We start from the raw sequence: 1,069,826 nt of genomic DNA, 5'->3' as shown, positions 1-1,069,826 counted from the left end.
GGAACAGGCAGAGGCCGGCGACCAGCCCCGGGGAATCTGATCCTGGCAGTTTCATTCTTTTTGCTTCTAGGCATGAACGTCTACATGAGGGACCCTGGTGGGCTGAGGATGAGGGCGCTCTGCCCCACCAAAGGATAAATGGGAATTTTACACTCCTTATCTCATTTAGTCTTCACAGCCACCTTTTCAGGTATTCAGTTTTACACACAGGACACTGTGACTCAAAAGACGTTAAGTAATTTCCTCAAGGGATACTATTGAGAAGTAGATCCAGGCCCTCTGATTCTAAATCCCATGCTCTTTCCAGGAAAATATGCTCCTCCCAGCCAGTGGAATCAGTCTATCAACAGAGGCTAAACAGGATGTAAGGGAGATCATACCAGAAAATAGAAGACCAGATTAAAACTGCCTCCTCCTCATGGCCTTCCTAGACTGTCCCCATTCCTTTTTCACCCAGTCCACTCCAACAACCTCCTAATCCATTTCCCTGCTTCCATTCTTGCACCCTAGGCTCTGTTCTCTACAGCGATCTTGTGAGAAGGAAACCAAGTGGCAGTATTCTGCCTTTTTGCCGTTCAAAACACTCCAATGCTTCTGATTCCAATTTGAACAATGTCTGAATTTCTCACCACAGCTATGAGCGGTGCTGTGCTGGTAACAACCAGTTCTCAGAGGCAGAGAGCCCTGATTTGTAGCATTTGCTAATTGTGGTGCATATTCTCCCTCCATGGCCAATTTCAAGCTTCCAAGGTAACATCACTGAGCTCAGAGTTGAGAAGGGATGTAAAGAATCGAGACAGAGCCAGTCTGAGTTGACACCAACGCACTGCTGCACCAAGGCTCCACACATAAGATCTGGCCTCAGACGCCTTCTCCAGACAACCCGCTTATTCTGCTACCCCTGTTCACTCTGCTGGATCACTGGCCTTCTTGCTGTTTCTTGAACATAACAAGTACATTTCCACCTCGGGGCCTTGGCACTTGCTTTCCTCTGTTTGGGATGCTCTTCCCCAAAAATGTGCATAACTTGCTGCATCACTTCATTCAGGTCTCAGCTCAAATGTTACAGAGAGGCCTCCCCTGAGCATCTTCCCTAAGACATCCTACCCACTCCCACCCTCCATCACTTTTATTCCTTGCTCTGCTGTATTTTTTTCTCTAAGGGCCTCAATCCCTATTTAATAATAAATGATAGACATTTAAACTTATTTGTCTAGGTCAGGACTGGATGGCCATCCCTAGAACAGACCTGACTCAAAGAAAGCACTTAATACATATTTGCTGGTTGATAAATGAGTAATTACTTTTCCTCTACATGTAATGCCTTTTTTTTACTGCAATAGCCTTGATGTTTTCTCTTTATTCTTGATGTGCTATCGTCTCACTACACTGGGTCTAGGTGTAAATTTATTTGTTCTGTTCAGCACCGAGTGCGCATTTTGAATCTAAGCAATATCTTTCTCTCATTCTGGACAATTCTCAGTCCTTATTTCTGTAATCTTGCTTCTCCTGCACTCCCTCTGTTCTGGAACTCCTACATAACAGTCTGTCAGTCTCTACTCCGTGTTTCGTAACTGCTTGGCATTCTATAGAATGCCAGTTGTCTCCCAGTGTCTATTCCACTTTTTCCTTAGTAATAGAATCTCTAACTTTCAGCTAGGCACATGCCTACTTGGGTTAAAAATGACATTTCTTGGCTGGGCGTGGTGGCTCATGCCTGTAATCCCAGCACTTTGGGAGGCTGAGGTGGGCAGATCATCTGAGGTCAGGAGTTTGAAACCAGCCTGGCCAACATGGTGAAACCCCGTCTCTACTAAAAATACAAAAATTAGCTGGGCGTGGCGGTGGGTGCCTGTAATCCCAGCTACTTGGGAGGCTGAGGCAGGAGAATCGCTTGAACCCAGGAAGCGGAGGTTGCAGTGAGCTGAGACTGCGTCACTGCACTCCTGCCTGGGCAACAAGAGTAAAACTCTGTCTCAAAAAAAAAAAATAATAATTTCTGAGTCTTCCACTTAGCCACATTCGGGCATATAACTGAGTTCTGAACAATGAGTATAAGCAGGAGTCTTGTGGAACTTCCTTGTAATGTCTTTTAAGCAGGGGAGTGTGCTATTCTTTGTGCCTTCTTCCTACTATCTGAAAAATACATGAGTTGGCTGGAGTTGGTGCAGCCATCTTGGACCATAGGGTAGAAGTCAGATAGAAGGAGCCTGGGTTTTGATGGCTTTTATGAGACTGCCCTCTTAGCTTTTTTTTTTTTTTTTTTTTTTTTTTTTTTTTGAGACGGAGTCTCACTCTGTCCCCAAGGCTGCAGTGCAGTGGTGCCATCTCGGCTCACTGCAGGCTCCGCCTCCTGGGTTCACACCATTCTCCTGCCTCAGCCTCCCAAGTAGCTAGGATTACAGGGGCCCGCCACCGCGCCCGGCTAATTTTTTGTATTTTTTTTTTTTTTAGTAGAGACAGGGTGAACCGTGTTAGCCAGGATGGTCTCAATCTCCTGACCTTGTGATCCGCCCACCTCTGCCTCCCAAAGTGCTGGGATTATAGCCGTGAGCCACTGCGCCCGGCCGAAACGGCCCTCTTAGCTTTAAACTTCCTAGTGCTGGACCATTCCATGAGACAGAAATGGACTTGTATTTTGCTTGAGCCATGGTTATTTTGCTGTCTTAGTTTGGGTATCCCAAAAGCAGGACCCAAGAGAAGGATTTGGATGCTAGTAGTTAATTTGGGAAGTGCGGTGAAGAAGTGGAGATGTGAGGCAAGGAAAGGAGAAAAGCCAGTAAAAGATTTGAACATGAGCAGTTTGCTGCTGGTGGCCAACGGAGGCTCAGCCCTGGTGTGGGGCCTGTGGGAGACTATGTGAAACAGACCACATAGTTGTCCTACCAATGGGAAAGGAAGCTGGAGTATTTATCGTGAACTAATAATGCCCCTCTTGGTTGAGGGTCTTTGTTGGAACTAACTCCCCCAGGAGTCCACCTGTCCTTGTGCAAGCTTGAGCATGCTCCTGTGGCCAGAAACACTTAGGCAGAGATGCAGGAAGCTGTCTTTGTGTACAGAGCCCATCTTCAGGTGACTGCTGGGGTCAGCCAAGGGAATGTGGGCTGGGCATTAACAGTGTCTGCAGCTTGTCTGCTGTATTCCAACCTCCTCTAACTTCTACAATGCTCTTTCCTATCATTTATCTCTTGTTGCAACGTAGGTGAAATGCACAATTCATTTGCTTCCAAATAATTAATCCTATCTTCTACCATGTCTAATCTAGATTTATTCTTTCTCTCCAGTTTAGTTCAACAACTATGTTTCTCATTCCCAGTGTTTCTAAATGGCTTTATTTAGTTTCTGCTTGTTTTTAATTTATAATTTATTATTCTTTTGTATGTATGGATGTTATTCCTGACTTTATTTGAAGAGTCTAAACATATTTATTTTGAAATTGTTTTCAGATAATTCTATTATTTTACTTTTGTCTGTAGTGGATTCATTCTGCCAATTATTAGTTTTGTTGACTGTCTACATCTGCATTCATTTTCGTCATGTGTTTTGGAATTTTAGTTTGCAGGCTTTTTTTAAGTGGGATTTATTTTTCTGTACATACTCACTCTGCTTAGTGGGTTGATAGCTTCTCCCCACACTCCTGGGACCCTGTCTAGAGCCAGGTTTTAGGCTGCTGACTCAAGGCTTTCATCCTGTAATGGTGGTGGGAATTTCACATGTCCAGTCACTGAACCAGCATCATGAGGTTTGGCCCTGGCCTCACAAGGGTCTCATGTAGCCCCTCAGGCAGTGAGGGAGTCAAACTCCTGGCTGCTTCCCCTGCTTCTGGTGCCAGACCCCTGGCTTCCACATTATGTAGCCCCTTGTGTTTCTGTTGAAATTCTGATCCACAAAAATGTTGATTCTGATTTTGAGCATGGCTATTCCTGTTTTGAATCTATCTTTTTATATAATTGCTGTGAGTTTGGTGCATGAATTTACAGCACCATCTTGATCTGAAGTTTCTGGACCCTTGAATCTCCCCAGGGAAGACACTCTCTGACTGCAGATAGGATTTTTTTTTTTCCCCAGCATCCAGGCTTGCAGATACAAGAAAGAAAGGAATCTGCCTTTATGGATCCTTCTCTTTTATTCCCCAAGGTGACTCAGGCCCTGGAGGATACAAAGAGCCCCCTGTAAAAAGTGTCTTTAGACCTCTTGGCCTCTAGTCTCCATCACAGGGCTTCCTGCCAACACTCCATCTCAAAGGTCTTCCCTGACGTGGGGCTTTAGGTGTTCACAGCCATATTTGCATTTCAACAAGGGACTCATAAAGATGTTTTCATCTTTAAAATGTACAGGCATGGAATTCAAATCGCGGAGTGACAGGCTGTGTGTGGGGCTGATTGTCTGGGTCAGAGACATCACACCTGGCTGGTGAGGAGAGCTTTCTGACAACAGGAGCTGTCCAACAAGGAGTGGGCTGCTGTCACCGAGGAGCTGAAGCGGCCGACGGCTGACCTTCCACTGGGCACTAGGCAGGGCCTGGATGGAGGGAGTCTTAAAGTAGGAGGGAGAAGCCAAGGAAACAGCTCTCTAGAAGCATTTTGTACACTGAAAAGTGTCATTGAAATGCTGTCACAGTTCTAAGAGGAGACATTGCTCCTCTGAAAGCCAGCCTCACTCCCTAAGCTGATGTATTTCCAGAAGCAGGGCCTGAGCTGCCACATGCAGGCCCTGAGGACTTGAGGCACATCGTTCTTTTTTTGGGTCTCATCTGTGAATCAGCCACTCAAACCTAGTGGCTCTCAGCCTGCAAGTTCATGCAATGCAGGGCTTCTCCACTGCTCCCCCAAACCTCCTCAGGCCACCCCTGCATGTGCACCCACCGATATGGCCTGTTCTGAACAGGTGACCTTCACCTGCCAGCATCACTGCCCTTCAAAACCTGACTTATCTCTCGTGTTTTACAGTTACCATAGCAGAAAGATTTATCTTCATCTTTTACCATTTAAAAATACTAATGGAATTACTGTTTTTGTCTGTTTCTGTTTTGAAGCCATACGATTTTTCTCTCACTGCCACCACATTTGTGATGGCCTTAAAAATTATTCTTAAAGATAAATATAATTCTAGAAAAACTTTCTCAGGGAAAAATGGGTATTTTTTTCCAACTGTTGTGGGGCTGAAAAACTTTTATAGCATGCCTGGCGGCATATATGGGATTCTAAGGGCCTTTCAGCACCAACCTTCCTTCCTGGTCCCAGCAGGTGAAGGCAGGGCCCTCCCAGGCCAGTGCACCTGTCACAGCCCTTGGCTGGCTCGAGGAAGGAAGGGACTTCACATCTATTGAATGTTATGTGCTTCACAAGGGCTGTCTCCTTTCATCTGCACAGCAACTCATTGTACAGATGAGGAATTTGGGCCCAGAGAGGTGAGGTGACCCACCAAAGTCACACAGCCAGGAAGAAGCAGAGTGCACTTCCCTCTCAATCACACTCTCCAAATCCTCCAGTTGGTTTCTGTTCAGCCTTCTGAACAGGGTGGATTTTTGCTTAAGACTTTCTATATGGATTATAACCCTTAAATTATGATATTTTGTCATAACTATTTTAGCTTTCATCTGTGTGGTACTTAACATTTTAGCATAACTTTTTGACTATAAGAAAAGTACATGATCTATTTTTTGTAACTTTTTTGGGGGGTGACTTTTAGTTTAAAATAATTATAAGTTCACAAGAGGTTGCAAAAATGGTATACAGAGAGGTCCCATGACCTTCACTCAGTTTCCCCCAATGGTACCATATCAAAATCAGGAAATTGATATTGGTAACTTGTGTGTGTATAGTTCATTGTCATTTTATCCCATGGATAGATTCATGTAACCACACTGCAATCAAGATATAGAACTGTTCCATCACCACAAAGGTTTTCTTCACGTTACCCTTTTTAATCATAGCCACCCCCTTCCCTCCCACCATCCCTAACCCCTGGCAACCACTAATCTGCTCCCCATTTCTACAATTCTGTCATTCCTAGAATGTCATATACATGGACTCATACTGTATGTAACCTTTTGAGACTGACGTTTTTCACTCAGCGTAATGCCCTTGAGATCCATCCAAGGTGTCCTGTGTATCCATAGTTCATTCTTTTTTATTGTTAAGTAGTATTCCATGGGTGATCTGTTTTTTGAACACTTGGAAACACAGAAAATATTTTTTAAAAATAGAAAAAAATCAAAACAAACTCAAACCTCCAGTTAGGAGGAGGGAAGTCTCCTGGTTTCCTTCTTGCTCATGTCCGAAGTGGCTTAGGCCCTGGGCTGACACTTTGAAGACCCAGGTGCAAAGACAGGAGAGAAAGACAGGGAGAAGACAATGCCATTTGCCCCAAGCCTCTCTGCTCCCAATCTTCTCCTCGGTGGGACTCCATCTGGCTGCTGCGGACTCTCTGTTTGCATCTGTCTCTTTCTGTTTTTCCCCTCTCTTTCTCCTCACCCTGTGTGTCTCCATCTGTCTCTCTGAGTCAGTCTCTCTCTTTCTCAAACCACAAAACATGGCTAAATGCAATTTCCATTGAGTGCAGAATCTTGTGTCTGTGCTTCATTATTCTGTCTGGATTGGTACATGTTTTCAATTGCATAATTCCCCTCCTTCCTCATTTTCTCCCCAAGACTTTCTCCCACATAATATGAGCATTTGGGGGCCAGCTTTTGACAGTTCTGCTTTTGAATGCTGTGAAAAGTAGAGCGAGTGCCTTTTTCAGTCCTGCACCACCAGGGAAGCGAGGTTGGCAAGTTCCCCCAGGGTTCCTGCCGAGCTTTGTCCCTTAGGCCAGTCTTTGGGAGGAGTGTCCCTCTGCCAGCATTCTCAAAGCCAAGGCTTTCCCTGCAACACCTGCCTTGGGAGGCTTCAAAGAGCATTTTGATGGCCTGCTCAAGACCTTCCACCCACATGGGTGACCACGGCATCAGATCCAAACTTCCCTCTCTGGCTGTTCACACCCTTAAACATCTGGACTGACCCTATTCATTTATTTCTTCATTTTTATGTAACTGGGCAGTATAACTTCTTGCCCTAACAGCCATTGCAGTTTTGAAATGGGGTTAATAGAAAGTGATCTAAATATTCAACAAGAAGAGAATGATTAAATGTATCATAGGATGTCCCACGTGACCAGACATTACAAAATCATTAGAAATCACGGTTTGGACAGTTTTCGGAGTGGGAAAATACTCATGATATGTGGTACTGTTAGAACCCTGATGATATAAAAATACATAGGCATTGAAAAATGGCTTAGAGAAAAGGACCAAAGTGTTAGCTCTTATTTCTGAATAGTGGGATTGCAGATGACTTTTAAAATTTTTCTTAATGTTCACAATAAGCATGTTTTATCTTTATAATCAGAAAACAAATACGCATTATTAAAACTAAATGAACTCTATTGGACAAAACGTCTTGTCTACAGCCCTTTACTCAAGGGGTGTTATAGGGATTCAGCACCTCCTCTTCCCCATAACTCCATGGGAAGGCAAACCACTGTCCAGGCCCTTTTCCTTGAGCTCAGGCGCCTGCCAGGCGGGTGGAAAGCCATGCTCTGCATTGCAGTTGATGGCTGCCCTGTCCCTGCCCCCCGGCCATATTTTCGAATGTGATTTGCAGAATGGACAGGTCCTGGTGGATGTCCCCGCAACTCTGCACTGCATTTCCAAAGCGGGGTACTGCCTCATCCCGTGAAACAGTGTCCTTGTTTCCCCTCATCAGATGATCCCTGTGGCCCCTGCATTCCCAGCACACACCCAGTGCACAGAGCAGCCACACATTCTGACCCCTGCCGGGAGCTAGCACAGACACTGGCCTTCCAGACCATGTGCATGGAACCCAGAGCTCCCTGGTTCCAGCCCAATGTACTAGAAAGAGCACAGAGTTCTAGAAGCTTCAACTCTGCCATTAACTCCTGCCTGACAGAAGTGGACCAACAATCCTATTTGCCAGATGGAAAGTTACATATAGTGTGTAGGACACATTTTTTTTTTCAAATGGATTTTTGAGCCAGTTCTGAATACAAGCAGCAGTTAACAGTTCAGCTGCTTCAATAATGGTTTGGGGTTGGGCCCTGTGTGCCTTGGGCACCTTGGGCAAGTTTTTCCCCTCTCTGTGCCTCTGTTTCCTCATCTGAAAAACAGAAGTAATAATATTACCTACTTCATAGGATCATCATAAGGATTAAACAAACTGGTTCATGTGAAGTCTTGGTGAAGTGCCTGTCTGAAGTAGCCCACGGTCAATGTTAGCTACTATTGTTTTTATTCCGAGATGCAGGATATTTGACATTAGGGCTCTCCCAGAAAAACCCAGATGTAAGTCTCTGTGATGAATGCCAAATGAGGATTACCAATTAGAAGCCCTGCCTCAAGTCTGTTCCCGAGTGAGGTAGGAGGTATAAAGAAACGCAGGCCACTGTGTGAGGGGATCGGGAGGTGAACATGGTGAACATGGGAGGGCTGCTCAGAGGGAGCACCCTGTGCTTGGCCTCTGTGGAGACAAAAGTGACTCCATCTTGGATGCTAATGCTCCATGTTGACTTCTGATTAGCTCCAGTCCTGTGAATGCCCCTGATTCCTGTTTTATTTACTGTCCTTTGTGTAAGAAAGTCAACCTTGATGTTATCATACAAATTATAAGCTATCACACATACAGCATCTCGCCTGTTTTAGAGGGCTGCCTTTAATAGTCTTGCTGAAGCACGTATACCCTTTTCCTGTGGTATAGAAGCTCTGGGTCTGGGGGGTTGCTGGGTAGAGATCCACCTATCTTGTGGCCATCCAAGACCATGCTTCTGTCTATAAGTTCCCACAATCAATTTCACAATACCGACAAACTGAATCTGTCTGCCGCCTTTGGTTTCTTGGCTCCTTCAGTATTTGAGGCTGCTTTTCATATACGGCCCTTTCACGGAACAGCTTTGAAGGAGGACAGTAGGCAAAGAAAGGGGCTTGGCTGGGAAGGACAGGAGAACCCCTGGAGCAGAGGGGGCTGTGGCAGGCTTCCTCGGAAATTGTGGAATTCCGGCTAGGGCAGGGGCCCGTGGGTGGGATTGGGACAAGGGATATTTTTGAATCCATACCTGTGATGTCTACCCTTTTCCCAATGGTATCTTTTTACAACCACCTTGCACAGCAGGCTTATTTATAAATGAGGAAGTGAAGGCTCAGACTGGGCAGCGGCTTGCTCAGCACTCTGCACCTGAGAGGGAGGGAGCTGAGGTTTGAATCCAGAGTCAGGGAACCCACTTAAGGCCTTTGTTACTGCCTTCCCCAGGGCCACGGAAACCTCTGCTCCAGGAATGGGGTAGGGAGTACAGGGCCTCAGAGGGAACACCTCGCTGCAGGGAAGAGGGAGCGGCTGAGGGAAGCCCGGCCCCAGGTGTGGGAGAGACACTGGGCAGCCACGTGGGGAAAGAGCAGAAAGTAGGTCAGTCACACAGGAGACGGAGCGTGAAATTAATGAGCATGCGGGAGCTGGAGTAGTCACCTTCCGGGAAGGCAGAGAGAGGAATGCAGTGCCTTTGGGAGAGGTGGTGGGGCCCCGGAGGGGCTGGTGCAGGTGGGGGAAGCAGGATTGTGTTTTGGTGTTTTCTCTCCTTGCCCCCAGCATTGGGAGGATGTCTGTGGGGCAGGATGGGGAGATGATGGGAGAGTATAAGGGGTAGAGACTGGCAAGAGGTACTGACAGAAGCTCTATGAGGGCAGGGATCTTGTTTATTTTCTTAATGCTGACTGATTCTTCCTGCCTAGGCCAGTGCCTGGCATATCACGGGCAGATTTGAATGAATACATGATTAGAGACAGCTCTGCTATGGACGTTATTGTGTTATTGTGTGAACTGAGGAAGTAAAGCTTTTGTTCCTTATTTTTACCAAGGAGCACCAGCTGAATTCAGTAGCCTTTGCAGAGTCCCTGCCATGTGCTAGCCTGAGCTAGGTGCAGGGGAGACGGGAAGATGTAAGGTAGAGCCCTTTCCCTTACAGAGCTCACCATCCACAGGAAAGACAGGTTTGCACATGACTGTGACATCATGTGCTGAGCACATAAATGGATGGATAGTGGGGATGCAGAGAAGGGGCAGTTTTGTTGGGGGTGTGGAAGGTTTGAAGGTTGAGGACAGGGCTACATTATGATTTTCTTGCATCCTAAATCATTTTAACTTTGTGGACCGTTTCCTACACATACACACACACACACACACACACAGACACGCACACACACACATCCCTAAAAAGTATATTTACAACCTCCTTGGTATAGAAAAAATATATCAATATTACATTTTTTTTTTGAGACAGAGTCTTGCTCTGTCACCCAGGCTGGAGTGCAGTGACTCAATATTGGCTCACTGCAACCTCTGCCTCCAAGGTTAAAGGGATTCTCCTGCCTCAGCCTCCCAAGTAGCTGGGATTACAGGTGTGCACCACCACACCTGGCTAATTTTTGCATTTTTAATAGAGAAGGGTTTTGCCATGTTGATCAGGCTGGTTTTGAACTCCTGGCCTCAAGTGATCCACCTGCCTTGGCATCCCAAAGTGCTGGGATTACAGTCATGAGTCACCATGCCCAGCCTAATATTACATATTAAAACATGTTTTTTGACCTAAAATTTTATTCTTTTCCTCTAATTTTAAAAGAAATTAAACTATTTCTGTGGACCCCTAACAGTGTTGTTGACCCCAGGCACTGGCCTAACATATAAGTTGGTCTGGGTGAGAAGGAATGTGTATGGCCAACAAGATGAGGACAGGCATTCCTGGGTAAAGAGAGTAGTGTGTAGACACAGAGGTGCGAGGTGCCAGAAAATTCTAGGAACAGCAAATTGTCCTGGTGAGATGGGACAGTAGGTGTTGGAAGAGACTGGCAGGAGATGGAATAGGAATATCGGATGGAGACACATGACTTTGAATGCCCTGCTTGGCACATCCTTTCACTAAGGGTTTTCGCCTCTATCAGGGCCTCTGGAACAGGGTTCAAAGGTTGCTGGTGAGAGGGGCAGACTCCTGGACCTCAACTCCAGAAGCTCTGCCAGGAATGTGGTAGGTGTCCCAACTCTAGGGACTCCTCACACTGGCTAGGACATGGTTGGGGGTGAGGGGTGTAAGTGAGAATCCTGGCTGGCTCCCTTTGTCTCTCCACGGTGCAACATGGGGTTCCTTTGGGGAGACATCTTCTGGATTGTCTCATTGGGGCTGGTCTCTTGCTGACTGTGGGTGTGGATGTGGGGGTTCCTGCTCCTGGGACATCTCAGTTGGCCGTAGCTTGACTGATGCCATGGTAAGCAGAGATTCTCCAGGAAGTTATCTTCTCCAGCTGGGGCCCCTGAAGCTCTCAGGATTCTCCAACTGCAATCTGCCAGCTTGTCACCTCCAGTAGTAAGATTTTCTTCATGCTGGTTCAGTACTTTGTGAATATTCACAAAAGTCCCAGTGGGGTAGAGCAGGGATTACGCCCCTGGCTTACAGATGAGGAAGAGAAGTGACTCCCAAGAGCACACAGAGTGAGTGCACGGACAGATAAGACTTGAACTCATGTTGGTCTCATTCCAAAGCCCAGCATCACCACTGAGAACAGGTGTGAGTAGGGGCAGAACTGGGGGCTGTGAACCTAAGGGAGATGTGGCGCCACAGGGAACCCCCTTCTCCTGCAGATGCCCCTGACCTCCAGCCCCAGGGCCATCAGCCCTGCCAATGAGGAGTGTGAGGCCTGCAGGGTAGAGTCAGAGGGTTTAAATCATAGACTCCTAGAGTCAGGACAGACCAAGAGGTCTTCTGACCTGGCCTGTGTCCATCAGCAAACTCTTACAGGTGTCTTTACAGGCGCCACATTGGGCCCTGGGTGTGTAGAAAAGGCTCTGACACTTCTCACCCCTCCAGGGACTCATGGTCCAGAGCATGGTTTCTCTGCTTAGTACTATTGACACTTTGGCTGCATAATTCCTGGGGGCACTGTGCATTGTAGGATGTGTAGCCGCATCTCTGGCCTCTACCCACTAGATGCCAGTAACATCCCCATAGTTGTGACAACCAAAGATGTCTGCAGACATTGCCAAATGGTCCGTGTCAGATTCCTCTTAGTCGAGAAGCACTGGCTTAGGGAGAGGGGCAAGCCAACATATCCACACAGAGCTGAGCATCCTGCAGCTGGGCAAGACAGGAGGAGCTCTGGGGAATGGGGCCTGCCGGGGGGAAGGCCATTTCCCGATGGATTTGGGATCCAATCTCAGCATCCCTGTTCTTTGCTCCGTGACTTGGCTCCTCTGGTGGAAGCAGCTTCTGCTCTGGGAGGCTAGCCATGCTGCTTTGATCAGTCTGGCATTCTGTGCCCTGGATTCATCTCTTGGTCTTGCTATGGCAAGAGCTGGTGCCCAGTCAGCTTTCATGCATGTTAAGAAAGGCTCTGCTTGTTCCTTGGGATAGCCCTCTGAAAGCTGACTGGGTGGCCACTTAAGTACTGTGCTTATTCAAAGAACAATACTTCAAGCAAGTGCTTCAGCATAAGTACCTCCAGGTCCCCCACTCCATGGAAGCCGCAGTGTGGGAAGACAGCTCTGCAGCTCTCAGCCTGGAGACTGGGTTCTCCTGGATCTTGCCTTTAGCGGTGATAAGACCCGGGCAGAAGTCCTTCGATCCACAGAGCTTCCGCTTCCTTATCCGTGAAGGGCATGGCCATCCCTTCCCTGTCTTCTCACAGTGTCCTGGGGTAACATTTATTATTTCACAGGAAAAGATATTGTAAATGGAAAAGTATCATACATGTTAGCTATCTTCTGAGTTTCCAAGCAGCATTGGGGGTCAGAGTTTTTTCTTTCTTTTAAAAATTATTATTTGAATAGTCATTCACACATTTAACAAATGTTTACTGAGCTCCCACTATATGCCAAGAAGTCAGCAATGAGCACATCAAATGGGAGGAGATAATAAATGAGTGAATTACATTCAGTGTAGTAGGTGAGATGGTCACAAAGGCTGAGGGGAAAGAAGCAGTCATGTGGAGGAGGATGGATATTGAAATTTTAGATAGGGAACACCCCTTTGGAAGGTGCTATTTGAGTAAAAACCCAAAGGCAGTGAGGGAGCAGGTTATGCAAGTGTTATTACAGGCAGAGGGAACAGCAAACACCACACCCAGGGTGTTCAGGAACAGTGAGAAGGCCAGTGGTGGGTGGTGGGTGGTGGGAAGGGGACAGGGCAGGAAGTGAGGTTGGTGGGTGGAGAAGAAGGAGAAAGGTTGTCGAGGGGGTGGGGGTAAAGGAAGGCAGGTCATGGTGGGGACTTCGGCTTTTAACCTGGGCTTGGAGGCTTGTGGGGGGTTCTGAGTGGAGAAGAGATGAGACAGTTCCAGCCATGGCATGTCGGACAGACCTATTGACACCAACCATGTGTTTCAGGAGTCACAAAATTTGTTAATAATCCTCCCAAGAACCCAGTAAGAAAGTTAATCCCGCATTGCAGCTAGTTCAGGGACTTGTTCCTGGAGGGGAGATAGGGATGGCCCAGCTGTGTCCTTGATAGAGCCAGGACTTGGTCCCCAGTCTGTCGGGCACCCTAAACCCTAAACCTAACCCTAACTCTAACCCTAACCCTAAAAAGCTCCTGGTGTTTCCACAAGGCCACTTCACTGCCTGTTGTCAGACCTGTCCCACCCTAAATCCTTATTGAAGCAAACGAAAAAGTTTCTCTGTGATTTAAGATGACCTCTGTCCTACCAAAGAGTTATTGTTGAAGACTTGCCTCTTTTTAAAAAACTATTTAAAAAATTTTATAGAGACAGAGGTCTCACTATGTTGCCCAGACTGGTTTCAAACTCCTGACCTCAAGCAATCCTCCTGCCTCAGCCTCCCAAAGTGCTGGGATGACAGGAGTGAGCCACTGCACCCAGCCTTTCTCAGAGATGGAGTCTTGCTCTGTCGCCCAGGCTGGAGTGCAGTGGTGCGATCTCCGCTCACTGCAACCTCTGCCTCCTGGGCTCAAGTGATCCTCCTGCCTCGGCCTCCTGAGTAGCTGGGATTACAGGTGCCTGCCACCACGCCCGGCTAATTTTTGTATTTTTAGTAGAGATGGGGTTTCACCATGTTGATCAGGTTGGTCTCGAACTCCTGACCTCAGGTGATCTGTCCGCCTTGGCCTCCCAAAGTGCTGGGATGACAGGCGTAGGCCATCGTGCCCGGCCTTTACTAATCTCTTACGTGTCAACTGTCACTCCACCCAGATGTTCACTTGGACTGGAGGTTGGGATGGGAGGTAGAAAAAGCTTGCTGGAATCAGGAGGCCTGAGCTCTGGTTTGGACTCTAACACATCATTGCTGCTTCACCTTTTCAGTTTCTCTGTCTTCAAAATCCCCTGCTCTGCCTGCCCTTCTCAAGGTGACAGTGAGGACCCCGAGGCAGAGGAGGGTTGGGAGAGCTCTGGGAGGAGAGGGGAACCCTGGATCGCACCTTCCTCCTCTACCAGGCTGCAGTGGGGGCTGAGTGCCCCTAGGTGGTGCAGTTTTCCCAGGCTGAGCTCCCAGCAGCTGCGGCCAAAGGGGGCTGGAAGATCTGGGGGAGACAGAGGGGCAAAAGTGATACCGAAGCCCAATAAAGCGGAAGTTTGAGGTAAAAGCCTGCACTGAGGATTCCTGCTGCTCCTCCGATGGGCACTATGGGGATTAGTGATGCAGGGCCCTCTGGCTGCCCTGGCCACCAGATCCTGCTGTGGGATGCTGGCTGCAGTCCCTGGAGTTGTGGTATGAAGGCCAGGGGTGTATACAGTGTAGCGCCCACTCTTTCACAGATGAGGAAGTGGAAGGCTAGACAGTGGGGGGCTTGCCCGGTCACCGTGGGGGCAGGGATAGCTGCTGTGGAGCTGGGCTGTCTGCGGAGGAGTTGCTCCCTGGCAGGACCCTCTGCAGACAGCATGTAGTGCCGCAGCTTTGATTTTGGTCAATTTCTCCTAGCTGGTGGCCCACCCCTCTCTGGCATCTCCTTTTGGGCTTGCCCTCCTTCCCGCTCCGTGGACACTCTCAGGAAAGGCCAAAGGAGCAGTCATTTGCTTCTCATATAAAGAGCTGTGTCCCAGGGCAGTGGAAGAACGCCGTGCAAGGGTCAGGGGACGTGGGTGTTCGGAAGCTCTGTCGCTACATAGGGCCCATGGCTCTTCTCTCTCTGGCCTTGCTTCCCTTATCTGTAAAGCGGGGTGGGCAGGAAAGAGAAGGTTGGAGAAGGAGAGGGCTGGGCTGGATAGTGCCAAGGTCACTTTCTAGCGTGGACATTCTGAGTAGCACTTGAAGCTTCCCTTCTGTTCATCAGGGGACAGGTGGGGGAAGGAAAGGCTTCAGTTCTCTCATTTAAAAAACACAAGGGAGTGGACGAGATGATGTGTCATTCTGGCTCTGATATCCGGCTCAGTGAAACTGAGAGGCAGTCATCAAGGCCAGAACCAGCCCCTTGGAGCTGCCCACACTTGATGGCACCTGTCTTGGGAGGTGCAGACCTGCTTCCCTCGAGGTGGACCAGCATCCCCCCCAGCGAGACCGGCCTCCTTCCGAGCTGGCTCCTGAGCCACTGCAGAAGTTCTTCCTCCCCTGTAGAGCTGAAGCCCATCTGCACATCCAAAGGGTGTTCCTTCCCGGGCTTCATTACTAACAGGCTGCCTCCCTGGCCAGACGAACCTCTCGGGGACCTTGGGCTCTTTCCAAAATCAAATCTTCCTTCAAAGAAAGTAAGAGATTGGTCACCATGGAGGAAATTCAGAGAATGACAGCTGGAGGATTGAGGGGAAGGGGAGAGAACACCCACTTATTGTCAGCCAGCCATGCGCTAGGCACCACTCAGTCCCCTTCCTGTATATTAACTCAGTTCATCCTATCAACCAGAAATTTATTATGATCATCCCCTGTTTGCAGATAAAGAACCACTGAAGTTATGAGTTATTCTTCCTACAGTTGTACAGCTTGTGAACAGTAGAGCTGGGGTCCGAGCCAGGTCTCTGACTCTGCAGCCTACCCTCGTCCTGCTTGAACACACTGAGGAAGACAGGAATAACAGGACATGGGTCAGGAGGCTTGGCTTCTGCTCCAGCTTTGAAGTTGAAGGATTAGGTGACAGCTAACACTTGATAGTATTTTATGGTTTCAAAGTGATAACCATGTAATATTTTAATTGATTCTCAGCCCATTTTATAGATGAGGAAACTGGGGCTCACAGATCTGATGACTTCCTAATTGTGGCAAACTACCAGCTACACAGTAGCTGGGCTGGCTTCGAACCAGGTCTTTTGACCCCAGAGTCTGTGCAGCTCACAAATAAAGCTGATTCTTTGACAAGTTAAGCCTCTTCTCTTGGATTCATTTTTCCAGTCTGTGAAAATGAGGGATTGGATTAGATTAGTAGGCAATCACTAGTTCCCAGGCCCTTTTATTTAAAGAAAAAAAGGAGAACCCATAGAGTCTGGCAACTTAAACTTTTGCTAAGTATGAACACTTAAAAAAAAAAAAGAACATTTTGTCTTCAAAAAGCTAGGGGGATATTATCTCAGTGTAGTGGGGAGAAAAAAAAATAGTAACTGAGAACACAATTCCTCTTAGGAATTAAGTGAGCTGTGTTTAGCATAACACTTTGATGAACCATTGTGGTTGTACCAAACTGCTCTCTGGGTCTGGCTGGAGTGGGCCAGAAGGGAAATGGAACTAGAATAATTCTCTGCAAAAGAATTGATTTGCAGTGGGGATTTGGAAGGCTGAGCAAGCTAGTGACATGAAGAGGAGATGCTGAAGGAAAGTCCAGATCCAGGGCAGGGATGAGAGTCCCAGAGACGAGCAGCAAATGTTCTTCAGGTGGGAGGCAGAGAATGAGCAAAGGGCCCTAGGGAGAGGAAGGTCTGGTATTCCATTTCCACAGGGAGGTGTCTGCTTTCCTGGTGTCAGTCAACCTGTGGATACTCTGGCTCTCTTGTCAAAGTGCCCTTGCACAGTGCAGGAGCTTAGTGAATGCAACCTTGGCAGTGCAAGTTTAGGGAGCCCTTGGTTAGGAATCATCCAGATCTGGCAGACCCGAGTTTGAGGCCCATCATTTGGAAGTTCTATGAGCTCTTTAATCTTCAGTTTCCTTCTCTGAAATGGATATAATACTCCGCACCTAGAAGGCTGATATAAGAAATAAGTGGGACCATGGACTTAGTACTTGGTGCTCAAGGCTTCAGTAAACAGCTACTTAGCTGCCTGTTACTATTAATCATGGTTATTTGGATATTCACAATTTTACTTACTGTGGCAAGCTTGTAGGAGGTTTTTGTTCTGTTTGGGAAGCAGGGTGGCTTTTGCTGCTGTTAAATTCAGTGCAGGATCGGGCAGGAGTATCGTCTGGAAGGGAAGGGAAATGGGTGGGGTACTAAACTCAACACCCTCAGCCCTTTCAACACTGCCAACACCAACCTCAGCCCTTTCTATGTTTTCAAGGCTGAGCACTGTCTACATCTGAGAATCTGCTTCCTTGGAAATGACAGCATATCCTTCCAGGGCTAAGCTCAGAGGGCAGATCTCCTGCCAAGGACAAGCTGAGGGCCAGTGGGGTGGGGGAAGACACAGGGAAGAGGAGGGAAAGTGAGTAGGAGGAGGTGTGAAGAGGAAGGAAAAGTGCTTCCAGGAACTGACAATCACTCACAGAAGCAGAGGGAGGTGCGTGTGTGCATGCACATATTTGCACCCACATAAATATGTAATCACAAGCATGCATCAGGTAGCAGGTGCATGCGACGTGTATGTGTAGGTGTGACTGTGTGTGACTGAGTGTGCGAGCCTGTCCATGTATAAGCATGTCAGTGTGTGACTCTGCCTGTAAGCGGTTGGCTGTGTGTGTGTGTTTTTGAGAAGTTCATATGTACATGTACCTCAGGTAAGCTTGGGTGTGCTGGACTGGAGGGGTTGACTCTGTGACTCTCTGAGTGACAGTGAGAGGAGGCTTCTGTCCTGTAAGAGTATCTTGGCAGCACTCAGGGCGTATGTGTGCCCCTAATGCATGTGGGATGTCTAAAAGCAGGGACCTTCTACAGCTTCTTTGGGGAGACCAAGACCCCTCACCCCACCCCACAGCAAACTATGTCTCCCTTCCAGGTCCATACCAGCCCCACCACTGACACCTCCTGCTGGCTGCTGGCCTGGACAGTGGGGTGGGGAAGAGAAAGGGAGGAATGGAAGGAGTGAGAGGAGTGACCGGCCTCCTAGCCCCAACCCTTGGAGCTGCCAGGGAAACGTCCTCCTCCCACCCCCCATCCCCCAATCACCGTGATTCCTGCTGTGAGGGAGATAGGAACCCTCCGTTTCCATGGCAACATAGCAGCCCTGCTTCTCAGCCTGAGCCCAGGCTCCTCTGAGCCATGGAAGTAGTGGGAAGAAAGCCCCTCCTCAGGCTTTTGAGCCCCCACCAAGTGCCCTCACCTGTATACTCCCTACCCCTACCCCAAATATCCCCCACGCTTCTGTAATATTCATGACCCTGCTGTGACTCCTGAGCGCACACCCACCACTGCCTCCACTCCCAGGGTCTGGGGACTGGTCTTGTAGGCAGGAAGGACCACATGTGAGTTTAAGCCCTGGAGAGTGGCAGGATGGAGTTGAATTCCAGTCTTCACTTGTAAAATGGTACTAACATTACTACCTCTCAGGGTTCTTGTGAGAGGCAAATAAGATGGTGCTGTGGAGGTGCTTTGTAAATTCAGGGTACGGGATGGGTGGGTGTGTCATGCCACTGATGAAATGTAAATTGACTCTGCTTCTTTGAAGGGGCAACCCTCCCTCATGACTTCACTTCCGGTTCTCTCTCCCATAGAAACACACATGTGCTCAGAGAGGCACACATGGGATTATTTGTTGCAGGCTGCTCTGAAATAGTGAAACTTGGAAACAACCCCAATGCCCACCAATGGAGAAGCAGTTAAAAGAGTCATGGTGTATCCATAGACCTACAGCTCTTAAAAAGGGCATCTATGTGTGCTGATGGGGCACACACACTAAGACACGTTTCTAAGTGAAAAAAATCAAGTTGAAGAATAGATACAGTATGATCCTATCTATTAGGCATGGTTTTTAGCATGTGAGTACATGTATGGTCAGGCCAGACTGTTGGCAGTGGGAATGGGACTGGGGAGCAAGGCAGTGAAGGGGAACTTTGATTTTTTTCTTCTATGTGTCTGTCATCTGCTTGCTTATATAGCAAATGTAATTGAAAAGTTCTGGCCAGGCATGGTGGCTCACACTTTTAATCCCAGCACTCTGGGATGCTGAGGCAGGTGGATCATTTGAGGCTGGGAGTTCAAGACCAGCCTGGCCAACATGGTGAAAACCCATCTGTACTAAAAATATAAAAATTAGCCGGGCGTGATGGCATGCACCTGTACTCCCGGCTACTTGTGAGGTTGAGGCACGAGGATTGCTTGAGCTGGAGAGGCAGAGGTTGCAGTGAGCTGAGATAGCACCATTGCACTCCAGCCTGGATGACAGAGTGAGGCTCTATAAAAACAAACAAACAAACAGACAAAACTTCTGTGTCACTATTGTTATAGTTGATGAGAGAAAACATACAGGAGACAATCGGAGAACAGGGCAAGAGAGCATAGAATCTAGTACCAGAAAAGCTTGGAGGAGAGAGGGGGAAAGTCAAGAGGGCTTCCAGGAGGAGGAGAAAGGTGAGCTAGATCTCAGAGGATGAGGAGAACTCAGAGACTTGAAGCACAGAGGAGGGCAGTCCAAACACAAGTGAAAACTTGGAAGTGAGGAAGTGCGCTCCAGGCAGGGAGGCCTGGAGGTAGAAGAAAGAGCAGAGGTCTTGGCATCAGATGCCTAGGGGCTGATTCCCATCTTGGCCACATCCTGAAGCTACAGTTCTGGGTAAATCACTTGCATTGTCAGTGTCCTCATCTGGAAATGGGATAATAGTGCATATCTCACTAGATGGTTGTGAAGATTGGTTGATGTCGGTATAGAGGAAACCGTAAGATATCATATAGATGTGAATTTACTGTTGTCGGTTTCTCCCAGGGGACAATGAGGCACAGACATGACTATAGTCTACCTATTTGCCAATGCTTGGTGAACGCTAGTCAACCCTTTACCGATCTGGTCAGGTTCAGGCCCATGCTCAAGGTGCTGGGAGATACAGAGCCAGCATGGATTCTTCAGCAAGGGAGGGAAGAGAATATCTAAAAATGACAAAAACCCTTGATTAGGACCCACGTTATGCCAATCATGAGCTAGGTATTTTAATGTATTTATTCAATCTTCTCAGGTACTTTATGAGATGACTGTGCCTATTTTTCAGGTAAGGAAAAAAATTCAGAGAAATTCATTCATTCATTCACCAAATACTCATTGAACAGCTTCCATGGCAGACACCATTCTGGTTGTTGAGTGAAGGAAAATCCCTCCCCTTGTGCAGTGTACAGCCAGCCTGATAGGGGAGACAGATAATGAAACTAACAAATCTTTGAGGTTATGCCAGGTGATAATGAGTGCTTTGAAAACAAAGCTGAGAGCATAGCGAGGTGGTAGGACAGGTCACTCTGACTTTTTTTTTTTTTTTTTGAGATGAAGTTTTGCTCCTGTTGCCCAGGCTGGAGTGCAGTGGCGTGATCTTGGCTCACTGCAACCTCTACCTCCTGGGTTCAAGTGATTCTTCTGCCTCAGTCTCCCTAGTAGCTGGGATTACAGGTGCCCGCCACCACGCCCAGCTAATTTTTATATTTTTAGTAAAGACAGGGTTTCACCATGTTGGCCAGGCTGGTCTCAAATTCCAGGCCTCAGGTGATTTGAGGCCAGGAGTTTGAGACCAGCCTGGCCAACATGGCGAAATCCCATCTCTACTAAAAATATAAAAATTAGCCGGCCTCCCAAAGTGCTGGGATTACAGGCATGAGCCACCGTGCCCGGCCAGGTCACTCTGACGTCTAAGCAGGGAACTGAATGAAGCCCACGTAGACCATCCTGAGCAGAGGCATAGCCTGTGCAAAGGCGCTGGGGTGGGGGCATGCTTGCTGTAATGAGGGCTGGGTTGGGGAAGGAAAGAAGGCAGGTGTGGTAAGAGAGTGGCTGAGGTTGGAGAGAAGTGAGGGATGTGGAGATGTATATTATATGGGACTTTGGAGGTCAAAGCTAAGACTGTGGATTTAATTCTAAATGGGTTGAGAGGTCATTGGAGGGATTTGACCAGAGGTGTGACACCATTTCAGAGTTAGGTTTTAAAACAATCACTCTGGCCATGGAATGCAGATAAGACTGTAGGGAGCATGAATGGGAGCCGAGGGGTTAATTAGGAAGCTGCTGTACACGTCCAGGTGAGAAGAGAAAGAGCACAGTGGCAGTGTGGAGGTGGTAAACAGCAGTCAGCTTTGAAATATATTTCAAAAACAGAAGCAACAGGGTTTCCTATTGGATTGAATGTGGACTATGAGCTAAAGGGAGGAGTAAAGCATGACTCCATGACTTTGGTCCTGAGCAACTGGGTAAATGTCAGTGCCATTTACTGAGATGGGGAGGATGGTGGAGGAGCAGGTTTGGGGGCAATTAGGATTCACTTTGATTTTGAGATGGCTTTAGACATCTAAACGGAGATGTCAGGTGGGCAGCTGGATGTATGTGATGGAATTTCAGGGGAGATGTCAGGACTGGAGCTATAAATTGGGACATTGTCAGCATATAAATGCTGTGGAAAACCATGGGATAGGATGATATCGCCCAGGGAGAGCGTGCAGCTGGAGGACAGAAGAGGCTCCTGGGTGCTTTGGCTTTTGTAGGTCTGGAAGATGCATCCTCTTGGGAGACTTGCCTGGCATCTCCCTGGAAAAGATGCTCTCTTCTATCCAGGCAGGGAAGCCTGTGCAGGGCAGGGGTTCTCAGAAACACTCAGGCTTATGGAAACACATATTGCTAATCCCAGCCCCATGGGTCTAGGGAGACCACACTTTGAGGATGACTGGTCCATGGGGAGAAAGACTTGCAGCGAGACCATAGATTTTGGAGCCAGGTAGAACTGGTTTCCAAACCAGGCTGTCCCACCAATTTGCTATGTGATCTTGGGTGAGAGTGCCTGTCCCTGAGCCTCGGTGTCCTTTTCTGTAAAATGGGAACAATAACACCAATTGCTCAGGGTTATTGTGAAGGTCGAACAAATTAGCATGTTTTCAGCTTTTAGGAACAGTGCACAGACAGGTGCGGATTGGGAAATGTCACATCTATCCTCTGAAGAAGCCCTGGGGCAGGCAGGAGTGACTGGTTTCTGTCCTCTCAGATGGCTCTAGGTTGTCAGCTGGAACCCTGGTGGGGGCAGCTGGGCAGACAGATGTCTCTGTTTTGATGCCTTGTCTCAGGATGGCTCTGAGACTTGAGTCCTGGAGGGAAGTAATGTCCGGCAAGGCTGCCTCACCCCTGGGCTCCTGCTGTCCCCCAAGCCCTTCTGCTGCCCACTCTGTCTCTGTCTCCATGTTCCACCACAGGACCCTTCCAGTCCTGGTTCCTGAAGAGCTCCCGACGTCCCTTCATCTCCACCTGTCTCCAGTGACCAGTGACAACTTCCCCTCTTTCGCCCTCACTCTCCCTCTTTTGCCCTCACTCCCCCTTCCTGGACCTTGTCACTCAGCTTCCCTAGAAAGGGAGTATGGCCTGACCGCAAGAACCTGGCCAGGAGTCAGGCAGATGAGGGTCCGGCCGCCAGGGACAGAAGCAAGCTGTCATCTCCATGGCCCAGCAAAATGGGGGTGATATGTGCCTGCCTGAGGGTCAGTGGGGGCCAGCGGGAGACAGCGTGTGCAAAAGCACTCAATTTCCAGCAGGGATGTGATACATGCTCTTTTCTTTTCCTCCTGTTCTCCACTCTCTCCCCACCACATGCCAAGAGCCTCCCTCTCCCATGGCTGCAGAGCCAGCCCAGGTCTGGATGCGCCAAGAGGAGAGAGGAGGCTGCCTCCACCCTCCCCCCTGTTGCTATTTAATGCCGCTAACAATGGATTCATTAACTGGGATTAATCTCATATACCAGCTCTCTATCCCCTTGGCTATTAATCACTCACTTCATTAACAGGACAGCATTAGCCAACCTGGGAGCCAAGACATGGTGCCCATACCAAGTACCTGTGTCTGCACCTCCTCATCTTTCCTCCTCACTGGTCCATCTTCTCCCTGCCTTTCTGCCTCTGGCCCAGTTCCTGTTGCAATCAGGCAGACACATGTGCCTCTCTCCCCATGCTTGCCACTGTGGCCTTGCTTCTGCCTCTGATGCCTTCTAAGCATCTGTTTCTCTTTTTCCTCCTAGCTGGAGCCTAACACGTAGTAGGGTCTCTTTACAGGCTGGCTGAACAAAGCACTAAGAGATACAAATAAGGAGATGCCAATTCCAGGAGGCTCATTTTTAAAAATTGCCTTTTCTGTTTACAAAGATAATATATGCTCACTGTACAAAATCCAAACAACACAAGAAAGGAAGAAAGGAGAAAATAAAAATTCCCTGAAATCTCCGCCATCACAAGATAATAACCTTTAGCGTTTGGTGAGCATCCTCTCAGATCTTGAGTGATATATATATAATTTTACCTAAATGGGATCATACTATGCATGCTGTTTTGCAACCTGCTTTTCCACTCAACAATATGTTGTCGAAATCTTTCCGTATCAGTGAATATAAATATACATCATACTTTTTAATGGTTGCATAGCATTCTGTTTTATGGAAGTAACATAATTTAGTCAATGGATTTCCTATTGAACATTTACATTGTTCCCATTTTTTCACTGATATATTTGACATACAGAACAACATTCTTATATATACATCTCTGTGCATTTGCCTAATTGAGTCCTTAAGATTAATTCCCAGAAGTAAAATTTCTAGGACAAACGATTTGAACAATTGACATTTTGGTATGGAATAGCATAGGAGAGCCACCTGCCTGGATTCAATAACAGTTTTGCCATTTCCTAGCAAAAAGATCTTGGGAAAATTATCTTTAACTTCTTGGGCTTCAGTTTCCTCATCTGTAAAATCGGAATAATAACAGGATTTACTTTATGAGATTACTGTTTGGATGAAATAAATTCTTTATATGCAAAGCACTTAGAACAATGCCTGGTATGTCATAAAAGCTATATATATTAGCTATTGCTGTGGGGTCATTGGCCTGCTGGCCTCCAGAAACAATGAACCTTCCCACGTCTCTCCCACCATCAGCAGTGTGGGAGAAAGCCCCCTTTCTTACACCATTGTCAGTTTAAAAAAACTGGGCGCAGTGCCTCACGCCTATTATCCCAGAAATTTGGGAGGCCAAGGTGGGTGGATCACCTAAGGTCATGAGTTCGGGGCCAGCCTGACCAACATAGTGAAACTCCGTCTCTACTAAAAATACAAGATTAGTTGGGCGCAGAGGCAGGCACCTGTAATCTCAGCTACTGGGGAAGCTGAGGCAGGAGAATTGCTTGAACTCAGGAGGCGGAGTTTGCAGTGAGCCGAGATCACACCACTGCACTCCAGTTGGGGCGATAGAGTGAGACTCTGTCTCAACAAACAAACAAACAAACAAACAACTTTTGCCCACCTTATAGGTGACAATTGATACATCCTTCCACTTGCATATTTCATCGGTACTGAACTAGGGCATATACTTGGTTCTTAATGGACAAATGGACGTTCTTACTTCATCTGTGAGTTGTCTGATCATGTTCTTTGCCCATTTCTCTATTGGAGTATTTGTTTTTTTCTTATTTGTGGGAGCTCTTTCGTATGTTAAAGATAGTATTCCTAATATTTTTCTACTTCATCCTGACTTTCAACCATATGTATTTTTTGTCCCGCATAAGTACTTGATTTTTATGTAGTTAAGTCTGTAGGGTTTTTTCCCTTACTGCTTTTAGAGTTTGTGCTGGGCTTAGAAAGGCCCATAATACAAATATTCACACTTTGCTTTAGTACTCGTGTGGTTTCACTTTTTATACTATATGTTTTTATCCTTTTGAGTTTATTTTTGTGTAAAGAGTGAAGGACAATTCCAGCTTTATTGTTTTCCAAATGGTTGGTCAGTTATCCTGACAACATTTGATTTTCCATCTTTCCCCCAGTGAGAACCAGAGAGGGAAAAAGGGCAAATCAATACTGTTCCAAGACAGAAAGGGGAGCTAATGGGTCAAAGGGCAATTCTGGACAGTATTCCCCAGAGTCTGTTAGGAGTGAATCCCTGGGGGGATCCCTCTTCACTGTAGTTCTGCTTGCCCTTCATGGGTGGAGGCTGGGGGGTACTGGGTGGGCTGAACCAGGCCCTGCAGTATTACAAAGCCCCTTTAGGAGCCTCTCATGTGCAAGCCAGTCTTGTTCCCAGATCTCAGAAATTAAGAAGAAAATCTGTCCTTCCCATTTTGAAGTCAATAGCCTTGTAACTTTGGATCTTTGTCCTCTAACCTCACCCCCATTATCCCCCCAGCCACTCATCCAGACCCTCCATACTAGCACATCAACATATATGTAATCCATCTTGTCTTTCTCACCAATGCTGCTACTTGTCCTGGCAGGGAGCCCCAGAGATGATTTAGGATGCCCCCCCCTTGGAAGGCAGCCCAGAGTCACGGCAGCCTGTGTGTATGTTGGAGATGGAGAAAAGGGAAGGCTAGGTGATGGGAACTGCAGCTTCCAGGTTGCCTGTGGAGGAATAAGCCTGGATTCTCACCATCGGTGCCTATGCCCCAGGTTTGGGCTGCTTGAATCCTCTTTGCCAATTTGTTTAAGGCAGCTTGGATTTGACTGTGGTCTAGGCAGAGAGAGGGGTTTGTCCTGGAGTTCTCTGGCCAAGTGCTCAGCACCGAGGATCCTGGAAGACACAGGGTGATGGAAACATCTCTGTGGTCCACTCTGCAGCCTTGCTCTTTCCTGGGAGACCCAGCCCTTATATGACCTCAGATCCCCAAGCCATCCCCAGCTCAGGGACACAGCTTGGCTATGAGGCCAGGAGGACAGGCACAGGCAAGTCCAGAGTCTGTGTCAGGCAAAAGGCCAGGCTGGGCACTTATCCTGTGGGCACAGAAGGTGAATTATGGCACCAGCACCCATGGAGCAGACACAAATCACAGGGCCGTCAGGAACAGGGGAAAGGCAACGCCCGCCATCCTCCCCAGAAGGATTGATGGATTCAGGTCCTGGGTCTGGGTTCAAAATGATTGGACTTTATGATGTTTCATTTCCCCAGATGCTCCTGGTGAAAAGCTTGTCATCTAGGACTGTATGTGTGAGTGTGTGCATGTATTTATCACCATACATGCCTTGCTGGGACTATGCAGAAGAGTGACTTTCTACAGAGCTCGCTGTATGGTTCTGATTTTATTTTTGTGTGATTGAATTGTGTGAATGTTGTAGGAGTGTGAATTTTGTGTTAAATAGGACTTGGTGTGGCTCTTCACAAGGATGAAACAAGTTTTGTATGTGGCTATACAAGACTGTGTGTGTCTACTGGAGAATGAGTTAGAGATCTTGAGTTGGTGTGTCTGGGTGCTGATGTGGCTACAAATTGAGAAAGGGAAAAGAGGAGTGAAAGCAGATTGGGAAGGACAGTTTTGGTTGCAATGAGTCTGAGGTCTTGGCGGAACATCAAGGGGAGACATCTAGAAAAGTGGGACAGGAGCTCAGGGGACAGTAAAGGGCAGGAGGGCATTGGCTCGGGCTGCCTTCCAAACCCTTTCAGATGACAATGCCTTGGGGTGGTGGTATTTGGCTGGAATGAGGAAAACACACTCATGTGCACATGTGTGTGCACACACGCTCACACTCTTCTTTGAAGACTAAAAGGATACATGCTATAATTTCAGCTGGACAGAGCTCAATAGGAAATTTCCAAGGGTTGCTGGATGCGCCCGAGGGTGAGAGTCAGGGAACTCTTCCTGGCAGTGGTGAATATTCAAGGGAATCTCCTTGGTGCCCTCAGGGAACTTGTTGTCTATACACCTCGCTAGATTGCAGGCTTCTTGAGGTTAAGGAAGGTGTCTATTGTATGGTATGCTCTGCTGGCCTTCCTAAATGGTGCTTGGCAGACATTAGGCATTTGATAAATATTTGTTGAATGTATGAATGAATGACTCCTACAATTAGGGACAGGCTTGGTTCTGAGCTTTGGGCAGGGCTAATGGGTGGGGAGTTGATGAGGAGCCTGGTCTGTTGGAAGCCCCTGATGCTCTCTGAGCACAGAAATGATATGACCACAATGGGCTCAAGGGCAGTAAGGACACCAATGTGCACAGGAGGGGTAAGAAGGCCAGCCGGGACCCCGTGCTCATCATGTAGGCATTAGGTTCCAGCTACAGAACCAGTGTTCAGAGAATTGGTAATGCCATTATGAAGACACGATAGGTTGAAGTGGTGAGTGTTGGGGGCAATATCTCTGAGTCGTGATGTCAGAGACCTATTGCAAAATAAGGATGGTAATAGCATCTACCTTACAGGGTCACTAAGAAGAGTACACAAAGTGTCCAAAGAACTTAGTCTAGTGTCAAGAGGTGCTCAGTAAGTAATTAAACCTTGGCTTTGCCTTTACCAGTTTTTTTGTTTGTTTGTTTGTTTGTTTGTTTTGACAGAGTTTCACTCTTATTGCCCAGGCTGGAGTGCAATGGCATGATCTCGGCTCACTGCAACCTCTGCCTCCAGAGTTCAAGCGATTCTCCTGCCTCAACCTCCTGAGTAGCTGGGATTACAGGCATGCACCACCATGCCTAGCTAATTTTGTATTTTTAACAGGGACGGGGTTTCACCATGTTGGTCAGGCTGGTCTCAAACTCTAACCTCAGGTGATCCACCCGCCTCGGCCTCCCAAAGTGCTGGGATTACAGGTGTGAGCCACTGTGCCCAGCCACCAGGTTCTTAACCTAAGCAATTTACTGTTCCAGTCTCCATCCCAAGGTAATTGTGAATTAATCCTGGTTCTTTCTCATTCCAACAAGAACTCCCAGAGTGCAATACACCAGGGCTATGCTCTCTGCAACTCTTTAACTTTCCTGAGCCTCTATTTTTTTTAATCTAGTTAAATGGGGGTAGCCTCCATTTCTTTATCTAGTTAAATAAATGGGGGTAGTAACACCCTAAAATGTATTATATTATTTGACCCTCATATCCCCTAGCTGATATGAGGGTCAAATAACACATCTCAGTGTGCTTTAGAAACTGCAAAGGACTGTTAACATGTGAGGAATTACTGTTCCTAATATTTTGTTGGAGTTGGGCTCATTCCTGGGCCTGGCATCTGCTTTGACTTTCTCAGTTCCTGTTTCTTGCCAGTCTCCGTTTTCTCGTAGCCACCCACAATTCTGGCACTGACAGTGTAAGGATATAAGATGATATCCAGGGAGTCTGAATGTAGAAAGAAAAAGAAGGAAAGTGACAACAGCTAGCAGCCCTCTCTCTTGTTCCCAGGCTCTCTCTTGTTCCCAAGTCAGCAGACCCCAAACCCGGGCACCATCCATGTGCCAGTTAGCTATTGCTGCATAACGAACCACTGCAAAACTCAGAGACTTAAAACAACCTTTTATTATCCCTCATGGCTCTTGGGGTTGATTCTAATGGGTAGTTCTACCTTTCGGACCCTTGTAGAATTGTAATCAGAGGGTGGTTGGGGCTGGAGTCCTCTGAAAGCTTGGCTGGACTGGACATTCAAGATGGCTTCTTTCACTCATATGGCTGGTGCCTGGGCTGGAATGGCTGGAACAGATCAGGGCTGGCCAGCTCTCTCTCTCTTTTTCTCCATGCAGCCCCTTTATATGGCTTCTTTGGGCTTTCTCATAGCATAGTGGTCTTGGCATAGTTGGATGTAATGGCAACTAGCTTCTCCCAGAGTGGGCATTCTAGACGACCAAGGTGGACGTTTTATGGCTTCTTCTGACCTAACCTCAGAAGTCACAAGGCCTCACTTCTAATGCATTGTATTAGTTACACACGGTCAGCCCCAATTCAATGTGGGAGGGGAATACACAAGGGCACGACTACTGTAAGCCACAGCTCATCGGGGAGCTGTCTTTGGAGACTAGCTAGCAAGATCCTTGTCTGGTAATTGAAACACTGCTCCATGGTGCCCTCTCAGAGGCCAGGGTTTGGGAGGGGGGCAAAGCAGGCAGCAGTGAAGCACTGAGCAGCTAGGACTCCTGGCCCCCAACTTCATTTAATATGTATTTATTATTAAATATTATTTCATATTTTGAAGTTTTACAAAGAATTTAATGTAAATTGAAAGTCCTGAGGCTCATTTTGTCAAAGAGATACAAATGGTAAATAAGAATATGAAAATATGCTCAACAACATTAATCATTAGGGAAATGCAAACTAAAACCTCAATGAGATATCACCACACACCTATTAGAATGGCTAAAGGGATAGTAATTTTTAGAAAACCGATAATATCAAATGTTGTTGAGAATGAGAACCACTAGAAATCACACACATTGATGGTGGGAATGCAAAATGGGGCAGCCGCTTTGGAAAACAGTTTGGCAGTTAAACATACACTTACCATATGATCCAACGAGTCCACTCAGGTATTTAGAGAAATGAAAAGATACATCCACACAAAGACCTGTACACAAATGTCCCAGGCAGATGTATTCATAATAGTCCCAAACTGGAAAAAAAAACAAACCGATCCATCAACTCGTGATTGAACAAACCTGTTGTGGTACATCCATACACTATTCCATTTAATACTTCTCAGCAATAAGACAGAATGAACTACTGATACACACATCTGCATGGATGAATAGCAAAGAAACTGAGTCTAAGAAACTGGACTGAAGGCTGTATACTATACAGATCCGTTATGACAATCTCTGAAAGAGGCAAAAGGGCTGTCACAGAAGGCAGATCAGTGGTTGCAGGGGCTGGCAGTGGGCTTAGGTACAAAGGGGCACAGGAGAACTTGCTGGGATGACAGAAATGCTCTGTGACTTAACTGTGGTGGTAGTTTCACAAGTGTTCCCATTTGTCAAAATCCGTCAAACTGTCTACCTAAAAAAGGTGAATTTTTCTGAATGTAAATCGTACAGTCCTGCAGCTAACAGACTTTGAAAATCCAGACTCCTCTTTCTCCCGCATGTTCCCTTATGCAGAGCAGGGCCTGTTTCTGGCCTCCAGTGCTCCTGTGCGCCGCACAGTCCTGCCCTCTACCTTGGAGCCTTTGTGTGCTGCTTCCTCTTCATGGATTCTTTCCCATCTACTCTTCCCTACTGCTAACTCTTTTTTTTTTTTTTTTTTTTTTTTTTTTTAAAGACAAGGTCTGGCTCTGTTGCCCAGTCTGGAGTGCAGTGGCACGATCATAGCTCACAGTATCACAGTAGCCTCTAACTCCTGGGCTCAAGCAATCTTCCTGCCTCAGCTTCCTAAGTAGCTGGAACTACAGGTGGGCACAACGATGACCGGCTAATTTATTTTAAATTTTTTGTAGAGACAAGATCTCTCTATGTTTCCCAGGCCGATCTTGAGCTCCTGGCTTCAAACCATCCTCCTGCCTTGGCCTCCCAAAGTGCTGGGATTACAGGCATGAGCCACTGTGCCCACCACTGAACTCTTATTTATCCTTCAGGCTTCAGCTAACTCTCACTTTCCCAAAGTGGCCTTTTGGCCCTTCCAATCTAAATTAGGTGTCTATTTTTACATGCAGATAACACACTTGCTTTTCCTTTCCTCTATTAGAAGGTAAGCTGTGTGCAGACAGGGACAATGCTTTGCTCATCTCTGGCACACAATTAGTTCTTAGTTTCATGAATTAATAAACGTGAGAGGGATATTCACATGTTCCTCTCTAAAGTTCTGTATTGCATGAATTTGTTTATCTACAAGGACGCACTACTTTTTTCATTTTCACTGTTTTAAACCTACTTGCTAAGAATAGAAATAATTCAAAAGTACATAGAATAAAAGATGAAAGTCTTCCCCATACATGTGTAGAAATCTCACTTCTTTTTAATAGCTATGTAATGTTCCAAAGTATGGTTATACCATTTAAAACATTATTTAATCATTAATGGGAGTTTTGGCTTCCCCACCCCCCACCAGTGTTTTAATGTTTTTCTATTTAAAGTACTGCATTATACCTTAGCACATATTATGTGATTGTTGCTGAAGGTTGGATTCTTAGAAAATTCAGCTATTAGGAAAAAGGTCGTGTGTATTTTAGATGTGGAGTTCATCTGTCTCATTCCAAAAAGATGTATGCAAATACCTATTGTCATTGCAGCAAATGAGAGAGCCCGTGTGGCCAAACTCTCATGAACTTTGCTTTTTTTTTGAGATGGAGTCTCACTCTGTCGCCCAGGCTGGAGTGCGGTGGTGCGATCTCTGCTCACTGCAAGCTCTGCCTCCCAGGTTCATGCCATTCTCCTGCCTCAGCCTCCCGAGTAGCTGGGACTACAGGCACCCACCACCACGCCCGGCTAATTTTTTGTATTTTTAGTAGAGACAGGGTTTCTCTGTGTTAGCCAAGATGGTCTCGATCTGCTGACCTCGTGATCTGCCCACCTCAGCCTCCCAAAGTGCTGGGATTACAGGCTTGAGCCACCACGCCCTGCCAAACTTTGCTTTCTTTAACCAACTGTGGATAGCATCAACCTTGCCAAGTTTCACCACTCAGCTTAAAATGCTACCTCATCATTTTAATTTCCATTCCCTGCAACTGAGGTTGTACATATTTTCTTTTTTTGTGGGGGAGGGGGGTGGGGGACAAAGTCTCACTCTGTCACCTAGACTGGAGTGCAATGTCATGATCATGGCTCACTGCAACCTCCGTCTCCTGGGTTCAAGGGATCCTCCCACCTCAGCCTCCCAAGTAGGTGGGGCTACAGGCGCATGCCACCACGCCTGGCTAATTTTTGTACTTTCAGTAGAGACTAGATTTCACCATGTTGGTCAGGTTGGTTTTGAACTCCTGACCTCAAGTGATCCATCCACCTTGGCCTCCCAAAGTGCTGGGATTAGGTTGTGCATATTTTCATATGATTATTAGCTATTTGTGTGTCTTGTGCTGTGAATTCCTGGTTATACTCTTTGCCCATTTTTATTTTTTGCTTTATTGATTTGTAGTAACTCCTTATGTATGTATGACATGGAAATAATTCATTGGAAAGTTATAAATAACGTTTAGGGGTGATGGGTATGCTCATTCTTTATTGTAGTGACGGTTTCACAGGTGTATACTTATGTCAAAACTCATCAAGTTGTACACTTTAAATATGTGAAGCTTATTGTATGTCAATCATATCTCAAAGCTGTTTAAAAAGAAAAGTTACAAAATTTGTAATATAAAATTGTCTCCCAGATGTCCTTTTTCTTTAGACTTCACTAACTTTTTTCTGTCTATAAAAGTTTTATAGTTACATGTCAATTATTTATATTTTGTTCTGGAGTTATCTTAGCTCTGTGACTTTGGCAAGTTACCTAACCTCTCTGTGCTTCAGTTTTCTTACATAAAACAAGGATAAAAGTACTTACTGCATAGGGTTGTTGTGAGGATTAAATGAATTAATACACATTAGAAGTTCTTAGAATGGTAATCACCACAGGACATGGTGCAATAAATATTAACTATTACCATTTTCTGTGATCTCAGATCTATCTTACTTAGGAAAACGTTCTCTGCCTCACTATTATAAGAATATTTTCCTTTATTTTCTTCTAGTAATTTTATAGTTTCTAATGTTTAGTTCTTTTAGTCCATTTAAAAGTTACTCTTGTAGATTGTGTGAGAAACAAGTAAAATTGTGTTATTTTCCCAGCGGAGAGACACTTGTTCAAATACTATTTATGGCATAATCCATCATTTCTGCACTACTTTGAAACATCATCTCATTTAAATTATGAATGTCTATGTACAAGATGATTCCTACGTACAGATGTGTCATTTGCTGTGTATGTTCGTTCCTCTGCTAATGCTTTCTACCGGTAAATTGGAAGAGCTTCTCTCCAATTGTAATCCTGCTATAATTATTGGTAATTTCAACATTCAAATAGACAATTTTCTGGTACCTTGGTGCTATGGTTTGAATGTTTGTGTCCCCTCCAAAATTCATAAGTTGAAACTTAATCCCCAATGTGATAGTGTTGGGAGGTGGGGCCTTTAAGAGGTAATTAAGTTAAGAGGGCAGAGCCCTCATGAATGGATTAATGCCATTATAAAAAAAGGCTTGAAAAAGTGGGTTCACTCTCTCTTACCCTCTAGCCTTCCACCACGTGATGACACAAGAAGGTCCTTGTACGATGTTGGCACCTTGATCTTGGACTTCCCATCCTCCAGAACAGTGAGCTAATACGTTTTCTTTTTTTTTTTTTTTGAGGTGGAGTCTGACTCCATCACCCAGGATGAAGTGTAGTGGCACCATCTTGGCTCACTGCAACCTCCGCCTCCCAGGTTCAAGTGATTCTCATGCCTCCCTCCTGGGTAGCTGGGATTACAGGCATGTGCCACCATGCCTGGCTATTTTTTGTACTTTTAGTAGAGACGGGGTTTCACCATGTTGGCCAGGCTGGTCTTGAACTCCCTGGTTTCAAGTGATCTGCCCGCCTTGGCCTCCCAAAGTGCTGGGATTACAGGTATGAGCCACCGCATGCAGCTAAATTTCTGTTCATTATAAATTACCCAGTCCCAGGTATTCTGTTATAGCAGCACAAAACAGACTGAGACACTTGATCTCTTGGTTCCTTGACTTCCTCTTTCACTACTGGTCCTCCACCCTGCTTCATCCACTCAAGGCCATCATTTTGCTATAGACCTGATCATGACCAATAGCTCTGACATCGCTATAACCTCAATGTAAGCAATTTACCTCTTAGATTGCCACCTCTAATTTTTCCAGCTCATTCCTCTTTTTCTACTCTGACAATTATTCAACCCACCAGGACCTATAATCTAATGACCTTTCTATATTTTCATTGCCCTTATATTCCACTCTAACCAGCTTATGTTCTATGGTTCATCATTGTCATTCCCTTGCACACTTCCTCAACTCTTGTGCCCTTGACCTACTTCTTCATATCACTTGGGCAACTCTCGACCATAGTTAACTCCAATTGTCCATATGCTCCCTGCTTTTCCTGTGCAACTGAATGAGTTTGGAGAAAAGCACAAGACAGGCTGACCAGTCTCATCTTATATTCATGGGCACTAAGCTCAAGTGGACCCTTGCTGTTGCAGGTAAAGCCCGTAATCCATTGACCCTCCTGTCCCATTTAACACTTTCTTATCTCTCCTCAAAAGACCTGAACAACCACTTCATAAAATAAAATATCCAAACAGCCATGAACTGTAGGAAAATATGCTCAACCTTATTGGTCATCAAGGGAATGAAAATCAAAACCGTGGTGTGGCACCATGACACAATCATCAGAATGGCCAAAATTTAAAAGGTTTATGACAGTACCAGGTGGATAGGGAACAACTGGATTGCCCTTCTGTAGGAGTGGAAATTGGTACAAAACTTTTTTGGTGCAACAAGTAATTGTGGTTTCGAACCGTGAATTTTAAATCATTGTAACTAGACTCAAACACATTTTTATTAATCAAAATAGGAACCATTGCAATCAACACATTTTTGCCAACGAGAAATAAATTTAATCCTGTAGCATAAAAATCTGTCCTTTGGAATTTGACAAACTCTTGGAAAGCATTTTCTACATCCTGCTCATTGTGGATTGTCTTCCCTGCAAAACGTTGTTGAGATGTTTGAAGAAGTGGTAGTTGGTTGGTGAGAGGTCAGGTGAATGTGGCAGATGAGGCAAAATTTTGTAGTCCAATTCGTTCAACTTTTGAAGCGTTGGTTGTGCAATGTGTGGTCGGGCATTGTCGTGGAGAAGAATTGGGCCCTCTCTGTTGACTAATGCCGGCTGTAGGCATTGCAGTTTTCAGTGTATATCATCAGTTTGCTGATCATACTTTACACATGTAATGGTTTCGCTGGGATTCAGAACTCTAAAGTGGATTAGACCAGACCGGCAGTAGACCACCAAACAGTGACCATAACTTTTTTGGTGCGAGTTTGGCTTTGGGAACTGTTTTGAGTTTCTTCTTGGTCCAACCACTGAGCTTGTCGTCGCTGGCTGTCGTATAAAATCCACTTTTAGTGGCATGTCACAATCCGATCGAGAAATGGTTCATTGTTGCGTAGAATAAGAGAAGACAACACTTCAAAATGACAATTTTTTTGATTTTCGCTTAGCTCATGAGGCACCCACTTATTGAGCTTTTTCACCTTTCCAACTTACTTCAAATGCTGAACGACCGTAGAATGGTTGACACTGAGTTCTTCAGCAACTTCTCTTGTAGTTGTAAGGGGATCAGCTTCAATGATTGCTCTCCATTGGTCGTTGTCATCTTCCAACGGCCTGCCACTACACTCCTCATCTTCAAGGCTCTTGTTTCCTTTGCAAAACTTCTTGAACCACCACTGCACTGTACATTCGTTAGCAGTGCCTGGGCCAAATGCGTTGTTGATGTTGCGAGTCATCTTCTCTGCTGCTTTACGACCTATTTTGAACTTGAATAAGAAAATCACTTGAATCTGCTTTTTGTCTAACATCATTTCCATAGTCTAAAATAAACATAAAATAAACAGCAAGTAATAAGTCATTAGCAAAATAAAAGCGAGAAATGCCCATTAAAATGATGTATAACATAACTACATTTATTTGAGAATGTATTCCAATATCAAATGGCAAATTCCGACAATGCAAAAATCTACTAAAGCCAAAACTAAACTTTCCTTATGATCCAGCAGTTTCATACATAGTTATATACCAAACAGAAATGCATACATTTGTGTACCAAAAGACATGTAGAAGCATATCCATAGTAACATTAAATACTGTAGCACAATCATTAAACAGGCCAAATGCTTATCTATCAAGAATAGAATTGGGAGGCTGAGGTGGGCAGATTACCTGAAGTCAGAAGTGTGAGAACAGCGTGGGCAACATGGCAAAACCCCATCCCTACTAAAAAATACAAAAATTAGCTGGGTGTGGTGGTGGGTGCCTGTAGTCCCAGCTACTCGGGAGGCTGAGGCAGGAGAATCGCTTGAAACCAGGAGGCAGAGGTTGCAGTGAGTCAAGATCACACCACTGCACTCCAGCCTGGGCGACAGAGTGAGACTTCGTCTCAAAAACAAAAAACAAACAGAAGAATAGAATGGATATGTAAATTGTGGAGTAATCATACAAGGATATGCTATATGTCAATGAAAATGAATGCACTGTCGCTACATTTATCCCACAAACAACGTTGAGTAAAAGAAGTTATACTATATTATTCTACTATATAAGTTTCAAAGCAGACAACAATTAACTTATGGTTAGAAGAGTGGTTACCTTTGAGAAGGAATGAGTGGGTAACACCTGAGAGGGAGCATGTGGAGTCTCTGGGATGCTGGCAATGTCTTTTTTCCTGATTTAGGTAGTGGTTACATTAATATGTGAACTTGTGAAGACTTTCTGTGTTGTACATTCATGATCTGTGCACTCCTTTCTATGTATGTTACACTTTAACAAAAAGTTATTATATATGTGTGCATGCATATATGTGTAGTATGTACGTATGTATATATATAATGTTTTTATATTCCTCTCCCCACTTGGAAATGACCCACTTTAATTTCCAGCTATTATGCCATTTATCTCCTTCACTTTACAGCCAAACTTTACAAATTTGCTAATGTTTGCAGTCTCCAAGTTCTTAACCCCAACATTCTCCTGAAATTGCTCTTGTCAGGGTCACTTACCAATGACCTCCATATTGCAAAACTCGCTGGTCAATCTCAGACCTTACTGTACTTGACCCGTCAGCAGAATTGGACACATCCAACCCCTCTCTTAGGCACATCTTCCTCATTTGACTTTCAGGATGCCACTCTTCTGGTTCTCCTCCTACCTCTCTGGACTCTCTTCTCAGACCCCTGTGCTAGTCTCTCTTCATTTCCCAGGCCTCTAAATATTGGTTTACTCCAGGGTTCAGTTCAGTTCAGGACCTCTTCTCTATCTTGCTCCATTAATGTCATCGATGGTCATACAGCTTCTACCTCTACACTGATAACTCCCAAATGTATACCTGCCTCTCAAATAAATCTCTTTCCTGAGAGGCCTCATATATATAATTTCAACTTGATGTTTAATAGGCATCTCAAACCCAGCATCCTGAAGAAAACTCCCCATATCCTCCTATCCCCTCAAATCTGCACCTCCTCACTAAGGGCTGACTCTGTTCTTCTAGGTGCTCAGGTCAAATACCTTGCAGTCATCTCTGACTCTTCTCTTTCTCTTACTTCCGAAATCCAGTCTATAAACAAATCATTAGTCTCTACCACTTCTTATCACATCCACAGCTGTTACTCTGGGGCAAGCCGCCTTCATTGCTCTCCTGGACTGTTACATTCACCCCCTAACAGGTCTCCCCATTTCTATCTTACCTCCTTCTTTCACTCAGGATCCACCCAGGAAAACAGAAGCCATTCCATGAAGGGATGCACTACTGAAAACTGGTTACAAGGTGTCAGAATTGCTGAGATGCCAAACAGGGGAGGGGAGGCCACCCAGCGATCACCAACAGCAGGAAGTGGTGACCACCCCTAGGCTGTAGAGATGACAGGAAAAGGTGGCGTTACCCACACCCAGGGGCCAGAGGGACTCTGAAAGAAGCGGAAACCCAGGCAGGCCTCTTTAACAGGAGCTGGAGGCAGCAAGCAGAGGTCAGGAATGCCTGGCTGCAGAAAGGAGGGAGGAAGAGCCAAGACTCCCTTCTCCCAGCCCTCTCATCTACTTTGGCCTCTCATTGGCCAGATGCTGTCAAATGGCAGTGGACACAGGATCCCTGGAAACAGGCCACAGGGTCAGTTCCCTGCCATAGAGCAAGAGAAGGGTAAGAAATGGATCCAAACAAAGACGCCAAGGGCTAGCACCCAACCCCAGCCATAGAATGCTCTTCCCCAGGGGATTCAGGTCTTGTGAGGGCTTAAGCACATGAAATTTTTTATGGCCCTCACTAATAGTTAAAAAATGAAAAACAGCAAATTAGGCATGAAAGTAAATATCTATTTAAGATGAAAAAGAAATCACAGAAAATCACAAAATTTTTAAAAGCAGGCAATACCACAAATATCTTACCTAATCTGGAAAAAAGAACATAGTCTTTTTAATTTATTAATTTATTAATTGCTTGATGTATTGCTATATTACTTCTTCCCTTATATTTTTTGCCTTCATATTCTTTCATCACTTGTTTGTATGACATGATTTGTAATCCTTTTTTTTTTTTCTTTTTTTGAGACAGAGTCTTAGTCTGTTGCCCACGCTGGAGTGCAGTGACGCGATCTCGGCTCACTGCAACCCCTGTCTCCCGGGTTCAAGTGATTCTCCTGCCTCAGCCTCCAGAGTAGATGGGATTACAGGCATGTGCCACCACACCCAGCTAATTTTTGTATTTTTAATAGAGACTGGGTTTTGCCATATTGTATTGGCCAGGCTGGTCTCTAATTCCTGATCTCAGGTGATACACCCACCTCGGCCTCCCAAAGTGCTGGGATTATAGGTGTGAGCCACCATGCCTGGCCTGTAATACATTTTTTAATAGAAAGAATACAAAAGTTTCCTCTACTGCAGTTGATTAAAGTTCATTTTTAAAATTATTATTATTAATAGCTTAGAAAAGTTTCCTCTACTTTCACAATTTGTTAATGGTAAAGTTGGATAAATTTTTAGAATTGTCAAACCTGAGAGAGCTCTATCAAGATTCTTTTATATATAAGCGGTAAGATTTCTGGGCTTTTCAAGTTTTCTTGTGCAGTGACTACTAATTTAAAAACTTCTGTGAGCTGACAACACTCTATTAAAGCTCTCACATCAATATCCTGTCAATAGAGTGGGCGGTGGGAGGGTTCCTGGAAGCCAATCTTGCTCCAGGACAGCTGGTAATAACTTCCAATAACATGGAAGGAGCTGTGAAACACACAAATATATCTCAGTAAACTCCAACTAAAGGTATCCCCAGCTCAATTTTTTCTAACTGGATCCCAAAAATATCTGTACCCACTCCAGCACCGAGAGAAGATATGGTAGAAAAGTCAAGAAAGAGATCAAGTGGTCTTAACTAATTGTGGCTAAGATATCTTACTTTCGTAAATTTTACAAAACATATGACCACCTGATTGCATGACTGGGGTCTTGGAAGGGATCCATGCAAGCATAGAGTTCTGGGATTTGGGCTTCATTAGCTTTATGGTGAATTCACCCCAGTCACCCACAGCAGACAGTGGTGCTTTAAAAATGTAAGTCAAATTGTGCACCACTCTGCTCTAGGCTCTCAAAAGGCTTGGTGTCTTGTCCAGTGTAAAAGCCAAAGTCCTCACAATCACTTCTCAGGCTCACCGTGGGCTGGCCTCATCCCCATCACTCCTTGCTGACCCATCTCCTGGTCCCTCCCCCTGACCCTGCTACTCAGAGCACCTTGCCCTTTTGCTGTTCCTCTAGCATTCTTACCACGGGGCCTTTGCTCTTGCTTTTCTCTCCATCTGAAACCCGATTCTCCCAGATACTTGCTTATATTGCGCCTGCTCTTCCCTCAGGTCTTCATTCAAATATTACCTTCTGTATTCGTCTCCAACTGTGGCTATAGCAAATTACCACAAATTTAGTGGCTTAAAACAACACAGATTTATGATCTTATCATTTCAGAGATCCGAAGTCCAAATTGGGTTGACAAGGCTGCATTCCTTCTGGGGGCTCTAGGGTATAATCCATTTTTGTGCCTTTTCCAGTTTCCAGAGGTCACCCACATTCCTTGGCTCATGGCCACATCGCTCTGATCCTGACTCTCCTGCCTCCTTCCTTTCCCTTGTAAGGACGCTTGTGATTGCATGGAGTCTAGTTGGATAATCCAGGGTCATCTTTCCCCTCGAGATCCTTAACTTCCTTATACCAGCAGAGTTTCTTTTGCCATGTTGGGCAACATATTCATAGGCTCTGGGGATTAGGATATGGACATCTTGGGGTTTGGAGGCACATTATTCAGGGTACTGTATCTTCCAAGTAGAACACTCCCTGACCATCTGATATGGTTTGGCTCTGTATCCCCACCTGTATTAGCCAGGCATTAGTCCATTCTCATGCTACTAATAAAGACATACCCAAGACTGGGTAATTTATAAAGAAAAGAGGTTTAATTGACTCACAGTTCCACATGGCTGGGGAGGCCTCAGGAAACTTACAATCACAGCAGAAGGGGAAGAAAACACATCCTTCTTCACATGGCGGCAAGAGGAAGTGCTAAGCAAGGGGAAAGCCCCTTATAAAACCATCAAATTTTGTGAGAACTCACTCACTATCATGAGAACAGTATAGGTGTAACCATCCCCATGATTCAATTACCTCTTACGAGGTCCCTCCCACGACATGTGGGGATTATGGGAACTGCAGTTCAAGATGAGATTTGAGTGGGGACACAGTCAAACGATATCACCACCCAAGTCTCATGTTGAATTGTAATCCTCAATGTTGGGGGAGGGACCTGGTAGGAGGTGACTGGATCATGGAGGCAGATCTCCCCCTTGCTCTTCTCATGATTGTAAGTTCTCACGAGATCTGGTTGTTTGAAAGTGTGTAGTACTTCCCTCTTTGCTTGCTGTCTCTCCTGACAGCCATGTGAAGAGCATGCCTGCTTCCCCTTCCCCTTCCGCCATGATTGGAAGTTTCCTGAGGACTTTCAAGTAGCTGATGCCTGTACAGCCTGCAGAACCATGAGCCAATAAGCATCTTTTCTTTATAAATTACCCAGTCTCAGGTATGTCTTTATAGTAGTGTGAGAATGGACTAACATACCATCCCTTCAAAATGCTGGGCATAGTGGACATCTTGTCTTGTCCCTGCCTGAGAAAGAATGCTTGCTTTCTGGGGCTCACAGATATGTATGTTTTGCTGCAGTTATAGACCTGTATCAGTTGGGGTCCTACCAGACAAACAACCACTAGGACATACATATTAAGAGATTTATTTCAAGAATTGGTTTATATGATTGAGGAGGCTGGATAGGCATGTCCAAAACTTATAGGGCAGGTGGTCAGGAAGGTCCTGAGCTGTAGCTGTAGTCCAGAAGTCGAATTTCTTCTGGAAAGTCTCAATACTGCTCATAAAGGCTTTCACCTGATTGAATCAGGCTCACCCAGATTGTCTAAGATAATCTCCCTTAATTAAAGTCACCTTATTATGAACTTCACTTACAACTATAAAATATTCTCACCACACCTAGGTTAGTGTTTGATTGAATAACTGGGACTATAGTTTAGCCAAGTAGACTCATAAAGCTGACCATCTCTGGATCCTTTATCTGGCTAAGGAAGCTTATTACAATTTTTTAAGCCATCTATAGAGAAGATAATTTAGTATTCTCTCTTTAATGTATCACTACAGTAAATTTTAAAAAGAAAATTTTGTTTGTAATGTTAAGATCTATGCTAAATTCTTGGGATATACACCTATTTGCTCATGATTTATTGGTTTTATAATGTATAGCTAAATTAACTGCTACCATTTTATTTATGGGTCATATATTTATGTAATTGTGATTGGGCTATACTTTCTCGTGTGTGTTATCTTTGTTCCACATTGGTATGTCACGGTTAGTGGCTTCAGCTGAAAATGACAATCCTGGCTGATTTAAACACTGCTTCATGGAGCTGAAGGGTATGGGGGGAAAGTGTACTTCAGGCGTGGTTGCAGTCAGGGCTCAAATGCTGTAATCAATGCTCATTTTTCTCTCCATCTCTTGGTTCTGCTTTCCCTTTATGTCCACTTTAGTCTCAGACTACACAAGGCAGGCAAATGGCTATTCCAGGATCTACTGCCTTAGTTTCAAGAGCAACTTTTTTTCCAGAAGTCACTGAAAAACCTCTTGGGTTTCATTACCCTTGGTTGGATTACATGCCCATCTCTGAATCGTTCACAGTGGTGGGGAAAAACAAAGCTTGTTGAGGGTTGTGGGCCCAGTTCTGGAACTAGGGGTGGTGTCAACTTCCCTGGAAATACATAGACACAGAGTGGGGTACAGTGGGTTCCCTCCAAGGAAAATCAGGGTGTGGTTACTCAAAGGATGAATGAACACTGAGGAGCAAAAACAACAGATGCCTACTACAGTTGTGCTAGCCCAGCAGAAGGGATTGGGAAGTTTTCTGCCTTTGTTTTAAGCTCAGTAACAATCTAAATAACAGAATGTATTTGTTCCCAGAAGGTTTGATACAACTCGCCCTTAAGTCCATTCTGGGACTGATATCATTTTTAGAAGTAGATCTTTGCTGATTTGATTTTTTTAAAATGGTTATTAGTACTTTTACCTCTTCGTGAGCCATAAGGGGGATGACTAAATGAAAGAGCCAGCATTTGGTTTTATTTACCAAGTCTACATTTGTTTCTTGTTTCATTAATTTTGCTTTTATCTCAACTAATTCCTTCTTTCTATAGCTTTTTCCTTCTAGTTTTCTTTTTCCCAGCTGCTTGGATTCAATTCCTCTTTCCTGTTTTCTAATACATGTGTTCAAGGCTACACATTTTCTACGAATACTGCATTGGCCTTGACAATTGGTTTCATCACAGGGTGCTGTCAGTAGCATTCATTTATAACATAATCTGTTGTTTTAATTCTGCGTTTCTCTTTAACCCAAGAGTTATACAGAATGGTGTTTATAAATTTCCAAATTGTTATCATATTGGTTTGCTACTCTTTTGTCATTGATTCTAGCTTTTTACATTGTAGTCAAAAAATGCAGTCCATATGTTTTTCACTTTTTGGAATTAAGATTTTACTTGTAGTCAGTTTTAGTGAATTGTCCATTTTTGTAAATGTGCCATAGATATTAAAAATGAACGTGTAAAGGTGTATCTTTGGTACATTGTTATATAAATCTCACACCAAAATTTTAAATTACTGTATTCAAATTATCCTATCACTTCACTTATTGTTTACTTGATCTATCAATTTCTGGGGAGGTATATTGTAAAAATCAAGTATCACTGCAAGTTTCACTTTCTCTTTGTTGTTCTAAAGCTGCTTGTCTCTATATTTTAATACTCCGTTGTTTACTATGAAACTCACTTCATTGTCATAACTTCTTGGTAGATTGTACGTTTTATAAAGTCTCCTTTGTTCCATGTAGGGTTTTTGTTTTGATTCTATTTAATCTGATATTAATATTTCTATGGCTTCATTATATTTTGTTAACATATATTCATTTCTCATTCTTTTTTTTTTTTTTTTGGAGATGGAGTCTCACTATGTCACCCAAGCTGGAGTGCAGTGGCGCAGTCTTGCCTCACTGCAACCTCCACCTACTGGGTTCAAGCGATTCTCCTGCCTCAGCCTCCTGAGTAGCTGGGATTACAGGTGTGCACCACAACACCTGGCTAATTTTTGTATTTTTAGTAGAGACAGGGTTTCACCATGTTGGTCAGGCTGGTCTCAAACTCTTGACCTCGTGATCCGCCTGCCTCGGCCTCCCAAAGTGCGTGAGCCACCACGCTTGGCCTCATTTTTCATTCTTTTAATCATTTTGTATCGTATTGTTTTAAATGTGACTTTAAAAAATATCTGCATTGTGTGTTGACCTGAGCATATACACATCTACTTATGGATGTTGGTGAGGGTTCTTCCCTGATTCTGAGAGTCTCTGTAGTTTAACAGAAGAGTTGAATCCATTAACTTTTATTACAATCTCTGATATGTTTGAATGATTCCTCTGCTTTTTGTTTGATTGATCAAATTTTCTTTATTTCTATTTTTCTCTATTTGTTGGCAAATTATATATTTGTATGACACACATATTACACTATTACACTAATAGTATGCCATTATAGTATTTTATTTTTCTAGTGTCTTACATTTTAAATAGAGTTATTTAAGCGTTTTTCTTCCAATAGTGTCTTAAATCTCCTCCTACTGCTCATACTTTGTTGAAACTTTAGTTACAAATATTATTTTATTTTATCCCTATACTTTTAAAAGAAATCATTTTTTAAACACTGTATGAGGTTTTATAGATCCATTTTCACGTATTATTCATATTTTAGATATTTACTGGTTTCTTTCAAATTTTTGTAACCCTATGAAATTCTGTTTCTCGGATTTCTTTTTTGTTTTCCTGCAGTACGTAATTATTTTTTCAGAAGCAGTGCATGGATAGTAAATTTTCTTTGTCCTTTATTATCTGAAAATATCTTGGATTTGCTTTCATGCTTGATAGTTTGGCTGATATAGAGTTGTAGGTTCAAAATAAGCAGAAGCATTGAGAATTTTGTTTTTATTTTGTAATTTAGAAATGTCACCAGGATGTGTGTCTTTTCAGTGTTTTCTGCTTAGCATTTGGTGGGTCTTTTTATAGTTTGAGGACTCAGATCTTTCTCTAGCTCTGCAATATACTTTAAAAATTATATTTTAAATTATTTTATCACCTCTAGTCTCTCTGTTATCTCAGCCTAGAACCCCATAAGGCAAATAGTAGGTCTTTAATTTCTCATATTTTGTATTTCTTTGTAATTTCACTCTACCTTCTAGGAGATTTCCTTGACTTTGTCTTCGTGTTTTTAATTTTCAAGAATTAAAATTTGATAGCTTCTCTTCCATAACAATCTACTCTTATTTTATTAAAGCAAATTTCTTTTGGGTCTCTGGGAGGATATGACCTAGAACTCCTTTAAAGTTCCCTTCTGTCTCCCACATTATCTCCATTTCCTCCAGGATGAATCATTCTGGTTTTTCATCTTGGTCTTTCTCATATTCTTGATTTGCTTCCAATATCTGGTGATCCATGGTGGTCATTCAGATTTATAAATTAAAAACTAGGTGGACGAATGTATTTAAGAGACTGGCGTCAGTTTCTTTCCTAGTTGTGTAGACTTGCTTCCAGGATGGGTCTTTTCCTTGAAGGGAGGCTGCCTGCAGCTCTATGCCAGGGAGAGTGGGAGGAAGAATGAGGGAACAGCACACAGGCAGGCCTCTCGATTGCCAAAGTCAGGCAGACTTTACTCTGTGTGTGAGGTCCTGAGCAGCACTGTGTCATTGGCTTTGCTTTTTCCCCCTTTTCTCGCATCCATTGCAGGAATTTAGCTCAGTTCTGCTTCTCTGGCCTCAACACCCAGATAGTCATCCCTCCTATATCAGCTGTCTAGTGCCACGTAACAGAATTCCCCATAACTTAGTGCCTTAAAACAACAATAATTTATTACTTCTTTTGATTTGATGAGTTTCCTGGGCTTGTTCTTCTGTTCCACGTGGCATTGGCTTGCCTTACTCATGGTGCTGCATTCAGCTGGCGGCTGGATTGGGTGGAAAGGCCCAAGAAGGCTTCACGCACGTGTTTGGGGCCTTGGTGCTGGCCGTCTGCTGAAGAACCTAGTTTCTCCACTAGGTGGCCTCTTTTTCCACATGGCTTTTTAGCCTCCAGGAGGCTAGGGTGGGCTTCCTTACAGACGATGGCCAGGTCCCAAGAGGACAAGCCCCAGTGTGCACGTGCTTATCCAGCCTCTGCTTGCATTATGCTTGCTAAGGGCCCGTTGACCAAAGCAAGTGAAATTGCCCATTACAAGGTCAATGTAGGGGACTCCACAAGGCTGTGAATACTAAGAGATTTGGTTCATTGCCACCAGTGTAACCATTTACTACACTTCCTAAGGTGATCTTCCATTTTGCTCAGAACGCAGTTCACCAGGCTTCAAGATCAGAGACAAAAGCCACAGCCAGGCATTGCATGTATGTTGGGAGAGGAAGAGGCTAGCTGGCCCATTGGCTTATTCAATAGTCCTTACCTGATGGTCGTGCTGTGGCCTGCTCCTTCTCCCCTGTACTTGGAGTTTCTCCAAGGTTCTGTTGAAAAGAACAGTTTACATCTCTTTAGCCAATTTCTTCTGTACTGATTTAACCATTCTGGTTTCCTCTGTAAATTTGATTCTCTCTGCTTTTTATCTTCTAGAAAGTCCTTAAAATTTTCTGATTGACAGATGCTGCAATTTCTAGTTTGGGATGGAGGGCTTATATGAATGTATTCATTTTATGTCTCTGTTATTTCAAGGAAATATATGTTGTAAAAAGGAAAAGAAAGCAGTGAGATTCCTGTCACTATAGGTCTGCTCTCACACGACAGGAATGCTAAAGGGAGGTGGTGGTTAGACTAGATGACTCTTGCTTTTTGCCAGTTCTGAGATGTTGGAGACGCCATAGCTTCAGCCATTTCTTCCTCAGGATTCCAGGTTGATGGAGCTAAACCTGATCATTGTGATTCAAGCACCTGCTGGGACCAGAACTGAGAACTTTGGAGCTGGCTTTTTAGATCATCTAATTCAGACTCTTGTGTTGCAGTTAAGCTATGGGAACAAAGGTCATCCAGCAACTCAGCTGCAGAACTGGGGTTGGAACATGGGCCCCTGGACTCCTGATCCCATGATCTTCCCTGCATCTTGCTCCAGTTTGCACTTCTGAGCACCCCTTAGAGAAGCCCAGGGTCTTACTTCTTGAGTGGGATCAGGCTGTGCCTCCACCCCAGGATACTCAGGGTTGAAGGACTTGAGGCTAGAATTGCCCCCAATGAGACAGATGTCTGTCTGGCCCCTCCTCCCAAAAGGCGATTATTTGAGCTAGAGACGCCAGCCGCGTTTGAATCCTAGATTCTCTTTCTCCCTCCAGCGCCCTCGCTCTCCCAGTCGGTTATCTATTTACCTATCTCTTTACGTGAGCTACCCCCCACCCCAAATGAATTACGTCTGCAAGGCAGTAAAATGTTATGTATTTGCAAGGCCCATAATCTTTAAAAGCCCAGTGATGCCAGCTCCAGACAGCAGCGAGCTCCCTCCAGTATGTTAATAGATAGTATTAGGGCAATAATGAAAACACTTGAGACAAGTAAGCTCCTATCAAAAGCTGAGTAATAGGGCTTCGCCGAGTGAATCACAATGCAGAAGAGATTAAGACGTCTGCCGTTGTGCAGTGTCTATTCAGACTAACAGCTGCTCTGTTTCTGATTAAAATGGGGTTGGGGAGACCTTTTCGAGCGAGTCCCCTTTTTATCCTGCACCGTCCTCACCCTTCCCACCTCCACCTCCAAGCACAGGCACCTTTATTTGCACTTAACTACTGCCATTCATAAACACACACACACACACACACACACACACTGGAGTCTCAATCATGCATTGCATCATCACACACATGGAGCCTCAGAAGCACACACAGCTATTATCCGACACACAGCTATGCCGATATATCCAAGCACATACACACAGTCACATCCTCACACACCGGTGCACAGTCACGCATGCAACCAGTCTCTCACACACTCATGGCCTCAGCCAGTCTCACACGCACATTAAATTACAATCTGTCACAAACACAGTCTCACATATGCATTAAATTGCAATCTGTCACACATATACTCTTCACACACAGTCACAACCAGACACTCAGAGACAATCTAATCAGTGTCAAAAACACACACATACCTGGCTGGTCATATCCACATATGGCAAGTCCTTCATGTGCAAAATCACACTTGCACACTCACATTTGTGATGACCGTTTGTCATATACACACAGCCCTTCACTCACAGACTGTCATGCGCTCTCTTACCCACACACAGTCACCTTCATAAATAATCACACATGGCCATGTGCTCACTCACACATGGCCACAGCCCAGGCTCATATGAAGTCATGCTTTTCCTGCACCAAGATACAGAGCTAGTCTGCACACCTGCAACTCCCCAGCCACAAGTGTGCATGGAGTGCAAGGCACAAATACATATAGGCACACAGGCACAGACACCACTCTGCACACCCTCCAGGTGGTGACCCAAGATGCGAGACTTGACTATGAGCCCCATGGATGGCCCCGAGCTGGTTCAGCAGCCTCATAAAAAAGAAAATCCTCTGAGGTCAGGCATCAAGGTCACCATTCTCCCATCTCTGCAAGGCTGTAGTGTGAAGGGGGAAATGGAATCGTCTCTGTGGAGCCTAAGAGCACAGAGCTCTGACCTTGATTGGAACTGCAGATTTAGACCTAGGAGAACGCAGAGCTGTCCAAGAATAAGATGGCCAACTTCAAGAGAGTGAGTGCCCCGTCAGTGGAGGTGTGCACAGGGATGCTGGATAGTCACTTGGTAAATAGGACGAGAAGGGACTCCTGCATTGTACAGGAGTGACCTGGATGCCCTAGAGATCTGTCCCAGTCCAGATTCTGTGTCCTGAGGTCTGTGTATCCTCTTCCTCAACCCCTGTCCCATCAGTGACTCCCTTCCTCCAGCCCAATTCTCTAGACAGAAGCCAGGAGTCCCGGCCTTCTGCTTCTCTCCCTTATGTGATTTTTCTTCCAAGATCATCTTTAAGGTGATGATTCCATTTTTTTTCCCCAAACCTCCATGACCCTTGCTCTAGGCTAAGAGGGAGATGCAGGCCACAATAAATTATTCAGAGACTCAGACTTTGTCTAAACCTGAGGGACCTGGAAGGGCCTTCAGAGACTGACTGAGGTATCTCCTGGAGGGAAGGCACTGGGTCACTGAGCCAGGAACACCAGACCTGGGCAGCTTAAAAGGTCTTTGCTAGGCATCTGGTCTGTCTCAGGGCTGGCTGTGGCAGTGGGAGGAGGTGGGAGCTTCTTGCTTAAAGCCACACTTGGCAGCCTCCAGGTTGTAGCTGGTGGCTGTAACCTACCTCCTTTCCAGCCTTCTCTCCCTGGCACCATCTCCTCCCTGAGAGGCTTCTCACTACTCCATTTCCCAAGCAGACCTCTCCCTGGCACCTTGTGCCTTTGCCCATGCTCACCCCTTCTCTAGGATGGCTTCCTGTGTCCCCAACAATGATATCTGCATTTGTCCAACCCCCCAACCCCCAGCCCCCAGCCCCCAGCCCCCACTAGCCTAAATGCACTGTGTTCGGGAAGTAGCCTCAGAGCCCCTGGGCTAGAATCAACTCTTCTGCCTTCTGTGCTCTCACAGCCATTGCCCACTCCCACCCCACCCTGCACTGCTAGAACACAGCCCATCTGTCTTCCAGCCTTGGGGCTGGGTCAGGCGGGGTGGGAGTGCTGCTCAAGGGGATGGGAGTGGGAGGGGCCCAGAGCTGAGTAGAGAGGCCAAGTGGCCAGGAAGGAGAACCTGCTCCTGGCAGAGCAGACCCAAAGGCATAGGAGCTCAGATTCAACTATGGTGCAGATTTGGGGGCTGGAGATTGAGCCTGAAGGAGCTGCCTAGAGTGGGTTCCATTGGCTGAGGTTGCCTGAAGTGGAGGAACTTGTTCTGTGGCCCAGAAAGCCAGGATCCTGAGACATCTCGTTGTCATGCCAGACCCTTATTAAATCCAGTAGGGATGGCGCCAGGTTCAAGAGGCCAAGGAAGAGACTCAGAGCCAGCCAACAAGACATGGGGTTTAATTAGTGGGAACTTACACACAGAGCAGACCAGCAGGGTGGGTTGGATGGAGAACCACACCGCCTGTGAAAAGCATGCAGTTTATATAGCACCTTCCCTTAGCACCCTCCCCTTAACAACCTCCACCTGGCCACCTTCATTTAACCCAAAACAAAGGGCCTGGGTACCCTGTAGGGCCCGCATTCCATGGGACAGGCTGGGAGTTTAGATGTTCCTCATAGATAAAAATGAATCACTGGGTTGGCCACTCCCGGATTCCTTAGCTCAGAACTCCAAACACACATTCGGGTATGTCTCCCACACGGGGTAATTCTCTGGGTATGCTTAAGTGACGCTACTGCTGTCGGGTGTGTCTGCCATACACTCTTACAATGGAAGCAGGACCAGGATAGGACTGCAATGGGGGCAGGTTCAGAACAAGCTGTGGGTGTCCAGCATGCTGGCCAGGAGCTTGGTTGGAGTGTGCAGCCCACCTTTAGGGGCCTGTGTGAAGGACTGAATGACTGACTTAAAGTGTCAGCGCTTAAGTGGATTCCAAGGGTCATGTCCAGAAGATCAGGCCAGAAACAAGAGAATTAAGAAGTGAGGTCAGAAACCAGAGACTTAAAACCTAGATGGCCAGGAAGAGCCCTTCGGACATAAGGTGATTTTCTTTCCATGGGGCCTGGTAGGATCTGGGATCCAAGAGCTTGTCAGGGCACTTAAAGGAATCTTACAAGGATGGCAGATACCATTATCGTGTGTTCCACTTCCCCATCCTCTGTGTCTTTCCCCCATTAGACAGGAGTCTCTCTGGGAAAGACCTTGTTTTATGCCTTTGGAGTCTCCCTTCTATGCTTCTCACAGTACCTGGCACAGAACACATCTCAGCAGGCTTTGTGACATTTAAATTCTGCCTCTTGACTCTGTATCTGTGGTCTAGACTCAACCTTCAGGCTCCACTGGTCTCTGAGGCCCACCTCCCTCTACAGCCATCATTGTCTGACTCACCAGCAGTGGGTCTCCTCCCTAGTTCCCAGGACTGATCCTGCCTGGCCTGAGGCTGGAGGGGGTTAGGGGACCCAACCTGGCCCTGGATGCTGGACCCCAAGGCCCCTTGGCTGTTGCTGAACTGGGATCACCTTATTCTCTACCCATGTGGCCAGGTCCCATTCCAGATTCCATCTAACGCCCCAGTTCTGTTGATGGATTTTCAGTTTATTCTGTTTGTTCATTCAACAAATATTTACTCCTCATCATTATCAGCCAGTTCTAAATCTTCATCCTACCTGAGCTGTCATTATCCTTAAGGCAGATGATCACCTCCTCCCTGAACCCTTTCAACTAGGGCACTGCACTGGCCTGGTTTTTCTCTTCCCTTCCTGACCAAGCCCTCTCAGCCTCTACTGTTGGTTCCTCCTCAGCTCCCTCCTTCTTAATGTTGCAGTCGGTGCCACAGGTTCAGTCCTTATCCCTCTTCTCTTGAACTGCCCTCACTTCCCAGGGGATCTCCTCCAAGCTCATGGTTGAGGGACTCTCTCTCTGCCAGTGACTCTCAAGTCTCAGGTGCATTTCCTCAGCACACACCTCTGCCCTGAGCTCCAGACTGCGCATCCATTGGTTTGCTCATTTCCACCTGGATGGCTATAAGGTATCTCAGACTTTAACCAAACCCTGGATTCCCACCCCTAACCTTTTTCTCCCATAGTCGACTCAAACTTGACAAGTGGCAGCTCCATAAATGGTAACTCTTCAGTGACTCTCACCAAAGACCTTGGAGTTACCTCTCAACTCCTCAGGAAACTCAGTCCAAGCCACTATGATCTCTTGTCTGGGTCACTGCCGTGGCCCCACTCTTGTCTCCCTGCTTCTGCCTTTGTCTTCATCTCCCCTCAACAGCCTCAGATTGGAGGCTCTGCCACTTGCCCTGTTCTCACCTGCTGTGCCAGCCACAGACTGACGGTCTTGGCCCAGTGCTTTTCCCTTTCTCCTGGGTCAGCCCTGACCTCTCATTCCCATAGGCCTGGCTCCTGTTCCTACTACACTAGACCTCCTGATGGTGACATCAGCTCAGAAGTGACACAGACAACTCTTCTGTTCCTACCCATGCTATCTCTTCTATCTGTCCTCTGTCACTGCAGATCCAGTATTTTTGTGTCCACACTTAGTAGTCCTGAGGAAAAAAAAAAAAAAACAAAAACAGCCAGGCCTAAATCTCCAGGCCCTTGGCCAATATCTGGGGCTCAAGAGCCTGCCAGGAGCTGAAGGTCATGGGGCTGGGGATGCCAAGAGGGTGGGGTATTTCTTTTCTGTTAGGCTTTCACATTCCCTGTCTCCTTTAATTTCCCCCAGATCCCTGTGAGGCAGGAGTAATTTCCCCTCCTGTGGGTGAGGGGAAGGAGAAAAGAGAACTAACTTGACCACAGCTGCACAGTTAGTTGGGATCGGAACCTGAGCCACCTGGCCCCATGCTCCTGCAGCTTTGACCTCCATGGTCATTAAAGACCAAGTCACATTCCTCCCACCCTTCATACCTCCCCCTCCTCATTTTTCATTTACAGAAGAGGTCACTGAAATCCAGAGGTGGGGAGGGCCTTTCCCAAAGTCACAGAGTGGCTCGGTGACTGGGCCTGAAGGAGTCCCAGGCCTCCAGGCACTGCTGTTCCCCAGTGGCCCAGAGGCAGGACGGGCACACACCCCAAGGCCAGCCCTCCCCCAACATGGCTCAGTTCCTGCCTCCCAGACTGAGGTCTGGAGCCCTAAATAGAATAAGCATCGCCGTCTCCCTTCTCAGGGAGGGGAAGCCAGCTGCGGCAGTTGTGGCGGGCGGAGAGAAATTTTCCCTTTCTGTAGATTGGATCAGTCACTCTCAGAATTGATGGCAACGGCTTCATCACAAAGATCTAATGCTTTAATTATGTTGTGACATGACCTGACATGGGGGTGGCATTTGATGGATTCTCTGGTGTCATCAGCATGGCCCTGACATAGGAAAGTGGCAGAAGGCAGGGGGTGGGGAAGAGGAAGGGCTCTCAGTGGGAGACGTGTCCTTCCAGGGCCCCCTACCTTCCCCTGCTCTCTGTCTTCCAAGGCAGTCCTGCAGCAGTGGAGACTCAGGAGAGGAGGGGGAGCAGCCCCTGTGCAGGGGAGCGTGGCTGTGCCCTTCCGGGATGGACTGGATCCTGGGGGCCCCGTAGGAGTGCATGTGTGTGTGTACCTGTGTGCATGTGCCTAGATACACAGGGACATGTCGGAGCGGTGAGAGGGATTCAGACCCATGTGGTAGAAGTAACAGCTGCACTGCTGTCTGGCCTGCAGAGGACTAGGAGGTGGAGGCCAGGGCAGGACACCTGGCTGGTCTGCATGTCCTGGGCTGTCGTGAGCAGAAGGAGCAGATGTACTCAGGCAGCCTGGGAGCAGGCTTAGCTCAGCCAGAGAGAGGGCTCCCTGGCCAGGGAATGCACAGCTTTAAAAGGCACTGAGCAAATGTCTCTGGGAAGGACTGAGGGGTTGCTACAGAGCAGATCTTTTCCCTTGGTGGACACTTGGTGACTCCCTACCTCTGGGGTTAGGATTGCATGTATCTGTGGGTGAAGGGGTTTGCCTCCCTCTTTTCCTCCCACCCCAGCTGCCTGCTCAGAGCCTTATGGGGCCTTCGGTGTGGCAAGAGTGAGAAGCAGGCTGCCGCCACCCGGCCAAGCTCATTTCCAGGATGCTGGCACACGCGCCCCTCCTCTGTCCGCTTTCCCATCCGTTCCTGTGGCAAGCTCTTCTTCCCCAAGGCCGGTGGGCTCTAGGGAGTCCCACTCCTCTGCCAGCCAAGTGAGAACGCAGGCTTGAAGGGGAAGGAGGAAGAGAGACTTGTTGGCGGGGCTCCTGCTGGGTCAAGAGCAGTGCCTTCTGGAGGGATGCAGCGTCTTGAGGAATCCTCATGACTACGGATAACTGGGGGTGAGCTGGTATCTCTCTCTTACACTGGAGGACAGTGAAGCTCAGAGACACGAAATTGCCTGCTTAAGACTACACAGCTAGGAAGGAGTGAATTGGTTTCAATTTAGCAAATGTTTGTTAAGTGACACCTGCATACCAGGCCCTGCCGAAGAAGTTGCAGGTCCAGGCCCTGCTGAAGAAGTTGCAGGTCCAGACCCTGCCCTCAAGCAGCACAGCATGCCCGCAGCTGTCCCTGATTCCGATGACGCTGCCCCTTCCACTGCTCTGCTCTGCCTTTGCCAGGGGTATCTGTGGTCAGCAGCCCAGGGTGGGGGGAAAGCATCAGAGCAGGTGACCAGGGAGTGGGGTCTGGCTCTGGCGCCTCAGTCACCAGTCCTGGTCTTTGGGGAAAGTACAGTTTGAGAAATATAAGACTGGAGGGTCCTTTCAAGCTCAGTTTAGTGCTCTCCTCCCGCCCCACCCCCATGGTGCAGAAGAAGAAATTGAGGCCCAGAAAAAAGACTAGATGGGCCCAGGGTCACCCAGGAAATTAGAATAGGAGCCAGGATTTCGACCTGGTTCTCCTGACTCCTGGGTCAAACTTGACCATGGCTGTACCCAGGGGCCGGTGCTACCAGGCATGGTCAGGAAAGGCTTCCAGGGGAGCCTTGCATTTCTTCTAGAAAGATAAGTTAAAGAAAGACCAGTCAGAAAGGAAACTCCCAATGCCTGGGAAGGTTTCACAGCCTGAAGAAAGCTCCACAAGCCCATGCTCATTCCTAAACCCACCCGAACCCAGCCTCAGAGAAGGGTGTGGGAGGAGGCCTGACTGGTGAGGCCCGAGGTTGCTTGCTGCTGGGGCTGTGTCTCAGAGATGTCAAGGTGGGGAGAAGGCAGGAGCTGTGCCTTGATTGGTCTCTAAAATCCCCTGCAGGACTGGATGCTCGAAAGTGATGCTTGAGCAAGACAGGAGAACAGAAGGGCCTCCCTGATATAGAAGCAGCCGCAACATGTGTCTGGACATGCACAGAAGCAGGTGCTTCTGTGTGTAGCCTGGGAACTGACTGTCCCCGGGTGGCAGGAAGACTTTTTTAGTAGCCCCATGAATGAGGAACTGACGGTCTGCACAGGTGAAGGTTTGTGAGCAAGAGCTGGGTCAGAGAGGAGGCACCTGTTCTTCCAGAGGGGCCTGTGTCTGGGTGTGATGGGGTAATGCAGTGTGTGTGGTGCGCCGCTGCTGGGTGACTACCCAAGGCTTAACTGTGGCTGGGTATTGTGGGTGTCTGTGTGTCAACGTGTGGTCAGGTATAGCCATATCTGGCCAGGCTGGTATGGACACCTGTTCCTGTCTTCATGTCCCATGGGTGTAGCTGTGTGTACCAACCCAAGTGTGAGTCTGAATGGAGCTGGACTTTTTTTTTTTTTTTTTTGAGATGGAGTTTCTCTCTTGTTGTCCAGGCTGGAGTGCAATGGTGTGATCTTGGCTCACTGCAACCTCTGCCTCCCGGATTCAAGCGATTCTCCTGCCTCAGCCTCCTAAGTAGCTGGGATTACAGGCATGTGCCACCACGCCCAGCTAATTTTGTATTTTTAGTAGAGATGGGGTTTCTCCATGTTGGTCAGGCTGGTCTTGAACTCCCAACCTCAGGTGATCCGCCCACTTCCCAAAGTGCTGGGGTTACAGGTGTGAGCTACCACGCCTGGCTGGACTTTTAGTGACTGTAGCTCCAGACATAGCCATAGCCCCCAACAGCTCTGTGTGCTGGAGCTGTACCTTTGTGTGGGTGTGTTGGAGACGGCCTCTGGGGTAGCCTTGGCCCTGTGACCTGGGCTGTTGGAGCTCTGTAGCAGGTGGCCCCCATCACAAGGGGGCACTGTGCATCTTCCTAAACCATCACCACCAGCTGGTGGCCAGTGTGTGGGCAAGGAAGGCTGGGAACTGGCACAAAGATGCCCTCAGCCAGGCCCAGCGCTTCTGCCCCTATTTCTCTGGGCAGTCCTGGCTCTCCTCAGAGTTTTTGCCCTGGGGGAAGGGAAAGGATGTCATTAAAAATCCTACCTAGTAAGTCTCATGGGAGGGATCCATAGCAATGTCTCTCCCAACTGCCTCATTTGACAAGTGGAGAAACTAAGGTTCAGTTGGGAAATAACCTCTCTCAGACCCAAGCCCGGGATCACTTCCCAACCCTGAGATAAAGCCACATGTGCAACATGTTCCAACATGTGCAACAGCTTCCAACACAGGCCGTAAGTGCCCATTGCAAGACGGGTACTGACAGTGCATGTTGGAGCTGCTCTGGCCTGGGTTTCTGGTTCTGACTCCATCACTTACCTGGCGTGTGACTCTGAGTCTCTGATGCCTTTCTCTGGGCTTCTTTTTCCCATCAGTAAACTGAGAGGATTGATGCCTTTGCTCTTCAAGCCCCTCTTTTCCAGCATGGGCCTTCTAGTTCCTACAGGTTAGAGGTCAGTGTGACCTGGGAGCAGTGATGGTTCTGTGCACCTGGTGGGTAATTATCATTGTTAAAGACGGCTGGGCATTAAGCATAGCCCAGAGAACTTAGGGTCACACATGACTTAGTGGCTGAGTCAGGATGAGAAGAAAGTCAGGCCTCCTGGTCCCTCACCAGCGCCCGCTGCCCTACCCCAGCACCCCCTGCCCTACCCCAGCAGCTATCCTGACCCTCTCTCTGGGCATAGGTATCAGTGCTTCATTGATACAACCCTGTGTTCCTCCTTGAAGTTGTCTTGCCATTTCCCAAGTCATCTGCCTCCCATATCCATGCCGGGCAGGTCCTGTGCTGGAGACTGTCCTCTCCACTCCCTTATTGAGTCCTAGGAGAAGCCCCATTTTACAGATGGGGAAACCAAGGCTTGATGGAGTTAAGAAATAATAGAGGCTATTATTTTTAAACCTTCTGTGTCTCAATGCCAGACGCTGTGCTGGACACTCACTAAAGTGGGCACAGAGTGACTAGTCCAACCTCCCAAATATTCCCCCAAATGGTGCTGAGACCTGCCCGGGATCTGCCAGCCTGATTTAGACAGCAATTTGCATACAATTTACCCAGAAAGCTGCACTGTGAAAAAATATAATTACTTTTTTAATATTCTCGCTCTGATGTGAATGCTTACTGCCCGGTAATGAATTACTTGCTTAATGAAGATAAACCTGAATTGGAGATGCACTTTGGAGGGCTGCTGGGGCGTCCGGTTTGATGCCATCATTTGCAGCTGTTAATTTCTGAAATTGATGCCCTTGTTGGTGGGATCATAAATTGAGGGGGAAATCTATGAGCTCCAGCACTTCCAGTTTTTTACTCTGTGGCATTGGTGGAGCTACTTAGCCTCTCTGTGCCTCAGTTTCCTCATGTATAACAAGGGTATTGGGGTAAGTTAGAACTATATTAATGTGGGTCCATCTCACAGTAAAGTGATCTTTACTGGAGAATGATTGAGCATCTACAATGTGTCAGGTGAGAGACAGAGGGGAAGTGATTTATTCAAAGACACTCATGAACTCAGAGGCTTCTGAACTAGAATGAGTAGCCACAGCTTTGTGTCCAGGTGCTACACTTGGATCTCTTCTCCTAAATGGCCTTGAAGATGCCTCCTGACTGCTGGTGATGTGAAAGAGAGCCAGGCTGAAGTCAGACACTGGTAGGAGGAAAAAAAAAAAAAAAAAACAAAACTGTGGAGCTGTGGCCACTGGAAACTCTACCCGTTCCTCTACCTGATGCTAACCATGTCTGGGGACTGATCACAGAAGAGCACAGGGCTGGGGGCCAGCACAACAAGCCAACGATTCAGCAAATATGTAGTTACTGCCATCTATGGCCATATGTTTTAGGCTCCTAGCACACAGCCATGAGTAAGACCAGCAAGGTCCCTGCCTACATGGACCTGAAATTCTAAAAGATGTGGTGAACACATAGCGATAATAGATGAGTTAACTAAGAATAAAGATAAAGTCAGATAATGATAAGTGAAATAAAATTTTTTAAATGGATAATATGAAACAGATCAATTGAGGGGGTAATTTTGACTTGGCCTAAAAGACTTCCCTAAAGAGGTGACACCTGGACTGAAATGTAAATGATATTAAGTCCCAGCATTTTGGGAGGCTGAGGCAGGAGGATTGCTTGAGCCCAGGAGTTTGAGGCTGCAGTGAGCTATGATTGTGCAACTACATTCCAGCCTGGGTGACAGAGCAAGAACCCATCTCTAACTAACTAACTTAATAACTAACAAACTGAATGAATGGATGAATGAATAAATGATATTAAGGAATCAGCCCTGTAAATATTAGAAATGTGATTCCAGGTGAGATCAGAAAAGTAGGTAGGAGGTAGATCATAAAGGGCCTTATAGGTTGTGGAAGGGACTTTGGTTTTATTTTTTGTGCAAAGGGAAGCCACTGAGGGCTTTCATAAGGGGAGTGATATAATTTATTGGCATTTATGAAGATTATTCCATAAAAGAAAATAGAAAATCTGGAAAACGATATCTATTAAAGAAATTGAATTTATAATATAAAAATTTCCCACCCAGATGGTTTCACTGGTAAATTCTATCAAATATTTAAGGAATAAATGATACCAATCATACACAAACTCTCAGAAAATATATGAGAGAACATACCCCAACTAATTTTACGAGCCCAGAGTAATCCTCCTGCTGAATTATTTAGTTCTCCATAGCTAACTATGCTGATAAGTAGTGGCTTAAAACAATAATTTGTTGTTATTATATCTCATGATTCTAGGGTCAGGAATTTGGACAGACCACAGTGGAGATGGTTAATCTATGCCCCACGGTGTCTGGGGCCTCAGCCGGGGTGACTCAAAGGTGTCTGTGATATGTAACAATTGGAGGCTGAGTAGGCATCTTTCTCTCCTCTCCAGGTGGCCTCTCGGTGAGCTTAGGTTCCCTCACAGCATGGCGGCCTCAGGGTGGTTGGATTTCCTACATAGCAGCTTGGATCTCCAAGTATGAGTATTGCAAGAGGCCTGGGAAGAAGCTTCAAAGCTTCTTACAACTTTACTTTGAAAGGGCACTTCTTCTTCTTCTTCTTTATTTTTTATTTTATTTTATTTTATTTATTTCTTTATTTTTGAGACGGAATCTCACTCTGTCACCCAAACTGGAGTGCAGAGGTATGATCTCAGCTCACCACAACCTCCGCCTGCTGGGTTCAAGCGATTCTCCTGCCTCAGCCAGGTAGCTGGGACTACAGGTGTGCACCACCATGCCCACTATGTTTTTAGTTGAGATGGGGTGTCACCATGTTGGCCAGGCTGGTCAACTTGAGCAACTAGGCCATGATGGTGTGTGACTTACTGAGATGGAACAACTGGTAGAGGAATGGTTTGGGGCGAGAGGAATCAAGTCTCTGTTTCATATGTACTAAGTTTGGGAGACCCATGAGGCCATATGGAGAGGTGTCAAGGAGGCAGTTGAATATATAGGTTTGGATCCTGGGAAGAGATCAGGACTGGGGATTTATATTTTAAAGTCAATGTGTAGATGATATTCAGAGCCAAGAGGGTGCCAGGTGCAGTGGCTCATGCCTGTAATCCCAGCACTTTGGGAGGCTGAGGCTGATCATTTGAGCCCAGGAGTTTGAGAGCAGCCAGGGCAACATAGTGAGACCCCATCTCTACAAAACATAGAAATTAGTCAGCTGTGGTGGCGCAGCCTATAGTCCAAGCTGCTTGAGAAGCTGAGGTGGGGTGAATGCTTAAGCTGGGAAGTTGAGGCTGCAGTGAGCCACGACTGTACTCCAGCCTGGGTGACAGAATAAGACCCTGTCCCACAAAAAAAGAAAGAAAGAAAGAAAGAAAGAAAAAGTGAGTTAAAGCCATGGGGCAGAATGAGCTCAGCTGGTGAGGGAGACTAGATAGAAGAGAGAAGAGAGCCAAGGCTTGTTCCCCGGGCCACTCCCACTTTTAGAAGAGGGGACAAGCAATAGAGTTTAACACAGGAGCCTGAGAGAGGTAGGGAGACGGACAATTGGGAGAATGAGGTGTAGAGAAAGTCACTGGGCTTGGGGAGGGGAGAACGGGGAATGTGGGAGGAGGCCTAACCCCCATTTTCCAGTGTCTTCTATGTGCCAGACGCTGTCTTGGGAGATTTACATGCACTCCTTCAGGACAATGTTGCCAAGTAGGTATTATTGTTCCTATTTCATGGATGATAAAACTGAGACCCAGATTGGTGAAATGACTTGCCCAAATCATACAAATAGGGATGGAGAGCCTGGATTAGCAGCCAGATCTGTCTTTGAGATTCTTTCCACCACCCTCCAGCAATCATGCCTCCAGCAGGGGTTGCAGGATTGGGGGAAGCCACTTATGGTTTCTCATCTGTAAAATGTTCACCTTTCAGGGTTATGAGGATAAAATGGGATAATCCGTGTTAAGCACCTGGCAGCGCTTAACCGGGTGGGCCCTTAGTAAACAATAATGATTGTGGCTATATGTGCAGAGTGCAACAGAGTCTCGCAGACAGTGACTGGTACTGGGGGGAGCTAGGGGGTGACGGGGTGAGGCTGTGGAGTAGGCTTCCTGGAGGAGGCCCAATGTGAGCTGAGGATTCCGTGGTTTGAAACACTGATCTGTGACAAAGTTTCCAGTGGTTCATGGGGTGAAATGAGAAAAAGGACAACACAATGGGTTTTATGTAAAGCTAAATGTGTTCAATGTAAAGGATTACTCTTTATCCTGAGATTATGTCCTTCCTACTTTGTTGGTATTAAAGCATCCTTTTTATGAAACGATGGTGGTTAGAGGATGGTAGTTATATTTTAAATATCTTTACTAATGAAATGAAAACTTGGCAACCTTCGATCATTCCCCAAACTTTCTTTTGAAGTTTTTAACTGATCCATGAAATTCAAAAGTCTGACAGCCACTGACAGCTGGAGCAGGGAGGGCATTCTAGGCAGAGAACTGCATGTGCAAGGGCAAAGTTGGCGGGAGAGGCACAGGCTGGTCTGGAACTGCAAATAAGTAGCAAGAGCAGTAAGGGCAGCTGGGAGGTCCAACAAGGAACCAGGAGGCCCCATCCTGGGGTGGGGTGGTCACCCTGTGAAGTCCCTACCCTCTCTTCCTGCTGCCCAGCATGGCAGGAGAATTCCCTGTGCACTAAGGCTGCTCCCCAGGGCATCCCATGACCATGTGCAATGTGTGCGTGTGTGTGCATGCGTGCATGTGTGTGTGCCTGCATCCTTGGTGAGGCAAGGAGGCCAGCCATGGACTGATGGGGTCTTGCCTAATAAATCTTGAAGAGACATACAGGATGGAAATAGAGATCAGGAAAGACACTGGGGAGAAAGATAAGAAAACCCGGGACTATCTGAGTAGAAGGAGCAGTGTCTGCATGTTGGGGCACATATGTGCATGTGTATGTGTGCGTATGTCCCTGAGAGCATGTGGACCGGTGTGTGTGTGTACATTTGCATTGTAAGAAAGTGTGTGCTATTTCTGGGTTATCCATGTGGGCAGGGGGAAAATCTCTGCTGGCTCTATTAGGCTTTGGCTTGAGTGTATGTCCAGTGTATGTTGGGGTGCTTTGCTGCTGGTGCAAATGTGGCACGGTTGTGCGTACTGTACATATACAGATATGAGAGATAGGTGAGAGGTGTCAATACTGTGTAGCTCAGTGTGTCTGTGTGCTGTTAGGTGGTCTGTTCAACCTGGGTAATGTCTCTGGGCTGTGTGTGTCTGTGTGTGGGCAGGAGCCACGGTGGGCGTGTACTGATGGTACTGAGTGTGAACTGTGTGTGTCTGTATGTGGGGAGGGAGTCTATGGTGGGTGTGTGCTGATGGTACTGAGTATGAACTGTGTGTGTCTGTATGTGGGGAGGGATCCCATGGTGGATGTGTGCTGATGGTACTGAGTGTGAACTGTGTGTGTCTGTATGTGGGCGGGAGTCCATGGTGGGTGTGGGCTGATGGTACTGAGTGTGAACTATGTGTGTCTGTATGTGGGCAGGGAGTCTGTGGTGGGAGTGTACTGCTGGTATTAAGTGTGAGCTGTGTGTGTCTGTGGGGAGGGAGTCCATGGTGGGCATGTGCTGATGGTATTGAGTGTAAGCTGTGTGTGTCTGTATGTGGGGAGGGAATCCGTGGTGGGCCTGTGCTGATGGTACTGAGTGTGAGCTGTGTGTGTCTGTATGTGGGGAGGGAGTCCATGGTGGGCATGTGCTGATGGTATTGAGTGTGGGCTGTGTGTGTCTGTATGTGGGCAGGGAATCTGTGGTGGGTGTGTGCTGATGGCATTGAGTGTCTGTTGGAGCCCAGGCTCCCCTCCCTTCCCCCACTCTTCTGATGACCCAGGCTGCCAGTCTTGTTTATTTCCATATGTTGTCTGTCTCTTCCAGGCCTATGTCTGACTCTGACCAAGGGCTCATATACATGACCCTTGGAGATGGAGATTGGTACAGGCAAAATCCTTGCTCCCTTCCTCTCCAACCCTCCCAGGCTCCGGTCAGCCCTAGGCTGCTAAGCCTCAGGATCCTACTTTCTGACCTGAGGAGGAAGAGGCCTTGTGGTTTAGGGATGGCCATTGCCAACCCATGTTCCCAGCTTACTTTGGTCCTGTAGAGGCTCTCCATGCCTCTCTATATCCTTCCCATTCCCTGGCCCCGGCCAGCCTGTATTTCAGCTTTCTCCTGGTCCCTGTGGGGAGGCTTGGGTCAGCCTGCTCATCTCCAGCCTCCTCCATCATCCTTTCTGCCAGCCCCAGGCCCCTTCTCCAGCTTGTTCAGATTCAGGTTTCTGGACCAGGCTGGCTCATGGGGAGCAAGTGTCTTCCCCAGTCCTGCCCTTTCCACAGGGGCCACTTGTCCTCTGCCCAGGAGCCTGCTGAGAGAGTTCAATGGAGAGAAAGAAATGCGGTGGGGGTGAGACAGTCTGTACAATGTAAACAAGGGTTCCCCCGTGAGTGGGTGTTTGTGAGTCTCTGCAAGTTGGGGCGTAGGAGGGGGGTGTCAGTGCTGCCGCCAGGGCCCATGCATGCAGCGTGTGCAGACAGACTGGGTGGGGGCGGGGCCTCACATTTATCCAGCGCTCACTGCTCGCCAGTCAGGATGCTAAGTGCTTTACTCAGATTATCTCATTTAATAAGTGTGACAGTGTGTGAGAGGGTGACAGAGACGGGGCAGAGAAGGGCAGGTGGTCAGGAGGCGGCTGCTTGCAAGTCCCTGGCAGAGTATTTCCTTAATCCATCCCAACAGCGTGCCCTGCTGGGTCTGACCCAGGCCTCAGGCTGGGGAGCAACCTCTTAGCCCCTCTCCATATGGAGACACAGGAGGTGGGAGCAGGCTATGCCCCAAGTTCCCGGCCCACCTCCCTGCCCTGTCCTCAGCCAGAGGATGTCCCCTCCCAGAACAGAGGGCTGCCTGCTCCTTTCCTTTTCTCCTGCGTGTGCTCAGTACAGGGCCCAAGCACTGCAGGTGCCTAATTGGTCCCTACCCCTTAGCAGAGGCCAGGCCGACCTGAGGAGTTGTCTGTACATTCAATCAGCCTAGTCCCTACTCTGTAAATCTCATATAGAGGAAATGAGAACCCCCATGGTTCAGAGGAGCCAGGCCCCAGATATGAAGGAAGCAAAGGGGTCCAAGCTAAGGCCAAGACAGCTCACCGGTCATTCCACCGGAGGGAGCAGGGCTGCAGGCCCCACCAAGGTCTCGGAGTCCTGCCTCTGACACCCACTGCTTCACCTACTCCAATTCGTTGCTGGCTTTTAGGTAAGCTAATATTTGCCTGAGGGTGCTTAGAAGTGAGGACTGGGGTCTCTTGTCACCCAGGTGGGATCGTCGCAGAGGTCTGATGGCAAGGATGCCATGGATTTCTAGAGGAAGAGGGACAAGGAAGGAAGGGAGGAGGGAGGGAGGGAGACCATGAACATGAATGGACTCCCTCCTATGCACAAACTACCCCAGGGGACCAAGCGGCTACCCAGAGACACTCAGACAAGTATCAGAAGACCGACCCTGAGCCGCAACAGGGGGAGGGCTTCCAGGAGGAAGTGGGCCTGGGACCGAAGCTTGGAGGGATTGCCATGGTGAGGAACACTGGGGGAGGAGGTGTGGGAGTGGCAAGCCCGGAGGAACACAGCCTTTCCGAAGAGCACAGCGCCCCCACCTTCCCCGGAGCTGCAATGATAACAGTAGCTATGAGCACCGAATGTTTTCGGGAAAACAAAAATATTAGCCATTATTTAAGGAGTATTCTGGGGAAAATGCCATTATTATTCACCCAAAGTCTGTGGCACCACCAGGTACTCAGGCTGAAAACCTCAGTCACTGTCCACGTCCCCCTCCACAACCCACTTCCACCCACTTCCAAGCAGTCACCAGATCCTGAGTATCCTCTTTCTCAGGGATTGGGGTCAGACAGACCTGGGTTCCATCCCAGCTCCATCACTTGTCTGCTGTGTGATCTTGGGCAAGTCACTTAACCTCTCTGTGCCCCAATTTTCTCTACTGTACTGAGAGGATGATAACAGTACTTACAGGTTTGTTGTGAGAATTCAACAAGTTAACACATGTAAAGAGCTTAACACAATGTCTAGCAGAATAGACACTTAGGAAACATGAGCTATTTTTATTTCCACTAAACTATGTGTTTCCCCAGATCAAAACTGTGCTTATAACACTGTCCTGCTGAGGAACCTGCCAGTGCTGCCTTGCACCTTGCAGCCCAGCAAGGTGGAACAGTCAGGTCTTCCTAAATGCATCATGCTACCTATATTAATTAGTCTTCCACAGTGAAATAACACAAGCTGAGCAGCTGACACAACAGAAATTTATTTTCTCACAATTCTGGAGGCTGGAAGGCCAAGATCAAGGTGTTGGCAGATTTGGTTTCTCCCGAGGCCTCTCTCCTTGGCTTGCAGAAGGCTGCTTTCTCACTGTGTCCTCACATGTTCTTCCTCTGTGCACATGCAGCCCTGGTATCTTTTTATGAGTCCAAATTTCCTCCTTTTATAAAGACACCAGTCAAGGCCACGCACGGTGGCTCACGCCTGCACTCCCAGCACTTTGGGAGACCAAGGCGGGTGGATCACTTGAGGCCAGGAGTTCGAGGACCAGCCTGACCAACATGGCGAAACCTTGTCTCTGCTAAAAATACAAAACTTACCTGGGTGTAGTGGTGCATGCCTATAGTCCCAGCTACTTGGGAGGTTGAGGCACAAGAATTGCTTGAACCTGGGAGGCGGAGGTTGCAGTGAGCTGAGATCGTGCCATTGCATTCCAGCCTGGGTGACAGAGCAAGACTCTGTCTCCAAAATAAATAAATAAATAAATAAACCAGTCAAACTGGATTGGGGCCCACCTTAGGGCCTAATTTTAATGTAATCACCTCTTTAAATGCCCCATGTCCAAATACAGTCACATTCTGAGCAACTAGGGGTTAGGGCTTCAACAAATGATTTTTGGGGCTGGGCATGGTGGCTCACACCTGTAATCCCAGCACTTTGGGAGACCGAGGCTGGCAGATCAACTGAGGTCAGGAGTTCGAGACCAGCCCGGCCAACATGGTGAAACCCCATCTCTACCAAAAAAACATACAAAAATTAGCTGGGCGTGGTGGTGCACACTTGTAGTCCCAGCTACTGAGGACGCTGAGGCAGAAGAATTGCTTGAACTTGGGAGATGGAGGTTGCAGTGAGCCAAGATTGTGCCACTGCACTCCAGCCTGGGCGACAGAGCAAGACTCTGTCTCAAAAAAAAAAAAAAAAAAAAAAAAAAATTTGGGGGTGGGTCGTAATTCAGCCCATAGCGCCACCTTCCTTCTCTGCATCTTTCTGCATGTTGCTGTTCTCTGCCTGAAACACTGTCCACATTTTCTCTTCTTCTCCCATGAAGTTCTCCTACTCATCATCTAAAACCTAGACAGAGCGTCACCGCCTCCAGGAAGACTTCCTAGCTAGACTGCTGCCTCCTCTGGGCTCTCACAGCCCACTGTGTTGACCTATATCATGACATGTATCACACTCTAAGAACTGTCATTTGCTGGGGTGGATGCCTGTTGTTTCGATCTGTACAGCATCCCGTTCCCCCTCTGATAACAGCATCTTCTTCTCTTTGAAGAAGTGACGCCCCCTCACCCCCTCCACTCCTGTGACTGTGGCTCAGATGACTCAGTAAATTACAGTTGCTGCTTCTTGCCACAGGAATGAGCATGTGATGAAGCAGAGCCAATCAGAGTACTTCCTTGAGATTTTTATCTACAAATGTTGGGCAGGAAAATGCTGATCTTTCCTCTGGGGTCCAGAATGACGTAAACTTGGAGCTTTGTGTGGTCATGGCCCAGATTTGTCCTGCCAGGAAGGACGTCTATCTGCAGGGGAAAGAATCAGGCCCACGCCCAAGGGAAGCACCTATGAAGAGCTGGTCACTCTATGTAAATTTTAAGCTTTTCATATGTAATTTTTTGTGTGTTTTGGGCAATACATTTAAAAGGTTCAAAAATCAAAATAATACACACAGCTATACAATAAAAAGTTTCAGTTTTATCCTTGTTCCTGTTAACTCATCTCCTATCACATGGATAATCACGTTTTAATATTTCTTGTGGGTCCTTCCTATGGTTCTTTATGAAAATATAAGTGGCCGGTCACGGTGACTCATGCCTGTAATCCCAGCACTTTGGGAGGCTGAGGTGGGTGGATCATGAGGCCAGGAGATTGAGACCATCCTGGCCAACATGGTGAAGCCCCGTTTCTACTAAAATACAAAAACAACAACAACAACAAAAAATTAGCCTGGCGTGGTGGTGCATGCCTGTAGTCCCAGCTACTCTGGAGGCTGAGGCAGGGGAATCACTTGAACCTGGGAGGTGGAGGTTGCAGTGAGCCGAGATCACACCACTGCACTCTACCCTGGTAACAGAGCTAGACTCCGTCTCAAAAAGAAAAAAAAAAAAAAGCAAAGAAAATACAAGCAAATAATAATATATATTATTTTTCTCTCTTCTTGGAAAAAAGGATACTATACATTCTGTTCTACACCTTGCTTGGTTTTATTCATTTAGCAATATATCCTGGGGTACTTTCCATAAATTACTCTGTGACCTTTCTCTCTCTTTTCACAGCTGCATAATATTTCATTGTATGGATAAACTACACAGTTCCCAGTGATGAAGACCAAGATTGTTCCCAATCTGTTTGCTATTATAAACAGTGTTGCAACAAACAGGCTTTGTGTGTATCATTTCATATGAGTACAAGAGTTTCTGTAGACTTGACAATAAAAAGATAACCCAATTGAAAAAACAGACAAAGGATTTGAATAGTCATTGCTCCAAAGAAGATATGATAAGTATATTAAAAAGTTGCTCACCATCATTACCCATTAGGGAAATGCAAATCAAAACCACAGTGAGATACTGCACATTCACTAGGATGGCTATAATCAAAAAGACACATAATAACAAGTGCCTTAGTTCATTTCAGCTGCTATAACAAAATATCGCAGACTGGTTGGCTCAAACAACAGAAATGTTATTTCTCATGGTTCTGGAGGCTGGGAAGTCCAAGATCAAGGGGCTGGCTGATTTGGTTTCTGGTGAGCCCTCTCTTCTGGGCCTGTAGAGGACCACTGTTGCAGTGAGTACCTAGGACCTTTTTTTCCTCTGCATGTGTAGAGAGAGAGAGACAGAAAGAGAGCACACAAATGTATGCTGGTGTTTCTTTCTCTTTTATTTTTATCAACTTAATTTAATTTTTAGATTTCAAATTATGAAATATTTAAAGAATACAGTAAAGTACAGAAAAATATAATTGACCTCTATATAGCCCATTCACTTGATTTAACAAATGTGTGGTATTTTGCCACGTTTACTTCAGAACTCGCTCTTTTTGTAGAAAATAAAAATATTAAAAACATAGCTAAAGCCCAATCTCATCCCTTCCCGCTCCCTCTCCTCATGTTAACCACTAGCCTGAAATTATGTTTTTATACTTTTATTGCATATTTGAATGAGATCATAAATAATATATTGGCAGCTTTTTTCCAATATTTTTATTGTGCTAAAATACATACAACATGAAATTTACCATCTTAACCATTTTAAAGCATATAGTTCAGTGGCATTAAACACATTCATAAAGTTGTGTGACCGTTACCCCCATTCATCTCCATAACTCTTTTCATCTTATAAAATTGAAACTCCATTAAACAATAACTCCCCATTTCCACTTCCCCCTAGCCCCTGGAAACCACCATTGTACTTTCTATCATTATGATTTTGACCACTCTAAGTACCTTATGTAAGTGGAATCATACAGAATTTGTCTTTTTGTGGCTGGCTTATTTCACTAGTATAATGTCCTCAGGGTTCATCCATGTTATAACATATTGCAGAATCTCCTTCCTTTTTTAGGGCTGAGGAATATTCCATTGTATGGACATATCACCTTTTGCTTATCTGCTCATCCACTGATGGACATCTGGGGTGCTTCCACACTGTAGCTATTGTGAGTAATACCGCTATGAACATGGGTTGATAAATATCTTCCTCTTCTTATAAGTGCACCTATAAGAGCCATATTAGGGCCTCACCCTTATGATAAAGGTATAACCTTTATCACCTTCTCACAGGTCCTATCTCTAATACAATGACATAGAGCTTCAACACATACATTTTGAAGGGACACAAACATTTAGTCCAAGACAATGGATGAGAATATGGAGAAATTGGAACTCTAATACATTGCTGGTGGGAATGTAAAATGGTACAGCAAATTTGGAAAACAGTTTGGAAGTTCTTCAAAATGTTAACATGGAGTTATCATGTGACCCAGAAATTATCCTAGGTATACAACTAAGAGAAATAATAACACGTTCATAAAATTGCACAAAAGCTTGTACATGACTGTTCATAGCAGCATTATTCATAATAGCAAAAAATAAAAATAATCCAAATGTCATCAACTGATGAATGGATAAACGTGGCATATTCATATGATGAAATATTATTTGGCAATAAAAAGAAATGAAGTACTGATACAGGCTACAACACAGATGAACCTTAAAAACATTATGCTAAGTGAAAGAAGCCAGTTGTGAAGGATCACGTATGATTCCATTTATACAAAATGTTCAGAATAGGCAAATCTATATACAGAGAAAGTAGATTAGTGGTGGCCTAGGGCTGGAGAAATTGGTAGAAAATGGAAGTGACTCCTTAATGGGTATGAAATGTTAGGGGAGAGATGAAAATGTTTTAAAATAAATTGTGGTAAAGGTTGCACAACTCTGAAAACAAACTAAAATTTGTTGACTTATACACTTTAAATGGGTGAATTGTGTGGTATGGGAATTAGATCTTAGAAGAGCTGTTAAAGAAAAAAAAAAGTTTCTTGTAGAATAAATTCCCAGAACTGGGACTGTTGGGTCAAAGGGAAAATGCATTAAAAATTTTTTACATTTTTACCCTCATCAGCAATGTATGAAATAGCAAGGCATGTACATTTTATGTAGGAGGAAACTGAGGCATGGACAATCCAAAATCACATAATTAATAACACCCGAGCTGTAACTGAAATCAGGTCTGTTGGACTCCAAAACATGTGCTCTGCTGCAGACAATTCATTTGGTATTTTTCCAATAGTCATTTGATCTTCTTTAAAAAAAAAAAAAAGTAACTTTTGATTGCATTGATTTTCTTTGTTGCTTTTTCGTTTTTCTATATCATTTATTTCTGCTCTGATCTTTATTATTTCCTTTTTTTCTGCTGATTTTGGTTAAATTCACTCTTCTTTTTTCTATTTCTTAAGATAGAAGCTGATAACACTATTTGAGACCTTTCTTCTTTTCTAATATAGGTGTCTAGTCCTATAAATTTCCCCCTAAGTACTGCTTTAGTGGTATCCTACAAATTCTGATATGTTGCATTTTTATTTTCACTTGGCTCAAAATACTTTCTAATGTCTCTTTTGATTTTTTTTTTTTAACTTGGAGGTTATTTAAAGTGTCTTATTTTGTTCTCAACTATTTGGGGATTTTCCAGATCCCTTTTTGTTATTGATTTGTAATTTAATTCCACTGTGGTCAGAGAACATGCTTTGACTAATTTTAGATGTATTGAAATTTGTTTTATGGTCAGAATATGGTCTATCTTGATAAATGCTTTTATGTACACTGAAAAATGTGTATTCTTCTGTTGTTGGGTAAAGTGTTTTATAAATGTCAGTTAAGTTGGTTGATAGTGTTGTTCAAGTTTACTATACATTCTTGATGATTTTCTGCCTGCTTGTTCTATCAATTATTGAGAGAGGGACATTGAAATATCTCCAACTGTAATTGTAGATTTGTACATTTTTCCTTGTAATTCTATCAGGTTTTACTTAATGTATTTTGAAACTCTGCTATTAGGTGTATAAATGTTTGGCACTGTTATATTTTCTTAACTAAACACTTTATCATTATGAAATGACTCTTTATCTCTGGTAATATTCTTCACTTGAAATCTACTTTGTATTATATTAATATAGCCATTTCAGTTTTCTGTTGATTATTGTTAGCACAGTACATCTTTACTCATAATTTTTACTTACTTTAACTTATTTCATATTTAAAGTGGATTTCTTTCTTTCTTCTTCTTTTTTTTTTTTTTTTGAGAGGTAGTCTCGCTGTGTTGCCTAGGCTGGAGTGCAGTGGCACAATTTCGGCTCACTGCAACCTCCACCTCATGGATTCAAGCGCTTCTCCTGTCTCAGCCTCCCAGGTAGCCACCACACCCAGCTAATTTTTGTATTTTTAGTAGAGACAGGGTTTTGCCATGTTGGTCAGGCTGGTCTTGAACTCCTGGCCTCAAGTGATATGCCCAGCTCAGCCTCCCAAGTTGCTGGGATTATAGGCATGAGCCACTGCGCCCGGCCTAAAGTGGATTTCTTAGAAACCCACTAGGAATCAAGATTCATAGAATTGAATCTTGCTCTGTATAAACAATCTGACAGTTTGGCTTTTTAATTGTGGTATTTAGACCATTTATACAGAATGCGATTATTGATATGATTAGGTTTAAATCTACCTGCTTGCTATTTGTCCCATGTATTGTTTCTTCTCTTTTCCCTCTTTTTCTGCCTTTTTTGGATTGGATATTTTGTGACTTCATTTTATCTCCTTTATTAGCTTAATTAGATACAACTATTTTTTAGTGGTTACTTTTGGGTTTATAGTGTACATCCTCAATCCCAAACCACTTTGAGTAATATTATACCACTTCACACAGAGTAAGAACCTTACAACAGCATGCTTCTCTTTCCTCCTTCACAACCTTTAGGCTATTGTTGTCATGTGTTTAATTTCTATACATGTTATAAACCCAGAATACTTGTTGTTTTGCCTTAACCAATAAATTATCTTTTAAAGATACTTTCAAAATAAAAAAGTATTCAATGTTTTCTCACATAACTACTTTTCCAGAGGCCCTTTATTCCTTGGTGTAGATTAAAATTTCCATCTGGTGTCATTTTTGCTTCTATCTCGAGGACTTTCTTTAACATTTCTTGTAGATCAAGTCTGCCAGTGATTAATGTTTTCAACTTTTTATTTTGGAAAAAGTAATCATTTCTCCTCTGTTTTGAAATATATTTTCACTGGGTACAGAATTCTGGGTTGACAGGTTTTTCCATTATTTTTTTGCCTTCTGTACTCTAATGATGTTATTCCACTGTCTTCTTGCTTGAAATATTTCCAATGAGAAGTCTGCTGTCATTCATTGTTCTTTTGTATATGATGTGTCTCTTTTTCTCTGCTACTTTTCAGATTTTCTCTTTATTACTGGTTTTAAGCAATTTAATCATTACATGCCTTGGTGCTTGATGTTTGTTGGTATTTTTGAATCCATGGTTTATGGTTCATATCAAATATGGGAAATTATTGGTTATTTATTTAAATATTTTTATGCTCCTCTCTTTGAGAGACTCTTAACTACATATATGTTAGACTGCATAAAATTATCCCACAGCTCACTGATGAGCTGTTCACTTTATATATATCTATATATATCATTATATATATTTTTCTGTATTTTATTTTAAATAGTTTCTATTGCTATGTCTTCAAATTTACTAGTCCTTTCTTCTGTGTTAATTCAAATCTGTATTAATTCAAATCTGCTGTTAATGCCATCCAGTGTCATTTTTCACTGCAGACATTGTATTTTTTTATATCTAGAAGTTTGATTTGGGTCTTTTCTCCCCTTTCTCTCTACTTAACATGATCAGTCATTACTCTAGTTTTCTGAGCTTATGGAATACAGTCATTATAATTGTTTTAATGTCTTGTATACTAATTCTATCTTCTGTGCTATTTTGGGGTATGTTTCTTTTCTTTTCTTTTTTTTTTAGATGAAGTCTCACCCTGTAGCCCAGGCTGGAGTGCAGTGGCATGATTAACCTCTACCTCCTGGGTTCAAGCAATTCTCCTGCATCAGCTTCCAGAATAGCTGGGATTACAGGTGCGTGCCACTGCACCTGGCTAATTTTTTGTATTTTTAGTAGAGACAGGGTTTCACCATGTTAGCCAGGCTGGCCTTGAACTCCTGACCTCAGGTAATCCGCCTGCTTCGGTCTCCCAAAGTGCTAGGATTACAGGCGTGAGCCACCACACCTGGCCAGTTATGTTTCTATTGCTTAATTTTTTATCCTTATTATCGGTTGTATTTTTCTGTTTCTTTGCATGCCTAGTAGTTTTTTGTTGGATGTGAAACATTATGAACTTCACCTTGTGTGCTGATCATTTTAATATTCCTATAAATATTCTTAAACTTTGTTCTGGGATGCAGTTAAGTTACTTGAAAAGTTTGATTTTTTGAGGCTCACTTTGCAGTGTTCTTAGGCAGGACCACTATGTTTCCTCCCACTGTTAAAGCAATGCCCTTTTAAGGAATCTGCTTGATGCTTTGTGATTTATGAAGTTTTCCACTCTGGTTGATAGGGAGGCAAACCACTCCAGGTCTTCGGAAACTGGTTCCTCTGCTCATTTGGGATATTCTTTTCTTAAACCTGGGTAGTTTCCTCACATACAAATACTGTTCGATATTCACCCGAAGGCTTTCAGGGGGCTCTCTGCAGATCTTTGGAGCTCTCTCTCTGAGAAGCTCTCCTCTCCAGTTCTCTGCCCTGTGAACTCTAGTCACGTTGGCCTCTCAGCCTCTCTGTTCTGTCTCCTCCACTCAGGGAGCTATAATAGCTTGGATGCTACTCCTTGTGCTGCAGCCTGGAAACTCTCCCCAGGTAGAAGCTGGCAAGTGTAGGGCTTACCTCATTAGTTTCTTGTCTCAGAGGAATTGCTGTTTTGTATTTGCCTTATGTTCAGTGTCTGAAAACTGTTGTTTCATATATTTTATCTAGGTTTTCAGTTGCTTTAGGAGAGAGGGTGAATCGACTCCCTGTTATTTCTTCTGTCCAGAAGCCCTGTAACTACATTTCCACACTTAATTATCACACATATCTTGTATATTAGGTATGATTATCCCCATTTTATAGATAAGGAAAGTTGAGTCTTAGGGATTAAGTTGTAGTATACTAGAGTTGAGAAGTAGAATAATGTAACAGATAAAAAGATGGGCTGTGTGGCCAATCTGGGTTTCAGTCTCAGATTTCCCACTTCTTAGTTATGTGACCTTGTGCAAATTAACCTCTCTGTGCCTCAGTTTCCCCACCTGTAAGAATTCAGATGCTAATAATAGAAATGACCTATAGAATTGCTGGGGGAATTAAATGAGTAAATATATAACTGGCTCATAATTACTATATATTAGCTATTATTAACAGAGTGAGTAGTTAACCATCTTCAGCTGGGTGACAGGAACACCCATTTTGAACTCCAGCTCCATCACTATCTTACTCTGGAAACTTGGCCATGTGTATCAGTCAGGTTTCAATTACAGAAACAGAACCACTAGGGGATTCTAACCTGAAACATACAGGAAAGGGAATTCTGGGAAACGTAGTTCAGCTAAGCCTAGTTGACAATTACAAAGACATCACACCATGCTACCTAGCTGCTCTGAGGGCTTATTTCCTTGTTGGTGAGATGGGACAGTAACACCTCTCTTTGGATTAAATGGGATAGAACACATGAAGCATTTGGGTCTGGCACAGGGAAGTGTTCAATAAATGGTTCTTAGCATAGCTGCTCAGGATCCCACAGATAATAACTGCCAGAGGAGTGATCTGAACTCACAGTTGTTGTCCCTAATGCCTAATGCTCCTCCCACTTCACCCTGCCACCTCCTGTGCTGGGCCTGAGAGTGTGGAAATGAGTAAGACAAGTCCCTGCTCTCAGGATCCCATATTTCAGTAGCGGGTAAGCCAGGGACACAAATAAATACAATATAGGTCAGGAAAAGGAAGGCAGACACCATTAATGGGGGATTTCTATAAGACTAGCTCTGAGCTGGATTCCCTATACAGGGGAAGGGAAGGATGCAAGGGTTGGGGGGTGAATGGTTTGCTGCATAGGTCCTCTGTGCCAGGCTCTGTAGTAGGAAGTTTACGTGATGATCACAATTAGTCTTCACAATTAAAGAATGAGCTAGATATTATTATCCCCGCAATACAGATAAGAGAACTGAGACCCTGAGAGATTAAGTCATTTGCCCTAGGTCACAGAGTGACCAAATGACAGAACCCCTGCATCCCAGGAGATGGCTAGAGTGCAGTGGAAGCTGCAGCTCAGGGTCTGTCCCCGGGTCACTGCCAAAGAAGGGTACTCCCCCTGAGCTCAGAAGCCAGGGCTGGCTCTTTAGCCCCCTCCCGGGCCTGCCCCTTGCACCTGTGTGTGCCCGTGGGCGGTGGGCCCGTGGTGGTGGCAGCAGCGGCGGGCGGCAGCAGGGAGACAGTCACACCTCGCTGTTTTGTAAACTGTTTCTCACAGCTTGTTTGTTCCGGGTTAGGGCTGGAGCGGCACCGTATGGAAGTGTGACTCATTGTTTAATGTGGCAGCTCATTAGCAGAGCTTGTTGCTGCCTCTGATTTCTCTGCTCTTGCTAATTGGAGAGCCCAGTGGGGCCCTGGCTTCCCGTGAAGAACCAACCCAGCTTCCCCAGGGCTCTAGCTGGCCCTTGCCCCTCCAGGCTCCCTGAGGAGGCCACCCCATGCCTGTGGGCCCTGGGATCAGCCAGACTGGGTTCAAATCCCAGCTCATCCTGGCTGTGTAACCTGGGATAAAGCATTCCTCCTCTCTGAGCCTCAGTTTCCTTATCCACCTAATAATTGGGAAATAGTACCCACTTCCTCGGGGTAGGCGAGAGACACAGTAATAATGTGTGTAAAGTCCCCTGGTATGTATAGATGCTCAATAAGCAGTTTTGTAGTGTTATTAGGCTGAAATCTCAGAGAGCCCCTCTGTTTTGGCCTACCTGGGGCAGCCACCCAGCCCAGAGGTGCTCCAGAGGCTCAAGGTGTGAGGACCTCTTCCACTGCAGATAATCTAACACATTTCTTTCTTCTGTGCTTCACCCCTCCCAAGGCAAATCTGCCAAGGGGCCCCAAATGCCATTCCCTCTCTGTGACCCCAGAAAAGGAAGCACAGCCTGGCTTTGGAGGGCCCTGGGCCTTCCTTAAAGTGGAAGTCTGCTCCCTGGAGCTCACCCTCAAATTTCAGCTCTCCTCTTTGAAGCCACACAGAACACATCTGTCCCCAGTGTCCCGTGACTGTCCTTTGCTATTTGAAGACAGTGATCACATCCCCTCTCCAAGTCTTCTCTCCAGGTGGAACATGTCCAGTTTCTTCAACTGTCCCTTAAATGACATAGCTCATATGCCTGCTGGACCATACCATCAGTGGTGACCTTAGAGTTGTGCAATGCCGTGACCTCATTCTGAGTCCCTTCCCCACCCTCCTCATGCTCTGAGTCTACTCCTCTTTGCTTAGGTGCCTCCTGAGATGTGCAGTCTAGAATTCAGCTCAGTCCTCTGAACAGGATAGGGCAGCCCCATCTCCTACTACATCAAGACCTGTGCTATCCAGTGATAATATAATGTGAGCCATGGGTATAATTTTAAATTTTCTAGTGGCTGCCTTAATAAAAGGAGCTGGGCATGGTGGCATGCGCCTATAATCCCAGTGCTTTGGGAGGCTGGGGTGGGAGGATTGCTGGAGCCCAGCAGTTCAAGGCTGCAGTGAGCTATGATTGTGCCACTGCACTCCAGCCTGGGCAACAGGGTGAAATACCATCTCAATAAATAAATAATAAATAAGCACCCATCTTTTTTAAAAAGTAAAAAGAAATAGGTAACATTAACTTAAAAAATATTTTCACTTAACCAAATGTAGTCAAAATGTTATTTCAGCATGTAATCAGTATCAAAAAATCATTCATGAGATACTTGAAACCTTTTTTCATACAAAATGTTCAAATCCGGTGTGTTTTTATACTTAACAGAACATCTCATTTGGACTAGCCACGTTTCAGGTGCTTGGGAACTCCACGGAATTAGTGGCTCCAGTGCTGGGCAGTGCCGTCCAGACTCTACCTTTGTTAACATGATCTGAACTGCTGTGGTGCTGTAGCTGACACATCACTCTGGTTCAGGAGGAAGGAGTCATCAAGTGCCTAAGGGCTGGGGCCTCTGGGTGATAGGCAATCGCGACCCCAGTCTTGGTTTCATCATTAGTTCACTATGTATGTGATGTCGCTCTTCCTTTCCAGGCCTCAGCATCCTCATCTGACAATCACGAGGTGGGAAGAAGAAAGCAGCGCCTGCTCGGTGCCAGGAACCCCCCGGGGCGCTCCCCATGTGCTGTGTTACATGTTTCTTGGAAAGCCCACTGTTTTAGGTTTTCTTATCTCTGTTTCATTCCCACTTGACCCTGAGACTTCCTCCAGGGCCTTGTGGACTCATAGCTGGTGTGTTGGTTGCTTCTGCCCTCCTGGCCACCATGGATACCAGTGGGCTCAGTTTTAGGCATGCAGCCCTCAAACCTCTTCCCTTCCTTGTCATGACTCTTTCCCTAAGTCGTAGACTAAGGACAGTGATGGCAGTGTTTTGATACGTGTCTGCAGGTGGCGGGCTCCTGCTGGATGAAAACGCCTCTGCCTGCCCAGGTGTCTGGTCTGTCACTTGCAGAGCCGTCCCTTCATGGTGGTGGTTGTGAGGCCAGGTCCCAGCCCCTCCCTGTGCCTGGTACTGTTCTGCTAGAATGTATTAGAGTGAAACCCAGACATCACATTGCCCACAGCTTCCTCCCTCATTGGCTTCCTCCCCAACTCCTCACATCCAGCTTACTTCTCCTTCCTGACCACAGGCACTCGTTCCCGTCCAAGAGCCACCTGTGTGACTTTGAGAACATCACTTCACTTGACAGAATCTCCGTGTCCATGTGTGAGATAGAGGAGAATTCCATCTTCCTCCTGAGGTTGGTGAGAGTGACAACTGAGACCGTGTGATATGTGATATGTGACCGTGCCTTGCTCAGTACTTGGGGTAAATGTTAACTGTGACTGAATCTTTACCAGTCATTTTAAGAACAACTTAGCCTTACTCTCCTAACCTGAACCCCCTCTGGGGCTCCTCTGTGAGCTCTGCATGGCTTTCCTCTCATTCCCCAGCCATCTGGGTCTTTCTAGACTAGCCGGGAAAGCACCCCATCACTTCTGAACAGGGAGCTAATTGGCAGATGCCCACTTCCTTCCAGGAAAAGCCACTAAATCATGGTGCTGAAGGGGAGCTTGGTGGTCATGCTGGGGATACCCCATCACCAAGACAAACCGTCTTCGAAAATAAGACAGATGTGACTTCTACTGTGAATCTATCTTTTCTTTTTCTTTTTCTTTCTTTTTTTTTTTGAGACAGTCTCACTCTGTCGCCCAGACTGGAGTGCAGTGGTGCGATCTTGGCTCACTGCAAGCTCCACCTCCCGGGTTCACACAGTTCTCCTGCCTCAGCCTCCTGAGGAGCTGGGACTATAGGCGCCTGGCACCATGCCCGGCTAATTTTTGGTATTTTTAGTACAGACGGGGTTTCACCGTGTTAGCCAGGATGGTCTCAATCTCCTGACCTCGTGATCCGCCGGCCTCGGCCTCCCAAAGTGCTGGGATTACAGGCGTGAGCCACTGCGCCCGGCCTACTGTGAATCCTTCTAAAGTCCATTACACCCTTCCCTGTGTTTCCAAAAGAAGGGTAACTGACCTGAATGTAACTTTTTCTTGGTGATTCAGGACCATCATTAGGGATCAATATTTTTATATTAAAATAGTGGAGAACACTAACCTTTGAGTGCCCATTGTATACTGGGTATCTTATGATGTCATCCAATTCTTATGCAACCCTGATATAAAGTTTGGATATTATCTCCTTTTTGCAGATTAGGAAACTGTCTCAGAGCTGTTTAGAGGCCTGCCAGGGTTTCACGGTCTCATACAGAGAGGTTCAGCCCCTCTCCTCCTCTACATTGCCTTTCGAGAGCCTTGAGGTTCCATTTTGAGGGCCCCTGGCTGACTCACAGTTCTTACGTGAGCTTTACAGGTTGGCCTTGCTTGGCTGGGCGCTGGTAGTATATACTCAGGGCAGTCACTGCCTCACTTTTTGGCCTGCACTGGCCTGAGAAAGCATGTACTGTAGCATATGCTTTTAGGCCTTTGATTTCTTGACCTTTCCATGACATATGTGCTATTTACTAGTTCCTTCTTTAACCACTCTCTTCTGGTTCTCATGAGTTCACTCTTTCTGAGCTTACTGGCTGCTCCTTCCCAGAAGCTTCCAGTCTGCCCTGGTTTTGCTCCCCCTAACATCTTGGTGTTCTTCAGCAGCCCCCTTTGGCTCTCTGTTCTTTTCATATTCTGCTCCAGCATCACCCTTGGGGTCTTCACTCCCCACCAGCCATGGTTTCACCACCTCTGTGCCAAGGACTTCCAAATTTACACCTCCTGTCCAGACCTTTGCTCAGAGTTCCAGACTGTGGCCTCATGACCACTACCATATCAACTGCCTGCCAAATGGACTTCTTCCCTGGCTGACCCACTGGCACACAAACTCAGCTCCCCCAAACTGAATCCATCATCTTCCTCTGAAGCATCCACCCCTTCTTGTGATCTCTGTCTCAGTAACCACCCCTCCCCTCTGCCCCATGCCTTATAATAATACGGGCTAATATTTCTCAAGGGCTTATAAAATGCAGCCTCTGTGCTAAGTGATTCCATGGCTCTCACTTGATCCTTAATCAATCCGGAGAGGTTGGCATTATTTGATTGTCATCCTCATTTCACAGATGAAAAGAGGGAAACAGAAGTTCCTGGCACATGGTAGGCACTTGACAAGTGCTGGTTCTTTCTATGGCTTTTTGTTTCCCAACTATCTAAATTCATAAATTAAATCCACTATTCTCTTTTTTTTTCTGGGTCTGTTTTTTTTTTTAATTTTTATTTTTGGTTCTGGGGTACATGTGCAGGATGTGCAGGTTTGTTACACAGGTAAACGTGTACCATGGTGGTCTGCTGCACCTATCTATATATTAAGCCCGCATTAGCTATTCTTCCTGATGCTCTCCCTCCTCCAATCCACCCCCCGACAGGCCCCAGTGTGTGTTGTTTCCCTCCCTGTGTCCATGTGTTCTCATTGTTCAGCTCCCACTTATAAGTGAGAACATGCGGTGTTTGGTTTTCTGTTCCTGTGTTAGTTTGCTGAGGATAATGACTTCCAGCTCCATCCACGTCGCTGCCAAGGACATGATCTCATTTCTTTTTATGGCTGCATAGTATTCCATGGTGTATATGTACCACATTTTCTTTATCCAGTCTATCACTGATGGGCATTTGGGTTGATTCTAATGTCTTTGCTGCTGTAAATAGTGCTGCAATGAACATATGCGTGCATGCATCTTTGTAATAGAACGATTTCTATTCCTTCGGGTATATACCCCGTAATGGGATTGATGGGTCAAATGGTATTTCTGGTCCTAGATCTTTGAGGAATCACCACACCGTCTTCCACAACGGTTGAACTAATTTATGTTCCCACCAACTGTACACAGCAGCTGTTCCTACCTGGGACATCTCTGGGTGTCCAGCTTGCTCAGTGACTCTAGCTTGGTAAATGAATCATCCAGGCTGGCTTCTTGTTCTGAGATATCTCATCCAAAGATCTTTCCCAGCTGAACTGAGACTCTGCCTCAGGAGGCAGCTGCTGTTGGTGAAGACAGGCAATGTGCAGAGGGTTACACAGGAACCCAATATGAGGCATGCAGCCACTAAACCTGCCCTTCCTCTCTGCCACTCCTCCCTCAAGTAACACCCTCAGGCAGGTGATAGCAATTTTCAGGGTGTTTTTTCAGGTGGTGATCTGCTAGATGAAAACTGTTCTACCTACCCAGGTGTCTGGTCTGTCACTTCAGAGCTGTCCCACCCCGATAGTGGTCGTGAAGCCAGTTCTCAGCCCTTCCCCTGTTATTATTACCACTATTGTCACTGTCATCCTCACGACAATCCTGTGAAGTAGGTTTTTTGTTTTTTTTTTGAGACAGAGTCTTGCTCTGTCCCCCCAGACTGGAGTGCAGTGGCGTGATCTCGGCTCACTGCAATCTCTGCCTCCTAGGTTCAAGTGATTCTCGTGCCTCAGCCTGCCAAGTAGCTGGGACTACAGGCACTTGCCACCATGCCTGGCTGATTTTTTTTTTGTAGTTTTAGTAGAGACAGGGTTTCACCATGTTGGCCAGGCTGGTCTTGAACTCCTGACCTCAAGTGATCCACCCGCCTCAGCCTCCCAAATTTCTGGGATTACAGGCGTGAGCCACCGTGCCTGGCTGAAGTAGATATTATCAATGCTACCTTATAGCTAAGAAAATTAGGGCTCAGAGAGGCAAAGTGACTTTGCCAAGGACACAGAGCTAGAGCCAGGATCTAAACCAGGCCTGTCAGGCTCAGAGTATGTATGCTTTCCACATTAAGTTTCAGGGAGTTAATTTGGTCAAGGAGAGTAAAGCTAAGTTATTCTTAAACTGACTGTAAAATGTAGGCATCCAAAAAAAAAAAAAAAAAAGTCTTGTGAAGAAAAAGTCACAATGAACATTTACCCTAAGACGAGCGTTGTGCAGACACTGGGCAAGACACGTTAACGCATAGGGCCTCACTTGTCACTCCCACCAGCCCTGTGAAGAAGGAGGAATTCTCCTCCATTATCCCAGGACTGGAAATGGAGATTCTGTCAAGCGCAGAGATTTGTTCAAAATCCCACAGGTGACAGGGGATGCCTGGGATTGGAAGGTGAGTCTTTGAGACTCCAAGCCCAGTGCTCACTCCTCCCACAAGACTGTGGTCAGAAATGAGGAGCTATGGCAAATAAAGTGGAAGGGGGGAGGTTTGGATGACATGGTATCTGGAGTTTTACTTTATTATTTTTTAATTTTTTATTGAAACAGGGTCTCACTCTGTTGCCCAGGCTGAAGTGCAGTGGCACAATTATGGCTCACTGCAACCTCGACCTTCTAGGCTCAGGAGATCCTCCCACTTCAGCTTCCTGAGTAGTTGGGACCACAGGTGTGTGCCACCATGCTCAGCTAATTTTTGTAGAGACAGGGTTTTGCTATGTTGCTCAGGCTGGTCTCAAACTCCTGAGCTCAAGCGATCTGCCTGTCTCAGCCTCCTGAAGCACTGGGATTACAGGTATGAGCCACTATGCCCAGCCTAGAGTTCCACTTTAATATATCTGGTAGAGCAGGAACAGGCACAAAAATCAACTTTTTTAGTTAGGGAAACTGAGGCTTAGAGAAGGACAGCTGGAAAGTAGAGATGCTGGCATTTTGCTCGAATCTGTCTGACTTTCAGGCTTTTGCTCTCTTCACCACTCCACATTGTGGTTGCCAAAGCCAGACACCTCCTCCTTCTGACAATCTCTTCTCCAAGCCACAGCCTGAGGTCCACTGGGAACTCTGGGTCTTTTTCTCTCAGGTGGAAAAGATTTGAGCCTCTTTGCCTTACAACCCCTAATAGTGTCAGGCACTGTACTAGGTAATTTACAAGCATTTATTCATTTAATTCCCATAACAAGCCTGTGAGGTAGAAACTACTATTATCACCATTTTTATGATGAAGGATCTCATGCCTGGAGAGGTCATATGATTAGAAGTGAGGGAATGGAATTTGCATTGGAGACTGACTCCAGACCAAGTTCTTCACTGCTGGGGTTGAGTGTAGATTCCACTCTCTGAGGTATATAATGCATGAGACCTAAAGACCAGAGTCCAAAGTCCCAGCTACCCTGTCCCTATCCATGAATTCCCACCCTCTCCTAAAGACACCCCTCATGCCCATCTTAACACCATGGATTAAGTCCTACTTCAGTTAGAGACTTCCTTTGGCCACCTTCGTACCTAATCCAGCTCTCACAATTACCCTCAAGAGAGGCATTATTGCTTCCATTTTCCTGAGGAGGCAGTTGAGGCCCTAGGGTCTCACAGGGTGGGTGTCAAGCTCCGAAACCACTTGTGTCTCTCTCTAAGACTCGTGCTCTCCCTGCTGGGGAGCCATGCGGGAGCCTGGGAAATCAGCTACTCCAAATCACGATTCCTGAATTCTGCCCCTGCCCATGTGCCTGACCCCCTCCCCACACGGAGGAGGGGCATTGGCTCAGTGATGTCCAAGGCTCCCTCTTTATCTCAGAGCATTGGGTCCTGTCTTCATGACTCCATCAGGGCCCAGCTCTGGCAGAGGACCAACCTCCTGAGTACACAGGGCTGACCTTCAGGCAGCTCTGGCCACCCCTGTGGCTCCACAGGGGTCCCAAGTCACATCCCTTCTCAGGGGAGGCCAATTCCCCTACCTCTGATTTCTGTGGGACCCTGGGACCTTCTCCAAGGCCCTTTCCATCAGACTCCATGTCTTCCTATCCCTTGCACTCATCAGGCCTGTCCTGGGGCGGTGGAAGTCACAAGGCCAGGCTGCTGGACCACACACTTCACCAAGTCACTGGGCTTTTCACCGAGGCTCTGGTTGGGGCACTCATTCATTAATTATTCACTCAAATACATGCCTTCTGTAGCAACTCTTCTTTTTCCCTTCAGTATTTTTAAATTTATTATAAAAATATTCAACAATATAAAACTATATAAAGTAAAAGGGGAGGCTTTCCTCAATCCACAATATCACTCTTGATTGGAACTAACTACTCTTAACAGATTTGGGGAATCCTTCCAGAAATGTCTATATGTGTGCATATATATGTGCAAATATAATGCACATGTGTAGTATTTACAGTCATGTAATCATATGACACGTTACCTAGCATGCAATAGGCACTGTGACTTTTCCATCACTTCCTTTCTTCCTGAGTGTTGTCTCAGAACCAACTTTCTGTGTTAGTCCATAGAAGTCTACTTTATTACTTTTGAGCACTGCATAGTTTTTCTCTGTGTAATTGTGCCAACAGCACAATCTCCTTCAGAAGACCTTCAGTGTTTTCCTATTACAACTATGGCTGTCACTTCCTGAGTTCCTATCATGTGCCTGTCACTACGGGAGGCCCTTTATGTACTCTTTTTTTTTTTTTTTTTGAGACAGGGTCTCGCTCTGTTGCCCAGCATGGAGTGTGCAGTGGCTCACTGCAATCGTGACCTGCTAGGCTCAAGTGATCCTCCCACTTCAGCCTTCCAAGTAGCTGGGACCACACGTGTGCACCACCAAGCCTGGCTAATTTTTGTATTTTTTGTAGAGACAGGGTTTTGCCATGTTGCCCATGCTGGTCTCGAACTCCCGAGCTCAAGGGATCCACCTGCCCCAGCTTCCCAAAGTGCTGGGATTACAGGTGTGAGCCACCGTGCCTGGCCTACATACATTTTTTTAATGATATGGCATTCTTATCCTTGGATACTTCATGCCCAGCATATAATAGGTGCTCAGGAAATTACTGGAAGACCTAGCTCAAATGTTTCACCTCTGTGAAGCCTCTTATATTCCCTTTCCCTGTTCCCTTCCATCTCCCATTCAGGTCCTGCACTGGGCCTGACAGAGGAATGAGCAAGGCAAAGACCCTGGCTAGAGAAACTCACAGACTATAAACAGGCCTGGAAACAGAAAATTACAGCAGAGAATGGGAACAAGAAGCATACACCAGGAACATAGGAAGAATGACTGATACATTTGTGATGGTTTCTCGTATGTGTTAGCTTGACTGGGCCAAGGGGTGCCCAGATGAGATGTTATTTCTGGGTGTGTCTGTGAGGGTGTTTCCAGATGAGATTAGCCTCTGAGTTAGTGGACTCGGTAAAGTAGATTGAGCTCCCGAATGTAGGTGGGCATCATCCAAACTGTTGCAGGCCTGATTAGAACAAAGAGGAGGGAAGGAGAGGATTTGTCTCCTTCCTGCCTGCCTGCTGCTTGAGCTGGGACATCGGTCTTCTCCTGCCCTTGGACTGGCGTTTATACCAGCAGTTCCCCTGGTTCTCAGGCACTTGGGGTTGGGCTGGAAACAATATCACTGGCTCTCCTGGACCTCCAGCTTGCAAGGGCAGACTGTGGAACTTTTTAGCCTCCATAACTTCTCAGTCTCCATAATTGTGTGAGCCAGTTTCCTCATTATCTATCTATCTATCTATCTATCTATCTATCTATCTATCTATCTATCATCTATCTATCTATTCATCAATCAATCTGTTTAATCTATCTCCAGTTGGCTCTGTTTCTCTGGAGAAACCTAAGGCATCATCCAAAGTGATCCAAGGAGGCTTCTTAGAAGAGGTGACAGACAAGCTGACTTTCAAAGGCGTTGGTCAGGGATGTGAGGAAGCTGCCTGAGTTCTGTCTCACCCTATATGTGGATTGACTTCCTGTATCTGTACTACTATTCCTCCCTCATCATTTATGCCTCTACTTCCATAAAAAGGGATTTGGGTAGATTCTGATTTTTATAAAATGACACATACAATAAAAATACAACCATTAAGTAAGGAAAAGAAGTAAGAACTTTGTAATACAATGGGAAAAGAGAATGAACTACAAACCTATACTTAGAATAGTTCCTGTGTTTGATACAAGATTTAACTCTGTGCTTCCCAGCAGGCAAGAAGGTAGCATATCTGCACACATTGCAATGTGGGGACGGAGGGCCCATCCAGTGATATCAGGAGACCGCTTGCTCACCCACCCCCTCTCTATTGATTTGTTCACTGTGTTTATGGCTCCCTTTTGTGTTTGGCTGGTCAGTGTTTTGAATTGGTCTTTAATTATATCTCATGCAAATGACTAAGGCATATGGAGAGGTTGTGGAGCCAAAAGTTTAGAAGCACCTATTATGTGCCACTCCTACTACTCTTCTCTGCAACATAAATAGAGGAAACTGAGGCTCGGAGGAGTTAAGTAAAACACTGGTCAAGTTGGCCCAGGGGCCCACATCTCCTGACCCCAGCATAGGCTCTTTATGAGTTTGGATGGATGAGATCTTTGGATGAGATATCTCAGAACAAGGAGCCAGCCTGGGCGATCCGTTTGCCAAGCTAGAGTCACTGAGCAAGCCAGACACCTACAGATGCCACAGGTAGGAACAACTGCTGTGTACTCTGGCTTAGCTTAAGAATAGTTGGTTTAATTTATGAATTTAGATGGTTGAAAAACCAAAAGCCATAGAAACAATCAACACTTGTCAAGTGCCTACTATGTGCCAGGAACTTCTGTTTCCCCCTTTTCATCTGTGAAATGGGGATGACAGTAAAATAATGCCAACCTCTCCTGATTGATGAAGGATCAAGTGAGAGCCATGGAATCACTTAGCACAGAGGCTGTACTTAATATGTTCTTGAGAAATATTATTGTTATTTTCTTTTGTCTCCCTTTTTTTTTTTTTTTTGAGATAGAGTCTCGCTGTCACCCAGGCTGGAGTGCAGTGGCACGATCTCAGCTCACTGCAACCTCTGCCTCCCAGGTTCAAGTGATTCTCCTGCTTCAGCCTCCCAAGTAGCTGGGATTACTGGCGCCCACCACCACGCCTGGCTAATTTTTGTATTTTTAGTAGAGACAGGGATTCACCTAAAGAGCAGACGTGAGCCACCGTGCCCGGCCCACCTCAGCCTTCTGAGTAGCTAGACCACAGGCACTGGCCACTGTGTCTGGCTAAGTTTTTGATTTTTTTGTAGGGACATTGCCCAGGCTGGTCTGGAGTTCCTGGGCTCAAGTGATCCCGCCACCTCGAGCTCCCAAAGTGCTGGGATTATAGGCGTGAGCATGTTGGCCAGGCTGGTCTCGAACTCCTGACCTCAAGTGATCCACCTACCTCGGCCTCCCAAAGTGCTGGGATTACAGGCGTAAGCCACCACATCCAGCCTGTCATTATTATTATTATTATTATTATTATCATCCTCACAATAGTCCTGTGCTGTTGCTGCCAACGCCAGTGCTGTCTTACTGCTAAGGAACTGAGGCTCAGGGAAATGAAATGTCCAAGGTCACCAAGTTAGAGCCGGGATTCTAACCCAAGCCTTTTGGGCTCAATTCCTGCACTCTCCATGTTAAGGGACAGAGGCCAGGAGATCAGGAGATAAAAATGAAGGTTCAGGAAAAGCATGTTAGGCAGGTAGGCCTAGGATAAGCACGCACGGCATGAGGTCTTTCTACTGGGTGAGAGGGCCTCTGAACTGCAGCTGCAGAGAGAATGTGGGCGGCACACGTGGCTGGCCTGGGCCCTGCGGGTAAGAGTTGTGGTCATAGTGGTGGGGCCCTGCTCAGGCCATGCCTAGCACCCAGAGGAGCAGCAGAGAAGTGACTGCAAAGCAGCCTGGGGCCGGAACCAGGTCCCAGGGCGGTCAGGTCAGCTGAGGGACTATCGGCTGGTTGATGAGAGTTTACAAAGGGTAGGATGACAGCATTGGTGGGGACCACATTTTTGGCTTGTCCTCACTTACTCTAACCCAAATATTAAATTGCAGTAATTAAAAGTAGAAGTTAAGGGTGTGGGCTAAGCATATTTCACACAACACAAAGGTGAGAAGAGGGCATGCCCCCTCCCTGCCACCGTCTGCTCCATTTGGCCTGGGAAGTCTGTGCCCCACTTATTTGGCATCACCCACCTGTGCAGGCAGCAACCAGGTGAGAGAAAGCAACTGTAGCCATGAAAGCGTTGGCTTCGGGGCTGGAAAATATGGGCTGAGGTTCTGGCTCTGTGACCTGGGGAAATTTATTTTACTTCTCTGAGCCTCTGCTGTCCTTTCTAAAATAACCCCAGGCTCTAGGATTAATTTAGGATCAAGTGAGAGCCAGGGACTCACTTTGCATAAAGGGTGCACTTAGTAAGTGCTTTGATACATTATTTTCTCGTCATTGTCTTAGTCACGTGGGCTGCTATAACTGGGTAGCTTATAATCAACAGAAATGTGCCTCTCACCTTTCTGGAGCCTGGAAAGTCCAAGATCCAGGTGCTGGCAGATTCAGTGTCTGGTGAGGGCCTGTATTCTGGTTCATAGACTTTGACTTTTTGGTGCAACCTCACATGACAGAAGGGGCAGGGGGTCTCTCTAGGGCCTCTTTATAAAGGCACAAATCCCATTCATAACAGCTCCAGCCCCAAGACTTAATCACCACACCTTCTAATACCATCACCTTGCAGGTGAGGATTTGAACATATTAATTTTGGGGCGGACTTAAACGTTTCGACCATAGCAGTCATTATTATTATCATTCTCACAATGGCACTGTGAAGTTTCCTCAGGAGTGCTGCCTCAGTTTCCCCATCTGCAATGGGAATAGCTGTGGCTACTCCAGAGTGTGGCTTTCAGGATTAAATAAGATGGAGCACACAACACAGTGCCTGGCACACAGGAGGCCTTTCCTCCCTCCCTCTGTCAGCCACTTCTGCAGGGCTGGTTGTTCTAATTATCTTAATTCACCAGGAGGCGCCAGCCTCTCTACCAGGGTTCCCTGTGCGGTGGGGCCCTGAGACCAACAGTCAAGTTGAGGAGGTGGTGACGCTGGCCATGCATCTAGAGGACACAGGGCAAGGCCAAGCTGTCAGCCAGAGAGAGAAATACTTACAATTTTTCAGAGGCCACATAGCTCCTTCCCTACCTCATTATCTCCTTTTATTCTTGTACCTCCTCTGGGGGAGTGGGATAGATGTGATCTTCATTTTGCAGATGGGGAAACTGAGGTAAGTAACCATTCCATGGCTACACAGTGGGTCCTTAATGGAGCTGGTACTAGCTACCTCCTTCCACAGTCACCTACCAGTGCTGGGGCTATGGCCGCCAAGGGGAGAAGCAGCAAGTCTGGGGGGTCCTCACAGGTGGAGGCTTACTGACTTGGGAAAGTCCACTGCCTCCATGGCCTGGTGGGGATTGGGAGGGCCTGGTGGGAGGAGGGAAGCTGGAAGGGGTAGCTTTCTCCTAGAAAGCTCACTCCCTTTTCAGTGACTTCTTATAGTGATGGTTGTGTCTTTAAAGAGTTCCAAACTAGTATTTTGCAAGGAGGTCTCAAGACTCTGTGAACATCACCCTCAGATGGAAGCTTCGAGAGTATCTGCCTAGGTCCTCCACCCATTTGACTGATGAGGCAACAGAGCTCCAGAAAGAAGTGACTTAACCAAGAGCAGGGCCAGTAGCAGAATACTGCAGCCCAGTGTTTTCACACCACTGTTGGAGGCCCTGGGGACAGGACAATCCAGAGGAGAGGACATTTGGGCAGGACATGGCAGGCAGTGAGGCCACAGTGAGATGCTAGGTCTTATTCTGCCAGGCACTGCCATCAAATCATCACTTATCTTTTCCCTGCAACAACCCTGGGAGGTCAAGGTTATTGTCCTCACGTTACAGGGTAAGAAACAAGACGACTCAGAGAAGGCCAAAGTCAAATAGCTTCTTCGTGAAGGAGGCAGAATTCAAATCTGGACCTGCCTGTCTCCAAATCCTACACATTTTCTATTACATCTCTTGCAATGGGTTCCATAGTGGCCCCCCAAAATTCTTGCCTTTCCAGGAACCTCAGAATATAGCCTTGTTTGAAAATAAAGTCTCTGCAGATATAATTAGCTAAGTTAAAATGAGGTCATTCTAGAATGGAATGGGCCCTAAATCCAATATGGTATGTGTCATTACAAGAATAGGAAAGATACAGAGATGGACAGGAGATTGCCATGTGAAGACACAGGCGGGGAAGAACACCATGTTGAGACCGAGGCAGAGACTCGAATGATGCGTCTACAAGACAAGAAACACGCAGGATTGCTGGCAACTGCACGAAGCTAGAAGAGGCAAGGAAGGATTCTCCCCTAGAGCCTTCAGAGACAGTGTGGTCCTGCCAACACCTTGATTTCAGACTTCTAGCTTCCAGAACTGTGAGACAATACATTCCTATTGTTTTAAGCCACCCAGTTTGTGGTACTTTATCACAGCAGTGCTAACAAATTAATATACCTCCTTCCCATGGTACAGAAGGGGGGTGACATACAGGCATCATAGCTCCCAGGTGTGGTCCTGCTGAAATTTAGACTATCAGGACAAACCCAAGGCAGACGAGGAGGATGAAGGACATGTGATGTTTGACATACTCTTTGCAGGGCTTTGTGCTTGGCACTTCACATATGGGATCTTGATGTAAGTGCAGCCATTCCCATTTCCCAGATGAGGAAACTGAGACTTAGAAAAGGGAAGTTACTTGCCCCAAGCTCATTTTTTCCCTGCCCCTCAGTGCTATGCAAGGAGCAAACCCAGACTCTAGTTTGAGTTCCAGGGAAGTAAGTTACTCACTTCCCTTCTCTCAGCCTCACTTTCCCCATCCAGAAAATGGGAATAATACTTTCTGCTTCTCAGGTGGTTGTGATTTCTTCTCACATCCCTTCACTCAACAGATATTTACAGAAGGTCTCCTCTGTGTCAGCCTCTGCTCTAGGCCCCAGAGACACAGCAGTGAACGAGATGTGCCCAGTTCTTGCTCCTAGGAGTCTGATTCTTTTGGGTAATGCCTGTCAGGTGCTCCACAGGGGCCAGCACTTAGTGAGTGCTTGGGGAACCTTATGGGGATAAGAATATAGGATTGAATGGGATGGTGTGCAGAATGGGCTTGGCCTGTAAGAGGAGCTCACTTTGGCATTCATTTCTTAATCACTATGCCAGTGATTCTCTACCCTGCCAGTGGTGGTACAGCCTCCTGGACAAGGAAGGTACAAGGTCCTTTGGGCCTGGGCTCCATGTTCTTGGGCACCCAGCAGTTGCTGCTGTAAGCTGCCTGCCCAGAGCCAGCAGAACTCTCTGCCCAGGCCTGGTCTGTGGTCTGTGCAGGCCGCCGAAGGGGCCTTGGGTCTTCTTATAGGGGCTGCATTGCTGCACTGTCCCCCTCAGCCGAGCCTCCTCAGCTCAGCCCCACCCACTCCCTGACACTGTCCCTGCAGGGGCCAGGCCTGAGCCTGTCCTGGAGGCGCTCCCAGCTGTCCTGATATCCCCTCTGGCTTCTGCAGACACTCCCCCTTTCTGCCCCTGGAGGCCTCCTCTGGTCACCAGCCCCTTCCCCTCCCCTCCAGAGGTGTCCCCAGACATCATCTCTGTGCTATTCTTTTTTCCTGGCAACGGTGGCATTAAATATCAGCCAGGCTCTGCTCAGTGCTGGCAGGGTGGGGGTTCTTGATAACCATGTGGTTTAGGGGAGGGTCTTCTCAAGCCCCTGCATGATGGGCTAGGAATGATTGGGTTGATTGTGGTCTGGCTCTGTTCCCAACTCACTGCGCTTCCTTGAGCAAACCTCCTCCTTCCCAGACCTGGGTTTCTCTGAGAGGCAGCCCTCTCTGCTTTCAGCCGGGGGTATGAGGACCAGGGCACACAGGTCCTGAGCAAGTGGCAGCAGCCAATCCCAGGATGGCTGACTTTTTCCAGGTGGGCTCTGGGGATGCAGCGCAGCTATGCCCATCAAGCCTCAGAGAAGCGCGTCCTCCTGTCCTCACTTGCCCTGAGTGAGCTGGGAAAGCTGGCAGCAAGCACTGGGAAGCGGGCTCTGGCGGGCCCTGATGGCTCAGCGGTGGCAGCAGCAGTGGTGGCAGGGGCTATTCTGAGCGCTGGGAGGGGCTGGGGAGCTGAGACTGGAGGAGGGGAAGTGACAGGGAGGAGACAGTCTCGAGGGCGAGGGGAGTGCCACAGTAGCCCCGGGTGGGGGGTGTCTGCCGATGGCAGTGTGTGTTGGGAGAATTGTGTGGTGTGTGCTCCTCACTGGGAGTGGGCGAGTCAGCTGAGGTATTGAGGCATGCGCTGGGATTGTTTGAGTGTATGTGTACAAGTTTTGTGATCCAAGCACGAGTTGAGTGGGTAACGCGCACATCCATCTGCCTGTGGGCAAGTGAGTGCATGTGCACTGGAATGCGAGCATGTTCCAGTGTCCAGGGAGGTGTGAGTGAAGAATATGTGCCTGCATGTGGAAAAACGAGGAATGAAAGGGGAAGCAAGTGGGGGCTTGTTTGTGAACAGAAATGAATGTGGGCGTGGTAGGGAGGGTGGATGGGAGCTTGAGAGCCAGCCTGGGGGAGTGGGGAAGGGTGAGAGCTGGTGGTCAAGGGAACTGTAGGTAGAAACCATGGGTCTGTGTAATTGAGACACAAGTGTGAGGCATGTGGCGAGTGTGCTTGTGAGTGAGCCTACATGTGTGAGCGGCTGTGAGTGTGTGCATGATAAGAGCAGGTGGGACTGTATGAGCTGGGCAAAGTAGGAAGGGAAGGTATGTACACACAAAAGCAGCAATAAAAACAGCTAGCATTTATTGCGCGCTTATTCTGAGCCTGGTGCTCACATTCATAAATGTATTTAATTTTTCAAATATCCTGTGAAGGTAGTGCTATTATGGTAGTCATTTGTGGAGTAGGAAAGAGTGGCTTTGAGCAGTTATGTAACTTGCCCATGCTCTTAATCACTATGTTATACTGCCTCAAAATGAATGTGTGAGCAGGGGCCAAGTTGTGAGTGAGAAGAATGTGAGTGTGTGCCATTGGGTGTGAGTTTGAATGTGTGTGTGTGTGTGTGTGTAGGAGCTGAGTGTACCAGACATGGGCCTCAGAGGAGAGTCCAGGCAGCAGCTGTGGACACCGGGCAGGGCAGGGGCCTGAGTCAGCCTCTAGTGCATCTCTGCCAACCTGGCTTCCCAGACCCATAGTGGCAGCCTGTGCCAGGGCCCCCAGCTAAGGATCCTCCCAGCAATGGTATGGCCCTCAGCAGGCCTCTGCCTCACAGCTCAGAGCTGGGCCAGGGCCGCAGACTGGCGGGAGGCTTGCTCGGTCTCCAGGGTCCCTTAGGGGAGCAGCTCCCAGTATGGACTCCCCAGGCATGGAGGGCATACGAGTGATGTGGTGGTGGGGGGTGGATTCAGCAATGATTTCAGGCTCCTTGTGACTCTAAACAGAATCACCTGGAGGATGTGTGTATGTGTATGGATCGGAGGGGTCGTCAGCCAGCACTTCCCATGCCCACCCTTGCCTTGGGATGTGACTCAGGCAAATGCCACGCCAGGCATCTGCAAGCAAGTCCTGCTCCCACCCTGGGGAATGAGGAGGGGCTCCTCCAGCCCCACCCCCACCCTCACCCTTGGCCCTGCTCCTCAGGTCCTAAACTGGAAGGAAGAAATTTTTGAGAAAGGAGGCCATCTCCCATGGCCTGGGCTCAGCCCTCCCACTGCCCAGAGACTTTCGCATCTCCAGCATCCTCAGGAGCAAGGTACTGGCTGGTAAAGAAATCAGGAGCTTGAGATTCCAGTCCTGGCCATGCCACCAGGGGAATCACCTGCTCATTCTGGGCCTCAGTTTCCTGATTGGCAAAATAGGAATATTGTGCTAAAGGGGCACAAGGTGTTGCTGGCAGCTCAACAAGTGGTCTGGGCAAGCAGAGAACAGAAAGTGTTGGGAGTTGGGGCTAGAGAAGGTGTCAGGGTTAAGTTGACATTTGCACGGAGCTTTGAAGAGTGGGAGAATCTCTGATGAGGGCCTTGCGGCGGGGAAATGGTGTTCTAGGCAGAGGGGATAAATACCCTGAGCGAAGGCCAGCAGGTGCAGTGGTGACTGGGAAACCTAGCTCAGCAGCCTGTAGGATGAGGCCACGGACTGCCCAACCTCTCGGCTAGCCTCGCCCTTCTGAGCTCATGTGATGATCTGATTAGCATCTGACTCCTGACTAGTCTATGCAGTAGGGGACCTCATTTGTTTCAGTTGCTGCTCTCACTGTAGAGCCCTGGACAGTGCCTGGTGCGTCAGAGGTGCTCAATAAATATCCAGGAACTGATTGAGAAGCATCTCCCCAAACACTGTGAACTTTAGACAAGTGCTTGTTCCAACAACCGCAGTAAGAACCTCCCACAGACTCTAAAACAATGGTTTGCAAGGTGTGGTCTCTCATGCATCACCCGGGAGCTGGTTAGAAATGCAAAGTCTGGGGCCCCAACCCAGACCTGCCGAATCAGAAACTCTGGAGTTGGGGTCCAGCAATGTTAACAAGCTCTAGGGGATGATTCTGCTCTGCGTCAAACTTTGAGAACTGGAGCTCTAAAACTATGCCCACAGGCACCATGAAGAACATGTTTGCGGATGGAGGAGCGAGAATTGTGGCAAAGCGTGGCCTAGAACCCAGGTATTCTTGACCCATTCTTTTCCCCCAGCCCAATCCAGGGCACAAAGAAGAGCAGAGTTCGATCATCCTCCCTGTCAGAGTCCTGGAACGGAGACTTGGGAACGTCAGGAGTCTACAAACAGAGGGCGGGGCAGTCCTCTCCGGAGTAGAAGGCGGGGCCAGTGCCCTGAGCCCCGCCCCATCCCGTTGCCCCGGGAAACCCCGGGTTGTAACAATAACCGGTGACGCGCTTCTGGGAGGGATCCTGTCGAGCCCATGGGCAGGACAGTCCAGCCGCGGACCAATGGGAGTGTTAGGGCTCCGCCCCCTAGCCCCCCCGCCTCCGCGCCGAGCAGGGGGCGGGGTCGCGCCAGCCGCTCCGCCCCTGCTCCGTAGGCGGCGCTGTTGCTTGCAGGGGCTGCGGCGGGGTCGCCCCGAGCTGGGAGCTCAGCGCCCGGTCTCCCAGCCCGCGGGCGGGGCACCTGGGCTGGCTGAGGATTCCGCGGCCGCAGGCGAAACGCCCCGCCCCCTCCCGCGTCGGGCCCGCCCCCTCCCCGTCCCCCGCCCATCCCGAGGTGCAGCCGGCGCTGAGCGCGGCAGGCGCGGGAGCTGGCGCTGGAGCCGGAGCGGCGGCGGCGGCGGCATTCACCGGGCGGCGGCGGCGCGGGCTCCGGCACCGGCTCGGGCTCCGGCATGGTGCAATCCGGCCTCGTCCCGGGAGAGCAGGGCCCGTGCGCAGGGCCGGCGCCCGGGGAGCGGCGGCAGCGGCGGTGGCGGTGGTGGCTGCAGGCGCAGGCAGGCGGCAGGTGCTAGAAGCGGGGCTGGGCGAGGTGTGTGCCCGCTGGGCTCCCGGGCCGCCGCCCCCTCACTGCCCAGGTCTTTCCCTCCCTTCGTGCTCCCCAGCGCGTCCAGCCCCCTGCCTCCGCGCCTCGGCCCATGGCGCCCCGCGGCTGAGACAGCGCCGCCAGGGACCCCTCCCGCGGGCCTCCCCGGGGCGTGCAGATCCCGGAGCCGCCCGCCCACCCTCCGCGAAGCCTCCCTCCCCTCCTCGCCCGAGCCGGGCGGGACCATGGCTGCGAAGCTGCGAGCGCATCAGGTGGACGTGGACCCGGACTTCGCGCCGCAGAGCCGGCCGCGCTCGTGTACCTGGCCCCTGCCGCAGCCTGACTTGGCCGGCGACGAGGACGGAGCGCTGGGCGCAGGGGTGGCCGAGGGCGCCGAGGACTGCGGGCCGGAGCGCCGGGCTACGGCCCCGGCGATGGCCCCAGCGCCGCCCCTGGGCGCGGAGGTCGGACCGCTGCGGAAAGCGAAGAGCTCTCGGCGGAACGCGTGGGGGAACCTGTCCTACGCCGACCTCATCACCAAAGCCATCGAGAGCGCCCCGGACAAGCGGCTCACGCTCTCGCAGATCTACGACTGGATGGTCCGTTACGTGCCCTACTTCAAGGATAAAGGCGACAGCAACAGCTCGGCCGGCTGGAAGGTGGGGGCGTCCGGCTGGGGAGGGGGCTGGGGACGCCGACTGGGGCTTCCAGGGGCTGCTAGGTGTGCTGGGCTCCAGGCGGGCCGTCAGGAGGAGGGCTTTTTGGCACCCCCCGGGGTCACAGAGTGTGCGCCCAGGGCGTGGGGCCGGCCAGCGGACGGGCGGGGGCGTACTGGGAGCAGCTGTGTGCGTGCTCCCTTGCGGGGAGGGATGCGGGGTGGGAGGTCTGGTAGGGTGACAAGGGACTGCCGCTTTGAGGCGTCCCCGAGGCACGTCCCCACCCTGTCCTTGGGGGCATAGCAGAGGAACCCATTCCCAGGCCGCGGACATTGGGGAGCCTCCCCCTCCTCCCCCAAGTCTGCTTTGTGTGACTCTTGTTTTACCCTTTCCACCAGGACACCCTTCTTAGAGCGCTGGAATAATGACTTGGGGCCAATGCCGGCTTTCCCTCCCAAATCTCTATCATTGCGCTTCCTGGAGCTGTCCCCAGGGTGAGGAGTGTGACCATGGGCCCACAGTTCTTCTTGTGGTGCCAGAGTTCACCCTAGGGCACCAACCAGCCTGGAGTGGGGAACTCGGCAGGTGACCTGAGATCTGAGTTCTCCATGGGGTGGTTGCTGCCCCCCTTACCTAGATCAGGATGGGGGTCACTGGTGATGGCCCCTGCTGGTGTGAGGACAGGGTGTTGAGAGCTGGGGATCTGTCCGTACCCACCCAGGATGCTTTTTTCCACTTCCCTAGCTGTCGGAGCCCAGATCCATTTAGGGGCTGGGGGAGGGGCAGGGTACCCCAGGGAGGCCTCAGTGCCAGCCAGTGGAAAGGGGGGAGCCATCTTAGGAGGGGACAGGGGCTTGCTTGGATTGTGGCCTCTCGACCCAGCTCCTCCCCTGGCCATCTTGTTGGAGAGTGGGGATAGTCTATGCCTTTGGGGGAGAGGAGGCTGGAGACCCCTCCTGTGCCTAGGAGGCGAACTGTCAGCCTCCCTATGGGAGGGGTGGCCTCTGTGAGGGAGGCATGCCTATGTCAAGGGAGGGGGCTGTGCCCTGTGGTGCCTGCGAGCTGGGTCAGAGGAAGGAGGTGTGCCAGTGGAGGAGGGGAGACTTGTGGGCATGAACAGCTCTAGATACCCAGGGGCAGCATTGTAGAGCCAGGGTATCCTGACCTGGGAGCCCATGGCTCTCAGGGTTAGTGCTGGCAGCTTCTGTCCCTCACCGGCCACTGTGGGGCAGGAACACAGGCTGGAGGAGTAGACCTGGGTCTCTTTCCGCATCCCCTCTCCCATCCCCTTGGGCTCAACCCCCACCAGAACACATTTTCCCCAAGTGTGTCCTGCACTCCCCATGCCCTGGCTTACTCCTCCCTGTAGATGTATTCACTGTCCTCAAGGGTACAGAGTTCAGATGCCTCCTCCAGGAAGCCTTCCCTAACCCTTTTTAGCTAGCTTAGGACTCCCCCTTCTCTGGCCCTCTCCCTGCTGGTAGCAGGTTTTAGTCATTTGTGTTCTGTCTCATTTCCCCTCTCTACCCTGCTTTTGGAAGACAGTGGCAGTGTCAGAACCATTCTGTGCCCACAGCACCCAGCATACCGTCTTGACACCAAGAAGCCACCAGTGTGTGTCTAGTGAAAGAGTAGGGAACTGAGTGGATGGTGCAGGATGCTGAGGCAGGGGACAGTACATTGGGCCAGAGTGGCTGGGAGGGCTTCTTGCAGGACATGTAGCTCCAGCTGGGCTTGCTGCATCAGGCAGCATGGGGAAAGATGGGAAGAGGGAACATGAGGCTGGAAGTAAGCAGAGAACTGCAGTTCATTGAAGGTCTTGGGGCCAAACACTGTGAGAGGCACCTTCACACATCTGCCTTTAACGCTCTCAGCAGTCCCTGAGGTGGTTTTACTGTGACCAGATGGTCTCCCTCCAGGGTCCCCAAAGCCGGCATTGGCCCCAGGTACAAGGAAGGCCCTGAGGCCCGTATTTAGGAGTGAACTGGTCACACAGTTAGTAGATGGGAAAGCTGGAATCCAGCCTACATGTGTCTCCCTCCAGGGTCCCCAAGCACCTCTGGAACAGTGTCCTGCTGGCGGGGGGGTGGGGGGTGGGAGGGACACACTGAAGGCTTTGAATATGGGCAGGTATAAATCCTAAAACGTGATTGAGAATATGCTTGGAGATAGTTTAGACCCATGAGTTCATTTCTCAGACGGTGAGACTGAGGCCCTGGAAGGGGATAGGAGTCTTGCCACGGCATCACTGAGCAGCAGGCCTTGGATGAGGGCCCAGGCCTCCCGCCTGCCCATTGGATGCGGTTTCCACTGCACCACACTGCTAGGGACACACCGATTCTCCCTGTGCCTGGGCTCCCAGTCATGGGCTGGGTGTTGGAGAGGGAGCCTAAGGCGTGGGCTCCTGACCTAGGTTTTGGCAGAGACCACCCAGGCACTGGAAAGGGGCCTGCCTGATGCTGTCCCCTTCCACTTCACCCTCTACCCAGCTCCCCAGCAAGCCTACTTCCCCACTTATTCCTGGAGCTTCCTGCATGGTGCCCTTCCCCATTCCCAGTCGTTTCCTCCAGAGGCCTGGTGAAAGAGCCATCCCAGCTCCCAGCCAGGCTCAGGTTGACAGACAGAACACCTCAGGTGCCAGGCCTGGGGCCAGGGCCCACTGTTCTCTCCTCATTCCCCTCCCCTACAAATATACTGCAATTGAATCCCTGGGGTGTACCAAACCCTGTGTTAGATGGGGCAGGGGACCAAAGGAGAAGGCATTAATTGGATCTATTTCAGAATAATCAGGACTTAGCCAGTTCCACACCCAGGCTTGTGTTTTGTAGATAGGAAAGGCTGGGGATGGGGGTAGGGATTAGGGGAAGGGGAGTTAGATACCCTGGGGGAGCCAGGGAGATCCTCACAGAGGAGGTGGCACTTGGTCTGCACTGCCTTCACTGGGGAGGGGAGAATTTGGGAGATAGTCTTCCAGGAAATATTGACTGCATTCCCAAAGGCAGGGAGGTGAAATTGTGCATGTCTGATTTGGGGACAGTTTGGGTGTGCCAGACTCAAACCAAGGGTGTCCAGGCAAGACAGGGAGGTGGCATGGGAAGGGTGGAATGGGCCAGATCAGGAAGAGATGACATGCTTAGCCTTATCCCTGTGGTCACACCTGTGATGCAGGGAGGTGGCTGAGTGGTACAGGACAGCAATTGGAGAAGACAAGACCAGCAGCAGGCTTGGGGACACCCAGACTATGCTGAGGCCTAGAGAGGCTGGGCTCATTGCTGGGAACCCAACCAAAGGGGCTGGTCATGTTCCCCTCCAGGCCTAGGATGGGGGCTTGGATAGGCGGTCCCTCTACAGTGTCCCAAGACTGAATATCCAGGTAGAGCCTCCTACTTTCTCTCAGATGCTCCAGTCTCACTTTCCCTTGGCCCTGGACTCCTCTGGGAAGCCTTTCAGGCTGCTCTGAGTTCTGGCACACCTTCCACTTAGTGCCCCTGGAGTTGTTCTGCCTGCTTTTGTGTTTCCTGGCTGCCAGCTCCATTGGGAGCTCCCAGGCCAGGCCTGGGCGCCTCCCATTCCTGTCCCCAGAAGGAGCACTCTGGATGGGAACTTCCCTTCTCTCCCAGGGGCTGGGGCAGCCTGGGTGATGAGAGGTGGGATCAGGAGGGGTGGCACCACCCCCATCTGGCCCAGTAAGTTCCAGGTGGGGTGGGGCTGGAAGACAGGGACTCATCTGAGAGGGTGGGGGCAGGGTCCTGCTACAGCCCTGAGCAGTGGCTGTCAGCTGAAGCCACCCCCTTCCTCTCCCCCCAGCCTGCTCCAGCAGGGCTCCCTCCTCCTCCTTTGTCCTCCGGGGATCCCCAGCCCCAAGGGCTGATGGGGGTGCGGGAGGAGGCGGTGTGAGCCCCGGTTGGGGGGTGTCCTCACCCCCCTCACTGCATGAGCGGGGGGCTGGCAGCTGCCCGCCTCCTGGGCACGAGCCCGTGCCAGCCGCTCCTGGCACAGTTGCTGGCACGCCCGGCAGACTCCCACGGCCACCTGCTCACACCCACCCACGAGCGCTGGCGCGCTTCGGGCCCTTCCGGCTTCCCGGGCCTCCCGGCGCCCCTCCCCCGCCGCCGTGCCCAGCCCCCCCACTCCGCTCTGCTCCCCGCGGACCCCCTCGCTCCCTTCCTGCCCCACGGCGGCCGCCCCCGCCACACCCCCGCGCAACTTAGGGAGCTGAGGAGGCGGGGCTTAGGGAGGCCCCTGGGGCAGCCACGCGGCGGGAGAGGAGGGGGCCTGGAGGCAGACAGACCGACAGACAGGGTGAGGGCCCCGCCTGCCACCTGGCGCCGCTCCAGCGGGACGATGGCGGGCAGCGCCGTGCCAGGCGGTAATTGCAGACAGACTAATTTAAAGAGATGAGACGGTTATTTTTAACTCGCGTTAAGGTAATGAACGGCGCGGGGGGTTTGCGGGTTCGAAAGTTCAGCGCCCCCAGCCCCCACTTTCTGCGGGTCTGGGGGGCCTCTCTCTGCACGCCCCGAGGGCTCCAGCCAAGGGACTGACTAGAGGGAGCAGGGAGGTTGAGGAACTGGAGAGGCCCTGCCAGAGGGGCGGAGGGCTGAGGGGGCCGGGACAGAGGCGCCCGCCGGTCCAGAGCACTCCCATCAGACCCTCATCGCCACCCAGGCAGGCTGGCACCCCTGTGTTCCAGGTGGGGAAGTGACTTTCCCTGAGGTCGCTACCTGTGAAGTAGTGGACCTGGGAATTGGACCCCAAGCTCGAGCTTTTTCTGTTCCATTGGGTAGGATTGAGGTGGGGCAGGGGCTGGAGGGAAGGGCTTGTTTTCGACTCTGAAAGGCTTCAGGGCTTGTTCCCTGCCGCCTACCTTCCCTGTCTTTGAGTGGCAGCTAGTGGTGACCACCACATGGGGTCCTATCTGTGACTTGTAAGGGTTGAGGGGTAGTCAAGTACTGGGTGGGATGTGGGTGCATCAGCTACAGCAGGGGGAGCCCCTTCCTCACCTCAGTTTCCCTTACCTCCCAGCAGACTCACTAGATCCCCTTCCCAACTCCCATTTACCCAGAGTGGGGGGTGCCTGGGAAACAGGAGAGGGTGGGGCTGGGCCTGCCTATGCATTGGTGCCTGCTCCCTCACGTTCAAATCAGACTTGGGTTCTCCAAAGAGCTGCAGAGTCCTGGAACCCAGTCTCTGCACCCCTGACTCCTCCCCAGCTCAACCCCCTCTGACACACTCCCAGCGACTGGAAACTCACCGTCTCTGGGATTGCCCATTCTGTTGCTAGACAAGTCTTTTTTTTTTTTTTTTTTTTTTTTTCTGAGACAAGGTCTCACTCTGTCACCCAGGCTGGGGTGCAGTGGCAGAGATCACTGCAGCCTCGACCTCCTGGGCTCAAGTGATCCTCCCACCTCGGCCTCCTGAGTGACTAGGACCATGGGCACAGGCCATCCCACCTGGGCTAATTTAAAAAAGATGTTTTTGTAGAGACAGGGGTCTTCCCTATGTTGTCCAGGCTGGTCTTGAACTTCTAGGTTCAAAGGATCCACCTGCCTCAGCCTCCCAAAGTGCTGGGATTACATCGTGGCATGAGCCACCATGTCTGGCTGCTAGGTGAGTCTTAAAGCTTTTAGGACTTATTTCCTTCTCCCCAGCAGTACCCCATCCCCTTTCAGCATCACACAGGGTTTTCTAGTCCAGCCCTTTGGTGTCATTTGGAGTTAGCTGTGGAGTCAGGAGTAGGTGAGGGGCTGGACAGAACACCTACCTGTAGGGAACCTGATCCATTGCATGTGTGAGCTGGAGCAAAGTTCTCTCCCATTCTGGTTCTCAGTGTTCTCATCTGTGTCCAAAGGGCCTTAACTCAGTCTCTTACCGGTTCAGTGCCGTAACTGACAAGCACACTGGTTCTAGGAGCCATGAGGGGTTCATTGGAAAGAGGGCACATAGTACTGAGAGGACTTCTCCCAGGTGGACACATGTGAGTACAGGTGTGGGTGGACTTGACTTTGGGACTCCTGTTTAAAGATGCCTGTCCTGTCTGTGGCAGTACCCAGGTGGCAGATATGCTCTGGGTACAATGAAAGGAGTGTTTATGGCAGTTCCAGCTGGCCCCCAGAGCAGGCAGATGGGGGTTCAGGGTGTTGGGTGGGCATGAGCTCAGGCTCTGGGGCCTGGGTAGGGTTCTCAGGGGGACAGCTGGATCTGGAGCACCCCCCTTCTCCTGGCACCCTGGTTACCATAGAAACCAACTCCTGTTTGGGAGGGTTTGGCTGTTTGCTGCCTCTCCCCACCCCCCAACCCATATGTGGAGGTGGGAGGGGGGCCAGGTGGCGTGTGGGGGAGGGGCCTCCCACACCCTCCCCCAAGGGCCTCCCTCTTTGCAGAGAGAAACCTTTCTGGTCTCTAAGTGGGGGTGCTTCTTATGGAAAGGAGAAAGAGAGGTAAGAGAATTAATGTTTGGGTGCTAGGCAGTCAGTTGGGCAGTTCACATAAATTCTCTCATTTCATCTTCCCTGGATCCCGCTAGGTACACATTAATAACCCCATTTTGCAGTTGAGGAAACGGAGGCCCGGAAAAATGAGGTCATTTGGCCAAGGCAGCATAGCTGGGACAGGCGGAGCCTGGATTTAGCCGCAGACCCGTCTGTCTCTGCCACATTTCTGCATCTCCCCATGCTGGTGCTGTCAGCTCCACACGCCAGCCAGCCTTCCTGCCTCCAGGCTCTCCTGCTCCAGAACCCTCCTGGGCTCCTTGGTTCACCTGGAAGTCAACCAAGTACCCAAACTGCTCTACTGGGACCCATAGGCCCTCAGCCCCCCTTGTCCAGGCCCTGCCCTTCCTCCCACTTTTCCTGCTTCCTCTGATCTCAGGTCGCCCTGGCATCTCCACCTTCACACCTGACACTGGAATTCTCAACCCACACCCCACTGCCGTTGTCACACGGTCACCAAGGCACCTATTGATTCTCCTTGGCTGATCCCTCGGGATACCCCTCAGAAACTAGGCGGGGTCTTGGGTGGTTTGAACAAAGCCCTACCTTCCAGGTGATTCTGGAACCCAATACTTCTGATTGAGAATTCCTGCCTCAAGTCCTTAGTTGTTTGCAAACCTGGCTGATGATCAGAGTCACCTAGAAGCTTTCTGACAACACAGGCTTCCAGTCCCCAGCTCAGATCCTCTATATCAGCATGGGCTCTGGAATCTGTGTATGGCTGGTGACAGGTCATTCTGAACTGATGCCTTAGAGGGTGGCTTCTTCGCCTCCTGCCTGTCCCCCTGTCTCTTCCTCCCAGCATGGACCAGCTTCTACTCCAAGCAGGCTGCCCAGGTTGAGGCTACGCCCCTCTTCCTCACTCCTTCTGGGTCCTCCAGAGTTCTGAACCCCATGCAGTCAGCACCCAGGGACTGGGCCACCACATCAGCATCATGCAGCCACCCCATGGCTTAGAAATCACACTGTATAGGACATGGATGAAGAGAATGGAGCCACAGCCAGGGCTGATAGGCTTTGCTACTAGGAGCCTTTGCTGCAGGAGGGAGGGAGGGCTGCCCTGGGCTCCTGCAGTCCCTTGGCAAGGGGACAGAGAACCCAGGGCAGCCCCTGGGGACAAGGCCAGAGTCTGTGTGGTTGTAAATACTCAGGAAGCCTCTCTGGAACTGGAATGGTGAAGAAACTAAAAGTCACGGCCGGGCGTGGTGGCTCACGCTTGTAATCCCAGCACTTTGGGAGGCCGAGGCAAGCGGATCACGAGGTCAGGAGATCGAGACCATCCTGGCTAACACGGTGAAACCCCGTCTCTACTAAAAATACAAAAAATTAGCCAGGCGTGGTGGCGGGCACCTGTAGTCCCAGCTACTGGGGAGGCTGAGGCAGGAGAATGGCATGAACCTGGGAGGTGGAGCTTGCAGTGAGCTGAGATTGCGCCACTACACTCCAGCCTGGGTGACAGAGCGAGACTCCGTCTCAAAAAAAAAAAAAAAAAAAAAAGTCACAGCCCCTGCTCTGAGAGAGCAGAGAAGAGGGAGAGAAGAGGGTCATGTGTATAGCTGCTTAATCCAGTCCTGGGGCCTTAGTAGGACACTCAAGGCCTGGCCACCAGCCCTAGTCAACCTTTCCAGCCACCCTCCCATCTTCTGACCCTTGCCCTAGCCACACTGAACTATTCCAGCTCAGGATTCAACCTGCCATGTGCCATTACTTACATTCTTTCATTTAATTTCCCAGCAACCCTGTGAAGCTGGTAGGGTTACTTTCCCCATTTTGCAGGTGAGGAAACAAAGAATGAGAAAAGTAAGCAGCTTGAACAGTACCCTACTCTAAGTGGCAGAAACGAAACTCTCCAGGACTAACTCCACCCTAGCCCAGGGCTCTGACCTTCCTCCCCTCTGCCCCTTCCCCCTCCCAATCATTGTCTCTCTGCTATCCCTTGGAGTTTGGCCCTCAGGCTTCTGGCCTGGGGAATGGCCCTGGGGTCCCTGGCTCCCATTCCCAGATAGAGAGCACCCTGAAGGTGGGGGCAGACCAGCCTGATGTTCCCCTGGTCTGCAGCCCCCAGGGCTGAGGCAGCTCCATTCCGTGATCCAGGGCTACATCCACTGGGTACCTATTATGCAGGGCTGCTGGGTGGGGACTGGACTAGCTCCTTGACCTTGAGATCCCAGCCTGCAGGGGTCAAGCTAGGGAGATAAAAGGAGGACACTGACTCTGATGCAGGGTAAAACCTGCTCAGGGTCATGATGGAAGGCCAGATAATGAGCTGAGTGTTTGGAGGTAGAAGAGGGGAAGGGAGACAAAGCAGACAAAGAGGGTCAAGGCCTCAGGACTGTGTGGGGAGCCGCTGAGGGTCTGGCTGTGCTTATGTGGGGCCCAGCAGGCGTTGAAACTGGGAAAGCAAGTGAGTGGCCTTGAAGAGCAGCATCCCAGGCTCTGGGCTTCTCACTGCGAATTCTCCATGGGAATGACATGGGCAGAGGTCACTCAAGCGTGCTGTGGGGAGTGGACAGGAAGGAGAGGCTGGCCCAGGTGCCCACTGTGGGCCTGCTACTGGGGTCCAGGGGAGAAAATGAGCCTGAGATAGGGCAGAGGCCCAAAGAGTCCCAGATGCCAGGCCTGGCATAGGCAGCACCCCTTGGTGCCTTGAGAATCCCTTAGGTGAGGCCAAGCTGTGTGGTTAGGAGTCTTGGAGGCAAACAGGCGGGCAGAGCCTAGCTCTACTTACCCTCTGCGTAGCCTTGGGCAACTGAGCCTCAGTTTCTTCCTCTATAAAATAGGATAATAATAGGGTCCTTCCTCTAATGCTTCCCTTTCTTGTCCCTGAAACCGAGGTGTCAGATATTCAGGATGTCCAAGTTCCCTCCTGCCCTTAGTTGGGCCTGCTGCTTTCTAGCCTCCAGAGCCTTCCCCATAGCCTTGGATGACAAGCAGGGCAGGTTTTAGGCACCCCATTTTCACAGATGAAGGATATGTCTTGTTCAAGGTCACCCTTGAACCCAGGACTGCCCGCCCCTGGACATTGGCTCCTCTTTGCCCCACTGGCAAGCTGTGTGACCTTGGGCATGGCCCTTCCCTCTTTGGCTCTGAGTTCCCCTCCCCCAACACTCTGGGAAGCTGTGAGGCCTCTTCCTTCTCTCTCCTGTCCCCTCCCTCTGTCCTCAGCTGGCCTCCTCCTCCTCCTCTTGTAACCTGAGCTGGGGCCCTGGGGGAAGGGGCTTGCCCTCTTCCTGAGGCACCTGCCAGCTGAACAGATGTGCCAAGATGGAGGGCCCCGGGAAGGGATTGAGGGCTCTTAGCCAGACAAGGATGGGGCCGGGGCTGGGGGAGGCAGTGCTCAGCACACCCTACCCTGGCCTCTGGCCTCTGCCCCTAGGGCTTACTCTGATCACTTGTTCATTTTCCAGTGGACATTTGAGTGCTCCAACATGTCCTGCAAGGACCTCTCAGTCTCTAGGAGAAGACAGATGGCAGATGAGGGCTGGTGCCCCAGTCTGGGTGGGCCGCCCTGGGCTCCTGGAGCCCCTTGGCATGGGGACCAAGGGCAGCCCCTGGGGGCAAGGCCAGTGTCTGTGCGGGTGGCCATGCCCCTGGGAGAGCAGATGGTTCCCTTGGCACCATGCCCACTCTTCCTCTTTCTCCCCCAGGAGCCAGCCTGCAGGGCTGGGGCACAGCTGCTGGGCCCTCCCCAGAGCTGGGCTCAGGGCAGGGCTGGGTGAGGTCACTGCAGCTGCTCCCAGGGCCTGGGGCAGGGGAGTGGGGAAGTGCTGCCTGCAGAGGGAGGGAGGGGCTCAGACTGAGAGGGGAGATGGAAAAGTCTGAATGCTTTGCATTTAGGAGTTCTTTTTAATCCTGAATGAAGGAGGGTCTGTGAAGGGGTTGCTGAACTAGTACGGAGAGTCCCCTTACCCCTACCCCAGGCTCACTCTGGAGCTTCTGCTTGGCTTTGGCTCCTCTCTGGAGGTCTCTCAGGGCAGGAGAAAGAGCAAGGGCCCTGGGTGTAAATTCCTGCACCACCACTTACACTATGCGACCCTGGGCAAGTCAGTTTGTCTCTTGGAGCCTCAGTTTCTCATCTGTAAAATGGGGACAATAAACCAACCAGAGGGTTGTTACAAAAATTCAATGAGATAATTTTCGAGTGGCAGCACAGGGCATGGCATGTGGTCAATGTCTCAGAAGCAGTAGTCCTTCCCCATTCACTGCCTCACTTTCCCAAGGAGGCAGGAAGTACTGGGGTCAAGTAAGGAGGTGGCAGAGGCAACAGGAGCTGCAGGAGAGAGCAGCAGGGAGGAGGGTCAGACAGGACCCTGGTAGAGGGTGGGCAAGCCTTGGAGCTCTGGCCTGAGATTTTGCTGAACAGAAACTACACAGAAATGCCAGGCATGAGCAGCTCGTGGCTACTGAGGGTTCCATCCTATCTCTTGACTTCTCTTGAGCCAAGAATTGCCCCACAGAGTTCGAGTAGGGAGGTGGGCTCAGACACCACTTTGCTCTGGTTTGCTGTTAGATCTCTACAGGAGCACTAAGGTGGGAGCATCTATCTTTGGGGCTTGCATAGGGGATGAGGAAGGTGCCACAGAGCTAGCCTTGATGGAGGAACAGGAACTGATAGAGCAGAGAAAGGGACAAAAGTAAAGGGAATAGTGTGCAAAGGCACAGGGATGGGGACATCCAAGGTGGTTGGAGGCCCAGATGGCCCTAAGGGAAGGGGGCGATAAGGCTGGAGGACATCAGAGGGCTCTTTAGTATCAGCCTGGTTTTGGACCCAAGCCCGCAGGTGACAAGGACGAATGGGCATTGGAGCAGTGTGAGGTTGGACTTTCGTTGGTGGTTTATTTGCTGCCGAGCCTGGGTATGTGGGCTCTGCTTTCTCTGGGGGGTGCCAGAGCCTCATGCCTTCCTTTGGATATTGGTTCCTCCTGGCCCCAGGCTGCCCACTCTGGGATCCGCTGCTGATCCTGAGCCCACTCACCTGGAGACATCTGTGTCCCATGGTCCCCAGCTGCCCTTCTATCCCTTCTCCACTGCAGACCCTAGTGCCGAGGATTTGCACATGGCCTCGGGTCCCTGGCATCATCCAGGTCACATCTTTTGCCAGGAAGAGGCCTGGACTGAGAACCTGAACTTCACCCCAGATGGCAGGGCAAGTGACTCTCAGGGTGTCTGTGGCTCTGTCTGACACAGGTGTGTGTTCCTAGGCCAGGCTGGGGCCCCAGAGTTGGGTGGGGGCAAGGGGTAGGATGGGGAGGCTCCTGGGGCTCTGAGACAGGGATGGGATGACATTCTTGACATGTGAGGTCTCATCCAGGTCCCATATGTCCCTGTGGATGCTGGGATTGTTATCTTCGTTATAGTGGAGGCCCACTGTCACATGGATGAAGTTGGGATTCAGTCCCCTGTCTTTGACCTCTCCGTATGCAGGAAGGAAGGCCAGGAGGGAAGGAGGAAATGGGAATCATAGAGGGGATCAGAGCCCTCACCACAGCCCCACAGGAGGTCACTGCAGTAACAGGTGCTGGGTCATTTTCCCCATCAGGTAGTCAGGGTCAGTCTCCTGAGGGAGGGGCTGAGCTGAGCCTTTGACTGTGATGCAACCTGGACAGGCATCCACACCTGACCTTGGGCTTGGGCTGCGATGGGTGGACACAAGATGCAGGGCCGCACTTGGATCCTGAAAGACCCCAGGTACCAGGGAGGCCAGGAGGTAGCACAGGGTTGGTGGTAGGTGGGGGCACAGTCCTTGTCTCCTGTCTCTGATGAAAGCTAGGAGAGCTTGGGCTTGAGCGTCAAGGTGGAGATGGCCACTGGGGTGGACAGCAGAGTGTCCCCTGCCACATTAGGGGTAGGTGTGGGAAGAGCTCTGGCTTTGGAATCCAGCAGCCCTAAGACCCAAGCCTGGCTCCGTCATTTCCCAGCTTTGTGGCCTCAGGAGTCATTTATCCCACCTGAGCTTCAGTTTGCCCCCTTTGTAAAATCGCAGTACCTACTCACAGGATGGTTATCAGGATTGAAGGAGCCTAGCCTATGTTAGGCATGTAGTACGTGGTGCCCTTCTCTGGCTTCAGCATTTGAAGCACATGCCAGTGGTGTGCGAGAGCTGGTTTGCACTGGCTCATGAGGGCTGATTGTGCACACTTCTTCCCAATTCTGCACTCGGTGACGTCATGTGGCAGTTTAAAATTGGCTATGATGTGAGTATCCATACCACAGAAAGCAGCAACAGCTACAAATCAGATCAGGTAGGTTTTTTTTTTAACTTCCAGAAGAGCTGGTGGTTAAACATTTGCCAGCACACCACTAAATGTGCCCCAGAAAAGGTAACTTCCCCTAGTCCCACTGCCCAGGATCAGAAGAAGATGGCACAGAGATGGCCAGGCAAGTTGGCTCACACCTGTAATCCCAGCACTTTGGGAGGCTGAGGCAGGAAGATCACTTGAGGTCAGGAGTTTGAGACCAACGTGGGCAACATAAGAAATCCTCCTCTCTGCAAAAAATATAAAAATTAGCCGAGTGTGGTGGCACACACCTGTGGTCCCAGCTACTTGGGAGGGTAGGGCGGGAGGATCACTTGAGCCCAGGAAGTCAAGGGTACCATGAGCTATAATTGCACCACTGCACTCCAGCCTGGGTGACAGAGGGAGGCCCTGGCTCTAAATAAATAAATAAATAAATACCCTGGCAAGAAAGAAAGAAAGAAAGAAAGAAAAGAAAAGAGGAAAAGAAAAGAAAGAATGAACGAACCTGGCTAAAAATAAATAAGAAGATGGTATAGGAACCATGAGTCCATGTCCCAGAATCCATCCTGTGGGCCCTCTGTAGCCATGGTGGGGACAGAACAGGAGGCAGGGCAATAGTGGAGTTCTGGCTTGGCCAAGCAGCCTAGAACTCAAAGTCCATGGCCCCTTCTGGGCCTGGAGAAATTGGATGGTTATAGCACCAGGCAGCCCTTGTGGGTGGGGGACAGCAAATGAGGGACCTCTCTTTTCTCTACACTCTCCTTTGGCTCCCGGAGATCTGGCAGGCCCTGGCTGGAGGCATAAGATTAGATGAGGTTGAGCTGTCGGAGAATGAAGCTGTGTTGGGAGAAGAAATGAGGTTGTACCGGAAGATCAACGAGGTTGTGCTGTCAGGGAATGAGGTGGTACTTGGAGGCAAGGTGAGGCTGCATTATTAGATAAATGAGGTTGTACTGTCAGGGGATGAAGCGTACTTGTAGTAGAGATGGCGTCCTGCTGGATCAGTCGGCTTTTGCTCCGTCAGAGAACACAGCCACACCACAGGAGGAAGGAGAGTGTCCGACTCAGAGGATAAATGAGGGTGTCCTGCTGGATAAATGAGGGGGCCCGTCAGGTGAATGGAGTGCTGTTAGCAAATGAGGTTGTACTTGCTGGATAAATGGGACTGGTGTGCTGGATAAATGGGGTTGTGCTGTCAGGTGAATGCATTACTGCTCGTGGGTGAAGGGCATCCTGGGAATAGATGAGGGTGTCCTGCTGGATAGATGAGCTGCCACCACCAAATGGATCAGACCCTGTCCATGAGGGAGGCACCATCAGCAAGGACGAGGTTATTCTGTTCCCACTGGGGCTCCTGGAGTGTCTTCTGGCCCAGGGGAGACCTCGGTGTGTGCCAGCCCTGGGTTATCCAAGTCTCTCTGGGAAGCAGGGTGGGGGGCTGGGGAGGGCAGGCAGCTGCATTGTGCACCCTGGGACCTCTCCTTCACCCCCAACGGATGCCCTACCCCTCTCCCTGGCACCCCTCAGTGGGTCAGACTGCTTCGGACATTCTCACCCCACTGCCTGCTTCTCATCCTGCCTGTGTCTTCTTTCTGCCCAGTTTGGAAAAGCCCCTATTATGTGCCAGCCACTCTGCCCAGTCTTATTTAATCTCCCTACAACACAGTATTACTCCTCCTTGCACATACACACTTTCTCTTATTCATTCATCCATTCATTCATTTGACAAACATTTAAGTGTCTAGTATGTACCAAACACATGAGGTACAGTTTAAAAAAGGATAAAAATCACTGCCCTCATGAAGCTTATATTCTAATATAAAGATAGGATAAATAATGTATTAATTTAGAATGTGAAAATGCTTTAGAAAAACATAGAGCAGGATCAGGGGGCCAAGAAATTCCAGGGAAGAGGAACAGTTTTTAAGAGAGGTCAGGATGGGCCCCGTTCCAAAAGATGGCATCTGAACAAAGACTGGAAGGAGAGGAGCGATCTCTGTGGATATCTGGGGGCAGGCGGGACCGTGCCTGGCAGGTTTGAGGATGGGAGGGAGGGATGGAGCGGGGTACCTGCATGGTCACTGTGGGTCTTGTGGGCCATGGCAAGGCCTTTGTTCCTCACTGTGAGTGAGATGGAGGGTGTCGGAGGGATCTGGGCAGGAATGGACGTGATCTCGGTTATTTGAAGGGTCACCCTGGCTGCTGCGTGGAGTGCTATAAGGAGGTGAGGGAGGGAGCAGGGAGCCATTTGAGGAATGGAGCTTGAAAACATCTTGCCCCAGGGTCATAGCACTCACAGGTGATGGGGCTGAAACTGGGAATCCAGTTCGAACGCTACAGCTGATGTACTTTGCCCTACTCTAGCCTCCTCCCTGGTGGGGGAATCCCTGGGGGCTGGGCTACCTGGCCGAGGTTCTGAGGGAGAACGGGGTAGGCATGAGATATAACCCACTGTCCTTTCCCTCTGCCCCCAGATGGTCTCCCTCGGGCCCTGAATCAGGTATGTCCTGACTCCCCTAGCAACATGCTCCAGGTCTGGATGTAGGTGTGGGAGGCATGAGGCCCCAGAAGCTGGGCCCAGCTCTGGGCACCAGGGGAGCCCGGGCATGCCAGGGCTGTGGCTGTGGTGGTGGGTTGCTAGGCGACTCTAAGAGGGAGCCCTGGTTACTGCTGCCTGGCAGAGGCATCTCCCTCCTCTGCGTCTTTCACCTCCTCCATGGCCTCTGGCCTCCCAGGAGGCCTTGTGGTGTGAGCCAGAGCTGTGATCAGTGCTTGCCACTGGATCTGGCAGGGAGCTCTGATTGGTACCAGGTGGCTGGGCCCTGAGGAGCCAGACTGGGCTGCAGGGCCTGAGCTTCTCTCATGGGGCACAACCCTGGAGCACACCTGGTTCAGAGCCCAGCTCAGCAGTCAGAGGCCTAGGTCCTCGCTCAGCTCTGAGCCACCTTGTCTGACCCTGAGCAAGGCATGGCATCCCTCTGTGCCTCGAAGACCCCATCCATCTGGCCTGCAGAATCCTCCCCAGGAGCTTCATTTTCTGTGAAAAAGGGTGCTGAGTGCACAGGGATCCAGGTACTCCTGTCCCCACCACCACTGGCTTGAGTGTGTAACGCTTAAGTTTTGCACTAAATCTCATTTACAGAAAGAGTTCCACTATTTAAGAAAAATGTTTTGAAAACCTCTGGACTGAATGATTTTAAGGATTTTCAGTGTCAAACTGAAAAGGTCCCCAGAGTACAACTTGCCCATCTCCTTAGTTTATAGTTCAGGACACTGAGGCCCCCAAAGAAGGAGAAACTTCATCTAGGTCAGGCTTGGTAGAGTGGGAGGAACACTGGGCTGGGGGTTGGGAGGCCTGGGCTCACATCCCTGCTCTGCCACCAGGTCTCGGACAGCCTTGGGCAAGTCCTTTCTTCCCCATGGGTTGGGCCAGCCATGGTTTCAGGCTGAGGCCTGAGCTCCAGGGGTACCTGGCTGGATATGGGACAGAGCAGGGAAGGATGCAAACCTTCAGAGGCCTGGAGTTTGTCTTGGCGGTAATTCTAAAACATGTGAATAATGTGTATAAAGAAAATGTGGGTGGATTATGAAGTCTATGCAAAATTTCCTTGAAGTCTAAAAAGGAAGCTTAGACTTGCAGGAAATTGTGACCTGTGCAACATGCCCCCAGACTTCCCCTGCTGCCAGCTTCTAGGGATGGTTTACATGGAAAGTTTGAGGAGCACTGGAATACTGGCTTCCTAAGATTCTTTGGGATTCTCAGACCTGTTTCTGTCTTCCATGGCAGAATGTGATGTCCTTTAGACTTAGAATAAGCCCAACCTGTAATCCCAGCACTTTGGGAGGCTGAGGCGGGTGGATCATCTGAGGTCAGGAGTTCAAGACCAGTCTGGTCAACGTGGTGAAACCCCATCTCTACTAAAAATACAAAAATTAGCTGGGTGGCAGTGGCACGCACCTGTAATTCCAGCTACTTGGGAGGCTGAGGCAGGAGAATCACTTGAGCCTGGGAGGTGGAGGTTGCAGTGAGCCGAGATCGTGCCACTGTACTCCAGTCTGGGCTAGAGTGAAACCCTGTCTCAACAAAACAAAACAAAACAAAACAAAACAAAAAACAAAACACCAACCTGAAATCAATACATGGCACAGCACTTAAGCTGTGTGACCCTGGCAACTCACTTAACATCTCTGAGCCTCACTCTCCGGTTATGAGATAGGGATCACAATCCCTGACTTGTGTGGAGTTCATCTAATGATTACATTAGATAAAGTACTTAGAGTGCCCAGGGCTGAATGGGCAAGCGTTTGCTAGGTGCTGGTACCTGGTACTGTCCTTCCTCCAGGACATAATGACATTGATAAAGAGGTGTTGCCTGAGTGACCTCCAGCTGGAGAAATGGGGAGGTGGGAGGTGGAGCCTCTTGTAAGCCAGACAGTCCTATGGGGGAGGAGAACTGAGGCCTCCTAGGAGGCTGAACACAGGTGTTGGGGAGGGGCTGGGGAGCCAGGTGCAGGGGTGGGAACAGGAAGGGGGTATCTACTTGAGGGAGCACTGCTCCCTGGGGGCCCAGCTCCCCTCCCCTCAGGGTCTCCAGAGAACCAGGCAGGGCAAGGCTGGCAAGTCCCAGCTGTTGCCTTCAAAGGCCAGAAAGTGCCAGAGACAGGGAGCCTGGGGCCCTGAGGAGTCATCAGTGCCTGGAGCTGGGGGTGAGGGGTGGGAGGGTACCCTGGGCAGCAGGAAGGACCCCTCCTCCAGGAGACTGGTGGGAAGGAGGCAGGAGGGAGAGCCTCACAGAGCAGTGGCTGTGAGTGTGGCTGGGTGGATTCACAGGTTAAGAGCAGGTCCATGAGCTGGGCAGAGCTGGAGTGGTACCGGGCATGGTTGCCTAGCTGTGGGGCCATGGGAAGTTACATCATGCCTCTGGGCCTCCGGTCCCTAGTGTATGAAATTGGAGAATGCCAGCTTCCCAGAGTTGTTGGTGCCCAGCACAGTTGCACACAAGGCATCATGTTAAAGAGATGGAAACAGAGCAGGTCTGTTGGGGGACCTAAGGGGTGAGAGCTTCTGGCCAGAGTGAGGATATAACCAACGTTTATAAGCACCTGGCGTGCAAATACTTATTCATGCACATGTAATGATCTTACAGCCTTAAGAGGTAGTTACTGAATGTAGCCCACTTTTTCAGAGTAGTTCACTGAGGCTCACAGAAACTGAGTAAACACCCCATGGTCACATAGCTAGGCAGCCAAAGAGCCAGGCATCCTGTCCCACCCTCTGATACCCAAGCCCCTGCTGTTTCCATAGCAGTACCTGGACCAGGAAGTTGAGGCCACCAGGTGGGAGGCCCCAGAGGTGGGGTGCGGCAGGCCCAGCAGAAGTTCTACTCCAGATTCCAGTGGGGCCAGTGGACTTCCTGCCTTCCTCTGTCCTCAGAACAGGCCTGGCAAAAGCAGGCAGTGACATGGGGAGCACTGGAGACTGGCACAGCAGAATTAAAAAGAGGATGTATGGAGAGATGGCAGAGGTGAAGCCCAAGGAGGAACCGAGGGACAGCAGAAAAGGCCACCTTGGGCAAGCCATTCCTCTCTCTGAGCCTAGGTCTTCTGGCGTGTGAATGGGGACTTTGCCACACACTGTGGGGATTTTGAGAAGGCTCCAACAGGAAGGGGCTTGGAGGGCAGGCAGGTGGGTCAGGAGAGGAGGGCAGGGTGCAGCCCAAAGGGCAGGCAGGAGAGCTGGGCTGGCCTGAAGGTGGGCACTGAAGAGGGTGAAGGCTGAGGTCTCTGTGGCAAAAGGATGTCTTTTGAGGGGCCTGCTGGAATCCAAACCCTCTGTGGAGTTCACAGCAGCTAAGAGGAGTTGGGGTGATACCTCCGAAAAGTCTCAGGCCTGGACCCACCTTGGGGACCCCCAGCCTACTCTGTTTCCCCTGGCCAGGCCCTCCCAGCAAAGGGTTAACAGTCTTCTCTACCTGCAGTTGCATTTTAAAGACACGAAATTAAAGCAGGTAATTTATTCTCCCCACACACGAAAGAGCAATTAGTTCTAAACAGGGCTTAATCAGTCACCGCGAGATTGATTTCTGGAGCCCTGGGTTTTCGGGCTCCTGGCGCCACGCCAGGCTGGGGAGGGAGGGGGGCGGACAAATGAGCCGCGGCGGCATAAGCCCTTACGTAATCTGCTGGGGGCCCTGGCAGCCTGGTTAGCCCCGCGTGGGGCTTGGCTGAGCTGGGGAGACGGGGTCCTGCTCCCTGCTGCAGGCCCCCCGCAGGCTCAGAGTAGCCCACAGGGTTGGCCATGCCCCCAGGGAAAGGCTAGGCCCAAAGCTGTGGCCCCACCCTCCGGGCAGTCTGTGTGTGGGAGTGGGGAGGGATGGGGGTGCAGTTCTGGGGCAGAGGGTGGGTACTCTGGGTTTGTCCAACCCGGTACTTACACCTGTCCCCTCCCTCTCCCAACCCCCTTACCTCATCTTCATCCCTATCTCCCTCCTCCTCCTACACTCTCTTATCCTCCCCCTCTTCTTTCCATCACGTCCCCTCTCTCCCCATGGCCTCCTCACCCCCCGACTCCCACCCGCGTCCTTGTCTCTGGCCACAGAACTCCATCCGGCACAACCTGTCGCTGCACACCCGTTTCATCCGCGTGCAGAACGAGGGCACCGGCAAGAGTTCGTGGTGGATGCTGAACCCCGAGGGCGGAAAGACAGGCAAGACCCCGCGGCGCAGGGCCGTGTCCATGGACAACGGGGCCAAATTCCTGCGCATCAAGGGCAAGGCGAGCAAGAAGAAGCAGCTGCAGGCGCCCGAGCGAAGCCCGGACGACAGCTCCCCGAGCGCGCCCGCCCCGGGGCCGGTGCCTGCCGCAGCCAAGTGGGCCGCCAGCCCCGCCTCGCACGCCAGCGACGACTACGAGGCTTGGGCCGACTTCCGCGGCGGCGGGAGACCCCTGCTCGGGGAGGCGGCCGAGCTGGAGGACGACGAGGCCCTGGAGGCCCTGGCGCCATCATCGCCGCTCATGTACCCAAGCCCCGCCAGCGCGCTGTCGCCGGCGCTGGGCGCGCGCTGTCCGGGTGAGCTGCCCCGCCTGGCCGAGCTGGGAGGCCCGCTGGGCCTGCACGGCGGCGGCGGCGCGGGGCTGCCCGAGGGCCTGCTGGACGGCGCGCAGGACGCGTACGGGCCGCGGGCCCGCGCCGGGACGCCCGCCTACTTCGGCGGCTGCAAGGGCGGCGCCTACGGCGGGGGCGGGGGCTTCGGGCCGCCGGCGATGGGCGCTCTGCGCCGCCTGCCCATGCAGACCATCCAGGAGAACAAGCAGGCCAGTTTCGCGCCGGCCGCGGCGCCCTTCCGCCCTGGGGCGCTGCCCGCGCTGCTGCCGCCGCCGCCGCCCGCGCCCAGGCCCGGCCCGGTGCTGGGTGCGCCGGGGGAGCTGGCGCTGGCGGGCGCAGCCGCCGCCTACCCCGGCAAGGGGGCGGCCCCGTACGCGCCGCCCGCGCCCTCGCGCAGTGCCTTAGCCCACCCCATCAGCCTTATGACGCTGCCCGGCGAGGCGGGCGCCGCGGGCCTGGCACCGCCGGGCCACGCCGCCGCCTTCGGGGGCCCGCCCGGCGGCCTCCTGCTGGACGCGCTGCCGGGGCCCTACGCGGCCGCCGCCGCCGGGCCGCTGGGCGCCGCGCCCGACCGCTTCCCGGCCGACCTGGACCTCGACATGTTCAGCGGGAGCCTCGAGTGCGACGTGGAGTCCATCATCCTCAACGACTTCATGGACAGCGACGAAATGGACTTCAACTTCGATTCGGCCCTGCCTCCGCCGCCGCCGGGCCTGGCCGGGGCCCCGCCCCCCAACCAGAGCTGGGTGCCGGGCTGAGGGCCGCCTCCCGCCTCCGGGCGCCCCGTCCCGTCCCCAGGGGGCCTCTGTCTTCCCATCCTGATTCCCGGGTCCCTGCCCCCGACTCTAGCTCCCCAGGAGGCGGCCCCAGCCCAGCTAGGGACCCCTCTCGGAGGCCGGCCGCCGGGGAAGGGGAGGGAGGGGCCGGGGCACCCCACTGCTCCTGCCCACACTCCTGAGATCCACCCCCTTCTCCTGGGCAGGAAGCCTGGGAGAGGAGGCTGAATTCCAGGCTGGCTGGGAGTAGGGAGGAGCGGGGTGGGCCGCCTGGTGTGGACGGTGGTCGGGGAAGCCAACTAGGAGATGGGCCAGGGAGCGTTTACAAATCTTCAGTTTCATTTGCGGAGCCCTAGCCGTGACCCCGCGCCCACCCCAAACACGGATCTGATTCCCACTTGACACACTTTCCCACTGGTCTTGGTCTCACCCACCCGAAGCCAGCAACCCTCTGCGGAAAACTCACACCTACCTATATCCACCCACCCTGAGCAGCCCTCCACCCCCAAATCGCCCTCCGACGACCGCCACCCCCACAGTTCAGTCTCCCCCTCCCATCCCTGTCGGCCCTCGCTTCTCCCCTCCCCCGTCGGAGTCAGTCCCTCTCTTCAACCGCCCCCACCCCCTAGTACTGGTCTCAGCTTCTCCAGCGGGCCTCAGCCCTGTCCACCCCCAACCCCGACGCCCCTTTCTCCGCGCCAGTTCTGGCCCTTCTCCCATATTTATAAGTGTCCGGCCGGGACGGGCGGTGGGCGCGGCGTCCCCGGCGCGTATCGTAGGCAGTGTACCGTGGCCGTGCCGTCAGAGTGTGCGTGTGCGTGTGTGCCGTGTCGAGGCTGTGTAGAGTGCATTGTACAGCATATTTTCATGAATAAAATTGTTTTAAATATTTCCCGCGCCTTGGGCTAGAGGAAGGGGAGTGGTGGCGGAGAATAATTGACAGGGAACTTGGGGCAGGGGGAGGGTTCCTGTGCCTGAGTCACTATTGTGGCTTTTTGTCTGGGTACTCGTCAGCCTTTGCTAAACTAATGCTCCTCTGCCCGGCACATATTGGTTAAGCGCCTACTGAGTCCCCCGTGCTGAAGATGTGCTTTGTCGAGCTCTGCACCTGTTTCTGTGAACATGTGCATGCACGAAGTTTTGGCCCAGGAAAATGCGTCCTAAATAAGCCTCAGAGATTGGGAGAGGATGCACAAATATTTACTGAGAACCTTTAGTGCCAGGCTCTGTGTTGGGCACGATTTTTGTTCCCATTGTACAGATGAGAAAACAAGGTCAGAGAGAGAAAACGACTTGGGAAGGAGGGTAGAGATGGTGAGAAGAGAACCCTTTGAGGTGCACAGACTGCTGTTGGAATCCATTTCCTACAGTTTGCCAGTTGTGTGACCTCGGGCAAATTTTCAGCCTCTGAAGCCTTGTCTTCCTGGACTACACCATGGAATAGTAGCATCCATCTCATGAACTTCTGTCAGGCATGAGGAAAGGTATGGAAAGTGTTCAGCGCAGGTCCTGCACTCCTTCATTCCAGGAAGATTCGGTGAGCACCTGTTAAGTTCTTATACCAAGCATTGGGGCTGCCCTAGAGCCACACGGACACAGTCTCTACTCTTAAGGAACTTAGAGGCTCCTGGGGAGAACTGGCCAGCAAATAGGCGATTATAGATCAAAGCTGTGCTGATCGGAGGAGGAGCTGGGGGCTGTCGTGGGAACGAATGATGGGGCAGCACTCATCTTGGACTTGAGTCAGGGAAGGTGCCTGGACTGGTGCTGCCTCAGCTAAGCTTGGTAGGAGGAGCTGTCATTGGGAAGGGGATTTAGATGAAATGGCATGTTCAAAGGCCCAGAGTCAAGAGGTGTGTGGATTCCAGAACCAAAAGCAGTTGAGTGTGGCTAAAGTTCAGAGAGGGACAGATTACTGATGGCAGGGAGGCTAATGGGCCAGAGGGTTCAACAGTGGAAGAGGGACAGTGTGGCCCAGCCAGAGGTGCTGACGTGGCTCAAACCAAGGGATGGGGGAGGACAGCGGGGCTGAAAGGGAAAGGATGAGTTCACATCTACTTTGGATATGGAGTCTTTAGGGACTTGGTTGTGGATTGGACCTGGGGGATGAAGGACAGGGAAGCATCAATTGATGCTTGGTTTTTGTTTGGGTATCTGGGGAGACAGGGCCATTCCTTGAGATGGGGCACACCAAAGCAGGAGGAGCCCTAGGGAAATTGATGTGCTCATTTGAGCTACAGTTCATGAGAATCTTTGGGATTTGGAGCAGAGGGAGGGATGTTCAGGAGCATACACACTGCATGAAATGACATTCTCTGGCACTGGGCAACATAGTGGCCCTGAGGTGTCCACTTGCATAGTGGGGTCAGAGCCCAGAAGGTGTCTGGGCTGGAAAGGGAGGTCAAGAATCAGGAACACAGAAGGTGTCACTGAGGGGTTGGATATGGCTTGGGAGGGGGAGGATTGCAGAGTTGGAAGAGCAGGAAGTCCAAGTCTGCTTTGATGAACATCTTGGCACAGGAGGGACCCACTGGCTGAGAGGAGAAGAGAAGGAAAACCAGGACCCCAGGGAATTGGGGACGGTGTCCTAGAAAGGAATACCCAATGTTCTTGCCTTCTGGAGCCTCACTTTCTCGGTCTGGAAGATGGGGCAGTAGCACCTGTTTCACACATTTGTTTTGAGGAGTAAATAAGATAGGAATTATTGTGTGAGGTCACACTATTGGCAAGGGCCAGAGCCCCTGAGTGTGTATCTCCAACACCCAGGCTCTCGTGCAGCCCCCACTGCCTCTGATGAGGTGGCTGAGAGCAGAGGAGCAGAGGAACTCAGAGCCAGTAGAATCTGCACAGATTCTGGGCTCTGAGTTGGGGCTGAGACCCAACCTGGTATGGCGGGTGTCCCTGCCAAGTGGGGAGCACATAGAGGCTGATGGCCCCTCCCCTGGGACAGATGCCCCAGCCCCACCCTACAGCCAGCCTCTGAGACAGCCGAGCTGGGTGTGGGCTCCATATGGGCTGCAGAACTGCCCCCACCCTAGGCTGACGGAGGGTGGGCCGCTGGTGTGTGTGTGCAGGGCTGTGTGTTTCCATGTAGTCCCATATGTGTCTGTGTGGGCCTGTGTGTGTGTTAGGGGTTAGTGAGTGTGCTGGGGGGCAGGTGGGGTGGTGCTTGAGGTTCTCCCTGCCGAGTGTGCACATGGCTGGGCGTGTGTGTGTGTGCATGTGTGTGTGGTGGGAATGACAGTGGATCTGCCTCCAAGTGTGCCCACACAAGTGCCGGGGCTGTGCAGTCCATGCCTGTGTGAGGTGCTGTCTCTGTCCCCACATGTGCCATGCACACCCTCCTCTCTGGGCTTGCCTGCCTGTCTTGGCACAAAGCTCTCTCCGGGAGCACCAGCACTGGTGTTCCCCTGCCAGGAGTGTCTTCTGGGCTGCTCTGCTGTCTGTCGGAGGGGAGGGGAGCAGAGGGACACTCCAGACCCTGGGATCCAGCCCAGCTTATGAGCAGGGAGGAGTGGGACCACCTCAGAGCTCTGACCGAGCTCTGCCTGGCTCAGGCCAGGGATCATTCCAGACACAGCTTCTGTCCTGCTGGGCCTCATCAGGAGAAAGGGGGCAACACCCCTGTGGCTGGGGGGCTGCAACTGGCTCTTCCCCATCAGCTTTGGAGCCCAGCAGACGCGCTCCCCTCTATGCCCACTCCCTGGGAGGCGTCTGACACATGATTTATTCATAAAAAGCCATTATTTGTGCCAAAGAAGAACTGAGCCGCTGGCTTTTTAAGTGCTGATAATGCTTTCAGCCTCCCTGCCTCTCCTCCTCTCCCTTCCCCTCCCGTCTTCTCTCTTCTCTCTCACCTCCTTCCTATCCTTTCTCCTCCTCCCCTTTCTTCCCCTTCCCCTCCGTTCTTTCCCTTGATATTCCTTGATTGTTCTCCCCACACCTCCTCTCCTATTTCTTTATAGACCTCCCCTCTCACGCCACTCAGCTCCTTCTCTCTACAGTGAGGCTGGGTCAGGGAGGCTCAGAATCAATTGTCCCAAACTGGGTAAGGCCTGCACTAGCCTGGAGACCCAAGGGCCCCAAGGACCCCAAGGACCCCACCCCTCCACCTCATCCTTCACCTCCAAAGGACCAGAGGAAGGCTGGGAGGAGGGGGGCCAGGCTGAGAAAGGTGGCGGGGTGAGGGGGGTCTTTGGAGGCTGTCCTGACCAGCTCCCCCTATGCTAAAGGGTGTGATTTCAGCACTCTTATTAGCACCAGTACCCCAGACTCCCAAGTAAACATTCAGTCTTGGTAAAAACAATGCACTTGCTATACAGGTTCAAGGTAAGCCCCTTAGAATGCCTTTCTCCCCTAAAGAATGCCCCCATATAGAAATTCTGGAGTCACCATTATTGAGGTGGTGCCAGGAGAGGATGGCATCAAGGGAGGCACTTGGGCCCCATGACAGAGCATCCCCTGTTCTCAGAGAGGAGGCAGCAGAATGAGTGTGTTCACAGAGCTTGAACATGGACCCAGGAAAGGTTCTTAGAAGCAGACACCATAGACCTACATGTGTGTGGCTTCGAACGTGCACATGCACACACAGACCAGCACGTGCATAGCGGCATACTTGCTCATGCAGATGCAGAGCCATTCCTCACCCCTTTCCAAAGCTTTCCTCCCCTGAGCACCTGCAGCAGGGGCTGGAACATTCTCCCCATTCAGACACTTGCTCATTCATTCATCCATTCATTCATTCACTCCATGAACTTTGGTTTTATGCCCCCTCTGTGCCAGCCTTTGTGCTGGGCACTGGGGAGGCAGAAATAAACATTATTGGGCCCTAGAGAGGGGGACTGGAGCAGAGAGGGCACTACGGGCCCTCCCCTGCAGCCTTGGGCTGGGGGTTGGGGGCCCAGCAGGCGAGGGGTTAAGTCATTTGGCATCCAGAGCTGGAGCCATTAGGCCTCCTAATTATGAAATTATCGAGGTCCTCAGGTGACTGCTAATTTCACACACACTGTTCCTCTCACGGCTAATGAATGCCCGCAGAACCCACACCTTGTCTTTCCTGCTGAACGGTGACCTGCAGTTAATGAGCTCAGGAAGGCAGACAGGCCGCCGGCTGGGTGGGTGGGGCACCAAGCCTGAGGAGGGGGCCACTCACCCCTCCTTCCCCTCCCGGCTCCCTTTGCTGGCTGCCTGCCCCAGTGAAGACTCCAGGGCCAAAGCCCAGCCCGCAGTTTCTGCAGGACAGGCTAGGCCCAGCGCTCTTGGGAACAGGGAGGGATAAAGATTTGGGAGGGCTTTGGGTCATATGATCCTGGAATGAGCATGGGCATAGTGAGGGAGGGACTGACAAGGCAGGAGTGAGAAATGAAATGTGGATGGTGGAAGAGGACCATTCCTGCTTGATTCTTGGGCCATGTCAGGGACATTTATGAAGGGTGAGGGAGTCATGACAGCTTAAGGGGTGGGGATTGGCGGGCAGGGTACAGTCACACCCTGATGCTGGAGACGACGATGACTTTGGGGGATAGTGATGCTGATGATACTGGGGATGTCAAGTGGTGAGGCTGCGGTGCTGCTGCTGCTGGTTGTGATTTGTAAAGTTTAAATTTTTTAAATTAAAAAAGTAACATAAAACATGTACCCTGCAAACTAAGAAGGAAAAAAACAAGGGACACATACTAGTTGCAATCTTAGGTGAGGCAGTGTGGGAGCCCAGGTCTAGAGGCCGTGTTCCCCCAAATGGAGGCACGTGGATCCTCTGGGCTGACCACCAGGTGGGTTTGAAGGTCCTGTGGCCTGCCCATGGGGAGAGCCCTGCCCCAGCCATGACCCACCAGCCAGGTCAATACTGTTGAGTGGCAGCATGGTGAACGAGGACAGCAAGACAGTGAGAACCCCAGTCTGGGACATAAGCAGCCTTGTTCTAGCTTTCTCCTGCCCTGTGGCCTTGAGCCAGCTCCATTCCTTCTCTGGCCCTCTGTTTCTTGGTGAGTAAATGATAGGGTTAGACTAGAGCTGTGTGTTTCAATCTGTGTTTACAGAGGGGCAGGGCTGGGCTCCCTGAGGTCCACACTCAGCCTGCGGCAGGCACCCCGGGCCGGGGTCAGTGGAAGAATCCCAGGTTTAGTATTTGTGCACGAGGCGCATGAGAAAGGTGAAGCTGCCCATTCTCCCTCAGGACTCGGAAGGACATCCTGGATTCCCACCAGCCTGGTTGTAGGCTGTGTCTGCTGACAGCAAGTTTCCGCTCTGCCACCAGCTTGCATCTACTTCTGCACCTCAGTTTCCCACATGTCAAAGGTAGGTAATAAAGTGAGAACTCACTTTGGATGCAACAAAAATCTCAGAAGTCCTGGCTGTCACTGTGTGACCTGGGCCCAACCAGGCTTTTCTCACAATTCTTCCAGTTCTCTCCCCAAGTGCCCACAGGGTGTCTTTCGGGCAGCTAGCTACATGATGAGGCCAGGAAAAGTGTCTGCACCGTGGGTGTTCCCAGGGAGGGGGAAGCATAGGGAGAGAGGAGAGTCTGCCTGTCTGCGCACAGGCTCGCCCCTGCATCCTGCCAGCCCTTGAGATGTATTATCCCATTTGACCTGCACACCAATCAGAGGAAGATGCTTTTATTATTTCCATTACAGATGAGAAAACTGGAGATTCAAGAGGTTAAGTGACTAGCCCAAAGTCACAGAGCCAGAAAATGGTAGAGCCAGGTCTCAAACCCAAAGCTGATGGGCCACTGACTAGGTTAAACCTTTTCTCTCCATGCCAGACACAAATGGCCAGGTACACATATGCTTGTATATACATTCACACTAAGATACAGATAGACACAGAACTTCACTAATCGCCACATCTTCCCTGTATGTACACAAACAAGTTTGTTCTCCCCTGTGCTAAGGCAGGCAAACCCACACACCCATAGGCGCAGTCAGACATGAATATATTCCTCATTTGTAGACTTGTAAAAATTCACATGTACATGCCCCCAGGCAGATGTTTGCACATAAACATACAAAGCACTTCTGCACATGCCTAAACACACGAAAGCACTATTGCATGTGCATGCAAACACTACCTAGGAAAGTGTGCATACACACAAGTTCACACTCCCCCGTGCACAGATGTTAGTGTTCACCCATGCACATGCACTGACATACAAACACAGAGTTGTACAAGAAATATCCTCAAGGGAGCATTTATACACATAGGTGCACATAGGTGTGCCTGTACAGGCACATATTCTGCACATATGAAGGAAGGCATATGAGTACTCTCACATGTGCATGCAGGCATGCACACACTTGCACACATGCACAGAGCACACAGGCCCGGGTACCCTGGTACAGCAAGGTGAGCAGCTTCCCTGTACCCTGGGTGTGATGGATGGACCCACATTCTAAGTGACTATCAAAGTGTCGTGGTGTGTGAGGTGCAAACACCAATTAGTGGGGCCTTTGAAAGCATCGGCTTGTTAGAGGGGAAGCAGAAGAGGCTGGAACTGGCATAAAACACGGAGCTATTTAACTCTCACAGGGCGGGGGTGTGTGCACTGTGGAAAGGCCTTTGGGCAGAACTCCCCCCTCCATTCTGCACTTGTTACTGGAGAAGGACCCTCACGAGAGGCCTTGGCAGCCGGCTTTGATGCTCCTTGAAAGTGGGGGGTGGTGGGGGAGCCTCCTGCCAGCATTGGGCTGGCACTGAGCGAGCGGGGGCTGCGCCAACTGGCGATCAATTTCATGCACATCGTAAACCTAAGTGCTTTCTGGAGAGTCGGGCAGATTGCACATAAAGTCCCCCTTCTGTCCCTAGCACACGGGTGGGCGGGTGAGGCAGAGGCTCACCCTAGCAGGCAGACCTCCACCAGGCTGCAGGAGACATGGGTAACCTGGTCCCTAGTAGGAGGTGTCCTTGGGGATGTGGGGAGCTCTCTCAGGAGGGCTGGCACTCTGGGGGCAGCTGGAGATGTGGACAGTGCCTGAATCCAGAGTCTATGGGATTCTACTACTTGTTGGCTGAATGACCCTGGGCAATTAGCTTCTCTGACCCTTAGTTTCTTCATGTGTAAAATGGGTTTATGTAGGAATTAAATGAGCTCATGTCCTTGGCATGAGGTGACACAGAGCTGCAGAACCGATGAGGACAAGTAAGGTCATATTTACATTTATTCTTATGCCCAAATGATCCAGGATCAGAGTCCCCCCATGCTCACTGCAGGGCCTTTGGCCACCGCCGTTCCTGGCAAGCTTTGGGCGGTATGAGTGGGGGATCTCCCAGGGGGGCATAAACCTGTCTTTCATTAGAGGAGCCCACCTATTCTTCCATTCTGTTCCTGCCCAAACTCCTAACTGCTATCCTTGAACATGTCTGGAGAAGCCATCTCTCCCATCATGAAGTACTAACGCCAGCATGTTCTCCAAATACCCTGCCCTTTGGATGCCAAAGAGTGGTTCTGGGCTCTGCATCAAGGCCAGGGTGGCAGGGATGGAGCAGGACCCAGCCCAGAGCTTGGATCCTCCCCCAAACCCAACTACTGCCAGCCCAGGGGTCAACCTGAATGTAGCCATGCAGATGCCTGGGCCCCATGCTTTCTGTGGCTTGAGAAGGAAAGAGAGGTCTGCAGGGCCTTTCCTGTACTTCAAAGGCACCGGTCACACCCTCAAAGCAGGGTCTAGGCAGAGGGAAGCCTGGTTTTCGCTGGGCAGTCCAGGCCTCTGGTCACACAACAAGCACTGGAACCTGAGCATGGACCGGCCCAAAGGGAGACCAGGATTGCAGCCAGGCCCCCAAGCCCACCCCTCACAGTCCCAGCTCCAGGCCCTGGTGGCCCCTGCGGGGCCTAGGCCACCCTGACATTCACCTAATTGTCTTCCTGCTTTGATAAGTGGCTCCGCAGAGGCGCCGCCACAGATCAAATTAAATGTGAGCCAAGCCGGCAGCCCCGATGATGGGAGGGAAATACCACATTTACATAGCCCAGCACAGGGGCGGGGAGACCCAGGCCCAGAGTGACAGAGACCATGGACCCAGGAGGAGGCAGGGGAGGAAGACAGAGGTGGGGCTGAGGTAGGGTGGGCAGAGGCATCCTCCCCAGGGTCACTGTCACTGTTGAATAAAGGGCAGGTGGGGAGGGAGGATCAATACAGAAAGAGGCTCTTCCCACCTCCAGGCAGGTGACTGCCTCTCTGCCAAGCCCAGCCCGTTGGCCTAGAGGTGGGAAGGTGGGGCCCAGGATGCAGCCTTGCACCCCTCCTACACTAACTCCCATCTGGGTTTCCACACAGCTCCCTTCACCCCAGCCCAGACCCCACAGCTGGGCTGCAGCTGCCTCCCTCAGCACAGCCCTGGTGGGTGCGGCCTTGAGCTTCTCTTAGGTTCACTCGGGGACATCCTGGCTGCCTGTCCTGGGTGTGCGAGAAGGAACAGGCCCAGGAAGGGTGCGTGGGTGTTTGTGTGTGTGTGTGTGTGGGTGGGGGTGTTTGTGTGTGTGTATGAATGTGACAGAGTGATCATGTGTGGCACCTGTATGAGACCTTTGTGCAGGTGTGTTGGCTGTCACTAGGCCTGGGCACCTGTTGGACATTAGTGAGCTAGGTCTTCCCTCTCCTCGATGTGGAGTCAGGCCTGAAGGCTCCGGGTGGTCTGGAGGCATCCACCTGTAGACACTGAGTCTGTGTGTGGGACGTGTGTGGCACTGGTGTCCAAGTCAGAGTGATTGTGCCAATGGCCCCTCCACCCCAAAAGCATGTTCCCAGGTGCAAAGCACTGTCACAGCCTGCAAACTACCCTGGGAGGTAGGTGTTATCCCCACTTTACAGAGAGGAAAACTGAGGCTCAGAGGGGGAAGTGGAAGCATCCTGATTCGTACCAAGGGCACAGCTCCAACACAAACCTAGAACTGTCCCACCCAAACCCAGTCGGTCTTTGCCTGCTCTGCTGCTGCCTGTCTCTCTGAGTATGAAGGCTGGGCCTGATGGGTCCAGAGCACGCAGCACAGAGGGCTTGTGCTTAGTAGGGATTGACAAATGCTTATTCATCACTTCCTTCAACTTCCTAAACCTATTCCCTCCCGAAACACACCCTACTTTCCTCCTTTGGCCTTGCAGGCATGGACTGGACACCTCATATAATATTTTCATCATTAACACCATTTACTGAATGCACGCCATGCAGCAGCCAGGAGCCATGCCCTTTCCACATGTGTCCTTGAACCCTATGCAGTAGGCACCTTCATCAGCTTCCTTAACAAATATGGAAATGGAGGCTCACACAGATCAAGGAAAATCTTTTTTTTTTTTTTTTTTTTTTCCCCTTAGACGCAGTCTTACTTTGTCACCCAGGCTGGAGTGCAGTGGCATGATCTCAGCTCACTGCAACCTCTGCCTCCCTGGTTCAAACGATTCTCCTGCCTCAGCTTCCCAAGTAGCTGAGATTATAGGCGCTCACCGCCACGCCTGGTTAATTTTTGTATTTTTAGTAGAAAGGGGGTTTCACCATGTTGGCCAGGCTGGTCTCCAACTCCTGACCTCAAGTGATCCACCCGCCTTGGACTCCCAAAGTGCTAGGATTACAGGTGTGAGCCAGCATGCCTGGCCCATTTTGTTAAGAGTTAGGCTGTGCACCCAGATGTGCAGAGGCGTGTGGAAGGAGAGGCTTCCGATACGTGAATGTGTGTGTGGGCTTACACATTCACACAGTCGTGTGTGAGCACGTGCACCATGGTGTGAGAGTGAGGCCAGGGCAGGAGCAGGCAGGACCCCTTGCCCTCTGCCGGTTGCTGTGAGATGCTCCCACCAGCTCACATCATTGGCTGCTCACAACAACTCCACTACCTGAGAATTCTTAGTCCCCCATTTTTGGAATGAACAAACTGAGGGTTGAAAATGGGAAGAGAAGGCAAGTAGTACCAGGGCTGGTCCTGAGACCCAGTAGCAGCCTCTAGATGCTGGTTCTTTCCAGAACTCCAAGGCTCAGCAAGGTGTGTCCTTTCCTTCCTGCCATCTTGGTGGTGCTGAGCGCTGGGGTGGGGTGCATTCCTCTGTCTCTACCACCTGCTACTTGGCGCTCCCTCACACCAGCTTCAGGGGAGCTAGGCCCACAAAAGTGCCTGTTGGCTCCACTGAGAAGCCCTTCCCCCTCACCCACGGGGTCCAGGGCGGCTTTTACTGGGAAAATAATTAGAAATCTAATTCTTATTTCTCCCACTCTGCTAATTGTCTGTGGACAATTTGATTGTAACAGTCGTCACTGAAGCAGAAAAACCACCTTATTTCTGCCAGACATCCTCCCTGCAATTAACACCAGCAACTGCTTTGCTCTCTTCTCACCTGCAGAGACCCAGGGCCCTGAGGTTCCCTCACCTTTCTGCCTCCCAGCTCTGGTAAGCACATCTGGGGACCAGGCGTAGCCACAGGGTGGGGGGATGGGGCAGAGGCAGGGTGGGTGTCCAGGGACCTAGAACCAAGATGACAGAAAGAGAGAGAGAGAGAAGATGAATAAATATGAATATTTGAGCATTTGGATAAAAAAGGGAGAGATGGAGGCCTAGGCCCAGTGGGCGACAGAGAGCACTGGGCCAGACCTGGGTCAAGAGAGATGGGGGGAGAAGGGAAGGCAAAGGAGGGAAGAAAGTGCCCAGTATGGGCCAGGGTGACAGGGCAGGAGCCCAGACTGTCCCTCTGCCAAGGCAGGGGACACAACTTCTCTGAGACAAAACCAGACAGTGTGTTTAGGAGCTGGCTGTGGAGGGCTCCCCAGAGAGCCCAGCCCCCTGTGGGATGTGGCTGATTAGGAAAGGAAGGAGCTCGGGAGGAGGGGATGGGGCACGAAGGCGATGGGGGGATGGGAAGGGGGATGGATCCGGACCCAGACAAGACTGCAAATGGCAATGGCACTGAGAATGAAACGGCACAATCCCGGACTGACCTGTTGATCAAAGCTACGAGGCTCCACTCTCTGGCCGCCACCGCCCTTCCCTCGCTGGGAGCACAGCCCCTCTGGGGAGAGGGTGGTGGGTGCCCTCCACTGTTATGACCCCACTGTTACTCCTCACACATCATATCTTCAGATCCCCCAGCCCTGTCCCGGTCCCCCACTCTGCCTCATATCTCCCCTGCTGGCAGGACCCTGGCAGGGGTTCCCACATGGGTTGAGTCTTCCCTCTTAGGACACCGGGCAGGCTGAGAGCTTAGCAGTCCCCTCAGCCCCTGCTGAAGCCTGGTGCAGAGGGCAGGAGAGAGCCTGCTGACTGTTGGCACCAACCTGGGCACACTAGTGCCTGCTGCTCTCAGATGGCTGGCTCAAGGCATCTTCCCCAGGGCACCTGCAGGTGCCATGGGATGACTCGCTGCATGTTCTGTGAAGGGGGCAGGTGTGGGCAGCTCAGCTCAGCTCATAGAGGAGCCCTGAGCAGCGTCCCCTGCCTTCACCCCAGGGCTGCGCATGCCTGGTGAGGGCTCTGACCCAGCCTTTTCTCCCCTAGCTCAGAGTCTTGTGAGGAGAGTGGAGGGAGAGTGTGGGGGCTGGCAGCTAAGTGGAGGGGCCTGGGGCCTGCAGAGGGGTGATGGAGTGAGAGAAAGAGAAAGAGAAAGGGGAGCTTCATCCCAGAGCCTCCTCTGTCTCTTCTTCCCTCTGCCGTCTCTCAGCCCTCCCCACTCCTCGCTCCCAGTCTTGTCAGGGGAGGATGGGGTGCCAGGGGCTCCTGTCAGTCTGGAGCTGGAGAGCTCCCCGGGCTTCATTAACATGCAAACTAGCAAGTTCTGACTGGCTGTGGCAGCGACAGGCAGCCACCCCTCCCAGCCCCAGGAGTGTGTGTGTGTGTGTGTGTGTGTGTGTGTGTGTGTGTGTGTCTCCTCTGCGGCAGGGCTGGATGGAAGTGGGGGAGCAGCTCTCATTGCCCTGGTCTCCACAGACAGCAGTGCATGTGTGTCTAACATACATACACACATTTATACACACATACCTACAGAAAGACACATAATACACAGCTACATACAGCCACACATCACACAGTCTTAGGGACATTCATGGACACACAGTTACGCGTATAGCGTCACACACACAACTTCACACACAGTGGTCACACCCTAAACTGTCTCAAATAGGCATACCCTTTCCAAACTCACACTATTTTTCACACCCTCGCCACAACCCTGCTGAGGAACAAACCCACAAACACACCACCCCCTACACGGCCACACACATACACACATAATCTCAGTTACACAAAATCACATACAGGCACAGTCCAGGGAGAGAGCGGGGCTGAGGCTCCACACTCAGCCCGGGAGAGCAACTGCCTCCACCTGGACGCCCTCCATGCCCACCTCACCCACCTTCCCTCCACCTGAACTGGTCAAGATCAGCCTGTGTCTCCCCCGGTCAGCTCTCAAGGTTGAATACTGTCTGGCCCCTCTGCCTCGATGCACCCTGAACTCCCTCACCTGGTCCACTTGCACTGTCTTCCGGCCATCACCTCTCCTGGCTGCCTGCCCTGACCCTCTATCCGTGGGGCTGGGCCCCTGCTCCGGCCGCCCAGGCTTCCCTTGAGAGTGGCCCTGGTCACGCTGCATTGAAATTGCCTGTTGATGTGTCTGCCTCCATCAGGATGGGAGCTCCAGGAGGACAGGGCCGGCGTCAGTCAGTCTTGTTTATGGCTCTGTCCCAGCGCTCAGCTCACTCTGACCTGTCCGTGCTATTTCCGCAGCAGATGGAGCGAGGGCCAGCAGTGTTAACAACGGGAATGGCTAAGATTTTTACATGGCATTCGTTCTGTGCTGGGCCATATACACAACAGCCCTACGAGAGAGTTTCTACTATTCACCACCCCATTGTCACAGTCAAGGAAACTAAGGCACAGAGGGCTTAAGGTGCCTGAGCAAGATCACCCAGCCAGAACTGCGGTCTGAACTCTGGTTCCCCAGCTCAGAATAGCCCTGCACATGCTCTTCCCAGGACTCTAGGGAGAGATGTGGGGTGTTGAGGGCGGTCACAGGGGGCCAGGAACATTCCTTGACGAGGGGAAGAGCAGCAGGAGGAGATCTCAGTTCCCAGGAATAGACGGAGGACACTAGATCTCTGAGAGGAAGGTCTGGGGTCACTCACCACCTGCACGGAGGCCCTGGGCCATGGGATCCTGGGACATCAGGGTTGGGGAGATCCAGCAGGACATCCATTTTAGAGAGGGGTTGACTGAGGCCAGAGAGGTCCTAAATCACACTTGCCTTCCATTTCTCGAATATCTGTAAAGTGTGCCAAGCACACTTGTTTATCTACTTTAACCCTTGAGACAGCCCAGTGAGGTTGGCACAATAGTTAGCTCCATTTTACAGGTCAGAAAAGTGAGGCTCCATGTATCTCTATATGCCCAAGGTTGGTGTGGATATCTGTGGTTTTGTCTACAAGGAACTATTTTCAACCCATGTTAACCCTGATTTTAGAATGGGAGCTGCCATCTTTTACAGAGCCTACCCTCCTGGGCAATGTTGATTGGCTCAGTGAAGGACACGTGATTCACACTGGGCCAATCAGAAGCCCTGGCTTGAGTTTATTTTATTTTATTTTATTTTATTTTATTTTATATTATATTTTATTTTTTTTAGACAGAATCTCACTAGGTTGCCCAGGCTGGAGTGCAGTGGTGCCTTCTCAGCTCACTGCAAGTTCCGCCTCCCGGGTTCAAGTGATTCTCCCACCTCAGCCTCCCGAGTAGCTGTGATTACAGGCATGTGCCACCATACCTAATTTTTGTATTTTTAGTAGAGACGGGGTTTTTCCATGTTGGCCAGGCTGGTCTCCAACTCCTGTGGTCCGCCCGCCTTGGTCTCCCAAAGCATTGGGATTGCAGGCGTGAACCACCGCTCTCGGCCCTGGCTTGAGTTTTGAATTTAGGGTCAAGGTGAGCCTCTGGAGTTTTCAGCAGGCTGGATACTCCTCTGCAGTAGGAAAAGAGAAACGCAAACACGCTGAGAACAAGGGAGGGAGGTCCAGCTATCCCCTGCCTGTACTGGAGCATCTTAGGGTGCTTCAGCACATGTTTTGTTGACTGGGCAGTCTCCCAACTAGCTCCACCTTCCCACATCTCTCCCCCACCCTTCCTTGTCATCTCTCTGCTTGTCTAGGGCCCCACACTTACCCAGGGGGCTCACAACAAGTGTACTAGGGTGCTGAAGAGGGGCAGGAGGGGGCTCTGCCCATTGGATAATCCCGGTGGGCACTGAGCCAGGATTCAGGGCACAGACCACCTCTCTTCTGCTGGATGACTGGCGAATAGCCAGCTTCAGTCACTGAGTGGTCCTCATCCTCACACTGCCCAAGGCCCAGGCCCTTGTCTGCTTGTTCACTCTGCCCAGAATAGTGTCTGACATACAGTAGGCACTCACTGTCCATTTTTGTAATGAATGGATGGATGGATGAATGAACGGACTGACATATGTCCCTGTCCCAGGCCCTGGCTGGGCCACAGAGCTCACTCAGCTGTGTGGAGTGAGCCTTGTCATTGGGCACACTTGGTTCCCATGTGGCTCCCTGGCTCTGGAAACCACTGGAGCTTCTGGGTGCAGCTCAGCAGGTGGTCCTCCCTCTGACCTGTCTGTCTTATCCCTTTCTTCACCTTCTTTCAGCCTTTGGAGTCTTTTATTCAGTCTAGAGTGCAGGGATGTGGAATCTGTGGGTAGCACTCTCGATGCAAGCTGCATCCAATTTTTTTTTCTTTTTTTTGGTCTTAACTTAGAAGAGTATCTTTTGAATGTAAAAGGCCAACAGTACACACTTTTGTTTCTTTTGTTCCATGCAGGGGTGACCCCAGTGTCACTGTGTATGGTGGAGCAGGCTATGAATGGCACCCCCGTGTTGTGTAATGTAGCAGGCTCAAGACTGATGGCCTTACTTCCAAGGCTGGGAAAGACCCTTGGGGAGCAAGTAAAGCCGTTTGGTGAGAGTTGGTGGGAGAAAGAGTGGCCTATTAATTAATAACTCAGAATGTCATAAGGCCACATCAGCTATTGAGCTAGGGACTCCAACCTAAGGCTCCTGACAACCCAGGACTTCCAGGCCCTCACAGTTGCCTTTCTGAATTCCCCAGAGAGCATTCTTAGCAAATTTGACCATTTGCTTCTGAAGTTAGAATTGTCAGGGCTTTCTGAACGTGGCTGGATGCATCTTGCCCTGTCCCCTGGGCCCTTGTCTTTCCCAGATCTAGTGTGAGGCCCATGTAGGGCTCGGCTGTGACCTACCATCCCAGTCTGAAAGCCACTGTTAGGCCTGTCTCTTCTGTTCAGAGCTTTTTGAGCCAGGAGAGGATCCTAGGTCTCTAGAGAGAGAAAAAAGGTCCAGGCCTGCCTGTGGGCCAGGGTCCTGAGTATGCTTCAAGACTGACCCCAAATTCCGCCGGGTGGAATAGAGGTGCTTGCATTTCTGGCTCTGGTCCCTCAGCTTGGCAGCTGCTATGGGCATCTGGCACAGACAAGACAGAAGCCAGCATGGCTGGCACACCAGGGCAGCCCTCCCAGCCCTGGAAGCAAAGGGTTAACAGGCTAGGGAAGGAGGGAGCAGCAGTCCTTTGGCTAAGGAGCCTTGTTAATTGATTCCCTCATTCCCATTTGTTCCTGCTAAAGAGAGACAGATGAGACGGAGCCCGCCAGGCCCGTCTTGGCACCCGGCAGCTTGGCTGGGCACAGCTGTGCTCATGGCTCTGGTGTCTCTGTGGGGGAGGGGCTGGTTGTAGCGGAGGTGAGGAAGTGGGGCAGTTCCATCGCAGACCCCCCGTGCCCCTCTGCTGACTTCCCTACAGGCAGAGATGATTTCAGAGCTCTTTGGAGAGGACAGATCTTCTACTTCACCTTGTGGCACCTCTTTGATCTTTCTGCCTGCGCTGTCACAACCATGGGCTGGGAGCCCAGCAGCCAACACCGGAGGCAGCTCCCTCACCATGGGCTCCTGGTGGGACCCTGCCAGCCTGAGGCCCAGGCAAGGTTTCTGCCTGGAAGAGGGTCAGCTCTGGTCCATGAAGTTTAGTTCTGTGCCTTTGTGAGGCAGGCTGAGGTCCGTGTCACTGAACCTCGCCATGGCTGCAGGCTCTGTCTGAGCCCCCTGGTCCTGACCTGCTTTAGACCCAACTTTTTATCTGTTCCTGCCTCGTCTTCATCTCAGCCAAACTCGCTGATGCCTATAAAATTGGGTTGTTTTGGATTGTGACAGACGAGAGCCTGCCAGTTTCCCCTAAGAGAATGAAGTTTGAATGTCACCATGTAGTCAAGCCTGAGACCCTGGGGTTCACATGTCTGCCACGCTCTACCTGCATAACTTGGTCAGGCCATTTTTACCTCCGTGAGGCTTGATTTTCTCACAGGGAAAATGGCAGTGATATTAGTACCTATCAGTGGTAGATTGCAAAAGTGGCCACAATTCCCCATCCCTCCCTGAGTGCACCTCATGGCAGTAAAATTTGGCAACTTCTCTCATTGCTTTGAATCTGGGATGATCTTGGACTTACTTTGGCCAACAGAATGTGGTGGAAGTGACAGAGCCAGTTCTGAGCCCAAGCCTAAAGAGGCCTTGTATGCTTTCCTCCATTCTGTTGGAGCCCTGCCCAGCTGCTGTGTGAACAAGCATGGGCTATCCTGCTGGATGAAGAGAAACGTACGGCTCAGTCACCCTCAGCATGCAGATGTCAGCCAGCCAACCCCCAGAAGCAGAGCCACTTAACTGACTAGCAGCTGACTGCAGATGCATGAGTGAGCCCAGCAAAGGCCGGAAGAAGAGCTCAGCTGAATTTCCAAACCACAGAATCATGAGCTTAATAAGCAGTGGTTGTTTTAGCTATAAACATTGGGGTAATTTGTTATGCAGCAAAAGCTAACTGATACACTATCACTAATCACTGTCATGTGGCTTAAATGAGAAAATATAGTAAAGGACTTAGCAAAGTGCCTGGCACAGAACAGATGATCAGATAATAGAGCTTCTATTACTGTTGCCCAGGGTAGAGTCATTGACCACATATTAAAGCCTCTTGTATTTTAGATTGTTCTCTCATTGGCACTCAGAAGTTAAGAGACCTATCCCCTCCATACACTTTTGTAGCAGTAATAAAAATAACAGATAACATTATTGAGCACTTACTAAGTTTCTGGCTCTCAGGCTTTGTAGCAGGTGTTTTTTTTGTTGTTGTTTTGTTTTGTTTTTGGTGTTTTTTTTTTTTTTTTTTTTGAGACAGGGTCTCACTGTCACCCAGGTTGGAGTGTAGTGGCATGATCATGACTCACTGCAGCCTCCATCTCCCAGGCTCAATTGATCCTCCCACCTCAGCCTCCCGCGTAGATGGAACTACAGGTGAGCTTCATCACACCCAGATAATTTTTGTATTTTTTGTAGAGAGGGGGTCTCGTCATGTTGCCCAGGCTGATCTTGAACTCTTGGGCTCAAGTGATCCTCCCAATTTGGCCTCCTAAATTGTTGGGATTACAGGCATGAGCCACTGCACCCAACCTGTAGCAGGTGTTTTAGATACATTTTCTCTTCTAATCTTCACTCAACCTTAAGAGACAGGCAATCATATTTATATGTTATTTCATTTTGCACACCCATCATTTTATTTTTTATTTTTTGGAGAGATGGGGTCTCACTGTGTTGTCCAGGCTGGTCTCAAACTCCTAGGGTCAAGCGATTCTCCCACGTTCGTCTCTCAAAGTGCTGGGATTACAGGCGTGAGCCATCATGCCCGGGCAACTCACCACTTTAAACCCAAGCAAATGGAGGCTTGGAGATGTGAAATCTAACTTGCCCAAAGTTATACAGCTAGTGAGCCTAGGAAGACCCTTTCACTCTTCCGAAAGCAGTGGACTATGCTTTACTTTTGTATGCTTTGACAATTCAACTCCAATCAGCAGGCATATCTTGGTAACCCCAGGCTCTGGGCATATCAGAGTCATCCTCACACTTTCATCAGATGTTATAGTTAAGCTCAGTTAGATCCCCACCCCACACCCCACCACCCCACCATCCCACCACCCCACCACCCCACCACCCCACCACCCCACACCTGGACGCTGCTGAAGCTATATTCTTTTCTCTGTCAAGACAATGCGTTTAATCCTCTGTTCTCACTGGATGCCTTTTGGGGGTCACAAACTCTTCTCTGGCTGCCCCTCCTGGACCTCCAAATGACAAGTTACTGAGTTTTCCACCCTTTTGCAAACTTTTCTTTGTTCTCATGGTTTTGTTCCATCTCTCTAGTCAGAACTTCAGCTGACACTCAAGGCGTATAAGGAACACTAGGGACATTATCTGCTCAGCACTCTTCCCTTCTCTTGGGAATCACAGCCCATCCCAGCCCCCTCCAGCCCTGTGGTCATAGTGTGAGCTGCCAGGCTCTTATAGGAACCCCACTCCTGGCCACAGCTGATTGGCCCAAGAACGGCACATGGTTGAAGCCCCGCCAATTAAAGTTCTCCAAGTTTTTGGACTGGAAATGCAAGAGAATGTCTTTCTTTTATATCCTATAATCATATACAAATTGAGAGGATGCCATTATGAATTTTTCCATATTTCCTTTTTCCTGTTTCAAAAGAATTTCATTGATTTTGTGTGTGAATAGTTTCTAGATTAGTACATCTTTCTTTTTTAATATATGGATTTCTGGGGTAGTCTTTTCCCTCTTCACAAACTATACATTATCACATTTCTTCACATTTTTAGGCCAAAGGTGGCCAGGTCAGCCCTATTGAAGAGAAAAAGTTTAAGATAAAATTTGATTCTGATTTTCAAAAAAATCTAAGGGACTGTGGCCATGTGTCCTGGCTTGGGGAAGAAGCGGGTCTGCAGCTGGGAAGGATGAGCTGGCATTGGAGAGACTCTAGAGGAGCTGCTCTCTGGGCCATTCCTGTGGGTTAGTTCCATGGATTCTGTAAGCCAGTAAATCCCTCTTCGTGCCTATGGGAGGCTGAGTAGTGTTTCTGTCACTTACAAACCAGAGTTCTGATCGGGTTCCCTGCCATATAGCCTTTCCATACATTTCTTCCAGAGTGGCCAGGGCAACCCTCCAGAGAGTGAAGGGAAAGGGCAGCCAATGAATATTCCTCCCCTGGAGAGAGAAGTCCCATAGGCTAAAGTCCCATCTTTAAAGATGATTCACAAATCACTCATGTTTCCCAGTCTTAGAAGTAGGCACCAGGCCAGGCACGGTGGCTCACACCTCTAATCCCAGCACTTTGGGAGGCCGAGGCGGGAGGATTGCTTGCACCTAGGAGTTCAAGACCAGCCTGAGCAATTTAGTGAAATTTTATCTCTAAAAAATAAAGATAAAAATAAGCAGCAAATCCAGGCATGGTGGTGCTTGACTGTGGTCCCAGCTACTCAGCAGGTAGAGGTGAGAGAATTGCTTGAGCCCGGGAGGTTGAGGTTGAAGTGAGCTGTGTTTGCACCACTGCTGTGTTTGCTTGGGTGACACAACAACAAGACCTTGTCTCAAAAAAAAAAAAAAAAAAAAAAAAAAAAAAAGGAAAAAAGAAATAGGCACCACAACCAATCAGAGACCCAGATGTCACACTCTCCCCTTTCTTTTACCATCCATGTCTAGGCCATGAATGAGTCCTGGCAATTCTGTCTCCCTAAATTATCTCAAATCTGACCACCTCTCCCCATCTCTGTCACTGCCCTGGGCTCACAGCATCCTCATCGCGGCTTTGAACCTCTGCAGTGACTTCTACCTGGGCTGTTCCCTGAGCACGTGCATTCTCCACAAGCCAGCACAAGTGTCCTCAGCATGCCCATGGAGATCAAATCACATTGCTTCTTTTCTTAAAGTGCCAAGACTTTCCACCTCCCATTGCATCTGGAATAAAACCTCCCGTTCACACACACCCATTTGCCCTGCTAAATCCATGGTGGTCTCCCTTCTGTACTTCCAACACAATCCCTTTTCTCCCTCCCCAGGACACTGGCCCTGTCCTTCCCTGGGCTTGGAGCTCTCTCCCCTCACTGGAGAGTCCAGCTCCTTCTCTTTGCTTAGCTCTCACAGAGTCCATCCCGATCCTCCTTCCTAAAATAAGCCCTCTCCCCAGTTACTCTGTGACCCTGTCCCTTGTTTGTATTCATCACAGCATCATTACAACCCAAGTTATTTTGTTTGTTTCCTTGCTTGGAGTCTGCCCCTCTCACTAGAATGTAAGCTCAGTGAGGGCAGGAAATGGGTCAGCTTTGTTCCTAACATAGCACTTGGTACATAGATGGGTTTGAGAATTTTTATTGCATGACTAAGTGAGTAGTTAAAACCAGGCAGGGAGGCAAATTATCCCCATTCCACAGAACAGAAAGTTGGGGCTGGCACAGAACCAACAAATAGCAGCAAGGGGTCTGAAGCCTGGGTGTGTGTGAGGAGAGAGCCTCTGTGCTTTCCAGAACAGCCAGCATTTGTGTCACATTTGAATTTACAAAGCAAGCCCATGCCCGTTATTTTAATTGATGTTTCCCACTCAGTTCATTCTCCCAATCTTATAAATGAGGAAATGGGAGCTTGGAGGGGACTCATGCATGGCTGGTCCAAGGGGCTCTGCCTTCAGTGGGAACTTCTGGGGTCTCACGGGTTTCTGGTGCCCCTAAGCCTGTCATGATTGGAGGGACTCAGCCGAACTCCCCCTGCCCAACCAGGATGCCTGCCTACAGGGCACCACCTCCCTCTACCCCTGTGCAGCCCGCCTGCCTGTATCTGTCACATCAAGTTCAAGTGATTCATGTGGCAGCAGCTCCTGGTCTGCCTGTCGGCACGTCAGCTAGTCCTGGTTACCATGACAACAGGATGCGAGGCACCAGGGCATCAGTGGGCTGTGGCTCTCTGAGGGGCAGTGCCATAGGCGAGGGAGGGGGCTTGTTTCTTCCTCCTGTGGGAAGCTTGGCAAGGGCTGCAGCCGCTGGGGGCTGGGTGGCCCCTCCCTGCCTCCGTGCCTTGGCATTTCCTTCCTGCCATCTGTGCTGGGAGCTGGGGGAGGGGCTGGAGTGCCGTCCCTGGTGGGAGGGGTCTGGGAGCAGATGGGTAGGAAGAGCAGCCCTTCCCATCTAGGCTACGCCCCCACCCCGGTTCCAAAGACTCTCCCAGGGCCCTCGGCACACCACAGCCTTTCTTTCCTTGGCATAAATGGGAAGTTCAAGACCCAGCGCAGTCAGAAAATTGGTCTCTGGTCTTGGAACAGAGCCTAGTGAGGGAGGAGGGGCTCTTCGCGGGAGGGTCCTGAGGGAGCTAACCTGCTCTGTGCCAGAGCCTGGCTGGGACCTTCTCTCAGTCACTCTTCCCAGCAGCCCTGTGGCTGAGTGTCACCATATCCCATTTACAGAGGGGAGACTGTGCTTCAGAAATGACAGCTGGAAAGTGGCAGCACAAGGATTCAAACCCAGGTCCACCTGGCTCCCAACCTTGTTCTTGCTGGAACCCTTGCTGCTGCCTTAGAGAGGGAGGGACTCCTCCCTGCTTCAGCCCCTCCATCTAGTCAGTCCACCCCTACCAGAGAGGTGAAGGCTGGGGGCGAGCCCCTGGAAGGAGCGCTGCTCTGCGATTCTGGTGCCTGGGTTTGGGTCACAGTTCTAGAGCAGGCTGTGAGACCCTGACGGGTCTCGGCCCCGCTCCAGGCCACAGTCCCTTTGTCCAGGAACTTTGAGATGGCTGGAGGGGAGGTGAGGTGTTGCTCAACAGTGCATATGGGGCTATTGTCCTGTCCCAGGGAGAGGGCTGGGGCTGGGCCTAGGATAGGTGACAGGGACCGGGATGCGGCCAAAGAAGGAGACTGAGTTAGCAGGAAGAGCAGTGGTTTGCATTCACAACGGGATGTCCGAATGGAACACTGCTCATTTGGAATTGCCTCTGAGAGTCATTGGTGCCCCAAACCCCCACGTTCTAAAGTGAGAGGCAGATCTCTTCAGGCCTCGCAGGACTGATGACCTCAAGCTGGTGTGGCCCATGGCACACACTTCTATGCTACCTTAAGGGAGGCGAGAGTGACAAGTGTGGGGAGGGGAAAGACAACAAGGATTCCTTGGTCAATATGCTCTACCTGGGGAGGGGTGGGGTGTGCCCCCCTAACTACTCCCACCTTAATTTGGGTGAGGGGTGGTGCTTCAGGAGAAACACTGGCAAAAGCTGACAGAAGTGTTCCCTAGAATTTGCCCCTGGCTTGAAAAGAGTCTAGATGGGGGTGGTGGCTTGGAGCCCAGACTCCACCAAGCCCAGGTTCTTCCACGGGTCAGAGTAGCCGTGGGTCAGAGTGGACGAGGCACACTGCACAGAAGGTTCTACCTGCCTTGCAAGGTGACTTCTTGGAGTCTGAGTGGAGAGAACCCCAGAAACAGGAGCTGGGGCAGGAACAGTGGGGTGATCTCTGCTGCAGACCCATTGCCCACGTCAGGGAAATGCCGGTTGAGAATCTCAGTGAGGGGCTCTGCAGAGGTCCCACAAGGAGTGCTCTGCAGAGAGGACCCCTAAGCCCCAAGCTTCCTGGAGGACCAGGCCTCCCAGCCCCATCACCTCAGCTTTCTCAGCCGTAGCCAGGCCTGGGCTAGAGAGAGGAACAACTCTTTAGATTGAATGAGACATTGAAGTTTTGATGCTAGATGAGATTGGAAATTCTAACTCATCAAAATGAAATTGACAGTGCCTGAGAGTGCCCAGAAAAATGATGGGATCTGCCCCAGGAGCAGGACCCACAAGAGCAAGCTGTGAAGAAGCATCTTGGGCGGTGCTGAGGAAGAATCGAGGGTCTCTCCCATCTGGCCCTATTAGGGCCAGCCATTCCCGTAAGCTGGTCCCTTTGGCGGGTGTCCTGAAGAGGTGGCGATTTAACCCCTTTCCAGGCCCCTCGCCCTCCCGCTACTCCTCGCCTGTTTCCTGCCAGGACTGAGCCTAAACTAGGAGGGATCCTGGGGCGGCTGCCTCTCCCCTTCCACTGCCCCCCACAGGGCTCCTTTCGGCTCCCTCCCTGCTCCTCCATCCAGCCCCCAAATCCCCCAGCCACTCCTCCACTGGCCCTAGGTGGCCCTCCCTTTTCCTTCTTCTCCCCCTGCCCACTCTAGAGCTGATTTTGGCTTCTTGGACCTGAGTTCACCTTCGAAGTTGGGGCAGGCTGGGTCCCGTATCCACAAATGGACCAATATATCTAATGGTCCAATAGCCTCTGTTACAGATAGGGAGATTGAGGCCCAGGAAAGCAAGTGAACTTCCTAAGGCGATGCTGCAGCCATACTCCTGGCAGAGGCGGGTTAGAATCTAGGCCTTCAGCTCTTCTCCTGGGCTCAGCGGAGTATCTGGGGCTCTCTGGGAGAGATGGCTGGGCCAAGTCTTGGACAGATCCCACTCGCCACCCCTCCCTGCCCTGCAAAAGCACATCCAGAAAAATCATAGAGGACAGAGGGCTAGAAAGATCCCTTCCCAGGGGGCCTCAGGCTCCGTCGGCATTGGCAGAGATGTCAGCACCTGGCAGTCACCTACGCCCCATGCCCAGCCCTGAGGTTCAGTGGGCCACTGAGACCCTTGGGGAGCTGGCTGTCAGAGCAGCTTCTGCCAAGGGCTTCCGCAGTGCCTACTGCTGTGGACTCCGACCAGGTGGGGTTTAAAAGCACAATTCCTGGAGTTAGATCTGAGTTCAAGTCCTGTCTCTACTGGTTAGAGTTGTACCTCTGTGGGCAAATCATGCCACCTCTCTGAGCCCTGTTGTCTCACAGAAAGGAACAAGGCACTGGGATTCAGTAGTGAGGATAATGAACTGATGCACCCCAGGCATGTATCCCAATGTCTGGCTTTCCAGGCATCTTCTAGTCCCCTGAAAGAGCTCTGTCATGGCAGACTTTCCTTGTGAACAGTATGGTGGAGATCCAGGGTTGTGGCTCCATCCATCCTTCTCACGTTCACCCTGCATGGAGCCCCCAGGGTCAACCCATCTATTTTAAAACTTCTTTTCCTCCCTCTGTCCCGCCATTTCCATCCATTTTATCCCCCTCTCCCTTTTTCAGAAATGACATAATTAGAGGGGTTTAATGTTCTGCTGCTGAAATCTTCATTTTCTTGGGTAATTTCCACTATTTCATCAAGGAATAATTAATTGCATTGTCTTTAATCAATTGTTTGACAAATCCAGCAGCGGGAGGAATTCTCCCACCATCCCCGCAGCTGCTCTCCCCTCCTGGGTGAGGCGCCAGCTCATGCCAACAGGAGCGCTTGGCTGCCAGCGCTGGGGTGGGTGAGTGTAGAGGAGGGGCCCCCAGTTTCCCCAGCCTCCTGTGGGGGAGGGGAGCCCAGGCAGCCAGGAATCCACCCAGCAGCCGCACGGGGAGCAACCAGCTGAGCTCAACTGTGAGCTCGGCCTCCTCAAAGCCCAGTCAGGTCGGCGGCGGTGGGGGGTGGGGGGATAGATCCCATTTAGCAGATGCAGAAGCTGAGGCTTGAGGAGGATCACAGGGACTGAGAGGTGGAGAGGGACTCAGGTATCTCGGGCTCTGAGACTCAAGAGAGGGAAGATAAGATCCAAAACTGAATCTTAGAGATGGAGGCTGGTAACCAGTAACTGGTAACCGGGAGAGGGGAAAGAGGAGAAGGGAAGGACGTCCCCAGGCAGAGGGGGAAAGTGATAGTAGTAATAGCGAATGTTTTTATGGTACTCATGAAATGGCAGGTCCTGTTCTAAGTATTTTATCATCTCAATAACCCTGGGAGGTGGCCCCTCTTATAACCCCCGACTTACAGGTGAGGAAGCTGAGGCTCACAGAGGTTAAGTGATGTGCCCAAGGTCACACAACTAGTGAGGGGCGTAGCAGTTGTGCATTTATTCACGAACAGTGCTGCTTCCCCCAGCCACCCTGTGACAACAGACGAATCCTATTTCACTTGTGGAAAGCCCAGCCCCACTGTGGCCAACCACGTGCCCTCATGATCTCCCCTTCGAATGCCTCTTTCTCCTGTCCTTCCCACTGGCCCATTGCTCCAGCCTACTGGTCTCCTTACTCTCCGCCCGCCCCAGGGCACTTGCTCCTCCTTCCAGGCTCTTCTTACAGGATTGCTCCCTGACTTTATTTACATATCTGCTCCAATGTCACCTTCCCAGGGGGACTCAGCCAGGCTCTCATCTCAATAAGTATCAGCCCTCCCTCTCCTTACGCTATTTTATTTGTCTTCCTGGTACTGATTCATGAATCTATCCATGGTGGGCGTTAGTGCTTTCTGCCAAATACGTCCTGCTCCCTATCTTCTGGGTATGAGTAGGACTGTATTTTGCCTCCCCTCAGAGATGAGTGTGACTTGTGATGGAAAGTGAAATAGGACAGATGTGTCCTGTATCATTTCCAGGGCTTCGGATGGGGCTTTTGGAACGATTGGGCCATTTGCCTTGTTCCCTGTTGTGGAAGTTGGGGATGGAGCCTCCTTCAGCCTGGGCCCTTAAATGAAGACAACATAGAGCAGACTCCCCTGCAGGGAACCCCCAAAGGGCATGCAATGTGAGTGAGAAACAATTTTTCATGGCTTTACACCACTGATCAAAAACATTGCCCATCCGACGGATCCATTACTTAATACATTCTCATTCATTTTTCTTTCTCCGTGAGAACAGGGGCTTTGCTGTGTTAGCCACCCTATCCCCAGTTCCTAGAGCATGGCCTGGCATGCAGTAGGTGACCAGTAGGTATTTGTTGAATGAATGAATGAATGAAGATCATGTTCTCTTGTGCAGGACTTTGGCATTTACCAAGTTCCTACATCTATATTACTTTATCTTCCCTCCAGCACCATGATGTAAGAAATACTTCCATTTTATAGATTCTGGAGCTGAAACCCAGAGGGGTTAGTTGAGCTGTTCCTTGACATGCAGCTAATAGTGGAGGGACTTGAATCCACATGTCTTAGTTCACTGCTCCCCCTCCTGCCCCCATCCGTAAGGGGCCTGAGCTATTCCTGCATCCCCACCCGTACAGTGGTACTCTTCCCTTTTTCCCTTACACCAGGCATTTGGCCTCTGGTGGGAGTGTGTGGGAAGGGGTGTTTCCTTCATGTAGAACCCATAGGTCCAGAGTCTACCCCTTTCTCCTCCCTTGTGGAGTTACCTGCCCATGCATGGGGTCACCTGCCTGTAGGATTGCTCTGTTGATGAACATTTCACCCAATTGAACAACCCCTTCCCTTCCGTCTCTTATCCCTGCACCTCTCATACCTGGAGTACAGCAGAGAATGGGAGGGTATGCAGAGCCCCTGCGCTCACGCCACGCTCCCCATGGGAAAGGCACTCCCAGATCTAAGTCCGGAATCATAACCCTTCCTTTCCACATGACTCCATGAACTCGGTTATCTGGTGTTCCTGCCTCCAGTGGGTCAGGAATAATAATTAGAACGATAAAGTGGGAACAAACACATGGGTACAGTGACAAGCTGAGACAGGAAGATCATAAAAACACGGAAAGACTGGAAGAACACGGACTTTGGGGCCATTTACTGCAGGGGAAAGGCAAGGGCTCTAAGCTCTTCAGTAAAGCAGGAAGCATCATTTACTGTAGGCCAGACATTAATTAAAGATCATCCCACAAGCTGCTTTCCTGGGAAGTTACTTGATCTCTGTAGCCTTGAGATCCCTCCACTACTGGATGATCTCCAAGGCTCCTTCACAAAAGCTCGGCATCTGTATTGACACAAATCATACAATCAGGCAAGGTTAAGTCATGTCCCATGTACTGTTTTAAAAAAGCAGGGGAGTCTATAATACCTTTTAGCAATATATCCATTCAAAGTGGATTTTAAATGCATTGACTTTAAAGGTCAACCTAAAGGTCTTCCATTTTAAGAACTTGTATGGGCTTTGTATACTGGCCACTGAGCAAAGCACTGGCGATACAGAGAAAGACATATCCTGCTTTCGAGCTGTCAGTCTAGTGGGGTGCAAGGCATATAAACCGATCAGTGCAATCCAACAAGATGCAGTGGGGCCAAGAGAGATACTAGAGCTTTGTGGTGGATCAGAATGGCTGGGTCTTGACATACTGGTAGGAGTTTTCTGGGCAAAGAAGGGGAAGAATATTCAGGTAGAGAGAACAGTGTGAACAAAGGCACAGAGGCATGAAAATCTCTTGTGTTCAGAAATTAGAGGTGGTTCAGTCTTAGTGGGATATTAGAGTTGAGACAAACAAAAACTAGAGATCAGGCTGGAGAGGTAACTGGGGGCAATGATAAAAGGTCTTAAATGCCAGTCCAAGGGGTTTGGACCTTATTCTGTAGGCAACAAGGGAGCCATGGAAGGCTCTAGAGCAGGAGCAACACGATCAGATCTATGTTTAATTTTAATTTTTATCTTTTTGAGACAGGGTCTTGCTCTGTTGCTCAGGCTGGAGTGCAGTGGCACGATCTTGGCTCAGTGCAGCCTCAGTCTCCAGGGCTCAAGCGATTCTTCTGACTCAGCCTCCTGAGTAGCTGGGACTACAGTGTGTGCCACCATGCCCCACTAATTTTCTTTTTTTTTTTTTTGTAGAGATAGAGTTTCACCATGTTGCCCAGACTGGTCTTGAACTCCTGGGCTGAGGCAATCTGCCTGCCTCAGCCTCTCAAAGTGCTGGGATTGCTGGGATTACAGGTGTGAGCCACTCTACCCAGCCCGGATCTATAGTTTAGAAAGTCCTCCCTCCAGCAGTCAGTGTGGAGGATAGATGGAGAAAAGATATTGGCTTGGGGCTGCAGTCATCTGCAGGTTCACCTGGGTGAAAGCATCTGCTTCTAAGATGACTCATCACACACCTGCAGGCTGGAGCTGCTTGCTGGCAAGAAGCCTCATTTCCTTTCCACTGGGCTGTTTGAGTCTCCTCACAACATGGCGGCTGGCTTCCCCCAGAGAAAGTGATTTAAGAATGAGTGAGACGGAAGCCTCACTGTCCTTTTGCGACCTAGCCTAGGAAGCCACACTCTGTCACTTTCATAATATCCCATTGTGTACAAAGATCAGCTCTGTTCAATGACTACACAGGGATGCAACTACCAGGTGATGACAAGCACCGGGGACTTCTTGGAAGCTGCTACTACAGACAGAGGTCATCTTCTTCAACTCCTTTGTTTTTTGGATGAGGAAGCCGAGACCCAGAGATGGGTGGGGACTCACTCAGGGCCACGTAGCAAGTTTGGGCCATGACCAGGGCTACATGGTGGAGTCTACATAGGCCTGGGGGACTGGGATCTTCTTTCCTGGAAGGCCTAGAAGGAGGAGAGGCCCAGGCCAGGTGTGGTGGCTCATGCCTGTAATCCCAGCACTTTGGGAGGCCAAGGTGGGCAGATCATTGGAGGTCAGGAGTTCAAGACCAGCCTGGCCAACATGGTGAAACTCCATCTCTACTAAAAATACAAAAATTAGCCTGGCATGGTGGTGGGCACCTGTAGTCCCAGCTACTCAGGAGGCTGAGGCAGGAGAATCACTTGAACCTGGGAGGCAGAGGTTGCAGTGAGCCGAGATCGTGGCACTGAACTGCAGCCTGGGCCACAGAGCAAGACACTGTCTAAAAAAAGAAAGAAAGAAAGAAAAAGAAAAAAACAAGGAGAGGCCCTCAGGAGGCGGATTCAGCCCCTGCTCACTTGGGAGGCTGAGGGACTGGCCAACCTCTCTGAGAGCTGGCTGGGGAGTGGGACCTCCTCCCTAGCCTGTCCCTGGAGTATGAGCACCAAGCCAGGGCTGCTTCCGCCTGACCTGGGCAGCATCTCCCACCCTCCCCGCCATGCAGCTCTTTGGCTGTGCAGGTGTGGAGGAGGCACATCTTGCTGGTTCATCTCTCCACTCTTTATTTATTCAACAAGGTTTTACCAAAAATCTCCTATGTGTCTGGCATCTCCAGGACCGATGTTGGACATACATGTCCCTTGACTTCATGCATGAAACTTACCATCAAGTGGGGTAGACCAACAAAGACATAAAGACATATGTTTGTACAAATTGTGAAACGTGCCTGTAGGAGAATAACAAAAACACTTCGTTTAGATGAGGTAGTTGGGGAATGTTCTCTGAGGCAGTGACATTTAGGTCTAGACCTGAAGAAGTCAGGCAGACAAAGAGTTTGGGTGACAGGGTGGGAAGGGTGTTCCAAGCACAGGGACCCCAGTGTGCAGAGTTGGCTAGGAGGGGTGAGTTGGGGCAGTGGACCTTCAGGGGTGCCCTGAGCGAGTTGGAGCAGGGCGAAGGGTCTGATGTGTAGAGGCCAGGGCCAGTCTGGGCTTGCCCTGCCACCAGGCCAACCTCAGTCTGCCTGCTGCATAGCAAGTGACCCCACGTGGCTCTGGAAAGGAAAACATGGGGAGTGGTATGCAGGCTGGACTGTCACCGAGATGGCCCTGAGCAGGACCCTTGGCCCTACAGGATGAACAGGCAGACCTTGCAAAGGACAGAGATAAGGCATGTCTTTCAGCAGGCTGCTGCCAGGAAACTCGGGTGTGGGTGGAGGCAGGGGGCATGGAAAGGGGACTGCATGGGAATTTGGGGCCCCAGAGCTCTGGTGGAGAGGAGACCCCAAAATGTCAGAGCCCTAGGATCATGAGCCTCCCCTGGGGAGCATCCCAATGCATTTCTTGTTCCCTGTGGCCTCAGGTGTGGGTGACGCCTGAGCTAAGCCAACTCTGGCACTGTCCTGCTGTGTGACCTCAAGGAAGCCTCTCTCTCTCTGAGCCTCAGTGCCCTTCACTGTCAAAAGGGCATTAAAATCCCCTTGCAGAGAGTTGTCAGGATCAAAAGAGATAATGGATAGGAAAGGGTCTTAGTGGTTGAGAAGTGACCCTCCCAACCCCCACGAGGCTGCTGGGTTCATCGTTGCTAATGAACCGGTTGGGGGCTGGCTTGGACGCCCATTAGCCACCGCTCTGCCTCGGTGCCCCAGGCCAGCTGAGAGCAGGCAGGGGCTGCTCCCACCAGGGGGCTGTGGGGTTAAGTGGGAGCTAAGAGGATTAGAGGGTCCTTGTGAGTGGTGCAGCGTGATCATCTCCCACTCACCCTTGCCTCCAGCCTGGGCTGTCTACATATCTGGCTGCGGGGCCAAGGAAGAGGGATGGAGGGAGGAGGAGGGAAGGAATCAAAGGGAAGAGGGATTCAGAGGAGCCAGGGAGATCTGCTGCACCCCCACGTTCATGCACATGCACAAAAAATACACACACAACTACCCACAAGAGCACATAAACACACATGTATGCAGTGTGCATATAGGTGTACTCACAAGGATACACGCATGCATACATATTGCACACACATGCACATGAGTGTGTATGCAAGTACATATGCATGTGACATAGCATACAGCATACATGTGCACAGACACATGTGAGCACACATGCACATGCCCCGCACACCTGTGCATACTCACATGCATGTGTGCGTGTGCACAAACACACGTACACACTGGCCGGGTCATGCCCTCCCCCGCTACCCCAGTCTCTCACGCAGTTTGAGACCCAAGGCCTCACATGTCCCCAGGTCATAACTGCACTTCGGATGCTCCTTCAGTCTTACATCAATGACACACATAGCCTGTGACTTGCACAATGTCTCACAATGCTAGAAAGGGCCTGAGCCAGGATCTAAACTCATTTTGGAGGGTGGCGGGTGTGCCTGTATGGAGGGATGGAAGGTGAATCCAGGAGACCCCAAAGGGCTGCAGCCCCAGGAGCAGGAGGGGGCTGATGCTGGTAGAAAGAGATATTACACACCCGGCATGGAACTGCTCGGACATATGGTTACCAGTGCCCACCCCCCAGGCTGGCACATCACCTGCCCTCTGCTTCTCTCTCCTTTCAGCTCCCTGGACCCAGTCAGGGAGCTTCTAGCCAAGGGCCTGGTGTCTCATGAAGCGAACGGAGATCAGGCTGGTTGGGTGCCTGGTGCCCCTGAAGGAAGGAGGAAGGGAGCTGGCATCTGTGGAGGACCACTTCTGACCAAGACTGCCTAGTGAATGCTGGCCACTTTCATCTTGTTAAATTTTTAAGTGAAAGGTCAAGGGACTTGCAGGGTTCATGGGGCTGGAGCAGTACAAGGTGGGCCTTGACCTCAGGCATCCATCTCCATATAGCCATGGGCATGGCTGGACAGACATACAGGTTGGAGTGGCCTGGGCACAGCTGCCAACAGCAGCCCCCCCGCCCAGCCCCGACTGCCACACTGCATGTGCTGTCCCTGCTGAGGCTGGGGGGAATGAGAAAGTGGAGTGAAGGCATGGAGAGGGCCTGGGTAAGGGGCTCGGGGCTGGACACCCTATGCATGGCCACAGGTCCTTGAGCTCCAGAGTATCCTGGTGATGCCTGGGGCAGTTCTTGGGTCTCCCCCAAGAGATTGCTCTGGGGCAGGGTGAGCGAAGTCTCCCCCCAAGGATGGCATGCTCTGAGGCTTCCTGGAGTTGTCCCCTGTGGCCTGCCAGGGGCCTGGCCGGTGCTGCAGCCTGAGATTTACAAGCCAGCCTGAAGGCGCAAACAATAAATCAAGCTTGAGTCTGGCCTTGGACTTGTCCTCCCACTGCCTTCCAGGCCTCTCACCTGCCATGTCCAAGCCAGGCACTAGAGCTGGGATGGGAGCATCGGGGAGGAGCCCTGGCCCAGCCTCCACCTTCCTGCTTCTCCCTGTGAGACCCTCTGGGTTTTCCAGGTACTGAGGCCTGGAGGTGAAGGGCTGGGGCTCTTGAAGCTGTCAGCCTGGGTCCAAGCACCAGAGCCCCTCTATTCCTGGTTGGGGAGCTTGCGCAGAGGCATAGCTCTGAGCATCCATTTATGGGGATAATGGTCACACCAGCACCAGGTGCCCTTGTGGGTTTGCTAAGGTGCTTAAAACAGGGCCTGGGAGGTAAGTTGCTCTTACCTGAGTCCCTAAAACAGAACAGAGGGACAAGGGTGTGGCTTTGCCTGTGCCCCAGGGTTTATCCCTCATTGTGTCTGTCCAAGTGCCTTGGGGAGAGGTCAGGGCAGCCCTTTCCCTAGAGGCTGCTGTGAATCACTGGGCTCAAAGCAGGGCCAGGACAGGGCTGACTGGGGAGGTGCTGGGAGGTGCCCCCAGCCACAGCCCTGCAGGCTCAGGGACAGGAACAGTGATAGAAACCAGCCTTTCCTGTCCCCTCTTCCCACTGTGGCTTTTCCTCCTCTGGACAACCCTATGAAGCAGATACTGTCCCTGTTTAAAGATGAGGTTGCTGATGTCATCCTTAGATGAGGGAGAAGAGGAGGTATGTGACTTGCCCAAGGTCACACAGCTCGTAAAAGGCAGGTGGAAATTTGAACCAGCCTCTCTGGGTTTTAGTGTCTCTCAAGAGCACACCAGGCCCAGTGGCTGGGACAGGACAGGACAGGGTGCTGGGAGTTGGTGAGGCCTGGCAAACCACAGGTGCTCACCAAGTATCATTCCCTCTGCCTTCGGAGGCTAGGGAGAGGGATGAAGGGTGCCTCTTCACTGCACAGGGGCCTGTAGGATGCCCAGCAGGGGCCCACCAGGGCTGAGTGGGGCGGGAGCTCAGGGAGGTTGGTGCCCCAGGTGAGTCCCAAGCCCTGCCCTGGAAGAGGCTCAGGAGATAAGCTGGGGCCCTAGGGCCGCATCTCCTAGCAACGTGGCCTTGGGGACCCTGCCTGTCTGCCTCAGGTGCCCCAGGGAGCCCAGCTCAACCGCCATCCCCAGGAGGTGTCTGGCTGAGGAACCTGCTGGGTGGGGGCGGAGCAGAGGGCGAGTGCCAAGCCTGGGCTTAGCCCCCAGGACAGGGAAAGAGGGTCCCCTCCTCCAGCCAAGGGTGAAGCTTCTGGGGTGTGGGGGGCTGTGGGGCTGAGAGGGGAAGGGTTTTCCTCTTCCCCTTCCAGCCGTCTCTCTGTGTCTGTCCCCATCTCTCTTCCTAGTGTGCTCCCTGCATCTGGGAGCTCTCCCTTCTCCCTTCCTCTGCCTCCTGCGGCCGCCCTCACTCCCCCACTTCTCCCTCAGGGTTCGGTTTCTCTGTCTGTCCGTCTGTCTCTCTTCCTGTCCCACCCGTCTCTTCCGAATGTCTCTCCCACATCTCTCTCGTGCCCCTGCCCTGTTTCCCGTGTTGCTTTGCTCTGCCTCTCTCTGCCCCCCGCCCCCCTGGCTCTCTCCATTCCTTATGCTGAGGCCTCCCCACCCTCACACTTGTGGCTTCCCCTGTCTCCTGCAGCCTTCAGGGAGCCAGGGAGGCAGCGTAGGTGCTGGTACCCCAGCCTCGGTTGGGAGTCATACCACGGATGCTTAGGGGGTGTGCAGGGAAGCCAGCCTGAACAGGAAGACAAAAATTCACTCATGACCTGGGGCTGATCTTGCCTTCTCTTGGGCCTCAGTTTCCCCATCTGTGAAATGGGTCTAATGGCTTTGGTAGGAAGTATCCGTGTTCTCTAGGCTGTTGTGGATCACAGGCTGTGATAGAAATGGACAGAATGTCAGGCTGAGGTGGTGTGGGGCATCTTCTGGAGAAAGGGCTGTGGTGGTGGAAGCTCTTCTGGAGGATGGAGGCTCATACTTGTCCTTCTGGCCAGCAGGCTTTGGCTGGCACTGCCCTCCTCCCTCAGGAGTGGTCTTCCTGGGGTGCGTCAGGGAGGCCTTGGGGCACTTGGCTGCATCATGGTGCCCTCTGGTGGCATGCGGCAGAAACTGCTGCCACATTTTGCTCTGCCCTCTGGTCCCGGGCGGGTGTGGACTCCAGGGCTTGCTGAGTGACCCTGGGCCCTGGGAATGCCAGTAGGAGCTAAACTCTACTGTGCATTAGGTGAGTGCCAGGCTTCTCTGCACCACAACTGCTTCTGTGCACTCTCCTATTTCATCTTCACCCTGCCCCACTATTACCCCCATCTTACAGATGGGAAAGTTGAGACCCAGGGTTTTAACCCAGGCAGTCGGCTCCACAGCCAGCACTCTTGACACCACACTTGGAATTCTGCCTCTAAAATGACTCCAGCAGATGCTACAATCCCACTATCAGTGAAGACCCATTCTTTGGGGCTATTTATTTGTCTAACAAATATGTATTTACATTTGCTATTTTCAGAGCCAAAGGAGCTCACAGAATGCACTTAGCCTGATTGTGTCACTTTACAGATGGTGAAACTGAGACCCAGAGAGGGGGAGTGACTGTCCCATGGTCACATGTGTGAGTATGAGGGTGTATGGTAGGACTAATGGATGGCAGTGCGATTGTCAAGCCCAGCATGTGTGAGGCAGTGTGGGACGGGCATAGGAGACAAAACACGATGAGTGCAGTGTTCTGGGGTGAGGGAGGCCACAGTGGGTAGGAGCTAGGGGCCACCCCACCCTAAGTGGGAAGCACCGCTGGAGGAAATGCATGGGGCAAGGGTGGGTGTGAGCTTGGATATGGGCGTGGCTGGGGTCAGTGTCTGAGCTGTGTGAGGGAGAAAGCGGAAGGGAAATGTCTAGGAGCCAGTGGGAGCCATTGGAGGGGGCCACAGATTTCCCAGCACCTGCCTGGTGCCAGGCAATGCAAGGAGTAGGACAGCCTGTCCTCATGGAGCCTGCATTCCAGGGGCTGAAAGCACAGATCACTCCAGAAACAGGCCTCTCACATCCCATCCATGGTAATGGACTCAGAACAGTGTGGGAGGCAAGGCAAGGGGTCTTGATGGGAGCTCTCTGGGGTGAGTGAAACGGTCTAGAGCTTAGCCTGGGGGGTAGTGATGCGGAGGGTTCAGAGGTAGAAATACATCGAGCTGTTCACTTCAAAATAGTGCCCCTTACTGTATGCAAATCTTACCTCAGTTAAAAAAGAAGAAAACAAAAAAACCTAGCCTTCTGCTTTGGGTGGGAGGGAAAGTGGGAGTGGCCAGTAATTGTGGCCCGGGTGGAGAGGACCTAGACAGAGAGGTGCTGGCAGAGAATTCTACGGAAAGTTTGCTGGGGGGAGTGAAAGCTGGAACTCGGCTCTAGGCTTCTGAGGAGCCCCAGGGGATGAAGCTGCAAAGATGTGGGGAGGCTCAGGGATCCTGGGGCATCCCATCTCTGGAAGAGCCTCCCCTCTGCAGAAGTGGCAAGAAGCCCTCTGAGAGTGTGGGTCTGGGATGCTTTTTGTCAAATCTGCAGGTGCCTGGGTCCACAGTCTACTCCTCTGCTGGGGGTGGAGGGGATCCCCTAGATCTACATTTTCACACATTCCCAGGGTAATTTTGACACTGTCAGCTGCACACCAGTATTAGGAAATCACAGCCTGAGGTTCCTTCCAACCCCTGGCTTCTGTGAATCCAGATTCTGAGATTCCCTGCACTGGAAAGTCATTTTAGCTAGGCCAGCACTGCCACCGCTGGCCATGGCGAGGCTGAGTCCCAGGGAGGGGAAGTGACGTGCCCATGGACTCACAGCCAGCTTGCATCCAGAGCTGTAACCGGAACCCTGCCTAGGCTGCCAGGCCAGGCTCCCAGCCCCGGCCTGGTCAACTTTGTCATGCCCAAGGAATTCCCAGCTGTCAGAGATGGGCGGGGACCGCAGGCGATGGCAGGGAGCCTGGCAGCTGTAGGTGGGCCCCACCCACCCTCCAGGTGCCCCAGGTCTCCCTGGTTGGTTGGGGGCCATCTCAGGCTGTTCGCTGCTCGGGGCTCAGGCCCACCTCCTGCCTCTGTGGCCCCAAATAGAGCTCCTGGGGGCACTTGGCCACCAGGGGAGGAGAGCAGAACCCTGACTCTGTTCCTAGCAGGGGGAGGACCTGTTGAGTCCTGTCATGTGGGAGTGCCACCCCAAACTCCTGCCTGCAGAACCTCATTGGGATGCTGGTGGCACAGGCTGAGCCGGCAAGGTCACTGGAGAACAGAGCGAGGGTGAGGGCGTCCACCGCCAGCCTGGCACTGCCCCCACTGGCGCCTGTTGGGTCTGAACCTCTGCCTAAGGCAGTTGCTTGCACCTGGCCTCACCTCTGCCAGGGCGTCCTCTGCCAGGGCGTCCTCTGCCAATGACAGCCCTCCCTTCTGTTTTCTCTCCTCCTTCCCTTCTCTACCCCTCCCTCTTCCTTTTCTTGCCTACAGGATTGGGGCCCCATCTACTCCTCTTCCATCCTGAGCCCTTTGGAGACAAGCCGACCTGGTTTGAGCCCCAGCTCCTGCTCCTCCTGCTGCTTAGCTCTGTGACCTTGGGCAAGTTGCTAAACCTCTCTGAGTCTCAGTTTACTTATCTGCAGAATGGGGGGTAATAGATCCTATCTCATGAAGGACTCGTGAGGATCTTTAAACTGTCTAACCTTGGTTGGGCACTTAGTCTGTGCCAGGCACTGTGTGTGTGTTTTACCTGAGTTATCATCCTCATTTTATAGACAGGCAAAATGAGGCTCAGAGAGAGGGGGCAGGCTTGTTCCTGGTTGCTCAGCTGTACGTGCAGAGTTGGGCTTTCTGGATCTAAGATCTATGTTCTTTCCTAGGCAGGTTGGCACTGAGGGAGCAGGCAGGGCCATGGGCAGAGCTGTGACCTCACGACATAGGGAGGTGCTGGGCCTGGGTCACATGCTTAGAGAGGTTACGATCCTGGCTGTTGGGAGTCAGGTATCGTCTCCATCTGTAGAATGAGGAAAGTTGTAACCATCCCTAGGTGCAATACCTGAGACTGGATCCAGCTTCCTGCAGTCTCCCTTGTCCAAAGCAGGGACTCTTGAGTTCCGTCAGTAGAAGGGGAGCATGACTCTGTCTTATGGAGACAGTCATACATAGCAAATGTTGACTGTAACCACTATCACAAGTCCTGAGATCTTTGCCTGAGGGATGAAAATGGGGGCGCACAGAATTTTAAGTCCCCACTTAAGGACTTGAACTTACCCCTCCTGAGTAGTACATAGTAGCCCCATCTCCAGAGGAAGAAACTGCTGCTCAGAGTGAGGCCCAGCTTTGTCCCGATCACACAGCCCAGGGGTGGGCAAGGTCCTGCCCCCTCCCAGCAGGCCTCAGAGGGAAGGCCAGGCTGGCTCTCTCCCCATCAGCGGCCGCCTTCATTAGCATTCCGAGGTGCACTGCCCAAGTTGCCATTATGTGGTTGGGTAGATTCACATCTGTAGGTTCTAATTCACCCTAATTGACCCTGCAGGGAATCTTCCAAACTCCTGGGTTTTTACAGCTTCTTGGAGTTTTATTTTGGCTTTTGAAAAATAGTGCATTCATGCCAAACACACAGGGCTATAAATCGATGCTGCTCTGATTGATAAAGTATAAAAAGGCCAGCATGCTGAGTGGCCAGGTCCTGGGTTGTCTGTGTATGTGTACATGCATGCATGTATGTATATGTTTGTGTATATGTGTGGGTATATATGTGTGTGTCATAGCAACACATAGAAGCTGGCCTTCATCGAGCATTTCTGCGTTGAGCTCTGTGCTAAGCACTTCACAGGCATTAAATACAATCGCCCAGGGTCCAGCTGCTACTAATTGTCTGATCCAGAGCCCAGCTTGGCCAGGAATAAGAAGGTCAGGGCAGAGTCAGTGAGCTCATTTTGGTTGTGGCAAGTCTGAGGTTCTTCTGGGATATTCAGGGGAGGGAGCCTGGTAAGCTCTGAGGCTTACCTGCTATTTCACTTCAAGCAAATCGATTACCCTCTTTGTGCCTCAGTATCCCTTCTACAAAATGGGGATAATCAATCACAGTACCTACTTCACAGGGTTGTTGTCAGGCTGTCTGCCTCTTGGTCAGGGTGAGAACGGAAAAGCACTCCCTGTATTTAACAACAACGTGTTGAGTGACTCAGTAAGAACCATTTTGGTGGAATACGGGGTGGACAGCAGCAGGCCTGGGAAGCAGACGGCAGATGCAAGAGTGAGACTGGTCATAAAGGTAACCCTGGAATATGTTTTGCTGGGAAGGGGGAAGAAAGATGGGTCCTGGTTGGAGCCAAGTGTAGGGCTTCAGAAGGGTTTTTTTTTCTTGTTTGTTTGTTTTTTGAGATGGGGAGTCTTGCTCTGTCGCCCAGGCTGGAGTGCAGTGGTGCCATCTCAGCTCACTGCAACCTCTGCCTCTGGGTTCAAGTGACTCTCCTGCCTCAGCCTTCCAAGTAGCTGGGATTACAGGTGCCCGCCACCACGCCCAGCTAATTTTTGTATTTTTAGTAGAGATGAGGTTTCATCATGTCGGCCAGGCTGATCTTGATCCCGCCCACCTCGGCCTCCCGAAGTTCTGAGAGTGCCTGAGCCAGGCTGAGGTGCAGTGGTGCCATCTTGGCTCAATGCAGCCTCAATCTCCTGGGCTCAAGCGATCCTCCTGCCTCAGCCTCCTGAGTAGCTGGTACTACAGGCAGCTGGGACTATAGGCATATGCCACCACGCCCGGCTAATGTTTTTGATTTTTAGTAGAGATGAAGTCTCGTTTTGTTGCCCAGGCTAGAGCACGTTTCTTGATGCAGGGAAAGAGAAGGTGAAGAAGGGGGATAGATGGGAGGAGGGAAGGGTGGAGTCCAGGGCTTAGGGCACAGATGGGCTCCTCGGGGAGGGCTGGCTGGTTTATCCCATGGTTGCATCTTTGCAGAGTGGCAGGGAGACTTTTGCAGGGTGGGTGCCCAAGACTATCGCTATAGAAAGGCTCCTTGGGGTCCAGGTTGGAGAGGGAGGGAAGTGCCCCCAGGAGGAGAAGGAAGGTGCTGTGATGAGGTCAGAGAGTGAAGGAGGGCTAAGTGAAGGAGGGCCATGGATAGAGGCCAATATGGGGTTGGGAGGATATGGGGTGGGGGAGGTAGTTCTGAGTGAGGATACCCAGGCCATGGCATGGGTGGGGTTGGCTGGGCCAAGTACAAAAGAGGGAGAGAGTTGTTGGTGATGAGGGAGAAGTAGGGGGTTGGCCAGGTCGTCAAGGGTCCGGGGAACTCCCAGGATGAAGGCAGGTGTTGGTGGAGAAGGCCAAGTCAGGCCTCAGGTCCTGGGGGTGTGGAGGTGTGGAGGGAGGCGCGGGGAAGTGGAGGAGGTGGCTGAGGGACGGGGAGAGGGAGGGCGGGGCTGAGGATGAGGGGTTCTTGCCCCAAAGTGGTGGCAGGGTGTCCTGGCTTGCAGCTTGAAGGGTTTTTATATTTTTGGCTTCTTGATGGGAATCTGGAATTAGTGATGGAATTGTGTCATGGATCAGGATTCTGTATTCACAGGGCCCTTAATGGCCCATGTTGCCCTGAATGAGTCCCCTGCTGTCTTGTCTGACTTCTCCTCTGGGTGAAGTCTACGGGGCTGGGCTATGTTGTCATTTACCTCTGCCACCACTGAGCAGGCGAGAAAACCGCATTGGATGAACAGTTGGAGAGACGTGGCTAGGAGCTCCTTCCTGGAAAACAGTCTCCGGGAGATGTAGCATGGCGAGGGGAGTGTGGGTTCCCAGGGCCAAAGTGTTCCAACCAGAAGCTGTGTGGCCTCTGGCAAGTTCTTTTCTTCCTTCTCTGTAACCCAGGGCACAGAGATGCTTCATGAGAGCGTAAAGTGTGTGGCAGTGGGTTCCTTCTTGTTAGTGATTACTATTACTCAGTGCTGACCAGAGAGAGGCCTGGTCTCTGTGGCAGAGGGGGTCCCTGGAGGGGCCCAGGACCAGGGTTTTGTCCCTGCTCTGAGCGCTTGGGTGCTGGTAACGCCACAGGTTGGTTCTGGTGCTTTCTCCAAAGCTCTGTGGCAGACAGAACCAGGGGCATCACTGGCTCCATGCCTACCAGCTGTGTGACCTGGGCAAATCCCTGTAGGCACAGAGCTGCCTCCTTACTTGTAAAACACTGATTATTAATAATACCTCCTTCACTTCATTCATTTATGTGTGTACTCAGCAAATATTTCCTGAAGCAAGGTAGTGCTGCCATCAGATGAAAAGAGATGAAGAGTGGCTAAGGGGTTGCCTGGGGGCGCACACAGGTAGTCTGCCCCCTCCCGCAAGATTCAGCTCCAGTTCAACCCCAACCACTCTCAGCCCCTGAACCCCACCTGGAGGCCTCTTGGCCGCGGCTCCCTGCTGGTTGAAGCTCAGACGCCCTCTTGTGGCCGCGGCCCCCTCGCACGTCACCCTGCGCCCGGGGACCGGAATCCCCGACAAGGGGTGGTCAGCTCAGCGGCAGCACTGGACCCTCTACCTGCCCCCGTCCCCCGATTGTACGGAAGTCTGCAGCGTGTCTCAGGCCACACTGTGAGTTGGGGGTGGCCCTGGCCGCCAGCCTGGTGTCCTTGCCTGGAGGAAATGCGAGGTGTCAGATGACCCTGCCCACCCTGCCCCTCCCAGGCCACCCTCGCAGAGGACGCCTCTCCCTGGCAGGACACCCTAGGGCCGTCTGGGCACAGCATGCCCGCTGGCTCGTGAGCAGGCCCTGGAAACTAGCGGCTGGCGCAAGTGGGCGTTCGGCGGCACTGCTGGCTGCCAGCTGCCAGCCCCACACCCCACAGGCCCCTGCCTGGCCAGCCCCGGTGCACTCCTGGGATGTCCCCTGCAGGCCCAAGTGTCTCAGGCCCAGCCGCTGCCTCGGGGCTGTGTGCTGCTGGCAGGACCCACAGCCTCCCGAGTTCAAAAAGCGGCTCTGCCCTTTCTTCTTAGGTTCAGGCTAAGGCCGGCTGTGCCGGAGGGGCACAACACCTGAGTGGAGATGAGCAGCCCAGGGGCGCCCTGCTGGCCCGCACCCTGCCCAGACCACAGAAGGCAAAGAGGTCGCTGAGTGAGTGGCGGGGGTGTGGGATGGAATTGTGTACATGGTGTGGTGTGTGTGTGGCGTGTGTTGGTGCGTGTGTGGTGTGTGATGTGTGGTCTATATCTGTGTATGTGGTGTCTCTGTGTAGTGTATATCCATGTATGTGGTGTGTCTGTGTGTGGTGTGTGTGTGCATGTGTGTTTTGTGTGTGTGCTGTGGTGTGTCTGTGTGTGTTGTGTGGGTGTGGTGTGCCCTATGTGTAGTATGTGTGGTGTGTGTGTGGTATGTCTGCGTGGTGTGTGTACACGTGTGTTGTGTGTTATGTGCGTGTGTGTGGTATGTGTGGCATATAGCTATTTGTGGTATATGTGGTGTGTGTGGTGTGTGTGGTGTGTGTGTGCGCACGTGTGTTGTGTATGTGCATGTGTGTTGTGTGGTGTATATCTATGTATGGTATGTGCTGTGTGTGTGTGTCTGTGTGTGGTATGTCTGTGTGGTGTGTGTACATGTGTGTTGTGTGTGTTATGTGCGTGTGTGTGGTATGTGTGTATGACGTATAGCTATGTGTGGTATGTGTGGTATGTGTGGTGTGTGTGGTGTGTGTGCATGTGTGTTGTGTATGTGTGGGTGTGTGGTGTGGTGTATATCTATGTGTAGTATGTGTGGTGTGTGTGTCTGTGTGTGGTGTGTCTGTGCATGTGTGTTGTGTGTGTGGTGTGATGTATATGTGTGGTGTGTGTGTCTGTGTGTGGTGTGTCTGTGTGTATTATGTTATGTATGTTGTGTGTGTGGTGTGTGTGTGCATGTGTATTGTGTGTGTGTTGTGTGTGTGATGTGGTCTATCTGCATGTGTTGTGTGTGTGGTGTGGTGTATATCTATGTGTGGTATGTGTGGTGTGTGTGTCTGTGTGTGTCTGTGTGTGGCGTGTCTGTGCATGTGTGGTGTGTGTGTGTGTGGTGTTTGGTGTGGTGTATAGATATGTGTGGTGTGTGTGCATGTGTGGTGTGTGTGTGCATGTGTGTTATGTGTGTATGTGTGGTGTGGTGTGTGTGTGCGCCTGTGTGTTGTGTGTGTGTGTTGTGTGCATGTGTGTGGTGTGGTGTCAACACTGGACAGTATGGTACAGGCACCTCCTGAAGTCTAATGCGGAAGGCCCTTAGCAACCTTATGTCCCAGATGAAGAAAGGGTTTGGGGAGGTGGTGTGACTTATCCAAGGTCACACAGTCACCCAAGAAATGGCCCCCAGGATTCAGACCCAAATCTGCTGACTCCCAAACCTGCGTTTGATTTATTGATTTAGATTTGTACAAGTTTCTATACACAGCATTAATTTATATTTATTTATGCATTTATAATAAGCCCAACTTGTGTTTAAAATCTCTCTGCTCCCCAGATTCTCAGTGAGGTGAGCAGGCCCAGGCTCAGTGGCCTCAAAGTCAGGTTACAGAGAGCAATGGGGGCGTAACCTGGTCACACTGGAGTTCTGGAAAGATCCCTTTGACAGCCAGTGGGGCGTAAATGTATGTATGCATGCATGTATGTATGTGTGTGCATGTATGTGTGTGTACGTGTGTATATGTTTGTGTGAATATATATCTGTGTATGCAGGCATGTGTTTGTATATGTTTGTGCAAGTGTGTGTGCTAGTATGTGTTTGTACATTTGTGTGTACATATGTGTATGTGTGTGTTTGTGTGCATGTGTGTGCATATGTGTATATGTGTTGGTGTATATGCGTGTGTATGTGTGTATGTGTATATGTGTCTATATTGTGTTTATGTATGTGTGTATTTGTGTATGTGTTTGTGTATATGTGTATGTATATAGGTGTGTGTATAGATGTGTGTATGCATATGTATATGTCTGTGTATATGTGCATGTATTGTACATATGCATATGTGTATACATGTATGTGTGTAGGTGTTTGTATATTTGTGTGTTTCTATATGTGTCTGTATTGCATCTGTGTATGTGTGTGTATATGTGTGTCTGTGTGTGTGTGTATTGTGTATGTGCATGTATGTATATAGCTATGTGTATAGGTAGCTATATGTTTATGTATATAGCTGTGTGTATAGATTGTGTATGCACATGTATATGTCTGTGTATATGTGTGTAGGTATATGTGTATAAATGTGTGCGTATGTGGGTGTGGGTGTATGTGTGTGTATGTGTGTGTGTGTGTGCGCTAGCAGGGGATATGCTGAGCAGGGAAACATGACAAGGACCTGGCAGCAGTCCCAAGGGGTGATAGTGGTGGCCTGGATTCTGGTGGGCTGGGGGTGAGGAGCGGATGGATTCCGAGAGTTCGGAGGGGCTTGGGCAGGACTGGGTGGTGGTTTGGAAGTGAGTTGGGAGGGGCTTGGGCAGGACTGGGTGGTGGTTTGGAAGTGAGTTGGGAGGGGCTTGGGCAGGACTGGGTGGTGGTTTGGATGTGAGTTCGGAGGGGCTTGGGCAGGACTGGGTGGTGGTTTGCATGTGAGTTCGGAGGGGCTTGGGCAGGACTGGGTGGTAGTTTGGATGTGAATTGGGAGGGGCTTGGACAGGACTGGGTGGTGGTTTGGATGTGAGTTTGGAGGGGCTTGGGCAGGACTGGGTGGTGGTTTGGATGTGAGTTGGGAGGGGCTTGGGCAGGACTGGGTGGTGGTTTGGATGTGGGAGGTGGGCAGGAGGAGGCAGCAAGTGTCTGCTGTGGGAACCCGGGTAGTTGACGGGGGCTCATTCTCTGAGGTGGGAGAGAGGAGCAGACGGGGAAGGCAGTGAGTTCAGCCCTGTACCCGACATGTGGGGCAGAGCTCCTGCTTTCTGGGGGTTCTGTGGCCTTCTCTGAGTGACGCCCACACATGCACATACACACCTACTTCCCCCAGTGCACCTGGGCTATTCCCCAGCTTGGCAGCTGATGGGAAGAATCAGAAAGGGTCTGGAGGGCAGTGGCTGCATCCTGCTTCGGCCCGAGCTCCACCTTGACCAGTAAGTCCTGAGCCCCGGCCATTTCCGGGCTGTCCCCGGGCCTGGTGGGGGGAGGAAGACATGGCCACCATTCTATTAGCGGCCTGGCTGTGGCCAAGCTCTCTGAGGGACAGGAGCCTGTAGCACTGGACTTGGTGGCCCAAGCCCCCCCCACCGGTGGACAGACGTGTACCTCAGAATCCAGGACTCAGGTCCCAGCACTCTGTTCTAGCATTTGAGGCAGCCTCATCCTAAAGCCTGGAGTCCCTCCTCACCTCAGCCTTGGGACCCTCTGGCTGGATCGCAGGGTGCTGGCGTCTTCCTCTTGGCAGAAGGCCAATGGAACCCCAAGAGGCGCTCTCTCTGCCCCCTCTTTTCAGCCTCTCTAAGTGTCCCTCCTCCATGCCCACTGCAGAGCAGCCCCCGTCTGATTTGCTGGGTCATCCTTGTCCCCTTGGAGCCTCAGTTTCCTCACCTGTCCATGGCAGAGCCATAGTGGGGGAAGTCCCCATGATGAGGAAGGGGCACATTCCTCAGAACAGGGGCATCTCTTGTCCTCCTGTCGGGGTCCCTGCCTGCAGTGTGGGGGGCCGCCTATGAGAAGGCTCTGTGGGCCCCTCCTCTGGGGCCCTCCCTGGCAGGCGGCCAGCAGTTCTTCTAGGCTGAATGAGTTATTTTGAAGCCAATGTGGGAGGTGGATTAATGAGCAGTTGGCTCTGGAGCTGTGATCGGTGCCAGCCCCCAGCTCCCACCCTAGTGCCTTCTGGCTCTGGAAATGCCACCGAGCATGGGCCTCCCTCCCCAGGGCTGAGCAGCAAGAGGCAGGCTAGGAGGCCTACTGTCCTGTCTCACCCATCTCCCGTCCTCAGGCCTCCGGGGCAGGAAGGGGCGTGTGGTGGTTCTTCTCAGGTCAAGCCGAGCTCCTAGCGGGCCATCCTGGAGAGTCCCCAGCAGGACTTCGAGGCCCCTCCGAGGCTGCCCCAGTTCTCTGCTCTGGGCACAGTGCGTTGGTTGTCCAACATTCCTGTGAATCTTTAGCAGCAACAAAAGTTCGGAGCCCTTGCCTGCCATAGCCAGCCGCATTCCAAGAGGGACATGCAGCTGGGGTTCCTGCTCCCATTTAGCACACGAGGAGCAGGCGCAGCCAGTCACACAGCCAGGGGGCGGGGGAGTCCAGGAACCCATCTCCTCTGCGTGCCCGTCTACCATGACGCTCCCTCAAGCCACAAATGCTCCCTCCTCCCTCTCTCTCCCCCCACCCCGTCCTCCTCCTCTCACTCCTTCCTCTGTGGCCCTCATGCTTGCTCTGTCCCCCTTCTGATGACCCCAAATCCTTTCCACCCTCTTCCCAGGGTTTCCTCCCCATTGGGCCATGACCTCCACAAAAGCAGTGGCACAACAGACCCATCTCAGTCACCCCAGCATCCAACACAGGGCTGGTCACAGCAGCATCCACAACTGTCCACTGTCCGCTGAGTGACCAAGTGAATGAATGTGTGCAGCCCAGTGCGACCTGGAGCTCCCTTCCAAGCAATCTGTTCCTCTGGCTTGCATGCCTCTGGCTGTGGGAAGCTCATTTCCTTATGAAGAATCCGTTTCCACCTTTAGATGGTTCTGTCCATCTGGAAGGCTGGCCTTATGGTGAGCTGGAAGCTGCCCCTCTGGAGCTGCCCACATGAGCCACACAGAACAGACCTGCTGTCTTTCCCCACTTCATCCTTTCATCAAAACCCCACTGCTTTGTGCTCCAGGCTGAGTGGTGGAGATCTGGCTCCTGCCCACTAGCCTGGGTCACCACATCCCGGCCCCTGGCTTCTTTGCTGTTTCTCGTGCACATCATGCCTGATTCCCCGCCCAGCACCTTTGCACCCCTAGTCTTGGTGGGCCCCTTCTCCTCCATCAAATCTCCGCCCAAACATTCCTCTCCAGCGGAAGTCAGCCCTTCCCTTGTTCTGTTGCGTCCTCCTGTTTATTTCCTTCACTTGCCAGCTCATCTCAGCTTAGCTCATCTTACTTCCTTAATTTGCAGTCTTTATTTCCAGCCACCATGAGAACAGAAGGTCTCTGGAGTGGGGACCTCATCTCTAACCCTGGAGCCTTCCACAGGGCCTGGTACACAGGCATTAATAACTGTGTGCCCAATGACATCATCCCCATCCCCATCACCATTCTCTTCATAGAGGCAGAAGAGCCATGAAGCGGCTAAAAACCAGGCCTCTGGGCCATACTGTCGGGCGCTGGGGCTGAATCCGGGACTTAACCAGTGTTTCCAAGCAGCCTCAGAGATAGAAGCAGGCAGGGCTGAGAATGCTGATTCCCCACTGCTCAAGCAGGCATCTTGATTTTGCCCAGAATTTAGGCTTTTTCTCTTAAATCTTTCTCATTCCCCTGTAAACACAGAATCCCTTCAGGATCTGCAGGGGAAAGGAAATTCATGTATAATGAACATCTCCTGTGTGCCTCGTGAGTTTGTTTGCTCTTCCTAACAACCCCATGATTGAAGCCCCTGCTTTACACATGAGGAGCCTGAGGCTCCTCAGAGAGGCTGATGCACTTGTTCAAGGACACACAGCTGGGAGAGATGAACCTGGGACTGCACCTCAGTGCTGTGCGACCCCAGGATCTTGGGGTTTGGAACTGGAGGAGTTCTGTGGAAGTTGGAGCCAGCATGTTCTGTAGAGCCAGAAACAGGCTTTGGCTGCCCCTGAAGCCTGATCCAAAGGTAGCGAGTTCCTCCACTGGAGGATACCAACAACATGCCAAGTAAGCTACCACGAAGCCTGTGCAGTTGACACGTGTTGGCTCCGTTCCAACAACTTTAGGAGGAGGGAACCATGCTCAGCCCTATTTACCCTGAAGAAATGAAGACTGAGAAGTCAGAGGAAGGCTCTGGGACAGAGTGGAATGAATATGCAGTGGAAGTAGTCATTACAGCAGTTCCAATGCGTGCGTCACTGCTTACGTGGGACACCGCAGTGGTGTAGCCAACCCTGGGCTCAGGGTGCTGCAAACAACACTCCACTTAATGTTTACAGCAACCCAAGGAAAGCCAGTGCCATTATTGTAGCCATTCTCCAGATGTAGAAATGGGTTCAGAAAGGTTAAGTAATTTGCACAAGGTTACACAGCCCGTCAGTGGCAAAAAAATGACAGTCACATGACCGACTTCAAGCCCCACGAGAAATCTCCAGCCGATGGGGCTGCTGCTTCTGAGATGAAGCAACTGTGAGCCTCTGTCAGGGTCAGGAGCCCCAGTCCTCTTTCTAGGGCCACTTGTGACATCCCCATCCTTGTGGGCCTCAGCAGAAGGGAGAGTATCCCTGGGGATGTCCTCTGGCCATTTCAAGGACAAATTGTAGAAGGCTCTCGGTTTGAGGGGCCATCTTTCCTGTGACCGTCTCTGGCTCTCACAGGTGCAAAGAATCACCCTTTCAAGAGGGTCTTTGGATCTAGAACCTTCCACACTCCTCTCCCATCTGATCAGCCATACCACTCTGAAAAAGCAATCCGAAGGAAATACTTTAAAATTTGAGAACAGCTTTTGGCACAAAGGTATGCATCACAGCTTTGTGCGGGACAGCAGGAAACAATTTTAAGATTGTGAGCCATGGGATCAGCCTCTTGGAGGAGAAAGAACTTAGAATGAAAGGGAAATGCTCATGGAATCTTACATGTACTGAGCAGGAGACGACAGAGCACCTTCTAAAGCACAGGGGTAAGCAAAGGAACAAAAGGATGTCAGCGAATGTCGAGGACGCTTGGGGTGAGACAGAGCTGGGGACTTTTCTATGTTTTTTCCTTATTGTCATATTTACCAAGTTTATTTAAACAAGCATTACTTTTATAGTGGGTCAGTGGGGAGAGAGATAGAGAGACCTCTATTTTATGCAACTAAAACCGAAACTGCTTCTGGATGCAGACAAGAACCAGGTGTGCCACCATGGCCAGGGTGCAGGCTCTCCCACCGCCAGATCCTGTGAGGCTGACAGATGTTGAATTTTCTAATGCTGCCCTTCTCTGAGGAACACTGGACATCTCAGTTAAAAATGTTGTACCTGGGTTGCCAGAAATTCTTTCCAAAGCACTTACAGTCTTACCTCAGGCTTGGCCGTGGGGCGTCTTGGCAGTTCTTTTGCCTGCAACTCTTGCACGTATTTTCCAAAGCACAGAATCGTTTTTAGTGGAAGTAGCTTTCCCCTATAGGATCTTCAGCGCAAGGGCTGGGGAAAAGGTGGGCAGTGGGTGTGGCATTTCAGCTGGCTGATGTCCATATTCACATGAAGGGAGTTCATCTGATCCAATGGGCTTGACCAGGGAATTTAATTATTATTTGGGTGTACCAGGGCTGAGGGCCCTTTCCAAGCCAGGCCAAGTCTGCAATGTCCCCTGTGGCCAGGGGAGCCCTGAAGGTCCAGAGACCAAGGAAGGAGCCCAGAGCAGGCCAGGGTAGCCCCTGGTCCTGGGTCTCTTGTGCCCCCAGATGCTGTTTCTCCCCAGCTGGAGCTGGTCTGCTGAGGGCCTTCAGGAATCCTCCAGGGGTGCCCAGCACATCAAGAGAGCATCTCACTCTGGGCGCCTGTGTCCTTAATCTTCATGGGACCATGCCCGTGAGAAGGTGGAGGACCCTTCAGCACAGCCGCTGCCTGCCCCTGGGTGGGGGCTGATCCTGAGGGTGGGTCTTTGGAATGGAGCAAGTAGAGGTGAGGAGTGAGGGGGAGGGGGTGTGCTCTATCCTGTGCTTTGTGATGAACTCCTAGCCCCATCTGAGGGAGGGGAAAACTGAGGCTTGGTACAAGAGACTTTCCCAAGATCATCCAATCTGCAGCAGAGCCAGAAACCCAGGACATGAGGTTTCTCAGGGGGCATCAGGACCCCCAAGTGCTCACTGTGGAAGGTTCTTCCAAAGCCTCCTTCTGGTCCTAGATGGGCCCATCATAGAGAAGGAATAGTGAGTCAGCTCTAGGCAGTGTGTACACTGGAAAGAACATGGGCTCTGGAATCAGATAAACTCGGTTTCTACTGTGTGATCTTGGGTAAGTCACTTAACGTCTCTGAGCCTTCCATTTTCTGTAGCTGGACACCAATACCAACCTCATGGGGTTAGTTTGAAGCAAAGGAGCTTTCCTGGGAATGACAGGGAAAGAGAAGTCATTGACACCAGGGGATACTCAGCCAGTCTCAATGCAGGACAGATGCTCCCAGGCCACACCAGCAGGAGGTGCCCCCTGCCGGGGTCTGGAGGGCAGGACCAGCATGCCTCCTCCCCTGAAACCTCTGTGCCTGACATTGCCTGGCACGAGGCAGGGGCTTGATAAGTGTCCGCTGGTCAAATGAAGCAAATTTGGCAAGTGGCCAGCCCCATTCCTGGTGTTCTCCCTGCCTTCCTGGCTCTGGAGCCCCCTCCTGCTCCGAAGGCTCCGCTCTGCCATAAGCCAGGTCCCTCCCCTGCCCTGTGTGGCTCAGGAGACGTGGACATCCCCGAGCTGGTCCAGATGCCTGCACCCCTGCTTTGCTCCCGGGGGAGGACTTTGCCTGTTTCTCATGGACGCTTACACCGTGCCAGAGGCCGGGCCTCACCTGCACGATCCCGTTCATGCCTCGCAACCCCACAGGGCAAGCGCCTTGAGGATCTTCACTCTACAGAGGTGGCAGCTGAAGCTTTGGAGGAAAGGGGTTGCTGCTGCGGACTGAATTGTGCCCCTGCTGCCCCCACATTCATATATGGAAGCTCTAACCCTCTATGTGACTATATGTGGGACGCGGTCTTTAGGAGGTAATGAAGGTAAAATGAGGTCATAATCCCACAGGACCGCGGCCTTATAACAAGAGGAAGAGGGACCGGAACGCTCTCTCCATGTGAGTGTACAGGGCAGGCCAGGAGGAGGGCCCGCTCCAGAAATGGCCCCGCGCCAGGCTGCCCAGCCGCCACCGCTGGGAGAAATGAGTTTCTGTTGCGAGCTGCCAAGTCTGCAGTACTGTGTTATGGCCGGGGCTGACCGTCACTCGCCCAAAGTCACACAGAGAGGAGCAACCAGGATTCAAGCTCAGTCTGTTCTTGAGAACTCAGGCCTGTTCATGACCCCACAGTGGGTCTCCCGTGCTAGGGCTGTGCCTCAGTAGCCGGGTCTGTGGAGTGGGTGGCTTTTTTCTGCCCTGCTCCAGGGTCATGAAGCCTGAGTAACCTCTGACTCACCTCAGGCTCGGCAGGCTCCCTGCTGGCCATGGGGCCATTTCTGCTGCTGCAGCGCCCCCTGCTGGCCCAGACCACGTCTGCCTTGTGCCTGTCCCCTGGAGTTCGTTCCCCTCCCTCCAGATCTGGCTCTCCAAGCCCTGCCCCTTCCGTGCCATCCCTCAGGTTCTGCAGGGCACTGGCTACTTCTGCACAGCCAGGCCTTCCCACCCTACCCCCGAGATTCACACAGCAGGGTCCACTCCCTCCCAGGCTTGGCTTCCCCAGGCTGAGGGCCGGGCATTGGCACCCTTCCACAGACCACATGAGTCAGCTCCCTCCCCACCCAACAAGGCCAGTGCTGGCTCTGTCTGAGGTCCCTTTGTTCAGGTCTCTTCTGAATAAAGGCACCAGAGGCTCCAGCTCTGGCCATAATGCCCCAGATGAAGCTTGACAGGAGAACTGGACACAACAGGCCAGGTGGGGATGGGACGCCTGGATACTGCCTTGGGCCTGAGTGGGCAGGGAAGAGGCAAAGATATGCTATCGTGGATCCTAGGCTGGCTACAAGGCTCTCAGATGCCAACCCACCTCCCTCCTGTCCTTTTACACTCCCTGGGCCCCCTGCCCCCTGCAGCCCAGGGCCCCTCACTGCCTCCTCCACCAGCTGCTCACTGAACCCCTTGCAGCTCTTGGAGAGGGCAAGCTGAGATTCTGGAGCCAGAAACTCCTGGGTCCTTTTCTACACTAACTCACTTTGTGACCGTCTTCTCTCTTGGCCTTCATTTCCTCAACTGTGCAATGGGAGCAGTGCACCCCTCTTGGGTGTGAAGGGCCCAGCAGAGGGCCCAGTGCAAAGCTGGCATCAGTGCATGTTTGTGCGATGGGCAGACGGGTTGGGGGGGTCAGTAGCCTTGACTACAGGGACAGGGACTCTGCTCACCTCCAGGCTGTCTTCCTTGCCTTTCTTTCCTTGAAGGGAGTGGTTCCCTCTGAGTGCCTATGCTAATGAGCTCCCTGCAGCCCCATCTGCATAAGGAGCTTCTGACTCGGTTTCTCTGGGTCAAGCTCAGGCCATGGAGGCATCTTAAGGTCAGCTTCAGGTGGGAAAAGTAGGTAGGGGTGTTGGGAGGCAGATCCAGTTCCAATCTTGATTTCACCAAGTTCTTATCGAAGAAACTCCTGGAAAACTGTTTTCCATTGTCTGAGCCTCAGTTTCATCTTCTGGAAAATGGAACAATGACACCCTGTTAAAGGAGCTCCATGAGAAGGTGCAACTCAGAGTAGGTACCTCGTGCCCACACCCACCACAGTCTGGGTTGCATCTACACTTGCCCTCTCACCTCTCGGTCCCTAACTCCTCTGAGCTGCAGTAGCTCAAAAGCAGCTCAAACTCAGCTTATCTCACCCTCAGCTCCTTACCCCACCCTAGTAACTGCCCACCCTCCACTCACTGCACAGACCAGAAACCCAGGTGGGGTTTCCTTGATTCCTTTCTCTCCCTCAACTCCTTCCCTAGTCCCCAGACCCACAGCCCCAGAAGATTCCATCCTCACACACTCCTGCTGCCTCCTTCCTTGACTGCCCACTGGACTGGTGCAGGAGCCTGCTGGCGGTTCCCACATTCGTCTAGCTCCTTTCCAACCCTTTCCCCACACTGCAGCTAATGACTTTATCAGGCTCACATGTGGTTCCTTGCTGAAAATCCTGCAGGGGCTTCTCAGTGCTTCTAGGAGGAAGAACACATGTCTCTGCTGGAGGTCCTGCATTATCTGGGCCCTATGATGACCCCATTAGATTTCAGGGCGCCTTCCCCTCACTTGGAGCTCCAGCCATCCTGGACTTCCTTTGTTGACCTTTCCCTCTGTCTGGAATGTTCTTTCCCATCCCACCTCATTGCCTGGTTGCCACCTACTCACTCTCCAAATCTTAGCCCAGGCACAGCATCTCTAGAGAGGCTTGTCCTGAGCCCCGGCAGGGTTGAATGCCTCTGCTGCAAGCTCCTGGCAGTCTGCGGCCTCTTCTTTGGGCCCTTTCTTGGTTATTACTAAACAAACCTTTGGGTGACCCTATGGCAGAGTCTTCTCTGTCCCATAGACCGCAAGCTCCCTGAGAACAGGGTTGCCTCTGTGCCTGCTTGCCTTGGCAGCTCCAATCCCTGCAGAGAATTTGGGATGAAACAGATGCTTGATAAATATGGTCATAACCTCCTTGAACCCCTGGAGGCGTTCATTCTATGTCCTGAGTTTTGCACAAGATGTTCAGGCTGATTATTGGTTGGAGAGCTCACGGTGTGGTGGAAAGAATCTTAGTCTGGGATTTCTGGGATTCAGGAGTCTTGAGTTCTAGCCCTGGTTCTGCTGTGTGACTCTGGGCAAATCACTGCCCCTCTCTGAGTCTGTGTTCTCACCATAACATCAAGGGGCTGTATTGTGCAAGATCAGAGCAATCTCTTCCAATCGGATTGGTACAGGAAAATTTCTTGAATAAGACAGGGCCTGTGCAGGGTCTTGAAATAAGAGCAGGACTGAGTGAGGTGGAGAAGGAAAGGCATTCCAGATGGGAGGAACAGCATGAGCAAGGGTGTGAATTCCATGTGTGGCTGGATGGAGGGTGGGAGGTGAGGCCCAGGTGAGCAGGAATGGTGGGGAGCAGGGACTGAACTCCCCTTCCCAAAGTCTTCTGGGGCTCCCGGCTGACTAGGATCCCAGTCCCAGCTCTGAGAATGGCTGGTTCAACCTGAAGCTGCCTTAATTGCAAGGCCCCTCAATTATCCACCCCACCCAGCACCTCCCGCCTCTGGCGTGGTGGGTTAATTTCTGGCTCTCCAGAGTTGTCCTGTTAATAGTCTTGTCTTCCTGTAACCGACAGCTCCCTCATCAGATAGCGGCAAGGACGAGTCCTCCCGGGGGGAACCAGAGGCTCCTGCCTGCCGCCCTCTATGGCTAGGGAGATGGCGTCACCGCCCAGGAATGCTGCACCCAGGCCCCCTCCCCATTCCCAGCAGCTTATCTAGTCTGGAATCTTGTGTCTGGCTTTGTCATCTCCTGCCCTGTGCCGCCCCCTGCCACCCTCAGCCCACACAGTGTCCCCTAGAGCCGGCTCCTGTGGGGTTTTGGGTTAAAAGCCTGCCAAGATTGGTTTCTTGGTGCCTCGTTGGGCCAGGTCTGGAGCTCTGGCTTCTGGGGGTGAGGCTGGGTGCCGGCATCCTGGCTGAGGGATGGGTTGAGAGGCAGCAGTTCATGTGCAGGATGCTGCAGGCTGGATTAGCAGGCTGGATTAGCAGGCTAAGATTGGGATGGGTGGGAACTTTTCCTGCCAGAAAGAGCCTGGGTCCCTGAAACAGTGGGGACTACGGGATGGGAAGCAGGGATTTCACCCTGAACAATCAGCCCACCCAGTGGGCCCAGCATCAAAGCAGTGGGGAGAGACTGGGTGGGTGAGATCAGCCAAGTGTTTGCAGCAGGTGCTGAGTCCTGGGGTAAGGTTTGCCCCTTGTGGTCACCTAAAATGAAGTGCCCATCAAAGGCAAGACTTCAAAGGCCACTGGTGCCAGAGAACAGTATTAAGGGCAGAAGGAATTCAAGGACTGTTTTTAATGGTACCAGACAGCTTAAAGAAAGGAAATGCGATGAAAAATCCCTAGAGCCTTAGCCCAAGGCATGGACCCAAACTTGAGAACTTTCTACGGTCTGGAAAAAGAATCTCATCTCCTATCAAGGCAGGGCAGACACGACCAAACACCAGATGCCTACTTTGATCTGGTGGGTTGCTGAGTTACAATATTAGTTGAATTCTCAAACTTTGCAGGGTTTTTACATAAATATCAGGAATTAATCCAGAAGAGGTGAGAGTTGAGAATCAGAATGAGGGTAGACAGGATGGTGCACTCAGAGACCCAGACTTCCAAGCCCTACAGAGTGTCCCATGCTGGCCAAGCTGGCCCTTCTCCCCTCTTAAAGGGGTTGTTCTAGCTCCAGTCAAGATTCCTTGCCTAAGGGTATTCATTTGCAAGGCAGAAAACAACACTCCCTGCTTGTGCTTCCAGGCTTGTGACTAGATCAGATTCCAGCGTGTTCCTGTTGACCAATTGTAAAGTCAAACTTTGGAGGAGAAAGTTTACTTACCAACAGAATTACAAGACTTTACTAACTTGTCTTGGCAAAATCCTGGGCATACCACATGCGGATGGTTTATCAGAAGGAATATCATTTTAGATCTGATGTCAGGAATTAATCCAGAAGAGGTGAGAGTTGAGAATCAGAATGAGGGCAGACAGGATGGTGCACTCAGAGACCCAGACTTCCAAGCCCTACAGAGTGTCCCATGCTGGCCAAGCTGGCCCTTCTCCGCTCTTAAAGGGGCTGTTTCAGCTCAAGTCAAGACTCCTTGCCTAAGGGTGTTCATTTGCAAGGGGGAAAACCATAGAAAGTTCCTGGGTTTGGGTCCATGCCTTGAGGTAAGGACCTAGGGATTTTTCATCCCTGGTTTCTTTCTTTAGGCTGTCTGGTGCCATTAAAAACAGACATTTCAATTCACAGTTCTAGAATTCCTTCTGCCCTCAATTCTGTTCTATGGCACCAGTGGCCTTAATTTCTTGATGTCAATGAGCCTGTCTGAGCTGTGGATTCAATATGCTGGATTCAAAACTCCCAGGAGCTGGGAGAGATTTCTTGATGTAAGAAATTCAGGAGAAAGATGCCCTCCTATCCCAAACCCTGACCCTTAAGAGACCCCAGAAGTTACTCCCTTGTCTAAGACCTTATACATTATCATTGAGGAGGGGAGTGCCAACCTCTTTGAACCCCCCTGCCCCACCCAAAGGCTGTTCTCTGTGTATTAGGCATGCTGGTGGTGGTTGCCATTGTTAAATAAACCCCTTATATCAATGGAAAATAACTTAAGCCATTACAATAAAAAATGTCAGACCCCCCCCCCCCCGATATGTCGTACCAGGCTGGGCACAGTGGATCATGCCTGTAATCCCAACAGTTTGGGAGGCCGAAGTGGGAGGATTTTTTGAACCCAGGAGGTTGAGAGCAGCCTGGGCAATGTAGGGAGACCCCATCTCTACAAAAAAAATAGAATCATAAAAATTAGCCAGGCATGATGGCATGTGCCTGTAATCCTAGCTACTTGGGAGGCTGAGGCAGGAGGATCACCTGAGCCCAGAAGGTTGAGGCTACAGTGTACTGTGACTGAGCTACTGTACTCCAGCCTGGGTGACAGAGTGAGACTCTGTCTAAAAAAAAAAAAAAAAAAAAAAAAATTCAGAACCTGGATCCCTTGAATGGAGTGGTCAGCGTTGAGGAAACACTATCTAATAATATAATTTAGTTCCTTAAACCTTCTCTTGTTCCTCTCCAGAAGGACCTGTGGCCATATTTCAGAGTAACAGTGTACTGGCGAAGATCCTAGATCTCTTGAAAATTAACCCTGAATTAATGCTAATTTCTAAAGACCCAGATTACCCAGAGATTTACCAATGAGAGTGGGGGTTTACAGGGATCAGATGCTGAATGGAATGTTGATCTGAGTCTGCTCCATGACAGGCAGCAGTACTATCAGTGGGTACTTCCCCAGGTTCTCAGTACAGAGTTAGAATAGATACTCTCCGGACTGGCAGATTTACTGCATGGTTCCCTGACCCATAGAGCAAGGACAGGCCAAGGGAAAGCCACTGTAGGTTCCCAAATCACATCAAAATAGTAAGTCAAGAGCACTAATGCATATTAAACAGAACCACAAAGATTAACATGACTGTGAAAGAAACATGCAGCGATTGTGCTTCCAGTTAACTTTCTAGTTTGGCCAGCGTGTAAATTGGATGAGTCTTGAAAAATGAAAATGGATGATTATAATTAATCAGGTGGTGATTCCAATTATAGTTCCACAATGTTCCAAATGCGGTCTCATGATTGGAACAAATTAATGTAGATTTGACACCCAGAAACTATTTTCCCTCCTATATCCTGATCACCAGAGAACATCAGAACTACTTTATTTTCTCATGGCAGGGACAAACAACAGCACACCTGCCATCTTGCCTCAGGGCTGAGTCAACTCTCCAACTCTATGCCATAAGTTAGTTCATGGGGACCTTGATCATTTCATCTTTTTATAGGCATCACACTGGTGCAGTACACTGGTGATGTCATGCTGATAGGTCCTAGAGATCATAAAACAGCAGGTACCTTGAAATACAATTGTTTTCCAGAATGAGGGAGGAACAGCCTGTGAAAATACAGGGGTCTCAGTTAAGTCTGTGGACATAATGTCTTAGGAAATTCAGAATATTCCCTTCAAAACGAGGAACAAATAAATGAAGGTTGTTGAACTTTGCATCCCTGACCACTAAAAGGCATATCACTGGGTGGGCTATTCTAGATTTTAGAGGCAACATATACCACATTTGTGTCTGCTACTTCAAACTATTTCCTGAGCAATCAAAAGTGTCTTGCTTTGAATGGGGTCAGAGCTGGCTAAGACTCCAAACCAAGTCCTTAGGATCCATTAGATTCAATGGTGCTCGAAGAGTCTGTGGCAGACTGTGATGCTGCACGGAGCCTTTGGCAAGGCAAGATAGGAGAACCACAGTAAAGGCCCTTCATTTTTGGAGCAAGGCCATGGCTTCTTTGGCAAATAACCATTCACCTTTTGAGAAACAGTTCCTGGCTTGCCCCTTGGCACTGTCAGAGGCTAAGCATCTGACCATAGACTACAAGGTAACCATTTAATCCAAGCTACCCACTATGTCATCTGACCCACCTAGCCATTAAACTGAGCATGCCCAGCAACGCCCCTCTCTCAAGTGGAAATGGTATAAATGGGTCTGGCCCTGGGCACATCCTGAAAGCCCAGGTACATTGCATGAGCAAGTGGTTCACTCTTCCAGCATGCTGTGGCTTTCTCAGCCTACATTTATGCTCACAGAAATGCCCTATAGCCAACTTATCGAAGAGAAAAAATTCTGAGCCTGGTTTACAAAGGACTCTGCATGGTATGCTGGCACCAGCTGGAAGCAAGACCTTGTGATATTATAACCCCATTTAGAGTATCCCTGAAGGACAGAGTAGGGAAATCCTTACACTGGGTAGTACTTTGAGTGGTATATTTTACTCTCTTGATCTGGAAGAGCAGAAGGCCTAAGTTCTGCAGTGATTCATGGTAAGTGGCTAATGATTTGGACAGATGAACAGGGACTTGGAAGAGACAAGACTGAAGGATTGGTAAAAAGGAAGCTTGGAAGAGGCATGTGGTTGGACTCTTAGAATGGACCCAGCATCATACGCATACTTACATCCCATGGGAGCACTCACCAGAAGTTCCTAACAACCCTGGAAGGATCTTAACGAACAGATGGACAAGATGTGACCCACTTTGTGCATGCCAATTAGCCTCTTTTCTCAGGCACCCCAGTATTTGCTCAATGGACTCAATAAACAAGTTGGCCAACAATGTCACTGGTGGTGGATGGATGACATCAGACTCCTTTCTTCCTGGAAGGGGACTGGGATCTGTCCTCACTGGCATAATCACTTATTCTGGATTTGGATTCGCTTTCCCTGCCTGCCATAATCCATAATTCTTCCAGCAGCATCATCCGCAGACTCACCAAATTCCTTCTCCACTGTCAGGGTGTCGCCTACAACATTGCTTTGGGCCAAGAAATTTATTTTACACAGAGAGAAGTACATCAGTGGACTGAAGCCAATTAGATCCATTGGTCATACCAGGTGCCCCATTGCCCAGAAACAGCTGGACCAATAGAATTACAGAATGACCTAATGACGAATCAATTCCAGAAGCAGATGGAAGAATACAAACCACTGTGAAGCTGCAGTGCCATTTTACAGGATGCCATAGACACTCTTAACAAAGCTAGATCCATGGCCAGGGGAGTCAGGAAGCAGAAGCAGGGTGGTGCCTCTCACAGTTCCACCCAATCACTCCTGAAACTTGGGGCTTAGAAGGGCTAGTACCCAAGGAAGGAGCACTTCTACTAGGGGATGTAAGTTGAATTCCAATTCAGCTTCCACTGAATTGGAAGTTGAGAATGCCAGCTGGTCATTTAAAACTCCTTATGTTGCTGAGTGAACAAGCAGAGAAAAGGAGTTATGATTTGGCTGGGGTTATTGACTTTGACTCCTAAGAGGAAATCAGGTTTCCCATGCTTAGTGGGAGCAGAGAGTAACAGTATGGAAACTGTTGTAATCTAAAAGTAACTGAAGACCTTTCTAGCTCTAGGTGGGCAGGCCCCGCCCAGTCTCAGATCCATAGGAATAACTGTTTAAGTCATCTTGCCAGGTAAAGGACCCTGCCTGGGAAAACAGGAAACTAATAAATGTCAACTGTTATGTGATAACCAGCAGCAGAAGGAGATGTAGTATTTCCCTTCATTTTCTTTTTCCTACCTTGTCATGTCTATGTTAGTATATTTTAACCTAGTGCTTCTTAATCTCTAATGTACATGCCAATTATCTAAGAGATCTTGTTAAAATGCAGATTCTGAATTAAGAGGTCTCAGTTGAGGGCTGAAATTCTGCATTTCTAACTAGTCTTTCCTGACCTCTTTATAGAAAGCAGTCCTTCCCGAGCCACTCTTTCTATTTACCCTGCTTCCCCTACCTTCGTGACAGTGATCCTTGAGATTATTTATTCATTTATACATCTGCTCATTTATTGCCTGTCGCTTATACTACATGTAAATTGCATGGGGAAAGAAATCTTGAATTTCTTATTTATCTTCATATTCTCAGCACCTAAGACAGTATGTGGCACATAGTAGGCACTCTGTAAATATTCATGTAGGCTGGGCGCAGTGGCTTATACCTGTAATCCCAGAACTTTGGGAGGCCAAAGAGGGCGGATCCCCTGAGGTCAGGAGTTTGAGATCAGCATGGGGAAACCCTGTCTCTACTAAAAATAAAAAAATTGGCTGGGCGCGGTGGCTCACACCTGTAATTACAGCACTTTGGGAGGCTGAGGCGGGCAGATCACGAGGTCAGGAGATTGAGACCATCCTGGCTAACACAGTGAAACCCTGTCTCTACTAAAAATACAAAAAATTAGCTGGGTGTGGTGGCAGGCGCCAGTAGTCCCAGCTACTTGGGAGGCTGAGGCAGGAGAATGGCATGAACCCAGGAGGCGGAGCTTGCAGTGAGCCGAGATCACGCCACTGCACTCCAGCCTGGGCAACAGAGCGAGACTCTGCCTCAAAAAAAAAAAAAAAAAAAAAAACATAAAAATAAAAATAAAAATAAAAATAAAAAAATCAGCCGGGCATGGTGGCGCACCCCTGTTATCCCAGCTACTCAGGAGGGGGAGGCAGGAGAATTGCTTGAACCCAGGAAGTGGAGGTTGCAGTGAGCCAAGATCGTGCCACTGTACTCCAGCCTGAGCAACATAGCGAGGCTGCATCTCAAAATATAAATAAATAAACAAATATATATATAAATGTAAATATTTTTGGAATGACTGAATGCGTATAACTCATGCAATCAGTTGTATTTCCATGTGTGCCCAGAAACACCCACACACATACATAAGGGCAAACTCTCATGTGCAGCCACATATAAAATTAATTAGAAACATACACACACAAAATAATTGTAGATATTCACATACACAAACACACAAATATGTGATGCACATATAGATACACACACAGATACACAAACTCACATAAACACATGCCTTCTCCAGGAAACCGATGCCCACATCAGAGTCAAGGTGCCACTGGCCACCAATACAGTGACTCAGGCTAGGCCCTTCTTTGCCACTTTCTGATCCCCTGTAGCTGGTGAGAGTTTTCCCCACCAGGGCAGAGAAAGGGCTCAGAACATGGACCCCTCCCTGACCTCCTCAGAAGCAGCTGTGCCGAGCTTCTCCCTCCACCTGTATTGTTGCCCCTGAAGGCAGTGTTGATGGCTCCTGTCCCCCAGTGCTGGCCAAGGGCAGCATGGGTGTACCGCAGGTCTCAGTCTACAGATGGGAAGCCTGAGGCCTTGCCCACCGTCACCCAGAAAGGTGGAGGGAGCCCCAGAGTCTCAGAGGTGCTGAGTGGGACTGGTTCTCTTCATGACTCAGGGCCCTGGTGCCTACTCCTGCGTGCCCCACCCAGGGCCCCCCTACTATACAAAGTGGTGGTGGTGGCTGCTGCCCAGGCCCCAGTCTATTTTGTTTGCAATTATCTGGCCAGTAAGCCAGGAAACTGCAGTGAGCAAGTTTTGGCAGATAGACCCATGTCTCTGCCCAAAGATTCCTGCTCCTGATAATCCCCCAGGAAACCCTGCTGCTTCACTCCTCCTTGGAGCTCCCTCGGATCCCTGCTCTGAGTTCCCGAGCAGCTATAACCAGGCCTGATAGGTGTCCTCTATCTGTTGCTGGAGTCCTCTCTCAGCCTGCCCAGGGGGTTTTCAGGGTCTCCTGGTATCCACAGGTGTGGGGAACTCATTGCCTTTCACGGGGCCCAGTTCCTTCAAATCATGGATAGGCCTGCTTTTATTAAGCAACTCCTCTTTCAGCTTCTTTTGCTCCAGGTCCACCCTTCAGAATTCAGAGACAGAGCCTATGTCTTCCCTGAATCTTCCAGTTCCCCTTGTGACCATCTCCATATCTTTCACTTTATCCAAGGAGGACATATTTTTTTTTATACGGGGTCTTACTCTGTCACCCAGGTTGGAGTACAGTGGCATGATCATGGCTCACTGCAGCCTCCACCTTCCGGGCTCAATCAATCTTCCCACCTCAGTCTCTCAAGTAGCTGGGACTGTAGGTGCACACCATTATGCCTGGCTAATTTTTGTATTTTTTTTTTTGTAGAAACGGGGTCTCACTTTGTTGCCTAGGCTGGTCTCAAACTGCTGGGCTCAAGCAATCCACCCATCTGGCTCCCCAAATGCTGGGATTACAGGCATGAGCCACCGCACCCAGCCCAAGGAGGACATTTTTTCAAGTTCCCATTATTCAGCTATTCAGTCACTCACTCACAAGTGCTTGCTGGGTCCCCACTATGTGCTCAGCACTGTGGGGTGAGCAAAAAAGATAGTGTGCTGGTAAACAACAGCAAAAAAAATAGTGTGCTTTTCCCCATAGGGCACACATTCTCCTGAGAAAGGCAGGCCAAAGGGAATTTTAATAATCATGCCTACTACCTACATACTTCCTCAGGCTTCAGTTAAAGTAGGCATGATTATTCTTATTAAATATATAAGGAAATTGAGGATCCAAGAAGTCAAAAAGCATGTGCAAGTTCACACAGCTGTTATATGTCAGACCTGAGGTTGGAATTTTCTCCTTTTAGTGGTCAACAGGTAAGGGCAGCAACCTGAGGTCAAGCAAGAAAGGGTCTTGGGAAGAGCCAGTGAGATGGTCAAGTGCTCTGCAAGTGTAACCAGAATCACCTGCCTCACTAGCTTGGGAGTATTGCTTACACACATCTTAAAATTTTCCAGGTACTTGCTCAAAAACCTACCTGCACACTTAAGAGATGTCCTATATCTCCTGATCAAAGCCATTAACTGCCTTTGTCTGAATGAACCCAGGAGATTTCTCTGACCAGAGGAGAGACTCCTGCTCCTAATGCTGAGACTTGAGAAATTCTAGTTCTCATCAGCCTATAAGCGTTTCTGCTTCTATTGCTGCCACATGGGGTCGCTGTTGAAGACATGTTCTGCACAGCTTTGTGAACCCTTGTCTTCTGTTGCAGTGGAGCCTGTGCTCCTGTGATCTCCACAGGTTGGCTCCAAGGTTATAGCTTCCTTAGACTCACATCTGCACCCTTGATGACTGGCCCCCAAAGCAAATTACTGTGCCAGGCCAAGAAGGGCTTCTAGCTTCAGCCGTGTGGAAAACCAAAACCAGCCCTCTACTAACATCCCAGCCCCTGAACTGGGCCAGTGCCTTATTTCAGATCCTCCCTCCACTCGTGGAGGGCAGGAAGGTATTTAGTGTCTTCTCTGGACAATGGATTATCTCAACCTATAGGAGAGGACACTGAACATGGAGGATTTTTGGTCACTATGCAGACTTGCCCACCAATGCCTCAGAGACCAGCTCTGCAAACAAAGGGGGAGTGGGAGAAGCCTTTTCCAGGCCACAGTAAGTCCTGTCACATCCTTCCCCAAAACCACAGGGGCCTCCTGGCTCCGTCTGGAGAGCTAAGAGAGACATGCCTTCCCCACACTGGTCAAGTGACACTTCCCTGAACAGGGAAGGTTTGTTCCAAGAGGCAGCTCCACTTACACTTCAACAGAGAAATAGCTGGCAGCTTCTCTCACCACTTGCCAACCCTAAATTAAACTCTTCTTTTCCAGGCACTCTGGTATAGAAGCATCTTCCTCTTTCATCCTCACAAACCACCCTGTGAAGAAGAAGCTGTTGTGAGGATTAAATGGAATGATGCATGATTTGTGGCAGGAAAAGAGTGGCTACTTAAGGAATGATGGGTGCTTTTCTGGATGGAGTTTGGGTTCCTCTTCAGCACTGAAAACCCATCTTAGGCCCCTTGCTTAAAGATTGCTTGACAACTACTTTCTTGATTCGATGCAACTCCCTCCCTGGCGGGAGGATAAAACAGGCTCTTTAATGCTTCCCCAGGCAAGGCAGAGGTTGCAGTGAACAGAGATCGTACCACCACACTCCAGCCTGGGCAACAGAGCAAGACTCTGTCTCAAACAAGCAAACAAACAAAAACAAACAAACAAACCATGCTTCCTCAAGCTTCAGTTAAAAGGCCTTTCCCCCCTACTCCCCCACCATCGTGCTCACCCTGACCCCTCTAGATGGCACCACCAGGTGTGCCCGAGCATCTGGGAGAGGGAAAGTCTGTGGGCAAGATGTATCTGGAGTGGGTAAAAGGGAAATAGCAGAGCAGGCACTCCATCTGGCAGACAGGTGGGCAGATGGAGCCCCTGGGCCAGGCTGAGCAGAGGCCAGAGAGCTGAGCCCAGCTAGAGAAGGTGAGCAGGCAGTGCCCTGCCTACCTGGCTCCAAAGTCCTCATCCCTGCAAGATCTGAGTTGTGTTTGCAGCACTTCCCTGGATGGACTGCAAGTGGAGGCTGTGATCTGATCTGCCCTGTCATGGCATCACTGATGGGCAGTGCCACCCTCAGCTGGAGGGGGCTCATCATGAACAAATGGCCTCCTGACAACAGGCCCTATGTTGGCATGGATGCCTCTGCCCTTCCCCCTTCAAGATCCCCAAATTTGAGCTTTTCCAACCAAGGCGGGTGACCTCTGAGTCCGGGGGTGAAGGAGAAGACACTTCTTGGTTCTCTGAAAAATGTCATTGGTGACAAGGGGTAGAGGGAAAGCACCAATTTGCTCTATGGCTTATCCAGATCCGGTTGCCTTCACAGGCCACAGTGCCCTTTCTTCAAGAGGACTGTTGAAGTTCCTTCTGGCTCTGACATTCAGTGGCAAAATAACAATGACCAACCTTTGGAGCACTCATCTAATTAAATCCTCCTGAGCTAGTACAAATATTATCCCCAATTTATTGACAAGGAAACTGCAGCTTAGAAAGGATAAGTAGGCCAGGTGCGGTGGCTCACACCTGTAATCACAGCACTTTGGGAGGCCGAGGAGGGCGGATCATGAGGTCAGGAGATCGAGACCATCCTGGCTAACACGGTGAAACACCGTCTCTACTAAAAAATACAAAAAATTAGACGGGTGTGGTGGCGGGCACCTGTAATCCCAGCTACTGAGGAGGCTGAGGCAGGAGAATGGCATGAACCCAGGAGGCGGAGCTTGCAGTGAGCCGAGACTGCGCCACTGCACTCCAGCTTGGGTGACAGAGCAAGACTCCATCTCAAAAAAAAAAAAAAAGAAAGAAAAAAAGAAAGGATAAGTAAGTTGCCCAAGGTCACCCAGCTGCTTGGTGGCAAAGCCTGGATTCAAATCGGAGGTTCTCCAACTGCAGAGTCCAGCACACTTAACTCTTCTGCTATGCCATCCGTGCCCCCTTTGGACAGTGTGGAGATTAGTCAGTGCTAGTCTAGGCTGTTGTTTTGCTGATGACAATGAATTCATCCTCTGTTCTGGTTTCGTGCTCTGTGGCTTTAAGAAAACTTTCTTCTCTTTCTGCTTTAGTTTCTGAAGAAACTGGCCAAGCTGGCTTCGAACCGGCAGCCAAGAGAACTCCATGGAGTATGTCAAGCAGGATCTTGCCTAAGAACACAGATGTGCGTGTGGAGGGGAGAGCCCAGGGAGTAATTAGGGCAATATCTCGAAGGGGGAGACGTGCCTCCTCTCGGGGGAAGACCGTGAGCCCATCTGTCAACAAGCCCTCCTTGACTCCTTCTCTGGGCTGGGCACTGTGGGGGGTAGAGGGATGCAGGAGCACAGAGCTCCCTTCCAGGTCTGAATGCTCTGACATGAAGACACCCCTTCTGCTCTCCTTCCCCAGAAGCCCCAGCCCCCATACCCTGGAGCTCAAATCCTGTGAGGAGAGATAAGATTTATACATGTGAAAGTGAAGGAACAAAGGGATGATTTGCTCCAAGTGTGTGGTCTATTGGCTCTTTAATAAGCATTGATTGAGCTTTTTCAGAACCAGGACAGGGCTAGGCAAGGGAGACCCAGAGATGGAAGGGGCTGAGTCTCCCCTCTTAGCACAGGGCCAGATGGAGGACAGGCTTGTTAGCCAATCAGGGCCAAAGAGAGGAAAGAAGCTTAGAAGCTTCATAGTAGCACGCAATAGGTGCCCAAGCACTTGCTTAAATACTTATTGTGGATTTTTAAATTTTTAATGTTCTTAAAAATGGAGATGGGGTCTACACTATGTTGCCCTGGCTGGTGTCAAACTCCTGGGCTCAAGCGATCCTCCTGCCTTAGCCTCTCAAGTAACTGGGACTACAGGCATGAGCCACTACACCCAGTTGGATTTCCTTATTTAATCCTCATAAAATTCTATGAGGTGGGGGCCATTACTGCTCCCATTTTATGCATGAGGCAGCTGAGGGTTTGTAACTTGTCTAAGACCCTGAAGCTTGTAAGAGATGGAGGCAGGATAGGAACCCAGGAAACATGGCTTTGAAGGCTAAGTCTTCGAGTGCTGGACTCTGGAGAGGGCAGACCTCAGCCCAGGGGCCAAGGAAGGCAATTGGAAGAGAGAATGTTCGGGCTGGTCTAAAGGAGTTTATCAAGGAGGAATGAGGGCCAGAGCCATCTGGGCAGGGAGTGCCTGGAGGCATGAAGCAAGGAGCACGTTTGGCAATGGGGCATTGCCAGAGGGATGGGTGTTTATTGTGTGGGTAGTGTGGTGCTGAGACAGTAAGTGGGGATGGATGAGGAAGGGCCCCAAGTGCTTTGTGACTTCGTCCTGGAGATAGTGGAGGATGCTTGAAGGGATGGTGGGTGGGTGCTCTGTCGACCCAGGGGAAGATGGCTGTGTGGTCAGGAACGGAGGTGTCGAGGAGGATATGGGCTTGGGCTGGCTAGAACATCCAAGAAAGAGAGAGGAGGGGAAGTGGTGGGAGCAAAGGGGAGGAGGGGGAGATCCCCAGTCTGGATAGGGGGAGGCATGTGGAAAGGGTTTGGCCCAAGGAGCGCTGGAAAAGTGGGTGGAGTCCAATCATGAGGCCCTTAAATTCCACACTAAGAGTCCGCTCCTGGGCCATCAGCACAGGCTGTATGGACAGGGAAGCCTGGTCAGCTGGGGCTCTGCGGTGCTATGGGCCAGGCACAGTGTGGTTGTAGGGTAAGCAAGACAGACATGGCCCCTGGCCTTCATGGAATTTGCAGTCCAGGAGCCGAGACAGACATGAATCAAGCAGCCTCAGGCACCCATGGCTGACTGCAAACAACCTGGCAGCTGATGGAAAACTCAGGGGCCCCAGGGGAGTGTGAGCTGGTAGGAAGTGCAGAAGCAACTCTAGGCTGCATCTCTTGGGGATGGGGAGAGGGGGAAGGAAAAGCATTCCAGGCAGAGGAACCAGCAAGCGCACAGCCTCAGAGGCAGCAAGGAATGGAGGCATTGAAAGAAAAGCAAAAAGGCCAGGGAGGCTGGAAGGCAGAGAGCTAGGGGGAGGGAGATGCTGAAGATTTGGGGGTTTGACTGGAGAAGAGTTGGGAGATGGTGAAGGGTTTTAAGCAGGGAAATGACCAAAAGATCTGTGTTGTAGAAAGATCCCTGGCTGCTGTAAGCAGAATGGAATGAGGGGGAAGTATGGCTTTGAGGGACCAGTTAGGCAGCTGCTGCAGACTCTCAGGAGCAGCTGGAGAGCCCCGGCTCAGGTCACAGTGATGGAGTCAGAAGCAGGTGGGTGGCCCACACAGTGCAGGTGCTTGGAAGATGGATTCAGCAGGACTTGGTGACTGGCTGGGGAGGCGGGTGAGAAAGAGGAAGGGGTGGATGGAGGGGCTATCTACGGAGATGGGGGGTCGGGAGGGAGGGGGTGGTCTTGAGAGAAAGAATCATGAGACAGTTCTAGCCACGCTTGGATTGAGGTGCCTGAGAGACACCTGAGTGCAGGCAGCTGGGTGCCCAGGCCTGGGGCTCAGGAGGCGGGTGTGGGATGATCTAGGAATTATGAGCTAGAGATGGAAAGTCAGCCATGGGGGAGGCTAGGGAGAGAACATGGGAAGAGAAGAGGGCCCAGGACACAACGTCAATGACTGTTGGAAGGAGGAGCCACCAAGGACACCGAGAAGCTGCTGGTGGAGCAGTGGGGGAATATCAAGTCAGAGAATCCAGAAGGCCCTTGGAGGGTGTGGTCTGCAGGTGTGAGGAGGCCGAAAGCCCAGGCAGGTTGACGACTGTAAAACGCCGGTTGGATTTAGCAAAATGGAGGTCCGGGGCCTTGAGCAGGAGCAGGTTGAGTAGAGGGTGGGGAGGGGCAGAGACAGCCTCGTGGGAGGTGAAGCCTAGGAGATGGGACTTGGAGATAACAGGTTACTGCCAGGAACTGGGGCTGAAGGAGGAGGAAAGGAATGGGACCGAGTTCAATTGAAGAGGATAGACAGGCTTGATTTGTTTGCTTGTTGGTTTTTAGGGTGGGAGGAACTGGGCATGTTTAAGAAGAGGGAGCCAGTCAGGAGAGAGAGGTTCAGTGTCTTTCCCAGAATAGACCCTTGAGGCTAAGAACAACAACAAAAAATCCAGTAGAGCCCCAGGAGGAAAGGAATTTGGCTTTTTAGCTGAGTAGTGAAAAGGCAAGCTGGCAATTGCCCTTTGGCTCTGCCAGGGAAGGTCAGAGAAAGGCCTCCCCAGTGATGGAGAGGGGAAGGAAGTGAGGGGGAGAAAAAACAGTGGAGAGATAAACAAGCCTTGGCTGGAAGGAGGAGAGAGAAGCCCCCTCTGAAGGTACCTAGGGGTATTAAAAGGGGGAAGTTAACAGTGAGAACAAATAATAAAGATTCTTATATGTAGCCAAGATTTGCTCTTTGTACTCTGAGACTACCATACGTAAAGGCTGGTGTTTGAACTTGGCTCCTAGCAGTGGCAGCTTGTTAGGGAAGAGTTCTGGCTCGGGAGGCAGGAGATCAGGCTTCCGGTCTAGCTCTGCCATTAACCGGCTCTGGAGCCTGGGCCGCAGTGTCCCATATTTCAGTTGGGCTGGAGGTGAGTGTTTCTAATACTTTCATGGGGTTTTGTGAGTTGGCAACCTTGTTACATGGCTGGTGGCTTGATACTCCAGAAAGTGTGTTTGCTGCACGGGACTGCATGAGGTAATAATAGTGTTGATAGTGATAATAATAGCTAAAGTGTACCGAGTGGCATCTCTGTGATCTGCACTGTGCCAAGAGGTTTGACTTCTGAGGAGGGATCATCCTCCCCATTTTACATCATGGAGATGCTGAATGCCAGGTTGAAGGGTCTGAATGGGAGTATAAGGAAGGTTTGGAAAGAACGGTTGGCAAACCGATAGCAGGATCCACACAAGACAGGTGGGACAATGCTGGAGTCCAGCAAAGAAGGAAGGCAAGCAATAAACCCAGAGGCAATCTGTGGATGAGTCTGCATGGGGGAAGAGGCAGAAGGACTGGCCTGAGGGAGGCATTAGCGTCTCCAAGTCTAAGCATGGGCTGCCCACTTCCTTGGGAAGGGGCAGAAAATCTAAGCAAGGCCAGCTCTGAGCCTGTCAGAGAGTTGGGTTGGGACACGCCCGGGGGTATTTGGCTCTGGGATTTTGTTGTCTGTTTACTAACCGCTCTCCTGCCTCTGGCTGCAGCAGTGAGCTTGCGAAAGTTCTAACCTGCAGCTGTCTTGGCCTCGCTGTGTCTCTGTCTCACCGTTGCTGGAGGAGCCCAATGGGTTACCTGGCCTCCCCTCCCTCTGCCGGGTCTCAGTTCCCTGCCACCTGCCCTGCAGGGCAGGTGGCCACTCGGACCCCAGTGGAGACTTGTCCCAGCCTCAGCCTCCCTGCAGCCCCTTCATGCCACATCTGTGTGTTCCCTGCCACCACCCTTCTGTGCTGTGCCTCAGGGAGGCCCCAGCCTCACTCCACATTTCCACTGGTTTTCTTTCCAAGCAAGTTCCCATCTATTATCCAATTTAATGCTCCTCCAACCTTGTGAGATCATCAGCTGAGCCATAAGCCCCTGAATCTGGGTCCCACAGCTGGTTGTAAAGCTGGACCAGAGGCAAGGCTCCTCCTGGTTAAGTGCCATATTGGAAAAAGGCCTGAGTGACAGGACTCTGGATTCCATTTCTGGCTCTGACATTATTCCCTGTGTGACCCTGAATAAGCTCTTGCTCTCCTGTGTGGGAAGGAATGGGGTGGACGAGGTGACCTTTACTGTCTTCCCAACTCTGAAAGTCTTGGAAAGATTGAGCCGAATCCTTTAGTCAGCAAACATGCCTTGTCCCTTCCAGTGAGGCCAGCCTGGGCTGGAGCTGGAACCACTGTAGCAGGCCTGCCTTCTGGGTAGGGGTAACCCTAGCAAAAGGCCTGGTCCACAGATAAAAGGCCTGGCCACGGTCAAAGGGGCAGCATACAAAAGGCCTCTGAAGGCCTGGCGTGGTGGCTCACACCTGTAATCCCAGCACTTTGGGAGGCTGAGGTGGGTGGATCACAAGGTCAAGAGATCAAGACCATGCTGGCCAACCTGGTGAAACCCCATCTCTACTTAAAATACAAACAATTAGCTGGGCGTGGTGGCTGGGCCTGTAGTCCCAGATACTCAGGAGGCTGAGGCAGGAGAATCGCTTGAACCTGGTGGGTGGAGGTTGCAGTCAGCCGAGATTCATGCCACTGCACTCCAGCCTGGGGACAGAACGAGACTCCATCTCAAAAAACAAAAAACCAAAAGGCCTCTGAAAATCATCACAGAGACTGCCAAGCCCCTCTCATGGCCTCTTTCTGTCCCCCTAAATTCTCTCACACCCACCCTGTCCCCAGCCTCTCTTTCACCCCCAACCACACCATCACATAAAACCACTCTCCACCCCAAGCCTGGACATGCTTCTGCTTACATGATGCCATTACTGTTGGCCAGAAACTCACTTAATCCTCACTACAGCCACCCTATGCCATGAACATTATTATCCTCATTTTACAGACGAGGAACCAAGGCCTAGAGAAGCTAAGTGACTCATCCAGGTGTTCCCAGTGGGAAGCTGCAGTGCAGGATGTGGTCCCAGAGTGCACGGTCCCAGTGCCTGAGGTCAAACCTGAACTGTCCTGCTCACCAACTGTGTGGCCTTGAGCAGAGGCCCCCTCACCCTCTCTTGAGTTTTAGCTTCCTTCCTCATAGAACAGATCTCCCCATTTCTACCTTTGGGCGGCTGTGAGCAGACCCATGTCTGTCACCATCTGTGTGCTCTCAGCAAATCGCTCACCCTCTCTGAACTTAGAGGTTTTGTCTAGAAATGGGGAAAGCAACACCCACTTCACAGGGTTGGTGTGGGGATTATGACAGAGTATTGAGAAAGAGCTAGTGCTCAATAAACCCCAATCTCTGAAGCTGCCTAATTGTAAAGCGAATAGGGCCCTGTGGTTGGACAGGCAGATTGCTTCTGATTATCTGCCATATTGTAAATATGGCTGCAAGGAACATCTTTTTGGCTTTCTTGGATTCGTTCCTATGGATAAAGTCCTGGGGATTGATTGCGGCCCAGGTCAAAGGTCATGAACACTTATTCAAGTTGGCAGCTTTTTGTTATGGAGCAGGATTCTGGAGTCAGATAGTCCTGCGGGTGAATCCGCATTGGCCTATTTCCTAGTCACTAGCCTTGGGTAAGTGACTCCACCTCGCTAAGCCTCTGATTTCTTATCTGTAAACCAGGGTAATAACATTACCTGTATTAAGGGATTGTTGCCTGACATGAAGTACTCATAAACCCTACCTTTTATTACGGTCCTGACTTGCTCTGATCACCCATCCTTAGTTAATCAATACGGAAGCCGAGGTCAAGTGAGGGGAGTAGTCTCCTACCAAGGTCACAGTCTGTGTGCAGCTGGTAACCCAGATCTATCTGGGGCTACTTTCAGCATCTTCTTTGCGAACCCTGTCAGACTCAAGCCAGGGCTGGAATTGATATGGTGCAGAGGCTATGGTGGCCCAAGACCTCATCCAGGTAGCAGAGGGAAAGTTCCAAATTGCTCTCTATGTCCTAAACAATGCCTGGGTGAGCCCCACTGTTTTCTTTCTCACCTCTCACCTCCATGCTTTTGCATCTGTTGTTTCTGCTAGAATGTTCTCCCTGACCAACCCACTTTAAACTGCATGACCTTCTTACCCACTGGACTATGATGGGGCCCTGCCTTCATCTCTGTCCGTTGATTGAATAGAATGAACTTGGGAAATTTCAGAGCTGGTCTGGATCAGTTTCATGTTTTCTAATGGAGAAGTGGACGCCTTGCCCAAGGACGCATGGTCTATCCACGAATGCATTTCTTGTGTGCCTACTAAGTATTTAGGGTGGGTGCAGTGCCCAGCCAGGAAGTGTCAAGGTATGGCAGAAGGAACACGTGTTTGGGGATCAAAAGACTTCAAGTCCACTCTCTCTCATTCCTTCGCTGGGACCTCAGGTTTGCTTTGGCTCCTCTCTGGGCCTCGGTTCTCCCACCTCTAAAATGGAGGTGATAAGCTCACCCACCTCTTGAGGCTAGTGTGAGTAGGAGTTGGAGACGCTGTGCCAGTGTTACACCCAAGTGTCATGTGGCAATGGCCCCAGCTGAGAGGGGGACTTCCAGGAGACAGAGAGCGGGGTCAGGCCTGGAGTCAGGCAGGCCTGGGACCAAAGCCTGGATCCTTCACTTACAGCTGTGTGACCTTGATTGAGTCACCTCCCTCCTCTGAGTTCAGTTCCTCCTCTATGAAGTCACCTCCTCAAAGAGGCCTTCCCTGGCCCACCCCCCACCCTTCATTTCTTCCATACCTCTGATCACAGGCCACGGTTCTCTCATTTGTTCCTTTTTTATTGTCTGTCTCTTCCTTCCAGAATATGCATTCCAGGAGAGCAGGGATATTTGTTTTGTTCCCCGATGTATCCCCTGGATCTAGCACAGGACTGGCAGGTAATAGGCACTCAATGATATTTGTTGAATGAATGAATGGATGAATATGTGAATGCATTGGAGTTAGTACTTCCAACCTCCCAAGGGCGTTTAGAGGCGAAGGGCGAGATGCATAAGGTGTCCGGCCCAGCACATAACAGGCTCGCTCAGTGAGGATGGAGCTGCTGTTACCATCCTGAGGAAAAACTTTGCAGCTGCCTCCCAGGAAACTGGGCTCAAGGTGGGGGGTGGGAGAGCTCAGCAACTCCCACAGTATAGCTTCCACTTCCTGGCTGGGGCTGAGCCCTGTAATTGCTCCCATCTCCTTGGCAGCCTCAGCAGCTGTCTAATGAGTTTGCACCCAGCTGGCCCCTGGGCTTGGCCGCACAGCCCAGGCCTGCCTGCCCAACTGCAGGCAGACAAAGGCCTTCTGTCCCTGGGATCTGCTTCCTGCCCGCCCACTGCGTCCCTGACAAACCGAGGTCCCCAGCTGCCAAGCTCTGCTTCTGCAGTGAAGGAGCCCAAGATTCCCATGTGGGCCAGGGGCACAGAGCAGTGGAGAGGGCATTTGTCCTGGAGGATGGAGCCCTGGGTCCACATCCCTGCTCTTCTCCGGCTAAGAGGTGCTAGGGGAGGCGGTGGGATGTCATGCCCAAGAGCCTGACCAACAGGTTTGGAACCGTGCCTCCACCACCTCTAGCTGTGTGACCTTGGGCAAGTCCCAGACTGCTCTAATCCTCAGTTTCCTCATCCATCAAGCAGGGGTAGATTACAGGAGCTCACGGGTGTACAGCTGTCAGCATAGGTCTTGGTACATGGAAGAGCTATTATAATTATTGGGGACCCCGTTTGATCCAGGGTCCTTGGTCTGCTCATCTATCAAATCAGGATTGCTCAACCTTGGCACTATTGACATTGGGACTGGATGATTCTGTTGTAGGGGCTGTCCTGTGCATTCTAGGATGTTTAGTAGCATCCCTGGCATCAGCTGACCCAGTTTCAAGGTTTCTGTTTCACTCTGAAATTCCCTGGTTTGCTTTAGGAACCCCAGATTCTTCTCCATGGTCTGAATCATTGCAAAATAACTTGTAAGTATTCCTTCCCTGCAAAATAATCTCCCTAGTCTAGGGGCCCCAAATGCCTCAGGCTGCTCACAATGAGCATTGGACATGGAGGATGATGGCGGCGTCTTTAATTATGCAAGAGCTGTAACAGGACCCAACCCTGAGCATCCTGGAAACTCCTTGAAATGTTGCCCATAACACTTCTTTGGAGCCTCCCATCTTCCCCCTGGAATACACATGGCCACCAGCCCATTGTCTTTGTGCCCCACTCTGCTCTACATCCTGCTGCAGTCCCCATCTCAGACTCTGCCAAAAGGGCCCCTGTGCCCAGCATTCACTGCTTGTCCCCATCTCCCTAAACATCCTTTCCCACCACACCGTCCCCTGCAGTTGCCGAGCTCTCTTTGTACCCTCCATCCACTGTGCCTTTGCTGATGCTGTCCCTTCTACCCCTAGAGCTCTCTCTCCACCCCTCCCCTCCCTCCAGGCCTAGCTGTGAAGTTGCCTCTTCCTGAGGTTCTCCCAGATTCCTACATCAGAACAGCTCTGCCTGCCCTGGGCACTGGAGCCAACCCTGAGCTCACCACTCTGCTGGAACACATGTCTGCCCAGCATGGCATCCAGTTTATTTATGAGGCTGTCTGTCTGCCCCCAGTCCCAGGAGCCCCAGGGCAGGGCCCTGTCTGATTCATTGCCAGGCACAGGGTCTGGCCAGCATCAGGGAGCGTGTGTTGAGCAGTACCGGTGAGAGCTGTCTCTGGGAGGAGGCATTGTGGGGCTGGCTGGCATGGAGCACAGGCCCAGGGCTGCGGAGTGGCGGGGCCAGGCCAATGCCAGTGCTGCTGGAGAAGGCTGAGGGCCCTCCTTCCCAGGTTCCCTCATCTTGCCCTCCCTCCTCCTCCCCTCCGTCACTGACTCATTCACTCAGCAACTTCTCTTGCTCATTCATGCATCTGCGTGCTCCGTCACAGACTCGTTCACTAATAGGGGAGCTCATCCATTCATTCACTTTTATATTTGTCCATTCATTCATTCATTCATTCATCCATTCATTTCTTCACTTACTCCTCTATTCATCCAACAAACTTTCCTGAGCTCTGATATTACACCCCACTCTGACCTCTAGAGAAGCCCCGGAGACTCAGCGCTAAAGACCTTTTCTTCCAGAGTGGTGGTGATGGGTGGTACACACGTATAAATGAACAACTGTGGTCAGAGTGAGAGGGGCTATGATTGAGGAATATGTGATGTGACAGCAGAGGAATCTACACAGGCTTCATGCAGGAGGTGGCATTTGCATAGGGCCTTGGAGATTAAGAAGTCCCAAGCAAGGCCTAGAGAGGCTGGGCTCTGAGCTCCGGGATGGGGAGGAGATGGTTTCTAGAGGACTTAGGGACTGCTTGGCTGGGTGCCTGGGGAGAGAGAGGAAGGGACAAGAGTTGTGTTCAGCCCTCATCCTCCATCCAGAAATCCCGAGTGCACAAATACATATTCAGTGCCTGCTGTGTGCCAGACAGTGGCTGGGGATACAAGAACAACATGGACAAAGCCCTGCCTTCAAAGAGCTTACATTTGAGTGTGGGGAGGCAGAAAACGGAGATAACTAATAAAGGATGTAATGTCAGGTGGTGCTAAGTGCTTAAGAGCCGGAGAGCAGGGGATGGCTTGCTAAGTAGCTTGTTCGTGGAGGGCCTCCTGACAAGGCAATGCTTATGAGCAATGCAGTGTCTGGTGAGGGTGTCCAAGCAGTTTCCTGCTGGGAATGTCTTCTGCTTGCCAATTCAATATCATACCAGCAGCCGGCATTGGGCTGAGCACGGAGCGGCTGTGCAAGCCATGGCAGTCTTGGCTGTGTTTTCCTCTGGGTCTCGGTCTGCCCAGTCCACCGGGCTGAGTCTTCATCTGTGAACCCTCATGCTCAGCACAGGGCCCGGCATGTGTGGCCTCCCTGAGGACCAGGAAGCAACACGGGTTGAGGTGGGACTGTAAACCCTGGGCAGCTGCTGCCCATCCAGGCAGGTGTCAGGGTTGGATGGGGAGGCTCAGGGGGCCCAGAGGGTTCTGGGTGCCCTGGGGGATGGGGCATCTTGAAGTAGGAGCCCAGCCCTTCACTGGGGAGGGGAGCATGGGGGAAACAGGGCAAAATAGTCAGCCCTGCTTTTCAGGCCTGGCCTTCCAGACCCATCCCTGCTCCCAGGAAAAGCAGCAGGGGCAGCCCTGAGGGCCCCCATTCCAGTCTCTCTGAGAGTGGAGGTTCTGGAAGTGGGGCCCTTGAGGTACTCTCTGAGGATCACACTGAGGCTTTTTCTGCTCCTGGAACCAATGGCTCTGGAGAGGGACAGAGTCCGGGGACCAAGCCTAGAACTAGGCCCAGGGAGGAGAGGGAGCTGGGCAGGGGTGAGTAGATCCTGTGGAGCCCCTCTCTCCCTAGCTCTTAACGTCTTTCTTCCTCCCCTTCCCCAAGCTCTGAGCCCAGCCTCTCCAGCTCTTACTTGCGGGTATGGGTCAGCCCTGGGCTTTCTCCTGGCTAGTGGCAGAGGCTCCTTCCACCCACTCTGGGGCTCCTGGGCTCACCCAGCCTGGGGGAGTGTCAGAGACAGTCCTGTCTGCACTGCTTAGGACTAATCTGAGAATAGAATCCTGAAGCCATGGCCTTAGGGAGAGATGGGGACCCTGGGACAGAGCAGAGCATACAGGGGCTCTGGGGTCTGGGGTGTGGCCTCTGGTCCCCAGCGCCTGCAGACCCCTCCAGAGATGCTAAGGGGCCTCAGCTCTGACCAAGGAGAGCACACGGCACTGGAGGGGGTAGCGCCACTCCTGCAGGAGGAGCGTGAGCAGAGGTTGGAAATTTGTGAGGACACTCAGACTTCAGATGGGTGGGGTGCCTTCTGCCCTGAGACTCTGGGATGGGAGAGGAGGAGGATCCAGGCCTTGGCTCCTAGAGCCACAGCCCTGCCTCGGCCCCCAGGAAACAATACTAAAGTCCTACAAATCCCCATGTGGCAAAGCTTTCGTTGAGGCTTTCCTGTGGCAAGGAGCGTTTACTCTTCTGGACCAGCTAGGATCGGGCCATTGTAAATTGTTGAAAATCTATGTCTAAATTTTAAAGAAATATTGTTGCTTCTTGAGTCATTTCTTTGTCTAGCAGATAGACTTCCTGCAGAGCAAACACCAAGGAACTCAGGATGTTTTGGATTACTTTTTAATCCTTAGGATTTTAAATTACAAATGTAATTAAAACTTACACTGAACAGTCAAACATTTTAGTCATACACAACCTAGAAGGGGAAATCTCTACCCCCACTCCCCTACAAATTCTCTTCCCCAGAGATGACCACTGTTAACAGCTTAGAAGTTCACCCAGACTTCTGTCTGAATATTAGTGTTATGTGGATAATTGCTCTGACATAGCAATGCGTATTTCCTCCCATAGTTCTTGTATGAGATTTTCCTCCTATTCAGCCAGAAGCATCCATTTGCTTCAGAGAGGATTAAAATAGATAGACAGTGATATAAAGAGGACTAATGAACAAGGCTCAGTTAAAAATGAGATTCAAAAGAGAATCTCGAAGTCCATATGAGACAAAAGTCTTGAAAGCTGGCTTTGTTGATTAACATTTTGGTTAGGATGCTTTGGCTGCAGGTAACAGTAAGTACAACACAAACTTGATAAACAATGAGATACATTGACTCAGGTCCCCAGACTCCAGAGACAGACTAGGCTTCAGAGCTGGCTTCATCAGTGACGCTGGCCCATCTCTCTAAAGTTCCCTTGGTGTACCTTGCTTTGTCTAATGGCTTAATCTGTGGGATGGCATCCCTTAGAATTACCATGTGGCTGGACAGTACAATTATTCTGAGGGAAGGGGAGCACATCTGTTCTTAAAAGCAAGAAAACACTTTCCCCCAGGCTCCCAGCAACTCTCCCCTTGCATCGTGGCTAGGGTCACATGCCCATTCCTGGAGCCAAGAGTGTGTCCTGCAGTGGGGCTTAGGCCTGAGTTTCTGGACCAATCACCATGGCAGATGGGGTGGGATTTCATGGCACCAGTTAGAGCTGCCCTGGAACTGAAGTTGGGGTCAACTTTCCCTGAAGCTCACTGGTGATGTGAGGATGGGCTGGATTCCAGATTAAAAACTGGGGCATATTCAACAAGAAGGACAGGGAAATCGAAGAAGGTAGAGAATCAACATCACCTACTGTAAGAGAGAGAAAGCAGATTTCTCTGTTCCCAAAGCTTCCCTGTAGATATTCACAACAAATCTTGGAGGACAGGACATGGAGTTTTACCCTAAGCCACAGGTAGAGAGAATTTAGGAGGTGTTGTAAGGGAAGTCCCTACCAGCTCAGGAGGAAGTAGGGAGTCCTTCCACCTCTCAGAGGAGCCACCAAGGAGTTGGAAAAACGAGGCAAAAGTGACGTAAAGCAGCTGCCTGAAGACCCAGTGCCCCATCCTTGCCTCTGAGCCCCAGCCAGGGGAGGGATTGTGGGAAGATAGAAAGCCCAGATGGGGGCTTCTGCCCATTTCTAGAACTCTAGAACTCTGTAGAGTGCTGTCTGGAAGGATGCTTGGCCCATGCCCACAGGAGACTAGAAAGGGCAGTGTGGGGTGTGTATCCATTTCCTGAGGGCTGCCGTGATGAATGACCACAGACTTGGTGGTCTGAGACCCAGGCGTCGGCCGGGCTGTGCTCTCTTCGAAGGCTCTGGAGGACAGTCTGTTCCCTGCCTCTTCCAGCTCCCCTGGTTGTCCTGCGGCTGCATCATGACTCCAGTCTCTGCCTCCATCTTCCCATGGCCTTCTCCTCCATCTCTGAGTCATCACCTCTGTGCCAAGTCTCCCTCTGACTTTCTCTTCTAAGGGCACTTTTCATTGGATTTAGGGCTCACCTGGATAATCCAAAATGAGCTCATCTTGAGAGCCTTCATTACCTGGGCAGAGACCCTTTTTCCAAATCACATTCACAAGTTCTGAGAGTTAGGATGTGGACATATCTTTTTGTGGCCAACATTCAACCTCCTACGGGGTATTTAGGCAGAGAGAAGACAGAGATAGTGCCCCTAGACTAGCTTGTCTCCTGTGTGGTGTGGGAGGGATGCCCCAAGGTCCAGTGTCTTGACAATGGGGGGACACAGAAGGACACAGCTCTGGTAGGCTGCTTGTCTGTCAGGACCCTGGCAGGGTCACAATGACCCTGAAGTCCCAGCCAGATCACAGGGGATTTGCCCTTGTGGATCCCAATCAGGCCAGCTGTGCTGGAGCTCTCAGTAGTCCTTGCCCAAGTCAGAACATACCCCAGGTTCCACTTGCTGCACTGGTAACAGCAGCTAGGACAGAAACCGACAGGATGAGATGCTCCAACAGGAAGATGACTTGAGGCCTGGAGGCCCTTGCCTTGATGCTATGAGGACACCGAAGTTTCCAGCTTGCAGACCCCATCTTAGGAGGGGGACTCCTTGTGAGGGGGAAACAGCTCTGACGGGAACTGAAGTTTACATCAACTGAATCCTCCAAAGAGAATGAGTTACCTTTCATAGGTCAGTTAAAAAAAAAATTTTTTTTTAATTTAGGGTCTCACTCTAGCACCCAGGCTGAAGTGCAGTGGTATAACCTCGGCTCACTACAGCCTCAAGCTCCCGGGCTCAAGTGATCCTCCAGCCTCAGGCCCCTGAGTAGCTGGGACTACGGATCAGATGCATGCCACTATGCCAAGCGATTCTCCTGCCTTAGCCTCCCGAGTAGCTGGGACTACAGGCACGCACCACCACACCCAGCTAATTTTTGTGTTTTTAATACAGACGGAGTTTCACCATGTTGGCCAGGATGGTCTCTATCTCTTGACCTCGTGATCCGCCCGCCTTGGACTTCCAGAGTGCTGGGATTACAGGCATGAGCCACCATGCCCAGCCTTGTTTTTGTATATTTTGTAGAGACAGGTCTTGCTATGTTGCCCAGGTTTGTCTTGGAGCTCCACTCCAAGGTGGAGCTCAAGCGATCCACCTGCCTCAGCCTCCCAAAGTGCTGGGATTACAGATGTGAGCCACCATGCCCAGCCTTCATGGGTAAGTTTTTTTTCCTTTTCTTCCAAATATATAAATGGTAAGTCTTCTGCAAATAATAGGGCCTCCAGGTTTTACTTGCAAAAACAGGCCCATGCTATACACATCATTCTGCAAACTGCTGAATACACTTCATACATTACAGACATATTTCTGTGACAGTATATTGTAGAGCTACCTTATTTTTTTTAAATCCACATATTATAATTTGTTTAACCAGACCCTTATTATCATTGTTTTTTAGAGATGGGGTCTCACTCTCTTGCCCAGGCTGGAGTGCAGTGGCACAATCATAGTTTACTGCAACCTCGAACGCCTGGACTCAAGCAATCCTCCCACCTCAGCCTCCTGCATAGCTAGGACTACAGGTGTGCACCTCCACACTCAGCTAATTAAAAAAAGTTTTGTTTTTTTTTTTCAAAGAGACGGGGTTTCACTGTGTTGCCCAGGTGGTCTCCAACTCCTGGGCTCAAGCCATCCTTCTGCCTCCCCCTCCCAAAATGCTGGGATTACAGGCATGAGCCGTCACATCCAGCCAAACAAATCTTTATTTGATGAACATTCAGGTTATTTGTTGAATTGGATTGAATTAACAAGTGAATCGGTTAAACAATGTGCAACAATGCCTATTTATGCTGAGGTTGCAAAAATGAAGTATTTCTTTCCCTCTCTCCTAAATCTATATAGCTCTGACTTCACATTTCAGCAAGTGAAAAAGTAGTTAAATGACCCCAGAATTATTAGTCAGAAAAATGCATCGCAGCCCTCTCCCCCTTCCAAAACACTCCAGAAAGTGAGGTTGAGGGTAGCTTGCCAAGACTTGGCCCTTCTGGTGTGAATGACATTCTGGACTCTTGAACATAAACTGCTGGCAGTGTTAGCTTGCTTTGCATTAGCCAATTGTTGCTTCTCAAAGAAGGGCAGCAGGATGTGGATCTTTGCCTCATTACAACATTCTAGTTGCAGTGGCCCTTTTAAAAGGAACTCCCTGCAATCTTATGTATCTCTGGGATATGAAGGTGCAGACAGGGCTTGGCTGTGTTCTCACCTACTGTTTCAATCAGCACCCTTTAGACTGCAAGTGACAGAAACTCTGATCAAACATAAACAGAGCAGGATATACACTGGCTTATGTAAACAAGAAGTCCAAGGACTTTCAGTCATGGCTGCATCTGGGTGTTTAATTGACGTCATTAAAACTCTTCCTTTCCATCTCTAATTTATGCCTGCCTATTTTTGCCTTTTTTTTTTTTTTTCTGGGCAGATTTTCTTGTTGTGATGCAAGATGTCCACCAGTTGCTACAAACTCATCCTTACAGCTCACAATCTTGAAAGAAAAATTTCTAGAGTGCACTAGAAAAAGTCTCAGGGAAGACTCCTATTGACCTGGCTTGGGTCATGTGTTTATCCTTAAGCCAATAACTGTGCCCGGGGATGGGTGCTCCAGTGGCCAGGCATGGCTCAAGAGTTCCCCCTGCCTGGCTGTGTGGGGAGGCTGCCCCACTGAGCCACACACATGAACAGAGCAGGATTTATGTTTGTTTGTTTTTGCTTTTTTTTTTTTTTAAGGTAGGGTTTCACTCTGTCACCCATGCTGGAGTGCAGTGGAGGGATCGTAGCTCACTGCAGCCTCAATCTCCAGGGCTCAGGGGATCCTCCTGCCTCAGCCTCCCAGGTAGCTGGGACCTCAGGCCTGTACTACCATGCCCAGCTATTTTATTTTTATTTGTAGAGATGGGGGTCTCTCTATGTTGCCCAGGCTGGTCTCAAGCTCCTGGGTTCAAGTAATCCTTCTGCCTTGGCCTCCCAAAGTGTTGGGATTACAGGCATGAGCCAGCACACCTGGCCCAGAGCAGGATTAATGGGGGAGGGAGACATGCCTTGTCAAAGAAACCAGGTGCCCACTGTGCCCATCCTCCATCAGGTTCCATCAGGACCACACCTCTGTCTATGGAGAAGATGCTTGTTGTTTGGATATAGAGTTGGATATGGCTTGGCTCCAAACCCATAGCTATCCAGAGCAGTTGGACCCTGCTCAGACCTGTCTTAAGTTCTCACTTCCCAATCTCCCTCAGGCCAAAACAGTGGTGGTAGTGGGGGTGAAGGTGGCCCCTCCAAGCTCACACTCCTGGGTCCAGCTGTTCCTTGACCCTCGGCCTTCCCTGTGCAGTCTCTGCAGACAGCACAAACAGAGGCAACTTCCTAACCTGCTAGAAGACCCCAGAGGAGAAGCATGGTCTGAATTCAGGAGGCTGAGGTTGGACACCAAGTGGCTGCTTTTTGGTGTTTTAGGATACCCTCTACCTTGGCTCAGTCCTTTATCAGGCCCAACCCTTGCGGTCAGCCCCTGACCCCCCTGAAGTCTAGGCTGTGGTCTGGCCTCTGAGGGAGAGGAGCATCTGCCACCACTTGCCCTCGGGCCTGGGAAGGGGCCAAGTTTGGATCCTCTGCTGGGGAGATATCTGTGTCTCCTGGGTGCAGGAGACCTTCTTGGATTTGGGGGTGCTTGCTGTATGAGGAGCTGAAGTGGGGACAGTCAGAGGCAGGGGGGCAGGAGGGTGTCCCAGGAAGACAACATTCTTAGGGATAGGCCAGCTTGGGCTTCTGAGCAGCTAGGTACATAGATGGGGCACCCTCTCCAGAGCTCTGCTGACCCCAACCTGGTCTCCAATCTTTCCCCTTCCCTACGTAGCTGTAGGCTGGACACCGTGCTTCCTCCATCCTGGCCTTTGTCATGTTCTTCCCCTGCTGCAGTGCCTTCAGCTGCCTGGCCCATCAATATTCACTCTTCAAAGTCTAGCTCCACTGGATAAGTCACTTCATGACAGCCAGAATGCGATGTTGAATAGTGAAGCCACCCTAGCAGTGTGCTCCTTGCAACCGCCAGGGCCTGCAGCGCTGGGCCCGAGGGTGTCTGGGGAGGCTGCACTGCCACAAGGGCCTGAGAGTTAACACCTCTCTCCCAAGATCATGTAGAGATACCTTGAAATTGACCTCAATCCATGAGCAACATGAACTGGTGCATGATAATCCAGCTCCCATACTCATGGGTCAGAGAGCTCTAAGGTGTGTGGTTTGCAGTTTCCCAGAGGCTCCCTGTGGGATGAAGCTCCAGATGGCCAAGGTGACCACTTGCTTGTTAGCACACTGGCCTCCTCCTTTTCCTTGCTTCACTTTCTCATTTCCCTCTAGGTTTCCCTAGGATCACCAGCTGTCATGGACTGATTTGTGTCTCTCCAAATTCATATGTTGAATACTTAACCTGCCATGCGATTGTGATTGGAGATAATTCCTTTAGGGAAGCAATGAAGGTTAAATGAGGTCATAGGTGGGAGCTTAATCCAATGGGACTGGGGTCCCTACAAGAAGAGGAAGATACCAGAGCTCTCTGTCTCCACACACAGAGAAAAGAGGCTGTATGAGGACACAAGAGAAGGTAATAGCTGTCTACAAACCAAGAAGAGAAGCCTCTCCAGAAAATGAACCCTGCTGGAACTTGGTCTTGGACTTTCCAGCCTCCAGAACTGGGAGAAAATAAAGTTCTGTTGTGTAAGCCCCCAAGTCCACGGTATTTTGTTATGGCAGCCCTAGCAGACTAATAACACCTGCTAATTAAACTACTCGTTCTCCACTTGTTGTCTCAGGGTCTGCTCCTAGGGAACCTGGACTCAGACAGATGCTCTGCTTAATTAGGCCCCAGGGAAATGTAAATGAAAACCACATGTGATGCCATGTCACAAGTACTAGGATAACCAGAAGGAAATCTGACCACATCGGATGCTGGTGAGGTTGGGAAGCTGTCATATTTAGCTGATGGAGGTGTGAGTCGGCAAACCACTTTGGAAAACTGTTTGTCAGTATGAAATAAAGCTAAAGCTATGTAAACTACATGGCCTAGCAACTTTGCTAATAGGTACACCTCAGCAGAAATACATACAGACGTTCACCGAAAGACAGGTGCAAAAATATTCAAAGTAGCACTCATTGGGTTAACTCCAAATTGGAAGCAGCCCAACTTCCATCAGCAGGCTAGATCAACAAATTGTGGTATAGTCACACAATGAAACACTATACAACAATGAAAAAGGAGAAACTTCTGTTACCTGCTAGGACACAGATGAATCTCAAAAATACAGTGTTATTCAAAAGAAGCCAGACGCAAACGAGTGCACACTGGAAGACTCAATTTATGTAAAGTTGAAAAGCGTAAGAGTCATACAAAAGAGGATACAAAACATTAATGTACAGCCCAGTGAGATTCACAGGCAGAAAACACCCACGTAGCTTGCATCTAGGACAAGAAACATTACAGCCACGACTCCCGAGGCCCCTCCTGCCCTCCTTTCAGTCACTGACTCCCCAGGGGCATCACCGTCCTGACCTCTAACACCATAGATTAGTTTTGCCTGTATTAAAACTGTATAGAAAGGTAATGGTATGGTGTGTGCTATTTTGTTTTGTACTTCTCATTTGAGAGATTATCTACACGGCTTTCTGCAGTTGTAGTTTAATTTATATAGTCATTCTACTATTGCTGGGCTTTTGAGTCATTTCCATTTGGGCTACCATAAATCATGCTGCTATGAACATTCTAGTACACATTGTTTTGGTGAACATGTCTAGGCATTTCTTTTCAGTATATACCTAGAAGTGAAATAGCTGGTCCATTGTTGGCTTTGATTTCATTTTTCACCTACCCATCTTCCTATCCGCACCCTTTTTGCTTTCCTGGTTCCCACTTAGGGGAATCAAGGAGGTCTCTGATTCCCCTTCCAGGTTAAAGTCAGAGGGCCTCAGTTTCCCCCTCTGGCTAGGGCATGCCTACTTACTCCAGGTGCTGTGAGGCTCCAGGACCTTCTTCAGGGAGCAGGATCAGCTTGTAGTCTCTTTAACGCCCTGGCCCAGTTCCTGGCATACCTGAGGCCAAAGGTGTCCCAGAGCAGGGCTGATAACGGCAGGTGCAGCCCCAGCTGCTCCATGGGCCAGGTGCAGGGAGACAGGCAGTGGGTGAGCCTCGGGTCAGGGCCAGACCAGGCAGGGGAAAGGCTGGAATGGACAGGGCTTGAGCCAGGCTAGGTGGTGGCTGGGGCTGAGAGGCCCAGGGTTTCCTGGGTGGGGGCTGGATGGGTCTGGGAACTCTGTACCTACCCAAGCACGGCCTGGCTTCCTCAGTGCCTGCCTCCTCTTCTCTGGGCCTTCTTCTGTCAATTGGGAATCAGCGTTGCTTCCTTGCCTGAGTAAGGATTAAAGGAGATTGTAGATGCTTACTTGGGGTCAGCAGGGCACTGGCTGCCCATTTCACCACCAAGGAAGCTGAAGCTCAGAGAGGTTAAGGGGCTCCTCTGAGTTACACAGAATTTGAACCCAAGTCCATCCAGCTGTGATCTAAAGACTGCAGTCTTCCAACTTCCTGAGGCAGCCTTGGGGCTGACATAGTGTGATTTGAGGGGTCTAAGGAAGGTCAGTTCCCAAAGTCAAGCTGTGTCTTTCCCAGTGCTCGAGTTTCCACCATGAAAGCTTCATTCCTCTGGGTTAATGAATGCCCTCTTCCAAAAGCATATAGGGATAAGGGGCAAGATCTCTCCTCCAAGTACCAACCAGGCTGGACCCTGCTTAGCTTCCGAGAATGGACGAGATCAGGCATGTTCAGGGTGGTATGGTGGTAGACGTGGGGTAAGATCTAATGTGGCATGTGCAGATGACTCTGGTAGAACTGAGGAACGTGAGCTCTTGAAGGGGTGCTGAGATCACTTCATTCACTTTCTCATCCCAACCCGGGCCCTGTACCCAGAGAAGGGCACTGAGTTGCTTGTACTCACATCCAAGGTCTTACCCCAGGCAGCCTCCCTGCACTCCCTGGAAGGACCCAGGCCAAAGGCGGCTGAGCCAGAGAGGGTTGCTGAAACCCGGGATTTTTCAGGTGGAGTCCGCCCTGGACCTACAGGGCATAGGTGCCTGGGGTGCACTTCTGGAGAAAGGAGGGAAGCCTAGGTGTGGTCTCAAGCCTGAGATAAGCCCTGCCTCTCATTGGCTGCCTGGCTCATGCCCATAGCACATGCCCATAGCTCATGCCTATGCCCTCTCTCCCTTGCAGCTCCACACTCCAAACTGACACTGTGCACAGCCTGGGGCTGCAGCTGGGCTGGCCTCACACCTGCCAGCACTCCTGGGGTTTGCCCCGGACCTCCACTGAAGTGCTTCAGACCCTAACCAAGTCCCATGTCCTCTCTGAGACAGGGGCCCTTTTGGACCAAGGTTTTCTTGGCTGCTCAGGCACACATAGTCTCTGCACCTGCTGCTCCTCTGTCTTGGGTTGGGGGTCCCTGGTAACAGACCAGAACTAGGATTTGAGGGCAAGGAGTTCATTTGAGAGGTGATTCCAGGAAGCCACGAGGGATGTGGGAAGTGAGACAGGGAAGGAAGCCAGTATAGGCAAGTTCATGAGCAGCTGGCAGGCAACCGGGGCCCTGCCCACTTGGGACCTCTGGGTGACAGGAGACGGTGCAGAGCAAGGCTCAGAGCTGTCCATTCTGGGGAGGGAGGAAGCTGGGGCATTTATCCACCAACACAGATCACTTATCCATCACCAAGGGCGGTTCCTGAGCCCACAAACTCTGACCTCTGAGAGCTTTCAGCAGTCCTTAGGGCAGAATCACAGATACCTGCTTAGTGCTAAGGGGATGTGGGTGAGGCTCCGTAAAGGAGAGGGAGAGCCTGCAGCAGAGAGAACCTGAAGAAGGCCTTGGAGAGCTTGAATCTCAGGCAGCTGCTGACTCGTCTTCTCCGAGGGTTAGTTTCTAGAAAATGGGAGTGAAATACTGCTTTCCTGCAGGTGTCAGGTAAGGACCAAAGCGATAAGGCCTGTAAACAGCCTGGGTGCTGCCCGCACGGGAGGAGGTTGATAAATGATACTCTGTCTGCCCTCCTCCGGGGCAAGGGCCAGGCTGACTCACCTGGTCTGGGGGCACCCAATGACCTGCTGTTTGTACCAAACATTGCCGTCCACAGAGCCCTCACCCTCCCTTCTTTTCCCTCTTTATCTTTCATTAAAAAAAATCTAATAGTGACTGCTATCTAAGGCATGCCAGGCTAGAGTGGGCTGTGGAGACCCAGGAGTGCCCTGAGCCTGTCCTTACCCTCGAGAGTTCACAGTCCAATTGGGAAGTTAGACGAGTATGTGGCCAGCTGGTGACACGGGCAGGGGCTTTGACAGGTGAGTAGATGTTTATGAGGGGCAAGGAGGCAGTGAAGGCAGGGGTGGGGTGGGTAGAGATGGTTCTGGGGACAGAGGGAGGTGAGTAGAGGAAGGTGGGCAGATGGCAGAGCTTGTGTTTTGAGCTTCTGTGCAACAGAAATCCCAGATGCTGCAGGTGAGGCAGAGGCCAAGCCTGGCCCGGTTGCTACCAGAGCAGGCCTGGCCCGGTTGCTACCAGAGCAGGCCTGGCCTGCGGCCTCCTGATTCCCAGCCAGGGCTTGCCTGATACATCCCTCTCCCACCCTCCCTTGAGCCACGGGAGGTGAGGATGGAGCTGGGGGCTGGGCAGCCCAGGAAACTGAGGCCAGGCTTTCTGCCCTGGCTCCTCCCTCCTCTTCCCTGCCTAACCCCTGCTTGAGCTTATCCAGCACGGTTCTCCCAGATGCCCTGGAGGTTGGGGTGGGAAATCCATGCTTTTTATTCAAATGCCATCCGAATTTTACGTCTATGATATAGACATGTTTGTTTTTAAAAGAAATAACAGTTATAATGACTTACTAATTACTAAAATAATTAATCTACATGTAAATAAAACAAGATGTTCAGAATTTGTACAGTGGTGTTGTTCCTCAGGGTGAGTAGAGGTCCAGGCCAGGGGCAGATGGGGGCTGGAGGAGCTGTCCTGTCTCACAGACCCTGAGGTGTCCTCTCGGGGCGTCCCTCACTCACCTATGCAAATGCATGCTTGTGTGTATTCACATCTGCCGAGAGTCATGGGGCAGTATTGCCATACATAGTTAGGTCCACACGTGTACTCAAACACCTCTGGATCCACGTGCTTGGGTGCACGCCCCAATGCACACCCCAATCTACACTTATATATACATCACGCATGTGCCCTTACACATACTCAGACACCCTCCCTGGTGTGTGGGTTCATGTCACTCACGTGCATCCACACACCAGCAATCATGGCCTTTCATGCACATCCCACAGGTGTGCATGCATCCTCACCCATGCACACACATCTGTGCAGCCATAATCAGGCAAAGACATGCACTTTGACGACACTCACATGTACATGTCAATATGGACACACATACACATGCAACAGGAAATACACGTATGTGGGTTGTGCATGTGTACCCATCACATGAGACACAAACCCACACACCTCTAGACATGCAGAAAGATCACCAGCTGCATGTACAGGAACTCATTTTACACACAGGCCACTCCTATGTGCATGTGTGCTCACACATGAATGGCTCGTATGTGCACAAGTACAATCTCATATTAGCCATTTGGGACACTACCGTGCAAAGTGGTAGGGAAGGAGTTTCAGATTTCAGGCCCTGAGGGGGCATGGGTGCACTCCCTTCCTTTGCCCTCTCCGCCCCTCCCCTGCCCTCATCTGCCACCTCCCAGGGGGAGCCCTCCTCTCACTCTGAGGGTAATTATTGTGTGTGGCATGTGAAGAGCCTTTAGAGGGACAGATTCTGCACCTACTCCCTGGAAGGAATGTCCCCAGTCTTGCAGCTGAGGTGGGAACTTGGAACCCATAGGGGACAAGGACCTGCCTGGGTCTACACAGCAAGGCCTAGGCAGAGGTGAGACTGAATTTTAGCCTTCTGCAACAAGCCAGTTTGGACCACAGGCTGAGAGGCAACCAGGACACCCCATGCTCCCTGCCTTCAAAACACCTGCAGGCTCAGGTGCCCTAAAGTCCCCTCATTGCACATGCTTTCAGATGAAGATGTTGTCCCCAAAAGGTCCCTGTTAAAAGGCATGTTTATTATGGGAGGTGGGGTCAGCTGAGAAGGAAGACAGGCCAGTCCCTCCTCCACGCCCAAGCTGCCCTGGAGGGAAGGACTGAGAGACGGAGGGGCTGAGAGCTAACATCAGCCACAGAGGGACAGACCTGCAGCCAAGCAGATCCTAGATACCAGCGCTGGAAAGCTAGAGGGATAGAGGGATCCTCTGTACCAACTCAAGATGGAATAGGACTCCATGCCCCTCACTCCCTCCAACCAGAATCCAACCAGGTTGATCTTTTACACATCAGGATTCCATGTTAATAAATGCTTTCCTCCTTAGATCAACAAATAAGAGATTGATAAAACCCAGTGCTGGAAAGGCCGAAAGGAAATGGGCATTTATCCCCAAGTGGTGGTAGGAGTGCAAAGAAGAGCCCCATTTCTGGCAGGATATTTAATATGTGGTGTCCTCTGACCCAGTGATTTACCTCTAACAATCTGTCTTTTCTGGACAAAGATGTATAAACAGGTGTTTACCGCAGCATGTTTGTAAAAACAGTAAATGAAGTCCATCCAAATGGCATCAGTAGGCAAACAGTTAAAACAAACAACAGTTTGTGTGCACTGTGGACCACCATGGAGCTGTTGAAACAAATGCTGAGAGGGAGCCGTATGTACTGGGCCAGAACGAGTTCTGTGGTGTGAAGAAAGCAGGTCGCAGAAGCGTAAGATTTATGTTTCCATTTATTATTTTAAAACACGTCTAAAAAGTTAGATATAAAATACATATCTGAATCCATAGAAAAGGGCTACATATTCTACTTTTGGGCTAACAAGGCAAGGAGACTCTCTTTCTTTTTTTTTGAGACTGAGTTTCGCTCTTGTTGCCCAGGTTGGAGTGCAGTGGCGCCATCTGGGCTCACTGCAACCTCCGCCTCCTGAGTTCAAGCGATTCCCCGCCTCAGCTTCCCGAGTCGCTGGGACTACAGGCTTGTGCCACCACACCTGGCTAATTTTTTTTTGTATTTTTAGTAGAGATGGGGTTTCACTATGTCGGCCAGGCTGGTCTCAAGCTCCTGACTTTGTGATCAGCCCGCCTTGGCCTCCCAAAGTGCTGGGATAACAGGCGTGAGCCACCGCGCCCAGCTGAGACTTTCTTTTTAACCCAGATATTCCTATATTATTTGCATATTTTTAGCAGCAGCTTTTGTTCATATATTATATCACCTTTATAATTAAATAGAAAGTATTAAGCATTCTCGTCCCATTATTTAATTGATGAAGGCCCAGAGGAGGCAGAGACCTGCCCAAGATCATGCTTTGTGTTGTGCTGACTAGGACTGCAGCTCAGACCTTGACCTCACCCAAAGATCTTCCTCTGCTGCCCGGTGGCGGGGCGTTGGGGCCCAGAAAGGAGCAGCCACGGCTTCCTAGGTAGGAACTGGTGGAGGGATGAGGTCTGGGATGCAGGCCAATGATGCTCAGTGGAGGGAGCAGGCCCACCTGGATGTGAACGGATGTCCCCTTCCTAGGAGAATCACCTTTGTGCTGAGATGGCGATTCTTTATCACTTGTCCTGACATCCTTGTCCTAGCTTAGGGTCCTGCCTGGCAGCCTCTGGCTCTGCCACTTGTAGAAATGCTGTGGAGAAGTGCCACGCTTTGCTAAGTGCCCACCGAGTGCCTCCTTTTGTGCTGACCTCCATACGCTGTGTTACTTTGACTGAGGAGGCAGTATGGTACAGTGGTTAAGGCCATCATCTCCAGAGCCAGACTCCTGGGGCAAATCTCACCACTGCTACTCACTAGCTAACTGACCTTGGTGGGTGACTTAACCTCTCCAGATCTCAGTCTTTTGTCTATAGGACACTAATAGAACCTCCCATAGGGTCATTGAGGTTTCAAGTAGAAAGAACCCAGATGTCTATAAACGGATGAATGAACAAAATATGATCTGGTGCTAAGATGAAATATTATTCAGCCATAAAAAGGAATGGAGTACTGATACATGCTACAACATGGATAAACCTTGAAAGTATTGAGGTATGTGAGAGAAGACAGACGCAAAAGGCCGCATCTGGTATGATTTCATTTATATGAAATGTCCAGAATCGGTGAATTTATAGAGGTAGATGTAGATTAGTGGTTGCCTAGGGCTTGGGAGTGGGGTAGTAGGATAAGGGAGTGACTGCTAACGGGTAGGGGATTTCCTTTTGGGGTGGTGAAAATGTTCTGGAATGAGACAGTGGTGATCCTTGTATAACTTTGTGAAAACAATAAATCCACACTTAACGTTGTTGATAGGTTCTTGGAAATGGTGACTTTAGTGGGAAAGAAATGAGTAGATCCTCGAATAATGTTTCCTTCAATGGAGTTTTGTCGTTACATTGATGAGAAAAACATTTCGCTTAATGTCACAGTCCCTTAGAACCTATCAACGATGTTAAGTGAGGATTAAAATCCACTGAATTGTGTGCCTTGAAAGGGTGAATGTTATAGTGTATAAATTATATCTCAATTTTAAAATGTAGCCAAACAATAAATAGGGAATAAATAGAAAAATTTATGTACAAGTGTACCACACAGTGTTATTTTATTGGTGGTGTAGGGGAGGAAAAAAATTGTTTTCCTGTATCCTTTTATAGACTGTGACTGGGGCTTGCAAATTAAACTGACAAAAGACTAATGAACAGGAGAAAAGGCATACAGATTTTATTTGATGTTCCTACTTTAATTGTGATGTGCATGAAGGCGTTGATTGCATTCATAGAAAAGAAGTGAAGACCCTTTGTTAAAATGGTATATAAGCCCCCTACCATTTTAACAAAGGATGATACATTTGTGGAGAAATGACAAGATAAAGGAAAAGGGCTTTGGGTTCCTAGGGGTGGCAAACTGTGGGAAGATAAATATGTGGGGAAATTAATGGAAGATCAGGGTGATTTCAGCAAGATTGGTTTGTGCAGACTCGTCTTCTTGCTGACTTTTTGTCTTCAGTGCTAACTAACGGTTGTTCTCTTCCTGCTATAAGAGAGGGAAGGAGAAGAATCTTCCCAAAGGAAAATTTATGTCCTGCTTTTGGGCAGATGTGTGAGGGCAAAGAGCTCTTTCTACACGTGCAGTTTCTTAATTGCCTTTAGCTCAAAACAATCCTGATGCAAAAGTGGCATATTTGGGGTGGCACGTTCTGATCTTCTTCAGTGGGAAATTGGACAAACTTAAATATACTCCTACAGGGTAATACATGCCCGCATATGGTATATTATGGGGCAGTTGTATCATGATGTATTATGTGGCTATGAATAAAATTTTGGTTTTGGAAATTAAAAAAAATTAAATAAAGTACTTAGGACAGTATCTGACATCTACTAAGTGCCTTTAGTGTTGGCTGTTATTAATGAACTCGAGGACAATCCTGTAACCTTGGGCTCCTCATCCCCATATGGCAGATGAGGAAACCGAGGCTCGGAGAGGCGGCATGACATGGATGTTCTGCCCCTCCTTCTGGTCTGCTGTCAGGGAAGGGCAGGGTCTGGGCATCAGACCATTCTGGAGCCCGCCTAGGCTCTGCCACTTTCTAGTGGCAAGGTCTTGGTCCAGCACCTTCCTGCACCACTCTGAGCCTCTGCTGGCCTCAGTGTCCTGCCTGTGGAGGGAGTCATAGCATTGCAGAAGGATTCTCTGAGCATGTGCACACTAGCCTGAGACTCCTTGGGTAATGTTGGTACTGTGCTTCTGTGACAGGCCCCAGGCAGTGGAACTGGGACCAAATAGGTAGAGACCCCAGAGACAGGATCACTTTCCACAGCCTGCCTCGCCGGGAGGTAGTGAGCCAGACATCCCTCAGGGTGACCTGCAGGCCAGGGAAGGAAACTTCAGGAGGAGGCAATTCAAGGAGAGGCCAGGGGCATGGCCTTTCCCCCTCCAGCCAGTGTCCCCAGGCCCTTTTTAAGCCAATTGTCCTTGAGAAAGACACCCTGCCTCCCCAGGGCCTCAGTTTCCCTTGCTGAACCAGTCTAGCATGGTGGTTATGATTAATACAGTCTGGGGGCCCAGATTGCCTGGGTCCACATCCCAGCTTCCCTGCTTTTGCTTTCTAACTGCATGACCCTGGGCAGGGAAATTCGCTTCTCTGAGCCTCAGTTTCCTCATCTGCAAGATGGAGATGAGAACAACACTTATCTTACTTCTTGTAAGAAAAGTGAATGCAATGTTCTCACTAGTACTCAGTGTACTGGCAGAGTCTGGTGCTCTGACAGCCTCAAGGCCTGTTGGCTATTACTGTTACTATGACTGTTTTATTAGCTGTGAAGGGACTGGAGGACACGTGTGTGCCTGGAGGCAGGGGCTGGCCCCCCGAGTCCCCGTCCCCCAGTTCCCAGCCTGCAGTCCCCCTCACTGCTTTCAGCACCAAGTGATCGACAGGCTGGGCCAGTGGCATCCTGGCAGGCCTGTCCTGGCAGCTGCTCCCACAAGGCGAGGCCCTGTGAGCTGCAGAGAATTAATTAGGCTGCATTCCTCTTCCAGGGCTCCTGGCGGGCCCGCACACGGCCCTCTTCTTAGCTGCCGAGGGCTTTTGGCTTGGATCCCTGGCAGGCCAAGGCGAGGCCCACACTCTGCTCTCCCCTGAGAGGGGCTGGGAGGGCCCTTGTGAACTGGAAGCATTGGCCGGGAAGGAGCCAACAATAAACCAGCCACCCAAGGCCAGCTCCCGTCCTGGCTCTCCCTCGTTTAGCAACCTTCGCTGGCTACCTATCACTCAAGTTCAAATTCCTGGCATCGGATGCTATTCCCAGCCTGGCCCCTGCTGATCAGGCCTGCTGCCCCTCCCTGGACTCTCTCATGCCCTGGCCAGATCTGCCCTGCACCATTCCCACCAAGCCCTTTCCCTCATCCCAGCCTGCACAAGCCCTGCCAGTCCTTCACCCCCCATCCCACCAGCTGCAAGGCCAGCTCCACCTCTGGACCTTCACTTTGCTCTTGTCTGTCTTCCCTGCCAGGCTGTGAGACCTGAGCGGGCAGCCAGAGAGGTTTCCAGAGGCCTGAAGCCCTCATGGAGGGCATGCTGGGCATGGTAGTATTTTCCGGGGAGGCATTTTCTGAGGCTGTGGTGGGGGTGAAAGCGGTGGTGGCCTCTGCTTCCTAGAGCACCCCCATGCCAGATGCTCGGGGCTTGGTGTGGTGCTCAGGCATGCACTGCCCCTTCCTGCCTGCCCCTTCCTGCCTGCCCCTTCCAGCCGTTCCCAGGACCTGTCCTTTTACTCCCCAAAAGAGGCTGGGAATAGCTCCCTTCCTATGAAGACAGGAACCTTCACCTATGCTGTTTCCTCTGCCTGGAATGCTCTTCACCCTCTTCCTTGACCGACTTCCCCAGAGTTGGCCTAGATGTCCTCATCTCCAGGAAGCCACCCTGGGCTCCCCCTCCTCAGGGGCTCCATCACAGTGTGGACATACCCTATTAGAGAGGCAGGATAGCACGGAAGTTAAGAGCCTGGGGTTTAAAACCCAGCTAAGCCACATCCTAGCTATATGATTTTGAGCAAGTTACTAACTGCTCTGTGCCTCAGTAACCTTTCCTATCAAATGGAAATAGTAATAACAGAATTTGCTACATAAGGTTGCTGTAAGGAACCAAGGAGTTAATACGTGGAAAGCACTTAGCAAGTGCTCAGTGAATGTTTGCTATGATTCTTATCTTCATATTTAACTGTTGTTTTCTTGAATGACTGTCCTCTTGGCCTATGAGGCAGGAACTGTGTCTGTCTTGCTCACGAGAGTCCTCCCAGGGGTGATTATTCATAACTGTTGAATTAATGGATGGCCACATTCCAATAGTTTGTCACCGTGATTAGGCAAATGACTTTTCTGAACTGAAGACCTAGCTACCTGGACTCTATTTTCAATGAGAGAAAGAGAGAGAGAGAGAATTCCACAGGGCTCTTTCCTGAGTGAGGGCTGTGGAGAGGCTGCAAAGGGCCCCGTCTGCAGCCTCACAGCCCTGGACACAGGACCTAACTGCTCTCTGCCTCAGCTTCCTCCTGTCCACATAATCCGAATAAATCTGGGTCATCCTGTGCTCCCTTCTGGCCTGTCTCTGCCTAGTGTTCCAGTCAAAAGGAACACAAATTTGACTCAAAAAGCCTTAAAAAAAGCTTGTTCTATATTTATGGAAAAGGCAGGAGGAGGGGAGATTTTGTCCCAGAAAACCCAAGTTTCCTGAAGCTTAGATGCCTTCTTCCCAGGGTTCGGTTTGACCTGGTAGCTGCTCCTCGTAGCTTTTTCTCTACTTCTTTCCAAACTCTAGCCCACCTTCCCCAACATGGCTGAAGTCCCAACTACCTGGAGTGTGGGCTGGAAGCAAGGACAGACTTCGGGCATACGTGGCCCTGTGGCCCTGCAAACTTTTTGTCCCATAGAGAGGTATGGCTGGATGAGGGCCAGAACAGGGCCCCCCTACAGTGCAGGGCCCCAGCCAGAGGCCCCTGTTTCCCAGGTTTATGGGTCTAAAGGACTGTAGTGTCACCCTTACCTGTCCCTGCCTTCTGGGCCTCCTCTACTCCTTTAATCATCTCTGTTGCTCAATCATCTGGGTCACTGATCTCTGAACCCTGGCCAGGGTCCCCGGGGCCTGTGCCAAGGGCGGTGAATGCTTCCCTCCAACACACCCTCCGTCAGGTTTTCCTCATGCTGCTGCCAGGCCTCTGTCACAGCTGCGGCCCTAAGGCTGCCTTACCCAGCTGCCTGGCCTGGCCATGGGCTGTTGCATTTGAGTTTTTGAGGAGCAGGGTCATGTTGAATGGGAGCCTGTGATGCACTCCCAGGGAGCGAGGCTCCTCTGGCATCAAGCTCAGCTGAAACGTGAGAGGTGCGCTCTGGCCCTGGGCTGGAGTAGGCAACAAGTGCCTGGGCTGACCCCGTGACACCAGCCTCATCACCAGGATGCACGGAGGATCCCTAAGGACTTATGATGACTGCTTCTCTGCCACTGGTTTCCTCATTCACTCAGCCCTGGCCAGCCCTCTGTGGCATATTTCCAAAGCTCAGCTCTGCCGAGGTCCCCTGCTGTTCACAGAGCTTTTGTGGCTTCCTGTGGCCCACAAGGGGAAGTTGAGGCTCCTAACCTTGACCTTCAAGGCCTCTCTGGCTTTGTGTCCTGCTGCTGTCCCCTTGCCATGGTCCAGACACCTGAGGCCCCTCCTAAGGAAGCTTCTTTGTCACTCCCACTTCCATACTTTCATCCTCCCCGCTCCCTCTGCCTGGAATTCCCTCCCTATTTTCTTTCTATGTATTCAAGTCATTTGAGTGTTTCTTTTTCTTTTTCTTTTAAGGCAGGTCCTCCCTGTGGTGCCCAGGCTGCAGTGCAGTGGCATGACCATAGTTCACTGTAGCCTCGACCTCCTGGGCTCAAGCAATCCTCTGGCCTCAGCCTCCTGAGTAGCTGGGACCACAGGTGTGCACCACCTCACCCAGCTAATTAAAAACATTTTTTTTTTTTTTTGTAGATACAGGGTCTCCCTATATTGCCCAGGCTGGTCTTGAACTGCTGGAGTCAAGTCATCCTCCCACCTCGGCCTCTTAAAGTGCTGGGATTATAGTCGTGAGTTGCCACCCCTGGCCTCTTTTGAGTCTTTCTATTTATTTTGCATATCTTTTGAGGCCACAAGAGTAGCACCTTTGTCCAGACTCTTCCTATGACCACCCACCTCCACCCCAGCTAGCCCCCATCTCGCCCTCCCTTCAGGCCCCTTAGTTCTGTCCCCGTCCCACTCATTCCATAATCACCATTGCCAGCCCCACAAGCAGCCTCTGCCTCTTGTCAGGCCTTGGGCTGAGCCTGGCACCATCACTTCTCTGCTTAGTGCCCACAGTAACTCTGCGACGTGGGGACTATTGCTTTCTAGATGAAGAAAACTGAGGTTCAGAAACTGAAAGAGATTTGTTCAACATCATACTGCAGTGGTGACTCATGAATTCAATCAGCAAGTATTTATCATGTCCAAAGCCCAAGGTGAGGGGCCAGGCCAGGGCCAAGCTGTGGCTCCATCACAGCACCCCTCACTGACCAGTGGGGCACCCACAGCCTTGGGGTTCACCTGGTCTTCTCCCTCGCTGGACAGCTTTGCTCTGAGCCTTACTGTCAGCCTCTGCTGGGACAGAGCCGCTGTGGCGATGAGTCCCTCCACCCTCGTGTCTTGGCTTCTTCCACACACGCTCCTGGAAAAGGGTTGGCAGTTGATTACTGGCCTGATGAGAACATAGCTCCTGGAATCCTGACGTCACAGCTGCAGGTGGCTGTCGAGGCACATGACAGACAAAAGCCCAGAGAGGGCAGGCTAGCAGCCAGAGACACCCAGCAAGGGTGGGAGTGGAACCCAGGGCTCTAGCCACCTGCCCCAGCCCTTTCCTTCTTGTGTCCTCCAACTTCCAAGCGGCCCCTTCTTGAGAGAAGCCTCCAACCCCCTGCCTTGGCCAAGACAAAAAACCAGAGTATGTTTCCTCATTTATTATAAACACAAGTTCGCAGGTAAATAGAGGGTCTAAAAAATACGTTAAAATAAATAATTGGGATTCTCAAAGTTCTTAGGGCAAATAAGTTATATACAGACAGGAAAAGCAGAGCAGGCCCTTCTCACGGGGAGGGTCCCGAGGGAATGAGGGTGCAAGAACTCTGGGGAGGGAAAGCTGGAGAGGACACAGCCAGCCAGGATGCCAGCCTCAGGGGAGCCATCCAGCCTCCAGGGCTGGCTGAGGCATGCGTGTTCGTGGCTGCACGGTTGCTCCTGGTTTGTAGCCCAGCAGACAGGACACTCCTCAGGACGCAGCCTCCAGATGAATGTACTCCCCATGCAGTTCTTCCAGCAGAGCTGTGGGCCAGCAGCCAGCACTGGAGGCTGCTCTGCAGTCTGGAGGCCGAGGGCTTCCCTGGGCAGTGCGAGGACACAGAACTGCCTTGGACGAGGCTCCCTCACCCGGGAGCTTGTGCCAATCCTGGCAAATGGGTCCAGCTGTCTGGGACCAAGGCCCCGGTCCAGGAAGCAGGCAGAGAGTCCACAAGCCCTGGCCACTTCTCTCCTCCTCTCTCCCCGCGGGCTTCCTTCCCAATGTTCCTCCAGCTCACGACACTATCTCTTCCTCCACCTGGAATGTGTGGACCGAGGCTCCCGCATGGCCTCCTGTTGTCGCTTGGCAAAGAGGCTCTTGACTGTGGAAATGTCCCTGGGAATCAAGAAGGGTCAACTTAGCATCTCAGGAGATATGGACTGTCCAAGAGCTCCCCATGAGAACAGGGGCAATGGGGCTACAGCCCTTGCCCAGATCCTGGGGTCACAGCGGCCCTGGGGTCAGAGAGTGGCCACAGCCTGAAAACAAGGTCTGCACAACCAGCACAGGCCAGCCCAGGCGTTGAAGCTTCTCTGCACATGGGGGCTTTGACAGAGCTAATGTTCAACATCAAATGCTGCCAGAATGAGTGGACAGCCAAGCACAGCCCTGTGGGTCTCCCGTCATCTGCCTTCCCACTTCTTTCCACAGCTTTCCACACCTTTGCTCCTGCTCTTCCCTCCAGGCTGTGTGTATTCCCCTCACCCAGAAGCCACCTGCTAAAATTCTACTCATTCCTCGAGGTCCGGTGCAAGGTAGTCCAGCCCAGAAAACAGGGCACCCCGCTGCCCTTTGAACCTGGCTGGGTGGCCACATCCTGGCTCAAAGAACTCTAAACTGGGAGCCAGGAGGCTGGCTTCAGTTCCTAGCTAAGGAAACTTGGGCAACAATCTCAGCCTCTCTGATCCCCTTTCTTAGCTTGTAAAACAAAAACAGGCCTGAACTGCTGAGAATGAGTACAAGGTTGGCCGAGCCAGCTCTGCACACCATGAAGTGTGCGCATTTGAAAAGTCTTGTACTCATATTTTTCATTCTCAGAAAGTTCCTAAGTATATGTTGGGTCCTGTCCATCCCACCATCCTGCCTTTTCTCCTGTTTTTCTGCCGCCCCCAAAAGGTGAGAATCTCTGAAGGGCTGAGCTGGGCCCTGGGACCTGGCCAGCTGTGAGGAACCCTCAGTGACAGAAGTGGGAATGGCAAACCCCTCCACAGCTCCCACGGGCACAGACCCTGGGCTACACACTTCATGTGCGTCCACTCATCTGACCTCACAGCAACCCCAGGCGGGGATGGATGGCACAATTTCCCTGTTTCTCCTGTTCAAATCATAGGAACTAGAGGCACAGTGAAGTTGAGGGGCAAACCCAAGGTCACAAAGCTTGTACCAGGCTGGGCTGGGGTTCAGATCAAGCAGTCTGCCCCAGAGGCTGCCCCTACAGCCACTCTGCTGCCCGGCAGGTGCAAGTGTCTGTTCTTGAGTTGGTTTGGTTGAACAAGCATTCGTGGGCACCTCCTGGGGGCCAGGTCTGACTCACACTGAGGCACCACGGAGGAGATGCAATCTGGGCAGCAGAGAGGGAGCAGGCTGGGCAGTTGGCCCCTCTGGACCCCAGCATGTGTGAGATGCTCCATTCAGCACAGCCTGAACGAACAACTGTGGTCCTTCCCAGTCATGAGCCTTCAAACCCTCTAAAAAGTCCACTTCCAGGCCTAGTGGTAACAAAGAGCACAGTGGGTAAGAGCACAGACTCTGGGGTCAGCCAGATGCCGCTGACTGCTGTGTGACTTTGGGCAAGTGGCTTTCCCTCTCTGAGCCTCAGTTCTCTTTGCTGCCCAATGAGGACCCAGGCCTGCCTCACATAGAAAATATGGGAAATGTGCAAGGCATACAGGAGGTGCTCAGTCTGTGCATGTGTCCCACGCCCTCACCTCAGCCTTTGGAGAAGCTCTCCTGTAGTGGCCCCTGTCTTGCCAGTCTGGAACACGTCTGCAGGGGACTTCCGGCTTGGGACTGCCCCGGCTTCAGTCCTGCGTGAATAGCATTAGGGCCCAAGTGATGGACTGCCCAGGGCCCTGAAGCTACCTGGCTGCAGGCCCAGCCCAGCCCCCACCCCTTCCCCATCCCCACCTGCCTGCGGGAGCAGATCCATTTCCACCCCTGTGCACCTGGCATCTTTCCCTTTCCAGGTGGGGTGGGGACTGAGGAAAACTGAGCTACCAGGAATGTGTTCTTAGCCCCAGAAAGAGGCAGCTTTTTTGGCCTTCCCAGAATCTGGCCACCTGCAGCTGCAGGGGAAACTGAGGCAGGGGCGGGGCCTCTCAGCTTGAGACCCAGAGGAGGAGTTTCTCGTAAACCATCATGGGAACTGGAGCTTGGGATTTTTTTTTTTTTTTTTTTTTTGAGACTGAGTTTCACTCTTGTTGCCCAGGCTGGAGTGCAATGGCGCGATCTCGGCTCACCGCAGCATCTGCCTCCCAGGTTCAACCGATTCTCCTGCCTCAGCCTTCGGAGTAGTTGAGATTACAGGCGCCCACCACCATGCCCAGCAATTTTTTTGTATTTTTAGTAGAGACAGGGTTTCACCATGTTGTCCAGGTTGGTCTTGAACTCCTGACCTCAGGTGATCCACCCGCCTCGGACTCCCAAAGTGCTGGGATTACAGGTGTGAGCCACCGTGCCCGGCCGGAAGCTTGGGACTTTGAAGCCAGTTTGGTTTTCCCAAATTCTCCATGTGGATGAGGGAAGGAACAAAGCCCCCCACCACTTTACAGATGGGAAAACTTAGGCTCAGGTAAGATAGGAGACATGGCAAAGGCTCCCCAGCAACTCTGGGGCCACCCTGGGATGGTGACATGGCTTCCCAACTCCAGATGCCATTTCTTCCCCGAGCAAGCTCCAAAGTCCCCCTGAACCTCAGGTCGGAATCCAAAGCCCAGTAGGACTCGATCAGACAGACTCAGGCCCAAGGCCTGGCCCTCCTTCTGACAAGCTATGCAGCCTGACGTGTCCTGCCCCCTCTCTGGGCCTGAGCTGCCTCAGCTGTCACTGGCAGACTCTCTCCTGCCCAGGAGTGAGGACATGAGTGTTCCCAGAAGCCCCCAGAGCTGGGCACCGGGAGGACCCCATGGGTGACTGGTTCCTGCAGGAAGGGATGGTGCCATGGACCCAAAGCAGCCTGTGGGCCCCTGGGTCACTTCTCACCCCCAACTTGCCAGTTCGCTCCTCTGCTAGTCTCCCAGACACCTGCTCCCCAGGTCATGCCCGGGCTTGCAGCTACCCTATGCCCCTGCAGGCTGGGTGCCCACCTACCAGGGCCTTCGAAGGCAGAAGGTGGCACAGGCGGGGTCCCTGGCACTGGAGCACTGACAGCGCCTTGGCAGGGAGCGGCGCCGGCGTCTTGGCGGGTTTCCCAGGCCGTAAGGAGCTGTCTGTCTGTGGGCGGGCAGCCAGCAAGGTAGTGGTGTGGGGTGGAGAGAAAGAGAGAGAGAGAAAAAAATAAAGAGAGAGAGGATTAAATAAACCACAACCATTGGCAAGCAGGGACTGTCCACACTGCCCACTGGGACAGCCACCCATGCCAGCAGGGTGCCAATGAAAGGTGACCAGCCCTTGACCTCAAGAAGTCACACCACTGAAGTCACAGGCTACTCCACAAGGGTCCTGGTAGCCCTTGGCAAGACCCTCCCCTTCTCTGGGCCTGGCTTGGCTCAGTGAGAGCTCCCAGCATGGGGGCAAGGAAATCTGTGATCCTACCTGAAGTTGGGAACTGGGAACCTCCTAGTCTCTCTCCCCTCTCAGACAGGCTGGTCCCCCTGTTCTCAAAGAAGGCTCTCAGCTAGCTCTGGAGGAAGGGCGGCCACTCCATCTCACAGAAGTAAACACAGGCTCATAGCTAAGCTGCCCCCACCTGGTCCCCACTTGCCTGGAGGGGTAACACATGTGCCTTAGAGGCTTGACTTGAAAGTGGGGTGTGTGTGTGTGTGTGTTCAGATGGGATTAATTTCGGATTCAGAGTCTGATCAAGCGGGCCAGGGGAATGGCAGGGGCCCTGTGGCTGGCTGGACCAGCACTTTCGAGTGACAGAGCTAATTTTAGATGGTGTGGTTGGAGTCGTAGTGACTCCAGGTAGACTCAGCACGCAGGGACTGGCAGGGTTCCCGCCCTAAGCAAGTGTTTGGATGCGGATTAGCTTCACACACGCTTACGTGCAGGGCTTCTCTTGCCTTTTGCAATTTGGGGAGGGGAAAAAATCACAAACACACACAGAAACTTCAACTGAAGGTATGCAGTGGCCTGGAGGCAGCGCGGGTGCAGGCGGAACAGACAGCACTGGGCTCCCACCCGGGTGTAGCCAGTAGCACAGGGCAGGTTCTCATCTGTTGTTTGAGGGACTATCCTGCCTTATGGGGAGGATGGGGGGGCTCCTGAGATGATCATGCACGTGCAGTGCTTGGCAAAGAGCCTGGCATAGTCAAAGCACGGGTGCTGTCACTAATCGTATTATTATTGGAAGAGCATGCAGAGGCAGCATGACAGAGACTGTGAGCTCCGGCATTCCCCAACTGAGGATGGTGCCTACCCTTACAATTACCTGTGTGATCTTGGGGGAGGCGCTTAAGCTCTCTGAGCCTCAGCACTTGAATCTGGAAAATGGGGCCAACACTTGCTTACCAGGCTGTCTTAAGAATTCTCAGAAGACAGCCCTCTCTATGGCTCAGGTGGTCCCCACTCAGGAATTGAAACAATTAACTATTGATATTAGCCAATGCCTCCATCTGGAGGCCCAGGGAGAGATGGACTGTGTCAATGTTCCCTAGCATGCCAGTAGCTTCCACCCTGACACCCTGCCCCAGAGCTCCCCCTGCCCCCAATCCCCATGGATGCTCACTCAGGAGTGTTCACCCAGATGATGTCCAAGTGGCAGAAGTAGACGCACTCCTTGTCGAGCCAGGAGCTGCAGGAGCAACGGCGAAGCCGAAGGTGGGTGCCTTGGGCATGAGATGAGGACGCTGGCTGCTCCAGGGTGGCAGCAGCCTGGCCCTTCCCTGCATGCACAGGAGGGAGAGAGAGATGGAGAGGTGGGTTGGGGTGCCTGGCACATCCCGGAGTGGGGGACCCACCGTGCCCCTCCTCTTGCATAATCGAGGGAGTTGGCACTCTTGCTGCTCAAGAGCTCCAGGCCAGCCCAGGGAAGTCCCAGCAGCCCGTGGGGAGCCTGGGCACCTCTGTATTTGCAGAACCTTTCCCCTGCCACCACTGCCGCCAGGCTCCCGCCCCTGTCTGCCCCCAGCTGGCTTGGGAGGCACTGCAGCCCTAGAGGGAGACAGAGATAGACAGACCCAGGAGCTGTAGGCAGCAGGTGAGGCCAGGGCAGCTCACCTTCATGCAGGGCCACCAGCAGGGCTAGCGCAACGGAGCACCAGGTGGTAGGCACGGAGACCATAGCGGCGGTGGAGCGGGCAGGCTGGACTGGAGCAGGGAGCGCCTGTTGCCAGCGTCCTGCTATTAAGCTGAGCAGATAGCTCATTGCCTCGGTGCCCTGGCTGCCTCTTATACCAGGCACGGTGCCCCACCCCTTCTGGTCCAGCCCTGCCCCGCTGCACCGGCGGGCTGGGAGCCAGGGACACCGCCTCCTCCCCGGGCGCCTGGCCCGACCCAGCCTCTGCAGTGAAGGGGGGAGGGAGATGGAAGGCCCGTTCCTCCCTCTGTGCCTGGAGCACCTCTGGGAGTCCTGAGGCTCCCTGGCAGTCCCCAGGGGCCCCTCGCAGTCCAGCTGGACTTCCTCAAGTCACCCCCAGCTGCCCCGAGCCCCCTCCCTCCCTCTGTTGGTGGCTGCTCCACAGGTCTCGCCCAGGGCTGTGAGTGTGGAGGAGGAGGTTTCATGAGCAAAACCCCTCTCGTCGGAGAAGACTCTGCCATCTATCCTGCCTGCCCTCTGCCAACCAGGCTGAGGATGCCCCTCTGTTGTGTGGGATGTGAAAGGCCCACGCAAGGCTGTGTGGCCTTGGGCGAGTCAGAGCCCTCTCTGGGCCTGCCTCCCTCTGTGAAGGACACAGCTCATGCCTGACTTCTGACCAGCCTGGAACTGCTTCATCCCCACCTCACCCAGGAAATGCCCCCCTCAACCCCTGCCCTGTCACCCCAGGGCCTGGGGCAGGAGTTCTAGTCCCTTCCAGAAGCTGTTCAGCTATGCAGCCATGGCCAAGGGCATCCTTCCTGGGCCTGTTTTCTTGTTTGCAAACAAGGCCAAAACAAGAAGGTACTTCAGCTGCTTGGCTTACAGGCTCCTTTGAGACTAAGAAGGTGGCTTCAGACCCCTTTCCAGAAAGATGTCCCTGAGGACACACACACAAAGCGCCCCTTGAACAGTCTCCTGTCCTGGCCATGACAGGATGTCTTGGCTTCCACCGGTGGCTACTGTCTGCAAAAGAAGTAAGCCAGGGGACTTCTCTGGGGACTGGCATTCTGCTCCTGCCCCTCTGCTGGCCCAGAAGCCTTGCTGGGGAGGGGAAAGCAGGGATGAACCACAGCTGTGCTGAGCAGCTCGGGGAACTGGCAGGCACCCTCTGTTCCTGCCCTGGCCTGGCTGAGAGTCCACTTCCTGCTGGAGTCTTCTCAGGGACCCTGTCTCCAGGCACAACAGGAAAGGCCCTCTCATTTCTTGGAATTCCCAGGGCCTGTGCCTCTCGTGCCTGCCTGACTCATCCCATTGCACTTATCTCCCCTGCAATCTCAAGGTCCAGAGCCCCAGAGGAGGCAGGGCCTGACACCTACCCTGCACACAGTAGGGGCCTTGCGAGTGCTTCCTGAGGGCAGGGGGGTGAAGAGATGCACACCTGGCTTTCCACTTACAGAACCCAGGATGCCCAATGCTCAGTTCCTGTATTCAGCAGCTCCTTTGTCCTTGGACATTTATGAAGGGGACAGTAGGTGACCACCAGGAACAGGCAAGTTTGCATCTTCCTAGGGTGTGCCCAGAGCAAGCGTGCATGTGTGAAATCCTGGAGAAACTGGCAGAACTGATGGAGGGTGACAGCAGGATCTTCCTTCCTGGAGGCTGAGCTGGCTCCTGTGAAAAAAACAAACAAATGTTTCCTGAGCACCTACTACGTGCTTGGAGCACTATCGACTCTTCCTCACCACAACCCCAGGAGGCAGCTATTATCACAGGGGAGTCAGCTCGGGACTGCCCACGAGGCTCAGAGAGGAGCAGGGCCTGGTCAAGGCCACCCAGCCGGCAGGTGGCTTGGTCTATCAAGCAAAGCACAAGGGACTCCCCGTGAGGTGCTCTCTGCCCTCCCACGTCGTGCCTCTCGAAGAATTTAGAAGAGTATTTCTGGAATGAGGTGAGCAATACTCACAGTCATTTCTATCAGCCTCTGCAAGAATATGAATACGGAATTAAGCAGGGCTGGGGGCTGGTTGGAGGTGGATAGAGAATTCAAATCGCTGGACCGTGAAGAGAAGAAAGAAGGAAAAGCAGGTCAGCGGGGAGACGGAGGGGGTCATGGTGGGGAGGAAAACAAACAGGGAGGCAGATAAAGACAGGCAGGGAGAGAGAGGGAGAATGAGGAAGCAGTGCGTAGCCAGAAAGAAAGAACTCAGATTTGAGAAAGTAAAAGAGGGAAACCATAGGGAGAAGAGGGAAGGTTATAAAGCGTCTAATCTTTACACAAATGCAAAACGCCTGCTCAAGACAATAGGGAACCAGAGGCTCCGAGCCGGGGAAACATAATAGAAGCATTAAATGAACCCAGAGACAGGATCCCTCCCGGGTGTGAAAGAAGGGTGACGACAAGGCAGGGGCTGCTGCCCGAGCCCCGCAGGGTCAGCACAGCCAGCTGCGAGCTGGGCCCGGCTCCGGTTTCTCTCCTTCTCTGCCCTCCGCCTGAGCTGAACAAGCAGGGCTCCTGTGAAATGGAGAGGACTGGCCCAGGAACCTAAGCGAGCCCAGATCTTAGGGGATGAAGCCATTCCCGGAACAGCGCTGCCCCACTGACAAGAGTTAGCTTCCAGGTAGGGAAAATTAAGCTGAGTTAAAAATAGCCCCATCTCCCTGGGTCGCTTAGCCTGGGCCTCTGTCCGTTGCCTCTGCCCCTCGTGGCTGGTCGGACTGCATGACCCTGCCACCTATAACTGTCCTGGCCTCACTGTCCCTGTCCTTTCTAGGTGGCCTGGCTTCACGACCCCCTGGCCCCACTGTTCTGGCCCTGGCACCTGCCCGAGTTTGTTGAGGCTGCAGGGGGAAGGGCAGGGAGCCACCGAAGGTCACCCTCTCAGAATTTGAAGAGAATTGCTTTACTCGCTAAGCGATTTGTTTCCCTTATGCTTGCAGCAGCCCAATCCAAGAAAGAGGGATGTGTGGGGAGGGAGGGCTGGCAGAAGAGAGCAGTTGAGTGTATTTCTGAGTAAGACACTGGGCTAGAAACTTCCCCCTAGAAATCCCCCTGTCTCCACTCCCATTTGGTAGATGAGATAACTGAGGTGCAAGAGGAGGAGCAACTGGCTCAAGACACTGATGGGGCTGGGCGTGTTCTCTTGGTTCCTAACCTGCCTCACCCTTTCCTGTACACCCGTGAAGCTCTCCCAGGGGTCCAAACTGAGCCCAGGATCCTGGGTCCCTTGGAGAAAGGCCGTCAGGAAGGACCCCACTGGCAGGAAGGCTGGGGCATTGGGATGAGGTTAGGCTGTCTCTCTGTGCACCCCAAAGCTCCCTCTATAGTCCCAGCTCTAAGAGCAAATATGGTCCCGTCAAGCAGCTGTCCAGCAGCTGTGGACACTGAGCTGAATGGAGGTTGCATGGGAGTGAAGACTAAGTCTCCTAGTGATGTCTGACACAACAGGGCTGGGCTGCAGCAGGTGCCTGGGATTGCAATCGAGGCCCTGGACCAGGAAGCTTTGTCCCAGCTCTGCTTTTCATGCTATGTGGCCTAGGGCTCCTTTCCCTGGCCTCAGGTGTCCCGCCTTCCCATTGATGGCGAGAGATGCTTTCACCTCTGACTGCCTGTGACATTCAGGATCAAGCTGACCTGAGTTTAGAGCTCCCCAGAAGGAGGCCCAGGAGACTCCAGCAGCATGGCTCTTGCAGCTTGAGCCCTTCTGCTCCTTCACCTGTGCAAAACCAGTCATTTCCCCATCGACACCTGGCCCCACCGGGTTTTGGGAAGTTCTGTTTGCAGCCCCAGTGGAAGGGACACAGTGTCTTTGCTGCAGGCACACACTGTGCAGACGGCCTAGCAGAGCGAGCAGCTGGGGAGAGGGGCTGGCCGGGGGAGATGACAGGAGCTTGCAGGGGCTGGGGGTTGGGGAGGGTTTGGCCCTGGAGCCGCCTGGGCTGGGGCTTAGGGACTCAGGAGACTCAAACATTCCCATCACCACTTGTCCCAAATGCTGTGGGTCGGGCTGCCCCCACTCGGGCCTGGGGCCACTCAGCCTCAGGGCCTCTTTCTGGTGGGTGGTCTGGGCTTCCTGCCATCAGCCACAGCTCACCCTGAGCCAGTAGGACCAGCCACCACCCACACCACTGTCCTCAAACTGGGTCTTTGCAAGGGCAGCCTCAGCCTGCGGGGCCGGCTCTCCTGGTCTCCACGGCTTCCCTTGGAGGACACCCTTGGTCCTCTTCCCTCTGTCTCAGCCCATTTGGAAAGATTTATATCTCCCACATAAACTGTACTTTCAAAAGAATAATTCATGTGCTCTCTTTGTTATCAGTCTAAGGGTAATCAGAGCAGGGTCAGCCAGGCCTATGAAACTGCTGGAATTTCAGCTAAAAGCAGACATGGTTCAGTCAAGACACCCTTGTTAACAGGCCATGTAAGTCTTCCTGGACTTTTTGAAATGAGGAAAGTAACTCAGGACTCAGCATCTAGGATGGAAATCTCTGGACTCCAAGGCTTTGAGTTACCTCTAATGGGCTAAGGGCCAGATTCCCCACTTAGCCTTTTAGGAATAGAGGATAAATAAGCATTTATTGAGCATTGAATATATTCTGAGCCCTGTGCTAAGTGATTTAGGTATATTAGCTTCGTGAACTGTCACAACATACCTGTGGGGTAGTTACTGTAATGAGTCCCTGTTTTATAAATGAAGAAACGAGGCTCAGAGAGGGTGACTTGCCCCATGTCAGACAGCTAGGAAGTGGCAGAGCCAAGGTTAGAAAGCAAGTCAGTGTAGCTCCAAAGCCCGGCCCTGAGCCTACGTGTCCCCAGTGTGCTTTCCTGACACCCAGCCCTTGGGGAGCCCTCCCGCCTCACAGCAACTCTTCTCCAGGGCACACTTCCCTGCTCTCAGCAGGCAGAGAGCCCTAGGCAAGAACTTTTCCCCTTATGCTTATCTGCTATGGGACCAACAATCTATACCATGTCTATCCAATGATCCTCCCATCTATTCACCTACCTACCCATCTATCCATCAATCCACCCATCCACCCATCCATCCACCTTTCCTCCCAACCACCTTCTTTCTATCCATTGATCCATCCATCCATTCATCCATCCATCCATCCGTCTACCCACCCATCCATCCACCTTTCCTCGCATCCACCTTCTTTCTATCCATTGATCCATTGATCCATCGAGCCATCCATCCATCCATCCGTCTACCCATCCATCCATCCATCCATCCATCCACCTTTCCTCCAACCCACCTTCTTTCTATCCATCGATCCATCCATCCATCCATCCATCCATCTACCCACCCATCCATCCACCTTTCCTCCCATCCACCTTCTTTCTATCCATTGATCCACTGATCCATCGAGCCATCCATCCATCCATCCATCCGTCTACCCATCCATCCATCCATCCACCTTTCCTCCAACCCACCTTCTTTCTATCCATTGATCCATCCATCCATCCATCCATCCATCCATCTACCCACCCATCCATCCACCTTTCCTCCCATCCACCTTCTTTCTATCCATTGATCCATCAATCCATCCATCCATCCATTCATCCATCCATCTGTCCACCTACCCACCCATCCATCCACCTTTCCTCCCATCTGCCTTCTTTCTCTCCATTGATCCACTCATCATCAAACCTTTTATTCATCCTTCCATTCGCACATCTACTCAACCAGCCTCCCATGCAACCATCCTCCTTCATGAGAAACAAGATTGGACAGATTAGGAGGGTCGAGGCTTGAAGAGCTTTGAATGGTATATTACACTGTCCTGGAAACATTATTTGGTTGCTTCCTAGAGCTGGGTGTGTCTCCCCATTGATATGATGAGCTAATTGAAACATGGTCTTCTCTGGAATTCCCGCCTCAGAGCCTAGCATGGGCCTGGACCCATGATCTGTGCCAAACACTGGGGTGAAATGAAATGCAACTAGATGGCTTCATCTCACCAGACAAAGCTTTGCATAGACACCCCTTCTAAGGAGGTCTAGGCCCCTTTTCCCATCTGATGCCATTCTTCAAAATGCTCTAATGATGAAGACTTGAGATCATATTTAAGGAAAAAGTCAGAGATGAAAGGGCCCTTGGTCTACACCCAGATGATGAAGCTGGGGTCTAGGGAGGATGCTGCCAGAGGTCTCCCTGCCAGGCCTGGATCCTGGAGACCCAGGATGTCTGCATGCTTTTCTCTCTGAGGCCTAGGCCCCTGTGCTCAGAGGGGCTGGAACCCCAACCTTCTCCTCTATCCCACCATCACCACCAGTCAAGACATGTAGCTGGTATTTTTTCAGAGTCACACCCACTGTGTTGCTTAGAACCGATGTTTTCCAAGGCGCACCCAGGGCCCCACCAGGAGACCGCCTTTCCCCTCTGGGAAAGGGTGAGCCACCAGGAGGCTGGGCCACGCAGGAGTACAGTACTTCATGCTAGAATGAAATGTCAGCTAAAAATAAGTGCTTGGTGCCTCTATCATCAGGATAACTTGGTGCCCAGGAGGCAGGCAAAGCCAGGGTTCCCACTGTGATTTTAGGCCAACATTCCTAAGCAGAGGTGTGCCTGGGGCACCTCCTTGCCTGAAGGCCTTGGCCTTCCTGCCCAGCTACTGGGAATCCTGAGCCATGAATGACCTAGATGGGCACAGCTGGGCCCTGGTGGACAGAAAGGTGGTCAGGAGTTGAAGCCACTGTCCACAGGGAGCTCAGGGTGTGGGGGTGAGTCAGAGGCCAGCCCACCCTTGGCACCTCTGAGGGTTGGCAGATCCAGGTTCCAGCTTCAAAGCTCTGTGACTCAGGCTTGAATCCCCCCTCACTCACTGTCCCATTATGGACAAGTGCCTGAGACTGTGCCAGGCCAGGGGGTAGTCTGGGCTGGGGTTGTCCAGTCTGGGGGCTGGTTCTGTGGGTCACTAACTGTGTAACTAAGGGCACACCATGGTTTAGTCTTCCTGAGTGTCAGAGGCCACATTTGTCAAGAGCATCGAAGAAGAAAAATCCCACCTGGCAGCTGCTGGGAGTGCTTCATGGTGGAGCCAGTGTGAGAGCTGGCCTCTGCCTGGCTCAGGAAGGCACTGCCCACCCACTTCTGCTTCCCTTCCCCACTCACCTTGGGATGCAGGGTGCTGTGGGCCTTGTAGTGTGGACAAAGTCCTGGAAAGAAGTGGTGTGTGTGTGTGTGTGTGTGTGTGTGTGTAGGGTGTTATTAGAATGTGCCATCTTCATGCCAGGGACCAGATCCCCACGACAGGTCCCTCCTCTGCTCTGGGTCACCAAATCCCTCCAAGGCAAGTGGCCACCCTGGCTTCCGCTGCCCACTCATGTTTGCTTTGGCACACCATTCAGCGCCACACCAGATGAGAAGTGTGCGGAGATTTGGGAGGCTTCTAGGCAAAGCTGCCTTCCTGCAAGAACCAGGCTTCAGCTTGAAATCTGTGGTCTGATCCCAGCTTGGCACCAGGGTGAAATGTCTCACCAACTCGAAATGCCCACCCTGGCATTGGACCTGCCTGGGTTCTGACCCTCAGCTGTCTTTCCTGCCTCATCCCACTAAGGCTGATCTGGGTGTCCAAGACTTTAGTCCACCAGACCCCAGGGTGGGCCACACTCTGAATGCATAGCAGACTTCCTCACCTTATGCCTCTGGGCAAGCTGGGGCCTCCCATCCTCTTTCCATTCCTACTTACTTGGTTTACTCTGACCATTCTTCCAGGCCCATCTCAAATGTTACCTCTCCCAGGAAGCATTCCTAACTCTGTCCAAGCGTCTTCAGTGGACAGATGAGCTCTGAGACTCCCAGAGGGCCTTCTTGAGACTGGGAAGTGAGGGTGTCCTGGGTCCAGGCAGGCAGCTCCCAGGCTGGGAAGAGGGGGACATGGAGTTGCAGGCTTGAGCTTGGCTTCTGGCTGGGTGGCTGCTGGCAAGCCCCTTCTCCTGTCTGAGCATCAGCTTTGTCCTCCATGAAGTGATGTGGCCCTGGTGGTGACTTGGGGACTAAAGCGTGAAGTCAGCAGCAGCCCAGACAGACTTTTTAGAGCCTTTGCACCCACCTGGGTAAGTTTAGTGCTCGGCCTGCAGAGGGCGCTCCAGAGGGACAGAACCCCAGAAGCCCTTCCCTGATGCTACTCCATCAGCAACAGGAGAGGCCGGCCATCTACTCGCCACCTCCCCATCATGCACTGAAACCAACCTGGCCTACTATGTGCTATCATAAGAATCTATGTGAATCATAAGAATTCATCACAGCTACTGTTTACTGAACTTTCCAGTGTGCCAACACTTACAAAACCCACTATATAATATATATCATCACAATTAATCATCCCAGTGGGAAGGCACTTAGTATTATTCCCATTTTATAGATGAGGAGCCTGAGGAAGTGAGGAGACTCAGGAGGTGAAGTGGCTTGCTCAAGGTCATTTGAGTCTAGATGTCCCTGCTACATGGCCAGCATTCTTATCCACTATCCCAGCACATATGATCCCAGGTAGAATTTTCATAGGATGCAGCTTATTATTACCTTTAGTTTTCAGATGGGTAAACTGAGGTATCTTGTCCATCTAGCAAGAAAGGAGCTGGGATCTGAACCTAGGTCAGCCTGAGTTCTTGGCCTCAGCACGAAACCTCAATTTGGATTTTCTTGTCAGAACCAAAGAGTCCCCCAGAACAGGTCCTGGGGATCGACCTCAGGGCCTGAGTCTAGGGGCAGCAGGAGAAGTTCCTCCATCCCTCAGCCTGGTCCCGGCCTTTAGGAGCACGATCTCTGGGAGCTTGCCAGGAGGAGCCGGCCGTTAACGCAGTGTGCTGGGTGGTGAGGTGAGCAATGACTCAGGGTGGGAGGCCCTGAGCGGGGAAGGCACACAGTGGAGACAGTACTTGCCTGGTCACACCAATCCTGGGGTCCCCTAGGAGGAGGAGGTTTGGGTGAGGCAGGGCTGAGTCATGGCAGTGAGGTCAGACAGGGAGCTGGGGTGGCCCAATGATCTCACACCTTCATCTGGGCCTGTCAAGGGGCTGTGGGCTCAGGTGGGCCTGGTGGGCCCAACCTGGCAGAACAGGCACACCCCCTCCTTGGTTGTCCATAGCCAGGGGGTATCTGTGAGACCAGAGGGTCTCCCTTTAGGCTTTCTAAGGCCTCTGTTGCTGGAGCCCCTAAACCCTGCCAGATTGGGGAGGCAGCTGGTATAGGAGGCAGAGTGGGGAAAAAGGGACAGAATCTCACTCTGCCCCTTAGGATGTGTGCCCTGGGCAGCAATCACAGCTCCTTGAGCTTTGGCTTCCACTCTGTCCCATGGGTTCATGTGAGCATCTCAGAAGCTGATGGTCTTGTCCAAGCCCTGGCACATAGCTGAAGCTTGGGAGAGGCAGGTGGAAGAGGGGATGGCCATCACCAGCCAGGAGCCCACCAGAGAATGGGGGGCTGTAGCAGACTGACCTCGACCACCCTGGCTCAGTGCCACACCCCAGTGTCCTGGCCACTGCCTGTGTGGCCTTGGGTGAGAGCCTTCCAATCACCGGGCCTCAGTTTCCCAATGTATCAAATAAAAATAATAGCCTCAGACTCTCAATAGGAGATAGGGGATGATGTCGCAGGGTTCCTGAGAGTTCCCACCAACCCTGTGTACCAGATATGGTGGGGGTGGGGCGGGGGCGAAGAGAGCCAGAGCCAGAGCCATTCCTCTGGGGCCCAGATGCAGTGGGTGAGCCCCTGCCATGCCACTTGGAAGTTAAGCCTGGGAGCCTTGGGAGTCAACCGCTTGCCCCCAACCCGGCACTCCCCAAGGCTGATCCAGAGAGGCTGAGGGTGTTCAAGGTCACACAACAGCCAGCTGATGTCCACCACCTAAGGGGAGGGGGCCTTTATCTCCCCAGATAAGAGGCCCTGAGTGGGCTGGGAAGGCCTCGTGGCCTCAGATATGGGTGGAACCTGGGGGTGGGGAGTGGAGGGCCAGAGCCTGGCTGACCCATAACCATAAGGCAACCGCTTCTCCTGGTACCTCCTCAGCCTGAGTCAGCGAGGGGCTGTGGATGCTTCTGAGTTCATTGCCTGCCACCCAGCCTTGGAACCCAGGCCTCAGGCACAAGGGAGGTCTGTAATAATGACCCGGCGAGAATGACAGCTGTGTGGGGAGCTGTGCCCACGTGCCAAGCACTCTTCCTGCCTTCATTCATCTGGTCCTCCAAACAGCCCTAGGAAGAGGGCAGGGCCTGGCAGTGAGCTTCAGAGAGGCTGCATAAGCTGCCCAAGGTCACACAGCCAGGGGTAAAGAAGAAGGGTCTTCAGCTCCACGGCTGTGCTTTCTGCCATCATGCAGCAAACATGCCAAGCCCACTCTGTGTCAGGCCCAGGGCTGGGGCTGTGGATCTCTGGCCCAGCTGGGATTTGGGGAAAGGTACCCCAAAGGCATCACTATTTGCCTGGGAGAGGGAGCTGGGAGTGTGGAGGGCCTTTCCGTGCTTGGCTCTTTGTTGGCCAAAAGGGAGGGACAATATGGACCTGCAGGACCCCGGAGGAATGAGGGATGCCTCTGCCTGGAGACTCGGGAGGGCATTCTAGCCAAAGAGACTTTGAGCGAGGCTGTGGAGGTGGAGCGCGCATTCCTGGTAGAGGGATGGCCCAGGCAAAGGCCGGTAGGCCTGAAAGGGCATGAAGTACCCTAGGATAGGGAGTGAACAGCCTGAGGCCAGACCACAAGGATCTTGAATACCAAGCGGAGGACCTGACCTTTTCCTGAGTTCAAAGTGGAGTCAGAGGAAAAGGTGAGGGTGGGGGCAGTGGCCTTGCATCTGTTCTGTTGAGGCCTAGGCCAGGTGGTCTCCAGCCAGTGGGCGTGGGGTGGGTTCCTTTGGACTCTCAGAAGGGCCCCAGGTGGGTGACGCCACAGCCCAGTCTATCTTGGCATCTGAGAACAAGGCCATCTGCTGGCTGCCTCATTCCTGCAAACTCAGGGTCAGAGGACCTCTGATGAGCCCAGCACCCCACAGCTCCAAAGAACTCCACGGTCTCTGAAACCAGGCTGCAAGGGCGAAAGGGGTAAGGCTGGCAGAGACATCCTGGGCAGGGCCCCTCCCACTACCTCATTTTCCAGCTCTGACAAGTGCTTACCCTGTGGGGGACAGGCAGCTCACAGCTCGGAAGTCGCCTGGCTGCCCTAAGGAGGCCCATCCCAGTATGGCCCTGCCCGGCGGGGCTTAGCTCACCCTTCTCTACACTTTGGTGTTGCCCGTATCACCGGAGGGTGCTGGGGACGCAGGTTTGTTAAACCCTTTCCCTCTTCCTTCCACCAGACAGTAATACTTGGATCCTCACTTGTGATTTCCCCAACAACCCCTGGGGGGCCCCCTTCTGCCGGCACCCACTTGATGGGTAAGAGAATGGAGGCTTAGAAAGGGACGCATCCCGGAGCCCCATGGACCAGTCTCAACCACCAAAGGGCAGGGAGCCTGGAACCCTGCGGGCCACAGGCTGCGCAGCTCACTTGAGGGGACACATGTAGATTCTGAAACCTTACAGCCCGGGTTCAAATCCTTGCTCTGCAGCTCACTAGCACCTCACCTCAAGCAAGTCAGTGTCCATGTCTCATTCCCTGCCTGGAACCTCCTTGTGCCTCAGTTTCCACATCTAAAATGGTGATGCTAATAGCACCTTCCTCGGGGTAGGTGTGCGACTTAGGTGAGATAACTCATACCAAGTCCTTACAGCCGTGCCTGGCAAATGCCCCCTCGGCAGATGGAGAAAATGCGGCTGAAAGAGAAGAGGGGCCCCCCGGCAGGGATTCGCCCCCCGCCACGGGCCCCACGGCCGGGCGGTTCCTGCAGCTGCCTCTCCCTCTCCGACCTGTTTGGGAAATCCTCGGGCTGGGGGCCCGAGCGCGAGCGGCCGCGGCGGACCTGCAGGCGGCGGCGCTCGGCCCGCCCTCGCCTCCCGACCAATTTTGGGCAAAGCAGCGGCGGCGGCGCGCTACGTGCCGGCCATGAGTCAGCGCGCAGGAATGCGCAGGACGCTTTGTTCCCCGCGCGGCGGACGAACGTGCTGGGACCGGGGCGCGGCGGGGCCTGACACGACCGCACGGGCAGCACGGCCACGTGCGCCCCCAACCCCACCTCCGAACCGCAGGACCACCCGCGCCTCGCCTTCCGCTGGGGCCCGGACCCCTGCGGGGGCCCTGAAGGCCCAGCCCGGACTCCAGCAGTCCCCGGGGAGCTCCGGCACCCTCCCTAAGCCTCGGGCGGGGGGGGGGGGGGTCTGGTCTGAGTGGTCCTGGCCGCCCAAGCCCCTGGGTGGCTCGCAAAGAATCAGCAACTGCGGGGAGGGCTGCCCAGGAGGAGGAGGGGAGCTGCCCCAGAAAGACTAGTGGGAGGCACGGAGACCTCGAGCGGCCACAGCAAGACCTGACGCTGCCCTGGGGAGGCCGTGTGGGGCCCGTCACCCCTTCTCCACATGGAGGCTGGTGTGGGAAGGAAGCGGGGGCTGGGTCCCCCAAGTCCTGCCTCCAGCTTGCGGGGTGTTTCCCTGAAGCCACTCCCCTGTCTGGGCCTGGGCCTGTCCAGTGGGAAATGGGATGACCCTGGCAGTCTTGCTCTTCCCCAGAGTCCTGGGCTGGGTAACGAGGTCTCGAGCCCAAAAGTGCTTTGGAAAGGAGTGTAACCACCTTGAGAAGTCTTGGCAAAATCCAGATGGCCACGCGGAGGGCCTTTTGCGGGTGCCAGGCTATGTCTGGATCTGACCGGTAACGCTGAGTGCTGGGCATTGCTGCTGTGGAAATGCAGGTGCAGAGGGGGTGACGTCATCTGCCCCCAGCCACGGGAGGACTGGCAGGGCAGTTAGAGCCCCAGGGCAGTTTGACTGGGCACCCCTTCTCCTGGATGGGTGAAGACCCTTCTCCTGGGGAATGGCGGGGTGGCTCCCACAGCTGCTGGACGCTGCCGACCGTCAGCCCTGGCAGAGGGAGTGGGGAGTCTTGAGGCTCCACTGCGGGCTGCTCTGAGAGGGTGTGGAAGCTGCTGGAGTCGGGGTTCCTCCTGCCCTGTGTGGCCTTGGGCACCACTTGCCTTTTGGGTACTCCTGTGACTGCTCTATCTTCACAGGAGGAATTCCATTTTAGCTTCCCCATCCCTGGTGGGGGGCAGCAACTAAATGGCCAAGTCTGAGCTTAGGACGGGAGGTTCCTCAGAATGGGATTTTTTTTTTTTTTTTTTTTTTAGAGACTGGGTCTCGCTCTGTCACCCAGGCTGCTGAAGTGCAGTGGTGCTATCATGAATCACGCAGCCTTAACTCTTGGGCTCAAGCGATTGGATGGAATTTTTTAATGCTCTCTTCCTTCCCCCTCATCTGCAAGATCCCTAACACCAGGGCATAGCAGCCCACAGTTCTGCCCAGCAAACAGGGCTGGAGCATGGGGGTCCCAGCTGGCCTGGAGGCCCTTTGCAGGAAGCCACCTTTGTCAGCCTTGGCCTCAGGGACTCCGCAATTGAGCAGGTCCTCACTGGGGTCCTTGCCAGCCCCTGGGATTCAGTGTATTCTGGAACTCTCTGGCTTCTGTCCCTCTTAGGCCACATGTTCTATATGGGGGACATGGATGTCCTCTAAAGAGGATGACCTGTCTTTACACCAGGGCCTATCTTTCATGGCCTTGTTCATACCTTCATGTCTGTCCTCTCTTGGTACCCTGACCTGGTCTCCACCCAGCCTCAGCTGGCCCCCTGTGACTGGCACTGGTAGAAGAGGCTGAAGCCCCCCCGCCCCTCCCTCCCCGTAACCATTGGCTCTGCCTGACTCCTCCCTGTGTGGTGGTCTTACCCATAGATAGCATGGCTGCACCTTGGGCAAGGTTGATGCTGTAGGGGATGGGGAGGCTGCTCTCCTGTCTGGGGCCAGAGGTCCCTGCATTTGGGAGAGTGTGTTTCATTCTGCCAGCAATACCGAGGCCTCATTTGCAAACCTCTCTGCCAGGGTGTGAAATGTGCATGGAGGCAGAGACCACACAGCACAGTGGTTAGCTGCCGGGCTCTGAAGTCAGCCAGCTCTGGGACAACACTTCTCTGCACCTCAGATTCTGCATCCATAATTGGGGGGCCAGCTCCCCTTTGTGAGCATCCAGGGAGTCAGTAGATGCAAACATCTTAGAACACAGTGATGAGTCAGCGTGAGTCCCCGCAAGCCTGCACCTGGAGTGTTATAGTGACTTCCACATCATCTTTACCATCTCTCTTGACTGGAGTCAGTGACACCAGTCCTCCTCCTGTAAATCTCTGTGGTAATAGATTCTTCTGATTTCCCAGCAAGGAAGACTGCTCGGTGTGGCCCCTAACATCTCGCACCGTAGCCTAGAGAGCGGCAGAGCCCTGCCACATAGCATGGCTGGGGAGGTAGAACCTGGCCTCTGCCCCCCGTACAGAATGGTCTCTGAGCCCTTTTGACCTCCAAGTCTCAGAGACTCTGAGGACACAGGGTGACAGGAGAGACTGGAGCAAGCAAGTATCTGCACGTGCCCCACCCCCTGCAACTACACAATTCCTGGCACTCACGGGCCCCGCCTTGGCCTGGCACGCCTGCTTGGGTTTCTGCCCGTGTGGTTTCCCCTTGGCCTTTCTATCACGTCCGCTGGCAGAGCATCCCCAGCTGTCTGCATTCCTGTGCCATGAGGACGGCCACCTTGGGGCCAGGCCTGGCTAGGACGCCCCCTGAGAGTGGAAGCGTGCGTGCTGGCCAGGATGTGCAGGGACATAGCTTCAGGCACCTGCTTCTCCATGCTTGTGCATGGCTGTGCCCGTGTGTCCGTGTGTGCATAGGTCTGTGCATGCATTGGCAGGTGTGCATAGGTCTGTGCATTCATTGGCAGGTATGCACAGAGTGGACACAGACAGCTGTGTGGATACACTTGAGTGCCATGCAGTGGAGGCCTATGTGGGAGGAAACATACAAGCTCCTAGGGGCCCCACGGGCCTGTGAGTGGGGACCTGCACTCATGCATGATGGTGAGGCACGCATGTTTCCCATACCTGAGGGCCCTTGCATATGTGAGGGTCATGTACCCAGGTGTGGCCCTTCTCAGGTCAAGCTCACAGCCACAGGAGGAAGTTGGAGGAATTGAAAGAAGGGGGTCAGGATGAAATCAAACGCAGAGAACCCATTTGCTCAGCAGAGCTGAAAGCTTCCCACATATTCCCCTATTTACTCTTATACCAATCCCTGGAGGGATAAATGCGGGAGAAATGGCCCTCTCTGAGCCTCTCTGTTTGAAGTTAGGGTTAGGGTTATGGCTATTTGAGGCTCAAAGGGGGACCAGTCACTTGCCCAAGGTCACACAGCCTGTAAGTGGTGGAGCCCCTGCCAACTGTGTGTCTACCTGACTCTAGAAGCTGTCAGTCAGGGAAGGGAGGCAGAGGAGCTGCTGCCAGGGCCTGAGAACAGCAGAGACCTGTCCACTGTGTAGCCCAGGGCCCAGCAGGTCCTTTGGAAGGTGAGAGCCTCTGAGTGGCCTACCCAGGCTACGTGCACCCTGGACCCCAGCTGCTACAGCTGGTTACTATTCTAATAAACATGTGTAGCCGTTGCTCTGTGCCAGGCCCTGGTGTAAGTGCTTTGCACACAACAACGCATCTAATTCTCTCTAATGCCCTAGGAGGCCAGTGCTATTATTATTCATTATTATTATACTATGTATAAGATTTATATTATGTGATATGTAATAATAATTATTAATAGACTATTATTATTCTTATTTTTAGAGATGAGAAACTGAGGCACAGTTAGGTAAAGTAACCTGCCTGAAGTCCCACTGCTAATACCTGGCACAGCTGGGATTCCAGCCCATGCAGCTTGGCTCCAGGGTCCGAGGGCAGCCCCTAACACATGCCACTCTGACTGGCATCTCCTTGTGCGTGAGACAGAACCCGACCTCACCCCCTTTCTGCTGGGTGGTCTCTACATTCAGGCCCAAGGAAGTTGAGGGCTGGGTGCACCAGCCTCTTACCTCACAGACGGGGAAACTGAGGAAACTGTGTCTGTACTGGTATAGTGCCTGGGCCTTCAAAGGTACTCCCGGTGCCCAAGCAAGCGCTGACTTTGTCTGTTCCTCACTTGATATGGGAGTTGAGACAAGTGCTTGCCCAGTTCCCAGGGAGAGCAGGTAGGAAGGAAGTCCTGAGAGGAGGCGGGGTAGGCCTGGCAGCGGGCACTGCGTGGGCAGGCCAGTGAAGGCGAGGCTGGGCCAGGGCTGAAGTCAAGGCTCTGGAGCCGGTTTTCCCAGGCTGTATCTGAGTAATCCTGTGTCTATATTTATCTCCTCCTTTCCTGGGTGAGCAAACAGAGCCTGATGCCAGCCAGGCCCGCCAACGCCCCCCCCATGCCAGCACGTTTCCTTCACCTGTAGGGTGGCCCTGGAGAACACCGCAGTCTTGGCCCTAAGTTCAGCTTGGCCTATGTAGGACACACAAAAGGGTGCTTGAACCCAGTGGCTTCTGTGAAGAATCTAATTGTCAGAGGTGGCCAGGGATTATCCAGTCTGGGTCGCTGCAGACATGGGCAGTCATGGCCTGGGCAGTGTCGGTGCATTGGAGGCCTGGGAAGCACCCTCTACTCTCAGCACTCAGGAACAAAGGGTCCTCTTATCTCAGATGTGTCAGACATGCCTTTCATTCCCGCATTCACACGTTGCTCTAGATGTTGGTCCCCTTTCCCTCCAGGATGGTAAATTCCAAGAGAAGGTCTGCGTGCCCAGAGGTCTAGAACACAGGCTCTAGAGTCAGACTGCTCTGAAGCTGGATCCTGGCACCCTGACCTTAAGCTAATAACCTCTTCATGACTCTATTTCCCTGCTTGTTAAATGGGACCAATACTTCCTACCTTCCAGGGATCATATGAGCGTTAAGTTAGAGGCATTATGCGCTGACAGATTGGATGGGCTGTGCTGGGAAGGGGCTGTCTTTCCCCACCTGCAGGCCACAGGGGACATACACACATGGCTTTCACAACAGGCACACACTAATGGATACCCCTACTTTTGAGAGGAACATGCGGCCTGAACCCAGGGTGGATTAAATGGGTTGGAGCTTGATCACTGGGAAGACCCCAGAAGTTGCAGAAGCCAGATACTAACTTTGCTGAGAACCTCTTCAGAGGTGGAGGAGGTAGGCTAGGTGGCCATTGTCAAGAGATGATGCAGCATGGACCAGGCCTAGGTGTCATCACCCTGGACCCTCGCCAGGATCACCATGGCTAGCTAAGCCCCTGCCCTGACTCTGGCCTCTGCCCTGGTGGTGCCACCTCCCTGACCTTGGAGCGGCCTGGGTCTGGTGCACGTGCACGGCAGCCCCATCTGCTCCCAGGCTGGATTAGGCAGAGTCCGAGGACGTGCCGGGCTGGCAGGCTCAGGGGCGGGGCGGGCGCTGGTGCTGGGGCTGCCCTATGCCAGCTCAGGCCTGGGCTGTGGCAAAGCCTTTTATGGCTCTGGTGGAGAGCTCAGCTGGCAGCACCCATTGGCTGGACTGGCACTCCCAGCTGGGGCTGCCCAGCCCCAAACCACGGGTAACTAGAGACGCCGGGAGCAGGTGGATTAGCATGTCCGCCCGCCCGCCTGCCCGCCCGCCTGCCCGCCCGCCCCAGGGCTGTTCTTTTCCTTTCCTAAAAAGGCAGAGCTGGGCAGGAGAGACGGACAGTTGAACTCAGGCCTGGGGTAGAGGAGGGATGGGTGGGGTGGTGCAGGTGGCTTTGTTGAGGGATCGGGAATCACAGCCCTGACCTTGGGCCAAGCACTTCCCAGCTCTGGATGTCAGTTTTCTCATCTGGAAGGGAAGCAGTAGGCAGCGGGGTCCCCCTGAAGTAGGTGACGCCTGGAAAGGACTGAGGAATATGCATGTTGGGGTCCCCCAGCCCCAACCCAGGTTCCAGGGCTGCTTAGTAGCAAAGAGGCCCAGATTCTCTTTCCATAGGAAGCTAACCACTTCCCAAATATCGGGACCTGGTTTCAACTCCTGGCCCTGACACTTACCATGATGTCCTTGGGAAAGCAGTGTCACCACTCTGGCACCCTGAACCTGGGCAAATAACTTCACTGTGACTCAATTTCCTTGCTTGTTAAATGACGCTGATACTTCCTACCTTCCTACTCTAGAATAGATGATGAGGTTATAAGGCATCTCCTCCCAGGGTCTCCTGAGCAGTGCCCATAATGAATCCCAAGCAGCACAGCCCCATCTGCACCCTCTTCACCTGCTCTCTGTCCTCCACCAGCTCTTCCTTCTTCTCTGCACTCATGCCCATCTCAGGCTGGCCCATCCTATCTACAGTGGCCCACCCCCCACCGGAGTCTCCAGGACAGAGTGTGGCCTCCAGGTTCTGAGCCCAGAGAGGACCCAGGCCTAAGGGTGAGTGTAGGATCCCCGAGTCCTGCATCCCCAGCCCAGACTTGGACTTGGACCCAGACAAAGCTTGGTGAAGGCCTCAGCAGCAGCCAGCAGTGGCCACCACCCTCTGAGGCTGGGGTCAGGGGGACAGGTGAGTGGTCCTGCCACTTGCCAGGGTGTGATCTTGGGCTCTCCCCTTCATCTGCAAATGGGGGTGAGCACCCTGTCCTAGTCTACTCCAAATGGGAAAGTGCTTCATGAACCTCAGAGAGCAGCCTGGGAGGCCTGCTGGCCAGCGATGTGTGAATGATCGGTGGGCCTTGGGCCTGTTGGCAGCCAGTGGAGGAAAGAATTCACAGGCACTTTTCACGCTCTCAGTTACTGGAATCTAGGCCCTGGTGTCGGCTGGTCATTCCTTGCACCTGTGGCCTCAGGCACAGGGACCTAAAATGGCTACCAGATGGCCATACTGACAAGTCAGGAGGCTGCTGGAGAGAAGCCCCAGCTGGACCCTGAGTGGTCACAGCTGGACAGTCTGAGATTCCGGGCTCCCCTGGAGCCTGAGTGTGAGATGGGAGGAGGAGGGAGGACCTCAGTTTCCCTGAAGGACTACATGGGAGCCACACAAGGGTTTTCTAGTCCTCATACTGCCCCTACCTAGCTGTGCACCTTCGGCTCCTGGGGGCCCTTTGGAGCTTCTGTTTTCCTCTCTAAAAATGGGGACAGTAACTCTCATCTTGCTGGTTGTTGTAGGGACTACAAATCAAATTTGTAAAATGCTGGACACTGGGCCTAGCACATACTATGCTATTCTTCTTCTCCTTCTGGGGCTGATGCGGGGGGTCTACTTCCCCACTGGCCTAGACTGAGACATGCCCCCCGCATGACCCAAGGACGTGCTCCCCAGGCACCTGCTCCAACGATGGCTCTTCGTCCCATGATTCTAAAGCCAGCTGCCACGTTTGCTCCCAGGGCCTCTTCTGAACTGTTATTTTTTTCACTCACTCACTGTAAAAATCCAGCACCTTTGAGGCTAACACTGTCAGGCCCTCCTCCCTCCCATCGCTGACATCTGCTCATCTCCTCTTCCAATTCTGAGAAGTCCTAGCCTTGTATGATTATCATTACGGCTGTTTCCAATTATTCTCATTCTCCTTCATTAGGCATGACCACGTGACTTGCTTTAGCCAGCAAAATATGCATGGAAGGGATAGTTGTTGTTTCCACGTAAAAGCATTTACTTGCCAGTAGGAGGCCACAAGTACTGTATTTGCCTCAGCCCCTTGGGTCATGGAAGCACAGGGAAGGAGCCTCTATCAGTCTAGGTTTCTGACTAGGATAAGCATAATTCCCCTGCTGACCCACAGTGAACATATAGTGAGGGAAAGAAATACACTTCCCTTTGCATTCAGCCACTGAGTGTCTGGGTTGCTGGTTTCTGCTGCGTAACAGAACCCATCCTGACTGTTAGGCCTTGGCTCACAGCCCGGATCTCCACTTAAGCCCTGCAATCCTCAGTGATGGCCTCATCTGCTACCTGCACAGCCCACTCAGCACCCTGGACTCTCACTTCCTGATCTCTTTCATCGCACCTCAGCCACACCTGTGGCTGACACGGTCTTCATCCAACGAGTTAAGACAACTCACAACATTTTCCTGTTTTCATCCAAGTGGTCACTTGACCACTGGCCTTTCTCCTTATCAACCAGGCCTGATTGTTCCCTTCTCAGCGTGTGGGCTCAGTGGCTGGTGGCTTCAACCTCTTCACTCGCCAGTGACTCACCTCCAGTAACTCATTGTCCTTGTGTCCCATGGCCTGGCTAACCCTGGGCCACCTTCCCCATGCCTACAGCCAGCGGCTGAGGACTGCTGGAAAAACCACACCGCTGAGCAGACAGAGGGCAGCTGGCCCGTGATGCTATGCAGGTGCCTTCCCTGTTTCCCTGGTGGCTTCCTCTGGCTCCCCTCAAAGGTCATTCACTCCTACTCAGGTGTCTTTGATCTTCTCACCCAGCAGCTCCCTCAGGTGACTTCACTCTATTTCCCACATACAATCCATTCTTAAGAGTGTCCTCAACTTCCTGTCACCAAATAGACACACTGACTTCATCTGCACTTCCTCCCTCCCCTCCTTTTAGGCCACTGTGGGAGAGGAGTCTACATCTGCTCTTCATCAAGCCAGGCTGAATTCTCATCTCCTCACCAGCCAATCACATACTCAGCTTCCTTTCCCTGCACTCCACGCGCCCCCCCAACAACTGCCCCAGCTCTCCCCTGTCTCTAGCCTAGGCCCCTAGAAGGTGTCTGTGTCTGCTACCTCCACTTCCCCACCTTGCCCTCACTCCTCAACCACCACCATCCACAGCCACCATTTATTCATTCAACACTCAGCAGCATCTATGAAGGGCCCACTGTGCGCCAGGAACTGTACTAGTCCAGCTTTCCCAAAAGCCGGCAACAATTCATCCTCTGATTGCTTTGAACAAACAGACCCTCTTAGGCTCTTAGCACTAAACTTCTGGACGGCGTTTACCCTGAGAATCCCCCTTGATCGTCCATTAATATCTCCTTCTCATGGCTCCCTTCATCCTCCCGACCCTTAGGACTTTTCCAGGAAAAGTCCCCTGGGTGATGCAGACTCACTCTGGATTAGCACTGTCATTCTCTTCCACCACAGCAGTGATAGCCACTGTGATTGAGTAACTGATGATGGCCTCCCCTGCTACAATGTGAGCTCCTCGTGGTGGATCTGTGTCTGTCTTGCTCGCTGTTGTATCAATGACTGCCTCTCATTGGCACTCGGCAAATCATTGCTGAATACAAAAGGTGAGGATTCCATATCTTTTCCGCCCTTGTAACCCCAGAACCCTGTGCAAAGCCTGCTCGGAAACAAATTGTTGAAGGCTTACTATGTTCCAGGCTGTGTTAGCCACCCTGTATATGCCATCTCATTTAATCCCCACACCAGCCCTTATAGATATGGATCATGACCCTCCACTTTACAGATTAGGAAACAGAGGCACAGAGAGGTTAGGTGAGTTGCCCAAGGTCTCACAGGCAGTAAGCGCTGTGCCTCCCCCACTGCCAACACTCAAGAACCAATTCACTACTCATCTTGAAGTGAGGTGAATGGGGGTCCCCCCGAAAGTTAAGTTTATGTCCTAAAGCCTGGAATCTGTGAAAGTGACCTTGTGGAGGCAGGGTCTGGAGTGATGAGTGTATAAACCAGGGAAGGCCAAGCATTGCCTGCAGCCACCAGAAGCTAGGAGGGGCATAGAATTGATTCTCCTTCAGAGCCTCCAGGAGGAATCAACTTTGCCAACACCTTGACTTTGGAGTTCAGGCTTCCAGAACTGTGAGAGAATAAATTTCTGTTGTTTAAAGCCACCTAGTTGGTGGTGATTTGTCACAGCAGACTAGGGAACAAATACAGGCCCCAAACCACATGGTGCTATATCTGGTGCTTCCTCGCGAGGCCTTTCCAGGGTCTGCAAGAGTGTCCTGGGCTGTGTGACTGCAGCCTAGTCACCTCCGCTCTCTTGGCCTGACTGCTCTGAAGCAAAATGAGCACTTGGGATGCCAAGTATCCTTCCAACTCTGACACTGTGGAACCCTCTAGAAAAACCATGAGCCAGGCAAGCAGGGCTATGTTGGGATTTTCAAATTTATTCCAACATGCTAATTCTTTTTTTTTTAAAAAATATCCTCAGGCTGAACACTCAGCCAGAGCTGTAATAAAGGCAATTATTATACTTGTAAAAACTTCTCATTCACAGTACAGATGTAATTTACAACAAAGGTCACACACATCAATACTGAGCATTTTTCCTTTTGTACGTCAGACTCTGTGCTTTAGACCTGCGTGGATTTTTGTTTTTTTTTTGTTTGTTTTTTTTTGTTTTTTCTTTTGCACTGATATATACCATACCAACATTGCAAGATGCAAGTGTGGAAACTGGAGTTTAAATAAAATTACAGGCAAAACTACCCCATCCCAGTGCGGTTGCTGTACATATCTACAGTACAATTTTTGGAATGTATTGCCATTTAAGAACATAGAAACTTTCTACAGACAATTTCACGTACAGAATACATACACCTTTTAGAAAAAAAGGCAAATATTTATCTTACAGAGAGCATTGTATTTTACATTTGCCTGCACGTTTCTTTTTTCTGTTTCTTTTCTTTCTTTCTTTTTTTACATACTAGATTTATTAAAGTGACCATAAGTGCCGAAGCGGTTTTCTAATGGAAAGCAGACTGGATTCACAACACAGAAGCAGAATTGGTGGAACAGGCTTTCGGGAACTTTCTTCCCCTGGTCACACGGCAGATCGGTCCCCAAGGACAGGTGCTCAGCCAGGACTTTTGCTTTAAGAAGGATTTGTCTGGAGAAAGGACTAGAGAGAAATCCAGCTCAGATGTATTGCTCATTCCTCTTCAGAAGGACTGGGTGGGAATGGAGCAGGGGCTAGAGGAATCTGGAAGCTAATTCTTTTAGGCTTTTTCCAACAGAGGGAAGCAGAGGGACTTCTGGGTCTGGAAGTTGGAGCTTACGGAGGCGACAGTGCAGGCAGCTGGCTGCTGTCTGGCTCCTGGAGGGTTGCAGGGGTTGAGCCCAGAGTGAGAGCCATAGGTGCGGGCGGGAGCAGAGAGGAGTGGGGTTACTACCCAGGATGGCCCTGAGATTGCCAAGGGTGAAAGGCATCGTGGAGCGCAGGCCTGGGGGGCAAGGACTCACCAACCAAAGGCGAGGTTTGGCTCTGAAACCTCGACCAGTTGGTTCCTCCCCCACTGCCCACACCCAAGGACCAGGACTAGTCTGTACCGAGGAATGGCCACCCCGCGCATTTCAACAGAGCACGTAGCAGGCATCTGTGCCAAGTCAGCCACTGCCTCCTCCGCTGCTTCCCTCAACAGGCACAATAACATCACAGGCAAACAGGAAGCTTGGAAGTGACTGGGAGCAGGGCAGAAGGCCCAGAGGAGGGCGTGCATGGGGCGAGCGTCTTTTTCCAAATCATGAAGGTGTACCTGTGGGCTGGGGGCTCTGTGCGCAGAGGAGCGGGACTAGAGTCCGGAGGAGGGGGTTAGAGCTGTGCCCAGTGACATATACCCAGGCCGGTGGCATTGGTTCTGTCCCTCTGGGCACGGCATCAATGTGGAGGCAGCCCTTTGGTGAGATTCTATTTGTGCATTTACCCCCATCATTTAGAAATAGTCTCCAGTGACTCCTGGCCCCTGTGGCTTCTCTGCCTGAGCCTGACGGGCCCCGTGACTGCCGGGCCTCTGCCCTGCCGGCTGCACTGTTCATTGCTAGGCTGCCCAGGGAGGAAACCTTGGGTGGGTAGGCTGTTTGAGTACAGGGAGAAAAATGCCCAGGAGAGCTGGAAGGCAGGGTGGGGTGGAGTGGTGTGGGGCCCCCCACCAATGTCAGGGGCTAGTCCACCAGAGCCCCCGGTCTGCTGCTTTGTAGGTCTGGGGCAGGAAGAGCTTGCCCAGGCAGATTTCTAACCTGGGCTGAAGCAATGCCCTTTATGCAGCTCCCAGACCTCAGCCCTTGAAGTCTCCAATCCGTGGGCAGTCCCATGGGTCAGGGCTGAAAGGCAAGGATGAGAAAAGCCCTGGCCTCCTGGGACTTGGAGGAGTCACTTTCTGTCAGGCCACTGTCCAGCAATATGGACAGTGTGGTCCAGGCTGGGCTTGCTGCTTCTCTTGGGGAGGATGAGAGCCCTAGTCTCTGAGGGAAGCAGCCAGGAGCTGCTGGCTAACCCTGATTCCCCAGAACCCTGGAGCACAGTGGACTCCCAGGGAGCCCTGCCTTCTGTCTCATTTTTGTCTTAGCTCTGAGGCAAAGGAGAATGAATGAACAAGGTGGTCTGGCTGCAGGCTGGACTGTGGCTGGTTTGTCTGTCTAGTAGGGACCAAGCAGGGAAAGGCCACGAATTGGAAGAGGCAAGTACAGCCCCGCACAGGGAACTCACAGAAGGTTCTTAACCCTCCCCACCTACTGTGTCCTATACCCAAGCAGCTTCAATAGCTCAAGAGCCCTGGGGCAGGCACTTGATTCACACAACCTGGCTGAGGACTGGGGATTAGCCAGAGAGGTCCCTGCTCTGTATAGGGTGGCATCAAACCCAGCCTTCATGGGCCTCAACCGTAGTCCCTGTGCTGCCCTCCCTTGTAGAAAGTAAAGAAAATCAGTTCTGAAACACTGGGAAAAAGCTCACCTCTCCCAGTTGGGGTGAACACGCTAGAGTTCAAGTTCCATAGTTCAATTTGGGATTTAAATTTCTGGTCCTATTATTTTTCTTACAAAGTAGAGTTTTGCCCCAGGAAATGCAGGGCAGCTTCTTGAAAGTAGAGATGTGGGTAAGGAAGAGGCACTGGCTCACACTGATTGCTTTGGAGAATTCCAACGAGTTAGGACAATTCAAAAATCCTCTAGGTCAAAAGAATCTGTGGTGGCTGGGCGAAGTATCAAACACCATCCTCTCTCTTTTTAAAAAAGAGGTGTAAGACAGCAAACAGGCCCAGGCCATATCCACCAGCCACAGTTGTGGGTATTTCCTTGGGGTAGTGGAGACAGGGGCAGGGAAGGGGGGAAACAGTCCTGTGGCAAAGTGGTCCTGAAACAGTTCCCTGCAAACCTCTGCTGTGGAGTACTGGAAAAACCCAGCCATGAGGGGAACAGGCTCCCTTGTACCCCAGGGACCAAGATGAAACAAAACCCAAAACCCAGTCTCAGGAATGGCCCCTAGGGCTCGGGCCCTGCCACTTCTGCCTTTGTGGGTGGTTTTAGAACAGAGGAGGCAACAGGAGAGTGAGGCCTCGGTCAGGGGCTTGGGAGCCAGGGACGGACAGTCAGGGCTCCTTCCCCAGCCCAGGGGGCCAGGGTGGGGGGCAGAAGGGAGGTGTCTGGAGTGGGGGTGCGTGGGTGGGGTGGCCTGCCCACCTGTGGAGTGCCAGGATGGGCCTATGACTCAGACTACCAGAGTATCCAGGAGCCCTTGGGGAGCCAGCCCTCCTCCTTCTACCTGCACCTATTATTTTGTGTTGAAATCCTAGGAAAAGTGTCATTTTATTTTCTTGCAAAAAAAAAAAAAAAGGAAAAGATTAGTTTTTCTGGGCCTGGCTGCTGGGGCCTGGGTGGGGGTCACCTGCCTGTGTTTGTGCCCCTCTGCCTGGGGACACTGGCCTTTCTGCTGGCAGAGAGGGGTGGCTACGAGCTGGGCAGGGGGGTAAAGTGGCAATAAACAGGAATCTTGATCGCATCTGTACACAGGAGTGCTTCCTTTTACATTTAATTCTATATTGTTTGAAGTTTCCTTTTCCTTTCTCCCTCAGTGTACCCCTTTCCCTCTGCCAGCCTCTGGGGTGGGTGGCTGCCAACCACAGCGGGGAGGGTCAGGAGGCTTCACCATCAGCCTTTCCCCAAAAGCATAAACTATTCACAGCCTCAGACTCCTCGTGGGTTGTTGTTTTTTTTTAAATGTATGTATGTGATTTGTTTTGTTTCTTTTTAAGCAACAAAAGGTGTAGAAAAAGGCACAGGTAACTGCATACATGGGAAGGTACAACAGATGGGGCCGTGAGAGCTCCTGGATGGAGGGACAGATGGGGCTGAGGAAGTGGGATGATTCGAGGAAAGTGGCTGGAAACGTCTGTTGCTGGACACTGGAAGCCAGATGCTGAAGCAGTTGGAGAGAGGCTAAGCGTTGGGGGGAACCCTGTCCTCAGGCTGATGTGGATGTGCCCTGGGCTCCCCACTTCCTGAGGGCTTGGGGGAGTCCTGCCTGGTCCTGGGTTCCCCAGAGAGGTTCCTCCTCCGGGCTGGGAAGCGGGCAGAGGCCTCTGCCAGGCAGCCCACAGAGCTGCTGCGGTCCAGCGGCGGGGTGGCAGAAGGCTCGGGGTTGGCCGGTGCACGCGGGGACTCCAAGCGGGGGCTCCAGGACTGCGCTGCCCGGCGTCCCTGGGGCGGCCGGGGCAAGGTGTCGGGTGGGGTGCAGGGGCTGTGCGTGGGTGTGGGCTCTGCAGGTGCCCCGGTCCCATGGGGTGTCCAGTCAGGAGGCCTGCCCGGGCCTCCGCCGGTCCTCTCCCTCTCCTTGGGGTAGTCCCTGCCCTCCAGCTCTGAGGAGAGTGTGAATTTGGAGACCTTAGCCACGGGCGACACGGAGGCTGATGAGCTCTCAGTGGGACTCCAGCGGCCTCGCTCCTGGGCCTCCCGGGCCCCTGTCAGGTCGCTGCCACCCCCGGAGAAGCCACTGACCCAGGCTGCGGTGGGCCCTGGCAGCAGGGTGGGGTGGGCTCCTGGCCGGGCCTGCACCATCTGGATCCCACCGATGGGAATCAAGGGACATGGGGCACGGGTCAAGTGCTGGGAGTGCAGAGGCAGGTGGCTGAAGATGTTCTCCTCTGTCCGGGCCGGGATGTGGCCGTGGAAGTCATGGAGGGCGGAGAAGGGTCGGGAGGAGAGAGGATGAGCAGGGCCGGGTGAGCAGGAGGGACTTCGGGACTCGGCCTTCTGCTGGGGTCAGAAAACAAGACAAGGTAAGGTGAAGGTTACATGCTGGGCACATGGGGAGCCGAGGCCTGGAAGTGCGAGGGGGACTCGCCCAAGATCACAGAGCGAGTCCAGGGTCCCGGCTGAGCTGAGCCCAGAACCAAGTTCCTGACTCCCTGCCCACAGATGCTGAGCCAGCTGCCATCTCTGGAATGGGCCATCTCCAGCTCGACAGTGACCATGAGTATGCTCAGGCCCCATGGTCTCCATGCCTCTAGCCAGCATATCGGTCTTCAAAGGAGGGGATACTTGAGCGACGTGGGGCCCTGTTGTCACCCATGAGCCTGGCCTCTATGTGGGTCTGCTGCCTCTCCTGTTCCTAAAATGGTCTTCACCCAGCTTCACTCTTGGACATGAGTTCCCACCTGAGGCTCTTTGCCCTTCTGCCACCTCCAGGAATTTGAATGTGAACCCAAAATTAAAAATCAAGGAAAGATTCCTAGATCAGTGTTCCTCCAGGAGTGACAGGGCTGGGTCATGGCAACACGGGGACAGAGAAGGTGTTGGAAGGTGGTCAGCTGACAATGATGGTGCTATCAGTGGAGGGGTCATGGCAGTTGAGGGGACAGGGATGGTGACTGTGCTGATGGGGTGGCAGCAGTGGTGTGTTGGTGCAATGGTGACAGTGGTGGTGCTGGCCATGGGGATAGTGCTGATGGTTGACAAGGATGATATTGGTTGTGGTGTCTCTGAGGGCACTGGTGACAGTGATATTGGAGATGGTGATGGTTTTGGTTAAGTTGTGCCATCTGCTCAAAGAACACAGGCAGATGGGGATGGGGTGGGGGATGGGGAATTGCACGAGTATTTACAACCTCATCCAAGGCCACACCCCTTGCAAGTGATATGATATCGTTTGGATATTTGTCCCCGCCCAAATCTCGTGTTGAATTGTAAACCCCAGTGTTAGAGGTGGGCCTGGTGGGAGGTGTTTGGGTCATGGGGACGGATGCCTCAGGGCCTGATACTGTCCTCCAGATAGTGATTTCTCAGGAGATCTGGCATTTTGAGCGTGTGGCACCTTTCCCCCAACTCTCTCTCTTGCTTCCACTCTGCCATGTGAGATGCCTGTTCCCGCTTTGCCTTCTGCCATGAGTAAAAGCTGCTTGAGGCCTCCCCAGAAGCCGAGCAGATGCTGGCACCACGCTTCCTGTACAGCCTGAAGAACTGTGAGCCTATTCAACCTCTTTTCATTATAAATTACCCAGTCTCAGGAATTTGTTTATAGCAATACAAGAACGGACTAATACGTGGTAGAACCCATTTCCCATGAACTCCAGAGTCCATGCTCTGTCCTTCTGAGGCTAAAATAAAGTTTAATAAGCCAGCTGATTTAGGGCAGCCAGCATGGTGCATGGCACAGTAGGTGCCTAATAAATGTTTGCTAAATTATTAATAACTACTGAGCTGGCAGAGCTGTTTAGTTCCAGGTGTGATACCCAGGAGGGTGTGAACTTGCAACCCCTGCACCCACAGGGGAGAAGCGGCCCAGCCACCAGGGGCAGGAACTCACCCACGGGGAGGCGCAGGTCTCTGGGCTTCTGCTGAGGAGCTTGTGAGGTAGAGGCGCGGGCGGGAAGAGAACCCGTGGGGCCAGCCCCAAGCCTGGGCCATGCTCCCCCGCTGAGGGGCTGCCCGGCCCAGCCAAGGCCCACTTCCCTGGCGGCGCTGACCGTGGTGGTGACTCGGCCTGACCTGGAGACCATCTCCTGGTGGGCGAGTATCTGGGGAGGCCTGGGTCGGTGGTACCCTCGAGTTTGGAAAGCACATGTGCTCGAGGGGCCAGTTCTCTTCCCAGGGGGCAGAGGGTGAGAGGAGACAGCTGAAGTCTTGGAGACCCACAAGGGAGAGGGCCCATGCCCCTTCCTGGGTCCACGTGCAGGCCAGGTGGGCTTGGGGCTGAGGCCTGTGGTTCTCGGGCCGGGGAGCATCGCTGGGGAGATGAGTCATTTTTGGTTAGCGAGTGTTTGCGGGCTAGTGGTGGACGGCTGCCTGCTTCTTTGCTTGGGGACCACGGTCTTCTTGGGGACACAGGCTTGTAGCTCAAGGCTGAGCCTGTGTCTTTCTCCACAGAGCCCAGAGGGGCCGGTCCCAGCCGGGGGAGGCCCGGCATGCTCTGGCTGGACATGGAGCAGCTGCTGGCTGTCAGGCGCTCAGCTTCCGAGACCGAGCTGCCTCGTGTAGCCTCCGTGCCAGAGGCGGGGGCATCTGGGGGCTGAGGGCCCAGGATGGGTGAGGAGTCTGCCTGCAGTGCATGTGGTGGGCCAGGCGGGGGCGCCTCTGAGGATGGTCTGGACAGCTCATCCTGGCTCTCCTCCTCATCCTCATCCTCATCTTCGTCCAGGTCTGAGTCTGAGTCCGAGTCCTCCAGGTCTGAAAACTGGTGCTCCTCCACAGCCTCTGAACCCTCTCGTCCTTCCGAGTCCTGGAACAGGTCGTCACTGGTTCCTGAGGGCAAACACAGAAGACCCAAGGTCACAGTTGGGCCTTGGCCCCACTGCCCACACGGCTGCTCCTCTCTGAGCCCCAGTTTCCTTGCCTGCTGACTGGGCAAAATAGCCATCGCAAGGGCACAAGATTGTTGGGACAACCAAGAAACGTAACAGATATGGGAGCGCTTTGTAAATAATAGTGAACAATAATTCCCTTATGCCTAGAATGTGCAATGTTCAGTTCTGAGAGCTTTAGGTATATTTATTCATTTAGACCTCAGAGAATCCTGTGAAGCTGGTACTGTTCTCATCCTCATGTTACAGATGAGGAAACTGAGGTAAGAGAAAGTAAGTAACTTGCCCATGGAAGACAGCAGTAGGGCTGGGATTGAGCCATAGCAAAGAAGACAGTCTTTGTTTGTTTGTTTGTTTGTTTGTTTGTTTGTTTCACTAGCATCTCAGTGCTGGCTTCACCATGGGCAACTTACCACCTTGCTCTGCTTGGTCTCCCCCTTTGTCGAATGAATGTGATGGTCTCACCTCACCAGGTTTTCTAGGAGGAGTAAAATGAAGGCCCGGCACATATTGAGGGCTTAAAAATAATTATAGCTACCATATTAATACATTAATGATGAAATCTGTTATTCCAGGACAGGGCAGTCACACTGGCTGGTCCAGCAGCACAGAGCCATCCGTGGTCAGTGTACACACACATCTGCCACGGTGACCAGACTCCCGGTGGCTGGCACAATGGCATCTGGCAGGTGGCGGACTCTGGCCTCTGTGGGTGGCTTGGCTAAGCTGGCCTCAGGCTGCAGAGCAGGTCCCCATCCCAGCCACGCTCTTATCTGAGGAGCCACTGCCCTTTTGAAGTCCAGGCTGCCTCTAGCCTCGGGGCCCTCCCATTGCCTGCCAGCCCCAGCTCCACCCCATAGTTTTCGACCTACATGTGGCTGAATGCCCACTTTTGTCCACTTTGGACATCTGACTGCTGCATGTTGAGTGACTTGGAAGCAATTGTTCACAAGAGTAAACAAAAAACAAAATTGTGATACTTGTTTCAGATATTGTTGGACATTTAGGTCACTTGCACTCCTTAAACAGACTATAAGAATAATGACAGAGTTATTGAATAGAGTCTAAAAGTGGGGGTTAGGGCTCTGGAATACTAGCCTCCTGGTCTGATTGCTCTGGGATGACCCCAACCAGTCGGGTCACCTCTAACATGTCAGGAGTCTAGTTTGGGCATCTCTGAAATGGACAGCAATCCGGACGCTGGGGAGAGCTCCGCTAACATTTGGCCTGTTCGCTGGCCCATCACTAGACCATTGGAACCTGTTTCTGGTCTGCAGAGTGAGGTTGCTGACAGGTGGGTTGAGCTGGCCAGCCAGCCCCATCGCTCACACATATCAGTACTGCACCCACCTGACCAGGAGGGCTGGCACAGAAACTGACTCAGGCCGCTGGGGCAGCTAGGCTTTGGCTCTCAACCATGCCCAGCTGCCCCGGGGCCAGAAAGCCCGGAACTAGCACTTCCAAGTCACTCAATATGCAGCAGTCAGATGTCCAAAGTGGACAAAAGTGGGCATTCAGCCGGATGTAGGTCAAAAGCTATGGGGTGGAGCTGGGGATGGCAGGCAAAAGTAGGCCCCTGAGGCTAGAGGCAGGGTGATGAGACCAGAGGAGGAATGAAGGATTAGGATGAGAGCAGGGCTGGGGATGGGGGTGAACTTTGTAGTTATGCCCCAGGCATTTACCTCCCTTGCCTAGGACTTTGGGAGGGGCCTAATTCAACACCCGTTCACCTGGCCCTGCCCCTCATTTACATACAGCAAAATCTAGGCACAGATGACCCAGTGAGAGCTGGTGGCTGAGTCAGAGCTAAGGTTTACAGCCCTTGCATTATTACGCTGACAGTTTAAAAATGATGTGCTGCACTAAGAAGCAGGGAATGGTCGGGTCTGAATCTCAGCACTACCACTTCCTTGCTGTGTGACGTTGGATACTTTACTTTCTGTGTGTCTGGTTTCCTCATCTGTAAACTGGGTAGCAATAAAAGCACTCTAGGAAGCTGTTCAGAGGACTGTGAGGGTCTGGCACACAGTAAGTACCCAATAAACTTCAGCTCCTGTCATCCCATGATACCCTGTCCCCCCAGTCTCAGCAGGCAGGTAGCTGGGGTGGGATTGTCAGCATTTTGCAGATGAAGGTCACAGGGGTAGTGTTAGGAGTGAAGGAGAGTCAGGACCAGCGTCTCCTGATGTCCAGCAGGGAGGGCTCCTAAAGATCCTCTTTACTAATGTGGAAGTTGAGACCCAGTGGGGGTAATGGCCCGTCCTGGGCACTCAGTGCATGAATGCTGGAAGCCAAGAGTCCCCTGCCCAGCTCGGGGCTGGCCGGGCCCTCCACATCTGCGTTCCTGCAGGGCGCTGAGGAATGCCCCTGGCTGGGCGGCCCCTTCCCAGGGCCCTTGCAGGAGCGGCCCCGCCCCTGCTGGGATCCAGGCCAACGCTCCACAAATGAGAGAGCTTGAGCGCGCGGCGGGCGCCGCTGGGAGAGGCCACACGGTGGCGCTAGCGCCCAGCCTGGCCAGCACCATGGGCAGGGCCGGGGCGCCTCGCTCCTTCCAGGCAGTTCTCCCACGCGCCACCTCGCGTCCCACAGACACGAACTCCTGCCGCTCGCCCCGGCATCTGTCTCGTCGCGGGAAGTGGAAACTCCATCCTTCAGTCTCTTGGGCCGTAATCCTTGGAGTCCTCCATGGCTCCTTTTCGTCCTTCCCCCTCCCTTCTGCCCCATATGGGGTCATCTGAGCCTGTGGGCTCTCCCTCCGGAACCTACCCAGAATCCCGCCGCTTTTCCACCTCCTGAGCACACCCGTGCTCCCCGCGCCCACGGCACAGGCCAGAGGACGCCCTGCCTCCCTCCTCCGCTCCAGGGCACCCCCCCCATGCCCTTCAGCCCTCAGGCTCTAGCTCTCTCTGAACCGGCTGCCCCCGCGCCCAGCGGGCTCCAGCACGCGGGCCAAGCGCGGTGGCCCCCGGGGACCCCAGACCTGCTGCTCCCTCTGCAGGAGAGCTCCTCCCTGACCCCACGTGGCTCCTGACCCCGGTTCCTCCGGGTGGGTTCTCTGCTCACACCGCCCTGTCTAGCACAGCGGCCCTCCCCACGGGCCCCAGCCCTCACTTGGCTCTTCTGCTTTCTCTTTGGCTTCACAGGCAGGGCCCCTGCTCTACTCCACCATCGTTCCTTGCCCAGCTCCCCTGCCATGCCGACTGCCTGAGGGCAGGAGCTGTTTTATTTACTGCGGAACCCCCAGCACCCAGAACAGAGCCAGGCACAGAGACTGTGCCCAGTAATTACTTCTGGAATGAATGCATGGATTTCGTCCTCAGAAAAGTGGCTCTGAGCATCCTCGTTCGCTCCACTGGGAAAATGAGGCTGGGGCGGGGCAGGGACCTCAGGGGAGGGCTCTGGCTTAGGTTCAGGCTCCCCTGGTCCAGCCCACCAGGCAGTGGACTGGCATGCAGCCAGGGTTTTTGTGTGACCTTGGGCTATTTTTACCTGTCTGAGCTTTGACTTCCCTGACTTAACATGAGTGACACAAGTTTCTGCCACCTGTTTTGAGGACTCAATGAGACAACATGTGCATATGGCCCAGTGTATCCTTGACAAGCATAGTGAACCCCATTCTAGCTTTGGGGGGGAACAGCCCCAAGTTCACTGTGTTCTGCTCTATAAACATGACTTATTCCACCTAAAAGGAAATATGACTTAACTCTTTTTTGTAAGACCACAAATACATCCCCAAATTGGAAAAACAAAAACAGAACAAGACACACAGTGCGTGCATACACACTCCTCTCTGTCACACTCTAAGTCCTGGGGCTGATTTCAGGGAATCAGTATGCTTCCTGCTTTGCTTGGTGCTGGCGAGATGGCTCCAGCCTCCTTCTGTTGGAGGGACTGCCGTCCACCACCAAAGCCCCTCTGGCCACCTGCCTGACTGCTGAGGCTGGGCAGTGCTCAGCCAGACCCACTGGCTTCGACTCCTCTGCCCTGTCTTCTCAGAGACTGACTCTAAGATGCCTCCTGGGGATTGACCACCATGGCCGGGGTGTGTACGGGGATGGGGCTGGGAGGTGACAAGCGGCTGTCAGGTCTGGTTTGGGCTTTTTTGAAACTCTCCTAGCTCCAAAAGGCCCATGTGTCAGGCCCATGCCAGAGTGTGTAGGCAGGAGTGTGGGTGTGGAGCTTCGGAGAGTATGTGTCCCACAGTGTCACTATGAGGGGTTGGCTGGGATAATTCAGGGCATGCATTTAGAACCTGCCTGACACATAGTGGGCACTCAATCAACGTTGGCTGTAAGTTCTCTTGTGTGCATTTATTCAGTAAACATTCACTGAGTACCCATGGGTGCCAGGCGCTCCACCTGCATGGCAGATGGTAATGCATGATAGCTAGGGCTGCAGAGCATATCCTATCAGCATGTGGGGAGGTGGCTCGATCATTCAGGGAATTTAACCTTTGTCTGATAATTGGGAGAACTGAAGGTGAAGCTATTGGAGGGAGAGAGGGGAGGAGGGGGAATGGGGCAAAGCAGACAGAAAGGAAGCAGGGAAGGCAAGCAGGAAAGGTGGAGGAGGACAGGGAAAGCGGACAAGGGGAAAGGGGACGGAGAAGGTTGGCAATTGTTACCTTCTTCGGCTTCCAGCTCCTCCAGCACCCCTGTCTCTTGGCACTTTTTGCTGTGGGCCTTCGACTTCATGTGCTTAGTCAGATTCCCTAGAAAGAAATGAGAATACTTAGGCTCTGCTATGGGGCAGGAGGCCAGGGCGGACCCAGGGCTCATGGAGGTAGCACCTGGCCGGCAGGCCATGGTTTCTCAGGCCAGTCAAGGCCCTGCCAGCTGCAGTGCTGGGCAGGAGCTGGGGTATCCCTCTGCCCCGGTGCTCAGGCCCAGAAGTGTAGCCACAGCTGCTGTTCAGGGCAGTGCACAGCAGCTAGGTGGGGTGGGCGAGGGCTGTGAGGGGACAGACAGTATAATGAGGAAGTGAGATGCTGGTTAAAAAACAAACAAAAAAGAAATTAAAAGACAACTCAAGTGCAATAGTTTGTTTTTTGTTTTTTGTTTTTTTTGCTTCTGATTTAAGTCTGGCCCTAGTAGCTGGTGACACTCATCAGGCAGGACTATTGGCCATCTCAAGTGTGGGATGACGTGGGAGGCTCCCATTGACCGGCATGACGGGTGAGGACTGAGCATGCCCTTCTGGCTGAGGACACCTCTAGGGCAGCTCACAGGGCAGAATTCTAAAGTGTAGGTAGAGAAACCAGGGCAAATTTAATATTAGGCATGGCGAGAGGGCAGAAGGTGAGAGTAGGGAAGTCTACTAGCCAGGGACTCAGGAGCCACAAGGCTGGGGGCCCAAGCTTGGTTTCCATAGAGAAGTCCCATTTCTGGGCCTTCAGTTTCCCCAGGCCAATCTACAGTGCAGACACAGGACCAGGGTGGTTCAGGGAAGGCCTGGGCAAGGCCTCTGTCCTGCTCCATGCCTACAAAGCCCTCAGAGGGGAGGCTGACTTTGCCCCAAGTTGTAGGTCCAGCCCACAAGCTGAAGAGTGGAGGCAGCAGCTCTGTGGAATCAGGGAACAGTAGCAACAGCTTCAGTTCCCCAACAGGTGCACAACATTTCACAGGCCACACAGCTCTGTGGACAGGAGCATTCTAGGAAGGACAGGCAGAGCATCCCAGCCTGCCCCAGAAGAACACAGGCCAGATGCCTCAGGATATTCCTTTGGGCCCAGCAGCTACTCCCAAACCGTGATGTGCTCACTGTTGCCCTGGGGATGGCTATATTTCCATATGGTCATTAACATCATAAGTCATAAGTTCCCTGAGTCAGGTGCTCTGTCCCATTAGTCTAATGAATTGTTAAGTTTGAATGGATGGATGGAGGAGAGAAGAATGGAAACAGCTAAGCCTCCTGGAGTGGATGAATAGAGTGATTGGTGCGTGGATAGATAAAGTGGATAAAGGAAATATAAAGAGAATGAAGAACAGGAAGAGGATAGACAGAAGGATGGAACGCTAGATGAGCAGATAAGGAGATGAATAGGCAGACGGAGGATAGGTGAGTAGATGAAAACAAACGGAAGGATAGATGGAGAATGGGTCAATAAACAGATGAGATGATGGAGAGCTGGATGGGAGGACAGAGACGTGGATGAATGGAAGAATGGAAGAATGGCTGGTTGGATGGATGAATGGATACATGCACTATTACATGCATGAGAGTACAGACAGAAGGATGAAAGAATGGGAAGTTGGATGGGTGGGAGGACAAATGGGAGAATGGTAGGAACAGATAGGATGAGCAGATAAATGAACAGGAAAACAATTAGATGAGATGGATGGATAGGTGACCAGGGAGAGGGCCCATGGATGAACCGAAGGGTGCTTCTTAATCATTCCTAGAATTAGAAGAAATATTTAGGGTTTTGCTAAGAGGTTAATGGGGGAACCTTAAGCTGGGATTCCCTGAGGTGTCCAAGTCAAGGGCAGCAGGGATGGGAGGGGAGCTGTTTCCTTTCCTCTTTCTTCACCTTGGTCCTGGTTCATGACTCTATCCTTCCCAATTTGGGTTTTCCTCCTACAACCGGAAATAAATCTGGATGTGCTACTCCTGGCCATAGTGGGAGCAAAGCCATAACTTTCAGAGTCATCTTGTAGCCAGAGGGTCCTCAGAGGTCCCTATCCAACCTTGTGGACTTCTGCCCTCATTGTCATGAGAAGGCAAAGCCAGAGTAGGACAGTCAAGATGTGGGGAAAGGCAGCTGGGGTCTTCCGCGGATCAGAGATACCCACTGTCCTAAGGTCCTGGAGCCAGGCCCACCCTACCCTGACTACCCCAGGCCACAGAGCACTGTGGACACTGCTCATTCTGGCTATTACCTCACTTGTTGCACCTGTTCTGCCTGGAAGGTTTAGGTCTCTAATGAACCAAGCTAGATGCTGGGCACACAATGGGTGTACAATAGCCATGTATGGGAAATGCCCTTGTCATCGCAGGAGGAAAATGTTGGAAGGAGCTTCAAAGTCCATGTAATTCAACCCCCGCCAGGCTGAGGTTCTCCCTGCTTCTGATCTAACTCTGGGCCCAGGTGCTGATGGCACCATTAGACAAGATCACTGGCTGTCTTGGATGCTGGCAGGGCTGCTTGAACCAACACAGTGAATCAAGTGGCCCACAGTCACAGTGCTGGTTGGTGCCGACCCAGGTCTCAAGACTCTGGGGGCCTTTCCCACTCCATATGGAGGCAGAATGGAACCTAGATGGAAGCTGGCAGCCTTGGGTTTGACTGTGGGCTCTGCCACTTGCTAGCTGTGGGCTCTTGGGCAAGTTCCTCAACCTTCTGAGCCCTGGTTTCTGCAACCGTGAAGTAATACCTACCTCGTGGGGATGCGGGAGGACTTGATGAGGTGACACAAGGAGAGTGGCAGCAGAGTGTGCCTGGCAGAGAACAGACCCCTGTCCCCATGCGAGTCACTCTATTGAGCAGCCCAGGGGCTCTGCCACGCACCATGCTGGGTGTGGAGGAAGAGATGCTAAGATGATGCTTTTGGTGAAATGGTTTTACCTTTCTCAGGAGAAGGCACCAGGGAGCCCCCCAAAGGCCTGCCTCTCCTCTGCCCCTGCCACGGGGGTGCAGGGAGGAGTCAGGATCGGAGGTGACTTTGCGGGTCCAGGAGTGGACACTGGATGGGCAGCCCTGAGTGCTGTCCGGGTCCCTCTGTGACTTCCCCTCTCCAGGCCTGTCTCCTCCTCTGTGAAAGGGGAAGGTGGGGCACACGGCTGCAGGCACAGCCTGAACACCACTTCCCTGTTGAGGGCCAGGGCCTCAGCTTGTCAGGCAGAGCCACAGCTTCTCACAGTCATCCCAGACCCCACCAAAGCCTGACAGGCCTGGAATGAAGAGGAAAGGCAAGTGAGAGGTAAAGTGATGGGTGTCGGGAAGAGGCGGAACCTCCGATAAAAGGGCATCCACCAACAACCCTGCCTGCCTCATTTGGCTTTGATCAACCGCTCTGTCCCTGCCCCTGCCGCTGGCAGACCTGAGGCCATCTCTGTCCCCTGAGGCGATCGGTGCAAGGGCCTGGACAGGGCACAGCCATCCGCTGGCCTCTGGGAACCATCTGAGAAGAGGAAATGGGACCCCCAGCCACCACAGGGCTACCCACAGGCCTCCCCAGCCCCACCTACTGACGCATTCCTTAGCCAGTTTCCAGAGGCCTGAGCTGCTGCCACGACGTCTGACACAAGAGACGAGACACACACGGCAGACAGAGACAGACAGGAAGGCAGGAGGGGCTCCCCAGGCCCTGGTGTAGCCGGGTGGTAGGGCCGGGAGGGCTGCCTGGGGCAGGCCTGGAGGTGGCCCAATGGGGAGGAACACAGCCCCGGAGACAAGGGGCCTGTGTTGTCTGAGCTGATGGCTGACGGGGCCCAGCACTCCACAAAGACACCTGGCCCCAGAAACAGACAGGAGCTCCAGCGCCCTGCTCTCCCTTCACCCCCATACTGCAGAGAGAGCTAACAGGGAGACTTCCCTGCTTCCATTGCCACCATCCCAACCTGGCCTTCCCTCTGTTAGTCAAACAGTTTCAGATTCCACCATTTCCCATCTGCTCCCTGCGTTGGTTCTGGAAGGTTCTAGTCTTCTAGAAGCCCCTGTGAACAGTTGAGGAAGAGCTCAGGGCACTGCTTGATCACTGGTTGAGAGCACGGCCTCACAAGCCTGGCCTTCAGGACAGCAGGGGCAGCCTTACCTCGGGGGATGCTCTACACCCCTGGAAATGGGGAGGGCCTACAGCCCCTCTGTTCAGATTACGCACTCTGGACCCTCCAAAGCTCTCCAGGGCCCTGGCTCTGTGCTGGCTCAGAGAGACCCAGGAAGGGACTGCAGACAGGCTCAGTGTGGCTTCCAATGAAGGCATCTCCTAGAAAGTAGGGGCTCCTGCTAGGGACCCAAGGCAAAGGGAATTGAGTGGGCCCCCTGTGGGAAACTGCTTGGGCTGGAAACTTCCAGTCTCACGCGGCAGAGTGATGGTTTCCTGAGGCGATGGGCAGCCCAGGCTGCGTGTGGGGCACAGGTGTGCTCTGCATGGCCCTGGGCTGGCAGTGTGGTCCCCTGGACACAGGCCACTCCAAGTGCAGCTTTTTGCCACCCACTCCAGGGAAGGGAGGGAACTAACTGCTCACAGAAAGGAAGATGATGGGGTGATGCCCTGGAGCTCGGGGCCCGTGTTCTAGTTACAGCTCCAGCATTAACAGTTATTCTGTTTTCTGGGATCACTTTCTTCACCTTCAAGGGGACTTGGGTGATAAGTTTTCCGCTTTTAGAGTTGAAGACCGTCCATTGAATTGTCAGTCAGTTATCCCCGTCTTGCTCTTCCATAAAATCTCGACTGGCTGCAGAAGGCCAGAGGAAGTGCGGTTGGAGGGCGTGTCAGGGACAGCCCATGTCCAGGGCGACGCATGCTGGGCAGGGCTGCAGGGATGGAAGACACCTTTGAAGCACCCATGGGGTGGGTGGGGAGTCCTGGGCCAATGTGCCCTCTCTGGGCAACCTTTGGGACATTGTTTATGAGACACCAAGAGAGAAGAGGATGGGGGAAAGGCAGTGGGAGGGCAGGCACCTCTGTTTAAACCAAAACCTTGACAGGAAAATTTGAGCTTAACTTGCAGATGATGGCGAGGGGACAGAGGAGAGCAGGGGTTCAGTTAATGGGGTCAGGAGACCAGAAATGGGAACACAGTCAGAGAAGAGGCCACTCTCTCAGGGGATGTGATAAACTGGCCCCTGACCTGGTATAGAGAGAACGGAAGGGGCCAAGCAGCAAGAGCACGGAGGAAGTGAAGAAGGGTAGGGACCCTGCTGGGCCCCCTCCAGAGCAGCTGCCCAGCCTCGCTTGCTGGGAGCAACTTTGCCAACAGAAGAAAGGTCAACAGGTGGCACAGCTGAAGGATGCCCTTGAGTTTCACCCCCTGAGAAACCGTGGGGCTCCCAGAAGCCCCCAACTTGCTCAAAGGAGAAGACAGGACCCTGATGTCCAAACCCTGACCCAGGAATCTATCAAGCTCCAGAGGCTGAAGACACTGGGGTGCCGAGAGCCCTGGGTCTCCCTCCAAGGCGCTTCAGTCTGCGGTGAGCAAGCTGCCAGGACCTTCCCTGCCTATCCTGCAGTAGGAGAGTGCAATCCAAGAATCTCATGGACTCAGCTCCTTTGTCCACACCAGGGGCCTGGCCTGGGTGGCTGTGGCAGGCCAGGCCATGCCCATCACCCATCACAGCTCTCTGGGATGCATGCCTTTCACAGCAGGCCCCTCCTTTCACCAGTGACTGCCAGAGCCTATCCTGACCCTGATGTGGGGTGTGGCTGGGGCAGGGGTGACAGGGCTGTCAGTCTGGGAGTGGGGGGCTGGCCCTGTGCTGAGAGGTGCAGAGAAGCTGGGTGGAGCAGGGGCATGGTGGGAGTGGAGAGGTCAGTGGAGGTCGGCGTGCTCTGGCATGAGAAGTGAGCATGCGAGTGTGTTAAGCAGCTGGGAGTGGAATGGATTTCCAAATGCAAGAGTGGCAGTGACGAGCATGGATGCTGGAGTGTCTCAGATCAGTGGATAAACGGCTCAGGAGACATGCAGAAGGGAGGGGAGATGAGAGAAGATGCAAAACCAGGAACGGTGAGCAAGAGTGCCGCACCAGGCTGGGCAGGCCAGGGCCGGGTGGCCATAGGTGCAGGGGCTGTGTGTGTGTTCCAGGAGGATGGCTGGGGGCAGCCATGGGGAGCCACAGGCCAGTCTGGAGCCAGCTGCTCTGCCACTGGGCACCAAGCTGGGTGGGAACCCAGGAAATGGGGCTGCTCCAGGCCCCCTGCAAAGAGGTCTGGGCGCCTGAACTCTGTGCTGGGACTCCCAGAGGGGAGCTCCCTGCAGCGGGCAGGGGCAGTGCCCCAGCTGACTCTCTCTTACCTTTGGTTTTAAAAGCAAAGTGACAGTGCTTGCACACATAGGGCCGGACGTCAGTGTGGGTGCGGATGTGTTTCTTCAGCATGCTGGGCTTCTTGCAGCGAATTCCACACTCCTCACAAACATATTTCCCTCGGCCGCGGCCTCGCACATATACATACTCTTCGTTTGATTTGTACCTATGAGCAACAGGCGTCATAGTAAAGGGAAAAAAAAGGAGAAGAGGCAGGTTCCCACCTCAGAAGACGCACGCGCTTCCTAGCTTCATCCAGCCCGTTACAGATGCAAGGAATGGAGGCCACGGAACCAGAGAGGACCACGAGAGTGGGAGGAACTGAGTCACCCTGGTGATCCACTGCGGACCCCTGCGCCCCTCCCCCTCAGACGGGGGGCTGCACTATTCTTCCTCCTCCAGAGCAGCAGACACTGGTGCTTCCCACTGAGGGGATGTGGAGCTGCAGGGTGCCAGACAGCCTCCTTGGCACAGCCAGCCCAGCTACAGCTTCGCCCACAAAGAACAGCCACCGCAGGCCACCAGAGTCCCAGAGAGGGAATGATGATAATAAAACAGCAGCAGCAGCTCGGGCAGCCGCCATTCACCAAGTGCTCACTCTGCCAGGCACTTTACCCAAACCAAAGCACAACCACCTCACCATGGAGAGCCTGTGAGACCCTGAGACTTAGAGACAGTGAGAGACTTGTCCAAGATCCCATAGCCAGAAGGGACCAGAATCAGGCTTTGAACCTGCCTGCCCCAAAGCCTGTCCAGTCTGCCAGGAAGCCGCCTTGATATTCATGGGAGGAGAAGGAACAGGGACCACCATTGCTTCCCTGGCTTCAGAGTTTGGAATGAAGAGTCCTGAGCTCTTCCCCTCACCTGCACGTCAGCCTGCAAGCTCTGCAGGATGCAGGGTCCCAGCCACCTGCCACATCGCTTGGGGTTCTATCTGGAAGTGCCACCAGCTTTCAGAAGCTGCGCCTGAAGCATGAATCAGAATGCTCTTATTTCCACTTAGAAGGAAACCCACGAGTCCCACATGCGCAACAGGATCACGATGAAGCTGTCTTGTTGGTCTAATGCTATGCATGTGCAAGTCTCAGATGCGGTGGGGAGGGTGGCAGGGGGCGCGCCAGGAGAGGGGACCCTGGCATAATTCCAGGAGAAGAGCCTTCTGACTCGTGAAGCCTGAGAGGCCACTGGCACGGCACGTGGAGGAGGCGTGGCTTCTCAACCTGTGGAGCGCACCTTCCAACGCCAGCCAGAGTTGCCCTCACATACTCACGCCGCACCACCTGCCCCTGCCTGGTTCCAGCACAGAGGGGCAGGAGGTGGCTGGGAGGAGGTGAGCAAGGGACAGCGTGTCGGGGCGGGGGGGCTCCACCCTGCTTCAATGGGGCTGTCAGCTTACAGCTGAAAAGACTTCGGAAGGAAGGGCTTGGAAGAGGGGACTTCAAGGAGAGAGCCCGCTGGCAGCAACAGAACCACCACCACCACACCCCCACCCTCACACTCGCCCTCACACATGCTCACACCCACACATTCACCCTCACATGCTCACCCTCACACACACTCACCTTCACACGCTCACCCTCATACTAAAACATGCTCACACCCCACACTCACCCTCACACTCACCCTCACACGCTCCCCCTCACACTCACACATGCCCACACCCCCACACTCACCCTCACACTCACCCTCATACGCTCACCCTCACACATGCTCACACCCCCACACTCACCCTCACACTCACCTTCACAGTCCACACCCCTGCCGTCACACTTGCCCTCACACATGCTTACACCCCCACACTCACCCTCACCCTCACACACCCTCACACGTACACCCCCACACTCACACCCTTACACCTGCTCCCACCCCAACCTTCACCCTCACACACACCCTCACACACTCACCCTACACACACACCCTCACACATACACCCCCACACTCACACTCCCCCATACCTGCTCGCACCCCCACACTCACCCTCACGCACACACACCCTCACACTCACCCTAAAACGTGCTCACATCCCCACACTCACCCTCACACTCACCCTAACACCCTCACACGCTCACCCTCACACATACACCCCCCCACACTCCCTCACACCCGTTCACACACCCTAACACACTCACACACTCAGCCTCACAAGCTCACTCACACTAAAACATGCTCACATCTCCACTCACACTCACCCTCACATGCTCACCCTCACACATGCTCACACCCCACACTCATCCTCACACTCACCTTCACTCCACACCCCTGCACTCACTCGCTCACACCCCCACACTCACCCCCACCCTCACCCTCACACTCTTCCTCACACACACCCTCACACACCCTCACATGCTCATCCTCACACACCCACACACACTCACCCTCACACACATGCTCACCCTCACACACACCCTCACACACTCACCTCACACACACACCCTCACATGCTCACCCTCACACACAGCCTCACACACTCACCATCACACACTCACCCTCACACCCTCACACACCCTCACACTCCCTCACACGTTCACCCTCACACACTCACCCTCACACACCCTCACATGCTCACCCTCACACACCCTCACACACTCACCTCACACTCACACACACCCTCACATGCTCACCCTCACACTCACCCTCACACACTCACCATCACACACTCACCCTCACATACACCCTCACACACCCTCACACTCCCTCACACGTTCACCCTCACACACCCTCACACTCACACCCTCACATGCTCACCCTCACACATACACCCCCACACATTCACCCTCACACCTGCTCACACACCCACACTCACCCTCACACACACCCTCACATGCTCACCCTCACATGTTCACTTCACATACACCCCCACACTCACACTCACCCTCATACCTGCTCACACCCCCACACTCACCCTCACACACACCCTCACATGCTCGTCCACACACACCCACAATGCTCACCCTCATACACCCCCACACTCACCCTCACACCTTCACACGCCACACCCCTGCACTCACACCCTCACACTCCACACCCCACCCTTACACTCACCTTCACACTCACACTCCACACCCCCACCCCTCCACACTCACACCCCTGCCCTCACGCACCCTCACACCCCACCCTCACACCCTCACACTTCACACCCCTGCACTCACACACACATCCCACCCTCACACTCACCTTCACACTCCACACCCCTGCACTCACACTCACACTCCACACCCTGCCCTCACACTCACCTTCACTCACACTCCACACCCCCACCCTCACCCTCACACCCCTGTCCTCACACCTTCATACTCACACACCACCCTCACACACACACACTCACACCCCCACCCTCACATGCTCACCCTCACATATACACCCCCACACCCTCACACTTTCACACTCCACACTCACACACTCACACTCATTCTCACACTCTACACCCCACCCTCACACACTCCACATCCCCACCCTCACACTCACACCCCTGTCCTCATACATTCACACACCCCACCCTCATGCTCACCCTCACACACCCCCACCCTCACATGCTCACCCTCACACATGCACCCTACACCCTCGCATTCACCTTCACACTCCACACTCCTGCACTCACACTCGTTCTCACACTTTACACCCCACCCTCCCACTCACCTTCACATTCACAATCCACATCCCCACCCTCACCCTCACACCTGTCATCACACATTCACACTCACACCCTACCCTCATGCTCACCCTCACACACACACCCCTGCCCTCACATGGTCACCCTCACACATGCACCCCACACCCTTGCATTCACCTGCACACTCCACACTCCCGCACTCACACTCGTTCTCACACTCCGCACCCCGCCCTCACACTCACCTTCACATTCACACTCCACACCCCCACCCTCACTTACCTTCACACTCATACCCTTGCCCTCACACCTTCACACTCACACCCCACCCTCACACCCTTACCCTCACCTTCATACTCCACACCCCCACACTCACACTTGCCCTCACACTCCACATCCCCACCCTCACTCACCTTCACACTCACACCCCTGCCCTCACACCTTCACACTCCACTCTCACACCCTCACACACCCTCACACCCCCCACCCTCACACACCCTCACACCCCCCCACCCTCACACACCCTCACATACACCCCCACACTCACCCTCACACCTTCACACTCCACAACCCCACACTCACACTCGCCCTCACACTCCACACCCTGCCCTTACACTCACCTTCACACAGTCCACACGCCCACCCTCACCTTCACACTCACACCCTTGCTCTCACACCCTCAGACTCACACCCCACCCTCACACACACCCCACCCTCACCTTCACACACTCCACACCCCCACCCTCACTCACCTTCACACTCACACCCCTGCCCTCACATTCACCCTCAGACTCACACCCCACCCTCACACACCCCACCCTCACACCCTCACACTCACACCCCACCCTCACACTCACCTTCACACTCACACTCCACACCCCCACCCTCACCTTCACACTCACACCCCTGCCCTCACGTTCACCCTCAGACTCACACCCCACCCTCACACTCATCCTCACACACCCTCACATACCCCATCCTCACACTCACCTTCACACACTCCACACCCCCACCCTCACGCTCACCTTCACACTCCACACCCTGCCCTCACACTTTCACACACCCCTGCCCTTACACTCACCTTCATACACTCCACACCCCCACCCTCACACCTTCACACTCCACACCCCACCCTCACACCTTCGCACACCCCCGCCCTCACACTCACCTTCATGCTCACATTCCACACCCCCACCCTCACACTCACCTTCACACTTCACATCCCTGCCCTCACACTCACACCCCTGACCTCACACTCTCCCTCACACATGCTCACACCCCCACCCTCACACTCACACACATCCTCACCCCACACCCTCACACATGCTCACACCCCCACACACCCTCACACAACTCACCCTCACACACACCCTCACCCTCACACATGCTCACACCCCACACTCACCCTCACACTCACATGCTTACACCCATACACTCACACCCTCACCCTCACACGTGCTCACACCCCCACTCACTTACCTTCACACTCACACATGCTCACACCCCCCACTGACACACCCTCACCATCACACATGCTCACACCTCCCCACACCCTCACATTCACACATGCTGACACCCCCACACTCACACGCTCACCCTCACATGCTCACCCTCCACACACATGCTCATACCCCACACCCTCACACACACCCTCACACATGCTCACACCCCACACCCCCACCCTCACACTCCCCCCAAACTCACACCCCACACTCACATAGTCCACACCCCATCCTCACACTTATGCTGACACCCCTACCCTCACACACCCCTGACTCTCCTGCCCACACACCCCTACCCTCCCCCACACCCCACCCTCAAACATACGTCCCCACCTTCATACACATACATACACTCACATCACTCACCCCACACCCTCACACCCCCCACACTCACGCCCCTACACACTCCCACAACCACACTTGCATCTCCACTTGAATACTCATATACCCCATATTTACACATACACACACCACCCTCACAACCATCCACACACACCCCGACTCACTTCCACATCCCCACACACTCATACACACACATAACCCCACAATCACACCCCCCACACACCCCCACATTCACAGTCACCCCCACAGTCACACTTACATCCTCACACTCCCACTCACACTGATGCATACTCCCACAATCAAACCCACACACCAACACCCCCCCACCACACGGACATGCACCCCCCCACCCTAAGACGCTCACAGTCACACACGCTCACACCCATGCACACACACCACACACTTAGACTCACTTGCACACTCAGACCACACTCATGCTCATACACTCTCCTGGCACACTCACCCTCACCTCACACATGGACTGCTGTCCACCAGTACAGGTGGACCCTGTTTTTTTGGTCACCTCAGATTTGGCCAACTGATGCCGCCAAGGTGTCTAAAACTGCCCCTTCTCCACCGTGGCTGCCCTGACCAGCCAGTTTTGGCCATGTCCCCAGTGGGGGTCACCTTTCCACAGGATCCAGGACACGCTCCACCTTGCGTCCGAGAGGAGAAACTGAAGGCCGTGGCGGCGGTACGCAGAAATGACTCGGTTCTCTTAGGAAGGGCACTCTGTGGCCAAGCACGAGGCATCTGCCTCAATGTGACAGCGGCTCACCCTCACGTAGCAGATCTCCAAGACTAAAACCAGTTGCTCACACCTGGATCTTAATTCCCATGTCCCTCCATGACCCTGGGACCTGGTGGCCAGGGAAGATGGCTGAGATGGGGCCCCCTTTCCCAGCTAGAAGAAGACAGAGTGAGGACAGCTTGGTCTCCCCTTTGCACTGGAAGCCCCGCCACCTCCTGGACACTAGCCTCCACCTGGCCTTGCTTGTCGGGTCCATGGCACTTGCTCCCCTCCCGCCACCACCTGCAATGGTGTCCTTCAGCCTAATGGTGTCCTTCAGCCTAGCCTTCACCCTGCTGATCCCCACACAGGCCCACAGCCACTCTGACATCTACTGGGCCTGTGTGCCAGCCAACCTAGAAGCAGGTGCCAGGGTCCATCTGCCCCAGCTGCTCTCCGACCTCTTCATTTCCTCCTCCATATCAAGCTTAAATGGTACATGGTCTTTCCAAATGGAGAGAGAGAGATAGGAAGGGGAGGGAGAGAGAGGACTCTGAGCCTTTAAGGTTGGTGCCTTGACTTGGGGCGGGGTGTACACAACCACGTGCAGCACCTTGTCACATCAGGGAGGGAGTGCAGCCTGCTGGGGAACACGAGGGAGGAGCCTGGGTTGGGTGAGGCCAGGGATGACAAGAGAGATGGAGGACAGGAGAGATGGAGGATGGGAGAGAAGGGAGGACAGGAGCGAAGGGAGGACAGGAGAGATGGAGGACAGGAGAGAAGGGAGGACAGGAGCAAAGGGAGGACAGGAGAGATGGAGGACAGGAGAGATGGAGGACTGGAGAGATAGAGGACAGGAGAGAAGGGAGAACAGGAGAGATGGAGGACAGGAGAGATGGAGGACTGGAGAGATAAGAGGACAGGAGAGAAGGGAGAACAGGAGAGATGGAGGACAGGAGAGAATAGAGGACAGGAAAGAAGGGAGGACAGGAGAGATGGAGGACAGGAGAGAAGGGAGGACAGGAGCGAAGGGAGGACAGGGGAGATGGAGGACAGGGGAGATGGAGGACAGGAGAGATGGAGGACAGGAGAGATGGAGGACAGGAGAGAAGGGAGGACAGGGGAGATGGAGGACAGGAGAGAATAGAGGACAGGAAAGAAGGGAGGACAGGAGAGATGGAGGACAGGGGAGATGGAGGACAGGGGAGATGGAGGACAGGGGAGATGGAGGACAGGAGAGATGGAGGACAGGGGAGATGGAGGACAGGGTAGATGGAGGACAGGAGAGATGGAGGACAGGAGAGATGGAGGACAGGGGAGATGGAGGACAGGGGAGATGGAGGACAGGGGAGATGGAGGACAGGAGAGATGGAGGACAGGAGAGATGGAGGACAGGGGAGATGGAGGACATGAGAGATAGAGGACAGGGGAGATGGAGGACAGGAGTGATAGAAGACGGGGCGATAGAGGACAGGAGAGATGGAGGACAGGGGAGATGGAGGACAGGAGAGATGGAAGATGGGAGATAGAGGACAGGAGAGATGGAGGACAGGGGAGATGGAGGACAGGAGAGATGGAGGACAGGAGAGATGGAGGACAGGGGAGATGGAGGACAGGAGAGATGGAGGACAGGGGAGATGGAGGACAGGGGAGATGGAGGACAGGGGAGATGGAGGACAGGAGAGATGGAGGACAGGGGAGATGGAGGACAGGGGAGATGGAGGACATGAGAGATAGAGGACAGGGGAGATGGAGGACAAGAGAGATGAAGGACGGGGAGATGGAGGACAGGAGAGATAGAGGACAGGGGAGATGGAGGACAGGAGAGAAGGGAGGACAGGGGAGATAGAGGACAGGAGAGACGGAGCACAGGAGAGAAGGGAGGACAGAAGAGATGGAGGACAGGAGAGAAGGGAGGACTTGGGTAGGCACCCCCCGGAGCAACGGCAGAGTGTTGAGAGCCTGGAGTATTTGGTTGCAGAGAGGAGATGAGGCTGGAGGAAAGGCAGGCTGGATCACCATTGGCCTTGAACACCATGCTAAGTTTGGGATTGATAAAAGCCTTAAAGAGAAATATAAAGTCTCCAAGAGAGGATATTCCCTGGCCATGGGAATGGCCTGGAGGAGGAGAGAATGAATCCAGGCCCAGGCTCATGTTCTAGAACAGCGATTTGAGATGCCTTCTGGGCATAGGCTCCACAGGCCTCAGTGGCCATTTGGATGGGGCAGGGGTCAGAACGAAGGAGAAACCAAGATCCAGAAGTTTCAACTTGGCTCTAGTGGCACCACCCCCGAGCTTGGGGGGAAGCGATGGAGGACCCTAGTCTTTAAGCATTGAGTACGAGATGCCCATGAGGAAGACATGAAGAAACGTCCTTGTGTCAAAAATCAGTGGGACTCAGAAGGGGATATGTAGATTTGGGAGGAGGATGACCCCACAAGACAGAAGAGGGTAGTGCCGACGGCAGAGACCTGGGTGGCACCCAAATTCAAGGGTGGGCAGAACAAATGGCACCCCAAACCCTGCCCTCAAAAAGAGAAAGGTCAGAGAAGCAGGAAACTGGGAGAGAACTGTGGCTTAGCCAAGAGGAGAGGGTTTAGACGAGGAGGGGCCCATGGCTGGACATCCCAGAGAGCTTGAGGAAGACGGCTGCTGAGGACCCAGGACTTGAAAGAGGGCAGTCCTGGTTCAACGACCTGGAACCTGTGGCTCCTCTGCTCGTTGAAGGCCAGGACCGAGGCTTGTCCAGCTTTGAGGTTCCCAGAGGGTCCAGCCCAGGGACAGGCCTATGGCAGCTGTCTATCAGTGTGGACCTCCCCAAGCCTGAGGTAGACCCGCCGGGCTCTGGGTCCAGCTCCTCCTGCGGTGCCAGAGCCCACCCCACCCACTGTCCTCTCCCACAGCTTCCCAGCAGTGTCACTGCCTCCTTCTCCTAGCCCCTTCCACCACCACAGACACAAGCCCAGCTCTCTTCCCATCACAAATCAACCAGCCCCAAGCCTCCCTGGGCCCAAATCCCGGGCCAGCTCTGCTGTCCCTCTTTCCTGCACAGCCTGGATCTGGAGAGGGCTGTCCACACCTCCTCCCCACTCTATGCTTTTGAGCCGCTGCAGCCCAGCTCTGATGACCAACTGTTCTTGCCAAGGTCACAGCTTGCTCCATCCAAAGTCCATTTGCCTCATCCTGTCCCTCTTGCTGGCCTTCTGGAGGCACCTCATTCCCTCCTGCTTGTGTCTCCTTTGCAAGCTCCTTTTTTGCCCACCCTTTCCCATGCCGACATGGCCCCTGCCAGCCTCCGACCTGCACTCTTCTCACCACACACCTTCCCCAGGTGACCCTCCACCTGGGTGCTGATGGCCCCCAGCCACTTCTCTCTCGAGTTCCGATGCCTTTGCTATACATCTAATTGCCCCTTAGTATCACCTCTGGTGGTTTTCAGGCACCTCATACCTTGCGTGCCCAGAACCAGCCTTCCAAGTCCCTCTACCTGCAGTGTCTGCTCCTGGGTCCCCGTCTCTCTCAGTAAGCAGCACCTGCACTTGTGTGGCTGGCCAGCCCACAGGCTGGGCTTCATCCTTGATGGCTCCATTTCCTTCATGCTCCATAATCAATCCACCACCACAACCATCAGTGCTACATGCAATGCATGCTCCAAGGGTGCCACCTCTCTGTCCCCACCAGCCATGGCCACCACCCTCTCTCCTATACCACTGCCTCCTTTCTTCACAAAACAGCCAGTAGGAGCTGTCCCCAAATCCATCCAGGCTTACCACTCCTCCCAGCCTAGAGGTCCCACTTCATGCTTCTCCCACTACTATCGGAGCGAAGCCCTGCATTCCTTGGCAGGAAAGGCCCAGGGCACCATCTGCCCTTGCCACCTCCCCAGCTCATCTCCCTCCAATTCCCACTGATCCCCCCATTTCCTGCTGCACTCCCCCTCCAGCCATGCCAAAGGTCACCTGGAGCCTTGCGTCCCTGCCCCAGCACCACCCCCTCTCCTATAAGACCAGCTCCTCCACTCTACCAGAAATTTGCACCAAGGTCCTGTCCTTCGAAGGCCTGTCCCACACCCCTCCTCTGAACCTGGGGATCTCACCCGCTTCTGCTTCAGGGCACTTGTCAGACTGTGTGTACTGCAATGGCCTTTTCACAAGCACAGCCCCCATCATCCCTGCGCGGGTGAGGACCACATCTACCTCATTTGTCAGAACATCCCCAGCAGGTGCCCAATACATATTCATTAGCTGCACATCAGAGAGACCAGCGAGGCCTTCTTTCCTGGGGCCTGTGATCCTCAGATTCTAGCCTTGACTTTCCCACTCCAGGAGTTCCTGAGCACAAGTTTAACTCAATGCTGGGCTCCCAAAGGAGGCGGGACACAGGCAGTGCCTCAGAACCTTGATGGGCGCATACGCTGCCCACTTTCTGAGAGGAGTGACTCTGCTCAGAGCGGGAGAGGTGGGCAGGACACTTGGGTCTTGGTTCTTCTGCTCTTGTTGGAACTCGCCAGGTGACCTTGGGCAAGTCACTTTCTTTCCTTCAGAAATAGTCCTCATTACCTGAGACACGGCAGAGCACCGTCACATGGCGGGCATCACTCGATCCTCCCATCAACCATTTTACCATTGTCCCCATTGTATAGAAAAGGGAACCAAGGCCCAGTGGGTTCATTGACATGGCCAAGACCACCCAGCCAGCAATTTTACCACGCAGCACCCTGTTCCCACACATCATCTAAACACTTTTAGATGATGCCGACCAAGGTTTTGTTAGCATCTTCCCTCTCCCAGGGACCTGTTACACTGCAGACAAATAAGAATGGCATCACTCCCCGCCCAGCCCTTCCAGCCAGCACTGGGGCGGAACCCCAGGTATTGACAGCTGTAGAGAAATGCCGGGGAAGAGCCAGGGTGGGAAACCGGAACACCATGATGGGGGTCCCTGGGGATATAGTCCTGCTTGCCTGGTCTGCTGGCCTCTTCCCTCCTCCACCCAAGGCAGCCCTTTGGAGGCCTACGCCACAGGCTGCCCTTTATCAGGGGAGCAAGTGACCAACTTCCCTCCCTGTTCTGAGGCTGCAAGACGGTCCGCTGCTGGTGGGCCTGGCAGGGCTGACTTATGGAGTAATTTCTCCCAGTGTCTGGAAGCAGCTTTCTGCCCCATGCCTGGGGTCAGGGCAGGACAGAGGCTATGGGGAGGGGTATGGCGAGACCAAAGTCTTCATGGATGGATCTTTTCATTCTTATGCTGTGGCTGTAAGACTCGTGGACTCAAAGGAAAAGAAAAAGATCCTTAAACAACCCCTTGATCAGGAGGGTCTTACAATCTTCACTGAATAGAGAAGGCAACAGAAACAGAGAGGTTGAGTGTCTTGCCCAAAGTCACAAGGCAGCTCAAAAGTGGTGAAGCAAGGACTGGACCCCAGATCTGACTTGTGTGCCCTGAAGAGCAGCACAGTATGATCTAGTGTGATGTCCTCTCCTGCCCCCGGCAACTTCTGCAATCCCCATGGCTGGTGATACTGAGCTGCCTGACTGTGAACCATCAGCACATGATATCTTGGGTTGTAGCAGACCCACAGCTTCTGCTAAGCACAAAGGAACTCGGCACAGAGCCCCCAAAGGACATGACACGTTCCTCTGCTCAAGATGTCAAAGAGGGGTTGTGGTGGAAATTGCATGGCATTTCAGGCAAGATGATGGAGGAGGTTGTTGTTCCCGGACTCTGAATATAACAAAAGATGGAAAGAAGCTGCTCTGCCATGCAGTGGGCTCCCCGTCACTAGCACTGTCCACCTAGAGGCCAGATGAACAGGCTATGAGGTCTTCTAGTAGTAGGTAGTAGGTAGAATAGCATTATTCTACTACTCCTAGCTAGTGGGAGGGAATTCATGACGTCTACGTGCTCAGGACACGTCCAGCACACCGACAGAGCGGCTTTGGGTGGATTAGCTTGTGTATGAGTGTCATAACATTGTAAAGTGGATATATTTAGTTCACTTGGATATATTTAGTTTAGCATATTTGTTCCAGTAAATATAAATGGCTATATTTACTCCTAAGACCAAGTGGAGGCTCAGGGCACTAGAGGGGGATGGGCTGGCAACATGATCAAGCAAAGCAGGGGAGGCGTAGGAGGGGGCTCGGTGGGGACTGCGGTGACCTGGGAGGCAGGGCATATCCCTCTCTGAAGGGGCAGTGGCTATTCCTGTCCTGCCAAATGTCACCTGAAGTTGTTACATCTTCCAGTTTTTTCAATGAAACCACAAATCCAGATTTTTTTAAAAAACTAAAAATATTAGCAAACTCTTACACTGGGTGCCAAGCACGATTTTAAATGCTTTACATGCGTTACCTCATTAAATCACATGACAGCCCTATGTGATGGGGCTGTCATGATTCCCATTTACACAGGAGAAAACAGTCCCAGAGAGGTTAAGTAATCTGCCCAAGGTCACACAGCCAGTTAATGGAGTCAGAATTTGAACTCAGGTCACCTGGCTACAAGGTTCATGTGCTTAACTGCTGTGCAATTCTGTTTTTTAAAAAACACTGTGTAAGTCAAATAAAATACAAGAGGCGGATCCAGCCTGGAGCTAAACTTCTGGCTCAAAGTAATTTCCCCAAGGTCATATAGCTAGTAAATAGGGGCATGTCTGACCTTCAAGCCCGTGACTTTTCTCTCCACCAAGCTGCATTATTTTCTGAAATGAAGGGATGAACTCAATGGCCTCCAAGTTACCTTCTTAATCTGAGATTCTATGTATTAAGCTATTCTGCATTTATATTATGACTTTTCCACCTATTATTCATATTTAATTAGAGAACTCTTGCATCTCTTCCAAGTCTGGATATTTTAAAGGTTTGCTGCATTTCTGATTTTATTATGATCTGGTTGCCAAATATGCTTTCCTCCCAGGGGGCACACTTCTTGGGTGTAGTCAGTCATGCAAAGCAAGAGGAAGATGTGACGAGCAATGCACACACTGTTGCTCTGAGACCCACTTTGGCGGGCAGCCTGTGTCCATGAAGTGAGGCTCAGGGCCACTTCCCAGAGGTCTGGTACCCTGGGAGGTCCAGCCATGGTGAGCTGGCTGGCTTGTCCGCAGTGACACGCTGCTCTTCAAGTGAAACTCACAGAAGAATGGATGTCTGTGGAAAGAGGGGCAAGTGCCAGGTGGTACAGCCTGCTGAGCTGTGTCTCTCTTAAAAATATTCAGTGGCCAAGAGGTAGTAGACACATCCCCTGGTGGAAAGTAAACTGGGGAGGCTGTGTGGGTCATGGGGAAAGTTCACACTGGCTTCTGGGTACACCCCAGATTCTCCTTTTGTTGGGGTTCTGCAGAAACTACATCATGTCATAATGCTCGGGCTGGGGGCCATTAGGTGCACCCTCAGGGACAGGCCACTGTGCCAGGAATTCCACGGCACTCAGGCACAGAGCCCACCAGCACAGTCTCTGTTCTAAACAGCGACGTGAGCTGCAAGCATGTGAATTTACTCAACAGTATTTCCTAAGGCCTGGTCTGAGCCTGGCGCTGGGCCAGGGCCAGAAATATAAAGCTAAATAAAACCCTGACCTTGGTCTCAAGTGTGACTAACAGGCACTTAAAAGATCATAAAGCAAAGAGATGGAAACAGTAATACAGACAATGAGCAAAGTGCTACGGATGATGAGAGGAGGAACCAGTGGGGGTGGGTGTCAGGTGGCTTCTGCAGAAGAAACACCTTTGTCTGAGACTTTTTGGGTGCACAGGGTCAGAACTGAGACTCCTGTTTTATGAGTCTCCGCCTGAGTGCAGTGTGGAGGATGGTGTGGGTGGGGAGGTCTGGAGGCCAGGAGAGGCTATTGTGACTGTAGAGAGCCCAGCTGGACAGAGGCGAGGGCAAGAGGAAAGAGGACCTAGATATGAGACAGTTCAGCAGTGGCCCGACAGAAATAAGAGGGGAGAGTGGGTCAAGGATGCCTTCTTATACACCTTCCAGAAGGATTCTTGCTGATGAGGCAGGCTCTTGTCATTTTGCAGGCTTGCTACCTACAGTGGCATTTTCACCATTTCCTTGGTTTTACTATTGTGATTTTTTTAATACTAGGAAAACATCAGCTCCCAGTGGCAGCAGCTGGGAAGATGGCAGCAGCTCAGGGGTCTAATGCCCAGCACAGCTCTAAGAATAGCAAACGCCTTTATTCTGCAGAATTGGATATGATAGGTGGAGGTCCTGTGGAGTGACTTCTGGGTGACGAAGAGCAGAGGCCTAAGAGCCAGCAAGCAGGCACCAAGCCTGGGCTGAAGCCAGCTTGGGTCTGTCAAACACAGCCGATACCCCATTTCTGACCAGACAGTGGGGTTAGGGAGGCAGGCAGGAACCCAGAAGCTGGGTTGAAATGAAATGAAACTGTCAGAGGAGTGGATGCCTTCACTGCGAACATTAGGTGGAGTTGCTCCAGCCATGAGCAGCCCTGGCCTGCAGGGTTCTAGAACAGTGACTTCCAATCTGTGCTCCGGATTCATGGGGCATGGGGGTGGGGAAGCCGAGCAGTGGGGCCCTGGGTCCTCCTCCCCCACCCACAGCAGCTCTGGATTGCGTTGGTTTTCAGAGTGAGTATGTATGTAAACTGAACTTTGTAAAAAGGAGTTCTGTGAATGTAAAAACAATTTGAAAATTACTGTTAGAGAACATTCATGCTTGGAAGTTCCTTAAAACCTCTGATGCAGAGAAGCCTGCTGCATCCTTGGATTAGGCCATTTTCAGGTGGATCCCATCCACACCCTCCCACAGGTGCATATTCCTCCGGCACCAGGGGACTCACAGTTTCCCAGGCAGCTCCTGCGACTTCTGGGCAGCTCTCTCACTATTAAGCTGAAGTTGTCAACCTGTGCTCACACCCATGCTCTGAGCTCTGGGCAGTCCAGCTCCTCCTTCACACAAGTCTCCAAAAGCCATGATGCTGCTCGAGACTTCTTTCCTCCAGTCTCAGCATTTCCATGTCCTCAAACAATTCCACATGTGAGAAATTCTCCCCAAACTGTCCATCTTCTCCCAGAATGGCCCAGAGCACAGAAGCCCTCAGGTGGGGCTGGACCTAGCCCAGGCCGATGCAGGACCATGGTCTCCTCTTTCCACTATTCCAGCCTCACTCCCTTATGTCCCAGACCCAGAATGGGGAAGTCACTAGACCCTGAAGAAGCAGGAGCCTGTCTGGTGCTCCACACCACACAAATGGCCAGAGCTGGGAGGGCTGAGGCCTCCCCAGACCACCTGACCTCACAGTGACCAGGCCCTCGCTATGTGCCACACGCTTTCCGTAGGATATCTCCTTTCTTCTTGGTTAACATTTATGAACACTTCTTCTTCTCATTATTATTTTTGCTAAAAACCACTAAAAAAAGTCAACCAGGGTCATAGGTGAAACCTTTCATCACATAAAAATAAACAGCTACAATTTGTTAAGTGCTGACTCTGTAGTAGGCACTTTTTACAGAAATTATATTGTAGAAACCTTGGTACAATTCTATGATGACAGTGCTGAGTACGAATAGCAGGTATTGAGGCAGAAAGGCCAGTTGGAGACTGGCTTAGAAAAGCCTCAGTGCCCGGCTCTAAAATTCAGCCAGCGTCTTACAGGTGGTGAAGGAGAGGAAAGGAAAGGTGTACTGTCAGAGGTGGGACCTGCGGAGCTGCAGCTGGAAGCCCCCCACTGGGGCTGTGCGGGGCAGCAGCCAGAGAGGACACTGACCAAGGCTCTCTCTAGTAGCAGTTGACAATATGCGTACACCAGGTGCCTGGCCAACGCTGGGCTACGACAACCTGAGACCTCGGTGTTCCTGGCTGCACAGAAACACACATATGCTGAGGTACACATTAGGTAAGAAAAGGCTGTGAACAGTTTTAAATCCTGCAATGAGCTCAAGGCATCAGCACCATGAAGGCCGTGAAACAGTTTTTGATCTATCTGAATGGGGCAAGGTAGCCAGGGCTCATGAAGGCAGTTGGTTGGCATCTCTTGCAGCTGTCCTTACAGATTAAACCTGAAGAACACTGGGTTGGGGCGTGGGGGAGGATACATGCTCAGACCCCAGAGTTACTCCAATCTGGAAAGGAGACGGATAGAGAAGACATTCTAATTGCCGCATGACAACAGCCACCTTCTTACCCCATACCCCGAGCAGATCTGTTCCCCACCAGTTAAGATTACAGGAGAAACAAGGACCAAGGAAAACCTGTCTTTGGACACCTCAGGTCATATCTGTGACCACTGTCTCAGCCTCCTGGGAGGTAGCTCAGCCAACAGGCAGAACCAGGCATGGAGGAAGATCCGGGCTCCCTTTAAGAAAGAGTTTTCTAACCCCAGGGCTACAAACTTGGAAAAAAGCAAGGCTGAATGGTAGTGAGCTCCCCAACAGGTCTAGTATTCAAGCCCAGATTAAATGACAATGTAAGTCTGGGGCAAAATAGATTCTAATGGTAGGAGCTGGGCTGGACTCCAGGTCCAGTGGGTTTAGCTGGACTCTAAATGGACACTGCAACCACACTGGTGCTCCAGACATAAACAGCCAGTAGGTGAGTGGGTGGGAAAACAGGAAGGAAGGGAGGGTGTGGTCACGGCTCAGAGGACTGAGGTGGCCTGTCTGATTAGGATGCTGTGGAGTGCAGTGGTTAGGCATGGGGTGTTGATGCATCAGACTGCCGAGTTCAAATCCTGCCTCCTCCGACCAGCTGTGTGATCCTGAGCAAGCACCCACCCATGGAGGGTGTGCTGATGCTGCCCAGAGGAGCCCAGCTATGGCTGTGGCTGTGGGATGGTTTTACTATTACACCTCCCAGCTGTTATTCTCAGACTGAGCCACCTCTTCCAATGAAAGCCCTATTTCTCTAATCCACTCTATGGAAATGTGACTTTCCCAACTCAAAGCGGGTTTTCCTTGCAGCGAGCTATTTAGGGATGCCTGTTGTGAGCCCTTTTGTGGAAGGAAGAATCCCTTTGTGAGCCCCATGGCTGCCCTCCAGTGACTGGTGAGTCTGTGTGTTGTGGCCGTGACAGGCTGTCCACATCGCTTCCCTCCTGAATCCCCACAGCAGATCTGCAGGCCTCTCAGCAGATCACCCTGCCTGGAATGCCCTCCTTCCCTCTCTCTGATGAAGCTCCAGTTCTCCCCTGAGCTCAGATCCAACCCCAGCTTCTCAGAAGCTTCCCCTGACCCTGAGATGGGTCATGCTCTCCAGGTCCACCTTTTCTATGGGCAGTAGAAAATAGAGCTGGGCTTACCAGACAGAACTCCTGAGGCGGAAACCAGGCTCTGTCCCTTATTAGCTGTGTGACCTTGGGCAGGTTACTTAACCTCTCTGTGCCTCAGTTTCTTCATCTGTAAAATAGGGATAATGTCCTATTTCTTGACCTGTGGGTAACTGGGCACAATTCCATAGGTATGTTCACTCTGTAATAACTCATGGTTGTATACTTATGACTTGGATTGTTTTTTGTATGTATGATCTGTTTCAATTGGAAAATTACTACAAAATAATAGCATATGCTCCAAGAGGTGTTGCACATTTTACTTAGTTAATATAGGTTATGTGCTTGGAAGAGTGCCTAGCACCGAGTGGGGCTCAATCAGTATTTGCTGTATCTGGCACTCTGCCTTGATAGCACTCATTACAGTCAGATTCATTCTTCAATAGTGGAAGGAAAACCAAGTGCCCCAGATTTCAATAGGTTCAGAAGCCTGGAGATGTCTCCCTCACCCACCTCAAAAGTGAAGCCAATGGTTTCGTGCTAAGAGGCTGGCTCAACTGTCTAGCCCTGGCAATATTGGGACCAGTTGATGGAGTAAGAAGTCACGATGGAGTCTCTCTACCATCTCCTCCTTCTCTCCAGCCATGGCCAGGTTTGCGGAGGAATCCATAACATGCTGATGGGGATACAGAAGCCCTTGGAAGCTCTCCAAGATCACAGCCAAGGGGACCATGAACTTCCCAGGACCCCCCCGCTGGAGGATGATGGAAATGACCACGCTTATGCCAGGATGGGGTCCAAGGCGCAGGAAGCTCCTCACAGAGAAGATTCCTTTGTGCCCATCTCTCCTGATGAGAGTTGTCCCCAGGAAGGTCAATATTCCGATGAAGTAGAAGAGGAGCAGCATGAGGAAGAGGAAGATGATGAAGGTGACAAGGATGTAGAGGAAAGAGAGGATGCAGACAAAAACATCGTCACAGAGCCACAGTATCCTGCAGAGGCAGAGGCAGTGCAAGGGGATGATGGCAGGGAACAAATTCCAGGGATGAAGACAGAGCCGCCAACATGGAACGTGAAGCATTTCAGCTTCCAAACTTTGACACTGAATACAGTGCTGAAGAGCAGGCTTCAGTTCCTCCTATGACGCATGATCCGTATGACACGGAGCTTGAACCACTCTTCCACTTTTAAAATGGCAATCAGTGGGATGCAGGATCATGGTCCAGATTAACAATACGCAGGGGGCAATAAAAGCCTCAGGAAAGTTAACCTAACTGTTAGGTTTCTATCGGGATAACGGAGGCGCAAAATGGGTGACATGTTTAGAAGAAATTCCAAGATGAAGAATAAACGGGTTTGCTTATCTGCACTTGACAAACATGAAGCAGGACTCCCTTGGTGAGATGGTAGGCTGGACCATGCGCACTATAGATCTGTAAGTAGCCCCTCACCTACCCGCTGCCTTAAATGTCTGACCACTCAAAGTGGGGGCCAAATTAGTGTCCTCACCAGCAGAAAGTGGGGTCGAGGAGTCAAGGCACAGCCACGAGCTGGCGTGATTCAGCTCCTGCTCCTGCCTGCTGATCCTGTCTCATCTTCCCTTCAGTTTAAAGTACTTAATGGTTTGGGCAGTTCTTAGCATGACAGATGGATAGATGGTTTTCACGGAGGTAGGCAGGGTGAAAAATGTGGTTCTGAAAAGCTTCCAGAGCTTGTATGTAAAGATCAGACTGTGAGAGTTGTCACTGCTGGCCCGGCTATCCCTCAGAAAAGCCATTTCTATGAAAACTTGTCAGAGATTAAAGGAGGTGGTAACCAGTTAGCAGAGAACACTTTGTCTCTTCCCAGTCACATGTGGGTAACTGGCTGTGTGACCTAGGCCCAGGCCCTTGCCCTCTCTGGTCTCCAGCCACCTCATTGACTCTACAAGGCCTCATAGCTCCAGGGGGTGAGCATAGACCCCTCAACACCTGGGGGCTCCTTATTTAGGTCCTTCCTGGTATATCCATATTGAGACTGGGGCTAGACCCTCTTGAGAGCTGCACGGTGAACCTGACCACAACCCAGATGCTGGAAACGAGAAAGCAAGATCAGAATAGGGAAATGAGGTGGAGGCTGCTATAGACGTGGCTCTTTGGTCTCCTCCAATGTAAGCGCAGGGGAAGTGGAGACGCTTCTTCGCCGTGTTGAAAGTTTTTTGTTGACTGGGATCAGCACCTCCTACAATGGTCCAATCTCCTGCCCAGTCTTTGTCATGCTGTTCTCCTCAGGCCTTCATATCTTGGAGCTGGTGGCCTTGCTGTTGTTCATTCCAGTCATAAGGGCTCCTCCTGGTGCTGCAAGCCATAAAGGATTTTACAGGTCCTGACACAGCCACCAAAGGGTCGTCTTTATCTTCTGTTGGAGTAGGAAGCAACACCTTTATTGATCAGAGCACCACGCCACCTTTAAGATCAAGATGAAGAGGAACGTCTCTCCAGCCCCAAGGTATGCCTGTACCTCGTGGCTAACTGGACCCCACACTGCTCAGCCATTTTCTGCATGGGATAGACAGCAGCAGCCGCAAGAACACAAACGAACATCTGTGATCCTCTAGCACTACAGTGCATTCTCCTCACTCCAGGACCTCCTCATCCTTACTAGAAATCAGTGAGGGGGGTTATGTCAGTCCTCTTTTTCAAGTGAGGAAATGGAGGTTCAGAGAGGTAAAATCACTTGCCTGAGGTCACACAACCAGTGGGCAGGAAAAGAAGGGCACCAATCCCCCCTCTTTGAATTGATTAAACACCCTCTAGCTCTCATGGTTGAAGATGTTGCTAGTGGGAGAACTGTTCTCTAGGGCATGGAATAACTGGACAGGGAAGGGGATGTCTCTCCACTGCAAACCCTCACCATAGGCCCCAGTGAAGCACCACCACCACCTCTACCACCATCACTACCATCACCACCACCATCACCGCCACCACTACCATCGCTACTACCATCACCACCACCACTACCACCACTACTACCACCACCACCACCACCTCTACCACCACTGCTACCATCACCACCACCACCACTACCACCTCTACCACCACTGCTACCATCACCACCACTACCACCACCACCACTACCTCTACCTCCACTGCTACCATCACCACCACCACCACTACCACCTCTACCACCACCATCACCACCACCACTACCACCACTACCACCACCATCACCACCACCACCACTACCACCTCTACCACCTCTATCACCACCACGACCACCACTACCACCTCTACCACCACCATCATCACCACCACCTCTACCACCTCTATCACCACCATCATCACCACCACCATCAGCACCTCTACCACCACCACCACCACCATCACTACCTCTACCACCACCATCACTACTACCACCACCACCATCACCACCTCTACCACCATCACTACCATCACCACCACCATCACCACCACCACCACTATCACCACCACCACCATCGCTACCATTACCACCATCATTGCTACCATCACCACCACCACCAATACCACTACCACCACCATCACTACCACCACCACCACCATCACCACCTCTACCATCGCTACCATCACCACCACCACCACTACCATCACCACCACCACCACCATCACCACCACCACCTCTACCACCATCGCTACCATCACCACCATCACCAACACCACCACCACTATCGCCACCACCATCGCTACCATCACCACCACCACCAATACCACTACCACCACCACCACCACCATCACTACCACCACCACCACCATCACCACCTCTACCACCATCGCTACCATCACCACCATCACCAACACCACCATCACCACCATCACCACCACCATCATCGCCACCATCACCACCACCACCACTACCACCACCACTACCAATACCACTACCACCACTACTACCACCATCGCTACAATCACCACCACCACCACCTCTACCACCATTGCTACCATCACCACCACCACCAACACCACTACCACCACCATCACCACCACTACCACCATCGCTACCACCACCACCATCACCATCACCATCACCACCACCACCACAACCACCACCATCACCACCACCACCACCACTACCATCACCACCACCATCACCACCATCACCACCACTACCACCCCTGCCACAGCCACCACCACCACCACCATCACCACCATCACCACCACCACCACCACCAATACCACTACCATCACCACCATCACCACCACCACCACCACCACTACCATCACCACCACCACCACCACCATCACCACCATCACCACCACCACCACCACCACCACTACCATCCTCAGCATTCACTGGACATTCCAGTCCTGGCCCTAGTCATAGAGAGGAACAGTAACAGGGTCTCACCAGAGCCTTGCCATGCAGAAAGCTGACAGTTGGAAAATGCAGAAAGTAGGGCTCCCAGTTAATGACAGTGAGGTGTGAAGGAAAGGACACAGGCTTTGAAGCCAAACACAGCTGAGTGTGAATCCCAGCTCTGCTCCTTACAACCTGAGTGACCATGGCCCCTCTGAGTTTAGTGCTTACTTCTGTGCCTGGAGCATGTAAGTCCTTCAGTCAACAGTGACTGCCGATGGGGTGGAGGGTGGGCAGCACGGCGGGTGACTACAGCTGGAACAGGCTCAGTCCCTGGGGACCACGTGCTGCACCTCAACCAGTGGTCCCCAGAGGTGAAGTTGTTCGAGGTCCCTCCTGAGTGTGCAAAGTGAGGACTGTAGTGGAGAAGGCGGGGGGCTCAAGTCTCCCAGGAGCTGCCTCTCTCTACCCCTCTCTGTGCTCGAATCAGCTCCCTTCATGGCCTGAGAGTGGGAAATTCAGGGCACAGAAAAGCAAGGAGTGCTCTTCTCAGCAGGCTCAGAGCTGACAGAGAAGGGTTCCCGAGACAGAACAGATGCAGCTGTCCAGAGGACCTGGCATCATTCTCAGAACAGACATGCCAGGAAGTTTCTAAGTGAGGAGCCCCCAGGTGTGGAGGGACCTGTGCTCATCTCCTGAAGCTGTGAGGCCTTGAGGGGTCAGCAAATTGGCTGATGACCAGAGCAGACAAAGGCCTTGCCCAAGGTCACACAGCCATTGGCAGCAGAGCCAAGACTACAAACCTAGAATTCTGCTTCTTGAAGCAGGGCTGATGTAACTGGGTGTGGCCTTGCTACAGATGACCACTCACTCCCTACATGCCTCCCTGCATCAGGCCTGGTGCCCAGTAAAGAAATGGATCAATGCATTGTCTCCAGAAAGCTTGTAGGCAGCTCTCCAGCAGCACTGGTCCTGCCTGGATGCAGTGTCACTTATAAATACTACTTAAAGCACGTGTAGTGCCTTTCAGAGAAGCCATCAGCCAGGAGGCAGCCCTGTGACTAGAATCAAGCCCAGATGCAGTCATTCCAAATAACAGAAAGAGAACAGCACTTGCTCACACTGACTGCAGATCTACGCAGTGCTCATCGGGAGTGGTGGGAGGTGCTGAAGTGTCCTCTAGTCTCCTGGCTTCTCATGACAGCCCTGTGAGGTAGAGAGAGCTGTCCCTATTCTGCAGATGTGGACACTGAGCTAAGAGAGGCACAGTGACTTGCCCTCAGCCACACAGCTAGTAGGAGGTGACACCATATCACATTGAAGATCATCCTGCCCAGGCTTGCGGATTTAAACTTCCATGTTTTAAAGCATCTACGGACTTTATTAACTGTACCTTCCCTGCCTGTGGGCTCAAAAGATGGCCAGCAGAAGAAGCATAGTTTGCCTGAAGCAAACAGAAAATAGTAAAAGTCAAGCTAAGGGAAAATAATCAGTCGGTCTTGGGGTTTGGAAGGATAGCTGTTGACAAGCAGGCAGTGGCAGGGTTGGGGAGGGCCAGGGAGGCTCCAGGGAATGGGGGTGCCTGGCCTGGGCTTTGAAGATGAAGAAGGGGAAATGGCCCTGCAGGTGGAGGGGATGGCAGGAGCAAAGGCACAGAGGCAGGGATGCTTGGGATCCACCGAGGGAATGGCTTGGCTGGTAGAGCGAGGAGCCCGAGGAGGTGGCCTGGGGCCAAGGCAGCCTCCGGCGCTCTGGAGGGACCTGGGGACCAGCACAGACTCCTCCTGGGCCAGGTCTTAGGGCCAACCATGTGGCAGAGTTATAGCAATACCAGGCTTTGGGGATTTATTAAAAAAAGCCCACAGAGCATTTATAATTTACAATAATTTACAATAATTTTCATGTATTCATTGCCACTCTCCCCTCACAAAAGTGAGATGAGTGATGTGGCCTCTTCCATTTGATGGAAAAGAAGCAGGTATCTCTTCCTCCACACTACACGGACACCTGACCATGGGCTCCCAGGCCCCTCCCAGGCTGCCCACTGCTTCCCCTCCTCTCTGGCCATCCCCCACTCCAGCCTCCCTAGCACCCCTTTCCTGCACGGTGCTAATGCTCTGTCCAGCCTCCGAACTTTGACCCTGCCAGTTCCTCCAGATGGAACAATCCTCCCTCCCCTTCCATCCCCATGCCTTTGTTAACTGCCCCAATCCTCAGACCTCAGCTCGAATGCCAGGTCCTCAGAGGTGCTTTCTGAGCCTTCTGTGACCCTCCCATTCAATGGCCTCATGTGCAAAGCAGTCCAGGAGGTGCCAGATCTGGGCTGCAGGATTCAGACAAGCTAATGTGTGTATGTGTGTGTTGAGCATTGACATGTCCCAAGCACCATGCAGTCCTTAGAATGACACATGCTGTGGTAGCGATCACTCTCCCCACCCTGCAGATGAGAAAGGGATTCACAGGGGCCCATGACCACACGCCTGCGCTCTTGGCTCCCAGCCACTCCTGCCTTCATCCTGTCCTGCCAGCTTCCTCCAGGCGCTCTGCAACCTCAGCTCTGTGTGTCTGTCTGGGCTCCAAGCTGCTCATACTGCACTTTTTTTAAACAACTCTTTTTAAAATTGTGGTAACAAATACATAACCTAAAATGCACCACTTGAACCATTTTGGGTTTTTTTTTTTTTGAGACCGAGTTTTGCTCTTGTTGCCCAGGCTGGAGTATAGTGGCCTGATATCGGCTCACTGCAACCTCCACCTCCCAGGTTCAAGTGATTCTCCTGCCTCAGCCTCCTGGGTAGCTGGTATTACAGGTGTGTGCCACCATGCTGGCCAATTTTTTGTATTTTTAGTAAAGACCGGGTTTTACCATGTTGGCCGGGCTGGTCTCGAACTCCTGACCTCAGGTGATCCACCCCACCTCAGCCTCCCAAAGTGCTGGGATTACAGGTGTGCACCACTGTGCCCAGCCCTTGAAACTTTTTATTTTCCAACTCATTATTTTATTTTATTATACTTTAAGTTCTAGGGTACATGTACACTAAGTGCAGGTTTGTTACATAGGTATACATGTGCCATGCTGGTTTGCTGCACCCATTAACTCGTCATTTACATAAGGTATTTCTCCTAATGCTATCCCTCCCCCTGCCCCCCACCCCCCAACAGGCCCCGGGGTGTGATGTTCCCCATCCTGTGTCCAATGCGTTCATTGTTCAATTCCCACCTATGAGTGAGAACATGCAGTATTTCGTTCTCTGTCCTTGTGATTGTTTGCTCAGAATGATGGTTTCCAGCTGCATCCATGTCCCTACAAAGGACATGAACTCATCCTTTTCTATGGGTACATAGTATTCCATGGTGTATATGTGCCACATTTTCTTAATCCAGTCTATCATTGATGGGCATTTGGGTTGGTTACAAGTCTTTGCTATTGTGAATAATGCCACAATAAACATATGTGTGCATGTGTCTTTATAGTAGCATGATTTATAATCCTTTGGGTATATACCCAGTAATGGGATTGCTGGATCAAATGGTATTTCTAATTCTAGATCTCTGAGAAATTACCACACTCTCTTCCACAATGGTTGAACTAGTTTACACCCCCACCAACAGTGTAAAAGTGTTCCTATTTCTCCACATCCTCTCCAGCATCTGTTGTTTCCTCACTTTTTAATGATAGCCATTCTAACTGGTGTGAGATGGTATCTCATTGTGGTTTTGATTTGCATTTCTCTGATGACCAGTGATGATGAGCATTTTCTCATGTGTCTGTTGGCTGCATAAATGTCTTCTTTTGAGAAGTGTCTGTTCATATCATTTGCCCAATTTTTGATGGGGTTGTTTGTTTTTTTCTTGTAAATTTGTTTAAGTTCTTTGTAGATTCTGGATGTTAGCCCTTTGTCAGATTGGTAGATTGTAAAAATTTTCTCCCATTCTGTAGGTTGCCTGTTCACTCTGATGGTAGTTTCTTTTGCTGTGCAGAAGCTCTTTAGTTTAATTAGATCCCATTTGTCTATTTTGGCTTTTGTTGCCATTGCTTTTGGTGTTTTAGACATGAAGTCCTTGCCCATGCCTATGTCCTGAATGGTATTGCCTAGGTTTTCTTCTAGGGTTTTTATGGTTTTAGGTCTAACATTTAAGTCTTTAATCCATCTTGAATTAATTTTTGTATAAGGTGTAAGGAAGGGATCCAGTTTCAGCTTTCTATGTATGGCTAGCCAGTTTTCCCAGCACCATTTATTAAAAAAGGGAATCCTTTCCCCATTTCTTATTTTTGTCATGTTTGTCAAAGATCAGATGGTTGTAGATGTGTGGTGTTATTTCTGAGACTTCTGTTCTGCTCCATTGGTCTATATTTCTGTTTTGGTACTAGTACCATGCTGTTTTGGTTACCGTAGCCTTGTAGTATACTTTGAAGTCAGGTAGTGTGATGCCTCCAGCTTTGTTCTTTTTGCTTAGGATTGACTTGGCAGTGCGGGCTCTTTTTTGGTTCTATATGAACTTTAGTTTTTTCCAATTCTGTGAAGAAAGTCATTGGTAGCTTGATGGGGATGGCATTGAATCTATAAATTACCTTGGGCAGTATGGCCATTTTCACAATATTGATTCTTCCTATCCATGAACATGAAATGTTCTTCCATTTGTTTGTGTCCTCTTTTATTTCATTGAGCAGTGGTTTGTAGGTCTCCTTGAAGAGGTCCTTCACATCCCTTGTAGGTTGGATTCCTAGGTATTTTATTCTCTTTGTAGCAATTGTGAATGGGAGTTCACTCATGATTTGGCTCTCTGTTTGTCTGTTATTGGTGTATAGGAATGCTTGTGATTTTTGCACGTTGATTTTGTATCCTGAGACTTTGCTGAAGTTGCTTATCAGCTTAAGGAGATTTTGGGCTGAGACGATGGGGTTTTCTAAATATACAACCATGTCATCTGCAAACAGGGACAATTTGACTTCCTCTTTTTCTAATTGAATACCCTTTATTTCTTTCTCCTGCCTGATTGCCCTGGCCAGAACTTCCAACGCTATGTTGAATAGGAGTGGTGAGAGAGGGCATCCCTGTCTTGTGCCAGTTTTCAAAGGGAATGCTTCCAGTTTTTGCTCATTCTGTATGATATTGGCTGTGGGTTTGTCATAAATAGCTCTTATTATTTTGAGATACGTTCCATCAATACCTAGTTTATTGAGAGTTTTTAGCATGACGCACTGTTGAATTTTGTCGAAGGCCTTTTCCGCATCTATTGAGATAATCATGTGGTTTTTGTCGATGGTTCTGTTTATGTGATGGATTATATTTATTGATTTGCGTATGTTGAACCATCCTTGAGTCCCAGGGATGAAGCCAAGTTGATCGTGGTGGATAAGCTTTTTGATGTGCTGCTGGATTCAGTTTGCCAGTATTTTATTGAGGATTTTTGCATTGATGTTCATCAGGGATATTGGTCTAAAATTCTCTTTTTTTTGTTGTGTCTCTTCCAGGCTTTGGTATCAGGATGATGTTGGTCTCATAGAATGAGTTAGGGAGGATTCCTTCTTTTTCTATTGCTTGGAATCGTTTAAGAAGCAATGGTTCCAGCTCCTCTTTGTACCTCTGGTAGAACTTGGCTGTGAATCCATCTGGTCCTGGACTGTTTTTGGTTGGTAGGCTATTAATTATTGCCTCAATTTCAGAGCCTGTTATTGGTCTCTTCAGAGATTCAATTTCTTCCTGGTTTAGTCTTGGGAGGGTGTATGTGTCCAGGAATTATCCATTTCTTTTAGATTTTCTAGTTTATTTGCACAGAGGTGTTTATAGTATTCTCTGATGGTAGTTTGTTTTTCTGTGGGATCAGTGGTGATATCCCCTTTATCATTTTTTATTGCATCTATTTGATTCTTCTCTTTTTTCTTCTTTATGAGTCTTGCTAATGGTCTATCAATTTTGTTGATCTTTTCAAAAAACAAGGTCCTGGATTCATTGATTTTTTTTGAAGAGTTTTTGTGTGTCTCTATCTCCGTCAGTTCTGCTCTGATCTTAGCTATTTCTTGCCTTCTGCTAGCTTTTGAATTTGTTTGCTCTTGCTTCTCTAGTTCTTTTAATTGTGATGTTAGGGTGTCAATTTTAGATCTTTCCTGCTTTCTCTTGTAGGCATTTAGTGCTATAAATTTCCCTCTACACACTGCTTTAAATTTGTCCCAGAGGTCCTGGTACATTGTGTCTTTGTTCTCATTAGTTTCAAATAACATCTTTATTTCTGCCTTCATTTCGTTATTTATGCAGTAGTCATTCAGGAGCAGGTGTTCAGTTTCCATGTAGTTGTGCGGTTTTGAGTGAGTTTATTTATTTATTTATTTATTTATTTATTTTTTCATTACTATTATACTTTAAGTTTTAGGGTACATGTGCACAACGTGCAGGTTAGTTACATATGTATACATGTGCCATGCTGGTGCGTTGCACCCACTAACTCGTCATCTAGCATTAGGTATATCTCCCAATGCTATCTCTCCCCCCTCCCCCCACCCCACAACAGTCCCCAGAGTGTGATGTTCCCCTTCCTGTGTCCATGTATTCTCACTGTTCAATTCCCACCTATGAGTGAGAATATGCGGTGTTTGGTTTTTTGTTCTTGCAATAGTTTACTGAGAATGATGATTTCCAATTTCATCCATGTCCCTACAAAGGACATGAACTCATCATTTTTTATGGCTGCATAGTATTCCATGGTGTATATGTGCCACATTTTCTTAATCCAGTCTATCATTGTTGGACATTTGGGTTGGTTCCAAGTCTTTGCTATTGTGAATAATGCCACAATAAACATACGTGTGCATGTGTCTTTATAGCAGCATGATTTATAGTCCTTTGGGTATATACCCAGTAATGGCATGGCTGGGTCAAATGGTATTTCTAGTTCTAGATCCCTGAACTCACACCAGTTAGAATGGCAATCATTGAGTGAGTTTCTTAATGCTGAGTTCTAATTTGATTGCACTGTGGTCTGAGAGGCAGTTTGTTGTGATTTCTGTTCTTTTACATTTGCTGAGGAGTGCTTTACTTCCAACTATGTGGTCAATTTTGGAATAAGTGCGATGTGGTGCTGAGAAGAATGTATATGCTGTTGATTTGGGATGGAGAGTTCTGTAGATGTCTATTAGGTCCGCTTGGTGCAGAGCTGAGTTCAAGTCCTGGATATCCTTGTTAACCTTCTGTATTGTTGATCTGTCTAGTATTGACAGTGGGGTGTTAAGGTCTCTCATTATTATTGTGAGGGAGTCTAAGTCTCTTTGTAGGTCTCTAAGGACTTGCTTTATGAATCTGGGTGCTCCTGTATTGGGTGCATATATATTTAGGATAGTTAGCTCTTCTTGTTGAATTGATCCCTTTGCCATTATGTAATGGCCTTCTTTGTCTCTTTTGAACTTTGTTGGTTTAAAGTCTGTTTTATCAGAGACTAGGATTGCAACCCCTGCTTTTTTTTCGCTTTCCATTTACTTGGTAGATCTTCCTTCATCCCTTTATTTTGAGCCTATGTGTGTCTCTGCACATGAGATTGGTCTCCTGAATACAGCACACTGATGGGTCTTGACTCTTTATCCAATTTGCCAGTCTGTGTCTTTTAATTGGGGCATTTAGCCCATTTACATTTAAGGTTAATATTGTTATGTGTGAATTTGATCCTGTCATTATGATATTAGCTGGTTATTTTGCCTGTTAGTTGATGCAGTTTCTTCCTAGCATCGATGGTCTTTACAATTTGGCATGTTTTTGCAGTGGCTGGTACTGGTTGTTCCTTTCCATGTTTAGTGCTTCCTTCAGGAACTCTTGTAAGGCAGTCCTGGTGGTGACAAAATCTCTCAGCATTTGCTTGTCTGTAAAAGATTTTATTTCTCCTTCACTTATGAAGTTTAGTTTGGATATGAAATTCTGGGTTGAAAATTATTTTCTTTAAGAATGTTGAATACTGGCCCCAACTCTCTTCTGGCTTGTAGGGTTTCTGCCGAGAGATCCACTGTTAGTCTGATAGGCTTCCCTTTGCGGGTAACCTGACCTTTCTCTCTGGCTGCCCTTAATATTTTTTCCTTCATTTCAACCTTGGTGAATTATCAAATTGTGTGTCTTGGGGTTGCTCTTTTCAAGGAGTATCTTTGTGGTGTTCTCTGTATTTCCTGAATTTGAATGTTGGCCCTGCCTTGCTAGGTTGGGGAAGTTCTCCTGGATAATATCCTGAAGAGTGTTTTCCAACTTGTTTCCATTCTCCCTGTCACTTTCAAGTACACCAATCAAATGTAGATTTGATCTTTTCACATAGTCCCATATTTTTTGGAGGCTTTGTTCATTTCTTTTTACTCTTTTTTCTCTAAACTGCTCTTCTCACTTTATTTCATTAATTTTATCTTCAATCACTGATACCCTTTCTTCCATCGGCTACTGAAGCTTGTGCATGCGTCACGTAGTTCTTGTGCCATGGTTTTCAGCTCCATCAGGTCATTTAAGGTCTTCTCTACACTGTTTATTCTAGTTAGCCATTTGTCTAATCCTTTTTCAAGGTTTTTAGCTTCCTTGAGATGGGTTCGAACATTCTCCTTTAGCTCGGAGAAGTTTGTTATTACCGACCTTCTGAAGCTTACTTCTGTCAGCTTGTCAAAGTTATTCTCCATCCAGCTTTTTTCCTTTGCTGGCAAGGAGCTGCAATCCTTTGGAGGAGAAGAGGCGCTCTGATTTTTAGAATTTTCAGCTTTTCTACTCTGGTTTTTCCCCATCTTTGTTGTTTTATCTACCTTTGGTCTTTGATGATGGTGATGTACAGATGGGGTTGTGGTGTTGATGTCCTTTTTGTCGATGTTGATGCTATTCCTTTGTGTTTGTTAGTTTTCCTTCTAACAGTCAGGTCCCTCAGCTGCAGGTCTGTTGGAGTTTGCTGGAGGTCCACTCCAGACCCTGTCTGCCTGGGTATTACCAGCAGAGGCTGCAGAACAGCAAATATTGCTGCCTGATCCTACCTCTGGAAGCTTCATCCCAGAGAGACACCTGCCTGTATGAGGTGATAGTCGGCCCCTACTGGGAGGTGTCTCCCAGTTAGGCTACACAGGGGTCAAGAACCCACTTGAGGAGGCAGTCTGTCTGTCCTCGGAGCTCAAACACCATGCTGGGAGAACCACTGCTCTCTTCAGAGCTGTCAGACAGGGATGCTTAAGTCTGCAGAAGTTTTTGCTGCCTTTTGTTCAGCTATGCCCTGCCCCCAGAGGTGGAATCTACAGAGGCAACAGGCCTTGCTGAACTGTTGTGGACTCCACCCAGTTTGAGCTTCCCCAGTTGCTGTGTTTACCTACTCAAGCCTCAGCAATGGTGGATGCCCCTCCCCCTGCCAGGCTGCTGCCTCGCAGGTTGATCTCAGACTGCTGCATTAGCAGTGAGCAAGGCTCTGTGGGCATGGGACCTGCTGAGCCAGGCACAGAATATAATGTCCTGGTGTGCCGTTTGCTAAGACCATTGGAAAAGCACAATATTTGGGTGGCAGTGTTCCGATTTTCCACGTACAGTCTGTCATGGCTTCCCTTGGCTAGGAAAGGGAAATCCCCAGACCCCTTGCACTTCCTGGGTGAGGCGATGCCCTGCCCTGCTTCAGCTCGCCCTCCATGGGCTGCACCCACTCTCCAACCAGTCCCAATGAGATGAACCAGGTACCTCAGTTGGAAATGCAGAAATCACCCGTCTTCTGCGTCGATCACGCTGGGAGCTGCAGACTACAGCTGTTCCTATTTGGCCATCTTGGAACCGCCCTGAACCATTTTTAAGTCTGCAGTTCAGTGGTATTAAGTACATTCACATTGTTGTGCAACCATTACCACCATCCAGCTCCACGACTGTCCAGCTCCAGAAAAATTTCCATTTTCCAAACGGAAACTTTGTATCTGTTAAACAGTCACTCCCCATCTCCTCCGTCCTCCAAGACCTGGCATCCACCACTCTCCTTTCTGTCTATGGATACGACTAGTCTATGTACCCCATATCAGTGAAATCATACAGTATCTGTCCTTTTTCTGTGACTGGCTTAGTTCACGCAGCATGGTGTCCTCAAGGTTCATCCACGTGTGGCAGGTATCAGAATGTCCTTCCATGTTAAGGTTGAGTGGTATTTCATTGCATGACTAGATCGTATTTTGTTTATCTGTTTATCCATCAGTGGACACTGGGGTTGCTTCCAGCTTTTGACTATTGTGAATAATGCTGCTGAAAACAGGTGTACAAATATCTGAGTTCCTGATTTCGGTATTGGTGGTATGTACTTGGATGTGGAATTGCTAGATCATATGGTAATTCTATGTTTGTGTTTTTTGAAGAACTACCATACCGTTTTTCGCAGCGGCTGCACCATTTCACGCTCCCACCAGCAGCGTACAAAGGTTCCAATTTCTCCACATCCTTCTCAACACTTATTTTCCATGTTTTTGATAATAGCCCTCCTAGAGGGTGTGAAGTAGTATCTCATTGTAGTTTGGACTTTTATTTCCCTCATGATTAGTGAGGTTGAATGTCTTTTCACGTGATGATTGGCCATTTGTATATCTTGTTTGGAGAAATGTCCATTCATGTTTTTTGGCTACTTTTAAAATTGGGTTTTTGGATTGAGGTTGTTGTTGTTGAGTTGTAGGAGTTCTTTACATATTCTGGATATCAAGCCCTTATCAAATATATGATTTGCAAATATTTTCTCCCATTCCCAGGGTTGCCTTTTCATTCTGTTGATAGTGTCCTTTAATGAATAAAAGTTTTAAATTTTGATGAAGTCCAAACTTATCTATTTTTTCTTTTGTTGCCTATGCTTGGTGTTGTATCCAAGAAATAATTGCCAAATCCAATTTCATGAAGTTCTTCCCTTATGTTTTCTCCTAAGAGTTTTATTATAGTTTTAGCTCTCACCTTTAGGTCTTTGATCCATTTTGAGTTCATTTCTGTATACGGTATAAGGTATGAGTCCAACTTCACCTTTTGCATGTGGATATTCTGCTTTTGCATCATTCCTTGGAAAGACTTTCTTTCCCCATTTAATAGCCTTGGCAACCTTGCTGAAAATCATTTGACCATATTTGCTAGGGTTTATTTCTGGGCTTTCTGTTGTATTCCACTGAACTATATTTCTGTCTTGTGTCAGTACCACACTGTTTCAATTACTGTATTTTTGTAGTAAGTTTTGAAATCAGGAAGTGTGAGAGCTGCAACATTGTTCTCTTGCAAGATTGTTTTGGTGGTTCAAGGTCCCTTGCTTTTCATCTGCTTGTTCACTGTTATACCCCCAACACCTACAACAGTTGGCACCCAATTAATATTTGATGAATGAAAAGTAAACTATCTATGGCATCTGTGTCATGTGCTAGGTATTAGGGACCAAGATCAATCCGCTCTGGTCCCTGCCTTTAAGGAGTGACACCCTGGGAGGAGGTGGCTGGATAAACTGCTGGCTGAACAAAACAGCAGTGTGTTTGATGACAGAATGCACAAGTTCAGAGGGACACAGAGGTGGGCAGGTTGACTCTGATGGAGGGGTGGGTATGGGTGTGGAGGGAGATCAGGGCAGTTTCCCAGAGGGTGAAAACACAGCACTGGGCTTTGAAGAGTTTACTAGGTAGAAAATGGGGTAGGGGCACCTGCACAGAGGGATAGAGTGTGCAAAGGCATTGGGGAATGAAGGCGCAGGCTCTGGAAGGAAGCAACCAGCCTGGAGGCACCTTTGGGGGGATGGCAGGGAGTGGGGTGGTGAGGTTGAGGAGTGATGGGCAGGGAACCCAGCCTGTGGGGCCCAGATCCTCGTCTCTCTCCAGGGGTGGGGGGCAGAGGGGCAGCCCCAGAGGCTTGACTTCTCCCATCTATTACAGAGGGTGTGCCGGGCACCCAGGTCTGCTGACCCAGTGGTTTTGGGGAAGAAAGAGAATAAAGGACAAAGAGTAAGATCTTGTTTCAACGGTGACCCCAGGGTTTGGCTTTGCCACTGGGGAAAGATTCACAGCCAGCGCTTGGTGAGGCATGGCGAGAACCTCCACCCAGCGAGGGCTCCTCACTTGCACTGAGAAAACAAGCCCTGCAAGCCTCGCAGTGGCCTCACAGTAGTGAGGTAGGCACTGTTCTCTCCCAGCTTACAGACGAACAAATGGAGCTACACAGAGGTGGAGGAATGTGCCCAGCAAACAGTAAGCAGCAGAGCTGGAATTGAACTGGGCACTCTGGCAACTGAGGCACCTATTTCTTTCCTGGGCCCCCATTTCCTCCTAAGTGAAAGGGGAGGGAGTGGCCTCTCAGGTGCCCCACCTCCTCCCTGTGAGTCCTCAGGAGACGGATGATGCCCCCTGGCCCAGGCAGCACTGGGAACATTGGAGCATGCCCTGTGCTGGATGGCCAGTCCTATCTGCAGAGCCTGTTGGAGCCCAGCCACCTCCTCACTCCTGGACCTTCCTGCTCTGGACCCAGAACTTGATTCCCATCCAGGTGTCTCATGGTTAGACTAGCGTAAGCTACAACCCTCAGGAAAATCACAGAGCTTAGAGCCTGGTCCTGAGCTCGCCAGCTACACAGCCCCAGAAACTTCTGAGGGGAGCCCTGGGGAGATGAGGATTTGGGGAAGTCCAGATGCTAGATCTGCTGACATTCTGAAAGTTTGTAGGAGCTTGACTCCTCCTCTTTGTGAGAGGGTAGCTCCTCTTCCTTTTGTGTCAGCCTGCACCCCTCCTGGCCTGCTCTTGGGGGAACATGGGCCCTGAAGACTCCACCCTGGGATTCAGGCTGAATAATGCTCACATTGCAGAGGAGCTTCCCTCGGCCTCCAGGCCCTTGTCAGCTGCCTCCATTCCTTGTCACTTTCCCTGGGGATGCAGGGGAGGTGCCCGGCCTACCCTTGGCTCTAGTCTCTAAAAACTTTGTCCAGCCCCCTGGCTGGCCACATTTGGCCCAGTCTGCCAACTGCACCTGCCAGCTGGTCACAAGGCCTAACCCATAGCCTGGCTTCTCCCTGGCTGCCGTAGGCTCTTTTTGGCTCTTGTGTGCAGCCCTGTCAGCTGTCACCACATTCTTGGGAGCCTGCCTGCCCAGTAAGCCTGTCCCACTCCATGCTGCCCCACTCCAAGACTGCTCTGTCTTCTGCTGGCTGCTGGGCCCCAGCACACACCTCCCTTGACTCTCTTGACAGCTGGGCCTGTCCATCTTGGGCCTGCCAGCCACTCGTGTCAACAGATGACCCCATCCATAGCACAGATCCAAAATTCCATTTGGAGCTTTGGCCCCGCTGCCTCCTTTGGTCCAAGGCCTTTCACCACCTCTCCTGGCCTCAGCAGACTCCACTTGTCCAGAAGTCTGCCTGGCTGGCTCCCAATGCCCTCTGTCTCTTTTAAAGTCTTCCCTCAATTCCTGGCTTCCCTGGTCCCCCTTCTTCTGAGCCGTGCTGTATTATCGTTTAAGGTTTTTATTTAGAAACATCACAAACATACAGGAACATTTTTCTCCTGAACCATCTGAGAGCAAGTTGCAACCCAATGTCCATTTCCCCTGAATTCATCAGTGTGTATTTCCTATAGCCGAAGCCACCCCAGGCCTCCCTGGCAGCACACTTTCCTCCTTTGCTCAGGATCTGTCTCCACGGAGGGATGCCTCTCTCAACCTGCTTGGAATCCTCTGGGGCTGAATATCCCTCTGCAAGGGAGCCAAAGGCACATTAGGTTTCCAACCTGATCCCACCACCACACCATCTCCTTGCCATCAAGACAGCCACGGAAGGATGGCACATGCTTTTGTGTACACTTATCACACGTTGCCTCCTACTTCCTTCCTCCTGTTGGCATATACTAAGCGGGGGTCAAGATGCTGGCTTCCATCATTAACATGCCATGTTAATGCCTCCCTGGGCTACGGTTTCCTTACTGGCAAATGAGGAATTAGGATTAAGTGATTTCTGAGGATTCTTTTCTAATAATAACAGCTGAATTTTATGAAGCACTTACTATGTGCCACGCACCGTGAGTACTTCATAGGTAGCAACTTGGTTAATTCTCATACCAACCCTCTAAGATATAATCATAGTACTGTTATCTCCATCTTACAGACTGGGAAACTGAGGCACAGAGCAGTTACATAACTTATGCTCAGGCAGCCACTCAGAGATTCTAGATTTTCATGCAGGTGGTCCAGTTCAGAGTTTATACTCTGCTGAAAAGTAATGGGGGCAGGGGGTGGCACTATCCGGAATTTATTATTTCCCTGAAGAGGCAATCATAGAAGTAAATATTGATAATTCAGCCAAAGAGGTCAACTTTCTACATGCCAAGTACATTACGCACAAATGCCATTTCACTTAATCTGCAACAACTTTGAGACACAGCACTATGATTATTCTCATTTTCTAGATGAGAAGACTGAGCCAGAGAGGTTAAACAACTTTTGTGTCAGGCGCAGGGCCAGGATTTGAACCCAGGTGTGCTGTTGTCACCTAGTGCTAAACTGGGACACATGCCGTGCTCAGAGGGCAGGTCTTCAAGGATGCAGGCCATTGGCTCTGACTGGCAACGGGGTTGGGGGCAGAGTACTAGGCCCTGGGCAACTGTTTCATGCGTCTGATTTGATTTTATACTCCCAGCACTCCTGAGAAGCACCTCCACCCACAGAGCAGGGAAAGACACCCAGCCACATTAAGCAGGGAAGATGTAGCTGGAGCTTCATGCACCCTTGGGATGTGGCCAGGCTGGAAAACCTCTGGCACTGACTCACAGAGGACCTCATTGCCTCCCGGGGCCAGGACTTCACCCCGTGGACTGCAAGGAACTGCTGAAGCTGCTGGGTTGGGTCTCCTTTCTTCATACACCACAGCAGAGGCCCCTCCTCCAAGAGACTCCAGGCTGTGGGTAGAGAGGTGCTTTCTCTCTCATCCAGGCCTCTGAGGCCAGAGCACCCTCTGGAGACTTGGCATCTCCTTTGTGCTCCTCACCTCACCTGCAGGTGTTCCAGCAAGCTGATACCCAGCTCTGGGCTCTGGAAGGAAAGAATTCCCAGCAGATGCCTCACCTCAAACCAGGGTACATAGCCACAGTCCTGCCCAATAAGAAGCATCCTGCAACAAGCTCAGATGAGGTCCTTTGACCTTCAAGGAAGACCAGCTTTCTCCTTATGGAGACAAGGCTTGAAGGAGCCTGCATAGCTCCCTCACCCAGGCCTTTTCGGTAGACTCTCTCTGAGCAGCAGCTCCCAGGATTTAGTGCCAAGCTCTGCTGTTTCCAGAGCTGGAAAGACCCTGCACATTCACATCTGGACAAGCCAGAGATAGTTCATCCAAACCACATGGCAATCATTCATTTCATGGAAGAGAAACTCACAAAGAGCAATTGTAGAGCTAGTAATGGCAGCTGGGACTCAAACCCCAGTCCTCCAGACTCTACAGCCCAAGCCTCATTCTTACATCTTCCAATTGCAAATGAGAAAACTGTGACCCAGAAAGGGTCACACAAAGTCTCCAGCTCCACGGCTCACACCACGTGACCTCCCTCCCTGCAGAAGACCTCATTTCAAACAATGCCCGAAGATGGAAAAGATAAAATGTTCTTGTGATTTGCAGCTAAGAAAATTCAGGTGGACCCACACTCAGCCCCATTCTCAGACACTTCATCTGTCCAACAGTCCATATGTCACTTTTTTTTTTTTGAGACAGGGTATCACTGTCACCCAGGCTGGAGTGCAGTGATGCGATCATGGCTTACTGCAACCTTGACCTCCTGGGCTCAAGCAATTCTCCTGCCTCAGCCTCCTGAGTAGCTGGGACTATAGGCACACACTACCATGCCCAGCTAATTTTTTTTTTTTTTTTTTGTAGAGACAAGGTTTTACCACGTTGCCCAGGCTGGTCTCAAACTCCTGGCGATCCACCTGCCATGGTCTCCCAAAGTGCTGGGATCCACCTGCCATGATCTCCCAAAGTGCTGGGATTACAGGTGTGAGCCACCATGCCTGACCCATATTCACTTTGCATTTTAGTTTTCATTGTTACTGTGCATGGGTCAATGCATTTACAGAGTTGGTGCAGACTTTTCTCTCTTCTATGATGTGCCGTCCACACATGGCCACCAAAGACACACAAAGACAGCATCTCTCTCCTCCTTGGGCAGAAAGACCACCTTAGGCTGAAGAAAATCAGAATCACGCTAGTGGAGGCAAGGAAGAAAGAAGAGGGAAGGAAGGAAAGAATTATGAAGGAGGAAGGAAGACTCCCTTTGCTGAACACTTGTATACTTTCTGTATGCTGGACCTGGGATAAACAAGCCCATGTTATCTTACTATTAGTTCTCAACAGGACCCTGGAAACGGGTGTCATTATCTCTATTTAGATGAAGAAACTAAGGTTCAAAGAGCAAAGTAACTGGCCAGTAATTACTGGAAGTGAGGCTAGAATTTGACTCTGAATCAGTTCAAAGCCCAAAGACTTTCTACAACACTGTCAGGTTCCCACCTGTGCCTCCAAGTCCTAGAAGTTCAGGGAGGTGCCAATAGGCTCCTGGGGTCTGGGGGTGGGGCTGAGAGGGTGACCTTTCTTGAAGAGTTCTTTGGAAGAATGGGCTGCATGGCTAAAAAATATTTGAATACCACCTTACAGGCGGTCTTTAATTAAAGATAGTGGGAAAAACTTTCTTCCTTTTCTTCTCCCTTTCCTTCCCTTCCTTCCTTCCTCTCTTTCTCCTTCCCTTCCTTCCTTCCTTCCTTCCTTCCTTCCTTCCTTCCTTCCTTCTTTCTTTCTTTCTTTCTTTCTTTCTTTCTTTCTTTCTTTCTTTCTTTCTTTCTTTCTTTCTTTCTTTCCTTCTTTCTTTCTTTCTTTTTGGTATAATAAACCCACAAAGAAGAGGGGAATGGGATAGGAGACTAACAGTAAACTTTTGGAAGCTGGAAAGAGATGAATGACTGGAAGAGACAGAATCCCAAGCCTGCAGCAGGGAAATCTGGGAACCAATCTGATTTACATCCCAGGATCCCTCAAAGCCTCTGCAGGTTGGGGTGGAGGGAACCAAGGTAAGGACGATTGGTGGAAAGTCTTGTTAGAAGCTGTCAGACTCCCATCCCCGCCTCAACTCCAGCAGCTCAGGAGACTCTCCCCCCACCCACCCCAGAGAAAGCCTGGAGGTTTCTTCTCTGCGTGAGTTGAAACTGAGCCCTTTTGAGGGGGGATGTCAGGCACACTGAGGGCATGGCAGGGGTGCCATAAAGAAATAGTGGGGGTTGGGCACAGTGGCTTATGCTTGTAATCCCAGCACTTCAGGAGGCTGAAGTGAGTGGATCACTTGAAGTCAGGAGTTTGAGACCAGCCTGGCCAACATGGCGAAATCCCATCTCTACTAAAAATACAAAAATTAGCTGGGCATGGTGGCAGGCACCTGTAATCCCAGCTACTCAGGAGGCTGAGGCAGGAGAATTGCTTGAACCCAGGAGGCGGAGGTGGCAGTGAGCTGTGATCATGCCACTGCACTCCAGCCTGGGTGATAGAGAGACTCCATCTCAAAAAAAATAAATAGATAAAAATTAAAAAAAAAATAGTGGGGAGGAAGTGAATGCATACAGACTGGCTGCAGAGACCCCTCCTTCTTCCCCTCCTCCCTGACTTTTTCCTGCGAATTCCAGAACATGGGAAGCAGACCCTTTAACCAAGAGGGAGACTGAGTCTTCATAGGGATTGATTCTGCTGAAGAAGAAAGGCACCACCGTTGAAGACTCCCCGACGAAACAGCCCCGGCAGTCAGCTATGGGGAATTCGCCGTCAAAGAGCCTCACTCATCACTTCCAATCATCTTTGAGCCCCTCCACTCTTAAACATGAGAAGACACCAAAGGCTATCAGATGTCTGAGAAACGAGACCAAATAAACACACAATAAAGGGGCACTTGAGAGAAACAGAAACCACGCAGGAAAAAAACCTAAAAACAGAACAAGAGTAAAGCCAAAAAAAACAAGTAACATTAATAACAACTAACGTTAATAGCCTTAGAGAGATAAGATAGTAGAGTCTATCAAACAAGAACAGGATGCCATTAAAGGAACATTCAAGAAAAAAAAAATTCTTGAAAACGGAAAATGTGACAGTAGAAATCAAAAACTCCACCATGGGAGGCTGAAGAGGGCAGATCATGAGGTCTGGAGATCGAAACCAGCCTAGCTAACATGGTGAAACCCTGTCTCTACTCAAAATACAAAAAATTAGCAGGGCATGGTGGCGGGCGCCTGTAGTCCCAGCTACTCGGGAGGCTGAGGCAGGAGAATTGCTTGAATCTAGGAGGTGGAGGCTGCAGTGAGCCGAGATCGTGCCACTGCACTCCAGCTTGGCAACAGAGCAAGACTCCATCTCAAACAACAACAACAACAATCAAAAACTCAATAGAATGGATGGAGACAAAATGGAGGGACGTACTCAGAGAATCCAGCAAAAAGACAAAGCAATGGAAAATGTGACAGAGGGTATGAAAATCAGAGAAAACAGACAGGAGGGCCAAGGCCTGAATAACAGCAGTTCCAGAGAGAGAGAAGAAAAAAAAAACGGAGGAGAGGAAATAATCAAATAACTCAAGACATTTTCTTAAAGCAGAAGTCCCAGGGTCACCAGACTGAAAGAGCCACTGAGTGAGAAAACTGACCCACACCAAGACCTATCACTGTGAGATGTCATGTTCTAGGGTTGTAGAGAAGATCCTAAGACAGGACCCTAAAGAAGGCAACAGGACTGAGAATGGACTTGGAGCTTTTAAGAGCAACCCAGGAAGCTAGATGGCAATGGAACAATGTGTTCACAATACTGAAGGAAAATGATTTCCACCCCAGAATTCTATGATAGATTTCAATCGACTGCAAAATAGAATAAAGACATTTCCAGCATTTTCAGATATGTGAAGGATCAAAGTATTTCCCTCTCATGCATCTTCTCTGAAGAAGACCACACTGAAGGATGGTCTCTGTAAGATGAGGATGAAAACCAAGGAAAAGGAAGACCCAAGGTTCTGGAAAGAGAAGACCCAACACAGGAGGCAGAGAGGACCTCTGGGAGTGGGTGGAGGGAGCTGGCTGGATGAGAGTGCACCACCATGGAGAGGGGAGCCCCGGGGCAGTCAGGAGCCACCAGACAACTCAGCGGAGCCCCTGCCTCAGCAAGACGGCATGCACAGAGCGTCAGTCGCTGCTGAACATCTCCAATGTCTTGAGGGGAAATTTGGGTGAGGCGTGAATCTGGGGTTGAATTAGCAACAAATGTATAGAAAACAAAGTGCAATTAAGCACACATACATACAATGATTATACACACTGAAAACAGGAAAGGAAAGTAATCATGGTTCACTTTATGGCTTGGTTGTGAATTATTTATGATACAACACTAATGAGAGGATAGGGAGGTGGCGGAAGGTGGAATGCGAATGGCAAAGGCTTCGGAGCCTGCAGATAATGCTGAAGCTGAGAAGCCAAGTCATGGGCAACCCAAGCACATTATGTAGAGATATGGCAAACCAAGACAATCTGCCAAAAGAGATGAAAGGTACTGCTTCTGGGAGTGGTGACCGGCGGGTGGGTGGGGGTTGGGCAGAGAGAAAATGTGGGGCAAAGAGAAAGAGTACTGCTGTTTCCCACAACAAAATCTATGGAAATATTTGACTCTTTAAACTCCAGACATGTGTAACTTTGATAAAAACTGAAAGACACACACACACACACACACACACACACACACACACACAGAGAGGGCAAGCGAGCACATATGCCTCTGTTCTCTATGAGGCTGCTTTTCCCACAGGAGAGAGACAGAGAGAAGCCAGCTTCCTCCTGGGAGCCCAGCCTGATTCCCCAGGATAGAAACAGAGGCCAGGATCCAGGCAGACAGTGTCCAGAACCAGAGGATGCTACATCCTCGTTGTAGCTCTCAGGGGACTACCAGGGGCTGCCCGAGACCCCCCTACCCAAGAACCTAAGGCTGTACCCGCTTGAAAAAAAGTCTCCTTTTAAATTTTAATACGAGGCAAAGAGATCTTCCCTGACAGGGCTCAGGGCTCTGGAAGTCTCTGGGTCCAGCATACTCAGACACTCATTCTGCCCAATGATCAATATGTCTTTTTTCTTTCCACTTCGCTTTTCACATTTTTTTTTAACCATCCATGATTTGGGTTTCACAGCACATCATCAGTTGTCTCTGATGACTGGAGTGAGTGTTCCCTGGGAAGTCCTTTGAGTCCTCAGAGGAAATCCAGAAGGCCAGCACAGTCACCCTAACTAGACCAACACAGGAGATTTTTATTGAAGGATCATCTTTATGGAGGAACAACTTTTCCAAGAGTCTAAGTGATTTCCTGGGTACAGAAATTTTCCACTCTGGTTTCAAAATAGTCATTCAGAAATGCATGGTGGGTGAAGACCTCAAGCCCATAGGTGGCCTGGAATAGTGAAAAGAGGCCTGGAATGGGGCTGAGAGAATCCTCCCCACTGCCCACCCCCAAACCAGCATCCTCTCTTCCTCCTATCATGACCAGGGAAGTGTCTTCTTCTCATCAATGCCCCTGCAGGTCCCCAGGGCTTTGCTCCTGCCCCCTGCCCCTTCTCTCCTTGGCATCATCACCTGCCCCTTGCTAGAAGGCATTCCTTGCAGCAAACACACATGAGGACTTCTCAGTTCAAACACCTGCCTGCTCCAGCTCACACTCCCTCCAGGCACCGCCTCCCTGATTTGTGCTGCTTTCCTCCACAGCCAGCCTCTTAGGACAACGCTTACACAGGCACCTCCACTCCTCATTTTGGCCCATACCATCAGGGTTCCATCACTATGGAAACAGCTGCCATCAGTCACCAGTCACCTGCACAGGGCCCTGTTGAATGGGCACGTGCCACATGCCTGTCCTCACCGGGCTGAGCCTCCTTCCTCCTTGAACATTCTCTTCTCTTGGCTTCCAGGATTCACACTTGGCTGGGTCTCTTCCTGCTTCTCTGGCGATTCCTCCTCAATCTCTTCTGCAGCAGTGTGTCTGTCTGCCCTAGAAGTGCTGGTATCCTGGGATCAGTCCTGGATGCCTTTTTCTTTTCTTTCTTCTCCATCTCCCCCCAAGATGGCCCATCTTGGCCCATAGCATTAAATTGCATCTATACACTGACAACTCTGAAGAGTGTATTCAACCTCAGGCCTCTCCTCTGAGGGCCAGGCTCATCTATCCAATTGCCAAATGTCTCCCTGAACATCTCCACTTGGCCTGGCATCTCAAAAGTCACATGTCCAACAAGTTTTGATCTCCCTGTCCCCAGACCTATTTTTCACTTCCCTCCTCCATCCCTTCTCACCCCATAAAGGGCACCACCATCTACTCAGTGGTTACTACAAGAAATACGGTAGTCAGTCTCAAGTGGAGGCTTCTCTCTCAGCCTCCATAGTCATCAGAAGTCCTATAGCTCCTCTTTCCATCTTCACTGCCATGTTCCTGGTCTAAACCATTGATGTCTCACCTGGGCTTTCAGGATCCTGCTCTTCGTGCTGTCCTGACAACCACTACTCCTTCCCAAAGTCTGGGTTATATTCCCCAGGAGAGAGGGGGCAACAGGATTTGGAGGTATAAAGAAAAAGAGGAAATAGCCCAGCGTGGGCTCATGTGATGGGGGCTGGACACTTCACTCCCCAGCCCATTGGGCCATGCTCAGAGCTGCACATCTACATTTCTGGGGAGAAGCCTGAGAATTAAAGAGAGAGCAAGGTGCTGGGCCTCAGGGATAAGGCAGGGCCCTGATAGCCTAGACCCACCCCAGAAGAAGAGCAGCCCCTCACCCAGAGCTGAGAACGTAGGACCCATTTTCTCGGCTTCTAGAACACAAAGGGCTCTGCTCAGAGAAGGCCCTGGCCTGGGAGCTAGTGGCCCACGAGCCAGCCCTTTCTGGCATTATGTATTTCATTTTTACCTTGAACACCTGCAGAGCAGAATGGTCTGCAAGGAAGAGTCCTTGGCTCCCAACCCCAGAGCCTGCCCCATAACAGAGGCCATCTGACTTCACCTTCCCCAGACCAAGCCTGCCTTCAGGCTGATGGATGGGTTCTCACTGGCCTGGTTTCGCCTTGATTGTGTCCTTGATCCTTCCTGAGACCCAGAGTCTCAATTCTGTTCCCAGATTCTATGAGCTGCAGAGTTCAGGGACCTGCCCTCTCACCCAAGGTCTCAGTCAATCCTGAGCACATTGGAGGAAGATTCCTTCATTTAATAGATATTCCACAGCACTGCCCATGTGCCAGGCAATATTCTCAGCACTGGGGACACAGCAATGAAAAAAACATAGTTCCTGCCCTCTCACAGAGCTTACAGTCTGGTGGAGGAAACAGAAGCACACTAGTAAATACCTGGAGAAAAATAAAGCAGGAAAGGAAGAGGATAAGAAGTGCCATGGAGTGTGCAAATTCATGGTGGGTAGTGTGGGAAGGCTTCACTGAAGGGTGATGGAGGGAAGTGAGGGGGCCATGAGAGTCTCTGGAAAAAGAGCTCCAGGCAGAGAGCACAGCAAGTGCAAAGGCCCTGGGGCAGAAGCTTGTCTTACAAAGAGCAGAGCTTGGCCAAAGCCCAGGGAGCAGGGTGAGAGCCATAGGCAGAGGTCAGGGAGGAGCTGGAGCCGGCACATGCAGGCCCGTGAGGGCTTCGGGGGACACGGCGTAGGAGCGGCAGGGTGTGTGGACCTTAACAGGATCACTCTTGTTGGGCTGAGAACGGACCACAGTGGGGAAGGTGGGAGCAGGTGACTGTAGGACACTGTGATCACCCAGGTGTGAGCTACCAGTGGCTTGACCCAGAGGTGGGGAAAAATGGGCAGATTCTAGATACGGTTTCAGGGCCAAGCTGCCAGGATTTGCTAATGATGTAAGACAGAGTGGCTTTCGGTCCAAGCATCTAGAAAAATGAAACTGCATATGCAGAATGTCCATCTTGCTTAACTGAATGAGTGACTTTGCCGCTCTCCTTCAGAAGATGGCTTTCCCCACTGATATGGTTTGGATCTGTGTCCCTGCCCAAATCTCATGTCAAATTGTAATCCCCAGTAATGGAGATGGGGCCTGGTGGGAGGTGACTGGATCATGGGGCAGTGTCTTATGGTTTAACACCATCCCCTCTTCATGCTGTCGTCACTATAGTGAGTTCTGAGATCTGGTTGTTTAAAACTTGTGTGACACATCCCTCCCGCTCTTGCTCCTGCTCCAGCCATGTAAGAAGCACCTGCTTCCCCTTCACCTCCTGCCATGATTGAAAGTTTCCTGAGGCCTCCCCAGAAGCCGAGCAGATGCCAGGAGCATGCTTCCTGTATAGCCTGCAGAACCATGAGCCAATTAAACCTCTTTTCTTTATAAATTTCCCAGTCTTCAGTATTTCTTTATAGCAATGCAAGAACTGACTACTATACCCATCTTTGACCACTTAAAAGACTTTAAAGAGATATAAAGCAAGTGTGGGTAATAGGCACAGTTTGTCTACCTATGTTATACATTTCCCAACCTCCACGCCACCAACCCTCCTGTGGTATGTGGTTTTGCTACTGTTTAGGTTCTTAGAGTGGTTTACTGACTTTATTTTTTACACACCTATCCAAAAGGCTCCAACTTATTACCACTTATTTAATTCATAGTTTAATCAATTTGTTCCCCAATAAATACACAGAGGTAACACATATTCCCAAAGACATAATTCTAAATCTGGAGTTCACAGCAAAATGGGACTAGGCACAGCAGATTATTAGGCTGAAAATTATGCTACACTTCTGGGTTTCAAAGTCCAAGAAGAAATGGATTTGTAAAAAAAGTATTAGAAAAGAAAATAATCTTTAGATTTTTTAAAACTAACACTATTCTCTCCAAGCTACTATTTCATGAAACACACAGGTATGTGTGCACATACACAGGCACACACACACACACACTTCAAAATGTACAAATGCACTGTCACAAAAATGTGCTGCGTACACTGCACGAACTCTTAAGACTTGGATAAAAATTAATTCAGCTATAGAAATAGATGAGATAGAAAAGTACATTCGTTAAAAATGTAACCCCTTCAACTGGAACAGTAATGAATTAAATAAACTTTTAAAATAATTTCTTTAAGGAATGTCAAAGAGGCCTGAGTCACAGTTCTGCAGTATGTGCTGTGGACAAAGGGTGGGTTCACTGATGTGCAGGTGGACCGCCTCCCAGATACGAAGTTGGATGCATGACCCGGAGTTCAGAGGAGAAGTCCTTGGAGATAGGGATCTGAGTGTCATCAACCCGTAGATGGTGTATAGATCACGTTGGGACTGAGTTTAGAGGAAGAGCACGGAGCCTGGGGCTGGGCCATGTGGAGCCCTAATGTTCAGAGATCAGGCGATGATGGGACTCACTGAAGATGGTGAGAAAGTGTAACCAGTCAAGGAAGAGGAGGATCAAGAAAGAAGGTGATAGGGTTTGTCTGTGTCCCCACCCAAAATCTCATTTGAATTGTAATCCTTATAATCCCCATGTGTCAAGGGAGAGACCAGGTGGAGGAATTGAATCACGGGGGCAGTTTCCCCTATGCCATTCTGGTGACAGTGCGTGAGTTCTCATGAGACCTGATGGTTTCATAAGCGTTTGGTAGTTCCTCCTGCATGCATTTTTCCTTCCTGCCACCTTGCGAAGAAGGTGCCTTGCTTCCCCTTCACCTTCCACCATGATTATAAGTTTCCTGAGGTCTCCCCAGCCATGTGAATGAGTCAATTAAACCTCTTTTCTTTATAAATTACCCAGTCTTGGGCAGTTCTTTATAGCAGTGTGAAAACAGACTAATACAGGCAGTGTCCAGGAAACCAAGAGGACAAAGTCCTGCATGGATGAGCGAAGGATTGACTGTGTCAAATGCTGCCAATGGCTCAGGAAAGAATAGAAGTGAGAACTGACTACTGACTTCTGCAAGGTGAGGGTCATCATTGACTTGGATAAGAGCAGCTTCTGAGGTGTGAGGAGCCCAAAGGCCCACCTTGAATAGGTCTGAGAGAAGCCAGGAGGAAAGATACGGAGGTGAGCAACACAGTCACCTTCTTCTGGAGTTTTTCTTTAAAGGAAAAAGAGAAATCTGGCAATATGGCCCTTCAGCCAAAGTGTTTTTAAGGTGGAAACCTTAAGTCCGGGTATGCTTAAGGAGCACTCTCCTAGCCCAGGAGAGTGGCAATGGCTGGAGTGAGGTACTGGGGTAGGTGAGGTGGGATGGGAGCCAATGCCCTCCCATAGGAGGTGCAGCAGCTGAGTCCTGCAGCATGCAGGGTCTGGCATGGACTCCTGGGATCTCACCATCTGAACTTATCATTCCCTTCGGACCTAAGCCCCAACAACACACCACCCAACTGGGCTTGGTCATCCAGGTGGTTCCTATCAATTCCAGTCTCTTCCTCTTCCATGTAAGCCCACTGGGCTGAATTCCCAGCTTTCCTTGCAACAAGTGAACTTGAGTTAAGACAATATAGTCATTACTCTCAAGGAACAACATAACTTTGTGTGTGTGAAAACAACACTGCTTAACAAAAAGCCATTCTAAACAACCAAGGCAAATGCACAGGTGCTGGGTAAGAGAGCCATCACATCCCTGATGGGCACTCCCAGGGGCTGCCTGGAAAATGCGGGCTTTGTTCAGGTGTGGAAGTGATGGGGAATGCAGAGGGGGCCATGTGCCAGGAAACTAGTGCAATAAACAGAGATTGATGCATTGTGTGTGCAAAGCATTACCCCAGGACCCAAGTCAAGAAGGGACTTGGGAGGAGACAGAAATGGATCTTAGCACCAGGGTTATGACAGAAGTAACACAAAGAACTACAGAGTGTGGAGGGATTTGGGAGGCTCGTTAGAGGAGCAGGGCTGAGTATTGGCTTTTGAAGGCTGGGTAGGATTTGGCAATGGCAGGGCCCAGCAGGCAGCAAAAGGTGAAGGGCGACAGGAGCAGATCAGATTCTGAGGCCAGCACTCACAGGCTGAGTTTAAACTGGATCCTGTAGGTGAGGCAGCCACAGACGGCTCTGGAGAAAAGCATGACACAGGCAGAATCATGTTTAGTGATGCTCAGTGGCACCAACATTGGAGTTCTAGAGATAGGGTGGCCAGAGCAGTGGCAGAGGGAGTAAAGAGACCACATTGAGTCACTGACTACTTCATGCAGACACCAGGATTGGGGTCTAACTGGAAAGGGGGAGAAGGCGTCCAAGACAATGTTAAGGTTCTGAGTGTGAAGGGCTGGGTGTGTCATCTGAGATCTGGATGTGGAAGGAGATGCTGTTGGTGGGAAGTGGAAGGCTTGGTTTGCACATGCTAAGTGTGAGGTGTTGTGAATTTCCCAGGCAAAAATGCTCAGGAGGCATCAAAACCAGTGTCTGCAGTTCAGGGGTGAGGTCCTGGCTGGAGACCCAGAGGTAGCAATGTCGGCACAGAGATGAGACTTGGGGCTAAGGAGATGGGTGACACTACCAAGGGAGAATGCTCAAGGCAAGAGGAAGTGAGTCTCACTGATCAGGTACGGGAGCTGCCATCACACCTGTAGCAGGTAGACTGCTGGGCAGCATACCCTTCCTCTCCACTTGTCTGGGTCTCGCCCACCCTTCTGGGCCTGGCCCCACCCACTCTGGGAAGCCCTCTCTAGCTATTCCATCCCCCAGGCATCCTTCCCTTGCTGTGAGCTTCTCAGCTCTGGCCATCCCCACCTTAGCAGTGGGTCTTGTGTTGCCACCTTGGTGTAGTCCCCAAGCACCTTGAGGGCAGGATGACAGTTAACCCCCATGGGCCACTGCATTTTCTGGCACAGAGCACCCAAAAGGCACTGATTAAATAGATCCTCCTTCCTGATGAATTAATAAGTTGATCAGTCACTGAAATGGAGGTCAAGAAAGAAATTAAGGCAAGTTTAATTAGAGATTAAAAGACTCATATAGCATCTACTCTTTTGTGTCTGGCTTACTGATTCATGATGAACTAGGTCTACATGTATCAACATGGATGCATGTCAAAAACACTGTTGAGTAAACATAACAAGTTACAGATGTATGTTAAACCAATTTGAATAGTCATGAGCACTATATCTACCAAATATTTCAGGTTCTCCCAAGCACACGGTAGGAATGCACTTCTCTACTCCCATGGAGCTAGGTGAGGCCATGTGACTTGCTTTGGCCATTTAAATGTGAGCAGAAGCTTCTGGGTGGAACCATTGTTTTCTTCTTCCTCTCTCAGCCTCTACTGGCCTGGATCTAAGGAACAGAGCTCCATAGCAGATCCTTCTCAAATGTGTACAGGAATGAAATACATATGTTTGTTGTATTAAAAAAGAAAGAAAAAAATAAAAGGAAGAACTGAGTCTAAGGCAAAACTGTGGGATTGCAGAAGAGTGTGCCCAGTGATTCTGGGTGTGGGTACCCTTGGCAATTTGGGGGAACAAGAGGTTGTAAGGCTGGTGGAATGGAAGGTCAGCATCTCTGGCCTCGTCCCTGAAATGCCGGAAGTGTCCTAGGTTATGTGGCAACCAAAATGCCCTCCCCCTCCTTCACCATTTCCAAACACTCTGTGGGGTGATGCCAGCCCCAAGAGAACCATGAATGTAGAAGAATCACCAGAAGTGAGAGTGGGAGGCACGGTCCCAGCTTGAGATAGCCAGGCTGGGGGAGGAAAGGATCTGACACTATAATCAGTTCCATACGTGCTCAAATTGCATGTGACAAGTTGAAAGGGAGAGGATACCTTCCATAGCTGACAGAACAGATGGGACTGTCCCGGACAGAGATTGACGAAATGGATATACTAGTAGGAAAATGCACCAATGTCCATTTTTTGAGCAGCTATGAATTATAGCCTTCATATGGGGTCTCACAAGGTCCTCTGAAAATCCCACGTTATTTTCCCCCTGTTACAAATGTTATTCTCCCCCTTTTACAGATAAGGAAACTGAGGGCGGGAGAGCTGGGGGGCTAGTCTCAGGCAGAACAGAGGTAAGTGGGGCAGAGATGACAGAACTCAACCGAGAGGATTCTGAAGCAGAGCAGGTGGGACTAAGTGAAGACCTGGAAGGAGGTGGAGAGGGAGTAGGACCCATACCAGCTGGAGGAAGAGGAGAAGAGGACTTGTGGGTGATCTTCCCCCTCCTTCAGCCATTGCGGACCGTGTAGGTAGAGACATCCAGCAGGGAGCTGGGCAGGGAGTGGCTCCTGCCAGCTGCCTTTCTGGAGGCTCAGGCTTCATGAGGTCTCAGAGCACCTGCCTCTCAGGGAAGATGCGAACCTCCTCAGGCACACACAGACTGCTGCTGGGGCAAGCTCCTGGGACACCAGGAAACACTCAGCAGCCCTCAGAGCCCACAGAGAACCTCTGAAGCAAGAAGGAAGAGGGCCAGTCGCTGTGAGCAGGCACTTCATCAATCCTGCCTCTGTGTGGCCTCTAAGGGATCCAGTGGCATGAGAACACAGAGACACACGAGGGCGCTCTAACCAAACAGCAGGAGGACCCGCGTCCCTCCCCACATGGAAAGAGGGTTGGCATTTTCAAAGACCTTTGGTTCAGTGTTTTTTCAACGCAGTTGCTATTGGTATTTTAGGCAGTAGGTTTCAGGGGCATTTGCTACCCCTAGCCCCCTTCCCATCATTGACTACCCTGCTGCCCACATTTCTAAGCACCCTCTCTCCTGAGAGCCCCTGCTGGTCAGTGCCACCAGAAGATGCCAACTGGTGGCCCTGGGGAGGGTGGCAGTCTCTGTTATCCCCCAACCTTATGGAGGACTCCCGTGCCTCCCACGCTGACCCTGTGAGTTAGGCGCTTGCAGGTGCTAGAGGATCAGAGGCCCCCAGTGACAGCCATGTTGGCCCCGGCTCATGGGGACTGTCCTGCACAGGAAGCGCATTTTCCTCTACGTTGTTGTCCTTCAGGGCTGTGCAGAACCAGGCCACCCTGATCACACCAGGGACACAGACACAGGACCCTGAGACAGAGCGGCATGGGACCTGCTCACAGACACCCAAATCCCAGGAAGCAAACATGTGGCCACACAAAACACAGCTGGCACAAAACTTCCACAAAGCACGTCTGAAACACGGCACCCTTCCAGAGCCCAGACAGTCCCCGAAGCTGTGAGCTCTGAAACGTTTAGACCATTCGTTTCCCAAAGTCAAGCATCAAAGGTGAATAACTACGAATGAGATTCAAAATATTCACCAACCATTGAGCCCTGGGCCCCAGCCAGTCAGGATAGGGACCAGTGGAAACACCTGGTGCATACAGTGTGCAGTCAGCCCTGCAAACAGCCTAGTCGGCTGAGCCCAAGTGCCCCATGGGAAACCAGACATGCCAAGATGGCCATTGGGCAGTACAGAGATGACTTTTGGAGAATACATGTCAAGAGAGACAGAAGTCTGGACATTTGCTGGGATACTGGGATGGCAACTCCAATGCAGGAACTAGAAACCTGGCCAGGATCTGAGAAAATGAGGGGCTGGAGAAAGACCCAGACCTCTCCAGATCCTCAACAAATACCCAGCATCACCCATCCCCACCAAGAAGCCCCACGGCATTCTTAAACAGAGGGGCCTGAGAGTCCCAGGAAGGTGATGTCTGCTGAAAGGCATCGCTGGGACCACAGGGCACCTGTGGGCAGAGCCCTTGCCAACTGAGCCACTGCTGCCCGTGAACACCGATGGGTGCCAGCTCTTATTCCACGGAAGCAGACGATGCAAACCAAACATGAGTCTTACCCTCCTTCGAAGATTTTGATCCTCGCCGGCTCCCCTCTCTGGGAGGCAGGAGCATCCTCCTCCGGCTCCCCTCTCCTCTCTTCTTCCTTCTCCACTCTAGCTAGATCTTTCTGGCCTTCCGGGGAAACCAGCGAAGGGAGGTGAACCTGGCCCACCACAGGAATGACAAAATCATTGCTGGTTAAAAGTGCATCCTCAGCCACGAATGCAATGCTAATAATCATGCCTTACACAGTACTGCACAAGTACACATATGCAATCTTCACACTCCCCCATGAAGAGGTGCTATTAGCTCCACTTTACAGAATTAAGGAAACTGATCCCCAGAGAGAATTCCCTTATCCAAGGCCATGCCATTAGTTGGTGTTACAGCTGGAACCCTGTCTCTTTCAGGTTAACCTCCCATAAGACCTGTGTTTGTTCTCTGTCTTTTACACTAGTCTGGGAACTCCTGGGGACAGGTCCTCATCTTGGTCTCCTTGGGCACCCCAGAACCCCATACAGGGCCTGTCTCAGAGAAGATGCTTAAATAATGTTGAACACATGAACAAAGGCTCCACTCTGTCTTTGGAGATAAACTGGTCCCGTTCTTGTTTATAGATCAGAAAGCTAAGGTCACCCAGCGAGTTAAGGGCAGAGCTGGGAGCAGAGCACAGGTCTCTTGCTTCCAGGATCTTGGCCCTCCTGAGCTAGTACCAAAGGCCAGGAGCTGGGCTGAGGACCCTGACCAGCAGGATGTCCCCAGTTCCACCATAGAGACAGGCACAGAGAGGCTGTGCAGGCTCTGGGCTGTTAGTCCTGCAGGACCCACGCTCTTTACAGAGCCACACCTCAGTGATGAGAGCTGGCTTAAGGGGAGAGCTGGCATTGGCTTTGTGCTTCCTGGACATCTTCCACTATCCCAAGAACACGTCCTGTAAACGCTGCGGTGTTGTCAGGGGTGGGTGCACTTTTGCCTAGGGAGCAGAAATGCTGTGCTTAGGGCGGGGGCTGGGAGTGAGAATTTCCTCCTACTTCATGCCACTGTCATTAAGGTCATGAAAAACCATGCTGTTTCCATCCAGTGAATGAAGCAACCACATTTCCTGATGCTGGGGCAATCTAAGAACGGAAGTCCCCTTTGCCAGCCACCACACCTGCCCCCACAAGGACAGCATGGGGCTAGGTAGAAAGGTGACTGGCTGGGAATCAGGGAGTCTGAGTTCCAGCACCAGATAGGCCATGGCACACTGGGCTGCCGTTTGGTGGATGACTTCACCTCTCTGGGCCTCAGAGTCTGAGGGGATTTAGACCATCTTGAAGATCAATTCCAGGGCAACTTCTGTGACTCAGTGACCACCAAATAATCTCTTCAGATTTGGAGGAGGGGAGTGGAAACCGAGCAAGAATCTGGACTGCTGCTTTGGCAGAAGGCAGCTAGTTTTTTGCAATACCCTTGGGTTTCCAGAGCCTACCATTTCCACTGCACCCCGGCCTGAGATCTAGACTGTCCATGTAATGACCAAGGTGCCTCCCACAGGCAAACAGACTACTTCTCCCTCACAGCCTGCCGTGATATCTGGGCCACACTGGAGGAGGCTGGTTTGGGTGGCAGTGTACCACTTTCCCAGGAAACACAGTGTTGGAACTGAGCAGGGACCAGGGATCCATTTTAGCTTTTGATGACAACAATATGAATAAGTATAGTTAAAAATACTTACTGAGTGCCAGTGTGGCATACACTGTTCTAAGCACACTCTGCATGTCTTAACTCATTTAATTATCTCCACAGTCCTATGTGCTAAGTGTTATTATTATCCCTATTTTACAGAGGATGAAACTAAGGCTCAGAGAGGTGAAGTTATTGGCCCAAGGTCACATAGCCAGTAGGTAAGGTAGTGGGATTCAAACCTGGGCAACTTGGTACCTGAGTCCTTGTTCTTAATCACTTTGTGACAGTGCTGTGTTGTTGTCAAAATGATTCCCAAGGAGGAAAAAGGAAAGAATGTGGCTACAAAGTGGACTCTTAACAAGCTGGGGTTTCTCCAGGGTTTATACATGGAAGAAAAGATCTATGACCAAACAAAAACATCATGGGGTGTCCTAGACCTGCATGAAGATGGTTTGGAAGAGCTTCAAAATGCTAAGATAGACCTAAGGACTTTTTCAGAACTACTAACAGAGAATGGAAGCCGCAAGCTGACAAATGTCAGCTCAGTACAGTAAAGAACCTTCTTAGAGCACTGTCCAAAGATGAATTGGACTGCATCATGAGATGGTGAGTTCCTCTTGCTGGAAGTATGCAAGCAGAGACCAGAGAGAGGTGTAGTTGTATAAAGGCCTTAAGCCATAGACCATGTGGTTATACTAATGTACCAGATTGGTGCAATTCTGGAAGGAAACATGCCAGTGAACCAAACAGAATATTCCAAGAAAAAGTTCGCAGGTTTTAGGAGCACTATAAATAAATAATTGCTGAATCCAAATTAACACTTCCTTTCTCTTAAATGGCCTGTAATATTTTCAGTCATTAGAAACTAGAGGCAGCTTAGATAATTCAAAAGGGCATTGGAGTAAAATCTAGTTTTGGTCTAGGCTCTGCCATTTACTGTGTGGCCTTGTGAAAGTTACTTAATCTCTCTTGTGTTTTGGTCTCCTCATCTATGAAATGGTGATATTGCACCCTAACTTTCAAGTTGGTTGTGAGGAGAAAAGTAACATTTAGCATAGTACTTGGTACATAATAGGTATCCAAAAAGTTAGCAGTATGAATCATTATAACAGCATCTTGGGAGTGGCCACAGCTAGTAAGAGATGCTGAAGAGGAAATTAGCAGGACATTAACACAAAAGTGGAAATCTTGGTCAGGGATGTCTGTAGACTGACAAAGACATCTAGGGAATACATTTGGAAAACAGTTCTGTGAAGAACATCCAGTCAAGCTAAGGACAAATTCAATGCACAAAGTTCACTGAATGACAAAAGGGGAAGATATGAGAGCACAGGAAATTATAGAACACAGTTGTGCTCACTTATCTACAATATGAATTTGGTTTAGGGAGTTTAGACCTAATTTGGTCAGAGCTTCTGGTCTGAAGACACACTAATAAACATTTTTTAATTTGCAGTCAACTTTTAAGATTTTCTCTCCTCAAATAATTAAAAGAAGAAAAATAGACTCTTTGGAGTCAGATAGGTCTGGGTTCAAATTCTGGGTTTGTTCAACATTTGCCAGATTACCTTGACCTTTCTCAGACTCTGACCCTCAGTTCCCTAAGCTATAGAAGGGAGACGGTTATGTTACTTCAGAGGTGGAGGTGAGCAGTGATCAGATTCAAGGGCCCAGCACAGTGTCTGGCACCATGAGGCTGCTCAGTAAACAAGACCAGCTGTTATTCCACAAATGCCAAGTCAGCACAATCCAAATCCCTAGGCTGGCCTTGTCAGGGTATGGTGGTGGCTTTTGTCTGAAGTTTGAAATTATTGAATGTCAAACTTGCTGAGCTTTCAGGGGACGAGTTCATTTTATAGCTCCTGATGTAGCCTCAGATCAAAGGCAATGAAAGCGTAAACATTAGTGTTTCTTGACCACGTAGCACAAATAGGTCAAACTGTGAGTGGCATTGCCATCCACTGGTAAGGAGGGATACTGCAGCTCAGCTCCATTTGCTGTCTTACTCCCAGAAAAGGAAGAAGGAATATTTTAGGAGTTGTTTGTACCAAATTCTAGAATCTTGGAAATGGGAAGATTTAAAGTGGTACTAGAGAATGGAAACAGCAGATGTAAGAATTAAGAAAAGCAGGAAAAGACTAACAAGACAAGGGATATCCATATAATGAAGGAGAGGTAAAAAGTTCTAAAATTGCTACAGGCATTCCTGTTAGCCAAGTTTTCCAACTCAGTCTTTTGGAAAATTTCTTTTTTTTCTTACTGAGACTGTATCTTTGATTTCACAACAGAAATTCATGGCAGAGCAGGATCACTTTATGGCTAACTTTATTGAAGTGTATCTATTCCAATGATATGAGGGATACAGTGACAAAGAAACTCAATAAACATGTTTCCTTGTAAGGTGACCAGTCTCAGCTTTCAGAGAGGAAATCTGACTACTAATCTGGCTCTAGTTCTGCAACTGGAACCTGAGGATACTGTGGCTTTAAAAGCTCACCAAGTGCTTTTGCAAATCAGTGATGAGAAGAAAAACAAGGCTGAACTTACCTCTGTCATGCGGGGCTTGCGGGAGCTGGATGGCACAAGCCTTCCTGCCTCAGGATGCGGAGCTGTGGCCATGGTGTATGTCTCTTTGCTCACTTTCTGCTTAGACCTCAGGAGGGACAAAGCAGCTTTAGTGGAAACCCCCGGAAGGTTGGGGTTGTACAAACTTATGCACCAACCAGCGTAAACAGAGGACCTCCTATCTGCATGCTGGATGTGATTTGGCTTAATGTAGTTTAAATAGCACCAACTGACATTAGTGGTTGTGTGGAGGCTGGGGAACTGCAGTACCTTCTTTGAGTCCGTACCTTCTTGTGACTTGGCTGGTCTGGAGGACGTTTCTGACAGAGGCAGAGAGCTGGGAGGTGCCAAGGAGGGGAGATCAGGTTGTTCCTTGGAATCTTCTTTCTTCACGCTCAGTGGGGTCAACCCTCTTCGGTGAGGTTTGCCAGATGGCTGGGGATATTCCTTCAAAGCTTCTGAGCCTGGGGCTGTCCCATGGGACAATGCAGGGTGAGGGAGGGGAGGAATTTCCTTTGTGTCAGATGGATCTGAGGACAGGCTGGACAGCATTTCTAGCTCCCTCCTGCCTTGGCCCTGGTTGCCTAAGTGGGATTTCTCTGGCCTCTTCCCATCCTCGGTGCTGGTAAGGGCCACACTGCATGGTTTTACCAGCTCAAGTTTTTCATCTGCCTTGGAAGCCTCCTCCTCCTTCACTCTTTTTTGCTGCTGGGTTTCCATGGTAAGTTCAAGGCTGCCAGCTGGTGAAAGGACACGTTTGCTTCCCCCTGCTGTTGATGAACTCCCCTCCAGGCTCAAGACACTCTCTGATGACAGGGAAGTGCCTTTTCTTTCAGGTAATGTCACAGGCACTCTCAGGTATGGAGTTGGGAAAGCTCTGCTTTGCTCTTCACTTAACCCAGAAGGGCCGGGCCCAACCTCATGCACATCTGCACCACATACAGTCGTCCCCTTTGATGGGGGTTCCTCAAACTTGGGAAGTGCCACAGTTGCTGAGCTGCCTTGGGACTGGGTGACCAAGATCTGGGAAAGGGTGGTGTACATTGCGCTCCCATAGGATGGCATATTGGTCTGAACACGGACAGGCACAACCAGGGACACCATGGTGTCTGGACAGGCAGGCAGGGCCAGTGGAGGAGCTGATGTAGGTGCTGAGGAGCTGGCTGGGGGAGCCACAGGGGGTAGCCGGATGTCACTGCTGTACTCTGTGCTGGGGGAGAGGCCAGCACTTCCTGTTGCCAGTGGGGCCAGGCTGGTTTTGATCTGGGGCAGATGGCTTTCCACATCACCAGGGAGCTGAAGTGCAAACTGGGATTGCAGAGGCAGGAAAAACCCAGAAGACAGTGCTGAGGAGGCCGGGTATGGCATGGGGAGGAAGGAAGGGGGATGCCGGAAGGGGATGTTGGCTGGGTGAGGCATGAGCTGGGGGAGATGGAGTTGGCCTGGGTGCAGAACAGTAGGCTGGAGAGGAAGCGGTGGGGCTTGAAATAAGGAGGGAGGAAGTGGGGGCATGGAGTATGGTGAGGACAGGAGGCTGGACATGGCCTGGGTGGAGAAGAATTCTGGAGACTGTCCTGGCTCATGCTGCACGAGATGCTGGAAGGAGAAAAGGGAGACTGGTGGGGGCAGGTACGGCTTCTCATGCAGGGGTGTCTGGGCAACGGGGTGGTGGAACACTTGCAGTGCTTCTGTGTAGGGCACAGTGGACCCCAATGGGGGCCTGTCCTGCCCTGGGCCCTTGCCTCCTGGGGGTCCACCATGTGAGGTGGCCGCAGAGGAAATCTGGGACAATGAGCTTTTGGCAGAGGGTTTACTGGATGAGGGCTGTGGTTCTTCGCTCTCCTGTCTTCCCTTGGGGGCAACCTCCAACTCAGATTCTGGAGGCCTGCTCAGAGAGGCCTGTCTCACCAAGAAGCATTTTCTTCTCTCTGGCGGGGCCACCCGCGCTGGTGGAGCCACTGGGGCTGGAGCAGAAGGGCCTGTCAAGGACAAGCTGCCATAGTCAAAGGATTTGCTGCGTGTCTCGGTCATGTGGGCAGAATGGGAAACGTTGGGGCTCTGCTCTGAGGCTGATCTCCGCATCTCTCGGGCATGTGGGTGGTGGCTGGGGACAGTCAACATGTGGGTGCCCAGGGGTTTGGGGCGCGTATCAGATGAGGGACCGGGGGCCTCGGCTTTCCCATGGTCATCCCTCTCAAACGAGGCTGAGCGGCTGGACCCACTCAAAGAGACACTGCTTTCCTGGCTCGGGCTGCGAGACAGAGGCACAGAGGACTCGAAGCTGGACTCCCCTGATGATTGGGCCATCTCTGCCAGGCGCAGCCTCTTCTTTTTGGGTGGCAGCTTCTCAGCTGGGAGCTGGGCAAGTGTCTGGCTGCGCTGGGGCCACTGGAATTCCTCAGTCTTCTCAGGTTCCTTAGGGGGCGGCTCTGGCTCTGTGTCTGGCCGGTCAGGCTCCTCAGTTACTAGGATCTCAGGAACCTGAATGTTGGGCTGGCGGACCAACTTGGGCTGCAGGGAGTGAGCAGAGCGTCCATGTGGGGCAGGTGGGGGTGATGGGAACTGGGCCAGAGGTTTGTCTTCCCCTTCCAAGCCACTTGGCTGCTCGAGAGAATCAGATTTCTCAAAGGAGCTGGTGTGCTGGATGACAGAAATTTCTTTGGACGTTGTTCTCCTCTCCTTCCCTGATTCTGAACCAGACCCTGGCTTGGGAGTCCTTGGCTGGAAGCCCGTGGGTCCCTCCAAGGAGGGCACTGATTTACTTGGTTCTGCTGGTGACTTGGTGGACTCCAGGGGAAGGTTCCGAGCAGCATCAGATGGCCCGGGGCTGCCAAACTGACTTTTTGTGGACTCAAAGGCAGGTGGCTCTTCCTCGTCCCCAAGGCTCTTCTCTTTCCTCCTCTTCCTCAGTGGAGTGAGTTCCAGGGTGGTTCCCAGTTTGTAATGCATCATTTGGGACCACGGCTCATGCTCAATCTGACTCTTTTCGGCTTCTGGAGATGTGTGGGTGCCTGCAGAGATGGGCTTTGCGATCTGAAGCTCTGAGCAGTAGTATTTTTTGTGGGCTTCGTAGTTATCCCTTTTCTTGTACCGAGCACCACATATGTTACATTCGTAGATCACCCCTTTTGTTTTCAAACCCTTCTTGGTCTTTTTGGTAAGCTCGCTTTCCTTGGGTTCCACTTCGTCCGAGGGCTTGGAGGCTGTGTCTTTGCTGCTTGGTCCAGGCTCCTCGGAACTGTATTCCCCTCCCAAAGGTAATTCGATTGCCGGCTGGCGCTTCAGCATCCGGGGGTGGGAGGTAAACACGTGACTGCTGCGGCTCAGGGCTTCGGAGTCGGTGATATGGTCATCGAAGGAGTAGCTACCTCGGAAGGGGTGGTGGGGGGTGCTGATAGTGCAGGCGGCAGAAGGCATTGAGTGGCTTCTCAGGAGAGGCACAGGGGGGGCGGTACTGGGTGGGTGCTGGAGGCTCAGCAGTGATTGTTCAGGCTTGGTTTTCTCACTGTGGGACGACAGGGGCTCCCGGTAGAGGCTGGATTTTGGGGACTCCATGCTGCTGCGCCTGGACAGTGAGCTCCGCCTTGGCTTCACGCTGTCGATCTCGCTGGTGTCCACCACGGCCTCGTTGATGGTGATGAGCTTCGTGATGTGCTCGATCACCTGCGTCCGGGGTACAGACAAAGGCACCAGGCTGGGCTTGTCTTCGGTGGACAGGGGCAGGAGGGGCTGGGTGGAGGTGGCTGTCAGCATGGCGGTCCGCTGTCCTATTCGCCCACACTTGCCAAAGATGATCTCAGCGTAGGACTTGGCGTTGGTGTTTGGGGGGCTGACCTGCTGCTCTGCACTCTCGGAGCGAGAGAAATACCCAGACTCAGTACTCCCTTTGCTGCCTGGGCTCAGAAATGCCTGCTCATCGATCACCTTCTTCCTCTCGCTTAAGCGGAGGGCCAGCTTCTGCTTAATCGTGTGGGTGTCTTCAGGTTTATGGCTCAGGGGGTGCTCAGATGAGGGTTCCACAAATGGAGGGGGGTCTTCGAGTGACTGGGCTGTGCTGGACTGGGACAGGGAACAGCGTTCGTGGCTGGAACTGTGGCTCCCAGAGCTGTATAGCCCACTGGAGAGAAGGGGCTGCTTGGGTCTTGGGGAGAGCTCTGCAGGGTGACCAGAGGTGGCACTAGTCTCCTCTTCAGAATCTGTGCTTTCTCCCTCAGTGGGCTCCTCAAACTCTTCCCCAGGGATCCGCTCCATCTCCAGCCCATGTGGGTACATCTCGCCGCCCATGCCTGAGGCCAGGCCTGCTTTGATGCGGTGGGCATGGGACTTCCTGTGCTTGTAGAGATTACTCTTGGTCTTGAAGGAGAAGCCACAGGGGCCGCAGGGGTAGGGCCTCTCACCTGTGTGTGAGCGAATGTGCTTCTGGAGCACGCTGGGCTTGGCACAGGGCCGGCTGCAGTACTGGCAGATATACTTGCCTGGCTTCTGGGGCTTCCTCTCCTTCTTGTGTGCCTCTTCTGTGGGCTTCAAGGAGACCTGGGAAGGACGAGGCACGAAGACTTTGGGGACTCCAGGAAGGTCCTCAGGGGGAATGATGGAAGCGTGGGAAGGAAGGAGCTGGCTCTGAGGATGGAGCCCAGGGGCCACGAAGGAGCCAGAGGGTCCAGGTCTCATGGGGTCAACCAGTTGCCATGTGGACCCCTCCAGGAGATGCTCAGGTTTGCCAGGCGACATGAATGCTGGTGTCAGAGGGTGCTGCGGAAGCTGTGAGATGTGGACGGATGCTTCAATGGGGGGCCTTTTGGGGGGCTTCTGCTGCTGGCCTGTTTTCTCCTGAGAGCCTTCCCTAAGAACTGATGAGGGGCCCGGGAAGGGCTGCGGGGCTAAGAGCTCTTGGGCGGGGCTCTCTTGGGTGGCAGCTGTGCCGCTGCCTGGGTATGGGACGCTGGAAGAAACACTGGTTTGAATGGCCTCTCCTTTGGTCAGCCGCTTCCGGGGACTTCCCTCAGCCTTCTTGGTGCCCTTGACACTTTGTTCAGGATCCATGACCTTCACAAAGACTTCAGATGCTATTCAGGGAGAGTCAGGGCGGGCTGCATTTATGAATAATCCCAGTGTCCCAAGGAGGTGTCCAGCTTTGGCCACATTGGTCAAGAGCTGCGGAAGCCAAACCCAAGACGGCTTTGGGAGTTTTTTGCAAGTGTCACTGGCTGTGAGTGGACTCGGAGCAGGTCATCAGGGCCTAAGCTATTCTATTGGTGAGGCATGGCCCTCTACTTTGCAGACAGAAAACGCACCAGCACTTTCTGCCTGAATGTCTGTCGGGAAAACGTCATGAAGGATGTCAGTATTGCCATTGTATTGTTTCAGCTGGCAGTGGCAGGTGGCCCCCACGAGTCCCCCGTGTGCTATGCAAACGGTTGAAGGTTGGAGACATCTGTGTCCATGGCCCAGTCATCCCTGGTCCTGGCACAAGAGATGCCACGCTGGATGCTGGGGGTGGCTCTTCTCCCCTTTAGTTCTGGGTTGGAGATCAACGGCCTCGGAGGAGAAATCACGCTCTTCTTCTGTGTGATAGATGTACACACACACAGAAATACACACACACAAAAGAGAAGACAGAGTTACTGGGACTCATGCACAGACTGGGCAGCCCAGACTCGGTGCCACACCTGGCTGAGACTCCTCAAAAGTTAACCAGGGAAACTCAAGCAGAACCACAGGCTCCGGCTCCACATGCCCCCAAGCCCTGCAATTCTTTCCTCCCCGGCTCCCATGTCAGTGTTGGGTGACCTGAATGCCAGTGTGTTTCTGAGGACTGTGGCCATGTGGGATGCTGAGAACAGAAGGCAAAGTGGGCTCTGGGAACTGCAGGGTGGTTAGGGACAGAGGCCTGGGCTCTCATCTCTGTTTTGTGATCCACTCTGAGTGGGTCTAAGCTCTCTAAGCCTCAGTTGCCTAATCGGTAAAATAGATAACAAATCCTGCCTCGACTGTGCCTCGGAGCTGCAGTGGCCCCAATGAGATTGGAGATGCAGATGCTGCTGGGTGAACTCTGGATGGGGCCATGGCTGGTGCAAGAGGGAAGTGCCTGTGGTTTATTCAGGGGTGAGTTTTCCAAGGGGTAGATTATTCTCAGGTTAGTATTTCTCTCTGGCCCTGGGTTCTGAAACTGTCCACAAGGGACATCATTCACTGCTTTTTACCCCATTGCTAACCCGCACCCCAGCCCATGTTTGAAGACAAAACTGCAAACTACTGCCACAGCCTGTGAGAACTTACAATCTGACACAGCTGTGACCATTTGCTTGATCCAAGCAATTGCCAGGAGGATCATTCTGGAAGGTTCCTCTGGCTTTGCAGCCTTTCCTTGTCCAGTCAGTGCCCCGGGGATGCCATGGAAATATGGGGATCATTGCCCTCAAGTGGAGGAGCAAAGTTGGTCTGCATATAGCCCCAAGTGTGTGCCTCCTCCTAGGGCCAGCTGCAAGCGGGGCAGTCTCAGCTTCCTGGGCTCAGGTGCATCCTCAGGGCGCTCCTCCCCAGGAACAGGGTCGGAATCCCAAGGCTGGAGTCACCATGGACTCCATCTCACCCAACCACCTGACTTTGGACATCAGGAAGATGGCTTACTGAAGGTCCCGTGTTGCTAACAGGCAGTGTTGCCACCTGGACCCAGGCCTCCCATGGCCAGAGTTTGTTCCCCAGCCCCTTCTCAGGTGTCCATCCCCTGGCATCCCCTGGCGAGGCCCTGGGTGAGTGATGAGCATCTCTGTGCTTGCTTTTTCTCCTGTGAGCATGCCCTATCCCCGGCATCCTGCCCTCAGGCTCCCCTCATGCTCACACTCTGCGTTTCACTAGGTGTGTGATGATACAGACTTGAAAATGCCACTTACTACATTTTTGCAGGTGCTCAGAAGACGAACAAGTCTTTAAGACTCAAATAATTGTCTCTTAAAGGGCAGGGCCCTCGGACACTGTGATATGCTTTGGAGGAGCAGGTGATTTGATCTTTTAGCTAAAAAGCATATCCTCTAAGTTCACTCCTTTTGTGTTCCTTTTCTACTTGGTGCTACAAAGAATTCAAAGTAACTATAACAAAACCATATTTATAGAAGAATGACAAACTATAAATATGAGAAAATCATAAATAAGAATAACAAATCAGAGCAAAGAAAATGGAAATAAGGCAAAAAGTCAGGATTGGTGGGATAAAAAGAGTACTGCTATACCAATAATAAGGACTTATGGTGTTTCTATAATTCAGCTATATATTTATATATGAGCTTCCTGGCAGCCAAGGAGAAAAGGGAGATTTGGTCCATTATGGAGTCTTATAGCCAGACAGGATGGAACATCTAAGTTTCTTGCAAAACTTTTTCATGTAGCACTTCAGTCAGGAGCAGTGAATGATGCAGGAGATCATTTATGTCTTCAATGACACCCCTCTGGTCATTGAATACAGTGATGGATTCAATGACATCCCTCTAGTCATTGGATATGGTGCAAATACAGTGATTGATATTTGCCAGTGAAAGACTGTGTATCAGCAGAGATTCTCCTATGAGCAGTCAAAGGCCTCCTGTGACTTGTACCAAAGCAGGCTGAGTGTGGGGAAGACAGAGAAATCTCATTTCATTAGATTACATCTCAGTCAACAGGGTGGCCATATAAGATACCATCCAAACTGGGACACTTGGAGAATGAAATGGGAACTACTAAAAATCATCGAGGAACAACAGGAATAAACAAAGACAGTCCCAGGCAAACCAGGACAAAATGGTTACCCTTACAATTAATATTTGCCTTACGGCCAAAACTAGGCATAAGTGCCAACTGTCTCTGGGTGTCTCGTACATACTTTTGATCTCTTCTATGGAGACTAAAGTTACACCGTGATCTTCTGATAGATTCTTAGAGCCTGACTGTCTAGTCCATTCCTCTCACTTGACAGAAGAGACTGAAGGCTAGAAAGGTGATATGATTTTCCCTGAAAAGCACACGGGAATGGTGGCAGGACTGGACCATCCTGTGCCTCTTGACCCCCCAGCCAGGACTGTCTCCCACCTCAATTAATAGAAGTTCTCTGTGGCTTCTGTGGCATGATGGGCACTGCAGTCTATGGCCCCTAGTCCTATGGAAGCACCGGCATGGCCCCAGGGGACATCGCTGTATCCACGGCAAGAGGGAGTAAGGAATTGTCTAGCATCTGAACAACAGAGTTGCCCTTTCAACCTATGTCCTAACCACACTGCAGCTGCTGGACAGAAGAAAGGGGAGCCCAGCAAAGGTGGGGGAACTCGTCCTGGCAGCCTTACCCCAGGTCTTGCTTACCTAAGCTAAGGTGGGCAGAAGTGCTGAGCCTTCTAAAAATCAGACATAGTAGACATGGTTTGCAGCACAGAGAGAACTGCTCTTCGGGCTGGGCTGGGTCTCCTCAGCCTGGCTGCACTGTGATGGAGAGGCCTTTGGGTGCTATGTGTGGATAATCAAGGGTTGGCTATACTTACTATTCTTATTGATCCTTTCACGCAAGGATCTGAGAGCAGCCCCGAAACACTAGCTAGTGGTAAGCTTTGCTTCTTCCGATGGATGGATGGGACCCTGCGGCATGACTGGGTGGTGAAATGATCAATCTGAGTGGGGGTCAGCTGGCCAGGCAGGACTCTACATTGCTTAGTCCTGCCTTCTCCCCTCACTGAGCCACAGGGCTCTCCTTGGCAGGTGGTGGAGCGCCCAGCAGCTGGGGTTTGGTGCAATTCCCAGGGCCAGGTGGGAGGGGCAGGGTAGATGAAGGAGACAGTCAGATGACTGTTGCATCATCAGGTGACTACAGGGCCAGCACTGCCTGCCCAGGGTCAGTGTCCAGCCTGCACCTGTGGGCTGGACATGGTGTTTCTCCAAGCAGAGGCCTCCTACCCACACTTCTGAGTGGGGAGCAAAGAGGCCACAGGAGCACCGTTGGCTGCCAGGGCGCAGAGTGAGCGAGGCCTGTGAGCTGGAGGGGCCACCCTGTCATTCTGCACAACAGGCATCTGAGCCATGGTGGAGAGTGGCTAGCCCAAGCCACGCTGGGGCTTGGACTTCTGGACTAGTGCTCTCTGCCAGCCTGCTCTACCACACCACGACAGGTATGAAGTGCTTAATAGGAGGGGCAGGGGGAGAAGGGCAGCCAGGACCACAGGTGCAGATGTAGGGGAACCTGCAGGACCTAAGGAGACTTCTGTCTTGGAATGGATTCCAAATGTGGTGCGGCATAAACCAAAGGACCGTTCTAATGACTGTGACCAACAGACACTAAGAAAATGGTTCTTTTCTACCTTCTGTGGTTCTGAGGGTATGTGTGAAATTTTAACACAAACTTGAAGTGATAAAGAGAAAAGCCACTTTTCCAGGGAATTGGTGAGAGCACCTGTAAAAGTCACCAGAGAAATGGGCCCAGGAGCTGGGCCAACAGAGGCCTGAACCCCAGACCAGAAGAGGATGGACAGCCTCTACTGATGGTCACAGAATGGGCCATGAGGCCAGCGAGAGCTCTCGCTCAGAGACCAGCTTATAACCCTGAGGGGAACCTGAGCTTCAGTAGCCAACTGGTTAGCTCCCACTTCAGGAAGCTTCCTTTGGTCTAACTGTGGGAGCAGCCCAATAGGAAGGAGATCCGGACTTGCTGGGGTTGGAGCTACAAAAGCCTCAGGGGAGTGGGAAGTAATGGAGGAGCCCGGAGCCAAGGCAGGGAGGCCTGAAGCTCTGGAACCAAACTGGAAAGCACCTTCTGTATTGAAGGCGTCAGGACAACATGACCATGGCCCAGGGTGGACACCCCAGAAGACATTTCCAGAGGGCAGGTGGGAGATGGGCTCTCTCAGGTGGACAATTCCACCAGTCCTGGCAGGAGGCCAGCTTGAATCTGCCTTGGGCTCTAGACTGAGGAGCTGGGGTCCCCAGTCAAAGTTAGATAAGGCTGGGGCAAGATGGGGGCAGGGGCCTGATGTCCAAGGAGCTGTTAGGCTAAGCTGGCCCCAGGCTGGTGGGGCTTAATACAGCTCTTTGCTTGTAATTTACTTACACACACACACCCCCACATATCCCAACATGCCAAAATCTGGTCAAAAATTTTACTGGCAGTAATAAAACATACTGATGTCAAAAATATAAGAAAACTTTACTATTAACTTTAATACCTGGGAACCCAGGGCACAAGGCCACAGGCTGAAGAGGAGGTACTCAGTAAATATTCTTATTTAATGACCTAGCAACAAAGCCAGTGCCCCTTCTAAAAATCTCTGTGTACAACACTCTGTGTGTGTGCATGTATGCATGTGTGTGTTTAAGCTGGAGCAGAATTCTTCACTTGCAAAAAAATACTAAAAGTGGCTGTGGGCTCAGGTGATGGCAAAACAAGCCAGATATAAGCATATGGGTCTGGAGACTAACAGGGATTGGTAGTCAAAGAGTCACAGAAGGATGTCTGGGCAAAGAGAGAGGCCAAGGTCAAGGTGGAGCTCTGGCTGGGAACAGGGATTGTGGCAGAGACTGAATATTTCTTCCATTAGCCAGTTCTCTTTCTTGTAGTAATCAAAGGCCCCCAAGCTGGGTCTATGGCCAACCGCTAGAGGCTGCCTTTCCCAGCCTCTCTTGCAGCTAGTTCTGGCCAATGATGTATGCAACTTCTAGGCCACAGCCAGAAGGAAAAGTGCTTGCCCTCCACCTCTCCATTTTGTCAGGAAGGAACATGGATGTGGTGGGGGTGAGCCAACTGTGACCACATGGACAAGAACATCACCCCCAGGAACAGTGGGACAAGAAGACAAGAAGACAGTGTGAAGCAAAGCCACCTGCCCCTGAGAGAGACATACATCTTTGAGCTTGTTACTTGGTCCCTTTTGGAGCAGTTGAACAAATACACTAACTCATCCAGGGGATTGGAGTGTGATGTTGGTGTCTGGGAGGCTGAAAAGGTTTTGCCAGAACCCAGGTCTAGGTAAGTGGGGACACAGGGAGAGGTAGCAATACATATCAGGGTTTAGTTCTAAAGCACAAGACAGGCACCTGTAGCAAGGTAAGCATCCAGCCACTAAACCCATGCATGCGGCAACACAGCACAGTGACTCCCAAGGTAGCTTTGAGACTCAGGCAGCCAGCAGCTGAACCCTGGCTCCTCCATCTCCTAACTGAGGGTCCCCTAATCTGGACACCCCTCTAAGACTTAGTCTCCCCATCTATAAAAAGGGACAGTAAAACTGTCATGTGTGGTTTAAATTGAGTTGACTCATATAAATCGCTTGGCATGGCACCTGATATATAGTAAGCATTCAATAAATAATAATCATCATTGCTATTGGAGAAAGCATTTCTGTGGAGGGGCTGTCATGGCTGTGTGGAAAGATCTCTAGACTAGATTCCAGTCCTGGCTCTGCTGCTTTTAGGCTGACAGGCTGTCATAAGACTGACTGGGGTTATCATGTATGTAAAGTCCTGGGCACACAGCTGGTGCTCAAGAAATGAGAACCAAGGTTGAATTCGGAGGTCAAAGCAGGGCCACCACAGAAACCAGTGTCACACTGACCCACCAGGATATTGGGAGAGACCTGAATTCCCCTAAACAGGGGAAGCATTGGTTCTTGAGTTGGGCAGAGCCTTGGCCTGCATGCTGGAGCCACGTGGTCTTAGCAGTGGGGATAAGAACACAGGCAGGCGATCAGGTGATGAAAGGTCTGATGGATCTGACTTTATGGGACACTTTTCAGATTGAAAGCTTCATACCAACCCAGGGCACAAGCTAGAACTGATAATCATGGATGAAAATCATCACGATCCTGGCACGCAGCTTTCCAGGCCACCAGATCCATCTTCCTGACTCCATGGAAGCCACACTAGATGGTTCTCCTACTGAGATTGAGACTTTGCAGCCTCCAATGTACTTCTTGGTCACTGGATTTTCATGAGATAATGACCATTCAGTGAGGACCATGGCAGAGCGGCTCTGTCTTGTCAGTGTCCTGAATTCTAGCCTCGATTACTGCCAAATAGAGGAGTCACATGAGCACACTCCTGTCCTCAAACTCACAACACTTGCATCCCTCTTATTGCCATTTGATTCTGGGAGACACTGACTCCCAGAGAAGAGGCATGACCGACCCAACGAGAGCGGGCTGGGAAGTCTTCAAGCCAAACTAAAGACATTTCTGAGTCCTCCGATCTGCTGTTTGAGGTCAATTCCTCCTGAAGAGCAGGTGCTGCCTGACACTGACTTGACCTGCTTGGGAGCTCTACAGGGGCAGAGAGGTCTGGGCTGCAGGTGGGACAGTGAGTAGCACACCTGGTGAGAGCCAGGGGGCTGAGCACCTGGGTCTCCTCACCACAGGCAGCCGGCTGCCTCCCTGGCTTGCTTTCTTCAACTTTCTCTGGGGGTTGGTCTGTGGGTTTCTTCCAGCAAGGGCAGATCAGGAGGCCTGGAGTCAACTGGGCTGCCATGGGTCCGGTAACCTGTGGCAGGAAGCCCTGGAACACACAGGTCTACTGTGTGACCCTAGGTAAGGCACTTTCCTCTCTGGGCCTCAGTTTTCCCTTCTGTAACATGAAATTGGGCTGAATGATCTCAAGATCACTTCCTTTCTGACAATTTTGGATTTTGAAATCTAAGACCAGGTGACCGTGTGGCCAACTGAAAAATACTGGCCACATTTCCTAGTTTGCTCAGGCTGGCTGCAATATTGACCTTAAGCTGAGGAGAATTCCACACGGTAACTTATGCCTCAAATTCCTGTTAGACCTTGGTCAGAGTGAGGATCCATCTAGGGATACCTGCTAATCTTTGTAAAAGGCAACCCTCCCCGTGGGACTGACTGAGAGGTGGACTGGCAAGGTCAGGCTCACCTACTGGCCCACCATCCTCTTGGCTTCTCTGGGGGAAGGGCTGGGGAAGGATCCTGTGCTGGCCTGAGCTATAGTTGCTGACACCAGGCAACCTGCAATTGTTGGTGGAAGCCCTGCCTTTTCTGCAGATGCTTGGCTCACCTATAACATTCTAACCTCACTCAGGTCAGGGTATCCCACAGCATTGACCTACCAGCAATCAGGGGGTTCTGTGCAGAGAAAACTACCCCTGCCCAGGGATCCGCATGTATCCCAGCAAGCAGCCCAGGCCTCCTGGACACCGGCTTCTGCCAGTCTAGGCCCTGGCCAGGTCCTGACCTGCTGACCCTCTCTTGGGCTGTCACCACCTCCACCCCTGTCCCCAGCCATGTCATCAATCCCCAAATCTGGTTGTTTCTGTTCCCTGCCTCTCCTTTGGGCTTGGGTTCCTACCCCTAGTTTTGTCGAGACCAGAAGTTCCAAAGACCAACGACAGAACAGAAATGCTGGGGAGCTTTCTCCTTCTTTTAAACAAAAATTCTTAAATGAAAAATTACTTGAAAAATTTTAAACCACTGCAGAATTGTACCATCCTTGGCTCTTTCCCCTGAATCTCCCTGTACCCACATGCCCCTCCCCAGAGAAGCTACAGTTAATTTAATATATGTTCTTCCCGACGTCCTAATGTATTTATATTGATCTGCGACTTGTTTTTTTTCTTTTTTTAAATCTATGTATGGATATCTAGGTTTACCTCTTTCTTTTTGCGGGCAGCAGCACTGTATTCCATTTTTGGCTGTACTCAAACTCAGCCAGTCCCTTACTGATAGATATGAAGGTTGTTTCCAGCTGTTTCTATTCCAAGAAATGCTACATAGAATATCTTCTGCATACTTGTATGAGTATATCACAGGCTAACCTCCTAGAAGGGAGAATACTTGATTAAAGGGAATACACGTTGAAGCTTTTCATGGGGACTGGCAAATAGCTCTTCAAAAAGCAGAAATTTACACTTCCGCCAATGGCGGGTGAGCACTATTTCCCTAACCTCCTGCCTATCTGGAATATAAACTGTCTCTTTAACATTAGCTAATAAGAAAGGCAAAATGGTTGTATTTGGTTCCCATTGCTGCTGTAAGAAATTACCACAAATTTAGTGGCTTAATGCAAAATTTACTATCTTACAGTTCGAGTGGTCAGACGTCTGAAATAGGTCTCACTCGGCTAAAAGCAAGGTGTCAGCGGGGCCACTTTTCTTTCTGGGGGCCCTAGAGGAGAATCCCTTTCCTTGCCTTTCCCAACTTCTAGAGGGTACCTGAATTCCTTGGCTCATGGAAGGCTCCCCTTCCACCTGCAAAGCTGGTAACAGCCAGCCGCATCTTTCTCATAACAAATCATTCTAATATTGACTCCTCTCTCCCTCTCCTAAGGACTCTTGTGATTACATTGAGTCCACCTGGGTAATCTCTCCACCTCAAGATCCTTAATTAAATAACATCTACAAATTATCTTTTGCCATAATGGGCAACATATTCAGTTTCCAGGGCTTAGAATGTGGATAGTTTGGGGGTCCATTATTTTGCCTACCACAAAGATATCTTATGTTTCAGTTATAATTATTTTATTATTATTTTTTGAAATGGAGTCTCGCTCTGTTGCCCAGGATGGAGTGCAGTGACTTGATCTCAGCTCATTCCAACCTCTGCCTCCTGGGTTCATGCAATTCTCCTGCCTCAGCCTCCTGAGTAGCTGGGATTACAGGCGTGCACCACCACACCCAGATAATTTTCATATTTTTAGTAGAGATGGGGTTTCACCATGGCGGCCAGACTGGTCTTGAACTCCTGACCTCAAGTGATCCCCTGCCTCAGCATCCCGAAGTGCTGGGATTACAGGTGTGAGCCACCCCGCCTGGCCGATATCTTATGTTTTAAAACCTATTTCTTGATCTCTAGAGAGGCTTAGCATTTTTGCATAAACATATTCACCAGTTATTTCATTTGGGAGACTATTTTTCTGGTTTACATAAACTCTTTTGATATTGAAGCTATTGATCCTTTACATATAGGTTGCAGATATCTTCTCTTTATCATTAGTCTTAGCTGTACAGAAATTTTTTTTGTTTCCATGTGGTTAAATGTACCATTAATTTTTCCCTTTATGACTTTTAGGTTTCACATCCAATATTATTTTTTAGAATGTCACCCAAATTTTCTTCTAGTTCCATTATGATTTATTTTTTCCCTCCTTTCCTCTCTTCTTTCCTTTCCATTGTCACCTTGGCTCCATCTGGCACTTATTTGTGTGTAAGGAGTGAGGTAAAGATAAAGCTTAAGTTTTTGCCAGTTGTCCCAACAGCATTATTGAATAGTCCACCTCCCCACCTCTGAAATGTCTGTGGTGTCTGATAAAAGCACAGGTTCTAGCCCTATTCCAAATCCACTGAAATAGAATTTGTGGGAAGGGGACCCAGAATCTATATTTTTGCTAATTCCCCATGTGAATATTGTAAATCTGGCATACATGTTTCTACTGGCATTTGGGGAAGCTGATGAAATTCCTCCAACTGCCTCCTAATCACCTGGCTTCCAGGTTTCTAGCCTTCTCCCAGTCCACCCCACTCCACTATTCATTGTGGAAAGAGAAATCTCTTCAGTTGCCAAGCTCACCAGACCTCTCCCCTTGTCAGGAATTCTCAGTAGCCCCCCAATGCAGAGAGATTCAGCCATTGGCGTTTCAGTCCTGTCAAAATAGGGCCCACCCAGTCTTCCTGGCCTCCTCTCTCTCCATCCTGCTCTTACACTTTGAACTCTCTGCCTTTACACATTGTTGTTCCTGGTGGGACATGCCGAGAAAGGAGTCTGGAGACTAATTCCACAGAGGAGTCAGCGTACCCTTGTTTGAGCTGGGTTTTGAACTATGGGAAGATGTTGATGGTGAGATTTGCAAGAAAGAGACTCTAGGTGGGAGGTTTGTGATGATTAATATCGAATGTCAACTTGATTGGATTGAAGGATGCAGAGGGTGTTGCCAAAGGAGATTAACATTTGAGTCAGTGGACTGGGAAAGGCAGACCCACCCTCAATCTGGGTGGGCACCATCTAATCAGCTGCCAGTGTGTCCAGGATAAAAGCAGGTAGAAGAACATGAAAAGACTAGACTGGCTTAGCCTCCTGGCCTACATCTTTCTCCTGCACTGGATGCTTCCTGCCCTCAAACATTGGACGCCAAGTTCTTCAGCTTTGGGACTCAGACTGGCTTCCTTGCTTGCAGACGGCCTATTGTGGGACCTCACCTTGTGATCGTGTGAGTCAATACTCCTCAATAAACTCCCCTTTATGTATACATCTATCCTAGTAGTTCTGTCCCTCTAGAGAACCCTGACTAATACAAGGTTCAATGTACGCAAAGCACAGGGGGCTGGAATGTGGCCACAGGAAATGTTTCAGGGTTCCAGGCAGGAGCCCCACGATGTGCTGGGATGGCTTCTGGACACTGGGAGGTGTTTCCACACGTCCCCTCCTAGGCCCCAGAATGATGAGATAAAGTCCCAAACTGTGAAGCCTCATTATGTCAAGCAGATCTTCTAACAGAGCTGTGGTCAGTGACTGCCCTCTGAAAGCAGGTGGAAGGCACAACTGGGTCCCCATGGGGTGGGCAAGGGCGCACTGCTGCTGCTGGGCTGGGCCATGCTTCCAGGGTGACCAGCCCCTCATACCCTCTGACCTGGATTCATTCATGGAAAACAGGCACCACCTAGAGTCCACAGATAGCCTGTGTTGGAAGGAAGAGGTTTTCTGCTAATCCAATGGGTCAAACAGTGCTGTTCCCCCAAGAAGCCTGGGATGTCTGCCTTGAGCCAGGCCTGCGGCTTAACCAGTTCATCAGTGTCTTCCAGGTGAACCTGCCTCCCCCTGGCCTGGGCAGGAACTAGGCTCCATTCAGATTTGCATTTCCAGTGCCTGATACAGAACTCCACACTCAGTAAAATATTAAAAATATTTAAAAACACTTAACTGACCACCTACCATGCCCAAACAAAACAAACATATTGATTCTTACACATCCCCTTTTTATAGATGGGGGCAGGGCTGAGGCTAATTGCTTCAGATCAGACACAAAAAGGCAAAGGCAGGATTTGAACCCTGAGTGCTGGCCAACATCCAGGAAACCCCCAAGGGCCCTGATCTTGGTCAGAATGACCGAGTGGATCCTACCTTCCTTCCCTGTATCTGAGATCCTCCAGGAAGTCTTCCCTGGTTAACTGCAGCCACCTACATACACTTGCATCAAAGTCCTCCCTGCATGCAAGTCACTCTGCATGACCATGTTAACCTTAGGGCTGAGTTTCTTGTTAACTGCTTTTTCCCTCAATAATGAGTGGTGGATTTTTCACTGTCTGGGAGGCTCTTAAATCATTTCCCTTGGATGACTGGTCTCTGTGTTCCTACTTTTCCTTCTCCTCCTCCCTCCCAACTCCGAGACCTAAACAGGGCTTGGAATTTCTGCACACTGGTCAAAAAGCAAATTCTATTGAAAGCAAACAGAAGCCTAGGCAATCTTAGACGAGTTAGACCCGGCTGGTATTTGTCTTCCTGTTAGAGAGCTCAGGGATCCAGGTGAAACTGATATCACCAAGGAGAATGAAGTCTCCTGTGACATCCCCATAGAAAGCAAAAACACATTTCACAGTCAAGATCAAGCAATGATGTAGCAAAAACTCTACTCTGCCAGACTTGCAGAGGCCCAGATTTCCCCTGACTGTCTGTGGTCATAATAATTCAGAGGAAGCTCATCTAAACCAATGTCCTGTGCCTAGACGGAGCAAATGAACTCTGACTATGTGCCAGGGCTGTTCTTAGTATGTTACACAAATTCACTCATTTATTCCTCACAATGACCCTATCAGGCAGGTACTATTATCATTCCCATTTTACAGGTGAGGAAACTGAGGCCCCAAATCACAAAACTGATAAGTAGCAGAGACAGAACCTGAACTTGGACCATCAGGTGACTCCTGCAGTGGTGACCCTCAAGGCAGCCAGGCCACACCAGCCTCACAGAGAGGACACAGATTTGAATCACAGTCCTGACACTGCAGGTAACCAAACACTGTTTTTAGCAGCCTTCCTTTCCTTCATAAGGGCTAAGCTTGTTAACCTTTTTTTACCTTTCACCTGGAAAAGTATCGACAGTGTTTAAGCCTTGCTTCCATTGAGACCGAAAATGAACTGTCATCAGCTGCTACAGCCTTACCTCACCTACACACATCTACAAACAAGGCCCAGATGCTTGTAGCTAATTCATCTAAGTTATCTAATGTAATGTACATAGCTAGCTATCCACCTACCTATCTCATTGTTTATTTACATCCGATTTTTCCCGTGAGGATTAAAAGAGGCTTCTGGACACCCATGAGAACTCAGTGGGCATCTATGAACTTAACCCAACCTGTTTATCTTAAATGGTCCAGGAAGTGCTTGTGGGTGAAAGAGCTTAGGGAAGAACAAAGCCTGAAATGAGAGTTGCGCAGGCCCAGCAGGCTTGTCTTCTGGCCATTTGTGTCCAGCCAGTCTCTCATCAACACTGCCTAAGAGAGACCCAAATTCCACATTTGCTGCAGTGGCCTGATCTCTTGTCAGTTTCTGGCAGGTCTCTAGTGGTTCCTTTGATGGCATTTTGTTTCTATACACGTGACTGTGGCACAAAAGGCACACCTACCTACAAGCTTCCTAGGTAGTTACGGTTCTTGTGTCTACTATGGAGAGCAATACATAGAATACACAATAATATACACACACACACTATAAGATGAACCACAGAAGAAAAAATGACTGGGAGACTGGGTGACATATAGAGCGTAGTCCAACAGAAGAAGTGGCGACTGCCTGTGGCTTCTGTCATTCTTGCCCACATGGCAGGATAGATATAACTGTATAGTAATGATAAAGCAGTTATAATGATAACTCTACTGCAACTCATTTCTTCATTTCTCCACTCAGTCTGCAAGTACTACGTGGGCCTTCTCAATGCCAGGCCAGTAAGATGAAAACAGACATAAATCATAGGCCTTACTATAAGCTACAGTAATCAAGACAGTATAGTATCGATACAAAGAGACACAAGAAGATCAATGGAAACAGAGTAGGGTAAGGAAACATACTCCCACACATACAGTCACATGATGTTATTTATTTATTTATTTATTTAGGGACAGGATCTCATTCTGTTGCCCAAACTGGAGTGTAATGGCACAATTTCAGCTCACTGCAACCTCCACCTCCTGGGCTCAGGTGATTCTCCCACCTCAGCCTCCCAAGCAGCTGGGACTACAGACACGTGCCACCATGCTCAGCTAATTTTTATATCTTTTTTTAGAGATGGGGTTTCACCATGTTGGCCAAGCTGGTCTTGAACTCCTGGGCTCAAGTGATCCACCCACCTTGGCCTCCCAAAGTGTTAGAATTACAAGTGTGAGCCACCACGCCCAGTCTCAGTCACCTGATTTACAAGAAAAATGCATCTGATAGAGAAAATAATGGTCTTTTCAATAAATGGCACTAAAGCTATTGGATATCCATATTAAAAAATGAACCTTGACCCCCGACATCATACCATACACAGAAAACGAATGTGAAATGAATAAATGATAGGCCTGAATACAAAAGATTAAACAATAAAGCTTGTAGAAGAAAACAAGAAAATATCTTCACGGAACTTGGGGTAGGCAAAGATTTCTTACTCAATTGACAAACGTGTAATCACATAATCATAAAGGAAAGAAGCTAAATTGTGCTTCATTAAAATTTAAAACTTCTGTTCAACAAAGACTCTAATAATAGAGTACAAAGACAAACCATGGGTTGGGAGAGGATATTTGTAACACATGTTTGAAAACAAATTCCTAAAAATGAGTAAGAAAAAGGCAGTCAACGCACCTGAAAATGGCAAAAGTTAACTCAAAATGAATCAAAGACCTGAACTCAGAGATAAAACTATAGAACTCTTAGAAAACATAAGGAAGAAGCTTCATCACATTGGATTTGGCAGTGACTTCTTAGATGTGGCACCAAAAGCATACACAACAAAAGTACAAATAGATAAGTTGCCTATATCAAAATTTAAAAACTTCTATGCGTGAAAGGACAACATCAACAGAGTAAAAAGACAAGAATGAGAGAAAACGCTTGCAAATCATATATCTGATAAGGGATTAACATGCAGCACTCCAAAACTCAACAACAAAAAGCCAAGCAAAACGATTTTTTAAAAAATGAGCAAAGGACTTGAAGAGACGTTTCTCCAAAGATCTACAAATGGCCAAGAAGCATGTGAAAAGATGCTCACCATTACCAATTACTAGGGAAATGAAAAATCAAAACCATGAAGATACCACCTCACACACATTAAAATGGCTACAACAAAAAAAAGAAAAAGAAGTATTTGCAAGGATGTAGAGAAAGTGAGTGGAACTGTTGCACTCTGCTGGTAGGAATGTAAAACGGTGCAGCCTCTATGGAAAACACTGTGGTAGTTCCTCAAAAAATAAAAAATAGAATTACCATCTAATCCAGCAATTCCCCTTCTGGGTATATACTCAAAAGAATTGAAATCAGAGTCTCAAAGAGATATGTGTACATCTATGTTCATAGCGGCATGATTTACAACAGCCAAAGGTGGAAGCAATCCAAAATGTCCATTGATGAATGAATGGATAAAAAATTCATTCATGTTGTAGCATGTGTCAGAATTTCCTTCTTTAAGACGGAATAATATTCCATTGTGTGTATGAAACTTGATGACATTATGCTAAGTAAGATAAGCCAGCCACAAATGAACAAATACTGCATAATTTCACTTATATGAAGTACTTAGAGTAATCAAATTCATAGAGACAGAAAGTCAACTGGTGGTTGCCAGAGGCTGTGGGAATGGGGGGCTGTTGTTTTATGGGTATACAGTTTCAGCCTTTCAGAATGAAAAGTAATCTAGAGATTGGTTGCACAGCAATGTGACTGCTTAATACTACTGAATTTAAAATAGTAAAGTTGGTCAATGTTATGTCTATTTTACCACAATTTTTAAAATAGCAAAAGATTTTAACAGGCACTACAAGCAAGAGGTTATCTAAATGGTCAATAAGAATATGTCATGAAGTTTTCCCCTATGTTTTCTTCTAGAAGTTTTATGTCATGAAGTTTTCTCCTATGTTTTCTTCTAGGAGTTTTACAGTCTTAGGTTTTACATCCAAGTCTTTAATCCATTTTGAGTTGATCTTTATGTACGGTGATTTTTATGTATGGTTAATTTTTATGTAAGATAAGGATCCAATTTCATTCTTTTGCATATGAATATCCAGTTTTCCCAGCACCATTTATTGAAGAGACTACCCTTCCTCCATTGTGTTTTCTTGGCACCCGTGTTGAAGATCAGTCAGCATATATACTGGATTTATTTCTGGGTTCTCTGTTCTGTTTCATTGGTCTACATGTCTGTCTTTATGTCAGTACCATACTGTTTTGATTAGTGTAATTTTTTATGCTTTGAAATTAGGAAATGTGAGGCTTCCAGCTTGTTCTTGTGTCAGAGGATTGATCTGGCTATTTGTGTTTTTTGTGGTTCCACAAAAATCACAGAATTGTTTTTTCTATTTAGGCAAAGTAATGTAATTGAGATTTTTATGGGGGTTTCATTGACTCTGTAGATTGTTTTGGGTAGTATGGACATGTTAACAATATTAATTCTTCCAATCCATGAACACAGGATGTCTTTCTCTTTGTTTGTGTCTTCTTTAATTTCTTTATTAAATGTTTTGTAGTTTCCAGTACACAAGTCTTTCATTTCCTTAGTTAAGTTTATTCCTAAGTATTGTTTTTGGTGTTATTATAAGTGACATTATTTTTCTAATTTTCTTTTCAGCTAGTTTGTTGTTAGTGTATAGAAATGCCACTGATTTTTGTAAATGATTTTGTATCCTGCAACTTTACTAAATTTGTTAATTAGTTCTAATACTTTTTAATGGAATCTTTAGGATTTTATATTATTTTGTCTGCAAACAGGAACAATTTTACTTCTTCCTTTCTGATTTAAATGTCTTTAATTTTTTTTCTTGCCTAATTGCTCTGGCTAGGACTTCCAGTACTGTCTTGAATAGAAATGGCAAGCAAGGGCATTCTTGCCCTTAGCTTATTCCTGATTTTAGAGAAAAAACTTTTCCGTTTTTCACCACTGAGTATAATATTAGCTGTAAGCTTGTTATATATGGCTTTTATTATGTTGAAGTACTTTCCCTCTAGTCTTAGTTTTTTGAGAACTTTGATCAAAAAGGGTGTGTTGAATTTTGTCAAATGCCTTTTCTGCATCTGTTGAGATGCTCATGTGATTTTAAGTCTTTATTCTGATAATGTGATGTATAACATTAATTAACTTTTGTATATTGAACCATCTTTGTATCCCAGGGATAAATCCCACTTGGTCATGGTGTATGATCCCTTTAATGCACTATTTGGTTTGATGTGCTAGTATTTTGTTGAGGATTTTTGCATCTATATTCATTAAGAATATTAGCCTGTAGTTTTCTTTTCTTGTGGTGTCTTTGTTTAGCTTTTGTATCAGAGTAATGCTAGCCTCATAAAATGAGTTTGGAGGTGTTCCCTCCTGTTCAATTTTTTTGGAAGATTTTCAGAAGGATCAATGTTAAATCTTTAAAAAATATTTTGGTAGAATTCACCAGTGAAGCTATCTGGTCCTGGGCTTTTCCTTGTTGGGAGTTTTTTGATTACTGACTCAATCTTCAGATTAGTTATAGGTCTGTTTAGACTTTATATTTCTTCATAATTTAGTCTTGTATTTTTCTGGGAACATATCCATTTCTTTTAAGTTATCCAGTTTGTTGGCATAGAATTGTTCATAGTAGTCTCTTATCCTTTTTATTTCTGTGGCATCAGTTGTGATGTCTCTTCTTTAATTTATAATTTTATTTATTTGAGTCTTCTCTGTTTTTTTTCCTAGCATAGCTAATGATTTGTCAATTTAAAAAATATTTTCAAAAAACCAACTCTTAGTTTCATTGATTTTTTTCCTATTGTTTTTGTATTGTTTATTTCTTCTGTAATCCTTATATCTTTCCTTCTGTTAACCTTGGCCTTAATTTCTTTTTCTAGGTCTTTGAGGTATAAAGTTAGGTTGTTTATTTGAGATCTTTCTTCTATTTTAATGTAGGCATTTATCACAACGAACTCTCTGAGTACAGGTTTTGCTGAATCCTATAAGTTTTGGTATGTTGTGTTTTTGTTTTCATTTCTCTTGAGGTATTTCCTAATTTCTTTTTTGATTTCTTCTTTGACCCAATGGTTGTTTACAGTGTGTCATTTAATTTCCACATATTTTTGAATTTTCAATTTCCTTCTGCTGTTGATTTCTATTTCTATTTATTTATTTATTTTTATTTTTTATTTTTTGAGACTGAGTCTCGCCCTGTCACCCAGGCTGCAGTGTAGTGGCGCGATCTCTGCTCACTGCAACCTCCACCTCCCGGGTTCAAGCAATTCTCCTGCCCCAGCCTCCCGAATAGCTGGGATTACAGGCACGCACTGTCATGCTCAGCTACTTTTTTGTATCTTTAGTAGCGACGTGGTTTCACCATGTTGGCCAGGCTGGTCTCGAACTCCTGACCTCAGGTGATCCGCCCACCTCGGCCTCCCAAAGCGCTGGGATTACAGGCATGAGCCACCGCGCCTGGCCTATTTATTTTTTTAGATGGAGTCTCACTGTCACCTAGGCTGGAGAGCAGTGGTGTGATCTCAGCTCACTGCAACCTCTGCCTACCAGGTTCAAGCGATTCTCCTGCCTCAGCCTCCTGAGCAGCTGGGATTACAGGCACCTGCCACCATGCCCATCTAATTTTTGTATTTTTAGTGGAAACGGGGTTTCACCATGTTGGCCAAGCTGGTCTTGAACTCCTGACCTCAAGTGATCCATCCACCTTGGCCTCCCAAAGTGCTGGGATTACAGGTGTGAGCCACTGTGCCTGGCCTGCTATTGATTTCTAGTTTCATCCCATTGTGATCAGAATATATATTTGGTATGCTTTCAATCTTAAATTTGTTAAGACTTGTGTTGTAACTTAACATGGAGAAAAATCCATGTGTGCTTGAAAAGAATGTGTATTCTGCTGCTATTTGGTGGAATTTTTTGGCATATATTTGTTAGGTCCATTTGGTCTATAGTGTTGTTTGAGTCATTTGCTTCTTTGTTGATCTTCTGTGTTGATATTCTATCCATTATTAAAAGTGAGGTATTGAAGCATATAAAACAATGCTCAATACAATTTTGTCATTAGGGAAATGTTAATTAAATCTACAACACATTCACCATAACAGCTAACATGAAGCAAACAAAATGACGCCAAGTGTTGGCAAGGATGTGGTATAACTGGAACTCTTCTTGTGCATTGTTAGTGGAAAGGTAAATAGACACATTTGGACAATTGATTGGCAAAGACTAATGCCACACACCTACCCTCAGACCCAGAAATTCCACTCCTAAGACTATATCCTATAGAAATGCCTATGTATGTCCTCCAAAAAACACAAAGAAGAATTTTCATAGCAGATCTATTCATGATAGCCAAAAAAACTGGAAACAGCTCAAATGCCAGCAACAAATAGAATGGATAAATAAATTGTGGTATATTCATATAACAATTATACATAGTAATAAAAAAGAACAAAGTACTGCTACAGACAAAAATATGTATCTTACAGATATAATAATAAGTAACGGAATTCAGACACAATAGACTATATGCCGTGTGATGATGTGAATGTGGAAACTCCACAATTCAGGTATTGTCAATGTGATAGTATTAAGAGGTGATTAGGCTGTGAAGATTCCTCCCTAGTGAATGGGATTAGGTGCCTCATAAAAGTGCTTGCTGAGGAGACTTCATCTCACTTGCCCTGGTACCTCTCACCATGTAAGAATGCAGCAAGAAGGCCCTCACCAGACACCATATGTCAGCACCCTGATCTTAGACTTCCCAGGCTCCAGAACTGTGAGAAATAAATTTCTTTACTTTATAGATTACCCAGCTTTATGTATTCTGTACTAGCAGCCTAAGACATACTATATGATTCCACTTAATTAAAGTTAAAGGATAGGCGAAAAACCAATCTTATGGTATTAGAAAATAGGATAGGCCAGGCACAGTGGCTCATGCCTATAATCTCAGCATTTTGGGAGGCCGAGGTGAGTGAACTGCTTGAGCCCAGAAGTTCGAGACCAGCTTGGGAAATGTAGGGAGACCTCATCTCTACAAAAAATAAATAAAATTAGCTGAGTGTGGTGGTGCACACCTGTGGTCCTAGCTATTTGGGAGGTGGAGGTGGGAGGATCACTTGATCCCAGGAGGTAGAGGCTGTAGTGAGCTGAGATCACGCCACAGCACTCCAGTCTGGGTGACAGAATGAGACTCTGTCTCCAATAAAAAAAAAAAAAAGAGAGAGAGAAAGGGAAGGGAAGGGAAGGGAAGCGGAGGGGTGGAGAGGGGAGGGGAGGGGAGGGGAGGGAAGAGAAGGGAAGGGAGGAAAGGAAGGAAAGGAAGGAAGAAAGAAAATAAATCAGGATAGTGGTTTCTGATTTCTAATGGGGCAGGTGGGTATTTACTCCGAAGGGACATGAAGCAGTTTTCTGGGTGTACAATTGTTCCACATCTTGATGTGGTTACATAGATATTACATACACACACGCACACACACACACACATACATATGTTAAAAAGAAAACTATTCCAGTACAGCGGTACACTTCTGGTTTGCGTACATAACTGTATGTATGTTATACCTCAATTTTTGAAAAGACATGGGCTTTACACCTGAAAAATACAAAGCTTATAGGGAAAGAGAAAAAAGAACCAAAAAGATAATAAGGGGTGGTAGATGCCATGATAGAAACAGGTTCCCAGTACAGGTTGGGAGAGGCTGACTCCTGGGGGTGGGGAGGGACGGCTCACCAGCATAGGCTTTAGAGATACACACACTGGGCTCTGAAGGATGAACAGGATCTCACCAAGCAGAAAAGGGGATGAGTGGGAGAAAGACAGAAAGATGCTGGGGAAACCCTAAGTGTGTGAGAAGGTCCAGTGTGGTTAGAGTGTTGGGTGTGCAGAGCATAGTAGTGGGGGGTGGGGCTGAGGGCATGAATCAAATCAGCTTTCAGATTTGTTTATTTAAATAAATTCCCCATAAACATTTTTTGAGTGAACAAATGAAGCTTCTCACGGTCATGATACATCTGATGTCTGGAATGGTAGGACAGATGTGTTAGGATGGCAGCAAGTACTGAAGAGATATAGTACTGGTGTGGTTACAAAGTCCATTTCTTCTCAAATTATTAATCTCTCTAAAATCTGATGTCTTCTAGGCCCCAGAATGCCAAACCATCCTCACTTGGTTATGGTACTGACTCTCTGCTGTGAAACTGCAGAGTTTTTCGCATTCAACCTCTCTCTCCCAATTTCCTTCCACCCCATCTCACAATTTTTGGTAGTTACCAATTTTTGGTGGTTCTGGCAGTTGCTTTTAGCATCTTCAAGTAATATACTTAAATTTCGATTTTCTGATCTATCAACTTTAGACAGTGTCTATTCACTTCCTACTATGAGCAATAAAATTTGTCCACATTCTCTACTTTCCACTTCCTTCCCTCCTGCCCACCTTCAGATTTTTGTTATATGTTATTGCTTTTGCATAACAATTACATTCTCATCGACAGTATAATTAAGTCTACTCTATAGGATAATTCTAAAAAGTGAAGCTAGTTAACAACATCATTATGAAGATATCATTGCCTGCGAAGCCACTCAGTATGAATGGACCCATGAGAGAGGCAAGTGGTTCCACGTTACTGAAACTTGGTCACAAGAAGAAAAATGGATAGCTTCCTTCACTTCTTCTTGAACCTCATTTAATAATTATTTTGGGTTCCTTTTTTGATTGATGAAATAACTCCAGGAGGTTTTATTTTCTTCCAGAAAATATAGGTGACTGAGTGACAAACTTTCTGAATCTTACACATTTAAAAAACTATTTTTTTCAAAGTTTGACAGGATGATTCTTAGTTTATCCTCCAGAATTGTGAAAGTACTCCACTGTACTGGAGCATCTTGCATGACTGGTGAGAAATTCTGAGGTAATTTTTGAGTCTCTCTGGAAGTTTTTTGTTTTTTATCCTTGATGTTCTGAAATTTCACCAAGATGGGTCTGCATGCTCATTTTACTAATTCCTGCCCTAAAGTCAGTATGATCTTTCTAGTTTAAAATCTGTGTGTGTTTCTTTTTTTTTATTTTTATTTTTAAATTGAAATGGGGTCTCACCATATTGCTCAGTGTGGTCTTGAACTCCTGGGCTCAGGCAATCCTCCCACCTCAGCCTCTCAAAGTGCTGGATTATAGGTGTGAGCCACCAAGCCTGGCCGTGTGTATGTCTCAACTGAGAGGAAATTTCTTTGGCTGTATCTTTCACTATTTCTACCCACCCCCTGACTGTCTGTGGCTTCTAGTTCTAGATCTCCTAGTTGATGGATACTGAACCTCTGGATCTATCCTCCATGGGTCTTAATTTTTTCTTCTTGAGACTTTGCTCTGCTTTCTGGGAGGTTTTCTTGGTTTTAACATTGAAATGACCAATCTGGTCTTCATGCATATCCATTGTGTTATTCAGTTTTTCCACTGAAGTTTTTTCCATAATGATATTTTACAATTTCAGCAAGTATTTCCTTTCCTCCAATTGTGCTATCTTCATAGCAACCTGCTCCTCTGATATTATAGGTTATTTCATTTACAGAGGTGAATGAAAGAATCTCTTACTTACTGTTAAGGATATGCTGATAATTTAGTTTTGGGCTTTCTTATATTCAAACTGTTTCCTTTGAAATAAGCTCTTCCTTTTTTTTTTTTCTTTTTTCCATTTTAGGCCTTCTCTTTCATTCTATTGGTTTGCTTCCAATGTTTGGTGATTTTGGTTATCCAATATATTTATGAATGAGGGATTATGTTGTAAAGTTAGGATATGTATTAGGATACAGGTTCTAGCTCCTACAACAAGGACCTAACTGCAGGAGTGGCTTAGACGAGACAGTTTATTTCTGTCTTATGTGCAATCTGAGTTTAAGTGGCCATGGCTGATATGGTGGCTTCACCGTGTGGACATCTTTGATCTTGGTCTTCTGATATCCACAGCACATGACTTCCATCTCCCACCATCACATCCACACCCTACTCAGTGGGAACGATAAAGGGGAGGGCAGAGCTGGGAGTTGCACTTGTCATTTCAGCTTACACGAGCCCATGGCCACTCCTAGCTGCTAGGAGCGTGAGGCAGTGTAGTGTTTAGCTGAGTGGCTGTGTGCCCTGCTAAAATTTCCATCACTACAGAAGAAGAGAAAAAAGATATAAGTGGAATACTAACTACATAGGGCTTCCCGTGAGGTGTCTCGTCTATTTCTCTGACCAGTTCAGTCTTGAATGTGAGGGTGGCAGTCATGGAAAGGTTCCCTGCAAGAGGGTGAAGCAGTGTAGCAAGTCTCCCAGTAATAACCGTGGACAGGAAGTGGCCAGGGAACTCCCACAATTGCCAAAAGAAGGACTTTTCTCCATGGTGGGCATAATGCTATACTTCACCCTGAGATGGAGCTGCCAATCCTTCTTCTGGCTCCCTGCCCCACATCCAGTCTGCTAGAGAGGTCTGGAATGCCCTTGCTCAGCTGCTGTCTCAGACTTTCCTTAGAGAGCATTTGTTGGGGAATTTGGCGGCCACTGGCTGCCTGCCTCTTTGTGAAGAAGGCGGGGAGGGGTCCAACTGTACTTGCTCTTCTGAAGGGCTCTCAGGGGAGAACACTGCTAACCCATTCCTTTTCTGTGCTTTGTTGGCTCTCAGCTTGAACTATGCTTGGCTCTTCTGAGACAAAAATCACTGAGACTTCTGGAGTCCTGGGCTGCAATGTTTTCTGCTCTGATTTCTCTGTCTGTGCAATCTCATGGGCTTTCTATCTTCCTAAGATTTAGGAATGTTTCCGTCCCACGGATGACTTCCTATCTTGTTTTCTAATGCTGCTATGATGTCATCCTTTCAAAAATGGCTTTCAGCTGGGCACGGTGGCTCACACCTGTAATCCCAGCACTTTGGGAGGCCAAGGCGGGTGGATCACTTGGGGTCAGGAGTTTGGGACCAGCCTGACCACATGGTGAAACCCTGTCTCTACTAAAAATACCAAAAAAAAAAAAAATAGCCAGGTGTGGTGGTGCATGCCTGTAATCCCAGTTACTTGGAAGGTTGAGGCAGGAGAATCCCTTGAACCTAGGAGGTGGAGGTTGCAGTGAGCCTGGGCAACAAGACTGAAACTCCGTCTCAATTAAAAAAAAAATGGTTTTCACTGTCATCATACCAATTCCTAGGGAAGAGGTGGAGGTGGGCACTTGTGCTCCAGGACTTAGGAAATCAATGCATTCATGACTCATTGGCTGAGGCCAATGTCCCTTCCAGGATGTGGACACCGGAAAGGAAGATGAACCCTTCCCATGCAGGGCATCATCTCAGAACTCCATGGTGTCTGCCCTTAGGGGGAACACTTCTGATGTTCCTGAACCTGGGCCCCCACCGATGCACAATGCCCACCTAGTTCCACTGAGGGTAGGAACAGCCAGCCCTGTTTGCCTGGGCAGCCTGGTAGTTCATGGACACCAGTCAATGACCTGACTGCCTAAGGGCGTGCAAGCCTCCGTGTAGGCACCTGGCAGGCTGTGTTTGCCTTTGGAGGTGGATAATCAGCAAAGTCCCTGTACACTGTCAGCTACCACAGCTGAGATTCAGCGAGCTATCTACACTAAGTGTACCAGGAGAAAGGGTTCCACCCCATCCTCTAAGGTTGCTCAAAGGCTGTCTCCAATCTATAATGACACCCCTTTTTAAGACCCTTCAGCCTCCCCACTAGTTTAGGCCCCACGGCATGGCTCTGGAGGCCTCACCTCTCTCATTCCCTCCATCTGTGTGTTCCAGCCACATGGAGCTGGAGAATTCTCAGAACACATGCCGTTCCCATTGGCTGAAATGCCCTTTCCCTCCTAGACATGTGGCAAACTCCTCAATGTCCTTTAAACCCACCAGTGATGGTTAATTTTGTGTCAAGTTGGCTATGCCATAGGCCAAGATGCTTGGTCAAACATTATTCTAGATGTTTCTGTGAAGGCATTTTTTAGACAAGATTAACATTTAAATTGGTAAACTCTGAGTAAAGCAGACCACTTTCCACAATATGGGTGAGCCTCATCCACTCGGTTGAACGCCTTAACAGAAAAAGAGTGCCCTCCCCAGAGGACAGGGGAATGATGTCTGCGGACTACCTTTAGCCTTGGCTCCTCCTTCCTGGATCTCCAGCCTGCTGGCCCATCCTGCAGATTTTGGACTTGAAAAGCCTCCACAACTGCATGAGCCAATTTCTTAAAATCTCTCTCTCTGTATACACACACACACCACACACATACACAATTGGTTCTGTTTCTCTGGAGAACCCTAATACACAACTTCAGACATCAAATCCTTCAGCGAGCTTTCTATGGCCCCCTTACACTCAGCCAGTCACCTCTGTACCTTAGACACTTTGCTGCTATCACATGTCTTACACCTTGTGGTAACGTATTTGTTTACAAGCTTTTCTCCTCCTACAGGACAGGGTTCTTTTAGGCCAAGGAGCCAGTCTCATTCACCATTACATCCCTAGGTGGGTGAATTTGTGAGAACAAGAGAGTACTGAGGCTGATGGCCTAGGGGAATCCTACTGGATGGTGGGAGGGGCATTCCCATTGAGCCTCTTGAAAGGCATCTGGTAAGACAGGCCAGAGAGGGACGGTTCCTGCAAAGCAGGCTAACAGCACTGCTCCTGAATATCGGTCACTGGTGGGGCAGTGGCCCACAGCCTTCTTCAGCTCTGGTGAGGAGAGGACCCCACAGGCCATGGTACCACCTGTCCAGCTTCTCCAGCTCCACCCAGGGAGCCCGGTTTAATTCAATAAATACTTACTGAATTCCGAGCGCAATTTCTTGTGAGGCATTCTCACTCTAGGTCCTGATCTGACCTCCAGATCGCCCTTTTTTGACAACATCTGAGCTCTCAAAAGCACTCAGGGAATGTACTGTTTGTGTGCCTGAGGGGAGCAGTCATCATCCTCAGCCTTCTTAAACTTGCCCTGAGACCCCCCAAGCTCCCACTCTGTGCTCCCTGAACAAGATGATGTTGTCAAGTATGATTTCGTGGGGCTGCATTTCCAAAAAATAAGCTCTTGCAGTTCATACAGGCTTTCTTCCATTCAACCAGGTGAACTCTGAAAATCCCACACTGTGAGAAAGAAGGCCGTAGGCTCAGGGTGTGGGGGCAGAAGGGTGACCCTTTGAGAAAATTACTAGTGTATGTTACACTCCTGTTCTAAACAAAGGTCACGGGTTGTCCAGGGAATTATGAGCAAATGAATGAGTGAATGGATGAATAAACAAACGCTAAGTTGAATGGATGATAACGTAACCCAGGCTCAAGTCAAGAACATTTAATTGAGGAAACAGGAGAAGAGCCAGAAGATAAGCTATACATGGGCAAAGGGACTTCCTTAAACCAAAGGTGGTTTAAGGAAGGCAAATTCCATCTCGTAACAAAGACACAAACTGTGGAGCAACTGGGAAAATCAATCATAAGAAATGCTGATGGGGACAGAGCGCCATGTGCCAGGCTCTCTGCCGAGAACCTGACATGTCCTCAGTCCTCAGAACGAGCCTATCAGGCCGGCAATGTTTTTACATCCATCTCACAGATGAGGACACAAAGGCACCGAAGGTTCCATCATGCGCCCAGGGGCACACATTCAACAAAGAGTGAGACTGCAAGCCAAGGCAGGCAGGGGGTCTGCAGTGTGTGTCTCAACCACTTCCCCATTTCACCTCCACATGTGGCTCTAGCAGCCTTTAATCAAGGAAGCAAGGGAAAACTCGAATGTTGTTCAGGCCTGGGGATCTAGAGACCCACCTGGCTTTCTCCCAGTGTCCTGGGCAACCAGGCAAGTCCTCTGTGAGATTGTGCTGCCTGATTCCATATTGGAAAAATATGGTATTCACTAGAGTTGGGTTTCGGGGACCTTTCCCGCCCTGACATTCTGGATGCTTCTCCCTAGCCTGGGAACTCTGGTTGCCTGAGGTCGGCTCACCCCAGAGCACCTGATTCTGGCCCCAGATGAACCTCCTGACTAGGTCTGTGAAGATATAAACTCGCCCTTCTTGATGGCCCAGGCTTTTTCTACAGGACCCAACCTCACCTCACCTTCCTGCCTGGCAGTCTGGCTATTCCATCCTGTGATCCCACCTCCACTCCTCCCGCCTCCCCACCTTCCTCCTCCCACTCCCACCCACCTGTGCCCCAGCTCCTCTCACCCTTTCTGCCTCCTGCCAGGGTTCAAGCCCCTCCCTTGGCCTGCTGCCCGGTCCCCCATCTTCCCTCCTTTGTTCAGCCAAATCCTTCTTGTCACCACTGCCAGTTTCTCCCTGGGGCCCCTTTCCATCTCAGACAGAACCCATTCCGCCTTCCCCTGGCCGGTGTTTACACCCCTGTTTCAGATGGATCATAATCCCAACAATGCCGCCTTACGTTAGTGCAGCGACTACAGCTCACCAAAGGCCCCTGTAGCCACTGTCTCATTTAATTTCACCCAAGTTCCTCCTTGCAGACCTCCTGTTCATGGCTCCAACTGCCCCCTAAGACTGCAAACACAATGTCTAACATACTTCATAACTAAGAATTTCCTCAAAACAGCCCTCTGGGAAGGGGCTTATCACTTCGTTTTGCAGATGAGGAAACAAAGGTTCAGAGAGGTGGAAAGTGGCTGGGCTGGATCCACAGCTCAGGACTCTGATTCTCTGTCCCATGGTTCTCAAGGATTCATGGTGTTCCCTGAGTCCTGCCTAGGATCAGACTCATTTCTGTATTCCTGAGCTATCCTTTGCTTGGACAAATACGGTATCCTGAACTCAGGGGACCAGGAGGGTTTGCTGGCTTAAAAAATGAATTCATCAGGGCCTAGAATCATCACCGTCCTAAGTGCCTCCTTCAGGGTACCACAGTGCCAGCCCCTGTCCCCTCCCTTCATCTTTGCATGGAAGAGATGGGCAGAGCTGGGCCCTTTAGGGTCTGAGGTACAACTGAAGCCTCAGAAGAACCGATAAACCACGTTTCTTGTTTGCCACACAGAAATGGGGCAGTCTCTGCCTCTCATTGTCCCAACCTGGCCCTGGCAGGGTGAATGCAGCACCTCCTTCCAGGAAGCGCCCAAGGAGGCTCCAAGGGACCTGGACAGGGCAGAGGATTCCCTGGGCAGGGAGCAGTGGAGGACAGCCAGGAGCACTGGGCGCTGAGTCAGCCACTAGGGGCTCACTGCCTGCAGGGACACTCCCTCCATTCCCAAGAGCTCCAAACCCTTCTGACAAGCTGCGTCCTCTCCAAATGGGTTTCCCAATAGGCTTTGGCCTGAGTGAATGATTTCTTTCCAGAACAGGAACACACCCCTGCCTTCCAGCCCAGGCCACTCACAGCTCCCCTCTCCAGTGGCAATGACAGTTGTCAATTCTTGACTGCTTACTTTGGAACGCGTGGGGCGGGTCTCGTGACATTTTATATTGTATTCCCTCACTGTACTAATCTTTTCACCTGCCCATCTCCCCAGCTACACATTTTGGAGAGCAGGGGCTGTATTTTAAACACCTTCATGTTCTCTGTGCCTGCCACATAGTAGGCACTCAAGGGCATTTGTGAGTGAATAAATAAATAAATGAATGAACAAAGTTCAAATTGTGGAAAGCTTCAGTTAATAGTTTGCAGAAGTCACTTTAATTCCTTCTGAAAAAAGGGGTCTATTAATTTGCTAATGAGTAGAATTGTGTAAACTTTGAGTATCTTTCTCATAAACATAACTCTTTAAATGCTGTCTAGTCATTTGATTATTCAAAAATTGAGATACAATTCACATACCATAAAATTCACAGGGTTGTGCAACCATCCCAATGATGTAATTCCAGAACACGTGTATCACTCTGAAAAGAAATCCTGTACCCATTAGCAATCACTCCACATTCCCTTCCCTCCAGCCCCTGGCAGCCACTAATTCATCTAGTTTCCATCTCTATAAATTTGCCTTATCTGGACATTTCATAAAAATGGAATCACCCACCATATGTCCTTTTGTGTCTGGCTTCTTTCACTTAGCATAACGTTTTTCATCATTTGCACTAAAAATATCAGTGTTTCCTGGTGTTTCTCACAGCACCCTGACGCCCAGGCCACAATGCCTGTGAGATCACGCAGGTTGGAGCTGGCCGCTCTGAGCCATCAGGGCAGTGTGGCGTCCGGCAGCAGATGTCTGTGACTGGGCAGTGCAGGGACTCAGATGGGAGAGGTAGCCACAACATGGGCAGTCTGAGGTCAGCAGCAGAATCAGAATGGTCAGAAACAGATGGCACATGGGACGGCACTCAATATTCCTCCCCAAGGAACAGCTGCCTGAAAATATAATTATCTGGTGGTGAGAGAGGCGTGTCAAGGGCCACCAGCCCTAAGTCTAAAGGCTCTGAGTCTGCAGGGAGAGTCCCATTTCTGAGATGATCTCAAAGCTCAACAGAGGGTGCAAGTCCCAAGGGCTTAGATGGTTCCAGTCTAGGGGTGGAAAACAGGCAGTGGCCATCCCAACTGCTTTGCCACCCTTTCTGCCTAAGGCAAGCCTCCTTTCTGCAGGGCTTCAGTTCCTCGTAGGAAGTCCCAACAGGCTGAGCAGAGCCAAGCATGCTTTGGTCATGTACAGTTTGTGCACAGATAGATTAACTCATTAGTTAATCCCCTTTTTGTCTTTTTGCAATTTTAACTTGATTTATTCCACAGCAGATTTGAGGTAATTTACAAAAACAAAATAGGAACACAAATTTAACATGAAAAATCAACCCAGGGGAAATGAAAGACCAGAAGGGATGGAAGAAGATGGGTAAGTCACTTAGAAGGCCCCACATGGTAGCTCTCTTGGGGCCATGGATTTAGTATACAGCAGTCAGAGGAAGAAGGGCAACACAGTTAGCTGCACAGTCTCCGTGTTCTGATGATACACTGGCCAGTTCCTCAGAAAAAACAAAGCTCTTCTCGGCACTAAGATCTGAAGGAAATTTCTTCCATGCTGTTTTAAGTAGGGAGCCCTCCATGAGGTCATCCTCCCAATACTTCCGGGGCTCTGACATCCAGCTCTGAGCTAGGCAATTGGCTCTCCCAGCATCTCAGAAGGCCAGGTGGGCCGCACCCTTTAAGTCATTAGCTCCTGTTTGGGAAACGTTGTGCCATTTGGTGACCACCGTTACAAGTTTTCTCAGAAATAATGCCATCGTATTGTATTGCTATTTATGTAATAGTTTAATTTACTTTGACTTGAATTGGACTTGTTTAAAGGTTACTTCTTCCTAAGCAATAGGGACTACAGGAGAAACTGCCAACTAGTATTTTTTACTGAATTAAATAATTTTACCAGTCAATTAAAGAACTTCCAGCATGTTCTCCTAAAATCAGCTCATCTTCTACTCATGGTTTATGTCCTGAACTTGGGAAATCGGCCCGTCCCTCACCTTGGGATGCACTGGGGCTGCCCCCCATCTCCTCCACCTGGAGAACCCTCAGCCTGGCTTCCCCATCACACCACACAAGCTTAGAGCTAGAGGGTGCTTAAGCGGGATCTAAAGTCCACGTTTGACAGGTGAAGATGCTGGGCCCAAGGAAGAGAAGGGATTCGCGCGAGACCACAAGGCCAGTGACAGGACAGGCACCAAGACTGCCCAGAAACAGTGGCAGGACCGGTGGACATTTAGATGTAACCAAAGGCTGAAACTCACCAAAAGAGTCTAACAGGAAAAGACTGTGGGCAGAGAGGCACAGGGCCTCACCCAACTCAGGGCAAGCCCAGTGGGGGCAGGGTAAACCCAGAAAACAATCATGGGATGGTAATCCCGAGTTCAGGATGACGGTCACTCCTGGGAGCACAGGAGAAAGGGACCCACATTGTGGAAGCGATGCAGGGCTTCCACTGTATTTGACAAGTCTTTTTTTTTTTTTTAGCAGGGTGGTGAGTTCACTAGTGTTATATTATCATGCATAATATTGCTGCTTGGCTGAAATATTTTGAAAATATTTTGTATTTGTTAAATATATGAATAACTCCAAGACTCCTTTAACAAGTGTGTTTTCTCTCTGCTAAGATGACACTCTCTACCGCATCTCAAGTGGTTTAACCAAAGGGGAGAAGAAATGACTGATTTCCACAAGAGACCTGCCCCAGCTGGGGAGCTTCTGTCACCTCTCCCTCCACTCCCAAAGCCTGTGACATGTGGTGGGTGGATCTGAGCATCATTGTACCTGACCAAGGTGGAGTCCGTTTCAGACAGGTCATGGTGTCATGGTTGGCATGGCTCATACAAACCCATGGGTCTAGGAGGAAACTTAGAGCACCCCAAGTGGAACCATGTGGGCTCCACTGATGAATGCCACAGCAGGGCAATGGGCAGTGCTGTAGAATTAAGCCCCCAGCCAACATCTTTGTTCCCCACCTGCACAAAGGACGTGTCTTGGCATGTATATTTTTGCAAACAGCAGACTATCCTGTTCAGTTAAAGGCAGGGTAGGATGTACTTTGAGATTTCTAAGAGGGACGCACAGAGTCTCAGAGTCTCCGGGTTGAAGGGACTGCCAAGGACACTGGCCCAAGCTCCCATTTGAGACTCCAGCCTTCCTTAGAGGCTGCTCTCAGGAGGCCACTCACTGCCTGAGGCAATAGCAATTACTTTTTTTTTTTTTTTCAAACAGGGTATAGGAAGTGGGGAAGATGGGGAGCCTTTTTTTTTTTTTTTTTTGAGATGGAGTCTCACTATGTTGCCCAGGCTGGTCTCAAATTCCTGGCCTCAAATGATCCTCCCGCCTCAGCATCTTGAGTATCTCAGATTACAGGCTTGTGCTACTGCACCTGCTCAATTTTTGTTTTTCTAAAAATGGTATCACCCTATGTACATTCCTCAGCACTCGGCCTTCCTCATGGACAGTCTTTCTAGGCTACAGGCCAATAGGTTGTGAGCAGTTATCCTGTACCAGGCACAGTTATAAGCACCTCACATAATTAACTCAGTTACTGCTCCTAACAAGCTTAAAGGACAGGCACTATTGCAATCCCTACTTTACCAAAGAGGAGTGTGAATGGCCAGAGGGTCAAGCAACACAGTTTGTAAGTGGTGGGATCCGGATTTGAACCCTGGCTGTCTGTCTTCAGACCCTGTGCTCCTAACCACTCTATCGTACTGCCTTTCCAAACGGAGACAGGATCTGTCTCAATCTTGTTACAGCTGAATGATGGACCATGGTTTGGATGGAATACCTTTAAATTTACTGTTAAGTTTGTATATTTTTTGTAAGTTTTCCTACTAGAATTTTGCCATAAACATCCTTTATACACATATCTTTACAGACTGATGCATTCATTGTTCCATAGGCCGGATTTCCAGAAGTGGAAACATGGGTCAATGTGTGTGTTTTTGGTTAAAATACCTATGGGGCCTATTGTTTGGGCCATCGTCCTAATAATGAGCCATGTCATTTTCACTCACTGGTTTTGATTCTGTCCCAAGGACCACACAGAACATCTCTGACCCTTTTTCTCCAGACAACCCCTGGGGTGGTTGAGGACAGCAAGTCTGTCTCTCAAGTATTCTGTTACCCAGTTTCTTCAAAAGTTCCTCTGACAAGGGCTGCATGCTCCTGAGGGCTGGTCCAGATACCTCTTAAAGTGCGGCACCGCCTGGGGTGATCTGGCTTATGCCCCTTGCTCCCCATTCAAAGACACACAGAGAGGGACATTGACAGTGCACAGGAGATATCAACAGTGTTTCCTGACATCCATGATGCACGGGACAGAACCAAGTAGGTAGGATTCAGACTTCTCATCTTCACCTCTCCCAAATCACACACATGCCTTCCTGAGAAAGAGACCCTTTGTGAGATGTTAAAGACCAGCCAAATTCTACTCCCACATCATAAGAAACTGGAGTTCATTCTTTAATTAGAGAAGATGCCAATGGCTTTGGAACTGGACAGGCTTCTAAGCATCTTCTAGTTCAGTGTCTTCTTTTACAAAAGAGCCCTGGAGGGCAATGACCGCACCAGGCTCACATGTCGTTGGGTGTGTGGCAGCATTTCCCTAAGCTGAGACCAGGGTCACTGGTGGGTGCATTTCCCCAGCTCTCTCTGCCTGCTGGTTCCTAGGAACCATCTTACTAGAAAGGCGTAGTGTAAATATTTTGCTAAGCAGCCAAGAGAGGAAACTTACCCAGGCTGAGCTGCCCTGTGCTGGGTGCTGGCCATGGACACAATGCTCAATGAGGGCCATTATCTGGGAAGGGAGGGCTGTTTGTTCCGCTGCGGGACAGTGCCAGAGCCCGGAGCCACCAGGCTTGCCACTCTGGCTGCCACACAGAAGAGTCTCCTTGCGCTCAGCAGACTCTGCGGTTATGCAATGCCGGGCCAGAAGGTTAACTCTCCCCAGGCCAGGAGCCAAGCCTTGTTCCTTCCTGCCTAAGCATGTCCATCTGAAAATGCTGAAAATTGAGGGCCTCAGTGTTTGCAAAATGTGCTCGGGCCCTGAACCTGCTGGTTTATTCCAAAGGGCGTAGTGTTGAGGAGCTGGTGTGCCCATCCTTGTGGCTCCTGGCAGCCTCCTACCGAGGCCCAGTGCTCTGACAGCAGCGTCTGCCTGCCATCCTCGGGCACCACTCACAGGCCTTGCAACCCTTTGCCTGGGTGCCCCTGTCCCGTTCCTTCCCTTTCGGTGGTGTCTGGTCTAAGTCCTTTCTTAAGCCCGAGTTCTACTCACTTGTTTGAAGCCTTCCCTGACCACCCCAGGCCCCAGTGACCTGAGCTCAAGGATGAGTTTCCCAAGACAAAAGGGACCTTGGAAGTTATCTATCCACCTGGCCCATTTTCCAGATGAGGAAACTGAGGCTTGAAGAAGTTGACTAGTCTGAGAGAAGACTGAACAGGTGTGTCAGCCTGGCTCCCCTCTCAGAACTCTTTCTCTTATACCTCACGTCCCATCTGTCAGCAAATCATGTTGGCTTGACCTCAAAATGGAGCTGGAATCAGACCCCTTCCCATGGCCCCCGCAGTTGCCACCCTGGTGTGTGACTCTATCACCTCCTGATCTGTCACGTCACTGCCTCCTAGCTGGCCTCGGGCTGCTGCCCCCGCCCCCTCCAGGGCAGCCTCCACAGCCTCCTTCGGCAGGACAGCCCACTCCTCTGCTCAGGCCTCCCAGGGCTTCTGGATGTTGTGCCTGCCTCTCCCTTCCAGCCTCCTCTGCTCCTGTGCCCCCACCCCCACTCCTCCAGCCACACCAGCTTCCTTGCTGTTCCCAGCAGGCTGATCTTGCCTCCGCCTGGAATACTCTTCTCTGATACCCCCAGCACTTGCTCCTCGCCTCCCTCAGGTCTTTACTCTCCACCCGTCCTGACTGCCTGATTTCAAAACCTTGACAACCTGCCAGCCCCGTGCCCCCATTCCTTTCCTGACTGCCACCTTGTCACATACTATGTATGTTACTTAAGAAGATAATATATTTACATTTATTTTACATACACTTATGTATTTAAGATCTCACAAAATATACAGTCTATAGAGAGTGTGCATGTGTGTGTAGTGACGATATGTTTGTCTATTTCCCTACCAGAATGTAACTCCAAGAGGCAGGTGTTTTGTGCTTTGTCACCCAGAATGGTGCTTGGCCCCTTATGTCTAAGTAGGGCCGAAGGTAAGGATGACCTACCTCTTTGAGGATGGATGAGGATGGTGATGTGATGGTGGCTGGGGTGTCACCTGACTGGTATGGGTGTTAGGAGTGGGGGAAGGGACGAGTTTGGTGGCATATGTAGGCTCAGCAGAGGGAGAACCAGGGCTCCAGGGAGGTCAGCTGGGAGGCTGTCCGAATGCTATATTTTTGGAGCCATATGGAATAAACACCCAGACACCTGGGCCTCCGTCCCCCAACCCCAGCCAGCCCCAGTAGAGCAGCTCCAAAATAGGAAATTCGCAGAGGTAGCCCCAGAGAGGCTGCTCAGATTAGGCTGCAGTGAGCACCTAGGCATGGCTGGCCACTCCCCGCTTTTAGGCATCCTGAATTTGCACGTCTAGGAATCTCCATCTCCATGTTTCAAGCTCTCTAGTGGGTGACTCACAGGCTCTGCAGGGGTTTGGGGGCTGCAGCTGAGTTCCTTTGAATATCTGCTGAATGAATAAAAGAAATGGAAGGAAAGGGGGAAAGGTGCTAAGGCAGACACAGGAGAAGAGGACAAAGGCTTGGGAACACTGAAACGATCCCAGGGAGGCATGCCAAACAGAGCCCGAACAGAGGCAAGACAGCAGGGCTTGTCCTGACAGGTGGCACAGATGGGTCCAGTTTCCACTCGCTTTCCCACACCTGCAGCTACGCTGGCCAGGAGCACAAACCTCAAGCAAACAGAAATTTTTTCTCGTGATTTCAGTTTTAGTTTGATTGACATTTTTATTTACCCATGACATAGTTTCTTTTAGGATAGCTGGCTTTATTCTAAAGAGCAGCCCAAACTAAGTGGCCTAGGTGGTTTGGCTGTTCAAATCTCCCTTTTCTGATCCTCCTGTCCTGCCCTTCCTCTCCTCTCACCTGTCTGAGCACTTCTCTGACTCTTCCATCCAAGCTTTTTCTTCCTAGATGCCTGTACTCAGTCCTCAAGCTTTGGTCTCTAATCCCCTGCTTTTCTCTCTCTGCACTGCTCACCTTGACTTGGTAGCAGCTTCCACAGCTGCACACATCACCTGCCCCACCCAGCAAGCCCCAATCCTGCATTTCCAGCAGCTCTCACATTCAATATGCTTAGTGCCCCACTCATCTTTTCACCCCTCTGTCTCTGGTAAACCTTCAGGCTTGCGACACTAGCGCTACCTCTAAACTCCACTCTCCTTTGTCCTCATAGCACCCATTCACCCAATCACTCACCCTCCACTCCTACCCTTTCCCTCAAGCAAACAGAAACCCTGATTGGTTCAACAATTACTGATCAACCACTACTGTGCACCAGGCAGTGCTGAGTACCGGAGGCATTTGCCTTGGCCTGTTCTTCTTCCACCTGCGGCACCTCCAGGACCACCCGAGGCCCTGAGATTGGGAGAGGAAGCCTGTTCCATAACTGGTCAGCCCCACACCTGCAAGTAATTGACAGTGTGACCCTGGGCAAGTCACTTGCCACGTTTGAGCTTGGGTGTTCCCAACTGCCCTTTGGGAGGATTATTCGTTCCCGCCTCACCTGCCCCCAGTCCAGCTGGGAAAGGCATCACCCAGCTTCCTACAGGTGACACCAGTCTGAATAATACTTGTGGTGCACCCATAGCCATGGTGCAGCCTCTTCCTCCCACAGACCATGGCCTTGACCCCCTTCAGCCTCCTGGCCTCCAGTATGGGACAGAGCCCTGGAATCTGCATTTTAAAGAAACTCAAGCTAATTCTGTTATGGGAGGGTATGTGGACACACATGGAGAAATTCTGGCTCACAGGATAAAGTCTAAGCTTCCTCACCACCCCCAACTCATTGATGAAAACTTCGCCCTGCTTTCCAGCATTGGCCCCCTCTGTCTCCCAAGGGAGGGCCTGCAGCCGTGGCCAGACTGCTCTGTCCACTCCCCACCCTGAGCTCAGCAATGAGCCTGCTCTTCTTCTTCTTTTGTTTTGTTTTGTTTTTCGAGACAGGGTCTTGCTGTGTCCCTCAGGCTGCAGTGCAGTGGTATAATCACAGCTCACTGCAGCCTCCATCTCCTGGGCTCAAGCCATCCACCCACCCCAGTCTCAATATTTAGGACTACAGGAGTATGACCACTACACCTGGCTAAATTTTTTATTTTTCTAGTTTTTGCGATGAGGTCTCACTACCTTGCCCATTCTAGTCTCAAACTCTCCGGCTCAGGTGATCCTCCTGCCTCAGCCTCCCAAGTAGCTGGGATTACAGGCCTAAGCCCCCAGGCCTGGTCAGGCCTGCTCTTCTCTTATGATTTCCCCAACTTGGAAAGACTTCCTGACCTCCCTATCTCTGCAAGTCTCTTTCCCACCCTGCAACATCCAACTCAAATGCCTTCACCTTCCTCTGTCAAGCTCAGAATCTCCACTTGACATGAGTTAGGGCCAAACACACAGGCCATCATCATTTCCTGCCTGGATTGCTGGCTGGCTTTTGACTGGCTCATATCCTAGCTTCCTAAGCTGACTGTGAGCTCTCTGAGGCCAACCATCCATCTTGCAGATCCTTGGGTTCAATAACAAATGCTTACTGAGCACCTGCAGAAACTTATACAGCAGCACCCTGCTGGGTATACAGAAGAGGAAGGCCGAATCCCTGCCTAGAGGGGAGCCCATCTCATGGAGAGACAGATGGAACTTGCATATATGACCAGGGTAGAAATAAAGACAGGGTACCACAGAATCCCAGAGTAAAGGTCCTAATGCCATGGGGAAGGGGCACTCAGGGGGCAGGGAAGGAAAACTCAGAAAGAGGGAGCAGCACACGCAAAGGATTAAAGTGTGACATGTTCTGCACAAGAGCAGGGGTGGGGGAGGAAGAAGGATGGAGATAACGGGAACAGGCTGGACTGGGAATGCTGAGCTAAGGGTCTGGATTCATCCTGTAGGTCAAGGGTTGGCAAATCCAGCCGGCTGCCTGTTTTCGTACATAAAATTTTACTGGAATACAACCACGCCCATTTTTTACATATTATCTGTGGTTGCTTCCAGGCTGCAATGACAAAGTCAAGAGAGACTATATGCCCGGCAAAGCTTCAAATACTATCTGGCCATTCAGAGCAAAAGAATGCTCATTCCTGCCATAGATGTTGGAAGCTATGGGTGGATTTTAAGCAGCAGATGGCAGGGTCAGATTTGTGTTTCACGTTTCTATCACTCTCGGATCATGCTGGGATGTGCTGGAGCAGGCAAGCCAGGGGAAAGGGAAGGTGGCTGGGAGGCTGGTACAGTTGTCCAGGTAGGGGATGGAGATCAACAACATTGCTGTTTTTTATTAAGAGATTCATTAAGAGTTGCTATGTGCCCACACTGGGCTGTGCCCTTTACACATATTCATTTAATCTGCAGAGTAACTGCTGGATATAGCTAGAGTTGTTATCTCCATCCTACTGATGAGGCACAGAGAAGTGAAGTCATTTGCCCAAGGTCACGCAGCCAGTATGCGACAGAGCCCGGATGCAAACCCAGTGGTCCAAACCTGAGCTGGGGCCCTCAGTGCCAAGCTCCAGGGCTTCAGGGTCAAGCATGTTTTTGGCAACAGATCCCTTCGAGCCTCCCTGGGAATACACAGAACACAAATCCTCTAAAGGAGAAAATCTACCCCAGCCGAGTCAGGCAGGAAGTGGGAGGCAGCAGTGTGGCTATTTTGGAGAAGCGACACGAGAAACCACGAAACTTCCTACCTGTCCCGTTTTGCTCCCATCTGTCCTCGGAAACAAGGCTGCCCCTCTCCAAGATAAAAAGGTGTTTCTCCCCACACAGTGGCTCTGCCACTGGTGGTGGGAGAGAGAGCACTAAGCTTAGCACACACTTGCTATTTTTAAAGGGCTATATAAACAAACAGGGCTATGTAAATAAGAAAAAAATGAGGTCATCCTTTTAAAACCTAAAAATGTCCCTTTTCTATGGGGTGAGCAGCACAACCTCAGAAAGCACAGGGGTTTTTCTATCCCCTTGAGGCTTCTCTAGCCCATGGCCTCCAAAAACCACCAGGCCTGGCTCTCTTCCTTGCACCCACTGAGTGAAGGGCAGGTGGCCTGGGAGTCAGGACTCCTGGGTTTCATTCCTGGGTCTGTGGGCTTTGCCTCAAATGCCTAAGGCCAATGTGCAATCCCAGCCACCACCATCCAGGGAAACTGACATCCAACCCCACGCCGGTCTCTCACAAACACGGCCCATGCTCCAGGCCCTCCTCCTCCTGTGCCAGCCCTGGCTTGGCAAGCTGATTCTCCTGGCCCCTCGGGTATCCTTTTTCCTCCCCACTGCCTCACACCTTGACCTGTTGAATGGCCACAGAGGCTCTCTGCATGCCGATCAGAAGTGACGTGTATGCTCCCCACCCCCACTTCTCTGCACACATGTTTACCTTGCTCCATGCTCTTCTGCACCTTTTCTTCAAAGGCGCGGGCCAGAGGTCATTAAAGCAGCCCCAGGAGCTGAGTTTGCTCATCAACAACTGCTAGGAGACATCCCAAGCCTCGGCAGAAGCTCACATGGCCTCCCTGGGTTGCGAGAGTACTATTTCCCCTACTGACTGCACTCTCCACAGCATCACCTCAACTTCTCCCCTCCCCATCTCTCCTCCTTCCTCCTCTGCCTCCAACTCTCAGCATCCGTGGCCCCTCCATTATCCTCCAGTACAAAAATGAGAACCACCAATATTTGCTAAAGGAGTAGTCTCCAAATTGTGTTCCATGAAAGTGTTTCAGAGGCTCTCCAAATGTTCCACGAGCATGTTATTCTAAAAGTACAGTTTGATTCCTATTTTAACAGAAAACAAGCACGTACACACATTCAAACATGCTCTATAGCACATGGGAACACACTGAATATAGCCAACAAGTGCTGCCGGTTTAATTTGGTTTGTGCAGACCTCAGATGAAGGTCTGGGTAGATCTTGACCTTCACCGTTGAAATGTATCTTCAGTTAGGAAGAGTGGAGCTCTTCACTGGGTATCTTTGTGTTGTCATTTTTTAAATTCAGGACTTTATATGCGTACACAAAACCATACAAGCAAGTACACTCTGAAGCTTTCAATGACAAGACAATATATTATGTGGATTATCATGAAAATATCATAAATGATTGTGGGGCTTCCTGTCTGACTTGTGTGTGAAATAGGAAGGAATTCAAGCAGTTGTTGGATATTGTCACTGATGCAAACCAGAATTCCCTTCTACTCCTCCCCAAATGCCCAGATAATGTTGAACTGAAGACCATTCTGTGGCTTTAAGGCAAGCTGTTAACAATCTGTCACCATTCACATCATGTTATGGATGTTGATTTAGAATTCCTTGGCCAGGCGCGGTGGCTCACGCCTGTAATCCCAGCACTTTGGGAGGCCGAGGTGGGCGGATCACAAGGTCAGGAGTTTGAGACCAGCCTGGCTGACATGGTGAAACCCCATCTCTAATAAAAATACAAAAATTAGCTGGTGTGGTGGCATGCGCCTGTAAGCCCAGCTATTCGGGAGGCTGAGGCAGGAAAATAGCTTGAACCTGGGAGGCAGAGATTGCAGTGAGCCAAGATCATGCCATTGCACTCCAGTCTGGCTGACAGAGCGAGATTCCAACTCAAAAAAAAAAAAAAAAGAATTCCTTAATACTTTGCAGTCAAGCCAAACGAAACAAGAAAGAAAAAGGAATATTAGATATTGCAGCTGATAAAGCAAGCAATACAATGATGATCTAGGGCAGAGGTCAGCAAACTTCTTCTGTAAAGGGCCAAATAGTAAGAACTTTAGATTTTGTGAAACAGACAGTCTCAAGCAGCCATAGATAATGCATTTAAAAAACGGTGTGGCTATGTTCCAATAAAACTTTACCGAATCAGGCAGCAGCCTGGATTAGGCCCACAGGCAAGTTTGCCAATTCCTGATCTAGAACCTCAGATTTCAATGTGTTTGTGCATCAAAACAGAGGTGTCGCTAATAACATAATAAATATAACTTTCATAATAAATAATAAATAAATGTCAAAAACTAGACAGCCAGGTGTGGTGGTCCATGCCTGTACTCCTAGCTACTCAGGAAGCTGAGGTAGGAGGATCCCTTGAGCCCAGGAGTTTGAGGCTGCAGTGAGCTATGATCACACCACTATACTCTAGCCTGGGCAACAGAGCAAGACAGTATATATTAAAAATAAATAAATAAAGTCTTTTGCATCTGACTTAAATTAGACTAAGTCTAAATGGCAATAATTTGGAGATAAGAAATAAGAATAAAAATGAGAATTTTTAAACAATGTTAAAAATTTGAACTTAAAAAATAATGTATTCATAAACCATCATTTTAACCTGTTTTATATATTGACATTCCATGCAAGATTTGGCTTTTAAAAATAGCTTCTAAGACTATAAAAGTTTGAAAACTGCTCAAGTTTCTCATTGCTGAGAAATTGCTTCCATATCCATTTTCAAATGAGATCTGTCCTCTAGTTTCTCATTCAGAAAGCACATTTATTCTGGAGAAAGCCCCACTTCAGGCCCCTTCTGAAGAGCGGCTGTGACTCCATGTTTCCCTGCCCTCAGTAATTCCACACATAGCTGTGCCCAAGCCTCTGATGGTGCTGATGGGCCACCCTGCCCTCCCCAGCACCGGGGCGTTTGCAGCACTGCACACCTCTGTCTTGTTCGGATGCCATATATCCCAGCTCCTCCCTGGTGGCTGGGAGGGCTGTGCCAGCAGTGGCCATGATCACCTGGACTCCAGCAGCACCAAGTCAGCACCTCATTAATCACAGCACTTTCTTCCCCAGGGAGAACACAGGCAGAGGCAGGAGCCAGGTTTCTCGCTGGAACTGACAGCTCATTTCCCTCTGGGCAAGTCCCATACTCTACAGATTCTTCCAAGCAGCTGGCTGAGCCCACACGGACAAACAGAGAGTCTGGGCACAAAGCGGGGGGAGGGGAGGGAAATGCCAAGTCTGCAGAGGACCCCCCATCTGTACTCCCTGGACAGTTCCCCCATATATCTGGCTTGCATCTCTCAGAGGGCTCTGCTTCTGGACTAGTTCAAGTATCTGTTGTACACCTCATGGAATGAACCCAGATCCTGTCCTGAGACTGCTCATGAGACCCCTAAATGGCTGTGATAGGCACAGAAGGAAACAAGTGCTAAGTTGAGGTACCAGGGAGTGCCCCAGGATGCCGAGCCAGGGGCATGCTGGGGCATTACAGCATGATCGATTCCTATGAACATGTGGACATTCCTGGGGAAGGGGTCATCCTTGGAGCTGTCATTGCTCTTCTTCAGGAAGCATCTTGGTGGAGAAAAAAGTGCTGGGTCTTTTGTAACCAGAGGCTCTGCCCCTTACCATCTGTGTAGCTGTCTTTAAACTACTGAACCTCTCTGTGCTCAGTTTCCTTATGTGCACAACAGGGGCAACAGGACCAGACTCACTGAGGTTTGGGAAGGACTCGAACCTGTCTGTAAAGTACCAACCATGTGGGCAGCAGCATCGGTCCCCGTGCTTCAGCCTGACCTCAGGGACACAGTACTGGGGCCAGAGGGCAGGGCATGCAGATGGCACAGGGCTGCAACTGGGAGAGCAGGGTGGTGGCCCAACTGCCCACACACGCCAGAAGGGTGACTCACGTTTGGGAAGTCCTTGTTAACGTGGCTGGCAACATTCTAGGGGCCTTCCCCAGCAACCCTGCGAGGCAGGTATCACTACCAGCCTCATTTTGCAAGTGAGAAGGATGAGGCAGAGTTGGAGCAATTTGCCTCTTAAACCAGTAAGTGCCTCACACAGCCACTAAGAGTCGGGGCTGGGATTTGAACTCAGGGTGGGTCTACACTGTTAAGTACCACAACAAACATCCCCTCTTAAAATGAGGCTCCAATGCCCAGTTCTTCCTTGGAATCCAGGGAACGATTCCTTTACCTCCTCAGGAGAACCCTGGTCTAGGCCTAGGGCTGGTAGGCCCAAGCTGTCATACTGTGGGCAGAGACACACGCTCTAGCCACCCCGAAGTCCAGGCAGCAACAGCGATGCCATCTCTGAGGGCTGCCTGTGGCCCCATCCCCTTCTCTATACAGTGAGGAAACTTCAGCTTTCAGAGAAGCGGAAGAGTCACTGCTCCTGGCATGCCAGGCTGGGAAATGTTGCCTTGGAAATCTCAGCTGGGCCCACAGACCCAAACACAGGCCCCCAGAAGGAGGCCCTGGAGTCCCCAAGCCTTGGCTGCATCAGAATCAATGTAGATTCCTGGGTCCCCAACCCCCAAGAGTCTGATGCAGAGGGCACAGGTAGGCCAGAGAACTCCCTCCCTCCGTCCATCCCTCCCTCCCTCCCTTCCTTCCTTCCTTTGTCATACCAGGCACCCTCTTTCTAATCCCCGGCTCTCTGGGTGATTCTGGCTCTCCACACCAGAGAAAACATCCAAGGACTTGTTCTTGACCCAACAAGCTTCTAACACTGCACACCTAACCTGTACTGCAGCCTGAACATCTAGCCAGAAACCACAGCACATACCTGAAGATCTAAATGCATATATAAACATAAGCTGATACCAGGCCTCTCCCCAGGCCCATTTGATCACTATTTCGGGAGCTGGGGCCCTGCTATTGAAATTGCTGAAATTCCAAGAATCATTGCCCCAACCCTGACATCTTTTCAATTCTTCACAACTTGGGGGCAGGTGGGGTGAGAAAGGGGACTGAAGACCTGCTGCTATGTCTCTAACTCCCGTGGTGCTCCTCTGACTAGGCATTGGGTGGGCAGTGGTGGTCTTCAGGCAAGAACCATTATGTGGGAGAAGAGGGTAGACCTCTGGCTATCAGGAGCACACAGTTGGACTGGCTTGTGGAGGCTGTGGCCCCTGGAGAGGGGGCTGTGGCCCTTTGAGAGGAGCTGTTGTGTCCTTTGCCAGGACAGAATGGAAACTGAGGTACTGGGAGGGGGCAGACTGCATTTCATGGGAGACAGCATGGGAAGCAGTAGCCAGTTGCTGGCACTCAAGGTCTCTACTCCTGACCAAGGAAGGTTGAGGACTTTCACAACAACTTTCACAGAGGCACCAGAAAGGCAACGATAACACTAATAATAACAATAATACATTTTTCAGAGGAAGAACTAAGCAAGCTCATGCAAGACAGACCAACATGGCGCCTGGCAAGCATATTCAGCAACAGCCCCCATTTCCTACCTGTGCTGAAGGCACCACTTCCGATGACCAAAACTGAAACGCTGTTCTCTCTGAAAGCCAGCATTCATGTCCACTCCTGCGGCAGCCACCCTCCACCTAGGCGCCGCTCTTCCCACCAGAGGGGCGGGCTTGCTTGGCCAGGACCCCGCGAGGCTCCTCCATGAACTAGGTTGAGGCTGCTGGGTTTGTGCCTCGAATCCTGCAGGAGATGATTGAGAAACATGGTCAAAGAACTTTCTTGGTCAACTTTTTTAGACACAGAACAATCCCTGCCTGGTCCCTGCAGGACACACCCCCCAACTACTCCCAGCAGCTTTACTTGGTACAGGGCCTGATCCCCACATCCCCCTACTTTGCATCCAACACTTAACTTCTCTGAGCCTCTATTTCTTCACTAGTGTGGTAGGCAGAATTCTAAGATGGCCCTCAAGATTTCCGGTTCCCCTGGTGCACAGACCCTGCAAAGCCCCCAGGACTGTGAATAGGATGGATGGTTGGGTTATGTTACAGGGCACAACTGACCTTAAGAGAGGGGGATTATCAAGACCTGGCCTGGTATGAAAGCCCTTTAAAAACAGAATTTGCAGGAAATGCCATTCTGGTCACCAGCCTTGGGAAATGTATTTATGGCTAAGTGCTCAAAAGCAATTGCAACAAAAACAAAAATTGGCAAGTAGGCCTAATTAAACTAAAGAGCGTCTGCACAGCAAAAGAAACTATCAATAGAGTAAATAGACAACCTACAGAATGGGAGAAAATGTCTACAAACTGTGCATCCAATGAAGATCTAATATTCAGAATCTATAAGGAACTTAAACAATTCAACAAGCAAAAACCAAATAATCCCATTAAAAAGTAGGCAAAGGACACGAATAGACACTTCTCAAAACAAGACATACAAGTGGCCACCAAACATGAAAAAAATGCTCAACATCACTAATCATCAGAGAAATGCAAATCAAAACCACAATGAAATACCATCTCACACCAGTCAGAATGTCTATTACTAAAAAGGCAAAAAAACAACAGATGCTGGCGAGACCGTGGAGAGAAGGGAATGCTTATACGCGGTTGGCAGGAATGTAAGGTAGCTCAGCCACCGTGGAAAGCAGTTTGGAAATTTCTCAAAGAACTTCAAACAGAACGACCATTCGACCCAGAAATTCCATTACTGAGTATATACCCAAAGGAAAATAAGTTATTCTGCCAAAAAGACACACACATTTGTATGTTCACTCCAGCTCTATTCACAATAGCAAAGACATGGAATCAACCTACATGCCCATGAGTGGTGGATGAGGTAAAGAAAACGTGATGCATATACACCATGGAATATTATGTAGTCATAAAAAAGAACAAAATCATATCCTTGACAGCATCATGGATGCACCTGGAGGCCATTATCCTAAGAGAATTAACACAGGCACAGAAAATCAAATGCCATGTGTTTTCACCTACAAGCAGGAGCTAAACATTGGGTACACATGGACATAAAGATGGGAACGACAGACACTAGTAACTACTGGGTCGGGGAGAGAGAGGGAGGGACAAGGGCTGAAAAACTACCTAGTGCGTACTATGCTCACTACCTGGGTGACAGGATCATTCTACTCCAAACCTCAGCATCACATAATATACCCAAACCTGCACATGTACCCCAAATCTAATAGAAAAGTTGAAATTATTTTTAAAAAGCAGAGTTTTCTCTGGCTAATCACAGGAGAGGAAGTCAGAGAGATTAGGGTCTGGAGAAAGCTTCATCATACCCTCACCGCCTTGAAGATGGAGGGTTTTATGGAAAGGATTGGCCCGCAGCTTCCAGGAGCTGACAGCAACCCCGGCTGATGACCAGCAAAAAACAGGACCTCAGTCCTACCATTGTAGGGAACTGAGTCTTGTCAACACCTTGAATGAGCTTGGAAAGCAGAATGTTCCCCAGAGCTTCCAGATGAGAACCCAGCCCACCAACACCTTGATTCAGCCCTGAGCAGAGAATCCAGCCACTCTGTACCAGACTTCTGCCCTACAGACCCGTGAGCTAACAAATGGGTGTTATTCTAAGTCACTAAATTGGAGGAGATTTGTTATGCAGCAAGAGAAAACTAATACAGCCTGGAAAACTGACTCATAGTCAGGCATGGGTAGCAATGAAATACAGTAATAGACATAAAAGCATATTGTATTCCCCAAATCACAAAATAAAACAGGCCAAGGGAGGCCTGTTTCAGGGCAGGAGCTCAACAGTGATTCCTGAATGAATACGCAAATGAGTATTGGTTTTTAATAACTGACTTGCCAGGCTGTTGTAAGGATCAAATAAGGAAATACAGAGGAAGATGCTTTGTAAACTAGAAAGCCGAAGTTGTTTCAGTCAGTGGTGGTGTGGCGTGTCATATCCACGCCGTGCTCTTTGGAGGATGCTCTGGTTTGCCCGCTGCAGGCAGTGTCGTGGGATGGATGAGAATGTGGCTTCCAGGGCAAGGTATACCTGGTTCAAATCTAGCCCTTCCACTTCTGACGTCTGCAACTTGAGAAAGTTGCATTGCCTTGCTGTGCCTGGCAAGTGGGGCTAAGAATGGTGAGTGCCTTCCAGGGCCCGTACTTTAATGAGTCCGTACATGGAAAAAGGTTGGAACAATGCCTGGCACGGCCCACATAACTGCTCTGAATATTATCTCAGAGTGGAACCCAATAATCTGGGTCTGGAGTAACCCGCACACAGGCCTGGGGCACTGTTACCTTTCTCCTCTTGGGCACCCTGCTTTTTATTCACACAGCCTCAGAATCACGTTTGGCAACCATATCGCACTGCTGATTCCTACAGAGCATACAGGTCACCGATGCCCCCCTGCTGTCCCCTTCCCAATGTACCTGCTGCTATGAAACCCAGCCAGCCCCCTCCTACCCCCAGGGCAGCATCGCAGCACCACACAGTGGAGAGGCTTGCTCTGTGGCTCTATCAATCAGTTCCTGATTCTGCCGTCCGAACCCGCCCAATTTCTCACTACTCTGTGGGTTTCTATCCTCCCTGATCTGACCTCATGCCCTCCAATAGATTGCAGTTATTAATCAAAATGGCCGTGCTCTCTTCCTCCCAGTGTAGAAACACTCACTCCTCAGAACACGCTATTCTACAAACACAATCTACAGTTTCCTACCTCTGAGCCTTGGCTCAGGCAGCCTCTTCTGCATGGAATGCTACTCACCTCCCTCTGCAATCGTGCCCACCTTGCTGAATCCTGCCCATCTTCCCTCAGGAGGTTCAGCTAGCTCCCATAAAACTGGACCTAAGTTCTGCCTCTCCAGAATACCCCAAGCACATTTGCTGTGCCCCTCCTAAGGTAAATAACAGCATCCACTGTGCTCAGCCACGGCTTAAAGCCCTTCCAGATTGCATACAACTCAGGCAGGGTCATTCTGACTCACTCCCTCACCCCGAGTATGGCCTGTCACACACAGTCAGTGTGGAACAATTCTCTTTAGCGCCCAAGTTGGTTGTTTATTCATTTAACAGATGTCCACTCAGTGCCTATTTTGGGTAGAGCCGGGTTGTAGGTGCCAGCGTTAATAGATGGCAAAGATTTAATCTCTATCTTCAAGGGGAGCACGGAGTAGGGGTAGTCAATTTTGATGGTGTCTGAATGTGTGAGAGAGAGAAAAAAGAAAGAGGATATTTAAAACAAAGGGAGTCATGTAAGAAAAGACAGATCTCTTGACCTCGTGATCCACCTGTCAAGGCCTCCCAAAGTGCTGGGATTACAGGCATGAGCCACCATGCCTGGCGGATCACGGGTTCAAGAGATCGAGACCATCCTGGCCAACATGGTGAAACCCTGTCTCTACTAAAAATACAAAAATTAGCCAGGTGTGGTGGCACATGCCTGTAGTCTCAGGTACTTGGGAGGGTAAGGCAGGAGAATTGCTTGAACCCAAGAGACGGAGGTTGCAGTGAGCCAAGATTGTGCCACTGCACTCCAGCCTGGGTGACACAGCAAGACTCCAACTCAAAGAAAAAAAAAAGAATAAAAAAAAAAGATAAAAAGAAAGAACAGAGGACCCTCAAATGGCCAGAATGTTCAAGAAAATTGCATGGTGTTCACATGGCTGGAGGTGAGGGGCAGCGACAGTGGGAGGTGCTGTGTAGGGGCCGGGACATGACGGTTTGACAGATGAAGTGGCCTGGATGTGGTGGTGCTGTGAAGTGAGGTCATTTTCATCAGTGAGGTCCTGCAGCCAGGATGAGGGGTGTGGCTTGAGGAGAAAGGATCAGGTGGAAGGAGAGAGACTTCTTCCGGCTGCGGTCGTGAGGCTGGTGTCACTGACTGTCCCCAGTCTCCCCCTCCGTGGCAGGTCAGAGGGCTGCCCACCACACCCGTGTCCAGGTCACCAGAAAAGGTCACACACACCTGAGGGCCTAGATGGCAAACTGAGCCCATTTATCTCCCTCTTCTCCCCCCGCAACACCCCTCAAATAAAAGGAGAAATGTGCAAATAAGAACAGATCTGCAGTAGCACCAGCTGGCCAGAAAGTCCGAGGGAAAACAGACGAGAGGGAGTGACAGGAAATCTAATCAGAGCGAAGCTGGCCTCACCCAGCCGGGGAGGGAGGGCCCACCTGCCAGGCACCCCAGGACTTGCTCAGAGCTCCTCCATGGCAGGGCAGGCTGGAGTGGGGTCCTGAAATCCCCCCCAAAAAGAGTGGATCCTCTCAGTTTCCAAAAAGACCAAAGTGAGAGTTGGGCAGGGAGGTACTGGGAGCAGAAAGTACCTCCCCACACACCTTTCTGCCTTCAACTGCATGACTTTATTATCCCAGGAGCCTCTCTCCCTGGCAAATGGCTTCACTGTTCATCACAGAAACCTCCTGAAGGACCCATCTACTCTTCAATCAACAGCTGGTGTCCTACGATTCTCTGAATCCCTTGCCTGGCCTCAAAATCCCTCACCTCATGGCTTCCACCAGTCCTGGACTACTGTGTTCCTTACACAACCCTAACCAAGCCCCCACATTGACACACCCACCTTAAAGAGAACTGCTAGGCTTCAGAAAACCCAACCTTGCCTCCTTCCTCCCAGACAGGCCAAAGCCCTCTGGAATCAGTGCCCTCCCTTCGGCAAGTGAGTAATAAACTCAGCTTTGCCTTACCAACAAGTTTGGAGATGATATCTGGGGAGCTGGCATTTGACAGTCTCTACAAAAATGCTTGGAATCAAATTGACATTCAATTTGGTATCTGCATCATTTACAACAGGGCAGACCTCCGAGCCTGGAGGAAAAAGGGTTAAAACCCTTAGATCCGTTACTCAGCCAAGTCTCAAAGCCAGAGAGAAGTATAAAATAGTGTGACACCCACCATCCACGCATCTTTTCTTAAAAAAAAAATTACTCGAGGAATTACTCAAAGGAAATAAGAATTGTACCAGAATAAGTAATTCAAAAAAGGACAATATAGGATATACAAGAAACAGGGAGAAATAATAAAAGCAGAAAAAGGTGAAGTGAAGTCTAAACAAATGTTGATAATCATGATCCTATCTTGTTGGGAATTAGATACCATTTAATTCTTGACATCAATAGAGAAATCTGTGTAAAAACTAACCATTTCTAGAAGAAAAGCAAGATGCAAACCTTTTAAACCACTGTGTGGGGAGAGGGGAAGGGAGAAACAAAGAAAACTATTAATTTAGCCAAGAGTGGGAAAAGAAAAATTAAACAGGAAAGAAAAAGTATAATAAACAAAAGACATAAAATAAGATGACAAAAGACACAATAATATGAATAAATTAAATTACTTTAAGTTAAGAGACCAGGCTGGATAAAAGGAAAAAAAAAATCCAGCTATATGCTGTTTGGAAATAACACACTTAAAACAAACTGACAAAAAAGATGGAAATCAAATAAATGGAAAAAAAGCAAATGGTAACGAAAATAATGTGAGAAAGCCAATATTAATATCAGACAAAATGCAAAAATGTTAATTAAATACACTAAACTGGGGCCTTTTATATTGCCGAAGAGTCTATTTCTCCAAGGAGATACAAAAATCATGAACTTTTACTCTCATCATAAACACAGAACCACAACATGTATAAAATATGACATTCTTGGAACCACAAGGAGGAGGTAAAGAAAGAACAGGAAATGTCTTGAGCATTATTATTTGAAATTTGGTGGTATAAGTAACCTCCAAAGAAGAATACAAAGGGTTTGAAGATGTAGTTAGTAAGTTTAACTTCATATACATTCAAGAAATAGAGAAAACACCTTTTTCTCAAATGTCCCTGTACTAGACTGCAAGAAAATCTCATATTCCAAAATGCACGAATTGTATGGACCACAGCCTCAGTTCTTGATGAAATAAAATTAGACATTAACAAATAGCAAAAAATAAAAATACATAAACAAATGATGCACATGACAATTTAAAAATGCTTTTCTAAAAAAACTCTTGAATCAAAGAGGACAGCAACGCTATCGTAGGATAATTATAAATGTACAACACTGAGAACCCTACTTTTCAAAATCTGAGTAGTGCAATCAAAGCTGCATCTGGAAGAAAATACAAAGCTTAGATGTTTTCATGATAAATTAAGAAAGGTTGAAACTAAATGAGTTAAGCACATAACCCAAGAAACTAAAAAAGAATGAAATAAACCAAAGTAATCTAGAAGAAATGAATAAAGTTGAAAATAAAACGAGTGAGAAAATGACAGCAACCACAACTATATATATATATACACACACATATATACATATATAGCTGCATATATACATATATGCATGTATATGTATGTATATATACATACATATACATACGTATGTATATATACATATATAGCTGCAAGCTAAGCTTTCTGAGAAGACCAACAAAATGGACAAATTGGTGGCAAATCTGACTAGCAGTAATAGGCAAAGTCGCAAATAATCATTAAGAAAGGTGATGTAAACATATACGTGAACATTTTGAAAAATTAAAGAGAATTTGATACATAACTGTGTCAATGAATTTACAAGTTGGTGATTTTCTAGAAAAGTATAAATTGTAAAACTGAAGAAGAGGGAGAAAACCTAGGTAGACTCTAATAACTATAGAAGAAACTATAGAAGAGAAGGCTGTCGAAGATGGAATTCCAGATTAGCAGAGAAAGAATGGATTATTTAAATAAAAGCACTAGGACAACTGGCTGGCTGTTTATTCATTCAACAAATATTTATTAAGAACCTACTATGTGTTGGGCATTGTTCTGGGCACTGGGAATTCAGCAGTGAACAAAACAGAAAAGGTCTATGCCCTTATGGAGCTGAGAGTCTGGTGAGGGGAGATGAGTAACAAACAAATCCACAGGTAAAACAAACCGCATGGCACATAGTGGCAGGTGTTACAATGAAAATTAAGCAGCCAAATGGGTACAGAATGAGGAAGGGTGGAGAATGCCATTTTAAATAGAATACATGCACCATAGACACACAGAAATGTATATGGATTAGAGATATAAACATCCTATAAAAGCAAGTTCATGAAAATACCAGAACTATTAAAATATTTCTATAATTTAGTGTTGGAAAATAGCTTTCAAAGCCCGAATTGGACCTCAGTGCTCTTAATGGAAAAGATTAATAAATCTAACTACATAAAAATATTAAGCATTACATAAAACAAAAAACCCCAGTTAATCAACAGTTGAAAAGCAAATGACAGATTGGATAAAAATATTTGCAACATATATGAAAAATTATCAATATCCATAATATGTAATAAGCATCCACAAAACAGTAAGACATATAGCCAATAAAATGGAGAAAGAAAATGAACAGATCATTGCTTAAGAAATAAAAATGTCTAATAAATATATGCAAAATGCTGGCCTCGTTAATAAAGAATATATTTAAAAATGTGGATCACTTGAGGTCAGGAGTTCAAAACCAGCCTGTCCAACATGGTGAAACCCCGTCTCCACTAAAAATACAAAAATTAGCCCAGCATGGTGGCACATGCCTGTAATCCCAGCTACTTGGGAGGCTGAGGCAGGAGAATCGCTTGAAACCGGGAGGCAGAGGTTGCAGTGAGCCAAGATTGTGCCATTGCACTCCAGCCTGGGCAACAAGAGCGAAACTCCATCTCAAAAAAAAAAAAAAAATCAGTATCACCTTTTCCCATTTGGTTAGCAAAGAGGAAAGTGATTGCTACCATCAAGTGGTGGAGGGAGGAGTGGTCGTCAAATACTTCTCAAATACTGCTAGTAGGGTATAGATGAGGAGAATCTTTTAACCGTGTCTACCAAAATGTATGTTGACTCGGCAGCTTTGCAGTGTGCACACACATCATCATACACAAACATACACACACATGCACACATAGGGATGATCACTGTAGCACTATTTTAACAGTGAGGATGGATGCAGCCTTAATGACCATCAGCAGGAAATTGGTTTAATAAGTAAATGATGATAAATACACACAATGGAATAGTCACGGGAACATAACTTTTCTTAAAGATAAACATATACTCCTACCAATAATAGAGATTCATTGTGACTTTGTCTATGTATCAAGCTTTGTCTATGTGACGTACAAGCTTCAGCGCTTCTCACAGGTAGTCTCCCTGCCCCCCTCCCTCAACAGTCTGCCGGGTGGAAGGTGCCACTTCTGCCCCCATTTTCCATCTGAGGCCTACAGAGGCTAAGGCCTGACCAAGCGGTGAACCTTGGTCTGTTAGACTCTGGAGCCTGCACTCTCAGCTGTGACACACACTTCCTCTCAACGGGATGGTGAAAAGCAAAATCACAGACACACATCTATCTGTGTAGCTGTGACTGATGGAAAGGACCTGGGGGATGCAATCTTGTCCTGGGGGGCACTGCAGAATGGGTGGGGCTTGAAACATGCATTCTTGTTTCTACATTTCCATACTGTTCTTTTTTTAAGCACTAAGCATGTATCACTTTTGTAATTTGAAAATGATATAAAAGTATAGAGACAGAAAGTAGAATAGGGGTTGTCCGGAACTGGGGCAGAGCAGAATGGGGGGTCAGTGTTTAATAAGCACAGAACTTCAGTTTTACAAGACGAAAACAGTTAAGAGGCCAATATCTTAAGTGAAACAACTAAGAAACAGAAAATCAAACACTGCATATTCTCGCTTATAAGTGGAATCTAAATAATGTGTACACATGGACACAAAGTGTGGAATAATAGATGCTGGAGGCTCTGAAGTTGGGAGAGTGGGAAGGGTAAGGGATGAGAAATCACTTACTGGGTACAATGTACATTATTTGGGTGACGGTTGTACTAAAAACCCACACTTCACCACTATGTAATATATCCATGTAACAAAATTGCATTTGTACCCCTTAAGTTTATACAAAGAAAGAACAGAAAGAAAGAAAGAGAGAGACAGAGAAATAAAGAAAGAAAGAAAGAGAGAGAAAGAAAGAAAGAGGAAGGAAGGAAGGAGAGAGAAAGAAAGAAAAAGGAAAGAAAGAAAGATAGAAAGGGAGAGAGAGAGAAAGAAAGAAAAGAAAGAAAGGAAGGAAGTAAGGAAGAAAAGAAAGAAAGAAAGAGAAAAGAAGAGATGGATGGTGGTGATGGGTGCACAACTTTATGAATGTATTTAATAACATTAACTGTACATTTAAAAATGATTAAGATGGTAAATTATGTGTATTTTACCATAATAAAAATTGAGAAACTGATATAAAAGTGTCTTCTTTTTAGAAAAAAGTTGAACAGGGAGGGGACTACTAGGGGTAGAGGGGCCCATCTGCAAGGTGGCACCCACCCAGGGCAGGAAGGACCAGGGCCAGCTCCTCTGCTGGCCCCACCCAAAATCATGAGGAGGGAGGGCCCTTGCTCTCCACTCTCCACCAACACATCAAAGCAAGGCCTTTGCCAGCAGCTGGTAGGGGCCGCATCCGGTCTGGGCACTGGGGGTTGGCATCACTGCAGCTGACAAAGGGTTAAAGAAAAATCCTGGATGCCTGGCAGGGGCCAGCCTCACTGGGTCATAACAGCTGTTTTCCAAGGGCTGGCAGGGAGGCAGGGGGGCTTTGGACTCTGGCACTGGGCCTCACACCCTGATCCTAAAGAAAGTGGAGAAGAAGGCTGGCCCTGAGGCCCCTGCCACCCTCCTGACACCCTCTTGACACGTGGCCCTTCCCTCCACTCTGAACGGAACGTCTGCAGAAGGGGCCGGCACATGGAAAGTCAAATTTGATCTGTGTGGGGCAGGGAATTGTGGGATGAATCTTTCTATTTTCAGTTTTATTTGTTATTGTGGTCTGTGATCAATAAGAAAACATGAAAATCTAAGACATGGGTCACACATGGCAAAATCATATGGAATAATCCTGGTGGTTCATGCTGGGATACCGGCAAAGGGGTGGATGGGAGGGGAAGAGAGAGAATTACTGGCATGCCTCATTTACCCAGCACCACAGAAGTAGCATGGTATAGCAAAGCGAGTTGGCCTTAACATCATCAGAAAGACATGGGTTCAGACCCTGGTTTCATCCATTACTAGCTCACTTTCCTCATGAGTCAGAAGTGAAGACTCTCACCCCCTCCCTGGGTTTGCCACGTGGATCAGATGCGACAAAGTGTATGTGAAATGAGTATGAAACCAGTATACAAAAGGCACTCAATAAATGCCTGTGCCCTTCTTCAGTTATGGTGGGACACCTTCCAAGTCTCCCTCCCTCTGTCAATCTCTCCTCCTTCTGGCTTCTGTTTTGGGGTTTGGGGTTGGCTCTGTGACCCACCTCCCTCTCTGTGGTCAGCCTTCCGGCTCTCACTTTCCTGAGGGGCTCACCTTTGTTTCAGCGGAGTGCGCTCTAGTCTGAGAATGCTGTGACATGCAGCTGACAGCCTGGAGGCTGCCTTGGGAAACTTCCCGGTCCCCAGCTGTGTTCTCCAGACAAGAGGCTTCTCCCTCACATGGTAGCTGACTCACGGATGAGTGAGGCGTCCCCAACAAGGAGAGTGGGCAGAGAGACAGGCAATGGAGCCCAGTCATTGACAGCGACAAGACCTGCTTTGAGGATACCCAAAAATGTTTTCCAGGAAAGACAGGGCATTTAAAAATAGAGAATGGTGATACTTTCCATTGTATGAAGGAGCAAAAAAGAAGAACTTCAAGTACAAGATAACATATTCCATTTAGTGGCAGGCAGGAATATACTGTCCCATAAACTCTACACTGGGATTTGGCAGAAGAAAAGTTCATGGTTTTCAGGCACTGCAGGGACAAGGAAGGGAGATGTTGCTGGTGTATGGGGAGCACCCAGCCCAGGAGTCGAGGAGAATACTGGAGTGGCGGGAGGAGGAACAGACGAGACCGGAGGAGCTGCACTTGGAGATGAAGGTTCTGAGAGCTGCTGGGGCGGGGGTTGGGGGGCGGGGGAAGGTAGGGGTGGGAGGAGCAGTGAGGTCGCTTCCTGCTATATCAGGCCACACCTCGTAGCCCTCTGTCACAGAAAGCCCCCTGGAACTAGGCACTCGACACAGGGGAGCAGAGAAGACACCGTGTTCCCTCTCTGGGTGCAATAGAAAGCCCATGAGGCAGCCCCACATTTGAGGTCCAGCTGCACCCAGCTAAGTGACTTTGGACAAGACACTCTCCATCACTGGGCTAGACCCCAGGGTGCAAAGGTGAAGAAGACCTTGTCCATATCTCAGGCTGTGATGGATCTAGCAGGGAAGATAGATAAGAAAATCAGTGGTTCTGGCCCTTTCTCCCAGGGAGCCCAAAACCTGAGCTGCTTCCCCGCAAGAAGGCTGCTAAATCTCCCCGGGTTGTAGACACAGAAGCCAGAGGTAGAGGAAGAATCCAACATTTGTTGAGTGTCTTCCACGTGCAAAGGCTGTCCCTGCATTTTTTCACGGTCATACTAATGCTACGGTCAGGCTCCATCATCACCATCTGACAACTGAGGAAACTGAGGCTTTGAAAACAGAGAGATGTGACAGCCTTGCATTGCAGGAGGGCCCAAGGCTCTGGCATTAAATAAAACTGGACACTACTGGTCTTAGACAATGTGTGGCCTTCTTCGAGTCCTTGACCACCTGTGAGTCTGTTTCCTCACCTCTGAAACAAGAGCAAGAGTGCACGCCCTGGGCTGGGGTAAGAACAAAATGGTACGGTTGGCTTCCCAGAAAAATCCACCTTCTCCCTCTTCCTCTTCTGGTTACTTCTGATCTTTTAGCTTTACTTATGTTTATGATTATTTCATCTTCTAAAATAAGAAGATACCAGATCCCATAACAAGATTGCTGCAACTTATTCACAGCAAAGCAGGTGGAGGCCTCCGGAGATCCCGGGGACTACAGAACCTCCACCACTGGCCCACAGTAGGACAGGGGCAGGGAGTAATTCATGCCTACTAGGAAGACTGTGATAACAGGTGTGTGTTTTTGGAGGCAGAATTGCTTTCTGCCCACACAACAGCTGCCCCCTTAGCTAAGAGGGGAAGCCTGGTGACCCAGGGTCCTCCGGGGACCCAGCCAGGCTTCTGGTCTAGATCTCAACCTGCCCCACTCCTGCCCAGTGCTACCCCATCTTCCACCCCATCCCCACCTCCACCAGTTCAGAGATTCAGCCAGACAGAAAGGCTGTGCCAAAGGAAATTGTGTGCCACAGGGCCCACTTGGTCTGCTGTGGTGTTCTTCCTTTTTTTGGACCTTGTGGCTGTTTGAGTGGGTACCTTTTTCCATAGAAAGTTTCCATTGCATCAGTTAGTTACATCGTCACCACCTATATGTGGGCTCTGGTTTCGAGTCGGTGAACCAGAGCAGGCCCTGTGGGGCCCAACACTGCTTACAGGGGGTGACAGGAGCCAGTTGCTACGGCAAGAGGACCTGCAGCTCTGGGTCAACCCTCAGAGCTACCCCCAACCCTGGCAGGGCCACTCTTAGTGTGCTCAGTCCCTTTGGGATGCCATTTTTAGGGTGAGATTTAAGAGAATTTAAGAGCACAGGCTACTAGGTTTGCATCCCGCCTCCTCCACCTCCTAGCTATGCTCTGAGTTATTGACCTGACATCTCCGGGCCTCCGTGAACTATCATTTGTAAAGTGGGAATGACAGTGGCACCTACCTGGCTGGACTTTGAGAAGGACTCAATCAGGTAGTGCACATAAAGTGCTTAGAACAGGGCCTGGCCCAAAGCCTCAATCCATGTTAATGAATTGACAAGGATTTCCCACCCCTACCCTGGCTCAGACCCTACTGCCCATCCTCTCTTGTGTGAACCAACAGCAACAGCGTCTGCACTGTCCTGCCCAGCCCACCGATCCATAGACCCAGACAGACTGTCCTGATAGCCAGCTCTCACCAAGTCGCTCCTCGCCCCAAATCCCAAATCCTTCAGTGGTTCTCCTTAGAGAGTAATGTCTACACTTTACAAATATGCCAGGCTGCCTCGGCATCAACACTCCCCTGCAAAGCCCCGCTCTTGCCAACTGCCATGCTCCACATTCATGCCTCTTTGCAGTTGTCTCTGTCTGGAATATTTCTCTCCATTTTAACGTGGCCAAATCCAACCCACACCAGCCTGGGTGAGCCCACCTCGTAGGCCTCCTCCTCCACAAAGCCCTCCATGACTCTACTCTCTCTCTGGCCAGGAATGATCTTTCATTTAAGGATTTGATCTCTTTGTCGTGGTGTTTACCTTCTCTACCTTGTATGGGTGCAATATAATATATACAAATGCGTGTGGGCATCACAGACAAACCATCTGATTTCTGAGGACAGGACCGGGATGTGTGTGATGCATCCATGTCACTCACAGAGCCTTGAACATAACTGGTGACTGTGAGTGAATAAATACTGAATTCTCTCAATTTACTAACCACGTCGACAGGGAAAGCTATTTGGGTGTGTGTTGGTGAAGATCAATCTGCAGCCCATCAGTGTCCACATGATCCTCTCGGTTCTTCTTGAGGGACCCGGCAGACTGGGGTGTCAGCCAGGGGCCAGGACCCTAGGGGCTCACAGCTACTCAGACTCTGAGTTTCAGCATGAGACCTTGCATCTGAGGCATGTGTGGAAGTCCAGGAACCATCACTGACTTCTTCTCCCTCTTCCTCAGCCTCCACCTTCCATATGTCACCAGGTTCTCAGTGAATCAGCTCCCTAAGTTCCTATGCCCATGAGCCCCTCTCCAACCCTACCGCCACCTTCTTGGCCGAGGCTTCAGCATCCTTGCCTCCTCCCTGGTCTCCCCACGTGACTCCCATCCTTTTCTGGGTCTTCTCTCCATGCTGCTGCCCCAAGCGGTACTTCTGCATCACAGCTCTGATTAGGCCACAATGCTTCTTGCCACTTCTGATGGCTGCTGACTGCCATCAGAAACCCAGATCCTCTAGGAAGGTGCTGGAGTTTCTCTCTTCTCTAACGCTTCTAACCCTCATCGAGAGCTTTGGTGTAACATCAATCACACTGTCCAGCGACATTTATTCCCCTACACATGGATCTTCCTCGCAGACAGGGAGTGCCTTCAGGGCAAGAACATGTGCCGTCTGTACCCCCAGTGCTTGGCATGCAGTCAGCCTGCTGTGAAAGCATGCTGAACAGATGAGTGCATGAATAACAATGAATTAAACACACCACCACTGCCCTGCCTTCCAGTGTTGCCCTGACACCACCATATTCAGGACCTCATTTTTGGGACCAAGCAACAGGTGAAGTTACTAAAGTGACAGATACACAGTCTGCCTGGACCAAAGGTTGCCCCAGGGCACTTGATATCCCTCTGTCTGTGCTGCAGCTCCCAGAACCCCTGATGGCCTAATGTCAGCAGGGCAGATGCTTGCCCTGGTGTTAGCTACATGGCCTAGGAACCTGGAGATGGACAGAGGTCTTAGGGTGTTTCCAGAAGGAGGGGAAGGAAAGAGAAGGGCGTTCCACCTCTGGTCGCTCTGTACCAAGACCTTCCATGTTGTTACCTTCCCCTCTGCCCACCCCCCTCACCCCCTCCCCAAATTGTGTCTGCCTTCCTATCCTCTTTTTTTTTTTTTTTTTTTTTTTTTGACAGGGTCTGGCTCTGTTGCCTAGGCTGGAGTACAACAGCACAATCTTGGCTCACTGCAACCTCTGCCTCCTGGGCTCAAGCCATTCTCCCATCTCAGTCTCCAGAGTAGCTCGGACTATAGGTGCGTGCCACCACACCCAGCTAATTTTTTTATTTTTGTGGAGATGAGGTCTCACTATGTTGCCCAGGCTGGTCTCAAACTCCTGAGCTCAAGTGATCCACCCACCTTGGCCTCTCAAAGTGCTGGGATTACAGGTGTGAGCCACCGTGCCTGGCAAACCTTCCTATCCTCTTATTCCTCACCAGGGTCACCTCCCTGTTTCCCTGTCAGGCTGTGGCCACCTATTGTGCCTGAAGTAGCTAAACTCATGGACCTATGGGACAGTACGTGTGGTGAGGAGGTGGGTGAACAGGACCTGGGATCTGACCGCACCCCTACCATTAACTGGCCACGTGACCAAGAACAAATCACATTCTCTTCTAGGCCTCAGTTTCCCCTCCTCTCAAACCAAAAACCTGAACAAGTCTGTCTCTAAGGACCCCTTCTGTTTAACTCCCTGTCAGGAGGTTGATTTCTTTACCAGCCAGAATAATTCTTTCTAATTAAAGGAAACAAACAGAGAGAACGATGTGTCTTTCTCTGCTGCTCCTGAAAGCCAGGATGGCCTCTAACTCTCAGAATATAAGTCAGATCCCCTTTTGATTACTGAAGGAATGTCTCCATTTGGTGGCAATCTTCATGCCCATATAACCCAGGGATTTAAAGCGCACTTGCATATCCGTTCTTTTTTTTTTTTTTTTTTGGATGTTAACAATTGGGTAAGCTAGGCCTTTATCATTCTCATTTTGCAGAGTGAGGCTCAGGGAGGTGAGGATTATCCAAAGTCCCACAGCAAGCAAGAGGGAGAAGAGGAACTGGCTCCCAGGATATTATACCACAGCTGGCCCAGGTCGTTGGCCTAGGAGCTGGCCTCACCCAACAGGCAGGCAAGATACTTTAATAAAACAATAGCACATATCTCCCTGTATTTTTATACAAGCTTTCTTCATGCATGCAGAAACACTCTGAGGCAGGGGTACCCAAAGCTTCACAGTGAGCTGGTGGGATGCCTAATTCCTAGAAGCCAGGCTCCACCCAGACCCAACATTCCAGAGAACAGGCAATACTGAGAACCACGCTTTGTCCAGGCAGAGAATCCTTGGTTTTGAAGACTCCAGCCCCTGCTGCTATCCCAGGCCTCCAAGCCCTTGAATCGAATCCAGGGCAGCAGAAGCTCTGCCGCACAAGACGGGGCAATGCCTCGTTCCTCTTGGACCCCCAGTACCTGCTGGCTGCAGGGCTCCTTCTCTGAGACTCCCAAGGGAGGGCTGACTGCGTGTGATCTGACCGCCACACAGGGAGGGAGAGAAGATGAGGGCCTAGGGCCCTAGATGCGAAGGAAGTAGGGTTGCAATTCTAGGCCCTTCTTCCAACCTGGCTCTCCCTCTTATTGCTCATGGTCTTGTACTGTTACTTTAAGAACATATTGATCCTGCCTTCCATATTTTACTGGGAACTCCTTAACAGACTCTCTACAGTAGGTCCTCCACATGCACCTGTGCAGTGCACAGCCTGCACAACCATTCACAACCTCTGGCTTCTGGCCATCCCCTGCATAGTATGTATCACCACTGTAATTAAAAAACTAATTGCATAATTACTTATTCTGCCTTCACAGAATATAAATCCTCAGGGGAGCACCAGGCCCTGTTTGTCTTGTTCCCAAGCTGTAGCCCAGCCTCCAGCACAGTGTTAACAGAGAATAGGTGCTCAGTAAATACATGCTGGGCTAATGAACCCAACCAACCATTCGTTCATGCATTCAGTTTGAAAGAGAGTGAACCTGCCCTGCAACTGAAGGTGACAGGCCTCTGTTGTGGCCCCAGCTCTACCAATGTGTGCCCCTGAGCAAGGCATTTCCCTTTCTAGGTCTGTTCCCTCATCTATAAAATAGTGTGGGGTTTACTCTCCATGCCACATTTGCACGACCCCGAGGAAAAGCACCTCCTTAAATTTTGCACCCCGGGCACCTTGCTCACCTCACCCATCATGACCTGACCCTGGTTTTCTACATTTTCCTGGTTTTGTCCAGACCTGGGCTTATGGGAGATGCTCGGTGAAGTAAGGAGAAGGGGGCTTCCAGGCAGCATTCAGGGGATGCCAAGGTTGGGAGAGGAGTTTTTACTCCTGGGCTGTATCTCTGGGAGAGAAAAATAACAGACAGCAGTACTTCCCCAGGAGAGCAGTGTCTTCAAAGGCCTTCTTCATCAGCCTTGTTTAACCTCCAGCCTATGGAGAAGGAAGGAGGGAAGGGTTGGCTCAAGATCCAAGTTACCAAGTGTCAGGGCCAGGGGCAAACCCCAGGCACCCTGTGTTCAGATCCAGACCCTTCAGCATGCAGACACAGCCTGGCTCCCATGAGTGCGGGGCACAACCAGTTTCAGCCGGCAGAGGCACACACAGTAGCAGAGGAAGGAGATGTTCCTTGCAGGAGATGGGACGGGAGCCTTGAGAAACAGGAGGGCTTATGGAGAAGGATGGGGTGGCATTCCTGGAAGAAGAGATGATGTCTGCACAGTGTGCCTGCAGGAGACCATGTTCAAGGGTCTACGACCACTTTCTTACTTGCAGAGTGGTCTGGCCAATGGGGACCCATGAGGGTGAGGCACAAGGCAAAGCTCAGATGGAGATAAAACAGAAGAGCACGACTACAGAGTCCTCTGCCTCCAGGGCACTCCAAGGACCTCTTCCCCATCATGGCCTCAGCCTCCCTGTTGTACTGCATACTTTAGTTTTGTAAGGCTTCTGTAACAAATTATCACCAATTTAAGCCAAATTTAATGGCTTAAAACAACACAAACTTATTATCTGAGAGGTCTGGAGGTCACACATCCAAAATGGGTCTCACTGGGCTAAAATCCAGGTGTTGACAGGGCTGCATTGCTTTCTGGAGGCTCCAGGGAAGAATCTGTTTCCTCCTTTTCCAGCTTCTAGAAGCTGTACTCCTTCTTTGGCTCATGGCCTCCTCAAAGACATCAATGGCCAGGTCAAGTCTTTCTCACACTGCATCCTCCTGGCACTGACTCTTCTGCCTCTGTTTACCACACTTAAAGGCCCTTGAGATTCCACTGGGACCTTGTGGGTAATCCAGGACAATCACCCTATTCTAAAGCCAGCTGATTGGCAATCTTAATTCTATCTGCTACCTTCCGTCCCCTTTGCCCTGGAACCCACCATACTCATAGACTTCGAGAATTAGGATGCACACACCTTTGAGTGGGGCATTATTCTGCCTTTCACACTGTGTGAGGCACATCTCCTCCAAATGGGGTTTTGGAAGGAAGGTGGCCCAGGATGAGAGAGATGGGGTGGATGGTGTGGGCAGGAGAGGGAGGCAGGCAGACACACACTCACCCTCCTGGCTGCCTGCTTAGCACACATCACCATTGAAAACTTTGTCATGTTTCCACGCTGAACCGGGCACAAGCTGTTTCCACAGTGACTGCAAGAGCAGAAGCAGAGCCAGAAATAACCCCACTGACATGGAAAGCCTCCCCTTCCCTTGGTACTTTGCTCTCTCCTTCTCCACTCTCCCCATCATAGTATGGGAGGTTCCAGTGGGTTCTAAGTTGGAGGCCCTTCCAGGGCACGCTGAGGCCTTGGGGAACACTCCTCCTGCAGCCTGGCTCCAGCAGGGGGAACATAGGGATCTGACTGTGGGGCTGGGCCTGGTCACCTCATTTCCACACCACTGTGGTGAGCTTGGAGTCTCCTCTCCTCAGCCTCACTGCCTCTGAGCCACAAGTCCCTACAAAGTCCCAATCGCTCCTTCTTGGATCTCTTGCCACCAAACACTGGGATCCGCAGAACACTCTTGGTCTCTTGGGCCAGAAGCCCATGGGATGTTCTGATCTGGCCCCCTCCTTGGGCCTCTGGGAGGCCCCTGCCTGGTGAGGCCCTGCCTGGTGGGCCTGGGACCCACTCTCACAAGCCCTGCCAGCCCCCAGCCCAGTCCTTGCTACTGGTGAGCCTTGCCAGCCTGCTCAGTCTCCCTGCACCAGGAGCCCTATCTGGGAAGCTGGGCTCAAACCCTACCTTCTCCAAAAGCCCCTCTTTCTACAGGTTTTTTCCTTAGAACAAGATCTCACCCACTGCAGGGGCTGAAACATTTGCTGAAATATATAGACCAACGAATGCCCGGGCCTCACCATCCATACCACTCCCTCATATGGCATTGTGTCTCTATGGCCCTGGGAAATGTCCTCCACGACTGTTTAATTTCTCATGTCTTTCATCCTAGTCCGACAAAGGAAAATGGAGTTAATGCACCTCCTACATGCTGGGCACTGAGCAAAGTATTAAACGAGCATGCATTGGCACATTTCATCCCTCACCTCCACTCAACCATCATCACCACCATCTTACAGAGACGCAACTGACTTGCCCAAGGTCACATAGCCAGAAGGTGGCAGGGCCCAGACTGGACCTCTGTGTGCCAGACTCCAAAGCCTGAGGCTGCAGCCACCATGTCCCACTAGGGGGGCCAGGGGAGGAGACACAGAGATGATCAATGGCAAATGCTAAACGAAATGTGTCCAATTTGCCTCCTAGAAAGCCCTGAGCAGCTCAAGGTGTCTCTAATTTTTGTCTCTTTGTATGTATTGGGATTTGGCCTAAGATTTTATTTGGGTTTTCAAAAAGTTGGGAGGATATGGAGGGGGGTTACATGAATTTAAAAGTTCGGAGGTCATGGACTGTAGGCCAACCCCATCCTTGTACCAATGACAAGACCAAGGCATGGAAGTGGAAGTGACTTGCCCAAAGTCATGGCCTCTGCCACTGAAGCCAGTGAACTCCACTTGTTTCTCCCACCCATTCCTTGATGAAGAGGACATCGTATGCTCCACTTAGCCCTTGGCACTGCTTGGCACAGAATTTAGAGTCCAATGTGGTATGGGTCCTGGATCCTGCTTTAACAGTGCTGCATAGTTTATGGCTTGGTAGCTCAAATGCTCAGAGTCTCTGCGTCCTTGTCTGCACAGCAGAGCCTGTATGGATTTATTCGAGAAGGCATAGACCTGCTTTGGATCATATAATATTAAGATCATGGGTAACAGAGCTGGGCCCTGAGCCACTTCTACGGGAAGATGGAAAGAGCTCTATATTTAGACTCAAAAGCCTCAAGTAGAGTCCCAGTTCTGATGCTCATCACTTTGTGGCCGGAGCCTCCCACTTGACTTCATTGAGTCTTACTCTGGGAGATAAAAATGTCTCCCATAAGGGGTTGGTATGAATTGAAATGAGGTAACACATGTGGAAACGCTGGAGGCATAAGAATCCTCTGGGTTGCAGAATCCCAGGCTCCACCTTCTCCCACTGTCTGATTCTACAGCTGCGGGGCAGGGCCCAGGAATCTGTATTTCCCCAATCCCCTCATTATCCACCATGATTCTGTTGCAGTTAGTCAACAGGCCACACTGCAAGAAATCCCTCTAAAAAGGGCTCAATATGTGTTTGTTAAATACACGAATCCTTGAACATCTGTTGAGCTGCATATGGCTGCTGGGAGACATGGGCCGAAGGAAATAAGTAATTTTCCCCAAATACATTTCCTATGAAATCTAAATGATGGGAATTGGGTTGGGGCTTCTAAGACTAGGAGATGATGCAATAATAGCTTCCTTCTCCAAAGAGCTCCTCCCATTAGATGGGGAGAGACCTGGCTGGAGGGTCATGCCCAGTGGCTCAGGATCAAACGCGGGGAGGGGTGCTCTGGAGACGGAGTCCCCTGGGGATGAGTTCCAGACCCTGTTCTCTTCAGCATCTTCATGAAGACAGGAAAGAAATAACTGAAAATATGCTCATTAAATCTGCATCTGGCACCCAATTTGGCAGGGTTGCCAAAATTCTGTAAGACTAGAATTAAATTAGCAAATTGCAAGTAAAATGATTTTAAGCAGGCATGATGGAATTCATCAGGGCCAGGTGGAAGCTCATGGGAGGAAGGGAGTCAGGAAAGCCCACATCCCCGGGGGTGGGAAAGCCTGGCCGGGAACGGAAACGGAAAAGAAACAAACCAGCAAGCAGAAATGACCCAAATCCTTAAGATTCACCCTTGGAATGTGGTGGTGACAGAGGCAGCCCCACACTGCAAGGTGGCTAGAGGCTCCTTCTGGGAGCCAGGAGGTGTGGCTGGGCAGCACCCGGTTAAGGATGGCAGCTCTTCAAAAGAGGGTCAAGAAGAAAGGACCCGAGGGACTGCTAGGGAATGGGAGGGGTGGGTCCTTTAGACTGGCGGCCCCACAAGGGCAGACACGTGGGCGGTGACAGAGCAGTGGCATGTGTTGACACTGCTGAAGCACCATTGCGTGCTTACTGATCTCACAGTCAGGGAAAAACACTGGCATGGGCATGGCGGGGGCAGGGGAGGTACAGACTCTGAGGAAGGAAGAAGAGGCTAGAAGCATTTCCTGGGTGCTTGCTAAGTGTCAGGCACTGTGTTAAATATTTGTCAAGTATTATGATCTCATCTAATCATCACAATAATCCTGTAATGTAAAGAGTCTTCTTTTCTCTTTATTTTCTTGGGTTTTCTTTTTTGTTTTCTGGGTTTTTTTTTTTTTTTTAATAAAGAGATATTTAAAGTAAGAAGTAGACAAGTCCTGCTTCATCCTCTCAAAGCCTATTTCCCAGATGCAACCACCAAGCATAGTTCACTGGGCATGTTCCCAGGCTGTTTCTCTGAGCGCAGAAACACTTCTACATGTGCACACACAGACTTAACTGTTTAACTTTTCCTGTATAAAAATGAGATTGTCCTAAACATATTACACAGAAACCTTTTTCCAGTTAAGAATACATTCTGAATATCCTCCCACGTTAAGACCTGAAGGATCATTTCTTTCTTTTGAAATGGCCACAAAGTATTCTCTGGCACAAATGCACCATAAATTTTTTAAGCATTGTCTCTGCTGGACACTGAGGTCATTTCCAATTTCTCTCTATTTCAAACAATGCTACAAGGGAGTACCTTTGTACACATATATTTTTGAGTACATATTTTTCTATAGCCAGGGAATTACTGGACCAAAGTGGGTACAGTCAGCTCTATCTGTGGGTTCCACATCCATGGATTCAACCAATCGAGGATCAAAAATAGCTGGAACAAAAATTCCAGCTGGGTGCAGTAGCTCATACCTGTAATCCCAGCACTTTGGGAGGCCAAGGCAGGCAGATCTCTTGAGTTTAGGAGCTCGAGACCAGCCTGGCCAACACGGTGAAGCCCCGTCTCTACTAAAAATACAAGAAATTAGCTGGGCATGGTGGTGCACGCTTGTAATCCCAGCTACTTGGGAGGCTGAGGCAGGAGAATCGCTTGAACTTGGGAGGTGGAAGTTGCAGTGACCCGAGATAGCACCATTGCACTCCGGCCTGGGCAACAAGAGCGAAACTCCATCTCAAAAAAAAAAAAAAAAAAAAAAAAATCCACAAAGTTCCAAAAAGCCAAACTTGAATTTGTTGTGTGCCAAGGACTATGTGATCCACATAAATGAAGTGATATGTAGGCAATGTATTAGGTATCATAAATAATCTAGAGATGACTTACATATACAGGAGGATGTGTGTAGGTTATGTGCAAACACTACACCATTTTATATAAAGGACTTGAGTAGCTGTGGATTTTGGCACCCTCAGGGCATCCTGGAACCAATTCCCCATGCATACCAAGGGATGACTGAATATGCATTTATAATTTTCATTGATACCAATTTAGATTCTCAAGACCCTTTGGCCCTTGCCAGTACTAGATCTTCTCTATTTTTTTTAATTTTTTTTTACATTTTGCCACCTCTAGGCAGTAACAATCTCATTTTTAATTTACAATCTTTGGTTTTTTTAGTGGCTAGAGCATTAGTCATATATTTATGGGCCATTTTTATATCTGTGTACTATCTGTTTATCTTTTGCACATTTTTTAAAACTTGGCTATGTTTTTAGTTAGTTGATAGAACAATAATTTTCTAACTAATAAGTCTTTAAATAATAACTAATACATAGCTTTCTATGCACCTGGCACTCTTCTGGGTTCCTGACAAGCTTCACAGCATTGACTCAAAGCCCCGAGAGGTGGTCACAGCAGTCCATGTTTATAGCCAAGGAAAGGGAGGCTCAGAGATGTCAAGTAACTTGTTTGAGGTCACACAGGTCAGATAAGAACACGCCAGAGTCTGAAGGACTAGCTAAGCCAACCACTTCATCACCAATGAGTTCTTTCTGAAGCCTTCCCACATGTCCCTTGCCATCTAATCCACAGAGAAAGAAAATTCTCCCTTAAAATTTCCCTCTCTGTTATTTATCCTTTGCTTTATTTGCAGAGCCTTTAAAAGAGTATTATTCTCATATGCCAGGTAAGAAACTGAAGTCCAGTTTCCAACGAGAGGCAATCACAGCATGGAATTGGCCCCTAACCCTGACATGCCTGGGGACGTGCCTGGAGGAGTGAGGAGAAGGATTTGGCATGGGGCAGGATTTACACATGGGGCCGAGGATCAGGGAAAGTGGAGGCTGAGGCAGGGCCCAGGATGGGAAGAGTTTTAAAGAGCAGGCCAGGCAGTCTACAGGACTCACCCTACGAGCAACGTGGAGGGGTGAAAAGCTGGGACAAGGAGTCAGGTGAAGATCGGCCTAGTGAGAAATCATCATCAAATCAGAGGGTGTCCCCACCTCCCCGGCCATTTCCACTGACCAGGCACACTGACCAATAAAGAAGCCTGCCCTGCGGGGTAACAAACACACCTGTGTACATGCAGGTGCTGGCAACTCTATGTGTGAAAGCTATGCATGACAAAAGGGTTTTTGGTCTTTAGTGGCATTTTAAAATAAGGTTCTTTTTTAGCTCCTAAACACCAATGTCACATGTGGGTTTCTGGGTTACAAACCCACCATTGATTTGTCACATGAGCTTGGTTACCCTCGTCTCAATGAGCACACACAATACTTCTGCCTCCCATGAGCACCGCACGTAGGGAAGGGAAAAGGATCATTTGCATGCCATTTTTCTTCTGAGGAAAAAAGAAATTAAGCTAACAAAGTGGGAAAAAATGTGAGAAACTGACATGCTGAAACTAACATGCAGAAATAAGTTTTGAGTCACTGTTTATTCACTTTAATTTTTTTAGCTTTGACCTCAGATAACCTTAGCATTTCCCAAAATGTTTTTCTGTGGAACTCTCCTCCAGCTATTCTGTATGTGTCTAAATGTGTGTGCGTGTGTGTGTGTGTGTGTGTGTGTATGTATATAACATATATATAACATATATATACATTTGTTCTCTGATCAATTAATCTTAAAAAGCTGCACACAGTACCCACCTCTACACACACACTCACATTCACGACCCTCACACACACATACTATTTTGCAGATACCCAATGCACTTCTGCATATTAAAGACTGAGAACTCCTCCAGGATAAGGGTCTTTAAAGTTTCCCAAATGTACTTGGCCATTGGACTTTCATTTTCTCCCTGTAACACATCTTTACACCCCATGGCACTTGTGGTCTACAAACACACCATGGGAAAAGCTGGACTTCTTTATTTCATAAGATCAGAGCTTGCTTAAAATAAAGAGCCCAGATATCCTACCCTTTTAAAACACAGATGGGTTCTAATCAACCCATGATGATGATGGTTTCCTGCCCACCTGGGCATCTGGTGCCTCTCCTAGATTTCAGGGCGACACCAAATGTTCGCATGCCAAGGCAAGAAACCGTTAGGAGGCCAGGTGTCCTGCACAGGCTAAGCTGTGTGGCTCAGCAGTTGAAGGGTGGGCCTGGATCAATCCCTTGCTCAGTGGCTTTCAGCCCAAGGGTCCCCAGAGACTCACCTAAGCCAACTCACTTGTTCTGTGAATGGAGAATGAGGCACTAAGCCTCAAAATCCCCTGGCCCCTGTTCTCTTTCATCCACTCCATGAGACACCTCTCCCTGGGCCTAAATGTTTTCTACTGCAAAAAAAAAAAAAAACAAAAAAAAAAAACCAGATTACCTTTAAAGGCCTTTCCAGCCCTCTGACTCTTCTGACTCTGTTCTCCTTGCACCTACTCCTTCCCAGCTATCATCACTGCAATTCATTATATAGATATATAGTCACTTGATATAGCTCTACAAGTAAAACTATGTTTCTGTCTGTTATAGCATCAAGTGAAATTGAGTTGGTGAACTTTCACCGAATACAAAGGGCATACTTGGCATAGGTTAAAATGTAAGTTATACGGTATACATGAAATTCACGTGGGGGCAGTCCCTGGGGAAGGAATCTCCAATAGAAAATTCCTCTGCCAGTGTTGTTACAGGCACTGGTTTATAATTTTGCTCCTTCTCACACAGGCAACTCGGGATAGTATGCTTAGAATGACCAGTAACAGAGATTTAATTACTTAATGACTCTTTATGGCTTTCCTAAGCAACCCTTAGGAGGACAGCTAGTGGAAGTGTATATGGATTCATTCATTTATTTTAAAATAAAACGTTCACTTTTGGAATAGTTTTAGATTGACAGAAAAGTTGCAAAGATAGAACAGAGACCCCATATAGCTTCTACTCAGTTTCCTTCCATGTGAACATCTTACATAACAAGGTATATTTGTCAGAACTAAGACATTAACATTGGTACATTACTAGTAACTATTTCACCAGTTTTTCCACTAATGTCCTTTTTCTGTTCCAGAATCCATTCCAGTATACAACATGGTATTAAGTTGTCATGCCTCCTTCATCTGTGGATTTATTATTGTTTTCAAGAAATAGACACCATTCTCTACTGCACGCAGGGAGGTATGCTGGGTACTACAGTGGATCCCAGCTGCCCTGCAGGGAGAAACACAGTGTCCAGTGGAGAGCAAGTCTGGGTTTGAGTGTCCATTCTGCCCCTCATTTCTGATACAGTCCTGGGCTTGTCACCCCACATCTATAGTTCTCAGGTTCCTCAACTGCGGTCTGGAGATAATACCTTCTAGCTTGTGAGAGAGCTGAATGAGACAGTCTACATGGAAAGACATTTTGAAGGCTTAAAGCCCTGTCCCATGCAGCTCACTATTATCATTATTAAAGTTGCTGTAACGATTATCATTAAGCATATTTGATACACTGTTTCCAAAGCAGGACAGCCCAGAGTCTGAGCTGTCTGACCCAGCCGACCCTTCCAGCTTCAAATGAGATGTTTCCATAGACCTCCACGTGCCCCATAGAGAAAGGAAATGTTCCTTAGTCTGTTCAGTTCTACACTTCCTTTATGGCTCCATTCATGGGTCACCATATCAGTGATACCTTCTCTGACCATGCTACAGCAAAGAGCCTCTGAGGCCGGGCGTGGTGGCTCATGCCCGTAATCCCAGCACTTTGGGAGGCCGAGGTGGGCAGATTACTTGAGGTCAGAAGTTCAAGACCAGCCTGGCCAACACGGGGAAACCCTGTCTCTACTAAACGTACAAAAATTAGCTAGGTGTGGTGGCGGGCACCTGTAATCCCAGCTACTTGGGACGCTGAGGTGACAGAATTGCTTGAACCCAGGAGGCGAAGGTTGTAGTGAGAAGAGATTGTGCCATTGCACTCCAGCCTGAGTGACAGAGTGACACTCCATCTCAAAAAAAAAAAAAAAAAGAGAGAGAGGGAGAGAGAGAGAAAAGAGCCCCTGAATCCCTCCCCACGGCATTCTCTAACTTCCCACCCTGCTTCATGCTTCTCCATGGCACTGACCCCATCTGACACATTCCCTACTGCCGTGTTCCTTTGTTCACGATTGGCCTCCCTCCACTAGTTTATGAGCTCCCTGAGAGCCCCAGTTGTGGTCTGTTTTGGTCAGTGCTGTACCCCAGTGCCTAGAGCAGCCCTGACATATAGTGAGGGCTCAACAGATGTCTGCTAAATGAATGACTATATGCTTGGTTTTACTCTGTAATCTCTTGCTTCCACCCTGGTAACTTGAAAACAACTCTTTACACCCAAACATACTGTTGAATTCAAATCAGAGCAAAGCTATTTGGGAAGCAGGTGGCTCAGAACCCTTTGGGTCTTCTTTAAGAAAAAAAATAGGGTAATGCCTTTCTTTTAATTTAATTTAATGTCATGAACGTTTCTTTGCCTGCCTCCTCTCCCATGAGTGGCTCTGCCAATTAGAAACCACAGTCTCTTCCTTGTCCAGAGCCTGTCTGCTGGCCTCCTCACACAATCAATTCCAACAGAGTCCAGGCTAGAAAAAGCTGGTAAAATCCCCACAGCCCCACACGCAGCCAGTTCACTTCCTTACTGTATTCACTCAGCACTTGCACATCAAAGGCCCATGGACTTCTCAGAGCAGGAAGAAACCCAGGGGATCCCTCAGGCCAGCCTGCAGCTGAGGACATTGTGGTTCAGACAGGGGAGGGAACTGGCAAATGACACACAGTAGTTAGTGGCAGTTCCAGGAACAGAACCCAGGACTCCCAGCTCCATACCCTGGCCCTGATTCCTTTGTGGGCTGGAACCATCTCCCCATGCCTGCCTTTCACCAAGGGACACGTACGTGCTTATTACCTGGAGCTCTAATCTGATTGTCTGCCCACCCCTGACCATTCCTGGGTATTTGAACTTGGGCACTGATGGGCTGAGATGACTCTCCAAAGCAGCAATGCACCAGGCAGCAGAGTTAAGAGCCAGACAGAAAGGAAACGGGGGTTGCATTTGTTCAGAGCCAGGTACTTTATATGATCATCTCAACTAAGACTCACAGTGCCCTGCAATGAAGGCATTATAACTACATTTTATAAATGAAGAAAATGAAACACAGAGAACTTAAAAATGCAGCAAATTACACAGTGAGAAAAGGGCAGGACCAGCATCAGAGTCAAGTTCCTCCTGGTAAGGAAGCCCTTGTTCTCTCTGCCCGACCACTCCGTCAGAGGCCCAAAGGCCTAGACAGCACTCCAGAGCCTGTTGGGCTGGGTCCCTAAAAACAACAAAATATTCCTCTGGGGAAGTAACCAGAATGATCCCATTCTAGAGATGAGGAAACTGAGATCTGGAGAGGAAATACGACTTGCACATGGCCATGTGGCTTGTGGATGGTAGATTTGCTCAACTCTGAGCTTCTTGGGGATGCAGACTCTCTCCTAGTGCTTAGCCCAGAGCTGAGCCCCCAGAAGGACCAATCCACTGTTGAATGAATGAATAAATGACAGAGTAAGGTGAGAAGCACAACCTCCCGACACTCCCACAAGCCGGGTGTTTACACCCCAACTGACCCACACGGTGGCCTCAGGAGCAAGAGACCAGGCTGATGCAGGTGAGCACAAGCCTAAACTCACACTGATATCCAAAGCTCACATCCTCGTCTCTGAGCCCATCGATCTGTCAGAGGCATGGGCAGTGATGCTGGCCCTGGTCCCCATTCAGCCCTCAGCTCTCCATGGATCAATGGTTATGCAATGAAGAGGTTTAGGAAGATGGCGGAGCTGGTAATTCTTTCACCCAAAGACTGATGCTTATGGCATGGAATGTACCTTCCTCCCAAAGGCTGGTGTTTGGGGCAAATTGGTCTATTTTGTTGCCCCCTTTAGGAGCAGCTGATTCATTCAAAATACTGCAGTTTTTATTATTCTCAGTAATTTTTCATCCTAACCACTGAAACTAGTTATTGTTTGTGGTTCACCTACTAAGTGCCAGGCACAGGTATCTAATGAGACATCTGTCACCCTGTAGGTAAGTGTGAGCATTCCCATATCACAGATCAGCTGAGGTTTAGGAGAGGCAAAGCAAATAGGAAAGGCACAGGGCTAGAAAGCAGGAGATATAAACTCCGGTCTGTGGGACGCCATCGCTCATGCTCCTACCATGTGGCCTTTGCAGGTCCGGGACAAGGGGGTCGGAGCCACAGCCAAGGACAGATGGAAATGGGAGGCAGATGGAAGGCCTGCCTGACTTCCTGGGCCTCCTGCTGGCTGGGCTTCTCATCCCAGGCAGAACATCTAGCACCAGGGCACTTCTCCACATGCCCACATGCTGTCCCCAGACTCTCTGATCAGACAATCAGGGTGGAACTTGGAGCTCTTCTGTTCAAAGCCCTCAGGTGACAGCACCTGGCACCCCTGGTTAAGAACCACTGCTCTCAATTCTCAGACCATTTTCTCACAACTACACCCTCTTCTGGAAGGTTCGAAAATGTTTCTTAAGAAATCTGTTAATTGGTTTACAAAGAATATCACACCTCAAAACCGCTGAGACCTTCCAATTCTAAGATTCTCAACCAAGCAACAATAACTCATCCACAAATGCACGTGAAGGTTTGTCTTTGTTAATGGCAATTATTCCCAAACAGCGTGATGTTTATAAAAAGGACTTTGGAGCCCAAAGTCCTGGGTTTGAGTCCTAGCTCAAACCAGTTATTTGACCACAGGCAACTCAACTCAACCTAATAGTTATTAAAAGCCCACTATGGACCCAGAGCCCTGGGCTGGGAAGACTAGGGACACAGAAGCAGACAAAAAAGAGTCATGATCCCTCTTAGCTCTGAGTTCCTCATCTGTAAAACAGGAACCAGCAGTTACCAAGTGCCTGCTACACCCCCGGGCCTTGAAGTGCATGTTCTCACTTCACCCCCCGAAGAGCCTCGGGAGGCAGGTTCTCCTGTGATCCTGCTCTGCAGCGGAGGAAGCAGGGGCTCAAGGGGGCGAAGTGGCCTGGGTGAGCCTGCGGCAGTGTGTGGCAGCGTCTGCGCTCTTTCCATCCCATCCCCCGCTTGGCAGATTAGTCCACAGAGTGAACAGGATAATAAGGGAGAGTGCTCTGCAGCCGATCAGGAACCGCACAGATGTATGACATCATGGTTATTAATAATGGAAGCAGCACAACTAATTCACAATCCTTCCAGATGGACCACCTGAATTGTCTCCTGCAAACCTCCTGCAAACAGAGCATCGAATTCTATAACGGTAGAGCTAAGAGGGTCCTTAGAAGTCTGACCTTTTCCTCATTTACAGGGGTTGGGGATGGACAGATCTAGAGGGCAGCCCCACCCCACAAAGCCCAGGATGCACTGTTGGGCTTTAGTGATTGAACCAGGAAGATAAGTAGGTCTCAGATCAAACACCAGCAGTTACCCCCTCCAAAGGGTGCTGGCAAGAATATCAGCAGCGAACTGCAAGTATGGCCTCTTCCTGGTCCCTAGCCCAGCTCCTTTCTGCTACAGGGCCTTTGTACCTGCTGTTCTTCTATGGCAAATATTCTTTCCCCAAAGCTTTGCAAGGCTGTCACTTCTTCATTACTCAGATCTCAAGATAAATGTCAGCTCCTCAGAGAACTCTCTGGGCCCCCACGTGTAGCTTCTCCCATTCCTCCCTGGCATTCTCCATCACACAGCTTTGTTTGAGTTTCTTCAGAGTGTATATGACGACTTAGCTTTATCTGATCCATTAATATTCATTATTTCTCTTCCCACTGGAATGCAAACTCCCTGAAAGAAGGGATTAAACAGTTTTCACTGCTGTAGTCCCTAGAATGGTGCCCAGGGCCCAGCAGGCACTCAGCAAACATGTTCATCAAGTCCCCCTGGATGTTGGCCTGGGTCATGGCCATCCTAGCATCTGGCAGACACTCATTCAATAAATGCTATTGACCCTCTCCTCTATGCCAGACTCTCTGCTAGATGCTGCGGTCCTTGCCCTCACAGTGCTTTGACATTGATTAAAGCAAACAGCACAGGAGAAGCCAGAGCTGTGGCTGTCCCATCACATGCAACCAAGCAATAGTTGGCCAATATCCACAAATATGGCAGAAAATGGAAGAAACTGGGAGACCTGGAGGAAATGCGGCATTGGGTTGGCCCTGCAAAGCACTCCCACATGCTCAGTACTCATCTTGGGGAGCTAGTGCCAGGCACCCCCTCACCAGCTCTGGGGACACGGGGACAAGGGGACATCCCCATTGCCACAACTACCTCATAGCTGCAGCCTAGAACACAATGGGATGAATGTGTGTGTGTGAGAGTGTGCGTAGGAGCAGATGTGTGAGTATGAACAAGTATACAGGATCGCATAAGTAAGAGTGCATGGGAGCGGGTGTGTGTAGAGGAGCAGGGTTGTGTGTGCGAATGAGTGTACAGGATGGCGTGTGTGAGTGAGTTGGAGTGGGCTGTGGGTGTGTGCACGTGTAGGAACAAACTTGTGTGTACAAGTGGGTGTTTGAGTGTGTAAGAGTGCACACACGTGTGTATGTGTGCATGTGTGAGAGATGACTGTGGTACCATTACCAAGCTCTTCACCACAGGCTCCACACGTGGTTGAACTTTACATGCTAAAGTCTTCAAAATGAAAGGCACAGAGTTGGTAACTGGTCATCACTTAATTCATTCAACAATAAATCATTTGACTCTTTATGTTTTTTAAACATTCTGCAAAGTGTCCATACAAAGCAGCAAGACTGGTTCTAGAGGAAAATTCTCAACTTCTGGATGTCATTCAGTGAGGTGAGAGCACTGGATGGGGAGTCATGTTGCGGTCCGTGCTTTACCACTAACTACTGGGTGATCTTGGGCCACTGTTTAGCTGTGTGACCTCAGATGAGCCTCTTAACTGTTCTGGGCTTCTGCTTACTCTCCATTAAAACAGACCAATTAGAATTTAGCTCTCAAAGTTTGGTTGCAACTGTACAACACTACATCATCTCTATGGGTAGCCCCTGAAGCACTGTTTCCTTGGAGAGCAAGCCTAATAACTTGAAAAGGGCCCGCAACTAGAAAAAAAATGCTGGGTTGGACAAAGTTAAAGAGTCTTTTATTGCAGGACTTCTCAGAGCCTTTCATTTGCCAGTATGGATTGTAATTGGCCAAAAGGGTAATAGAGAGCTTGCACAATTTGCCATTCTTACCCTAACAGGGAAACCTTTACTGGTGGAACAGCTTTCAGAACTAACAATCCACTGAACACACTGGGAAAATCTGCTACTAGGCACACAGGACACTTATTAATGACCCCTTTTTTGCAGATGATGGAACAGAAAGGGTGTTCTAAGTCACAGAGCAGAGCCATGACGACTACCAGCCCAGAAATCATCCAAACCACAGTTACTGGCACGTGCACAAGGCTTTATATCTACAAAACATTTTTCACTTACGTGATCTCAATCTTTCTTAAAAACATACCTCTGGGGACACTCATTCCATTTTTGATAAAACATAGCCTGAAAGAGACGAAGGAGTCTGCCCAGAGTCACTAAGGGATAGACCCATAATTTGGCTCTATCAGTTTCCCCTATGTCCTTGATGAAACATCAATCAATACATTATATTTTTATAGATAAACAACTGTGGCCACTATGCAGAGATCCCTGCAAGATGCCAAGGCTGATGCTATCTGCACCTGTTTTGCAGCCACCACCACTTCTGTCTGAAGCCCAAGCACCCTGCTCTGATTAAGGGGGGTTGGGGAGGGTGCTCTCAGAAATGCCCCTGGAGTAGAAGCCGCTCTGGAAACATCCAGGCTGTGAAGTGGGAGTAGATCTCTCCCAGTCGCCACACCCTCCTGACCATGCCAGGTACAACCCGCTAGGATGTACCCCCAGTGCCAGCTGTCATTATGCCGGGAGGAGGGGCTCCTCGGGAGGATCCAGAGCAATGCTAGTTTAACTCACTCCCAATGAGCCCCGAGGAGCCCCAGGCTGGTGGGCTCTGACAGACTGAAACTGCATGGCCTTGGGGGAAGCTAGGGCTGCCAAACCCATTCAGCAGTTCCCGCCGGGTGTGCCGTGTCCCACGGTATGCGTGGGTGCGAGGGGTGAGCGCCGCGCCGGGGTGAGAGTCTGCGCTGGACACAGGAGGCTGTGCACGCCAACGGCCGTGCCAGGCGCGAGTGTGCCAGAGAAGTGTGTGAACGCGGGAACGCTTGTGTCGCCCTAGGGTGGTGACAGAAGTAGTGTCTGGAAAACGCTGGCTGAGAGCGCGTGCATCAGGCCACCGCAGGCTGCGAAGAAGCCGGGGCCCCTCACTCCAAGGGTCCCGGGAGTTGGCACCGACGCACTACTGCACGCGCGCCCGCGCCCAGCCCTCTCCCACCGACGCGGCTCCCTCCGGTCCCTCTGCCGCCCGCTCGGCGGTGCCCAGTCCCTGGGCTGCCAGGCCGCGGCGGGGGCGCGGCGCGCGGGGCGCTCGTTGCTTACCTGCGGGCGGCCGAGGCTCCGCTGCTCTGGCCTGGGCTGCGCCGCGCTGGACTGGGCTGCGCTGGGCTGCGCGCCCGGCCTCCGCGCGGCTCGGCAGCGCCCGCGCGCTCGGCTCCGCCCGGCTCGGCTCCGCCCGGCGGTGCCCCAGGCGCTCGCTGGCGGCCCACGCGGCGCGGGGTGGGCGCGGGGCGGGCTGGCGGGCGGGCGCCGGCGGCGGGCGCGGCTCCGGGCCGCCCCGCGGCCGCTTGGAAGCTCCTTATTTGGGCAGTGATGTCAGGGGAAGTCGCAGGGGCCGGACCACCCACTTCTTTCCATTCACTCCCCAGAGTTTCCTGTCGCCGAGCACGGGGACCCCGCCGCCGGCCCGGGGTGCCTCTCCCCTCCGCTCGGCCTCACTGCTGGCCACCCCGGGATGCCTTCGCGGCCGGGGTCGCAGATGCGGCCGGGGTCGCAGATGGGCCCGGGCGCGGCTGGCGGCTGGCGGCTGCCAGGGGAGGGTCTCCTCGCCCGGGGAATCCCTGGCTGCCGGCGGCCGCGGGGAGGGTCTGCGCGCCGGCCTCCTCGGTGACAGGCCGTGTCACTCCGGGCGCCGCCCCTCCCTCCGCGCCCGCCCCGGCTCCGGCGCTGTCTTTTCCTCCTGGGCCCTCTAGGGAGGGCAGACAGGGAAGCCCCTGTCGCCGCCGCCGGGGCCCTGCCACTCTGCGCCACGCCTTGGTCGCACCCGGGCCCAGCGGGCGTCCATCGCCGTCCCCAAAGTGTGCGCTCCCCGCCTTCCCCCTGGGTGCCAGCCCGGCTCCGGGAAGCCCGCGCCTCCCCAGGCGGGAATCCGCTTTAATGAGCTCTGGGCGGGGCGGGCCTGCCAGGGCCTCCCTGGGCTCAGGCCTGGGGTGGGGGCGGGGGACACCCCGGGGCTTCCCAATGGCTTGACTTTACCAGAAGCTGCTGGATCTCGGGATTTGGGCCTGAGTCACTCTGGTCCTTGCTCTGGCCAGGATCAAGCACACTTGAGCCAGTTCCCAGCCAGGCCTCCACAGGTCTGCGGGAAGGCCAGGACCCTGAGATCTCTCTCCGTGATCTGTTATTTCACTGATGCCCACCAGAGGTTATTTGGCAGAGGTCAACCCTCTGCCACAGTGGAACCAGGGCTGGCCCTGGGTTTGGCTGACTCCAGGAACAGCCTCAGGAGGAGATAATGGAGCTGGGGGTCGGGGGTGTAGAGTGGGGTTAAGCCAGGACTAGAGTGAGGTAAGTTAAGTGCCTAGGATGCAGAATTTAACCAAGCACTCCCTTTCAGGGTCATGAAAGTTTGAGGCCCCACAGGGGAACTAAGCACTATGCTGACCCAAGTTTCCAGGGGGATCCTTGGAGGCTCCAGGTTTCCTCTGGCTCCAAAGTCATGCCCTCAACTTCTCTAGGCCCAAAGGGCGGATTAGTGACCTTGGGCATTTGTGTGCCTTTATACAACAGCCTCTGATAGAGCCGCCACCCTTCCTCCAAAGCCAGATCAGAGCAAATAGACTCCTCCCAGACCCCCAGCTTTAATGGAGGGAACCCCCACTTTCTAAGAGGCACTACATTCCTAGGGGCAGAGAGGAGGAAGCTATGGCTCCAGGGCTTGCAGAGAGTCAAGGCAGGTGTGATTGCAGCTGGACATGGGTCTGCACACTCACGTACACGATTGCAAACCCACTGACCAGCTGCCAAGCTGCCCAGCTGTTCTGTGGATCACCACCACCCCAGTCTCTCTCAACTTCCATCAGCTCCCAGGGCCCAATCCCAGCTCTAATTGGGTCATCCTCCTTCTGACAAAGCCCCAAAGGGAAGGACCACACTTCCTGATCTGGCATGCAAGGCCCCACGGACCAGCTGCATCTCCCAGAGCTCAGCCCACCCTGCCATTTGCCCAGCCACCACCCCCAACATGCACCACTTTGCACCAGGTTCCACTTCTTGAGGTCTTCATACAGACTTTCCCTTTGAAATGTCTTCTCCACCCCCTCCGGCTGTCCTTCACACCCTGAATCCAAGCCTGCCCTTGATACAGGTCCTTCTCTTGAGCAGGGCAACTGGGGTGGGGTGCCCCCTGGGACAGATTCCTGCTCCTCACTCCACTCCTGCCCTGCCCCCACTGTCCTGCTTCCCGTTTTCTGTCTGAAAGCAACTCCAGGCAGAGGAGGTGGGTGCCTTGTTATAATTCATATGCCCTGAGGGGTGACTTTCTATCATTCACACACACAGGCTCAGATGACAGCCTTGCTCCTGCCCCAAGTTGAATGACATCCTCCTCCCCTTTGAGAGGTGGCCTGGCCTCAAGGGACCCTCCCAATGGATTTGGTCACCTTCCATGATGCCACAGGCACCTCAATAGTTCCTGCCTCTACAGACTTGCCCATCACCTCACATTGAAGTCAGTTATTGGGGGCCTCCTCTTCCTCCGACTGGGAGCTTCAGGGAACTTTCCATCTTGATCCCTCTCCCCTCCCAGGACTGATAAGTTTACAAATGTTTGTTAAGCGAATGAATGGTCCTGAGGGGCAAATCCTAAGACAAACTAACCAGAGGATGGGGGAGAATTTACCCAACCTAGAACTGTGGCTGATGTCCTAGGGTCCCTGGCTGGGGGCTGGGATGAAAGGCGGGGTTCTCAGCTAGACTGGCTTGAATGCTCAGGAGACTGGGGTGGCTTGGGATTTGTCTCCTCCTTTCTCTTGACAAACTCCTCTGCAGCCATCAGGGAGCCTGGGATATCCCCATGCCAACCCCCCAAAACACGGAGTCCTGAGCTGGCCCTAATGAGGTGGAGGGGAAGGATGAAGGAAAATGCAATTTGTCAAGCCCTTTCATTGTACCAGACACAGTCAGACTGGATTCCCCTGAGCCTTCCAAGCCATGCAGGCCTTTCCAGCGGTAGTCATTCCCCAGGCCAGGAGTGTCAGCTGGGGAGCCCTCACCTAGCTCCTCCCACAACCATCTGTCCCCACTTCAAGACTCAGCCCCCACCTCAGTTCTGGTGCCAATTCTCACTGGAAGCCAGAAGGTCTTCAGGACTCCAGCCTCAGAGCTCAGAGAAAGAAGGTGGGGGCAGGCAGCCCTGCTTCGAGGCTACCAGCCTGACCTTGACTCTACTCTGTGAGCCCCCACCTGCAGACCAGGCCTCCACCAGTCTGCAGAAAGGCAGAGTTGGGGTGCAGGGCACCTTTCCCACCATGTATCTGAAAGGCAGGTGGTACCAGGTGCCAGTTCCTTCCTATCAGCCCCATCCCCTGCAAGTAACTGGGCCAGGTCTTGAGAAAGTCCCAGTACTTGGCCCTGGGGGCCTTCCCACATTCCTCCATTCCTCAAACATGAATCAGGCACCATTTCTGTGTTGGGAACATGTGATACACAAGCCTGTGTTCATGGATGGAGACTGACAGGTAAACAGATATCCCATTGCTAAATGTTACACTGCTGTTTGACAAGGTTGGAGAGGGGTGGAGTAGGGGCATACAAGACGGAAAGATAAGATTCATTCTACTTCTGGAGCTACAATTCAAGAAAACTGTGATCCAGGTGTCCCGGGCTAGAATGCTGAATGCTTGTTTCCACGGAAATGTTATACACACACACACACACACACACACACACACACACACACACACAGTCTGGATCTGCTGTAAAGCCAGCATCTCACTGTAGAGACTTTACAAGCTAAAAGAGATTAGAGCAGAGGGCAGGTTTGGCATCTGATCTGCCATCTAGAAAGCTATCTCTATGGAATTTTGTTTCCAGCTTATAACAACAAAATTAGACACAATTTTGGAACGCGCTGTTGCTCCCAAGGAGCTAGGGACCATCACAGTGTGTTGGGAGCACTTTTAAGGTGGGGTGGGGCTGAGCAACCAGGCCCTGTGGGCCTTCTGGGTTATTTATGTTTAGGTCTTATACTGACTTACCAACCATCCCCTCTCCATCCTCCATCCCCATTGCTGTGCTTTCCTGGACTCAGATGCTTTGGTTGTTTTCCTGTTTGGGGTGTGTGTGCGTGTGCGTGTGTGTGTGTGTGTGTGTGTGTATGTGCATGTGCACATGTATGGTAGGTGCTCTCTTCATAGACCTGTTGCACACATGAAGCTTCTGTCCTGGGACAGAGACTAGAGTTTGCATTTTATGGATATCACCTTCCTGAGGTCCAGTCCTCCAGACTCAGTTCCCATCCTTTCTCTCCAGCCTGAGAACTGTGTTTCCAGCTTCCTGACTTAACCTGATGCTGTGGATAACAGCATGGGCCTTGGAGCCACATAGACCTGGGTTCAGGCTCCAGCCCCACATTTACTGTGTCACCTTGGGCATGTTACTTGATGTCACTGATCTTGACGTTCTCATCTCCAAGGGCTGCTGGGAAGTTTTGACAAGACACTGCAATAGAACTCTTCAGTGTACAAAATAGTAGGTGCTCAATAAACAGTAGCATTGATTACTGTCCTCCCATATGGTGACTCAGAATCCTCCTCCTCTCATACTGCTCATCTTCATGGATGTGGGCATCAATCTTCTCAAGCCCGAAGCCAGAAGCCCTTCTCCATGCCTGGTGCCTCAATTCAGGCCACCATCACCAACAAGTTCCAACAGCCTTCTCCCTGGCACTGTGCCCAGCTTACCCCTGCAATCCATTCTCCACACAGGTAGAACTCTCTAGGATACCTTCAAGTGGGTCCCTGTTCAGCAAAACCACCCGGTCTATTAGGGCCTTTAACAACAGAGCCTCAGTTTACCAGTCCAAACCTCCCTCTCTCTGCACTATCCCCATCCATCCTATGCTCCCACCATACAGAATCTCTCACTGTTTCTGAGCCTTCCAAGCGCATTTTGCACATGCAGTTCCCTATACTTTTCCCCTCACCCATCTGCTTGGCCAGCTCCCACTCAGCCTTCCAGGCCAGCTCAGAGGCCACTTCCCTTGTGAAGGCTTCCCTGACCCCCAGGGAGTGTTGGCATTTCCTTTGCCATGAGCCTCCAGCACTTGATACAGACTGTCCTGGCTTGTGCCCCACTATGAGAGTCATTTCTTCATGTGTCTGTTGCCCCCTTAGATTCTGCATCTCTGTGCATGACCAAATCTTAGCTCTAGGAATGTCACAGATATTCAGAGCATGCTGAACTGTTAACACACGGCTGCTCTGACCATCCTGCCTGGTAACCAGCAACTACAGGAGGCCAGTTGGCCTCAAGCTCATGGAATAGTTTTCCCCAAATGACAAAAGCATCCTCTTTTCGTATACTTCAGACTGAGACTTGGGTCTGGCCTGAGCTCTGAGACTGCCTCATTCTGGCTTTTCACCAGCATTCTGGGGGACTCCCACAGGGCTCAGCAGGCCCCAGGTGGGGAAGGCGGGGCCTTCAGTTCCAGGAAATCAGAAGATTAGTCAAGCCACACTCCCCTGGCAGCTGTGAGAACAGGTTTTCCCCAAGCCAAGGGACTTGCAAGATCATCAATAACAACAAATATTTACTCTGCCCATGGCTTTGTGCCCACCAAGGGAGGTGCATAAGTACAGCATCAACTTCCACGGCTTGGATTAAGATGGATCTGGGTGCATGTCCTGGTCCTGACACTTACTGGCTGCTTAACTCCCCTATACCTCAGTTTTCACAGCTGCTAAATGGGGAGAATAACACATCCCAGGAAAAAATTAGAGGAATAAATTAGAGCAGATAAAATTAAAAGAGAAAATGCATTTAAAGTATCAATAACAGAAGCAATATGTATTAGTCACTCAATAAAGAAGCCCCCCCAAGCCCCCCAACTCAAGCTCTTTGGGGGATACTATGATGAACAAGACCTAGTCCTTGCCAATAGCTGATGAAGTGAGGGAAGGGGGACATGAGAATTAAATCAGACCCTATAAACATGAACACAAGGTAAACAGCAACAGGAATGACAAAAAAGAGTTCTGGGAGTAGCAGAGGGAGAGAAGAATTCTGAGATGCCCTTACATTCTTCTTCTCTCCTGAGACTTTCATCCAACTGATTGATATAATCCATGTGGCCAGCCCAGGGCGAAGGGCTGGGTAGGGCAGGGGGTGGGCAGGAAGGAATCCCAAGGCAAGACAAATGAGGCCTGAAGGATCCTGTGCTCAGGCAGCTCACAGTCTGGTTCTGGAGAGGCCTTGCACACTACAGAAAATAACTATGACAACAGTGGATGAAAGCAGTGAATGCTGCCGAAGACATGGGCGAGAGAGATGAATAGGGGAGGGGTGGGGCCTGGTGCAAAGGCTACTTTCAAAAGCCTGCATCCACAGCAAAGGACTGTGGAAGTGGCCTCACCCCATCCCTGCTCAGGCTCTGCTCCCACTGCAGCCCTTCTGACCTCTCAAGGCCAGAGGTGAGAACCCCAATCCTTCAACCTTGCAATCTTCCCACTTGCAGTCATGCCCAGGAAGGGAGTGGCCTGGGCCAGACAGCTCACTAGTCCCTAAACACAATGTGAATTTGTATACTCCACTTTTCCCCATGCTGTTCCTTCTACCTGGCATGCCCTTCCTTCTCCTATCCCCCATCCACCCTTCCCTCCAGCTCTCCTGTAAATTCTCTTTGCCTATTTAGTGAACTCGTCCTATAAGCTCTCCTTCAAAAGTCCTGTTTTTCTTATTTTTTCCTGACTTCCACTCTCAGCAGAATTGAAAGCACCCTTCTCAATGATGTTCTGGTAATTAGCTTTGTATATACCATCAAAATATTTCTCACATTATAGTAAAGTATTTGTGTCTGGTGCCCCTACTAGGTTAGGAGAGCTCTGGGGTCTATGCTTGGTACCTACTAGGTGCTCAATAAACAGGGCACCTGGAAGGCTTTCTCCTGAGGCTTCCCACAGCTGGGGTGGAATATGGCAGCCTCTGCTACTCTGCCTGGGAGTGCAAAGGAAGCTTCCATGATCCCTCAGGAACTCCAGACTCTTAGTCCAGTCAGCCATGTACCTTCCGGCCTGAAAACAAGCCCTCTGAGAGCTGTCTTCCCCAGGCTTTTCTGCTGATCTCTTGCAACTTGCTCCTCAAACCCACCCTGAACTCTGACTGGATTAGAATCCCAGCAAGGGTCCTGGGCACCTGGCTGTGTCCTATTTAGAAAGGGCTGAGTCAGGAGAACTTATAAGCAGAGGCAATGTCCCAGAGGGTGGCAGGGTGGAAGCGCTGAGGGGAGACCTGGGGAGGGGAAGGCAGGCCTGTGAATTTGGTGGGTCTTGGTTTGAAGGTGAAAGATCAATAGCAGTCTGGGGGTGGGAGGAGGGTGTGATGGTTAATTCCATGTGCCATCTCGACTGGGCCATGGGGTGCCCAGACATTTGGCCAAACATTGTTCCAGGTATGTCTGTGGGGGTGTTTCTGGGTGAGATGAACATTTGGATCAGTAGACTTAAAGCAGATTACCCTCCCTAACATGGGAGAGCTTCATCCAATCTACTGAAGACCTGAATAGAATGAAAAGGCTGAGTGGGAGGAAACTCCTCCTGCCTGACTGCTTGAGCTGGGGCATTGGTCTTTTCCTGCCTTTGCACCAGAATGAAACATCGGCTCTTCTTGGGTCTCAAGCCTACCCACTTGCAGAATGGAACTTATACCATTGGCTTTCCTGGGCCTCAGGCCTTTAGACTCAGACTAGAAATACACATGGGCTCTTCTGGATCTCCAGCTTGCTGACAGCAGATCATGGGACTTCTCAGCCCCCATAAGCACTTGAGCTAATTATTTACAATAAGTCTCTTCCAATGTCTATATCTACATTTATCTCTATGCCTATCATATTGATTTTGGTTCTCTAGAGAACCCTTATAGATGTCTAAATCAGGACTTCCCTCAGATACCAGGAGGACCCCATATTCCTTTTTTGGGGTCTCACATCTCCAACAACTCTGAAGTAAGTGAGCATTTCCTTCTTCCTCATAGCTAGCAGAGGCCTCACTCCCTGGGAGGGCCTCTTTGCAGATGGGCAGAAGCCGTCAGTCCTCTGTGGACTCCTAGCACTCAATATGGGTCCTGGCACCCAGCAGGTGCACAGTGATATTGACTGAACGAATGCATACCTCATACTTATTTGGGTAGCCCTTTATGGTTTGGGGCATAATCACACCCATGTCCTCATGGGTGTGATCCCAAGGCTCTGTGAGAGGCAGGGCAGGGACCATCAGCCCCAGTTAATAGATGAGCAAACAGAGGCCCAGAGAGGACCTAGAAGCAGTTCCAGCAGAAGGACCCTATCTCCAGGGCATTGGCTTTCTCTGGAGCAGCCATGGCCCATGTTTAGCAAAAACAGGATGCTGCCCTGAGCCCAGGTGCCTCCATCCCCCCTGAATTCATGCACTCTGTAACACATGTTCAGCCACTATTGGCTGGGCCCTGTTCTAGGGATTTAGAGCGCATCAGTGAACAAAATGAACAAAAATCTCTGCCCCATGGAACTTATGTTCTAGGGGAAAGAGACAGACAGTAAACAAGAAACAGAATAAGTAAGTAAACTATAGAGCATATTAGCAGGAGGTATGGACTATGGCAACAAGGCAGAACAGAGTAAGTGAACCAGGAGTGCAGGGGTGGGAGATGAGTCACAAGTTTAAATAGGGTGGTTAGAGTCAGCCTCATTGAGAAGGTGGCATTTGAGCAGCAACTTGAAGCAGGGGAAGAATTAAGCCACGCAGTTACTAGGAAAGGCCTTTATAGGCAAAGGGGCAACCAGTGCAAAGGCCCTGCGTCGGGCATATTACACGGGGCCTGGCAGGCCACCGTGAGAGCTGTGGCTTTCAGAGAGATAAAAGAAGGCCCACACAGAGGCCTCCAACAGATTCTACCCTTCCTGGAGTGCGGGGCCTGCTCAGGCAGATAATAGGAGAGCCAGAGGATGCCTGAATGGAGGTGGGAACGGTAGACAAAGAAGAGGTGGGAAGAAATTTTCCCTGATTATCATCCCTTTCTGCTTCAACCAGACACCCCCAAGCAGAGGCAGCTCCTGTGGGTGGGGGACAGGCCCCTCCCCACCCTGCACCTCCTAAGCCTCCCTCTCAGGGGACTTGTGAGGAGTTAATGAAGTTGACCCCAGGAAAGCCCCACAGGTAGACGGTAGAACGCTGGGCCCCCAGCTGGCTATCGCCATCACTGCCCAGCCTCTACAGGGAGGCAGGGGCTTCGCCTTTCCTCTGCTACACACTGGCAGATGCAAGAAGCAGATCCGCTCCGAAGCCTAGATGAAGTCGCAGTTAGCAGCCTAATTTTAGACTGAGCATCTGCTCTTCCGTCCCAGAGATGCAGCTCTGTCTGGGATTTGCTCCTTCTGGAATTGCCGGAGAAACGAATCCTGCTCTCGGGGGCAGGCACTGGTGGTGTCCAGATCAGAGCTGACCAATAGGCCCTGCCATGGGGAAGGCCTCAGGAGCTGTGCCACCCTGGCCATCCTGTGTCCTCCTAGCTGAGCTCCCATCTCACACTGACATCTACAGAGTCCTATAGCTTCCATCTTGGAGTCCCACTCTGCCTTCTCAGAAAGCCACAGGTCAAATGAGGCTCCGCCTCACGCAGAACAGAGGACCTCCTGGACAGGAGTGGCTTTTATCCATCCCCACACCCACAGCTCCCAGCGCAGACCCCGAAGAATTCATCCCAGGTGAGTACGGCCCAGTCAGACCAAGACTAGGAGAGCACAAAGGAAGGACCAGTTGTTTGCAAATCTTCCCAGGAAAGCTTGTCAGAGGAGACGAGTTTTGAGTTGGATTTTGAAGAGTGGGTAGGTATTTATCAGTGGAAAAGCCAGGAAAAGCTATGGAGGCAGGGGAAACAGCTGAAAAGAATATGAAAGTTGGAGAATGGCCTGAAGGCAGGGAGAAGAAAGTGGGGAGACCCTGGTGGGGGTTGGGCAGGGGCTGGGTGCAGTTGAGTTGGGCCACAACTCCAGGCTAAGCAGTTGGGGTTGTATCTGCAGGTGGGAGAGTCTATGGGGGCCCTTAGCGCATGAGTGTGCTCTGACAGATGGGTGTGGAAGACTTCCAGGTGGGAAGCCCATGCCCCTCTCATCTGGGAGAGCCACTTTCCCTGTTGACTTCCTCCATGGTTTGCCAGGTCCTTTGGGGCCCTCCCCACCTCCCTGGCACATGTGGGGCAGGCCCCGTGTGCAGAGCACACTGTGGATACTCACTCCCCTCCCAGACCCCCACCTGAGCTCTGCCCACACATCTCCTGGCATCAGGCCCATCACCTCCCACCCTTCTGACCGCTGCAGCCACTGCTTGGTCCTTGTCTGAATCCCCAGTTCCCATGGGCAGTGTTCTTTTGCTTCTCCGGCCTCAGCTTCTCTGCCCTGGGGCTGTTATCTCAAGATTCCTCAAGAATGACTCTGCAGTCCCACGTGCCTCTCCCTACCTTTCTGTTTGTGGGCGGCAAGCCCTGTTCTCTGAGCTAAGGACTTTCTACACATCACCTTGCTTTATCCCCCAACAATCCTGGAAGATGTTTATTATTTATCCCTTTTTACAGGTGAAGAAAAGGGTTTGATGAGCTTAATTTGTGATTGATCACACAGCCAGGAAGTGGTAGAGTGGAGGCCGTCTGCCTCTCGGTCCTCTCCCACCAGGTTCCCCCAGCCTTGAGGGCAGGGCTTGAGCAGTGATGCCCAGGCCAGAGGCAGTCAAGACATCTGGCCAGTTCAGGTGGGGAGTGAGGAGAGTGAAAGAGGAGGAAGACTCAGCCAGGGACCATGCCTGGATTCCCTTGAGAAAGAATGAGTTAAACACTTATGTAAAGAGATTTGCAAATAGATTCTACAAAACAACATTTGGATGATTTAAGTGTTAAGGAATCAGAACCATATGGATTAAATGTCCCTGACGTTACGTATGGTTTTAAAAATTAGAAGGAAATGTACCGGGAATATACACATATATAAAATATGTAAAGCCAGGCCACATTTTTAGCTTTGTGGACATGGAGTTATTTGAAAAATACGGCACAGCTTCTCCCAGGCTGGCGGTCCCCCTGCCCCCTCCCCAGGCCTTGTCTTCTCCCCCACCAAATGGGGCTCAGCTCCCTCCCTAGGGGCCCAGCCTGAGAAAGAGACTTCCTGGAACAGCCGGCTAGCTGCTCTAACCACAGGACAGTTGGAGCCAAACAGCTGGGTCAGGAACGGCTGGGGTCTCCCAGAGGCCAGATGGGTGGTCTCAGGTGCAAAGAGGCAGTGAGAGAATGCAAGTTTCCCAGGAGGACCTTTAAGTACTTTATAGAGAAGATGTTGAGTAGCTCAGGAGAGGCAGACAGCATTTTCAGTTCATTATTGCTTTTGAACCTCACTCAGTTTCCCCAGCAGCCACAGGAGGAAAAGGTTATTACCCCCATTTCATAGGAGGGGAGGCTGAGGCTGAGGAGGGCTGGGTGCTCGGCTTAGCTTACAGGCAGTGCACCAGACCACGACCTGGATTTCCTGGTTACACACCCAGAGCTTCTCCTCACTGTATCTCACTGCTTGAAACAAACCAAAACCGCGAGCCTGAGTCCAATTTCTTGAACTCTAAGCATTTTTTTTTCTTTCAAGATTGTGTTAGCTTCTCAAGCTTGAAGGTTTATCTGGCAGGGTATTTTTGAGGACTCCCTAAGTATGAATAAATCAAGTTTGGTTGTGAGTCTAAATTGCACATGCTGTTGAGCTAGGGAAGAAGGGATAAAATGTTCAGTTTGGGAAAAACCAAACCATCAGAAATTTCCTGGCCAAGTCCTGGTGGTGAAGAGAGAGGATGAGAACAAAAAGCCAGTTCGTTAAAAGCATCACGTTAGGTGCCAGGAGTGTGGGACCTCCCTGAACCCCCACCCCAGCCTGTGCAGAAGGTGGGGTTGTCTTTCTTCTGCAGAAAAGGAAACAGGCACAGAGAGCTTTGATGATGCACAGCTGCGTTTCTAACCCCTGCCTCTCTGACACCAGGGCGGGGCATTTCCCTAAACCCATCTGGCTGGGGCCGACCTCCCCAGAGGGGCTTGTGATGAAGCCAGAAGCAGGTTTGTCAGGAGAATTGAATGTCACCCAGACATAATCCCCGTGTCAGGAAAGCTGGCCCTGAGTCTGTCTCATGCCCCGCCAGGTCTCCAATGTCCAGTCCAGTGCCTGATGTTTGCTAAATGATCATTAAACAAATCAATGGGTGAAGAGGAAGGAGGCATCAAGGAACCACTACATCCTCCCCTTCTCTTTCCTCCATTCCCCACCCATGCCACTGTTTTGTGGACACAAGGGATGGCCTTCACACGTATTTATTCATTCTGGCAATGCTTCATCCTGTTCAGTGGCATTCATGCTTACAGCCTTTCCAGAGCTCTCAGGGTGCTGACTGGAACCTGGAGTATTTCAAGGACATGGGATTCTCAGGGCAGGAACCAGGGGAAAAGGAGAAAGGGCAGAGGAATGAGGACAGAGAAGGTGAGAGACTCCCAGCTCTGGAACTTCCTCCCTGCCCCGTACCCAGGACCCCTCCGTTGAGTTTGCAGTAGATCTGCCCGTCGATGGGTTTCCTATAATGGCCTATTAACAGGTGTCCTTTGTCCAGGGTTATCCCAGCCCCACCCGGCTGCCGGCCACCAGGATGGAATCCTCACGCTGAGATCACATCCAGCCGCCTTTCCACACACGCACCTCTGAGGAGTCCCTTTGTCTGCAGCCTTTCCCATGGTCAATTACATTGGGAAAACACTGCCTATTCCACAGTCACCTTGGAGCTCCCCAATGTACACAGCAATGCACAAAGCCCTGAGAGGGGCGGGTAAAGAAAACAGCTCATCTTTAGTCCACACTTATTGGAACAGAACAGGGACTCCCCTTTTCCCCCACACAGGTCCCATCCTCTGCACCCCATTTTCACAGCCATGGAATTCTTAAAATGCTGGCACAAGTAGCCTAGAAAGCCCCTCAGAGGCCTTCTGCTGGCTTCTCATTTATAGAACCATCCTCCCATGGGTGTCCCTGTCCCCCCACAGGTACCCCAAATGTCCTTGACTCCAGGCTTTAATCCGTACCCCTGTGTGCCCCATGCCTGTCCTGCTTAAATCCTCTCAATGGCTTCCTTCTGCTATTAAGACAAAGGCCAAATTCTTCCACATGGTGTCCAAGGCCTGCTTCAGTGACCCCACCTGCCCCTCCTGCCACATCTCCCCCTCGATCCACCTGGGGCGTAGGGTCTTCTTTCGGTGCCCCCTGCCTCAGGGCCTTTGTACATGCTGTGTCTGTGCCTGGGACACTCTGCTCGTACATCCCTTCCACATCCAGCGGACTCCTCTTCAACCTTTCCATTTCCCCTTGCATGTCACCTCCTCAGGGAAGCCCTCCCCTGCCCCCAACTAAACCAGGCCCTGTGCACATTCCCCAGCACCAGGCATCTCCCCTCCAGAGCCTCTCAAGTAGCAGCATTTGTAACTTTTATTTATGTGTGCAGTCTTGTCAGATGAGAGTGACATGTAAGTTTTGCTCACCATGGAATCTCCAGAAACTGTCAGAGTAGCTGTGACCCACATGGATTCTTTCTCAATGCTGAGCCCTGGGATCAGAGAACTGATCACCCTGTGATGTTAGTACTGAGGTGCTGTCTCCACTCAGAGCCTACTGAGCCCTAGGAAGACCAGGAGAGTTTACCACTCATCGTGAATTCCCTGCACCTGGCATAGAATATGATTCAAACTCAGCCCTCAATATGGGCGTAGAGGAAAGTGTGCAGGGGTGGTGGGTGAGCCCATGGGAAGGAGAACCAGGCCACAGGCTCTGCTGATGATTGCGGCTCCAGGGTGTGTCCACACGGCCCAGCTCAGACACATAATGTTATGGAGCTGAGGTGACATAGGATCTTGGGGACCGGGGACAGCTGGGGAACTGCCAATGGCCGGGCAACATCTAATGCCACATCAACCCGCTTCCCCTCGACCAGCTCTGCCAACCAGGTGTTTCTTTTCTTTTCTTTCTTTCTTTTTTTTTTTTTTGACGGAGTCTTGCTCTGTCCCTCAGGTTGGAGTGCAGTGGCACCATCTCGGCTCACTGCAACCTCCGCCTCCCAGGCTCAACTGATTCTCCTGCCTTAACCTCCCCAGTAGCTGGGATTACAGGAATGTGCCACCATGCCCCACTAATTTTTGTATTTTTAGTAGAGACGGGGTTTCACCATGGTGGCCAGGCTGGTCTTGAACTCCTGACCTCGTGATCCATCTGCCTTGGCCTCTGAAAGTGCTGGGATTACAGGCGTGAGCCACTGTGCCCGGCAACTAGGTGTTTCTCAGCACTCCCTGAGGCCTGGGTGAGGCTGGGGATGGTGGGGACAGTTTCCTCCCCATGCAGGAGAAGGTGGAAGAACAGGGGAGTCAGACTCCAGCCCAATGTCTCAGAAATTCACTGTGGGAGCATGGCAGGGTCACACAATGCTTCCGAGCCTCAGTTTCCCTATCTGTAAGATTTAAGGGATAAGCCAATATAGAATGATTTACATATTTTGCCTCACATTATTACTGACTCAGCGCTTTCATCCATCTCAGGGTAATGCACGACCATTCCTTTTCTTTCTCTGTTCAGTATCCTGTCTCCCCTTTCTTCTGGCAAGAATTCCTCAGGAAACTGCCCCCCAACTCCACTCTTGATTCAGGCAGGGCTTCCCTTCACAGGAGGCCACCATCCTGGCCAGGGCAGGGAGGGGCAACCTGTTTGGCCAAACACAATCGCGCAGTGACCCAGGAGTAGTCATGTGGCCCAAGACGGGCCAATCACAGCACCTCCCTAGGATTTTTCACCCTGCAACAGCTGGGAGGAAAGTCCACTTTTCATTCTGGAGTCACCAGCTGGGATGGTGAAGGCTAGGGAGCCAGCAGGGGCCATGGCCCTTCTCCACCCTGCAGAGTCACTGTGTTATGCCGTGTGGAGGATGACGTCCAAAAGCAGCAGATGAGACTGAGATCAACACAAAAAGGAGTAAAGATGAAAAGAATGGGGAAAATAAGAGTCTGGTGATCTGATGACATTATATCAGCTCCTGGATCTAGCCATGCCTGAGCTCCACCACCTACTCATCCCTATAAAATGAGACAATGAGACAAAACTCAGTTTCTCTCTTTCCACCCCAACTCTCACTTTTAAACAATCTCTGAAAAGGCAGGAGGAATGAAAATGAGCATGCACTGAGAGCCATGCACTGCTCTAACACGCTTCACACGTATAATCCGGTCTAATCCTCATGACAAGCCTATGTCGTAAGAGAGAAATACAATAGTGTGACAGAAGACAATGGATGCTAGAAAAGGGTGTTAAAGACCTGAGCTCTAATCTTAGCTCTGCCGTGCACCAGCGGTGTGACATTGAGTCAGTTCCTTAACTTCTCTGGGCTTATCTTTGCTTCACTATAAAATGGGGTAGTGATGCCTACCTCAAAGGCCATCAGGAGAATGATGAGACAAAACAAATGAAAGAGCCTAGAATGTTCTTGGCTAGGAGAACTTTAATACGTGTTAGTTGAGCCTGTGAAGTCCAGAAGTCCTACAGCTAGTCTTGTTTCTAAGAATTAGTGTTGGCCATGGGGAAAAGAAGAGAGGAATGTGTGACAAGCTACCAGCTAAAGTCCAATATCTGGTTAATATCCAGCATTGGCCTGTAACTATCAAATCTCCAATGACGTGAGGTTGGCTGATGCGTCTGCTTCCCCGCACATCGGGCGGTCAGGTGAGTCCGCAGGAACAACAGTTCCGGTGAGTGGTGATGGGTCACCAAGGAAAGGGGCCTGTTAATAGTTTCCAGATGGGCCTAAGCTGCTTCCAGTCTCCCCTGCACAGTGTTGAAAAGATGGGCTAGGACTCTGAACAAAGCTGAACTTGACCTGGAGGCCCCAGCTAATGGGTTATTGGCTCTATTGGGTTGGGGACAGGGCATGCCTCTCTGTGCTGGGCTGTCTGAGAGGTTGGCCCATTTGTGTCACCTTCTGGAGAGCAATTCTAAAAAAATGCTGCTCTGAATAAATATTTTGGTTCCATTTTGCGACGTGGCTGTTGGGGAGATTTCCATCGAGTGTGGTTTGCAAGGCGATTCTCCTCTGTTGTTTACTCTCGGCGATCCCCACAGCCTGTTCCTGGCAGCATCTGCGTCTGCTGCACTCCTGGGCCGCTGGGACCTGGATGCTCCGCTCCAGAGAGAGGCTGAGTTGGCCGGCCCCTCCATTGGGAGCCTGATTACGACAATGCATTAGGCAGCTGGCCACCAGACCCACAGGGCCTCCCCACTCCTCAGCTTAACCTTGCTCTCCTTAGCCAGCTCTGGCTAAGGCTGGTGCTCTTTTAGAAGTCCCATTCCCACCAACAAGAAGGAGGCTGTAATTAGCCCAGCTGCTCTAGGCCAGGGGCTTGGAATTCCTGTGGGCCTAGAGAAGCAGCCTTGTCCATTTCCTCTTCCCAGGGGTGGCCTCCGGCTCGCGCTCCTCTCCACCCACACACCTCTTCCCCAGAACCACAACCACACAGCAGCAGGCACTATCCAGTCTGAGCAGTACCACTGTCTCCCACCCATCCCCCACACATCAAAGCAACATGGAGAGAAACCCCAGCCCCCTTGGGCCTGAGCCCACCACACCCCTTGGTTACAGTGACTGTGACGACTGCCCTACCTGCTTGAGGCCAGGTCCCCAGGGCTGCCAAGGCTCAGCATGCCCAGCCCTGCTCAGATGATGACAGCTCTCCAGCCAGGAGGCTACACCTCATCTCAAAGAGGAAGTAGTTAGAGGTGGGAGCCTTAAGCACACTTTCAAGCCAGCTCATCTTAGACTCTGCTCCCTATCACCATGGCCAGATGTCCAGGGAGAAGAAGGATTCATGGGGTCAGCGTCTGGCAATCAAGACAGAGAAATGGCACAAAGTAGGGAGGGTGCTTTCCAGGCATAGAGTTTGGTGTCCCAGTACAGGACCCATGGCCCAGGGAGAAGGTGCTCCACAAGGGATACATCTCAAGGATCCTGGGTGGCAGGACTCCTATCACGACTGGGCATTTGGAATGTTCAAGACCCTTGCCATGGAGGCAGAGGCTGGCACACACTGTTCTTTCTCCCTCCCTTTTCTTCTCACCTCCCCAAAGCCACTCCCCTACTCTTTTTGACATGCGTCCAATTCTGGTGGCTCAAGTTTTCATGATGCAGGCCTTCTGGGACCCTATTTTGCAGATGAGGAAGCTGAAACTCCCAGAGGCCAAGGTCCATGCCCAGGGTCACAGAGCAAGCAAGGCAGAGCCTTGATTTGGGCCCATTTGTCAGAATCCAAATCCAGCACTCATTCCATGGCACCACGGCTGCCTCTGAACATAGAAAGGACAGATCCTATCTCCCCAGTTGGGTGCGTGGGACTCATTTGCCTATACCTGCAATGGAAGCTGCTAGTCCCTCCCTAGCCTCAGTCAGTGGTCCAGAGACCAGTTGCATGCATTTGGGGAGGGGACTGGTGGCAGGGATGGAGGACTGCTTTGGTATGGAGGGGAGCTGACCAGCCTACAAGGTGCTGCTGCCCAGCTGTGGCTCTGCTGGCACCATGTAGACCAGCAGTGTCCCTCCTTCTCCCAAGCTCTGCTTGGCTCCAGACTCTCAGCTCAGTGCCTGAAGGCTCAGCCCTGCCCATCACTGAATTCAGCCTGCCCAGACCTGGGAGGATGTGGGAAACCCAGTTCCATCTAGGGCTAGAATTAATTTTCTCACCAGAAGCCACATGCCTTGTGGATGCTCTGGGCTTGCCTCTACTCGCTTGCCACAGTCTTCTCCTAGTGCCCTTGGGAGGCAGGGCATCTATCTGGAGGTCTGACTTGAGCTCAATCCTGCTGCCTTAATGAGAACTTCAGGTCCACTTTGCTAAGGGTCTTTGCAGGACACCTGTCTGGCTCCACAGCCACCCGCTCCATGACTATACCCTGTGCCTCATCCTTTTAGCAACCAAGTTTTGGATCCTGCCCTGAAGGGGAGATGGGCCAGGATGGTTGAGCCTCCTTCTAAGAGACACTGGCTCTCACACCTCAGGCACACACTGGTCCCTGGGATGACCATGTGGGCCAGACAGCTAAGGATGTGACATAGTCATTTCTCTACAGGTCAGGTTGGCAACCAGGCCTGACATTGGGCCACTCCTCTCAGGCCAAGCAGCTGAGACCCCTGGGCTCCATCAGTACCGAGCATGTCCAAGGTATCTAAGAGGATACCTTAGATTCTGGCCTTGTCCTCAAATGCCAATTATCTTCTTCCTGTCCAAACTCTTACTCTGGCAGGGAGTCACTCAGAGTGCTAAAACAGTGGGAAGGATGGGGGGCAGTAAGCTTCACCCAGAAAGATCACTTACAGGTTCTTAGCCTTATCACAGTGTCCAGCTAGGTGGGGCTCAGCCTATAGTTCCAAGGCCATAGTCCCACTTGCTTCTTCTTGAACCAGCTGATAGCCGTCTCAGTCCCACTCAGGGCAGGAACATTGTCTTTTATGCTGGTGCTGGAAACACAAACCACACCTCTGCATGGAAACTGCCCTGTGCTCTGCTCTGTGATTCTCATGCTGGCATCCCAAATCTTTTAAAGCAGAATGTGGAGTTCCTAATCAACGGGCATCAAGTTTCAGTGAAGCCAGATGAAGCAGCTCCAGAGATCTGCCACACAATGTTGTATTAATACCTGTCGTCTACAACAACGTATTGTACACTTGAAATTTTGTTAAGAGGGTAGACCTCAAGTGTTCTTGCTAAAATAAAATAAAACGGTATATGGCATATAAACCAAACAGGACAACCCCCTCTCCGTGGAAGCTTTTATGAAAATAATCACAGCTACCACTTACTGAGTACTTGCTATGTGCCATGATCTGGGCTGACCATTTCACATTTATTTAAGCCTCACAATAATAATCCCTGGAGGGGGTATTAATACTATTCCCAATTTGCAGATGAGAAAACTGAGGCTCAAAGTCCATCCTATTCCAAAGCTCTTATCATTCCCCAGAAGCTAAGAACTGGTGTGTGTGTGTGTGTGTGTGTGTGTGTGTATAGACAGAGACTGTCTGCTGGAGTGCAGTGGCACAATCACAGCTCACTGAAACCTCAAACTCCTTGGTTCAAGGGGTTGTCCTGCTTCAGCCTCCCGAGTAGCTGGGACTACAGGTGTGCATCGCCATGCCCAGCTAATTTTTATATTTTCTGTAGAGACAGCATCTTGCTTTGTTACCCAGGCTAGTCTTGAACTCCTGAGCTCAAGTAATCCTCCCGTCTTAGCCTCACAAAGTGCTGGGATTGCATCCGTGCAGCACCGTGCTGAGCCTGATCTGTGTGTTTTATCAATGAGCTTTGGAGACGGTTCTTGAGGGCCAGGGGTGACTCACAGTTGAACTAAAATGAGATGTGCCCTCTCCCCGGCAGAACATACTAAAGTGCTCAGCTGGTGCTCACGTGGCTGCAGGCCTCCTGCCTGTGTGATCCCAGGGTTAGTTTGTGAGCCACAGAGGACAAGGCACCCTTGCACCACATTCTTTCACAGGCACAGCTCTCGGGGCACACATCCTCTGGGCCAGAATGGTGCAGCGCTGGCCTGGCCCCTCTCTCCTTGCTTCCCCAGAGACCATCCTAATGGGATGGGCAAGTGATCCAGTGGGCTGGTGTCACCTGAGGGAGGAGGGGCTGGGAGGGAAACCTTGTGTTCAGCTACATAAGTTCCACTGCCACAACCTTGTGACTATGTCCCCTCCTCCTGATATGGACTGGCTGCCCCAACTTGGATGTTCTTTCTGACTATGTGCAAATTCCGATTCATTTACAAATCTGCTCCCAGCTCCCCTCTGGGAATGGTGAAGCCCTGCTCAGGCACATCCCTCCTTCCTCTAACGCTATCCCTGATGACCTTTCCCTGGCTATTACATAATCAAGGGAGCTCAGCCAGGACTTTAATTGGAAAGCTCTTCCCCAAGGGTCTCCGCGGATATCACTTGTGCCAGCCCAAGCCCTCTTACCTCTCAACTCCTCTCTGTGGTCTCTCTCTCTCTCTCTCTCTCTCATACGCACACAGGGACACGCAGCTGAGGCCACATCTTCTGTGCCTGTCCTTGGCCACACTCAGTGGCTTGCATGCTTGGTGCTCACTGTGAACTATGCTGCCCTGGATCTTTCAGGCCCATCCCCACCAGGAAGTCTTCTCTGAGCACCTCCACAGGTGGCTCAGGGCTGGCCTCCTCCTGGCTTCCGTGGCACTCTGTGCTTATGGCATTGCTGTGGATGTGTCTGTCTCCCTACCTAGGTCGTGAGCTCTCAAGGGTAGGCACCAAGCCTGATTCTTCCCTGTGCTCCCAGCCCCTGAATTGGCCCAGCCCCAAGCAGGCTCTGGGAGGGTTGATGGAACGGGTCAGTGAAGCAGAGGGAGGACCCCGCCGAATACCCTGTGGTTGGTGTCTTGGGGAGCTCTGCATTAGCTGCCTTACAGACTTTCCAGAAACACCAAGAAATACCAGCTCTAGACAAACCAAAGAAATGAATCCAGTTTTCAGAGTGGAAACTGACGCCCAGCCGGGGACAGGTGGTGCCTAGGGATGTAGGACCTCTTGGTGGTAGAGAAGTCTTAAGGGGGCTCAGTGCAAACTCCCTTAGGCCTCTCCACCCTCCTGCTGCCTCTGAGACCTCAGTAAGAGCCTGCGGAAGCTCACTCAGGGCTGTGCTCTGGGGGACTCATTTCTATTCCTTCTAATAGACACCTTCCAGGCCCTGGGCTTGGCCTGGGACTTAGTCCTGGTGCTCACGGAGCCGTACAGACATGGACCAAAAGAGCTGCAAAGCGGGGTGAAAATCTAATAACAGAAATGTGCACAAAAGTGCCACCACGGAAGATGGGGGAGGTCAGGGGAGACACCGTGGAAGGAATGACATCTAAACTGGGTCTTAAATGAGAGTTTACAAGAGGCCTAAGTGGAGATGGGAGATGAGAGGAAGTGGGTGGTTCAGTGAAAGAGAAATGTGCAAAGACAGAGAAACATGAAACAACACAGCAAAATGGGGATCTGCCCAAGCCAAGTGGTGGGGCTGAAGCCCCAAAGACAGAAGGGAACCTGCACTTTAAGGCTGAAGCAGTGGGCAAGGCCACATCAAGAAGGGCTTGAAAGCTACACTAAGCCAACTGGACCCCAGCTGGTAGGAAAAGAGCCTTATATTTGCAGTCCGTGTGCCTCATGCAGAGCTCCCTTCTACCAACCCCAAAGTGGGAAAAGGCACTGGCATATGACATAATCCTATTCTATCCCTTACCCAGGCAACCCCCTAGGCCCTGTAACAAACACTTCACCACTCATGGGAACTCCTCTTAGCCACAGACATCCTTGCATCTCAGAGCTGGAGCTGTGAAGTGCTAACAATTAATCATTGCAGAGATGAGTTCACGGTGACTTCAGAATATGGAGTCCTTAGGGATAAGTTTTATAAACAGGTTTGGAACTTTAGCAAAAACAGCTTCTCTTGAGTCTGAGTAAAGGAAAGGGTTATTGCCTGGCTCAGGGCTGGTATGGCCATGGCTGGAGGCTGGGAGGAAGCCCACAATGGCTGTGTGTTTTCCCGTGAGATTTTACCTACACTGAAAATCCTGGAGCATCTTCTCGGACTCTCACTAGGGCCCAGGACTCAGTAAAAATTCAAGAGCATGAGTCAAAGCAGCCTGGCAGAGGATAGAGCTAAGTTAGAAGAGGCTCAGGACCTGGAGGCAGCCCTCTGTGGTGCTGCCCCTCACTGCCATCTCTATACCAGCACTTCGAGGTTCTTCCCATCACCACCCTCCTGGTCCTATCACTGCTGGTGACCCTCATAATCCATGGAGGAACTCAGCAAGTTGTGTGGGGTGCAGGGTGTTGCTACAGAGCTCGGACGACTATCAGTTCCTAATTGGTTAGCAGCTGTGTGGTCCTTTGTCCTGTCTTCCAAAAGCACTGCCTTTAAAAAAGACCTTTGCCTGACCTTGAGATCAAGTCTGCTCTTTTGACAAATGTGGAAACTGAGCCCCAGCAAGGGGAAGTGGTTAACCCAGGGTCATGAGGGGAGGTGGGGACAGGGGTGCGGGAGGACCCAGGTCTCCTCACTGTCTGCCTCACCACTCTGACTTCCTGGAGGTGACTCAGCAAGACAAGCAGCAGAGGAAGGAAGTGGGAAAGGGAAGCCCAGCCTGCTGGATTCCAGGTCACCACTTTGTTAGTCCAAAGCCACCAACCACCTTGGCCATGCAGCTCTGCCTGGTGCCAGTGACCTTCCAGCCCTTCCTTCCCAAGGCTGCAGCTGCTGACCATTTCCTCCAAGGTCAAGCTCACATGGCCTTTCCAGGGTCTCCAGCGACTCCCTGCTGTACAGTCCCATGGTGCTGCCCTCCTGCTGGGGTCAGGAGTCACCTCCATAGACCTGGCATCTGGCTGAACCTGTGCAGGCCGAAGGTTCATCAGTGAGATGAGAGGAGGTGTAATTACTGCCTCATGTTTAATAGCTGGGCTCTGGGGCCTGTTTTCAGTTTTCATCACTTGCTGGCTATGGGTGCTTTGATCAACCTCCCTGAACTCAGTTTCTTTAATCTGTAAAATGAGATTACATGCAACAGTATCTACTTTGTAGGTTGCTTGCAGGATTAGATGAGATAATGGCCAGCCGCAGACCATGAACTTAAGACACATTGGCTTTTGACATCATTGACTATGCTAGGTGTGTTTACATGCATCCTCTCATTTAATCTTCACAACAACCTGCCAGGTGGATACCATTATTCTCTTTCACTGGTGAGGTGAGGGCACACAGCTCATGGCCAGACGTGAACCTGGTTCTGTCTGATTCCAGAGCCTAAATATTCTCCTACCAGCTACAGAACCTTCTCTTACTGTTATATGGTCGAGTGCCTGTTTTTGCCCTATCACCACGTGCTTGTGTGGACAGGGCCTCTTCTCCTTCTCCCTGGATTCCAGTCCTGGCTCTGACACTTCTCAGGAATGAGACTTGTCTCTGAGCCCCCACTGTCCCATCCATACACTGAAAAATTGGCACTCCCCCAGCCTTCTTCTTGGAGGAACACACAAGGGGATGGATGTGATGGTGTTTTGCAAACTGTATCTTGCTGTTTGAATGCAAGGTGTTACTCCCCCAAACAGAAATGCTTTTGGGACTGTTACGAGTGCAGCCTGAGGGCAGAGATCCAGGAGGACCAGGGCCTGTAGGAGTACCTGCCTTGGCCACCACAGGAATTGCTGCAGGTCCCTTCAGTTTGTGGCTTTCTATATGTTGAGAGCAGGTCCTTGAGAGCAAGGCGGGGAGGCTGCAGATACAGTACAAGTCTTTGTTTCCTTGCCTGTTTCCTCCACTGCACTGTAAGTTCCTCAAGGGAACTGGACTGGCTCACAGCACATCCCTTGGATGGATGGCATTCACCCCCCTCTCCGGCCACATGGGCTCCTGGGAGCTCACCAAGTGGGCCATGCTGCTTTGCCCCCATGCCCAGCTCAACTCCCCATGGGAAGAGATCATCTTTCTCTCGTGAACCCAGGTTCCCACCTCAACTGTAGCACTTACTATATCACAAACCCGATTTCTACCTTGAATCCTTTTTGGAACAGGGTCAGGGTTTGAATAAATAAATATACTTGAACTTATTTGTTTTCTGTCTGTTTCTTTTGCTGGATTGTAAGTTCCCTAAGGCACCTTCTGTGTGATACTCATCTTCGTAACTCTCAATAACCAGCACCAGGAACCTTTGGGGTATGTGTAGCATGGTTCTCTCTCCAACCCACCTCTCTGTCTTGCAAACTCCCCCTCTCTCAGGGGCTGGTGTGCGTTGGAACTGTGTGTAACAGTGGAAACAACAGGCACCAGTGGATCTGACCAGCAAATGGACTGGCTTATCATTTGGGGGTTGCCTCATGTCTTGATGAATTCTGGGTTTACTTTTGGGTTCCAGACTGTGGTTTTTTTGTTTGTTTGTTTGTTAATTTTGTTTTGTTTTGTTTTGTTTGAGATGGAGTCTCACTCTGTCACCCAGGCTGGAGTGCAGTGGTGCAATCTCAGCCCACTACAACCTCTACCTCCTGGGTTCAGGAGATTCTCGTGCCTCAGCCTCCCGAGTAGCTGGGACTACAGGCACACACCACCACGCCAGGCTAATTCTTTTGTATTTTTAGTAGAGATGGGGTTTCACCATGTTGGCCAGGCTGGTCTCGAATTCCTGGGCTCAAGTGATCCTCCCACCTTGGCCTCCCAAAGTGCTGGGATTACAGGCATGAGCCACCACACCCGGCCATAGACTGTATTTTCAAAGTCACCACTTAAGTAATCTCCTCTAGAACAATGGGCCCATCGATGTTCAAGATACACAATGGGGAGAAAGCAAGGAGTAGGAATCCATCAAAAGCCCCGTACAGTTGTCTTCTTTTCTCCTTGACTTTGCCGTTGATGAGTTTACATGCCTGACCACTTCCAGGACATATCAAGCCTGGACATAGCTGGATTGTGAGAGTGTGCTGTGTACTTCTAAGTACTGACTGGACCCATGCAAAAGCCCAGCCTCTTTTATGGGTCAAGGAGTCCTGGTGAAGACAGTATCAAGCCTTCTGGGGGTGGGGATGGAGTATAAACAGACAGCAGTTCTGAGACCCCAGAACCCAGGAAGCAGTTCTAGCTGCTATGAGTCCCTGGTTCTCATCTGTGAAAAGGGAGAATAATAAAATCCACCCTGCAGAGTTATCAGAGGAGCAGCATGAGATTACAATATATAAACACAGGAGCACGGTAAGAATGGATTCATTCACTCCACAAATAATCATTTAGCATCTACTATGGACCAGGCCCTGTTCCAGGCACTGGGCACAATATACAGCCAGTGGCATGTGGGCTGGTCCTGAGTGCTATCAAGAAAGGTGAAGCAGAAAAAGGGAACACGGAATGGGGGTGGTGGCAGTAGGAGGTGTTGCCATGTTAAGTAGGGGACCAGAGAAGGCTTCACTGAGAAAGGGACATTTAAGTAAAGACCCAAAGGAAGTGAGGGATGGGCCATGTGCATATGCTTCCTAACAGAGGAAACAGTAAGTGCAAAGTCCCTGAGGCCAGAGTTTGTAGAACAGTACACAGTCCAGAGGATATGGGGGCAAGAAAATCACTGGGGCTGTGAAGGCATTTATGCAACTTCTGAATTTCACTCAGAGACAGGAAGCTATGGGGGGTTTTCCAGCCAAGATGGCATAACCTGACTTTTAGAGCTAATCACTAAACTTTAGCTGCCCCTTCTCTTCAAAGCCTCATTTAATATCCAGACCTCTGCAACTCCAGCCTATGTGCCTCTCCTTTCTTAGATTTCTTCCAGCTTTCCACATCTCTCCAAACCAAGAGGGCTTCATCATGCTCTGCCACATGCAGGCTGGAGAGGGACCTCGCAGAGAGGCTGTGGTTGGGAAGGGAGAGAAACAGAGCAGTCTTAGGTAATGGATCTTGCTCTCCTCTCTCTGTGCTCTGAGGGCCTCTGGGCCTGGCCCAGCTGCAGCAAACGCACACACTTAGGTGCACGGCGATGCTGGGAGCAATGACAGAGTCCCCGGTGCCCCTTCATCATCTGAGAAAGCTCAGTGCAGAACTGGGAATTTCACTCCATGCTCCCTCACCCTGCTTATCTACCAAAAGGTGAAATCATTTGTTTTAAAATAAAACAATTCCCATCTCTATCAGTGGTTTTTAACCTTTTTTGGGTCACTGGCTCCTTTGAGAATCTGCTGAAAGCTATGAGCTATCAGAAAATGAACATGAGATATGTACTCATTTTCTTATCATTTTAGGGGTTTCACAGATCCTTGAAAATTCGGTGAAGAAACCATTATCTAAGCCAACAATTTCCCAGCCACAGCTCCAGATGAATGAATGAATGAATGAACAAATAAATAAAGAGGCTGAGTGCAGATGGAGGAACGATGGGGGATGAACAGAGCAGAAAGACGCATCTGCCTGTGGGCACCACGGTTCTTGTTGATGGTTCCTGACGCCTTCAAAGAAGCCAACTGGGAAGTGACAAGGGGTCAGGGTGTGCTTGACAGGTGACCTCCAGATAGCCAAGCCGATCTCCTTCAGTTCCTCTCGTCTGACCCCTTCTGTTGCTCTCCTCTGACCCCTTCTGTTGCTCTCCTCTGACCCCTCTGGGTGACTGTCGTCCTAAAAGGTATCAAAGCACACTTCCCTGTCTTTCTCAGGGTGTCCTGAACAAAACAGGACTCTTTTCCTGGACGGCAATGGGGCAAGAGAATGAATATAAATTCAGATGTATAAAATGTAAGCAATCACTTTTTCTGGTCATATGGCTGACCTGGCTGAGGCCCAGAGCCCCCACATCGGTCCCTCCCCAGCCCTCTTTCTGGGATCCGGTTTCTGGCCTCCCAGTTCATTTTAATTTTTGATATATCTCCAGGGAAGGTGGAATGAACACTTAACTCATTCTTAAAGTCACAACTCCCACTGTGAAACTTTTTAACACAATCTCATTTTTTTCTAATCATTGTTCTACACTGTAACGTAGGGAGACCTTAGGTGGACTAGGGTGGGTAGGAATCCGTCCAAACACACAATGGTCCCAGGGAACTCTTCTGACAGAGAAGCACCTCCAAGGTCCCAGTGATGTGGCTCCGCCACCTCTCCTCTGATCATTCTGCCTCCTCCTCAGCACCATGCTCCAGACATCCTGAGCTGGGAGTTCCCCAAACGGATCTGTTTTTTTCTGCCTCTGTTGCTTCATGTGTGCTGTGCTGGCCACCTGGAACACAGGCCACCACCTGCTTGTCTCACAAGAAAGCTCTTACCTCTCCGCTCAAGCTCACCTCCCAGCCTCCTCAGAGAGCCCATTTCCTTCCCCTGGGAATCCCGCGTCCTCACCTTAACCTCAGCACTTAGGACACTGTATTTCCAACTTCTAAAAAAAATCTTTTTGGGAGAATAAAGTTACAGTTTAGAGAAAGACACTTATAAGTGTTTACTTACCGATTCATTTCATGAACTGAGTCTTATTTATCTTTGTTTCCCCAGCAAACAGCACAAGGTACGTATTGATGTTTCCGTAGGTATTTGCAAATAAATGTTTTCCTGGTAGAGTGGTTCTCTCTCTACCCTTCCAGCTAGATTGTCTGTTGTGACCTCAACCCCCTGCTGGTAGGGTCCCACCTTTCACTGGCCTCCCTCGGCCTCCACAGGGCACCTGTAGAACTGTGTGCAAACCACGAGGGAATAGGCGCCGAGGGGCTCTCTCGGGAGTGATCTCGCCAACGTAGTGTTTGGAGGTTGTGCCTCAAGTTACGGCTGCCCTGGTGAGTCTGTGCTTTCTGGGATCCGGGTGGGTAGGGTCACTGGCGGGGAAACCTCCTCCAGCAAGTTGTCATAGTAACCAGGACTTTCCATTTCACGGGAGAGAGTCCCTGGGAGGAAAAACACACCAAGGGCTTGGGGGGAGTGGTAGGAAGCCATGAAAAGCCTTCTGACACTGTCCTCCCGTACCCTTTGCTTTGCTTCCTACTGGTTTACATGCTCAAGGTAGAGGCCATTATGTGTGGGCATCTGAGTAGAAGCTGCTGAAAATAGCCGCCCGACTATTTCAGGGAGCAGCTGAATATGCATGAAGCTATTTTAGAAAAGATGTCCCTGGCCCAGCTAATCCAAACCCCATCCTTTCCCTTAGAAGTGCCAAGACAAGTTGAATGGGACCTTTCTTAGTCTTTCCCACTAGGGTGGGGGTGCTTCAGAAGCCACAGAAACAACACCCTGGCTAATGTTGGCCTTGCAGCCTGTCGGCTCCGCCTCCCAGTCCCGTGGTCACAGAGGCTTCTAGCCAGACAGCTCAGCCTTCCACGGTCCTCCGGGGCCTTGGCAGCCTTCAACAACTAGTTTGCCACAATCCCGTGTGCCTAGGTCCTTGGGAGTCTCAGATCTTAGATATTTCCACATGTTTGTTCATTTATTCATTCAATACACTTGTATTGCTGGTTAACATGTGTGAGGATTGTTTTGGGTGCTGGGAAAAAAAGGTTTCTGACACCAGCTTATGTCAGGGGAGTGTGGACAGGTGAGTAGGAAGACAATAACCATAAAGTTCCAAAACAGAGAGGAATCAGGTGTTGGGAGGTTGGGGAAGGAGCCCTTGCTTCTTCCTGATGGCTGGAGAAAGAAGATGGCATTTGAGCTGAGCCTTGTCTGAGAAACATGGCTGGCTCAAGGGGCAGGGGATGGCTGGGTGTGGCAGGGGCACCCTGGTGGAAGGGTGTGCCTGCCAGGAAGTGAGAAAGAAGGGCAGGAGACTGTGGGGACACTGAATGCTGGGCTAGCAATGCCTTCTCTGAGTCCTCAGGCTGGGATGGGGAGCACCCCGCTTCCACGAGCCTGAAGTGCCTGGTGCACCCTTGCCACTGCCTTCAACCTAGACCGGAAGTGCCTTGGGCCAGGAGCCTGGTCAGATCCTCCTGGGCATCTCCAGAGCCCTGTGCCAGGCTTGGGACTGAGTACACTTACATATTGTTGGCTGAAAGCATGGATTCTGGCCTGGCGTGGTGGCTTACACCTGTAATCCCAGCACTTTGGGAGGCCGAGGCGGATGGATCACCTGAGGTCGGGAGTTCGAGACCAGCCTGGCCAACATGGTGAAACCCTGTCTCTACTAAAAATACAAAAATTAGCCAGGCATGGTGGCGGGCACCTGTAATCCCAGCTACTCGGGAGGCTGAGGCAGGAGAATCGCTTGAACCCAGGAGGAGGAGGTTGCAATGAGCCGAGATCGCTCCATTGCACTCCAGCCTGGGTGACAAGAGTGAAACTCCATCTCAAAAACAAAAACAAACAAAAAAAAGAAAGCATGGATTTTGGAGCCAGACTTCCTGGGTTCAAATCTGGGCTCTGCCCCTTACTCACTGTGACCTTGGGCAAGTTATCTGACCTCTCTTTGCCTCGGCTATAAAACGGGGATAATACTAGAGTCTATCTCATGGAGCTTCTTGGTGAAAAGACTCCATTACATGAATTAATATATGTCAAGGGCTTAGAAGTCTGTGTGGCACATAGCAAGCAATACATAAAAGTGTTAACTATATTACTCTAAAGAGTATGGATTTTTATCTTGAAATGGAGTGCCATCAATAACAAGTTTTCTTTCTAAATTGAAAATAGCTTTATTGCTTTGACTGATCATATCATATGTACCTACTGTAAAAAGTTAAAGCATTATCGGTATAAAGAAGAACAGAAAAAAATCCCCTTAAATCCTGACTCAGATAACTACTGACAAGACCATCTGCTATGGCCTGAATGTATGTATCCCTCCAAAATTCATATGTTGAAATCCTGACCATCAAGGTGATAGTATTAGGAGGTGGGGCCTTTGGGAGGTGATTAGGTTCTGGGGACAGAATCTTCATGAATGGGATTAGTGCCCTTATAAAAGAGGTCAAAGAAAGACTTCTCATCCCCTCTACCATTTGAGAACACAGCAAAAAGGTAACACCTATGAGTCAGACAGTAGAGCCTCATCAGATCACGAATCTGCCTTGATCTTGAATTTCCCAGCCTTGAGAACTGTAAGAAATATATTTCTGTTTTTCTAAGCCACTCAGTTTATGGTATTTTGTTATAGCAGCCTGAATGAACGAAGACACTATCTTTTTAGATACAGTCGATCCTCTTTATTCATAGATTCTGTATTTGCAAATTTATCTACTTGATCAAATTTATTTGTAACCTCCAAATCAATACTTACATTCATAGTCACTTGTGGATGTGCAGAGTGGTGAATTTTTTTTTTTTTTTTTTGAGATGGAGTCTCATTGTATCTGTAACCTCCGCCTCCCGGGTTCAAGTGATTCTCCTGCCTCAGCCTTTCGAGTAGCTGGGATTACAGGCCTGCGCCACCATGCCCAGATAATTTTTGTATTTTAGTAGAGACACGGTTTCACCATGTTGGCCAGGCTGGTCTTGAACTCCTGAACTCAAGTGATCCACCTGCCTCAGCCTCCCAAAGTGCTGGGATTACAGGCGCGAGCCACTGCGCCCAGTGTGGTGAAAATTTTGAGTTGCCTAATGTGCGTGTTCCCAGATGAGGCTGAATGAGGCGACCTTCTGCCTTCTAGTTTCAGATCCCATATGGTAAACAAGTGTCCACAAAAAGGACACTATGGACAGTTTTCGCAGTTTTGCACTTTTTGTTTGGTGATTTTACTTTTTCAAATGGCCTCCAAGTACAGTGCTGAAGTGCTTTCTGGTGTTCCCAAGCACAGGGGAGCTACTGTGTGCCTTACAGAGGAAATGCCGTGTTAGGTAAGCTTTGTTCAGAGAGGAGTTATAGCGCCACTGGCCCTGAGTTCAATATTAATGAATCAACAATCTATGTTAAATAAGGTATCTTAAAACAGAAACACACATAAAACAAGGTTATACATTGATCAGCTGAGAAAAACATTGTAACCAGAGGCTCACAGGAATCTTATGCTGTAGTTCTCCTAGGAGCAACAGTTCAGTATTTGCTAATTCTGTGTTTGTGAGGACTTTATAGAACATAACTACTATGAATAACAAGAATCAGTGACATCTTTCTATATATATGGATGTACGCTTCTGTGCAATTTGGAATGGACGTTCCACACCCTTTTGATACTTTAAAAAACCATGTTAATATGTCAAAGGCATCTTTCCATTTTCATAAATACAGGTCCTCAGATGGCTGCATCACTGTGCACGTCTCTGTAATGAATAACCAGTAGCTCCCTATTGATGGACAATTTGGTTGCTTCCCATTATTTGCTATTACAAACAATACTATGATGAACATCCTTATTGGTAATAATAAAAGAGCTAGCATTTATTCAGCACTTAGTAGGGGCCCAACCCTCTGCTAAGAGTTTTATAAGTGTTATCTCATTTAAGCTTTGCCACAAGCCTATGAAAGTGGTATTATTATGCCCACTTTGCAGATGAGGACTTTGATGCTTAGAGATGTTAAGGAACTTTTCCAGGGCCAGGTGGCTTGAAACAAGGTCTCTCTGATCTCAGACTCCACACTCTTAACTAATGCTCTGCTGCTTTCCTACACACATAAACCTTGGGCACTTTAGGATACTTGTTTAGAAGTGAACTACTGAGTTGAAAGGTGGGGACATTTGAAAGTATCAATATATAATCTCCCCTCCAGAAAATGTGTATCAATTCGTGACCCACTAAACAGTGCTCCAGTGTTCCTGTTTCTCATTCTGCATTTCCCCAAGTATTTTCATTCTTTGAAATGGCCCCCGAAGGACACTTTGATTGTTTAATGTGTATCCTTTGCCCCTGGGTGATGACTCTTCACATGCTTTGTATCCTCTGTATTTTGTCATTTATGAATTGCTTGTTCATAGCCTCTGCCCATTTTTCCGCTGGCAATTTGTCTTTATCTAATACTTCACTTACAAGAGCTCTTTGGGTATTAGTGCTGCTAACCTTTTACCCATCATGCCTATGTTGAAATACTTTTCTTAGTTTGTTATCATCCTTTAACCTGATTATTGTGGGGTGGGGTGTTTGCCCATAGGGTTTTTAATTGTTTTCCTTCACAGTTTCTGGATTTGATATTACACGTAAGGAGGCATTCGTCATTCCGGTATGACACAAATATTCCCTCGTTGTCTTTCTTTTAGTATCATTATGGTTTCATGTTTTTTAATCTCCTTGGAATTTATTTTGGTGTAGGAACTGAGGTAGGGAGCCAGTTGTATTCCCTCTCCTCCATACAAATAGCTCGTTGGTTGTCTTTAGAACACATCAGGAATCACCTGCATTTTCATCTCTAATTATCAATGCCATGCATTCACATACCAATCCTCACGTACACTGATATCTACTTCTGGGCTCTCTGTTCCTTGAGCCACAGGTCTATTTCTGTACCAACACTGATTTTTTTTCTAGGCCATTCATCCATGTTTATTTTTCCAGATGTACTTTGTAAACATTTTATGAAAAATTTTTTTTGGGATTTCGAGATTCAATTTTATTTATAGAACAATTTATAATACCTTCCTCAGTTGACTCTTCATAATTTTATGCTTTTATTTCTTTGGAGAATGAAGTCTTTTTCCCTCTATGCTTTCTAACTGCCTTATTTTGGTACCACCTTCTTGATGAAAGCTTTTCTACTCAGCCCTGCAAGAGTCTTTTCTAATCTCTCCCCACTCAGCACTCTGCCTTTTGCATGCCCCACCCGACCTTTTTACCCAGAATTATAATTACTGCTTAGACAGTGAGCTCCTTGAAGGCAGGGTCCTTGCATGGCCTATTTATACATTTCCTACCACACCTGGCAGGTTGTCGGGGCTCTGGAGATATTTGCCGGGTGAATGAATGAATGAACAAGTGAATGAAAGACATCCTCCTGGAAAGCTGATCGTGAAATGAAACAAATCGACTACAAAAACCCTCTTTCATAGGCTTTCATTAGAAAACAAAATATTTGTCCTTGGCTAAATCTCCAAGAACGTGTCAGAATGAGAGAAGTGGCTCACTACTAGACTGCGTGTCATGTGCAACACGTCCCAACACCTGTCCTCAGAGACTGCCACCCTCACCAAGCAACAGGGCACTTCTCAGGCAGGCTCTCAGGCCCTAAAAGGCCTCCAGGAGAAGGAACACAATTATTCACCATGTGCCTGTCGCTGAGCTAGACTTTTACCGATAAGATACAACACCCTGAAAGTTGGGATCACTAGTCCCATTTTGCAAATGAGGAAACTGAGTCTCAGAGAGATGTAACCCTACCTAGTAAGTGGTAGGGCCTGCTGAAGTCAGGGCTGTGGGACTCTAAAAACCTCGCCTCTCCTATAATAACCTCCAGACCACCAGAGTCTGGGAGGTTGAGGGGCTGCGGCCCAGAGGGGAATGCTATACAGAGTCAAAGAGCAGGGGTCCTGCTGTCACTAAACCAAGACAGTCCCTAGAAAACTTGTTTCCCCCAAAGCTGTATGATGCCGCTTCTATAAATCATTCCTAAAGAGCTTGGGTCAAAGAGCTACTGTCAGGCAGGGGGCACATCACACAGGCATTATTGTTGCTATGGGACTGGGGAGTGGAGGTATGGGGGAGGTGGTGGACTCGCCATGGAGGCGGGGTGTTGGTCTCCAGTACCTATCTGGAGATGGCCCTCCAGAGTCCTCCTCCTTGCTTGCCCAGGGGGTTGTGGCTTTCAGACAGCCCTGCAGTTCCATCCTGGGAGTGCTGCCAAGCAGCCACTTCCTTATCAGGCTGGCAGTAGCTGGGCAGGCCTCAGCTTATTTCTAAGCCTGGATTAGAGCTCGGGTTTCTCATGGAGGACCATGGGTTGGGGGCCAATACATTTACTGGACTTGACTCTGTGCCTGGCCCAGCGTAGGCCCCAGGGACATGGGGACGAGCAGCCTACGAGCCTCCTGCTTCATGCAGCTCCATTCCAATCAGGAGGTGAATCACAAGGAAAACCCCCAACCCTGCCCAAGAGCCACAATAGAGATCTCTAATGCTGAGGGTGCCCAGATTTGGGGGGTCAGCCGGCTGCAGGCTGTGGAGGTTGGATGTCAGGTGAGGGCATATGGGCTTCATCCTGTGGGCAGAGGGAAATGCCCTACATTTTGAAGCAAGAGCCTGCCATGGTTAGATTTGTGCTTTAGAAACAGACCAACTAGGTATATTCGTTTTCAATAAACGTGAATTCTTTCTCAGGTGAAAATTAAAGTGTTTCCATTTTGGACAAATAATCCCAACGTAAGGAATCACAGCAGATGGCTATGGCCCTGGATGAGCCACTTACCTATGGGGCTGATGAATGGGAAGAGCCCTGGGCTTGGAGTGAGAGACCCACATCCACGGTCAAGTCCCTGCCACCATCTTGCTGTGTGACCTCCAGCAAATGACTTCCCCATCTCAACCTCGGTTTCCTCATCTATCAGACAGGAATACTGCCACCTAATACACAGGGCCGTCTTCAGGACAAAATGGGGTATCAAATGGCACTGTACATTTGTACCTACTTGACAAATGTGAGGCATGAGGGTGAGACTCCTGAAGACCAGTCCACACCCCCGAGGGCATTTCAGATGCCCCACAGCCTGCAATGTCTTGGGAAGTCTCTCTCAGCTGTTCCAGCTCCAGCCAAAGACTATCCTGTAAAAACATGACCCCATCCAGAGAAGCAATCTCCCGTGTGTTTGGTGGGCCACCTGCCCACGGGGCGCAGCCTGCTGGGCCACGAACATCAACAGCAGCCCCTTCCTGGTGGGAGAAGGAACAGGGAGCTGGCTTGTTCTCTAAGAGCAGAGTGCTGGCGGGTGACGAGGCACATTTTAAGGTGGGATGCTTCTTCCTGCACCGTTGGCAGCTGTCTACATAAGGCGCCCATTATGTGCAGGCCCCAAGGCCAGCGGGCCTGAGAGGCCAAGCTAAAATTAGTGTCAGATGTGCACCCGCCAGACACACTGAACATCCGAAGGTCAGACGCCTCCAAGCAGCCACCCGGGCAGGAGCGTGGCAGATGGGCACCAAACAGCTGTGGCAGCTGCTGCCTCTTGTTCCTCCAAGGCACAGAGACAGACGGCCCTGTGCAGCAGCCTGGTTCAATAGCCCAGCTTGAGTTAAAAAATAGAATGTAGAGTATAATCCTAATTTAAAAAAAAAAAATCTGCGTAACTGCATAGAAAAAAAGGTGGAAGAGGAATTCACTAAATAGCCCAGTCACGGATGTGGAATAGTAGGTGAATTTTTTTCCTCTACTTTCCAAAATTTTCTCAATACATATGTATTACTTTTGTAATCAGAAGAATACACAATAAGATGCTATGTTATATATTCCTATGAAATATATAAAATGATTAAAATGCATATGCTTTGACATGTGGTATATTTGTGTGTGTGAATACATTTATACGGCTGGCTGGTGTTAAAGATCAACATTCTCCAACCCCGCATTGTACAGAAGAGACGGAGGCCCCAGGAACAAAGCAGGAAGCAGAGAGGCAGATTTTCACTGAGGCTGGTGTTGCACTGGAGTTTCCCCAAGCCTTGCCCCACTTAATTCTGTAGTTGGTTTTATTCCCACTTGATGGAGATGGAAACTGAGGTACAGAGAAGTGAACTGATTCACTCAAAGATGACCAGCTCAGAAGCCATAGAGCCAAATCCCAACCCTAGCTTTCCACCCACAGCGCACTGAGCTTCAAGAAAGGAAAGGCCTTTGAAAAAAGAACAGAACAAAACAACAACAAAACACCCTGCTCCTTGAAGTCTCAAACATTCAGAAAGCAACTCCTTAAGGGAGTGAGTTTTGAATTATTTCCTGAGCCCCTCTAGGTGCACGCCTTTCTTAGCTCTGGGGGGCTCATGGTCATCTTCCCAGAGCTACCCATGGGAACCTTTGAGAGAATGGGTAACAAATCATGACGTGGGGGCACAAAGGGCACAGCAAATCCCAAGGTGGGACTGGCTGGCAGGTGTCAGGCCTTTGGGACAGGGTGAGGGAGAGCGAGTTGGCTGGAGAGGCTGCTGTCTAAACTCTCAGTCTTCCAGTGCTTTGGGAGGGGCAGCACCCCTCAGCAACGCCAGATGCCCTGATCTGAGGCCTTTGCTCCAGCTCTTCCCTCTGCATGAGTGCCATCTCTATCCCCACATGCTGCCCTCAGTCTTCCAGGGCCCAGTTCATCCAGGCATTTGTGCATTCTTATTGGTGAACACATTTTAATTGAGGGCCTGCTAGGTGCTAGAGCAAAAGACATAGTATCAACTCTGTAGGTGCCTCTAGTGCTCAGAGAAAGGCTACCCAGGGTCATTCAAGCATAGACTCTGGGGCCAGACTGTCTAGGCTCACCCTGGCTAAGCCACTTCATAGCCCTGTGTGTTTGGGCCAGTCACAGTCTCTCTGTGCATCAGTTGTCATCTGTAAAAGAGGATGAAAAGAGCACCTGCCTCATAGACTAGTGCAGGTGGAGTGTACATCTGTGTAAAGCTCTTAGAGAACAGTGCCTGGCATGTAGTAAGTGCTCAATAAACCTCAGTTGCTATAAGCATTCTCATCATTACCCTCTGGTGCAGATTCCCTCCTTATGGTGCCCACCCTACTTTTGTCCTCTGGCTGCTACCTCCTCTATGGTCCCATTGCACTTTGAACACCCCTCCATGAGAGCACTGATGGGCATGCAGTACAGGTGTCTGAGGCCCTGTTCCCTCCTTGTCTCTACCTGGGTAGAGACTAAGTTTTTTCATCTCCATCCCAGCACCCAGCACAGATGTTATAATATCACCAGGGTTATGTCAGCATTTGCAGGTAATGTGTGCCCTCAACTCCAGTCGAGAAAAGTCTTAGAGGCATTAGAGGTTGTCTATCTGGCCTTATCATGGAGCTCATCCATGTTGCCCTTGAACTGTGGGGTCTGACCCTGGGTGTGACCTTTCCGATGAGAACCAAGTTGATGAGGGAGCTGTGTGCTAAGCTTCCATGAATGCTTCTCTGTGACAGGGAGTTCTCCTGGGCAGGACATCGAAAACACCAACTACTGACACCCCAACACATCCTGGTGTTTCCCGTGCCATGCCTTTCTCCACTGGGGCCCCATGACCCCACTGCTGATCTAAGAACTCCCATGGATCCTTCGGGTGCCAGTGCTCCTGGCCCCACCCCCACAATGCTTCTGCTAGCCACAGCCCCCACTGAATGTAGCTCCCTCTCTCCTGGGCTTCTCGTTTCTGCCCTGGGCCTGTGGGGCTGCTCCTGCTCTCAGTGTGTGGCTGTTCCTTTGTCTATGTGTCCCTTCTGGAGAAGGGGCAAACTTGCTCTTGTTTGGGCCCCCAGTGTCCACCAATGCCAGGATCAGAGGGGTGTCAGGAAAGCTCTGCTGAGCTCATTTTTCAGAGGAAAGTCAAGCCCGCTGGCCTGACCTCCCATTAAGGCACGCACGCTGACTGATCACACCACCTTCTGAACCCAAAACTCACAGGTGGCTCTAGGCCAGCCCTGCCCATCAGTTGCCACTCACTCCATCGCAGGGCTGAGTCAGCAGGGAAGCCCCGAAAGTAAGTGCTGAGCACGTGGTGCGTACCGTGCTGGCCTCTCGCTTGAGCTCTTGCGTTTGACTCTGGCACCACTGCAGGAGGTGGGTGTTCTATACAGAGAGGCCTTCCTGAGGCTCTGATGGTTCCACTGGTCCTCAAAGGAGGGGCGGGGCAGGGTTGGAGCAAGGCTGTCTTTGGCCCCAGAACCTACTCATTCTACACTCCTGTGAGACGACAGGTGTGAAAGTGTTCTGAGTTCTACCAACAGAGGAAACTGTAAAACCATAGAATTGCCAGCTATTACCCACCACACAGAAATCACTCTAGGACAACCTTGCTATCAAGAAGAAGTCTTCAGGGGCCTTGGGAACAGCATTGAATCCTTACAGAATTGCTGCCCAGGAGGGGGTGGCCTATTGTCCTTCAGGGGCAGGAAAGGAGGAGAGTGAGTGGGAACTGGAAGAGCAGAAGAGAAGCAGCCCTGTGGCTGGAGTGGCAGCCCAACGCAGGATGGGGCCCCGGGGACCTGAAAGGATGCAGAGGGATGCTGGAGTCTGTGAGAGCCGAGGCCACAGACACTTCAGCATGGGGTGTCCTGCCCTGGGCCCCTATTGAGGTTCTGTAGATTCTGACATGTGCACCTCCTCTCATCTCGGCCTCCCCACCACCTTCCTCCCCACCCTCCCACACCCCGGTAGGGGCCTCTCTCAGAACCACAGAGCTGACTGTCTCCCTTCCCTGCTTGTGTAGGACCCAGCCTGAGCTCCTGGGTGACCAGAGTCCTGCCGCTCTCTTGGCCTCACTCCCATCCTCCTCCTCTTGGGCCCTGCATCCCAGCGACTCCACTGCTCCACCTGCTGTCCCTTCGGCTCAGAATGCTCTTCTTCCATTTTTCACCTGGTGAACTTCTATTCATCCTTCAAAGCCCAGTTCAAGCGTCAACTTTAAATTGTCTCCCTTGAACTACCCCCACAACCAAACCCCGACAGAATAGAGCCCTCCTGCCTTCACAGGTTTTGCTGTTCTGTGGCTATTTGCACATCGATCTTCTCCACTGGAGCAGAAGCTTCTTGAGGACAATGCCATGATTTGTTCATCTCTGTGCCTCAGTGCCCAGCACAGAGGATAGAGCACAACAGGCAATAAATGATGTCCTGATGACGAGGTCATGAGAGGGCAGGCACGGGGCTGGTGATTGCATCTGAGTTTGACTTCCAGCAGCATTTACTAGGAGGAATACAGGCCCCCTCCCCAAAATGCACACGTACACATATAAGGTGAACACACAGCTCAGTCCAGGATCTCTGTGGCTGTAAAGTCCATGGAGCAATCAAACAGGAGACTGAGTTCTAAGGATGTGGTACACAGCTGCAGTGTCAGCCCCACTGTCCTCCCCAGAGCCCAGGGCCTTGGCTTGAGCCCTGCTGGGTTCACCGAGTCCCACTCCCTCACTTTGCAGACAAGGAAACAGAGACCCAGAAAGGAGATGCTTGCTTGAGATTTTCCTGAGCAATAAAGGCAGGCCTGGGGTCAGAAGCATTTCCCTTGGCTCCTGGCCCAGGACTCTCCCATCACCATATGCTGCCATTTGCAGAAATGCCAGCTGCAGGACTCGGGACATTTGGGTGGCTTTTTCCTAAAGTGTCGGTAGCGTGTGGGGCTCCATTCTCCTGCCCGAGGCTAAGGTCATTCCTGTCTACCTCCTGGCCTCAAAACACAGCCTAATGGCCTTTGGGCTGCGCTGAAACTGCCCTGTGTCCTGTGGGGGATGGGGAGGGCTCACCTGCCAAAAACCAGCCGTGGTCTCATGGTCAAGATGTGTCAGAGATTTCTAGAGCTTGGAGAACTGTGTTGGAGGGAGGCCTGTGGGAAGTAGAGAAAGTGAGAATATTATGCCACCGCCATCTGTCAACTTTCATCTGAGTTTGAAAAATGTACCCAAAAACGGTGAGCACAGCCTTGCTGAAAGCAAAGCCCCAGCCACCACCCCTTCTCTAACATGGTTATGACGAGGTCAAGATCAGGTCCCTGCGGATGAAACCACAGCCTCAAAACCCCAGTACAGAGCTGAAAGTCACAAGTTGTCTGCACCTAGGAACCCCACAGGTATGCTGGTCCTGTGCTCAGGCCTAAGGCTGGAGGAACTCCCACTTTCAAACACTCCTCGGGGAAAACACCCTTTGTGGGTTCCCTAAGCACTGCTCATTGTAATTCACTCATTCTTGCTTTCATTATTCATTCATTCATGCAAGCATTCAACAGCCATTTGGGAAAGTTGTTAGGTGCTGGTATCAGGTCCTCATAGAGATGAAGTCTCTGAGTGTGACAGCCTAGATCCAGTAAGAAAGGTGTGTGTAGACCCAGGACAAATGCCACAGGCTGGTGGGTTGCCTCCCTTCTCCAAGTGACCTCTGTGCCAGGTGCTGGGCAAAGCACTTTGGTTAAGCTGTGCAGGATGGCAGAATGTTTCTACTATTTTTGGTACAAGGACCTCTCTTTGTATGAAATTATTTCTCCAAACTCCTCCTGATGGTAACTGTATATCTATTATCTTCTCACTGAGAAAATAAACAATACAAAAGTTACAATGAACTAATGCTTTACAATTAACTTGTATTTTAGTAATTATAGCACCACTACATATATTTAAATTACGGTTGGACACATACTCATTTGAGACATATTATTTATGTCTTCTAGGCTTAAGACTTTGAGCCCTTGGGGATCCATTCGTTCAATATTCATTCATTCAACAGACATTTATGGAGCATCTCTGAGATGCCCAGCCCTCTGGTTCAAAGGTTAGGGATCCTGGTTCAAGAAGGAGCTGCAGCTCTGCAGTGAGGTACACTTAAGCTTAAGCCCAGGTAACACTGGATGTGTGCCCTTAGGGAGGCCATCTGGTCTTCTTCCAGCTCTGAGTCCTCAAGAGTAAGATGGAGATGTAATCCTGACATTGGAAAGTTGTTACGAGGAGTAAATGAGATAGTAGAAAGCATCCAGGTAAGGGCCTGGCACCAAGCAGAAGCTCAACAAATGGGCACCCGAGGATTATCATCATCACCATCATCCCCATCAACGTCAACATCATTACTATCAACAACAGCAGCAGCAGCAGCACCACCACCATCTTGCTTCCCTTCTCTTACTGAACCTTGAGAAGCCTTTCCTTGTCCCTCTACTAGGGTATACAGTAGTTTCTACCTTATAATAGAGTTATTTGTATCCACACTTAAAATACCTTATAATAGAGTTATTTGTATCCACATTTTCTTTTTTGGTTCATGCCCAGCTCTGTAATTTCAGAGTTGCGTGAACTTAGGTAAGTTATTTAACCTCTCTGAATTTGTTTCCCCGTATGTAAAATGGGAACTGTATTTTTAGTAATTCGTTGAATTGTAATGACTAAATGAACTGATGTACATAAAACCTCAATACAACATCTGTCATGTGGTAAATGCTCAGATATTGCAGGTCATTATTATTCATGTTATTGTTATTATTATTAACATTAGTATTAATACAATTTCTCCTCCTGGCCTGTGAGCCCCTAGGGGCATAGTCCATTGAAAATTCATTTCTGTCTCCCCACAGAGTCTAGCACAAGGCCGGTCTCCCAGCAGATATTAATAAATGATTGCTAAAACAGTCTTGGAGGTTCACACAAATCAAGTGCAAAATAACTCAAAGGGCATGGTCAAGGGTAAAGAGCCTTGTCAGGACCCTGAAAAACCCCAACAGATGTCCTGAAGGGAGCTCTTTGTCACCCATGGAGCCAGGCTGCAGGACTGCTAGGACCATTCATTCATTCATTCATTCATTTATTCATCACACTGACACCCAATTTTCACTTTGGTTGACTGACAACCCCTTGCCCAGTGCTTTTTCCTATTGTGAAATCTTGTTTCCATCTGCTACCTCATTTAGTCTCCACGAAAATTTTGAGAAGAAGATAGAATAGGTACATGACTGACAATCCATTCTGTAAATAGATGAAGGCCCAGAGAGGTGACAAGGCTTAACAAAGGACATATAGCTGTCAAGGCCACAGTGGGAAATGGACCAAGGCTCTGCTCATGATCTTGACTCCTTCCTGCTGGCACTTTCCAAATCCAGGATCATTCATTCTTGATTCTCATTGTCCAGTTTGCTTCTCAGCAAATAAAACTGAATTAAATTATTTTTGGTGTTATTTTAACATGACTGTTGGAAAAGAAAGACTCTAAATTCCATAAGGGCAGAGACTATGAGAGCCCTAACAGTGTGGGGGCAGGTAAATGTATGAACTCTGATCCCAGACTGCATGCGTCCGAATCCTGATTCTGATACTTAATAGCTGTGGGACCTTGGGCAAATTACTTAACCTCTCTGTGCTTCAATTTCTTCATCTATAAGGAAAGGATAATAATAGCTATCTATAGGGTTGTTGGGAGGATTAAGTGATCCAATCCATGTACAATCCCTAGAACAGTACCTGGTGCATAGTAAGGGTTAGTTGCAATTATTATTTGTATTATTATTTGTGACGTATCTCCTGCATCTAGCATAAGACCCAACACATAAAAAATCCCTAATAAATATTTATTGGATTGTTGAATGGATAAAATACTTTCTGTAAAGAAGTAAGTATCTATGCTTTAAGTATTATTAAATATCTATGCTTAAGTATTATTGAGCAAGGCAAAAGAATAGCTGAAGCTCTGGCCCCAAGAAGCTGGAGTCCCCCAATTCCTTGCTCACAGATCTAGGCGGGAGGAGATTCGTGATTCCAGGATTCAAAGGCCTGTCCACCAACTGGCAGTAAATGTGACTCATGGTTAGGAACACAGGTTTTAGAGTCAGACACTTAAATTCAAGTCCTCACTCTTGTTCTGTCACTCACTAGTTGTATACTTACCTCCTGTACTTGCCTCAGTACCCTCATCTGTAAAATGGGAATACTCACACCTACCTTGAAGGGATGTTGGGTGGATTAAATGTCATATGCAGGAGGTGAAGCTTCCTGCACCTGGGCCCAGTCCACAGCCATAGTAACAATGAGCTTACAGGATCAACAGCAGCTCATCCTATGGGCCAACTTGTTCTGTGCTAAGCATCGCTCCCACCGCTTTCTCCCTCACATGGGATTTGGGGGCCTTCACCAGGGATGGACTCATTTGCATAGCCCAGGCTCCACCTTCTAGGCCAAACGGCTGCTATGAAAAGGCACATTCTCTATTTGGCTTCAGCATGAACTGGGCTCTGTGGAGGCGAGACAGCTGCTTAGGAAATGGGCTCCTGGGAAAGGTGGTCTCCAGAGAATCAGCTTAGAGAATTCCTTGCAAGCGCCAGTGCCAGCAACTAGCAGCCTGTATGCAGCTGCCTCTGAGTCAGTCCCAGTCCCTGTGGTGGCTACAGACCCTTCCTTTACTCTGTTTCTCCCACTAAGACCCCAAGGCTGGCAGCCTGTCCTGCTTATGGGAAGGAGCTAACATCCATTGAGCCAGAAGCTTTAATTCTTTGCCTCGTTTAGACTTCACAATGAGTCTGCAGTGGGCACTTGAATCTTGCCACATACCAGCCATGAGACCCTGGGCAAACCATTCAGCTGCCCATGTCTGTTTCCTTAACTATGAGCACATGTCAATATCCTTGTTCACTAGACCCATTTTGCAGAAAAGGAAGCTGAACCATAGAGAGGGAAAGGCATTGCCAAGATCATAGAACTAATAAATGACAAAGCTGGAGCTGTTTGACTTCAAAGTTCCATGCATTCATTCATCCATCAATTATTATTTTAGAGCCTACTTTATGGTGGGCACTGGCTCCATAGACTGTTTTTAAAAATATTCGTGTTATCAATTTCCCACTGCTCCTAAGATACCAGTATGCAAGGCAATTCAATTTAACAAAGACATCAAGTCCTTCTATGTGCCCAGGCACTGTGTGAGGTTCTGGTATAAAGGATCACATTGAAGCCTCATGACAATCCTGTGCAGTTGACCTTTTTATGCCCTTTACAGAGGACAAAATGGGTAATTCAAAGAGGCAAGAGAACGTGTCCAGGCTCACTCACGGAGCCTGGATGGACGCCTATGCCCACGTGATGCCAAAACTCACTTCTTTCCCTTCCCACCATGTTTCTTTCTCTACGCTCTCATCTCCCCACCCTGGCCTGGCCTGCAATGATGCAGCCTCTGGAAGTTCCATCAGTATCCCTGGCAGAGGGTGTTCTCCATCCAGCAGAGAAGGACAGCTGTCAGCCCTACCGGCCTGTGCCATCCACACTGGATCTTTAGGACTCTGCTTCTCCCTGGCTCCTTCCACTCCCTGAACTTGACCCCAGGATGACAGACCAATAAAACCCAGAAACATGTTTGCTTGTATCTTGCCTACTTCCAAAAAGGATGTGAGGAAGGTTAAGGAACAAAAGTGCAGACCGAGGCTCAAAACACTGGACAAAAGCAAAATCCAGATGTAAAAGAGCAGGGGGTGCTGGAAGCAAATGTTTTGAAGGACACTGCCCGGCGCTCACAGGGTGTGAGGAAATGGGTGCTCTGACATCGCTGCTGGTAGTGAAAATAGACAGAGTGCTTTTGAAAGGCAACTTCAGAGCGTGCATCAAGAACTTTGCCTCACAAATATCCACACTTCTGGGTGTAGTCATCCCAATTCCCAGGAAGACAGTCTAAGAAAAAAAATTCTAAGCAAGTTCCATGCAGTCTTACTTCTAATACTGAGGCATTGAATACCGACAGCAAATCTAAGTGCTAACACAGGGAAAGGGCTAACACACCATTGAAAACTAGGGTACAGCTATATCAAGGGTTGATAGCCTGCAGTACAAATCCAACTGGTAGCCTGTTTTTGTAAATAAAGTTTTATTGGGACACAACCCTGCAAACATATGGAAAGGGTTAACCTACCATTGAAAACTAGGGTACAGCTATATCAGAGGTTGACAGCCTGCAGGACAAATCAGGGTACATGTGCAAGTTTGTTACATGGGTATATTTTGTGATGCTGAGGTTTGGGCTTCAAATGATCTCATTGCCCAAGTGTGAACATAGTACACTATAGGTAGTTTTTCAACCCTTACCCCCTTTCCTCCCTGTCCCCTTTTAGGATTCCCAGTATTTATTGTTCTCATCGTTGTGTCCGAATACATGTGTTTTATTTTTATTTATTTACTTATTTTTTTTTGAGATGGAGTCTTGCTCTGTTGTCCAAGCTGAAGTGCGATCTCAGTTCACTGCAAACTCTGCCTCCCAGGTTCAAGAAATTTTCCTGCCTCAGCCTCCCTAATAGCTGGGATTACATGTGTGCACCACCACACCTCGCTAATTTTTGTATTTTTAGTAGAAGCGGGGTTTCAGCATGTTGGCCAGGCTGGCCTTGAACTCCTGACCTCAGGTGATCCACCCACCTTGGCCTTCCAAAGTGCTGGGATTACAGGCATAAGCCACCGTGCCAGGCTGGAATACATGTATTTTTAAAAGAGAGATAACTAGCTGAATATGCTCTGGGCGTATTAGTGGCCACAGTAAAGAGTGAAGATGGGTTTTAATTGTCTGGCAGTAGGAGGGGACCAGGAAACCAGGAAAGTCCAACTCTCCTGGCCCAGATTTTGGAGAGGAATTAGTCACCAGGGTCTTTGTTTCAAGGAGTTTCTGAGCAACACAATGGACAACTTTCTCTACTGTTCCGCCGATGTTCTGAGGTGTTGCCCACATAGACAGCAAGCCCTGGTTATTGGTCCTCTAACAATGTCAAAGAAAGAATGTTAAGCTATCGTTCTACAAAGGCAATTCACTCAGTGGCCGGGGTAACATAGGAGTTCAGTTCAAAGAAAATATTGCAGAATCTTCTAGAAAAAAGCATCAACATATCTAGCTGACCAGTGAGTTTTAGCCAGAGAATCTTTTCTTTGAAAATAACCCTTAAATTGCAGATCAGCATGTAAGACAGATAAAGGCAGGGTACTCTGGTGGAAGCTGAGCTGGGTATATTTCATGCTGCTCCCCTCAGCTCCCCCAGGGCTGCCCCTTGAAGGGGTTCTGCAGGACCTCTGGGGCTTCTTAGAGCCCAGCTGGTGAACTGCTACATTAGACCATCCCCAGGGCACCTGCTGCATCCTTGGTCTTTTGCCAAGTCGAGGGCACTGGCAGGAGAAGCAGGGATATTCTGCTACCCACAGAAGGCAGAACCATGTCCTCTAGAAACCAGAACTACCACGAGGGCAATGATAAGATTTCGTTGTGAAAATTAAAAAGTGCAACTTATGATTATGCTTCCATGGAGGGCCTTGGGTGGGGCAAGAAAGGACTTACCCTCTCTCGGATGGCAGTTCTGGAGCAGTTTCAAAGTCTCTTAAAGGGCCAAGGCTGAGGCCCAAGTCCCCGTACTGGGAAGGGTGAGGAGGGTCTCTGGCAGGTGGATACGCCTAGAGGACAAATGTGTGAACCAAGGTTTTTGATCCATTTTCATTCCAAGAGGGAAGAACAAGAAGCCTATTGGGAGTTGGGTGTAGATGGTACAGTAAAGTCACTAAGAGGGGGATCTTGGGTCAGATTTGAATCCTGCTCTGCTACTTATTAGCTGTGCCCATGAGAAAGTTACTGATTCTTTCTAAACCTCAGTTTCCTCATCTGTAGAAAAGGAAAATGAAAGCCATATACGATAGAGTTGTTGGAAGAATAAAATGATTTACTGCATGCCAAGTGCTTAGCACCTTACCTGCCCTAATGAATACATGCTCAATAACGGTTTGCTATCTGCAGCAATAGACCTGGCCAAGCCGAACGCTGGCCTGTCAGGAGTCAGTAAGCCTGGGGTTTGACCTTCAATTCATGTGGGCTTGAAGAAAGATTCAGGGATGTTCCGGGGTTGACACCAGTTTCCTGTAGCTGATGAACAGAAGACTTGTTAGAATTTCTAGAGTGACTGGGAGATGCCAGGAGGGGCCATCCCCCAGGTGAGTGCACAGGGAGCCTCTAGAAGGATTCGATAGAATCCTCTGCCCTATCAGGGTGACATTAGGGAGGGACTACCTTTGTGGGGACCTGAGAGAGTGCTCATGTACCTTCTGCTCTGAGTGACCAGCCCCATGCAGTTGAGATTGTGCATCGTTTACCTCCACATGGGAAGGCATGCCAGGCAATCTCTGCTCTGTCTCTGGGTCAAGCATCATGTGCTACCGTGGTGGGCATTTGTTGACTTTTGCCCACTTGGCACCCCTTCTCCCCACTTTGGCAATAGCATTCTGATTTCATTTGGGGAAATCAGCTCTCCTGGTCTTGATGGACAGTAAATCAGGGCTTCCTGCTTTCTCACAACCAAGGGGAGGGCATGAGCCTAAGCCAGGCATCTCAGATGCTCTTTGCCAGGCCCTGACTCTGCGAGCTCATTCTTCCATCTCTGTGGCCATGACAAGACCACTTCTGATTAGTTCCTGTTTTCTGGTCCCTGGAGGGGCCCTGGATCCTTTTCTGAGTCTGCTTCTTCAGCCTTCCTGTCAATTCCGTAAGATTCTCATTATCCTTCTGATATAGTCCCTCTTTGCTTAAGTTATCTCAAGTCAGCTTCTGTTGCTTACACTGAAGAGCCCTAATGGTTTCTAAGAGGAACGAGTCAAATGGCTTCCTTTGGCACAAAAAGCTATGACCAGGAGCTCTGGCACCAAAACTGCAAACAAGAAAACTTCAAGTTAAGTACTAGAAGCAACCTAGTAGCCATGTCATCCCTCATGTCTTCTCTGCTGTCGGAGGCTGCTTTTATTGGGGTGAGCTCAGAACTGAATGAAACTCCATTCCATTTTCCAGTGATTGGCTCATATGACTCAGTTCTGGTCAGTGGGGTCAATTACTCCCATTTTAGAGTTAAGGGAAGCCTTTCTCAGGGGTTCTGGGAAAGAGTATCTTTGCTAATAAAAAGAGAATCTGGGGAAGATGTTCCTCTTCTGCACCCCCTACCACCACATGGCATATGGCCCTGGACTGTGCCAGCTACCCATGGCCTTGGGTGATGACACTGCAGCTATGGAGGTGAGGCTGGCCAAGGGGGAAGCTGGAACATGCCTGGATCCTGGATGTCTGGGCTGTACCTTTTTCAGCTTTTGAATCACTCCTACCTCCACTCTTTGGAGTCAAACCCCTATTGTGTAAGCCCCTTGTAGTTAGCTTTCTGTTACCTGCAGCCCAAAGCCTCCTAACAGCCAAGTGAGCTTTAAACCTGGGAATGGGCACCCCAGCAGCAGGCCAGGACAGCTGCATCTGGGTCATGTCAGGTGGAAGCCCAGAGAAAGGAGCATCCAGTGAGTGGGGCAGGCCTGTGGTAGATCCAAGCAGGGCCATTCACGGGTGGGACAGAGGCAGCCTCCAGGCAGTAGCAATCTCTGAGGTCAGAAGAAAGGCAGTGTCATTTCCTGACGATCTTCCTTGTTTAGGGCAGGAAACCAGCCTATAGCTTGAGGACATGGAGAACAGAACCCAGCCCCAAGTGGGGTTTGGGTGGAATGGTGATCGCCAGCCAGGGGCTCACTGAGGACTGGAGTTCTTGTGGGGCTCTGGCTTTGTAGATAATTGGAGTCTTAGGCAGGGAAACTGAGGCAGAAAGAGGCAAATCCAGTTATGCTGAGTCACTGACACAGCAAAGTTTAGGCGAGGGTGCAGCTCAGTAACCCCCGCCCTCCACCGCCATCCATAGGAATGCCAGATGCAGAGTTCAGGGCAATGGGGTCAATTGCAGCTTCTGCTGGCCCACTGGGAACTAAGATTCTGCTGGCTTTAGCCAGGTTCAGCTCAGGTGATCAATAGGCATTTTGGAGGGACGTGTCTGGAGTGGGGCAGGGGGAGGTAGGGACTTTTGGTTAAGAACCCACTTCCACCAGCAGCTGAGAAAGCCCTAGGGAAGTTTCTAGCTGTGCCAATCTGAGTCAACATGCAAGCAACCCTAATGCCCGAAGAGAGCTCTACTCAAGTTCAAGGTGATAACAGCTGGACCAACACTCTGCCCTCCATCCCATTCTTCGTGCATCAGCTGGGGATTTGTCACTTCCTCCTGCCACATTTCTCATCTGCACACTCTGCCTCTTCAGAGCTCCCACCTCCCCTCTCCTAGCATGGAGCAAAACCCCAAAATAGTCCCTGGGGGTCATCTTCAGGGCTAGAAAGATTCTAAAAGTGTACCCTCTTCATGTGACCAAAAGGAAAACAGAAGCACAGAGAAGAGCAAGGGTGTTCTGTCATCCTGCTATGTGACCCAGGGCAGCCAACACCATTTCTAAGGTCGCGCCAGCTCTGACATCCCATGGCTTTGCTTCAAAAGGACAAGCACATGTGAAGTGGTCAATGAATTCTTCAGAGCCTTATGGAATGGCTCTAACTCTAAGTCCTCAGTGAGGGTCTGACTATCCTCTCCCCCATCTCTTCTCTTCCAATGGCTGGTCCCCTGCGCCAACCGGCCAGCACAGTCCTACTCCTTGCTCTCAGCCCAGTCCTCCCTCTCACAATGAGGGGCATCTAAAGAGCCCCCGCCCAGGCTTCCCTGCCCTAATACTGTGTCCTGTGTCTAGAAACTCTGTGTCTGTCTCGTTCCCAAGGCCAAGCACCCACCTTATTCCTGGGCACTGGTGCTGTGTCCTGCCGTGGCCTCACACCCCAAGCCTGACTCCCGAATCCCTGTGGCCGTGCAGCAGTGGTCACCATAGGATGGCGGCTGATCATAGCTTCTTAAGGACCTGATTCCTGCTAGGTTCTCAGCTAAGAATTTGACATGGATTACTCCACTGACTCCCCAAAGAGGGCCTTATCGTATAGTCACCATCGCTACTCTCACTTTACAGATAAGGAAGCTGAAGACCGGAGAAATCAGCCAGCTTGCTGAAGGTTGCTTGGCTGGTAAGCAGTAGTGCCTCGAAGATGTCCCTGAGTCAGCCCTTTTCTCTGGACTCTCCGCTCTGCTGCAGGCCTAGACTGCAGTCCCCACTGCCACCCACCGGGCTGGCCTTCTAGTGCCCTCCCTTCCCTTTGCACACTATTGGTCACAAGTTCCTGGCTTCTCTCAATTGGTAGCCCCAGGCCTATGCCTGGCCATGATATCTCCTTCAGAGAGGGGTGAGATTTGACAGGACCCAGAAGAACAGGCAGAGGGTACGGGGAGGCCAGGAAGAGGCCAGAAATCAAGGCTGGTGATTTGCAAATGCAGAGCCCATGGCAGCATCCATGGGGTCTACTGGTTCCCTCTCTAGCTTGCTCACTGGCAGTTGCTGGGCTATAGCTTCATGGGCTGATGGTGGCCGACCACCACCACCACCCAGCAGACACTAAGGAGCACGGTGAAAAAGCCTGGGCTTTGGGGCCAGACAGTCCTGTGTTCAGATCCCAGCTCTGTCCCTCAGAAGCTCTGCAGGTTTGAGGAAGTTCCATGGGAAGGTGATCTCTTTGAGCCTTAGACTTCCCAGCAATAAAATGGGGTTGATAACACCGATCCTGCATAGCCTTTGTGAGGACATACGAAAACCAATTGTTAAATGCCCAGCTTTCGGTAAAAGCTGGTTCCCTTTTATGCCTTTTCCTCGTCCTTCCTGCTACCCCTTGGAGCTGGCTGTCTCCCGATGCCAGAGACAGGCTCTCTGTGTTGAGCGGCCTGAGTGGTTCCAACGATGCCCACCACGTGGCTGGCAGGGGCCCGAGCACACTCGGCACACTGGAGATAAATACAGGGTCCAGGCACCTGACTCTAAACAATGGGCTATTCTGGGGTTTTAATTGCTCATAAAAGGGAAGGCAGGCTCTGGGCGGTGACCAACCTTGGAGGTCAGGACATGCATTGGGGTGGCAAACAGGGCAGCAAACACACCAAGGTGCAGGTGCAGAAACGCCAGCCGGCAGGTCGCTAATCCCAGAATGTCACTGAGGGAGGGTGGTTAACAAGCCTCTAGGATGATTAACCCTCTCAGTGTACAAATGGGGAAACTGAGGTCCGGGGAGGAGAGCACTTTATTCTACTGCTTCAACAAGTACTCATCAAGCACCTGCTCCAGGCTGTGCTCCGTGCTCTGCCTCAGCATTTCATTGTGTGAAGCAGAGACAGATTCGACACATGCAGTTACAGTTCCCTGTGACAAGTGGCAGGAGAAGCAGGAACAGGGCCATGGTGATATGAAGGAGGCATGCCGCCCTAGTCACATGCACCATTCATTTCGTAAAGATGCGCCCACTGCTTGTGCGCACCAGGCACTGCTCAGGTGCTGGAGACACAGCCCTGGACGAAGGCCAGGCCCTGCCTCTGTGGGGTTTCCAGTCTCCTGGCAGAGAAAGGCAGTAGTATAAATGAAGAGGTAGAGAATGTAACATCAGGGTGTGTAAGCGCCGAAAAGGAAAACAAAGCAGGGTAAGGGGACACTGGGCACCTGTGGCTGGCCGATGGTTTAGGCAGATGGTCAGGGCCGATGCTAACAGTGACAAATTAACTTAAGCACATGAGATGCGCAGGACAATAAAGGCTCCGCCCTTCTGAGTGAAGAGGGAAACCAGCGTCCTGAGCTGACCTGCCTCAGGGGTCTCAGAAAACCAGAAACAGAGCCACAACCTGTCCCAGGTCTCTTGTATCACAGGCCAGAGCTGGTCCCCTGCATGGCCCAGCAGCCCCTCCCTTCATAGCCACCGTTCCTCCCTCCATCCTCCCTGGGGAGAAGCAACAAACTGGTGCCCTCCCAGGCTGGAGGCCAAAGCCACCAGGCCTTTTCAGCCATCACCTCCTTCCTGGCCAGTTGCCCATGCTGGCCTCAGGCAGTGGAGCCTGACAGGAGATCCTTGGCCTCCTGACACAGCGGGGCAGGCTTGTCCTTCCCTCTGCCACCTCCCACCGATGTGGAAGTCTTGGTGTCAGACACACGTGGTCCTTCTACTTCTGAGATGTGTGACCTTGACAAGTTCAGCAGAGCATTTGTCAAAACTGGATGCTGGGCCATTCTCACAGAGCCCCTGGGAGGATTAAATAAAGTAAGAAATAAAAGGCCCCCAGGAGCCTATGGCCCGCAGCAGGCTTGGTAGGCACGGACACCTTCCCCTCTTGCAGTGTCCTCCCACCCCCGATCTGCGCCCCAGCCCAGAGCATCACTCCCTCTTCTGAGCTCCCACTGCCCTGAAAGCACTTGTTTTCTCTTTCTGGGTCTGCTCTTTGTCCCTGAATAGGACTGCCAACTCTCAGAGAGCAGTCTCTGGCTTCTGCAAGTCCCTGAGCCTCCTGCCTGGGGCTCAGCACAGAGAGTCACATGCAGTCGCTGCTCAATAAATGTTCTTCCAAGTAGCTTTCAGCCACGAAAGTTTAACTTGGAGAATAATGGGGCATGTAGAGCTCTGGATTCACAGTCAGCCTCTTTATCAGCTAAATGACCCTGGGCAAGTTAACTTTTTATGTAAATGAGGATAATCACCCAATACCCCAAGGTTCTGCAAAATTATATGGTGATTTTAACATTATTGTTTCCATTATGGAATCATAGGTGGAGACAAGAGTCTATTAAATTTGTAACCTGGTACTACAGTTCTTCCCACAACATCCAGCCCCCTGGATGTTCGGCCTCTACTTGAACTCTCCAGTGACAGGGAACTCACTACCTGCTGGGCAGCCCATGCCATGTTTTGACTGCTTCTGAGCATTAGAAACTTTGCTTTCTATTGTTTTAAGACCTGCCATGCTGAGCTCTGGAATGCAGGGAAATGAGTGGGTGATAAGCAAGCCTGGGGGAGGGGCTGGAGAGAGCTGCAGGATGATGGTGGGAGGGTGGCAGGGAGCTGAGAGCCCCCCAAAACAATGCTGCTGGTCAGTGGGCCACAGGCTGTCAGCTCCCCTTCCAAGAGAAGCTCCTGATAATGGTGCCTCCTCTGCTCATGGCTTCAGAGCCTGCCAGCCCTTCCAGAAGACTGCCTCCTGCCCAGGGCTGCTCAGCAGCTGGACTACAGGGGCCTGGGTTCTCAAGCCCTGATGTATGATTTATGACTCCGATGAGCTCACCAGCTCAGGGAGGGAGGGTGATCCGAGGGGAGGCTGGAAGAAGGCTGGTTATGGATTTTAACCCTCTGATGTTACTGGCTGGGAATTTAACATCAATAATTCAAGGCAGTGGGGAGCAAGGGATGGGAAAAAGGCAAAAGAGAGAGGGAGGTGGGGATGGAAAGGGAGAAAGGAGGAGAAGAAGTGGAGGACGGGAAGAAGACAGGAAAAGAGGCAAAGATGCATTTATTGAGTGCTTCCCATGGGTACCATGCCACCTTCGCCTCCTTTAGCTCACTTAAGACTCACCGAAATCTATGAGGCAGATACTGTCACCTCTAATGACTGGATAAAGAAATTAATGCTCCAAGAGGAAAAGCAAAGATTTCAAGGACAGCAGGGGGGATGAGGGGATGGGATTTGGATCCATGTTTGCTGATTCCAGAACACGGGTTCTTTCTACTACGCCTTGACTTTAGAGGGTAGCCAGGTCAGGGGACACAGAGGGTCCCTGCTGGCCTCAGGACACCTGGCCCCAGCTCACACTCTGGGGCTGACATGGGGAGAGATGAGTCTGAAGGGCTTGGCCCCTGGGAGAGAAACCAGCCACTGGCCTTCTGGACAGCACCAAAACTTTGTTGCTGAAGCTGAAAAAATTAACTGCTATATTTAAAAGCATTGTTCAGTTGCTATGGTAACAGAGGGGCTAAGAATAATATAAAAAGAAGATGATATGCCAGGTTGTCACTGGCAACCCAATTTTAAGGGGGTGTGTGTGTATGTGTTTTAAAAGGAGTTTTCTGGGGGGAGGTGGTGAAGTTCAGACTGTCTTCCCCACTCCCTCCGGCACCATCTGCCCCAGCGACATGTCCAAGGTGCAGCCAGGCCTGGCATCTCACTGGTCTGCTGGCATTGGGGGAGCTGGCACACCCTGGCCCTGAGCCTAAAGATAAAGAAGGCTCTCAGCTCCCTAACTGCTGTCCCCTCCTGGCAGCCCCCCACTGCCTGGGCTGCTTCCTTCAGCTGCGGAACCCCAGCCGGAGGCACCTCTCAAACAGATGGCCCCCAAATAGCTTCTTCTCTCCGACCTGGGAGCTTTCAGCCAGCCTGGCAGACTCCCTGGGGACCACCAGGGAAAACAGATGGTCAGGAGAGAAGAGCAGGAGACAGATTTATTGATCTGCAGCCTGGATGTCAGGGATAGGAGGCGGCTTGGCAGATCTGGGCACGGGGCTGCCCTACTCCCTGACGCGTCCTGGTGAGACATGCCAGGTCCAGCCTGGGTCTTCAGCCTGGGCCCAGGCGACCTGGAGGGGACCCACGGCAAGCCTGGGGAGGGTGGGAAGATGGATGGGGACTAGGGGTCCTCACGCACCAGCCAGCTGTTTGTCAGGGCTGTGATGAACCATGGGAAGAACTGGGTGGCAAAAAGACAAAATTCCCAAGGCAGTTTATTGACAGCCAAGGATTGGAAAGAGGCCTGGTATTTTTACTCTGTCATGGTCATGCAATATGAAGGAGAGTTTTGAAATCAGACTGGGGTCTCCAGGCCAGCTTTGCTGCATGCTACCATGTGACCTCAAGCCAGGCCCTCAGCATCTTGGTGCTACCATAGGGAAAATGAGAGTGACCCTTAGGACTATGGTTGGGCCTCAAAAAACTGAAGTTTATCAAACACCAGGCTTCACGCCTAGAATATCCTCAGCAGGCAGCCCTGTCTGCCAGGAGAAACCTTCACCTTAGCATTTCTCTATGTCAGGCCCAAACCGAAAGCCACAGAGGAACTTGCACATATACACAGGGAATGAGACACAGTGAGAGGTGCCATCACACGGAAGTGGACAGTGGGGCCCCGAGCAATCGATCATGCCTGGAGTGGGCAGGGAAATCTGAAGGAAGAGTTTGATGTAGTCCTTGAAGCAGGAGAACGGCAGGGTGACAGAAGCACACTCCCTGTGGAGGAAAGGAGCAAAGGCCGGGCGGGGTGCAGGGAGCACAGGGAGGGCTTGCTGAGGGCAGGTCTTAGCCTCTGAGGCCAGAACCTACCAGCAAGGTGGGCAGGAAGAAGGGAAATGATCAGAGCTGGGTGAGGCTCGATAGGGAGGCTGGCTGGGCTGGGTGAACCCAGAGGCAGGGAGGCCCATGGGGATGCTGGGCAAAAGTCCCGGCCAGAGATAAGGGGGCTGGGCCAAGGTAGGACAGTGCTTTACAGTTTACAAGGCGTGGCCATGTCCATTACCTCATTTATCATCACAGGATGGATAGAGTTTGCTGCCCCACCCAAGCTCTCCCCCCATCACCACCTATCAGCACTTCCCACAGGCTGGGGGCACCCACCATGTACAGAAAGAGCTACATCTAGATTCCTGAGCATCCCCTAGAAGTGGAAGAGTCCAGGAGAGCTGGGGGGCCCCGATGAGGGTGAGATCTCATGAGTGGGTGTGGTCACAAAGGGCTTCTTGTAGGAGGAGCAGTGGGAGGGCCCTCTGGACAGACAGCATGCTTCAAACAAAGCTTGGGGACGGGACAGGTCATGGTGCACTGGGAAATAGTCCCTGGACCCTGCCGGGAGAAAGCAGGTTGGGGATCCAGGCAGGGCTGGGTCACGGAGGGCCCTGAATTCCAGCTGAGAGGCTGCATCCTCCTGCAGGCAGTGACAAGCCGTGGGGAGCTCAGAGGGGCTGGGGCAGGAGAGGGAGATGTGAACAAAGCCAGTTAGAAGCCAGGCTGCATCAGACACCACTGCCTTCCTCCTCTCTGTCACTCTCAGGCATGACTCTCCTTCTCCCCTGGCTGTCTGAGTGCCAGCAACAGAAAGCAGGCCTCAAGCTGCACACACGTTGTGGAAGACGAGTATGTTTACTCAGCAGCACACAGCCAGCTCTGCCCAGGCCTTGGCCTGGCAGTCTTCTCTTTTGGGGAGAGCTGGTTGCCCTGTGTCCTGCTCTGAGGGCACGCAGTTGTGACCTTGGTTTCCCATGGTGAAGGCACCCAGAGTGGTACCTGGGGGAAGGTTCTGGGTCTCGTGGGAGTTCAGGCTGAGCCAGGAGAGAGCTGCCCAAGTGGCTCAGCATCTGGGGACCAGAACTTGGGCAGGGGAGGATCCCATGGAGCTTGCATTTTCCCACGCTCTTTCCCTTATTCCCTCCAACCAATATTTGTTGAATACCTACTTTGTGTCAGGTGCTATTCTAGGCGGTGAATCAGACGAGAAAAACTCCTGTCCTCTTGGAACTTAAATTCTAATAGGGGAAACAGACAACATTCAAACAAAGAAATGTTGTCAGGTGGTAATGAGCCCTATGAAAGAAAATACAGACAACTTGAGAAAGGAAAGAGAAAGTGACTAGAGAAGGTGCTTGAGTTGATGTGATCAGGGAAGGCTTCTCTAAGGAGGTGAAGTTCTAGGGGTGACATCTGAGCAAAGGCCTGGGTGAAGTGAGGGAGCAGGGGCACAAGGATTTCAGGCACGGGGTTGGTACATGCAAAGGCCCTAAGGCAGGAATAAGCCTGGTGTGTTTCTCTGACTCCTTGTCTAGCGGTCTTGGGAAAAGAGAGGCTCAGGCAGGTTAGGTGACTTGCCTGGAACCATGCTGCAGATCAGTGGCCGAGCAGGACCAGAGGGAAGTTTTCTGCCTGTTTATCCAGGGCTCGCCCACCATATGTGGACTGGGCACATTTCAGGCATGGACCCTGGCCAGAGGATGGACATTGACTGTAGGGGAGGGTGAGTCAGTAATTCAGTCAACGAACGCTGACTGAGCGCCTAGCCCACGCCAGGCTCTGGCTGTGCTGGGCCCTAGCACACAGCAGGGCACCCATGGATGGAAGCGCATGTCCCCCTGGAGCCTGCATTCTAGTGGAGATCAGAGATTATGGGGATCATGGGATTCCAGGACCCTAGAATCTGTGGCCAGAATCTGGAAATCCCAGAATCAGAACGACGGTATCTTAGCATCCAAGGATTCGGAATCCCCCAAGCACGGCTTCTCCATATGGGAAATTGGCAGGGCCCTTCAGCGGCATCCAGCCCATTTTAAAGAGGGGTAGAACCAAGGTCTGGTGCACTGAATGTCCCACATAGGGTGGCCAGTGGTGGAACCAGGGCCTTTGCCAAGGAGTCTGGGCTTCTGGGGCAGTGAGGCGACTGTGGGCAATGGGGATGAATACAGGCTTGGGCCAGACAGACTGGCTGTGGGTCTGTACCCTACGCTTGCTATGTCATGGAATCTTTCTAAATCTCAGCTTCCTCATCTGTAAAATGGCACTAAGATGGCATCTACCTCAAATGGTTGTCCTGAGAATTAAGATAATCTACGTAAAGTGCTTAGCATGGCAAATGCTTCCAACACTTGCTGTTGTGCTGGTAATTATTAGTGAGACTTCAATAACACTGGTATGAAGTGTTAGATGACAGAGATTGAACCCTGCTGGAATGGGAACAGCGGACCTGCCCCAGCCACCGGGCTTAGCATCCCACAGAGGATCTGCCCAGGCGTGTCAGCTGATGGGAATAAGGGTTGTTTCACTCTCACCTCCAGAGACAAACATGGTGTGTGTGGCCTGGCACGAGTCCATTCCCCTCCTCTCTCCATCTCTCCTGTCTTCCCATTCCCTCCTCTGTCTCTGTCTCTCTCTTTCTTTCTCTCTTTCACACACACACACACACACACACACACACACACACACACACACACACACACACACACGTATGTGCTGTAATTATAGCCATAAGACCTTGACCCAGCCCAGAGCAGTGAAAGCTGAGACCAAAGGCATTAGAACGAAGGCGCTAGTGGATTTTAGCTGGGGGTCAAGGTACATGTTTTAACCCTTCCTCTTTGCTGGACTGAAACTAGGCTTGATGGACTAGGACCCACCAGGAGGTTAGAAGGGCAACAGCCCATGGCCAAGTGGGAGTAACAAGAAGCACATTCTTAATACTGTGAGAGATAAAGGCCAGATAGCTAAAATTGAGGGCTCAGAGTGTGCTGCTGCAGCTGAAGACAAGAGCTGCACAAAGGACAACCAGGTACCCTGGAAGACTTCCTGGAGGAGGAGAGAGAGGAGCTTTGAAGGATGGGGAGGATTTGGCCATATAATTTATTGCTCTATATGAAAACAGCATTCAAGGACAAAGTCAAACAAAATCAAGTACAAAGGCACAGAGGCTCAAACTGTTAGGGTGCAGGAGACAGTGAAGCTCCTCTTACAGGTTAGATGGAAGTGAAACAGACTGGGAGGTGGAGCAAGAACTTGTTTTGCCTTTAGTTCTCGCCTTTACCTTGAACCAATGGTCATTCCTTCATTCATATGAATAACTCATCTATCTAAAACAATTTTAGGCAGCCCTAGTGAGCCCTAGTGAGTTTTCCTTCCCTCGGCTCAATTTCTCCATCTCCTAAATGGATTTGTCACTGACATGGAGAGGGAGACTGCCCAAGAGCAGATGTTCCTAAACTAGTAGTCAGCTGTTGGCTGCTCCACATCACTCAGGGATGTCCCTGTCCCCACCATGAAGTCTTAGGCTCATTGGAAAGCCTTGGGGTTCTTGAGATGTCCGTCTTTCTGGGGCAAGTTCACAGTAATAGAGAAAGATGACACGGTGACCAGGCTCCAGAAGGAGACACACAGAGCCCTTCCTCAGGGTCACTTCAACCTCGCAACAGCCCCAGTGGGACTCCTGACTCATGTTAGCACCAACACAGGGAACCACCAAGCCTTGGAGAAGTTCAGTGTCTTGCCTGAGTCCTATATCTGGTAAACTGGCAGAGCCAGGCTAGGAAGCCCAGATGCTTCCTGGCTCCCATGTCCTTTCCATCAGGCCAGGCTGTCTCTTGCCCTAAGTTGCACAGGCCAAGAACAGAAGCTAAGATGGAAGTGATTTATTCCCAGGTGCACAAGGACTCCAACTGTGGAGCGGGGCTGGGGTCCAGCCACACACTGAGCTCCAGAGGCCCAGTTCTGGTTTCAGCTGAGTGGCCCTACCAAGCTACTTGCCTTCCTACGTCTCCCCTCAAACATCCTCCCTACCCTCCATCTACATCGCAGATGCCAAAAAGTCATCAGAGCAGGCAGGAAATTCCATAATCGGCATGCTAAACCTGATGAGCTCAGGACACCACCTCTGAGTGGGCCTCCAGGGCTGCTCCCAGGCCCCAGACTGCAACTCTTGAAGGGCCTAAAGAAGGGAGATCCTATAATTTTCCCCATTTGGGACATTCAACAAATAGAATGGTTCGTTCACAGATTTATTCCATTTGGACACATCGGGAATAGCCTTGGGTCTGTCTAGAAAGAGACATGTTCATCCAGCTCTGACTCACCCAGTTCCAGCACTGAATATCCTGCATTATTATTCTACCTTTTCAAAGCCTATTATGTGTGATTCCTATGTGAGGAGTTGAGGGAGCTACAGGTGACACCAGAGTCAGGCTCTGATGTCAAGAGGCTCCTAAGAGAAGAAATTAGAACACTTGTGCACTGCTGGTAGGAATGTAAAATGGTGCAGCCACTATGGGGAACAGTATGGAAGTTCCTCAACAAATTAAAAATAGAACTACCATATGATCTAGCAATCCCACTGCTGGGTATTTATCCAAAAGGATTGAAAACAAGATCTCAAAGAGATATTTGCACTCTTATGTTCATTACAGCATTACCCACAATAGTCAAGATGTGGAAAAAACCCAAATGTCCATCCAGATAAATGGATAAAGAAAATGTGGTACACACATACAGTTGAATATTATTCAGCCTTAAAAAAGAAGGAAATCCTGCAATATGTGACAGCATGGATGAACCTGGAGGACATTATGCTAAGTGAAATAGGCACAGAAGGACAGATACTGCATAATTCCACTTAGACGTGGTGTCTAAAATAGTCAAACTCACAGAAGCAGACAGTAGAATAGTGGGTGCCAGGAGCTGGAGGAAGGGGAAATGGGAAGTTGCTGCTCAAGGAGTATAAATGTTCAGTTAAGCAAGTTGACTAAGTTCTAGAGACCTGCTGTGCAACATTTGCCTATGATGAATGATACTTTATCTACTTAAACATTGGTTGAAAGGTAGATCTCATGTGAAACATTCTTACTGCAATTTTTTTTTTTTTTTTTTTGAGACAGAGTTTCAGTTTCACTGTTGTCGCCCAGGCTGGAGTGCAATGGAGCGATCCCGGCTCACTGCAACCTCCACATCCCAGGTTCAAGCGATTCTCCTGTCTCAGCCCCGAGTAGGTGGGATTACAGGCACATGCCACCATGCTCAACTAATTTTTGTATTTTTAGTAGAGACGGGGTTTCATCATATTGGTCAGGCTGGTCTCGAACTCCTGACCTCAGGTGATCTGCCCACCTCGGCCTCCCAAAGTGCTGGGATTACAGACGTGAGCCACCATGCCTGACCCTTACTGCAATTTTTTTAAAAGCTCATAAGCTAGAACAAGAGACGTAGGTAGGTGCATAGGTTAATCAATAGTGCTAATAGCAAATATTTATATAATCTGGATCCTGCATCAGGCACAGTTCTGAGTTTTTACCTGTATTAACTCACTTAACACTTGCAATGATATTAATACTATGAAGGAAGTATCATTATCATCTCTGCTGTACAGAGGAGGAAACTGAGGCATAGAGGGGTTGAGTCATGGATTCACAATTGCTCTGCTGCTCACAGGAACAGAGCTGGGATGGGAGCCCAGGCAGGCGGCTCCAGAATCTGTGCTCCTAACCCCACACGGTGCTGTCCATCGGTGCACAGAACTGCCTTCCCTAACAGAGGTGTGCCCTGGGTAGCACAGAGGCTAGTGAGCGTGATCCACTCCATCAGAGGGAGGGGCATGGACATTTTCCTAGAGGAGTGATGCCTGCACAGACTCTCAATGATGAAGCTCTCCATCATCTCTGAAGACTAATGAAGCCAGCCATAAACATGCCATGGGAGGAACTGAGAGGGCCTCTGGCCAAGCAGGCTGCCCCTACCCCTGCCCCTGGGATCTCTACCTCCCCACCTGACCCTAGTAGGGTCTTCTTCCTCCCTCATGCAAGCTCCTGGAACTCTTGGTGTGTATCTCCTTCGCAGTGTGGACCACAATCAGCTTTGTCTCTGCTGCAGACTTGTCTTACCTCCCTCCAGTGGAGTCCTTGTTCCACCTCCCTTCACCTCTCTGACATCTCTAGCTCCCAGCACAGGCCTGGGATGTAGCTCGTGCTTGTGAAATACTTGTTGCACTGATACTAGTTTTCCACATATATCAGGGCTGGCCCTGGCTGGACCTGGAGATCAGCAAAATAAATTTGGCTGGCCTTCCTTCCTTCCTTCCTTCCTTCCTTCCTTCCTTCATTCATTCCTTCCTTCCTTCTTTCCTTCCTTCCTTCCTCCCCTTCCCCCTCCCCTCCCTCTCCCCTTCCCTTCCCTTCCCTCCTTTCCTCCCTTCTCTCCCTCCTTCTCTCCCTCCCTCCCTCCCTCCTTCCCTCCTTCCCTTCCTTCTGCCTGCCTTTCCTCCCTCCACTTTTAGCAGGTATTTATTGAGTATCCATTGTATGTGGCAGGTGCAATGCAGCAGGACAGTCTCTATCCTGTGGGCACTCACAGTCTAGTCAAGGAGACAGACTAGCAAAAAGACAATTGTTGGTGAAATGCATTCTGACATGAGTCCAGGGAGCAGAGGAGCACATGAAATCCACAGGCTTCCACAGGTGTGGAGGAAGTAATCAAGGAAGACTTCTGAGAAATGGCATCTAAACTGAGACTTGAATATTGAGTGTGCATGCACGTGCATATGTGTATGTGTGAGAGAAACAGGAAGAAAGAGAAAGACAGAGAGAGAGATGCATGTGTGTGTGTGAGCTAGGAAGCAAGAGGTTAAGGCCAGAGCTTTGAGGGAAAGAGGTAAGACCAGGTAGGAGATCCTGAGGGCCCTTGCAAGTTGCTCTAAAGGAATTTAGCATTTAACCCCAGAGGCCATGGGGAGCTATTAAAGGATTTTATTTGGGGAATGACGTGACCAGGTTTGTGTTCTAGAAAGATCCCCCTGGTGCACTATGGGGAACAAATTAGAGGGGGCATGGTGGTGGCAGATAAAAGCAGCTACAGAAATCCAGGTAAGACAAGGCTGTTAGCAGTAGGAGTGACAGGAAGGGACACATCTGCCAGATCTTGAGTCACTTGATTTTCCTTGGGGGTTGGGGGATCAGGAATGAGCCCTGAGTTTGGGTCATCTCATCCCTTCCATGGGGCCCCTCTCTTTCCTGCCACCATCCCCATCCTTATCCCATTGTTGTAATGGAAAGTCATGGAATTCTTGGGGGAACTCCATGAAATACTAAACTTCTGGTTCCATCACAAGAACTGGGAACAATTTTCACTAGCAGAAAATGCACCCATACCATAAAATCATACACACACACACACAGCCACCACACACACACACACACACACACACACACACAGCCACCATTAAAAAATATGCTGCAAAACTCCGCAGAATTGGCTGGTTTTGATATTCCTCATTAATATTTGTTTGCTACTTGTATATTTCATTTTATTGCCTATGAGCACTCATTAGCAGTCAAGCAGTAGCAAGTGCCCAGAGCTTATGAAAAGCCAATGGGAGAAAACTAGAAGAATGAGATAATGATAAGTAATAACTTTGTCCTTTACTGCAAATTGGGAAGAGCTAGGTATTGGTTTAGTGTAGGAGTGGAACATCTCAGCACAGCCCTCAGAGCCCAGGGTCAGGGTTAGGATTAGGGTTAGCACTTTCATAGGTTTCTTCTGGTCAAGGCTGGAAAGCAGTCTGATTAACCAGATCATGGTAAGGAATGAATGACCACCAGAGTAGCTTAATCCTGCCTGGAGGTACTAGCAGCTCGGCTTTAGAGATGGAGAGGAAGTAAGCTTTCCCAACTTCCTTCAAATGCTATAATCTGCCTGTAAACTCAGAGGATAATACAGATGTTAGTTTCTCTTGCGATAATAATATCATGAGGGGGGAGGGGCAGCTTGAGGATGAATCTTTTTCTCCAGGTTTGCAGCGGTAGCTTGAAGTAATATCTTGGGGTGGACTCTGACATCCCCTTCCACCACTATCCACTGTCACCTTCCGAAGGCACTCCAAATGAGCAAACACAAACTCTAGGTTAAAAGTGTGCTTATTCTACAAATGCACCTTTAAGATAAGTCTTCTGTATGCTCCCACCCCTCACCAGAATACTGTCCCTGGGATCCTCCTCTGAGAACAGTTGGCAAAGCTGGTTGGTCCCCTTAGGGAGAAGGGGGCTGGCCTTCATATGGAATGCCTAGGGCTGAATAAACAATCAGATGGGGTTTCCTTCCTGACCTACTACTGCTGCCAAGTAAAGTGAACAGAAACGTCCACCACAGAAGACCATTCTCCAGATGAGAAAACCAAGGATCAGAGAACAAAGACTTGGCTTGGATTACATATGCAGGAGGTTCCTGCACATCTGGCCCACCTACCCTTTCTGGCTCTTTGGGACATATGACGGAGACTGGAGGCTTCCAACTCTGAGCTGATGCACGGGTAATGGACAGGGGCAGCTCCACGTCAGTGAGACGTGATGCATTAAGATGCTGATACCATGGAAAAAACTGGGAGGTGTGAGCCCTTCCCCAGCCATCACACACAGGCCGAACATCTGGTCTGCACTAAGGGCACCTGCCAAATCTCGCCTGAGGCCATGAACTCCAGCCCAGGTGAGACGGTTCTGTTCCTTTGCAAGGGTGGCCCCTAGGCCTGGACAAGGCTGAGGTGAGAGTCCGGCTGGGGCTCAGCAGAAGCCTGTGAATGACTCCGGTTGTGCTCTCACACCGATACAAAGAATAGCACTGGCATCTCCCACCTGAAGTTTCACAATGGTCTACTTAGCCTTTCTCACCCACAATCCCACACCAACTCAGGGAAGAGAGACCAGCTGTTTGTTTTCCTAGTTGGCAGAGGAGGAAACTGAGGTTCAGAGTGGTCAAGTGACCTGCCCAGAGTCATACAGCAAGTGAATGAGAAAGGCAGAATTGAAACCCAAGACTCAACACTTTTTACCATCTTTGAATGAAACAGCTGGCCCTAAGCAGGATGGGCACATAAGAGGCACCTCTCATGCTGTGAATGGCATCCCTGAATCAAGAACGCTTCAGGACACGCAGACACGCAGCTGGGCCCCTAACTGGTTGCCACTTATCAGCCGATGTCTCCTCACTCCTGCCACAAGCCTCTCCCAGTCACAGGGACAAGGGAATGATGGTTCCTTACAAGGAATTGTCAAGAGGCAAGAGAACAGACATCTCTTTTTCCTGAATTATGTTAGAGCCCAGGAGGGATGTTCAATCTTCAAGGGCATGTGCGGACCTACCTAATGCAACAGCAATGGAATAACTAAGAATTCCCAGGACTTCCCACCTCCCAAAGCCCAAACTATTGTCTGTGCTGATGGTAACTGCTCGCTCCAAGATGAATGGGCAGAAGCTGGGATGAAAGGCCCAGACACATAGGACTGATAAAGCAAACAGGTTCAGTGTCCAGCATCCGTATGGAAACTCCATAAGAGGCAAGGGCCAACAGTCCTCTGTCCATTCCTCCAGTGACCCCCAAAAGATAGGCAGGCACTGTCAGATCTCCAGGATAGGCTCAACAATACCGGAAAACAGGTGTATTGTCCCCATTTTGCAGATGAGGACATAGTGGCTCAGAGAGATGAGTTGACCAGTCCCAGGGTCATTTTAAGACCCAAGCAGCATTACTTTTGGAAGCCTCCCTGACATTCTATAAAATTTATCCCTTGCTGAATGTAATATTTTGCTGGAAAACAACTATACATTTAAAAGATAATTTTGTTTTTGAAGTGATTTGCAGTGAGTAACCTGTAGTATGAATGATATGCTCTGATTTCTCAGCAGTCATTGTCTGCAATCAGGAACCTTGGCAAGGCGAGGCATGCTAACCCCCAAAGGGAGGGCTGTTTCTATAAAAACTAAATCATACAATTCATTATGCTTGAGTATATTAACTAAATATTAATTTTGATGAGCAGTTTTCATATTTTGAAACCAAACCTTTTTCTTTTCATGTCTCAAGCATTTTCATGAGCCCTCGAGAAGCCACATGGGCCCATGGTGTCTCCCGAGTAAATCAAACCCGGGATGGACCTGAGATTTGAACACAGGTCTACTTCCAAAACCAGGGCTCCTTCCTCAATGTCTGGCTGCCTCCAAGAGTCAAGGCACCGTCTCTAAGTTGTAACAGGGAAACTACCAAATAGAACCAGCAGGCAAGCAGGCATGAAGGGGGCTGGAAGTGAGGCCCTTTGAGAAGCTGTTACAGATTTTGTAGATGTTTGATCATAAACAGCCGTGGCAGTGGGTGACGTTTACACACCCGCTCATGTTAAGTCCCACAGTTACCTCCTTTTGAGCGTGGAGGGGTTAGGAAACTCCCAGTGTCACATAGATAGCAAGTGGCCTCACCACGATTTGAACTGGGGGAGTTGTGCTCTGGAGTCCAAAATCTTAACTGCTCTGGGATACTGGGACACTGGAGCAGAAGGATTTGGGGCAAGTCTGGAGAGGCCCAAGTGCAATACTGAGACATCTAGAACAATAGGAGAGAGGAGATCAGTTCTTTTGGGGAAGGTCAAAGATAGAGGACAGGTGTGGAGGCTGGCAGGTCTCAGCTGACTAGAGAGAAGAACTTTCTTAAAAAAGGCAGAGCTGTCGAACAATGGAGGGCTGCCCTACCCTGAGTGTTGAGTGCCTGGTGGCTGGCAGTCTGCAGGGAAAATGATGCCTCTGTGCTGGGCATGGGGGCAGGGGCTCTTGCTGTGGTAGAGGGCTGTACATATGGACTCCAGAGGGCGTAAGTGATAATCCTCTCTTCCTTTCTCAGAACCACCTTTCTACAGGCTTTGGTGTCTCAGCGCGGGAGGCACAGATGGCGAGGTCTGCCTTTGGCCAGGTGTGGGCGCCCAGTGTTGGGGGAGAAGACTGCAGGCACAGAAGACTGAACTCACAGGCAGGTCCGGAGATGCAGAGCTGCTGTTCACTGGGTTTTTCTATGTGCTAGTTACTGGAGCTTCACGTGTGTCATCTCCTTCTCTCCTCACACTCTCTGAGGGTGGACTTCCTCCCATCTCATAGATGAGAAACAGCCTGGGGCCCAGAGAGGCTAAGCAGGGAGCCTGGGGCTGCTTGGGCTCCTAGGGCGATCTGACAGCCACCTCAGCTTCCCCACCACAAGGGATGAAGCCAGGAGGCAGCCCCTTCCTGTGCCTGACCCCGACCAGCTGGGAAATGTGGCCCAGGCAGGCAAGGCCTCTGGGGATCCCAAGGTGGCAGCAGGCAGTGGGAGCTGAGCAGAGAGGAGTAGGGGTGGGCTGGGGGGACACTGCCAGACGGAAATGAAAGTGGCCTTGAGAAAAAGGAACGAGGGAAGAAAAGCAGAAACTAAAACAAGTGACAAAGAAAACGAGAGTGTCCAGAGGAAGTGGCTGAGGGGCGCGGCGCCGCCGGAGGAATCCCCCGCAGACCGGTGTTTCCTCTCTTCTCAGAGGCCTCGGGGTGGAGGACCAGCTGACCAACTGCTCCGTCACTTTGGGCCAGAGGCAGCCCGGGTGACTTTGGCAAGCATGGCCTCATCCCGCCAGCCTAGGAAGGAGCACCAGACACAGAGCCCCAAGCCCTGGGCTGGAGTCATAGTCAGCTACTTCCTGCTGGGTCATTCTGGGACATTTATTAGACCTCTCTAGTACTCAGTTTCCTATCTATAAAATGGGTATAACCATCCTGAGCCCACCACACTGCTGGAAGGATCTCCTGAGCAAATGCCCTCATCCAGGGCCTGACGGGTGCATGTTGGGGTAGGTGGGCTGTGCACACAGCAGCAGGGTGCACCTTCAGGATACCTGGGGAACAGACAGGGGGAGCATCCACCCTCTTATTGCTTGAACAAGAATGCATCAACGCTTGCTGGTCCTTAATCACCCTAGGGGGGGTGTCAGGCCTGGGAACAAAGGGCTGAATAAGGGCCAGTCTATTCCCAATTACAGACTCTGCATGCAACTCCAGTTCCTTATCCCAGCTCTCCTACTTGGTAGCTGTGCAACCTTGAGCAAGTGACTTGACCTCTCTGAGTATCTTTCTTCACCCATAAAGCTAGAACAATAAGCATATCTGTCTTCCAGGTTGCAAGGAATAAATGAGACCACACTCAATCCAAAGCCAGGCACAAATTCCTCAGCCCCAGCCCAGGGAGTGCCCAGCCTAGAGGGGAGCTGGAGTCCAAGGACATGAGCAGACTGTAATGACAGACGGCACCCAGGCCTGGGGCACTTAGTGCTGGGCAGGGGATGCGGGGCTGGTTCTGCCAAGGTGACAGAGCAGGGGGAGTAAGGGGGGGTGAAATGTAATCCCAAGGGGACAGCATGAGCAAAAGTGCAGAGGCAGGGCCAAAGGCGACGTGCTTGGGATCTGCAGAGGGTGGATGAGGCCAGACTTGTTCTCAATCTATAGCCCCACTGACAGTTCTCAGACTGGCCCTGGAAGTGATACAGGCATGCCACTGGGGATGCTACAGCCAGCTCTTAATGCAGGGCTGGCTTCTAGGGTCAGCTTCTACAGCCAGACTTGCCTAGGCTGCAGTTTGTCTCCAGACAGACGTGGGAATTCCCCCAAGGGGTGGGCATGGTTCTTGTGAACTGCTGTGGCCTGGGACTGGGCTTAGAGTACAGGCAGCTGCTGCGGTGAAGGTGTCAGAAGGCACAGGCTAGGGTCCCAGAGAGGTTTAGGAGGGGGTTTCTCTGCTGGGTGTTTGCTCAGTGCTGGATGGTGGGTGCTGAGGGCCTCATTTGCATAGGGAGAGCAGCTGCTGTCCCAGCCGCACTGCTGCCCACAACCTCCACGTGGCTGCAATCTCGCTCTCAGTCACCATCTCCCACATGGACTAGGGGTTACCCAGGCTGCCTTGGCCACGTGCTTCCCCCAACACACAGCCATCCAGGAACAACCAGAAATCAGACTACTGTCTCCACCACCCTCAGGGGTTCCATTCAGGGATTCCACCTCCCAAGGTGGCTGTGGGAATAAAACGAGATCCTGGGGGAAGCAGAGAGCCCAGTGCACAGGGGTGATCAGTAACCGGCAGCCCCTTTCCCTGCCTTTCCCTCTACTTCCAACATTATGTTGTGAAGAACAGGGCAGACCTGGGCCCATGCTATCTCTCACCCTGGCTCTGTGACTTGAGGCAACTCACTCCAACTCTGTAAATCAACTGCTCATCTGCAAAACTGGCAAGAAACTGAGCAGGCACTGGTTCTCAGGTTGGCAAAGCTCATCGTCACTGCCTCACTCCCTCAACTGTATGTCCAGGGACCATGGGTTTCCCAGGGTTCCCAAACTTGCTGTTGGCAAAGGGCCTGATATCCGTCACTGACCTTTTATTCTGAATGGGTCCCCGTTGACTTTAAAGCTGGAATATTCTTAGAGGAATTCTAAACTCCTCCTTTCCAACTCCCTACTCGTTTTACAGAAGGAGAAAGTGAAGAGAAGAGAGGGAGAAGGGCCCTGACTGAGGCCACCAGCTTGTAAGTAGCAGCCCTAGGCTTGGGACCAGGGCCTCCTGAAGGTGACAGTCCTTTCAGCCATGTGTCCCTGTTCCTCTAGTTACATCCAATTAACTCTAGGTAACCCAGCCCAGTCTTTGATTCTGTGTTGAAAGGTGCGAGGTGCTGGAGCCGGGAAGAGGTGCGTTCTTGCTCTCGACATGAAGTGTCATGTGAGTTTCCAGTTCCCTCTCCTCCACTACCACTCTGGATCCTCACACCAGCCCACAGAGGGAGACAGGAAGGGAGGCAGAAAGGCAGGGCAGGGAATACTGTGCCTGTTTTCCAGATGAAGAAACGAAGGCCAAGAGAGGGAAAGTGAGTCAGCCAAGGTCCTCCAGCCAGTCGGGGTTGAGCATGTTTAACCTTAGGAAACGTGACTGCAGAGCAAGGGGCTTTCATCTTCCTGTGGGAATTCGCCCCCTTTCTCACAGGGGCCCTCAAGAGACTAGGCAGGCTCCTCCTGCAAAGGATTCCTCTTTGTCCATTTGAGAGGCCTCACCCCAGGCTCTAGGAGCTGACATGATTCAGCTCAAGGAAGACTCAGTATGAAGGGAGAACCAGGAACCTGGGCCTCTGCCCCTCACCTGTGGCCTTGAACAGGTCACTTCTCCCCTCAAGCCTTGGTGTTCTCCCCTGTAGAGCTGAGGGGGTGAGGAGTAGATGAGCTGATCCTTCAGTTTGCTGCCCTCTTTGACCTGGAAGTGCCGGGCCTGCACAACCCTGCATCCCTGGCACCAGTGCTCCTAGCCCCACCCTGCTCCAGATGCCCAGTGCCTGAAGAGCCAGCTCCCCATCAGCACTCAGTCCTGGGGCAGAGCCAGGCCTGGCAATGCTGGGGGAGAACCTGGAGGGGAACATCATGGGGCCACCAGGGGCACGCTACAAATGCAGCAACTAATGCACCAGGGGCGCCAGGGTGCAATCTATCTAAGCAGTTCTCTCATGCTCTTTGCACGTTAATAATGCATGGGCAGCCGGTGTGGGGGCCATCACAGGCCCAAGGTCAGGTGGCATTAGGAGGCCTCTAATGGTCCTGATTATCTGGTGAAGGCTCCCAGTGGGATGTGGGCAGCATGGGCAGGAAGCCAGGATTCCGGGCACTTAGACCCCACAGGTGGGAGGCTGGGGGGTGGGGCAAGAGGACAGCTTCCATAGGCCAGGGCCCTATTCAGGGGATCTAATGGGACTAGCTGAGGCTTCCTGCAGGGGGTGAATTTGTTTGTGAAGAGGAGCAAGGACACAACTCCCACAGCCAGATCACAAAGAAAATGGGAAGTCAGAAACCCAGGGCTGAGTGAAACCTGTTAAAATCTCTCCTCTGTGGCGTCTCTGACCAGTGGCTCTGCAGTAAGTGCCTCTAGGGACAAGGAACTCACTACCTCCTAGAGTGACACATGCCCATTCTTTGAACAAGTGTGACTGCTGGGAAACAGGTGTACTGCGTACAGCTGTCAAGAACGCAAATGCCACTGAGTGTTGGGGGCATGGGTAAGTGGGATAAAGGGGCTGATTTGAGAGACAGAGGTGCTGGGTTCTAATACTGAGGATTCTCCTTGTCCTCAGGCAGCTCCAGAGCCATCAACCTGGCCAGGCTTCACAGCCTACCCCAGTGGTAGACCCCCTGAATCCACCCCAGGGCCCCAGTAAGCCCCCGTGAACCTGTGAACTTTGCATTTCTATGCTCAACACTCAGGGTGAGCAGTCCAGAAAAAACAACCCATGCACAGCAGGTGCTGGGGGTAGTAAGGCTTCAAGATGCCTCCAAATGGTTCTCATCTCTGAGTATTCACACTGAATGGAACTGACCTATGTAACTAACAGGATGTCGTGGGAATGACAGACATGACTTCCATGGCTAGGTCATAAAGAGATTGTGGCTTCTACCTTGCTCTCTCTTGGACACCAGTTGCTGCAGGAAGCCATCTGCCATGTCAAACAGCCTATGGAGATGCCCATGTGGGGAAGAATGGAGGTCCCCTGCCAACAATCAGCTTTGACATGCCAAGCCTGTGAGGGAGCCATCTGGAAAGGGAGTCTTCCAGCCCCAATCAGGCCTTCAGATGACTGCAGCCCTGGCCAGCTCCTTGACTGCAACCTCATGACAGACCTTGAGCAAGAAGTGCTCAGCTAAGCTGCTTCTGAATTCTTGACCTACAGAAATGTCTAATGCTTTAAGAAGCAAAGTATGGGGTAATTTATCACATGCAATAGATAACAAAACCATGTGCAATAAATACTGGTTAAACAAGTGAATGATTACCCTGAACGAGTGTTTCTCTATGGAAGGGTCTGGCATGGAACCAGGCCCTCTGGGGCCTATGGCGGATGGAGAGGAAACAAAAGATGAGGACATAGTCCTCTAGGAAGGCTGTGGCATGTGGTGGGGAATGACAGGTGCAGACCAGAGGGAGCAGTGTGAGAGCTTTGGATGGGCTAGACTATGTGGGGAAGATGAGGAAGGAGTTCTGAGAGAGGGGACCACATGAGCCATGGTGCAGCTTGGGCTGGATGGGGAGCATCAGCAGAGGCGGGTTCTCCAGTGGCTCTCATCTTGACTGCTGTATCCCTAGCCTCCCTGAGACAGCTACTATTATCATCTCAATTTTGTGGATATGGAAACGGAGATTAAGCAACTCGCCCAGGGTCAAAACGCTGGGAAATGATGGAGCCAGGATTTGAACTGAGGAGACCATGGAACAGAAAACTAGCAGAGGGCGGTCTTAACAAGGCCCAAGGAGATGAGGCTCCCCAGCAGGGTGACTGAGGGGAGGGCACACAGGTGCTAGGGAAGGTGGCCAAGGAAAGGCCACTGGGGCTGGTACTATAGGAGCATGGAAAGGCAGGGGAAAGTAGCCTTGGGGTGGGGGGTGACAAAGGCCCTGCCTGAGTTGAGGACTACATGGCTTTGTACCCAAGCCACTCTTACCCCAGCTGGAGCCTCATGTCTCTCCCAGGATGCTCTTGCTGGGCTCTGTGCCTGGGCTGACCAACTCCCTTACACAGCTCTGCCTACTCCCCATCATACGGCACCTGGACCGCGACACTCTATCCCCGAGGACAAGGCCTGCCTTCCCCCAACAGAACCCCAAGCACTTCAAGCTACAGTCTCCAGAGACTCTCTTCTCCAGAGGGCCCTGCAGGGATCAGATGGGACTGGGGGTCGGTAGGAGGGCAGAGGACACCAGGTTTCAGTCCCCATGGGAGGCAGGAGCATCCCCAGCCTGCCTAGTCCCCAGGATCTGGTTCACCCATGTCCCTAGGACCCAGCCCTGGGCCTGGTACACAGCAGGTACTCAATATATGTGCATGGAATAAATAAACCAGCAGATGCAGAACTCCATCCTGCAAACACAAAGCAGTTCAGAGCACACTGGGAAATCACATGGAGGAAATGTTCTGGCCATGAATTTTCATGCTGGTCCCTGATAATCCAGGTCTTTTCTGTCATTGCCCCCAGGGACTGCTGGCATCTTCCCGGCTGCACTGGGCAACACTCCATATGGGGCTGTGCTGAGACATAGTGACAGAGTGGAGGGGGTGGGGAAGATGAGAACACAAGCAGGGGCAGAGCCAAGGGATGGGATGTCCTTGGATTCTGAAACCCGAGTGCTGACAGCCAATGTCCAACTCCCAGGTACCAAGTGGTAATTACTGTGAAAAGCAGAGAGCTTGACAGTGGAGGATGTAGATTTCACCCAAGGCCTTACCTTGAACCCTCCCCCAGTCACATCACAGGCCAAAGGGCTTGTGGGAAGGGTCCTTAGTGGCCATCCAGCCTCTCCCTATATCCAAGAGGAAACTGAGGCCCGGCCAGGAGCCGAGACCCTCAAAGCTCACCTGAGAGTTGGTGGTGGAGTTAGAAATGGAAGCCAGAGCTCCCAACTCCTATTCTGTCGCTCACCAGACATGGCCTGGCTCTTGGGGCCTTGCCCTGGGAGACAAGCCTGTGCTCTGAGGGTCCACTGTGGCTGAGTGACTTAGGGGAATTGGTTCTGCAAAAGAAAGTGCCAGGCAGGGAAGCAGCAACCAAGGGACTGGAAAGAGGAAAGGGATGTGGGGAAGGCTCTGGGACAGGCCTCCCTGGCTCCTCACTCTCTTTGTCCCCCTGCCACCTTCTCAGAAGCACTCTCAGCATCCCAGGCCAGCCTCCAGCCCAGTCCTTCTCCCAGGCTGTTCCTCGGCTCTCAAGGCCTCAGCTCCTCCAGGTGTCCCACTCCTCTCAACCTCCAGCCCCTGCACAGAACTCACACTCCCCGCCCTCTCCCCCAGCACAAGCTCACAGTCCCCACTCCCTGGTCCATTCCCCTTCCTGCCTGGCTGCTGTGCAAGGTGCAACTCAGCCCTCACCCCCTCCTCGCTCTATTCTCCATGCCCCCAAATCTGCTGCAGTTCCCACCTCACCCCTCCTGGCCTCTCCAGTCAGTGAGCAGAGGCTGCATCCACCAGGCCTGGGGTGGGCTCTCTGAGGCTCATGTGCATTGCAGCTGTCTCTGCTGCACTGAATGGATGGTGCCTTTGGCTTCAGAGCCCCCTGCATCTGAATTGAGTTGCTGCCACCTATTCTAGCTGTGTGGCCTTGGCCAGCCAGTAAACCTCTCTTCATCTGAAAAACGGAGCAGACACGTTCTGCACAGGTTAATTAAAGAACCAGCTGGCACGCACATGGCCCAGCGTTTGGCCCAGGGAAGGTGAGAGATAGACATACATTCAGTGACTGGACTAACTAGGCAAATGTTTCCAGCCACCCCCTCCCATGCCCAGGGTCCAGGCTGGTGTTGAACATAGCCAATGGCCACTAAGCATTTCACTGACTGATTCATTCTTGCTGCTGAAAGGTGTTCAGCCAAGGAGCGATGGGCCACTGGGTGATTTAGAAAGGCCCTTTGGGCTGCCATGGCGGAGGGCAGTCTGGGAAGGAGGGGACAGAAGCCAAGAGACCAGAGAGGAGGTGACTGCAGCTCTGTAAAGGAGTGGAGGGCTGGGCAGGTGGGTTGGGCAGTAGGAAGTTCAGCCAGAGACTCAGGAGCAGGACCCACAGCAGCCAGCCCTGGGGCAGGAAGGCAGTTGAGGACTGGGGCAGAATAGAGGAAAATATCCACCAACGTGGGTGGCTGCTTGATGCCATTGGGTGAGACGTGATCTAAAGAGGAAAGGCAGGTTTAGGGCTGTTGTCTGTAGCAGTGAAAATGATGAAATGAGGAATTGGGTTTTGCAGTGTTAAGAGAGTGCTTACAGGGTATTCAGGGTGTTGTCTGTGGGGTACAATGTTTGCGACACCAAACACATCCCTTCTTCAGTGCCAAGATAGTGCCCCACCAACATGCTCTGCAACAGCAAATCATTTGCCAGTACCATGACTTTTTTCAAGTAATTTATGTGCCTCAACACATTTGTCTTCAACAACCCTTCGCAGAAGGCACTATAATTATAATCTCCATTTCACAGATAAGAAACCTGAGGCTCAGAGAGGTGGAATCATCTTGCCCAACAAATTATCAACAAAGCAGAAACTGGAGTCAGTTGCAAATAATTTCTATTGAGTGCCTGCTGTTTGGGAGATCTCTTCCTACGTGAGGGCACGTAGAACCATGTCTAGCACACAGCATGCATATTAACACTTGCTCTGATGGTGACGATGGTGAAGAAGATGATGACGATGAAGGTGACAGGGATGAGGATGCACTTCTCACATCTGATTGAATCCATTTGACAATTCTAGGAGGAGGGTGTGAGTCCCCCTTTTCTATGGGGAAAATGAGCCACAACAGTATGGGAGTTTGTGGGAGTATGAGGGCTGAGCTCAGGTCACAGAGGTCAGTGTCACCCAGAGCTCATTCACTGCTCTAAAATAGAACCATCCAGGCTCTGCTCACTCCCTTCCCCCAAATTAGCAACTTCCTACCACTCTGCCTTTCTCCCCTATGGCTGGCATGCTGGAGATATGTCTCCAGCCTGGAGATTTGGGACTCAGGCATTGCTGGGGAATTAAACCCTGCTCTCCTCCTCCGTCAGCACAGGCAAACTCCATGACAGGCGGATGGAGGATGTCTGCCTGCTCCCTGGCCACCCACGTGCTATCTAAATTCACTGCCAGACAAAGCCGCCTCTCGATCTTGGCGCCTCCCTCCCTCCCTGCCATTCATGCACTGAGAGATTGCATTTCCAGTAAGTGGAGGCTGGAGAGAGAAGGAAACAAGCAGGAGGGTGGGGGCTCTGGGGGAAGAAGGAAGAGGAGAGAAAAAGGCAAGAACACTGAATCAGGCCCAAGAGTTAGCCCCACCATCAAAGTGACAACCCATTAAAAAAATGATTTGTGGGTGTGCGGGGGAGACACCACCTCTGAAGAGCCACCTTTTCCATGCTCAATGAGGCAGCATCTGCAGCCAGTGCCCGCCCAGGGTGTCTGGGAGCCGATGGTTATCACAACAGCCCTTCACGCTCCCACTTAGGAAGCAATCTCGAGAGTTCCAATGTTCTGATCCCTCCCCACTTTTAGAAGCAAGGAGTGCCCGGGCTTCATGCCTCCATGGCATTCGTTCTGGGGAAAACCTGAACGAATTTCCAGTTGCATCCCCCGTGGTGTTCAGATCTCTCCCTCCTGCAGAGCCTTGGCAGGTGCATTCTCTGTCCATAAGAAAACAGACCAAGCTCCTTTGACAAGCTACAGATGCTCAGCTCCCCATGGAAGGGGTTGAGGGGCCAAGAAGGGTGGGTCCTGGGGCCCTGACAAGGCTTCCTGGCTTTGGGAGAAGGAAGGTAGGGCCACTGCTCCCCCAACTCCTTCTGCCACAGAAAACAGCCTCCCCAGGTAACCTAAGCAGGGGTCTTGAGAAAAGTAGCCATCCTGGGTCCTGGCTGTCTTGTCTGTTAACTGAGAGGGCTGCACCACATGCCACCCTTCCATGCCCCAGATGCAGGGTGAGCATTCACTGTGGGCAGATGCAGGCCAAGGAACCAGGGCGTGCATTTCTGGCTTCCCTCCGCAAACTTTCACTGCCTTCCAGACTCTGTACTGGATGCCTGGGGATTAAGGCACAAGGATGATCACATGTGTGTCCTTGGGCGGCTCAGGGTCCCAAGGAAGAAACAGATGGAGAGCAGAGGCCCCATCATGACCGGGGCAGGATGGTGGCCTGTCAGAGTGATGTGGCCTGAAGGAAGTGTTGAAGGACCAGGAGGAGTTCTGGCTCTTTTTCTACCCAGAGAAGCTGACACGGTTGGCCAGGGCACTATGTTCACTCCAGGGCTGACTCTTCAGGCTCCAGCCACCACCTACCCCTTCTTAGACCCTGGCGCCTACTACTCCTGCCCCACCTCCAGGCACCAGCCACAAATAATGTTTGAGGCCTTCTCCGCCCTTTCCTTTATCTGCTGAGAAACATGGCTCCCCTCGTTCCCCGCTCACCAGTGGGAGTGCCCACTCATGAACGTAGACTTTTGGAACTAATTGGCCAGGGTTTGAAGACCAGCTGAGCCGCTTACAAGCTACGTGGGCTCAGAAAAGCTGCTTAACGTATCTCAGCCTGGTTTCCTCATCTGCAAACTGGGATGAATAGTACTACTGGCAGGGTTGTCTGGGGGACTGATTAAGATACTGTGTGTGTAAGCAGGCACTTGACCGATACTCTTGCCGTTCCCACTGCCCACAGTGCCTCCAACCCCTGCAGTCCCATTTGTTTGTGGCTGGCTGTGGTCAACCTTCATATCTGAGATGAGACCTCTATCTCTGCCATGAAGGGTCCCTGACTCTCCAAGACTACAGGTTCAAAGGATCTGCTTCCCCAAAGAGCTGAGCATACCCCTGTCATTGGGTTTAGTGTCCTGGGCTACCATGGCCCATTGAATCATCTGTTGTCCCACCAGCTGCTAAACACCTGAAAAAGAGTCTTATTTGCAGTAACCCATTTGCTCCTTAGCATCCTTGGTTTACAGATGAAGGAATAAAGGCTCAGAGAAGAGAAATGACTTATCAAGGTCACGTGGTTAATTAAATAGAAGGTGGGGCGGGGAACTCAGTCTGGCATTTTTATGTAAGAACTGTGTTTTAATAAGGGTCATCAACCCAAGGCCTTGGTGATGATGAGGACCTCAGGCTCATGACAAAACTGGGCAGGGAGATATATTTGGAAAGGGAGATTTTAATGTGGAAACGGCTTACAGATTTGTGAGGCTCTGAGGCCCTAAAATATAGCAGGTGTCACTTAACCTGTTCTGGCACATCCTACTTGCCAGGCCCTGTGCTGGGGCCTTTGCTGTACCTGTTCTGTTCTGTGTCACTGAAATTCTGAAGAAGGATATGGATCCATGCCATGTCTATAGAGGACCATGAAGCGCAGCCATGTGATCTGTCCAAGGCCAGAGCTAGTAGCACTGAAACTCAAATTCAGCATTGGCCACCTCTGGGAGGGCAGGGTCCTCTTCCATCCTGCTCTGGCCAGCCCTGTGCTGCCAGTGGGAGGGACACCCCATGTGGAGAAGGCCTGCCCCAGGCCTTGGCCTCTTGGAAGGATGAGCGGGAAGCAGCGTCCCCAGAGACATATAGACACGCTGCTGGGTCTCACAAACTCTGGCCAAGCCCTTGTACCGCGCAGAAATCGCAGGCACTGTCGCTGAACCAGTCCTCAGAAATCAGTAAAGCCCTGGGTTTCTCAATCCAGGTGGCGGCCTCAGCACGGAGCCATGGGGTAGTGGGGCATCTTCTCAGGCCATCAATTCTACTTGGAGATGTAGGGAAGAAAACAATTTAAACATTCCTAAAGTAAGTTCTGATACATGCTATAGCATAAGAATGTTTAAAACTCAAAGAAATTCATTGACTCTTCTCTGTGGAAAAGCTTAAGAGGTTTTGAGTTAATCCAACCCTCCCACAAAGCAGAAAGATAGTAGAGTCTGAGGCATCAGGTGACTTGCTCAAGTTCCCATGATCCATCAGCTCACAGGACCTGGACTCAGGCTTGGAAACCAGTGGCTTTGTGGTCAGGAAGCCCTGGATTCCAGTCCAAGCTCTGCTGCTGTGTAACTGTGCTGTTTTGGCTTGATCAGTTCCTTTCTCCGTGCCTTAGCTTCTTCACCAGTAAAATGGGGCAGCTGTCTTGGCAGCTATAGGGATTCCTGGGCCCACCATAAATGCCCGCCTCCCTGTCTGCCTCTTTCCCTACAAACAGGGTAAAGAAACCTGTGGAGAGAAAACTCCCACATCAGCACTCACATCCCCAAGAGGGTAGATTCTAAAACCTTTTCTCCGTTGGTAATGAACCATGGCGCCATTAGACCACAACATTTCACGTAGTTTCTGAAATCATCATCCATATGAAGATATTGTGCTTGGAATCATCTCACAGTCACCGGAAGGCTGAATTCCCTCGGCCACCCACTGCTTTTTGCGGAGGAAACAGAAATGTCTGAAAATAGAACGTGAATCGATGCCCCCGACTTGCTGCCGCAAAGTGTGGCAAAGCCCAAGGAGCCCGCGCCGCCTCTGCCCCTGCACGGCCCCAGACGGCTGGGGGTTTCCGGGCAGCCTGGAGTAGGATTTCAACATCTCAAGCTGGAGGTCACGTGCACAGAGCAGCCGGTGGCAAACGGGGAACTCCAGGAAGCCAGGCTGTTTCAGAGAAGTACTTGGAGCTGGGGGGCATTTAGGTAGGAGCTGAGTGAGATCAGAGGGTAGGTGGCAGCCGTAGGCCTAACTTGCCAGAGAGGGAGGCCCAGTCTCAGTGGGTCACTCCTTCCAGGAGCAGAGGAACAGCGTGACAGCCCAGTGGCGGCCAAGTGACCGCCCACAGAGCACTGGGCACCCACAACTCTCTTTGCAGATGGGAACACCGAGACTCAGGGAGGGTGAGTAATGTGCCCCCAGGAGTTACCCAGCTCAGCAGAGAAAAAATTGGGGTTGCCCCCACCCCCTCTGCCTCTCTTGGAAGGAAGTCTTGGCTTCCTCAGGCCCTCCTTCCACTCCACCCACTGTACCCACCCACCTAACATCTACCAAGCATGTCTCAACCCCAGACTCCCAGTATCATCTTGTCTGCTTGCAGATAACCCTGTAAGACAGGCAGGGTAATCATGCCCACTTCACAGATGAGAAAAACTGAGGCTCTCAGAGACCATGTGACTTGTTTAAGGCAGAGGCTCAAGTCCAGGCTGTCTGGCCCACCTCCCCAGTGTGCTTCAGAAGAGAGCACTAGTAACAGCACAGTGGCCATGACATTCCTACATGACAGCATCTCAGCATTTCCAAAGTGTTTTCACTGCCACCCTAGCACCCAGCCACAAACAGCCCTTTCCTACCCACAACCACGGCATAACCAGGAAGTTGTCTATTCCCATTTTAGAGATGAGAAAATGGGATGAGAGGGTTGAAGTAACTTGCCTAAAGTCACACAGCTAAGAAGTGGCAGATCCAGGACTCAAACCTAAGTCCTCCAGGTCTCCCCATACTCAACCTACCCATCCACATTGCTGGCCAGTGGACGGGATGAAGATGTGGGCACTGGCAATGGTGTGGCCACCGCCTCCCCGGCCACCACCAATGCTCTGGGCCCTAAGGCCCTGCACCCCTTTTCTCTGATGACCACTCAGTCTCCAAGGCCATCCTGAAAGCAGCTTATTGCAAGACCTGCTGGAGGCTGGGCAGCCAGAGAGTGGATGAGTTCATGTAGGTGGGACAGGACACCCCTGGCTTCTCTGCCGCTCCTCCATTGCCTATACACAGCTGCACCATGCAAACCTGGTGTGATTGGGTGAGGAGGGAACAGACACTGGGAAGCCCAAAGGTTCTGGAATGACATTGCCTGCTTTTCTCTCCAGTGCTGTCAGGGCAAGCCCATGACAGCAGTTTTGGGTGCAAAGAGTGGGGAAGAAGGTAAAAACTGCCATATACAGAGAGGCTGGCTCTGGGGCATGTGTCCTTTATATTTATTCTACAAACGTTTAATAAACACCCACCACTGCACAGGCCCTGGCTAGGAGCTCTCACACTTCCTCCTTCACTCATCCTGACAACCAACGTGTGGGGGGACCCCACTCTGTGCCCCACCACCATGGCAGACAGGCAAGCAAAATGGGGACAGGAGCACTGCACAAGGAGTCTGCAGTCATGGGTACCAGCCCTGGCTCTGCCATTCATCCACAGATGTGTGACCCAGGCAACCCCCTGCCCTCAGTGGGCAGAAGCATGGCTGGGGAGGACAGCCAGGCCTATATAAGGCAGGGAGGAACAGGGACAGCTGGCAGGGGGTGGGGGCTCAGTTTCCTGTGTCTGGCCAGAGGCTGGTGCTTTTCTCTCCTCTCATCAGACCTACCCAGAGACGGTAGGGCAGGAAGACAACGATTTCCTGGACTCCTACCATGTGCCAGCCCTGGCCAAACATTTTCACATGTGTTATCTTGTCTAATTTCTGTAACATCCAAATGAGGCAAAAACAGGCTCAGAGAAGAGAAATGACTTGCCCCAGATCACACAGCTAGAGCAGGGAGGAACTGCGAGAGGATAGGAACACAGATCTGTTTGCTTTCAAAAAAGGAGGGGAAGCTGCCCCTTCCTTTTTCTTCTCCCGGGTCCCCTAGCACCTTTGTCTTCCTCCTCCGCTTAGCTAGAATGTGTTAGCACTGGAGGAGCAATGGAACCAAGAGGCAGGTGTGGAGGAACCCATCTGCTTCCCACCTTTGCATTCTCCTAGCAGGGCCGGGGTCCCAAGCTGTCTTCCCATGGTGGGAGTGGGAGGTGCTCTCCTGCGGAGTCCTGACCCATCCCCACTCTCCCACCCACCCTATCTCAGTGACTAATGGGCCGTGCCGCTGACTAAGCTGCCCTCGCAGGGTGCACAGTGGAAACAAACCCAGGTTCCTTCCTCTCTAATCCTCACCCCCATCCTTGGCCTGGGGTCTCTAGCCAGGCCCTGTGTTACACAGAGAGGTAGCCCATGATACAGGTGAGTCACGCTGAGGCTGCAGCCACCTGGATCTGCTGCCTAAAGAAGTGCTGCCCTATCCATCTGATTTCCCATGGGGCGTCGGGATGAGAAGGGGCTGTGGAAACGAACAGCCTGAATTTTCATTTCTGGCTCAACCACTGATTGTGTGACCTTGTGTCTGTTGCTTCACCTACTGGAGCAGCCTAAACATCCCGATTTGTCAAACACAGGGCTGTTTTGAAAACTAGAAGGCATCCTATCTGTAGGATGCCAGAAACATAGTAGGTACTCAGCAAATCTGAGCTTTTCCCTTCAACTGTCTAAGATAGACTGAGGGCTGAAGGCCAAGGCATTTGTTTACATTGATTGTCCAATGAAATGAAATGCTTTCCTATTCCTGACTTGATTTGTGGCAAGATAATGCTTTTTAGAATTGATTCTGACTCGTAGTTTAGCCCTGAATTCTATACCATTGTGAATTGGACCCTGAATATATCCAGCCTCTACAGCCAGAAGTTCGAGGTGGGGCTGGTACCAAATCTTATCCACCCAACCATCTGTCCATCCATCCATCCACCCATCCACCTGTCCATCCATACGCTCATCTTTTCTTCCATTCTGCCATCTATCTGTCCAACCATCTATCCATCCATCTGTCCATTATTCCATCCATCCATCCTTTCATTCATCCACTCATCCACTCAATGACTGAATCCCCAGCATATGCCAGCCACAGCAAGGGCTCCAAACAAAAAAGAGCTTCAACAGCTTCCGCATACTCCACTGCTGTTGACTCAGACACACATCACAGGCAGCTAATAATTACTTTTCCATTGGTCGGATGTGGAGAGGAAGAGCACTGCCTCCCTCCCAGCATCTGGCTTGCTCGACATCGCCTTTCTCTGTTCCACATGCAAGTCTCCGGGCGACTATCTTTCTCGTGAATAATTATTCCTTGATGAACAGGGTATTCCCCATAAGAGCAGAGGTTTTCACAAAGGTACATATCCCTAATGTGCACATGTATATACTGCCTGCCTCATAGTTCTAATGGGGATTTAGGGCCTGTGTGGGGCTTGCAGTTGATTGTACTGTGTCTACTCTGCCCACTGGGTCAGCATAAGGCTTTACACACAGGACACACTTCCCACTTTAGCTTCTCTCCCTCTGTCTCATCATCTTGATCCATTTTCACCATCACTCCCCTCACTGTCTAGAATTTGCAGTCTGTGTTGGTTTGAGAGTCTGTGTAACAGGGGAGTGAGGAGCGCAGTCTCTAAAGCTGGGCCCCTAGGTTTCATATCCATCACTCTAACTGTGTGGTGTGGAACGAGTTGCTAAACATCTCTGTGTCTGTTTCACATCTGAAAAATGGGGATCGTAACAGAACTAATTTCATGGGGCTGTTGTGAGGATTAAATGAGATCACGTTGTTTTTCTAATGGTGGGCAATACCACATCATGAGGGGGCATTTTTAACTGTAAGTGGATATTAGGGGATGTTCCAAAGGCTGTGGTGGGGTATGGGGTATGGGGTATGGGGTATGGGTATGCCACTGACAGCATGAGGCAGGAACCAGAGGTGCTAAATCTTGCAACATGCCACACAGCCTGCACAACAAAAAACTTTCCCCTCAAAATACTAACTGCACCCCCAGTGAGAACTCCTGTGAAAAGGGCCTCAGCAGGGCCTGGTACAAGGTAGACACCCACGAACTGTGAGCTTGCCACCATGTAAGCTTTGTAAGTAAAGGAAAGGACCTTGTCAGTCTCTTTCAGTGCTACCGAATCCCCAGCACTTAGGACAGAGCCTGACATCTGGCAGACACTAGGTGAATGAATGAATGTTACATGTTCAGTCAATGACTGGTGAGTAGCTGTTTGGTGAAACATGTCAAATCTAATCACTACTAGTGTTTGCTATGCAGCTCCAAACCACAGGATAAGGAGATGGTGGGGGAACAGCTGCCCCTTTCTGAATGTCCAGTCCTATCCTTCCTTCAAGGCCTGAGACCCCTGGAGATGACGCTCAGGGACTTGTCATTTGTCCTTCACTGGTGAATACTATCTGACTCATAAAGGCTTCTCTCTTCTCCATGACTAGAATGTGGGGGTAGGATCTGCCTCTCTTCCCTCTCTGATCCTGGGTATAGGGGACTTGGTCCCTAGCAGGCTCAGTAGACTTGTGAGTGGTTGCACTGAATGCCTGCCATCAGGCACCTTTGCGTAAATGTGGGCAAACCTGGTCAAGCAGAGTAATTGGGAAATGGAAGGGAAATGGGGGAGGGAGGGACTCCCTGGATATTCTGAGAAGAGGATTCACCAGAAATCTCGATTTCTACCCTTGTCAAAAATTCTTCCATCCTTAGTCACCTCCCCTCCTTGGTAACACATAGAATCTTTCCCTTCTGACTTGAGTTCAGAAACCAGCCAGCATTTTTTTGTTTTTTTTTGAGACGGAGTCTCACTCTGTCGCCGATGCTGGAGTGCAGTGATGCGATCTTGACTCACTGCAACCTCCACCTCCAGGTTCAAGCGATTCTCCTGCCTCAACCTCCTGAGTAGCTGGGACTACAGGCGCCTGCCACCAAGCCCGGCTAATTTTTTTTGTATTTTTAGTAGAGATGGGGTTTCACCATGTTGGCCAGGATGGTCTCAATCTCCTGACTTCATGATCCGCCCACCTCAGCCTTCCAAAGTGCTGGGATTACAGGTGTGAGCCACCACGCCTGGCCCAGCCAGCCTTTTAAAATTTATGTCACTGAACTTTTGCTAAGTGCCTACTGCATACAGTGGAAGAGCTGAATCAAACTAGTTCCCGCATGCTGGAGGTGCCAGTCTTTGGCGGGTGCCAGTCTTTGGCCATGATCAGGGTGTGCTGGCCAGATGGGAGACTTAGGAGTTTATGTCAAATGGGGTTGAGTTCCTGATACTCCTCAGAAGCTATGTTTTGGTATTTAATGTCTAACGGAAGCTCATGTTCTTGCTGGATTTTCTTGTTTGATTTGCTTTTGTTTTTCTGAAAATTCTACTCAGTCGATGTATTGATCAGTGAGATTGCGGCTAAGCGTGGTTTTATAGGGTGGGCTCATTCAAGGGGTGAACAAGAAGACAGTTCACCTTCTCATGGAACTTACATTCCAACACATACATATCTAACATATTACATTCCAACACATACCTATCTAACCCGCCAGGTGCTTCCAAGTGCTGAGAAGCAAACCAAGCCATGTTTGAGGATAACAGGAGTAGAAGGCAGGGGGCAGGGGGAAGGGTGGGAGAGGAAGGTCTCTGATAGGTGCCATGTGAACATAGGCTGAGGAAGTCAAGAAGCCAGTGGCGTGGATCTCAGAAGAGCTTGGATGTCAGCCAGTCTCAGGATTGTGGTTCTGGAAGGTGTAAGCTCCAGCCAGAACCTGGGGGTCCCAGCACTATCAAGGGAGAGAGATGGTTCCTTTCCCTCAGTTTCTTCTCTCTGGACTTTGGGCCCAAATGACTCAGAGATGGTGACTTTCTCTAACCCTCTCACAACCCATACTCAAGACATTTCCCCTTTCTCTAACCTAAGTCTGCCGTGTCCTTTCTCACCCCACTGGGCAGGTGGAGCACAGGAGGTCACTGCCCCCACAGATCACATGGTGAAAAAGCAGCCCTAAGGTGGGAGGATGCTGAAAGATGTCCCTCAGGGAACTCCAGGGACATCCCCAAAGCAGTCCCCATAAGCCAAAAGGGCTTTAGTCTCCTGTTTGATCGTTGAAAGCCATGCATGTATAAAATTCTGCTTTGCAATCTATGCATGTATCTACCCATGTGGTAAAATATACATGTATTCAATTATTCACCTGAAAGATGGGCCAGGTCTACACTGAAGATCCGCTAGGCCTCCAACACTCTGCTCTCACCCTGGGGACAAGGGCATCCACATTCGAGAGCACAGGGCAGAGGAGAACCCTGGAATTCTAATCGTGACTTGCTATAGACATACCATGTGTCTTTCCTCGACAGAGGGAGGGGTCCCTGTGGCTCTTGGGCCCCCTTTCCAGGCAGCTGATGTCTCTGAGGACCCCAGTGAAGGGCAGGATGACGTGGATGATAAAAGCCTGAATTGGAGCAGGGTTGTGGGGGTGGGAATATGGGAGGAATGTTCTGGCCAGAGGCTCTCCTCTTTCCACCAGAGGGAATATAACACATCCCCTGAGAAAGCAGATGCGGCTGTTTCACAGGCCTCCTTGCTGAGGCTTCAGGGCCTGTCAGTGAATCCTAGCAGATCTGGTCCCTACCATGATGCCTGGCATCAAGAATCCTCAATCAGTATCTGTTGAATGAATAAATGAAGGAATGGTCAACGAATGAATGGCTAAGTCACAAAGCACCAGCGGCCAGCCCCTGGCCGAGATGATTCTGGGGCACTTCTGGCCCTAATCATGCATTGGCAGTGCCTCCACCACCCTTTTGTTCCACTCTGAAGCAAACATTTGATGGACTACCTGCTGCCCCCATGGTTTCCCTCTGTGGCTAATGCAGTAAAAAGAGCCATAGATTATAAACCACTAATTGTATTTAGAGAAAAAAAATCTTGCCATAATAATGGGTACCAAATGACTGGGTCTCTACTAATCACCTCGCATTTATTATCTGTTTACTTCTCACGCCAACTTTCCATCAACCCCGTTTGCTTCAGATTAGAAACCAAGGGCTTCACAAGGTGACATGTTTGCTGGGGAAATGGGACTGGCTGTGAAGTCCTCTCTCTTTCTTCTTTGCTTGGCACAGGAAGAAAGAGCAATGGGGACTTGCTCCCCTCCCCATTTCAACTTCCCAGTCACATTCCTTCCAATAAGAAGAATCTAAGGCACTTAAATGCTATTTATTTATGCCCATGAGCATGGGGTGCAAGAGCTTCTGTCCAGGGAAGCTATGCATGGGGATGGCAGGTCCCAATTGGGCTTCGGTGGCTCCTGACTCAAGGTGCTTGTTTCTAGGCTGCTGCTGTAACCTATGAGTGGTCTGGTGTGGGGAGACACATGGCATGGGGCAATGGCACTTAGCTAAGCCAAACTGCCCAGGTCTGCAGCAGACACTGTTGGAGCTTGGCCCCTTCCCCTGTCTCTTGTCATTTCCTTGCACTCCAGCCTGACCTCCTGGCCTCAATTTTGCATGCACAGGGGACTGGAAGTTCTTGGGAATTAATGGCTGCCACTATCGCTACCTCAGCCGTGGGCCAGCCCTCAGGTAACGGCTGCTGGGTGCAGGGTATAAATGCCCTGGTTCCCTCACAGGTGCACAGAGTAGAGAATGAGCAAGTCAGGAGGGCCAGCATGTGACCTGGTGTAACAGCATCACCCCCGGCTCGAGGATCCATGGGTCAGGGAGCGTGAAATCACCCCGGGGTCCTACAAAGTGGGCACTACGACTCCCATTTTGCAGATGAGGAAACTGAGGATTCCCACCTGTGAGAGGCAGCAGCAGGATAGGAATTCAGGCCTGTCAGATTTAAAGGCCAAACACCTGCTGCAGGAGAGAGGCGGGGAGAGGGTAAGAAGCTAAGTGCCAATAGGCAGACCTCAGGGCTAGGAAGAAGGGCAGTGAGGGTGAGGGGTGGTATGCTGGGCCAGCACAGGCATTTTATCCTGAGAACATGTTGGGGCTGGTCAGTACTTAGAGAGGAGTGCTGCAGGACACCCCCAGCTCCCAACTGATCCTGCCAGTTCTTACCGTGCACCCATGGCAGTGCCAGTCACCCAGGACCCAATCTGGCAGCTGCCTACCTCCAAAGCTACTGGCAACTCTCACCTGCATTTCTGGCAGGGAGATGAGGAAAGTGGAAAGAATCCATTTTTTCCTGATTATAAAAATAGTACATACTGTGAAAATTTCAGAAAGTATAAAAAGAAAATAAAAATGACTTATGATCCCATCCTAGAGATCACCACCATTCACATGTGAGTGTCCTTCCTGGTAGACATTTTTCTAGACACATATGCAGTTTGATTTTAGTTTTTACATCTATCAGCTACACTACTTTTTTCTTTTATTGATATATTATCTGTATCTTTCAAGTCATTGAATATACACCTATGTCACCATCTTTAATAGCTGCATAGTATTGTGTTGCGTAGATGGCTCCCATTTTATGTAAATCAACCTTACTGATAGACTATTGCTGGTTTTACAGTAAACAATGCTGCTATGAGCATCTTTAAAATAGCGTCTTTCTGGGGTCAATTAAGAACATGGATCAAAAGGCTTAAAAGGATACCATTCCCTTTGACCCAGTGATTCCACTCGGAAGCACTTGCTGGTCTTAAGGCAGTAATCAGATGGAAGAAGGCCACCAGCACGGATGATCCAGAGAATCCAGAGAATAGGAACCAGACAGCAATGGAAGGATCCCCCATTCTTGAGTTAAGGCCAGGGCAGGCACATGGTTCATATATAAACATTATATGTCTTTCAGTCTTGAGTGCCTGTTGTGGACTAAGCACCTAATAAATGAAAGGTGAGACTGGTCACAAATGCAAGGTGGGAAGCCCGTCAGAAGTCACGGCAGGGCCTTTCCACAAGCTGGATTGGTGCTACAACCCTGGAATACTGGCTTTAGGTTCCTCTGGGTGAGGAACTTGTCCCTCTCTTGTCCATCCTCGTTACTTTCCCTCAGCTTCAGGGAGAGTAAATGAAGAAGCCAGGGGCTAGGCAGGTGACCAGAAACCCTAGTTTCATGAAACAATGATATACCAAAGCCACACATATCTTTGTTCTGTTCATGACCATGGAGAGGTCATTTCCTCATCTCTGCCCCACCTCCTTCAACTATTGAATGGGAAACTGTGGTCCACTCACCTGCACAAAGCAATCAGGGGGCAGCACTGTGAATAGAGACTTTAGAGTAACATCATCATGATTGTCATCACCATCATGGCAACAATAAGGGCGGTTAACACTTACTGAGCACTTGTCACCTGCCAGGTACTGTTCTAAGTGCTTAGGCTATGCTAATCTTCATGCTAGCTCTAGGGCATTGATACTATCACAGTCACCATTGCATGATGGAGGCAGGAGGCTCAGAGAGGTCACCCAGCTGGCTTGCTGAATTGTTGGGGTCTGAACTTAGCAGCCTTCTTCTAAGACACAGATATTGGTCAGAATGCCACAGACCCCCTGCCGCCCACCAGCGGGGTCCTTCAGGCTTCTTATTTGGCCTCTTTGAGGCTTGAGTTTCCTTGTCTGTAAAATGGGGATACCACTTTCCATCTCATTGGCTTTGAGGACTCTCAGGGGAGCAGTGCACACAGGAGGACCAGCACTCAGCGGGGCTCAGAGTGTGTGTGCTTTCCGCAAGCATCTGAGACAGGCGCCACAAATGAGGGCTGCTTGCTGCCCACACAAAGATGATCTGCCCCCAGTCAATACACACTTGTCTCTCTCTTGTCCACCCTGTTAGAGACAGAACAAGGGGTCTCTATTTTCAGTCATGACAGGGATTCCTTCTAACCCTCCAATAGGCTGCAGACAGTGAATGTCACCCACTAGAAGGTATAAAGGCGTAAAAAGGTATGATGGGTGTAAAAAGAGGTTTGTCTGAAATTTGTGACTTCACACTTGGCACTCCTGGTAGGGATGGGTCACCCTCTGGCATCCATGACCATTTACCCATGAGCCCCTCTCACTTCCCCTGGGTGGGTTTCAGCAAAGGCAAAAAATGCATATGATTCCTGACCTGAGGGTTTCTTCCAGGATTCAAAGGCTCTCTGGACTCTCTGAAACCTTAGAAAAAATTGTGTGTGTGTGTGTGTGTGTGTGTGTGTGTGTGTGTGTGTGTGTGATGGAGAGACAGAGAGAAGGAGACAGAGAGAATGAGAATAATTCTAGAGAGAGGGCCTGTAGCTGTCAAGCTGTCAACATAGTTTCACTGAGGCTCCTTCATTCCTAAGAAAATTTAGAAATGCTATGACAAAGGGTTTTCCCTGTGAAATGTCATTACATAGATCAGCCGTGTGCTCTCTGGCGTGAAATCCTCCCATCCCCCCACCCCACGGAACAGAGCTCACCTGGGGCTCACATAGCCCTAACTAATTTGGTCTTCATTAGCTATGTGATCTTGGATAAGACATCTCGCTTTCTAGCCCCTGTTCTTCCCACCTGCAAAACAAATAAGTTGGACTTGTGAGTGGCTTCAGCATGTGCTCTACGGAGCTCCGGGGGCACAGGGGAGAGTGGTGTGGCCTTGGGGGTGAAATGTATGTGGGGGTCACCTCTGTCCAACAACAGCAGCTCTAGCTCTCACAGAATCTGCATGAAATGTTACATGAGCAAATGGCTCTGTAGCCTAAAGCCAAAATTGAAACAAAACCCTGGCCCAGTTGATCACTTGGAACCTTTCTGGCTTGTGAGGTCTGAGCCCTGAGCAGCACCAAGCTGCTCTGGTTCTGTAATCCTTAGAGGCGGTGGAGCCTCCTGGTTAAGAGCCAGAACCTGGGTGGAATCTTGGCTCTGCCACTCATTAAGCGCCATGACCTTAAGCACGTTGCCTAAAACTCTCTAGCCTGCTTCCTCTTCTACAAACTGCACACACCTACCCCACAGGGTCTCTGTAATGATTAAACAAATTAATAAACCTACAACACCTCGCCAGATCCACAGCAAGCACTTGTAAGTGTTAGCAGCTATCTTCTGTCACAACTTCTAACATGAGTCCACAAACATGGAATTCATCAACAAATGGCAGCTGAATAAACGAGGGAGTGAAGGAATGAATGACTGGAGTCCAAAATTCCATTAGTTGATTCTCTAAGTGAGCCCACTCAAAGCATTAATCCAAGGCTTCCTAAGCTCCAGTGTGTGCATCATCTGGGAACCTTGTTACAAGGCAGAATCAGATTCTGCAGGTCTGGGCTGGGGCTGGGCCTTGGCATTTCCAGGTTCCAAGGCGAGGCCATTGCTGCTGGACTGAGTAGCCGGGCCTTGGTTCATTGCCACTCATATTCATTAGCTTGTAGGCTTCCCACCTGCAGTTACCAAACCACTCAAGACCCTTGAAAATCTCTGTAGATTGGGCACTCTTTATCACCTACTGAGCTACCAAGCCCAGTGCACTTTTTTTTTTTTTTTGACATGCGTCTCGCTCTGTCGCCCAGGCTGGAGTGCAATGGTGCGATCTCAGCTCACTGCAACCTCTGCCTCCTGGATTCAAGTGATTCTCCTGCCTCAGCCTCCCAAGTAGCTGGGATTACAGGTGTGTAGGATTACAGGTATGCACCACCACGCCTGGCTAATTTTGTATTTTTAGTAGTGATGGGGTTTCACCATGTTGGTCAGGCTGGTCTGGAACTTCTGACCTCAAGTGATCCATCCATCTCGGCCTCCCAAAGTGCTGGGATTACAGGTGTGAGACACCGCACCGCACCCGGCCCCCAGTGCACCCTTGGACTAGGTTCGTAAGAACGGACATGGGCATCCGTGTGAAACCCGAAGTTCATGTCTAGGCTCTACCATGCGATGACCGGCCAAGTCCCTGGTTTCTCTGGGGCTCAGCATCCTCACTTGTAAAGCAAGATCAGCAACACCCTCCCTGCCCAGCCCATAGAACTGCTCTGAGGATAAAAAGTGACAACAGATGGGACCATCCAGGGGCCAGAGGTCGTGATTAACTGGCAGGCTTTATTTCCAACTTCTCCTCTTCACCCTTTGAATTCATCCCGAGGGAAACTGACACACATTTTTTTTTTTTTTTTTTTGCATAATGGCATGCAAGGGAAGAGGAGAGGAAGTCAGCCTGCTAAATTTAGCAGATGCTTACGCCCCCTCACCCAGGGCTCAGCCCACGCATTTCACCATGAGTAGGTGCCTTTCTATATTTAACTTCTGCGTGCACCTTCCCCTTGAGCTCTGACACCAAAAACCCCAGGAGGATGTGGTGAGGAGGGAAGGGAAGTTCACGAAATGAGCAGGGTTGACATCACATGAGGCCCCACCTGCACCTTCAGGTGTGCGTTCTTCAACCTTTCCCGTCCTTCTCTTGGAGCTTAAGACTCACCCAGCCAAAGTGTGACCAGAGATGCTACTGCCCTTTGGGACAACAGCACTCAGTGGTGGGCAAGGGACCATGAAAAGCCCAGCAGAAGTCATGGCGAGGCAGGAGAGTGTCTAATGCTTCCCATAGGCACAGCACTAGGCCCATCTGCACAAGTGACCAAACTGAATCCACACAAAAGCATCACACAGATGGTATCATACTCAGGCTACCAGTGAGCAAGTGGGGGCCCCAAGAGAGGGAGTTGTCCAAAGCCTGTGATGGGTGGAGGGTCCAAAGCCTGTGATGGGCAGAGGATCCAGGCCTGTTCTCCAACATGACCCTGTCCATATCACATTTGTCTTCTCACTCCACCTTCTTTATAGAAGACTGCTGGGGAGGTGATGGGTTCAAGTCTTACCTATGTCATCACTCAGGGGTGTGACTTTGAGTTAGTCCCTCTCCTTCTCTGGTTCCTCACTGCAAAACAAGTCCACTGGACTGCCTTTCTGTTTGATTTCTGAAAATCTTCTTGATGACATCAGAATCCAACGATCAGAGGAAGTGAGAATGAATCCGGATGACTGACTTTCAAAACCACAGGGTGACCTCTGCGCTGCACCTCCCTGGTCAGCACACATGGAGTCTGTGGCAGTCACCCATGGAGGCTCCACAATAGCTCCTCACCCTTCTGGGGAGCCCTCACTGAATGCCTCTGTGCCAAGCAGCTCAGCAGGCTCTGGGTGGACTGAGATGAACCAGGGGCCTAGACCTGGGTCCACCTCCAAACAGGGGAAAAAGACCAGGGAAGACTGCAGCTCTGACTGTGATGTGGTCAGCACGGCGATGGAGCTCCCATGGGGCACAGAGGCTGGTGCCTAACCCAGCCTAGGGGGCTGAGGGAAAGACCCAGTGGGAGGCAGACAAAATACATCCAACACTCCAGGCCAGCAGTTCTCAAAGTATGGTTCCTGAACCCGGAGCATCAGCGTCATCTGGGAACTTGTTAAAAATGCAAATCCCTGGGCCTGTCCCAGACCGACAGAACCAGCAGTCTGTGTTTTAACAAGCCCAAGCCCTCCAGGTGATTCTGAGGCACCCTCAGTTTGAGAACCCTTGGTTTAGGGCAGGCCTTAGAAGACAGCAAAACCTTGAACTCTGACCTCTCTGGGTTCTATTCAAAGCTTGGCTAGGAAAAGTAACAATTCAGGAAAGTGTTCTAAATAATCTGGTGTCCCTTCTCTCCGCTGGACAATCTAAGTGCTCACTTTACAAAGTGTTAGGCTCAGGGAAAGATCCACATCTGAGTCTGGCTACTAGCCTGGCTGCTGCTCCACTGGCTACATCGCTGGGCACTGCCTTTGGGTTTTATTGAGCGTGTTTACAACCACAGAAAGACTGTCTCTGAGTTGCTGTAAAGCGGTTGTATTCTATCAAGTTACACAAAACTCCTTCTGTAAAAACTCACGTGAGAACAGTGGCAGGTAACTTGGCAAAGACTTTCTAAAAATGACAAGACCCAGCGTTGGTGGGAGTGTAGGGAAAAAGACACAGTCACACATTTCTGGTAAGTATGGAAATTGACACTGCCTTTCTGGAGAAATACCTGTCAAAAGTGTTTTTTTAATGTGCATCCCCTTGACCTAGCAATTCAATCTTAGAAATTAATCCTAAGGAAATAATCATGACTGTGTATGAGTAATTCACTTCAAGCATATTCATGTTAGCACTGTTTGTTTTAAAAATTGGAAGCAATGGGCCGGGTACGGTGGCTCACGCCTGTAATCCCAGCACTTTGGACTTTGGGAGGCTGAGGTAGGAGGATCACTTGAGGTCAGGAGTTCAAGACCAGCCTGGCCAACATGGTGAAATCCTGTCTCTACTAAAAATACAAAAATTATCCGGGTGTGGTGGCGTGTGCCTGTAATCCCAGCTACTTGGAAGGCTGAGGCAGGAGAATCACTTGAACTCGGGAGGCGGAGGTTGCAGTGAGCCGAGATCACGCCATCGCACTCCAGCCTGGGACACAGGAGAGAAACTCCGTCTCAAAAATAAATAAATAAATAAATAAATAAATAAAAATAGAAAACAATGGAAGCGTTTCTAATAAGGGGCTGTTTACTAGGTGGCCATTCATTTTCATTCATTCAGGTATTTATTGAGCAGGCATCATGTGCCAGGCAGTGTATTAGACATTAGGCATACAGCAGGCGGTGAATGAATGAACAAAATCTCTGTCCTCTGGGAGGGGAGACAACCAGGGAACCAGTAAGCAAGTGCAATATCCGTTGTGGGTCAGCGGGTGGTGGGGGTAAGAGGAGAAGGCAGCAAAGGGAATGCTGGAGGTGAGTGCCGATGGAGACTAGAGGGAAGGTGAGGAAGTGAGTGAGCTCTGTGGATAGCTGAGGAAGACATTCTGGGCAGAGAGAACTGTCTTCCAGACAGAAGGAAACAGCAAAAGAGCAAGAGCATGCGGCATTCTGGGTGGGTCTGAGGAACAGCAAAGACACCATAGCGGCTGCCACAGGGTGACCCAGCAAGGAGAGTGGGACCTGGCCATCAGGGTCGTGCAGGACCTTGCAGGCCACCCAGGACCTTTGGCTTTCACTCTGGGTGAGAAGGGAGGATTTTGAGCAGAGGAGGACCCCTGATTTGTGTTTTAGAGGCAACCCTCTGGCTTCTGGGTGGTGAAGAGACTCCACTGCCCTTTGAGACAAGAGCACAGGAGACAAGGATCAGATTGCAATGCTGTTGGGAGGCTATCACAACAATAGTATTTGCATGCTAGAGATAGCAGCAAGTGAGCCAAGGTAATGGCAATGGAGGTGAGAAGTGGTCACCTTTTGAGTACAATTTGAAAATACGTTTGGGCTTTTCTGCAGAGCGATGCCTGCCTGCGGTACGTGTGGCTGCCTGGACAGACGACTTAGTCTCCAGAAGCTGAGATGAGCGACAATAAGCAAGGAAGAGAGGGTGCAATATACCTTCAGAGGGAAAAAGGAGTCAGCAGGGGTCGCCACACAAACCTGCCTGCTCACTCTGTTGGACATTTCTGAAACCTCAAATGTGAATCTTGATATCACCAAGGTACCAAACTCTTCTACTCAGATCTGGGGGCACTGGCTGCCTGCTTAGGTTCAAAGGCAACCAAAGAAATGCAATTTAAAATAAGGATGTGAATAATTTTTCAGTTATCAGATAGGCAAAGATTTTTTAAAATGATAACAGCCGGGGTTGGTGTGGGTGTATGGAAACAAGCGCCCCTACACTGCAGCGGAAGTTTAAATTAGTACCACCTTTCAGGAGCAGTTTGGTAATACGTTATCACAAGCCTTGAAAAAGTACATGCCAAAGGAACTAGAACACTGAAACAATTTTGAAAAAAGAAAAATAAGGTGAGAAGCATCACTTTACCTGATGTTAAGACATGATATAGCTACAGTAATCAAGAATGTGTGGTATTGGCAGGACAGATACATAGGTCACTGGAAACAAATAGCGAACCCAGAAAATAGTTCCACATGGCTACAGCCAACCGAGTTTGGACAAAGGCAAAAAAGCAATTCAATGAAGGAAGCATAGTTTTTTTTTTAACAAGCGGTGCTAGAAATATTAGCTATCCATAAGGAAAACATGGACCTTAATGCAAACCTTCCACTTTATACAAAATTTAATCCAAAAGAGGTAATAGATTTAAACATAAAATGCAAAACCATAAAACATTCAGAGATAACACAGGAGAAGATTTTCAGGACCTAGAGCCCAGTGAAGAGTCTTTAGGTGTGATATCAAAAGCACAATCCATAAAAGAAAAAAAATCCACAAAATTGAATTTCATCAAAATTAAAAACTGCTTCGCATAAGACCCTGTTAAGAGAATGAAAAGGCAAGCTATGGACTAGGAGAAGATATCTGCAAACAACAAATCTGACAAAGGACTCATATCTAGAACATACAAAGAACTCTCAAAACACAGCAGTCAAAAAAAAAAAAACACCCAAAACAATAAACAATCTAATTAGAAAATGGGCTAAAGACATGAATGAACACTTCACCGAAGAGGATATACAGATGGCAAATAAGCACGTAAAAAGATGTTCAATGTCATTAGCCATTAGGGAAATACAAATTAAAACTACAATAAAATACCACTACATGGCTATTAAAACAGCTAAAATTAAAAATACTGACAATACCAAATGCTGGAAAGAATGCGGAGAAATTGCATCCCTTGTCCATTGCCGGTGGGAATATAAAATGATATAGCTACACTGAAAAATATTAATAGTTTCTCAGTTTCTTTAAAAAAACTAAACATACAGTTAGCATAAGACCTGACAGTAATACTCCTGGGCATTTATCTCAAACAAATACAAATTGTGTGCACATAATCTGTACTTGAATGCTCACAGCAGCCTTGTTTGTAAAAGCCAACAACTGGCCTACAATAGGTGATTAGTTAAACAAATTGTACACCCATACCAGGGAATACTACTCAGTGATTAAAAGGAACAGACTGTTGTTATACAGATCTTGGATAAATATTAAGGGCAATATGCTGAGTTTTAAAAGCCGATCTCAAAAGGTCATCTAATTTATGATTATAGAGATAGAGGACAAACCAGTGGTTGCCAACAGTCAGGGATGACTGGGGGATGGGAAAAGTATGACTATAAAGAGGAGCAGTAAGAAGATCTTTCAGGTGATGGAATAGTTCTGTATCTTGATTTTGGTGAATCTACACATGTGATGAAGTAACGTGATAAAATGACATAGACCTGTATGCCTACTACAATACAGTATCAAAACCAGGGATTGATTCCTGGTTCTTTTTCCAAATTCCACTTTTACAAACTTATCCTAAGGTAATATTAAAAAGGCACCAAAGAGCCCTAGATCCCTGGATAAACAGGATCATTTCAAAGTTGTTTATAACAGTGGGAACTTGGAACAAACCTCTTCATGCCAATAATTGGTTAAATAGACTAGGATAAATATATCCAATGGAATATTATACAATCATTGAAATGATGATGTAGTTCTACATTCGTTGATATGGAAAGACTTTCTCAATATACTCTTAAAGGGAAAAGATTACTTAAAAGCACCATATGGTTCTTTAAAAAATAAAAAGTTATACCAATATATAGACTGCAAGCTCCCTGAGGGCAGGGATTTTTGTCCGTATCATTTACTCCAGAATCCCTGGATCTCAGTATAGTGCCTGACAAAAAGTAGGCACTCAATAAATATTTGTTGAATAAACAAATAATATACACACACATTTGCAAAGTCTAGAAAGTTATTCTGCAATAAAATATTAGCAATGGTTGGCTGGGGTCAGTGGCTCATGCCTGTAATCCCAGCACTATAGAGGGCAGGATCTCAAAGAGGAGGGAGGATCACTTGAGGCCAGGAGTATGAGGCCAACCTGGGCAACATAGCAAGACCTTGTCTCTAAAAAATTATTATTATTAATTATTATTATTATTATTATTATTATTATTTTTGAGATGGAATCTCGCTCTGTGGCCCAGGCTGGAGCGCAGTGGTGCGATCTCAGCTCACTGCAAGCTCTGCCTCCCAGGTTCACGCCATTCTCCTGCCTCAGCCTCCCGAGTAGCTGGGACTACAGGTGCCTGCCACCATGCCCGGCTAATTTTTTTTGTATTTTTAAGTAGAGACGGAGTTTCACCATGTTAGCCAGGATGGTCTCGATCTCCTGACGTCGTGATCCACCCGTCTCGGCCTCCCAAAGTGCTGGGATTACAGGCGTGAGCCACCGTGCCCGGCCCAAAAAAATATTTTTTTAATTAGCTGAGTGTGGTGGTTTCACCTGTAGTACCAAGGAGGATCACTTGAGCCAAGGAGTTTGAGGCTGTAGTGAGCTATGCTCATGCCACTGCACTCCAGCCTGGGCAACAGATTGAGACTGTGTCTCAAAAAACAACAACAAAACCCAAAACAATGGTTATCTCAGAATAGGGGAATGGAGGAATTTTGGTTGATTTGGTTGATTAATTACAGCCCCTTCAGTCTGTTTATATTTTCTACTTTGTATTTATTTATTTATTTATTTTTGAGATGGAGTTTCACTCCTGTTGCCCTGGCTGGAGTGCAATGGTGCGATCTCAGCTCACTGCAACCTCTGCTTCCTGGGTTCAAACAAACCTCCTGCCTCAGCTTCCAGAGTAGTTGGGATTACAGGGATGCGCCACCACACCCACTAATTTTGTATTTTCAGTAGAGACAGGGTTTCTCCACATTTGTCAGGCTGGTCTTGAACTCCCGACCTCAGGTCATCCACCTGCCTCGGCCTCCCAAAGTGCTGAGATTACAGGTGTGAGCCACCGCTCCCAGCCTACTTTCTACTTTTTAATAACAATTATATATTCTTTATGGAATATATATTTTTGAAGTACACAATCACAAACAAAGTGGAGAATGTGCTGTGGAGATCTCTGGCCTGATTGGGCAAAGGTGGGGGTGGTGCAGTTGGATGACATCCAACCAAGGCTGCCTGCCCCGGACAGGTTTTGGTGGGGTCTGAAGACCATTCCCAGGGCTCTGGTGTGAGGGACACTATGTTTGGAGTGAGAACCCTCATAAGAGATCTTGACAATAGTGAGGCCCCCTATAAGCCAGAGAGATGATAGAATGATGAGCCAGGTACACAGGGAATGGGGAGAGAAGGCATCAGTCCTGGTCCAAATCTCCTCTGGAGAGGGGCTGGGGGAGGACACAGGACAGAAACCTGCAGACACATCTATCCACCAGGGCCTATCTTATGCACAGCCTTCCACGCTTCAATGGACCAAGGTAGTGGTTCCCAAAAGACCTGTCTGAGGACAGGCTGCATCACAATTCCCAGGAAGCTTTATAAAATATAGATTTCCGACCTTGGAACCCAAGTCTCTGGGGACCAGAACCCAAGTTCTAGAGACCATTGAACCCAAGTCTCTGGGCCGAGGCCCAGGAATGTCATTTTACAAATTCCTTGGGTGATTGTGATACATTGTGGGGTTTGGGAACCTCCAGGCAGTGGGCATAAAGCCAAAACAGCATCATGTTGGACAAACTGGTAGTAGTTATGCCATTTGTGATGAAAGGATATGGGAACTAGCAGTGATTGATTTGTAAGATTTTCTCTGAAGCACTCAGAAAAATTTAAAGACATTGCTAGAATCTTAGACACCTCCCTTTTAGGAGAATGGGGGGTACTGGCCCCACTGCTCCCCCATAGTGTACTGTAACCAATGACTCCCTCACTCCCATCTTTTTAAAATTGTCGTAAAATATACATAACATTTGCCATTTTAACCATTTTAAAGTATAAAATTCAGTGGCATTAAGTGCTTTCGCAGTGTTGTGCAACCATCACCACTGTCAAGGTCCAGAACTTTTTGATGACTCAAATGGAAATTCCATAATCATTAGCAGTAACTCCCCATTTCCCCCTTTCCAGCTCCTGGCAACCACCAGTCTGCTTTCTATTAGGTTGGTGCAAAAGTAATTGCGGTTTTTGCCATTACTTTTAAGGTCAAAAACTGCAATTACTTTTGCACCAACCTAATATCTCTGTAGATTTGCTCACTTTGGGTATTTCATATAAGTGGAATCACACAATATATGGCCTTTTGTATCCAGCTTCTTTCACTTAGCATGTTTTCAAGGTTCATCCATGTTGTAGCAGGTATCAGAATTTCATCCATTTTTATGGCTGAATAATATTCCATTGCATGGATATATTCTATTTTGTTTATCCACTCATCTGTTGATGGAGATTTGGGTTATTTCTACATTTTGTCTATTGTGAATAGTGCTGATATTGTGAATAGTGCAGATATGAGCATTCATGTACAAGTTTTTCTTTGAATATCTATTTTCAAATCTTTGGGGTATAGACCTAGGAGTGGAATTGCTGGGTCATATGGTAACTCTATGTTTAACTTATTCAGGAACCTCCAAAAGGTTTTCCACCCACATTCACTCTTATAAGGCATCTGACACCTCAGTCTGTGCTCTGGCACAGGCACCCAAGGCATCCCAGTCTGTGCCTTGGAAGCCTGTAGCAGAGTCTTAGGGTTTAAAAGATCTGGGTGTAGGTCAGACTGTGATTCTACAAGCTGTGACACCATGGGTTGGTCATTCCTTTGTACTTTGGTCATCTTTGTGCTTGGGTTTCCACATAGGACCTCACAGGGTGGTCTAAATATTGAATCAGATAATAAGTGAGACTATGGATAAAATGAGAGGTGCCATATTAGAGTAGTAGGGGGTAAGGGCTCTACCTGGCCCTATTGTTCAGTGATGGTAAAACCTTGGGCAATTTCTTATAGCCTATGCTTCAGTCTCATCTATAAAATGGGGTGAATAAGCTGGGCATAGTGGTGCAAGCCTGTGGTTCTAGCTGCTGGGGAGGCTGAGGCAGTAGGATTGCTTGAGCCCAAGAGCTGGAGGCTGCAGTACCCCATGATCACACCTGTGAATAGCCACTCCATAGCTCTAGCCTGGGCAACATAGTGAGGCCCTGTATTTTTAAAAATGGGATGAATAAGAGTACCTGCCTCATAGGACTCTAGTGTTAAAACAGTCAATTCATGGAAAGCATTCACTGGAAAGTGGTACCAACTTATCTACTGCTAGAAAATGCTTAGCAATACTGGTGGGTGCCGGGGGGCTGGTGCTCACATTTTCAGCTTGCACCTGGGTTCCTACCCTCCCTTTCTCAACTTCTCTACTTCTGTCTCTGGGCTTCTCTGCTGGGACCCTTCTCTCTCACGTCCACAGGTCAATGCCCAGCCTGACCCCTTGGTTAATCCCTCTTCTGCGCTCCATGCCCTGCAGAGCTTACTTTGCTGAGTTTGACTTGAGTGTAGACTCTGGCTTGTTCATTTTATGGATCTTCTCTAGGGCCTATTATACAGTAGATACTCAATAGATACTTGCTGATTGAATAAATGAAAGAAAACAACTGGGGAATTGGCTCATGGGGCTGATCACAGTACAGGGCCCTGGGGCTTGGGGGCCCTCTACACAACTAAGCCAGGAGCATGCCCAAATGCTCCACAATGCCTCTCCCCAGTTTCACAGTCTGCCAAACAGCACAGTGAGAGGTCACTTCAGGATCTAGGAGTGAGTGGGGCAGAGCAGTGACAAGGCCCAGCCACGTGGTCTCCCCAGCCTTCCTCAGCTATCTTGGGCTCAGAAAGTGGTGATGGGTAGGTATGGACTCTCCTCCCATGACCCTCAAACATGTCCCATCTGTCTCCCCACTTTACCTGTCCTCTCAAATGTAGGCCATTTGAGCCTACACTCAGCTCCCTTCTCTTTTTTGGAAATAAAAGATGCTCTGAGAAGAAGTGTACATTGCCAGACATGGAGGCACTGAGGCCTGCCAGTCTGGTGAGAGAGACTACAGGGCAGAGAGATTACAGGGACATTTGGAAGGAACATTGCTGGTGAAGGGGTCCTAACCAAGAGCAGTCCTTGAGCTAGGTGTATGCACATGCATGTGCATATGTGTATGCACCTGTGTGAGTGCCCAGGTGTGTATGCATATGTGTGTGTGCACATGTGAGTACATGTGTATGTATGCATGTGCATGTGTATGCCTGTGTGTGTATACACCTACGTGAGTGTGTGAGTGTATGGTTGTGTATGTGTATGCATGTGTGTATGTACCTGTGTGAGTGTATGAGTGTGTATGCATGTGTGAGTGCATAGGTATGTGTGCACATGCATGTGCATGTATAAGCATGTGTCTGTGTGTGTATACATCTGAGTGTGAGTGCATGGGTGTGTATGTGTATGAATGTGTATGTGCATGTATGCTTGTATATGCATGCACCTGTGTGAGTGTATGAGTTCACAGGTGTGTATGCATAAGTATGTGTGCCTGTATATACATGTGTGCATGTATGTGTGCATGTGTGTGTTATGCTTATGTAAGTGCATGGATGTGGCTGTGTATGCACATGAATGTGCATGTACACGTGTGTATACATGAGTGTATGAGTAAATTGTGTGTGTGCATGTATATGCATGTGTTCATGTGTGTGTTATGCCTATGTGAGTGCATGGGTATATATGTGTAGGCACATGTATGTGCATTTGTGCATGTGCACTTATGCACCCATGTGAGTGTATGAGTGGATATGATAATGGCAGGAGGCAGACAAATCCCAAGGCAGACAGGGGCAGATCCCTAGTGAAAAACTGACTTTCAAACCAAAGACAGTTTAAAGCCTGAAAGCCGAGTTACAAGTCCCAGGTAAATCCATGGACTGGATTGAGAACCTCTCTTTCCATTTGACGTGCTTTCCTCTGATTGATCCCCACTCCTCACCTATTTTACATATACCTACCCTTCCCTAATTGGTTTTTTACACTGTCATGCTCACCTTTGAGTGGTGCCTTTGTTTTAGCCTTTTTTGCATACCCACAAACCAATCAGCATGCACTGCTCCATTCTGAGCCCATAAAAGCCCCGGACCCAGCCACATTGAGGGAGAGAGACCACCCAACTTCAGATGGGGGACCAACCTCACATCCCCTCTCTGCTGAGAGCTATTTTGTAGCTTAATAAAACTCTTATATGCCCTTCTCACCCTTCAACTGTCAGTGTAATCTCATTCTTCTTGGATGTGGGACAAGAACTTGGGACCCACTGAAGGTGAGTATGAAGAAAGCTGTAACACTGTAACCCTCCCATTCTCCATCAGCAGAGGGCAGCCACCCCATGCAGCAGGAAGCAGTGCCAGGGTCAGGCCAGCCCTGGATCTGCAGGCTGGAGTAGGGCAGTGGACTAAAGGAGCTGTTAGCATGCTCTAACACCTGCTCTGGGGCTTCAGGGTTGTGGGCATCCCTGTTTGGGTGCCACCGCATTCTCCTTATCTGGAGGCCAGAGTCCACCACAGCAGTCGGTCATGACATGCCTGATCCAAATGCAAGCCCCGCACAAAGCCTGCTCCTGTGCTGGCACTTGGAGCAGCTAGCCAGACCCCATACTTGCTTGCTCACACACCCACTTCTGCCATGGGCTGAGTGCGCTGTCCTTGTGGCCATGGGATCTGCGCTGGAGTGCAAGCCAGGCACAGCCTGGTGGTTTGAGTGAGCAGGGGCATCACCAGCCATGAAGGTCTCTGGCTGGCAAAGCGGCACTGAAAATATCCTGCATTAGATAGGCATGTATGTGTATGTATGTGCTTGCATGTTAGGGGGCTGAGCTAGGGGAATAGGTGGAATTGGCCACTCCTTCCTGGATGCCCACCAGCTTAATTTCACATGTGCAGCCATGTCTGGGCAGCTGAGCCTGCAGGCCTGCCAAGGTGACTGGGGAATGCCTGAGAGTGTGAACACTAATACAAAAGCCAGATGCCAAGTGAGAGGAGAGTTCACACATCAGAGTGTCATGGTCACCTTGGGCAAGTCTCTTCTCTGGGGCTTTAATTTCCTGCCCATCAAATAACAAAGGAGTCAGAGACCCTCTTTTTCACATTGCATTAACATCTCTGCTAAGAGCTGCTCCAGCATGCTCAAGGAGACATGCTGCTGACAGTCCACCCCTCTCTCCCGAGGCTCTGTTTGCTGAGGACATGGGCTGGCAACTGAAGAGAGCCTGGAATCCTGGGGCAAGCACTATGCCCAGCTGCTGTCCCCCTCCTGCCCTCCTGCACAGGGGTCCCCAAACCTTTCCCCAACTGCCACACTCCATCTGGCTGCAGCAGCAGCCATCCAGGGAGTGCTCGTCCTCTCTGAGACCTGCCTGGCTCTCATGCTTGCTTCCATTCAAAGTTGGATGCCCCACCCCTGGGAACAGCCCTGACTTCAGGTCCCCTACAGCCTAAGCACCGTTCATTCACTAGACTGGTAGTCTCCAAAGTATAGTATACACCATTATTGAGCATAGGAGGAAAATACCAGGGCTTCTATTTCTACTTATCACATCCTTCTGCAAATTCCTAATTTATATGTGTATGTGTTAGTATGTACAAAATATATCATATAGTAATGCTGGAGTACGTTCTCAAAAATACTTTTACTGGAAGAGTATGCAATTAATAAAGTTTGGAGATTGTGTTAGTGGAGGTAAAAAACACAGAATGACGATAACTACAATTTGGTGTTTGGTGACAAATGTCACAATAGAGGTGAAGGTTAAATGCTGTGAAAGTTCAAGAAAGGATGTAATTGCTACTAACTAAAGTGCAGGAGAAGAATCAGTGAAGACTCCATCAGAGGATTGAGTTTGGGGCTGAATCTTAAAAGATAGGATGTGGCCATGTGGCCATGGGAAGGAAGGGCTCTCCCAGCAGAGGTCATCACATAAGCAAAAGCACAGGGCTGGAGAGCGGACAAGCACAGGACAGATGCGGGGCCCAGAGCCCTGGTGTCCCAGCTATAGATGGGAAAAGCAGTCGGATATGAGATGGGAAGGGTGGGTTGGGGACAAATGATAGAGAAGGGACTCTGAATACCCCAGGGATGTGTGGGGAATGTGCACAAAACTGAAAAAAAATGAGGGGAGCCAATGAGGATTGCTTAGGAGGGAAGAGACATGGCCCAACTGTGTTTGGAGACTTTTAATCTAGGAGGGGAGTGTAAGATTGGAAAATGGAAGGTGACCATCGTAGCCCAGGCAGGAGGGCCTGAAATCAATCAGAAAAGAAAGGGAAAGAAGGAGGCAGGTGTAAGAAACATCGTAGGAGCGGATTTAACTGAGTGCCTTCACTGATGGGACAAGGTGCGGGTGGGGGGCATGAGGACAGGAGAAGCGAAAGATAAGTCAACCTTCAATGCTCAGTGACCAGAGGGACAGCTGCAGAGGGAAACCTGCAAGGAAAGCTCAGGTTGTGAGGTCTGTCTCCATTGTCTAGAAGTGACAATTAAAGGATAAGAGTCTGGGTGGTTGGTTGATTTTACAAAAAAGATGAATTCGCCAAGGGCTAAACCTGTCTGCACTTTTGATGGAAACAGGTCTTTATCTTCATTTGACAAACATTTTTGCATCCCTCCTACGGGGAAGGCATCATGCCAGGCACTGGGAATGTAGAGAGGAACCAGAAATACTGCCCCTGTCCTCAGGGGCCCTCAGTAGAGAAGGGAAACTACCACACAAAGAAGTTTTTGACAATCCGTCAGCTGAGTGCTCCAACAAGAGGCCAGAGGAGGGTTCATGGCGGTGACGCTCTCCCTGGCTCAGCAGCCAGAGCCATCTCCTGAGAGGAATTCCAACCTTTCTTCACAACTCAGGGCCATCATCACAGGTGGGGGTGGCATGGGATAGATGCTAGGTGCCCATGACCTTGCATTTTTAGAGAAAACTGTCATGTCAACTGTGTCACCCTTTACCAAGCAAGCCAACCTCAGAGTGCACAGCACCATGAATTTGGATCTTGCAATCTCTTTTATTCTTGCCTCTTGAGCTTCTTTGACCTCCCTTTATTTTTGGATTTAGGGGGCTCCCAGAAATTTGGTGGAGAGGAGAGTTCTAGATTTCTGAGTGTACTTTGGCTTATTTTAATTAATTAATATTTTCCCTCCTGGCCCCATCAGCCTTGTTCCTTTTTCAGACTTCCTCATCTCCCCAGCTATTTATAAACCCCTGTTCCCTTGGCCTATGACTTTGTTCCTTTCTCACTGTTGAATATTCATGCTGTAAGGTCTCCCCAGAGAGGGAGGTCCCCATTATCTACCCAGGCTCGTCTGGTGTTGTTTAACCCCGATGTGTCCTGAAACTTGGCAGAGTAGAAACAGCACAAGCTCTCAAGTCAGCCAGATGTCAACATCTGGCTCCTCCCCTGTTGTTTGAGTGTCTTTGGGCAGGTCTCCAAGGATCAGCATCCTTAAGAATAGGACGGTTCACCATACTGTTCCCTCTTTGTTTGGAAGTTAACCTTTAGTGTTGATTTATTTTGTATTTGAGTCTCAAATACTGCATTGGTAAATTTAAGGAAAGAAGAAAACAGAAATTAGCCTGTAAGCTGTAAGCCTTAGACCTTCTAAGCAAGGTCTACCCTATATATTATCACACCACCTTCCCAATCCCCTGGTACAACACTTGGCATACAGTAGGTGCTCAATAATGTCACCCCCTCCATCTTTCCTATCCCATTGACTTTCCCCCCACCTGTTTGATGGTTTTCATGGGGTCCATATGTCACAGAATGTCCCTGCCCTCAGGCAGTAGGGACTTCATGTTGTGGCCTCTCTTTGCGGGGAGCACCCCTGTCTGGGGTGTGCCTGCTCCTTCTTTCTCTCCAGCTGTCTCTCTGAGCCTGCCCTGGCCCACGCTGGCTGACATACACCTCCTGCACTGATAACTATTTGCTGCTTGGCCGCTGCTGCAGAGGGCCATCCTCTGCCTCACATCCTCTGATGAGTCCTGGGCAGGTTCAGGTGGGCCCTGGGCCTGAGCCATGGTATGTACTCTCTGGCTGCAGCCCCACCAGAAAAATACTCACTGTCTGAAGACCAGCACCTGGAGGCTCTGGAGTTAGTGCAGTGGCTTTCAACTGGGGGTGTCTTGCTTCCTCTGATTCCCAGGGGATATCTGGCAATGTCTGGAAACATTTTTGGTTTTCATAACTAGAGGTTACTACTGGCATCTAGTGGGTAAAGGCCAGGGATGTTGTTAACTATCATACAAGGCACAGGACAGCCACCCCACATCAAAGAATTATTCAGCCAAAAATGTCAATAGTGCTGAGATTTAAAAGCTTTGGGCAGTGTCATTAAACATAACAATACCTGCCATTAATTGAGCACTTGCTGTGTGTCAGAGGCTGTGCTAAGTACTTTACATGCACTTTCTCATTTAATCCTCACCACCACGGTATGAGACAGGCAGTGCCATTTTCCCATTGTACAAATGAGGAAATAGAGAGACTGAAGGTGAACTCACTTGCACAATGATGCACAGCTAATCAATCGTGTAGGCAGGGTTTGCTCTTGTGTGCCGCTGGGCACATCTGGACAGCACCTGCATCACCAACTCCCTCTCTGCTGGGTTGGCTCAGTCCAGTGCGCAGTGCATCTACTTTGGTTTTCCTGCTGAGCACTCCATTCTCCACTAGGCTTGGAGTCTGGCCAGATCCACTTAATGGACTCCAACATACCTCCAAACACTCTCAGCCTTGTGGAAGCCATGTCAAGAATGAACAGTCTCTTGGAAGTGTCACAGGGCTCCCCATCTGTCTGGCCTCCTTCCTGCTGCTAAGCAGTGCCCCAACCAACCCCGCAGGAGGAAAGACTCCCCAAAATTGTCCTACCCAATGGATACTCTACACCAACCCGCACTAGAGTACAGCTTTGGCAGCTGGCTGAGATCCCAGCCACAGTCCCACTCAGCCCCAGATCCCACTTCCTCTGCCCCATCTGGGTCCTGTGTGGTCCACAATGGTTCTTACTCAGGTCCTGAACCTCTCATCTTTCTGTCTGACACCCACATCTCACCAAATGCATCATCTGGGCATCCTTATGCACCCCGATTCCATCTCCTATTTGGACTCCTCCCTCTGGGCCCCAAGTTTCCTTCCACATTTTATACTCAGTTCCACTCAAATTCTGCCAAGCTTTCACTAGGAAGGAAGCACTGTGCTGGGGATTAAAGAGGACACAGAATCAAAGCAGATACAGCTCCCCCAACCGCTAGAGCTCTGGTTTCATGGCGGGAGTGAATTTTCCACAATGGGATCACAGTAAGGTAGGCTCCCCTCCTTTAGGGACATGCACAGAGGCAGAGGTGTGGTTGACCTGTGAGCAGCTGAGGCTTCCCAGAGGAGGCAACACTGGGAAGAATGAGGGTGTGGGCCCCACCAGTTCTGATACTGGAGAGTTCCAGGGTCCTTCTGCAGCCCTGCCTTTGTCCTGAGGGCCTGGCTGTCACCTGGCTCTGTATCAGGACTCATGGAATCCTAGCCTGCATTTTTGCTGTGCTTCCCAGAGCTGAAGGACTCTCCCTCCCAAATACCCCAGAACAAGCACACTGCTTGACCTGCTTCTCCCTCACTCAGTTCATGCAGTTGACTTATCTGCATATAGTGCCTGTTTTATGTCAGGAACCCAGCAGCAGCTGGAGTCACAGATTCTCTGAGCTGGCAGGGCTTTTGTTCACCTGGCCCAAACTTGTCCATCCTTAGTACAGTCTCTTTCCACTGGATTGTGTTTGTCAGGAAATGAACAAGAAGCCTCAGGCTGAGTTTGCTCAGGATTCATTATTACCTCATTCTTCCTAGTTCTGCATTTGTTCTTTTAACAATCCTTCATGCTCATGAAGCCATGATGGATTGTAGATGTAGATGGCAGACATCATTCATTGTCATTTACAGATGAAGAAACGGAGGCCAAAACACTAAAAGCACTGCATTCCAGGCCTAGCTCTGTGGCTGGCTGCTCTTTCCCCTCAAGCTGACACCATCTGTATTAGTTCATTTTCACGCTGCTGATAGACATAACCGAGACTGGGAAGAAAAAGAGGTTTAATGGACTTACAGTTCCACATGACTAGGGAGGCCTCACAATCATGGCAGAAGGAAAGGAGGTGCAAGTCACATCTTACATGGATGACAGCAGACAAGGAGAGAAAGCTTGTACGGGGAACTCCTCTTTTTAAAACCATCAGATCTCATGAGACTTATTCACTATCGCAAGAAGAGCAGGAGAAAGACCTGACCCCGTGATTCAATTACCTCCCACCAGGTTCCTCCCATGACACATGGGAATTGTGGGAGTTATAATTCAAGATGATATTTGGGTGGGGACACAGCCAAACCATATCTCCATCTAAGGTAAGCTTCTTTTGGAGACCCAGTTAGATAGTTCTACCAATCTGTAAATTTGTGGAATTATAAAAAGGTGCTGGAATTGATCTTAGCAGTACAGCAGCTAGCTCCTTTGATGTATATAGACCCTTGTTAACCAGCTTCCCTTGTTGGGGTGTGAAACCCCCTTCTTGGGGATAAGAGGAACTCTTCTTGCAGGCTGGGAGGAAATCTACCAGTCCAGAAGAGGAACTGCCTTCACCTCCTCTGCACTGAGGAGTTGCTGCTTCTGGTCATTCACAGAGAGGAAGCTGAGGGTTTTTTGCCTATGCTATTCCAAATTTAATGTAAATATTTCACTGCAAGTCTAAAACCCGCCCTGTTGGCTTTGCTTGGCCTAACCAGAAGTATTTCAGTGCAATCTGATCTCTGAGCTCAGGGCTGTTCCTCAGGACCTCAGGCCGCATCCGGCAGGTCTCCCCACAAGGCTTCCATTCCAACCCTTACAGAAAAGAGTGGCCTTGTGATATTATGAAGCCTGCCAATCTCATGTCCCTTGTGCTGCAGAAGCACTTGGCCAGCGTGTTGCAATGCAAGCGCTTTCTGATCAATATCTGTTAGCATCATGGCCCTGAGCGGCTAAAAATCACACACCAAATGGTTCCCTTTTGTAGCAAGAATCATTTCATTTGCTCCTTGACTTTCAGGTACCTTGGACACTAAAACAACAGTGTATCAAAAGCCAGCCACAGAAATCAGCCTTTACACTTGCAAAGCATTGTCCACTTTCCAAAGCACGTGCACCTCCCTCAGCCCATCTGGCCAACCCTACGGGGGGTTAGTGACTCAGGGTTACTGCTACATTAAGCAAAGGGTCATGTAGTATACAATCAAAAAGTAACTTCACTTTTATCTCCCCCTGTCCCACTAAATGCGTCCAGAAGAGCTGGCTGTTCTCTGCCCTTTGGAAGAAATCTAGGGCACATCCCATGATGTTTTCCATCCCTCTTCAGGTAATTAAAAGTCTTCTAGGAACCAAGATTCCTTAGAGAAAGCACTGATTCTAAGGCTAGGGCTCAGAAAATACAAGACCAGCCTGGAGAAACTTGTAGTGCCAGAAAATAAGAAAGAAGTAAAAAAAGAAGTTAAGAAGGAAGAAAGGAACAAAGGAAGGAAGTAAAAAGGATAAAACCTCTAACCTGAAAAAGCTTCCAATGATCAAAACATCCAATGACTGATATTCCAAAGGTAGAACAATTTGAGTAACAAAATAAACAATAGCATTGTATTATGACTCAAAGAATAAAAATCTTTGGGTCAATACTAATGTAAATAATGTATTGAATAAATAAATAAATGGATAAATGGGGAGAAGGGACAACTCTTTCTTACAAAAGAATTCTAAGTAATAAATGAAAAATTGAGGAAAGTAGAAAAATCACTCTTAGAATACCACAGTAAAAATGGCAGCAGGCAAGATTCACTGATAAATGCTAAAATTGTTTTTTGTTTGTTTGTTTGTTTGTTTGTTTTTTGAGACAGAGTCTCCCTCTGTTGCCCAGGCTGGAGTGCAGTGGCGCGATCTCGGCTCACTGCAAGCTCCGCCTCCCGGGTTCACACCATTCTCCTGCCTCAGCCTCCCGAGTAGCTGGGACTACAGGTGCCCACCACCACGCCCAGCTAATTTTTTTTTTTGTATTTTTAGTAGAGATGGGGTTTCACCATGTTAGCCAGGATGGTCTCGATCTCCTGACCTTGTGATCTGCCCACCTCGGCCTCCCAAAGTGCTGGGATTACAGATGAATGCTAAAATTAAAAGGTAAAGCTTTAAGGAGAAACAGGATATGTGCATAGCCTCAACGTATCTCCCCCAGAATATTTTCTAATGACTGTGGTAGTTTTAACACGTGTCTGAAAATGATTTGATATTCCTCCCTGCAGCAGGTGGAGCTTCGTTCCCCCGCTTCAGCATGGGCCGGATGTATTGACTGGCTTCTAATGACAGATTATGGAGAGGGGACAATAGTGACTTCGCAATGAACCCGGCAGATACCACCTTAGCCAAGTGATTAACATAATGAGCAATAAATATTATTGTTGTCATGCGCCCCCCAATATAATGCAATGAGAAGGGGACAGCACTTCTACCATATTTTCCCTCAAAGTCCATAACCTCAGTCTGCTCATAAGAAAACATTACGCAAACCCAAGGTGAGGAATGAACATTCTATAGTATGCCCGATCAGTATGTTCCAAAAGTGTCAAGGTCATGAAAAGACAAGAAAAGCCTAACTGTCACAGAATGCAGGACACTAAGGAGGTATGACCCCCACCCCCAAATGCAATGTGCGATCCTGGATTGGATCCTGTTCCGGGATGCTGTTGTGCTAATGTTAATTTCTTAGTTCTGACACACCTACCACAGTAGCTTTGTAAGATGGCTACATTAGGGGAGACAGGGTGAAAGGTACACCAGAACTCTCTAGAGCATGCATTGTCAACGGGGCATTTCTCCCCCAAGGGGAGAAAATTGTCTGTTGGGTAGAAAAAAAAAATCACAATGGTTTGTGGCCCTCTAAAGGGCCACAGTACATAAATAGATATCCAGCATATCTGTGGGACTAAAATTTTATGGGAGAAAAATCATAGAAATAAACACCTAAACAGAATCCTGGGGTGGGAGTGGAGCAATGATGAAAATAAAAATGGTTGAGAAATCCTGCTCTAGAGGTACCATCTTTGCACCTCCCTTATAAATAGAAGATTATTTCAAAAAATAATTTCAATTGCTGTTTCTAAAAGTTGGTCTGTGAAGACCTTACCTCCCCACCGCCCCCCACCCCCAAAACATTAATTTACTAAAAAATAATCCTCTGGTCACTTGTACCTGTAAAACAGTTTCAATTTAGTAATTAATAAGGCTGACCTGGAGTAATAATAATAGGAGAAAAGAAGTTAAACTTTAGCCAAATTAAAGCTTCTCTCCTCCGGAGCTCAGGCCTGCCTCAAGCTGGCCCCTGCAATGGGAAAGCAGTTTAGGTTGACCTCTTCTCTCCTCTCCTCCCTGCCCCGCGTGTCTACCCCTCCTTGCTGGGCTGCCGCTGGCTGCTTTGTGGTTTTGGCAGGAGGGGCTGGAAGGGGTAAGGAAGCAGGAGGAGTTGGATTTGATTGTTGCTCTCAGGAACTGACAGTACTCTCGGGGCTTGGCAGGTTTTTTTGTTTTGTTTTGTTTTTTGAGATGGAGTCTCACTCTGTCGCCCAGGCTGGAGTGCAGTGGTGTAATCTTGGCTCACTGCAACCTCCGCCTCCCAGGTTCAAGCGATTCTCCTGTCTCAGTCTCCCAAGTAGCTGGAACTACAAGCACATGCCACCATGCCCGGCTAATTTTTTTGTATTTTTAGTAGAGATGGGGTTTCACCGTGTTAGCCAGGCTGGTCTCAAATTCCTGATCTCGTGATCCGCCCGCCTCGGCCTCCAAAAGTGCTGGGATTACAGGCGTGAGCCACCGCACCCAGTCCCTGGCAGGTTTTTAAGCTGACTCTCCCTCTCTTGGGTCCAGTTTGGGTTTTTCAGAGACTCCCACTTGCCACGAGCGGCCTCTACCTGCAGCTGCTGCCGCGAGTGATGCCACCTCAAGTAGGCCATGCTTGACCTCCTGGTTCTCGTGGTCACTCTTACCAGAAGCCACTAAAAAGGCACCCAGGGTTGTGCATTCACTCTTTGCACCAGGATTCCTCTATACACCAGGAAATCTACACTTGGGCATGAACAGGGCCACATTCAGTCCCATTTGCCGTCAACATCTTCCATCTTCTAATCATGTGGAATCCTGCTGAGAGAACGAGAGCTGGGATGAACTCATCTCTTCATGGCTTTTGGGGACATGAGATGTGCCCTCCTTCCTGGTGCATGACAGGCACATTTCCACATAGGTTAAGCCAGCTGCAGGTGGGTTTTCTGGCACTTGCAGCCAAATGCATCAGAGCTCTCAAAGCTAATACTATGATGCACGGGAGAGGCGGCAGGGAAAGGAACAAACAAAGAACAACAGAAGAGGGAAGGAGGTCGCAGCCATCAGAAGCTAACAGTGAAGAAAAAGGTGGAAGCAGCCATGGGCATGGTTTCAGCAGACCCGATGTGGAGATCAGTGACAACAGAGAACAAACAAAGAATAAAACAGGGCCAGGCACGGTGGCTCATGCCTGTAATCCCAGCACTTTGGGAGGCCAAGGCAGGTGGATCACTTGAGGTCAGGCGTTCAAGACCAGCCTGGCCAACATGGCAAAACCCCATCTCTACTAAAAATACAAAGATTACCCGGGTGTGGTGGCAGGTGCCTGTAATCCCAGCTACTCAGGAGGCTGAGGCAGGAGAATCGCTTGAACCTGGGACAGGTTGCAGTGAGCCGAGATAGTGCCACTGCACTCCAACCGGGGTGACAGAGTGAGACTCTGTATCAAAAAAATAAATAAATAAATAAAATAGGACCCATTTGTGTACTTATTGTCTACCAGGCACTGTTCTGAACACTGTATGTGCACTGCATATGCCCCACAGATTGACCCATTTTATGGAGTTGACAGGAAACAGGTTCATGGAATCAGTAAGTGGCAGGGCTAGGACCCAAACAATATGATCAAGTTCAGATGTAGATTCAGGAAACACCTACTGGTCAGCCAGATGCTGTGCTGGGTGCTTCCCTCACAAGGCCCCATTTCATCTAAATGCCAGCTTTGGAAGGTGGGGACTATTTACTGCATTCCACAGGTAGAGAAACTGGAGCACACAAGAGTGAAGTCACTTGCCAAGTGACTGGTGGAACTAAGCCCAGAACTCAGGTCTTGTGATTCGCAGTTCAATATTCTCTCTGCTGGGCAAGGCTGCCTTTCCTCATCTGCAGGAATGTGAATACAAACATCACACAGGGATGGCGTTCAGTAGGGATGTGCTGAAATGACTGTACTGGTTGTGAAAGTGCTGAAATGCCTCTGTACCACTTGGTAATCAGCCACCGCTCTGAGCATCCTCAAACACTGCCCTGGCTCCTTCTTCCCAGACACCCTCCGGAATCCAGTATCTAAAGAATTTTAACTGAGGCCTCCAAGATGCTGTTTTGGTGCTCTGGCACACATCCACTTCAGCCAATTGGTAAATGCTTGGAATGTCATCTCTAACAACCATCTATTCCTCTGGTGCTTCATTCCTTCCTAAGCACTCTTGTACTGTTACCTCCTCTGATGTGCACAGATGAGAAAGCTGAGGCCCAGAGAAAGTAAAAACTGCCCGAGGTTGCCTGGTGATGCTGAGTTGAGCTAGGCTTAAGCCAAAGTCATCTGACTTCTGGTTAAGGGCTGTCTCCATTCTCCAGCTTTTAGTCAGTTAAATAGAAAATTTTATACTAGGTAGAGTTAAGAATTCTAAAATAGGTAAAATTAGAACATGTCACAGATGAAGGACAAGTCTTTGTGAATGAGATTTGTCAATTAAAGACAAAATCAATGCTACTGGCAAAGATTCAGTAGGCCTGAGTTAAATGTAACACTCTTGCCCATTGTCATGTGACCTGCCTGAGCATCCTAGGAGCAGATGCTTCTGGCTTTGGACTTGACCATATGACACTTTCCAATGAGATGAGAGGGGATGTGCTGTGTGCTGGGTCTGAGGCAAAGCTGTTTCTAGTGATTGTGAGGTTCAGCACAGTCACTCCTGCACCTGCCTCTGCAACAAGAGAACAGCGTGTCTCGGGTTTGGCTGCACCTTCTGCCAAGGTCCCTGAATAGGAAGGCATACGGGGCCTTCAGAGCCCAGAGATGCCACCATCCTCACATCATGTGAGTAAGAAAATACATGTTTATTTTCATAAGTTATTAACATAGTGGGTTGTTTTTTCTATAGCACAAGCTGACTGATGCACTGGGAAGAAAGAATGCTTTGAAAATTTGAAGAATAAAAATGATTTGAGTTTAAAGTGTTAAAGGACTCTAGCTTCTAATTAAACATCATTTTGTGAGAAAGAATTCAGGCACATAATGGGCAAGTACTTAGAAGATATTTCGATTTTCCAGAAATACTTTTACATACACATATTTCAGAAAGGCTTGTAATCAATAAATCCTGGGCCATACATATTATGGAACTCCTAGGGCTATCTGTGCAGATTACTCAGAAATAGAAAATAAATCACATCTTTCCCAATAAAAGGAGTTACTCAATTCACAGGATGATTAAATAATACATTTTAGAGTAAGATGAGATCTTAGGATCACTGCTTCTAATTAAAGTCATGTGTGAATTTTCATTTAAGTTTTCACAAGCATCTTTTATTTTATTTTATTTATTTATTTATTTATTTATTTTTTGAGACAGGGCCTCACTCTGTCACTAGGCTGGAGTGCAGTGGCATGACCTTGGCTCACTGCAGCCTCGATCTCCTGGACTCAAGCGATCCTCCCACCTCAGCTTCCTAAGTAGCTGGGACTACAGGCATGTGCCACCACACCTGGCTAATTTTTTCTTTTTGTATTTTTTGTTGAGATGGGGTTTCACGATGTTGCCCAGGCTGGTCTTGAAATCCTGGGCTCAAGCAATCCTCCCTCCTCAGTCTCCCAAAGTGCTGGAATTACAGGCATGACCCACTGCACCCAGCCACAAGTATCCTTATTTACTATTTTTGGTAAACAGAATAGCCACATCACATTCTGTTTTCTGGTGTTGAAACATGAATATTTTGAAACAAACTCCCTCCCTCCCTCCACCCATTCGTCCATCATATTCTGGATACAAGACAAACATCAAAAGTCTCTCCTCTTAGTCTTTGTGGAAAAAGACATTTCTGCGGAGCACATAAATTTGAATGGCAATATACTCCCTTAAGAGGGACTTCAGACACTATGCTGTTCTTTCTAGCAGAGCTGTTGGCTTCAGAATCTAAACAAAACTCCTGAGTTGCCAAAAACAGCCTTGCATTCTTCTTTCAGATCACCTCAAGGCTCTAAGAGGATGGAAGGAGTGTTTTTTGTTTGTTTGTTTGTTTTTGTTTTTGTTTTTTTGTTTTTTTGAGATGGAGTCTTACTCTGTCGCCCAGGCTGGAGTGCAGTGGCGCAATCTCGGCTCACTGCAACCTCCACCTCCTGGGTTCAAACGATTCTCCTGCCTCAGCCTCCCAAGTAGTTGGGACTACAGGTGCTCACCACCATGCCTGGCTAATTTTTTATTTTTAGTAGAGATGGGGTTTCACCATGTTGGCCAGGCTGGTCTTAAACTCCTGATCCTCATGTGGTCCACCTCCCAAAGTGCAGGGATTACAGGCATGAGCCACCGCACCCAGCCAGAAGGAGTGGTTTTGATACCTGAGCTTCCAACATGGAGAGTCCATGATTTTATGGATTCACTATATGGCAAAATAAGCTCCTGACATCACACCCACAAAAAGGCCAGCATCCTACTCTGCAGACAACCCAACAGCCCAGCATTCTGCCTAGTCAGTTATGTGCAGTTACATGTGGACACAGTTATGTGCCTCCACATCCATTTTTATGTGTCCACTGTCAGTGAAGAATAGATCACAGAAGATCCACTGCAAGGGGAAATCTATAAAGATTTGGGTTTCCTGCAGCTGAAATAACAATAATAAAAGGGATGAGCTCCTTGGCATTTAAACAAAGCCCTCAGTCAGAACGTGAACAAAAGGAAAGAGGCTGCCAAGCAGGCCCTGCCCGTGCAGTCCATAAAAGAAAATCTTGTGGACCCTAGAGTTTACAAAGGCAAGAAACCTGTTCTTCTCATTGATGACTGGGCCCAGAACTTAAACACTGGCCACATGTCCATGAAGAAAAAAGAAAGAGCCTTCTCTTGAGACAGGTTTGAATTCAGAGGCAGAGACGTTCCCTGAGCATGCCCTCTGTGCCAGGCACCACTGGCCTTGTCCACGCTTGAGCCAGTGTTTTGGGCAGTGGGGTGTGTGCATATGCTCTGGGGGCAGGGTCAGGCTGACTGGGTCCTTGAGATAATCTCTTTCCACCAGTGGCCGTGGGACACTGGTCTTTGGGTCTGTCTGCTTATGAAAGGTGGCCCTTTGTCCTTATGCAGGTGAAGATGAGGCTGCAGACCAGCCTGTGACACCCATTCAGGTGGGTGTTGGCTTTTAGCCCCCCACTTCACTTTACCTGGATTTCTTGGTTTTATGATATAGTCTTCAGGGGTGGGGGTATGAGGTCATAGCTGTTGCCTGCTTTCAGCAAAGAAGGTGTTTCCCTCTCCATTTCTGACTCTTGTTCATTCTGGAGGCTTCAGAGAAGGAAGTTCTGAAAACAGGCACTCTCTCTGCCATCTTTCTGGAAACCCCTTCAGCTGCTTCAAAATATTTAGGGAACACCTGCTATTCCTCCCTCCCTTCACTCTTACAGCAGATCTTCACTGTGAGTGTAGTGGGTGGCAGGCAGGGAACTAAGCTCTTTCTCTGAGCTTCCATGACAGCTCTGGGAGGGACCAGGGAGGAGAGGTTAAGCAACCTGCCCAGAGCCACAGACATGAGCAGTTACACTGGGCTGAATAGTACTCAGCCCAGGACTTGGACTCCTGGTTCGGGTTCTCTTCCCCTGGGTTACTCCCCGAGTCAACAGGAGGGCCGTGGGAGAAAAGAGGTCCTGGCTTCAGCTGGGCAGCCTAGGGTGCTGGTCGCCTGCCAACCTGGGTGCAGAGCCTGATCTGGGGCTCTCCCAGAGGCTCTCCTTGGCTGGCAAGCAGGAAGCTCCAAATGCTGGGCTGCAGCCCAGAGGGAAAGGAAAGGGGCTTCTCTATGCTTCTGATTGTCCCCGTGACTGCCCAGGAACAAAGCGGGGACTCACACTGCCTCCTGCCACCAGCCTCCACCCAGCTGTTCCGGCCACGCAGCCCCATCTCTTCAGCCTGTCTGCAGGAACACTGGGCATTTGTCAGCTTTCAGAATCACGGCTGTGTGCCCAGGGCTCTCTTGACCCTCCAGCTCCAGGCCTCATGGGGCAGACCAACAGAGGCACAGGCCCTCTTTCAAACCCCCAAACCCACCACCCAGTGAAGCCAAGTCCCTGGTCCATGGTATTTAACTATTATATAGCCTAACACCCCACTGGGGAGGTTTACACCCTGATCTGATTAAGCTAAAACTGCATATAACAGTTCACATGCATTCGCTTTCCGTGTGTGCAGAGGAAAGAGCTTTGGGTTAAAAGTCAAGGCAGTTCATCGGCTAGACCTCACCAAGCCTGTCATCATCTCTCAAATGGGAACAGTAGCTGCCAATTCTAAAAGCAAACATCTGCTGGGGGCTTCTTAGTATCAGGCGCTTTCCTATATCCCACGTGTGTCATGCATTTAATCCGCACAGTAGTCCACCCAGCTCCTTGCCCTCTGGGAAGAGCGCAGATGTTGCTAGTGGAATCTTGGTAAAAGGTATCATGTGGCCCCAGAACAGTGGTATGCATCAGATTACCGCGTGCTTCATGCACGGTGTGGTGGAGCTTGCAACGTCACACTTTCAACAAATCTATTCAATCGGCGGGGGTTCTTGGCAGCAACTATGTGCCAGTCACTGTGTACAACCAACCAAATCCCTGTCCTCCTGGGGGTGTTGTTCTGGTAAACACAGCAAAGGCTCAAAGACAGCAGATGATGCCATTAGTTGCACGCACTTCATTGACCGAAAAGTTGATTTTCTCCTTATCTTCGGTAATGAACGAAGGAAGAGGGGACAAGCAGAGGGGGTGCTTGTCATTTCCTGGCGTTTGAGTGGATGGCGTCTGCTCTGCCCCAGCAGTACAAGGTACCTCCTGAGTGGCCCCATTGACAAGGCAAGAGAGTAGAACTTGCTTTTCTCTTGTAGTAGTGCAGAAACTCAGTGTCCCAGTGTAGTTCAGGTGGCTCTCCAGGCCCTGGTGGTAGGGTTTCTGACACTCACCACCCAGCCCCATGAGCCTGCCTGGCTTGGCATATCACAGTCCTCTGGCTACCACAGGTCCCTGATAAGAGCACCTGAAATGACAGTGAATACCTGGGAGTGCAGCTGGGACTCACTGGTCCCCAGGTACAGGCTCAGCCTTGCCTCAGGCTCAGGGATCCAATCTTGTTGCTGGAGGGCGGGGCAGGTCAGCCTGACAGTTGATCCCGTTCTGACATAGTTTTAGGGGCTGAGATCTTGCTTCATTCATTTATTCCCTCTGTAAATAATGTTTATTGGGCAGGACTATGAGCCAGGTACTGTCCTAGTGGCTGAGAAAATCCCAGGGAGTAAAACAGGCCAATCTCTGTCCTCCTGGGAGCTTATGTGCTAGAGGGGAGGTGAATTAATATGTATCATCTGGCAGTAAGTGGTAAGAAGAAAATACAACAGGGTAAGGAGATGGAACATGATGAGGGGTCTATGTTACATCGGGTGGTACGGAAGATCTCTGGAAGAAGGAGATATCTGGGCAGAGATAGGAAGGGTGAGAGGGAGAAAGCCAGGCATGTATCTGAGGGAAGAGCATCACAGGTGGAGGAAACAGCATATGCATATGGCCTGGAGGCAGGAACGCTGAGAGACCAGTGTGGCTGGAGGGCCTACTCCATACCTCATACCCTCATGCCAGCAGCTGGGCCCATCAGCTCCTCCTGCATCTTTGGGCCTGGGCCTCAGCTTGCTGCTTCCTACCCTCCAACCCAAGATGGTGCCCACCTGCCTGGATCACTTGCCTTCCTCCCACCCCCTCCTGCTGTCCCCCAACCAGGTGCATCTGTCTGTTCTCCACCTCTGCACGCTCTCCTTGCACCAATGAGAGGTGTCTGCAGTGGAGTGGTTAAAGTGCTGGCTTTGGAGTCAGGCTGCCTGGGTGGATCCCAACTCTGCCATTCCCTACTTGGGGAAGCCTGGGTAAACTGCTCTTGGTGACTCAGTTTTCTCAACTGGAAATGAGGATATGATAGTGCCTATCACAGGGGCTATTGTGAGATTAAGCGAGTTACATGTGCAAAGCACATATGGAATAGTACTCAGCAAATATTCATGAAAAAATATTAAGGTGATAGAAGCCCCTTCTTTTTCTTCTCTTTTCTTTTGAGACGGAGTCTCCCTCTGTTGCCCAGCAGGCGGGAGTGCAGTGGCACGATTTTTGCTCATTGCAACCTCCACCTCCAGGGTTCAAGCGATTCTCCTACTTTGGCCTCCCGAATAGCTGGGATTACAAGCATAAACCATTATGCCTGGCTAATTTTTGTATTTTTTAGTAGAGATAGGGTTTTGCCATATTGGCCAGGCTGGTCTCAACCTCCTGACCTCAAATGACCTGTCCACCTTGGCCTCCCAAAGTGCTGGGATTAAAGGTGTGTGCCACCGTACCTGGCCAGAAGCCCCTCCTTACCAGGAAGGGTGACCAGAATTGGGTGCTTGCTGCATGGGGAGAAAGTGGAAAGGGCACAGGCTTTGAGGTCAGACAGATGCAGATGTGCACCCCAGCTGTGTGTTCTTGGGCAACTAACTTAGTCTCTCTAAACCTCATTTCCCTCACTTCCACAAGGAGATCATGATCTGTCCCCCACAGGGTTTGAAAAAGGGTAAATTAAATGACAATGACAAATCACGGAGAGATTGGCCCAGGACAGGCAGCTTCACTGACGGGAAGAACCAACCTTGCTAGGGACGAGGTTGCAGATCAATGATCAGGGAGGAGAGAACCAAAGTGGAGAGACAAAAAGACTGGGGAGCAGAGACTCAGGGTCTCAAAGTGGGGGCCAAGGTGGGCCACAGCCAGCTCACGTTGTGCAGAGGCCCACCGCAGTGAGGGGAGAGCTGGGCCAGTCGTGGGATTTGTGGGGCGTGGGGGTGGGGCCTGGGCCACTCTGCCAAGGCTGGGGGCAGGGGTGTCAAGTGCCAAAGGGAGCACCAGGTGCTGAAAGCCAGTGCCAAGGGGTAGTGAAGAAAAGAGAGTCAGGACACCCATGGCCAAATCCAGACAAGTCAGACCTGAGCCAGGTGAGTGCTGAGCCAGAGCAGGGCAGGGCAAGGATTGTTCTGAGGCTGAGTTGGTTGTGCTGGTTTATTCTGGGGATGCTCCTTGCCTGTCTTAAAGTGGCCATGGTCAGGGACCACCTCCTAAACCTGCAGATTGGAGCAGGCCCCTTGACATCCCTGCAGGAAACTCTGGGGAAAGGATAAGGCAGGACCTTCCTGCCCCACAGAGCTCAAACCAGTGAATAGACACAAATGCAGGACCGAACTGGAGGTGCCAGCTGACCCAAGGGAGGCAAAGCTGCTTCTATCTGGGGCTCGGGAGTCTGAACAGCCCAGATCAGCAACCAGGTCAAATCTCACAAACATGCACCTAGGGGCTTCTGGTGAGCAAGGAGGAAGGCTATGCTAAGCCAGGCATGGAAGGTAGTGCAGGTCCGATTCCTGAGACAAGAACAGGAACGACCTCCCCAGAGGCCACCAAGACAAGCATTTGAGAAAGAAAAGAATGCTACTGACTTAGCTCCACTGACATGTGAATGAAGAGCAGGAGTAACAAAAACAGAGAATTTTAATTACAAGTTCTTGTTCCCCCATTGTTCGTGATTTTGTTAACGTCTCTAGATCTCCCAGTGGTAATTGGCAATAAAATCTCTTAAAACAAACAGGGTTGTGCAGTAAGTGGAGAAATTTCATTTGGTTTTATAGCTGGCTGACCAGAGCAATGAGAAGGCCGTGTGCATTTGGGTGGATTAAGCACCTCTTTGAGCTTGTCTTCCCTTTTGAGTAAAATCCGTGCTTGGACCAGACCATGCCTGAAGGGGTCCCTATCTTACCAGTGTACACAACCAGGTGGGGAAAGTTATCATCGTGGCAATGTACAATGCTGTCCATGTTAGAAGCCTCAGAGTCACTCCCAGTTCCTCCCTCCTGCTCATTCCACACTAAACCCTAAATGCCATTTCTTAATGATCTCCTTACCCAGCTCCATAATTGCTGCTGAAATGAAATAAGTCCATCACATCCAAATGGCTCCTGGGTCCTGTCTATTCTACTTCCTAAAGGGCTCTTGAAATGGCTGCCTCTTTTCTAGCCAACTGCCATAGTTCAGACGCTCTTTCTCACTAGACTGAGGCAACAATCTCCCTCTGGCCTTCTAGCTGGAGTCTTTCTCACTTGAAGACCATCTTCCATATGGCCACAGAAGGAGCTCTTCTGCCTTCTAAAGGCTCCTGAAAACCCTACCATGGTTTCCCAGGGTCAATGGGATAGAGAAAGGTGTTCTGGCTCTTAATGATGGGCCCCATATCCATGGCTCCTCAATACGCCTCCTTGACTGTAGCCAGGCCTAGCTACTTGCAGGCTTGGAAGAAACCAAGATTTTCTTGCCTCTGAGCATTTGCACATGCTATTTCTTTTGCTGCCATGTCCTTCTGTCACTTGTCGCTCTTCAAGTCTCAGCTCTCCTGTCACCTCCTGCTGTTCTAAGGTGTCTCTCCTCTGCTCCCAGGTGATCTCTATGCATTATAAGGAGTCAGCCTTCCTCCCATATCAGAAACCCCTCAAAAGCAAAGAATGTTCTAGGCACTGGGAAATGCCCAGGATGGAGAAGAGTGTGACACAATAGTCAAAAGGCAAGAACAACCCAGGCGTCCAACCATTGATGGATGAATCGTTCAACCAAATGTGGCATGGATATATGCACACTCCGGATAGCACTCAACCTTGAAAAGGAAGGAACTTCTGACATGTGCTACAACATGTGTGAATCTTGAAGATATTATGTTAAGAGAAATACGCCAGTCACAAAAGAAGGACAAATACTGTATAACTCCACTTATGTGAGGTACCTAGAGTAGTCAAATTCATAGAGACAGAGAGCGGAATGGTGATTGCCAGGGGCTGTGGGCAGAAGGGAAAGGGAATCACTGTTTCATGGGTACAGGGTTTCAGTTTGGAGAGGCAAAATAAGTTCTGGAGCTGGAGGGTGGTGATGGTCACATAATGAAGTGAATATGCCACTGTAATGTCTGCTTGAAAATGGCTAAATGGGGCCGGGCATGGTGGCTCACACCTGTAATCCCAGCACTTTCGGAGGCCAAGGCGGGCGGATCACGAGGTCAGGAGTTCAAGACAAGCCTGGCCAACATGGTGAAACCCTGTCTCTACTAAAAATACAAAAATTAGCTGGGCGTGGTGGTGGGCACCTGTAATCCCAGCTATTCGGGAGGCTGAGGCAGGAGAATCACTTGAACTGGGGAGGTGGAGATTGCAGTGAGCTGAGACCAAGCCATTGCACTCCAGCCTGGGCAACAGAGCAAGACTCCATCTCAAAAAAAAAAAAAGGCTAAATAGTAACATTTTAATGTATACCACAATTTTACAAAAAGAAAAGTGACTACGGAGGAGTTTAAGACCACAATATAATGAATGAATGAAGGAGGAGTTAAGCAAGGAAAATCTTAGGAGATGATGTGACCAGGTCAGAACGGAGGAGCCTGGAGGCTGGGGTGGGGGCCACAACACCACACTCCCCCCACACTCCCTGTCAATGTCACTCCTTTTCAGATCAGCAGGGGGGCTTCAGGGTGCCAGGGCTGTGGTTTTCAAACCTGGGAACCAAACCAGGTTCCAGGGCTCCTGGGTTCCTCCCAAAACAAAAGGAATCTTTGGAGATGCAGCTGACTCTGGTGGGTGTTTGTCCTCAGGGCCCCTGCTAAGTTCTCCTGGGAACCGAGTACAGAGTCACCAATGGGACAGAATCACAGGAGAAAAGGAGAAACATGGTAAGCCCTTGGCAGAAGCTGGCACGGACTAGATTGTTGTCCGGTGTGGGTGTTGGGGCCAGGAGGAGCAGTGAGAAGCCACAGGAGGAAGGCTGGCAGAGAGGATTCATTCCGTATTCATTCCCCTAGTGAGCCACACGCTTCGGAAGGATCACATTAAAGAGATGAATCACACACTGACTCAAAGAGAGGGGGTGGCACGGTTGTAAATCAGAGGAATGGCTTTTATTTGTCAGAATGCTACAATAAATAACCTCTCCGTGTGCCACTTAACAAAAGGAGAGTGGGAGGGAGGGAAGCAATGTGGCATAGGCCGGAGGGCTCACAGGGTGATGGGAGGGATGCGGGCAACCTCACAGCTACCAGGGCCCTTCAGGACACTCTTGCCAGTCACTAGATACTCTGTGCTCCTTCACACACACACACAGACACACACAGACGCATAGATCATCTTTCCCTCAAACTTTCTGAGAGCACCAGCCTTATTTTATACATACAGGAGATGTCTTGCTGGAGATGACATTCGTGGGTATTACTTTTTCAGAATGAAGGGGCCAGAAAATCACCCAGGGCCCCTCAAGGGCTGAACCCCGCTCAGAAAGGGAGAAAGGTAAGGCTGCTCCCTAGAATCAATGAAGTTGCTGTTCTGGCAATGGTCTGTTAGGACAAGTGGTCATGCAGCAAAATCATGGAAGGAAACTCTTCCAAAAAGGGTGCAGCAGGGTGGCGGTATTATCTATTGTCCATTTTCTTGGGGTGGATTTAGAATCAGACTTCTTGGGTCGCCAGGACTAAAAGTAAAACGCTTTAAAAGTAAAAAGCTGCCTGGCTCTGTAGGGAGTAGGTAGGGAAGAAGGATGGGAATTCTGGGTTTGCAGAGGGGCAGACAGGCACATGATAATCAGGCAGGAGGGAGGCAGCTGTGCTTCCAGGGAGAGCAGGGTTCCTGGGGGAAGCCCAGGGTCCCACCTCCCCTGCCCTAGAACAGGGCTACAGGATATGGAAGCCACTAGCCACTTGTGGCTATTGAAATGTGGCTAGGCCATATTGTAAGGTTTAAGCGCATACTTTATTTTTAACATGTATGAAAAAATAAAGAATGTAAAATCTGTTATTAATTTTTTTAATATTGGCTACATGTTGAAATAACCTTTTGGATATGTTGTGTTAAAGAAAATAAGCTATTAAAATTATTTTCAACTGTTTCTCTTTGCTTTTTTAAATGTGGCTACCAGAACATTTAAAATCACACGTGTGGTTCACATTTGTGGCTTGCATTATATTTCTACTGGACAGCATTGCTCCAGAGGAGTCCTGGGACCCAGAACAGGGAGAGCAATTGCTCTTGACTTGCTGCTTTTATGCCTAGGTGAGTGGGGAGCTTACACTTATGCACTCAGGGATATTTTGGGATACAGGAGCAACACCCCAAACCGTGAGGGGCTGGGGCAGGCAAGCTGGTTACACACCCCATGGGATGGAGGCTGGAGAGTTTCCATGACTTACTCAAGTAAATTAAGCTTGGCCTAGAATCAAGCCTTGTAAATTCTATTGTAGTCTTCTTACAACCACATCTCCGTTTACATAGAAAAATGCTCTTTTGTAATTATTAGCCACAAAACAGGTTTCTGGTGAGAATGTAAGTTTTTACATTTCTTTTTCTGGCAGATAATTTACAAATTGTTATCAAAACCATATAACCTAAATAAAACTGGTCCTAAATGCCTGTCTCCACATGGAGATACACCCAAAAGAAACACAAATCCAGTTCCCCAAAGTTTTGAAAAATACTGTTAATTGTTGACTGAGATCCCCCAAGAGGGCAGCAAAGGGAAACTGTCCTGCACAAGTCACGGAAAATCTTCTAAAAGGTCTTTAGACATAGTTCTCTCTTTTAGAGAAGCTGCTCAAATCACTCTCTTTCCCCTCCTCAAACCTGCCCTGACCTCCTTCTTTAGTTCCCTCTCTCCTCTCTGGCCAAGCTCTTCTGAGCCCCTCTTCTCTCTGGGATCTGTTCTCTTTTCTCTTATTTCCATACCTCCAAGGCCCTTCTGTATGAGAAAAGTTGTTTTCAGTTTTCCTCTCTGCCCATCATCTGATCAGTCCCAAGAAATCCTAAAACCAACTGAGTAGGCAGAGAATGGGGAGGGTTGCATCGGAATTTTACATACTTCGAGCAAATAAATCCACTTACAGGGATTTAGGATGGATCAAAGGAGCAACAGACCAAAAATTTACATACAAAGATATTTATCATAGTATTATTTAACATAACGAAAAAACTAGAAATGGCCTCAACATTCGATAAGGAATAGTGGTTAAATAAATTCTGACAACTCTATAAAATGGAATATTGAGAAGTCACTAAAATGTCTGGCTTTGAAAATATTTATTGGTGTGAGAAATTATCCATGATAATATTAAATGAGACAAAACCAAGAATATAAAGCTGTATACAAATTTTGATGCTAATTTCCTCTCAATTTATATATGAACATAGAAAAATTCTTCTCTGGGCTGGGTGCACTGGCTCACGCCTGTAATCCCAGCACTTTGGGAGACCAAGGTGGGTGGATCACCTGAGGTCAGGAGTTCAAGACCAGCCTGGCCAACACGGTGAAATCCCATCTCTACTAAAAATACAAAATTAGCTGGGCATGGTGGCAGGTGCCTGTAATCCCAGTTACTCAGGAGGCTGAGGAAGAAGAATCGCTTCAGCCCGGGAGGCAGGGAGGTTGCAGCGAGCCAAGACCGTGCCATTGCACTCCAGCCTGGGCAACAAGAGTGAAACTCTGTCTCAAAAAAAAAATTAGGTTACTAAACCCCACCTCATAAGGGTGTTGGGAGATGTAGTGAGGGAAAAAAAGACAGCATGCGAGAGGTGGCACTGCATGCAGAGTCACAGCCGGCTGCCTGGGCATGGATCCTGGCTCAGCTTACACTGTGGTCCTAGGCAGGTCACCTGGCCCCACATTGCCTCAATGTTCTCATCTAAAAAATGGGAACATTAATGATACTTGCATCCACCCTAATACAGGCTTGTTGACGATGACAGGAGTCAACAGAGGTGAAGCATGTGAAAAATGCCTGGCACACACCAGGCACTCAGTAGAGGTGAGTTTCTTGTCTTGTGATCTTTCTAGAGGGCCTTTCTTACCCTATCCTCTGCTCAGGGCCTGCCCCACTTCTCAGCCTAGCCCTGAGGCTGCTCATCTCTTCCTCATCACTTCTGATTTTACAGTCCATTACTGGTTGGCTGCCATTACTCTAGACTAAGAGTCTGCAAACTACAGCCCACAAGCCAAATCTGAGATGCTGCCTGTTTCTGTAAATAAAGTTTTATGGCAACGCAGATACACCCATTCATTTATGTACTGTCCCTGGCTGCTTCAGCCCTACAGCGGCTGCATTAAGTAGTTGTGAGACTGTATAGCCAGCAAAGCCTGAAATATTTACTACTACCTGGTCTCTTACCAGGAAAGCTTGCTGACCCCTGTTCTAGGCCAACACTGTCCAAAAAATGTATAATATAAGCTACACATGTAATTTTCTTTCTTTTTTTTTTGAGATGGGGTCTCACTCTGTTGCACAAGCTGGAGTACAGTGGCAGGATCTCGGCTCACTGCAACCTCCTCCTCCCAGGTCCAAGCGATTCTCATGCCTCAGACTCCCCGGTAGCTAGGATTACAGGTGCGCACCACCACGTCCAGCTAATTTTTGTATTTTTAGTAGACACGGGGTTTCACCATATTGGCCAGGATGGTCTCAAACTCCTGACCTCAAGTGATCCGCCCACCTCAGCCTTCCAAAGTGCTGGGATGACAGGGGTGAGCCACCACACCCGGCCTACATATGTAATTTCCTAGTAGCAACATTAAAAAAGGAAAAAGATACAGGTGAAAATAATTTTTATAATATATTTCCTTTAACTCAATATTCCAAAATGCTATCATTTTATTGAGTAATAACCATAAAGAACTATGAATGAGGTACCACAATAATGCCCGTGTCTGATGCATGCACTATGCCGCAACAGTATCTGACAGGATGCAAAGGTGAAAGTGAACTGCAGTACTTCCCAAATAGTGCAACTGTCTGTAATGCAAACATATTCCTCACTGCTTTAGCTTTTAAATGTAAATGTAAATGAAAACTAAAAGTTCAGTTCCTCAGTTGTACCAGTTACATTTCCAGTGACTACCATACTGGACAATGCCGATCTGGGCATACCCCCTCCCTACGTATACTTACGCCCCTTCCATGCACACAGAAGATGAGTTTTCACATGGCTTCATTGACATGCAAAGCGATTTTCTCTTTTTCTTTTCTTTCTTTCTTTTTTTTTTTTTTTTTTTTGATGGGATTTTGCTCTGTTGCCCAGGCTGGAGTGCAGTGGCATGATCATAGCTCACTGCAGCCTCAAACTCCTGAGCTCCAGCAATCCTCCCAAATCGCTGGGACTACAGGTGTGCAGCACCATGCCCAGCTAATTAAAAAAAATTTTTTTTTTTTTTGTAGAGAAAAAATAGAGAAAACTATGTTGCCTAGGCTGGTCTCAGACTTCTGGGCTCAAGCGATCCTCTTGCCTCAACCTACTAAGATGCTATAATTACAGGCGTAAGCCTCTGCCCCCAGTCTACAAGGTAATTTTCAAGGGGGAGGGAATTTTAGGTGAGGAATGGGGGCAGAGATAGTGAAAGAAATATGTGGGGAGGGGGGTGTGGATGTCCCCAGGTTCCCCTGGTGGGTTCTGAGCCCCTGGGGAGAGAGAAGTCAGAGACAGAAGCCAAGGGAACTCCTCAAAGGGATTTCATGTGACTTTGGGCTCAAGCAAAGCTGCTCTGGGGCTCAGGTGACCCGGTGCCACCCTCTGTCTACCCAGGCTCCCACCTCTGTCCAGAGTCAGAACTGCCCTGGGCCTGAGGACTGGAGGCTTCAGACTATCCAGACAACCCACCGCAAGGAGTGGCCACCCCCCGACAGTGAGGACAGGAGCGCAGCGTCTCCCAGCAGCTTCCAGGGCAGCAATGTGCCTCAGTGTGAGGCAGTGCAGGAACGCAGGAGGGGAGCAGACACCCATGGTCCCTGCGGCTAATGGTCCTGTTTGTGGGCATCTGTAAGACCGCTTAGAGGACTCCTCAGAATCACTAGGAGCCAGTCTGGGCTGCATCCAGATGAGCATAGGCTCAGAGAGGCGAAGTGGCCACCCAAGACCACTCAGCCAATGACCCCTAGTAGAAGGTCAGCAGCCAGGAGCCCCAGGGAAGGAAGGAGAGAGAGGCCTGAGCAGGAGAGAGAGCTCAGGCTATTCTCCCTCCCAGCCGGGATCAAAGCACCCTGGAGTCTGCTCTCTGATGCACTCTGGGACCCGGCCAAGCCCATTTGCTACAGAGCAGCACAGGTTAGGCACAGGCATCCTGCTAGCAGTCCTGGGACATGGTCCAGGTAATCAGTGCCCTGGCCTGTGGATTTCTCCATATTGTATCTCATCCAGGAGAGCAAAATTTGAAGAAAGCTGGGAATGGTAAATCCTTCTGCTAGGAATGAATGCTTAATGGAATAAGGAAAACTCCAAATAAGTGCCCAGGAACATCCCCATGGAAAGGAGGGGTCATGTCAGCCAGCTCCAAGACCTTCTCAACTCATTCCTCCTTCTCAACTTGCTTGGTAGCTGAGCCCAGCTTTCTTCCCACTGAGGCCAAATCCTACATCCTCTGCCACCCCTGTATCCTTTCTATCTGTGGTTCTTCCCAGCTCCATAGAACGTGAGAGCGAAAGCCTGCAGCCATCTCGCCCCCTGGCTCCTCGTCCCTCTAGGTACCCAGTGAGTCAGGACAACCCTGTGCTCTCCTCACCTGCTCCTCACAGCAGCTGCAGGCACCCTCCTTGGACACCGCTGTCTTCCCTGGACCAAGGTCATGGCTGGTCTGTTCATCTCACAGCTCATGTGACCACACCTGCAGCAGCGGAGGTAGGTGTAGAATTGTGGCACCTCAGATGGAGCCAAAGTGGGGAGCACTTACCTAAAACAAGACTGTTTTAGGTGGATGTAGCCATATGACTGTGGGCATGTTATGTAACCACTTCATGCTTCAGTTTCCTCATCTGTAAAATGGGGATAATAAAGCATCTGCCTCACAAAGTAACTGAGGAGGGGAAATGAGTTCATATGCGTACAAGGCATGAGTTCAACGTTTGTGAGCTACCACTGTCATGAAGACCAATTTTAGCATTTTATTTGCAGCTGTGAGTTTATTTTACACTTGATCTTAGCCAGAATGCTAAGAAATGATGGTTATGAGTTTATTTTAATATGACCTACAGAAAATTTAAAATGACCTATGGAAAATTAAAATCAAGCTCATAATTTTGCAGACCTTATTGTTTAGGTCAAAGCTAAGTAAACAAATCAATGTAAACATATTTAAAGAACGTAAATAAATACTAGTGTAGGTGATAGGCTAGTGTGGCATGAATTGCCAAGATGGGGCACACAGACTATTTGGGAGCTATTGATCTAGTCTGAGCCCTCTAGTTCCATAAGTAGGAAACTCTAAACAGGACGTAGCGAGCTGAGACCTTGGTCAACAATGTAGTCACCGGCTGGGTTGGGACCAGACATTTGCCCCATGCCCTGTCCTCCCTGTCCTGTCATTCTGCCCCCTCAACAGACGCATCAGGGTCACATTTAAATAAGTACACACAAAAGCAGCTTATGCATAGACAGCTTGTCATCAGACAGGATCACACATAACACCCAGGTCAAATCCTCTGCCATGTCAAACAAGATAATCCCATGGAGTAAAAGCAACTCCTTTACAAAACAGGGTCAGGTGCTACTTTCTGACTCCAGGGTCAGAGAGGCTGGTGGAACTGGCTTCTCTGGCTCTGCCACTTCCTAACTGTGTGCTATGATTTGGATGTTCATTCCCCCAAATCTCATGCTGAAATTGGATCCCAGTGGTGGAGGTAAGGCCTAGTGGGAGGTGTTTGGGTCATGGGGTGGATCCCTCATGAATGGCTTGGTAACCTATCCCTCAAGAGCTGGTTGTCAAAAGGAGCTTGGCACCTCCCCTCTCTCTCTTGCTCCCTCTCACACCATGGGATCTCTGAACATGCCAGCTCCTCTTTGCCCTCTACCATGAGTGGAAGCAGCCCGAAGCCCTCACCAGTAGCCAGTGCTAGTACCATGTTTCTTGTATAGCCTGCAGAACCATGAGCCAAATAAACTGCTTTTCTGTATAAATTACCCAGCCTCGCGTATTACTTTATAGCAATACAAACAGATTAACACACCATGTAACCTTGGAAATGTTGCTTAATCTCTCTGTGCTTCTGTTTTCAGATGTACAAACTGAGATAAGAGGTGGTAAATCTAGTGCACAGAATGTGAGGATTAAATGTGAGTTTCCTTTCTTCTTCCTCTAAGAGCAAGAGCAAGCACCTCCCGCCAAAGATATGGGAGAATCCTTACGTAGGAAGCTCTTTATCTATCTGTGAGTTCACCCATCACTCTCTGACTACAAAACCTTCAGCCACTCCCTGTTTCTTACCACTGCAAATCTGCAGGCCTCAACAATGTGGCCCCTTCCCATCAAGCCAACTTTATCTCCTTGGTCCCTAACACTTGTCCTAGCATATCCCATGCTCCCTCATGGCCCCATGGACAAGATGCATCCATACTGACTCCCAACCCCTGTACCATTTTCTTCCCCACATTGGTGTATAGACTGATCTTGCAAAAACCCACATCTAATTAACCTTCCTCCTGAAAGCCTCTGCACAATTCACCCTTTCCTGTGGAATAAAGTCCAAACTTCCTACCACTGCAGTCACAGTCTCTCATCATCTAACCCCATTCTCTCTCCTGTAGTCATCCTTAGTTATCCATAATTCTCTCCCCACAGCACAGGCACACATGTGTACACACATACACACACACACACACACACACACACACACGAGTCTACACTCAAGCCAGTCAGGTCCGCTCACTGTTCCTTCAATAGCTTGGGCTGCTTTGCACCTGCATATTTGTGCACTAGCTGCTTTTTATCCCTGGAACACTGCATTCCTTTCTTTGCTGGTTAAATGCCTTCTAACCCCTTAGCACTTTGCTGAAACAGAGCATTTTGTTTTGCAAACTCCCACCTCCACTCATCCCTTGCAGCTTAGATGACCAAGTCCTGGCCAATAAGATGTAAGTGAAAATCACTGGGTGGAACTACCAAGAAGGCTCATTGAAAGGAGCACAGATGGCTGCATGGCCTTTCCACCTTTTTCTAGTTTCTTTATATATAATGGATGTGATGGCTGGTGCTCCAGCAGCCATCTTAGACACAAGGTCACCTTCAGAATGAAAATCATGCTCTATGGATGGAGAGGCCAAAGAGAGAAGTTGCCTGGGATATTGCTGATATTGTGGTGCTACCATATACCAAGGCTAGACTGGCTCCCTTTGGTTCTTTTATGAGAGAGGAAGATAAACTCTTATGTGTTTAAGCCACTGTTATTTTAGTTTGTTGTTATATGCAGAAAATCGAATCCTAGCCAATATAACAGACATACAAGTCATTTCCTGATTTGGCTCCTACACACCTCTCTAGCCACACATTTCCCCTCCCCACCCCCAAACCTCATACTCCACACCTACTAATCTAATTTCAGTTTCCTCAATGCATCATGCTTTTCTCAGGCATCACACCCTTCCCCCTCTCCTCCATATCCCTCCTCAGACCACCTGGGAACACCTGCTCAGCCTTCCAGACCCAGCTCAAGGAACACCTCCTCCGTGAAGCCTTTCCAGATGCACTCTCTATACTTCTCCCAGGCAGAAGTGACCATTCCTCCCACTCCGTATGCTCCCAAATATCTACCATGAACCCTCTAACATGTCATCATTTAGTCATCCACCTGTACCTCCGAGGTCCTGAGTTGCTTGAGGCAAGAGCTATTTCAATCATCTTTGTCTCCAGCATGTAGCCCAGGACCTGGGAACACTGAACACAAGTAAAGTTGTTCAGGGAAAGTTCCCCTGAGGCAAGGTTTCATCTGGGATTCTGGCCCAAGGGGCAGGGCTATGTCCTTGGGAGAGGATGGGGGCTCCTGCAGGGAAAAAGGGCTTGCTCTTGAGCATATTCTGCCCTAGGAGGCACCAGGAAATGTCTGTTGGGTGGGTAAATGAATGTGCAACTCAACCTCCCTTCAAGCTTCTCTCTCTAGGATGCTGACTTCCTCCAGCCGTGGTGGTGCTGCCTGTCACCATCTGACCCTCTCTGGTTCCCTTCCCCTGCCATACTGAGCAGGCACTCACAGCTGGAGGCAGGAGGCTCTCAAAGTGAAGGGAAAAACTCTTAGCTGCCACCATCCTGAAACCTGCCCTCCCCACAGCCACAAAAGGCCAAGGAGCATGGAAACAGCTGCTGCAAGGAGACCATTGAGCAGGAAGGTGGGGCAGTCTCACAGGAGCTGCCCTGACTGGGGCCTTCCCTCTAGCGGTGACCTTGACTTAGAGAAAGGACACCTTCCATGGCCACTCAAACATACACATGACAGTTTCCCTCCACCTTCATTGCATACACTGAAGACAACTGGACAGAAAATAAAGAAAGTAAGGAGAACTTCCAGAACCATAGCCAGAAATGCAGAGTAACTTAAAGTAGCTCTGTTTTAATATATTGCTTGCTTCCCCCAAGGCCCTGCAGGGATGGAAGCTGTATCCTTCAAGGGCAATGGGATGAATAGTGGGGAGAGGAGAATGTTCAGGGGATCCTGGATTCTGCTCTTTCCAATGTGAATGGCCACCATATGGAAGAATGATTGGGCCACTCTCCCAGAAAGCTAATGATCAGTGTAGCATCAGCCCACACAGGAGTGGCCTGTCATGGGAGGCTCATACACTGTGTGCCATGAAGCAGTGGACATACTCAGAATCACATGCCACCACAAAGACTTCGGGTTCTGGGAACTTGGGACCTCCTGCCTTCTGGGGCTTCTTGGGACATCCATGCAGTCTGGCCCCAAGAATGCCAATTGCTCCTGATACCTGAGCCAACTTTCTGGGCTCCCCCTGTCTCATCAGGGATGCTCTCTATCTGCAGAGCACTACAAGTGGCTCAAGCCTGGTTCTCTGACTGCTTCAAAGGTCCTTCTCTTAATCTGGTTTACCTCACTCTTCTGCCTGCTTCTTGGAGCTCAGCTTCCTATGACTGGTGCCACAAAAGTTCCTAGGGTCACACACAGAGGGGCAGAGAAGCTGATCCACTGGAGAGGCTATTAGAACAGGTGGGAGGAGGCTGCACTGTGAACCAGGGTCTGGGGCCATGCCTTTCCCACCACATCATAAGCATTAATTCATTAATTCATTCACACAATATATATTTAATGTCTACTACATGCTAGGCATAATTCTGGGAATAAAGCAATAGAAAAAAACATGTGATGAAATATATTCAGGGAAATATATTTTGGTTTACCAAAGTAGAAAGATTTCTGTCCTGCAGGAAGGACTCAGAATTTTTACTATGTCAGCCACAGGTACTGTGACTTGCCCAGAAGGGTCTTAGCATATAGGCCCTTTGAGGAAGAAACATCAGTGTAGAAAATTTGAAAAACGTAGAAATGCACAAAGAAGAAAATAAAAATTACTGGTAATCCAACCACTCAGAAAATACTCTTATAAACATTTTTTGTGTTTGTCACTTAAATATTTTTATATACACATCTATAACTGCATAGATGTACCCACCATAACTTACAAAACCAATTCCCACATTCTTGTGTATTTAGATTGTCTCCAGTCTCTTAATATTGCAAACAATACAGTGAAGAGCATCCTTGTAAGTAATCCTGTATTAGTCGGTTCTCATGCTGCTAATAAAGACATACCCGAGACTGGGTAATTTATAAAGGAAAGAGTTTTAATGGACTTAGTTCCACATGGCTGGGGATGCCTCACAATCATGGTGGAAGACGTAGGAAGAGCAATGGGACAGCTTACATGGTAGCAGGCAAGAGAGTTTGTGCAGGGGAACTCCCATCTATAAAACCATCAGATTTCGAGAGACTTATTCACTATCACAACAACAGTAGGGGGGAAATGCCCCCATGATTCAATTATCTCCACCTGGCCCCACCCTTGACACGTGGGAATTATTAAAATTCAAGGTGAGTTTGAGTGGGAACACAGAGCCAAACCATATTAGATCCTTATCCATATGAGTGATTATTTTACTAGTATAAATCCTTGAAAGGGGAACTTATAGATAAAAATGTAGAACTATTTGCTTTTATACTGCCAAAATGCCCTTTGGATATTTGAAGCAATTTATGCTCTTAACAGGGGTTGTTTACCATGCCTGGGTCCTCACACCCTAACAAACAAACAAACAAAAAACAAAAAAAACCCTAAGTATTTGGTTTTTATTTTTAAAAACTGCCATTTTGATAGGTAAAAATGGTTATCTCATTATTGTAACTTGCCTTTCTTATTACTAGGCAAACTAAACTTTTCCCATGTTTATTAGGCTTTTTGAATTTCTTTCTCTATTTTATATTTATTTTGTCCATTGCTGGGGAAGAATTTTTTCAACTTTTAATTTTGCAATAATCTTAGAATTACAGGAAAATTGCAAAGATAGTGCAGAGTTTCCATATACCCTTCAAACAGTTTCATCTAATGTTAACATTCTCCATAACCATGGCACAGTTCTCAAAACTAGAAATTTATTTATTTATTTAGAGACAGGGTCTTGCTCTGTTGCCCAGGCTGGAGTGTAGTGGCACAATCATAGCTTACTATAACCTCAAATGGACCTAAGACTATATAGTCATGTGCTACCACGCCCAGGTAAACTAAGAAATTAACACTGGTACAATACAATGAAGTAAACTCTAGACTTTATTTGGATTTCACCAATGTTTTCTTGACTGTCCTTTTTGTCTTCCAGTATCTAATCCAGGATCTGACATTGCATTTAGATGTCACATCTCCTTAACTGTCCTCTGGTCAGTGATGGATTTTAGCCTTTCCTTTTCATGATCATGATATTTTTGAAGAGTCCTGGTACAGTATCTTGTATAATGTCCCTCAATTTGGATTTGTCTTATGTTTTCTTGTGATTAAACAGGGGCTGTGGGTTTTTGGAGGAATGTCACAGAAGTGAAATGCCCTTTTCTCCATTTCTGAGGTCACATGATACCAACAAGGTGCATTACTGGTGATGTTAACCTTGACCACTTGGTTAAGGTGATGTCTGCCAGGTTTATTAACTGTGAAGTTACTATTTTTTCCTTGCCATACTCTATTATTTGGAAGTGAGTCACTAAGTCTAGCCCACACTCCAGCGGAGGGAATTTAAGCTCCATCTGCTGGAAGGGGAGTAGTATATATCTAGAATTCTCCTGTAAACAAGATTTGCGCCTTCTTCCCTTATTTATTTATTTATTCAATTATTTATTTACAACAAACGTGGTCAGATTCTTTGGGTTATAGTTCAATACTATCATTATTTATTTTGGTACTCAAATTGTTCTAGTTTTGGCTGTTGAGAGCTCTTTCTGGTTGGCTCCTGGGTCCTTCAGACATCCTACCATCTTTTTTTGTCTTGCTTTGTTTTTTGTTTTTAAACACTTCCTTACTTTCTGGAACTACAAAATGTTTTAGGCTCATTTTTTTGTGTGTTTGCTTTTTGTTTTTCCCTGCCCAGGCCTGGAATCAGTCATTTCTCCAAGGAGTTCTGGTTCTTTTTACTAGAGAATGGTCTTTAGAGACTAAGATCTGGGCAGTGAGTGTGCCCATTTCTACTAGGGTATTATTGGTTCTAGGCTCTTTCAGCGGACAGAACTGGAAAATATATGTGTGTATACTAATCCATGCATATCTCTACTTCTGTATCTATCTGTACGTATATTAAAAATACATGATATTTTTGACTCTAATCCAGCACTATAGAGTTCATTCGAGCCTTTCTAGGGCAAAAATGTTAAACCTCTAAAGCACCTCTGAACACTGTCTGGAATCTCCATTTCCCACCCAATTCTGAGCAAAAATTAAATCAAGTAGAGCATTGATTGGCTATGACTGATCCCACAGCCATCTGCCGAGACCACACGACAGCCCCAGGATGGCTCCAGCTCTGTTCCTCCGGGCCTGGAGAAAGCAACAGAGGACAGAGAACTACATGAGGACAAAGAATAAGGCAGCCTTGCCCAGAGTTCAAATCCCAGCCCTGCCACTAACTACCTCCTGGTTGATTCTTTTTCTGTAAAATGAGGGGTTAAATTAGATGCTGCATAGATCTGGTATTCTGTGATTACAGAAGGCACTCGATTCATGTTGGCTGAGTGAATGAGTGGGTAAGGAGAGGAGTTTGGCACACGCCAGGGCCCCTCTCTAGTTCAAATCCACGGTCCATCATTATCTTGAGCAGGTAATTTACCTTGCCAGGCATCAGCATTTTTTATTTTATTCTTGGTACTTCTCTGTATTTTCTAGATTTTCTACAATAAACATGTTATTTTATACTTACTAAAAGAAAACAATTAGATTTTTTTAAAAAACACAATAGCATATACCATCCTTCTCCCTAGAATTATTATCAGTAAGTACTTCACAGGCTGGCACTGAGGAGCACTGTGCTCGTGTGGATGAACTTGAACCCATGCAAGCTTCAAGTTCCTGCCATAAAGTAGGTGTTCAACAGGCACTAGTTTCTGTCCTTTCTTTTCTCTCTCCTGCTGATCCAGAAGCTACGTTGTGAAACTGGTGGAAAAAGTCTTCCTCTCCTTTTTTTCCCTAGTGTGAGTGTGATGGCCATGGCAAAAAAAGTCCCTGTCAAATGAGCCCCTTTCTTTCTCACTCAGAGTCCTCCCTCCCTGGCATCCTCTGTGAAGGGCCTCCTCAAGGTGTCTTTGCAGAAATGTGGAGTGTCCACCATCAAGGAAGATGGAGGGTCCATTCCCAAGTCCCACACCTGGCTGAACACGTCTCCCAGTCCAGCATGAAGTTAAGGAGCTTATGCTCCAGGAAGCTCCTGCTCATTTTCAACCAGGGCCCAGCTATGGTTGCTCCCCTGAGCCCTCATTATCTGTGCTGAAGACCTCAGGTTGCAGGGTTTGAAGCCTCACAGAGAGCAGAGCACAGTATGTGAGCTTCAGGCTACAAGCCTCCACCCCAGCAGTCCTGGCTTAAATTCTGTTTCTCTGCCTAAGATGAATTCCTCCAGGAAACTTTTCCCTTCCCTCCTTCTGAGAAGAGGGAGGAAAGACGGCTTTTAAATTAAGTGCTTCTTCTTATTTAAAAAAAAATGATGGAGAATTTCTGGTAGGAGGAGGGGAAATATTTTGTACTTCTAGAACCAAGAAGGCACAGACGTTCCACCACGACAGCAAAAGTCCCAAGTCCGGAAAAGCTAGCATATTCAGCAAAAGCAAAGGGAACTGAGGGCTTCTCATGAAAACAAATCTAGAAATACTTGAATTTGTTTAAAAAAATTAGGTCTGGCACGGTGGCTCATGCCTGTAATTCCAGCACTTTGGGAGGCCAAGGCAGGCAGATCATAAGGTCAGGAGATCAAGACCATCCTGGCCAACATGGTGAAACCCCGTCTCTACTAAAATATAAAAAATTAGCCAGGCATGGTGCCTGTAGTCCCAGCTACTCTGGAGCCTAAGGCAGGGGAATCACTTGAACTCAGGTGGCAGAGGTTGCAGTGAGCCGAGATCACACCATGGTACTCTAGCCTGGCGACAGAGCAAGACTCCGTCTAAAAAAAAAACAAAAACAAAAACAAAAACAAAAAACCATCATTCTCAGCAAACTATTACAGGACAAAAAACCAAACACCGCATGTTCTCACTCATAGGTGGGAATTGAACAATGAGAACACTTGGACACAGGAAGGGGAACATCACATACCGGGGCCTGTCGTGGGGTGCAGGGAGCAGGGAGGGATAGCATTAGGAGATATACCTAATGTAAATGACGAGTTAATGGGTGCAGCACACCAACATGGCACATGTATACATATGTAACAAACCTGCACATTGTGCACATGTACCCTAGAACTTAAAGTATAATTAAAAAAAAAAAAAAAGAGAAACACTCTTTTCCAATAGGGATTCCAAAATCCAAATTGTGGTCCCTTGTCAGCACCATTGAGTTCCTAACCATACCTGGAGGGAATATTACAAATCCCTTTGCACTGATGCCAAGCCTCAAATTTGTCTGCTTTCTGTATTCATACTGAAGTGAACATAAAGCCATAGGCTGATGCCACACCAGGCTGTGCTGTCAGTGAAACCCCTGAAGAAGTATACCAACAAAGATACAACAGAATAATAAAATCAGGCTTGGTCTTTTCTCCAAAAATAATTTTAAAACCTCTGGGTAGCTGGTTCTCTTCTGCTGCCTTTTTTTCTCCCCAATTAAAAAATGTGTTTTTGCACCTACACTCTTAATGTTTTATTTTTATTGTCTTTGCTTTGTTAAATAATCTATTGTGTGTTTGCATTTGTTAAATCACTTTGGTCCATTCAATAAATGTTTATTGAAGAAAAAAAATTAGCATTTTGTCATAGAGCTCACTTTCCACATGAGCTACCTTCCTTTCTAGTGGATTTACAACCCAGACCCCTGCTTCTGATGGGGCTCCTTCAAAATTATTAAAGTGCTTGACTCTTGTAATATCATGTAGGGTTGGGTTATGTCTGCCCCAATGTTGACATGAAGAAATTCCTCCCTTTCTAACCCCACGGACAGACAGCACTTAGCATCTCTCACCTGGAGCATCACTTCAGCCTCTTGACTTGCCTCCTCCCTCCTTTTCTTTACTGCAGAACTTCTCAGAGCCTTTAATATCCTGATGATCTTCCAAGAGGGAAATACAACACAAAATAATATGTGTATTTCCTCAACTTATTTAGTCATGAAATCTTTTATTCAAAGAACATCTGTTAATGCCTCTCAGGCCACTAGGTTCTAGGAACTCAGTTTGGGAAACCCCACCCTCTAAAATATAATCCTAACTCCTCAGTAGGCATGTGAGCCCTTCCATTGTCTGCTGTCTGCCTCCTTCCCCAGGATCATTTTTCACTTCTCTCTTATACCTCTGACATTCGCCCTAGAACTGTTTGTGGTTCCTTAAACATGCTGTCTTATTTCAAACTTCAGTGCCTTTGCATATGCTATTCCACCAGCCTAGAATGGCTGTTCCCTGCTGTCCTCTGAGTTCAACACTGCTAACTCTTTGAAATGTCCCCAGTTCCCTCAGGCTGACAAAGTCACACCAGCCCCAATGTTCCTGCAGTGCTAGCTTTATGCTTATCAGCACTTCCCCAGACTATAAATGTGTTTCTAGCCTGTAAATCGTCTTGCTTCTTGCTCTCTCCTGGCCTAATTCTTCAGCTCCTATCAATCCCATTAGATTCCCATCTCCCTTTAATACATTTCCTCTTTTTTAAAAAAAAGTTACCAAGAATGAGTTTCTTAGTTGCATGAGATCAAAAAAATCCTAAATTCTACACTCAGAAAGAAAAGTTTTAAAACACTTTTAGTCCAAAAAATGCATGTTAAAAATGGCACCCCCCCTTCCCCCCAACCCCAAGCATACAGGTCTCTTTTCATAGGGGGAATCATGTTCACAGGGCCCCAGGGAAAAATGCAGCAGGATCCGCCTGGTGCCTGAGAAGCTGCACACTATGCTGACTCAGATCCAGAGAGACAGCATTACTCAGGCCAATCAGAAAGGTGGTGCCCACATCCCTAGGAGCAGCCGTACCCAACTCTACTCTGCAAATGGCCTCTTCCTGGGCTTTGGGGCAGGCAGGGACAAGAGCATCAATTCCTGAACTTCCTGACCATGCCACGTTCAGAATGCTTCCTTAGAAGCCATTTCACGAAGGTTTCCAAAAGGACGATTTTTATCTTTCAAAGTAAATGAAAGAGGATATAGTAAACTATTGCTAAACTGTCCCAGGCCCTTTGCAATCTGACTTTGCCCCTCCTTTCATCAGGGGTGGAGTCTATTTCTCCCTCCCCTGAATCTGGCTGGGCTTGATTTTTCCTTTGGTCCAAAGGATGTGGCAGAAGGGATACTGCACCAGTTCTGGCCTCTGCCTTAAGAGGCATGGCAGGCTTGCTCCCACATTCCTGGAGTCCTGAGCCTGCCATGCCATGGAGGAGCTGGGTCTGGCCCACTGGAGGACAAGAGGTCATGCAGAGAACCAGGCTGCTCCAGCCAAGAGCTGGCACCAGGCCCCTCGATGTGAGAGAGGCTCTCTTGGACCTCCCAGCTCAATCCCACCACCAGCTGAATGCAGCTGCGGGAGTGAGCCCAGCCAAGACCAGCAGAGAACCACCCAGCCAGAATTGTGAGAAATAATAAATCATGATTTTAAGCTACAAAGTTTGAGCGTAGTCTGTTAAGCCAGCAATAGATAATGAAACAGAAGGGAAGGCTCAGAAGCCAGCAGGGAATTCAAATGTGTCCAGTGATAGAGGATGTGGGAAGTCCCCTTGCTATAGAAAATGCAAGAGCAAGGCAGGTGCCCCTTTCACTATATATGCAAAGTACCAAGGGTATCAGAAATGCAAGTGATCAGATGCCTCCCACATAGAGATGGGCTAGGATATGCCCTTCCTGCTTCTCCCACAATGTTCCAGACAGGGCCTATTACCCTGAGACAAAGGAAGGAATTCGTTACCTGCCTACCTAAACTCCCTCCCTCCCTTTCATCTACATTATCTGGCCCTGAACCATGACTGTGCAGAGAACAAACTACAATTAATGCTATCTTTTACCCACAAGGAGCTACAATTACTAAGTGGAGTTAAATAAAGTCACAAAGGACTTAAAAGCAGGTACAATGAAGGGAGGTCAGAAGACAGGCAGTGTAACCGTGGGCTTATTAGGGCCCAGAAGAGAAGAAGATGCAAGGCTTTTTGCTGAAGGGCCCTCTGTGCTGAGCCTGGAAGGAAGAGAGGTCCCTGCAGGAAGAGATTAAGTGAAGATATTATTAAGGTTGAGGGAGTAGCAAAGGGATAGCATAAGAGCAACATCCCCCTCCCTTGCCCCAGGTAATTCTTCCCTTCAATCTGGTCTCCCTTCTTCCCTTTCCAAGGTTCCTCAAGGCCATGCCACCTAGGCTGATGGGTTTTCTTATCTCTCTACTCCCTCCTGCACCCAGCCCTAGGTTGAGTTAATTGGGAATACTAATCATTTGAGAAGAGCTACTAAGACCTGAGAATGCCCCCCAGGTAGTAGTTCCAGCCTTGGGAATTTTAAGACTCTTACAAGAAATTACTGATACTTTTAGCATCTGTTGATTGAGAAAACACACATGTGAAAATAGATATCAGTTCTTCTTATAATAATGCCCCTAGGGAATTAGCTGGGCGTGGCGGCATGCGCCTGTAGTCCCAGCTACTCGGGAGGCTGAGGCAGGAGAATGTGTGAACCCGGGAGGCGGAGCTTGCAGTGAGCCGAGATCTCGCCACTGCACTCCGGCCTGGGGCACAGAGTGAGACTCCGTCTGAAAAAAATAAAATAAGATTAAAAAAAATGCCCCTAGGGGTCCAGGAGCAGGTTGAATCCACCAAAAACCACTGACAAGAGGAAATAATCAGCCAGTGAAACAGACCCATGCTTTTAGAAGGGCCTTCGTTGCTTTGACCCCAAAAGACAATGAGGGAATTGCAGGATCTGAAGCTGGTATGTCAAGGAGTGGGGGGCACGGGAGAGGCATACCCTTGGCCCACAGGTCCTACTGGGACACCACTATCCAGCTGCTCTGGGAGAGAAGCAAGGTGTCCAAATGTAAATGCCATGGCGGCTGGGCCTGGCTTGCCTAGTCACAAGTTCAAACTGTGCTCAATGCTGGACTGGTATCATGTCCCTGCCAGTTTAGAAAGCATCTAAGGCAGTTTGGAAAAGCAGTAGACTAGAAACCACTAGTTAAGTAACTTTCAGACTCAGCTACTACCTAGCTTTGGGAGTTTTCCCAAGCTTTTTGTTTTTGTTTTTGGAGACAGAGTCTTGCTCTGTTGCCCAGGCTGGTGTGCAGTGGCGCCATCTCAGCTCACTGCAGTCTCAACTTCCTGGGCTCAAGAGATCCTCCTGACTCAGCCTCCCGAGTAGTTGGGGCCACAGGCATGTGTCACCACACCTGGCTAACTTTTTATTTTTCATAGAGATGGGGGTCTCCTGATATTGCCCAGGCTAGTCTCAAACTCCTGGGCTCAAGCAGTCCTCCTACCTCAGCCTCCAAAAATGCTGGGATTACTGGCATGAACCATTGCACCTGGCCCCAAGCTTTTTTCTTTTTTTGGCTTTCATCTTCAAGAAAAAGGTGATGGAGGGTGGGAATAGGAGAGGAATGCTGAACTTGCTCTCCAAGGCATTGCCAAAGTGCCAACATCCTGAGCAAATGATTCTAGTCGACTTACTGTTTCTGAGCCTCAGGCTTCTTACCTGTAAAATGGGAATGACATATAACAATTAAATGAGATACAAGTTGTGAAAATGACAGTCACATAGCAAGTATCAATTAACATGGGTTTTTCTCTCTTCCTCCCTTCCGTCCTTACAATGACAGATGGTTCTTTCTTCCCAGTCCCATCCCCCTGCTCTTACTGAGTCGCTAATTTGACCTCTGAGTATAAAATGTGTCCACTTTTAGTGACATGAAGCTAGTCCTCCCAGAGAGAGGCATTGCCAAAATGAGTATGATGACTTCAAACACGCTCAGGCACCCTAGGAAGCAGCTGGCAGGGTGCCCCCACTCCTTGCCCCTGGCAATGCTGGGTTCCTCTTTGGCATTTGTACAGAAGGGAACTGGCCCAAGGCAGAAGGATGGGCCTAGGCTGGTGAGGCCACCTCCCTCCAGGCCTGGCCAAAGCCAGGGCAGGCACAGACAGCAACAACCACCCATTTTGCAACAAACAGGAAACCAGTTTACCAGCCTCAAAAATAGAACAGACAAAAACCCCAAAATATGAGGCTCTGACAGTGGGGCAGCTCAGCTTTCTCACATGGCTTCCTGACAGGCTGCGGAGTATGTTGTTATTGTTGCTTTAAATTTCACAGGCGAAAAGTCTTGCAATGTCTTTATAAAGGTGACCAGCCTCTGGGGCCCAAGACCAGCAGGCAGCCCAGCCAATCATGCTTCCTGCACTGCCAAGGCCCCACCTTCTCAGTCTCCGATCCAGCTACTAATGACCCCAACTGCAAGGGCCACAGAAGCCTTGATTCCTGTCATGTCCTAACAGGATTGGCCCTGACATGTCTGCAAAGTGAGTCTTCCACACCCCAGCATTGCTTTTCCTGTGGCCCCTCACCTGGTGCCATGCCACTCACCCCAAAACTGCTTCCATAGGTACCCAGAGGCCCCACTGTGCCACATGGTCCAAGAGCCACACTGACAATAGGCCTGCAGACATTCCCTCCACGTGAAGCTGGACTCATGCTGTCCCCTCTGCCAAGAACAGTGTTCCTTGCCTGGCACACTCTCCTCAGAAGCAATCACACTGGAATGACATGGTTAGAACAGCAATGTTGCTAAGGACTACGTCACACAAACTCCCCTTGTTGAGGGATCACGGGGAAAATGTATCTTAGGTCTTAGCCCCAGGGAAAGCTGTGCACATCCTGGGCACTGGGTGCATTTTTAATCCTGTGGACATGATGACTAAGAACCGCCAATCGATCATGTTCCCTTTTTGTCTTCATTGTTAGGAAGCATAGTGCCAAACCTGTTCATCACCTCTGGCAGGTTTATGTCCTAACCTGTCCATGGCTTTATTTTAGTTTCTCCTCTTATTTTCCTTGCATATTATTTCTTTATTAAATTTATTTTACCTTAATGTAGAATGTATATGATCTCAAATCTTTATTTGGAATAAAGTGAGGTATACATAAATAACTGAGCAAACAGCTCCTACTTACTCTGTAAAACCCACTTCGAATGTCCCCACCTCCGATTTCTGCCTAACGACTCCACAAAGGTGGGCTTCCCTCCCCAGTGGTCCCACAGCCCCTGCCTGTACCTGCCTGGATTCACACTCACCCACAGTTCTGTATTTTACTGTTTTCATGGCTCTCCCCACCATCCGACAGAGGGTTCCTGTGTGAAAGCTAAAAGCCCGCCCTCTGCCAAAAGCTGCCCAGTGCTGCAGGCACACGGGCTTGTTTAATCCTCAAGACAAACCTGCCAGATAAGGCTGGCTGTGCCCATTTTACAGCTGAAGCAACTGGAGCTAGCCACCACCAGGTGCTCATTCAAGGTCACGTACTATTGAGTGGCAGAACTGATACAGAAGGCTTATCTCCCTAAGGTCACCCAAGACATGAAAAAGAGTTTTTATGTGAAAGAGAGAAAAGGAGAGAGAGGGAAGGGATTTAGATTTCCTTAGATTATCAAATCATTCACTGCAGATGTCAAAGTCATCTGCATCACTGGAACCATTTAAAATATGGCTTGATTCATAACAATTCATCCTCTACGACTATCTAGAAAAATCTACATGTATTTAATTGTGGCAGACTCATGCTGACCCTCCAATAGGCTGGTCAGAGCAAGTGGATTAGAGGAGTTACTCACATGCTAGATTGTTTTAGAGCATCTCCTATCCTCACTCCCTCACCCACTGTGTATACACACATTTTTAAATCCTGGTAAGTAGTTACAGGAAAAAAATATATACTCAGAAGACAAGAGCTAATTCTGCAAGAAGCTTCTAGGAGAAAACAAAGCCTACTTTCCCGGTAGGCAAGTGCACATGACCCATGAGGCCAACCATTACCCTGGCTTTACAGTGTACAGACAATTAAACTACATGAAATGGCCGGGCGCGGTGGCTCACACCTGTAATCTCAGCACTTTGGGAGGCTGAGGCAGGCACATCGCCTGAGGTCAGAAGTTCGAGACCAGCCTGGCCAACATGGGGAAACCCCATCTCTACTGAAAATACAAAAATTAGCCAAGCTTGGTGGTGCATGCCTATAATCCCAGCTACTCGGGAGACTGAGGCAGGAGAATTGCTTGAACCCAGGAGGCGGAAGTTGCCAGGAGCCGAGATTGTGCCACTGCATTCTAGCCTAGGCAACAGAGTAAGACTCCCTCTCAAGACAAATTTAAAAATAAAAAATAAACTACATGAAACAATTTTTAATATTCCAATTGAGAACCCACTTGGCCTGAGGCCTTTAAATCAAAGTGGCCACTGGTATCTACCCGTGCCCTTCCATGGAATGAGGAAGGCAGGGCAACAGAGGCTGCTCAGGTCTGGGTTCAAATGGCCTTGGGCAAGCTGGGGGCTCTCCCTCTGCCCCTCGTTTACATGCGTGTGCGTGGGAGATGATAATGACACCACCTCTTAGGGTTGCAGTGAGGACGAAGCTGGCACAGGGATAATGTTGAATAAATCACTGCATCCCAGGCAAGAGGATACGTGAGCAAGAGCTGGAGTCCTCTTTGTAGACCTTGTGTTCTTCCATTTTAAAATGAGAACAAAAGCCAGAGAGAAGGGAATAAGGCATAAGCTATGAATGGACGGGAAGGAGAAAGATTTCTGACCCACCTCTTCACAAAAGCAGCCCTTCCATCCTGATGGAGAGCACCTCTTTTGGGGGTCTGATTTGTGTCTCTCAGGCCACCTCACGCCTTGTGTTCTGTGTGTGTGTGTACACGTGCACGCACACACATCTCCTCTGTAAAGCTCATGCACCCAGGTCCTGAGCCTGATTCCCCCCACTCCCTCCCGTGTCTGGTACGTGGTTGAGATCAGTAAGCACAGGTTGAGTAAATCACAATGGTAGAAGCAGTACCAGCTGAGGCACAGAAGGGATCTTCAAATGTCAGTTCTCTTTGTCCTCCTTGCCAGATGAGGCCCCCAGAGCCTGCCCTCTGCCTTCCTTCCTGAATGTTCCATGGACTCCCCTCTGTTCTCCAGACAAACACCCTCACTCTGCCACCAAGGCCCCTCTCAGCCTGCACCAGCAGCCACCCCCCAGGGCTGTCCCCTTATCATCCCCTCTCTTCTTGTTGACAGCCTTGGATGACATAACCTTAGGAGACCCAGCCAGGGACCAACCTGACTACACAGGGTGGGCATGGTAGGGGAATAGGTGATTCAAAGATTTCCTGGGTGTGGTCCCCTGCCCTCTCCCTTCACCCCCTCTGAAGCATGTCACAGTGGTTGACAGATTGAAGGCCCAGCCCCGGCACGGAGCCCCTGCTATGCCACTTACACTCTTCTGGACCTTGGGAAGACAACTTCACCTCCATAAGCCTCCATTTCTTATGTGTGAATGGGGGTAAGAAGAGCATGGATGCATTTCACCTGCCTCTGAAGGTTGTCACTAGAATGAGAAGCACTGATCTCCACCCGGCACATGGCGAGGGCCAGTGCAGGTGGCTCCGTCCCAGCACCATGATGAGTAAAAGCTGAGCAGGAAGGGGGACACTGTGCTTCCCCTCTGTGGCACTCCAGTGGGCAAGGAGGCCTTGGAAGGTGCAGGGCCGGGGCCAGCGGGACCACTCAGGCTCACCTGGGACTCCAGAGGGAAGGGGCATCTCAGGACGACTCCACAGGGTAGGGGGCTCCTAGCTCAACATCTTCCCTGCTTTACCCAAGAGAGGTCAAGACAACAGGACTGAGAGTATGATATGCTCGCCACCCCTTGCCCTCACCCCACGCCCCACCCACACAGCCCCTACACCTTCAGGAGGATGGGATGAGTCATCATTAGGTCACTGGGTCATCGAGTAAGCAGCGGGGGCCACAGGGTGCAGTTTCCTCCCTTCCTCCCCGCCCAGCCCACCTCCGGCTCTCCTCCTACTCTCTGCCCCCGCTACTTTCCTGTGCTCTGATGTGGGAGGGATATCGCTCATTGACAGGTTTCAAAACTAAAAGTAGAGCGCATTTAGTCTTCTCCTGTGGCTGAGCTCAGCTCCCAGCTCCCAGAACTTTGCCATGCTGCTGCGAGGCCGGCATGCCCCCTCCTCACCCTCACGGGGAGGGCCCCCATGGTGTTAGCCAGGGCTCAAGAATGAAGCTAGGACAGGAGGGGCAGAAGACGATGAAGGGAAGTGCAAACATATGACCCTGTCATCTGTTAGGCCTTGAGGTAGATCCTGGGACCCCAGACGACAGAAGAGTGGAAGGGAAATCAGAAACCAGCATACTTCACCTGTCTGGAGTGCCAGACCCTGCCAGGTACAGAGAGAGAGACAGAGGGAGTGAGGGAAGGAGGGACCTGTATGGAGACTGAATTACAGGGCAGACACAGGATCCCTACAGAATCCTGCCAGGCAGTTGTTCCAATGTGTAGCGATAAGCAGTGACAGGGCAGAAATGGGAGGCGATTTTCCCAGCCTGTCACCTCCAGCAAGGTGTGAGCCAGAATGCACACGCAGGCCTGTGTGTCTCTGGGGCTGATGACAGAGTCACAAGGAAACAGATCTCCATAGCACAGCGTGGAAAGGGCCAATGCTGTCGGGTGAAAGATGCTCTGGGAGGTCAAGAGAAGGGCCAATTAACCCCATCTGGGGAAGCATTTCATGACGATTGTGATGCTTGCCCTGGATCTGAACAGCGCATGCATGGGAATAGGTCAGGAAGTCAAGGGGACAAAGATCAGGGCAAAGGCACCAAGGTGTGTAGTCATGATGGGGGGGCAGGGGGAAGGCATCAGGAGGCTCCAGCCAAGGGGGAGGCTGTGAAGGAGGCACTCAGCAGCCCATGCTGACTTTCCTTATAACTTGGACCCCAGAAGTCACTGCTATTTCCAGAAAATTAGAGTCACAAATCTGATAATATTATCAACCACTAACAGGGCATCCACTATGGGCTAGACATTGTCCTAAGCACTTCATAAACACTACCCCCATTTAATCTTCACAACAACCCTATAAAGTAAGATTACTACCCCCATTTGGTAGAGGTCAAGAACTAGGCCCAAAGAGGTTGACTCACTTGCCCAAGGCACACACCTCTACAAGGGGTGGGGCTGGACTTGAACCTGAGGCTCCAGAGGGCATGCTCTCCTGACCACTCAGCTGGGTTGCCCCACAGACCACAAAATGCCTTTCCTGCTCCCCAGAAGGTCCAGTTCATCCTCTCCACTAGGCTGCAGGCATCTCCAGAGCAGGGCTGTGTCCTCTCCTCCTTCTATTGAGTTCCCCTACCTGAGCCTGGCCTTCGTAAAGAAATTTGACAGGCACATCATGACAGGCAGAGTCCAGGGGAAGAAAGCACTTGTCACAGTCCAGTTTGGGCTGGGAACCAACAATTTGTTGACTTAATCAGGCAGATGCAAAAAGGTGTTGTCATGGTGGCAAGCTTTCTATTCCAGGCGGCCAGGCCATAATTAAATGTCCTGACCTGCACACCTCCAATTACAGCACAAGAGCTGGTTTCCCGGGCCTGTTAACTAGCAATTATAGAACCTTCCAGTGAAATTCCAAATCACTTAGTAAAGGTCAACTTCCTTTATTTATTTTTCAGATTTGGGGGTAGAAGTGAAGTGGAATTATTGCCCAAATTATGTGTGACATCCATTACTTAAAATAGGTTTATTCAAACGGCCCATATGGAGCAAGGGATGGAGCCTGCAGTTCTTACAAGTTGTTATAAGGGATCTCATTTATGGAGCACCTGCTATGTGGCAGGCAAAACCACAGTGGCTTTAAATGTGTTCTATGATTTAATTCTTATAATAAACTTAAGAGGTAGGTATTACTATTTCCATTTTGAAAAGGAGTAAACTGAAGATCAGAAAAGTTAAGTAACCTTCCCAGGGTCATACAGCTGATGCTTCAGAATTCAGGATTTACAGCCAGGTCTGTCTGCCTCTGGACACCAGCCTCTTCCCATTACTAGGTGGTCTCAAGCTAAGTAACACAATTTGGGGTTCAGAGCACAGCTCCTATGTGTTGTGCAAGGAGTGCTGAGACCTAAAATATTCCCTTCTCCTGGCCTATCCATGAAGGCACAGTTGAGGCACAGGTCTCTTCCAGCCTCTGGGATGGTTACCATGTTAGGGTTAATAACCCTTCATTGTTGACGGCTCAGACAGCTTTTTATATTGACAAGAGAGACTTGGAACAGTGTGAGGACAGTAGGCCTTCAGAACAGAAACAGGTGGTACCAAAGACACGGTCTTCATGCCATCACTTGCCACGTGATGCCCATGGCAGGTGCCACTAATCAACAGTGACCCCAGGCTCCTTCTCAATACAGGTGATTCTTCCAATGCATTGAACCGGCCCAGGAGATGCAAATTGTTTTCTCTCTCTGTCTTAGATATATGGTGACCATATTTTCTGCATGCAAAATTCTGACATGTAATTCAACTGAAGATTATTTCCCTGATTTATGAATTTATTTATGCTTTACAAAAGCTAAAGTCAAATCACATTCCCCCATATATTTAACAAATCACTTTTAATGAAAAGAATAAATGCCCCTTAATCAGAATTGTCCCAGATGATCTAGGCCATATGGTTGTTACAGTTGACTGTGGGTGCAGATCCTGGGCCTGTGCACAAAAAGACACTCAGTAAACACATGGGGAACAAGTGAATGGGAGGAGGGCTCAGATGAAAGAAAAAGGGGAAGGTCCCTGAGGATAAATCTGCTGACATCACCATCTTGCCGAGTCCATGCTTGACTGGGGACTTTCCTGAAGCTATAAATTACTTTTCAATGTCTCATGCCAGGAGAGAAATATCCAAACGACATGTCCATCTGATGAAGAGAACAGTGTACATGCACACACCAGATGCATGTGGGTGCAGCTGCCCAAATTGCAGCCAGTCAAGTTTTATACCTGACTGGCATTAAACTTAATCAGGCTCCAGTGTTCAGGGCCAAAAGCCACAACAAACATTTCAAAGTCAGGCCTCACCCTACATCTCACAGATAGTCCCCCAGCTGCCCACAAGACCTGGACTGATTGGGTAATTGTAGAAATCCACATCCATGAGGTTGAAATGGCAGAACTGCTATGAAGCTTGTCCCAGTTTTTCGATTCTGCCTTCAGGCAGCAACAATCCTTTCAGTTGCTTATCTCAAATAACTAAGTCACCTCCACTGAAGAAGTGCGATCAACCACTTGTAAGAAAGCAAAACTCCACAAGCATCCTAGCATCAGGGCCCACTAGTTGACTCCAGGATGAGTGCAATGATCTCTCCTGGGTACCAAGAAGACTCCATCCAGAGAGAGGGCAGATAACAAATGTCCATCTTAGGTCCCTTGCCCCCCATCCACCATCTCCTAGTCCCTGGGACCTCCATCTAAGAGGAGAAGCACCAGCCTTGGCAATGGAAGCCCACACCAGTAGGGGCTGGCCCCACACTGATCCTGGTAGGTTCATGCTCATGCTTCTGCCTCATGCTGAACTAGTGCATGCCTCAGCCCTTTGGAACCCCTTGGAGCTCTCCAAGGTACTGACCCTCATTCCTGGCTGGGCCCCTAAAAACAGTGTCATGGTGAAATGTGGTTATTTGGAGTTTATATATGGTTATAGTCTTTTAAAAAGAATCAATTCAAAATAAATTTGGCTTCACTGTTGCACCTCATTCTAAGAAGTAGTTTTCTAACTTTTCACCTCCAATTTATAGTGTGGATCTCTTTAAGAAGCCAGGTGGCCTATGTGGCATGTGGCTTATGGATTTGCCTGTAATGGCCCTGAAGCCTTTGACATCACCAAGTCCTCACTCCTTTGGATCTTGCCTGTCCTATTTCTTGGCCTTGTGCCCTTCCCAATCCCTTCCTATCAACTGCAGACTCCTAGGATGCCCTTTTCCAGCCCTTACAGGGCACTATGATTGTTTATTGACCAGTTTATTTCCCCCATTGGCCTGAGTCCTCCAATGACCAGATTTTTTTTTTTGTACCTAATGCAGGGTTTTTGTCACCTGGGTCCTCAGTTGGTGTTTATTGCCCAGTGGGAAGCTAGTGAATAGTCTCCTGGGTGTGACCCAGGAGATCTTCCATCTCTTAAGCCTTTGGCTTTTCCTACTCCCCAAGGCCCACTCTGGCAGCCAGCCAGGTGTGCTGTCCTCCCAATGGTAGGAACAGTGGTCTGTGCTAGTCTCCTGCTCATAAGAAACTTCAGGATCCATGTCTTCTGCTTGCTTGTTTGTTGTATTTCCTAGAGGAAAACAGTCTGGTGTTAACCTTGGGTTTTACTGGCTACCTCACCCCATAGAAACACAACAATAACAACGAATGCTTCTTTGAACACCATTTTTCACTATTCTAAGCATTTTGTATGCATTAATTATCAATTACATTTGCTGTTAGGCAAATGCTACCACATCCTCTTTTTACAGATAATGAGGCAGACAGAGAGGTTATGTGACTCACTTGGGGCCGCCCAGCTGGTTAGTGACGGGCCCAGAGCACCCTCCAGAGACACTGTCCTGAACCATCGTGCTGTGCTGCCACCCACTGAGCTTGGAGCACCACGGGGAGGGGGTGGGGAAAGGCGAAACATCAGGAGAGGGTGAGAAATGGGAATTTGGAGGCATAAAGTCGGAAAAGGTTGAGTCCTTTTTATAATAAATTCCTAAAAGAGGGAATACGAAAATCGCAGTTACTGTAGTTGTACAGATGAGTCCTTATCTAACTCCATACAATTAATATAAAGAACCATATAATTAATTTACAACTGGAAAAAAAATTACTTTATTCTAAAGATGAGCAAGCGGAGGCCCAGAGAAGCCCCCGAGTGCCCAAGTTACCAAGAAGAGCGTCCAGAGGCACTGGCTTAAGAAGACAGAAGGCACTCAGTTGAACCATTTTTACAATGGTATAAAGAACCCCCAAGGTGATATTTTAATAAACAAAATGACCCAGGTCATTAATCTCTCTGCTGCTTTGAGACACACACAGGTGCTCCCAGGGCTGAGGCTGTGGAATCCCAGCCAGCTATCCTCTAGGGGGAGCTAGAGGCAGTCCTTCCCTTTAAACAGGGCCTTCATTAAGCAAACTCAACAAACACGAGGAGCACAAACAGAAACCTCTTTCTCAGCTTGCAACGGACAGATGTTTAATAAGATGCCATGGGCCGGGTGCAGTGGCTCATGCCTGTAATTCCAGCATTTGGGGAGGCTGAGGAGGGAGGATCGCTTAGGGCCAGGAGTTCAAGGCTGCAGTGAGCTATGATCATGTCGCCACACTCCAGCCTGGAGAACAGAGCAAGACTGTCTTAAAAACAAAACAAAACAACAACAAAAACAAAAAAATAAATAAGATGTCATGGATATGGAATAAATAGAGGATAAAGCCCACTGAGGAAATGCCTGAATTCTAGACAATCTCAGCAGCTTTCTTGCATTCCTCTGGAATGACTGGGCCACATCTGTATTGTGTTCCCATCTGGACACTTCATTTTAAGAGTGATAGTGACGCATTTATCCTGGGAAGGGAAATTAGCAAATACCAAGGCTGGTAGGGGGTTGGGGGGGACCTGGGCTGCTCACCCCAGAGAAGACTGACCAGCTGGGCTGCGAAGCCACCACTCCAACAGTTCCCTCTCTGTGAAAAACAGAGTGTCCCCTTCCCTGAGGGTGCACTCCCCCTTGGGGTTGGGGGGCAGATAAGTTAGAACTGCCAAGGTTCTCTGCTCCTTAAATGCAGCCTAGCAGGATGGGTGGAGGGGGTGGGGGGCGGTCCTTGCAGCACTCAGAGCCAAGCTGCTTTCTGGACCTGGTAAAGTGCCTATGCACTCTGGGGCCTCTGAGACTCCTACAGAAAGAAGGACCTTAGCTGTCTCCAGGTCCTGATCCAACCACTTCATTTCATTTTATCTATTTTACTTTATTTTATTTTTGAGATAGAGTCTTGCTCTGTCGCCTAGGCTGGAGTGCAGTGGTGCGATCTTGGCTCACTGCAACCTCTGCCTCCCAAGTTCAAGCGATTCTTCTGCCTCAGCCTCCCAAACAACCCCTTCATTTTTGAGATGAGAGCTCTGAGGCTCTGGGTTCCACGGCCAGTAAGAAGCAGAAGTGGGACTGGAGTGCAGTCATGCAGCCCCCCATCACCCTATCTAGTCCTCTTGCCATTTGGCCCACAGCCTCCACCAGCAGGAGCAACACTAGGCGCCAATCTTGCCCTGTCTTTCTGGTGATCTGGAAACAGTCCTATCATGGCAGCTGGAAAACAGTGGCTCACACTGCTGCCAGGCAATGTTCACCAGCTGGTCCTCCTCCCAAACACACTGGCAAGACCTAGTGACACACAGGGTGCCTGAGAGACTGTGCACCCACATACCGCCTTGCAATTGCCCATCCCCAGCCATTAACAGGTGCGACTTCTCTCCGCAGGACCACAGTGGATAGAAATCTCTGTGGAAATATCCTCTTGGCTGCTAGCCATAGAGGACAGATCTTCTAGGCCAAAGGGAGAAGGCTGAGAACCATAGAGCCATCAAGTAGGAGGGACCATGCAGTGCTCTCTGATGCCCAATATGTAACCATAATTCATGAGAGACCATTAAAGGAGAAGAGCTGGGGAACCCCACCCCTGCCCCATGCCATACAACTCTTCCTAAACACAGGGTCTTCACAGCCAGCCTCGACAGGAGACACATGTAGAAGGGAACCATGACTAGCCATCCCACAGACCAGACCAGCACAGCCTGTTGCGGTGGAGACAGTAGCTTCTTCCCCAACCATTCAGCACTGCGGCCTGGGCTTCCTCACCTACAGATGTCTAGGGCTCTGATGCCTTCCTGTAGTTACCCACAGCAGCCCACAGCACTGCCCTTTCTCAATCTCAGCCTCCTCCCCACCCCTACACGGTCCATCCTCCAGTGGTGGGGGCTTCATCTCCTGATGGTCTTGACCTTGGGCACTCTTATCTTGCTGTCCAAGGGAAATCCCCAGAAGACACTGAGTAATGAGAGCTGAGAGAATGGGACCTTGCTTTTAGGCCATGGGTGAAATTCAAGCCCCAGTACGTCATGTCTGTGAGGCTTGTGGAAAGCTGGCTTCTGAGTGAGTGTCCCTCAGCCAGCACTCAGCAGACATTTATCTGGCATGACCTCTGCGCTCACACTGCCAGGGCTGGAGTGCAGAGCCACAGGAGAGTGGGGTCACGTGGGGACAGTTCTTCCCCTCTCCCTACCCTGTGCTGTATGAACTATATCCATCACCTCTTTTAGCTCTCATGCCACCATGGTGGTTGGTATGTTCCCATTCCACATATGAGTAAATGTAGACCCATGAGGGTTAAGGGAATGGCCCAAAGTCACATGGCTAAGATGCAGAACCAGAACTTGAATGCAGGCCCGGCTTCCCTAAGGCTAGTGCCTGCCACCAGATTATAGCCATGAATCTTGCATAACCTGGGTGAAACGCTTTTCCAAGTTCTATTTCAAAATTATGAGTTGGCCTAAAATATGACTCCCACAGCATGCTAATCTTGTAATTACTATTCATTTATGACCACTCTCCATTGCATTTGCAACTGAAAGCTTTATTATGCATTAGTGTGTTTCGGTTCCACAAATATTTATGTTTCCATTCCACAGGTAAGAACAGGTACCCAAGAAGTTCTTTTCCCCATTTTAAAATGGAGAGTTGCTCCTTTATGAAAGCATTCCTTTCAGTGAATCCATTTATTCAACTGCCCATTGATTCAAAAGCATTTACTGAGTGTAAAAGGCATACACATTATATGCATGATATGCAAAATCAGCATTGCTCTGGGTTTTGGAGATACAGCAGTAATCAGGACAGATAAGGTTCCTGCTAAAATCAAACTTAGGTTCTAGCAGAGGAGACAGACGGTAAATAAGTAAATAAATAAATAAGATGGTTCAGGTAAGAGGTGCTATGAAGAAAGTAAAACAGGATGGCCTGGGGATGTAATAAGAGGTAACATCTGAACTGATACCTGTTACCTGCTAACTGAAAAGAAGTCAGCCACATAAAGATTAGGTGAAAGAAACTTCTAGGCAGAAGGGTGTCAGGTGCAGTGGCTCATGTCTGTAATTCCAGCATTTTGGGAAGCTGAGGTGGGAGGTTACTTGAAGCCAGGAGTTCAAGACCTGCCTGGGCAACATAGTGGGACCCTTTCTCTACAAAAAATAAAAATTAGCTGGGCATGGGGGTGCATGCCTGCAGCCCCAGCTATTCAGGAGGCTGAAACAAGAGGATGGCTTGAGCCAGGAGTTTGAGGCTGCAGTGAGCTATGATCACACCACCGCACTCCAACCTGGGTGATAGAGTGAGACCCTATCTCAAAAAAAGAAAGAAAAAAAGAGAAAAGAAAAGAAAGTTCTAGACAGAAGGAACAACAAGTACAAAGCCCCTGAGGTAGGAATGGGAATGGTCACAGCCAGTGTTAATGGGACCTAGAGAGTTCAAAGGGAAGCAGGGGAAGATAGGGAGGCTGACCCATACCAGGCCTCAGAGGCCCATGGAGGAGGCTTAGCTTTTATCCTAGTGGCATGTGGAGAACCAGGCATGAAAACACATATCATGAATCGCCAACAAGTGCGGTAGGAATCGATGCTTTTTTATTGTTTTTTTTGTTGTTGTTATTGTTGTTGTTGTTTTTTGAGACAGAAGTCTCTCTCTGTTGCCCAAGCCGGAGTGCAGTGGTGGGATCTCGGCCCACTGCAACCCCTGCCTCCTGGGTTCAAGCAATCCTCCTGTCTCAGCCTCCTGAGTAGCTGGACAACCACACCCCCAAAACTTAGAAATCAGATTGCCTTCAGAATTAAACCACTGAAGCCCACGTGCCGTTGATGCAATTAGTCACCTGTTGGTTCTGGAGTAAGTCCCCAAAGAGCTGTGGAGCATCCCAAACTAATCAAGGTGGCCTTGGAAGCAGGGCCAGTATTAGTATGTAGAAAGTGGCAGTACCAGCATTTGAACCCAGTTCAGCCTGACTCCACAATCCCAAGTCTTGTCCACTCCAGCCTCTCAGTAGCTTCCATAAAGCTTAGACACATAGCACACATAAAGATAACAAAGAGAACTGTTGCCAGCATTGAACAGAAAGCACATTCTTGTGTGGCATTTTGCTTATGGCACAATCGGGGTGGGTACATGGAAAGCAGCCATGGAGTAGGCCATTCAAACCTGGTGAAACAAGAAGTTTAAATGTTTCTCTTATTTCAGATCAAACCCAGAAGGCAAATTTTCATTAACTAACAACTAAAAGCATCTGTTACGGCTGGGTGCAGTGGCACACTCCTGTAATCCCAGCACTTTGGGAGGTCGAGGTGGGTGGATTACTTGAGGTCAGGAGTTTGAGACCAGCCTGGCCAACATGGTGAAACCCCATCTCTACCAAAAATACAAAAATTAGCCAGGCATGGTGGCGTAATCCCAGCTACTCAGGAGGCTGAGACATGAGAATTGCTTGAACCCAGGAGGCAGGAGTTGCAGTGGGCTGAGATCCCACCACTGCACTCCAGCCTGGGCAACAGAAGGAGACTTCAGTCTCAAACAAAACAAAACAAAACAAAACAAAACAAAACAAAACAAAAACATAGCATCTATTCTTACAGCATTTGTTGGTGATTCACGATATGTGTTTTTATGTGTGGTTCTCCTGCAAGCCCCATGAGAAAGAAGGGCTACAAACTTGCATTCCTAACACACCACTTGCTTCATCTTGCCATGCTCTTGCCCTCTGCTAGCACTGTCCACCTGGAAAACTCGTCCCCACCCTTCCAGATTCAGCTCAAGTGTCAGCTCCCATAAGATGTCTTCCTGACCATCTCTACCCACTTTTAGGCCAAATCAATCACTTCTAAGCACATCTTTTTGATCAACTCATCACACTGGATGCATCTGGTGGCTTAAATGTCTGCCCCTTCCTAAAGTGAGCAAATGAAGAGCAGGGATTACATCACTCACTGAGGAATTGCTGGTGCCCATCATAGCACTTAACACATAGTAGGCATTTATTGAATGCTTATTGAGGAGCCCGCTGCTGGCTGAGTAAGGTTTTCTTGCTACTGCTGATAAATGGCAAAGCTGAGACCCACATCCAAGCCTTAGATCACATTTTTTGGCCATGAGAAATGGCTATATAAAAGTAGCTAGGTCAGGACAAAGGTGATGGAGACATCAGACAGACAATAATTTGGGGTGGAGGGAAGTGATGCAGAGAGGAGGATGGATCAAAGGAGTTGCAATGAAACCTGACACAGCAGGGAAAAAAGGATGGGGCAGGATGGGGCAGGACATGGCAGAAAACGGGGTGGAAGTGAGCCAGAGGTGAATTACCTGAGGTTCCTTACGTGGGATGCTGGAGAAATGAGGACACTGCCTGCTGCATGGCTAGGCTGAGCAGGGGATGTGGGCACACTGAGGAAGTTTTCTTCACATATTCATCTTGGGTTGTCAGTGGGATCCCAGGTCACCAGGAGGACCTGTGGTTCAATGCTCCATTTAGAGGTATGTTTAACTTCTGATAATTACAGCCAGGAAGGTGAGAGTTACCCCTTGCTAAGGTGGACGAGGAGAAATGAGAGCTTCCAACAGCTCCAGAAAAGGTCTTTTACAAATCACAAATCCTCACCCTTTAGGCATCAACACGGCTTCTGAAGCACTACTGGGAGGTTACCTCGTGCAATTTCTGGAGATGCACTACTCCCTCTCTTTCCAAATACCCACAGGCTGCCTTGACTGAGTGCGGAACTGCCCTCTTTGAAGAAAGCAGGTGGGGAGGGAGGAACACTATGGAAAGAGCATGAACTCCTGAGGGAGACTGGCCTAGGTTCCAATCCTGATTCCACCCTCTTGAGCTGAGTGACTAGGGGCCAGCTCTACTGTCCAGTCAAGGACACCTCAGCAATGTCACAGGCATATGAAGACTGGGAGAAGGCATCTGCGATGTCTAAACACAACATACCATCAATTTCTAGAATATACAAGGAACTCCAGAAAGCCAATCAGAAAAGGACAGGAAACTCAATTTAAAAAATGGCAAAGCATATGAATAGGCAATTCATGGAAGGGAGAATCCAAGTGGGTAACAGCGTATGAAGAGACCTTCAAATGTACTAGTAATTCAAAAACCCAAACTAAACACAACAAAATACTAATAAACTCCCACAAGTAAATATTAATAATGCCTGTGTTGGTGAGCAGGGTGCAAAGATTCCTGTTTCTTCATGTCCTGCTGGTGGGAGTTCAAATGGATTCAGCCGTTCTGGAAAACAGTCTGCAGTATATAGTATTTCTTCTTTGTGACCCAGAAAGCTCACTCCCAGATGTAAATCCCTGGGGGTGGGGGCATTGATGAAGAAATGTGTTCAAGTATTGTTTCTCTTAGCAAGGACTGAAAGCAACCCAAGTGCTTTAGACTAGGGGTGAGGATAAGAAGAGGTTATGGGGGGATGTGAAACACCATTGAAACACCACGCAGTCATTGGAAGCAGTGGCCTGAAAGTACAAGGTTGTGGGGACATTGGACATACCATACTGAATGAAAACGAACCCAGTCAGTAGCAGATGATATTATTATTCCCGTCTATAGGAGGAAATAGGTATTCACATTTAGCACACTAGCCCATGCACTGTGGAGATTTAATAAATGCTGGTTCTCTCCCCCTTGTGCATTCCAACCTCTGCCCCTTCTTCATTCCCTCCCCACGCTTCCTGAGTGGCATCCCAAGCTCTCCAGGTAGTTTAAGCATTGCTGTGGAAGGTGAGGGAGAGGTGTTAAGTAATTCTGGGGCAACCTTAACTAGAGAAAGAGTTTTAAAAATCAGAGTGAATGAATCCTTGTCCTGAATTCCCAGAGCCTCATGAAGGAGGCAGTGTGGAGGTATGGGCCGGAAGCTATTATCACCTCCATTTTAAAGAGATGCATTTAAGTAACTTGCCCCTAAGATACTCACTAATAAATTGTAGAATCAGTGTTAAAATTCAGGCAGTTTGAATTCAGAGCCCACTCTCCCTTTTTTTTGTTTATTTGCAGATTTTATTTCATGTCTGTGTGTGTATGTGTGTGTTGAAATCTTTCAAATATACAGAAATGTACAGAGACTAATAAAATGAATACACTTCGCCCATCACCCAGCACTCTCCAGTGCTTTGCCATTTAACCACAAATCAGTTTCATTCTCAGTAGTGTCTAATTGTTCCATTTGTCTTTTTTTTTTTCTTGGTCTGTCTTGCTAAAGAATTCTTTATCTTTTGTTTTCTGATTTAGTTGCTCTTTTCTATTGTCTCTTTATTTTCTATTTTGTTAATTTCCCTTCTGCTACTTTCTTTGAATTTACTCTTTTGTTCTTTTTCTTACTTCTTGATTTGAGTTCTTCTTTACCAATATAAATATTTACAGCTATACATTTCCTCTCAGAATTGTTTTAGCCATTTCCCACTCATTTTGAAATTCATTCAAATATATAATTTCCGCTAAGATTTCTTCTTTGATTAATTATTTCGAAGAATTTTTAAAATTTCAGACTTATGGGGGATTAGTTATCTTTTAATTATTGATTTCTCATTGAATTGCTTTGCGGTCAGAGATATATATGATATTGGGGGTTTTCCTTGTAGTTAGAGATGTTTATGATATTGGGATTTTAAAAATTAGTTGACATTTGCTACATGATTAATTTTTGCAAATGTTCACATGTACCTGAAAAGTATATGTACTCTTTAAAAATTGTTAAGAGTCAGGATTTTATATAAATGCTTTAGATCAGGGGTTAGCAAATGTGCTATAGTCAAGACTTTCAGCTTTGCAGGCCATACAGTCTCTGTCATGGCTACTCAACCTGCCATTGTAAAGCAAAAGCAGCCATAGACAATAGCCATAGAAAATAAGGAAATAAATGAATGGGGATGTATTTCAATAAAACTTTATTGACAAAAACAGGTGGTGGGCTGGAACTGGCCCACCACCTGTTAGATCAAGCTTTTTACTTGTGTTGATAAAATATTCCATATCCCCCATACATTTTTTGTCTATTTACTCTGTCAGTTGTAGAGTTATGTTTAAATCCCCCTTTATAAAAACGTATCTGTCCATTTCTACTTCTCATTCTGCCAATTTTTGCTTTATTTATTTTGAAGTTATGTTATTAGGTACAAACAAGGTCAGAATTGTTACGCTTCATGAACCCCTCTTATCTCTATGCAGTGACCTGTTTTATCCCCAGAATGACCATAGGTCCCTGTTTGCCTGAGATAGTCCTAGTTAACACATGCTGTTCTCACAGGTCTTATTAATAGCACCTCTTATATTAATACATGTTGTCCCCATAGACTTTACTAATAGCATCTCTTTTAACTCTGAAAAGAGTCCTCATTTGAACAACTGATTACATGGTCACTTTTAAAAAATATCCTTAATGTTCTCTGTTCTCCAAGGATAATGTAGTTATTTCAGCTTTCTTTTGGTAGTGTATGTCTGAGAAATAGCCATCCATTTAAATCCAAATGTTTTAAATAATTGTTTTATATTTACCTGTCCCTTGAATTTTCTACTGTCTTTTAGAGGTAACAGTCCTGTGGTCACTAAGACACAACATACAATATCAATTTTAAAGTGTCTAGTCCTAGATATTAATCCATTAAAATGTTAGCTCCACGAAGGAGGATATTTTTATGTATTTTGCTCACGGCTAAATCCCCAGTGTCAACCAAAACCTAGCACAGAGTAGGAACTCAAATATTTATTGCATGAATGAACACTTGAATCTTCAATTCAAAGTAAGAAATCCTTTATCCTTACATAGGCAAGTTGCAAGTGGTTCCTACCCTCCCTAGCTAGCACCTGTGACAGGTGGGAACTTGGGGTCAGGGAAGGAAGGTACAGTGTGCTGATTTTCCCCTTTCCCGTCTTGCCCTCAGATTATCAAGCAGGGCTCCAAGCTCCTGAGGGGCTGGAGCCCAGAGAAGGAAAGGAAGCAGAGCCATAAAGCTCTTAGGTGGCTGCTGACTGATAGGTGACTCCAGCTTCAGAGACTCCCCAGTTGTGGTCTGGCTGCAAATCCCCTGGGGTAGAGGCTGTATTCTATCCCTCCAGCTTTCCCACCTCTCAGCCCCAGAGGTCCTCATCACCGGTCCTCACTCCGTCTCCTCAGGCAGGTCTTAGATATTAAGGCTCCCATCTGACTTGGCATAATCTGCCTCTCATCAATCAAATGTAGGCATGCATTCCTTGCCTTGCTGTAGTGGGAATGGAGGCACTTCTCAAATGCCATCCTCTATTTCATCTTCCATGTGTCAAAGACCACTCGAGCTTTTTGGGCCTACGTCAAGCATCGGAGCAGATATCTCTCAACTGCAGGACACAAAACCAGGCTCTCTGAGTCATTCTGCTGAAGGGCTTGCCCTACTCCACCCCAGCCCCAAACATACTATAAGTTGAACTGAGAGATGAAGCACCATCTCACCTCTTTCCACAATCCAAAAGTCCTCCTCACAAAATCCTCTCTTCAAAATACTCACCCAGATCCCTTTTTACATATTGGAAAGAAGCCCTACTTTCCTTAGTTCCCAGGCACTGTCTGAATCCTTCCCTTAGAACAGGAACTAGAGAGATGGGTAATGGGTATTCATCATTTGTCCAGTCTGGTCCTTTGGCTGCCTGAGCAAGGTGAGAGAATGGGGCTGGGCCTTGGGCAGCCTCTGTCTACATCCTAGTCTTCAGGCTCTCACTTGCTTTAATTGTGTTGATCATGCTGCAACAGGACATTCCCTTGGGTCAGGTATACATCCAGCCTACGTGGAGTGCTGGCATCAGGATGCACAGGCCATTTTGATGTGAAGGTCCTCCTTCATTTATCCATTGCTGCCTAACAAACCACTCCGAAATGCAGTGTCTTAAAATCATCCTTTTATTGCTCCCAATTCTGTGGGTTAGGAATTAATGTAGGGCTCAGTGAGGGCAGCTCATCTCTGCTCCATGTTATGGCTAGGGCAGTGTGACTCAGGTTGGAGGGTCCCAGTGGGGCACTGAGGCTGTTGTCTGTGTGGCCACTCTCTCTCTTCATGTGATCTCTCATCCTCCAGGGCCTCTCTCCCTATGTTGCCTCTCTCCAGTAGGAAAATCTGGGTTTCTTTACATTGAAGTTGGGTTCTGAAAGAACAGTAGTATAAGCCGCGAGGTCTCAAAAGGTCTGGGCCTAGACCTGGCACAGTGTCACTTCCTCCAAATCCTATGGACAAAGTGAGTCAAAAGCCAGCCCAGGTTGAAGGGAATCTGCTTCTGGATGGAGGAGCAGCATATGCAGAGATGGATGGGGGAACTGTTGACTGCCATCCAGAAGGACTGCCACTGTCCTTCTTTGATTGATGCTCATATTCCTTGCTAATTGCTTAGAATTTTTTTCCCATCCTTTTCACAGGGATGAAGAAAGAATAAGAGTGGTTAGAGGTTCTTCTGGCCTAGGTCTCAGGATGCAAGTATCTGTCACGGAAGAAGCTTCAAGAAGGCAGTTCTGCATTTTTTCCCAGTCCAGCTATACCATGACAGTCCCCAGATTTGGGGGTTGTCAGTGTAGTTTCTCAAGCTTTCCTATATTTGCTTTGCATCACACAAAACTGCTTGGTCTGGGAAGGGGACCTCTCCATCAACTCCAAGCGTCTTCCTACCATTTGATCTGCATTGTTCTGGATCTGGGAAATGGCTGTTGATAGCTGCAGAATGCGGCAGGGACCCATCCTTAGTTTCAGCATTCATGTTCTAGTCCTTGTTCTTTTTACTACCTTTTGATTATATTGTCCAATTCCACCCTTCATAACGCTATGGACTGAATTGTCCGCCCCACAAATTCATATGTTGAAGTCCTAACTCTCAATGTGACTTTATCTAGAGAAAGGCTCTTAAGGAAGTAACTAAGTTTCAGTGAGGCCATAAGGGTGGGGCCCTAATCTGATAGGGCTATGGCCTTATAAAAAGAAGGAGAGCAAGAAGGAGATCTCTATCTTTTTCCACCATGTGAGTACATAGCAAGAAGGCAACCGTCAGCAAGCCAGGAAGAGAGCCCTCATCAGAACCCAACCATGCCAGCGCCTTGGTCTTGGGCTTCTGGCCTGCAGAACTGTGAGAAAATAAATTTCTGTTGTTTAAACCATGCAGTCTGTGGCATGCTGTTATGACAGCCTGAGCAGACTAATATACCCAAAGACTGCATTGTATGCTTAATCTCCTCACAAGAACACCAAGATGCAGATACAAAAGTCCCCAGCTCACAGATGAAAGAAATGAGACCCAGTCTTAGTTAGACTGACTTGCCCCAGGTTGCACAGTGAGTGGCAGATAAGAACCCAGTTCATCCGGCTCCAAAGCCCATGTTCTGTGCCACATGCCAAGAGGCTTTTTGGCCATCTCCTTGTAATTTGCAGTTTGGAAAGAAGGCGGAGTCCCTGACTTCTCCCTGGCTGCTGGCTGTTTGCTCCTGGCTCTGCCCTCTACCTCATTCTACACTCTCCACAGGCATAAGCGATCCCAGAGTGGTGACCTCAAGGGGAGGGGCAGGGTGCAGAGAGGAATTCTGCCTGGGCTGCACATTCCTTCCCAGCCTCTGGGGAGGGCAACAAAGAAGCCCAATTAGCACAAAGTGTGTAGGTGGGTGGGGAGACAGCCGCTTTTGTCCTTCCTTCTGGTGTCACTGGGGGTACACACAGCTTCGTTTCTAGGCCTGGATCATTCCAGGAGGGCACTAGGACTCTAGCAGACTCCTGTCAACGACACAAAAGCACTGAAACCAAATATTTTAAAAATCCATTTATTTCTGTCTTGGCACATAAAAGTCTGGTTACTTGCTATTTTAGAGTAGGCAGCAGAAGCAAATAAGCTGGTTTGTGGACTCTGATAACAGAATTAAGCTGTAGTGGAAGCACCATTGTGTAGGACTTTTCAGTGTTTCAAGCACATTCATACTAATCCAGCTTTATCTTCATGTCAGAAGTCAGGGGAGTGAGTGCTTGCATATCATATTCTCATTTCATAGGTGAGGAAATGAAGACACAGAAAATGTAAGAAACTGGTCCCAGGATACACCAAGAATCCCCCCAGGCCTTCTCATTCTGAATGCTATACTCTTTTCATCCCCAAAGGCTCCGTCACCCTGGAGATGCATATTGTCTTTCCCCCAACTGCTTCAAATAGTCATTTCCACCATTTACTTTCCACAGTTCCTTCTCTTGTTTGATCAAAATTTCAATCTAACATTTTGAAACTTAATACAATCTACCATTTTGCAATTTCATAATAACCTAGTCTAGTCAGAAAGGTAATACCTCCTTTTCAGCTCAAAACAGGATCACACAGCTAACGTTGTAAGTGGCCCGGACCCCAGCCCTGGCATTTTTCCTTGTGACCCACACAACCTCACTGTGCACTGACAACCTCAACAACTCAGTTACCACTTAAGAACCCTCAAACATCCAAGCTGTTTGAACAACTGGAAAAGGTATGTTTGTGTCTGATCTATACTGTTTTTTGTGACAAGGTAGTCCCTCCTAGGAACACAAGGAACATTAACTCACATGAACAGGAATCAGAGTTAACATTTATATCACCAGATACCAGGCCCTGTTCCAAGTTAAATATATATATATATATATATATATATATATATATATATATATATATACACACACAGAGAGAGAGAGAGAGAGAGTTTATAGAGAGAGAGACAGAGAGACAAAGAGAGACAGAGAGACGGAGTTTTGCTCTTGTTGCACAGGCTGGAGTGCAATGGCACTTCTCAGCTCACTGCAACCTCCACCTCCCAGGTTCAAGTGATTCTCCTGCCTTGGCCTCCCGAGTAGCTGGGATTACAGGTGTTACCCATGTCTGTATAAGAGACCACCTGACCAGGTTTAGTGTGAGCAACAAGGCTGTTTATTCACCTGGGTGCAGGCGGGCTGAGTCTGAGAAAGGAGTCAGCGAAGAGTGGTGGGATTATCATTGGTTCTTATAGGTTTGGGATAGGCGTTGGAGTTAGGAGCAATTTTTGCGGGTAGGGGGATGGAAGTTACAAAGTACATTCTCAAGGCGGGAGGATGTTACAAAGTACATTCACGGGGGGGCGGGGGAGAGCATATTGTCACAAGGGCAGGGAGGAATGTTACAAAGTACATTCACAAGGACAAGGAATATCACAAAGTACATTATCACAAGGGCGGGGGAATGTCACCATGGCTTGACCATGGTAGGGCCAGCTCAGAGGACCTTACAACAGGTGCTCGCCACCACGCCCAGCTAATATTTTGTATTTTCAGTAGAGATGGGGTTTCTACTGTTGGCCAGGCTGGTCTCGAACCCCTGATCTCAGGTGATCCACCTGACTTGGCCTCCCAAAGTGTTAGGATTACAGGCGTGAGCCACTGCACCTGGCCAAAGTGAGATATATATATATTCATTTAATTCTCACTATATATATTTTTTGAAACAGGGTCTCACTCTGTCACCCAGGTTGGAGTGCGGTGGTGTGATCACAGCTCACTGCAGCCTTGTCCACCCCAGACTCAGGTGATCCTTCCACCTCAGCCTCCCAAGTACCTGGGACTACAGGCGTATGCCACCATGCCTGGCTAAGTTTTGTATTTTTTTGTAGAGACGGGGTCTCTCCATGTTGCCCAAGCTGGTCTCGAACTGCTGGGCTCAAGTGATCTGCCCACTTCGGCCTCCCAAAGTGCTAGAATTATAGGGGTGAGCCACTGCGTCTGGGGAGTCTCACTAATTTTGACCTGACCTCCCAGGACCCCTTGGCCCCATGAGCAACTCCACATCCCTGTAGCCCCAAGAGAGTAATGAGCCATGATGTGAAGATGTTGCCCAAAACTGTGCAGTGCATGACCTGTGCAACTGGACATGGCTGCCCTGCTGGAATTGTCACTGTTACTCCCTTGCTCCGACATAGGACGATTTGAGGTCTCCTGTCTCATAAGTGGGGCCACCCTGCTTCTTTTCCAGAACCTGTGAGCCATTAGCATGTCTATTGCTCATTAACCGATATTTCGTAAAAGGCTTATTTCTCTTGTATATAGGTCACTGTCACAGAGGTAAGGGGCTGAGAACTGCCTGTCACTGGGAGAGGCTGAGTGAGGAATTTAGGGTCTCCAGGAAATGGAGGATCCTAAACAGCATGCTTGATTTTGCATTAGTAGCAGTACTCACTCAGGGCTTCAAGTGTGCTTGCATGGGTGTGAGATGCCCTGGGTGTTTTGTTTGTTTGTTTGTTTGTTTGTTTTTGAGATGGAGTTTTTGCTCTTATTGCCCAGGCTGGAGTGCAATGGCGCAATCTCAGCTCACTGCAACCTCTGCCTCCCAGGTTCGAGTGATTCTCCTCCCTCGGCCTCCCGTTGTGAGCTGGACAGTCTGATTTCCAGTGGGGGCCCTCACAGACAGGACACGGCTTAGGAGGAATCCCAGGCTGTGGGCATTCCAAGGCCCAGTGGCCAGGCTTTTGGCATTTGAAGCAAGGAGGAGGTTTTGAAGGAGCCCCTGGGAACTGTGGCTTGGATGTTCTGAAGGTTTTGTATGCTGGAGACGTGGTTTTGAGTTGTCTTACAGTTCATTCATTCTATAATGAACCTGTATTGCTTTAATAAAATCAGGGAGAAATGTTACTGACTTCAAAACCTGCTTGGGCAATGTGGACTGGACTAATAATGACTGAGCCCTGCCATGCACTTGGTACCCAGCTGGCCACCTTAACTCACTCATTTTTCAAAGGAGGACTTATTACTGCTGTTTTACAGATGAAGAAACTGAAGCTTAAAGAGGCATGGCCTCTTCCCCAGGTCCCATGGAGCCCACATTCATCTGCTTAACTCTAAAGTCCCAGCTCTCTTCTCTACCTGGAGCTCTTTGCTGCCTCTATGGTAGCTGAACAGGAGAAACACCCAGGAAGATGGTCACCAGGCTGCCCCAGAGCCCAGGGGACCAGGGGGCTGCTGACGGCCATAATCAGGGTATTCTTCCTGAAACAGGTAAGAGACATGAACTTGGCCCAATGGAGAGGCACTTTCTTGTTCCACCACAAATCTCCATTAAAATCGCCTTTTCCATAGTCACCAACAGTACCTTATTGATATCCTTCTGGCATCACCTAAAACCTAAAAACAGCCTGACAGTTTTTGTGAATCAGTTTTCATTCCTCATCCTCTTGGCTGGCTTGGTGACACCTCTTCCCTGCTGCTGTTTGCCAACTTTACCAATTTACCATCACCTGCAAGTGAATGACCCTCTTATGCCTAGTTCTAGATTAGTTGGATTTTACATTGTTTCAAGGTATCATAGAGGTTCCAGGGAAGATGCCTGAGGCACTGCTGGGGAGGGGGTGGGCTGGGGACAGTGAGGAATGGGTTGAGTCAATCCCACTTTCCCCTCCCCCATCCTAACCAAAGCAGCTGTTTCCATCTTTGGGTGAATACTGCCCTTCATTTGAGAAGGGATCCAAGTCTATAGGCTGATAGGGGGGCCACAGATGTAGATGATTAATAAATATATTAAATGCTCCAGTAATTAAATTATTCCAGTAGAACCACATCATAGTGAAGAACATGAAGACGATTTTTTTTCAAGGCTGCACTTACAAATCATTGATCCAAATTCACTGGGCAATTTCATCAGGACCTCTCTTTTCCACAGGCTTCTTGGGAAAAGGATATGGGCAGGGCTTGGGGGGCATGGGGTAAGGTAGGGAGAGAGAGTCAGTAGAGGAGGACCCCAGAGGGACAGGAGGCACGGAAGGGAGGGAAGAGGGAGAGGAGAGGCAGAGAAGTCAGAGTCCTTGTCACTCCTAGGACAGCTCTCTGGCTTCTTCACACACTGACATCAAAGAACACCTTTGAAAAGTGACCAGTATTTTATTTATAATTTCCCAACCAGTGAAGAACAAGCTTCTGCCAGCAGGAGTTCCTGGGATGATGCCCGGCTTCCCCTGCAACCCCAGTATGGAAGCAGTCACTCTGGACCCTAGTAAAGGAGCCAGTGTAGTTAAGAGTTTAGAGGGTCCTTGCAAGGTCACAGCCCTGGGTGGCCACCCAGTGTCCCTGCTGGACAGCAGGACTCCCCGCTGCCCCTCACAGCTGCATCATCATGTCTGCAATTCGCAGATGTTCACAATGATCTTTGGAAGAAACTGCCTTCCTCAGAGCCAAGTTCTAACCACACCAGGGATTTACTCTCCTTATTTAGAACTCCTAACTCACTTTTTTGGGAACCGTCCAAATGGCATTAGCTACTTGAGTTGATAAACTTTGCCTTTTGACTGTTTCCAAAATATGACCCCCTCCTTTAAAAGATGAATGGCCTTCCCTGGGGATTTCTTAGACAACAGGTTCTGAAGGCATTTCTAAGAGATATTTTAAACCAGTGGTTCTCCACTTTGGCTGACTGAATCACTGGGACCAGAAATTTATGTATTTGGTGCTGCACTCAGATGGTATTAGGTACTTCCCTGCACATTAGGAAAATCTGTAAGAGCTTCATTGTATAGATGAAGAAATGGAGGCTGATAGTGAACAGGTGCCTTGCCCGAGACCTTAGGGTGAGAAGTGCCAACTCAGGCTCCTCAAATATCATTTGTCCAGCCCCCTGCACCCTGGCCAATCTCCTAATTCCCCATCCAGAATCCCTTTCATTGTGCCAGGGCTTGCACGTAGTGCTGCTCTTTAAAGTCTAGTTCATGGGCATGTTTTATCTGGCATGCACAATATTTTATAAAAGCCCAAGTGAGTCAGCTAAAAATCAGAATTTACAGTAAAAATCTGTAATTCTGGCCAACATTGCCCAACCCTCCTGCAAGGCAGAGTTCACCTGAGCTGGCTCAGGGGTGGCCTCCCTTGACGGTCCAGGCTCTCCAGGAGCCACCCCTCTCCCACCCCACCCCTATGACCCACTGGCTTGGCCTGCCTGGCCAGGCCAGGCACTCACATCAGTGACCCGGCACTACATCATGAATGGAGTGGAAGCATCACAGCGGGATTATTCGATGGAAACAATACCCACTTCGATATGGCATGATTACTAAAAAAGTCTTTGCTTTTATCTAAAGACACTGCAATCAGACCTGACACACATTTATAGAAGTCCAGATGATGATGACACACCAAAAATATCACATTGATGTAGTGTTTTATCACTTTCCAATTACTTTCATGTATATCAATTTATTTGAGTTAGAAAATCCAGAGAATTCATCCTGACCTTCCCTCTCTGTCTCCACCCTACCTCTGTTGCTTATCCCAGGCCCTGAAAATGGCTCAGATATAAATCCAGACCAGCGGCTATTAGACAGACAAACAGAAACCTCTGTGCATGGAAGTCATTGTTCTATTGCTTCTCAGAAATGCAGAATTAATGGGGGGGGGGAATGTAACCCCAACATATAATAAATACAATTATAAATAAATTAATTAAATAATAATAAATATAACAAAACAGCAGATGTAAATGACAGAAGCAAGCACATACAAACCTAGCACATACAAACTGATAAAAACTATGAAATATATTCATATACATTGAACAAAGGTCAAAAGTAAATTTGAAGAGTCCATATAATTTTAGACTTGTTAGCCTTTTTTTTAAAAAAATGTTGCCTTCATGTTCCCAGTTAAAAAAAAAAACTCAAGAATTCTTAACTTTCTCTTATAATTTCCTCATCTGTAAAGTGGAAAGATCTGTATGTAATTTTCAGAACAGTATAAGCATTCAATAAGTATTAGTTACTTTTATTATCATTTGCATGTACAAGGCAATCTTTCGAATTTCCCTCCTTCATTTTCCCAGAAAAAGCTAATCAAATGGGTTTATCAGCTTCCATGATCTCTGTGCATTGAATGAAGGTGAACATATTCAGGTGTGATGCACTTCATGTCAAGGTCTCATTGACCCCGTAGATTTGAATGCTGAAGTGACCATCATATCCATCACAGAAGAAGTATTTTTGTACAGTTCATCAGCTGGAAGAGCTACATGGAAATACATGTCTGACTATCTCTCTGTCTACTTGTGTCTCCACAAAGTCCTGCAAGCTCCAAGATGGGAAATTTGCCTAATTCATTTCTGCCCCTTCAGTGCCCATCCCATAAGTTGGAAGTCAGTAAATGTCAACAAGTATGTGACCAATAAATGAATATTCAAACAAGGCAAAAATAAGACAGGAGAAAGGTGTTTTTATGTCCTTCAGTGGGAGAGACATGCAAGCAATACATCTTTGGTGCCCTGATGACAGGCTATGGTGGATGCTGCGGTACTGCCCAGGTCCCCTCCAGCATGGAGCCACTCGTTCTTCTGGCTGCTGGGAATGTTGTCAGCTGACAGCTCACACTTGAGTCTCTCCCAGGAATTCTGAAGGGAGCTGTGTTACCAAGGCCATACACCTTTCCCAAAAGCAGTCTTTATCCACTGACTGATCACTCGCACAGGGACAAAGACCTGGCTCCTTTGCCCCAATGTGGGACAACTCTAAAGAGCCATTTCAGCTCCAGAACTCTGTAGCATGGACTCAGGCCCTTGTTGGAATTGCATCACAGTTCAACTTTTCCCTCTCCCCCACCCTGTGTCCCTCCCTCCCCAGTGAACTTCCTACACATAGATCCATCATCTCTGAGTCTGTTTCTGAGGAAGCCAACCTGTGACAGTGGGTACCAGGAGTAAGAGCTGGGAGGTGGGAGTATGTTGGCTCTTGCTGGAAGCTTCTTATCCCTACGCGTTCGTGACTCACTTTATTCATGGCTTATCTCAAATGTACTATCTCAGAGATGACTTCTCTGGCAGTGTTGTCCAACTATTCCCAAATCATTGCTAGCATATTTCCCCATTTTGTCTCCTCCTATGCAGTCATCCACATCTGAAGTCATCTTGTTCTTTTTTTCTTATTGTTTTTTCTCACTCTCACATGAGGATGTGAACTGCAGAGGACAAATACCTTGCTATACTGCTCACTACTATCTCCAGCTTCTAAACAGCACCCAGCACCATGTAAGCTCCTAAGAAATATTTATTGAATGAGTGAATGAGAATCTGCACACACATTCATAGTGGGAAGAACTGGGCTGAGAGTGGGAAACCCTCATTTCCAGCTCTGTTTCTGCCATTAACCATCTGGGTAACCTCAGGCAAGCCACTTGACTTCTCTGAGCCTCAGTTTTCTCATCTGCGGAATGAGATGGTAGAATGTGATGATCACTAGAAATTGTGACAGCTCCAGCATCCTATAATTTTACATGGTTATTCAGCTTGGAATTGTTCTGTCTATAAACTACATTCTATGGGAATCATAGTTTTTTATGCTGAAACGGAGCTTCCCAGAGCATTTCACAATATCCAGTGAGTATCGGCTTTCAGATGCCAATTTCATTATTATACCAATGCTAGAAAAACTTTCATGTGAGACGCTGCAGTTAAGGATATGTTCAACATGGGGTTCATCAAAGCTTTAGAGCACTGTGAAATAACCATTCTCCTATTTGCATAAATATCATGAGAACTAAGTCTCTTTCTCAAGTCCCATGAGGTAATGAAAAAGTGAACACTGGTTGAGGCTGCCTGTGCACCAGGCATGAGTCTGTGCTCATGGGAGGCACTGAACACCTCACCTGGCCTGGAGCAAGCATTCAAGGAATGCTGGCTCTTAACATCTGTCTCATGTAATCCAAACAACAGTCAGTTTGAGGTGGGACTCTTAACCCCACCTTGGAGTTAAGGACACAGAAGCACTGAGATTTACCTAATCTACCCAAAGTCATCGAACTAATAAGTAAGTGATGGAGCCAGGGTTGGAATCTGGACAGTCAGGGTCTAGAGCGTTGCCATTTATCCACTACACTAGAGCTGTCTCAATTTTCTTAAAATTCAGATTCTGAATCAGAATGTTTGGGGTCAGCCTCGAGATCTGCATTTCTAACTATTTCTAGGTGATGTTGATGCTTCTAGCCTATGGCTCAGGCTTTCAGTTGTAAAAGTACAGAAGAAGGAACTCCTGCTAAAAGTCAGAAACTAGCCTCTGGTCCAGCCCTGGCAAATGCTGGCAATGAGACCATGGCTAAGTGACCTCTCCTCACAGGCTCACTCATGCCTGTGATCCCAGCCCTTTGGGAGGCCAAGGTGGGAGGATCACATAAGCCCAGGAGTTCAAGACCAGCCTGGGCAATGTGGCAAGACCCTGTCTCTACAAAAATTTTTTTAAAAATTAGCCAGGCATGGTGGTGTGCCCCTATAGTCCCAGCTACTCAGGAGGCTGAGGTGGGAGGATCACTTGAGCCTAGAACATAGAGGCTGCAGTGAGCCAAGATCATGCCACTGCACTCCAGCCTGGATGACACAGTGAGACCCAGTCTCAAAAAAACAAAAATTACTGGGTGTGTGTGAAAGCACTTCATAAACCAGAAAACTCAAAAGCAAGGGGACAGAAATTTGCTTATCCACTCGTCTTTTTCCCTCTAGGATGTGAGTCTTTGAGCCAGCACAAAGCAGTGGTGCCTGGCACATAGTAGATATTTAGTAAGTGTTCAAAGTGCCAAGTACTTTAAATGTTATGTAATTTAATCTTCACAACAATCTCTGATTCACATTTTACAGATAAGGAAACTGAGACTGCCTAATACACCCTCAAACTACTAAAGCAGTAAATGCTGAAGCCCAGATTTTAAATGAGATCTGTCTGGTTCCAAAACCAATGCTGATTTTACCCTCCACTCCCATTATTCCTCCCACATAGGGGTCTGGCTGAGGTCTAGGAATGGATCCAGATTTTGCTTCTGCACCTGTCACATGGGCACTGGGAGTCCAACTCCTTCTTAGAACAAATGAGGGCTCTGGTCTAGGGACAGATCCTACAAATGCAAGTAGAAGCTCTTCATTTTAGGGGTGGGAGAAGGCACAGAAATAATTCAGCTAAAATAAACCCTTCAAGTATTCTGCAATGAGAAGCAAAGTCAAGGTCTTCCTATTATCAGGGCCCCCAAAGCCAATCCAGAATGTACAGGTTCAACAAGTTCAAAGGAGCAAATGCCTGGAACAGTGGCTCTCAAAGTGGGGTCCACCAGGGTCTCTGGATGGCCCTGCTGACCAAAGTATTTTGTTCTTGACATTAATTTATAGCTCCAGCATTGGTAGGAAACTTAGGGGTCATGGAGTGCAGCTTCCCACACAATGCAAAGCCACATGAGGGGGCTGGTTTTTGAGGTCTTGAGTCCACTGACCAACTCAATTTGAGGCTCAATGGCTTAGAGAAGGAAAAAACTAAAGTAAGAGGTTGATACTGTTCCTATCCTAGAGGCAAGGAAACAATGCTCAGAAAGGCTAAGGAATTTAGTCCAAAGCACAAAGGCATGAATGGTAGAGATAAGGCCTGAACCTAGGGACAACTGACTCCAAAGTCTATGCCCTTTCCTCTGCCCCTCCAGGATTGTAATTACCATTATAAAAGCAGCAGAATCTGAGGGCTCAAGGAGGAGCTGGACATGGCTCCAGAGCCTCTCCTGAGCTCTGCTGGCATCAAACATCATGATGGACACAAGGAGCATGCCTGAGCCCACAGTGATAAGGTCCACACACAGTGGCTCCTCCTTTCCCCAAGTCATTCTGTGGGTGGTACCCAGCTCATCTGGATAATAACTAACCACAAGCTGACCATGGTGGAAAATCCAAGATCTGATAAACACACAAAGGAAAATCCTTCAGAGAAGCTACCGAGCCTGCTCAGCGTGGGAGCCTCCAGCTTGTGAAATGGCGAGGGGGTAGTATTGTGACCCAGACTTGACCACCTGGTGTGACCCTAGCAAGGACCTCACTCCTGCTCCCTGAGGGCTGCTTTCCTACCTGTAAGAGGTGTGACCAGGAATCCCCAGCATGGTCACAGAATAAGAAAGGTCAAGAGGCTGGAAAGGGCCTCATGAGACCAGTGAGCCCGGCTCCCTCTGGGCCTGGGGCTGGGTCTAGCATAACACACCCTCATTTAATCCTCCTCACAAATGGGTCAGAGAAGTATGAAGTCTTTGGGGACAGGAGGGGTGATGGCCATCTGGGTGTCTCATCAGCTCCATTTCTCTGCAGAGACCACGGACATCTTCACTGACACCCCCATTCCCCCACTGTGAGTAAACCACTCTCTCAGGGGAAGGGGGAATATGTCCATGCCCTCCCCAAGAGGACCTTGGCACTGGTGCTGTTCTGTGGGCTCTGTCTGGCTGCCCCTTACAAAATACAGGGGTCAAAGTTCAGTTTTCTTAACATCTAGTACATTCTCCAGCACACCAAGTGTTCAGTAAGTGTTGGCTATGACTGGATAATCATCCTATAAAGGGTCTGACTCAGGCAGAACACTATAGCTGTAATAGCTCCCCAATTCTTATTGAATAAGACAGCGATGTGGTGGTTCCTCCACAAAGCAGTGATTAGAATTCCAATTGTGAGGTTCATCATTTCATCCAGTATTTATTGAGCACCTACTCAGTGCCAGGCACTATTTGGGGATTCAGTGATGGACAAAACAGATATAAATCCCTGACTTCATAGAGCTTATTTTCTAGTGGAAGAGACAGACAAAGACACAATACAGTATCAGTTAGTAATAAATGCTCTGAAAAAATAATAAAGAAAGATGAGAGAATGAAGTGTTGGAAACACTATTTGAGATGCATGGCATGAAAAGGCCTTCCAAGCAGAGAGAACAGCAAGTGCAAAGGCCCTGAGGTGGGAATGTGCTTGGGGACAGGAGAGCAGTGACCAGGAATGATGAGCTGAGAATGAAGCTGGAGCAGCAGGCAGGGGTTTGGGCCACAGTGGTCATGGCAAGGACTCTAGATTTTTATTACAAATTCCACGAAGCCATTGCAGGGTTCTGAGCACAGTGGTGAGGCCATCTGGTTTACATGATCTGGGGACCAGAAGGACTAATTCTTAGCATGTAAGCTCCAAGGAAATGTAAGTACATTAAAGAAACCCTAAATACATGGAGAGTAACTTGTTTGAAAATACTATTGTCTTAGCCTACTAGGACTGTCATCACAAAATACCACAGACTAGGTGGCTTAAACAACAGAAATTTATTTTTTTCACAGCTCTGGAGGCTACAAGTCCAAGATCAAAGTCCCAGCCAATTAGGTTTCTGGTGAGGGCTCTCTTCCTGGCTTGCAGACAGCCACCTCCTCACTGCATCCCAGCATGGCCTTTCCTCTGTAAGGGCATGCAAAGGAGAAAGTGAGCTCTCTGGTGTCTCTTCACATAAGGACATCAATCCTATTAGTGACTCTTATAACCTTATTTAACTCAATATCCAAAAGGTGCTATTTCCAAGCACACTCACACTGGGAGTTAGGGCTTCAACATATTTTAAAGCAACACGATTCAGTCCATAGCGACTAGATTCCTATCAAATTAGATTTTACAAAATCTGCTCTTCCATGGTTAACTTCAGACAAACTGGTGGACAAAACCAATGGTGAAGTCAGAGTTAGTCAACGCAGAGGAAATGGATGTAGATCACGCTAATATTCCTTAGGGCAGTAGCTCTCCGCCCTGGGATGATTCTGATTCAGAAGTGCTGTGGTAGGGCCCAGGGAAACTGCATTTTAACAAGCCACTTTGACAGACTGATGAACAGTGGACAAATGTAGTGCTCCCTGGGCCCCTCTAAGAAGCAGTACCAAAGATAAAGTTAATTTCAAGTCACTATAGATAGAGTATTATGCAAATAAAAGATTATTTTTTATGTTCCTCACACTTTCACCAAAAGAAACAGATACCCCTAACCTGCCATATGAGCTCCTTCTTATCCACCTGATATTTGTCTTTCTAGATTATGTGATTTTTGTGAACAGGACAGTCCATGAACCCTGTGGCTGCTATGTCTTCAGAGATCACAGGCAGCTCTCAGCACCTGAGCTTTCGTGCATGTCTTGAGTCCCATGATCCTCTGGCCATGACTAGGCCAAGAATATGTGCACATGCCAAAGACAATGACCTTCAGGAGAGACGTCAAGGACTCCAGCTGCCTCAGTCAGGGCCTGGCTGAGCCCTCTGCCCCGCAGACTTGCCCTCTGGTGAACCAGCCAATCCAAGCAGACTGTCCCTGCTGAGCAGCTGGGAGTGTGAGACCCAGAGAGAGAAGAACAAGGGAGGCATGGCTGCAGGAGAAGGACAGGCAGAGAGCACAGCTGGGTCAGGTTCAGCCTGGGTTAGTGGCTGGCATGGGAAGATGCCTGGTCTCCAGAGCTGCTGAGGGTGACAAGGGACATGCTGCAGTTCTCCTTGGGCGTCACGGGGCAACTTCCAGGATGTTTCAGAACGTCCTCATCTCCTTGATCTCCTTACGAGTAATCCCATCAACAAGACAATCTGAGCATGTTCTCAGTTCCCGCAGCAAGAGCTAAGAAGCAGATCAATGAAACTGGTCATGTGGATTCCCACACTACTCCAAACTTACTGGGTCTCAGCTCAATTCTCATTTATTTCTAATGTTTTCCCCTTGAAGGAAATTCACAAGAATGCAACCAGTCCTTTGGAGTTAGTTGTGGTAGGATGTGACTGGCAAACCTAAGAGGCATCCTGGCTTTTCTCATTTCACCCACCCATGTCTAAACCCCTAGTGAGTCTGCAGTGGCTCTACTTTCAAAGCATCCCTATAACCCAACAACTCTCTCCATCCCATTGCCAAAACTCAAATCATACAACTATCTTCTTGCATGAACTATTGAAGTGGCACATCATGGTCTTTTTTCCACTGTTGCTGCTCTAAAATCCATCCCCTACACAGCAGATCATGTCCCTACTTAGATCCTTCTAGGAGCTTCCCAATACCAATCCTTACCAAAGCCTACAAGAGCCTATAGGATTGGGCCTTGCCCATCTCTTCAGCTTCATCTCCCTCCACCCTTTCAATAATTCCCGCCCAATGGCCTTCATTTTGTTCCTCCAACACAACAAGCTTATTCCTGTCTCAGGAAATTTGCACCTGCTCTTCCTACTGCTAGGAATACTCTTCCCGACACATCTGCACAGCTGCTTCCATCTCATTTGGGGTTTCCCTCAAGGGTTACCTCCTCAGTGAAGCCTTCCCTGAATACTCCAGCAAAGGCAGCCCCTCAGTCACCCTGTCCTACTTTTTGCTCTTTTTATTATTTTTATTTTTATTATTTTTTTGAGACAGAGTTTCACTCTTGTTGCCCAGGCTTGAGTGCAATGGTGCAATCTCGGCTCACTGCAACCTCCGCCTCCTAGGTTCAAGTGATTCTCCTGCCTCAGCCTCCCGAGTAGCTGGGATTACAGGCATGCACCACCACACCCCGCTAATTTTATATTTATAGTAAAGAAGACGTTTCTTCATGTTGGTCAGGCTGGTCTCCAACTCCCGACCTCAGGTGATCTGCCTGCCTTGGCCTCCCAAAGTGCTGGGATTATAGGCAAGAGCCACCACGCCCGGCCTGCTCTTTTGTCTTCTTCATAACCCCTGTTAGCACCGGACATTGCCCTGTTCACTTACCTGTTCCTTGTTTAATTCTATCTCCTATTCTAAAATACAAGACTTACAGGCAAGCACACTGGCTTTCTTCCCCCTGAATCCCTAGCCCTGGAACAGTGCCTGGTACCCAGTAGGTACTTGATGAGTGTCACCTGTCTGCCTGGCCAGTATTTATTCCACATGGCACCACCTCTGGGGATTCTGGCCATCTCTGTCTCTCCCATTGCCTTCTATCTTAGCAACAATCTCAGGAAGGTGGTTCCTCTCAGCCCTGCAGGGGCCCAGGCTAAGCCTCAGTGCATTGCATATGGACATCTGAATACACCTTTGCTTTGGAATACCATGTTCCAGCTCTCCTTTCAGTCCATGAAAGTAACAGGAATTCTGCCCCTTTGACACAGATGGCCCGGTGAATTCCTTGTATTCTTTTTGTTTTTCAGGACTTATATATATATTTTAATTGAACTTGTTGAGATAATTGTAGATTCACACAGAGTTGTAAAAAATAATACAAAGAGATCTCAGGTACTTTTCCCTCATTTTCCCCCAACGGTAACATCTTGCAACACTATATTATATCACAATATCAGAATCCACATAATGTCATCGACAGAGGCAAGATTCAGAGCATTTCCATCGCACAAGGATCCCTCATACTGTGCTTTTATAACCACTCCCATCCCCCTAGGCTCCACCAGGACAACCAAAAAGCTGTCTGTTCCCCCTTCCTATAACTGTGTCATTTCTTCACTCCTTGCCTTCTTTCCACACTTTCAGACCACATGGCATTGCTGTCAGGATGCTTGGCTGCCTCATATCCGCTTGTGGTCGGCCTCGGATCTGGCCTCCCCTTCCCTCCTGAGCCACATTGTCTCGTCCTTACCCATAAATGGCACCCTGATTTTTTAGGACCTGCTTTCTAATTCATCAAGAACATTTCAGATTTATCACCATCCTCTTAGGGAGGCAGCATCTCCCTGTGCAAAGAACACAGGCTTTGAATCCTACTCTCTACCTCTCCGAGCCTCAGTTTTCTCATCTATAGAATGGGGTCAATAATACCAGTATCAGGGATCCATGGAGAATAAATGACACAGTGAGAGGAAGGACTCTGCCCGGTGTCTGGCACATAGCAGGCACATGCTAGGAAGGGTAATATGCACAATTTAGGATTACCTACGAATCTCAGTCAGTCTGCGAAACAACAATAGCAACTAATCAAAACACCATTTCCTGATGGGATTAAAATCAGAAAGAGCATCTGATCAGAGAGCAGATATCCCACAGTGTTAATAGCTGACAACTGGACCAAATTATCTTCTTTCAAGAAGGGTGTCAAGGATGTCAGGGGGTTGGGGGTCCAGGAATAGATCCTCAAAATCTTCCAATTGACAATATTCATCAATTTGCTGTGTGACCTTGTCAAGTTTCTCTACCTCTCTGAACCTCCAGTTCTTGGTCTGCCACAGGGATGCCAGCCTTGACCTGTGATTTCCTCACCCTATGCTACAGGGTCCACAGAGGAGGGAAGGTGGAGCCCTGAGAAGGTCTCTGGCCTCCTTCTCCTCCCACCTCCCCATCCAAAGCAGCACCCACCTGTGTTACTGGCTCTACATATCAAGAGTACAGGTGATCTTTCCTTTGAAGAAGAGCCTCTGGTGGTTTCAGAACTTGCAAGACCATTGTCCCGATGATTGCTGGGGTTCCTTCTGGTTCTAAAGACCTGCAGTCCTAAGTTCTCAGCTCACTCTCATGTACTGAAAACAGACAGGACTCTGCAGCAGCAACTGGTCTCAGCTCAAGCATCACTTCCTCCAGGAAGCATTCTTTGACCCAGGAGATGAAGGTAGGGCCACCTGTGGGCACCCCCAAGGCACCTCCTTTCTAAGTTGCCCATAGGAGGATTCCAGGGATGGAACTAACAAATCGCAGGGCCCAGGGCGTGAGTACCCTGGAGTGGGGCATGGGATGCTGTGTGTGTGTGACTACGCATGAGTGAGGTAACCACTCACAGCCCAGATTAATGGCCACGCCTGCGGTCCAGAGGACCCCAAGTGAAATGCAGCCTGGCTGGCTGTATGTCACAAAGGATTTCTCCTAATCAAGGAGGGAAACAGAGTAACGGTCTACCTTGCTTAGCCTTGTAAGCCCCTGGTGACCACCCTGGATGCAAATGACCTTGCCCAAACTATTAAACATTCAAACCCTCCTTCTCTTATTTTATTCTCAGGAGGGTTTAGAGCCTCACTGTCTGCTATGGTTGCCACTAGTCCTGTGTGACTATTTAAATGAGATACAATTTAAAACCCAGGTCCTTAGCCACACTGGGCATATTTCAAGTGGCATAGTGACAGAACTGTATCCCATCATCTCAGGAAGATCGACTGCACAGTGCTGCCTAAACTGTTTGGGAATCCTGAGCCTGGCTCTCGTCGCGCCTCCTTTTATGAATCAGTTTGCCACCGTCCCCGCCTCTTTGTCACTTGTTCCTGAAAAACCCGGACTGGGTTGAATAGTGTCCCCCCAACATTCACATCCACCCAGAGCCTCAAAATGTGACCTTATTTGGAAATAGGGTCTTTGCAGATGTCATTAGCTAAGATGAAGTCGTATTGGAATAGAGTAGACCCCAAATCCAACATGACTGTGTCTTATAAGGAGAGGAGAGACACACGCATGGATTCACAGAGGGAGAAAGCCATGTGATGACAACAGAGGCCGAGACTTGATGACACCTCTACAAGCCAAGGTCACTAAGGATTGCCAGCAACCACCAGAAATTAGAAGAGGCACAGAAGGATCCTTCCCTAGAGACTTTGGAGGAAGCATGGCCCTGCTGACACCTTGATTTCAGACTTCTGGCCTCCAGAACCATGAAAGAATAAATCTCTGGTGTTTTAAGCCATCAGTTTGTGCTAATTTATTATAGCAGCCACGAGAAATTAATACAGGACCCCATCACGAGACCCTACATTCTCATCCAACTCTCTCCCTCAAAGACAGCCGGGACCTTCAAATCCCTTGGATATTAACCCCTGGCCAGTGACACCCACGGAGCCCATCAGATCCTGGCCGTGCCAGCCAGCCAGTCACTGGACGACATAACCAGAGGAAGCTTGGCACTGGAAGGAGGCCAGGCATGCTGGGCTGGTGAGGCTGCCTAGGAAGGAGACGGGAGACTCAAGTAGAGCACTCAAATTCCATAACTTTCTCTCCTTTTAATTCTAAAACAATATCAGAAGGGTTCCCAGAAAGCAACAAGCCCCAGGCCATCCAGTCAGTGGTTAAACAGTGGAGCCTGATCACTTACTTTATTAACTTGCTAAATCAAAGGGCTGTTAAAGTCTCTGTCCGGTAATAAAACGCAGGAAGGAGCTGAATCACCCACCTATTAGTGGCGGTATTGGTGCAGTTAATGACTGTAGCCTGGCGGGCTGTGCAGACAACAACAAAGCCAGCCCTGCGTTTCCACCTACAAACCCCACCACTTCCTCTGCCCATCCCAGTGCCCCCAGCACACCTGCCCACACACACCTGTCTTCAAGAAGGCTGCATCAGAATCTGTGGTGGCTTGATTTTTAAACACACCCAGAATTTCTCCTGTCAAATACACTCCCATCCAACTCTTCCAGGATCCCACCTCCATGACCCCAAACAAAAACAAAGAAACCAAACATCCAGAAACGCGGTGTTTATTAAATCAATTCTTTAAACAGGCAGCCAACACCGAGTTTTGACAATGCATGACAAACAGGTGCAAAGCCTCCGGAGCCGAATGCTCTGTGAATATCAGTGCAGCACTGATAAGCCGGACCCTGAACCAGTATCACCCTCTGACCACACAGAGCCAGGAATAGCCCTATTTATTGTCTTCACTCCACCTTCTCCTGCCACTTTAAAATGGGGGAGAGGGGGACGGCCTGTGTGCTGTTCTTCCAGAAGCTGGTGGAAAGACATGCCTAAAACCGCTGACTTCGTCCATGTAGCTTATCAGCAGGGCCATTTTGAACAAGTTATCTAAGCTCAGGGCCTCAATGTCCTCACGCGTAAGTGATGGCTCCAGAGGGAGTGTTCTTCTAAGACCTGGTGAGGTAAGTGTGCTTATGAGTTTGGTACATCATAAGTACTGCATTAATATTCGTCGTTGGCTGGGTGGGGTGGCTCACGCCTATAATCCCAGCACTTTGGGAAGCCGAGACAGGTGGATCACTTGAGGTCAGGAGTTCAAGACCAGTCTGGCCAACATGGTGAAATCCCCCCATCTCTACTAAAAATACAAAACTTAGCCAGGCGTGGTGGTGTGCATCTGTAGTCCTAGCTACTCGGGAGGCTGAGGCAGGAGAATCGCTTGAACCCAAGAGGTGGAGGTTGCAGTGAGTCGAGATCACGGCACTGCACTCAGCCCGGGCAACAGAGAGAGACTCCATCTCAAAAAAAAAATTCATTGTTAATGATTATGATGAATAATGCACCTAGTATATAGTAAGCACTCAATAATAACAGCAATAAAGTGCTGTTATTATTTCTAAAGTAACATCTAACAAAACCAGGCTCCAAGCGCCATAAAAACTCATTATTAAATCTTTATAACAGATGCAACTCTAAAACTATCCAAATTAAACCCTTCAGAATATTCCCAGGACACCCAGAAAAGATTGAGCCTGAATCCCCCATTGGCGCTAAAAACAGGACCCACAAAGGAGCCTCGAAGTCATGTGGAGCCAGGTTTGGCAACTCATTCCCCACTGTCCCATTACTGGCCCCTCATAAAGGCTTCCTGATTTATCACTGCAGTAGGACTGAACTCTTCCACCAGGAGGTTTGCTCCATTATGCTCCATTACTCTGGCCTCATTTGAAAGCAGCCTCTGGGGCTTTATCCACGCCAATCAGGAGGTCTTGGTGGAAAGAGCTCCACGTGCCCCTGAGATAATAGAATTCTAGCTTCCCAAAGCTCAGACCCACTGAGAATCCTGAAGAAGGAGCCCAGCATGAGTTCATTCTCCTTCCCAAGAGAAAAGAGAGCAGAAAGAAAGAAAAGGAAGCAGCATTCTTTCTCATCCCTTGAGATGGTGAAGCTCCTTTTCATTTGCTTCTGAGATCTGCAAATCAGGTGGCAATTTTAGCTCTTTTTGCCCCCCGCTTCTTGCTAGAATATCAGAAAGGCACTAAGGCCAGCAGCCTCTTTCTTCATCAGCAATTAGATCTATGGCTAGGATCTGTCGACCTGGCACTGACCTGGGGTAACCTCAGTTCCAATCTCTGCAGCTTTCCAGAAATGAGGCTTCAGTGTGGAGAAAGATTTTTGTTTCAAATAAAGGCTTTTCTTACGCTCAAAAGCAATGTACCCTGGAAATTTTTGCTGGGAGGACAGGAATGCAGGATGCAGGCCCTCAGCTGTGAAGTCCTCCCCTCAGTTCCCCGTTACCAAGCACCTCTACTTCCTCCCTAAGACCTGAGGAAACGCTAAAAGCAGGCACAAGCAGTACACAGCAAATCCCCACATTTCACGGCATATGCGCCTTCCCAGATGACTGCATGGATACACTCCATAACACATTGTTAAAGTGATAATTAGCGATAGACTCGTTATGAATATTCCAAATACAGTTTCTCTCTACAACAGTTGATGGAGACAAAGGACATCACACGAAATGTAAGAAGTAACAGAGGGATTTTTGTGCATATATTTTTAAAAGGTCCTGGGAAAACAGCATAAATCAGAAGTTGATTTCAACAAATTAAACATTTCAGGACCCATTTCCAATGAAAGATGCATGGGCATCAGTATTTCCTCCGCAATGCTTAGGGAACACGCCATCCCCCCACAAACTCTAGTAAAGAATGTGAAACCCAATTCCAGAAGCCACTCTTCTGTTGCCCTGTTTCACAGCAGCTAGGAGTGCTAAAGATGGGTAGTTTAAGAAAAAAAAAAAAAAACCCAGAGGAAATGCTGAGGAATAAGGAAGAAAGTAACTACAGCCAAGGTGACTCACCCTTTAAAAGTAAAAGAGAAAAGGCTTCTATTCATGTTTAACATTTCTCCCTCTAAATGAAATTTCTGGAGGCCCCAGCTCTGCCCCCATACCTTTACACACATTCTGATTTTTTTTATTATACTTTAAGTTTTAGGGCACATGTGCATAATGTGCAGGTTAGTTACATATGTATACATGTGCCATGTTGGTGTGCTGCACCCAGTAACTCGTCATTTAACGTTAGGTATATCTCCAAATGCTATCCCTCCCCCCTCCCCCCACTCCACAACAGGCCCCAGGGTGTGATGTTCCCCTTCCTGTGTTAATGTGTTCTCATTGTTCAATTCCCTGATTTTTAAATTCACAGTGATTTTGCTCCACATGAGACAATGTTGATACCAATGACACACTCCCTCCTCTCACTGCCTGATTCACCAGGGCGGATGAAAGACTTCAGGCAGCCAAACTGAGGATAGTAAAGAGGGGAGGGAGCCTCTGACACCCAAAGGAACAAAAGAAGGAGACCCAGCCCCACCAAGTCCACCTCCACTGCAAACTGAGAATCAGTTCAGCCAAGGGGCATGGAAAATAACAACCCCTTCAGGGCTGAAAGGGAGAAGCACACTGAACTAACAAGGAGAAGAATGCAATGAACAGTGCTGCTGCATCTCCTCTGTGAACATCAGGGATTCTGGACTTACTCAGATGGAATGTTCTATTTTAAGGATGAACCTGAGCTCTTCTAGTCCAAGAGGGAGAAACAAGTAGCAACACACGTTATCATGCACACAGAGTCCTCTGCAGGCAAAGGCGCCCTTCTCCTCCCCAGCAGTATCGCTAGACGTCATCCGATGCCACTTCTTACCTTAACTGCTCACAGGGTCACAGGGCTTGAAAACCACAGTGTTGGGGACAGCCCTAGAGCCATTTAAGTACACCCCTTTCATTTTCTAAGTGGGGAAACTACAGACCAGAGAGGCTGAATAATGTGCTCAATTCAAAAGGCTTGAAAACAAGTGCCAAGGTTGGTATAAAATCTAGGACCTTCAAGTCTCAATCTTAGTCCACCCTCTACAACAATGTTCCCCGCTTTTCCCCTTATTCAGACTAAACTAACATCCAAAGCATAGAATTATGTTGAAGGAGTAACATTAAACATCAGGATCAAAATATAAAGAAAGGAAAATCTAACATCTCATATAGAATAATCTCAGCACTATACCTAGAACACACCAGCTGACCTGGGCTTCTTTGGGTCCTGAGAGAGGCCAGCCAGGGGCAGAGGTCACCAGGAACAGCCTGGAGAGGGGAGAAGAGGGCCGCTGGAGGCCTTCAGGGCTCAAGCTTCTGCCACGGGGCCTTTGCACTGCCTCTTCCCTCTGTGGGAGCTCCATCCCTGGGCATCCACAGGGCTCACTCCCTCACCTCCTTTGCATCTATGCTCATAGGCCCCATTCTCTATGTAGCCTCCCCTGACAACTCACTTGAAAATTTCCCTTGATAGTCCCCATCTCTTGCACCCTACTTAAGTTTTTCCATGGTATTTATCACTTTCTAAGAGACTACATAACTTATTTATTATGTTTATTCTCTCCCACCTTCCATTTTAAATAATATCCATGAGGACAAAGAGTTTTGGTTCACTCCTCTATCTCCTGGGTCTACAATAGTGTCTGACACATAACAGGTGCTCAGTAAATAAATACTAGTAGAATGGATGAATGGGTGCTCATTCCTTCACTGTCTCCATCAGCAACAACCACCTACACACCTCCTATACACACACACACACACACACACACACACACACGCCTCTTTCTGCCCTTTTCTCTCTTCTTCACCTATACCCCAGGCCTGCCACTAGGAACAACAGGGATAGTTTAGGTTAAACTTAGAACATTCAGTAATAATATTGCCAAGCCTTCCATTAAAAACTCATGTTTTATATACATATATGGTTTTATAGGCACAAAAACTCTAGAAGGATACACATTAAACTGATATCACTAGGTGTCCCAGGGAACTAGATGGCTGGGCATGTAAACTTTTCACTCTATATGCTTTTATACTATTTGAATTTTGAACTATATGAATGTAATTACCTGTCAAGTTATGTTTAATTAAAAATAAAATTGGAGGCTGGGTATGGTGGCTCATACCTGTAATCCCAGCACTTTGGGAGGCTGAGGCAGGTGGATCACCTGAGGTCAGGAGTTCAAGACCAGCCTGGCCAACATGGTGAAACCCCATCTCTATGAAAAATACAAAAATTAGCCAGGCATGGTGGTTGGTGCCTGTAGTCCCAACTACTCTGGAGGCTGAGGCAGGAGAATTGCTTGAACCCAGGAGACAGTTGCAGTGAGCCAAGATTGCGCCGCTGCATTCCAGCCTGGGCAACAGAGTGAGGCTCCATCTCAAAAAGAAATAATAAATAAAAAGTAAACTGGAACAACCAACGCACGAATAACACTCACTCATTCCTCAGCTCTCGTCCTCACATCATCTTAATACAAATTTTTCAGGGTGACGGTCACTAGAATGCTGTCAGCCCTGGATTAGAGAGTGAAATATGGTAACATTCTCCTTTTCTCTCATCCCCCAATTTTCTGAAATGTGCATGTTACTTTTACAATGAAATATTTGAAAAAGTTTCCATTGTGCAGAAGGATATGAATTAATGCAAATTTCCCTACATACATAAAACATGGAGACTTTGTTTCAACTCATGAATCCGTTTACCTTTCATTCTGTTAACTCCTGTTGGATTTTTCATTTAACAGATTTCAGAGGAAGTTGTCTAAGATGGTGCCAGGTCACCAGAGGTGCCAATGCAGGACACAGGCAATGCCGTCAAGGTTGTATCCGGTGAGGATGACCACAAGCAAGCCGGGCTCATAGCCTAAAGGATACACCTGAACATGTTCGCTGTGAGGAATGGGCCAGAGGATTATGTGATGTTTCATATTTTTCCCTTGGGACTTTCAGATTTTTCCAAGTTTTCTGCCCTGAGATGCATTACTGAACTTCTGTTTTTCCTCTTACTACACTGTGAAGTAAATGTGTGTGATGAGTCACTGGCCTTTGCCAGGCTGTGATCTTCCCAAGAATGAAGTCCCTATTTAATTCATCTTTGTCTTCTCAGCCTCTTGCCTGGTGCCTTGCAACAGCGGCTGCTCCATAGATGGGTAATGAAAGAATGAACAAATGACTGTTTCTCAGCATCCAATGAGCACTCACGGGATATAGCCACATACTAACCCCAAAGAGACAACACCACTCCCTCATTCACTGCCTGCTTACCTCAGTCATCATTCATGGGTATTCCCCGTTCCAGGCAAGGCAACGGAAGCCAGAGCCACCCAAGTGTGGCTATATAAAGGCATCCAGGAAAGGGCATACGTGGCCTTCCCAGCACCCTAGTCTCTCATGCATTTGGGTTCTGAGCAGTTAATGCTGGCTCCATACTTTGACATCTTTGTAACTTTTGCAAATTTTCTTTTGATTCTTTTCTGGGGATTCATCTTAAGGAAATAATTATTTGTAGGAAGAGGAAACTAAAACCACATTTATTAATGCTGTTTAGGTGGAGAAAAGTTGGAAACAACCTAAACATCAAACCATAAGAGATGAGGTAAACAAAGGATGCTGTAGCTATGCAAATGAGTACTCTTACATTACAATTGCTGTAAACTAAGCTTGTTGCTCTAGAAAGTTGTTCATATAAGATATTAAGTGCCATCGTGTGTTATGAAAGACTATACATGATATTGTGACACTACAGTAACATTAAAATATATGTGTACATATTATATATGTATGATACTATATGACTAAATGATCATCTTGTCTTTGGGGTAAGTAGGATTTGGAAGTAGCTTTTTCTTCTTTTTATTTGTCTACACTTCCAAAGTTTTTGTAACAAGCATGTGCTGCTTTGCAATAATGAAAAATAGCAATGCTAACATTTAACTGAAAAAAGAAAAGCACAATTATCCTGGAGTAGGGCAGGCACTAAAAAGGCGGGAGTAAGAGCGATGAGAGTAGAACACTGAGCTGAGGCTGGCCTCCTTCACGGCCACCTTCCTCCAGGGGTGGATCCATGTTCCAGTCACCTCCAAACACACAAAGATGTCAGTGCCACAGACCATACTTTCTCTCACACATCCAGTCAAAGCACCAGGAGGGGACAGAGTCACCACAGTGCAAGTCTCAGCTGGGATTGGGCAGGGGAGAGGAGAAGGGCATCAAGGAGCTGACCAGGAGACACACTGATCTGGCCAGGCAGCCTCTTGCAGAAGTGGATCCCGTTAACAATGAAACAGATGTGACGTGAACTTGGCAACTTCTGAGAACAGGAACGTCTAGTGGTGCTTCTAGCCTAAAGTGACCCAGTTTCAGATAAGACAGTTTAATCCAGAACTCAGAGGGAGAAAAGATTAATATTTTCTCCTAGGGAAGGATACCCAGAGCTACCACAGCTGAAATGGGAATAACATGCTTAAAGGTGGATATGAGATGGCCGAAGTCCCATGAGGAATGGCCTCCAGGTAGGATGAAATCCAGTGCAGGAGGGAAGGTCTCTTCTCATAGTATCCAATTGCAAAACTGGTCAAAATTCAACCATTTTCTCAGGGTTATTCTAAAAGCTGTTGGACTTGTACTGCTTCTTTGGCTTCTCTGGCTCTTGTTCCAGCTTTTGCAGTTACAAAATGAGAAAGACCTCGCTGTGCTGTCCTCCATTCAGTGGGTTCTGGATGGATTGCCAGATGATGTGAAGGGCTCTTGGTCATGGCTGGTACCTGCGAACACGGAGAGTGCTTATCACCATTGGACTCTACTGTGCCATTTCCATCATGTCAATCATGGATAGACATGAGATAAGGAGGATGGAATCGGCAGTGGGCAGGACACAATAGGAAGCGAGGGAGGGGAGAGGGCAACAGGGTGGAAGGGTAGAGAGAATTGCAGGAAGAAGGAGGGACCCAGGAATGGCCCAACATCCTCAGAGATGAAAGATTACAGAAAGAGGGCAGAAGGCGAGAGCAGAGAGGCCATGCCAGCTTGGGCTGGAGCAGTCAGATTCCTCACCACACCCTTGTCCCTGCTGTGCCCATCTGCTGCCCTTTCTTTGCCTTCTGGCCCTGTAGGAGCCATCCCAGCCCCACATCCCAAGCCCTACCTGTGACTACCCCTCCCCTAAGCCCTACCAGAGAAATGAACTTACTTCTACCCTTCGTGGGCCGCATGCCTCCAGCTCCAGCTCTTCTTGGGGCTCCAGAGTGTGCCAGTTTCCCTTCAAGCACCAGTGTCCTCAACCTCTGGCATTGTATTGGAATCTGTGCCTTCAGAACCTCCTTTCTTCCCATTCTTCAGGACGTTTGTCCCTCGACTGGACAAGATCCAGCAGGAGTGGGCAACACAGGAACAAATCCGAGACACCAGACTGAGAGGGACAGGAAGGGGAAACACGGGGCAGTCCTGGGTGATCTGGACCATCTGGTCACCTCATTCTAGTTCACGAGTGGACATTTAGATAAGGGAAACCAAACTGAATCAGAACTCTAAACTCAGTGTGCAGCAGGGTCACCAGATTGCTTATTCTATGGCACCTGAGACCTTTCATCACCACTGATCTTCACAACAGATGCACACAGATATATCTACCAAGGACCTAGAAACCCAAGACAGTTTCATACTTTAAAAATGTGTGGAAACTAACCATGCACAAACTTCTCCAATTATATCAGTCTCCCCAGAAGCACATCCAACAGCACTCTGTCACAACTTCTGGAAGCAGCCTGCCCCCTTGCTAACCCCTCCTCCATGCAGATGCTCACCTAGAGGAGTGGATGGGACATAATACCACGGAGGAGAGTGTGGGTCTAGTCCTAGCACAGGCCAGGAACATTTTCTGCTTTAGAGTCACAGGACTGTTCACCAAGCCAAGCTGAATAAACATCTTATTGCAATATTTGCACAGACATGCAACTACTCGCTGTGACCATGACAGTGACTGGAATGTAAGGATCCATCAGTGGTAGACCCAAATCTTTTTTTTTTTTTCCAAGTCTTGCTCTGTCGCCCAGGCTGGAGTGCAATGGTGCAATCTCGGCTCACTGCAACCTCTGCCTCCTGGGTTCAAGCAATTCTCCTGCCTCACCCTCCTGAGTATCTGGGACTACAGGCATGCACCACCATGCCCAACTAATTTTTGTATTTTTAGTAGACATGGGGTTTCACCATGTTGGCCAGGCTGGTCTCAAACTCCTGACCTTGGGATCCACCCACCTTGGCCTCCTAAAGTGCTGGGATTACAGGCATGAGACACCACGCCTGGCCGGTAGACCCAAATCTTAAAGCACATACTCTACTCTAGTGGTTCCTAAACTTTAGCATGCATCAGAATCATTTGTAGACTTTGTTAAAACACAGAGTTTTGGTTACACTCCTACGGTTTTTTAATCAGTAGGTCTGGGGTGAAGGCTGACAGCTAGAGTTTCTAACAAGTTCCCAAGCCCAGCTATTGCTGGTCCAGAGACCACACTTTGAGAACCACTGGTCTACCACCAACAGTGTTCAATAGTATCACCTGTCTTATATCAAAGGAACCACTAATGACTCACTTTCACTCAGCCCTCTAACCTCATCCAAAGCAGAGGCACAGAAAAGGCCACCACACACACAAAGAAAAACCATTTACAAAATGTATTTATTTTAAGGTTAAGAATAAAAAGAGCCTTAGGGTTCATATAATCTAACTACCTCACTTAATATAATATTAATTAAACTAAGCTTAGAGAGGGTAACTTGCACACAGAAACAATGAAACAATCGATAGAACCCAAACCAGGAACCCCAGCAGCACTACTCTCAAAATCGTAAACGTGGAGTCCTAGAAAATCTCCTAATTTTTGTCGTCATTAGAGTCACAAGGCTCAAGAGTTTGCAACTGGCAAATTAGGGTTTCCCCTTCTGGTCCTCCACGCCGAAGCACTCAGGCCATGCCATGGTCATTTCTTAGCAAGGCTATGATGGAAGCAATTCTTGGTTCCCTCCAAGTTCAACTGTGAGTCCACTGCCTAGAACTCAGAACTGGTTTTCTCAGAAATCCCATAGCACACGTGGAGGGTTCCTGGGAGAACTCTTCCTACTAGGCACCACATTGTTGAACTGCAGTGATGATAGCCCACAGGATCTAACCATCATGAAGAATATAATTTCCTAAAATTCCATTCTGAGTTTCAACTTGGACCTGTGCTGGTCCCTCTTCCTGGAAAACTGCTGCCCCAGTTTTCTCATGTCAGGCTCCTTCTGTATGTTTCCTCTTGCAGAGTATCTCCTGATCATCTACCCAAGTAGTTCTCACTCCCACCTCCTGCCAGTTACACTGCATCTCATCAGCCTTCTCTACACTCCTTATAGCCCTAGAACTACATGAAGCATTTGTTCATCATCTACTTGCTCATTACCCCCTGAAAGTAGGATGTGAGCTTCGAGAGGGCAGGAACTTTACCTTTCTGTCCACCACTATAACCGCAGCACCTAGAACAGTGCTTGGGACACAGCAGATTCTCTATACATATCTGTCTAATGAACAAATGAATGTACAGAAGAATGATGAGAGAGCACCTTCTTTTTTTTTTTTTTTTTTTTTTTTTTATGAGACAGAGTCTTGCTCTGTTGCCAGGCTGGCATGTAGTGGCATGATGTTGGCTCACTGCAACATCTGCCTCCTGGATTCAAGCAATTCTCCTGCCTCAGATTCCCAAGTAGCTGGGTCTACAGGCACGTGCCACCACACCTGGCTAATTTTTGTATTTTTAGTAGAGACAAGGTTTCACCATGTTAGCCAGGATGGTCTCAATCTCTTGACCTCGTGATCTGCCAGCCTCGGCCTCCCAAAGTGCTGGGATTACAGGCGTGAACCACCATGCCCAGATGAGAGCACCTTCTTTCAACGTGGTTTCCAAAGTTGGAATTTGAGACTTTCCTTCCTGTTTCTCTCATTTTCAATAGTAGGAGTTAGACTACTGAGCTTTAATAGAATGTGGAAGGAGAAAAACGTGCCCTTAGGCTGGTGTTCTCAATGACAGGACAGAGAAGAGGAAGTTGCAGGGATTGGGGGTGGTGTTGATTTACTTCTCAGCTCTGGTGTCCTTTCGCACAGAAAGCATGCTGGTGAGTCAGGTCTTCCTGGATACAGGGCTTGGGAGGCAACGAGGTGTACGGGAATGAGATGTTTTTGAGACCAAAGAGTTGGGTTCAAACCCTCAAAAAGTCATGTAAATCTCTCTGAGCCTCATGGGGCTGGTAGAAAATACCCAAGGGATAGGGTGTTTGTGAGGATCAAGGAAGTTAACATATTTGGACACTCTCTGTAAATAGTAAAATAATATAAGTTGCTATTAAATGATTATTGATAAGACCACATAGGCTCTGGAGAGATCTAAATAGGTGAAATTTCTCAGGGCATGCATCTCCATTCAGTCCTGCTGTTTTGCCTTCCTTAGTTCTACCAGCACTCCCAGACCCCAGGCTGCTGCGTGGGAGCCCCGGCTCAAGAGCAGAAGCCCTAAGGTGCTGGCATGGGCTCCTCAGAGCCCCGTGGGGCTGCCAGCAGCCACAGCACAGCCATGAGCAGGGCAGCCAACAGGAAGCCCAGGAGAAGACCACTGTGAGAGGCCACAGAGGGACACAGGGACACCGTCATCAGCCCTGAGCCAGGGGCAGATATAAGAAACAAGTCGGAAGCCCTCACTTTTGGCCCAAATGCTTTGGATAGGCCAGAATCCCAGAGACAGGAATATCAGAGAAGCCAGCTTCCCTCTTATGACCAGGCCCTGGCTTCTTCATGTCCTTAGGGTGGGGTCTACACTCCACTCCCAAAAGCAGGGCCTATACTTCTTCCTTTGCCAAGAAGGTGGGGTGGATGGTATTGGGATCTTTGGATGGATTCCCAAGATTGGAGAAGGTCTCCTTTCTCAGTCTTCATGGGCTGCACTGCCAATTTCTCATTGACCAAACTTTAATGTTCCAGGCAACGAGGCTCTTGGCCATAAGGTGTCCTCATGTTACAGGAATCACCTCCTCTGACCCAGTTACTCCCAAACTGTTTCCACTCTTCCTTAAGTGATAACCTTAATGACAAGTCTCATGCAAACAGTAATTTCTTATCCTTTCTTCCAAGAGTTCAGTTCACTCCAGCAACTGGCTACTAACTACTTACAGCTGAGCACAGATTTCACGCAGAACTGTGTAAAGTTGTCCTTGGGAAGACAAACACAGCAGCCAGTTCCTGCCACCAAGCAGCACACAGTCTGGGTGGGAACAGAGACTTCACGTCCCCACCACGAACGGCTGTGTTTTAGAGTTCATTACCCGAAAAGAAACAGGGTGGGAGGCATGTGGGGAATAAAGTGAGCAGGCTGGAGGAGGTCTTCTTCAGGAAAACAGAGACTGGCCCAGCTCTCTTCTGGCTCCAAAATGCTGTGTTTACTGGGTTGTCTGGATCAGGGGCAAATTCTTGGATTTCTGGCAATGTTGCTATGATGTAATGAGGGCTAGAATCTTCTTGAATCAGGAAAGTTTCAGGGAGGTTCTATTAGTCTGTTCTCACACGGCTATAAGGACATACTGAGACTGGGTGATTTATAAAGGAAAGAGGTTTAATTGACTCATAGTTCTGCATGGCTGGGGAGGCCTCAGGACATTTACAATCATGGTGAAAGGTGAAGGGGAAGCAAGGCACCCTCTTCACAAGGTGGCAGGAAGGAGAATGAAAGCAGGAGGAACTACCAAACAATTATAAAACCATCAGATATTGCGAGAACTCACTATCATGAGAACAGCATGGGGGAAACTGCCCCCATGATTCAATCACCTCCACCTGCTCTCTCCTTTGACATGTGGGGATTATGGGGATTACAATTCAAATGAGATTTTGGGTGGGGACACAGGCAAACCATATCAGAGGTGTTATATAGTAAGGAGCTTAAAAAACGGAAGGATTTCAATGTGTAGAAAGGGAGAGGAAGGGAGTTCCAGGCTGAGAGGAGTGAGTGAGGGAAAGTAGGAGTGAAGAGGGTACCCAGAAACTGGATGATCCAGCAGCTTTAGTTCAGTGGGGTTTGAGGCACTTGGGAACTCACCAAGGTGAACCTGCCACAAGCTACCCAGGGTCTCCACCTGCCAACCTTCAGCAGCGGTTCTAGGCTGCTGATGCCAGCTAGAGAAGCCTGTCTGTAAATGATGATGAATGTGTGAGCTCACCAAGGGAGAAGGCCAGAGGAGCTCACACATCGAGGAGCTGGCTTTCAAGGGATGGGGAAAGAAAGGCACCAGAGAAGCAGAGCGAAGACGTGGAAACCATAGAGCCTTACTGAGTGTGTTCACTCACCCGGCTGTACCTAGGGCCACCTGTTGTCCTCTTGGATGAAGGCAGATCGGCTTTCTCTCTCCCTCTCTCTCTCTCTCTCTGTCCCACCTCCTCTCTCTCTCTCTCTCTCTCTCTCTCTCTCTCTCTCTCTCTCTCTCTCTCTCAGTTCTGGGCTGGGACAGGGAAGAACAGCAGGACTCTATTACTTCAGGCAAATTTTGACAGATGGGCCAGGACCTGCATACAGGGCCACCCAGCAGGCGCTGGGGAAGGGAGCCTGCTAAGGGGCTGACTGCAGAGCCAGGCCCAGGTCTGAAGGGCCGGGGGTGCCTGGTTTCAGGTTGGAAAGGGTTTCAAGTTGGGCAGGGTTGGCAATGGAGCATCCCACTGAAAACAGAAGAGCCTCGCCCCCACCCCACTGACTCCTGTTCGCTCACCCCTCCGAGCTTCTGCCCATGCCGATCCCTGTGTCTGGAGCACTGCTCAGGGCTCCCTCTTGGCATATTCTCGCTGCACTTTTAAAACCTGCTTCCAAACTCACCTTCTCCATGAATTCCCTAACTCTTGAAGTCAAAAATCGATCTTTTCCTCCCCTATACACTATTCTCACAGCACTTTTCATACACAAAAATCAGACATGGCTCTATCTCCCCCACTGGACCATAAAACTCCTCAGATTAGAAACTGCACTAGGGTCACAAATTCAAATGCTCACAGAGCCAGGCAGATAACATAAATGGGTGAAGCTGCTGGTTTAGGTGACATGGGTGGTAATTGTCTTGGTGATGGCCAGACAATAGGAGTCACTGGAAGCTGTGATGAATCAGAGGGGCTGGAATGATTGATTGATTGAGACAGAGTCTTGCTCTGTCATCCAGGCTGGAGTGCAGTGATGCGATCTCAGCTCACTGCAACCTTTGCCTCCCGGGTTCAAGTGATCCTCCTGCCTCACCCTCCCAAGTAGCTGGGAATACAGGTGCATGCCACCAAAGGGGCCTGCTGCCCCTCCTGCCCATATGGAGAATACCAGAGCATGGGAATGTGACCTGTATTACCAGAACTGCAATTTTCAGGGAGAGGCCAGGTATCTGCATTCTGATATGAAATTACCCCATCTTTATGTGTCAGCAGCAAATTCAAATTTAAGACACCATGCTGCAAGCCAAATAAAATGCATCTGCAGCCAGATGCAATGAAAGCTTGTTGATTGAAAAGCAAATGAACAAATGAATGAAGGAATAGAAAAGAAGGAGCAGATGGGTGGGAGGGGGAAACAGGATGGGTGCCCAAGTGTCAAGATGCCAAGCGGTGGGCTGGGCACGCTCAAGGTGACCCCGTTGCCAAGCTGTCAGTGTGAACATCAGCACGGTCTTGCTTGTTGGCTAAGGGGAAGATAAAAGCCTATGGCCCTGTGAACTTAGCAACCAGCTTCTCCAAAAACATTACAATCAGAAGCTCTTGTTGCAGCCAAAACACAGGCGCAGAAAACAAGCGGGCGTTCGCACATGCACGTGCACAAGGTGTGCAGAAGTTGAAGGCTCAGCATGCCACAAATTCCGCACTCCCTCCAAGCACACCTTATGCCTCATGTTACAGATGTCTTGAGGGAGGAAGGGAGGGACAATTTAGCAAATTGGGAGGTGCAGCAGGGGAAAAGGAGTCATCCAGCCAGAATTCTCCCCATCTCTACCCAGAAACTCCCTCTCCTTGCTTTGTTGACGGCACTGAAGCTTGGGGGAGGCATAAGTGAGCCTGGTGTGGGACTGACCCTCAGCCTCCAGGAACACTATCGGCAGGAACACAGCCCGTGTGGGATGCCTGGGGTTGCAAAAGAAAAGTTATTTCAGGTTCAACTGAGTTATAATTTATTTTTTCTAACTGATCATTACTGCTGCGGCTCTATAAATAACCACCTAGGGAGTCTGCTTTTCTGCTCCCAAATCCTCAAAAAGCATTGCCAGGTTCTCTGTGGTTTCTGGCCTGCCAAGCACACAGCACATTTCTTTTCTGTGCAGCCCTTCAGGGAATCCTTCTGCAGTGCATGCCAAGGAATCTGCTGAGTTCTGCCTAACTCAGTCCTCCCCTTCCTGATCCAATTCCTCTCCTCCAAACTGGCCATCCAGCCCTCCTCCCCCATTCCACAAGAGGCCCCTCTCCCTGGACACAGGTGGTTCCCAAGCCAAGGTCCTGGCTTCTCTCTGTTTACTCTGCTTCCATCCAACTGCAACCCTCCATGCTTAGAAGACAAGAGTTATTTGTACTACAGAAATCCAGCTGTGGCATCATTTGAGGTCAAGCCCAGGAAGAAAAGAGGGTTGGCCTGATGGTATCACCAGTAAAATATCAAGGGTCAATACCACCCCAGGAAGGGTGGCTGTGGTTTACATGAAATCAATTTAAGTGATTTAAAGAAGAGGAATGTATTTCAAGTACAACTCAGTTTAACCAAGTATAGGAAAAAAAAAAAAAAGCATGTTCCTGATGATGTTCTAAAGGATGTACGTTTAGGCCCTTTCTAAATAACATGGGGTTTTCTCCTTAAACAGAGGAACTAGACGGGAACCAATATTCATCAAGACCCACTCCACACCAAGCAATTTTGTTTCATCTTCACAACATGATGCCTATGAGGTATGCATCCTCATGCTCATCTTGTAGATGGGAGTCCTGAGAAAAGGACTTGCTCAAAGTCATGCAGAAGGAAAGAGGTAGGGGTGAGACTCAAGCCCAAGTTTTTCCCCTGCTACCTCCTATTACCTCTCTAAGCTAGAAGACTGGAGTTTCAATGTATGTTTATTTTTCTAACTTTCAGATTACTTTTGCAGCTCAGAAAGCAAGGACAACCTGGATATTTCACCACAGTTCCTTAACAGCCATATAACTCTTTGGAGTTAGCCTCTCCAACTAGTTAACCATGAAATCTCAATCAATCAATCAATCAATCTCTCTCTCTCTCTCTCTCTCTCTCACCATTTATTACGACAATGACCATAAAGGCTATGGTCATTCAGGTTGCTTTAATGGTCTAAAAATGAGAGCTTATGTATTTTTGAATAGTTTTAAAAATGATCATTCCTAATATTTACAAAATAATGGAAAACATAAGTTTTACCCAGTAATCAATGCTCCACGGAAGGTTAGGTGGCCCTGCAGATGCTACCACAGCACTCTGCTCTGTTGGGACACCTTTTCCACCATATTGGAATGGACTGTTTCCTTGTCTGACTCTCCTTCTAGGCCGGTGATCCCCAAAGCTTTTTGGTCATATGCCCTAACAATAAACATTTGAGTGTACCTGCCTATGTGTACATTTGTTTATTTATAAATTATATTCATGCCCTGTCATTCACAAAAATGGGGAAAAGGATGAGATGTGTGTGGGTCATCTTCCTATGTGTCTATCTACTTCTCAATCATAATTTCTTCCTGCCCCACAATGGACCATCTCACCTTCCATGGTCTCCAACACCGACATCCCACTTTGGAGACCACTCTCCTAGGATATGTGCTCATCATCCCTCATTTATTCATTTCCCACTGTCTCCAGTAACACCTACCCTATGCTGGGTACTATGCTAGGTGCTGGGGATAGTGGGTGAACCACATGGACAAGGATCATGTTTTCCATAGAGCTTACAATCCAGCGGGTGAAACAGTGTCAGATAATGTCAGAGAGTGAAAACAGCCACAAGAAAGTAAAACAAGATGATGTGATGTTAAGTGATGGAGAATGTCTACAGGGGTAAGAGGGAAGTCACGATGGACCAGACCAGCAGCTCAGCAAAGGCCTCTGTGACCTGCATGAGGAGGGGGTCTAGTGGGAGAGGGGGTGCCTGGGCAGACAGAATGTCAAGTGCAAAGCTTCCGAGGCAGGAAAGAAGGCCAGTGTGGCTGGATTATAATACATCAGTAAGAAGAGAGGCTGGAGAAGCTGGAGAGGTTGGCAGCTCAGGCTGGAGAGTCCTGACCCCACTGCTTACTGGCTGGGTGGCCTTGGGTATTAATGCTATATGCTGCCCAGGGTTATGAAAGGAATTATGTAAAGGATTGAAAGAGTAAATCTATGAAACATCAACATCAGTTAGAATGCCCAGCACACAGTTGGCATCAACAAATGACTGCCCCTAGTGTCTGTTTACTTATTTATCATTAGTCTCCCCTGTGGCATGGAAGCTGGGCCTGGCCAGTTTTCTACCCTGCCGAACCAGAGTAGCTGGCACCATGCCCAGCCTATAGAAAGAACTCAATGAAAATCTGGTAAATGAATGGGTTTTAAAAATGGGTAATGGCTAAGGAAAATCAGAATTTGGCTAAATATTAAAAAACAGATTTTCGTAAACAGTTTTTTCTAATTATAAAAGTAATGTCATGTCTTCAATATTTTAAACAAAAATGGGGTCATATTCTACATACCGCTTAGTACCTATTTTCCACTCCACATGTCTGTTACAAGAGGCAGGAGAATGTAAGGGTAGGGATGTGGGCTCTGGAGAGAGATTGCCTGGATTCACATCCTACCTCCACCACTGGCCACCTAGAGCATCTCTCTGAAGTTACCAAGCCAAAGGACATTTGGGATTTTAAGGCTTTTTAACACATATTGCCAAATAGTCTTTAAGAAATAGGTGTGAGCCCATCTCCTCAAACCTTCATCTACGCTGACTGCTAACCTTTAGACAATCTTTGCCAATTTGTTAGGGGAAAGAACAACCTTTCATTGTTCTAATTTGCCTTTCTTTAATTACCAGGGATGACTAACAGTTTTTCATTTGCCTTGTTCCTCTTGTGAATTGCCTGTTCATGTTTAAAAAGGAAGCCCGTTTTCATAATTAGATGCAGCAGAGTAGGTGGCCTCAAAGTGAACTCCCTACCGCTGGGAAGGGTTGAGCAGGGCCAGGTCGTTGCCCATCAGGGAACTGGGCATCTCTGTGCCTTGTGGACAGCAGAACCGGATGAGCTCTGAAGTCCTTTATTACACTGGGATCATTTCACTCTTGTCCAGACCAGCAAAGGTAGCAGGCAAACCTCAAAGAAAAGATGGCTTGCGGATCAACAACTGGATTCTGAAGACCTCCACCAGGATTTCCCAAGGTGGGTCTGATGCCTAAACATCTCTCATAAGCTTCTGCATAAAGACACCCCAGTTATATCGGAGAGAAGAGTCAAATCGACATGGTTATGCCTCTAGTAGCTACAGCATGCCACAGTGGGGGAATTCCTTAAATCTCCCCCTTGACAAGATGGAAAACCTTCGTGGTCATAGATCAAATCCTACCACAACAAACATGTTCATAATCAAGGTCAGCGTAGCACAAAGACTCCTAAGGTGGGGCCAGTGGTCTGTTTCTCTCAAACTATAACTTTTTTCCCTGCTTTGCATTTGGCTTTGGTACAAGAATTTGACATAAACACCCTCCTAACCCCACTCCCCTACAGGTATTTACATAGCAATTTTCTCCTGAGCTGGTCAAAACCCTGCTAGGACTTGGAGAATTCCATTGTGTTTGTAGTAAGCAGACACCTGGAGCCAGATAGCTCTTAGAGAATAAACTATTCTTGGATTGGAAAGGGATCTGAATGTATCTGACTCCCTCCTTTTGCAAAAATTTTGCAGTGTTTTCAGAGGACCTTCTACATTTTCACTAAGGGGATATTTCCCCCTAATATCTCCACCATTGCCATTGTTGGAGTTTCCTGCTGGGTCTGGCCCCCACAGGTATAATGCCAGCTGGAAACAGAACACTCACATCTCTTAAATTACTCCGCTAACGAAGAAGTCACACGTGGAATTAGAATCCTGGCTAATTTTCCTGTGGGCACACCTTAAGCACACAAACCTGAAAGCAGCAGAGCAGCGAAATTGGCAGCCAAAATAAAGCAAAAAGAAGAACATCTTCCAGGAGGGAGGTGGAATCAGATTGAGGCAAAGCCAGGACTAGGTTCTTGGCAACGTGATTAAAACCCCGAACTACGAGGGAGGAGAGGCCTTGCTGCCAGCCCCTCAGCACACTCTAGCCAGGGTATTAGAGGTGGGTGGTGGTTAAAAGCTGTGTGCCATTCACAGCCTATAGCACTGCCTGTGTCCGTCAGTATGGGCAGAATGGCTAATGACTCCAAATAAAACTCCTACGCCATGCTCCATCTGGGGACCACGTTATAGCTGAATACACAAAGTCACTTTGTAGCTTGCCCGATAAGTCCACTTTAATTCCTCCAAAATAATTCATGGAGGCCTGTGAGCACACTGCACCAGGCCAAGCACTAGGGTTATAAAAAAGAAATGAAAAAAGAACAACCTAGTTGCTGTACTCTAAGGGCTTATGATTTAACCAAGGAGATGAGATTCACAATGGTAGCTGGCAATACGGTAAATCAAGGCAAAAGAATCCAGGAGTGTGTTCTGCTAGAGGCCCAAGAGGGCAGCTGGCATTTTCAGGAGGATGCAGGTCAGCCTTTATGGGAAAATGGATTGAGTTTACCTTGAAGGGTGGGGAAATTTTAGGCAGGTGGCTAAGAAGTGAGCTGGCCTCTGGGGATGTGGGGAGACTGTGAGAGCCGCATGAGACAGGCTCTGCATCCTGCACATGCTGCCTCCATTTCCAGCCCTGGGAGGAGGATTTGTGCAAGGGAGGCAGAGATGAGAGCGTTGATAGGAAGGAAGGAGGCCAGATTTCAGAGAGGTCTGAATCCCACACAGAGAAGCTTGGGCTTTCTCCAATAAGCTGCAGGGAGCAGTTGGAGACTTGTGAACAGCAGATTAACATAATTAAATAAAAACTTCAAGACTTTAGCTTTTTGTGGGGATGCAGACTAGACGAGAGGTGATGAGAACATTAGAAAGTTTTACAGTGTAGACCAGGCTGGCCACGTTGTTGGCAATGGGAGAGAAAGAAATAGATCTGGAAGATACCACAAAGCAAATATCTAAAGGGCTTGGAAACAAATTTGGCCGGGGGGCGGATGAAGGATGAGTCAGGGGCAGTTCTGAATTTTAAAACTTGGGGGATGTGAGGTGGAGGTGGCATCGTCAGACATAAAGACACAGGTTCGAGCAGCTTTACAAGAACTTAAAAAGGCCAGACCACCCAAAGGTGGCACTGACTGGAAGCATGAGGCTACGGACAATGCTTCCTCATTTCAAAGGGGAGTTAACAAGTTAAGTGAAGTTTTATCCACCAATGAAATGGCTGTCTGTCCAAACAAATAAGCAACAAGTGTGGGCTCTGCACTCCTCTCCACCTCTCTTGCTCCTTCCGTTGATGCTCCCCTAACATTTATCTGACCATAAGCTAAGAGCAGTCATGAGAACAAGATAGAAATCCTCAGAAATCCAGAACTCTAATCCTTCCTTCTGCTGAAATACTGTAGGGCTTAGTTATTTTCACACTTATGCACATGCTTCAGTGTGTAAGAACTGAGTCATTGTTTTCTTTTCTCCTCCCCTCTCCCCTCTCTTTCCCTCCTCTTTGCCACCCAGCACCTCCTCTGCCTCCACCCCCAAGCCACTGCAAACATCCTGGCATGCATCTCTCCCCATCCATTTCTGCATGGCTGTCAACATTTCCCATTCCCTCCAAGCTTGCCTCCTGCCTCCTACTTCTTTAGACACACTGGGAGTCTAAGAAATGAACTACAGATTCAACAGGACTGTGGACCACAGATCTTGACAAAGACAGGCAGCTTGTTGTGAAAAGAGAATTGGAGGGCAGGTCAGAGACTTAGGTTTTAGGAGTCAGGCAAGGGAATCAGATAAAGATCCCTGAAAACAAGGGATATCATCACTGCCCAGCTTTACTGACGTAGAGACAAGTTTTCTCACTTGGCAGATATAGACGGAAGATAAGCAGGTTCCCTTTCAGATGGTAACCCCAAGTGCAGTGGCTCACAGCTGCAGTTATTCTGAATGGCAGTGGGAGGGAAGGAAACAATGAATGCACACACACACAAGAGCAATGCTTAAGGTGAAATGGACTTGAACAGTCTCAAATGCACACCTCCTCCAGTTCCTGGAAGGCAAGGATGAGTCAAACAGAAGTTGAATTTCACAGGCGTTCCTCCTCCACTGTCACATACGTTCCCAGACGCAGAGTCATCTGTGCACATGTCACCCAGCATCGACTGCTACCAGCAACTGCCTCCTGGGAAGTTAAGCTGCAGGGTCAGATCTGCTTCTGCTGGGGAGCTGAAAGTAAACTGCGTAAGCTGGGGGTGATCCCAGTAATGTGAGGGCAGGAAAAAGCAGAGAACGCTGGAAAAGGATGGCAGGAATTAACATGGCTCTGAAGAGAAGAGCCAAGGATCACCTGATCCATAGAGCCTGGAATCTGCAGTTATTTCTAGTTTCCTAGACAACCCTGACTAAACTAGGAAGACATCTGAACTCCAGCTCAAAAATAATATAGGTTGTGGGAATGCGACAAAAGAAGAAAGGCAAGGGGAGGTGATACCATGTGCCAGTTCAGGGAGTGGGGACCAGACCTTCAGAGAAAGGAAGGTCTTCCCAAATGGAAGCTGAAATCCCAGTGGGCATTATGCTTTCTGTACTTTTACATTTGTAGCCAAGAGCATGATTCTAATTCTGGTTCTCCAGTGGAGGTGCGGGCAGCACATGTGCATGAGTTTGTCAAAATTGATCTAACGGCACACATAAGATCTGTACATTTCACTGTATGTAAATTAGACCCTAGTAATTCTACCTCTCTCAATTAGTTGGTTGTGTGACCTTGGACAAGTCATTTAAATTTTTGTAGTCCAGGATTCTCCATCTGTCAAGCTGAAGCTAAGAAGCTGGCCTCTAAGTTTCTCCCTGGCTCTAAAGTTTACGATTGTGAGAGCTGATTATTGCAGGAAATGAGCAAATACATCCAGATTAAGAAGGGCCGCAACTATTGATAGAAGCTAAGAAGAATTTCTGAATGGGACCAGCCATCTGCAGAAAATTCCCCCTAAATCATCCATCCTGGAATCAGACGTGGAGAGAGGTGAAGATTCCATCCTCTGCACCAAAAGGAAGTGGCAGCCCCTCCTGGCTCTGCATTTTCCCCTCCTTCCCATCCGCTCTCCCAGACTCTCTAAATTCTTCCACTGGAGATTCCCCAAGGGCTCAGGATTGGGACAGGCCTTTTCTTCCCTTCCTTCCAAATTTCCTTTGGGTTTATAGCACCCTGGTCGGGTTCACAAGAAGGGAAAGGAGAGGGAAGAAACCATTCACATTTGGGTGTGCGTAGCAAGCAGAGAGCTGGAGGGTTACAGAAACTTAGAGGAGGTCAGAGCCAGACAATCATCTCCCCATCCTATGTCTTATGGATAAGAAAATGAAGACGCAGAAAACTAGTGTGACTTCTCACCATTTCTAAAGCCCGGAAAGAACAGATCAAGGAGGCAGCTGTGGCCATCTTCAGGCTGGTCCTTTCACATAGAGATGCTCCTCCTTACTCCATAAATAGTTTGTCATGGGCAACTTTCAGACAGAGGAGCTGGAACTACCCTAACCGGGCACTGGAACATGTGTAAGTGGACACCTGGCTCACCTGTTTCTCTTCTCAGAGGGGCTCTGAGTCATGAGGAGAACCTCTGGATACGCAGAATGGATAAACTGCTTCTGTCAGGATGGAAAGGAATTCACAGATGTCTTGCCAGAAGCTAACCAATGACACAGCTGAATGGTAGCAGGCCCATGGAAACACTCTGGATAAGAAAGACTATCAAAGGAGCATCAGGTCCAGATTGCAAATTGCTTTAGCAGCTAACATAGGCATAAAGACAGAACGACCCACTCTAATCCAAGGGGGTTACGCTTCAGCGCTGGCTGCCTCTGACTCTCACCCTTGACCCAGCCCATTCATCAGTATGTTGATAAGCAGATTCTCTTCACAGAGCTCCTTAATCTGGTTTCCCAGGGAGGTCTTGCAGAGATTAATGAGAGCACTGTGCTTCCTGCCAGTTTTTGAGGCTGGGACAGTTAAACAGCAAGGGTGAAGGAGCTTGTCATAAAGTACATAAACCATCCCATCATTGGACTTGACCCCATTAGGCGGTTAACTCAAACATCTTCTCAATGTAGACACTTGGATCTATTTTTTTTATTCACTCTCTCCTTGGTAGCCAGCAAAATTAAAGCCCTTCCTCATATCATCTTTCATGCCATCTTTTATAATAGTCACAGCCACAACAGCAGCTGGGGCTAAACAAAGATTAGGAGCAATAAGGATCAGATGGGACAGACAGGAGATCCGGTCCTACCAAGGGGCATCACCAATGAGCTGGACCCACTGTGCAGCCCACCTGTCAAATGCCATTTGCCACCTCTGGCGGTGATAGCAGGGGCAGCTGGGGCTGAATCCATGAATCCTGAGGTCTCACAGAAGTACAGCCACCCCTGTCATCTAGCCCCTCCCCTCAGAATATGCTCTGGGAGCTGTCACATCCCACACTGCAGGCTGATGGAAGACACAGACACGCTCTTGGGTCCTGGCGTTATCGCTGTTTCCTCTGGTTACCTTTAAAGAAGGGCGTCTCTGAGTGCTGGGTCCTCCACTGGAAATAATGTGGGGAAACTGGATGTGCTCTGCAGAGATGAGAATTATTTTGAAGCAAAGTAAGAAATGACCAGCGAACTCTAGATTGGAATACAACTTGTGAATTCCTAGGTAGGTGTAGACTCAAGCCTAATTAGTTTATAGGAACTTATATTTGCTGTTATTTTTTAAAAGTCTTAAAAGTTAAAATTTACAGCAATAGCAAGAAGGAGGACAAAGTGCAACAGCTTTAACTATGAGCTAATACCAAGGTTAACACCATCTGTCCATTACGTGTAGCTTTGGGATTTGGCAAAAAGGAAAAAAAACCACATAACACGGAGCTTTGAGCTCATAAATAGGTCCCAAAGACTTGACAAGTAAACTAACAAGGCTTTTATGGTAGAAGGGAGCATCGAAATCTGAGGCCTTCTGTGCCTTCTCTCCCCGCTGCTGTGATGGCAGCTGGCAACTGGGCCCTACTGTCCGTTAACAAGACAGAGAGACGGATAACTATCCAGCCGAGGACAACTTCCTCACACCAGGCAGATCCACAGTGGACTCTCAGGAATCTTCAGCACCCTTTACACCAGCAGTGGTCAAAGTGGGGGGTGCAGCTGCCTTGGGACTGAGAGATGGGGATGGACACATCTGCAGGGAGGGGTCAGGCTCTAGCCCCTTTCCCCAGGCCACCACTCCTCAGAGGCTGGTCCTCCACCCCAGCTTCAGGGACAGGGAATGCATGGTGGAAACCACTGCAGCTGCTGCATTAGCAACCTTCAAGAGCCAAAGATTCTCTTCTCTCTAGCCAGAGAGGGAAGGCAAACAGGTTAGGGTGACCTGCAGCTCAGGGTCGGCCCCAGGCCAGGTCACTGCCTGTACTGACTCCTGGGCCTCTACGCAGTGCACTCCACTTTCTAGGGCAGGCTGCTTGCCAAGGATTCACAGTGGACCTGGCTGCTCCCTGTGGGACTCACTGGATCTGGATCCAGGACCAGCCTGCTTGCCAGGAGCAGAAGGTCAGGTTGGTTTAAAAAGGTAACCTCTGTCCTTTCCCAGTTCCGTTCCTTTCTCTTCCCCAGCTACCTCCTCCTCTTCTCCAAATCAGCCTTCTCTTGGCTCAGTTTCTGACCTTGGGTGTTTTCCCCAAGGAACACATCCGACCATCAGGCACTCAAAGGAGCATGAGCCTAGTCTTTTCCTCAAGCAAATCACCCCGGTACAGTCAGCAGCTGCAGAGCACAGGGAGCTCCTGGCATGCTAAAGGTCATTTACAGATCACTGAAAAATCTGGACAAGATGCTAATGTCCCAGCTCAATGCCCATGTCCTGACTTAAACCTTGACTGTGTCTTAAGGACACTCAATATCAGGATACCTATGACAGAAAGAGGGACTTCTGAGTATTTCAGGCATAACAGGCAAAACAGACATCTTTAAAGCTTGCAAAATATATGATTCTGTCATTCCTCTGCATCCTCACCACCACCATGATGGAGAGCCAGGGCCAGTCTTTCCAATCATCACTCAAGCTTCCAGTGGCTATTGGGCACTCTCCTCTTAGAGAGGGGACACTCCAGCAGGAACTCCAGGTAGAGAGCTGTTCTGCAGTGGGCATTTCTAGCTCAGGGCCAGCCTCTGAGACTCTCCAGGAGTGGCATGAAATGAGGTGGATGGGGCTTCCTTGTCCTGGCCATCATGTGCCTACAGCAGGCATTGGCAAGCTTTTTCTATAAAGGGCCAGAAAGGGTTATGGACCATCTTCTTTGATGTTTTTATTTTACAACTCTTTAGAAATGTAAGAATCATCCTTAGTTTGAGGTGCCATATAAAAACAGGCGGCAGGCAAATTTGGCTCACAAGCAGGCTGCAGTTTGCAGACCCCCTCCTAGAGGAAGATGCTGAGGCCTCACCAAGCAGCCCCTCCCCACCTTCCCTCTCTAGCCTGACTCCTCCAGACTCATTCCAGCTGCACGTGGCACCTGTACTAGGCTGCAGGATGGCCTTCTTGCTGCAGACATTTCAATGAGAAAATATGCTGCATGGATCATGAGTGATTCTGTCTCCCTCGTGCTTAACCTTGGAAGCACAAGGCCCTGCTGGCCTCACCTCAAGGTCTCACCTGCCCATACTCATGCGACCTTGTCCACCATCTCTCCACTACGAGGTGCCATCTGGTAAATGGCCTAACTTGGGTTCTTCCTCCCACACCTCCTGTGTAAGTTCAGGGCAGGGAGACCAAGGTAAATCCTGTCAGTTATATCTGAAGGCAGAGCCTGGATCCAATCACTTCCCACCCCTCCAATGCTATCACCTAGAACACAGCCACAGCCTCCCATCTGGACTCCCTGCTTCGATCTCTGCCCTCCCCCCTCCTCTTCCAAAAGCTCCCAGAGGCTTCCCATCTCACTCAAAATAAAAGCCAATGTCTCTGAGCAGTGAAAGCCACCCACCATGGTCATCCAGGTCCTATCACTGACCTGCTGAGCCCCAACTGGCCCGCATGGCCACCTGGCCGGCCTCAGTGCCTCCTCTTTCCCCTAGCTGATACTAACTCCAGCCACACTGGCCTCCTTCCTACCCTGCTTTTCTTCTTAGCCATGAACACCATCAGTAGTTATATAATATTTTGTGGGGTTTTTTTTTTTTTTTTTGGTCTTGTTTTTCTCACTCAAATATAAGCTCTGTCAAATAGAGTCTGACTTCAATGTTACACTCCAGGGCCCAGTGTCAGCCTTGGGTAGGTGCTCTACAAATATACAAATATTTGGAGAATGCATGGGGACAGGATGCCCTGCTGATGGGTGAGAGATGGTGGCACTGTCATGACACTGTGTATCAATCTGCACTTGGATACTTTTATGCAAATAAGTCTCTTGCTCTTAAGTCCCCTCCTCCCCCACCTTAGTAGCCAGATGAACTGATAAGACACTGAAAACAGATACACCCCTGGAGACACTAGTCTCCAATTTTTTGTTTATATTTAACCCTAAAGCAATAACAACAAACTCATATTCCAACTGAAGTAGTCAATTATCTCAGGGGAAAACAACAAACGATTGCTTTATGGTTTAGAGCACAGCTGCGCGTGGCTCTCCCGCACTCACCACAACCACCCTCCCATGAGCACAGCAAGGAAAGAGAAAGCATGGGCTTGCTCAGCAGAGGTCTGGGTTTCAAATCCTGACACTGCCATCTATAGGTGGTCTGATTCTGGACATGGTACCAAGTACACTAGGCCTTAGCTTTACCATCTGTTAATTGGGGATACTAATACTTATTTCGTAAGATTGTTGTAAGGCTTAAGTGAACAATTAAAACAAAACAGACACCTAAAGCATAATGACTGTGCACATTAATTGCTCAATAAATAGGAATTTCTCCCCTTTTGTAAGTGAGGAAGCAACAGTTCAGAATGTGAAATGATTTGCCTGAGGTCAGAAGGCTTGTTCCCAGCAAAGGTGGGGTTCAAAGCAATGGTTTCTGTGGATGTATTTTTTCCCTAGCATCCAGCCTCCTTCCTGTTCATGTCTACACCCTATAGGCTACTTATGTCAGTAGAATAAAACAGGTGATGGCTCTCCCATCAACCTGCTTGTTGAGGATTTGGGGACAGTTCCATTCTAGGCTAATGCTCATTACTAAAGACAATGCTCATTACTAAAGACAACGCTCTTAAGGAGGTCACCCCCTCACACGGAGAAATCTGTGTGTCACAAGCAAGGGATCAAAAAAGCTAAGAGAATTCACCTGCCCTGGATGTCAACTGCCCTTAAGAGATGCAAACTAAAGGTGACTGACTGCCTTCCTTTCCCCAAGAGACAAACGGAAACCCCACTCAGTGTGAGAAGAGCACATGCCATGGAGGCCCCAGACCAGTCAGTGCCCAGTGAGGAGATGACAGAGTCTGACGCAGCTACATCTGAGATCAGATGCCAAGGACACAGCAAAGACTGATGAAGCCATACGTGAGACACCAAAGTACGAAACTCACATTCAACTCAAAGGTTTTCATATTTGATGACTGTTATCTCCATGCACAGTGTTTTTCTTTAAGGAGCACGTGTGTTCTATAATCCTATAAAGTAAATTTTTGAAAAAAACAAAATGAGAAACAAAGGGACACACAGAAACTCTTGCAGGTGACGGATATGTATATTACCTTGCCTGTGGTGACAACATCATGGGTGTAAGCATATGTCCCAACTCATTAGACTGTACACATTAAATCTGTACAGTTTTCTATACCAATTATAACATCAATAAAGTTGAAAAAATAAAGAAAATTTTTGTAGAACAAAAGCCTTCTCCCATTAGCTTTCATCATGACATTGAAACGTGTTCCTCTTGGAGAAAACATATTGGCCCCTGACATTATAAAAATATAAATTATTAAGGAACAAATCTTACAAGTAACACGTTTGGAGGACAAACAATAAAGAGATGGCCTAAACAATGTCTAAACAGATTTGAAATGGAGCAGAATGTGAGTGCATCTGACTAAAAGAGGAGGCTTTTCTCAAGTGTCAGTCCTGAGACAAGGACCCTGGGACTGCTGACCCAAACGTAGTGACCCTATGACTCCAAGAAGGGAAGGTGCTGCAGGGGTGACGGTCCCTCCCCACCCCACCATCCTCAACTGGCTGATCCCTGCTCATGCCTCAGAACTTAGCTGAAATATCACTTCCCCAAAAAAAGCCCCCCAACACTAGATTGGGTGACTCATTCACTTATTCACTGAGTCATCCATTCAACAAGTGATTACTGACCCCCTAGTATGAGTTACATTCGACTTATCACTCTCTCTTTTCAATGTTGCAATTAAATAATCACACACACAATACTGATTTACTGTCTGTCACCCTCCCTAAACTGTCAGTTCCAAAAGGACAGAGATTGTATCTGATTTGTCATTTCATTCCCAGCGCCTGACACAGTACGTGCAACATAGTAGGCATCCTGTCCATACTGGCCGGGTGAACGTACAAATGAATGAATTAAAGCATTTGAAAGCTCCATTCATATTCTAAAATTCCAAAATGCACCCTGCTGTCTACTTTACACAGGGATAATTGATGTTACAATCAATATGACTTTTAAATTTAACAAATGAAATTGTTTTATTTATTAATCTACTAGTAAGTGAAAACAAAAAGATGTAAGACAACAGGAAGAAAGTTACTCTCCCTGAGAGGACAGAACCTGCAGGTGTTATCCTGGGATTGGCAGAAGCAGCATAGGGTCATCGCTGAGGGGAGTGTGGATAGAGCCAGGCTATCTGGGTTAGGGTCTTGACCCCTCCACTGACCAGCTATGTGACTCTGGGCAAGCAACTTAACCTCTCTGTCTTCCAGTTTTCAAATCTGTAAATTGAGAATAAGAATATCAGCTTCAGATAATTTCATTAACAAGTAAATGGATTACGACACATGAACTGCTTAGAACAGTGCCTGGCACGTGCTAAGTACTCACTAAATGTCAGTTGTTTTTATTTTCTGGAAGAATGGGAACAAGATGGGTTAAAACCAAGGACTTGGACATACTGTCACTAAATTCACAAACCACTCAGACCAAATCTCCAAGATTTCCTATTACAAAATGAAGTAATTCAAAGGCAGGTGGCTGGATGGGTTATCTACTCCAACTTCCAGACTTACTGCTTTACCTATAGAGGTGATGATGCCTTATCCATCTGAAATTAAGGGCCAGGTCAAACAAACCCTCAAGGTTTCTCCAGGACTGGAGTCTGGGATTTGATTTTATACACCCCACAGTGCCCAGCACAATGACGAACATGCATTTAAAGCTTAGAAAATGTTCACTGTGTTAATTTACAATGAATACCATTTAAAGCTAAAAAAAACCCCTGCATATTCCAAAGTATATTATCTAGCATATGTGCTAGCCCCAGAAGAATAAAATGCAGAAGTGAACAGGAGTTGCTTCATGGAACTGAAATTAATTATACACAATTATTTCTGAGATCTTTAAACAGTAAGTGAACAATGAAAATGTAGATGCAGAATTCTCCTGGTAATGAATAAGATGATGAACATGTTTCCGCAGAGGGTGGGATCAGGTTGATCTGCTGAAATAACCAGATAGCAGGATAATTTCACTATCTACGTGAAACATTATCCAAGAATCTGTGCATTACTCGACAATTAAATCAGTTCAAATGTCTTATCAATGATTTCATAGAACAACCTTCAATGAGTTAACAGGAACCCGTAGATAAAAGACAAGAATAGGGCTACGTCAAGAAGCTCAAAATCCTCAGCTGCTGATAATGCAAAACGTTGGCCACATTGATGAGCCCAAGACCCCCAGATCTCTTTATACTGAGTCATTTTTTAAAGAAAACTTTTATTTTATATGTTAGTTTTCTTTATAAAAATAACTTGTATTGAGGTATAATTTATATACAGTAAAATGCAACAATTTCAAGTGAACAGTGGGTTTTGACAAATGTATATACCCAAGTAACCACTAGCCTAATCAAGATATAAAAACTTCCATAATGCCAGAAAGTTCCCTCATCCTTAATAAAAGAAAAACTTCAGCCGAATTAAATTTAAAGGAGTTTAATTGAGAAATGAATGATTCGCAAATCAGGCAGCCCCCAGAATCACAGCAGGTTCACAAAGACTCCAATGCAGCCATGTGGTGGAAGAAGATTTACAGACAAAAGAAAGGGAAATGACAGTACAGAAATCGGAAGTGAGGTACAGAGTGGCAGGATTGGTTACAAGTTGGCATTTGCCTTATTTGAACACAATTTGAACACTTAGCAGTTTATAAATGGTTGAAGTATGGCCACGGGGATTGGCCAAGACCCAGCTATTGTTACAGGCACATACTCCTAAATCTTGTCTACCTATTAAGCTAGGTTGCAATTCATCCACAAGAACTCAAATATAGAAGTACGGAGTCCTTCTCAGGCCATATGTAGTTTGCTTTAACACACTCTTTCTCAGTTAGTCCCTGCTCTTATCTCCCTCTATCCCACCCCAAGGCAACCATAGTTTTGACATTCCCCCTATAGATTAGTTTTGCCTATTCTAGGATTTCATGTAAATGGAATTGTACAATATATATGTACTTGTTGATATCTGGCTTCTTTCAGTCTAATGCTTTGAAAATCCATGCATGTTTTTGCATGTGTCAGTAGTTTGTTCCTTTTTATTACTGAATAATATCTATTTGGGTGGACTGCAAGTTGCTTATCCATTCCCCAGTTGATGGGTATTTGAGTTGCTTTTAGTCTTGGACTATTTTGAATAAAGCTGTTATGAACATCCACGTACAAGTCTTCCGCCAACATATGTGTTCACTTCTCTTGAGTAAATACCTAGGAGTAAAATCACTGGGTCATATGCTGTGCATGTTTAACTTTCTAGGAAAATGCCAGATTTATCCTGAATAACAGAAATGATCAATTGATTTACTATTAAAGGACTTACTGGATTTTATAAGGAAAAGAGGAAACGAGAGGAAAGAAAATGTAGTGCATCTGAAAGCACATGGGGGCTGCTTTGCTGAAGGGGCTGGCAGGCGGCTTCCCAGGCAGGGTCTGCTCAGGACTGCTCTAGCCAGATGCCTCCCCTGGTGTTAACTTCACCCACAGGAAAATGGCCACCTTCACCCCACCTTCAGTGGACGTGCAGCCCCTTCGGTGCTCCTCTCTTCATCTGCCTTCAGAGGTAGTCCTGACTAACCTGTTGCCAGCAGAATTTTCTAGGAGAGACAGGACTTGGGGGTACCACTAGGCCCCGGGGACATGCACTCAGCTGGCCCAGGCACCGATAACCTAGCATGTCCTTTTAGAATTTGGGGGATCCCGGCACCCACTGTTCTCAGCTTTGGGCCTCAGCTAAGGCCAGGACAAGCATCATTTAATGTCATGTCATATAATTAGTATGGAAACTACAAAAACCTATATGTTTACAAAACAACCACTGATCTACATTATTTCAGAGGTAATGATACTTTTACACGAGATAACTTCCCAAGACACTAAGCTGAAATTAGATAAATTCAGGTTTTCTGTATTCTCGCTGACTTGTGTTTTTCACACTGGCTTGATCTTGGTTTCTGAGGGAGAATCAATTCTCTTTAACTCTCTTCCAGAATACCTCACTACCTTCAGAAAGGAAGAAGGAGGGAAAAAAGGACAGAGGGAAGGAGGAGGATTAGAATTCCTCATATCAGAGAATCCCAGAGCTTTGAAGCTTTAAAGTGAATTCAAGAGTGGGATTCAAGAGATCAAACCGTGGGGTCTAGGGGAAATAAGGAACCCCTCTCCCAGAAGGTGGAGAAGCTTCTCAAAGCAACTGGCCCAGGCAGCCTTGTACTTGCTTCATTCTGGGGTCAGGAAGAAGCTGCAGGCCCTCCTTCCCACCCTCGCTTCCCTTCTCCTCCACACTGTCAACTCTGCTCCAGGAAGGGGCAGTAGCCCCAGTGTCTGCTGGGCCAGCACAGCCATCTGTCTCCCACCTGAGTTCATAATGACTCCTGTGTAGAGCAGACTTCCCTTAGCTTCACTGAAACCATTCCTTCTTGTCTTAGAGAGCAATCAGAAATATAGTTAACCGCCTTAAAGTTCCCTTATCATTGAAATGAACTAGATCACAGAAGTGCCTATTTGCATTTTTTATTCTTATTCACTGGGTTTTTAAAAGGAGCCAAGAGAGGGGAGAGGAAATGCATTTACTTGCTGGGATTTCACTTGGGATGTTCATGTTCGTCTGGAAAGCAAAATAAAGGCATGAAGATTGCCCACTGATTTCCTTTCATTTGGAGAATTCTGCTTGAGTTAGGCTTAGCTGGCTAGCACATAAACCTGTCAAGAGAAAAGTCTTCCTCTTCCTGGGCCTGGTATGTCTACCACCTGGGGCTTCAGAGACAGTATTCTAGAAGATTCACAGCGTCTAAGGTTCGAAATGTAGACTTCAGCAGCAGGGCAGCTGCCAAACGCTTTCCTGCCCTTGCAGAAAGCCACCACCAAACTCACCACCACCTCCCTCACCGTGGCCTCTCTGTTTCAGTATCTGAGCAGCGGGTGAGGAGGACTGGATTCTAGAAGATAAAGAGAGACTCCACGGTACAGAAAGTAAGCCCTCAATAGGATTCTATTAGAAAACAGCTGGAAGGAACTGTGGAGTCACTCAGTCCCATGGCTGATTTTACAGACGAATAAGCAAACAAACAAACAGAGGCCCTGAGGGATTTAGTTAGCGGTCTCCAAGTGCCAGTCCCTGAGGAAAGGAGTCTCCTCCCCAGCTACCTTTCCCTTCTCCAGTGTGTCCACCTCAGGAAAAGGGCTTGCATCCTCCCAGCTGCTCACACACAACTTGGGCTGGCCTTGGTGCTGGCTCTGTCCTTTCTCCCACCAGATCTGCCTTCCGCCCTCGCTACTTGTCTCTGCCCAGGGCTCACTTGGAAGGACCACATCAATGAACAACCTTGGCAGGTCACAGGGAGGGATGGAGCGGGGGAGAGAACAGCAAATAGGCTTCTGCCCTGCAAGAGAGGGAGAGCCAGAATACCAGCCTGGCTTGGGCTGCTCCCGAAGGTCCTGGCTGCTGCCTGCAATGCAGCGCCTTCCTTCAGGGCTCCAGCACCCTCCCCTGTCCTCAGCCTTTAGGGCTCTACTGCTCTCAGCCCCAGCCCTGCCCTTGAGGCTCCCCTGTACCCTGTCTTTGTAGATGGTGCCTGGGAACTGTCCCACTTGGAGAGTGCTGTTTGCTAGGATACACACTGACTCCCATGGCTCCCCTCCAGCTCCCCATCCATCCTGCTCCTGGCCCTGGCCTCTGGCCTGAAGGGCTGCAAAACAGCCTTCCACCTGGGTTCCTGGCTTCCCTTCTGGCCCCTCTTCATCTGCTGTCCCCAGCAGCATACAGAGCTATCCCATGAAATATAAGTCAGACCATGTCATGCCCTGGCTTAAAACCTCTCAATGGTTTCCTCTGGCATCTCCAGTAAAAATCAGAGCTCCTCGCTGACTTTTGAGAGCTGCTCTAGACAGGGCTGCTCTCTGCAGCCTCCTCTTGTGCCCCGAGCTTCAGGTCACTCCAGCAGCTGTGGGGCCTCCTTTCCCTTACTCATGACCCCAGGCTCTGCCCTGTCTCTGGGCCTCACACATGCTGTCCCTGTGCCTGGCAGGTGCCCCGTCACTGGCACAGGCTGTCCCCACCCCTCTAGGAGAGCCTTGCCTTAGCAGGGTACATGCCCTGCACCTTCTTCTCTCCACGAATTTTTATTCTCTATCCCTGGACTGTGCTCATTTCTTTCCAAACACCTAACAAATTTGTAATTATGTGATTTTGTTTACTTTTTAAATGACTCTCTCCCCCACCAGGATGCAAGCTCCACATGGGTACGAACTAGGTCTGTCTTGTTCTCCACCTGACATACAACAGCTACTCTAGGCACATCTGCAAAACAGCAACTGGGTTTGGGTTCCTATAAAGTGGACAACTCTCCTTTCTGGGGAAGGATTGCTTTATAATCTGAGATTATGTTCCTTCTACTTTGTTGGGGAGAGTGTTAAGTTTTTTTTTTTCTTTTATGAAAGGAAAGTAAGAATAAGGGGTATTCATCAAAAATTTTTAAATGATAACCTGATATAATTCTCCAAAATGTTTTTAAAATTTTTGAGTCTATGATATCCCAGATTAAGCAATGTTTTGGGAGTCACAGTGTTGGGTCCTAGAGAGGCAAAGAGATAGGTGAAGATAGTGACAGACAAGAGACCGGCTTTGCAGTCAGACTGCAGGGCCTGGGTTCAAGTCCCAACTCTGCTGCTTGGTAGCTGTCAAACTCTGAGCGAGTTGCTTAAACTCTCTGTGCCTTAGTTTCCTCATCTGTAAAATAAAGATAATAATAGAACCTGTTTCAGAGGACTTTTATAAGAATTAAGTGAATTAATACTTGTAAAGTTAATAAAAACAGTGCCTGGCCTATAGACAATGCTTGACAATTGTCTATCATTATTATCTATTATCTGCTATCATTATTATCTATTATTATTATTATTACTATTGTTATTATTACTAAACCCAGGTCTCCTAAATCCCCAACCAGGACTCTTTTCTCTTTAAAATGTTATCTCCCAGCATTGTCTCTTTAAATGTTATCTGGCCACTCTTAAATGTAAGACTGAAATTCAGCACTTGGAAAACTATCCCACTCCAGCCAAGCACATTTTTTGAATAGCTAAACACTAACCCTGATAAAATGTATCCATTTAGGATAGAAATGTTTCTATAATATGTTACATCTTGTCTACTTTCTAACTGGGTTTTTTGAGATGAGTATCATTACAGAAATTATCTGCTGTGCAGCCTGGAAACAGCAAAAGGAAAACTCAGCACGTTCTGCAGACGTGGGTTCAAAGCCCTGCTCTGTCCTCCCTCCAAGCCCTAAACCCCTCCTGAGTTTCAGCTTCCTTACTGAAGAAGTGGGAAGGCCATGTGCATTGAGAGGTTACTGTGGTTTTGAGTCCAGTGAATACATACACTGCTAAATCCTAAAACTCTTCTTTCTTTTTTGGTTAATAATATTAAACTCATCCAGGAGAATACCTTAATTTAAGACTCCAGGCAGAATTCTCCTTTCCCCAAGCTCTGCCAACACCCAAACCCCTCCCCAGAAGACAGTCTGGTTCACACAACAGAGGAACAGACCCCTCACGACTCTGCAGGGGGAATTCCTTTCTGGGAGAGAACACATGTCCAATAGGGCCAGTCCCCACTCAGGCTGCTGCTGTCACTCAGCCAGAAGGCAGGACAGGCTTTTCAAGCTGTGATGTTTCTGAGTTTGGTTTTGGACAAAAACACCATTCTTCCTCATAGCCTTTCACACCCTGATTCAAGCAATTTTAACTGAATTCTATTTCCCTTCAATAGAAGGCTATTTGAAGATACAAAAACCATATTTGTGAATGAATTCTAGGATTGTATTTGCAGAGTCACTCCTGTTGGATTTCGTGCTCTATACCAAGTGTATTTCTACCTCTGGGCCTCAGAACCATTCCTCCCACCCCCCAACAATATCTCATGCCCCCATATCCCAAATATGCAATTACCTATCAGTTGTGAAAGGTAAAAATAAAATTCGTATGGGTTTCATAGTCAATGGTTCATGTTAAAGGAGACCCATATTAAATAATATTATTAAGTAGATACTTATAAGGCTAAGAATAAAAGGTGGGGAAATGGGTGGGATTCATCTTATCTTTCTAATGTTCATTACCTAGAACCTGGAAACCAAATCAATGAATTTTCTGACTACAGACTCAACAAATATCATTTGTTTTTAATGATAATCAGATAATTTAAATCAGATAATCTAAATCAGGTAATTTAGAAATATCTGATTTCTAAACTAGTCCTGGACTACACTTACAAAGAAACAGCACTGCTATAGAGAAAGGATGAAGACATAAATTGGAGACAGGAAACAGGACCGGATTCAGAACACTATTCCTGCATATGAGATTTAAAGAAATATACATACATAATTTTACAACTCCTACAAAGCCTAATTTTATTTGTAAAATATACCAGGGTATCTTAGCAAGTTTCTTTGGAACCACGCAACTAAGAGTGCTTTTTAATTAATTGCACATCTAGCAATCCACAAATACGAATCAAGCACCATGAGTTGGCACTGAGGAGAATTTAGGTCTGTTCTCCCACAGAGCAAGCAATTTGCGAAACTTTGCTCTAAAACACATAAAAACCCTGGCCTTAGCTACCAATTTTAAGGATGTTCTATTCTGCAAGCATTCATCTTCATTCTCTCCAAAAGGATATGAGAGTCCTGCTGTATTTCAATGGAACCAGACCCCCAAGGCTCAGAAATCAATCATTTCACAAGAAAAAAAGGGTAAGATTATATCTAAACATTTCATTAGCATAAATCTGAATGTGTGATATTTGGTCATTTTGTCTTAGTTTACAACCAACTTTGCAAGTGATAAAATATAGATTGATGGTGGGGAGAGGGTAGGAGAAGAAAACACCACACTCACATCACGGGATCTAAATTCCACCAGCAGGGGTGGGAGCTGAACTGGCCTAACCTGAATGTATGTACAAAAGAATTCCTTCCTTCCTCTCTCCCTCCCTTCCCTCCTCCCTCCTCCTCCCTCTCTTTCTAACTCCCTCCCTTCCTTCCTCTCCTTCCCCCCTCCCTCCCTCTCTTCCTCCCTCCTCCTCCCTCTCTTCCTAACTCCCTACCTTCCTTCCTCCCCTTCCCTCTCTTCTTCCCTCCCTCCCTCCCCTCCTTCCTTTTTTTTCCTACCTTTCCTTTCCATCAACAAGCCCAGGTGATGGCAGGGATACCGCATACTCCACTTGTCTCTTCCACGGCTGGGGATGGCTCTATCAGCACTTGCCCCATTTTTAGGTTTTACTTCCCAGGTCATCCCAGATTTATAATCCATGCACAATGCAGGCACCTAAGCACTTCTGGGCCCCTACTAGAAATCCAGAGGTGAACAAGGCCCAGTGCCTGCCTGTTCTCAAGTCTCCCTGCAATGGGCACCCTAGCGGAGAGAACACACTCTGAGATTAATCTGGCATTGCAGGGGACTTGCAGGACCTGTTCCAGGTGCCTGACGTTATCTATCTAGAAGAGGTCTCCCTTTCAGCACAGTTATTGCCTACATGAAGGTGGCCTCTCTCAACTGCACAGGATGTGCCATTCGCCAAGGAATACTAGGCATCCCTCCATCGTCCAGACAGATCTCAAGTGAGATGCTCAATCCCTATAAGGGTTGGTTTCCCCTCAGTGGATTACAACACTCAGATCCCAACTTTCCACTGCACAGGATACCTTGCGGCCATTTGGTTTTGAATGACCTTCTCTTCCCCTCTTCCTGAAAATATAAGTTTCCTTATTGAAGCCAATTAAAGCCAATTCTGCTTTAACATATTCTGGAGCACTTCACAGCATGCTTTAAATTAAGCAGGAACACCCTGGTCTAGTGGTACTGCCTCCAAGGCAGTCCTCCCTTCATCTCCCTGCCTCCAGCCAACACCCTGCTTCTCTGTCTCCTCAGTCCACCTCTGCCTGCTCTGTCCCTGGTTTCCTCCACCTAGAAAAGTGCATCCAACTGATTTTAAGTACCTCTGACTTAGGGGTACCACACTGTGAAACCTCTGCTTCTATTTCCTCTTCTACACCTTGCATTGCAAGAAAATCTAGGCTTTTTATTCATTTTTTAGAAAAATTAGGGAAGTCACAGCCTAGGTAGTTACTAGAAGAAACAGGCAAGGCCAAGAAAAATAGCCAACTCACATAGAGCTCTTCTTAGGTGCCTAGCATGGTCTTAAGTGCTTTATAGATACTGACCATTAAACCTCACCACAGTCCTATGATGTAGATATTATTAGTATGCCCATTTTACAGATCATGAGCATGAAGCCCAAAGAGGCTAATTAGCTTGCCTGGGATCATCCTCTCTTTTTTCTTTTTTCTGAGATGGGTCTCACTCTGTTGCTCAAGCTGGAGTGTAGTGGCGTGATCATAGCCCACTGTAGCCTTCACCTCTCAGTCTCAAGCGATCCTCCTACCTCAGCCTCTTGAGTAGCTGGGACCATAGGCATGCCACCATGCCCAAGTAGAGATGGGGGTCTCCCTATGTTGCCCAGGCTGGTCCCGAACTCCTAGGCTCAAGCAATGCCCCCACCTCAGCCTCCCGAAGTGCCGGGAGATTACAGGAGTGAGCCACCATGCCTGGCCCATCCTCTTAATAAATGGTAGGGCTGAGATTTGAACCTAGGGGCCTGACTCAGGAGTGAGTACTGCTTACCAGGAAGGGAATGTGGTCAGCATGACAACAAAGGCATCTCTGTCCTCCTTAAATGCAGCACCAACTCTGTAAACACACAGCAGGAGCTCTAGATAGGCCACGTTTGTACACATTTACTGAGTCCACATTTCCATGTCACCTTCAGGAAGAGTGGATTGGCTTGGGTGAGGAGAAGGAAGAAGAGCGGAGACTTCTGCCCTTGAGAGATTCTATTTTAATTTTTAAGAAAACACTGAACAGACAAAGCCCTGGATTTCAAGATCAGTTTTCGAGGTCTCCAGACATGAGGCAGTCGTCTGAAAAGGGAGACATGACAGAGGAGTCTGACCTCTGTGTGGCCTCCTCGCTCTCCCTGCACTGCCTTCAGATCTCCCAGTGAATAGGAAAGGAGGGGAGACCTGCATCTGTGGGGCGAGCATCCCCTAATCCCGACAGGCTTCAAAAGGTTGCGAAAGGGGCCACATTCTCTAGTACTAAGACAATGGCATTAAATCTAAATTTCTTGATAACCAAACGAAGGCATAAAGGCCAGTTAACTATGTCTAGTTCTAATATAACACTCTGGAACGTGCCCTGTGTTATCTTAGCCTAGCTTCCTAGAAATACTGAATCGCAATATTCCACAATGCAAGTTCCTCCCACTAAAGGCCTCTTTGGAGAAATGAGTTGGCTGTGACAAAGGCTGTAGTATATAGAGGATGATCGTTATGGTGGTGATAACAACAGTGCTGATAGATTAGACAACAGCAACCATGACCATGAGGGCAACGAAGACCATGAGTCGTGCAACATCTAATACAGGTCAGGGGTGAATACTTTTGTGCTGACTGCTTTTCAAGCATTATTGTGTTATATCTTCACAACAATGATGAGAGGTGGGTATCAGCACAATGCCCCCTTTGAAGATGAGGAGGAGTTAGATGAGAAAGGCCAAGTCTCTGGGGCAAGTTGCCATAATTTGGGTCATAACATGAACCCAGGCCAATCTGACTCCAAAATTTCACATTCTTATCCACTGCTCATCTCTCTCTTCCTATTAGAAAACCTTATTATAGAAACTTCTAAAAACAGGATATGCTGATTAGTCAAATTTTCTGGTAAATACATAGTAATCAGTTCCAAATACTCAATTGAAAAAAATTGCCAAAATGTTCATGGTCCCCAGTCCTGCCTTAGTAAATATAGCACACTAAATATAAATCTAGTTCTACTTTATTAATAGACACATGATGGACTATCTCCCAGCTATTTGCCAGAACAATCTGTTCTTATTGTAGAGTATTTCAGATGTAGGTACAGCATTGAGAAGGACCATACACTCAGCCCAGGGCATGCTCTGAAACTACGGTATTAAACATTAAGATCTTAAAAAATAGTGTGCTTTATTATTTGCCTTTTTCTTACAAAACTTCAGTCAAAATTATTTGGGTTGATAAGTAGAAGTTTCACTGTAGTAAACTGTACCAATGGCTGCCTGTGGTATGTCCAGAGTGTAAGAGAGTTGATGAGAAACAACAAAAGAAACAAACAAAAACTTGAAAATATAACAAAAGTTGGCATAAAAATTAAAATGACCAGCCCCCTGATCCTAAGGAAAGTCCATTTTCTCATAGGGGCAGTCAGTATATTTTTATCTTGTGGCTTAATGTTTTTGTAGACACATTAAATCATAAAAATCCAAGAAACCATATCTCACTCCCAAACCACACAATGTATTTTAAGGAATATGTCCCTTTTCTAAGAAACTGCTTGATTTTCAGGAAGTGGTAAAGTGGCAGGTGTGTTCCCATGATCAGCCAGAGAAACCAAATAAACGTTCCACTGGGCAAACCTGTTTCTCACAGATAAACAGCTGCGAGCTGCACGCGGGAGGGAAAGGGAACCTAAAGACTGCCCCTATGTCTGCCTGACACTTTCTGGTTTTCTGTTTCAATTGAAAAGGAAGATGGCAGCCTATAACTGAGCAGACCCTACTGTGGCCAGGCCAATCCCAGCCCCTGCATGGGACAGGAGTTTCAAAATCCCAGCACTGGACAGAAGGCTGTGGTCATCTCTCCTCTAGGTAGACCTGGGAAGGGATAATTAAACTAGGAGTTGCAGGAGAAGCAGATTTCCCATGAAAAAGACATCATCACACAATTAATAGCTAGGCTTGATAGGAAGGGGAAGGAATGTCCCTTTTTACTTACTTCCAAGGCAGCCTCCACCTTGCTTCTCATACCACCCATCACATTGGAAACAATCACCAGTCTGTATCCTCAGCAGACTGTGAGCTCCTGGAAGTCCCCTGGGCACATAACAAGCACTCAATCAATGAGAATTATTGTTATTACAGTGTGTGTTCAAGAAATATCTGTTGAGTGAGTGGAACAGAGAAAGGAATGAAATAACTTGACTTTCCATTTGGAAAGTGTCTTGCTAAATCCTTGCTGTTAGAGTTCAGGAGTTGGGATAGGATTTCCTATACTGCCACTTTGGTTTGTCATGTTGTAAGCAGGGTTAAAGGCAAATTTTTAAAAATACGAGACAGGGCTGAACTGGCTTTCTGTCTAGAAATTCTAGATTAAAATAAGGGTCTGTCTAGGAGGGGGGAGCCAGCTGGCTATTTAGGAGGCTTGGAGGTTAAAGCGAAGTCTAAATGGAGTAAGAGACACTATTCCAAGGGGTCCCCTGGTCACACAGAAAATACAGGGGCAGCATTCAGACTACCCAGGAGTCTGCAGGACTTGGTATGAAAGAGCAAAAAGAAAAAAATATATAGACAACCTAGGAGGTCTGAGGACTCACAGACACTGACTGGCTGGGGTGGGACTGGCAGGAGCTGCTGGGAAGGCTGGGGCAGCTTCTCAGTGGTCCTGGCAGTAAATACTATCCAGGAAAAGTGTGCCTTGCAGTGAAAGAGCTGTTGGGAAAATGGCCTGGACAATCAGACTGCAGTGCTGTGAGCTAGATTGCCCTTCCCCTAGCCAAGAGGTGTCTCCCACCACCCTTCCCCTAAGCAGCATAAGAGTGAAACAGGGTGGACAGCTAATGCCCACTGACCTCTTGCTATGGACCACAGGCACTCTCCTGCGAAATGCTTGTGAGGTTGGTGACATCAACATTACACTAATGACAAAACTGAGCCTGAGAACTGCAACTCACCTGCAATGGTACACCTGATAGCAGAACCAGAACTTTCACTGAAGGCTTATCTCTCCAGGGCCAAAAGAGAACCTGTGACCCCACAGGATCGAGCCTGCCCCCTCAATGCCTGTCAGAGGCAGCCTGGTGGGTGCAGAATGTGATAGCAAGTTGCTGTTGGCACGGCCTGCTCTTCTGACAGCTCTGCAGGTTATTTCTCACAACTTTGCTGCCAGCTTCTCCCTGCCTGTCGCTGACCCCTGTCCCAGAGCCACCTCCATCTGGAAACACCCACCCCCCAACTCTACAGTTGTAACCATACATACTTAAGGTAGAAAATTTAAAAGGACAAAGCAGAAAGGAATTAAGAAAAAAATGGAGTAACCCATTATTTTACAGAGAAATAATTTTAACATTTTGGATTAATTCCTTCACATACTTTTCTTTGGAGATGGAGTCTCACTCTGTCACCCAGGCTAGAGCAGTGCAGTGGCGAAATCTTGGCTCACTGCAACCTCTGTCTCCTGGGTTCAGGTGATTCTCGTGCCTCAGCCTCCCTGGTAGCTGGGATTACAGGAGCACACCACCATGCCTGGCTAACTTTTGTATTTTTAGTAGAGATGGGGTTTCATCACGTTGGCCAGGCTGGTCTCGAACACCTGGCCTCAAGTGATCCACCCACCTCGACCTCCCAAAGTCTTGAGATTACAGGTGTGAGCCACCACGTCATGAGCCCCCTCCAGTAATTTTCTATGCATTTAGATGCAGATACTGTTTGCCTGTCTTTAAAATGGTGTTGCACCAGACTAACTGTTTAGAGGTCCACTTCCCTGCTCAGCTGAGCACTGACACATGCAACCTGCCACCTGGGAGGATGGGCAGGCATTCCCGAAATGCCATCATGGCTGCTGCTAACCATCCCGGGATTGCAGGCAAGTGCGGCTGATGCAGAAGGACGTTGGGGAATGAGGACATCAGGGGTTTGCAAACTTGTGTTTCTCCCTCCACTGCCCATCCTGCCAGCCTCAGAAGGTTAGCCATGGAGGGTGGGCCAATCCCAACATACTCAAAAATTTAAAATCCTGAAGGGTTAGCATTGGAAGGGATTTTAGAGGCTATCCAGCCCAATCCCCTCACTTGTAAATGAGGAAAGCAGAGCTGAGAGAGATTTAGCTTGTGCTGGGTTCTAAGAGTGGCTCCTTGCCAACCTCAGGCTCCTCCTGGTCTACCGTCTGTGCCTGGACTCTGCTCCAGCACCCCCACCCACCCACCCACCTGCCCCACTTGGCAGAGGGCAGCAGCCAGAGAAGGCAGGCCCAGGTGGGGGACAAGAGTCTCAGGACTCACCTTTCAAATTTAAAGAATCTCTCGCTACCATCACCATAACTCTTAGCCCAACCATTCCTCTTCAGATCCAAGGATATCTAAGTCTGACTGTGGAATTTTGTTGCGAAGGATTGGATACAGCTGTCAAATTCCAAAGGCATCCAGTACCCATGCTCTCCACAGAGCAGTCCCTTATTATACAAGCTCTGCACCAGCTGAGAACTATGTTCCAGTCTCATATTGCTCAGAATCTCCTCTGACCTTCACATAACTCAGGCACAATCTCCCTGAATCATATGGCATAGGAAAGTCATGAGCAGTAAGACTTGGTTCAAGAAAAAATACCAAGTTCTGACCACTCACAAGTACCCTTAGGTGCTCTCATTCATGTGAGCTTTCCGTTTCCTGCTCTCCAGCCCCATTTCTTATTTGGGTTAGGGATCCCCTAGGGCTGCTCAGTGGTAGGGGGCCACTGAATTCAAAGCAGGCCACTGTACTTGAAGTAGATGGCTAGGGAAAAAAAAAGGCCAGTCACAGTGGTTCATGCCTATAATCCCAGCACTTTGGGAGGCTGAGGCAGGCAGATCACTTGAGGTCAGGAGTTTGAGACCAGCCTGGCCAACATGGGGAAACCCTGTCTGTATAAAAATATAAAAATTAACTGGGCATGGTGGTGCATGCCTGTAGTTCCAGCTACGCAGGAGGCTGAGGCATGAGAATCGCTTGAACCCAAGAGGCAGGGGGTGCAGTGAGCTGAGATCACCTCTGCACTCCAGCCTGAGTGACAGAGTGAGACTCCGTCAAAAAAAAAAAAAAAAAATCCTTCCTTCCTTCCTCCTTCCCTTCCTCCTTCCCTTCCCCCTCCCCTTCCCCTTTCCCTTCCCCCTTCCCTTCCCTTCCCTTCCTTTCCTTTCCTTCCCTCCCTCCCTCCCTTCTTCCCTCCTTCCTTCCTATTTCTGAGCACTTCTTTCCCAGGCACAAGGTAAACGAGCTTTCAAATATAGCACACTGAATACCCATGATAATTCTATAAAATGGATCCTATTCTTCCCATTTTAAAGATGAAGACCCCAAGGCTCAGAGCAGTGAGGTGCAGATTTACTGTGACGCTAAGGAAGAAAGTTTCACGGCCCTGCCAGCATGGACCCCTTTCAAGGCCCTAGCAATATATTCTTAGAATCATGTAATTTTTAAATGAAATTTGCAATAGTAAGATATTTTAACTGCAATTGATGAAGAGCACTGTATCTTTCAACTCTGATGTCTCCTCCTGATACATTTCCCCTCATGTTCATATTGAATGGTGTTACAGCAGCTATAGGTGTTTTGGGATCCAGCATAAGGGAAAGTTAATTTGGGGATAAATTTAGTTTGGGTGTAGTAGGATTTATGTCTATTGTTCACAGTCACGTTAATGCAAAGTTAAGTGATTGTTAGCTGTCCCCATGGCTTCCAGTGCTAAGCTTCCCACAACTCAATGGCTTTGAGACTCAAAGGTGCAATACCTGGCACCTGAGACATAAAAATAGGGGAGAAAAAATAGGATTGAAATATACAGAGCGGTCCGGGCGCGGTGGCTCACACCTGTCATCCCAGCACTTTGTGACACCGAGGCAGGCGGATCCTCTGAGGTCGGGAGTTCAAGACCAGCCTGACCAACATGGAGAAACCCTGTCTCTACTAAAAATAAAACATTAGCTGGGTGTGGTGGCACATGCCTGTAATCCCAGCTACTCGAGAGGCTGAAGCAGGAGAATTGCTTGAACCTGGGAGGCGGAGGTTGTGGCGAGCTGAGATCTCGCCATTGCACTCCAGCCTGGGCAACAAGAGTGAAACTCCATTACAAAAAAAAAAAAAGAAGTAAAAGAAAAGAAAAAAGAACTATACAGAGCCAGAAGCTAGAGCATAGAACTTTCTTCCAGTCTTTGGACATGTGGAATTGAAGGAAAATTTAGTTTTCACCGATGCCTATTCGAAAAAGAAAGTTTTCTCCTATCAGAAATGTATCTGATAATATAATGAATACAGTTATAAATATACCAGACATTTTCCCCCTTTTTGGTGGGAATTACACAAAATATATTTTATCAAAATTCCTGTATTGTAGGACCCAAACCTATGGCAGTAAAACAAAAAAAAGTGGATGTCTGTGTCTGAAGCCATGTTTTATGCAATGTAACTATCAATAATAAAAAATAAATATTGTCAGTCATGCTAGAAGAAAAGCTAAATTTTCTCTGCAACCTCCCTTTAGAAAAATTACAAAATCACTATCATATGAAGAGGTGATCAAAGTGTATTCAGCCAAAATATATTCAGGGAAAAAAGTATTATGGAGGTTTCACAGGCAAATAATAAAAATATTTTGTTATTTTTCTGGATTTTATAAAGTTTGTGATACATGTCAGGTTTTAAAAATGTATATTGAATGTGATTTATTTTCTTATTCTAAATAAATATTCACCATGGTACCTAATTTTGTATTTGTAATTTTATATTCTTTTTCTTAAAGAGGTCCCCCAGTTGCTTAAACTTCAAGCCCTACAAAATCTCAACCCATCCCTGGAGGTGAAATAACTTTCCCAGCCAGGAAGTGGCAGACCCAGGACTAGAGAACTTGGTCCTCTGACTTTGGGATCCCCTGAACTTCACACATTTGTGCCCAGTCATCCATAGGGCAGCCTGGGCTACAAGGGTCAGGGTGCTAGTGGAGAAGGTCAAAGGATGATGAATTTGTAAACTGGCTACCATCACTGCAGCCAGCATATGTGGCTTCTACCTCACCTGAGCAGACAGCAAGAGGTTTTCTGAAGACCTGAGTATGCAACTGACAAGTCCCAACTCTGTTAAAACCAAGTGCCCAGATTAAGGATAAATAGCCCCAAATCCCCAAACAATATAATTGAATCTGGTCTGATTCTTCTGGGTGTCACATTCCCTAAACTTGCACTGTCCAAAATGTGGTCCTGGCCACATGCGGCTATTTAAATTAATAAAAATGAAATAAAATAAAAAATCCAGTCCTTCAGTTGCAGTAACCACGTTTTAAATACTTAATAGCCACATGTGGCCAGTGGTTTCTGAGTCAGACAGTGGAGATACAGAATGCTCCCATCACACCCCCACCCCAGGCTCTACTGTTTAGCCCAGCTGAATTTTTTTTTTTTTTTTTTTTTTTTTTTTTTTGAGACGGAGTCTCTGTCGCCCAGGCTGGAGTGCAGTGGCGTGATCTCAGCTCACTGCAAGCTCCGCCTCCTGGGTTCACGCCATTCTCCTGCCTCAGCCTCTCGAGTAGCTGGGACTACAGGCACCCACCACCACGCCCGGCTAATTTTTTTTTTTTTTTTTTTTTTTTTTTGTATTTTTAGTAGAGATGGGGTTTCAACATGTTAGCCAGGATGGTCTCAATCTCCTGACTTCGTAATCTGCCCACCTTGGCCTCCCAAAGTGCTCGGATTACAGGCGTGAGCCACCACGCCCGGCCTAGCCCAGCTGATTTTAAACAGTCTTTACTAAGACATATCTAAGCCCTTCTTCTCAAGAAGAGTGTTTGCAGGTGAGTGTGGCCGATATGTGAGGAGAGAGGAGAGGAAGGAGAAAGGAAGGCCTATCCAGAGAGAAGAGTGGGACAGCCCAGCTGAGAAGGCGCCAAAGAGGAGGAAAAAGGAAATAGAACCTAAAGTGACTGAGGTGTGAGGCCTTGTAGAGAATAAGGGCGTCATCAGATGTGAGCCAAGGAAATGATTCAGATCACACCTGACAGAATAAGGAGGATAAATTAGCTCCAGAATCAGTTATCACATACCTCATGTACCCCCCAACATATACACCATATACCTCACACACCCCACACACATACCACACACACACATGCCCCCCACACCACATACCTCACGCATGCACACCCCCACATACCTCATACACATACCAAACACACACACACCACATACCTCACACATATACCACACACACATGCCCCCATACCACATACCTCACACACACACCACATACCTCACACACATACCCCACACACGTACACCATATACCTCACACACCACATGCCACATACACACACAAAGACCACACATGCCACACACACAGCACATACCACATACACACACCACATACCTCACACGCTACACACACACACCACACACAACACATACACCACACACACCACACATACACCACATACCTCACACACCAAACACCACACACACGCACCACACACACACCCCCCACATACCTCACACATCACACACACCTCCATATACCTCACAAACACACATATCTCACACACACACACCACATACACCACACACCCCACACCTCACACAGTCCCACCCCGCATCCCCCGCTACACACAAACTCACACACTTTAAAGTGTGCTTTGCATTCCAAGTCTTTGCTGGGAAACCTTAGTTGCAGCTTTACGTGGCTGGAATATCAAAAGGCAGGAGTTGTGGAGTCACTGACAATAACATCATCCACCTTCTCAACGTCCCCAACACTGCCACCTCACTACCCAAAAGCCACTGGCATTCCAGACCTATGCAGAGTCTGAAGGGCAGCATCCCCTTCTTCTTGGGACCAGAGGGACACCTTGCCTCAACTCTCCTGCAGGGCCTGAGGTTAAACTCTCCTGTATTCCACCATCAAAGGACAGCATGGGGGACTCTAGCCCTTTTAATGGGCTGCCAAGAGCAAAAATCACACATTCTAGAGTATGAAAGCCCGGCAGGGTGGGCCTTCATTTCCCATATGTCAGTGTGTATCGATGGAGAGGGTAGGGAGCCCTGTGGGGAATGAGGGCACCCATTGTCCCCCGCAGAGCAGTTGTGGATGGAGCTCCCTGTAGGAATAACGGACTCTGATTACCATGGTGACACTCCCAAGGTGATGGCTCTGGATAGGGTTTGCAGTCTCCCTTATACTCATCACTCCCATCTAATCCTCACAAGAACCCTGCTCCCCACTTAATGAACAAAGAAGCAGGCCTAGAAAGGTAAGTGGCTTGCCCGGAATTAACAATAATAGTTTAACCATAATAACATTGCCCCATCTGCTCACCATCCAATGAACAACTCAAGTGACAGCACAGTGGTTAAGAGAACAGATTCTGAAACAGATGTACCTGGTTCAAATCCTGGCTCGGCCAATGACTAGCTTTGTGCCACTTGGCATGTGATTCAATTACCCTGTGCCTCAGTTTCCTTGTCTGTAAAATGGGGATGATGATAGTCCCTACCTCATGGGTTGCTGTGTGGATTAAATAAATTTTCACATGTAAATTACTTAGAACCAAGCCTGGAATGCTCAGTCAGCACTCCTTAAGTGCTGGCTGCTTTGGTGCAGGCTCTGAGCACAGAGATAACCAAACATAGCACCTGCCTCCAAGGTACTTACAGCCTAAAGGGAGAAACAGAAAAGTGAACAAGAGCTAGGGTAGAAAAGATGCTCGGGACACAAATGAGGGACCTGGAATCCAGGAAGGGCCTGATTCCTGGGCCAAGTGACAACTGGGTTGAGTTCTGAAGAGCCACAGTACAGGCACTGTGACAGCCCTTATTTACGTTTTCCAGCTTTTATTGTAGATTCATGTGCAGGTTTGTTACCTGGGATTATTGTGTGATGCTGAGGTTTGGGAGATGAATGATCCATGGCCCTTTTTATATAGTTTCTCATTTAATCCTTGGACCATTTTACAAATGAGGAGCCTGAGGCTCGGAGAAGTTAAGCAGCTTCCCCCGGAAAACCAACTTGGTAGGTGGTGGAGCTGGGATTCAAGCCCACATTTGTCTGATTCCAGAATCTTACTCCAAGTCTGGGCAAGGCGTGGGCTGGCCAGGCAGCTGCCTGAAGGGCAATTGTCTATAACCCTGGGGTCAGGGGGATGAGAAATGTGAGGCCTGTTAACCCAGGTCTCTGGGCAAGCTTCCTTATATAACCTGCACATTGTCAACGCTCCACTCAGGCAGCTCTCCCATTCCTTACTACATAATTATTAGATAATGCATAAGGGAGAGGTTTGAATGACTAGCCTGCCTGGGAGGCTGCCTCTCTACGGTCCTGCTTCCACCACACGGAAGCCCTGAAACGAGCAGGCCAGCTGGAGAGGTGGCCAACACATTCCTCACCCAGAGGCTCCGGGCTCCCCAGATGGCCACTGCCACCTGACCACACAGAGTCACTTTGCCAGAAGGACTGCCCTGCTTTAGGCCTGATCTGATCTTTTTCCAGGAAACTCGTCTGGTGTAAGATTTATGTGTCCAAACTTGCCAGCCTTCCCCTTTCACCCTGGACTAACAGGGACAAGAATTCTAATCAATGTGCAGGAACACAGAAAAAAAAACAGGGAAACAGCAGGCAGGCCCAACCCCAAAAGCCCCAAACTTATTTCCCAATTTTGGGTTGCACATTTATTTCTACTCACATAAGACAGTTTGCATCCAACTGGGGGGAATTTTGAGTTTCAATTAAACTTTGCTAAAATACAAAACTCATTTCCCCTTAACTGTGCTTCCTGACAATGAAGTGGTGGTGTCACGGGGCAGAAGGGCTGATGGTGTGGGTTACCACAGCAAGGTCCATGCTGCAAAGACAGGCTGCCCCTCCTGCTCTGGGAGTCAACGCTTCCTGGGTCCACCAGGCCCAGCATTTCCACAGGCTGTCATCGGTGTGTCCCCAGCACAGCACCTAGCTAGATCTCAGCAAATGATTTGAATGTGTGGGGCTCCCTCCAGGTAGGAAAGGAACCCCTGCTCACGGCACTCCCCAGAAGTCCTTGGTAACTCACTTTCTCTTTCTGTTCTGAACATCCATTCGGGCTGGTTTAGAGCACAGCTCGCTCAAGAGGCAGCCCTCCAGAGGAGATCGGGGTTAATTACGTTTACTGACAGCTGTCTTCTTTCTCCTACAGTCACTTCTTCCCATGTCCTGATTTCATTGCTTGTGAAAAGAGATGGCCTTCCAATGGGAAAAGGCAAGGAGTAAAACTCACGAGAGAAAGCGTCCTGGAGATTTTAAGGAGAAAGGCACATTGGTTCTGCCAGCACAAGAGCTGCCTGTTTCCCTATCAGATATCAACACTCATTTAGTGCAAGGGTGAATATCACCTTTCTATTGAAAAGAAATAGAGTACCCTAGGAAAATAGCTTGCATCAAAACAAGAGAAAAGTAGGTTCTGAACCAGAACTAAAATATTTGGACACCGAAGCTGTGACTACTGATGCAAAGCCATTAACCCATAAAAACATTCAAACAAGACACTGCATAGCTCTCTTTAAATGAGTCCAAACACCAGAGCTTTATCTTAAAACAAACAAACAACAACAAAAAATTCCTTTCCCCATCCCATCTCCACCCACCCACTAGGAGTAACACACATTGCTAGCTCTGAGACTTTTCTAAGAACTTGGTCAGAGACACTGAGCGGCTGGTCAATATATTTCTTACAAATGGGGCTTTGAGAGCGGAACTAGCAGCTGGGTGCCAAGAACACAGCGGCTCTGCTCACATCTCACATCTGCCCAGACGCTCTGAACCACAGCCTACCACTGCTGCCACAGGTTCAAGTTCTGAAACCCAAAGAGAGCACAGAGAAGGCAGGAAGAGAAGAAAAAAAGACCCAGATGTTGCAAATCAGAATAAGTGCTGAGTGAGGCAGTATCATGACATGGCAACGATAAACGGTGAACGTTGGCTCTCCTCTTGTCAGCTGACCCCTCTGCTCTGGGACCCTTCACACTGTGACTCCAGTTAAATCAACCAGCTGTGCCTCCAAGACAGGCAGCATGGGTCAGTGTGGCTGCCTGGACTGTGCTGCTGATAGCTGCAGAGAGAAACTCAAACCAGCCACATAGCCTGGCCCACCTTATAGTCTGAACGAGCCCAGCCAAAAAGAAGAAAAGAAAACAGCTCAAAAAACAGCAAAGGCTGGGTACGGTGGCTCATGCCTGTAATCCCAGAACTTTGGGAGGTCGAGGCGAGCAGATTGCTTGAGCTCAGGAGTTCAAGACCAGCCAGGGCAACATGGTGAAACCCTATCTCTACAAAAAAAAATGCAAAAATTAGCTAGGGGTGGTGGCACACATCTGTAGTCCCAGCTACTCGGGAGGCTGAGGCAGGAGGACAGCTAGTGCCCCCAAGGTTGAGGCTGTAGCGAGCCATGTTCGTGCAACTGCACTCTAGCGTGGGTGACAAAGCAAGATCTCGTCTCAAAAAAAAAAAAAAAAAAAAAACAGAAAAGCAAAAAACCCACAGCTGAGAAGCCTCTGGCTCAAACCCACATACAGAAGCTTGTCGGCTGCTGTGTGTACACATACCAGCCACCATGATCCTGGCCTTCTCTGACCATTGGTCTGTAAGGAAATAAGGTGATAAGTGGGAACTGGGCTCTGAACCCTGGAACTGAGAAGTCAGGCTGCTGCAAAACTCTCCAGGATATTAATCCCTCTCTCTGCCCAGTGGTTTTCAACTGGGGGCAGTTTAGCCCCCCTAGGGAACACTCATCAATGTCTGAAGACATTTCTGGTTGTCACATCTGGGGGTCAGGGGGTTGCTATCGCTACCTAGTGGGCCCTGGTAGAGGCCAGGTTTGCTACTATACCTCCTACAATGCCCAGGACAGCTCTCACAACAAGGAATCATCTGGCCCAAAATGTCAATGGTGCCAAGGCTGAGAAACCCTGCTCTAGAGCCTAAGAGTGCTGGGCTCAAATTCTAACATCACTGCTGACTAGCCCAGGGGCCTTTGTATAACTTACTTCACCTGTCAGAGCCTCAGGTTTATATATATGTGTGTGTGTATGTGTTTGTGTGTGTGTATATAGACATACATATATATTTATATTCATATACACATATTTTTATATATTATATATATTTATGTATTAAATATGTATATTTATATATAATACATTATATAATATATAATATTATATATGAATATGAAAAAATTATATATTATATATTATATATGAATATGCATATATAATATTATATATATATATATATATATATAAATTGTTTTTCTGAGACGAAGTCTCACTCTGTTGCCCAGGCCAGAGTGCAGTGGCATGATCTCAGCTCACTGCAACCTCCACCTACTGGGTTCAAGTGATTCTCCTGCCTCAACCTCCTGAGTAGCTAGGATTACAGACACTCGCCACCACACCAAGTGCAGGGATTACAGGCATGAGCCACCGTGCCCAGCCTATTAACAAAACTTATGTAGCAGTTTCTAAGTACCAGGCACTATTCAAAGCAGTTCATACATATTAACTCATTTAATCTTCCTAATCACCCTATGCTATAGTGTTAACCTGACCTCCCCATTTTACAGATGAGAAAACTGAGGTGAAGGGAAATTAAGTAAATTGTCCAAGATGACCCAGCTAGTAAGAGGAGGACACAGGATTCACATTCAGCAATCTGGAGCCACAACCTACACTCTTCCATTAGCTCACTCAGGGCTGCCTTATAGATCAAAGTTTACATTTATTAACTACCTTAGTCTCTCCTATCAAGGTGTGCAGCAAATGTGGCTTCTCAACCTTCATTCCATGTTAACCTTATACTGTTTACATTACCCTTGAACACTGAGACCAAGGATCTCACCACTTGCTTTTTCTATTTTCCTTCCATCACCCAGAATGGCAAACATTCAAACATTTCCACTCCCAAAACATGCAGCAACGCCAGAATGTTTATCCAGAAATTCAAAATGAGCTCTAGTGAGGCTGGCATGAATATACTCTAACACAATGTTTTCAAATATCGTGGCTCAACAACAATGACCAGTGCTAAGGTTGCTGCGAATGACATCTTAGGCCTGAAATTGCTCTCTGCTGTAACCCAGCACTGAAGGTGACTCTGGCCTTTGCATGCTGGCTTTGAAAGGTCCCAAGTCTGTCTACTTGGAAATAAATTAAAATGTTGTCTATATTTAACAGATAACCAGGCCTTACTAAGCAATCTAAAACACATACTCTAGAAGCACACTGCAAGAGCTCCCTTCCTGGCCACTTTGCAGAAGAGAAACTAACCTTGCAGCAGCAAGTCAGGACCCTCCCCCACTACCACCCCCCAGAAAACACAACAGTCTCACAAGTTTTAGTATGGTCGTGTCTGTAAGCAAAAGTAAGGAAGTCATAAGATAAGCCCCACACTGGAAAACTTGATCCTTTTATGAAAGGATGGACAGGCTCACTGATTCAGGTGAGAAAGAAGCCCAAGTCCTGAGAGGTGCAGCTGCTGAAGACCAGGGTGGCCCCAAGCAGGCTATGTGCAGGCTCCCCTGTCCTCTACCTCTCAGTGAAGGATGTCCAGGAGATCCCACTCCTTTCCCCATGAACCCAGTTCCCTTCCATCTGCCCACTTTGGTCTCCCTGCACATAAACTCATCTCCCCCTACACACTCCACGTGGTCTGGCCCCAGCCTTCATTCCACCCATTTTAGTAGAATGCTTCCACAATGGGCTGTTCAGATCCAGGGGGTCCAATGTTCATATCAGGACTTCAAATGACCTAACATTACCAGAGGCAAAGGTGCTTAGGTTAACCAAAAAGCAGGACCAGACTGTTGGCAACCCAGTGTGCTAATGCAGGCCACCCAGGCCAATCAGAAGTACTGACCAGAGAAAGGCACATTTCAGACTAAATAAATATTTATCTTTTTTGAAATTACTTAAAGATTGCAATTTGTTTAGAGGTGTAACTGGACCCCCCGCAGGCCCAAGGGAAGGCTGTTCTAGCTAACGGTAAGGAGAGGAGTAGGAGGCAAGGTGGAGGAGGGCCTTTTGAGGCAGGAAGTGAGGCATCAGGACAGGGTGTGGCTGGGAACATCCCCCAGGAACACATCAAGTGACTGATAAACATTTATTTGCTTTATATTAGGAGAATGAGAACACGGCCTATAGAAAACTGGGAGTGCTAAGGGCAAAGAAACGGCTTAAAGACAGAGAGACTATGTTTGAGCAAAGTGAGAAAGGCCGTTCATTGGTACCCTCAGTTATTAAAATAATATATAATTCACCGCTAATCACGGCACTGCCCGGATGAATATTAATTGAATATTATATACAACATATTACACACTGAGTGACTCATAGTTACTTCTAATGAATATCAATATATTTTGACACATTTAACAACGTGGAGTGGTGGAGGGGGTACTTCTAGAGCCAGGCTTCCTAGGTGCGATTCCCAGCTCTGCCACTTACTAGCTCTGTGACATCTGGCGAATCCCTGGACCTTTCTATGCAGCAGTTTTCCACTCTGTAAAATGGGAATAAAAACAATGTCTACCACAAAGTAAAACTCTCAATACATAGTAGCTTTTGTTTTTTAAAAAGCTTCAGGATTCACGTTGATGAGTGAAATGTATGGGCATCAACCAGATTATGAGCATTCCTCTTCTTCAGAAGTTAGTGCTGAATTATCTGGTCCTTCCTTAACCACTGTGAACTTGCGTGGTGTCCAAAGACAGAACCTTTCCTGTCAACACATGTGGAGGCAACTGCATTAGGTGCCCGGCCCACTGCTTTTCTGACTGCCACTTGGCCAGAGCTGAAATTCTACTCAAGTCTGTGAGTGAGGCCCAGCTCCTTTCCAAGTTCCTTGTAATCCCACTCAAAAAGGCATGCTTTTTTCTTTTCTTTTCTTTTCTTTTTTTTTGAGACGGAGTGTCACTCTGTGGCCCAGGCTGGAGTGCAATGGTGCGATCTCGGGTCACCGCAACCTCTGCCTCCCGGGTTCAAGCGATTCTCCTGCCTCAGCCTCCTGAGTAGCTGAGACCACAAGTGCGTGCCACCACACCCGGCTAATTTTTTGTATTTTTAGTAGTTTTTGTAATTTTAGGGTTTCACCATGGTAGCCAGGATAGTCTCAATCTCCTGACCTCATGATCTGCCTTCCTTGGTCTCCCAAAGTGCTAGGATTACAGGCGTGAGCCACTGCGCCCGGCCAAGGCATGCTTTTTAATGAACTCCAGTTCTCCTGTCTCAAAGAGGTCTATCACATGGTCTTTGGAAAGAAGTGGTCCCTGCTGTGACAGAGGATCCTGACAGCAGTCATGGAGCGCTCGTTAAAGAAAAAAATGATTCAATGGCCCTTGCTAACGAACTATAGGGCAAGCTTTATTTAGGGAAACCACCAAGATTGGTGTAGGGACCACCACAGTGGTGTTTTGCAGTCAGGGAGAGAGATTGGGATCAACTCCAAATACAAGGAAAAGTGGGAATGCATAGCCAACGAGCAGGGTGAAGGTCAGTGGATGGAAAATTACTGCAGAAACATCAGAGGTAAGGGGGGATTCTGGCTAAACTGGCCTAACAGGATTCTTGCTGAAGGCAGGCAGGTTGAACAGACATCACCTGGGGCATGGTAGAGGATGATGCTATGGTCTGAATGTTGGTGTCCCCCCAAAATTCTTATGTTGGAACCTAATACCAGTGTGACAGAATGAAGAGGTGGAGCCTATAGGAAGTGATGAGGTCATGAGGGCTGGGATTAGTGTCCTCATAAAAAAGGATGAAGAAAGCGTCCCTACCCCTCCACCATCTGAGGACACGTAGAAGGCATCTTCTCTGAAGAACAGGCCCTCGTCAACACTGAATCTGCTGGTGCCTTGACCTTGGACTGCCCAGCCGCCAGAATAGTGAGCAGTACATAAATTACCCATTCTAAGGTATTTTGTTATAGCAGCAGGAACAGCGTAAGACAGATGAGGAACCCAATCAGATATCAAGGGTGATCAGATATTGAGGATGGAGGACTCTGTCTAAACTGGATTCGTGCTACAATTGGACAGAGACAAACACAGAAGCTCAAAAGTTGACCCCTAGTTGAAAAAAATCTCAGAAGAGCCTAACGTGTGGTCATGGAGAGAATCTTTGTCAGGCCCCAGATCAAGGACAGCATGTGGTGGGTGAGATCCACACTCTTAGGGAGAGGAGATGCTTTGAATGACCTAATTCTTTGTTGCTGGGAGAAGGAGGACCCAGGGTAGAAGGAAAGAGCTGAGAGTGAGAGAGAGAGAGAGAGAGAGGGAGAGAGGAGAGAGAGAGAGGTGCTGGGAGAAGGAGGACCCAGGGTGGAGGGAAAGGGCAGACCAGAGCCTCAGAGCCTGCCATCCCGACTGGCATCATTTTGCTCTCACAGGGCCCCTGCACTCTGCACAATAAAGGAGTTGTTTAACCTGCCAGCATTCTGGGGGCAGGAAATATTGGTTTCATCTATTTGTTGTTTGTTTCAGTCTTGGTGCATCTTGGAACCAAAGTTCTCACTGTATGGACACAAAACGAATTTAGGTTCTTTTAATCCAACATAAGAAAAACTTAGTTTCCTCTAGCCACCATCAATCAACACAAAGCCAACAGGGCAGAAGGGAGGGCCCTTGCTTCCTGGCAGTCTCCCTGGAGGGGGAGAGGGCAGGAAGTGATCTAGAATCCAGTCTCAGAAGAACTGCTGACAACACCCTCACCAAAATGCATCATCATCTTGCACTCATCTCTAAGTAGTGCCTCCCACAGCCTAAGAGCAAAGGCTCATAACTTCTATCCACAGGGTTTCTGCCATTTACCATTACCTCCCTGTCCTGGCTCAGGCAAGGACCCTCAGGGCTGAGATGCATCTTCAGGTCAGCCTGCCCACATGTAAACAGATCATACATGCACACGTGCGTGCACACACACCCACATCTGCATGCTGGAGATACACAGGAGGTGGAATAAGTCCTCTCTAAGAATTTACGAAGGCACCTGGCTGCCATCAGCACAGAGTCATCCTCTGTCTGAGTTCTGAAGGTAGCAGTGTCTCTGCAGGTAGGAAGAGAGACAAATGGAGCTTCCTTCCAGCTAAAGCAAGTGGAGGCTTTGTTTTCTCACTAGAGGGTTGTAAGAATTTATTGTTTTGGAGAAATAACATAAAATCTAAGAGCGCTGGTTCCCAGGCTAGAAGACAGACCAGATCTATTCATTCAGCAAGCATTAAAAATTCACTGCTTAATTAATACACCAATTGCTCCCTCCTTGCAAAGAGGAAGAACAGTTCAGCCCCATGGGCTGGCATCTTTGCCACTGAGGTCTGCACAAGATGCGGATGGTGAACACGTGCTACGGCCATTTTGGATGTTTCCTTGTAGCATCAATGAGGAAAGAAAACAAAACTGTTAAAAATAAAACCTCTGCCACTATACCCTGAATTATATCAGCAAGCTCCTTTTTAACAAGATGTTATGTCCAGGAAATGTATCCATTTACTGATTGTTCCTGAAGAAATAACTTGTTCACTAGGAAATAACTTAAACCAGAAATGTGGGCTCTCATTTGATGTGGTTTATGCATCTCTAGGTGTTTTCAGTGTCTCTTGTCTATTTAATGGACTCCCAGAAGAGTAGGATGTCTACCTAAAAAGAAAAATTAACGTTTATACTCTCCTGATGATGTTTATGTGGAAGAAAACAAACATTTGTCAAATGTCTGGTTTTTATTTTATTTATTTATTTATTTAGAGATGGAGTTTCGTTCTTGTTGCCCAGGCTGGAGTGCAATGGTGCAATCTCGGCTCACTGCAGCCTCTGCTGCCCAGGTTTAAGCAATTCTCCTGCCTCAGCCTCCCGAGTAGCTGGGATTACAAGTGCCCGCCACTACGTCCAGCTAATTTTTTGTGTTTTTAGTAGAGACGGGGTTTCACCACGTTGGCCGGGCTGGTCTTGAACTCCTGATGTCAGCTGATTGTCACACATCCATTATACATCATTTAATCTGCCATGAGCTTAATAAGCATTATAGAGTCTAATCACCTAATGAGCATGCTCATGAAAGTGTCACCTTCATTGAATCATTTAACTCTCCTAGTAGCTCTATGAAGTACTATTATTACCCCCCAGCTTATAAGAGAGGAAACTGAGGCTCTGAGAATAATCTGCCCAAGATCCTGTAAGTAGTAGGTCTAGAATTCAAGTCCAGCCTGATCTTTCTCCAAATCTACATTATTGTCCCTGAACCAAAACATTCTCAGGCCATGATCTTCTCCCCTGTCAGCAGAATCTGGAGCATCTCAGGGTTCATGTTGAATTACAAAGCCCTGCCCTAAAGCAGATTTATTGGAAGTCCAGTGCTTGTGAGAGTTATTCTGAAGGGAAAAAAAAATAAAATACATATATATATATCTCAGAAAGCCTTCTCTGCCCAGGCCAATGCAGCCAGCTCCCTGCTTAAGAATAGCTGCCCATGGGCAGGGTTTCCTGGCCAGCAATTCAAGATGTGCCTGTGCCGGCTTTACTCTTTAATCTCAGTTTCCTCACCTTTAAAGTGGGTCCCACAAGCCCTGTACTACAGGGCTGCTATAAGGATTTAATGTGATGAGAATCCTAACATAGCTAACAAAGTGCCTGGTACTGGGTGGTCAGTAAATGACAGTTATTGCTGCTATTACTTGGTAGACTCCCAAGAGTTATTCTCACATCCAGTGGACGGAAGAGGAGGGAGCAATCCTCCCTTGGGGGTAGAGTATTTTGCATCAACAGGTTTTAGAATTTTTGGTGCAAGGTGAGAGTCAAAATCTAACAGACTTCATTTATTATATTATTGCTTTTACGTTCTCTTCAGACAACGTACCCCCTTATTGCCTCTCCCTGGGCTGGGCCTCTCTATCCCTTCCCTCTCCCCACTCCCTGTGCTCCCACCTAGATCTCTTCCAAATTTCCCAGTAGAGAGGGAATAGAGAGGCAGTGGTGGTATCTTTCACCCCACATCCCAATGGTGATCAGAGCACTTCAGGGAAAAAGAAAGCAGCCTTCACACATATGGGCCTCCCTAAAAAGCTTCCCAGGAAAAAGGAAATGTGTGTGGAAAGGCCATAACTGGGAATGAATCATCTGTTAGGAAGGCTGAAGGAGAGGGAGAAAGGGGAGTGGCTGGAGGTGAGGCTGGAGAAGTAGGCAGGGCCCATCGCCTGGGGTGGTGCATACCTTGGGAAGAATTTTCAATTATCTTTAGTTCACCAAGAAATTACAGACATGATTAGGGCCCATGCAAACATTCTGGAAGGGTCAAGGCAGGATGTGGGGGACCGGTGAGGAATCTCCTGCAGCAGTCAAGCAATGGTGGCCTGGAGAGGGAGTGGACGTCAGGATGGATAAGTGGATGGATTCATGCACTCGTCCTTAGGAGGAGGAATGCACAGGACTTGGTGACAGCTTAAGTGTAACAGGTGGTGGAGAGGAGAGGGTGAAGTCCGGCTTCTGGCCCAAGCAGCTTGGGGGACAGTGGTGCCCCTTCCTAAGACAGGGTGCATCTGAAGAGGAGAGACTCACAGGCTGAGGAAGGGGCTGGGGTGTGGGTTGGTCATGCATGTGGGAAGGTGCTGAGCCGAGTTATGCGTGTGTTGAGTCATCTAAGTGGAGATGCTAAGAAGGGGGCTGCATTTACAGTCAGTTCTTCCAAAGAGGGGTCCAGATGAGATGCATGGAAACTAACACCAGGGGAGGTGACACCTTCACCTAGGGGAAGACTACATTGTAAGAAGAGAAATCCTCAGACCAAGTCTAGGGAGCTGCGATCCTCAATAGCCAAGCAGAGGGGTGGTGGAGGCAGCCAGAGGGGTGGTGGAGGCAGCAGAGAAGGCTATGCAGGAGAAGCCTGAAAAGCAGGGAGAAAACCAGGAGAGGCTGGTGCCTCAGAAGCCCAGGGAAGAAAACAAGATGCAGAGTTTTAAACTTCACAAAATGCCACTCAGAGGGCAAGAAAGACAAAGTTAGGACAATGTCACTGGCATTTATTAAGATGCAGGTCAGAGATGCTCTTTTCAGGAGCAGGTGTGGCTGGGCATGCAAGGGCTGAAGCGGAGGAGGGAGGTGACACCATGCACACAGCCCAGGAGGCTGCCTCACTCGCACCCCACTTGCTTAGCCCCACTCGCTTAGCCTATTTCCTTCACAGCCATTATCCTAATGTGTGCTGTCTTGCTTCTTTGTTTACTTGTGAATTGCCTTCTTCCCTTAAGGTCTGTTAGGGTGAGCTCCTTGTCTGCTCTATTCACAGCTGTACCCCAGCACCTAGGAGGATGCTTGACACAGAACAGGGATTCAATACCTGTTGGGTATTGAATGAATGAAACAGAAGCAGAGTAAAGTCTGGCTAAGAAGTGAGGAGGAGGAGAGCTGCAAAGCCCAGAAACTACCCACAGGAATGAGCCAGTGGTGAGGAGGAGGGGTGGGTTAGTGTCCCTGGGAAGTGGGACCCCCAGTTTAAGTGGAGGCTTAGGGCAGAATCCTGGACACTAAAAGGAATGCTTAAAAGAGAATTTGAGGCATTTTCTGGTCTGAAAGACATCCGGCCCACATTGCTTTCACTTAGGTCATGTTCCCCCAAAGGAAATCCTGAGATAAGGATTCCTAGATGAGTGATTCATTGAAGAAATGTCCCCAGAGTGGTCGGTAGGAGAGTGGAGAAGCAGGACAGAGAGGGGAGAGGCCAAGCCAAGCATGACCTCAGGCCACATCCCAGCCTCAGCCTGACCCCAGGGAGGGTCCTGGAATGTAAATCGAACCTCCTCCAAGTTTGTACACCCCCACCCCCAACTGCCAGGGCAAGGTGGCTGACCTTTCATATTCCCACTCTAATTAATATTGGCTACAGACTGTCATGGCCAGGACAGAAACTCCCAGCCACTCCAACTCTCTTGGCAAGAGGGTAATCCTTTGAAGAAGGCGATGGGGCAAAGCTTTAGAAACAGAGGCTACAGAAGCTGCAGGATGGGCACACAGAAGTGGCCAAAGTGATCCAACGCCATCTGAGCAGAGCGCCAGCAATATCTGCTACTAAATTGGGATAGAGTTTTTTATGGATTACCCTGGAAGGGCACACCAAACAAACCACTTGATTCTGAAGGCCTGGACGGTGCAGGGATAGCTACCATTTAGAATCATTTCAGTTTCTATTCCGGTAAAGAATCCTTCAAAGAAAGACACCGAGGCTCTTACAGTGCAGAGAAGTGCTCTTTTTGGACAACTATACGGTGTGAACGTAGCACAGCTACTAAAAGTGAATGTGACACAACAATTAAGAGAGTATGGAGAGTATTTAGAAATACTTAGAAGTCAAAACATAAAAAACTGGACAACTTGGGTTACATTCCTGGGACATGTTTATTATTATCACAGTACTGTGATATTGTAGAATCTGGAGAAATAAAATCAATTGAAATAAAATAAAATACATCTACCAACTACCATTTACTGAACACCTGCTATGGATCCAACTCTGTGCTAGAAATGAAGCAGCATCTCCCTTGCTCAAAGCTGATTTTCAGGCTGGGAACTAGATGGGGCTCCTGAAACAATTCAAGAACAAGGCAAAAACAGACCTATGGAGGTCACATAGGATGATGATTAAGAGTTGAGCCAGGCTCAGCAACTGCCTAGGATCACTCCCATTTCTGCTGCCAGACTCTCTGTGCCTCAGTTTCCCCATCTGAAAAATTGAGATACTAAGAGTCTTTACTTCACAAGATTCCTGTGAAGGTAACAGGAGGTGATGTGTGCAAGGTCCTTAGTGTGGTGCTGATGAATGCAGTGAGCACTCAGGCCTTGTTATTCTGCAATTATTACTGGAGGTGAGGCTATAAAAGACCACACTTGCCCGACTTGTCCTACCTTTCTCTCCTCAGGAGGGACCAAGACATTTATGCCTGGTTATGAGGTGACATTAGAAAAGAAATCAAAAAGCATCTGTCCTTGTTTCTTGAAGCCAGATGCAACCAAGCTAAGACTGAACCAAGAGTTGATGGGCAGCTGGGTGGTGTGCTCCTCTGTTGAGCTGGCCAGGAGCTAAGGCTGATGGCTTTCTGTCCAGGGAGCCGTTTAGACTCAGAGTACACACATGCTTGCCTCTTAAAGAGCATTGGGTCAGCAAGGATGCACTGGGAAAGCCATCAGCATCTTTGCATCCCTACTGACCATTTCCTGCCCAGCACGCTGGAGCCAGTGCTGACCATTTTCCTTTTTTTTTCTTTTTTTTTTTTTTTTTGAGACAGTCTCTTTCTGTCACCCAGGCTAGAGTGCAGTGATACAATCTTGGCTCACTGCAGCCACCTCCTGGGTTCAAGTGACTCTCATGCCTCAGCCTCCTGAGTAGCTAGGATTACAGGCATGTGCCACCATGCCCAGCTAATTTTTACATTTTTAGTAGAGATGGGGTATCGCTACATTGCCCAGACTAATCTCGAACTCATGGCCTCAAGTGATCTGCCTACCTCGGCCTCCCAAAGTCTTGGGATTACAGGCCTGAGCCACCGTGCCTGGTCCTGACCATTTTCTGATTGGCAGCAGCAGGAGGGCCCCAGGATCAAACAATGCAGTCACACAGGCCTGTGCTCTAACTGTGCCTCCCCACACAGCTTGGTGACCCCCGGGCCAGTGACTTTGACCTCTGAAGCCTCAATTCCCTTGACTGTAAAAGAGGTCCTGACCTTGGCTGCACATTAAAATCACTGGGGGAGTGTTTAAAAGTCCAAATACCCAGGGCTTGCCCAGACCAACAAAATCAGAACCCCCTGATGAGACCTACTGCTGTAAGGTAAAATGATCATCTTCTACTCCCAGAAGTGGAATTAAGGGAGACTATCCATGGAAGGTGCTTACCACCATGCTTTACACAGAGTGCGCCATAAAAGGAGGCCGTGATATGGTACCATTTGGAGTTCCCAGACTCTAGAAACACCTCCCACAGGCCCACAGAGGATTGTACTTGAAACTTCATTCATTGTAGTTTATGCCCCACTTTGGTGAGTATCAAAGATCAATCGTGCATTTTGATTTCTCTAGTTCTTTTGATCACCCTGGTCCACAGTCATGTTATTCTTCAAGAGAGAAAATGGCCAGACCCAGGAAGTGCTTCTCTGGATTAAGGGCTGTGAGGTTAAATCTTTGTTTCCATCTCTGCCCTCAAGGACCTCCAATCCCCCATCCTAATAAGAGAGCTGCCATCCACAAGGGTCCTTGGCCCTTGGCTTGCAGAAGCGGGATGAGCATCTACAACCCTGGCTGTGATGAAGGCTGCCCTGACAGTTACATTCTTGATAGAGTTGCAGGAAAAATATTTCTGAACCTGTGGTTCCTTTGCCGTCTCTCTAGTCAACATAGGGCTTTTAGCCCTGTGGAACATGAAGATTTTTGTGAACTAGGGTATAAGGATTTAAGAGTGTAGGTGGGGCCTCTCTAGGCCTTGCTTCCTACATAGTTGATATGTCTGGACCCACAACTGAGAGAAGGAACAAAGCAAACAGGTGGGATCCCTTATAGTTTATAGTTATGTTTTTCAGAGTAACAGACATTCAGGGAAACAGAAACAGAACTTTAGCTCAAGCAGCAGGAGGGGGCAGCCAGCATCTGAGCTGGAAGAAGAGCTAGCAGGTGACAAAGGAAACAAGCACTCTCCATGCAGTGTTAAGGCAGTGTTTATCATCCAGTGGGAACTGGGGTGCCAGGGTGCCAGGCAACAGAGCAGTTGATGGAGACAGTTCCAGTGCCATTATGAGCTGTTAAAAGGGGATCTGACGTGTGCATTCCAGACCCTGATACTACTTCTTGTCCAGTCATTCAACAACATAGTATTCCCTATAGGCCAAGTATGTCTGTCTATCTATCTATCTGATTTCACAATCCCATGACATAGGTACTGTTATCCTCACTTTGCAGCTGAGGAGACTGAGGCACATAGAGGTTAAGTAACTTGTCCAAGGTCACACAGTTAGTATATGACAGAGTTGGGATTTGAACCCTGTGCTCTTAATTTCTATGCCAAATTGTCTCTAGCTTAGTGAGGGTGTCAAACAGGTCAACAGACAATTAGAATATAGTACAGTCTAAGTGACTGCTAGGGACTAGCACAGGTGGTGGCATCCAAAATCCCATTCTTATCTGATGCTCACTCATAGGAAGAAAAACAGAAGTACCCACCTGGTGACAGGCTAGCAGGCACAAGGATAGACAGAATGTGCACCTAAAGGAGTTCACCTAGGAGAGCTGAGGAGGCACAAAGACCTGCATGTGAGTGTTCGTGGCAGCTTCATTTACAATAGCCCAAATCTGGAAACAATCCAAATTTCTATCAACAGGTGGACGGATAAAAAATCTGTGGTGGCCAGGCGCGGTGGCTCATGCCTGTAATCCCAGCACTTTAGGAGGCCAAGGCAGGTGGATCATGAGGTCAGGAGTTTGAGACCAGCCTGACCAACATGGTGAAACCCGGTCTCTACTAAAAATAGGAAAAATCAGCCAAGCGTGGTGGCATGCACCTGTAGTCCCTGTAACTCAGGACGCTGAGACAGGAGAATCACTTGAACCTGGGAGGTGGAGGTTGCAGTGAGCTGAGATCGCACCACTGCACTCCAGCCTGGGCAACACAGCAAGACTCTGTCTGAAAAAAAAAAATCCTGTGGCATATCCAGACAATGGAATACAATTCAGCCACACAAATAATGAATTGCTGATCTACACAACATGGATGAATCTCAAAAGCACCATGCTAAGAGAAAGAAGCCAGAAGCAAAAAGGGTGCATATTTTATGATTTTAGCCATATGAAATTCTAGGAAAGGCAAAACTCTAGTTTTAGAAAACAGAGTTTTGCAAGGGGATGGGGGTAGGAGGGATGAACTAAGTGTGACAGGCATGAAGAAACTTTAAGGGATGATGGGAATGTTCTATATTTTGATGGTGGTGATGGCTACACTGGTGCAGATACTTGTCAAACTCATTAAATTGTACACTTCAAAAGGTGAATTTTATTACATGTAAATTATACTCAATTTAGAAAATATTTTAACAAGAGACTTGATGTCATGCAGTCAAAAGTGAACTGTGCTATGCTCTGAAGCTAACGGTGAGAGTTACATATGTTCTGCTTCCTTTACTTGTTTTTGTTCCTTGTTCTTTCTTTCCCCCTTTCCTTTTTTTTTTTTTTTCTCTCTCTCTCTCTCCCTCCTTTCTGTCTCTCCTCAAAGTCTACCACCTCCTTTTCCAAGCCAAGCCTAGGTGACAGGCCCCTGAGCTGCAAGTGTTTCCAGCACTGCCATTACAAATTAGTGGAAATGATCAGACCCCCAGGCAGACTGGTTCTCAGCCTGCTTCAGAGGGGCAGATGTTCTGCAAAACCAGCCAGTGACCCACAGAGAAGACTGGCAAGCCCGCAAGGCTCTCATTGGACCCCTCTGTGGCTTCTGCCTCCCAGGTAGAAAGGATGCATATATTAGATTTAAAAAGAGGAAGTGCCTTTCCAAAAACTACTCGGCTTTGGGAGGGATAGAGGTCATTTGTCTTTGTCCAAGAAAAACATGTTCCTTCCTTGTAATCCTTGATAACCCCTGAATTGTTTTCTCCAAGATAGTTAGGGACAGGGGTAGGGTAGAGGGGCTACAGTAAGAGAGAAAAGGAGGTAGAGAGGACAGAGGAAGCCAATGCCCTACTACTCTGTGGTAGCAGCAAGGTGAGCTCTTACCACCTTGAACTCTGGGAAAAATGGTAAAAGAGGGAACCCTTCACCAACCAGTGCCCACATGACTACCTAAGACAGCACCCATATGAGGTGCACCCATATGAAGGTTCACCTCTCGCTGGATGAGAAGTGAACAGAGAGGTTAACAGGGCAAAGAAGCAGCAGTAATGGGAAAAGAACGTGAGACTGGCACGGTTCCCTCCCCTGGGCCTGCGGGAGGCCCATGGCAGCCAGAATGTCCATCTGCTGTGCCCCACCACTAGTAGGCTCACAGGAAGGGAAGAGAACAATGACAACCCAACTGTCCCTTGCACAGAAGTTACACCAAGAAGTGAGCAGCAGGACCCGCTGGCCTGGCAGTAAACCACATCAGAGTTATCAGTCGGAAACCTCTTGGACAAAGAGAGTTTATAAAGTCCCTTGGCCAAGAGGCATGGAAGGTGAGTTCAGCCAAGCGCAACTCAGACACATGGGCAATGGAAGGGGAGCTGGGGATGCCAGCTGCCATCCAAGTCCTGTTTGTTGGAAATTGAGAGAGATAGTATTGGAGAACTAGATGCTTTCACTTTTTATTTCTCCAAAAGAGAGCTGGTCTCCAGGTGGTGAAGCCTATAATTCTATAAAAACTGGAGATTGGAGAGATAGGAGGGTACAACTCTGGCCCAAGACAGAAATAAGCAAAAACAAAACAAAACAAAACAAAAAAAATAGGCATCCATAAGAGAAAAAAGTGAGTGGTTCTGGGCATCTAGTAAGTGGAAGAGGAAAGAGACCATCTCTAATCCTAACTCACTCTGTTCCAGGTTTGGAATAAAAGCTGTTTCGGGAGAAATAACCTGTTAAAGCAGAATTGCCAATGTGTAGAACTGAAAATCGGCCAAAAATCCATCAGCTTTCTCAATTTACTAAGAAAGAATAATTAACTCCCTAGTACCTGATATACTTTTGCATTTAAAGGCTAAACTACCTATATCTACTCAATATCATTCACTTCTATTCTAGTAAGACTCTTATTGGCAGGTTTAAAGCACCCCTACCCAATCCACTAGCACCAACTTGTCTTTTATCTTAGCCTGGAAAGAACATGTATGGGTTACATTACTAAGAACATAGTATCATTGAATGAATCATTAAATAAACTAGTCACTATAATAAATACATGTGGATATATACATTCTGTTAATAGACTTGGCATAGTCTTTCATGGTTTCAAGTGTTAAGGTTTATTGTGGTATTAAATAAAACCTTATAGACTTTCATTTTCTGAACCATAGTGGATTCAATATGTAGCCAACTCTACTGAAAACACTAAGCAAACTGGATACTATAGAAAAACATCTTTTGAAATGACTGATGAGCTGGCAAGTTAGTAAGATGTATTCAGTGAGCAAAAACTAAGCAAAATCTGAAGCCTAGTATAAGAGCCAATCCCTGAAGCTAGCTTGAAGACATTAGCCAACAAAGTGACCTTCACTTTTATCTTTTGTGGCCTCACGGGAAGAGGAGACAGGATAAGAATTTCCCATAACATAAAGGATACTATCACATGGATCCAGGAACTCCAATGAATACCAAGTATGAGAAATAAAAATAAATATATACCTAGATACGCTTTGTGAAACTATAGAACACCAAACAATTTAAAGGAACCAGAAGGAAAACACAGATTATTCTCAAAGGAGACACTCTTGTCTGTAGACAAGACAGTAGATTTTAGAGGCAACAATGGAAACAGAGGACAGTTGAATAATATCTTCATTGTGTTGGAGAGAAAATAACTGGCAACCTAGAATTCTACCCTAATTCTACCCAGTAAAAACCTCTCTCAAAAACAAGGGGAAAAATAGTGTATTTGCAAGCAAACAAAATCAAGAAGTTGTCACCAACAGACCCTCAATAAAGAAAATTCTAAAAGCTGTACTTCAGGCTCTATTGGAAAATACCAAAATGAAGTTGGTAGACCTACATTAATATTAATCAGAATAGACTTTAAGACTAAAAGAATTACTAAGGAAACAAGTTTCGCTTAATTATAAAAGATTCAATTCACCAGAAAGATAAAACAATTCAAACCTATAGGTACCTAATAACAAAGGCTCAAAACATATAAAACACAAACTGACAGACCATAAGAAGAAACAGAAAAATCTACGATCATAGTGGGAGATTATAATACTTCTCTCAGTAACTGATTGAACAAGCATACAAAAATCAGTAACGATATAAAAGACTTGGACAACACAGTGAAGAAGCTTGACCTGATAGAGTTACATAGAACACTGCATCTAACAATGGTAGGATCCACAGAACATTATGAAAAGTGACCACATACCAAGCCTTACAGTAAGCTTCAATAAATTTAAAAGGCTGGGTAGCACTCAAACAATATTTGACAACCATGAGGCAATTAAGTTAGAAATTAGTAACAAAAAGATAATAAGAAAACTAAACAAACATTCAGAGGATTAAAAAGAAACACAGCTTTAAGTCATAAGTCAAAGAATAAATCATAGTGAAAATTATAAAGTACTCAGAAACAAATTATATACAAATATTACATATCAAAATATATGAAGTTAGAGTAAATATTGTGTAGCTTACAATGCTCATAATGGGGAAAAAAGCCTGAAAATTAAAAAGCCAAACACTTACCTTAAAAAGTTAAGAAAGAAAAATAGCTCAAATGTAAATAAGTTAGATGGAAGAAAATAATAAAAATTAGTATAGACATTCATAAACTAGAAAACAAAAGATGGAGAGGATCACAAAGTCAAGGATTAGAGATAGTCTCTAATAACATTGAGAAAATTCTTAAAAGACCATTTAACAAAATTATAGAAGGTATTACAAATGAAAAGTGGACATAACCACAGATCCCACAGAACATTAAAAAATAACAGCATCTTATAAGTAGCTTCAAGGTAAAAATTTTGAAAAGTCAGATAATATGGATAAATTTCTAGAAAAATCTAATTTACCAATATTGATTTAAGAAAAAAATTAAAACCTGAATACCCATGATCTATTGAAGAAATTGAATCAGAGGTTAAAAATCTTCAGGAAAGAAAGAATTCCAGCCTCACAGAATCTTTTTTTGAGAACAGATAAAGAGGAAATATTCTATAACTTACTTTACAAATTCAGCAAAACCATGATACAAAACCCTGCCAAGGATAAGATAAGAAGTGCAAATTACAGTACAACACACTCATGAAGATAGATATAAAACTTCTAAATTTTATTAGCAAAAAAACCTAGCAATGTATAAGAAATGAACCCATTACAACCAAGTCAGGTTTATTCTAGGAAAGCAAGGTTAAGTTAACATTGGAAAATTAGTTTACCAGATATTAACAAATTAAAGAAAAAAATTATATAAATCTCAATAAATGCAGAGGAAGTATTTAATAAACATCCATGTATATAATTTGAAAGAAAAAAAGCTCTTTGCAAACTACAGAACAGGAGTAGTTCCTTATCCTAATAAGGAATACCAAATCCATAAAAACCCTCATTCTCAAGGGAAAACGTTGAACATGAAAGGCAAAGCTTAAACGTTTAGAAGACAATACAAGAACTGTCCTTAAGGATGTCCTTTAAAAGACACAAAATGTTCAATGATAAAGGAAAGATTGATAAATTTTATTACATTGAAATTAAGAATTTCTGCCACTGTAAAGATACTAAAAAAGATGGTGAGAAAAAATAACACAAATAAAGAGAAGGTATTTTGGCAACACAGAGAAATAGTCTCCTGCATATATAAAGAATTCCTACAAATAAATAAGAGAGATGTAAACTACCCAATTTTCAAATAAATGGGCAAAAGGCTTAAAGAGGTACTTCACAAAAAAAGAAAATCCAAAAGGTCAACAGCGTATGAAAAGATACTGACCCTCTTTAGTAATCAAATGTATATAAATTGAAAGCAGATTAGATACTGTTACACATCCACAAGATGGGCAAAAGTTTTTGACAATATCCTACAAAATATAAAGTGTTTGCAAGATTAGAGAGCAGTAGGAGAAATTGCAGCTGGATATAGAAATTGGTTAAACACATTGGAAATTAATTTTTGATTAAAGTGAAACTCATATGACACCATAGAAATTCTGAACTATCCTAGCAGCATTGAAAATGCCCATAGTCTGTGGCCAGTAATTTTATTACTATGTGTATTCCCTAAGTAAACTTACACACATACTTAGCAGGGAACTTGAAAAAAAATGTTTACAGCAGCACTATTTATAATAGCAAAATACTGGAAATAAGCTAAGTGTTCATTAATAATAGAATAGACATATAAACTGCCATATATTCATTCAATGGAATATTATGGTTCAGCAAAATGAAAAAATTTCAGCTACACCCAACAATGTGAATGAATCCAGGACAAAACATTTAACAACCAGTTGGTACAGAGTCCAATCAAATGAAGTCCCAGCCCTAGTGCCAGAGCTGGTACCCAAGACCCCCTGCCATGCCAGGTGTAATCCCTTTAGAAAGGAGTGGACTTGGAGAAGTACCATAGGAGCACCTGGGAAGGACCCAGGTAAGCAGCAACTTACCAACTGATAAGGAAATATTCCCATTGTTTGTCAACCAGTGAGCCTTACTGGTGTGGTGTGCATGGACTAAACGTGAGCATTAAGAACAAAAGAATAAAACAGTGTGATTCCATTTATATGAAGTTCACAAACACGCATAACTAGACAATATATTGTTTAGGGATACAAATGCAAGAAGATAAGACAATAAAGAAAAGCATAGGGGAATAAAAGGTACAGAAATGTCCAGAAGATGGTAATCTCTGAGAAGAGAGGGAATGGGATAGGGTGGAGGGAGGTACACAGGGGATGTCAAAGGTTCAAGTAACATTCTTTTTCTCAAATTGACTGGTGAGTACATAAGTGTTAGTCATAATGTTATTCTTTAGACCTTTCTACACAGTTTATAAGCATTCGTTTGCATCTAGGGGCTATTTCATTAAAGTTATTTCAAAAGATGGTCACAACACAAATTTAATAAGAAACTCTCATACCAAATTGCTGCAGTTCCTGCCATATCTTTTCTAGTTGCTGGGCAAAGATGCTCTCCTCAATTGTAATTGGTGTGCTCTTAAACCCACTTAAAATTCTAAGAGCTTCTCCCCAGACCACTCCAAAACATTCTTGTGAGAATCTTTCCAGCGAGGTACAGCAAGGCCCAACCTCCAGGGCACATTATGCTCTGGCTCCTTTATTTGATACAATCATAATCATAGTGGGTTTTTTTCTCAAATTTTGAAATCTTCAAAATGAGGGCATGGAGCAAATGACTATATTCTGCTTCTCTTGCTAAGATTTCAATGGTGATGCTCTCATTTTAAGTTCTTTACCAGACGCTTCAGCTGTGCTACGCCCAATTCCCCTCATCAAGATTTGCTGACAGTCAGGGGAAGTTTCTAACACTGTATTAAGTGTATACTGAGGGCCAGGGAATTGGGGGGAGTTTGAGGGGCTGCACACATGTGCAATTTTTTAGCAAACCCAGCAGATGCTTGTCGATTCAACACTTTTTCAGTTATTTGTGAACAACCCCTAATAGCCACACCACATGGCAATTTGTCTTTTCTCTGGAGCACAAATGTGAACTGTATGTTGCAAAGCCACAGCAAAGAACAAGTCACTTAGCTAGAGAGGGAGTCTTCTCAAAGACCCAGTAACCCCATCCCAAGATGCCACCAGGGAAACAGAAACTCTCTGGAGGTGAAAGAAACTTAATTTCCTTGAGTGCAAATTGAAAAGGCAAATAATTGGTAGCCTGTGAATAGTCATGGGAACCTCTTCACTCTGGACTGGAACCTGATTCAGGAGGAAGTCAAGAGCCTATGCAAATATTTCTGCATTTGCAAACTTGGGGATTTGCCAAGCGCTTGAGATGTATCCACTGAAAATGTCAAGCGTCTACTGTATAGAATTTTGATGGAGGAGGATTTCAAAATTCTTCTTCTATTTAAATCCAATCAATTCATGTTTATCAGGGCATATCTGATCTTTTTGTTTTTAAGAGACATATTTGCTCTATTGTCCAGGCTGGAGTACAGTGATGTGATCATAGCCCATGGCAGGCTCAAACTCCTGGACTCAAGAGATCCTCCCGCCTCTGTCTCCCGAGTAGTTAGAATTACAGGTGTGAGCCACCATGTCCATAATTTTATTTTTATTTTTTTTGAGACAGGGTCTTGCTATGTCGCCCAGGCTGATCTCAAACTCCTGGGCTCAAGTGATCCTCCTGTGTCAGCCTCCTGAGCAGCTGGCATTACAGGCATGAGCCACTGTATCCAGCTCCTCTGATCTTAAGATAGTTTCAACATCTAATGCTAAGCCTGGAAGTCCAATGAATGACTCAATAGACTAAAATTGGTGACTGAGATTCGGAGGAGCATATCGTGTGTTTATAACACTGCTTTTATTTTTTCCATATCTTTCTACTATTTGTTTATTAGCTTTTCTTTGGATCTCAGTTATTCATACATAACACATGTTTAAAAAGTTGATCCTAAACCCCAATTCAAGGGTCCACCGATGCTCAGAGATCTCAAGATTTCTGAGACTAGCTTCCCTATACTTCTCCCTGGCTTTGCTCCCCAAATCTGAAGGGCATTTTCAGATCACCCCTACTTCATATTTAGATATAAAGCTTCCCCCTTTATCCACAAGAATTCCAGCTGCACCTGGCATTTCAAAAACACTTAGTAATGAGGAGGGGAGACCCATCAGTCATGTACTCACCACTTCCATTGTTGTCCTGCCTCCCAAGCACATATTTCCAACTGTGAAACCTCCCAACAGGGCAGTCCTCTGGATAGTGTGGTTCAGTCACTTCCCACCACCATGCCTCACCTCCTCTGCCTTCCAAGCCCTCTGGGACTTCAGGGAATACCTTTTCTCCATCATATTACAATTAGATACAGGGAACCTTTGGAGAGTTCTGAGTATTTGTGATTATATTCAATAACCTGTTACTGACAGTTTCTTTTAGTTAAAGAATTTTTTCAAGTAAGTTACCAAAACAATGAATGTATGTACATCTAGAAACTGAGAAATACTCTTCCATGACTTTTAATTAGGTCCTCACGTTTTCCACATATGTATTGAATTTTTAAAATACTATTTTAAAAGGGTCTACATTTATTTTCCTCTACTTTTGTTTTTCCTCTTGCCTTTGTTTTGGAGCAAATTTTAACTGAACACATTGTCAGAGGGTCAGGCCAAGTTTGGCACTGCTCGTGTATCTCAGCCACCTTCCAGTTTTCAGCACGATGTCTGAACTGAAAAAACACCATTGCTTACCATAAGGGTGTGGCCATGACAGCTTGAACAACATCCGGGTAGTGGTAAGTCTACATTTGCTACACAGATGTAAGAAACAGATAGCAGTAGGGTCTACCTCTCCTGCTCCATCTTTTCCATCACCAGGTCTCTTCCAACTCCAGAATTAAAGTCATCAAGTTGGAACATCTCTAAGTGTGTTTCCTGATCATAACAAGACAGGTTGAGGTTCATGAGTATTTTCTTTAGTATTAAATGTTAGAACATAACCACTAATAATAACAGTAGCATAGTAGTTCCCTGATAAATTTTGACAAAAGATCATAAAGTTCTCAATTTCAACAGCAGGGCTTTATAGTTGTAATATAATTTTGACCAGTAAGCCACCGGCTATCCAGAAATCTCACAGGTGCCATTATCATGGATAGTTGCAGTTTTTTCTCTAAGAATCATGCAAAAAAAAAAAAATCCTTTGGGGATACTTCAAAACTCTGTCTTTTTAAATTGGATGAACAAAATATAATTTTAACTTCTATGGATACATGTGGGTCATTGTGAGCATCAGTTACTATGTTATAAAACAGAGTACCAAAGATCCATCAAAATACATAAAATTTCACTGAATTGCTTACATTAAATGCTCATATCAGCTTTAGAATTCCATGCCTTGAATTCTTGTGCCTTTTAAATTTTTTTTAGTTTTTCTGTTTTTTACTCTTACTTCTTACTGATACTTGATAAAAGAGCTTTAATAATCCTTGCACAGTACAGTATCAGTTGCTTCCAATTTGCTAGGTGCATTTGACAAACTAATAACCAAGCCTCTTAAAACTTGAAGTAAATGCAGAGGCCTGAAAGAGGGTATAAAATTTCCTCCAATGATCAAAATTCATAAACTGTAGCTCATGGACTTATGACCTTTCTCTTGATTTGCCATCTAGGTCCCAACTGGATAAGTGAAATTATGTAAATGTGAGTTCCAGATTGTTGTGGTATTATCCTAATACCTATCAACTACATAGCATATGTTACTAAACGTATCTCATTTTTCTTCTCAAGATAGTTCAGTGGTCTTGGTAAGGTTATGATGGTTACACCTACTTTACAGATAAGGAAGAAAATTGGTCATGGGCTTTGGCCAAGTCTGACCCAGAATGCTAGTGCTGCCTGTTGATACAGCCAGTGTTTTGCAGCCCTGCCCGCCCAGTGCATCTGCAGATTTGTAAATACACTTTGACTCCACAGGAAACAGGATGGAGAACAGCATGTCAGGGACTCCTTGATGGGCAGGATGGAGGGCAAAAAAGAGCCTTAAAGACATTAGGGAATTCACAGAGTAGGGAGTGAGAGACAAGTTAAATGCTATTCAGTTGTCACACAGCTTTCTTAATGTTATCTTTCATCAAATCATGTCCTAGAACCTGCCAGGACTTCAGACTAAATGCATCTTCTTCTTGCCTGTACCTTTCACACACTAAATGTCTCAACAGCTCACTTGGCAAGGACCCAAAGGCAGCACACACTTCTCCACTCCAAGGAGGGTGGCTGCCACTAAACACAATGGGCGGAGACAGCTCAACAATAGTGCCAGTTGAGCACATCTTGATCCACTGCCACAGAGTTCACAGTAGTAGTTGGCCCTCAAAGCAAACCCACTGGGGTGTTGAGGGCAAAAAAACAATCTTAGCCTTAAGGGGCCAGACTTTGCCATCAAATTAACAAATCTGCCCAACAGCCCCAGGCTGAGGCGCTCAGGGGTGTGACAGGAGGGCCCCTGTTAACAATTCTGTATCCTGTGGGTGCCTTAACTAGATGGAGTGGAGAGGAAGCAGAGAGCTAAGTGTCACACACACCCTCTCCTCCTGCCTGCAGGTGTCTTAGTTGGACAGCTGTCCACCTTCCTTGCAAAAAACTCCCACAATCTTTAAATGCAACTATGTAAAGGGGCTCCAGCCTCTGCAAGCCATCACAACTTTAAAGAGCATATGTCAAACAGCTCAGACGGCATCTGAGGTCTATTCTTCAGCCCCACAGTATAGCCCAACCCCAGAGCACAAGTGACACCCTAGTGGACAGGAACTCCTCCCTACACTGGCTGCTCAGCAGGACCATGAAGAACAGCTGGGACCTGGCCTATTACCTTGGCTTCAGGATTCATTTTCTGCCTGGAATTGGGAAACTGGAGGCCCTGCAGGGGTCCTTCTCCTGGGTCCAACTGTCTTCAGGGTGAAAGAGGGGTGAAATTACCAAATGAAATTTCAGATAAGCAATTACTGGCTGAAAGAGACACAGGAGGGTCTTCAGATCAACACTGACCCAGAGCTAATACCACACTGTCCTCAGAGGGACACACGATCACTGACCTGTGTTCTTCACATTTAAGTTGCTAGAATTATTCCTCCTTGCCCCCACTCTCTCCCTGCCCCCAGCATACACATAATTACATAAAGACGTCTTAAACAACTGTAGCACCCAACTTCTTCAGTCTGGGGGAGAGCCAGGAGATGGTGGGGAGCTGTTTGGGCACACGTCTGATCATTACATAATCACATAAACATGGGCTGGAGAACACTGCCATGCAGATCAGTTCAGCAAACACCTCATTCTCCCTCTTTCCTCTTCCCTCCCCCCGTAACACCCAAAATGCACACCAGAGTTAACAAAACCGAAGCACTCCAGGTAGCCAGTGGGCACCTGGCTGCTGTGGTTACAATGCCAAGGGCTACCAGAAACGTCAGCGTATACCAGAAAGAGGGCCACGGTGCTGCTCACCCAGCGACCAGATCTGCAGACCCTCTTCCTGCAACCACTGCCCCCGAAGTTCAAGGAAGGGCCTAGCCACAGAAATATTCCTGACCTGCAACAGAAACCAAACCAGCTACGTTAAAGGAAACCAATGCCGAGCCTCCAAGTTCCTCTGCACCACTGCCACACTCAGGAGTCCTCAGCAGCCTGGACAATATCATTAGGGACCATTCGGCACCATCAGTGTTTCCATTTAAAAGATAGTAAAATGTGGGGCATAACTTGGAGGGGACACTCTCTCTGCTAGCAGGGAGGCAAGAATCCCCTATAGAATAGGAGTTTGGTTTGGGTTTGGTTGGGTCAGGTTGGGGGTTGGGAGATGATTTTGCTTTAGGAATATTTTCAGGGGGCTAGGATTAAGGGGGAAAAAGAAAGCTATCCCCTCTGTCTCAGCAGCCAGCATCATACGAATCTCACTCTCAACCAAGCAGGCTACTGCACTCCGCCTAAACAATCCGGAGCAGCAGCCAAGGCAGCACAAGAAAACGCAGGTGCCACGGAACACGATGCCTAAGCCCCCCAGCCGAGGCTCCTATGGAGCGGGCCGCCAGTGCGCGGGTGCAGAGCCCAGCAGAGCCTGCTGCAAGCAGCGCTGGAGCGCACGGCGCGCATAGGGTTACAGCCCCGCCGCCGCCGCCGCCGCCGCCGCCGCCGCCTGTGATTGACGCGCGGGGGTCACTTGAGGCTCGCGCCGCTCCCCAGCACCAGGCCGAGCAGCGCGCTCAGCCCACCGGGGGCACTGGCCGCCACGCGCAGCCCACCCGGCCGGCCCCTGCGTCTCGGCAGCCGGACACCTTGCCTAAGAAAGGCATACACAAAATGGAATCGCAGCTCGCTATTCTGCTTCTCGGTGCGGCCTCAGGCAAAAACACAATCACAAGGTAAAATACAGCGCAAGGAATCCATCCGCCGAATAAAAACCCAGAGTCCCCTACCTTCGGCCTTGGGATGGCAAACTGGTCCTGTGTTCTCTGACCCACGGATCCAGCCCCTTCTTCATGAATTATTCCGGCCAGGCAGGATTTTGTGCATTTTTTTCATGAACACCTGTTTCAAGTAAGGGGTAAAGACCTTATTGAAAGAATTGTCCTTAAAAAATAACCTGTGCATACGTATGTCCATCCAGGCATGCATGCGTGTTTGTATACACACATATGCACACGGAATAGCCATGTACATTGAAGCACCAAACTAGGCAGTTGGATAATGGGAGAGTCGGCTGGTTGTGAGCATGCTCGCGCCGGGAACAGATCCACCCTCTGTTATTCCTCTGAATAAATATAAATCACGATCAGAAACCCAAACAGAAGCATCCCTCTTGAATTCGTGCTGCTGAAAAACACGGAATAAATTCAGCCTGCAGACACAGAATCTAATCAGCAGCTGTTTTCTGAATCCAGAGCCAACCCATGCCTCGCTTGTCTTTTCCACTAGGAGTCCAGACCTTTTTTGAAAGGGGTTTTAACCTTTTAAAGACACAGTACACCAATTATCACTTCGGAATAGCTGTCACTCCCAGCGCAGGAAGCCAGTCCCATGCCTAAAGGCACAGTAGGCTTGCACACAGTGATAAGGATTTCATTTATTGGTGCTTTTTAAAAAACAACATATATGTATAATATATGTGCATATATATGCACATATATATGCACACATATTATATATATATACGTGGAGAAAAAAATGCAAATGCAAGTCATAAATATTTATTGCACTGATGAGCTTCTCAGTGACTAATCGGCACGTTATGTAAACACTATGATCCTTCACTTCTGAACACCCATGTTCACGGGTCAGACGAGACAGGGCACTCTTGTCAGCAAGCGTGTCACACCTCACCAGCCTCTGGCTGCAGATCAGGGGCCAGGGAGCCTCAACAGTGGCTGAAGGGAGTGGGGTCTCTGCACCTGAGAGCTCAACACGGGCACTCCTTGCCCTGCCCTGCCTTGCTGTGCAGTCTCAGGGTCCATGTCCACAAATCAAAGAATAGCTCTGGCACTATTTCTAAAGTCGAACATAATCCAGAGCCACATCGCATTCCAAGACATACTTTCTTTCAACCAGAATCAGGAATCAGAACTACCACCTGAACCTTAGTTAGAGTCTTTACGATTCAGACTTAGGCCTTTCTTCAAGATTTTGTTATTGAGTTCTGTTGTTTTGTTGTTCACTTTTCTTTTAAGGGTGAGCATGGAGGTATGGAGGTAGAAAAACAGGGTAGGGGGAGAGACAACCTCCAGCCTAAATTTTTTTGAAAAAAATTATTCTTCGAGTACTTCAGCCACTCAGATGGTGTTTACTGCAGTTTTGTTCTGGCTTTTAAAGAGGTAGCGCTGAGAAGAAACAAGAGTCCTAACCTTGCTCACGTGTGATAAGAAGGCAAATGTCTTTGACAGTTTCTTTTTCACCCCAGCCCCAGAGCTCCAGCATGGCGCTGTCTGCTCCTCCGCTGGTTCCCGCCTAAGAGCAGCGGCAGTGGCTCACCTTGGGAGCTACAGGGGCGCTCCTACAGCCGCTCCAGCATCACAGCCCATACCCTCCCTTGCCTAGTCCTGCCAGGCAAACCGTGAAAACAAGTGCACTGTCACCCTCCCACCTCATCACAGGCGCTCCTGTGTGGACCCCTCCCAGCGACACACACACACTCTCTTCCTTCCCCTCTTCCAGGGCCCTTTGGCAGAAAATTATCATATTTCATGTGTCATCGCCCAAGCAAGCTGGGTCCATCACTGATTGGCTGGGCCCTGGCAGCCGGAAATGTCACCAGCCACACAGCGTGGAGCTGGCTCTCCCGCAGCCACCACAGACCTGAGCCCAGGAGGCTCTGTGACAAGGCACAGACCTACCACAGAGAGCCTGTCACTCTCTCCCTGGTCCAGCCCCTGCCCCCCCGCTTCTCCATCTACCCAGCCCCCCCGGGGAATAGGGGCTGCGAGGGGATGGTGAAGGAGTCTCAGTGACATTCCTATTTTCCCAGCATGTTTGAGAAGAAACTAAAGATGTCTCCAATCAGGTTTATAAATTTGGAGAACTTGTTTTTGACAAAAACATTCTGTCTTCACACTAAAAAAAATCAGTAAGACTGAGTGAAAACAAGATGGTTTTTTTGTTGTTTTTTTTTTTTTTGTTTTGTTTTTACCCCAGGAGAGTTTACTAGATGCTGCTGTTTATTTCCCATCTAACATCTCAGGCACCAAGGTATAATCATGTCACAGGGCTGTCCCATAATTCAGAAGGTGATTCGAGTCCATCCTCTTACCTTTAAAGAGAACAGCTCCAGAAAATGAGGCTTTGTAACTTGGCTTTGCAATGTATCATGATGCCACACAACTTTTTAAGGGTTAAATGATCTTTGTAGTGACCAATATGAATCACTTCAGCTGTAATTTAATCTTAGTCCCTCCTGCTGTATCTTCAGGAGGCTTAGTGTGACTCACCATTTAAGTCTCACCTTATTCTGTCCTCCTGAGTAAACTAAACTCTATCTCTCTGTCCTTTTCAGTAAAAGTTTTGCTCAACCCTTTAATTATGCTGCTTTAAAGAAAAAGCCTCCCAGAGTTACATGAGGCTGGAAGGTCATTTGGTCCATCTATCCATATGATGTGTCAGAACTCTCCACTATTTCCATACCGGGGCTTTTGGTTTGGGGAATGGTAAATTCACTGGCAATGCTGGGAACCAGGGAAAGATGCCATCAATAAAGCAGACATTTTGAATAATATGGGAAGATACAAAGTAGATAGGACATGGGAGGAAAAACTAATTAGTACTGATAAACTCATGATTCTGCAAAGACCCTGATATGGTTTGGCTGTGTCCCCACCCAAATCTCATCTTGAATTGTAGTTCCCATAATCCCCACATGTCATGGGAAGGACCTGGTGGGAGGTAATTGAATCATGGAGGCAGGTTTTTCTCATGCTGTTCTTGTGATAGTGAATAAGTCTCATGAGATCTGATGGTTTTATAAAGGGTAGTTCCCTTGCACATGCTCTCTTGCCTGCCACCATGTAAGATGTGCCTCTGCTCCTCCTTCACCTCCGCCATGATTGTGTGGCTTCTCCAGCCATGTGGAACTGTGAGTCCATTAAACCTCTTTTTCTTTATAAATTGCCTGGTCTCAGGTATGTCTTTATTAGCAGTGTAAGAACCGACTAATACAGACCCCTAAGAAGTAACTGTACAGGTTTCCAGAAAACAGTCTTGGAAAATCCCAAACTCAGAGAATCAGGATTGGAGGAGAATCATAGGCAGCAGTTTAAAGGCAAATTAAGGGACATCAGGAACATGGTCAGTTTCTCCACACAGAATGGCTGGACACAGAAATAGGTCCACAGCTTCTTTGGAAAGTGAGAGGTTTGTTCCAAATATAATAGAAGCCAAAGGTTGAATAGGGGCAGGATATCAGCTCCTTTTGAAATGCCACTGCCCTTCCCAAAAAAGTGCGCACACACACACACCACACACACACACACCACATGCACACAAAAGAGATTTTAAAAATCAGATAAAATATAAGATATAACAGAGAGATCCAGAATATCCAATCAATATTAGCCTAATAGGAGTTCCAGATGGAGGCATCATTAATGAAGAAGAAATCAATAATCAAGGAAATAACAGAAGAACATTTCCTTAACCTGAAGAAAGTCTTTAGGCCTTAGATCAAATGCTGTGCTAGGCAGCAGGACTACTGAAAGAATACACACTTCCAGATGTACTCTGATACTCCAAGAGCAAAGACAAACAATGACAAGCTTCCTCATAAAGGAGAAAAATCAGGTTGCTTAAAAGGAAAGAAAATCAGACTAATACCATACTTCTCATCTGTAACACTATGCTAAAAGACACTGGTATAATTTCTGTAGAATTCTAAGGGAACATTATTACAATTTAAGAATTCTACCAGCTGCCAAACTATAATTTCTCTTATGCAATGAAAAAGAAAGGTATGTTCAAAGACACAGAAATTATATCACCCAAACACCCTTTATTAAAAAAAATTTAAGGTTACTTGAAGATCTCTTCCAGCTGAGGAACAAATAAGGCAGGATAACAAATTCAAGAAAGGAGAAGATATGTTATATAAAAAATGTAATGAATAAAGCCAATAAAATATGTGGTCAAATATAAAAATAATTGAGAATATAGTTGTAAAATTTAATTGTTAGAAGTCTTGAAAGATAAGAGTATAAGTACATTTATTCCAGATTTGAATTCACATCTATATCTATCTCTTACATATATGTGTCTGGAATTAAACTTCCATATAATTATAACAAAAAAATGGAAAATCTCAATGGAAACAGGTAAAAATCACTAAAAAAGGAAGAAGGAAGGAGGGAAGGAAGGAAGGAAGGGAAGGAAGGAAGGGAAGGAAGGAAGGAAGGAAGGGAAGGAAGGAAGGAAGGAAGGAAGGGAAGGAAGGGAAGAGAGAGATAAAGAAAAGGAAAGAAAGAGAGGATTGTTATGGCAGGCCAATAATTCCATCTGTTTCCTCTTCTTCCCAAGACCACATTAAAATGAAAATAAGGATTTTTTTTAGGTTGAAATAGATGATGACAAAACAAAAACAGTAAAAGAGTCATTGATCAAAAAAATTCACAAAGAATAATAAAGGAGGACAATTCATCAGTTAGAAATATATACTTTAATGCTACAGTAAACAAAATGGCATAGTACAAATACAGAAACCTACAAAGTGGATTGATGGAAGTCAAGAAACAAATTTAGCTATAATGGTTACTACATGGTAGTTAAGTAATAAAAACTGAATTTTAAATCAGTGGAGGAAAGAATGTGTTATTCAATAAATAGTGTTGGACTGTGGCTATGTATTTGAAAAAATATAAGTTTTACCTCTAACTGATATCTTGTTAAAAATATATTCTATTTTCATATAGGAAATTCTGCCATTTGTGAAAACACAGATAAACCTAGAGGACATTATGTTAAGTGAATTAAGCCAGGCACAGAGAAACAAATACTGTGTGAGCTTACTTATAAGTGGAATCTTAAAAAGTCAAACTCATAGGAGTAGAGAGTAGAATGGTGGTACCAGAGGCTGGAGGAGGTGGCGGGGGTGAAGGGAAAGGAGCGACATTGGCCAATGGGAACAAAGTTTCAGTTATATAGGAGGAATAAGTTCTGGTGCCCTACTGTACAGCATGGTGACTACAGTTAATAATAATAATGTCCTGTATATTTCAAAATAGCTAAAAGAGAAGATTTTAAATGTTCTCACCACAAAGAAAGGGTAAATATGAGGTGATTAATATGCTAATTAGCCTGATTTGGTCATTCCATAATGTACACTATGCATATATTGATACATCACATTGTACCCATAAATATATACAAGTGTTTCTGTCAATTAAAAATAAAATAAGGCTTTAAAAATATTCTATTTTCACATACATAAAAATTCCACAAGGGAAAGATAGGTGTTATGATTGACCAATACTGTAAATCATAGAATTCTATGAAGTTTTTTTTTCTAATAGTGGAAAGAAAAGCATGTGGTCATCCAGTCTATGCTTAGATACCATTGTGATAGGCTAATTACTGGCCCCCAAAGATATCTACCCCCTAATCCCTAGAAACTGAATTTCACCTTATATGGCAAAAGATGTGATTACGTTAATGATCTTGAGATGAGGAGAGATCCTGGATTATCCAGGAGGGCCCTAAATGAAATCACAAGTATCCTTATAGGACTGACGTAGGAGACGGGCTAGAGGGCAACGCGACTACAGCGGCTGAGATTGGAGTGATGCAGCCACAAGCCAAGGAATGCCAGAGGCCACCAGGAGCAGAAAGAGGTAGGAATGGATTCTCCCCTGAGCCTCCGGAGGGAGCATAGCCCTATCAATACCTTGATTTTGGATTTCTGGCCTCTAAAACTGTAAGCAGAGAAATGGGTTATTTTAAATAACTGAGTTTGTGGTCATTTGTTATGGCAGCCATAGAAAACTACAACCACCATGATGAGAAACATAGTACTTCCTAGGGACTATCATTATTATTATTGCCAACAACAATACTTACTATGTACCTGGTGCTGCTAAATTATTTATATATCTTACCTCATAAGTCACATGCAAGGAGATGGTAGAGAGTTGGAGTTGTTACGGCCCTACCACTTAGTAGCAAAATGTCCTTGGGCAAGTTATATAACCTCCTAACACTGACTTTTTCTCATCTATTAAGTAGAGGTAAGAAAGGTACCTACCCACTGGGGTTGTTGACGATAAAGTGAGACCATCTATGTAGAGTGCTTAGAACAATGCCTGGGAATACGGGTTCCATAAATGATAAGTGATCATGAGAATGTTCTTATGCAGCTGTAGTCTCTGTTCCAGAGCTTTTTCTCACTGATTTTTGTTCTTCTCTTTGGGTACATACAAAACAAGGGTATCTCCAAACCACCTGAATGTCCTTCAAATATCTGAAGCCATTGATCAGGTCATTAAGAGTCTGAGCTTCTCTAGGCTAAAAGTAACCAATGCCTCCAATCATTATTGTTCTTAGAAATTCACCTGGAGTCCCTTCCCTAACTTGGTCACCTCCCCTGAACACATTCTTGTGCATCTTAAGATGTGACTCCAGACTCACCACCATGCTTGTTCTAGAACAGAGGTCTGCAAACTACAGCCCTTCGTGCAGCCTAATTTTTACAGCCCATAAGCCAAGAATGGATCTGACATTTTTAAAGGATTGTAAAAACAAAACAAACAAAAAACAGAAAACAATGTATGACAGAGACTATACGTGGCTTGCAAAGCGTAAAATACAACTGACCCTGAACAACTCAGGGGTTGGGGCTCTGATTTCTCATGCAGTCAAAAATTCATGTATAACTTTTGACTCCCCCAAAACTTAACTGCTAATAGCCTATTGCTACTGGAAGCCTTAGTGATACCATAAACAGTCAACACATATTTTGTACATTATATGTATTATATATTGTATACTGACAAGTAAGCTAGAGCAAAGAAAATATTATTAAGAAAAATCATAAGAGAAAACATATTTAATGTTTATTAAGTGGAAGTGAATCATCATAAAGGTCTTCATCCTTGTGGTCTTCACATTGAGTAGGCTGAGGAGGAGGAAGAAGAGGAAGAGTTGGTCTTGGTATCTCAGGGGTGGCAGAGGCATAAGAAAATCTGCATATAGTGGACCCGTACAGTTCAAGCTCATGTTGTTCAAGGGTCAAGTGTATTCACTATCTGGTCCTTTCAGCAAAAGCTTGCCAACTCCTGTTCTGGCAGATACTGTTCTTTTATCAATGCAATAGAATATTGCCCAAAACTTTTTGGCAATCAAATTGCATGACTGTACATACTGTCTTAACTGTAAGGCTGCAAATGTTTCTGTCAGTATCTATTCCCCTCTCCCCTTCTTAGTAATAAAATTCTTAGCTAGGAACATGGCTACCCAACCAAAGACTACATTTCCCAGCCTGTCTTATAGGAAGGTGTGGCCAGAAGAACAGGTTCTAGCCAATGGGATGTAAACAGATGTGAAATGTATAATTTCCCAGCCATACTCTTAAAGGGAAGGATCATGCCTCCCTGCCTTTTTCCTTTTGCCATTGGCTGAAATGTGGACCTGATAGCCATGTGGATGAGTGGTGCAGAGCAACGAGATAGAAGGAACCTATCCCTGGTGCTGCCATTTCACCCTATACTGTTTATTCTCAATCTGTGAGAGGGAAATAATTGTTTAGCTTATTGAAGCCATTGTTCTATTAGGTCTTTGTGACAGCAACTATATCTGTGCCCTAAGCCATACAACTATCATTTTCAACTCCCTCGTACTTTTTATATTTGCAGCTACCAAGCCACACACCTCCCCTGACCTGCACTCACACAGTTAATTTCCTGGACCCCACTACAAGACCTTACATTTAGCCCTATTATGTTTCATATTGTTCGAATCAGCCCATCATTTTGCCCTGACATCTGGGATCTAATTCTGTCACTCAAACTAGCTTCTATCCTTTGTAATTTCACATCATTCTTCAAAAGGCACTTTATTTGTGGCACTCAAGCTAAACACAGTGCTCATCAAAACACCTGATCAATATTAAGTATAATGCAGTGGGGAGGCTATGACCTCAGTTTGTAGGGGAAGGAAATAGCAGATCAAAATAAGGTCCAAATGAAGTAGAAGGAGGAAAGGAAGGAGATGAGCAGTTATGGAGAGCTTACTATGTTCCAGTCACTGTGCTGGGAACTTCCCCCATTGTGAAGTTTTAGTGCCTTAAGTGCCCCTATTAGTGCCTTAAGTGGAATAGTCATAAATTTGTGAACAAAAAAAGGAATATTAAGAGAAATTTTTAAAGTATGTTAGCTAAAGTTTCTTGCAGCCTGAAGGTCCTACTTGAGGTTGTGTATCAAAAACCCTATGGAGTTTTAGGGAAAATATGGATGCTTCCAAGTTGCTACAGGAGGGTCTTGGCATATGTATATCTTTAAGGCTCCATGGCTAATTCTGACAACCCTAGTGATAAGCCACTGTGAGTTTCAGCTTTCTAGCACACTAGAAAGTTTGAGGCAGAGACTCTGCTCAGCTACCAGCTCCTGGAGTCTGACTCAGCTTTCTGTCTCAGGCGAGGATGTAGCCTTGTCAGGCTGTTTGGGTTCAAGAACCAGGAGAGTCTGATGTTGGTAAGAATTCCCTTCTAGGAAGTATTAAGCAAAGTGATTGGAGTATTTCCCTGAGTCTTGTAAGCTTCTAGTACAAAAGGAGTGTGGTGTAGCACAAATGAGTTTCTCTGATCTGGTGAGATCCTCCTTTGGGTACCCATTTGACATCTCCCAAATGGGCACCCTTGGGAGCCACCCAATCCTGCACTGAGACAGGCCACCTGGCTCCTGGCCAGTTTGTGTACTCTGGCTAAACAAACTCTATATGTGTGTTTTGGGGGTGGGGTGGAGTTCTCTTGTGGCAACCCATAGACTACCCAAAAATGCTGCAAGACAAACATACCAAAGTCATCAAAAAGTCATTAAAGTCATGACTAGAGAATAGTGAATAAACACCCCAAATCACATGTAATTTATTACATTCACCTAGGGTAAAAAACTTATGTGCCTTCAGGGCCAATCAAATAACGTAAGTGTGCAAAGTAGCTTGGCATAAGCAAAAGAGAACTGGAGTGTTCATGCCTCTCTACATATCTACCTTTTAAAAATGAAAAAGCTGAAAGCTGTGTAGCTAAAAACAATTGGAATCAGAAGATGGACCACCAGTTTGCAACCCTTCTCCCCGATAATCACAGTCCACAAAAGCAAGGAGAAAAAAAACTTCATACCTCTCTTAGAAGGATAAAAGAATTATCTTTTAAAAACGGCTTGTAGGCAGGGCACAGTGGCTCACGCCTATAGTCCCAGCACTTTGGGAGGCAGAGGTGGGCAGATCACGAAGTCAGGAGTTCAAGACTAGCCTGGCCAACATGGTGAAACCCCGTCTCTACTAAAGATACAAAAAATTAGCCAGGCGTGGTGATGTGTGCCTATAATCCCAGCTACTCGGGAGGCTGAGGCAGGAGAATCGCTTGAACCCAGGAGGTGGAGGTTGCAGTCAGCCGAGATTGCAGCATTACACTCCTGCCTGGGTGACAGGGCGAGACTCCATCTCAAAAAAAAAAAAAAAAAAAAAAAAGGCTTGTAAAAGCATGTATTGCTTTTTAAAGCAATTTTTAAGAAACATTTAAATAATATCCCTAAAAATAGGATGTCTTTAAATGAGTTGGGTCAGATGATCCTATTACAGTAATTCTCAAATTATAGTCCAAAGACTACAGTGGGTTACAGGAGTGCCCAGGTGGTATGCAAAATGTTCTTCCACAAGTCTCACTCACAGTCTAAAGTGTCCCTTATAGCACAGAGGATTCTTCATTTATTTCTTTCAGGGCTACTTCATCAGATGCTCTCCCTACTTTTTTTCTTTTTATTTTGAAATAATTTTAGACTTATAGAGGAATTGTAAAGATTGTACAAGTTCCCATGCACCCTTTACCCAGTTTTCACTAACAGAAACATCTTACATAACCATAGTACAATTACAACTAGGAAATTGAGATTGGTACAATAGTATTAATTGACCTACAGAATTTTATCTAATGTTACCAGTTTTTCCACTGATGTCCTTTTTCATTCCAGGATTCAATTCAGGATCCCACATTGCATTTAGTTGACATTTCTCCTTGGTCTCCTCTGTTCTGTGACTATTCCTCAGTCTTTCCTTGTCTTTCTTGCCCTTGACCCTTTTGAAGAGTACTTGGCAGGTATTTTGTAGACAGTCCCTCAATTTGGGTTTGTCTGATGTTTTTTTGTGATTAAACTGGGATTATGGAGTTTTGGCAAGAATGCCACAGAAATGATGCACCCTTCTCAGTGCATCAAACTGGGGAAGAGAGACATGCTGTTAATATGTCTTACTGGCTGGGTGAGGTGGCTCACATCTGTAATCCCAGAACTTTGGGAGGCTGAGGCAGGAGGATTGCTTGAGCAACTTAGTGAGACCTCACATTATCCCTTGGTTAAGGTGGTATCTGCCAGGTTTCTCCAATATGAAATTACTATTTTTCCCTTTGCAATTGATAAATATTGGGAGTCTCAAATACTTTGAGACTATGCACACACCATGTTTCTCAAACTTATACCCATTAGTTTAACAGCTATCAGGTGAACTGTCTGCAGCAACTATGACTGCAGTGTTCTAGGGGTGATTTTCTATTTCCTCCACTTCTCTCTATTTATTCATTGGAATTCTTCTGGTAAGGAAAAACTGTCCTTTCTCCCCATCAAATAATCAGTGTATTCAACTTTTATTTTTATCAAAACAGACTCATGGATAGTTATTTTATTCTTTCAGTTATAACCCAATATATCCTTACTTATTTTTTTTACCTAAATTGTTCCAGCTTTGGCCAATAAGAGCTTTTTCAGGTTGGTTCCTGCACTCTGCATATCCTCATTGTTGTTGCTGTTGTTCAGCACTTTCTTACTTTCTAGCACCAGAAGATGCTCCAGGCTCATCTTGTAGTTTTCCTACCCAGTCCTGGAGCCTATGTTTCCAAGGAGTCCTGGCTCCTTTTATTAAATAATAGCATTTAGAGACCAAGATTGGGGAACCTGATGTGCTCACTGCTACTGGGATGTCAGTGCTTTTAGTGCTACAGTGCTACAGGCCATCTCAGTAGACAGAGCTAGGAAACATACGTATGTATATTTATCCATGAATACACACCTATATTTCCGTATCTATCAGTGTATATGTGTGAGTGTGTGTATATGTGTTTATATATATATATATATATATGTTTAAACATGAGTTAATACTGATACCTCTGACTCTAATCAAACACCATGGATTCACTCCATCATTCTGCTTTGCTTATTAGTAACTTCTTTCTCAGACAGACACCTGCGTCTTATTATCAATAATATATTTACTTATCTGTTCATTCCTAGTATATATGTAAAATGGTTTTAGAATGGTTAACACATACCCCTGTGAAGGACAAATTTATCATGTAGAGTACAGTGTCTGTGTACAGTTATTTTTGTCTTTAGCCTTACAGAATTCCAAAGTTACCTAGGTCAGCTCCCCTCTTCCTCATCATCTTCAATGAATTTATGTTATACACGTGCAATGCAGTTAGATTCATTTGTCATATTCTGCATTACATCTTGGGTTCCTCAGTATCCTGATTGATTTTGTTCTTAATTTGCACACGGCAAAATTTACACTTTATGGTGTACAGATCTATGGGTTTGACAAATACATAGAGTTTTGTACCATATAAAGCAGTTCCATCAGCCACAAAGTTACCTCATGTTGCTCCCTTGCAGTCAACCCCAACCCAAACCCCAACCCCTGGCAATGCATTTTCCATAAATGTAGTTTTGCCTTTTCTAAAGTATCCTATGGAATAGTAAAATATGAACTTTTTGGGTCTGGATTCTTTCACTTCGCAAAATGGATTTAAGATTCATCCATGATGTTGCATGAATTAATACTTGTGCCTGTTTACAGATGAATAGTGTTCCATTTTATGGATATATCACTTCTGTTCGCCTGTTGAAGACCATCTCAGTTGTGTCCAGTTTGGGTGTTTATGTGTAGAGCTGTTACAAATATTCATGTATGGGTTTCTAAGTGAACACAAAATTTCAATAACTTGAGTAAATACCAAGGAATGGGACTGCCGGGTCATATAATAAGTATATCTTTAATTTTATAAGAAACTGCCAAACTACTTCGCAAAGTGGTTGTACCATTGTGCATTCTTAACAAGAACATGAAAGAGTTCCAGTGGCTCTGCATCCTTGCCAGCACACACTTAGTGTTGTCAGGTTTGTTTTTTCTTAACTGTAGCTATTCTAATTGATATGCATGATAGTTCATTGTGGTTTTAACTTTGATTTCCCTAATTAAAAATAATGTTAAGTGTCTCTTCATATGCTTATTTGCCATCATATGCTTTCTTTGGTAAAACATATGTTCAAATATTTTGCCCATTTTTTATAGAGTTGTTTACTTTCTTGCTGAAGCTTGAAAGTTCTTTATATATTCTGGATACAAGTCCTTCATTACATATATGATTGCAAATATTTTCTCACAATCTGTGGCTTGTCTTTTTATTCCCTTAACATTGTCTTTCACAGAGCAAAATTTTTATTTCAAGTTCAATTCATTAATGTTTCTTTTATTGATTGTGCTTTTAATGTTGTATCTAAAAACTCTTTGCCAAACCAAAGGTCATATTTTCTCCTGTGATTTTTTTCTAGATGTATTGTAGTTTTATCTTTTACATTTAGATCTATGATCTTTTTCTCAGTTGTTTTTTAAGGTGTGAGGTATGTGTTGGGGTTCATTTTCTTTCTTGCATATAGATATCCAACTGTTCCAACACCATTTGTTGAAAAGACTATCATTTCTTCACCCTTGTCAAAAATGAGGTGATTATATTTGTGTGGGTCTACCTCTGGGCTCTCAACTCTGTTCCACTGATTATTGTATCTATCATTTTGTCAACACTACACTTCCTTGATTATTATAACTTTGTAACAGGTCTCAAAATTGGGTACTGTCTGAGTCCTCCAACTTTGTGCTTTTTCAGATTTGTTTTCATGGGGACAAACTGACATCTTAGCAATATTGAGTCTTCCAATCCATGAATACAGTATCTGTATTTATTTTACTGTTCTTTAATTGCTTTCACCAGAATTTTCTAGATTTTAGCATACCTATCCTGAATATTGTTTTTGTTAGATTTATATCTAAGAATTTGTGGGTTTCGGTGCTACTGAAAAGGCTATTGCTCTCTAAATTTCAAAGTCCATATGTTCATTGCTAGCATGAAGAAATACAATTGACTTTGTATCTTGCAACCTTACTAAACTCACTTATTAGTCCTAGAAACTTTTTAATGATCCTTCGGGTTTTTCTACAAAGACAATAAGGTTACACGTGAAAAGACATTGTTTCCTTTCTTCCTTTTAAATCTTTTTGCCTTTTTTTTTTCTTGCCTTATTGTACTATAGGACTTTCCATATGAAGTCAGATAGGAGTCATAAGAGAGAACATCTTGCATTGTTTTTTATATTAAGGGGAAAGTGTTTAGTTTTTCAAAGTGTGTTGCTAGCTATAGCCTTTTGTAGATGCCCTTTTTGAGGTTAAGAAAATTGCCTTCTATTCATAGTTTGCAGATAGTTTTAATCATGAATAGATGATTAATTTTTAAAGTGCTTTTTGTAAATCTATTGAAATAATCATCGTTTTTCTTTTCCTTAGTTCTGTAAATATATTTAATTTTAATTTCATTGGTTGATTTTTCCAGTGTTGAACTAGCCTTGCATTTTGTTTTGTTTTGTTTTTTGTTTGTTTGTTTTTGGAAGGCTTTTAACTATAACTTCAATTTCCCTAGAAGATATGGGATTATTGAAGATATATATTTCTTCTTGAATGAATTTTAGTATGTCTGTCCTTCAAGGAATTGGTTCATTTCACCTAAGTTGTCAAATTTATGGGCACAGAGTTGTTTGTTGCACTACCTTATTATTCTTTTAACATCTGTAGGGTCAGCAGTGATGTCCCTTCTTTCATTTCTGATATTGATAATTTGTATCTTCTTTTTTCTTGGTCAGTCTGCCTAGAAGTTCACTAATTTTGCTGATCTTTCAAAGAACCAGCTTTTGGTTTGATTGATATATCCAAATTGCTTTTTTGTTTCAAATGTATTGATTTTTGCTCTTATTATGTTCTTCCTTCTGCTTGCACTAGTTTTAATTTGTTCTTCTTTATCTAGTTTTTTTCTTTTTAGGGTGGATGCTTACCTTACTGATTGAAGACCTTTCCTCTTTTGTAGTGTAAGCATTTAACTCTATAAATTTCCATCTATACACTACTTTAGCTTCATTTCCCAAATTGTGATATGTTGTAGTTCTTTTTCATTCAGTTCAAAACGCTTTTTTAATTGCCTTAAGACTTCCTCTGACATATGGTTTATTTAGATATGTGTTGTTTCATCTCCATACATTTGCAGATTTTCCACTTATCTTTCTATTATTGATTTCTGGCTTAATTCCATTATAGTTCATGACTATGCTTTCTATGGTTTCTAGTCTTTTAAGGTTGTTAAGTTTGCTTTATGGCCCAGAACATAGTATCATTTGGAGAATGTTTCATGTGCACTTTAGAAAGAAGTGTTGTCGTGTAAAGTATACTATAAATATCAACTGGGTCAAGTTGGTTGATAATGTTGCTCCAGTCATCTATATTTTTGATGATTTTCTTTCCATTTGTTCTATCATTTACTGAAAAAGGAGCACTGAAGTTTTCAACTGTAATTGTGAAACTATCTATTTCACTTTTTGATTCTATCAGCTTTTGCATCATGTATTTTGAAACTCTGTTGTTAGGTACGTACATGTTTAGTATTGTTATGTCTTCTTGGAAAATCAAGCCCTTTATAATTATTTGATGTTCCTTTTTATCCCAGATAATAATCATTGTTCTAAAAGTCTCACTTGTCCGATAGTAATATAAAGACTTCAGCTTTATTTTGATTAGTGTTTGCACAGCATATCTTTTTCTATTCTATTACTTTTAACCTATCTGTCTTTATAACTAAAGTGGGTTTCTTACAGAAAGTGTATAGCTGGTTCTTAATTTTTCATACAATCTGACAATCTCCATCTTTTAACTGGTATGTTTAGACCATGCACATTTAATGTGATTATAGATATGGTTAAATTAAAATCTATTTTGCTAGCTGTTTTTTTGTTCCTTCTGTTTTTTCTTCTTTTCTTTTATTTTTCTGACTTCTCTCGTTAGCCTGGTTTGGGGGTGTGTGGAGGAAATGGTTTCTATTGTTCTGATTAAGCTGTAGTCTTAGGCAAGCACTATATCACTGAGTCCTGAAGCAGCAGCCTTCCCAGTGATCCCATCCCTCCCCTGCTTCACTTCTGAATCCAGAATGTATATCCATCCTTTCCCCAGGTGTTAAGATTTTTTTCCCTGTTCCCTTATCTCAGATGTAATGGGATTTCACCAGTATCCAAAGAGTGATAATGTTTGCTCCCTTCTACATACATGTCACGCTAATTAAGGCTTTTGTTCATAGGGGAGGTAGGCAAGAAGGGTCCAGGTAGAATTTCTCACCCCTCTCACAGCAGTTTCTTTTCCTCTCCTCCAGCAATTCACTACAAGGGAGATTTTCTGTAGACTCTCCCAACCATTTTTGTGAACCTGTGATGGGGTTCATGGAGAAATGAGTCTAAGAAAGAAAGTGTGATCTCCTTTTATTTATTATCCCTAGGGCTTTGCCCGCTTCTACTAGAGTTCATTAAGCCAGATTCTGCCTATTCAACAACCACCTTAGCTGAATTCATATAGGTATGTTTCTTGCTTAGGTAAGTCAGAGCTCATATCTCATTTCTCCCTGAAGATACCTATGTCTTCCTCGATTTTGGGCCTACTGGGTACCCAGCAACCTTAGGACTCCAGTGAGCTCAAGAAAAGTTGTGAACTTTCTATTTGTAAAGATTTTTTTTCACCATAAGTTTAGGAACAATCCTTCCCAGCTGTCTACATCTTTGAGAAGAAACTAGAAGTCTACCTTCTTATAGGTACTTTTGCATCTTTTGCAACAGCAAACAGAAGAAGGTATAGCAGTTGGTCAGGGTAATCACTATTCTCTTGGAAACTTGCTTAAAGAGCTTTAGGAATGACAGATGTTCCAAAAACACCTCTATCTGTTGTTTTTGAGAAATGTAAGATATATGGGGAAAATCCTATAGGAGTTAAGTAAAGTACAAATAATGTACCAATTTTTCAAAAAGTGGAGGGCAGAATCTGTATAAACTATCAGTCAGTTATAATTCAGGACAACTGTCTTGCTGAAAGCATCTACCAGCCTGCAATTGCCTGGCAAAGAATATGATGCCACATAGTAAACACCATGGATGGTGAAGAATAAAATAACTCTAGAGGCTTTCTAGTCCACTTAATTTCAGAATTGTTCATACATGTCACCATTTAGTGAGAAATATGACAGGCAACTAATTACTCAAAATTAGGCTAATGACAAAAACATTATACTTATGTTTTATTATTTATTCTAGTTTCCCCAAAGGTAAGTCTTGTCATTAATCATTAACTACTCCATATATTATTATTATTAAAAATGATACTGAAACAACTACAATTTAGTGACCACTCACTACTAGCCAAAGACTATGCTTAGCTAATAGCAAACATGTTCTCATTTCACCTTCACAACAACTCAGTGAGAGAAGTGGGACTCAGAGGGACTAAGAAACTCGTCTAATCCACAGAATTAACATATGTTAGAACTAGAATTAATTCCCAGGTCAGATTTTAAAATCCTTACTTTTAACTTCTGAGTCAGACTATCCCAGATGATGTTAATTATTTCCTGTGGCCCATTGAGTATTTCCTGCTGTCATTTACAATGCTGGAAAAGATCCATCCTTGCATAAGAACACAAAAGCATCAGAAATGCCTTATTAGCTGAGTCCAGTTGTCCAGCCACAAGGGCATTCAGTTTCAGAATGGCAACAAGGGACTATTTGTTGAGTGAACATGACAACTGACCTTTCTGAGATTGGTTTGCAAAGAGGGCATAACTGTCCTCCATGTTTTTTAAATGTCTCTCTCACTCTCTCTCTGTATACATATATATGTATGTAAATATGTGTGTTTGTGTAAAATATTCTTTTCTTTCCTGTAATCCTGTATTATCTAGCAATTTAGTCTTCTTGAAATTATATATATATTTATATTATATATTATATATTTTTTATATATATAATATATATAAAATAAACTACAACTAACTCTAAGAATAAAGAGCCCTCTATAAGATTTCTACCATCTCTAATGAGGAAACATAACGTGATATTCTAAGATCATCTTAGATACCTGGAGCATAGCAACAGCACAGCAATGAGTTTCAAAGACAACAATGTGAACAGCTACCACTAAATCTTCAGTTAGGGGAGTCGAGCTATACTCAAGTATATTTCACCTAACCTAAACAAACCTGTGTAAAATAAGATAGCAGACTACATAGGAAAGACAGTAACAAGCAATGGCAATTGCCTGCAAGTAAAAAGGAAGAGTGCTACAAAGAGCAAGGAGAAGTAGTCAATTCAGGGAAATTCAGTTCAAGGGTAAATGTAAATCACCCTCTGTAACCCCAAGATGGAGGGTCACCTGCCAGAATCTCTGAACTATAATACAAAGCAGTAACTAATGCTTCCCAACCTATTGCAAGTCAAGATGCACACAGAAAATCAATCTATTCAGATGACTCATGTGCAAGTCAAGATGCACACAGAAAATGAATCTATTCAGATGACTCAGCAAGAGGCAACTGATCCAGGGGCTTCTGTCACCCCTCAAGCCCGGCCTGGCTTCCCTGAGAGGTGGAGATGGAGGGATCATATTTCCACACACCTGTAATCCATTCACAACACACCACTGAGCTTTTGTCCACCAGGTGGAAAGCTCTGCAATAACTTATGTCAACAAGAAGTAGTTCCATTATGTTTGGTCTACTCCACTTAAGAAGGTGGGAAAATATAAAATATCACAGAGTAATATTTCCATCAAAAGTAGTTAAATGTTAAAACATTTTGATGCTTAGAGGGCAAGCTTCAGTTAGAAAAATTAACTCTTGGAATGCCTCATTTCCTGATGATGCACAAATACAAAGTGTGACTACTCTGTCTTTTATTGGGGTTCAAGGTATATCTATCAAATCATTCTGTTATCTCAAGGTATTTGTGGAGTCTGAATTAACCATATCAGTACCCATGATGGTTTTAAAGTATTATTATACTGGATGACCATATGCTCTTATGATGGGACACACTGGAGGTAAAGGGATTTCTATTAATAATTACACTATAATCACTGGTATAAGCCAGGGCTGTCCTAGGAAAACCATTTGGTCACCCCAGTATTGGATCATTCTCCCTATTTGGTCCTAACCTTTTTACAACAAAGAAAGCTATGTTTATATTCTTCATTAAAATCATAAATAAAAATAAAACAGTGCATGCTAGTAGCAATAAACTAAAAACTGAAATTTATAAAACAGAAAATAAAAGTGGTACCATTTATAATACCTGGAATCATTCTTTCCAGAGATAACCTCCATTAACAGTCTTCTTTCCAGTCCTCTTTATGTGGGGAGAACTGATCCCCCAACATTATTATCCAAAGTCAGATAAATGGATACTGGGTGGCCAAAAATAATAAATATATATTCTATACACAGAGTTCACATGGAGCCTACCCCTCTCCTGCAGTCCTGGGGTACAGCATGCGATTTGGTTCTAAACTGCTGGGCACAACACTTTCTTCCTGGTCATGATGTTGGTTCAAGGTGGTCACAGGACTCTTTTAGAGCCAGTGAGACACAAAGAAACTTTTGCTCAGACTTCTAGGAAGACAATCTAGGTAATTATCAAATTGAAACTGAGAGGATCGAAGGCCTTGACCTGCACTATCCAAAATGGTAGCCACTAGCCATATGTAGCTATTGAACACTTGAAATGTGACCAGTACAGAAATGTGATGTAAGTACAAAAGGCACACTGCATCTCAAAGACTCAGAAGGAAAAAGGAATGTAAAATATCTCACCAATAATTTTTATTTTGATCACATGTTGAAGTGATGATGCATATGGCTCATATTTTCTCTCTAGTGGACAATGCCAGTCTAAAACATTTGAACCATTGGTACAGCCAGGCCTGAGGGTATCCCTGGTCATGGACTTTTCAGATATGTCAACTAATAATATCTATTTTGCTTAAGAAAGTTCTGATTGGACATTCTAGCACTTGCAACTGAGAATCCTAACTGGTGCATTGTATATGTAGAGTCATGCCATACATTCAAGACTGAACAACCAATCATGAGCACTTGTTCATGCCAGCACCTTAAGAGTAGTGTGCCCAGATCTGCACAAAGTATTCTATATGTGGACAAATCAACCATTGTTTTTATCTGTTAACACCACTGTATGTGTCTGGGGTGTGTCACCAGCTTTCTTTAAGGTCTTCCAGTGCCACAGTCTTCTTCTCCTGGCCTTTGCACATACTTTACTTTCTGCATGGAACACGCTTTCCTCTCTTTCACTTGCCTGATTCCCTCTCATTACTCAGGACGCAATTTAAATGCCACCTCCTCAGAGCTGAGTTTCCTGACCACTCTATTTTGAGTAGGTCACCCCTGATATTGTCTCTCATAGCACCACATCTCCCCTATATGGCATGGACCAAAATATGTATTAACCTCTGTAGAAGGCTGTTTAACATCTACCTTCTCCTTCCCCACCATACCATACCGTGCATCAATGCAGAAGCCATGTATATGTGGTTCACCCATTTGTCCCCAGCACCTGGAACAGTAACTAACACATAGTAAGTGCTTAATCAACATCTACTGAATGCCAGCAATGAGTGTTAATGAGTCCAGGAGAAGGAGGAAGGTCAGGGGAAAATGAAGTAATGGGGGAAGGGAACTAAGATAATTCAGTGTAACCAAACCACTGATGAATGTTGATTAATGCCATCTAGAACACTCAAAAAGAAAGTAAGGATGAGAACTGACAGAGGAAGAGCAAGTCCAGAATGGAAGGATTTGAGCAGTTAGTGGCTGCCTGGACCTTCCTCCAGGCATAAAAGCAAATGGTCAGAGATACAAATGATGAAGCCTGCAGTTCAAATGCATTTCTGAACTCCACACAATGAAAATTATGCTGAGATTTTGCTTTCTGTTAGTGACAATCTGGTTCTTAGTCTCATTCTCATAACCTAAATACAAAACTATGGGGGAATCTGAGTCCTACTCTAGGAATTTTCATCAGACTCTGCTCAAAGGCAAGATCACATTCTTTGACTTCTGCATTGTGGAGCTTCTCATGAGGCTGATTGAAATGCTGCTGTTCATATCAAAGCCAGCCTTTCTGGACTTCATCGAATATCTAGATCCCTTCTATCTTCCTCTTCAAATTCTTGTTCTCACACATGATCTTTGCCACTACCCTGCTTGCTTACCTCAGCTTACCTTATACCTCGGAGGCAGCAGTAACGGTTTTTACTAAAACCCTTTAGGATTGATAGATGATAGCCTCTAATTATTTCTCTGGAGATAAGGCCTCTCTTTAAATGAGAATGGCTCTTCTTTTTGTTTTATTGTGATATATATTTTTAATTCATTTATTTTATAATGGAAAGTTGATCAATACAAAATAATTCATAAACCAAGCACCCAATTTAAGATCTAGCATTTTATTTTGGAAGCCCTCTGTGTGTCCCTCTTTGGTTTCATTTCATTTTTTAAAGAATGAAAACCACTTTGTTAGTGAACTCCAGAATTTGGGAATAAAGGGGTTAGAACCTTAGAATTTAAAGATGTGGTGCTGTCCACCAGGCAGGTGCTGACGAGTCTCTGGAAAGGTGGGAGAGCCACCGCAGTCTCTCAGAGGAAAGAGGAAAGTGCTTAGTCCTTTTTCTTTTTATTTTTCCTTCTCCCACTTTGATCTCTCTTCTTTCTTCCTTTTTAAGAATTACTACACCTCTTCTCTTTGCTGGTAAGACGAGGGAAGTCAACAGAGCTCCACGATTCTGTCTCCTTCTTTTTCTAACAGATGGTTTCCATTAGGGCTTACCAGGTATTTTCTCTGAACAGAATCAAACATGCATTGAAAAAGTAAACATCAGGATCATAGAACTAGCAGCCCTTTATTTATTACATAAATACAAAGATTTTATAGCTGGAAAAGAACTTAGAGATAACTAAATCCAATCTTGTTGTTTCAGACCTAAGAAAACCAAGACTCAGTACTTGCCTGAGTTATTAAGGTTATTAAGCTAAATATATGTCTTCCATCTCCAAATCATTGTTTTTATTTCCCATTTTTCTTTTTTCTTTTTCTTTATTTTTTATTTCCCGTTTTTCAATTCTCATTATTAATATATTTTCATTATTGATAATTTGATCACATTATTGATTATTTTACTTTAGTCTGAGGCACCTAGCCTTAGGCTATTAGTATTTTCATTTAGCAATATTAATTACAAAATGATTTTTGAATGATACCTAAAAGATACCTCACATTAATGTAAAATACTTTGTTTTATTCTTAACAGCATTTATCTCAGAAGTCACTAAATATTCAATCATATTTTTCTGATACCCTGACATTCTCTGCCTCATATTTCTACTTCTAATGAAATATACAATTGAGCTGAATTTTAAAAAATATAGGTACTTCAGAATATTCCTAAATGGTGAGTGAGTCACTAAGTTATCTGTCATATCAGAAATCTACAGATTGCTAACATTCAATTAGTTAACCAAAAACCCCAAATGCCCACTAGGTGCCCAACACTGTGCCAGGCATTTTTCTTATGCACCCTCTTTAAAGTGAAAATGTTTGAATTTCAGATTTTCAAGAATATTTGCATGTATATATGTATTTGCTTATTTATTTTATGCAATAAATTTTATTTCTGTTATTCTCAAGGCACTGTGCTAGGCACTGTTGGAGGTGAAATGAACTCTTAGAGAACATACTATCAAGAAAGAGACAAAAATGTTTACATAAATATCTACAATATGTGGCTTAGGAGAGTGATCCCAAACACAAATGACCACAGAGGCCAGGTAGTCAATGTAAATGCAAGAAACACGTTGTGTATAAGGCAACAGGGAATGGGAAAGTTATGGGGAGCTATAAAATGAATGTTGCCTCTAAAGAAAAAAATTGAGAATGAAAGGAGAGAAGATTTGAGAAGGTGGGGGAAGTGAGAGGGCACAAGTATAACAGGAGAGCATGAAGAGAGAGGATAAAGAGAGAAGCTGGTAAAGACAGAGGAGAGAGAGGGGGAGGACAGGCGGAAAGGGAAGGAGGGAGGGAGCGGGGGAGAGAGACAGACAGAGAGAAAGAGAGAAAACATCAACACTAAAAGGTCAGGTAGAAGAGGAAAACCAGCAGAGTATGGTGTCCCAAAAACCACAAGAGGGAACTTTTCAAAATGGTCAAATGTGTCAAATTTTGCTGAAAGTATCTATTGGATTTGACATCACTGAGGTCACTGACAACCTTGACAAGAACAGTTTCCACGGTGTGGTGAGTTAGAGGCCAGGCCGAAACATGCTGAAAAGTGGATGGAAGGCAGACAGCAGGAAGGCAACCCTTTCAAGAAGTTTTACTGTGAAGGGAAGCAAAGGAATGGGGCAGTGGGTAGAGTAGGGCAAGCAGTCAAGGAAGAGGTGGTTTTTAAAAAGACAGTTCATGTCGTCAGGTTTGTCTACTAATGGGAATGATCCAGAAAAGCGGGAGCCATTGATGGCACTGGAAGACGATGGCCAAGGAGCCGATCCTAGAGAAAGGGAATAGAATCCAGGCACACATAGGAAGAGTGGTCTATGATCTAAGGAGGGACAGACACTTCTTCCATCACACTACAGAGAAGAAGGAAAGGGGGTGTAAATGCCAGCATGGTGATAAATTTGGTGGTGGAAATATGAGGGAATTCCCATCTGATGGCTTCAATTTTCTACATAAAATAGGGAAGGACATGGTTTGAGAATAAGCAGGGAGGGTAAGTGAAATTTGCAGAAGGGGAAAAAGTGTGAAGTAATAACCTTGGGATTGTGAAAGCAGGCCCACTAGAGAAACACAGTAGAAAATACAGAGCACCCGGTTATGATCTGGAATTATAAATTTAAGGCACAACCAGACAACTTTTTATTTTGTCCAGCAAAGTCCAGCTGATCAAAAGGGCATGAAGAAGCCATGAATTGCCCACACATCTTGAGAAAACACCATTTCTAAGCCATAGATCAGGGCTGGGGCCTGAACTTCTGCACTTCTAACAAGCTCACAGGTATCTCCCTGCTACTGGATCGCTGGATCACACTTTCAGTGGCAAGTGTAATCTGCCAATTTCCTTTGCCATTCTTTTCTCAAGTATTTCAGTAGAGGACACAGGAGATCTGTCACCTCTAAGTCTGAAAATAATATTAATAATAAAAATTAAAACCTCAAAAATAATAGAAAAAGGGAGGAAGGACATGGAGAAAGAAGATGATTTAGTTTATCCAACTGTGGCTGTATTAGAAATATATTTTCTTGCCCTTCTTCTTATCTACATTTCCAGCTTTGGCAGTCTCATGCAGTCTCACAACTTCAACCACCATCTTTATGTGGATGTATGATGTCTTTCTTAGATCCAAAGGCACAATTAACACATCCATATGGGTGTCCCATCAGCAACTCAAATGATAACTTGTCACCTATATTTGCTCTCCTTGATCTTTTCATCCTTTTACTCTTCTCATTCTCACTGGCCTCCACATTTAAAGTTGTTAAGGCCTACTGATTTATCCCTAAAATATCAGTAGTTTCTATGGATGCAAATTAGAATTACACTAACACATCATTTCCCCTTGTCAGATATGCAAGAATCCAAAAGTTTGATGACATACCCTACTGGCATGACTGTGAAGAATCAGAGACTTGCATGCATTGTTAGCAAGAATGCAGAGTGGTATAACCCCTATGGAACTTTTTTGCAATGTATGGCCAAATTACCTAAGCCTTGATCCTTTAAGCTAGGAATCTATCCCAAAGACACACTAGCAATATGTAAAATGATACATGCACAAAGCTATTTATCAAAACACAATTTGTAATAGTAAATAAATGAAAACAACCCCCAAATGTCCATGAATTAGGGACTAGTTGCATTCATAAAACTGAGAATTATACGAATAATTCTCAGACACAGAAAGGAGTGAGGAAAATCTCTATATATTGATATGAAGGAATGTAAGTGAAAATACAAAATTCAGAAGAATGAACATAATATGCTACTTTTTAATATAAACAGGAAGATATATACATATTTGTTTATATTTTCTTTTTTTTTTCTTTTTTTGAGACGGAGTTTCGCTCTGTTGCCCAGGCTGGAGTGCAGTGGCATGAACTTGGCTCACTGCAAGCTCGGCCTCCCGGGTTCACACCATTCTCCTGCCTCAGCCTCCCAAGTAGCTGGGACTACAGGCGCCCGCCATCACGCCCAGCTAATTTTTTATTTTTTTTATTTTTTAGTAGAGACAGGTTTCACCATGTTAGCCAGGATGGTCTCGATCTCCTGACCTCGTGATCCGCCTGCCTCGGCCTCCCAAAGTGCTGGGATTACAGGCATGAGCCACCACGCCCAGCCACATATTTGCTTATATTCTCAAAAAGAAGAAATGGAAAGATAAACCAAAAATTAATAAAATGGGTTACCTATAGGAGAAAGGAAAGAACAATGGGAAGAGGATTTAGGTGGAAGCTGGATCTCTTTGAATGTATCATATTTTATAGTTTTAAGTTCAAAATCATGTAAATGTTTTGCATAATTTTAAAAAATTAAATAGAAAAGAAACAAAGTAATCTATAAAAATCAAAACAATCTGAAATATTCAGTGGCTTCCCACTACCTACCTTGAGTCCAAATTCCTGAGCCTGAATTCAATGATCTCTTTAGTCTGCCCAGCCAAATATTCCCACTTCACTTTCTGAGGCCCCCTTCTCCATCTTCTCTACACACAGACAAACTATTAACATTATCTGTGTGCCTAATTTATTTTGCCAGCTAGACCATACTTCTTTGAGAATGGAATCTAGTTCTGATTTATTTTTGAAACCTAAAATTCTCAGTGTCTAGAGTTATTACCAGAACATAAACTAGTACGGTTATGGCATCTGAAAGTTATTGGCAGGAAATTTTATGTTTATTCTGAAGAATTCAAGGAAGCCATAGCTTTTTGATAATATGTAAAATATCTGGCTAAAGAGTAACTTTCTAGTTACAAAACAGAAACAATAATTGAAGCAACCTGATATCCATCAGCAGATGAATGGATAAATAAAATGTGGTATATCCATACAATGGAATATTATTCAGCCTTAAAAAGGAAGGAAATTCTGACACATGCTACTACACAGATGAACCTTAAAGACAGTGTGCTGAGTTAAATAAGTCAGTCACAAAATAACAAATACTGTATGATTCCACTTATATGAGGTACTTAGAGTAATAAAATTCATAGAGACAGAAAGTGGAATGATGGTTGCCAGGGACTGGGCAGGGGGTGAGAGGAAGTAGGAGTTATTGTTTGATAAGTCCAGTTTTAATTTTGTAAGATATAAAATGTTCTGGAGAAGGATAATACCAGGTTGCACAATATGAAGGTGTTAAATGCCGCTGAACTGTATGCTTAACAATGGTTAAAATGGTAAATTTTGTTATGTGTATTTTGTCACAATTAAAAAAAATTTTAACAAGGAAAACAAGACATTTGGGAATATCTTTTAATATTGGCTCCTTTTATTAATGTAACAAAGTTTTAACCAAGGCTATCCTCTCCAGAGCCATTAAGGATCACCTAGGGAAGAGACGGCTTTTTGCTTAGAACATGGTACCATGTTACCTACACTCTCTCTGAAACGAATTTGCATAAGAACTGTTGTTTATGGGAATGCATCTTGACGGGGCAGCTGGGTTGCTATGAAATACTCAGGAACCCAGCCCAGCTCTAGGACTCACCCCTGAGCACAAACGCAACGTTGGACACACTGGTAAAGGACCACTGGAATCCAGCAGCCCGGACCCCTTTCTTTGTGGTCAAGAAAGGCAGGAAAAGGGATGCAGGACTGCTACATCAGTGAGCATCACTAATCTGATAAGCAGAGGTCCATGGGTGGTGATGCACCCTGGAAAGGAAAAAGCATTAGGACCATAGAGGACGCTCTAGGACTAATGCTCATCGGAAAATGACTAGGGGTGCTGGCATCCCTATGTTCTTTTTTCAGATGGGAAACGTTCCCCACAAGGCAAAAACACCCTGAAGATATATTCTGGAGAACTGGGGCCAATTTGACCCTCAGACGCTAAGAAAGAAACGATTTATATTCCTCTGCAGTACTGCCTGGCCACAATATCCTCTTCAAGGGGGAGAAACCTGACCTCCTGAGAGAAGTATAAATTATAACCCCATCTTACAGCTAGACCTCTTTTGTAGAAAAGAAGGTAAATGGAGTGAAGTGCTATATGTACAAACTTTCTTTTCATTAAGAGACAACTCACAATTATGTAAAAAGTGTGATTTATGCCCTACAGGAAGCCTTCAGAGTCTACCTCCCTACCTCGGCATCCCCCTGACTCCTTCCCCAACTAATAAGGACCCCGCCTTCAACCCAAACGTCCAAAAGGAGATAGACAAAGGGGTAAACAATGAACCAAAGAGTGCCAATAGTCTCCAATTATGCCCCCTCCAAGCTGTGGGAGGAGGAGAATTTGGCCCAGCAGAGTGCATGTACCTTTTTCTCTCTCAGACTTAAAGCAAATTAAAATAGACCTAGGTAAATTCTCAGATAACCTTGATGGCTATACTGATGTTTTACAAGGGTTAGGACAATCCTTTGATCTGACATGGAGAGATATAATGTTACTGCTAAATCAGACACTAACCTCAAATGAGAGAAGTGCCGCCATAACTGCAGGCCGAGAGTTTGGTGATCTCTGGTATCTCAGTCAGGTCAATGATAGGATGACAACAGAGCAAAGAGAACGATTCCCCTCAGGCCAGCGGGCAGTTCCCAGTGTAGACCCTCACTGGGACACAGAATCAGAACATGGAGATTGGTGCCGCAGACATTTGCTAACTTGCATGCTAGAAGGACTAAAGAAAACTAGGAAGAAGCCCATGAATTATTCAATGATGTCCACTATAATACATGGAAAGGAAGAAAATCCTACCGCCTTTCTGGAGAGACTAAGGGAGGCATTGAGGAAGCATAGCTCTCTGTCACCTGACTCTACTGAAGGCCAACTAATCTTAAAGGATAAGTTTATCACTCAGTCAGCTGCAGACACTAGAAAAAAACTTCAAAAGTCTGCCTTAGGCCCAGAGCAAAACTTAGAAACCCTACTGAACTTGGCAACCTCAGATTTTTACAATAGAGGTCAGGAGAAGCAGGCGGAACGGGACAAACGGGATTTAAAAAAGGCCACCGCTTTAGTCATGGCCCTCAGGCAAGTGGACTTTGGAGGCTCTGGAAACGGGAAAAGCTGGGCAAATTGAATGCCTAATAGGGCTTGCTTCCAGTGCGGTCTACAAGGACGCTTTAGAAAAGATTGTCCAAGTAGAAATAAGCCGCCCCTCGTCCATGCCCCTTATGTCAAGGGAATCACTGGAAGGCCTACTGCCCCAGGGGACGAAGGTCCTCTGAGTCAGAAGCCACTAACCTGATGATCCAGCAGCAGGACTGAGGGTGCCCGGGGCAAGTGCCAGCCCATGCCATCACCCTCAGAGCCCCGGGTATGTATGACCATTGAGAGCCAGGAAGTTAACTGTCTCCTGGACACTGGCGCAGCCTTCTCAGTCTTACTTTCCTGTCCCAGACAACTGTCCTCCAGATCTGTCACTATCCGAGGGGGTCCTAGGACAGCCAGTCACTACATACTTCTCTCAGCCACTAAGTTGTGACTGGGGAACTTTACTCTTTTCACATGCTTTTCTAATTATGCCTGAAAGCCCCACTCCCTTGTTAGGGAGAGACATTCTAGCAAAAGCAGGGGCCATTATACACCTGAACATAGGAAAAGGAACACCCATTTGCTGTCCCCTGCTTGAGGAAGGAATTAATCCTGAAGTCTGGGCAATAGAAGGACAATATGGACAAGCAAAGAATGCCCGTCCTGTTCAAGTTAAACTAAAGGATTCTGCCTCCTTTCCCTACCAAAGGCAGTACCCTCTTAGACCCGAGGCCCAACAAGGACTCAAAAGATTGTTAAGGACCTAAAAGCCCAAGGCCTAGTAAAACCATGCAATAGCCCCTGCAATACTCCAATTTTAGGAGTACAGAAACCCAACGGACAGTGGAGGCTAGTACAAGATCTCAGGATTATCAATGAGGCCGTTGTTCCTCTGTACCCAGCTGTACCTAACCCTTATACTGTGCTTTCCCAAATACCAGAGGAAACAGAGTGGTTTACAGTCCTGGACCTTAAGGATGCCTTTTTCTGCATCCCTGTACTTCTTGTTTGCCTTTGAAGATCCTTCAAACCCAACATCTCAACTCACCTGGACTGTTTTACCCCAAGGGTTCAGGGATAGCCCCCATCTATTTGGCCAGGAATTAGCCCAAGACTTGAGCCAGTTCTCATACCTGGACACTCTTGTCCTTCGGTATGTGGATGATTTACTTCTAGCCACCCGTTCAGAAACCTTGTGCCATCAAGCCACCCAAGCGCTCTTTAATTTCCTCGCCACCTGTGGCTACAAGGTTTCCAAACCAAAGGCTCAGCTCTGCTCACAACAGGTTAAATACTTCGGGCTAAAATTATCCAAAGACACCAGGGCCCTCAGTGAGGACTGTATCCAGCCCATACTGGCTTATCCTCATCCCAAAACCCTAAAGCAACTAAGAGCATTCCTTGGCATAACAGGCTTCTGCCGAATATGGATTCCCAGGTATGGCAAAATAGCCAGGCCATTACATACACTAATTAAGGAAACTCAGAAAGCCAATACCCATTTAGTAAGATGAACACTTGAAGCAGAAGCGGCTTTCTAGGCCCTAAAGAAGGCCCTAACCCAAGCCCCAGTGTTAAGCTTGCTAATGGGGCAAGACTTTTCTTTATATGTCACAGGAAAAACAGAAATAGCTCTAGGAGTCCTTACACGGTCCGAGGGATGAGCTTGCAACCCAGGGCATACCTGAGTAAGGAAATTGATGTAGTGGCAAAGGGTTGGCCTCATTGTTTATGGGTAGTGATGGCAGTAGCAGTCTTAGTATCTGAAGCAGTTAAAATAATACAGGGAAGAGATCTTACTGTGTGGACATCTCATGATGTGAATGGCATACTCACTGCTAAAGAAGACTTGTGGCTGTCAGACAACTGTTTGCTTAAATATCAGGCTCTATTACTTGAAAGGCCAGTGCCGTGACTGCGCACTTGTGCAACTCTTAACCCAGCCACATTTCTTCCAGACAATGAAGAAAGGAAAGAACATAACTGTCCACAAGTAATTGCTCAAACCTATGCTGATTGAGGGGACTTTTTAGAGGTCTCCTTGACTGATCCCAACCTCAACTTGTATACTGATGGAAGTTCCTTCGTAGAAAAAGGACTTCGAAAAGCAGGGTATGCAGTGGTCAGTGATAATGGAATACTTGAAAGTAATCTCCTCACTCCAGGAACTAGTGCTCAGCTGGCAGAACTAATAGCCCTCACTCGGGCACTAGAATTAGGAGAAGGAAAAAGGGTAAATATATATACAGACTGTAAGTATGCTCACCTAGTCCTCCATGCCCACACAGCAATATGGAGAGAAAGGGAATTCCTAACTTCCGAGGGAACACCTATCAAACATCAGGAAGCCATTAGGAGATTATTGTCAGCTGTACAGAAACCTAAAGAGGTGGCAGTCTTACACTGCCAGAGTCATCAGAAAGAAAAGGAAAGGGAAATAGAAAGGAACCGCCAAGCGGATATTGAAGCCAAAAGAGCCGCAAGGCAGGACCCTCCATTAGAAATGCTTATAGAAGGACCCCTAGTATGGGGTAATCCCCTCCAGGAAACCAAGTCCCAGTACTCAGAAGAAGAAATGGAATGGAGAACCTCACGAGGACATAGTTTCCTCCCCTCAGAATGGCTAACCACCAAAGAAGGAAAAATACTTTCGCCAGCAGCTAACCAGTGGAAATTACTTAAAACCCTTCACCAAACCTTTCCCTTAGGCATTGATAGCACCCATCAGATGGCCAAATCATTATTTACTGGACCAGGCCTTTTCAAAACTATCAAGCAGATAGTCAGGGCCTGTAAAGTGTGCCAAAAAAATAACCCCCTGCACTTCAGGCCATACATTTCAATCCCTGTACCTGAACAATGGAAAAACTTCAGCCCAGAAATAAACACCACTTCCGTTTTAGTAGGACCTCTTGTTTCCAATCTGGAAATAACCCATACCTCAAACCTCACCTGTGTAAAATTTAGCAATACTATAGACACAACTAACTCCTAATGCATCAGGTGGGTAACTCCTCCCACACAAATAGTCTGTCTACCCACAGGAATATTTTTTGTCTGTGACCTCAGCCTATCGTTGTTTGAATGGCTCTTCAGAATCTATGTGCTTCCTCTCATTCTTAGTGCCCCCTATGACCATCTACACTGAGCAAGATTTATACAATTATGTTGTACCTAAGCCCTGAAACAAAAGAGTACCCATTCTTCCTTTTGTTATCGGAGCAGGAGTGCTAGGCAGACTAGGTACTCGCATTGGCGGTATCACAACCCCTACTCAGTTCTACAAACTATTTCAAGAACTAAATGGTGACATGGAATGGGTCACTGACTTCCTGGTCACCTTGCAAGACCAACTTAACTCCCTAGCAACAGTAGTCCTTCAAAATCGAAGAGCTTTAGACTTTAGGCTAATCGCCAAAAGAGGGGGAACCTGTTTATTTTTAGGGGAAGAATGCTGTTATTATGTTAATCAATCCAGAATCATCACCGAGAAAGTTAAAGAAATTCGAGATTGCATACAACATAGAGCAGAGGAGCTTCAAAACACTGGACCCTGGGGCCTCCTCAGCCAATGGATGCCCTGGATTCTCCCCTTCTTAGGACCTCTAGCAGTTATAATATTGTTACTCCTCTTTGGACCCTGTATCTTTAACCTCCTTGTTAAGCTTGTCTCTTCCAGAATCGAAGCTGTGAAGCTACAAATCATTCTTCAAATGGAGCCCCAGAGGCAGTCCATAACTAAAATCTACCGTGGATCCCTGGACCAGCCTGCTAGCCCATGCTCTGATGTTGATGACATTGAAGGCACCCCTCCTGAGGAAATCTCAGCTGCATGACCCCTACTATGCCCCAATTCAGCAGGAAGCAGTTAGAGCGGTCATCGGCCAACCTCTCAACAGGGTTTTCCTGTTGAGAGAGGGTACTGAGAGACAGGACTACCCGGATTTCCTAGGCCGACTAAGAATCCCTAAGCCTAGCTAGGAAGGTGACCGCATCCACCTTTAAACACGGGGCTTGCAACTTAGCTCACACCCGACCAATCAGGTAGTAAAGAGAGCTCACTAAAATGCTAATTAGGCAAAAACAGGAGGTAAAGAAATAGCTAGTCATCTATCGTCTGAGAGCATAATGGAAGGGACAATGATCAGGATATAAACCCAGGCATTCCAGCCGGCAATGGCTACCCTCTTTGGGTCCCCTCCCTTTGTATGGGAGTTCTATTTTCACTCTATTAAATCTTGCAACTGCAAAACAAAACAAAACAAAACAAAAAAAACGTGGTACCATGCTCTCCTCCCCCACCAGCCCCAAGAGTATTTCCAACAGAAACTTTCTTCCCTGGGAACACTTTGCACCTTGGGCTTTGTATAACCAGGAGTAACACATTGGTGATTAACTTAAGAGGTGTTTTAAGATTCTGATGCGGCCGGGCGCGGTGGCTCACGCCTGTAATCCCAGCACTTTGGGAGGCCGAGGCGGGCGGATCACGAGGTCAGGAGATCGAGACCATCCTGGCTAACACGGTGAAACCCCGTCTCTACTAAAAATACAAAAAATTAGCCGGGCGTGGTAGCGGGCGCCTGTAGTCCCAGCTACTCGGGAGGCTGAGGCAGGAGAATGGCGTGAACCCAGGAGGCGGAGCTTGCAGTGAGCCGAGATCGCGCCACTGCACTCCAGCCTGGGCGACAGAGCGAGACTCCGTCTCAAAAAAAAAAAAAAAAAAAAAAAGATTCTGATGCTTGTTTCTAATCAAAGCTTTGTATTGGCATGGATCCATAATAATTGCATTTGTGCTTCTGAGTAGAATGCTCTATCCCATCCATGCCTTCCCCTCTATTCTCACAGGAAAAATGACTATGCTGTGAGCTACTGCCACCTGGGAAGCATTTACTTCTGACTCTGTTTTAAAACTTTGTATTTTGTACTCCATTAATATAACATGTAAATAATAGGGGACACTATGTGAAGAGGGCAAAGAGATATGTGGGAACTCTCTCTGTACTTTCAGATCAATATTTTGTAAACCTCATACTGCCCTAAAAACTTAAAGACTATTGATTTAAAAAATAAAACTTTGCATCTGAAATTCTTTGAGTTGCTGTTACAGAAAATGGTCTTATTGGTCCATATAAGTAAAAATGATACTTTGTTAACAGGGAGATATGTTCTTGTTTAAACATGTAATATATCTGGCCAGAAACTGAAGGCATATTGAGCTAGTCAGTCACCATTGTAACCACATTTGAACTTTAAGGAAGAAAACTAATTAGAATGCAATCCCCTAGTTTCTGCTCCTGACTGTGCTGGAAATCCCCACGTTTCTAACACATAGCTTTGCTTCTGTATTGCCACTTAAGAGAGTATGGTGAGACATATTAAAGTCTTTGACCATAAAAGCAATTAAATACTGAAAGAAGAAGGGGGCATTTGAAATGCCCTTCTAAGAATTATTTAAAACATGGAAAACAAGCTTACACTTCTAGCTATGATGGAGTTGCATCTATGCAACTCATGGTGATAGAGTTCATAACATAATGTTTAGGGGAAAAGGCCAAAAAGATAGCACACTGTATGATCCCATTTATATAAAGATTAAAACGAGACAAAATTAGAGTATGGCAATATAAGCCTAAATAGTGTTTATGTTTGATGGGTGGCAGATAATGACTGAGAGAGGGCACAAATAAGATTTCTGGTGTGCTGAAATTGGGAGTGATCTCTTCTTGTCTGGGGGGAGATGAGAGAACAGTGTTCATTTTATGTAAATTCTACAAACTGTAAACTTACTATATGTGCACTTGGTGTGTGTATTAGTCTGTTCTCATGCTGCTATGAAGAAATGTCTGAGACTGGGTAATTTATCAAGAAAAGAGTTTCAATTGACTCGCAGTTCCACGTGGCTGGGGAGGCCTCAGGAAACATACAATCATGGTGGAAGGCACCTCTTCACAGAGCAGCAGGGGACAGAATGAGTGCCAGTAGGGGAAATACCAGATACTTATAAAACCATCAGATCTCATGAGAACTCACTCACTACCATGAGAAAAGCATGGGGGAAACTGCCCCCATGATTCAATTACCTCCCACTTGGTCCCTCCCACAACATGTGGGGATTGTGGGGAGTACAATTCAAGATGAGATTTAGGTGGGGACACAGCCAAACCATATCAGTGTGCATACAATATATTTAAATAGTAAGTAACCAAAACATGTAGTTAGAAATAAATTATGTGAACAACTAGACATTCCCTGACAATGGAGGTGGCAGAAACTGGACTGGAAGGTTCTGAAGGCAGCTTTCAACTGCATTTCACTTGCCCTTCCATAAAGCAGCAGCTCTCCTTCAGGGCTATCTTCCCTGAAGATACATTCTCTCTAGCTCATCTGTCTTCTATATCCAATTTGGATTTTGCAACAGAGAGTTAAATTTATTTTACCAATTTAACCCCTAAGTCAACATATTCAAAATCAAAATCTTCATCATCTCTTGCTTCTCACTTCATGAATTTCCTCCCATTCTCTATCACAGATAAGAGGGTGATCAACTTCCCCAATGTTTAATGTAGAAATCTCATCCTCGCTGCACCATTATGTGATTCCTAGTTGTCTCTACAAAATCTTCCTCAAATTTATGCCCTCTTCTCCAACCACATTGCTTTCATTTTCTTTTGTTCATTCATTCATTCATTCATTCATTCATTGTGAAGTGTGTAGTGCCTGTGAGGCCCTTCAAGTGGGGTTAAGGATCAGCAGAAGCAAGTTACTTCTGGTCCCTGATAACCAAAGCCCTTGACTTTCACCAAAGCCTTGACATTCCCAGTTGCTTTCTATGTAGTCTCATGAAAGTTCCCTTCCCACTTCTCTCCTCCCTCTCCACTGCCACCAATTCACAACTCTCTTTTCCAGCACATATACCCTTTACATGTGTATATGCACATGCATGTAAAGGACATGCACATTATTTAAATAAGCAAGACAAGTTCATTAAAGGTAATTTGCAAAATATATAAAGTAACAAAAGGGAAAAAATCCTATTATTCATATTACTGACACCCAAAGATCGTGTGATATAAAATATCATTTATTTTTAAATGATGATCATCTTTTTTAGTATACAAGTCAAATCATTCCCCTCTTTTCTTAGAAGGTGTCAAGTCATTCCACTGCCTATAGGACAAAAGTCCTTCTCATGAGCAATCGACTCAAAGCCCTTTGCAGTCTAGGCACAGCTGTCCAGCTGTTTTTCTGGTGTCTTCTCTAGTCCCCTGCCTGTCCCCAACTTTGACACATGGGTCCGTGACACTGCTCCTGGTTATGGGCTGTGGATACTGGATCTTCTGTGTTCCTGTCTCTGCTCACATTGTTCCCTAGGCCTGCAATGATCTTTCCTGACTTCCTCAGCCTTGAAAACTCCTATTCACTTTTCAAGACTAGGTTCAAATTTCACTTCTGCTGGATCCCACTTGTGTGACACTTGTCACTGTGTGCTGTGATTATGAGGGAGGCAGCGGCAGAGCTGTTAATAATACTGACTCTGGAGTCAGACTGCCTGGGTTCAAGTCAGATCTGTGGCCTGCTAGCTGTGTGACCTTGGGCCAATTACTTAATCTGTCTTTGCCTCAGCCTCATGTATAAGAGGATAAAATGCTAAAACTCTTCTCAGAGTGTTTCTATGAGGATTAAATGAGATGATCTGGTTAAAGGGTAACTTAGCACAATGCTAGGTACATAATGAGTCCTCAGAACATGTTACTTCTTGTAATTGTCAGATGTCTGCCTCTTCCCTCCTAGTCTGTGCACATCCCATAAGAAAGATTTCTTACTTGAATTTGTAGCCCCACCCCATGCTCAGTTTGGAGTAAGTGCTTTATAAATGTCTGAGAAATGAATGAATGAGTACATGAATGAATGAGTGAATGATCTGCCAAATTTTCCCGACATACTCTCTTGCTCTACATACTTTTATTGTTAAAAGAAACCAAGGAGGAAAATTGGGATAATGAGAGGAAGAAGGAAGGAGATGCAAGAGAGGGACAAGGAGAAGAAGAGGACAAAGAAGAGGAATACCAATGAATTGCCACTAACAATAATGGTATTTGACTTTTGTTTGCACAAAAAAACAGGCATCAATCACAGTACCCAAGGCTGCAGCAGCCCTTTTTTCTGCTAACTCTTCAGAACCCAGAATATATTGGCCCTTACACTTAGTGCAAAGCTCAGTATTCCATTCTGGCCTTTGGGGAAACTGAGTTGTGTAACTGGTTCTCTACCCAGAGAGAAGACCCTCAGATGGCAGACCACCCGAGATGACGCATCTAAAAGGACTGCACAGGGCCCACCCGCAAGGTTCCAGGACATGGAATAGAAGAGTGTGCACCAGGCATCCTATGCAGGGCATCAGCTCATCCTCAAATTCCCCAGGACAGATGCAGCGCTGGATGTGTGGAATATTTAAAGGTTCCCTTGCAGCTGAAGTACCTTGGCAAAATCTGTTTTTACTGACTCCAGATATACTGGCTTCTACTTCTGTTCCAGAGTCAGTGATAAACCCCCAAGAACTCATTAGTACTTTCTAGCATGCATAAAAGGACAGTAAGCCTTTGTTTTGCTGATTACGGAGGCCACATACATTTTTAAAAACGGATTATTAAGAAATAAATGCCAACCTTTGCAGAAAAAAAAAACATTTCTCTCTGTCTCTCATTGAAAACCAAGGAGGCCTTCAGAGACTTCACCTCGGCACAGGCCAGGTGGTTTCACCCCACCCTGCGGGGTCTGGCTCCAACCTGGCAGCTGTTTGCAAGGACAGGCCAGTCGTCATCAAGGCCCTATGTCTCTGAGCAGGGGGTCATGGCCATTGTGAGTCAAAACCCACACAGAGAACACTGGCCTTTCTGATGCTGGCTGCACCACTGCCTTGCAGCTTTCTGCAGAGCCATTAAACCATGAACTTGGAAGTCAGTCAGGCCAGGGTCTGAACTCCAGCTCCTCTGCCTACAGGCTGTGGCCCAGGGCAGGTTGCTTCATCGCTCTTAGTCCGAGTCTCCTCATTTGTGAAATAGGGGTAATAATAGTATCTATCTATCTCTCAGCGTTGTGGTCAGGATTAAAGATAATGCACAGAAATGGTTCCACAAGCTTGGGACGTGAGTCACACTCGGTAAATGATATCCATTGTTATTATTCTTTAGGAACCATTTTCTCAGCTTCCAGGTTTTTTTTTTTCTCTAGTGTTTCCACTGAGAAGATCAAAATTGAGGCTGGGGAGGCTGAATTGAAAATTATACCATCTAATTGTTAGGAGCATTTTCAATGTTCCATGCACTCTGTTGGTAGTATTTACATGTTTTATCTCAGTTAATCTTCACAACAACATATCAGCCAGGTACTACAATGAACCCCATTTTACAAAAGGGAGATCCAAGGGTGAAAGAAATAAAGTAACTTATCTTGGGAAAGAGGTAAGGAAGGAAAGAAATTGCTTGGTAGACTGGGTAGGGGTGGGGTGGGAGCCGGTTTAGAAAAATTGTGATGGAAAAAAGAAAGGCAATATTAAGAAGTGTCTCTGTGGGTTATGAATTGGTTCCCTCCTATGTTCTTTCAGAGGCACAAGTGAAGACTGGAATTCTTTTTAATTAGTAGCTCCATCATTGTTATGAGACCACCTAAGTTTAGAGGGCATAGTTAAATAGGAGGAAAGTACTTTCACCAGAATTGCAAACTGTGTCCTACAACAGCACACAAAAAAAAACCCCTCATATTAAAACCAACCACAACAATGACCTCACCGTATTAAGTCTTGTGATGCATCCTGCCATGCAGGGCACATCCTGAAAGGGGAGAAGAGGCAACTAAGGCCTCCAGCTACTCAGCTACACTTAACCACAGTAATCCACCCCTAAGTTTCTCCTGGGGCACAGTTCCTTTTTGTTCTCTCATTTTTGTCCTCTCTTTAATAATGAACGTGTGACTCAGAGGTTTAATGAGTTACCCGGAGAAGTTAACCAGAAGGGAAGCCCATTGAGCAGAGGCATAATTAAAATTGTGAATGGACAGAGGAATACAATCATTGTGGGAGATAGGGAGCACAGGAATGACTCACGGGTTAGGCTGCTTAGAAAAGGGCCTCCGGGACTTAAGTTATTTCTGGGGAAGATCTGGAAATTGAAGGAAAAATCTGGAACTCTTCTACAGTCAAAAGATAGAGAGGCGAGCTGGGACCTCTCCTTTCACTCCTGAATGATTTAGGCTTGTAGCCGGGACTCACTTCCAGCAGAAGGTGAAGAACAGTGAAGGCTGAATTCCCCAGGGAGTTATTACCTCCTCTGGTGCTAACACCACAAGTGTCTAATGTCAACTACTTCTTGGTTTGGATGTTTCTTATAGCAAATTATAACAGTCAGGAGAAGGGAAAAAGCAACGACAGCATCATACTGGATTTTCACTCTTTAGCCCAAACTCAGAAATATTTTGCATCTGTTGAGGCCTGACAGGCAGAGAAACTAAGGAACATAAGCACACACTGGAGATGGGGCTGTTGTAGTTAACAGAAAGTCTGCATGCAAACTTGAGGCCCATTATCTGTTTCGTGTATGGTCAGGATTAGAAATGAAACGGCCCAGGGTGCTGTGAGTTCTTAGGAGAAATGGAGGCTGATCCTAAGCAAGAAAAACAATACTCCCTAGGTCAGGATCTCTGTAGAGCACCAGCCACAGAAAGCACTTTCCACCTAGGAATCTATTCCAAGAATTTCTGTAACTAAAGCCAGTTCAGATCAGCCATGCTAATGGAGCAGCAGTACAACTTCATCCCAAATATCACATGGTCTAAGTATTAGGATTTATTGTCTTATTTCCATGCTTGTGTTGATGCTTGAAGAGGGCCAAGATTACCCTCTCTTTCCTCCTAGAATACAGAGGCAATCACTTCAGCAATGTGGAGAAGCAGCTATGACTCAAAAGTATTTCCAGTGATGAAAATAAAAAGAGACAGGAGCCCAAGTTAGGTATGAAGTTTGAAATCCATTTTTAATTTTGTTTGAATATAAGCTTATATGGTTTTTGAACAGCGCTGGGAGCAAATTATTGAAGCTACAATATGAACCATGGAGGAGAAGGAGTTGGAAGGTGCTCTCACTTTCAGATCTTGCTCATTTAAATAAATCCTCCAAACTCCTTTGTCTATGCTCAGAGTGGACAAGAAGTGAATTGCTTGGGTGGTCTAAAAGACCTTAGGATGGGTGAGAAGGAGCCTAAAATTTTCTTTTAGTCAAAACTATATGTTTATTTTGTAAATATATGTATGCATATATTTGGAAGTGAAATTAATATATGAAATGAATTATGTTAGCATGAAAGGGCTCAGTGATTTATTTTTCATCCTTACTCAATAGCACCAAGGCAGTAACTTATATTTTTACTATACTTTCTTAAAGTCTACCTCCTACTAATCTGTAAGCCACTATAAACAAAAGTTAAAAGAACTGTCCAGAGTCCCAAAAAAACTAAAAGTTTTGCCAGAATAATCTTTATACAAATAAAACTTCATTTTATCAAATAAAGTAGAATAAAATCCAAAACTGTTACTATACTCATCCTGATACAATTCCCCCAAAGTCATAATTCTCTAAGACACTGCCAAACAAGTAGGGGTTAGTTTCTCATCAATAGCTGTCAGTAAATGGAAAACTATTGAGCACAGCCCTAGTCTAACACAGTGGAGCTGAACCACTTGGGGTTAAGTCCTGGCTTCCACATAAATAGCTTAGGCAAGAAAATTAACCTTTCTGAGCCAATCATGCCCTTTATGCTCTATAAAAGCATCTGGGAGAACATCATCATGCAAGGACAAACTGGGCAGAAGAAAGAACGAGGAAAGTTCAACGTGCAGTGATCCCTACTGTCTAGATTGGACACGGAAAGAAAGCTCAGAACTCTAGTGGAGGAGGATGATTTCAGAAGGGCTTGTTCATGGTCCAGATCTATTCTTAGCTAAAGGATAAGATGAATACCTAAAAGGTTATAATGCAATCCAAAAATCCTTCTAGATTTAGCCAACTCTCAGTCTGAATCACTCCCTGAGTCAGGGTAGGACATGGCACCAGCTCCCGTCCTTGAACAATGCAGTTACCTGAGTCAGAGGCTATTTTGAAAAGCTAAAACTGATCTACATCTGGCATTTCAAGGGCAAGCCAATTCACCCACATGCAATCAACCACAGGTGAGTTTTCCTTCTATTCATAGATATCCTGGAAATAGGCCTGAAAGTGTAGAAGAGGCAATGTGGAGAAGCAGAGTTTGGCATATATGGACTCCCAAACCACTATGAACTAGCTCTGAGACTTTGAAAAGTTATTCAATCTCTCTAAACACAAAACGTCTCATTTATAAAATGGGTAGCAGAAAAGACTGCCCATTTTGAGTGGCACCCAGGGCAAGAAAGAGCTGCGGCAGCTCCAGGCTGCAATACAAGCAGCCTTGCCATTTGGGCCACATGACCAGGCACATCTCAAGGCACTAATGGCAGCTGTGGTGAATGAAGGTGCTGTGTGGTGCCTTGGGCATGCTCCAGTAGGAGAATTTTAGTGCAGACCCTGAGGGTTCAGGAGCGAGACAATGCCATTGTAAGTAAAGGATTATACACCATTCTGAAAACAGCTCCTGGTAGTTATTGAAACTTGGTGAAAACTGAACATCTGAACAAGAAACAGCAAGTGACCATATGGGCAGAGCTGCAAATCTTGAACTAAGTACAGTCAGATCCAGCAAGTCATAAGGTCAAGAAGGCCCAGCAACAATCCTCATAAAGTAGAAGAGGTACACCCCAGGTTTCACATGAGCAGGGCCGGGGGTCACAAGCTGCAGGGGCAGATGACCAGGCCCACCCCCACTATGTCACTCACCACTGTTGCAGCAACCCTTCTTCCCTCCTAGATCACAACTATGGCCCATTCCTGGATGACAGAAAAGGAAAAAAACCCAAGGCTTGGCTTGGCTCACAGATAGGTCAGCTTGCCTCCCAATGGGCAAAGCTTCAGGAAGCAGGACTGTTCACCCACTTTGCATGAAGAGAAAAGTGGCCCGTGGTAAAGACAGATGTATACAGACTCATGGACAGTCGTGCAAGGCTTGGATGGTGGGTCAGGGGCTTGGGTAAAACTAGATTAGAAGACTGAGGAAATGGAAGTCTGTCCAAGGGCATGTGGCTGGACCTGTGGGAGTGGGCACCAAGTGACATGAGCTCTGTGTTGTGTGTTAAGGCCAACCAGTGAGCACTGATGATGGAAGAGGTGCTTAACTACCACTGGACAGGAGACTTCAGCCGGCCTCTGTCCTTGGCTATCCAGGGCTTATGCAATGGCTCATGAATGGAGCAGCCATGATGACAGAGATAGACGCTACCCACAGGCCCAACAGCAGGAGCTCCTGAATTCTGAAGATGATCTAGCTCCTGATGCTGCTAAACATTCAAACCGCTAGCCACAAAAGCCAATTCTGAGACCCTGAGATGGCACCATCCTTAGAGGAGACCAACTGGCTTGATGGTGACAAGTTGATTTACTCCCATCCTGAAAAGGACAATATTTTATCGTGATTAGAATTGGCAAATATTCCAGGTATAGATTTATCTTTCTTGCCTGCAGGTCTCAGCCACCACTACTATCCAAGGACTCCAACTGACTGCTATAGCTGAGAGTCTGATCCTGCATAAATTCACTTCAGACAAAGAAATCCACCTTACAGCAAAGAAGGTGCACAGGAACACATGACCATGTGATCCACCGCTCCTGCTACTTACCACACCATCCAGATGCTGCTGGCTTGATCGAGCATTGGAACAACCTCTAAAAGCATAGTTAAGGGGCAAGCTTAGACATAACACCCTGTACAGGTGAGGCACTGCCCTTTGGGAAGCAGCATATACTTTAAACCAAAGCCATAATATGGGGCTGGTTCCCAAGAAACAGAATGCATAGGTCTGGGAACTAAGGCTGGGGGACAAAGCAGGAGTGACCCCACTCTTTATTACTCCCAGTGTCCCTTGTGGAATTTGCACTTCCTACATGTAGTACCTTATGCTCCACGGGGCTAGAGATGTGTCCACCAAGGAACACAGTTTTTGTTAAAATTAAGTTATAGCTGCTACCTCCAGGTTGCTTTAGGCTCTTCATTCTAAGAGTAGGCAAAAAAACTGAGTTGTCTTACTGGCAAGGGGGTATGACCATGATCAATATGAGGAAGTAGAGAGACTGCTACCTAATGGGAGCAGGAAGGAATAGGTATGATGTGATACATATGACGGGTGACCCACTAGGGTATCTCCTGGTACTTCAATAACCAGTTTTAACTCATAAACTGGCAAGTACAACAACAACAGCCTGATCAGGGAATGGAAACCAGGGGCTCAGACCCCCTCAGGATGAAAGTTGGGCCAGAAAGTCCACCACACTAGCCACATTGGTTAGCCAGAAGTGCTAGCCAAGAAAGAAGAATCTAGAAAGGGTAGCAGACAAGGAAGATGATGAGTATTAGTATGGCCTCAGGACCAACTGCAACCATGGAGATGGTAGTTTGTCCCAATAACCCAAAAATTCTGACCAAGAAGAATCCTGCAGAAGTTATCAGAAGATAGAGTAAGCTTACAGTGAGAAACAAGTGGTTCTTAGTGGTACAAGCAGTAGATGGTAGCAGAGGCAACAGTTGCCTTAACTAGAGACATCTGAGAAGTATATGCTCCCCACTCCTCCCCCAAGTGTCACTTGTGACAGACTGATACAGGGGAATAAGAGTTCAACTCCCTTGCCTCAAGACAGGACAACCTGTATGGCACATCTCACACTCTAGAGCTCCTCAAAGGATTACACTGAAGCCAGACTTCTTCTAAAACCACATTTTTTCCTAGTTTCTTCCCTGTCCTATACTGCTTTCTCCCTCTGTTGGAGGTTTTTCCTAAGAGCAATCCCTTAATAAACATCTTGCACAAGCTTCCCACCTAGGCCCTGTTTCTAGGTGCCCAAGTAGGATCCACTTTTGCATGCCCACAGTGTTTACAGCCCCATACGAAGTGCTAAAGGCATATGAGAGTTTGAGGTAATGTTTAGCCAATATCCACTCTCCTCCCCCTCCACTGTGGGCAGAAAATACTTCCCTGCCCCACTGTGGCAGATTGTTCTTTCCAAAAATGGCTGCAACACTATCTCTCATCCCTCATGTACTTTTCACAATGTGACCTTTATATCCATCCCATGGAGAGTTGGGATCCATGTCTCTTCCCCATGAAAGTGAGCAGGTTTTTGTGACTGTTTCAACCAACAGAGACTAGTAGAAATGATGCTATGTGAATTTCCAAGGCTGGTCATAAAAGACAAGGTACCTTCCACTTGGTCCTCTGCAACAATTGTGCCAAGTTCTAACATTCCTTGTAAGTGGCCTGATAGTCCTAAAGCCACCAAGCTGTGTGGAAGCTCAAATGAGTTCATGCGGGGTCCACGTGAAAAAGCTGAGAGATACCTGGGCAGCTCCCTGCAATGCCAGCTCCAACCATCATCAGACTGTAACTGCATGAGAGACTCTGAGCCAGACCACTCAGCTAAGCCCCACCTGAATCCCTGACCCACATCAATCAAGAGACACAATAAAATGATTGCTATTATTTTGAGCCACTAAATTCCAGGGAATTTTTGCCATAGCAATAGTAACCAAGGCACCCAATGACAGTGAGCTTCGCCACATCACTGTTTTGGGTCAATAGCACTTGCATCTTGTATTTCTGCCATCACAATGAGAAAAGCATGTCTTGGCACAAGCATGACACTGGTACAAGAAAATTGAGAGATGTGTGTAGCTGACCTGGAAAAAACCTGCAATCTGGGCCAGCCCAGCCCAGATCAGCCAGACCTTAGCCAACTGTCTTGCAGATGCATAAATGACAAATAAATGCTCATAACTGTACACTACTGCAATTGTGTGGGATTGCATTGTTGTTATGCAGCATTATGGTGATAACTGATACAAGGAGAAATATGAAAGCGAGAGAAAACATTTCCTGATTCCAAGAATAGGATACTTCATAACTTGTAATTAGGTGGGCTTTATGCTTATTACAAATAACATTGTCCAATAGCATCTCTATCCCGGAAAATAATATCGCTCTCCAATTAGTAATACTGGTCCCTTTTCTGAGGTCCTAAATACATAAGACAAATGACTTCACAGGTTTTCCTTAATCAGGTGCCTTTGGCACCTCAAAAAGAAGACAATGGATAGACAGAAAATATTCCCAGCAAACATAAGCTAGAATTAGAGGCACCATAAGCCAAGAATTAAGTTACAAACCCCTGAGGTAAGAGATCAGGGAATCCCATAAAAAATTGGAAGGGTACTGATGCATCTAAGCAATACATTAGGGTTATAAGTAAAAAAGCATCAAGAGATTCACTTAAGCCAGAAATATAGGAAAATAAACTGCAATACAAAAGAGGAAAGGGCAATAAATATTTACCCAAGAATGCTCAGGACCAAAGTGAGAAACCAAGAAAACAGAAAAGAGGCCAGGCCCAGATCTCCAGATCAAACCAAACCTCAAACCAGGGCTTACTCAGGTCAGCCTTGGCCAAAAGGATTTGACTTTCCTGGAACCAGTGGTTTGAAAATCATTCATAGCACATAAAGAATAATTATCGCCCAGTGTCTTTTAAAAATGGAATACAAGTTGATCAGGAAAAATCAGGAAATGTCATACCAAATTACTCGACAATTCATATTTTGATTTTCATGTTAATTTCGTAAAACACATGTCATTTGTGAACTTACTAGGTACTCCCTGGGACGTCACTAGACATTGAGTGTATGAAAGTTATTATGCTCTTTCTCTGTTTCAAAAAGTTGGACCAGAAGGGATGCTGGAACTCTTACTCATCTTTGAATGGCTTTGGGGATACTGACTTGATTCTACATTCAAATTCACCTCATCACACTAACCAGAGTGGCAAAGGTGTTGAGAATATCAAAGTCTCTTGGAAAGACAATAATAAAAAAAAATTCTGAAAGAAAGATGTACTAGAGCCCCACCAAACTCAAGTCAAGCATTTTATCACTACTACCCTAGAGGTTGAGGTACACAAAACCCATTGTTGCAGGGTTTTTGAACAACAGTACAAGTGACATTTTGAACCAGATAATTTTTCATCATGGAGACCTGTCCTGTGCATTGCAGGTTGTTTATTTAGCAGCATCCCTGGCGTCTACTAACTAGATGCCAGTAACACCTTCTCCTCACCTGCAGATATCAAAACCAAAAGTTGTTTTTTGTTTTTTGTTTTTTGTTTTTTTGAGACGGAGTCTCGCTCTGTCACCCAGGCTGGAGTGCAGTGGCGCGATCTCGGCTCACTGCAAACTCTGCCTCCCGGGTTCATGCCATTCTCCTGCCTCAGCCTCCCATGTAGCTGGGACTACAGGTACCTGCCATCACGCCCGGCTATTTTTTTGTATTTTTAGTAGAGATGTGGTTTCACTGTGTTATCCAGGATGGTCTCGATCTCCTGACCTCGTGATCCGCCTGCCTCGGCCTCCCAAAGTGCTGGGATTACGGGCGTGAGCCACCGCGAACGGCCAAAAGTTTTTCCAAACATTGCCAATGTCCCCTGGAGGCAAAATCACTCCGAGTTTTTTATCCTTGCGATAGTTTGCTGAGAATGATGGTTTCCAGCTTCATCCATGTCCTTACAAAGGACATGAACTCATCATTTTTCATAGGTAAGAATTGAACAATGAGAACACTTGGACACAGGAAGGTGAACATCACACCCTGGGACCTGTTGCGGGGCGGGGAGAGCGGCGAGTGGGGAGGGATAGCATTAGGAGATATACCTAATGTAAATGACGATTTAATGGGGGCAGCACACCAACATGGCACATGTATACATATGTAACAAACCTGCACGTTGTGCACATGTACCCTAAAACTTAAAGTATAATAAAAAAAAAAAATCACTCCAAGCTGATAACCACTTCATTGGTGGAACCTAGCCTTAAAGGGCCAGCTTCCCAAGCATGAAGGAGAAGCAAAATGTCTTTGGGATGTAAGCAGATAACCAATGGGACAAGCTTATATTAAGGCAGTGATCCAAACTTTTTTTCTGCCCAACAGATTCAAGTTCACAAACAGTCACTCCCGGACATACTCAGATTCTGACGTAATATGACTAGAGCTTATATAAGCTCTACTGCTTTATTCTGACCCAAGAAAGAGTATTAAAATGCAAGTGAGTGAAAATGAAGGTGTTATGGATTGAATGGTGTCCTTCCAAGAAGATATGTTGACGTCCTTCCTAACGCCCAGTCGTTCAGAATTTGACCTTATTTGGAAGCAAGGTTTCTGCAAATGTAGTTAAGATGAAGTTATTAAAGGAAAACTTGTGGAGGAGGGGCCAAGATGGCTGCCTAGAAGCAGCTGCGGTCGGCAGCTCCCACTGAGAAGAACGAAAATGGCAAGTGAATCCTGCACCTTCAGCTGAGGTATCTATGTTCTCTCATTGGGACTGACTAGGCAGTTGATGTGACCCACGCAGAGCGAGGAAAAGCAGGCTGGAGCAATGGCCCACCTGGGAGCCACACGGGGAAAGGGGAGCTCCCAGCCCCAGCCAAGGGAGGCAGTGAGTGATTGTGCTACCCCACCTGGGAAACCATGCTTTTTCCACAGATCTGTGCAACCTGTGGATCAGGAGATCCCCTCATGAGCCCACACAACCAGGGTCTTGGGTCCCACGCACAGAGCTATGCAGATGCTCAGTGGCCACTGGCAGCAGGCTGGAGACTGCCTAAGATGACCAAGTTCCTGGGGGGAAGGGCAGCTGCCATCACTGTGGCTTTAGACTGCCATTTTTCCCCACTGGTGCCGGGGAGACTGGGTAGTTTGGACCGGGAGGAATTCCCCCACAGGTGCAGCACAGCAGCTGTGGCAGATCATGGCCAGACTGCTTCTTTAGGTGGGATCCAGATCCATTCCTCCTCACCAGGCCAGAATGTCGGCAATTCCAGCAAGGGGTTTAGGACAAAACTCTGATCTCCCTGGGACAGAGCCCCTGGGGAAAGGGATGGCCACAGTATCTGTGGTTCAGCAGACTTACTCTTTCCTTCCTGCTGGCTCTGAAGAGTCTGGGCAGTCTGGGCAAGCGGGATTCCCCCAAGAGCAGTGCACCTGTTCTGCCAAGGGGCAGCCAGAGTGCTTCATTATGTGGGTCCCTGATCCCATGCCTCCTGACTGGTGAGACCCACCCCCCTCAACAGGGGTCACCAGACATCTTATACAGGAGCATTCCCACTGGCATCAGGTTGGTGCTTCTTTGGGATGGAGCTCCCAGGGGAAGGAACAGGCAGCCATCTTTGCTGTTCTGCAGCCTCCACTGGTGACACCTCTAGGGGCCAAGGTGAATAGGGTCTAGAGTGGACCCCCAGAAAACTGCAGCAGCCCTATGGAAGAAAGGCCTGACTACTAAAAAACAAAGAGAAAGAAACAACAACATCAACAAAAAAGATCCCACAAAACCCCATCCAAAGGTCAGCAGCCTCAAAGATTGAAGGTAGATAAGCTTACAAAGATGAGAAAGAAGCAAAACAAAATTGCTGAAAACTCAAAAAGCCAGAGCGCCTCTTCTCCAAATGACCGCAATACCTCTCCAGCTGAGATGGATGAACTGACAGAAGTAGGCTTCAGAAGGTAGGTAATAATAAACTTTGCTAAGTTAAAGGAGTATGTTCTAACCCAAGGCAAAGAAGCTAAGAAGCATGATAAAACATTTCAGAAGTTGTTAGCCAGAATAAACAGTTTAGAGAGGAACATAAATGACCTGATGGAGCTGAAAAACACATGAGAACTTCACAATGCAACCACAAGTATATCAATAGCCGAACAGACCAAGTGGAGGAAAGAATCTCAGAGCTTGAAGGCTATCTTGCTGAAATAAGACAGGCAGACAAGATTAGAAAAAGAAGACTGAAAAGGAATGAACAAAACCTCCAAGAACTATGGGATTATGTAAAAGGACCAAACCTACGACTGATTGGGGTACCTGAAAGGGACAGAAAGAATGGAACCAAGTTGGAAAACATACATCAAAATATCATCCAGGAGAACTTCCCCAACCTAGCAAGACAGGCCAACATTCAAATTCAGGAAATCCAGAGAACTCCAGTAAAATACTCCATGAGAAGATCAACCCCAAGACACATTATCGTCAGATTCTCCAAGGTCGAAATAAAGGAAAAAATGTTAAAGGCAGCCAGAGAGAAAAGCCAGGTCACCTACAAAGGGAAGCCCATCAGACTAACAGTGGACCTCTCAGCAGAAACCCTACATGCCAGAAGAGATTGGGGGCCAATATTCAACATTCTTAAAGAAAAGAATTTCCAACCCAGAATTTCGTATCTGTCCAAACTAGGCTTCCTAAGTGAAGGTGAAATAAAATCTTTTTCAGACAAGCAAATACTGAGGGAATTTGTCACCAGCAGGCCTGCCTTGCCAAAGCTCCTGAAGGAACCACTAAATATGAAAAGGAAAAACCATTACCAGCCACTAAAAAAACACACTGAAGTACACAGACCAATGACACTACGAAGCAACTCCATTAACAAGTCTGCAAAATAACCAGATAGCATCATGATGATGGGATCAAATTCACATATAACAATATTAACCTTAAATGTAAATGGGCTAAATGCCCTAATTAAAAGACACAGAATGGCAAGCTGGATAAAGATTCAAGACCCATCAGTGTGCTGTATTCTTTTTTTTTTTTTTTTTTTTTTTTTGAGATGGAGTCTCGCTCTTTCACCCAGGCCAGACTGCGGTGGCACCATCTCGGCTCACTGCAAGCTCTGCCTCCTGGGTTCATGCCATTCTCCTGCCTCAGCCTCCCGAGTAGCTGGGACTACAGGTGCCCGCCACCGTGCCCAGCTAATTTTTTTGTGTGTGTGTATTTTTAGTAGAGACGGGGTTTCACCATGTTAGCCAGGATGGTCTCAATCTCCTGACCTCGTGATCCACCCTCCTCAGCCTCCAAAAGTGCTGGGATTACAGGCGTGAGCCACCATGCCTGGCCCAGTGTGCTGTATTCAAAAGACCCATCTCACATGCAAAGACATACATAGGCTAGAAATAAATGGATGGAGGAGAATTTACCAAGCAAATGGAAAGCAGAAAAAAAGCAGGGGTTGCAATTCTAGTTCCTGACAAAACAGACTTTAAACCAACAAAGATCAAAAAAGACAAGGAAGGGCATTACATAATGGAAAAGGGTTCAATTCTATAAAAAGAGATAGCTATCCTAAATATATATGCACCTAATACAGAAACACCCAGATTCATAAAATAAGTTCTTAGAGACCTACAAAGAGACTTAGACTCCCACACAATAATAGTGGGAGACATTAACACCCCACTGCCAATATTAGATCATTGAGACAGAAAATTAATAAAGATATTCAGGACTTGAACTCAGCTCTGGATCAAGTGGACCTGATAGATATCTTCAGTACTCCCCCCCCAAAACAATAGAATATACATTATTCTTATCCCCACATGTCACTTACTCTAAAATCTATCACATAAATGAATGGAAGTAAAACACTCCTCAGCAAATGCAAAAGAACTGAAATCAAAGCAAACAATCTCTCAGATCATAGCGCCATCAAATTACAACTCAAGATTAAGAAAGTCACTCAAAACCACACAACTACATGAAAATTGAACAACCTGCTCCTGAATGATTCCTGGGTAAATAATGAAAGGCAGAAATCAAGAAGTTCTTTGAAACTAATGAGAACAAAGAGACAATGTACCAGAATCTCTGGAATGCAGCTAAAGCAGTGTTTAGAGAGAAATTTATAGCACCAAATGCCCACATCAAAAAGCTAGAAAGATCTCAAATCAACATCCTAACATCACAACTAAAAACACTAGAGAACCAAGAGCAAACAAACCCCAAAGTTAGCAGAAGACAAGAAATAACTGAGATCAGAGCAGAACTGAAGGAGATAGAGACACACAAAAAAAAACCCTTCAAAAAATCAATGAATCCAGGAGCTGTTTTTCTGAAAAACTTAATAAAATAGACCACTAGCTAGACTAATAAAGAAGAAAAGAGAAGAATCAAATAGACACAGTAAAAATTGATAAAGGGGATATCATCACAGACCCCACAAAAATACAAACAACTATCAGAGAACATTATTCATATAAACACTTCTATGCAAATAAACTAGAAAATCTTAGAAGAAATGGATAAATTCCTAGACACATACAACCTCCCAAGACTGAACCAGGAAGAAGTTGAATCCTTGAATAGAGCAATAATTAATTCTGAAATTGAGGCAGTAATAAATAGCCTACCAACCAAAAAAAGCCCAGGGCCAGATAGATTTATAGCTGAATTCTACCAGAGGTACAAAGAGGAGATGGTACCATTTCTTCTGAAACTATCCCAAATAACTGAAAAAGAGAGACTCCTCCCTAACTCATTTTATGAGGCCAGCATAATCCTGATAGAGATACAACCTGGCAGAGATACAAAAAAAAAAAGAAAAAGAAAACTTTGGGCCAATATCCCTGATGAACATCGATGCAAAAATCCGCAATAAAATACTGGCAAACAAAATCCAGCAGCACATCAAAAAGCCTACTCACCACAATCAAGTCGGCTTCATCCCCAGCATGCAAGGCTGGTTCAACTTGTGCAAATCAATAAATGTAATTCATCACATAAACAGAACTAAAGACAAAAATCACATGATTATCTCAATAGAGGCAGAAAAGTCCTTTGATAAAATTCAACATCCCTTCACATTAAAAATTCTCAATAAACTAGGCGTTGAAGGAACATACCTCAAAATAGTAAGAGCCATTTATGATAAACCCACAGCCAATATCATACTGAATGGGCAAAAGCTGGAAGCATTCCCCTTGAAATCTGGCACAAGACAAGGATGCCCTCTCTCACCACTCCTATTCAACATAGTATTGAAAGTTCTGGCCAGGGCAATTAGGCAAGAGAAAGAAATAAAGGGTATTCAAATAGAAACAGAGGAAGTCACACTGGCTCTGTTTGCAAATGACATAATCCTATATCCAGAAAACACCATCAACTTAGCCCAAAAGCTCCTTAAGCTGATACACAACTGCAGCAAAGTCTTAGGATACAAAGTCAATGTGCAAAAATCACAAGCATTTCTATACACAAACAGCAGACAAGCAGAGAGCCAAGTCATGAATGAATTCCTATTCACAAATGCTACAAAGAGAATAAAATATGTAGGATTGCAGCTAAAAAGGGAAGTGAAGGACCTCTTCAAGGAGAACTACAAACTACTGCTCAAGGAAATCAGAGAGGACAAAAACAGATGGAAAAACATTCCATGTTCATGGATAGGAAGAATCAATATCGTGAAAATGGCCATATTGCCCAAAGTAATTTACAGATTCCATGCTATTCCCATTAAACTACCATTGACATTCTTCTTAGAATTAGAGAAAACTATTTCAAAATCCATATGGAACCAAAAAAGAGCCTATATAGCCAAGACAATCCTAAGCAGAAAGAACAAAACTGGAGACATCATGCTACCTGAGTTCAAACTATACTACAAGGCTACAGTAACCAAAACATCATGATACTGGTACAAAATAGACACATAGACCAATGGAACAGAACAGAGAACTCAGAAATAAGACCACACACCTACAACCATCTGATCTTTGACAAACCTGACAAAAACAAGCAATGGGGACAGAATTTCCTATTAATAAATGGTGCTAGGAGAACTGCTAGTCATATGAAGAAAATTGAAACTGGACCCACTCCTTATACCTTATACAAAAATTAGCTCAAGACGAATTAAACGCTTACATGTAAAACTCAAAACTATAAAAATTCTAGAAGAAAATCTAGGCAATACCATTCGGGACACAGGCATGAGCAAAGATTTCATGATGAAAACATCAAAAGCAATTGCAACAAAAGCAAAAATGACAAATGCGATCTAATTAAACTAAAGAGCTTCTGCACAGCAAAAGAAATTTTCATCAGAGCAAACAGACAATCTAAAGAATGGGAGAAAAATGTTGCAATTTATCCAACTGACCAAGGTCTAATATCCAGAATCTACAAGGAAGTTGAATAAATTTACAAGCAAAAAACAACCCCATTAAAAAGTGGGCAAAGGACATGAACAGACACTTCTCAAAAGAAGACATTTATGTGGCCAACAAACATGAAAAAAAGCTCAACAAGAGAAATACAAATCAAAACCACAATAAGATACCATTTCACACGAGTTAGAATGATGATTATTAAAAAGTTAAGAAAGCAATGCTGGTGAGGCAGTGGAGAAACAGGAATGTTTTTACATTGTTGGTGGGAATGTAAATTAGTTCAACCATTGTGGAAGACAGTGTGGTGATTCCTCAAAGATCTAGAACCAGAAATAACATTTGACCCAGCAATCCCATTACTGGGTATATACTCAAAGGAATATAAATTATTATATTATAAAGATGCATGCATCATATGTTCATTGCAGCACTATTACAATAGCAAAGACATGGAATCAACCAAAATGCCTATCAATGATGGACTAGATAAAGAAAATGTGGCGCATATACACCATGGAATACCATGCAGCCATAAAAAGGTATGAGATCAGGTCCTTTGTATGGATGTGGATGGAGCTGGAAGCCATCATCCTCAGCAAACTAATGCAGGAACAGAACACCAAACACCACATATTATCTTATAAGTGGGAGCCGAACAATGTGAACACATAGATACAGGGAGGGAACAACATACACTGGGGCCTGTTGAGGGGAGAGAGGCAGGGGAAATGAGAGCATCAGGAAAAATAGTGAATGTGTGCTGGGCTTAATACCTAGGTAATGGGTTGATAGGTGCAGCAAATCACCATGGTACACATTTACCTATGTAACAAACCTGCACATCTGGCACAGTACCCCGCAATTTAAAATGAAATAAAATAAAATGGAAGATGAGCTCATTAGGGTGAGCCCTAATCCAGTATGATTGGTGTCTTTACAAAAAAAAGTGGGGGAGAATTTGGACACAGACTTAGGCACAGAGGGAGGGCTATATGAACATTGGAGCAACCCTGCCACAAGCTAAGGAACATCTAGGGCTACCAGAAGTTGGAAGAGGCAAGACAGGATCCTTGCCCTACAGGTTTCAGAGGAAGCTGCCTGGCCCTGCTGACACCTTTATTTTGGATTTCTGGCCTCCAGAACTGTGAGACAATAAGTTTCTGTTGTATATAGATTTGATGTAGAAAAAAAATATAGACCTGATTTAATTTTTAAATTGGTATAATTTCAAAACATTAGTGTTTTACTAGCTGCAATAAATTACTTGCTGTGCAGTTACAACTGATTTAAGCCACCAGTGGGTCACAACACAATGGGAAAAACTGCCACACCGCAGGGTATTCTGTGTTGTGCCTCAGAGAAATTTGAAATCAAATTTATAAAAGTTATTCACTTGGACCACAGTAATCTGGCATCTATAAAAATGTATACAGTCTATCAATAATCTTAACAGGATTGGGGAGGGGGTCAGAAAACAGATGGTCAAACTACTAGTGGCTCCCCACTTCCTACAGGGCAATATCCAAACTCCTTAGCCAAGCATGAAATGCCCTTTGCAATCTGATCACAGCCTATTTTCCAGATTCATCTTTGCCAAATCCCCTCACACCTGCCTTGTTCCATCTGGAGCTGATCTGGTGCCCCCCACCCAAGTGTTTTCATGTCAAGGTACACACAGAAGATGATAATATTTGAGGGTACACTGGGAAAACAGACAAAGCTGTGTCTGATGACAGCTGGCTTGGGAGCTCCAGTCGCCCCAGACCCCACCTGGCAGCCCAAAAGGCTAGAAAGATCAATAAATTGGTAAACCTGTACATATTCAAAGCATCTCAGGATACCACCACACACTACTCAGTTAGGAAGCCCTATTCTAAATCCACTATAATCCTTCTCTAACCTATGATGGTTTGAATGTTGTGTCTCCTCCAAAATTCATGTTGCAACTTAACCCCCAATATAACAGTATTAAGAGGTAGGACCTTTTGGTGGTGATAGGCCATGACGGCTCTGCTGTCATGGATGAATTAGTGCCTTGTAAAAGGGCTTGAGGGGGCAAGTTACCCTTCCTGTCCCTTCTACCATGTGAGGACACAGTGTTCCTGCCCTCCAGAGGACGCAGCAACATGTTGCCATCTTGGAGGCAGAGAGCAGCCCTCACCAGACACCAAATCTGCTGGTGCCTTGATCTTGGACTTCCCAGCTTCCAGAACTGTGGGAAATAAATATTCTTTATAAATTACCTACTCTCTAGTATTTTATTATAGCAGCACAAACAGAGTAGGACAGTGCCTTTGTTTTCATTCAGGAAGTCCTACCTCTCACCGAGTTCACCACTCCTCCACCTTGCAAACTGCTATTTATCCTTCAAAACTCAGCCCAATGACCATTTCATCTATGACGTCTTTCCACCTCCCCTCTGCTATACTCCCACTGTACCCAGTAACAAGATCCATGTCATGGTCCTTGCCATGTGGGGCTGCCATTGCAGCTGGCTCACCTAGAATGTGGTCTTCCAGGGTCCAGGAACCATTAGGAGCCAACTGGGCCTATAGTGATACAGCAGATATTTATTGATCTCCTGTTAAAGGCAAGGCAGTGGGCCAGGCATAGGGACTCAAGGGTAGACATGGACAAGGAGGGTCCCTGCCCTCCTAGAGCTCATAGCCCAGTGAGGGAGATGGACATTAAACTGCCTTTCATGCAATTGATTACTTCATTACAATGGTGGGACATGTTTCAAAAGAGAAGTACAAGCATCAATAAATGCACATAAGTTGACCTGATCTACTTTAAGGGTCATGGAAAGCTTCCTTGAAGAGGTGGCATGTAACAGATGAGCTTCAAAGGATAAATAGGAATTAAGTGAAGAGAAAATGGGTGTGAAGTAAGCATTCCGTGTTCCAAACCAAGCATTCTGGTTCTTGACATCTTCACATCCACAGGCCTGGCCAAGGCAGATGCTAAATAAATATTTACTGATTTAAATTATTTGAAAAGTTTTGAGTACCTTTAAGCACTTTTTCTCTGAGTGGGTTCTTCCAAAATAATAATTATTATTTTGGAAACTCTTTTCAATAATTCAAATGTACAAATATTTATTGAAACATTATTATATAATGCAATTCTCCTAGAGCTCAAGGCAAAAAGATGAGCAAGAATTTTCCAGGCAAAGAAGATAGAAGAAGGTATTCCAAGCAAAGTAGAAACCACATGTGCGTGCACACACACACACACACACACACACAATTATGAAAGCAAGAAAGCACACAGTGTGGTCTGGAAATAGCATGGAATTTGGTTCTGATGAGTAAGGGACCTTGGTAAGGAACAAAGAGATCAGGGTGTATATAAGTTATCTATTGCTGAGTAAGAAATTACTCCCAACAACACACATTTATTATTTCACAGTCTGTGGGGTCATGAAGCCAGGCACGGCTTAGCTGGGCGTTCATTACCAGCTTCAGGGTCTCTTGCAAGGCTGCAACCAAGGCCTTGGCCCTGAGACTGTCACAAGGCCTTACCCAAGATACCTGCTAGAGCCGCAGTCATCTCAAGATTTGATTGAGGTAGGATCTGCTTCCAAGACCATTCAGTGGTTGTCAGCACTCATAGGCTGTTGGCAGGATGCAGTTCCTTGTGGGCTGTTGGGCTGAGGGATTCAGTTCCTTGCCATGTGAGCCTCTCTGACATGGTAACTGGCTTCACCAATGGAAAGAGAAAGAGAGAAGCAGAGACAGAGACGGAGAGGCTGCTGGCAAGACAGAAATTATAGTCTTTTGTAGCCCAATCACAGAAGTGATATCCCATATCTTTTTCTCTCTTTTATTCATTGAAAGCAGTTCACTAGGTTCAGCCCATATGCAAGGAATAATAGGAGTCAGGGGTCACTGGGGACCCAATGGAAGAATCGGAAGAAGAGGAAACAGCATAGGAGCCAGTGGCAAAGGCAGGGCAATCGGTAAGACTATCATGAGGCCCCAGTGACAGGAGACCCTGAGAAAGAGCATCCAAGAAAGGATGGCATCACCAGCATCAATGCTGGAGGGAGGCCTAGGAGACAACTGCAGAGAAGGTCACTGAAAATGTCACTGATGCCACTGGAGGGAATTCAGTGGAGGGATGTGGAAACCAGATTATGCGTGCAGGACAGAGGCCATGCAAGGTGAGGGGACAGACAGAAAACTAGTGTCTTCAAAGAAATGGGGCAGTCAAGGCAAGAGCTGGCATAGAGCAGCCTCTTAAGAAGAGATTCTTAGGCTGGAAGAGAGCTGGATGCGTTCACAGCAAGGAGGGCAGGGGGTGGAGGTAGAGACTGGAAAAAGCCAAAGGCACAAGAGAGAAAAGGGGCAATGTCTATTTTTGTGTAAGATTCCCAAAGAGCTCAGGCAGACTAATAACAGGAATTTAGACCTGGAGGGGACAGAGAAGACATCTGGTTTTCCTCCTCTTCCGACTCCTCAGTTACTGCTACCAGCTCTGCTCTGTGCCCATCCTAGGAGCAGTTGGTTCTCTTCCCTCCCCTTCCTGTCCAAACCCTTCCCTTCTAACACTTCCTCTAAGCTGGCTTGGCCACTCCCATGGTTTCAGCATGCTATCACACCTGGCCCCAGCTCACCCCTCTGGCTTCACATACATCCATAACTCTACTCCACCCCCTACACACACACACACACACACACACACACACACACACACACTGTATCCTCTAGCCATTCTGAACCTTAATAATTCTTCAAAGCTGTGAAGCTCTTTGTCTCTGGTCCCTGGGATGTCCTGTGTGCTGTGCTCTCTGCTTGGAATACTCTTTTCACACCCCTCTTCACATGACCAGATCTCAGCTTAGATGCAACCTCCTCCAGGAAGCCTTCCTGAACCCCCACTGTGTAATCCCACAGGACAGTAAACTCTGAATTGCAGTTGCCTTTTTACTTGTTGGCCTTCTACTGGACAGAAAACTCTGTGAGAGCAGAGGCCGTACCTATGGTAGTCACCATAGCTTCAGCATCTAGTATAGCGGTTGGCTCCACACAAATTTATTGAGAGTAGCAGATGCTCTGGTGCATGGCCATTATCTCCACGCAATCTGCCCTTCAGGACTGAGGTGAAGGGCTGAGGTATGGAATTCTCTCCACTGCTGATGGCTCTCAGCTGAGTCCATTTCTGGGCATTGCTCCAGACTGAAAGGAGCTAGCTTCCCAAGGGCCACATCCCTTCCTGAGAGCAGCCATGGGTCCAATGCCTACTGGAACAGGGATGCAAGAATTTAAAGACCTGGAGACCTGGCCCCCTTGCCTCAATTTGGGACAATTATGAGAAGCCATCCAAGCTTCCAAGCCTCCTGTGGGATCAGCAGGGGCCTCACTGTGAATAACATCACAGTTCAACTGCCCCCTCTACCCAATCCTGCTTCCCTCATTCCCCCACAGATGTTGACCCAGAGAGCACTCCTCAATAAACCTGCAAATCTGCCTGCAAATCTTTATCTCAGAATTGGTTTCCCAGGGAACCTGACCTGAGACTAGTGGATACACACAAATGAATTTGTCCAAATCACTCCCCCACAGTAGGAATGCAGCAGGAATGCCCACCACAATGTTTCCAGGCCAGTTCCTATGGTAGTAGATAGTGGGCCTTCAGGAGATATTGATTGAATGAATCAATCTGGTCATTGAGCCCTTGAATTCTTCCTGTGACTCTCAACACACACTTGATGAATCTGGTTTGAATTACAGTGCTGTATTTCTTTGGAAGTACAAAAAACTTGATTTATACAATTTTTATAGTTCATTCAGTTGGTTGGTTAGGATGAGTCTATCTGAGCACAGTATAGTTGAATTCTGCTGCTATTGCTAGAAAAGAAAGCATAATGCCAAGGCCGCTCTCAAAGGACCTTTCTTTAGACCTAGTAAACCAAGACTGAAGGCAGAGGTTCCAGAATGGGTGATATGGACCAGAATCCTGGTGCTACTTACCTTGCCAGGGAGCACATAAAGAGAGTCTGTGGTGGCCAATGTCCATGGAGAGGTGTGCTTCTGGAGGACAGATTCATCCAGGAGTGGGTGAACCAGCACAGCATGTTCAGAGATCAAGGGCCCTACTGTTGGCTCACGAGTAGAAGAACACCCAGCCAGCACTCCCCTAAGGGTAAACCATTCTCAGCCCTGAATGTGAACAGCACGTACCAAACTCAGAAATTCATCTCAAAACTAGTGGTTTCATCCACTTGATTGATGTTCTCTTTGCCCTCTAGGTCAACCACGCTTACGTCTACATCTGTGATTAGAGCTATGACTCACTGAAGTCAATGGAAAAGAAAAGAGAAGATAATTTTTGTGTCTATTCCACGTGTGACTTGAAAGTTTACCACCACTCTTGCCGTACCTTTCATCTGAGGATCTCCTAAATACGTTTGCGGCGTCATTCATTAATTCCTTTCACTTCTCTCTAAAGCACTATTATTCTTCTCCTGAGACGGAGTACTTTCAGGCTCAGAGGGGATGAGCAATTGGCTCAGGTGGAAGCATTCGATGCCAGAAACACAACTCGGAACTCCCAATCCTTAGCCTGCCTTGCTGGGCTAGCTTGTTCTGGACTGCTTCCCAACTACAGATTCACAAACCTCCCGTCTGTTCTAATTCTGCCTCTAAGAATTCACACCTGAGGGTGTGACAACCCTTTCTTTGCCTGCTAATTTATATAACATGCAATTTCCATATTTTGCTATCTTAAAAGTAAGCATGTTATACAAATTTATGGTATTTATTTTCAAGCATGTTCTTAGATACTGCAATTCAGACTAAATCTAAAGTTATTTATCATAGTAATTCAGAACTGCTGTTATAGCACTAGGTTTGCTGCAGATGTAATTAGTTAAGATGAGATTATACAGTAGAGTGGGTCCCTAATCCAATATGACTGATGTCCTTATAAAAAGGGGAAATGTGAACATAGACACGCACTCAGGGAGGACGCCATGTTATGCTGCAGTAGTTATGCTGCCACAAGCCGAGGAATCCGCAGAAGCTGGGAGGGTGGAACAGACCATCCCTTGTGCCTTGAGAGGGAGCACGGCCTTGCGGACACCTTGATTTCAGACCCCTGGCCTCCAGGACTGTGCAACCATACACTGCTGTTGTTCTAAGCCACCCGGTTTGTGGTACTTTGTTCTGGCATCTGGGAGACTAATACAACAGCAGTACTCAACATATCTCTAATGTTTGCAATGTTAAAACCGTAACAGTGGTCACCTGTTTATAACCAAAAGCGAAAGGATAGACATGAGCTGAGTGGTGGGGAGAATGAGTTGGGGCCTATGGAGTGTGTTATAACAGCGTGAGTGGACTAAGGTGGAGAGAGGGAGAGAAACAAGGTAAAAATAAAAATCAGACAGGGAGTTCAGGATAGGGCTTGACAGGGCAGTAGACGAAGGGTTAGGATGAGAACTATTACCTTCCATGGCTCCTCCAACTCCACAATCTAGAGGCTCCAGGTGGTTCTTCCCTTGTGTGAGCTGCCACCTGCTGCTACCACCAAATAAGGGAACACAGCTACCCCAGGAGAGAGGTGTGCCCCACGCTCCCTCATGCCCCAGCTGCTTGCTTGCCTGCCTGCCTGCCTCTCAGCCTCAGGAGGTCCCACCTGCCAGCCGCCGGTGGAGGGAGCAGGTGCAGGCAGAGGTGAGTGTCACATCCCCCCATCTCTCCTGCAGCTCCCAGACTGATTGATGATTAAACCTGAGCATGAAAGAGGAAGAGGACTAGGAAGTTCAGAAAATGTCACTCATTCATCAGAACATCTGCGAATAAAGCAGAGGTCTGAGGCGTAATATATTCCTTGAAAAGCTGCAACATACAAGGACAGTGCTGTGAGAGGACCAGATGCTGTGAGACCCACAGCATAAGTGACACATTCCATGTTTCCTTCCAACACCCAAAGGCACAATAGTGAGACTGGCCTGCTGTGTGTGTCCCACTGTCTGATTCCTCCAGCAATCCTGCCTCTTTCCCTGACCCTGCTCATGGTAATACACCTCACGTGGATGCTTCAGCTCTAGAGTCAAACTTTAGAAGCATGCAAAGATGTGAGGTCTATGAACATCATGTAACTGAGGAATCGCCTCATACAATTTCATGTCAAGTAAAAAAGAATCAATCATACCAATAGGCAATGTCTCCGTAATAAAAGAACTGAATAGTTCCTCCTAGAAACTGTGTCTGCCAATACTTTTTATTCCTACTTTTTTTTCCCATTAAGACCCAAGTCTATGTCTTTACTTTCTGGTCTAAATTATAGAATGTATTAGTTTACAACCAAAGTGAGCACTTCCCTTACTTGGCTGGTGCCTCAGCCTCTCAGGAAGGTCCTAAGGAATCCACTAGGTTGGAGGTTCTCAACCCTTGTGGATCTCCAAGCTGAGAAATACAACCCCCTCCAGTCAGCAGCTGTGGGAAACAGCTGAACTGTGTCCCCCACCCCCCAAATTCATATGTTGAAGCCCTAAGCCCCAATATGACTGTCTTTGTAGATAGGGGCTTTAAAGAGGTAATTAAGGTTACATGAGGACATAAGGGTGGGTCCAGTACACTGGTGTCCTTATAAGAAGAGGAAGAGACACCAGGGTGCAGGTGCACAGAGAAAAGACCACAGGAGGACACAGGAGGTGGCTGTCTGCAAGCCAAAGAGAGCAGCCACAGGAGAAACCAACTTGTAACACCTTGATCTTGGACTTCCAGCTTCCAGAACTTCAAGAAAATGGATTTCCATCGTTTAAGCCACCCAGTCTGTGGTATTTTATTACAGCATCGCTAGCAAATGAATACCAATGGTAATTTTCAACCTTCATTCATTCACTCAGCAAAGGAGCATCCACTCAGTGCCAGGCACTCTTCTGGGTACTAAGAATACAGCAATAAACAAAAGAGACAGAGCCATGGAGGAGGAGAAGCATGGGAGCCTTCCTAAAATGCAATATTAGAATCTTCTGCTGGGGACAAGTAGAGTTTCAAAAGGTATGCATGCAGGATCTAGTTTAGACTTCAGGAGCCACCTTCCCAGTCCTTGCCCCTCACCCCTGCCCCAACGATCACTGCACCAGACTGACGTGTTGAGGACAGGAACTGCACTGTCATCTTTTTAAACAGAGTCTGGGATGCAGGCAATGTCAAGAAGGCATCCTCTCTTCCCTGTGCCAGGGACCCGATTCCCCAGCACCCCTGCTTTCAACTGAGGTTCTCAGCACAGGGCACCTGCACCAGCAACATCAGCAGCCCCCAGGAACTTGTTAGAAACACAAATTCTCGGGCCCCACCTCTACCCTCTTGGATCACAAATTCTAGGGACCCAGCCCAAGCCTCCAAATGATTCTTAGGCAGATGAAAGTTTGAGAACCACTGTTATCCACCCTCTGGCATTCACCCTGACCCACAACTTGGTTCTCGCTGCTCTCCTCCTCCTCCTTCTCATAAGAGCAGCAATCTGTTGCTTCTGCCTTCTGTATGCCTGGCCCAGTGTGAGACATTCCACATGCTGGCTCGAAGACCATCAGTACTCACAAGGTTGAGAAAATCATCCCCATTTACTGAGGAGGAAACTGAGGTTCAAAGAGGCTTAGTCACTTGCCCACAAGCTCTCAGCTAAGTAATGGGATCTGGACTCAAAAAGGCCAATGTGCACACTTTTTCTTCAGGCCTTTCCTATTTCACTGTCCTGTTTTCTCTCCCTATTACTGTCACTCACTCTATTTTCTTTTCTTTTTTTGACATATCATTGCACCACACAATAATCAGCTCCTACCTGGTCTAATGGGAATCAGCTCACCTGAGCCTTTTGTGATCTCATATCCAGGGCTTAGCAAGAGCCACATTCTGAAAGTAACACTGGTTGATTTCTGTGTACTCAGAAGGCCCATTTACACTTTAACATGAGCCCTCCTTCCTTGCTGCATGGTGCGTTACTAAATTCCCTATAGATATTTGGGAAAATTTGATATTCTTCCCTTCTTTATAGGAGAAAAAGTATCTACTCTAAAGAAAGAAACTAAAAACAGTCTGCTACTAGTTATGGGAGCAGGAATATGAATACTATAAAATCATATTTTCTATTGCCATTTTAGACTTGCATTTGGGGAGCAGAAAGGTCTGAGTGAATGAATCTGCAGTCTGGTGAAGGTGCAATGCCTAGCAAAGAAGCAAGGCAGGGCTTTGTGTCTGCTCTAAGCCAATCTTTAAGAAACAATGGTATGTATTGGAAGGATGTGGAGAAACAGGAAGCCTCTGACATTGTTGACAGTAAGGTAAAATGGTGCAACCACTTGGGAAAACAATTTGGCAGTTTCTTAAAACGTTAAACATAAAACTTACCCTGGGACCCACGAATTCCCTAGTAAGTATCTAAGAGAAACGAAAAAATATGTCCACGTAAAGACTTGTAATTGACTGTTTATGGTAGTATTATTCATAATAGCCAAAAGGTATAAACAGCCCAAATGTCTATCTACTGGTGAATGGATAAACAAAACAAGGGATATTCATCCAATAGAATACAGTAGGTAGTATAATGAAACATACTGATACATGCTACAATGCGATGAATTTCAAAGGCATTCTACTAAGTGGAAAAAAAGAGACACAAAGACTACCTATTACATGACTCTATATGAAATGCCCAAATAAGGCAGATCTATAGCGACAGAAAGTAGACTAGTGACTGCCTGGGTCTGGGGATGGGGTGAAGATTGCCTACAATTGGGCACAACAGATCTTTTGGGGATGACGGAAATATTCTAAAACTGCAATGTGTGTTGGTTGCACGACTCTGAAATCATTATAATACACAATTAAAATTGGTTAATTTTATGGTGTCAAATTATACTTCAATAAAGTTGTTATTAAAATGCGGAAAGGGTGTGAATGGAACCATCTGAGGGCCATGGGCTCGAGCTGTTTGATTCAGTATAACCAAGGCTTATTAACCCTAAACCACATGTCAGCGACAAGAAGTAGCAAGCTGTTTTCTTCTTTGATAAATCCCTTGACAGACAATTCAGAGGAACAGTCTCCTTGGAGCAGAGGTTCTGCTGCCAAGCAAATACTCCGTGAGGAATGTTTGGAGGATGGGCCTGCTGGTGTCTGGGCCAGCAGGAGAGAAAGCAAGGCAAGACCAGGGCAAGCCGTGCCCAGCAGGGCTAAAGTGGGTATCGTTGCACAGCTGGGCAAGCTTGAGAGAGGCCTGGCTCAGAAGCACACATCAGGATTCGCTTCTGCAAGGTGTGGGTGAGCTCTGGCAAGCTGGGCCCAGAGGCAAGGAGAGAAGCAAAGTCCTCCCCTTGTGAGAACAGTGAGGGTGGAAAGCAAACAACAAGAGGAAGAAGGTACGTGGCTCCAAAGGGAGCAAGCTCTTACAGGGAGCTTGGCAACATTCGCATCAGCCTGGTAAAACATCGAAATAACAACACCTAAAATAGCCCTATAGGAACCTTGTCAGAAAATAAAGGCAAAATTCCTGAAGGACTCTGCCTTCATCCCCATGGAGCTGGGAAGCAAACGGGGAAATGCAAACCCCATTTATAGGGTCACATTTGGAGGAGCCGGCTCCGTCGGGGGCAGGAGGGAGGAAGTGGTGGGGAGGCTCAGGGTGTGTCAGATCCAGCCTCCCCACCTCTGCTGAGCTGGCGGCTGGACTCAAGGCCTGCCACGTCTTCCTGCTCTGCAGTGCACTAGCTGTGTGACCCTCTGCAAACTGGGTAACCACACCGCCTCCCCACCCCATCTCCTCCAAGGTAAAGTGGAGATTTTACCTGCTGCAAAAAGTTGGGTGAGGACTGATGAGAGAATGAGGGTTGATAAGAGAAGGTAAGGCATTAAAGGTAAAGGAAATTGCGTTTTGTTATATATATAAACAGCTTCTCACTGCTTTCGCTGGATTCATCATTCTGGGACTTTCTGTCTTCTACATACTTTTAAAGGTGAAGGAAGAGAAGGGAAAATGTGAAAGACAATATTCCAGTCTCCACTGAATGTGTGGGCACTTCAGTCTCGTGGCAAGTTCAGGCCAAGGGGACAGCTGCTGAAATGTGGGGGTCCAGGGGCTGCAGAGGTGTTCTGCTGCCTAGCATTTAAAAGAAGAGGGAAGTAAATGTTTCTGAGGTGAGTCAGTAAAAGTAAAGAAATGCTTACTTCTTGTAAATGAGAAGGTGGCAGATGAACACATGAGGGAATGGGCATATATTCATCCCACTTGTAAAACATACTTCAAAGGAGGTAGTTCCAACATCAATTTCTTTATCGTGGTACTTTATAAGATTTCCTTGTTTGCTTGGTTTTAATTAACAGCAACCATACAGCATTGAAAGCGAAGCCTTATCCATCATCCACGTCAAAGGGGCTGGAAAGGTCCGAATCCACCTGAATGACAACTAAAGTTTCGAGAATGGGAATGCAAAAGGGGATTCAAAGGTAACAAAATCCTTGTCCTTCCATTTTCTTCTTCCGCACAGACAAAAGCAGTTTAATGGCATTGATGGAACTGCGTCCCTCTCATCTTCCCCTTGCCTGCTGTTGCACTCAAAGCTTCCAGAATACATGAGCGCAGCCCTACCTTATTTTGATGAACAGCTACAGCCACAGCAGAAATCAACAGGGTTTGGAGAATAAATCTGATAAATCGTGTCCTTCAAAAAGAGGAATTTATGTAATGCTTTCAGTTTTATCTTGTATGACCTACCCATCATGAAACTGGGAAACTGTAATTTATTTATCCAGTGAAGACAAAATTGATTAACAGGTCAGTGTAAATGTCAGCCTGGGGGAATTAACAAATGTAGTTCCACCGGGTCAGTTCTTGTCCAGTACTATTTAACATTTCCATTAATTACTTGCCGACAGAATTGGTGATAGAATAGGAGGTGTATTATTAAATCTGCCAATTTTTAAAAAGTTTAAATATGAATAGGTCTTGGCCAATTGAAAGACAGGGAGGGACTATTTGGTATCCTCAAGGCTCTGCCTGGTACAGAGTAGGTGCCTAATAAATGTTAGTTGAATGAAACAAATGCCAACAAAACAAAGTCTAGTATGAGGGAGTCCCTAGAGCAGCGGTCCCCAACCTTTTTGGCACCAGGGACAACTTCTCCATAGACCGGTAGCAGGGGAACGGTTTCAGGATGAAACTGTTCCACCACATATGATCAGGCATTAGTTTGATTCTCAAAAGGAGTGTGCAACCTAGATCCCTCGCATGCGCAGTTCACAATAGGGTTCACACCCCTACGAGAATCTAATGCCCTACTCATCTGACAGGAGGCGGAGCTCAGGAGGTAATGCTCGCCCACCTCACAGGCTGTGCAGCCCAGTTCCTAACAGGCCACAGACCAATAGCAGACCCCTGCCCTAGAGGAAGAAAAGGAGAATCATTAACAACAGTTTTTATTAATATCTACTATAAATTTAAAGCCCTATCAAAAATTACTTACAGCAATGAAACCATGACCGATCCAAATCAAGAAGATCTAGACATCAGTAATGCACAAAAATCAAATTTAATAAGCGCAAACATAAAGTAAGGAACATACTCATAGTTCAAAACATGATCACACTTTTTGTTATCCTTTTCCTTATGTGCAGGCAGACACACACATACACATACACACACACATGCATAAATATATATTATTTCTGGAATATAAATGAGAAGAAAAGGTATGGGGGAACAACCACCAAAGATTAACTGTCTGTCTTAGCAGAAAATAGCAACAGCTAATAAAGGTGCAGCTGGGTGGAGAAAAAAGAAAAACAGTCACACCTAAGCCAAACCCCTGAAGCCACAAGTCACGCACTCCTAAGTGGCCGACTCACCAGCAAGCAGGATGGGATGGCATGTCAGAGCTCAAAAGCCATCAGGATACCAGATCCACCTCTTTCTCAGCTGAGGGGCTCCTGGAGTTTTGTTTGGTTTGTTTTTAATTAAAAAGACAGAACAAAAAGAAAAAAAAATGTCTCATGATAAGTAACCTACTGGAAGGCTCCGTCTGCTACCCACCGTCCATAGGCAACAGCAGGATGTAACAAACATACAGCCTCTCATGTACAAAAGGGAGAATTCAAGTGATGCTCAGATAAAGAAGTAGAACAATGAAGAAAAAAAATCCATACTCATATATTTTTTGAGAGAGAGAGAGACAGCATTTCGCTCTGTTGCCTAGGCTGGAGTGCAATGGCACAATCTTGGCTCACTGTAGCCTTGAACTCCTGGACTCTAAGCGATCCTCCCTCCTCAGCCTCCTGAGTAACTGGGGCTATGAAATTATGCACTTAGCTAATTTTAAAACAAGTTTGTTTTGTAGATACAGGGTCTTGCTATATTGCCCAGGCTGGTCTTGAATTCCTGGCCTTAAGTGATTCTCCCACTCAGTCTCCCAAAGTGCTGGGATTATGGACGTGAGCCACTGCGCTGGGCCCATACTATGTATTTTTTGGCCAAATAATAAACCTGGATAGAACTTTTCTTGAGAAAAAAATGAGCAAGCAGACAATACAGAAGGGCTATTCAATAACAACATTTTGTTATCTGAAGAATATGACCTGAATGGGGGAAAAAAGAGATTGAAACTGTCATATCAAAGTTGACATGATAGCCCTAAGGGAGAAGTGAGGAAAAAAGCAACCAACTCAGAACTCAAAGGTGCACAACAAATATCCAGAAGTGGAATGCACATTTCAGAAAGCAAAGTCTATGAAGGAGCACTGACTTGAGAGAAGGGAAAAGCAATCACCCAGAAGCCAGAGAGAAGGGATCGAACGTTTAAAACACAACCCCCATGGAGGACACATGGCAGAGAAGTTTAGTTTATTGTAAGAAAGCACACTGACCACTACTAGAAAGATCTGGTTTTGCTAATGGACAGATAACAGGGGGAAGGGCTACTGCTGGCCACAGGAATGGAGAGTTTAGAGGTAACTCTGAGACATCATTTCATTATATATCCCACAGACCACTTTCACATGCCAGGCACCCAGCTGGGCCCACAGAACAAAACAAATGAGGCTCCTGCCCTCTAGAGGCATATAATCTTATAAAGTAGCAGAAAATAAACAAATAAATACAATGATTATAAATTTTCACAGGTGCTATGTAAGAAATAAACAAGGCACTAAGTCAAAGGACTAAAAAAAAAAAGGACCTGCTTTAGACAGAATGGCAGCGAAGGCCCTTCCCAGGGGATGACTGATTGATTGACTGGTTGGTTGATTGATTGATTTTTCCAAGGAGACAACTTTCAAGTTGAGATATGAAGGGTGGGAAGGAGCTAGCCATGGGAAGAATGGAAAACTAGTTTCAGGTTAAGGGCACGTGAACTATGCTAAGCATGGTGAGTTTGAGAAGAGGATGGATTGTAGTGAGCAAGATGACAGTACCACAAAATGAGGCCTAAGAAGGAGGCAGGAGCCAGGTCATGTAGAATTTTCCAGGCCATAGTACAGAACATGAAGAGTCTACTCTTAGTTCAGGCTGCTATAACAAATTGCCGGAGACTGGGTGGCTTATAAACAATAGAAATTATTTCTCAGAGTTGTGGAGGCTGGAAGTCCAAGATCAAGGTGCTGGCAGATCCAGCATCTGGTGAGGGCATACCTCCTGGTTTGCAGATGGCCACCTTCTTGCTGTGTCTTCACATGCCAGAGAGAGAGGAAGCAAACTCTCTTCTTATAGGTGTCTCTTCTTATAAGGGCACTAACCCCATCATGAGGGCGGATTAATTAATTCCCAAAGGTCTTACTTCCTAATACCATCCCATTGAGTTTAGGGTTTCAACATACGAATTTGCAGGGACACGAAGATGAGTTCTGCTAAATATTTCTTGTAAGTCCATGAAAAGCTGAGTTCCTCCTGTTTGTCAGATCTGGGGGCGAGGAACAGCAATAGCTAGAAGGAGGAAATGCCCAGTACTATCCCAGTTAGCTACAAAGGAGAGTGGCTCAAAGGAGGCCCTTGTCAGATGCTTGTCCATGTCTAGTTGGCTACGGAGTAGATTTGCCTCCTAATACTGAAATTTCTAAAAGTTTTGCCTGGAAAACTTTCAGTGCAAGGCTAAACATTAAGTCTCTTCTGTGAATATGAAAGTCAGTTTTAAAAAAAAAGATCCACCCATGTTAAACCTGTCACAGATTTAGTCAATCTATTTCAAAGTTAAGATCTTTATAGACTAGGAGGCAGCCATCTGGAAAGTTTGTGGAGCCAAGATCTAGATCCCTTATCCAATTACATGATGTGGCTCAAGTCATGTTATCTTTACCTTAGTTTCCTCATCTTTAAAATCAAGGGAAGAGAATGTCCTGCTCTCTAAGGCCCTTTCAGAATCTAATATGTAGAAAATGTCTAAAAGATGAGAGCCTGCTTATATAACTATCTAGCTGAATGTTCAGAAGTGGAAGGAAATTTTGGTGCCAAACTAAAATAAACTGCTCAGGTTTTTCTTGCACAAGATGTAAAATATTATTTTACCAAAACATTATCATATTCATTTTCATAATTACAAGGCTTCCATGCATAACACTGAAGTTCTATAAGTATTTGTTGAACAAGTGGTACAGCTTTACTGACATTACACTTTTGTGTTGAATAGGACCTTTTTTTTTTTTTTTTTTTTGAGACGCAGTCTTGCTCTTTCGCCCAGGCCAGACTGCAGTGGCGCTATGTCGGCTCACTGCAAGCTCCGCCTCCCGAGTTCACACCACTCTCCTGCCTCAGCCTCCCAAGTAGCTGGAAATACAGGCGCCCGCCACCACGCCCGGCTAATTTTTTGTATTTTTAGTAGAGACAGGGTTTCACCGTGTTAGCCAGGATGGTCTCGATCTCCTGACCTCGTGATCCACCCGCCTTGGCCTCCCAAAGTGCTGGGATTACAGGCGTGAGCCACCACATCCTGCCGAATAGGACATTTTTAACACAAATGTATTTATTAATTGCTGCCCATTTCATAAACTATTAAGATACTGTCCTTCCAGTAGAGTATTAAATGAATACTATTTATCAAATATATTTAAACACGATTTTTAAAAATATGAGTTAGTATTGGAGACAGAAGTTTGTATTCTTTAATTAAGTGGATCTCTAAGGGTAATCAATTATTCTAGATACTGCTTTGTATTGCTCATATCCCTGATCGACAAATATCTGTATACTGTACTATACTGAATTGTGTCTAAAGGATTCTGAGTATCTGAGATAATACACATTCATTTATACATTCTGCTAAATATTTATTTAGTGCCTACAATGTGCCAGACATCATTGTAGGTACCAGGAATGAGCAATGAATGAAACAACGTTTCTGCCCTCTTGAAGCTTACAAGATAGTGATAAATCTATAAACATAGAAGAATTAATATCGCTAAAATGACCTTACTACCCAAAGTAATCCACAAATTCAATTCCTACCACAAGTCCCGTGACATTTTTCATAGAAATAGAAAAATCCCAGCAAACCACCATGGCATATGTATACCTGTGTAACAAACCTGCACATTCTGCACATGTATCTAAGAACTTCAAGTAAAATTTTAAAAAATAAAAATAAATAAATAAAAAAGAAATAGAAAAATCAATCTTAAAATTCATATGGAATCACAAAAGACTCCAAATGGACAAAGGAATCTTCAGCAAACAGAACAAAGCTGGAGGCATCACATTATCTGGTCTCAAAATCTGCTACAAAGCTGGAGTAATCAAAACAGCCTGGTACTAGCACAAAAACAGACATAGAGACCAATGGAACAGAATGGAGAGCCTAGAAATAAATGCATGCATTTACAGTCAGCTGATCTTTGACAAAAATGCCAAGAACCCACATTGGGGAAGTGGTGTTGGGAAAATTAGATAGACAATTGAAATTAGACCCTGTATTAGTCCATTTTCACACTGCTATAAAGATATAAAGATTGGGTAATTTATAAAAGAAAGAGGCTTAATTGACTCAGTTCTGCATGGCTGGGGAAGTCTCAGGAAACTTACAATTATGGCGGAAGGGGAAGCAGGCACCTTCTTCACTAAGCAGCAGGAGAAGTGCACAAGGGGAAAGAGCCTCACACTTATCAAACAACCAGATCTCATGAGAATTCACTCACTATCATGAGAACAGTATGGGGGAACCACCCCCATGATCCAATCACCTCCCTCACTCAACACGTAGGAATTATAGGTCGAGATGAGATTTGGGTGGGGACATGGAGCCAAACCATATCAGACCCTTATCTCATCCCATATATAAAAATCAAGTCAAAATGGATTAAAGACTTAAACATAATAAACTATAAAACTACCAGAAAAAGACAAAGGAGAAAAGCTTCTTGACACTGGATTTGGTAAAGATTTCTTGGATATGACCCCAAAAGCACAGGCAACAAAAGCAAAAATAGACATGTGAGATTGCATCACACTATAAAGCTTATGCACAGCAAAGGAAATAATCAGCAGAATGAAAAAATAACCTGAACAGGAGAAAATATTTGCAAACCAATCATCTGATATGGGTTAATACCCAAAATATATAAGAAACTCAAACCACTCAATATTAAGAAAATAAATAACATGGGCAAAGGATCTGAAAAGGCATTTCTCAAAAGAAGACATACATATGGCCACAGGTTTGTGAAAAATACTCATCACTAATCATCATGGAAATGTAAATTAAAATCGCAATTAGATATTACTTCACAACAGTTAGGATAGCTGTTATCAAAAAGATGAGAAATAACAAGTGTTAGTGAGGATGTGGTGAAAAGGGAATCTTTCTACACTACTGATGGGAATGTAAGATAGTACAGCCATTATGAAAAGCAGTAGGGAAGTTCCTCAAAAAATTACAACTAGAACTACCATATGGTCCAACAACTCCACTTGCAGGTATATATTCAAGGGAAATAAAATCAGTATGTTGAAGAGATATATGCAACTCCCATGTTCACTGCAGCATTATTTATAATAGCCAAGATATGGAATCAACCAAAGTGTCCATCAACAAATGAATGGATTAAAAGATGTAATATATATTGGATGAATGGAATATTATTTGGCTTTTAAAAATAAGGAAATCCTATCATTTGTGAAAACACAGATGAACCTAAAGAATATTATGTTAAGCTAAATAAGCCAGGCACAGAAGGGCAAATACTGCATGATCTCACTTGTATGTGGAATCTAAAAGTCAAACTCATAGAAGCAGAGAATAAAAATGGTGGTCCCTAGAGGATAGTGGGGGATGGGTTGGAGAGATGCTGGTGAAAAGACATAAAATTTCAGTTAGATGGGAAGAATGAGTTCAAGATATCTACCGTACAATATGGTGGTTATAGTTAATAACAATGTATTATACACTTAAGCATTGCTAAGAGAGTAGATGTTAAATGCTCTCACCACAAAACAAATGATAATTATATGTGTTAATGGGTATGTTAATTAGCTTGATTTAGTTATTGCACAGTATGTGTACATATATATATACATCACAAAATATCATACTGTACATCATAAATATGTACAATTTGTATTTGTCAATTTAAAAAATTAAAATCTACAAAAAATAAACAAGGAATCATAGAGCATTCTACATGGTAAAAAATGTTATGAACAAAATAATGTGGGATAGGAAGACTGCACTACACAAGAATAATATTTTATAGCAAGTGGTCATGGAAGGCTTCATTGATAAGGAGATATTTGAACAGAGTTCTGAAGAGAGTTAAGAAGTTAATCAGGAGGATAACTAAGGAAAGGGAAAAAGGCAGCCCTAGCAAGAATTTTCTGTCCAAATTTACCTTACCTGTGTAGGCAAAACAACAAAAAAAAAGCCATAGTTTATTTTAAAATTGTATTAGACCAGAAGTGACCTGAAGTACTCAGCAAAAGAAAAAAAAAAATCAGAGACTAGGATTGCAACCCCTGCCTTTTTTTGTTTTCCATTTGCTTCGTAGATCTTCCTCCATCCTTTTATTTTGAGCCTATGTGTGTCTCTGCACGTGAGATGGGTTTCCTGAATACAGCACACTGATGGGTCTTGACTCTTTATCCAATTTGCCAGTCTGTGTCTTTTAATTGGAGCATTTAGTCCATTTACATTTAAAGTTAATATTGTTATGTGTGAATTTGATCCTGTCATGATGATGTTAGCTGGTGCTTTTGCTCGTTAGTTGATGCAGTTTCTTCCTAGTCTCGATGGTCTTTACATTTTGGCATGATTTTGCAGCGGCTGGTACCGGTTGTTCCTTTCCATGTTTAGCACTTCCTTCAGGAGCTCTTTTAGGGCAGGCCTGGTGGTGACAAAATCTCTCAGCATTTGCTTGTCTGTAAAGTATTTTATTTCTCCTTCACTTATGAAGCTTAGTTTGGCTGGATATGAAATTCTGGGTTGAAAATTCTTTTCTTTAAGAATGTTGACTATTGGCCCCCACTCTCTTCTGGCTTGTAGGGTTTCTGCCAAGAGATCCGCTGTTAGTCTGATGGGCTTCCCTTTGAGGGTAACCCGATCTTTCTCTCTGGCTGCCCTTAACATTTTTTCCTTCACAGACTTTAAACCAACAAAGATCAAAAGAGACAAAGAAGGCCATTACATAATGGTAAAGGGATCAATTCAACAAGAAGAGCTAACTATCCTAAATATATAGGCACCCAATACAGGAGCACCCAGATTCATAAAGCAAGTCCTGAGTGACCTACAAAGAGACTTAGACTCCCACACATTAATAATGGGAGACTTTAACACCCCACTGTCAACATCAGACAGATCAACGAGACAGAAAGTCAACAAGGATACCCACGAATTGAACTCAGCTCTGCACCAAGCGGACCTAATAGACATCTACAGAACTCTCCACCCCAAATCAACAGAATATATTTTTTTTCAGCACCACACCACACCTATTCCAAAATTGACCACATACTTGGAAGTAAAGCTCTCCTCAGCAAATGTAAAAGAACAGAAATTACAACAAACTATCTCTCAGACCACAGTGCAATCAAACTAGAACTCAGGATTAAGAATCTCACTCAAAATCGCTCAACTACATGGAAACTGAACAACCTGCTCCTGAATGACTACTGGGTACATAACAAAATGAAGGCAGAAATAAAGATGTTCTTTGAAACCAACGAGAACAAAGACACAACATACCAGAATCTCTGGGATGCATTCAAAGCAGTGTGTAGAGGGAAATTTATAGCACTAAATGCCCACAAGAGAAAGCAGGAAAGATCCAAAATTGACACCCTAACATCACAATTAAAAGAACTAGAAAAGCAAGAGCAAACACATTCAAAAGCTAGCAGAAGGCAAGAAATAACTAAAATCAGAGAAGAACTGAAGGAAACAGAGACACAAAAAATCCTTCAAAAAATTAATGAATCCAGGAGCTGGTTTTTTGAAAGGATCAACAAAATAGACCGCTAGCAAGACTAATAAAGAAAAAAAGAGAGAAGAATCAAATAGATGCAATAAAAAATGATAAAGGGGATATCACCACTGATCCCACAGAAATACAAACTACCATCAGAGAATACTACAAACACCTCTATGCAAATAAACTAGAAAATCTAGAAGAAATGGATAAATTCCTCGACACATACACTCTCCCAAGACTAAACCAGGAAGAAGTTGAATCTCTGAATAGACCAATAACAGGATCTGAAATTGTGGCAATAATCAATAGCTTACCAACCAAAAAGAGTCCAGGACCAGATGGATTCACAGCCGAATTCTACCAGAGGTACAAGGAGGAACTGGTACCATTCCTTCTGAAACTATTCCAATGAATAGAAAAAGAGGGAATCCTCCCTAACTCATTTGATGAGGTCAGCATCATTCTGATACCAAAGCCTGGCGGAGACACAACCAAAAAAGAGAATTTTAGACCAATATCCTTGATGAACATTGATGCAAAAATCCTCAATAAAATACTGGCAAAACGAATCCAGCAGCACATCAAAAAGCTTATCCACCATGATCAAGTGGGCTTCATCCCTGGGATGCAAGGCTGGTTCAATATACGCAAATCAATAAATGTAATCCAGCATATAAACAGAGCCAAAGACAAAAACCACATGATTATCTCAATAGACGTAGAAAAGGCCTTTGACAAAATTCAACAACCCTTCATGCTAAAAACTCTCAATAAATTACGTATTGATGGGACATATTTCAAAATAATAAGAGCTATCTATGACAAACCCACAGCCAATATCATACTGAATGGGCAAAACCTGGAAGCATTCCCTTTGAAAACTGGCACAAGACAGGGATGCCCTCTCTCACCACTCCTATTCAACATAGTGTTGGAAGTTCTGGCCAGGGCAATTAGGCAGGAGAAGGAAATAAAGGGTATTCAATTAGGAAAAGAGGAAGTCAAATTGTCCCTCTTTGCAGATGACATGATTGTATATCTAGAAAACCTCATTGACTCAGCCCAAAATCTCCTTAAGCGATAAGCAACTTCAGCAAAGTCTCAGGAAACAAAATCAATGTACAAAAATCACAAGCATTCTTATACACCAACAACAGACAAACAGAGAGCCAAATCATGAGTGAACTCCCATTCACAATTGCTTCAAAGAGAATAAAATACCTAGGAATCCAACTTACAAGGGATGTGAAGGACCTCTTCAAGGAGAACTACAAACCACTGCTCAATGAAATAAAAGAGGATACAAACAAATGGAAGAACATTCCATGCTCATGGGTAGGAAGAATCAATATCATGAAAATGACCATACTGCCCAAGGTAATTTACAGATTCAATGCCATCCCCATCAAGCTACCAATGACTTTCTTCACAGAATTGGAAAAAACTACTTTAAAGTTCATATGGAACCAAAAAAGAGCCCACATCGCCAAGTCAATCCTAAGCCAAAAGAACAAAGCTGGAGGCATCATACTACCTGACTTCAAACTATACTACAAGGCTACAGTAACCAGAACAGTATGGTACTGGTACCAAAACAGAGATATAGATCAATGGAACAGAACAGAGCCCTCAGAAATAACGCCGCATATCTACAACTATCCGATCTTTGACAAACCTGAGAAAAACAAGCAATGGGGAAAGGATTCCCTATTTAATAAATGGTGCTGGGAAAACTGGCTAGCCATATGTAGAAAGCTGAAACTGGATCCCTTCCTTACACCTTATACAAAAATCAATTCAAGATGGATTAAAGACTTAAACGTTAGACCTAAAACCATAAAAACCCTAGAAGAAAACCTAGGCAATACCATTCAGGACATAGGCATGGGCAAGGACTTCATGACTAAAACACCAAAAGCAATGGTAACAAAAGACAAAATTGACAAATGGGATCTAATTAAACTAAAGAGCTTCTGTACTGCAAAAGAAACTACCATCAGAGTGAACAGGCAACCTACAAAATGGGAGAAAATTTTCGCAACCTACTCATCTGACAAAGGGCTAATATCCAGAATCTACAATGAACTCAAACAAATTTACAAGAAAAAAACAAACAACCCCATCAAAAAGTGGGCAAAGGACATGAACAGACCCTTCTCAAAAGAAGACATTTATGCAGCCAAAAAACACATGAAAAAATGCTCACCATCACTGGCCATCAGAGAAATGCAAATCAAAACCACAATGAGATACCATCTCACACCAGTTAGAATGGCAATCATTAAAAAGTCAGGAAACAACAGGTGCTGGAGAGGATGTGGAGAAATAGGAACACTTATACACTGTTGGTGGGACTGTAAACTAGTTCAACCATTGTGGAAGTCAGTGCGGCGATTCCTCAGGAATCTAGAACTAGAAATACCATTTGACCCAGCCATCCCATTACTGGGTATATACCCAAAGGACTATAAATCATGCTGCTATAAAGACACATGCACACATATGTTTATTGCGGCACTATTCACAATAGCAAAGACTTGGAACCAACCCAAATGTCCAACAATGATAGACTGGATTAAGAAAATGTGGCACATATACACCATGGAATACTATGCAGCCGTAAAAAATGATGAGTTCATTTCCTTTGTAGGGACATGGATGAAATTGGAAATCATCATTCTCAGTAAACTATTGCAAGAACAAAAAACCAAACACCGCATATTCTCACTCATAGGTGGGAATTGAACAATGAGATCACATGGACACAGGAAGGGGAACATCACACTCTGGGGACTGTTGTGGGGTGGGGGAGGGGGGAGGGGGGAGGGATAGCATTGGGAGATATACCTAATGCTAGATGACGAGTTAGTGGGTGCAGCGCACCAGCATGGCACATGTATACATATGTAACTAACCTGCACAATGTGCACATGTACCCTAAAACTTAAAGTATAATAATAAAAGAAAAAAATTAAAATAAAGAAAAAAAATCCTCTCTGGAGAGAAGCATGTTATCTTAGGCCTCAAATAATTCCCACAAATTATTTTTTAAGGACAGTGATAGACTTAGCAAAAAAAAAAAAAAAAAAAAAAAAATACCCGAGCAGCCTAGGAAACAATGTATTTTAAGCAGAAGCAACATCAGCAGAAACAGATAAGCCAATGCTAGCAATACTGGAATTATGAAATTGATGCGATTTGGCGCTATGTCCCCACCCAAATCTCATGTTGAATTGTAATTCCCAATGTTGGGAAAGGGACCTGATGGTAGGTAATTGGATCATGGGAACAGGTTTCCCCCATGCTGTTCTCATGATAGTGAATGAGTTCTTGCGAGATGTGATGGTTTAAAATTGTGTGGCATTTCCCCCATCACTCTCTCTATCTCTCTTGCTGCCATGTGAAGAAGGTGCTTGCTTCTCTTTCACCTTCCACCATGACTGTAAGTTTCCTGAGGCCTCCCAGCCATGCTTCCTGTTAAGCCTGCTGAACTGTGAGTCACTTAAACCTCTTTTCTTCATAAATTACCCAGTCTCAAGTAGTTCTTTATAGCAGTGTGAAAACAGAATAACACAGAAATGCAAACTATAAAACAACTATGCTTATCATGTTACTATGTTCAAATATATAAAGTATAAGCCTATCTGCACAGAACAAGGATCTGAAAATGACATCAAAGATTTGAAAAATAACCCGAGAGGCTCCAGAAACTAAAAGAAAAAAAAAGATCAATGACTGGGTTTAACAAGAGATTACACATTATTAGAGAGAGAATTAGAAATTACCTAAAATATTTCAAAGACAGACAGTAACAAAAAATATAAAAGAAAGTCTAAGATACAGAGAGGAAAAAGTCCAACATACGTTTTATTCAGAGTATAAGAAGGGTGAGAGAATGGGCAGAAGAAATATTTTAAAAGATAATCACCGAGAATTTTCCAGAACAAATGAAAGATGTTGGTCACGAGTACCCAGTGAAAGGCCCAGTGAAACCCAATCGCACTAAGTGGAAGAAACCCACTCCTAGACACATCACAGTGAAACTTCACAAAATTATGACAAAAGTAACAGAAGTGAGGGGGAAAAGAAAACCAGAGAAAATTAAGATTACCTTCAAAGACTGTAGTTGTCTTCCCAGCAGAAACAGTGGAGGCTATAGACAATAAAATGATATCTTCAATGAATTCAAAGAAAACAATTGCCAATCTAGAATTGTATTATCAGTGAAAGCATCTTTCAAAAATGAGAGCAAATAAAGCCATTTTCAGACAAAAACTGAATTTGCTACCAGAAGACACTCTCTAAAAGAAATTCTTTATATATATATATATATATATATATATATATATATATATATATATTTTTTTTTTTTTTTTTATTATACTTTAAGTTTTAGGGTACATGTGCACATTGTGCAGGTTAGTTACATATGTATACATGTGCCATGCTGGTGTGCTGCACCCACTAACTCGTCATCTCCCAATGCTATCCCTCCCCCCTCCCCCCTCCCCACCACAGTCCCCAGAGTATGATATTCCCCTTCCTGTGTCCATGTGATCTCATTGTTCAATTCCCACCTATGAGTGAGAATATGCGGTGTTTGGTTTTTTGTTCTTGCGATAGTTTACTGAGAATGATGGTTTCCAATTTCTGTTGGTGGGATTGTAAACTAGTTCAACCATTGTGGAAGTCAGTGTGGCGATTCCTCAGGGATCTAGAACTAGAAGTACCATTTGACCCAGCCATCCCATTACTGGGTATATACCCAAATGACTATAAATCATGCTGCTATAAAGACACATGCACACGTATGTTTATTGCAGCATTACTCACAATAGCAAAGACTTGGAACCAACCCAAATGTCCAACAATGATAGACTGGATTAAGAAAATGTGGCACATATACACCATGGAATACTATGCAGCCATAAAAAATGATGAGTTCATATCCTCTAAAAGAAATTCTAAAGAATTTTCTTCATGAAGAAGAAGAAAGGTGATCCCAGATGAAAGATCTGAGATACAATAAGAAAAGCAGAAAAAGTAACAAAGATGTGGATAAATCTAAATTAACACTATTTGCATAAAACATCAAAAATGCCTTGTCAGTTAAAAAAATGATAGGAATAAAATGCATGACAACAATAATTTATGATCAGGAAGGAGGTAAGTGGAGTTAATGTGTCCTGGGATCATTGTATCATTCAGGAGGAAAATAAAGGTATTTTGAAGTAATTTTAGGCTTTGATGAGTGAGATATGCCTATTGTCTCTTTTTGGGTTCATCTCTTTTTCCTTCAGCTCCATCACAGCATCAGTCCAAATCAGCTTGTAACATTAACCTCCAGCAGAGGCCAAACCACACTTGCCTCTAGGCAGTGAGATGTTTTGCCTTGGTTCACGTATCCTCACCTCCTCCTCTGCCTCAACAAATTACCCCAAATTTACTGGTTTAAAATAGCCATTTTATTAAGCTCCTGGACTCTGAGGGTCAGAAATTTTGGCAGAGAACAGCAGAAATAGTTTGTCTCTGTGCCACTATGTCTGTGGTCTCAGCTTGGAAGATTCAAAGAGCTGGGGGCCAGATGCAGTGGCTCACACCTGTAATCCCAGCAATCAGGAGGCTGAGGTGAGAGGATCAATTGAGGCCAGGAGTTCAAGACCAGCCTGGCCAACATATCAAGACGTTATTTCTATTAAAAAAAAAATAGCTGAGCGTGGTGGTGTATGCTGTAGTCCTAGCTACTGGAAAGGCTATAAGGTTAGAGGACTGCTTGAGCACAAGAGTTTGAGCTTGCAGTGAGCTATGATCATGTCACTGCACTCCAGCCTGGGTGACAGAGCAAGAACCCATCTCAAAAAAAAAAAAAAAAAAAAGAGAGAGAGACAGAGCTGGCAGTAACTCTAATGGCTAAGGGCTGGACTCATAGAGTCCCATAGAGATAACTGATATATCTGACACCTGGGCTGGGGTGGCTCAAAGGTGGGGCTCCTTTGAGCAGCTGACCAGAGCACTCATGCACAGTTTGGGTATCTCATAGTATGGTAGCTGGATTCCAAGAGGTAGCATCCTGAGAGGAAGGATGGGAGGATCCAGGGAATGAACATTCCAGGAGAACCAGCCTTTTCCTGACTTAGCCCTGTGTATTAATTTCCCATTCTTGCTATAATGAATTATCAAAAACTTAGTGCCTTAAAACAATACAAATTTACTATCGTACAGTTTGGGAGGTCAGAAGTCTCACATGGATTTCACTGGAATAAAATCAAAGTGTGAGCAGAGCTGCATTCCTTCTGAAGACTCAGGGGAAAATTTGTTCCCTTGCCTTTTCCAGCCACCTGCATTCCTCGGCCCATGGCCCCTTCTACCATCTTTGAAGGCAGCAGCATAGCACATCTTCGAATCTCTCTCTGGCCCTGAAACTCTTGTCTGTGTCTTATGAGGACCCTTGTGACTACATTGAGCCCACCCAGATAATCCAGGATAATCTTCCAGCCTCAAGATCCTTAACTCAATCACATCTGCCAAGTCCCTTTTGCCATGTAAGGTAACACACATTCACAGGTTCTGCAGATTAGGATGTGAACATCTATGGCAGGGGGAGGGAACATTATTCTATCAACTACACCTTGGGAATCACATAGCATAGCATCATGTCCACAGTAAAGACTGGTCAAAATTGTCACAGCCAGCTCAGATTCTAGAGTAGGGGTCATAGACCCAACCTCTCAATGGAAGGAGTGCCAATAAATGTGTGGCCATGTGGCCTTGGTTTGAAACTACCACGCCTTTCCTGTTGTGGCTGCTCCACATTGGCTAACGGGGGAGGAGCTTCACCCCCATTTTTGACTCAGCAACACGAACATGAAAAGAGATGGACAGTCCAGCAGACATTGAAAGGGGGCAAAAGATATGCCATGCAGTTGCACTTCGTGTAAATTTTAAATAGTATCACATACAAAATTAATAAACCTTCTCTTTATGCACAGTTGAAGTCAAGAAAATCTTACTTTATATTTATTCCTAACTGAAAACTAGACTCGAATTGTGCAAGTTTCAAATTATGTGAGTTTTTTAGGAATGCATCCTCTGCATAAAATGTGAATATGCTGTACTTGTTTTAATTCTCTAAGGACCAAAACACCATATAACATGAAGAAAGAAAACAGAGAAGATGTGAAAATTACATCCAACTTTGAGCATAAGGATTAAAGAATCACCAAATGATTAACTTCCCTCAAAATACAAGTTTCCCATGCTGTTTGAATTGAAGGAATTTTTTTCTGTTGAAATCAAGCATTATTAGTAAACAGCAGTTGTGAGAACTCGAAGGGACTAAATTGTAGGCTTTGTTGGAAACAGGCCTGAATAGAACATATTAGCATAAATTGTATTTTTATGGTTAAGCTGCAGTGTTAAATATCAAACTGTGCTAAACGATTGCTTCCATACAGCTGCTAAATTGAACTACCTGTTATATCAGTTTAGTAATTTGTCAAACTTAGAGAACTCAGCAATTTAATGGATGTGTTTGCAAAATATCCTTAGGTACCCTGGCTTAACATCAAGAAACAAAACACCCTCTTAGAGTGTTAAAAGTCTGTCTGTTAAAAAAAAAAAGATTAACAAGGGGATAAATATAAGATTAATTTTTAAAAGGAAAGCCAATATACTATAAAATGAACATAATATGTTCAGTTCATAGTTCATGTCAAAAAAGTTCACATTCTATCTTAATTTTCTCTACATTAAGTATTAAATAATTTTTGCCTTATCACTATATTATCATTCAGGACACTGGATACTGAATTTTGCCCAGTTAAACTCACAATCACTATATCTCCTTCCACTTTTGACTCTGGATATTTGGCATATTTAATCAAATGAGGGGGGAAAATTAAGCAAAATGATGTCATGTCATGATGTCATACTTTTTGCTAAATTTTATATATTCTTTAGGAATACTGAGCATTTCAGATAGGTCTCTGCCTTCTATCTTATAATGGATGTTTGTAAACCACACAGCAGATATTTAATATCCTGAGAATAAATACCTTGTGTATGGCTTAGTTCTGTCAAATGTAAAATTAAGCATAAATATTAGTATTGAATGCCAAAGCCAATTGTTGAAAATCAGATCATAAAAACCCTTATTTGAGGTCTATTAACAACTGACCATTTGAAATAATCAGGGATTAATTAATAAATGGTTTGCTTATGTCTTTGATATAACAAGAAGATTGTTAGAAAATAAAATAAGCTATCATTATCACTTCCTTCATGTGATTTTGCCACTCTTATTTTGATAGCATCTACGTAATAGAGAATCATTTTTGCTGGTTTTTAATACTTTTCTCTCTCTTTTTTTTTTTTTTTTTTTGAGACGGAGTCTTGCTCTGTCATCAGACTGGAGTGCAATGGTGCGATCTCAGCTCACTGCAACCTCCACCTCCCAGGTTCAAGTGATTCTCCTGCCTCAGCCTCCCAAGAAGCTGGGACTACAGGTGCATGCCACTACACTCAACTAATTTTTGTATTTTTAGTAGAGAAGGGGTTTCACCATGTTGGCCAGGATGGTCTTGATCTCTTGACCTCATGATCCGCCTGCCTCGGCCTCCCAAAGTGCTGAGATTACAGGTGTGAGCCACCACGCCCAGCCATAATACTTTTTTCTAAGTATAAAAGCAACGCATGCCCCGTACAGAAAGTGTAGAAAATATAAACCAACTAAACAAAAAAGTTAAAATCCTCCATAATAATTTATTTTAAACACCCTGAATCAGATTCTCATTCTTGATCATTAAAGGCAATTAGAATTGGAGAAAAGAAGTGAGTATAAAAATTAACTCATAAAAGTGCTAGAGGGAGATACAGGTGATTTTAATGGGCACCTCTCAACAGTCCCACCCCCAAAACCCTAATTAGGAGAAGACCAAGCTCGCACCTCACATCAATGGGCATTCAAGTCAGTGCCATTAGAATCTCAAAGCCAGGATGATTCCAGAGGACACATGGGTCACTTGGACAATTGAGTATAACACACTACAAATTGAGATAAATAGAGAAAAATTAAAGTCCTATGGGAACCCAGAGAAGGAAGAGAAAGGATCTGAGCAGCAAGATCAAAGATGATTGCAGAAGAAAAACATTTGAATGGAACTTTGAATGGTGAACAAGCCAGCAAGAACCTAAGAAGTCAAAGGGAACAGCATTTCAAAGAGAGGGAACATAAAGGAAGGCACAGAGTGGTGAAGTCCAATATGAATGGTTCCATCATCAGGTCACAGAAGTACTTTGCTGGCCCATTCTTAAAGCAGCAAGAGAGTCAAGCCACGCAGCAAATTGATCCATTCTTTTTTTTTTTTTTCTAACTTTTATTATGAGGCCATATTAGGGAATTCTAGAAAATCTAGTGTTATTAAATATGTCCAGACTCTACTAGTGAGGAATCTTTTAATCACAGTTGACAGAAACCCAATTTAAACTAGCAAAACAAGTGGGAATTCATTAATTCATAATTGAAAAGTTAGTGTGTAGACTGGTTCAGCTAAAGCTGGACCTAGGTACTCAAATAATCTGGTTGTGTTTCTGTTTCCACTTCTCTTTCTCTGCTCTGCTTGTATCCACTTCTCTTTGCATGTTAGTGTTACTCTTTCCTACCATAGATACTCTTTCCATATCCCAGGAAAGGTAGCTTCTGGTGGGCCTAGGCCAACATCCTTACAACTTGCTAACATAAATGAAGAGAATAGTCTTCCCTCAGTAGATCCAGGAGAAGAACCCCCAGGGGGCACCTTTGTAGCCCAGATTGGACAAATTGCTCATCCCTAAACCAGCCACTGTAAATGGAGGAATGTAATACTACAGCTGGCCCACTGCAGGTCACTGCCCATGTGCAAGGGCAGGAGGAGGCACAAGTCACCTTCATGGACAGCCCCACCAAGATCACATGAAGTAGAGGAGCAGGTTCCCAAAGGAGAAAGAGGAAGATGGGAGAGTATGCTCAGTACATGACAGCTATAACTAGCACAGTTGATCTGCCAGGTATTTGAGGACTCCCTGATCTCAGCAGTGGGGATACATCACCATAAGCCCAAGACAGTTACTTGGGAAGCACTGCAGATGGATGACAGTTCTCCTGCAATATACAATGATGAGAAATATACTAAAGACACTTTCAAATCAGCACCCAAAAACCCTCCTGACAAAGATTTTTCTCCCAATACTCAAAATGGAAGACTCTATTGAATTTTAAAATAGAGAAGCAGAGCAACCAATCGCTCCCCAGCTCCTCCCCTAGTAATAAGAGTCACCTGGTTTAGCTCTTGTGTCTTACATTAGCATATTTGAAATCTGGTCATTTAAAATTAGATCATAAATGGAACAAGCATCCATATGGCACTGAGGATGTGCCAGGCACTATTCTAAGTGCGTTACATATAGTAATACTTGCAACAACCCCATGAAGCATGACCTACTATTATTTCCATTTATGGCTGAAGACGCCAGAGCACAGAGAGGTCACACCACATTTAAGATTTGAATCCAGGTGGTCTGATCCAGAGTCTGTGCTCTTTACCCCAAGGTTAGACACAGAACCTCTACTCCAGATAGGTCATAATGTAAAAATGGTGAGCAAGGGAACAGGAAAAAAGGGACACACTGAAAAAGAAGAGTCTGCAACAGAATAAATAAGCAGATATAATATTAGTAACATAACCTAGACACTGAACTGTCAGCTCAGAAGCATAAGTCTGTCCGCGTAGCCCCAACATTGTCTATGGAGGGTGTGAGCAGTCTGGTTTAACAAATCCAGGTTAAAGACTCATCACACTCTACTGGCATGAAAATATCCTCTCTTTTTCCACAGATGCTGTGCCCATAAAGGCAGCCTGGTGTCTGGAGATAACCTCACTACACAGTGCCTGATACAGTGTCTGCTACATTGTCATGCTCAGTAGTGTTCCTTTAATTTTCCTTAGGAGAGCCATAAGAGCTGAAAGACTAGATTCAAGGATCAAGTATTTATTGATTACCTACTATGTACCAGACCCTGGGCTGGGCCCCGAAGACACAGCAATGATGAGACAGGCACAGCTATGCACCCACAGTATCTTCCACCAAGCCTGGCTCATCACACACTTAAGCTGAGGTTAATCAGAATTTTTGGCATCTTTTACAAGTGGCCCTGGTATCTGGATGGTATACACCTGTACAGACATACTGCTTGGTAAAATATTGAAATATTTTGTACTACTTGATAAACAGTCACTGCCTAAGTCTCCGGGGTATCTCACCACTACCCCCACCCTGCCCTGACCCCACTCTCAGGAACCCCAAACATTCCCCATGATCCATCAACTGGAGGTAGCCCAGGCCTGGCAGGGGACCCCCAAGCCCCCATTCCAGCATATGTCCTGCACTTGTTCTGATTGGTGGGCACCAATGCCCCTGCCTGTAATCACTAAAAGTAGCCCCAAATCCCCCTTTCCACAAGCTTTTAACTCACACTTTTCTGGTTGACTGCCAGTTCTCTTTAGAAACGGTAGGTCTTTATTTTTAAAAAATGAAATAATAAAATAAAATAAAGGAGAATCATCAGACACACAACGTGACAATTAGCAACTGTCTGACAATGACTCGCTGACGCAGAGGACATCATGCCAAGATGGGACCAAATTACCTCCTCCTCCTCTGCCACCCACTGCAGCTTCTATCAGCAGATACCTTCAGAACAGAGGCCCCAGTGACAGGGACCCAGATGGCCCAGCAACCAAGGGAACGGGCAGGACCTTCTCACCTTCCCTGGCCTCTCACAGACACAGACTCCTGCTGGCTGTGTCAGTCGCGAAAGAGTGCAAACAACACCACTCAGGGAGTTTCACCCATCTGCCCACATGACACCTCGGTTGCTGGGAAATCCCTGTACCTGTCCAGGTGCCAGGAAAGATCAGGACTGGCTCTGACAGAGATCTTCAAAACCAGACTCAAAGGTAGTAGGGTTCCCCATGAACACTTTGTTCTCAACCTTGGCTGCCCCTTAGAATCACTCAGGGGTGCTTTTAAGATATAGATGCCAGGCCCCAGCCAATTCCATCAGCAGATCCAGTGGGGCCTGCCATGGCTTAGGGGACTCCAGATATGGGAACTGCCTCCAAGGGCCAGTCAGATGGACCCCTGGGGTTCCACTCTCCTGTACAAGTCAGTAGCCCAAAAGGGAAACATCCAGACATCATTCTGGCTCCAGGTTCCCCCTCCCACCCTGCCCACATGCTCATACAGCACATGGAGCTTTGAGAGGTGTCCCCTTTCCACTGGGGGAAAGGTCCTGAGAATAAAGGGTTCTGGCATTTTACCCACACATGGTAGCTGGACAGTAAGGACAAGAAATACATTTATTCAAATCCTAATATGAGACTGTGAGTTTATTAGCATCATTCAGTATTATCTTTTAGAGATTTCTGGGTTTTTTTTGTTCTAACTGCTAACTAATATTTTTAAATATCTAGAAATTAATATTTAAAAGCTGACTTCTCTTTTCTTTTTCTTTTTTTTTTTTAATTTTTGAGATGAAGTCTTGCTCTGTTGCCCAGGCTGGAGTACAGTGGCACAATCTCGGCTCACTGTAACCTCCACCTCCCAGGTTCAAGCGATTCTTCTTGTCTCAGCCTCCTGAGTAGCTGGGAATGCAGGTGTGCACCACCACGCTCAGCTAATTTTTGTATTTTTAGTAGAGATGAGGTTTCATCATGTTGGCCAGGCTGGTCTCGAACTCCTGACCTCAGGTGATCCACCCTCCTCTGCCTCCCAAAGTGCTGGGATTACAGGCGTGAGCCAACGTGCCCCACCTAAAAAGCTGACTTCTCAAAAACAATATCATACAAAAGAATAAAACATAATATAAATGAGCCTCTGTTGTTTCTGAGCTGTTTTCCAAAGCACCCTGTCCTTTACTCAGCAAAGAGGTCCTTGTCCGTGCACATCGAAGTCGACTGACAGAGCCAGAAGGGAGAACAGTGGCGACAGAAGACAAACCACCTTGGGAGCAAGTCCCCCAGGCACTCCTTCCTGGCACAGATCCTGAAATCATGCCCCTCCCATGAGGCTGCCCAGATTGGCAGCAAACCAGGCCATTGAGTTCAAGAACCTCCAGAGGTCTCCTTTCTAAAGGATCACATTTCCTGTGCTGCTGACAAGGATTATAAGGTGCAGGGAGGTAAAGGGGCCAAGTCAATGGGCAAATGTCTTTTTAGGGCAAAAAAAAAAAAAAGGCACTCTCGTCACCTCAAGAGTACAGTAAAGAGAAAAAACCTCGGACATGCCTCTGGGGGAGACATAAGCTTGAGATTTTTAGTTAAATTAAGCTGCTGTTAAATGTGTCATTTTTCTGTCTCACAAATTTTGCCACCAAAAAAAGGAACAAATCAATGCAAATGTCTCAGGTTAGGTACTAAATCCGGGCAGAGTGACAAGGCATCTCATGTTGTAGGTCACCCCTCCACAATGCAACTGCCAAGTAAGGAAAGGAGGACACAACCTCACTGCCACCTCTCCCAGCAAGTCCGCCTTTGCAAAGTGGACACCAACCAGGTGGTGGAGCAGGCCCCAGGCATGACCCAGGAGGAAAGAGGAGAGGAAAACAAATCAAGGAAGCAAATCAGAGAGCTCAGGAAGAAATCAGAAGCACACATATTCAAAACAGGTAGAGCCCACATCCATCCACTGTAGGCATTCTAAGCCTTAATATGTGGCAAAGACAGCAGGGGCTCATGACTTCTGATTTTCTCAGTCAAGGGCAAAATGTATCCTCCCTATTTTAATAAAAAAGCAAGATTTAATTATGTTTGCACATCCAGTGGTTCTAGAAATAAGGAAGAAAGGGGAGCTTTTTTTCATTACTTTTGTATATCACCGTCTTTCCAAAAACCTAACAACTAGGTGACGTGGGCAGCTGCAACCTCTCTGAGTTACTATTGCATCATGGGGCCAGAATGGTTGCTTGGAAGGCAAAGGGTCAGAACTGCTGACCGCTTGAGCTCCATGCTGTATGATCACATGAACTCTTCTGGAATATAAGTTACTTATATAAAGATATGTTCCCAAGCAAGTTGTCAATACATTATACCTAAAAATACACCATGGAACTATTAGGAAAATCCTATCACCTATTGAGCAGTGGTTCTCAAAGTATGGTAACCAAAGCAGCAGCATCAGAATCACCTGTGAACCCATTAGAGCTGCAAATCCTCAAGCTCCACCCTGGACCTACTGACTTAGAAACTCTGGGGGTGAAGCCTGGCAGTCTGTGTTTCAAGTCACCATTGTGATCTTGATGACTGCTACAGCAACTCATTTAGTAAGCAAAATAGCTCCTAACAGATGTGTTTCAAATATTAGAGTTTGCTGTAAATATGTCTGTCGCCTAGTTCTAAATCCTTTGCTTCGAACGGTCAATATCTGTTTCAGAGGGGACAGGAAATCCCCACGCCGGCCTCCTTGCTGTCCTGGACACTCCACCTTAGGGACTTTGCCCTGGCCATTCCCGCTGATGGGAGCACTGCCCCCTCCACCCTACCCCATACAGGGCTTGGCTTAAATGTCATCATCTCAGCAAGGCTACCCTGTATCCCTGATTCCCCTTACCTTGCTCACTGTTCCCAAAGTATTTTGCCCTTCTAAAGATCTATATAATTCACTTATTAATGTAGAGGGTTTTCTGTATGTCTCTCAAGTGGAAAGTAAGTTGCTGTCATGGCAGTCTGTAATGCCCAGCACATAGTAGGTGTACACACACAGACACACGCATGCACACATACATATATATGTATACATGCACATATAATATATATACACACACATATGTGTATATATATATGTCTATGTGTATATATATCTACACAGATATATATAATGAATAAATGAGTCAGGCAAATTCCAGGATAAACCTTTGGGTGCACAGCCTTCACTTATTTTGTAAAGGCTCAAACGATGGGGGGCTACCTTTATAAACTGGAGAGAAGTTTCCATCGCCCATGGAGGACCCCAGTGTTGGTTCCCATGCTGCATCTTTCTGAAGATATCTGAATGGTTGATAACCTTGTTTTGCAACCAACATTCAGGAAAGAGTAAGTTGCTGGAATTGCACTATGAATCACTAGTGAAGATGCTGCTTGTAGAAATCTTTGCTGTCAGTTGAATGCACTACTCATCTGACAATACTTTCTTTCAAATAAAGCCTTCTCTCATGTTTAAAAATTGCACAACTATTAGAGGTAACTAAAATTTAATACTTTTGCTTCTAACTTAAAGTGAGAAATGTAGAATTGTGCCAAAAGCTGATAATCTCTTCTTGGCTGGTTCAGTGGGAGTGGTTTAGAAGTAAGGTCTCCAGTCTTTCATAACTAGTTTCTTTTTTATGATTTTCCTGGGAATTTCCAGTTCCAGATATTTTTCTATAAAACAGTTCTACACAGATAGCTTTAAGGTCACGACAACTTAAAAATGAATGCTGACCATTAGAAAAGATCGTTGGATCATTGCTAGATGTTTTCATGCAATCTTCCCCATTTCCTCCAGATGATAAAACCATATGAAGCAAAACTTGGAAACCAAGATATGACAGAAGACCAAGCTAAAAACTACAGGTGTGTCTTTCAGTGTGCGTGTGTTGCATGTGTTGGTGTGAGGGGTGGAGGGTGGGGGGAGGCTGAAAGAGACAAGGAAAGAGACAGGGACGAGAGGAACCAATGAAATAAGGTGTGGGAAAGTACCCTGCTAACTGCAAAGCACCAGAGCAGCAGTTCTGAAACTCTCTGGTCTCAGGACCTCCTTACATTCTTAAAAATTACTGCAGACCCCAAAGAGCCTTTGTTTATGGGGTAATATCTATATTATTTGCCATATCAGAAAGTAAAACAAAAATTACTAAAATATTTATTAGTTCATTGTCAATAACCTCATTACATGTTAACATAAGTAACATATTTTATGAAAAATAACTATACTTTCCAAAGCCAAAAAAAAAAAAAACTGAAAAGAGTGGTGCTGTTTCACACTTTAGTGAGTCTCTTTAATGTCTGGCTTAATAGAAGACAACTGGATCCTAAAATCTGCCCCTGCATTAAGTTTGTTGCAATGTCATAGGTCCTGTGACCTCTGTAAAGCTTCACTGTACACCCATAAGAATGAAAATGGAAAAGGCAAATTGCATCTTAGTATTATTATAAAATTATTTTTGACCTCATGGATCCCTGAATGGGTTTCTCAGAGACCCCCAGGGACCCCTAGATCACAATTTGAGAATGACCGTACTAGCCAAATGTTATCAACTTATTTCCTATTTAGAGAAAGATAAACTGAGACTCAGAGAGAGGAAGTTCTATGATTTACCAAAGGTCACAGCAGGGAGTGGAAAGGAAGGCAGCATAACTTAGGCTAACTTCTGATGAGTACTCTCAGCATTGGACTATATGTGTTTCCATGTGTACAGAAGCTTCTGCCTAATCTGAGTTTTTCTGAGTAATAAACACAATTATGAAATACAATAGAGCTGAGTCAGTCAAGTATTCAACTTACATGGACTTGGGTCTATGCCCTCTGCTTACCCCCATCTCCACCACAGCAGAGAGAGAGCCTGATCAATTGCATGTACCATTTCATTGCAAAAGCACATGCCCTTGAGTGACCGTGAGGTAGGGATGTGAATACCCCAGTCCTTCATGAGGCTCACTGCAGTTCTCTTCAAGTGTGAGCATTTTGACATCTTGAGTGGGATTCTAGAGATTAAGATATTTTTGTTCGGTTGGTTCAGTTTGGTTTGGTAGCATGTGGCTTGTGAATGCAAGAAACAATAATTGAATGGGGGAACACCAGCTTTACCAAGCTTATTGAAGGCAGCACAGTCTCTAGTGCTGCAGGTAGAGTATTTGATGGGCAATTTAAGGATTTTCAAGGGTAATACTGGCTTTTTGCCATCTCTGAAACTTCACCCTCACTTAGGGGCAAGTCTTCTGACAAAGCTGAGTTCCACTGTGATAGCAACACGTGAGTGATGGGGAGGCTTGTGATGACAGCAGAGGCGTCTGGGTGATAGGAGAAGACACTGACACAGGTGCAAGTGCACACTGCTCACCAGAAATACATGGCACTTCCACTGGGGCTTCTCAGCTTCGTCGGTGCCAATGCTTACTACTCAGTGTTCTACTCCATAATATGCCAATATTTGTACTAAAATGGTTATCGCAAAAGTAATACATTCATTTGCTTAAAAAAATGAGTACGGAAGAGTAGAGATGTCTTACTCTGACTCCACCCCCATGACAGTCCATGCTCTAGAGGTAACATATCTGTTTCTCCCTTTAGTTCTTCTGATGGATTCCTTCATAACTCGAATGCACTTACATCTTTATTTCTTGCTGTATCCCTTTTAAAAACTCCCACGAAGACTCACCTATGTTCCTTCCACTTCATCTCCTAGACTCCAAATGTGATTGATAAATTTACATCATATTCTGTTATTGTATTTTCCATGCTTTGTTTTTAAATTGACTCTAAAACATAAAAACTAGTAAACAGCACTGAAAATATGATGGAATGTACAGAACCAAGAAGTCTGACTGAACCCAAAAGAACAAAATGTGATCCTGTCACATGAAATCTGTGCCACTTGAAGAATAATGTTTCAAGTGTGAAGATCAAGTGGACTCTCTGTTCCTTCTCTCCACCAACTGCTGAGAACCAAGACACATTTTTGTTTCCTTTGTATGTGGATTATGACTTTGTATTTTTCCCAGAGTTCCCAAGAAGAAAAAAAGAAAAGGAAAGGCATATGCAGCATCATATGATAAAGCCGTTATTAGTTCTCAGCTACACAGTTTCTGTAATGGAATCACTTTCTCTTTGAAGACACCGTGGCTTCTTCTGATTGTTGGCAGCTGCTTTCTAAATCGGCTCCACAATTGTTATACTGGGATTTCTTTTAATTGCCCTACTGGGTTATCATAGTTTGTTGGATCCAACATTTTAACCATTTCTTGATCATTTGTTGTTTGGCTGGAGATATCCTTTAATAGTTGTTCTTTTTTTGGAAAGGCTATATGGGAAGTAAACTTCCTGAATTCTTACATGTCTGAAAATGTTGATTTTACTCACACACTTAATTGTTCACATGGCTGGTACAGCAGACACTACTGGCTGTCACAACATTCATCTACTCCCACCCCAATACTTTTCATAATAACATCTTCCTTTGTACAGGTATTCTCCTTGTCCGTGTGTCCACAGGCAGTGGTCTACCTATTACCCTTACAGTGATTGGTTTAGGAATAGACACGTTAAAATTTGGTAAATAAGTCTTCCAGGAGTTCTGAATAAAAGGCATTCCCATTTTCCTCTGCAGACTGTTATTTCTGACTGTGGTTCCTAGAACTACCGTGGATATCTTGTCACCATAGAGGAGCTAGCCTGAGCACAAAGCCAACAAGCTAAGGAGACGCTGCAAAATAACAGAAGAATCAGGAATCCTGGTTATTATTTGTCATTATTAAGCTGATAAATTTACCAACGCTGGTGATGCCCTACCTCTGAATTTCAGAAAACGTGAGTATAGAATTATTAGTTTACTTTCCCTTAAAACTTTGAAAGCATTATGCCATTGTCTACTGGTATCTATTGTATCGATTACTGAAGTAATATGTGAATCTACTTCCTATTTCTTTGTGAATAATGTCGTTTCCCCTGTTGCTGAGAGCTTTTATTCTTCTCTTTGGTACACACAGGTAGGGAGCAGGCAGGTACATCTGGAACTCCACCACCTTCAAAGGAAACTAAGGCATTTAAATGTATTTCCTTCCTAGTGGGAGATGACTTTCCTTTTTACCCTCTGGCTCTACCCACAGGATTTCCTTTTTGTCTGCTGGGTCTACATCAGATATTATTCTGCATTGCTTCCTTGCCCCAATTTCATACTTTTGGATGTCCCTTAGCAAATCATTCATAAGTTTGGAAAACCATTCTTAGAATTCAAATTGCTCTATACACATCTTAGAAAGGAAAGAGCTACTTAGCCAGTGTGTAACTTCATTCCCAGAGTATTGAAATTCATCATAATGTGTCTTGATCTGGATCTGTTCTCATTTATCCTGCTTGGCACTCAGTGGGTTCCTTTTGATTGAAGAATTTGATTCTTCCTTTAGCTCAGAGAAAAATTATTCCATTATTTCTTCATTTCTTTTGTATATACTATGCAGATATTGGACCTTCTCAAACTATTATATTGTCTTTTTACATATTTCTTAAATTTGCCACCTTTTCTAGTTTCTGAAAGATTTTCTCAATTTTATCTCATTTACTTATTTGGAATATATCATGTCCTTTTAAAAACAAACAAACAAAACAGGGTCTTATCTGTTGCCCAGGCTGGAGTGCCATGGTGCCATCATAGCTCACTGCCTCAGCCTCCTGAGTAGCTGGGATTACAGGCACATACCACCATGCCTGGCTAATTTTTTTTCTTTTGGTACAGACAGGATCTCACTATGTTGCCCAGGCTGGTCTCAAACTCCTGGCCTCAAGCAGTCCTCCTACATTGGTCTCCCAAAGTGCTGAGATTACAGGTGTGAGCCACTGTGCCCAGCCATAATAACATGTTTTTCATAGCAGTGAGTCATTGTTTTATTTATGTAAAAATCTCTGAATTGCTTTTAATATCTCCATATCCTCTCAAGTGACTTCTTGTTTGTTTATCTTGGTCTTTGTCTCTTATGTTGTTGATTTCCCTCAGATGTCTGGTGGTCCTTAGGAGATCCTTTATATTTGTTGCTGAAGGACTGTAGATTAGTATAGGTAGTTCATGTGTGTTTCCTTTGTAGTTGGGCAGGTCTATTTGCTCTGAATGTGAGGGCTGACTCTAGCCTTTGTGTGCAGAGATTCTTCTCTTTGGTACACGCAGGTAGGGAGCAAGCAAGTACATCTGGAACTCCACCACCTTCAAAGGAAAGTAGGGCACTTAAAAGTATTTCCCTCCTAGCTGGAGATGACTTTCCTTTCTACCCTCTGGCTCTACCCTCAGGATTTCCTTTTTATCTGCTGGGTCTACATCAGATATTACTTTGCAGTGCTTTCTTGCCCCAACTTCATACCTTTGGCTGTCCCTTAGCAAATCATTCATAAGTTCACAAAACCATTCTTAGAATTCAAATTGCTCTATACACATCTTAGAAAGGAAAGAGCTACTTAACCAAAATGTCCCAAGGACATCTTTCCAGTTAACCACCAAGAGAAGGGATGTCCCTGCTCTTTAATTCATCCCACCCCACCTCCAAGGCTCAGCCCAGACCGCTGTTTCAAAGCTCACTCTTGTCCTCCATATGTGCTAATTCCTAGCTTGGATCCTGTCTGAACAAGGTCTCCCTCCTCTGACACAATTCTTCATTTAGTTCTAGGACATGGTTTCCCACTGAAATAACAAACTGCAAGCCCATCTAGCTTGTCTTGATGAAATATCTTTTCTACCCACAGCACTGCCTGCTGTTTTCAGAGTTGTCACAAATTTTTTTTTTCTAGATGCCTTTAGCCACCATTTCAGAAGATTCCAAGAAGGCAGGGGAGGCAAACGAATGTACTTAGTCTGTCATCTTGAAAAAGAATCCTGTGTACATTTCTATTAACACAAGTCAACTTTCTTTCAATTCTTTTGACAATGTAGAGTTTCAGAGTATCTGGAAAACCAATATAATGTGGAGGGCAAGGGATTAGAAGTGAAAATTGATACACTGAGTGAAATATTTTAAAATCTAGACGCACGTGTATAAAGTCAAATATATTTTCTCTTTATAAAAAGAATTAGTTTCTGTATTGACCTCCTATTCCCTTCAAAGTTAGAAGTTAAATCTAGGTTATTTCCAGGTAAACTCAGTTACTTCTGGGTAAAATTAATCATTTCAAGCTTAACTTGATCAATTCAAGATATCACACCACCATCACCCTTCTTGTTAGGGTTCTAGCTAAGGTTTCTCAGGCATTTGGGGACATGGTGCCTGCCCTGGCCTCCATCAACTGCCTTCTTTCCACCTGGTCATTGCCCATTGGCCTCTATCCCTATCAAATCCTCCACCGATTCTATGGTCCTCATGTTGACCTCAAAGCCTCAAGGCAGAGGGGTCGCCCACATCCTTCTAATCTCAACTACGAGCTCCTTTCGGTTCACTGACTCCCTTATTCACAATTTCTTCCTCCATCTGCCTCTTTGCTATTTCCAAATAAATTATCTATAGACCAGGAGTTTTGGACACTGTCCTGTGCTACTCTCTAGTCTCTAATGAAGACATGCTACCCTGCCCTTTTGTACTTTCGCTGGTGCTGTACCATGTGGACACAAGGAACTTCTCTACAGGGCCTCATCCTGGGAAACAGCAAGAATGGGAAGTGACATAGGGATGTCCCTGCTCCTCTCACCCCACCTCCAAGTCTCAGTCCACTGCAAAAAAAGACAGGAAACTAGGTATCTTTCCATGAACCCACTGGAATATAAACCCTGGAACATTTCCTCTGGTTCCTCCCTGTCCCTGACTTAGGCCATGTTTAGCTAGTTTACAGAACAGGGTACTTTTATTCTTCATCTACACTGCCATGTTTTATTGATTCTAAGATGTAGTACATTTCTTTAGACATAGATGTCTCTTAAAATTGGGAGGTACCTTACAATTGGTGACCTCTTACATGTTATGAATGGAGTGTTTGCGTACCCCCCAAATTCATATGTTGAAGCCCTAACCTCCAATGTGATGTTATTAGGAGGAGTGGCCTTTAAGAAGTAAGTAGGTTTAGATGCGTCATGAGGGTGTGGTCCCCATGATGGGGCTGGAGCCCTTATAAGAAGAGGAAGAGCATTTTGTGGGGGCCTAGGTGGGCGGATCATTTGAGGTCAAGAGTTCAACACCAGCCTCACCAACGTGGTGAAACCTCATTTCTACTGAAATACAAAAATTAGCCAGGTGTGGTGGCAGGCACCTGTAATCTCAGCTACTTGGAAGGCTGAGACAAGAGAATTGCTTGAACCCAGGAGGTGGAGGTTGCAGTGAGCCAAGATTGTGCCGCTGCACTCCAGCCTGGGAGACAGGGCGAGACTCCCTCTCAATAAAAATAAAAATAAAAATAAAGAGAAGAGGAAGAGACTAGAGTTCTCCCTCTCTTTGCCATACTGTAAAAGGCAGCTGTCTACAAGCCAGGAAGAGGGCCCTCACCAGAACCCAACCATGCTGGCGACTGATCTTGGACTTCCAGCTTCCAAACTATGAGAAAGAAATATCTGTTGTTTAACCCACCCAGTCTATGCTACTTTGTTATAGCAGCCTGAACAGACCAAGACATTAGATGTGATGAAACACATTTCCAATCTGTTGTTCATGGCAAAACTTTATGCCTTGTGTATTAGTTTGATAGGGCTGCCATAAACTGAGTGGCTTAAACAACAAAAATTTATTGTCTACAGTTCTGGAGGCTAAAGTCCAAGATCAAGGTGTTGACCACATTTGCTCCTCCCGAGGGCTGAAGGAAGGATGTGTTCTAGGCCTCTCTCCTTGGCTTGTAGGTGGCTGTCTTCTCCCTATGTCTCTTCATACTATCTTCCCTGTATGCATGGCTCTGTGTCCAAATTTCTACTTTTTATAAGCATATCAGTCATATTGGATTAGAGCCCACACTAATGACCTCATTTTAGTTTGATTACCACTGTAATAGACCTTCTCTCCTTAATATAGTCACATTCTGAGATACTAGAAGTTAAGATTTCAACATCTGATTTTTGGGGAGACACAATTCAACCCATAACACCTCAGTTTCTTCAAAGATTTGCTTTTGATGTTCAAGCCCAAACTCTTCCATATGAAAAGTCTTGCTTTGTCTCTGCTATGAATTTGAAAATACAGATATTTAAAATCTCAACAGGAGCCCTACCTGTTTATTTATCTTTACATTCCTATTATAACAGTCCAAATGCTTCCAGCAATGAATTAATAACAGAATAAGGGGAGGGCCATGGGGAAATTTTAAGGGGTGGGGAAGGAAGACATCTCTATTAATATTTCAAAATTTTGTACAACTTCATTAAATCAGCCCAAGCTGCCAAATGTGCTGGGTCAAACCCATAGCAGTCTTCCACTTACAAGGAATACTTTAGGTGCTGCTCAGAAGTCTCCATTTTAGTCCTTCCCAACAGCAGAGAAGCAGAAAGACACCCCAGGAATTTTGAAGACATAACCCAAAGCAGCTTACCAGAAACAAGAAATTTTTACATCTCCTGTTTAATCCTTAAATGCCACATGAATTTTACATTGCCCTCCATAATATTCCTCTACCCATGTATGGCAACAGCTTTTACGAGGAAGAAAAAGTCAAAACTATTTCCCCCCAAAGTTTCAAGCAGCATCCGGGAAGATGCACCCAGTCTGTCCTATGATTTCATGTGCCCCTGGCATAATGCCCCATGTTGGAGAAGCACGGCTTTCAGTGGAGGAAACAGGAAGTTTCACAGATAAAGGGGTTTTGTTTTGTTTTCAGCAGAGAAAGATCTTCATTTTGGCACTGCCAGGAAGCCAGTCCTTTTCCACCCAAAGGACAGCATTTCCTGAAGAGCAGATACATGTCCCTTCCCAGCTGGTGGAGAGTCTGCCAGGTGGAAAGGAAATGGCATGCCACAAAATGAACAATACAGCTGCATTTAAGCAAGGATGTTCACATCACAGAGAAAGAAGGGACCAAAGGCAAGCAGGGTGAGAGTTCGGGGAAAGGAGAAAGTCACGCAGCTCCAGCACACAGCAAGGAAGGAGGGGGTGCAAAGCACAAGCAGGAGGTGGGGAAAAGGCAGAGAAAGGTGAGAAAATGGATGAGCTGATTCGGACTTGTGGCAAAGATCAGCAAATCTGAAATGATGGCGGGACAACACAGCACAAATAAAGCTGCGCCAACAATATCCACATCCTGAGCTTCACAGAGTACCTAGAATGGCCACAAAGAAATAACCTCCTCTATTGTAGGTCCAGTGATGCCGATCTGTCCTCTCATTTCCATCGGCTTATTGTGTTGTGACATCTGCTTAGGTGAACTTTCTAGGCACCAATGAAGCTGAAGTTACTGAGTGATATCCAAAATTCACTCTAAATGCTATGATCAATAACAAATTTAGGTCTGAAAATTACTTAACCAACCCTTGAATGAATGCAAGTCAATGACAAGAATTTTCCCTCAAATTTAATACGTTAAAGAAGGGTTCCTTGTTGGTTTTTATTTGCATCTCTTAGTTTATTCAGCATCAACTCTGAGTGCATTCCAGGCTGGGCTCCTGTACAGTCATGTACAGAAAGGTCTCATTCTGTGGCTTTCATCTTTCCTTACTCCACTCACATAAAGATGAGATGGCAAACACATCTGTGACTGTCAGGCCTGTTTTGGCCTCCAGAGGTCCGTGCTGCTGGTGGTCAGCAGCCCTGTGGAGAGGCAAAGCCAGGGAGAAAGTGAGACAACTTCCGAGGATCATGCTTAAGGAAATCCCCGGGGCTCATGGCCAACATCAAAATCCAACCAGCACCACCACCAAAGCAAAGAAATAAAATCAGAATTCTTCTATTTGTTATGAGGACAATTCTCAGTTTTCAAACTCAGGTATGTACAGAATGCAACTTACCTGTTCTCTAATCATCTTAATTTATAATGCAATCCTCTGTTAGAGACTAATTCCATGCAATTCAAGGTCTCTCCTCCAACCCCATCTCCCCAGAATTAAGTCTACATTCCAGGGCCTTGCTCAGTGAGTGCCAAAGCCTCTGAGCCTTGCCTAAATACAGGGGCATGGGTTTCCTCTGCTCTCTGGCATGCCAGACCTGTGAGGGGTTTGCATGGTCACTGCCCTTCAGAATTCAGTGTAGACACAGAGCAAGACCTGCCTCCTAAGGAACCACGGACATCTGCCTTTCCTCCTTCCCTCCAGCTCTCCTCCTCTCTTCTCACCAAGGACAACATCACCCCATTAGGAAGGGGCTTTAAAGGTACTAAAGAAGCCTTTTCTTACTCATGGGCATCTTTCTAAATGTTTTGTCTATGCATTGAGTCCTTTGGTGCCACACAAGAACCAGACTGTAGCAAATCAAAAGCTAAGCATCGATTTCTGAAATCCACTATGTCACTTGTCCCCTGAGGCAATGAGCAGGGAACACCCTAGCTGCCTAGGCAGGGGATGTGCCATCACTAAGAGAAACCAGAGGGATAAAAATCTCAGTGAATAACTGGAAACAGTATCCTGCCAATTCTCCATCATCCTTCAGCTGCCTACATGGCAATGGCTACGTCTGCTTTCCTTTCATGCTTTGTGCCTTTTGAACCTCTTGCATCAAAAGTCTTTAGGAAAAACATCAAATAATTAGACACTGTAATTGCTGGTTGCACAGGGACAGGAAGAAAGGGTAAAAGGGGCCTTTGGCTAGTTACGTGGGGCTGAAACAGCATGAATGGTTCAAGGAACAGCAAGTAATGGAATGTGGTTAAGATGGAGGAGGCAAGCATCCCATTCATGCTTTTAAAAAGACTATATTTGTATATACACATACATATGTGAGCAAACGTACAGAAAAAGGTCGAGTTTCCACGTTTTATTCTCTATGTGCTCCTCATTGTTTAAATTATTTCCAATAAGAAAGTATCTGTGTTCTGTATACAAACGAAATGCAGGGTGCATATGGAAGGTCAGTGCCAGATAAAGGTGGACAGACAGGCAGTAAGGACGGGAAAGAAATGCTTTCATTAGGAGTTTGATCTTTATCATGAAACTGGTAAAATACAGACAAAATTTAATAATCCTATTTAGCATCTTCTGGTTATTAAATCAACATACACTCATTGTAGGGAATTTGGAATACAAAGGTATACAAAAATAAATTTAAATGCCTCAGTAATCCCCCGAGAGAGCCAGTGTTGACATTTTGGTATAGTTCCTACTGATTTTAATACATGCACATGAATATTTTTGACTATATGTGATCATTTTATGTAAATAGTTTGGTGTATATTTTCCCAGAATTTTCCAATGAAATATATATTTCTTTAAATGAGATCACACTACAGAAATGTTCCTCAACTTACTCTTTTCATTTAGCAATCAGTATCTCCTGGCCATATGACTTCATCCACTGATACAGATCAACCTCATTCTTTCTACCAGACATAGTATACTTTATTAAACAGGGTGTACCTTATATAACCAGTACTCTATTCATAGACATTTAAAGTATTTCCAGTTTCCATATTATAAAAATGCTTTAATTACTATCCTGATATATTTATGTAGGCAAATATTTCCTAAGATAAAATTCCTAGAAATGTACTGTTAGGTCAAATAGTATGCACATTTTAAAGTTCTCCAAAAATGCTGTAGAAACAAATTATTCTAATAATCAAACATGAGAGTACCCTTTCACCAAACCTTAGCAACATTGAGTATTTTGTATCTTTTAATGTCTGATGATCTGACTGGCAACACATAATACATTATTATTTTATAAATATTTTCCTCATGTTGATATTTATTTATTACCATTTTAATTTTCTTTTCAAAGAAATTTTTTCCAATTCATGTTTCTGAGATTATAAAAAAAAAAGTTCATCCATGTTTAATTGTGGACCTTTCATTTTATATTTAAATATGTAATCTAGCTGTAACTTACTTTGGTTTAAGAATTGAAGCAAGGATCCAGGTTTTTTTAATAAAAAATTTAATGAAGTATAAGATACATACAGAAAAGGGCACAAGGCATCATTGTACAGCTTGATGAATTTTCACAAAATAACCCCATCCCATACCATACACCCAGACCAAGAAACCAAATATGACTCACACCCTAAAAGTCCCCTTAATTCCTGCTTCTAGTCATTACCACCCCCAGGTAACCACTATCCTGATTCCTATTACCAGAGATTAGTGCTGCCTGTTTGAGTGTTTGGCTTCTTTTTCTCAGCATTATGTTTGTGACATACGCCCATGTTTTTGCATGTGATTATAGATTACATATTCTCATTTCTGTATATATTCCATATACTGATTTATTTATCTATTCTACTGTCTTTGGATATCTGGGTTGCTTCCATTTGAGGCTATTATGAATATTATGAATGCTATGTACCTTCTTATATATGTCTTCTGGCAAATATATATACTACATTTGTTTGTCATATACCTAGGAGTGGGGAATTGCGGGTACAGAGTGTATGTTCAGCTTTAGTAGATACTGCCCAGTAGATACTGCCCAACGGTCTTCCATAATAGCTGTATCAGTTTACATTCCCACCAATAATATATGAGAGTCTAGTTGTTCCATGTTCTTGTCAACATTTGGTATTGTCCGACTTTTTAAATTTAGCCATTCTGAAGCATATGTAGACATACCTTTTTGTAGATTTAATTTGCATTTCTCTGACAATGAATGCAATTAATATAACTTTTAATATATTTGTAAGCCATTTGAACATTCTCTGTGTAAAGTGTTTGTTCAAGCTTTTTGTCCACTTTTCTTTTGGGTTACTTGCCTTTCTCATATTGATTTGTAGTTATTTATAGTATCTTCTCCTACTCTGGGCTTGCTCTTTCATTCCCTTAATAGTATCTTTTGATGATCAGAATTTCTTGAGTTTAGTTTAATCTAGTTTATCAATATTTTCCTTTATAGTTAGTCCTTCTGTGTAATGTTTAAGAAATGTTTGGCTATTCTAAGGATATACAGATATTCTCTTATGTTTTCTTTTAAGAGCTTTATTGTCTTACCTAATATATATAGATCTACAATGCAGCTAGAATTGATATTTGTGAATGGCTTGAGGAAGATTCTTTTTTTCCCGTATGGATACTAAATTGAGTCAGCACTATTTATTGAAAAGACATCTTTTCTCTACTGTATTTTAGTGTCAACTTTGTCATAAATCAAGTGATCATATAACGATCTCTTTCTAAATTCTCTAATCTGTTCCATTGGGCTTAAGGAAACAGGAATATGTCACCCCAAAATATGCCTCTGACATAAAAATTACTTTTTAGCAAAAGGCAATTAAGAAGCAGTAAACAGAGAAAAAGCTCACCCTATCCTACCTTCTGCCTACAGGCAGGATATAAATTCTCCTTGACTAGAGAAAACTCTAGACTCTTTATCAGCCCACAGACAGCATCAGAGGAACCTGAAAATAAACCTCACTCCATTAGTTTCCTCCCATATATTTACCTTCTCATCATTTCCCACCCTTGGAAACCTAAAATCTTTTCATTTGTCCTTTCATTTGTCTACAAATGTATTGCTGTTTGTTGAAGATGCTATGTAAGCCTGAGTTCTAAGCCATTGCTTTGAGATACTTTTCATTAAAGTTTGTCCCTCATGATGTGTGCTACACATGTTAATTAGCTTGTCTGTTTTTATCTTGTTAATCTTGTCTTTTGTTACAGGAATCTGTCTCAACTAAGAACTCATAGAGGTTAAGGAAAAATTATATTTCCTCCCCAATAGGGCCATTTGTCTATTTTAGCACAGATGCCACATTGACTTAATTACAATAGCTTTATAATAATTCTAAATATTTGGTGCCATAAGTTATCTCAGCCTCCTTCATATTCTTAATTATTGTGATGGCTTAACTTGGCCCTTTTCTTTTCCATGCAAATTTTATATTCAGTTTGTTGATATCCATTTTAAAAGCCTGCTAGAATATTGAATGGCTTGTATAATATACAAATTAATCTAAGGAAAATTGACATCTTCACAATATTGAGTCATCCATTCTATGAACATGGTATATCTTTCCATCTACTTAAGTTTTCTTCAATTTCTCTCAGTATGTCTTCTTGTTTTCAATGTAGAAATCTTACATCTCTGTCACATTTATTCCTATGAATTCGGTGTTTTCTGAGGCTATTGTAAATGGTATTGTTTTTTAAATTTCATTTTCTATTTTTTATTGCTAGAATATGTAAGTATAATTGGTTTTTATATATTGACCTGGTATCCAGCACCCCTGCTTAAATTTACTTATTAATTCTAATAGTTTATCTATAGATTCTTTTGGGTTTTCTATATATACAGTCATGTTGCCTATTGATAATGACAGTTTTATTTCTTACTTTCCAAACCATATACTTTCTATTTCTTTCTCTTGCCTTGCTACAATGGCTAGGATCTCTAATGCAATGCTAAATTAAAGTGATGCTAGCAGATATCTCAAGGAGAAGACTTTCAACATTTCACCATCAAGAATGATGTTTAAGATATTTTTAGGCACTCATTATCAGATTAACAAATTTCCTTTGCTTAGGCTTTTTAAAAATCATAAATCAACACTGAATTTTATCAAATCCTTTTCTACATCTATGTAGATTGTATGTATATTTTTACTCCTTTATTCTGTTACTACAAGGTATTATCTTGATTTATTTTCAAATGTTAAACTACTCTTGAATTCCTAAAGTTTATCCCACTTGGTTATAATGTATTATCTTTTTTATGTATCACTAAATTCATTTTGATTATATTTTGCTTAGTATTTCTGTATCTATGTCCAGGAGAGTTTGGTCTTTAATTTTCTTTTCTTGTAATGTCTGTGTCAGCTTTTGATATAATGTTTTTTCTTGAGAATGAGCTGGGAAATGTTACTTTTTTTTCTATTCTCTGAAAGAGTATGTAAGATTGATGTTATTATTTATTTTAAGTGTTTGGAAGACTTTACCGGAAAAGCCATCTGCCCCAGAAAATTTATTTGTTTGCCTGCTGTTTGATGCGAAGGTCTTTAATAATGAATTAAACTCTTTACTAGATATAGCTCTATTCAGGTTTTCTATTTCTACTTGTGTTAGCTTTGGTATATCAGGTTTTTTGGAATTTGTTTATTTCATCTAAATTGTCAAGTATGTTGGCACAAAATTGTTCATTATATCCTCTTATTAAGCATACATCTTCTCCTAAAATGTCTAACTAGTTTTCTTAAAACCAGTCATTGGATAATAAATCTCTTACAAAATGATATGCTGTGCTACCTCTATCATATAAAAATTTCATTTAATAAGTCATTCAAAAATATGTATTGGCTCAAACTATACACCAGGCATTATTCCAATGTTAGGAATATACTATTAAAGAGGACAACATTCCTGCTTCATGGAGTTTTCATTTAATGAGAAGAACAGACAATAAACAAAATAGTAATAAGTGTTCTAAAGAACCAAGAAAGGTTAGGGTCTGGGGAGGTGGAAAGGAAAGGCCACTTTGAGGAGAACCTGAATAAGGTGAGGGAATGAGCCATCAAAAGATCCAAAGCAAGAAGTGTAAAGGCCCTAAGGTAGACATGTATTTGGCATGTTGTAGGAAGAATGAAGAAGCCAGTGTGACTGTAGCAGAGTGAGTGAGAGAGAAGCAGAGATGATTGAGAAATCTAGGCAGAAGTCAGATTTTGCAGGGTCCTGGAGACCATGGTAATGATTTGGGATATTAAAAATGTCATGGGAAAACACTGGCTTTGAACAAACAAGTAACATGATCTGACTTGTGTTTGAAAAGACTGTTCTAACTAATGTGTGTAGAATAGACCATAAGAGGGGAAAAAAGGAAGTTGAGAAGCCACTTAGAAGCTATTACAATAATCCAAGCAAGAGATGGTGCTGGCTTGGACTATGTTGGGAAGCTACGTATCTACTTACCTCCTATAAGGAGATAAGAAGTGCTCAGATCCAGGCTGTGTTTTGAAGGTAGAATCAACAGGACTTGCTGATGGCCTAAATGTGAGAGTTATAGGAAAGAAAAGACTCAAGGGTAACTCCTAGGTTTTTGGCCTGGGAAACTGAGTGGACAATGCTGCCATTTTATGAGCCTGAGATTCTTAGGAAAGGAGCAGATTTAGGGTAAGGAGGGGGTTGGGAGTTAGGAGTTTCGTGTAGGACATGTTACACTTCAGATCCGTTTATACGCTCAAGTGGAGAATCTTGGTGGACAAGTGAATATATGGGTCTGAATATCAGAAGAATAACAAAAACTGGAAATATAAACTTAGGAGTCGTGTGCAAACAGATACATCATACCACAAGACTGAATTCATTCATCTAAGAATAGATAAGAAGTCTAGGGCCTGAGACCTGGGATACTACAAGAAGTGGGGAAGAGATTCAGAGCAAAGACTGAGGAATGTCCAGTGAGGGGAAATTCTCACGTGTATATCAGTCTGTTTCTGAATTCTTTACTCTGCTCTCCTGATCTTTCTGTCTGTCTATTCCTCTGTCAGTTTTCATTCTTCATTTCAAATGACAAAACCAATTCAAACTGGCATATGTACTAAAGAAAAACCAGGTAACCAGGTTTAGTACAAATGGGGTCACCTGGATACAGTTTCTCTCCATCTGTCCGCTATGCTCTCTTCCATGGTGGCTTCATCTTTGAACCATCATCTTAACCTTTAGTTCCAGGTAATAGCAACAGGGCTGGGGCCCCACAACCAGGAGAAGAGCGAATGCTGCTGGGTAGCAAAATCCACAGATGTCTGGCACAATTCCTCTGCCAACCCCAAACTGGCTTAATTACTTTACTTACGGATACATTTATCATAACTAGTTAGGCTTTTATGTTCACATCACTACTATTCTTTCTCAGAAAATTTCCAGCTACTCATTCATATTTATTCTTAAAGAATCTATGCTTCTAATCTCTCTCCTTCCACTCTGATGAGATTGCCCTTTCCCCAAAGCACCTTAAATTTTTATTTCCTACAAAGCATCCCTCCCGTGGGATGCTTGCTTCCATGCTCTCTTCCTGCCCATAAACTTACCCTCCTTCAATACATAGATCAAATCTTTCCTCCCGCATGATATATTTCCCAATTACCACATCTGGAAGTGTTATCTCTGTCCTATGTATGGCTATAGCATAAATAGCATTATTTAAATGGTCCAGATTTGTCAAGTATTTTTTCATATTTGTCACAATCTCCCAAATAGGCTGTAAACTCCTTTGGGAAGAGACTCTTGTTTTATATTTCTATATATTCTTCTCAGCAACCTGCACAATCCTGAACACATAGTTTCTACACTAAATGCATATTTTTAAACAATTGTCTGGTTAAGTCACCACTTCTATGTATCTCTTCTTTTTTCTCTAAGGAATGAACAGCAACAGAAGAAAGCAATAGAATAATGTTTGTGGTTTATGATGTGGAGTCTTCTCTGTAGGTAAGTATCCATCATTTGGGAATGGTTGTAAGTACTTAAAGTATCTTGGGTGCTGCAGCTTTGATTTTAGGCACTACAGAACATGGTGAGATATAATGATGAATAAAATGGACACAGTCCCTGTCCTCACAAAGCTCACAAATTTCTTTTCCAGTGTTGTAACTTCTTATTCCATTATTTTCATAGTAGTTTTTCTTTTAAACTTTTTCTATTTTAGTGTAATAAATTTTCTGAACTTTGATTTATTTTTATTTATTTATTTTGACAGAGTCTCACTCTGTCGCCCAGGCTGGAGTGCAACCTCCACCTCCCGGGTTCAAGTGATTCTCATGCCTCAGCCTCCCAAGTAGCTGGAATTACAGGCATGTGGCACCACACCTGGCTAATTTTTGTATTTTTAGTAGAGACAGGGTTTCACCATGCTGACCAGGCTGGTCTCAAACTGCTGACTTCAAGTGATCTGCCTGCCTCTTCTTCCCAAAGTGCTGGGATTACAGGCATAAGCCACCACACCCGGCCATCAACCTTTTTTTAAGTTAATGTTTTTGGAATTTTATTTAAGCCCTTCCCTACGCAGAGATCATGAAGATATTCTCTTATATTACCATTCAAAATCTTCCATTTTTTTGCTTTCATATTTAGCTTTTAAAAGCCCATTGATATGGTTTGGATCTGTGTCCCTGCCCAAATCTCACATCTAATCGTAATCCCCAGTGTTGGAGGTGGAGCCTGGTGGGAGGTGATTGGATCATGGAGGTGGATCCTTCATGAATGAATTATCACCATCCCCTTGGTGCTGTTCTCCTGATAGTGAGTTCTCATGAGATCTGGTTGTTTAAAAGTGTGTAGCACCTCCCGCCATTCTCTCTTTCTTGCTCCTACTTGGGCTCTGTGACATGCCTGCTCCTCCTTCACCTTCCGCCATGATTGTAAGTTTCCTGAGGCCACTGCAGAAACTGAGCCGATGCCAGCATCATGTTTCCAGAACCATGAACCAATGAAACCTCTTTCCTTTGTAAATTACCCAGTCTAAGGACATCCATTGCAATTGATTTTTATGCATTGTGTAAAGTGATAGTCAAATTACATATTTTTCATGTCATATCCATGAGTCCCAGTACCATTTATTGGAAAGTTTACCCTTTATCTGTAGTGTCTCCTTCGTAATAAATCCAGAGTCTGTAAATGTAAAGTAGTGTTTTTGAGCTTTCTACTTCGTTCTGTTGGACTCTTTGTTTATCCTTGAATCAATACCATGCCATTGTTATTACAATAGCTTTATAATAAGACATGATATCCATACAGCAAGTCCTCTGACTTAGTTCTCCTTTAAAATGTCTTAGGTATTCTAATTTGAAATAACTATGATCATGGATATTTCTCTTCCTCTTTGTGGTTCTGTCATTTTCTTCTCTATATATTATTTAGTTGTTAGGTACATATACATTTCAAACATATTTTCCTTGTGAACATAATTTTTTATCCCTAATAATGTTTTTAATCACAATCTCTACTTTATTTGATACATTGCTTATTATTTGACAGTATATAGTTTTCCATTCCTTTATTTTCACTCTTTCTGTGGTCTTATGTTTCCAATGAGTCTTCCTCAACTAGCTGGGATATTAAATACCCTGCTTCTATTCCTTTTGTGCTTATTTTAGAAATGACAGCATACGTTGTTAATTTATCAGCCTGAAGATAGTCATTATCTTTACTCTCCTTCCAGGTAATATAAGGACCTTAGAATGCTCTTGATTCTTTTTACTCCCTTTCTTAACTTATATGCTATTGTTGTCTTTCATTTCTAAATATTTTAGCCTGTAAGATATTAAAATTTTGTTTATGCTTCATTGTTCATCTATATTTACATTCACCCACATGGTGATCTCTTTATAAAATCCTTAATTCCTTATAGCATCTCAGCTTTTTCCATCTGCAATTGCTTTCCTTCTGCATAAAGTACATCAATTAAGATTGCCTTCAGTGAGGCAAAGTCACTAAAGTGGTGGCAAACTCCACATTGTTCTTTATATGAAAATGTTTTCATTTTGCCATTATTCTTGAAAGGTACTTTGTGCATATAATCCTAAGTTTTCAGCTATTTCAGTTACAGATTTATTCTACTGTCTTCTAGATTCCATTGATGTTGAGAAGTATGTAAAATGCTCTTTCCAAAGTCATATGTCTTTTTGTTGTTGTTGTTCCTGCTAGAATTTTCTCTTTGCCTTCAGTGCTCTGCTTATGAATTTTTGGCTTAATAAATTTGATCAATTCTGGAAAAAGCTCAAGCATCATCTCCTTGAATAGTTGTTTCTGCCCCATTCTCTTTCCTCTCCTTTCCAATTAAATGCGTGTTAGATTTTCTCACTCCAGCTTCCATGTCTTTTAGCCTCTCTGTCACATTTTTTGTCTTTTTGTCTCCCTGTGCAGCATCTGAATAATTTCTTATGCCTCATCATTCAGTTATTCACCAATTTCTTTTTGATTTTGTCATATGTGCTGTCTAATGGGAAACCACTACATTTTAAAATTTCAGTTTTATATTTTTATTTCTAGTTCTGTTTAACCTTCTTAAAATCTGCCAAGCCACTTTTAATTGTTACCCATTCCATGAAGGTATTTATAAGGGTACTTTTATTTCTATGAACACAATAAGCATAGGTTTTTATTTGTCTCTGTACTCATAATACATAAAGAATTTGTGAGTCTGGTTTTCTTTTATTCTATTCATTGCTTCTGTTGTTTCTCGCATCACATTTTGTTTCCCTGTATGCTTTGTTATTTCTGACTGTACTGCTCATTGACCCTTGAAAATTAGGAAGAAGGTGCCCTCCTCCGAAGATTCATCTTTGATTCTGCCAGGTATCTGGGAGTGGGGTTAGGAACCTGGAACTGGTTCTACCTTAAACTTGGAACTACCTTAAACGAAGTTCATAGCTTGAGGTTCTCAGAAATTGAGGTGACATAAAACCATCCTCAAATCTGTAAAAAGGGGCCAGGCATGGTAGCTCACACCTGTAATCACGGGACTTTGGGAGGCTGAGCAGAACAGATCGCTTGAACCCAGCAGTTCGAGACCAGCCTGGGCAACATGGCAAAACCCTGTCTCTACAAAAAATATAAAAAATTAGCCGGGCGTGGTGGTGTGTGCCTATAGTCCCAGCTACCCAGAGGATGAGGTGAGAGGATCACTTGAACCCAGGAGGTTGAAGCTGCAGTGAGCTGTGATTGTGGCATTGACTGCAGCCTGGGCGACAGAGCAAGACCCTGTCTCAAAAGAGAAAAAAAAAAAAATCTGCGAAAAGGCTTGTTGGTCATGATAACTTACTTTTCCTTTTTTTCTCTTACCCTGCTCAGTACCAGGGCAACCGCCCTGCTGTCCCAGAAGGGTAGAGAGAACTAGTTTTATTTCTGGTTCACCTTTCCCCTGAATAAATCCAGCTTTATATGGAGATGGTCTCCTATGAGACTCTCCACCTTGAGCAAGGCACGTACTTTGACAAAAACCTCCTTGTCCTGCAAGGCCGCCAAAACTAAAGTCTATATTTATTAGGATCGACAAATGTTCTCAGGGCAAAAAGAACTTAGGTGTTCTAGTGTTTTAGTCTCTCCTCATCTCTTTAGTGCTTTTAAGAAAATCTAAAATTTTTTCAATTTAAAAAATATATCCAACATTTTAATATTTTCAGTGGAATTTTGGTCCAAATAACCTATCCTACCATTATCAGAAACCAAAGCCTACAATTTCCTCTCTCCATTATCACTGAGCTGAGTTTTCCTGGATAAGCTACAGTATTTGCATGAGATTCCTCTTGGCACGGGAGGAAGGCATGCCTAGGATACTCTTTCAGATGAGCTGTTTTTACAACCCAAAGACTCTCTTCTTCCCTGCTACCACAGAGACAGAGTACTTCCTACAAATATGGCAGCCTGCCTATATGATTCTTTACATAACCACTCTTCTTTTGCTCTCTGAACCGAACTACATCTAGGAGGGTTTCTTCCACCAGCTGTACACTCAGTTCCCAAAACTATTGCAAGCAACAGATACAGCTTTTTCATGTCAGGGTGGACTTTTCATCTTAAAGAGCATGACTTTTCCAGTACTTTCCAAGATCTACTATCTCTGGGCTCTCTCACCATTTCTATGCTGCTTCCCTTCATTTCCTCAATGGCTTCTGCCTGATCTCATCTACTTGGGACAGTCTTTACATGTATTTTGAAGTTTATGGACTAAATTTCTCTCCTACTTTTGCTGTGAATAGAGTTTTCAAGGTTCTGTTGTTGTTGTTGTTGACCTTGCTTTTGAATGTTTCTAGGAAGACAAGTTGAAATGCCACCAAATGAAGCTATGTTTTTACACAAAGTTTCAAATAATCTTGACTCCTCTCTCTCTCACACACATAACCAACATTTAATACATTGGCAAATTCTGTCAATGCTACCTTCAAAATATATTCAAAACTTGTCCACTTCTTGCCATCTCCAATTCTCTTTTAGTCCAAGCCACAACTGTATTTTATCAGGACTATTGCATAGCCTCATAATTAGTTTTCCTGCTTCACCTTAGCTGCCCTACAATCTGTTCTCCATATAGAGTTTATTTCTAAGACAGAAGCTAGATCATGTCACCTGTGCTCAAAATCTTCTAATAGCTTCTCATGTCACTCAGAATAAAATCCAAAGTCTTTAATATAACTGTGAGGCCCTGCATTCCCTCCACCTCTCCTCTCCCATTATTTGTTGCATTCCAGCCACAATGTCCTCCTTGCTGTTCTTCACACAGGTCAAGCATACAATTACCTCAGGGCCTTTGCACTTGCTGAACCCTCTGTAGGTGTATTAGTTCATTTTCACGCTGCTGATAAAGACATACCTGAAACTGGGAACAAAAAGAGGTTTAACTGGACTTACAGTTCTGCATGGCTGGGGAGGCCTCAAAATCATGGCGGGAGGTAAAAGGCACTTCTTACATGGCGGTGGCAAGAGAAAAATGAGGAAGAAGCAAAAGCAGAAACCCCTGATAAACCCATCAGATCTCATGAGACTCACTATCACGAGAATAGCACAGGAAAGACTGGCCCCCATGATTCGATTACCTCCCCCTGGGCCCCTCCCACAACATGTGGGAATTCTGGGAGATACAATTCAAGTTGAGATTTGGGTGGGGACACAGCCAAACCATATCAGTAGGGAATGCTCCACCTCTAGATTTCTTCATGGCTTACTTTTTCACTTAATTTACATCTCTGCTCAGATATCACTTTATTAAGAGGCCTTCCTTGAACAATCTCTCTAACATAATGTTCTCTCCTATATCCACTCCTGTCTCCTGACCAAGTTTTATTTTTCTTCTTGGTATTTATTATTATCTAATATATTTTATTTTTTGTTGTTGTTGTTGTTTAGCGTTATCTTTTCTTCCATCAAAATCTAAGCTTTAGAAGAATAGGAACTTTGTCTTGTTTTGTTCACTGATATATCACAAACATCTAGAATAGTGCCTGGCATTATAGTAAGTGCTCAGTAAATATCACAGAATGTGTGCTGTGGACACAGAGGAACCCAATTGCAGGACATACAGTAGAAGGAGAGACCAGGAAGCACTTTTCTTTCTGCTGCCCGTGATCTTCCACCTCCTTGACACACAGCTTCTTTACTCACTACTCCATTCCACCTTTCCAAGGTCACCACTTCCAGCTTGAGTCTATAAATCCTCCCTGCCTGAGGCTCCTCAGCTTACTGACTCGGTGTCCAAATCCCAAATCTGATTGGTCTTTCTTAGTCCAAAAACCTATCTAGAGTCTAATTAGCCATTGCTGGGGGTCAAAGGGAGGGGAATGTGAGTGTGTCTGTTTATATGCCAAGTATAGTTACCCTCCCCAGGCTCCTACAAAGAGGAAATAAATGCTGGGGATCTTTAATTAAAAACAAAACAAGCCTTCTCTAATACATCCCTGACACTGAAGAGAGAATATATATAACTTCTACTAGGTGCCTCTAACTCAAATGCCTTCAGAATCCTGACAGGTAAGATAAATGGGTGAAGAGGCCAGGGTGGGGAATATGGCAAACTCAGGAGCCTATGCTGCATCCAAAGAGGGCAGCCACTGTAACTAACTACTGCCAAGGGGAACATGGGGCCAATGTCACCAGATATTCTGATGGTTCAAGAGAAGGCAGAAATCTATATTTTAGTGTGAAATCTCCCACTTGTTAAATGACAACTGATCTAATTTTTTACAAGAAAAAACACTATGCAGACTGAAGAATATACATCCATTGAGCAAATCTGGCTAAGGAATACCAGGGTACAACTTCTGTTTTGTAAAGTCAGCTCAAAAACAGGACATCAGTAATTTATCACACTCAAAAGCAATGTTTCTCAGGGGGGTTCAGTGTGAAGATTTCATTAGTTGGAGTAACCGGTACTCTCAGTCCCCTTTCACAGCACCTGCCCCCATCTTCTCTACCAATCCTGGTACAAACTTCCACCAACTTTTAACCATGAGAGACAGAAGGCTTATTGAAAAGCATTTGGGCTTTGAAATCAAGTGGGTCTGGACAAAAAAACAAAACCTCAGTATTACCTCCTACCATTATTCCTTAACCTCTCCAAACCTCAGTCTACTCATCTGCAAAATGGGGATGCTAATTCCTACCTAGAAGGGTTCTTGGGAATAATGATTATTGTTAACAGACTAGGAGCGGCCCCTTCCTAGAGAAAGGCATGATACTTGAAAATCCGCAACTGTGATACAGAATGTTCATAATAAGCTAATGCCATCTACACCTCTTTGTGGAATAAGTAGAGGGTAAAAATGCATTTAATAAATAACACAAGGATGGAAAATACAGCTCTCTGAAGACCCAGGTCTTCACACCAATGTTGTTGCTTGTGAACCTAGTCCAGAATGTCTAAGTTTGTAGAAACTAGCACTAATTAGAATTCATAGACATCAATTATGTGATTATTCAAGAACTCTCTCAACTCTTAAATCCATTTTTGTATGCATATTACAACACAACACTGAGTCAAGTAAAGGCATGCCAATTCTCCAATGACCAAAAAAAAATTAATCCTGTAGTTCCGGGAGACACAATTGGGAAAAGAAAGCCCTGTTTCCAAAGTGTCAGCTACAACGCTGTTTCCACCAGTGGCTGGAATGCAAGAGTCTTCCATACACTGATGAATGCAGAAAGCAATTGCTGCAAAAGGTCATTTCATAACCACTGGAAATACTGCCTTTCTCCCACCCGACCCTGCCCTGTGCTTTCTGGGGAAGAGTCACCCTGTGAAGAAGCCGTCAGGTCAGAGGCAGAGGCTACAAGGAACCCTTGGCTTTATACCACACAGCACACCCTAGAGCAAGTTTGTCCAACCTAGAGCCCAGGAGAGCCTTGAATGCAGCCCAACAGAATTCGTAAACTTTCTTAAAACATTATGAGATTATTTTGCGATTTTTTTTTTAGCTCATCAGCTGTCATTAATGTTAGCATATTTTATGTGTGGCCCAAGACAATTCTTCTTCTTCTAATGTGGCCCAGAGAAGCCAAAAGATTGGATAACCCTGCCCTAGAGGGTCATGCAACAGGAAAGGGGGCATCCCAAAAGGAAACATGAAAACTATGCTCCCTCCAGGAACTGAAAGAACTCTCCACAACTGATACCAAAAATACATTTCTCCTAGCAAAGAACTCTAAGTAGACTTCTTCTCTACCAAGGAGGTTTAAAAAGAAAGAAGTGTGTCTCTAATCACTGTACTTTCCCACCAAGAAGAGCTGAGCTCCCCCATTCCAGATTTGCCTGGGCCTATTCTTATTTCTCAGGCCCTCGTGGCTCTTATAATCACACATGTCGATTATCGGTTTTCCTCCGGGCAGGCCCAAGCATCAGAAAATCACTTACATCCTTCACTGCCAAGCCTCTCCTATTAGGCAGGCAATCTGTAATTATTTATGCTATTTTCTAGATTTTAAAAAAGGAGGGGTGTCTAAGATATAGGTAAATATCAGCCAGCAGTTGACAATCATTGAAGACAGGCATTGCGTAAACAGGGCTTCAGTATTCTATTTTCTCCATTTTTGTACATGTTTAAAATTTTACATAATGAAAAAGTTTTAAAAGGGAGGGTCGAAGGAGGACACAGATATAACCTGAAAACAAAACCAAGTGTTCTTCACCATTTACTCATGTCTAGATGCAGAAAAACCTGGGAAGTGCTCAGACTCTCTCATCAACAGCCTAGAGGGTTCATGCGCCCTCAAAGTGGAGACTGTATCTTCTAAGCACTACTCAATGTCCTTAACAAAATAGCCTTTGAAAAATTCCCTAGAACTTTTCAAAAGTATTCTGGAAGAACCCAGTTTCCCTTCTTGACCTTCCCTTCTAGACCTGCCTCTACCAATTACCCCTACAGCCTCTTCCTCCTACAACGTCCTCTACTTCCTGTTCCAGACTACTGTGCTGAACAACCCAGTTATTGAAATACCTCCTGGGTGGCAGGCAAACACCTGTGTTCCAGCAGGTTGTCTAGCTGTTTCTTCCTTCTGGATGTCAGATGTGATCAGTTTGTAGGAATATTTTGTATTTTCTTCTTCTTCCCTTTAAACTCAATTTGCTCCTAGTAAGATTTTTTTTTAATTGCCTACAGTGGAGTTTTCCAACTTCAACACTGTTAAGATTTGGGGCTGAATAATTCTTTGTTGTGGGGGCTGTCCCATGCATTACAGGATGTTCAGCCACACCCATGGTTTCTACCCATTTGATGCCAGTGACACAAACACCACCCCAACTTTTGACAACCAAACTATCTCTAGGTATTGTCAAGTGTTTCCTGAGGGACAGAATCACCTCTGGTAAAGAACTACTAGTCTAAAAAATATTGAAAATCCAAGAACAATATTGTCCTGGCCCCACCCCCCAAAAAATGAGATTATACAGTTTTTTTCCCACATACACAATATCTTCCAACTTATAAATTTGTAAATATAAATACTTCATAAATGTTGTATCCTAAGCCAGAAGTATATAAAGTAACAAGAGTAAAATTAATTTAAAACCTTCACAACTATATTTTCTCTGTCTTCATGGTTTCCTGTGTGAATCTTATTTGTTTCTTCCAAATTATCCTGTTTTCCAGTCAATGTGGTAATCAAAATATTGTGCTCCAAGCCCTCTTTGAACGCCACATAATCTGTGTTTGAATTGGAAAGAAAAACTTCCAATGACTTTCTCAGTACTCCCCATGACATGCACTGGCTCTCCAGCACCTATTTAAAGGTGTCACTGGACAACAGAATCCCCTAAAAGGACATCTCCCTACAAAATCAGGAAAAAGCGTAGCCAATGCGCCCCCGGCCCAACTCCAAACAGTCACACCCCAACGCCATCTCTGTGTAACCACAGGAAGGCAGCATCCTCTCACACACAAAAGGCTCCAGCCCTACAGCTCCCAGTTCCAATTCTGTATTTAGACTCGGAGTCAGAAAGACTCACTGGTGCAGGCTCCATCTCACTGCCACCTCCTTCACCTCTGAGTGAAGGAAGAATACCCGATTCCCAACTTGACCAAGAAGTGCAACGGGAGGTTAAATGAGCCAGTGTCACAAGCTGCAACACCCATTGGGAAATACTGCAATTTTTCTTCATTAGGCAGAGGGTTTCCCACCATATTTAAATGGTACACTCTCTTCTTAAGAAATCTGTTTTTGGTCTGCACGGGTCTTGCATTAGCCACGGTCTACGATACAGCTTTGGGGGCTATGCGTTCAAAACTGTCTCTCCTCTCCACCCCACTGGATTTCCCAGCTCCAATCAGTGGCTCTCCCAAGCCTCCATCCTCTTATTGCCCCCCTCCCCCACCATTCCCCTGGGAATGTCATCTTGTTCCTCCTCTCTCTTGCTTATGGACAGGCAGTTGCTGGGTGCAGGGATTTTGCCTTCCAGGGTCCATTCCTTCCTGGACCCATTTCATGCCACTGCTGGTCTCAGCCTGGATCCCCTCATCCCAGATTCTGGCCACGGCCTCCTAACTGGTCTCCCTGATTTGGCCTTTCTCCTCTAATATAGCTTTCACTCTGACAATTGATAGTCTTTCAAGAGCACAAGCTAGAACAGCCAGAAGCCTTCCGTGGTTTCCCATTCCCTAGCACCAGATACAATCCTGTCTTCTTTGGTGCACAGTTTGTGAAGCACACCAAATGTTTGACCCTGGAGGTGTCCAAGCAGGAGCAGGACGAGCACTGAGTGGGACAGGTGCCCGCATGCAGAGGGATTTATCCACTGGATACATGGTGGAGGGAGACGGGAGGAGGGAGTTAAACTAAATGACTTTTAAAGTTTCCTTTCAAGCCTGACTTCCCATGATTCTGGGAACTCTTTGGTCTGCCATGCAGGTCCTACCACCATCTGACCCCTGAAAAGTGATGCCTCCTGCAAAGTGATGCCAGACAGTCCCCTATAATGCTCCTCACATGGTCCTGCACATGGTTACCCCACCTCTATAGGATGACTTCTTTTAATTGTCTTTTTTTTTTTAATTACAAAAGTAACACTCCTTGGTGCAACAAAATAAAACAACACTGAAGTATTAACATGAAGTCCTCAACCACTGCACTCCCATGGGTAGCCACTGGTTTCAGCAGAATGTATGCCCTCCTAGTCCTTTCCTATGACACACACTCCATTCACTTGACACCTGGTCTTATGCTGTGCCTTAGGAAGAAGGATATTTAATTCTTATCTGCATTGACTTATCTCTCCAGTTCCCTAGGGTAGTAAGGCTAGTTAGTTCATCTGCTTTAAATGCTGTTATTCCACCAATGAGGAATTGAAAGGGAAGGAGATAAGGTTTCTTGCTCAAAATCACAGATTAGCTGGTGGCAGAGTTAAGACCAGAACAAGAACTCCTAACTCAATGTTGGTTATTACACTGTAAAGTGCTCTTCTCCTCCCCACCGTGCAGAATATCACATTGTACAGACAGCAGGTAGAAATAATTGCCTCTTGAAAGCATAGGGGTAGGATAGTCCAGTGGTTAAGAACTTGGACTTTGAACTCAGGCTGCCTAGGTTAGAATCTGGCTGTCATTTACTTAACTATGTGACCTGAGTCAAGCAACTGGGCCTCAATTTCATCATCCCTTCCTTATAGGACTGTTGTAAAATTAGTAGCTTAATATCTGTAAACCCCTCAAAACAGTATATATGTTAATAAAACATGCTATCCTACCTCTAATGTAACACCCAAAATACAATAAATATCTTCCTTATTAAAACATAGGCTGGCAAATCAAAACCAAATCTTGTTAGCTCTGAATTTTGTCTAAAAATAAATTAGCATGGGTGAAAACTCACACAATATTAGTCCAAAACAGATTTAAGTGACACAAGAACTGTAATCATTACTACAGGAAGGAATGACCTCATAAAGACCTCATACATCAGAAGCATTGTAACATTTACTGCACCAAATAATAAATTTTTTAAAAAATCTTAACAGCCTCTATCAGTAATTATCTAAGTAAAGTGGGCTGCAAATCTGTTAGAGAACTGTTTTTGCCATGATAATATTTCTAGTAAATTGCTGCTTCTATACCAAAACTACTGGTGTTGCAGAACCGGCATGCTAATAGAAAGATTATTATAGAAACACTATTAAAATGAATCAGGTATTATTAAAGATTCAACACTACAACGGCGCCTGATTACAAGAGATTTCAAGCTGTATTGCTTAACGAGCAGATAAAAGTGCTAATTAAGTCCACTCTTAGAGGTTATCCCTAGGCAGGACTGTACACTTATGTAGCAAGAGGTCTTCAGACTAAATGAGGAACCAGTAATGCCAACCCGGCTGGATACAGCCCTACTGGGAAGATAGGGAGAGAATGAGAAGAGCCAAGGTTTTCTGCACACGAAGGTAACCTGGTAAAGCAGACAAGTATCCAAACTTATTTGAACCTCAGTGTTTTCCTTAACTGAGGAACACTCAGTTAATCAGCAACACTTCTGATTCCTCCTTTCTTGAATGAAGAAAACCAAATAACCCACCATAAACTGAAGACCCTTAATAAACGGCACAATCAGCGGGAGGCAGAGAAAGCCGTGCCATTATTACCAAAGCCTCCTCGAGCAACCAGAAGACATGGAATCGCTCTCTCATCTTGGCCAAAAGCATCTCTCCATGCAACCAGAGCCTAGAGCTCTCAGAGGTTTTTAAAGAGTTGCCAGACTGAAGGCATTTCGTTCCAGGATCTATTTAGCTTTCCCACCTTGTTAATTAACTAATTAGGGATGGGAAAGCAACTCACCAATACAAAGTGTCAGGAAAATGCTAAGTAAATTTGTCCAACTGGTCTAAATGTCAATGCTAAATTAAGAAAGGGGGCAAGCGCGAGAGACTGAGCCGTCCCCAGACTGCTGCAATCCAGAGCTCGCTAACGTAGAGACGGAGAGACCCGGGCGCCCTGCAGCAGCAGCCTCCCGGCCCAGAGCCGGGATGCCGGCAGGACTTCTGGAAGGGAAACCTGGACCAGGGCCACCCCGGGCACAGGGAACGCGGCTGGCAAGGCGCATCCTCGCCGCTCAGTCTCCGTCTCCCCGCATCTCTCAGACGTCAACAAACCCCTGACCACAAAGTGAAACTTTCCCGGCCCCCGCTGTCGCGCCAGGTCTCTGCCCTCTGCCTGGGAGCGCGTTGCGGGGACAGGTGTGGGGCCCGGGCTGAGGAGGGGCCCCCGCCCCAGGACCGGAGGTTGTGTAATCGGCCCGGGAAGGGGGGCTCGGGACAGCTCCCTGCGCCGGAGCTGCGGAGGCCAGACGGGGGACCCCAGCTGAGGGGACCGGCGCCCGGAGGCGTTGGGGGGATGGGGAGGGCTCTCGTCCCGCCCCCCGGGACCGCCCCCGGGCGCAGTCGGGAGCTGCGGCGCTGACACGGCCCGGAGAGGGCGCCCGCGCGGCAGACCGAGCCCGAGGAGGGGGGCGCGATGGCTCGGCAGCTGCGGCCAGCCTTACCTGCGCGCCGGGCCGGGGCGGCGGGAGGCGGCTTGGGATGCCGGGGTGGCGGGCGGCGGGCGGCAGCGCTGGCAGCCACCCGGGCCACGGCATGCGAGGAGCCGCGGCGCGGCGGCGGGCGCGGGACTGACAGCCCCAGGCCCCGCCTCCAGACCCCGGGCCCCGCCCCCTTCCTGGCCGCGCGGCTTGCCCCGCCTCCTCCGCCCACCGCCGGGGTCAAACTGGGTCCATCGGCCCGGAGGGCGGGGATGCTCGCTTTCGATTGGCCTCAAAGGTGCCCGCCCCGCCTACTCCCCGCCCCTTCCTTGGCAGGGAAGAGGCGCGTGCGCCGTGGCTGGGGAGGGTAGCGGTTACGCTGAGCGCCGGCGTTGCTGGTCCCCGACCCTTGGTACCCGGGCATCGTTTTTTCATCCCGGGCAGCTGGGACCCCGGGATGACCTAAGGAACAAGGATTCAGACGCAGACTCCACGGTGGATTGGCCTTATTCACGTGTGAACGAACGTCCAGGAGAAAACCAAACCCGAATGGGCCAGGCTCTAACCAGAGGAGACCCCAAAACTGTGATCTGCATCAGAAAACGAACCAGCCAGTCGGTTCCCGGCTCTGCCAGGTCTAGGGGTGCTTTATTCAAGCGCTGGGTTCGCTCCCTGGTCAGCAAGTATGAGGTATTTGCAGAGGGTCTAGAAGATGTGAAGGGAGATTAGCCCGCATTTAGGACTGTGCCAAACAGAGAGTGAGTGATGCTGAAGAAAGTGGCCTCCTCTGCTCCAGCCCTCCCTCCTCCTCCCCAACCCCTGGCTCTCCCACCTCTCCCTCAGCACCGGCGCCCTACCCTCAGCCTGTAAACAGTATCAGGTCTCGCCCAACAAAAATCAATGGAGACCCAGCAATTCCACTCAAGAGAACTAGAAACATGTCTGTACTAAAACTTGTACACAAATGTTCATAGCGGTGTATTCAGAAGGCCAAAAAAGGAAACAACTGAATGTCCACTGATTGACAAATGGATAAGCAAATTATGGTCTATCCATACAATGGAATAGTATTCTGCCATAAAAAATAATAAGGCCGGGCATGGTGGCTCACGCCTGTAATCCCAGCACTTTGGGAGGCCGAGGCGGGCGGATCACGAAGTCAGGAGATCGAGACCATGCTGGCTAACACAGTGAAACCCCGTCTTTACTAAAAAAATACAAAAAATTAGCCGGGCGTGTTGGCGAGTGCCTGTAGTCCCAGCTAAGTGGGAGGCTGAGGCAGGAGAATGGCGTGAACCCGGGAGTCAGAGCTTGCAGTGAGCCGAGATCGCACCACTACACTCCAGCCTGGGCAACAGAGCAAGACTCCGTCTCAAAAAAAAAAAGAAAGAAAGAAAGAAATTCTGTTACATGCTACAACATGGATGAACCTTGAAAACACTATAGTGCTCAATGAAAGAAACCAGTCACAAAAACCCACATAGTGTATGATTCTATTTATATGAAATGTCCAAAACAGGCAAATCCATAGAGACAGTAGACTAATGGTTGCCAGGGACTGGGAGGAGGGGGGACTGAGGAGTGACTGCTTAATGAGTACAAAGCCTCTTTGGGGGGTGATTAAAATGTTAAGGAATTAGACGGTGGTGATGACTGTACAACTTTGTGAATATAATAAAAAACCACAGAACTGTATAAAAGGGTGAATTTTATGGTATGTGAATGATATTTTAATTTAAACCAAAAATCCAAATGACCAAAAAATTTTAAAAATTTAAAAAAAAAACCCTCTCTTGACTCTGTATGCCCTCCAAGTTACCATGCAGTTAACCAGCCCTTCTCATCCAAGATTCTTGCAAGGGTAGCCCACACGTTTTTACTCCCACTTATACATTAGCTCCCTAGAATGTGGCTTCTACCTGCACCAGAGCTCAAATCTGCTCTCTCCTTGAAATTTTATCCTGTGGCTTTCTATGACCCTGCACATTCCTGGTTCTCCTCCTCCTTCCGTTCTTTGTCATTTGATCTTATTTTCTTGGCAAATCTATTTTAATCTTTTCAAAGATCAAAACTTATTTTGATCTCTTCTGTGGCTTCTTCCAGAATCCTTCCTAGGTTATGTCGTCCATGCCTATGAGTTCAGTTCAGTTACTATGCTTCAAATTCTAGCCTCCACCTGATGTCCCACAGAGTTCTTAAACTTGGCGTGTCATAAGCTATTTGTCATCTCCCCTTCCCCATCCTCTATCTTCTCTCCAGTAATAATATCTACTACCACATTCTAGGACCTGGGAATCATCCTTGATTCTGTCGTCTTCCTTCTCCTAAAGTCAATCACCGATTTTTATCTCATAAATATTCATAAATCCCACAATACTACCACAGCCCTGGTCCATATCTCCACTGTCTTTTGACTTTTAATTCCCTTCGTCTTTAGTGCCCTTCAGATCTAGTTTCCACACAGCTGTTGAAGTGGACACCCATTACTTCAGCCAGCGTAGCTCTTTCTTAGGGTCACATCACACTGATTTTCCTTCAGGAACTCACTCCAAGAGATATGGGCTTGGGGAGACTGCCAGTGAAGATGATGACTTTACCTGGCCCAGGCCTGGTGTGCCCCCAAGCTGGAGCACTATGACATCTTTCATTTGGAATTTGAATCCTAGGTGGAATAACGCTGGAGGCAGTTGGCCCTGATACTTCCTGACCAAGGGGACTTGCAGTTGATTCCTGCTATGTAGTCCCTGGGAAATTCCTTCAGAGCCTGGGTTCTTCAAATTTTTATTGGGTTTTCTGAAGGATCCCATATCTCTCCAACGCACTCCCCTGTAGGAACTTAATTAGAATTATCTTCAACCAAAGAATCTGATATCGAAATGTGTCTGAGAAGCAAACCAGGTCTTTACTGAAAACTCATTAGAGGCATTCCATCACCTACGGGAAAGACACCAAGCTCCGTAATACAATCCCCAAGACCTTCCATTACTCTGTTCCAGGCTGCCTATCTGCACCTTCTCGCCCTACTCCTTACCTTGCCCTTACATCTCTGCCCTTCTGAATTATTTGAGGTTTCACATAACCTATGAGGTTTCATGCCTCAATACTCATGAGTCCCCTCTTTAGAATCCCTCCCTGCTCCCATCCAGCCCACTTGAGAAAGCCTTCCCTGGCTCTTCCCTGATCCCAACATCCTGCCTTCCTCTGTGTTCTCAAGGCACCTGAGTTTCCCACCCACTCACTGTCATGGTATTTCACCTACCTGCTTTGTTATCTGCCTCTCCCACCAAACATGGAGTTCCTGGAGGGCTATGCCTTCTTTTCTGTTTCTCTGCCTCCATAATTCATGAGTAAGAGAAAGGGATCCCAATACAGGACATTAACAAATCTTTTGACCAGAGAGATGAAAATCCAGGCTGGAGGTATCTCATATAGGCTATCAAAAAAATTTATTCCTGTTCTGAAATACATTCCAGAACACTGCCAAGACCCTGGTAAGACTGGCGGACACTTATTTAAATGATAGCTCTCATTCTCTAAAATCTGAATTTCTCCTGAAAGCCTTCATGCTTTAATGAGATTCAAAATTAATTAACTCAGACAATTATCTTCATCACTGTGACTAAATGACAAAGTGTGTTTTTGTACATATTTTTGTACATATTTGAAGAATAAACAGAATGTAAGCAAGCAAATCCATGGTTCTGTTTGGATGGCTATTGTGAAACACGTACCTTAAGTGGAATTATATAACCATCCATCTGCAAACGTTGAGTGAGGAGAGCTGGATTTCAGTCACAGCTTAGCCATGACCAGCAGCTTGACCTTGAATAAGTCATTGCCCTTGGACACCTGCTGTCAGCCTTCCCAGTATCCATTTCTTTATTCTCCCACCATTGGAACCCCCACCCCAAAAAAATTTGGGAAACCACTTTTTCTCCAAGTGGTTTTTTCTCCAAGGTTGTTCACCTGACCCCAGACTCCAGGAGTTGGGCCTGATTGTCTTAAAGCCATTGTTTCTATCCCATCCACCTGGCTACAGAAGTTAGTTCAAAGGCAGTCATGAAACCCAATCAGAGCAAAGGGATTTGAAACACACTTGCAAATGGCTTCTGGCAAAGAAAAGATTCCTCTGCCTGTAGTAGATCCTACCAATGATAGATTGATGATAAATCCATGATAATGCAGCCACATGTGACCACTTGGATAGAGATGAGATTGCCAGGCAGTGAAGGAATACTGAGGAAAGAAGAATGGGAAAAGAAGCAGAACGTTGGTTATACTGCTGGGCAGTGAACAACTGGGTCAAACAACACCTGAAGCTGATAGACCTCTATACGCTTCAGTTATGTGAACCAATCAATTCCCTTTGTTGTTGGAATTTAGTTTTCTGTCTATACCATAAACAGTTCTAACAGTAACAATTTCTCTGGGCCTCCATTTTTCATAGATAAAAGTAATACGGATAACATCTAAGGAGGCTGCTGGAGTGCCAGGAGGAGGCCGTGGGAACACCGTCACCTGGTCCCAGGGCCTGGATTCGCTGCTTCCAGCCAAACACGCGCATATCAGGCCGGGGCCTTCAGACCTCACGGAAGGCATTCGCCCCAGGCCAGGTGGACTTCTGATGCAGGTTGAGAACAAAAAGAAGCACCTGGACATTCCCCGGAGCCCTCTGCGTGGTCGCGCTTCAGTGGAATTTGGGGACCCTTGGCTGCCAGCCATGCTTGCTTGATAGCAACAGAAACCAGTTCTGCCCGACTCTGTGCCACAAAAAAGCCACACCCCACTCACCTGACACCCACCCCATCAAGAGTCCATGCTGCTGGGCCCTGAGGGAGGGGAGGGCTTTGTGGTCAGGCTCCATGGCCCGCCCTGGCTCTGATCTGTCGAGGATGCGCAGGACGTCCTCTCCAACTGCACCATGCCCCACTGGGCTGCAGGCGAGTTCCATCTACACCGGAGAGGGGTAGGCAGAGTGGTGAGGCTTTTGCTGAACTTGGATCAGAAGAGGACGTAAAAATGGCCCTGGAAAAAGACCGGGAAAGCATGGGACACTGGCGCATTGCGGTGTTCAAGTCCCACAGAACCGAGGTGAGTTGGGTGTTGAAGGAAGCACGGCGGTCCCAACAGTGCGGGCAGCGCCAACTACAGCTTCGCGCTCGAACTTTGAGGACTCTCATCTGGATGCACAAAGAAGAAATCGTTCAGTTCTTCTCAGTGTTGGAAATCCCAAGAGTTGGCCTCGCAGGAGTTAGCTGAGAGGCTCTCGGAAAACCCAAGGAGAGGACAGGGCACAGAGACATGGAGGTGTTCAAGAGCAGCCAGGAGGAAGTTAGGTCGGACTCAGGTCCCCCTGAGACTCATATCCGTGCTGCCCCGGACCCCTGTGACTGGCCCGGGCTTCCGGGAGCTACCCTGGCATCGTGAAGCAGGCAGGCGCAGGATGCGGGGCCACGAGGAGCATAGCGGCCTCTGCACCACGGAGCTGCTTGGTGGGGGGTGTCGGGGAACCTCAGCTACTGTCTCTCTGGAATGTATGACCACAAATATGGCGACAGTGAGGTCACAGGGCATAGCACCACCGGCCACTGCCTCTGCATGAGGGGCTGCCATGCAAAGCGACCAAGAGCGACATTTACAACCTCTTCTCTCCTCCCAACCTGGTGAGAGTCCACATTGAGATGGGCCCAGATGGAAGAGTGACCGGCAAAGCAGATGTTGAGTTTGCTACTCGGGAAGAAGCAGTGGCAGCTACCTCCAGAGACAGGGTCAGCATGTGGCACAGATACATAGAACTATTCCTGAATTTGACAACAGGGTCTAGCAATGGGGCGTACAGCAGTCGGGATGTGAGGCATGGGCTTGACCACCTACAGTGACCTGAAGAGCCAGTCAGTGAGCGGCTGTGATGGGGCTGGCCACAGCGGGCAGAACAGCATGGGTGAATAGGACTCGTTTTGTTAGCAACGTTTGAATTATTTCAATCAAATTTTCACAGGCCGCCAACAAGCAGTGAAGAGCAGTTATAATGAAGGAAGCTGTGGGACCCATTTTGCACAAAGAGTTTGTGAAATCTGGATTTAAAAATTACCTCTTTAGGCCAGGCGCAGTGGCTCAGGCCTGTAATCCCAGCACTTCGGGAGGCCTAGGTGGGTGGATCACTTGAGGCCAGGAGTTCACAACCAGCCTGGCCAGCATGGTGAAACCCCTTCTCTACTAAAAATACAAAAATTAGCCGGGTAAGGTAGCAGGCGCCTGTTATCCCAGCTACTCGGGAGGCTGAGGCACAAGAATCACTTGAACCCAGGAGGCGGAGGTTGCAGTGAGCCAAGATGCACCACTGCACACCAGCCTGGGCAACAGAGTGAGACCCTGTCTCAAAAAAAAAAAAAAAAATATATATATATATATATATATATATATATGCCTCTTCAGTGTTTTCTCATGCAAAATTTTCTTCTACCATGTGATATTGAGTAAACTAAAACTATTTTCAGCTTTTCTCAATTAACATTTTGTTAGTATACTTCACAGAGAAGTTATCCAAGTTTAAGTATGTTACATGTGGACCTATTACACCACATCACAGTGAACACACTGGGGAGATGGGCTTTTTTGGAAAACTCAAAGGCATCAGCTCCCTGATTCAAAGAAATGTTTCTCATGTTTGTTCATTCTAATTTATATTTTCATTTAAGATCCTTTAGGTTAAGTTGAAGCTTTTTAAAAGCGAGTTTTGAAAATTGAGACACAATACTAATACTGGAGGAATTGGTGAGGCCTTGACTTAAAACTTTCTTTGTACTGTGATTTCCTTTTGGGTGTATTCTGCTAAGTGAAACTTGTTAAATTTTTTGTTAACTAAATTTTTTTCTTAAAATGAAGACTTTTTCACAATGACTGGCACAGATTATCTACTCAGCAAAAGATAGTGAAATGACTGGGTGGTTCAAGATAATTCATTTTAATTGTAATGTATTTAAGTGTGAATTTAAAAATAGTTTCATACATTAAATCTATGATCTCCCTTATATTCTAATAATGAGGCTAAATAAAAGTCTAATAAAAATATTTTTAAAAAATAATTCTGCCAGTTCTCACATCCTATGAGTCTTTCTGAAGGGTAAATACACTCATGAAAATTTAAATGTATTGTCTTATACCATTAAGCACTAAGGAAAGTAGGACTGCCCAGTTTAACCCAACAAAAGAAAGCTAAGACTAGAAATGCAAACAGAAATCCTTCATCTTTGTCCTGTACTAGGAGTTACCCTGATCTCTGCCTCCCCTGCTAGCCCCCTATCCTTCAGCCACTTATTCCTCTACTCTGAGAATAGTTGGGGGTGAGGGATAGTAATCTGGAAAGGAACCTTATAAAGTGGCCCTACTTTAGAAGACTTTGGATTCAGTCACAGACACTATTCTTGCTGATGCCCCTTGTTGGCCTTGGACCCCTTGTTCAGGTTCTGACCTCTTCTACCCAAACTCTTTGACATGAGTCTTCCCAGATCACTCTCCTCTGCCTTTTCTCCCTCCCCAGATCTGACCCCTGGATTATATATTTCGCTTGGCTGCATGCCCTCATGTCTGCATTCCCAGCCCTGACCACCTTCAATCAGTGGAAAGTGGTGATATATTAGTCAGGCAACTCCAAAGCACAGATTAGTTTATCTGTAGCAACAGGGCCTAAAGGAAGAAGTCCAGGGATGGTTATTTAGTGGAGCAGAGTCACTTAATAAAAGGCATTAAGCACCTTAGAAGCCTGAAGGTGTGAGCAAATTGTTTTATACACTGCACTTGCAATTATGTGTGAAAGTTTTCACACACCTGGCTTCCTAGATACATAGCCTTTTGAAAATAATGCATTTGGAAATGCAATGTAATCAACTTCTTAATTTGAAAAAGCATTATCTAGGTCCCTGATAGATATTGTGTTGGAACACTGGGGCCATACCTGAAGTTACTGGGACCTCAGGGAAGAGTTGATATGGAAAGAATCCTGGTTGGAAATAGTTTTTCTAGAAATAGTTAGAAATTAAAAAATTAACTAGCATGCTGCTAGTTAACTTTGTTCTTTCCTCTGGCCTTGCAAGATTCATGGGAAAAGACCTTCAGCACTGTTGTGATTGAATCATTTCACATTTTATGACCAGATAACCTTTGCATATAGAGATGACTGGGACAATAGTCCCATTCTTGAGGAGCTCAGGAGGAAAAGGACACTACATCAGTCAGGTCCAGCAGGAAACAGAGCTCACCCCATTTAACTCAATGAGATCTCAATCAAGGGAGGACTTAGAGAAGTGTGGGCAGAGCTGGTGACGCATCCAGATACCAACAACAGCAGAGAACCATTACCACCCCCAATAATGAAGAGACAAGCAGAGGGAACAGGAGAGTGGGAACCATGGAGGAGGGGCTCCCTCAGGAGCTGCAGTTAGACAAAGATCTGGCTTCTACCAGAGGGGAGGCTTCAAGGCTAGGACCATGGGAGAAACTGCCTTGACCTCTCTTGCCTCCCATTCTCTAATACCCTGCAAGTGCATATCACCCACTAACTCAGACAGATAACCTACTAGCAAGGGAGTCCGGATGACAGTCTATAGGGATCAGCCTCCTGGGGGAAGAACTAAGGCAGATGTAGATAACCGATATGGCAGCATAAACAAAGAATAATCAAACCAGAACACCCCATTTTCCACCCAGGTCCCATTTTTTTCCCTTCATTTAAATGATGAGAATCCCATCCCAAACACAAGGAGACACATGAGTCATCAGCCACTGTGTTATTACTGGTGACATCATTTCAAATGTACTCTCACCTGGACCCTAAATTTTGAGGTTGGCTACCATCAGCACTCTTCATGTAAAATAGTACGGAGAAGGGGAGGGGAGGACAAGATAATTGGCATAAAATAAGTATGGCTTCTATGGTCTCCCCTTCTGTAGTCTTTCATGAGGCCGGAGCAAATAATCACCGCTTCCTTTTATTCCGTGATCACTTTATCCTCTACCAAACACTTATCACCTTATCTTGAGAAGGTCTGAGATCCAAACCTTCATCCCCAAATAGCTGAGCCCTTACTAGTCCTCTCTGCAGTAGGTGGTCAGTTTCCCACTGACCTTCATTATTGGACATGGAAGTCCTGGAAGTGACCCCAGAAATCCCCTGAGTTTAAAATATAGTCTTCCCAGCCCTATTGCATGGCAGCAACCCACTTTCTTCTTGGTACTCAATATAGTGATCCCTCCTCTTCCTATTGGTTCAATGGTGTGAGTTCCAAAATGGCCAAAGACAGGCTCAGCTTCCAATTCCTTGGTGGTAACATTCCTCCCTTAGGGATATTCAGGCTCAAGATCATGGAGATGGAAAGCAAAAGTTCTATTAAGTGGAGCATTAGCTGTGATAGTTACAAGGGTCACTCCTAATGCTTCCCCGTGTTTCCCAGCCCACAGGTCGTGCTATGAAGGAGACGGGACCAGATATTGACTGCTGGTTTAAAGTATATGCTAATCCTACAGGTGAGCTCAAGCCTTGCATGGTGTCATATCCCAGTTGGCCTACTGAACCCTCACTACATACACCTTAGAAGCCCTGTGTTGAAGATGACAGCGCTGCAGTCAATCTTTGTCCTTGGATGACAATGTGGAGCGCAGCTGCCCACCAGTCTAAAACACTCATTTTGGAATTGTTATGTGTGAAAGAAATGCATCCCTATCTAATTTAAGCTATTCTACTTTACCGTCTCCTAGTTACATTATTTTAACATTGCCCTAATTAAGACAGCCATCTTGGCTGTTAGCATAGCCCTAACTTATGCTTTTTCTGGTTAAGTTGTCAGGAGTGTCGGTTGGGGTGGAGGGTGGAGAGGGGGGAGGGCCTCTGGTCTTATAATCTAGGCTTAAATATGCTGATTTGCTGCACAGTCCCCGCTGGGCAACGCTGTGCCTCAGAAAACCACCCCATACCTTGATTCCAAGCGCTGCTCTTCCTCGGTGTCCTCCCTCTATGGTAGACAGCTCCCAGGTGATTCTTAGTGTCTTTCCAGTGGTTTTTCAGATTCCTCCCTCTTCTGTGGTTCCCTCTCCCTTCTGAGGCATTGTCAGGGAAGGGTTGAGTAACTGGTGCTGGTTCCCCATCCTGCGTTGAGATGAGGCCGTGGAGGGCCCGTAGCAGGGGGAGGAGTAGGAATTCTAGGAAGGCAGCTATATATTATATCACTTCATTCCTATGACATTTCCAGAACAGGTAAATCCATAGAGACAGGATGCAGATTCACAGTTTACAGGGTCTAAGGGGTGGCAGGAATAGAGGGTGACTGCTTAATAGGTAGGGTTTTTCATCTGGGGATAGTAAGAATGTTCTGGAATAAAACAGTGGTGATGGTCGCACAACCTTGTAAGAACCACTGAATTGTTTACTCTAAAATGACCAAAATGGTGAATTTTATGTTATACTAATTTATCACAATAAAAAAAATAAAGCGGTTGGATTTTATTCTAATTGAGTAAGAAGATGGTGGAGGGTTATAGGGGTGAATCTGGCAGTGACTGAAGTAAACAGAGCTGTAAAAGAATCATTTGACCTTGTAGTCCTGCTTGGAACATCTGTTTCCTCCTGCATGGGGGGTGATGGGGATGGAAGGGAGTAGGGGGACAGCAGGCAGAGTAGAGGATGCTGACACCAGAGAGGGCAAAAGGCAAGCTGCTGGGCTAGGCGTCATTTCTAGACTTTCCTGATTGACATGGATTTTTTGTTGTTTTTGTTCATTTATTTTTTTTTTCAATTACTCAGCATTCTAATACCTTCCTATGTGGGGAGAATCCAAATGGGAGGGGTCCTCCTTTGTAAACCTTCGTTATAGGTAGGAATCTTCTCTCTGTGCCCTGTCCCACACCCCCACCTGCCAACCACACTTGGTCTCAGACATCTAACCCAGCCCAGCCAATGAGATATTCCTTCTGGGACTTGGAATCATGACGAGTGATGCAAAGACACAGATGAGAGCAGGTGAGAGTACACAGAACAGCTGCGCCACCGAGGATGAGAGTCCACTGGCTGCTGTGTTGTGCAAGATCTGGGGCTTTGGCATTGCATGTTCAGGGGCAGCTGTGCCTGGCAGCATCCTTACCAGACCAATTCTGAGGGGTGACCTTGTCTTTGGCAGCCGCTCCCTGACCTCTTGTTGTGGTTATTTTCTGAGCATTGTTCACCAGCCTCATTTCAATTCTCAAACTACCCAATATCCTTCCAATAAATTCCTTGACTGTTCAAGTTAGCCTGAGCTTGTTTCTGTTACTTTGAACTAGGAACCCTGTTACATTAATGTAGTCTTAACCACCTCCCTTCAAAACAGAAAACATGGTACATCCCAGTTAAATGCCTATGACTCCTTGCAAAATTAAAATACTGTCTGCGCCTTGATTCTTGTGTGTGTGTGTGTGTGTGTGTGTGTGTGTGTGTGTGTGTGTGTGTGTATTTCACTTTAAAGATTACAGATGTGAAAACAAAATGCATTTCCATGTACTGAGTTATTGTAGCTATGGTGATGAGCAGACAGAGCACTGCTCTAACAATTAGAAGACCAGGCCACAGCTAGTTGTGTAACCCTGGGCAAGTCAGTTTCTTCTCTATTCAGGCTGAGATAAACTGTGAGCCCTTTTCTAGTGTTTGAGATTCTGTGATTCAGGAATGCAAAAGAAATCATTTATATTAACACCATGCCTAGGAAAACAAACTATTTTCTCTCACAAACAGGCACAGTCTGACTCAATCTCATACAACTAAGATAACTTCAGTTGTCAATCTGTACTTCATCTATTAAATAATGCATATCATTGTAGACAAGCAACAAAAGTTAACAACAGCCTCATCTCTCTGTGGGAATGTCATCTGCAATGATAATACTAACAAGAGCTCACGCTTGGATTGCATTTACTACATGCCACAGCTCTAAGAGTATTGCATATATGAGCTCATTCAATCCTTACAGCAGCCTCAGAAAGTAAGTGCTATTATTATCCCATTTACAGATGAAAAAAGAGAAGCACAGAGAGGTTGGGAAACTTGCCCAAAGTCACACAGTCAGTAGGTGACAGAACTCAAACTCAAACTATCTGGCTCTAGAATCCAACCACTTTGTGTGTGTGTGTGTGTGTGTGTGTGTGTGTGTGAAAATCCACATAACATAAATTCACCATTTTAGCCATCTTAAATCATACAATTCAGTGGTATTTAGTACACTCACAGAATCCGTGCTTTTAATGATACACTATACTACCAAAACTAGATCTATCATCAAATAAATAAACTGTAATTACAATCAGTTTTACAGACCAAGAGATAGTGAGATAGGGCTGTTGTTTCTTTCATCCATTTCAGTGTATTCAATAGTAGTAATGTAATTTCCAAATGAAGATTATAGAGTTATGATGTGATTCCTGGGGTCTTAGGAAGCTTTTAGCTCTAGTCTACTTTTTGCCTCTACGAAAGCTGCATCTAATCTTAATCAACCTGGAAAGATGAGTGTCCATCACATTTTAATACTTCAGCAGAGGATGGAGCAAGGGAATCCCAAGCTTCCTCTAAGGGCTGGTCCCACTATTTAAGGACACCTATCAACAGAAAGTCCTGACCTATGTCCTCATTCACAAATGAATGCATTCAGCTTTTCCCTGATTTTAGGGATGGAGAGGCAGGTGTTGAAAAACATTGGTCAGCATTTCCTCTGCAATAATAATTCTAATGACAGCTCACACTTGGATAGCATTTACTAAATGCCATTGTTCTAAGAGTTTTGCATATATGATAATCCTTTATGACCTGGCTGTGTGTGGCATTGGGTAAATTATTATTACTTCTTCTAAACAGTCTCTCTTGTGACAGTCATTCACTCAGCAACTCCTGATGGCACCTGTTTTGCACCAGGCGCTGAGCTGAACCCTGGAAGCAGGAAGGATTGCCAGATAGTTGGGTGGGTAAGTATTGGGCAGTGTTTCTCAGCATGGTTGGGGAGGGGGTTACCAGTTAATCTTTCCAAAATACAATGTTCACTCCCACTGGGTCCTGACGTACCACATAAGTTGTCGGGGCTAGAGTGGCAGGTGGGTTTGGGAGTGGTGCATTTCAAAAACATCCCTCCCAGATACATCTCATTTTCCTTATTCTCCCCCCAACCACCACTGCCCAAACCCCCAACCCAAGCACATCTATTCGTTTAGAACCATTAAAATTGGTGATTTCCGAGGCTACTTTGGGCTCTAAAATTCTATGGTGCATTCTCAATTCAACATTCCTTAGGCGTCTACTCTGTGCTAAGCACAGGAGCTACAGAGGAGAATAAGATCTTGGTAGACACAGTCCCTGCCCCCGTCCACTCTTGTTCTGGTTGAGACACAGACAAGCAAAACAACAGTATCAATATAACATGAGGGACCTGGAGTACAGGGAAGTATTTCATGAACTGAACATCCCCTCGGGTGACACTTCAACTTTCTCTTCTCCAGAATAAGTGATTCTTTTGCCTTCTTTTCTAAGCTCTTATTTCCCAATGATCAAACAATATCATCAACATCTGACAAGTTCTGAATCTGATGCATCTGCCTTCCTTCTGGTTTCAGATGCAAAGCATATTCTCCACACAGCCTCACACCAGTTCCAAACCCTGCATGCTAACATTTCTCTGCCGAAAGGCCTTTTTAATGAGGAACTTGGTTCAGGCATCAGCTATAGAACATTAATATTCATGGTTAGTATTTGCAAAAACCTTTATTTTAATCTTTTGTTTCTGTTGAGGGGGGAGTGTTAAAATGGCCAGAAATTCCCAATTCCCATTTATTCTATCCAGGCCTCTATTTTCAGAGTATTTTCTTTTTGGCTTCCATTATTTCATTGGGGTTGGCAATGAAAGTTAGTCCTACTCCTGTCCAAGTGTTAAATGGATACTCATGTGTCTTTTTGCCACATTGGTATACTTAATTTTATTCCAAATAGGATTTTTCTTTTTTCCCCTCTGCATGCAAATGTGTTACCCTTTCAGTGTTTGCATAATAGCAGTAATTCTTTCATTTGTACAAAAGGACATGCATTATTTTGGCAGATAGATGGAGCTTTGATGGAGAGATTATTACATTTCCAAAAGCAAAGAGAATAAATGAGAATTTAGCTAGACGCTGACTAAACACCCCCTTCCCCCAACTCCACTGATCATGAGCCAAGTGTCTAACACACTATACTTTCCTCCCAGACAACAAACCTTGCAGAACAGTAGGACCTTGCTGGCTGTTCTCGGTTCTCTGCCCTTCTCTGCGTGGCTCTGTGGACTGTATCACTTGGCCTCCCTTGCCCTACAGCTTCTGGCTGGTTAAGCCAATAGGAGGCACCAGGATGAGAATGGAGGATGGGAGTAGAGGGAAGCTGGGCTATTTATTTTCCTGCTCCCTCCCTGCCTTTCCATAGGTCAAGCAGTAGTTGTACCCCTCCAAGGCCACAGATCAGTTGAGGAGCCCCTCTTCTACAAGTCCAGCTCTCACTGGACTCTGGTAATCCCCTTCCTGCTCCTCACTGCCTCTAGCAAGATCCACAGAGCTTCATTACCCCTTGTCGACTAACCCTGCCCATATCCATGTAAATATTCCTTATACTCAACACTTTGAGTGTGCCATCTTTTTCCTTAGGACACTGAGAGAAGCATCATATTCCCAACACTTCACTTAGCTAACTAGATCCTCCCTCCTCCTCCAAAAACAAACAAATACATAGCACTGGGAAAGTAATAAAGAAGTCCAAAACCACTGAGGTCTATAGGTATCTACATGTCACCTCAAAGTGTTTAGACACTGCACAAGCCAGAAGAGGAGTTTTCCCTAGGCACATCTAGCTTCACTGCAGTCATGTAGATGATTGGCATCTGTTGGTTTTGCCTGTCACTGGGTCACCTTCATCTGGTCACAGTCCCCTGATTTTCCTTGGGGAGCTACCTCTTCAATTCTCTTAGTACATGTGGATTGGATGGGGCTGTTCTCACCCTCAGCTCAGAGAAAATATAAGACCCCCAGCTCGGCCACTCAGGCCATCATTTCCCCCAGGCCACAGCAATTGGTTCAGGGATGGGCAGGTGATCTAAGCCAGGCCAATGGAAACCAGTTGGATAAAATTATAGGACTTTGGCTGGAGCAGCTAGAGAGGAGTAGAGCCCACCTGAGAACTGAAAAATCACAGAGAAAGCAGTCAATAAATGAGGAGAGGATAACTGGGCTCTGATCATGTCATTTGCATGCTGGATCAAGCCTAGCCTTGCTCTTGCAATTACATGAACAAAAGGTTCTGTCATTTCATTTGTTTCAGCTGGGTTCCCATCAGGGAAAGAATCCTGACTACTACATTGAAGATGGAAGCTCTTTATACACTCAGAACCATCATGGACTGGGTAAGGGGGAGGCAGAGAAGAAAACAGAATTGAATATTTCTAGATCACGTATTATTGTGTGCTGTAGAATAGAGCACATATTAATGTAGGTTAATTCATTTAATCCTCAAAATGACTACTCAGCTAAATTGAGGAACTTGCTAAGTGCCATACAATTAGTAAATGGCAGAGTTAAGTTCAAACCAAGGACACTCTGCCTGCAAAGATATACTTGCTCTGCTCTGATGTGCTGCCATTATCATCATCATCTTCATCATCTGCCTCCTCACTGTTACCATCACCATCATCTTCAGGATGCTCCCTGAGGATCTGGACCATAGCAGTAGGAAGCTGAGCTTTCTAACTCAGAAAACAGACCTTCAAACATATAAGTAAATGAGTGTGCAAACAACTATAGCAAGAAGTACAAAGTGATCAGTACCACCAAAGAGGAGCAGATATCATGTTGAGAAAGATTACTTCCATCTGAGGTAGACCTCTAGAAATGGCTGAAGGAAATCCAAAGACAGGAAGGAGTCTCAACAGAGGCATTAGGGATAGGAATGTCAGATCATAAAAGATTCAGTTTGCACATTTACAACCTAAACTAATATAGTTCTGGTGCCCCAAGGTTCTGTCCTTGCCTCCCTTCTCTATTTTCTCTTGACGTCCTTCCTTAGCAATAACAAGGCCAGAAAGCTGACAACCCCCCAATCTCCCATTTACCACAGTGCTTGGCACAGTCCCTTTAAACTTCAGGGCAAAGAGTGGAGAGTCATACAGTCTTCCAATGTAAATATGCCTACTCTTCAGTGGCGTTCACCTTAAGGTCCAAGGAATAGTGAACTGGCAACTGGGACTGGTGTTGAAGGTGAACCTAGAAGCCTCTAAACGTGTCCTTAAAGACCCAGCATGTCTAGGCTCCTATTCAGCTCCCAAAGAAAGAAGTGTCATATATCCTAACATTGACACTTGTTCCAAAGATGATGTGAATTCAGCCCTGGAGATACAGACCTTTTTCTCTTTAGCAGAAACCCTGCTTCTGACCTCTCCTTTCCCCTCTAGATGTCTCATTACTCTTTGAATGAGACACAAGCTTTCCTACACGCATCACTGTCTTGTTTTAGCATACTTCCTCCCTCCATCCATCAACAAAAGGTGTTGCACTAATGCTAAACCAGGCACAAAGACCAACCCCCAAGTCAGTGTGTCTGCCAAGTAAAACACATGAAAACTTGGTGCACTATTTTTAAAAGCAAGTTAAATAAGGTGCCTTTAAAGTTGAGTCCCCCGGGATTGTACTGAATCCCTAGGTTCTTGGTTTTATGACCACAAGGGACCAAGCAGGTTGGCTTTAATTGTTAAACTAGGCCACTTAAGCCACGGAGCCCTTGTCTAACAGGACAATATTTATAGGGACTGCATCATCGCATAGTCGAACTGTTCTTCTCAGACTGAGATCATCCTTTAGTTTGCTGGGATATTTTTTAAACTCCAGGAGGAAGAAAGAAACCTTCTCTTCATTAATAGAAACTACTAATAAGAGTAGAAGAGTACAATAATGTTGAAATGATAACATTTTAGCCACATGAAAAGCAGGAACTTAATATTTTCTACCAGAAAGATTTTGATTCACAGCTATTGAAAATTTGAAGATGATATTTTGGCCGCTGGAGGCTGGGACAAATTTGATTAAAATTACTAGTCAAGGGCCGGGCGCAGTGGCTCACGCCTGTAATCCCAGCATTTTGGGAGGTTGAGGCGGGCGGATCATGAGGTCAGGAGATCGAGACCATCCTGGCTAACACAGTGAAACCCCATCTCTACTAAAAACACAAAAAATTAGCCAGGCGTGGGGGCGGGCGCCTGTAGTCCCAGCTAATTGGGAGGCTGAGGCAGGAGAATGCCGTGAACCTGGGAGGCGGAGCTTGCAGTGAGCCAAGATTGCACCACTGCACTCCAGCCTGGGTGACAGAGCGAGACTCCATTTCAAAAAAAAAAAAAATTACTAGTCAAGAAAACTGAATGGAATCAAATTTTCTTCAAAAACCACATTCCTGTGGTTTTATATAACACTATTGTTCATGTGGTACAGATTGATGTGGTTTTTAAATTTTTTTCATCAACTTCTATTTTCCGGAGTACATGTGCAGAATGTGCAGATTTTGTTACATAGGTCAACGTGTGCCATGGTGGTTTGCTGCACATATCATCCCATCGCCTAGGTATTAAGCCCAGCATCCATTAGCTATTTTTTCCTAATGCTCTCCCTCTCCCCACCACATCCCTCAACAGGCCCCAGTGTGTGTTGCTCCCCTCCCTGTGTCCACGTGTTCTCATTGTTCAGCTCCCACTTATAAGTGAGAATATGCAGTGTTTGGGTTTCTGTTCCTGCATTCATTTGCTGAGGATAATGGCTTCCAGCTCGATTCATGTCACTGCAAAGGACATAATCTCATTCCTTTTTATGGCTGCATAGTATTCCATGGTGTATACGTACCACATTTTCTTTATCCAGTCTACCACTGATGGGCATTTGGGTTGATTCCATGTCTTTGCTATTGTGAATAGTGCTGCAGTGAACATATGTGTGCATGTATCTTTATAACAGAATGATTTATATTCCTTTGGGTATATATCCAGTAATGGGATTGCTGGGTCAAATGGTATTTCTGGTTCTAGATCTTTGAGGAATTGCCACACTGTCTTCCACAATGGTTGAACTAATTTACACTCCCACCAACAGTGTAAAAGCATTCCTTTTTCTCTGCAACCTCCCCAGCATCTGTTGTTTCTTGACATTTTAATAATCGCCATTCTGACTGGTGTGAGATGGCATTTCATCATGGTTTTAATTTGCATTTCTGCAATGATCATGACTGCATGAATGTCTTCTTTTGAGAAGTGTCTGTTCATGTCCTTTGCCCACTTTTTAATGGGGTTGTTTGTTTTATTCTTGTAAATTTGTTTAAGTTCCTTGTAGAATCTGGATATTAGATCTTTGTCAAATGGATAGATGGCACACTTTTTCTCTCATTCTGTAGGTTGTCTGTTCACTCCGATGATAGTTTCTTTTCCTGTGCAGAAGCTCTTTAGTTTAATTAAGTCCCATTTGTCAATTTTTGCTTTTGTTACAATTGCTTTTGGTGTTTTCATCATGAAATCTTTGTCCATGCCTATGTCCTGAATGGTATTGCCTAGATTTTCATCTAGGGTTTTTATGGTTTTGGGTTTTACATTTAAATCTTTAATCCATCTTGAGTTGGTTTTTGTATAAAGTGTAAAGAATGGGTCCAATTTTAATTTTCTGCATATGGCTAGCCAGTTCTCCCAGCACCATTTATTAAAAAGGTAAAAATACCTTTCCCCATTGCTTGTTTTGGTCAGGTTTATCAAAGATCAGATGGTTGTAAGCATGTGGTCTTATTTCTGAGTTCTCTATTCTGTTCCATTGGTCTGTGTGTCTGTTTTTGTACCAGTACCATGATGTTTTGGTTACTGTAGCCTTGTAGTATAGTTTGAGCTTGGGTAATGTGATACCTCCAGCTTTGTTCTTTTTTCTTAGGATTGTCTTGACTATACAAGCTCTTTTTTGGTTCCATATGAATTTTAAAATAGTTTTTCCAATTCTATGAAGAATGTCAATGGTAGTTTAATGGGAATAGCATTGAGTCTATAAATTACTTTGGGTAGTATGACCACTTTCATGATACTGATTCTTCTTATCCATGAGCATGGAATATTTTTCCATTTGTTTGTACCCTCTCTGATTTCCTTGAGAAGCAGTTTGTAGTTCTCCATGAAGAGGTCCTTCACTTCCCTTTTTAGCTGTATTCCTAGGCATTTTATTCTCTTCATAGCAATTGTGAATTGGAGTTCATTCATGATTTGGCTGTCTGCATGCCTGTTGTTGGTGTATAGGAATGCTAGCAATTTTTGCACTTTGATTTTGTGATTGATGTGGTTTTCATTGTTTGGACTACCCATAATATACGTATACTGTAGAAGAGTGAGTTTATTTTTCTGTTACTCTTTCAGATGAACTTTCCAGTCATGTCATAACATCATGATTTTGTTGTTTTATTTATCAAAGCTAGTTGACACACATATGATTTACTCATAATGGTCACAATGGCTAACATTTGTTGGGCACTTCCTGTGTGCCAGGTGCTGTGCATATGAATTTCATACATATCATGTCATTTAATTCTCAAGCAGTTCTATCAGTTCCTATTATTACCACCACATTAAAGATGAGGAAAAGGAAGCTTAAAAAGTAGTGTAAGCTGCCCAAAGTCATAAACCTACTAATCAGTGGAACTGGAACTTAAAGCCAAGACTGAGTGATTCCCAGAAATTCCCAAGCCTCTTCGCCACTATATCAGGCTGACTTTCATTGACAAATGGATTGTGCACTTTCTCTATCCAGTTCTGAAGTTGAATTGTAGAGTTTTTTAAGATGGTTTTCTGGGGGAGGTGCCATGTTCTATGAAGGGCACAGAAACCCTCAACAAATACAACAGACTTTTGTGCTTACTTAGGCAGCACATATACTAAAATTGGAACAAATACAACAGACTTTTAAGTTGCCTTATTTTCGCTAAAACAATAAAAATGCTTATGCATTTGGGAAATTGTTAAATAATAAATACAAGTTAAATTATTTTAGTAAAAAATATTGCTTTCAGGCCAGGCACAGGGGCTAATGCTTGTAATACTAGTACTTAGGGAGGCCAAGATGGGAGGATTGCTTGAGCCCAGGAGTTTGAGACCAGCCTGGGCTACATAGGGAGACCCCCATCTCTATAAAAAAAAAATGGCCAAGCATGGTGGCACATACCTGTGGTCCCAGCTACTTTAGAGACTGAGGAGGGAGGATCATTTGAGCTCTGGAGGTCAAGGCTACAGTGAGCCATGGTCATGCCACTACACTTCAGCCTGGGCAACAGAATGAGACCCTGTCTCAATAACAAAAAATACTTTCAGTCTGTAGTTATCTAGCTATAACATGTAGCTTTCAGAAACTAAAATTACATGAATTTTCAAATAAAATGAAAAACTTTACAATGTGATTGGACTTCTGGTCAAGAAAAAGCATCAGGAATGAATGCTTTGATCCAGCTGCTCTGCTTCAAACACATTAAATCCCTACTAAAATATAAGAAGAGAGGGTTAAAAAAATAAACAGCTTCACTGAACAGAACTAGAAATTAATCACAATGTGGTGAGTGGGTCTGAAGCCATGAGTCTGTTACAATCCAGGTCTGTAAGCATATAGTAGTAGCTTGAATCTTGACTCCTACCATGTAATAGAAATGAAAGTGCTTCATGCACAATCGTGGATCAGAAGAAGATTTACTATGGAAGCCAGAGGCTTGAATGAAGCTCCTCCCTCTACAGAAATAAGTCTATTAAGATAAAGCAATTATCGACTACTTCCTGAGACTACATTTTACACAGGGCTCTTGGCTTGGAAAGCAGACTGTAGATGTACTTCCTGGCCAGGAACTCAGCCAGATACCTGCTGCCCTATAACTAGATTTGTGATAGTCCCAATATCACTGCAGAACAAATTCCACCTGGTGCTGCACTAGGGGCCTGAGAAAAGGTCAAATGGAGACAACTGTAAATTCCCAAAACTGCTAGACAAATAGGATGAGAGAAAAATATCACACACACACACACACACACACACACACTCTTTCAAGATGTAGCTGCTATAACAAATGAAGAAATCTGAAACTAAAGAAGAAAGCCTAGAAAACAATCAAAATTATTAATTGAAGCATGAAATGCCTAGAGATAAAATAATTTTTATCTTTGAAACAGTCTTACCAAGACTTTAAAATAAGGATGTCTAGACTGTTCAAAGGCATAAATTAAGGCATTGCATTCATTAATAGTGACTAAGGAACTATGAAACACAAAGCAGATATAAATAAAACTAAACCGGGTGGGTATTTAGAAAAACCAAATATACATTGGAACTAAAAAAAAAAAAAAAAAAGCAGTTACCGGCTGGGCGTGGTGGCTCATGCCTGTAATCCCAGCACTTTGGGAGGCCAAGCCAGGTGGATCACGAGGTCAGGAGTTCGAGACCAACCTGGCTAACACAGTGAAACCCTGTCTCTACTAAAAATACAAAAAAAATCAACTGGGCATGGTGGCAGGCACCTGTAGTCCCAGCTACTCAGTAGGCTGAGGCAGGAGAAAGGCGTGAACCCGGGAAGCAGAGGTTGCAGTGAGCCGAGATCACACCACTGCACTCCAGCCTGGGCGACAGAGCGAGACTCCATCTCAAAAAAAAAAAAAGAAAAAGAAAGAAAAAAAAAGCGGTTACCAAAATAAATCCTCAAAAGACAAGAAAAACTCTAGATTAGATCCAAAGAGAGTAATAAATTCAGAAATAGTTTTGAGACATAAACACAGAACTTAGTCCAGAGTGACAAAGAGATGATTTTTAGTACAATGGTTAGCAGACATGAAAGATTCATTGAGAGGCTCTAACATATATCTGGTAGATGTTCCAAAAGAAGAGGATGGAGGGAATGACGGAGAAACATTAAGAGATTAGATATTAGGTCCTAATAGGAGATTAAGGCTGAAGATTCTCATGATTGCAGATGTGTTCTCTGATGGAAAGGACACTGTAGACAGGGCATGACATATGACAGTGAAAGTACAGATCATTGATAATAAGAAGAAACTACTAAAATTGCTAGAGAGAACAGATAAGATATCCAGTAGGGACCATTAGGCTGACAGTGGACTTATTTTCGGTAACAACTGTGGCCAGAAGACAATGTAGTAATATCATTAGAAGGTTAAGAGAAAACAGCTGTCAACATAGAATTTTATATCCAGCTAAACTATTATTTAACAGTGAGGGCAAAAAGACATTCTCAGAAACATGAAGACTAAATGAGTCCGCCATATGCAGATGCACATTGGCACACTTAGTAAAGGACATACTTCACTAAAGAGAAATGTGAAACTACAGCAAAAGTAGGGGATAGAGGAAACAATGAAATAATGATGTAAAAATTAATTAAATATGTTTGTAGGTTTAAATATTGACTTGCATGATAAAAATTCGGTGTTTAGGCCAGGCGTGGTGGCTCACGCCTGTAATCCCAGCACTTTGGGAGGCTGAGGCAGGTGGATCAAGAGGTCAGGAGATCGAGACCATCCTGGCTAATGCGGTGAAACCCCATCTCTACTAAAAATACAAAAAATTAGCTGGGCGTAGTGGTGGGCGCCTGTAGTCCCAGCTACTCGGGAGGCTGAGGCAGAAGAATGGCATGAACCTAGGAGGTGGAGCTTGCGGTGAGCCAAGATTGCGCCACTGCACTCCAGCCTGGGCAACAGAATGAGACTCTGTCTCAAAAAAGATAAATAAATAAAATAAAATAAAATATTCTGTGTTTAGAAGAATAGAAATGCTAAATAACAATATATTTGTTAGAATACTTTTAAAAACTAAAGTAGGATATGTTGAAACTATAAGAAAAAACACTAAAAGAATAGATTAACAGGCTGGGCACAGTGGCTCACACCTATAATCCCAGCACTTTGGGAGGCCAAGGTAGGTGGATCACAAGGTCAGGAGATTGAGATCATCCTGGCTAACACAGTGAAACCCCATCCCTACTAAAAATACAAAAAATTAGCTGGACATGGTGGTGCACAGCTGTAGTCCCAGCTACTCAGGAGGCTGAGGCAGGAGAATTGCTTGAACCCGTGAGGCAGAGGTTGCAGTGAGCCAAGATCACACCACTGCACTCCAGCCTAGGTGACAGAGCAAGACTCTGTCTTAAAAAAAAATAGATTAACAACCAACACAGGAAAAAATGAAAGACACAATTTTGAAATAGTTTACCAATTGAATACAGAGCCAAAAAGGACTGGGAGAATAAAACACAAGACAAATGTCAATAAAGAGAAAATATAAAGTTCATCAATAATCACAATAAATGTAATTAGACTAAACGCATCAGTTACAAAACAGAGATTAGCATATTAGATTGAAATTTTAAATCTAGCTGCTTGCTGAATGTATGATACATACCTAGAACAAATCAAAACAAGAAGATTGAAAGTAAAGAGGGGGGAGGTTCCAAGATGGCCGAATATGAACAGCTCCAATCTACATCTCCCAGCCTGAGCGACGCAGAAGACGGGTGATTTCTGCATTTCCAACTGAGGTACCGGGTTCATCTCACTGGGGCTTGTGGGACAGTGGGTGCAGCCCACGGAGCAGGGTGGGGCACTGCCTCACCCGGGAAGCACAAGGGGTTGGGGAATTTCCTTTCCTAGCCAAGGGAAGCTGTGACAGATGGTACCTGGAAAATCGGGACACTCCCACCCTAATACTGCACTTTTCCAACAGTCTTTGCAAACAGCACACCAGGAGATTATATCCCGCCCCTGGCTCAGAGAGTCCCATGCCCACAGAGCCTTGCTCACTGCTAGCACAGCAGTCTGAGATCAAACTGCAAGGCAGCAGCGAGGCTGGGGGAGGGGCATCCACCATTGCTGAGGCTTGAGTAGGTAAACAAAGCGGCCAGGAAGCTCGAACTGGGTGGAGCCCACTGCAGCTCAAGGAGGCCTGCCTGCCTCTGTAGACTCCACTTCTGGGTGCAAGGCATAGCTGAACAAAAGGCAGCAGAAACTTCTGTAGACTTAAATGTCTCTGTCTGACAGCTTTGAAGAGAGTAGTGGTTCTCCCAGCACGGAGTCTGAGATCTGAGAACAGACAGACTGCCTCCTCAAGTGGGTCCTCGACCCCCGAGTAGCCTAACTGGGAGACACCTCCCAGTAGGGGCCGACTGACACCTCATACAGCCGAGTGCCCCTCTGAGACAGAGCTTCCAGAGGAAGGATCAGGCAGCAACATTTGCCATTCTGCAATATTTGCTGTTCTGCAGCCTCTGTTGGCGATACCCAGGCAAACAGGGTCTGGAGTGGACCTCCAGCAAACTCCAACAGACCTGCAGCTGAGGGTCCTGACTGGTAGAAGGAAAACTAACAAACAGAAAGGACATTCACACCAAAACCCCATCTATACGTCACCATCATCAAAGACCAAAGGTAGATAAAACCACAAAGATGGGGAGAAACCAGAGCAGAAAAGCTGAAAATTCTAAAAATCAGAGCGCCTCTTCTCCTCCAAAGGAATGCAGCTCCTCGCCAGCAACAAAGCTGGATGGAGAATGACTTTGACAAGTTGAGAGAAGAAGGCTTCAGATGATCGGTAATAACAAACTTCTCCAAGCTAAAAGAGGATGTTCAAACCCATTGCAAAGAAGCCAAAAACCTTGAAAAAAGATTAGGCGAATGACTGACGAGAATAAACAGCATAGAGAAGACCTTAAGTGACCTGATGGAGCCGAAAACCATGGCAGGAGAACTATGTGACACATGCATAAGCTTCAGTAGCCGATTCGATCAAGTGGAAGAAAAAGTATCAGTGATTGAAGATCAAATGAATGAAATGAAGCGAGAAGAGAAGTTTAGAGAAAAAAGAGTAAAAAGAAATGAACAAAGCCTCCAAGAAATATGGGACTATGTGAAAAGACCAAATCTACGTCTGATTGGTGTACCTGAAAGTGACAGGGAGAATGGAACCAAGTTGGAAAACACTCTTCAGGATATTATCCAAGAGAACTTCCCCAATCTAGCAAGGCAGGCCAGCATTCAAATTCAGGAAATACAGAGAATGCCACAAAGATACTCCTCGAGAAGAGCGATTCCAAGACACGTAATTGTCAGATTCACCAAAGTTGAAATGAAGGAAAAAATGTTAAGGGCAGCCAGAGAGAAAGGTCGGGTTACCCACAAAGGGAAGCCCATCAGACTAACAGCAGATCTCTTGGCAGAAACTCTACAAGCCAGAAGAGATTGGGGGCCAATATTCAACATTCTTAAAGAAAAGAATTTTCAACCCAGAATTTCATATCCAGCCAAACTAAGCTTCATAAATGAAGGAGAAATGAAATCCTTTACAGACAAACAAATACTGAGAGATTTTTGTCACCACCAGGCCTGCTTTACAAGAGCTCCTGAAGGAAGCACTAAACATGGAAAGGAACAACCGGTACCAGCCACTGCAAAAACATGCCAAATTGTAAAGACTATTGATGCCAGGAAGAAACTGCATCAACTAATGAGCAAAATAACCACTAACATCATAAATGACAGGATCAAATTCACACACAATATTAACCTTAAATGTAAATGGGCTAAATGCTCCAATTAAAAGACAGAGACTGGCAAATTGGATAAAGAGTCAAGACCCATCAGCGTACTGTATTCAGGAAACCCATCTCACGTGCAGAGACACACATAGGTTCAAAATAAAGGGATGGAGGAAGATCTACCGAGCAAATGGAAAACAAAAAAAAGCAGGGGTTGCAATCCTATTCTCTGATATAACAGACTTTAAACCAACAAAGATAAAAAGAGACAAAGAAGGCCATTACATAATGGTAAAGAGATCAATTCAACAAGAAGAGCTAACTATCCTAAATGTATATGCACCCAATACAGGAGCACCCAGATTCATAAAGCAAGCCCTTAGAGACCTACAAAGAGACTTAGACTCCCACACAATAATAATGAGAGACTTTAACACCCCAGTGTCAACATTAGACAGATCAATGAGACAGAAAGTTAACAAGGATATCCAGGAATTGAATTCAGCTCTGCACCAAGCAGACCTAATAGACATGTACAGAACTCTCCACCACAAATCAACAGAATATACATTCTTCTCAGCACCACACCACATTTTTCCAAAATTGACCACATAGTTGGAAGTAAAGCACTCCTCAGCAATTGTGAAAGAACAGAAATCATAACAGTCTCTCAGACCACAGTGCAATCAAACTAGAACTCAGGATTAAGAAACTCACTCAAAACTTCTCAACAACATGGAAACTGAACAACCTGCTCCTGAATGACTACTGGGTACAAAACAAAATGAAAGCAGAAATAAAGATGTTCTTTGAAACCAAGGAGAACAAAGACACAACATACCAGAATCTCTGGGACACATTTAAAGCATTGTGTAGAGGGAAATTTATAGCACTAAATGCCCACGGGAGAAAGCAAGAAAGATCTAAAACTGACACCCTAACATCACAATTAAAATAGCTAGAGAAGCAAGAGCAAACACATTCAAAAGCTAGCAGAAGGCAAGAAATAACTAAGATCAGAGCAGAACGGAAGGAAAGGGAGACACAAAAAAAACCCGTCAAAAAATCAATGAATCCAGGAGCTGGTTTCTTGAAAAGATCAACAAAATTGATAGACTGCTAGTAAGATAATAAAGAAGAAAAGAGAGAAGAATTAAATAGATGCAATAAAAAATGATAAAGGGGATATCACCACTGATCCCACAGAAATACAAACTACCATCAGAGAATACTATAAACACCTCTACCCAAATAAAGTAGAAAATCCAGAAGAAATGGACAAATTCCTGGACCCATGCACCCTCCCAAGACTAAACCAGGAAGAAGTTGAATCCCTGAATACACCAATAATAGGTTCTAAAATTGAGGCAATAATTAATAGCCTACCAACCAAAAAAAGTCCAGGATCAGACAGATTCACAGCTGAATTCTACCAGAGGTATGAAGAGGAACTGTTACCATTCCCTCTGAAACTATTCCAATCCATAGAAAAAGAGGAAATCCTCCCTAACTCATTTTATGAGGCCAGCATCATCCTGATACCAAAGCCTGGCAGAGACACAATAAAAAAAGAGAATTTTAGACCAATATCCCTGACAAACATCGATGCAAAAATCCTCAATAAAATACTGGCAAACCGAATCCAGCAGCACATCAAAAAGCTTATCCACCATGATCGAGTTGGCTTCATCCCAGGGATGCAAGGCTGGTTCAACATATGCAAATCAATAAACGTAATCCAGCATATAAACAGAACCAAAGACAAAAACCACATGATTATCTCAATAGATGCAGAAAAGGCCTTTGACAAAATTCAACAGCCCTTCATGCTAAAAACTCTCAATAAATTAGGTATTGATGGGATGTATCTCAAAATAATAAGAGCTATTTATGACAAACCCACAGCCAATATCATACTGAATGGGCAAAAACTGGAAGCATTCCTTTTGGAAACAGGCACGAGACAGGGATGCCCTCTCTCACCACTCCTATTCAACATAGTGTTTGAAGTTCTGGCCAGGGCAATCAGGCAGGAGAAAGAAATAAAGGGTATTCAATTAGGAAAAGAGGAAGTCAAATTGTCCCTGTTTGTAGATGACATGATTGTATATTTAGAAAACCCCATCATCTCAGCCCAAAATCTCCTTAAGCTGATAAGCAACTTCAGCAAAGTCTCAGGATACAAAATCAATGTACAAAAATCACAAGCATTCCTATACACCAATAACAGACAAAGAGCCAAATTATAAATGAACTCCCATTCACAGTTGCTTCAAAGAGAAAAAAAAACCTAGGAATCCAACTTACAAAGAATGTGAAGGACTTCTTCAAGAAGAACTACAAACCACTGCTCAACAAAATAAAAGAGGACACAAACAAATGGAAGAACATTCCATGCTCATGGATAGGAAGAATCAATATTGTGAAAATGCCATACTGCCCAAGGTAATTTATAGATTCAAGGCCATCCCCATCAAGCTACCAATGACTTTCTTCATAGAACTGGAAAAAACTACTTTAAAGTTCATATGGAAGCAAAAAAAAAAGCCCGCATTGCCAAGTCAATCCTAAGCCAAAAGAACAAAGCTGGAGGCATCACTCTACCTGACTTCAAACTATACTACAAGGCTACAGTAACCAAAACAGCATGGTGCTGGTACCAAAACAGAGATATAGATCAATGGAACAGAACAGAGCCCTCAGAAATAATACCACACATCTACAACCATCTGGTCTTTGACAAACCTGACAAAAGCAAGAAATGGGGAAAGGATTCCATATTTAATAAATGATGCTGGGAAAACTGACTAGCCATATATAGAAAGCTGAAACTGGATCCCTTCCTTACACCTTATACAGAAATTAATTCAAGATGTATTAAAGACTTAAACGTTAGACCTAAAACCATAAAAACTCTAGAAGAAAACCTAGGCAATACCATTCAGGACATAGGCATGGGCAAAGACTTCATGACTAAAACACCAAAAGCAATAGCAACAAAAGCCAAAATAGACAAATGGGATCCAATCAAACTAAAGAACTTCTGCACAGCAAAAGAAACTACCATCAGAGTGAACAGGCAGCCTACAGAATGGGAGAAAATTTTTACAATCAACCCATCTGACAAAGGGCTAATATCCAGAACTTAAACAAATTTACAAAAAAAATCAAACAACCCCATGGAAAAGTGGGCAAAGGGTATGAACAGACACTTCTCAAAAGAAGACATTTATGCAGTCAAAATACACATGAAAAAATGCTCATCATCACTGGCCATCAGAGAAATGCAAATCAAACTCACAATGAGATACCATCTCACACCAGTTAGAATGGCAATCATTAAAAAGTCAGGAAACAACAGGTGCTGGGGAGGATGTGGAGAAATAGGAATACTTTTACACTGTTGGTGGGACTGTAAACTAGTTCAACCATTGTGGAAGACAGTGTGGTGATTCCTCAGGGATCTAGAACTAGAAATACCATTTGACCCAGCAATCCCATTACTGGGTATATACCCAAAGGATTATAAATCATGCTGCTATAAAGACACATGCACATGTATTTTTATTGCAGCACTATTCACACAATAGCAAAGACTTGGAACCAACCCAAATGTCCATCAGTGATAGACTGGATTAAGAAAATGTGGCACATATACATCATGGAATACTATGCAGCCATAAAAAAGGATGAGTTCATGTCCTTTGTAGGGACATGGATGAAGCTGAAAACCACCATTCTGAGCAAACTATCACAAGGACAGAAAACCAAACACTGCATGTCCTCACTCATAGGTGGGAATTGAACAATGAGAACACTTGGACACAGGGTGGGGAACATCACACACCAGGGCCTGTCATAGGGTGGGCAGAAGGGGGAGGGATAGCATTAGGAGATATACCTAATGTAAATGACGAGTTAACAGGTGCAGCACACCAACGTGGCACATGTATACATATGTAACAAACCTGCACATTGTGCACGTGTACCCTAGAACTTGAAGTATAATAATAAAAATAAATAAATAAATAAAAATAAAGAGATAGAAGAAGTTATATATATAATAACCAGATAAAGCTACTGAGATGATGTTAACTTAATGCAAAAAGCAAAAAAGTTAAGAGGAAATAAGAGGAGAATTATATAAAGTAATAGGAACAAAACTGCCAGGAATGTATAAAAATTATAAATTATGCATCTAAAGGCATAACTTCAAAATATACAAAGCAAAATATTAGAATTAAAGGGAAAATGGAAAAATCCATAACCAGCATTCAAGATTCTCTAACACTTGTATCCAAAACTGAGAGCTCAATCAGGCAAAAATTTAGTAAGGCTATAGTAAATGTGAAGAACAAAATTTAAAACCATGATATAATACAGGACTTTTCAAACTTTTAAAACGTGACCTCTTTAAGAAATATATTTTATATCAACATCCAGTGTATAAATGCATGTGCATGCATGCACACACCCATTTAGATAGATAGGTAGACAGGTGATAGATGTTTAACAAACAATATTCACCTTTAACATGAGTAGTACATTCTGATACTATTTATTTTATTCCCTTTGTTAGAAAACATGAGTTACACTATGCAGCCTTTAAAAGGAACTATATCATGTCCTTTGCAAGGACATGGAATGGAGCTGGAAGCCATTATCCTCAGCAAACTAACATGAGAACAGAAAACAAAACACTGCATGTTCTCACTTATAAGTGAGAGCTGAACAATGAGAACACATGGACACAGAGAGGGGAACAACACACACTAGGGCCTTTCGGGAGGTGAGGGAGAGCATCAGGATAAACAGCTAATGGACGCTGGGCTTAATACCTAGGTGGTGGGTTAATAGGTGCAGCAAACCACCATGGCACACGTTTACTTATGTAACACACCTGCATATCCTGCTTCTGTATACTGTAATGCTAAATTAAATTAAATTGTTAAAAAAACATGAGTTACAACAAACTAAATTGATTTCACACCCAATAATGGATTGTGACCCACAATTTATGAAACACTGATCTTAGAAATATATACATCTGTGCATACAACAAGTAAAAGTTGCACATTGTTTTCAACCTAAAGTAAATAGCATACACAATGGTGAAACCACAGAAGCCTTCCCAATAAAGCTAGGAACAAACAAGAATGCTTGCCATCAACACTTCTGTTTCACATTGTAATGGAAGTCAAAGTCAATATATAATGGGGGTAAAAGGAATCAGAGGTATATGAAATTTGAAAGTTTGAATATAACAAACAGCAGCTGATTAATTATTGTCTAAATAATCTAAGGTAATCTAATCTACACACAAACTTTTAGTACTAACAAGAGAAGTCAACAAGGCTCCAAACACAAGAACAACAAGCATTAATGGTTTTCCTAAATGCCAATTAGATAATGTAATAGAAAACTTATTCAAAATAGCAACAAAAACATAAAGCACCTAGGAATAAATCCAACAAAAGATGTGCATAGCCTTTATGGAGAGCATTACAAAGCACTGTGGATAGGTATAAAGGAAGACCAAAACAAACGGAAAGACATAACGTGTTCAAGGTTGATGAAGACTTTATATGGTGGAGGTGGTACTTCTTTCCAAAATAATCTAAAATTGAACACAATTGCAATCAAAATTCCAACAGAAAAAGCCGATCCTGAAATTCATTTAGGAAAGCAAAGAGAGTCAAATAACTGGGATAGTTTTGAAAAAGAAGGTTGGGGCCGGGCGCGGTGCTCACGCCTGTAATCCCCAACATTTTGGGAGGCTGAGGCAGGCAGATCACGAGGTTAGGAGATCAAGATCATCCTGGCCAATATGGTGAAACCCCGTCTCTACTAAAAATACAAAAATTAGCTGGGCGTGGTGGCAGGCGCCTTTAATCCCAGCTACTTTGGAGGCTGAGGCAGGAGAAGCACTTGAACCCGGCAGGTGGAGCTTGCAGTGAGCCAAGATCGCGCCACTGCACTCTGGCCTGGTGACAGAGCAAGACTGTCTCAAAAAACAAAACAAAACAAAAAACAAACAAACAAACAAAAAAGGTTGGGAGGCTCACATACCAGATAGTTAGGTTATCTCAATCCATAATAATGAAGACAATGTGAAATTGGCTTAGAGAAGGATGAAGACATCAATGGAGCAGGATAGAGAGTGTAGAAATGGACTGATATGAAAACTTGATCTATGACAGAGGCAGCACTATAACTAGTGCAGAAAGGATGGGCTGTTTAATAATTTATGCTGTGACATAACCAAAAGGAAAAATTAAAATTCAATCCTTAACTCACATTATATAAAATAAATCTTAAGTAGATTAAAGATTTAATATGAGAATTAAAACTACAAGATTTCAATAGAAAATATAGAAGAATATCTTTATGGTTGTAGAGAAATAATATCTTTTAAAAAATAAGATTCCTTACATGAGAAGCAGAAAGTACAAAACATAAGGTAAACGATTGATAGATCTGTCATTTAAATTAATGTATGCCTAACCAAAGCTATCATGAACAGGTTAAAGACAAGATAGAGGAAACATTTGTAATGCACACAGCTGACAAAGCACTAGCGTCTAAATTCACACAGAGCTACAATTTGATAAGAAAAAAATACATAAGAGAATGAACAAATCACATAAACAGACAACTCACAGAAGAAGAGTAAACTTAAACCATAAATCAATGAAAAATTTTGAGCACACTGGGAATCACAAAGTTGCAAATAACGTAACACTTCACACCCTCAGTTTGTCAAAATTTTAAATTTCGATAACACCAAGTAATGAAGACTACTTGTAGCCACAAGAATGTGCATATGCTGTTTATGAATGTATCAACTGGTACAATCACTTTGGAAAATAATTTGGCCTTATCTAATAAAGGCGAAAATGAGCTACTCTGTAACCCAGCGATTCCACTTCTGAGTATATACCTCAGAGAAACTCTCACACGTGTGCGAGCCAACAAGAATGTTCATTGCAGCATTGCAATGAAAGTAAAAGAAAATGGAAATGACCTAAATATCCATAAACAGGAGAAAGGATAAATAAATAGTGGCATGTTCATTCCGTGGACTGCTCTACAAATAGGTAAATAGATAACCTAAAGCTACACATGTCCACATGGTTAAATCTTAAGCCATGATCCTGAGTGCAAAAGCAAGTACATGATGAAGTATTCAGGATGATGTCACTGACAATAAGTTTGAAAACCTGCAAATTATGCTGTTTATTATTTATGGATACATACAAATATAGTAACAATATAAAAATACACATGGGAACGATAACAAAATGTATGATATTGATTATCTCTCATCAAGGAAAGGAGGAAAATGGGGTAAAGAAAAGATTATCATAAGCAAAATTGGAAATATTAGGTTTTGACAGAGCTGGATTCAAGTACACAAGGTGTTTGCTGTTGCTCCTCATACTTCTCTGTATTTCATCTTCAGAGTTAACTCTGTCCTCTCCATTTTTCTGTTTATTTGTCAACGGTGCTGTTGTTTTGGTTGAATAAATTCTGGATTAATACGAAAAACCCAAATACAACAAACAAAATCTTTCTTGTATTATCTGTTCTCAAATATTCTTTGCCTTCAAAAGACGCTGTTGCTATGAAAACCTGTACTGTCATCTCATTTATGTTACTTGAATCAGGATAACTCCCACTGGTGCACAAGGGTGAATTTCTTTATACTCTCATCAGAAATATATTTTCTTGGTTGGTTCTCTGTTTTTAAAAAGCATAGAAGCAATATAACACAACCATAGAAAATTTAGACAATAGAATTTTTAAAATCAATCAAAATCCTCCTGTCTCCAAAACTCATATGGTCAACTGTCGGGATTTCAGTGTAGTTCTCACTTGCTTTTTATCCTTATGTATATTTTAATGCAGTTGTAACCAATTTGCACACATAGTTTTGTAGCCTGCATTATTCTTTTAAGTTGATACTGCTAAGTGGTCTTCCTAATCTTCCTTTATAATGGCTACATAATGGTCCATCCCCTCTTTCTGTGATTATTTACTTAACCTTTCTCCTATTTTTGGACATTTAGGTTTCTTTCCATTTTTTGTTTATATAAATAAAAAGCTATGACAAAAATATTCATGGAAATATATTCTATGTATTTTGAATTATTTCAGAAGTGGGAATGTCCATGTTACAGAGCATGAAACTTTTGACGAATTGCTTTCCCAATGTTTCCAATGCCCAATGGCAATGTTTGACACCACTGAGTAGTTTGCTCTAGCCATGAACTCTAGTTGGAATTCTGTGATGATAACCGCCATATTCAATGATTACTTTCTTCCTAAAAGATTGGAAGAAAACACAAAAGATGCAAGAAGACACACTAAGTCCCCATTTTGACCATTTATAAAATTTTCTAAAAGATGATATGAGACAATGGTATCACAAACACTATGTATACAATAAGAAATAACTCTTCATTATCATACATTTGAGTTTGCACTTCTTAAATCAAAACTATGTTCAGAATTTGGGGCACGAGGGAGAATATTTTTTAATCCAAATCATAAACAGACTTCTTGAAAGTTGAGTTTTTAAAACCAATGTGCTGGGACTCCCGTATCTTTCTTTAAGAATAAGAGGAACATATTGAGGGACACCAAAATATGATAAATTAAATATAACTAAATATAATAAAAGGCCAATCTGTTCTCTGGGTGATTAATTAAACAACATTTTATAAAAATCAGAACACATTTTTGTTTTTCTAGCAAAACAGGTTAACTGGAGCATATTTTGGAAATAATTAAGCAGTGGTAAAACTTGTAGAGACATATGTATAAGGATGTTCTTTGCAGCACTCTGCAGGCAGAAAAGCTAGAAACAATGAAAGACTGTAGCTGGGAAATGGTCGAATAAATGTCGCCAAATGCATGCTATACAATATCATGTAGCAATTGAAAAACAGACTTAATCACTGGCCACTTAGTTGGAGAGATTTCCATGAGTTACTCCTAAGTGAGGAAAGAAAAATGTTGAGAAGGCGATATAATAAGAACAATAGACAAAATGCTATGCGAGTATAGACAATTTTATGTGATTATATCATTAATATGAGTTACCTATAGGTAGGAGGAAGAAGGAGGAAGTTGGAGTAAAGATGGGAGAAGAGACAGGAAAAAAGAAAAAAAACTATTCTTACAGAAAACTTGGACAAGTGTTTAAGTAAAACTCTGTGAATGGGTAGTATAAGAAGCAAGAAGGAGACATGCCACCCAAATATGGTGGGAGAAGCCCAGTTCAGAACTGGCCCCAAACAATTCCCCTAAGTCACATTGTTTAAAGGTTACCTGTATTGGAAACTGATATCAGATTTCATTTCCTATCTTATATATTTAGTTGTATATAAGATAACATAATAGACATCATAAGGTTCTCATTTAAAACAAATTAACAAAAATAAAATCTTATGGGATAAAATTAGAGTGACCAAGCAATATCATTTCAAAACCACCAAGCCAATCTTACTTACTTTTTTAAAATGGAGCAGAAAGAGATGACCACATTTTCCTTTAAGTTACGTTAGAAAATATAATCAGAGCACACAACATAACATTTAAGGTTCTTGTAACTTGGCCTTGACCCTGATTTCCTTCACTGACTTGGCTAAGTAGTTAGTGTGCATTTACAGAACTTGAAGAATTTGAAGGTGTGTATATCAGGAAATTTATTGAGTATATTATATGGACTTACCTAGATTAGAAGTTATCCCTATATGCCTTTCCATGGGATTAGTCATATTTCTCTGACTTACTCTTCCAGCCATTCTTATCTCTCTTTTTCCTGGCTCAGAAATTCCTCCATGCAAGAGTGTGCTTAGTTTTGTAAAAAAGCTGCCAAAGTATCTTGCAAGTGACTGTACCATTTTGCATTCCCACCAACAATGAATGAGAGTTCCCGTTGTTCCACATCCTCACCAGCATTTGAAGTTCTCAGTGCTCTCGCTTATGGCCATTCTAATATGTGTGTAGTGATGTCTCATTGTTGTTTTAATTTGCAATTCCCTAATGACATATGATGTAGAACATCTTTGCATATGCTTATGTGCTATCTGTATATCTTCTTTGGTGAGGCATCTGTTCAGGTCTTTGGCCCATTTTTTTTTAATTGAGTTGTTTGTTTTCTTATTGTTGAATTTTAAATACTCTTTGTATATTTTGAATAACAGTCTTTTAGCAGATATGTCTTTTGCAAACATTTTCTCCCAGTCTGTGGCTTGCCTTCTGATTTTCTTGAAATTGTCTTTTGCAGAACATTTTTTTTTATTCTCATGAAGTCCAGCTTAACAATTACTTCTTTCTTGGATTGTGCCTTTGGTGTTATATCTAAAACATTATTGCCATACTCAAGACAATCTAGGTTTTCTCCAGTGTTATTCTCTAGGGGTTTTATAGTTTCACTTATTACATTTAGGTCTATGATCCATTTTGATTTAGTTTTTGTGAAGAGTGTAATGTCTGTGACTAGATTTTTTTTTTTTTTTTGCATATTGATGTCCAGTTGTTCCAGCACCATTTGTTGAAAAAACTACCTTTACCTCATTGTATTGCCTTTGCTCCTTTGTCAAAAATCACTTGACTATATTTATATGGGTCTATTTCTGGGCTCTCTCTTCCGTTCCATTGATCTGTTACCTATTCCTTCACCGCACCACACTGTCTTCATTACTGTAGCTTTATAGTTAAGTCCTGAAGTCAGATGGTGTCAGTCCTCCAACTTTGTTCTTCTCCTTTAGTATTGAGTTGGCTATTCTGGGTCTCTTGCCTCTCCACATAAACTTTAGAATCAGTTTGTTGACGCCCACAGTACAACTTGGCAGTTTCTGATTTGGATTGTGTTGAATCTATAATTCCCAATTTGAATTATAGATCAAATTGGGAAGAACTGACATCTTGACAATATTGAGTCTTCCTATTCAGGAACATGAAATATTTCTCCACTTATTTAGTTCTTCTTCAGTATTTTAAATCAGAGTTTTGTAGTTTTCTTCATATAGATCTTGCACACATTTTATTATATTTATATCTAAGAATTTCATTTCATGAGGTGTTAATATAAATGGTAGTGTGTTTTTTATTTTTAATTCCACTTGTTCGTTGCTGATATATAGTAAAGTGATTGACTTTTCTATATTAAACTTGTGTCTTGCAAATTTGTTGTAATTACTTACTAGTTCCAGCGGGGTTGTTTCATTTGTTTGTTTATTCCTTAGGATCTTCTACATAGAGAATCATGTCAGCTGCAGACAAAGACAGTTTTATTTCTTCCTTCCCAATCTGTATACCTTTAATTTCCTTTTCTTGTCATATTGTATTAACTAAGACTTCCTTCCAGTACAATGTTGAAAAGCAGTGCTTAGAGGGAACTTCTTTGCCTTATTCCTGATTTTAGCGGAAAAGCTTCAAGTTTCCCATTAAAGTATATTAGTTTAAGTATAATGTTAGCTGTAGGTTTTCAAAATATATTTTGCTTATGAATTTGAGGAAGTTTTCTTCTATTCCTAATTTGCTGAGAGTTTTTATCATGAATGGTGTTGAATTTTGTCAAATGCTTTTTCTGCATCTTCTGATATTTTCGTGTGATTTTTCTTCTTTGGCTTGTTGATGGAATGGATTGCATAAATTATTTTCAAATGTTGAACCAGCCTTACATATCTGGGATAAATCCTACTTGGTCATGGTGTATAATTATTTTTATACATTGTTGCATTCTATTTCATTCTCCTTCTATTTTCTGGAAGAGATTGTAGAGAATTGGCATAATTTCTTCCTTAAATGTTTGGAAGAATTCATCCGTGAATGCATCTGGGCCTGGTGTTTTCTGTTTTGGAAGGTTAATTTGATAGATAAAGTCCTCTTCATATTGTCTATTTCTTCTTGTGTGAATTTTACCAGATTGTGTCTTTCAAGAAATTGGTTTATTTCTTCTAAGTTATCACATTTGTGGACATAGAGTTGTTCATAATATTCCTTTATTATCATTTAAATGTTCATTGGATCTGTGGGCAATGTCCTCTTTTTCATTTCTAATATTAGTAATTTGTATCTTCTCTCTGTTTCTCTCAATTAGAGGTTTATTGATTTTACTGATCTTTTTTAAAAAGACAGCTTTTGGTTTTGTTGATTTTCTGTTTCCTGTTTTCAATTTTATTGATTTCTGCTGTAATTTGTATTATTTCTTTTCTTCTACTTCCTCTGATTTAATGTGCTCCTTTTCCTAGTTTCCTAAAATGAGAGCTTAGATTATTGATTTTAGACCTTTCTCCTTTTCTAACATAAGCATTCAATACTATAAATTTCTCTCTAAGCACTGCTTTCACTGCATCCATAAATTTTAAGTTCTTTTTATTTTCAATTACCTCAAAATATTCTTAAATTTCTCTTGAGATTTCTTCTTTGACCTATGTGTTATTTAGAAGTTTGTTGCTTAATCTGCAATAATTTTGGGATTTTTCAGCTACATTTCCGTTATTGATTTCTAGTTTAATTCCACTGTGTTCTGAGAACAGACATTGCATGATTTCCATTATTTCAAATGTGTTAAGATGTGTTTTATGGTCCAGAATGTGGTCTATCTTGGTGAATATTCCATGTGAGCTTGAGAAGAATGTATAATCTGTTGTCATGTGATGAAATAGCCTATAGAAGTCAATTATATCCAGTTTATTTATAATGTTATGTAATTAAACTATGTTCTTACTGATCTTCTACCTGCTAGATCTGTCCATTTCTGATAGAGGGGTGTTAAAGTCTCCATCTATAATACTGGATTCATCTATTTCTTCTTGCAGTTCTATCAGTTTTTGCCTCATGAATTTTACACTCTATTGTTAGGAACATACACATTTAGGACTGTTATGTATTCTTGGGGTATTCATCCCTTCATCATTGTGTAATATTCCTCATTATCCCCGTATCTGTTCCTTGCTCTGATGTCTGCTCTGCCTGAAATTAATATAGGTACTCTCACTTTTGTTTGATTCATGTTGGCATAATATAATACATAACGTTTAAAAAACATTTTATTGTTACATAGTATTTGTACATATTTACAGTATATATGTATTTATGATTTCTATGTCTTGGGAACATTTCAAGTCCTCTCTTCTAGCTATTTTTGAAAAATACCATACATTGTAGTTAACTATAGTCACCCTACTCTGTAATCAAACATTAGAACTTATTATTTCTATCTACCTATATGTTTGTACTCATTAACAAACCTTTCTTCATCACTGCCCCGACCACCACCACACACACCCTTCCCAGCCTCTGGTAACTATCATTTTTCTCTCTACCTTCTTTAGATCTCACATATGAATGAGGACATGCAATATTTGTCTTTCTGTGGCTGGCTTATTTCGCTTAATAAAATGACCTCCATCTATGTTGCAACAAATGACAGGATTTCATTCATTTTATGGCTAAACAATATTCCCTTGTGTGTATATATGTGTATATATTTTCTTTATCCTTTCATCCACTCATGGATACTTAGGCTGATTCCATATTTTTGCTATTGTGAATAGTGTTGCAGTAAACATGGGGTGCAGGTATCCTTTTGACACAATGATTTCCTCTTTTAAAAAAGTATCTAGTAGTACGATTGCTGAATCATATGGTACTTCTACTTTAGTTTTTTGAGAACTCTCCATATTGATGGCTGTACTAATTTACATTTCCACTAGCAATTAATAAGTGTTCCCTTTTCTCAGCATCTTTGACAGCATCTGTTATTTCTGTCTTTTTGATAATAGCCATTCTAACTGGGGTAAGATGATATTTTACTGTGGTTTTGATTTGCATTTCCCTAATGATTACTGATGTTGAGCATTTTTTTCATATTCCTGCTGGCCATTTGCAAGTCTTCTTTTGCAAAATGTCTGTTCAGATCCTTTGCCCACTTTATAATGGAACTATTTGGTGTTTTTGCTGTTGAGCTGCTTGAGTTCCTTGTATATTCTAGACATTAGTCCCTTGTTGGATGAATATTTTCTCCCATTCAACAGGTTGTCTTCAGTCTGTTGATTGTTTCCTTTGCAGAAAGGTAAAAACCTCTGCAAAAAACATAGTCCCATTTGTCTATTTTGGTGTTTGTTGCCTGTGCTTTTGAGGTCTCAGCCATAAAACCTTTGCCTAGCCCAATGTCTTGGAGTGTTCCCCATGTTTTCTTCTAGTAGATACGTAGTTTGGGGTCTTACATTTACGTCTTTAATCCATCTGGAGTTGATTTTTGTACATGTGAGAGACAGGAGTCTAGTTTCACTCTTCTGCATATAAATACCCAGTTTTACCAGCACTACTTATGGAAGAGGTTGTCATTTCTCCAATGTATGTTCTTGGAGTCTTTGTCAAAAATCAATTGGCTGTAAATACATGGATTTATTTCTGGGTTCTCTATTCTGCTCTATTGGTCTCTGTGTCTGTGTCTATACCAATACCATGCTGTTTTGGTTATCATAGCCTTGCAATATATTGAAGTCAGGCAGGGTGATGCCTCTGGCTTTGTTCTTTTGCTCAAGATTGCTTTGGATCTCTTTTTGTTCCATACTAATTTTACAGTTGTTTTTTTCTATTTCCATGAAAAATGTCATTGGTGTTTTCATACGAATTGCATTGAATCTGTAGATTGCTTTGGGCAGCACAATCATTTTAACATTACTAGCTTTTTGATCCATGAGTATGGGATATCTTTCCATCTGTTTGTGTTCTCTTTAATTTCTTTCATCAGGTGTTTTGAGTCTTTCTTGAAGAGGTCTTTCATACCCTTGGTTAAATGTGTTCCTAGGTATAATTTTTCTGTAGCAATCATAAATGGGATTGCTTTCTTGGTTTCTTTCTCAGATAGTTTTTTTAATTGGTGTATAGAAATGCTACTGATTTTTGTATATTTATTTTGTATCCTGAAACTTTACTGAGTTGTTTATCAGATCTAAGAATATTTTGGTGAAGTCTTTAGGTTTTTCTAAATATAAAATCATGTCATCTGAAAGAGAGAAAATTTGACTTCCTCTTTTCCGATTTGGAAGGGCTAGGACTTCCAGCTGTATGTTAAATAAAAGTGGTGAAAGTGGGAATTTTTATCTTGCTCCAGTTCTTTTAGCTTTTCCCCATTTAGTATGATGTCAGCTGTGGGTTTGTCATGTATGGCCTTTATTATGTTGAGGTAAGTTCCTTTTACGCTTAGTTTGTTGAGAATTTTTATCATAGAGAGATGTGAAATTTTATCAAATGCTTTTCTGTATCTATTGAAATGATCATATGGTATTTCTTCTTCATTCTGCTGATGTGGTATGTCCAATTTATTTATTTGCATGTGTTGAACCATCCTTGCACCCCTGGGATAAATTACACTTGATCATAATGTAGTATCTTTTTGATATGTGGATTTGGTTTTCTCATGTTTTGTTGAGGATTTTTGCATCTGTGTTAATCAGGGATATTGGCCTGTAGTTTTCTTTCTTTTGGTGTGTCCATGTCTGGCTTCGGTATCCGAGTGATACTGGCCTCATAGAATGAGTCAGGGAGAATTCCCTTCTCTTTAATTCTTTGGAATAGTTTAAGGAGAATTGGTGTTATTTCTACTTTATAAGTTTGGAGGAATTCAGCAGTGAAGCCATGCAGTCCTAGACTTTACTTTGTTGGAAGAATGTTTATTACTGATTAATCTTGTTACTTGTTATCGGTCTGTTTAGGTTTTTTATTTCTTCCTGATTCAATCTTGGTAGGTTGTATTTGTCCAGGAATTTATTCATTTCATCTAGGTTTTCCATTATGTTAGTATATAATTGTTTAAAATAGTGTCTGATGATCTTTTACATGTCTATGATACCAGTTGTAATATCTCCTTTTTCATGTCTGATTTTGTTTATTTGGGTCTTCTGTCTTCTTTCCTTGGTTAGCAGTTTATCAATTTTGCTTATCCGTTCAAAACAGCAATTTTTTTTTGTTTCATTGATCCTTTGTACTGTTTTTTCAGTCTCTATTTTGTTTAATTCTGCTCTAACATTTATTATTTCTTTTCTCATGCTAGTTTGGGGTTTTGGTTTGTCCTTCCTTTTCTAGTTCCCTAAGGTGCATCATTAGATTGTTTATTTGAAATCTTTCTACTTTTTTGATGTAGACATGTATTGCTATAAACATCCCTCACCACTGCTTTTGCTGTATTCTATAGGTTTGGGTATGTTGCATTTCCATTTTAATTTGTTTCAAGAAATTTTTTAATTTTCTTCTTAATGTTTAAATTGACCCAGTGGTCATTCAGGAGCATGCTCCTTAATTCCCATGTATTTGTACAGTTTCCAAAGTACCTCTTATTACTGATTTCTAGTTTTATTCCATTATGGTCTAAGAAGATACTTTATATTATTTCAATTTTTAAAAATTTGTTGAGACTTTTTTGTGGCCTAATATGAGGTCTGTCTTAAAAATTGTTCCACGTAATACTATGAAGCCATAAAAAAGGATGAGTTCATGTCCTTTGTAGGTACATGGATGGAGCTGGAAACCATCATTCTGAGCAAACTATCACAAGGACAGAAAACCAAACACCACATGTTCTCACTCATAAGTGGGAATTGAACAATGAGAACACTTGGACACAGGATGGGGAACATCACACACCGGGGCCTGTCGTGGGGTGGCAGGAGGGGGGGAGGGATAGCATTAGGAGATATACCTAATGTAAATGATGAGTTAATGGGTGCAGCACACCAACATGGCACATGTATACATATTTAACAAAACTGCACGTTGTGCACATGTACCCTAGAACTTAAAGTATAGTTTAAAAAAAAAAAAGAACTAATTCAGCAGATTGACTTTTTGGGAAAAAAAATTGTTCCATGTATATTTGGTAGCTGTTTAATAAAATTTTCTATAAATGTCTGTTAGGTCAATTTGGTCTACAGTGCAGCTTAAATCTAATGTTCCTTTGTTAATTTTCTGTCTAGATGATCTGCTTTATGCTGAGAGTGGGATGTTGAAGTTTCCAACTGTTACTGTGTTGGAGTATGTCTTTTGCTTTAGACTGAGTAATATTTGGTTTACATATCTGGGTGCTCCAATGTTGGATGCATATGTATTTAGAATTTTTATATCTTATCGGTGAATTGATCTTTTTATCATTATGTAATGACCTTTGTTTCAGTTTACAGTTTTTGGCTTAAAGTCTGTTTTATTTGATATAACTGCGCCTGCTTGCATTAGGTTTCAATGTGTGTGGAATATCTTTTCCCATCCCTTTACCTTCAGCCTATATGTGTCTTTATAGGTGAAGTAAATTTCTTGTAGGTAGCATATAGTTAAGTCATTTTTCTTTATTCATTTAGTCAGTCTATACATATATATGTGTATATATACACACATATATATACACACACACACACATATATATTATATATATATATATATATTTTTTTTTTTTTTTTGAGACAGAGTCTCACTCTGTCACCCGGGCTGGAGTGCAGTGGCACAGTCTCAGCTCACTGCAACCTCTGCCTCCTAGGTTCAAGCGATTCTCGTGCCTCAGCCTCCCGAGTAGCTGGAATCACAGGCACACACCACTATGCCTGGCTAAGTTTTGTATTTTTAGTAGAGATAGGGTTTCACCATATTAGCCAGGCTGGTCTCAAACTGCTGACCTCAAGTGATCCACCTTGAGCCTCTCAAAGTGCTGAGATTACAGGCGTGAGCCACTGTGCCTGGCCCAGTCTATATCTTTTAAGTTGGAAATTTTAATTTGTTTAAATTTGAGGCTATTACTGATATGTGAAGACTTATTCCTATCACTTTGTTAACTGTTTCCTGGTTGTTTTGTATGTTGTTTTTTTTTTCCTTTTTTCTTTCCTATTGTTTATCTTTGCAGTTGGGTTATTTTCTGTACTGGTAACATTTAAATATTTTCTCTTCCTCACCTGCATACTAGCTCTATCAGTAAGTTATATATTTTCATGATGGTAGATATTGTTCTTCTACTTCCAGACACAGGACTCCCTTAAGCATTTTTTGTAGGCCATGGTCTAGTGGTGATGAATTCCTTCAGCTTTTGCTTGTCTGGGAAATACGTTATTTCTCCTTCGTTTATTAAGGACAACTTTGATGAGTACAGTATTCTGGACTGACGAGTTTTTTTTCAGCCCTTTATTATATCATTTCGTTTTCTGCAGACTCATAAAGTTCCTGCTGAGAAATTGCTGTTAATATGAGGGAAGTTCCCTTGCATGTGACTAGATGCTTTTGCTGTTTTTAGAATTCTGTCTTTGACTTTTGACAGTTTAACTATAATGTGGATGGAGACAACCTTTTGGGGATCTCTGGGATTCCTATACCTGGAAGTCTATTCCTGCACCTCGATGTCTAGACCTATTGTCTAGACCTATTGCTAAGTGTTCAGCTATTATTTTGTTAAATAGATTTTCTGTAACTTTGGCCTTCTTTTCATTTTCCAGAACACTCAACATTTGAACATTTGGTCACTTTGTGGTATCCTACATGTCATATAAGCTTTGTTCATTCTATTCTATTCTATTCTATTCTATTCTATTTATTTATTTATTTTTGTCTAACTGGATTACTTCAAAATACCTGTCTTCAAGTTCTGAAATTCTTTCTTCTTCTTGATCTTGCCTATTGTTGAAATTTTCCATTGTATTTTTTACTTCATTCATTGACTTACTCGGTTCCAGGATTTCTGTTTGATTCTTTTTTGTGATAGTTATCTCTAGTAAATTTCTCATTCACATACTGAATTGTTTTTCTGATTTCTTTATTTTGTTTACTGTGTTTTCTTGTATCTCACTGACCTTCTTTAATATCAATTTTTAAAATTATTTTTCAGGCATTCCATAAATTTCTTTTGCATTGGAATCTACTGCTGAAGAATTATTGTGTTCTTTTGGAAGTGTCATATTTCCTTGATTTTTCATGTTTCTCATGTCCTTAAGTTGATATCTATGCATCAAGTGTAACAAAAATTTCTTCCAATTTTTTGAATTGGCTTTTATATGAGAAGATTTTTTTCTCAAGATGTATCTATGGTGTTGATTGGGTAAAGATCTTTACCTTTGACTCTGGATGTGCGCAGTAGCATAGTCTCTGTATGATTTATTTGGCTGTAAACAGTGTCAGCAGTGTCTGTGATTTCCTGTGTGTTTGGCTGCAATTGTTAGTGGAGGCTGTGATGAGGCTTTGCTGGGGATGGGGATGCCAGGTGGGCCTGTCCTCTGACCCTAGTGCTGACAGTGGTGGGCTGTATTAGTCAGTTCTCACACTGCTATAAAGAACTACCTAAGACTGGGTAATTCACAAATAAAAGAGGTTTAATTCACAATTCCACTGGCTGTACAGGAAGCATGGCTGAGGAGGCCTTAGGAAACTTACAACCATGACAGAAGGTGAAGAGGAGGGAGTCATGTCTTACATGGCTGGAGCAGGAGGAGGAGAGACAGTGAAGAGGGAGATGCTATACACTTTCTGACTACCATATAGTGTGGGAACTCTATCATGAGAAAAGCAAGGAGGAAATCTGCTCCCATGATTCAATCACCTCCCACCAGATCCCTCCTCCAGCACTGGGAATTAAAAATCGACATGAGATTCGGATGGTGACAGAGAGCCAAACCACATCAAGGGCTGATTCTGTCTGTCTTTGGGGCCCCAGGTGGCAAATGTGGGCAGCAGTGTCAGTGGGTCCAGGTAGGTCAATCCTTGGACCTCCACATGCCAGCAGTGACAGCAGTGGGCCAGGAAGGTGGGCAGATGTTTGGGCCCCTGGGCAACATATATGGTGTGGGCGATGAGAGTACCCAGAAGGTGGCCCAGTGGTGGACCTACCTTCGGACTCCCAGGCAGCACACACTGGTGGTGGTGGCTGCAGCAGGCTGGCTATTCCAGGACCCAGGCCCCCAGGTGGCACATCCAGGAAGTTTTCAGAAGTGGTGATAGTTGCAGGCTGGGTGGGCTTGTCCTCAGGCCCCTTGGAGGAGTGCATAGCTGCCAATCATCATAGACGGGGTAGGGTAATCCCCAGGCCCCTGGGCAGCATACTTAGGCAGTGGGGTTGGGTACCAGGTTGAGCGGGCCTGTCCTCAGGCCCTTCAGTGATGTTCATGGGCACACACTGTGGCAGGAAAGGTGGCTATCTCCAGGCTCCTGGGTGGCATGCTCAGGGGGAGGGATCAGTGGCAGCAGTGGGCAGGAAAGCATTTCCAGAGTGTGTGAAAGTATACAGCATCCATGCTGCTGGGTGGCAGGGTTGTTGTCAGTGGCAGCTGTCTCAGGGAGGTGACTCTCAGTCTCTGGGGAATGTGTACTTTGGCCCCCGGCAGGGTGTTGGCAGTAGCAGCAGCAGCAGTAGCAGGCCAGGATTGTTGTCCCTCAGGGCATGTGCAAGTGTGCAGTGGTCTTGCTGCTGAAGGGGGTGGAATTTCTGTTGGTGGCAGCAGGTCCAGGCAGGTGTATCTCAGTCTCTGAGGACCACACTTCGTCCCAGTGGCTGTGGCAGCAGTGGCTACAGGTGGGGAGAGCCTGTCCTTAGGGTACATGCATAGGCACCCTGCCCTGCTGCTAGAATGGATGAGGTTGCTCGCAGTGGCAGCAAGCAGAGTGACTTTCTTGTGCTGGGGAGTGCATGCTTTGGTTCCCTTTGTCCCAGGGATAACCTCTCCAATGCACTATACCATCCATTCCCTGGGGTATAGTACACTGTGTAAGCTGGAGTGCTGAGGACCCTGCTGCACTGCTGGGTCCAAACAACATTGTCCACTTCAGCCCTCTGGGTGGATGTTGGGGGATGTCACTGGGGATTCAGAGACATGAAGTTACAGAGGCTCTTGGGCCCCAGGGCAGTATGCAGTCTTTTGGGGGCTGGGCTTTCAAAATGGTGTGTGCTGCAGCTGCTTGAGTCTCAGAGGGTGTATGGGACCCAGCATGAGCTTCCATTCTGGAGCAATGCCATTACACAGACTCCAGACTGCTTCTGATATTAGTCTCAGGGCCCACAAGGGTCACAGGGCTCTCCCATGGCTAGGATTACAGGAATGTGGGCTGCTGGAGATCTCTCACTTACCCTTTCCCACATGGGGCAACCTCACGGGACTCACAGGCAATCCTGGCTAAACTGGCTGCCTCATTTCCCTTTCTTTCCATGCTTCAGATGTTTCCTGTCACTTTTCTTCTGAATTCCAGTGTTCTATCTTAGATGCTCCATTTGAAGGGCTATATTGGTTCTTTGTGGAGAAGGTGAGTACCACATATCTGTAGTCAGCCATCTTGAAGCCTCCTTTAAAGTGGGTTTCTTATACACAACGTATTATTGGATCTTGAATTTTGTTTTGTTTTGTTTCACTTTGACACTCTCTTTCTTTTAATTGGTGTATTTACAGCTTTGACATTTAAAGTGATTATAATATAGTTCAATTAATATCTACTATATTTGTTTACTATTTTCCCCACCTTACTTGCCACAGTGTGTGCCTGTGTGTTCCGTATGTTGCCTTTCTATATGTTGCCTTTCTTCTTTGTTCCTATTTTAGTCTTTCACACTTTTTCTGCCTTTTCTGGCTTTAATTGAGCATTTTATATGATTCAGTTTTCTTTCCTTTCTTAGCATATCAGTTATACTTCTGGTTTTACATTTTTTTAGTGGGTGACCTGGAGTTTTCAATGTATGTTTACAACTAATCTAAATCCACTTTCAAATAACACTATACCACTTCACAGGTAGTATAAGTACCTTATAACAATAAAATAATCCTAATTCCTCCCTTCAATCCTTTGTATCATTTCTGTCATTCATTTCACTTATATACAAGTACATGCAAGCATATATGTATTCATGTAAATAAATACATAAGATATATACATAAGCACATATAATTAAATGCATTGTTATTATTATTTTGAACAAACTATCTGTTAGAACAATTAAAAATAAGAAAAATAAGTTTTTATTTTGCTTTCATTTATTTTATTCTTTCATGCTTCTTTTGTTATGTAGATGAAGTTTCTGACCTATATTATTTTTCTTCTCTCTAAATAACTTCTTTGAACATTTTTTGCAAAGCAGATCTACTGGCAACAATTTTTTTTCAAATTTTGTTTGTCTGAGAAAGTATTCTTCTTCACTTATGAGGGATAATTTCTTAAGGTACAGAATTCTAGGTTGCTGGTTTTTCCTCTCAACATTTTAAATACTTCATGCCACTCTCGTCTTGCTTGCATGGTTTTTGGATGTAATACTTAATTTTGTTACTCTCTAGATGTGTTAATTTCCCCCCTCTGGCTTCTTTCAGGATTTTTTCTTTGTCTTTGATGTTTGCAGTTTGAAAATGATATGCCTTGATGCTGGTTTTTTGTGGGTTTTTTTGTTTTTGTTTTTGTTTTGGCATTTATCTTGCTTAGTGTTCTCTGAGCTTCCTAGATCTGTGGTTTGATGTCTGCAATAATTTAGGGAAATTCTCAGTCATTATTTCTGCAAATATTGCTTCTGTTCCTTTCTTTATTCTCCTTTTTATTTCCCCATTATATGTTTGTTACATCTTTTATAGCCATCCCACAGTTCTTGGATATCCTGCTCTGGGGTTTTTTGGTCTTTTTTCTCTTGACTTTTTATCTTTGGAAGTTTCTATCATCATATCCTTAAGTTCAGAGATTATTTCCTCAGCCATGTCCAGTATAGCAATAATCCCATCAAAAGCATTCTTCATTTCTGTCACAGTGTTTTTAATCTCCAGCATTTATTTTGTATTCTTTCTTAGAATTTCCATCTCTCTGTTTACATTATCCATCTGTTCCTGTATGTTGTTGACTTTATCCATTAAAATTCTTAGCCTATTAATTATAGTTTTAAAAAATTCCTAGTCTGGTAATTGTAAAATTCCTGTCATATCTGACTCTGGTTCTGATGTATCTTCTTTTTCCTTGAACTGTGTTTTTGCCTTTTAGTTTGCCTTATAATTTTTTTTTGAAAAGTAGACGAGATGTGCTGGGTAAAAGAAACTGTAGTCAACAGGCCTTTAGTAATGTAGTGGCAAGGTGTGGGGAGAGGGGAAGCATCCTATAGACCTGTAATTAGGTCTCAATTCTTTGGTGAGGCTGTGTCCCTGGACTGTGAAGTTCACCAGTGCTTCTCAGGATTTTTTCCACCTTGGGTGGGACAGAATAGCTACAGAAGTCTGGAGTTGGGTGTTTACCTTCTCCCAGGTTTGCTAGGCTCTGATAAAAACCTCAGCAGGTTAGGCTCTGGTAAAATTGTTTCTCTGAAGGACAGGTCTTATTAAGAAGAACATGTATACATATACACCATAAAATATAAACATATATCATAAGATAGGAACATATAAAATAGGAACAAATATATCACAAAATGGGAACATTTATACCTTCTCTCCAAAAGGACAATGGAACTTTTCTCTGATATTCACTGTGAGAACCTGGTAAGACTCCTGGGGGTAAAATTCAAAAAAGCATGTGGCCCACCTATGACTGGACCCCCCTGGAGCTTTTAACTTACAGACTTGTCCTCACTCAGCCTCCAACAATTCATCAGTTGCAGTTCAGGTCTCCTTACCCTGGCACTGGTTCTTGTGGAAGTTTCTGCTCGTGAGTTTCTGCTCTGGTAAATCTCTGATTCTCTATATCTGCCTGTCTGTCTTTCCAATTTTTAGGGCAGTGGTTTGTCCTGTGACCTCATTCGTCTGACAGATTTTGAGTTGCTGATTTTTCCATTTGTTTAGCTTTTTACTTGTTATTAGGACAGGGTGGCAACTTCTAAGTTTCTTGCATGCTGGACTAGAAACTAGAAGTCCCCTACTGTGCTATTTTGATTTAAGTGAAGACTAATGTCCCCAAGGCAGCCCTTAATGAGGACTTTAATGATCTCATACATTTTCCACCTAAATAAACACATTCGGTGTGATTTTCTTAGCTCCTAATACTCCCCTTCCCTTTCTCTTGGAACTACCTCTGCTTCACCCAGCATAGGCTGCTGGCAGCCATGTTTATACCATATGACTCTGTACCTGTCCCTAGGACAATTAGATTTTCTCTGATTGGCATTGAGAAAGCCAGTAAATTTGTCTCTGCCTGTAGCTAAAGTTGGGAGCCATATTCTCTCCCCAGAGTGAAAGAAACAGAGTTTGTCTCCAATGACAAAGACTAAAACAGAGATAAAGGGTGGAGTGAAAGAGAGCCTAGACGCTTTCCAGCTCTTAGTTTCAGTTTTTCTGAAGTGGCCGCATTTCCAGTTTGGGGTTCCATGAGACAACCCTAGATTTTGTTGTAATAAAGTCACACTTTTCTGGTTATGCTCATTCAAATGGATTTCTGTTCCTCATAACCAAAAGGCTCCTACTAAATTTACCAATCCATGAAAAGCAAGAGCAGGAGTTCTCCAAAAGTCCTTTACTGGGCAAAGGATCTGATTACACAATCGTCCTCATGCTTTCTTTCCTAAGCAATTCAGCAGGGAGGGGGAAGAAGAAATGCCTGGCAGACTCCTTCCTGATATCTTAGCTCTACTGGATAAACCTCACATATATCCCTGCAACCTTGGCATGCTTCAGTTTTTTCCAACTGTGCAAAAAGATAATGTTTGCTGAACCTTCTCCACACAAGTGATATGAGGCTTAAGTAATAAATGCTTGCTATGCATGTTGAATTTCACAGATTAAATAAAGACAAATGATACCCAGTATTACTTGAAAATTTACCACTCAGGGAAATATATTTTCCAGTGACACTACCTTGAGAAGTTGGAATATTCTGTTACATATTTTACTTAAATATAAACCAAAAGGCTGAGACTATCTGTGTGACCCTTTGACCAACAATTTCCCCACTTACAATATCAAGATTTGACACTTGCAATAAATTTTGAATTACCCATGATAATATCAGCAAGGGAAAATGAATTAGTAAAATTTACATACTTTCCAGAGTCTTTGTTTCAGGCAGAATCATTGTCCTCCTCTCTAGCAAATGCTAGTTTCTCCCAGGGAAAGCAGGAAAGGTGCCAACTTTTCTACTTTAAGAGAACAGAGCAGCTGGGGTAGGAGCAACCCATGAGTACAAAAAGCCCATAGCAAGTCATAGAAAAATCACTGTCCTATAGTTTCACCACCTAGGGGTCTAAGAATTGACAAGGAGAAAAGCCTGAATAGACTTGAAATGAGAAAGACAATCAGCAGAAACTGAATTACATGAAGCTAATGAGACTTAAGTTTCAGGGCCCCTTGCTCGTGTAAATCCCTGTGACAGCTGAGAAATACTGGGAGTGATAGAGGGCTCTGGAGAGAGGGAAAGCCAGGTAGTGATCGGGAACCATTTATAGGTGTTTCCGGTCAATTGCCTATAAAGGTTTCAGAAGAAAGGACCATAGAGCTCCTGGACACAGTAATTTGTTATGATTTCTTTTTATCTAAGAAAATACTTTGTACTTAATTTTTCATTTGTAATTTCATGTCATTTTTCCTGAAGAAGGTACCCTAAATTCTAAATTGTATAAACCTCAGACCTCACATTTCTGTATGTGCAATGATGATCGGGACTGTCCCTAAACAAAATAGTAATGTTCTTTCTCCATCCCTCCCACCTGTCCCCTTTTCATCACCTTATTCTGATTCCTACCTTCTCGGACCTTGCCCAGGTCAAGCTCAGCCCTGTTGCTACAGTTACACCTCATTATCCTGATTTGCCCTTTCTGCTTCTCATCAAAACCAACGTATCCGTCTAGTTCTCTTAGGACCATGCTGACCCACTTACATCTTCCCAAGGTGACAATTAGTTGTCTAACAGACTAGTGCTCTACCAAGGCATTGCAGCCTAGAAATGGGTTGGAATAATGGGCTATACTAGAAGATGGAGTCTTAATTCAGTTAATGAATTTTGGTTGAATTAAAGAAAAATAAGACTTTCATTGTTTATTTAATATTACAAAAGTCATATTTAATTAAGAAAGTTTAGAAAATACTGAAAAGCCCAAAGAAGATTATCAAATTCACTGTGAAAGAAAAAAGCACTTCTAATTCCATCACCATTTGCTAATCCCCAGTAATATTTCTTCTGGGCTATTTTTTTTCCTAAGCATATATCAATGTATAATATATGATTACTGTAAAAAATGGAATTAGAATAAAATAATATTTTGGAGCCTAATTTTCTCACTTAATCTACTGTGAACATTTTCTCCTATCATTAAATATGTATTTACAGGATCATTTTAAGTGGTTGCATAACACTCTATTACATCAAATTTTTTATAAATGCCAGAGAGGAAATATTATAATCTTTGCCAGCCATATAGTCTCTGTCAAAATAACTCAACTCTACCATTATAGCATGAAAGAAACCACAGACAATATGTAAGGAATAAATGTGGCAATACCTCAATAAGCTTTGTCAACAACATCATTTGAGTTTCATATAATTTTCATGTGTCATGAACTATTATATTCTTTTGGATTTTTTATTCAACCATTTAAAAGGTAAAAACACTCAGTTCATGAGTGGTACGAAGCTGTGGACCATAGTTTGCCAACCCTATATTACATGAATATTCCCTAATTTATTCCTCAATCTCATATTATGGTAGATTTAAATTGTTTCCATGTTTCCTATTATACAAAATACAGTGATGAACAAACTTACAGCAAGACATCTGGACCATTGGTGATCATTAAAGTTTGAATCTCTGTTGATAGATTTTTCCTATGGGTATGTAATGGGTTGTTGGCTCAGAGGGCTCTTTGGTGTCCCTCAGATTGCTCCTCGTTGGTTATTACCTACTTCTCCTTGGAGTAGAGTTGACTCTAGTGGTTGTCAGTTATGACCCTTGTTTTTTCCTCTCTAAGAAAAATGCATAAAGTGGCAATGACATAACACAAAGATATCCACCTATCTGTGTTATATACCCAACGTTTCCCAAACATATAGTCCCAGGACATGAGAGAACCCAGGGAATGTATCCAGAAACCTAGAATGAGCTCAGAAATCTCCTGGCCCCTTTTCAGGATTCTAGACCAAGATCATCAGTGTAAAACAGCTGGGACATCATTGTGGAACACTGAACTGGGAATTTAAAAGCAAGTGGGAAAAGTAGAGAGAGACTTTAAAATATTATGCTGTAGTAATAGGGGACTAGCATGGTTAGAATCAACCCTCTGATTGAAAACAGTTTAAAAATCTGGGGAATTTTTTTTAAGAGAGCGAGAACTTCCAGAGTATGACTTGCAGGACAAAAATCTCAAATAAAAAGGAAAGTCCAGAGAGGTATACCCAATATATGGCTCCACTTTCCTTATTGACACATATGTTATTTGAAAGTGGTTGAGAAACAAGAAGCTGGGCATAAAGCAGCAAGTGAGAGGCTGAGAAACTGAGCAGGACTTTGGTCAGACTCCTTGGGCTGGTAGGACAAAAATAAAAGTTCAGAGTCTGCCAAGATCAAGGAGCCCTGGTGAACACCTGAGGCTTTCATTTGGAATACTGAAGAGCTCCTAGAAGTAAAGCTGAAATAAGACTGATGAAATTTTATGAAAACCAACACTAGTCTTTTAATCAGATATGCTCCTTAATTGGATTAAGTGGTATGCCCCAATGTAAGTGCCTGCCAGAGTGAAAATTTTGCTATTCATCTGAACAGAAAACTGACAGTACCCATAGCTTCCAATTCTCTTATAATTTTCATACAAAATGTCCAGTATTCAATCAAAAATAACCAGACATACAAAAAAGAAGAATTTTCTAAAATTCAAGAGAAAAAAAGCAGAAAATAAAGTAAAAACAGACCCATAAGATATCTAGATATTGGTATCATCAGCCACTAATTTTAAAATACCAATGATTGATATGTTCAAGAAACTAAATGACAAGGTAGAGAATTCGGCCAGAGAATTGAAAACCAGAAAGAAGAATTAAATGGAAATTTAGAACTGAAAAATAAAGTAAACGAAATAAAAATTCAATGAATGCTTTTAATAGTAACATACATACAGTTAAAAAGAGAATTGGTGAAATAAAATAAAGGGCAGAATATAATATTCAATTTGAAGCACAAAGATACAAAAAGATAGAACAAAAAACAAAAAAATGTATAAGAGAAATATGGGGCATGGTGAAAACATCCAATATAGAGGTAATGGGGGTCCAAAAGAGAAACAATAATATAAGGAAGAGGTAATATTTGAAGAGAAAATGGATTCAAATTTTACAAAAACAAAGAGATCAGCCCACACATTAAAGAATTTCTATGAACTCCAAGTAGGAGTTAAACAAAACAAAACAAAAACTTCTAGGTATATTATAGTTAAATTGCTGCAAATAGAGATAAAGAAAAAAATGCTAAAATAGCCAGATGAAGTGGTTTTAAATATATGTCTAAAATTTTTTAATACTTTTTTCTTTAAGACATGAAACTTACTTCCCTTCCCTTTTAGTATTTGTTGAATTGACTTCTAATAAAGACAATACAGGAAATGTGACAATGTGTCTCCTTTGAGATGAGGTTATGGAAATACTGTAGCTCCCATCTTGGGCATTCTCTTTCTGTCTGTCTTGGATAAACTAATCTGGGGAAAGCCAGTTTTCATGTCATATATAGGCTGTGGAGAGGTCCATGTGTTGCGGAACTGAAGCTTCCAGCCAACAGCCAGCCAAAAACGAGGTCTTCCAATACCACGTGAGTGAGCTTGGAAGCAGATTCTCTAGTCCCAGTCAAACTTTGAGATGACTAAAACCCTTACAGACATCTTGATGGTAACCTTGTGAAATAGGTTACAGAAGCACCTAACTAGTCATTCCCAGACTACTGACCATAAGAAACTATGTAAAATAATAAATACTTGTTTTTTAAGCTGATAAATTGTGGTATAATTTGTTATGCAGCAATGTATAATTAATACACCAGCCAAAAAACACATGTTACTTCAAGAGCAATAATAAAACCAACAGATAAATTTTCAATAGAGTAACAAAGCCAAAAGGAAATAGAATTATTATCTTCAAAATACTAAAATGAAACACTACAACCTAAACATCATACCTGATAAAAATATTCTTCCCAAATAAAGGTGAAATAAGTACTATTTGGACAAACTAAAACTGAGATAATTCATTAGCAGCAGTCCACACTAAAAGAAATACTAAATGGTAGAAAATAAGTGATCCAAAGCGGAAGCATAGAATGAAGAATGAAATGGATAAATATTAATTAATATTGATGGTTTGAAACATAATAATAATATCCTATGGAGTATAAAATAAGAACAGAATTAAAGTACATGTCAATAATGGCATAAAGGCAGGAGGGTGGTAAATATAGCTGAGGTATTCTAAAGTCTTGCATTGTCCCAAAAAGTGGGAAAAAATATTAATTTCTATTAGACTCTACTAAGTCAAGAATGCTTATAATCTTTAAGGACACCTCTAAAATAACAGTAAAATAATGTATAATTAACAAGTTAATGAGGCATAATAAAAAATGAAGTAGTAATAATAAATAATTAAGCCCCACAAAAGAAGGAAAGGATAGTGAACAGAGAACAGGTAGGACAAATAGAAAATAAATAATAAGATGGCAGATTTAAACACAACACTATCAATAAGTATATTAAGTATGAATGCAATAAAAACTACAACTACAATTAAAATACATAGATTGCCATACTGAATAAAAACATAAAACTTGATTATACATCTTATATATAAAACACTGCACCCCAAAACTGAAATATAATCATTTTTGTCCAATGTACAGAAGACACATACCAAAATCAAATATATTCTGAGCCTCAAAGCAAGTCTCAATAAATTGCAAGGAAACAAAATTGTATTCAGTATATTGTATGACCACAGTGGAATTAAGCTACAAATCAACAAGAAAAGATAAGAAAACCTCCGAATGTTTGGAACTAAGCAATGTATTTTCATGTAGCCTATGTATCAAAGAACAAATCATAATAAAAATTAGATATTTTAATTGAATGATAATGAAAAATTACATAATTAGAGAATGCAACTAAAGAAATACATTAAAGAAAATTTCTAGTTTTAAGTGCATATAGCAGAAAAGAATGAAAGCTGAAAATGAATAATCACAAAAATTTGGACAAGATAACAAATTAAATCCCCCCAAATAGAAAAGAACATAATAAAAAACAAAAATAATAAAATAAAAAACAAATATATAATATAAAAATGTACATTAGAGAATTTTTTGAGTAAAAAACTGATTTCTGAAAAGCCTATAAAAGTGACAAATCCTCAGTGAGACTGATCAATAACAAAAGAGAGTAGAAAAAAATAATATTACAATGAAAAATGGGACATCAATATAGACTCTGCAGATACTACAAAAATAATAAAGGGATTATTTTGAGCAATTTTGTGGCAAATTTTTTAAATTTAAAATAAATGGATAATTTTTAAAGCACAATTTACCAAAACTGAAATAGAAATGTAAAATCTGAATATGCCTGCATCCATTAAAAAAGGTATATCTACAATTTAATACCTTCCTACTCAAAAAATTCCAAACCTAGATTTCTTCATCAGGGAAGTTGTTCAAATAAGTGAAGAAGAAATTGAATTACTCTAACAACAACAACGACAACAACAAAAAAGGCAATACTTTCAATTTAACTTTCTGAGGCTGGCATAATCTTGCTACCAAAACCTGACAAGGACACTAAAGGAAAGGAATAGTATAAGCTAATTTTGCTAATGAATATTGATTTTAAATGCCTAAATGAAATATTAGCAAATGAAATTCAGTGTATATAAAAATCAGAGCACATTACAACCAAATTAAACTTATTCCAGGTATGCAAGGTTGTTATATAATTCAAAAACAAATTGCCATAGTCTGTTTTGTGTTCTATAAAGAAATACCTGAGGCTGGGTAATTTATAAAGAAAAGAGGTTTATTTGGCTCATAGTTCTCCAGGCTATACAAGAAGCATGGTACCTGCATTTACTTCTGGTGAAGGCCTCAGGCTGTTTCCACCCATGGTGGAAGGTGAAGGGGAGTGGGCTTGTGCAGAGAGCACATGGTGAGAAAGGAAGCAAGAGAGAGTGGGGGAAGATGCCAGGCTCTTTTTAACAAACAGCTTTCATGGGAACTAATAGAATGAGAACTCACTCACCTCCACCCCATTAAGGGCATCAATATAGTCATGAGGGATCTGTCCCCATGACCCAAACACCACCCATTAGGCCCCCACTTCCAGCATTGGAATAAAATTTCAACATGAGCTTTGTGGGGAACAAACATCCAAACTATAGCATTCTGTCCCTGGCCCCACCAAAACTCATGTTTTCCTGATATGCAAAATATAATTATTCTATCCCAATAGTTCCCCAAAGTCTTAACTTGTTGTCAACATCAACTCAAAAGTCCAAAGTCTCATCTCAGACTAAAGGAAAGTTCCTTACAGCTATGAGCCTGAAAAATCAAAAGCAAGTTATTTACTTCCAACATACAATTGTGGTACAGGCATTGGGTAAATATTCTTATTCCAAAAAGGAGAAATTGGCCAAAAGAAAGGGGTAACAGGCCCCATAAAAGTCTGAAACCCAGCAGGACACACATTAAAACTTAAAACTCCAAAATAATCTCCTTTGACTCCATGTTCCACATCCTGGGCACACTGGTGCAAGGGGAAGGCTCCCAAGGCCTAGGGCAGCCCTGCCACCATCACTTTATTGGGCACAGTCCACATGGCTGCTCTCATGGGTTGAAGTTTAAAATGCCTGCAGCCTTTCCAGGCTGAGGTTTCATGCTGCTGGTGGTTCTATGATTCTGGGGTCTCAGCAGCAGCCCTGCTCCCAAAGCTCCACTAGCATTGCCTTGGTGGGGACTCTCTGTCATGGCTCCATCCCTGCAGCAGGTTTCTGCCTGGGCACCTAGGCATTCCAATACAACCTCTGAAATCTAGGTGGAAGCTACCAAGCCCCCACGGCTCTTGTATTCTGGGTGCTTGCAGACTTACCACTACATGGATGCCACCAGGGCTTATGGCTTGCTTGCATCCTCTGGAGTGGCAGCCCAAGCAGTACCTGGGGCCATTTGAACCAGGGGCTGCTCCAGCTGGGAATATATACCCAATGCCTGTACCACCATTGTGGTATCCAGGGAGCTGGGATGCAGGGAGTAGCAGTCCAATGTGGTGCAGGGCAGAGGTGTCCCAGGCATGTCCTCCAAAACAATTCAGTCCTTCTAGGCCTCTGGGCCTGTGATGGGATGTGCAGCTGTGCTGATACATTTTACATTGCTATAAAGGAATACCTGAAGCTGATTAATTTATAAAGAAAAGAGGTTTATTTGGCTCACAGTTCTGCAGGCTGTGCAAGAAGCATGACACCAGCATCTGCTTCTGGTGAGGGGCTCAGGAAGCTTATAATCATGGAAGAAGGCAAAGGGAAGCAGGCACATGAAATAGTGAGAGAGAGAAAAGAAGAGAGAGAGGAGGAGGTGCCAGCCTCCTTTTAACAATTAGATGTCACATGAAGTAATAAAATGAGAACTCACTCATTACCAAGGGGAGAGCATTAAGCCATTCATGAGGGATCCACCCCCATGACCCAAACATCTCCCACCAGGCCCCACCTCCATCCTCCAACATTGGGGATCACATTTGTTTTTTATTTTTATTTTTATTTTTTATTTTTTTATTTTTTTATTATTATTATACTTTAAGTTTTAGGGTACATGTGCATAATGTGCAGGTTAGTTACATATGTATACATGTGCCATGCTGGTGTGCTGCACCCATTAACTCGTCTTTTAGCATTAGGTATATCTCCTAATGCTATCCCTCGCCCCTCCCCCCATCCCACAACAGTCCCCAGAGTGTGATGTTCCCCTTCCTGTGTCCATGTGTTCTCATTGTTCAATTCCCATCTATGAATGAGAACATGCGGTGTTTGGTTTTTTGTCCTTGCAATAGTTTACTGAGAATGATGATTTCCAATTTCATCCATGTTCCCACAAAGGACATGAACTCATCATTTTTTATGGCTGCATAGTATTCCATGGTGTATATGTGCCACATTTTCTTAATCCAGTCTGTCATTGTTGGACATTTGGGTTGGTTCCAAGTCTTTGCTATTGTGAATAGTGCTGCAACAAACATACGTGTGTGTGTGTCTTTATAGCAGCATGATTTATAGTCCTTTGGGTATATACCCAGTAATGGGATGGCTGGGTCAAATGGTATTTCTAGTTCTAGATCCCTGAGGAATCGCCACACTGACTTCCACAATGGTTGAACTAGTTTACAGTCCCACCAACAGTGTAAAAGTGTTCCTATTTCTCCACATCCTCTCCAGCACCTGTTGTTTCCTGACTTTTTAATGATTGCCATTCTAACTGGTGTGAGATGGTATCTCATTGTGGTTTTGATTTGCATTTCTCTGATGGCCAGTGATGATGAGCATTTTTTCATGTGTCTTTTGGCTGCGTAAATGTCTTCTTTTGAGAAGTGTCTGTTCATATCCTTTGCCCACTTTTTGATGGGGTTGTTGGTTTTTTTCTTGTAAATTTGTTTGAGTTCATTGTAGATTCTGGATATTAGCCCTTTGTCAGATGAGTAGGTTGCGAAAATTTTCTCCCATTTTGTAGGTTGCCTGTTCACTCTGATGGTAGTTTCTTTTGCTGTGCAGAAGCTCTTTAGTTTAATTAGATCCCATTTGTCAATTTTGTCTTTTGTTGCCATTGCTTTTGGTGTTTTAGACATGAAGTCCTTGCCCATGCCTATGTCCTGAATGGTAATGCCTAGGTTTTCTTCTAGGGTTTTTATGGTTTTAGGTCTAACATTTAAGTCTTTAATCCATGTGGAATTAATTTTTGTATCAGGTGTAAGGAACGGATCCAGTTTCAGCTTTCTACATATGGCTAGCCAGTTTTCCCAGCACCATTTATTAAATAGGGAATCCTTTCCCCATTACTTGTTTTTCTCAGGTTTGTCAAAGATCAGATAGCTGTAGATATGCGGTGTTATTTCTGAGGGCTCTGTTCTGTTCCATTGATCTATATCTCTGTTTTGGTACCAGTACCATGCTGTTTTGGTTACTGTAGCCTTGTAGTATAGTTTGAAGTCAGGTAGGTAGCGTGATGCCTCCAGCTTTGTTCTTTTGGCTTAGGATTGACTTGGCAATGTGGGCTCTTTTTTGGTTCCATATGAACTTTAAAGTAGTTTTTTCCAATTCTGTGAAGAAAGTCATTGGTAGCTTGATGGGGATGGCATTGAATCTATAAATTACCTTGGGCAGTATGGCCATTTTCACAATATTGATTCTTCCTATCCATGAGCATGAAATGTTCTTCCATTTGTTTGTATCCTCTTTTATTTCATTGAGCAGTGGTTTGTAGTTCTCCTTGAAGAGGTCCTTCATGAGATTTGGAGGAGACAAATATCCAAACTGTATCAACAGCCTAGAGACTTCTGAAATGTTTTGGGTCCTTTTCCCCATTGTTTTGACTATTAGCACCTGGCTTCCTTTCATCCATGTTAATCTCTCTAGCAAATGTTTGCTCTGCAACACCCTTGGATTCCTCTCCTAAAAACTCTCTTTTATTTTCTACCATATGGTCAGGCCACAACTTTTCCAAATTTTTACACTCTGCTTCCCTTTTAAGTATAAAGTCTACCTTTAGGTCATTTTTTGTTGCCATATCTGACCATACATTGTTAAAAATAGCCACACCACTTCTTGAATGCTTTGCTGCTTAGAAATTTCTTCTGCCAGATACCCTAGGTCATCATTCTTAAGTTCAGCCTTCCACAAAGCCCTAAAGCATGGACACAATGCATCCAAGTTCTTTGCAATAGTGTGACAAGCATGACCTTTGCTCCAGTTACCAATAAATTCCTCATTTCCATCTGAGACCTCATGACCTAGCTTTTACCATCTATATTTCTATCAGCATTTTGGTCCACTTAACCAATCTCTAAGAAGTTTCAAACTTTTCCTCATCTTCTTGTCTTCTTCTGAGCCCTCCAAACTCTTCCAACCTCTGCCCATTACCCAATTCCAATGCTGCTTTTACACTTTCAGGTATCTTTAGAGCAACACCCCACTCTTCAGTACCAATTGCCTGTCTTCTTTGTTTTGCATTGCTATAAAGAAATATCTGAGGCTGGGTAATTTTTAGAGAAAAGAGGTTTATTTGGCTCATGGTTCTACAGGCTGTACAAAAAGTATCTGCTTCTGGTGAAGCATGGCACTAGCATCTGCTCAGGCTGCTTCCACTCATGGCAGAAGGTGAAGAGTAGCTGGTATATGCAGAGATCACATGGCAAAAGAGGAAGTAAGACAGAGAGGTTGTTTAAAAGAGGTGCCAGACTCTTCTAAACAACTAGCTCTCATGGGAACTAATATAGTGAAAATTCACCTACTCCCTCAAGGAGAGCATGAACCTATTCACGAGAGATCCACCCCCCATGACCAAAACACCTCTCATTAGGCCCTACCTCCAATATTGGGATCAAATTTTGACATGAGGTTTGAGGTTACAAGCATTCAAACTACAGCATAAATTAATATAGTTCAACACATTTATAAAATAAAGGATAAATGTCATTGAATCATCTCACTGCATGAAAAATAATAATTTGATGAAACTCAAAACTAGTTCCTAATTAAGTAAAACAACACATTTCACAAACTAAAACTAGACTTCATATGATAAAGAGCAGCTACAAAATATTTATAGTAAAAGTAACACTTAGGGTAAAGTGTTAAAAATTTTCTGCCTAAGCTAAGGAAAAAGAAAAAATTCTACTTCCATTATTTCTATTTATCACCGTACTAGAGATCCTGGCCAGTGTAATGTCATCAAAAGAAATAAAAGATGCAAGAACTGGAAATGAAGGAAAAAACTGCCAACATTAAAGAAAATATAATTGTGTATGTAGAAAACACAACAGACTCTACAAACTATTAGAATTAATAAGTGAAAATGGATAAGTAAGGACTTCTTAAAACCTACTCTTCAAAAAAAAAAAGCAACAAAAACACTGGCAAAGGAGACTGTAAAAATCAACTTCTTCAGAACTCAGAAAATAATCAAAGGTTTGACGCAATCTGAAGAGCATTTGTTAAAAATACACACACACACACACACACACACACAGCTAAATCTCAGTAAGAGCAGTATGGTTTGCAGTACTTTAACCTGCCTTATTTCCATACTTTTCTCCCCAACTCCATGGTAGCCTTAAAAACCAATCGACTTACAATCATGGTAACCATGAAACCAGCAGCCTAGCCGCCATTAAGGGGGTAGAATTAATTTGGTGCTCCCCAAAATCCCCATCCTCAGAAATATATCATTATCTGGCTTTTCTGGAAGTTCCCTGAAAGCCCCCACTCCTGGAGCTAGTCTTTACATGCACACAAATGTTCATTGCAGCATCATTCACAATAGTAAAGACATGAAATCAACCCAAAATGCCCATCAATGATAGACTGGATAAAGAAAATATGGTACATATACACAATGGAATACTATGCAGCCATAAAAAGGAATGAGATCATGCCCTTTGCAAGGACATGGATGGAGCTGGAAGCCATTATCCTCAGCAAACTAACACAGGAACGGAATACCAAGCACCACATGTTCACACTGATAAGTGGGAGCTGAACAATGAGAACACATGGACACTGGGAGGGGAACAATACACATCGGGGCTGGTCAGAGGATGCAGTGGGAGAGAGAACACTAGGATAAATAGTTAATGCATGCGGGGCTTAATACCTAGGTGATGGGTTGATAGGTGCAGCAAACCACCATGGCACACGTTTACCTATATAGAAATGCAAATCAAAACCATGATGAGATACCATCTCATACCAGTCAGAATGGCGATTATTAAAATGTCAAGAAACAACAGATACTGGTGAGGCTGTGGAGAAATAGGAAAGCTTTTACACTGTTGGTGGGAATGTCAATTAGTTCAACCATTGTGGAAGACAACAAACCCGCACGCCCTGCACATGTATCCTGGAACTTAAAATAAAATAATAAAATAAAATATGCCATTGTGATTTTGATGCAAACTCAATGGGAAATAATATGGAGTTTCCTCAAAAAAAGTTAAAAATCGGACACCATATAATCCAGCAATGTCCCTTCTGGGTAGATATCCAAAAGAATTGAGATCACAATCTCAAAGAAATATTTGCATTCTCATGTTCATTGGAGCATTATTCACAACAACCAAGATATAAAATAACTTAAATGTCCCCAAACCAATGAATGGATAAAGAATATGTGTTATACATACAATGAAATATCTTTCAGCCTTAAAAAAGTAGAAGGTCATGCTATATGTGACAACATGGATGAACCTGGAGGACACTATGCTTAGTGAAATAAGTCAGTCATATAAGCACATATACTGCATGATTCCACTTATATGAGGTATCTAAAATAGTTACATTCATAAAAGCAGAGAACATAATGGTGATTACAAGGGGCTGGAGGGGAGGGGAAATGGGGAGTGCAGCAGGGGAAAAGTTTTAGTTATGCAAAAAGAAGTTCTAGAGAGCTGCTGTAAACACTGTGCCTATAGTTAACAATACTTTATTGTACACTTAAAATTTCATTAAGAGGGTAAATCTCAAGCTAAATGTTCTTACTGCAAAAAAGAGGCAACTGTCAGAGGAAACTTTTGGAGGTGATGAATATGTTTATTATCTTGATGGTGATGATGGTTTTATGGGTGTATGCATATGTTCAAACCTATAAAATTGTATACATTAAATATGTGCAATTTGGAATAACAATTATATTTCAATAAGACCACTCAAAATATTTTAAAACAGAGTGTATTGTACAAGAAATAATTTGACAACCCTTTAGCCATACTCATCAAGAAAAAGAAAAAGAGAGAAACCTCAAATTACTAAAATCAGGAATGAAAGAGAGGACATTACAACTAACCTCACGGAAATAAAAAGATTATAAGGGAATGCTCTGAAAAATTGAATGCCAACAAATTTTAAAACCTGGATGAAATGGATAAATTCCTAGAAAAACACAAACTACCAAACTGACTCAAGAAGAAATAAAAAATCTGAATAAACCTATAACATGTAAAGAAATTGAATTAGTAGTAATTCACACAAAGGAAACCCCAATGCCTTAACTAGTGAAACACACCAAACTTTTAAAGAAGAATTAATATTAATCTTTCACAAATTATTCCAAAAAATAAAAGAGAATGAAACACTTTCCAATCCATTCTATGAGGCCAGTATTATACCCTGACACGAAAACCACATAAAAACATCACAAGGAAACTGCAGACCAACATGGCTTATAAATATAGACACAAAAATCCTCAACAAAACACTAACAAACCAAATCCACAAAATATTACATAACAGGATTATATACAAGATCAAGTGGGATTTATTACAGGAATGATAGTTGGCCCAACCTATAAAAATCAATCAATGTCATGCACCATATTAATGGAATAAAGGATAAAAACCTCATGATCATCTCAATAGATGCAGAAAAAGCATTGACAAAACTCAACACCTTTTCATGATTAAAAAAACACTAAGCAAACTAAGAATAGAAGGGAACTTCCTCAACCTGAAAAAAGTTGACTACGAAAACCCACAACTAACATCATACTTAATAGCAAAAGACTGTAAGTTATCCTCCTGAGATCAAAAACAAGACATAGGATGTCCACTGTCACCACTTCTACTCAACACTTCACTGGAGATTCTAACTATGGCAATAGTCAATGGAAAGAAATTTTTTAAATTCACATTGGAAAAGACATAAAACTCTCTGTATTCATAGATGACGTTATTCTATAGACAGAAAATTTTAAGGAAGCCACTAAAAAGCAAATAGAGCTAAGAAACAAATTCAGCAAGGTTGCAGGATACAAGATCAATATAGTGAAATTAACTTTATTTCCACACATCAGCAACAAAAAAATCCAAAAAGGAAATTAAGAAAACAAATCTATTTATAATTACATCAGAATGAATAAAACAATTAGAAATAAATTCAGTAAAAGAAGTATAATATTTATATGATAAAAGTTACAAAAGATCATTGAAAGAAATTAAAGATCTAAATAAATGGAATGGCATCCCATGTTACAGGATGGGAAGCTTTAATATTATTAAGATGGCAATACTTCCCAAATTGATCTACAGATTCAATGCAATCTCTACCAAATTCCAGTTGTCTTTTTTGAAGACATTGAAAACTGATCCTAAATTTATATGGAAATATAAGGGCTGCAGAATAACCAAAACAATCTTGAAAAAGAAAAGCAAGTTCAGAGGACTCACGCTTCTCAATTTCAAATGAGCCAAGACAGTGCAGTGCTGGTGTAAGAACAGATACAAAGATAAACAGGATAAAAATAAAGAAGGGAGGAGGGGAGAGGGGAATTGGGAGTGACTGCTAATGAGAACAGGGTTTATTTTTGGAGAGTTGAACATCTCTGGAATTAGATAATGGTTGCATAACTTTGTGCAACCATTCACAAAGTTTTCTCCATTCAGCCCAAATTGGAAAAAAACAAATATCAGTGGTTTAAAAAAAAAAAAACACTGAATTGTACACTTATAAAGGGTAAATTTTATGGTATGTGAATTATGTCTCACTTCAAAATGAATAAATGAGTTTAATAGGTACATAATTTCAGTTTTACAAGACAAAAAGAGTTCTGTGGATGAATGGTGGTGAAGACACAACAATGGGAATGTGCTTACTGCCACTAAACTGCACACTTAAAGATAGTTAAGCTTAAAGTAGTTAAGATAGTATATTGCATGTTATATGTATTTTGCCACAATTAAAATAAAGTAATTAAATGACTGAATGATAGAGAAAAATAGTGAATTTAGCAAGGCCAGTGCATACAAAATCAATATATTTTTTAAATTTTATTTATATATACCAGCAACAAGCCTTTAGAAAATAAAATGTTAAATGACGAGTTAATGGGTGCAGCACACCAACATGGCACATGTATATATATGTAACAAACCTGCACGTTGTGCACATGTACCCTAAAACTTAAAGTATAATTTTAAAAAAAGAAAAAAAAGTTAAGAAAAATACGATTTACAATAGCATCACAAAACAAATCAACCTAGAATTCGATTCAAAATAGATGTGTAAGACCTCAACCCAAAAACTCAAAAATATTGTTGAAATATGTTAAAGACTGAATAAATAAATGGAGAAATATAATACATTCATGATTAGACAATATTGTTAAGATGTTCACTCTCCCTCTATAGATTCAAAATGATCCCAATAAAATCCCCAGATGGTTTTGATTTTTGTGGAAATTGACAGGCAGACTCTAAATTTTTATTGAAATGCAAAGAGTCAAGGCAATTTTGAAGAGAAAGAAGAGCAGAGCTAAAGGATGTATGCTATCAGATAATGAAACTTATTATAAAGGTACAGGAAATAGGACAGTGTGGCATTGGAAAATAAACATAGACAAATAGACCAAACATAAACTATCTATAAACAAATTCGTGCACATATGGATGCTAGATTTAAGACAAAGCTGCCAATACCACCCAATAGGGAGAAGAACGCCTTCTTAGAAAATGACATAGGACAAGATCTTTATGACCAAAAGATTGATAAATTGGACTATGCTAAAATGAATAACTTTCTTTCTTCAAAACATGCCATTAAGGGAATGAGAAGCCATGGAGTGGGAGGTATTTACAAAAGAGAGCTGATAAAGAGCTCACAGTCATGTATATTAAAAGTCCCTACAAATCAGTAAGAAAAAAGACAGACAATATAATAGAAAAATGGGCAAGAGACTTGAATAGGCACTTCACAAACAAGGATAATTTCAAATGGCCCCCAAGAAACCTATGAAAAGATGTTCGACAGCTTTAGTCATCTAAGAAATGCAAAATAAACCCAAAATGAGTTACTACTACATGCTCATCAGTATAGTTAAAATTAAAAGAACTGGTATTACCAAGTATTGGCAAAGATGTGAAAAAAAAAAACTAGAACTTTCTGTGCTGCTGGTGAGTGGGGACAATTGTACATTCACCTTCGAAAATGGTTTAGCAGGATCTGGCAAAGTTGAACATATGCATATCATAGGATCCAATAATCCCAAGTATAGTTCCAGGAGAAATGTGTGCATATATGCACAAAAAGACATATATAAGAAATCTATAGCATCATCATTTGTTATCACCCCAAACTGGAAAAAAAAATGTCTGTTAATAGCAAAAGAAATAAATAAACCATGGTGAAGTTCTACAATGGAATAATATACAGCAATGAAAAAGAGTAAACTACATGCAACAGCATAAACAAATCTCACAGATGTAATGCTGACCAAAAGAAATCAGACACAAAACACACAGTTTGGTTCCATTGATTCACTTTCAAAACTAGACAAAGATTTCTATGGTGTTAGAAAGCAGAATAGTAGCTGCCTTTGGGGTGAGGGTTTGGGACTGGCTGGAGACACAAGGAGCTGAGGGTCTGGAGTGGTCTTAACATTATGTTTTTTGACCTGGATGGTGTCCAAACAGAAGTTTTCATTTTGGAAGATGTCACTGCACTGTGGACTTATGACTTCTGCTCTTTCATGTGGTATGTTATACTTCAATTAAATAGCTTGAAAAATTAAAGTAGATATATTCGACTCTGATGGCATCTTCAAGCTAAGTCCATCCAAGTAGTGTGGACCTGGTATCCACTGATGTGCATTCTGGGGTCTAGAGAAACCCACTGATCAGCTCCTCAAAACCCACTGAGATCCATGGGCTTTGGCTCCTCATCCCAAGTCTGCAGCTGCTCAGTGTGCCCCACGGCTACCTGCAAAGACAGGTGAGGGGCTCCATATTGTAATCCTTCTACCCCTTTCCTCTTCTTGGACCCAAAGCACTCTGAATATATGGCCCCTTGCCTCTCAAATTCTGCCCCTTTAATCCTAAAACCACGCATGGTTTTCCCCTAAGCCATGTGAATCCAAAAGCCTGAGAAAATGTCTCACCTCATGAATAAGGAAAGAAAATCACATAACTTCATCTCCAAAAAAAAAAAAAAAAAAAAAGCATCCTACATTTGAATCCCATCTTGGCAACTTGCTAGCTTAAGTGGTAGCCTTGAGTAAATTATTCAACCTCTCTCAGGATGAGGATTAAAAATAGTATCTGCCTTTCAGATTTATTTCAGAGAAGAGAAAATACATGTAAATACTTAGCACAAAGATTTGTACTTTGCTCGTTAATTTCATTTTTGGAAAAATCAAAAGCAGAAACAAAAAAGCACACCTTTTCTAAAGCCTGGCCTTATCTTGGCTTTTGGTGTTAACTCTTTATAGATAAGGTAGGGAAACCATGCTAGAGCATAAAGCCATGAAAACAGTGGGCGGAAAGGAAATGTAGGCACCACATAGCCAATCTTCCAGACAAAGCGAGACCCTCTGCGAGTCCACCTCTGGGACCACCTACTTCCATCCTCCTTGTCACAGGAAGCTCACCCCTTCATAGTACAGCCCACCTAGCTTGATTAAGATGTATTAATTCATTCAAGGACTACTTATAGACTGCGTGGTATATGCCAGGCACTGTGCCAGGTGTTGAAGATGCAAGGAACAAGATGGATGCCAGCCTTGCCCTTTTGGCACTAAGAGCCTAATGGGGTAATGAGCTCTAATTTTTAGGAAGTTCTCTATGTAACAGTGTGTTGAACAAGTAGGACTCATGGTCCAAAGCACCTGTCTTTTTGTCTTCCACTCTTCAGGTCCTCCTTTGACTTTTCTAGCCACTTTTGGGTGATACAAGTCCTCCAGTCAGTCATGAGGGTGTCCAATCTCAGGTAGCTGTCAACTCTCCCAAATCCATTCAACATTACAGCTCTTCACTGCCCCTCTGCTGAGCTCAGACCAGGCCCAGGTGGAAAACCCAACCAGGCTTCTTTCCCTCTTCCTCCCTCGTCCACTGGCTAGCTAATACTGATGCCCCCCACCCGAGACAGGAAAGTTCTTAGGTGCTGGGTACTGTTTTTTGCTGGCTTTGGGCTCCCTGGGTCTGGCAGGTGTTTAGAGTTGACCCTTCCTTTCCATGGGTGCTTCTGTGGTTTCTTTAGGGCTAGCCACTCACCCATCACTGAGTGATTCTCTTGGTACAAGCATCTTGCTGCATGTTTACCCCTCCAGCCAACCTTCCCAGGGGAGGTGGAGGCTGGGGACCTGTTGTGACTCCACCCAAGGCTTTTTGTGCATATGGCCAGAAACTGGTCTATGCAAAACACTTCAGCATCCTCTGCCCTGACATTCTGGGGCTGTAGGATTCCCCCAACACACCCTCCTCTTTTTCCACTTACCCACTGGCAGCTGGCCAGCCTGACCTGCTTCAGATTTCTCAGATGGGAATCAGACCCCAGTTCACAGCCCTTCTCCCCTCTCAAACTACAGATGCATAAGTTTCTCTTATAATGGAGAAGAAAGAAAATAGCATTTCTCTCTTGACTTATGGAAGACAAAGATTCATCCCTCCAGCAGCATCCTAAGGTTCAGGGGTGATGGGAGCATTCTGCCCTGGGTACAGGCAGTGAGGAGGTGCAGTGTTGCAGAGAATTTTTAAATCATAGTGAAACCAGTTAAATGCTGGTCTAATTTTTATGATCAACATGCTCTGGCAATACTAAACAGTGTCTGTGACAAAGTACCTCCCCCTGCTGGGACAGACCCTTCCTGCCCCACCCTTTGGTACATCACTGCCCCCACTCTCTCCCCTTTGTGTTGGGGTTGGGGGACTTTGGAGCACACTTATAGTTCTCTCCAAAAGTCCTCTCCACCAATGGTTACACAACCTGGCCTCTTACTACCCTTGAGGTGAGTGGTAGCATTTAAAGTCATTGAGCCAAAATTTTTACATCACCTTTGAAAATGAACATGTTGGACTGGCCGGTGCATGACTTTAACACACAGACACAGGGAGGTGAACATCACACACTGGAGCCTGTCAGGGGGTGGGTGGCTAGGGGAGGGATAGCATTAGGAGAAACATGTATCCCAGAATTTAAAGTATAATTTTTCAAAAAATCCAATTTAATAGGTTGTTGCCCTCACAGCAAGCTAGAATATGCCTTCCTATAACTCCTGCTCCCATCCTGGAGATAATTATGTTCTTCAGGGGCAGGAACATACTAAGGATTCAGTGAGTTAAGAGGCAAAGCACCTGACTCAGGAGTGGCCAATAAGTCCTAATCGCAACTCTCCCACCCTGCATCTGGGCGTGTGAAGGACTGATGGAGAAGTGGTGTCTTCCTGACCTCCGCTAGAGACTCATCTAAAGAGTCTCACACATCCACCTGTTTGCCTGCTCTACAAACAGAAGCTCCTTTCATCCTTTCCCACCTGTACAAACATCACTGAGTCTTTTATTTTTAATTTTTTGGTTAAAAAAATTATAAAATCAAGAGTGTTCTTTAAGAAAATTAAAACACATATCTCACAGAGAGCTAATAGCATTTAATAACACTGTTAATCACATTTTGGGGTACCACTGTTGTGTTTATTTATATGCATCTATCTACTTGGACGCACACATCCTCACTAACATCACACTGTGTACAGAATCCTATATTCTGTCCTTTTCATGTAATTCTGTTCTCTTTGCCTCTTCAGAAAGCCTCCTTCTACCTCTTCAATGCTGATTGATCTCCCCTCACCCTAACTCCTGTGGCATTTGAGATATCCCAAACTTTTTGCACTTAGTTACATTTTCCTGCAATGACATTTCATGGTTTAATGCTTTATCTTTTTTAAATTAACTTTCCTCAAATTTGTATATTTTACTACAAAAGGGATGCGTATTCATGCAACATCCCAAACATTACAGATGTGTATAAAATCAAAAGTGAAAACTACGCCACCCAGCTTGTAATTCCACAGCTTGGAATTACAGCTAACACTGCAGACTACACCCTTTCACATTTTTCTATGCATATACAAACATACGTGGGTATATATGCAAACATATACATGCATATTTTTTCACAAAAATGGAACATTTCTATGTGTACTATTCTCAAACTTGCTTTTTTAATTCATATGGCTTGGACATATTCTGTATCAGTATATATTGATCTACTTTTTTCTTTTCAATAATTGTATACCATTCTATTATGTACATGCACCATAACTTTCTAAATTTGCTCCCTGTTAGCTGGGCACAGTGGCTCACACCTGTAATCCCAGCACTTTGGGAAGCCAACACAGGTGAATGGCTTGAGCCCAGGAGTTTGAGACCAGCCTGGGCAACATGGGGAAACCCCATCTCTACAATAAAAAAATTAAAAAAAATTAGCCAGGCATGGTGGCGCACAACTGTAGTCGTCCCAGCTACCAGGGAGGCTGAGGTGGGAGGATCACTTGAATCCAGGAGGTCAAGGCTGCAGTGAGCCATGATTGCCCCACTGCACTCCAGCCTGGGCAACAGAGCAAGACCCTGTCTCAAAAGTAAAATAAAATAAACTTGCTCCCTCTTGATGGGTATTTAAGGACATTCTGGTCATTTGCTATCACTAACAATGTTTCCATGAATGTCTTTATAGATAAATACTTAAGCATGTTGCAGGATGCTTCTGTAGGATAAATTTCTAGAAGTGCAATTGCTGGGACAGAGAGCATGCACATCTTAAAGAGTGACTGATGCTGCCAAATTTCCCTCTAAGAAGCTTACATCAATTTACACTCCTGTCAATATTGTATGAGGGGACCAGCTTACCCACATACTCACCAACATTGGATGCAATCACTTTAATGTTAGCAACTCTAATTGGTGGTTTTGTTCTGCTGTTTTGTTTTGTTTTTTGAGATGGAGTTTCGTTCTTGTTGCCCAGGCTGGAGTGCAATTACGCAGTCTCAGCTCACTGCAACCTCGGCCTCCTGGGTTCAAGCAATTCTCCTGCCTCAGCCTCCCAAGTAGCTGGGATTACAGGCTCCTGCCACCACACCCAGATAATTTTTTTTTTTTTTGTATTTTTAGTAGAGATGGGGTTTCACCATGTTGGGCAGGCTGGTCTCAAACTCATGATCTCAGGTGATCCACTCGCCTCGGCCTCCCAAAGTGCTGGGAGGATTACAGTCTTGAGCCACTGCACCGGGCCTCTGTTATTAAGTTCAATGATGGGACAGAGACTGCTAGTCTCCCTCTTTAATCCAATTCCCTCTTCTTCCATACCAATATACATTTTAGCTGGGCAAATGTTCACTCAACTAAAGGGACATTCCCTAGACTCTCTTCAAACTGGGTGTGTGGCTGTGTGACTAAGATCTGACCATATACATAGCCAGACATAAGTGTAAGAGGAGTGTGTGATTTCCACGTTGTGCTATAGAAGGGAAGAAGCATTCCCTCCCCTTCCCCTGTGCTAGATAGACTACTAGATGCAGTAGGCCCTGTGCCAGCTAAACTATGGATGCAATGGCTGAAACGTGCAGCCACCATGGAGGATGACATGGAATCTGAATGTTGAGGATGGCAGAGAAGCAAGACATCTCAGATCCTCAACACTACAGAATCACCGTACTAGCTCTGGACCATCTACTCATATTTTCACACAGGAAAGAAAAAAATCTTCCTTTAAGCCACTGTATTTTGACCTTTCTTTATTACAGCCCCCAAACTTGTATCCTGACTAATAAAGGTGGGAATTTGAGAAGACATTTTAAAATGCATTTACTTTGGTTTTTTCCCCATCAAGTCCTGCCAGCTTTTTTCCCAACTGAGTTGAAGTTCCTTGAGAGCCTGACCTTATCTCACTAGATGTTTACTGGTTGATTACAAGTGTTCTGCTGGTGTTCCAGCCACTCACAGTGGAGAGAATCCGCTTTCATAAACTTGAAGTATTCCTAAGGGTGACCTGTTTTACAAATACTGGCCCACGCTGCACCAAGATCAGAGGTGAAGTAGAAAACTTTTCAAAATTTTCAGCCTAACAGTCATTGTGCCTTAGGCAATCTAAAAAATTCTTGTGGAATTTATTTCGGTATGATTTCTCAGAGCTATATATGTTTCTTGTTTGTTTGTTTTGTTTTTTGAGTTGGAGTCTCTCTCTGTCGCCCAAGCTGGAGTGCGGTGGTGCAATCTCGGCTCACTGCAAGCTCCGCCTCCCAGGTTCATGCCATTCTCCTGCCTCAGCCTCCCGAGTAGCTGGGACTACAGGCACCCACCACCACGCCCGGCTAATTTTTTATATTTTTAGTAGAGATGAGGTTTCACCATGTTAGCCAGGATGGTCTCGATCTCCTGACCTCGTGATCCACTATATGTTTTTAAAAGTTAGAGATTTGATAGACCATGAGCACCAATACTACAAGTCTCTTGTTATCTGCCTTTTGCACATTCATATGGTTCCTAAGTAAAGCGGGTGAGAGGGTCGGGGCAACTGATAATTAGAACCACATACATTGATGCACTAAGTTATTTGTGAGATGCTTCTCCTAAAATTGTAGGTCTGCTCAGCTGCCAGACACACCAGCTGCCATAGAAGTATCCGTAGAATCTGGAGAAAGTAGCTTGGAATCTTCTGAAGCCCAAATAAGTCTAAGTCACAGCTATTGATGGTAAATATCAGGAAGGTTTGAGCTGGGTTTTAAAAATAGACATTCAGGGTGAGCTGGGAAAAAGGATTTTACTAAAGCCTAAGAAGAAAATCAGGTCCTGGTGAGTGATGGCAGTTACAAATTTGGTGCAAATTTTGGGGAGATGAATTTCAGTTCTCTCTGATATTTTATAATTTGTGAGCTGCCTTGTTAAGGTGTTAGTTTGCTGAAAATATTTTAGGAGAAATTAAATGATCATTTTCAGGGAGATTGTAAAAGGGCTTGCCTCACTTATGAATGGTCAATGTGACTTGGCCCCTTGTAATTATAAACTTCCACATCCCTATGCATTACCCCAGTGACCTTTACTTTTGACCAAGGCATTATGAAGGTCATGAGAAAGGAATTTGTATTTGCTATGGTATGAATGTATTCCCCAAATTTCATGTGTTGGAAACTTAATCCCCAAATTCATATGCTGATTGAATGTGAGGCCTTTGGGAGGTAATTAAAATTAGATAAGGTCATCAGGGTAGGGCTGTCATGATGGGACTGGTGACTTTGTATGGAGAGGAAGAGAAACCTGAGCTGACACCCAAACACTTGCCCTCTCACCATGTGATGTCCCCCACCATGTTATGACACAGCAGGAAGGCTCTCACCAGATGCAAGCAACATGCTCTTGGACTTCCCGGCCTCCACAGCTGTGAGCTAAATAAACTTCTTTTCTTTATAAATTACCCAGTCTGTGGTATTCTGTTATTGCAACAGAAAATGGACTAAGACAATATTCTTTTTTAAAATATCTCTAAGACTCCTAGGACTTCCATGAGCTAATGCCCATTACCTAGAGGTGATTTGCTATCAGATATAAGGTCTTTTAAAGACCATGTATATTTAGGCTGGGCACAGTGGCTCACTCCTGTACACCCAGCACTTTGGGAGACTGAGGTGGGCAGATCACTTGAAACCAGGAGTTCGAAACCAGCCTGGCCGACATGGTGAAACCCCGTCTCTACAAATATATATATATATATATATATATATATACACACACACACACACACACACGTATGTATATGTATATATATGTATGTATATATGTTTGTGTGTGTGTCTGTATATATATATATATATTAGCCATGCATGGTAGCTCACGCTTGTAATCCCAGGCACAAGAATCGCTTGAACCCTGGAGGTGGAGGTTGCAGTGAGCCAAGACTGTGCCACTGCACTCCAGCCAGGGTGACAGAGTGAGACTGTCTTAAAAAATAAGAAAGACCATGTGTATTTAGAAAGATTGACAACATCAACAATACCTCTTAGAGCTCTATTTCTTAAGCAACTTAGAATCTTCTCTCCTACATTTATCAAGGCAAATACTTTGCCAGCATTACAGAACTTACTGTAACCACCAAAAGGCAGAGTTGTATGTTGTATTGCTTTGAGGCCATTCATAACAGTCTTAACTGGGATCAGTATGCCCCACCTAACATAAAGATTGACTCAGGAAGTAATCCATGATTGCAGCAGCGACCATGTGTGGTGGGTGCTCATGATCTTTGCAGGATGAGCACATCTCTTCAAAGCTAACTGTACTAAGTTTTTGGCTTGGGATCTCCCTCACCCTACCTCCATACCCCAAGACCCCTTTCTCAATAATAACTGCACTTTAACCTAGTCCTTGTATTCACTAAATTACCAGTAAGTCATAAAAAGTGAACATAGGCACCCAAGATGGACCTCTGCTCTGAAAGAACAAAACACACTCCCCAGTGACCAAGTGTCCGTTGGTAAAAACAGAAATGAGCAGCTTCACCAAAATGAGCCAACATATCCCAAATCCATTCAATTTTCTCCTCTACCCAGTGGCTGTGTGGTCAGCCTCACCCACATCTTCTTCAGGAAAGCCCGTAATTGAATCATTAAATTCCACCCTCTCATGTTTCACTTGAGGAAACGGAACCAGAAAAGCTGGGTTATTTTGCAGAGCTACATACCCCTTATGTAGTAGAAGGAGGCATGTAGTGGAGACCTCATGCATCCCTGTTCACTGCTTCGCCCATGTCATCCTGCTGCCACCAAATAAATGTATTTTCTATAGTGCATCTGTAGTTTCTTGGTAGAAGAAACTGTAAAGACTGCCTTCTGCCTTTGTGCTTCCTGAAATCTTGATATTTTGGTGAAATGATGTGCAGCAGAATCCTTAGGTTCTATTATGGCAGTCAATAAATATCACACATTTTAATTCCTGTTGATTTTACAGTTCACGCCTACATAGAATAAAAAAATGCATGCTAAAAAGAAGAATTAGGAAAGTTGGCAAAGAGTTGACCATGGGTACATTAAGATTATATAATATCACATTAAAAGTGTAGAAGTGAATATAATATAGAGGATAAGGAGGAACACTTTTGGAAATCAGATATACCCAGTAGAGAGCTGGTAAACATTTAACAACAGATGGGGGGCAGGAGAAAGAAGAGATCTTGCTTGTAGTATCTGCCAGTTTTCACGGTACAAATATTGCCACCCTCACTGAATTCAAGTTATCATAACATCGCTGAATGCAAAGTTGGAAAAAGAGGTCCACAGTCAGCTGTCATGAGTAGGTACAAGCCAGCACTGCCACTGGATGTAGCCCAGTTAAAGTTTGTGCTAATTTATTATTCATTTATTCTTTCTTTCTTATATTGAGTGCCTACAATAAGCCAGGTCTTGTGCTAAATGCTGGGGTTAAACAGGAAGAAAAAGGAGACTTGGTGCTCATCCTCTTGGAGCTCACAGTCTAGTGGAGAGATAAGCATTTAATCATAAAAGTATGAAAAAATGTAAAATTGTAACTGTGACAAATGTTAAGGAGGGACAGTATATGGTGCTAAGAGGTCATGGAACTGGAGGTTAGGTAGGGTCAGTTTTGCTGAGGCTTTAGAGCATCAACATGCAGAAGAAAAGAGAAGAGATCAAGCCAGTGGCCAGAGCATGTGCAAAGGTCCCGTGGTAGGAGGGAATGTTGCCTATCACAAGATAATACCTAGACATGATCATCTTTGTCCTGTTCTTTTCTATACTCCCTTACTTACAAAGATTTCAAAAATCAGTCAGAGGCCAGGCGCGGTGGCTCACACCTGTAATCCCAGCACTTTGGGAGGCCAAGGCCGGCGGATTACCTGAGGCCAGGAGTTCAAGAGCAGCCTGACCAACATGGTGAAACCCCGTCTCTACTTAAAATACAAAAAATTAGCTGGGCGTAGTGGCAGGTGCCTATAATCTCAGCTACTTGGGAGGCTGAGGCAGGAGAATTGCTTGAACCCAGGAGGCGGAAGCTGCAGTGAACTGAGATCACACCATTGCGCTCCAGCCTGGGCAACAAGACCGAAACTCTATCTCAAAAAAAAAAAAAAAAAAAAAAAAAATCAGTCAGAAACATCCTGGATGCTGCTGCAAAGATAATTAGGATTTTTATATCAGGAATACAAAGACAGAGGTAGTTAGTGTTCTTTTTCAGCTTTTTAAAATAAGCTTATGTGTTGAATTCCATGTCAGAAATAATAGTCCTAAAGGCCAAAGATTTGGATTTGCAAGGGTTGGGTTTTCTTGGGGGGGAAAAGTGTCTCTTGAGACTCCAAACGGAGAGGATGTCGAATTTAAGCCTTTGCTATGGAATGAATAAAGAAGAGGAGAGATGCATCCCACCCTCCCCTGAGCACGGGATGGGAGCCACACAGGCTGTAAGTAGAGTTGGATGAGTAGTGTTCCTTCATGAAGAAAACCAGTGGATCTTGGAGAAGATGATCAGCAAGGAGAGGAGGAGACAATGAGCAGGAAGAGGCCAAGCCAATGGCTGCAGACCATCATCAAGCCAGTCCCGGGAGTTCTTCCAGTTGAGGGGCCACAAAAGCAGTGCCATCACCGCTCTCTGGAGAAGATCTTCCATTGACAGAAGCCTACAAGACACCAATGATGAACCAGAAAAGTGACAGTCTCCTGGACCCCAAACTTGTGCTGAGTGTCATTGGAGCCGCCCCTTGGCCAACAACCCGAGGTGCTCATAAACTCCCAAACATAGGATGGTATTCCTGACACCCAGAGGGGAAGTAAGAAGCACAGGAGGAAAAGCCCTTAACTATGCTGGGCTGTCACTTGGGAAAACCTGCCCCAGTTCACTCCTTTGGGAAACAGAGAGGTGGACCATGTGGCTGGAGCACAGTGCAAGCTAAGGGTGAAAGGACAGAGGCCACATCATAAGGCCTTGTAGACTCTGCTCAGGCATGTGTCTTTAGATAAAAGTAATAGGCCATTGGAGGACTTTAAGCAGAGGAGAGACGTGAGTTGCTTTGTGAAAAGAATCTAGAACTGGAGTACTTTCTGCTGGGGCCGGGTAAGGCGCCAGCTTGGAGAGAGGTCCATTGTCCTCTCACTTTCTCTTCCCAGTGCTCTGCCCATTATGTCCCAGCATTCCTGATGAGCTTTAGGGACTCCTTGACTCTCCTGATCCCAGGCTAACCCTGGGGTCCTCATTCTCTTTCCATCGGAAAGCAGATATGTAATATGCATTACTGGTGAGAGTGTGAGGAAACAGGTTCCATCTACTTCTTGGTAAAAATTAAAATTAGTACCGAATTTTGGAGGGCAGCCAATGGAGATGCACCCTAAAGAAACAACCTCAATGACTGTTAATAGGAAATTAGTTAAATACAATATGGTACATGGTGCATCCACATAGGGAATATTATGCAACAGTTAGAATGGGGTTGTAACATTTATTGACACGAAGAGTCCCAAAAGAGACTGTGAAGTAGAAATGGCAAGTTACAAAACTATGTAACTCATGTGTGTCGGTGAGGGGCAAAAAAAAAAAAAAAAAAAACCATGAAAGACTATTTCAAGCTGATGATGGTGGCTTTCTTTAGAGGGGAAATCATGGGGAATTTTCACTTGTTACAGAATGCATTTTAGTAATAGTTGAACGATAATGCACTGCATTTGAACACATGAAAAGCAGTAAAAACGTAAGGCCATTTGGGAAGTTGGATGAAATGGATGCTTTGACAATTGGCCGAGAGGCTCTTGCTGAGGGGGACCACAAGGACGAGACCGCTGGTTTTACTATTAATATTTCCTCTGACTATTTTACTATTAATATTTCCTCTGACCCTGGATAAGTCCTTTCTCCTCTCTGGGCCTCCATTTCCTCGTCTGTAAAAGGCCGAGGGCAAATGTAAGTCTCCTAGGAAAAGCCAAGACCTGCAAATGGAAGAATCCTGATTCTTCCATTTAGTAGATGAATGACTTTGGCTGAATGACTGACCTCATTGAACCTGTTTTCTTGTATGAGAAAGGGCACCACCCCAACAGAGGCCCTGCCCCACCCTGGAGCAGGGTGGGCGCTTAACACAGACTTGGATCCCTTGCTCAAGTGATCTCCAGAGCTTCTCCACCTCTGCGGTTCAGTGATTCCATACCAGTGAGTGGTCTCACCTTAAAGTGGGACCTCAGTTAAACCATTTTCTGCTGTGGGAAAGTGTTCTTTTATCACAGCGTATTTAAGTTACAAAAAATTTTTTATGCTACTGTGTGTCCAGTTTCAGGAATTCAAATGAAATGTTAATCTCATTATTCTTCCCTTGAAACAATTTGCAGTCTAAAATAGGACTTGGGGCAGGGAGAAAGAACTCTTATTTCATCAACTTAAAATTAAAAGAATGCTTCTTTCTAGCGCCTTTTTTTAATCTCAAAAAATCCTTTCCTATTATACAAAGTCTTGTCAAAAAAGGAGCATTAATTATATCAAACACTAAAAAGAGCTTTTAAAACTCTGAATTTGAGCAAACTAATTGAAAATAATTATATTTCAAAGAATTCTTACATTTCACAAGAGCCAGTCAAGCTCAGTTAACTTCAATCATTCACTCACCTTTTCAATGGGTATTTTAATTTTGAGTGCCTACTATGTGCCTAGGTGTTAAAGATAATTATTTTGAAAACATACAGGGATTTAAAAAATCCTGGCCAGGCGCGGTGGCTCACGCCTGTAATCCCAGCACTTTGGGAGGCTGAGGCAGGTGGATCACGAGGTCAAGAGTTCAAGACCAGCCTGACTAACATGGTGAAACCCCATCTCTACTAAAAATACAAAAATTAGCCAGGTGTGGTGGCAGGTGCCTGTAATCCCAGCTACTCGGGAGGCTGAGGCAGAGAATTACTCAAACCCAGGAGGCGGAGGTTGCAGTGAGCTGAAATCAGGCCACTACACTCCAGCCTGGGCAACAGAGTGAGACTCTGTCTCAAAATAAATAAATAAATAAATAAATAAATAAATAAATAAATAAATAAATAAATCCTGACCTCCTGCAGCTTACCCTCTAGCAGGGATGGGAGTTGAGGGAAACAGACAATAAACAAACAGTGTAGGAAAGGTAAACATCCTTTCCTAATGAGCATCCTAATTTTAAATGCAGGGTCACTTAAAGCTTCACTAAGGCTTTCCCTATTAATTAATTCCCCATTAATAGGCATTGAGGTTATTTCTTTAGGAGGCACCTCCATAGACTGCCCTCCAAAATTTGGTACCAATTTTAATTTTCACCAAGAAGTAGACAGAGCCTGATTCCTCACACTCTCACCAATAGTGCCTATTAGAAATCTGCTTTCCAGTGGAAAGAGAATCACGACCCCAGGATCAGCCTGGGGTTGGGAGAGTCAAGGGGTTCTCAAAGTTCATCAGGGATGCTGAGACATAATGGGCAGAGCACTGGGGAGAGAAAATGAGAGGGCAATGGACCTCTCTCCAAGTTTTCCAGACCGAAAACCTGGAAATATGGAGAAGCAGGTCATGTGGGAATAGCAAATGCAACGTTCAATGACAGCCTGGAATATTGAAGAAAGAACCTAGAAGCAAGACAATGTAGTCAGAGCAGAGGGAACAAGGAGCAGAGCTGGCACAATGGGTCAGAGAGGCAGGCCCACAATGGAGCACGCCTGGCTCATTAAAGAACAACAGGGAGGCGGGGTGGGGAGTGGGACTGGGGCAGGGAGTGGATAGGCAGTAGTTGAGGTCATAGAGAGACAGGGACCAGTCTGTGTAGACTTGCACTGGCCACACTAAGGACTGGTTTTCACTTTGAGTGAGATAGAAGCATTGGAGAGGTTTTTTGTTTTTGTTTCAAGATCGAGTCTTGCTCTATCGCCCAGGCTGGAGTGCAGTGGCACAATCTCAGCTCACTGCAACCTCCACCTCCCAGGTTCAAGCAATTTTCCTGCCTCAGCCTCCCTAGTAGCTGGGATTACAGACACCCACCAGCACACCCAGCTAATTTTGTATTCTAGTAGAGATGGGGTTTCACCATGTTGGCCAGGCTGGTCTTGAATTCCTGACCTCATGCAATCCACCCACCATGGCCTCCCAAACTGCTGGGATTACAGGCATGAGCCACTACGCCCAGCCCATTGGAGAGTTTTGAGCAGAGAATGATGCAATCTGAGTTTGGTTTTTAACTAAATCACCGTCACTTCTGTTCTAGGAGCAAGGATGGAAACTGGAAGGCTGGGTAAGAGGCTCCTGCAGGAATATCCCAGAGAGAAAGTTGAGGTTAGATTAGAGCAAGGTTGGACACTGGTAGGCTGGGTAAGAGGCTCCTGCAGGAATATCCCAGAGAGAAAGTTGAGGTTAGATTAGAGCGGGAGCTGGGGGTGGTCAGATTCTGGGTATGTTTTGCTGGTAGTGACAACAGGCTTTACTAAAGGATAAGATACGGGGCGTGAAAGAAAGTGAGGGAAAAAGGGTTTTGGCCTGAGCCATGGAAAAGGTGGACATAAGAAAGAGCAAGTTTAAGGGGGAAGATTAAGAACTCATGGGCATTTTTTATTTGAGATGTTTAGTAGGCATCCAAATGGAAATATGGAAGTAGGAAGTTGAACCCATAAGGGAGGAGTCTGAGTGAGACATAAGGTTTGGGAGTTGTTAACATATAGTGGCATTTAAAACTCTGGTGGATGAGATCCCCAAGTGAATAGGTGAAGAAAGGAGAAAAGCTCCAAAGACTGAGCCCTGGGCACCACAACATTTAAAGCCTGAGGTTGTGGAGACGCTAATGAAGGTGACTGAGAATGGGTGGCTTTTTAGTGGAATATTAAGGAGATTGGGGTGTCCTAGAAGCCAAGGGGGAAATGTGTTTCAGGAGAACAAAGAGATCAGCTGTGTCAAATCATACTAAAGGGTCAAGTAAGATGAGGACCAAGAATTGACCTCTGGATATGAATATGTGGAGGTCCCTGATGATCTTGGTGAAATCGATGTCTTTGAAAGGGCAGAGAGGGTTCAGGGGATCAGGGGAGAAGAGGAAATGGAGACAATATGTTACGCAATTCCTCAATGAGTTCTGATGCAAAGGGAAGAAAGGAAGAGAGGCGTTTCGGCATGTTGGCATGACGATGGGAAGGATGGAGTAGACACAATTGACAATGGATGCAGGAGAGAGGGGAGATCAACAAAGGAGCCGGGAGCATTCAAATGCATGAGGAGGCTGCGCTCCATTGCACCCATGGTCAACTTGGTCATAGATGGGAACACAAACGCTTCATCCACGGGAAGGAAAGGAATGGCAGAGCGGCAGGTACAGATGCTGGAAGGTGCTGCCGGTGGCGCAGGGAGGTCGCAGAAACTCTCTTCTGACAGCTTCTGTTTTCTCTGAGAGTAAGCTCACAGAGCAGGTGCTAGAGTTTGGAGACAGATGAAGAGGCATGAAAGAGGAGAGCAGACTGGGGACGGACGAGGGAAAAGCCCCACTCACTGAAACTGGAGAACAGTGGGCTTAGAAAACATCCCAATAAAGTAATTTGCAAAAAGAACAGCAGAATTGAAAGGGGTGAGGGACAAGGGTAGAGTGAAAACTGCTATGTCATTTTGGATAAGTCAGACAATAAGAGCCACAAGTACTAGCCTTGTAGGTGGAGGGGCGATTTGAGCTGATTTACTGAGAACAGTGAATTTGAGTATTTATCGAGAAATTAATAATAATGCCAAGTACTTTATACTAACTAGGTTATTTAATCCTAACAAAACCCAAGTAGCTATTTGTATCATCATCACCAAGCACAGAATCATCTGCTTTAGGTCACACAGATTTAATAGTAGAGCTGGTACTGAATCCAACTCAGTCTGGCTCTAGTGTCCCCACTTCTAAGCTCTCCTTCAACCTACCAGTTAAAAAGTGCTTGAGAAGCTGCGGTCTTGATGTCAGCAACTGGGAATTCAGCAGAACTTACTGGCAGGATGAGTTCCATGTGGACAAGGCTGGGTAGTCCACCAGGGCACGCTTCACTCACTTGTGAAGGACAGAATAAAAGGATATTGTCTCTTTAGAAACAGTGGACTTTCCAGAAGAATTGTATAACTCATGAATATAACTGTTCAGGGTCGTAAGGGCACAAAGCCACACACTGCATTTTCTTAAAGCAAAGCATATTTATATTTAGAAACAAACTGTAAAGAGCCAGTGTAGGAAAATCCAGAGGAAAAAGTGTACCCAGGGGCCTATTGTTCATGAAGAGGAACACTGACTACTCCCTGAACTTTGTTTAATATTCAGGTTATTGATATTATAATTCTACTAAGCTAGCATCATTTTAAACCTGAAATCATTAACATTCTTCTCGGTCACCCAAAATGCATACAAAATACAAATCATAACTGATGGATTTATTAAATTAGGTTTCCACAAGCACTCAAAAACTGACTACTAACTTAGTCTTCTGAGGTGTTCAGGATCATAACTCTCATATCAGATTCTCCTAAATACCTTAAACACCCCCAAAATATCACAATTGTTTAAAGTGTGATTATTACTATTATATTAAAACTATTTACAGAAATACTAATGCCCCTGACTTAAATTTATTTCTCGGTCATCTCTATTTTTATCTTTTACCTATTGTTATTCTTGTTTTTTCCCTGTTCTGGGGGGTTACCTCCTAGAATTGTAGTAATTTTACCAGCTCTGATATATACCTCCTCTGCATAATGCAGTAGCCAATAGCCATTTAAATTATTTAAATTAATTAAACTAATTAAATTTAAATTAATTAAGTTTAATTTAAAATTCAGTCCCCGGCAGTCACATTTCACGTGCTCAATAGCTACATATAGCTGGTAGCTACCATATGGGCAGTACAGATAAAGAAAATTTCCACCATTGAAGATGGTTCTTTTGAACAGAGCTCATCTATACCTTCTTCGGGATGTAGTCATCTTATTAGACTCAGAAGAAGAAACAAACACCATCTCAGAGGAGCTAAGTTTGCGAGTTCTGGGATGTCAACCTATTAGCTCTCAGTTGAGAAACAGGACCTGGTTGCACAGTGCAAGGAGACTCAAACCTGAGCCTCTGTTCATTGGCCTAAGCTTCTTGTATAATAAAGTTTCACTCATTGCATCAATAGGACTTATTTCATGTAAAATTTGTATTTTTGACATTTGGTATCTTTCCCAGATATGATATACTCTTTAAGTCTCACAAGCTCAGAATTACCTTATTAATTGACTGTCATTGCAATCTATTGACCCACTCTGTGAGTAGTATTGAAATTTTAAGTAGACTTCATCAGACTCTCATTATAATTAGCTAGAACAGCTAGAAGAGAGATAGAATCTGTGCAATGATTTCTGCTGTTTGAAAGACTTGGTTAATTTATCATCTTAGAACTGACTTTGGTCGTACTGTAGACGACCATTGATGCCGAATGATTGCTGACCTTTTGTTTACCTGGATATGTTGCTTGACCCATGGCTTCAAACAGTCCTTGTTCTTGGTACCATTCTTACATTTTCCAAGATTCTTGGTCTATTCACGTATGTTTGTGTTTGTTCTTTCTTGCTTACACATATTAAAACACTAAATATATTTGCTTTATAACCCAATATATGTTTTAAAAGCATCTGGCCAGGTACAGTGGCTCAAGCCTGTAATCCCAATACCATGGAAGGCCAAAGCAGGTGTATCACTTGAGCTCAGGAGTTTGAGACCAGCCTGGGCAACATGGCGAAACCCCATCTCTACAAAAAATTGCCAGGTATGGTGGCATGCACCTGTTGTCCAGGCAACTCAGGAGGCTGAAGTGGGAGGATAGCTTAAGCCAGAGGGGTGGAGGTTGCCGTGAACTGAGACTGCACCATCGCACTGCCGCCTGAGCAACACAGTGAGACCCCATCTCAAAAAACAAAAAGCACCAAAAACTCTAAATATCAAGTCTTCTGCTTACTTAAAGTAATGAAAATTGGGCATATTCTATTATATCCATCCCTCCTTTTGTATTACAGTTACTTTTTGTACATTTACTTTTAACTTTTATCTTTTGGATATCGTTAGAAACTTATGGACTTCTATTAATTTATTCCAAATAATTACATTCATAATAATGATATGTATTCTTTATGTTCAATGTTATAACTTATTGAATGGGAGTTTCTTGAAGTCCTTTCAGTTCAAACATATTTGAAATTATTCTTGCATCTGGAAAACAAAGTTTTCCAGAATTATTTTGATTTTTCCTAGTTCTTTAAATAGAGAATGATACTAAAGACCAAAATCTGTGTGCTAGATTGCTATTTCTTCATAGATAAAAGTGTTTTTATCACTGTTGGGCCACTTTTATTAACAGAGCTTAAAAAGATATTTTTTAAGGTCATAACCTCACATTGATTTTTTTCAAACGAACATTTATTTGCTGTACTCTCCTAAAATTATGATGTTTCATTTACCACTAAGACTTACTAACATAACTGAACAAAACAGATTTAAATAGTCTTTCAGAAGGTCATCTTTCCCATAAGAGCCGTTCAATACAATTTTCAGAAGAAAATAGAATTCTTTTGCTTCCATTATAACAGGCTAGGTTATTTGGACCTAGCAGAGCTTTCAAAGGGCTACTTCCTCAAGCTAAGAGCGAACCAAAGTAAACTATCCCTCATGTACTGGAAGCCCTAATTCACTTCACCTAAGTGGTTCAATTTTTTTAAAAGCCATATATTTAATTCAAATAATGCCCTTACACACAAGAAAGAAACAAAACATCTTTGGAGAAAGCCTAGAATGACCAGAAATAAGCAAACAATGGCCCTCAGGCCAAATCCAACCTATGGCCTGTCTTTGTAAGACCCACAACCTAAAAATAGTTTTAATATATTTAAAGTGTTGTCAGAAGAAGAAGGAGGAAAGGAGATGCAGGAAGAAAAGGAGAAGCAACTGAGACTGTATATGGCCTTCAAAGCCTAAAATGCTTATTATGTTGTCCTTACAGAAAATGTCTGCCAATCTCTGTACATGCCTTCACCTTAGGTCACTGAGCAATACATAATCATAAATAAACAAGAGCATAAAAATCAATAAGCCATGAGTAAAATCAACAGATGGCACAGACAACAGAACAAGATCTGCAAATATTTCTGACACTGGAATTATCTGGAAACTCTAGATAATTAAGCTTAATGTTTTTTAAAATAAAAGACAAGGTTTATAAGATGTAGGGGAGAAGAGGAAACTATAGAAACTTCTAACTATGGTATAGAAGATAGGAAAAAGAACCAAATAGAACTTTTGAAAAATAAAACATAACATCTCAACAAATGGGTGGACTTTAGAATTTGACATGTTGCAATGGGAATTTGTGAATTAGAAAATAAGTCAGGAGAAATGCAAAATGGGAAGACAGAGGAGTGGGAGACATACAAAATAGGCTGAGAGATACGGACTATAAAGTGAGATGGTCTAGTAAATGGCTAATGTTTCTTGTTCTAGAAAGAGATGGAAGAGAGAAAATGACTCAGAGAAATATTTCAAGAGAAAATATTTCAAGGTAATTTTCCAGAACTGATAACACCATTCCAAATATTCAGGAAGCCAAGCAAATTCCAAGCAAGACAAATAAATATAAATACACTAGACACATCATAATGAAACTGTCAAACATTAAAGACAAAGAAAGGAGTCTTAAAAGCAACCAGAGAAGACTTTTTTTTCCTGAGACGGAGTCTGGCTCTGTCACCCAGGCTGGAGTGCAGTGGCACGATCTCAGCTCACTGCAATCTCTGCCTGCCAGGTTCAAGCAATTCTCCTGCTGCAGCCTCCCGAGCAGCTGGGATTACAGGCATGTGCCACCACACCCAGCTAATTTTTGTATTTTTAGTAGAGATGCGGTTTCACCATGTTGGTCAGGCTGGTCTCAAACTCCTGACCTCAGGTGATCCACCTGCCTTGGCCTTCCACAGTGCTGGGATTACAGGTGTGAGCCACCGCATCCAGCCCTAAGAGTTGATTTCTGAACAACAATGAAAACCAGAAGACAATAAAATCATGTCATTAATGGCCTGAAAAAAATTGCCAAACTGGAATTATATAGCCAATGAAAATGTTTTTCAAGAACTAGAACAAAATAAAGATATTTCCAAATAAACAAAAACTGACAGAATTTGCCACCAGTGAAATCACGCTAAGAGGAATTAATACAGGTTGTGCTTCAAGCGGAAGGAAAGCGAGCCCAGATGAATAATCTGAGATTCAGGAAGGAATGATGAAACCGATAATACCAAGTGTTGGCAAAGATGTGGAGCAACTGGTACTCTTATACATTGCTAGTGAGAATGTAAAATGATACAGCTACTTTGGGAAAAAGTTTAGTACTTTACTATAAAGCTAAATATGCACTTACTATTCAACCTAGTAATTCTACTCATAGTTGTTTACCCAAGATAAATACAAATATATAACATTTGTAACCAAATGTTACAGTGGCTTTATTTGTAATAGCCAGAAACTGGAAGCAACCAGATCCAACTCAAATGTCTATCATTTGAAGAATAAATAAAAAATGGTGGTATACCCACACAATGGAATACTACTCAGCAGTAAAAAGTAATGAATTACTGATATATGCAACAAAAGGAATGGATCTCAAAAACATTGTACTGAGCAAAAGAAGGCGGAAACAAGAGGGAATATACTATATTATTCCACTTATATGAAGTTCTAGAAAAGACAAAACTAATCTATAGGAATAGAAAACAGATTAGTGGCTACTTAAGGCCAAGAGTAGAGGGCAATTGACAATAAATGGCACAAGGGATATTTAGGGGTGATGGAAAGGTTATCTTAATTGTGGTAGTGATTACATGGGTGTAAATATTTATCAAAACCTATCAAACTCTACACTTTAAATGGATACATTTCACTGTATGTAAATTCTACTACAATAAAGTTGTTTGAAAATAAAACAACATGATGGCGCCAACGAACATCAGATACCTAGAAATAAATGTAACAAACGTGCAAGTCCTCCACATTGAAAACTATACATGAGAAAAATTAAAGACAAAAGAATGAGATGGGATATTAAATATTACACAAATTCTTTAAAGCTCCTTCCATTAAGAAGCCAATTCTATTGTCCTACCTTTTGAATCTGGGTGGCCTTGTGATTTTCTTTGACAAACAAAATATGGTGGAAATGATGTTGTATGAATTTCAGAGTAGAGGCCTCAAGAGACCACCTTTGACCTCTTGGAACAGTACTCTGAGACTACCATGTTTAAAAAAACAAAAAAACTGGCCTACGCAGGATAAGAGGCCACATGAAGGACAACCAAGAGACCCCAGCTGATAGCCTGCACCAATTTCCTGATGTATGAGTGAGGCCATCCTGGACCCACCAGTCCAGCCAAAACTCTAACTGAATACAGCCACATGAATGAGCCCCAGTGAAACCACCAGAGGAAGTGCCCAGCCAACCCACAGAGTCATGAGAAATAAGAAATTGTTGTTTTAAGCCACTACATTGTAAGGTAGCTTCTTACACAGAAATAGATGATTTTTAGAAGTGATATACTATGTGCATGGATTGAAGACTACATATTTTAAAGACATCAATTATTACCAAACCAATTTGTAGATTTATTGCAATCCCCAAAAAATACCAATGGGTTAACTCTGTGACAATATATTTCTAAAAACTATTTGGAAATCTCAAGCGCCAAAAGTAGGTATGTTATTCTTATAGAAAGACAAAGGTTAAGAAAGTGCTTTATGAGTTATCAAGATTTCTTATAACAATACAGTAATTATGAGAGTGTGGTAATAGTGCAAAATTTTAAAAATAAAACAATGGAATAGAATAGAGAGTCCAGAAATGTGTGTGTGTGTGTGTGTGTGTGTGTGTGTGTGTGTGTGTGTGTGTGTCTGTATGTCTGTGTAGACAACTGGTTAATGATAAAGGTGACATTGCAGAGAATTGGAGAAAGAAAAACTTTTAAAATAAACAATATGGAGTTAATTGAATACTCATATAGAAAAATAACCAAACTCAATCCCTACCTCATAACCATATACAAATATGAGTTTCAGATGGATTGTATATATAGATGTGAATGGCAACAATAAAGCTTTTAAAAGTTAATATGGGGGATAGCTTTACAATATTGGGGTAAAGAAAAATCTTCATAAACTGGATATAAAAAGATTAACCATAAAGAAAAAATTACAATTCAATGACATAAATATTAGGAATATCTCCTCATCCTCAAAATATACCATTAAGAAGTCTGGATGTCATGGCTCACACCTGTAATCCCAGCACTTTGGGAGGATGAGGCAGGTGGATCACTTGAGTCCAGGAGTTTGAGACCAGCCTTGGCAACATGGCAAAACCCCATCTCTACCAAAATACAAAAATTAGCCCAGCGTAGTGGCATGCACCTGCAGTCCCAGCTACTTGAGAGGCTGAGGTGGGAGAATTGCTTGAGCCCAGAAGGCAGAGGTTGCAGCGAACCAAGATCATGCCACTGCACTCCAGCCTGGGTGACAGAGTGAGACCCCATCTCAAACAAAAATAAATAAATAGATGTAGATAGATATAGATACCATTAAGAGAGTGAGAAGATAAGCCACTGGGTGGAGAAAATGTTTGCAAAAATATAACTGACAAAGGGCTTGTATCCAGAACATTTACAAATCAATAATAAAAATAGAAAAGTGAAATAGAAACAGTAAAATAGAAATACAGACAAAAGAATTAAATAGGCACACCACAAAAGAAGAAAAAGAAATGGGCAACAGCATACAAAAAGATACTCAACATCATTCGTGATCAGGAAAATACAAATTAAAACTACAATGATATGCTCCTACATGACCTACAACCCCACAATACTACTCCACCTAGATATATACCCAACAGAAAGTACTAGGTTGGGGCAAAAGTGATTGCAGTTTTTGCCATTACTTTTAATATATATGGCTGCACCAAGAAACATGTATAAAATGTTCCTGACAGCTTCGCCTGAAATGACCAAAAACTGGATACAACCTAAATATCCATCAACAATAGAGGAAATAAATACATTAGGGTAGATCCAAACAAAGGAATATTAAGCAGTAATGAAAAATGAATCCACTATGGTTACATAGAACAAGATGGAAAATTTCACAAACATAATGTTGAATTTTAAAAAGCTATGCCCAAAAGAATAAATAATTTTCTTCTATATACATATTAAAGTTTTTTTAATAGGAAAAATGAAACTTTAGAATTTAGGAATATGAAGTTGGGTAGTAAAGTTTTAAATAAAAGCAAACGCAAGATTACCATAAAAGTCAGGATAATAGTTACCTTTGGGTGAAGGGAAGGAGCAGTAATTAAGAGGAGATAAAGTGGGGGTTTTGGAGAGGGGAGGAGACTAGCAGTTGTTTAGTTTTTGACCAGGCTAGTCATTACACAAATATTTGCTTTGTGATAAATAACTAAGTTTTATACTTTTATGCACTTTTCTGCAAGTGTGTTATATTTCACAATAAAATTATGTTAAGGAAAATAAAATGAAGGGCATCAGACTTTACACCAGCAAGTCTGGATGATAGAAGATAATAAAGCAATGCCTTCAAAATTCTAAGGAATTATTTTCAGAGTCGATTGTTACAAATAAACAAGATATTTATCAAATGTATGGGTAGTATAAAAATATTCTCAGACATACATGGACCAAAAAAATTACCTTCCACATGCCCTTTCTAAGAAAGCTTTTTGAAGATGTGGTTTAGTAAGACAAGAGGTAAACCAAGAAAGAAGCATCCATTTCTGGAAATAGGGATGTAATCCCTGAATGCAGTGAAAAGTTCCAGGGTAACATCAGAACAGCTAGTCTAGACTGAAGCAGGAGAACGAGGTTCTAAAACCCTAGAAGGGAATTCTCTTGGGAAACATTTTTTCTCCAATAGAATATCTGATATTAGTAATAGTTTAGAAAGATAGAGTGAAAGAAAAAGAAAGGCCACTTAAAAATTTAAATTCAGTTGGGAAAATGAAAACCATAGCGTACCATTTGGCTATAATGGAACAAGGTCTTTGTTATAATAATGTAAACAGTCTTAATAATGTAAATAATTTTGTTGATCTTCAATTCTAAAATTCATCTAGAGCTAAAACATGGATATTATAATTATAGAATAAACATCACTGACCTTGACAATATGCAAGTTAAAGTATATACAGAACTTGGGGTATGAGAGAAGGAAGAAGAGAGAAGGAAAGAGTACAGACACTAATACCCTCATCTTACAAACAGGAGAATCAAAAGGTTCTAGCTACATTTGATAAAACAAGAACTAAAGGCATAGCCTCCCTGGTCTATTCCCTGTTTCCTCCCTTCACCCTGTCTTTCGCCCTCCTCGCATTACCTCCTCCCTTCAGTGCCTCAAAATGTCCCACTGCCTCTCTGCTCAAGGTCTTTGTGCACGCTATTCTCTCTGCCTGTGATGTTCGGTCCTCTTTTTTGCTCGTTTAACGATCCTTATCCTCAGTCTCACTTTGAACATCAGCTCCTCAGAGAAGCCTTCCTTTAATTCCCAGGCTTAATCAGTTTCTCCTAAACCCTCAGAGTCTACCACACCTTCTTTGTCATTGATCAGGTCAGAATTATTCATCTATGTGTGCGTCAGTCATCTTTGCCACAATAATGCTGCATAACAACTACAACCAAACCTAAGTGGCATACAACAATAAAAATTTGTTCTAAGAAGCCTGTGGGTCCATTTGGATAGTCCTGATCTGAGCAGGGCTTGGTGGGACTCACCTGAACATATGCAGTCAGCTGCTGATCTTGGCTGAACCCTTTCATGGGTCTGAGCCTTGGCTGGGACAATCTCTCTTTCTCCAACAGGATCCCAGAATTGTTCTCAGTGCCAGCTTTCCAGGAGAAGCAACAGATGGACACAAGGCCTCTTGAGATCCAGGCTCAAAACTGGCACACCATCACTTTTGCCACATTTTGTTAGCCAAAGCAAGCGCAAGGCTAGCCCAGATTCAGGGAATGGGAAATAGACTTGACCTGCTTGCTGCTGGGAGCACTGCAAAGTCACACTACCAAGGGTACAGATACTGGGAAGGGGGAGAGGAACGTGGAGGACTGGGTCCATTTTGGCAATCAACCTACCATAGCAGGATTCATTTGATTAACGCCTGTCTCCCCAAGAAGACTATAAAAGCATGATAAGGTCAGGAAGCATGCTTTGTTTGTTCACTGTTTTATCCTTGATGCCAGCACAAGTGTCTGACCCATAATAGTTACCCAATGACGATCTTAAATCTGTGTCTGATAATTCTAATATCTGAGCTTCCATGTTTCCATTATCTGTTTTCTTCTGATGGATGTCAGTTATATTATCACGTTTACTCACATGCCTGATTTACTTTGATTTGATATCCAATTTTGTAGTAGAAGAATTGTTTATACGCATAACTTGAGGTCTCGGATGATCGTATCTTCCACTAGAGAAGATTTAGATTTGCTTTTGCCAGTTGCCTGAGGGGCACTAGCAATACAGGACTATCATCATCCAGTGGCAGGAACTGAGATTTTTCCGGGCCACCGAGATGACTGGAAGCTGAGCCGCAGTCTGGGTAAGGCCTGATTTAGCTCTCGGATACAACAGACCATTTTTTTAACATATCCAACGTTTCTTGTTGTCCTTAGCCAGACAGTTGACCCTTCTATTCCTAGAGGTGGAAATTCTCCCTCAATAAATATTCATTCAATAAGATGCTAGATAAATCTAATGGCCTCCATTCTTGGCCTTTTTACAATATTTAATATTATAGGAGGAATGAAAACGTTGCAGTTTTCAAAGATGCCTGCAGCTGTTTCTGCATTCTAGGGGTGGCAGCAAAATTCATCTTTGGGAGAAGACTGCTCTTTTGTTTGGGAAAATGTTTTAATGAGTCTCTTGAGTATGCAAAGGTGAGCTGAGAAATTAGTCTGGAGGGAGAGGTTGAAACAATGAAGAGATACTGTGCAGCTAGAAAATGCCAAAAGGTTGTCTTCCTAGTACAGAGGTTGTAACAATGCAAACTAGATTTTTGCCTTCTTGAGTGGGGGCAATTGGGGATTTGGGACCCCAGGATCGGAGAAAAGACGATCTGGGTTTAGCATGCTCTGCAGTAGGAAGGAGCCGTAGAGCTCCTGTGAGAGGGAGTGGCTGGTCCTGCCCTATGATCTCTCTGTGTTAAGGACACTCAGATCTCTGCTCCTTTGTTATCCTACAGCTGGTGTCTGTGGTACTGAAGGGAACTAAGAGATGAGCCTGTGTCCACACTGGGACAGACTCATCAGGGGAATGTGACCTTTCTCATGCCATGCCTTCCTCTGGAGCCAGCATGAGGGTGTAGCAGCATCTTAATGGAGGAAGGTGGTCCCCACATGCCAGCAGCCCAGAGCAGTGGATCACAGCTGGCAGCTGCAAATGGCACCCAATCCACAAGCATCAGCCATTGACAACTCCTGTCATCCCCCCAGTTACTCCCCTAATCCTGCCCATTTTACTCCTTATGTAATTCTTGAATTTTTCCCCTCTTCTCCAGCCCTTCAGGTCTCCTCAGGTCTTGCCTAGACAACTGCAATAGCCTTAAACCAGCCTTCAGTTTCTTCTGCTTCTAGCTCATTATTATAGCTGCTAAGAAGATTTTTTTTTTTCAAAACATAGATCTGGTTGCAAGCTCTCCTACGCAGAATCCTTCTGTGCCTACGGGGTAAAGTCTCAAATCTGACAGATGGCAGACAAAGCTATCACCATCTAGCTCTAACTTACATGTCAGATCTTTCCTAGCTTAGCTTCCTCCACTCCCACATCATGCTCTCATGGTACATGGTGACAGAGTGTAGTGGTGAAGCCCAGGCTCCAGAGAGCCGGGCTGCCAGGGTTCAAATCCCACCTCTGTTCCTAACAAGCACTGTGATCATAGGCAAGTGAGCCAATCTCATCTGTACATAAGATTGTGTGAGGATCAAGTGACCCAATATATCTAAAATCTAAGAGCAGTGCCTCGTGGTGCCTCATTAGTATTTGCTAGTGTCATCATCGTTACTGCTATTCCCCACACATTCCTATTTACTATCAATCTATTTTTTTCCCTCCCAGCCATTGAGACGGAGTCTCGCTCTGTTGCCCAGGCTGGAGTGCAGTGGTGCGATCTCAGCTCATTTCAACCTCTGCCTCCCGGGTTCAAGTGATTCCCCTGCCTCAGCCTCCCAAGTAGCTGGGATTACAGGCACCTGCCACCACATCTGGATGATTTTTGTATTTTTAGTAGAGACGGGGTTTCACCATGTTGGCCAGGCTGGTCTGGAACTCCTGACCTCAAGTAATCTGCCAGCCTCGGCCTCCCAAAGTGCTGGCATTATAGGCATGCTCCACCGCAACTGGCCACTATGAAGCTACTTCTAATATTCCATGCCCACCTCCTTCCTCTCAAGAATGCTTGGCATCCACTTATCATTTGGGATCACAGTTCTCTTCTCACATGTCTGTCTCCCGTCAAGTTATGCATTACAAGCAAGCAGTGCCCCCATCTTACTATCTCTGTTTCCCCAGTGCCTGGCACATGGTAGATGTGCTTTACATATCTCTAGAACAAACGTTCCTCTCCCATCCTGGATGGTAGAATCCCCAAAATGGGATCACATCTCAGTCATCTTTGTGTTCCTCAGTTCTTAATCCAGCACGTTGAATTTCATCCTCCGCCTGCTGCCAACACTCTCCAGTGATCCCTGTGAGAGCCACAGGTCTCCAACCAGTCTCTGAACAATTCATTTCTGATCTTAGACACTGGGTCATGCCTGGTGAACACCAGAACAGTTAGTGTGTGACCTATCACCCGCTCTTGCTGTGTGCAAACCCTCATACTGCTATGTCAATGTCTTATAGCCCTAGGCAGGGAATTCAGAGAGTGTTTGCAGGATTGACACAAGGAGAAAATGGGCAACTTTTGTTCTGACCCCAGTTCCCACAGAATTCCAATATGCATATGATTTACTCAAATAGGGCTTGGGTTAGCAAAAGTCTAGAGAATTTGATGGGGGCATGGAAGCAGAGCCAAATGGTCTTTGGCAACAGAACATTTCATTGCAAAGGAAAACATCCACTTAAATAAAAGATAAAACAAAACAGCCTGCCAATTTTATGACCTTGAATACTGCGTATGATCATCTCAAAAGAATGGTCAAGAATATCCATTTCTAACACATTTTTGGGTCTACTGAAACTGAGGAACAAGACAAGTTCAGCAAACATTGAAAATATTAATTGCTTGGTTCTGCCAAATGGCCTGACTCTAATGTTAAATCAACTCCCATCAGTGAGCTGGTGGAATACACACTAGCCCACCGGCTCCCCTGAAGATGGTTTATTATGGATGGTGACCAGTGTCAATCTGTGTTTTCTATCACCTAAGAGTCAGAAGACTGATGACCCTGGCTTTTTTTAAAACCAATTACCCAACATTTCAAATGTCTTTTACCTGCCTAGGAACTGGATAGGAGAGACCCAGGGTGTTTTGAAAATCATTTCTTAGGGCTGGGTGTGGTGGCTCATGCCTGTAATCCCAGCACTTTGGGAGGCCAAGGCAGGCAGATCACAATGTCAGGAGATCAAGACCATCCTGGCTAACACGGTGAAAACCCATCTTTATTAAAAATACAAAAAAATAAAAAATAAAAAATAAAAAACTAGCTGGGTGTGGTGGTGCACGCCTGTAGTCCCAGCTACTTGGAAGGCTGAGGCTGAAGAATCACTTGAATCTGGGAGGCGGAGGCTGCAGTGAGCCAAGATTACACCACTGCGCTCCAGCCTGGGTGACAGAGTGAGACTCCGTCTCAAAAAAAAAAAAAAAAAGTCATTTCTTAAAGAGAAATACCAAGAGAGGCCACAGAGACAGGAGGACTAGCTGCTCACGGGCACTGGGAGGAGACAGTGCTTTAGAGCAACCACCCCATTCCTGGGTCTTGTGCCAGCTGGGAACAATGTTGTCTGAGCACCGATGCTAAGATGAGATTTTAGTAAACCAAATCACAAGATCCCAGAGCACATCCCAGAGCACCAGTGTGCTCATTTCCTGTGGAGATTACTCTTCCCAGTCCCTGGCCTGGCTTCCCAAAGGCTCTGAAATGCAGGCTTCATGGAACAGAAGGTGGTCACAGAAAGGTGTCTTCAGCCTGTATTGGGGGGTATCTTAGGATCCCCTCAGACTTGAGCAGCTCAGGTCTCAAGTCTTAGGAGGCTCAGGGGTAAACCCCTCCATCTCTGTCTATTAATCAGGGCCACCAGCGATTGTCTCCACTCCCTTTATCTTAGTATGTTGTTCACCTGCCTACACAAAGAGCTTCAGGCAGGGAAACAGGATGGCTGGAGGACAGGGTGAGGGGGCACTTGTTTCTTGTAACTTCTTTTTAACTTCTCAAATTTTATGCCATATATAACATATTCAGAGAATAAATATAATTAGAAAAAGAATACTCATACCCTTGGCCTTGTGAGCAAGTGGGGAAAAGCATATGCCCTAAGGAAGGGCATAGTCCCAGTGTTTGCCAGAGCCCAGGAAAAAGGCGTGTGGACCCTCTTGGGATGTCCAATTGCCAGGGCCTTATAACCCTGAGGCTGCTGTGGCCAGCTCCTGCCTGAGAAGGAAGCTGACACCCAGGAAAGCAGGATGCAGAGGGGGAGTCCTCATGACAGCATTGGAGCACCTCCATCTACCCTCCCTCCCACTTTCCAAGCACAGAAACCTTTTCTGCTCTAAAAATAAATAAATAGAATTTGTCGTATAACAATGCAGCAGAGAACTCCTGAGCCCGTATAGAGGGTCATCTGCACAACCTCTAGGGGATTCGGCACCAAAAAAAGCAGCAGGAGGGCCAGGTGTGGTGGCTTATACCTGTAATCCCAGCTCTTTAGGAGGCCAAGGTGGGCAGATCACTTGAGGTCAGGAGTTCAAGACCACCCTCGCCAACATAGTAAAACCCCATCTCTACCAAAAACACAAAAATTAGCCTGGCGTGGTGGCACACACCTATAGTCCCAGCTGCTAAGGAGGCTGAAGCAGGAGAATCACTTAAACCTGGGAGGCAGACGTTCCAGTGAGCCGAGATCGTACCACTGCACTCCAGCCTGGGCGACACAGCAAGACACTATCTAAAAACAAACAAACAAACAAACAAAAACAGCAGGAGAAGTGCTCAGGCCTTTTGGGGTCAGAGACATCTAGAACTGAATCCTGGCCTGATCAAATTGTTTATTAAACATAGAATCGTGGCAAATGACTGGGCTTTTCAGAGCTTTGTTTTTTTTAGATTATAGGCTGGGACTAATAATGGTGTGTGTCCGCTAGAATGTAAGGGGCAGGGACCTGCCCTGTCTGTCTTCTTTACTGTCTACATCTCAGGGCCTGCACAAGGCCTGGTACAGGTGCTCGTTAAACAGCTTTTCAATGAATGAATGATGAGTAGACACTCATAGGGTTGTTGTCAGGTTTAAACAAGAAAATGCATGTCAGGTACTTAGAAGAGCAAGTAGCCCTTGTTGAACACGAAACAAAGATTGCCTTTTATTGTTATTACTGATTTGGGTAGAAATTTGTGGAGATTGGGTTTTTTTTTTCATTTTGTAACTTGTTACTGAAGTATAACATTCATGCATAAAATTACAAAATTATTTATATTATTTGGCCCAACCCCCACCAATTTCTCTTTGTCCCAGGGCACTTCAGCCAGGTCATCCCTCCTGCGACATCTTGTTCTGTCCATTTACACACTTGCCACACCTCAGGCTGATTGGTTCAGTTAGATGGTGGCCAGTTGGCTTCACTTCCCCAAAGGAGAAATCGATGTGGGAAAGTCTTTGTTCCCTGCAGATACCAGCAACAGTTATTGGAGAGCTCGTAATAGTGCATGTCAGTGTAGCAACGTCAAGAACACGTTTTAGCTCCAGGGCCTTCGTGATTCCCAAGTGCTGCCTGCAAAGGCAGCCACCAAGCCTGATGGTTTTCTCATCTCCTCTTGTAAATGGGGATCCTGCCTTTCATCATGATGATGCCAACAGCTATTAGAAATAAAACACCAAACAAATAGGGATAAACTAGGGAGTGGTCTTTTGAATTACTCATTCATTCATTGCACATCCGCTTAGTGTTATCACTGAGTTACGTGCTTAGCATAAAGCCATAAACAAATTATAGTCTCCACCTTGGAGGATTAATTGTCTTATAGGCTAAATAGATACTGAATGAATCATTACAGATCAAACAACTGTTGTGAGAAGGGAGGTCTGGAGTTCTTTGTGTATATGGAGAGGAAAGGGCTAACTTAGTGGAGTGAGAGTGAGGGATGAGGGAAGGCCTTCTCGACTGTCCAAGCTGTCCAGAGACAAGAATGGTGGGATCAGGTGAGGCTGCTTTGGGGACCACCTTTCTGAGGAGTCTTCCTGGGCCACTGCTAGCCTGCGTCGCTGAGCCACATTTGAGCAGTACCAGGCCACACACAAGACATTCTGGGTGTCTTGAATGTCCCTGAGCTATGCCTGGCAGGCAGTTGGGAGTTCTGACTCTGAAGGAGAAGCCAGGATGCCACTCACACCCAAAGTTCACTGGGCCTGCCCGCCTCTCACTCGAGGGACTTTCCCTAGTACCGGGTGGCAAAACCGTCCCTGTGACATGTCCCCATCCTTTTTCCTCTATGCAGAGTCCTCCAAGCTTTGGATTCTGGCATGTAAAAATGCAGCTCCAGATATTCCAGGAAAATGCCTGCTCTCTCCAAAGTCTGCCTTTCTCCACTAGAGTCAACAAACTTTCTTTCTGTAAAGGACCAGATGGTAAATATTTTAAGCTTTGTGGGCCACACAGTCCCTGTCACAGCTGCCCAGCTCTGCTGTGGTAGCATCAAAGCAGCACAGACTCTATCTGAGCACACAAGTGTGGCTGTTTCCAATAAAACTTTATTGACTAAAACGCCACAGGATCTGACCCACACGCCACAGTCTGCCAACCCTGTTCTAGACTATTGTCTTCTGCAGAGTTTTAAAGTCTAATTCCACGTTCGGCAATGTGTTCTTTGTTTTAGGAGGTATTCCCCCTCCTTTCCCTGGAGAAGCTCGGCCTCCCAGCCCAGCTTTAAGGGCTGCAAGAGGGGCAAAAAGCAAATTGCTAAGAAGGGAAAAGATATCAGGATGTTTTTCAAAGCATTATTCTGCAACATATTACAGCCTGAAAAAAGTATTAATACTTATGGCACATAAAGTGCAATCCTGTCTGACTCTACCTATTGGGATAAAAGCCTGGACAGCCAGGAACTAGTCTTCCCACTTCCGTTCATGCTTCCATTCAACCTCACTCTCTTGCCAAGATGACTTCTGACAACACATTTTTGATCACGTCACTCTACTGCTTAAAGCCCTACAATGGCTCCTCATTGCTCTTATGATAAAGGATCTATAGGACAATAGAGTTCCTATCCCACTTCTTTCTTGCCACCAAAGCCCAGTGTGCCTGGGCCCAAGAGATGGATCATGGCGGTCTATGCCAATCATGGCAATCCTATGCCAGTGATTGGCCTGGGGGAGGACAAGTGTCACAGTTCTGGCCAATAATACACAAGCAGAGGTCTGCTGGGACATTTGGGAAAGTTCTTCTCTGATAAGACAGCCCGCAAGGAGAAGGTTTGTTCATGGCCCCTTCTTTTCTATTTGGGAAACAGGAATATAGGGATGGGATGCCTGGAGCTGCAGTGGCATGCTGGATCATACTGCTCCTACACTGTGCCTTAGAGAGAATGAAATTCACCAAGAGTCCCTTGGGACCCCTGATGTCTCAAGTGCTCAAAGTATATCCCAGACTGAGCAAAGTTTCTAAGACAGCCCAGACCAAATTCAGTTCTTAATGGTGCGGGGAGCAGGAAGAGGAATGGGTAAGAGCAGGTCTCCCCACCTCATGGCCGACAGGAGCCTTTCTTCCTCTGCTGCTGGTGCACAAAGGATCAATGTTATCCTCCCAGGAGATAAGTTTGATGGATGGTCACCCAAGCCTGCCCACTGATGGCAAGTCGGGCCTATGGGTAAGCACTTAGGAAACTTCTACTTGAATTAACATGAGGAGCTGCAGAAGTACTTGGTTTTATTTACACAGCTCAGCACCTAGATAGATTTTCAAGATTTTGAGCTCTTGTGTAACATGTCATGCCGCCAAAGTTGCTATTAACTCTTGGGCAATTTGCAACATATCCTAGACGAGTCTTGGCTTCCAGTGGTCACCCTCCAAGCAGGCACTGCTGGGTTCTTGGAATGTGGTCAAAGAACTCAACAATCAAGGACTTCTCCAAATATGTGTGTAAAGTTGTGAAAGCTGTGCCTTCTCCCCACCTTCTGCCAGCAGCATGGGGCATTACAATGGGTTAGAGCCAAGGGGAGTTCATTTTTCTTTGCCTTCCTGTGAAGAAAGCACCTCTTTCTTCAGACTTACTGTGAAAGGAAGCATTGTTGGAAGAAACTCAATAATCTCGCTGTCTGTCAAGGAGAAGTTGGAATCCAGGTTTTCATGGGGTTCTCTCCTTATGTCCCCTGAGTGCCCCCCACCTGCTTCCTTTCTGTTCTACAACCACCCCGTGGGACAGAACACAAGAATGCCAATCAAGCTGGGATTTCTCCTGGGAGAAGAAAAAGCCTAATAGAAAAGAGAAACATACAAAAAAACCAAATCTTTCAACTCAGATTTGTATGTGTATTCAGAATGAGAAAAGCCAAGATTTCTAAAATGGAGTGTCCCCCAACCCCAGGAACTTACTGTTAAGTAACACTGAGTGGCGACCATGTGTCCAGTCCTGTTCTAAGTGTTCATCACATAATAACTCATTTAATCATCACAACAAGCGTATGAAGTCAATGCTATTATCATCATCATCCCCATTTTACAGATGTGGAAACAGGCACTGAGAGAGTTCATGCCCAAGATTACAGTTAGGAAGTGACAGAGCTCCAATTTGACCTGGCAGTCTGATTCTAGAGCCTTCTGTAATCTCTTAGGAGGGGAGATAAAACATCAAAGACAGAGTGAGCTATTTAAAATGTGAATTTGATCATGTCACCCCACCACTTAAAATCCTTTCAATGGCCTCACACTGCTTTTAGGATGGAGGCCAACTTCTCACCCTGCCAGCCTCCCTGGCCTCCCTGCACTCCACCATGTGGCCTCTGGTCTGTGTCTCAGATGTGCCATGCTCCCTCCCACCACCCAAATTTGGTATTAGCTGTTTCCTCTACATAAATCCATTTGCCCTTCTCCTCCCCCTCCTCCTTTTTCTCCTTCTCCAGTTCTTCACTCTAGCATCTCTTCCTTAGGTGAGCCTCCCCTGACACTTGATCTTTGACCCTTGTCTACCCCACATACTGTCATGGCCACACCACTGTCCCTATCAGTGTGCCACCACACTGATTCATGGTCATTTGAGTAAACTTTGTTCCTTCTCCGCACCAGCACTGTCCAATAGAAATATCATATGAGCCAAACAGGACATCTGACATTTTTCCAGTAGCCATATTTTAAAAAGTAAAAGAAACAAATGACATTTATTTTAACAATGTATTTTATTTAACCCAACGTATCCAAAATATGGTCATTTCAACATGTAATCAATAACAAAATTATTAATAAGATACTTTCCCTTCTTCTTATTATCCTAAGCATTCATACCCTTAGGATACATGTCAATTCAGACCAGCTGTGCTCCAAGTGTCCAGGATACACATGTGGCTTGTGGCTATGCTATTGAACAAGGCAGGTCTCGTCCCATCTCTGTTTTTCAGAAAGGTCAAGTGTGTGGCCGTCTCTCTGGTGATAGAACCGAGGTCAAAGCAATCAGTCCAGTGGCTCTCACCCAGCAGGGATTCCTACCCCAGGGAACATTTGGCAACATCTGGAAATAGTTTCGATTGTCTTGATCAGAAAGTGAGAGGGTGGAATCGGCTATTGACATCTACCGGTTAGAGGCCAAAGAAGCTACCAAACATCCTAAAACGCACAGGACATCCCCTCACAATGAAGATTGATTCCACCAAAGCGGTCCAGGGCTAGATGAGCTCTTGGACTCCGCATGTGTTCATACGCTCATTCACTCATTTCCCCCCGCTTCTTGGGGCCTGTTCCTTCTGTCGTCTACACTGTCAGCTGTGCTGGTTAAAGACTAACAGCCTACTTAATGCCGAGCCTGCCTTTATCCATCAGTCCAGTAGACAGGTTCTTCCAGACAGACTGCCAAGCTAGGAGGGGAGAATTCCACATCTGCCTCCTGGAGGGGTGTTGGGAGCCAACTGGCATTTGCCTTGGGTTGGAATCCACCCCCAACAACACACAGACACACCAAGAGGCTGGAGAGTGGGATTTAGTCATTATTTCCATTGCAAACCATTTCTGAGCATCATTAAAAATCTTCACTTGAGTTTGTGCAAGGAGGGCAGGTGCACCAGACCGTGAACAAGCACATTGTCAGCCTGGCCTTGTCTGCCCAGTCGGCCTCAACAGGAGACAAGCTAGAATATGCATGAGACAGCCCGACTTCCCCAGGGGAGCTTGAAAGTGACGCGAACCCCGCCTGGGCTCACCCAGGGCTCTGCCCGCCTCGACAACCCTTCCCTCCCTCAGCTCTGTGCCAGGGAGGCGGGCACAACTGACAGCATCCACTGAAACACATTTATCCTTTAACGCCCTCCTCATTTTAGGAGATTTAGGGAACACAGCTCACTTTCTAAAAGGGCCAGAACAACACGTTTGTAAGCAGAAAACTGGATTGAGATTTGAAGGGATTTCCCCAAGCCCTCCTGGCTCTGAGCAGCCCTTCACCACCCCATTGTCTTTTGGGGGATATTTCCTTACACAGGCTCTGCCCAGGTCCTGAGAAAACAAAGTGAAAGTTTCTAGTACAGGGCCTGGCCTATATTGGAGATTTTATTTTAAAAATAACTTTTTAGTTGACAGCAACCTAGAAGGAGCCTGAGTTGAACCATCTGGGACCTCTACGAGCTCCCAAACTCCTCACTCTTGGCACATGAGACATGACTTTTGTTTTTTACAGCTTTGTTGAGGTATAATTAACATGTAAACACCAAAGATAATTAAAGCACACAATCCGATAAGTCTCGACAAATGTGTACACCTGTGAAACCATCACCACAATCAAGATGGTAAGCAAATCCATGGCTCCTAAAGCTTCCCCAAGGCCCTTGGGAATCCCTCCCCCTCTCCCCATACCCAGGCAACTACCCATCTGCTTTTGGTCAGTGATATGGTTTGGCTGTGTCACCACCCAAATCTCATCTTGAATTGTAGTTCCCATAATTCCCACATGTCATAGGAGGGACCCAGTGGGAGGTCACTGAATCATGGGGGCAGGTCTTTCCTGTGCTGGTCTTGTGACAGTAAATAAGTCTCACAAGATCTGATGGTTTTATAAAGGAGAGCACCCCCTGCACACCTTTCTTGCCTGCCGCCATGTAAGGCATAACTTTTCTCTTCCTTCGCCTTCTACCATGATTGTGAGACCTCCCCAGCCATGTGGAACTGTGAGTCAGTTCAACCTCTTCCCTTTATAAATTACCCAGTCTCGAGTATGCTTTTATTAGCAGTGTGAGAACAGACTAATACACTCAGTATGGGTTGGTTTGCATTTTACATAATTTTATATAAATAAAATCAGACATCTACTCATTTTTTGCCTGGCTTTTTTCATTCAGCATAACTATTTTGAGTTTCATCCATGTTATTGCATGTTCTCTTTTATTACTGAGTAGTATTCCATCGTATGGATATACCAAAATTTGTTTATCCATTTACTTGATGGGCTATTACAAATAAAGTGGCTGTGAACATTCATGCACCAGTCTTTGTGTGGCCATATCCTTCCATTTCTCCTGGAGAGAAACCTAGGAGTATTTATCTAGAAATGGCTAGGATCATAAGGTAGGTCTAAATTTAACTTTTTAAGGAATTGCTAAACTGTTTCCCAAGGTGGTTGTTCCATTTGATGTTCTATCAGAATTGTATGAGAGTTCCAGATGCTCCACATTCTTGCCAGCTCTCAGTGTAGAGCGCAGTCGGACTTTTTAATTTTAATATTCTAGTGGGTGTGCAGTATCTCAGTATGATTTTAATTGCATTAAGACCATGAGGATTGATGTGCCTTCCATGTGCTTATTTGTCATCCATTTATCTTCTTTGTCGAAGTGTCTGCTCAAATCTTTTGCTCATTTTTTTTTAGTGTGATTATTGTTTTCTTGTTACTGCCTTTTGAGAGTTGTTCATGCATTCTGGACCTAATTGTTTTATCAGCTATGTGATTAGCAAAATATTTTCTCCCATTCTGTTGCTTGTCTTCTCATTCTCTTAATAGCATCTTTTGAAGAATAGGAGTTCTTAACTTTTAATTTAAAAAAGAATATTCACCTTATTGGGAGGTGGTTTCCCAGATGTTGGGGGATATACTAGGATGCTCCACCAGACGATAACAGTGAGTTCTCTCATCCCAAACCAACCTGCCCCCTTGCTGAGCAACCTGCATCCAAATGGAGCCTCACAGGAAATTTCTAAGTGAGACCTCTCTGTGCCTCAGTTTCCTCATCTGTAGAATGAAGATGATAATAGATAAAAATACCCGCATCATAGGGCTGAGGAAGGAATTAGTTAATAGAGTTAAAGCTCTTGGAACCATGTCTGGCACTTAGTAAGTGCTATGTAAGTGTTACCTTGGTATTGTTACTTCACACTACGGATTTCCACGCAAAACAAATATATCGTCTTGGGGCAAAATACCTGGACAGTCTTCTTTACTTTGTTTTGTGTTTAATAAGTATCTGTTTATTTCCTATGCCAGTCCTGGGCTGAATGACTTACCTCATTTACTCACTAAAACAACCCTAAGAAGAAGGTACAATCATTATCCCCATTTTACAGGTGAGGAAACTGAGAGCCAGCATGGTTAGGGAGTGGCTAAGCTAGAACTGAAACTTAGTTCCTCTGGCCCAAACACATGCTGGAAACCATCAGTCCGCAGTGACTGTCCTCCAAGAAAGAGTGGGCCCATGAGTGGAATGGGCCACTCCTAGAATCACGTGGGGCTGCTGCCTCAGGGCTTTGCTTGTCCACTCGTCCAGGTGTGGAATTACAAACACACCAGAGAACACAAAAGGAAGGTGCAGGGACATCTGCCATGTTCTCCAGGCCTTTTAGAAAACATGCAGTTTGGCGGGCGCAGTGGCTCACTCCTGTAATCCCAGCATTTTGGGAAGCCGAGGCGGGCAGATCACGAGGTCAGGAGATAGAGACCATCCTGGCTAACATGGTGAAACCCCGTCTCTAGTAAAAATACGAAAAAATTAGCCGGCTGTGGTGGCGGGCGCCTGTAGTCCCAGCTACTCGGGAGGCTGAGGCGGGAGAACGGCGTGAACCCGGAAGGCAGAGATTGCAGTGAGCAGAGATTGTGCCACTGCACTCCAGCCTGGGTAACAGAGTGAGACTCCATCTCCAAAAAAAAAGAAAGAAAGAAAACATGGAGTTGTTCCTTTGGCCACATACATGTGACTCTACAAAAAATTGTGATACTGTAGACATCAAGGGAATACGCACTGTTAAAAAAAGGGAATGTCCCACAAATGTTACCATGGCAAAACCAGAAAGTCTACAGTGTCCCCCAGTACACTGTTAGCATTGTTGTAAACAAACAAGTTAAGGACCAGAGAATTAATGTGCATATTGAGCATATTAGGCACCAGAAATGCATGAAGGAAAATGATTAGAAAAAGAAGGAAGGCAAAGAATAAGATGCCTGTGTTTAACGAAGCGCCAGCCTGCTCCACCCAGGGAAGCACACTTTGTGAGAGCCAGTGGAATGGGGTCTGGGCTGCTGGAACCTATTCCCTATGCTTCATGTCATAATAGGTGTTAAATAAAAAAGGCTTCTGGACTGCAAAAGAAGATAAAAAATAAAACATTTATTGACCACATTCTTTTTTCTTTCTTTCTTTTTTTTTTTTTTTTTTTTTTTTTTTGAGACCAAGTCTCGCTCTGTCGCCCAGGCTGGAGTGCAGTGGCACGATCTCGGCACACTGCAACCTCTGCCTCCCGGGTTCAAGCAATTCTCTGCCTCAGCCTTCCGAGTAGCTGGGACTACAGGCACCCACCACAACGCCCAGCTATTTCTGTATTTTCAGTAGAGATGGGGTTTCACCATCTTGGCCAGGATGGTCTTGAACTCCTGATCTCGTGATCCACACACCTCGGCCTCCTAAAGTGCTGGGATTACAGGTGTGAGCCACCATGCCCGGCCTGACCACATTCTTTTTGCCAGCACTGGGTTAAGCATTTGGGGGTATACAAAAATGAATAATATCTAGTCCTTAACCTTGAATAGTACTAGCTTATACTTTTATAGCTTTTACTACATGAGGTTTTGTGTATGTGCTTTACATATATTAACGATCTATTTCTCAGAGCAGCCCCATGAGAAACAGGGCTATGAGATGGACACCCTCCTAATCCCCATTTTATAGATGGAGAGGCATTCAAAACCTTGTCCAAAGTGTCACAGTCAGTAAGGAGTAGAGCCAGGATCTGGTTCCAGGCAGGCAGGCTGCAGAGTCCATACCACTCTCTACGTGGCCACTTGAGCTCAGGGGGAAGGTGGGAGGGGCATGAACATGCAACTGGACAATGTATTTGGAGGACAACCAGGTACCCAATGAGTCCTCGTAAGCTCAGAGGTGTTCCACTGAAAAAGCTGAGTAACTCTACTCTGGAAAATGTCACCTACACCAGCCCATTTATTCAAGAAATACTCACTGAGCATGCACAGTGTGCCGGGTTTGTGCCCAATGGGAGAGACACACCATGAGCACATCAGACAGGGATCCTGCTTTGCAATGGAGAAGGCATACCTGGGCTGGGAATCTCAAAGGAGCTGAGTGCCACTGGGAAGTGCAGAGGGATTTGGGACCATATTATTTGGGGGCTGACCTCCTCCTAGCATTGGGGTAAGCTTGCTGGAAGGAGGGACATTCAGCAGAGAGCTAGCTGTGTTATGTGGCGAGGGGGCATTCTAAGCAGGGGAAAGAGAATGAGATCGTAATGATGGAGACTTCTTGGGCATTCAGGGGCTTAAAAGAAATCCAATGCAACTAGGATGTAGAAAGAAAAGGGGAGAGACGTGCCAGATGGAGCCAGACGACATTCAGGGGCCAGATTTTTGTGGTCCCTCCATCCTGAAGCAATGAGGGAGTAGTTGTAGGGCACGTGAACCAGTGTAAGAAACTGCTATTACAAATCCACTCCGAAATATACAACCCTTCAGTCACAGTGCAAATATCTCGCACCTAACAGTCTGAGGCATGGATTCATTCCTGGTCGGTAAACTGCTGTATCAGTCATCTATTGTCCTAATGCCATATAACAAACAACCATAAAGTTTCAGTGGCACACACAATCGTATTTATTGCTCAGGCATCCAGGGTCAGATAGGGCTTGGCTAGATAGCTCTGCTGATCTCCCTGCACCCACTCCCATGCCTTGGGTTGCTGGCTAAAGGCTGAGCTGAGCTGCACAACTGGAGTGACTTGGCTCCATCCTGTGTCTTTCCATCTCCAGCAGAACAGTCAGGAATGTTCCTGTGGAGATGGCAGAGATGCAACAAACAGGCAGAAACATGCAGGATTTTTTGTGACTTAGCCTTGGAAATGACACACCATTGCTTCTGCCTCATTTTATTGCAATGGAGAACATACGCCATTGCTTTGGCCAGTGTACTCCAGCTTTATGGGAAGGGCTCCAAGTCCACATGACAATAGACACAGATACAAGGAGAAGTGAGATGCAGAAGCATTTAATGCACTCTGTCTACCACGATCTCCAGCCCAAATATGTTGATTCAGGAACCCTGGCTCCTGCCACCTGAGGAGCCTTGTCATCACAGGAAACCACTCAATAAAAGGGGAAAATAAGAATGGAGGAGGCACGTGGCCTCTTAAGAGCCTTGAGCTACAAGTGGCACACATCACTTCCTCTCACATTCTGCTGATGAAAACCAGTCACATGACTAAGCCTACCTTCAAGTCCCCAGCCAGACAGCTGCTTTCCAGCCACAACTGTTTAGTTTGGAAGGGCAGATCAACTTTGATGGACAATCAGCCATCTCTGCTGCAAGGAGTGACCCACCTGGTGCTACCCTAAGTTCCTAAAGGAATGAGGATCAGAGTAAGATTTTTCTGCATCACAGCACTGCCGCGGGCAGAAGTGATGGCAAACCCTTCATCATAACCCAAATCACCTGCCAGATGTGTCAAAGAGGCACCAAAAAATAGCACATGTGCTCAGGCATTAGTCTACACTAAGTTGCTGCAAAGATGCTTGTCGTTGCAGAGTTAACGCAGCAGAGAGAGATATAGAGACTAGACACATTACATTGTTCCTGGACTCCACCTCCCCTCCTGAGGCCACACCCAAGTACCCGGTGGGACATATGTGAGGGGATCCCCCTCCCCGGCCTCAGACTTCTCTCTCCCACCTCCTGCGGAGGCTGCCAGCAAGCTCTGGGCATGCCCAGCCCGTGGAGAGAAGGAATTCCAGCAACCTCTGCCCTGCCTCCCTCTCAGAACGATGCCCCCAGGAACGTGAGTCTCTGGAAAGCCACGGGTCGGCTTGTCAAGCCTCTCTCCAGAAAACAGAGACATGAAGTGAATGCCAATGATCCCCACACCCGTGAGGAGGGGGATGCAATTATAGAAAATTCTGCTTACAGTTCAGATTCAATATTTGGAAGGGATAATCCTGAAATAAGAGATTGCCTGATTTCTTTCCCAAGCCTGTGAATGGTTCATTAGCTCCTATTTGACATTTGATGGTTCCATCTGATTGGCTTTATTGTGGAGTTGGACTTTAAGAAAGTCCCCAAGACAGAGCAATCAAGTTTCACAATGATCCCTAACTGCAAATTTGAAAACACAAATGGCAGCTGCGTCTTGGACATCAATCCCATGAATGCGGTGGGGGATTTGTATTTCATCCCCACTTAATGAAACTCAATCCTGCTTGGCAAATCGGGGCCCCTGACTCAGCAGTTAGGATCTCCTCTGCAGCTCAGCCCGGGTGCTGCAAACAAAGAACCCCCAGACTTGAACATCAGCAGAGATGCGGTGCATCCTGATCTTGGGCAGGGCCACTTAGGCACTGGGGCCCTGGAGGAAGGAGAGGTCTCTGAGGAATGTGCAATTGAGGCTGTACTCTCTAGAGGATGCAGTCTAACTGTGGAGGTGGGTCCCTTGCACCTAAAACAGAAGCACCAAAAACAGAAGCAATAAAGATAGCAGATGTTCAATTCCATGGTGGGGGCCCAAGGCTGCAGGAATTCCCCAGAAGGGGAAAGTAGGAAAGGCTGTGGTCTGGGCGGGCTTCCTGGAAACACAATGTTTGCAGAGGGCAGAGGGAGGCAGCCCAGGCAGATGTCAGCAAAGGGCTGGAGGGTTCTGCTCAACAGCTCCCCCACTTCCTGGCTGGAGACGGTGCCCCTTCTGGATTCCCACCACCTCCTCGGCTCCCCCATTTGCTACGTGGGCATTGTCCTTATCTGTGCATCTGCCACGTGGCGCAGTCCTCATCTGTCCTCTTCAACCACAGACCCTTTGCAGGCAGGGATGAACGTATCCATTTCTGAGCCCTGGTGCCCTACAGGGACTTGGAACCCAATAAATATTTGATGGCTGAAAGGAAAATGGCACCTAACTGTATTACATGCCCTCAGGTCATTGTTATTCCTGCGGGGGCGGGGGGTGGACTGGCCTCCTGGACCATCGTCTGTGCCATTTCTTTGAGATCAGGATTCCAGGAATCCGGGGCCTTCCGTGGGGTAGTGTTCGTGGGAGATGAACGCTCAGTTGTTTTCTTTAACCCCTGGAAGGGACATTCCAAGGCTGGAGGGGACGAGGGGACACCTCTGGAGGATCTCAAACGTGAGGAGGGCTTTATATCTGCTGACCACCCACACAGGCCCGGTGTGTGGTGCTAGAGACAGCCAAGGTGGCCTGCCCCTCAGAAGCACGTTAGTAGCCCTCCCTGCGCATTAGGGTTCTCTCTGTAAAAAGGGGGAAGTTCCATGCCTCCTGGGGCTGTGTGAGGAACCCGCATGTTCACACTTTTGCAGCCTTGAGACCACAGATTCCCAGCAAGCACTTCCTGGCACTGCTGCGCCTTCGTTCCACCCTCCTCACTGACCCATTTCAAGGCAGAGGTGTCATTCACGTCTCACAGTGCAGGGCACAGACACTCAGAGAAGAGAACAACTTGTCCAAGACCCCTCATTCGTGTGGACCTCTGCTGTACCAGACTCCAAAGCCCCAGCGCCCGGCCGGCTGCTGGGCGAGACAGGGAGTTGAGGAAGGGCGATCCTGCTGGCGCGGACGGTGTGGGCTAGGCGCGCTCCGGGTCCTCCGTGAATTCCCAGTTTCCAGGCAGCTGCTCCCGGGCCCGCCTCCCCGAGTCGGCCCCCACCTCTGCACGCAGAGACCTCTCCTCACCTCCTGCCCCGCCAGATCACAGGGCCGCCTGAGTCAGATGGGATCCCTGCCCCCATCAGCCCTTCTGCACTGCCCAGCACATATGGCCTCCCTCCCAGCCCACCCACACACCACACAGCCTCACATCCGCACGGTCACAGACACACTCACACACACAGCAAAAACCACTCGCACATGCTCCCATATGCCACTCACACACACACATCCACTCACACAGGCTGACACAGGCTCACACACACATGCCCATACTCTCACATGCAGATACACACAGAGTCACAGAAAGCACTCCCATATACACATACTCCCACACACCAGCACACGATCCTCACACACAAGGACACACAACATGCTCCCCTACACACACGAGAGCACTCACAAGTACACACGAATATACACAATCACTCTCACATGTGGACACGCGCGGACACGAAAAGCACACCTGGATACACATGTTCCCACGCACATTCTCACCAGGGCTTGGGGCATGTACACACATGCTCACACACAGATACAACCCCCACCCCCACCACACACACACACACACCTTTCACACCTGCCGTGTGGCCATGGGCGAGAAAGCCGGGTCAGAGCCATGCACCTCTCCTCCTCACAGAACAGTCAGGCGAAGCTGGTCTCTGGGGGCCCCGTGTCCTCCTTGTAGTTCTCCCTCTGCCCTTGGCTGCCCCCAAGACCCGACTTCAATGCAGGTCCCACTTGGGGCCTGAACTTCCTCCTCTCCTCCCCTCAGCCCCACTGTTCACCTCCGCATCTCCTCTCTGCAGACCCCAGGACTCGGGCATCAGCAGGGGCTTTTCGGTAACGACCCCGCACACCACCTCCCCTCCCCGCACCCCCAAGGCGCATCGCTGATGCTGACTGTCACGGTCATGCTGGTAGGACCCCCAGGCGCAGACACGGGGACAGGGAGGCTCTCCGTTACCCCTCAAAGCAAAGCGCAGAAATGACTGCTCACCCCATTAACTCTCAAGGTGGTGGTGCCTCAGGGAAATGGATTAGGACTCATTCCCCGTCTGCAGTCTTCCCTGCCATCACCAGGGGGCAGCCCTGATTCACATTTGTGTTAAATACCTGTTACCCAACCCCAGGCCAGAAAGGTGTTGCACCTTGGAAGCATTCCTGTAAACAAACCTGACGGGTGTGTGTGCGTGTGTGTGTGTGTGTGTGTGTCCGCGCACATGCTTATGTAACAAGGTCAGTACAATATGGGTAGACTGGGAAAGTAAGTCAAAGGGGAAGACACAGATTGAATGAGCTTTAGTACAGTCACTGATGTTGGAGCAAAGTTTGGTTCTGAGTTTCCTGGTGACCATAGCAAAAATAGAACCACTCGTTAGATCACCCACCTCTCTGGGGAAAAACCAAATTCATCTGGAGGGCTTCTGGGAATTCTATCACATCTTGGTTTATACAACTCTCCCTACAGAGTCTTCCAGATCAACTGTTCATGTGTTGATCCTTCCTTAAATTTTTCATCTCTCTGTTTTATGCTTTGATGTAAAGTGATAGTTAAGGGCATTGGGTCCACTTTCCATCCTCCTATCTTTTCTTGAACTCATTCCAATCGGGTTTTCATCCTCCCCACTGTTAGAATTGGTCTTATCAAGGTCAGCAGTGACTTCCATATTGCCAAATCCAAGGACAATTCTCTGTCTTCATTTTACTAGAGCTAACCACATTTGACCAAGTGAGCATGTTCTTGCTCCTGAAGCCCTTTCTTCATTGGGCTTCAAAGACACAAGTCTGTTTTTGTTCTTCATCAACTGTTCCTTCCCCACCATCCACTCTGCTGGTTCCTCCTTCTCTGCCTCATCTCCAGGTATTACAGTGCCCTAGAGCTCAGCCCTGGGACCTCTCCTCTCCGTCCTGTCACTCTCTCAATCCAGTTTCAGGTCTCTGAGCACCAGATACACTTGATGACCACGCTATCTATATCTGTGGCCCACTCCTTTACTCACATCTCAAACAGGCATCTCAAGCTTAATGTGTCCAGACCCAGCTCTTGATAGACTCACCTGACATGTTCCTTCCCATTTCTCATCTCAGTAAATGGCAGCACCAATTGACTTGGGGCCACCATAGAGTTGTCCTGGACTGCTCTCTTCATTCACTCTTTCCATCCAAGCACACAAAATCCTGAGGCCTCTGGCTTCAGAGAATCTCTAGAATCCAACCCTTTCTCATCATCTCTATTCCCACCTCCCTATCCAAGTCACCAAACTGCCCTGTGGGCAGTGGTTTGTCTGTTTTGTTAAGTGCTGTATCCCATGCTAGTACATAATAGGCTATAAGTTAATCATTTTTGATTAAACAATCGAATGCCCTAGGGGCTTCTATGCACACAAAACACAAAAAGCATTCTGTTTCTCAGTAAACAAGTGATTTCACAACTATGAAAACAATAATAACATACATTTTTTGAACACCTACCACATGCCAGCAAGATGCTAGATGAGGTGATTAAGGCTCAGAGAAATAGGAAATGGCCAAAGGCTAAATATCTAGTGCTTGGTGGAATAGGTACTTGAATCATATCCATTTATTCAATTCATCCAGTATTTGTTGAGCACCAATTATGTGCCAGGTATTGTTTTGGGAGAATAAAACTGGCAAATTCCTTACTCTAATAGAAAGATGCAAGAAATGAGATGTGTATATATGACAGGTGCTATGAGAAAGAAGAGAATTAGGAGTGATGGGGAAACTCTCTGAGGGAGGAAGATCAAGAAAGATCTCTGAGGCAGTGGCATTTGAGCAGAGACCCGCATGAAGAGAGGGGTGAAGAGCAAAGACCTAAAGTTAAATAATCTTGGTGTGTTTGGGGGACCTCAAGGAAGCTAGGGTGGCTGGAACTCAGAGAGTGAAGGGCAGAGTTTTTGGAGTTGAGGTCAAAGATAAAGATGGGATGCCAAATGGTCTTTGTAGGCAGAAGCCTTTGGATTTTCCTCTGAGTGAAGCAGAAAGCCACTAGTAGGTGTGAGCGGGGGAGAGACATGATGATCTGACTCAGAATTTAATAGGATTCCTCTGGCTGCTACATGGAGAAAGGCCTGGAGAAGGTCCAGGGAGATCTGTATGGATGCTTGCGATGGTTAATTTTATGTGTCACCTTGGCCAGGTCATGATGCCCAGCTGTTTGATAAAACACCAGTCTAGATGTTGCTGTGAAAATAATTTTTATGTGATAAACATTTACAATCAGTAGACTTTGATTAAGCAGATGACCCTTCATAAATGGTAGGTGGGCTTCCTATCCAATCAGTTGAAAGCCTTAAGAGAAAAGACCTTGGGAGGCCAAGGCGCGTGGATCACCTGAGGTCAGGAGTTCGAGACCAGCTTGGCCAACATGGCAAAGCCCCATCTCTACTAAAAATACAAAAATTAGCTGGGCATGGTGGCGGGTGCCTGTAATCCCAGCTACTCAGGAGGCTGAGGCAGGAGAATTGCTTGAACCCGGGAGGTGGAGGTTACAGTGAGCCGAGATCACACCACTGCACTCCAGCATGGGTGACAGAACGAGACTCCATCTCAAAAATAAAATAAAATAAAATAAAGGCCTTCTTCAGGAAGAAGCATTTTGCCTCAATGACTGCAACATAGGAACCCTAAGTTTCTCACCTGCTAGCCTGCCCTGCAGATTTCAGAGTCAAGACTGCAATATCAAATCTAATTTGAATTTCCAGCCTGCCAAACTTCCCTACAGATTTCAGACTTACCAGCTCAGCAGTCATGTGAGCCAGTTCTTTAAAATAAATCTAGTTAGATGACACATAGATAGATCTATCCAATAGGATAGACGTGCCAGGTATTGTTTTAGGAGAACAAAACAGACAAATTCTTTACTGTAATAGAACTTACATTCTAGGAGACAGAAAGATGCAAAACTTTAGATGGATATGTATGACAGGTGCTAGGAGAAAGCAAGTTAAAAGAGTTAGGAGTGGTGGGAGAAGCTCTCTGAAGTAAGATTTTTTTCAATGTGATTAACATTTACAATCAGTAGACTTTCCAGTAAGAAATATATATCTCTATATAGGATGCATGTGTGTGTGTGTGTTCTGTGTCTGTGTGTGGGTGTGTGTGTGTGTATGTTCTGCTTATCTGGAGAACCCTGCCTAATATAAGGCTATTGCAATAATCCATTCAACCTGTGATGATAGCTTGAACCTTGATCATAGCAGTGGAGATGATGAGATACGGGTGGAATCCAGAAATATCTTGAAGGTAGAGCCAACTGGATTTGCTAGTGAATTTAATTTGGCAAATAAAAAAGAGACATCAAGGATGACTCCCAGATTTTTGACTTGACAACTGGGTGAATGGTAGTACTATCAACCGGTATGAGAGGAACTGAGGAGGCCGGTAGATAAATGAGTTTGGGATTGAGAAGAAAGGCCAGGCTATGGAGTAAACAGAGTGTTGATGGTATTAAAGCCCTTGTGATGGGATAAATCGCCAAGGGGGTGATTACAGACAGGAATAAAGACGTCCAAAGACAGCCTTGGTGCCCCCTGGGCACTCTAACACCTAGAGGTCAGGAAGAGAAGAGAAAACCAAGGAAGGAAGCTGAGAATATGGAGCCAGTGAGATTGGCAGAAAATGTGGAGAGTCCCAGGAGCCAAATGGTGAAAGCACTTTACTCCAAGAAAGATGGAGTGGTCAGCTATGACAAATGCTGTGGGGAACTGAGCAGTTTGGGGCAGGGAGAGCCCTGGGCTCTGGGCACCATAGCAGTGGGCACTGAGCAGCGAGGCCAGGGTAGAGAGCGGAGCTGCCCAAATGCACACGGGCAAACTGTCACCCACCCCACATCTGTGATTGAGGCTTCCACACAGGGTGAACTCCAGGCTCTTGTGACAGTCACTTCCCACATCCCTAAAGAAGGAAGTGCCCTGATAATACCACGTCAATGCACATGGGCTGGCCAGGGGTAGCGTCAAGGATTTGCGTCTGTGGCCAAGTTGGTTGTGATGGATGGTGGGTCATTTAGAAAGAGATTAGGAGGAGGTGGGTTTGACAAATAAACTTGAGTCATGTTAGGCAGATAGGGAAGTCATACCTGGTTCCCAGGGAAGACTGACACATGACGGGCCCTGGCTGGAGGAGCCACAGGGCGAGGAAAGGACAGACACCATGGCCAAGGGGCCCCCAGACCCTACAGGTATGTCCCATTGATGTGGGGGTCAAGGGAGATGAGCTTCCTCTCGTGGAAAGACCATAGATTTAGGTATCAAGCAGCCTCATAACAACCTCAAACACTGGAGATGTCACATTATTTTTACAAATGAGAAACCGAGATCACAGAGGTCGTCGCTTGTCCAAGGTCCTACAGTTGATCAGACCCAGGTATGGACATTCCGGCCCAGCATTGAGTTCAGCCTGTGCAAGTCAGAAAGCAGCACTGGTCCCGCTATAGATTGAGAGATGGGGCTTGTCATGGGAGTTACATAAGGAGAGGCAGGGAAACCCCTCTTCATGACGCATCCCCCATAAGCCAGGCACATGCTGGGGAAATGGTTGGTTTTAGGGAGAGTCACAGGCTCTCCTGGGACAGGTATCGTTCAGTTTTTCCTTACAACAACCACTATGAGGTCTTTTTAAAAATTATTATTACTATTTTCTCTACTTTACTGATGAAGAAGCGGAGGCTCAGAGAAGCTAAGTAATGTACCAAAGATCACACAGCTGGTAAGTGCTGTCATTCGGGTTTGAACCCAGCTCTCCTTATCTCTAAGTCCTCAGTTCCTTTTTCTATAACACCACAGGCTGAGCAAAGGCAAGAATTCCAGGTAGAAAATCTGCTTACCCCTCTTGGTCCCACAGTGACAACAAACATGGTGCTTCATTGGGCCTCAGGTTACTCATCTGTAAAATGGGAATAACCTATCCTTTAGGATTCAATGGGATTATGACTATAACATAGCTTTGTGCACAGTATTCAAGAAATGAGAGCTATTATTCCCAGATGGTTGTTTTCATTTTACAGATTAGAGGGCATGTAAGATTCCCTTCATTTCCATAGACTCTAAAGAGCAAAGGCTGAAGTCTGGATTCAAAGCAATACATAAGAAATTCCAAAGTTCACTTGAGCTTCTTCTTCATTTCAGTCTGAGATAAGAAAAAGGAAGATGGCATTTCAGGCAGGTGGAATGAGTAGGCAAAGACATGAGATGGGATTAGACCTGTGCAAATAGGGTTGGTATGGGGAAGCACGATGACATCAGATTTTAGCCACTTTTGGGAGTGGCATCTTAAATGCCAAGGTGAGCTATCAGGGCTTCAATCCAACGTTCAGGCTCAACATCAGGGGAGCCTGCCACATGCCAGAGTCTGTGCCTGGCAGAGCTGAGCCCTGGCACACGCACTGTTTACAGCTGCCTGGTATGGCAGTGGTGATATCACCCTTAGAGACTTTGCCCTCTTCTCTCTGACCCAACCTTCAACCACTGGGGCAGTAGGTTATGCATTGCCTAGAAGGCAACTGTAAGATTCAGGGGCTGCTATGGATGCATTACCCAGGAGATAAGGGCAACCTCAGGTGGGCCGGGGCCCTCACAGCAACCTTACGAGAGGGGTTGTATCATGCCCATTTGATGGAAGGGAAAACTAAGGTTCCATTTGAATTGATGTGATTTATCCTAAATCACACAGCTGCAGCAGGTCTAGGATTTGAATGCGGGTCAATCTGCCTCCAGCACTACTGCCTTTTCCTCCATGCTGGATTAGGCTATTGGCTTCTGAAAGCACAGACAGGTGAGATGGGTCAAACATGGCCTGAAGCACCCAGGCACAGGTGGGAGATGGCAAGCAGAGGCAGGTTCAAAACCTGGGGCCAGGACTGGTCTGAAAGATAGTCGTTAAATAGCACTGAGGAGAGGGAGTGAGAGAGATGTGGATCTTGGGGGAGTGGGGTCTTGAGAACCCTGAAATCAGCAGTGTCTGCCCACTTTGCCCTGGACCAGCCTCTCTGTCTGTATCCTTCCCCCAGAGAAAGGACCATGGGCTGACCTGGGCCAAGGACACCTGGCTGGAGCCCCTTCTCTGACATTAACTAGCTCCGTGACCTGGGGCAAGCCACCCTCCCTCCTGAGCCTCACTCTTCCTGTCTGTAAAATGGCCTCCCTGTCATCACACCCACACAGATGTCTTGAGGAGTGAATGATGGTGTGCTCCAAGGCCCCCATGGAGAGCCCGGCACATGGCAGGCACTCGGTGTTCAAGCACTGTGTTCCCATAGACTCTGGGCTCCTGCCCTCCTCGCCCCCAACCCCCTTCCTAGGAACCAGCCCCGGCTTGTCAGAGAGCCAGCTAGCTGTCAACCCCACCCCAGCTGGCCAGTTAATGAGTGACCAGGACTCCTGAGCCTGACCTATAAGGAGGTGCTAGGCAGGGACACAGATGGGAGACGGTGGACAGCGGCAGGGGGAACCCAGGGAGCGCGATGGGCTGCAGGGCTGTGTCAGGGCTCCTGCCAGGAGTGGCCGTGGTCCTCCTGCTGCTGCTGCAGAGCACACAGTCAGTCTACATCCAGGTGAGTCCCTTGGCCAGCGTGCCCTTTGCCTGAAGGGCCCCATGGTGGGAGGCTAGGCTGGAGAGGGTGTACTGGGAATTCAGAGGGGCACCGGGGGAGCACGGGGTCCGGGGCTCAGCCCAACACCCATCACAGCCCCGAGACCAAGGCAGCTGGTGGGTGGAGGCAGCCAGATGTCGATGGCAGTGATGATGGCAATGACAACACCAAACTGATTCAGCGCTGCTCCCCTCGAAGGCCTGTGCTGGTCACAGAGGTCAGGGTGTGGAACAGAAGGCTCCTCCTTGCATGGGAGGAGGCCAGAAAGGGAAGGAGACCCCCTGTTATGCTCCCACAGTTCTGTATATTCACCCACATGTAGGTGGAGGAGGACAGGCTCCAGAAAAATTTTCCTGAGAAGTAACCCTTGAGCTGGCATTGCAAGATGAACAGGAGGTTGCCAGACGCAGAGGATGGGAAACTGTTCCAGGCCAAGGGCACAGCATGTGCAAAGGCCAGATAGAAGACTATGGGGGTTCCAGTGCCCTTCCAGGGGGCATGGGAGAGTGGCAGTAGTCGTCACAGCAGGGCCTGTCTGCCACGTCACGGGGGATGCTGCTGGCCTCGCCCAGCATAGCCGAGACGTCTGTGGCCCTGGGTGTCACATCCCTGACTCTGGGCATGGTCTCCTTGGGAAGAACAAAGTGGGTCCCAGAGAGGGGTGCAGGAGACTTGGCCTCCCCAACAGCCCTGGCCTCGGAGACCAGCTACTTGGGGCTGTCATCACTCTGCCATGTGAGCTCAGGCAGGCGTACTCAGTTGGTGAGTGTGTCCTGGTACCAGGCCCCCACGGGAGATGTCAGATGAGGGAACTGAGGCTGAGTGGGGAGCAGACAGGCAGCCGGTCATGGGCAGAGGTGGGATTTGAACCAGGGCTTGTCTGTCTCTAAAGCCTCGAACCACTGTGCTCCACAGCCCTGCTGCTTCTTCCTCACACCTCTCACCGCAGCGGCTCTTTCCAGTGTGGCCCTGGACTTCCCATAGAGACGGGGAAGGCTCCGGAGGATCTGCAGGGTTTGAGCGACCCTGGGTGTCATGGCAGTGCCTGCCCCTGGACCAGGTCTTGACCTGCTCCTATCTCCTCTCCCCTGCCTGTAGTACCAAGGCTTCCGGGTCCAGCTGGAATCCATGAAGAAGCTGAGTGACCTGGAGGCACAGTGGGCACCCAGCCCCCGCCTGCAGGCCCAGAGCCTCCTGCCCACCGTGTGCCACCACCCTGCTCTGCCTCAGGACCTTCAGCCTGTCTGCGCCTCGCAGGAGGCTTCCAGCATCTTCAAGACCCTGAGTAAGTGCCCCCGCTCCCTGCAGAACCTCGCTCTGTCTCCTCCCACGCCCAGGCTCGTCCACCTGGGTTGTTTCTCTTAAGCACCCAGCGGCTGAGGATGGGGAGATTCAAGTAACTCAGGCCCTGTCCCGCTGGCTCCCAGGACTCCCCGGTTTGGGCACTGTGAGTCAGGCATGCCTGGAACCTTCTTCGTCCCCTTAGTCCACGCCAGGCACAGACCCATCAACAGACAATGGCTGCATGGAGCAGAGAGGAGAGCTGGCTGACATCTGCGGTGGGACAGGGGTGTGAAAGGCTTCCAAGAGGAGGTGTCAGCCAAGCTGAAACCTGAGGGATCGTGCAGAGCCAGGCACGAGAATGTAGCAACTAGCTAGCACTTACTGAGCACCTACTGTGTGCCGGGACATGTCGGGCCTGCATTATCTCCTCACAGTGACCCTGTCCATTTAGCAAACAAGAAATCTCAGGCACAGGGAGTGTGAGTGACTTGCCCAGTGGCCGCTAGGAAGGAGAGCATCTGGGACTTGAACCCAAGCCCTCACTCCACCTCTAGAGGTTCCTGCTCCCAGTCTGCGGAAGATGCCGCCCACTCCCAAGCAGACCTTTTCTGCTGCCTGGCCACAGAGGGCCCAGGTTCAGGTCAGCTGACCAGTTCTCTCCCTGCCCAGGGACCATCGCTAACGACGACTGTGAGCTGTGTGTGAACGTTGCGTGTACCGGCTGCCTCTGAGATGGCCCTGGGTACCCTGAGCCCACCAGGGACACCTCGCCCTTCAGCCCACCACCCTGGCAGCCTCCCATCCCCGTCCATGCTCAAGATGGGTCCCTGGCCACCATGGTCATCACCACCCTTCCAGGGCCTGAGCAGCTGGATCTGGTGCAAAGCAATCGGACATAGAGTTGGAGGGGGAGGCCCCTGAGGCAGCCCAGCTCCTGAATAAAGATTCTACAACACATGAGTCCACGTGTCCTTTGTTCATCCCCGGGAGCCATGGGAGGAGCTTCTGGAGAAGAAGTGTGGATTGAGGAGAAGGACGGGACTAAAAATACCAGGCAGGAATTTTCCTGAAGTTTTCAAGGCCCGGGGAGTTGATTGAACCCCATCCCGAATATGAGGGAGCTGAGGCTCGGAGCAGGAATGAGGCATCCAGGATCACAGAGCTCAGAAGCTCCAGAGCCAGCCAGACCTGGCGAACCCCAGGCTGAACTCAAGGCCTCCCCAGCTTCAGAGCAAGAGCAACTGTTCTCCTGACGCAGGAGTGGGGTTGGGGCAGGGAGGAGGTGAGACAGAAGGAGAGAGTGGAGGGAAGATTCAAGCAGCATGCCCTCCCAAGCTGTAATCAGGGCCGACTCTGCCTGGGGTCTGCGTGAGAAGATCGGCCCTTGGCCTTCATCCTCACTCCCAAGCTCCCACTTTTCCCAGCCCCACAGGGACCATCTGGCCAGCTCCAGCTGGGAGGCCTTCCCACCCTCTCTCCATCCTGGCAGCCTGAGGAATATTAATAATAATTAATAGCCAACAAACACCAGGCACAGTGGCTCACACCTGTAATTCCAGTACTTTAGGAGGCCATGATGGGAGGATTGCTTGAGGCCATGAGTTTGAGACAAACCCGGGCAACATAGGGAGATCCCATCTCTATGAACAAATTGAAAGTTAGCCAGAAGTATTGGCACTTGCCTGTAGTTCCAGCTACTCAGGAGGCTGAGACAGGAGGATCACTTGAACCTGGGAGGTTGAGGCCATAGTGAGCTGCGATCACACCACTGTTGCACCACTGCACCACTGGTGTGCACTGTTGCACACCAGCCTTGGCAACAGAGCAAGACCCTGTATTTAAAAATAATAATAATTATAGGCTGGGTGCGGTGACTCACACCTGTAACCCCAGCACTTTGGGAGGTCAAGGTGGGAGGATCACTGAGTTCGGGAGTTTAAGACCAGCCTGGCCAACATGGCGAAACCCCGTCTTTACTAAATACAAAAATTAGCCAGACGTGTAATCCCAGCTACTCAGGAGGCTGAGGCAAGAGAATCGCTTGAACCCAGGAGGCAGATGTTGCAGTGAGCCGAGATTGCAGCACTGCACTCCATCCTGGGCGACAAGAACAAGACCCTGTCTCAGAAAAAAAATGAAAAAAAAAATAAAAATAATAATTATTATTATAACAGCCAATGTTTATTGAGCATTCACTCTATCCCAGGCACTATCCTACTCACTTGGCACTCATGGTAACTCATGGAGTCCTCACAACAGACCGATGAAGCAGATACTGTTATTATCACCCCACCCAGTCTAAGAAGAGTCAGGTACAGAGAGAAAAACTAAGCCCAGATCATAGACCAAGCAAAATGACAAGACAGGGCACTTCCCAGGACATGTGGGCCAGGGTCCATGCTCTGACCACCATATTACTGCCTTGCTCCAGCTGATGATGCCTCATGGGGACCCAGTGCAGCCTCCACATCCTTGCAGCCAACCTCAGTGCCTTTATTCAGGCTGGGAGCCATGCTGGGAACTTCTGGGAGCAGGGCCTTTCCAGAGTGGGGTCCCCCAAAGACTTGGTCCTGGACAGCCGCAGAGGAGCAAAGTTGGAGGCCAAGGGGCTGTGCCATCTGAACTCAGCTCCCGAAGACCCGGGTGCATGCCCGAGACAGCAGCTTAGTTCTGCTCATGAGTCCTGCAATCTCCCAGGCTACAGGTTCCTCCTTGCCATCACCCCACAGGCAAGGCTGGTGAGGGGCCTTTGCAATGCCTCCTGCAGTTCTCTGGGCCCCTACTTCTCACCCCTCCGTCCTCACTCACTGGGGCCTTTATCACTACCTTTGGGCCAGGCCAGACCTTCCTTCCTGGCCCTGCATCCTGTGGGCCCTCCATGCCCACCATGCCAGAGGAGCACCGCAGCACAACTCTGATGGTGCCCCTACTCCTCCATGGCTCCACACTGCCACCTACCAAGTCTAACCAGAGCTCGTGCACTAGCTAGATCTAGACTTATCTCCCACTGCTTCCTGCAGCTACGCTGCTTCCCACCTGCCTGCTGGAGACAGCAAAGAGAACTGCCATTGTCTGAGTCCTGCCATGTGCCAGCCACACGGCTGTGCTGCTGCCCAGAAGCAGTAATGATACTAGCATCAACGAGCTGCTCTCTGTGGGCCTGGCGGAGCTTCTTCTTTTCCTTCTTCTTTGTTTACCATCTCCCCACTTCCTCCCAAACCCCAACCCCTGGTAACCACTATTCTACTCTACTTCTATGAGTTCAACTTTTTTAGATTCCACATTTCAGTGAGATCAAGTAGGATTTGTCTTTCTGTGCCTCGGTTATTTCACTTAGTGTAATGTCCCCCAGTTTCATCCACTTCGTCACCCACAACAGGATTTTTTCTTTTTTAAGGCTGAATAGTATTTCATTGTGTATATATATCACATTTCCTTGATCCATGCATTTGTTGATGGATGCCTTTGTTGATTCTATATCTTGACTATTGTGAATCATGCTGAAATAGATATGAGACTGTAGATATTTCTTTGATATACTGATTTCGTATTTTTGGCTGTATGCCCAGAAGTGGGATTGCTGGATTGTATGGCATTTCTAGTTTTAATTTTTTGAGGAAACTTCATACTGTTTTCCATAATGGCTATGCTAAATTATCTTTCCACCAACAGTGTGTGAGGGTTCCATTTTCTCCACACCCTTGCCAACACTTGTTATCTTTTCTTTTTGCTAGTGTGTGTGTGTGTGTGTGTGTGTGTGTGTGTGTGTGTATTTATTTATTTATTTATTTATTTATTTATTTATTTATTTGAGATGGGATTTTGCTATGTTGCCCAGGTCGGTCTCAAACTCCCTTGCTCAAGTGATCCTCCCGTCTCAGCCTCTCAAGTAGCTAGGATTACATACAGGTGGGTGCCCCCATACCCAGCAAGCATCTTTTTTTTTCTTTTTTGACGAAAGTCCTTCTTACAGATGTGAGGTGATATCTCATCATGATTTTAATTTGCATTTCCCTGTTGATTAGTGATGTTGAGCACCTTCTCATATACCTCCTTGCCTTTTGTATGTCTTCTTTTGAAAAATGTCACCAGTCGCAGTGGCCCACCACTGTAATCCCAGCACTTTGGGAGGCCGAGGCAGGTAGATCACCTTAGGTCAGGAGCTCTAGACCAGCCTGACCAACATGGTGAAACCCCATCTCTACTAAAAATACAAAAATTAGCTGGGCATGGTGGCACATGCCTGTAATCCCAGCTACTCGGGAGGCTGAGGCAGGAGAATCACTTGAACTCAGGAGGCGGAAGTCGCAGTGAGCCAAGATCACGCCACTGCACTCCAGCCTGGGTGGCAGAGCAAGACTCCGTCTCAAAAAAAAAAAAAAAAAAAAAAAAAAGAGAAATGTCTATTCAGTTGCTTTGCCTGTTTTTAAATTGGGTTGTTTTCTTGCTATTGAGTTGTTTGAATTCTGTATGTATTTTGGATATTAATCCACTAGCATATGTTTCATTTGAAATATTTTGTCTCATTCTATAGATTCTTTTCATTCCTTACCTGTGCAGAAGCAGTTTAATTTGCTGCACTCCTTTTTGTCTATTTTTGGTTTTGTTGCCTGTGGTTTTGGGATCATAGGCGAGAAATCTCTGCCAAGACCAATGTCAAGAAGTTTTCCTCTATGTTTCCTCTAGTACATTTTTTTTTGTTGTTGTTACTTTGTTTTGCTTTGGGTTTTGGTGTTTGTTTGTTTGTTTTTGGCAGGGTCTCACTGTGTTGTGTAGGCTGGCCTCAAATTCCTGGGCTCCAGTGATCCTCTTGCCTCAAGCTTCCGAGTAGCTGGGACTACAGGCATTCACCACTGCTCCTGGCTTCTTCCAGTAGCTTTACAGTTTCAGGTCTTAAGACTTTAATCCATTTTGAGTTAATTTTTGTACATGAGGTTAGATAAGTGTCTAATTTCATTTTTCTGCATGTCCCAATACCATTTATTGAAGAGACTGTCCTTTCCCCATTGTGTGATCTTGGCACTTTTGTCAAAGATCAGATTGTAAATGTGTAGATTTATTTCTGGGCTCTCTCTATTCTGTTCCATTAGTCTCGTTGTCTGCTTTGTGCCAATACTATGCTGTTCTACAGCTCTGTAGTAGATTTTGAGATCAAGTAGTGTGATGCTTCCAGCTTTTTCTTTTTTGCTCAACATTGCTTTGGCTATTTGGGGAATTTAGGATTGTTTTTCCTATTTCTGTGAAAAAATGTAATTGGAATTTTGATAGGGATTGCATGGGATTGCATTAAATCTGTGGATCATTCCGGATAGTATAAACATTTTAAAAATATTAATTCTTCCAATCCATGAATATGGAATACCTTTCCATTTATTTGTATCTTGTTTAATTTCTTTCATCAATGTTTTATGTTTTTCTAGTGTATGATTCTTTTCCATCATTGGTTAAATTTATTCCTAAGATGTGTGTTGTTGTTGTTGCTGTTTAAATGGGCTTGTTTTCTTGATTTCTTTTTCAGATCATTCATTGTTAATTATAGAAATGCTACTGATTTTTGTATGTTGATTTTGTAATCTGCAACTTTACTAAATTTGCTTATTAGTTCTAATAGCTTTTTAGTAGAGTCTCTAGAGTTTTCTATACATAAGATGATGTCATTTGCAAATACAGACAATTTAACTTCTTCCTTTCCAAGTTGGATGCTTTTTTATTTTTTTTCTTGCCTAATTGCTCTGGTTAGGGCTTCCAGTACAGTACTATGTTGAATAAAAGTAGCAAGAATGGGCACCCTTGTCTGGTTCCTGATGTTAAAGGGATAGCTTCCAATGCTTTTGAGTATTCTCCCTTTTTCTTAATCTAGCTAAAGATTTTGCAATTTTATTTATCTTTTCAAAAACCCAACTCTTACTTTTGTTGATCTTTTCTATTGTTTTTCTGGTTTCTATTTCAGTTATTTCTGCTCTGATCTTTTCTTTTCTTCGTTAACTTTGGGCTTAGTTTGTTCTTTTTAGTTCCTTGAGGTAAAACAATAGGTTGTTTATATGAAATCTTTCTTCTTTTTTGATGTAGGCATTTATTGCTATAAATTTCCCTCTTTGAACTGCTTTTGCTGCACCCCATAAGCTTTTGTATGCTGTATTTTCGTTTTCACTTGTCTCAAGATACTTTTCAATTTCCCTTTTGATTTCTTATTTGACCCAGTGGTTGTTCAAAATCAGGGGAGTTTTAAAATTTTTTCCAGCATTTTTTCATTTACTCTTCACTCAACCCTACGATATATGGATTCTTATCTTCCCCATTTTACAGATGAGAAAACTGAGGAGAGAACAGGCTAGGTAGCCTGCCTAAAGGCACATAGCTGTAAAAGACAGAGCCAGGATTTATACCCAAAGAGTCTGGCTCCAGAGTTAGGGCATTAAATGATTCTACTCTACCATACATCTCACTTAATCCCCCGCCAACCTTGGGAGGTAGGGTCTGTTATCATCCTCACTTTCAGATGAGAAACCAAGCCTCAGAGAGGGACACTCAGCTTGTAAATGACACAGTAGGGCTCAAACTCAGTCCTGTCTGCCCTCCCAAGCTCCACTCTGTCCTGACTGAACCATTCCTATGTCTTTGTGTCTGTCTGCACCATTCCCACCTTCTGCAACACTCTCTTTCTCCCTACTTCCACACTGGTTTTGAAATTCCCTGCATCCCAGTGCAAATCTCGAGGGGTGATGCAAATGCACTTGCCCTTCCCCTTTCACAAAGCCTTCCTGATCTCAACTAGAAGAGACCTTATGTTTTGAATTCTGAAGCCCATGGAATCCCCCTTGAGACACTTCCCCTCCACCCCACTCCTCAAGATGGACCCTTGGGAGTTCTGCCTTCTCTTTTTTTTGTTCCCTCTACCTTTGCTAATAGGCCTCACTTCCACACCCTGCCTCCTCACCCTGTCTGAACCACTTTCAGCCTGATCCTGGTCCCCTTTTCTCTAGTTTGTTTTACCACTTATTGAATTCCTCTTACGTTTGTGTCAGGCCTGAACTGAGGGCTTTATATGCATTATTTCACCCAGCCCGGGAGGCAGGAAATATTAGTGTCCCAGTTTTATAGAGGAAGAGGTGGAGGCACAGAGAGGGAAGGTGACTTTCCAAAGATCACACAGTACTTGGAAAAGCTGTGGCTGGGCCCCTGCCCTGTTTTATATCCTCATGCAATTATCCATGTGGGTCTGGAGGTCAGAGAGACTTCCCCAGGCACAGAAGCCATTACACAACAGGGTGGCCAGAGCTGTGCAAGGGTTGTGGGTGATCACAGTGCCCAGAAAGCACCAAGGTCAAGGTCACAATGGGAGCACTGAGACTCTTCCTGGGGGGATGAGCAAGTTGTCTTGAGGAGAGGCCGTGGAACAAAAGCCTTGGACCCTGAGTAGGAGTTTGCCTGGACAGTAGTGTGGGAAGACGGGCAGTGGAGAGGTGAGCAGCAGCAAAGGAAATGGCAAGAGGTGTGGTTTGGGATGCGGTCAGGGCTGGAGGCCACACTAGCATGGCTGGTGGGAGCCAAGTCCTTGAATACCCAAGAGTTTGGTGCCAGTCTTCTAGTGGGCCAAGTGCCTGTATTGGTTGTCCAAACCAGCTCAGACTGGCTCCCGTGCTCACATGTGGCTCAGTGAACTTGGTGACCTCAGGAGATGTGAAAGAAAAGCAAACCCTCCCCACCACCCGCTGCCTTGGTGGTTTGGAGATCCAGATCCTCTCCACGCCTCTGTGTTGTGGCAGCCCCAGGGACAGTGAGCAGCTTAGCAGGGAGAGTGGGGTCCTTCGCTTAGTACATTACATCCCGAGCTTCCAGGGCAGGATAGACTAGGGGATGAAGGAAGGAAGGAAGGCAACACCCAGAGTACTCTGGAATCTGGTTTATTAGCTGGGGGTTGGAGTGGCAGGGAAGGACAGTGTTGGGGCGAGGCCTCCAGTCACCCAGTTCCTCCCCGGGCTGCTCCTCCCGACTGGACCAGGGTAGGTTGAGCTGCTGGGAGTGGAGTATCATGGGTGGCCCTTTCTGCAGGAGAAAAGAGCTTCCCTGCTGCGGAGGGGAGGCAGGCAGTGGGCAAGCCCCCCTAGCATCCGGTACAGGCAGCGTAGGCACAGATCTCACATGTGCCCGGGTCCTCAGCGATTTCCTCTGCACAACAGAGATGGAGCCTCGTGAGAACCAGCATTTCCTCGCGAGGCCCCTGCCGCCCTTGGCCCAGAGCTTGTACGTCACCACCCAGCCCCAGGAGAATCTCAGCAGGCCCGTACTCTGACCTACTGGGCTTTTCGCCCCAAACCAGGGCACGCAGACCACTGAAACCAACCAATCAAAGCAGAGATTCCACCAGAAAGAGAGGCAACTAAGACCAGATGAATGGTCTTAGTTCCCAAACCTCAGCAGTTACAACTTGGAATTGAAGTGGGCATGGAACAGACCCACCAATCAGAGCCAAGCTCCCTAGTTCCACCAGTCAGAGCTGAGCCCTTCCTCCAAATCCCACCAATCAGAGCACATCTCTTCCTCAAGTGCCACCAGAGTATTCCCGAGCCCCACCAATCAGAGAGGAAGGAGGCTGCTCACCCAGCCTCTGAAGTATCTCCTGGGCATTGGGCTCCTTGCAGAGAGGCTTGAGTTCTTCTGGAAAGTTCGGGTTGCTACAGAGGATGGGAACCACAGGTTCACCAGGGATGGGTGCAAATTTCCTGAGTTTCCCAACCCTGGGCTCCTGGGGCTCCTGGAGGTCTTTGAGCTTCTTCACTGACTCCAGAGAAAAGGAGAAATTTCCATCCTGGAAGAGAGAAGCCCAGAGCATGAGGCCAGGCTGCAGCCTGCTTCCTGGCTGTGCCCCCCGTGCTGGCCCCGGTCCAGCCCAGTGGTGCTCACAGGCAGTGTTCGTGGCATATGGGAGCCAGGCGATCCACTGTGGGGCACTGTGAGGGGCAGAGTTCAGGCCCCACGTCCTGGCTTGGCTCCGTGATGCTGGACACTCTGGAACCCGCAAGTTCTGCATGTTGTATGGGGAATGGAGAAAATGGGTGTGAAGCTCCAGGAACACCATAGGTGCCTAATGAGTAGGAGCCAGTGTGCTGATTTTTAGGGAGAGGCAAAGGACCAGCACCCAGGCATCGTAGTTCCACGTGGCCAAGCCCAGGCCATCTTTCCCCTGCCTGAGAGCGGTGCGGCTGATTACTGGGCCCCCAGCTCCAGCCTGCAGCCTGGTTTTGGTTTGAGAAGCAATAAAAGGCCTCCCGGAATCTGGCTTTGATAGAGATCAGGGCCCCCGCTAGGTGCCAGCTTGGCCTGTCGCCAGCATTGGCACTGGTAGGCACACCCATCTGTCAGGACCTCCGGGGTGTCCATGTGGTTCCTGGGACCCACAGGGGTGCTTTGGCTGAGCACGGAACTGAGGAGTAAGGTCTGGATTTAAATCCAGCTCCTGCACTTCCCACAGCCATGTGCCCATGGCCTGTTACAGAACCTTTGTGAGGCTCAGTTTTCCCCTCTGTAAAATGGGACTAATGATCCCTTTCTTCCAGGTTGATAGTGGAGCCACAGTGAGGGGCTGGGGAAGGAGCCGGCACATGGGACACTCAGTAAATTGGCCAACTCCCCGCCTTCCCCATATGGTTATTCCTCTTCCCTCCACTGGGTTTCTTTCTCCTCCAAAGTTGAAGGGAAAGGTCTGTGTGTGGCTGGACTGAGCAGGAGCTCCTCGAAGAAGGCCAAGCCTCGGACACACACCCTCAATCCAGCCCCAAAGAGGAGGTACTCTCTCAGGGGACCAGACCTGGGCACTAGGGGCAGGGAGCCAGCTGGGCCGGGGTAGGGACACAGGACTCACCTGCACGGTGACCCCTCCTGCCAAGGCGGCCCAGGCCCCAAGGAGGCACAGTGCGGAGAGCAGGAAGGCATTCATGGCAGCAGTGCCCGAGAGAGGGGTGGCTGTTCTGGATGCCAGGGGGAAGCGGGACTTTTAAAGAGGGCAGGTTACTGAGTAACCTGGAAGCCTCTGTCAGTCTCATCTGCTCACCTGTCAGGCCTTATCAGATAAGGCTCCAGACAGCCCTAGGAGATAAGAGCCAGGCAGGGGGGGCCCCGGCCCCTCCCTGAGCACCTACTTTGACCCACAGCCGGGCTGGGTCCTGCATTCATTCACCAACAAGGCACATTCACTCACGACCACCCTGTGCTGGTGTGTGGGGCCGGCAGACCCTGCCCTTGAGGAGGAGGGCCCAGCCCGACAGTGAAATGCAGGGCGATTAGGGTGGGGTGATTAGGATGAGGTGACCCGACAGTGAAATGCAGGGTGATTAGGGTGGGGTGATTAGGATGAGGTGACGGAGCTGCACTGGGGGCTGAGCTCTGGAGAATGGGTGGAAGTTTTCCCAGAGAAGGGACTGAGGACAGAAGGCCATTTCATGCCAAAGGGACAGCCAGGAGGTGAGACGGACCTGGAATATTCAGGGAAATGTGAGAAATTCCACGGGGGAGGCTGCAGGGCAAGTCAGGGGCTGGGTTTGATTGCTGCGACCTCAAGGAAGCCCTCCGCACAGCCTGGGTTCCGTTCCACCTACTGCCCAGTTGTGAGGCGTGTGAACTTGGGCCAATGCTTTCCCCTCTCTGAGTCTCGTTGTCCCTTGTGTCCCCTGTGGGAACCAAAAATAATACCTACCTCATGGGGTAGGTGTGTGGTAGGCATTACTGTTTGGAGAATCAAGTGAGGTTTTAAAAACATTTAGCTCAATGCCTGGCACACAGAAGGTGCTCAGCAGAGGTCCATTCCCATATTATTTTTAGCAGCCACAGCAGCTCCTGGTCCTCCCTGGCCCCTCTGGTGACCTCCTGCCTGTCTGAGTCACAGGCTGTCCCCATCCTGTGCTGGTCCCCATCCTGTCCTGCCTGCCCTGCAGCCTCAGGGTGTCCTCGAATGAGCTCCTCCTCAATCCGCCCGCCCCCCTTGCCCCTGCAGATACAGTCCCCTTTCCGCGGATCTCACTGGGGAATTGCTTGGGTGTGCCCGCGCCCCTATAGACTCTGACCCCATTCAGACTGCGCCCTCAGCGCAGCGTGCATTCACTGTGTGCTGTTGTGAGCAGGAATCCCCAGGACACAGGAGAAAGGGTAGCCCTGGGATTGTCATCTTTCTACTCAGCCAACCTGGCCCGATGCCAGGACAGCCCTAGGGCGGGAGGTTGGGCAGGAATTCCTGGGTGGGGAGAGTCAACACTGAAGAGGGAATTGGAGAGAGCAGGGCCTGACCGGGAGGGAACTGCAGGGACAAGGCCCTCAGGGAGGGGCAGGTAGCTCCTGGCCCAGCTCCCAGGGCAGTCCTCACAGCTGCACTGGATTTCCCACCCCTTTCTGGTGAGTGTGTGTGTGTGTGTGTGTGTGTGTTAAGGGGGGGTGTGTCTGCGGAGATGTGTATGTCTGTGTATGCCAAGGTGTCTGTATATACCCTGATGGGTGTGTGTAGCCAAGGTGTGTTTGTATGTGTGCTTGTGCTGAAGGTGTGTGTGTGCTGAGGCATGTGTGTACACTGAGGAGTGTATGTGTATATATGCTGAGGTGTATGTGTGTGTATGCTGAGGGGTATATGTGTGTCCGTGTACACCAAGGTATCTGTGTCTGTGCAAAGAGGTGTGCATATATACATCGAGGTGTGTGTGTGTCAGTGTGTATATACACAGGCGCGTGTGTGTACACCGAGGTGTGTGTGTTTGCTGGGATGTGTGTCTGCTGGGGTGTCTGCTGGGGTGTGTGTATGTGCACTGAGGTATGTGTGTGTATGTGCACTGAGGTGTGTGTGTGTATGCTGAGCTGAGTGCATCTGCTGTGTTGTGCGTGTGTGCTGAGGTGTGTGTATACACTGAGGTGCATGTGTGCGCTGAGGTGTGTGTGTGCTGACGTGTGTGAGTGCTGACGTGTGTGTATACACTGAGGTGCGTGTATGTGCTGAGGTGTGTGAGTGCTGATGTGTGTGTATACACTGAGGTGTGTGTGCGCTGACGTGTGTAAACACTGAGGTGTGTGTGCTGACGTGTGTATACACTGAGGTGTGTGTGTGCTGAGGTGTGTGTGCTGACGTGTGTATACACTGAGGTATGTGTGCTGAGGTGTGTGTGTGCTGACGTGTGTGTATACACTGAGGTGTGTCTGTGTGCTGAGGTGTGTGTGCCAAGGTGTGCGTATAAACTGAGGTACATGTGTGTGCTGAGGTGTGTGTGTGCTGACGTGTGTGTATACACTGAGGTGCGTGTGTGCTGAAGTGTGTGTATACACTGAGGTGTGTGTGAGTGCTGACGTGTGTGTATACACTGAGGTGTGTGTGAGTGCTGACGTGTGTGCACTAACGTGTGTGTGTGCTGACGTGTGTGTATACACTGAGGTGTGTGTGCGTGCCTGGACATGTGTGTGTGCCCACCAAGGTCAGCCACACACTGGTCCCCTCGCTGAGGGCAGGTGGGAGTGGGCGTGGGAGTGAGTGGGGTTAGGGGAAGGAATGGGGCTGAGGGTCGGGGCTTGGGACTTGGATGCTGAGCAACAACAGGATGTCGGGGGATGGAGCTGGGGGAAAGGTGAGGGGCAGGAGTTTCGGAGGCTGGGGTGGGGATGAACACCGGGAGAAGTTTGGGAGTGCGGCTGAGGTCCATGCTAGACTGGAGCCGGGGCTTGCGGAGACCGGAGCGGGGTTGGGATTGGGGTCAATTCGGGCGACACTAAAGTTGTTTTGGATTAGGGTCAGGTTGAGATGGAGCTGAGGTTGGGCAGGGGTAAATTAGAGTTAGGTGTGGAGCCGAGGGTGCAGTCCAGATTGAGCTGATGTGGTGCTTGTAACTGACGTGGAGGCTGGTTTGGGCTAGGTTAGGGCTCATTGGCAGGACTGGGATTGGAGTTGAGTTTGCAGCAGAGATTGGAGGTGTGACTGGGTTAGGTTTATGATGGGGGTGGGTCTGGCTTAAGTGTGACGCTACAGCTGGGTTGGGATTTGACTTTCAGTTAAGGATGGGGCTTAGGTGGGGCCACCAGGCTGAGGACCTGTTTTTTCTGACTCATTTTGGTCTTTCCCCTCCCAAGCTGTGGCAGGAATGGGGGTAAAGGGCAGGGGCTTTCATCCCTGAGCCTCTTTCTCCCACAGCCCCCCTGGCCAAGGCTTGCCTGCTATAAGGCAGGGATGGAATGGAGTGGGTTCAGGAGTGACATCACTCCACACTGTGGGAAAGAGGAAGTGACTCCTAGGCCATGGCCCTTAGGGTCCTCCCCTACCCAACTCCACCTCTGACCTCTACCCTGGGAAATGAGAACCAACTCCCCTTCCCTTGTTCCCCAAGCCCCTCTGCCTAGTCTGGCCCCAGCTGTGAGTTCAGGCCCCCTCCCCTCTGAACCTCCAGGGTGCTCAGGACCTCTGCAGCCTGCTCTGAAGCTGCTGGAAGTTGGATCTTGGGCTCTTCCCTGAACTCCAAGCTTCCTGCCTCCCACCCCAGCCTACACCCTGAGTCCTCAGGCCCTGGTCCCCAGCACCCCCACATCCCTCATTCTTCCATATGGGCAGAAGGAGGGTCTGAGGCTGTTTGGGTTTCCCACACTCCAAGACTGCCTTTTCTGGCAAACTCTTGCTCCTAATAGCCTTCCAGGCCATGCCACCTGTCCTGCCTGCCTCCCCCTCTGAAAACCCATCAGTGGCTGCCCAAACCCTTTGGAAGAAAGCCAGCCTCCCTTGCCTGGCATTCAGGGTTTTTGTGATCAGGCCCCTGCTGAGCTCTCCATTCAACCAGGATCCCAAAGGACTCCCTGGAGTGGACACAGAAGGAGGGACTTAAACCTGGGGTGCTGTGGCTTCAAGGGCTCAGGCTTCAGAGCCAGGCAGCCCTGTATTAGAATCCAGTGTCACCGGCCAGGCGTGCGGTGGCTCATGCCTGTAATCCCAGCACTTTGGGAGGCAGAGGTGGGTGGATCACGAGGTCAGGAGTTCAAGACCAGCCTGGCCAACATAGTGAAACCCCGTCTCTACTAAAAATACAAAAATTAGCCGGGTATGGTGGCACATGCATGTAGTTCCAGCTACTCGGGAGGCTGAGGCAGGAGAATTGCTTGAACCCATGAGGCAGAGGTTGCAGTGAGCCGAGATCGCACCACCACACTCCAGCCTGGGCGACAGAGCGAGGAAAAATGCTCCATGACCTTTCTGAGCCTCAGTTTCTGCTCTAAAAAATGGAGACAATAACAGCTAGATTGCAAATTTCAGTTTTTCTGGAAGACTCTCCTAACTGACCCCAGCCCTGGCAAGCCCGAGTTAAGACCATTTCTACTCCTCTGAGCTCCACCAGCCTCCTACACCTTTGCCATCACAAAACCTAGCAAATTGTCTGTCTAGCCTACTGCCCTGGGAGCTGCTTGAAAGCAGAGACTGTGTCCTACTCAACTGAGGCCCTGTACTCATACAAGGCCTGGCACTTAGTAGGTACCACTGAGTCTTTAAAGAATGAGGCAGGTTGTAATGTTTGCAATGATCATCACATTAATGACAGCAGCTAATATTTATCAAGACTCACCCTGTGCCAGGCTCTGGCCAAGTGCTTTACAAGTGTGGAAACCAGTCTTGCTCCCTAAAGCCCCGCCACCCCTCACCCACTTCCAGAAGCTGCAGAGGTTCTGCCCTGCTGTTGGGGCAGCCCTCCAGTCTCTGTGAGGATGCTGATGTTTGATTCTTGTGTCTAGGTGATCTTATCATGGCTCCTGTGTGCGCATTAAAATTGGGACCATTAAGCCTCAGTCCCCCCATTCCCACAGGCCCAGAGGCCTAATCAGACCTCAGCAGGAAGGCCTGGAACAGAGCCCAGGTGGGAACCTGAAGACTCCAATACAGATCTGTGTAACCTTGAAAGGGGTGTGGTCCACAATACACAGCCTCTCCAACCTGCTTGTAAATGTGTCTTGGAGGGTGTAACAATCTCTGGTTCCTATAAGAATCCAGAACTGCCTGAGGCAGACATTACAATATATGTGAACCTCCTGACAGCACTGGAAACACCTAAGAAATAACTGCATAACCCTATTTTATACATGGGTAAACTGAAGCTCAGAGAGGTTAAGAAAGTATAATTTTCCCAAAGGTGCATACAGGGATGCTGTGTACAGTTGTATTGGTTGTGCACTGCACAAGGGTACCCGACCAACAGAGAGCATAAGTGTGGACACAAGCATGCGACTACCTCAGCCTAGAGGAAAGCACAATACTTCAGACTCATTGCCAGGTGGACTGGGTGGCAACTGTGGTCACGTAGCTAGAAATCCCAGAACAGAATCCATTTCTTTCAACTGCCAAAGAAAAGCCTAAAGTTCTACTGAGTCCATCCCATTCCTCTGCACTGTCTTCCTGGTCCCAAACACCCATTTTTGCCCCCTTCTAGGGAAAAGGAAAAAGAAAGGAGTCACCACTGAGTCAGACCCTGTGAGGTAGGTCAATGATGTCCATCTTAGAGGATGAAACTGAGGCTCTCAGAAAGAGTGCTCAATGTCACACAGAAAGTGGATGGCTGAGTTGGAATTGGAAGCCTTTTGGCTGAAGCCCAAGTCCAGGCTAGGGTGGAGGGATCTCTCCCCCACCCCCAGGCCCTGGGTGGCCCGGCTCTTTCCCTTGATGCTCCAGGGGGCAGCTGGGGAGTGGGCAGGGGGCGTGCCTGGCTGTTTGCTCAGCGATGTCATCTCAGGGCCCTGTGGCCTGACCAGGAAGAGGCGGTGAAGAAGCTCCGTTCACCATCTGCTCCCCCTCAGCGGGACAGCAGCTGCAGCCTTCTCCCGCATCCCCCAGCCTGCTTCGGGCATTGGCCACCAAGAAAACCTCCCACACCCAAAGGCTGACAGGGAAGGAGAGCACAGCTGGAGCTCCCTCCACCTGCCCCCATAGAAGACGCTCGCAGAGCCCACAGGCTACAGGGAGGGTAGGGCATGGGTACAGACTCCCTGGGATGAGGGAGGAACAAGCTGAGGCTACCGGTCCTCCTGGCACCAGATCAGAGAATGCTTTACCCGACAAGGTGGCATTTGCAACAGGTCTTGATCAATGGGAAGATTTGGACCCATCGAGGGGAGAACTGCGAGGCAAAGGCCTGGCAGCAGGAAGCATAAATGGCAAAGAGGGGGCGGCTGAGGTGGAAGCAGAGGGTGTCTCAAGGACTCATGGGCCAGCAGCCCAGAGAAGGCGGCTTCACACACCGGGCTGGGGAGTTTTGCCCTTCACCTGGTGACAGCAGGGAGCTATAGGAGTTTTCAGAGTAGGGGAGGCCTTGGTAAGAGTCATGATTCAGAAGGAGCGCCCTGGCACTTGGCGTTAAAAGTGGACTGTCTAGCGATGGCTGCTGCATGGGTCCAGGAGAGGTCTGTGTTCCACCCCTGGCAGTGCCCCAGAAGGGCAGGGGGTGGATTGGAAGCATAGAATGGCAGGAAAAGCAACTGGTCTTGGCAACTTGGCAACAGATGGAGAGGAGAGGGAGGGAGATAGAGAAGGGAAGACCGCCCCTGGGAACCTAATATGTGCCAGGGCAGCTTTTGCCATCTGACTCCTCACTGATGGTCTCAATAACACGTTGAGGTGAAGTATTGCATCCCCATTTTACAGATGAGCAAACTGAGGCTCAGAGAGGGCAATGTCTTACCCAAACAGAATTCTAGCTTCTTCTGACTCCAAACTCTGAATTCTTTCCATTGCCTCAAGTATTTTGCTAGCCTATGGGACCTGCAGGGAACATGCAGGCTAAGCTGCTCTTCTTGGAGCAACTTCTGGTGTAAAAGCTTTAGGGCAGCAGGGGGGGGATGCCTGGGGGCAGGAGCCGGTATAGATCAGGGATCTAGCTCAAAGGGATAACGGAGGGAGGAGTCCTCAAAGCCACAAGGACAAGGCAGGGATGTGATAAGAAAATGTGTATCAGACCCACAGGTCTAACCCTGACAGTGCCTGTGAACCCAGCTACAACCCAGGCAAGCGTCTCCCTCCTCCTGCAAATTCCCCTATCCTAGTGGGAGGAGGGAGTGGCTATCAAGTCATCAAATTTGAGGAGCAATCTTCCTGTCTCCTGTCTCCTTTATGGGCACACACAGATACACAAAGTCCCAGTCACTATCACACAGGCTACAACGTATCACATGCTCAGCCACAGACTCACACGCTCACACAAGCACACGAGCACACGCACACAAGGCCTTGCTCACATATGGTCACACACACACACACACACACACACAGTCACACGGAAACAGAGGGCTGTTCCAGGAAGGCCTCTGCCTATGAACGTCACTCAGGCATGGGAAGGTTGGGAAGTGTCCTTGGACATCTTTATTGCCATTGTCTGGGACAGGAAGTTGCCTCTCTGACTTTTGGGGGATGCGGGGTGAGAGTGGTGCCATCCGTCTACCATGAGGCCAGCTCAGGCCTGCCTCTGGGGTAGGGTGACCAGAGGGTGGTCAGGGCAGCTGGGAAGTGCTATGGAAGAGACAGCACGCCCTCGAGAAGAGCAGGCACGCCTGGGGCAGATGTGGGTTCCTGTCCTCTTGCCAGCCTCGCTCGCTGGCTTTGACCTTGGGCAAATCACTTCACCTCTCTGAGTTGGCAATGTCCAGCCATAAAAGATAATGACACCAACCTCACAAGGCATCTGGGCATGCTCACTCAGATAATCGCTGTCCAGTGCCAGGCAGGGACCTGGCAAATGTGGCAATAACCATCGTTGTTTGTGACAGCCGCAGGAGTTGGTGTACAAGTGGAGACAAGGCCTGCTCCGGCTCAGAGGCAGGGCTGGTGGGGGTGGCAAGGGTAGCTGCCCAGTGGGCAAGGCGCATGGCTGGCTGGACCACAGCCCTCTGTATGCTTGCAGAAACCATGCCAGCCCCCAGCATTAGCTGGCCCCAGAAGAGGAAGGAGCAGAGCCTGAGGAGCCTCAGAGTGTGGGGCTGACACTGGGCACCTTCTCCCACCTGAGTCCTGGAGCAGGGGAGCCATAGGCACCAGGAGGCTGGGACAGGGCAGCAGGCTTCAGAGGCAGCTCTAGAGTGGGCCCCAGCATTATGTGGCCGAGAACTAGACAGGCTCCTTGGCTTCCTCCAGCAAGCTCTGACACAGGAGAGGAGGGGCACAGATTCTAAAGGCTGGCTAGTGGAATCCCTACCTTTCTTTAGGAGCACCAAAATCTGTGGGCTGCAGAGAAAGGGAGCACAGCCCTAAGTAAGGGTAAAGGAAACCCTCCAAAAGAGGAAAGGTGCACAGCCGGCAGCCCCGCCCTCTAGTGGCCACAGGCACTCATTACAGCCTAATTGCAAAGTAGCTTTGGCTTTGTTCTAAGGCCCTCATTCTCCGCCTGGTCGCTCCAGGAACAGGGCCTGAAACAGCACAATGTGGTGGTGAATGGCGCAGACATTGGAGCTGAATGGCCTAGGTTCAAAACCCCAGCTTTACTGTTGCTATTACTATTACCTGTGCCACTTACAAGCTGGATGACCTTGGGCAAGGGACTTCATTTCTGTGGCTCTGCAAGATGAAGTTGATAATAACAGTATCTACCACACACAGTTACTTCAAAGAGTAAGTATGATAATCCACATCATGTGCTTAGGATAAGTAATATTAAGTAACAGGAACTTTTAATAAAGAGTAGCTGTCCAATTCTGTACTTCTGAGGTCAGCATTGCTTAGGGGGTACTGCAGGAGAGCTGGGGGTTGAAGCCCTGACCTAGGGTTGAATTCTGGTTCTGACGCAGTCAGCTACCAAGTCTCTGCTTTGTACATGTTGACTAGTCACATATATTAAGGGAAGAGTCCAAGGAGGTAAGCTCAAAAATCACTCTTGAAAATCCTTTGGGAAGGCAGCACTTTTGTGGATAAACATGTCTCAATAAGCCCAACCCGGCCAGTTTTTCTAGTTCTTGGTTGAAGTCTGTCTTTGAGCATAGGAGGAAGCTGCTGGCTTGAACGCAAGACAATGCTGCACCAAACACATGTCTCTTTATCCACCGGAATTGACTCAGTAATGAGATGCTCACGCAGAAGGTACATGGAAGCAAATACCAGTTATAGACTCAGATTTGAATCTTCCATCTCACACTCAGGGGCACATGTCCATCACAGGTGGATACTCCACCATTACATTATTTAAAATTTCCATTCCTTCTCTCTTTGGCCAAGTATATACAACTGAATTTACATGCTTTGATTGAACGCATTCATGATACAATTCCATTGTGTCTCACCTCTCCAAAGCTGTTTCTTCTTCTGTAAAATGAGGGCAGTAACAGTACTACATCATCAGACTATTGTGCAATCAAATAAGACAGTATGTGTAGGAATTTTAAATCGCTGCCAGGCAAATGACTTTCATTCCCTTCCCCCAAATTTTCCCTAACTGTGTGAAACGTGAGCAGACCCTTCCCCTCTGGGTCTCAATGTTCTCCAACAACAAAATGTGGGGGTTGTGTTAGTTGATTTCTAAGGCCCCTTCCAGCTTGAAGCTTTTAGGATAGTGCTGTAATTCTAGGGCATTTAATGTAGTCAAACCTTCAATGCATTTGATCTTAGCCAAAAGGCCAAGAAGCTATCAAGCCTTCAGTGAATGTTAACTGATGCTTACATGGTTTTTCCAGGACTCCTTTACCCAACTGATAAGGGTCACATCTATAAACAGCAGCCCTTTGCACACTGTAGTATCTTAAAACCTTGAGAATTACACATGCATCTTAATCGCCTTTTCATTTGATCAGCAGAAGTATACTTCAGCTGCATCTGAATCAGCACAAGGTGACTACATTTAGTGGTGCCCTTACTACAGTCCTTCAGAGGCACCGCGAATGACAAATGCTTACCTGTGATGGGAGTGAAGCACAGCTTTCCCTCCAAGGAACACACACGGACACATGGACACACACACGGAGGATAGTCACTATCCTTGGCTTTGGGAAAATTCCTCTTTTTAGATAGCAGTGAGGTAAAAGGAAATGAACTCTGGAGTTAGGTCTGGACTGAATTATTCCAGCTCCTCTATTAGCTGTGAGAATTTGGGCAGGTTAACGTTTCTGGGCCTTGTTTCCCTATCTGTAAAACTGCCAAAGATGTTTCTGGTAGCATTGTGTGGGTTACGTTAGCAGCAGCCTGAGGCTTTGGGTAGATCATGGGATTGATGAAAAGGTCCCCCTTCTAGAGTGGGAGGGACTCCAGGTTAATCTCACTTCCAGCCACATGGCTGGTCTGCCCGTTGCTTAGCCTCTCCAGGCCTGTTTCCACATCAGTGAAGTGGGGACAGCATTTCTCACAGAATTGCTACGCTCAGCTCTTGACCAGCAGCCCTGCACTTCTCCCGCCTCAACCCACAACCCCCATGCTAAGGTAGCTCCCGTGCCTTGCCCAAGGTAATGGTATAAATGGCAATACCTCCTCCCATCTGTCTGGGACCCTTTGAAGACTCAACTTGGTAGCCCATACCTGGAGCCTCTCCTAAACCACGGCCCCAATCCTCAGTATGACCTAACTCCGCATCACCAGAATCTTGCCTTACCAGAGCATACCTTCAGAATAGCCTCCCTGGGCTGGCATTTGCTACCTGTCCTGGGCAAGTCTGCACCCTCTCAAGGCAGGAACTGCGGCTTCCTCATCTCTGGATTTCTCATGAGAGGGCTTGACACAGAATATGTGCTCAGCAAATGTAAAGCCCCACTTTCACCTTTTGGAAATAGCTCTGGGAAGGCAGTGCTGGGGACAAGATGGGGCAAGGGCAGGGGGTAGGGAGAGGGGAATTCCCTCAGGAAGTATGAGAGGATTGTGCAAAAAACATGATGCCTGGAATCAAATGACCTGGATTCAAACCTCCGCTCTATCACCTGCCAACTAAAGAATCTAGACAAGTTTCTATACCTCTATCTGAGCTGTTCCCATATCGGTAAAAGGAGGACCACAATATCTACTTAGCACAGCACCTGGCACATACTGAGTACCAGTATGCTTTATGTCCCATGTGCTGTCCTAAATGTTTAAATGTACTGATTTATGTAAATCCCACTACAACTCTAGGAGGCAGATACTATCCTCATTGTACTGGCGCTGCAAATAAGGAAAATGAGGCCCAGGGAAATCCAGTGACTTCCCCAAGTTCATGGAGCTAATAAGATGCTCACTAAATGGCAGCAATTACTGTCCTCAGGTAGTAATGCAAAGGACACAATCTCAGTGACCCCAAGGACTCTGGGGTCCTGGCTGTGGGGTTTCTGCACCTGGACTAGCTCCATTCTCACTTCTTCAATTACAGCAAACAACGGAGACCAATCAGTGTTGTAAATAGAGTTAACATAATATATTTATTTTAAGTGCCATTCATGCATATCAGTTCTGGCAGCAACAATCCTAATGACACTTGGAATATTTCTTTACAGCACTAAACAGTTACAAATAATGGTTGCCGTTCATCATAGAGGCAAAATATGAAATCGTGCAATAGCAAAACTGTAGAAACATTAAAACACTGACTGTCCAACAGCAGTACAGAGAGCAGGTGGTATCTGCACAAAAAGCCAATGCATTTTCATCACATATATACAATATAGATATGTACACATCACCCTCTGAATGAACAATATCAAAATACTCTATTCCATTTGAAATTATCCCCGGATTGATTCCCTCCCACTTCAAAGGACATCTGAGCGACACGTATTTACAAGAACACACATGAATACATTTACATTTCAAAAACTGCCACAAATGCCAGTCAGATTATTCTCCTGAACAGAGTGCCCCCATTTGTTTACATGCATTTACTATTCTTTCCCCCTAAAGTCTTCAGTCAATTTAAGCCCAAGACAGAACTTGTTCTGCATTAGCAACTACCATACAAAATGGCCACTAGAGGGACTCTCTGCACCTCACCAGGTAACCCTGTCTGGCCAGGGCCCACAGAAAAGGCCTGTCCTGGGCTCCTGGACCACCTGGATCACAGGAGAGTGGGATGGGTCTGGGTGAAGGCTTTGCCTCCATGGCCATTCTTGCTAAGTTTAAATTCTCATAAAAATATTCATCACTGCAAATCAGTAAATGATTGCCAAATGGGAAATTCGCTTCACACAATTTATAAAATCATCATCAGTGGTTCTACTCAAATCACTCAGTATGAGACTGCATTCCAATATCCAAATTGTTTAAAGTGCACATTGCTACCCAAGCAATTAAAACAGTTTCAAAACAGCTATTTTGGTGTCTAGAAAACAGTGACTTAAGCAAACCATTGAAAATCACCCCTCTTTTTTCAAGCATTTACTCTGCAGGCTGCCATCTCATCTTGCCTCTGATCCTTCTAAGAGGCGCAAGTTGGCTGCCTTTCCAGAATCCTCTGATTTTTGTTGATCCAAGGGGCTGGAACTGAGCTTCCTTTTTCATGCCAAGTAGGGTCCAAACAACAGAGAAACATAAAGCTCTTCCTTTCTCCCCAACCTCACCAGCCCTTACCATGGCTGGCTTCCCAGTGATTCATTCAAGGCAACACTCCATTAAAACACACACACACACACACGCGCGCACACTCTCACAGCACACACACACAGAAACAAAAGATGTTTGTTTAGTTCAAGTAGAGATTACTCAACCATAGAATCACTAAGGCTAATTAAAGTGATTTAGCATGGCTGATAAGACCAGAGATGCTAAAAAGCAACTAGTGAGCAGTTATTACTCTTTGACTTGATGGAATATATTTCCCCATTAGAACTGACACTTTTTGGGGGGTCTAAAGAATCAATTCAAAATCTATTCATTAAAAAAAACCCCTCATTTCTTCTAGTTTTATCATAAAACTAAGATAATCAGTCCATGCAAACTGTGATATGATATGAAACAAAACAAACCACCACCACTAAAAAACCCGTAAGAGGTGGGCTGCATTTCAAAGAAAGGGACCAAATGTCATGCATACACAGACATACAAGACAACAGAAACAGCAGGCCACATAATATCTACATTAAACACTGAAGCAAATAAAACTGTAAGTGGCTCTATCCTCCTTTCAAGACAACCTAGATGAGTGGGGAAACCTGCTTTAGAAACACTGCCCTGCTGTTGTTGCCCAAATGGAATCTGATTCAAATTCCAGAAAAATCCGATTTAACTAATAAGTCTGAATCAGCAAGAATGCCAAGACAGAGAAATCTACTCACATGGTAAAAGGAGTAATGATAGAGAATGACACAATGTCTCTCTGAGTGTCTTATCTGTAAATTCTTATCAAGAAAAGTAACTCTGGGCCGGGCGCAGTGGCTCACGTCTGTAATCCCAGCACTCTAGGAGGCTGAGGCAGGCAGACTGCCTGAGCTCAAGAGTTTGCAACCAGCCCAGGCAACACGGTGAAACCCCGTCTCTACTAAAATACAAAAAATTAGCCAGGCATGGCGGTGTGCACCTGCACTCCAAGCTACTCGGGAGGCTGAGGCAGGAGAATTGCTTGAACCCGGGAGGCGGAGGTTGCAGTGAGCCGAGATCGTGCCACTGCACTCCAGCCTGGGCAACAGGGCAAGACTCCATCTCAAAAAAAGAAAAAAATAATAATAATTCTGTGCTTTCAGACACATTTCTCCTTAATGAACCCGACAGGAGCTAAGCATTCACAGAAGGTAGCAATAAATATTAAAATGACACTTTTGAATAATAAATACATAGGTGAATGTGGAAGCACTGATGTGTTTAAAGAGCCAAGCAATGCCCAATTTCTTACCAATCAACAAATTTTAGAGCTATTGTAACGCAGATTTAGAAAAGCAGACATAAATACTCTATGATCCCCCAAGCATCAAAACCAATTTGGTCAGTTCTTCATGCTGCTCAGGAGCAACATGCCCCTTTGGATTGTTGGAGTGTGTCAAATTCTGGTTTCCTTGACTTATAATTCATTACCCACATTTCTAAAAAAGATTAAATAAGGGGAACTGGGTTTTGGAAAAAATCTATTTCCTTTCAGTTTCCTACATCAGTTAAAAGCATCCTGCAGAAAATAGCCTAACAAGGAATAAAAACTGACAATAACTTTCCTTTCAAGACATAATAATCCAATTAGAAAAAACTGAAGCCTTTCAGTAATTTTTGTACATATATTTACACATATGTATCTTTATATAAACTGCTTGCAGCAAAATAGGCTCCGTCTGAAAAATCAGTCTGGCACTTGTGGTTAACATCAAACTGACACAAATATGCAAAAAGCCGTCCAAATCACACAACAGTTAGGAGCTACATAGGGCAGCTGGCAGGGAGACAAACATGTAGTACTTGTTTGGGTCAGATAAAAGCAGTAAGTTATCCAGCTAAAATCCTTCTGATTGTCTTCAAAAGTAATTTTGATAACATTGGTAAAGTGATTAGCAAGTTTGTTTTCTCAACTGGATTCTCTTAAACCTTTCCCTTCACTGCACAGAAAGGTAACGTTAGGGTCTGGTGTCTTGCAGAAACAAGCCCTACACAATTGAATCCCAATCAAAGTCATCCTGGATGTCATCTGGAGGCAGGGAACGCCGCATCTGGAAGGCTTGGGAAGGCATCATGTGCTGCTGGTTCATGGCTCTGTGATGGCCTGGAAGGAAAGAGGCAATAATAGCAGCGACTTGGGTAGAGAAGAAAGTAAGAAATAAACTAACCCCTACTGTGTACTTCCTATATGCCAGGCACACATTATCTCACTAATTCAACCATAAGCCTTCAAAAAGTGGCTCTTATGATCCTTATTTTATAGGTAAGGGGATACGGTTTAAGAGGATGAGTAAATTACCCAAAGTCACACAACCAGTAGGGGACAAAGATAGGATCTGAGGTCAGTTCACTTGATCCACACTCCTTCCATTATACCAGGCTGCAGTAAGGAAGACACAAGAAAAGTGCCAATGTAGCCACCGCTCTTACAGTCTGTTTTGCTCCAATATGTTGTTTCAGTAACATGAATTGGCTCCCATGAGAATGGTAAACAGGATAATGATGGCAGTGCACCAATGACGTCATACTGAATTTTCCCCAGCAAGCTAATTTCTGTGCCACCAAGTAATGTCAAGTGAACACAGAGGACATCAACAAGGGAACACAGGAAACCAGAAGGAACCACAGCTGAGTACAGAATGCCCACCTTCCCATGCTCTTCTTGTACCGGTTTGGCCATGTGCTGTTTGTGCTCCCCAATTTTGATTCACTGGGTCTGTGTCTCCACCGTATCTTGACAGACCCCCTTCTAAACCAGCTGCTTTTTAAAAGTAGAGGTTGATATTTACTTGTAGAATTCTTTCTTTTATTACAAATTATACATATCCTTTTAACTGTTGTGGAAGTTTTACTGGATTTTTTTTTAGTACTCTGATTACAAAATTTCAAGTAGTCTGCTACTCATTTTTCTCATATGCCCTGAAATATTTTCTTGTACAATTATTTAATGCTAAGGTTTTCAGTATATCACAATATAGGTAAAATGCCTCCATTTAAAAAAAACTTATAAGTTCCTTAATGTGGGTCAGGCACTAATTTACATGATTCTCATTTAATCCTAACAACTCGAGGACATAGGTAGTTTTATTAGCCCCTTTTACAAACAGGGAAGCTGACGTAGGAGGGTTAGGTAGCTTGCCTAATATCACACAGCCATTAAGTGGCAAAGCATGAAGATTCAAACACAAGCAATCTGGCTCCAGAGCCTTACCACCTTATGGTGCCACTTACAAATTAGTAGTAAGCACTCACAACAGGTTAACATTCCTTCCCCCTTCAGCAAAGGACATATCACTTGATCCCAACTCCTTCCTCACTGCTGTCTGCCACACAGTTCTTCAAGGTTTTAAATCCACCCCCAACCCCATTACCTTTATGTCTTTTCCTCAAATAGCCTAAGTAAAGGATTGTGTGGTATGTGAGAAAAACAATGGACTCTGAATCCAGACACTGGGGCTTGAGTCTTGGTCTGGCCACTCACTAAACTGGGTGGCCTGGGCAAGGCATTTCTCCTTCAGAGCCTCCATTATCCTAAGTGATCCTTAAGATACTTTCCAGCTCTAACAATGTGCCGTATTCCCCCGGCTAAATGAATCCTGCATTCAAGAACCCAGCGGGAAAAGTGTATGAACCAGTTAACACCTAAAATTTACCTTCTCTACAAGGTACTTCCCTGGAAACTATAGCTGGGGGAACTCCATAGGAATGAATGAAGCAGAATCTACAGGAGCTAATAAAGTAGGTTCCTAAAACCTGCTAAAGTCCTGTCAAACACCCTCAACTATGACCCCAGGACTTCTTAGAGAGGCAAGACAATAAATAACTAGAATAAGTAGAATCATTGCATCTTGGGCTAATAAGGACTTCAGGTCCTACAGTCCAAACACCAATTGACGCTTGAATCCCTTTGCTAGCACAAGTGCCAAGTGGCTGTCCAGACATTGTCCCCTAGCCCCTCTTAACAGGGAGTTCACTCCTTGAGGCAGCCTCATTCACCATCGGGAAAGCTAACGCTTCTCAATATTAAACTCTGGGTAACAACTGACACACACACATGCTTCTCAATATTGAACTCTGGGTAATAACTGACACACACACACACACTCTCTCTCTCTCTCTCACCTGCCATCGTTGTTCCTGGAGTGCTCACACACACACACACACACACACACACTCTCTCTCTCTCTCTCTCTCTCTCTCTCTCTCTCACCTGCCATCGTTGTTCCTGGAGTGCTGAGTGCCTGTGGGATATGAGGATAACCAGGGGGTGGCATCACTGAAGGAGGGAGATTTTGCCTAGAATCTATGTACAAATTTCCTAATCAGATTAAAAGCAGAAAGAGGGAAAACATGTTACCACAAATAAAACAAATGGAGCACTAAAATCTTAACAGAATTGTTACTCTGAAAGTAAATTAAGCAGGTAAAATGAGGAGAAAGGGGGAAGAAAATATTACTCCTTTCAGATGCTAAAATTGTGGTCTTGGCCTTTTGAACAGGGTGCCAGGCCGGGTGTGAACACACTGAACTAATGCTGGCGCTGCCACTAACTGTACGCTGGTAGGCAAGTTATGTCTATTATTGTTGCTGTCACATACCTCATTACAATTCAAAAGTATTTTTGTATCCATTACTTCATCTGACCCTCCCACTAAGCCCCAAAGGAGGGTAAGACAGGGATTGTTACACCCATTTTACAGATGAGGCAACTGAAACTCAGAAAGGCTAACCTGACTTGCCCAAAGACACATTAGTTTGACAGTGCTAGGGCTACAATCCAGATCTCCTAACTCATGGACTCTCTTTTTTGAGACAGGGTCTCACTCTGTCACCCAGGCTAGAATGCAGTGGCGCAATCTCAGCTCACTGCAACTTCTGCCTCCTGGGTTCGGGCGATTCTCCTGCCTCACCCTCCCAAGTAGCTGGGATTACAGGCGTGCACTACCACGCCTGGCTAATTTTTGTATTTTTAGTAGAGATGGGGTTTTACCATGTTGGCCAGGCTGATCTCAAACTCCTGACCTCAAGTGATCCACCTGTCTCAGCCTCCCAAAGTGCTCGGATTATAGGCATGAGCCACCGCACCAAGCCACTCATGGACTCTTTCTACATCACCACCTATTTCTCTACTTCCCTGATGTTCTCATCCTCGAAGCAGGCCTAACTATGTGTAACCATGTGTGCCCCTGTTAATTAACAAGTACCTGGGAAGCACAAAGTAACAGTAAAGATCTGCACATGGTAAAAGAGCTACAACAAGCAATGATGATTAAAAACATTATTCTGGGCAAGGCATGGTGGCTCAGGTCTATAATCCCAGCACTTTGGGAGGCAGAGGCGGGCAGATCACCTGAGGTCACGAGTTCAAGATCAGACTGGCCAAGATGGCAAAACCCTGTCTCTACTAAAAATACAAAGAATTAGCTGGGTGTGGTGGCATGAGCCTGTAGTCCCAGCTACTCAGACTTGAACCTGGGAGACGGAGGTTGCAGTGAACCGAGATTGTGCTACTACACTCCAGCCTGGTTAATAGAGTGAGACCCTGTCAAAAGAGAAGAGAGAGGAGAGCGGAGGGAGGAGAGCGGAGAGGGTGGAGTGGAGGGGGCGGGGCGGGGTGGGGGAGGGGAGAGGAGGGGAGAGGAGGGGAGAGGAGGGGAGAGAAGGGGAGAGGAGGGGAGGGGAGGGGAGGGGAGGGGAGGGGAGGGGAGGGGAGTATTATTCTAGAGTGTGAGGATGGGGACCATGGATCTCATTCAAATTTTACTTCAGAAGGTTCTTAATATATTTTCATTAACAGGAGACATCAAGTGTTATCGCCTCCAAAATGTCAACTACGTTACATCACAATGCAAAAGAGAGAACAAACATGACCCCTCCTCCAATAACTCATGAGGAATGATTATAAAAGTGGTTCACATTGTAAGGAACATCTGGAATTCTGGAAAGGCTACTTCCCTAAGGTTATCTACTATTTCATGTAAATTACACTTGAATTCTAGTAATGTTGTAATGAAACTAAAAAATAGTAATCATTTTCCCAGAGGAAACTAAAAAGAGTGGAAAAAAATCTTCCACTTCTATTAAGGTAAGGCATTCTGTATTTGGCTGCTCACAAGTCTATACCCTCCAGTGGAAAGCCAGATTATCCAGGCTTGAGATGGCCTCAGAGATAATCTAATCTGACCTTACCTCTGTCCATGCAGATAGGGAAACAGGGACAGAGAGGAAATGAGACAGAACCAGGACCAGAATTCAAGACTTCTGACCCCCTGTCCCTGCCTCCCATGATAACATGCCTTTTATCAGTGAAGTTTATAGTCAGAACTGAGCTCTTTGATTGACTGACCATACTGATGATTTAGAAAGAAAAAAGCGGAGAAAAGTTATACTAAACTACAGCTCTAATACTGGTACGAGTGACGTGGGGCGGAATCCTGTCTCCAAATGCTGATCAGTCTTCACATGCACGCCTAGTGTACTTTCTAAAGACTGCACCAAGCTGGAAGGGCCACACCACTCAGAGTAATATGGTCACTCATATACCCACAACTTCCCTGTCTCTGTCCTTCAAAATCTTAGCTCTCACTCTACACATCTTTCGAGTTCATGTCATAATGAAAATGTAAAACTGATTTTTATTGGGAATTAATCTTTTACCACTTCTCTTTTATGGCTTCGTAATTCTTACTTTAAAGGCAGACGGGAGAAAGAATTACAGGATTATGACAATAAACAAACATCTACATAAAAGTCTTAACTTTCTGTAATTCCATCATATGCGTAACACTTTTATTTTCATATAGAAATTCCCATTAATTCTCATTTTTTCCCATATTCTCAATATAGAGTCTGAATGAGTGTATTCCTGAATTTCCTATGTAAGAAATTAACTTCCAATGCAGTTTCCAAAGATTTCAGGCACTGCTCGAGGCACTATGGATACAACAATGAAAAAACACAACTCTGCTTTTCGGGAGTGTATTCTTGGGCATGTTGGGTAGGGGCAAACAAAGTAAATTAAATAGTATGTAACATGCTATGGAAAAAAAGCAGAGAGAGAGAACAAGGACTGCTGAGTAGTGGTGCCATTTAAATAGGATGACCAAGGAAGGCATCCCCTGAGCAGGTGTTTTTTGAGGTAAAAAAACGGAACAAGATGAGGAAATGAGTCATGTGTCTAACTGAGGGAAGACCACTCTGGACAAGAGGAAATAGCAAGTACAAAGGCCCTGTTTAGGTAGAGTGTGCTACCTAGTGTGTTCAAAGAACACCAGGGAGACCAGCAGTGTTGGAGCACAGGCGTGGAGGGGAGAAGGCAGAAGACAAGATCAGAAATAATCAGTGATCAGATTGTGTAGGCCATATAGGCCATAGTAACAACATTGGTCTTTACTGAGAAAGATGGAGGGTTTTGAGCAGAAAACAGACATGACATGATCTGACCTCTCTGTCTTGCAAAATCCTACTTAACCTACAAAGTCCAGCTTAAATATGCTGTCTTCTAGAAAAATTTTCCATCTTTCCAAGAGAAGTATGCACCCCTTTCTCTGAATTCTTATTGCACTGATACCCTATGGAGAAGTGTAGCCCTCAACATACTGAATTTTTTTTTTTTTTTTTTTTTTTTTTTTTGAGATGGAGTCTCGCTCTGTCGCCCAGGCTGGAGTGTGGTGGCGCGATCTTGGCTCACTGCAAGCTCTGCCTCCCTGGTTCATGCCATTCTCCTGCCTCAGCCTCCTGAGTAGCTAGGACTACAGGCGCCTGCCACCACGCCTGGCTAATTTTTTTGTATTTTTTTAGTAGAGACGGGGTTTCACCATGTTAACCAAGATGGTCTCGATCTCCTGACCTCATGATCCGCCTGCCTCGGCCTCCCAAAGTGAACATACTGTATTTCTTGATGGATCTGTCTCAACCACTAGGTTGTGAACTCTTTGAGATAAAAGCTACTACAGGGGTCATGTCTTTATTCTCAGTGCCCAATACAAAGCTAGACACAGAAAAGGTGTCTAGTGTGTGCTCAATGACTGCATTCCTACCTATATTTAATGATGACCTTTAAGCAACGCATCAAATTAGAATAGTAGAGCCAGAAGATATAAACAAATTATAACCACAGGTAAAAAGATTTAGGAAAAGATGTCATAGACTGTTCTATAACAACCTTCTCCCCTTCCCCCTTCCACACTACACCACTAATTTCTGGAGTCTACAGGAAGCTCATGGAGGTGTTTACCAAGCGGGTCCTTGAAGACAGGAATGACAGGAAAGGTTTAAGGAAATGGAGAGACTATATTCTGGGACTCAAGACCTACACCTAAATGAATTTTACAACATTGGGTAAGTCACTTTCTCCCCCTGGATTACAATGTCCTTATCTGTTAAATAAAGGGATAAAATCAACAGCTCTCTGAAAGTCTCCTCTTGACTATACTTCTAAGAAATTATGACAAAGAATTATTGGGGTGCAGAGATGAGGGAAGTAAAAGATCTGAATGGATGTGATATACAGGGATTTAAGACAGAGAAAAAAGGAATGACAGAAAGACACTGACACTTAAAACAAGAGGAAGCAGGCTGGACACGTAAAAAAAATCTGAATATTTGTGAACAGACATCAGCAGGCATGAAGTGATGAATACTTGGAGCACCATAATTGATGAGAGAACAACTGTTGTCAGAGGCCAAAACAGCTTGGCAGGCATGAGTCAGAAGGAAAATACAAAAGTGGAGTGAGAGTAGAAAGAATTGAATAAACACTGAAGAAAAACTACAGTTTTTCTACCTTTGATAGGCTGTGACTAGGGTAGCACTGAGAATCACGAAGGTGTCATCGGGACCCTAGAAAGGAGGAGGGCCCTAACAAAAGAGATGACAGAAAAAATTAACAGAATCACAGAACACCAGAACAAATAACCAAGGTCAAGGCTCAAGAATAGATGACTACAGAAGTTGAGGAACAAAGGGCTTCAGGAAAATAACTCAGGATCTCAGTCTAGAGAGAATCTAGAAGGAGTGCCTGGGTACTCTGACAGAGGACAGCAGCAGATAAAGTGTTTTTTCCATGACAAAACTACCAAGTTCCAAGACCAAAAGGTACACATAGACCTTTCTTACAGACTTAGGGCACAAAACTGAAATTCACCAACATGAGAGCTGCTGCCTAACATGTACACTGGCTTTTGAGATTGCCTTCTTCTTCTTCTTCTTCTTTTGAGACGAAGTCTCCCTCTGTCACCCAGGCTGGAGTGCACTGGTGTGATCTCGGCTCACTACAACCTCCGCCTCCCAGGTTCCAGCGATTCCCCTGCCTCAACCTCCCGGGTGGCTGGGATTACAGGCATGTGCCACCAAGTCCGGCTAATTTTTGTATTTTTAGTAGAGACGGGTTTCGCCATGTTGGCCAGGCTGGTCTCGAACTCTTGACTTCAGGTGATCAGCCCGCCTCGGCCTCCCAAAGTGCTGGGATTGCAGGCATGAGCCACCATGCCTGGCCGAGATTGCCTTCTTCTAACACTGACCCACATCATCTTCTACTTCTCCTGCCTACGGCAACAATCTATGAGCAACACAGGTACTTACCCCCAAACACACAAGACTAGTGATATATACATAAGCTATTTAATTTCACTTAGTACTTTTTGAGGCTGACTGAAATGGTTAGAGATGGAGTTAGCAAAGAAGTGAACAGCATGACAGCACTCAGAAGCAACAATTTCGGATGAACACAGAAAGAAAAGAGGAAAGGAGAAAAAAGGGACAAAAAACAGAGAGAGGTGGTACACCTGGTCTAAGGACTTAAAGCAAGTTGGAAAAATTAAAGTGATATATCCTGAAAGGGACAAAGTATGGGCTTAGAACCTATGAGAGAAACAAAGAAGACACGCTGTCCATCTGCAAGAAAAGATTTTAAAAAAAGAAATGGAAGAAGGGCACATAAGTGAGGATACCTGAATTACAGAGATCTTGATGCTTAAAAATGAATATATATCAGAAAGATACCAAAAAGAACTAACAAAAGGAGAGAGAGAGAGAGAGACAAAGAAGCTATAAAGTTATCAAAAACTAAATTTTAGTGTCTGGCACAGAGGGCAATCAGCCAGGGACTGAACAAGGCCCTTGTGTGGATATAATTTACTGAATGAATAGGTCACCAGAATCAAATAGTGACTGAAGGTTTCAGGCAAGGTAAGCTATTCAAAATAGCTTAGGAAAAGCTATTCAACATGGAAGAAGAAAAGATAATAGATTTCCACTACATCAAAGGATACAGAAATAAAGATTTCATGAAAAAAAAGACACAGACTGATAAGCTTGAGTTGAATAAACTCAAACCATGGGTGAACGAAAGATGTGAAGTAAGATAGAATAATGGTTAAAGGAAGCCACTCAGGATAGAGAAGAGAGAGCTTGTTGGCATAAAATGTAAAATCAATATAACAGAAAAGAAGTAAACTTGATGATAAGAGAAGGTAAGGAATTAAAATGAAGAAAGAAGTAACTTGGATATGAAATTCCTACAGAAAAATGTGCAATCAGAGTAGAAGACATGGCTGCATGGGTAAAGAATGAAGGAAGAAAGCGAGATTTAAAAAATATATAGGAAAGATTTTGGGTCTAAAGTAAAACATCAGTGAGACTATTTTCCATTACGTCTACTCTTCAAACACTTCGAATTGTTCAATTTTAACATTCTTAGGAGATACACAAGACACGTTGATTTCCATTGCAGATCTGTACAAATTTAAATATAATTTCATAATTATGTTCCTATAAAAACATAAGTATCTCCAATATAATTCTTGTTTGATAACTTAGTAAAAGAATAACGGTTACAACAGTTAACTGTAAATAATAAAGCAATCATATAAATCACAACAGAAAAACATAGTCTCGTTACCTCAATTTTTCTAAGATATACCCTACATATAAATTATTTGCTTTCATTCATTTCTTATAAATAAAAATTTGTAAACAGATCACTGTCACCATTAGCAGCAAACCAAGTTGGTTAAGACAGTTACTAAATTTCGTACGAATGAGAAAATGAGAAAAATCAAGAAGATAACTAACCCCATACCTGTTCCAATGTGTTGGGAAGGTTTTGTTGGATGCATGGCACCATGACAAACATTTTGCTGAACATTACTCTGTGAATGTATAAGGCCAGTTTGTGTAAAGAACTGATTAAGAGAAGAACAAAGATCGGCAAACTGAACCTGGTCTAAAGACCAGTTCTTGAGATCTGCCTGTCTCATACTCTCCATCAGACCTATGAGGAAAGCATTAAAAATATGTTAGCACTGTTATGCAATAAACATTGCAAGGAAAATAGCAAGACATAATTTTTTTCAGCTCTCAAAATTTCCACTCACTCCACTTTATGGTAGTGATTTATCCACGCAATGAAGAATGACCTTTTTAAATTATTCAAAGCCCAATTATTTTAAATGTGGCCAAATTTCTTTCAGAACTTGTCTGTGACCCTCTGCTATACCAACTGGCCAAAATTATTATGAATTTTACCAACTGCAAAAGAAATGCTATATAAGATGATGTTTATTTCTACTACAAAGAAAGTTATAATCTAGCAGAGAAACAGGATCATGTGTATTTGGTTATATGTCAAAAAGAACCAACACTTACCTTGAAACTGTGAAAGGTCTACATCTGACCAATTAACACTGCTGGCAATTCGACAGCTTTCTTTTAGCATATCAAGTGTCGCATACCAATCATTTGAAACACCTATAAAATATTGACAACAGTGTAATTCCTGGATGGTGAAAGGGTGAAGTGTGGTAAGGGAAAACGATGAGCTGCCCTTATTCCTGAAATTGGCTGATTCTTGTCCCGTCTTACAAGGGGATTTGTACCCATTATATCACGTGTTGGGCAATCTGCTCTGTGAGACAGGCAGAAAGGTATTATTTCTCTCCATTTTACAAATAAAAGAAACTGAACCAGAGAACTGACATAACTTAGCAAGGTTATCATGATGAATCTAAGACTTGAACCCAGGTCTTCTAACCTCCAGTCTAGCAGTTTCCAAATTGCCACATCACCTAGTAATATCAAACTTGATACTGCTCTTTACATTACAGTACCAATAAATGAACAGATAGGAAATGTCACACAAATCTGTATTTTCCCCTATATAAAGTTCATTTTCCTGTCTTCTTATGACCTTAAAAAACTCAAGAGAGGCAGGTTCACATTTAGAGGCAACACACAGTACAATTTAATGCAATGACTTAACGCAGGTGGATTAGATCATATAGTAAGAGTAAATGCTTCTTCCAAGGCAACCTTAGGAGAAAAAAATTTAACACAGTCCCCCTGCCAAGGTAGTGAAGGAAGAAGGGTGAGATCTCTGTAAGAAATGCTGATGAATCCACGTCAGGGCATTTTTAGTCAGAAATGGTATCCTCTGGTATGACATCAGAAGAGTTTAAGACTCCATAATCTGTATGTCAGCAAACCAGTCATTAGTCAGAGGCCATGCAGCAAGAGTTACCCTCAATGAGACAGCAGCGCTGAATAGAGGAAGAAAATTCTCCATTCAGTGACTGCTGTCAAGCCACTGTTTCTAGGACCTCCCCCGGATGGATGAAGATAAAGACCAATAAAAAGGGCTGGTTGGTTTGCTTTTGCTACATCAAGGCAACTCTTGGCTATATCAACTACTGGCTACTTGATTACAAAATTCTGCCAATAATGGATTTTTAAAATAAACAATCAACTAGAGACAACATGACCCTGCCATGAAGCAAGTCGTAACTTAGGAAGAAATTTGTTAGGTGGGAGGGGATTAAACTAATATCCAAATGAGCCACGAACATGCAAGTCTACCAGACTCAGATCCTTTAGTTCAAGAAGAACTTCATGGATAAGGAAACCAAGGTTCAAAGGAATTATATGATTTAAGTCACTTAGGTAATACAACAGCCAAAGCAGTACTAGAATCCAGATCTCTTGAGGTAAACACAACTCAGGTAGTCAAAAGGTCAGGGTAGGAAAAAGGTTAACTGAAATGAAATTATGAGCAGGAACCAGGACATTTGCCATGACTAATTTGTTGTTGTTGTGGGTAAGAGGAAGAGGAGGCTCCTTTAATAAATAGTGACCTGGCAAATAAAAATAAAGCAAACTCTGCAGCGACTAGGTGAGCAAACCCTACCCACTTAGCAAATGTCTGCTAATTTTAGTTCTTTTAGAATAACTGGTGTTATAAGCTTTGAAGTCAGACATGTCAGAATATAAACCCCAGTTCTACCACTTACCACAGTATGATCTTAAGCAAATTACTTAAAATTCTTTTAGTTGCACTTTTCCTATATATAAAATGTGGTCATCTATACTTGATTTGGCAGGATAATGTAAGATAATGTATCTAAATTATAAACAAGAGTTAAAATAAAAACCTGCAAGGGTTGCTGGGTTTGCCTATGTTGCCACAATAAATTTTAATCAAGAAAGTCGCCAGGTCAGTCTATGAATTAAATGAGTTACAACTATAGGATTATAGCAAGGAAACAGATGTAAAGAGGTTTTGGTAGTAAATACTACATGAGCTCTAAATAACAAAGGACAGATCCTAATTCACAGTTAGCCAAACACAAGCCAGGAGACAAAAACTTACCAGAATTACAGGATACCTGTTGTGGGGGTGCCTGATGTGTTAACGTCTGATGCTGATGGTTCGGATGGTGCTGTATGTGTTGATGTGGAGAGGGATGCTGGGGGTGAGGGGACTGGAGCTGGCTGTGTTGCTGTGGGTGTGGCGCTGGGTGTGGGGAACGCTGCGGATGCTGCGGTAAACCATGCGGTCGATGGGGAGGATGTGGAGATGGCTGTGTGTGCATCTGGGGGTGAGATAGTGAGACCTGTGCAACCGAATTACTGCCTGTGGTGTTGAGGCCACTGCCATGACTGTTGGACAGGCTGCTTTGGTTGCTGTGTGGGTGAGTGCTCACTGTACTGCTGGGAGAGTGCTGATAGGTACATGAAGTGTGGGACTGCTGGGAAGATTCTGAAGGGATGTTCATCAAACCTAAAAACAAAGCAAGATCATTTATGGTCAGATTTCTGTTGTATTTTATGACAAACATTTGTAAAATTATTAACATAACAAAAGCATATGATGCCAGGAAGCAACACTGGTTCAATTTAATAAGTGTTAATGCAACATCCACTGCACACTAGGCTCTGTGGTTATTGAGAAGAAATATAATGCCCCACCCTCAAGTGGAAGAGAAAGACAAGATTATGACCAACAATTTAAGTACTAAAGCTAAAGTATACAGAGGATTATGAAAACTGCTCCTTGTCTGTTCAGCTAGGAGGAGGCTGAAAATATAGAGAAGCCTTTCTTTTAAAGACAGTGCCTGAACTGAGTCTTGAAAGATAAGGAAATGTTCGGGGAAAAGTGGGAAAGGTGTGGGGGTCACACTCAGGATGGCTCTCTGTAGGCATAAAGACCAAGGCTTTGATAGAAGACCGCACAATCTAAACTAAATCTCGACTGGCTAATAGTTTAAAACTTTTCCAAATAGGTAAAAGTAATGGAAAGACAAAGGAAAAGAGGAAGTTGTTTATGCCAAATAGGGAAGGGGCATAGGCTGCAAGCTGGAACATGCCTGTGAGCACGTCCAGCACAAATATCTCAGTTAAGGTACAAGGACATAGAATGTACTACGTGCCTGTGAGCATGTTTAACAGCTACACAGGATAGGGCCCAACAAAAAGTTATTAGCATAAAGTAAGGAGGCTTAAAGGAAGTTAGTTTTTAAAAGAAACTATTATTTCTAACACTTATGATTTACTCTTTAACAAGAAGGGAAACTATGAAGAGGAACTTTTTACTTTCTACATAGTGAAGGTGTAAGCTGCAGGATGAGCTCTGTAAATGTTAGCTGCCATGATGATGATTAAGCCAAAAATGCTTAATGTTAAGGATAATTTATGTTTGTTCTCCAAGTAGTTAGATAACCTTACTGCAACATTTGGTTCTATGTAACTAGACTATTTTCAAATCCTAAAGGGTAGCCCATGCAATGTTATGCTGAACCAAACATAAAAATAATTTTATTGAATGAAAAAAAAACACAAGATAATATCAATCAATAAAAGAATCAAGCTTTTTAAAAAAGATAAAATTATTCTATTTGTCATTAGTAGTAAAACTGTATTTGTGTTCATTGCAAGATAATCTTAAAAGCTACCAAGTTTTACAGGCAGAAGAGTTAATAAAAGTTCTTGCCTTGGCCCTAGAAAATAGTCACATATAAGGAATCTATAGGGTTATTACTGTAAGATCAAAGAAAGCAGTAATTTATCAATTTTCAATAAAATCCTAGCATTTTACAAGGGAACCAAGGTCTGATCTGTATCAACATTTTCAATCTCAAATTATTTTTAAATAAAAGAAAGCAAAATATCTCTCCAGAAGCCCAATATATAAAACTGATAAGTATAATATAGTTTTTTTTTTTGAAGGTGGGGAAGGAAGCTTACTAGGTCTACCTCTGCATCTGCACAGTTCTCCTCCTGCAGTCCCTAAGATCTTTACAAAAGCCAAGGCCTCTGAAGAGAACAATCTGAAAATCACTGATCTAATCCAACCCTCTTTATTGTACAAATGGGGATACTGAGGTCCAGAGATGAGAAGTAAACTCAGTTGACTTAATGGCAGAACCTGGACTAGAACCCAGACTTCCTATCGATGTTCCTTTTTTTTTTTTTTTAATAGTGTGATGGAATGCAATTATGGGCTTCAGAAATTGTCATCATTGTTATTTCAAAGCCCTTATTTTTCTATTGTGAATACCAAGGTTGGATTTGCTTAGCAAAGTCTTCCATCAGTTCTTTTTATACTTTTATAGATAAAAAATTTAAAAGTTGGAAAACATATGAATCTTACTTTAAACTCAAATACTAACCAGAAAAAGCCATTTCACATACATAACATCAGTATTCATCAATATAAATAACAGTATATAACATTAACTGACAGTAAGTATTAAAATGCAAACAGTATAAAGACAAGGATTTCTGTTCATTTTTGTTCACTGCTATGAACATGTAAACTTTCTGAGTTGGGGTGCCACAGTTTGAATGTATGTGTCCCTCCAAAATTCGCATGTTGGAACTTAAACCCCCAGGTGATGGTATTAAGAAGTGGGACCTTTAGGAGGTAATTAGGGATTAGGCCTTGCAAAAGGGGTTGAGAGAACTAGCTACTTTTTGCCCTTCCATGTCGTCTGCCACATGAGGACACAGCGTTCAGCTCCATGTGAGAATACCGCTAAAAGGCATCATTTATGATGAACAAGCCCTCGCCAGACACCAAATCTGCTGGTTCCTTGATCTTGAACTTCCCAACCTCCCAAACTGTGAGAAATAAATTTCTGTTGTTTATAAATTACCCATTCTAAGGTATTTTGACACAGCAGCAGGAAAGGAATAAAACATGGGGTGTAAATAGTTAATGTGCCAAACAAACAAGTAATTAGGAAATGCTTCAACAGTAGAGTTCCCAACAATTTCTGACAATTCATCTCTGGGGAAAAGATACTGTGACATTTTTACCCTCTGATTAAAATTAAACCAGCAGCTAATGGGAAGAGAACACATTATAGCAAGAATCTACCATTTGGTCAAGATGCAACAGTGTATCTCAACTAAAGTCACTTTTAATATTAAAATCTGACTTAAGTATATCGTGTACAACAATGACCTAGCGTTTACTAGTAGCTGATGTATTCACTTCTAAGTGCCACACTCAAAATCACAAATTTGGCGCTACCACATTCCGATAGTTATCTCTTTTTGCTAATACCAGTCAGAACAAAAGCAAGGCACATCTATTCTCGTGGTGCAACATTCACCACTCAAACACTTCATATGCCAGATATCACTAATTAATTATAGTAGTGTTTCCCATATGGTATAGATGCAGTGTCAGAATTCTTTAACACAGTGTTCCTGGATGCCACTAGTAAACAAGTAAGTAGGCATGCAACATAAAATTTATCTGCCATTTTTGTGCTATGATATAAATAGAACACAGTAAAGGCACAAAGGGCAAACTACAATTACCTGATTCTTATTGTGATGATAATATTCTAAGATTAAGAGTATAACAGCTGCCATGTGAAATAATTTAAAAACCTTTTTCCAATAAAACTTTGTTATAAAAAAGATTTTAAGAAAACTTACCTTGTTGACTAAGTGACTGCTCAAAAACTGACTTATAAAGGCTCCGAAATGAGGCACTAAGATCTTCAAAATTATATTCTGAGAAAAGTAGTTGCTTGTCTCTTTCTGGAAGGTTGTACTGTGGTTGCTGCTGAGGAGTTAATGATTGAGAGACTGATTCTGGATGGCTTGTCACCTAACATTAAAAGAAAACACAACTAATTCAGCCTCTCTACTAATTACAATTGGCTTGTTATATAAAATATATAACTGAAAACAGTGTCAACATTGGAATTCAAAGAAAATAACTCTTCTGTCTTAGGCTTTCCCATCCTCTGTTAAAGCATAATGGACAGAAAGCAAAACAGCTAAACTGAATCTTGAAGAACTGTAGAAGTCTAACCCAACCTCCATACTTCACAGAAGGAAAGAATTCAAAGAAGTTAAATAACTTGCCTCAGATCATACAAATAAGTGATGAGTTAGGCCTAGAATCCTTCTAGCCTTTCTGTAGAATCTTCAATCTTGATTTCTACATAAGGTATTTTATCTCAAACTCCACTAAGCCATAAAACTACTAACATTTCTTTCATTTATTCAATTAACTTTTTAGTATACAAACCCAAATACTGTGATTACTATGAGTCAGATGTATGGCTCTGCCCAAAGCAACAAGGAGCTTAAATATGCCTAACTCTTCACTTCCAGGGAAAACTTATCTTTAAAAGCAGGAAAACTAGAAATAAAATCAATAAAAGATAATCATCTGTATTTCCTAAAGACTACGTACTACATGAAAGGATGGTAAACTACCATTTGTTTAGTGTTTTGAAAAATTAAGGTATGAACATTGACTAGAAACTTACGCAGTCATTAAAAATAATGCTCATAAGGAGTCTGCAATAACGTGGAAAAATATGAATTTTTACATAGGAAAATGGCTCCGCCACTGGCACCCTAGTGTCCTTACACATCTCCACACAAACCATATAGGCAAGGCTCCATGGCAGGATGACCTAAGCCTTGGTGGAACACCCTGTGATTATCCTGGAACAAGTGGTTTTGAGGCGAAAATTCTCATCTGCCCTTATGTCTTGTAGGAGATGGCCATGGGGCAGTTACTCATCTACCTTTCTATTTTGCCAGAGGTTGCCAAGAAACAGTTTCTCATCTACCTCCCTGGCTGAGTGAGGCATGGGACTTTCTGCCTTACTCCCTTAGGGTACAGCTGCAGGTTATAAAACTGCTTAATTGCACTATGGAATTTGTTCCTCTATTACAGAGTGAGCTACTACTCGAGTAGTCTGTCATTTGGTCCTCTGTTTTGGTACTGTCACGTGGGATGTAGGGAGCTGACACCATGCTAACCTGGTTTATACTGTCTGTATAAGTAATAAAATTATCTCAATCCATGTGGGCTCATTGTGGCCTTACAGGATCAAACTATACAGATGTGATAAATCCAACCAGCAGCTGCCACTGCACTGTTGCTTAGGGACCGCTCGACCATTTGACACCTTGTTGTTGAAAGAAAGTAGCAGGGCCGGGTGCAGTGGCTCAACGCCTATAATCCCAGCACTTTAAGAGGCCGAGGCGGGCGGATCACCTGAAGTCAGAAGTTCGAGACCAGCCTGGCCAACATGGTGAAACCCTGCCTCAATTAAAAATACAAAAATTAGCTATGTGTGGTGGCTCACGCCTGCAATCCCAGCAACTTGAGAGGCTGAGGCAAGAGAATCGCTTGAATCTGGGAGGCAGAAGTTGCCATAAGCTGAGAACACACCATTGCACTCCAGTCTGGGCGACAGAGAGAGACTCCAACTCAAAAACAACAAAAAAAGCAGTCTACAAAGTCTAGCTTTAAACACGGCAGTTTAACCCTCTTACATTTATTGGCACAACGAACATGTTAGCTGTGTCTGTCATCTAGTTCTATACATGCTTCTTTAATTTGTCCTTTTATAATGTTTTGTGATACTGGACTGTGTGCTTTGCTTTCTTTTGGTCAAGATTTTTTACACTTAAATTACTTCAAAAAGCAACTTAAAATCATTATATCTTTGCTTAGTTTGCTTCAATGTTCCAACTGGTTGTTTTATAACTTCACTTTGTCATTATTATTTAATTTAATTAATCTTGATCACGGGTAAGTAATTTTTTTCAGGAAAGACACATGAAAACAAGGGCAGGATACTTTCTAATCTCTGCATATCAAGGAATGTCTTTCTCTTGCCTTCACATATGAATTAAAATTTGGGCATAATATTTGTTATTCCAAACCCATTCCCTCAAAACTCTGCATACAATGCTCCATTATCTTCTGGCATTTAGTAGCATCAAAGAGAAGCCTGAGGCCAGGCATGTGGCTCATGCCTGTAATCCTAGCACTTTGGGAAGTCAACAGGGCAGGAGAATTGCTTAAGCCAGGAGTTCGAGACCAGTTTGGCCCACTTAGCAAGATCTTGTGTCTAAAAAAAGAGAAAAAAAGAGGGGGAGGTCTGATTTGTGTTTCTTTATATATAATTTACTCATTCTGTTAGAGTATTTTTATGGGTAACTACTTATGAAATTTTAAAATTTGCCATAATGTATCTAGATACAGCAGTCCTTTGGTATCCACGAGGGACTGGTTACAGGAACCCCAACCCACTAGGACACCAAAATCTGCACATGCTCAAGTCCCTTATACAAAATGCTGTAATATTTCCATATAACCTATCCTCTCATACACTTTAAATCATCTCTAGATGATTAATACCTAATACAATGTAAACAGTTGTTAAACTATATTTTTTTCTTTAAAAAAAAAAAAAAGAAAGAAAGAAAGAAATAACAGTCTCGCTCTATCGCCCAGGCTGGAGTGGAGTGACGTGATTACTCCTGGGTTCAAGTGATCCTCCCTTCTCAGCCTCCTAAGGTGCATGCCACAATGTCTGGCTGTTTCATTTTTTTAAGACAGGGTCTCACTATGTTGGCCAGGCTGATATCAAACTCCTGGCCTCAAGCAATCCTCTTGCCTCAGCCTCCCAAAGTACTGGGATTACAGGTATGAGCCACCTCATTCCAGCATGTATTTTTTATTGCTGTACCTTTTTTTTTTATTGTTTTTTGTTGTTCAAATATTTTCAATCCAATGTTTGGTTAAGTCTGTGGATGTGGAACCTACAGATACGGAGGGCTGACTGTATAGATTTTTTCCCCATTAATTTCTTCTAGAACTCAGTAACCCTTTAAATCTCTATTTCTTCTGAAAACTGCTTCTATAACAACTTTTTCTTCTGCAGGGACAACTATAATTCTCAGTTCTCCACATTTATTGTCTTCTTTTACATAATTTTTATTCCATTTTCTTTCTTCTCCATTGTGGGATAATACTTTATTTTTTTTTTACAGAGCAATAATAATTTTGCAGAGGCAACTTTTTCCCTACATTCAATGTGAATTTTCATTCTGCTACGTTTTTCTTTCCCGTGTGTTATTTTCTTTCGGGTCCTTCCCTTTATATCTTTGTCCCGTGTAAGTTTTTTCCTATTTACTCATCCTGGAACAACAGGGAGTGACCTGGTAAGATCAAATTTACACTGACAATGTGGTGTGTAGCTCTTGGGCTCTATTATCTGCTCACTGAGGAAGACAGTTGCCAGGTAATTTGAAAAGAAATAAGAGATAACCTAAGACTCATGTTCTTGTAATAGGTAACAAATTAGCATAGGAGCAAGAATACATACACACAGGTCCCTTTATAGCATGGCTTTTCCCCCCCTGGATCCAAACTGAAAATACATGAGTAGTTAACAATTGAGTGTACCAGGCCACCCTAACCTCTGGGGTTTACAGAATTCCCTTCTCAGATCTACAGCTGGAAACCATGTTGACACACACATCTTCTAAGCTCTAAGAAGTACAGAATATCACCAACTATCGCTCTACTAAACTAAAGTGCAATTTTTTTCCTGTTCCAATTGCTTTTCTCTTGGACACAGGACAGAATAAAGTAGACCAAAATCTGTTAACACTGCACAACCATTTTTTAAAAATCTAATATGGTACCAAATTAAAACACTAACAAGCTACAATCTCCTCTTTGATCTACTTACTAAGTTAATAAATTTATTAGTGAGAAAAACATACCTTTATTTTTAAATTTGCATTTCAATTATGTTTGGTTTAGTTTTAAGTACTAAATGGATAACTATTAACATGTTAACTTCATCAAGACTTACCGGTGTATAACTATGCACACTTCCAACACTGTTCAAATTAACAGATGCCAAACTCTGGTCTGAGAGACTGTTGTTAAGGCTACTGCGTGGGCTATCACTACCATCCTGATCAGTGTTATACAATGTTACCTAAAATGAAAAAAGAAAAATGACAATTGAATATAAGGGTACTTCTTAAGCAACTCTGCAAAAATACAATTGAGCAGGCATACGGCAAGAAGAAAAAAATCTCAGTGGCCTTTCCCTAGGTGCTCACCCCAATTCCATGCCCCATATGGCTAAGTTCGTGTTCATCATAAAATAATTTTCTCAATACTCAAACTAAAGGACATGTCTTTCAGAGGTATAGAAATTTAATTTATAGCATAATTTACTAGGTATAATTAGCCCATAAACATTTAACAAGAGAGGAATATAACAGATTTTTACTTTATTAAATATTTCTATAATGCATAAATTTTTGCTCAGGCTTTAAGCAAAATTACTGTTCTATCAGAATTTTAGAAATCAAAACGAAGCACATACAAAAAAAAGATGTTTTTTTTAAATCACAGGCATCACAGTATTTTTAATACTGAAGATTGGAAACAACTGTTCAACACATTTATAAAATCATAATTATATGATCTAACTTAAAAAATAATATGCTAATATATGCATTAGATGTGAAAAACTGTCAAACTGTTGTTAATGGTTATCTAGAAGGGGCTGAGGATTCCTGAAGACTTTTACATTTGTGTATATTTTTACAGTGCTTGAGTTTGTCTATAAGTATTACAATTTTTAATTAGAAGCAAACAAACAAAAAAAGGTATTTTTGGAATAGAAAACTAGCCTATTTGCAGTGAGCCAAGATCACACCACTGCACTCCAGCCTGGTGACAGAGCGAGACTCTGTCTCCAAAAAAAAAAAAAAAAAAAAAAAAAGGCAAATATAAAGGAAGAAAAAAAAAAATACATATTATCACGAATAGGAGTTTTGACCTCATGGACTCTCTACAAAGGTCTCCGTTACCCAGGCATCCAGAGACCACACTTTGAGAACCACTGATACACTGTATGACCAGCACTCTAGAAGCTCATGTACTCTCCCATTCATCATGCACGTCAGTCATTATCCATCCATATCTCCTGTCCCAGGTAACCACTTCTATCACTATTGATTGGTTTTCCTATTTTTGAACTAAGTATAAATGGAATCACATAGTGTATATCCTTGTTACAAGGCCTTGTTTTCTATTGCATTAATATCTACTCTTAATATTTATATTTCCTTCTTTCCTTTTTAAAATTCATTTTTTTGTGCAACAGAGCTTTATTGTTTTATCATTTATGTATTTGGAAGTATAAATCCTCCATGTTTTATCCTTTTCTTCAATATTTTCTCTTTTTTTCTCTTTTCGAGACGGAGTCTCGCTTTGTCGCCTAGGCTGGAGTGCAATGGTGCGATCTCGGCTCACTGCAACCTCTGTCTCCTGGGTTCAAGCGATTCTCCTGCCTCGGCCTCCAAAGTAGTTGGGATTACAGATGCGCGCCACCATGCCTGGCTAATTTTTGTTATTTTTAGTAGAGACGGGGTTTCACTATGTTGGTCCTGCTGGTCTCGAACTCCTGACCTCGTGATCCACCCCACCTCAGCCTCCCAAAGGAGGCTTTGGGATTACAGGCATGAACCACCACACCTGGCCTTCAATATTTCCTTTAGCTACCGTTGGTCATTTAGATTCTCATTTTTGTTTTACTATCAGCTTATTTTCTACCCACCTCCTCTCTCCCACAAAGAACATCTGGACTGGAATCACATTAAATTTGTGTATCAACTTTGGAAAAACTGTCTTCTTTACAATAGTCTTCTGCATGAACATTATATAATCTATGTAGTTTTCTTTCAGTAATTTTTATAGTGTTCTGTGTAGAGCTCATCTTTCATTTAAGCCAAGATAGTTGATGTTTCTGAATGCTAACATAAGTGTTATCTTTTAAATTTTATTTTCAAACTATCTGTGGCTAGTAGGCAGAAATAAAATTGATTTCTGAAGAGAATTCACTAAATTCACTTATTAATTCTAAGGCTTTATCCGTAGATTCTTTTCAATTTTCTGTGATCATCTGTGGCAACTTTATTTCTGTCCTTCCAAACTTTATGCTTTTTATTTCTTGTTTGTAACTTCTAACTGGCAAGGACCTCCAACACGATGTCAAATAAAAGTGCTGATGGCAAACATCTTTCTCTTCTTCCATACCTCAAAGAGAAAGTTTTCAGTATTTCACCATTTAATATAGCATTTGCTATATGCTTCTTTGTAGATATTCTTTACCACACTGAAAAAATTTCCACCTATTTACAGCTAAGAGTTTTATTAAGTCATGACCTCTGAGTATGCCTTTGTAATATTCCGTATAAAATGTGGAGTATACATGTAGCACTTCTAACTACGAACAGAAGAACAACAGCAGATTTCCTAGTGCTAGACCTAGCTTGTGTTTCTAGAATACAACTGTGTTTGTGATGTTATCTTTTTTATGTATTGCTGGGTTAAATTAGACAACATTTTGTTTAAGATTTTAATACCTATGCTCATGAGACTGGCTGAAAATTTCCTTTCTTGTAAAGTTTTTGTCAGGTTTTGCTACTTAGGTTATGATGGTTTCATAATATAAATTGGGACATGTTACCTCTTTTTTAAAATTCTCTTGAAGTGTTTATATACGATCAATATTATTTTTTCACTAAATATTTATAAGAATTCCTTGAAGCTTACTGGGCCTGAAGTCTTCTATAAAGAAATATTTTTTAATTATGGGTTTAATATATACAAAAGTATTAACATTTTCTATTTATTCTTGCGCCAGTTTTGATAAGTCATTTTTTATGATTTTGTCTATTTCATCTAAAATTTCAACTTTATTTACATAAGATGTTCATATCTATCCTTCCATTATCTTTTTAATTCTGTAGAATCCATATAGCTCCTTTTTTTCATTCCAGATATCAGCAAATTGTATTTCTCTTTCATCAACTTTAATAGCACCTTTCTGTTTTTTCATTTTTGAAAGCTTTTTATTGCTGTATTTCCAAATTTACTAATCTTTCCTTTTGTTTAGTCTGTTATTAATCCCATCTAGTGTACTTTTCAATTCAGACACTGCAGTTTTTATCTCTAGGAGTTTGCTTTGGGTTTATATTCCATGTGTCTACACAGATTGTTTAATGTGTCTTTTAGCTTCTCCATAAAATATAGATAAAACTGCTTTAATGTCCTTTTCTAAGCTAATTCTATCATTTCTATCATTTCTGGGTCAGTTGTGACTTTTTCCTCAATATGGGTTGTTTACTGTAAAAAAAAAAAAAAAAAAGTAAAGAACATTAGTGAGCTTTGGGGACAGTTTCAAGCAAACTAATAAACGTATAAGTTGCTGGTGGCAATCCGGATCTATGCAAAGGAATAAAGAATAGCAGAAATGGTTAACTATGTGGGTAAATGTAAAGCCATTTTTTTTTCTGATTTAAATCTCTTGAAATGATAATTGTTTAAAGCAAAAATAACAAATACGTATTGTAGGTTTCTATCACAAGGAGAAAAAAATGGGAGTGTACAGTAATAAAGTTCTTATACATGATATAGTATAGTATCTTCATATTTTTAGTATGAGATGGGTTTTTGCCATGTTGGCCAGGCTGGTCTTGAATACCTGGCCTCAAGTGATCCACCCACCTCAGCCTCCCAAAGTGCTGGTATTAAAGGGGTGAGCCACCACACCCAGTCCAAATATTGTATTTCTTTAAATGAGGTTGTTTGTTGTTTTGATTTGGTCTGCATGTTCTATGAGTTACAGAAAGGCATGCTTAAATCTATTACCACGATCTTCTTTATTCCTTTTTCCTCTCCTCCTGCACACTAAAAACAACCTTGTGTGACCTTTTCCCCATGTCCCATTTACCTCTTAAGTTTTTCTGAATTTTCCATCCTTTTTTCTTTCTGTGCTTCCATCTGCACGTTTTCTACAGACCTATCTTCCAGTTCATTAAATTTCTCTGCTGATGTGTCTGATCTGCTATTAAATCCATCTACTGGGTTTATTCAAGTTTCCTCTTGATTCTTCCATATAAATTCCAATTCTCTGGTAAATTTTCTATAACTCGTCTATTTTCTTGACCATATCAGTTATAGTTATTTTGCAATCAATATTCAATCACTTGTTTACATTGTCTTCCCCTAACTGCATGTTTAGTTATTCGAACTCTCTCTCCTAGCATGCCTGGAAATTTTGACTGAATGCTGCACCCTATACTTATGGAAAATTACAGAAGCTCTGGATGATGTTATCTTCCTCCAAAGAGAATTTCGTTTTCTTTCGGCAGATAGAATATTAGCATACCACTCTAGTAACTGTTGAGGCTGATCTATTTTGGTTTGCTCTTACTCTCAGAACAAAATTTTTCTCAGATATCAAGTTGAAAGCCTAGGGTGTATTACCATGGCTCTCTCCTCCTTTGAAGACCATAAACTACAATATTTGTCCCTCCTATTCTGTGAGAGTGTTGAATTTTGGCTAGTGAAAAACTTTGTGTCTGAGCCCTAGCACACACAATTAGGAGTTAGCAAATGCCTTAAGTGGATACTACTTACAAAAAGTTGAACTCAGCCAGGTGTGGTGGCTCACACCTGTAATCCCAGCACTTTGGGAGGCCAAGGCGGACAGATCACCTGAGGTCAGGAGTTTGAGACCAGCCTGGCCAACATGGTGGAACCCCATCTCTACTAAAAACACAAAAATTAGCCAGGCGCAGTGGTGGGCACCTGTAATCCCAGCTACTTGGGAGGCTGAGGCAGGAGAATGGCTTGAACCCAGGAGGCGGAGGTTGCAGTGAGCTAAGATCACCGCACTGCACTCCAGTCTGGGCGACACAGTGAGATCCTGTCTCAAAAAAAAAAAAAAAAAAGTTGGATTCACCCCTGATATTCCTCAGGATCTCGGCTCTGCAAGCCCTGGCTCTTTGGTAACCCCAAACTCCAATTTTGTCTCCCTGGTTGAATGACTGCTCTAGGCTACTGCTCTCTGTGTAGCCCCTATGCCATGCACTGAGAATCGGGAAATGCACCAAAGGAAAATATACAAAGCTTATCTCAATGTGTTTAACTATTCTCTGGGCTCCTGACCCCTGAAGCCCTGGTTGTCTTAGTTTCCAATACCTCCCTCTTCTTTTTTTTCAATCAAGGAGGTGGGTGGGGAGGGGTGTGTGGCTATGTATGTCTGGTATTTTACACAGATAGGCAGAAAGGTTAATCTAATACCAGTATTCTGTCATATCTGGATGCAGAAAACCAAAATCTTCAGCTCCTTTGACATCCGCATTATTTGGTCATAAAGTCCCATCATTACTACTTCTTAATTGTTTCCTAGTAACCACACTATCATCTATGTTTAGGTCTTCATCACCACTTAGACTACAGCACAGAGCAGTATTAGGTATTTCTGATTCTAACCCAACCACTTCACCAGAAATTCTCACCTAGCTGGTCACCATTAAAGATCATTTTTTAAAGGACGTATTTCTGGGCCCTATTCATGACACAGTAACTGATTTGGTAGAATTGCAATGGAATCCTGGGATTACCACCACTACCACCACCCCCCACCCCCCAAATGCCCCATAAACCCTCTCTCTAAGTGACTGTGATGTAATTATTCCAGAGACTGCCATGTGGGAAGAATCATTCCTCTATGCCTAGGCTACCAGTTTCCTTTCTGAACTAGAAATCTGAATATGTCACTCTGATTATAATCTGTCATCTGTTTAATCATTATCTTTCTACAAGTAAAAGGATCCTAGGAGTACCATATTAGTGCAATGATGTATGTGTATGTGTTCATATTTATGTGTGTGCATGAAGTGGAAGAATGAAAATGAGAGAGGGAGAGAAAAAAAGAGGGTGAAAGCTAGAGGGAGAAAATGAAAACAAGACTGAAAGAGAATCTAAGCATAAGTGTGAGAGATATATGGCTCTGGAGTACTCATGGTCTAGTAGGGAAGAAAACAGATGAACAAAACTGGATTCATGAACCTCCCAGAGTCTTTTTAGGGTTTTGAGATGTAAGATTAAGAAACTGTCTTATAAAGAAGAGACAGATATATACCTGTATCCCACTAGGTATATAATGACCCATCACAAAGTTGTGACTCAACCATCAAAATGTAGCAAACAACCATGTACTATTTCTGGCTATATTCCTAGACTTGAATATCATGAAAATAGGTAGACCACCATCCCAGTGAACTCTATGAGGCTGTCCAATTATTTATTTTACTAGATTCTGTTAACTCCCCAGAATTTGACAATCTTTTTTTCAACCACATATCTGGAGAGGTAATTAACAATTCTGAAACAAATTGACTCAATAAAATGCTGGCTCACAAATTCTATCAATGGGAACTGTGAGAGCCAAGAATTTTTAAACGAGTATAGAACTTCTCGGTAAGGACCTTCCAATTTCTCCTGAGAGATATTTTGTTCTAAGTTGTGCATACCTCAAAACATTCTGAATTTAGCCTTCAAGCTACCATGCATAGGGTAGACAAATTTATATAATCTTTAAACTGAACCATATAGGATTCTATCATTATTACAAAGGCAAATTAAATGTACTACTCAATGACATTTCAATAATGTTTAAAAAAATGAAATTACTTTGTTAGTCACAGTGTTGATTGCCAGAGTTGGAGAGGCACTTCCCGAAATAATACACTCCATTCCCAAAGAATCTGAATCTATGCTATATGGAGTTGAGGCCTAAAATACAAGAACAAAATAAATAATTATTAGCTCATATATCCAGCAACTTTAACACAGTTTGAAGGGATCTCATCAAATTCTTGAACATCCAGTTTTGTGCTTTGTTTCTGAAAATGAATTTAAATCACTAGTGAAATCTCTTCTACTAAATTTTAGTATGCTACTGACTTGATATTACAAAGTCCTTTGGTATGGCTACTCTCTAACAACTCTTAATTTACTGCAGGATAGGCTGACAAAAATTACAAATAAACTTCTGTAGTGAAAATTGCTAATGATCCCCTAATATCCATTCTCCCCTCATCCCTTTCAGTAATAGATATTTACAGTATCTACTCATGTCTGCCCAGCCACAGACTACCTTTCTAGATTCGTGAGGAGCTGCCTGTGGCCATGTGACTACGGTGTGACCAACAGGATGTGAGCAGGAGTGATGTGTGCCACTTCTGGGTCATGTCTTTGAAAGAAACCTGCTTGCCCACCATTCATTCTTTCTCTCTTATTGCAGATTTAAGACAGATATGGTGGTGGTGATCTTGCTTAACCATAAATAGCTGAGGGTAATACCCTGGGAAAATACTGGAAAAACAGGATTAGAAGGAACCTCGACATCTGAATGACCCTGTGAAACAGAGCTGTTTATATCTCTGACCCACCCATGAGTTTGGGCTTCTACCTGACAGAGAAATAAATCTCTCTGGTTTAAGCCAGTTATAGATTTTTAAAACTTTTGCTATTTATTTTTATTGATACATATTAGATGTACATATTTTGAGTATACATGTGATAATTTAATACATTCATATAATCAAATGAAAAATTTGAGATATCCTCAAATTTTATTTATCTTTTGTTTATACTAGGAATATTCAAATTATTCTCTTCTAAGCTATTTCAAAATATACAATCAATTAATGTTAACTACAGCCACCCTACTGATTTATCAGACATCAGGTCTTATTTCTTCTTCTTCTTCTTCTTTTTTGGGATGGAGTCTCGCTCTGTTGCCCAGGCTGTAGTGCAGTGGTGCAATCTCGGCTCACTGCAACCTTCACCTCCCATGCTCAAGCGATTCTCTTGCCTCAGCCTCCCAAGTAGCTGGGATTACAGGTGTGTGTCACCACACCTGGCTAATTTTTGTATTTTTAGTAGAGACAGGGTTCACCATGTTGGCCAGGCTGGTCTTGAACTCCTGACCTAAAGTGACCCACCTGCCTCAGCCTCCAAAAGTGCTACTACAGGTGTTGAGTCATCATGCCCAGCCAGTTCTTATTTCTTCTAAGTGTATATTTACATCCATTAATCAACCTGTCTTCATATCCCTTCCCTCTACCCTTCCTGGCCTCTGATAATCACCAATCTACTTTCTATCTTCATGTAATCCACTTTTTTAGCTACCACATATGAGTGAGAATACGCAATATTTGTCTTTCTGTGAGTGTACATCAGTTATAGTTTTATTTTTCTTCCTTTGCTAGAGCAACTGAACGATCCCCTAAATATACTTCATATGTACTGTTTAGAGTTAACATGGGTGTTAAAAACAATACAGAAAGTTTTCTGCTATTAGAATTTTGAATATATACATTGTGATAACTCCTCTAAGAAACGGTTTTTATTGCTTTATTGAGCCCTCAAAAGTTCAACTTCAATGGTAAATGGTAAAGAGGGGCAAAGAGAAGTAATTTATGATTATGATGCTAGCTACATATATATTCCCTCTCTGGCAAAAACTATTTGTCCCACACATGATCCTAATTGTACATGCATTTCTAAAAGATCATACCAGATGAGCGAGAGAGCAATTTCACCAAGACACATTTTCGAAATTAATCTATCCTTTAATCCCTCAACATTTTTCTCATTCCAGATAATCTAACCAACCTTCGGGCAGAGAATAGGGATCTTGATTGAAAAAGACCAGAGCTACCCCTACAAGCTAGAATCCAGCACTTAGGTCCCAGGTACACATTGAGAGCAAGGTGAAATAGAAGAGCTATAAAAATAACTCTTATTTATGCCTCAGTTTTGGTGCCAGCCAACCAAGCTATAATTAAGTTAACACAGAAGATTACTTTAGAAAGGTACAAATCTCATATTCCCTTAATTCAACTCAGTCATCTCAGTCTGAACTATTGGTTCACTAATTCTCATTCTTCCCTTCTTGGTAGGAAAAGGGAAACTTTTGTTATCTGATTTCATGTAAATTACTCGAACTTTATGCTTGTTTTCTCATCTATAAAAAGATGATTATGCTACTTCCTTTAGAGATCTGTTAAGAACATCAACACAGTATTTCATGTAAAGCGCTTAGCATGGTAACTGAAACACACAGTAAGTGCTGGCCACTATGATGACCACTAGAATATATCTGCTACTGATGTCAAGGATCTGCTGATACAAAGAAATACTCATCCTTCAACAAAATACTAGCAAATCATATTCAACAGTTCAGTAAAAGGATCATTCACCATGATCAAGTGGGATTTATCCCTGGGATGTAAGGCTGATTCAATATACATGCATTAATAAATGTGATTCACCATATTAAGAGAATCAAAGACTAAAAGAAAGAAGGATCATCCCAAAGATACTTTAAAAAGCATTTGACAAAATTCAATATCCTTTCATGATAAAAACGCTCAACAAATAAGGTATAGAAGGAACATTCCTCAACACAATAAAGGTCATATATAATAAGTCCATAGCTAACACCATACTCAATGGTGAAAAGTTAAAGGCTTTTCCTCTTAAGACCAGGAGCAAGACAAGGATACCCACTGTCACCATTTCTATTCAACATAGTACTGGATGGCCTAGCCAAAGCAATTAGGCAAGAGAAGGAACTAGAGATGCTCTTCGACTTATGATGGGGTTACGTCCCAATAAACCCATCATAAACTGAAACTACCATAAGTCAAAAATGCACTTAATGTACTTAACCTACTGAACATCACAGCTCAGCCTAACCTACCTTAAACACGTTCAGAACACTTACACATTAAGCCACATATAAGCAAAAGCATCTATTTTATAATAAAGTGTTAAATATCTCATGTAATTTATTGAATACTATATTGAAGGTGAAAAACAGAATGGTTGTATAGGTACTTGAAGTACTGTTGCTACTGAATATGTGTTGCTTTTGTACCATCATAAAGCCAAAAAATTGTAAGCCAAAACATTCTCTAAGTCAGGTACTACCCACAAAAGGCGTCCAAATAGGAAGCAATGAAGTGAAATTGTCTCTGCTGACATGCTCTTATATAGACCAAATCCTAAAGACTTCAACAAAAACAGAACAGTATTCAGTAAAGTTGTAAACAAATTCAGTAACGTTGCGGGATACAAGATTAACCTATAAAAATCAGTAGCATTTCTATACACTAACAACAAACTATCTAAAAAAGCTATTAAGAAAACAATTCATTTTTTCTTTCTCCAAGATGGTAGATTAAAGGGATTAACATGCCCCTCCCACTTGGAAAAATAAAATCATGTGTAGAGATTCATGCTGTGAACTTTTTTTCCTAGAAGCAACACAGGAACTTAACAGAAAAACTGAAAGAAAATGCAGACCTTTTGAAATAAGTGGCGGGCAGCAGCCTACACCACGAAACAGGTAGAAAACTGTGTCTCTAGAGCTTGAGTGGGAGAGAGACTTCCTCCATGACACATACTCCCACTAGGGAGTCAGGCCAGTGGGAAATGCCTTAACCCTACCCAGGTATAAAATTCCTTAACCCAATCCAGGCCACGGGGGAATGCCTTAATGCTACCCAGTGCTGGAGCTGACTTAATGAGCAGTGGGGAGAATATGAGGAGAAGCAGCATCACGACATGCTTTACATCCATTCCCAGACTCCAGCAGGCCCAGAGGGAAGCCATTCCTGATCCTATCTCAGGGAAGACTGCCAGCTAATTCAGGCAGAGGTCACAGGCTGAGAGACACTCCCAAATGAGACTTGTGATATAATCTTGAGTGTAGATGGAACCCCTTGGCCAGAACCAAGGGGCAAGTGAGAAGTGTGCTACAGCCACAGGTGCAGGAGCTGGGTGTCCCTGCTTTGCAGGCAGACCTGGAGGGATATGGCCCGAAAACTGTGGTTTCTGTCTTGGCTGGGAAGGCTTATAGCCTGGGGCAGTTTTGAGTTCTAAGTGCAGGCTGCCTACAACCCAACTAGCTGCCACTAGCAAAACACTGGGTGTGAGACCTGTGTTGCCAAGTCCGTGGGAGCTGAGTGGGGCTTAATGCCATTTGCTACACCCGATGCCCCAGGCAGATTATTTTATGCATCAGAGGCAGCTGTGCTCCACCCTGTAACACTATCCCAACAGCCACGGAACTGCCCTCTGACCCCCACTGGGGCCACTGCTTGCACCCACATGTGAAAAGCCAGAGTGCAGACTTGCTTGACCCGGCCCCCATCTGGCTTTGTCCCTTCACTCGCCCTGGTAGCATAACACAACAGACTGGGACTTTGGAAAGCTCCATGGCCCTGCCTATGGCCTGAGACACCAGAGTACCTTGGGTAACATAAGGCAAGCACAAATCCCACCACTACCACCATAGTTGGTGTTCTTTTGCAAGCATCACCTCTTGAGGCCAACCAGCACAGCCCATTACAACATCTGCAGGGACAATAACACCACCCTGAGGAAGGAGAAATTTTTTGCATGACCTCAGCTATCGTCATTGCCTGTATCACCCTGGCTAACCAGAAGGTCTTGAGTCTGTCCACGTGCCCAGTACATTACTACTACAGTTGGCATTTGAGAAAGCCAACACAAGCTGGCATTTGAGAAAGCCAACACAAATCTCAAGGAGATTTCCTTGAGATAACCAAGGAAATCTCATAGTCTACATAACTCCCTTCCCACCCCCATCAGAGCTGGTGCTGGTACCCGCTGCTGGGAGACTAGAGGACAGGTCACATCACTGAATCCCTTGCATACATTCCGCAGCACCAGCCTGGAGTGTGGCAACCCCACTGAGCAGCTACACCCAGAAGAGCAGCAAGCTCCACAATAGTCTGGCCCTCAGGGACTGCTACTCCCAAGGGAGGGGGTGGGGCGGGGAGTGTACTACATTAAGGGAGCACCTCATGAGACAAAAGAAGCCAGACTGCAGGCCTCAAGTCCTTTAACTTTCCACTTGTGGGGGAGTTTCTTTTATCAGAGAAACATGTGCAGTGCTAGGCTCAGTGGGGAAAGTTTGTTTGGCTCTACCCCAAAGTCAGGCGGCCCTGGTGCTCGTGAAGGGTCTTGAAGAAGATTGGGATTTCTTCTCCTCTTGCTCATCATTGTAGACACAGCTGGGGCCTCTCCCATGGAGCTTGGCATGGGTGCATCTGTAGATACTCTTCCTGGAACACTTTGGGGTAACTGCATCCTTAAAGGAGGTGTGCCCTCCAGATTCAGGCTTCCATGAGAGGTAGAGTCATAATCCCTCTTTACATGGAACATCACATTCCTGCAGATGAAATGAGATGCCTGTCTCATCTGAATAGCTGGAACATCTGGTCAGGAGTGTGACTGGGAGGTGACTGTTTTCCTGCTGGCCTGAAAGACAGCTTTGGTGGTTTCCTTCCTTCCCCTTGAGAAGACCTCAGTGCATTTCACCGAGAGCTTCCCTAGCAACCTCTGCCAAGGCTGGGAACTTTGCCCACCACTGGGGTATTGCCTTTACCACCTCCTTTGGCCATGCCTGTGGATACCTCCTATCAGCCTGAAGCCTAAACTATTCAACTCAGTGAATAAAGTACTGGAGGAGAAAAATTTTAAATGCACGCCACTGGGGAACAAGATAAGCTTCAAGAGACCTCTGCCATTCCAGCTCCACTGGAGATAGTGAGCCTGCTCACACATCCAGCACAATGCTACTACAACCAGCATCTGACAAAGCCACTACACAAAGATTCTCTGTAACCAAGAAACTCATATAGAGTTTTCACCACGGAAAGCACCCAGAACCAAAGCTGGGTGACAATAAATTATAAACATTAAAGTTACATCCTGGAGTAGTGGGGGTGAGGAGGGCCGGGGGAAGCTAAGAAATGAAAAGACACAGTTGAATCAAAAATAAATTAAAAAATAATTAGAAGTGTCTGGGCACAGTGGCTCACGCCTGTAATCCCAGCACTTTGGGAGGCGAAGGTGGGTGGATCATTTGAGGTCACGAGTTCGAGACCAGCCTGGCCAACATGGTGAAACCCCATCTCTACTAAAAATACAAAATTTGGCTGGGCATGGTGGCACGTGCCTGCAGTCCCAGCTACTCAGGAGGCTGAGCCAGGAGAATGGCTTGAACCCAACAGGTGGAGGTTGAGCCAAGATGGTGCCACTGCACTCCAGCCTGGGTGACATAGCAAGACTCCATTTCAATAATAACATAATTCAAAAAGTTAATTGTGAGTTTACTCAAAGAAATACAAGGTGAAAATGCAACAGAAAAAATTTAAAAAAAAAATTCAGGATATGAAGGAAAAATTTTCTAAAGAGACAAGTATTTTAAAGCAAAGCCAATCAGAACTTTGGAAATAAAAGACCTATTTAGAGAACTACAAAATGTGGTAGAAAGTTTTAACAACAGACTAGACTAGGTAGAAAAAAATAATTTCAGAGGTCGAAGACAAGGCTTTCAGGTTAACCTCATCAGATAAAAATAAAGAAAAAAAATGAAAAGAAATGAACAGTCTCCAAAATATATGGGATTATGTAAAAGAGCCAAACCTAAGAATCATAGGTGTTCCTAAGGGAGAAGAAAAAGTTAAAATTTGGAAAACCTATTTGAGGAAATAATTAAGGAAAATTTCCCTGGTCTTGCTAGAAATACAAGAAGCTCAAAGAACTTCTGGGAGATTCACTGCAAAAAGGACATCACCAAAGGCATGGAGTCATCAGATTATCTAAAGTCAAAGTGAAAGAAAGAAGTCTAAGAGCAGTTAGACAAAAGCATCAGGTAACCTATATAAGAAAACCTATCAGACTAACAGCAGACTTCTCAGCAGAAACCTTACAAGCCAGAGGGCTTGCGGTCCTATCTTTACTCCTTAACATAATAACTGTCAGCCAAGAATTTTGTATCTAGCAAAAAAAACAAAAAAACAAAAAAACTAAGTTTCATAAGTGAAGGAGAAATTAAGTCTCTCAGAAAAGGAAATGCTAAGGAAGCTTGTCAATAATAGGCCTGCCTACAAGAAATGCTAAAAGGAGTTCTTGAAACAAAAGGTTGATGCGCAAAAGAATAGAAACTCCTGAAAGTATAAACTTCACAGGGCTTGTGAAACAATAACACAAGGAAGAAAACAAAGTCACTATGTAACAATCAACAGCATGACTGGAACAATATCTCACATTTCAATATTAATGTTGAATGTACATGGTCTAAATGTTCCACTTGAAAGATATACACTGGCTACATGGATTTAAAAAAAATCACAAACCAAGTATCTGCTGTCTTCAGAAGACATACCTAACATGTAAGGATTCTTAAAGACTCAAGATAAAGGAGTGAAAAAAGATATTTCTGGCAAATGGAAGCCAAAAGCAAGCAGGAGTAGCTATTCATATATCATATAAAAAAGACTGTAAAACAACAACAGTTTAAAAAAAAAAAGACACGATTATATAATGATAAAAGGATCAATTCAACAAGAAGATATAACAAACCTAAATATACATGCACCTAACTCCAATGCTCCCAGATTCATAAAATCACTAGTACTACAGCTAAGAAAAGAGACATGGTACACATACACAATGGAACATTATTCAGTCTTTAAAGAACAGGAAATTCTGTCTAGGGGGTATTATGCTAAGTGAAATAAGCCAGCCACAGATAGAAAATACTGTATAATTTCACTTACATGTGGATTCTAAAAAAAACCCCAAACTCATAAAAGCAGAGAATAGAATGGTGATTACCAGAAGTGGGAACAGGCAAAGAGGAGACACTGGTCAATGGGTACAAAGTTCTGGTGTTCTATTGCACATCCCAATGACTACAGTTAATAATATATTGTATATTTCAAAATAGCTGCGAGGATTTTAAATGTTCTTACCACAAATGATATCTGAAGTGATAAACTAATTAGCCTAATTTGATCATTCTACAATGTATACATGTGCTGAAACATCACACTGTACCCCATAAATATATACAATTATTGTCAATTAAAAATAAAATAAAACAAAGTAAAAACAAAGGAATACTCAATGGTGACTAATAAGAAAGGTGACAGCTTTGGTATGAGGCACTGTACTCCCACATAGCTTCAACTATTACAAAACAGTAAATTAAACAAACAAAAAAAAAGCTTTTAATTATTTTTTCATGAATACTTCAATTTCAATAGAGAGAGTAAAGGCACTTTCTTCACATACTCTGACATACTCAATAGCATGGTACATATTTTTATTTATAGGTGCACTGATTCTATATTCTTAATAGGCAAAAAGTAGTCTGATCGGTAAAGCCAATAGATCCAGGCATCCCAAAATGTATTTGGATAATTTATTACAGCAGCCATCAACCGAAATTCTGGACAAAGAAAGTATCGATGAATCTAATCTGGTGGCACCAGTTAGCTCAAGAAAAGTCCTTTCTGGAGTTCCCTAATCATACCCATTTGAGTTCCACTTCCTGTTTGGCAGTGTGATACCCCTATAGACCAACCTTCTGCTGATAACTATAAAGTATTATGGTGAGAAAAAAAATAGCTTTCTGAGCATTCCAAAGGGTATATACAATAGGCAGGTTGGGGAGGTAAGTCAAAACTTGGGAAGAATGTGGGTGAATTTCCTGTTTTGCTGCAGCTTTGCCCCAAGATTAGGCAATAGATGTGGAGTGCAGACAGCTAAAGCTGTTCTTCCGTCAGGAGGAACTAGGGCAAAGACCCGAGGTAAACACAGCCAGCCACCAGAGAGAAAAGGCAATCCTGTAAGAGAGAAAGTTGAAAGACATAATACATAATCCTGTGTATAACACAGCACAAATGTGCCAGGCTGAGGCCTGAACCATGCATATACAGATCTGCATCAAAGTAGAGGCTTAAGGATCAAATTGAAATTGGAACCTCTACTCACAAAAGGTGAAAGAGAAAGCTTACAGTGTAACACAGTTAAGCCAGCTAAAGTACAGATATCAATATTCTATAGATTATTATAGAACCCAGAGTCTATAAAAACATAATATTCACAATGTCTAGGACACAATCCAAAATTACCTGGCACACAAGTAACGGAAAATACAGCCCATTCTTGGCAGAAAGGGAAATCTACAGATGCCCACTCCAAAAAAGACTGAGTTGCTGGAATTATGAGACAAGGATTTTAAAACAGCTATTATAATTATTTATGCTCAATGAAATAAAGTTAAAAAAAACTTGAATGGAAATATAATAAAGGAAATCTCAAGAGAAAAATTAAAAAATCAAAATTTTAGAATGGAAAAATATCCAAAAGAAAAATATATCAATGGATGGCCTTAATATTGAAATGGAAATGAATAAGTAAAGAATCAGTAAACTTAAAGGCAGATCAGTAACCAATCTGAAGAATCAAAAGCTTATGAAAAAAAGAACAGAGCCTCAGAAAGCTGTGGGACAATCTCAAAAGGTCTAATGTATATCTGTGATTTCTGGAAGAATAAAGAGAGAAAAGGGCAGAAAAAAATAGAAGAAATAATGACTAAAATCTTTGAAAATTTAGTAAAAGACAAATTTAACAAATTCAATTAGCTCAGTAAACCCCAATAAAAATAAATGGAAGGAAAAACCACACTTAGATACATCATAATCAAATTCTTGAAAATAAAGATAGAAAAAAGCTAGAGAAAAACTACATATCACATGCAGGTAAACATCGACTAGGAAATGACTGTGGATTTCTCATCAGAAATGATGGAGGTCATAAGACAGTGAACATTTTTAAAGTGCTAAAATAAAACAGAATTATCAATCCAGACTGTATATCTAATAAAAATACTCTTCAAAAATGAAGGCAGGCTGGGCGTGGTGGCTCACACACCTAGCACTTTGGGAGGTTAAGATGGGAGGATCACTTGAGGCCAAGAGTTTGAGACCAGCCTGGTCAACATAGTGAGACACCCATCTCTAAGGGGGAAAAAATTTATATAACATATCATATACATATATATGTGAAACAGAAAATTTTTTAAAAATGAAGGCAAAATAAATACATTTTCGGGGAAAGAAAAACTAAGTGAATTTGTTGCTAGGAGACCTGCACTATAAGAAAGTTCTTTAGGCAGGGGGAAATTATAGCAAAGAAAAAACCTGGACCTTCTGAAACAAATGAAAGCACCAGAAATGGTAGACACTGGCTAAATATAAAAGACTACTGTTTTCCTCTTAAGTTTAAAAAATCACATAAATTATTTAAGGCAAAAGTTATAACACTGTCTTATGAACATCTACAGATGTAACACATATTACAACTATGGGGTATAGGGAGGGAAAGAACAAAGAGGACCTACATGGTTGGAAGATTTTTACATTTACATGAAGTGATACACTAATAACTGAGTAGACTGCAAAAGGTTAAGGATGTACACTGAAATTCCTAGATATAAATAAATAAATAGGAATAGCTAAAAAGCCAACAGATAAATAAAAATGAGATACTAAAATATATCCAAAATAATCTAAAAGAAGGCAGGAAAAGGGAAAAGAGATGAAACTAAAAACAGAGGTCAAACAGAAAACAAAACATAAAGCTAAATCAGTCATATTAATGATTTCATTAAACGTTAAGTAAATGCTCCATGAAAAGGCAAAGACTTTCAGAGAGGCTAAAAAAGCAAGACTGATAAATGCTGTCTGCAAGAGCCACACCTTCAAATACATAGATCTGGGGTGGAGGGGAGGAGAGGAACAGGAAAACTGTCTCTATTTGCAGATGACACAATTACTTATGACAAATCGCAAGAGGCATCTTCAAATAACTATTAGAACAAGATAATAAAATACAAAGTTAATATACAAAAATTAATTATATTTTTATATACTAGCTACAAGCAATGGGAAAATGGATTTAAAAATACTTTGCAAGAGGCTGGGTGCAGTGGCTCACTCCTGTAATCCCAACACTTTGGGAGGCCGAGGGTGGCGGATCACAAGATCAAGAGATCAAGACCATCCTGGCCAACATGGCGAAACCCCATCTCTACTAAAAATACAAAACTTCGCTGGGCGTGGTGGTGTGCGCCTGTAGTCCCAGCTACTTGGGAGGCTGAGGCAGAAGAATGGCTTGCACCCGGGAGGCGGAGGTTGCAGTGAGCCGAGATCGTGCCACTGCATTCCAGCCTGGCGACAGGGCAAGACTCCGCCTCAAAAAAAAAAAATCCTTACAATACCATTGAAAAACAAAATACTCCGGATTAAATCTAACTGGAAGCATCCATGTCTCTATGCTGAAAACCAAAAAACACTCCTCAGAGAAATTAAATTAGACCTAATGAATGGAGAAATACAACATTTTTATGGATTAGAATATTCAATATTGCTAGGATGTCAATTTTCTCCAGATCACTGCTTACCTGGGGACAAGAGTTGAGTGAATTTCTGGGGATGATGAAAATGTTAATGTGCCACTGTTGATAATTGCACAGTTGTATAGATCCCAAAACTCCTCAACTTATAAACTTTAAATACGCAGTTAACTGTACAACTATCCCTCAATAGTGTTGTAAAAAAACAAAATCCTACCCATTCATCACAATGATCTCTTATGAAACTTTTCATGATCTCCATCTCTAACCAGACAGGATTTCCACCATTTTTAACCCCCAGGAAATTCTACTTAGACATATATATTGGAGACAACATGCAGTGCTCCCACATAATGTACACTCAGTAGTTTTCCCAATTGAAATAAATATTTATTCAGTTCTACAGCTAAGAGTAGGCATGTAGATTGCAATTCTTCCTGTGCTCACTTACACCCTTTCCTTTATCTAAATCCTCACTCTTTCTCAGACTCCACCTCAGAGAGGGAAGGCACACAGTGAGGGAATCACTTAATCAACAAAACCACTCTGGTATTATAATTGAGAAACTGAATTACAAATAACAGCATGACAACAATTTCAGATACATGTCCAGATGGAGAGTATCCCACCTAGAAAAATGTTCTCTTTTCTATTTATCCATCTATCCTCCAGTTCTTTTACTGATTATACTTGTAATCACCTTCAGGTGATTGTAAACACCTTCAGGAAAAAGTAATGTGTATTTCTTCCATCTCTGTTCCAAAAAAAGCTGGATAATTGCAGATAATGTGTTGATTTTTCCGCAAGGGCCAATATGTTTAGGATAGTGAGTTGACAGATCTGACCTCTTCTCCCTCATGTAACTTTTATAACAATGCATTATAAGATTTTAGGCAAAACTATCCACAGCAATTTCCTCCTAACTGATCTTTTGCCCTTGTTCCCTTACCACTTATATTCTACACAACAGCTAGAGTGACCGTGTTAAAATTTAAGTCACATCATGTCACTACTCTATTCATATCCCTCCAATGGCTTTCCACCTCCCTCAGAATAAAGATTGTCTTTAAAATGGCTTACAAAGCCCTGCACAATTTGCCTCCTGCTCCCACCCCTTATTTCTCTAATGTGAAGTCCTATCACTACTCCTCCCTCCTCAAACACTGTCCAGCCACAGTAGCCTCCTTGTTGTTTCTCACCATGCCAAATATATCTCTACCTTAGAGCCCTTGCACTTGCAGGACAGCAGATTCCCAGGCCTGTACAGCTGACAATCCACTTACATTTATATAAAGAAACTACAGCCAGAAAAATTAATATATATTCTAAGTTATAACATACAACTTTAAAACTAGGTCTCCAAACTTCCAGGTTAGTTCAGGAGTCCTCTCTTTTCCACAGTTTCACTTTCTGCAGTTTCAGTTTCCTGTGATCAACTATGGTCTAAAAATTTTAAAGAAAAAAATTCCCAAAATAACCAATTCATAAGTTTTAAGTTGCATGTTATTCTGAGCAGGGTGATAAAATCTTGTGTCACCCCACTCTGTCCCACCTGGGACATGAATCATCCCTTGTCCATCATATCCACTTTGTATACACTACCAGCAGCCCTCTTGGTTATCAGATTGACTGTCGTGGTATCGCTTTATTATTGTTGTTGTTAACCTCTTACTGTGCCTAATTTATAAATTAAACTTTATCATAGGTATGCCTGTTTAGGAAAAAAACATGGTATATATAGGGTTCAGTACTATCTGGTTTCAGGCAGCCACTGGGGGTCTTGGAACGTATACCCCTCAGGGAGGTCTACTGTACCATTTCCCATAAATCTTGTACCAAATAAAAATGATACCCTCATGACTTTATAACATAACTTGGCTTTGCGCTTACTATGTAAAAACATGGAAAAATAGTAACCTAAACAGAAACTTTAGGTCTTTAAATGATGCTAAAACACAAAGCAATCTAAAGTTTTGGGTGCCCAGCATGGGGGCTTATGCCTATAATTCTAGCACTTTGAGAGGCCAAGGCAGGAGGTCTCGGCCAGGTGTTTGACACAAAGAAAGACCTGTCTCTACAAAAATAAGAAAAACTAGCTGGGCATGTACCTATAGTCCCAGCTAATCAGGAAGCTAAACAGTTGAGGATAGCTTGAGCCCAGGAGGTCGAGACTGCAGTGAGCCATGGTCACAACACTGCATTGCAGCCTGGGCAACAGGCTGAGACTTTGTCTCCAACAAATAAAGTTTTGGAGTTTTCTTTTTAGAATTTCCATTTTCTACCACTGGCAACACCCCTATCCTCACTCCTAGCAGCTTTAAATGTTCAGACAGTTTACATTTCTAACAAGTGCATTATTTCCTAATTATAACTCTTTCAAAGTACCTTACCTGGGCTAAGCACACAACAGAAACACAGTAAATATTTGAAATCACTACCCATATGCAATAGTCACAGAGTTCCAACTTCTTCCGTAAAAGTGTTGAATGCGTCACTTATATTTTTTAACTCTGAATATGGAACTTAGGCACACTAAGCAGTGACCAGGAAGAGACTATTTCAATTACACGAAACAATACACTCAAAAAGATACACCGTGAGTCTACTAATTTAAGAGGAACAGTTGTGCACATACACACTTGAAAAGAGACAAAGTATGTTTTTAAAGGATTTCTTGGGCTAGGAATTGAAAATCCAGGAGGCTGCAAAGGGAAAAACAAAAACAAAGGGTCTGAAAACACACTCCACCAATAGAAAAAAAGTAAAGACATGGCAAAAACCATCCAAACCCTCCCATATCCCACCTACACTCTGAAGGTTGCTTACTACAAATAACAGCAACTTTCTCCTTGAGGGCTTTTTTTCTGATTGGGAAGCATGCTTTGGCTTCATGCAGGGCAAGCCAAAGGTGCTGAAAAGCTAAAGCCCCTAGAAGCATCACTCAATTAGTAAGAAGGAAGAACTGATGGATAAATATCCCACTCGTTGGCCTGCAGTTCTAAACTGCCTCCCGGAGTCCCCAGTGAGATCGAGCTCTAGGTGCTAACAGTTTTAACTGACTGGGTGATTTACCCTTATTGGCTTCATTCCCTTGTCCTATCTCCTTGCCCTACTTTGCAAGGATCATCCCTCAAACTACCTGTGCTCAATTTCTTGTCTGCTTCTGAGGAAACCCAAACCATGGCAGACATCTTTTCTTTTTCTCAAAAGGAAAGTCTCCTAGGATAGATACAAAATCTTCCTTTAATGCAATAGTTCTCCAATTTTTAGTCTCAGGACAATAATCATTAATTCATTTAAAACCAACAAGAATAAACATACATGTTAACATAATATTATTTTGCATAAAACATTCTCCAAAACAAAAATATTTAGAAGAATGGCATTAATTTACGTATTTTTAATTGCTTTAATGCTTGCCATTATAGAAGACACATCTGCCTCAGCATTCAATCTATGGCAAAATCACATGTCATGTAGTCTCTAGAAAAGTTGTGAGCGATAATGAATGAAAAAAGCAAAGAACATCTGAGTTTTATTAGGAACACAGTTCTGACCTCATGTGCTCCCTGAAACAGCCTCACACACAGAGAACTACTGAGACAGCATCATAAGTTTCTATAAGCAAAGAATAACATTAGAAAATAGCCAAGACAAAAGATTTAAGTTAAAAAGGGGGTTGGGGGGATCAAAGAATGAATAGACAAGAATACGATTTCTTGATTATCAAGATGATAAAAGTAACTTGGAGCACTCACTGTTTTGAGGCATTTCTTTCTTTTATTGAGAAAGGGTCTTGCTCTGTTGCTCAGGCTGGAGTATAGTGGCACAATCATGGCTCACTGCAACCTCAAACTCCTGGGCTCACGCAATCCTCTGGCCTCAGCCTCCCCAGTAGCTGGGACTAGAGGCAGGTGCCACCACACCCAGTATTTTATTTTTCTTTTGGTAGAAATGGAGAGGTGGGTCTTATCTTGCTGCCCAGGACTCTCAAAGTACTGCGATTACAGGCATGATCCACTGCTAAAAAACTACCTAAGATATATGTTCCCTCTTCTACTCCTTGACACTAGTTTCCTTGGAATAGTTTAATTGCTTGCAAGCCCAAATTAAAAAGCAAAATGCAAAAAGGTCAGGAAACTGGCCAAACACAGGTGGCTCACACCTTAATCCCAGTACTTTGGGGGGCCAAGGCAAGAGAACTGCTTGAGCCCAGGAGTTTGAGACCAGCCTGGGAAATGTAGCAAGACCCTGTCTCTATTTAAAAAAAAAAAAAAAAAGAAGAAGAAGAAGAAGAAAAAAAAAAAGGATATAAAAAGTTGAAAAATAAGGAATTACTGTCTTTCTTGGATTCCATGCTCAGTCAACCATACTGACCTGTCTTGCGCTTTGAGGGCATTCCTTTTTACGACCAGTTTTTCACCTTCCAAATCCCACTAATCTGCCCTATTTCAGTTCATCCATCAGGCCTCCAATTAATGTCACTTCTTCAAGAAAACCTTCCCTGATTATTAGATTGTTATGCCTCTCTGCTACATGGCCCCACAGTTCTCAAAAACCCTTATCTTTCTGTGACCACATAATTTATCATCCACAAGCTATTTGGAGAATGAATGCGGAACTAGTAGTTATGCTGAGAAAATAAGCAACACCAGGAATGTACATTCATCCTACCTTATCAGTTTATCTTCCCTGCTTGAGTGAGGAGAGGGTATGACTGTCTTGTTTACCAACTGTTCCCTCAACACTTAGTGCTTAGAATACAAAAGGTGTGGTCTGATAAGCATGAATTTTTATAATGCAAATTAACTTCAAAAAGGAAAATCTTATCCAGACAAAATTAACTACTGTGTTCCCACTCAAATCCTAATACTTTTCTACCCAATACCTTTAATAAAGACCTCTTATCTTGTGTTTACTCCTACCTTTCTCACTCTAAATTCCCTCCCCTCAATCAGAACATAAACTTCATGAGGACAGGATGTAGGTTTTGTGTTTTGTTCATTGCTGTTTCCTCAGGATCTAGAACAATACCTCTTAATGATAGACACTTAACCCTCATTTATTAGAGATATACCCCGAATGGTATTCTCTCTACTTTGCTCTGCCTATCACCACCTGAAAGCTAAGCCACATAACCTATGAAGCCTTCTCAGACAGTACTAGTAAGAAATAATCTCTCCTTCCTCTGCACACAATAGTTTATCTTTCTTAAAATACCTTCTATACTTTACCCTTGTCCTAAAATTATGTGTCTTACGTCTTATTCTTCTTGGTATGCACCACAGTACCCTAGTACAATGCCTGGCACACAGTATCTACAGAATAAAGATCTGTCAAACTGATAAAATGACACTACATATAATTACAGGTATATACAGCATTCAGAAAGCACGCTAGTTTTCCAGAGAACCTCATTTATGTATATATCCCTAGCTCAGGCCATTACTATTGCAACACCATCTGTATCTACTCAGCATCTTCCTCTTGCAATGGGTTATTTTGTGAAGACTATGTACCTTAACTGTTTTGATTCACTTCTCAACACTATGGGCTGTCAAATCAAAGTAAAAGTCCTGATCTCATAACTTTAGTTTATCTAACCAAATCTGTCCACCCCTTATCTAAATATCCACACTCCAGCCTAAGTTCTTCACAATAATTTAAAGGGTCTTCAATTATGCCCACCTGTACTTCTTACCTACTAGTCAATCATGCATGCTGTGTCTCCAAGTGGAACATCCTTTAGCATTTTCTACGCAAAAACAGCTCCACTTTCGCACCAAAATTACTAGTCTCAAAGTCTCATTCCTCTTCCTTAGAGGCCTTCCCAGACAGCATTATGTATTCTGAATCACTTCAGTTGGCCTACTAAATTCATTACTTAATATTTGCTCTGTCATTTATAATCACATTTATGTTACTTAATTATATATGTTTGAATTAATGGAGGGAATTCTGCTTTAAATCCAGGATGATGAGCTCACAACAGAACATGCATCTGTAAAAAGAATTTTGATTCAGTGTTGTAGTCTTCAGCATAACAAATACCAGTGGAAGAATAATGTAGTTGTAGACAGCACAGACTGTGAAGGCAAGACTATCTGAGTTCAAATTCTGGCTTTGGTATTTTTTAGTACCTTGGATAACTCACTTAACATCCACGTTCATCAGCTTCATCAGAGTTATTTTAAAAATTACATGAGTTAATACACATAAAATCCTTTAAAAAGCATTTGACACATAAATTCAGCATAATCTTCTATTGTTTTGACTTTTAGCCTCTTACTTATAGCTGAGAATACTGAAGTGCAAAGAATTTAACAACTTGCCAAAAGTCACAGGAACTAGTAAGTTGTGAAGTCAGAAAAGAAATATGAGATTCCTACTAGAGTCTGTCCATTTTATTCAGTATCTTTTCAATAAACTGAAATTTTATTCAATTTGTTTAAGGTCTTTAGGACCATTATATGATTAAAAAATGATAAGATGAAATAAATTTTTAAAAGGAAAAGGAGATTTATAAACTAACTCATGGATTAAGAAAAGAAGAAATATAATAATAACAGAACAGAGAGCACACACAGGCTTATGCTCATGTAAATGGAAGGGACAGGTAAGTATTCCAGAGAACTGGGTTAAGCATATTAGGATGGAGCCAGCCTGGCCAACATGGTGAAACCCCATCTCTACTAAAAATACAAAAATTAGTTGGGCGTGGTGGTGAACGCCTGTAATCCTAGCTACTCGGAGGGGCTGAGGCAGAAGAATCACTTGAACCCAGGAGGCAGAGGTTGCAGTGAGCCAAGATTGCACCACTGCACTCCAGCCTGGGTGTCTTCTGAGACTCTGTCTCAAAAGAAAAAATAAATAAATAAAAATAAGAAAGAAAAAATAATATTAGGATGGAGGTAACTGTCAAGCTTTATCTTCCGTTTAAGGCATAAAGATGCTCTTGCTTGCATTTTTTAAAATCACTTCTCTTTAGCAGTTTAGAAAGTCTTTTTTCAGCTGGGCCCAGTGGCTCACACCTATAATCCCAGCACTTTGGGAGGCTGAAGTGGGTGGACTGCTTGAGCCCAGGAGTTTGAGACCAGCCTCGGCAACATGGCAAGACCCCATCTCTACAAAAAATTTTAAAATTAGCTGGGCGTGGTGGTAGTCCCAGCTACTCAGGAGGCTGAGGCAGGAGGATCAACCTGGGCCCAGGAGGTAGAGGCTGCAGTAAGCCAGCAGTACCATTGCACTCTAGCCTGGGTGACAGAGTGAAATCCAGTCTCCCCTCAAAAAAAAAAAAAAAAGGAAAGAAAGCCTTCTCTGTTCCATCAAAAGCTCATCACTTCAAAATTAAAAATGTGTGAAATAATTTTTATTTTTTTCACACAGAATTTCAATGTTTACATGTGGACAAAGGAATCACAAATTTCAGAAATTTAATACGGAACTTAGAGGGGTATCAATTTATTTACCATCTACATTTAACTTTTATCCTTTAAATGTCTGAAGGTCATGTTCAGGACCATCACTATTTGCCCTAGGCATTTTCTTAGATAAAACCCAATGGTTACTTAAAATATAAACTCTGTCCTAACAAAAATACTATATATTATATAACCTCTCACTTCCCACTCTAAAAAAAACTCTAAAGGAAAAATACAGGTAATTCAGTTTATCAGGGCAGGAAATTATGTTTCATAAGAACACTATATTTTAGTGTATTTGTTAAATAATATCTGTCCCCCTAATTATATGCCCTTTGCTTATAGCTAATCTCTTTGTATGCTCCTACAGGGGCAACCAATATCCAGCTTAGGCCAAAATGAATATCAGTATTAGTAATCGAAAGGCCCTGGTATGGTTATGAATACTTTGTGAAAATATACCACAAAAGTAAATTTCTGAATATTTTACATTTTAAACTTAAAGTGATGATCAAAAAGCAGTAGAAAATGAATACAGAAAATATATGTCCAAAATGTACATTCGATAACACATGTTTTTGTAACCTGAATCCTGTATTTCTTTAGGCCTCCACTATAAAACTGCCAATACAGTCTCAGAAAAAAAAGGAAGACTCTCAAAAATAGGGAGGGATTGCTTTAATAAAACAAGGTAACAAGAATAAAAGGCAAGCTTAATATCCAAAAGACACGGACAGTTGTTCGCCCAATTCCAACTTCCAAAAATAACTGAAATTCCAGGAACTTCAGAAGAAAAAAGCAAATAGAGAAGAACGCAATTCTTCAGCTCTTCAATCTTTTCCAAATTGTTTAACAATGCTATGTGTTTTTAAAAATGTGAATTTTTCTCCCCTTCCTTCAAATTCTGGCAACAGATGCTAAATGTTTTATACTCCACACATTCATATAATGTCCATGCATTAAGCCTACTTTAAAAGGCAAAGGCTAGGTATAAGCTGAGAGGAGTGCTTAAAAAAAAAAAAAAGGCAAAGGCAAGAGAGCAGAAACTGATGTTCGTTCCTTCTCAAATGATAACATACTGAGCTTATCAACATCTCTTGTAAAATTGTCTAGCTCTGGCCGGGCACGGCGGGTCATGCCTGTAGTACCAGCACTTTGAGAGGCCAAGGTGGGTGGATCACCTGAGGTCAGGAGTTCGAAACGAGCCTGGCCAACATGGCAAAACCCTGTCTCTACTAAAAATATAAAAATTAGCCGGGCACAGTGGGTGCCTGTAATCCCAGCTACTTGGGAGGCTGAGTCAGGAGAATGGCTTGAACACAGGAGGTGGGGGTTGCAGTGAGCTGAGATCATTCTAGCCTGGGTGACAGAGCGAGACTCCATCTCAAAAAAAAAAAAAATTTTTTTGTCTAGCTCTGTTACCAGAAGACCATGTCACCAATACTAAACTTTAACTTCTTAAACTCTGGTTTGTGTAAAGTCAAAAGTTGTTCTGGCCTAAGAATTCATTTTATATATCTTGATAACTGGCTTACTGAATTCCCTCTGCTGAATCCAATAAATCTTCCTTACTAAATCTCATTGCTGCTGTACCTCATGAACTCATGTGATCCCAACCTAATCCCAGTTTGAGATCTTTATCTTTGAGGCTCAAAAGTTTTAACCCTTTACCGGGAATGGACACAGAACAAATTTATTTGACAAGCATTTACTCCATTTCTTCCATCTTATCCTATTCTCTTTGCCCTGATTCATGCTGCAAACATTTACTAGTATCTATTATAAGCTGTGAAAAATGGTAACACTGGAGATACAAATGAAAGGTATTTTCTCTGCCCTTAAGGGGCACATATTCCAGTAGAGGACACAAATATAAAGACAAATAATTTCTACAAAGTGTAAGAAATTCCATAAAAGAGTTTTATAAAAATTCTACAAGAACAAAAATGGAAGAGAGTAAGCGAAGCTTCACAAAGCAGTTAACATTTGAAATGGGTCTTGAAGAACAGTAAGGTAGGATGGATAAGTGTTTGTATGTTTTAGTTGAGATGCTGGAAATGTAGAAAGGATAAGGAAAGCTGACGGCAGTCAAAGTGCTGACTAAAAATATGTTAAAATAGACAACTTAGGATATTAACTATAGTTCCTTTTTACTTTCACTCTTGCAAATTAATTTTAACCATTAATTCACAAGTAAGAATTATCTTACAAGCAATACACAGGCACCCAACTTAGAAATGTTGTGTACAAAGTGACTATTAAATGGACAGAACCAGGAAAAGGTATTTTGAGGACAATGGGGAAAATTCAATGCAACCAAACTGATCCTCTATAATAGAAGGGAATAGTTGTGTTACATAAAACTATTCCTAAATGTTGTAGAGAAAAGAATACCAAATTAAAACTCAAGAGAGCTGGATTCAAGTCTCAAACGACACCTGCGCCCTAATTATGACAAAACCTTTTACTTAATTCCTAAACTGTCCCTCAGAGTTAAGATCAAATAAAATGAGTCTGAAAAGTGTTCTGAAAAATGTAAAATGCTACACAAATAAAATCTTACCATCATTATAGTTACATGTGCTAGACTGGAAAAGAACTTTCAAAATCTGTATTTCAGACATATTCAATGCATTACACTAAATTTATGATAAAGAGCCTTTACCCGTTCTACAGATCGTGCCCTCTTCTTTGGCCGAGTAGGCAGCGCATCTTCCTTCGGATTGGTGTCTATTGCCCAGTAGGACCCCTAGAGGTAAAGAAATTATATTAACAGTATATTACAGCAAACCTATGATATTAAAATGGATTTTTATAATCCTTTGCAACAAAAGCAAACATTCTGCAAATACAATGGAAAAATAGCACAAGAAACACTTGTTTTGAACTGAGAAAAAGATTATATAAGAAAATATATCCACTTATAATTACATTATTAAAAGAAAACTTTCATAAACTGAAGAATCCAAATCCAAGAACTTCTGCCACACCAAAATTTAGAAAGAAAATGATCAACAAAACACATTTTTTATAGTAATTCTCAATTGAACAGATGTTAATTATATGACAATAAAAGAATTTAATGTATAAAGATACTGTAGTTTCTATAGCCCAGGACCTCACAAATCTACATGGTTAGTGAAACATTTTTGAAGACAAACTGCTTAAACACATTTTATATAGTAAGTGTTCCTGAGAAGCAATGATATGTACATAAACTTTTTACTGCTTACTCTGTCGTGACTTAACTATTCTCTCTTACTTTTTGAGACAAGTTATCACAGCATTCATTTGAAAATATGTATGGAGCACCTACTGTGTTCCAGGTACTCAGAAACTGTGACTCTCCAAAAATAAAAAATAAAAAAAAAACACTTTGGAAAAGCATAGATCCATAGATAATATAAGTTTGCAAATATTATACAAACAAGAAGAGCAAAACACAGAAAGATAAAGTGGCTTTCCCATTCAAAGTTGTGAGAACCAGGAACAAAAACAAACAGAAACAAAGTCTGGATTTTTAGCTCTTTTTCCCTCAATTATCCTGCCTCTATACACACACACATGGGGGAGGAAAGCATGAAAGAGGGGAGTTCAAGAAAGGGAAAGAGGGAAGGGAGGAAGATATGCATTTCAGAAACAGAAACACAATGTATATCCTAGTTTTACAATTAATCCCAGTGATCATATCCAAATTTAGTCTTCACCTCTACTATCTCATTAATCTTCCTAGGCCGTTTTTTAAGGCAACGCTTAACAATGAGGGGAAATACAACCCTCACCTATCAATCCTCACACTTTATGCCCAACACGAATCATCTCCTTATACTTTCTTGAACATACCATGTTGTTTATCAGTTCCTGTCCTACACGCTGACCTCATTACTTGTAATACCCACCATACCAATGACAAACTCATATTCCACCTTCAAATTTTACCTCGGATTATCCAAAGGAATCCTTTTCTGACCGTCCTGCCATACCCAAGAATTCATCACTCTCTCCCTCTGCAAGATCTCTACACTTTTTACACATTTAGACCATTGTTTGCAAATTAACATTCAATTCTGTTTACAGGTCTGTATCCCCTTCTAGGCTATAAATTCCTTATGGATAGGGACTATTTTACTCGTTTCTATATCCACAGTGCCAGTCACAATGTCAGACACAAAGCAAGTACTCAATTAACATCTGTCGAAATGAGAAGGGAAAAAAAAGCTGTTTAACAAACTGCACCAAGAATATCAGTGTACAGGGTACTACTATGTACATGTCAGTGTACACTGTTGGGGTACAAGGTAGGCGGGTACGTCTCAGATCCTGGTCTATGTAGGTACCTGAGCTTAATGCTCATTTCATCGCCCAGCTACTGCTGGGGTATTTCTATGTTATCTTTTCAAAACGGTCACTACATTTCAGCTAAGGAGTCTACCAGATGTGGTAAGAACCTGCTAGGTAGGAACTACAAACTTGCCAAGAACCCTATAAAATGCAGATGCTACAAAAAGCACTAAAAATGGGAAAACAATGATTTTGGGAATAGGTTTGGCTAGCAAGTTTCAGAATAAATGCAAGGGGGAAAAATTTTATACTGAGTTCTTATAAAAATTAAAAATAAAGTAGGAGAGAAAATACCAAAACTCATTGGACAATAGTTTAAAAACCACTTTTCATAGAAATGACAAATTCCAGCATTTAGTTTTGTTTTGGATGGGTGTGTATATGTGTATTAATCTGGGGAAACCATTCAATGTCCAAAACTGACCCTGATTTGTTAGTAAACATTTCAATAAAATTACAAAAACAAATAGATAACTCTTCTTCCACACAAAATACGAATGGTTGTGGCTTGTCACAAATAAATCAACAAAAGGGAAAAAATTTGCCCATAGCCTACCTATCCACTAGGTATTCATAAAATCCTGAACGCCTAAATGCAAATTCTAATAATTAAAAAGATTCACAAAACTAATTGTGAAATCTTCCACCAAACAGTTCAGGCTAACACAGTATTAGAGTTTGATCTCTGAAATCACAGGTTTGAATAAAGAGACCTTAAAATTCCTCTTCACATATCAAAACCATAGTAAGATAACACTTTATACCCACTAGCATGTCTATGATCAAAAAAACAGAAAATAGCAAGTACAGGCTAAGTATCCCTTATCCAAAATGCTTGAAATCAGAAGTCTTTTGGATATCAGATTTTTTCAGATTTTGGAATACCTGCATATACCTAATGAGAGATCCTGTGGATGGGACCCAAGTCTAAAGCTCAAAATTAATTTATGTTTCATATAAATGTTTATACACATAGTTTGAAGGTAATTTTTTGTAATAATTTTAATAATTTTGTGCATGAAAACAAAACGTTGACTGTAATCCATCATATGAGGTCAGGCATTGAATTTTCCACTAGTGGCATCATGTTGGCGCTCAACAAGTTTTGGATTTTATAGCATTTGTATTTCAAATTTTCAGATTAAGGATGCTCAACCTGTATTGGCAAGCACATAGAGAAACTGAAACTCTTATGCACTACTGATAGAAATGTGTGACGGTGTAACCACTGTAGAAAATATGGCAATTCCTAAAAAAATTAAACAGAATTACCAAATCATCCAGCAATTCCACTTTTGGATATATATCCAAAAGATACGAAAGCAGGAACTCAAGTATTTTAACACCCATGTTCATAGTAATATTACTCACAACAGCCAAAAGGTAAAGCAGTCCAAGTGTGCATTGAAGGATAAATGGATAAACAAATATGCCACATACATACAATGGAGTATTACTCAGCCTTAAAAAGGAGGGATATTCTGGCCAGGCGCGGTGGCTCACGCCTGTAATCCCAACACTTTGGGAGGCCGAGGCAGGCGGATCACAAGGTCAGGAGATCCAGACCATCCTGGCTAACACAGTGAAACCCCCGTCTCTACTTAAAAAAAATATATATATACAAAAAATTAGCAGGGCATGATGGCAGGTGCCTGTAGTCCCAGCTACTCGGGAGGCTGAGGCAGGAGAATGGCGTGAACCCAGAAGGCGGAGCTCGCAGTGAGCCGAGATCACACCACTGCACTCTAGCCTGGGTGACAGAGCGAGACTCCATCTCCAAAAAAGAAACCAAACAAACAAAAAAAACGATGGATACTCTGACACACAAGCCAGTCACAGAAGGACAAATATTGTATGATTCCACTTATAAGTACTAAAATTCTTAGAGACAAAGAGTAAAATGATGGTTGGTAGGGGATAAGGGGAAGGGAATGTAGGTACTTATTGTTTAATGAGTGAAGAATTTAAGTGTGGGAAGATGAAAACGTTCTCGAGATGGATGGTAGTGATAACTGCACAAGAATGTGAATGAACTTAATATTACTGAACTGTACACCTAAAATGATTCAAATGGTAAGAATTATGTTATGTATATTTTACCACCAAAAAGTACCTCTCAGCCGTTTCTATTTTTATTTTTTTTAAATACAGTGGCACAACCATGGTGTAATGCAGCCTTGACCTCCAAAGCTGAAGTGATCCCGAGCCCCACAAGTAGCTGAGACCACAGGTCCACACCCCACCCCCACGCCTGTTTTTGTTTTATACTTTAAGTTTTAGGGGACATGTGCACAACGTGCATGTTACATATGTATACATGTGCCATGTTGGTGTGCTGCACCCATTAACTCGTCATTTAACATTAGGTGTATCTCCTAATGCTATCCCTCCCCCCTCCCCCCCCCCCCAGGCCCCGGTGTGTGATGTTCTCCTTCCTGTGTCCATGTGTTCTCACTGTTCAATTCCCACCTACGAGTGAGAATATGCGGTGTTTGGTTTTTTGTCCTTGCGACAGTTTGCTGAGAATGATGGTTTCCAGCCTAATCCATGTCCCTAAAAAGGACATGAACTCATCATTTTTTATGGCTGCATAGTATTCCATGGTGTATATGTGCCACATTTTCTTAATCCAGTCTATCATTGTTGGACATTTGGGTTGGTTCCAAGTCTTTGCTATTGTGAATAGTGCTGCAATAAACATATGTGTGCATGTGTCTTTATAGCAGCATGATTTACAATCCTTTGGGTATATACCCAGTAATGGGATGGCTGGGTCAAATGGTATTTCTAGTTCTAGATCCCTGAGGAATCGCCACACTGACTTCCACAATGGTTGAACTAGTTTACAGTCCCACCAATAGTGTAAAAGTGTTCCTATTTCTCCACATCCTCTCCAGCACCTGTCGTTTCCTGACTTTTTAATGATTGCCATTCTAACTGGTGTGAGATAGTATCTCATTGTGGTTTTGATTTGCATTTCTCTGATGGCCAGTGATGATGAGCATCTTTTCATGTGCCTTTTGGCTGCATAAATGTCTTCTTTTGAGAAGTGTCTGTTCATACCCTTCACCCACTTTTTGATGGAGTTGTTTTTTTCTTGTAAATTTGTTTGAGTTCTTTGTAGATTCTGGATATTAGCCCTTTGTCAGATGAGTAGATTGCAAAAATTTTCTCCCATTCTGTAGGTTGCCTGTTCACTCTGATGGTAGTTTCTTTGGCTGTGCAGAAGCTCTTTAGTTTAATTAGATCCCATCTGTCAATTTCGGCTTTTGTTGCCATTGCTTTTGGTGTTTTAGACGTGAAGCCCTTGCCCATGCCTATGTCCTGAATGGTAATGCCTAGGTTTTCTTCTAGGGTTTTTATGGTTTTAGGTCTAACATATAAGTCTTTAATCCATCTGGAATTAATTTTTGTAAAAGGTGTAAGGAAGGGATCCAGTTTCAGCTTTCTACATATGGCTAGCCAGTTTTCCCAGCACCATTTATTAAATAGGGAATCCTTTCCCCATTACTTGTTTTTCTCAGGTTTGTCAAAATCAGATGGTTGTAGATATGCGGCATTATTTCTGAGGGCTCTGTTCTGTTCCATTGATCTATATCTCTGTTTTGGTACCAGTACCATGCTGTTTTGGTTACTGTAGCCTTGTAGTATAGTTTGAAGTCAGGTAGCACGATGCCTCCAGCTTTGTTCTTCTGGCTTAGGATTGATTTGGCAACGCGGGCTCTTTTTTGGTTCCATACGAACTTTAAAGTAGTTTTTTCCAATTCTGTGAGGAAAGTCATTGGTAGCTTGATGGGGATGGCATTGAATCTATAAATTACCTTGGGCAGTATGGCCATTTTCACGATATTGATTCTTCCTACCCATGAGCATGGAATGTTCTTCCATTTGTTTGTATCCTCTTTTATTTCCTTGAGCAGTGGTTTGTAGTTCTCCTTGAAGAGGTCCTTCACATCCCTTGTAAGTTGGATTCCTAGGTATTTTATTCTCTTTGAAGCAATTGTGAATGGGAGTTCACTCATGATTTGGCTCTCTGTTTGTCTGTTATTGGTGTATAAGAATGCTTGTGATTTTTGTACATTGATTTTGTATCCTGAGACTTTGCTAAAGTTGCTTATCAGCTTAAGGAGATTTTGGGCTGAGATGATGGGGTTTTCTAGATATATAATCATGTCCTCTGCAAACAGGGACAATTTGACTTCCTCTTTTCCTAATTGAATACTCTTTATTTCCTTCTCCTGCCTCATTGCCCTGGCCAGAACTTCCAACACTATGTTGAATAGGAGTGGTGAGAGAGGGCATCCCTGTCTTGTGCCAGTTTTCAAAGGGAATGCTTCCAGTTTTTGCCCATTCAGTATGATACTGGCTGTGGGTTTGTCATAGATAGCTCTTATTATTTTGAGATACGTACCATCAATACCTAATTTATTGAGAGTTTTTAGCATGAAGGGTTGTTGAATTTTGTCACAGGCCTTTTCTGCATCTGATATAGATTTGGTCTTTTCACATAGTCCCATATTTCTTGGAGACTTTGTTCGTTTCTTTTTATTCTTTTTTCTCTAAACTTCTCTTCTCACTTCATTTCATTCATTTGATCTTCCATCACTGATACCCTTTCTTCCAGTTAATCGAATTGGCTACTGAGTCTTGCGCATTTGTCACATAGTTCTCGTGCCTTGGTTTTCAGCTCCATCAGGTCTTTTAAGGACTACTCTGCATTGGTTATTCTAGTTAGCCATTTGTTTAATTTTTTTTTCAAGGTTTTTAACTTCTTTGCCATGGGTTCGAGCTTCCTCCTTTAGCTCGGAGTAGTTTGATCGTCTGAAGCCTTCTTCTCTCAGCTCGTCAAAGTCATTCTCCATCCAGCTTTGTTCTGTTGCTGGTGAAGAGCTGTGTTCCTTTGGAGGAGGAGAGGCGCTCTGATTTTTAGAGTTTCCAGTTTTTCTCCTCTGTCTTTTCCCCATCTTTGTGGTCTTGTCTACCTTTGGTCTTTGATGATGGTGACATACAGATGGGGTTTTGGTGTGGATGTCCTTTCTGTTTGTTAGTTTTCCTTCTAACAGTCAGGACCCTCAGCTGCAGGTCTGTTAGAGTTTGCTGGAGGTCCACTCCAGACCGTTTGCCTGGGTATCAGCAGCAGAGGCTGCAGAACAGCAGATATTGGCAAGCAGCAAATGTTGCTGCCTGACCGTTCCTCTGGAAGTTTTGTCTCAGAGGAGTACCCGGCCGTGTGAGGTGTCAATGTGCTCCTACTGGGGGGTGCCTCCCAGTTAGGCTACTCGGTGCCTCCAGTTAGGCTACAATTGAGGAGGCTGTCTGTCCGTTCTCAGATCTCCAGCTGCATGCTGGGAGAACCACTACTCTCTTCAAAGCTGTAAGACAGGGACATTTAAGTCTGCAGAGGATTCTGCTGCCATTTGTTTGGCTATGCCCTGCCCCCAGAGGTGGAGTCTACAGAGTAAGGCAGGCCTCCTTGAGCTGTGGTGGGCTCCACCCAGTTGGAGCTTCCTGGCCGCTATGTTTACCTACTCAAGCCTAGGCAATAACGGGCGGCCCTCCCACAGCCTTGCTGCCACCTTGCAGTTTGATCTCAGACTGCTGTGCTAGCAATGAGCAAGGCTCCGTGGGCGTAGGACCCTCCGAGCCAGGCACGGGATATAATCTCCTGGTGTGCCGTTTGCTAAGACTGTTGGAAAAGTGCAGTATTAGGGTGGGAGTGACCCAATTTTCCAGGTGCTGTCTGTCATCCCTTTCTTTGACTAGGAAAGGGAATTCCCTGACCCCTTGCGTTTTTCGGGTGAGGTAATGCCTCGCCCTGCTTCAGCTCACGCTCGGTGCGCTGCACCCACTGTCCTGCACCCACTTTCTGACACTCCCCAGTGAGATGAACCCGGTACCTCAGTTGGAAATGCAGAAATCACCCATCTTCTGCATCACTCACTCTAGGAGCTGTAGACTGGAGCTGTTCCTATTCGGCCATCTTGGCTCCACCCGTTTTTTTGTTTTTGTTTTTGTTTTTTTTTTGAGACAGAGTCTCACTCTGTCAGCCATGCTGGAGTGCAGTGGCACAACCTCGGCTCACTGCAACCTCTGCCTCCTGGGGTCAAGCAAGTCTCCTGCCTTAGCCTCCCAGGTAGCTGGGATTACAGGCGCCCGCCACCACACCCGGATAATTTTCGTATTTTTAGTTGAGACGAGGTTTCCCCATGTTGGCTAGGCTGATTTCGAACTCCTGACCTCAGGTGATCTGCCTCCCAAGTGCTGGCATTACAGGTGTGAGCCACTGCACCAGGCCTAGTTTTCTGATTTTTTGTAGAAATGGGGTCTCATCATGTTGCCCAGGTTGGTCTCAAACTCTTGGGCATCCCAAAATGCTGGGGTTACAGGTGTGAGCTACCACACCCGGCCATCTAAGAAGCAGTTACCTTTGCTCTTCCTTGTTAGACAATATAGAAATCTCACAAAAACTGAACTGCCATTTTAGACAGCCAATCAACAAACACAGGCTCAGTCCAATTTCCTCCCAGAGTAGGATCTACACCACTAGGCTCATGTGGAGCAAGTAGGAAACAGGAGGTTTTTGTTTAAGTGGTTTCGGGTTTTTTTGTTTTTTGTTTTTCGGCAAGGAAATGGTGTTGAGGCAAGGTCTTGCTTTGGTGCCAACACTGGAACACAGTGGCACACAATCATAGATCATTGCAACCTCAAACTCCTGGGCTTAATCAATACTCCTTCCTCAGCCTCCTGAATAGGTAGGACTATAAGTGCCTGCCACCAGGCACAGCTAATATTTTCCTTTATCTTTTTGTAGAGACAGGGTCTTGCTACGTTGCCCAAGCTCATCTTGAACTTCCGGCCTCTAAGTATCTTCCCACCTAGGCATCCCAAGCACTAGGATTACAGGCATGAGCCATCACACTCAATCTAGTTTTATTTTTAAAATCAACTTTGCCAAAGTATATTTAAATAAAAATAAAATGCACGCATTTTAAGTGTGCAATTTAAGAAATTTTGACAACTGTATACCTTCATGTAACTAACACTAAAAATACAGAACACTAAAAATCTCCTTTGCGTGACTCAGGAAGCAATTCCCTTTCCTTCGCCTTCTCTCATCCCACACAACCACTGATTCCTATCATTGTGCATTTTCTAGCATTTCATAGAAGTGAACTCAAACTGTGAAACTATTTTCCACTCTCGACAGCAGTGTATGACAATACAGCTTTTCCGTCCTTGCCAACACTTGGTATTTTAAGCCTTTTCAATTATACCCTCTCTACTGATGTGTGGTTGTGCCTCAGTGATTTGCAAGTGCATTTCTCTAACAAAGATGTTGTACATCTTTGCATGTACTTATTTGCCACCCATATATTATCCTTTGTAAAGTGTCTATTGATATCTTTTGCCCATGTTTTATTCGGATTATAAGAATATAGGCTATTTCTGTTATTAGACTTTTTAGTATTCCAAATATCTTTTGCCCATGTTTTATTTGGATTATAAGAATATAGGCTATTTCTGGGCCAGGCGCGGTGACTCACGCCTGTAATCCCAGCACTCTGGGAGGCCGAGGGGGGTGGATCACGAGGTAAGGAGATCGAGACCATCCTGGCTAACACGGTAAAACCCCGTCTCTACCAAAAATACCAAAAATTAGCCGGGCATGGTGGCAGGCACCTGTAGTCCCAGCTACTCTGGAGGCTGAGGCAGGAGAATGGCTTGAACCCGGGAGGCGGAGCTTGCAGTGAGCAGAGATCATGCCACTGCACTCCAGCCTGGGCAACAGGGCGAGACTCCATCTCAAAAAAAAAAAAAAAAAAAAAACATATATATATATATATATACACACACACACACACACATACATACATATATATATATGGGCTATTTCTGTTATTAGACTTTTTAATATTCTGAATAACGAGTCATTTCTATGTGAATATGTACTGTATTTTCTCACAATCTGTGGTTATCTGTTTTCATAATGGAACCTTGTAAGGAGCAAAAAGCTTTTCATTCAATAAAGTCCAATTTATCAAATTTTCATTTTATGGTATGTGCTTTATATCTTTTTTTTTAAAATTTGCCTACTCCAAGATAGCAAATATATTCTCCATTTTTTTCTTCCGGAAGTTTTATAGTCTTAACTTCCATGTTTAGGTCTCTGGTACACATAGGGTTAATTTTCTGTATAAGTGTGTGATAAGGAGCAATATTAATTTTTTGTTCACTCAGATATACAGCATCATTTCTTTAAAATATTGTAACATTTCCCTACTGAATTACATTGGTACCTCTATCAAAATACACACACACACATATATAGACACACACACATATATATATGACAGTCTATTTCTAAACTCTATTCTATTGATCTACATGTCTATCCTTATGCCAATACCATTTTTTATTTTTTTACTTTTTGAGACGGGAGTCTCACTCTGTCACCCAGGCTGGAGTGGAGTGCTGTGATCTCACTCACTGCAACCTCCACCTCCCAGATTCAAGCAATTCTCCCACCTCAGCCTCCCAAGTAGCTGGGAATATAGGTGTGCACCACCATGCCTGGTTAATTTTTCTATATTTTTAGTAGAGATGGGATTTCACCACGTTGGCCAGGCTGCTCTCAAACTCCTGACCTCAAGTGATCCGCCCACCTCAGTCTCCAAAGTGCTGTGATTACGGCATGGCCACCATGCCCAGCCGCCAATACCATTTTATCTTAATTATTGTTAACTGTATAAAAATCAGAAATCAGGCAGTATATATCCTACAACTTTGGTTCCCCACCACCACGGCAAGCTGACCTGCGGGCTGGCAGTGGTTTGCCCAACTTCAGTTTTTTCCAACATTATTTTGCCTATTTTAGGCCCTTTGCATTTCCACATAAATAAGAGGACCAGCAACGCCAATTTCTAAAAATGAAACCTATGAGGAATTATTTTTTCCTTTTTTGAGATAGGGTCTCTGTCACCCTGGCTGGAGTGCAATGGCACAATCATGGCTCACTGCAGCCTCAACCTCCCAGGCCCAAGAGATCCTCCCACCTCAGCCTCCCACGTAGCTGGGACCACAGCCATGCACAACCATACCTGGCAAATTTGTCTTCTTCTTTGTATGTTGCCCAGGCTGGTCTTGAACTCCTGAACTCAAGCTATCTTCCTGTCTCAGCCTCCCAAAGCACTGGAATTACAGGTGTGAGCCACCGCACCCAGCCTAGGATTTTTTTATTGGGTTTACATTAACTCTATAAATCTACCTGGGGAGGACTGGTATCTAACATTGAGTCTTCCACTCCACAAACATACTATACATATGTCTCCATTCATGTAGATCTGCCCTTATTTCTCTTGGTAATGTTTTGCAGTTTTCAGTGAACAGGTCAACATGTATTTTGTTAAAATGTATCCCTAAAGTATTTCATTATTTTGCTTTTGTTAACTTCATTTTCCAAGCATTCCTTCCTAGTACAGAAAAAAATATATATTGATCTTGTATCTTGTAACCTTGCTAAACTCACATATTATTTCTAGTAGTTTTTCCCATAGATTCCTTAGGATCTAATGTTTGCAAATAAAGACAAGCTTACATTATTCTTTTTCAATCTGGATGCCTTTTATTTCTTTTTCTTGCCTTACTCCATTGGCTAGGACCTCTAATAGAATTTTGAATAAAAGTGGTTGAATGTAAACATCCTTGCTTTGTTCTCAATCTCAGAGTATAATATAAACTGTAGATTTTTCATAAATGCTTCTCATCAAGTTAAGGAAATTCTCTTTTTATTGGTGGTTTGCTGGATGAGTGTTAACCTTGGTCAAATATTTTTTCTATACCTGACATGGTATGATTTTTTTTAGCTATCTTCTACTCACTTGATGAGTTACTTAAATCTCCCTGGTTTTAAAGGTATATGTACCAAAATGGACAACATCTTTTGAATGTAACTAACTACTCATCAATTGTCACACATAAAACTAAAACAAAAGTACCTATCTTGTAAACACTGATTCCAGATTTCAAATACAACTCTAATAGATTCTAGAGTATTATTACTCTGGCTTTTGTATTTACATTTTCAAAATGCCAGACTTATGAAGTATTTGATGGCCTATAATTTTGTTGAAGGATAGTCATCTCTGCTCCCCAATCGCAAAAAATATTCTCCTGTTTAGATTTATAAATTCCAAGTAGAATGATGAATCCAACCAACTATTTCATTTTTTTATCATCTATTCCCTTGCAAGCTAAATAAAAACACAAATCTTTTGGGGTTAGCCAAATTACCTTTCCCAGGCATAATTCTCTTTAGTAATTATTCTCCACAATAATTATATAAAAGTTGTAATAGATGATTTTAAAGGTCCTTTTCTGCCCTTAAGATTTAGGATTTGCCAAATATTTGTGTGTTTGCTCTTTCACAGAAATTGTAGGAGGTAAGAAAGAAGAATATCTTAAGATTAACACAAAACAATATAAGGTGAGATATTGGAGGAGGGAATACTTTGATATATATTTTGCTTAACACTCAATATACTATTTGGGTCCACTGAACTAAATTTAGTTTTTTGTTTGTTTTTATAGAGGTAGGGTCTTGCTCATCAGCTTTTTAAAGACATCATGTGTTCACAGATGGAAGACTTAATGTTAAGATGGCGACACTCCCCAAATCAATGTATAGATTCAATGTAAGTCCTATCAAAATCCCAGCTGGCTTTTTTGCAGATATTGACAAGATAATCCTAAAATATATATTGTAATGTCAAGGAACCCAGAATAGCCAAAATAATCTTGAAAAAGAAGAACTTGGAGGATTCACATTCTCAGACTTCAAAACTTATTATAAAGTTGTAGTAATCAGAACACTGTGATGCTGGCATAGGAGCAGACATACAGATCAATGGAACTGATCCGACAGTCTAGAAGTAAATCCATGTATTATATATTTATGGTCAAATTGTTTTCCACAGACTACCAAGACAATTCAACAGGGAAATTGTCTTTTCAACAACTGGTGCCAGGAAAACGGTCCACATGCAAAAGAATGAAACTGGGTCTCCTAACTCACACCACATGTAAAAATTAATCAAAATGGATCAAAGATCTAAATGGAAGGGATAAAACTCTGAAACTTTTAGAAAAGATAAATGTAAATCTTTGTAACCTTGGATTAGGAAATCTTTTCTTAGCTATGACATCAAAAGTGCAAGCAACCCAAAGAAAATTGAAGAATTCATCAAAATTTCAAACTTGTTTTGTCAACAGACACTATTAAGAAAGTGAAAACAGATCTGGTACTTGGCACCTGCACTTAGAAAAACCAAATAGCAAGCAGATAATCACATTTCAAACATAGCATCTAAGACAGAACATTAGAATTTAACAAAGAAGTAACAGGAAACACCTAAGGCAGGGAAGGAGGCGAGGGAAGCAGGCTGCCAGCTCAGCTGGAATCTTGGAGAGGCTGCCCACTGTGGGAAAAGGATAAGTGAGTGATTCCCAGAGGTCCACATTCTCATTATGAACATTTGCAACCCTAACCACAGAAGAATCCCTACGAGGGCCCTGAGACTAGCATAGGGAGCTTCCTGACAGCTCCACCAGGGTCTGAAGCACACACTCTCTGAAGCCTAAGAACTGCCTGCAGCTGCAGCCACTGACAACTCTGCCACCCCTAGCAGCATAGCCACAGCATACTTGTACACGCCTTGAGAACAGACTTCCCCAGCCCACCCCAAACACCGCTCCAGCTACCTGAGCACACTGCCAAAGTGCCTGGGGATCACCCCCACTCTGCCCACCAAAGCTAGTGCCCAAGTACACCTAAGGACAAGCCACTCTGGCTGGAAACATCCCCTCCAAGTGCCAAAGCACACTGCCTAGGGGACCAGGGATTGCCCCACCCACCATGGCTGGCATCTGTGCATACTTCCTGGGGCCCTGAGGACAAACCCACCCAGCTTGCCACTACCACAACCACCAGCCACCTATGAGTGATACATGAGGTCTGGAGAATGGCCCTCCCACACATCACAGCCACTGATAACATCAATGCATACCACTTCAGATCCCGAGGGTTGTCCCACCACCATTACTGCCATCACCCATGCTGTCCAGGGGAATGAGGACACACCACCCGTCCAGCCCACTGCTGCCACTGTCGGCAACCAGCCAAGCTGCCTTGAGGCCGAATGGCCCAATTGGACCCACTAACACCACCGTCACACTACCCAGGGTCACAAGGACAGTAACATCCAACCCACCACTACCACCACCAGGGCCCAAGAACTGGCCTACTGAGCATCCACATCCTTAGCACAGCCTCGCCACAGCCTCCACTAATGACTATAGCCCAAGTCACTGAGAAAAACACAAAAATCACTGATGCCATTTACAACTGAAGAAATCATATGGAGACTACACTGCTACATACACCCAGAATCAAAGTTAAAGTGTTCTATGCGACAGACGTCTCATAGATACATCTTCAGGAAAAAGTCTTACCCTAGGAAATTCAATCTAAAAATGGAAGAAGTAACTGCCACATTAGATGCACAGACAACATAAAAACACAAGAAATGTGAAAAAAAAAAACAACACCTCCAAAGAACACAGTAATTCTCCAACAATAGATTCCAATGAAAATGAAATTTATTAAATACCAGAAAAGAAATTTGAAATAATAATATTAAAGAAGCTCAGTGAGATACAAGAGAACACAAATAAACAGTACAAAGAAACCAGAAAAACAACTGAGGATACAAATGAGAAATTCACCAGGGACAGATATCATTAAAAAGAACCAAAAACAGATCCTGGAATGAAAGAATTCAATCAATGAAATTCTAAAAATTCATTTGAGAGCTTCGACAATAGACTAGATCAAGCAGAAAGAAGAATCTCAGAACTTGATGAGAGATCTTTAGAAATAACTCAATAAGACCAAAAAAAAAAAAAAAAGAGGGCTCTCCTGCCACCACTACTGCCATCATTCATGCCACACATGCTGCCCAGGTGACCAAGGACACAGCAATCTACCCGGCCCACTGCTGCATATGTGACATATGGGACACCATAAAGGGACCAAAGTAGACAAATTCTGGGTGTTCCAGAAACTGAAGATGAAAGGCATAGGAAGTTTATTTAACAAAGTAACAGCAGAAAACTTACCAATCTATTATAGCAAGAGATTTAGACATCCAGATACAGGAAGCTCAGAGATCCCCAAATACATATAATCCAAAAAGGTTTTCTTTGTGATACATTATACTCAAACTGGCAAAAGTCAAACACAAAGTTCTAAAAAAGCAAGAAAAAAACTAGTCTATTATTATAAGACAACCTTCATCAGACTAACAGTGGATTTCTCAGCAGAAACCTTACAGACCAGGAGAGAATGGGATGATATATTCAAGTGCTGGAAGAACACAGCTTGTAGGTAAAAAATACTGTTCCCAGGAAAGTTACCCTGAAGCAAAATAAAGTCTTTCCCAGAAATACAAAAACTGAAGGAATTCATGACCATTAGACAAACCCTACAAAGAAAGGGCTTACGGGAGTCCTACATCCATGAGCAAAAGGATGGTATTTACCAACAAGAAAACATGGAGAAGTATAAAAACTCACTGGTAGAACGAACACACAAATGAAGAAGAGAAAAAACTCAAATGTTACCACTACAGAAAACCACCAAATTGCAATAATAAGCAACAAGAGAGAAAGGAAAGCAAGATATAAAACAACCAGAAAATAATTAACAGAATGACAGAAATAAATCCTCACATATCCATAACAACCTTGAATGTAAACAGATTAAATTTTCCACTTAAAAGGTACAGACTACCTGAATGGATTTAAACAAAAAACAAAAACCATGACCCAACTATATGCTGCCTACAAGAAACTTGCTTCACCTGTAAGGAAACGTAGACTGAAAGTAAAGGAATGGAGAAAGATATTCCACACAAACAGTAACCAAGATAAGTAGAGATAGTTGCATTAGATTAAAACAGACTTTAAGTCAAAAACAACAAAAAGAGACAAAGACAGTCATCATATAATAATAAAGGGATCAATTCACCAAGAAGATACAAAAACTCTAAATATATACGCATCCAACACTGGAGCAACCAGATACTTAAAGCAAGTATCAAACAAAGAAACAATGGATTTAAACTGCACTTAGAACAAAAGGACCTAAAAAACATCTACCGAATATTTTATCCAACAGCTGCAGAATACCCGTTGTTCCCATCAGTACATGGAATATTCCCCAGGACAGACCATTTGTTAGGTCCCAAAAAAGTCTCAAAAAATTTTTAAAATCAAAATTATGCCAAGTATAGTCTCAGACAACATGGACTAAAACTAGAAAGCAACAACAAGAGGAACTTTGGAAACTCTACAAATACATGGAAAGTAAACATGATGCTCCTGAATGACTATTGGATCAATACAGAAATTAAGAAGGAAATAAAAAACTTTCTTGAAATAAATGAAAATGAAAACACAACATACCAAAACCTATGGAGTATAGCAAAAGCAAAAGTAGAGCTAAAGGAAAGTTTATAACAATAAATGCCTACATCAAAAAAAGCAGAAAGATTTCAAATAAACATCTAACAATGCACTTCAAGAACCTGAAAAACAAGAACAAACCAAACACAAAATTAATAGAAGAAAAGAAATAATGCAGCCTGGGCAATGGGCTGATCTCATCTCTAAAAGAATATTTAAAAATTAGCCTGGCATGGTGACATCTGCCTATAGTCCCAGCTACTCAAGAGACTGAGGTGACAGGTATCCTGTTAGTCCTGGAGTTCATGGCTGCAATGAGCTAGGATCGTGTCACTTCCCTCCAGACTGGGCAATACAGCAAGACCTTGAATCTAAAAAAATTAAGAAAACAGAAGTAATAAAGGTCAGAGCAAAACTAAACAAAAGAGGTTTAAAAAATACAAACTGTCAACTAAAAGTTGGTTTTTTGAAAACATTAAGAAAAATCAATACATTGACAGCCACACTAATCAAGAAAAAAAAAAAGAGAGAAGACCCAAATAAAATCAGAAACAAAAAAAGAAGATGTAACAACTGACATCACAGAAATACAGATCATCAGACTATTATGAACAACTAGATGCTACCAAATTGTAAAACTGAGAGGAAATGAATAAATTCATGGACACATACAAGCTACTAATACTGAATCAGGAAGAAACAGAAAATCTGAACAAACCAGTAACAAGCAATAAGATTGAATCAGTAATTAAAAGTCTTGGCCAGGCGCGGTGGCTCACGCCTGTAATCCGAGCACCTTGGGAGGCCGAGGCGGGCAGATCATGAGGTCAGGAGTTCGAGACCAGCCTGACCAATATGGTGAAACCCCGTCTCTACTAAAAGTACAAACATTAGCTGGGCATGGTGGCGTGCGCCTGTAATCCCAGCTACTCAGAAGGCTGAGGCAGGAGAATCGCTTGAATCCGGGAGGCGAAGGTTGCAGTGAGCCAAGATTGCACTACTGCACTCCAGCCTGAGACTCGTCTCAAAAAAAAAAAAAAAACAAGTCTCCCAACAAAGAAAAGCCCAAGATTACAAAGCCTTCACTGCCGAATTCTGCCAAACTTATAAAGAACTAACCCAATTCCCAAACTGTTCCCAAAAATTAAAGAGGAAGGAATTCTCCTTTATTCATTCTATGAGGCCTGCATTACCCTGATACCAAAACCAAACAAGGACACCACAAAAAAGAACTGCAGGCCAATTATCTCTGATGTTCACAGACACAAAAATCCTCAACAAAATATTAGCAAACCAAATCTGACTGCACATCTAAAAGATAATACACCATGCCCAAGTGGAATTTACCCCAGGGATAGAAGAATGGTTCAACATAGGCATATCAATAAACCTAATACATCACATCAACAGAATGAAAGACAAAAATCATATGATCATTTCAACAGATACAGAAAAAGCATTTGATAAAATTCAACGTCATTTCATAAGAATTCTCATGAAATCAGGCATAACAAAAACACACCTCAACATAATAAAGGCCATTTATGACAAACCCACAGCTAACATCATACCAAACTGTGAAAAGCTGGAACTTTTTCCTCTAAAAGCTGGTCAAGACAAGGATGTCCACTTTCACTACTACTATTCAATATAGTACTGAAGTCCTAGTCAGCACAGTCAGGCAAGAAAAGGAAATAAAAGGCATCTAAACTGGAAAAGAGGAAGGCAAATTGTCCCTCTTTGCACATGACATGACCTTACATCTAGAAAATCCTAAAGACTCCCCCAAAAAACTCAATGGTCCTAGGAAAAGTGAATGTCCATAGGCAGAAGAATGCTCCTATATCTCACCATAAACAAAATTCAACTCGAAATGGATTAAAGACCTAAATGAAAGACTCAAAACTAAAAAAACTACTAGAAGAAACACAGGGGAAATATTTCAGGACATTGAGTAGACAAAGATTTTATGACTAAGACCTCAAAAGCACAGGCAACAAAACAAAAATAAACAAATGAGATTATATTAAACTAAAAGACTTCTGCATAGCAAAGTAAATAATCAACGGAGTGAGGAGACAATCTGTTGGGTAGCAGAAAATATCTGCAAACCATTCATCTGACAAGAGACTAATATTCAGAATATACAAGGAACTCAACTTCAATAATTATTTACATGCACATACACATACACACACACACGTACCCATTAAAAAGTGGGCAAAAAAACATGAATGGGCATTTCTCATAGGAAGGCATACAAATGGCCAACAGGTATATGAAAAAAATGTTCAACATCAATAATCATTAAGGAAATGCAAATCAAAACCACAAGGTGATATCCTCTTACAGCAGTTAGAATAGCTGTGACTAAAAAGACAAAAAAATAACAGACACTGAAGAGGATGTGGAAAAAAGGGAGCTCTCATATACTTTTGGTGGGAATGTAAATTAGTACAGTCATTTATGGAAAACAGTATGTCGCTTTCTAAAAAAAAAAAAAAAAACACTAAAAATAGAACTACCATATTAAGCAGCAATTCCACTACTAGGTATTTACCCAAAGGAAAAGAAATCATTATATCAAAGGGATACCTGCAACCCCATGTTTACTGCAACGCTATTCACAAAAGCAAAGATATAGAATCAAACTGAATATCCATCAATGGCTGAATGGGATAAAGAACATATGGTATATATACACAATGAAATACTATCATAAAAAAGAATGAAAGCCTGTCATTTGTAGCAACATGGATGGAACTGAAAGTATGTTAAGCCAGGCACAGAAAGACAAATATCATATAGTATCATTCATATGTGGGAGGTAAAAAAGTTAATCTCATGGAGGTAAAGAGCAGAATGACAGTCGCCAGAGGATGGGAAGAGTGTAGCAGTGCCGGGTGAAAATAAGTTTATTAATGGGTATAAACACACAGATAGAAGAAATAAGTTCCAAAGCAGGGTAGACTGGCTATAATTAACAACAATGTATTGTTTATTTCAAAATAAACAGAAGAAAGTACTTGAAGTATTCCCAATACGTTAAAATGATAAATACTTAAGGTGATATATTCCCTAATTACCCTGAGTTGATCATTACACATTCTATGCATGTAACAAAATACCACAAGTACCCCATAAAAATGCACAAATAATATGTATCAATTAAAAAGTTTTAAAAAAATTTTAAGAAGGTAAAAAAATACAACCACACAATAAAAGGAAATACTTGCAAATTATATTAGCAATACAGGATCTGTATCTAAAATATATAAAGAACTCTTACAACTGAGTTATAAGGGAGAAATAATTCCATTTAAAATGGGCACATAATCTAAATAAACATTTCTCCAAAGGAGATGTACAAATGGTCAAAAGGCACATCAAAATTTGATCACCATCAATTGCCATTAATCCAATGAAAATCAAAACCATTACAAAATGAGGTATCATTTTATACCCGCAAGGATGACCATAATAAAAAAGACACTTAATAACTACTATTGGCAAGGATGTGAAAAACTGCAACCTCAAAACTGTGCGAATGTAAACAGTAAAGCTGGCTGTTCCTCAAAAGATTAAACATATGACCCAGCAATTCCATTCCTAAAAAACTGAAAACCTACACAAGAAAAATAAAACACTGAGTCTATCCTAAAGTGTATACACAAATACTCACAGCAGCATTTTTGTTTCAAAGTACAAACAATCTAAATGTTCTTCAGCTGGATAAAGAGACTAACAATTGTGGTATAGCTATCCAATGGAGTATCATTCTGGCATAAAAAGGAATGAAGTACTATTACATGCTACAATATGGATGAGCCTGAAAACCTTATGCTAAGTGAAAGAAGCCCAAAATGCCACATATAATTATTTTATATGAATGTCCAAAATAGGTAACATGTCCAGAATAGGCAAATTCACAGAAACAGAAAGTAATGTAGTGGTTGCCAGGAAATTGAGATGGTGGAAATGGTGAGAGATTGTTAATGGATAGGTTTCTTTTTGGGAGGGATGAAATGAAAATGTCCTGAAATTTGGTAGTGATGATTGCACAACTTTGCAATTATAATAAAACTACTGAATTATACACTTTTAAAAGACAACATTGGCCGGGCGTGGTGGCTCATGCCTGTAATCCCAGCACTTTGGGAGGCTGAGGTGGGTGGATCACAAGGTCAGGAGATCGAGACCAACCTCGCTAACACTGTGAAACCCCATCTCTACTAAAAACACAAAAAATTAGCCGGGCGCGGTGGCAGGCACCTGTAGTCCCAGCTACTCGGGAGGCTGAGGCAGGAGAATGGCGTGAACCCGGGAGGCGGAGTTTGCAGTGAGCCGAGATTGCGCCACTGCACTCCAGCCTGGGCGACAGAGCAAGACTGCGTCTCCAAAAAAAAAAAAAAAAAAAAAAAAGGCCAACATTTATGGTATGTAAATTTTTTCTCAATAAAAAACATTTTTTTGATCTAAGAGAAAAAGGAATCAACAGGCTCTAATCAAACACAGGGTATGTCCAATACAGTCAAAAGTCACCTTTCACAAAGCAAAGCCAGTGATATTGTCCAGAAAGAACTCAAGTCTCCTGTTTTTTCTTTTTTTTTTTTTTTTTAAGTTCCAGGATACGAGTGCAGAACGTGCAGGTTTGTTACATAGGTATAAGTGTGCCATGGTGGTTTACTGCACCTATCAACCCGTCACCTAGGTTTTAAGCCCTGCATACATTAGCTATTTGTCCTGATGTTTTTCCTCTCCTTGCTGCCCCCGCGACCCAATAGGCCCCGGTGTGTGTTGTCCCCCTCCCTGTGTCCATGTGTCCTCATTGTTCAACTCCCACTATGAGTGAGAACATGTGGTGTTTGGTTTTCTGTTCCTCTGTTAGTTTGCTGAGGATGGTGGCTTCCGGCTTCATCCATGTCCCTGCAAAGGATGTGATCTCATTCCATTTTACGGCTGCATAGTATTCCATGGTGTATATGTACCATATTCTCTTTATAACTGATGGGCATTTGGGTTGATTCCATGTCTTTGCTATTGTGAACAGTGCTGCAATAAACATACATGTGCATGTATCTTTAAAACAGAATGATTATAAAGATATGCTGAGTAAAAGAAATAGACGTAAATGAGTATATATTTCTTTGGGTATAAGGCTCCTGATTTCTAGCTGATTCCTGGCTCTCCTCTGGACCATGTTAGTCTGTGATACAAGTTACCTAAAGTAGTCATTAAGAGAAAAATCAAGGAATTCACCTACATGAAGGTTAAGAACTCAAAAGATTCTCCCAAATTTAAAGTAGATGTGAATCAATGTCAAGAAGTGAAATAAGTTTTCTGGCCCCAACCTACTGATCAAAAATCAAAGTCTGAGTAAAATGAGGCAAAGTGACAATTTCTAGAACATTCAAAGACCAATCTTAAAATGGCAAAAAATTAATGTACAATTTGAAAAGTTTCTTTGAGAATAGAACAGCGACTTCTTAGTTAACTAGGAAAAGACAAACATCACTTTTGAGATAAACATTTATTAGGCATCTACTGTGTATCAGACACTGCTGGGTATGATGGAGGTATGAAAATGTCAAAGACCTAATCCTTGTAAACAAAAAACTCACAATTGAATGGAACAGATCAATACATAGACAGCTACATCATTCGGGAGCTATAATAGTGAAATTCTCCAAGAACCATGGGAGCAAAAAGAAGAGAGCAATTAATTTTGAAAAGTTAGAGGCCGGGCGCGGTGGCTCACGCCTGTAATCCTAGCACTTTGGGAGGCCGAGACGGGCGGATCACGAGGTCAGGAGATCGAGACCATCTTGGCTAACACGGTGAAACCCCGTTTCTACTAAAATTACAAAAAATTAGCCGGGCGTGTTGGCGGGCGCCTGTAGTCCCAGCTACTTGGGAGGCTGAGGCAGGAGAATGGCGTGAACCCGGGAGGCGGAGCTTGCAGTGAGCCGAGATCGCGCCACTGCACTCCAACCTGGGAGACACAGCGAGACTCCGTCTCAAAAAAAAAGAAAAGAAAAGAAAAGAAAAGTTAGAGTAGGTTAAAAAAGGAAAATAACTTCCTTTCCGAGTTATTATACTGAAATGTGAGCTGGGCTTTAAAGGATAAAGAAAATGAAATACTATTTTAGATACCGTGTATCATAAATGCAAGAAAAATAGTACAGTATAGCTTGAATATAAAGTTTAGAAGCATGAAGCTGGAGCCTGGACTTGAAAATAGGACCACGGAAGTAGACTTGTGTTTTTACTCATGTGCCATAACTTAAGGCAGCAATGTAGAAGGCACAGAAAAAGTAAACAGAGACTAGAGGAGACTAGTGGAAAGTGACATAGTATTTTAGGTTATTTATTGTTAAAATCATTTTACTTTTTAAAAAATCTCAACTCTTCTAATTATTTTGTTTTCGTATAAAAACCAGGATCTGAAAAGATCAGTGATGACGGAAGGAATCATATGAGACTGAATTAGGTTCACAGGATTGCTAAACACTATACAGATAAGGATAATACGTCATACCCTCTTAAAATAACACCCCAAAGGGAAGCAGAGTCTCCTATGCATGTTTCATGTCCAGGAACTATTAAATAACTGGTCAGGGACATCACATAAGTCCTAATTCTCTAGCATCAAAACAACTGCTTGAATCCATTTCACCAATTACCTATGCATATACACAAGAAGGACCAAAGGGAAGCTCTATAATTAAAAAGTCCAGTAGGCCGGGCACGTGGGAGGCTGAGGTGGGCAGATCACCTGAGGTCGGCAGTTTGAGACCAGCCTGGCCAACATGGAGAAACCCCGTCTCTACTAAAAATACAAAATTAGCTGGGCGTGGTGGCACATGCCTGTAATCTCAGCTACTCAGGAGGCTATCTGGGAGGCAGAGGTTGCAGTGAGCAGAGAATCACGCCATTGCACTCCAGCCTGGGCAACAAGGACAAAACTCCATCCCAAAAATAAATAAATAAATAAAAAGTCCAGTAATTGAAATAAAAATTCACCAAAAGATTAGACAGAATCAGAGTCAGAGATCCTGAAAATAGATAAGTAGAAACTAACAAATCTGAAGAACAAAAAGATGAGAAAAATTAACACTCTCAAGGACTTGTGAAAAAATTTCATGTCTTATTATAACTGACCCTAAAAGAAAAAGAGAAAAGATGGGGCCAAAAGAATTTTTAATAAATAATAACTGAAAATATCCCAAATTTGGATGAAAGCCTCTTCTTGTTGATCCTAGATGAGCAGGCCTGGAATAAATATAAAAACACTACATCAAAGCATATCACAGTCAAATTGCTGACATCCAAAGAAAAAGAGAAAAATTTCTGAAAGCTACCAAAAGTGACAGGGGTTTGGGGGTGCAACACTCATTACATATAGAAGTCATTCTTATTTTATACTTCTACATGTATAAAAATAAGAATGACAGCTGACTTTTCATAGAAAATAATGAGTTAGGGAGGATAAAAATAATAATATATTGAACCAGCCTTGCATCCCAGGGTGCCCACTTGATCATGGTGGATAAGCTTTTTGATGTGCTGCTGGATTCGGTTTGCCAGTATTTTATTGAGGATTTTTGCATCAATGTTCATCAAGGATGTTGGTCTAAAAATTCTCTTTTTTGGTTGTGTCTCTGCCCGGCTTTGGTATCAGGATGATGCTGGCCTCATAAAATGAGTTAGGGAGGATTCCCTCTTTTTCTATTGATTGGAATAGTTTCAGAAGGAATGGTACCAGTTCCTCCTTGTATCTCTGGTAGAATTCGGCTGTGAATCCATCTGGTCCTGGATTCTTTTTGGTTGGTAAACTATTGATTATTGCCACAATTTCAGATCCTGTTATTGGTCTATTCAGAGATTCAACTTCTTCCTGGTTTAGTCTTGGGAGAGTGTACGTGTTGAGGAATCTATCCATTTCTTCCAGATTTTCTAGTTTATTTGCGTAGAGGTGTTTGTAGTATTCTCTGATGGTAGTTTGTATTTCTGTGGGATCAGTGGTGATATCCCCTTTATCATTTTTTATTGCGTCTATTTGATTCTTCTCTCTTTTTTTCTTTATTTGTCTTGCTAGCAGTCTATCAATTTTGTTGATCCTTTCAAAAAACCAGCTCCTGGATTCATTAATTTTTGAAGGGTTTTTTTTTTTTTTTTTTTGTCTCTATTTCCTTCAGTTCTGCTCCGATTTTAGTTATTTCTTGCCTTCCGCTAGCTTTTGAACGTGTTTGCTCTTGCTTTTCTAGTTCTTTTAATTGTGATGTTAGGGTGTCAATTTTGGATCTTTCCTGCTTTCTCTTGTGGGCATTTAGTGCTATAAATTTCCCTCTACACATTTAGGTATTGATGGGACATATCTCAAAATAATAAGAGCTATCTATGACAAACCCACAGCCAATATCATACTGAATGGGCAAAAACTGGAAGCATTCCCTTTGAAAACTGGCACAAGACAGGGATGCCCTCTCTCACCACTCCTATTCAACATAGTGTTGGAAGTTCTGGCCAGGGCAATGAGGCAGGAGAAGGAAATAAAGGGTATTCAATTAGGAAAAGAGGAAGTCAAATTGTCCCTGTTTGCAGATGACATGATTATATATCTAGAAAACCCCATCATCTCAGCCCAAAATCTCCTTAAGCTGATAAGCAACTTCAGCAAAGTCTCAAGATACAAAATCAATGTACAAAAATCACAAGCATTCTTATACACCAACAACAGACAAACAGAGAGCCAAATCATGAGTGAACTCCCATTCACAATTGCTTCAAAGAGAATAAAATACCTAGGAATCCAACTTACAAGGGATGTGAAGGACCTCTTCAAGGAGAACTACAAACCACTGCTCAAGGAAATAAAAGAGGATACAAACAAATGGAAGAACATTCCATGCTCATGGGTAGGAAGAATCAATATCGTGAAAATGGCCATACTGCCCAAGGTAATTTATAGATTCAATGCCATCCCCATCAAGCTACCAATGACTTTCTTCACAGAATTGGAAAAAACTACTTTAAAGTTCATATGGAACCAAAAAAGAGCCCACATCGCCAAGTCAATCCTAAGCCAAAAGAACAAAGCTGGAGGCATCGTGCTACCTGACTTCAAACTATACTACAAGGCTACAGTAACCAAAACGGCATGGTACTGGTACCAAAACAGAGATATAGATCAATGGAACAGAACAGAGCCCTCAGAAATAACACTGCATATCTACAACTATCTGATCTTTGACAAATCTGAGAAAAACAAGTAATGGGGAAAGGATTCCCTATTTAATAAATGGTGCTGGGAAAACTGGCTAGCCATATGTAGAAAGCTGAAACTGGATCCCTTCCTTACACCTTATACAAAAATTAATTCCAGATGGATTAAAGACTTATATGTTAGACCTAAAACCATAAAAACCCTAGAAGAAAACCCAGGCATTACCATTCAGGACATAGGCATGGGCAAGGACTTCATGTCTAAAACACCAAAAGCAATGGCAACAAAAGACAAAATTGACAAATGGGATCTAATTAAACTAAAGAGCTTCTGCATAGCAAAAGAAACTACCATCAGAGTGAACAGGCAACCTACAAAATGGGAGAAAATTTTCACAACCTACTCATCTGACAAAGGGCTAATATCCAGAATCCACAATGAACTCAAACAAATTTACAAGAAAAAAAAAAACAACCCCATCAAAAAGTGGGTGAAGGATATGAACAGACACTTCTCAAAAGAAGACATTTACGCAGCCAAAAGACACATGAAAAAATGCTCATCATCACTGGCCATCAGAGAAATGCAAATCAAAACCACAATGAGATACCATCTCACACCAGTTAGAATGGCAATCATTAAAAAGTCAGGAAACAACAGGTGCTGGAGAGGATGTGGAGAAATAGGAACACTTTTACACTATTGGTGGGACTGTAAACTAGTTCAACCATTGTGGAAGTCAGTGTGGCGATTCCTCAGGGATCTAGAACTAGAAATACCATTTGACCCAGCCATCCCATTACTGGGTATATACCCAAAGGACTATAAATCATGCTGCTATAAAGACACATGCACACGTATGTTTACTGCGGCACTATTCACAATAGCAAAGACTTGGAACTAACCCAAATGTCCAACAATGATAGACTGGATTAAGAAAATGTGGCACATATACGCGATGGAATACTATGCCGCCATAAAAAATGATGAGTTCATGTCCTTTGTAGGGACATGGATGAAATTGGAAATCATCATTCTCAGTAAACTATCGCAAGGACAAAAAACCAAACACCGCATGTTCTCACTTACAGATGGGAATTGAACAATGAGAGCACATGGACACAGGAAGGGGAACATCACACTCTGGGGACTGTTGTGGGGTGGGGGGAGGGGGGAAGGATAGCATTAGGAGATATACCTAATGCTAAATGACGAGTTAATGGGTGCAGCACACCAGCATGGCACATGTACACATATGTAACTAACCTGCACATTGTGCACATGTACCCTAAAACTTAAAGTATAATAATAAATAAATAAAAAGAAAAGAAAAAAAAAAAAAGGATACCAGATGGAAACTTAGATTTCTAGGAAAGAACATCAGAAAAGGTAAATAACTAAGAAAATATTTCCTCCAATGTAATTTCCTTAAAAGGCAACTAACTATTTGAAGCAAGTAACACAAATCCTAAGATGGGATTTACGGTATAAGTAGAAGCACAAGATATGATAATAGCACAAAGAAAGGAATGTAGATAAAAGAAATTATACTGTTGTAATGTTAATACATTTTTAAATGGATGGCAAGAGGTAGAGTAGGCGGTATAAAGTGTAAGGTATGAAGTGGAGGGTAGTATAATATTACCTCCAAATAGACTCTGATGAGTTGGTGATACATATTGTTAAGCTCTAGAATGACTACTAAAAAACTAAAAGAGGACACTAAGAAGTCAACAGACGAAATAAAATAGAATCCTATAAACTATCTGATTAACCCCAAAGGTTGCAGAAATAAAGCAACGTTATGAACAAAAGAAAAACAAACATCAACAATACCAATAATCATATTAAATACAAAGACTAAGTGGTCTAAATAGAAGGTGGAGATCATCAGACAATTTTAAAAGCAAGAGCCAATGGCCACATGTTGTTTACCAGAGAAACGCTTTAAACACAAAGATGTTTACAATCTAAAAGCAAAATACTGGAAAAAGATACACCATGATGTTGCATAAGAAAGCTGGAATGGCTAAATTAGTATCAGACAAAGTAGGCTTCAGGACAAAGAGCATTTTAAGAAATTAAGTGCCGGATGCAGTGGCTCATGCCTGTAATCCCAGCACTTTGGGAGGCCGAGGCAGGCAGAACACAAGGTCAGGAGTTCAAGACCAGCCTGGCCAATATAGTGAAACCCCGTCTCTACTTAAAAATGCAAAAATTAGCCAGGCATGGTGACACATGCCTGTAGTCCCAGCCACTCGGGAGGCTGAGGCAGAAGAATCGCTTGAACCTGGGAGGTGGAGGCTGCAGTGAGCCGAGATCGCATCACTGCATTCCAGCCTGAGCAACAGAGCGAGACTTCATCTCAAAAAAAAGAAATTAAGAAGAACATTTCATAAAGATAAAAGAACAATTTACCCTGAAGAATAAACACACTATACATAAATAGCAATTTGCAATGGGCCTAAATGCAACATCTAAAATTATAAAACTTAAAAAGAAAATCTTCATGACCGTACTTGATTTCCTGATGGCATACACAAGTCACTTACCATTAAATTAAAAATTGATAAATTTGACCTCACCAAAATTCAAATTTTCTACTTTTTAAAACACTACTGTGAAAGCAAAAAGGCAAACCATAGTCTAAAAAAACATTTAAACAACAGAAATCTAAGGAAAGACTTGTATCCAGAATATATTTTTTAAAACGCTTACAACTCAGTAATAATGACAACCAATTTTTTCTAAGTCAAAAGAATTTTAAAAGAACTTTCAGAGGAGAAGATACACAAATGCCCAGGAAGCACATGAAAAGATGCTCAATATCAACGGCCATCAGGAAAATTCAAATCAAAACCATGATGAAATACCACTTCACACCCAGTAGAATGGCTACAGTTAAAAAGACAGGTAATAACCAACTGTTGGCCATGGGAAGCAAAACAGCAACTCTCAGGTATTGCTGTTGTGAATGTAAAATAGCACAACCACTTTGGGAAAGGGTTTGGCAGTTTCTTATAAAGTTAACCTTCCATCTGCCCTCTGACCCAGTAATTCTATCCTTCAGGAAAAATGAAAGCATGTCCATAGAAAACTTGTTTAAGAATTTACTAGTAATTCTTTATTAATAGCGTAAAACTGAAAACACCTGAAGTGTCTGTCAACAAATAAATGTATAAACAAATTGTCATAGATTCATATGATGGAATACCACTTAACAATAAGAAACAAACAAGTGATATATGTAGCAGCATTACAGACATTATGCTGAGTGAAAGACACAAATGAGTATATATTGAATGATTCCATTTACATGTAGTTCTATTATGTGAACTTATGGAAAAAAATCTACTATGCACTCAAGGATCACTATCTAAAACTGGGGCTTGACCACAGGCTTATTTTGAGGATCAAGATAATGCATGTAAAATGGCTCTAAATTCTTTAAAGCAATATACAGATGTAGATATTAATTTATATCAACAATTCTAGTACAACACAGTAATGTCCTTTCTGACGGAAAAGACTGCAGTGGCTTACCCTGTAAAATCCCAAAGAAAGATCACAAGAATTCTACAACTTTGACCACATTTTCCAAAAATCAATCAAGATACCCTAAAACAGAAGTTAATTCCAGAAGGAAGGAAAATGGAACCCAACTGAAAACCAGGTGTCACTGTTAAGTAGAAGAGAGCAAACAAATACCAGCAATTCATAAACTTCAGAAAAAAATCAAGGTAATCAAGATATAGAAAATCCATCAGAAATGGCTGTGCACAGTGGCTCACACCTGTAATCTCAGCACTTTGGGAGGCCAACGCGGGTGGATAATTTGAGGTCAGGAGTTCGAGACCAGCCTGGCCAACATGGTGAAATCCCATCTCTACTGAAAAAGAAAAAAATACAAAATACAAAATACAAAAATTAGCCAGGCGTGGTGGCACACACCTGTAATCCCGCCTACAGGGGAGGGTGAGGCAGGAGAATCATTTGAGCCTGGGAGGCAGAGGTGCAGTGAAACAAGATCATGCCACTGCACTCCAGCCTGGGTGATGGAGTGAGACTCTGTCTCAAAAAAAAAAAAAAAAAGAAAGAAAGAAAAGAAAATGCATCAGAAATGAAGATGTGTCAAAGATCAACAATAAACTTAAATGTCGTTATTCCCATCATTAAAAAGTATTTATTACTTCAAATAAAGTGCATTTTAACTATTCCAAAACTTTATTTCTAGCTAAAATTTTATGTCAACACAAAGTACCCTGCATATTTATCTTAGGTTGAAAATAGCCTAACAAAAAAGCCATTACCTGATTAAGTACAAATAAACCAAAAATGCTAATATTAATTTCAGACTCCTGGGGAGAGCAGTCCCTGTCATAAATAGCTAAACATTCCAAATGGTGAAATCTATTACTATTGCCAGGTATATGCCCGTTGGTAAAGGGAATCATCATAGACAATTCTCTGCTCTTCCTTAGCTTTCAAGGCATATTCATCTCAGGAGCTGGATTCCTCTTGTCCCTGACTTCTTTGAGCAACCATACTTGGAGTTTCAATCCTGCTTTATACCTGTTCCCCAAACATAGTTAAGAATAGCACCACTTTCATTCTCAGAAGTTTCTAGCTTGGACAATAGGTTAAATAGCTACTGAGACCACAACACACAGTAAGTACTCAAAGGCAGTCTGCTTGTCTGGCTAGTTGACTGAATGAACATGTGGATAACAACTATTCCAATGCCTGCTTAGGTCCTTGAAATACGCTTTTTGAACAAATACAAGTTTTTATTACTTTTAAATACATTGATCATCAAATTAAGCCTAGAGAGAGTGTTAAGAAATTTACTCTTAATGGATTAAAATATGTAATTGGCATATTGACTGTGGTATAGTAAACAATTCCCCTAAATGTTAAAGATACTTAAAAAGTACATCCTATTAAGGGATTAACAGACATATCTTGCTTTTAAATCATAGTGCCAATCAATCCTTTTAGAAACTTTAAGTTAGAGATAAAGTTTTACTATATCATAACGAATTTCCAAGAAACAGATGGCTCACCTACATAATCCACTCACAAGGCAGCTTAACATGACTATTATGTTACTACTTGAGTGTTATAGCTCAATATCTGTCAAGTCTAAGCCGAAAAGAAAGTAACTTGATGGTCAAATGATCATACAACTAACAAAAACATGTCTTTCAAATAGTGATTAAACTCTGATAAATCCGTATGATGGAATATATGCAATGAAATGAAACAAAACTGCTGATATGCACAACGACATGGATAGCTCTCAAATACATTATACTAAAGCAAAAAAGCCAGACTCAGAAGGCCATGTACTATATGAGTCCCATTTATATGGCATTTTGGAAAAGGCAAAATTATAGGGACACAAACAGATCAGTAGTTGCAAAGGCCTGGGGATGAGGGAAAGGGCTGACTACCAAGTGACAATCTGGAATACTGTTCTCTTATTTTGATTACAGTGATGGTTACGCTGTGTTTGTTGAAACTAATAGAATTACACACCAAAGAGCAAATTTCACCATATATAATTTTTTTTAAATTTCTAGGTATAATGTTATTTTTTTAAAGTAGTTTAGATCTGGAAAAGAAAAAAGAGGCCAACAACAACAAAATGTTCTCTTCCAACTTTAAAAAGAGAACAGAGAACACTGTATGTCTAAACAAAAGGCAGCTGCAACCACACTGCTCAAACAATATTAACGTCAGGGCTCTAGGCCAACACTTCTTTCAGCTTCTGCAGTGTTATCTCCCTGAATCAGACTCTCACTTCTATCTAACTCAATCTTTCTAATCTTCTGAATACCTTGGCTTTCTAACCTTGGTTTGTCTAATGGAATGCCTCACATTCATAATTCACCTCTGTCTCGACAATCACTCAATGGCACTAATCCATTTCTTCACTCTTGGATCTCACGTTAGTACTTATATTAATTCCCTTAATTCCTGATTCTACCCAGCTTTGCTCCGACTCGTCCCTCAGCTAAACTTGATCATATCCTCTTCCAGCCTTCAACTCGAGTTCTTATCTACCATGAGTTAAAATGACAAATGCTAGCAACCTCATCTATTCAAGTGCTTCAGAAGTGACAAACTCTAAAGTCTCCCTTGGGAAGCTGTATCAGTGTTTTTTCACTTCAATAAATATGACATTCTTATTTCGGTCCAACCAAACTCTTGCTTATCCTTCAGTCCTACTTCCTGTTTAGTTTGTACAGAAACACAGATAAACAGTCATCATCTTCTTTACAAAAATCATGCGTTTACTTAAGACTAGCATTAAAATTATACTCTTATCTTCCTTCTTTAGGGTAATACCTACGACTCCTACAACACTGTTCATCATTTAATGTTATATTTTATGTTCCCTCAAACCTCTCCAGTTTTTCTACATATTTTTAAAGAAAATGACCAAAATGGGATACCAGAGATTAACAAGCAATTTACAAATAAATATAACATAATACTAATATAGCCCCCCAAAAAAGAATACCCTTTGAAAAGAAAGATCAGTCAACTATGTTATGGTCCCTTATACTAAGCTACAGAATAGGAATAGAAAAAAATTCATAATTTGTGAGACGTGGTGGCTCACACCTCTAATCTCAACACTTTGGGAAGCCAAGGCAGGAGGATCACTTGAGGCCAGGAGTTCAAGACCAGTCCAGGCAACATAGTGAGAACTCCATCTCCACAAAAAATTTCAAAAACTTAGCCAGGCATGGTGGCACGTGCTGTCATCCTGGCTACTCTGGAGAATCACCTGAGCCCAGTAGGCTATGAGAGCACCACTGCACTGGGCAAAAGGGCAAGATCCTGTCTCAAAAGAAATTTTAAAAAAAAAAAAATCACAATCCTGTAAGTTTCAAAAGTTAGTCTCTTAGCAGTGAATTTGTTATTTCCTCACAAACCAGGAGAACCCAATCTCTATGGTCACTGAGCCTTTACAACTTCCCATTCCCAGGCAAGACAAAGATTCCCCAACCCCTACACCCCTAAAAACTCTTCTATGAATTAACTGTAGTTATTTCCCCAGGATAGTCAGGTGGCCTTCATGTGGTTTTAAACTTCTTAGCTATTTTCTCATTTCTATTAGAGCCCACTGCTACTAAGTTTAGATAACTGTTGAAACTAAGCCCTATAATCCTTTAGTTCCTTTCAAGTCAAAGATCATTTCTCTGAACTGAAGAAAGGGAAACAAAATTGAGAAAAGGTTAAGCTGAAAAGCAGAGAAAGAGAATTATATTTTTTAAACTATATTTAGCCAGTAATCTGCTTTTCCCTAATGTAAATATTTACCTTTAAGATAATTAAGACACATGTATGAATTACACAATAAGACTTATAACCCAAAGAATTAAAAAAAAAAAAGACAAATATAGAGAAAACAGAACTAATGAAAAGAGAAGAGATAAAAGACGGGATTTAAAAAATGGAGATAGACTGCAGAATGTACAGACAGGGTAAAAAGGATATAATCAAGAGAAAAGAAAAACAAATCTGTCCCCAAAAAAGCAGCAAAGTAGATGCAAAACTGAATTTCATTTTGTGTGTGTGTGTTTTTTTTTAATAAAGCGGTAACATAGCTGCTTGAAATTAGTTGTAAAGAGGTGAGAAAAATGAATCTCAGACCACCAATGTACATAAAGGGTACCAAATTTTAAGGGCTTTTACGACACAATCTTCTTGAAAATGAAGGATTAAGTAAGGAATAGATAGCCACATAAAAACATCTATGATTCAACAATACACTTCAAGATTAGGTTGTTCTTCACACCTCTCTGGTAATACAATGAACAGAAAGCTGTATCGTGAAAATACAGAGAAGATGCTACTTCTACCTCTTGACCTAAGTCATGGCAGCAGCTAGCAAAATCCTAAGGGGTTATAAAGTCCGTCCCATACCCAAGACCAAAATCTACTCCCACCCCAACTTCGCTCAATGGTTTTCTCCCACTGTGGTGAGGGTGGTTTTGGAAAAGCTCCTCAAATGTCAGGAAACACTGTAATACAAAAAGAAACAACAATTCATAAGTACCAAAACTTAACTAACATTTTGGTCTCCCTCTCAAGGAAGATTGATATCATGGAAAAAGTACTAATCTAAGAACTAAGAAACCAACTGTGTTTTGCTTGTTCAACATTCATTCTAAGACTTTTTCTGTAATTCCAGGTGATTTGGGGGGTGACGGGGTGAACACCAGGCCTACTCTCTCTGTTAAGTGTTACTCAGCTGGTGGAATATAAACCAGAAGCTGCTGAAAGACATACTTGCCACTAATTGGACTGAAAATGAAGCTATCAGAGAAGTTAGCACAACTAATGGATGAAGAGACATTCCTGGTGATATAATTTAAGAACCTGGCTCCAGTTCTTCCTTAAGTACTTTTCCCCTTAAGTTAGTTTGTATTGAGTTTCTGTGACTGACAAGTATGTCTGGCGAATATGCCTGGGTTCTAATTCCACAATGAACCTGAGCAAGCTGTTCCTCATCTACTGGCCTTAGTTTCTTCTTTTATGAAATGGGCTTGAGCTGAAGTCTTCAAAGCTTTTTTAAAGCAGTGGAATTTTGTGTTTTCTGAAAAAACAAAATCTCATTTTGAAATCAAAAATAAAAATGACTTTATTCACATAAATGTATTTTATAAGACCAAATTTACATCTATGTCTGACCAAAATCAAAGAGAAAAATGTATTTAAACCTCGCTTTTTGGCCAGGTGCGGCAGCTCACGCCTGTAATCCCAGCACTTTGGGAGGCCGAGGTGGTCCTATCACTTGAGGTCAGGAGTTTGACACCAGCTTGGCCAAGATGGTGAAACCCCATCTCTACTAAAAATACAAAAGTTAGCCAGGCATGATGATGTACACCGGTAGTCCCAGCTACTCAGGAGGCAGAGGCAGGAGAATTGCTTAAACCCAGGAGACGGAGGCTGCAGTGAGCTGAGATTGCACCACTGCACTCCAGCCTGGGCAACAGAGTGAGACTCTGACTCAAAATTAACAAACAAATAAACAAACAAATAAAATAAACCTCACTTTGAGACTGAAAAGAAAAATTACTACTACAAATGTACTTTATAAAATCAAATGTATGATATTTACTTATTATGACCAAAATCAATAAGAATGAGGTGTTTTAATACATACAAAACCTTAGAACTGAAAACTACTGGTAAAAGATGAAAGCTCTCATTAGCCTCTCAGGACTCAATTTAGTTCTGTATTTTGTTTTAGTTGCACATTGAGAATCCTGATTCAAAAAGAAGAGTTGCAAAGAGTAACATGTTTTCCATATCTGTCTTACCCCATATATTAAAGATGAACAAAAGCTTAAACTTCTACACAAAAGAAAAATACCTGACATGACACATTTTTAAGAGTCTCCAATTGGTTAAAATCAAGTACATGATAGAATTAAGCATTCATGTGTACTGATTTTTAATTTTTTAAAATTATTTCAAATTCATTTAAAAATCCAATCAGAACCAAAATGTTTACAGAACCCAAATAGTAACTTCACAGGACTCTAGTAAATAATCTCTGAAGTCTCTTAAAAATATTTTTCAGTCTGATTCATATATACTCATTGCCTATAGGAAATGTGATAAAGAATTTATTTTTAAAATCTAATTATCTTTTTGTAATAAGCCTCCTTTCCTTTAAAGGAAAAGGTGCACCAATTCCTATTCAGAATCTCAAAGTTAAAAACATAGAGAAACAATTTCTTACAAGATTATTATAATAATCTGTTCAATCTTACTGAGAACCAACTTGACGGAGCAGACAGATGATAAAAAGTGCTATAAAATGTTCATTACTTCAGAAAAACTGCCTAAAGATAGAAACGAATAACCCTTCATCTCTAACTTCAAGAAGTTAACAGTCTAACAGAGGATACAGTATATTCATTCATTCAACAAGGGTGTCTCCTCAGTGCCATCAGCCACTGTGCAAGCAACTGGGTCTAAACAGTGAACAAGATACACATGATCCCTACTTGCATAAATTTAGATTTTAAGGGCAGTAGATAACTAACAAAGAGCTTGAAAAAAAGAGACCATATGAGTAGGTTAACTTTTTTTTTTTTTTTTGAAGATTGCTGCCTACTATGTGAAAGTTAATATAAACTGGAGGGATCGAGCCTAGCCATTGAGAGTCCAATTAGGAGCTACTACAATGATGACAGTCGCTACAAAATAAAAAGAACTCAAAAGAGGGAGCAACAAATTCAGCTGATGTATGGGGAAACAAAAAAGCCTCAGAGAAGTCATGTTGCAGCTCAATACTGAAAGATAAGAAGCAGTCTAGACAAGTAAAGCAAGGAAATTTGTACAGAAGACCATATGAATAGCATGTTTGGAAAACTTCAAGTAGTTCTTCACGATGAGTCTTGAATGAGGTGAATTATAGCTAGAAAGGCAGATAGAGAAAAAAACAGTAAAGAATATTTTACAAGAAGAGAAAGTAAACACCTCCTGGACACTAAGGAATACTTTTAAGCAAGGTGCTTACATGACCAGGCTTACATTTTAGAAAGATTCTTCCAAAATCAGTTAGCCTAAAAACAAATATAAGAAGTCTAGCCACCTAAACAAGCATCGTGCTTCCCAATAAATACACTGTCTCAAAGTCCTAATCTAGTAACTTACCTTGACAACCAAATACAGTACAACCAAGTACTCTTAAGTTTCAGAGACCAAGCAACTAGGACCAAGTTCAGGGCACACTATAGTTGACTAGCTATTAAAACAACAAAAAAAGGGAGGAGTCACCATAGAAAAAACGCTAAAAACGTGAAAAATGCAATGGTGTCAGGAGATAAGAAGAGTCAAGTACAGAATACTCTCCTTGATTACACTCAGAAATGGGCTAATAACAGAGAAACTGTTTTATTCCAGTGTAAGAATACTTCCACTTTTTGCCAGTTACACAGAGATGCACCCCTTATATGTAATAATGAATTATGGTTCCTGACAAGCAGCTCAACCACCAAATTTAATTTAATACACAATACTTCAACCAAAGATTAGATTAGAAACAGCAAAGTACAACAGCACTGTGGTGTGCAACAGCTATACACTAGTTAGCTTCCCACAGCTTAAAACTCTCTAACAAGCTTTAGAGCAGGGTGGGGGAGGACTTACTATTTTGCAGAGGTTCCTATTCAATGAACTGGAAAAGTTCTTAATTCAAACATGACAAGTGACATACTGAAGAATTCAACTGTTTTAAGAAGATGAATCCTACCTTTCCAGGGTCATCCTTAGATCGAGGCACTTTAAGGAAACATTTGTTCAATGACAGATTATGTCGTATGGAATTCTGGAATTAAAGAAGAAAAGCCATAAGGTTAATAAAATCCAAAAAACATAACCCAAATTTAAAAACAGAATTAGAAATCTAAACATCTTTATGCTTTGCAAAACAATTACAAATGGAATAAACTTTTTAATCAGCTTAAAATTTAAATCTTTCTGACTTTCAAATTATGAATGCTATGAGGGGAAGCTGTTACTGGAAAATAATTTCTAGAGGATTTCATAAAATGTAATACATGTAGCATTTTAAGTGTTTATGACTTTTATTGATACAGGAAGATGCCTGTAATGTAATGTTAAATATTAAATTCCAAATATAAAATTGGCATATTATGATACATATTATGACTTTAATTGTGGTACTTATTTTAAGTTTATTTATTTATTCTTGGAAATAAGCCAGAATGCAAAATGTAAGAAGTTACTCTACATGAAATTAAAGATGATGACTATTTTCTTCTCTTTACTTTTCTGCAAAGTCCAAATGGTCCGCAAGACACATGTATTACCACTTATTAATTAGTTTAAAAAATACTTTAAAAAAACATTCACTGCTCTATTACAAAAAAACATATAGAACCCTATTAGGTTCTCACCACAATCTGTAAAAAAGAAAACCACATGGAAAGATACTGGCTACAGGGAGCTGGGAAGAACATCTAAATTCTTCACTGTAGCAGGGAAGAACACCCAAGGTGGGTAGCAGGAAAATGCCCTTGGAAACCTGCAGAGTCTGTGAAATAGAAATTTATTCATGAATAGGTAGGACTGTACCCCAATTCTTACAGAATATGCCCCAAAGTCCATTTCTTCTCAATTAAATGCTCCAAAACCCATTCTCAAATTATCTTGGTTTGTTCCCAAATGGCTAGTATTTGAGAGAGAAGAGGTCCAACTGCATTTAGCCATTACTTAGAATGGTACCTTCTGGGATCATATTTTGACATAATATCTGCTTTACTGTTTAATATAAAATTCAGTAGTCTAACAAGAATGCCTATAATAAAACTTCTCTCCCTCAGGCACAATATTGGAATTTTAAACGTTTTTAAAAGATGACTACAGAATATAAATTCAAGACCATCTATTACCAAAGCAGAAATTTAAAACTTATGCTTGGGATGTAAACAGCTACAAAGAATGATGCTCTCTCCCAAAGAGAAAACCCTAGGTAAGCTTTAAAAAAAAAATAAACAAAAAAAACCTATTTTTAAGCCACATCAGAGAGCTCAGGTTGCAAGGCAACCAAACCACATTCCTAAGAGGAGGAAGGCTATTCAATGAGAAACTGGACACACAACTAAATCACCTTTGGCAGAGCATAGGAAAAAGAGATGGCCACCATCCAAGCAGTTAAAAAGAAATTAGCTAAAATTTTAAAGGCCAAGCGTGGGACTGTCACTTTAGAGCAACAAGAACCCCAGACACGAGAAGTTCCCACACACTCTTAAGCTCTTCTCCATAGGTCTTTACCATGTGTTCCTAAGAAAAAATAGGGGTAGGAAAGGAGACCCAAGAAAGTCTCCCCTAGTGGCATAAACAGGAAGAAAGTGATTGACAGTGACAGGCAGTGAGGAGACAAAGCCCACCAACCTTCCATAGATTTTACAAAGCAAAAAAACAAGTTTGCAGTAAAGGCAGCAAAACCTCTCACCCATAGGACTCTGGCAAAGATTCACTGCTTCTGGGGGAAGAATGGAAACAAAACCCTGGTGCCTCTAGGGAGGGATAGGAAACCCTTACCCAGTACATAGGCAAAGATGTTCTGCTGCTGGAGGAAAAGTAGAAGCAAATCCCTTGAACTCTGGGAGAGGTATAGGAAACTACCTTGGGCCCAGGATCCTATACAGATACCATGTAGAGATCTGCTACACCTGGAGAAGAGGCGCGAAACTCTCACCCAAAAGTAACTACAGATACACAAGACTAGTCTGGTTGAGGGAAGAAACACTGAAACAGCCCACCCTAAGTTCGAGGGTCTGCATAAGACTAAGGCTGGACCAACACAACAGAGAAAACTCCTTGCCTCTACCAAAAGCATACCACTGAATAACAAGCAAACGCAGTCTACTGACAGAGAAGGGACGAGAAATCCCCATGTGTAAAAAGGTGGGCAGAGACAATAAAATCTAAAGAGATGAAAAAACAAAAAAATCCTACCGCACCCTCTCCAAGCACAAATTAACAGGAGCCCACTGCTGGAGGAATGTAAAGTTTGTGGTATACTGAAGATAAAGACATAAATTTAAAAAAATCCAAATTACTGACAGACTGACTCAATCCCCACAAGAACGGCCTGAGAAAAAAGATGCTTGTCCATTCACAAGTACAAGTACTATTTAACTCAATGTCTACCATTCTTCTACACAGATATCTGGTCTCAGGCAACAATTATAAGACATAGAAAAGAAAGGAAAACTTACTGCCAAGAGATAAAATAATCAACAAAACCCAAGAGAAGACTCAGGTGTTAGAACTATCAGAAAAAAAAAAATTAAAATAACCATGATTAATATGTTAAAGGGTCTAGCAGAAAAAAAGTGGACAACTTGCTTGCATAAAGAGATGGAGAATTTCAACAGAAATGTGAAAACTAAAGAAAGAGACAAATATAAACGATAGAAATAAAAAACATTAAACATGATTAAAGATTTTAAAAATTCCTCAGATGGGCTCATCATTAAACTAGACACAACTAGGGAAAGGCTCAGAGAATTTGAGGGTAGAGTAACAGAAATTTCCAAACAGAGACTGGCACATTCACAAAGAGCAAAACAAAAACAAAACAGATCATCCAAGAACTGTGTGATGATAAATGCAATTAAAGTCCCAGAAGGAGAAAAAAAAGGAATGGGGCAGAGGGAAAATCTGAAGTAACAGTCAAGAATCTTCAAAAAAATAATGCAAGACATCAAGCCAAATATGCAAGAATTTCAGAGAACACCAAGCAGAATAAAGTAAAAATCCACATCCCCATATTAATTACAGTGAAAGGGCTAAAAATCAAAATAAAGAACATCTTGAAGGCAGCCAGAGAAAGCAGATTATATATAAAGGAATAAAGGTAAGAATTACAGTGGACTTTTCAAAAACTATGCAAGCCAGAAGGCAATGGAGTGACATCTTAAAATACTGAAAGAAAAAAAAACCTGTGCAGTGAAAATATCTCTCAAAAATAAAGGCAAAATAAAGACTTCCAAACAAAAGCTGAAAAAATTCATTTCGGCTCACTGACACTGTTATAAGGAAGTTCTTTTGGCAGAAGTATGAAATCAAACAAAAATGCAGATCACAAAAATAAATGAACAGTGCCGGAAATGGTAAAAAATGAAGGTAGATTTAATGCTTTAAAAAAAACTGTATGAAGATATTCAGACTGTAAAACATAAAAAATAAATTGTATAAAGCAAATATAATTTATTACGGAGTTTGGAACCATGTAAAAGTAAAATGTATGACAATAGCAAAAAGGATGGGTCAAAGGAACTGGAAAGACGTGGTTTATAAAATTCTTACATTATACATGAAATGGTTTAATACTATTTGAAGGTAAAGTGCAGTAACTTAAAGATGTTACAATCAACTGAATATCTGCGTCCCCTCAAAATTCTTATGTTGAAACCTAATTCCCAATGTGATGATATTTGGAGGTGGAGTCTTTAAGGTGATTAGGTTATGAAGGGTGTCCTCATGAATGAGACTAGTGTTTATAAAAGAGGCCTCAGAGAGTTTATTTCCCTTTTCTACCATGTAAGGTTATAATGAGAATGGGATCATCTATGAGCCAGGAAACAGGCCATCACCAGAATCTGCTGGCATCTTGATTTTGGAATTCCCAGCCTCCAGAATTATGAGAAATAAACATTTGTTGTTTGTAAGCCCCCCACTCTAGGTTTTTGGTTTTCTTTTTGTTGTTATAGCAGCCTGAATGAACTAAGATGTATATAGTAGAGTAATCACTAAAAAAAATTTAGAAAGGGGATAACTAATAACAGAATTGTGGCGATAAAATGGAATCATAAAAAATACACAATTCAAATCTAAAATAAGACATGAAAAAAGAAAGAGGCATCAGACAACTACCCAGCTTAAAAGTTCAAGATGAGGGGAAAATACAAATCAAGATGGTCAGAAGAAACAAGTATCATTAGTAAATGGCTCAGTGTGAACTCATCACTTCAAAGGAAGTACACACCTCTACAGTCTTCCTCCTCTACAAAAAGCTTAAATGTTGGAAATCTTCAGGGTTCTGCCCTATGTCTTTTTCATTTCTACATCTGCTGCCTAGCCAATCTCAGTTACAGCCAATTGCCACCTGTGATAAATCACTTAAATCTGTCTAGATCCAGCACAGACCTTTCTCCTGAGTTCCTAACGTGTATTTCCAACTATCAACTGCACATCTCCAGAAACTCCTCAAACTCAACATATTTAAAATTAAACTCAATCTTTATGCCCAATGTGATCTTATTTCAGTTTTCCCTTCTCAGTTTAAAGACATTATTATTCACATAACTGCTCCAATGAGAAACCTAAAAAACATCCTTAACTCCTGTCTCTTCCTTACCATCTAAAACAAATCTATCACTAAATCTTACTAAGCCTACCTTAGATCTGCCTATCTTACCCCATCTTTTCTGTGACTATCTCAGTCCAGGGAACCAGTCTCAGCAAAACTAGTACAACAGCTTCCTAACTGGTGTCTCCCTTCCTCTCAGCCCTGCTTCCATCATTCTCCACCCTGCAGAGAGTTATGTCTTCACAATGCAATTTTGGTGTTACCCCTTAACTTAAAAACTTCCAGTGCACTTAGGACAAAATCCAATATTCTTAAGCCCCCAAAGACTCTTCATGATCTGACCCTATCTTGCTTTCAACATTCATCCCCTCCAACGTTCTCTCTCAGGTTCTAAGCTTTCCACAAATTGCTACATCTGCAAAGATTACTGCCCCCAGCCTTACTCCATCTTCTTTACCTAAATCAATCTACTCAGTATTCAATTCATTCTTGGATTAAACTTCAGTTCTTTAGGGAAGCCCTTTCTGGTGTTCACAGATTAGTTAAGTTCCACTGTAATAAACTTCGTCATCCTGAATTTCTCATCACCTTTGCAATTGTTTGTTTAATGGTCTTCCCCCTCCATGCTGTATTCTCTACCAAAATGTAAATAGGTTCCACGAGGGTAGTAACCTTGTCTTTTAACCCAAAAGCTAGGATACAATGTTTTTCAAAGGGTTATCACATATCTGTCGGAAAAAAAATACCTAAAACCTATTTAGAATGTAAAAACACTGAGATACGAAAGCCAAGACTTGTGCATACACATAAAACCCACAAAGAAAAGAGGTTACTTCAGACCTTACAGCTTGGGTAGTCCCCATCTCCCATAACCCCAAGAAAAGAAGTTGACTGGTGAAGTGGAGAGGCAGAAATAATTAGGTGATTTTCTTCAATCACCTAATCAATCAATATGATGAAGCCATGCTGATTGGCCTTAAAAACACCATCCCCAAAAGCAGTTTCTCAAAACTACAGTTTATCTGCACTAGAATTACTTGAAATGTTATTTTAATGCAGATTCCTAGGCTCTATCCAAGGCACCTAATTTAAAATCTCTGGAGTAGTGACCTGACAATTCTAATTTTAACAGCATTCTATGTAATTTTTATTTAAAGCTGAGTTTAAACTGCCACCTCCAATCCAACCAACTGCTACATTCTTATCCATTCTTTCTTCTGTGAGTCCTGGTTTCTGTCCCCACAGGTCCCCCCAAAAATCAATATAAGTACTCATTTGTTCTACCCTACCTAAAATGGTTTCAGAACTGCTCTCAACTTTCTAACTTCTTCCCTCCCAGCTTCTTTCCTAGGGGTTTTTTGGAGATAGAGACTGCCTCTACTGAAGTTCCACTACCGGACACAAATCTACTAAGTTGATGATTTCTTTGTAACTATTTTTGGCCTTGGAATGTATGCCATGAAGGTATATAAGGTATATACCAAAAGTTTCTTCAATTTGCTTTTTTCTGTGTGATCACATTATTAATTCAAAACAATGTTAGGCTTGTTTCTGCTTGCATTCTCTTTGAGGGTTTCCTTTTTTCATCCCTTTTCATTTTTTTTTAAATATGTAAAACATGTACATGGGTTCAAAAGTTAAAACCATATAAAAAGGTATACTCAAAATCTTATTTCCTTCTACATCCTTTCCACTTTGGGTCCCAACTATCCCCTAGAGGTAGTTATATTAAATACACTTCTAGTTTAAATTCCTAAATTTCTTTTCACAACAATGAGCAAACACATAATGTATATTATTATTCCTTTTTTACCCACACAAAAAGTAGCACAATACACCCATACACCACCTTTGTATTTTTCTTTTTTTAAATTATCCTAAACTTCAACAACTTAATAAGTTAACTTTCCTCAAAGTGAATACCATGAAATTTTATTTTTTATTTTATTCTTTTGGAGACAGGGTCTCGCTCTGTCACCAGGCTGCAGTGTAGTGGCATGATCATAACTCACTGCAACCTCAACCTCCTGGGCTCTAGCAATCCTTCCACCTCAGCCTCTCAAGTAGCTGGGACCACAGGGACACGCTACCATGCCCGGCTAATTTCTTTTTTTATTTTGTGGAGACAGGGTCTCGCTATGCTGGCCAGACTGGTCTCAAGTGATTCTCCTGCCTTGGCCTCCCAAAGTGCTGGGATTATAGGCATGAGCCATGAGCCCCCACTGCACAGAGCCTGAAAATTTAATTCCTTTTCCTCTAGTTCAGAATACAAAACCATTCAATTATGGAATATCCAAAGAGGTATTTTTAATATGTAATCTCCCTTCAAGGCCCTGACACAAAATGAAAGGGAGTTTACTAAAATTCTATTTGAGTCCTTTTAAGCAACAGGGGCAACATAATGTCCTCTGTGTTGCATCAGTTCACTCTGCATTTCTGGAAAGGTGGTGACAGTCACCTTAAGGTCTTTCTCCAAACCTCTCTTCAACCAATACAAGCTAACTTCACAAGCTCTAAGTGACCTCCCATTTTCCCACATCCCATCGCCTCCATACCTGAAGAAGAGTTAGCAGCAGACTGCTGAAGTGTTCTAAACAAAACTAAGGAGAGTGAATGGGAAGTAAAATAGAACAAGGCCTGTGCAAAGGAGAAGATAAACTAGGTTCCATCTGTCTCCACTCGAAGTGTTCAAAATATTTCTATGTTTATAAAAATAAAATTAAAAGTGATCATGCTATGTGCTAGGCACCAAATACTTAAAAACTGGGTAAAGGAAATTTTAATAGTAATCTCTGGAAATATTAAAAGTCTGCCTAAAGCAGTAGATTGGACCAGATCATCTCTCTCAGGATCTTCTAGTTCTAAGAGCAACATCATCCTTCTCTACCCATTAGTTCTCTATTTCTTTTTCTTCCCACTGAAACTGTATCACTACATTTAAAACAGTTTCAGACCCATGACTTGGGCTGGCTATCGGCAAGGAGTATCAGCAGAATGGATTTGGCATTTTTAGGTAGACGTCATCAAAAATGAAGCCAGACAAGTTAATGAGGAAAACAATATTCGAACTTTATATGCTATTCCTTAAATTTGGACCAAGCTCTTCAGTTTGGCATTCATATATTCATAGGATCTCCATATTCTCACTCTATCACATTCTCTACTGCAAGCCACTATAACCAAGTGCTTCGTAACACTTGAATTTTGAAAAACACCTCCACAAATCTTAACTCTTCTTCAAAACACAGCTCAAGTCCCACTTCCCTCAATGGTTATCTGATTCCCCACTTCCTTGTATTCTAGTGGCATTTACTCTGTACCACTCAATTTAGATTATCATACTCCCCATAAACTCATTAACTGTACCCTTCATTTAACACTTTTTACTACATCACATACACAATGGATATTTTTATAGTTTACACACAGTAGGTGTGGCCAATTAGTCAACTATTTATAGCACAGCACTCTGGATTCCTCTATTACAGAGCTTTTTACACAGCATAATTACTTGTTTATATGTATTCTTCTCATCTAATAAAGATTGTAGCTCCCTTAGGCCCTGTGCTATGCTTCCTAGTACTGCCAAAGCCTAGCATACTGCTTCACAAGAGCAGATAATAAATAAATCCTTTTCACATTATCAAATGAAAGACGAAATCAGCTGAGGACCAGGCGTGGTGGCTCACACCTGTAATACCAGCACTTTGGGAGGCCAAGGTAGACAGATCACTTGAAGTCAGGAGTTCGGAACCAGCCTGGCCAACATGGTGAAACCCCATCTCTACTAAAAATACAAAAAAATAGCTAGGCATAGTGGCATGCGCCTATAGTCCCTGCTACTCGGGAGGCTGAGGCATGAGAATCACTTGAACTAGGGAGGTAGAGCTTGCAGTGAGCCGAGATCACACCACTGCACTCCAGCCTGGGCAACAGAGCGACACTCCATCTCAAAAAAAAAAAAAAAAAAAAAAAAAAAAATTGCAGAAAAGAGGAGGATATCATGTAGACCAGATATTCCAAATTAGTACTCCCTAGGCTGAACCCAGACACAAGACTTATGTCTGGCCTGCAGAGATTCATGAAAATCAGAATTAGTTGACAACAGTTAAAATTTTGAAAATTACACACAAAATCCAGATTTCCCTTTTCTTGGGGAGCGGGGTAGACTGGAAGATCTGCCATGTGCCCTAAAAAGCAGTAACTGACTAGAACATAGTTGCTCCTTTTACATTAAACACACTCTTTAGTCTGGCACCTTTTTTGCTTTCCCCATTTACGTCACCTACCTGGCATCTGCAGGCACTTAGGTTTACAATCAATGATACGGACCCATGAATTCTTGTTGGGCTTTCTAAGCCACATACTCAAATTTTAGCCATTTCTACTCCCTAGCCACCATGTGTTTTCATTGCCACACAGGTTTATCAAAATTTTCTAGCCTTTTCTCAGACTAAATCTTGACAAAGAAAGTCTACAGTACCCAGGGGTAAAGCCAGAAAGCACAGCTTAAATAGAGCCACTACTACTTGCTTAGAATGATGCATTGATTCATGTTTCATTCAAGTTTTATTAGGTATATCCTCCACTGACACATTCTGTTAGGATAGACTCCTATTCAAAATATACTGTTAACAATCACTTCTCATACTAAGTCAGCCAGTTGAGGGGAGTTTATCCTGGAAAATTAAATTTAATAAGTATTTAATATAGTTTTTGCAGAATTATCCATCTTGTGTAATGGTTAAGAACACGAGCATTGAAAAAAATCTCTACATCTACCAAGTCTGGTACCAAATCCTGACTCTATCATTCTCTAGCTGAGAAACTCTACAAAGTTACTTAACTTCTCTAATTCTCAGTTTTTTCACCTTTAAAATTTGGAAAATAATAGTACCTACTTCATAAGGCTATTGTGTGGCCTAAAGAGACAATGATGGCACTTAGTATAGTGCCTGGCAGACAGAAAATAATAAAAGTAGCTATTATTTGAGTATCTAAGTACAGAAACAAAAACTAATGAAACAAGATTTCTGAACAAAAAAACTCTAAGTTTATAATACTGTTATTAATAAAGCATATGGTAACACAAGAGACTGATTCTATAGGGAGATGAGAAATAATACATGAGCTGAAATAATAGGGCAATATCAACTAAAAAAAAAAAGGTGGCGGGGGGCAAAAGAGACAAGGTCCAAGGAGAAATAAGAAAAAAACAAAAGCAAGAAGGAAATAGATGTGCTTACTTACAGGGACAGCTAGTAGGCTGGAATGGCGAGAAGTATATGAAAGGAAGGTACAAAAAATAAAGCTGAAAAGGTAGATTGGGACCAAGATTCATGCTTTCATTCAAACTGCACTTATTGAAGCTTACTAAATGGAAGCACTCTGTGCTAAGGTATGGAAGAGAAAGAGATACAAAAACTTCAATGAGGCACAATCCCTTCCCTTACAAGGGAATCATGCACAGCACATCCTTGGTGCACGGTAAATCAGCAAATGTCTCTAATAAATCCAGTCAAATGAAAAAGGCAAAAGTGTTGAAGTAGGAAGGCCTAAGAGAAACTAAAGAGTAACTACCATCTGATGATAGACCTAAAGCCCTATAACTCCCTTCCTCTACATGTATACACACACCCCACATAGCACACAACTTGTTAATTCCTATGTAAGAATATGAATATAACATGTGCAGGGACGAAAGAAAGCAGTGGCCCACATCTATAATCCCGGCACTTTGGGAAGCAGAGGCAGGCGGATCACTTGAGGCCAAGACCAGTCCAGGCAACATAGCAAGACCCTAAAAATTAGCCAGGTGGGCATAGCAGCACCCACCCGTAGTCCTAGCTACTCAGGAGGACCACTTGAGTCCAGGAGTTTGAGGCTGCAGTGAGCTAGGATCATACCACTGAACTCCAGCCAGGCTGACAGAGAAAACAAGACTTTGTCTAAAAACAAAATAAAACTTAAAATAAAAATTTAAAAAAAGAAAGTTGAATGATTTGTTGTATAACATAAATTAGCTAGTACCTCAAAAGTCTCCTTAAAGAAATGGTTGATTCCAGGGGCAAGGAAGATACAATATAGCCCTGGAACATCTCAAGGTGCCAAAAAGAAAGTGCTAAGCAAACAGAAGTATGGGGCCAGCCTGTAAGAGCTCCCAGTGGCCAAAGTTGCACAATTTGAATGACAACAATAGCACAAAGAATAAATATCTATGAGTGCATACTATTATAAATAAATTATTGAATGAATAAAAGGGACTAAAGGAACAACTCATCTTTTCAGAAGAATATCAATTAATAAATGTCGAAGGAATTAAGGAAAAGGGACAATCACCATTTAAAAACAGTAATAATTGGCCAGGCACGGTGGCTCACACCTGTAAGCCCAACACTTTGGGAGGCCGAGGCAGGTGGATCACCTGATGTCAGGAGTTCGAGATCAGCCTGGCCAACATGGTGAAACCCTGTCTCTACTAAAAATATAAAAATTAGCCAGGCACAGTGGTGGGCGCCTGTAATCCCAGCTACTCGAGAGGCTGAGCCGGGAGAATTGCTTGAACCCAGGAGACGGAGGTTACAGTGAGCCGACATGGTGCCCTTGCACTCCAGCCTGGACAACAAAGCAAGACTCTGTCTTTAAAAAAAGGGGGCGGGGGAAGGGGGAAGAGAGGGGAGAGAGTAATAATTGCTACAGTTATAACCTACCAATGAATGCTAAAATTAATGGATAAAAGTTTAAGAAATAAAGTACAGTAAGTCTTCATTTAGCACTACTAATGGGGTTCTTGGAAACTGCAACATTAAGTCAAACAAAAGTATAGCACGTCTTCAAATAACATCATTTCGTTATAATGTTGATGAGGAAAAAAATTGGTCTCATTTTATGTTGTTTTGCTTAAAGTCAGTTTCCAAGAACCTATCAAAGTTGAGGACTTACTGTATTTGCATATGCTCAAAGCATCCCCCCAAAACATATTATTATTTACAAAGTGATAAATAGTAAACTTTATAATGAAGAAACCTGGCAGACATCCCCTTAACCGAAGAATCATAGTTAACATTCCCATTAAGACATACTTATATTATCTATCCTCTGATATGTTATGCACAAAAGGCCATATCGGTATTATTCTTCCCAAAAATGTATTACCTCATTCTAATTACAAGAAAACATCTAATCATGAGCAACATATATTGCCCAGGCTGGTCTCAAACTCTTGTCCTAAAGCAATCCTCTTGCCTTCACCTCTCAATGCGCTGAGATTACAGGCGTGAGCCACCATGCTCAGTCAATTTCTTAGTTTTGATAATTGTACTATGGTTATGTAAGATGTTAACATTAGAAGAAGCTGATGAAGTATACATGGGAACCTTCTGTATTGCTTTTGCAACTCTTGCAATAATCTAAAATTCTTTCAAGATAAATATTTTTTAAAAAGTCTTGGCCAGGCACAGTGTCTCACACCTGTAACCCCAAAACTTTGGCAGGCCGAAGCAGGAGCATCACTTGAAGCCAGGAGTTCGAGACCAGCATGGGCAACAGAGCAAGGCCCCATCTCTACAGGAAATTTAAAAATTAGCTGGCCATGGTGGCGTGCTCAGGCACTCGACCTTGGTTAACAGAGCAAGACCTTGTCTCTAATTTAAAAAAAAAAAAATCTTGGCCAGGCACGGTGGCTCACGCCTGTAATCCCAGCACTTTGGGAGGCCGAGGCGGGCGGATCACAAGGTCAGGAGATCGAGACCACCCTGGCTAACACGGTGAAATCCCATCTCTACTAAAAATACAAAAAATCTGCTGGGCATGGTGGCAGGCGTCTGTAGTCCCAGCTACTCAGGAGGCTGAGGCAGGAGAATGGCATGAACCCGGAAGGCGAAGCTTGCAGTGAGCCAAGATGGCGCCACTGCACTCCAGCCTAGGCGTCAGAGCGAGAATCCATCTCAAAAAAAATAAAAAAAATCTTGACTGATAAAGACAGTTAGTACTAGTTGCTATACTACGTTGTTTTTCACTTTAGGCTCACTGTCAACTCACCTGAACTGCAGGTATGGTTTCCAGTGAACGCTACATTATCCCTGCTCTTACTTTATGCTACATCAGTCCTATAACATAATCAAGCTTCAACACACTAATAATCTACCAAAAATAAAGTTATTCACCTAAGCTAAAAACTTTTTGACATCCTAAAAATCACTAGAGATCAAAATTTCATATTCAATTACATGAGCATTCACAAAGCTTTATTTTCAGTAGAAATCAACATTATCATTGCTTACTTCATAAAAGTAATAATTTAAATAAAATCCTTACCTTCCAACCACTGCCAGCCTCTCTATAATATGGGAAGTTATCACAAATCCACTGATAAATTTCACTTAAAGTCATTTTCTTTTTGGGTGAGCTATTAATTGCAAATGTAATGAGGCTGGCATAACTGTATGGAGGTTTCCCATCTTTGTGCTGTTGGACTTCTTCCTGGTCCAGAGTTGTATTTGGGTCAAGGAGTGCATTCTTCTTAGAAATTCCTGTTCCATGTGCATTTTGTGTAGCATCAGATTTTTGGATGGCTGCTCTCATGGTGAGCTGTGGTAACCAGTCCATAGATGTTAGGCTGCTCTCCAGTTCAGATGTCATCCTGAAGGTAAATAGACTCCTTAGTCAATATCAAGGAAAGAACCCCTGCTTCTCAAAATATCCAATATTCACAAATCTAGGAGTTCCAAAGTGAGGGAAAGCCTGAGTTACATCTGGAGGAAAAAGATTGAGTATGTTAATGAGCAAACCAAATATTTAAGGGATCAACATTCCAATCTTTTTTCTTAATTTTTTCCTCACCAAAACATAACAAACTTGGTTTTAAAATTGTTTAAAATACAGAATATAGACAAACAAAGTGGTTCCGATGCCAATCTTTCTAAAAATCACTGCCTGTTTCTTTAAGAGGGCAACAGGATCTTGGTAAGAAAAACCCAGCTGCAGCCCAACTCTTTTACTCACCACCACCACAAGCCGTTAAAAGCTTAAAATGTACCTCTGGCATTTCTTTTACACAAATTTTAGGAGAGTCATAAAAACAAATTACCAAAAAGTAAGGTGGAGGCAAGAGGTCAGAGAAGTAACTGAGAAACTGGCATAGGAATCTGCATGAAGGAAAGAAGGTAGAGTTTATGCAGGTAGGAGGTAGGAAGAGTAAAGCAGGGTATACAAGAATAGCAAGGAGACAAGCTAGCTGGGGGAGTTGACCGAAAAAAGGAATGCAAAGTCAAGGACACTGATGAGTGAGAGGAAAATTAAATTAGGCAGTACCAGGGAGTTACTTTTTTTAAAAAACAAGTCAAGGAACAGGTTTACAAAAACTAACTGAAACTGTGGGAGTACAGAATCTAAGGCATTAAATCACATAAATGGTCAGCAAGAAAAGAAGCATTAAAAACTAAAAGACAGGTTTGGGCAAACGTCCAGTGATTTGAATTCTGTAGTGTATTTCTCTCCAAAGCTGAAAAATTCAGACCATTACCACACAAAGAAAGAAAACTAAATCTGCCAGGTTAACACATATCCTCGAAAAGGGAGAAAGCTGCTCTAAGAATTGAAGATAAGAATATAGAAACAAGGCTTGACACTTCACATTGGAATTGTTAACTTTCAGCAGAGGACATAAGCCCTTCTATTCTGGGATCAAAGAAGCAGGAATAATGACTGACAATAAAGTAGAGAAGAATGAAAAGACTTCTAAGTGATATCAAAATAAAGGAAAAAAGGACAACAAAATTAAAAAAAAAACTTAAAGGTTTCTTTTGACTTAAAAGTCAAAAGAAAACATTTGTAGCTATGAAAATCCCATATAGCCCCTTCATTCCAAACGGCTCCTGACAAAAAGCAACCTTGAATATTATGTATAGGATCTGAACAACTTGGCGGCAACAGAGAATAATAAAGAACAGGGAGTTTGGGGTAAGGAAGACCCAGAGTCTAAGTACTGATTCTAACAGTTATAAGCTGTAGAACTGTGAAGATGTTAATTACCTCTACCTCCCAGTTTCCTCATCTGTAAAATGCAACAATAGTACTTATGGTCAAAATATTACTTTGAAAATTAAATGTATTAAAACATGCACAAAAAAATATTCAGTAAGTGCTGGTTAATAATATTAGTCTAGGAGTATCTTGGGAGGGCACTAATGCACTATAAAGTAAACCACATTAAGCAAAAGCAATTATAAATCAGAAGACAACCACGAGGATTCTACCTGCACTGCCAGTAAATTGAGTCCTCTTGATTTTCAGGTATGTTGATCCATAATTTTACCTTACTCATTTTCTCAAATTCCCTCCATCTCTATTGTACACATTCCTCTGAACCTGAACTTTAAATTCATCCATATAGCATCTTCAGAGATCTTAAAAAAAACTTACTATCCTACTCTACAATCTCAACCAGAAATGCCTGTTCCCAGCAAGAAGTTATAGGGACTTGTAGAATAAGAAGATAGGATAATTTAGAGATCACACAATGTCAAAACAGTAGAGAAAGTACCCTAGAGATCAGAGACGAATCCCTTCGGTAATGAAAAACTGCAGTTAAAGCTCATCCAATTTCACACAGGTAGTTAGCAGTAGTACAAAAACCAGAGCCCAGATCTCCTGATACCCAATCTGGTAGTTTTGCTAAACATACCTCATCTGTAAGATGAAAAAATTTAAATAGTTCTCACCTCACTGATGTAAAGTATTCAGAACAGTGCCAGGCAAGTAATAAGTATTCAACAAATGTTAACTACTCGTATTGGTAATAAGAGTAGTTGCTTATATTATTATTCACATTTCATTCAATAAAGATTGGCTATTTTATACCATGCTGTCATCCAATTTACCTCAATCAAGTCTCCATGGAGTAGAGCTTTATTTTGCTCAAATTCCCAAAGCAGCCAGTTACATGCATTTTCATACAAAAGCATATTACAAATTGGAATATAATAGTTATTGCAGGCGCTCCCTACTGAGAACCATCTTTGCCTTCTGCTCCCTTCCACCAGTGCCAGTAATGAGACTTTATAAGAATCTCAGTAATACAGGTATTTACTATGTGTTATATATTTAACAAGGATGCATAAATTATACATGTGTAAAGAGCTATGTTACAGTAAAAAATAAAATAAAATAAAAATACACATATACCTGTCCTCCAGGAACTTATAATCCAATAAAGAAGTTCAGACACAACAAAGAACTGAATAAAAGTACACAGCTGAGCTGTGGGTGCTATGAAGGTTCAGGAAAAGGAATAAACAACATGGACTAAAGCCTTGAGGGTAAAGAAGGAAGAACTTAGCAAGTCTTCAGCTAAGTTAAGATTGACTTAGCTGAAGAACTTCAGCTAAGTGAAGATTTAAATAGACTGGAAAGAAAAAGGACCCTAGTCTTCAAAGCCATCATGTGTAAAAATTATTCCACTGCGCTTATATTCATCAGTTCCACAAGAGCAAATTTTAAGTACACTATAAAAACATCTCAAATTTAAACTCTAAAAAAGTGGGGCTTCTGTTCTGTTTGCAATTTCTTAAATTTTATATACAGCATTCTTGGTAGTGAAGCAAAAAGTGTTCCCACTGTTGATACCTAGGCTGGTGGCTACTGTGGTTCTCCATCAAGCGTGGAGAGCACAAAAGATGACCATTAGGTTTGGCCAGATCACCAGTAACTTTAGACACAAACTCATTAGGGCGGGTGCGGTGGCTCATGCCTGTAATCCCAACACTTTGGGAGGCCGAGGCGGGCGGATCACCTGCGGTCTGGAGTTTGAGACCAGTCTGACCAACATGGTGAAACCCCGTCTCTACTAAAAATACAAAAATTAGCTGGATGTGGTGGCACATCCCTGTAATCCCAGCTACTTGGGAGGCTGAGGCAGGAGAATCACTTGAACCCAGGAGATGAAGGTTGCAGTGAGCCGAGGTTGCACCACTGCAATCCAGCCTGGGCAACAGAGCGAGACTCAGTCTCAAAAAAGGAGAAAAGAAACAAACAAACTTATTAGTGGAATGGTGATGACAGAAGTCCACTTGTATACGAGAACAGATGGTGGTAAATTTAAAAACAGCATGGGAGGCTGGGAGAAATCTGGTTATGGAAATCTGGTTAAGAAATGTCAGGCCCTCATTACCTCACCTCATTCCAAAAGCTTCCTAGCTGGCTTCCTGGACTCTGATGTCTCAACCACTCCTCCCTACTAATCATATCCAGTCCATGCATACACTCCAAGAGAAACCTATCAACACTGCTTTCATGTCATTATGCCTAAACACTTTCAGTGGCTCCCTAACTCCTACTATACTACATCTAAATTCCTCATTTTCAACTACTTTAGCTTTTACTAATCTTTTATTAATCCTTCTCTAAATTCCTAGAGCAATTACAACCTCAGTTTAGCAACTGACATGTTGTTTCACATGCATAGTTGAATCATATGCTTAAGCTTTCTACCCTCACCTCCTCTCCCCCAACCACTGAGGACAGTGACCATACATTAGTACTTCTGATGCTATCCAATACCGTGCCAGGTACAAGTTATCTGAAAAATAACATAGTAACTGGATAAGGAGTAAGGGCCTTCTTTTCTGGAATGTCCTTTCCTTCTCTGTCTGCCTGGCTGGCTTCTACTTCAAGACCAAACATCTCCCGCTACAGAAAGCCTGGTCAATCCCCTCTTTCCATCCTCCATCTCCTAAGCTAAAGGAGCTATTATTCCTAAAGCAGAGTATAAATACCCCTATCACAGAATTTATATGTAACTGTGATTATCTTTATCTACCTCTCCCCCAGGAGATTCTGATCTCCTTGAAAGAAGAAACTTTCATGACTGAAATAGTAACTATCCAATGAAGGTATGCGTGTGCTCCTCCCCAAACAAGTGAGACTGTAACAAGTTCAAAAGTTAAAGAGGTGAGAGTACTAACTAGCAGAAGGTAAGGGTACTCATAGGTTTGAAGTCTTTCGTAAGACAGAAAAAAGTATGACTCAGAGCACAGACTGACAGGCAGCTTTATACAGGAAAAGAAACCATTCTACCAGAATAACAAAGAAAAATGAGAATATGGGAGTAAGATGAAAAGCATATACTGTTACCTGTGGGAGAAAGCAAAGCACAGAGAAGAATTTGTCTGCAGTTCTTAAATCTATGATGGTAACTATTACTTAAAAGAAGTTCCATACAGAATTTTTTTCTTCATAAAATTAAAGGATAAGGAGCACCAGGTTCAGGCTATAACAACTCAAAACTGAGTCATAACACGGGGGTTTTAATCCCACTTTATGAAACAGGGACACTCATATGATCCCATGCATGCTTTTTAGCTACTTTAGTACACTGCGTGGCCTACCTCTGCAACTTTCCTAATTCCCAAAGTGTAGCAAAGGCTTACTCAGAAAGTTTTTCAAGTTTCAACCGTATCAAAAAGGGGGGCAAATGGGTACAGATATTGTTGGCTCCCTAAATGGAGGTAAGAGTAAGACACAAAAGAAAATAAAAAGAGTAAGAATAATGAGGGTAACAATGTTGTGACCCAAATATTACTGAATCCTCCCACTTCATTCCCGGCACATGGCATTTCATCTTAAGACCTGCGGCACATAAAAAAACTGAGCAACTTAGAACTCAGGAGAAATTCTTGTTATTACCACAGGACTGATTCTTGAATTATTCCGATCTCATGCATCTCTTTGGGTCAATATGTGCTATCACTCCTATTACAGTGTTTCAACACCCAAAGCAACCAGAAGCAGGGACTATGGCAGAGACTCCTATTGCCACTTAATATCTGTTCTTACCTTTTACCTTAGGAATAAATCCCAATTTTATTCAGGATGGTATTGCACCTTTTGCCCTGCCTGCCCTCTGGAATGCGGACAGAATTAACTATTGCTCTAGCAGTCATCTTGGATCGTAAGATGATCCTGAACATGGAAGCCAGATACTGAGCATATGGAAACAGAGAAAAAGTCTGGGTCCCTGATTTTTTTTGTGAAGTAGATTGTGAAGCTGCCATCCCAGCCGCAGACTGCCTACCCTACAGAATTTTAATGTATGTAACGACTATAAAAGAGTCTCTATTAGCAGATGAATGTAGTTCCTAACATAGAGAATTTAGGACATGGCAGTGTGGTGATACAAGTAACATAACCTAAACTAGCACACTCTCTTAAAGATGAATTAATGAGTTAATAAATTCCGATACTGACGGTTGGAAAGCTGATTACAAAGAATTTGGTCGAACTGTTATCTGTGGAATTTGAAAAGCAAGCCATATGCCAACTGAGGCTAGTGCAAAAACAGAAATGCAGGAAAAATTTAGAATGTTGGCATGTGTTGGCTCTTTCTCGCCATTTAAAGTGAAGTCCTAAAAGAGAAATAAACTTTGATTAGAGTTACAGGAGACAGAGAAAGTACAGATTTGCTAAGATAGGTACTGCCTGCCCTTGTCCTGCAATTTCAGCTAAGAGTCCTATAATCTGAAGTCTTTCTTGCAAGGCTGAAAAAACCAAGTGCTTCTGAAGTCCAAACTGAGGTAGGTGAGTGTACCTACAAAACTACAGCATTAGCAGTAGAGAAGACTGATACCTTGCCACACAAAGGTAATGTTAAGGTGTTGTCTTTCCACCCAGACTATTGTTTCAGAAGGCCTCACGAAAGCCACCTTTTCCTTAGGAGCTAGAAGAGGTCAAATAACTTGGATGAAGGAAAATATCTTTATTTCCACTAACTTGTGACTGAAATTTAGCATTTCCTTTAACTGTGACAGCAGACAACAAATCACAGTAACATTAATAGTATCTGTAACTCTGCCACCAATAAAAATCACAAATATAACCAATGAGAAATGTTGCAGAAATCTAAAATTTTTATTTAAACTCATCAACTACTTCAAAACTGACTTTCTTAGATTTGTCACTAGATCTTTTGTTCAATGTGTTATTTTAAAAGTATATATTACTATGTCACAAAGTTAGTATTTTGATAACTGTATTTTGATATAATTAACTGGTTTATTTTTAATCTTTTGTATTTTATGATTTTTTTCCTTCGATTTTTATTATAAGTTCAGGGGTACATTTGCAGGATGTGCAGGTTTGTTACATAGGTAAACGTGTGCCATGGTGGTTTGCTGCACAGATCAAACCATCATCTATGTATTAAGCCTGGCATCCATTAGCTATTCTTCCTGATGCCCTCCCTCCCCCTACCCCACCCCTGTATTTTATGAATTTTGAAACATTATTCTGAGAAAGATGCACAGGCTTCACCAGACTGTTAAAGATGTTCCATGGCACCAAAACAAGGTATCCCTGAGGTAAGTAGAGTACAAATGGCAGTCTTCACACTAAAAAAAAAAAGTGTCTGGGCAGGTCCTTTGGCTCTAATTACTCGAAGGAGCAAAAAGTCTAGAAATTAAAAATTTTAAGGTAACTACATGGGAGGGTGAGAGGTGAAAGAGTCTAAACTGCAAAAGTCTCTTAAGTTTCTAAAATGCTCCCCAAGGCTTATCAACGAAGAGAGCTGTAAAAACTGTGCATTTCCCAGAAATGGCATCTTTATCAATACCAATCTAAGATGTGGCCATTGAGGATAGTGGACAAGGTAAGATTCCTTGAAAGACCATAAAGGACAAGGAAAATCTTCCCAAAGAGCAGATTAAAAGGACTTATTACTCTGCCAGGGAGTCTCTGCCACTCCTATCCAGCAGGATTTTATGATCAATATGGACTAGTGACTACTGAGTTTCCCATTATCCTCTTTTCTGAATAACACCTTTTATTGTTGTTTTCCTATTCCTTCTCCACCACTGTATTCTGGATATGTAGAGTGCATATAATTCATCTTTGGTTTATATAGGTTTTCAAATCACAAGAAGTCATCCTTGGCTCTGATGAAAGGGACTGTATCCAGAGATCTTATATTTTCCGATATAGTAAATGGTAGAATCTCTGGGTTGTCTCCCTTGAGGAATGGGCAAATGAGTATTAGATATAGGAAGAAAAGTTTATGTGGATGCTTGGGTAGACAAAGGAGTCAACTATGGAAGAAATCTAAAAAGAAATAAAATAATTTACTACAGACTGACTTTATATTTTGTTATCATGTAATGTAAAATAAATTTTTTTAGGTTTGTAAATGAAGAAATAACTTAGGCTATTTCCAAAGGAAAACAGCCGGTGTTACTTTTTTCTAAATTAGTTATATACAACCCAAATCAAAGTTTCTATTCTTAGTATAATTTCCGCAAAATAAAAGAGTCAATGTCCACATATATGGGAAAAGACATGGCTTTGTGATTAAGAATAGAGGCTCTGGAGCAAGACTGCCTGGATTGGAATCCAAGTTCTTCCCTTCAGCTATGTGGTCCTGAACAAGTAAATTAACCTCCTTATGTCTCAGTTTCCTCATCTGTAAAATGAGGATAAAATAATACCCACCCCAAAGGACCGTTGTAAGATTAAATGAGTTAATACATATAAAGCACTGAGAACACTTTCCAACACATAGTAACTGCTCATATTGTTATCAAGTTAATATTAATATGAAGTTCATACTCTTCAGGGTTTCCTAAATTTTTTTTCTTTTTTGAGACGGAGTTTCACTCTTGTCACCCAGGCTGGAGTGCAATGGCACGTCTCAGCTCACTGCAACCTCCACCTCCCATGTTCAAGCGATTCTCTTGCCTCAGCCTCCCGAGTAGCTGGGATTACAGGTGTGTGCCACCACGCCCGGTTAAATTTTCTACTTCTAGTAGAGACGGGGTTTCACCATGTTGACCAGGCTGGTGTCGAACTCCTGACCTCAGGTGATCCACCTGCTTCGGCCTCCCAAAGTGCTGGGATTACAGGTGTGAGCCACCATGCCCAGCCAAGTCCTGGTATTAATTATTTTGGAGACCAACAATATTTCTTAAAATCTCCAAGGGAAGAAAAATTCACAATATATTCGATCTGTTCTAGGGTATACAATTCATTGTGGTTAAAAGAAAAAGTTGGCTGGGATGCGGTGGCTCACACCTATAATCCCAACACTTTGGGAGGCCAAAGTGGGCAGATCACGAGGTCAGGAGTTGGAGACCAGCCTGGCCAACATGGTGAAACCCGATCTCTACTAAAAAATACAAAAATTAGCTGGGCATGGTGGCATGCATCTATAATCCCAGCTACTTGGGAGGCTAAGGCAGGAGAATCGCATGAACCCAGGAGGTGGAGGCTGCAGTGAGCCAAGATCCCACCACTGCACTCCAGCCTGGGTGACAGAGTGAGACTCCATCTTAAAAAAAAATAAAAGTTTTAACAAGCTGATCTAAATTACCCTTGCTACAGAGAAGTAAATTTCTATAAATTCTATCTTGGAAAATGAGAACTGGTCAGGGTTCTCTTCATAATGACTGTAACATATTCTACAACAGTAACACTATTTGGGTTCCTTCTTCTCTAAGTTAAAAGTCCAGAACTTCTCCAACTCTTCTCACAAGATCTGTTTTAAGAATCACAATATGTTTATTGCTCTTCTCTAGTCTCTCCAAATCATTCCACAATTATTTAATCTTAGATTCATAAAACTGGGTTCTGAATTTATACAATCTAAAGCCTTCCTCAGAATTCCATTTAGGGCCGGGCATGGTGGTTCACACCTGTAATCCCAGCACTTTGGGAGGAAGAGACGGGCAGATCGCTTGAGCCCAGGAGTTCAAGATCAGCATGGGCAACATGGCGAAACCCCGTCTTTACAAAAAATACAAAAAAAATTAGTCAAGTGTGGTAGTGTGTCCCTGTAGTCCCAGCTACCCAGAAGGCTAAGGTGGGAGGATCACCTGAGCCCAGGAAGTCGAGACTGCAGTGAATTGTGATCACACCACTGCACTCCACCCTGGGCAACAGAATGAGACCATGTCACAAAAAAATAAAATAAAAATAGAACTCCACTTAGAATACAAACCTAAGGATCATATATGGTCAAAGATATTTTATGCTATAATTCTCATCTTCAAAATATTTCACTTTACAATTTAGGGGAGGAAAAAATAAAGACTGTTGAACATTAACCAAATGTTTATTCTGTCATCAAGTAAATATTGTATTTTGCATTTAAATCTCACCCTATTAAAATGTCTATGTCTCTGAGTAGTTGTAAAGATTGATGAACACAACCAGTCTTTTGCATAAGAAGATTCAACATCATCTTTGCAGCCGTAATTTAAAAACTCAGAATCTGCTCCAGAATGTTTCTTATATCCAGTTTAGAACACACACACACATCCTTCAAGTAACATATGTCCACTAATTTTGTTTCATTAAAGTGGTTATCCTGACCTCTGTTTGCAACCATACTACTTCAGCTCACCAGCCAACATTTACTGGATATTCTATCATCAGTTTTTTTCTCTACTTCTGCTTCCATGGCATTATACAAGTAAGTATGGCATCAATGCTGGCAGAGGGCTAACACATTGGAAAGTGATCCTGTCTTGTCTTTTAGTGTTAAGTATGATGTACAGAAAATGCTAAAGAAACAGTTTAAGCTGCTATATGTGGTGTTTATGGATCAGCAGTTCTCAAAGTGTGGTCCAGAGACCCTTCAGGCAGTCTGAAGAGTCAAAACTATTTTCATAAAACATTATTTGCCTTTTTTACTCTTATCCTCTCATACAGTGTATAGTAGAGCTTTTCAGATGCTATGTGGTGTGTGATATCACAACAGATTTAATGCAGAGAGAGAGATGAGAATCCAGCTGTCTTCTATTAAGTCAGATATTACAAAGATCTGCAAAAATATAATGTAATGCCAATTTTCTCACTAAATTTTGTTTTGGAACATACAGTTACTTTTCATAAAACTTGTTATCTATGTTGGCAAAGGGTTTTTTAAAGATCCACAATGTAGAACTGAATTCAATTATATTTGTTATATGCTTTACACTACGGAGACTTTTGTTATTTTTTATGTGAATATTTTAAATTTTTCTTAATTTTAATTTGTAATACAATAAATATTGACAGATATAACCCACATAAACAAAAGCTCTTTAAGCACTAATTTTTTAAGGGACAAAAAATAAGCAACACTGATCTTCAGTCTTTTGGTCTCTTCTTATATTTAGACATGTGTCTTAATATAGTATATACAATATTTATATATGAATATGTTTCTTAATATATATATTTATGTACGTGTGTTTCTTATATATAACAGAAAGAGTAAGGACTTTGAAGTTACTGTGATACCTAGGCTTAAATTCTTACTCTCCCACTTATTAACTATGTATCCTTAAAGAAGTCAAATAAACCTCTAAGCCTCAAAGAAGTGCTCTGAGGAATAAATGACAAGATACAGTGGAATATTTAGCATACAGTGAATGCTTGGCACATAGTAGGCATTCAATAAATGAAAAATATTATAATCAATTTTGTTAGAAACACTTTTTAAAAGACATGCTTATTTTCCCTTTGTCAAAAGTCTCCATAGTGTACAACATATACAAATACAATTCAATTCAGTTCTATGTTGTGGATTTTAAAAGACAAAAATCTTCCCTGCTCATGTACATGTCAGGCTTTGCATGAAATGCACAGCATCTGAAGAGGCCAAAAAATAATCTCTGAATTACCTATAAGTCTTCTCTGATAAGCAATCTGACACAAGCTATTTAACAATATAAAATGTCTGAAATAATAAATATTACAGACCTTCCATACTGCTCATTATGATTACTTGAGTTGGAGTTATTTTCAGAGGATCATAAATACATTCTATCTACCTTTAGATTTCTTGTTATAATTTCAAGTGCACTAAGGTTCAAAGAAAAATTAGACTGAGTCTTTTACACAAAACCACTTTAATTTTTATTTAAAAAAGGACAAAAAGATAAAAACGGGTAAGTAGAGAAAGCTGGGTAAAGAAAATACATTCAACTAGAATTAAAATGTTAGAAGATAGTAAATAAGTACGTTCCCTTGAGCACATGGTAGAATATGAGTAGTTGCGTCAAGAAAAGGCTATGATGTTTTAAGGAAAAAGTTCCTATGCTGGAGGAGAAGAAAAAGATAGTTAAAGTCTATGTTAAAATTCACTCAACTCTGAACTTTAAAACAACAATCATCAAAGAAGAGAAAAATTAGAGGACTACACCACCAGTCAATTCATTGGAGGAATTCATATTCATTGAAGTTCAAAAAAATAAGTAGGAATAAGTTAAGCTAGAATACCTTAAGGTTATGGATCTCACCATGAGTCAGCTGACCGTTACCTACTACTAGTTAATATCTAAACAAACAGACCTTCTGTTGTAACAGTGCATCAGTCATTATCCACTTACATAAAACATCAACACTGATTATCATTAAAATTCCATGCATGGTATGAAAAGGAGTGAAAAAATGTGAAGATAACTGACTTACATGAAAATCCCAGCACTATTTGGGATGTTCACTAATAATCCACGTGTAAAGATGCTGCAGCTTAAACTTACTCAGACTCTAAGAATCTCTCTGCCTAAAATCCTTCTTATTCTTCTTTATTCTATTATACTGGCTCCTTTTAAAAGATCCTACATTTTTTGTTTCTATTTTTTATTTCTTGCCATCACTTTAAAACATCTGAACTGTGCTGTCTTTATCACAGACTTTATCTTTTTCTTCTTATGAAGTACAGCAACTTCTTCCTTCAAACATCACAATCTTTACTTGATGGAACTACTCAACCCCTCCCATGTGCTCAAAGAAGCCACAGTTATTTACTATCTTTTAAATTTTTATTTGGTAATTTGTAAATATGAATACCCTAATTTTCAACCCTCCACTAAGCAGATATGGGATATCAGGCTCTTTTCTCAATTTCAAAAGCATAAAGGACTTAGACCGTCAGATTTCAAGGTTTACTGTAAAATTCCAATGACCAAGTTTTGGAGAAAGGACAGACATAGATCAACAGAACAGAGTCCAAGAAAAGACCCATATAGATAGATAGACAGACAGACAGACAGACAGATAGATCGATCGATCGATCCACAGTCACTTGATTTTTGATGAAGGCATCAGACAAGTCAGTGGGGAAAGGAAAGACTTTTCAAAAAATTATGTTGAAACAATTGTCTGCATGGGAGAAAAATTAACAATGACCCTTACATCACATTATACATAAAAATCTGAAAAATGAACAACAAACCTAGACGTAAAAGCTAAATCTATAAAACCTGCAGGAGAAATCATAAGAGAAAATCTGGTTAGGCAAATATTTCTTAGATATGACACCAAAAACAATCACAATTCATAAAACAACTAATAAACTGGACTTTATCAAAATTTAAAACTTTTGTTCTTCAAAGACAGTGTTAGGAGAATGAAAAGGCAAGCCACAGACTGGCAGAAACCATTTGCAAAGCATATATCTTAAAAAGGACTTGTGCAGGGCTTAACCCTACAAATTACAGGGCTCACATCTGTAATTCCAGCATTTGGGAGGCCAAGGCAGGAGGATCACTTGAGGCCAGGAGTTTAAGACCAGCCTGGGCAACATCGCAAGAAATCATCTCTAAAGAAAAAAAAAATTTTTTTGTTTTTGTTTTTGTTTCATCAAGGCAGGAAGATCGCCGGAGCCCAGGAGTTCAAGGCTGCAGTGAGCTATGATCATGCCACTGTACTCCAGCCTGGGCAACAAAGCAAGATCCACCTCACTGTGGGTGGAGGGGATGAACCAACAGGACTTGTATCCAGCAAATATAAAGAACTCTCAAAACTCAATGAAATGAGAAAACCCATTTTTTTAAAGGGCGAAAGACTTGAACAGGTACTTCAACAAATAAAATATAGCAAAGATTCAGAGGAGCCGAGGGCAGGAGCCGGATGGGGCCAGGAGGATGGGAGCAGGCTCAGGATCCCGATGCCGGTGGGAGGAAAGACAGGAGTGGGAGCCAGGGGATGGGACCCTGAGGAGGGGGGTGCAAGGCCAGAGGACGGGACCCTGAGGAGGGGGGTGCAAGGCCAGGGGACAGAACCCTAAAGAGGGGTTGCAAAGAAAAAGGATTCATAAGAAAAGATGCTAAACATCATTAGTTATTAGGGAAATGTAAATTAAAACTACACTGAGATATCACTACACACCTACCAAAAAGGCTAATTGAAAGACTGACCATACTAAATGTTCACAAGCATATGGAGCAAATGGAACTCTTACATACTGCTGGTGGGAGTTTAAAAAGGCACAACTGCTTTAAGGACAACGGCTTGGCAGTTTCTTAAACATACACCTACAATATGGCAGTCATTTCACCCCCAGGTACTTAGCCAAAAACTGAAAACAATCCAAATATCCATCAACAGGAGAATGAATAAACAAACTGTTATGAATATACCCAATGGAATAAAAAGGAATGAACTGCTGATGCATGCAGCAACACAGATAAATCTCAAAATAATGAAACAAAACCCAGATAAAAATAAGAATACATATTGTATGATACCATTTATGTAAAAATCTAGAAAATGCAAATATATAATAAGGAACAGAAAAGCAGATCAGTAGATACCTTGCAGACAGAGGGACAGCAAGGAAGAACTTCACAGAAGCACTTCTGGCAACTGTTGGAAATGACGGGTATGTTCACCACACTGATGTGGTGATGATTTATGTGTGTATGTATTTGTCAGACTTATAAAATTGTACTACGTCAATTACATCTCAGTAAAGCTGTTTTTAAAAAACAAATACTTGTGGGCTCAGCATGGTGGCTCACGCCTGTAATCCCAGCACTTTGGGAGGCTAAGGTGGGCAGATTGCTTGAGCTCAGGATGTCAAGAACAGCCTGGGCAACATGGTGAAATCCATTTCTACAAAAAAATACAAAAATTAGCCAGGTGTGGTGGTGGGCACCTGTAGTCCCAGCTACTCGGGAGGCTGAGCAAGACGATTGCTTGAGCCTGGAAGGTGGAGGCTGCAGTGAACCAAGATCACACCACTGTACTCCAGCCTGGGTGACACAGTGAGACTCTGCCTCCAAAAATAAAATAAAAAACAAGTATTTGTGATTTGGAATAAGTAAAGATTTCTCAGCTTGGACATAAAAAGAGACAAACAAATATTTGTGATTAGGAATAAGTAAATATTTCTCAGCTTGAACAATGAAAGAAAAAATTGGTGGTCAGATGTTACCAAAATTTAAAACTTTCTTGCTCTAACAAAAAAAAAAACTTGTATCCAGAGTATTTAGAGAACTCATATAACTCAATAATTAGAAGACAAACTACCCAGTTTTAAAATGTACAAAAAATTTAAACAAGGACATACAAACCCCAATAAACACAAGAAAGATGTTCAACATCACTAGTTATCAGGTAAATGCAAACTTAAAACAACAAGATACTATTCCAAACCCACTAAAATGTCTAAAAAAATCTGAAAAGCAATAATAATAATCCTCCTTCCTGAATTTATTTTAAGCATACTGGGTTCTTCTTGATATCAATAGCAAAAAAAAATTTGCGCTGCGAGGTAAAGCATGAATGAGTATCTCCATTTCATATGGCTTCCAATCCAGTCTCACGAGCTTCTCTTGGTTTTCTATTTCTTGAATTATCTATAGACCTATCTTGCACTATACTAAGAACCACTATCTTTTTCTCAGCCTCTATTTACTCAGATAGTCTCGTCTTTCCATAACTCCATGCTTTGTGCTTTTTAACATAGCTGATACATCATTTTGCAAGCTCCAAATATATGTGAGAGACTGGCAAGGTGTTAATAAAACTGTGAAGAAATGGATCCCTATACTAAAAGCCCCATTCAGATCTAACCTTCAAAAGAGACCCAGCCAAACACTTATCCATCAGGTTCTCAAGTAAGCACTAGTAGGGGGTGGAATAATCTTTTTGTTTTCCTTTTCTTTTGTTGCTTTTGTGGACTCTTGAACACTAGTAAGGACGTAAGTATTCAATATATATTTGTCAGATTGAATAGAATTGAGGCAGGAGTCCAATTCCAAATCCACAATTCTAAGGATACTCTGGATGTTCTAATACAAAGCTGGGAATCAAGTCTCCCATTCAATACCCAATGATCATAAGGAATCCTAAAATTATCCTCTCTTGAAATCCTTTCTCAACCAAAAGTGGATACATGCTGCTTTGTCTCAAACGCTTTCTGTAGTGTTTTGCCTAGCTCATACCAATGCCCTTTCTCAGAGGTGTCTCCATCCCCAGGGCTCTGAATGTTGTACTATACTTTGTCCGTACCAGTAATACAGGAACAAATTAAAGGATCTGAACCAAGGGTGCTACCTGATTCAAGCTGTTTACCTAAATTTTCTCCCCCAGGATTTAGAATTAGAAGTGAAACAGTTTGGGCTGCTCTCCTGAATAAAGAAGCCATGAACTTGAGGCCAGGCGCAGTGGCTCACGTCCATAATCCCAGTACTTTGGGAAGCCGAGGAAGGCAGATCATCTGAGATCAGGAGTTCGAGACCAGCCTGGCCAACATGGCGAAACCCCATCTCTACTAAAAATAAAAAATAAATTATCCAGCTGTGGTGGCGGGCACCTGTAATCCCAGTTACTTGGGAGGCTGAGGCAGGAGAACTGCTTGAACCCGGGAGGCGGAGGCTGCAGTGAGCAGAGATCACGCCATTGCACTCCAGCCTGGGCAACAAGAGCGAAACTTGGTCTCAAAAAAAAAAAAAAGACGCCATGAACTTGAGGGATAGAATGGCTATGTGTAAGAAAATCAAAGAAAGTTGCCTGTAGAAATGAAGAAATAAATTAGATTCAGAGAAATTCAACACAGAAGAGTAAGTACAATGCCTAGGTTTCTAACAGTATTTCATCAATTCTTAGTTCCATTTCAAGAGAATAAACTATCCTTGTATTCTGTAAAATACAACCATGTTTTCTAAATTCATTCCATAAATTCTTTTTATTTTTTGCTTGATGTATCCAGAGTTAGTTTTCTTGCAACCAAGCGAAGCTTTTTTTAAACTTTAGATTCAGGGGGTAAACATACATGTTTGTTACATGGGTATATTGCATATTGGTGGAGACTGGGCTTCTAGTGTACCCACAATCCAAAGAGTGAACATTATACCCAACATGTAATTTTTCAACCCTCAACCTCCTCCCACCCTCCCCCCGGTGGACTCTTCAGTGTCTATTATTTCCATCTTTATGTACATGCATACCTATTATTTAGCTTCCACTTATAAGTGAGAACATGTGGTATTTGATTTTGTTTCTGAGTTATTTCACTTAGGATAATAACCTCCAACTCCATGTTGCTGAAAAGTACATGATTTCATTCTTTTCTATGCTGCATAGTACTCCATGGTATCTGTATACTACACTTTCTTTATTCAGTCAACTGCTGATGAACAGTTAGGTTGCTTCCATGACTTTGCTGTTATGAATAGTGTTGAACATGACTACAAGTGTCTTTTTTTTTTTTTTGGTGAGACACAGTCTCACTCTGTCCCCCAGGCTGGAATGCAGTGGCGCAATCTTGGCTCACTGCAACCTCTGCCTTGCAGGTTCAAGCGATTCTCCTGCCTCTGCCTCTCAATTAGCTGGGATTACAGGTGTGCACCACCTTGTCTGAGTGATTTTTCTATTTTTAGTAGAGACAAGGTTTCACGATGTTGGCCAGGCTGGTCTTGAACTCCTGACCTCAGGTGATCCGCTGCCTTGGCCTCCCAAACTGCTGGAATTACAGGCATGACCCACCGCACCTGCCCAGGTGTCTTTTGTATATAGTGATTTATTTTATTTTGGGCAGATACCCCCAGTAGTGTGTTTACTGGATCAAAAGGTAGTTCTATTTTTAGTTCTTTGAGAAATCTCCATAGTTTTCCACAGAGGTTGAACATTCCCGTCAGCAGTGTGTAAGCACTGCCTTTTCTCCACAACCACACCAACATCTGTTATTTTTTGGCTTTTTAACAGCAATTCTGACTGGTATAAGACGGTAACTCATTGTGATTTTAATTTGCATTTCTCTGATGATTAGTAATGTTGAGTATTTTTTTCAAGTGTTTGTTGGCACTTGTATTTCTTCAAGAAATGTCTCATGTCCTCTGCCTAGTTTTTAAAAGAAGCTGTTTTTTCCTCGTTGAGTTATTAGAGTTCCGTGTAGATTCTGATGTTCATCCTTTCTGAAAGTAATCATTTGCAAACATTTTCTCCCATTCTATAGGCTGTTTAATCTGTTGAGTATTTCTTTTGCTGTGAAGCTTTAGTTTAATTAAGTCTCATTTGTCTATTTTTGTCTTCCTCATAAATTCTTCGCCTAGGCCAACATCCAAGAGTTCTTCCTAAGTTTTCTTCTAGGACTTTTATAGTTTAAGGTCTTATGTTCAAGTCTTTAATCCATCCATCCTGAGTTAATTTTCATACATGGTGAGACACAAGGGTCCAGTTTCATTCTTTTGCATATGGCTAGCCAATATCCCAGCACCATCTATTGAATAGAGTGTTAATGTCCTTTCTCCACTGTTTATTTTCATCAACTTTGTCAAAGATCAGTTGGTTGTAGGTATGTGGCTTTATTTCTAGGCTCTCTATTCTGCTCCACTGATCTCTACGCATATTTTTGTACCACTATCATGCTGCTTTAGTTACTATAGCCTTGTAGTATAATTTGAAGTCAGGCAATCTGATGCCTCTGAATTTGTTCCTTTTGCTTAGGATCGCTCTGGCTGAGTGCTTTTTTGATTCCATATGCACTCCAGTGCTGTTTTTCTAATTCTGTGAAAACTGATGTTAGTAATTTGAAAGGAATTTCATTGAATCTGTAGATTGCTTTGAATAGTATGGTCATTTTTGTGATATTGATTCTTCCAATCCAACAGCACAAAATGTTTTGCCATTTGTTTGTGTCATCTGCAATTTCTTCCATTGGTGTTATATAGTTCTCCTCGTAAAGATCTTTCACCTCCTTGGTTAAATGTATTCCTAGGGGTGTGTGGGTGTGTGTGTGTGTGTGTGTGTGTCTACTGTAAATGGGATTGGGTTCTTGATTTGGTTATCAGCTTCAAAGTTATTTATAGAAATGCTACTGATCATTGTACATTGATTTTGTATCCTGAAACTTCAATGAAGTCTAGGAGTCTTTAGACTTTTCTAAGTATACAGTCATGTTATCAGCAAGCTTCCTCTTTTCCAATTTGGATGCCTTTTATTTCTTTCTCTTGCCTAATTGCTCTGGCTAGGATTTCCAGTACTATGTTGAACAAGAGTGGTGAGAGTGGACATCCTTGTCTTGTTCCTGTTCTTAAGGAGAATGTTTTCAACTTCTCCCTTTCAACATGATGTTGTCTGTAGGTTTGTCATATATAGCTATTATTTTAAGGTACGTACCTCCAGTGCCTAGTTTATTGAGGGTTGTTATGAAGCGATGTTGGATTTTATCAAATCACTTTTCTGCATCTATGGAGATAATCATACAGTTTTGGGGTTTGGTTCTATTTATGTGGTGAATCATGTTTATTGATTTGCATATGCTTAAACATTCTTGCATCCCTGGAATAAAACCCACTTGATCATGATTTATTATCTTTTTGATGTGCTGTTGGATTCAGCATTTGTTGAGGATTTTTGCACCTATGTTCATTAGGGATATTGGCCTGTGGTTTTCTTTTCTGGTTGTGTCCTTGCCTGACTTTGGTATCTGGTGTCCTCACCTGACTTTGATACTGGTTTTGTAGAATGAGTTAGAAAGGAATTACTCCTCCTCAATTTCCTGAAATAGTTTCAGTATTCTTTCCTAAATACCAGCTTTTCTTTATATGTCTGGCAAAATTCAGCTATAAATCTATCTGGTCCTGGCCTTTTTTGTTGTTAGAAGGTGATAAGATTTGGCTGTGTCCCTACCCAAATCTCACCTCGTAGTTCCCATAACTCCCATGTGTCATGGGAGGGTTCAGTGGCAGGTAATTGAATCATGGGGGCAGTTACCCTCATACTGTTCCCTTGATAGTAAGTTCTCACGAGATCTGATGGTTTTACAAGGGGCTTCCCTCCACTTTGCTCAGCACTTCTCCTTCCTGCCGCCATGTGAAGAACATGTCTGCTTCCCCTTCTGCCATGATTATAAGCTTCCTGAGGCTTCCCCAGCCCTGTGGAACTGTGAGTCAACTAAACCTCTTTCCTTTATAAATTACCCAGTCTCAGGTAGTTCTTTATATCAGCATGAGAACAGACTAATACAGAAGTTTTCCTTTATTACTGATTGAATTTTGTTACTTGTTATTGGTCTGTTCAGGATTCACATTTCTTCCTGGTTCAATCTTGCGAGGTTGTATCTTTCCAGGAATTTGTGCATTTCCCCCAGCTATTTCTAGTTTATGAGCACAGGAATGTTCACAGCAGTCTCTGATGATCTTTTGTATTTCTGTGGCGTCAGGTGTAATGCTGTCTTTATCATTTCTGCTTATATTTAAAACTTTTTTTTTTCTTGGTTAACTTAGCTAGCAGGCTGTCAATTTTGTGTATCCTTTCAAAGAACCAACTTTTTGTTTCACTTATCCTTTGTATCATTTTTTTATCTCATTTAGGTCTGCTCTGATCTTTGCTCTTTTCTTCTGCTAGCTTTTTGTGTGGTTTGTTATTTTTCTAGTTCCTTGACGTATGGTGGTAGCTTGAGATCTTCCTATCTTTTTAATGTGGGCATTTAATGCTATAAACTTTCCTCTTAGCACTGTCTTTGCTGTATCCCAGAGGTTTTAGTATGCTGTGTCTCCATTTTCATTTATTTCAAAATTGTTTTCAATTTCCGCCTTAATTGCATGTTTACCCAAAGTTCATTCAGGAGCATGTTGTTTAGTTTCCATCTACTTGAATAGTTTTAAGAGTCCCTCTTGGTATTTGATTTCTAATTTTATTCCACTGTGCTCCAAAAAGATACTTGATCTGATTTCAGTATTTTGGAATGTATTGAGACTTGCTTTAATGGCCAAGCATATGGTCAATTTTGGAGAATGTTCCACGTGCAGATGAGATTAATGTATGTTCTATAAATGTCTATTAGGTCCATCTGGTCTACAGTTTAGGTCGAGAATTTTTCGAATTTCTGCCTCAATGATCTGAATAGTGATGTCAGTGAGGTGTTGATGTTCTCCACTATTATTGTATTGCTATCAATCTGTTTGCTTTGGCCTAGCAGTATTTATGAATCTGGGTGCTCTGGTGTGGAGTGCATATATATTTAGGATAGTTAAATCTTCTTGTTGTATCAAACCCTTTATCATTATATAATGTTCATCTTTTTTTTTTTTTTACTGTTATTGGTTTGAAGTTTATCTGATACGAGAATGGATACTACTGCTGGCATTTGTTTTCCATTTGCATGATAAATCTTTTTTCACCCCTTTGAGTCTGTAACTGTCTTTAACCAGTGTGTGGGGGGGGGGTCTCTTGCTGGCAGCAGATGGTTGGGTCTTTTTTTTTTTTTTTTTTTTTTTAATTTGCCACTCTGTATGTTTTAAGTGGAGCATTTAGGCCATTTACATTCAAGGTTAATATTAATATGTGGCTGGGTGTGGTGGCTCATGCCCGTAATCCTAGCCCTTTAGAGGCCAAAGTGGGCGGATTACTTGAGGTCAGGAGCTCGAGACCAGCCTGGCCAATATGGCAAAACCTCATCTCTACTAAAAAATACAAAAGTTAGCCAGGTGTGGTGGTACACACCAGTAATCCCAGCTACTTGGGAAGCTGAGGCAGGAGAATTGCTTGGACCCAGGAGGCAGAGGTTGCAGTGAGCCAAGATCATGCCACTGCACTCCAACCTGAGCAAGACAGCAAGACTCCATCTTAAAATATATATATAGGACGGGCACAGTGGCTCACGCCGTAATCCGAGCACTTTGGAAGGCCCAGGTGGGCGGATCACGAGGTCAGGAGTTTGAGACCTGCCTGGCCAATATGGTGAAATCCTGTCTCTACTAAAAATATAAAATTAGCCGGGTGTGGTGGCACACACCTGTAGTCCCAGCCACTAGGGAGGCTTAGGCAGGAGCATCACTTGTACCCGGGTGGCAGAGGCTGCAGTGAGCCGAGATCGTGCCACTACACTCCAGCCTGGGTAATGGAGCAAGACTCTGTCTCAAAAAAAAATAGAGACAGAGATATAGATATGTGAGGTTTTGTTCCTGTCACAGTATTGTTAGCTGCCTTAGAGTTTCAACTATATAACTGCTTTATAGACTCGGTGAGCTTTGTATTTTTATGATGGTAAGTACTGTCCTTTCGTTAACATGCTTAGAACTCCTTTCAGCATTTCTTATATGATCAGTATAGTGATGATGAATTCCCTTCACATTTGTTTGTCTGGGAAAGACTTTATTTCTCCTTCATTTACAAAGCTTATTTTTTTGGCAGGATATAAAATTCTTGGCCGGTGGTTGTGCACGGTGGCTCACACCTGTAATCCCAGTATGCTGAGAGGCCAAGGCGGGTGGATCGCTTGAGCTCAGGAGTTTAAGACCAGTTTGAGCAACACGGCAAAACCTTGTCTCTACAAAAAACACAAGAAAATTAGCTGGGCATGGTGGCATGTGCTTGTAGTCCCAGCTACTTGGGAGGCTGAGCAAGAGGATCACCTGAGCCTGGGAGGTAAAGGCTGTGGTGAGCTGTGATCACGCCACTGTACTCCAGGTCTGGCCAGCAGACTGAGACCCTGTCCAAAAAACAAAATTAATTCTTGGCTGGTAATTTTTTCTTTAAGGCCGCTAAAAATAGGCCCCCAATCTCTTCCAGCTGACTTGCAGGGTTTCTGCTGAGAAGTTTGGTGTTAGTTTGATGGGATTTCCCTTATAGGTAATCCCTTCTCTCTTGCTACTCTTAGAATTTCTTCTTTTTCCTTCACACTGACTTTGAACAGTCTGATGACTATATGCTTAGATGAGGTTCTTCTTGCAATTTATCTTTCAGGAGTTCTCTGAGCTTGTTTCTGGATGTCTAAATCTCTTCCCAGACTAGGGAAGTTTTCCCTAATTACTTCCTGAAATAGCTTTTCTACACTTTTTACTTTTTCTTCTGTAGAATATTTACAACCTTTAAGTTTGGATGCTTTATACAATCCCATATTTCTCCAAGACTTTTTCACTTTTTTTTTCTTTTGAGATGGAGTTTCACTCTGTCAACCAGTCTGGAGTACAGTGGCACCATCTTGGCTCGCCACAACCTCCACCTCCTGGAATCAAGCGATTCTCCTGCCTCAGCCTCCAAAGCAGCTGCAATTACAGTCACACGCCACAACGCCCTGCTAATTTTTTTTTTGTATTTTTAGTAGAGATGGGGTTTTCACCATGTTGGCCAGGCTGGTCTTGAACTCCTGACCCTCAAGTGATCCACCCGCCTCCGCCTCCAAAAGTGTTGGGATTACAGGCATGAGGTACCACACCCGGACTTCGTTCACTTATTTTACTTCTTTTTTTCTTTATGTTCATCTGACTGGGTTAATTCAAAAGACCTGTCTTCCAGCTCTGAAATTCTTTCTTCTCCTTTCTCTAGACTAGTATTAAAGCTTTCAACTATATTTTGTAATTCTTTCAATGAATTTTTCATTTCCAAAAGATGTTTGGGTTTATTTTTAGTGATATCTCCTTTCATATCCCAAACTGTTTTTCTGATGTGTGTGTGTTTTCAACTTTCTCTTGGATCTCATTGAGCTTCTTTAAAACCAACATTCTGAATTCTTTATCTTGTATTTCAAAGATTTTAATTTTGGTTAGGATCCATTGCTGAAGAGTTAGTGTGATCCTTCTGGAGCATTGTTAACACACTTTTTTCATAGTTTCAGAGTTGTTCCTCTGGTTGCTTCTCATCTAGATAAGCCGTCTCTCCTTATTTTTTGAACTTGCTTTCATTTGGATGTGATTTTTCTCCCCTTCAGAAGGTGTCTATAATATACGTTGCGTAAGGTCTTTTGGCTTTAGTTCTGGGTGCTTTCAGTGGCAAAGAGTCTGCATTAAGTTCCATGGTTGTAGACAGCCTTTGAATGGTAGTTTTCCCAAATGCTGGTTGTATCAGTGTTGTACTGGGCACGTGAGCAGGCTTACTGCATCTTGTGGGGCCAGGGTGGTGGAGGTCTCAGGAAGTTTATCTAGATCCCTAGTGCTGCACACTTGTGTCAGCAGATTTTCTACTGTGTCATGCAATTAAACTTCCAGGTCAGTTGGTGGCACTCACAGGTTAAGAGCCAGCTGAAGCCATTGTAGATGGGTATATATGTGATCCTTGTTTACAGAGAAGCTCTCTGTTGCCTCAGGCAATGGGGCTGATCTGCAGAATGCACAGGTGTCTGAGCTCCCTGCCCAGCCCTGGAGCAGGAGACCAAGACAGGTGGGTCCAGACCAGGCAGGCCCACCTACAGGTCTCCCAATAGCAGGGCACAAGCACCAGGTATGGGGGGCAGGGGAGAGCTGGGGTCCAATGGGCAACCACCAGTTACCCAGAGGTATGCCTAGGCATGGAGCTGGGAAATCTCCACTGCCCCAAGTTCTCTGTATGGCAAGTAGAGTACAGCCTAAACCCTAATCTAGAAAAGTGGGTGCTCCAAATGCCTAAAGATACATCTCTGCACTAAGTGCCACTGAACCATAAAGCTTGCCTATGATAAGCTTATTATATCAAATCATTTAATTTTTTTATTTTTCAGTAGTATTATTTTGCACTATATATGCACTGTTAGTAGGCATGTGTTTTATATTTAACTCATTAGTATATTCAGTGATGTTCTTTATTCCCTATTACCTCTGATATATGATTCCCCCTCATAAAAACTCAAAATTTCTCCATCTCCCTGAAATAAAAAAAAAACCTCCTGTCTTTTGCTAACAAAAGAGCAAAATATTTTATCAATTTTAAACAAGACTTTTTTTTCAATTTTAGTATTCCAAAATTAAAGTGCTGGTTTTCTATTACCTTTTTCCACAGTCTCCTACACTGACATTTCTCTTTTTTACTTATTTTTTATAGTACCCTCAATTAAGAAGAATATTGTTTGGCAGACTTCATTTAAGAAAAAAGCCTGAAATTACAATAAATACTTATAGCCAAGAGGCAGTAGAGTTAAATGGTTAAAGCATGGGCACTGGATAAGGACCTATGTATGAATCCCAGCTCTATCCCTAATTACCTATATATCTTTGAGTTACTTAACTTTACCTCAGTTTCCTCACTTGTGAAGTAAGGATAATAATGGTACTGACCTCACAGAATTGTTGGGGGAACTTAATAAACTTAAAGTGCTTAAATAATGCCTGGTCTAATAGTAAGAACACCATAAATGCTACCTACCAAAGTCAGTATTCAGTCACAAAAGCAACTTTATGTCCTTAAGTCAGTAAATCAGTCAGTCAATAGTACTCCTCAATATCTGGTGTTCAAAAATGGAGGCCTTAGGAAATTAGGATCTTAGATTAAAGATTAAATTATGGCTGGGGGTGGTGGCTCATGCCTGTAATCCCAGCACTTTGGGAGGCCGAGGCGGGCGGACTGCCTGAGCTCAGGAGTTTGAAACCAGCCTGGGCAACATGGTGAAACCCCATCTCTACTAAAAATATAAAAAATTAGCCAGGTGCCTGTAATCCCAGCTACTCGGGAAGCTGAGGCAGGATAATCGCTTGAACCCAGGAGGCGGAGGTTGCAGTAAGCCAAGACCGCGCCACTGCCCTCCAGCCTGGGCGACAGAGTGAGACTCTATCTCCAAAAAAAAAAAAAAAAAAAAAGATTAAATTATACTTAGGGTGATCCAGACTAGTGCTGTTAAGCCTGGCACAGTAGCTAATGTCTGTAAATCCCAGCACTTTGGAAGGCCAGTGAGGCAAGATCACTTGAACCCAAGAGTTTTGAGACCGGCCTGGGCAACACAGGAAGACCCATCTCTGCAAAGAATTTAAAAATTAGCTGGGCATGGTGGCACACACCTGTAGTCAGTCCCAGCTACCCGAGAGGCTGAGGTGGGGGAAACTCTTAAGTCCAAGAGGTTGAGGCTACCATAAGTCATAACTATACCACTGTACTCCTGCCTGGGCAACAAAGCAAAACCCTATCTCAATCAATCAAACATAAAATAGACCAGCGCTGTCCAACAGAACTTTCTCCAACAATGGAAATATCTGTGTGCTGTCCAATATGACAGCCACTAGCCATGTATAGCTAGTGAGCACTTAAAATGTGGCTAGTATGACTAATGAAGCGAATTTTTAATTTTAACTATTTTTAATTAACTTATATTTAAATAGCCACAAGAGGTTACTAGCTCCCATATCAGAAAACTCAAAATGCATTTTAGAGAAAGTTTCTGTAATGGTCAAATTAAAAGGGTTTTCTCATTACTCATAATTTAATTGGAACATGCCATATCTAAACATGTACATTAATAAAGATTTTACTAATTCCAAAAAATTAATAAAAATGATAATGATAAACATGGCATGATAATGCAAAGGCTATTTCTGCCACTGAGATCCAAAAGCCTAAAATTTTAACTGTATTAAATAAACATACAATAATATTAAATGTCAGCAACATCCTTAGCCTGAAGGCCAGTGGCAAACCTGAATACTACTGGTAGATACTCTAGAATCTTAGAATTTAGGATGAAGGGGAAACAGAACAAAGGAAAACAGGAAACTTTCTTCTACCCCATGTTTCTACACTGTTAGCAAAGGATACAAATCTGTCCCATTCCTTCTTTTACTCTAAAAATGACAAACCTTTTTGCTTTCTACTATTAGAAACTAGAAAAGAGGAGAAAATATGCCAGATTCCTCATGTATAAATTTAATTCCTTGAATCCCCTTCCTCTGTATGGGAAGGGGAGTATAGCCTAAACTCCTAATCTAGAAGACTGGGTGCTCCAAATGCCTAGAGATATGCCTCTGCACTGAGTGCCACTGAACCACAAAGCTTGCCTATGATAAGCTTTCTAAGTGAAATCATACAATTACTTTTTTATTTTTCAGTATAATTTTGCACCATGTGCACTGTTAGCAGGCACATGTTTTACATTTAACTCACCGGTATATTCAGTGAGGCTCTGAAGTAAGAGCAGTGAAGTAAACACTAGCAACCCTATTAAAGCAAAATTAGGAAAAGTAATTTGCCCAAGAGTACATGGCTAATATTGTTTGGCAGCTTTCATTTAAGAAAAAAGCCTGAAATTACAATAAATACTTATAGCCAAGAGGCAGTAGAGTTAAATGGTTAAAGCATGGGCACTGGATAAAGACCTATGTATGAATCCCAGCTCTATCCCTAATTACCTATATATCTTTGAGTTACTTAACTTTACCTCAGTTTCCTCACTTGTAAAGTAAGGATAATAATGGTACTGACCTCACAGAATTGTTGGGGGAACTTAATAAACTTAAAGTGCTTAAATAATGCCTGGTCTAATAGTAAGAAGAGAGAGATGTGAACCTGTATCTACATTATCTTAAGTCTATACACCACATCTGCTTTATCAATACCAGTATGCTTCTAGAAATGAGGCAGCAAGAAGGCTTGAAATAAATCTGCCTCCTTCTGGTAGTTCTAAACAGCAGGGTCATCAATTTCAAGAGGAGGGAAATGAGGAAACAGACGAACGGGAAATTCATCTGGGGCATTCAACTATTTCTATGTGTTCCCTGGCATACGCTAAGTAGACAAATTAGATCAATAATAAAAGGCATCTTTAAGGAAGAAGCATTAACAAAAATGAGTGATAAAAAGGGATAAATACAGAAAAATGTGAGCAGAAGTGATCTCAGGTAGAAGGCATTAAATATCACCAGAAACTACTACAAGTACTACTGTGTCCCAAGCTGTATACATGTGAGAACCATAAAATAAACCCTCTAATAAATGTTAGGTAATTCAGAAATGCAGAAAGCGTTCCATTTCAACAAGCCCTAAGAAACAGCAAACCTATTTTGCTTTGACCGAACCAAATTAACGGAAGTCCTAGCTCAAGTAATCGGACAAGAGAAAAAAATAAAGGGCACACAAATTAGAAAGGAAGAGGTCCAAATTATCCTCGTTTACAGATGATATGATCTTATATTTGGAAAAACCTAAAGACTCCACTAAAAAACTACTAGAACTGACAGCTGCAGGAGACAAAAATCAACATACAAAAACCAGAGTTTCTATATGCCAAGAGTGAACAATCCGAAAAAGAAATCAAGAAAGTAATCTCATTTACAATAGGTACAAATAAAATAAAATACCTAGGAATTAAACAAAGAAGTGAAAGACCTCCACAATGAAAACCATCAATTATTTATGAAAGAAGCTGAAGAAGACACCAAGAAAAGGAAAGATAGTCCACGTTCATGGATTAGAAGAACCAATATTGTTAAAATGTACATACTACACAAAGCAAACTAAAGATTCAATGCAATCCCTATCAAAATACCAATGACATTCTTCACAGACATAGAAAAAAAAATCCTAAAATTTATACAAAACCACCAAAGACTCAGAATACCCAAAGCTATCCTGAGCAAAAAGAACAAAACTGGGGGAATCACATTACCTGACTTCAAGTTATACTACAGAGCTATAGTAACCAAAACAGTACGGTACTGGCATAAAAACAGACATACCAATGGAACAGGATAGAGAACCCAGAAACAAATATATTTATCTACAGTGAACTCATTTTTGTCAAAGGTTCCAAGAGCATACAATGGAAAGGACAGTCTCTTCAACAAGGTGCTGGGAAAACTGGATAACCACGTGCAGAAGAACGACATTAGACCCCTATTCCTTGCCATATACAAAAATCAAACCAAAATGGATTAAAGCCTTAAATCTAAGACCTCAAACTAAACTACTAAAAGAAAACATTGGGGAAACTATCCAGGATGTTGGAGTGGGCAAAGATTACTTGAGTTACACCCCACAAGCACAGGCAACCAAAGCGAAAATAGACAAACGGGATCACATCAAGTTAAAAAGCTTCTGCACAGTAAAGGAAACAATCAACAAAGTTAAGAGACAAGCCACAAAATGGCTGAAAATATCTGCAAACTACCCATTCGACAAAGGATTAATAACCAGAATATATAAGGAGCTCAAGTAACTGTATAGGAGAAAGTTTAATAAGCTGATTTTTAAAATGGGCAAAAGATCTAAATAGGCATTTCTCAAAAGACATACAAATGGCAAACAGGTGTATGAAAAAGTGCTCAATGTCACTGATCATCAGGGAAATGCAAATCAAAACTATAGTAACATGTCATCTCACCCCAGATAAAATGGCTTTTATCTAAAAGACAGGCAATAACAAATGCTGGAGAGGATGTGGGGAAAAAGGAACACTGGATTTTGTACACTGTTGGTGGGAATGTATATTAGTACAACCACTACGGTGAACAGTTTGGAAGTTCCTCAAAAAAAACTAAAAGTAGAGCTACCATAAGATCCAACAATCCCACTGCTGGGTATATACCCGAAAGAAGGCAAATCAGTATATTAAAGAGATACCTGTACTCCCATATTGTTTGCAATACTGTTCACAATAGCCAAGATTTGGAAGCATCCTAAGTGTCCACCAACAGATGAACAGATAAAATGTGGTACATATATACACGAGATCCTGTCGTTTTCAACATGGATGGGACTGGGGGTCATTACGCTAAGTGAAATAAGCCAGGCACAAAAATACAAACTGCATGTCCTCACTTATTTGTGAGAGCTAAAAATGAAAACAACTCGGAGATAGAGAGTAGAAGGATCGTTGGTTACCAGAGGCTGGGAAGGGTAAGCGGGGTATCAGGGAGAGTGAGAATGGTTAATGGGTACAAAAAAATAAAAGGAGTGACTAAGACCTTGTGTTTGATTGCACAACAGGGTGACTACAGTCAGTAATAATTTAATTGTACATTTTTAAATAACTAAAAGAGTATAATTGGATTCTTTGTAACACAAAAGATAAACACTTGAGGTGATGAATATACCCCACTTACGGATGTGATTATGCACTGCATGCCTGTATCAAAATATCTCATGTACCCCATAAATATACATTTTACCCACAAAAATTAAAAACTGAAACAAAAGGAAGTTACAAAAAATAGTCTATTGTTACAATATGTAAAAGAAGTATGTCATATGAGATACATACATATTCACTTGTCTACATAAAGCAAACGATCAAGGAAAGCCTTTGCTTTTTCAGTAAGCTGTTGCTCTTACTGCATCTGTACTTGGAAATAAAATACAGGTACATGTGAGGATTCAAATCCATCTTATCCAAACTCAGGAAACAAAAAGATTCTGCTAAACTTTTAAGATTGTACTGTTTAACAGAAATTACATCCATCACTCTCTGAACTTTTTTCTTTTTTTTTTTTTTTTTTTTTTTGGAGACAGTCTCACTCTGTCACCCAGGCTGGAGTGCAGTGGCACAATCTCAGCTCACTGCAACCTCCACCTCCCAGGTTCAGGCGATTCTCCTGCCTCAGCCTCCCGAGTAGCTGGGACTACAGGCGAGTGCCACCACACCTGGCTAATTTTTTATATTTTTAGTCGAGACGGGGTTTCACCACATTGGCCAGGCTGGTCTCGAACTCCTGACCTCGTGATCCGCCCACCTTGGCCTCCCAAAGTGCTGGGATTACAGGCATGAGCCACGGTGCCCGGTCCCACTCTCTGAACTCTCACTCTTGCTATCCAAAACTCAGGAATTGAACAGATGTGAATGGCCTGCTATCCCTCACTATCCAGACTCTTATCACCCAAACTCAGGATATAAATACAATAGATTCAGACTGCAAATACTTGTGAATCTTAACATAAATTTTTAATATAATTTCACAGTGTTTAAAAAACTTCTGAGGATTTTTTAAGTAATATGCAGTACTCTACTAAATCTCATAAATACTAGCTGTAAAACATCTTAGAAAATATCTTCTTGTACCCTATTTCTCAGCAGTCTGTTGGAACAAGGATGGCAGCTATTTAAGCTGTTGCCCCTCAGCTCCAAACTGCAGCACCCCTACCCGTATTCTGCTTTGTGGTGCTTGCACTAAGACTCTCTGTGAACCACATTCCTGCTTTGCCAGCTGGCTTCCTATAAAGCTCTCCCAAGAAGAGGCACTAAAGATGGACTGAAAGGTTGGAGGAAGAAGAAAAGACTATCTTCCTTTCTAATCTTCAGGTTTCATAAGAGCCATTTCCCCAGCAAAGGCTTCTTCAGCCCTATAGCAGCAGGTCTTTCCAACAGCAACAAGTGAATCCAGCTTGCAGTGTTTCCAACACTTGCAGAACTAGCTTCATCATAAACCACTGAGAGACAGCAGCATCAGCCAGCAAGGTCTGGGTCCCAACCTTACAGAACCCCTCTGCCAAGCTCAGATACCAGCATCAATCATGCAGCGGCTTCTCAGAGGTCTAAGTGTCATTTCTTTGGAGACTTTCCTCTAAGTTCCTAATGTTTTCTCGTTCCCTTTGGTCCCTGAGCCCTATGGGCAGCAGCTGCTGCCTGTTATGTCTATCTTTGTGATACTTTAGTTTTGTTTTTATCCTTTATGTTACTTAGTTAACACATTTATATCTAGTTATCAATTCTATTAAAGTATTATCTCTGTTCAAATACTGGTATGGTTTCAGCCTCCCTAGAGAACCCTGAATGATAAAACAGTCTCATGTAGAATATGATGTTGTTACAGTGACTTTTGTTGAAATGCAATTCTACCTATACCAGCAAGTAAAGTAGACCAAAGTGTCAGAGCAATTTGGTTAAAATTACAGAGTATACTTAACTATCACTACAAACTACTTTGCAGCCATTTTTTTAAGGAAAATGTAGAGGGTCTTTTTCTAATTCACATATAATATCTACTGGTATAAAAAAGGCAAGTTCTGTCTTTCCAAATTTTCTACAATATGTACTACTTTTTAATCATAAAAATACAGTAAGTCTAATTTTAACAACAATTCTAACAGAGTCAGGTTAAACAAGGATCCACTATCATCCACAGAAAACAATACTTGTTTACCTTACCCAAAATATTTAGAGAGACTGGGGGAGAGAGTTTTAATTCACTTACTAACTACCCTCTTCTAACCAACAAATTTTTTATACTTTCCTTCTATTCACTACCTTCACTTATACACAAATTGTCCACTCCCACTCATACCTGTGCCTACAAACTCCCACCTGCCTATCCATTTTCTGATTCCCAGCCATATGTCCAGTTCTTCTCCACCAACTCATTTGCTTCCTGTCTTGAGGTTAGCCACTTTCTAGATATACAGATAGTATATACAAGGTAGTATATACGAGAGAGAAGGCAAACAAGCAGTGTTTGTCAGTAGTTTTGAGTTACCTTAAGAGTTCTGGCTCTACTCCTATTGGGTAGTGTAGTGTGCAGGGGCCATTTCTGGTTTGGGGAAGACTCTATGGGAAAGTAGACTAAAGTTTATTGTGGTTATTAAGTAATCCAGTTTTTCTTCGTCTCAAAACAATACTGGCTTCCACTAAGAAAAATCGGTGACAGACAATGGTCTTCTAAACATACATCTAAGAATGAGATTCCTCTGTTTCAGAGGTGGACCACACAGAATATTAGAGAAATGAAAGACATATATAAGGACACTAAATATCATGACTCCGAATGCCGTAGGGCTTCTCGGTTTATAAATTAAATGCTAGATACCATGATTAAATATCATGACTCAGATGTCATAGGGCTTCTCAGTTTATAAATTAAAGGCTAGATATATAGCTATATCCCAAAAAATTCTGATTCTAGAATATTGTGCAGAGGAATTACAACACAATGAGTAAATTATAACATAACTTACGTTACCTCTTCTCTTTCATCAAACAAAAGTTACACACATATTATTCCTAACCCAATGTCATATAAAGGCTTAACCCAAAGATAAACATAGTATTCACATATAGAGATTTAAAATTTCAGTCAATTACCTTAATATATGAGTGTTTCAGCATTTCCCACAACTAAAATATCTTAAGGAAGTCTAATCGGTAGAAAGTGGACACTAAAGAAATAACAGTCGTTTTACAAAAAAAAAAAAAAATGCTTTTCTACTGAGAAATAGGATAGTCAGCCTTGACTTGTGAAAAGTCAAATACGTAAAAACTACAAACGTAACTTCATTGTTCATTTTGTGTGTGTGTGGCATTCTGGAAAATCAGGATTTCTCTCAAGCCTAAGGATTCCCTGACTTCCCAATCATGGCTCTGGCAATTTTGTATCTGTCCTCTCTCTCCTTCTGCCCTACAAAGCTGGGCAATTGTAACACTTCATCATCTAGGCTGCTCCAACCACACTGACCTCCTCCATTCCTCCTCAAACATACAAGGCAGCCTCCTGCCTTGGACCTTCCTGCACTCCCTCTGTGCCTAAAGAATGCTCGACTACCACTTATCCAATATATGGCTCCCTCCATCATACTTTAAGATCTTCATTCAAATGTCCCCTTTTTCAGTGAAGCCTTCCCTTAGGACTGGCCTGTCTAAAATAACACATACTCCTATTATTTCCTATTCCCCTTCTCTATTTTTCTCCTTAGCCCTTTATCATATCACTAACAAATACTTATACTATTTTGTTTATTAATTGTCCCTCCACCAAAATATAAATTCCATGATTACAGGATTTTTACATGTTATGCTCATTGCTATGCCCCAACATTTAGAATAGTATCTGACAACTGTAGATGCTCAATATGCTAGATGAATAAATGATATGGTTGACTGCACAACCACATGTAACTAGTAGGTCCTGCCATCAACACTTCATATTCTAAGATTTCAATTAGCAGATTAGGTTTAGATTATTTTTCACTCTGGGAACCACGACAATCCCTCAGGGGCCAGTGTGAAGGTAGAACATGGAAGCTTACACCAGCAAAAAGAAGTCATATGTTTATCTGCTTTACTAATTTGACTTCACATATGAATTGATTGGCAAAACTCATCTGGTGACTTCAAAAATCTGAAACCACTGGGTTGTACACAACACAACAGTTCCTACTTTTTACATTTCTCATGTTTTATTGTAAATGAGAGAAATCTAGATATTATGTTTTTACCATCCCTTAGAAAGAAATTAAAATCAGTATCTTCAGTCTTATTTAATAATCTGCTACAAAGGCAACCAAATTTACTATGTTCTAATTAAATTGAGTAGAAAGCAGGTTTAGGTTTTTTTTTTTTTGAGATGGAGTTTTGCTCATCGCCCAGGATGGAGTGCAATGGCAGATCTCGGCTTACTGCAACCTCCACCTCCCAGGTTCAAGTGATTCTCCTATCGCAGCCTCCCAAGTAGCTGGGATTACAGGCACGTGCAAACATGCCCAGCTAATTTTTGTGTTTTTAGTAGAGATGGGGTTTCACCATGTTGGCCAGAATGGTCTCAATTTCTTGACCTCGTGATCTGCCCGCCTTGGCCTCCCAAAGTGCTAGGATTACAGGCATGAGCCACCGCACCTGGGCTTTTTTCTTTTTTTTTTTTTTTTAGGACAGAGTCTTGCTCTGTCCCCCAGGCTGGAGTGCAGTGGCACGATCTCAGCTGACTGCAACCTCCGCCTACCAGGTTCAAGCGATTCTCCTGCCTCAGCCTCCTGAGCAACTGGGATTACAGGTGTGAGCCACCACACCTGGCTAATTATTTTGTATTTTTAATACAGACAGGGTTTCGCCATGTTGGCCAGGCTGGTCTCAAACTCCTGACCTCAGGTGATCCACCCGCCTCGGCCTCCCAAAATGCTGGGAGTACAGATGTGAGCCACCGCGCCCGGCCCAGATTAGTCTTTTTAAAAGAAACACAAAAAAGTGTTAATTATGTTGTTTCATTTACAAATTACCACCACACTATACTCAGTTCACTAAATGAAGATTAAAAGCATATCCAAATCCCATTACCACAAAAATTTCAGTAAGCAGAAATATCATTCCATTCCGCCAAATTGCACTACTTGACAAAACAAGCTACAATATTTTATTCTGAATCTCACCTTGAAATTCATTGTAATATGAGGTGACCAGTCTTTTAAAATGTTATATGTTCTAATAAAGAAAAAAAAAAAGAGCACTCACCTTAATGAAGTTACAGATGGACAAGCCTGTCCATACAAACCCATCTGGCCACAAAGAGAATCTGAAAAGTAAAGAAGAGTTAGTTATCAGATACTGCAAAGTAAATTAAACCATAAGTCTCACTTTAGATTTAATTTAAAACACTCTGAAAACAGAAGTAGAATGTTCTACTAAAGAATTCTACTAAAAGAATCACCCCATCAGAACACAAACTTACATGAAAGAAAAATGCTACTGAGTCATAAGAGGGATTACACTAAGACAGACAGACATATCAGGAAGCCTACAGACATATCAGGAAGCATAACAGAAATAGATACACTATAACTGTAACATCTAAAGAAGCTGAGATTTCATAATATGTAACAAATGATTATGGCTATGTCATAAAGTGTCCAAACTGTTTTAGTAGAGTCCTAGGGATTCTAGAGAGGTGCCCAAAAGCTACCACAGAGTTAAGCATGCAAGGTTCCAACCCCCAAGTAAGTGCCCCACCAAATCTATTCTTCCATCAAAATAGTGCTACCTTTATTGGTTTTAAATATTGGACTTCACAAAGACTTCATTTAAGAAACAAACAGTTCCATTGCTTTAAAAAAAAAAGTAGTAGTAGTAGTAGTAGTAGTAGTAGTAGTAGTAGTAGTAGTAAAGAGAAGCACTGAAACAGAAAGAACTTTGAATTCAAATTCTAGATTTTAGGTTCAAATTCTAACTGTGGCACTATAGACACCTTAAAGGATTTATATAACTTCAATGAACCTCAGTTTCTTCATCTGTAACGTGGGGCTAATACCACCCACATAACTTTATTCAGAGGGGATTAAACTGCAAGCTTGTTGTTAGAATTAAATAAATCAACAAATGTAAAAGTGTCTATCAGCACTACTATGGAGCACATGGGAGGGTATCAATATTTTCATTGGGCAGAACGATGATTCACAAATGCCTAATGGTAACACATAAATGGGATAAGGTAAAATGGGTTTAAGTGTATACATATGCATACACTGCACAAGTGGCGGAAACTGTGAGCAACTGAAGAGAGCATGTTCAGTCTGAAGGGATCAGGGCTATTACCAGTTCTAGTCAATTGTTGCTAGGCAGGAGTATTATAGACCCAGCATTTTAAGAACTTCCAATTTTTCAAGAGAAACAAAAAAATCCAAAATTTTACCTGCAATCTCTTGATTTTTTAACGTTTTAAAAAAATACAGATGGGGTTTTGCTATGTTGCCCAGGCTGATCTTGAACTCCTGGGCTCAAGTGATCCTCCTTCCTCGGCCTCCCGAAGTGCTGAGCTTACAGGTATAAGCGACTGCACCTGGCCCTGATTTTCATTTCCTAAATACTATGTAGGCCAAACAGAAACTGGATTTTGCTGCAAGTTTGTAACCTTTGGTTTAGAAGGTGATTGAAGTCCCTGCATCTAATAATTATCCCTGCATACACTGAAGAGAGACGCAGATAGACACTTCTATTTCTGCCAGAATGACAGGGTGGATGGCTCAATCTCGTAACCACTGAAAATAACTAAAATGCTGAGTAAAGTATCTTAAAATCTTTACATATAAATCAAAAACTTGACAGAAAATGAGGTATGATCAGAATCCAAAAACTAGGTGAAACAGTGGAAACTAGAAAGGTATGCAGAGTACTGACAATAGCTTTCCTTCACCTTTAGGGCATTATGCCAAGCACTATGAATTCTGGCTTGCAATTCCAAGACCTTGTGGGACACAATGTACAAGATTCAACAACATTCAGATCTTAACCAAGAGAAGTGCCAGGAAAACTGCTTTTTTAACCTTAGCACTTAGGGCTGGTGAGGGGATCCAGGACTATGACAGCAGCAATGTTCAGTTCTTAACCAAGAAAACTGCCAGGAAAACTACTTTTTTAACCACAGCACTTAGTGCTGGGAGGGGATCAGGGACTGTGACAGCAGTGCAAGGGTGTCTTCCCTGATATTTCACAACCACAAGCTGATCTTCCCCTAGATTATGGTTTTAAAACCTTCATACCGGCTGGGCGCAGTGGCTCATGCCTGTAATCCCAGCACTTTGGGAGGCCGAGGCGGCCGGATCACCTGAGGTCAGAAGTTTGAGACCAGCCTGACCAATATGATGAAACCCCATCTCTACTGAAAATACAAGAAATTTAGCCGGGCATGGTGGCATGTGCCTGTAATCCCAGCTACTTGGGAGGCTGAGACAGGAGAATCGCTTGAACCTGGGAGGCAGAGGTTGCAGTGAGCCAAGATCACACCACTGCACTCCAGCCTAGGCAATAAGAGCAAAATTCCGTCTCAAAAAAAAAAAAAAAAGCTTCATACCTAGAATTGTGTTTAAGGTAGCCCTAGGATGGTTGTATCCCCCACCCAATCTTGATAGAAGCAAATGTACGTTCTCTCTGGAGGAAATCACCTTTGACCTAAGCCTGGAAAAATTCCCACAGGTAAGATCTCAAAATAAATGTATTCATAATTAAAAATCACAAAACCCAGAAGGAAATCAGCCACTCACAGCAAAATACAGCAGAAACATCAGTTAGCACAATAAACCACAAGGAATGCAGATATAAAAGTTACTAGACATCCTTGGGACCAGGGTCCAGTGTGGACTGCCCCTCGTCCTGGGAAATGGGGTGTGGCTGAAAAGGCAGCCGTCCCCTTGCCTGTCATGGAACACACTTTCGTGGGGAACCTGGCGCTAAACCACTCACAGACAACCTGCCTCTGGGTCATGGTTTCGTACACAGCAGAGCAGCTTTCTTTATTTAAAAGAAAAAAAATTACTAGACATACTTCTTTACTGTTTTATGTGTGATTTACCTAGTCTTGTATTTTAATTGCCTGTAGGTAGATAGATCTCAAATCTTCATCTCTAGCAGAAATCAATCTCCTAATCTCCAAACAAATATCTAACATTCCCTCCTGGAAATCCCAAATTTACCATGTTTAAAACTGAATTCATCATCTTCTCTTAATATACTTCCTTCCTGGATAAAATGGCACAGCCTTTTCATCTAAGAATGGCTTTCAGGTTTCTGGCTTAACTCTTACTCTTTGTTAGAGCAGACTAATTTTTTTTCCAACTCTTAGTCTCTATGAGGAATTACTTCAGTAAACACTCCTGGCCTCTTAGCCCATTCCTCTCCAAAGAGGTAAATTGGTTAGTACATAGAGCTAACTTAACAAAAGAACTGAGTACCAGGGACTCAGAATCTTTTTATTTTTTTGAGACTCTTGCTGCCCAGGCTGGAGGGCAATGGCGCCAACTCAGCTCACTGCAACCTCTGCCTCCTGGGTTCAACCAATTCTCCTGTCTCAGCCTCTCAAGTAGATGGGATTACAGGCATGCACCACCATGTCTGGCTACTTTTCTGTATTTAGTAGAGGGGGTTTCACCATGTTGGTCAGGCTGGTCTTGAACTGCTGACCTCAGGTGATCCACCTGCCTCGGTTAGGATCCCAAAGTGCTGGGATTACAGGCGTGAGGCACCACGCCCAGCCCTCAGTCTCTTTCTTTTCACTCTCCATCCAGGATTCTACAAGGCAATGATCTGAGTGTGTCTGCTCTGCTGACCCAAACATCCTCTAGGGTGCACTGTCCCACTGACAGATGGGGATGAGGGGCTGCAGAAAGTCAACCAACTCATTTGGCTCTTAAACCTAAGTCACGTTCTACAATATAGGTTTTATCAAAAACAAAGGCAACTCCTTTGAAAGTTAAACACAGAGTTACCATAAAACCCAGCAATTATAAGCATATACATCTCCAAGAGAATTTAAATGTTCCTACAAAAACATGCACACAAATGATCATTTGCACACAAATGTGCAGCACTACTCATAAAGCCAGTAAGTGAAAATAACCCAAATGTTTGTCAACTAATGAACAGATAAACAAAGTATGGTTTATCTAAGTAATAGCCATAAAATATACAATGCAACTTTATTCAGCCATAAAAAGGAATGAAGTACTTTTACATGCTACCACATAAATGAACCTTGAAAGCCTCATGCTAAGTGAAAACGACACAAAAGACCACATGCTATATGATTCCATTTATACGAAATGTCCAGAATTGGCAAATCTATAGAAATGAAAAGTAGATTGGTGGTTGCCAGGAGATGGGGGAAGAGAGGAAGATTGCAGATGGGAAGTGACTGCTAGGAGGTTTCTTTTTAGAGTGATGAAAATGGCCTAATTGATAGTGGCAATGGTTGCACAACTTTGTGAATACATTAAAAACTACTGAATTGTACACTTTAAAATGGTGAACTTCACAGTATGTGATTTTTACCTGAATAAAAAGCTAATTTTTTTAAAGGTACTGTCTTGCTTCTTCATCTGTAGGTTCTTATTTCTCAATCAGCTCAAAACTCAGGCAAGGGAAAATGATCTCATATACTAAACTGTCCAAACATCAACACCCTTAGTACCTCCAATAAGTTACCATTTACTATCAAATTCTAACTTCTAGTTATCTTTCCAATCTGCTCTAGCTTCAATGCTTTAGTTCCAGTGTTATTCATTTTTCCTCTAGATTACCGTCCTTAAATGACGTCCTGAACCCTAGCCTTGTTGACTGAAAGAACAAACATATATCAGTCTTCTCCCTACCCAGGCAACTGAACAGCAACAGGGAAATCTCACAAAAGAAGGCTAAGGTTCACATTGAAGTCAGGAAATTTTAAAGTCCTCCAAGTCACAAACGAATCTCTGTGGCATCAACTGTAGTTGAACAACTATATTAACTCATTCAGTTACATCCATAATTTATTTACATGGTTTTATTTGGTGCCAACAGCACAAATCTCCAAATGTTTTGAAAACTAATATGTATCAAGAAAGAGCAGAATGACACAACCAGAATATGAGTACTAAAAGCCAGGCATTAGCTAATGAGTATGCTGCAATACAAGCTATTTACTGTATTATATTCCATTACCAACAGAAAAGCATGGAATTTCTTTTAACATAAGCAGTATTCAAGTGTACATTAAACTGAGTTACAAACTATCTACATTTAGGAAGCAGCCATCGCAACACACTAACAGTTGTATAATAACATATTATCTGGGGGCATGGAGTGAAATAGAACTAAGTATTTTGAAAAAGCTCTGAATAAGTTCGCTTTGTTTTTAAGAGACAGAGTCTTGCTTTGTTGCCCAGGCTGGAGTACAGTGGCCAGATGATAGCTCACTGCAGCCTCGAACTTCTGAGCTCAAGCAAACCTCTTGCTTCAGCCTTCCTAGTACCTGGGACCACAGGTGCACACCACTGCATTGGGCTTTTTTTTTTTTTTTTTTTTCTGTAGAAACAAGGTCTTGCTGTGTTGTCCAAACTGATGTCAAACTCCTGGCCTCAAATGATCCTCTCACCTCAGCCTCCCAAAGCACTGGGATTACAGGCATGAGTCATCACACCCAGCTCGAAATACTTACGAGCTCTCTCCCCTCTCCCACCTACACAGAAATGCAATGCTTTATAATTTACAAAAAACTTACTACCATTCATGACCTTGTAAGCTGAAGACTCAAGACTGGAATCCCAACTATTGACAGTTACTGTGTGACCTTGGATATGTTAACTTCCCTAAGGCTTAATTTCCTCCTTCATAAGAATGGAAAAATGCAGTAAATGCCTCAGTTACTAGGACAGTAGCTTGAGTGAAAGCATTAGTGTAACACCAGACAAAGGTAAGAATTAAAAATTTGTTAAAACTATTACACTTAGGAATGGAAAACCAAACGACGTATGTTCTCATAAGTGGGAGCTAAGCTATGAGGATGCAAAGGCATAAGAATGATACAATCGACTCTGGGGACTCAGGGGAAAGGGTGGGAGTGGGGTGAAGGATAAAAGACTACACATTGGGTACAGTGTACACTGGTCGGGTGATGGATGCGCCAAAATCTCAGAAATCACCACTAAAGAACTTATTCATGTAACTAAGCACCACTTGTTCCCCAAAAACCTACTGAAATAAAAAAATTAAAAATTCATTTTTTATTTATTTTATTTATTTAAAAAACTGTCACAGCTCTAGAGGTCAAGAAGCTATTCCCTTTTTTTGCTTCTGAATTCAGCCATATCTTTCCAAAAGACTTGAAAGTATAACATTCACTAACATTCATGAAGAAACAACCCCTTTGATTCAAGAAACTTGACTGAACATTTCAGATTATTATACCATTAGTAACAGGTAATCATTAAAGCAGTCACAAAAATAACCTGTATCCTAATCAACCCAAATAGAAGAACTGTGCCAGAGGAAAGAGTAAAGGGAAAGAATCCTGATGAGTGAGAAGCAATCAGCTGTTCATCCCAGCCACTCTAGCTAAACCTGAAGGCAGAGGTGCAGCTTGAGCTAAGAAGTCATCTGCTTTCAGAGAGCAATTAAAATCATGAGGATCTGCAATTCACCACAGAGTATCTATCAGAAGAGAGGCCACACAGATAATTAAGAGAAACCATAAAAAAAAAAAAAAAAAAACTTGAGGAAGTTGGACTGCAGATAGCAGCAAGTGATTTAAGAGAGAGAAAGGCAATCATGTTCAGTGTAGATCAAGAAGGATAAAAACTGAAAAGAGAATACTGGCTTTTAATAGAAGATAATAATACGACAGTGGGTGAGTTTTGTGGAATAGTGAAGGCAAAAATTAGCATGGATAGGGGTTAAGAATCAGGAGTGAAAGAAAAATAAAAGTTTAGCTACAAGTTGTATTAAATAAAATTAAGTAGAAAGTGTAAGAACAGAAGGTATAGATTAAGAATTCAGGAAAGGTAGAGAATGTTAGAACTTTCATCACATTATCTCTATTACCTTATTTTATTCTTCATAAATAGAAATAGAAAACCGAAAAGCTCATCACCATCTGATATGATTTTTATTTCTCCCCCATCAGAATGTGAGCTCCATGTTTCATTCTCTGTTATATTCCCAAAACCTAGTATAAAGCCAGCACTCATATTTATTCAGTGAATGAATAAACCAGATTCTTCAAAAATTGGGGGGAAAAAAGAAACTTAAAATGAGATCTGACAACTCACCAGGTCTTTACTTAATACAGTCTTTTGTATCCATCACTTTATCTTTAAGCAATTTAGGACCAATCTGCAGTTAGAAGACCAAGTTAGGTATCCAGAACATACAAACAACTCTTACAACTCAATAACCAAAAGACTAATAATCCAATTTAATAATGGGCAAGAATCTGAACAGACATTTCTACAAAGAAGATATATGAATGTCCAATAAATACATGAAAAGATGTTCAGCATCATTAATCACCAGGGAAATACAATTTTTTATTTTGGAGATGGAGTTTCGCTCTTGTCACCCAGACTGGAGTGCAGTGGAGTGATCTTGGCTCACTGCAACCTCCACCTCCCAGGTTCAAGCAATTCTCCTGCCTCAGCCTCCCAAGTAGCTGGGATTACAGGCATGCACCACCATGTCTGGCTAATTTTTTTTGTATTTTTAGTAGAGACAGGGTTTCACCATGTTGGTCAAGCTGGTCTCGAATTCCCGACGTCAGGTGATCCGCCCACCTCGGCCTCCCAAAGTGCTAGGATTACAGGCGTGAGCCACTGCACTCAGCCGGGAAATACAAATTAAAACAAGACATCACTTCATACCCACTAACATGGCTATGATCAAAAAGACACAAAGTAACAAGTGTTGCAATGACGTGGAGAAATTCAAACTTTCATGCATTGCTAGTACAAGTGTAAAATAGTGTTGCTACTTTGGGAATGTTTGGCAGTTCATCAAAAAGTTAGACATAAGAGTTACCATATGACCCAGAAATTCTATACCCAAGAAATGAAAACATACATCCACAGACAAATCTGCACAAGAATGTTCATAGCAGTATTAAATCATAATAGCAAAAAAATGAAAATAGGCCACGTGCAGTAGCTCACACCTGTAATCCCAGCACTGTGGGAGGCTGAGGCAGGCAGATGGCTTGAGCCCAGGAATTCAAGACCAGTCTGGGCAACATGGCAAGATCCCATCTCTAAAAAAATACAAAAATTAGCTAGACACGGTGGCTGGTGCCTGTAGTTCCGGCTACTCAGGAGGCTGAGGTGGAAGGATCAATTGGGCCCAAGAGGTGGAGGCTGCAGTGAGCTGTGATCGTGTCACTGCTTTCCAGCTCAGTGACAGAGCAAGACCCTGTTTTGTTTTGTTTTGTTTAAAAAGTGGAAATAATCCAAATGCCCATCAACTGATGAATGGATGTGTTATATCCACATAATGGAATACTGTTTGACAATAAAAAGGAATAAATGTTACAACATGTATAACCCTTAATAACATTATGCTAAGTGAAAGAAACCAGTCATAAAAGATTACATATTGTATGATTCCATTTACATCAAACGTCCAAAATAGGCAAATTCATGTGAGTAATTAGATAGCAGTTTCTTAGGGTTAGCAGTAAGAGAAAAAGTAAATGGAGAATAGAGATTGACTGCTATTAGGTATGGAGTTTCTTTTCAAGGCAGGAGAAAAACGTTCTAAAATTAGACTGTAGCAATGGTTGCACAATCCTGTGAATATACTAAAAAACACTGAATTTTACACGGAACTAGATGAACTGTATGGTATGTGAATTATATCTCAACAAAGCAGTTAGGAAAAAAAATAAGTTCAGAACCACCACACACAAATGTTTTTATTCTGTCACATTCCTGCTGCTTCTCTCACTAGTGCCACAGGATCCACCCCCAAACCCCAAAGCTGGAACAGGAAAGGGTGAGTAAAAGTAACTACCTCACCAGAAAACAACTCTAGAAAAAACAATTACTTACAAATCTATAACTCCTTGAACCATTCAATAGTTTTCTGGTGGCCTCCACTATTTTTAAACCATATTGTTTATTCACTAAACACGTTTAATGAAGATACATGTACAGCCAATAAAAAAGTTTCATACACCTGAAAAAATTATCAAGGAAACTACCACTATCTACAAATCGACTACTTAGGCTATACTCCTCTCCTCCTAAAACAAGACCAGGGCCAGGAAGAGACTAACAGAAGATGAAAAAAAATCAGCTTCAGCTTTTAAAGACTGTTTTAACAGTAGGAAATATACGTAACTGCCTCTTTTCCTCCATATTTTAGGACTAGTGTCAATAAAAGAGGTGGTGAGCGTGGGGGAAGGGGGGCTTCCTGGCCAAACATCACAGAGCTATAACTTCTTCCAAACCCCAAACCTTACTTCCTGCAATTTATGTAAACAGATCACAGGCCACCCTCTTCAAACTAAATCATAACCCAAGCAAACAGCACAAGATTCTATTTCTGGGGCTGTCATTAACTCACTAGATAATCCTGAGGCTTCAGTCTCTCTACTTTGCTCAAAAACTTAACTACCTAATATTTGGTCCCAAAATCGTATCATGTGGTCTAATAAAGAACCCTTTCCCAATTTACACATTTATTTTTACAGAAAACCTGAAAAAGGTATATGAAATTAGATCACACCGTATGTTTAAATACTGAAATTATACAGTATATGAAATTAGATCACATTATATGTTTAAAGGTATATGAAATTAGAGGTATACGATATTAGATCACATTATATGTTTAAAGGTATATGAAATTAGATCACATTATATGTTTAAATCACCTTTATTGAATATACATGAAATATGAAAAATTCAAAAGCTAATCTACTGCAAAAATGTTGAACTCTTACATTTTAAGCAACATTTAAAGGTATTCACTAAACAAAGAATGAGTTTTTGGAGGGCTAAAGGCTGTGAGGCTTTAAATTTGAGCTCAGTTATATTTAGAAAACCAAGACGCCACTTCCCTGGATCCTGTATCTTTATCTTGGGCATTTGATTCATGTGCTTTGCCTGGTGTAATTCAAAGCAACAGATCCTACCCATATTGCTGAAAAGTCCACTGAACCTAACAGAACTTACTGGCTGTGGGAGGAATAAAATGCTGTACTGAAACTGAAAAGATAGGAAGCTATAAAGCCTCCACTGCCAGAGATGTTTAACAAAATAAAAATTATGTGCCTCATTCCCAAAGTCAGTAAACAAACCACTGCTGACTTTATAATCATTTCTATCCCATTCCTGGAAATCCTGATTTAGGTGAAACTTGGGAAATCTATTAATTAAAAGTTATCTCAGCTGATTCTGATGTAGTCTGATTCTGGAACTACTGGTTTAGGACAACGGTTTCCTATCATTTGTCAATAATGCTCAATAGGTAGTGGCTGCCTGAAGTGCTACAATGAAAAAATAATGTCTAAACACAAGCAGAAATTAGTAGTCTGCCAAGGACATGGTGATGAGCAATTGGTAACATGAAAATCATTTATCTGTCATCCCTGATTCAGTTAGACCACTGAATGGACTGTTTCTAAGAAGACTTCTGAGGTAATTAGAGATCCAGGTCTGGATTATTTACTTTTAACTGGCAGAATCTCCAGCTGACTCTAGAAAGGTAGGAAACAGAAGAATAGACCTGATATATGTACCAGGACTCTTCAAAAGTACTTATTAAGCACCCAGTATTACAAAGAAAAAGAAGACAGTATGACTTTTGCTCTCCAGATATTTATAATCTTGTTGGAGAAATGAAAATTCTACATAACATAAACGTGGGTTTTTTAAATAAAGTAAATAAAAAGATTTTTGCGCCACTTTGGATAACAGTGGGAGCCAGTGGAAGAACTGAGTGACAGGCCAAAAACAGTCAAGTATGAACCGACTCAAGAGGAAACCAAATGTGGGTTCCTGATCAGTATATGATTAAAGAGATGTATGAAGAAGATTCCATTGGCATCATTTTCCAGGGAAAAAAAATGGGAGACTTTATCATCAAGGCATGATGCATTGGAGGACAAACAATCCATTTCATGTTGTTTCTGTAAACATCTGTCCCTACCACTGGAATATCGAATTAACTTGTTATCTCCCATAATGCCTAGCACATGTTCTACACATAATACTCCAAAATGATTGCTGAATTGTCATAAAAGAAAAAAAAAATCTAGCAGATATTTCAAAAGGAACAGAATTTGGTACAGATAGAGACGTGAAGGGCCAAAGGGGTCAAATTATCCAAAAGGTGGGGAGAGTGGGAAGTGGCTATGGTTCAGTTAAAGGAGATTTAAGAAATATAACAACCAAATGCAGTCTATATACCTTATCTGGATCTTGAGTCAACTAAAAACCAACTGTAAAGAGATGTTTTTAAAGAATCAGGACATTTTATTATGAACTGGATATTAGATGATACCTAAAAATATTGTCTATTTTGTTAGATACAATGATGGCATGGTTAATATAAGAAAATATTTACATTTTCTTAAAGATGCATACTGACATGGGGTGAAAAGACAGTGTCTATGATTTTCTTTGAAATACTTAAAAAAAAAAGGTATTTGAGGCATATGTGGCACCTATCTTAATTTGTTGAATCTCGATGGGTAAAGGGGGGTTCTTCATATTTTATATACTTCTGAGTATACTCAAAAGGGCAGTTGGACTAAAGTTGTTTGGTGTTAGTTGCTCAACAATACCAATGGATAATTAATTTTTTTCTTTCTCAGATTTCAGGAAGCTAAGGATGACTAGTACTTCTGAGAAAACAGCCTAGACTCAATCAGAAGAAAATGGGCATTCATTAGTTAGCTCTACTAATAGGAAATCTCTCTGAATCTACTCAAAGAACTTGTTGTAAATTAAGATGAGAACTGAATATGAGCCAAGAGAGTGACTCAGCTGCTAAAAAGAAACAAAATGCAAACTTGGGCTTCATTAGAAGAACAGTATCCAGAAAAGGAGGGTAACAGTACCATGTACTCCTCACTACTTAGTTCACAACTGGAGTATTGTATTCTGAGGGTTTTTTGTTTTGTTTTAATATAGAATTAAAATATATCACCTATGGAGGGAAACATGTTCTGTTCTGAACACCACATTTTAAGAACACTTACAGGACAGAATCCTTGGAAGGAGGGATATCAAACTAGTGAGGGATCAGAAACCAAATGTCAAGTGTATAATGACTGAAGAAACTGTGTTTAGCTTGGAGAAGAAAACACTTTCTAGCCTTCCACCTCACCTCTACCATACAGACCAGTGTAATATTCTCCAGAGGATTTCAAGAGTTGTTAATGCACATTCCATAATTAAAGAAGATTGAGATAAACACTTTTTTTCTCTAAATGACTTAAAGTGTTCAATATCCTAAAATGCTTTGTTAATGTCCAAGAAAATGATGATCGGTATTTCTCAAATATGACCATTCATTCATTCATTCAACAAATATTTATTAAGCACCAATTATTAGCCAACCACTCCTCCAAGTGCTGGGGATACAATAACGAACAGTTTTAATATCCTGGAGGATAGTTTGGGGAACAGCCAAGCTGGGTCTCTATTCCTCTAACTTGCATTGTGCTTCCTCATTTCTAAGTCTTTGACTATGCTCTCAGCCTAGAATGCTCCATGCCTAATCTTAATCCAAACACTATCTCATCCACGAAGCTTTTGTCATCATCATAAGCAAAAAACACTCCCTCTTCTCAGTAAACCCATAGCTCTTAGTATCTGTACCCATTTCTTGCTAAGAGACTATGCCTCTTAATTACCTTTGGATCTCTCACAATATCCAGGACAGTGTCTTGCATGCGCAGGTACTCAAGAGATATATGCTGAATAATCACCTTCAAATAATTGAAGGATGATCTTGTGAAAGAAGGCAGACTAGGTCTCTACTGTTCCACAGGGAAGAACTAAGAAAAAGAGATGACGTTAGATGCATATTTTGCCTCAATTACAACTAACAACAAACAGGTTACCTTATAGCTATGAGTGACCAAAGGTGTTCTAAAAGTAGCCAAATGACTATATATCAAGTGTTTTAGCGATATATTTCATTGACCTGAATGATTAACTCTTAAAATTCTAGGAACTACTAAATATATATAGTATATATATATAGTGTGTATATATATACACACTATATAGTATGTATACTGTATACACACAGTATATATACACTGTGTATATATAGTATATATACTATATATAAATTCTAGGAATATATATACTATATATACTATATATATAAATTCTAGGAATATATACACACTATATATACACATATATACACTGTATATATTATACACATATATTATATATATACACTATATATACACGAGATATATAACATATACACTATATATACTATACATAACATATATACTATATATACTATATATAACATATAAATACTATATATACTATATATATAACATATATATCACTGTTTTAGACAAAACTATCTGTAGTAATATTAAAATTCTCAAAATTAAGTTTAAACATGCAACATCCTTTATTAGTACAGTGATGCATCGCTTAACAACAGGGATACTTTCTAAGAAACGTGTCGTTAGGCGATTTCATCACCGTACAAATGTCAGAGTGTACTTCCACAAACCTACATGGTAGAGCCTACTACACACCCATGCTATATGGTACAGCCTATTGCTCCTAGGCTACAAGCTTGAATGGCATGTTACTGCACTGAATATGGTAGGCAACTGGAATACAAAAGTATTTGTGTATCTAAACACAGAAAAGGTACAGTAAAAATACTGTATAAAAGATGGTATGCCTGTATAGGACACTTACAATGAATGGAGCTTGCAGGACTGGCAGTTGCTCAGAGTGAGTGAGTGATGAGTGACTGTGAAGGCCTGGGACATTACTGTACACTACTGTAGACTTTATAAACACTGTACACATAGACTACACTAAATTTATTTTTTTAATTACACTACAAGATTATGACGGCTTTGAGGTCACTAGGCAATAGAAATTTTTCAGCTCCATTATAACCTTATGGGACCACCACTGTATATATATGCCCCACAGTTGACCAAAATGTCATTATGTGGCACATGACTGTATAATGGCTATATAATAATGTCTATTATGTATCACACACAGTGTTAAGTATAGAGGATAAGAGTCAAAAAGACACTGTCTCCATCCTGGAAGAATCGATACAATGTTGTTTGATTAAGTTCCCAAAGCAAACCTGAATGCCCAGGTCATCTACCTCAGTAACAAATGCTCATTAGATGAGGAAATTCCTTAAATTTTCAGTATTTTGCAATCAGAGAAATAACTATGAAGCCATCAGCTTCCCTTAAAGCCATCTATTCACATCCCTAAATCCATTAAGTTCTTTGAACAAGCTACTCATTCTGCCTTTCTAGTTGAAAAGAAGAAAACAGAAGAAATCACAGGATACTTCCAGATGCCAAGGACATCTCTGATTTTTCTCCCAAACTAAAAGCTGTAGTCTTTGCTGGCAGGGACCCTGCCTTAGTCGTGTCCCCAGTATTTAGTACTGTGCCCAGGACACAGCAAAAGAGGGAACAGATGAGCAAGCGAATGAGTGAGAGAAATGATGAGTCCAATGTACCTGGATGAAAAACACTACCTTAAAGAAGCACTAACAATTTGGTTTTTTATTAGAAATCTGCCAAGGAATGGAAGCATATAAGTAGATCCTTAAGTTAGTTTTCAGGATTTAAATTGGAGTGCTATTTCTAGATCATTTATTGATAAATAATTACTGTAAGTAAACTTAAGGTCTTGGTTGCTTCCAGGGGACTAAAATTAATTTCTTGATCAGCAGAGCTAAATGACCAACTTCTAATGCAAAGAAAAACCCAAACCACTTAATACACTCACAACTTGACCCATAAGATAATCAATAAGTTATCAAACTGATTTGTTAACAAACTGCTTAGAAAGCAAAACAACTTCATAGCATCAAGTGTTTAAACTGCTCTTCAAAAGTCCCAAAATCAGGCTGGGCACTGTGGCTTACACCTGTAATCCCAGCACTTTGGGAGGCGGATCACATGAGGTCTGGAGTTTGAGACCAGCCTGGCCAACATGGTGAAACCTCGTCCCTACTAAAAATACAAAAATTAGCCAGGCGTGATGGCGGGCGCCTGTAATCCCAGCTACTTGGGAGGCTGAGGCAGGAGAATCACTTGAACCCAGGAGGTTGAGGTTGCAATGAGCAGAGATCACGCCACTGCACCCCAGCCTGGGAGACGGAGTGAGACTCCAACTCAAAAAAAAGTCCGAAGATCCACATTTTTCCAAATTCTCACTTGAACCATAAAAATCAAACTGTATACGTTTTCTTTGAGTACAAAAATGATATATGGTCACTGTAGAGAGCTTAGAAAATATATACAGGTTCAAAGAAGAAAATTTAAATTACCCATTATGATGCATTCTCTCCCAGTCTTTTTTTTTCTATGCAGATATAACTTCTCTATATACTGTTACTCTTCCCAACCACCAGGCAACAGACAACACATCTCCCACTGTGGCAGTAACCTAGGCATCCTTAGTGGAATCATGTTCCAGGGATACTTTTTCAATGTCTAAATTTTATAGATGTATACTTACATAAAACAAGACCAAATCTGCTATTGAGTAATCCTTTAAAGTTTCCCTTAACTCCTGAATTCTACGAAGACAAAGAATGCAGATTCAAGTAAAAATGCTTCCAATGACTAGAAATGGACCTAAATTTAACAAGGGGAGAAACCGCTCCCATTGGTTTTATGTACTCTAAGTCTGATATTATCATATGTTCTGCTCCAAGTAGTCCAGGTCCTTTGGGGTCTATAACCTTCCATTTTTACCTCAAAAATCCAGAGCAAGTTCCTCACCAAAACTTTGTCAGTTTCATACTAAGAGTAAGAAACAAGGAGAATGCAGGGTCTGGGTTCCAGCATCTGCTCCACCACTAAATAACTGAGTGGCACTGAGTCCTACCTAGCTTCTATCTCATCTTCTCCATTTGCCAATAGGAATATCACTATTAACACATATCACTATTAACACATATCACGAGGCTGTTATAAGTCTCCAAAATCCAACAGATCAGATAAAACACTTTTGAAAAAATATTATTCAAACGTAAGGTGGAAATCTTTTGAAAATACACATCCCCTACAATAATATAAAACACGACTTCCTCTGATACACAAAGGTGCCATTTCTGATGGTGACGGCTACCCACGTATACACAGTGGGACAATACCATCACCAGTTCTGTACACAGGGTAGACAAGTAAGGTGTCATAGACTCACAGACCCAACTATCCTACCAGAAAGAGACGCCATGTATCATTCACCTCCTGCCATAACAGTCTGCTCCATCCTCATTCAGAAAGGCCAACCTGACCCTGATTGCTGCATGTTTGACTGTTGTGTCTGTAATTACCCAAAATTTGATGGCCAAGCCACAGAAACTTTTTAAACTTAATTTTAATAATTTAATAAGCACCCATGTACCACCAGCCAAAATCTAGAGTCTTTATGATAACCTACTTCCATCATATTGAATCCCCTCTCTCTGTAAGCAAACAAAATTTGCAACAGTTAGTAAGTTCTAGCAGTCTTTCCTTTATTATCCATTCCTCTCACAAATCTGTTTCAACACAATAGTGCTAATTGGCAACAAGGCTTATTAGTGGTGTCAAAGGTCAGGTCCCAATCTTAAAAAAAAAAGATGATTCCAATTTACAAGGTTTTTAATAAGGTCACACTGGCACCACACTCTAACAATCAATCAGAAGATCAATCTTATTTCCTTAGTAAACACTATACCACTGAGGAGGACTCTAGGTAGGAGAATTCCGTTAGAACTTTTTGTTTTATACTCCAGGTGAAAACTCTGACTGAAAGTCAGTTTACTGGGTAAAGCTCATCCTAGAATAGCTGGCCAACTCTATGGAATCCACAGACTCTACACTGATTTGAAGACAATAAAAATAGATATCATGCAGTTTCTGGAGAGACTCTCTAAAAATTCCCACCCAGGCCGGGCCTGGTGGCTCACGCCTGCAATCCCAGCACTTTGGGGGACCAAGGAGGGAGGAAGAGGCCAAGAGTTCAAGATCAGCCTAGGGAGCCAGCATAGTCAGATCTTGTCTGAATTAAAAATAAATAAATTAGCCAGGTGTGGTGGTACGCACCTCTAGTCCCAGCCACTTGGGGCGCTAAGGCAGGAGGATCGCTTGAGCCCTGCAGTTGGGAGGTTGCAATGAGCTCTCATGGAGTCACTATACTCCAGCCTGGGTGACACAGCAAGATCTTGTCTCAAAAAAATAAAAATTCCTACCCAAAGACCCAGTCATCTTCAAATTATTAGCGTTCAATTCAGAACAGAGTTCTCTAAGTCTGTGTTCTAAAAACAGTTCCTCTTATTGCACTCTAAGTTTGAGTCCCACTCTACAAGTATGAGTCTTGTTACAGACTATTTCATCAATTGATGATGGGAAACAAGTCAGACAGTGTGGTATTAATGTAGGTCCAATTACATCAAAATCAAATCACTTTAGATTTAGGGTAAAAATTCTTAGAGCAACCAAGTGGCTTAGTAATTATTAGAAACGAGGCCTTTATTAATAGTCTCAAGGTCAGAGCTCTTATTTAATATGGTCCTAATTATCTCATATCACATATTCATACTTATCCTATTTTTTTTTTTTTTTGAGACAATGTCTTACTCCCTTGCCCAGACTAGAATGCAGCGGCATTGCAACCTCGGCCTCCCAGGTTCAAGCGATTCTCCTGCCTCAGCTTCCCAAATAGCTGGGACTGCAGGAACCCACAACCATGCCCAGCTTATTTTTGTATTTTTAGTAGAGACGAGATTTCACTATGTGGACCAGGCTGGTCTCAAACTCCTGACCTCAAGTGATCCGCCTGCCTCGGCCTCCCAAGATGCTAGGTTTACAGGCGTGAGCCACCACACCAGGTCATTTTTCCTATATTTTATCTTGTTATAGCACTAAAGTTTGACACTGTATGAGTCTCATTTCCTTTTTGTTTCATCTGTGTTGTCCTGATCCCACAGAATAATAGCCACTTTGAAAGACATCACATTCTCAGGTTATCAGTTGATATACATGTCAAATAGAATGGCAGCCAAAGGTACCTAACTACAAAAGGTTACTTAAAATAAGGAGAATGTCATTGTTATAAATATAAAAACAACATCTGGTTCCATATAACAAAGCTATTTCCATATTCCAACAGATGGCCCACAGTAATAATGCTCTGCTGATCTGGTTATAACAAATTCTATTAAATCAAAAATCCTGTACAGCAGATGCCTTTTCCAATTTCAGAGTAGGTCAATCTCTTTAACCAAAACACTATGCTTTGGTTCTTATTTGTGCACTAAAATCATGTTATGCCAATTAAGATAGTCAAATTTTGTGACAGTTGTTATAAAACGCCACTGTGGTGTTTTCTGGGTTTTGGAGTGGAAGAGGTAAAGAATAACTCCCTCTAGGACTGAAAGGCTAACTGTTCAAAATGGAAAACAAAAATTCACAGTTAAAGGAAGGCTGAGGAGAGAGGTAAAAGTGAGCTTTAGCTGTCTCAAGCCAAGGTTTCTGAATAGTGGCAATGTGGAAAGCTAAGTGACTAACAAAGCCAACAGTGAAGATCAGTGAAAACAATGTAATTTCTGAGCTGAGAAGCTTTGAGCAGGGACAAACAAAAAAATGTCTAAACAATATGTATCTTTGTACACTGTAGTGTTAAGTCCACTTTTAAAAGAAATGCGGATGCGATGTCAAGTTAAAATTGCTGTTTAACTGTTTCCCCAACTACATTCAAAATCAAATCTTCATATTCTATCATGCCCTTACTTGAAATATTATCCTCTATTAATTCATAACACAGTAAACAGAACAGTATAGTGATTAAGAGCCACAGAGTTCTGAAAATAGACTACAAGGGTTCAAATCCTGGCTCTTTCCATTCCTAGCTATGTTCCCTTAGTCAAATCAACCTCTCTGTGCCCATTTCCTCATCTGTAAAACTACCGTATTTATAAAATTTACAACTACAATAAACTTATAAAATCTACGATATATTTATAAAATCTACTTATAAAATTTATAAAATATTAAGGGTTGTAAGATATGGATAATGAATGTAGAGTACTTAGAACACTTTTAGGCCCATAGTAAGGCTTCAAAAAATGTTAGCTATTATTATCATTACATTATCATCACATGAACTCCATGAAAGTTCTGAAAGAAAAGAAATATGAAATGATTTGTCTAAAACACAGAACAAACAAGTGGCAGAATCTAGGGAAAAAAATCTTCATTTTAAGTCCGGAAGAAAATCAGTGGGCTGACTGCAGTGGCTCACGCCTGTAATCCTAGCGCTTTGGGAGGCCAGGGTTGGCGGATCACTTGAGCCCGGGTGTTAGCGACCAGCCTGGGCAACATAGCGAAACCACTTCTCTACAAAAAATACAAAAATTAGCTGAGCATGGTGGCACACACCTGTAGTCCCAGCTACTTGGGGGGCTGAGGTGGGAGGATCACTGGGGCCCAGGAGGTTGAGGTTGCAATGAGCCATGATCGTGCCACTGCACTCCAGCCTGGGCAAGAGTGAGACCCTGTCTCAAAAACAAAACAAACAAACAAAAAAAAACAGTGATTCTTTGAGTCAGTACATTTTCCAGTCCCTCTAAGTCTCCAGGAAATTACATGAGAATCTTTAAGTTAAAACAGCAGCACAGAGTAGTGGAAATAGCACAAATATGAACTAAGAAGACCTACCTGCTCCACCAATTACTTAAGTGTACAACCCTAAGCAGGTCACCTAAACTTCAAATTGCTCATCTTTAAGATGTTCTGCCTTTATCACAGGGTTGTTGAGATCAAATTAGAGAATGTATGAGAAAATGTATATAAACCAATAAAACACTATATGAATGTTCAAGGGCCATGTCTTATTCATCTTTATATCCCCAATGCTTAGCAAAATGCATGGCAGAGGTTATAATCTAAAAGAAGGCCATGTGAGGGGTTGGCAGGGTGAAGATTCAATGAAAATGGGGAGGAGTTTAAAAGAATTAAGAAACTTGACCAGGCGCGGTGGCTTACACCTGTAGTCTCAGCACTTTGGGAGGCCAAGGCAGGCAGACCACTTGAGGTCAGGAGTTCAAGACCAGCCTGGCCAACATGGTGAAACCTCGTCTCCACTAAAAATGCAGAAATTAGCCGGGCATGGTGGTGCACGCCTGCAATCCCAGCTACTGTGGAGGGTGAGGTGGGAGAATCGCTTGAACCTGGGAGGCAGAGGTTGCAGCGAGCCGAGATGGCGCCACTGCACTCCAGCCTAGGCGACAGAGAGAAACTCTGTCTCAAATAATAATAATAATAATAATGAAAGAATAAGAAACTCAAATGCCCATCAACTAAAGCAATGGCTATCAACGTAGTATATACATACAGTGGAATATTATTTGGCAATAAAAAGGAATGAAATACTGATACGTGCTACATGGATGGGCCTTGAAACATATGCAAGTGAAAGAAGTCAGACACGAAAGACCGTATGTTGTATGAAATGCCCACAACAGGCATTTGGAATTATCAACATCTCTACAAGATTGTAAGTACATGTAAGTACATTGTAAGTAAATGCCTGGAGGTGAGGGTACGGGGAGTGACTGCCAATGGGTACAAGGCTTCTTTTTGAAATGCTGTCCTAAAAATGACTGTGGTGATGGTTGCACAACTCTGTGAATACACTAAAAACCACTGACTTGTATACTTTAAATGTGTGAATGAAATGGTATGTGAATTATACTTCAAGAAAGCTTTTTAAAAAAAAAAAGAATAAAAGTTTAAGGAGAGAAGCGTTAAAGTATAAAATCACTGGCTTTGGAACATAAGTTTGTTTCTTTTTTTAAGGAAATACTAATAATTACCATATCAGATCCTAATGTCTCTACAAATCCTGTGAAAAACAAATCTGGCATCTATTCTTACCCCTCCTTTCAAATTTCTCTCTAAGTTTACAAATTATCTCTTCTGGTTTAATTCAATTGTCTTTTCATTGTAGTCACTGTTTCTGAACTTCTACACCGCATTTGAAACTGTCAACACCCTGCCCTTGTAGAAAATCTTCCTATCCTGGAAATGATGCACTTTCTGGTTCTTCTCAGAATGCTATTAGCCTATTTCAGGACCCAAAATTCCAAACCTCAAAGCTCTTTCTTCATTATACTACTACCCTCCCAACACACATCTACTGATGTGTTTTACTAGCATCTATATCCCTGGTCAGTGCAAAATCTACCTTTCATCTAACCGTTCATTGTATATGGGAATAATTACATGCATAAGGTTAAGCAACTTGCCCAAAGTCCCTTCTGATTTTAATACCTTATTATGAAGATTTAATGAATTAAACAAACGTAGGCGCTGAGAACAATATCTGTCATACAGTAAGTAAATGTTAGCTATTGTTTTATTCCTACAACCACTATCTTATATCAGACCCTCATCAGCTTATTCCTAAAATTCTCCATAAGCATTCTAATCAGTCTCTCCACTCCCAGGACACTCAGCTGAAATAAAAACCTTCCTCAGGAACAAGATGCATCATCTTACTCTCATTCTTTAGAACCCATTGTGGTACCCTATCAAACTAAACCCTCTATCCTTGAAAGATCCTCCATCAATACCCCCTCACCAATCCTAAACTCATTTATTATTATTCACCAACACAGATGATCTGACAGTCAAGCTCCTTGATATCATTTGTACATTGCCACTTCTCTCGCTTTGCACAGGCCCCTTCACTCTCCTGAAATACACCTCTTTCCCTTTGGAAATTTGTATCTTTCTCAAGTGTCCCTTACACTTTTGACCTTGGTTGTACTGTTATCCCAAGGAGAAGTTTGATGCAGTTTGATAATTCTGAATGATGTACATGTTTCCCGAACAGAAAAAGAAACTCTGTTCTTTCGATATAAGTTGAAGCTTTCCAAGAGACCACGTATCTTATTCGTCTCTTCATACAGACTTCACACATAGATAACACGGTACTTTACAGAAGTACACAAATGCTGACTTACCAAAAAAAAACAAAAAGCCTCAGTATGTATCAGAACAACATTCTCCATTTTCCACTGCCCCACCCATACTTAGCATAATGAAAAGATATAATCTAAAATCTATATTTAAATATTTTCATTCTACATAGAAGGAAAAGGAATATACGAACTGTACCAGATAAAAGGAAAAAAATGTCAAAAATATACTCAAAGAATGTACAATGTGAAAAACAAAGTGAGAATGCAGGCCACTTTGGAATCTAATAAGTGACTTTGAAACATTAAGTTTTTTTATTTTACCCAAACTAATGAACAAAAAAGAGCCAAAATAAACACGTTCTAGCCTCGTCCAAAAAAAATCTAATGAAAGCATGAGAAACTTCCCAGTTTTGTCCTCGGCAGCACAAAACCAAGAAGATTCACCTCAATTCTGAGACACAAAAGCAAAAAGAGAAATCCTCCTATTTATCTAAGAAACTAAAAAATTTAATCACGTCTATATAATATATGCCACTCAGAAAAAGAGACAGGAGTTACTGCTTTTCTATAAATATTTGCTAGGGACCAGGAGGAATAGGCTTCTCTCACTGTTACTGCGGGAACAATCTGTGGTCTCAAAACAGCAAAACAGAAGATGGGAACCCTAATCTGGAAGAGACATTAAGAAAAAAACTACTCAAACCATGTTTCAAACCAGTTTCAAAAAAAGAGAGTGCAATGGGTACTCAACAGAGTAAGAGGAAAAGTGAAGTAAAAGAGCTTCTACAAAATAAGTGACTAGGTGAAACTAGTGCTGCCTTGTGAGAAAAAGAGCTATGCATATAACGCTCCTATGACATCACGCTTTTTCACTGGGAAACAAAACAGAAGGAAGAAAACACACACAAATAAATCTCAGAAAAAGACCAAAAAGGTGCCCACCAATCTCTAACTCCTTCAGGAATTAGAGTGAATGGCTCTAACTCATTCAGGAATCCAACCAGGGACAACACAGACGTGGAATGCACCAACACGGAATAGTAAAACCTTTGCTAACCAGACACACAAAAAGTAAAAAAGAGAAATGAAAACTATACACCTGAATGCATCCGTAGCAAGCGCTTATTCTCTATGATTAAGCAACAGAGAAAAGAATAAGAGCAGCTAATAGAAGAGGAAAAAAGATGTTAATGAAACTAAGCCCTGTTATGTCCCCTACTGGCCTCAATTTCAGAGTACAACTCTCGATTCTTCATCTAACCAACAGCCGGCCTCGGCAAAGCAAACTGACCCTAACACCTTCCACGCCACCCGGAGGAAATCACAGAGGAAAAACCATCCCGTTAACCTCCCTCCTCACCAGCTGCAAAAATGGAGCTGGGAGGGGGGGCGGGAGACACTCTACCACGTGGGCAGGATGCAACACACACAGGACAGCAACACGTCCGCATGGAACGGCTGCCTTTGCCCTAATCCCAGCAAAGGACACAGACACAGGATGGGCGGGAACGCAAGCACCCTCGCATGGGCCTCCTCTCCCCAAAGGGCCACTCCAAGGCGTGAGGTACAGCCGGCCCAGCCGGCAGAAAAGCGCCCCCAAGCTTAAAGGGAAGAAGCCGCAGAGTGCCGGGGTCGGGGGCTAGCCCAGGCCAGGGGACAGGTCATGGAGGGAAGGAGACGGTCGCTGCCCTAGGACTAGGCGCCCCCGGGATCCACGTCTGGTTCCCCGGGGCCCCGCCTGGGGGAGGGGCGGGAGACGCGAAGCCGCTGCTTCCCAGCTGAGGGGCAGCAGCAGCTGAGAAGCGCCGCGGGGGAGGGAAGGACCCAGCCCTCGGCGTCCGCCAGGCCCCAGCCGGGGCCCAGGCCCCCTGCCCCGCCCGCCGCCCACCCCGCAGCGCGGCTGCGGCTAGAAGAGAGAGGGCGTCTCGCGGAGGGCAGCCCCTGCCTCCGTCCCGGGAGATGCCACAGCCCCGCCTCCTCGCCCGCCGCCCAGGCCCGGCCGCCCTGGCGGGGGGCACTTACCTCAGGCTGCGCAGGCCGGGACGGCCCGGCCGAGCCCCCGGCCGCTCCGTGCGTCTCCGCCCCCCCGGGAAAGGTCCCAACGGTGCCTACTGCGAGCGGTCGAGGCCCCGAGCAGCCCCGAGAGCGGCGGCGGCAGCAAGAGCAGCCAACATCCGGGGCCGCGCACCCGGAACTACTTCCCGACCCGCATCCCCCGCCCGCCCTCGCCGCCACCGCCTCCTGCGGCGTCGCTGCGCCGCCGGCCCGGCGTCAGCGGCGTCAAGTCTCTGCGCGGTCACGGTCGCTTCGACGCACGCGGGATCCCTCCGCTGGGACAAGTAGTGCCCTGAGACTCCCGGGGCTCTGCCTCGGCGCAGTAGGTGTCATCTAGCGGCCGGCAGTTCCGAGCGACTTAGGGTCCTTGTGCCTCGGAGTGGCGTCTGGGAGCAAAGGCGGCGGAGGCAACCCCGCAGTTGAGGACAGTAGGGATCGGTGGCTTTGGACCCTGCCCACGGATACCTGGGGCCCCATGCCCCGAAGGAATGGTGCCTTCTGCCCTCCCCCGCCCCCCAACCTCCGCCACCTCACCGAAGCGCCCGGCACCTTAGCCTCCTCTCCAGGAAAGCGGACGCCTTTTCCGACCTGGCACACCGCGGATTCCGGGACCCCCAACAAAGGCGCCTTGGACCTTCAGGACACCCCTCTTTTCAGAACTTCATGAGTCCCAGGTGCTAGACTCATGTCTGCGGAGGCCTTTCCCGTGCCTGGTCTTACTTTCTTTCTTAAAGGAGTTGGACCTCTAAAGGCCCTTCTAATTCTCAAGGTAGCTACCCAGGTTATGGTACTACTATCAGTAGGTGGAGCGTTTAGAAGGGTAGTTTGGTCGACGAGTGAACTTTGGAATTTACTTCTACGTCAGTCTTCACT

General features: G+C 45.8%; 6 protein-coding genes, 1 long non-coding RNA gene and 3 pseudogenes across 21 annotated transcripts; 5 read left to right on the top strand and 5 right to left on the bottom strand.

Annotated features, from left to right (window-relative positions):
- The first annotated feature begins 93,262 nt into the window (after positions 1–93,262).
- On the top strand, positions 93,263–115,837 carry FOXO6 (forkhead box O6). Its single transcript, XM_034962578.3, has 2 exons — positions 93,263–94,337; positions 113,663–115,837. Exons 1-2 carry the CDS (start codon positions 93,924–93,926, stop codon positions 114,926–114,928), a joined length of 1,680 nt encoding a protein of 559 aa, XP_034818469.1. The 5' UTR covers positions 93,263–93,923; the 3' UTR covers positions 114,929–115,837.
- On the bottom strand, positions 107,059–113,875 carry LOC134729738 (uncharacterized). 3 transcript variants are annotated; one of them, XR_010111116.1, is made up of 3 exons: positions 112,376–113,875; positions 111,023–111,138; positions 107,059–108,150 (listed from the first exon to the last, which is right to left on the bottom strand). It is a non-coding gene; the product is annotated as an uncharacterized LOC134729738 (long non-coding RNA). The 3 variants fall into 3 exon arrangements; XR_010111115.1 differs by having other exon boundaries at positions 107,059–108,153; positions 112,376–113,739; XR_010111118.1 differs by lacking the exon at positions 111,023–111,138 and having other exon boundaries at positions 107,059–108,153.
- Positions 115,838–211,636: 95,799 nt separating the features above from the next.
- Positions 211,637–219,034, bottom strand: EDN2 (endothelin 2). Of its 2 annotated transcripts, XM_003815442.6 has the most exons (5): positions 217,408–217,471; positions 216,917–217,073; positions 215,338–215,460; positions 213,957–214,055; positions 211,637–212,364 (listed from the first exon to the last, which is right to left on the bottom strand). In XM_003815442.6, the coding sequence occupies exons 1-5, from the start codon at positions 217,469–217,471 to the stop codon at positions 212,271–212,273; spliced, it is 537 nt and encodes a 178-aa protein (XP_003815490.1). In that variant the 3' UTR covers positions 211,637–212,270. The 2 variants fall into 2 exon arrangements, 1 of the variants encoding a protein (XP_003815490.1); XR_008955132.1 differs by lacking the exons at positions 211,637–212,364; positions 213,957–214,055; positions 215,338–215,460; positions 217,408–217,471 and adding an exon at positions 218,881–219,034 and having other exon boundaries at positions 216,948–217,073.
- A 20,381-nt stretch (positions 219,035–239,415) lies between these two features.
- On the bottom strand, positions 239,416–769,421 carry HIVEP3 (HIVEP zinc finger 3). 5 transcript variants are annotated; one of them, XM_034962612.3, is made up of 10 exons: positions 769,272–769,421; positions 650,774–650,885; positions 434,435–434,514; positions 362,379–362,577; positions 313,443–319,024; positions 309,245–309,390; positions 257,793–257,968; positions 251,464–251,550; positions 245,846–246,780; positions 239,416–244,296 (listed from the first exon to the last, which is right to left on the bottom strand). In XM_034962612.3, the coding sequence occupies exons 5-10, from the start codon at positions 318,501–318,503 to the stop codon at positions 243,481–243,483; spliced, it is 7,221 nt and encodes a 2,406-aa protein (XP_034818503.3). In that variant the 5' UTR covers positions 318,504–319,024; positions 362,379–362,577; positions 434,435–434,514; positions 650,774–650,885; positions 769,272–769,421; the 3' UTR covers positions 239,416–243,480. The 5 variants fall into 5 exon arrangements, with proteins under 5 accessions (XP_034818503.3, XP_034818531.3, XP_034818517.3 ...); XM_034962640.3 differs by lacking the exon at positions 769,272–769,421 and having other exon boundaries at positions 239,416–244,293; positions 650,774–651,261; XM_034962626.3 differs by lacking the exons at positions 434,435–434,514; positions 769,272–769,421 and having other exon boundaries at positions 650,774–651,261.
- Positions 677,264–678,355, top strand: LOC134728905 (uncharacterized; annotated as a pseudogene).
- On the top strand, positions 678,535–683,833 carry LOC134730787 (syncytin-1-like; annotated as a pseudogene).
- Positions 769,422–774,063: 4,642 nt separating the features above from the next.
- Positions 774,064–775,246, top strand: LOC100978343 (heterogeneous nuclear ribonucleoprotein F-like; annotated as a pseudogene).
- Positions 775,247–886,844: 111,598 nt separating this feature from the next.
- GUCA2B (guanylate cyclase activator 2B) lies at positions 886,845–889,291 on the top strand. The gene is made up of 3 exons (XM_003812884.3): positions 886,845–886,934; positions 888,072–888,258; positions 888,927–889,291. Exons 1-3 carry the CDS (start codon positions 886,845–886,847, stop codon positions 888,986–888,988), a joined length of 339 nt encoding a protein of 112 aa, XP_003812932.1. The 3' UTR covers positions 888,989–889,291.
- A 6,854-nt stretch (positions 889,292–896,145) lies between these two features.
- Positions 896,146–898,227, bottom strand: GUCA2A (guanylate cyclase activator 2A). Its single transcript, XM_003812883.3, has 3 exons — positions 898,120–898,227; positions 896,859–897,066; positions 896,146–896,426 (listed from the first exon to the last, which is right to left on the bottom strand). The coding sequence occupies exons 1-3, from the start codon at positions 898,192–898,194 to the stop codon at positions 896,362–896,364; spliced, it is 348 nt and encodes a 115-aa protein (XP_003812931.1). The 5' UTR covers positions 898,195–898,227; the 3' UTR covers positions 896,146–896,361.
- An 11,362-nt stretch (positions 898,228–909,589) lies between these two features.
- Positions 909,590–1,069,154, bottom strand: FOXJ3 (forkhead box J3). Of its 8 annotated transcripts, none has more exons than XM_034962680.3 (14): positions 1,068,921–1,069,154; positions 1,057,591–1,057,734; positions 1,044,951–1,045,011; positions 1,010,186–1,010,510; positions 997,280–997,354; positions 960,577–960,660; positions 938,874–938,975; positions 932,182–932,310; positions 927,980–928,154; positions 924,402–924,812; positions 922,406–922,507; positions 921,840–922,031; positions 914,970–915,077; positions 909,590–912,863 (listed from the first exon to the last, which is right to left on the bottom strand). In XM_034962680.3, exons 3-14 carry the CDS (start codon positions 1,044,992–1,044,994, stop codon positions 912,748–912,750), a joined length of 1,863 nt encoding a protein of 620 aa, XP_034818571.1. In that variant the 5' UTR covers positions 1,044,995–1,045,011; positions 1,057,591–1,057,734; positions 1,068,921–1,069,154; the 3' UTR covers positions 909,590–912,747. The 8 variants fall into 8 exon arrangements, with proteins under 8 accessions (XP_034818571.1, XP_054950530.1, XP_034818565.1 ...); XM_055094555.2 differs by lacking the exon at positions 1,068,921–1,069,154 and adding an exon at positions 1,058,636–1,062,103; XM_034962674.3 differs by lacking the exon at positions 1,057,591–1,057,734 and having other exon boundaries at positions 1,068,921–1,069,134.
- Positions 1,069,155–1,069,826: the final 672 nt, after the last annotated feature.

Source organism: Pan paniscus, chromosome 1, assembly GCF_029289425.2.
Source record: "Pan paniscus chromosome 1, NHGRI_mPanPan1-v2.0_pri, whole genome shotgun sequence".
In the NCBI taxonomy this organism is placed as follows: domain Eukaryota; kingdom Metazoa; phylum Chordata; class Mammalia; order Primates; family Hominidae; genus Pan; species Pan paniscus.
This window is presented reverse-complemented; position numbering and strand designations above follow the sequence as displayed.

What these genes read in the sequence shown, in the direction of transcription:
- GUCA2A (XM_003812883.3), bottom strand. Translation starts at nt 898,194, where the DNA reads ATGAATGCCTTCCTGCTCTCCGCACTGTGCCTCCTTGGGGCCTGGGCC. An exon ending in CAGGAGGGGTCACCGTGCAG is followed by an intron (nt 897,067 to 898,119) that starts GTGAGTCCTGTG and finishes TCTCTCTTCCAG; the next exon opens with GATGGAAATTTCTCCTTTTC. An exon ending in GGAGATACTTCAGAGGCTGG is followed by an intron (nt 896,427 to 896,858) that starts GTGAGCAGCCTC and finishes TCTGTTGTGCAG; the next exon opens with AGGAAATCGCTGAGGACCCG.
- FOXO6 (XM_034962578.3), top strand. Translation starts at nt 93,924, where the DNA reads ATGGCTGCGAAGCTGCGAGCGCATCAGGTGGACGTGGACCCGGACTTC. An exon ending in ACAGCTCGGCCGGCTGGAAG is followed by an intron (nt 94,338 to 113,662) that starts GTGGGGGCGTCC and finishes CTCTGGCCACAG; the next exon opens with AACTCCATCCGGCACAACCT.
- FOXJ3 (XM_034962670.3), bottom strand. Translation starts at nt 1,012,193, where the DNA reads ATGAGTAAGGTAAAATTATGGATCAACATACCTGAAAATCAAGAGGAC. An exon ending in GTGTGCATAGTTATACACCG is followed by an intron (nt 928,155 to 932,181) that starts GTAAGTCTTGAT and finishes TTTTAATGTTAG; the next exon opens with GTGACAAGCCATCCAGAATC. An exon ending in TTCCCAACACATTGGAACAG is followed by an intron (nt 915,078 to 921,839) that starts GTATGGGGTTAG and finishes TAATCTGATTAG; the next exon opens with GAAATTTGTACATAGATTCT.
- EDN2 (XM_003815442.6), bottom strand. Translation starts at nt 217,471, where the DNA reads ATGGTCTCCGTGCCTACCACCTGGTGCTCCGTTGCGCTAGCCCTGCTG. An exon ending in GCTGGTGGCCCTGCATGAAG is followed by an intron (nt 217,074 to 217,407) that starts GTGAGCTGCCCT and finishes CTGTGCATGCAG; the next exon opens with GGAAGGGCCAGGCTGCTGCC. An exon ending in TTCTGCCTTCGAAGGCCCTG is followed by an intron (nt 214,056 to 215,337) that starts GTAGGTGGGCAC and finishes CTATTCACGCAG; the next exon opens with GACTGAAGCCGGGGCAGTCC.
- HIVEP3 (XM_034962612.3), bottom strand. Translation starts at nt 318,503, where the DNA reads ATGGATCCTGAACAAAGTGTCAAGGGCACCAAGAAGGCTGAGGGAAGT. An exon ending in CTTTGCTTTTAAAACCAAAG is followed by an intron (nt 251,551 to 257,792) that starts GTAAGAGAGAGT and finishes ATTTCTTTCTAG; the next exon opens with GGAATCTGACTAAGCACATG. An exon ending in GGAGCTGGAAGCCGAAGAAG is followed by an intron (nt 246,781 to 251,463) that starts GTAACAATTGCC and finishes GTTTGCCCTCAG; the next exon opens with GAACCAGTGACGACCTGTTC.
- GUCA2B (XM_003812884.3), top strand. Translation starts at nt 886,845, where the DNA reads ATGGGCTGCAGGGCTGTGTCAGGGCTCCTGCCAGGAGTGGCCGTGGTC. An exon ending in CACAGTCAGTCTACATCCAG is followed by an intron (nt 886,935 to 888,071) that starts GTGAGTCCCTTG and finishes CCCTGCCTGTAG; the next exon opens with TACCAAGGCTTCCGGGTCCA. An exon ending in CAGCATCTTCAAGACCCTGA is followed by an intron (nt 888,259 to 888,926) that starts GTAAGTGCCCCC and finishes CTCCCTGCCCAG; the next exon opens with GGACCATCGCTAACGACGAC.